General features: G+C 44.4%; 13 protein-coding genes, 1 long non-coding RNA gene and 2 other non-coding genes across 21 annotated transcripts; 7 read left to right on the plus strand and 9 right to left on the minus strand.

The window, feature by feature from the left end:
- Nucleotides 1–3,004: 3,004 nt before the first annotated feature.
- On the minus strand, nt 3,005–78,995 carry BLNK (B cell linker). 2 transcript variants are annotated; one of them, XM_047073220.1, is made up of 18 exons: nt 78,775–78,995; nt 53,919–53,984; nt 49,284–49,333; nt 41,560–41,600; nt 37,811–37,876; nt 37,455–37,611; nt 34,353–34,513; nt 29,998–30,079; nt 28,936–29,007; nt 21,908–21,977; nt 20,129–20,156; nt 19,232–19,274; nt 16,905–16,989; nt 16,441–16,472; nt 12,846–12,913; nt 11,946–12,029; nt 9,218–9,373; nt 3,005–3,507 (listed from the first exon to the last, which is right to left on the minus strand). In XM_047073220.1, exons 1-18 carry the CDS (start codon nt 78,819–78,821, stop codon nt 3,388–3,390), a joined length of 1,428 nt encoding a protein of 475 aa, XP_046929176.1. In that variant the 5' UTR covers nt 78,822–78,995; the 3' UTR covers nt 3,005–3,387. The 2 variants fall into 2 exon arrangements, with proteins under 2 accessions (XP_046929176.1, XP_046929177.1); XM_047073221.1 differs by lacking the exon at nt 37,811–37,876.
- A 28,385-nt stretch (nt 78,996–107,380) lies between these two features.
- DNTT (DNA nucleotidylexotransferase) lies at nt 107,381–138,034 on the plus strand. Its single transcript, XM_047072660.1, has 11 exons — nt 107,381–107,593; nt 118,872–119,043; nt 119,978–120,103; nt 121,594–121,764; nt 122,069–122,140; nt 123,342–123,465; nt 125,309–125,441; nt 126,495–126,603; nt 130,955–131,200; nt 135,647–135,730; nt 137,631–138,034. The coding sequence occupies exons 1-11, from the start codon at nt 107,391–107,393 to the stop codon at nt 137,715–137,717; spliced, it is 1,527 nt and encodes a 508-aa protein (XP_046928616.1). The 5' UTR covers nt 107,381–107,390; the 3' UTR covers nt 137,718–138,034.
- A 1,553-nt stretch (nt 138,035–139,587) lies between these two features.
- On the minus strand, nt 139,588–156,955 carry OPALIN (oligodendrocytic myelin paranodal and inner loop protein). Its single transcript, XM_047072255.1, has 8 exons — nt 156,842–156,955; nt 152,172–152,311; nt 151,810–151,912; nt 149,107–149,142; nt 144,931–144,966; nt 143,806–143,925; nt 142,383–142,439; nt 139,588–139,764 (listed from the first exon to the last, which is right to left on the minus strand). The coding sequence occupies exons 1-8, from the start codon at nt 156,953–156,955 to the stop codon at nt 139,588–139,590; spliced, it is 783 nt and encodes a 260-aa protein (XP_046928211.1).
- A 417-nt stretch (nt 156,956–157,372) lies between these two features.
- Nucleotides 157,373–278,940, minus strand: TLL2 (tolloid like 2). Its single transcript, XM_047072661.1, has 21 exons — nt 278,739–278,940; nt 253,362–253,472; nt 226,378–226,455; nt 211,349–211,504; nt 208,475–208,592; nt 203,982–204,160; nt 202,866–202,971; nt 194,991–195,115; nt 192,161–192,276; nt 186,765–186,867; nt 179,810–179,926; nt 178,664–178,809; nt 178,049–178,244; nt 170,495–170,620; nt 169,602–169,762; nt 168,789–168,969; nt 167,784–167,909; nt 165,373–165,500; nt 162,184–162,397; nt 159,092–159,342; nt 157,373–157,507 (listed from the first exon to the last, which is right to left on the minus strand). The coding sequence occupies exons 1-21, from the start codon at nt 278,938–278,940 to the stop codon at nt 157,373–157,375; spliced, it is 3,075 nt and encodes a 1,024-aa protein (XP_046928617.1).
- A 7,301-nt stretch (nt 278,941–286,241) lies between these two features.
- On the minus strand, nt 286,242–352,447 carry TM9SF3 (transmembrane 9 superfamily member 3). The gene is made up of 15 exons (XM_047073222.1): nt 352,167–352,447; nt 341,444–341,639; nt 331,387–331,509; nt 327,890–328,050; nt 326,581–326,658; nt 320,484–320,615; nt 318,487–318,653; nt 313,170–313,264; nt 309,759–309,889; nt 299,302–299,441; nt 296,657–296,725; nt 293,518–293,664; nt 292,922–293,005; nt 292,517–292,593; nt 286,242–287,581 (listed from the first exon to the last, which is right to left on the minus strand). The coding sequence occupies exons 1-15, from the start codon at nt 352,263–352,265 to the stop codon at nt 287,514–287,516; spliced, it is 1,767 nt and encodes a 588-aa protein (XP_046929178.1). The 5' UTR covers nt 352,266–352,447; the 3' UTR covers nt 286,242–287,513.
- Nucleotides 352,448–355,551: 3,104 nt separating this feature from the next.
- PIK3AP1 (phosphoinositide-3-kinase adaptor protein 1) lies at nt 355,552–476,644 on the minus strand. Its single transcript, XM_047073224.1, has 17 exons — nt 476,557–476,644; nt 467,610–468,026; nt 416,582–416,718; nt 413,694–413,838; nt 411,588–411,730; nt 411,076–411,208; nt 408,954–409,150; nt 406,150–406,339; nt 389,228–389,323; nt 386,370–386,567; nt 383,998–384,063; nt 381,754–381,959; nt 378,009–378,081; nt 370,332–370,487; nt 368,275–368,345; nt 366,266–366,384; nt 355,552–359,049 (listed from the first exon to the last, which is right to left on the minus strand). The coding sequence occupies exons 1-17, from the start codon at nt 476,567–476,569 to the stop codon at nt 358,992–358,994; spliced, it is 2,418 nt and encodes an 805-aa protein (XP_046929180.1). The 5' UTR covers nt 476,570–476,644; the 3' UTR covers nt 355,552–358,991.
- On the plus strand, nt 476,164–567,888 carry LOC124507024 (uncharacterized). The gene is made up of 4 exons (XR_006960924.1): nt 476,164–476,311; nt 512,213–512,324; nt 554,202–554,237; nt 567,853–567,888. It is a non-coding gene; the product is annotated as an uncharacterized LOC124507024 (long non-coding RNA).
- A 1,695-nt stretch (nt 567,889–569,583) lies between these two features.
- Nucleotides 569,584–713,359, plus strand: LCOR (ligand dependent nuclear receptor corepressor). Of its 5 annotated transcripts, none has more exons than XM_047073226.1 (8): nt 569,584–569,693; nt 570,726–570,799; nt 639,478–639,543; nt 639,908–639,987; nt 664,714–664,846; nt 669,370–669,654; nt 672,796–672,889; nt 700,611–713,359. In XM_047073226.1, exons 6-8 carry the CDS (start codon nt 669,420–669,422, stop codon nt 704,938–704,940), a joined length of 4,659 nt encoding a protein of 1,552 aa, XP_046929182.1. In that variant the 5' UTR covers nt 569,584–569,693; nt 570,726–570,799; nt 639,478–639,543; nt 639,908–639,987; nt 664,714–664,846; nt 669,370–669,419; the 3' UTR covers nt 704,941–713,359. The 5 variants fall into 5 exon arrangements, with proteins under 5 accessions (XP_046929182.1, XP_046929183.1, XP_046929181.1 ...); XM_047073227.1 differs by having other exon boundaries at nt 569,678–569,697; XM_047073225.1 differs by lacking the exon at nt 569,584–569,693 and adding an exon at nt 570,323–570,438.
- Nucleotides 662,596–662,700, plus strand: LOC124507332 (U6 spliceosomal RNA). The gene has a single exon (XR_006960987.1). It is a non-coding gene; the product is annotated as a U6 spliceosomal RNA (small nuclear RNA).
- Nucleotides 713,360–720,794: 7,435 nt separating the features above from the next.
- SLIT1 (slit guidance ligand 1) lies at nt 720,795–888,355 on the minus strand. The gene is made up of 37 exons (XM_047073230.1): nt 888,159–888,355; nt 866,119–866,190; nt 863,945–864,016; nt 860,499–860,570; nt 774,553–774,624; nt 772,977–773,048; nt 772,302–772,373; nt 771,656–771,819; nt 770,207–770,354; nt 769,661–769,732; nt 769,077–769,148; nt 766,606–766,677; nt 765,713–765,856; nt 759,204–759,367; nt 758,452–758,475; nt 758,179–758,323; nt 757,488–757,562; nt 757,171–757,314; nt 754,256–754,399; nt 753,827–753,993; nt 750,890–751,022; nt 748,691–748,759; nt 746,394–746,465; nt 743,878–743,949; nt 742,943–743,014; nt 735,471–735,634; nt 733,400–733,524; nt 733,000–733,097; nt 730,226–730,365; nt 729,947–730,040; nt 727,436–727,573; nt 725,897–726,134; nt 724,353–724,483; nt 723,749–723,903; nt 722,382–722,670; nt 721,843–722,054; nt 720,795–721,033 (listed from the first exon to the last, which is right to left on the minus strand). The coding sequence occupies exons 1-37, from the start codon at nt 888,353–888,355 to the stop codon at nt 720,795–720,797; spliced, it is 4,605 nt and encodes a 1,534-aa protein (XP_046929186.1).
- A 28,562-nt stretch (nt 888,356–916,917) lies between these two features.
- Nucleotides 916,918–917,002, plus strand: TRNAQ-UUG (transfer RNA glutamine (anticodon UUG)). Its single transcript has one exon. It is a non-coding gene; the product is annotated as a tRNA-Gln (tRNA).
- A 2,615-nt stretch (nt 917,003–919,617) lies between these two features.
- ARHGAP19 (Rho GTPase activating protein 19) lies at nt 919,618–987,435 on the minus strand. Its single transcript, XM_047072267.1, has 12 exons — nt 987,380–987,435; nt 961,299–961,564; nt 960,144–960,224; nt 958,561–958,770; nt 955,254–955,480; nt 952,412–952,498; nt 942,693–942,758; nt 940,802–940,993; nt 934,887–934,985; nt 929,901–930,011; nt 929,304–929,382; nt 919,618–923,594 (listed from the first exon to the last, which is right to left on the minus strand). The coding sequence occupies exons 1-12, from the start codon at nt 987,433–987,435 to the stop codon at nt 923,590–923,592; spliced, it is 1,479 nt and encodes a 492-aa protein (XP_046928223.1). The 3' UTR covers nt 919,618–923,589.
- A 13,124-nt stretch (nt 987,436–1,000,559) lies between these two features.
- FRAT1 (FRAT regulator of WNT signaling pathway 1) lies at nt 1,000,560–1,003,245 on the plus strand. Its single transcript, XM_047073232.1, has one exon. The coding sequence runs from the start codon at nt 1,000,827–1,000,829 to the stop codon at nt 1,001,673–1,001,675; it is 849 nt and encodes a 282-aa protein (XP_046929188.1). The 5' UTR covers nt 1,000,560–1,000,826; the 3' UTR covers nt 1,001,676–1,003,245.
- A 9,157-nt stretch (nt 1,003,246–1,012,402) lies between these two features.
- On the minus strand, nt 1,012,403–1,014,992 carry FRAT2 (FRAT regulator of WNT signaling pathway 2). Its single transcript, XM_047073233.1, has one exon. It carries the CDS (start codon nt 1,014,507–1,014,509, stop codon nt 1,013,802–1,013,804), a length of 708 nt encoding a protein of 235 aa, XP_046929189.1. The 5' UTR covers nt 1,014,510–1,014,992; the 3' UTR covers nt 1,012,403–1,013,801.
- A 21,803-nt stretch (nt 1,014,993–1,036,795) lies between these two features.
- Nucleotides 1,036,796–1,067,313, minus strand: RRP12 (ribosomal RNA processing 12 homolog). The gene is made up of 34 exons (XM_047073234.1): nt 1,067,106–1,067,313; nt 1,066,309–1,066,538; nt 1,063,970–1,064,053; nt 1,062,705–1,062,781; nt 1,061,828–1,061,933; nt 1,061,491–1,061,607; nt 1,060,196–1,060,334; nt 1,059,974–1,060,101; nt 1,058,997–1,059,095; nt 1,058,254–1,058,345; nt 1,056,490–1,056,601; nt 1,056,151–1,056,248; nt 1,054,319–1,054,433; nt 1,052,204–1,052,346; nt 1,051,846–1,051,967; nt 1,050,893–1,050,957; nt 1,050,641–1,050,803; nt 1,050,040–1,050,194; nt 1,049,709–1,049,776; nt 1,049,052–1,049,145; nt 1,048,308–1,048,466; nt 1,048,094–1,048,174; nt 1,047,771–1,047,876; nt 1,047,472–1,047,579; nt 1,046,812–1,046,969; nt 1,045,131–1,045,222; nt 1,044,781–1,044,942; nt 1,044,484–1,044,659; nt 1,044,117–1,044,251; nt 1,041,385–1,041,434; nt 1,039,863–1,039,935; nt 1,038,060–1,038,127; nt 1,037,682–1,037,764; nt 1,036,796–1,037,322 (listed from the first exon to the last, which is right to left on the minus strand). Exons 1-34 carry the CDS (start codon nt 1,067,242–1,067,244, stop codon nt 1,037,220–1,037,222), a joined length of 3,900 nt encoding a protein of 1,299 aa, XP_046929190.1. The 5' UTR covers nt 1,067,245–1,067,313; the 3' UTR covers nt 1,036,796–1,037,219.
- A 17,798-nt stretch (nt 1,067,314–1,085,111) lies between these two features.
- PGAM1 (phosphoglycerate mutase 1) lies at nt 1,085,112–1,091,584 on the plus strand. The gene is made up of 4 exons (XM_047073235.1): nt 1,085,112–1,085,350; nt 1,088,760–1,089,034; nt 1,089,817–1,089,997; nt 1,090,481–1,091,584. Exons 1-4 carry the CDS (start codon nt 1,085,212–1,085,214, stop codon nt 1,090,648–1,090,650), a joined length of 765 nt encoding a protein of 254 aa, XP_046929191.1. The 5' UTR covers nt 1,085,112–1,085,211; the 3' UTR covers nt 1,090,651–1,091,584.
- Nucleotides 1,091,585–1,095,813: the final 4,229 nt, after the last annotated feature.

The raw sequence follows: 1,095,813 nt of genomic DNA on the forward strand, positions 1-1,095,813 counted from the left end.
CTTGGCTCATGGGAGAGTTACATCGCTCAGGTTGTTAGTAGAATAGTATATCCATCTTGATGCTTCACATTTTAAGATGTAGGGCAAGGTCCTTAGCCTTGGATCTTTGTACCCATGGTCCATTGACAGGCCCTAGGGGCCCATGTATCTCATGAAATTTGATTAAAGTTTGTGTGTCCCCATAAATGCATATTTCCCTGGGGGCAAAGACCCATACCTCTCATCAAATTCTCGAAGAATTTTGTAATAACTACAAGATTAATCACCATGAACATAAAGAAATATTTGGGAATTTCTTGAGACAAAATTAAAATTATAAATGCCCAAAGATACTTAATAGGTCAGTTTATTTGAAGGATTGTCTACATTTTATTTCTGCAAAGGAGACTTTGGTTAGGGGACTAGAAATTAATATTTATTAGGCACAACTAAATGCCAGGTATTAAACATATATTAGCTTATCTTAGTTCTTGTACCATTACCAAAAAGATGCTGTTTTACAATGTAGAAACTGAGGCTTAGAATGGTAAGACACATACCTGATAACATACTGGTAAGTGGTAGGACTGGGGCACCCAGAGCTAACTCTGAAGCCAATATCACCCCACTTCATGGTTAGACACAGCTGCTAAGTGCCAAGGGCATTTGGTACAACTAACCTTGCTGGGAGACAGGTTTTTAGTGATTTCCTTGCAACCCTGCCTAGAAATAGTCTATCATATGGCATCTTAAATCCATTTTGAAGGACAGAAGTTCAGTCTGGCTTTAAGATCATGTCTCATGTGGCCTCATGTCTCATTTACATCTCTACATTCTGTTCTCTGGGATTCATTCCCGTGTAGGCAAGTTTGTCACAGCTGCAGTGGGAGCGGTTTAGCTCCCAGAGTGCGAGGTGTCTGAACCACTGACCTGGATGACTGGTTAGAGCATACTTCAGGCTCCTTGTGGCCACAGGCCTATGCTTCCCATCTCTGTTGTCCATTTGAATATACAAACAGTCCTCCTCCTACTTCAGCTGCAGTGGACTTTGCAACATCCTTGAAACACAAAACAGGAACTCTAGTGGTTTGTTTCCTTGAGCTGCTATACAATGTTCTTCTCCTTGACTGGTGGCTTTTATTCCACCGCCTGGTTTGCCTGAAAATCTCCCTATGCAAAACCACTTGTTTGTCGAGCACTGCAAATCACAGATACGGCCTTTGAGATCTCTTGAAACTTTTCTAGTCTCATAGAGTAGCCTATACCACCGGTGCAGGAGGGTTCTAGAGAAGTAGGTACGGCCGTCCTGCAGTGTGCTCTTGTAACAGGTGGAAGGGGGAAAGATTGCTGTCTTGGATTGAGTGTTTCTCCAGCTTTGGAGAGAAGTGGATCCTCAGCAGAGACTGGCTTAGCTCCCAGAAATTCTCCCAGTCTCTGCTCCAAGAAACCTACCCTAGCAGTGCTGAGTATCAGTCGACTGGATTAGGATGATCTCATGGCTATGCTCCTTCACCTGGCTGGAATAGGCTACCTGGGGGAACAGAGTGGGGGCGGATCAGAAGAGGATGTTGTGGAGCCAGGATCATCGTGGTAGCAGAAGGAATTAGTGAACATTTACTTAAGTAGAAAAGCATTCCATATAACACTGAGGAAAACTAAAACAGAAACCTCATACTTCACACTACAAATGGATGATTTGTTTTACAAAAGATAAATCCAGTTTTCTTTAAATTGTGAATTATCTCTGCTAACATTCTAAATGATTCTATTGTTTTCCTAAAAGGAGAAAAAAAACCTTTCCAAGTAAAATTTCCAAAGCCCATTTATATTTGATTTTATTGTCAAAAATGTGTATAGATTGTTTCCTAGGACTACCATAAGAAAGTACTACAAATTGGGTGACTTAAAAGAAATAAAACAGATATTCATTGTCTCCCAGTTCTGGAGGGCTAGAAATCTGAAATCAAGGTGTCAGCTTGGCCACGTTCCATCTGAAACCCTTGGGGGAATCTTTCCTTGCCTCTTCCTATCTCCTGGGGGCTTACTGGCAATCTTCAGCACTCCTAGGCTTGTAGATGTATCACTCCAGTCCTCTGTCTTCACATGGCATTCTCCCTGGGCATCTCTTCATATAGTCTTCTCTCTGTGCATGTCTGGGTCTGTGAATTCCACCTTTGTATAAGGACAGGTGGATTGGGGCCCACCCTAATAGCCTCATCTTAATTTGACTACATCTGTAAATACCTCTTTAGGTCATATTTTGAGGTACATTTAGGGGTAGGATTTCAACATATTTTTTTGGGGGGGGACAATTCAACCCATTATGACAGCTAAAAATGCTATTATATGAAAGCATATGACATTTAAAAAATACAGTTATCTTTACAAATGAGTCTGTGTGTTACTCTGAAATATTGCCTTCTAACCTTTCAAAATCTTTTCAGAGGTTGCTGTCTTATTCAGTGATCAAGTGTATTCCTCACGTAATTTATTAGATTTATCTTAATTAGCTGCCTTATCATTTAAGTGCTGCCTAAAAAGTATGTAGTAGAATAAAAAGCTTTGATATGACAAAATATATTACATTTCTGGGATGATCTAAGGCCTTGGATGTGACTGTTCATAATGGTATCTATTTTATTCCTTAGTGTTCATCAATGTCTGCTTTTCTGCCCTTGTTCTGTGCGATGTTTCCCTAGGCTTTTAGTCTGGTTTTGCTCTCACCCCACTTGGAATCTCAAATCAAGCTTAGGGGTCCATTTAATAGACATGCAGATCAAAGAGGGTATAATCAAAGAGGGTAGACCAAAGCTAACAACCTAATCATGGACAAGAACTTCTAGAAAGTTCATATCTGTATACATCTCCCATGGTTGGGAGCACTCACAAAACGGAATATTACATCCCCCTTAATTTGCACTTATAAATATTGTACATTATCTATATCGTATTTTCTACACATTAAAAGTTCAACCAAGACATAATTGTCAAACATTGGCAGTAGGCATTACAGTAGTGTACCAGTGACCATTGTGGTGGCCCAAATTTCCAGCAGCCCTGTTTTAATCCAAGACTATTATTTTCTTATTTTGAAAATAGAGTGTTATTTTCTTACATGACTAAAAAGACTTTACACCTGTTTCTTTTAAATAAAGACATTTATTTAGAGAATTTTAGTAGCATGATAACGCAACCTCACCAAATATTCACAGTTCATCAGGTCAGACAGTAGAACAAGTCCGCGTGAGCTTCTTATAAAGATATGGGTGACCACCTCAATAGCTGCCTCCATCTTCTATCTTATTAGTGGATGGTTCATAATCCAAAATATGAAGTTTTGGGGCTTTTTCTCAAAAGTAGAAATAAGGAAAATGTCTGAAGCAATGATGTTGACCTTTTTCAAGAAATCTATGAAACTTTAACTGCATATTTCAATCTTGTCCAATCTTTTGTATTATTCTGATTGTCGATAAGAACCAGAGGCCTATGTTGATGATTCTTGATAATTTCAGCAACACTTCCAAAGTACTAGAGCAAGAAAACATAAATGAATTAAACATTGGAATTCACATTAACTTAGAGCTCTGCTCCTCCCATCTTTTCGCACTTTCTCAAGTTAGTCAAAGTTACTAGGTCTCAGCAGACATTCTACCCAAAAAAGTCTAATTTAACAAAGGGTGGAACACTTGAGGTGGCAGACTCTGGCCTTTCTTATATTCGGTAACATTAAAAACACTGGCAGCCTAAATTAGTGGAACCCCTTAGAGAAATTACTTCATTGAGTTATGATGCAATATTTTAATAGTTTTTTATTTGGTAACAAGTGTAAAACTGTCATCCACTGAGTTTCTCTACATTTTTACAAAACATAGACTATCTGTTATGTTGCATAAATCTTAGATATAAGGACTGATGTAATAAATTAACCCTAGAATTTGGTGTCAGAAGAACTATTTTCCAGATTAATCCATGCTTGTTTTATTTTGTTTTCCTTTTTGAATAAAGAAGCTTTACAAATTCTCATATTTCCATTTCTGCTCTAGCTCCCAGAGCTAATTAATAATTAATTTAGAGGTAATTAATAATGTAATCCATGTCAAGTTCTTGCCATACATATTTATTTTCCCAAATGTTAATTCCTATTGTCTATGGATTTTATTTTTTTATTTTTTATTTTATTTTTTTAACGTTTATTTATTTTTGGGACACAGAGAGACAGAGCATGAACGGGGGAGGGGCAGAGAGAGGGGGAGACACAGAATCGGAAACAGGCTCCAGGCTCTGAGCCATCAGCCCAGAGCCTGACGCGGGGCTCGAACTCACGGACCGCGAGATCGTGACCTGAGCTGAAGTCGGACGCTTAACCGACTGCGCCACCCAGGCACCCCTATTGTCTATGGATTTTAAAATGTTCTTCTGGAAAATTATCAATAGTGGAAAGGAACACAAAATAAATATAACACAGAACAGGAAATGAAATGCATTGATTATAAAAAAGTGCTATGAGCTCACAATCATAAATAAATGCATTTAGAGTCGTTTTCAAAAAAGTAGTTATTGTTTTGTCACACTGCCATAAATTTAGCAATTATTACCAATTGATTTTATTGTATTTTAATTTTTCATATAAAGACAAACATCCAGAATTAAAAGTTTTTAGTTATTTGAATACCTTCTAAATATCTATATATTGAATAAAGTATTCAGAATACTGGTCAACTTTTTCAAATGAAATACCAGTTGTCTTTTAGATAATTGGCTATCTGAATATTAGGTCAGGGAGGAGAGGTAAGAGACAGGGACCTTCAAGTATCTTCAGTTTTTATTTCTTAGCTTTCTCTTCAATCACTCAGCTCTTTGTCAATCGCCAATGAAATCAATGATATTCATTCTGTTTGCTTGGCATAGCATGTTGTTAAACTGAATGCAGTTGGAAGTTAAATTGATGGACGAAAGAACCAGGAAATGGAATAGCACAATCTCTTTTAAGTGGATTCCAAGCAAAAGTGTTCTGAACCCAGGAAACACAGGAGAGAGTTGCTATAACTACGCAAACAAACATCTCAGTCTGTCATTCTAGTCCCTGAATATTTTTGAGTATTTCTTTGTTGGAGTGTTTGGGCATTTGAAATGTTTGAAATATGGAGTTGAGGTGAGTTGAAATGTGTGAAGTAGGGAGCAGAGTTGAGAGTTGAAACATATTGGATGTAGAATTGAGCATAACTTAGTTGCAATTTCCCTTCAGTGCTCTTTTTTTTTTTTTTTTTGTCTATAGTAATTCATTGTTTTTGAGATATTCATACATGGACAGAAAAACAAACTGATAACTCAAAATCCCATGGTCCATAAAATAAAGCAAATAGATATCAAAGCTATAAAATTACTCAATACTGTATCTATATAATGCCAAAACAACTGCATAAAGTAGTTGAACAGTTAATCAATTGGTTTCTTTTTCTACGCAAATATAGGCAAACAGACTTTTCACAATATCCACATGGTTGACATCATGTAACCAAAGTTTTAATTTTCCATTAAGATGTTCAGTATATGGGAGAAATAACCTTTTTATTGTAGATAACTTAAGAGTTTTAATGGACTCTGTCAGCACTTCCAGATACCATTATAATAATATGCTTTTTTTCCCTTTTTTTCTTTTATCTTTTCTTTTTTTTTTTTTTTCTTTTTTTGGTATCTATAGGGTGGATATGTAGGGAGTGATAGTGATAAAGACTCTTTAAGCCAAAAGGAATCACTATTTACCAGAGTTTCCTTAGCAGGACAAGAGAGTCCAGAGTCCCTCTGAGAGTTCAAAATATATGAGAGAGTTTCAGGAGTTCTAAACAGGACAGCTCCCTCACCTACCCTTAACCCTCTTAAAGAAGTATTGGACCATGGCCTGGGGAGGCTTTAGAATGAAACCATCCATCCAAAGTCACTCTGCCCTACTAGGATCACCATCATCTGCTACCAATGATTACTACTGAAGAGCATCTATTTTGAAAGATTTGTCAGATAAAAGTTTCAGTGAGAATGACGTTTTTTTCTGAGTAGGAAAAAGCAGACAGTTCTGTTAAAATTTAACTGGTTTTATTTAAAAAAAAATTTTTTTTAACATTTATTTATTTTGAAACAGAGAGAGAGAGAGAGCATGAACAGGGGAGGGTCAGAGAAAGAGGGAGACACAGAATCTGAAACAGGCTCCAGGCTCTGAGCTGTCAGCACAGAGCCCAACGCGGGGCTCGAACCCACAGACCGTGAGATCATGACCTGAGCGGAAGTCGGACGCTTAACCGACTGAGCCACCCAGGCGCCCCCCCTTTTTTTTTTTAATTTTTTTTTAACATTTATTTATTTTTGAGACAGAGAGAGAGAGAGCATGAACAGGGGAGGATCAGAGAAAGAGGGAGAAAGATTTAACTGGTTTTAAATGATAATGCAATCTATATTTTAAAACCCAAGTTTGGTCTTGATCTATGTTTTGTGTCTTCAGTTTCAGGACTTTTTGCATTTTCTGATTATCTGAGACCTTATTAAAGGCAAAATAAAACCCCAAACTATAAAACTCCTAGAAGAAAACAGGGGAAAATTTTCATGAGATTGTATTTGGCAATGATTTCTTGAATATGGCACCAAAAAACGCAGGCAACAAAACCAAAAATAGACAAATATGACTACATTAAGTTTAAAAACTTCTGTTCATCAATGGTCACAATCAAAAGAGTGAAACGGCAGTTCATAGAATGGGGGAAAATATTTGCAAATCACCTATCTGACAATGGTTTAAAACTTAGAATATATAAAGAACTCCCACAACACAAAACCAAAAGATCAAATAACCCAATTTAAAAATGGGCAAAGGACTTGAATAGACATTTCTTTAGAGATGATATATAAATGAAAAGATGCTCAAAATCACTAATCACCAGAGAAATTCAAATCAAAACCCCAGTAAGATATCACCTCTCACCCATTAAGATAACTACTATTTAAAAATCCCAGAAAATTTCACGTGTTTGGGAGGCATGTGGAAAAGTTGGAGCCCTTGAGCACTGTTGGTAGGATTGTAAAATGAGGTAATCACTACAGAAAACAATATGGAGGCTCCTCAAAAATTTTAAAATAGAACTACCATATGATCCAGCAATCCCACTTCTGGATATATACTTAGAAGAACTGAAAGCAGGGTCTCAAAGACATTTTCATGCCCATGTTCATAGAAGAACTATTTATGAGAGCCATCAACAATAGCCAAAGGTCCATCAACAGATGAACGGATAAACACAATGTGGTATACAATATAATGGAATACTATGCAGCCTCAAAATGGAAAGAAATCTTGTCACGTACTGCACAGCATGGATAAACCTTGAGGATATAATGCTACATGGAATAAGCCAGTCACAAAAGGACAAATATTGTATGATACTGCTTATATTAGGTATCTAAAGCAGTCAAATTCATAGAAATAGAAAGTAGAATGATAATTGCCAAGGACTGGGGGAAAGTGGAAAAGGGGAGTTGTTTTCAATGAACATAGAATTTCAAATATGCAAGATTAAAAGCTCTGGAGATCTGTTTTACAACATTGCAAATATATTTAACATTACTAAACTACACACTTAAAAATGACTAATATGGTAAATTTTAAGATATGAATTTTTTATAATTAAAAAAAGCAAAATAAAGAATATATTTATTGGGGCGCCTGGGTGGCGCAGTCGGTTGAGCGTCCGACTTCAGCCGGGTCACGATCTCGCGGTCCGTGAGTTTGAGCCCCGCGTCGGGCTCTGGGCTGATGGCTCAGAGCCTGGAGCCTGTTTCCGATTCTGTGTCTCCCTCTCTCTCTGCCCCTCGCCCGTTCATGCTCTGTCTCTCTCTGTCCCAAAAATAAGTAAACGTTGAAAAAAAAATTTAAAAAAAAAAAAAAGAAAAAAAAAGAATATATTTATTGACAGAAGACCTTATCGGTTTGTTTTACAAATGCTACTCTCCTGCCTGTAATCAATCAACAAATAAATTCATCATTTAATAAGTATATATCAAATATCCACTAAAGTCAGCTATTCTGTGATTCTGGAACTACAGAGATGAGCAAGACCTAGTTTAGTCCGTGGCCTCATCTAGTGGAGAAGATGACAATTATGACAATTTCTAACAATTCAGATGCTTTCTAACAACTGCTGGGTTCGGAATGGGTATAGTTCTTTCTGAAGGAGTATTGAAAATAAATATTTCTTAACTTGAATTTTTAAATGCTATTTCCTCTGCTTAGATTGTTCTTTCCATTTTTCTCCTTCTCGTCTTTAACTTTCATTTTAGCTGCTCAAATTCAACCCATTACTCCAGGCCAGTACAAGTTTCACTCCCTTTCTGACCATTTATGGATTATTCCAGCCCATATTTCAGGGCTCACTTATAAAAACAAACTGGCTAAGCAGAGGTATGGTAAACATTGAGTTTAGTCTAGATTAAAGAGGGGTTGGACTTTAAATCTGGTTAGTACTCAAGACCTACTGTAATGCTTTTCTCTTGCTGCAGGCCCAAAAGCTCATCCGGGTCCATGGGAATCTAATGTATCAACACAAGTTTCTGCATCTCTTCTGATCCTTCCTTGGTCATCTACTTTTAAATTTTTCTTAATGTTTATTTATTTTTGAGAGAGAGACAGAGCATGAGTGGAGGAGGGGCAGAGAGAGAGGGAGACACAGAATCCGAAGCAGGCTCCAGGCTCGAAGCGGTCAGTACAGAGCCCGACATGGGGCTCGAACTCACGAACCGTGAGATCATGACCTGAGTCAAAGTTGGATGCTCAAGTGACTGAGCCACCCAGGTGCCCCCTTGGTTATCTGCTTTGGTATTTGAGTTGAGATCCTAGTTCTTGACTTAGGAGCTCTGGACACTGACCTTCATTCTTACAACATTAATTCTACTTGACATTTCAACTTTGATTTCTATATTCCTCTGAACCAAAATACTGAATCAGACTGAGTCCACTAAGTAACAGGATAAAGGGACTAAGTGCAGCCTTTACATCATGCAAGTTTATCCTCCTGTCTTCTGTAGATTATGCTGCCAGAACACAGTATTTTACCTTGTACTCTTTTTATGACAGGTATGCAAGCCTCACACCGAGTGCCCTTGCATCCTTTCTCTTCATTTCTAGCACCTAACACACTATGACATCATTGTGCTCAATACATAGTTATAGAGTTGGATTAAAAGAGATGTTACTGACCTCTTCACCATTTTTCTTCCTGCCCAAAGCATACTGCTTTGTTGCTTCGATAAATCGCACAGGGATATTATATACTCGCTTATTAAAGAATACAACTAGTGTATATGGCTGTTTGGAATCATGGCCAGAGCTTTTCCGAATAAGAAATGATCCATCCTGTTTATTAAAAGAAAAACATGATTACGGTGAGTATACTTATGTTTTCACAGGTTATTAATCAGTTCATACCTACATTATATTCAAAATGTAATTATTGAGCTATGTGATTTTCATCATTGATTATAGTTTATTATTTTCCAAGAAAATACTTCAGTAAAATATATACTTACAGAAAATCCGGAGTGAGGTCAAGGCCAGCTTTTTGATGCATGAAATAAGATGTTATATTTATAGATTTAGAAATGTTTAATCTTTAGATTAAGATTAAATAAAAAGGGCACTCTTGAACTAGGAACCATGTCTACAAGTTACCTATGACTAAAAGAAATATGAAACAAATTCCATTTAAAAGTACTATGAGAAGAAAGCAGAAATTGGGAATCAAAACATTTGATGTGATGAGAATTCTCTTCCCCAAAACTTATACTGAAGCAGAAAAAACTGTAACACAACATACCAAATTAATTAAATATTTTATAAAATATTCTAGGCGTGTCTGTCTGGCAGTAGAGCATGAAACTCTTAAAATTGGGGTCGTGAGTTTGAGCCACATGTTGGGTGTAGAGATTACTTAAAATGAATACATAACTTAAAAACTTAAAAAATATTCTATATCAGAAATTCAAAAATTTTGAACAAAAAATGGACAAAAAGCAGAAGGAAGAAATGCAATAAGAGTTCATCAAACTCAGGAAGGAAACTGAAGAGAAAGGCAAATCTGGGTCAGCGATGAAGAAATTACAAGACGCCCAAGGGACAATACCTTTAAATGAAGATACGATAAATGAGTAAAGGAAGGCATGGAAGCAACCAAGACAGAAAGCAACAACAAAAAAGGAGATTTAAAAGAAGAAAAAGAAGAAGAAGAAGAAGAAGAAGAAGAAATACAATAGGGTCAGAGTGGTTAAAATGGAAGAAAGACAAAAAAGACCCAAAATGCATGTAATTTGAGTCCTTGAAGAGAAAAACAAAACAATAGAAGAGAACTACTGTTTAAGACTGGAATTTTATTGGAAAAATAAATTTATTGGAAATAAATTTATTGGAAATAAGAGAAAACTTAAATCTGTACATAGAAAGGGGTTCCATCTATCTGAAAAAATTGACCTGAAAATCAACTCAGAGACACATTCTAGAAAACTATTAGATTTTAAAAACAAAAGGTCTGCAGAGCCTTCAGACTAAAATATGAAATTACACATAAGGGTAAGAAAATAACATTAGCATCGGACTTCTCAAAAACATCCTATAAAACAAGGTGGGGCATCAGGGTGGCTCGGTTGGTTAAGCGTCTGACTCTTGGTCTCAGCTCAGTTCGTGATCTCACGGATCACGAGTTCGAGCCCCACATTGGGCTCTGTGCTGATGCATGGAGCCTACTTAGGATTCTGTCTCTCCTTTCTGCTCCTCCCCTCTGTGTGTGTATGTGTGTGCTCTCTCTCTCTGTCTCAAAAAAGAAAATAAATAAACTTAAAAAAAAACCAAGACAATACAATGGAGCAACACTTTCAAAACTCAAGACAAGGGTTTTTATAAGCTGTCAAGGTATCCTCCAGGTTATCAGGTTATAAAAAAAACAGCTTTGAATGTGCAAGAACTCAGGGAATAATGTAAACATAGTCCTTCCTGAGAATCTACTACAAGGTGAGATTTGTCAAACAAAAAGAGGTAACTGGAAAGCCAGCCAGCAAAGGGATGAATGGAAAGCATTTAATATATTTAATTGTAGAGGTAGGACTAGAGCAAAGGTAGCAAAAACCAGTATGTAAATGTCATATATTCTGACAAAGTAGGTGCAAGTGAAAAAAAAAAAAAAAAAAGAAATGGAAGAAGGAAAGAGCAAGAAAAGGAAAGGTGGCACTTTAATTTTGGATTTTCTAAACTAACTGCTCCTAGTGTTTCCTACATGATTTGCCTTGGACTCTCTAAAAATTTACTTCCAGGTACTTTCTGCCACCTTGACCTTGATCTTTTAACCCATGCATTGATCCAAAATAGACTGTTACTTCTCACTCCTGAATGGATCTCATGTAGGAGCAAGCCTTACAGAGATCTGCCCCTGCAGCCTTCTCTCCCACTGTTTGGAGAGCAGTGGGGCCTATGGATCCTTGCAAAGGAAGGACAAATAGAAATAAGATGTAGGAACAAAGAGGGAGATGCTTGAAAGACAGGAGGGGATGGCAATGGCTCTTGAATAAGTAAATAAAAAAAGATCCCTGCATCTATAATCGCTGCAATTATTTGGTCAGCGAATTATTGGGATGACAGCTGTGCCTATAGTAGACTGGGAACAGAATATGGGATTTAAAAATGGTCACACCTGGGGCACCTGGGTGGCTCAGTGGGTTAAGCATCTGACTTCGGCTCAGGTCATGATCTCATGGTTTGTGAGTTCGAGCCCCACGTCCAGCTCTGTGCTGACAGCTTGGAGCCTGGAACCTGCTTCGGATTCTGTGTCTCCCTCTCTCTCTGCCCCTCCCCTGCTCGGGCTCTGTTTCTCTCTCCTCTCTCTCTCTCTCTCTCTCTCAAAAGTGAATAAACATTAAAAAAGTCTTTTAAATGGTCAGACCTTGTTTGATCTGTATAAAGCCTCTTCAGCAGACTTTCGATCGCAGGCACCGGCATACCACGGCTTGCAGTGGATGTCAGCTTCCTGTGAAATGGAAAAGAATGTCAGTAGCACAGTACCTTCTGGCACTGAAAACAAAGTCCCACTTTGCATTACCAAGACAAATCTGTGTTTGGACCAGTAATTTGAAAATGAGTTTTCTGCTTCTTTTGATCAATCACAGGATTACATAATTGACTTTTTTCTCGTTTGGCCTTAGTGCTTGAGCATTCTTATCAATCAATCAATCAATCCTGCCTGATTCCTGAGCCATTTATTCCTTCCTCCTAAACAAGTTATAATCTCCCTTTCTATTGTGATCTTATTGTTGTTGCTTTGTGGAGTGCTTCTTAATTTCCAAAATGTTTTTACCAAATATTATCTTATTTGATTCTTTTAACTGTTTTGAAGGCAAGAAGGACACATAATATCATCCCAATTTTACATCTGAGAAAGCTTAGGGAGACTTGCCCAAGGGCATACAGAGTTCTTTCTCTGTCTTTTTAAAAACTGTGCTGCGTTGTGTGTTTTAATATCATATGCCTCCACAGATCTATTCTGAGAAAATTACACAGTTTAAATAGAATCTATGTGAGAGGAAGAACAATAAAAACAACACACTTCTTTGCTAGTTTTGAAGAAACACAATTGTTATTTAGGGCATCTAGAATACAAAGTGGAATACATCGAGCAGGGACTTAATCCCTGAAAAAGAAAAGTGTAGTCTGTATCCATCAGCAAGTGATAACTCACAAGCTGACTTTTAAAATACAGTCTGTCCTCAAGCTTTACCCCAAACCCCTTACAAGAAAACATGCCCTTTCCTGCATTTTAATGGTAGCAATAAGAGTTCATTCATACCTGTTCTGACAAATGAGGGTTAGATGAAAATTGGCCATCCACAGCTGGGCTTCCCCCTTCTGGAAATCCTGGAAGGGATTTGAAAAATCAATGGGGTCTTCATCTTATCTTGAGAAGTTATTATGTCCATACTCTCAACACTGTTGCTGGGAGCTGCAGGGGGCACACACACTGACAAATCATTCGCACGCCAAAAAAAATCCTTAATTGCAGTGGTTCTCAAAGCATGGTCTGAGGACCTCAGGAATCCCCAGGATTCTTTCAGAGAGGTTGTGAGGTCTTTTCCAAATCCGTATCTTTGTGAAGCCCAAAGTTCTTCATATACTTCAGCCAGAAAAACATCGCAACAGATTGAATGTAGAGGCAGATATGAGAATCCAGCTGTCCCTGTTAGTCTAGGCATTAAAGAGACTTCAAAAATGCAAAACAATGCCACTCTTTCCACTCAATTGTTTTTGTTTGGAAAATATAGTGGTTTTTCATGAAAATATTTTATGTTAACATGTAATGGGTTTAACATTTTTAAAGGAAAAAATAAAAGTTTTAATTAAAAATGGATTAATAAATATGCTTTAAATGTCTGTTTTAATTAATACATTAAGTATCAATAGAAAGAAACATGTGAACCAAAGGTCTTTGGGTCCGCAATGATTTTAAGAGTGTTTAAATGGTCCTGAGACCAAGACATGTGAAAATTGCTGCCTTAAGGCATAAACTTCCTCAAGGAGTTTATAATCTAAATGTGGAGACCCATGAAATACAGAAAATACTGCATTCGTTCATTCATTCATTCATTCATCATCGTGTGCCTGCCATGGATCAAGGCATTGGGGATAGATATATAGTGGTCAAACAAAACAGCAAAATGCCCTTCCCTCATGGAGGTTAAGTTTTAATGGAGTGATTGAGACAGGCAATAAAGACATAAGAAATATATATGCAATATTACAGAGTTGTAAGTGCAAGGAGAAAAATAAGCAGGGAAGGGGTTTGGGGTTAGCCTTGGAAAAGCAATATGTTGAAATAGGCTAGTCGGGAAGGCCTCACTGAGGTGACATTTAGGTAAGATCTGCAATGAGAGAGGGAGGAGGCATGCAGATATCTCAGGAAAGAGTGTTCCAGGTAAGGGGAATAGGGCAAGGGGCCTAGCATGTTTGAGGGATGGAGAGGGGGTCATTGTGCCTGGAGTGTGGAGGGAAAAGGAGAGAAAAATAAGGATGAAGTCAGACACCAGGTAATGAAGGGACCAGCGGTGTAGGACTTAGTGGACCCCTTAGCATGACTTGAGCCTTAACAGACACGGTATGGGAAGCTTTTGGGGGGGTTTTGAACAGAGTAGTAATGTAATCTGCCTGTCTTTCAACAAGGTCACTCTGGCTGCAGGGCTGGAAATAGATCCAAGAAAGCAAGGGCAGAGAGAAGAGGCCAGTTTGGTGTTCTTGCAAGCCCAGGCAGGAGATGATGATGGCCTAGAACAGATGGTGGCAGTGGATGGTTGGATATGAATTATATTTTGAAAGAATAGCTGGAAGGTGTGTGAAGAAAGCAGGCGAGGGACGCTCGGGTGGCTCAGTGGGCTAAGCATCTGATTTCGGCTCAGGTCATGATCTCACAGTTCGTGAGTTTGAGCCCCAAATCAGGCTCTGTGCTGACAGCTCAGACCCTGGAGCCTGCTTCGGATTCTGTGTCTCTCTCTTTCTCTGCTCCCCCTGCCACTCACACTGTCTGTCTCTGTCTCTCTCAAAAATAAACATTTAAAAAATGTTTTTAAAAAAGCAAGTAAGCAAGCAAGCAAGCCAGCAGTCCTGGGGAGCTCTAAGTTTTTGACCAGAGCAACCAGAATTGTCCTTTATTAGGAAGGGAAGCATGCAGGAGAAACAGGCTTAGATGTTTTCTCCTGGATGTTCAAAATCGATAGCCACCCATTGTAACAGGATCGGGCAGTGATGGCTTGGCGGGCCCAGCAAGGCTGGGCGTGAAGGAAGGGTGCGTTCTCATGGGTCGGGACAGTACTCCTGGGTGGGCGCAGCCACAGAGGGTGGGAGGTCAGGTTCTCCCAGGCCACACTGTATAAGGTGGTTGGTGGTTATTGCAGCTTGGGCAGTTAGGGGAGTTCAAGCCTGATATTTTCTGACCCTTGAATAAGTGCCAGTCCTGTTCTACTTTCCACATCTTAGTTCATTTTGTCCTCACATGGGCCCATTGTGGGAGGAGCTATTAGACCCCATTTTCCAGCTGAGGCCCTGACCGCCCCATCCGAAACAGCAGACTCCACTGCCTCCGTTACTCTGTGACCCTACCCCTGCCAACTTGCTTTCTTTTTCTTTATAGCACTTTAACGTTTACCCGATGGCATATGATTTATCCGGTTGTTTCTGGTTTTTGTCTATCTCCCCTGGTAGAATAGAAGCTCCATAGGGGCAGGGATTCATTTGTTTTGTTCAGTGCTGTCTACCCTGTGTCTAGAACAGTGTCTGGCATGTGACAGATGGTTTGTAAGGATTTGTCAGTTGAAAGAATGACTTAGGTTGAAAAACAATAAAAAGTATAATAAAGCTTTACACAGTGAAAAAGAACATTTCTATAGCCAAACCATTTGCACTTTGTGTTCAGAATTTAAGAATACATATGTCTTTTATATATATGTTTGAATTTCATTTATTTAAGATAAATAAAAAATCTAATTGAAACCTGAAAACTGATTAACATAAATGCACATAATTTTTTTGTTTATAACAATTATTTTATTTATGTTTACCAAATCTTGCTTATTTTGGAATATCTTCCAAATTACCCATGCACACTGGGATTTTGTTTTGTTTTTTCATTTTTTCCTACATTTGAGTAGAAGGGAAATCAAAGTTTGGGCAGTTCTGTTCTACAAGTCCGACTTCATATGTTTTTAGGGTGATGTTCTATTTGCCTTGGGAAAATTATCCAGCTATTTGCCAAATATTTTTAGGGTAGCTTTTATGGATATATTTTATGAGCATCAAAGTGTCTTTTAGATTTAATTTCAATAACTATCATTTATTGAAGACCTTGTATATACAAAGCACTATATCAGGTACTTAATCTTATTTTGAAAACAGTTGTACTATTTTTATTAAAAAATTAAATACAAAAGATGCCCAGTATGACTGGTAAAATATTGAATCAATACTAAAAAAAGAAAAGTGATCTCAGGTTTATTTACTTTTGAAAATTACTCCATGAAACAAATATTCTTTTTTAAAATCTTCGTTTGTTTGTTTTGAGAGAGAGAGAGTGCACATGCAAGTGTGAGTAGGGGCGAGGCAGAGAGAGAGAGGGAGAGACAGAGAATCTCAAGCCGGCTCCACACCGTCAGCACAGAGCCTGATGAGGGGCTTGATCACAAACTAAGAGACCACGACCTGAGCCAAAATCAGTAGTTGGACGCTTAACCAGGCCAAGCCACTCAGGTGTCCTGAAATAAATATTGTGGCTCCATCTAACAGAAAAGGAAACAAGTCAGAGAGGGCACTAAGATCCTCCAGCTGGAAGTGTTGCTCAGACATGAAGATCCAGCCTTACCTACAACGTGATATTGTTTTTCATGTTTCACCGTACTTACTTGGCAGAGGTACAGGTTTGTGATGGATTTGTCTGCAAGGAAGAATTTCAGATTAATTAAAGGGCAAAGCACAAGACGAACAAGTCTGACATTTTGCTTGCACTGAAGATGCTCTGAGCAGGGGCATCACAAAGGAGTCAACCCAAATGGCCAATAAAACATATCAAAGGACAGATAAAGCACCAAAACCTTCAAGGTAAGTAAAACTATCCCCTTTAGTTTTTGAAAAGGAAAGGCCTTGACTAAAGTGTTAGATTTTAGTGAAGACCAATAAACCCAAATATTAGGTCTTTGTGAGTCTAAGAAGTTCTTTTAAAGTTCTTTCCTACTTAACACCTTTAAAAATTTTAATTGCAGAACAATGAATGTCAGATCTTTACCAAGCACTAAGCCCGTGCATTACACTATGCAATGTAACGATACAGGTGTTAGGGAAACTTATTTTTAAAGGAAGGGATTCTTACTTCTGGGCAGGAGGAAACACTGATGACTGCATATTTTCTTGTCTGTGACTAGATGCTCGGTGGCGTTCAGCAGGTATGGGTTTTTCTGCATTGAGAAAGTTTTCATATCAGACTAGAGTGAAATGTCTGTTCCCAACCCAGCAACATCAACCGAGAAGAAACGGATTTGGTCCGATGTTTTCCTATGAACACGTCTTTCACCAGGATGCCATCTGTTTGTGCACCTGTCAGTCTGGTGATGTGTTTGCACTATTAGGACCGGGCATCCTACCCAGCAGTGTTGCAGGCACACCTCACAGCTCTGTGGCAATATACATGGGGACTGAGCCACGGGGGCTGGACCTTTAAATGTGTGAGTACAGGTGGGAGCCAGAGACGAACAAGTTTGACCCACACCTGTATCCCTCACACAGGTGTTGCAACACACTTAGTTTATCTTCATTAGTCATAAGAGGTGTTATAAGTAATTTCTAACTGATAAGAGGTAAAATATGAGAGTTTGCAAATAATCTACTCTTTTTGCAAAATTAACTGAGCAAATTCAAGGTCATCCCGATAATAATGTTAATCACATTTGCATTTCATTGTGTTTTCCTGAGTGGGAGAAGAAAGGGTGGGGTTATAACTGGTACACAGGGAAATGGGTAAACCTGAAATGTAAGAAATTTATGCTGAATTTATGTTGAACTTTACTGCTGGACCATGGATAAATGTGATGATAAATTATTTTAATGCTTTGTTCTCCTTCAAATTTGGTCTAGGGTGTGTTAGAATCTCGGTATGTCTATGGGTGTGTGTTCCACATGGAAGAAAGGTGAACTATGGGTCTTCTGTTACAGGACCCCAAAAGAGTAAAAGTAGTATGAACTCAAAGATTCAAATAAATGATAAAATAGACTTGAGAGGTTCATGTAATGCGGCAAAATTCAGAAGCCTTGAGGCCCTGAAGAATGTTTTAAGTCGATGGCACCCTACTTTGAGCTGCCATGTGAGATGTTTTGTTCATGACTTTACAACTTGATAATTTCAGAAGGAGAAACAATGAACACACTTGGTTCCCACAGCCTGATGACCACCCTGCTTTGTCTCTGCAGTCCTGGAGGTTTCCTTTCTAGGTGAGAAGAGGCTGTTCACCTGCACTGGGCTTGGAAGATTATTGCCTCTGTCCCTGAGACAAGTCACAAAAGAGACAGCACGCCAAGCTCTTGTACTAGGAGCCCTTTGGGAATGAGGACACCGGAGCTGCGTGGCACATGCCAAGAGCTCCTTCTGGGCTGGTTTTCAAAGGCTCCTGAAGTCAATGGAATTTGCACAGGGTTGAGCTTACTTCCTGCAGAGGCTCACCCTAGGGCTCCACTATAATTTGAGCTCCCTGCTCAACAGGCACAGAAAACTGTAAGGTATGGAAGGACAGTGAGGCAAAAGCATCAAAGGAAAAGGAGATGAAAGCCAGATAGCAAAAAGGGAGTGATAGCTCAAAAATAGCCTGGAGGAAGAAAGATGTGGGAAACAGATGTAAAAAAAAACAAACAAACAATGGAGCAGTTGAAGCAGACAGGCGAGGTGTAGGACACATTCAGAAAATGTCCAACATCCATCGTCAAAGAAACCAGAGCATTTTATGTGGATGTGCCCATGTTAACTCAGGAAATGGTGAGAATACTCAGCTTTAACGCTGGGTAGCTTCAGTTGTAGAATTAGACGGTTTAGGGCTTTAACTCTATATAGTGTTCTAAGTGTTGAGATCATGGATAGTTCTTACTTCTTTCTTTTTTTTTTTTATTTCCCCCAATATTTTTCAAATACAGATAGTTTTTTAAATGGAAAATTCCAATTAAAAGTATTTGTGAGGTTTTAAGGATACGATAAAGCGAAGAAAAACATTTGAAGATGTGAGGTACTAAAATAGACATTTGAATTCAGAAAACATTACTTTCAACACTTAGCAAAAGAACTTGCTCAGATAAACAGATTTTTATAAGTTTCATTACTGTAACTAAGCTATTGTTTCTAAAATACATGAATGCCTCTAAATAAGTCTTCATATCTATGTAAAGCCATAGATCCGTGTCTGGCAAGTCATATGTCTCCAAACAGGCAGGTTTGGGGCGTGTAGACTACAGCCTTGCCCCAAAGACACTGGCTCAAAATCTCAGGTCCTTCCTGCTCGTTGCAAAGCCAAGGCCACTTTATTTAGAAACCCGAGTTTCATATTCACAATTGCTTTATAAGTAGTCAAAGCAAATTAGAAATACACTTATGTACAGATCCTTAATTAAAATAGCTTTAAGAGGGCATACTCATCCTTCAGAATAATACAGGTTTACCTTCACAAACAGTTGAAGCGTTCTGTTGAGGCGTAAGTGGAGTCTATTAAAAAAAATAGGCAAGGATATTCACTACGGTGGGATGTGGAAATAAATGTCAAAGCAACATTATTAAAATAAGTACTTGGGGAGGGCATTTCTTTGATGCATAGCTATTGTTTCAATCACAAGAACAACAATAAAAAGCACCCAGTTCCCAGCCCAACATCTGCAATAAGCAGCAATGGACTAGAAGTGTATCACGGAAGGGGCAGTGTCGCCCTGGTGTGGGGACTTGCGTGCCCTGTCAACAAGGCTCACGGATGCCGTGACCCCCAGTAGCTGCTGGCCAGTAGCTCTTGCACAGAGGGAATGTGGCCTCTGGCTCTGGTCTTAGGGCCCCACCTCAGTGTTTGCTACGTGACTGCAGATGTCAGTTTACAGAGTAGGCACTAGGTCAAGGGGGGCTTCCTCAGACAGTGGGCTGGCCCAGGTTCCCCACAATCTGGCCAGAATCCAAGTGTAGTCGGGCCTGTGTGTGTGTGCCTGATACACCATTAGCCCCCAGGCCGGCAGATGGAAAGCAGACACAGGCGCTCCCCATGAGGAAGGCAGATGTCAGGGGAGGAAGGGAGCCCGGCTGCCACCTTGGATCTGCTGCTCACACTCGGTGAAGCCCCCCACCCCACCCCCCCACCCCTCCCGCCCCTGGGGCTAAGTGAGGATGAGCTCCTCCCATGCAGCCTCTTCCCTGGCTAACTGAGGAAGCTAAATTTCTCTTGGAGCATCTGGGCGGCAACTTCAGTTGCTAAAATTGCTGTGTTCACCTTAGCTGGAAGCACTGTCAACTTTAAATAAGGGAATAAGAATAAGCATGGCAGGAAATATGAAACACATTTAAATGCAAAATTAACTTACTGTCTTCAGTGGGGTAGCTGGTTTTTTCCTGGAGGATAAAAAGAGATTGGGCTTTGTTAAAACATAACAAAGATAAAGTGGAGCTGACTGCTTATCATTTCACTCTCCAGTTTAAACTAGAATAATAAACATGATATGAGTGTGTTGGGAGACTATCCTTCAAGGGCAGAGGGGGATGGAATGGGGATTTAGTCCTGATCCTCCCAGCTTCAGATAGAGTCCACTGACAGATGGCTAAGAGTTAACTGGGGATAAACGGGAGCGCCAGTTGCCAGGGAGTCAGGATAGCTGAGTTCTTGTTCCAGTTCCGCTGCTGATTGCTCTGTGACCTCAGGCCTCTTTCTCTCGCCTGTGAGGCTGGTTGCAGCATAAGTTTCCTTGTCCGTAAAATGAGGACTAGACTCGGTATTTTGAAAGTATGGACACAGAGACCTCCCATCCTCCAAGGGTAAGCTCGGGCTACAGCGTATGGACACGAGTGGAGATAGGAGGATGGCCCAGCAGGTGGAACCGCAGCCAGCACCCCTCCTTGCCCACTGCTGTCCTGCCTCAGGTGACTATTCTCTACTAGACACTTACCTAGGATTTCATCCCGAACAGAGAAATCGAAGACCAACACAAGTGTGAAAACCACTGTGATTTGTGGTCCTGTAGGGGCTTGTCTCAGCTTGGTTCCGGTAGAGATTATAATCGAATATTGTAAGAGTGTATACTTCTTTTCTGTGTTTAAAGACTGTCACCTCCTCTCTCTCTCTCTCTCTCTCTCTCTCTCTCTCTCCTTCTCGGTCTCTCTCTCTTTGTTTTTGGCTCAGAGCTGGAAGATGGGAGGAAGAACACTAACAATTCCCAAGCACCTGTCTCTGGGTTAGGCTTTTCATGTTCCTTAAACCTCACGGTGACCTTTTAAAATGGATATTATTGTTGCATTTTGGAGATTAGGAAACTGAGGCTCAGAGAGATTAAGTAATTTGCCCAAAGTGATAAAACTCAGGCAAGGGAGAAATTTTGGTCAATAAACCTTTGAACCTAAGAATTTCTTTGCTTTCCACAGAGGCGGAATCAAGATTATAATCATGCAGGCCAGCTTTGTACATATTTAAGCGGGCTTTTAAAATAACCTATTGAATCAATATAAAATTATGGGGGTCACTGTTTGTGATATTAATACGTTACAGCACCTAACAGTTTACAAAGCTCTTTTACATTCAATAAGAAAGTATTACTCTCTTATCTCACCTTTGAAAGGAACCTCGGCAGTATGGCCTTTGATGGAACAATCCAGTGTGTGCTGTTGGGTGTACACGTGTTTGTTTACATATCATTAACTACTCGAAAGAGAAGTGGAGGAGTAGAAAGCAAAGATGAAACCTGCTCATGGGTCTCAAAATTATTCAGGCGCTGGAGCTTCTGTCTTTCGGAACACAGGTCAATGAACTCAAGACTTAACTAAGAGTTTAGGGGAGGAAACACTGCTGGTTCTTTATTTCAGCAGGAGACCCGTAGTCTGACTTGCATGCCAAGGGAGCAGAGGAGGAGAACAGGGCAGTGGGGCTTGTTTTCCACACCCTTTAGGAACACACCTACTGTAACGTGAGGTGCACCTGTATCTGAGCCTGGGCCGCTGTGCTCCTCTGGAGGGAAATAGCAGAAAAAGCCCCCGCGTCCCCCCGGGTTCTCAGGCAGGACCGCTCTGTGGATTCCAGGAGGCCCTGCCCACAGCAGTGGTGGAGAGCGTCCACTCACATCTCACAGGGCTGATTCTCCACAGCAGGTACTCACCCGGCCCGGGGCATTGGGGACGGCGCAGCAGGAGAAGGTGACTTGGCGTCCCAGGCCCCACTGTTACGACCTGCACAAACACACACACGGGTTAGTCTCCGAGTCCTGAACCTGGGGCTGACGGTCACAGTGAGGCTGGCCTTTCCAGCAGGCTCAGAGATGTAGGCACATTTTTGTTTTTTTTCAGTCAAGCATGTATAGGGGGTTACACAGAAGCTATTGGGGAAAGCCTATAGGCAAAGGTGATGAAATATCTAAATGATGGCAATTTATAAGCTCAGAGCCAGAATGAGAAGTAGGGACTCTATCTTAATATTTCTAAATGGCCTTCTCTTCCATGGCACAAGCACAGAACCCCTGATTCTGTGGGCTCAGTGAAAGCCCCCCAGTGTTCCTATAGGAAGGAGCCAAGAGCTCATACCTGCATCTATATACACACACACTGCACAGATGTGCACACCAGCAGTGCCTAGGGACAAAGTGACAGACCCACCACTCCCACTACGAGCCCACATGCACCTCACATTCACAGGCTGTTCATTCATCTCTGACTTCTCAGGCCTTTTTGCCCGTTGCACAGACAGATTGAGACAAGTAACAAGCTACTGCCTAATCGCATCTTCCAGAGTCACAGAAGGGACCCAGCGGGCCTCGTCTGCTGCACCGCATTGCCCTCCCGCTACCTAAGGCAGGGGGCAGACGGTCATGAGGGAGGAACGGAGACAGGCAGAGCTTCACCACCAGGACAGAGCAGGCCAGGAGGGAGAGAGCCAGACACCAAGCCAGCTCCCCTCCGCGTCTCCCGGCTGCCTTCTCTCAGGCTGATGCTCACCTGCCTGGGCGTCACGGCCCAGTGAGACAAAAGCGCTTTATTGACTTAAAGTGAACCGAATACGCATTTTGTTAAGAAACGACTACATTCCTAAGCCCACAGTTCCTACTGGACCTACAGGGGATGCTCTGGAAATATAGGTTGGACCTGCCCTCAGTATGTATTATTTTAGTTTGAGAGATAAAGCACGTATCGGTGAGTGCTGAGGCAGTAATCGCCTAGTGAGAATTACTGAGAACCTGGTACGTGAAGAGCACTGTGTCAGGGGTTGTGGAAGAGGTGAAGACGCAGAGATAGGCCTCTGCCCCCTCGGAATTTGCAACATGAGGACATACGCCCGCCATGCCGCTTCACCTCACAGGACAACCTACGCCAAACACAAAAAAGAAAAAGGCCTCCACAGGCATGAAAAATAGAGATCATAAAGCTCATTCTCATGTACTTTAGAGAGAGAGAGAGAGAGGCCTTCAGGCTTTCGTTTAGAGCCCATCCACTCCTTTTCTACACACAGTCCTTACACAGAACTAGTTTCCACGAATGCCTGGAACGGCCCTCCACAGGACTCTCACTTACATGTTAACCCAATCTTGATGTGACTTTTAAGAACTTTTGCAAAAGAGACTATGTTCAGAATTTTTACCATTTCATATGACAATAAACTGAGATGCCATCTGAATATGAAGTGTGAGTCCAAGTGTGTTTCACTGGTTGGTGAACCAATCAAATGGATGTTGTCCTTCAAATTCTCAATACCTGACTGATGGTATTAAAATACCCTTGACTACTCATAGATCTTGATGGAGGGTTTCAGGGACGGAGGGGGGAAAACGCTCGTCCGAAAAGTAAGGAAATAGAAAGAAGGTCTGAGTCAGAATTTCCTCCCTGGGGTTTTCCCTCTCTTTCGATGCCAAAGGCTCATCTGGCCTGGGGTACATTGTTGTCATATTTTTACTGCCTGGCTTCTCTACTGAGCTTCCCTTCCCTTCACATCTTCAAACAGTCTGCCAACATGTTCCTTCCCCCGCCCTCGCTCATAAATAACTTCTGCTATCAGAGAGGGAGGAGCATGCCGCCTTCCCCTGTGGTGGTACCATAAGTGTCGGCAGGAAACCCATGGTCTCACACCAGGACAGGGTTCTAGTTATTTCTTTGCCACCAGATGGGCTGGGTGACCTCTTACAAGTCACTGCGTTTCAGTCTCCCCCACTGTGAAATGGGGACACAACCACGACCGTACCTACCTCACAGTTATTGTGGTAAGACGAGAGGGGAACCTGGAAAATGTAAAGAATTAGCCAAATATAAACTAATATTTCTGGAAAGGGACTGACAGTACTTAAGGTAAAAACATTACGCTAAGTGAAAAGAGCCAGAGGGAGAAGGCTTCCTACTATATGACTCCAGCTATATGGGATGTTCAGAAAAGGCCAATCTACATCAACAGGAAGCAGATCAGTGGTTGCCTGGGGCTGGGGGTGGGAAGAACATTCACCAAAAATGGGCACAAAGGATCTTTTGGAGTTGGTGTGGGCAAGGAGATTTTCTACAACTGGATTGTAGTGATGGTTAAAAAATTCTGTAAATGTAATGATTTATAAAAAAATACTGCAGTACACTCTTGGTGGGAATGCAGACTGGTGCGGCCACTCTGGAAAACAATGTGGAGGTTCCTCATAAAATTAAAAATACATCTACCCTATGACCCAGAAATAGCACTGTTAGGAATTCATCCAAGGGATACGTGAGTGCTGATCATAGGGGCACATGCACCCCAATGTTTATAGCAGTGCTATCAATAATACCTAAATTATGGAAAGAGCCCAAATGTCCATCGACTAATGAGTGGATAAAGAAGATGTGGTTTATATATACAATGGAATACTACTTGGCAATGGGAAAGAATGAAATCCTGCCATTTGCAACAACATGGATGGAACCGGAAGGTATTATGCTAAGTGAAATAAGTCAGTCAGAGAAAGACAGATATCATATGTTTACACTCATATGTGGAACTTGAGAAACTTAACAGAAGTTAAGAGGAAGGGAAGGGGAAAAAATAGTTTCAAACAGAGAGGGAGGCAAACTGTAAGAGATTCTTAAATATAGAGAACAAACTGAGGCTTGATGAGGGGGCAGGGGAGAGGGGAAAATGGGAGATGGGCATTGAGGAGGGCACTTGTTGGGATGAGCACTGGGTGTTGCATGTACACGATGAATCATGGGAATCTCCCCCCGAAACCAAGAGCACAGTGTATACATTGCATGTTAGCTACCTTGACAACAAATTATATTTAAAAAATAATAATAATAAATAAATAAAGTGACTGAAAATAGAAAAAAAATCCTGCAGTATACATGTAAAACAAGTGAGTTTTATAATATGTAAATTATAACTCACAAAGGTCAGTAAATATGATTACTGCTATTTTTGTTTTAGCATCTTGCTACCAACCACCACAGTGTCTCTAGGTGCTGGGCACTGCTGGGCACTGCGGGTACTTTCAATGTGCCTTCTTGAAGCGTCACATAACATCACATGGAGCAAACGGAGGCCCAGAGAGGTTAAGTGGCAGGGCTGGGCTTGAAAAGCAAGGCTACCTGAGTTTCAAGCCAGGTGGGTACCTTTCCTCTCTGGCCAATGCCTCCTAGTGTTACTGTGGGCTCTGATTTGGCAGGTCAGATTCACTTGCTGTTTCTCCCTTACTTCAGGAAAGATTGGTGAAACTGAGCGGTGCTTTTGTGGATGCCCGTGGGAAGATGCAGAATGACTGTCCTATTTCATAGACCGGCTCTCTGCTGCTCTGGGCCTGAGGTCAGACCTAAGGGCATGCTGGGGGCGGGGGGGACAACCTGGTCCCCTCTTTGTGACCAGGATCCTTGCTTTCTGGTGAAGCCAAATTCTTGGCTGGAATACTCCAGAGGAGAAATTGGAAATGCGACAGAGGGAGATGTGTCCAAAAGCATAATGATAAGAAAAAAAAAAATCAGCTTTGTTTTCATTGTATTGAGCAAAAAATGATGTTAATGTTTGCATGGCTGGTGCTTACCAAAGTTCTCGACTAGGAAAACGACTTACTCTCAGTTTTTCCTTCTACCACATGTATTTTATGTATCATCCTCTCTTTGGTTCTACATACAATGTTGGTAAGTTTTCTTTTCTTTTCTTTTCTTTTCTTTTTTTTCTTTTCTTTTCTTAAATGTTTATTTATTTTTGAGAGAGACAAAGACAGAATGCGAGTGGGTTGGGGCAGAGAGAGAGGGAGACACAGAATCTGAAGCAGGCTCCAGGCTCCCAGCTGTCAGCACAGAGCCCGAGGCGAGGCTCGAACCCACGAGCTGCGAGATCATGACCTGAACTGAAGCCAGATGCTCAACTGACTGAGCCACCCAGGCGCCCCAACGTTGGCAAGTTTTCTTATCCTTAACAATCCCAATGTTGGCACCGTAAGCCCTCGGGATTTCCAACTCTTTCCTAGCTGTTCTAGAAATCCTGGTATTATTAGTGGGGCTTGCACACCAGCTGGAGCATCGCTTACTCTCAGGCCCTGTATGAGCTCTTACCAAATAAAGAGATTTAATTTAACAATTTCAGAACAGTTTGGCTTACAGGTAACATTCAACTTGCATATTAACAGGGGATCGTAAATTCCCCAAACTCCTTCCCTATCTTAGGAAATTAGCAGATAGATCCCTTTTTAAATGCTACTTACTTAGAGGAAGTTCAGAAGTGCATCCCCTGTCTATCCTCTTCTGACAAAAGCTGCAAATCAGCCAGGGGGTGCACAGCTGTCTTCTAAATCACATTTAGAAATAAATCACTAAAAAATGTCAGTCTTTCAGTTTGTTTAGACCAGTGGTTCTTAACTAGGAATACTTTGTCCCTCCTGCCCCCGGGGACATTTGGCCCTGTCTGGAGACACCTTAGCTTATCACTACTGGGGAGATGATGTTATTGGCACCTATTTGGGGCAGAGGCGGCCAAGGATGCTGCTAAACATCTCACGTGCACAGGGCAGTTAGGACAACAAAGAATGATCTAGCCCTAAATACCAACTGTGTGGAGGCTGAGACACTCTGATGCAGGGTAAAACTTTATGCAGAAAGAAAGAAACAACTGTTCCCGGGGATGTGTACATGGCACTCCGCCAGACTGGTCACGAATTAAGACATGCTAAACAAAGGATTCCAAAGAATGGTAATAATAATAACAAAGAGCTCTCACTTTATGAGTGGGATTCATATACGTTTACTCAACTTAATTTTCACGCTCCCTTAGGCATAGGTGCCATCTTCTCCTCCCATGTTTTCAGAGGAGAAAACTAAGAAACGTACAGATTGCTTAGCTTGTTTGAAGTCTGGCACCTAGCGCAAGTCAGAATCCAGATCTGAGCCCTCTGGCTTTGGAGTCTGTGCTGTCCTGAAACTATGCTTCTCTGTATGGAGCATCGAGTAGAGGGAGACATTGCCCCTGCACCTAATTCACGGTGTAATCCTCGCCAAGTACCTTCTTAGCCATCAAAGAGCCAAAAGCAGCATCCATTAGCAGAGGCAACTATCATGGTGCGGACAGAAATACCAATGGAAGCCTTAGCATTTTCATGATGCCTATCTGGGCATTATCTGTAGTCTTCAAAGGCTAGTGGACAGTTATACAGAGACACAGGCAAGTAGTCTGAACATTCCTTTTATAAAAATCATCTCTGAAAACTGCTGTTTGCAAACTCAGAAACTCATTCTAACTGTTCCGGTTTCGTCCCTCCCAAATTATCTCACTTCCTTCCTCTTCCTGTACTTCCTCCCATCCGTGTCCACCAGTCACATAACCAGGAAATTATTTTCTCGTTCAGGTTTGGTTTCTTCTGGTGCCTCTAGTATTAAAATACAGCTATACTAGATTAATGGAAAACAAATGAATAAAACTGGCAGCATTTGGAGGCATTCAGAAACTCATCTCAGTGACTGAGGAGAGAGCCAAAAGGCAAGGGTATGGCTAAATGGACTCTCGAACACAGGAGACAGAAGGTATGAAGTGACAAAGTAAAGGAAGCCTAGACTAAGGTAGTGGCAACGAAACCGGAAGAGCAAATTCAAGAAAAAGAAATGGCAGACTTTGGAAAGAACACAGGCCCTCAGGCATGTGACCTGGAGGCCGACATGCACAGAGGAACAGGACCATCCTAAGGGCAGAGAGCTGATGAAGGCATTGAGCTTGAGGCCCTGGTTATGTCAAGTTGTTCAGAAGAGAAATTAGGTCAAAGTTGCACACCACGGGGCGCCTGCATGGCTCAGTCAGTTACACATCTGGCTTCGGCTCAGGTCGTGATCTCACAGTTTGTGGGTTTGAGCCCCGCATCAGGCTCTCTGCTGTCCGCGCAGAGCCCACTTTGGATCCTCTGTCTCCCTCTCTCCGCCCCTCCACCCCTCTCTCTCTCTCTCTCTTTCTCTCTCTTTCCCCTCTCTCAAAAATAAACATTTTTAAAAAGCTTGTTTATAGTTAAAAAGTTGCACACCAGAGAATTATTGGCTTGGACAAGAGAACTGAGGCCAGAAGAATGGATGGACCCCAAAGAAGTGAAAGAGAATATTCTTTCCCAAGCATGTGCCGTGTGCCAGGCACCGCATTAAAGATTTCCTGGGCACAATTCCAGAATTCTCCTGTCACAGGGCAGGGGCTATTATCTCCATTTACGGAGGAGAAAATCTGAAGATTGGAGAGGCAAAGGACAGGCCCAAAGTGGTACAGCTGGTAACTGGGAGCACCGGGATTCCAACCCATGTCTGTCTGGTCCCAAACCCAAGCTTTTAACCACCACAATATTCTGAAAGAAGAGTGGAGGGCTGAGGACTGAACAGTGAAGACACCCTCAGTCAGGGGAGGGGGAAAGAAGGAGCCAGAAAAGTACCCAAAGAAGTAGGAGAAAAGCCAGGACTGTCTAACAGAGGCCTTGGGATATGGGGGAGAGGGCCCCTCAACATAGGTGCTACGAGACAGTGGATGAGGATGAGCACAAGGCCTTCTGTCACAATTTATGAAGAAATTTGGAAACACAAGCGATTATTTCTTAATACTTGATCTGTTTATGTTGTTTGGAATAGATTTAAAAACCAACCCCCCAGATGCAATCGTTTCACACACACACACACACACACACACACACACACACACACAAAGCATCGAATCACGCCTATACTTTACCTGATGCTGTCCCAGGAGGAGAGGCTGGCTTTGATGCGTTATTTGGTTTCGTAGATCTATTCACCGTGGGAGCTTAAACACACAAATACATGCATATATATATAACAATGATAAATACAGTTTGTTGAGGGAGATTCACACTTATGGAAAAATGCATCGTGGGAACGATGGGTCAGACCAGGAAATTTGTAAAGAACGGGAAACACAACTGTTAAACACACAAGCCATGAAAAGAAGCCTTCTCCAAAGAAGCATCTTTAGAGTAAATGCATTAATGATTAAGGGAATAATCAATCTCTTGGATTCTGTGGGGTTTGGGGGCGCAATTTAATATCTATTTGTGGTTTCATGGTGATGGGTAGCTCAGGAGGGCCTTGAAGTTGCTGGTAATATTTGGGGAGTGCAGGAGGGGGGTGCTACAGAATGGCAGAGTAAAAACAGGGAATGACCACTTTGGACTCATTTATCAGAGTGAGTAATGTTACTTGAAGAGGCATCATGTTCTCCACAGTGACTCGCTCCAGAGTCAACACACCCCGCTCTGCTCCCGGTCCAAGGGTATGTGGCACCGGCTTCTAAAGACCACTTGTAATTGCACCTGTTACACCACGGAAGGCTTACAAACAAAACGTTTCTCATTGCTTGGGATAGCACTACATGTAAAGAGTCGGGCATATTTCGCTCCTTCTTCAGTCCTCTGCAGAAACTGTTCCGGTGCCATATTCGTGAGGCCAACACGGTGGCCTGCGGCTTTGTGAGGATTCAGTTTTATGAGAAATCCATTCTACGTGAGGACAGTTAAATAAGAACCTAGCTGCCTTCATAACTGGAGATGGGAGTATGACAGGGTGGAAGGGCATGGGGGACCAAGGGCGGGACAGAGGTGGGTCTCTCCCTGATGCCTCTGCTCGGCCCCCACGGAAGGCAGATGTCGTGACCACAGAGGAGAGAGGCCTGGGCCCGGACTTTCTGTCCCCCCTGTTGGTGCTTGTCACCAGACAGCCTTGCGTGCCCCCATCCACCGCAAAGAGCGTTCGGGCGCTTAAAACTGCAAACGCTTGCCTTTTTCAGCTGGGAGTGAACTGCTTTCTGTGGGATGAATGTAGTTTTCGTCTTCATCCTCCAGAGGAACCACATAATCAGCCTGGAAGAAGTACGGAAATGAGTGAGAAGGAGGCCGTACATGCCACGTTCATCGTCTGGGGAGGAAGGATTTTGAAAATACCTTTGTTGAGATAGAATTCACACACCATTAAGTTCCCCTTTGTAAAGTGTATAGTTGGGTGGCTTTTAGTATATTCGCAGAGTGTGCGAGCATCACTCTAATCTAATTTGAGAACATTTTCATCCCCCCAAACAGGAGCCCTGTGCTCATTAGTCACTTCTCATCGATCCCTTCCCGGACCCAGTCAACCACTGATCTACCTTCCGTCTCTAAGAGCTGCCCATTCTGGGCACTGCCTAGAAATGGAGTCACACGACAGATAAGTCTTTTGTGACTTCTTTCATATAGCATAGTAATTTCCGGTTTCAACCACGTATCATGTATCAATCTTTCACTCACTTGTATGGCCAAATGATAGTCCGTTATATGAATATAACACATTTTGATTATTCGGGTGGACCTTTGGGTGGTTTTCACTTTCCGGCTTTTATGAATAATGGTGCTGTGGACATTGGTGCGCGTCTTTGTGTTGATGTACGTTTCTCTCGGGAATATACCCAGTGGTGGAATTGCTGGGTCGTACAGTGGCTCTGTGTTTAAGTCTGGGGAACTGCCAGACTGTTTGCCAAAGTGCCTGTACCCTCTTCGTTCCCACCAGCAGTGTGCGAGCGCTCCGATTTCTCTGCGTCCTCACCGACACTTGCGACTGTCCGCCTTTTGGAATAGAACCATCCTGAGATGTAAAGTGGTATCTAATTATGGCTTTGACTTGCATTTCCCTGATGGTTCATGAGGTCGAGCCTCTTTTTGAACGCTTACTGCCCCTTTTTATAGCTTCTTTAGGCAAAAGTCTACTCGACTCCTTTGCCTATTTGTAATTGGGTTGTCTGTCTTTTTTATTATTGGGTTTATTATTGGGTTGGGTTCTTTAAATGCTCTAGACAGAAACCTCTTATCAAATATATAATTTGCAAAACTGTTCTCCCATTTTGTAGGTTGTCCTTATTTCTTGGTGGTGTCACTTGTAGCACAAAAGCTTTACATTTTGAAGCCCATTTTAACTAAGTTTTCTGTTGTTGCTTCTGCTTTTGGTGATGTATCTAAGATACTACTGCCTAATGCAAGGTTGTAGGGATTTATACCTTTGTTCTCTTCTAAGAATATTATAGTTTTAGCCCTTACTTTTAGGCCTATGATCTATTTTTGGTTACTTTTTGTCTATCATATGACGGGGGCCACTCTTAAATTTTCGTATGCGGATATACGGGTCTACTAGCACATTTTTTAAAAAAAACAATTCTTTCCCCACTGAATGGTCATGGCAACCTTGTCAATGATCAATTGACCAGAAATGAGGGGAGGAAGTGATTTTATGCTGACATGAAGCAAATGAGATGATCAGATCCCAAATGTGGTTTTTACCACCCATCTTGGGGGGTAGCCAAGGAGGATACCAGGAGAAACAAAAACCAAACATTTACTGAGCACTTACTGCCAGGAACTCATCTGAGTACTCTACATGTGTTATTTCACTCAATCCTTAGAACCACCCAATAATATAGGTACTACCATCGGCTGCATTTCAAGATGAAGAAACTTGAAGAAACTGAGGCCCAGAGAAGTGAAGTAGCTGGCTCACATCCTCATAGGTAAAAAGTAGAAGAGCTGGAGTTCAAGTATCAGTTCAAGGATTGAGCGCCCATACTCTTATCCACTACATTCTAAGACCTGCCTGCCTTCCCCTTCTCTTTCTGTCTTATTTCTACCCTCTCTTCATAATTGCTATTTCTCATCTCTTTCTTCACCTCCACACCTGGCCTCTGTGACCTCGGACAAGTTCTTCAACCCCTTTGTGCCTCATCTGTACCATTTCCTTATCTGTAAAATGGGGGTGATAATAGTACAGATTTCGTAGCGTTCTTGGGAGAGTTTAATGGGATAAATATAAAGTGCTCCGAACACCAGTGGACACCTAGCACTCAAGTGACCGCCACTCGTGTCATTAGGGCACAGGTGTTTCTTCCTCCCATGTTTTGCTCCCTCCCCAGCTCTCTGGTTAGCCTGTACCCCATACTTTTCCTGTAACCTGTACAGCAGAGCTAAGTATTTTTAGTTATTTATGCTTGTGCTTGACTTCTTCTTTTCCTATCTAATGGTTCAGCCAGATCTTAATGTTGGCCTATTTTTTTCGTTTTTAACCTCTTTCTTATCTTGACTGTCCATCTGCCCATTCCAGAATGCAGCCGCCTCCATACTTCTCCTTTTCCCACTGGTTCAAACTTGCCTGAGCCACCTCCACAAGGCTACTATTAGCAAAACTCTGCCTCTCCCCACGGGGGTCCGCTCTCAGCTATTCACAGAAATGGAGAGCCTTATATAACACACACAGTATTCATTTGTATTCTGTGTCTGAATTTATATCTTCATATAGATTTGCCAAGCGCTGAAAGAATTCACAGTGAGCCCCTAACAGCTGGTCTCTGCATCCTGTCCCCTGCTTGGCTTCCCTCTTCTCACCCCAAAAGGTCAGTATCACCTCTCAGACAGACAGATAGACAGAGGACTGGCAAACCTCCTTTCTCTCTCTGTCAGCTGACTTTCTGACTTAAACTTAAACTGTCCCTAGAGTAAAGTCATAAAGTAAAATGCTTCCAGAGGCAGGCAGGGAGACATGGGGACGTGTGCAGAGGAAGGGCATGTTCATGCCTTGTACGAGTGGTGGGGACTATGACCAATGGAAACAAGGTCAGGGATTCACAGCTGAGCCAGAGGACTGCCATGAGGCTCAGCGGCTTTGAGGCCATGACTGGTTCAGTGTTGCCCAGGCTTTCAGTTTTCAGGAGAAACTAGAAAATTGGATTTTGTAAAGAATCTAGAATATGCTAGAAAGGAACATACGACACAGGGAATCCTTCTATGGGTGAGGCACTGTAGTTAGTGCTGTTCTAACACTAAATCCTTAAAATAATCTGAAGAGATTAAAAACCAAGGCTCAGAGAGGTTATCTGGCTCGCCCAAAGTCACACAGCTAATACGGGTCAAAGCAGGAATTTGGGCCTAAATGCTGCCACTATTTTATTTAAGAGTTTCCTTTGGGGCACCTGGGTGGCTCAGTCGGTTGAGCGTCCAACTTTGGCTCAGGTCATGATCTTGCTGTTTGTGGGTTCGAGCTCCCCATCAGGCCCTGTGCTGACAGCTCAGAGCCTGGAGCCTGCTTCGGATTCTGTGTCTCCCTCTCTCTATGCTCCTCCCCTGCTTACACCCTGTCTCTCTCTCAAGAAAAATAAAGATAAAAAAAAAAAAAAGTAAAGTTTCTCTTTTCCCTCCCCTGCTGGGCTACAAATTATATCAAGGTGGAAATGAAGGTGTTTTTACAACATATTTATACACTATAGGTTTTATCACCTCTAGGCACTTAGAAACAAGTCATTTCTTCAAAAGCTGCAGTAAGATTATGGTTAGAAGTTGCCTTTATTGTGATTTTGTTTCTGAGTTCTGGTATAGGGTTGTTCTGATGGCTAAGTTCGAGGGCTTCACTTTGCCCTTATTTACAATGCGCGGACCTCTGGGAGCCACAACATATTAGGCCTTATCAGTCATTCCTACAACAGTCTGAATGAGTTTACTGGTTAGTTTTCAAATAGGAGCAATTCCATAGGGAATAAGACGTATAAAAAGCTGGGTGCTGCCAGAGGGGAGATTGGTGAGTGAAACCCAGAGTCGAGTCCTGGACAATCTGCAAAGGTGGGTCCCTGGGTAGCGGCAGCTGAGGGAAAAGGGGGTGAGAGGCAAGGGCTGCCAGCGGGAAGTGAGGTGTGGGCTCCTATGCACGTTGTGTGGGGTCCCTGACGACTAGGGTCTCTGTTATTTGTCCTCCCGCGCTCCTGTGCACCTTGCAAGAGAAATGTGGAGAAGTGGAGAGGAGGCAGGGCAGAGAAGCAAAGGAGAGTAAAGATAGAGAAATTTATGGAGGAAGGAGAAGATTCACAGGAAACCCCCGAAGAGGCTAATCAGAGGGGCACAGATCCAGGGCTGGTATCACCCATACGCTCTGGGAATGAACGTGCTTAAACTAAGGCCATCCATGCCTTTTTTAGAGAAGAAAACCTTTGGGATTAACGGTGGGGAGTTAGAGGGGTGGGCGAGGAGGAGGAAGGCATGTCAGACGCCAGACGGTCCTGGCCGGTCCCCCTTCCCCCTGCATCCTGCCTTCCACTCGGACTGGGAAGCCTTCAGAACAGATTTAGGTTACCTCATCCTCAAGGTCTTTGGGTTTGGGTGGGACTTGAGGTTTCTGAAGAGAAGTCAGGGCCGGCAGAGTGGAGGTCAGCCTTGTCTTTGCCGAAGGCCAGTTGGGCTTACTTGGAAGTGTCTTGCTGAAGGGCGGAGACTGCCTCTGGCTTGATCGATTGTCTTGAAAGGAACAATGACAAAACAGAAAATGAGAGGGGGGCTCTGGACCATTCCCTGCACCCAAGTATAAAACCACCCACATCTATGTAGTCACAATTATTCCAGGCAGTCCTTAAAAGCGTAAAATGACATGTTAGGCAAAAATTTTCAATTGCCTGTTCCTTACATTACACTCTCCCACGAGAATGACGGCTACAGGACTCAGAAGAGCCTACGGCCCCGCACTTTGCCAGACAGAGTGGATGGCTGACCTTGGCAGCAGGGAGGCCCGAGAGGGGTGTGCTCCTCGAAGGTTCACTTTGCTCTATGAACCCTTAAGGGCAGTGACTCTCAATCCTCCTTACATAGAAGAACCACCTGGGGAACTTTAAGAAAATGGTAAGGCCCAGGCCCCACCCCAGACATACTGGGAAGAACTTGTGAGGAAGGTCTTTGCGTTGATAGTTTCAAGTCTCCCAGGTTATTCTTTTTTTATTATTATTGTTTAAAAACATTTTTTAATGTTTATTTTCGAGAGACAGAGAGAGAGTGAACAGAGGAGAGGCACAGAGGGGGGGGGGACACAGAATCCGAAGCAGGCTCCAGCCTCTGAGCTGTCAGCATAGAGCCCAACGTGGGGCTCCAAATCACAAAGTGGGAGATCGTGACCTGAGCCGAAGTCGGACGCTTAACTGACTGAACCACCCAGGCGCCCCTCTCTCAGGTTATTCTGAGGTGGATTCAGGGTTGCAGCTACTCATCTGAGTGAATGCACACATTCTTCCTCTCAATGATTTCCCTTCAATCATGGAGGGCCCCTGAGTTACCCCTTGTCGGGAACTGTCCTCGGCATGTGTCAGGGAAGGAACACAAGCCCCACAGCCAAATGGCCCTGAGTTGGGTCCTCTGCTCTGCCCCTCACTGGCTGAGCTCTGTTGGGGCTACTTATTCATTATCCAGCCTCTCTGGGACTCACATTCCTCATTTGTTTTGTTTTGTTTTAAACATTTTATTTATTTATTTTGAGAATGGGGGCAGAGAAAGAGGGGGAGAGAATCCCAAGCAGGTTCCATGCCATCAGTGCAGAGCCTGATGTGGGGCTCGATCTCACAAACCTTGAGATCATGAGCTGAGCCCAGATCAAGAGTCAGAGGCTTAGAAGACTGAGCCACCCAGGCGCCCCCACATTCCTCATTTGGAAAGTGAGGATCATAACATCCACCTGAGAGGGCCACTGTAGGGACTGGGAAGAAAGCAGTGCAAGCTGTGGGAGCAGTGCCTGGCAGAGTGGATGCCTAATCCATAGGACCAATATGGCGACGTGACATGGCCGAGGCGTGAGGCAACAGGGAGTCTGCTCAGTGGAATCTGAGCACGTTGCAGACTGATACGCTGTAGGGAAAGCTTAGCACGGGAGGAACCTGGCGTGTCCCCATCCTGGGAGCAGCCCAGGCACCCACACTGGCTTCTGTCCGACCCTTAACTTCATGAGGCTGCCCCCTGCCCCCTGCCCCCACCACCCGGCCGCCAGGCCCACCCCCTGCTCTCCCCCCGGTGCCAGCTCCTGCCCTGTCCAAGGTGTGCCGATCGCTTCACATTGGATGTCTCCTTGGAAGCCTCCCTCTGGGTGTTGTGGTCGGGCTGGGGCTCCGGGTCAGCCACTTTGCTGTGCCCATAACTCTGTCAGGTTTTCTAGTTTTATTTGCAGCTCTTAGAGTTTACTGGGATTTCTTAATGTAAGATCTAAGCCCATCAAAAGTAGCAAAATACACAAGACAGGCTTTGAAGAGCGTGGCCGCGAATAAGCCACTGCGCCCCCTCCCCTTAATTGCAGTTTTCTGGCCTATAAAATGGGCCTGATGCAGCCCCTTCCTTCCCAGGGTTCTGTTGCTTGAACAAGGTCACAAATCTGGTGAGCCAGGGCTTTGGGGTCTGAGAAGCCCAGCGTGCGTCCCAGCTCTGCCACTCCCCAAAGCGGTTCACTGCTCCGAACCTCACTTTCCTCCTTCATAAAGTGAGGACGGATGCCTCTTCCGTAAGCTTCTCGAGAGGGTGAAGTAGGCCACGACTGTGAAGCACGACGCTGTGAGCTACAAACACTCCGGGAGTGTTTCTGTCTTGTTTGCTGTTGAAAGCTCTGGGCTCAACATAGCTGTGGCACACAGTAGGTGCCCAACAGGTGAGTTGTGGCATGAAGCAAGGGTCCATGCTCAGTGCCCTGTGAGGAGGCAGTTAACGGCAGTGATAATGGACACAGAGTCCTCTACACGTAAGGGATCTCTGTACAAATGCTGGCGTCACCGTGATCATCACAGACACACTCCCCTCCACGCCTCTGCTGAACTTAGTCGCCTGCAACCCAGGCTTCTTCCTGGGGGACATTAAAAGTCACACTCAGGTCTGGAGGCGACACCTGAGCTGTGCCCATTTAACCTACAGCTGATTCCACACTTAGAGCTCCTCACCCACCTCCACTCCCTGCTGAAAACCCACGGTCTAGACTCAGAGTGTGGGTTGCCTCCGTAGGGCTGGGCATGAAGGAACGGGGCCATTGGCAGATACTGGGATCCCTGAAGATCATCCTCGTTCTGCACGGATATCTCAAAAGAAATTCCAGAACCTTGTGTGCGGGAAACCCCAAAAGAAGCAGGTACTAACCTCAGGGCTGATTTCTCATGGGATTATCTGGAGTTGGGCTGGGGTGGGGCAGGGGCAACCGTCAGGGCATGCGCCTTTTGTCTTTTACCCGTTTTTACCCTTGGAGACTTGGGAAGGGATAGCATTCCCCCTCCCCCAGGCAAGCGTTCCATCTGGGGCTCCCTGGCTTGTGAGTGAGCAGGTGACCCACGTGGGGGTGGCCAGGGTGGGAGGCACTCAGCGTTCTGCCAGCCCGGCTCGACCCCCCTCCCCCATGCCTGGCAGGCTGGGCGCCCAGGGTCGGGTGGGGGGTGGGCTGCCTCACCTATGTAGTCGCCCCTGGTGAAGGGCAGGGCTGGGTGAACAGTTCTCGTCTCCTGCTCGGCGGGCGGCGGCTCGTAACTGTCGTCCCCAGTCTCTTCCGCGGGGAGCACGTACATCTCCGAGTCCGAGTGCTCGTCCGGGTGTTCATAGTCGCTGTCCTGCAAATGCACACCGAATGCTCAGTGCCCTGTCTGTGCTCAGACATCGCGACAGCTCTGGCGTTAGGAGGCGGGAGCTGCTCCCCCAGCGTAGGGACCAGAGAGCGAGGCTTGGAAGGGTTGGCTAAGCAAGGTTGGGCAGCCATCAGAGGCAAAGCTGGGGTTGAGGCCGGGCCTTTCTGCCTCCAGAATTTATCACCTGAACCACTATCCTGGGGGAGCATGTGGACCATTTAACAGGAAGGGTGGCTGAAACTCTGTGTGTCTGCAAAGAAGAACAGTCGGAGATAAAATACATTTTTAGAAGACAGAAAAAGGACGCAATAAAATAGAATAACCAATAGGTTTTGTTCATCATGAATGCTGACGGTTGAGGAAAAAGATTAATATGAAAAGGTAAAGGTTTGCATAGAATATACAGATACCTTTGAGGAGATGAGGTGTGTGTGTGTGTGTGTGTGTGTGTGTGTGTGTTTTAATAGAGCTGATAAGCTGCAGGGGCTAGGCTTCGACCTGACCCGGAGTCCATTCTCTTTCTTTTTTTTTTCTTGTTTTAAAGATAAATTTTAGTTAAGTCTTCATGAAATGATCGAATATTGAATATTCAATATGTATGGGAAATACATTCACACAGCAATAGTTCAAAAGGATGTCAAGTCTCCTTCCCAGGCTCTCAGTTCTTCTCCCCAGAGGTGCAGTTCCTAGTTTCTTGTGCATTTTGTTCAGAGATCGCTTAGGCATACTACACCCATATGCATATTCCTGTGCAGGAAATATTTGATCCAGGACTTAAGAGGTCTTCTGTCCACACCGTCTGACACACTGCGTGATTTGTACATGAGCTTCCAATGAATGCATGATGCACCTGCCTTTCGGCTTGTCTCCTTCCACCTGCAATCGCACAACACCGACGCAGGTACAGTGTGACACAAACGCAGTGGTTCCTTCATTGCTGTCTCCTCGGGGCCTGTGGCAGGGACCAGCACAGGACAGGAGCGCAGTATGTTTGCAGCGAATGGATGAGCGAGTGAGTGAGGACCGCTTTCCTCCTGAGTCTGTAGGGACATGGAGGAGAGGACAGGAGAGGGAGAGGGTGAATAGCAGGAGAGGGAGAGAGAAAGGCGGCTGAAAAGGGAACTTTTCCCAAGGTGGTGGAGGAGAATTGGGAGAGAATAGAAGGAAGGAGGAGCTCAAGGAGGGTCCTTGTCCTTGTCCTAAAGCAGAAGAGTCAGGAAGGGACAGGGAGCGGGGAGGTAAGAGAAGTCTTGTACGGGGATTTTCCCAAACCCCTGTTTCAGTAACAGCAGACAGCGAGGCTCAATAATCCTTCCTGACCGTGAATATGAAATTAAGGTGAATAGAATAATGGGAATGATAACAATTATTTTAACATTTCTATGTACTGCATACCTCAGTTACCCTTTACCAGTATCATATGAGAGAAACTGAGGCATGAGGAGTTGAATAATTTGGGGCTGTTCTGTGTTCTGAAGAAGCAGTGACTGTTCTCAAACAGGCGGCCTGGAAGGTGGAGTGAGAGCAGAAAAGCAGCCCGAGGCAAGAACCCGGCTCTGAAAGTCTCATCTAGCCAGCCTGAAGTGGTCAGGGCCCCTCCTCATCCTGGGCAACCAAAAGGCCCGTCTCTGTGGCTGCAGCATCCCAGGGAGACAGCAGTGAACGCGCTGAGAAACGGGTGCTTCATAACCATCTGGAAAGTGAAAGAATCAGTAGGTGCCCAGACGCCTGTGCCTGGGAGGGGGAGACAGTTCAGGCGGCCCACTTTGTCTCAGTTTTCATCGGAGCAGGCACCGTGCTTCCCTAGACTTGATCACCTGGAGGCTGGGGAGCAGTGTGCCTCCTGGGAAGGACACAGGGGTCTTCACAGCCTCTTGGGCAGAGCAGACTGACTGAGAGGACCAGGCTGGCCGAAGAGGGAGAGGAGGTTGAGGAGGGGCGCCTCTGCGTCAGCTGCTCTTGGCAGGCCAACGCTGACACGGGGCTGCCCATCAGACTGTAACGCCCATGAGGACTGGGCTGCGACCTCAAGAGCAATGGGAGGAGGGGTTCTACCTCGGCTGCAGGAAAGGCCTTCCTGAGAAGGAGACGTTTAAGCCAAGCCTGAAGGACAAGAAGGAGCAGAGCAAATGAGGGAGAATGGGGACGCCCTTTGGTTTCTCCTCTCCTCCCTCTTCCTTCGCCTGCCCAAGGTCCGTGAGTCAAATTGCCGAGCAGGCATGACCTTGACCTGCTGTGAGACTAAGGGCAGATCTGTGCATCTGGGCCGTAATGGACAAGGCCCTGCTGGGGGTGGTGGTGCAAGGAAGGCCGGGCAGGTCCGCAGGGGCTGGATTTCATCTGGCCTGCAGGCTACAAGCCTGGATTTCATTCTGCGTACAATGGGAATCCAATAAGGTCAAAATAATTGTGAGTGAATGTTTACTCAATCTTTATTACAGCAGGTATCTTAATTTTTTGGTTGTTTGGCTTTGGGACACAAGTCACGCTCTCCTCTCCAGGCTGACTCTATTTGTATTTTCTAAGTCCCTACCATGTGCTCTTTTTCTCCAGCCTGCGAGCTCCATTTTCTTGATTTCCCTGTGGTCGTGGACCAGCTCTCAACTTTGCTTCAGACGTGGCTGGGCGCGTGCGGCCAGCAGGGGGCGCAGCTGCAGCGCTTCGGAGGGACCAGCGGCTGCCGGGCCCTGGGAGGAACTCCACACCCAGCTGACCTGCAGAGAACCCCTGTCATCCCCTCTTTTTTACACATCTTCGCTCTGCAGTTGAGAAGGGAGATACTCCTGTCTCATAATACGTTGAATATACTCCAGGTGGTGTACACAGTGTGGATGGAGCTGGGCTCAGACTCAGTTGTGGGCACTGGATTGAAGTCCTGGGCTCTCATTACACTGGCCACTGAGTAACTGAATTTCCGTGTGCAAGTCCTTTTCATTCTCTTAGCCTTGGTTTCCTTATCTGTAAAATGGGGTGTGTGGTTGTGTGGAGGCCCTCTTGGATCCTGTCCAGATAAAACACACATAGAGTGGAGCAGGCTAACATTCTGGACGAATTCGATACAAATGAGGAATAATTGTTACAAAAAAGTTTTTAGGCTGTCTTGTCCCTACAAGACTTCACCCAAGAGAGCAGTGAGCACTGGGGCCCTGTGGGCTACAGAGCCACCTTGGAGAAGTTGACAGTTAATTCTGACACATCACCTTCCGTATCATCACGGCCAGGCCCCTTGCTCAGTCTGTGGCCCCCAGCATCTGCTACTGTCCTCTTGGTCACTGCAAGCACTTTAGAGTTTAAAAGCCAGGTTTTGAGACCTGAGGGCTTGGGTTGGAATTTTGGAACTGCAAGTTACTTAAACTCTCCATGCCTTGGTTTCTTTACCTGTAGAATGAGCAGGGCTGATATTCACAATGTTTGACAACTAGCATGGCTCAGGTCCCGACTTGGCCCTAAAGAGTGTCCCAGAGGCCCCCTGATGCGCCAGGCATTCACTCTTTGATGTTGGTTTTTGATGTTTGGCTCCTGGATAAGGCCCAGGCAGCGATGGGACACTGAGGAATTCAGGGCAGAGGCATTTGTCAACTGATATGGAAATATTTAAAAAACGTTCTAACATGTGTTTTGGCTGTGCTAGTTAGTACTCTGAATACCAGCACTGAAGACAGGGATAAGAATGCCTGCACACAGGGCTGTGGAGAGGCTCACATGAGGTAATGCCGATGAAGCACTTAGCCTGGCACATGGGGGTGCTAGGTCAAGTCAGCCATCATGAGGTTCTTGCTGCCTTGTCTGTAGGTGGCCTTTCCAGCCCAGCCATCTCCCTGCTGGGATGTGCAGCTGACTATGAGCATGTAATTCAGAAACAAGCCCTTCAAAAGGCCTCCCACGGACCTTGGCGGAAAGGATGATCTTCTGATCCCAGGAGCAAATACTTACAAAGTCATCTGACCACTGCTCCTCTTCGTCAGCAAGGTCCTCTGCAGTGGCATGTGGGAAGCAGAAAGCACAAGCGTCAATCTCAGCTCCACCCTGTCCCCAAGCTCCCTGCGCCCACCTTCCTTGCCCCTGGGCTTCCTGGTCCTGTTTCCTTGGCCTTGAACGGTTATTACACATACCTCGTGTTCATCCACTTTCGACTCCTCTTTTTTGAAAAAATCAGTTCTCAAAGCATAAAGGGACGTTCCACTGAGCAGAGAAACAGTACATCTGAACCATGTCCGTTTTTGTTAAGGAACACTTTTGGGACTTTAGAACGATCCGGGAGGCACCTGCAATCCGTACCATGCTGCTTCTAAGGATTCCTTTGAATCAATATATGGATGGTATAGTAGGAAGAGCACTGGACAGGGAGTCAGATAGACCAAAACTCTCATGCAGGCTCTGTTCTTAACTAGTTGGAGGGTAGGCAAGACAATTAACATCTCTGGGCCTCAGTTTTAAGATCGATGGGATCACTTCTGTGATTCTCTGTAGCTCTAACTTTGACTTTCTTATTGAAAAGCATTTACCCGGTGCTTTACTACACGCTGGGCAATATCATCAGAGTTTTGCACTCAATTAGCTCCCTCAAAACCTTATGAGGAAACTGAGGCCTAGAGAAAATAAGCCATTTGCCCAAGGTCAGATAGTAAATAATAGAGCCAGGAGTTGAACCCTGTAGGTAGACTTCCAAGTGCATGCTCTGAACTCCAATGTCACACTGCCTCACTGTCTTTGAGCTCCAGGGTTCAAGTCCTGTCCTCAGCTCTGCAGGCAGTGTAAAAATGGATATAACAGGTCTCAAGTAGCTCAGGATCTTGAAGAATAAAATTGATCTGAATTATGACAGCCAAGGAGAATATTTGACCCCCTTTACTCCAAAACACATTTAGAGAATGAGAAGCTTAGCATCCATCCCATCACATACGCTGACATTAGAGGTTAAATACAATTTACTCAGCTATGTACAGATCAACCAGGCACAGGTCCAGAGGGCAGTGTGGCTCCAGCGACTATCCCATAGAGGCATCCCATTGAGCAGCCATGGCTAGAGGGCCCAGTGAATGGTCCCTGAATCCCCCAGAGCCTCTCTAGAATCTTTTCTTGCCATTTCTAGCCCCTGCTATGGCAGGCTACTGACTCCAGATCTGGGTAGACTCCAAAGAGGCACAAGGAAAAGAATTGCACATTAAAAATGGGGGCCTGCGCTCTGGAAAGCAATGTGGAGGTTCCTCAGAAAATTAAAAATAGACCTACCCTATGACCCAGCAATAGCACTGCTAGGAATTTACCCAAGGGATACAGGAGTACTGATGCATAGGGGCACTTGTACCCCAATGTTTATAGCAGCACTCTCAACAATAGCCAAATTGTGGAAAGAGCCTAAGTGTTCATCAACTGATGAATGGATAAAGAAATTGTGGTTTATATACACAATGGAATACTACGTGGCAATGAGAAAGAATGAAATATGGCCTTTTGTAGCAACATGGATGGAACTGGAGAGTGTTATGCTAAGTGAAATAAGTCATACAGAGAAAGACAGATACCATATGGTTTCACTCTTATGTGGATCTTGAGAAACTTAACAGAAACCCATGGGGGAGGGGAAGGAAAAAAAAAAAAGAGGTTAGAGTGGGAGACAGCCAAAGCATAAGAGACTGTTAAAAACTGAGAACAAACTGAGGGTTGATGGGGGGTGGGAGGGAGGGGAGGGTAGGTGATGGGTATTGAGGAGGGCACCTTTTGGGATGAGCACTGGTGTTGTATGGAAACCAATTTGACAATAAATTTCATATATTGAAAAAAAAAATGGGGGCCTGAAGGAGGTGTTTAGATCAGAGTGGCCGGATTTTAAACTGTGGCAGCAACAGCGCCCTCTCATGGGAAAAACGTGATAGGCGCTAAAACAGAGCTTTCTTCTAGGAGCCAAATAATGGGTCAAACTTTGACATTAACAGAAAAAAAAATTTATTAAATTATGATTTGGCCTCATGTATACCAAATTAGAGTATACTGCAACCACTGGGGTTTTCCAAGAAACTCCAGAAGAATAGATGACTAAGTCCTCTTCCCAATACCTGGCACTGAGCGGGAATAGGTTTCTAATACCTTAAGTTTGGGGATAATTGAAGATCAGCACTTAAGGGGCCACAATGTTTTTGTTTCGACCTTTAAAACAGAAACATTTATAAATTGATGTTATAAATCACACTTCCCTGCCTTGATCAGCCGTGCCTGCCGAACCTTTTCTTGGGGACCCAGGGTCCACTTTGTGGTCAGACACTGCTCAAAGTACTCGCAGGAGCTGTCTAACTCCTTCTCCTGTCCCCATTATCTTTCCTCTCCCACACATACTTCATACTGTTTCTAGTCATTTTCTTAAAATACAGTTTGAATTATGCTGCTCTTTTCCTCAAGAATCATCAGTAGCTCCCTATGGAGTGAAGTCAAGGTTCTGTGTCAACACATCAAATGCCTTCATCTCCTGTCCCTCTCTGGACTTCTCTCACACAGCCTTCCACGTTCACTGATACTGGAAGCATGTTCCTCCCAGCCTGCACTTTTGGTGGTCCTCCGCTCCGTTCACACTGTTCCCCCAGACCCTGTTCCTGGGAAAGCCCTGTCATACCTCTGCCATACAATCTTCCCCAGTCCCTCAGGTTATAACCCACTACTCCTTCCTCTGGGAGGGACTCCTTCCTCCTCCCTCTTAGATGCTGCTGGCACCCTGACGACATAGGCACTGCATTCTGCCCTATGCTGGGATTCATTTGCTCGTGTCTCTCTATACCGAAAAGCAAGGCCTATTTAGTTTGCCTTTGTATCTGGATGACCCTTGACATTTGTAATCCTGCGCAGTAATAAAAGTATGAACCAATAAATGAGTTGAATGAATGAAAATTAGGATAATAATAATAGATTGCATTTATTGAACACTTCCTGTGTGCTCAGTGCTAGGATAAGTGTACTTTCTCAATTATCCTCAAAATAGCGCTTTGTGGTAGGTGCCTTTATGATCTCACTTTTGCAGTCGAGGAAACTGGGGCTAAGAGAGTCTGCAAAACCTGTCTGAGGCCACGTGGCTGGTGAATGTGGGGGGTAGACTGGGGGCCGGGGTACCTGTGTTGGCTCCTGCAGCTAAAATCTCATGTAAACTGCCTGGCCCTCTACTGTGGCTTCAGATAAAGCCTAGGAGAAACAGCATGGCCCGGTGCAGGTATCATGGGGCACTGAGGCAGGAAAGAGAGAAAAGCATCATCATGTGGGAGAGGTTACCTGATGGTGCCCCGCCCACTACACCCATCCTACAGGCAGCTTGCAATCTCTTACTCATAAAATCACAGCCCTCACGCCATTTCCCAGACTGAAAAGCATGAGAGTCCAAAGAGCGAGGTCCAAAGTAGGGGATGTCCAGAACCTCAGTGAGTCTCCTAATATGGTTGGTTGTGGTTTTAGAACCAGGCTCCCTGGGTTCAAATCCTGGCTCTGCTCTTTACTACCTGCTTGGCAGTGGACCGGTACTTTGTTTAAAGCTCAATTTCTCGCCAGGGCAACAAGGGTAGGAATAGTGCCTGCCTCATGTTTTTATGAGAATCAAGTGGTACAATACATGTGAAGTGCTTCACAAAGCCTGGCATATAGTAAATGCTGTATTAATGTTACTTATTGTTTTCTCGGGTATTGATAATGTCTTAGTAAACCCTCAAAACAATATCAATTCTATTTCACTCTAATGGCAACCACACAGTATGGTTACCATTTAGAAATGGACCCCAGAGGGGCGCCTGGGTGGCGCAGTCGGTTAAGCGTCCAACTTCAGCCAGGTCACGATCTCGCGGTCCGTGAGTTCGAGCCCCGCGTCAGGCTCTGGGCTGATGGCTCGGAGCCTGGAGCCTGTTTCCGATTCTGTGTCTCCCTCTCTCTCTGCCCCTCCCCCGTTCATGCTCTGTCTCTCTCTGTCCCAAAAATAAATAAACGTTGAAAAAAAAAAAAAAAGAAATGGACCCCAGAGAGCCTCAAGTATAGAGGGTGATGTTTCCAGGAGGGTACATTCAAGCGTAATACGGGCCGGGTGGTTTAACTTGAGATGTAAGGTTGCACGCAAGAACCTGGCAGGTTTCTTCCTGGCAGGAAGCTGAGATGCTGGCTCAGCCTCCTTATTAGGGAAAGCCTTTTCTATTGTGTCGTGTTTCTGGCTTGTGCTCCATTTACGGTGTCACAATCCCACGCCACACAATGGAGGGACTCCTCCCCTTGCCTGGCCCAGGCTTTGTGATTCACATGCCCCACCCCACAAGCCTGTGGGCACAACACTACGTGACATGTGAGAACGCCACGATGACCCCACCTCAGTGTGCACACTGGGGTTTTGAGCTTTGGGCTCTCAGGTCAGGCTGCCGTGATCAAAATCCCGATTCTGCCATTTGCTAGCAGTGTGACAGGCAAGTTGCTTAACCTCTGGATATCTGTTTTCTCGTCACTGAAACGGACATGACTAATAGTGCCTATATTATGGGGCTTTGAGAGAATGAAATAGCCCAGGGAAAGTGCACAGAAGGGTGCCTGATAGAAGTAAGGGCTCAACGGGAGCCGTGTGTGACTATCAATCTACTTTAATGATCATAATAACCTGAAGGATAGGTCAGCACTCTCATCTCCAAGCAGGAAGCTGAGGCTCAGGGAAGTTTTAAACTGTTCTAGGTTCACAGTGTTTAGGGGCCACAGCCAGGATTCTAACCCAGGGCTAAAGGACCCCAAAGTCCAAGATCTTCTCACTGAGCCATGGAGGGAATAGACCTAGAGTCTAGGAGGGCAGCCATGTATCACACTGATGACAACCCAGGGCGGTGTAAACTTTCCTGACAAATGTCCCTCCACCTGGGATCATGGTCAGATGCTGGGAAAGCTCCAGGAAGGGTGCTGCATGAGCTCGCACGAGGCTGTGTGGTGGCAGTGGGACTGAACTGGGCCTTGAAGGACGAGCAGGACTTGAGTGACAGAATGAAGATGAAAGAGGGCATCCTCCTTCCATCTCTTAAGGCTGGGGCCTGTGTGTCAGCCCCAGAAGCAGGGCTTGGCTGATGGCTAGAAGGGGCATCCATAAGGCACAGAGGTGCCTGGAGTGAACGAGCTGCACTGGAGAGTCAGGGAAGAAAACAAAACCAGATTCGTTGCCAGCCAAGGGGGCGCTCCAACCACAGAGGCCACTGTAGGTCCCAGTGACAAGCTGGAGGTAGGGAGGCTGATGACGATGGTGTTTGAGTAGCTCAGGCATAAAGAGACGAAGGTTGAACCAGACTAGGGGTCTTGGGAATGGGAAGGGAAGGACGGTGAAGGACTCTGTGGCAAGAGCTTGAGGGAAGGGGTGAAGGCAAGGGTGTGGATTGGGCCTTTCCGTTCCAGAGCAGCAGCAGCACCAGAGACCAGCATTGAGAGACACGCACTCCAAACTGTGGGTCTGACACATGCTCAGTTGTAGCCCTGATTCAGCACTGGAGGCCACGCGCTGGGCCACCGGGCCTGCCAGCTTCTCCTCATGCAGAGCCGGTGGTGAGATGCAGGGAACCAGTGGGAAGACCGCAGTGGCACGCAGGAAAGAAAGAGGGAAGGAGGCTGGACTAGATGTGGTGGTGGGGACAGACACAGGGAAGGAACAGAAAGCAGAACTACAGAAGCTGTGGGGGAGGCAGCCGGTGGACAGTCCAGGACCACTGGGTGTACCCCAAGAGAAGAAAGGGATGTGACCATGTGGGGAGCAGATTTGGGCTGGCTAGGAGAGGTGATTTGCAACTAAATACCTAACATCTCAGAAAGTCCCTTTGTCTGAATATCCCTTCAGCCCTTCCCAGAGCCCTGTTAACGGGGTGGGTGTGCAGACATGGAGGGCTTAGCCCCAGCTTAGCCATCGCCTAGCTGTAGGGCCTTGGGCAGCCAGTTGGCCTGTCTGGGCTCCAGTTATCCCTAAGTGAGAAGCTAAGGTTGGGTGGTCTTTCAGGGCTTTCCAGCCTTAAAGGACTTTCAAGTCCAAGTTTTATTCCTCTATTCTTAGTTGCACGAGGCAGGACTGATGGTGCAAGCCGCTCTCCCCGTGTCAGCCTTGCGGGGTCCGCCGGTCAGAGTGTAGCCAGGGAGACGAAAAATCGAGTGAATGCTGGCTTCGGTAAGGACAGCAGGGCAAGGGCAGAGCAGTGTTATATTTCCCATCTTTGGTGGCCAGAGGGTTGGGAGGCCCTGTGCTTCTGTGGTGGGCATTTGCCCAAGAATCTCTGTCTGACTACCTTCCTTTGTCCCGAGGTCTGTCCTCTTTGCAGTTGCTCAGATCTCCTCCCTGAATGACATCAGTGGCGGGAGGAGAATGATTACAACAGCCCCTGGAAATTAGGGCCCAAGGGTACAGGGAGGGGGGCCTGGTTCAGTTCTGACCGCTCAGGGGTTTGTGGAATGGCCAGGGAGCTTCAATCCACTAGCAGTGTGACCTTAGGCCAGTATCTGCCTATTGCCTTTCTTATCTATTATCTGCTCCCCACTAGTCATTAAGCACCTTAAGGTCAGGGGCTATAGTTTGTTCCCTACTCCATGTCTAGTAGCGTGAGCACCACGCGGGGCACACTTGTGTAATATTTGTTGAACGAGTCAAAGAATGTGTGCAACAGCGGAAGCAACTGGAGTTACCGAGTCCAGAGAAGAAACCCTTCAAGTGACCTAATTTCCTAATTGTATCCTTGACGTTGCACAGACCCACTCTATTTCTCTTTTATTTGGTGTTTACAGACTTGTGCTGTGTGGCCATTAGAACACACTTAAGGAGCCACTAGGAAATGGATTGCATCTGTGTCCTGACGGAGCTGTCTGCCCTTGACAGGCCCAGGTAGGTGTGGGAGGTCACCACCGGAAATGTCCAAACAGAAAGTGGACCACACTTGTGGCGCATGGTGGGGGGAGCAGGTGTAAGCACTGGATTGGATACAGGCTGTAGGACCCCTGGGGCTCCTTTTAAACCTGACACTCCATGATTCCATGACTTTCCTACCAAAACTTGGGTTACTTAGCAGGTGTAGTCTGTTTTCTTGTTTAGAACTTGGGAGAGAAGAATGAATTTGTTCTCATTTGTTCACTAAGCAGCTCCCTTGACTTTTGATCGGGTAGATTTCAAAGGTCAGGACGGGGCATGTATGTATATATGTTTGTATCACTCTGTGACCCAATGAGTTCTGGAAAGTGGTGCAACAGGTCAGTCACCAGACTTGGGTGGCTTGGGTCCTACACAACCTCCACCTCAGATTAGATTAGACATTGCTGTAAGGACTTTCATAAAACTTTGTGCTTCCCCATCACCCTGAACCCTAATTGCTTTTAGATCATGAATGGATACTCTCTTTGCTATAAATTCTATGAGTGTGGAGACTATATTTTTCTTGGTTAGCACTGTATCTCCACCTAAAACCTTGTATGTACCTGGCACATGGACAATACTTAATAAATGTCTGATAAGTAGATGAGTGGATGGATGGATGGATGGATGGAGTACTACATCTCCACTATAGTCAAATGCTTAATAGATTTGGGCATTAGGATAGGAACCTTTTATTTTCAAATGAGTAGAACATAGTTCCCTTTTCAAGAATTAAATATGAACATGAAATTAGTCGAGAGTCCAAGTATTTTAGAAATACTCTTACCTGAGGCATAGTCCCTTTGAGGAACACTTGGAGGTGCTTTGACTTTCAGCCTATAGATAACAACCATTAGACAAACGGTCAGTGGGTAGGACAACTGTTGTCAAGGCCCGTAATATAAGCAAATATAGAGATAACAGACAGATAACTAATAGAATAATGGCTTCTTTTGGACCCATCACATTGAAAGACTAAATGTATTATAAATGTAGTGAAGCCATTGATCAAAGGTCTCCTAGCTCCCTCATCTCCCCAGTGTACAACGGGGCTGTGACTTGGCAAAGGTGAAGTCAGGTGGTGGAATATTCACCTGAGTTCAGAGCTTCAGGGAAGAAAATTGTTAATTGGTTGATAAGATGGTAATAGAAGATGAACTCTGTTTTAATAAATAACTCAATGCAGGATGCCTGGGTGGCTCAGTCAGTCAAGCGTCTGACTCTTGGTTTCTACTGTGGTCACAACCTCACGGTTTTGTGAGTTCGAGCCCCGCATGGGGCTCTGTGCTGGCGACGCGGAGCCTTGCTTGGGATTCTCTCTCTCTGTCTCTCTCTGCCCCTCCCCGACTCATGCTGTCTCTGTCTCTCTCAAAAATAAACTTAAAAGAAATAAATTAATACCTCAATGCTTTAAACAACAAGAAAAATATTAGTTATAATGAGCACTTTGGTTGTAGGTTGGACTGACACTGTTTTTGCACTATTTAAAAAAAAAAAAGCCAAATAAGAGAGCAGTGAGTGTTCCCGGGTGGGGATTGTGATATTTAGCTTACTTAGAAGTTGAACTGTTTCAAGCACTCTCAAAACTACTTTAGTATCTTTAGGCATATATAGAATGTTTGAATATTCACAATCCTTCCCTACTCATTACAAGAAGAAACTTAAAATTACATTTTAAAAATATACCCCAATTTTTAGGCTTTTTATAAGTTTTGACACCACCTCCCATTCTATTTCTAGTAAATTATTATTCTTACTAATAGTTGCCCATTTTATTTAAGAATGATTTGCTTAAAGAAGTTTAAAAATATATAAATAGAACCTATATCCAGTAGCTTTTATTTACTAACACATCACATCCTTTTACAGAGGCAGGATATAAGGTAACCATTACATGCAAAACATATTTCATTCCTTGGGGGGAAAAAAGCAGCACAGAAATTCATGTTTGATTACAAAAAATAAGCCCGATAAACCAGAATTGTAATGTTTCAAAAATAACAATTTTTATATTTGCATAGAAATTCTGCTTTTTGTTTGCCCCAAGGTTCTCAGATCAATTATTTCATTCAATTCTCATAGCAAGACAGGGTGTGCTGGGAAGATATTATCATTAGATGTATGACGAGGTCCAGAGACAGAGATGATCCACGGTGTTATAGGGGAAAAAAACCCTCAAAAACAAACAAGGAATGGTACCAGGTCTATTCCTGAAAGAGAAAAATTTTGAAAACTAACCATTCCCCTTTATTGCCATCATTTCATTAAAGAAAAGAAAGGGTATTTTAATATTCCCAAATGTATGAAGGTTATCATCTCCGAATAAAGGACAGACTCAGGAAAGGGCTGTTGGTCACTGAACACCGACCAGGAAGAAAAGCTGTGGTTTGGGCCTCACTCAGCAGCTGGCAGCTGCATGCCAACCCCCAACGCTTCAAGGTCCTTATTTTCTCATTTGGCCATGAACCAGTGACAACTCTGTCATGGTCTTGTGTTAGGAAACCAGCGTGTTCAACCGTGCTTCCTCCTTTCAAGGTAGCACCTGTTGCCTGGCAACGAGTAAGAGCTTAACTGCAGGTCCCTTAGAACCAAAGGTCCACTGACTTCACCCAGGGTAATGACTATGGCAGCCAGATTTCCCAAGCTGAGAAGAAACATTTGTCAAGTACAAGTGCATTTGGGGAACAATGGGCATAAAAAAAATAGAAACTGTCTGAAAATATGTGAGCTCCGTGGCTACTGTGTAAGTATGACCGACCATGGAATAGAGAGACATTTTATACAGAGGCTTCATATTATTAAGAAAAATCATGTGTTATAAAACTAGCAACTGTGGGATAATTAATCTAGAATTGCTAGTGATTAAAACAATGACTCGCAGGCTTCTCTCATTTCAGTGAGATTCTGTATGTGTCAGAAGTATTAAATGAAAATAATCACATGCCTCTCCCTGCCACAGGACAGAACATGGAGACAAAGTCTCCTCCTCTAGGAGATGACCAGTTCCCCACAAGCAGACCGTTTTAACGATTTTATGATAATCACTTATACATATTGAGACTCATTTACATTTTATAGTCTAAAAACACCATAAAACATGATTTCTTTCGAGTTTAGCAAAGACCAAAGAATGAAGATATTCTGTTCTTTATATATATATTATATATATCATATATTTATATTATATATAATCTATACATATATATTTAATGTTTATTTATTTATTTTGAGAGAGAGAGTGCAAACAGGGGAGGGGCAGGGAGAGAGGGAGGCAGAGAATCCCAAGCAGGCTCTGCACTGTCAGCACAGAGCCCAGTGTGGGGCTGGGACACAGGAACCACAAGATCATGACCTGTGAAGCTGAAATCAAGAGTTGGTCATTTAACCAACTGAGCCACCCAGATGCCCCTGAACATACTCTGTTCTGAAGGTATAGGTCAATGAACTTTTATACACTATTAGTGGTACAAAATTTTTGGAAAACAATTTTGTAATATCAACAAAAATGTCAAGGGCATAACTTCTTCGATCTAGAAATTTCATTTCAGGAATTTAGCTTTCTGCTATACTCAAAGTCTACAAAAACTATTTATTGAAATGTTATTTGTGGCAGTTAAACTGAAAGAAACGGCCACAAAATTTTGATTGATCTTATCAAATTGCCCTCCAAGAACATGCCTGTTTAAACTCCCACATCTCCCTCTCTTTAAAAAGTGTCCACCAGGGGCGCCTGGGTGGCTCAGTCAGTTAAGCCTCTGACTCTTGATCTTGGCTCAGGTCATGATCTCAGTTTGTGAGATTGAGCCCCGTGGGAATCTCTCTGTCCCTCTCTCTCTGCCCCTCTCCTGCTCACGTGTGTGCACACACTCTCTCTCTCACAAAATAAATAAATAAAACTTAAAAAAATAAAAAATAAAAAGTGTCCACCAATACATAGCTGGTTAAATGAATGATAATGGATTTATAGCAGACTATTAATCAGCTATTCAAAAAGGAATATGGTTTATTTTTACATACTAACAAACAAAGATATCCATGATATAACATTAAGTAAAACCACTAAGCAAAGTCAGGTTGGTAGAATGCTTTATGGAGAATAGCACCATTCATGATGAAAATGTATGTATGTATAGGTAAGTGCTACATCTATGTCAATATACGTATGTGCGTGTGAAAATACATACATGTAGATATTTATACCAGACTCACTCATGACAATGTCCATTGCCCTGGAGTGGGTTGATGTGGGGCATGGGGAAGGAGGAGATTTTGACTTTATGCAATTCTGAATTCTTTGATTTTTTTTCTCTTCTGGTGAATGACTACTACTTTCATTTTCTGAAAAAAAGAACTTAAACAAAAACTTAGTGGAATACCATCTCCCCTTTCCTCTTAACTTAGATTTTGAGTGACAAATATAGATATGTACAATTTTTATTTTCTTTTTTTAAAAAAACTTAAGAGTTTCTGATGTGCAGGAAGATTTGGAATTCTAGTTTCCTTCTCCAAATGCCAACTGAAAACACTATTTTGGGGTGCCTGGGTGGCTCAATCAGCTGAGCATCTGATTTTGGTCAGGTCATGATCTCACAGTTCGTGGGTTCAAGGCCCACATCGGGCTTTGCACTGACAGTACGGAGTCTGCTTGGGATTCTCTGTCTCCTTCTCTCTCTACCCCTCCCCTGCTCATGTTCTCTCTCTTTCTCAAGAATAAATAAACGTTAAAAAAAATTTTTTTAAAGGGGTACCTGAGTGGCTCAGTCATTTGAGCCTCCAACTTTGGCTCAGGTAATGATCTCACAGTTGACAAGTTCGAGCTCCACGACAGGCTCAGTGCGGACAGCTCAGAGCCTGGAGCCTGCTTCCGATTCTGTGTGTGTGTCTCTCTCTCTCTCTGCCCCTCCCCCGCTCATGCTCTGTCTCTCTCTGTCTCAAAAATAAAGATTAAAAAATTTTTTTTAACTCCATTTTAAGGCTATAACTGAAAAAACAAAAATTGAAATATGGAAAACAGGTATGGCATCCTAAAGATGCTAGGGCTGTGTTCTTGTAACTTCTCTTTTGGATTTCTCCAACCATGTCCTAGTGGCCCTTAACTACATAGTTACAGAAGCTGATTTTCCTGTTTCTATAAAGGTCTTTGTTGACATTTGCCATCTTAAGTGGCATAGCTCACTTTTACTGCAATGAGAGGGGAAAGCAAAGGGCCCTGAGCATCACCCTGTTCATTTGCCATGTTTCCTGAACATAGATCTGACCACCATGGACTCTGGCCACGAGTTAGAAAGGGTTACATGCTAAAAAGGTTGCAACTCCTCACTCAGGTAATGGAGAACTTTGTCTTCTTCCACTTAGCACAGGCTGGGATGATGTGTTAATTATGTAAATGAGTGCTTATACAGTGCTATGGAGTTTAACTTACTTTTTGATCTTGTTCATTATTCCACCTTCATTGTTCTTGATGTCATGGACCATCTTTTGAAGTTGCCTGCAAGAAATAAAATCAAACATAAACTATTAATAATAGGTTGATTTTTTTTTAAGTCAAAAGGGAATACAAAAAGGAGAAAAAACCCTACAATAAGCCCCCAGTGAGAATCGTATCATATTTAACCGACCATCTGCTACTTGAATAAAGCAAAGTGTGACTGATAATGTAAGGAACGTGGTCATTGGGCCGTGTCCCTGTCCCCTGAATGTCTGGGCTCTGAAGAGAAATTCTGGTTTCCAGATCTATTCATTTTTAGGAGACATGGGAGGCAAAAGCCCTCTGAAAAACCTCACTGTTCATCACATTGTCCTTAGAGCATTCGCACTGCCAGGATGGGGCTACCTTGAAGGACAGGTGGGCTGAAATCAGGCACAAGAGTTCTTGGTTAACTTTACTAGGTTGAATCTGGAAAAACTGTCACTAGAAAGTTGTACCTACACAGAAGCCATAAGGAAAATGATTAATGAATCTGACTGCCTACATATTTGGAAATTCTGTAGAACAAAAGGAATATGCACAAGATCAGGAGATGAATGATGTGCTGGAAGAAATATTTGCAACACAAGAACAATAAGGACTACGTGTTTTGATTTACAAAGAAATCTTATGACTCAGTAAAAAAAGATGAATAATTCAATAGGAAATGGGCAAAACATGTGAACATACAGCTAACAGAAAAGGACGAGTGGCTAACAGATAACATGACTTATTTTTTAAGGAATTTGCATCTAAACAACGAGATATGTTCTGCTTATCAAATTGGCAAAACTTAATGTGATAATACCCTGGGGCGGGGTGGCGGGTGCACCAAAATATGGATATTCTTGGGAATGCAATTTGTGATGATTAATGTCTGTTAAATTTTAAAACCTTCATGCCTTTTGACCCAGAAATTCTACTGCTAGGGATTTGCCATCCTGAACATGGTCATAAAACTATACCACTATGTACTATGTTATTTGTGTAATAACCCTAATCCTTCCTGCCTCCCCACTAAATAAAACCTGGAAACAACCTAAATGCCCATCAATCATTAAAAGGGAACTAGCTAAATAAACTTTGATAAAGCCATACAATGGAATACCACAGACCCTTAAAAAAAAGAAAAAAAAAAAGAAGCACACATCAGTATTGCTGATACATGAAAATCCCCGATACCTATTAAGTTACACAAATACGGTGAAGGAGAAAAAGAAAAAAGGAAGAAAGGAAGGAAAGTTCAGAATAATGTGTATTGTGTTTTTTTGTGCGATTGCAAAGGACACATACATTCTTATGTGCTGGTAGGTGCATAATTTTTTAGAAAGATATGCAAGGAATTATTCAAAGAACGTTTTCAAAGTCAATACAACGTCCTCATACAAATTAGGAAAAGGTACCCTTTTTTCTGAGTGGACATTGCTCAGTGGCCAGGCACACAGCTTGGCAAATAGCGAAAGACAGATTTCAGTCTCTACTTGTCCTCATAGCTGGGTGCCCTTGTACCAATGGCAGAGCGAGGGCTGGAGGCTTGAGTGGGGATGAGGGCTTCTGCTTTATAAAAAGGAGACTTTCACTTTACAACGAAGATTTCTATATTAGTTGAATGTTCATAGCTTGTGCATCTATCATTTTATTATCTGTTTTTATATACATAAATAGGGGAAAATGTTAAAAGTTGGAATCTTGGGCCATGGTTTTATCCTTCATAATAACTCTCTGACTTAAAAAAATATATATGTAAATATGTTACTTATATATATTTATATTTACATGTAAATATATCTAATAAATGTGTTCACATATTATGTATAATACACATTTACATATTATAGTGTATATGTAAATAATGGTGTGTATAAATATATTTATTATTTCTATTTATATGTAAATGTAAATTATGTATGTATAATTTCACACGGTTCTGCCCTGAAAGAGTAGGATAGCCGAATTTACCCTTCAGGCAAGCCTTTCCTTTGTTCTGAGGAAACCATTTGATTGGGCCCTATAGTTATCAAAACGTAAATCTTGTCCACAGCCATCGCTCTTGGAGAAACCTTTTTCCCGCAAACCTGCATGCACACTTCTCTTGCTCTGGGAGCTAGGCCTTGCGTTAGGTAATATGAACAGTGGTGCACAATTCAGCTTGGCAGAGGCCTCCAAAACCCTGTTGACTGGGGGGGGGGGGGGGAATCCGGGGAAATAATCTCTGGCTCAGCACGGATTTAGGACGCACATGTTGCAAAGCTCTTCAGTGTGGGTGGAGGAGTTTAGAGCAGGGAGGAGGCTTGGGGTGGGGGGTAGGGGGCGCCTCTGCCTGGCCAGCCTGTTGGCGTCTGCAACTAAGTGTTAATTTAAGGCTAACTAACCCATCTAGGTTGCTGTTCTGCTGTAGTTGTTTACTGAGGGGCCCTAGGGCACTAAGGAGTGGGGTGAGATTTACCGGGTAGGGATGGACCCTCTTACCCTCAACTATTTTGGGAAAAGGAAATTTCTCAAACAAGGAATGGGAACTCGTCCTGGGGATCTTAGGGAGTTCTCTCCCCTTCTCCATCTAATGATTGTTAGGAACTAATACTGAAGAACAACCACTGAAGTGGTGGAGAGGAGGGGAGGGATGGATACAAGGGTGGAGTGTTGGCTGGAACCTGAGGCTGGGTCTGAGCTCCAGCTCTGAGAAGAGCCATGCCGGGCACCATCACTAGGCATTTGCACCAAGACAATTCCTCTCCATTGCCCCTGAATGTTCAGCGGTATCCTGTTTATCCTGTTGCAGCCTCTGGGCTGTGGGCAAGGGTGTGTTCCATGGCGTGAAGAGCTGAGTGCACAGGGAACACGGCTGGAAGGTGGAGTAGCAGAAGAGAAACTTCTTTTAGGACATCCTTTAGGCTACATCTTGGGGAACTGTCTTCAGAACTGGGGGACCCACTGAGGGGCCCATGTTGGGATGTGGGGAGGGGTCGGAGCCAAGCAGTAATCTGGGTAACAAAGGAAATGAGATCGCGTTTTCTATCCCCAGTTAGGGAGGCTGTGCTCACGGATTCTACTCATATGAGAACTCAGCAGAGCACCAGGCTCAGCAGCAGGGAGACGAGAATGCATGAGGGTGAAGGAGGACCACCTGCCCAACCGAGATACACAGAGGGTCCCTACAGCTCGACCTTTGAGCTGCTTGGGAACTCCTCGGGATTCTAGAGTTTGTTCACATATAACCTGTGCCTACCACTCCCCCTGCCCCATCTCCTTTTCCTGCAGAACTATAGGGAATCTCTGAGACAGAGGAATGAGGGAAAATGGGAGATAAGATGTCCGGGCACAAGAGAAAGAGACACAGAGAGCGAAGCTGGAATGGTTTGATTGGGAAGCAATGTAATAATTTCCAGCGCAGAGCAGAGGGCATCTCCCACTGTAAGCTGATGTAACTGAACGGAATGCCTTTAGACTAAATTAAACCTTACCCAGGTTTAAGGACAAGATGAGCCAGAGTGAAGGATGCTGTCTGAAATTTGTCAGCAGCGAGACACAGAGTAAGAGGGAGCCAGGGGCTGATTTGTATAAGCAACTTTGCTGCAGGTGTAGACAAACAGGCGTAAATTGTTGCAAAAGAGTTTGACATAATTCTGTCATTTGCTTAACTTGGTATTTGATACTTCTCGGCCTTTCTTAAATTATTTTCATTATAGATTATTTTTTTTAACGTTTATTTATTTCTTTTGAGACAGAGAGAGACAGAGCATGAACGGGGGAGGGTCAGAGAGAGGGAGACACAGAATCCGAAACAGGCTCCAGGCTCTGAGCTGTCAGCACAGAGCCCGACGCGGGGCTCGAACTCACGGACCGTGAGATCATGACCTGAGCCGAAGTCGGCCGCTTAACCGACTAAGCCACCCAGGCGCCCCTCATTATAGATTATTAAAATAATCAGTTGCTTCATAAATTATGCCTCTTGTGTTCAAAACTTTTCCCCTCCCTCTGCCTCTCGTTCACACAACACTTGAGGCTCACAGACTGCTGTTTCAGCAGCCAAGTGTCTGTTACCTGGAAAAACAGTGTCCGCCAAACCAAGAAGACCTGGGGATGCTCTCAGCTCCTTTTATCAACTATTCACACGCTGCCTGATGCACAGCTTTCCTGCTCTCTGGTACGGTCTTTGGAGCCCTTTTTTCCCCCCTCTACTACAACATAAAGCACATGCAAAGGCATGTGCAGCTGGACTGTTCCCAGATTTAAATACCAGCGGTCTCACTGTGAGAAGTCGCGTGTAGGTGAAAATAGGCAAAAAAAAACCCTACCCTTTCAGGTTTGATTAGCCCTTTCAGAGATATCTTTCCATGGATAGCGGAAGGATAATAGGAGCACAATGTTCTACTCTTTAAATTATGAAGAGACAGCCACGTACAGGTAACAAAATAAAATGAACGAAGAACAAAGCTCATCTAATATATTTTTTAAAAGATGTCAATAGTGTATTTTTTAAGTGTACTTATTTTGAGAGAGACAGAGCGAGTGGGGGAGGCAGAGAGAGGGGGACAGAGGATCTGAAGGGGGCCCCAATGCAGGGCTTGAATTCACCAACGCAGAGCTTGTGACCTGAGTTGAAGTTGGATGTTCAACTGACTGAACCACTCAGGCACCCAATAACGTATTTTTTAAGTAGCATGCTATTTCAACATTTTACAGTGGTGAATACATTATATAAATAATTACAATTATTATTTCGCTATAAACCAAATCAAATTATACATTCTCTCCTTTGTCATTGATTTAAAAATTTTTCTTCAAGCTTTTGAATTAATGTCAACAACCTTAGTTATTTAACAATACTCTGAAGTAGTATGACCCGGGCTGAGCCTGGATCTCAGAGGATTTAGATCCCACAATGTACTGAGCTGGAAAAAAATCACTGTTTGAAAATAAGCAGCAGGTTTTTTTTTACTTCAAGGAAGTGGTTTACTTTAGAATCTGATAGACCAGTGGTTCCCACTGTAAACTGCACCTGAATCACCTGACGGGCTCTGAACATGGTGAACCCACCCCCAGAGCTTCTGATTGGGTAGGTCTGTAGTGGGTCGGCTAATTTGCATTGCTAACAATTTCCTTGGTGCTGACTTTACTGGCCAGGAGACCACCCTCTGAACATATCCCCCCCCCCCCCCCCCCCCCCCCCCCCGCCACCTCCCCCCTCCCCCACCCCTGCCCCTTGCTGTGAGCCTTTTAGTTGTGCCTAAGCAAATAGATGCTTGGGAAAAGTTCTCAAGAATTCAAGGGTGAAGTTTCAGACAAATAAATTGAGTGGTCACTTTAATAACTTAATTTGGCTCTGGGTTTTACTAGACTGTCCCTCCTCTGTGAGACTCTGGACTTTCCTCTGTGTGGATTTAGACTACCCCATGCCTGTGTATTTTTATTTATTTTATAGTCACGTGCTTTCTTCCTGAGCCATAGTTTGCTAAAGCAGAGTATCAATGACGCGGGTTCAGGACAGACACGCCCCTCACATTTGCAACAACATAAAAAGGGACTGGATCTGCTTGGCACAGAGCCACATGGCCAGGACCATTTGGTGACGTTGGGACATGACTATATCCCTGTCCCTGGCTGTCCTTGCTGCTACTCAGCCTGCAAAAACTCTACGCCAGGAAGTGAGGAAAATGAGGATATGGTATATAGGCCTTGGGCTTTGCTACTGGATGTTTCCTGTCTTCTGGGGCCTTCTGGTTGTTGGTCCCTCTACAGGTTGACCTCTCCAGGGATTTTTATAGTGCAGAGGTGAGCTGGCCCTTGAAATAGTCTATGGCTGGGAGCAAAGCACGGAAGACCTGAAGAAGGATCCAGGAGGCTGAACGAAACCTTATCTAGGAGCAAATATAAATCGTTCTCTGTGTTGTGCTTCCTTCCATTCCCCAAATTTCAGCAAAGTCTTAAGTAGGTATGACTAAGCCTGTTAGGATTGTGGGGGAATGAGGAAAGGGTCTGTGGCCAAAGGTGCAAGAGCCTGAGAAACTCACATGGTGCCTGGAGGATGCTGTCTGCTCCACAGTGGGGGGAAAATGACTCCAAGAAGAGGGACTCATGGATCTGGAGACAAGTGAGAGCCAGTATGGAGCAGTGTGGGATATGTATGCAGCCCTGGGAGTCCCAGAATGCCAGGGGCGGGAATAGGGGTACTGTAATTTGAACGGCAAAGAATGATGTGACTTTTTTTCTTTGGAGTCACAGGTAAATAGTGACTGGTCACATAGGTTGTACAGTTTTTAATTTTATAACTTTATTTCTGATAAAAAATGTAATCTATGCTAAGTGAAACAATCCTGAAAGCCTGAAAAGGCTACATACTGTATGATTCCAACTAGACTCTGGGAAAAGCAAAACTATGAAAACAGTAAAATGATCAGTGGTTGTGATTTCAGGAGGAGGAAGGGAAGGATGAATAGATGGAACGGGATTATTCAGGCAGTGAAACTATTTTTGTATGTCACTATAAGGGTGGCCACATGTAACATGTTCATTGTATCAAAATTTGCAAATAAAACTTAAAATGTCACTCTTACTTCCAACCCCCACTATTAACATTTAATTAAATAGCCTTCTAGGGGCGCCCAGGTGGCTCAGTAGGTAAAGCGTCCAACTTTGTCCAACTTCCGCTCAAGTCATGATCTCATGGTTTGTGGGTTCGAGCCCTCCCCCCCCCCATCGGGCTCTGTGCTGACAGCTCAGAGGCTGGAGCCTGTTTCGGATTCTGTGTCTCCCTCTCTCTTTGCCCCTCCCCCACTCGAGCTCTGCCTCTCTCTCCTGTCTCTCTCTCTCTCCCAAAGATAAATAAACATTAAAAAATTAAAAGCCTTCTAATGTTTTACTACATGTGCATAGTATGTATAGATTTTACATAATTAAGATGATACTTGACATTTTGTAATCTGCATTTTTCACTTATAGCTCGAACATTTTCACAAGTGAGTAGGATCCTTAGACTTTGTTTGCTTAGCTAGCCAGTCTTTATCTGCACCTTTTCTCCTCCTGCAAACTGAAAGGGCTTTTAATTAGCTGAAACTCTGATCTGGGTGGGTGTGACAGGGAGCAATGAAATGTCAGGACCCCCCCCCCACCCCCCCAGCCCATGTGCTTGAAGGAGTGGAGATAGAAGACCAGACCAGACCTGACCCCAGCACCAGCAAGAGCTGTTGACAAGTCCTGGATGCCTGGGGGCGGAGGGGCAGGAAAGATTCCATCTCAGGTTCAAACCCAGATCACTCTAAAACAATGTTTCTAAACGCTAGCATCTGTTAAATGAAGATATCTACCTTGCAGGTTGCTGTGAAGATAATAGACAATGGATGTAAGGTGCCTGCCCACACAGGAAGTTTTGGTCCATTGTAATGGCTCTTCTTGCAGAAGACCCTGGGGACTGGTTTGGACCAGGAACAAAACTCAGAATCAGTGCCCTCTGCTAGAGGGAAGTGGGGGTGGGAGGGCGTTACCACCTGGGTTGATTTCCTCCAGGCCAGAAGGTGCTCCAGAAATGGGTTTGGTTGTGGGGTGTTTTCGTTGTTGTTCTTGTTTTGTTAGTGTTTTTTTCTGGGGGGGGGGGGTGATGGGTGGTTGCAGGGAGAACGCTCCCAACCTGGCGTGGCTGATTGGTACCAACAAGTGGGAATCATCTACTAACCACAGTTCTGCATAAAACCAGGCATTACGTGCCCTGACCGGAGTGGCATTTTGATCTCTAACCTGCAGGAATACCTTTGCAAAAAGATGAATTATTTTGGGTTCTTAGGGTGCCTTTAGTCCCAACAAATGCTTCCGTAGAGCCAGCTGTATCCAAGTGTAAGAAGAGAGCATTTTAATCACCACTAAGTTTAGTACAAGGCAAAATAATGTGCCTGCTTAAAAAAAAAAAATTGAGGGGCGCCTGGGTGGCTCAGTTGGTTAAGCATCCGACTTCGGCTCAGGTCATGATCTCGTGGTCCGTGAGTTCCAGCCCCGCATCGGGCTCTGTGCTGACCGCTCAGAGCCTGGAGCCTGTTTCAGATTCTGTGTCTCCCTCTCTCTCTGACCCTCCCCCATTCATGCTCTGTCTCTCTCTGTCTCAAAAATAAATAAACGTTAAAAAAAATAAAAAAAATTGAATTAAAAACAAAAATTCAGATTGCTGGGTTTGCACCATCTCAAGGTAATAAAAATCCCAGGTGGGGCCCAGGAATCTGCATTTTAACAAACTTCTTGGACTGGTGATTCTTACGCACACAGAAAGCTGAGAAGCTTTATTAAAAGAAACAAGGCAGATTTATCTGCTTCTAGTCTAGGCTTAATTGCGCAGAGCACAAGAGAAGGCCCCCAACTTCCATAGTATTTTCGCACCTGCCTCCACTGCCTGAAATTTCTTTAACAGAAAAGCTTTACTCCATATTGGGATGCTGAAGGCTTACCCAGACACTCTCTCTTCCCAGGAAAGGAACATAGGAGTTTGAGTCAATAGTGTGATGTCTGCTTGCAATAGGGGAAAAGAGCAGAAAGAATCAGATGTGGGTGTGGAGGACCAGGCTCTTACCTTCACCTATGCTCAGATCAATACAAATTTGACACAGAGCTACTTTCCGTCTGCCTGCTCTCTGTTCCCTGGCAACCGGCACCAGAGCAGGGACTCCCAACTCCAGGAGCTGAATACAAACAGCCCAGCCTTTTCCAAGGGGTATTTTTTAAATTTGGAGTTAAGAGCTTACATCAATGGCCAGTCTCTATACATCTTCTTCTTAGAGGAGGTAGTCTTGATTTGGGCTACACATTAGAGTCACTTAGGGTGCTTTTAATAATCCTCATACCCAAGGCTCCCCACCAGACGATTGGCTCCCAGATGATTCTAATGTGTGGCCAAGGTTGAGAACCGCTGGCCAAATTATCACTGTAGGAAAGACCCACGGCCTAAGAGAGCACGGGAGAAGAATCCATAGATGCTGGCTGCCTTTCAGAAAAGTGCCTACAGGCTGAGAGCAGCCCTGAGATGTAGAGGGACAGAACAAATCCAGAAGGGTGGACTGGTGGACACAGAGCTCCACCAGGGCCAAGGGAGCACCGAGAAGGCACTGCACATGCGTAGTTTGGTCCCATCGTCAAAAAGTAGTCCAAGATAATTTTGTATCTTTTACAAAATATCTTTCCAATAATTTTGCCAAATACAGGAGATGATTTCAAAGATGGTATTATCTGGTGTTATTTTTAGTAGAAAAAATAAAAGGATCAGAAAACATCTTGCTTTCCTTTCAGCTCCTTAATGCACTCACAGAGGACCATGAAAGGCAGGTTTTAGCAGGCTTTTGCACTTCGGTCTTTTCCAGGAAAGGTGGAATGCAGAGCAAGTTAATCAGAGAAAATCCATGTTTGCTTTGGGTTTAGGAATGGATTGAAGAGGGTCTCGGATGAAAGAGACTCTTTGCAAACAAAAAGAGCAGATAAATCCTTCCTCCTTCTTCACCCCCCACATCTTAACCACGGTCCGATCCGGGTCTAGAATTTTATTTTGTCAGTATCCGTGGGGCTGGTCCTCTGTGTGTGAGGGATTTTGTCAGGGCCCTCGTCAGCTACTGTTCCTAAACCCCAGCTTTCACCAGGCCACGTCCTCCTTAAGAGTCTGCAGCAACTCCTTGGGTCTCCTGAATAATCCTGACTTTTCCTCTTGGCTGAGAGTTATTCACTGTTGCCCTGAGCTCCTGGAACCCCCGCTGACAGTGGGCTTGGATCTGTGAATTATCTGCATCTACTTGGCTGGGTACCTTAGAACATCTGCACTCTCCTCATATCCGGCTGTTTCCTCCAACATATATGTTCCTAAGATCATCTGGAGTAACAATCTCTCTAACATCTTCCTTGGTATATACCGAGAAGAAGACATTCATTCTCTTAATTCCTTTCCACCATGAATGGAGTTTTAAAAATGTAACAATCATCACTGGGTCTGCCGATCCTTCATCTGACTTCCTCCTTTCTGAGGTATTTAAATGATCTTCGATCATTGAGTCTGGGTTTCTTTTTAAGATGCTACTCATCATTTTTATAGTATGTTTTATTTTTGTTGTTAAATTTCAATACAAGCATTGTGTGATAGAAAGTTGAAAGCTTCTGATACGAAAGAGAATAAGAAAACAATGGAATTTATAATCGGGTACCCTTGGATGCTCAGGCTTGAACCTTCTGGGCTTTTTTTGACCCTCTTTCTCTTTGACTCTTCATCTGCGATCACCAGTTCAGTCAGTTCACCTCCAGATGATCTTTCCTGTCTCTGTTTCCTCATGCCCACTCCTTCAGCCACAGCCACTATGATCTCATGGACAATGGACAACGCCAAAAGCTTCCCATCTGGGTCTCCCTACTTCAGTCCCTCCCTTCCCCCAAATTCGTTTCCTTAAATTACCCCTTTGCATCATGTCACCCCACACATGAATGCCTTTAATGTCTCCCTGCTTCGTGCATGATAAAGGACAAACTCACTTGCTTGGCATTCAAAGGCTTCACAATTTGGACCCAACCAAACATTTTAGACATAATTATGATGCCCACTGTTATGAACCCACAATTGTTCTCCTGAGCCCAAGGCCCAGCTTAAGTGGCTCCTTTCCCTTTCCACATTATTTCTTGGGCGCAGGAAGGAGGTCGCTTAGGGAAAGAGCACAGGAGCCTAGAGAGGTGGATTCTGCTCTTATCTCTGCTGCTTCCTGGCTTTGCCAATCTGAGCAATCCCCTTCATCACTCAGTGCCTCATTTTCTCTTGTAAAACGAGAAGATTGGATTACAGGGGCGCTGAGGTCTTTTGGAGCTCTACATTTTATTTCTGTATTTCCTGGATTTATAGCACTTCAGGCAGGACTACTGATGGGCCATTTAATCTCTAGTGTTGATAACAGTTTGTGAACTGTTATTTGGTTCATGTGACATCTTTTGTATGCTGTATCTTAAACTTCGTTTCCTAAACTCAAAGTAGTATTGTTTCTTCATTTTATGAAAGTAATACATGCTAATCCCTAAAAATCCATATGATACAGACACGTAAAAGGGAAAACTCCTCCTTTGGCCATAGGGAGGATCAGAGGGCTGTGAGGGCCCCTGAGAAGGGAGTGGCTGACCCGAAGTTTTGAGATGAAGTGTCCTGGGAACTGGATCCTGATGGGAAGATGGAAACTCAGCAGGCAAAAGAGTGAGGAACAGGAGCCAGGTGGCAGAAACAGCAGGTGCCAAGGCCCAGAGGTGAAACTGGCTGGGATGTTTGGGGTCTGGTGAGAAGCTGAGAGCAGCAGGATGTGGGGTGTTGGGGGAAGGGTGGAGTCATAGATGAGGCTGGAGGGTGGGGTCAGGCAGCAAGGGCCTTGTTAGTCAGGCCAAGGAGATGGGTTATAGGCAGCAGGAAGCCCCTGAAAACCTTTCCTCAGAGGTGTGCCCAGGCTAGGGTAGAAAAAGGGAGGAGGGGACACTGGTGGCTGGGAGACCGGTATGAAAGCAGCCCTCCTGGGCCCCAGCCCGAGTCCACGGTAGGGAGATACTGGAAGGATAACATCAAGATGCCCTTTAGTGCCCCAGCTGGGCAGGGGGAAGAACTGATGGCTGCACAGTGGACCATACTGGGGTCTGAGGCAGAACAGATCCGCAATACTGGTCCTGTCTTCATTTAAAATGTCAATATTTTGGGGCATTTGGGTGGGTCATTCAGTGAAGCATCTGACTTGTGCTCAGGTCATAATCTCACAGGTCATGAGTTCCAGACCTGCATCAGTGTGGAGCCTGCTTAGGATTCTCTCCTCTCTCCTCTCTCTCTCTCTCTCCCTCCCTCCCCCACTCTCTCTCTCAAAATAAATTAAACAAAATAAATAAGTAAATAAACAATAACATTTCAATATTTTGTTCATTGTGAACTATTTTTTTTTGCCTTTTGATTTTTAAATTTTTTTTTTTTTCTCAACGTTTATTTATTTTTGGGACAGAGAGAGACAGAGCATGAACGGGGGAGGGGCAGAGAGAGAGGGAGACACAGAATCGGAAACAGGCTCCAGGCTCTGAGCCATCAGCCCAGAGCCCGACGCGGGGCTCGAACTCACAGACCGCGAGATCGTGACCTGGCTGAAGTCGGACGCTTAACCGACTGCGCCACCCAGGCGCCCCTTGCCTTTTGATTTTTAAAGTATTATCTTGAAATACTATTTAACTTACTGATGGGTGGAAGGTTTCTTCTTAAAGTTTAATGTTATCATTTTTTTTTTTTTTACATGAAACATGTATTTGTCTTCTTTAGTCTATAAACCCTGGATGAGTGCCCACGCTGGGAAAGTCAGGTGCCTGACACAGAGCTAACTAGCTTGAGCACAAATCCTTCCCCCTGGGAATGCAGGAAAAAGGTCCTGCCACCCCCTAATCCCATGACAAAAACCTTCTGGTTTATGTGAAACCAGAGGACAAACACAGACAGAGACTGGGGGATTCTCTGAGTTGCACAAAATATCTTCCTTTTGGATAATTTCTGTCTCAAAGCTGAAGTCTCTGGTTGTGAACCATCATCTTGAAGCAGAATGCCACTTTTTAGTGACTAGTCTGCTATCTGCATGCGGCGGAGACTGTCCCATCCCGTTGGCTGGCAGGCTTCCCTCCTCTGCCTCTCCAACCCTCTTCTAGTCCTGGCCCAGCTTCCTCATGTCCCTCCTTCCTGTGGCATCATTGGTGCTGTATTTAGATTTGCAAATTCAGCAGCAGAGGGGGCTTTCTTCCTTCTAGAAAGTGAGTCCGCACTGGAGATGGCACAAAAGTTTTGACAGCCCCTTCTGTGGTGGAGGAAGCCCCCCAAGGATGAGTTAGCACCACCGTCCCATTTCACAGATGCAGATACCAAGGCCCAGAGAGATCATGACGCTTGTCTTGTCTCGGACCACACAGCTTGGAAACCCTGACTCCTAGGTTTGCCTGTCATTAAGGTAGTCACAGTGAGAGAGACTTTAGTAATATCTTGGGTCAATCCCCTCTTGTTGTAAGGGAGGAAACTTAAGTTCTAGAGAAATGTTGCCACTGCCTCAAGATTGATTAGCAAAAGGGGCTCTTGGGTGGCTTGGTCGGTTGAGCATCTGACTTCGGCCCAGGTCATAATCCCAGGGTTCGTGAGTTCGGGCCCCACATCGAGCTCTGCACTGATGGTGCAGAGCCTGCTTGGGATTCTCTCTCTCCCCTTCTCTCTCCCCCCCTCTCTCCTCCTCCCTGCTCGTGCATGCTCTCTCTCCCAAAATAAATTTCAAAAACTTAAAAAAAAAAAAGATTGATTAGCTAAAGATTCCCCCAGCTCTTTCCATCACACCCTGTTCTTTCCCTTTCCACACATGGCTTGGGTCTCCTGCCAGAGGCCCAGCTTTTCCGTTGCAGGGACTGCGTCTTCCACTTTTTTGTGCCACAGCCCAGAGCCACCATGAACAGTCCGTGCCCAGGAAGCCATGCCGGTGGTCAGACTCAGATAATCGGTAGTTCAATAGTAAAAGCTGGCGCTTAGTGAGCCTGTGTTATGCGCCAGGTGCTTTGCATCTATTACTTCACTTAACCCTCGCGACCCTCTGAGGTAGGTCCTATTATTATCCGCATTTTTTACTGTGATTAAAAATAACTACACACCAGATTTGTCATCTTAACTACCTCTAAGTGTCTAGATCAGTAGTGTTTTCGCCTATACATTGCATATTCACATTGTTGTGATTATCCCAGTTTTAATACATGAGAAAACATTCACTCAGAGAAGTTGGGTAATCTGTCCCATGTCCTACACCCAGTTGAGGACAGCTGGGATTCAAAGTGGGGCCTTTTGACTCCAGAGCCCATGCTCCCAACCACCCGTGGATAACCTATGCTGGCTTGTTTCAGCCTGACCCTTACCCGGGCAGGAGAGGCCATCACCACAGGCCTCTTTGGTCACCTCCATCTCTGTCCCTGGAGAAGGCATCCGATCCTTCCACCAAGCAAGCAGTCTTTACTGGGGACACATGTGCCCCCACCACCACCCTGCTGCTGGTCCTCAAGAGCTGACTTGTTGCTAGAGGGAAGCATGGGCTCTTAGCGGCCTGTCTCTATCTTTAAGGAGGGGCAGAAAACAAAGAGGACGGGACAGATGGCAGGAGGAGAGGCAGAGGGTAGTGCAGGCAGGTGGGGAGTGGGTAGGAACGCGGTCCAGGCCTCTGGGGTCTGGGACCTCCTGAGAAGCAGGGTGGCTGGACTCACGGAGGGAGACCAGGGCACCACGTGCCCGTGTCCTTTCACGGCATCCTAGTGACAAAGACTGTCCAGGAGACCTGGCGTGGAGGGGTGCATGCAGCTTAACTGTTAGCAACTTGTTTCTGCGGTTCTTAACCACCGTTAACCAGAGAAATTAACTTGCAAGTTTCTCCAGACACTCTACCATTTTTCTTTCTACCGCGATCTGCAAATACTTTGTGGTTGTCTTTGGCATGTCTGAAGTGCTGATCTGGGTTATAAGTCCAACTGGGCTGACCTGCACAGGCAGGAGTAGGGATGATCCTATGAAGGCCCTGAATCCTTTTTACAAATCCTGGCATGCTTTACCCTGTCAGAGGCAGTTAGGCACGGGCACAGCACCCTGAGACTGATGAGGTGACAAAGGAAATAGGCTAAACTAGACTCAAGAAGTTCTTAGATGATCTGCCACTTGCTGTGATAGTTTCTACTGACTTGCGGGGACTGCAGGGACACCCTTTCCTTCCTCCCAGCGCTGAGGAGGCCTTGCTGGTCCCCTCGCTCAGCCACTCACAGCAGCAGGGAGGGACTGGGGGGAAGGGAAATCTCTTCCAAAAAGCCATACATACATAAGCAGGTTGCAAAATGCAAAAAGTTACAGGAGGCTCCTGTGTCCACAGATGGCACAGACTGTTGGTTTGGAACAGTCCCCAGAGGTCATGTTATTTAATCCTGTCACTGTGCTTGGCTTTGACATGCTCTTTGTTCTAACAAGGTGCAGACAGCTGACATTTTACTATGTTCACGGCCTCTCCTCAACCGGCATGAAAATTGCCCTGGGGAACTGATGATTCCCAAACAACAAATTTGTAAGACGATGATGTGATGTATAATTCTAATCACATTTCAGAACCTTCCGAAAATGTAATTCTGTGTAATTCTAGAAAAGGAATGTGTTTTTAAGAATTTAAGCATGTTCTTTTATTTATTTATTTATTTATTTATTTATTTTCAGCGAGAGAGAGAGAGAGAGAGAGAGAGAGAGGGGGGGGAGACAGTGCGTGTGAGTTGGGGAAGGGCAAAGAGAATGAGAATCCTAAACAGGCTCTGTGCTCAGCAGGGGAGGGGGACTGGGGCAGGGGGAGGGGCTGACAGGATTGATCTTACTACCACGAGATCATGACCTGAACTGAAATCAAGAGTTGGATGCCTAACCAACTGACTGAGCCACCCAAGTAACCGAGCACGCTCATTTAAATTAAAAAAAAATTTTTTTTTAAATTTATATATTTATTTTGAAGGAGACAGTGAGCAGGGGAGGGGGGGTGGGGAGAAAGAAAGAATCCCAAGCAGGCTCCATGCTGTCAGCCTAGAGCCCAATGCAGGGCTCGAACCCATGAGTTGTGAGATCATGACTTGATCAGAAACCAAGAGTCGGATGCCCAACCAACTGAGCCACCCAGGCGCCCCAAGCATGTCCTTTTAAAGATTAGCCTTGATGGGAAAAAAGGACTCTTGCCTATGTCTACATTGGCACAATATAATATTGTCACCCACTTATCTGGGCATCCCAGTTTGATAGTTAAAAGCAAAGATATTTTCAGAGAGTGAAGAGTGATTTTGAGGAATGATATTTCTAGTACGTTGAAAAATTCGGCTCAGTTAAGCTCATTTCACTGGGATCTGAGTAAAAAACCCTATTGGGGAATATCACATGTGGGGATTGAAGTGGAAAGAAGCCTTGTAATTCTTAAAAACCATCCAAAAATGCTTATTAATAATACGTGAAAACACACTTTGAAACAACATCTAATTGGTGAAAAAAAATATAGCACGGATCCCCAAGTATAATATTTTATGGTAAGTACAGAAAATAATTTCATTGTCACTTTTTTCTATGGAGGCGAAATACACTGTGTAAAATTGACCATTTCTACCGTTTCGAAGTGTGCAATTGAGCAACTTCCTGACGGGGTGCAGCCACCACCGCTATCTAGTTGCAGAGGTTTTACATCACCCCAAAAGGAAACCTCATTCCCACAAAGAGGTCATTAGCAATTTTAAAGCAGATTTCCCCCCATTTTATTTGGAGGTATTTACACAAATACCTTTTGTTTTAATCGTTTTAAGAGGTTGTGTTCGGCATGCATCAGGTATATTAGGCCCAATCATCCGTGACTGGTTTGCAAATGTGATCATTTTTGAATGTGGAGAATGATATGAAATGAAATGAAAAGACTTTCTATTGTAAAGAAAAAAAAAAAAAAAGAAAAAGACTTTGACCCTAAACAGGCTGTAAAGACTGCTTAAAAGGCACAGTAGTCACAGATAACGACGAGGATCTGGTTTTCCAAGGATTTGGTATTTCATTTGCCATTTCCCTTTTGAAAGTGTATTTCCCAAGTTTGTATTTTATCCCACCCATAGTTATTCGCACTAAAATAAGATGACTTTCCTTCCGGCCAGGTACTGAGTGTGGACACTGATATGCTTCCTGTGCCTAAGAGATTATTCTTCATCCCATAGCAGTGAAGTTGTAAAGTAAACAACGACAACAAATTGAATGGGGGGGGGGGGATCTCTCACCCTGTAGGGAGCATCCTTAACCACAGCCCCCCACCGCCAACTCCCTTTGCTTAGGCGTGGTCTCCCTCCTCCAAACTTTCCCTCCTTATCACCTGTTCTTTCCTGAACAAAGTCCCATTCTTTCAGCTAACAGCTGTGGACTGAGCCACCTCTGTGCGGGAGAGAAAAGCCCAGCTATCTGCCCTCCAGCCGCAGGGATGTTGTTGACAGATAGTGCCTTAATGCTTTAACCTATTACCCTCGGTGAGCTTTCATTTTGAACCAGGACTCTGAGACACTGCCTTATCCCGCATGGATGCCTCTTTAATGACACAATTTGGGAAAGCCCCGGCCAGGAGGGATTTGGGGGAAGGAAGCATCCACGGATCTCTTCCTCTCTGTTTAACATATTCACTGCTACAACACCCCTGTTATGTTATATGTTATTATAATAATGTATGATATTACTTTCCAGATGAAAAGGTTGAGGCGAAAAGGGATTACATGACCCGTTCAAAGACCATGAGCTGGTAAGTACAGAGAAGTATTCAAATCCAGACCTGCCTGATTTCAAAGATCCTATTCTTTCCAGTATGGCAAAAACACCTTTCTGAGCACTTCTTAAATTATACCACGTCGGTCCTGTATGCTCAGTCTATGCGTGAGACCAACTCTTCTGTTTATAATTACAGCTCACTCTCAGACTACACAAACGACTGTGGGAACGTTCTTGGAAAAATATGTATCCGTAGATATCAAATGTTCTGGGTCAGCACAGAATTCAAGTGCAGACCAGGAAACCTGTAAGAGCCTGAAATACTGACAGGCATGGTTCTGTAGGGGTTTCTGGGGTTTCTCACTAGTAAATTAGTTCTTTTAGTTAAAAAAAAATGTCTAGGGGCGCCTGGGTGGCTCAGTCGGTTAAGCGCCCAACTTCCGCTCAGATCATGATCTCGCAGTTCGTGAGTTCCAGCCACACATTGGGCTCTGTGCTGACTGCCTGGAGCCTGCTTTGGATTCTGTGTCTCCCTCTCTCTCTGCCCCTCCCTCACTCACACACACTCTCTCTCTCAAGAAATAAACATTAAAAAAAATTTTTTTAATATCTAGGGCAAATACAGAATATAGACTAAGCTGGACCAACCTCTATTGGTCAACACCTGACACAGGGTAAAAAAAAAATAAAAAAAGAGGGGAGTGGCCTATGTACTCCCTTCTCCCAGCAGGCAAACAGGGAGCTACGGTTCTGGAGCAGGATCGGCTATGTGAGCTCCGACAGTGACTTCACCTCTCTGGGCCTTAGGTTTCTTGCCTCAGAAATAAAGTTGCTAAAGAGACGGCCTCCCAAGTCCTCGCCAGGAGACCTGTGTGATCTGGATGGGGGCTTCTCCGCTGCTGTCCGTGTCCTTCCACAGAGCAGGGGGAGCAGGCTCAGCTGGCGTGGCTCAGGGAACCTGTGACCAGAACTGACTACATCATTTCTAGGGGCCCAGGAAGTCCAGCAAGCGTGTGCAGTGAGAACACTGAAGCTGTCCTTGAGGCTTAGACATCAACGGCCCTGAACAGAGAGACACAGGGCCACCTTAAAGAAGCAGAAAGGCTGACACAGAAGAGGGGCTGACAGAGGGGAATCACGAAGCAAGAGACACACGCGTCCGATGGGGAGAGAGTGGAAGCCCCTCTGACCATGACCATTATCCAACAGAGACAGAGTCTGGTTAAGCAGACTCAGATGGTTTCCCCGGCAAGGTCATAGCCATAGTGGGCAAGGGCACTGCAGCCCTTTGGCTTGGAAGCAGGATCTGGGGTCACCCATGAGCCTGAGCATCTGACACTACAACACTCAGCAGCCCCACACCAGCCTGGACCCCTTGCACGCATACCCTCTCATCATTCCCAATAGTGTAAGAGGATCACACCAACTGCTCACCTCTGGATAAGATCAACACCAACTTAAAGAGTCATGGGAGGCTGGATAGAGAACTCCTTTCTACTAAAGCTAGAATAAACTCTTTTAAAAAAAAGTTGCACCCTCAAAACCCAGCCATCAGTTTCACAAAATATACACCAGTGGCCATGGGGAGATCAGGGAAGAAAGGGTGAATTGTGCTGCAGAAACTATCCAAGGTGATGGCAGAGTTATTTGGATCCGTGCCTCACAGTGCTGCAGCATCTTCACATGGGACTGAGAAGACATTAAAGGGTGGACCGATACATAGCGTCTCATCCCCCACACCTCAACCTGTCTTTTATCCCGAAACATTCTACCCATGGACCTCAGGGCAATGCATTCTGCTCTAGGACAGACACAGCGTATCCACCTCTGTCCAGAGTTTGGCCATAGGATCAGATCTATAAGCCCTTGGACTTCCTAATAACTATGTTACCACTTACTTGGCTTTTTATCCCAACTCTAAGGATTTGCACTCATGGTTTACCTGGTCTGCTTACAGAGGTAGAAACAGAGACTATTCCAAGATGACCTTATGCCTGGAGATCTTTCCTGCTTTCATTTCTCTGGAGAGAACAACATATACCCCATTGGTGCATGTCGTTTGTGGAATCTAGTTTTATTTGACCCTAAATTTTTTTTAAAATAGTAACTCATTGAAATATAGGCCCCAGCACCTCTAGCCCTTCTCCTTGGCAACCCCTCACCCAAACCGTCCCAGATAGAGGAATATCAGAAGGCTTATCAGTTGCAAAGATATATATTCTAAACTTTAAACACATACCATCTCTATAAGAATATATAAATGAAGAGGGGCTTCCTGTTCGAGACAGAATTCATTTACTTGGCCTAAATCAGTTTCTCAACAGCAGCTCTATTGCAATTTTTGGCGATTCTTTGCTGTAAGTACTGCTCTGTAAGTGTAGGATGCTTACCAGCACCTCTGGCGTCTACCTGTTGGTGCCAGCAGCACCCCCTCCACATTTGTGATGATCAAGTGTCCCCTGGGGAACGAAAGTGCCCCTCGTGGAGAAGCACCGATCTAAATGATGCAGCCAGGCCTTCGCGGAGGGCAGCAGAAGGAGGCTTCCGTGGAGTCTCTAAAAAGCCAGAGAGACCTTTCCGTTTCCCTGCTACAAGCTATCGTTCAATTTTTTTTTCTTATTCATATTCTTTGTTTTAAAGTTTACTTATTTATTTCGAGAGAGAAGTGAGCAAGCATGAGCGGGGGAGGGACAGAGAGAGAGGGAGAGAGAACCCCTAGCGGACTCTGTGCTGTCAGCCCGACACGGGATTCCATCTCACAAACCATGAGACCATGACCTGAGCCAAAATCAAGACTTGACGCTCAACTGACTGAGCCCCCCAGGCACCCCTCCTATTCGTTTTCTTTTTTTTTTTCAACGTTTATTTATTTTTGGGACAGAGAGAGACAGAGCATGAACGGGGGAGGGGCAGAGAGAGAGGGAGACACAGAATCGGAAACAGGCTCCAGGCTCCGAGCCATCAGCCCAGAGCCTGACGCGGGGCTCGAACTCACGGACCGTGAGATCGTGACCTGGCTGAAGTCGGACGCTTAACCGACTGAGCCACCCAGGCGCCCCTCCTATTCGTATTCTTTAACCAGCCTAGATTCCGTGATGCTGCTGCATGTGGGCAAGAGTAAGATCCTCTTTGAAAATGAACCAAACAGTAAATTCTCCACTGAACAGATGAGGTTCGTCATCCGTGGGGGAAAATCAAGAGACTATCTGCAAATGTGTGCCTGAAGTTCTCTGGAGAGAACTACTCCAGAACTCCTCTCTGGAGTAGTACCAGCCCAGTCTCCTCCAATTCTGTGATGTAGGAGTCTTGGCTGGAATGTAATTGTGGTTCCATCCTTGCGAACCTAATTAAGTGTATCACAGCCCACTTCGAGACCAGTTGCGTGAAAAGAAGGGAGTTGTTCGGGTATGGTACCCTGGCGATCACTGGATCCAGGACAGAGGGTGCTTTGGAGACGTGGACTCTGGTTTAGGGTTTTCCTGGTACAACCATGCCCAGAGTGGGTGAGAAAGAGTGCCCCGAGTTTCCCTAGCCAATGACCCTGAAAGCTATAAATACTAAGCAAATTCTCATAACGTGGCTCCAGGGTAGCTTGCCCACAAGGAGAAAGAGGCCTTGTCCGAGGAGTCCATCCATTGGTGTGACACAAGAAGTCCCAGTTGAGCAGTTTCTTGGCTGACATAATGCAGATGGGCAGTGTGAAGAGAAATACTTCCTGGGAAGTCTATCTTGTCTCTACCATTAGATGCTGTGCCTTCTTTTTCCTTCCCTCACGAGCACAGGCCTCTGCCCTAAGCTTATAAAGAATGAGAAGAGAGAAGCTCCCAGACACATGTATGTTCAAGAGTTGCTCTACCCATCATGAGGCCCTGGGCAGCTTCCTGCTCTGCTTGCCATTCTAATTCAAGGGGGTTGGATCCATTACCGTGAGGAGAAAGAGAGACTGCAAATGGTCACTCATGATATGTGGGTTGAAGTACTGGCTATTGTGTTTACTTTTTATTTGCTTGTTATACTGACCATGAAGCCAATGCCATTCTTGGCACATCAGCCCATGTTGTCTTACTTCGTCTTCACGAAAAGGCTGTGAGGAAGGCATCTCTAGTTTTGACACCTGAGGAAACTGAAGCTTACGGAAGTTGAGTGACTTCCTCAGGACCCATATGCTAGCAATGGGCCGTTGAAATTCAGCCCTTTTGGGCTCCAATTGCATTGTCCTTCTAAATACATCACAGCAACCTTCTAGGTGACCTTGTTGGATGCTGTGTAGTTGTGTTTTCTGACCTCACTGTTTAGGGATGGACAGCTTTCAAAGATGGATGATTCAGTCAGGAAACATCTCCTGAAGGCCTTGGGATAAAATCATTGAAAGCTGTCTATCTTTAAACAGTAGGGTCAGAGAATAGTCTCCATGCCTAAATGATCACATGGCATTAGAGCCGAGAGGGGCTTCGGGAATTGGCTCATCCAAACTCGGCATTTGCAGATGGGGGACACAGGAGAGGGGAGGACTTATCCAGGGTGGCGTGGTAGAAAAGCCATACATGGAATATATGGAAGCTTCGTTAAAGAAAGACTACAGGGTGCGGTAGGTGAATGGGGGTGCAGAGAGGGATGAATTAGAGTTGGGGTTGATGACGATGCAATTGACGGAAATAGGGAGGCTCAGAGATGGAGCTAGTGGCAGAAAGGTGAAAATAAGGTGAATTTCTTTCCTTTTTTAAAAAAGTAATTTCTACACCTAATTGTGGGACTTGAACTCACGGCCCCAAGATGATGAGTCACATGTTCTACCTACTGAGCCAACCAGATGCCCTGGTGAATTTGTTTCTGAAGAATTGAACTTGAAAAGCCAAGTAACTGGAAATTCCAATTGAAGATTCCAAGACCTGAGGAGAGAAGTCATGTCCCAGAAGCTGTGAAATTACATCTCCAAGTGAGAGTCCTGGCAGTGAGATCCGGACACCCAAGACAGGGCTCTGCTGTGCTCAACAGATTTTTCGCCACTTAGGTTAAGGCAGAGGAAGGGTGTTTGTCACATCTAGAGTCCTTGCAAAGCTAAATGCCACACGTGTCACACAATCAATAGGTAAAATAACCAAAATGGTCAAAAAGAAGAACTGAAATGAACATAAACTTTACCAAGGGTCAATGCAAAGTTCTGCGTTTATGTTCAGGAAATCAGTTGCACAACTACGGAATTAAGAAGAAAGAATAGCAGTGATATTCATGACTGCCAGTTTTAATCTAACAGTTATTATGTTCCAGGATCACTATGTGCCCTTGATGGACACTCACTATCTCTCTGTTTTTGTGGCTAAGAGTTTAGGCAAAGTCTCACATAAATTTTGATAAACCTAAGGATATAAACACAGCTCTTCACTTACACTGTCACCTGGTACCAAATAATTGCAGTTACGCAACCTTCCGAATTGGTGTCAGTCAGGACAGAGGGCACAAATCACAGGGATCAAGTATTTCATTTCCCTATTCTTTGACATCCCACCTAATTACAGAAAAGATTTAAGGTGGTGCTTCAAGTCCATCATGTTTACAATTTCCTGTCGTTGACAAGCTCCGCGTTGGCAGTGCACATTTTACCAAAACAGGCCAATTCTGTAAAGACAACTGAGTAACCAAGTGGAAAAAAATTTACTTCTGCTTCAGCGGATGAGTGCGGTGTATGATTATCCACAATATAATTTTGGTTTCCCGCCCTATAATCTATGGTTGTATACTGCCTATTGACCACTCACTCTGTGATTAAGCTGGACTTTGTCCCAGGGTGGTAGAGGGTGGAGCTCGTATGATGATTCAGGTTCTATTCCCTTTCCTTATTTAAATTCCCATCTGGATTTCCTAAAAGAGGTTCTAAGGCTTAGCGTACGTAGCTCCAGGTTATGGAATGTCTGGAAAGGACTATATAAAACCCTCTTGCTCATTTGAGAGAAGCCCTAATATCCATGCCTTGTTGGTTTCTTTGGCATGTCTTTCCTACACTCTTTTCCTTTCACTTCTTACTGCTGTGCCTCAAGTCCAGGCCTATGGCACTAGATGCTTAGGCTGCTTAACTGGCCCCATTACAGAGTATCCCTGCCCCCTATTGCATGCTTGCTGGCATGACATTTCTATTCCTGTAAACCATTCTCTAACCCCCTGTGGTTAGAGCCCTCACTGTCCTTTGTGAGCTGACTCCACCCTACACATCCCAATTTACCAGGACCTTCTGGTTCCATACACCCTACTCCATAGTCTCTGTTGGACAGAACACTCTCATCATCCCACCAATGGATTGTGTTCAAGTCCAGTTCCAAGTTGCGTTTCTCTATTTCCTCCCTCCCGGCTCATTGTTTTTCCTCCAATTCTCACCCTACTTTTGTCTTACTTGCCTCTCAAACCTAGCTCTTGAAGCATTTTCTCCATGAGATCTTTCTCAGCTACTCCAATTCCCTTCTTATTTTCATTTAGTCTCTTACTACTTTCATTGATTCATCTGCCCCCCCTCCCATGAGAGTGTAGTGACTCAAGACGAAGGGAAAGACTGAGGTACCTTCTTGGCCCCTGTCAGTGCAGGTCAAACCACAGTACCCAACAACACACCCTTGAAATGGCTGACCGTGCTGATGGAGCCTACTGGTCCCAGATCAGCAGTTCATTTCAAAACACCATTTACCAAACACCTAACCGGTATAAGATCCAAATTCTCACTGTGAAGGGCGGTCACTCTGCAAATTCCAGACTCATTTCTCTTAAATTTTGTCTCAAAACCTCTAATTGTCTAGCTCTTTATTATTTGTGATAGTTTACTTGTTGCACGTGTCACATCACCCATGACAAACTGAAGGTCAAAGTGGTAGTTGGAATATAAAACACTCACTGAACATTTAAAATTTCCGATCTCCAACAACCATGATGCTGTTACCATGAAATAAAAAGATCTTCAAAATAAAAAGTTGGGATACTGTCTTTTCCACAGCTCAGAGGAGTTGTTTGATTCTTGCCCCTTGGGCCACTTCTGGTTTTTAATTTCTAAGTGGCTTTTTATTAGATAATTGCTATAGTGACAAAATAACACTGGAAAAACAGATCTCATGTCCCCACACAATTGTGATACCCACCCACAAAATAAATAAGAGACAACTGCAATGAATACAAATGATTACAACCATCTTTAACATTAAACATTAAATAGTAATCCACAGTGAAATGGTTGAGATTCAGATTAGACAAACGCATCCTTCGAATAATTTGTTGTATTCAGACTCTGAAAGCTGAACTTCAATAGAATCTAAGTCCTTGGGTTTTCTTTTTTACCGTCTCCCCAGGGCTTCCTACATGCATCTTTCAATGACAAAAGCCAGCTAGAATAAGCCCACTTGTTCCTACATATTTCTTTAAAAACTCAGGGTACTTCTCTATAGCAATTGCCACCCACTGCCTTACAACGAGCAAAGTATTCCAGGATTTCAGTTTTTCTCAGAATCAGTAGATCATTAAAGAAAAAAAAAAAAAGGAAGGAGAAGTATTGGATGGGGAAAATCTTACCTCAACTTCTGACTGGCAGGGACAGTTATTTTGTTAAGCTTGTCCATTCTTTTTGTTAATTATAAGAGCCACGAATAACCGTCAGTGGTAAGGTCAGCAGTCACTGGCCCTCCTAGGGAGTAGCATGGTAAGCCTTTGATCTCAAGGGTCCCAGTCACTTGAGTCTGATTTCCGAGAGAGTGCCGGCTGCTGGCAGACACCCTACACTAGGGAGAAGTAAAACTTGCTCGAGCACATAGTCAAGTTTCATGTTTCTACACAATCATGTGATCTGGGTAGCCAGCCAGCTTGGCTGATTACTCCACGTTGTGTAAACTTTAATAGTGAAACCTATTGGACATGCAAATTTCTTTCCAGCTGCTTTCTTTTATAACCAGATTTGTAATCAGGTCAGGACGGGCTTCTGGCTGGTCACTACTTCCTGTTGTCCCAAACACATATAGTCCTTGTTTTCAGCAGGTGTCATTCTGTCCCCAGTAGCTTCCTGGGCTCAAGAAAAAGCAGAATAATCAATTCTCAGGTCTCTTTGGGACTTTCTGCTCATTTGCATAAATTCATGGATAAACTTTTCCACTTAAAGAACCATGATATGAAAATAGCATTTCTGTACTGTCATTTAGTGAGCAGAAGGCAGTTTAAGATCAGGGAGGAAGAAAATGAGAGAAACGGTTCCTTTTATGCCTGGCACACTTCCCTGTAGCCAGCAAGCACACCCTGCTCACCTTGGTGAGGAAGGTGCACATTTACCACATTTGCCCAGGTGACCAGTCCTCTTCTGGGTCTGAAGAATACAGAGAAAGGACAGAGTAGAGGTTCCAAGTTGCCTCTTCTGGTACAGACCCCAGGTCTGGCTGAAGATAGAGGGGGAAGGAGAGGAAGAGAAGAACTGAAGGAGATGGGGTGGGGGAGTGAAGAAGAGAAGGGAAAAGAGGAGGAGGAAGAGGGGAAGAGGAGGAAGGAAGGAGAAGAAGGTGGGAGGAGGAGGGGAGGGAAGAGGAAGAGGAGGAGGGGAAAGAGGTGGAGGAAGAGGGGAGAGAGGTGGAGGAGGAGGGAAGGGAGGTGGAGGAGGAGGAGGGGAGGAGGAGGGGAGGGAGGAGGAGGGGAGGCAGGAGGAGGAGGAGGGGAGGGAGGAGGAGGAGGGGAGGGAGGAGGAGGAGGGGAGGGAGATGGAGGAGGGGAGGGAGATGGAGGAGGAGGAGGGGAGGGAGGAGGAGGAGGGGAGGGAGATGGAGGAGGAGGAGGGGAGGGAGGAGGAGGAGAAGGAACAGTGGTACTGGCAGAGGTGGAAGTCGTAGGTGGATTTCTTCCCTTCTCTACTTCTTCTTTGTACAAACAGAAGTTCTGTATTTCTCTAGGTAAAGCTTGATTATTCATGTACTACCTCTGAATTTCTAGTTCGACCAGATGATCAGGAGCAGAATCCTCAGAGCTATTAAAGGGTGGGGCCCTTCTGCTTGGCCAAGCCACTGAATTGGCCAGGCTAGCAAGGGAGCAGACGATCTTTCACAAGAAAAATGCAAGCACTTGCATCTTCCAGTTGTTTATTTTCCCCAAACAAGCAGCTCAATTTGCTTGCAGCGTATCCCGAAAGAGCTCTAGACACCCCCCCATCCTCTCTCCATAGTTCTTAACTGAAAGAAACTAGTAGACCAGGATGGTGAAGGCTGTTGCAACATCATCAAGGATTAAGAAAATCAAGCTTCACTGAATGGGATGATGATAGCCTGTGTCTTCTAAATTACTGTAAAGTGCACCCCATCAGCCACTTGACTTTTCTGTTAACCAACAACTCTGTTTAGCACCTGGACTGGCAACTTCTTATTTCCCCAGAGAAAAAAAAGCAGGGGCAAGAGTCACACTTCTGCTTTTTCTTTTTACAGCCACTTGTCTTTCTTCTTTTTTTACTGTATTTGGTCTGACATAATAAAAATGAGAGTCTGCTTTTCCAGACTGGACATTTTGCCCCATGTGGTGTGTAGTGTGACGGCCATATTGTTCCAGGCTGCCATGACTGGTCTGTAGCTGCAACCAGCTTACCCAGAAGATCAGTGAAAACATGGAAATTGAGGATACCAAGTCTTAGCTGATTACTTGTGAAAAGAATGAAGCCACACATGGTTTCCACAGCACACGGAGAACAACATAGCATAATAAACAGTCGTGATTTGCACAGCACAGTGGATATGAGTTTTAATCACTAGATGAACAGATGAAAAATGGATAGTCCCAACCAACCTTAAAGAAAATTTGGAACTCTAACACACTGTTGATAAAAATACAAGTGGGTGCAATCACTCTGGAAACACTTTGGTATCACCAAAGCAATTTAGATAATAGACATGATGAAATAGTACGAATATACCATGTACACCAAGGTCACATGCAAGAATTGTCACAGAAGCACCATTTTTAATAGAAAATTCAAAAACACTGGAAATAACACAATTGCCGATCAACGGGAAAATGAATAAATTAATTGTGGCCTATGGATGCAATGGAGTACTATTCAACAGTGAAAATGAGTGAAGTACAATTGCATAAGTATGGATAAATAACAAAATAATTTGGGCAAGAAAGGCAAGTTAAAGAAGATCACACATCATGATTTCTGTTATATTAATGTTAAAGACATGTAAAACTAATATATTATTTAAGACGCATACCTATAGGTCAAACAGAGAGAGGGAATGATAAATGTAAAATTCAGGTGAATGGTTACCAGGAAGTGGGATCACAGTGAAGGGGCATACAGGGCTTCAAAAGCAATGGTGGTGTCCTACTTCTGAAGTCAAGTGGCAGGTATATAAATACCTACTGTATGTATTAAATATTTAACAAAAATAAATAAAAGAAGATATGGTCTAGGGGCGCCTGGGTGGCTCAGTCGGTTAAGCGTCTGACTTCAGCTCAGGTCATGATCTCACAGTTCGTGAGGTCGAGCCCCGCATCAGGCTCTGTGCTGACAGCTCAGAGCCTAGAGTGTGCTTTGGATTTTGTGTCTCCCTCTCTCTGCCCCTCCCCTGCTCATGCTGTCTCTCTCTCTCTCTCTCTCAAAAATAAATAATCATTAAAAAAATTTTTAAATAAAAAGAAGATATGGTCTAGATTATGGGGCAAAGCCAGGATAGACTGTCAAAGTTTCAGTTAGCTGTGTGAGATGTCGGAGCTTGAGAACAAAAAGACAGATTATATTGGAGCTTGGGGATGAGACCCAACCAACCCTGGTTTCTCTTGGGTCTTTCCTTGCATCCACTAATGACAAAACACAACTACATGCTATTGAAAGCTTTCCGTATTTACATATTATGACATTCATTTCATATGTGAAGAAACTGATTTGTAGAGAGGTTAAGTTAAGTGGCTCAAAGTTCTACCACTCACTCGTGGAAGAGCTGGGCCTCAAACCCAAGCCTGTTTCCATACTCTAAGCTGAGAATCACAGGCCTTTGCCATCACAAGAGAGATCTGTGATTCAGCAGAGGGCCTGCTCTGACATAAGGTCAGATCTTGACCTTGGGTGAATCACTTATCCTTGACCTTGGGTGAATCACTTAGTCTCCCTGACCTCAGCTCATCTTCCGAGGACAGAAAGCGGATTCAAGGAGAGCTCAGGCTCCTTCTGACTTGGTCTCTGAACACTGGCCCATGTGCACAGAAGTTAGATTACACCAATCGCAACACCCTCATGGTGTCCAGAAGAGAAGCTTCTGATGGTCTTTGCCAGATTGCTTCCCAATGACGCACTAGGTGGTTGTGGCAGTTTACGGAGCCTTGGAAGTAGTCCAAATCTTCACTGGAACTGAAAGTTCAGCTACTCTGCTCTGCCACTCACCTGCTGATGGCTTTTCCCCTGCCAGGGCTGGTTTAGACACACTGCCAGAGTAGGCAAGGGGTGATGTTGGCACTATGGTTCTGCGGTTCTAGCCGTAACCTACTCCCATGATGGTCAGCCTCACAGCAGCTAGGAGGGGGCTACTGTTTATCATTCCCATTTATGATGTGAAGTCTGAGCCTCAGAAAGGTGACATTACTTGCCTAGGGCCATCTAGTCTTCCTGCCCCCTAAGCCAGGCCCCAAACACCCAAACCATTCCGTCTTTTTTCCTCTCTTGTGCTGGCCCTCTTTGTTGGGCTGGAGTGGGGTGGGTGTCTTGTAGGAACAGTGGCCCTGGTAGCTTTCTGACACTGCAGGCCAAAGTAGCTGTTGGTCAGACCTATGCCTAATTAACTTGTGAATGTTAGTTAAGGGCCCAGATGGAAGAAGGTTTGGGGGGAAGCTAAGGGAGGAAGCCTGGCACGCAGAAAGCAAGTGGAAGAAAACAGCAAAAGAGGCCAGAAAAGGCAGAGAGAGAAAAGGAAGTGTGGCAGATGCTGACAGTCTGTTCCCCTCCTTTGCGGGGAGCAAGGTCAGAAAGGAAGAAGAGAACACATCTGTGACTTGAGCAAATGGGCAAAGGCTCTTTTCAGCCCAAGGCTCGCTTTCGGTGAGACCAGTCTGCTCCCTATTTTACCTATTCGGTAAACTCAAAATTCTGTATGTCAAATTGGCCAGGAATGCAACATCTGTATTACTAGGAGAATAGCTTGGATGATAATAGACTTCACTCTTGTATCAGTCCAAGTCTCCAGTTGGAAGGAACATTAGAGTAGCCTATTGTCAGGAAGGACAACTCTTGGTCAATGTGCCATCACCTCTTGCCTTGCCTTCATCCCTCAGAGCCAATCTGATGACAAGATTCTTTGTAGCATGTGTACTGTCACCCTGCTCTCATGCCAGCCTGGGCCCTTGCTGGATAACCACTCATCCTCCTGCTGCTTCTTCGTAGCCAGATCCACCCTCATTCTCATTCCCAGCCCACGTTCCCAGCTGATGACTCTTCTTAAGGACTACAGAGGCTTTCCCCTTCTTCTAGAACCAAGTACGAATGTCATTCATGCCCCTCTGCAACTGAGTCTCCGCCTAGGAACCATCTTATTCCTCACAACTTCTGGGCAGGTGAGCATCCCTTTGGGGGTTTTCAAACTCTTTTCTCCACATCAGTCACACAGCCCAACCACGAGCCAGGAGCAGGGTGGGAGGCAGATATGTGGAGTCGGAGGCAACTAGGAGGCCAGATTGTTCCCATCAGTCAGGGCCATGATGAAGCCAGAGAATAGGCAAGGTAGAGGGTGTGGAGTGCTCTCTCCAAGGAATGGGAGTGTCAGAGATGCCGAGAGCCAAGGTAAGGCTCACCGCCTCTAGGGGTCGAGGTCCTGGAGGCCAGAAGTCCTTGGTAGCAGATGCTCTGATTGATTACAATTTTCTGTTATCTTCTGTTGAGTGAAGCTTTACTAGTTCCTAGTCTTCCTACCCAGGCAGTCCACCTGGATTTAAAGGGCTGCAAAACAAAAGCAGACTTGAGCAAATGGGGAGACATTCCATGTTTGTGGGTATGACTCAATATCATGCAGGTTTCCATTATCTCCAATTTAATATATAAATTCAATATGATGCCAAAAGATAAAACTAGATTCAAACCTCAAACCATTTACCCAAAACAACTCCTAATGGATCAGAGAGCTAAGTGTAAGAAGGAAGAAAATATAGTTGAATTTGACAACCTTCTCTATGACTTAAAATCCAGAGGTAATAAAAGAAAAAGTTGATAAATTTGACCTGAGAAACATAAAGAAACTTTTTCACAGCATAAAAACCCTCATAAGCAGCATCAAAAGACAAAGGACAAATTGGGAGTAAAGTGTTGGATAATGTGTCATAGATAACAAATACAGAGATGTCTAAAGATAATATCAGTACTATGTACAGAGCAAATAGAGATATGTATCTCTAATAGGTAAAAAGCTCCTAAAATTGAGATGAAAAAAATAAAATCCAACACAAAAAGTGGCCAAAACCCATGACCATGAAAGGTAAGAGGTCTTTGAATGGATGAAAAGATGCTCAACCACACTCTTATTAAAAGGAAGACTATCGGGGCGCCTGGGTGGCGCAGTTGGTTAAGCGGCCAACTTCAGCCAGGTCACGATCTCGCGGTCCGGGAGTTCGAGCCCCGCGTCGGGCTCTGGGCTGATGGCTCAGAGCCTGGAGCCTGTTTCTGATTCTGTGTCTCCCTCTCTCTCTGCCCCTCCCCCCGTTCATGCTCTGTCTCAAAAATAAATAAACGTTAAAAAAAATTTAAAAAAAAAAAAAAAAAAGGAAGACTATCACCACAATAGTAAATATCTCACATATCAGATTGGCCAAAATCCAAAAGTCTGATGCTAGGGAGCTCTGAGGACACAGACACCCTTTGCTTACAACACAGTACAGTTCTCATGGAGCGCCACTGGCCGTCCCTAACAAAATTGCATGAATTTACCTTCTGGCTCAGCCACCTCACTTTTAGGACCTTACCCTGCAGATACACATACATGCACACACATGCACATGCACCATCTCCACACAGTTATTTATTATAAGTTTTTGCTTGTTTGTTTTTTGTTTTTTTGCAGCAGAAGATTGGGAAACCTAAATGGCCATCAATGGGGTCTGTCTGGTTAGAGAAATTTTGGCCCATCTTTATAGAAGAGTTCAGTGTAGCCATACAAAAAGGTGTGAATTCCAGGATTTGGTAATAGAGTAGACAGCTATTTTTTTTTTGAACAAGAAGGTACAGGAAGTTTATATACACACACTTACTGAAAAAATAAACATAAACATGGGAAGGATAAAACCAGCAGCTAATGAAAATAGTTACCAACAGGAGGCAAAAGGGAGATGAAAACAGAGCAGAAGTGATAAGGTTGGATATAGATTCTCTGGATCTTTTTATGGAGTTTTGACCTTTTTTTTTTTTTTTAATGTTTATTTATTTTTGAGAGACAGAGAGAGACAGAGTGTGAGCAGGGGAGGGGCAGAGGGAGAGGGAGACACAGAATCCAAAGCAGGCTCCAGGCTCTGAGCTGTCAGCTCAGAGCCCAAAGTGGGGCTCAAACTCACGAACCGTGAGATCATTACCTGAGCTGAAGTTGGATGCTTAACCGACTGAACCATCCAGGCGCCCCTGGAGTTTTGACGTTTAAATTAGGCTTGACATATCTTAAAAACAAAATTAAGGCAAAAATTAAAAAAAAAGGCAAACTTTACATATGGAAATAAACAGAAACAAATGAATGAAAGGTAACATCACAGAGAAGAGGATTATCTTGACTTTTGAACGCAGTCCTCTGTACACGCTCAATAAAATATATTCTAAGAATGGAAATAACTGCAAAGAAATCTCAAGTTCCACTTACTACTTTTAGTAATAAAACATGCATTATTAATTTTTAAATACTATCAAGCTCTGAAAAGGCATGGAGGGACCTTAGATTACTAAGGGAAAGAAGCCAATCTGAAAAGGCTGCACACTGTATGATTGCAACTATATAACATTCTGGAAAAAGCAAATTGGTGGAGAGAGTAAAAAGATCAGTGGTTACCACTTCTATAGTCGCTTCCATATTGTTTCTCCGATCCCAGTTTCAAGTCTTATCTATCTCCAAATAGATCCCTGGCCTCCCCATGGTTCACCAACACTTCCTTTACTGCTATCCCTGGAACAGTTCCTCTGGATGACGGTATCCCACTGCAGGGTAGGGCCCAGATTACCCAGACTGCAAGGTGCCTTGAAATTGGATTACATTTCAACCATAATTTGTCCGGTCTGGAATAGGCCTTACACAGCGAGTTACCAGATTTAGCAAGTAAAAATATAGAATGCCCAGATAAATTTTAGATAACCAACAGAAACTTTCTTAGTAAAAGCATGTCCCAAATATTGCATCATGTCCTATATTTTACCTAGCAACGCTAAGATGTGGAAATCAAGGACCAGAGGGTGAAATGACTTGCAAAAGTCCATTTTAGAGAAAGACCCCAAACCAGAAAAAAAGCAATAGCATAACGAACTAAGATCTCCTTACTCCCAACCAATGAACGGCGTGTTCTGTTTTGCAAAGTCAACAATATCTGTGGTCAAGACATGTTGAATCAGAGCAAGGAATCAGATTGCTTATGAAAAAATGTATAGTGCTTTTCTATTTATTTATTCTATTTATTTAACCTAAAAATTTTGTCCCCAGAGCAAAATGGCTTAAAACTCCAACTGCAGGTTACCTGAATGGAAGAATTCCAATTCCCTTTTTAGAAACTGGAAACATCCAAGCATGCGTGTGCCAGCCTGAAGTCATAATGAAAAAGTGCAGTTAGATCACTATCATCCTCCCAGAGAGTGACTTCTTGTCTCATGTGATTTCAACATTTTGCTCTTTTGTAAGTCAGAGGACCCTCGTGTAAAATGTAACAAATATTTATAGAAAGCGACGTTCTATAAAGAAATCTTCATAAATGTTCTATAACAGCACTAAAGAGATCTTTCAAATCAATAAGTAAATGGCTGATCCCCCAATAGAAAAGTGAGCAGAGAGCACAAAAAGTTAACTCACAAAAGGAAGGGTGCAAGTGGCTGATGAGGAAGCTGGCGATCTCACTAAAGCAAAGAAACAAATTAAAGCAAGTATAAGTACCATTTTCTTTTAACCTATCAGATTGGTTCAGCTTTTAAAAAGTGATTGGCTTCAAGTTTGTCAAAGGCATTGTTAAATGGGTACTCTTGTGGCTGACAGGGCTCCAAATTGAAAGAAACCTCCCAGAAGACAACTTGGTCATGTGCATCAGGATTCTTAAAATGTTGACATGCTCAAAAGAATAAAATAAAATTTTAGAAAATTTTCCCAAGTGGAGAGTTATTTATAATAGTGCAGGATTAGGAATTGTATACTCATCTAACAATAATGTAGTAACATTATAAATTATGATATATCCATAAAATAGAATGTTCTGTAGCCACTAAAAGCACTATTTTCAAGTAAGTTACAATGATACAAGAAAATCTTCATAATGCATTGGCAAAAAAATAAATGAATAAATAAAAGTGTGACCTGAAACTGTCCATACAGCATGATTCAGGTTTTATAATTACACGCATACAAACAGAACAGACTGGCATATGATTATCTCTGGCGATCATTGCATCCACTTCAAAAATGTCCCTAAATTCTACAATGGATCTTTGTTCCACTGAGAACTAGGATAAAGAAGGAAAAGATGTTTGTTAAGCAGGTAAAATATTGCTACCTTGTATTAGTTTCCTAGAGTTTCTGTAACAAATTATCACCCATTTGGTGGCTTAAAACAACAGAAATTTATTCTCTCGCGTTCTGGAGCCCACAGTTCAAAATCAAGGTGTGAGCAGGGCTGTGCTTCCTCCGAAGTCTCTAGGGGTGTATCCTTCTTTGCTTCTTCCAGCTCTTCGTGGCTCCACGAGGTTCTTTGGAACCTTGGCTTGTGGCTGCATAACTCAAATCTCTGCCTCTCTCTTCATGTGGCCTTCTTACTTCTCGCCAGGTCTCTCCTCTGGGTGTCCCTGATAAGAACACTTGTCATTGGGTTGGGGGCCCATCCAGTTAACCCAAGATGATCTCATGTCAAGATCTTAAATTTAATTTCAACTGCAAAGACCTTTTTGGGAAAAGGTTCACAGGTTCCAAGGGGTAGGGCATAGACATACATATCTTTTGGAGGGCTACCATTCAACCCACTATATACTGTAACTCAGTTTTACTTGAATTATAAATGTGAAGTATGCAAATATGAAAAAAAATTTGTGTCGCATGTAGGACTATTTCAATTACAAGTAACAGAAAACCCAACTCAGGCTGGATTAAGTAAGAAAGGAAATTGTTGATTTACCCAACTGTCTTGGGCTAAGCAAGCTACAGATTTCAAGGCCCAAACACTATGGTTAGGACTGATTGTCACACTCTCCGACCCTCTTGCCTAATTCTTTCTTCCAAGGTGACCAGGTAGCTCTGGCTCAGTGGGTTGCTGGATCTAGTTCATACCAGCTTTTGGAAGACAACTAAGCTTTCAGAAATGTTGTGAACCTATTGTTAACATAGCCATTATTTGAAAAACAAATATATAAGCCTGTAATTAAATAAGTTATATATAAAACCAACATAATAGGTATTCAAAACTCATCTCATCTCTTCCTGGTTATGTTACTAACCATTTTGCTAATATCTACACTCTTGAGTTTACTCACATCTATGGTATTTATCTTTTATTTTATTTTATTTTATTTTATTTTATTTTTTCCCACTATATATCCATTCCTAGCTCCATCTTCAGCCACACTGTGTTGGAGCTTGAAATCAGTCATGGTGGAAGTATTTACACCACAGGAGTTGGCAAACACTATACATCAGGACTGATTGAGCTTTTGTTTGGAAGGTAATTATTAAACATTCACCAACACACCATCACTCTAGCTGCCCCAACCTCAGGTTCAAGAACAACAGGGTGGTGACAGCATCCTCAGAAGTGTGAGATCCATCCTGATTGTATATTTTGGTCACATCCTTGAAGCCAACACCAAGGCCAAGGGGAAAGTGATACCCTGTCCTTTATCTTGGAGTTAGTTCAAAGACCGACCCCTGACCCCCACGTGAAAGTCAGGGGCTGTCATTGGAAGAAGGGAGAATGGCTACCAGAGAAACCTCACAATATAGCCACCATAGCTTGTAAAGCAGCAGCTTACTCTTAGTATCTAGGTCCCCTAACCCTCCTCAAGGTCTCCTTCTTCTATTCATCTTGGACAAGAGGACAAGAGGTTCTGGACTAGTGAAACTCCTGGTAAGTGGGGAGAGATGGGTAGGTTATGACCTGAGACCTCTTCCCCACAGTCTTCAATCTTCCCCTTTGGTGACACGATGTCCCCATTATCTTTCCCTAGTCCGATTTTTTACTGTTCACAGCTTGCTCCAACATATACAAATGAAACACATTCTTGTGTAGGTTCCTGAGATTTTCTTAAATGAATTCAAATTATTTTTTCTTTGAAGTGTTCCTAATCAAGTGGGGGAAACATACACACAATTACAAACAAGGTGAAGTGTGCTTTCAGAGAGAGAGAGAGAGACAGAGAGAGACAGAGAGAAGCTGTACTAGTGGAGAGTTAGGAAACCAGGGGCAGCTCCCTAGAGAAGAGGACCTGTGAGCTGGAGCTTTCCATACAAACAAGAAGCTTGTGTGGTGAGGGACTTTCTCTCCCAAGGGAACAGCATGAGCTATGGCACCGCAAGGTCACCCAGTTTCATTTGCCCTCCTTTTCCAAAATTCCAGATACCTGAAGAAAATTTCCCCTCCTCTCTTGCTTTCCTTTCCATTCTGAGCCCAAAATAGAACTCAAACATGTGAGTCACACGAAATCACTCTGTGGTACACCTTTGCATGGAGGATGAAGAACACCCAGGCTTTAAAGTGAGTATACAAAGAGTCTGGGCCATCAGAATGCCCCACAGCCACCTCGGAAACCTCCAGCTGCCCCTGCCACCTCCTTAGAGGAAATCCATTCCTCTTCAAGTGTAAGCACTCAAAGGAAACAAGTTTCTTTAGCTTTTCTCTCGGGCTCAATTTTTGTATTGCCACAAAATCGTTTTCTGTTTTCATCGCCACGGTAGACATTTCTGCAACAGTCTTTTGAGCCTGGGGACCAAAGCCCCATTTATAGCTTTGCCTCTATGGGAAAAGTTCCAAAGCTTTCAAGTTCCAAACAACCAACTTACAAATAAACGATTGAACTCAATGAGCTTCCTGTGATGTTTTGCACACTTCAGTGCTAAAGGCTGGTGTGTGTGTGTGTGTGTCTCAACATTTCTAAATATGGGTGCCAGGTGTTACATTTTCAGACCAACCAAGTGTGACATTTTTTTCTCTCTTAAAGCAACAGAATCATTTCATGGGTGAACCCATACCCGTTTAAGAGAAAACTTGGCGGAAGAAACGGCTAGAGCCAAAAAAAAAAAATAATAATAATATAGCAATGCTGAGAATCGAGGGAGAAATGTATGTATTTGCAGAGTATAAGAAAAGAAGCTAACTTATTTTTTAACTTTATTATCACAGGTTCAGGCAAAACGGTAGGACCCCTCCAAGCACATAGATAAGTGTCAAAGCCACTGAACAGCTGTTTTTCTTTGGGTTCAGAGATCACCAAGATGAGGTTGCTCATCGGCTGCAAAGCAAATACAGACACGCCAAAATTTCTAAACCACACAGTGAAGAGAGTGCACAAGTCTGTGTCCCTGAGAAGCCAATATCATCAGATAATGCACACATCAGAAGGGGTGACCATGCAAATTGCTTTTTTTGCATCGAAAGAAGACTCTTGGGCTCAATACTTGATTCACTTCATTCTCCCACCCTTGCTTCCGCTCTCTTTGCTACACCTTTGACCTTCTCTGTTCAGTCTCTTTATTTCTCTCTCACTTCCTCTAAATAGAGGGGATGACGCAGTGAGAATTAATGCTCCTGAACCAAAGAAATTAATTCAACTATAGCTCTTTTTCCCTTTCATAACTATTTATTTACTGCTGTTTATTTGAGATTCATACCTTTGTCTATACATTGGCATGAGGAAGTATCTTTCCCTACAAACATCGACATGTAATCTTCTCCATACCTGAGTGGCAGGCATTAAAAAAAAACCAAAACAATAAAATACTGATAACTACCAAACTAAACATTAAAAAAAACCCCAAAACTTCCTTGCCCTTTGAACAAGGTCCAATATCTCATAGTGAGCAGGACTGGCTATACATTTTGTGGGATCCAGTGCAAACTGAAAACATGAGGCTCCTTGTTAAAAAATTATTAAGAATTTCAAGACACTGGGGGATGCCTGGGTGGCTCAGTCGGTTAAGCATCCAACTTTGGCTCAAGTCATGATCTCATAGTTCCTGAGTTCGAGTCCCATATTGGGCTCTGTGGTGACAGCTCAGAGCCTGGAGCCTGCTTTGGATTCTGTGTCTCCTTCTCTCTGCCCCTCCCCTGCTCTCTCTCTCTCTCTCAAAAATAAATAAATATTAAAAAAGAAAAAAGAAAAAAAAAAGAATGTCAAGACACTGGTGGGGGAACATTGAACCAAGGACAGGACTCCTCTGAGGGTGGGGCCCTTGGTGACTGCACCAGCCATGTGTGTGCCCACAGAGCCTGCCCTGCTGGAGGGTTTTTATTAGGAGGGTTTTTATTAACGAGAGCACACACACACACATAGACACATTCTATAGGCTGGTATAGAATTAACCAGAAATTCAAGGTGAAAATTTAATAATGTGACCTCACAAGAAACTGCAAACCTCCTGTGGTGGTTTCCAATACACTTCCTGAGAATTCACTCATTTACAACGACTGACACAGAGAAAATATTGTAATTCCTTACGGCACCTGGGCCAACTGATGAAGGAAGTGTGTTGGGGGACTGTTTTCAAAGGTTTAGAACTTAACAAAATACACTTAAAATGTGCTAAACATGGAAGGAATTTTGAAGTTGCCTTTCCTCTGGGGCCGAAAGCGTCTGTAACAGGTATGTGGAAGAGGTGGGGATTGTGATCGCCTTAGCCACCAGGAACTGATCATCAGAGCGGGTCAAGCCAGGTTTACGGCTGAGAGAACTCTGTAGAACAGGTTTCTTGCGTTCGAACAAATCAAATCACAGTCACGTTGCTCTTCACAAAGTGCCCCGCACCTGCAGCCCAAATGGTAGTTTCATTCTCTCCTGGTCCTTCTGCCGCTGGTCTCACGGACAATCCCCCCGAAACCCCCGCCAAGTCCCCACCAGTGTCCCCACCCCTTGTCCTGGGCAATCTCTCTTCCCCTTGTGACAATGAAGTCATTGTCCCATGTCCTTTCTTGCAAACTTGGCACGAGAGCAGTGGCATCTTCCTCTGCCCAGACTTCTGCTGGCTTCAAAGTGGGGACAGGGAACAGGGAAGGTTGGTTGCTGGGCCTCCAGGTGCACTTGTCTCCAGCAGGATTGCGTGCAGAGGAAGCAGATTGCATTCCGTGGGGGCACTCAAGTCACCGTCATGAGATTTACGCTTTTTCCTCAGTTGCCTATTCCAGCCCCCAATCTGGTCTCATGTGAGCATAGGGGCTGCATTTTTATGAGTGTCGCCGCTTCAGAGATGAGGAAGCTGGGGACGTTAAGAAGACAAGGGACTCTGACCCAGCATTCCACTGCCTAACATTCAGCCTTCATTCTGTACCACCCACAAAACTTTGCTGCAAATTAAAAAAACAGCAAATTTTAACATTTCCTAGGAAATAATTATATTTACAAGATTAGCTCGTAAATTAGCTTGTTCACTCTCCCTCTGGTTTTCCCTCCTTCCACCAAATCCGTCCCCTCCCCCCACCTGCTGATTCACCTCCTCCCTCAAAACCCAATGGGTGATCTAACTTCCCAGTCTTCTCTTCCTTCCTCCACTCCGATGCTGTCAGAAAACAGACAAATAAGCAAAAAATCAGCAAACCCAGAACACTCATCAGCAAGGAGAAAGAAGCTAACCATCTTCAAAGAAGTTGGAAGGATTTCCAGAAAGTTAATAAATTTAAAAATCTAGAATTGTATTGCCTAAGTTAACCGGCAATGCTGTACCAACTTGTAAACCTTCAAAAATGTGCCCAGAGACCTTTGTAGTTTATACAGCTCTTTCACATAGATTAATGCACTTGAACTTCACAAAACGGTATGACACAGATGCTATTATTAGGTCCATTTTACAGAGGACAAAACTGAGGCACAGAGCAGTTAAGTGACTGGCCCACAATTACTCACCAGAAGAAGTAAAGTCAGGTTTCTGACCCGGGAGCCCATGTTTTTTCCACTCTCCCACACAGTTGGTTGTTGAACTACATTTTCAGAACAATGCACCTGCATTTCTTTTTCCAAATGACGAGAGGCACAACTCAGAAAGAGCTACAAACCTAGTCCAAAGTTTTGCAGCTTGGACATCCTCCTGCTGCCAAATTTAGAAGTCTCTGACCTTCTTTCAAAACTTAAGTAGGTTTGAAATCAGTGGAGAAAATATGGATTATTTAATAAAAGAATCTAGGACAACTAGGAAGTTACTTGTCTGGGGAAAGAAACTTGGATCCAGTACCTCACTTGGTACACAAAAATAAATTCCAAGCAGATTAAAGATGTAACCATGAAAATAAAATCATTAAAGAAAACTAAAGGAGGACACAGATTTTGTTTTCATCTCAGAGTCTCAGAAGGGGAAGGTGCTTTCCAAGTCTGGCACAAAGCATGGAAGTCATGAAAGAGACAATCTATTGGCTACATTAAAAAAAAAAATCGTATGTTTAAAAAACACCACCATCACCACCATTCACCAAATCAAAGGTCAGAGGACAAATTGGGGCAAGAACTTGCAACCTATATGCAGGAAAAGGGCTAATTTTGTAATAGGGAACCAAATCCCAGAAACCACTAAGAAAAACACAACACGCCCAGTGGGAAAATAGGCAAAAGATATAAATGGATGGTTTGCAGAAATAGAGCCCTTCAGGAGATGGAAAGACGCACAAACTCACTCATATTAAGGGAAATGCAAATGAAAACCACTGAGATACCTTTGCCACATGTCAGATTGGCAAAGATCCCAAAGTCTGATAACTTACTGGGTGTTAAGAGGGTGAGGACATGGGTTCTTTCCCACCTTTCTGTTGTATAATCCAAGTGTGAATTAACATATCCTCAAAGGGGAGCAATTTGCTGTTGGGCAATGTTTATACAAATTTAAATGCACATATGGAGGATTTCAGCCAATTACTTGTCACCAGGGGTGGATAGTGAACCTAGACTCTGCTCCAAGCCCTATGCTGTTGCACGGCCCAAAAGTTGGAGGAGGCCAAGGCTGGAGCAGCCCCTGTCTACACACTAAGTAGACATTCAGTTAGTACCCATGAGTGCAAGTAACACCTAACTTTCATGGTAAAGAAGAAATTTTATAACATGTCTGTTTTATGTATGAGGAGACTGTGGCTCAGAGAAGTTAAGTTTCTTGCCCAAGGCCACACAGCTGCTAAGTGGCAAAGCCAGGCTCAAAGCCAGAACCTGCCTCTTTCCCTACAGAACTTCAGCCTCCGGCAGCCTCCTCTACCCCATTTGTGCTGCCATCTAGAATCTCTAAGCTCTGGAAAAGGAGGGACCCGTGTTACACAATGCTGATCCTTAAAAATCTATTGATCCAATGAATGAATGGTGTAATCCTATGCTGGCCTTTGCAGATAAAGAAGATGCTGCCCTTTCTGAGCACAGAGGAAAAAAATTACCAAGCAGGAAATGAAGGGGTGAATTTCAGGAAAATACAAATATTCAGTCCATACCAATGGGCAAAAAAGCAAAGCAAAGCCAAAAACACTGTTTGCTTGGTACATGCAAACATTTCTACATAAATATTTGTTCTTGGGTGCCTGGATAGCTCAGTAGGTTAGCATCTGACTTCGGCTCAGGTCATGGTCTCACAGCTCATGAGTTCGAGCCCTGTGTGGGGTTCTGTGCTAACAACTCAGAGCCTGGAGCCTGCTTGGGATTCTGTGTCTCCTTCTCTCTCTGCCCCTCACCTGCTCATGTTCTGTCTCTTTCTCTCTCTCAAAATAAATAAACATTAAAAAAAATAGATTCATAAGAATTTGTTCTCCACTGAGAACTCTGGTTCACATTCCTAGCTACACAGTACAACTACCTGAGTTTTTAAAATATCAGGGACCAGTCTCCATCCCAAATGGAGGCTGCATCTCAGAGGGCGGTGGTGGGGATGAGCATTCAAGTTCCCACTTCCCCCTCCCCTGCACCACCATTGCCCTCCTGTGCTGGCAAGATTGAATACCCACAGGAGGAATATTAAACATTTTTTCCATAAAGTAATTTATTCACAACCAAATGCTCCAGACTTTCTTCAACAGGAACTTTAATTTTTACCAAGATTAAAAAAAATTTTTTTATGTTTTTATTTCATTTTTGAGAGAGAGAGAGGCAGAGTGCAAGTAGGGGAGAGGTAGAGAGAGAGGGAGACACAGAATCTGAAACAGGCTCCAGGCTCCGAGCTGTCGGCACAGAACCTGACGCGGGGCTTGAACTCACGGACTGTGAGATCATGACCTGAGCCGTCAGGATAAGTCAGACACTTAACCGACTGAGCCACCCAGGTGCCCCCAAGATTTTTTTTAAGATAGAAAATACTGACACCAAATGGTGACGACTAGAACTTCCAAGTATGGGGCATCCATCATTGGAAATGAAGCTCCCCCGTCTGGCCAGCTCATGGAACTACAGTGGTTCCCAGGCAAATTGGCTTGTTAACCGCACCACTGAGGGGTTTTATTTTGCAGCATTTCACATACGTGTGAGTCAGGATTCGCCCCCAAGAAGCTGGTATTCCTTTTCTGAAGCCAGAATCCCACACCACGTTAGGGGCTGCCCACAGCTGGCTTGTACTTCTAGTTTCTTGTGTACACGGCCTTGCCTTACCTTGCCCTGCAGTGTGGACGTGTATACACACACAGGCATAAGTTCATGTATCAGGATGCAACATCACTTACCTCATGTGTACAGAGAAAATGTGAGCTTTGTTATATTGTCTGTAGAAGAGCTGATTTTCTTTCTTCTTGTTGGAAGGTGGGAAAAGAACTAAAGTTTAGTCCCGGGTAGCCATTTCAGCCCAATCGAAATCGTCTCATTACATAACCCACTTTTGGCTCACGTAACTCCAGGAAATGTACTACTTCCAAGGTGGCTCCTGGGTATATGAGAGAAGCATGCGGTCCCGTGCCCTTGCGGCATTGGGGAGCACTGTCTCACATGGTGGTGACAAAGCGGAGCTATGACTCAAAAGGTGACAGTGCCTTCTCCCGAAGCCCTGCGTGATGCCACCTGCTAAGCGCTGAGTGGAACGAGTCCGAGTTGTCCAGAATGTTAAGGAAAACATTAAACAAATTAAAAGTAGTGATTTCATTTAACAAATGCAAGTATCAAAAGGAGTAAGAAAGGAATCTACGTCTCCGTATCTTTTGAGCTTTATCTGAAGGAAGACAAACGAGAGTTAGCGATGGCAGCTATCCACAATGACCGCCCACAATGAAATCCCAAGCCGGGAGTTGCATCAGCCTCTGTTTGCCTGGGATGGAGACTGGTCCCTGACATTTCAAAAACTCAGGTAGTTGTACTGTGTAGCCAGGGATGCGAACCGACGTTCTCAGTAGAGAACAAATATTCACATAGCAGTGTCTGCAGGTAACAAGTCAACAGTGTTTTTTGGTTTTGCTTTTGCTTTTTACCCATTGTTGTGACTCCCCAAAATTCACACGCTGAAGTCCTAACCCCCAGTGTGGTGGTATTTGGAGGTGACGCATTTGGGAGGCCATTAGGACATTAAGATGGAACCCTCATGAACGGGATCAGTGCCCCTCTGAGAAGAGACGTTAGAGACACCATCTCTCTGCCACATGAAGACATGGTGACAAGGCAGCCATCTCTGCAAACCAAGAAGCAGGTTTTCACCAGGAACCATATTGGCCAGCACCTTGATCTTGGACTCTCTAGTCTCCAAACTGTGAGAAATTAATTTGTTTTTTGAGCTGCCCTGTCTGTGGTATTTTTATTATAAGCAGCCCAAACTGACTAAAACACCCACTGTGCCCCTGGAGACTCTAACATCTAAAATTTAGGAAATTTTCCTCTCAGAGCTGTTGGGCTCTTCTTGGATTTTTCTGGAATTCTCCCTCTTCTCTCCCCATGTTTTCCTCCTAAGCTGTCTGAAGCAGACTCCAGCTGTAATTCTTTATGCTGGATCCTCTTCTGCCTTTTCTAATAGAGCTCAGACAGGTTTAGTTCCTTTGAGACTAAGTAATCCACTACCTCAGAAAACTTTGAAAGGAACCACCACAATAGCATAAGGTTTGTACAAGTTAAAACATCTTGGTGAAATATAATCACATCATGTGGCACACGAGGAGAAACTAAACTATTGTGTCTCTAATTTTAAACATTGAATATGAAATTTGTCTTATTTTTAGAAAGTAAACAATTGCTCACAAACCCTTATGAAAAAAGATTACGATGTCTTTTAAGTGAGTGCCTGCTCCCCTCCCCTCCCCTTAAATTATTCTCTTTGAGAAACACACGTTCTACAGAAATTTCTCATTGTTGCTTCCAACTCAGAGCTGGGTTTCATACCATATTCACCGACGTAGGATTGTTTCTATTGAGCCTGAGCGGTTGAACCCCTTTTTCCTCCCAGGTGCTGATAAAAGACTTTCACTTCCTGGCAGGGAATAAAAGGGTTTTGGCTGCGTCCCCAGCAAAACCAGCTTTAGAGAAATGGTTTGGCACAAACACTTGTGGGCCTGGGCTGTTCTCTTCTGTGTCATCCTCAGGATTCTCACCGGCCTCTCTGGATGGAAGCAGAAAGCTTCTTAAGCCTGTAATTGAGGACAGTCGCCTGTGTGCAAGGATGAGTTCTACAGCCCCGAGGGTATACAAAGGGGTCGAGGATGGTCTCCTTTATCATCAAGAAGGTTATGACCTAGGTAGGTAGTTAGGCAGTTAGAAGACAATCAGAATCCTTAAGTGTCCAAGGTGTGTTCTTAGGACGAGTTCCCGGGAAGCTGATCCTGAAATGTGTGCAGGAAGCCGATCCGGGATGCCCGTGGGATCCACATCTGTTGGAGGGCAAGGAAATGCACCCCTCGAGAGGATAGCCGTTCCCCAGTGCAGACACGACACAGGCCTCAGCCGATCCCACAGGATGCTCTGGAGCTGGGACGGGGGGCTTCAGAGTTGTCACCCCTTGAGGCAAGATGGTCTGGCCTTCGTAACCCCCCTCCCATGTGGCTGTCTCCAGGGAGGGTCCTGCCCGCAGGCCAGGTGGCTCCCTTTGGCAGTGAGCCATCAGCTCACAGCACTCCCTGCAGCAGAGGAAACGCGTGCCTCTGAAATAAGGGGGGGCTGTAGGCAGCACAGTCTGCAGCCACGACAGGGGACATCTGTGACTGTGGTAACGTTGGTAGCAGGAGGGGGCAACAGTTCATTCCTAAGGGACAAGGAGCATCAGGGAATATGAAGCATATTGCTGTCCTTAGCCTCCGCTCTTCCTTTCCCTCTAACATCAGACCATCTCAAACCCCTAGAGTTACCGATACTATGATAGCGTAGAATTGCCCCCATAAAGTCTGGTAAAGGCACCTGGGCGGCTCGGTTGGTTGAATATCTGACTACAGCTCAGGCCATGATCTCACGACTTGTGAGGTCGTGCCCACATTGGGCTCTGCTATCAGCACAGAGCCCGCCTTCGATCCTCTGCCTCCCTCTCTCTGCCCCTCCCACACTAGCTCGTTCTCTCTCTCCCCAAAAAAATAAATAAGTAAAATAAACATAAAAAGAAGAATAACTGAACAATTCAACCGACTCTCTCCAAACCATAAAGGACAAACGCACTTCAAATTTGGTTTAATTCTATATTTTTTACAGTTTTTGGTTGTGATCCTATTCTCCACTTCAATGTCTAAATAATTGCGAGATTCTTTTCAATGTTGTTTCTTCATGATTTACCTCCTTGCTTTGTCCCATTTATCCCCAGTCTCTATCCCCATGGCCAGTAGCTTCTCTCAGGCCTTTGCCCAAATGTCACCTCCTCGGTGAGGACTTCTGATCATCTCTGTTAAAATGGCCACCCCCACCCCACCCCATCCGTTCACTTTCTTTCCATAGCACTTACCATCACCTGGCCTATTCTAGTTCATTATTAATTATATGTATTGTCTGTTTCCCTTTAACAGGGTATACATTTCATGAGAGCAGGGATAGTGTGTTTTATTCCCTCTGTTTTCTTAAACGTTTATTTGTTTTCGAGAGAGAGCGCGTAGAAGCTGGCAAGGGGCAGAGAGAGAGGAGGACAAAGGAGTGGAAACAGGTTCTGCGCTGACAGCAGCGAGCCCGAGCCCGACGACGTGGGGCTCGAAATCACCAGCCGGGAGATCATGACCCTAGTCAAAGTCAGACACTCAACCGACTGAGCCACCCAGGCGCCCCGCACTCTGTTTTCTTATTGAGTACAAGAGTGCCCGGAACATCCTAGCCACATGATAAATATTGGCGAATGAATGAATGGCTCCAGTTTAAACTTTTGTCAGCTTTTCCCCTGACCGATCACAATGGTCTCCCAGCTGGAGTCATGGCTTTGGATCTGCACATGTGCGAGGCGCCCCCTCCCTGACCACTCTACGCCTCCCACCAGGCTGACTTGACCCTGTCACCGTCCCGCTCAGAAGCTCTCCAGTGCCAACCCAGTGCCAGCTCAGGTGCTCGGCACTCTCAGAGACCCGGCCCCTCCCTCCCTCCCTCCTGGCCCTAGAGCAGCGGGCTCCCTCCTCTGTGAGCATCATTCCTGCCTCTCCCCTCCCCTCTCTCCTTGGAATTCTGCCAGCAGGAGATCCAAAGAGGTGTTGAGGACTTCATAAAGCCTGACACCCTTACAGATGACCGTGACTGCTATTCCATCGGCGGACTGTGATCATATCATAAACTTCTCAGTTTTAAATTCTAGGTGTCCTGAAGGTAGGAGCTAAAGAATCCAGCTAAATTTTCCCCTTTACTAGAAATGAAGCTCATCTAGTGACTCAGATCACACGGCATGGTGGAGCCGGCTAGTGCCCGCTGACAAAAACCAAAGGCTAAACGTTCTGGAACTTTGCCAGCCAGTGTCTAACATTCACATGCTCCCCGACGCCTGTCTGACCCCTGGGCTTCTTTGTGGTGTATCATCTAGAGGGGACGGAGAGGTTACTAGTTATCTCAGAAACCCCATCAAGTGACAAGGAGAGAACTAAAGGGGTCTGGGGAGAGAAATGAAGGAGCGGTTTGGGGAGTGTGGGCGAGTAGTTTCTGTTTTAGGCATTTTGATTAAGACCCGTAAGAGGAACCTGAATGGGCCTGGCACCCCAGAGAGAGGAATGGGCTGGAGAGAAAGATCTGGAAATCATCCGGGCACTGGCAGTACTGGAGGACTTCCCCACCAGGTGTTCAGGGGCCATAAATGACCCCAGGAGCCCCACCCAGCGGCCACCAGCACAGTCATCAGCTCCTGTCACTCTCATTTCACTCAGGCTTCCTTTGGCTACCCCAGTTCAGTCTTTGATCACCTCACGTCTAGATTATCACCATTTTCTCCTAATTTCTTCCCTTCCGCTCATCCCATTCGCGACTGCCTGATTAATTTTCCTAAGGCCCCAATTCTTTGCAGATAAAATCCCAGCTCTCTTTTCAAACTCTCCACTGAGGCAAGTACCTGTGCTTTCTCCCCTCCATGCCTGCTATGCATGCTTTCAGCCACCATTTTGTGCACAGCTGGAGTTTAATAAACAGTTTTGAATAAAGACTAGTCACAGAGTCACAAATAAGCTGCGGTTTCCATCCATTTCCTTGTTCTTGCCATCCTTTCTCACCTTGTGGGGAAAGGTGAAACCCCAAGTCATAACTAAAATGTAGAGTTTCCTTGTATTTATTAGCATGAAGGATCCATAGCTACAGATTGCTTCTCAGTGGTAAGAAACAACGTTTCCAAGATTTCTGTCATGCAAGAAACTCTATAGGTTTTCCCAAGGAGGCACTTCTAAGCTCCAGAAAACATTTGCTGCCCCCAAACCAAACACAGCTGTTCAGGCAGCAGAGGAAGCTGGTGCTCGGTAAAAAACCAAACCAAAACAAAACCCTGCCCGCACGTTTGGGGATGGCAGGTTTCCCAGATCTACAGCTTGAAATGAGTACATGATACAAGATATTTGGTATATAAAAGAAAATAAAACTACCGGAAGCAGAAGTGTTCTCTCTCAAACTGAATTCTTCTAAAGCACGAAAACAGAGCAACGGGACTCCCAGGGACAAAAATAATGTTGTTGATGGGAAGAGACTCACTTCTCCACCAAACCAGGGAACATATGCAACCCTCTCCCTCTCCCTCCACTCATAAAGGTGTCTAAGAATGATCAGAAGGATACCAAGCACTACCCAAAATGGAAGAACAAATCAACATTAAACTAGAAGGGCAGCCATTGCATAAAAGTGTGACAGTGGCAGTCAATGACAAGAGGTGCTCCTTCAGGTAGGCTGGCACTACCTACCCAAGCCCGGAGCCCAGGGCGTATCCACCAGCACCTAGGAGTGGCAAGGTGAAGGTGAGCGTAGAACAGGGCCAAGTATGCCCGTGGGCCAGGTGGGTGTGTTTATGTTCTCTTGTTCCTCACTTACAATGTGATGAAGTTGGCACCGTAATGATGAAGTTGGCATTTCACAATTAATCGCATGGGTTAAGTGACTTGTCCAAGGTCACATACCTGGTGAGTGGCAGGTGGTTACTAGGCCTAACTCCAGGCCCCAAGGCTTAGTACATATGGAGCCGTCAACACTTGCTGTGTTTGACAAGATTCCACAGGTGTTCTGGAGAACGAACAAACAAAAATACAGGCAACCTGGGAATACATCGGGCTAAACACAATTTAAGAGGTTTCTTTACTGCAAGTCTTCTTGAAAACGTTAATGTTCTAACACAAATTATATAGTTCGTCTGGCTTTCCTAAACTTAATTCACTACAGAACTTTTTCTGACCATTTATTTATTTTGGGGACAGCGCAAACAAGAGAGGGACAGAGAGAGGGGAACAGAAGATCCAAAGAGGGCTCTGTGCTGACAGTCTGACAGCAGTGAGCTGGATGTGGGGCTCGAACTCACCAACTGCGAGATCGTGACCCGAGCCGAAGTTGGACGTTCAACTGACTGAGCTACCCAGGTGCCCCTAATTCACTACAGAATTTTTCATTTTGCCCAGAACACTTCATGAGACTTGTGTTCCTTGGAACCCATGTTGGGAATCATAGCAGGGCACCCCTTTGGTCTCCGAGATCTGAGTCTGTTCTTGAGTGGGCCTGACACCACTATTGAAAGAGTCTAGGGAAACCAAAAGGCCAGAGGGAAGTACTCTGAGAAGATACCTCTCAAGTGTATGGGGACGCAGAGACAGGACAGGGAGGGACAGAGGAGGGAAGCGGAACAAGAGGGCTGAGCTGTTCTACTCACCGTGGACACTTCTGAGGACTTGTTGCATGCCAGCACTCTTTGAAGTGCTTATTCAGTCCTCATAAGCACCGCTAAGATAGAAATCATTATAATCCTCATTGCACGGATGAGGGAATTGAGGCATAGAGAGGTCTGGTAACTTGCCCGAAGTCACACAGCTCATAAATGTCTGGGTGTTGAATTCAGGCAGTCTGGCTCCCTAACAACTATATTATACTTGCTCATTTTGGAGAGACATTTAGTTGGGAACTTCTAGGGTGGAGAAGGGCGGTCATGGCAGAAGATTCATATCATAGTTACCCAAACAGCATAGAAGCTTAATAATAATAATAACATCAACTTACATTTGGTTTCTAGCTTATTCTACACTAACTGGTGCCTACTGAACAAGGTGTTGTGTTAGATGCTGGGGACTCAGACGTGAATACAACCTATATGACTCCTGCCCCACTGGACTATAATAAGTCCAGGTACACACAGGGGTTTAGAGCGTTGCAATACAGAGTGACACATGCTCTTATGGGCAAAGTGGCCCAGAAGACTGGGCAGGCAGGGAGGCACCTGATCCAAATTTAGGATAGCTTTGACACTTTATAAAGGACGTCCCTCCCTATATGCCACTTGAAAGGAGGAACAGTTGGTATGGAGGTGTTTTAGAGAGATCAGATCTTCCTGTCCCCAGGACCACACCAACAGCTTGGAATTCAAGGAAGGCCCTAGAATGGCCTGACCACTGTACAGTGTGGTCCTTCTCTTGAGCTTCTCCTCTAGCAAGTGCAGGGCTCTCGTCCTCCATAAACTCTGCTGTGGCTTTAGTGCCGATGCAGTAACATCCCCTTGAGAGTGAGTCTCCAAAACTAATCAATACCTTGATCCTGGGCGTAGCAGGAACAGGAAAGCTGCCCCCAATTCCCCTGTGCTCCCCTGCATTTCCAAGCCCTGATGCATTTAGGTGGGGCCATGTGACTAGTTCTGACCAGGGCTATAAACAGCAGTCATGTGTATCATTTTTGAGACAAAGCATTTAATTGCTAATGCAAGACCCCCAGTGCCCTCTTCTCTGCCACGGTGACCAAGACAACCTCATAGTCCAAGTAGTCCAGGTACAAAAATGTGAAGCTTCCATCAGTCTGAGTCTTGAGTGAAGGAGAAACCTCTACCCAAAAAATGTCGTTAGAGAAAATAAACTTGTGTCGTGTTAAGCCACTGAGATTTGGAGCTGACTGACCCCATACACTGGACCAAGGGCGTGCTCAACACCTGGTGCAAATAGCTCCAGAAGATGATGGCTCAGTAAGAAGAAATTAATCAATTCCTGCCGTTAGCAGCAATGCCAGTGAGAATAACAATAGCAATTGACCTTTGTACAGTGGTTCGTGATTTCCCAGGCACTTTCGTGAGCATGATTTAATTTAATTCCTGAAATGATGAGACTTTGGTAGGCTCAGCCCCGTTTTAAGGTGAGGCTAAGGGGCTTCACGCCTCCCTTCCTCCTGCCATGACAATGGCCTCAGCTCTCATAACTGTCATCCTAGCACAGGTTACATGATACCCCTGGAAGGGACCCTCAGAGGCAGGAAAAAGGACATAGAAGCCACAGATGCCCTCCCCAGATTCAGCTTCAGTAAGTTATCTAAACCAAGCAGGATAACACAGCCCCGTCCATTCCTCAGTGGGGTCTTGCCTGGTAGAGAGATAGGATTTTACACAAAATGTAAAAGCGTTTGTCCCTCAGCCCTGTGTGTAATTAGCAGAAAACACAATCCATTGCCATTTAGCTTACTCTGAGCAACCTCCTACCTTTGAATCATAGCTTGCATAAGGCCACCTGGTGTCAACTCAAGGTAATTTTTCTAAGTTGTCTGTGTTTGCGGTGGCAAACATGACTCATGTTAATTATAGAGAATTGGTAAAACACAGAAAAGCACAAATAGAAATCATGCATAAACCCTACAACCAGCGATATCTACTATTATATTAAGCTTGCCATATACTTCTCTAGTCTTCTCTTTCAAAACTGATGTCATACAGTAACTATTATTTTACACACTGATTTTACAATTATTAGATTGTGAACGTTTGCCCATGTTTTACAATATTTACTTATGACATGTCTTAGTGGCTGCGTAGGGTCCTGTCATACTTTATCACCTCCTGCTGTTATTGGACATTCATGGTTTGTTTGTTTTTTTTTTTAAGTCTTCTCTGTAAAATGTTGTGATGAACCTCTTAGTGCATTCATATTTATGTGTCTCTCTTTCTTTTTTTTTTTTTTAAATTTTTTTTTCAACGTTTTTATTTATTTTTGGGACAGAGAGAGACAGAGCATGAACGGGGGAGGGGCAGAGAGAGAGGGAGACACAGAATCGGAAACAGTCTCCAGGCTCTGAGCCATCAGCCCAGAGCCCGACGCGGGGCTCGAACTCACGGACCGCGAGATCGTGACCTGGCTGAAGTCGGACGCTTAACCGACTGCGCCACCCAGGCGCCCCAATGTGCCTCTCTTTCTTAAAAAAATGGAAATGCTGGTTTAGGGGATTTGGACGTCTTAAAGATTTTTGTTGTTGTTAGAGTTCCTTTTAGAAGGAGTATACCTCCAGCAGTGTAGGTGGGTCCTCATTTCCTGTGCCTCGTTTTTTTTTTTTAATTTTTTTTTAACGTTTACTTATTTTTGAGACAGAGAGAGACACAGCATGAACGAGGGAGGGGCAGAGAGAGAGGGAGACACAGAATCGGAAACAGGCTCCAGGCTCTGAGCCATCAGCCCAGAGCCCGACGCGGGGCTCGAACTCACGGACCGCGAGATCGTGACCTGAGCTGAAGTCGGACGCTTAACCGACTGAGCCACCCAGGCACCCCTCCTGTGCCTCATTTAATTGGACAGTGTATCAGTTAGGGTCCAGCCTTGGACTTAGTCCCCCTAGTGCCTCCTACTGGTAGAGCCTAGCAGGGAGCCCGCTGACCTTGAGAAATGGCATTTACACAGTCCCACCCCCAACCTCATAGAGCCCAGGAGAGAAAGGTGGATTTGGGGCTGATAGACAATAGCCTGATAACCAGACAGCCATCATCGCATTTAAAATTTTTGCTGGTGATCTTTTCAATACCAGTGATTCAAAGCAGATTAAATAAGACAGTGGTTAACATCATATTTTGTTGATTTAATAGTTTTATAAAACATATAGATCTGATTTCAGATCGAACTGGTTCTTCTCTAAAAACAAAACATCAAATTACTACCAAATGACATTTATTTGAAGTGCTTCCTCTGTGCCAAGCAGACAGATCTGAGTTCAACTTAGCTTGATAATTTCCTACCTATAACCATTTATTAGCTCTGTGACCTTGAGCAAGTTGTTTACCTCACTGGGGATGCCAACACCTACCAGGCAGTGGTATTATGAAAATTCAATCAGCTAAGGCTTATAGATGCTTGCCCTGGCCACTTGGTAGATGGTCAAGAAATGAGATTTATAAAGTATATTGATGAGAGATACTAATTTTTATTTGGCACATAAAATTATGAAAATGTCTTTTTATGACAGCAATTCTCATCTAAAGATCATCCCATTCCATTCCAAAAGATCCAAGTTTAGAGTTACATAATAGACTATTCTCCAGGCAAACTTAATCCACTGAAAAAGCTGAGATATATAACATTTGGAGTCTGAAAACCTGAATTCAAGACCTGGTTCTGCCTCTTTACTCTATGATGTTGAGTCAACTGAGACTTGGTTTCCTCACTTACAAAATGCACCAACATAGCTAAAGTTGAACAAATTAGCACATAGAGCAACGTGGAGGGAACTGAAAACATAGTTTTGAATAAAAAAGTGATCAGCAGAATGAGAAACTTAGCAATGCCATTCACGTAAAATCAAAACAACTGCGTGCAACGTATAACACCCACACAACCTATAGAAATCCAATGTAGGGGCGCCTGGGTGGCGCAGTCGGTTCAGCGTCCGACTTCAGCCAGGTCACGATCTCGCGGTCCGGGAGTTTGAGCCCCGCGTCAGGCTCTGGGCTGATGGCTCGGAGCCTGGAGCCTGTTTCCGATGCTGTGTCTCCCTCTCTCTCTGCCCCTCCCCCGTTCATGCTCTGTCTCTCTCTGTCCCAAAAATAAATAAAAAACGTTGAAAAAAAATTAAAAAAAAAAAAAGAAATCCAATGTATTATAATGATTGCCCAAGAGAGGAAGAGAACCAAGCAAGTTGGAAGGTTAAAAAGGAATAGACGACAAAGGCAACAGGGGCCTGAATGAATAAATGAACCATAAATAGATAGGTAGATGCTAACATGGGAATAATAATGCTTCCCTACCTTCCTCACAAGGTTACTCTGATGATCTGGTGAGATTATACATAGGAAAGCGAAGTTAACTTACTGTTTCCATTACGATCTCCACATTGAACAAATGAGTTGAACGGAGATAAAAATTCTCCATTGCTCTTCAGCAGGAAGCGATCACCAGGGCAGGGTCCAGGAAACCCTTCCCTGACATCAGAGTCTGCCAGTAAGATGACATCAGAGCTCTTCATGAAGGAGGGCAGGCTCTCCCTCACTTCTGGAGACACCGATCGATGGCACAGGCAGAAGCATCAGAAGCTTCTTCCCATGGATCCTTTGCAAATGGCCCACTCGGGCCCTCGGAAGAAGAGGCCCAGGCAGATGGGTGCCTCAATGGTCTCTCCTCCGCATGATATCAAGTTTCGGGATTTGGTTCTCTATATTTTGGAGAAGAAAATGGGAACCACCCGCAGAGCCTTCCTCATGGAGCTGGCGCGAAGGAAAGGATTCAGGGTTGAAAATGAGCTCAGGTAGGACATCACTGATTTCATTTTGTGAACGGGCAGGGTTTTTGTGAATAGCTTCTTTGAAACCCAAAGAACCTGTGTCTTCTTCCACATATAGAAGAAGTGCTACTTCTCCTGGGAAAATAGGTTTGAAATCAAAGAACACATTCAAGCCAACTAATTAAAGGAAATAAGATGTATAACTGATACAATTATATTGAAACTAGTTGGCACCAAAAGATAAGGTGGTTTCTTATTTTTCTGTTCTTTTGTTTTTGCCTTTCACCATTATGAGATGAGGTATCCAGGGATGATAACAGAAATATAATTGGAAAATTTAATGCAGAAACCACTCAGTTTTGTTCCTGACCAAACTGAACAAAACGCTATTGAGTTCAATCAAAAAATTCAGCTACTCAGGGCACCTGGGTGGCTCAATAGGTTGAGCGTCTGACTCTTGGTTTCGGCTCAGGTTGTGATCTCATGGTTCGTGGGTTCAAGCTCCACATGGGGCTCCGCACTGACAGTGAAGAACCTGATTAGGATTCTCTTCTCTCTCTCTCTCTCTCTCCCTCTCTCTCTCTGCCCCTCCTCTGCTTGTGCTCTCTCTCTCTCTCAAAATAAACAAACTTAAAAATTTTTTTAGCTACTCTGAGGCAGAAATAATGGTTTGGTTCTTTGACAATTAAGCTAAATATCTGGCTGTGGTGAGGTGACCAGTGTCTGTGATGGGCTAGGATGAGTGACTGCAGCTGGCTCTCCATAGGCACCCAAATGTGACCTTGATCTTTCTTTTCTGAAGAGCAGTCCCAGTGGGGTTCACGGAGCTAGGGGTTCTGGTTAAAGGTTCAAGGACAGCTCTGTCCAGGGCTGCTAGACATGGGGCCAAGTGATGAGGTCAGAGCTCAGACAAAAGGGCAACTCTTTGGGTCATCTACACTTGTTTGCTCACAATCCCATTCATTGCAGCAATTAGCCTTGTGGTTCATCTAACTGGTCTCCACTGGATGGAAGAGAAGACAAAACAAAATCCAGAAACAAATGGTATTAAAACCTTGAAATAAGTAGCTCCAAACAGAACGGCCACGGGGCTTGCAGTGGGTAAAGAATGACCAGCACAGTTGGCTGGCCTTGTTTGTCCAAGGAATAGATTGACCACAACTTTCCTGGGAAAAACTGTAAGAATTCTAAGTGAAAATGAATGTTTTACTTTAAAAATAGTCTTTGATATTTAAAAATAAAACTGACAAGCATTTCCTGCTGAAGAAATGCCAGCTTCATATTGCTAGAGAAACATAAGACAAAAGTCAGTAATAAGATACGGTAATTTCCAAAATACTCATAATTCATATGAAGAGTCAATGTCACAGAAACATTTTAGTTTATTTTATTTTTTACTAAAATGCCCTATTCAGAAATTCCTGTGTCTCCCATGATCTCTCTCCCATCTGATTTCTCTTTACATGAACTCCTTTCCCCCTCTCTGCCTCTTTTTTTTCTTTTTAGCCCCCTATCTCGTTTGGGATGTTAAGCTCCAAATCTCAACATTCCTTCCATGAAATTGTAGATTTCATCTAACTGTTAAGTCTACCCAATCTTACGGACTTACATAAAATGTTGGAATTGGGGGAAGAAAAGATGACATAGTTAAAGAGGGCAAACCCCGGAAATTAAAAAAAAAAAAAAGGAAATTGGAAAGCAGAAATGAAAAGCCTTTGCAAATATGGAACTGCTTTTTGTGGTAAAGAAATTTGACAAGGGCCAGGCAGGAAGGCGACAGCCAGATGGTCAAGGTACCACTTACATAGAAAGTTCTCTCGGTGGAAACGGCCATACTTCCAGCAAGGGCTGACTAGTCATGGACACAGCTACGAATACAGACATGGTGGCTCGGGCAGGTAGTTGGGAAGACACAGGAGGCAGGTTTCTTCTTTTGGCAACAGAGCCAGAGAGGCAGTTCTGTGCCCCCAGATGCTTGCTGCCAAGGACCAAGCCCGGCTGCTCAGGCAACAGAGGAAACTGTGCAGGGTGAGCTAACTGCTGCCAGGCATGTGATGGCGAAGCTACCAGGCTGACAGCCCAGAAGACACGTTAAATGCAAACGTGTTCTATGGACAAAAATAAACCACAGGAAGTAGAAGTCCTAGCTCTCAAACGGAATTTCTGCACAGAGATACATAGACTGTAATTGGGAGAGACAGTAGAAATTATGGCCGGGGAACATCTCTAGATAAGAAATCTAGAGAGCTCCAGTTCTGGCTCTGACCCTTTCCAGCCACGTGGTGGGGAGCAAGACCCCCTCTCTCCTCTCTGCCCTTGGTTTCCTGAAAAATAGTCTGTTCTATCTGAGGTAAGCACCAAAAGTGATGATGGATGTCAATGTGCTTTGGTGAAACAAAACAGTTATACAGATGTGAAGTGTGATTGTTTTCTTGTTAATTGGCTGGATCCATTGACAGTAAAACCCTAAGGAGAGGAATTGAACTAGGTCAAATGATATAAACAAAGATAACAAAGACAGGAAGGAAAACCATCAAAATGTTGTGATTATTTTGTGAGGAAGGGTATAGTAGGAAGGAATTATGGTTGCTTTTATTTTTTGTGTTTTCCAAATTTTTTATGGTAAGCGTATATTTTAAAAATAAAGTTAGTTTCTTTACGAAAGGATACTTCTCATTAGTGAAGCCTATCCTTTCTCTTTCTAGTACACAAGATTCAAAGAAAGAGAAGATGTGTGTGTGTGTGTGTGTGTGTGTGTGTATTCTATATATTATATATGTAGGGAGCAATCTCCATAGTTTCTAGCACATTCTTTGGCTGCCAGGAGGATTACATTCGAGGAAACATCTGATTCCTACTTTACCTGGACCTGAACACATAGCTTAGAAATGGTGTGCCTCAATCCATTGGACTATCTGGAGCTATTTCATTCCCGAGCATACGTGCACTGTATCCTTATATTTGGAATGAGTTCCACTAATATTATATCTTATATTAATGTTAAATTTCAGAAAACATGCTATTCAACAACCATACAAAGCTGGGTCTTAAAATAGAAATCAGGGGAGATGTCAAGCCATTTGACACATTTTGCACATTCATGAAAAAGATACTGAGTTTTATTCCATAGTCAATATCCTAAATTTTAGAGCAACTTCATAATCCTTACATTATTTAGGATGAGCCAGAGAAGGATGAGAATCCAGTGCTTGTCATGTTCTTATTTCACTCCCTGGTTCTAATACTTTGAGCTGTTTTAAAACTCTGTCTTCGACCCTCCTCCATGAACTCATTAGTTAAGCTTACTATGTCTTGACCTAAATCACTGATGTTGAAGAAGAAAGGGCTGTGGCTAAGGAGGGTCGCTTTCCGGGGTGACACCACCCAGTAGTTTAACACTTGCTCAGTTCCGCTGTTGGAGCATTAGAAACCCACCCGATGGCACTTTCGTCCTGCTTAAACATCTTAATTTGTCCACAAGGGTATCTTTGGGAAGTATTGTCCGTTGAAAGCAAGATACACCCCAACCTTGAATCCCTCCTCCCTACACCTCTCTGCATCCAAGACCGAAGACCCCTGGAAACCCTCCTAGAGGACAGACCTTCCTCCCCAGAACACAGGTGGGATCAATGGTGAAGGGTTGGTCCCAGCTCTGCCACTTGGCTTTACATCTTACCTCATCCAATTACTCCTCCCTGGCTCCATAAGGGCAAGGGCATCTTAGGGGCCATCCTGTAGCTCATTCTCAGAACTTTGACAGTTTTCTTATACACAGTAGTTTCAAGAAATATTTGCTCAGGGGCACCTGGGTGGCTCAGTGGGTTAAGTATCTGTCTTTGGCTCAGGTCACGATCTCACGGCTCGTGAGTTCGAGCCCCGCATCAGGTTCTGTGCTGACAGCTCGGAGCCTGGAGCCCATTTCGGATTCTGCGTCTTCCTCTCCCTCTGCCCCTCCCCTGCTCGTGCCCTGTCTCTCTCTCAAAGATAAATAACAAAAACATTAAAAAAGAATATTTACTCAAAGAATAATTTGACGAATATAAAACCAGACAAAGGAACTTGTGATTACCAAGATTAATTGTTGTAATTAAATTATTTTTCAATGAGGCACCAGTATTACTTTTGTAATCAGCAAAATAATAAAAACTTTATAAATTCAAGGACATGCATTGTAAGCTCCAGCCCTTCTCTGGTCCAGATTACCTCATGTTTCAAAATCTGTGGATTTTAAATTCATGTTCATAATTTCATTTAAGGTGGGACCAAAAAAAAAAACCCCAAAAACAAAAAAACAAAACAAGGCAAGACCCCTTCAGTCTTAAGTATATCAGGGCTGGAAATAGAAACCTATCTACTGGTGATAGTATGAGTGTGGAACAAAACCAAATAAAACTGCCTCGATTTTTCTGTTTCAGGGATTCTGAAACAGATCAGTTGCTAAGGGAAATTGGCAGGAGGGTTTTAAATGGTATTTAGCTCAGTTTAACTGTAAATTACTATTTAAAGTCATTATGTATAAGATAAGTCCTACATCAGATGGGAAGAATTGGGAATGACCTCTCTGGGGAAAGAAAACAATTTTAAAGACAAAGATAAAAGCAGGTGACCACCCGTGAAGACTGTGGAAGTCAGAGTGGGGGTCAGTCTGTCTCCAGGCAAAGAAGGAGGGCCACCTCTTTCTTCATGAAGCATTTTTCTAATTATACTCAGAGGCAAGACCAACTAGGAAAAGAAAGACAGGAGCAGTGAGGAGATAGATACCAGAAAAAAAAAATCAGAACCAAAATTTGTGAGTGAATGTCATAACTCAGGGCTTTCTGAACATCTGAGGGTCACACTCATGATTCTTATAATCATGTATGTTTTACCACATACGTTACTATATACTTAATGTGTTTCTTCTAATTGCCCCTAAGATGAATTGTTAAAAATAATTTAGCCTTGGGGTGCCTGGGTGGCTCAGTCGGTTAAGTGTCCGACTTCGGCTCGGGTCATGATCTCACGGTTTGTGGGTTCGAGCCCCGCATCGGGCTCCATGCTGACAGCTCAGAGCCTGGAGCCGGCTTCCAATTCTGTGTCTCCCTTGCTCTCTGCCCCTCCCCCACTCACGCTCTGCCTCTCTCTCAAAAAAAAAATAAACATTAAAAAAATTTTTTTAAATAGTAATAATTTAGCCTTGTCCTAAGGAATAATATAAAAACCATGAAACTCATAAAAAACATGAGTCTGATATGCATAAATTTAAACATGTAGATATAAACACATATGCCTTTTCAGTGTTCAGTTGTGTACCCGCTAAAATTCTCTCACGTACCTTCAGAGCAACGAGTACCACGCTGGGAAACGCTGGTACCATGGAGCCCAGAGTCCAGTGTGCGGGAAAGAGAGATTTTCTCTCCAGCACCATCTCTCAAAATGCGGTTCTCGGGCTGTGAGGTCGTCTTAGAATGTGGTGGCCCCCAAGGAGAGGCAGGGACGATTTTCCCTTTGCTTGCATCTGAGAGGGCTTGTGACTGCTTCAACATAGTGTCACCGCGTGACTTTTGATGCTGGGTCATAAAGGGCCCTGGGGCTTCTGCCGCTCCCTGGATCTGCTAAACAACCTCATGTAAGGAGTTTGAGTCCCTGCCGAGAGGGGCCACGTGAGGGTGCTCAGGCTGATAGATGCGGCCCAGCCCACCTCCCCGCCATCCTCACCAACGTGCCAGATGCGCCGAGCCACAAGGAGCATCACGCCTCCACCGGCACCATACCCAACAGCTGCCTGAATTCTGAATCCTTGACCCCAAATTGTGAGTTATAGTCAAATCGTTGCTTTTCTTAAAGCCTCAAACTTTGGCATAGTTGGTTATGCACCAATGACTAACCGGAGCTGACTAGGCCAGAATTACCAAGGGAGCACGTTCCCGGGCTCTGGGTAAGATTTACTGAATCTGAATCTCTGCTCATAAGGCCCAGGCATCTGAATTTTAACCCCGCTTCTTGGATGTCTCTGGTGGACACGAGTTCAGTTCCTTTAGAGCTATGGATAATTAATTCATGAATTCATTCCACCAATGGTCTATCTGTTGACTGTTCCCTGTGGCAAGCTGAGGGACAAATCCTAGTTCAGAATTGTTATAATTGGTTCAAGCCCTCCCAAACCTAGTCCAAGGCATTAGTGATTGGCCCTGGCTAAGGAACTAGGTGTACTTAAAGAACTGAATTCATGGACATTTCAGGAACAGCCATCTCAGCAGAACCTTGGAGTCTTTGGAAGGGGCTGGGGGTCACTGCCCGAGGCTTCCGTCACTTTTATTTGTTTATTTTAAATTTATTTATTTTGACGGAGAGAGCACGGGCAGGGGAGGGGCAGAGAGGGAGAGAGAGGATCCCAAGCAGCCTCTGCATTGCCCCAGCTCTGACGTGGGGCTAGAACTCACGAACCACAAGATCATGACCTGAGCCGAAACCAAGAGTTAGTCGCTTAACCGACTGAGCCACCCAGGTGCCCCCTCCTGTCACCTTTTAGTATATGAAGAAAGCCCAGGACTCTGGGACCCAGGCAGGTACCACCTCAGCCCCAGTGCCAGGTTTTGGCCTTGAAAATGACATTCATGTGTATTTTTTCCCCCTTCAGTAGAATGTGATGATAGAGGGTTCATGACAGAAAATGGGAAAATATAGAAAAAAAAAAACTTGAACAGCACCTCACTCAGGGGTCTAACCACAGTCTAGTGGAACGTTAAGAGATTGCTTGAGTCATGCACAGCTGGGTTTGAATCCTGGTTTCACGGAACCTCCACAAGCCTTGGTTTTCTCATCTGAAATTATATATCACCCACCTCGTAAGACTCTTGTGAGGATTAAGTAAGAATATACACGTGTGTGTGTGTGTGTGTGTGTGTTTATTTTTTCTAACGGTCTGGAGTATTTCTCTCCAGTCTTTTCTTGGGCGTATGCCTGTACATTATATTCTTTGTGGATCCTTATCCAGCACTCCTCCCTCCGCGTCCCCGGGCATGCTGGCTGTCTCTGGTAGAGGCAGGGCCGTGTCCAGAGACATCCCCGGTGAAGAGACAGTGGTGGTGCAGCAGGGATGGTCAGGGTGGATGGTGAGGGGCCCGAACTTGGAAGGTGAGCCCCGGGGCTTCACCTCAGCATATCCGCCTCTCTGCGAGGTTTAGGAAAACTCAGAGCTCAGAGAGCCTGCCAGCCCCCCCTTGGCTCCTCCATGTTGTTGTGTAGCTATGGCAACTGTTCTTTCAGATTTTCTGGGACAGTTCTGCGTGTCTTGCAGTCTCACTGCGGTCCATATGCCGTTGGACGAAAGGCACCAAACACAAATTCTGTGCAGCAGCAGGGACAGTGTGGCCAATAGGAACTGGCCTACAGAAAGTGTTATTGCCTCTCTGTTTCTTTCCTTTGGAGGGAATCAGGGTTTTTTATTATGATGTCACCCTTCCAGATGTTATTCCTTCTGTGAAAAGGAGCAGCACTCTCTACAGCCATGGAAAAAGCACGAAGTCACAGAGGGGTCGTTCAGTTTAGTCCTGCACACGGGCTTTGGATTAAAATAGAACAAAACAAGGATCTATCTAATCCTGCTCCACCAATCATCAGCTGGGTGAATTTTTCATGTCCCCAAGGTCTCTTCTCATCTTAGATGGGGGCGAAATTACCTACCTCCCAGCATTGTTGACAATTAAATGAGGGAATGCATGAAATGTGCCTGCCACGGTGTCTGGCCAGTAATATTCCAATATTATTAATATTTCCAATATAGACATACTCAGAGCAGAGAGAAACTTGCTCTACCAGCAAATAGACAAAAAGCTGCCACAGCACAGCACTGAGAAATTGTCAGCAGAACACATGGGAGGCAGTGGCTCTCCCAGGAGCGCTGATGCCACAGGCTCAGAACTGACAGTGAACAAACACAGCCAGAGACGGTGAATGGTCTGCGAAGGGCGCGTGACAAGCCCAACACAGGAAGCACATTGTAGTCCAGAGCCAGGTGGCCACGAGGAGTCTATTGGCCGAACTCAGGCCACACAAGAAGACGGGGAATGTAGACCGGGCTAGAACAGACAGTATTCTCTAGACAGTGTTCCTTAAGTGATTTATGGTGAAGGACCAGTTTTCAAAAAATTCACCGCAGATCAATGTTTTTATCAACAAACAAACAAACAATGAACAATAAGCTACTGTGATGGTGTCGAACTACCATTCAAGTTTCTAAATGCTGACTTTCGATTTCTGTGCTTACCTTGTGGGAACCAGTGACAAGCAGTCCCGAACTCTGAGTAGCTCTGTGTGAGTGGCTGAAGAGGTCCTATTTGATTGTGTGCGTGTGTGTGCTCTATTGTCGTTGTTGTTGTTTTGTTTGCCAATTGCTTAATGAGCAGGGGTTGGAAGTTTAAATCAGTCTTTTTCCATAGAATGTTTGGCCTGTCATTTGCAAATATGCTTATATTAACTCTGTAAGAAATGCATGTGGTTCTCATCCGATAGTGTGAGTTCACACATTACCACATGGCCCCAAGGAAAGCAATAGTGGGGGTGGGGATGATAGGAGAGTGGATGGTGAGGGGCTTGAATTTGGAAGTTGAGCCCCAGGGCTCCTCCTCAGCATACCCTTCTCCCCTTGAAGTTTAGACAGAGCCTTAATAATAATAATAATAAATATTATACTACAATTAATAATAATATAATAATGAAGTTTCCCTCCAAAGGGCAGAAATTTAGATGGAGTAACACTTCCTTCGTAGCTCTATTAATCCTTTTGTTGTCTTCTTACAGTCTTCACATAAACGATCTTTCAAGAAGCTTGTTATAAAGAATTTTTGGAATGCTGTGGACCTAGAATAGGGATGCAGAGAGCTGCCTTCTCCCAACTCTTGTCAGATGTGGTTTCACCACAATGTACTTCTGCTTGGCCCGCTGCACATCCTGCCATCCGGATGGTCTCAGCTCTGGCCTCCAGCCCCCAACCCTCTCCCCACGTCAGACTTAGATCCCAACTGTCAACCGGACATTTTCACTTGGACCTCTTGCCATCCTTCAAATGCAGCATGCCTGAAATAAATTTCTTTTCCACTGTCCCCCAAAGAGGCGCAACTTCTGAAATCCCTATTTCTACCCAAAGCGCTCTTACTTTACTGTATAAATACGGGAGAGTAATAGTTGACTCTGTTCTCCACGTCAGCCCTTGCACGTGAACTAAAGCCAGAGGTCCCTCTTATGTCTCTTTTGCCTTCCTTCCTGGTGCTACAGGAGCCAAACTGGGTGAGAATTATCCAGCTCCCAACCCTCCCACCCATCACTCTCCCCTCCAAACCATTGTGTGGACCAGATTAGTTTTTTTTTTAAAGGGGGACAATTTATTATTTTTTAAATTTTTTTGTAATATATGAAATTTATTGTCAAATTGGTTTCCATACAACACCCAGTGCTCATCCCAACAGGTGTCCTCCTCAATACCCATCACCCACCCTCCCCTCCCTCCCACCCCCCATCCAGATTAGTTTATTTATTTATTATTATTTTTTTAACTTTCTATAATAATCTGTATTTTTTTCAATATATGAAGTTTATTGTCAAATTGGTTTCCAAGATTAGTTTTTTTATTTTTTTTTATATATATGAAATTTATTGACAAATTGGTTTCCGTACAACACCCAGTGCTCATCCCAAAAGGTGCCCTCCTCAATACCCATCACCCACCCTCCCCTCCCTCCCACCCCCCCCAAGATTAGTTTTTTTAAATAACATAGTGATGCTATCACTGTGTCCTGCTCACGAAAGCTTTCACTGGTTCCACAACCCCAGAAAATAAGATCCAACCTCCCAAACGAGGCTTCTAAGACCTTCTGTAACCTGGTTGCCCCAACCGACTCAGCCACATCGACAACTACTTCCCAACATAAACTCTTCACTCTGATCCAGGCCATTCCCCTACTTTTCTTCTGACCTCTGAACCTTTTCTTCCAGGAGGGCCCTAGGTTCTGCCATCTAGGTTCCTATCCCTCCCCATCCATCAGTGGGCACAAACCCCTCCTTCCACAAAGCCAGCCAGCCTCGCCCAGCTCACACCGGCTCACACCAGCTCTTTTCCTTCTCTGCACACCACTTGCAAATCTTGTCCATGCTTTATGCTTTGTCATAACATATCGTTAACCATCTGTCTCACATAAGATACTAATGTCCACAAACTTCCCTTTCCTTCTTTGGAAACTCCAACTTCTTACCACTGTCACCACTGCCACCACAAGGAACCTGGGCTGTGAATACAACAGTCAACAAAAAAATACCCAATGCTTCTAAGAGTCAATCAAAAAAGGAGAAGGAGTAAGAGGAAGTCAAGGAAGAGAAGTAGGAAAGAGAAAAGAATTCTATTTTTCTCTTGGATGCCCAAATATGCATCTTGCTATCTCCCAGATTCATAGATTATTTGAACTGAAAGAGCCTGAAAACACATTGGTTCTAAGGATATGATGCTGACCATGAAGACTTATTAAAAACTAGAAATAGCCTACTTGACCCAAAAAAAGACAATCAGAAAGGATGAAGGCCATTTACTAGCTGTGTGGCCTTCAGAATGTCACTTAAACTCTGTTCTTCAGTTTCCTCGTTTTTGAAGTATGAATAACATAACACGTGCCTGAGGAACTTTGTGAGTATCAAATGAGATGATGGGCGTAAGGTACTTGGATGGAGCCGAAGCATGGTTAAGTGCTCAGTGATTATTAGGCGAAAGCTTCCTGCCTACCCTCTGTCACAAGATTGTGCTTTGAAAAAACATGTAATACTTCCCCAAAGCTGGTCACCATCTATTAATGGGCTGTGAGATGAATTTAATGAGATGTTAGAAGCACATCTACATGTATCTATATTTTTATTTTAGGTCATAATATAAAACGTATTTCTAACTGTGGGTCATAGACAGTTTGAACGACACTGGACTGAAGTCCTCTACAAATAAATACGAAATGGCATACCGAAGCCTCATGTGGAATGCTTGGTGCTACTTTAAGAAAAATTTCATCTTCTGTCATCTCTGGACTTTGGTTTTCCATTGACACCACAATTCTGTTCATGTTTTCTTAATTTTTCTTGTGTCTGACATGTAACATAGACCACTGTGGCTACACTAATTAATGTAGAATTCCCTTCCCTGGAGGCCTAAATCGTCTGTGCCTATGGTCAGGTCTAGTATGCATCTTTCTTCGTCAGATGGGATGTTCTGAACACCTCAAGGTAAGGGGAGCCCTTCTCCTTTTGAAATCCCCCTCAGCTGATAGCTTTTTCTTGCATTCTGCAGTGATTCCGTCACGCACATTGTAGCAGAAAACAACTCTGGCTCAGACGTCCTAGAGTGGCTGCAGGTACAGAATGTAAAAGCCAGCTCACAGCTAGAGCTCCTGGACATCTCCTGGCTGATAGAATCCATGGGAGCAGGAAAACCAGTAGAGGTGACAGGAAAACACCAGCTTGTAAGTGTTACGGTTGATCCTCTTTGCCCTTTTCTTGACGATTAGGAACATGGGCTATAGAATCAACAGACCTGAGCTTAACCCCCAGGCGGTCTGCCTTCTCCCTGTGTGACCTTGGGAAAGTCACTCGGGTTTTCTGAGCTTCAGTTTCCTCCTCTACGATATAAGACAGCAAAAGAAACTACCTCACAAGATGGTTAGGGAATTAGAGTAACATACGTGTAAAGCGCTTACCACAGAGCCTGATCTATGACAGGCAGCTGATAAATGGTAGCTGCTTTTATGAACAACTCTATGCACGAATATTTCAAAATGTGGAAGCCTTGATGTTCTGGTAACCAGAGAAGTAGAGGCTTCCTATTTTTTTTTCTGACTGTCATCATTCATAAAGAAAAACTGATGAAAATTAATCTCTTAATTCCAAGTCCTTCACCATTAATGCTAGAACCCGCGGGAAGAAGGTTCAGACCATGAGTACATGAGTTCATGGAAAAGGAAAATGGTACTTGATGGTTCTTTGCACGTTTGTTTTTCTCATTGCAAAAATAACACATGTTGGGGCGCCTGGGTTGGCTCGGTCGGTTAAGCCTCCAGCTCTTGATTTCGGCTCAGGTCATGATCTCACAGTTCGTGGGATGGAGCCCCGTGTCGGGCTGTGCACTGACAGTATAGCACTTTCTTGGGATTCTCTCTCTCCCTCTCTCTGCCCCTCCCCAGCTCAAAACAAACAAATAAACTTTAAAAAATACAATACATGTAAACTGTAGCAAATGCAAATATTAGAGATGCATGTAACATAAAATCTGACTCTCCTATAATTTTATCCTCTCCAGGGACAATTGCCATCAAACTACCTCCAATTTTTCTCCTTAATAATATCTATGATTATGACTATTGATTGCTATTAAAAACGGATGCTTCCGCATTTGTTTAGGTGAGAAGAGATTATTCAGCTAGCTCAAACCCAGAGCTCCAGAAGACTCCGCCACTTGTAAAAAAGATCCCTCTGTATGCATGTCAGAGAAGAACCACTTTAAACAACTTTAACCACATATTCACGGTAAGGGGCTCTACAACAACCCCTAGAGCAAATGAAGGGCTTGCAGCGTCTTTCCATGGATATGCAAATTCTTTTTTTTTTTTAATTTTTTTTAACGTTTATTCCTTTTAGAGACAGAGAGAGACAGAGCATGAATGGGGGAAGGTCAGAGAGAGAGGGAGACACAGCATCTGAAACAGGCTCCAGGCTCAGCTGTCAGCACAGAGCCCGATGCGGGGCTCGAACTCACGGATCGCGAGATCGTGACCTGAGCCGAAGTCGGTCGCCCAACCGACTGAGCCACCCAGGCGCCCCCATGGATCTGCAAATTCAATTGTGTAATTTTCTGAATATCTAGGAAAATTACCCCCCACATTCACTCACTCCCCCCCACCCCCGGCCTGATCTCTGGTTCTTATTTCAGTCCAGAATGGATCTACTTCTGTTGTAGACATGGACAAATACAATCAGAAATATATTTATATTGTTTAGAGATGGTAAATTACTATTTGATGAGAATTGTCACTTTGGGGCACAACACTTGTCAAAGGCAAATATTCGGAAAAACCAAATACTGTAATTAGTCCAAAACATAGTAAGAGCAAGTTACAAAGAAACAGCACTAATGCATAAACAGCCTTTGCTGGGTAACCAGGCAACTGAGAGACAGGCCTGGATTCTCACCTCTCTGATCTTTACTAGCTCGGGCAAGTCAGTTCCTCTCTCTGAGCCTCGGTTTCCTCACCCATTCAACTAGAAATTAACCAGATTGTCTCCAAAGCCCCACCCAGGCCTGAAGTTTGGCAGTTGCGTTTCAAATGACCCTCACAGGTCCACAGCTGCTCGTTCTCCAGCCTAGAGAAAGTAGTCAGGTTGTTAAAACATGTGGTAGGGTATCAACTACAAAACTTCTCATTTCGAGACTTCCAGCCCCACATCTGCCAGGAAGAACAGGAAACTGCAGTACTGGGCACGGAAGCATGATGCCACACAGCTGTAGCTACTTCCTCCTCTGCTAGAAATGCAAATGCGCCCTACCTGAACCAACCCGCCTTGGGTCCGTGTCCTGTGATCACGTCCCTCTGTTGCCATGTTAAGTGCTGACTGTGTTTTACATACAAGCCGAGAGATGAAGGTGCCCAGTGATCCAGGCAGAACCCTGGACACACGCTGGTGGGGAAGCCTGCAAGGAAAGAGGGCAGGGTCATGCTGAGCAATGACGAGTGGGGGTGCAGTGAGCATGCGATCAGGTTTTGGTTGAATCGCTCCTGAATATCTAATGGCAGCAAACTCAAAGTCTCCTTACGAAGCACTCTGTGACCCGTCTTTTCAGTTCAGCTCCTCTCATAGCAAGGGAGGGGTGCAAAGACATGGGAGACCCCATCCCACCCTTCGAGGGGACTGTCAGGAGGTATTTCAGCACTCAAGAAGAGCAACAGGTGTTTGCAAGTGACTACTAGCTCAGGGGCTCGGAACAGGCCGTGTTTGGCTCACCTGGTTTTGTTCTTCAGGACGCCTTCGAGGTGCTGGCTGAAAACTATGAGTTTAAAGAAAATGAAGTCTCCTCTGCGACATTTATGAGAGCAGCTTCTGTGCTTAAATCTCTGCCATTCACAATCATCAGTATGAAGGACACAGAAGGAATTCCCTGCCTGGGGGACAAAGTGAAGTGTGTCATAGAGGTAAGGGTGAAATGTGATTTGTCCTGCTTCCTAATAGGAGGCAGGAGGGGGAAGGGAATGCAGGTAATATACAGATGTGAGATAGACAGACAGATAGATAGATGTTATATAATGTCTATGGAAGGGGCAGGGAGACGGGAGAGAGAGAATCTCAAGCAGGCTCCGCACTACCAGTGCAGAGCCCGACGCGGGGCTCCGTCCCACAAACCGTGAGATCGTGATCTGAGCTGAAATCAAGAGTCGGATGCTTAACAGACGGAGCCACGCCAAGTGCCCCTAACAATTTTTTCAACTGTCCGTGCAGGAAATTATTGAAGATGGAGAAAGTTCTGAAGTTAAAGCTGTGTTAAATGATGAACGATATCAGTCCTTCAAAGTAAGTAATTTTACAGGTGTTGGCTGAAAATGGTTTTTCAGTTAACCCCATTACTTAATGTAGGTGGTTTGTCAGCTTGGGCTGCCATAACAAAATGCCACAGACTGGGTGAGTTAAACAACAAATATTTATTTTCTTACAGTTCTGGAGACTGGAAGTTCGAGATCAGGGTGCCAGCACGGTTGGGTTGTGGTTAGGGCTCTCTTCCTGGCACCTTTTCAATGTGCCTTCACATGACACAGAGAGAGAGAGAGAGCAACTCCCATGGTGCCTCTCCTTAGTAAGGCACAAACCCCATCATGAGGGCCCTACAGTCATGACCTCATCTAAACCTAATTCCCTCCAAAAGCCTCATCTCCAACACCATCACAGTGGGGGTTAGGGCTTCAACATATGAGTGGAAGGGGGCACGATGAGTCCATAATAGTGGTCTAGGAAGCAGATGCCAAAATAAATACGGGTGCACAAGCGTATTGCCATGCTGTGGTGAGATCTTCTAGGATCTTCTAGGATCTTCTAGGATCTGTCACTCATGGGCACAAATAGCATGGGGACACTGGGAGCATGGGACAAAACAAACCTGCTCTTAAGGAGCAAACCTGTGTTGGAAGCTCCCCACTGTGTCCTTCTCTACTTCGAAGCAGGGCTTGGTTCCCCCCAGTGTTCCCCACCTTGGAGTTCAGGGTGGCAGAGATTTCTGCCCGTCCCTTTGGTTCCGGAGTGATGCAAAGGCCTAAAAGCTGGTTGTGGGCAGGAGCCCAGGCTTGGAGTGCAGACAGCCTGGATTTGAGTTTGGGCTGTGCCGCTTACAAGCTGAGTGACGGCAGAGAATCCATACAACCTACATGAGCATCCCTCTTAAAACCGCAGAGCATGAGTGTGCGTAAGGGACCCCTGGCCAAGGGGAGTGCCTGGTAGGGAAAGCTGTGGTCACACGTGGACGGAACAGGCAAAGGGTGGTCAGATTACACGGAAGCCTATGCAGATGCCAGCCACTGTAATACCATGGGTCAGGAAAGGACCCCCCTGAAACAAAAAGCTCTGTAAAAAGTTACCATCACCCACCCACTTGTCATACGCAGGAGAAACTGGGTCAGAAGTATGCTTACACTGTTTTCCTAATCCCTTGACCTTGAAAAGTGTCACTTCATTGTCATAACGGTCATGTCAGAAACTAAAGGCATGCCTTTCCCTGTTTCAGCTCTTCACTTCTGTGTTTGGAGTGGGATTGAAGACATCTGAGAAATGGTTCAGGATGGGTTTCCGAACTCTGAGTAAAATAAAGTCAGACAAAACCCTGAAGTTCACACAAATGCAGAAAGCAGGTAAATTGTCTCTCCTACGGATCTCCTGATGTTGCCATGGGCTGGCCAGGTTGCGGTAGGGCTCTGAGTTAGCCGAACTTCAAGTCCAGTCTCAGTGAGCTGGGTACCTTGTTCGTCCTCTTTTTTGCACTATGGTTAAAAGCACAAGCTTTTGGAATCAGACAGACTTGGATCCAAATCCTGGCTCCAACATTCTGTGGCTGCAAGATCAAGCAAGCTGGTTCAAGTCTTTGAGCCTAAGTTACTTCATCTATAAAAGGGAGGTAACACTGGTAGTTAATGAGGAATAAATCGAATAACGTAGACAAAGTCCTTAGCACCTCGCGTGGCATAAGCAAAGACGCTTTGCATAGCGGCTGTTGTCATTCCTGCATCCAGATGTCAAACAGGGTTGTGCTGTTGATCTACTTCTTACTGAACTAGCTCTAGATGTTTGGGTCCTGACTGTCTCCTGTGGGTGAAAGGAGGAGTGGAGGAGTCATGGGCACGAAAGAGACATGAAGTTTAAGGAGTCAAAAATATTTCAACGAACTAGAGTCATTGCTGGAATAAATGTGGATCTGCGTTAGAAACTGTCAGATACCAGGAAATAGAAGGGAAAGTATGAAAATCTAGACACAGGGCTGACCTACCCGCTCATGACCGACCAGCCGGAGAAGAGAACACTGTGTTGAGACAGGCAGCTGACAGCCCGGCAGGACCTCCCGCAGGTTGAAGGTGGTGGCTTGGACGCTTCCATTTACGGGGGCTCTGGTAAAATGAATTTGGCATTAATTGGCATTAATGAAGAAATGCCGATAAGGGGTCAAAAATTGTACACGTTTTAAACATTTATTTTTAACATGCAATCGAAATACAATATAATTGGGATTCGAAAGAGCAAGACGCATCCAGCAGTGTTGGCTGTAGCCAACTTGCTGTACATGCATCCCTGGTACTTACTTATCTTAGGACTGGAAGCTGGTACCTTTTTCTGATCACCTTCTTCCAATTCCCCTTCCGCCCGCACTGGCCTCTGATAACCACAGATCTGATTTCTCTTCTATGAGTTTTTGTCTTTAGATTTCACACATAAGTGACGTCATACAGTATTTGTCTTTCTTGGACTTATTTCACTTAACGTAAAGCCCTCAAGGTCCATCCACGTTGTTGCAAATGGCAGGATATCCTCATTTTAGTGGCTGAATAATCCTCCTATTTCCATGCGCGCGTGCACACACACACACACACACACACACACACACACACACTACAATTTCTTTATCCACTGACGGACACTTAGGTTGTTTCCATGTCTTGGCTATTGTGAATAATGTCGCTATGGACATGGCAGTGTGTATATTCCTTTGATGGTGTTTTCATTTCCTCCAGATGTATTCCCAGAAGCAGGATTGCTGGATCACACAGTAGTTCTATTTTTCATTTTTAGAAGAAGCTCCCTCCTTGGGTCTGTGGGAATAACTAAGTCATTATAGCAAGTCGGCCTGAGCTTCCATCGTAAATCTTTATGCATGATCTGTAAATAATTATAGGGCACAGTTTATTAAGAAGGCTGGTTCTTCAATAAGGAGCTATATTTGAACAGCTTGGTTTCTAGAGGGATATGAAATATAGTCTCTTTCTTAGTCAGGAAATTGTAAGACTCCTACAAGTCAGAAAGCGAAGAGTCATCATTACCATGAAAAATTCACAACCAAGAGAGTAGAGATTTCCCATCTCTGTGGAAACAGTTTGTTGATGCCTGTGGTCATGTTTACTCTATTTGGGGGCGGAATCACCTCCCACAGAGGGCTGGTCATCTCACGTGTCACTCTCTCCATTGACCTGTCCAATGGCCCCTCAGGATTCCTCTATTATGAAGACCTCGTCAGCTGTGTGACCAGGGCAGAAGCAGAGGCAGTCGGTGTGCTGGTTAAAGAGGCCGTCTGGGCGTTTCTGCCTGATGCCTTCGTCACCATGACAGGAGGATTCCGGAGGTAGATAACGAGGGCTGCTTTTGCCTCCCCTGCTCTAACACCTTCAGTGGCTCCCCATCTTCAGAAGTTCAGTTCAGTTTTAAGCACGGCACAAAGGCCTTTGGTGATCTGGTGACAGCCTCTCTCGGTGGCCTCATCTTCTGTAGCTCGGGTTTCCACTTCAGCAACCCCAAATGGCTTGTCTTTCTTTGCACACATGGAGCTATTTCATGCTTCTGTGACTTGCCCAGTCAGACCCTTCCGTGTTTGCACTGGCTTTCCTCAAATTGTCACCTGGCTGACTTTTCCTCGTCTTTTATGACTCAGTTCAGGTGCCATGCTCAGCCAGGCACCCCTCCTCAGTGCTACCTGTCAAGTAATTTGTTTGTATGCATGCTTTCCTCACACAGTTTGTAGAAATTAGCCCTCTGTGAGAACCCGGTGCCTGGCAAAATATAGGTGCTCAAGAAATACTGGCTGAGTCAATGAATGAATGAACTCTTCACAGAGATGTGTGCAGTTGTTGGATGTTGAGGCCTCCTTTTCGGAAAGAAATTCCTTCCTTCCCACCCCTTCCTCCAGCTCTCCCTGTGGCCCTCTTACCTGTTAGCTATTGGCCATCTTGGCAAGCCAAGTTTGAAGTGAGGGAGCAAGTGGGAGAGGAAGATCAAATCTAAGAAAATGCCTTCAGTCAATACCATGATTTGGAGAACCCTCTCCCGTATTGTGTGCATGCAGTTCTCGGTTCTGGTCACCGGTTCTGATCTGCCTGTCTGTGTGCACATGTGGGGGTGGGTGTGCACATGTGAGTATGCAGAAGGGATCACTTCCTGTATTATTTTTACCCACACATGTATAATCATATACGTACTATGTGTGACTTTTTCTATGTCATAAATTTATCTTGCAAGGAGTAGAGTTGTACGATCAAGGATATTTTGTTTAAAAAAAAATATCACGAGCATTTTTTGTTGCAAATGTTGAGCATAGGGCATAGAAACAAAAGTGAGTTGTAAAAACTGAGAGCTAAAAATCTAATTGATTTCCATTCTATACTTTTTTTTTTTTGGTCAGGGGTAAGAAGATTGGGCACGATGTTGATTTTTTAATTACCATCCCCGGATCAACAGACGAAGAAGAGGAACAACTTTTACCTAAAGTGATAAACTTATGGCAAAGGAAGGTAAGAAGAAGGATCACAGGTAGATGTTTGGACACTCAAGCATTACATTATACCATTGAATTTTGCACACTATTTATCTCGTCTTTGTGTCATGACCATATACTGGATTCTCAGCGATTTGCAACAGCTTACACAATGCCACATGACACACGATAAGACTTACTCGCCTGGGGTCCTAGAGTCTGTGTTGTGAATATCTATCTTATTTATACACCCCTGTCCTGTGTCCAGGGGCAGAGGGCCGTAGGTCTCGGTGTCTGACAGGAGGAAGTGTTACCGCCCCTAAATGAATGGGGCGCGCGTGCCCTACAGACCTGGGAGGTGTGAGATGGGTGGTAGCAGGCTTAGGGGTGGGGCGGGACCACAGGGACTGGGATACTATCAGCCAGGAGATGTCGCTGCTGCCTTGAACTCTCTGCGGGTCAACAACCACCTTGACTTTGTGCTGAGATGGGAAGAAGGAAACCAGCGAGGACCAGCTGGGCTCATAAGCCCCCACCCACTGCGGAGATCAGACTCTCCTCGGGCTACCTATTGCCCAGCAGAGGAAGCTGCCAGAGCCGCCTGCAGGGCCCCGACCCGCGCCCCACTCCGGGGAGAGCTCCACTTCCCAAAGGGCCCAGAGGGAGCCACCCCAGGGACCTGTGGGCCTGGCCAGCGAGGATGCTGGGGCTAGTGTTTTTCCGGCACAGCTTCATCCTTCCTGAGTGATCTAGCCTCTGCTGCCCGTGGGCCAACCTTCATGATACGCCAGAGGGAGAGAAACCTCAGAGAAAGTGAAAATGAGAGCGGGGAACACACGATCCTGGAGCCAGGGGCACCAGAAGTGCGGACCCAACATTGGAACCAGATCCACATTCACCTGTGAGGCCATCCCAAGCCCTCTCTGTCCTTCTCAGGAGGGTGGACCCCGGGACTGCCAGGGGCCCTGAGAGTGAACCTCATTGGCCAAGCCAAGGGAAGGCAGGACAGGGAAGAGTCAGCCCCACCTACACGGGCCCCTCGGCTCGGCTCAAGCAGGTAAGGTGGACGGTTCTCATGGATAGACAGCACCATTCATGGGCCTGCTAGCAAGACCTGGGGCCCTGTGAGGGTGGGCCTGTTTGACCTTGGTGTTTAGGCACCGCGCTCCCCAGGCTCCGAGACTGTTCCAGACTAAGATGGAGATGGTGGTGTGGGACATGGAGACAAGGACCCTTCTTTCCTTTCCTCTTTCCTCAGTTTGAGGAAACCAGACCTCTGGCCTCCAAGCAGAGAGATGGGCAGGCACGGGTGGAGACGGACATTAAGCCCCAGGGGGGTTTATTTGGGACTTTAAAAGCACAACCCTGCAGCTTACTGGCTGCATGACATGGGCCGCTTTGCTTAATCTTTCCTCGTCTATAAAACAGTGAGAGCAGGGCTGTCTCGCTTCATTAACGGAGAGGATTAACTGAGAGAATTAGATAAAGCACTTGATGCTGTGCCCGGTAATGGTAAACACTTAATAACCAGTGGCCATCGGTGTGATGGCTCCTGCACAAGTACTCACTGAGCTCTGCCGGAGAGCCGGGCCCCGTGCCAGGTGAGGGCACCCAGGAGCCAGCAGGTGCACCTGCTCCTCTTGCGGACAAACAGGACCTCAGGGAGGAGACACCGAGTGGCAGTTGGGTGTCCCAGCTCTGCCTGAACCCCTGCAGCCCCGGACCTGCCCCCACCACCTTGGCTGTGAAGTCCTCGTGGGTAACTTCCGTTTCTACCTCGCTCCTCAGCCCTGACATTCTCACCAGAGCTCGCATTTTCCAGATTATACAGATGATATCCCACGCAGGACAGGCATGAGCACACTCACACAGCACGCACGTGTTACGTGAGCACGACAAACGGCCCCTAGGCGTCAGTGTGAGCTGCCCATCTAGTGAACTAAACGTGAGCCTTGGAGAAGACCCCTTGGTCAGTGGAAAGAAAAGGAGGAAAGGGAGCTTGGAAATACTGATCTTTGGTGGAGGTCCCCATCTCGAAGACTCCTGCCAGCCTGAATTCTTCCTGGCCACCACAGCTCAACCCAAAGAGGGGAGGGCTCACTGGAGTGCGGTTCACCCCTGGACTAGGGTGGGGTTGACCCCTGGTGGGTGGGACCTTGCTCAGGCCGCTCACTGTTCACCAGGCTACATCCTCAGTTCCTGGAAGGCTGACAGACTGAAAGTATTAATACTTTAGAGGAGAGAACATATTCACTCCCACTGCAAAACAGACTTGACTTTGAATAGGGGATGTGGAGTCTTCTGAGAAGGGGTTGGAGGAAATTGAAACAGAAGTGTGGATGGATCCTGGCTGTCAGAAAGGGGGAGAGCCTCACCCTCCAGCCTTGCCACCCTCTGTCTCTGTTGGGGGAGCCTGATACTAAACGTGGGGTGATGGTGCCTCCTTCTTTGTGAGAGGCAAAGCTGAGGGCTAAGCACTTCGCTCCCACCCCGTGTCATGTACCTGAGAGTCAAGTGCTCAGTCCCCAGGGGAGGAAGGGAGGGAGGAACAGGGGAAGATCCTCCCTCCTGGTCAAGAGGAGTCCCTTCGTTTCCAGTCAGAAGAAAAGAACATGCTGATAGGAAGTTTAGTCAGCTTGTGCTTATCGATGGCAGAGCCCAAAACTGAAGAAGTTTTCACAGAAGAGAGAAGTCACTCAAGGGGAAATGGGGACCAACAAGGAAAGAAACGGGAGAAGACAGAGATGTCCCACAAACAGCCCAGGCCAGACGGCAGGAGGCAGAGTATCAGGGGTTGTGTGGGTTGTGTGTGTGCGTTGAGAACTGTGCCCCTGCTGCAGAAGGTGTCTGAATATGCAGACAGGAGCTTTTTATTCAAGGCATGCATTCCCAAACACCTCGCAAGATCCAAAGCAAAACCCTACAAAATGGCCCATTGTCTATGACCAGCCAATGTCACCACCATGTGGCGATAGGGTAAACACACCTTTTTCGGAAGACAGCTTTGTGGATTTTGGAGGGAGGTGGGTGTTATTGCAGATTTAACTTCAGGGAAAGACTTGTTAATATTTTAATAGCTCACTTTTCAAAGGTACATGATTCAAGTTTACAAGAAAGTCTGCTACGTTGTACTCATTTTTGTAAGTTTCATTAAAAAGCAGAATTGTGTTTTCTTGAGCTGGTTATGAGACTATTCTATAGCAACACTTGGCCTCTCACCAAAAGGGTCTTCTCGACATCAGTGCTCCCCTCCCCCCCCTTCAGATGGTGTGTGTTTTTCCTAATACCTTTCCGGGGGGGGGGGGCGCTGAAGGGCAAGAGTTCCCTCGTTTGAGATCAGCAAAAGGAAAAGTTATCAAAGTCCGGTTGAATTGAACAATATCTCCCGGAGGGCTACAGAGGGAACGCAGAGCATTCCTAATAACAAAATTAACTGAACCAAAGTGCTCAAAGTGTGGTCCCTGGACCAGCAGCATCAGCATCTCCCGGGAACTTGCTAGAAATGCAAATCCTCACCCTTTCTCCTTCCACTGAATCACTCTGGGGAGAGGCCCCCGCAAACTGCTGTGACAAACTTTCCAAATGCTTCTGATGATAAAGTTGGAGACCGGCTGACCTGAGGAATGTCTGATAACAGATCGCCTACCCGCAGAGCTATGACTGAATTATTGTGAGGTTTTTTGCTTTGTTAGTTGTCACTCAAGATTTAGCAGTTGATTACACGTTTCTTTCTCTCCCTGCCCCACATCTGCCCTGTGCTGTGAGGAGTTCCCACGGAGCAGACAAATTGGAGGATCGCTGAGCACATCTTCGAATCTCTTCTTCTCGTTCTGACTCGGCATCACTGGGGGAGATATGTGTCACTAACTGTATCCCAGTCCCCAAGGCGGACCCAGTGACAATCTTAAAATGCAACCTAGAGGTAGTGACTCGTCCTGCCCAAAAGCGGGGCTGAGCCTCTGGCCACAACCCTTCGGGCCAAATAAACCAGGTCATCTAAATAATATAGAAGGACACTGACTCAGAGCAACTGCATAAAAACAGCAGGGCTTTTGTTCATGATTGGTTTGTTCTCAAAGCGGTGAGGCAAGTTTCTGAGCCCTGACTTGTGATTCGGAAGTAAGGAGCGGGATTCTCGGGCAGCTTTGCCATGAAGTGGCCTTGGCCTCTCTAACTGCTAAGTTCCTCTGCTACATAGGCTAATACACCCACTTCCTGGCTTCCTCTCCCAGGGTTACCAGGTGGGCTTGCATGGCAAGGGCACAACATGCCCACCTTCTGCTCAAATCTGTAAAGCTTCTGCTAAGAGCAGTCATTAACAGCCCAGTATCAAATTGAAGACCCTGTCCACTGGGGACTCTTCCTGATGTCTTTCTGTTTGCTTTCAGGAATTACTTTTATACTACGACCTTGTGGAGTCGACATTTGAAAAGCTCAAGTTGCCTAGCAGGAAGGTGGATGCTTTAGATCATTTTCAAAAGTGCTTTCTGATTTTAAAATTGCACCACCAGAGAGTGGACAGTGGCAAGTGTAGCCAGCAGGAAGGGAAGACCTGGAAGGCCATCCGTGTGGACCTGGTCATGTGCCCCTACGAGCGCCGTGCCTTTGCCCTGCTGGGCTGGACTGGCTCGCGGGTAAGTGCTACACAGATCCAAAAGAAGTAGGCTGGGTCCACCGGGGCCCAGGAGAGAGACAATGGCAGTGGGACCAGGGAGACAGGGAGGAGTGCCCAGAAACCTCCAAATCTGGGCATTCTACCTGCACGAGGTCAGTGACGCAGATTAATTTAGAGCAGTTGTTATTCTCAGTGTGGTCCCAGGCTGGCAGCATCAGATCACCTGGGGGCAGGTTAGACACGCAAACTCTCCACCCACCCCCCCAAGACCTCCTGAATCAGAAACTCCGGGGGTGGAGCCCAGCAATCCGCTTTCGAAAAAAGCCCGGCAGGTATTTCAGGCAGGCATTTCGGATGTAGCTGGAGAGGGAGGACCACTGAAGCAGAGAAAGCAGCAAGGTGGCTGAGGACACAGGTTTGGCTTTTCCGGGACCTGTCATGGGCCTCTGCTCTGCGTCTCATTGGCTGGGGGTCTCAGAGCTCCCTATGCCCTTGAAGACTTAGCTTTCCCGCCAAGGAAGTGAGGGCAAGGACTCTGTCACCTCCCTGGGCTGCAGGGGTGGGTGAGATGAAGCCGGCAAAGCCCCCAGTGCCACGCCGGCACGTGATGGGTGCTGGCCAAGAGGCGGTTCTCCCTCCCCTCCAGTTACATTCACAGCGAGGGTGCCCAGGATTCGAATCTCATTAGCACGAGCTTCCCCCCACCACTCCCGGTGTAGTATGCGCTGCCCGCTTTCATCAGCGTCCCCAGGCAGCTAGCTGTTGCTTGAGTCTTTAGCTGTTACTTGACTCTTTAGAGGGTTTTATATGGATGAACGACATGACACAAATTAGTCGTCCTCAACCTTGAGTTAAATGTCTGGTGTCTTTGCTTGAGGCTGCAACTATTTCAGCAGAGGGTCTCGGCCCTAGAATTCCTCACCCTCATCAAAAAATGTTGGCTGACATTTTTCATTCATAAAAGTCGGAAAACCTGATGAAACAATCTATCGTAAATGCAGCTTGTTTGACAGACGAGAATCTTTGGGAGCGCAGAGTCTGATGAGACAGGGGGGAGTTCCAAAAACAAGTCCGAAGTTATACAAGATCAGGCCAGTTAGGCATCACTGGCAGAAACGGTGGCCTTTTACCCATTTTGTTTGAAGACAGGCATGTTTTCAGCACATTTTATTTGTTTTTTTTAAATTTTTTTTAACGTTTATTTATTTTTGAGACAGAGAGAGACAGAGCATGAATGGGGGAGGGGCAGAGAGAGAGGGAGACACAGAATCGGAAGCAGGCTCCAGGCTCCGAGCCATCAGCCCAGAGCCCGACGCGGGGCTCGAACTCACGGACCGCGAGATCATGACCCGAGCTGAAGTCAGACGCTTAACCGACTGAGCCACCCCGCTTAACCGACTGAGCCACCCAGGCGCCCCTGTTTTCAGCACATTTTAGTCTCTTCTCTCGGAGTTCTTGGAAATTGCTTCTATGGGTTCTGCAGGCGCTGATAGAACACTCAGCGTTTTGCTGACTGACTTTAAACTAGTTCACCTCTTTGAGCCCCCACCGCCCCATCTCTATTGTGGATAATAGTGGTGCCCACCTCTTATTGTTGCCATTTGGGTTAAAGGAGAGGCTGCGTGCTCAGCATGTGGTAGCTACTTGTGTGACTATCTTTACGCCCTACCTATGCAACCACTGAATATGGTGTGTTTTGTCTCCAGGGGGATACCTGTTGGTGGGTGACCAGAATTAGATTTAGTCTAAAGTTTTGTAGGTGAAAAATTCGACTTCACCTTTTTACCCAAATATTTCAGGGCCCAGGAAGTGTTCTCAAGACAATTCAAGTCATCTCTTAATCTCACCTCAATTTGGGGCCTACATTCCCCTATAGGGAATGGTGCCCTCTAGAGTTCTGCAGTGCACAACTTGCACAACTGTATGCAGCAGCCTTTGGCCAACTTCTGAGGTCGATTGTGACCGATGATACAGTCAGACTGTAGTACCAATGCCCCTGCCCAGTGTTCGGCTTCCTTCATTTGAAACATAAGACATCATCCTTGCCATGCCTATTTCACAGGGTCATTGTGAGAAACTAAAGAGGGTTTAAAGCAGAAGGCTTTTAAACTGTCTTGGGTAAAGTGCCTGAGTCTGGGTCCCAGCTCTATCATAGGTTGTGTGGCCTCGGGTGAATGACTTAGGCTCTCTGGGCATCCTTTCTTCATCTGAAAAATGGACTAACAACAGCCCCACCTCACAGGATTGTAATGAGCATTAAATTAGACAATGCCCTCATCTCAGCACAACTTCGAGTCCAACTATGTACATAAAACTGTTCTCCTTGAGGGGTGCCCGGGTGGCTCAGTCAGTTAAGCATTTGGCTTTGGCTCAGGTCATGATCTCACAGTTCGTGGGTTCGAGGCCCGCATCGGGGTCTGTGCTGACAGCTCAGAGCCTGGAGCCTGCTTCGGATTCTGTCTGTCTCTCTCTCTCTGCTCCTCCCCCAGTCGTGCTTCTCCCCCCCCAAAAATAAACATCAAAAAAATTTAAAAATTAAAAAAACAGAAACATTTTTAAAAGTCTAATAAAAAAACCTGTTTTCTTTGAGGTAATTAAAGAGTCTTTTAGAGTCTTCCAGAAGCTGTTAAATGTCAGCGGTAAGAGAGCAGATCAAAAAATTAATATAAAGCAAGAAGTGAGCCCAGTGCCTGGCACAAGGTGAGCTCTACGTAAATATTAAGAAGGATGTCGTTGCCTGTTTCTGGCCTCGCCTGGTACAGCTAAGCGATCCCCCTATAACATAAGTCAGATCAGGTCCCTCCGCAGCTCAAAACCTTGCAGAGACTCCCCCAATGAACTCAGAGTAAACGTGGGGTCCTGCCGTGGCTCATGAGACCCTGCTCGATCTTCCCACCCCCTTATCCCTCTGAACCCCTCTCCTACGGCTCTCTCCCTAAACAGGCCAGGCTCGCTCCATGCTAAGGCTGTGTTCTAGCTGTTCGTCTGCCTGGACGGCTCTCCCCCCAGAGTCCACTTGGCTGACACCCGGTCCAATTCCTTGCTCAAACCCCTACCTTCTCAATGAGGCCTGCTCTGTACACAACAGTTACCTTTCCTCATACCGTCCGGTTTATTTATTCCATTATTGTGCCTTGTCTGTGTCCCCTGCTCGAAGGCAAGCCCCACCAGGGCAGACATGTTCACTGTTGTATCCCAAGCACACAGGACACACACGGCACACAGTAGGTGCTCAATAAATACTTGAGTAAATATTGTTACTCTCCAAATAAAAGACATCATTATCATTTCTTGCAGTCTATGGGGAAACGTTCAGGTTTCAGCAGAGGAGTCCAGGAATATATTTTTCACCACATAGAGCCGGGGAGCCAAGGGCAGCCTCTCACTGCCCCCCTCATCCCCATCCTCTCCAGCCTTTCCCAACACCCTGGGAGCAGCCATCGCTCTAAGTGCTGGGGAGTGGGGTGGGAAGAGGATGTCCCAGGGCTGGCAGGAGGCATAGTGCCAAGCGACGCTCCCATATTTTCACAGTACAACAGCTACTGCACCCAGAACCTGCTACACCCCGATTTGTCCACAACCCTGGCTCCCCCTCTGCCACATTAATAAAACTTCTGTTTGGAGAGCCTGTTTTCTTACACAGCGGGCCGTGGTGGGAAGTGTCCCAGCCTCAGCCGGCTTTCCGAAACTAGGAAACGGCTCCTCGCCGCTAGAGGGCGCGATTATCCCATACTTTCCTCCGCATCTCACGAGGAAAGATCAACGTTTCTAGATCTGTGCTTAAACTCAACAGCAGCTTTATTCACTGTCCTCTATCTTAGCCTTCAGTTTTCACCCCCTGCAGCCTCAGAGCCCACCCTCGATCATAGGACATGCTATTCTGGGACAGGTGGCTCAAACCGTGAGTTTTACAGACTCTCATCCAAGAGGCTGTTAGAGCCAGAAGGGACCCTACTTCCTATGTACGGACTTTCTTCATCCTCCTGTCTGACCAGTCAAGATTCAGAGAAACGGGGTGGCTTGCCAAAAGAGGCACAAATAGGGACAAAATCCAGGCTGGAGTTTGGGTCTCTTGACTCCTCAGCTTCTTTTGGCATAATGATATTCCAAATAAAAAAGCTAGTATTTATCCAGCATTTGCTTTGGGACCAGGTATTATCCTGGACACAATCCTCACAGCATTTATTTATTCACGCAACAAACACTTGCTGTCCATCTTCTGTGTGCCAGGCACTATTAGAGAAGGGGATATGGTTATGAACCAAGCCAGCCAGGCTCCTGTTTTCAAGGAGCTTGCATTCTAATGTGCCATCACAGAGCTTTGCCCTCGGAGAGAAAATTGCTTTCAGAACGTTCATTGGAGGTAAATAGGTGTTTCATTATAGGGACTTAGATATCTCTAAACGCGTAATACTGAAGACATTCTAAACTTAATAGTAATTTATTTTAATTATATCTCGTCCAGCAGTTTGAGAGAGACCTCCGGCGGTATGCCACGCATGAGCGGAAGATGATCCTGGATAACCATGCTTTATACGACAAGACCAAGGTAGAGTTGTCTCCCCAAGGTGGGCTGCTCTGATCCTCATCCCTATGGCTGGCTCCCTGAGCACTTTTCCTGAACTGATGTTTGCCCTGAGTGTCCTGTTCCCACAGATCACAGTTGAGGGCAGCTGGAAAGATCCTGATGGGAGCACGGTCCCCACCTGGCCCAGAATATACCTCAAGGGCTTTGGGCTCAAAGATGATGAGCTTGTTGGGTCTTTAGAACCAGTCCAGCGTGAACATTAATTGTGTTTGATATATCTTTGGTATTTGGAGTGAATAAGTCCAAAGAAAACCAAGGATTCCCCAAATCACAAATACCACTCAAGTACCCCTTAAATGCGTGGGCAGTTGCATTTTGAGTGACCACTTGGGTCATTAATGAGAGCATACTGCAAGAGGGAGAGCCACAGAACTTCCCTGAGATGTAGATGAGCAATCAGTGAGGCTCCCTCACCAGCTGTGTAACTCACTTGGTGTGCTACACTTGGCACTGGTCAGGATCCAAATTCATGCCTCGGCAAAAGGATAAATTACTGCATGAATTATGAAGAGTTAAATATTCATCTGTTAAATCTACATGCCAAGGTCTGCTGTTCTCCCAGGGGTCAAGGACATTAAACTAAGCTCTGAGGGGAATAAGACATAAAATAACCAGAAGTTATCTTTACCCTCTAAGAGCTCACAGCCTAAATGCGCTGTATTTGGTTAGAGCTGTCTCAGTTACAGGTGTCAGAAACCCAGTCCAAGGTGGCATAGCAAAAAAAGTATACTTGGCTTATATACTGAAGCATCTGGGGGTAATACTGACTTCAGGTATGTCTGTATCCAGGTGCTGATTGCAGGTTTTCCTCAGTGTTGGTTTCAACCTCAGGCATGGTTTTCCCATGATTCCCATCCGTCCAACTTAACAGAGAAGAGCCTCTTTCCTGATAGTTCTAGCAAGAGTCCTAGTTGATGTTCATTGGCCAGGCCTGGGTCATGTGCCCATGCCTTATGGCTCTGATTGGCCAGGCTTTGATCGTGTGGCCCTCCTTGGAGATGGAATTAGCCCCACCTGATTCTCACAGACTGAGAGTAGGGAAGGGTGGTTTCTCCAAGGAAAATCAAGGTACTGCTGTCAGAGGAAAGGGCCGTAGATGTCAAGCATGTGAGTGGAGGCAGAGTCACATAACACAGCGTAGGAATGCTTACAAATTAACACATACTAAATAGTTTAACATAACTGAGTGCATCTTAAGGGTCCAACACTGTGCTATAGGCAAGAAGGGGATGAGGGAGAAGTGGTGCTTGGTCTAAAAGAGATCATGGGGTGGGAGCCTGGGGTGGGGGTGGGGGCGGGCAGGTGAGGAAGGTCAGAAGGAGAACCCAACATATACAAGTATCCTATAATTGCCTCTCGTTACTTGGAGCAGGAGTACATAATTCTGGCTGCCCATGAGACTTACCCAGAGCCTTTACAAAGACTGGTGACAGGACCTCTCCTGAGATTCTGATTTCATTGAACTGGGGTGTCGTTCAGGCTTCAAAGTTTTTTGGGTTTTTTTTTGTTGTTGTTGTTAAGTTCCTTTAGGTGGTTCTAATGAACAAATGTGGTTAAGAACTACAGACCCATTGGAAAAATACCAAATGCCTTTAGCTAAATATGTAAGGCCATCATAATTTTGTTAATTTATCAGATACCATGTTTTGGGGGCAGGAAAATAATAAAATTACAGAAGCCAGTCAATATTAAAAAAAAAAGAAGAAGTCAGTTCAGATGATTTTTTATACTCAGAAGCAGGGAATTATGTTTTGGTAATAACCCACTCTGCCAAGACAATTTACAAAGTAAAACTTTCACTAAGTCAGGATCGAGATGTTTAAAAATATCTGAATGCACATATTTCTTTTTATGCTTTCAGAAAATATTTCTCAAAGCAGAAAGTGAAGAAGAAATTTTTGCACATCTGGGATTGGATTACATTGAACCATGGGAAAGAAATGCCTAAAAAAAGTTGTCAACTTTTTTTCAGTTTTTTTTTCGGGTTAAATAAATTATGCTTCATATTATAGTAAAGATGCCTTAAGAAAATATGAGATTCTTTAAGCCTTATTGAAATGCAGATTGCTTTTAGAAATAGTTTTGGAAACATGATAAGGCACTGCCACCTGGTAATGGGTTAAGGTCTAATAGGCCGTTTGTATGACTGTTGCTTAGATTTCACAATGCATTTTTCTATAGAAATGTTGTAATTGGTGGCTCATTTCCAGCATAGCTCATCAAAGCCCATAGTGTAGCTGAAATACTATATATTTGCAATAAAAATAGGAGGAATCAAGACGGTGGAGTCTTCTTTTTCACTCAAACACTATAAAATATTCTAAACAAAAATGTGACAAAATGAAAGAGTGAAGAGTTTAAGATTTATCTTGAGAAGATTTTGGAGGAGGGGGTCCCTTCTGGAGGAGGGGGTACTAACTCACTTTGCTCAAGCCATTGTCTGCTCCTTCTCTCAGCCATGGAGCTGCTTCCCTGGGCACCCAGCACAAGGCCACACACGAGATGTATTCCCACTGCTTTCATTCAGAACTACAACTTCTTAAACGTCAAAGGAATATATCCCCTATTTTCTATCTCTGAGTCTCTCTCTGGATCTTAGTGGCCCTTTTCTTCTCAGGGAGATACTCTTTGTTGGTCTTTTCATCTTGGGACACTCCCCAGGTAAGGGAGGCAGCTTTGAAAGCACATGTTGGCATTGGCAGTAACTGGGTTTGTAGAACCTGTTCTTAGTTATTTGAAGAAGAGGGTCATGTTTCTGAGCAATCAGAGACCCTAGGGTGAGAAAGAAATGTCTCCACAACATATCAGAGTGGAATTGGTGGATGGATCCCGAGATGCCGTGGACTCAGGCTCTCCCATTAGGAGACCCTGCCTGTTCACCAGCAATGGCCCCGCATGGCAGAACCAGGACTCCCGGAAGCTCCATCACAGAAGCAATGTTGAAGTCCTGGCCTGAGCCAGCTGATGTGTCTTCAGGCTTTCCTCAGATGGCAAGCAAATTGCTGCTTAGCCCATCCCTTTGGTCCTGTGTTCATCCAGAGTCCTCTTGCCCTCTCTTCCTGCCAGTGAGTTTTTCCCCACACAAGTCCAAGGACGTGGGCCTTTCTCTCCATTCTCACAAAATGGATATAGCCCTCATTTCTAATCTCCTGGAACGACCTTTGCCTTCACTCCACCCTATTTACCCTCAACGCACACACACACACACACACACACACACACACAGAGGGAGAGAGAGTCTACTGCAGAATTGCCTTCCTTAAATACTCTTTGAGCACAGACACAAATGGGAGCATGTGCTACCCCTGTAGTCAGGGAACATATGGCTCCACAGGATTTCTACCTTGAGATGTTCAGAAATAAGAAACTGCTTCCCCTCATAATCCAATTTAAGTTTTATTTATATCCCAACTTGCACCATGCTGACCTTGGCCAACCTTCCTACAGAAGCCAGGTCTGATGATTTTTTTTTTTTTTGAGAAAAGAGATGTGAAAAAAGATAAGGCAAAACACACAGAAATCAAGTCCCTTCCCCAAAATCATAAAGAAAAGAAAAGCATAGGTCAAGAATAGGATCAAAGGGCTCCTTCTGGACCTCACTTGGTGCTTCACTGCTTATTAAACAACAAGATCCGAGGGTTGGAATGAACCTTTAGCTCTGTCACCTACAGAGACAAACCAACCTGAAAGTTTTCCAGATCTACACATGAAATTTAGATAGGTTAAGAAGCAGCTTGGCATCTCTCCTCATTCCGAGCAGAAATCCATGAGTTTTCAGCTCTGTTCCAGCTCCATATCTTCTCCTTGACTGAAATGCATCATTCCAGACTCAGTCTGGGCATAAGCCACCACAATCCCCTTCTTCTCTCCGTTTCAACAGTAGGACGGTAAGTGTCATGCATGGGTTCCTCACTTCCTGCTACAGTCCTCACATATATGTGGGCTTCTTCTGCTCCCGTAATATTCTTCTCATGTGTGGGTGACCTCCTAGGATTCTTGAGAAAACAAACAGCATTTTCAAAAATAGAGCAAAGAAAGACCTCTGCTTCTGGCCAAACAGCAACAAGATTTACCCTCCCGCCTGAACAACCAGAAGTCCAAAAAAACATTTAAAACAAGTTTTCAAGACGCTGGACATCAGGCAAGAAAGGATGTGATCCTTGAGAGACAGAAAACAAATGAGGAGAGGCCTATAATTGCCAAGCTTAGTGCCTTGGCAGGTTTTTTTCTGGCCACTCCACTCTCTTTTGTTTCATGTTAGCATGGTATTTCTTTTTCATTCCTTTCACCTTTAATTTATTTGTGTCTTTATATTTAAATTGAGTTTTTGCAGGCAGTATTTGGTTGGATCTTGTTTTTATATTCAATCTGATGTAAATTTTGATTTTTATATCTCTGCCTTTTAATTGGGATATTTAGACTATTTACATTTAAAAATATTTTACAGATCTTTTTTTTAGAGAGAGAGAGAGAGGAAGAGAGTGTAAGCAGGGGAGAGGGGTAGAGGGAGGGAGGGAGAGAGGGGGGCGGCAGAGAATCTCAAGCAGGCTCCATGCTCAGTGTAGAGCCCAATGAAGGGCTTGATCTCAAGACCCTGGGATCATGACCCGGGACAAAATCAAGAGTCAACCAACTGAGCCACCCAGGTGTCCCTATACCATTTACATTTAATGAACTCACTGATGTGGTTGAGTTTAAATGTACCATCTTCCTATTTGTTTTCTCTTCATTCTGTCCATTCATTGCTATTTAAAATTTTTTCCCTGCCTTCTTCCATACAGATTTTAGTAGCCTTTTATTGAGTTCCTGTAAAAAAAATCTGTTGGGATTTATATTGGAATCCATATTTATCGTATAGATTGATTTGAGGTTGTTTGACATCTTTACCTCTTGAGTCTTTCTATCCAGAAGCGTGGTATGTAACTCCCGTTATTTAGGTCCTATTTAATACCTTTTACTGAAGTTTTATTGTTCCCCATAAAGGGGTTCCGGTTTTTGTTAGATTTATTCCTTAGCAGTCTACATATTTTTTTTTAATTTTTTTTTTCAATGTTTATTTGTTTTTGGGACAGAGAGAGAAGAGCATGAACGGGAGAGGGGCAGAGAGAGAGGGAGACACAGAATCGGAAACAGGCTCCAGGCTCTGAGCCATCAGCCCAGAGCCCGACGCGGGGCTCGAACTCACGGACCGCGAGATCGTGACCTGGCTGAAGTCGGACGCTTAACCGACTGCGCCACCCAGGCGCCCCTACAGTCTACATATTTTTAATACCTCTACAAAATGGCATTTTTAAAAATTACTTTTTCCATTGGTTGTTAATGATTTTTAGAAATGCAAATTTGCTTTTGTATATTGATCTCATATCCAGGCAACTTGTTAAAGTCTTTCCTTAATTCTAATAATTTATCTGTAGATACTTTGGCTTTTTATGTAGATAATCATATCATCTGGAAATAATGACATTCTGTTTCTTCTTTTCCAGTCTTACAATTTCTACTTCTTTTTCTTCCTTATTCTATTTCTTTTTTAGTATTTATTGAGATATAATTGACAAACAAAATTGTAAGATGTTTAAGGAGTATGATGTAATTATTCGATATATGTACACATTGTGAAAGAATCTCCCCCTCTCAAGTTAATTTCTGCTTCTTTTATTTTTAATGTTTATTCATTTTTGAAAGACAGAGAGAGAGCACAGGCCGGGGTGGGGCAAGAGAAAGGGGGACACAGAATCTGAAGCAGGCTCCAGGCTCCAAGCTGTCAGCACCAGAGCCCGACGTGGGCTCGAACTCATGAACCACGAGATCACGACCTGAGCCGAAGTCGGACGCTGAACCGACTGAGCCACTCAGGCGCCCCTCTACTTCTTTTTCTTATCCTACTGCATTGGCTAGGACCTAAAATATAGTACTGAATAGAATTCAGTATTGAATAGATCATCCTTGTTTTGTTTCCAATCTTAAAGAGAATTCATTAATATTTTACCTTTAGATATGATGTTTGCTGTAAATTTGTAAAAAGATGTCTTCTTTCAGGTTAAGGAAGTTCCTATTCTAGTTTCAGTTGGCTAAGAGTTCACATCACAAATGGCTGTTTAATTTATTTGGACTGTCTTCTGTTGAGATGGTCACACAATTTTTCTCTTTTAATTTGTCAGTGAAATAAATAATACTCATTTTCTTTTTTTAAAGTTTATTTGTTTTGAGAGAGTGTGTGAGCACGAGTGGGGGAGGGGCTAAGAGAGCGAGAAAGAGAGAGAGAGAGAAAGAGAGAGAGAGAATCCCACGCAAGCTCCTTGCTGTCAGCACAGTGCCCGACGCAGGGCTCAATGTCACAAACTGTGAGATCATGACCTGAGCTGAGATCAAGAGTCAGACGCCTAACTGAGCCACCCAGGTGTCCCTAAATTGGCTTTCTAATATTAAATCAACCCTGAATTCCTGTCCAGCCAATAAACACACAGTGAGAACCTCCTTTGTGCCTGAGCTTCCCTGGGCCACCTCTTTTCCACACGTGCTCACACGGTATTTCTCCTGTAGGTGGATGGCTTAAAAACCCTTAGCTTGCTTACTGTATCAATGATCTACAGTGATTTTAAACAAGAGTTCTTACCTCAGCAATCTTGGGATTGTCATAGATTTCTGAAATTTCACATGGCCTCTCACTTTCCTAAGTTGGTAAAAATACATTTAAAAGGAAAGAATAAATGAAGGATCCCAGCATTCGCCCATGACCATGATTAAAACCAATGGTTCTTAAACCTGCATGCACATAAGAATCATCAGAAAGCTTTAAAAACAAAACAAAGTAAGCAAACAGATAATAACCACCCCCTCAAAAATTCCATAAATGAGAAATATCATTGTAAGTTACTTTGAAAAGAATCCCAGGTTGACAGTGGGGAGAAGTGGGTGGGAGCAGAGGTCAAACAAGATTGGCCACGTTTTGATAATTGAGTTCATTATACCATTCTCTTTACCTTAGTATATATTTAAAATTCTCCATGCCGTAGCTCTATTGTCCAGAGGTGCTAATTTAATTGGTTTTGGTGATTGGTATTTTTGTAGCCTCCTAGATGATTTTAAAGTGCATTGAAGAAGCTATGATTTAAATATTAACAACACCACCAACAACCATAATATGTCTTAATATGTTTAAAGTTTACAGCTTGTCAACACATCTTTACAACCATAATCCTAGTCCATCTTGACAACTTTGCCTACCTCTTAAAATAGGAAGGGCAGTTTTTCTGACCCCTATTTTGGAGTAGAGCGAACCAAGGCACAGAAAATGTGGAGGCTCTTGTTCAGGATCATATAACTCATAAAGTGGCAGAGCCCGGGGTAGAGCCTCGATTGTCTATCTCACGTTAACGTTTATTAATATGAGAACAACCAGGACTGTTCATAAATAGAGGACGGAATTAGAACCCAGAGTCCACACGACACCGTTGTATTATAACCACGGAAGCTTCTTGGATAGTGGTCTGGGGGGGCCTTTGACTTCTGAGCACGGTCTCCAGAGCAATCCGGCATTTGGAGGGGTGGAGTTGGTAGATTCCCTTGTGACTGATGTGTGCTCAGATGTAGAAAAAGGGCAAAGGGCAACAGAGCCGCATGCCTGTGGACATGTCCTCACCATAGACGTGTCGGCACCTGTTCACCTCCTATCTTTCCTGAGATTATTTCCACTGTCTTTATGAAGCCCGCACCCTTTTGGTTCTCGACTTTAGAGAACACACCCACGGTACAGACGTGCGTTTGCCATGGCAACACACGTCCCCCTCCACTGCCACTTTTTGCCACCCCAGACACCATCCTTGTTGCCACAGATTTCCTGAAGCGAAGGTTGTGTGACACATCAGCTCTGCCTGGAGTGTACTATCTTCAGGCTGCGATAGAAATGGAGGGACAGGAACGTTCACCATCGTGTCCCCAGAAAACAGATTTGGATTCTGACACCCTCAGCCCAAAGCCAGTTCACTGAAATACTGATTCCTGCTCCTACATCTAGAACCAAAGAAGCTGCTGATCACCTCGGCGGACTCCTTGCTGCTGCTTCTTCGGCGAATCAGTATAAACAGTAAAGCCACCAGCAGGGCTGCGGCCACCAGGGACGGGATGCCGGCTGCTAACCCAAGAGAAGGCCCACAGTCCTGGCAAAAGAGAGAAGGGCTGAGTCAGTTCCTCCAAGAATAAAGGGAAAGTTCCATTGATTAAAAATAAAACAAAGCAACCCCCCACATGGCCTCTCAGTGTCATATACTAAATCAATGGGTAATAAAATACCGTGAAAAAATGTTTGCAACATCCATGACAAATGACTCGTGGACTTAATTTACACAGTTTAAACCAATTGAAAAGGGGTGAAAATCAGGTAGGAAAATGGGCAAAGGATATGAACAGGCCATTCTGTCTCATCAACATAGCAAAAGCTGAGAAACAATTCAAAACAGCTATTAGATACTAGTTTAACCTATCAATGTGGCAAAAAGTGAAAAGTTATATTCCACATCTTTCGGACGTGAATTTTTAAATTCATTTACAGTATATGCATTAAGCAATTAATTTTCAAATGTCCATTTTGCTTCAATCTGAGTGGAAACAGCCATCCTTGTATCCACATAAGTTTTCAGATTTATAGATTATCTGGAAATATCAAAGATGATCTGCAGAATCCCTGTAAACGCTCAGCTCTCATATATAACATACATACAGGAAACTATATAAATCATAAATATATAGCTGGATGACTTTTCGCATGATGATCTCACACAGGTAACCAGCACCCAGATGAAAACACAAAACATTGCCGGAAGCCCTGAAGCCGCCCCATACTCCCAGCATGTGTAACCACTATCCTGAAATCCATCACCATACGTTAGTTTTGCTTCTGTTTGCCCACATCATCTAGATGCACACGAAACGTATGTACTCTTTCGTGTCCAGCTTTTTCCCGCTTAACAAAGTCTGTGACTTTTGCATGCTCTCCTTCATTTTTAAGCTGAGTTGGTCATAAGGATAATTGTTGAGCCGCCTTCTGTGCTTGGTGACGTATCAAACTTTCATCTTTAAAACAAAGGTAGGAAATGGCTGGAACATTATTATTTCCTTCTTATAAGTGACCAAACCAAGGCTCCATAATTTAGGGATATACTTACTGCTTCTTTCGCACCTGTAACAACTGGGGAGGAAGTCTGTGTGAAAAAAGAACACACATCTTAAAGAAACAAAATCTGCACATCATACAAGACAGTCCATCAAAGGTTAAGCGATCATGCCTAAAGTTTACCCCTTTGCTAAACTTTCTATTGAAAATAACATATGGCAATAACTGCCAAATAGAACCTTTCTTGGTTGCTTTCTAGGTAAGAAGGAATGAAATTTGGCTATAAGGAGAGAGAATTCAGAAATTCTGGTGGTGTCTTTCTTATTCACCCTGTGGATGTGCAATAAAGCATTTTACAACTCAAAAAAGCTTTCTTCTGTCCCTAGCCCCCACAGCCTTTCCATCAGGCTTTGGACCACTTGTGCCCATTGCTACAAAGGAAACAAATATTGATACTGGTGGACGCAAGTTTCTTTAAGGAAGCCTTACCTGTTTTCAAATATGCAACAAAGCAAATAGCTTTGGGGGATAGCTGAAGTTGTGAATCTCTGTGAATACATGTGACCAGTTCATAGCTCCTCCACTCAAGTGGGGGAACCAGATTTCATCCATTTATGAGATATTTCAGGTGAGAGTCTTGCCCAGATCAATAAATCTCAAGGGACAGAGTTCCACGTTAGCCACTAACCGGCGTAAACTACACTAAGTTGTGCCCTGTGAGGTTAAAAGCATACGTCCCTGGCTCACACGTGTCCAGAGTTAAATGGTGATTTCTCAACTCAGGCAAAGGGGCCTCATTCCTTCATCTACAAAATAAGGATGTTAGTACCTACCTCTAGGGCTGTTATGAGGGTCCAGTGAGCACCAGAAGTGTATGCTTTTGTCTTTCCCTTGAACTTGGCAAAGTTCTGGTCAGACCTGTCATTTACTTCATCATCAACCTCAGTGAGCACGCTGGAGTCCCTGGGGCCTGGGCTTTTACTTACTGTCTCTATCTTGCAGAAAATGAAATAGATCTTAGAGAAGTGATGGGTCTTTCCCAAGGTTCCAGGGGTAACCATAAATCGAATCTCACTTGGGTGTTTGAATTCCAAGCCCAGGTCTCTTTCTCAAAGAGCTCCCATCAGAGGGGGGATTTATACTTAAATGGTTACACTTTTACCTAAACACAGACTCTCCCCCACCCCAGCCCCTCAGTACCACTTTAATGCTGCTATCTGCCAAAAGTGTTCTGTTTCTCAGAGTGGTGGGAGAGTCCAATATTGTTTCAGGTAAGATGTTCTGTCTTTAGATTTTAGAAATTCACTTGGGCTGGCTTTGGCAAAAAGAAAAAAAAAGAGTTACCTCTAAAGATGCCGGGATGCCGCGTGGAGCCAAAGGCCAGCGGGCATCTGGCTTCTCCGGGGACTGGAGCCATCCCTTGTGGGATCTCTCCATCTCTCCATCTCTCCTGGGCATCCTAACCTTTCACATGCACTCCTCTCTGCCTGTTTGCTTCCTTCTTTCTGTCTCCAGATGGGTTTTTCTGCTCTGCTAATTGTGCCCGCTCACAATTAGGGAGAACTTACTAAGTGCCTGTTCAAGTACTTCTCCTGTATTGGCTCATTTATTCTTCACAACAGCTTGTGAAGAAGGACAATAATGACTCCCGGTTTACAGATGAGAGGAGTGACGCACAGAGAAGTGAAGCCACTTGTGTGAGGTCACACAGCCCTAAGTGGTGGGTGCCAGGTGCTCTGGCTCCAGGGTCCATGCCCTTAACCGTGGTGCTACACTGCCTTCCATGACCAAATGCAGCACCCCAACCCAGTGTTTGTACTTGACCTTCCAGTACTGTTCAGCAGAGAACGACTTGCGTGTGTGCCCTGTTCCAAACCCCCTGCAGACAGGCTCTGATGAGCCAGGTGTACCTCTCCCCTACTTCCCGGGGCACCGGCACTCTGGGTCATTCACATCACAAGGGGAGGTCATGCAGGAGAATATAACTGCTGGGTAGGATGACCAACCACCTGGAGAACTTGCCCAGGATGTAGGACATCCGTGCTGAAACCAGACAGCCCCAGACTAACCGGGATGGTCGTTTGCCCTACATAGGAGGAGGGGACAGTCCTCAGAGAAATGGGCTACTAACAAAGAAAGTACTACAAAAGGTGACGACTAGCATCATAAGGGCATCCGCCCTACCCCCCACTCACCACCGCTGCCCCGAGCAATGGCCTCTTGCTTCTCTGAGTTACCTTCATAGGCTAAGCCAAGCCAGGATTAGACAGAACCTGGGGTCTCTATACACCTGCTGATTTCTCTGGGGGAAAAAGCAGCTGGGGGAATGTTCCAGGGGTGACCACATTACAGGGTTTTGACAGGTGAAGAAGGAATAGGGACGTTTGTGTGAGGACAACAGGCAGAGGCTGAAGCAGGGAGCAGAGCAAGTCAGGCCTCTGCCAGGAGGGCAGGGTGGGTGCCCCGGGAGGTGAGGTACAGAGATCCAGGGCGGCCGAGAGCAGGCACCAGAAGGCAGGCCGTGAGTCACAAGGTGGCACCTTTCCACTGCTTTCTGGGCTGTGCCCCCAAGTTACAGTAAAAACGAACACTGGCCAGGGCACCTGGATGGCTCAGTAGGTTACGCGACCAACTTCAGCTCAGGTCACGGTCTCACAGTTCATGAGTTCAAGCCCCAGGTTGGGCTCTGTGCTGACAGCTCGGAGCCTGGGGCCTGTTTCAGATTCTGTGTCTCCCTCTCTCTCTCTGACCCTCCCCCGTTCATGCTCTCTCTCTGTCTCAAAAATAAATAAACATTAAAAAAAAAAAAAAAGAACTGTCTACCCCTCTCTCTGCCCCTCCCTCGCTCGTGCTCTGTCTCTCTCTCTCAAAAATAAATAAACATTAAAAAATTTTTTATTTTATTTATTTTTATTTTTTTAATTTTTTTTTCAATGTTTATTTTTTGGGGGGACAGAGAGAGACAGAGCATGAACGGGGGAGGGGCAGAGAGAGAGGGAGACACAGAATCGGAAACAGGCTCCAGGCTCTGAGCCATCAGCCCAGAGTCTGACGCGGGGCTTGAACTCTCGGACCGCGAGATCGTGACCTGGCTGAAGTCGGACGCTTAACCGACTGCGCCACCCAGGCGCCCCAAAAAATTTTTTTTTTAAAAATGAACCCTGGCTTAGGCATCCTCCAATCAGGTAAATGCAGTTTATTCTCTTTGAGTCACCATGTAACTTATCAGAAAAGTTTGGCACAGCTAAACCCACTAAAAATCTGGGCCGGGAAAGTGCCCAGCTCCATCATAGCAGCACCGCTGGTCAGAAAACAACCCTGGCTGCGTTATCTCCACACAACAGGAGGACAGAAGACAGAAGAGGGGCTATGGGCTGAGACTATACGCCATCATCAACCAACAATCTCCGTGTGACTTGCAACTACAGGCCAGACTCGAGAGCCATAAACTGTTCATTCTTGTCGCCCCAACAATGCCCCTTCTAGAACATACACTAAGGAAATGCAGACAAGGATTTAGCTATAACGATTTTTATGACAAAATTATTCCTAATTGTGGTTAACCGATTAAAAGAGATAATTCACTTGAAGGAATACCATGTGACTATCCTCAGTTACAGTTATAAAGGCTGATGGAAAATTTTTATCACAGAATCTGTATAAAATCATGCGTGGTACAGAGACAACAAAAGTCAAAATATATGTAAAGTCAAACAGGACTAGAAGGAGAAGCACCAAGGTTTTCCGCTGATGGGAATTTAGGTGTTTTGATTTTTTTCTATTTTCCTTTTAAAATGTTTATTTAGGGGTGCCTGGGTGGTTCAGTCGGTTGAGCTTCCAATTCCTGATTTGAGCTCAAGCCATGATCCCAGAGTCGTGGGATCGAGCCCTGCATCAGGCTCTGTGCTGAGTGTGGAGCCTGCTTAAGATTCTCTGTCTCTCTCTGTCTCTGTCTCTCTCTCTCTGTTTCTCTCTCTCTCTCTCTCTGTCTTCCTCTGCCCCTCTCCCCTGCTCACACTCTCTCTTTCTAAAAAAAAAAAAAGTATTTATAATTTTTATAATTGAAAACATTTGTCTCAGTGGCATCCCCCCCCCCAACTATTCATAAGTCCTTTGACAACCGGCCACTTATCCCCTGGTGTGAGCTCTGTGTGATGTGCTCTGCCCCCCTCCCCACCCCCAGTCAGATGTGCTGACTTGCCTGGTGCCCGGGGCCCACTGCACTTACCGTGTTGGTCGGCAGTGTGAAGTTCAGTGAGAAACTCTGGAGGAGAGAAGGAAATATTAAGGCTCCAGGAATGGTCAGTCAGGCTCCAGACCCCCTACCAACTGTCACTCACCCTGGTGGGTCACAAGAAAACTTACTAATTCCACAGGCTCAGTCACCTCCCAATTTCTGCTCCCAATCTCGGTCTCCAAAGACAGAAAGGGAGCAGAGGAGGCTGGGATCAGGAGTTCCTCCCTCAATAGCAAGTCAACCTCGACCCCCTCTCCCCTCCTCAGATCCCCAGCCGAGGTCAGATTAAGGGGCCAGCCAGTGATTGGCTGAGGGGTCCCAACCCAGAGGGCAGCAAAGACAGTACTAAAAATTCAGCAAAGTGCTGAAAGTTGTTTTTCCCCAGAACTCCTTTTAGGGAGGGAATTGTGTGCGTTTTTATTTTTTTACTTGAGAGAGAGAGAGAGAGAGCAGGGGAAAGGGGCAGAGGGAGAGAGAGAGAATCTCAAGTAGGCTCCATGCCCAGCCCAAAGCCCAAGGTGGGGCTTGATCCCAAGACCCTGGGATCATGACCTGAGCTGAAATCAAGAGTCAGATGCTCAACTGACTGAGCCACCCAAGCGCCCCAAGGGAATTGTGTGAGTTTAGAAGCATTTGGTACTTTCTGTTGGGGGTAGGAAGTAAGACCCACAAGGGTCATGCTCCAACAAGAACACCTGCTCCTTAACCCCGTTCCCAGGAGGCAGAACCTGAGAAAGACAAGACTTTAGTTTGTGCTGAGTCTCAGGCACAGGTTCCGGGCTGAAGTGCAGCTACTCAGGACAACAGAGGAGAGGGTAAACCCTCTGCACGCCCCCTCACTCAGCACCCAGCCTCACCTCTCCCCCAAATGTGGAGCCATATTGAAAGACTGTGAGCTCACTGAGGCGCCAAGTCGTGAGCCTGCCCAGAGCCTCCAGTGGCTGCTTCCTCCTCCCTCTCCCCATGCTCTGTCACCGCAGTTTGGGCTAGCCAATGCCACTCTTTCAGGCTGCTCTTTACCGAGACCAAGATAGACACTCTGCTGGGACAATGTTAGAGCAAGAGGAATATCTGGGCCACCTTGGGTCGGGGTCTTCTTGCTCAAGGCTCCTAACCACTGCCCTTCAGGCCAATACCAACCAAGCCCAGAGATGCTGCAAGGACTCTCGGTGGTCACGGTATTGAACACAGCTGCCCAGAGCCTTATCTCATCAGTGAATACTGGGTACTGATGTCAGCAGGCCCAAGACAAAGCTTCCTTTGGGGGGAACCAAAGGGGGGGCAGCAAGCGGGCCATTGCATGTGCTGTTTATCAATATCTGGATGACGAAGATTTTGGCCAATTCCAGAAAGACATTCATATTTTGTAGAGACACAGTACAGTGCCCTCGTGGAAAGAAAAACATCACATACATTTGGGGTGGGGGGGGGGATCTGACACAGTACCCTTCAGAGAGGCAGCTGGGTGGGCTGAGGCTTGGAGTCTCCTGATCTGGATTCCAGTCCAGACGCAGCCACTTAGTAACTGTGTGACCTTGGAAAAGTGACTCAGACTCTCTGGTCTCCACTTCCTCCCAGCAACTCTATTCTCCCAGGCTCATTTTTTGCATCCTTAAAAGAGGGATAATGTTAACTCGCCCTGCCCATCCCGCAGGATAAGCCCAAAGGAAACAACATCTGTAACTGCTCCTTCCAAACTGTAAAATACTCCAGGTGTGTAGGGGTGGGGGGGAGTCACGCGGTGTCACGTTCTTTAAGGCCTGGGCAGCATGGAGCAGGGCACAGGGAAGCCACTTGGGAAGTTCCTATTGGATGGAATTGCATGCATAGATCAGCAACATTCCAAGTACAGGGATTTGCCACAATACACTTATTGCTGGTCTAAGCACCATACAATATTTTCAGATGAAGGCACATTAGGAGCTCACCTGTCAAGTGTCACTCATTATGAGTTTGCCATTTGTGAGGGGAAAGAGGGAGAGACAGGATAATTACTCACTGTTATTGAGGGGACACTGTGTGTCAGACACCGCATGCATAAGCGCCCCATAAGGGGAAGGCCATTGTCCCTACATGGTGAGTGTGGGGACCGAGACCAAGATAGATTGCTGGCAAGTGGTCTGGGTCTGGTTAGATCACAGATCTTCCTAACTCCAAAGCCAGAATTCATCTCCTTCTAATAACCTCTTTAATAAAGGAGCCACAAAAGCCTCTTCTAGCTTAGCAAACTTCTTTTGATTGAGTCATGCCCAAATATGTGTCACAAGTCAGTAAGAAAGTCAGAACACTTCCAATGCAACTCGCCAGTACCTATGTTGCAGATCACATAACGGAAGGCGGACTGAGCAAGTGAGAAGGGTGGGGATCACACCCCCTGCTTCAACTGGGAAATGAATTTGGCTGAAACATGTGCTTTGCACCCTTGTTGTGTGTGTGTGTGTGTTTGGGGGGGCGGTTTAAAGACAAAATGTTAATATTAAAATGAAAGATGAGATCAGCAAATATTAGAGGAGAATTGATTTAATGATTAGTATTTTGCTTATAGGAAAATAATAAAACACCAAGTCCCTTGAAGTCACAGCACCCAGAGTAGAGTCACGTTTGCAGTACGAGATGTGAGCTTTAAATGCCTGGGAGTTGTTTTTTATAGTGAGGAAGGAAGGCAGGGTGAGAAAAGATGCTAGCCTTACTCACCATTTCTGACAGCCTCCCGAGAACCTTCTCCAGACGCCGCCCTCGGCAAGCTCCTTTCTTGCTGGTGTTACTGGCTTGTGTCTCACATCTGTAGAGCACCCAGCTGGGAGGGCAAGGGTGACACAAGGGGTGTGGCCCCGTGAGAGCTCTGGCCAAGCCTTGTATGGCCAGGGGAGTAGCCGAGTCCTCCGCCCACCCGTCGGGGAGATGGCGTCCTGCTTCATGGTCACCGTGTATGGCCCGGGTCAGCCTCCCTCCTTGTTTTCATTTTCTCTCTTACTTTCCAGGCTCGTTCCTCAGCAAAGAACCCACAGCTGGCTTGAGAGCTTGGTGGCTTCTGCGGCCAGTGGCTCTTTACAAACAATGGGTTACACAGGCCGAGGCTGGCCGCACCCTCCCCTGCTGCAGGCTTCGGTGTTGACCGCTGTTCCGGCAACGATGGGGTCAGCACCCCACCAGCATCAACGCCGAGGATGCCCGTGTGATGGTGTTGGAGCCTGCTCTGTGTTCGAGGGACCGCAGTGAAGACACTCCCTGGTCAATGAGCTGCCTGGTGGGGAGTTTGACCTTGCCCCCCCTTCTGCTCTCGCGTGTTGAGTGGGGACCTTCCTAGAGCTGGAGGAAGCCGCTGACATGGACTGCTTTATATCTTGTATGAGTTCTTTGTTAAGAGTTTGCTTCTTTAAAACACTGAGAGAGCTGGAGTCCCAAGCCAACGAAACAGCACAATTATGACCAAGACATTTGGTCACTTAAATGAATGCATTCATCATGATTCAACAAATCTTTTTGACAGCTCCTGTATGTCGAGGGGTTTTCTGGGTATGGTTCTGGGCCTTGGTGATAAAGACAAATGAGGCCCCAACTCTTGAGGAATGTATGTTCCAGCAAGGGCAGACAGACCCCAATCGGAACAAGGGAGACCCCCTAGGAGAGGAGCAGACGAAGTGATCGGAGTGACTAGTAAACAGTTGTTCTAGACGGCCCTGAGAAAGAGGTGCACGTGAAAGAGAAGATGGTCCCAGGGAGCGGGAACAGCATATGCAAAGCCCCGGGGCTGAAGCAGGCACAGCCTGGAAGGAGGTCTGTGTGCCTAAAGCAACATAAACCAGGGGAGTGACCTCAGAAGGAGGAAGACACAGTGAGTTACACAGGTGGAGTTTCAGAAACAAAAGAAATAAAGAAAAAAAGAGACAAACAAAAAAAAACCCCAGAATCTTAAATATAGAGAACAAACTGGGGGTGGGTAATATAGGTGAGGGGCATTAAGAGTACATTTATCACGATGAGCATCGAGTAATGTGTAGAACCACTATTGTGTACTCCTCAAACTAATATAACACTGTGTGTTAACCATACTGGGAATGAATGAATGAATGAATGAATGAATAAAATGTCTTAACAACAACAACAGAAACAACGACAAAAGACAGAAAGAGTAAGGGGACGGATTGGGTGAGCATGGCAGGGCTCGGTGAGATTTCCGTCGTAGAGCAGTGGAAGTCTTTCAAGAGTTTAAGGGGGAGAGGAGCACTAGCTAAGCGATGTTGACAAAGATCGTCTTCTCCGGGAGGTCTGGATTACAGCAGAAGAGTATTTTCCCGGAGACTGGCTGGCAGAGTGCAAAGAGCAATGAGCACCTTTCAGTGCTGGTGACTGCAAAAGACAGAAGGGTCCTAAAACCCTGACACTCCACGTGCAGCACAAGACAGTCGCATGAGCGGTTTGGCATTTAAGTCATTTTGCATTAAGACCAATCTGAGTGCTTTAAAAAACATGGTTCCTTATGACCCTTCCCTGATAGGACCCACAAAATTCCAAAAATACCCCAAAGTCTCCTCATCTGGTCATCCCGAGAAGACTGTCCTCGATTAGATGGAACCTCTGTCTTTGGGCTAAAAATGACCCTGCATCACAGGAAATGAGACACTCAATTTGCTCTGTTTGAAGAGGGCTTATTCAAAGGACCATTTGTAAAGATTCCCCCTTGGGGGATAATGCAGTGCCCCAGGATTACACCTGCAGAGTGTCATCACCACCCCTGGGCCTGAAGAGGGGAAGAGAGCTACCAGCGCCCAGAGAGACAGGGCCACTTCATAGGAGCTGTGCCCTTCAGTTCTAGATGCCAGACGTGGTCCTCAGGCACACAAGCAAAGTAGAGACAGGTGCTGAGGGACAAATGGTGTCTGTCTACCACATCTAGCTCGGTCATCACAGCACCCGGCTCTGCAACAAGTCTGGTGTCAGATTTCAAGCCTGTTTGGGTTCAAGAAAGGCGGCAACTTTGAAGCCATCTTGAGCTTCGCTCCTGACTTTCTGGGTCCAATAGGGAGCTCTGCTCTTGACCAGGCACTGGGTATTCACCTGAGAATAGAAAGCCACTGAGATGCTCCCCCTTTTCATATGTTCAAGTCCTGGGACATTGGAGAAAATATCATCAAGAGGACCAAGCTTGTCTGAACTAGTAATACAAACCCAGGACACATCAATGAAGCCACATTCTTTAATGAGACAATTCTTCCTAGACAGACATGTTAGCTCCTCTCTGCTTTTCTCTTTGAAACTAACATTTCACGAAATGTAAAATTACACAAAATAAAAAATACAATATATTTATAGAGTGCACTCTACACAGTTTTTCTTTTTTAAAAAGAAACCTTTTAGGCATTTGGGATTATTTTTCAGAGGTTCTGTCTATCAAGGGAACTTGGAAAACAAGGGAGTGGAAGTCAAGGGAACATTTGTTCGCAAACTGAACGACAATACCACGAATTATCATCAAATGGACCAGATCAACAGCAAATCCCAGTGTGAATTTGCTAGTTAACAGGGTTCTTGCACATGATTTAAACAAGCCGAGTGTTTCATGAGTAATACGAAAGTTAGCTTTAGAGGAAAACGGTCTTACGGTGAATCAATGCACAGCCTCATTTTCTCTGTTTGGAGAAACTCCACAGGCTAAAGTTAATTCCAGACCTTTTCCCCGCCCTGGGATTCAGGTTCTAGCTTCTGCCAGAGCAGATCACACCAGAATTGGACCAGGCTGATGACCCAGACCCCACACATTTCATCAGGTCATCAAGGGAATTCTGTGAACAGAAGGAAGCAGGTCTCGGAGCTCCAGACATCCCCAAGGCCAAGCCCCCGACTAAAGGACAAAGCAGGCTGTAGCAATGTCCCCCTTCAGCAGGGGGCCTGGGTCTTCCTGCCCAGTGGACCTTCTCACTTGAAGCCAGTGCGTCAATCCCCTTGTGAGCTCCCAGGGGAGCGGTCTGGCCGGCCCCAGCTGAATCAGTGCTTGTCTTGTCTGGGAATACGTCACTCACAGAAGGCCTAAATAAAGGTTTTCATGAGAGTCCCATTGTTTCAAGTTGGCCAAGTTGTGTGTTTTTGAAAATATTCATACTAAAGAGATAAAAATAAGTACCATTGTTTCATGAGGCAAATGCTGAGGCACGGCCAACTCTGTTTCTCATTTGCTCCCACTCTTCCATGGAATTCGTTGATCTTATTTAGGCTTCTAAAGGTTGACACTACAGAATGCTCATGTCGTAGGAAAGAGACCTCTAACAGCCACCTTATATATCCTGATTTCAGTCCCAGCGTTGACAGATAAGATGAGACAAGGTAAACCCCCAGAAAATACAAAAATCTGAGAGATGGGATCCACCCTAGCGGGTGGGTTGAACCAGGAAACAAGGGGCTCCCGTTGCTGAGTCGAATTCCACCCCACCCCCCCAGCAGGGTCTGTGATGCACCAGGACTTGAGAATGCGGGCGAATCTCCATCAGGGCCAAGAGAGGGTGTGGCGAAGGAGACACAGAAAATCAGGGCTGGTCCAGGAGGGCCCGCTCAGTAAAGCTACGATCGGCATTTGTCACACTGCATTGATTAAGGCTCTGACAGCTGATCCTTTACATACATACATATATACAGACATATATTATTATTAATAATAATACTTTGCATTTTTTTCTGTTTTAAGGAAAAAAATATATTTCCATGCATTTCTTCTACCTTTCTTTGTACTATCCTTTGTTTGTTTTACTCCCAGCCATCATTTTAATTAGGCATAGTCCTCTGGGGACATATTCTGATCTTTAAAAAATACAACTTTTAAGATTTTACGAACACTCTGTTTAAAATGCCATTGTCTCATCCCAAAGGAATTCTGGCGCTTGGGAGCTATCTCAGGTCTCACGGAAAACACTCTCTGTGCTGTCCTGTGTTCAATACCAACCAAACAGGACTTACGGTTATGTAAACATTATTTAAAAATGATTCCAACATAATACTCTTTTAAAGCTAACATACCACAGCTTTTAGCTCATAATGCCCATAGATGCCTTAATGAAATGCCATTCAAAACTACCTCACTGTTTGAAGTCCACCTGGAGGTTCTAAAATTATGTAAACAACATTCTCTACACCTCTCTAGAACATGTGCCAATGTGGTGAATTCTGATTGCAAGTTGGTGATGGAATACTAGTTAGCCTGAGCAAAGTTACCAATGCACTCTTTAACCTGACTGCTGACAGGAAGTTAGTCACAAAGTTGACTTGTCCCACAGATGATGATTCTTACACAACTTTTAATTAACCAGTTTTCAACAGTGTTCACCCCACGAGGGACCTGAACTGGTCCTTCATAGGCTGTCTTTGCACATCTTGCAAATGCAGTTTGAATCAGTTGTCAAGAAGTCAAGGGCAACCACAGGAAGTGCCTTTAAAGCTGGAGGAGGAAATGGTCTTCTAGGCCCATGGAATCCCAAGCATGGGTGGCATCTTCTCAAAGTCAGCCAGTAAAGGAGTATCAGGAGGATCCAGGATGTTTTCTTCTCGGCAAACTGGGGTCTCTCACCGGCAAATATGTTCCTGGAATTAATAGTGGATGCCTCAGCCTCCTAGTGCAGTTAGGGATGAGGGAATCCCAAAGTGGCAAGGAATGCCAATGACACAGACCGAAGGCTTGATGTCAACTAGTTTTGTGACAACGATTCTCATACTCAAGCTCTCTCTGTGCACTGCTTACCGTGAGTCCTTTTTTAGTCCTGACATCCATATTCTCAGGTTTCCTGGTTGACAAGTCCCTGGCAGATAGAAAGCCAAAGTCTCCAGCCAAGCCGGTGAGTAACAACTCAGCCATGGCCAAGCTCTTATCCTCACTGCCCAGTGTAGACGGAAAACAGCCTGAGTCTTCAGGACACAGTCACGCTGCCTGGCACCTACCGAAGCACACCCAGAAATAGAGGAATGACCAACCAAAAGGCCGGCCTCTTGCCCCAGAGGAGCATGGGACAAAGGGAATGAGTATGACCAGGCGTAGCTTGAATGGTAAGTAACTTCAAAACCTTAATCTTAAGAGCCCATGACTGATAATGTTGTAGCCAGAATCAAAAAACATCTTCCCTCTTCCTTGTTGGCCAAACTTCATCAGAGACAGACCTCCAACACTAGATTTTGAGTTTTTGAGAAAAATACTATACACCGGTTTAGGGCAGATTCACAAGGTGCTATTGTTACAAAAAACATTCTCAGTTCCTGTCTTTCAAGAACATCGACATTATTTCTTCATGTGCAGGGCATCCTGGAACTTGGTGCTAGTGTATCGGGCGTGAAAGCCTTTCTTATTGATGGTGTCATCCGTGTGGAATTGAATCATTAGAGAATCTCCTGCTGAGTAGATCTCTTCCAGTGGCTGAGGGAAGGGCAAGAGAAAACCAGGGGGACTTTAGGTCAGTTGGCTGTGGTTGGAGTTTTAAATACGGAGGATGAGACAGAAGTTACATGAGAACATAGGAAGGCCAGTGCTGTCATGAGGCGTCCCTGGCATTAGAGACTCTGAAGGGCATCAAAACAAGTTCCTTTTCAAAGGAGAACATTGCCAATTCGGCTCCTAAGAGCTCCCCAGGCCCCACTTTTTCAAGACAATCCTAGACGCACAGCTCACATAGAATCTACTGGTTATTACTGGTACAGATGGGCCAGGAACTGCTCTAAGTACTTTCGGATCTTACCTCATATATAAACCTTACGACAACTTTATAAGGTGGTGTGATCTCCACTTTACACTTAAGGAAACTGAAATTCAAGTTCATACAGCTAGACAGGACCCAAGCTCAGGTCTGACTGTGAAGTAGGTACCCCCACCCCCACCATCCGCCAGCTCTAGGGTCACGTTGTGATGTGTCTCCCAGCAGACCAAACACCAAAGCCCACGGATTCAGCCTATGTCCCATCCAAGGACAAAACGTGGGAAGGAACCTCTACCTTTGTTAGAAAGGTTTGGCCAAGGGGGTCAATGAACGGGAGCCAGGTTCCGAGGCTGCTGTCTGCCAGGTCACAGTGGGACCAAACTGGGCTTCCCACACATCTCACTGTTCAGGACTCTCCAAGGTTTTCCTCCGCACACGGACCCCATAGTTTCAAAGACTTTATTAAAGGCATGGCATTGGTTACGTCCCACTTTGCCATCCTTTCTTTTTGGGAGGGTGAGGGAAGATAACAGGAAATTATTCAGAGACTGATATAAACGCCATTTTGAGGTTCCGATCAGCAAAAGCAGCACTAGTGACTCCAAAATGATCTGATGCAATTTCAGCCAATAGCAAAGAAGCTTGTACAACCAGCCCTGGAGGCAGAGACAAGGAGGGGCGGGGCCAGTGTGAGCACGCCCAGTGTGGTGCAGCCAGAGAGTGACCGGGGCCCTGTACTGGCCCCTCCACACACTTGCACTGAGTGCCAACTGTATGCCAGGCTCTGGGTCAGGTGCTGGGGAAATAGTGAACAAAACAGGCGTGCCCCGTCCAGGGTTGGAGGCTGAGGAAAGAAAAGGTAACGAGAAGAATGATGATGATCTGGAGCATAGCTCTGTGCTCACAGGAAGAGTGATTCGAGATATCGGAGGAGCTTGGAGTTGCTTGGGAAGAGAATTGTCAAAATACGGGATATACAAAAGCATGATTTAAAAAAAAAAAATTTTTTTTTTAAGCCTGAAGGCCAAATGAAAATGAGGATTTGGGGGAAGGGAATCCTTTGCAAAAATAGTAGGAAAATCCTCCAGGAAAACGCTCTTACATAGCCGACATTGGTGTGAGGCCCTCCTGATCTGGTTCCAGGCCACCCCCTCCACCCCACTCCTCTCCGACTGCTCTCCCTGTTTGTATCCCGCTGGCTGGTGCTAACGAGTGGCAGGAGTGGCTGGGACCCAACCCCGCGCCCGCGGCACCTCACGCTCTGAATCGTCATGCTTGGTCCCGGGCCCCGCAACCGGGGCGCTCACCCCGGAGCCGCAGAAGCGGCCGAGCCTGGGCGCGGTGCTGTCGTAGCCGTCGTAGGCCTCCATGTAGTCGTAGCCACAGTCAGCCTCCTCCTCCACCTCGAAGGTGCGGAATATCAGCTCCACGCCATAGCCGTCCTCCGCCACGATCACCCAGTCACAGCGGGCCTGGCTCGGGTAGTTGTTGTCCCCAAACTGGGCGTGGGAATACAGCTCTTTGGTGTGCACTTCGGCCTTCAGCCTGCCCCCGCACTCTGGAGCGGAGAGAGAGTCGCCACGCCTCCTTGGCACCGAGAACCGTGCGGCGCCCCCACCCCCTTCCCAGCCTGGGCTTTCTCTCTCCACACCCGCATGCACGCAGGCCAGCTTTCTGTACGAGGCCTCGCCAGTGCCCTGTAGGAAAGTCTGGCAAATTTCATCATCCCATTTTACAGAGGCGTACATAGAGGCCGAAAGGTCTGAGTTTCAGGGCTTACTGTGAGGGTCCAAATTGGCCCTTACCAGCCAAGATCCTATGTTCCCAGGCTGGGCCGCATAAGGCCTCCGGGAATACCCGAGCATGCTTCTGGAAAAAGCTGGCTGGCTGGATCTTTACCACTTAATAATCACCTGGAAGTGCTAGAAGCGCCTGAGAAGGGCTCCGGAGCCCCACCTACTTACTGTAATTTGTAACTGTTGTCAACAGAGGGCACCAAAAGCACATCAGACCTCCAGGTGAGCTCTCAAATCTAGAAACCTCAGATTATGGACTGACTTGCTCGTGCATCTGACAGGGCTGACTATAGCTGACTTTGAGGCTCCTGGGGCGGGGAGGGGGGGTGCCCACAGGTGAGCTGGGCCGCATGCTTTGGCCTTGTATTCTGTAGCATTGGCTTCTGGGTTTTTGACTAGGATGGTGACTCTGGTTGGCCTGGGTCCCATACTATCTTGTCTAGGCCACTTGAGACCACATAATATAAATGGATACATGAGAGTGGTCTGAGATTAGAAAGCACCAGAAATTCTGAAGGTAAGTTCCTCCACTGCCTGTCTTCAGGGTGCTCCACATCCCGGGGTGGGGGACGGGGTGGGGGTGGGGGGCAGGCAGCTCCTGAGGGTGTGGCTGCTGTACTGTCTGGTAACACCCTCAGGCCCAGCCGGCCCCAGTCCTGCCAGACAGCCGACTCTTTTTTTTTTTTTTCAACGTTTATTTATTTTTGAGACAGAGAGAGACAGAGCATGAATGGGGGAGGGTCAGAGAGAGAGGGAGACACAGAATCGGAAACAGGCTCCAGGCTCTGAGCTGTCAGCACAGAGCCCGACGCGGGGCTCGAACTCACGGACCGCGAGATCATGACCTGAGCCGAAGTCGGCCGCTTAACCGACTGAGCCACCCAGGCGCCCCCAGACAGCCGACTCTTAACCCTCCCTGTGCTCTTGTTTAGAATTTCCTCCAGGTGTGAACTGCCTTTGGGAAATTTCGAGTCCCCGACGTGACATGGGTGGCAATGAAATGGGTGCAGCGCAGGGCAGGATGCCTTCTATCCTCCTTGCCAGATCCTCTCTCCATTCTTCCCCACCTGTTCCGGGCCTCCGGAGGCTGACCTCTAGGCCCACATGGACTAGCCCCCTTGCCCTCCGCCTTCTGGGTTGGGTTCAGCCATGGGGAACACCAGCAGATGAGAGGAGGGAGGAGAGAGGTCAGGGTGTTTAATCCCAGGCTCACTCCCTGCCTGGTCACCACAGGTTGTGTTGTTCAACTGAAGGGCACAGCTCCAGGTGGGGGGAGGGGGGTTACTCTGCTTGCATACTCCCTCCTTGGGCATCCTGGCCTGGGGTATCACCCCTTGCCCCCACCCCCATGTAGTTCCCGGTCCTGGCTACTGCACTGCTCTTTATGGTGTCCCCACACCCTGCCTGCCCCTTTCTAAACAGTCCCTTTTAAAATTCTCCTCAAATAGGGGCGCCTGGGTGGCGCAGTCGGTTAAGCGTCCGACTTCAGCCAGGTCACGATCTCGCGGTCTGTGAGTTCGAGCCCCGCGTCAGGCTCTGGGCTGATGGCTCAGAACCTGGAACCTGTTTCAGATTCTGTGTCTCCCTCTCTCTCTCTGCCCCTCCCCCGTTCATGCTCTGTCTCTCTCTGTCCCAAAAATAAATAAACGTTGAAAAAAAAAAAAAAAAAAAAAATTTAAAATTCTCCTCAAATAATGATTCATTTCCTGCTGGGACCCTGACCTACTTTTTTCTGTAGGGACTAAAGGGTAGAGTCACCAGTCAATGGCTTTTAACCTTCCCTAGGGGAAGCTGGAAACCTCAAGGAGCTTGGAAGAGTTCTGCAGACACCAAAGTGTTTTCTAGGTGGGCAAGCTAAACCACCTAAGGGTGCCGGTGTCATTTTGTTTTTCCCGATTCGTATCTTCTGGCTCTGAAAATAAACTGGGTGGGGAGGGGGCTGTTAAAGCTCACAGGGTCCCAGGATCATGAGCTCAGACTCCAAGTGGGCCACGGGCAGCCACTGCTTTGGCAAAGGGCCACAGTCTAACACCGGGATCAGAGAGTCGGTTATTTCTGTGAGTAATGTTTTAATGGCTAAAGAGCAGAGCCCATTTTCTTACTGACATTCTTCTATTTAACAAAATAGATGTGTTAGTTACACGCATATACATTTTCCTCCAAAGGACCAAATAGAGCTATTTACATTTTAAGTGGAGGAAAAATAATAGATAAAGAACCATTTTCCATTTTCCAGAACTTGTCCTTAGAGGGTGAAAAGGGCTGCTCCCCACCATTCAGCTCCCAGACTTTCGGATTTCACAGACCAGCCAAATTACAGATAAATTTTGAAAAGAGGATGGGAGGAAGGAAGGGAGAGAGGAAAGAAATGCGACACCAGCAACGGGATTGCCCACTTCAAATGCTGTCGATTAAGGACATTAAGAGAAAACCACCCTTCCCCTCATGGTTGCCCACGTTTCGTTTTTGAAGGGACATTTGATCACACGCCTCCTACCCCCCAAGAGTCAGAATGAAAGGCAGTTCCTTCCCTGCCGCCGTCACCCGTCTGTCTCCAGTCTACATGGACATCAGCGGGCGGCTGGGCATCCTCGCTCACGTACCTGTGCTGTGCACTGCCTGGAAGCCTTTCCTCTGCACAGAGGCATCCGAATAAAACCTGAGGAACAGGCTACTGCCTGAAGCCACCACGGGGTCTGGTTTCTTGCTGCCACAGAAACGGCCAAGGATGGGCGCCAGGCTGTCGGCTCCGTCGTAAAGCTCCAGGTGGTCGTAGGCACATTCTTGGTGCTGCTCGATCTCAAACTCGTTAAATGTCTGGGGAACGGAAGAGCAGAAAGTGAGGCAGGGGCCTGGCACTCAGCTGGGGTGGGGGCCGCCTCTCTGGGGGCTGGGAGAGGATGGGGCGAGGCAGGACACTCGTCTGCCCCCACCAGCCTCGTAGGGGGCATGGCGCCCAGGTGAGGACAGCAACATCTACAGCGAGAGTCTCAACTCGAGCCCTCTGCTGGTCCCCAGGCACCCCCACGAGGCAGTTACATGAGCGATTGCTGCTGTGAGCACTTTGCGGGTGAGATGGCTGGGCTCCCAGAGCTGAGATGCTTGTTGTCAGCCCCGACAGCAGCAATGGCCAAGTGCTCACTCTGCGCCAGGAGCTGTTTTAAGCGCTTCACAAATATAACCTCGAATAATCCTCACGCCCCTGTGCTGTGTCTACAACTACAACCCCCATTTTACAGATGAGGAAACTGAGGCACAGAGAAGTCAGGCGACTTGCCCAAGGTCACCCAGTGGTAGAACTGGGCCAAGGCCAGGAGGTCTACCTGCAGAGCCCTTGCCTTTAACCTCTGGACTATACTTGACCATGAGTGATGTGGATGAGGCTGTACGAAGTGCTCGCTGCTCTGTGTCTGCACCCTCATAGTGTCTGGCATTCGAGGAGGGTTTTTTCCATGCAGAGTCCTGTGCCAAATGTTCACGAACATTTTCTCACTTAATTCTGATGGTGCTGTGAGCTAGTATTACACCCAATGTGCAGAAGGGGAAAGTGAGTCTTAGAAAAGTGTCTTGCCCAAACTCACACAGCCAGAGGAGGAGGGAGCTGGACGTGAGCCCCAGCCAGCCTGACTCCAGCCCACACTCCTAACCATCACCAGGCTATACTGCCTACCTCCTCCCTGCCCCCTGAAGACCGTCCCCCAAAGCTGGCCAGAGGAGCCCCTCAATTCTAGGCCGTGCACCAGGGACTGGGCAGCTGAATGACTTATGGCCTGCCCATGGCTTCCAGGGAGATGGGACAAGGTGAGAGGGGACAGTGTTAAATGAAGGCGTGAACCAAATGACAGAGCAGGAAGAGAGGACTTGGGGGGATGGGGTTGGTAAGGAGGGTCTGAATTCATAAGAAAGTTTCTGGAGAGACAGGACAGGGATGGAGGTGGAGAGGGGTCATTAGCAGTGTGGGCTCTCGTAGGAATGATAAACACAATAGGAATGAGCAAAGCCCTTCACACCTTACAGAAAGGGAGCTGGGTGGAGGGTGGTACAGAGACAGTGGGCAAGAGCAGGAGGGGGGACCAGCGGCATCAGGGTGGGTGAGGCAATGAGAGGGACACCCATGAGACACCTTGTTGTGGTGCCCATACAGTGAAACACCAGCTTCTTGGGAAGTATTTGATTCACATTTTCTGTGTAAGCAAAAAAATGTGTAAGCATTACATTTTTGCGTAAGCAAAAAGATAGAGCATGATCAGTATACCCACCATGCACTTCCCAAGGGAGCTTTTTTTTTTTTACTAGAAAACTTGTAAATTTGAGATCTGGCCTAACTCTGGCCACTGGATCAGTTGCTTCCTTAGCACTGTAAAGAAGAGGAAGACGTTTAGCAACTGCTAAAATCTTGTGCCCCTTAGAAGCACGACTTCCAGTTGTGCAGGCTGCACATTCCCACCCCCAGGGGGCGCCATTCCCCAGCCCGCAGCCGAGAAGAATGTTGTTGGGAACCTTCTCCCGCAGAAGGCAGCGTTGGGGAAGGAGTGCCTTACTCTAAGGCACTCTAGTTCACCCTCACCCAGATTCAAGGCTGTTCTGACACCCAGGAAGGCCACCGCCACATTTCCCCCATGGGCAGCCATGCACATGGGGTGCCCGCTGTGAGCAGCCTGTGGTCGTGGGCTCTGTCTTCGCCACCCCTCACTGCCCTGGGCCTGGCACAGACAGACACCAGCACCTGCGCTCTGTTCTGGGGGCCCATCGCGTACCTGTCCTCCCCTCTCTCACCTGCCAGCAAACACCCTCGAAAGTCCCCGGAGCCATTGTCTGCTTATCTTCACGACCTCCTTTGTTCTCTCCCATTCTCCCTGCATTATATTGGCCCATATTTCGGAGGAACATCTATGTGCCTTCTGAAGAGCTCACAAACCTCAGAGTCAGAAAGACCCTTTTAAAAAACATCTGTCTGGAGTATACCTTCTCCAGCTAGCAAGAGAGTTTTACACTCCAGGATCTGGGGTACTCTGGGGGCTGAGAAACGAGATTGGTACCACAGACTAGTTTCTCCTTTGAAATAACCAAGTATGGTACGCACACATACAATCAAATGCACGAGGGACTTTAAGGAAATGCCTGGAAGATACATATTTTTTAACTCAAGAGAGAATTAGCATAAATAACTTAATCTCTTATTGTTAATTTTTTAAAATGTAAGTTCTAGAGAAATACGGATAATAATAAGCATCCACTGGAGAAGTCTGGGCAAGAAGAAACATATATTTTTCCCATGCATGTACATACACTATTGTGTATGCATAGGAAATTTCTGGAAAGATTTTCCAAAAAGCGCTCAGAGAGGTCATTTCTGGAGTGGCCGTGGGAGATCTAGAAGCTTTTGATTCCCACTTGCCAACACTCTGTACTGGTTACTTTTTTTTAACCCTGAGAATGTATTGTTTTGTCAAAAATTACAACTGGAAACAAGCAAATCTGAAATAGCTCTACCGATCTGTGCCGTGAAAGTCACCTCATACCGGTACCGCTGTGAACAGGTGCTCTTTAGAGGGCTTTTCTCACCGCCGCCCTGTGCTGAGAGCTGTGTGTGTGTCCTTTCTTAATCTGCACAGCAGCCCGCGAGGGGGCGTTCATTAGCATCCCCATTTTCCAGATAATGAAACTGAGTTCTGGAAATGTTGAGTAACTTTCCCAAGTTTCAGAGCTGGAAAGTGGCAGCACAGAGACTCACAGCCACATGCCTCTGAAACCAAAGTCCGTGTTGTCCATAAACTATGAAAATGACTCACGAGTTTCACCCTGTGGCCCGCGGTTGAAGAGATGTTCCAGGTACACTCCCTCCGACTGGGGTATTTGTCAGGCCAGTTGGGGCTCGCCAGGGTCCCCTCTGCACTGCTGATCTTGTGCGCACAGCCAGCTGGGGGCGATGGGGGGACACATGCAGAGAGAAGCAGTTCACTTGTGGGCAGCACCAGAGGCCCTCTGGGGGAGTCTCCATCTCTCCTTCTTATTTGTCATGTGGTCATTACCAAAAGTGGGGGCAGGGGTCAGCCTGAATCAAATGTCCCCTGGCTAGAGATTTGTTGATTTATTTGGTTTCGCTGCCTTCCTGTGGGCTCAGATGGCTCATCTTTCGCACTATCACCATTCAGGTCGTGGTTATCATTGGACATACGGTAGTTGGTGGTCAAGACCACAGGCACCGGGTCAAAAGGACTTGGTCCCACTGCCTTCAAGCTGTGGGACTTTGGGCACTCACCTAAGCCTTGGTGTCCTTATTTGTAAAAGGGTGCCAGCTTGGTAGGGGGATACGTGGATTAAATGAGATGATACATGTAAACGGTTTAGCAAGTACCAACAGAGGTCTTCATCACTGTGCTTTCTTTCTTAAAAATTGTTTAAATGTTTATTTTTTTGAGAGAGAGACAGACCACAAGTGGGGGAGTGACAGAGAGAGAGGGAGACACCGAATCTGAAGCAGGGTCCAGGCTCTGAGCTTGTCAGCACAGAGCCCGACGTGGGGCTCGAACCCACAAACTGCGAGATCATGACCTGAGCCAAAGTTGGGCACTTAGCCAACTGAGCCACCCAGGCGCCCCCATCACTATGCCTTCTGCCTGTACTTCTTTCAGATTTTCAAAGCAGTTTCATTTGGAGACTACAGAGGTCGCCCTGGTTATGGTGCAATTAGCAGAGACGGGTTCCACGACTTGCTCAGTGTGTAGCATTTCGGTCAACACTTGGAATGTGTCTCCTCTGGGCTGGGCACTATGCCAAGCATTCTGAATGCTTTCTCTCTTCTGATCCTTCTCACTTTCCAAACGAGAAAATAACTTGTGGGGCTGGGCGGGGTGGGGGGGTGACTTGCTGGGGAGGGGCGGGGCCAGGACTTGAACCCAGGCCTGCCTTTGCCGTAAATGGTTGGGGAACAGAGGGAGCGTGTACCACCCCTGCGTAGCCAACCAATGCTGCCCCGCCCCATGGCTGCTGGAGGGGGCAGTTGAGGGGAAGGGGAAGGGGGAGGGGGCAGGCACCAGAGGGAGGGGGTTTCTGCTCATTGCTGCCTCCACTCTGCAGCCACACAGAGCACAAATGCCAGTAGGGACAGGGGCTCAGCTTCTGGAACATCTGCTGCCACACCCCCGCCCCATAGGAAGGCAGCAGCTGTTCAGTTGGCACGGCCTTAGTGGGGTTAAATCCCTCCTGGCCTCCCTCACACCACCGGAGGGAAGCTTCGTTCTGACCCAGGCCCACCTCACAGGAATCTGACGAAGACTTTTAAGTTCCGGGATGACAGGTTCTTCCAAGTTCTTCCAACCTGCCTCCCAACCAGCCCACTACTGCCCATGTCTGTGTCACAGAGCTGGGCTTGGAGGGTGGCCTGCTTCTGAAGCTGTCTTAGCTCATCCTGTAACACGTCAGGTAGGCCTGATCAGACTCTGTGCATCCTAGGCAAATCTCCTAACTTGAAATGTTTGTCCCGAGGGAACAAACATTCTTCACATCTTCCTTTCTCCTGACGCCCTCTGTGGGGCCCTGTGCTGGGGCCAAGGCCTAGAGGCCTGGGTGCTTATCAGAGATGCCTAAACTCCCTTCATAGGCAGGGTGATAACAGAAGGAGGCTCTTTCCAGAATGACTGGACATTCAAAGGCATCTGGCCCTGAACTCTGAGTAGTAAATGGAGCAGGGAGCAATCTTTTTCCAATTCCGTCTTATTATCAGACCTGCATATGGCAACTACTATTATGATATAGATGGTTGATATGCATTGACATTTCAAGTGCTTAATAGGTGCCAGACTGTCTGAAGTGCTTTCTAGGCATGCTTTCATTTAATCCCCGTACACCTTTAAGAAGGGGGTATGTTTAGTCTCTTTTAGAAGAAGAAACTGAAGCTCAGAGAGGTTAAGTAACTTGCCCAAAGTCACAAAGCCAGTAAGTAGAGTCAGGGTTTAAACCTAGATGGTCTGATTCTAGAGCCTGGGGGTGTAACCACTTTGCAATAATCACTCCAGGAGGGCCCCTGAGGGCCCCTGCAAGCCTCCTGGGGAAAGCCACCCTTCAGCAGGAGGTCAAGGAGGAGGGAAGGCAGACGCTGAGGGCTCGGCAGACCAAAAAGGCCCCTCGCTCTCACTCTTACACATGTGCACACCTTGGCGGCCAAGGTCAGCCGTGCCTCCCAGCTGCGGTCTAGCCTTACCTTCTTTACAGTCGTGCCCATTCTCGTGGAGCCGGTAACCGTTTCTGCACCGGCACAGATAGCTCCCAGACGTGTTGACGCACTCGTGCTGGCACCCGCCGTTGTCCTTGGCGCACTCGTCCTTGTCTGAAGAGATCAACAGACTCTCCTGAGGGGGAATGCCAACTTGGGAAATGTCCCTCCCACCTTAGAACTCTGCTCAAAAGTAGCCTCCATCAGGGAGCCTCCCCTGTATATATATATATATATATATATATATATATATATATATATATTTACACACACACACACACACATATATATACATGTATACATATGTGTATATGTGTATATATATATATATATATATATATATATATATACATTCTTTACCCCTGCTTCCTGCCAAAACAAGGAACTCCTTAAAGGATAGGCTAATATTAATAATAGTAACAATAATAAAAATAACTGCCATGTGTTGAATATTTATGTGATGGGCACTTCCCAAAGCACTTTCTGGTGTTTATGTATTTTTGAGAGAGAGAAAGCATGAGCAGGGGAGGGGCAGAGAGAGAGGGAGACACAGAATCTGAAGCAGGTTCCAGGCTTCGAGCTGTCAGCACAGAGCCTGACACGGGGCTCGAACCCACAAACTGCAGATCATGACCCAAGCTGAAGTCGGACACTTAACTGAGCCACCCAGGCACCCCAGTCAATTTTTGACTGTGTCTCAAAAATACATAAGTCAATACACCTTTCTGGCCTCCGGGACTGGGAGAGATCCCTGTGACTTCAAGCCACCCACTTTGTGGCAGTTTGTTACGACAGCCCTGTAATAATATAACCACCAATATAAAAAAATAACAAAACAAACACAACCCAGATCTGGGCACGCCACCTCCAAGGCTGAAATACTGTGAGGGCAGGGGCAGTGGGCAGAGAGGGGGTGAGCAGGTGCCCCCGAGGCTGAGAGCCTACACAGCCATGTCCCCCTCGGCCTGGGACCTGGCCTCCAAGCCCCCACACCTGAAAAGAAGTGGGCCCTGAAGCCCCGTTTGGAGACCGTGTTGTCTGACTTGAACTCCACACGCATGTTGTTGCTCTGGGAGGTGATGACCTCGGGCATCTCGGAGCCGCAGAACTTGCCATGCAGCCGGGCGTCGGGGGACAGGCCGCTGCGCACCTCCACAAAGTCGTACTTACAGACCTGCAAGGGAGCGCCACGGGGAGCTGCCCGGCCCTCCTGAGGCCCCACCCCACAGTCAGTGCAGGACCCCTTCCTGACAGCCACACCCTGCCTAGGGGCCAGACCGGCTCAGCCTCATCCAGAAGAAGGGAGGGGCTTCTCAACTCTTACTGGGGTCCCTCTGGCCCAACGCGCAGGCAACATGGGGCTCTCGCGACTAGCACTCTGGCTGGAGGGCTCTACCTGGGCCTTGGCCGACTTGGTCATCCCATGACCACTGCCCAAAGGAGGAGACAGGCAATTCATACCATCCTGGTCCCCGGGTGCGTCTCACCCCCTCCGTTACCCTCAGTAGGATGCTAACCCCCAGACTCCTACCCCAGGGGACATCCTTGTCTTGACCGTCTCCCACCCCCAAGACCTGCCTCCTCCACTCTGGTCCTGATTCTCCTTGGGTCCGTCAGTGACAAGAGGACCAAGGCACCGTGTCTGCAGAGGACGGACAGCTGAAACTGCTGCACCAAAAGCTCCCAGATTCTGCCCCGCAAAGGTTGTATGACTATAGGAAGCTACGTCCCTGCCTGCCGAGCCCCTCGCTGGTCTGCAGCCCCGAGCCACGTCCCCACACAAGGAATTAGAGCGCAGAAGCATACATCATTGCCTTCCAGTTCAAACACTTCAAACTGGAGGGAGATCCGGTACTGAGCAGGGGCCACCACCTGCCAGACGCAGTTTTTGTTTGTAGGATACTCCTTCGGCCACCCAGGGCTGGTGATGGTTCCGTTCAGCTTGGTAATAAAACCGCCACAGGCCACTGCACGGGAGAAACAGAAGCAAGACTCATTTGGTTTTCGTTCCAAGTGACTGCGATTTCCCCCAAGCAGCAATAAGCGGGCTGTTCTTTAATACAAAAGAAAAAGAAAGAAAAAGAGAAAGGTTGACAATCTGAACTGATTAATCCCGCAGCGTTTCTCCTAGTCGGCTTCAGCTGAGCATTTGGAGGGATGAAGCTGAGGACAAGCCTTTACCGCTTTTTAAAATGATGACAACACACGCGTGCTTACCTGTCGCTCAGGGGCATAGCCGGGGACTCCACATGACTTGGACCAAAGGAGCCTTGGCAATGTTTGTACCGAGCTGTGCACTTTACCTGGCTTACACGAACAAGCAGGGTCAGCCAGGTGGGCAAGGAAAACGGAATGCCAGGCAGGTAGAAATGGAATAAGTGAAATGAGCTATCAGCTGAGTCACACCTAAGGGCGCAGAGTTTTTCTTTGCTTTTCTTTTTTATCTGATAATCATGTGAAGTGTTCACGGTCACGGAAGAAAATGAACCCGTCAGCGCCTGGGATGGAGTCCTCGTAATTTGGGCAGCCCCCTCGCACGTGGGTGACTTTGTGGAGCTATTTTTCCCTCCGAGAGCCGGGGACATCACCCACCACAGATCATGTCACCTCACAGCCAGCCGGCTTCCCCCTCTCCTCCCCACTTCTCCTAACTTGTCCCTTATCCTGTCTCATTCTAGCTTGGTGGGTCCAACACCAACCTTCACACGTCTTCTTATCGGCAGCCAGCTCGTAGCCAGGGTCGCACGCGCACTTGTAGCTGCCCAGAGTGTTCACACAGCGCTGCTCACACCCGCCGTGATCTGGCCAGGAGCACTCATCCACCTCTGTGGGAGAGGAAGGGGACCCCGGCTAAATCACCACAGAGCTGCCTGGTCTGTTCCCCATCCCATTCCACGCCCCAGGGTCCCTGGCAAATGACCTCTAAGAACAAGAATGGTGCCTGGTGACCACCTCCCTGGGAGGCTCATGCCCACGTCTCAGACACTGGCAGCAGCCATAACCAAAGGGGAAGTCTCGAGAACATAAGAGTAACTTGTTACCCAGAGGGAGGGCTCCTCTGGAGGAGATCAGGCCTGGATGATTTTATTCTTTGAAGGGTTCAATCGGGGAATACAGTGTGATTTTTAAAAAAATCTCAAAGGTTCCACACCGAAGACTTAATCAGTTTTAATGCCATGGAATTGAGGTTCCTCCCAAATATGGCACTTCTCAGGGACATTAAGTGGAAGATAAGAACAAAGGGACACATTTCTAGATGAAGATATAAAAGTATTTTCTAGAGACAGAACCAGAACCTGTGATTTAGCGTTTTATAAATAATCTGAAGAGGTGTGCTCAGGGAGATCTTCAAGATTACAGAAAACACTGAGCTCTCAGGTTAGCCAATACTCCCAGGAGAAACCGGGGGAGGCCACAGTGAGACTGAGTTAGCAGGGGAGTCAGATGGGATTCAGCACTGACAAGTGTCTGGTGATATGTTTGGGGCAATTAAATAACACCAAGCAGGATGCCAGGAGAGCTGTCCCGAGGAGCAACACAGGAGTCACTGGAGAATCTGCCCGGAAATGTCAGCCCATGCATCACTGGAGAAAAGAAAAACCCAGGCAGTGGGCATCGCCCGGGAGAGGATCAGAAATAAAAGGAAAAACTCCTGATTTTCCATTGCCAGGCTGTGGTGCATCTATCCCCGAGAGGGGAGGTTGTGGCCTCACTGAGCCAGAGAGCCCAGAGAGGGCACAAGACACGGAGGCATCTTCAAAAACAAAACAAAGCTGAACGAGCCCAATCTAGGAGGAAGAAAGGGTGGGGGTGGTATGGGTTCATAACATCACGGAAGGTAGGAATAGAGCAGGCACGGTGTTGTCCGCAAAATCCTCAAAGACGGCATTACACGTAAATCGAGAGAAACCAGGACATCTTGCAGTTAGTTAAGTCCTGAAAAGACCCACCCCCACCCCCAGTCCTGCCCTTAGGCGGCGATCCTTTCAGTAACATTTCTTACAGATGGCTTTGCAGGTCCTGCTCGAAATCCCCCAGAGATAGGACTCTCACTGCTTTTCAAAAGTATTTCTTATCCTTTGGAATTTGAATTGTCAAAATTCTGGCTCCTTGAAACTTCCAACCCATTGGTCCTGCAGAACACGCAAACCCTTCAGCCGTGATGTGTCCCTCTGAGCTGCCCTTTTCTGACTCAAATAGACCCATTTCCTTCCAGTCTTCCTTGTCCACAATGCACAAAACACTCACTCATGCACCTGCCCGCTCTTCACTGGGCAAACTTAGGTAATTCTTAGAGTGATGCGTTGTTGGGCTCAGCCAAACTTAAGTAAGTTGGTCAGTAGGGGGACTGAGTTCAGGAGGCATGCTCTAGACAGGGGTTTGAAGTTGTCCGTGGGCTCGAATAAATGCAAGCATTAAGTATGCTAAAATAGTAAGCATCTGGCAACCACTCATTCCTTTACAAAAGGCAAAGTACTTTCTTTGACATTTTCTAGAAAGTATAGGAGGAGAATCAATGATAAGAAGAAACGGAAAGAGTCCAGTGTTCTAGAGTGAGCCTCACAGACCTCGGTTGGACCCACCACTGGATCTTACCCCAACCGGTTGGGTGATTTAATTTTTCTGAGTGTTCCTCCTGTTTTAAAATGAGAATAGTACCTACTTTTAGGGTCGTGGGGGTTGAAAATGAAGGGTGTGAAGTACCCAGCATACAGACATCTGGTACGGAGTAGCGCTCCCTACAGACAACAGCAAGATTGCTTTTGAAATCCCAGTGGGTGGACAGATATGCTGATGAAGGGAGTGGAAAGGATAAGGTTACCCGGGCACACCTGAATCAGGTGAGAGCACAGTGGAAGCCTGAGGAGGGAAGCGAGACAAAGGTGTCAAAAGAAGGACAAGGTGTCAAAGACTGGCCAGTGATGGAAGAAGAGATGGGCAGGAAGGCAGCACAGCAGAGTCAAGAAACTGGCAGGTGAGCGCAGGGGGAGGGCAGAAAAGAATGATGGAAGAAGCTCACCAAAATAGACCAAGACAAACACAAGACCTCACAGCTGGGGGGTGAAGGGAGACTCTGATGCCAGAAGATGCTATGGCGATGGGCAGGACACACGTTTGTCATCGGCAAGAAAGGGAAGACCACAGATGAACAAGTCTCCTGGTGCCATCTTAGCCATGTGGAGGGAGAGAGGCTGGTAGATTGGATTTGGGCTGAAGGCAACAAGAATATAGTTCCTCCAGGGACTAGAAGGGTAGGATGTTTATTGAGCCCAGGAAGGCGGGTGAAAGATACAGGGTTACATCTGAGCTCCCTCCAGCTAAAGCAGTGGGATGTTTGGCCATTTTCAACTGTACTCCAGCTTGGGTGGATGGTGTGGAAGTGTACCAGGGCCCCACTCTCGGTGGGACGCTGGGTGTCCTTGGAACCACTCCCACACTTTGATGAAGCAGCATCTGCTCCAAGCCCACAGGTTCATGCTTGCTCTGGCCTACCGTGGTCAAGAGGCAAGCCTCCCCCAAAAATCTGGGAGGCTGTGGGTGTGGGTAGGAAAAGAAAAGGCTGAACTAGACAGGGCTCAGCCATACAGAGTGGTAGCTCTGTCTTCCTTGCCTTCTTCAAGTGGTAGTCGTGAAAGAAGGTACCATTCTATGCTTAGATCATGAGATGGCTCAGAGAGGATGCCAACAATTGTTTCAGAGAGCATTGAGGAAAGAGGAGTCAGGGCACCTCCTTAAGCTTTTGAAGAAGCACCTGAAGGAAACCAGTCGGCCTCATCGACATCCCATGGTGGTCCATTGGCACTGGGACAGAGGAGTATAGGGATCAAGGTGGGAATCATATTCTTTATGTGAGGAGTATGGGACCAAAATGGCTCTGCCAACCTTCAAATGCTGCTGCCATCTCCCAAAGTAAGCGGAGACGAGCTCTGCCTGCTGCCAGGCCAGCGGGCTCGGAGAGGACTGCCATCTGGCACCGAGAGAGGGATGCAAAGGCCAACTGGCACCCTGGTCAGTGCCATGCGCCAACTGGGCTCTGGGCAGAGGCTCGTGCCAACTGGCACCAAGGCAAGAGCTTCTTCGGCTTGGTCCAACTCCTCTGGGTGGACTTTGTAGTTAGTCTTCCAAGTTTCTTTCGGTGGAGGAGTCCTGACACACGCACTGGGTGCTGTGTGTTCCCAGGACACCCTACTGATGGCTTCTCTGGAAAAAGGCTGGGCCGTCCGGTCTCCAGAACTGCACTGACCGATGTGGTCGCCACCAGCCTGTGTGGCTATCGAACACTTGAAATGTAGCTAGTCCAAATTCAGGTGTGCCGTGAGTGTAAAAGACGCCGGATTTCCAAGACTTAGTATGAAAAAAAACCCTAAAATGTTTCGTTAACTTTGTGTATATAAATTACATATTAAAATGATAGTATTACATGTGATGGTAAATGATTATAAAACTGATATATTGGGTTAAATAAAATATATTCAAATAATTCCACCTGTTTCTTTTGGGGGGGGCAGGGTGAGGGACGAGGTTGCTACTGGATAGTTTAAGATTACATATGTGGCTCACTTTTGTGACTTGCCCTCTTTTTCTGTTGGACAGCACTGCTCTAGACTGCGGTCTCACCTCATTCTTTCTCCTGGGAACCCCGAAAAGTAAGCAGGGAAAGCAGCAGGAAGCTCAATCCACAAATGAGGAATCTGAGCCTCATTATTCTTTCATCTATTCATTCCCTGCCCAGTGAGTATTTACTGAGCTGAGTGTGGGCCAGGCGCTGGGAATATAGTGGAAAACAAAGCAGGTACGATCCAGTCTCAGAAAGGAAAACTGACCTGCCTGAGAGCAGACACCTACCTAATAAGGAATGAGGGCAGGATGAAAAGCCGAACCTCAGACACTAAATCCAAGGCCCCTTTCCCCATATTCCCATGGTATTAAGGGGGCAGAAAGGCGACAGGTGTCAGAATCAAGTCACAAACACGAATGAGAAATTCAAGCCCCCTGACTTTCCCTTGCCTGAGACTGGCAGGTCTTTGTAGTGGGAAGAATGCACTGGGGACCCTACAGAGATCCGGGGTCTGTTCTGGCTCCGCCAGTTTGGAATTTCAGTTTCCTCAATTTAAAAATGGGGGTAAAAATAATGCCTACCAAGGGGTTGTTCTGAAGACGAAGTGAGATATCTCATGCAGTTTCTGGAACACTCAGTAGACCTCTTTTCTTTCCCCTCCAAGAAGTGTTCTGAGGTTTCCAGCAATCCTGCTGCCCGTTTTCAGGTTCAGAGTCAAGCTTACTGACATCAAGAAGACATCAAGCCGGGCCTGTGCATTAAGTCAGTGTAGACGGGCCTCAGTAAACATCTTCCTGGACATCTAAAAAAGATGTTTGCGAGCTGAGAAGTGAAATGCCCTTGAAGTGTGAGGCGGGGCGATGTGGCCCTGCCCCCAGGCTGGGGGCCTCCCGGGTCCACACGTCCATGGTCAGTGTCATCACCCATTTGCCCGCAGTTCTCTTTCACCACCTTGAGCTCCTGAGGATGACTGTGCCTTCCTGTGTCCCCAGCCCCCAGCACAGCACCTGACACATGGCTTGATGGCTGCTGAATGATGGCTAACTGTGGAAGAAGAAGACGATGGTATCTTCTAACCAGCAAATGGAGCTGGTTATCGTGGGTACTGAGAGTGAGCCAGCTCGGTTCCCCACAAACCAGTGCAGCATCACAGAGGAAGCACTCCTTTCCACTGCGTTGATTGGCATCTCAGGAGGGTTGTCACAAAAAAAAAAAAAAAAAAAAAAAAAAACCACAGGATGCTCAACTACCTTTGAATTTAACATGAATATTTCTTACCATTTCTCAGCAAGGTATGCAATGTTTGGGACATGCTTATACTAAAGGATCATTCTTTATCTTATATTCAGATTTAACTGGGCATTCCCCCCCCCCATTTTTGGTAAATCTGGTAACCCTACACTCCAGCTTTAGCTGGTCCTCTCAAAAACATGCCTCACCGAACCAGGAATGAGGTGTGGGTGGGTCGTGGGTTTCTGACTCCCCAGCACCCAACTTACAGAGCTCAGGGTGAAAGTCAGAGGAGGAGAAGGACAGAGGTAGAATAAAGCCTCGTAATCATTTGTGACATGGGGTAAGCAAACTAAGGCCTCCCGAAGCTGTCCACGTCCCAGTCCCTGGAACCTGTGAATCTGTTACCTTACTTGGCAGAAAGGGCTTTGGGAGTGTGATTAAATTAAGGATCTTGAAATAGGAGGTTATCCTGGGTTATCTGAGTGGGCCCACTGTAGCCACACGGGTCTTATTACCGAAAGAGGGAGGAGATCAGGGTCAGAAAAAGAGATGTGACAGTAGAAGCAGACGTCTGCAGTACAGCAGGGGAAAGACCCAAGTGGCCAGTGCTGGCTCGAAGGTGGAGGGGCACCTGAACCAAGAAATGCAGGAAGAGGCAAGGAAATCCGACCTCCAGAACTACCAGATGACAAGCTCGTGTTGTTTTAGGCCACCGAGTTTGCGGGAATTTGTTACAGCAGCAGCAAGAAAATGATACCTGGCAAGAAGAAACTGTCATGTCATTTTTGCCAGAGACAAAAATAACCACTTCAAAGACTCCTTCTTTAGCAAAGGCAGCGCATGGGTCTAAACATTATACCACGTGCATTTGCTTACACTGTTTCATTTTCTCCTGTCAGCTCTGCAACAACACATCTGTAGAAGTGGAAGATCTGGGGTTCAGAGAGGTTGTGTAACTTGCTTAAGGCCACCCAGCGAGCGTCGCTGCTGCTAAGTCACACGCAGTCCGGGCCAGGTTGGGTACCGACTGTGAATTTCCAGGCATCTCAACCACAAGCTTGAGCTGCGTTTGAATTATACCTGCTGTGGCCTGGGTTTTTTTGCTTGGGAAAGAATTGATTAAATTATTCCTCCCATTATTGAAAGCATTATGATTCTCGTTCTGTTTCTGCTTGGGTTTTGCTCTCGCAGATGCCTCAAGACAAAAGAAAAAGAATCCCACGTATCTGTGCGGCACTTTCCAGCCTGTGGAGTCTCTCGACAGCCATCATTTTGTTGGGGCTTCACCACTGGTTAGGTAAAACGGGCAGATTTCTTCCCCTTGTTTGACAGAGAACAAAACTGAACTCTCAATAAAGGACAAAGAGCTGCCTGCTCAGGGGTGCACGGCTTGAAATGGGTTTTTCTGACACCTGTCCACTTATACAGAATCTGGGAGAAAGGGCTAAAGAGGGGGCAGATGGGGAAAGTGGGAGTAAGAGAGGGACCGGGATTTCTGGATTGGCACAGCCAGGAGTCCTTGGAGAGGAGGGAGGGAGAGGAAAGCAGCTTCCTACTGGATGTGAATAGTGCCACGCATCAAGGGATCTCAGGTGTGGATTAGATAACACCACTCAATGGCTGCTGGTGTGCCACCAGGTGCCCGATCACAATGTACTGGGGAGTATCCACGCTTCCCTTTGAGAGTGTGGTCTGAGGGGCTTCCAGGAGGTCCCCGAGAGCAGAGAAGGAAGACCTGCCCACACGAAGGAGTCCTGAGAAGCCCATTCTGCCGGGGCCAGGAATGCCGGTCTTCCCATGGCATTCTGGGTCTGCTTTCATGAAGACGGCAACGCAGCCATGGAGGTTTGTTCCCTGAGCACCACCCCCTCACTGTCCTCCCCACCCTGACCCACTTGAGGGTAGACTTGTAGGCTGGGGGTGGTGCCTCGGCTGCTGAAGACCGAGGCTGCCTCTCTGGCCCACACCGGGGAATGTAAAACAGTGCTGCAGAAAGAGTTGCGGCTTAGGGGTCAGACTGCGCTTGGATTCTTGATCAACCACTTAACTGAGTGACCCAAGCAACCCTTCTCGACTCTAACCAAACGTGATCCAAACCCAACTCAAAGGGTTATTCAATGACATCCTGTAAACCAAGTACCTTGCACAGTTCCTGACACACAGTAGGTGCTCAGTTAATGAGACTGACTGCACAAATATTTATTCTTATCAATGCTCATTCCCTAAGGTTCACTAAGTTGACCTTGTAAAGTTAACTAAATCTAATTTCGACGCCAAGGCTGCTCCTGCTCCTGAGTCCGTGGCGGACTTTGTTAGAGGCAGCTCCGCTATGGGTCACCGCCTTCTCCCGGCAGGGAGGCTTGTTTGACGCTAAGGTTCCATATGGGTTTTATGATTCTTAGGCCAGGGGGGCAATACCTCTTCCTGTGACTAAAAATGGAAACAAACTGCTAATTCATACCCTTGAAAAAATTGGCTGCAAAGCCCGCTTTATTGATAGAGCCATCGGACACAAACTTCATCCACATTCTGTTGGAGCTCGATTTCACATCTTCCGGCTTCTCGTAGCCACAGAAATGGCCAATCAGGGCACTCTCTTCCGTGGGGCCGTCGCGGATTTCCAGGTAGTCATATGCACAGCTGTCATGCCTTTCAATCTAAACAGAGAAACAGAGGCAACGTGAAAGGTGACGGATGGTCTGGCTTTAAGGTTTTTTATGTAAGAAGGGAACCGAAATAGCACTCTCAAAAATCTAGTCTAGGGTGGACCAAACTGTGCAGACTAAGAGATGATAAGTAGGGAAGAGCGATTCTACAAAACATCCTGGGATCCCCTCCTAGACTTTTACTTCCCCCCATCTACCCAGGCAGCCATCAGAAAGGAGGTGGAGACAATTTCAAAGCCTGCAAAGATTTTGATATCAAATGCCCAGGTACAATGCACCATGAGCTTGAAACGGACTTAGGTTCCTGTTTTCAACCAAAAAAATGGAAACCCGTCTTTATAGAGCACAGAGTGTCTGGCAGAAGTTTATGTTTACTTCCTCCTGGGGAAGAAACTCTGAGCAGTACTCACCTCAAAAGCTTGGAAGGTAAGCCCCACGTGAAACCCTTCCGAAACCGTAATCCTCCAGACACATTCCTTGGAAGGTCTGTAGTCATCCGGGTAGTTGGGAGATTGAATCTGACCAGCATCTTTGTTAATATCTCCCCCACACGTAGCTTTAGAAAGAGAATCGGGAAGAGAAGGAATGGGGTCCTTGGTCAGACCTTTAGGAAGGAAATTCATGGCCACTTATCACCACTAGGTGGCTCCACTTGGCAACATTTTCATTTCCAGCCAACCAAGACTGTGCCTCCAGAAAGGCACAATTTCATTCGTTTGCAACTCTGAATTTTTTTCATATAAAGAAAATAACCTTGCAAAGCAGAGGTTCTCCACCTTTTCTGTGCATCAAAATCACCCGGGACATTTTTTGAGCTGTGGAAGCAGGGGCCATGTCCCCAGAAATTCTGATGCAAGTGTGTCTGGGGGCGGGGGGGGGGAGGGGGGTGCTCCAGGCAGCTGTGATGTTTGAACTCCCCAAGGGATTCTAATGTAGAGAGCAGAGGACTGCTGGTGCGGAGGGACCCGCACCTGCACGCGTGCGTGCGCGCGCACGCGCGCGCGCACACACACACACACGTTATTTCTTTTATAAAAACAAAATTTTGGTGTCTGCAAAATTACAATTTACCCAGTAGGTGGGACAAACTGAAGCAGAAATGCCCTGGTGGCAGCCGCCTAGAGCCCAGACCTATGTGTTCCCTCAACTCGATCACCAGGGTGGCCTCAGAGGCCCTTTCAAGAAATGTCCTTGTAAATACCCTGGTACTGTCCAAAGTCTTCTTTTCATAAATGAAACAGAGGCCCAGAGAGGTCAGGTTCTTTTCTCGGGCTCACACAGCTATTCAGAGGCTGCTTTCATTTCCTCAGGGCTCTACACCTGGGACATGCTCCCCAGCCCCACTGGAGTGGAGTCCAGCGGGTGGTGACAGGTGGACGACACCTGTCGTGATGTGAGCACAGCTGCGGACCTGGGGATCCTCAGCCCGGCCCCTGCGGTGGTTGTCCCTACCCCCCACGGCTCTGGCGGCTGCCACGCGTGCGTGGGTGCAAGAGGGACAGCGGGCCGCGTGGGAAGGTCAGAGGTGGAACGAGAGCCCCCTGCCGTGAACAAACCTTCGTACACCGCGAAGAAACCCTTGCCCAAGGTGCTGCTGCTGCTCCGGAACTCCACCCAGAGCCGGCTGTCCGTGGAGGTGAGGGGCTCCGGGGCCCTGTCACCACAAAACCTGCCTGGGAAGTGGAGAAGACCGGTCAGGCCGCCGGCAGGGCCGGAAGCAGCTCCTTACAGACACGAGGCCGCGTTTCTCCAAACGTCCTCAAGGTGAGCGGTAACCCTAGCTGTGGCGATTCTCCTGCAGCACATGCAGGAGTCATAGATGGAAGGAAGCAGTCACCGGGCCTGTGTGTCCCCTTCAGGCTGACTTCAAGAGAATGCCAGACTCCAATCAATCCAAGTCCCCGGAGTGTAGCTCAGGCACCCCTCCTCTGCCAGTTGGGTCCCGCCCAGGTGCTGAAGGTGTGGCGGGATAATGGTCCGAGATAGTGATGAGCCTTCCCTCCCCTGGTGTCTCCCACTACATATATGGCCCTTCTTTGGGGGCAGAGCATGCCTTTAGGAAGACAGTCTGCTTTCCTCGCCCCAGAGAAGAGATGCCAGAGAACACATGACAAAAAAAAAAAAAAAAAAAATCAAACCTTCTTGGCTTTTGAACTTCCCAAGCCCAGTCACAATTACAAAGACTTGGGAGAACACACGATGTGTAAGAGCACATGTTTCCATCCTGGTAGTCTTAGAAAGATTCCTAAAATAGATGAGTGAGGGAACTAGGGAGGAGAGGGTTAGAGAGGGCACAAGGGATGCTTTGGAAGGACCCTGTGCCCTGTCCCACCTTGAGCTAAGACCCTTGATGGAAAAGGATGATAGAGACCTCAAGTGGGTTTGAGGGTCTGGGAGAAGGACAGGACTGCGCCCCCAGTCCCTGGGCAGAGCCTGGAAGGGCGACAAGATCTTTGATCCCCATGCCCCACCGGGGGTCAGAACAGGAGTGTGTACACGGCTCATCCAGACATTAGGCCAGGAGACAGGCTTGCAGAGTTCTTCAGGCAAAGGGATACGGAAGTGAACTTCCCATAGCCCAGAGGATGTGGGGAGCCATAGGACATCACCCATGAATGTCTTCTAGGGAGACATGGCCTTGGCACCAATCTGAACTGGCCTAGAATTGAGACAAGAAGGAGGCACAGCAGCCACTGAGGATTCTTTGCTCAGATAGAGGACTGGAGACCAGACAGGCATGAGGACGCTCAGCAATGCCAACTGAGATGGCAATACGCATGCCCCCCCGCCACCGTGCCATGGCACATGTATACATCCCTTACTGGCACCCCCACCTCGGGGGAAGAAAACACAAACTGACCAAAATTAATTTCCCCTACCTGATAGAGAGGGGCTCATAATTGCCATTGAAATTCTGCTATTGAAAAATACAAATACGTGTGTATTTCTCTGACACTTGGGTATGAGTCTGATACTTGGATCTTTCACAGAGGAAGAGGCGGAAGGCCGTGACTTCCCAATGTATGGTAATCTTTGGCCCTATAATTCCCAATGTCGTGTAAAGATGGCAGCCATGGCAAGGGTGGGGATGGGAATAGGGTGCGACATGGGCTGGGTTGTACTGATCAGTTCATAACACAGACCAGTCAAGGTCTATTTGGACTGGAAGCCATGGTTCTCTCAAGCACTGACTGCGTAGGTCGCTCAAAAATCCATCTGATATGGGGGAAATGGGAGGTCGTGCCTGTTAATGAGTATGGGTTTTCTTTTGGGTGATAAAAATGTTCTACACTTGATTATGGTGATGGTTGGTTGCACAACTCTGTGAGCATACTAAAACTTATTGACTTGTACACTTTAAATGGTGAATCATATAGTATGTGATTTATATCTCAATATTTTTTATGTCTATTCAACAGATATTTAGCAGGTGCTCCCTTATTGCCAGCACCATATTAAGCACTGTATCAACCACTTGAAGTTATAATTCTGCTTTGCCCTTCTGAGAAATGGGGGAGTGAGGTTGAGGGAGGAATAAAGGCTACGATGGACGTTTCCTGATGGCCAACTGTGGACACGTTCTTTGGGGACACATGGGGTAGAAGTTGCTAATCTCCTTCTGCTCCCTTCCAATTCTGGCCACCTGCAGCTTTTTGGATTTGATGAGCTTAATATCAAGTGAGATGAGCTGAGACTTCTGCCAAGAATTTGGCAAGGAAAACTCCATCAGAAGCCTATAAATTTTCAGTAATGGTTACTCTGGCATGGCCAATTAGTGTCAATTAATTCTTGGAAAACAACACATAAGCATGGGCCAGTAAGTACTGCTTACCAGTGAGGAGACAGAGCTGCTGAACAGCAGTTAAACAATATGGGATCACAAAAGGAATTCCTTCTTGACCAAACTGAGTTTCAAGTCCAAATTTCTCCTTTTAAAACCCCAGCTGTCACAGCCACTGGGGACTGTTTCCAAAAAAGAGAAGAACTTCCCACGTCTGCCTTGCTGCCTAAGAACGTAACTGGATGAGATGAACCACCCACGGCTGGGCCACAGGACAACCTGGGTCTACTCACTCACTACTCTGGAGGGGGTTGGAATCACTGCTTTGGCAAAGCCAGGCTTGGTGGGGTAAGTTACAAATATTCCTAAGTAACTTCTCTCCCAAATCACCTTGTAATTCTCACCTAGAACCCTTTACTTTGTCCCCTGCCCATTTCCTTAATGTTCTTATCTTCGCCATAACGGTCCGATGAAAGCCCCTTTTTACTGAGCATGACCCTCTCCCCAGCGCTTTGCGTGGATGATCTAACTGCTTCCCCCTCCCCTCTGAATTAGGGACTGTTTATTATTCATCTCATTTATGGGCAAACTGAGGGTTGAAGAATTTGAGTCGAGTTACACTCAACTTGAGTTATACTCAAAGTTGCAAATGAAGCAGGATTTGAACCTTGGCAGTCTGAGCCCTTGACCTTCATCATCAATTTCACCTTCTTCATCACCACTGCCACCATCATCGAGAGGAACTTCTCTGTTAAGGTGTGATTCTGAACACTGTACACTTTTGGGTAAACAGACATGAAATCTGCTCTCTGGGAATGTAAACATCATTCCCAGTTTGGACACGGACACTTAGAAATGATAGATCAAAGCCTCCACCCATAAAGCAAGTCTGTGGTGACGCCGGGCTTGGCTGTTTGACTCACACTGTCATTTCTGCTCACTTGAGAGGTTGCCCCTGCCCAGGGAGCCCCGGTGGTAGGGCCACGCGACACTGATTGGCCAGCCTGGCCTTTCTGAACCTCCCTCCCCACTTCAGGGAAAGGGGGAAAAAGGGCTTTTGTGTGCAGTGAGGTGGTACAGAATACTCAAAGACAGTTCTGCATACAAAAGTGCATTGTCAGAGTAATTCCTCCTGCAGAAATAAGGCAGGGGGATCCAATTAGCAGGACAGTGTTTCAAATCACTGGGTAAATTCTCTCTGCGGCCACGTTCCTCCCCACTTCAGGTGCAATCTCATAAGTGACCCCTGAAACTGAAAACTTAATTTGATAGCTCTAACTGGCCATGACATGCTCTCATTCTACTTTCATTTCTCTTTAATCACTTTGTGAAAAAGTGGACCCAAACAGCCCCTTTCCAAGAAAACTAACAGGCTGGGGAGAAACTGGACTCAGAAAAGGTGTCAAATTCCTCAACGGAATCTGGTTCCCGGCTTTGGAGGAGGAGTTTAATAAGGATATCAAGAAGAGGAAATGCAGATGAGGACACTACAAGTGGGCTCCACGGGGAGTCATAAAGGGTTCATTCATAAAAAGTTATGCATCCATTATGCCTGGGTTTTCACACACTGCCCTGGGAAAATATGCAACGCACAGTTTTTCAGAGCAAGATGCATACTTTCACAATCCGCCCTAATCCGCTCTCCCTCCTGCCAAAGGGGCATTGACCTGCCTCCTCCCAGCAGATTTCATGGCACTGACCCCTCCCAGGGACCAGTTCGGCCCACACAATGCACTTGTTCCAAACACAGAAGTGCACTAACGGCTGCATTCGGAAACATCAGAGCAGGCCAAATAGTTGGCAGAGGAGAATTCCCGCAAACGAAGAATGACGGTTACAGGCACCGGGCCATGCCTTGGCTGTGGCACTCACACACACACACACACACACACACACACACACACACACACACTGAGAAAGTGTGTAAAATATGAGCCCCCAAAATAACCCAAACAAAACAAACCATCACCGACAGCAAAGAGTGGCAAAAAGCCCATCTAATCAATGAAAGTGTAGCCAGGATCTGTAGTGAGAAAATTCTTGTTTCAAGTTCAAGAAAAGGAAATCACTGGAAATTCGTCTGCGAGTGCCCAGTCTCAGGAGCGTGTCTCAGCCCTCTCTAGGGAACTTCAGTAACCGAGAGCTTCCTTCTCCTGAGCCCTCTGAGTCTACTGCGTTCCTGGTGGGGTTTAGGGTTGCCAGATTTCGCAAACAAAAGTAGAGGAAAGCCAGTTAAATTTGAATTTCATATAAACAATGAATCATGCATTTTATCTGACGGTCCTACGGGGATACCCTTCTCAGATTCAGCAGTCCCCAGTCTCCACTCCCCAGGACCAGGGCATCTGAGCTCTGGTCTGATCTCATCCGCTAGCCGGCTGTGTGGACTTAGCAAGTTGGTCCACACTCGCGGAGCGTGTGCTCTCCTGGTAAAGGTGTGGGATAAGGGACTCTAAGATCCTTGCCAGGTTAAGGGGTCTGTGATTCCATGTTGTCATCCCAAATCCTCCCACACAGCCCCTTGAATTATCTTAATTATAAAATTCTACCTGAGTGCATTCTTGTAAAAGATGTAGAACAATCCAGAAGTATACAAACCAAACCATTTCTGGGCTTCCTTTCTCAGAGGTAAACACCTTCCCCCTTGCAGTCCCTTCTCTATGTGTGCGGTATTAAACAAGTACACACGCACATACACACGTACATACATTTACAGGGAAGCAGGAGCATTTCCTGACCCAACACATGGGGATTCTGACTCGGTAGTTTCCCAGGGATCTGTATTCACAGAAATCTGCCCAGCAGATGCTGATGTTCAGCCAGGTTCGGGAACCTCTGCTACCCAGAATGCCCTGCTCTCTCTTTCTCTCTCTCTCTCTCTCTCTCTCTCTCCCCACCACCCCCCCCCCCGCCACGCCCAATCAGAGCTACCTATAAAGCCACGCCTCCTTCTGGCTGCTGGCATACCCCACATCTGCTCACAATAGAGAGGAAGCAGGAGTGCAGGACAGGCAGCCTCCACCCTGCCATCGGGTGACAAAACCCATTTGTCCTACAATATACACGCTCGTGTCCATGGTTGGCTTGCCCACCTAGACTGTACGCTCCCCGACTGATTCCTCCTAATGGGGGTAACCTGGTACCCCTACTCAGAGCCTGCTTTCTTCAGCACGAGTAGACACAACTTCCTATCCATCTGTAGCTCTGGAAATTTCAACTCGTGGTCCTCTGGATAGAAGGGGCGTGTGTGCTCTTCCCAATGAAAGCTGGCATGGCTGAGACCTTGTGGCCATACAGAGCCTGATATCTGCCAGGCCCCTCAGACCTTCTGCTCCCATCTCTTCCGACCTACCCGGAATCTGATGTGAAGTCAGGCTCGGTCTGACCGTTTAACTCCCCAACTTAGCTCTCCCCCTTCCCTCCTGTTTCCATCTCTGGTCTGCTGTCCCAACAGCAGCTCACGCCCAGGCCAGCCATTCACAGCATAACCAGTGTGGCTGTTCCGCCCACATGAGGATATGCCAGGGACAAAGATCTCACTGAGGGCTTAGCCTTGGCAACCCGGAAGCTCACCTGGGACTGCTCTAAAAATGAGAACAGCCCACTATCAGCCAAAACCCTTCCATCCGGCTCCTTGCAAATCTGCTTCTCTCTCTTGGCTCCACCATGGCTGTCATTTCTGAGTGAGATGAGTCCCTCTGTCCATTCCCAGGACACCAATGCCATAGGCTGTCTATACACTCGTCTTTCTGGGTCACCCACGGGACATTGCTCTTCTGTAACCAGTCCTGAATGAACTGACCTTTCATCTTATGCCACCTGCCCACAACCTCCCACTGAAAGGTCTAAGCTGCCTTTTCACGTATGAGTTCACGCACCGTGCATCTCCCAGAAAGGATACATGCTTACTGTAGAAAAATTAGAAAATACAGCTAAACCAGGAACACAGAATAAATTTTTAAAAATATACTCCGTCATCCTGAAATAACCACTGTTATTTATTTACGCCTATAATTCCACTTGATATTTATACTGTAGATCACAAAATGGCTTCCTCCAGTTGAATCCAACCTACACATGTTTTAAATAATTTTGTTTTGAATAATCTGGGTCAAGATACTCACTGTTCACTCTGCCACACTCCCCACCACTCCTTATTTTAGTATGCCAACCCCATCTTACTCAGGTGTGCCTTATTTCCAAGGGCATCTGAGTTTGCAAAGCCTGCAAAATATACATATGAAGGGATTTTTATGAAAGTGGAATCCAACAGCATATTCCAGTTGGGAACACCTTTTTGTGAAACAGTGCACAGTGAACACCTTTCTGTATCAATAAGTAGTCACCTCCAACTTTATTTTTAGTGGCTGGATAGTTTTCCACGGGAAAGATGTGTCACCAGTGCCTCAGCTAACCCCTGCTGGTGAACATTTAAGTTGTTTTCCATTTTTCCCGCTCCAGTGAACATCCCCATCGCTAGAACTTTGCACGCTTCCTTCATTGGTTCTTTAGGATAAATTCCCAGAAGTAGAACTGCCGGGTTGAAGGGCGGTCTCAGTCCTAGAAGCTTTTAACACGTGCTGCCAGGTGGAGTGTTCAGAGTTTTACAACGACACGGGCTCTTGAGAGCTTCCTGTGACTGCTGTCAGGACGGGCCCCTCCGCACATTAACAGCGTCCCACAGAACAAGCCGATCACCCCTCTCCCAGGGCTTTCTAAAGTCAACTCACCCAACAGGGGGGCTTTTCTCCAGTAACCATCCCGGACCTCCACATAGTCATACCAGCACAGGCGGCTTTTAAACAAATCCATGGAGGTGAAGGTTAGGACGATCTGTAAAGAGTTACCGGAAAAGTGAGTTGTGGCCGTGGAGCCCGAGGAGTTTTGAAGATACATCTTGCATGCCAGTGTTCTCACATTACCCGTTAGCATACAGCGCTCTGAGACCACAGTAGGAGTGTCCTCACAAGGACACACAGGAAACCTTGTGACATTAAATAATAAACCGTAAGCAGGATGGGGAGTAAACAGAGGAGATGGGTCCTCTGGTTCTGTCTGGGGAATAGCTTGAGCTTTTGAAGTCACTAGGTGGTTTATAGAAAACAGGATGCATTAAAAAGATGGGCCAGGATGCCTTGAGACTGGGGATTTAGAAGGAGGTAAGGGGTCAGTGAAGTTCAGAGATACGGAAAGATCTTATAACATCATCAATCATTCCAAAGGGCCTGGGGTTAGCCTGAGTACATCTGAGCACCACTGTGAGCAGTGTCCCCTCGGCCATGACCTCACTCTCAAATAGCCTTCTTATGGTTAGTCTGTTCGTTCGTTCATTCATTCATCTCACCGTTGTTAGCTGAACACCTACTATGTGCCTGTCTGTGTTGGCCAATTGAGATAGAATGATCAGCAAGACAGGGTTCTTGCCTTTAGGGAGCTCAGAGAGCACAGATGCGTCAGGCCAATTAGAGCACTCTTGAAACAAATGTTGAAAGGAGATGGATGGACAGAAAGGAAATTCTGTAGCCCCAAGGAGGGAGACATAAATGCTGCCTGGTGATACTGGAAAAGGCGTCTCAGAAGAGGTGGCATTTAACCTAAGGGGAATAGGGGCCCAGCGGACAGAGACAGGACAAGAGGGCGTTTTGGTGAGAGGGACTGACATGAATAAAGGCAAGGAGACATCTGGGGAACGGTACTGTACATCAGAGCAGGTTGTGGTTTGTGTGTCTGGAATGAAGAGGCAGGGGGGTGAGGAGGAGTGAAGGCCAGGGAGCTGGGGCTTCAGATGGACTAGGAAAGAGGTGTCAGCTCTTCATGGACATGGTGAACCCATTCAGTGGATGCCCCCATCCACAAAGAGTGGAGGGAGTTGAGTGGCCCTGTGGACTCAGCACACAGATGCTGTTCCCACAAACCTGCCACCCTTCCAGCTTGGGGCGTCCCTGACAGATGGCCCAGAGCAGAGCTCAGGCGTGCCCCCCCTTCACCCCCATCAAGCCCCGCCATATAGGGTGTCCGCACCATGTCTGCTGTGCTCAGAGTGTCCCTGCTCCATCATTTCTCAGCTCTTTTCACTCACTGGGGCCCTGCCCTGGCTGCTGCAGCACTGACCCTGTGCCTTAGCCCATTCGGGGCCCTCATCCTTAGCCAGTTCATCTCTCTCCCTCATCCACCGGCCACTTTCTTTTACATTTAGACAGCCCCAGGTCCCTCTGTCTCTAAGCAAACCCCCTAGGCTGGAGGGCTGCAGGTCAAAGGTTCCGGTGCCCTCCCAGCCAAATTGAAAGGACTGTTATTTATGGGCTCTGTTCTCCGTGGCCCCTCTGCTTTGAACCTCCTCTCTCTGGGTTTCACCACACCTGCCCTCTCCCCGCTCTCTGGCCTCTGGCTCCTGTCCTCCCTGCTCCCCAGGGACTGTGAGAGCACCTCAAAATGGCATTTCCCTTCCAGCTTCCCTGTCCCTAAGTGGCACCGGTCAGCCAGGTGCAACCCTTTGCGCTTATCTCCACTTCGCCCTATTGTTTACCCCCTATGCCCACAGACGTTCTTCCCTTAACTTGTCTGTGTCCCCTGCTGCAAGCCAGTCTCACTGCCCCTTCAACACCACTGCCTGTGTTGTACCTGCGGAGAGGATTCCTGAACTCCTCCCTGCCGTGCCCTGAGCCATTCTTCACAGTAGGGCTTCTAGATCCATCCTGCACTGGCATCTCATATTTATTAAACCTCTCCTACTCTCAGAAAACTTCAGTAGCTCCCCATGCCCTCATCTCATAAGTTAACCTCTCTGCTTACCTTCCAGAGACCCCAGAGTCCATCCTATGGGACCTCATTTCCCAATGTGCGTTGGCATATCCATGCCAATGGAACCTTCCCCAGGCCCAGCTCAGGGCTTTCTGCCTCCTCCCGGAGTCCCTCTCTGACTGCCAAAATGGACATGGCCTTTCCCTCCTTGGGACTCCCCCCTCTCCCTTTCATAGTGACTGCAGGGCAGGTGTTTTTAGAATCAGGAAGATCTGGATACCTCAGCTCTATCACTCACTAGCTCTGGGATCTTGGGAAAATACTTGCCCATTTAGATCTTCAGTTTCCTTATCTGCGAAACAACGTGCACACCATTGGTTACCGAGGGGGCTGCATGAGAAACTGTACACTGAGTGTATAATGAGGTCTGACACATAATAGGCACTCAATAAAGGCACTTTTAAAGAATCAGGCCTTACTGAGTGTATACTTAGTGCACCACAAACCAGACACACTAAGTGCTCTTCACAGGCTGCCTGTCTTAATTAGCCTTGCGAGTTTCTCCCCGAGCTTCCTTTGGGCCAATCCCTCCCAATGTTCGGGTCTCAGGACAAGTGGCACCTTCTTCCACAAAACCCTCTGATCTCCTATGAAATGAAGAGGTAGTACCAGAAAATAACAGGCCAGCCCACCTCCTGTATTGTACAGTGTGTGTGTGTGTGTGTGTGTGTGTGTGTGTGTGTGATGTCACTCTTCTTTCAAACTAGACCAGTGGTTCTTAACCCTGCTCATGAATTAGTACCACCTCAGAAGTTTAAAAAATACTGCCCCTTCTTCAATTAAATCAGACTCCCTAGAGGTAAGGAGGGACCTTAACTAAACTCTAAGTCTCTTGAAGACAGGGACTGTAAATTAGATTTCTTTTGTATGTCTCACAGAGTTCACGTTCAGGCAGAGGAATCAGTAATATTTACTAGCCGGTTGTAATATAATTACTTAGCTTTTTAAATTCTTCAGAAAGAAAATGTTATTACAACTTCCTTGGTAACACATTCAGGATCAAAATAAATGGGGTAATTATTCAGGTTAATTACTTTAAATATGTTAGGGAACCATAAAGACCATAGGGGAAGAGGTGATAAACAAGAGGTGATGCTTGAACCAATCAAGTTTGCTAATTACTAGCAGCTCTGGGGAAGGCTGGGAGAAGCAGAAATGGAAATAATTGGTACAGGAATTTCAATGAGGTATATTCTCTCTGCCCCCCAGTTAGCAGTAATAATTAAGACTTGATGAGTCTTATGTAGTTCAAACATATCACATAGCCTCTGCTATTTAGGGAAATTCAACAATTTGGGGCTTTCTGGATCACTTCCTCCTCCTGCTCCTCCTCCTCCTCCTCCTCCTTCCTTCCTTCCTTCCATCCCCTCCTTCTCATTAATGGCTCCATCAGGCACAGGAACAGAACATGCACCTGAGGAAGACAAATCTGCAGTCTCTCAGGCTCAAGATGACAACCACACTGTCCTAAATGCTTAGAGCCCAGAGGAAGAGTTGTACATGTGGGTATTGTATATGAAAACATACACACGTGAGCATGTGTGTGTGAATGCATGTTCAAATGCCTATTAGCCTGACCCCTTTGTGGAATAGTATAGGATGATGGCTAAGAATCCAGCTTCTCACCTGGATTCAAATCCCAACTTTGCCACAAACTGAGTAGCCTTAGGCAAGTCCCTTTCCTTACCTGAAAAATTAATGTGGGAATAGCACCTAACACACGAAGTTGTGAGGATTAAAAGATAATCCACATAATATGCTGAGAATAGAATGCAGCCCATAGAAAACATTTAAAGGGATGCTTTTTAAAGTTATGAATTAGGCATACCTGAAGATTGGCTACAAGCACCTGAAAATCCATCACCCCACAACACAGTTGCAGATTTCTCACTTGGCCACCCACCCACTCACATGCCCATCCAACAAATGCTTTTTGTGTGTCTATGTGCCAGGGGCTGTGTTGGGTGGCTGGAGACCTAGGGGCGAACAGTCTCTGTCCTCAATGAGTTTAGGGTCTTAGAAGGCAGACAGCCCAATAAACCAGCAGTCACGATATTGTGGAATAAGTTATGGCAGGTATGACTAGAGGGAGTTAGGAACACGGGATAGAGGGGGCATCTCAAAGACAGCTGCACTTAGTCTGAGACAATCTGAAAAACCCTTGGATTTGTAGGGAGGCGTAGTAAACACACACACACACACACACGTTTCAGGAATGCAGAAGCCCCAGTTCCCAGTTCTATATTTTACTGTGAATTTGGTCAATTTTTAAAAATGTCTGAGCCTTGGTCAGCTGAGTGGCTCAGTGAGTTGAATGTCCGACCCTTGGTTTTGGCTCAGGTCGTGATCTCATGGTCATGAGATCAAGCTCCGTGCTGAGCATGGAGCTTTCTTAAGATTCTCTCTCTCCCTTTCTTTCTCCCTCTGTGCCTCCCCCACTCACGCTGTCTCTCTCTAAACAAGAAAAATGTCTGAGCCTCAAATTCCCTATCCATATAATGGATATCAGGAGATGCATGTGTGGTAGGGTTGAGAACATACCATCCTTGGACCAGGACGAAAGAGGCCTCTGTCCTGACCCAGCTCTAGGGGAATATAGAGGGTATCATGGAATCTTCCGACCCAAATGCTTGTGCTCACTCAGAGCTTGCATAGCTCCTAGACCTAATTCCAGGTGCCCTGGATCCTGGAGTCCCCCGTCCAAATAGCCCCGAGCCCCCTTCCAGAACATGCAGAGATCTCTGCCCTGAATCCACCCTCCCGAGGGCAGACAGCACACCTAACCAGTCCACTTCTGCTGGAGGGGCAGCCAAAGAATAGCTGTCTGCAAGGTAGGAGTGCAGAATGTTCAGGAGCGTGGCTGGAGTTTCGCCACGGCTGCTCCTGAGATGAAACCGGGGGCTGAGAAGAGAAGGAGGGGCCAGCTGTGGGTTGAGGGCTAGCTTGCCCCATATTGCTACCTTCCAGAGCAGCATTCTGAGGTGTCGAGGAACCCTACACTGGACCCTTGCCTTCCGAGGCATTCTGATGGTGTATTTACCAGGGGAGAAGGACACAGTCTACTTTGATTTACAGACTGTGAGCTTGATTTACAACTCATGGGGACATTTAACTTACAGGCCTCCATTTGTATGGGTGATCCTGGTTGAAAGAAAAAAATAATAAAGAATTAAGAAATAAAGAACTAAAGAATGTTAAGCAAGCTAGCACAGCACCTGGGTGCTCACAGCAGCTGCTATTACTATGGTTAATAATAGTACAATCCCCCACACCTCACACAACCCAAAGAAAGCTACGTCATTTCCTGAGGTGGTTTCACACCTACCTTCTCCCCTGGAGTGACCGATATCCTCCAGACACAGTGGGAATAAGAAGGGTAGCCATTTGGGAAACCAGGTGCGGAAAAGTTTCCTGTTGTGTCCTGCAGGGTCTCCCCACACGCTGTGCAAGCAAAACAACAACTGTGATTCCGGCACACACACTCCCCACCTAAGCAGCTCCCTGCACCAGGCCACTGAGAAAACACACCGCCTGACCAGCCAAAGCCCTCGGAACGCATTGGCGAGAAACCGGTCAGGCAGATTGATGATGTTTTCTGGCTAATAAAAGTGAAAATAGGGTCCGGGACGAGAACGTAATACCCAGGCATTTCTTCTGAGGCTCCCAGGATATGGTGGGCAAGTTTCCCAGCCTTGCTGGGCCTTAGTTTTCTTACCTGTAAAATGGATAAGACCTGCCTAGAGGGTTAATGAAATGGCACATAGTGAGTGGTTCACACATAGCAGCCATTATATTATGACTGACAGGGGCGCCTGGGTGGCTCAGTCAGTTAAGCCTCCGACTTTGGCTCAGGTCATGATCTCATGGTCTGTGAATTCGAGCCCCGCGTCGGGCTCTGTGCTGACAGCTCAGAGCCTGGAGCTTGCTTTGGATTCTGTGTCTCCCTTTTTCTCTGCTCCCCCGTGCCCCCTCCCCCAACTGGCTCCTGCTCTCACTCTCTCTCTCTCTCAAAAATAAATAATAAACATTAAAAATAATTTTTTTTAAAAGTACAAATAGGTGAAGCGACAAGAAAAAGAAAACACTTTGAAACACATTTCAGGGGCGCCTGGGTGGCGCAGTCGGTTGGGCGTCCGACTTCAGCCAGGTCACGATCTCGCGGTCCGTGAGTTCGAGCCCCGCGTCGGGCTCTGGGCTGATGGCTCAGAGCCTGGAGCCTGTTTCCGATTCTGTGTCTCCCTCTCTCTCTGACCCTCCCCCGTTCATGCTCTGTCTCTCTCTGTCCCAAAAATAAATAAACGTTGAAAAAAAAAAAATTAAAAAAAAAAAAAAAAAAGAAACACATTTCAGGTATTAGTTTGAATCTGGCCTCTTCTCTTTTTGCTGCCTATTTCTGAACGAGCAACCAAATAAATAGTCAAGACAACAGAAAAATGACCAGAGGTATGGGAAGCTGGGCTACTCTACAGTAGACCATCCCACCTTTGAATGTTGGAGGGTTGTCTGGTCCTAAGTCTAGAACCTAGTTCTTATGTATGTGAAAAATATTTCACCCAATTTGTCCTTAAAAAGAAAGTATCCGTAGGAGGAAGCTCGGGACCCGCGGGTTCCTTACCTCCTGCCCCCTCCTGATTCCAAACCCAAACCCCTCCTCCTATGGGGTTACCCCAAAGTGTGGAAACATATGCATCTCTTCCTACATGCAATTCACCCTCCACTCGACAACTACCCCCCCTTTCAGTTACTACTTGAAATTACTGGAAGCTGCAGTTTTGGAGCCGCAGGAAGGAATACTGGAGAGCGGCCCGTCATCAGCCTCAGGAAATCCTGCATATTGGGGCTTCGATATCATGTTACTGAACAACTGCCAGGCATCATGAGGATTATGCCCGGCAGTCAACACCCCCAAGGGTTCCATGGAAATTATTTTAGAATAATCATCAACATTCTGCAAGAATAGATGCATTACTATATGGCTCCATGGTATTTACCAGCTGCCTCCAATCCTTTTGGGAAGTAAGAGCCATATACATTATAACTAAATAAATACTATGGCATTTCCCAGGGAATGCTATAAGGTTTCTCTTTCAATTCAGCAAGGTTATATGATACGCGTGACCTGCATTTCAGCCCTAACACACCCCCAGATGACTAATAGCTGGATGGACATATTTCTTAGAGTTTTGTGATGGACCAAACCCCACCCAGCCCTTTGCGTGCCCTGTGATCCCACTTAGCAGGGCAACGGGATAGCCTAGATTTTCTAATATGGCGCCTATTTTGAACATTCTGTCCCATGATCAGACCGTGTGTCTGGTCTGGGGCATTTGGAAAATGTTACCGGACCTGTTAGCAATGAATTTCCTTCTTCCTCCCCAAAGTGCTGAATTGAATTCTCTCCCCTCAGTGGTAAAAACCTGTCTGCTCTAACGCTTTGCACTGAAGCTCAACAACTTAAAGGGTCAGCGTGAGCTCACTTCCAGGGCCGCAGGCTGGGGGAGGTGCTGGTGATGCTGAACCAAGGGTATGGAAGGCAAAGAGGGCAGATTCAAGAGGAGGGGCCTTGCGGATGAGCAGAGAAACAGACGTCTCCTCAGACCCTGGTATACTGTCCAGTCTTTGCTGGCAGATTTCTAGCCGATGACCAGAACCCTAGGAAGCCCCCAGGACCATAGACGTAACCTCATTTACAGCACTGAGTATTTGGGAAGCTGACTCCCACCCTCCTTCATTCACTGTCTTCCTGCAAAACCCTTGGTTTTTGTTTTGCCAAACCCACATCCCCTATTCCCACAGGAAGGAGAGGAGATTTTGTAGTTACAGGGTACGCACTGCATCGGGCCCCCATTTCACTGTTGTTCCACTATCCTTCTTCCTCTTCAGAATATCAGGCCTTTGCCAGAGAATTCTGAGGATTCTGACACATTAAACTGTGAGCTCCAAGACCTATTATTCGTGTCACTACTGGCAATCACCTCTGCACGTGGGCCTCCTACACTGTCTAAAACCTCCATATAGTAGATACCAGAAATTATAGCAGCCTCTCCATGTTCTCCAAGCTGTTTTTCCCAGCAAGGGGGAATGTTGGCAAAGGATGGCTGAGTCATGCTCCGTGAGTGCAACAGAGGCCCCGGGACTCCCCGGGATTCAGTTACCTGGGCATTTGTACAGCTTCCTGGCTTGCGCTATGTCTCCCTGACTGAGCCGCACACGCTGACCAATGGTTGGCCTGACGCCATTGTCGTCTCGACGGGGGAGGATGGTGTCTAAGAAAACTCCTCTACAGGAAGAAAAGAGAAAGAGAAAGGAGAAAGAAAAGTCAAGGCTGGCTGGCTGGCCGGGCTGGAACTTACAGTCTTCATTTCCTTGCCCATAAGCCCGTTGACATCCCCAGCCTCTGGATGGCCTCTCTGTAGGCCAGTATGACTGAAGACGTTGCTTCACTCGTCCTGGCATGTGGGTATTCCGTTTCATGAGCGGCTTACTCACTTTCCAATGGGAAAATGACTCTGCCAAGCTTGCCAGTCTGCCCTAGTCCACTGGCTTAGGGGCTTCCTTACCGACATGTACTGTGCATTTCCACAAAGCCCCTGACAGGTCCAGGCCCTGGGGCCGCCACATCCTACAACTTCAGGGAGCACCATTCAGAGAGACCGAGGTGTGAGTGGTGCCCCCCAGAGTTGTGCAACAGGCACTACTGAGCATGGATAAGTCTTGGAGGGGCCCCACAGGGAGCCTGGGGACCAGCACAGAGTGAGGCTCTCAGGAGCTGGTCAGTAAGTGCTGCTTGACAGGCTGGTGAATAATGGGAATCAGAGTTTGGGGGCCTTTCTGGCAAAGGGGATAATCAGATGGAAAGTGAGATGAATGTAGAGAACAAAGTTGAGAGAGTCCTAGTCTAGAAGTTTCTATGTAAGGCCTGGCTCCCCACCTGGGTGAGCTTAGACAAGCCCCTTCCCCTCTCTGAGCTTCAGTTGACTCCTCTAACAGTAAGAGAGTGGCCTAGACAGTCACAGCAGCCCTTTCCAGCTCTAAACATCCTATTCTACTCCCACGTGAATGAAGTCTAAAATGACCAAGTCAGGATGCCCGGCTGAGTACTGGCCCTATTTACATCTCCATGATGTGGGTGTGGTTGACCCCTTCCTGAGCCTCCTTCTCTGCTTCCAGATCCCCAATGAGGGACCCCTCCTGGAAGGTAGGGTCTCCCTTCAAATCAGCTCCTTCTCCAGTTACCAGTTTCTTCCCTCCCTTCTTAACCAGGTTTCTGGAAACAATGGATCCCATTCTCTGTCTAGCTGCCCACATACCATTCACTTTTCAATGCAATTGCAATCAGACTGCACCAGCAACGGTCAGTGGTCACCAACTAACTGACAACTCGGATGGACACCTGTCAACCCCCACCTGTCCTCTCTTACAGCACTGCCACTTTTCTGCTCCTTCCTTCCTCAGACTCTCTTCCCCTGGTGTCCAGGGCACCACTGTCTCTGCGCGGCAAGTTAGCATCCACGTCTGCTCCCCACTCCATGCTTTCCCTTGGGAATCTGCCCTCTTCCTCTCTCCCGTCTCCTGCTCCACCTGCAACTCTGGGCTTTAGCTGATGCCAATAGACTCACAGAGAATTCTCTGATCCTGACCCCAGAACCATCTGCTAAGCCCCAGATGCCTGGCGACCCCTCCACTACACTGTCATGTGGGTCTCATATCCATGTTCGTTCCATGACTCTTGTCTCCCAAGAGTGAATCTGAAGGCACCATGGCACCTTCTATCGTGCCTTGAATCTACGCCTTCCTCCTCATTCCAGAACACTGCCTTAGCTCAGGCAAACAGCATCCCCTTTCTGCATTCTTCCATAGCTTCTTACCTGGTCTCCCTCCCTGTAGACTCAGTCAGCTCTATGTTGCACCCACAACAGTGCAACGTGATTGTCCGGAAATGCAAGGGCAGCCTTGTGTCCTCTCCACTTAGAAGACTCCACTGATGTCTGATCACCACCTGGATCCCCAGGCCCTTGGCTCACTGGCCTCTGCCTTCCTCTTCAGGCACTTCTCCTGATACCTCCACCCCACTTGGTAGCTTAAGCAACACCGAATCTCTGATAGCCCCAAACATGCCCTTACGCAGGCTGTCCTCTGCGGAGGCTGCCCACTGCCCATCTTCTTGTCCACTAGCAAACTCCTGTTCATTCACCAAAACCCCATCAGATGGCTTTCCCTCTTAAGTCTTCTCGAGCCCTTTTTATCCCTCCTTATCCTGAGTTATTCATTCCCTCCTCTGGGCTACCTCTTGGCCTTATTTGTCTAGTCTCTTCTTATCATACTGTATTGTCTTTTTTGAAGGGTGAAGATATTTGTCATCTCTGCTAAATAGTAAGTTCCTCAAGCAGAGAGACTGAGACTTTCATCTTTATGCCCTTAGGGACTGGAGCACAACAGGTCAAGAAATAATTTTTGAATTAAATTATGTAACCAAGGTAGGGCAGTGTCTTCAAAAAATTTTGCAAAGTAATTTACACCCAAGGGAAATGCGACAATGCATGTTACCTAGTTATTAGCTGCACTGTCCCTTCTCCTCCCTCTCACTTTCTCTCTAAAACATTTCCTTTCCCCTCAATTCTGCACTACTTTGGAAAATATATATTATTCTTATATCTTGCTGGTGGCATGTCTTATTATCTTTCTGGTTTTGCATATATGTTTTCTAAATCAGACTTCAAACCCACTTTCTTTCCAACATAAGCAAGCAAGAGCCTAGATCATCTGCCGATTTCCTTTTAAGTATCCCCATCCCCAACCTTTAACCACCTGGCCTGTCTTTCTTGATTTCCCATTGCCTTATCTCTGGGTCCAGAGCCTTCTAGAGAAACTTTAGGGGAATCCTCGTTTTCCCTCACTGACTTTGCCAAGTTTTAAACTACAAGTAATGACTCTACATAAAATTCTAAATCCAGGGGCGCCTGGGTGGCGCAGTCGGTTAAGCGTCCGACTTCAGCCAGGTCACGATCTCGCGGTGCGTGAGTTCGAGCCCCGCGTCAGGCTCTGGGCTGATGGCTCAGAGCCTGGAGCCTGTTTCTGATTCTGTGTCTCCCTCTCTCTCTGCCCCTCCCCTGTTCATGCTCTGTCTCTCTCTGTCCCAAAAATAAATAAACGTTGAAAAAAAATTTTTAAATTCTAAATCCAATCACCTACTAGATCTAAAAGGGGGCACTTCTGCCCTATAATAAAATGGGTCCATTTGTAATTTTTTTCTTGATTCCCCTGAAGGAAAGAAATTTTCCTGCACAAAATGCAAAGCTCACCACCATCTCTTAGCAACCCAGGCCAACCAATCTTGCTGAAGACCACAGCATATAGGTGACTCTGACAGTGTGGAGAACGTGTGCTCCCACTGAGCGTTCACAGGACCTTCTTATGTGCCAGGACCAGGCCTGAGAACTTTACATGCACCATCTCGTTTAGTCCTTGTAACACCCTAGGCCAGTGCAATTATTAGGGTCTCCTCCCCACCGGTGAGAAAAAGCCTGCAGAGCTTAAGTGATTCTCCCAGAGTACAGAGCTAGTAATGGAGAGCCAGCCCTGGAACACAGGCAGGCCAGAAGCCCATCTCCCGGCATCCTCCTCCTTCCAGCCAGTGTTCTCACTGCCCAAGGAACAATAGGCTTTAATGTGTGCTAGATAAATGATAGAGTTAGGAATGTGAGAGACTTCAAAAACTGAAACAGCAGGAACAACATCAGCCCACACTCAGATAGCTCTTTGGGGCTGGGACGCCCTCCTTGACATGTCCCTGAACTGCCAGCAAGACGGAAGGCTCTGGAAAATATTTACTACAAGAGGCATCCCCCGCATGAACCGCTGCAGTGACATCCCTCTTTTATGTAGGACAACTCTTAGCCCTGACACTCTGCTAAACTAAGAAAGGGTTTGGCAGATGCTTTAGGGAATAAAGCTGCCAGCTCTGAGCTCTCCAAAGATGCCCCTGTACCACAGATCTCTCTCCCCAGCTCCTAGACCCTTGCCCAACGAAACCTCCAAACACATCACTCTCCGCAGCCGAGGTCCAACCAAGGGGGAGAGGGAGGGACTGCAATAAACCAGAAAATAAAGTTGGAAGGAGTCAGATCAATTGTAAAGATACACAAAGATTGGGTTTCCCATCAGCTGGAAGAGTAGTTGCCTCCAGATGAGCAAATGTTCTATAAGCCATTTCCTGCTCTTTTTCAAACTCAAAGACGATGCACAGGCTGGCTCCAGGGGATATGTGGCCAGGAGTAATGATGTGGATTTAAGGACTGGGAAACTTGACGAAAAGTGGGCCAGGAACGACCATTAGTAAGGATGCCACTGTTAAATGTCCCACTGAACAAAGTAGTTTCCTGAAAATCCATGCAGAAAGTTGGCAGAAAAGACGATGAAGGTATCCACTTGCTACAAAATAGCTTTGCCAACATCGTTGTGAACCTTGGGGCAGGGGTGAGAAGATAGCTGTGGTAGGTTGTTAAAATAATGGGAGGCACCTCCTAATGTACACAGCCTTCACCTTGTACCTTGCTCCAACCACTGAAATGTGACAGAAGTGATGTCCTGCAAGTTCTAGAGCCTGGGTCTTAAAAGTCTTGTGGCCTCCCAGCATGTCTTTTAGGAGCTCTGAGTTCCAGTGCAGTGAGGAGCCCTGTCCAGCCTGCCAGAAGTTGAAAGGCCACAGGGAGGAAAACCGGGGGGGCCCCAGCGCACAGGCAGCACAATGGCCAGACATGGCACTGGCCATCCTGGACTTCTCAGCCCAGTCACTTTGTCAAATGACTACTGCTGTGGAAATGATTCCAGGCAAAACCAGAGAAGAATGAGCCAGAGTGACCCACAATGTCACAAAAAATAAGTTGCTGTTATAAACCATGACATTTGGGGGTAGACTCTTCTGAGGCAATAGATGACATCACGGTAGCAGAAGGAGAAGTCTGCCTCCCTTCCAAGCCTTCATGGGAGCTGCTGTGCTTCTACCTAGCTGCCTATCACACACATGTGCTGCCCCTCGCCAATTTCCCTCTGAGGGCTTCTGGGTACTCTTGTTGGGGAACTATCATTTCATGGGTTTGGTCCATGGGCTTCTACTGGTCAGTGCTGATAAACTGCTCTACAATGACAACAGTGTTGTTAATGGTTATCTGTTTGGGGGTGACAGGGATGGCATTATGAGCTAGAGATCACAGGAAAAAAAAAGATTTTTCTTTTTTTTTTTTTTTATTTTTTTTCAACGTTTATTTATTTTTGGGACAGAGAGAGACAGAGCATGAACGGGGGAGGGGCAGAGAGAGAGGGAGACACAGAATCGGAAACAGGCTCCAGGTTCTGAGCCATCAGCCCAGAGCCTGACACGGGGCTCGAACTCACGGACCGCGAGATCGTGACCTGGCTGAAGTCGGACGCTTAACCGACTGCGCCACCCAGGCGCCCCAAAAAAAGATTTTTCTTAAAAGAAAAACAAGAAAAGAAATGCTGGTCCCAGAAGACACTGCATTCTTGCCTTGGTCTTTGGTTTCAGAGCTTTTCCTAATAACTGGCACATGGCAGGCACCAATGAGACAGTGCAGTTCCTATAGCCCATTGGAAGTAATTCATCCCCAACCCCCCCTGAACAGGAGACGCCTGTAGATTCTCCTTATGAAGTGACCACCACATTTGTGGATATGTGGACAGAAATGCAATGACGATAATGGAAATTTCTTCCCTCACCGAGTCCAGCATTGCAGATCTCCCTGTCTCCTTTGATCCACCCATTAATTTTTTCATTTAAGAAATATTTATTGAATATCTACTCTGTGCTAGGCTCCGTGGTAGGTGCTGGAGACGAGAGAAGAGGATGCACTCAAAGATCTCAGTCTAGTGAGCCAGAGGGGGATGTAACAGGTACATAGGATTCGATTAATTTATAAGAATAATTAATAGACAACTTATAAAGCAATATGAAGAGTCATGACAGCTATGGAAACAAGACCCAAAGTACAACCTTCTCACTTGGGCCAACTTGACAGTGATTCTCTACAAAATCAATACTTTGTCTCTACTCAGCAGCCTGCCATCTCTGGGGCTGATGCACTGTGGCCCAGATTTTCCTACACCATTTCCCAAACCCTCAAGGCAGCCCAGCCCCCACACCCAAGCATCCCTGCTCTGACCTTTCATGGTGGGCTGTCATCCTGCCCACCCATTGTCTCTTCGACTCCCCCAACAAACCCCCAGAGTAGGTCCTTCGAAGTCTCCTTTCCCAACATGGAAGAGGAAGCCTCAAATGTCCACATGGCAATGAATGCAAACATCTGTCAGTGCCTTGCCCACCTGCACTGATTAAGAAATTACAACAGGAAATGTTTGAGCTGGAAGGCTCAAAGAACATTTAGTCCAACCCTCCTATGAGGAAACCGATGCCCAAGGACGTGGATAGTTGACCCAGCACAAAGCTATCCCTAACTACTGTCTATACCTCCCTCAATAGCACGGTGCATGAGAGCACGAGGCCTGGAACCCAGTCTTTGACTCTCAGTCCAGTGGTCTCTTCATTACATGGTGCACCTCATATCCTCTGCCAAGGATCCAGGAGAAGAGTAATGAAAACAGGGTCAGTCACTCCCATGCCAGTTGTTCAAAGATGCTGACGTTGACAAAACTCCACCTATTAGAGCTCTGGAGAGATTCCCCCTGGGTGCAGGATGGTGACCATAACTAAATCAGCTGTGTGGCCAGAGGGACAGCACCACCTTCCCGCTACAACTGGGAACATGGGATGCTGAGGTTTGGATACTCTTTCCCACAGTTCCATGACCTCATCAACAGCATGCTTTCAGCAGGCTTACCCAAGAGCCAATGAGCCCTGGGTACACTCCCAAGAGCTGTGTGTCTCCTGAAGGAATGGTTTCTTTTGATCTTTATGGACATGGCGACTCATGAAATGGATTGTTTCCTTCCTTGCAATAACTACTAAGAAGCACAGGGCAGGATTTGCTGCCAGTCTGACCAAAGTGTGCATGACTTACTGGCATATATTCTGAACAGGCAATTGATTCCAAGCTTCCATGCAGCTATCTACCCTTATTTTCCCCTCCCCCATCTTCAAGTTTCCTCATTTACTTGTTTCTTGTCCTGTGTACATGCTGGAAACCCAATCGAACCTTTTGTTTTTGAGTAATTAAATAGATAAATAGAAAGCAAACAAGCTGGTTTTAAGACGAAACTGAGAAAAAAGTGGCAAGTGAGAGAACATATGCCTTGTATCTCCTCTAACTCAAGAATGGAAACACCCACAAAACTGGGATTAGTTGGGGGACACTTCTATATGCACAACACGCATATGGTCTAGAAGCAAGGGAAATATTGGAAATACTTCACACCCAGTCCAGCACAGCAATAACTCATCAAAACAGATCCTACCAATGCTGGCTGTAAATCACTGGCCCCAGCCATACTTGGGTACACCAGCTCCCATCAAGTGTGACCAGCAGGCGGGAAACCTGGACCTTTGTTCTCACTCTGACCCCAGCTACCTGTGTGCCCTCGAGCTGGCTGGAGCCTCATTTTCTTCACCTCTAAAATGAATCCATGATTTACAACTCCCCCAGCTCTCATATGGTCTAGCTTTCAATAAACCACACCTCTTTAAGGGAACTGGTTAGCACCACCAGGCTTACATCAAGGACGTGCTTTGGAAGACTCCCCCACCCACTGGAAATTTTACACAGAGCCCCTAAGTTATTATCCCGGCCAACCTCTAGATAATTTCCCCTTTCCAGTTTGCTGCTTGTGACATTAGGGCATGATGGAACACCAGCTTCACAATGGGATTCAATCTTATTAGCGGGAACCTGATTAGATTATATTTCACTGCAGCCCAGAGGCCACTGTATTTCAAGGACAGACAGGCCAACTGTGCTAAGAGCATGCAGAGACCCACTCTCTGCAGACCTCCAGGAATCCGACCCGAGCCTGCGGCAGGCACAGTAAAACACAGATGAGGCATAAGCATAGATTCCGACCTTGAGAAGGTGTTCCGGGCGTAGTGCATGATGCTGTCAAAGTCGTACGTTTCTCCCAGAGAGCTCACTTCCCCAGCTTCCATTTTTAAGAAATTATACTCCTGACCTGTGACACAACACTCTGTTAAGGCCTTTGAAAACCAAGGCAGGTACCTGAAAGGAGGCAGAGGGGGGAGAAGGAGGGCCCATAGCAACTTCTGAGAGCTCTGTTAGCCCAAATAACAGGGTTGTGGTCGTTCTCATTGTTTTTAACAGACTGGAAATTTGAAACTTCAAACAGCCCTGTTCTTCCAACCCACCACCCAACCCCTCCCCAAGTGCCCCTGGAAACTCTTATACTAAGTTTGTAGGCAGGTTCGATATTAATCTGATCGTTCAAAAACTTAGAAAAAAAAATCTCTGATCTTGCTACTGAAGAACAAAAGAAAAATCAAAGAGTTAAGTTCAATCCCAAATAGTTCACAATTCAGACCCTTGAAAGCATTTTAAGGCAAACATATTATTCAACCAGCTACTTTCATGTTCAACATAGACTTCTATATAAAATTATTTAATATAAGAAGTGGGGTGTTTTGTTTGTTTGTTTTTTTGTTTTGTTTTGTTTTGTTTTTAGTCTAGACACTACCTGCCTCGGGGCAGAACATTTCCAGGCCAAAATACTACTTTTACATGTATTTGTGTCCTAATTGTATTTCAGTTTCAAAAGGATGTGTTGCTGAAGTCAGCAAAAGTGACTCTTATAAAAGCAACCAGGAGAACTCTTTTTTTTTTTTTTTTTTTTTTTTTTTGGCTTCTCAGCCTTGATCCTGCAACAGTTACTCTGGTCCATTCTGTTCCTTTTAGGAAATGGAGTTGGATTTCATTGTCCTTTTACAACATGAAAAGTCACTTCGTTTCTGCCGTAACCTACAAGCTATGACAGATGACCTCCCAGGAAGGGCCACAAATAACAGTGGCAGTGCTAGCAACAAATGTCTGCACAGTAGGGCTGCTGCCTCCTTACTTAACAAATGAGCATTCGTCGGGTCCCTGAAACCCCTCTCCTTTAACCCTGCCTGACCCAGGGGATGCCACCTTCCTGGCCAGTGGCTTCCAGACTCGGTACTGGCTCCTTACCTGGCTGGATGTTCTCTCTGATGATGGTGACATGCTGGTCTCTGTCGGGCCGAGTGTGTTCATGCCAGAACCCAACCACATGGCCCAACTCATGTGCCACAATGCCAAACTTGTCACAGTTTTTCCCAATGGATATGGCCTGCGGGCCTCCTCCTCGACGCCCAACATAGGAACAACAGCTGGACAGTGGCAGAAATACCCAGGTCAGCCGCTCAGAGAATAGGAAGAGTCTAATGCCCTTCCCCATGTGTGTGATTGTGTGTGTGCGTGCACGTGTGTGTGTGTGCACGCACACACATGCACGCACGCGCACACACACGCTAATCTAAAAGAAACAGATATTCAGAGCTGAAAGCACGTTCATTGTCCAAGTTACCTCCCAATACAGAAATTCCCTCCAAAAATTGTTCTCCTTTTTGGTGGTCACGGATCCACTTGAGAACCCAAAGAAGATAAGGCTTCTCTTCCTGGAATAAAGCCCATACCCTCCCCAACCCTGCACCCCCAAGTCTCTCCTGAATCATCTCTGATGACGAGGAAAGGAGTCAGCTGAGTTTCTGTAAAGCATGGTACCCTTATCGGAGAAGCCTTAGGAATGACTCCCCTTCTGGGCAAAATTGCTTTTTCAAGTAACATTTATTCCTAACATATTATTATATATTATTCCTAATATAGAAAAGTATAAGAAAAGAAATAAACATGGCCCACAACCCCACCACCTCTATCACCCAGCTGAAGTCTATCAAACATTAAAAGAAATATGTGTTCTGGGGCGCCTGGGTGGCTCAGTCAATTAAGTGTCTGACTATTGATTTAGGCAAAGGTCATGATCTCATGGTTCGTGGGTTTGAGCCCCACGTTGGTCTCTAGGCTGACAGTGAGGAGCCTGCTTGGGATTCTGTCTCTCCCTTTCTCTCTGCCCCTACCCTGCTTGTGTGCTCTCTCTCTCTAAAAAGTAAATAAACATTTTTTAAAAGTATGTGTTCAAAAGAGTCAAGTATTAAGTCTCTCACCCCCATCTCTAATCTCTTCATCCAAAGATAACCATTGTTAACAGTTTCTTGGATATCCTTCAGAAAAATTAGATATGTATACTTTTTATTATAAAATGCACTATGTACATCATCCTTAATTTTTACCTTTTTTCCTCCTTAATGTAGAGATCTTTTTATAACAATGCATACAGACTTCCTTCATTCTTTTCAAAGCAACAAAGTACTAAATTTTCTTTAATCTGACTCCTATTAATGTACATTTGGGCTGATTCCAATTTTTATTAGTTAAACAAAGCCTTATGGGAGAGGAAGACAAAACAAACAAATAACAACAAGCAAAACAAATAAATGGTTGGACTCCTGTTTGTAGCATTGGGATTGAGAGATAAACGGGTTCATACATTTGAGATTTGATAGATACTATCAAATTGCAATCCCCAAATGTTGGGTCTACTTATATGCCCACTAATGATATATTTAAAAGCCCTATTTCCATACAACCTGGCCAACACTGGCTTTACCGAATTCTTTTTGTCAGTTGGATAGGTGAAAAATGGTATTTCAGTGTATCGAGATTGGAGAGTTTTCCATGTTTTCTATGACATTTGTATTTTTTTTCTTGTGAGCTATGTGATCACCTCTTTTCCCCATCTTCTTTTGGGCTGTCCATCTTTTTACGAATGATACATAAGGACCCTTTGTGAATTAAGGAAACAAGTCTTTTGATTGTCAAATGTATTGCAAGTATTTTTCTCACTTTGTTTCTCAGTTTGCTTTTTTGTTTATGTATTGTCTTGGTTTTGTCTACACCACATATAATTTTTAAATTTCAATGTATGGAATGTCTTCACTTTCCTACATCCTGCTGGGAAAGGCCATCTACCTGCCAGGATCATAAATAAAATCCACTCTTGCTTCTCTCATAATAAAATAGTAAAATTTTCAAAATAATTTTTAAATCTCTTTTCATTTCTTTATTTTTCCTTTTAAAAATGTTTACTATATTTGATCCGGCTAGAATCATTTTGATGTAAGAAGTGAGGTAGGAATCCAGCTTTATTTTTTTCACAAGCTGTCTATCTCAGTATTAAAATATCCCAAATGACTAATCCAGCTCTCACTCATTTAAGATGTTACCTAAATTCATGTATAGGCATATGCACTTTAAACTCTTTTGTTCTGTTCCAAATGGTTTTAATTATTACTAACTTCATTTGCATTTTAAATCCTAGATGTTTGAACAGACCATCAGACCGCTCCCCATAATCCCCTCCATACCTCCATCCCCCTGTCCCTGTGTCCTTTCTCTCTCTCTCTCTCTATGCCTCTCTCTATATATCCCTCTATTTTTCTCTTTCTTCTTATTCTCTCTCTCTCTCTCTCTCTCTCTCTATATATATATATATATATCCCTCTTTCTGCCTCAGTCTCTCTCTCCCTCTCTCTGTCTCTGTCTCTCTCCTTCTCTGTTGGTTATTTCTACATGGTTGTTCCTCCAGATAAACTCTAGTGCCATTTATTTAAGTTGTCGAAATATATATACACATATGCCCACATATACATAAATGTAGATGTCTGAATCCAAATGGCATGCTTTTATAGGTTATTTTAGGGAGTTCTGCATCTTTACAATGTTGAATATTCCCATACCAGGAAGTGGTATGAATTTCCATTTTTACTTTTTTTTTAAGTGTCCTTAGAGTTTTAGCATTTTCTTCTTACAGGTCTGGAGCATTCTTGCATTTTTATTAGGTTTATTCTTAGAGATATTATTTATTATGTCTCTATTAAAGTGATATTTTTCCTATTACAGAAGTGTATCTGATTGTTTCATTATAAGGAAAAATAATTTTTTGTTTACTACTTTTGTAATGAGTCACCTTAATAGGGTCTCCTTTTGTTTCTAGTAGTTTCTCAATTGCTTTTCTGGGTTTTTAGACACGGTCATATTAGCTTCAAACAATGCAAACATTGCCTTGTTCCTGCCGATACTTGTCATATGTATTTCCTTCTCTTATTTAACTATATTAGCTAGTATTTCCCAAAATATGTAGAATAATTGTGGTGATCATGAACACCTTTGCCTTGTTGTTCCTGATTCTAACAGAAATGCTTCTAGAATTATCAGTTTAATACAATGTGGGCTCTTGGGATACACACACACACACACACACACACACACACAGGTTTAGCCATAGCTCTTTAATTTAGAATTGCAGGGCTTTTATTATCTTGACATCTTATAATATCAATCCTGAATTCTTTATGATCTAAGAGTTGTAAACAAAAAATAGAGCTTTTCATTTACTAGGTAATGCAGGCGTGTTCATTCTACTTTTTGTTATTATGTCTAGTTTCATTGCTTTGTAATCATAGCCTATTTTAATGCTGTTTCTGCCTTTGAGAACTCATTGAGGTGTTCTTAATGCTTAATAGATGGACAATGTCTATAAATGTTCAACATGCACTTACAAAGAAAAGATGTGTTATCAGATTGCCAAATCTGATAGACCCATAGGATCAACTCTTAATTACATTTTTCCAGTCCTCAACAGATCTCTACTTATTTTTTGGTCAACTTGACATTGATCTACTTGAGTTGACAGAAATGAAATAAAGTCGCCTGCTGCTGGTGTTTCTGTCAATTTCCCCTTGAATTCCCTGGGGCTTGCTTTATGACTCTTAATGCTATGCTATTTGGTGCATAAAGATTTATGACAGTTATATTCTCACTGTAGCTTGTACTCTTTCTCATTATGAAGTGCCTCACCTTTTTTTTTAAACACTTTCTGACTTTAAAAACAAAACAAAACAGGAATGAAACAAAAAAGGCCTTGTCTATAACTAAAATTATGATCCCAACGTTCTTTTTGTTAGCATTTGCCTGTATGCCTTCTTTCCTTTTACATGTAAACCTTTCTGGGTCATTTTTCCAGTAGTCATTTCATGCATACGCCATGTAGTTGGGTTTAAGTATTTGAACCAGAACGGGGAACTTTTTCTTCCAGTGAGAGAGTATGTCACACTTACATTTATTGGCATAACAGATAAGTTTAATCAAAATCCAGGCATCTTATTGTGTGTTGTGTTTTCTGGAGGAAGTCTGTAAGCCCACGGAGCCCATAAAATTACCCACAGAGTTTTGCATAAATGCATATCTGTCATGAGGAAGCCCATAGCTTCATCAGGTTCTCAGTAGGATTGCTGACCTCAAATTGGTTCAGAACCACTGCTCCATACAAAACACCCCCAATTCCTTCGATTGCTCCCATGACAGGAGATCCAGACCCCTTGTCTTCCTAGAGTCTTCTTCTTGACCCACCTACTTTGTCACCAGATTGTGAGTTCATTGATGGCAAGGGGAGTTTCTGACAAACCCTAGATTGCTACTTATTACAGCTCCTTGGAACGATTTGGTTGTACAGAGAAAACTCAAGACTCACAAGCCATCTGTCTGCCTCTGATTCCTCTGAGACAGTCTTGCTTTCACTTACTTACCCGCACGTTCTGTAACTGAACACAATAAAGCTCTCTTCATCAGTCCTTTCTATGAAGGTCACACAGGTGTGCTTCTCCCAGTGTCTCATAGCCTGCTTAAAAATGGCTCTCTGGCTTCCTGAAATGACAGGGCAAGGCTCATCACTTCACTGATAGGTCCGTGCCTTCCTTCGATGCTGTAAGATGTGCTGACTTACAACACTCGTTCCAATGATCAAAAGAACTTGTTGGGGTGACCCAAGATAGAAATGCACTAGGAATAAGGATTGCCCTTGCTAAGGATATAACTTTCCCGAATCACCAGAACTCAGTAAGGGCTTGTGGATTGGAAAAGAGAGTAAAAATAGATGGTCAGAATATCCCAAGCTCCCCAACTTGTCCTGTGAAGGGAAAGTACTTAATTAAGCTTTAGAAAAATCTTACTCGGGTTATTCAATTTGGAAATTTTAGGCTTTTGAAGGAGCTCACCAGTACTGCATTCTGCAGCCTCTTTTTATTTTATATCTATAGGAGTGTATGTCCATATGCTCTAAAAAGTTTATTTTCATGTACATTCATGCTACTTTTGCATGGGCGTGCAGTGTCTTCTGGTGGATCCTTGCGCCTCATTTTCTACAAAGCCTTTGAAAACAGATGGATTTCATACTTTCTCTGAACATGTCCTCATAGTTCCTTGAATGGAAATGTGTTGAAAAGTAGAACAATAAGTAAATTGTCTGGGAGCAACAACAAAGTAGCTGTAAACTGTGGCTGATAGTTACTTACAGTCGGTAAGTATTCTTTTAAAAAAATCTATCAGCCTGAGATAAAGAAGACTATTTTGATTTTGCTAGAAACAATGAGAAGGATCTAGAAAAAAATAGTGGTTTGGGGAGTACAAATTATGATTAGGTGTGGGTTCTGAGTTCTAGAGTGACCTTGTTGCCAAAAGCAAACAAACAAAGCACTGGGGAGGCTCCCGTCATAGCCTGGAAGACATGGGGGTGGGGGTCAAATTGTTGTCCCCAAAAGCACACATATAGAATAAAGAGTCACCTAGCTGTCCATTTTTTTTTTTACATCTTGACACTTTTAGTTCAAATTGTTTGTATAGCTCAAGCACTCACCAAAATAGCAATCCCACTAATTACAGACTAACAAAAACCACCACATAAAGAAAATTCCCTCTATAAAATTAGCTGATTTTGATGAAGGTTATATACATCTTTGGTCAGAAAAGCACACCAGCTCTGAAAGAACACAGGTAAGCACCAGAGACCAAAGGTGAGTAGCTGGTCAAAATTCCAACATTCAAATCCATTAGGCACGCTCCTTTTCTCCCAGTAGGACTGGGAGCTCCTAGAGGTGAAGTCTTGGCCTTTTTATCACCAGCACCTACTTAAGTATCCGGCAAGCATCCTGGGTTACTGTCTCATGAGTGACGCTGCCAGGAGAGAGGAGGGGTGGCCTGGAGCCACTCCGTGCTCTCCGCCAGGTCCCAGGTCCCTGTCACCCACGTCTTCACAGTGCCTTTACCCATCAGTGGTTTTCAGTGGCTCTGGGACAGCTGCCTCATCAACAGCCTCCCCCAGAAGCCACAGAACCGCAGAGAGGAGGCCGACTTGTAGGTGCTGGCAGAATTGAGAGCCTGGAAGAGGCAGCTCCGTGTGGCTTTCCATTCAAGCATTTGACTAATACTGGCCAGGCCTGCTATGGGCATAACTGTTGAATGTCTACTACTGTTCTGTTCTGGGTGTTGCAGATATAGGAATGAAAGCAAGACAAAAAAAAAAAACCCAGAAAGATCCCTGCTCCCACAACGATTGGGCAGAGACAAAAAACAGGCAAACAAAATAAAAGTCAAAGCATTTCAGGTAATGGGAAGTACTACAAAGACTAGAAAGTGGGGTGCTGAGAGTGAGTGGCTCGTGGGAGTATTGGGGGTACCAGGGAGGCAAAGAAGGCTTTTGGGGGGACATGCCATCTGATCCGAGGTGCCAATGATAAGAAGAAACCATGAGAAGGTCTGGGGAAAGAATGTTCTAGGCAAACAGGGCAAGTGCAGGTGTGCTAGGGCAGCCATGAAATGGGCATGCTCCAGAAAGGAAAGGTGCCTGTGAGGCCAGCACACAGGGACTGGGGAGAAGAGAGGAGGAACAGGGTAGGACACCGGGTGGGACAGGGGGCAAGGGCTCCCTGGAGGAGGGCCTTGGAGGCCATGGTCAAGAGTTTCAGCTTCATTTGTAGTGATGGGAAGCCACTGGCTGACATACATATTTTAAAGATAATGATACCAATAGCAAATATTACTATGTGCCAGGCACTATTCTAAGTGCTTTATCTAAATTAACTCATTTAATTCTCAAAACAACCCTATGGATTAGAAAATATTATCATCCCCATTTGCATAAGAGGGGACTGAGGCATGGAGGGGTTAAGTAACTTGCCCCAGGGTGTACTGTTGGCAGGTGCCACAGCCCAGCCAGGGTTGGCCACTCTGGTTACCGTGTGGAGTGCTTGCAGGGGTGGGGGATGGTCCAGATTTCTCATCCAGGCAGAACACAGGTAAGCCTTCCTGTGCAGCCACTCACAGCTTCCTTCTGTCTGGAGGGCTTTGCTCACATACCCATTGTGCAACCTCTGCCTATATTTCAAAACCAGGGCCCTATGTCACGCCCTGCACGAAGCCTTGGGGACTAGGTGGCCACCTTTGAAGACACAGCCCTACCAGAGACTGCAGCTTCCCCAGGCTTAGTGCACAATGGAGCATTAGCAGGTAGGACTGCTATGGTCCCAGCATCTGCTCCATTCCACCTGGACTCTTCCCGGGAGGATACCGTCAACCTAGGGAGATGGCACCCAGCCTCAAAGGAGGCCTCATCTGGGACCACTGACCAGTGAAGTTCCCTCCGATGACGTAGGGGATGACCCCTCCAGGCCATATCCTCTCTGCCCTCGAGGTTGTGGCTCTTCGGACACGCGGAGAAAAGGTCTCAGCTCTGGCATTCGAGGTCCCGGGGCTCTGCAGAAGCATAGCATTTTCCTGGCCATCTGCAAGAGAGGCATGCTGCCATTTACTTTGCCTTGAATTCCTTCTGTACATTATGGTTAAGACTGTATTATTCATGAATCCATAAAAAGGGGGGTGTGAAGAACCTGTGTTCTACAGGGGGTATTTGGTCTGTTGAGGGTTTTGAACCCCTGGGTGTTAGTAAGGGTGCCAGGCCTCTGAGGAAAGCAGGTCTGGCTCGTTGGAAGCCCTGGACAGGCCCTGTGGGGCAAAGGGCAGCCAGAGACCCTCAGACTCAAGCTGCCCGGACAAGGCATCCTTTGGGAAGGAGCCGAGTTAGGGGTGTGCTCTCTTCTTAGCACTGGGAACACCCGAGGAAACTATTGAACCAGTCCCCTGCCCTGATGAAATACCCATCAGTGTTGTAAAGTTTGAAAATGATTTGGCCAGTCTGACAAACAGAGTGAACCAGTCTGTGATGCTGGGAAAATAAACTCTTTGCAAGACAACCCCCTGGAAAAAGCTGAGCCTCAGAAAATCCCCAACTCCTCCCAGTCTCTTGGCACAGCTGGACCTTTCAGAGAGAAACGTGCAGAAGAAATGGAGGCTCTGTTAAGGTTCTGAGTCCAAGGTGTGGCTCCCGGAAATAGCAGAGATAGACAGGTGGGATAAAATCGCTCAAACCTATGGCAACCAAAGAGCTGACTCCACATTCATTTTCTTGGTCATTCAGACAATGTAAGCTTTTGTTTTCAGGCTGCTTGCTCAGATTCCCTCACGATTCTCACTTGGAGCATTTGCTCTCTAGTTTCTGCATCGTTTCCCTAAAAATCGGCTTTTGATTTTGTTGGTCCCTTTCATTTTTTATTATTTCATTAATTTTACGTATGTTATTGCTTCCTTCCATTTTCACTTATTTTATTCTGATGTTTCCTTTCTATCTTCTTCTCTTTTTTAAAAACTGGAGATATCATTCACACACCCTAATAGACACTCTTTGAAGGTATACGACTTGGTGGTTTTTTGTATATTCACAAAGTCGTGCAACCATCACCACTGCAGAACTCTACACTTTCACCACCGCAAAAAGAAACCTACTAGCAGTCACTCCCGATTCCTACCCTCCCCCCAACACCCCGCCCAGTCCTTGGCAACCAGTAAATCCACTTTTTGTTTCTATGGATTTGCTTATTCTAGACATTGTACATAAATGGAATCATGCAGCATGTGGCATTTTGTGTCTGGCCTTCTTTCACTTAATAGGTTTTCAGGGTTCATCCGTGTTGTGGCATCGATCAGTCCCGCATTGTAACTTACGGCTGAATAATATTCTATTGCGTGGATATACCACATGTGTTTATCCGTTTCTCAGCGGATGGGCATTTGGGTTGTTTCTACTTTTTGGCTATCACGAATGATGCTATTATGCCCATTAACGTACACGTTTTTGTGTGGAAGTATGTTTTCAGTTCTTTTGGGTATATGCCAAACACTGGAATTGTTGGGTCACACAGTAACTTTATATTTAACCCTTCGAAGAACTACCAGACTGCTTCCCCTCAGCAACATACCAGGGTTCCAGTGTTTCCACATACTTGTCAACATTTGCTATTGTCAAGCTTGCTGATTTTAGCCATCCTAACGGGTATGGTGTGGCGTCTCATTATGGCTTTGATGTGCGTTTCCCTAATGACTAATGACGGCCGAACAGCTTTTCATGTTCTTATCAGTCGTTTGCATATCTCCTTTGAAGAAATGTCTTTTCAAATCCTGTGTCTATGTCTTAATTGGATTGTCTTTTTACTGTGTTATAATTATTCTTTATATATTCTGGATACCAGACCCTCATCAGACATATGATTGATAAATATTTTCTGTAGGTTGTCTTTTTACTTTTACAATAGTGTCCTTTGAAGCATGAAAGTTTTAAATTTTGATGAAGTCCAAGTCATCCATATTTTTTCTTTTGTTTCTTATGCTTTTTGGGCCATATCTGAGAAATTACAGCCTAATCTAACCTCACTAAGATTCATATCTATGTTATATCTATTTACACCTACAGTTCTATAGTTTTGGTGCTTATATTTAAGTCTTTAATCATTTTGAGTTAATTTTTGTTTATGGTCTGGGGTAAGGGTCCAATTTTATTCTTCTGCGTGTGGATATCCAGTTTTTCTAGCACCATTTGTTGAAAAAATTAGTTTTTCCCCTACAGAACTGTCTTGGCACTCTCCTAACAAATCAGTTGATCATCCTTTTCTGGCTTCTTTGGGTGAGTGTTTGGCACATAATTTTCAATCCTTCTTACATTCTAATACTAACATTTTAAGGCTAAAATTTCTCTGAGTTCCCCTTTACCTGAATTCTATCATTTGACATGCACATTTCAATATCAGACATTGATATATTCTATTAGCTCCATTTAGACTTTCTTCTTTGATCTTTGACTTATTTAGAAGTGTGACTTTTAACTTCTAAACATCTGTTTCTCTGTGGGTGTTATTAATCTCTAACATTACTTTGTGTTCTAAGAACCCATTCTCCAAGGCAGGGGCGGGGGTGGGCAGCAAACTTTTTTCTGTAAAAGGCCAACAGTAAATATTTTAAGTTTTGTGGTTAATATATTCTCTGTTGCAACTATCCAGTTATGCCACTGTAGTGTGAAAGCAGCCATAGACAATATGTAAATGAATGAGTATGGCTCTGTTCCAATAACAGTTTATTTGCAAAAACAGATGGCAGGCTGGATTTGGCCTCCTGGCCATAGATGACTAGTCCATGCTCCAAGGTATCAATTCTTTGGTATTTTGAATCTTCCTTTGTAGCCCAGTATGTGATTGATTTTTATAAATGTTCCATATGTCCTTGGGATAATGCGCATCAGTTTCCATAATTGATAGTTAAGGGGTGCTACATATGTTGTTCACACATTCTATTTACAAATATTTTGGCTCCTCGGTGTATCAGTTACCAAGAAAAGTGCTTTAAGCATCCCTGACAACTAAGATTGTGAATTGTCATTTTCTCTTTTATTCTTAACTTCTGCTTTATATTGTTCAAGGCTACGCTTTTTAATACAAGTAAAATATTGTTAAAGGCTCCTAGTGAATTATTTATTTCATCATTAATGACCCTCTTTATCTGTAATAATGTTCATCCATAATAAAGATTCTTTTGGCCGATATTGATATTACTGTATCAGTTTTATTTTGATTAGTGTTTGCCTCATATAGCTTTTCTCCACTCATTTATTTTTGATCTGTGTAATTAAGCTTTTTTTTTTAAATGAGTCATTCAACAGGCGTTATTCTGTGAATAAATTACATTTCCCACAACAAACAATAAAAGAAATTTTGCAATGGTCATAATACTGAGGTTCAATTTTTTTATTGTATATGAAAATAGTTTTTATAAATTGAAATTGTATTGAGATACTTGTAGATTCACATGCAGTTATAAGAAATAATAGAGACAGATTTTGTATATCCTGTGTAACTCCACTTCCACTAGTAGCAACATTTTATGAAACTACAGTACAATATCACAACTCGGATATGGACATTAATGTAATCCACTGATCTCAGTCTGATTTCTCCAGCATCACATATAGTTGTGTGTGTGTGTGTGTGTGTGTGTGTGTGTGTGTAGTTGTACAGAATTTATCACATGTATAGGTTTGTGTATCCATCAAGATACTAAACAGCTGCATTACCCTAAGGATCCCTCATGTTGACATTGTATAATCATATTTCCCTGCCCCTCTCCTATCATCCATCCCTAAACTCTCAACTCTAATCTGTTCCCCATTTAGAAAATTTTGTCATTTGAAGGATATTATATAAGTGGAATTTTACGGTACGTAACTTTGGGAATTGGCTTTTCTCACTCAGCATAATTCTCTGGAGATTCATCTGAGTTGTTTTATGTATCAATAGTTTCCTTTTATTGCTGAGTAGTAGTCCATGGTATGCATGCACCACAGTTTGTTTAACCATGCACCTGGTAAAAAGCATCTGGGTGGTTTCTTGACATTACAAATAAAGCCATTATGAACATTCATATACAAGTGTTTGTGTGAAGACAAGTTTTTATTTCTCTGAGATAAATACCTAAGAGAGGAATTGTTGGGTTATACTGTGTGTGAGTTGATTTCTGGGTTCTCTATGTTGTTCCATTGATCTTGGTGTTTATCCCTCTGCTAATATGACATTGTCTTGCTTAGTGTAGATATACAGTAAGCCTTAGTATCTGGTAGAGTGATTACTCCCATTTTTAGGCTTCTTTTCCATGATTGTTCTAGTTATATTTTCACATAAATTTTATGTCTGCCCATATAGATTTTAGAACAAGTTTGTCTATGTCTTAAAAAACCAAAAACCAACCCAAACCAACAAACAAAAACAAAAAACATGCTGGGATTTTGATAGGAATTACATTAAACCTGTAGATCAATTTGGAGATAATTGGCATCTTTACCATATTCAGTCTTCCAACCCATGGACATAGTATGTCTCTCCATTTACATAGGTCTTTCTTGATTTCTTTCATCAGCCTTGTGTAATTTTAGTATACAATCATTGTACATGTTTTTTGAAAGTGTATATCTAGGATGGAGTGCCTGGGTGGCTCAGTCAGTTAAGCATCTGACTCTTGATTTTGGCTCAGGTCATGGTCTCACGGTTTCGTGAGTTTGAGCCCCATGTCGGACTCTGTGCTGGCAGCATGAAGCTTGGTTGGGATTCTCTCTCTCCCTACTTGTCTCTCTGCCTCTCCCCCACTCACACTGTCTCTGTCTTTCTCAAGATAAATAAATAAAATTTTTAAAAAGTGTATATCTAAGTATTTCATTTTCTTTGAGTGCTTACAAATGGTATTGTGTTTTAAATTTTGATTTCTGCATGATTATTCTTAGTATATACAAATGTAGGGGCACCTGGGTGGGTCAGTCAGTTAAGTGTCCGACTTCAGCTCAGGTCATGATCTCACTGCTTGTGAGTAGGAGCCCCGCATTGAGCTCTGTGCCGACAGCTCAGAGCCTGGAGCCTGCTTTAGATTTGTGTCTCTGTCTCTCTATGCCCCTCTCCCACTTGCTCGCTCGCGCGTGCGCGTGCTCTCTCTAAAAAAAAAAAAATAAATAAACATTAAAAAATGTAAGCAATTTGGGGGTTTTGGCCTTGTATCTGCCATCTTGCTAAATTTGCTTATTAGTTCTAGGATTTGTTTTTTGTTTTTTTGTTTTTAGATTCCTTCGGATCTTCTATACGCACAAACGAGTCATTTGGAAATAGAAAGTTTTATTTCTTCCTTTCCAATTTTCATGCCTTTAATTATTTTTCTTGCCTCACTGCAGTGTCTATAACTTCCAGAACTATGTTGAATAAGAGCATGAAAGCAGACATCCTTGCCTTGTTCCTGGTTTTAGAGGAAGTATTTAGTCTTTTACTTTAAGTAAGATATAAGCTGTAAGGTTTTGGCAGATGCTTTTTATCAAGTTAATTTCTCTCTATTCCTAACTTGCTGTGTTTTTATTGTAAATGTCAGATTTTGTTAAATGCTTTTTCTGTGTTCGTTGATATGATCATGGGATTTTTCTTTTTTAGCTTGTTGATATGGTAAGGTTACATTGGTTGATTTTCAAATATTGAACCTTGCATGCCTGGATTAATTTCATTTGATTATGGTGTATAATTATTTTTTATACATTGATGGTTTTGATTTGTTAACATTTTGTTGAGGATTTTTGCATATAAGTGTAATTAGATTTTAGTTATGTCTGTTATAAACATCAAATAGCTACATTTTTTTTCTTATTGCTCAATCTAAGAATCTCTCTTTTAACAGGTGAATTAGACTTATTTTATAACTGATATACCTGGGCTGATTTCCTTCTCTCTGTGTGTGGTCACTATCTGCTATCTTTTTCTTTGCTTCTTTTTATTTCTCCTTTATTGCTTTCTATAGGATTAAGATATTTTTCTATATTTACTTTTTATTTCCATTGTCTCCTTTCTATTTTAGTATTGACTTTTATTTTTAACATTCATACTGGACTTAACAAAGTACAAAGAATTAGTGAACTATAAGATAGATCTGAAGAAATCAGAATCTCCATTCTCATTCTGAGAATACAAGGATCTTAAAGTATTTTAATTTGTAAACAGAACTTCCAATTTTTCATGTTATTGTTTACTTGCTTTTAAGACCCCAAATTAGTCACTATTACCAGTGATATGTTTGTTTGCAATGCAGATTTATATCTGCCTTCATATACACCATTTCTGTGCTTACTGCTACTTCTCACATCTCAAATCTTCCTCGTGGAAATGCATCTTTTATTATTCTCTCATGATGATCATACACTCTCTCAGTTTATTTTATCTTCACTCTATTTCATCTTCACTCAATTTATTTTATCTGCACCCTGGAAACTAAGTTTAGCTGGGAAAGTACAGAATTCTAAGCTGCGAGATATTTTTCTTTCAGCACTTCAAAGATAGTATTCCAATGTCTTTTGGTCTTTATTGTTACCAACAGAAGGTATCCTTATAGTTTAATGGTCATTCTGTCACCTGTCATTGTGCCTTAGGTAATCACAGGCAGCAATGTGGCAAGTGGAAGTTTGCTATTCATTTCCCATAGTGTCTTCAGTAAGTCTCTTAATTTTCTTCTGCTGCCAACTCTCCTTTGGAGAATGGGCAGAAATAATTCTCTATTTGGGACCAACACTAAGACATACCTATCTAGTAGCTTCCTAATCTGCCTGTTTTTCCCCCCTCCCTACTACAGTTTCAAATTCTTCTGTTGGTTCTTCAGACATGTTACATATACTTATTTAATCTCCTTCAGACTGTTCTATTATTTCTGTATCATTGGGTACTAATTCACCAATTTATTATCTCTGCTGATTCTCCTTCATAGATTAACTCTTTGTGTATCTAATGTTTTTATTTAAAGTTCACTTTTAGGGGAGATCATTTCTATCGGAAGGAGCCCTCGATGCCATCAACTATGAATGTGACCCTATTTTTCATTTTTTCAGGGATGTTGGGATTCTAGGGTCCTAGATCAATTTTTAAGTTAATTTCTAAGTTTAGGGTTTCCATATTTAGGAAATGTAATTTGAGAACTTATACCTGTAGAGAGAACAGGCTTTCAGATTCAGTTGCTCATAGAAGATTTTTTTTCTTTTTTTTTAGCCACACTTAGAGCCTAGGAAAGATAGCAAGATTTCTTGCCACTCCTCTTAGCCACTGGGCAGAGCTTTTCTATTCTCTCTTTTTTAGTGAATATGAAGCCCTTTGACAGTGCTCATTTTATGCAAGATCTTAGTATTCACTTTCTGCTTCACATGGGACCAAGCCCACATCTCCTTTATTTATAGGCCCCTTGTTCCCCAAATCCTAGCCCAGTTTGAATGCCCTCTGCGAAGTCTTACCACCATCTGAGGCTTAATTTTATGGGTTTGTGTTCCCTATTTCTTCTGATCATGGAAATTTCCCTTTCTATCCTTTGATCTTAACTGTGTATCTTTTATTCAGGAGGGTGGAAAGGTTCCATACTATTTTTAGCAGTTCTGTATTTGTATAGGGGTTCCTACTAATTCAGTTAGTCATATAAACAAGAAGGTTGGCATATAATACATTTTTAAACCGAAAAATAATTGTTTTACTGCTAGAATTTCTAGCTCAGAAGTCATACACTTGCAACTCTTGGGATAAACCCATCCCGCAGATGTGCTTTGCTTGGCTTGGACACTCTTGGCCCACACTGTTTTTTGTTTTTTTTGTTTAATATCACTTCAGAAGCCAACTTTTAAAAATCAAGGGATTTCACATAAGAATACAGATTTTCATGAAAAACAGAAGGATGTGGCAACACTGGGTCCATGTCCCCTCATTTATAACCCACTCGAGTTCTGCAGTACCTGCTCACCATAGCCAAGACATGTTTTCCTGGTTGTCAGAACCTCTCCCCGCCTTTCTTTGGTCCCATCTAGCCCACTTCACCCATTGACATTACCTGCGAGGCCTCTGCAGATACTCTAGTTGGCTATCCCAACCCTCGACTACAAGTCGCAGCTAAGTGCCTTCAAATTGAGTTGCCCCCACAGGCAGGAACTGTGGCTGGCTCGTCCACCACTCTATTCACACCCAGCACAGTGCCTGGTTGGTGGTAAACAGTCAGGTGCTTTTGTGTTTTGAGTGAATGAATTGGATGAGTTATTCTAAAAATAAACAGCCCTGCAGTCCAAACAATTCTGCGGCGGAAACCCCTCCAAAATGTCGGCAGCCCTAACGCCCTTAACGTTTAAATCCTGAGAATCATCGCGTCTTAAGTAATCACAGGCAGCGATGTAGCAAGTGGAAGTTTGTTATTCATTTCCCGTAGGGTTTTCAACAAGTCTCTTAATTTTCTTCTGCCGCCAAGTCTCCTTTGCAGAATGGGCAGAAATAGCTCTCTATTTGAGGGACCAGCACTACGACATCCCATGTTTCTCAGACAAGCTGTGCTATATATACATGTGACCTCGTATTGCTAGGGCCGGTATGCAGCCGAGTCAGCATGGGAAAATCTTAAGTGCACCTGGAAAGAGACTGGGGTGTAATTTCCAGAGATGGGTTATTGAATGACAGCTTCCCCCCTCGGTCCAGTGAGAAATTTAATTTGCCGAGGACTCAACACAGGAAGCATTTGCCGATTAAAAATATGTCTAAACAGATGTTCTGCTTAGCCTGGAAGAAGGATCTTAATGCAACTGTCATTATTGGATTTTCTTGGATTACTACTATCTGGAATTGGAGTCCACATAGAAGGATGTAGTTATTTATTATGGCCAAGAGTCCTACATTTGAAGAGAAGCTCAGGGGCATCTGAAAGGATTTAACACACTGGGGGTTGGGGTGGGCTGGGGGATAAAGTCCATTTATATTATCTGGCTCTGGGAGTGGACCCTATTCTCTCTGAAAAAGCACAGCGGCCACAGCCATTCAATGTTCCATCTCCAGAAGAAGGCACAGGTGTGCCATAAACAGAACCAGGCCTGACCCAGCCTTCTCAAGAGAGGAACTAGGAATTTTCGATTTTTTAACTGGTCACCCCCACACTGGACGCAACCATCCCGACAGCCAAGCCATCTGCATAACCCCCACCCCAAGGTGATGGGCAAATTCATACCTTGCCTGGGAACCTTGGAAGACTAAAGAGTAGCAGAGACTGGATTATTCTGCATGATGGTTTTCAAACCTGGCTGCACGTGTGAATCAACTGGGAAGCTTTTTAAAAGTTCTGGTGTCTGCCCCCTGCCCTGAGGTGGCAACTCGGTCCAACTACAGTGGAGTCCAGGCATGTGAGATTTTAAAGCTCTTAGGTAGTTCAAAAGCACAGGGACGTTTGAGAACCACTGATATAGCCCAAAAGTTGAGAGCAGGGGGTTTTAAGTTGGGAGACTTAGGCTCAAGATAAATGCTGCCATTTGCTACTGGTGTGGCCTTGGATAAGCCACTCTTCCTTCCTTCTGAGTCTTGTTTCCTGCTGCATGGTGGTGTTGTGGGCATTGAACCAGGTAATGAATGTCAAATGCCTGCAGTCGTAAAGGCTCAATGCGAGCTTCAGTAATCACTGTCAAGGTCTGCATTCGGGGACAGGCTAGAGAGAATGCCTACAGTTAGGTTCAGTGGTTACACCCAGATATACTGACATTAGTGACATTCAGGGGTCCGGGAGCTGAGTGGTGCTTTGCACCCAAGTTTGTGGTCTCCAATGCAAACAAGATTCCATTATTATTTCCTGCAACACAAAGCCCTTAGGAACCGTTACTGAAAGTGAAAGGTTCATTCTCTTTTATGAATATGGTTCTAGAAATCAGGCTCTATCAAAACAGTCACAGCTTCATTGGAGTAGCGGTTACACACTCCATTTCATTAATCCTATTAGCAGCCCCAAAATACATGCTGAGCTCTCATCGTCAGGGGAGGGAGACTCCTCGGACCAAACGGTCTGCCAGGGGGATGCTGAGTGAGCAATTCTCTGAGCCCCCCAGCCCCCCAGAGCTGGGAGCACAAATCCCTGCCGTCAGGGCTGAGGGGAGCCACATAATGCCAGGAAATAAACCTGCTGCTGAAGCCAGGGGGGCCGGGGCAGGGGGGCTTCCTCAGATCCTTTCTCCTGCTTGGGCGGTCTCTTTTTCTGGGGGTGGTGGGAGGGGGGCAGGCTGTGATTAAAGGGGAATCTGAGATTGACACAACTTATCTTCAATTCAAACAAAAACAAGGAGCACCCCGGGCTGGCGCCTGACAGTGCCCTGGAAAGATGGAGCTGACGGAGGGAAAGCTGGGGGGACGGGCTAGAATAGCCTGCCTTCAGCTCACCTTTGAGGGTGACGAGGGTCTCTTTCCTCGTCAGGCTTGCCCTGGATGCTTAAAGACCTGCCCATCTGCTGCTGCAATACAGAGTGGAGAAACTGGCCTAGCCTTGACATTATCCACTTCCAAAAGCCCAGGGTCATTGGAGGGTTTGTGGACTATGGATTTAGCCTGTTTTAGGGGTATGAGGAGGGGTGGCTGGGGGAGTATTGTCACTGTCCGCCTTAAAACCCCCAAGAAGATTTCTTGTGCAGTGTGGGTACCATGCACAGGCCAACCTACCAGAAACAGAATTTTAACAAACTGCAACAGCCTTATTCTTTCCGGTCTCCTTTAATTGTATTTCTGTGCAGCTGTTGAACAGCTGTGGAATCCCAGTCCAGAGGTGGATGATATACTTTAATGCTGGATATTATTATTCTTGGAGGTGGAGGTAGGGAGGAAAAAGTAGACGAGCTACATTCAGTGAGCACCTCTTAAATTCCAGAACCTGGCTGTGCACTTTGCATAAATATTACCTCTAATTCTCCCCAAACGTCGTATGTGGAGTTCGAATACTCATCTGAGGTCCTAGCTACTCAGTGGCTAAGCTGGGATGCAAACCCAAGTGCGTCTGACTGTCAAATTTTATTTGGTTGGGTCATTTTACACCAACAAACTAGAAAATACTAAGACCCCTGACAATGCCTGTTGCTGGTGGGCAGGTAAGATGCAGCGAGAGAAGGTAGGAGCTGGTCTCTGAATATGGCCACAGCTCTCATTCCTGTGAGCTCATGCTGTTTTTCACATTGAGGGGTGGAATCTATTTTCTTCTCCTTGAAGCTGGTTAGGCTTGTGTCGACCAATAGAATGTGGCAGAAGTGGCATTCTGGGTACTCTGAGTTCAGGCCTTAAGTGGACTGGCGGCTTCTGCTTCTTCCCCCTGGGAAGCCAGCCGCCATACTGTAAGAAAAATCTCAGGTTAGACAACTAAACGAAAGTCCATGTGGAGAGAAGAGCCACGTGGAGGCACATGTGACTATAGCTTTTTTGGACCTTCCATCCGGGCCCAGCCCAGCTGCTAGAGGAATGCAGTTGGGTGAGTGACCCGGCTGATGTCAGCTAAGGAAACATCCCACTGAGCCCAGTCAACCCACAGAATTGCGAAAGATAGCAAACCACTGTTTGAAGTCACAAAGTTTGGGCGTGGTTTTATGCAACGATAAATCACTACGGAAGGAAAAATTAGGTGTGGCGTCTATGTTACTGCAGGGATAGAGAACCCCTCGAGTTGCATCCTCACACCCTGCGCTCAAGTGTTAGCGCCAAGTGCTGGGTTTCTGTGGCCAAAATGAAGTGCCACTAAGATTACCAGATGTCTGGAGAGTCTGAGAAAGCGCAAGTCAAAATACTTAGAAAAAGCAAAGCAGGAAACCACAGATTTTTAAAGGGAGCCCCGCACATGGTCCCAGAAGTAAATATCCTGTGAGATACAGAAACAAATGCACATTTGTCACGTGGTCGGAGGGGCGGGGCAGCTAATGAATCTGCCTTTCTCTAAAGGAGGCCAGACTGAAAAGAGGGGGATCAGCAACCCAACAGCAAAGTGAGCAGAAGACAGGCAGGAAGAGGCAAATCACAGAAGTGCACCCCCAAATCACTGACAAAGTCAGGAAGAAATGTTGAAAGTCACCAGCAGTCAAGGAAATAAAAATTAAGTAATAATAAACCACTGTTTACATTATTAAACACACTGCTAGTACCTGGTGCTAGAGAGGATACAGTGAAAAAGGCACACTCCCAAGTTGCTATGGAAACGTGAATGGTTTTACCTTTTGAAATGCGTTCTAGCAACACCTGTTAAAAACAAGAGTGTGAGGATGTGTGTTCAGGAATGTCAGTGCAATGCAGCATTGCTCACGAAGGCAAAAACTTCGAATGAAGTGAATGTTAATTGACAAGGGAATGACTGGATCAATTACAGTCCATCCATATCAGGAATATTTTGCAAAATATTCAAAAGAATAAAGTTATCACAAATGCATTAGAGGAGTTTCTCATGAGGTGTTGCTGAGAAAAGCATGATTCATAAAAAGCATGTATCAAATATGGTCCCACTTTTTAAAGCGATGAAGCTTGTATTTGAATATATGTTTATATCTCTACCTAAGTGTATATATGAATACATGTGTGTGGAAAAAAGTATCGAAGGATGCATACAACGTCATCAAGCTTGCATGACAGAGAAAAGGGTAGGGGACGGTATGTGAAAAAAAGAAGTGAAGGAGGTAGCCAAATTAAAAGGAAAAGAATTTTTTTTCTTTACAGTTTTTAATGTTTATTTAGTTTTGAGAGACAGAGCATGAGCATGAGCATGGGAGGGGCAAAGAGAGAGGGATACAGAATCCAAAGCAGGCTCCAGGTTCTGAGCTGTCAGCACAGAGCTCTACGCAGGGCTTAGACACACAAACTGTGAGTTCATAACCTAAGCTGAAGTCGGACGCTGAACTGAATGAGCCACCCAGGTCCCCCAAAGGGAAAAGAATGTTTTTAAAATTTCTTTTTAATGTTTATTTATTTTTGAGAGAGAGAGAGAGATACACACAGAGTGTAAGCAGGGGAGGGGCAGAGAGAGAGGGAGACACAGAATCCGAAGCAGGTTCCAGGCTCTGAGCTGTCAGCACAGAGCCGGACGTGGGGCTTGAACTCACGAACCTCGAGATCATGACCTGAGCCGAAGTCAGATGCTTAACCCACTGAGCCACTCAGGTGCCCCGGGGAAAAGAATTTTTAAAAACATTTAAAAAAGGATATGATAGGGTCGCCTGGGTGGCTCAATCAGTTAAGCATCCGACTTCAGCTCGGGTCATGATCTCACAATTTGTGAGTTCAACCCCGAGTCTGGCTCTGTGCTGAGAGCTCAGAGCCTGGAGATTGTTTTGGATTCTGCATCTCCCTTTCTCTGTGCTCCTCCCCTGCTCACGCTCTGTCTCTCTCTCCTACAAAAATAAATAAACATTCAAAAAAAATTTTTTTTAACTTTAAAAAAAGATATGATAAGTGTGCCTGGTGGCTCAGTCAGTTAAGCATCCAACTTTGGCTCAGGTCATGATCTCGCAGCTTGTGAGTTCGAGCCCCACGTCGGGCTCTGTGCTGACAAGTCAGAGCCTGGAGCCTGCTTCCAATTCTGTGTCTCTGTCTCTCTCTGCCCCTCTCCCACTCACGCTTTGTCTCTCTCTGCCCCTCTCCCACTCACGCTTTGTCTCTCTCTCAATCTCTCCCTCAAAAATAAATAAATGTTAAAAAAAACTTTTTTTAACTTTAAATAAGGATATGATAGGGGTGTCTGGGTGGTTCAGTTGGTTAAGACTCCAACTCTTGATTTCGGCTCAGGTCATCATTTCACAGTTTTGTGGGATCGATCCCCACATTGGGCTCTGTGCTGACAGCCAGTGGAGCCTGCTTGGGATCTCCCTCTCTCTGCCCTTCCCGTGCTCGTGCTCTCTCTGTCCCTCTTAAAATAAATAAATAAAATAAAAAAAATTATTCCTTTTGACTGGCCAGTGGTGCAATGGATAATGCATTCGACTACGGATCAGAAGATTCTAAAAATCATTCCTTTTGATACTGTGTGTCAACTATACTTCAATAAAAAATTATTCCTTTTGCTCCGTGTTCATTTTAGGCAGAAGAAACGCCATTGCCAGCAGTGAGCCCTCACTCCTGTAGGCTGCAGGCCAGCCCAAAGCCCAGCAGCCTCTCTCCTCCAGCACAGCTTCCAAACGGGAAAAACTCCCCCAAACTGAGACGCTTCTAGTGAGACACCCCCACCCATAATCTCCAGGCTAGAATCTCTAGAACCAGGAAAGCACACTCCTGTGAGCATTAGTGTGCAGATAGACAGAAGCAGCACTATCGAGGCAGGAACTTGGCCGGTGGCCCTGGCCACAGACAACCCCACCCGCCCCCTCCCCCAGCAGCGCACACACAAGGTCTCTAGTCTATACCCTCCTCCCGAGCCCCCACCCCAGCTTTATCTTCCCACCTTGCCTCCCATACCCACTTGTTCCCTCAGATACCCAGTTCCCAAAGCCTCACGATCTCTCCTGTCAGCCCTTGGGGGCAGCAACTTACAAGCCAGGCACCAATGAGAAAGGTCAAACCCAGAAGGCAGTTTAACTGAAGACCATACAGTCCCTGAGCAACCAAACACCACCCTTCTACGGCTTTCTCCGGCAGCCAGTCCATCCTCAGTAAGAGGACACACTCCCTCAGGGCCACAGACCTCGGTGCTTCTAGTCTACTGTGATAGGAAGTAAAAAGTGGAATAAGACGTTTCCAAAGCCAAGGGCAGGGGGTAAGGGACAAAAGAGGAGTGACTGCTTAGTAGGTGTGGGGTCTCCTTTGGGATGATAAAAATGTTCTGGAACAAGATAGAGGGATGGTTGCACAACATCGTGAAGGTACTTTATGCCACTAAGTTGTACACATTAAAATGGAAATTTTATATTCTGCGAAATTTACCACAGCTGAAAAAAACAAGGATGCAGAGGCCTGGTGGGGCCTCATATTACCCTTTCTGGCTTCCTCGCTGCTGGTATTCATGGCTGTAGCATTCTGCCAGTTCTCGAAAGGCTGCTCCTCGAGCCCACCTAAAGGAATGAGGAAGAAAAGAAGCATGAGAACACATTAGCCTTCTTTGTAGGAGCACCAAGAAATGAGGGAGCAAACCTGGTCAACTGAGGGATGACCAGAATCCCTGGCAGATCAAGAAAGATTTGATAACAAGGGTTGATTGGGCCTATCACAGGCTGGGTACTATTCTAGATGTTAGGGGCAAAAAAGAACCTGCTTTTCCATAACCACGCACATGATGCACAAATTATAAACGGATTACTCTCCTTGACCAGCTCAAGGGTACTTGGAGCCAGATACACGAAGTTAACAGGCAAATCCCAGAGTCAACCTCGAAGTCAGCTTTCTCACCCTCACCTCCATCAGGAAGCCCAAATGTAAACAGGACACAGCCTTCTGGGGTCCCCTGGTGTGGAATGCAGGGAGAAATCATCAGTGCTGCTTTTAAATATGTGATGTGGTCAGTTACGACCTTGGCTTAAATAAGTATTTTGGTTTTCTCTTTGGAGTGAGCCTCATTTTAAAATTGCTCTGTTGGGTGCCTGGGTGGCTCAGTTGGTTAAGTGTTAGACTTTGGCTCAGGTCACGATCTCACAGTTTGTGAGTTTGAGCCCCGTATCGGGCCCTCTGCTGTCAGCACAGAACCCACTTCAGATCCTATGTCCCCTTCTCTCTTTGCCCCTCCTCCGCTTACACATGCATGAGTGTGTGTGTGTGTGTGTGTGTGTGTATGTATGCGCACACGTTCTCTTCCTCTCTCTCTCTCTCTCTCTCTCTTAAAAATAAATAAATAAATAAATAAATAAATAAATAAATAAAATAAAAAGAAACTGCTCTGTTGACTTCCAGGGCGCCTGGGTGGCTCAGTTGGCTAAGTACCCGACTCTTGATTTCAGCTCAGGTCATGATCTCGTGGTTCCTGAGATTGAGCCCTGAGGTGGGCTCTACCCTGATGACTCGGAGCCTGTTTAGGATTCTTTCCCTCTCTCTGTCTGCCCCCTCACCCTGCACTCACATGTGCGCACTCTCTCTCTCTCAACATAAAAAAAATAAACATAAAAAAAAGAAATCCCTTTTGCTAACTTCATGTATTAGACTCCGCAGACATGGCCTTGGTCAAGAACAGTGATGCTTGTATTTGTTTGCTAGTGGCCATTGGGTATAAACCTCGTTCACACCTGTCCTCACCAGGAACGTGGTCAATCAGCAAATATTATTAGACCCACAGTGAGCCGAAATTGTGTGCACCAGGCGATCGCCAGGCACCAGGTGATCCAGCAGTGAACAAGACAGACGGGTGACATGGGTGGCTGGACGATAAACACAAAGTAAGAAAACAAAAGGCCACAATCGTTGTAGGTTCAGAAAACCTGAAGGTCAAAGGCGGTATGTGGTAGAGCATAGTTGGGGCAGTTGCTCAGAAAGGGCCTTCTCTGACCACTGGAGTCAAAGAAACTGACATAGAAGTCTGGGCCAGGATCAGGAAAGAATCTGGATGGGGAATGAGCTTGCCACGTGGAGGGGCTGACAGTGGTGGGCAAGGGGGAACACGACAGAGAGGGAGGCTGGATCCATAGGGATATAGTTGCAGACAGGGAAACAGGGAGGCTGATGAACTAGATACGAGGGACTGAGAGGGGCCCCTAGTGACTCCTACATTTAGGAGTTGCGAAACTCAGTGGGCTGTGACACCAGGGAGCAGATATGAGGGCAAAGCCTATGCCCAGGAGAGACTATTATATATATGAAACCACATCAAAGCGACTACAGGACAATCTACTTGGGCAAAATTGTTTCCTGCATTTGTTTAGAAATTTGCAGCTTGCAAAGCAGTTTCCCCATATCTCCTTTGACCCTGATTAGAACCTTCTGTGGCAGAAAGGAACCCCATTTTCCAGAGGAGAAAACTGAGACACAAAATGCTTAGCCCGGGGTTGCCAGCCCATCAGGGAAGCTGGGGGCTCAGGACACAGTCTCCTGGTAGGAAACCTGATGATCTTTGCTGTGCCCCACAGCTCACAGGCGTCCAACAATGCTCGAGGTAGGGTCCCAAACACGCAATCTAATGACCTGGCCCTGAACAAGCAAGGGAGACGACCCTGTGGTCCACCATGCAGACCGCCTCTTTCCCTCTCCTGACTATGACACCGGCAGTGGACCAGACGTGCGCTGACATTTTTGTGTGCCTTCGTCCTGTTCATTCTGCTGCCTTTCTGGCCAACTCGGAATCCACTCACACACTCCCTGCAGCTGCCGGTGCATTCGCTGCCAGCTCCCAGCCCTCTGGGTATTCTTCCAGTTGCGATATCATTTCCTCTCGGGCTAAAGGTCAGGGGAAATCCTGATGGTATGAAAATCGCTGGCCAGCACAGGAATGTGGCATGTGTGGAGTGAAGAAGAGGCTGAAGCCAAAGATCTAGGACTAGCTTAGTCTTGACTGCGTAACTGCGGATAAGACCTTGGGCGTTTGTATTCTTCATCTGTCAAATGGGCTGTTTGTTTTGAAGACCAAATGAGGTAATGGGTTTGTTTAGGCACTAACTCATTCAACAAATATTTATCCGACACCTGCTACACGCCAGATGCTGTTTCTGCTGCTCAGGATACAACACGGAACAAACTCTACCCTGACCTCATGGAAATTATATTCTGATGGAGGGTAGGGGAGAAAACAAAAAAATAGGCAACTAAGTATTTAAGTCAGTTGCCGATACGCACTGTGAAGAAAATAAATGAGGGTGAGGGGAACAGTGGGCACTAGGGATAAGGGGTTGTTTCATATGAGGTAGAAAAGCAGAAGCCTGAGGAAAGTGAAGGAGAGAGTCCACAGACAATCTGGGGAAGAACATTCCAAATTGAAAAAGCAACAGGGGCAAAGGCCCTGGGGTGGGAGTGTGCTTGGCGGTAGGGAGGCGGGATGATTTGTGAAGGGCAGAGTCGCAGGCAATGAGGCCAGCGGGCAGGGGAGGGTCTGGAGGGTTAGCTCATGTGGGGGCATTTTGAGGAACTGGCTTTCATTCTGAGGGATCTAGATGACAGCCAGGGGACACGAAAGGGCTTTGTAACTGCACCGACTTTGAATATGACCAGGGTTATTAGTAGTGGTCAGGAGGGGGACTCAGGGGCTGGCATTTGAAAGGAGATTCCACATAGCACTACCCCAGCATGAAGGGATGGAAAGTTTAAACATGCTTGGCTCTTGCGAAAGGGGTGGAGGGAGGCCATAAATAAATAAATAAATAAATAAATAACCTATAAGCACAGTCTGGGTTCAAGGTTAGCTGTAGGCTGTGTTTGAGGGAACAAAAGCCAGGAGAGACTGATATTCAGCTCTGCATCAGGCAGAGGAGGGTGGGGGTCAAGGACTTCTGATCCATTGGCCTCCAGGCGCTTGGAGCTATAATAGGAGCAAAAGCTCTGGAGTTGAGGGCAGAGCGGGTGCCCCCTCCCCCCCAAGTAGATAGAGGGGGAAAGAATCAGTGTTTCCTAAGTGGCAGTTATGGAGCTGACCATGCCCTAAGAACAGTGCTAAATGAGTTTCTTGGGGCGCCTGGGTGGCGCAGTCGGCTAAGCGTCCGACTTCAGCCAGGTCACGATCTCGCGGTCCGGGAGTTCGAGCCCCGCGTCGGGCTCTGGGCTGATGGCTCAGAGCCTGGAGCCTGTTTCCGATTCTGTGTCTCCCTCTCTCTCTGCCCCTCCCCCGTTCATGCTCTGTCTCTCTCTGTCCCCAAAATAAATAAACGTTGAAAAAAAAAATTTTAAAAAATAAATGAGTTTCTTGTATTGTGTTTTGTAATTCTAGCCTCAAAAAGACACAATGACAAAAGGACCATAAACATCCCCACTTTACAGACGAGGAAACAAGGCTCCAAGAGGTGAAGTGACTTGCTTGTCTTGAGGGTACGGAGATGGTTAGCAATGGTGATAGCTGGAGGTGGGGCCAATCTGACCCCCAAACCTGTGCTTCTTCCCCTCAGCCTCAGGACCAGAAAGAACAAGTGGGGTGCCTGGGAGAGCCTGGGGAAGGGTCCCAAGGGACCCACGGCATTTTCCAGGAGGCCTATGAGAGCTTGGAGCCATGGGCAGTTAAGAACACAAATCCCCCCTCTGTCATCCTTACCAGCAAGAGACTAGAGAGTGTCTTTTTTTCTCAAAAGGGCAGCAAATCTCATGCTTCCAGAACAGCTAAGCCTGGGATCCACCTGGAGATAATGTGGTTTGGCCACTCCCCCTGATGAAACCCTTCCTGAGGCTCCCCACTGCCTTTGGGATGAGTTCTAATTCCTGAAAGGATTGCCTGGCCCCTGTGACAAGGCCCTGCCTGCCTCCTCCACCTGGGGCCTTGAGGCTGCTACTTTCCCCACCCCTACCCAGCCACCCCAAGCTACCTACAGCACCTTGATTTCTATTGTCTTCAGCCACACCCACCTCTTCACCCGGCCAAATCCAACTGGTGCTTCAAGTGTCAGCAGGGACACTGCTTCTTCTGGGACACTGACCCACTGCTTCTCCCAAGTTTCAAGCACTCTGCTCTGTGCAGTCACAGCCTGGGCTGATTCACATCCCTTACCACAAGGTATCAGCACCTCCTGTCCACTCAGCTGATCCCTCAGTTTGGTTTCTAGTTTCTGGCATTTCAAAGAAAGGGATCTTGTCTTGTCCAACAATGAACACCCAGCACTGTGCCTGGCACATAGCAGACACTCAATAAAATATGAGATGGATGGATAGATAAGTCAGGCAGGCAGTGCTTAAAAAGAGAACTCAATTGGGGCACCTGGGTGGCTCAGTCAGTTAAGCATCCGACTTCGGCTCAGGTCTGATCTCACTGTTCATGAGTTCGAGCCCCGCATCGGGCTCTGTGCTGATTGCTCAGAGCCTGGAGCCCGCTTCAGATTCTGTCTCCCTCTCTCTCTCTGTGACCCTCTCCTGCTCACACTCTGTTTCTCTCTCTCAAAAATAAATAAACATTTAAAAAAAAAAAGAGAGAGAGGACTCAATCATTTCTAATGCAGCTTAACTGATGGGAAAATTTGTCTTCATCAGCTTTTATGGGGAGAGGAAAACAGATATTCTCAGAACAATGGTTTTCAACCTTCAGTGCGATTTGGGATCACCTGGGGAACTTTTTAGAAAAATACTGATGGGGCGCCTGGGTGGTTCAGTCAGTTGAGCATCTGACTTCAGCTCAGGTCATGATCTTGTGGTCCGTAGGTTCGAGCCCCACGTCGGGCTCTGTGCTGAGAGCTCAGAGCCTGGAGCCTGCCTCTGATTCTGTATCTCCCACTCTCTCTGCCCCTCCTCCACTCATGCTCTGTCTCTCTCACTCTCAAAAATGAATAAATGTTAAAAAAAAAAAGTTTTAGGAAGAAAAATACTGATGCCTGGGTCCCACCAACCAGGGGCTTTCTTATTTAACCAGTCTGGGCCTGGGCTGGGCCTTGGGATTTTCAAAAGCTCTTCAGATGATTCTAAGGTACAGCCAAGGTTGAGAGTGACTACTCAGAGAACCTGTGAGAGGCAGTCTCATTTCATGATATTTTCTTACAACTAAACTCTTACTCCCCAAGATTACCGGTAATGAAAGACGTGGGGCTGGAAACAGACATCAAACATTTAAAAAAGTCGCTTCTCACATCTAAATCAATGAGAAATGTTGCTCTCTTTCAGTAAAAGCTAGCAAATGAGTAAGACAGGTGTGACTGTGGTTGAAACTGCAGGCATGGGTACCACAGAACAGGGAAGAGAAATACAGCCTGACACAAAGATTGGGGACAGTGCGGGAGGGGGCATTTAGGGTGTGGGGATATATTCTTCCTCGGGTGTAATCGCAAGACAAAAAATATTTGGAAAAAAATATGTATAAATGCTCATATTTGATCTTTGGTTAATTACCTCTTTAGTGAGAGGATATGCAAAGACCTTGTAGATTTCATTAGTCACAGGGGCTTATTCAAACGTCTCCTTTGCATAAGAAACCCAGGCTTACAGCTGGTCTCTGGGAAAGAATGCCCTCCAGGCCTTGAAAAGAGAGCTACAGGCCTGTTCACGCTCTCACTGAAACACAGCAGAGGTCAACGGCCCATGATGCATGGGGCCAGGCTGAAATGTTTCTATCCAGCATTTGCAATTCAATCCCACAGTTTCCTTTATGGAACAATTCACTAAATTCAGAGTTGTTCTTTTTTCTAATTCACCATATAATTCACCTCCCAAGTTCAATTAAGAAGCAATCTGTTAGCAACTTTGGGAGCAAGCTGCTTTTCTTTGGAAAAGCCCAATTTTCTTCCGTTCCCAACAAAAAGTAGCTTAATTATATGCATCATATGAGACATTGATGTATACACAACACTCCTCCACCATAATTAATGAAATATTAACTATATACATCCAAAGACATCTAGGCAGAAAGAGATGGGCTTGTCCAAAGCCCAAGAGGACAGTCTTGTTCCATAGATCAGTATTGCTCTATTGAATATATGCTCATGCATAGTGAGTATGAACCAATATTCATTAATATGCTAATTATAAACAAAGCTTTATATTAATTATTCCTTCTATCACTCATTTGTAGAGCCTAACATTTTTTAGTCCTTGGTTTTCTTAAACACCAGAATAACTACCATTTTTAAAGTGTTGACTATTTGCAGGTACACACCTACGTTAACCTGTTTCATCCTCAAGCTAACCCTCTGAAGTGGATATCGTTCCCATTTTACACGCAGGGCAACTGAGGCTTAGAGCAGGTAAGATATCACTGATGACACAGCCATTGAGAAGAGAGACTGAGATTCTCTCCAGATGGTCTGGTGTCGAATCCTTTCATATACATCACACGCTAAAGTAACCGGGTCAGGACTACCTCTGCTGTCCATTTACTCACTTTGAAGACACCTGTATTTACAGCTCTGGCCCGCCAGAGGTAAACCTATCATGCATCTGCATTGCTTTGTTCTAATAAAAAAAAAGGTCTCCAGCACAAGCTCCTACAAACCACTTCATTACTAGTAACTCAATAACTCAATAACTCAGTAAACATTGGTTGAGTGTCTGCTTGGGGTAGCACTGTGCCGGGTTCCTGAACACAGGACACACAGGACCTACCTATATGGTGCCTTCATGGCTCTGGCGCAGAGGATAAAAATCAACAATAAACAATGAGATTGTTGCACAGCAGGATTAAGCATTTTGAAGAAATTACAACAGTTTTAAGAAAGAGCAGTGGGGGGATGGGAGCCCAGGGGAGGCCTCTCTGAGCAGATGGCATTTGGCCTGAGACCCTAAATGATGAAAAGGGGACATCCATCTAGGGACAGTATTCTAGCAAAACAGGCAAAACAAAACCAAAAAAGCAAAAACAAGTAAACAAACAAAAACCCAGCAAGTGACAATGTCCTGGGGAAGGAAAGTGAGTGCCGCATGGCCGGAGCCAGGGCTGAGGGCAGCATGGCGGGCACTGGTGCCTGAGGAACGCACAGCCAGCTTGTACAGGGCTTTGGAGTGTTATCCTCACAGCTATGTCTTAAGCAGTCTTACTTTGCCATGCCCTTTGGTCATATGTAATACGCACAGCAATCCCATGAATAAGTAATATTATTCCTCTTTTACAGAAGAGAAAATGAAGGGTCATGAGTAAGTTGTTCGAGGTCACCCAGCTGGTAAGTGACTGAATTTGCATTCCAAGTCTGGCCTGTCTGACTCCAGAATCCACGCTCCTAACCCGTGCCCTCTACCCCACACCTGTACAAGTGCGGTATCAGCGAGCATCTCAGGCAAGGCAGACGGGTGAAGTATCTGCACACCTCCTCTCCGTCAGTGCAAGAAACACCTGCTGAGCTGAGGTTTTAATTATTCATTAGAAAAAAAAAAAAAAAAAAGAGGCCAAGCCCCCTCGACAGGCTGAATTAGGAATGAACTAGTCAACCACTATGGTAATCAATGTGTAATCCTAAGCAATTCAGTGCCAAGTAAATTTTATATCTATGCCAAATTTCAAATGCTACAGAAGGGAAAGGGAAAATGAGTTAAAAGACCATTGCCAACATGTGTTAATGAAATGATTTAATATCAGCAAGTGTATAATAAAAAGGGAATTCTTATACACTGCTGGTGGAGGAGGAATATAAATTGGCAACATTTTATGAGGTAATTTAGCAAGGTGTACCAAAATAGGCAGTAAGATGACTTTGACCCAATAATATGACTTCTAGATATTGGCACTAAGGAACTGATTGGCCGTAAAGACAAAGACTGTTCATCTCAACATTTTTATAATAAAGACTGTAATAACTACACCCCTCAACGGGAGGCGGGGGCTAAAGTGAAATATTATATAAAGGGAACACTATGTAACTTCATAAACTGTTTTAGAAGGAAGTTTACCAGCTGGGAAAAATGGTCATATCTTAAGTCAAAACACAGATAAGGAAATAATGCCCAGGGTGATTCCAATAGAACTGGGTATGATCCCATCTTTTCTGAAAAAGCAGATCCAAAAAAGATGGGAGGGAAGTGCTGGGTGGACATACCCACAATACCCATTGTGATTATCTCTGGTTGGCAATTTGGGGGTGAATTTTATTTTCTTACATACTTTGTGTAATTTCCAAATTGTGCTCAACAGATTACTTTTACAATCAGGAAATAAAGGGATTTCCAAAAAAAAAAAAAAAAAAGATTACAGCACATACTCACCTATGAACACGTGCTCTGCACTTTGTAGTGCACATGCATACACACATATACACACATAACGCACACACACAGGCAGCTGCCTGGAAAACCTTTCTCCACTGGGAATGCAAGAAACAGCCGTGTTTATGCAGACGGAAAAGTTGTGGTCCCATCATTTTTCTCTGTTCTGACCATGGAAAGAAAAAGTAATGAGTCCACACCTTGCCAAGATGGAGGCCAGGAAACCTCATGGCTGAGAAGGTGAGAGGGCCTGTCAGAACCTTCCCTGAGACAGTGTTGGGTGGGCAATTCTGAGGTCTGGCCCTCCCTTCTCCAGCCAGTTACCTGGCTCCCACCTGTGTCCAAGCACTGGCTGGTGAGGCCTCAGAATTTGCGCCTGCCCCAGGCAGAAGCTCATGGGAGGCTTCTTAATCATGCAGATTTGAGTGCTGCCTTCCCAGAGCCTCCAGTCAAACATCCATTTTGCTTGGCATTGGACCCTCCCCCTATCTTGAATGCCTGCACCTGCATTTTTCCTGGTCCCTGATTATTGTTACGGCCATGTCAGATCTCTTCTCAAAGAGAAGTACCTGTGTTCTCAAAAGATCTCTTCCTTAGGTGTGTTCTCAAAGCAGAAGTACCTGTTGCTCACCTGGCTTCAAACTTCCAGCACTCTCCTGAGCCTGGACTCCAGGCACTCTTGTCACTTGGCCCACACCTTTCATACCCAGCCTGGCCTTGGCTTCTTCGAAGGCTGTTTCCATCACTTATTGCTGCATAACAAACTATCCCTCTCAACTGAATGGCTTAAAATAACCATTTTATGCTTGCTTCTGATTCTGTGGGCCAAGAATGGCAGCAAAGAACAAATGGCGTTGGCTTGTCTGCTCCACAGTGTCTGGGGTCTTAGTTGGGATAGCTCAAATGGCTGAGGGATGGCTACAATGGCTCACGTGGAGCCATAAGCCTGGGGCCTTGGCTCTCTTCCATGCGGCCTCTACACACAGCCCTCTTGGGCTTCCTAACCGCAGAATGCTTCCAAGAGGCAGCCTTCCAAAACGATGAGTCCCAATGTGCCAGTGCTTTGTAAAAGCCTCCGCTTACATCATGCTTTCTAGTCTCCCATTGGCCAAAGCAAGTCGCTTTGGGCTGAGCCCAGAGTCACTGAAGGAGAGGATGGTACCAGCGAATGACTGTGCCAGGTGAGGTTTGTCAAGGGAGCACAAATGTAACAGCCTACCTACTACCAACCTGATCTCGGTGTATCTGAGGTTCAGGCAAATCAGGTGGTTTGCTAGATAGACCCTACGGTGCAAGGTCCAGAGTCAGAGTGCTTACCGGCAAAGTCTTAGCTTCGCTACTGACTAGCTGTGGGACCTCAAACAAGTCATTTAACCTCTTTCTCCTTCAGTGGCCTCATCCACAGAAGGAGGATTCACCTCATAGGGTTGTTATAAAGATTAAGAGGGATAATACATGCAAGGCATAGAACAATGCCTGGCCCCAAATCGGCACTCACTGAGTTAGCTATTACTACTATTACGACTATTACTACTGACTCTAAACAACTCACCCTCCTTCACAAAACCCAGATAGTAAGAGGCAAAACCCAGATGCAATCTTAAGCCCATGTGCCTCCACTGATGGCCTCTATAATAAAGGGCTATTTAGGGCTTCTCCTATACATAAATTTCTAGAAGCTTCTGAAGAGGTGTGCTTCTAAAGCAGGGAGTGGTCAGGTGTGACAGCAGTGGGGCACTAGAGAGGCATGGGGGTAGAAATTCAGATCCACAGTGTTCGAGGCTGCTGGTGAGGCAGCAAGAACCAAAGAGCATTATGGGGCACCAATTAAATCCTTCTTTGAGATGCTGAGGGCCAATCTTTGGGCTTATAAGCTGAATGCATAAAAGGAAGTTTGTGGAAGAACCTCCTCCAGTCCCCATTTATTCCTTTCAGGGCTCACTGAACATTATCAGCAATGATCTTGTTTCTGTGTTTGCATGTTAACTGCCTGCATCCATGACACTCTCTAAAACACAAAGCTCCAACTCCTTCAGTGACGTAACCCCAGGCCTGGGATGGGCCTGGAACAGAGGGAGGAAGGGAGGAAAGAACACACTGGACATTGAGGTTGGTCTCCCAGCAAGGAGTGATGACATCCTGAAGTGGGCGGGCCACAGCAATGGAGAAGAGAGTGCCTAGGTGAGCTCTTTAGGTGATGGCGCAATCATTGTTCAGGGTGCAGCTGGATATGAGAAGGGGGGTGGAGGAAAGCCTTCCTCTGCTCTGAGATGTGATAAAGGCACTCCCTTTCGTGGTCACCATGCTGAAATATGCCAGCGGAAAAGAGCATTACGGACAACCCACCAGAACGGTCAACATAAGAGATTTGGGGTAACTCTAACAGGAAATGTGTATAACTGCAATAGGAGAATTACACATTTTATTGCAATTTGTAAAAATTATAGTAAGTGAAGAAGAGACATTCCATGTTCCTGGGTGGATTGAGTAAGTAATATAAATGTGTCAGTTTGTCCAAATGAAGTTATGGGTTTAATGCAACCGTGACTCAAATTCTAAGAAGATTTTGTTGGGATCCTCTTGGAGTTTTGTAGGAAAGCAACCCTTAAATTCACCTAGAAGAATAAACAAGTGAGGTTATCCAAGACATTTCTAAAACACAAAGAGCAAGGGCAAGGGGGAAGGATGCAGCTCACCAAATATTAAACTACATAAAGAAACTAACATAAGAAGACATATAGATGAATAAGGCGCAAACACTAACACTACTTACAAAAACACACACTATGTGATAGAGGAAACATCCCCAGACGACCAGGAAAGAATATGAAGTAGACGGTGTTGAGATTATTATTCAGAAATTAGGGGGAGAGGGAGGGGTGGCTCAGTCAAAGAGCTCACAGCCCAGGCTGGGAGAAAAGGAAAAGATTTAGCCATTTGGGTGCGACCCAGAGAAGGGGTGGTGGAGCTTGAGGGAAAGGCAGATGGGGAGGGGCAAAGACTTTGCGGGCCCTGGGGCAGGAAAGAGGACAGCTTACGGGAGAGTGTCCTAAGCCCTCAGCCCAAGTCCCACCAGAGTGTGATCCCAATGTGTCCTTCCAGCTTCTCTCCCCCACCTGCCAGCCACCCTGAACCCCTTGGTTCTTGCTGCTAAGCTCCCCCTCCTATGACTGCATTCAGGCTCTGCCTTCCACCTGCAATGCACGACCCTTCCAACTGCAACCCTAGCCCAAATCCTTCGAGGCCCAACTCTACTTCTTTTACAAAGGCATCCTCCTTTTCTGTGCTTCATTTACATCTCCCTCATGGCCTTTTACTCATTCATTCGTTCATTTGTTCCCTCATTTAACAAACTCTTATGGGGCACCTCTCTGTGCCAGGCATTGTACCAAGGGCCAGAGATAGAAAAAGAGACCAGAGGTAAGCCTTCCTTTCAAGAAGCTCCTGGGCCCGATCATACCATGCCCATAGTATTTGTGAACCAAGGCTGTTTTCCCTAATAAGACACTTAACTCCCTGAGGACACAGACAATATCCTGTATATTTCCACCGTGCAGTGTTTGTAACAGATGCTTAACAAATATGTGCATCTGAGTTGGACTGAACTGGGTTGGCTAATGTTTGCATATATTATCCCAGCCAATATTCACTGCACCTGTGTGGGCCAAGGTATTGTTATTGTTGTCCCCATTTTACAGATGAGGAAACTGAGGCTCGATGAGGTAAAGCCCTTGATCTGTGGTCACCAGCTGGTATGCAACAGAGCTGGGAGGATCTAACCTTGAGTCTTTGGTCTTTGTCTCCTTGTGTGACAGGAGAAAAGAATGAAGGGAAACCCCCAGATAATGAAGAAAAGGTCACCTGGACTCAAGGGTTAGGATTCTCACTATGCGGTAAAAAGTTCTTCAGAAGAGGCACACGTGTCCTCATAGAAAATCTTAGGAGGGTTTTACCACTTGGCCTTTGCACAGATGACCAAATGACCAATCAAGATTTACAGATGATAGTCTGTAGTGGTAATCTCCAAGGGCAAGCCCCATGAACTGGGTCACAGAAACAGTAGCAAGGAACTCAGGAAATCAAAGAAAGGAAGACCAACCCAAACCGTCTCCAAAGACCTGGAGGAGAGAAGCAGAAAGAGGGTCACGGAATTCCATAGCCTGTCTTTGACCTTTCTGGACAGAAGTCAGCTCAGTTCAAGGAGAACTGCAGAGCAAGGGCTCCACCTTAAAAAGATAATATAGGTAAACAGAGGTTAAAGTGACTAGGGTTTTTCTGGGTGATGGCCCCATGTCAGTGAACGGTGATGGCCCCTTTGTTTCAGAGAGGTTAATATCTATGAATGGTCCTGTCGCACTGATTCACTAGCTCAAAAAGAATCTGTTCCGATGCCAATGCATTTGCTGGGCCATAAACTACCCCCCCCAACACACTGAGTACCCTGTTTGCCTTTTTTGTGCTTTTTTCCCCAGTGCCATGCAGAGCCCAGGACATGGCATGCTGTATTACAAGGAGGTGCCAGAGACTGAAAGTTCAAGGAAGAGAAGAAAAGAGCCTCCAGAAGAAGGATCTTCTGTCAGATAACCAGGTGGTAGTTGACGTTCTGACCCTCCTCCCTCGACAGAGAAGAGAGAAGCCGCATGGCCAGTGCCATGGGACCTGATTTAGGGTCCAAAGATGGTGTCCTTTCCCCACTGGCCTGACATGCAAACTCAGATGCCTGGAGCTAGGAGGCCAGGCGAGCAACACATCGGAGTGAAAGAGGCTGGGTATGAGAGATAAATAGGGGTAGTGGGGTCTGTGGCCAACCGCAGGGCACGTGCTCCCCCAGAGTTCAACCCATCATTATGCAACTCCATTGATTGTTGCCATGTGGAAATGCTGGACCAGCATGGCCAGATCTCCCAACTTTTCAAGAGAAGCCAGAGTTCTGGATTTTTATGAGAAATCTGATTTTTTAAAATGTTGGCAGTAAGTTTAAAACTGTGAGCACTACAAAACAAACAAAACACATCTGCAGACCAGATTTGGCTGGTGGGCTGACCGCTTAGGGCCTCTGGGCTGCAGAGAGAATGGGAAAGCCATGCCTCTAGGGGGTGCCAGTGTCAGGAAAGACAGGATCTCCTTCCTCAGGCAACAGCAGCCCAGGGCTAGGGGTGCAGGAGGCTGGCAGAGAACCCGGGAAGCAGAAAGCAAGGACCAATGGAAGCGAGTTAGAGGCTCAGCGCCAAGACCAGCACAGCTTTTCTCTCACAGTTTGCGGACAAACAGCTCATTAAATGACACCAAAGAGAAAGAAGATGACCAGAAGAATGCAGGGTGAGATTCCACTGGCAACTCTACCACCATTGTCACCTCCTCTCTCTGGACCTCCTTGGAAGCCACAGATGTAATGACCCGCAGACCTCGATGTGAACAGCCCCAGAAGAAATGTGACTTTGCTCCAGCCATGCCACACATCAGCCGCAGGTTAGCACAATGGAAGGGGGAGAGGAGTCTCATCCCAGACTCACACCGGCGGCATCCCCTGCTGCCCCTCAAGCTGCATCTCCAGCTTGCAGGGTGTGGCCCACTTGTCACTGATGCTTGTGAGACAGCCTCAGCTTTCCTTTCTCTCTCCTATCACTGTTTGTTGTCATTTTCTAAGATAGGGCAAAGGGGGCCACTGCCAGATTTCTGCCAATCTATATGGGAGCCCCTTGGAGGGCCCCTGGAAGGTCCAGGTTCGATGCAATTTGAGTAGAACATTCTGAAGTTCCATGAGGCATCCAATGAAGGAGAAGCCAAAGATACAGTGGTTCTCTAATTAGCTGTGCATGTAGCAGAAACCACACATTTAGTCTCCACACATTTATGGATTATCTTTGGCAAAAGAACCAGGAGACTCATTCTTGGCCCTCAGGAAGCTTAGAGCTTTTATAGATAAGAAAAGAGCCTTTACAGATAAGAAAAGGGATGTCCCATGAAGTGAAGTGACATGGCCAAGGTCTGTGTGTTGTGCAGTGGGTAACTCTGAAGGGCTGGGGCACTGGTTTTGTCCAAGAACAAATGAGTTCATCACCATGCCCAGAAAGAAAATACTTGAGTAGTAAACTGCATTTGTGACACAGGTCTGTCTCCATCTGTACCAAAATGCACACATCTAGAAGAGGCCAAGAGATACAAAAGCAAAGGTGCTTAGCTTTAAGAAAACTAAAATATTTAGGGGGTGATTACTTACTGGATAAAAGCATCCTTTAATTTATCAAAAAGGATTCACCACAGGGTTCTCTTAAGTCACAGTGAGGAGTATTTTTGCTATCTAGGCCACTGATATTAGAACAATTGACTGGAAGGCAGCATAGGTAAGATTGCTTTAAGTATGGTTTATTGCATTTCATTCTGCCTTAGAGATCAACTAACATTTAAGTTAAAAACAGGAAACAGAGAATTCCATTCAATAAATACAAACAAAAGCATACACAGTTAAAGGGCAGTGAAAGTGGAATCAGACTAAGAAAAACCTGAGAGGTAAGGCATTATCTTTCTGTCGGCCAAAACTGGGAGGCAACGACTTGGTCCTCATCTGACACAGGCAGTCAGTCCCTGGCTCTCAGGAGACTGTGTTCCCAAATTCCATGTATTAAGATGGCTGATGGGAACTCATAAAGTATTTTCCCATGGAAATAACAGAAATGGCAAAGTGGGTGTGAGGTCCCCAGGCTTGGCCCCAAGACCAAGTTAACCTGAAAGGGACTGCTTCCACACCTCCATGCTTGGGGGGTCTTCACTCACCAATCAGCTCTTCAAACCGAAGGCTGCTCCATCACTCATTCTTCTCTGGAGCCACAGACACAGACCTGTCACCTGCCTCCATCATAACTATGTCTCTTCCTCTTACCTCCCCGGGGTTCTGATGTCAGACCCGTGGTCAACTCATGTTATACTCTCTCCCTGGGAGATTCCTTCTACGCTTAGGATTTCCACAGTACCCCTACCTAGGGAGGTACTGCGGGCACCCAGCAGGGGACACTTGAGTTGAGGATCATGATGGGAACTCAGGCATGGTGGCCATGCCATGATGGGTCAGTTGCAAGAAGAGGCAAGAGCAAAAATGAGATATTTTATGATCCCTGAGAAGAGAAGCCAGCTTTGCTCCTCTCTCTCCAATTCCCAGTCCAGTCCCCAAGAGGCCGGCTCTCCCCAGCTTCTGTGTGTAGGTGGCCCAGAGAATATATTCTTAAGTAAATTCTTCACTTGAGCTATCTTGAATGGGATTCTGTATGTTGAAACGGAGAGAACTTTGCCTACAATGCCACGTTCTAAATCCTGTCTGTCCTGGCTTCTCAAGCTTATCTCCCAATTTTGACTCAGGCTCCCGGATTCGAGGTCCATGAGGGGCCCAGGATTACAGCTCCCTGGATGAATGCCTGAGGGTGCTCACCACCCCTCACTCACCCAGCTCAGGCTCCAAGCGGACTCCCAGCCCAGTTTCCCCAAATTCTGAGAAATGCAGTCATAACAAAAATCAACCTAAAGGTGAATTTACTTTTCCTAACACTTCAAGTTCACAGTGAACTCTGGCTTCAATCCAAGGTATAAGTCAGCCTCTGAACGAGGCCCCAGGGAATGAGATGATAGAATCCTTATGTTGCATTCTTTTTTCCTTCCCAAAGAACAGATGTGCATTTTATCAGATGCCTCTTTATCATCTCAAATCATCTTCCTAAATTGAAGAGTTTATGGGCAGAATAGCTGCCAGGCCTTGTCCAGTTCCCGCCCCACTGTCCTTCTCCCCTACCGGCTGCCAGCTGCGGTCTGCGGGCTGAGCCTGCCCCAACGCTGTGGCCAGTCCGATCCTAGGTTGGGAGATATAGGGAGTATAGACTCAACACGGGAGGGTCTCCACAGCACTTCACCTTTGACCCAGTTTGGATCTGTGTGCTCCTGCCTAATTTCTGACCCATGTCTTCATGCCAAGTCTCCAGCTTATAGGCCCTCCCTAACACCCACACCCCAGAAGGTTCAGGGGTCCTTGCCTTGTTCTCTTGAACTCACAGCACAAAACTGTAACTCCCCATGAATTCTAGTAAAGGTCCCTCCAATGTTATTTGCCTTGGTCTCTACCCTGGCCCACCCAATGGCCCTGCTCTGCCCCCTGGCAGGCCCTGTGCTCCAGGCTGGACCCCCAACACCAACTCCTGCCTGGATGACAACTGTCACCTGGGGCCTTCCCTCTAGGTGGGGGTTCTGCCTACTGGACCACACCTCCTCTGGGAGGTTGGTGGCCGCCCCATACCAGCAGGGGCTTTTGATCCCAGGTACTGCCCTCCAGGCTGCCCCATTCCTCCCACACTCCAAAGCATGACCATAATCACATCCATCACTAAAACTCCATCTCTTAAATGGCAAGATAGAAAGTGGGTACTGCTGTATCCTTGGTGCTGAGCACAGAAGAGGACCCGATTAACATCTGTTATCTGAAGGAAGGAAAGAGGGAGGGACAGTTGGTGTCAAAGGGTCAGCAGAGCTGTGAAGCAGACACATGCCAGAACAGGAGTTCAGCAAGTAAAGATCAAGGTCTCCACCACGGGAGCCAAGAAGAATTCTCATAGGAGGGCAGAGATGATTGGAGCAGTCAGCTGGGGTGGGGGCTGCAGGTCTGGGGGAAGAAAGGATGAAAGGAGCCCTGGAGGAGTGAGCAGGAATGCTGGCACTCCCTCTCTGGCATGGCAAAGACCTAAGGACTGCATTTTCCATCTGGGAATCTATGTGAAGGGCCCGGGAAAGATAACCTATTGACCACTTGGCTAAAGGATGCCTTTTTCAGACATTTCCTGCAAGGTGATCAGGGCTCGCTCAGCCCGAGGGTGCCACCCCCTAAGCATTTCTTTCATTGTTGGTCCCCACTCCCAGCTGGAGTCTGAGGCATCCTGCATTCAAGCAAACAGTCCTAACCCCAATTGGCCTCTTGGGGGGAGCAGAGGAGCAGGAAAGAACGGAGGCCACCGAGCACTCCTGAGGCTCATAGCCCCATCCACAGACCATAAGTGTTTGTCTGGCATCTTTCATGTGTCTAGCCTGATGCTGGAATGAAAAAGGATGAGCCAAGACCAAAGACAAGTCACGGCTGCAATAGGCTGGGGGATGCAGCAAGGCACACACTGAATGCGACCTGAGTCAACGGAGGGCATGATGAGGTGTAGCTCCCTAAGCGCGTGGAACTCTTCCACATCTTTCTTCATCACCTCTCAAGGGAGGTGATGGGGAGACCAAGTCTCCCTAACTCAAGGGGACAGTGTTGGCAGTGATGCTGATGCCAGCAGCTATTTCTAGAAGCAATGGAGCATAGAGGCCAAAAGTAGGGCCTTTGACATCAGAGTTAAGTCCCAATCTTGGCTCTGCCTGTAATTGGTTGTGTTCATTACATACCTCTGAACATTACCTTTTATATCTTTGGCAACAGTACCCACCATATAGAAGTGTTGTGTGAAGGTTAAGTGAGATCACGTATTTAAAGTATGTGAGACCTACTCGGCCAACAGCAAATGCTAGCTAGTATTATTCTTTTTGTTGTTCTTAGAGAAGAATCAGCACCTAATCCATTTTCAGATCTCTCTCTGGCTAACTTTGTGATCCTGGAGTTTGACTCAGAACGACCAGGGAAGGCTAGGGAATTGGGTGGGTAGGGTCTAAACCCAAGGACCTGCTCAGATCACAGTGGTGCTGGCCCAGCTCCAGAGACCCCAGGGAGGTGCTGCGGAGTACACACAGCAACAAAAAAGAATTTAGGGCATTTGGCAGTGTGGAGTCTGAGACAAAGAGGTGGGCCAGAGAGAAGAGAAGGCAGAGAAGCCAGCACAGGTGTGGCCATGGCAGCTATTATTTATCAGGTGCTTCCCAGGTGTCAGACCCTGGCATAAATGCTTTACCTATCCCACTTCTCAACGTCCCTGCAAGACAGGCATTAATATCCTGTTTTACATATAGGGAACGAGTCACCCTAAATTCCCCAGCTAATCAATATGGAGCCAGAGAGGCAAACCCAGGCCTGCCTGACTCCATCATCCAAGCCTCTCTGCACTGCAGTCCTGCCAGGGCCTGGGTGTCCACATGAGGAGAACCTTTCCAAGAGTGCGGAAGCACTCAGAAAAGGGAGACCATGGACAAGAGCTTCATAACTTGGGATCCATGGAGTAGTTAAATCTCTTGAAATTCCAAGCAAAATTGTGTGTGTGCGTGCGTGTCCTTTTTTCTCAGAGAAGTGCTCATAATATTCATCAGACTCTCAAAGAGGTCTGTGAACCCCAAAAATGTCAAGTACAATTTACTTAGAGAAAAGAAGTCACCAAGACCTTATTCTCTGGGCACTCCTTCCTTCAAAGCTCTGGAGGAGACGGTGGAGATGATGAGTAGATTGCTCTCTGACAGAAATATAAATCAAAACCACAATGAGATATCACCTTGCACCTGTCAGAATGGCTAACATTAACAACTCAGGCAACAACAGATGTTGGTGAGGATGCGGAGAAAGAGGATCTCTTTTGCATTGTTGGTGGCAATGCAAGCTGGTGCAGCCACTCTGGAAAACAGGATGGAGGCTCCTCAAAAAATTCAAAATAGAGCTATCCTACAACCCAGCAATTGCACTCCTAGGCATTTATCCAAGGGATACAGGTGTGCTGTTTCAAAGGGACACATGCACCCCCGTGTTTAAAGCAGCACTATCAACAATAGCCAAAGTATGGAAAGAGCCCAAATGACCATCGACGGATGAATGGATAAAGAAGATGTGGTATACACATACAATGGAGTATTACTCGGCAATCAAAAAGAATGAAATCTTGCCATTTGCATCTACGTGGGTGGAACTGGAGGGTATTATGCTAAGTGAAATTAGTCAGAGAAACAAATATCATATGACTTCACTCATATGAGGACTTTAAGAGACAAAACAGACGAACATAAAGGAAGGGAAACAAAAATAATATAAAAACAGGGAGGGGGACAAAACATAAGAGACTCATAAATATGGAGAACAAACTGAGGGTTACTGGAGGGGTTGTGGGAAGGGGATGGGCTAAATGGGTAAGGGGCACTAAGGAATCTACTCCTGAAATCATTGGTGCACTAGATGCTAACTAATTTGGATGTAAATTAAAAAAATAAAAAAAATAATAAAAAAAAGATTGCTCCCTGACAGCCTCTTGTCCCTCTTCAGCTTTCTAAGTCAGTAGTGGCATCAGGAGCAGAGGCCACCAGATTTTGCTAAGACAGCATTTGGCATTGCACGATGCTAGGAGACAGACTTGAATCCAATTCACTGCCCCAGCAAGAGTTTAACCTGGCATTCATCCATTACTCAGAATATTGTGTCCTCTACAAGATGTCACAGGGAGCCACCCACTGCCCCACTTCTTATCTGGACACTCCCACCTCCAATAAAGGAAATCAATGAGATGGTGAAGCCATGTCTACAAAGTTTAGGAAATGTCTCCACAGGAATGGAGGCTGAAAATCACAGCCTCTCGATGGGGCTGCTTAAAACAACCCCACCCACAAGCTCTCTCAAGAGCCTCGAAGCTAAAAATGTGTTGGGAGTAGAGACATGTTGGGTCTCCTTTGAGAGCTTCAAACCTTGGAAGGCAAGGAGAGAAAGAAACCCTATGAACCCAGAAACTCTATGAGCCCAGAAAGCCTCAGAGTACATGTGGGCATCTCATGGGTATGCATTAGCCTTGGATGCCTAATTGTGCCCCTCGATGTCCAATGGCCTTTGCACCCCCTCTTTTCTCTGGCCTGAAACACCAGAGTTTAAATCTACGGTACGGTAACATGTACCACTAAGTCTAGGAGCTGAAGGGTCTGCCAGGTGGGTGGGCCCTCAGGGTTCAGAGAGGAGGCCCAGAGAGGGGAGGCAAGTTATCCAAACCCATGTTTCACTCCTGCTGTTTCATTCTTTTGAAGTCAGGGGCTCAAACTGCTGGGCTCATGCAGACACTCACACAGATGGCAGGGGTTTAGGAACCGAGGATTTAGAGGAAGGATGGTTTCTTAAATAGAGCTGGACATGGCCCAGTGGCTCAGAATAGACAAGGCGGGAACATCAGCTTCCATCAGAGCCAATAAGTCATCACAACCATTTCCCCTTTCCGAGTCCTCCTTACAAAGACCAAGAAATCAGATCCACTATCCGGATGGAGATAATGCAAGGCGATACTTCCTCTCCAGGTTCCCAGATATTTGCGAAGATGAGAATGCGCAACACTGGCTCCCTGGGAAGATACAAACAAATAAAAGTCCAAAACATCGACCACACTGCCCTCCACCTTGTGTGGTTAGCAGAAGAGGTGTCTCGGAACTCAGAAACGGGGCCATCAGGCTTGCACCATCACATGGAAGAAGATGCAGGAGGGCCGGAGAGTGTGTGTGTCCCGCTAAGTACTTCCTTCAGTACACAGCTAATCCGATTAGCAGCTTTAGGAAACTCTGCAATGTTAATTCAAGGGTCCCATTCATGGAACAGCTTGGCCCATGCCTGCTCAGAGCTCCCATTCTTCTTTCTGCAAATGAAATGCACACAGAAGGACTTTCTCTCCCTGCAGAATGCACTCTTGCCTCCTTGCCCCGCACACATCCAAGATGCTGCTGCCGCTTCCTCCGGCAGCTCCCGTGGCAGAGGCAGGGGCCTGTCTGAAAACGGCGAGAAAATAGAACTCTTTCAATCCCAAGCACAACACGGGCTGATTTTAACAGCACTGTCAACCCAGGTGGCCTCCCAAACTGGCGGCCATGCCGAGTCACGAAAGCACACCAGTTGGAGGGCCCTGGAGGAGTCACTGGCTTTCTCGGGGCCTTCCTTTCTTTCTCTGCAGAATGGGGATGTGGGGTAGAGGGCATAGCTGGGACAGAAGGCTGAAAGGAGGGAAACCGGGGGCTTGTGCAGACAATGTCATTATGTTTGGCTGGAGGACAAGGAGAGGGAAGGGGGCTGGATACACAGGGGGTAGACAGAGTGTGGAGGGCCCAGACGAAGGTCAGACTAAGGAATGTTTCTGCTGGGTGACAGGGAGCCACGAAGCGTCTTCAGCACCGCAGTTGTGTTAATTTCCTGGGACTGCTATAACAAACTACCACAAAGTGTGTGGCTTAAGACAGCAGAAATCCATTCCCTCCCAGTCCCGGAGGCTAGAAGCCTGAAGTCAAGGTGTTGGCCGAGCCATGCTCCCTCTGCAGGCTCTAGGGAAGAATCCTGCCTCGCCTCTAGCTAACGGGTGACAGCTCTGTGGTGCTCCCTGGCCTGTAGATGCTTCACTCCGGTCTCTGTGGTCCTCTTCACACGGCCTCCTCTGTGTCTGTGTGCTCCCCTCCTCTTATAAAGACGCCAGTCACTGCATTTAGCTCTCATCCCAAGACCCTTAATTAATTACGTCTGCAAGTCCTCTGTTTCCAAATAAGGTCACATTCTGAGATTCCACGTAGACATGAGTTTGGGGGACCCTTGTTTGGTGGTTGCAAGGTCAGGGCCAGGAAGATCACCTGGAAGCAGGATGGGGAAGGAGGGACTAGAGGCAGGGAGACTGACTGCTTTAAGCAAACAGCGAGGGGGCTCCCAGCTGGGGGTCCAAGGGTCCTCAGCAGCTCTCTTCTGTGGCCAGTGCAGCACTCTCATTGGGCTCCTAAACCAACCCAGGCACAAGGTCTTTGCTCACCCTTTGGCCCATAGAGGCTCCAGCCTACCTTCCAAGTGATGGCAAAGGAATGATTGATTACACGCACCTCTGCTGCTCTCTGTTCCTTCTGACTGGCAACACGGCCGACAGCTGGGTGCAGGGGAGGACGCCTGGAGGTACAGGGGAGGACTCCCTGGCCTGGGAGTTGGGAAGCCTGGTTCCGACCCCGGTTCTGCCACTCACTGAATTTAGGACACTGGGCACATCTAGAGAATGAGGCCAACTTGGTCACTTCTAGGGCAAAGATATGGTTTCATCCTGTAGCCAAGAGAACAGCTCCAAACTCACAGGATGAACCAGGGAAAGAAGCCTTCTGGGGTTACACTGCAAGGTTCTGAACCCTCCCTGCTCTGATCCCCTCCAGGGATTCAGCACCCCCTCCCCTCAAAACTCCTTCCCTCCCCTAAAACACAGGAACACTAACCAAAGCTTGGAAATGAAATAACCTAAATCTAAGAATACATCTTTTTGCACATTTGGAAGCAGGAAGACGGAGTGAAAGTGTGGTTCTTTTTTATTTAGTTAGTTTTTTAATCAAAGCAAATGTTTAAGGATCTATGCACAAAGTTGTTCACAGCCTCATTGTTTCTAATAGGAAAAAATTACCAGAAAAAAGAGGGAAACAATCTTCACGCCCATCTGTACAGGATTAGCTTGATGAATTGTGGCAGAGTTGCACATTAAATGTGATTAGACCACAATGTACCGCATGAAAAGATGTCTATGAGGTGGTGTTAAATGAAATACACAGGCTGCACAAGACGGTGTTGAGAAAAATCCTTTCTATGTTTTAAAAATACCTATATGCACATGGCCTGAGCCTGGCAAGGCTGGAGGTAATCCAGCAAACTGATAACAGCACGGATCCCTGGAGCTGAGAGAACAGGAGATTTTTACTGTCTATTTTCTATAATTCTGAGCTATTGGACTTTTTTTTTTTCCCAAACAACTGGCAGTATTGGTTTAATCAGCAAAAACAATAAAAAGTATTCCCATTCTGAAAATAAAACAACTATTCTAGATAGTTGCAAAGTACTATTGGCCCGCAGAGAAAAGTGATCAGGATAAAAATCACTTTCCCATAAAAACACACAGAAAAAAAAAAAAAAATTCCAAGCTTGGGAAGGAGGAAACACTAGGTAGGTACATGTTTCAAAGGCCTCAAACCCAAGCTGCCAAAGTTCCCTCCGGTACATTGCAAAGTTTCCCCACTCTCTATTTTAGCCCTATACCCTCCAGGTCAGTGGGCTTTCTGTAAATACTATTACTACTAATAATGAAGAGGTGGCAGATTTGATATTTATTGAGCTCTTATTATTAGCCAGGCACTGTGCTAAGCACTTCATACATATTCTTTTTGTCCTTGCAGCATTACTATTCCTATTTTATAGATGAAGAAACTGAGACCCAGCTCAAAAATCCAAGCCCAGATGGTCTGACCCCAAAGCCCATGACTGTAGTCGGTGCTTTAACCATCTGTCTGGAAGCAAAGCCCTATTGGAGCTCTTGATCGTCTAAGCCCCTAGGAGATGGTTCCAGGATCTGCTGATCTCCACAGGCCTCTTCCTTCTTCCTCCCTCACCCATGTTGACCAGTGCTTTCTAGGTACAAGGGACTGGGCCACCTTCGAGGGATCTGAAGGCAAATTTGATGTGGACTCTACTTCTCTGAGTTCACAGGGAAGAAGGAAAAGAGAAGATCCAAGTTCTTAGACCAGGAGGCTGACCATGCTGGCCTTGGGGAGTGCTGTGAGAGAGGTGAAGGCAGGGCTTCCAGGCTTCCCTGCACTGAGCATCGTAGGCAACCTTCCAGGCAGGCAACTCTCCAGGAGCTGGCCCACATGGTGGCTGGCCACTCCCGGACTCTCTCTGGGGTCTCCCACTCACATCTGCCAAGGCTGGACCCCCACACTGTGCCATGGCAGGTCCCCCCAGGACCACACAGGATCACTGATAGGGGTGACCCTGAGCATTTGTGTTCGTGGACAAGCATCAAGTAACTGCTGTGCTGGCCCAGAGTGTGTGAGAAGGGTCCCCAAGCCAAACAGCTCCAGCTCCAGGGTCCTCCTGGATCTTGCATGGTCACCGCTCCTACTTTCCAAGTCAGTATGTACCACACAGAGTGTGCATTGGTGCAAGCACTTTGGAAAACAGACGGTATCTACTAAAGCTAACGTACCACGAGACCCAGCAATCCCACTCGTGCTTGCCTCGTGGGTACCAGTGCTTGCGTCCATCCTAACATATGTCTAAGAATGTCAGCAGCAGCTTTACGGATCACAGCCCAAAACTGTGACCTGTCTAAATGCCTGTCAACAGAAGGATGACTTCACTAGCATTCGGTCACACAAGAGAATACCACACGCAACAACGAGAGACAAACTGCTTCACGCAACAAGGTCAAAAAGCTGAGTGAAATAAGACAGACACAAACAACGCATGCTGTGTGACTCTATTTATGCAGGTACAATAAGTCCGTGTGACAGAGGCCAGGAGAGTGGGATGGGTACTGACTGGGAGGGGGCATGAGGGAGCGTCCATGGTTCTGGAAATGTTCCATGCCTTGGTCTGGGTGGCGTTTATGTGGACATATGTAAAAGTTCACAATCCTGTGTATTTGAGACATGTGAATTTACTATTTTTAAGCAATATTGCAAAAAGAAGTTTAAAAAATTTTAACCACACAGAGATGACAATGAGGTCAACTTCTCTAGGCCTCCAGGTAAGAACTGGTTAGTTGCAGTGGTAGAATTATGGAGATGCTTCCTTTTGTGAGAGCCCGATTAAGGTTGTGTATATTGGTGTGAAAAATAATTTGGTTTGTAAAAGTCCATTTAAAATTCAAACAGATGGGGAGCCTGGGTCCCCTCCTCCCCCAGCCCCTGGCAGGAGCTTGGACTTGGCCAGTCCCAGTAGTTGCTCATATTTGAGCCATGGGAGTTGCCCCCTTACTCTGGGCACATTTCTACCCACCCCTCTGACAGGCATCCTCACCATTTACCCTGGCCACCCTTTCCAGGCGCATCTGTCTACCACAGCCTAACCCAAAGAGCCACCCTTCAGGGACTCACACCTTACTGCTGTTCCCAGAGTAGAGATAAGCCCTCTCATACTCCCCACATGGCTTCCCCACTGCCCGAAATGTCTCTTTTCAATTCTTGACTTCAGGAACTCATACTCATCCTTCAAGACATAATGCAAGAGTTCCCATTCCCACAATGCCTTTCCCAGCTCAACTGCGTAGGCTTCTTCCCCTCACTCTTGTCTCTTCCCACTGCTCTTCGTTCGTCAGAGCACTTGCCGTGAGGAACCGCCCTTCATCTATTTATCTGACAGCCTCATTCCACTAGACTGGGAGCACCTCAGTGATCATATCTGCCATTGCCTGAGAACTTGCTATGTGCCAGGCACCAGGCTGGTGCATTACCCTGGACTCCATCCTCCCAACCCCCTGTGGAGTGAGTGTCGGTTTCATCCCCATTTTACAGATAGGAAAACTGAGCCTTGGAGATGTTGGACAGCTTGTCTAAGTCTAAACCCTGTCTGCCTGGCATGAATGGTTTCCTTGAAGGCAGGAGTCACATCTTACTCCTCTTTTTCCAGCACTGCATTTCGCCATGGCAGGTGCCTCCCGAAAAGGGTACAAAGCTTCAGTTATACAAGATAAGTAAGTTCTGAAGATCTGCCATACCACACTGGGCCCATAGTTTATAATACAGTTTGTACACTTAAAAATTTGTCAAGAGAGTAAACCCCTTGGTTCTTACCACAGTAAGTATTAAAAAGTCTCAAGAGAAAGGAAAGAGGGTGGGAGGAGGGGCTGCAAGTAGCAGAGGTCGTTTGGCAACAGGCACGTGTGAGCCCTGGTCACCAAATAGCAAGCCATCGTGAGCCACACCGGCCCATCAGCCTCACAGCACAGCCTCCCCTTCTGCTGCTTTTCAGAATGGGGATTCCCCAGAGCTGAGGCGTCTGAGCCCAGTGGGCAGGGCGACTGAGAACTCAAGACACAGTCCCCCTACTATTCACCCCAGGGTGGAGGCAAGGAGGGAGAAGAGTACCAACGTCAGAAGCCCCATCGTATTTCCTGGTTTGTCTGCAAAAGAAGAGCACAGCACCCCATGGGCAAACATCTCCCCCCAGTGCTAAGCATTAGGAGCATCATCAACAAACATGCCCTAAATGGAGCCCATGCAGTAATTCTCTCCAGTCTGGGAAGTGCTGGACCCTGAGGCCAAAGTCCTGAGAACCCACACTGAGCTCAAGTCTGAACCCTCTGAGCTGGAGTCTGAACCTTCAGATAAAGAGGCAAATGGATGTTCTCTTATAAGGATCAGCAGATCGGAGGCTCTGGCTCCATAGCCTCTAGGGCAGAAAGAGCGTCCCTCTGGTTTTCCACAAACAGGTGTGCATGGGACTGACAGGTCAGATACTGATATCTCATGGTCCACATCTACCCTTGCTGGAGTCCCTGACCCCTCTCCCCAGAGAAAGAGAAGTAGGGGACACAGTACTTACCTGTGCCATGTCCCCTTTCCTCTACTGACTGCTTGATCCAGTCTCTGGCTTTGTCAATATGAAATAACTTCAGGTCCTCTTCGTCCAAGGCAATGTCTCCCCAAAAGACAGCTGGGAAGAAAAAAAATACATAAATGGGTCCATTTAAGCTGGAGATCAAGAAAAAAATGGATTTATGAATGTTTCAGAGGACATTGGACGTTGAATGGAAAACTCTAGAAATGAAAGTCCATCCAATCAAATTTCTCCCTGAACCCAACACATAGGGCTGGCAGAGACAGAGGAATGACATGTAATAATTCTGTGTATTAAAGTCCTAGGACTGGGGTCAACCACCTTGAAGATCAAAGGCCCAGGTCTGTAAAGTATTTTTTTAATGTTTATTTATTTATTTTGAGAGAGAGAGAGAGAGTGAACAGGGGAAGGGCAGAGAGAGAGAGAGAGAGAGAGAAAATCTCAAGCAGGCTCCGTGCTGTTAACGTGAGCCTGACATGGGGCTTGATCTCATGAACCATGAGATCATGACCTGAGCAGAAATCGAGAGTCAGACACTTAACCAACTGAGCCATACAGGCACCCCCTAGAAATGAAGTCCATCCAATCAGATCTTTCCCTGAACCTAACACATGGGGCTGGTAGAGACAGAGGAATAACATATAATAATTCTGTGTATCAAAGCCACAGGGCCAGGGCCAACCACCATGAAGATCAAAGGCCTAGGTCTATAAGGTATTTTAAAAGGACACCCTGTCTTACTCTAGCTGTGAGCAGCTCTGGGCAAAACTACCACATAGAGGCAGCTGTTTCTTTCTTTGCCAGAGTCTCCAGGATATTTAAAAAAAAAAAAATCACAATGTGGTAAATGATACTACTGTTCACTATATTTGCTGCCTTTCCCTGGGGAAGATTATCTGTCTCTGTCCCATTAATGTTAGGACTGGCCACTTCACCTGCTCTGACTAATTAAATGTGAGAGGAAGCTTTAAGAGTTAGTGCATGATTCACATGTCCTCTTTTCTTTTTACCAAAAGACAAGCAACATTCCAGAATGCAGTGACTCTATCACCCTGGGTTCTAGAGTAAATATGATGTGGCGCAGAGATATGGCTGATCAGGATGGATACGTGGCATGAATAAGGAGGATAAAAACTGCTATTTTTATAAGTCTCTGAGATTTGGGGCTATTTGTTACTAGAGCACAATATCTTCATCCTGACTAATACAGAAATTGCTATCAGAAGTAGTGTTCTACTGTAACAAAAATAAATTGTGTTTGGGCACAAGGCAGTGGATGTCAAGGAAACTTAATTAAGGCTGGAAGGAGGTGATGTATGTTATGCAGTGATGAGGTACCTGGTAAAAATATTGCCTGCATTAACTTGGAAGGCAGATGATAAACTGCCATAGCTTAAAAAAGCCATAGCTTTAAGTGGAGAGATTGAGAGTCAGAATGTTAATAGCATGCTTTGGTTGCTATTAGCTGCATTTGATAAGAAAGAAAAGAGTTTTATAGAGAATTAGGCAATTTATAGTGGAATGAAAAGGAATAGGGAGAGTGCAGAAATTGAGGAAGACCCAACCTATTCTCATTACTCATCAATAAAAGGAAAACTGAGAAGGAAAGGCTAATTCAAACTCAGCTTTGTGGTGTAGAGAAATGGGAACCCTCATCCATTGCTAGGTGGAATATAAGATAGTATACTACTTGTAGAAAAATCATTTGGCAATTTCCTAAAAACTTAAACATAATCTTATCAAAAGACCCAGAAATTCTACTCCTAGGGAAACTTCCCAAGAGAAATGAAAACATATGTCCACACAAAGACATAAATTCAAATGTTTATAGCAACCTTATTCATCAATGGCTCCAAACTTGAAAACAACATAAATGTCTATTGCCTGTGGAGCAGATCAACAAAAAGTGATATACATATAAAATGGAAAACTATTCAGCAATTAAGAAGAACAAACTATTGACACATGCTACAACATGTAAGAATTTCAAAAACATCTAGCTAAGTGAAAAAAGCTAGATGCAAAAGATGATTCCATTTATCCTGAATGTCTAGAAAAGGCTAATTTATAGAGTCAGAAAAGTGATTGCTAAGGTTGGGGTCAGGATGGGGACTTGACTATAAATGGGTATGAGGGAACTTTTCCAGGTGGTGGAAATGTTCCATAATTTAATGGTGGTGATGGTTGCACAACTATGAACTTACTAAAATCATTGAATTGTACACTTACAATGGGTAATTGTACAGTATGTAAATATACCTCAAGAAATTTGTGTGAGACAAAAAAAGAACTCAACTCTATAGCAAGGGCCAGTCAAGATGGTGCCCAGTACATTCTTTCAGTGTGAGAAGCATGGTTCGGTACAGGAGACCAAAAGTGTGGTTCCCTCACAGAGGCCTCATAAGTGCAAGGTGCCAGCCATTACGCCGGACAGAGAGGCATGTCTAGGAAATGACTGTGGTGTGGCTATGGCATGTGGAGCTGAATCAAATAGGAAGACAACTCACATTTCAGAAAAGTATTGTGCCCAAAACGCCCACTAGTATGGCCTGCAAAAGACCTCAACTGTTTGAGATTTAAAATGACCCCTAGTGATCCTTGGGCCCCCAACCTTCTATGGGGAAGGAAGTAGGCTGAAAAAGATGTTCTCTTCAGATAGTGCAATAAGAATAATGAAACAGAAAAGACAGGCCTCCCTGAGTGGGGCCATAGAAGGCCATGGAGGAGAATGACTGGAGAACTACTCTCAGGAGGTGGGATCAAGGCCCTCCTCTGGGGAGCACACATGGGGAAGACACCTCTTTTCCTGCCACTGCATCCTATTCCATCCCAGGAACCAGAGAAGAGCAAGGCACGAAGATGTCAGTTTCAAAAACAGCAATAGTTCAGGGAACAGCAAAGAGTGCTGTGATTGATTAGTGATGTCTGCCATGGCGAGTGTGGGAGTAGCAACCATCAGGGATATATTGGCCCTTCCTGCTTTCATCTTTAGAAAGATCTTTAGGAAGAGAATCATCTTTCATCTTTCATCTTTAGGAAGAGAATCAGGGTAATACTGTTGCAGAAAATAAACCAGAAGTTTGGGTAAAAGCAACTGCTCTTCCTAGAAATTTAAAAGAATAAGTTGAAAAGTGTTCCCAAATAAAATAAGATACTGTAACAACACATAAGGTCAACAATACCACTGGATCAACAATGGATCAACAATACCACTATACAGCTGTGCAATAGAACTTTCGGCAATGGTGGAAAAGTTCTATATCTGAGCTTTTCAATAACCACATGTGGTTACTGGGCACTTGAAATGTGGCTAATGTAATTGAGGAATGGAGTTTTACATTTTATTTTATTTTAATTAATTTAAATTTAAATTGCTACATGTGGCTAATGGCTATCTTATGAATATAAATAATATAAAATAAAATGTTATATAATGATATAAATAAAATAATAAATTATATTTAAAATAGCAAAGAGCACCACATTTCTAGAAATAACCTTGATACAAAAGTGTGATACTATGTCAAGAATGTAAAATTCTACTAAAAGCTATAAAAAGTGACTGACATGAAAAGAAAGACATGCTATGTTGATTTTTTTTTCTTTTTTTTTTTTTAATTTTTTTTTTCAACTTTTTTTTTAATTTATTTTGGGACAGAGACAGACAGAGCATGAACGGGGAGGGGCAGAGAGAAAGGGAGACACAGAATCGGAAACAGGCTCCAGGCTCCAAGCCAACAACCCAGAGCCTGACGCGGGGCTCGAACTCACGGACCGCGAGATCGTGACCTGGCTGAAGTCGGACGCTCAACCGACTGCGCCATCCAGGCGCCCCGATTTTTTTTCAAATTAATGTGTAGGTTTATTACGCTTCAATCAAAGTCTCAATGTTTTTCTTATTATGATAAGGTGGTATTAAAGTTCATCTGCATAATTAGGTGATAACAGTCAAGAAAGAGCACTAAGGGAGGACGGGCCTCATCAGACATCAAAATATGTTTTAAAGCTACAACAACCCTGCAACATGGCATAGTCCAGAAGTGATCTCTAGTCTATATAAGAAAATTCATATATAAGGAAATCTCACAAATTTGTGGAAAGAGGGGGACTAAACTATGAATTATGTATAGACAAATGAGTTAGCTATTTGAGGACCTTACACTATACACCAAAATAGATTCCAAATAAATAAAAAAAATATTGGGGCGTCTGGATGGCTCAGTCGGTTAAGCATCCAACTTCAGCCCATACCATGATCCTGCAGTTTGTGAGTTCGAGGCCCACGTCGGGCTCTGTGCTGACAGCTCAGAGCCTGGAGCCTGCTTCGGACTCTGTGTCTCCCTCTCTCTCTGTCCCTCTCCTGCTCATGCTCTGTCTCTCTCTCTCAAAAATAAACATTAAAAAATTTTTTTAATATGAAAATTTAAGAATTAAGCCAACAAGTTGGCTGAACAATAGTTAGAAGCAAATGAGCTAAGTCTATGCATTCAAAACACACAGCTTTTGAATTCTTACCAAAAGACAAAACATGGCCCATGGCCATCTCCTAAGAGAAGCTCTCTGAGGATTCCTACCACCTGGGGAAAGTTTCTCTCACCAACTCTGGCTACTCTTAAGTGTAATCTGCAGACGAGCAGCAGCATTGTTGTCTTGGAGCTCGACAGAAATACGAGATCACAGAGTCCACACCAGACCTGCTGAATCAGAAGCTGCATGTGAACAAGATTCCCATGAACGTGTGCACACTAAAGTCTGAGAAGCACTGACCCAAGGCACCAGAGGTTGCTTCACTCAACCATGTCCCTGGGGGCACAGGCCCCCCTGCACCTCTCTTAGGCTTGTCCTGACTATAATGAAGAGGTCAAGCAGGGTAATCTTTCACAGAAATGTTGAACTTGAATGGAGAGGGCAGAGGAAACATCTAAAATGCCCATCGGTGGAAATACCATCTGCTCCAGTCCTGGCTGAGCCCATTGGAACTCCAACCTGCAATTTAGGGAGTTGTCACAAGGTGGTGGTGTTTTGTTATGAAGCTCTGGCCAGTAACTATGTCAGGAATAGATCATGAAATACAATAGGAAAAATGCTTTCCAGAAATCAAAAATAGAAATCTTTAAAGTAGTCAGATGCAATTTTAAAGTTTTTGTATAAGAAACTTGCAAATATAAAAGACTACTTTCGAAGAAATACTTTCTAATGATCAGTGAGTGATGTGCTGATGATTAACAATTGGCTAAGGGGAGGGGAGAGCCCTGATTTGGCGCGTTTGCTGATTTCCCTGGTGTAAACACTCCCACCCTGGCTGATTTCAGAGTTACAGAATATGGAATTGGGAAAAGGAGCATACAATGGGTTCTCACAAGCTTACAGGTGAGAGCCAGCTCCGGCACACTACTGTGATGAGTATCTGTAAAGTTATATTATGCTCCCCATCTGATCCCATGTGTATGCCTGACCCTCAAGGCTGCAAAAGATGACCATGAGCCAGCCTTGCCTTGCAGGAAAAGGCTCCCATTGAGGAGTCTCACAGCATCCTGTCCTGCCTGCCTTTTCCCATCTACAACAGAAGGATTTGGCACTCTGTCTCAGGTACCAGGCCAAATGCATTCTACACATCAACCTCAAATAAAGGCCCAGAGAGGAGTTAGGATTTAGTCAAGGTCATGCAAGCAGGAAGAGGCTTCAGAGATGTTTTAAGTTAACTGAGGCCTCCCTGATTCCCAAGTCAGAACTCTCGCCAACAAAGCCAAGTCTTCCCAAAGTTTTACATTTAAAAAAAATTTTTTTTATATTTTTATTTATTTTGGGGAGAGAGGGACAGAGCATGAGCAGGGGAGGGGCAGAGAGAGAGGGAGACAGAATCCAAAGCAAGCTCCAGTCTCAGAACAGTCTCTGTCAGCACAGAGTCCGACACGGGGCTTAAACCTTCAAACTGTGAGATCATGACCTGAGCCGAAGTCGGGGGCTCCACTGACTGAGCCACCCAGGTGCCACCCAAAGTTTTAAATTCTAATAAGAAATGTTGCATTAAACAGCTTCCCTTACACAGGACTTCTCAGAGGCTTTACAATCCTAACAAATAATCACGAGTCTCCAAGAGAAAGAGAATGCAGCCTTTCCCAATGTGGTTTGCCCTGGCATCTCTTTTCACTGAATCCTGTCCTAAGGAACACCTTTTGGATACTGTTGCACCACTCAGCATTCCTCCAGGAATTATAGACTCTGAGGCCTAGGAGGGGCCCTACTGGTCATCGGGTCCAACCCACCAACTGATGCCTGAATGGCCTCTTCTCACACACTTCCAGTGACACAGAACCCATGCCCTCCCAATGCATCCTCCTTTATCTTGGATCAGCCCTCTTTTTCTCCCAAATCTGATGTTTTAGTTCTTCTCCCAGGAGCAAGGCACTGAAAAGAAAGGGATTGATCATCCTTGAGCACCAGCCAGATGCCAAGCTCCTATGCTCCTCTAACCCTGCCAATGGCAACTCCACGCAATACACAGCATCATTTTTCAGATGAGAAAAGCAGGCTCAGGAGGTAAGGCGATCTGCCCTGGGCCACCTCTCAAGTCCACTCTCAACTGCCATCCATCTTTGCCTCGCAATGATCCACACTGCTCAGGGAGGGAGGCCTACAGAGGAGTGACTGATGTAGTTGTGGGGGTGCAATCAGGAGAAGCCTCACAGAGGGGGTGACACTGGAGGAGCAGAAGTCTGTCGAGTGGGCAACGAGAGGAAAGGGCATGTGACCGATGGAGCAGTGTAAGCAAAGGCACTGTGGTGAGAAGCAGCAAGGCGCTGTCAGGACAGGGGCAGAAGGGGCCCCATGTGGGGGGGCCCAGTTGACACAGGGGACCCATGTGTGTGGACCGCCAAAGACAGCAAGAACAAGGTAGAACGTGAGGTCACAGGAACCAAGGGAAGGCTCGGACACCAGGAGCAGAGCCCGGGGCGGTTAGAACACCCACGGTGTGGGAGGCCACAAGGAGTCCCTCAGTTTGGTACAGCCCCTTACAGTCCCCTGCACCTGTTGTCCCCACCACTCACCCCAGCCCCCAGCTCAGCACCTGCAGAGCATTTGCATAAATGAACAAGTGAGTGAAGGCATGCTCCTCTTTGAAGTCACAGGGGACAGCAGGGCAAGAACCGGTCAGCCCCGTGTTATGGGGGAAGTAAGACCTAGGGGAGTTAATGACCAGCCCACGTTTACAGCCTATGAGAAGTGGGTGGGGCTTGAAATCAGACCTTTTGGCTCTAAACTTGGAGCTCACTTCACTGCCTGGCACAGGACCCAGTTTCTCGAATTGGGACTCCAGGTGGGGGCTGATCTCATGGTCAGCTCTGTTCCCAGAGGAGCTACTCGCAAGGGTGCTTGGAGGGGTCAGAGTGCAGGAGGGGACGGCCAGGGGCTCCCGAACACCCTTTCCTACCCCAGATTCTGAAAGTCTGGTTGGGGGGATCCTGGGGGTGTTAAGTGGCCCTTGGTTTGGGGGTCGCAGAGCTGGGAAGCCTGTGAGCCAGGCAGAAGCCCAGCCAGTCAGAGGGAGACCACTTTGACTCTGCCGTCATCCTCTGTCACCAACCACACTCTCCCCAGGACTCTGTTTCCTGGCACCCAGAGAGTAGGAGGACAGGTGGGGGGGCAGGGGCTGACATTGCTTGAGGATACCCCCAACTATTTCCCAGTCTATCCTGGCAACAGGCCCCACCCTGGGTCTCACGCCAAAACCCACGGAGACCTTGATCTCTCCCATGAGAATGACCTCCAACAGGTACTTACCTCCACTTCTCTTCCCTCCCCTCCCCCAACCAGGCTATGGCCTCACCTTCACATCTACACTTTCAACTTGGGCCTGTGCTGAGAGGTGGTTTATATTTCAATCAGCTTCCCTCGTATGGACCTCATCACAAATGTTCCACAGTAAAGCTGCATCTCAGGACACGACAGCCCAGATTAAAGCACTATGGAGCCACAAGCTTCAGCTGTACTGAGGAAGAGGGAGCGTGGATGCTGTGTGTGACATTGGACAGACAACTTTCCCCTCTGGTGGCATTTTCTTCACCCGTACAAGGAGACAGCTGAACCGGCTCAGTGCTTCCCAAGTCATGGTCCACAAACCACTTGGGTTCCAAATGTCTAAGGAGTGTCTTGCTGCGATGATCCCCAAGCTCCAACCCACACCTGATGAAATCAGAATCTCCAGAGACAGAACCCAGGAATGTGCATTTTAAATTCATGCCCCGCCCCCACACAGGTGACTCATGCTCACTGAAGTCTGGAGACCAGTAGAGTCTGCGGCCTCTGAGGTCCTCCAGTTCTGATGTTTGATTTCCCTACAATTTCTGTTTGAGAAATAGAGGGTATCTACCCACCCAGGGCCTGCCCTTTGTCATCCCAATGACAAGCCACGAAGGAAGGATCTCGCTAGTGCTCCGTAAGGGTCGCCTAGAGAGAAGCTGAGATTTTCAGAGGAACTAAATACGACGCATTCTATAACCATCGGAATTCCTCCCGGGAAACAAGGACAGAGGCGGAAGAACAGTTACAGGGAAATCCTACCCAGAGACACATTTAGTTCACTCCAAGTTTCCAGCAGAGGGATTGAACAGGTTTAAAGCAGTTTTCTGTGAATCTTTGTCAAGGGAGTGTATGTACAAACAAACAGGGAGGGGTATTTTTTTTTTTTTTAGTAAAAAGTTAATCGGCTTAAAGTGTGCAACTAAATAAGCAAAGCTTACATTAAAGTGACCCACAGAGAAAGGACCCCATGGAAAGAAAGTTCTAGGAAATACAATATGGCCTCTATGTTCTTTTGTAGTTTCACACTATAAATATTCATGGGGCGGTGTTAATGGGGTCCACAGCTCTATGCAACCACAATAGTTTTTTTGTTTATTCTCAGGACCATGAACTTTGAAACCATGAACCTAAATTTCAGGACTCTGCATTCAGGCGCGTTTGCAGAGCACGAGGGGAGAGGTTCGGGCTCTCGGAGGACAGAGGAGAGGAAGCAGGGCGAGATGTGAATCACGCCTCCTGGATCTTTTGGTTGAGATTAAAGAGTAAGGTCTGTTTAGTATGGGAGGCCTCCTGTCTCAGGGTCTCCAGCTGCTCCAGCCTGGGGAAATGGCCCTCGCAAGGGACAGATAGCTTAGTTACTCAACATATGGCAGAAAGGAGTGGGGAGCTAGAAATATTTTAATTGGATCAGATTTGTGGCAAGTTTCACATTCTTTATAAACTAGTCTGAATCATGGAATTCCTAAGCTGGAGAGAGTTTAAAAGTCATCTAAGCAATGTCCTTCTTTTCCTGGTGAGGAAACTGAGGTCCAGGAAGGTTAAATGATGTGCTCGAAATAGGTGCTCTTTCCCTACACCAGGGATGGCAAATATGAGATGGGCACGTGTTCCCCTCCACCCAGAGCGATATCCGTAATCACGGTCCTCCTGTCTATCAAACATGGACACTGCCTCCAAGTCCATCCCAACACAGTGATGCAGAGGGCCAGCACAAATTCATAGAAATGGCACATGAGCTGGGGCCTATGTGCCATGACACCCTACACCATGCTGGCAACGTTCATAACCTATTATTCATTTGCTCTAGCTAAGGGTTTCCTACTCAAAGCCACTTATGGTCTGAACTCAGCAGTCTGAGACTGCACACCAGAAACACAGCAAGGCCTTAGAATCCAGAGGACTCCACGTTAAAGATCAGTCAGGACCGAGGAGAGCACCACATACAGCCGGCTATGGCAGAGCAACTGGGCTCTGAAAGCTGCTGATTCCAACTCAAGAGAGTTCTGCCTTGGTTGACACCATCCTATTTTACAGATGAGCCAAGGGAGTCCTCCTAGTGCCTGGGCTGGTGGCCGCCTTGCTCAAGGCAGATATGGCCTCCCGCCTCACCTCTTCATCTACATCACAATATGGCTGTATCAGTGCATATCAGAGCCACGCCACATCTTGGCTTTCCAAGCAGGACTCACTTGGCTTAAGAAATACCCATGCAGCTATTTCCCAGAAAGAAAGGATTACCCACTAGATTGGCAAGAGCAGGCAGGTAGGCCATACTTGCAAGGTTATCTAAGTCTTTATAGCTCAAAATAGGTCTCATCTTACGTACCATGCCCACTCAGTTGGTGATGTTTCTTTGAGCGCTGTGAGGTGACTTCTTGGACCCATAGAAAAGAGCTCCATGATCCATTAGCCATGTCTGCCTTTGGCGTGGGGGAGGAGTGGCATCAGAGTGCCACACATTGGCCATTTACATATGTATTTTTAAAGATACTAAAAGTATTCCCATCCATGTGAAAGAATATCTGCAGCAAGGCCTGAGCTGTGATTAAAGTTATTCTTTCTGTACTTCCTCTCCACCCTCTCTGACCTGCTCTGTGCCCGGGAAGGCTGATCCTATGGACTGCATCCGCCACGACCCCTGTTCTCTGGCTTCTTGTGGTACTCAAGCAGGAGGAACCCTGGCAGATGAGATGGAAGGGGAGCGAGAGACACAGGCCTTTCTTCCCATCTTTCTCCCTCCTTTGGTGCTGTCTCTCATAGCAGGTGCATCCCTCGGCCACTTCCCCTCCTGCTCAGTTCCAGCTCCAACAGCACTGCTCCTTCCCTGTCCCTTCAGCCACAGGGGTGGCTTACTCGCCTCTGGGTGCCTCATGCTTTTCTTTGTTCCTTAACCCTGCCTCTGTAAGTAGTCTCTTCATGAAGGTCTCCTCACTCGAAACATCTAGGGTAAAGTCTGTTTCCTGCTGGGACCCTGCCTCACATCGCTGTGCTAAGAAAATCCTTCCGTTATGTTATTTCCATAGCTAAACAGGACAGTGGCATTCAGACTAGTAAGGTGATTGGCTACTTTGGCCTAAGAGAACACTTTTCACCGCTTAATTCCAGCAGAATGTGACCCACTGCTGTCTCACACTTGCTATGTTACCACAGCCTGAGCTCACAGGCCTCCACTCAGTATTGGAGAGAAGGGTGCAGTTTAGGTCCTTAAAGCCAGAGCTTCTTGGGCTATAATTTTGTATCTTATGTGCCTGATTCCAGGACCAGGCATATCTCATAAGCCCTAATATCTCCACTGTGGAATGAACTTGCATAGAGCCACAAGTTACCAGCACAATTATGCAGGACTCATTCTGAAGACAAAGGCCCCCTGGAGACCCCAAGTAGTGCAGAGATTGGAAAGAAAGATATGCTGGGCAGAGGGTAGAGAGACCTGGCACCCACCTCCAGGCCACAGCTGCCGGTAGCTGTCCGTGTGACCTTGGACAAGTTACTGCCCCTCCCAGGCCCTCAGGGTTCTCACAGGAAACGTGAAAAACTTAGAATAAATAATCCCAATGGTTCCTTCCAGTTCTAACATTCTACCAGATTTTACTCTAAGAGCTTACCTTGTGTATCTGGCTAATGTTCAATAATGGAAATGAACTTATCATCATTTTGACTAAATTTTCTTCATAAAGGTCTAGCAAGTTTAGTCTATCATGGCAGAAATTGCTTATTGTCCACCAATACCTTTTCTCACTTCTTCCATAATAATGGAACCTCTGATTTTCAGTTCCAGGCCTTCCAGAAGAAATATCCCCCAGACTCCATACAGCTATCTGTGGCCCCATGACCAATAAGATAAAGCCGAAGTGGCAAATGGCATCTCCTGGGAAACTTTTTCTCCTACATCCTTTGTGCCTTTTTGTTTTCCGTGTCTTCCATGTCTAGACTGTGTGTGTGATGGTTTGAGCTCTGGCTACCATCTTGGGCCAGGAGGACAGGGCCTCAACCTCGGAAGAATGGACAGGCAAGTCGTAAAAAGACTGCATCCTGGAGCATTTTCTGGAGCAGAGGCCATATTGGCTCCGCACTGCGGAACCTCCAGACTTTGATGCGACGAAGAAACTTCTAGCTTGTTTAACCAATGTTCCAGCTATCAATATATTGTTTCTCAGCTGTAAATCTACCCTTTCTTCTCATGCTTTGTGATACTGGAGTTGCACCCTGGAAACATTCCTCCTTTGCCAGCTGGCACAACAATCGGCTTTATCAGTAGAGGGCACTAGAGGGATAGAGCAAGAGGAAGGGATTTTTCTTCCTAGGCCAGTGGTCTCATCTCTCTTGTTCCTATGGAGCGGTTGCCAGCGGTGTTCAGGAGACTCACTCATGCCCACCCTTCAGAGTTTTGCCCGAACTCCAATGGGCGATTCCTCACTCACCAGTCTTTTCTTGTGGCACCTCAGTGAATTTCTCCAACCTCCACTGGACCAGGGCCACATTCTCGCCTATGAAATTACAAATTTTGTCTGGGTGGGTGGGTGGGGGTGCACTTTCTCTGAAGTTTACTCCTAGTAATTACTCCCCACGTCTGCTGGTTCTGTTTTCCTTAGAATTCTCCAGTAACCACTTCCCTTTTGCTAGTTCATAATCCTTTATATTAAATTTTTGAATTACTTCTCAAATGACTGGTATGATTTTAGTCTCCCAACTGGACCTTGATGGACATAGCCAATTAATGTTGGGTCCACTACTAGCAAATTCAAAAGCTTAGATGGTATAGCCATGCAAACATCACCACGGACGAAGGGAATGATATGGTACAGAATAAACTTTCTGCTTTTTACAAATCTTCTCCCCCCAAATTATTTGTGACAAACAGGACAGATAAAAGGTTGAAATTCCTAAAATTTAAGTTTCTAGGGGCGCCTGGGTGGCGCAGTCGGTTAAGCGTCCGACTTCAGCCAGGTCACGATCTCGCGGTCCGTGAGTTCGAGCCCCGCGTCAGGCTCTGGGCTGATGGCTCGGAGCCTGGAGCCTGTTTCCAATTCTGTGTTTCCTTCTCTCTCTGCCCCTCCCCCGTTCATGCTCTGTCTCTCTCTGTCCCAAAAATAAATAAACGTTGAAAAAAAAAAAATTTTTAAATTTAAGTTTCTAAAAAATGTTAAAAAAATGACCATCCAATTAGCAAAATGAGCATGAATAAAAGAAAAAAAAAACTCAGAAGAGGAAAAAAAAAACAGGAAATAAACACAGCATAAACAAGAAATGCACATAGCAAAAGAAATGCAAACGGCCCAAATCAATTGTTAAAGGTTCAAAATCATTTGAAAAGGAAATATAATTAACAATATAAACACAAATTGGAGAAATGCAAATCATTTTCTTATCAAACCAGCAAAGATTTTTAAAGATTTAAAACTAGAATACAGAAAGTTAACCTTAATGGAAGTTCAAAGGAATAAAAAAAAAAAAACCTTAAAGGGCAATTTGAAAAGAAGAATCAGAAGCTCTAAAAGCATCTACAGTTTTGCCTCGGCAATTCTACATGTAGGGATTTTTTTTTTTTTTTTTTTTTTTTTCTAAAGAAATCACTTTAGGAGCACCTGGGTGGCTCAGTCAGTTGAGCGCCCGACTTCGGCTCAGGTCATGATCTCACGGTTTGTGGGTTTGAGCTTCGCATCGGGCTCTGTGCTGACAGCTTGGAGCCTGGAGCCCGCTTCAGATTCTGTGTCTCCCTCTTTCTCTGTCCCTCCCCCGCTCACACTCTGTCTCTCAAAAATGAATAAACGTTAAAAAACATTAAAAAAAAAAAAGAAATCACGTTAAATGTACATAAAAATCTAGCAACAAGGATGATTCCAGCATCACTGTTTATAAAAGCAGAAGAAAAGATTGGGGAAAATCTCTATGTCCAACAAAAGGGGATTGACGAAACAAATTATGATGCATCTATACAGTGATGTACAGAACAATTTAAGTTGACATGTATTACAGAAGCAGCTTTATTATCATGGAAAGAAGTTCATGGTGCTAAGTGAGAATGAAATACCAGCAGGTTCAAAGCAGTATGTACAGCATTTAAAGAAACATTATAAACATGCGTGAGAATTTCTTTGGAAGAATATACAACAAAAGGTTAACAATTACTTTCAGGCCATGGAATTACCGGAAATTTTTACTCTTGTTTGCTCTTTATATTTTCTAAATGTTCTCCAGTGGATGTGTATTAGCTGTGTAATTAAGAAAACTGTTTTACGTTAAAAAAAACAAAATCTCCATTTCCTGCGCATCTCAAGGACACCCCAATGTTTACTGAGCATGCCTTGATGAACTCATTCATGTGTCAACTCTGATTTTGAGACGCAGCTCAGCTTGGGGCTTCTCCCACACACAGATCTATGATCTCCCTCCCATCTTCCCTTCCTTTTCATTCCTGAGGTCACGGCCCAAGTCCAGTCCTTATGCTCCTAGGCCTAGAGCTCCTGACTGTCCTCCTACTTCCTGCTTCTACAGACCCTAAGCATATATGTCTTCACTGTAAGAGTGCTCTGCTCGAAAAACATCAATAGCTCCCCATTTTTTAAGGGACATGCTTCAAATGTCTCAGTTTGATATTCACTGTTCCAAGCTTCTTTCAGTCTTATCTCTACTGCTCTGAAAAGCAAACCAGAATAATCACCCAGCTCCAGATACATCAAAAGCATTCCTGTTGCCTCACCAGGACTCAGGTTGTTCTACCTTATGTGCCCTCCCCTGCACCCACCTCCTTCAAATCCCATCTATCCTTCTAGGCTTACTAGGAGGAAGCCTTCCTTGATTTTTTTTTTTTATGGTGATTGCTACCTTTTCCAAATCCCTATGGTATCTCATTTGCTCAGATTCTCATTTGGCAAATACTGCTTGAGCACCCACCATGTGCCAGGCACTGCGCTGATGACCTGGAAATCAAAGGAGTCTAGTTTCTATGCCTTCGAGCTCATTGTCTCATATGGAGATAGACAAGGAGCAAATAATCACACCAATGACTATACCCAGTAACAGATGGTAAAAGGTACCATGTAGGGAACCAAAGGTGATGAGAGACTTAAGAGATGAGATCTGATCGACATCAGGGCCTGGGAAGCCCTTGGAGGGTCAGGGATGGGGGGAATGATACGTAAGCTGAGGGTCGTAAGCAGATCTGATTTTGTAAACATGATCAAACATGAGTTTCAAAAAGATCACTCTGCCTACAATGTGGAAAAGAGACTGCAGGAAGGAAGCTGGGCAGCAGGGGCATGGGTTCAGGCACTGTCGCAACAGCCCAGCTGGAAGCCCACCTTAGACCAGAAGGTGGCAATGGAGATGGGAGGGACGTGTATCAGCAGGGCTTGGGTTGGACTGCATGAGAGAGGAGGGGAAAGACAGGCATCCAGGAATGTGCCAGAGCTTCTGGGTGAAGCACTTGGGTGGACTCTGGTACCACATGGTACCTGCCTCCAGGGGGCTCAGCCCCAGGGAGCAATGTGAGTCCAGGGTGAGAGGATGGGAAACCAGCACCAGCTCCATGGGGAGAACGGACCCAGGGACGAGAAAAGGTTTTAGGGCGGAAGGTAGCCTGCTCCTGTGGGAAACTGGCTCACACAGGACTCACATCAACTCAAGGCCAGTAACCCAGGTGGGAGGAAGGGGAGGAGGCTTGGTGCAAATTGCAGGATGAGCCAAGAGATAAGTGGCCCAGCTGGCGGAGCGGGCAAAGGCTCAGGTCTGAACGTCAACACTCAAGTGCTCGTGCAGGCGAGCTTGAGAATATTTATTGGTAATTGACAGAAGTGGTTAGAGGGTGGCGTGATCACAGATAGGTCTGTAACCAATCAGCAGGAAAGCTCGGTTCCTGTTGCTATGTTTGCATCCAGGCAGAACTGTATTATGAGCAGGCTAAGAGGATACCATGAGAAACCTGCTTATATGCATTTGGTTTATCTGTCATCCTCCCTCTGCTTCATGGATGAGAGCAAGCGAGCTGTGGAGCAATAAATTATCACTCGCCACATGCTATGGATCCCAAGAGAACTCTTTGCAGCCCTGAGAGGGAGAGATAAGCCTACACAGGCCACGGAGAGATTGTCACTTCTGGGGAAATTCTTAAATGGGGAACAGTAACATGAGTAATAGTAATCACAGCAAGGAGAAGAACTAACAATAACTGCTCACAAAACACTTCTGTTCGCTGCCTCATTTAATCCTCAAACAAACCTACATGATGGGCTTTCATATCAGTCCCATTTTCCAAATAAGGAAGCTGAGGCTCAGAGAGGTAAAGAACTTAGTCAAAACCACACAAGTAATGAGGACAGAGGCAGGCTTCGTGACATGGGCTGACTGATGCCAAAAACAGTGTCTTAAACATGATGGTTCACTGACCTGCTCTGCGACCCGGATGGCCACTCACCCAAAGCCTCCTTGGGAAACATGGGCCATCTAAGTCCTCTCCCTCGGGTGAGGAGAGTGGCTGGGCCCATCATCCTCAACCGACCTGACACCATGCACTGCCCCGGGCCTTCAGGGAAACGGATGGAGGAACAGAGAGGGACAGATGCCTTGTACCATTCTCCCCTGTGCTTTGGGACTCAGGGTACTTTGAAGGCCAGAACTGTCTCATCTTTGTTGGAGTCCCAGCCAAGGATAGAGAGAAAGGTAGAGAGAAGGTGGTGGGCTATGGTGCTCTGGGGAACAAGTGCACCAACGTGACCTTTAGACCAGGCAGCGCAGAGGTGCTTGTTGACTGTGTGGAAGGGTTCAGGAGAAGGGGAGCAGCTCCAGGTTTGGAGCGGCCATGTGCTTAGAGAAGACAACAGGGGTGGGAGGCCCTGGCCACACCGCTTACAAGTTCAATGTTCCATGTAGGCCCCAGCCCAGCCTCTCCGGCTGTGTAGCACCCAGACCACATCTCCCAACGCCCACAGGATCATAGGAGCCCAGATCATCTTCTGTGAGTGCTCAGATCATCTCCTGGCAGTTTGAGAGACCAATGGAGAGAGGAGAGGGAAAAGAGCTTTGAAAACCATCAGGTATGGATGGTCCAAAGTTCTAAGGCAATGTTGTAACCACTGTGAAGATTAATATAATTGTAGTTCTCCTCTTGAAAAGTACGGTGAGAGGTAAGAAGGCAAAAGTTTGGGGATCAATGAAGTTACATCCTCTATTCAGATTGCTTGAGTAGGTGTTCATGGCAGAAGGACTGTGCCACCATCAAGTGTGATGTGGTCCCAAATCCTGCTTGCTACTTGAAATCTGGAAGAATGAATGCTTTATAGAAAGAAGAGTGGCCAGAGAGAGCCATTGGCTGAATGGGGGCTCCAGCCAATACCATTCACCAATCTCTAAGCAGTCAGGGGCGGACTTCTCAGTGGGGCCTAGACACCTGGTTGGCTTGCAGGGCATGAAACCACACCCCACTCCTAACATCAGGGAAGCCAATGACCTTCATGGCAGATTTGTTTTCAGACCAAGGTTTTTGGATATGGAGGAACTATCAGCATCAGCATCATCAGGAAACGTAAAGCTCTGGAAACATCGTTGTCTGGCATCGGTTGTTCAAATACTTGGTTTCCTACCACTTGGAAACCTTGCTAAATTTCTGTGGGATGATAGTAATAAAAACAATCTTTACTGAATATTTGCCATGTTCCAGGCACTATTCTAAGGCTTTGTCTATATTAACACATGTAATCTTCATAATAACCCTATGTGGTAGATATTAGTATCCACAGTTTATAGACAAGGAAATTGGGGTCTAGAGGGCTTAAGAAGTTGCGTAGGGTGCCACAGGCATTAAGTGGTATAGCTAGGATCTGAACCCGGGCAGTTTGTCTCTCGAGTCTGCTCTCTCATAGCATGGAAGGTGGTGCTATTCACATGACTCAATTTAATCCACACACTTTTTGCACATGGCAGGCTCTCCGGGGCCACAAAATTACTGTAATATTTCATATTTATTGAATGACTCCATTTGCTAAGCACAGTATTGAGTGCCTTTTTTATAACAACAAGCCTGCAAAATAGGAGTTTGTATTAATTGCATTATAGAGACGACGAAAACAAGGCTTTAAAGACCATGAGACTTGCCCAAGGTTTCACAGCTATTAAGTGACAGAGATGAGAAGGAAAACCTAAGTCAGCCTGTCTCCAAAGCTTGGGTGCAGAGCCAACAGGCTGGGGAGCAGCCCGCCCCAGCCGGTTAGTGTCGTGAGAGCGGCTGGAGAAGCAGTGAGAAGCGACGGTCCCAAACTGACCACAGGAGGTGCTACTGAATGCTGCTGACCTTTCTACACCCAGCTTCCATCAGCAGCATCTTCTTGCTGAGGAGGCCATGCCCAGTCCTGAGCTGGACGCTCCCAGGGACAGGGCTAGGTCCAACTGACAGAGATCACCATGCCCAGTGCATGGCCCTGTGCTTGGTGGGCGCCCTGCATATCTGGGGCTGCTGCGAATGGCTCCGTGGTTCAACTACTGCCCTGCTCCTCCTCTCTGTCTCACTGGACAGAGGATTAAAGGGCACGCTCCCAACACATATTGCCATTCCAGAAGAGGGTGTGAGACACCGATCACTGTACAACTGGCAAGGACAAAGAAGAAAACAATGGGTTCCACTGATGTCAGAGTTGGGGATCCACCTTGGACGATGCCATTGAGGACTTCTCTGTCTGCAGAACTTGAGCTCTGTCTACAAAGACAACGCTGGAAGTTGCAGGACCATCGAAGGTCTGGACAAAATGCACGGTTTCTCCCTATGCAAAATGGGAACTGACACAGCCACCTGTCTATTCCTGGGGCCAGGCTAAAGATCAGTGGGGTGGTCTTCTAGCTATCACTCAACTCTTGGAACATGATCATCCAAACGAGGCCCCTTCCTGGCCTCCCTCTCCCAGATGCTGTTTGCCCCAATCTGAGTCTTAGCCACCGTTGGGACCTCTACGTTCTGTTGGGCATCTGATGGCCACACTCTCTCTTGGTTGAGTTGCTGTGTCTCTGTATGACAGTTACTCAGGGGCCAAGACAGTGCCTTTCCTCCCCCAGCTCTGCCCTGGCTTGTCCTCACCTTCTCTTACTTTTTAAAGAAATCTTTGTTGAGCTATAACTCACATACCATAACATTCGCCCTTCAGTTACTTAGGAGACACTGTTTATCAATAATTATCAGATCTGACCTTAAGAATCCCTGACTATACCACCTGAATTAAATTGTTCATTTATTACAAAAATTCAAATTCCTCTATAGCATGTCAACAAAAGAACTCAAAAAGTAGTTGTGAGTACCACTCTGTGCTCTAATAATGTATACATCAAACACTGAACACCTGCCTGTACCAAAAGCTAAGCACTTGACAAACACTGAATCACTTAATCCTTGTAGCAACCCTAAATAGTGAATATTAGCAGTTCTTTTCAAGTGAGGAAACTGAGGCACAGAGAGGTTAAGTAACTTACTCAAGGTCACAAAGCCCTGCATAGGCAGCAGATTTTGAATCCGGGTCCGTCAGGTGTCAAAGCCTATGCTCTTAACCACCTCAGGCCCTGCCCCAGTGCACTTTGTGGGGTGAAATATTAGGAACAGAGATGAGCTAGAGATCGCTCCTGCATGGAGAAGTGGGAAAATTAACTTTCATTTCGATACAGCCCTGAAATATTTTGACTCCATCAAATCAGCACCTGCTGATAAAAGGGCATCGTGACAAATAGGAATAAAAATAAAGTTGTAAAAAGGCCAGGTGCCCTCCCCTGAGTGTGACCCATGGCGGTGGGAGCCCGACAGGAGACAGCAGGGGTGCCAGGGCGATGGGAACAGGGTCCGCCAGGGAGACAGGCCTCCAAGGCACCACGGAAACCTCACAACTGTGCTTAAGAAACCAGGGCACCTGCCTCTGCCATGAAGGATGGAGGGGAGCTCTGGAGGGGAGCACTTCCCAGGACCCCATGATCCCCCAACTCCTCCCTGAGCACTTTTAGGAGGGCTGCAGCCCACTGACCTGGGTCTGCTTCACTACTTCCCAGGCTGACAGTGAGCTTGGAGGTGCCTTCAGCCGTAGACCCAATCACACAGGGCCAAAATCATCATTCCCTCATTCAGCAAATACTGACCAGCACCTACGACGTACCAGGCGCTGCTCGAGGCACTAGGCTTATGGTAGGGACTCAAGCAGACAAAAGTCCCTGACCTCACAGACTATGACATTCTGGCCTCGCATCAGTAATGTGAGGGCTGCTGGCAACAGCTGCCCCAGAGTGTACTGTCCTCGAGGGCTCTGGATGGCCCCGAAAATCAGGGCCTGACTGGTACGGCCACTGGGTCTGGGAAAGACAAGGTAGAGTAGGGCCCCACGTTCCGAGCAGAGGTGAGGTCTGAAAGGGTGGGGAGGGATTGCAGGCTTCGTCATGAGGAAAGAGTAGCTCCCAGGCCAGCACCCTCACCACTGGCTCCTCAGCCATAAGCCATCAGGGGCCACTGACTATATTTACTTATGTAGCAATATACATTTTGCCGTATGTCAACATCGAGCCGGGAGGAAGGCGCTGGCATTTATCAAGCCACCGGCTGAAAAGTAAAGCTGGCTGCCAGCCAGTTTCCTTGGGTTTAATAAATCCGAAAGGCTATACGGCACTTTACAGTTTACAAAGCACTTTCCCACGGTTTGAGCTTCACGTAGATAATTCTGGTGATCTGAGTCACGTACCCTCAGCTTAACTCGAGGCAGCTCCATGCATCGCTGCATGTCTCCCCACTTTTCTGCTTAAGAACTTGAATCTGTCTGACCACGGCACTAGCACGTGCAGACGAAGGCTGGCCGTACCGGGAAGTTAATGCCTGGAGGAGCGTGGCAGGTCCTATTTTCCCAGACTGGCTGTGACAATAGCCTGCATCCCACATGCTCTTCTAACAACGTGACTTTGATACTCCTCCCATGGAGAGGTGGGTCTATGTCCCTGCCCCTTGAATCTGTGAAGGCTTGTGACCATAGCAGAAATGATGATAGGCGGTTTGGCAAGGCCACATAAGGCAACACAGTTTCCATCTGGTTCTCTTGGGATGCGTGCACTTAGAATCAAGCTGCCATGCTGTGAGGAAGCCTAACTAGCCCACAGGGAGAGACCACTTGTAGGTGTTCTGGCCAACAGTTCCACTGAGGTCCCAGGCGATAGCCAGGCTCCAAGCACCAGCTGTGACCGAAAGAGGCTCCAGATGATTCCAGCCCCTAGCTGTCAAGTCACCCCCCTTCCCCACTGCCAACCTACAAGTATTCCCAGCAGAGGCTTAGACACTGTGGAGCAGAGACAAATCACCTGTGCGCTGCCCCTTCCAAACTCCTGATCCACAGAATCACTAAAACAATAAAATGGTTGTTGTTCTACACCACTGAGTTTCAGTGGTTTTTTTATACAGGAATCAAAGGAACAGGGAGCAAACGGTGAAGGACAGCAGCCTTTGGAGAAAATGTTCCAACCCCCTCTTGAATGGGTAGGAAACTCGAGGAGACTTTATGGAAGCTTTGCAGAGGTCCTGGTGCGTGCAAGACTCCATCAACGAAAGCAGTTACCTTCGCTGGATTTCCTCCTTCCTTGTTCTACTCTTCCTGCTTCTTGGGATCACCTCCCAAATGAACCAGCAACACACAAGTCCTTGTCTGAGGAATCCAGCTACAAGTAGCCTCAGGTCTGCCCTACAAGGCAAGTGGTTTATTCCCATCCCCATTTTGCAGATGAGAAGACTGAGGCACAGAGAGGTGAAGTGACTTGCTCAAGGCCACACAGAGAGTAAAAGGGAAAAGGACCTAGGCCTTCTGGTTCTGAATCCAGCTAAAGAATTGTAGACGAGGGCAAGCAGGCAGGGAAGTCCTCAGAAGCTTTGCAAAGGTTGTTCTCAGAAGCACGGTGGCTGAGAGCATGTCCTGCAACTCACTATCAGTTGAACCCTTGGCCCCACTTACAGTTTAAGATGAAAAACAAAACGGCAGAGCCAGGCAGAGACTATGCCCAGAAAGACCAGCATACCTCCCTAGCCCCAGGCCAGGAGGATTGCACACACTCCCACTCCACGGGCATCTGATTTGAAAACATCCTTTTTTACAGCATTAGGTAGATTGTTTATTTGTTAAATGTTACAGTTTCAAACTTGCTTTGAAGGTCCCCAGGAAGATTTCTTTCAAGTTTCTAGAAAACCTGTCTGTAAAAGAATCTAACTGTAGGGGCGTCTGGGTGGCTCAGTCAGTTGAGTGTCTGACTTCCACTCAGGTCATGATCTCACAGTTCATGAGTTCGAGCCCCACATTGGGCTCTGTGCTGACATCTCAGAGCCTGGAGCCTGTTTCGGATTCTGTGTCTCCCTCTCTCTCTGCCCCCTCTTGGACTTGCGCTCTCTCTCTCTCTCAAAAATAAATAAACATTTAAAAATTAAAAAAAAAGGGGCGCCTGGGTGGCTCAGTCGGTTAAGCGTCCGACTTCGGCTCAGGTCACGATCTCGTGGTCCGTGAGTTCGAGCCCGGCGTCGGGCTCTGGGCTGATGGCTCAGAGCCTGGAGCCTGCTTCCGATTCTGTGTCTCCCTCTCTCTCTGCCCCTCCCCCGTTCATGCTCTGTCTCTCTCTGTCTCAAAAATAAATAAAAAACATTAAAAAAATTTTTTTTTAAATAAAAAAAATTAAAAAAATTAAAAAAAAAAGAATCTAACTGTGTAACAGGCACTGTTTTAAGCACGTTAATCTATTAGGAATCATCCTCATTTATAAATGAGGACAATAAGGCACAGAGAAAATATGTGTCTTGACCAAGGTCACACAGCTTGTAAATGGCAGAGGAAATGATAAAATTCGTAAATGTTAAAAGGGTAAAAATGTTTTTGAAAATGTTAAAAGCAGTGAAGTGGAAAATAGTAAAATAGTAAATTGTGAAACACTTACCCGTTTGGTCAGCCTCTGAGAGACTGAGCTGGAAGCAAAAGTCACAGAACCTCAGAACACTAAGTAGGAAGGAACCGGGGGCACAAATTCAAATACCCACAAGGTGGGAAGTGCACACAAGGCAAGACAGCTTTTGTGGGCCAAGAGACCCAGCTCCCTGGGACTGTCAGTTTGCAACCTTAACAAGTCTAACCACCTTGTCCTGTAGGTGAGCAACTGAGGCCCAAAGAGGAGGACACTTGTTTGAGGTTAACTCAGCTCCTGAGAGACCAGGATCAGATCCAAGACTCTCTATGTATTCTGTGTCTGCAGCATAGTGGGGACCCCCACTCGAGAACGGGAAGGTGGGAGGTGTTTTAGATTCAAAATCCTGAAGCCCCCCTTCTTGGCAGAGGAGTCAGGAGGTTAGGATTTGACTGGGATAGGGTGAGAGGCTGCCCTAATAATTTGGTTTAAATGTGGACCCAGGAAATGCAGTGTGCCCCCTTGAGCTGAGAGGCATGTCCTTTTATTGAGGTCTCAATGCCCTGGCGAAATGCTTTTTGTCCTTCTAGAGGGCTTTTCCTAGCTCAGGGAATTTCCAGGAGCACGGAGAGCCAGAGATGCGACCTTTTCCCCAGGTCTCCCTTGCCATCGCCCTCTTCTGGCCGCTCTTAGAATGAGTACAGCTTAAGGAGAGGCCAAGGCAAAGTGAAGATCAAGGATGGCTGTGGAACATGCCTGGAGCAGGCTGAAACCAAGCTCCCAAGATCCTCTACTTTCCAGCCCTGCCTGCCCATCCCATCCTGTCTGCAAAGAGTCACGGAACACGCATGCCCTGGTTATCTGGCATTTTCTACAAAATTATTGGAGAAAAATGAGGCCCCAAAGAGGCAAATCTGCCTTAGGGTTATTCCACAAGGCCGAGACTGGGAGCCGGGGAGCTCTCACAGACAGACCCAGGCCTGGTTCACCCAGATTTGCAGCACCCAGATCAGCACCCAGCATACCAGAGGTGCTCAGTACGTTCCTGAGCAGTCTGATGGCTTCCCCAGTCCAGGCCCCAGACGCCCACACCCACATTGCCTCCCAGATCCCCCAGCACACATCCAGTAGAGTCCAGGATCTGACAAGTCCAGGGGATGGCTGATTCACCCCCTATAGCCCCATCCCATTTTCACAGCCTCAGTGTCTCTCTCTTTTCAGGGCAAGGCCACCACCATTCCACCGGTGCTCCAGAGCCCCTTCTCCCTGGTCATGAGCTGGGTGGCATGAGAACTGAGAGACCTCGGTAGTGACATGCTACCTGCTGATATGTTTTCAAATGACCCAACACTTCTGCCCACCTTCCTAACTCAGAGGCCCCACCAGGTACAGGAATAGGTGGGAATTCTAGAGGGGTATTCCTGCAGGGTAAGACCAGGGCCCTCAAGCCTGGTTTGATCTTCAACCTTCACGAGATTCTCAGGTCTCACAACCCCTCCGCCCTCCAGCCTCCTAGTAACCTGGTTTTCCCCAGACTTCACCCAGTGCTGACCCGTCTGACCCCCAGCCTAGCCCACAGCCGCTGTAGTAACAATACAAATAATTACAGGACCACCTCATTTTTCCATTTGCAGAGAATTTTCCCATAAATCACCCGAGACCTCCTATAATTACCGTACCCCATGACTTGAGGCTACCAGAGGTCTCCAGGGAGTGAAAGAGTGGGGCCGCTGGCCACGGTGCCCCCCCACCCCCCACCCCCCAGGCCCGGCCGAGCACAGCGCTAGGAAAGGAGGGAGGCCGCGCTCTCCTTTCCGTGCGCTCATCTCTGCGGGCCGCTGGCCGCTGGCCGCTGGCCGGGCCTCCGAGCCCATCTCTCAGGAGAGTGAGGACCGCTCTGTCTCGGCGGCCGGAGCTCCCCAGACTTGCCGGCTCCCTGGAACCTGCGCTCTGGCCCCGGTGGCGCTGAGGCCCCGAGCGCTTGGGCTCGGAAGCCACGCCCCTCGGGACACACGAGCCGGCTGGTGGCTTCGGGAAGGGAGCTGCGGCGCCCGAACCAAACGTGCGCCAGAAAAGACCCGCGCGTCCCGGGGCGCCGCTTCCTGAGGGATTAGAGCACCTGCCGGCTTCCATCTCCGCGACCCCCAGGCCCGGACCACGCTCAGGGGGCTACAGGGAAGTTTTCGGCAACTCGGGTCACGCGCGTTCTTCCTCGGCCACCACTTTCCCTTTGCCCGCTGTGCAGCTTTCTGGTTTTTGTTTTTTGTTTTTTCTTCTTCTTCTTCTCTTCCCAAGAGCAGGCACGAGATGTCGAGAAACTTTGCGCACAACTTGCAAACGCGGGGAAACCGGGGCCGCGGCTCCATCTGAGCCCGGGAGCGGCGCGCCCAGCCCCGCGCGTCCGGCAGCGGCTCGTGCGGAGCACCTGGCTGTCAGACGGCCGGGGCGCCCGCCCTCCTCCGCTGTGGGAACGCTCCCGCGGCCGCCACCCGGGGCGTCCCGCAGGCCCGCGGCCGGGACGTCCCAGCCGGAGTGGCATTGTTTTCCCGGGGAGCCGGGGAATCTCGGGGGAAGGGGAGGGAGACCCGCCCCACAGACGGCAGCGCAGGCTGGCCCACCACTCATTTGCATTTCAAAGGCAAACTTCTGCCGGACTTCTCCGGCGGCGGCCGCGGCACCTACCGGCTTTGCACGGGTCGTGGTAATGTTCCAGCTGCTGCTCCGCGCCCTCCTCGCCTTCCAGCGCCGAGTAGTCCGGGGCGGCGTCCGAGCGCTCCGCGAGCCCCCCGGCGCCGCGGGGCAGCGGCGGCAGCAGCAGCAGCAGCAGCAGCGGGAGAGGCAGCAGCAGTGACACCAGGGCCCCGAGAGCAGTCGCCCGGGGCATGGTTGCGAGGGGCCGGCGGAGACCGAGGGAGTTGCTTGCGTGCACGGAAAGCTCGGCTCGGGCCAGGGACCGTGCACAGGGTCAGGTCGGCGGCGGCCGGGGCACGGGAATTACGCGCGGCTGCCCGGCATGGCTCGGGCGCGGAGCGAGCAGAGCGCGGCGCCCGGGTCCGCGTCGGGGCGCCCAGCAAGCCGCCGCTCAGAGCTACTTGCCCGGCGGCCGAGGCTGCGGCGGCTGCGACTGTGGCGGTGGTGGCGGTGGTTGGAGCAGTGGCCGCTCCGCCCCTCTCCACCCGGGCTGGACCACACAGCCCTCGCCAGGGGCCCCGGGCAGCCAATCACTCGGGCGCCCGAGGCGAGGCCCCTCCTCTTCCCGGCACCTCCGCAACTTCGGAGGAAGGGGAGCGAGGTGAGGATGCTGACGGCAAGGGCCCGGGGCCCGCCGAGCTCCCACCGAGCCGAGGGCGCCCTTCTCCGGACGCCACCGCGGCCTCCGGCCCCGGAGAACGCTGCTTCTGACGATCGAGGCTGGACTTCCCGCCTCGTTTTAGCCTCACAACTCACTTTACAACTCCCCGATGCACACACGTGGGCGAAGGCAGGCAGCGGCGGTTACGGCTCCGAGCACAAGAACCCGATGTGAGCGGTCCGCGTCGCTACCAACTGGCTGGGTGCTTTCGGACAATCGTTTCTCTGTAAGAATGAAGTTAATCTTCTGTCCAGGAGCTTTCAGCTCAGAGGGGGTAAAAAAAAAAATCGCAGATTGCGATTCTCTCAGCTTTTTCAACATCCCTCGTCCGGCCATGACGGGCGCTTGCTGCGGCACCCCACCTCACCTAACAGTAGCGGCTGGTGATACGGGTGCCTTGGGGGAAGAATTATTCAAAATGACAGATTTCCCCTCTTGGTGACCCTATCCTTTAGCAAAACAGTTTAAGATGCTTCATACAGGCAAAAAGATTGACAAATGAACAGCTGTACGTGCTATTTGTGTTGAATTACTGACATGTTTTTATTAAATAAGCCACTCACCATTAACTTGATGGAATAAAAATGACCAACTCCTGAAGTCTGGTTATTTTTTTGCCAATTAAAAACATATGCCCAAATAATTTAGGAGAATAATCAAGAGATATTTGAAACCCAATGCCACGTTATACCTTAAATGTAAAAAAACTGTCAGAACTGAGCCATTGTGATTTATAGACATATAAGGTACTATTATCATGAGGCATTTCAAAGACCTTTTTATGCAAGCAAAATTGCCCTAATCAAGAAGTAAAACACACCAATGTGGAAAGATTTTTCAGCATCACACCCAGTAGAACCTCACTGTGAGCAAAAAAAAAAAAAAAAAAAAAAAAAAAAAAGAACTCAACTTCCTTTGAGGTTTTCACAGCCACTAATGGCAAAATAGCTGACAGGCAGCCCGAGAGCCGGGCTTTATACAGGACTATGAATTTCTTGCATTATGGTAACCTGCCTTCTTATCTATTAACTGGGATTACAAGTCCTTCAAACCAGTAAAGGTTTAGAAATGAACCACTGTATGCGGGCTCTTGGATATTTTGTCTTGGCCCTTAAAAAAGAAATCCAAGTTGACCCTGCTTCATCATCAAATGGGCACACACAGAGAGGAGCTAGATTGGCCAAGAAGATCTAGTTAGGAACTCACAAGTGGAAGACATTTGGGAGGAACGGATGCCACCAAATGGCAGAGAAGGCCAAGTGGCCATTAAACAGGCAATAGGTGTGGGAAGGGGCTGAATGGCATTTCTGCCTGAATGCTGGAAGGAGTCAAACCCAATGCCATTGTTCCATGCTCCCAACACAGTGAAGGTCAGCACTTGTCAATAGACGAGTCCACAAAGTCAACATCTAAGAAGCCTCACAAACTTCTGTGACACTTCCAGGTCTCCAGATGGCACTAGGCAAACAGCCAACTGGCTTCCCCATTAGCAGGAATTCCTCTGGAAAGTAGACATTCCAGGAGACCTCTTGTGCAGGCCCTGAGGCTGTGAGCTTTTATTGCTTCTAATCCCCACCCGGTGAGTAGCTAACAGGTCTCCTCACCAACACTCCCAGTCCAAATAGTTTGAAGACACTGGTGCTCCTGGATGGGCCTGCCGCACAGTTTTAGGTCAGAAGCCTTGTCATGATGCGCCTATGGCTGTCAACCAACAACTAGCAACAGAACATTTGAATCACAGTATTGAAAGGTTAGATAGGAACAACTGAAAAGGGATGGTTAATTGTTCTCAGTTCTATAGTTCCTGACCTCACTCACTACTTTTATAGATTAAACTCTAATCTGGGTTCACACAATTTTTAAAATATACATACTTTTAAACTTAAATCCCATGGGAAAACTAGCGGTAGATTGGGAATAAAAGGTTTTACAATAAGCTAAGCTGCCCAGCTTAGTTGCATGGTCACATTCCTAATTATTTGTGGGTTTCCTCCCCCATAGCTCTGGTCCTGTGGAAAACCTCCAAGCGGATACAAGTTCCTGCGCACCCCCCCCCTTTTGAGTCAGATGTCTGTCCTCCACCCAGCTTGTTCTACTTCTGTACACCCAGAGCAATCCAGTTCTCTTGCAGCAGCTCTCAAACCCCTCCCCAACCCCCAAGTTTTAGCCTCAGCTACTCCACACAGGCCACTTGCTCATTTTGCCATTGTAGGCCACTACACATCAACACCATCTCCTCCAGGGCAGGGAGAGAACCTCCAGAATAAAGCAGCACTCTTATCTGGTGGCTCACTCCTTCACCTACATCACTGACCACCCAGAAGGCACCTTTGAGTTCTTTGGAGGTTATTAAAAATGTTACAATTTTTAGCAGCTGTTTAAAATCCCTTGTGGCCCTTCTCCAAAATCTTTACCCGAACTCAGGCACACCACACCTTACCATCCACCTTCAGGCCTTCCTTTGGCTCCTGCCACCTCTGGCTGCCCACCCTCCACTCTTGTTGCAGTGAGCACCTTGCAGTCACCCTAACAGGGCCTTGCTGCTTCACACCTCCAGGTCTCTGCGGGGACAACTTGATAACCACACAGCCTGCATCCTCGTGCCAACACCTATTATATAATAGCTACCACACTTATGACACTTACCTATTTCTGTCTGTCCTCCCCTACTGGTCTATAACCAACTCCAACTTGGAATCACCTTCCATGTTTCACTCTCTAGACCCTCCCTTCCCGTCAATGACCTTCAAGGTTAAGTCCCATAATCTTAGTGGCTTAGACTGAGCCACTAAGAATAACCATGACACTGGCCAGTTAAAATGACTTACATCAACTTCTCCCTACAACTGTCTCCTCCATTTTGTAAATCTGAACCTGTTATCACCTTAAACATGCAAAGCTTTGAAAACAATTTAAAATGTTTAGACTGTATCACCACTGACTCCACATGTCCCACTGTAGGCACACTTCCCCTTTTTCCACTGTTAAACTGTAAATTAACTTTAATAAAAGTTCTCACTTTGAAATGCAGAAGCTGGCTATATAAGATTCCTTTATCCTCCTAATTTTCCAACCACAAAGTGTTCATTAGTGATCAAAAGTAATCCAAATTTGTACCAACTTAAACTATTTGGCTAACAGGAATTTGTCAAGTACACATATTGACTGAGGTAGCTAATAAAATCAGGGGGAGGAGAGAACCAAGAATGTTGACAAGGATTTAAATAGCTAAAGCTGGAGATGAAAAACAGAAGTAAAATTGACCTGGAGAAATTAACCACTGATTTTGATGTAGCACAATAAAAATAACCTCTTCCTTGGTAGAGAACACTCATTTTCAACATGATGTCTTCTTATATTATCTGCTCCACAGACTGGAAAGGTAATGTCCCCATTTTACAGTGACAGTGGCCAAGACAACAGGACCATGCTCTTGATTACCTCAGGCCTAAAACAACACACTCTTTAGCTGTTCTAGCTTTTTTTCTATAGTATGTAGTGGTCTACCCTATCAGCTTCACAGAATGGTTGTGAGGGAACATATGTGACAATGCTTTGACTAGACAATTTATTATCAATCAGGAGAATGACAGGCATGGGAGTAGTGGGGTTTGAGTGTAGGAGTCACAGCTTGTATCCAGAAGTCAAAAGAATGATAAGAAAAAAAATTTTTAAAAGACCTTATTTATTGTACCATTCTTTCGACTTTCGGTACATTTAGTTTCTTTTTCAAAATAAGAAGTTGGGAGAAAAATCAAATCTTAAATCCTTCATTTCAGGGGTCAGCAAACTGTGGCCCACTGGCTGTTTTTATTGTCATACCGGAAAACAGCCGTGCTCATTGGTTTATGGACTGCCTACTATGGCTGTTGTGCTACAAAGGTAGAGTAGTTGCGTCTGGCTCTCAAAGCCTCCATATTTCCTATCTGCCCTTTACAGCAAAAGTTTGCTGACTCCTGTTTGTGGAAGGCTATCAGTAACCCTTTATATGCATACTGATAATAATGGGTTATCCTCTATGTTTGGTTCACTTGTTTCAAGAAGGAAAGAAATAAAGCATCCAAGGAAAATACATTTAACTTTTTATTATTTTAAAAATTCAACTTCAGTTAGATTAACAGACTAGATTAGAACCTCAAATGTATTTGATACAGTATATACTGGGTATCTAGTACTAAAAAGCCAGTTGGAATATAACCTACACAAACCAAAGGTGTGTACAAAATGGAAGTAATCATCAAGCAATAACTGTTTCCTTCCAACTGGTACTATCCGTGTTCTGTGGGGATTTATAGCTTCAAATTTAACACAGATGAAAAGCCCAAGTGGGACTGCTTTTCCGCATATACTGTTATCCTTCAAAACAGAATTCCATGTTCGTTGTTCCTTGCCTTAAGATCTTACTTTCAAATGACCTAAACTGAGGAACTGGGGCAAATACACAAAACTCTGCCTTGTCAATTACCTGCATGCCTAGCTCACCTATACTCATACATAAGCCGCTTCCATGACAGTTCCTCTATTCCCATTTCCTGATACAGTAAAATAAGAACTTAAGTTTTACTTTTGTCCTTGCACAATTCCATCTACAGCTCCCATAAGACTGTCAAATCAGACGGCTCTCAGAAGACGCTCGTAAGAGAGAACTAGAGTTAGTCCTCATGCTGCATTTAAATCTTATAAAATTTCTACAGCTCTATGCTCGTTTTCTGATCTACCTTACCTCTAAATCTCATCTATTTCTGGACACACTTCCAAACAATCTTTGTAAATTTTCACTTCTCCAATCTGTTTAACATCTTGATTGCGAAAATACAGCTTCATAACCATGGAATTTTTATGAAGATATAAAACATTAATGAATACTTGCATTTTCATACGTCACTGCTCCTATTTATTACATGTTCCCATAAATCAATAGACTGAAGCACTAAGACATGCTGAAATCTAAACTTAAAACCCAGATGGAACTGCAGGGTATAAATTACAAATAGGTTTTTCTTTCCTAGAATTCATATACAGAAGCCCTTCAGTATGTAGCTTTTTCTGAACAAATTACATTAATACATTTATTTTCTTTTTAACATTTGTAAAAATCCAAGAAATCTTAAAGGAATATTATTTGCAAGACATTTGGCATAAGGTGGCTAGTAACCATTTAGGAAACAAAAGCTTTAACAAACTGAATACAATCTGTGGCTAAACCCTAAATAAAATGGGAGTTTGGAAGAACTGGAATTTGCAGCAACCACCTTTTGTAACCACTGTCAATGGAAAACACCCAATGGTACCATTCACTAAGTTGAGATATCAATCACAGTATAATAAATTCTAAGAGGATGGGGCTTGATTTGTCAAACACAGTACAGTTTAGGAGCCCAACAGGATATACCAAAGAATACTTTACATACCTCCAACTGTTCTATTTCCACCTTATCCTGGCCTTATATAAGGATAGATGAATAATGATGTTAATTACCACTGTAGCTAAATTTCAGAAGCATGCTTATAGATACAAGGAGAAAAGTTTACCCTTAGATTTTGATAGTGTTCAAAGTGTTGAGCAAACAAATGAAAGACAGATACACAGCATTAATGGAGTGTAAGAACCTCACCCTTTAATTAACTTAAATAATATTCGATTTCACTACTCTATAACCAAGAGCTAGGGAGCTAAACTGTTTATGGATTACATCTTCTTCAAGACAAACATATAGCCAGCCCCTCCATGAAGGCATAAACCAAAACAAATTTTCTAAAGGACTTTCAAGGCAATTTATATTCCTTTTAATGACATTCTTAATATATTTAGAAATTAGAAAATTATTTTTCACTGAAGATTCCAAAGAACTTGAAATAGGGCTCAATTTAGTAAAAAGAATTGGTATACCTGAAAGCAGCTAAAGCACTCATTTTCTTAAATCCCTACATCTTACCTGCAAGATTCATGAGAAACAAATTTCATTTTATTAAAACAAAAGCTTGCTGTCCAATTTATATTCCATCAGATAAGACTATACATTGTTGTAAGTACTGTACATGTAGTAAAAACTTACATAAGCCATTAAATACTGACTTTCAGTTTCTTTTCTTATAAGATCTTCAAGGCAGGTGACAAGGAAGAGAAAATGGAAGAACTGGTAGATTGTATTTAATATAACATTTTGGCTTGAAGAAGGATTTACCTACAGCCTCTGATCAAATTCCTGTTTGTTCAGGTCAGCCATATGTAAACGTAAGAAATCAAACTTTTCACTCTTTATAGTCCTTACATACCACATTATAGGATGCAGAGTCAATTTATAGAAATATTTTGTAATGAAAACATCTTATGTAACTATAAATGGCATGAGTTTCACATTAAAGTTTAAATACAGCGGTTTTGAGTCTTTCTAAAAATACCAATATACAGTATTGTTTTAGGTGGTCATTTGCATAGCAAACTATTAAACTAGAAACTCAATGGTTCTAGGAAAACTTCACATTATGGATAGTTCCAGAAAGATGTATTCAAAATTAAAATCAATTCTCTTAGAAAACTGTAACCTTTATTTGCTCATCCAATAGTAAGCTAACCACTTCTACCCCATACTCACTTTACACAGTACATCAACCTGAACAGATTTTTGTGCCACAATTTAATTCAAAGGGCTTATGATTTACTTTATGACTATACTGGATGATCTAGATGTAAGCAAGTTTGGGGATTTTAAACTGTGGGTCTCCTGTATTAGAAAAGCATAGTTTACAGTGTATTAAAAAATTGCATTCAGTAATATTGCCTTTTGAAAAGATATCTTCAAATTGCAAACACATCTATTTTCACAAAACAATTTGGTCAGGAAAGTTTATTTTAACATTCTAAAGCAGTAATGCTTTAGATGTTACTTAAGTGCCCCAGACAGGATTAACAAAATTAAATGTTTCTAAATTACAAATTTAGCTCCTGTAGGAGTCTCAGAAAAGAAACAGAAGAAAACAATCCCCCCTCCCAAAGGAAGTATGACACACACATTTTGAAGGAACCCCAATGTTTCATGCAGTGGTAGGCAAGATGTAAAAAGCCACCCAAATTCACACATTTCTACACCAATCATCATCAGAAAAAAGTACTCCGTAGTCAATCTGTACATCCAAATGCATTTGAGAATCTACACCTACGATACATTATTTAATGTTATATACATTTATTACCCACCCCCCTTGTTTTTAATAATTTCTTATGTAAAACCTTCATTCAAACCCAAAAAAGATGTAAGACTAACCTGGGGGAAGGAAAAAGATAATCACTTTAGACATTCAGTTAAAATGTAGTTTATCTAAATCTCAAAATGTTTAATAAAAACAAATATCTTCTCCATTTAACACTTTGCTTTCTAACTGTACAGTAAATTGCATTGTAGAGAGTACACCTCTATCTTCAGACTGTATCTTCTTTGGATGGAATTAAGAATGAACTGAAGTTTTAAGATAAATAAATGGGAAGTTGGTCCAACTAAGATGACAGCAGATATATTACATGCAGGATTTAATATTTAATTTTCTCTTTTAAAAAAAATGATGCAGTTGAATTGAGGGGAAAAAAAACAGGTCAAAAAAGAACCCAGATTCAATATATAAAAATGTCCCACAACAGGTTGACGATGACAGTAAAAATAAGAGAAAAGAGTAATCTTTCTGGAACATCATTTTTCAATAATGTAGAAACACTAAGTGCCAGGAAGATTCTATTCATGTAATTTTAGCATCCAAGTTTCCCTCTATTTATTTTATTGGAACAAATGCTTTAAATAAACTATTTGTCCTCTTCACTGAAGAGAGCTGGTCTATTTCATCTTTAATAAGCTAGTTTTTGGGAAGATTAGCCATGTACTGTAGTAATGCCTACTGCATAAAATCCAAGCATTTGCTGTGAACAGTTGGAGAAAGCAGTCAGTAAGAACCTAGGATCAATGGAAACAGATGTTACGTTAAGCCATCCACGAAAGAGAGACCCACAAAGTACCCAGTGTGAAAGCCCAAATCTCTTCTTGCGCTTTTTTTGCTGTGCAAGTCCCACCCCATGAAAGAGAGATTGATCCGAAGTTCCAGGTTTTCTTGGGTCTCTAGTCAATTTTCACATTAGTATAGATTTTTCGGACAAAGGCACTTGTTCCCATGTAACCAATTGCTCCTGCAAAGATAAAAGAAGATGTTTTGAAGTAAATACATACAGAGCGGTAACCACCACTTATAAATACTAAATGCTCTCTGCTCTGGAAAGTTAGTTTTTCAAGATTACATCTTTATGTTAGTATTCACTCTGAATTTATTAAAGTTGTATCATTTGTTTTGCAAATCACCTGATACTGTTATACACCAAGTTAGACCTCATGTGATATTTTTAGAATTATCAGTTATTACATGTCTAATTAATAGCTATGAGTTAAAATACATCACTTATAAAGCAAGAATAATTTGATAAGGACAAAAATTTGTTAAATGTTTTAAAAAAGCATGTCTTTTTAAAATTTGAGCATATATTATCCTAGGTCATTTAAACCATTTTAACATGTTCCCCAAATCATATGACACCTAACGGAAGTTAAGAAGTGATGGGATTTTCTGAGGAAAGGACTAAGAACCATGGTTCAATGGTCCGAGATTCATATCAGAATAAAAGGAGGATAAAGTGGGAATATGAGTAAGACAAGATAGGTGGTACATGGAGATTCACTATATATAGTGAATTCATTTATATATATGTGTATATATATATATGTGTGTGTGTATATGTGTATATATATATGTGTTTATATACATATATATAATTGTCCCTCTTTTTGTATACATTTGAAAATTTCCCATAACTGAATACTAACCGTATTATTTTTTAAATTAATTCTTTTTAATGTTTATTTATTTTTGAGACAGAGGGAGAACACAAGCAGGGAAGGGCAGAAAGAGAGGGAGACAGAGGATCCAAAGCGGGCTCTGCACTGACAGCAGAGAGCCTGATGTGGAGCTCGAACTCACAAACTATGAGATCATGACCTGAGACGAAGTCAGATGCTTAACCAACTGAGCCACCCAGGCATCCATCCCATTACATTAAAAGCATTCTTAAAACCCACCAAGTAACAAAGCAAACCTATTTCCAACTAATTTTGCAATTAATACACATTTATTTTATAATATGAATTACAGTACACTTGAAAATAGTGATAATTCATTTTGAAATAGTTATAAAAGTCCTTACAAAGGGAAAATATCTTTTGCAAATATAAACCTGAATTCTTAAAACGTTAAAAATCTGTAAAGTTTTAACTAGAAATCACAAATTTAACTGGCATAATAGAACACTAGTCCAATAACCAAATCTAATATTCCAGACTTATAAAACATTGTTCCCCTCTGAGCAGAGATGTGCTTAAAAGCAAACTAGTATCAACCTAGAGAATCATTTTTCCTAATCTTATGAGTAGCTCAAGAATAAACTTATAAAAATATGACTTTATAAAAAGGAAGATACTAAATATGCACTCTAGAAAAGAAAATGTCTTGAGAAGAGATACACTTTTAAACTTAATTTCCTTAAAACTAAAAATGCTATGCTCAAAATGTGAAAACTATAACAATCTAATTATTTCTACTTCAAGTCATTTTTCTCCTGTTAAAAAAAAACAAATATTTTTCTTTCGATTACTGACTGCAAAAAAGCATTTTAGCAATATAACTTGATAAACATATAATTTTTGTGTTATGATGACATTTTAACCAGCTGATCTGAACAGCTTCCCCTGCCCCCCAAAAAACAGATTAGCACTGAAGGCACACAAACCCATTAAAGAATAAATGCTGGGACACTGCCAGAACAGCAGGGAACTATAAATGTGCCCAGATTTTCAGCAAAAGATGAAATTTCAACAGGAAAAGCACTAAAAAAACTAGCTAAATTCATTTTCTTTGTAAATGTCAAGATATTATCTCTCTAGGTCTTCCTAAGATCACATATAGGGGAAAGAAAAAAAAAAACCTTAACCCTCTGTATAATCCCATGATTCTACACATTACTGAATGAAAATAGTGATAATTTATTTTGTAGAATTTGGGGGATAAAGTGGGAAGATGAGTAAGATAAGACTGGCCATGAGTTGATAATTACTGATGTTGGGTGGTATGTGGGGATTCCCTATATATATATAAATAATTGTCCCTTTTTTGTATATACTTGAAAATTTCCCGTAACTACATACTGAATGTATTCTTTTTTTTAATTAATTTTTTTAATGTTTATTTATTTTTGAGAGAGAGGGAGAGCACAATGCTGAATTGTGCATACTGGTGATAATCAAGAAAGATCTCAGATTAAATAAAGAGGGATTTGAGGAACAACATTCTGAAAGAAGGCAGGCTAATAATACTAAAGGAAACTTCTGATTGCCTAGAGATACACAAGGATGTTCCCATGTGATACATAGCTAGTTTTAACCTTCAGTTCCTTTCAGTTCAGTCATCTTTCCCTCAAAGTTGGTTAACTAATTAAGTATCACAAGGAAAGGTTATCACAGCAGCTTTAGTATGTGACCATAATATAAACAACTGTCTCTCCTTCTGGCTTGTGGAGTTAGTTTTACTGCTTTACAGTCAATGTCATATGTGTTTGTGTGTGTGCGCGCGTGTGTCCATGATCACGTACATGATTATATAAAAATGGGACAGATTTTAGTTGACATAAAACATTTGTTTTTGTTCAAGGTGTATAATGTAGTGGTTTGATATGTGTGTATGTTGTAAAAAATAACCTCCACAATAAATTTTAAAAAATTTTTTTAATGTTTATTTATTATTTGAGAGAGAGAGACAAAGTGTGAGCAGAGGAGGGGCAGAGAGAGAGGGAGACAGAGAATCCAAAGCAGGCTCCAGGCTCTGAGCTGTTAGCACAGAGCCCAGTGCAGGACTTGGAACCCACAAATCATGAGATCGTGACCTGAGCCAAAGTCGGATGCTTAACCGACTGAGCCACCCAGGCGCCCCACCTCCACAATAAATTTGATTAACATCCATCACCTCACATAATTATGATTTTTTTCTTGTGATGAGAGTTTTTTTTTTTTTTTAAATTTTTTTTTTTCAACGTTTATTTATTTTTGGGACAGAGAGAGACAGAGCATGAACGGGGGAGGGGCAGAGAGAGAGGGAGACACAGAATCGGAAACAGGCTCCAGGCTCTGAGCCATCAGCCCAGAGCCCGACGCGGGGCTCGAACTCCCGGACCACGAGATCGTGACCTGGCTGAAGTCAGACGCTTAACCGACTGCGCCACCCAGGCGCCCCGTGATGAGAGTTTTTAAGATCTAATCTCTTGGCACCTTTCAAAAATACACGACAGGATTGTTAACTTTAGTCACCATACATGCCCAGAACTTACTCATCTTATAACTGAAAGTCTGTACCTTTTGACCACCTCCACCCATTTTGCCTATGTCCCTAATCCCCCTGCCTCTGTTAACCACTCATCTTTGGAATGGATTCTTTTGACGGAGGAAGAAAGCAATCTTGGCACACCAGAGGTCCACAAATGTCATACCAGAACCTAGCTTTTAACAAGATTATCATATCTTCCTTATTCTATTGCTTATTCTATAGCTAAGGGTGGAATTACCAAAAAAAAAAAAAAAAAAAAAAAAAGTCAACGGCAAATAAAAGAGAAAGGAGAAGAGTATGAATTATAAACTATCTGGAAATGTTTCCACAGTGATTAGTCCTTAAGCCTGGCATCATTCCTTATGAGGTAAGTAGGGAATTGGCCTCACTTATCAAGTGAAAACCTGAACCAGAAAAAAAGTAAGTTACTTGCATGCGTTTTCCTTAAGGTACCACTGTTCATGAAATTGTTTGGAGGTAAAAACACAACATGTAGAAGCTTGAACAAACTACAGAAGCAGAGACACAATCCCAGAACAGAAGGAAGCCCAAGGATTTTTAGCTCTTGTCAATATAGTAACCACAGCAGCCACCACTCACTGAGCATCAGTCATCGACCTGTTTATCCACATCTAATCACTGAATCCTCATCACAACCCTTTGAGGTAGGTGTTGCTTTTGTTTTGCAAATGAAAACGCTGAGGAAGAAAGGTTAAATAATTTGTTCAGAGTAACATGGGTATTAAGAAGGGGCACCAGGATTTGCACCTAGGACTGACCCCCAAAAGCCCCAGCTCTTCCCACTCCCTGCCGTGTCTCGAACATAACAGGTTATCTCTTAATACTTGATAGCAGACCTGCATTACACTTGTGCTTTACACATGATACTATTACAGATAACTACTCTGAAAGATATGCCCCTTTCACCAATGAGAACATGAGATTTACAGACCTCCATATGACTTCCCCTGGCCACAAAAAAAGCAGCATGGAAAATTCATCTGGGTCTCTCAGGCTCTCAAGTCCATTCCTTTTCTATTTATCATGTTACTTCCAAAAGTTCTTTATTTTCTAGAGCTGTTTCACACATGCTAGAGACTCTATCATATGGTAATAACTATTACTTCTTCTATTTAATGGAAGATTGTGACAGACCCAAAAAACAGTGGTATTATCCTCATTTTACACAGTTTGGAGAGCTTGCAGAATTGGATCAAGGTACAGAACATACCTGGCACAGCCAGAACTTAAGCCTAGTCTGCAGACTCCCAAGTTGTGTACTTATAACCCAGATACTACCTCCTGGACCCTGTATCTCCATGAATAGTCCTAGAAACTTCCAAACATTCAGTCAACACTTTAATGTGTTTACGTCATAATCTTTTCCAATGAGCCTAAGTTAAAAAAATACCAAACTTCAATGTGAACGAAAACTGTGGTACAGAAAACAGTGCTATACAGAATTATTACGAATAAAATATCAAAAAATAATCAATGATGAATTTTTGAGGAATAGTCAAAAGGGAATCAGTGACAAGTTTTTTAGGAATAGTCAAAAGGGCTGAAATCAGATTCTTGAGTCTACTTTGTTGTTCCTGATCACGCAAAAGAATGTAATTTCTTAATATCCAATTACTGCATTTTTCTGATTCTAAAAATCTCAAAAATTTACTCATGATATTGCAAAAACTTCAGAACTTACCACACATTATCCCCAAGGCTGTGCTAAATACCGCCATATATCCAAAGTAAAACGATGTCTGAAATAAGCCATACATCCTAAAATGAAACAAAAAAAATATATATAGTATATCCACTTTTACTTTCAACACAGGACCTTAAATTCTACTACTTATTTAATTGTTTTTGAGTTGAAGTATAGTTAGTTGACACACAATGTTACATTAGTTGCAGGCGTACACACAGTGATTCAACAAGTTCACGCGTTATCCTGTGTTCACAAGTATGGCTACCATCTGTTACCACACGACACTATTACAATACCATTGACTATACTCCCTATACCCAACCTTTTGTTCTTACATTCTAGTATTTAAACGACAGCTTTAGTTTCCTAGACACAAAATGAGAAAATGTCTCCACTTACTTTGTTTTGAAAAAATAGTAGTAAAAGGAATACATGTAAACATAGATTGCAGTTGATGCAGCAGAGAGAAAACTTGTCCATTGCCTGAAAAAAAAGGTGACTTTTTTGAATGAATGGCACTGAAACAGATTGTAAAGCAAAGAATTTTATAAGAACATTCTCTAAAATTCTGTATGTTTAAAAACAAATGCATATAGATGGCATTTAAATATACCATCAAGGAGAAAGCCTAAGAAATGGGAGAGACTCTGAATTCTGTCAGATTCCCTATTATAAATGACCTTAAATAAACCACTTCCTTTTCAGAACTGTCTTCTTTTGTTTAAAATAGAGCAATGCTTCCTCATAATGTTCTTTCCACATCAAGTACTTTGTGAAAATAAGTAAAAGAGTGACCATTATGAGCACAAAAACTTTTTTTGGCTAATACTACTTTTCCTCTAAAATCTTCATCATTTTTACATGAAAATTTCTTATACTATCTTAGGTAGCAAAATTTCTATACAGATCTTTTACTCTACCTGATACACGTCAGACGGCATCTTATTTAAAAATATTATCGGCCCCTGAGGTTCTTCCCAGATAGAAGTACTTACCACCTGTAATCCTCTGCATTTAGTAGAAAGTATGTGCACACGATGGTCACACAGACGGTCACAATGCACAGGATGACCAGCACCAGCATCATGAAGCCATAGACATAATAGATCTTATATGCCCAGAAAGATGTGAAGATGAAATACCTACATAAAATGCAATAAAGACATAGTTTTGTCTTTATTTTTGAAGCTCACCCCTTTGCTAAGCCTCACATCTCAGTTCTCACTGTCATCTAACTTACATCTCAATTATTTTTTTTTAAATGTTTATTTACTTTGAGAGAGAGAGAGAGAGAGAGAGAGAGAGAGAGAACACACAAGTGGGGGAGGGGCCGAGAGAAAGAGGAAGAGAGAGAATCCCAGTCTCTGCACTGTCAGTGCAGAGCCCAACGTGGACTTGATCTCACAAACTGTGAGATCATTGCCTGAGCTGGAATCAAGAGTTGGACGCTTAACCGACTGAGCCACGCAGGTGCCCCTCCGTTATTTCCTTTCAAGTAACTTCCAACAGTTTGTCTTACCCTTTTTCATCTGTTCAATCCTCCAAATATCTCTCAAAAATATTTTTTTGGATAATCTTCCAAGAACAGATTTTTTAGTAGGGCATCCATCTCTAAGCAAACTGAATACATTAGAAGCTTAAAGGAGTAAAATATGGCAAAGAAAAATGAACACAGCTAAAAATTCCTATCTGTCGAATAAAGGCAATTCTCTCATTCTTTCATTTTTTTTCTAGATGCAACACTATTCTAATAGTGTAATTTATATTTTATAAACACCCTACTAAATTTTTTAAAGTAGGTTTGATAGAGTAATAATGTATAAAATTAGGAAAATAAAAATAATCAGGAAAAAGAAAGCTCAATGAAGCTTCCTGCTATTTTTGGAGGACAGCAAGAGAAAGGGCATTAACATTTTACATGAAGAAAAAGACCCTTCACTCTAATTCCATTCCCCAAGTCATCGTTAGAAAAGGAGGCTTTAGCCTCTTTTCTTTTTCTTATTCTCTCTGTTTAGCTCACTTATTTGTCACTCATGCTTCCAATAGATATTTGAAGGCCCTACCACAAGAAGCAGCGAGAACAGAACTATGAAGATGACAGTCTCTACCCTCAAGGACACTACTGTAAAGTGGGGAACACCAGTAAGGAGGCAGTCCTGATGCACCACGTGCTTTACCAATGCAACCTAAGAGGGGCATCTTGCCAGTTCCGTTAGGTGGGACTCTGGGGAGGAGTAATGAGAATAATAAATGAGGCATATGGGGGTAAGGGGAGCCAGAAGAATGTTGCAGAAATAGGAAGAGCAAAGGCAAAGCTTACAAACGAGGGAATTCACTGTATTTAGAAAAGCTCAAAGTAACTGAGTATAGAACTTCAAATGAAGGGGTGAGAGCTAAGAGATGAGGCTGGAGAAGCGAATGAGGCTGTATTACAAAGGTCCTTACTGGCTATGTTATAGCATTTGGGGGACCTTACCTCAGTGAAAATGTAAAGTCTTTAGCAAAGAAGTGACGTGATCAGACTGACACCTTAAGAAGATCACTGTGGCTGCCAAGAGGAGAACGCATGAGGGTCGTCAAAACAGAGAACTTAAGGATACAGCAGAGAGGCTGTCTAATGGAACAAAGCAGGAAGAGAGGTGATCCAGAAGGTACTGGGAACAGGGGTAGGAGGCAAAAATAGAGGTCAAGTCGGGGTGAGGACACAAAGCAGTGTATCAGCTAGAAGTATAGAAGAGGTTCCTGAACTGGCTTTATTAAACCACAAGCTAGAGTGATGTGCACTCCAGTTCCTCTAAGGTACTGACTAATGCCCACAGCACACTCACAGCTGGCAGGTGACCAGCACAGGTGACCCAAATCTATGTCAACTGTACTTGTTACTATAATTAGATAACTTAATTGAATGTTACATACACCAATAAATATGACAGCAAAAAGGATGCATGATTTCAATGAACATTATGTGAATGTTTTGGAGAAATTCAGTAAGGTGAGTCACTTAAAAAACAACAACATGAAATTAGGTGTGGGCGAGATAGCTACTAAAGTCTGGGAGAGAAATGTACAAATCTAGAGAGATTTTGCACTTAGAATGGTTGAGACAGGTCTTTATGTTCTTGTCCCCACTTTTAAAAGGCTGGAAACACAGAAGATGCATTATGAATGTCAAAGGGAAAATGACGAAACATCGACTAGATATAAATCAAAGACTCTGGTTCTGTATTTTTAAAAAATGAGTGAAAGATGTACCTTCAGTTGTTTTAAGTTAAAATAAAATGTTATGTATGGATCTTTTTTTAATAAGCCTTACATGAGCCAACTTTTAATTAACCAATTATCCGATCCAATCCTGTCTGTTAAGGAGGTGTCCACTGTACAGGAGACAATCAGTAGTGGCACATTTGGAAAAGTATAAGGGAATTCTGTGCAGTCACAGTGACTGGCATTTCGTGGGCAAGAGCCTGAGGTGTATGACTGCAGTCCCTGAGAAAGTCCCACACAAAGAACTATCCTGCCTAAATAAAAATGCCAGAGCATTCCCAACAAGCAACACCAGAACACAAGCTGAGAAAAGACTTCTATTTTGCAGTGGTGACCTCGGATGCAGGTACGAAGCACAGTAACTGTGCACATGGTGGCAAACCTTCGACCCCTAAACACTTACACATTTTCCAGCACTCCTGCAGGCCTCTGTGGAAGAAGACTGGGAATAACTACATACCTGAAGACATCAAGATCTACTAGACTGACTGGCAGGTAATGTTTTACTAGTTCCCTGGACCCTCAAAAATACTTCAAAAATATAATAAAACCCAGCAATTCCTTATATCATGCATGTGATCAAAGGCTAGTCCAGTACTCTTTGGCATGCATCCTGTGATTTCTAAGATCTCTTGTTAGGTAAGAAGGGTCTAGAACACAACACAAAAACGTATAAACTTCACCTGAATATTTGAAATCACAGGAGGAAATACTTTCAGATACATAATGTTAGATCCCTTTCTGGGAGCCATGAAATTAACAGACTAACTCTATTAGATGCCTTCCTGATGATTCTACACCTACCCTAACTCCTACATTCTCTTATTAAAATTACATCCTTCAAAACATAAATGCATTGCCACAACTTACATTTCAATAAAGATTGAGCCAAAAGGTAAAATTCCTCCCAGGCAAACAATAACTGCAGGCTCCATGAACCTGGAAAATATCAACATTAGCAATAAACTTCTAGTGTGATTTTCACATTACATTATATAAATCCAGATAACAGAAAGCAGAAACTTGGCACTTAAAAATAATCTAAGGAATAGAAATAAACCAGTAAAAAGAAAAAACAAAATTTCAAAGAGGCACGACATAGAGGTAGGACTTCAAATTAGCCATAGGTTATAGTCAAAATTCTTTCTGGTAATAAAGGTCAAGATACGAATTCGGGGAATACAAATTCTTGCTACCAACAGAACTCAGGAAAAACTCTCTTAAGTGTTTGCTCCTATTCTGTCTGCATCTCTCAATAACTTCTAAAAATTTCACAGGCATTTATTTATAGAAAGCCATAGGGAAAGAAAAGTCTTGAGACCCTTCTGTGAAATAATGTTTCCCAAATTGTAGCCTTGCCATCTCTTTGCTCATGCATTCCTTGGGTTGGCGATTCCCTTCCTTGTGAATTATACAATTATGGTATTGTGAGTCTTGAGTTATAATGGAGCCAAGAATGGATAAAAAATTAAATCCAAACCTCATTCATTCACTCAACAAACACATACTGATGCAACTGGTAATTCTTCACCTGGAATGCCTTCCCTCGTCACACTTCTTCTCCCGCATGCACTAGCTCGAGTGTTCTCCCCATAAAGCCCTTCCCCAGTCTCCCAGAAAGAGGTGGGTTTTTTCCCCGTACTTGTACTGCCTCGTGAACATAACTCTGGCAGCACTTACCTCACACTATGTGGAACTGCAATCATATACATATCATACCTCACTAGATTAGTGCTATGCTAACTCTGGCAGGCAGAAGCTATTCATCTAGGTATTCCCAGCATCCGGCACAGTATCTGGCATATAAAAAATACTAAACTACTATCTCTGGGATAAACAAACTAAAAAGATGAGAAGAAATCAGTATGTGAAAGCTGGAAAAAAAAAAACCTTAAAAAACATTTAATCTAGTCTTCTTTCCTCCTTTTATAGGAATCCAAGACCCACAGAGGTTAAAAAACGATCTTCCCAAGATAACAAGTCACTGAGAGCCAGATCTAGTATTCAGATTTAGTGCCCATGTAACTTTATAAAGAAAATAAAGATACACACGAGCCTTCCTCCACCTGTGACCCAGGGTGTGCAAGGTCACGTGTTGTTCCTTCCTCTCCTTCACCAGTCCTAGTGACCTAGAGTCTAACCTTGATTTGAAAAAGAAAATGGACTTTAAAAAACAAAGCACGAAAGTTCTCATAATCACGATCTAAGGAAAAAAAAGAACATGGACAATCCTAACACTCTAACAGGTCACCCTCCCTTATAGGTGCTGTTTTATTCGGCCTCCATTTCAATGTCTATATACCTCCAAGTCTACAAAAGATTGTATATGTAAGTCTCTGACTATAAATTATGTCTATAATGAGGCAAACTACCTAGGAACAGAGGCTTTTCAATGTGTGAACAGACAGAATCTACTGTGCAGTTCTTTCTTATGCGATGGAGAATGTGACAGGTGTCCATACAGCAAGACTGCTCTACTTTTGTCTGCTAGTAACAATCAGGAAATGAAGAATGCAGAATAGCATAAATCAGCACTGAAACATCCAATTTGCTAATTTCAAAAGGCAAAATATTTAGTTTTTTTCCAATGTGAATTACAAAAATTAGAAATATAACATACTAATGACATCCCATTTTATGTCCAAAATTTGAAAAAAAAAAAAATACAAATTATCTCAAGTTAAAAATCCATTAAGAATCGTAATTTCAAAGTTGACTGGTCAAATAAACTGTAAACTATGTTTACATTACTGCAGTTAAAGAATCCCTTCAGTTGTTTAACAAATACTCATCATCCTTTGTCAAGATTAATCTTGAATTCTGGGAGTTCTTAAGAACCCATTTTAGTCATAAAACAGAATGTATTTGAGAGATTCTATACTATCCCAGAAGTGAAGATAAAGAACATTAAGTCAGTAAATTATAACTGGTCTTAATCCTAATTCATCTTTCAACTGGTACAATGTATGTGGCTACAAATGTGTGTATTATTTAGAATAACAAAATATCTGGAAAGGAAAATGAAATTGTAAGCCAAGGGTTGGCAAACTTCTTCTGTGAAGTTTCAGACAGTAAATATTTCAGGTTTTGCAGGTGACAGGGTCTCACTCTCTGATGCTGCAGTGTAAAAGCAGTCCTAGATCTGCGAATGAACAGGCATAGGTATGTTCCAACAAAACTGTACTTATAAAAATAGGCAGCAGGTCAATTCTGGCCTGTATACTACAGTAAATAAAACTGTTACAGCTCTAGTTCCTACCCACCTCTAAGCACCAGTGTACTTATCAGAGCATTTAAATTTATCTGTAAATGGCACCGATATTCAGAAAGTGAAATAAGGATATAATTGATTACTACTGTGAACAATAAAGGTTGAAGGAAAAAGTTAAAAAGACAAATTCTTAAGACAGTCATTCTTATAAATGCATGCCAATTCAAAAGTTATATATATAGAATAGCCTTAAGAATTTCTATATTGTGAGAGACAATGATATAAGATTTAGCATTCTCTTTACCATTTTTTCTCCGGTATGGGACGAGGCACAGCATTGACACGACAAGGAAAGTTGGGCTGACCTGACAGATTTCGGCCAAGTATTGTACCAACAAGATTTAGAGGAAGAATAACGAAAAAACAGATGCAACAAACAGCCACCTGTAAATTAAATTAAAATGTGTGTGATTACTCAGAAGAACATTTATAAAAATAAAGGGGACACCTAAAAATTTAAACACAATTTGACCACAAAATAAAACGTTCAAGTTCAATACAGGTTAAAATTGCTTAAGATATATACAAACGAAAAGAGGTGAAGAATGTGCATTGAAACAGTAGAACTGAACTAAATACAAGCTGAACGGTTTCCCGCCTACTGCAGCTGCTCACATTCCCCACCCTCCCATCTGGTGTCTGCTGCAGCCCTTTTTCCTCTCTTGATTTCACCTTTAGCTGTCATGCTTCTAACATATCCTTTACCTACTGTCACTATAACCAACTTATTTTATTGAGCTCCTAATATACACAAGGAGCTTTACATGTTATTTCCCTATGTCACAGATGAAGAAAATGAGACTTAGAGAGGCTAAGTAACTTCCCACGCCCACACAGCTGGGAGGTGGCCAGACCACCATTTCGGTTCAGTCTCAGACACCATCCATGACCGTTTCCATTTCACACCGCCTTAGGATCGATCTTAACAGAAGCGAATCTCTATTTACGTATCTATGGGTCATTACTAAAATGGCATGAACATTTTTCTGCCCATCAGTGGTTCAAAGTCCAAAGTTGCAGGGAAGACCATATGAGATTCCAGAACCAAAGCAGTCAGGAAAATAATTATTTCTGTGCTTTTCTTCTTTATATAAATCTGGGTACTCAAGGACTCACTCAAGCTCTTTTCCAGCCAGCATCTGGTTAAAACCACTTCATTATGAATTCCTACAAAATGGAAGACTGAACTGCGTCTAAGATCTCTTCCAATTATACATTTTAAGTTTCTAATAAAAAGTAAAAGTGAGAGAAAAGATGAATAAAAATTGTGAAGAAACGAACAATGAAGAGGTGGAGGATAGAAAATCCACAGTTACCACACGAGGGGTCTATCTTTAAGCAACATGAGTGCAAACCACATCACTCTACCCACGCGCGCGCGCACGTGTGTGTGTGTGTGTGTGTGTGTGTGTGTGTGTGTGTGTTTTAAATAAATCAAAGGGCAGAATCACATCCCTTCCAGGTAAAACTTGTATAAATGTATGAAAGTTACGAAAGTCCTGGAATTCTATTTTAAAGATCAGGCTTAGGAACTCAAATTATTGGTATCTCAATTTGGACCTATTAGTAATATGAATTTATGCTCATATAACAAGAATATGTGAAACATGAAAAATAAGGTTATATTAGAAAACATTGCAAATTATACATTGTCTCATACATATCTGGGAGGATGAAATTTTGTTGTTTATTTTTGGGAGAGAAAGAGAGCATGAGCGGGGGAGAGGCAGAGAGAGAGGAGGTGGAGATCCCCAACAGGTTCTGTACTGTCAGCACAAACAAACCAGATCGTGACCTGAGCCAAAATCCAGAGTCGGACACTTAACCAACTGAGCCACCCAGGAGCCCCTGGGGGTATGAATTCAGTCTCAATTGTTGCTGTTGACTGCTTTCTTAATTATTCATTTGCTATCATTAAGTATACAGGACTCATAAATGTTAATACACTGTAGTAGAGACCTATGTATTTTCCTCTTATTTTCCCAGGAGTGTAATTTCAAATAAGAATTGAAGAGAAGCTGAAGAAAATAATTCCTTTGAGGAATGACATGCTCTAGGACAGTGGTTTTCAAACTATTGCACAGAACCCTCAGGTCTTGCTGAAGAGCTTCAGGAATTCCACAAGCATTTAATTTGACTATCCTTTGAAAACAGTGTTTAAAATATTCTGAAGTATAGGGCTGCTTGGGTGGCTCAGTCAGTTAACTCCTGATTTGGACTCGGGTCATGAGCTCATGGTTTATGAGACTGAGCCCCATGTAGGGCTCCTGCACTCACAGCACAGAGCCTGCTTGGGATTCTCTCCCTCTCTCCCTGCTCCTCCCTTGCTCGTGCACTCTCTCAAAACAAATAAATAAACTTGAAAAAAAAATAAAAAGCAAAATATCTTGAAGTATGATTAAAAAAAATAGATTCAGAGGAGTTCTGTGTCAAACATTAATACACTGAGGCTATCATAACCAGATTAACTCATTTTCATGCAAACCTGAGAACAGTTTCTCCTGATGTGTCTATATTTGGATTTCTCGTAAATGTGTTATTGATTAGGAAGGTTTGTAATGCTACACTGGTCTTTTGTTCTCCCTCCCCTCCCATCAATCCCATTCGGGCCTGTACATATTTGCTTATTATTAGAGTTGTACAAGCAAATGTACTATAGCACATATGCGTGGCAGGCAATTAAGTGGCAAGCAACACGAGGGCATATATTGTCTGTGTGCTCAAAGCAAAACAATAATCAATAAAGGAATCTATAAACAGTCTCATCAAGACATTATCAACTGTTTGATATCTGTTTAATTTTTCCCCTTTGCTTGTCTGTTTTCTTATACATGACAAAAAACGTTAGTGGTTTGTTAGAACTGTTAGTGACTGAACTGTGAAACCAATTTCCGACTCCTTTATGTTCAAGTTCTGGATGAGTTTACTTGAAGAATTACTCTGAGACTGTAAGGCAAGCTGTTAAAAAAAAAAAAGTCACATGAATCAAATCATCCGTGAAGTCAGGATTTTTCTCAAGACTGATATTTAGCCAAATAAACTGGTTACTGAAGAAGATATGACTGAACTCTTACTCATACTCCTTTACATTAGATCTGTATTCATCACAACTTTACTGCTTCTCATTAAATATAGAATGTTACGATACTGAATTTGCAAAAATTTATTTATACTAAAGGATTCATGTTGATATCTATTTTCTATATTGGGCTTCCACATAGTTTCATTTTAAAATGAAATTTAGCAGTTAAGACTTAAAAAAAAAAAAACCCATTAGTCTACTACACCCATGAAAGCTCTGGGGCTCAAACAGATACAGGGCCCTCCCCTGGCCTCCTAGCCACCGTGCACGGACAAACATCGAAAACAGGTAGGGAAGTGCAGGGGTTGGGGGGGGTGGGGGACTTACTCAAGGTTGAGAGAGTGATCTACAATAAGAGCAAGTTAGAAACAAGTACTGCCTATCAGCACTTAATACCCCAAAGTGTACCAACTGGTCAGCTCCTCTAATCTGTCACAAACCAAGAATGTGGCTAGTACTTATTCCAGCTCTGCTTCTAAAAGTGGCCTTTTATGAAATCTGTGTTGTAAACGGAATGAATGGAGAGGGAAAATGCATCCTGAGAGGAGTTGTTTTGGAATTCTAAAGAATATAAATTTTATTTACGGTGATAGACAATAATTGCTTTTAGGTAAGGTGATTCTCAGGTAATATATTGTCTTACCAGTCATTATGTTTATGCATTTCTTCACCACACGCTCAGACTAGACAATTTTTATCACTCTTTTTCTACTCATACATTTACACCTTTATGTCTATAAGCATTTCAATAATAGGAACTAATAATCAGAGTACCACTAACTCAAACACAAAAGCCTATAAGAAGCCTTTCTATTTTATGAGATTATTCTCAACATGCTAATAAATAACTTCCCATCCTGCTTTTCGAGCTATGTCAGTACTCTAACAGAAGAAACATTGGACTTGAAGTTAAAAACTTATTTGATGAATCTAGCATCATCCTGATAGCAAAACCAGAAAAAAAGAAAACTACAGATCATATCTTTCATAAATATAGATGCAAAAAAAAAAAAAAACCTGACAAATCTTAGCAAATGGAATCCAGCAATATACACAATAGATAATACATCATACCAAACTGAGGTTTGTTGAAGGAATGAAAAATTGGTTTAAGATTCAAAAATCAATATAATTCACCATATTACCACACTAAAAAATAAAAATCATAGGTTATCTCAAAAGATACAGAAAAAGCCACTGCAAAATCCAACTTCTATTCAAAATAATTACAACAAAAAACTCTCAGCAAACTAAGCAGAAGAGAACTTCATCAACTTGATGAAGGGCACCTGCAAAAAAAATACAGGTAACATTTTACTTGATGGCACAAGACTGGATGCTTTCCCTCTAGGGGGAGGAACAAGACAAGAAAAGTCAGCTCTCACTGCTTCTGTTCAACACTGCACTGGGGGGTTGTAGCCAGTGAAACATGGCAAGAAAAAGAAATAAAAGGTATATAGATTAGAAAAGTAGAAGTGAAAGTGTCTTTATTCACAGACCACATGATTATGTAAAAAATCTTCAGGAATCTACAAAAAAAGAAATCAGAATAAGTAACTTTAGCAAAGTTGCAGGATGCAAAGCCAATATACAAAAATCAATTATTTTTCTGATATTTTAAAAATACCATTTACAAATAGCATGAAAGATGAAATACTTAAGGGTAAATTCAATAAAAGATGTACAAAATTTAAACGACAAAATTTACAAAATGTTGCACATAAAAATTAAACTAGGTTAAGAGATATAAGATATACTGTGTTCAATAATTAAAAGATTCAATATTGTTAAGATGTCAATTCTTCCCAAATTGATCTATAGATTCAATACAATCCCAATCAAAATCTCAGGGTTTTTTGTATAAACTGACAAGGTCATTCTAAACTTTAGATGGAAATGCAAAAAACCTAAAAACACCAAAACAACACTGAAAAAGAAGTGATTTCAAAAATTATAAAAATTGCAGTAATCAAGATAATGTCACACTGGCATAAAAACATGACAAATTAATCAATGGAAGAAAACAAAAAGTTCAGAAATGGATCCACCTTTATATGGTCAGTTGATGATCAACAAAAGTGCTAAGGCAATTCAGTAGAGAAAGCATGTTTTCTTTTCAAGAAATGTTGGAACACTAGTCATAAGCAAAGCAAAACAAAACCCTTGACCCTTTCTTTACTCATGCAAGATACAAAATTACCAAAAATGATCACTGACCTTAAATGGATCATATTTAAGAGCTAGAATTATAAAATTTCTAGAAGAAAACACGAGAAAGGCTAACTGATCTTTGGTTTGGCAAAAGGACAGAAAAGCACATATAAAGAAAAAAAAATCAATAAATTACACTTAATTATGTTTGCTCTTTAAAAGATACTTTTTTGGGTTTTTTTTCCCTGGGGGACAGAGAGCTCCAGCAGGGGAGAGGGGCAGAGGGAGAGAGAGAGAACCTTAAGCAGGCTCCACACTCAGCACACAGCCCGACACAGGGCTTGATCCCATGATCTTGGGATCGTGACTAGAACAGAAATCAAGAGCCAGACGCTCAAACGACTGAGCTACCTAGGAGCCCCATCAAAAGATATTCTTAAAAGAACAAAAAGACAAGCCACAAAGGGGGAGACTAGATTTCCAAACTAAGACAAAGGTCAGGTATGTACAATATGCAAAGAACTCTTCCACTCAACTAGGCAAATAACCTATAAAAAAACAGGCCAAAGATTCATTAAAAAAAAAAAAAAGATAGGGATGGCAAATAAATACACAAAAGAGCTTGAATGTGATTAGTTATTAAGGAAATGCAAACTAAAACCACAATGAGACACCACTATGTATCTCCTAGAATGACTAAAATTAAAAAGACACATCAAGTGCCAGAGATGATGTGGAGTGACTGCAACTCATCCTATACAATACTGGTCGGAATGTAAAATGACAAAATTGTTGTAGAAAAGTTTAGTGGTCTCTTCTTTTTTTTTTTTTTTTGAGTATAGTCAACACACATTGTTACAGTTTAGAAGTTTCTTATTAAACTATATTGTATGACTCAGTCATTCCACTGTAGTTATTTGTCCAAGACGACTGAAAATATATCCAACACAAAGGCTTGTATATGAATACTCATAACAGTTTCATTTATAATAGCCAAAAACTGGAAATAATGCATTAATAATTGGGATCAATAATCCCAAGAATGCATTACTGGATAAATGGGTAAACAATTGTGGTATATCCATGGAATACTACTGAGCAATATAAAGCAATAAACTTTAATACATGCAACATCAATGAATCTCAAAATAATTTTCTGAGTGAAAAAGGACAAAAAAAGAACATATTATGTGACTGTATTTAGATAAAATTCTGGGTAATGCAAACTAATCTATGATGACAGAGAGCAGATCCATGGTTACCTGAGGAGGGAAGAAGAAGGAGGAAAAAAGGGGTGAATTAAAAAGGTACACAGAGAAACTTCTGGACTTAGGCATAACATATTCTACATTCACAAGTCTCAGCATAAAGCTAAAATTCCTTTTGGCAGAAAAGAAGGAAAGAAAATAGACAAAAACAAATCATCACCACAGCACAACAAACAAAATGTGATTTGAGTCAGTTACTCTGCAAGAGTCCTGGGCTTCTGCTCTGTATGACAGGGATAACACATGTCACTAGCTCTGCCTATCTCTTTGGGTCCTTCTGAAACCAGATAAGGTAAGAAAGAGCTTTTGGCAAACTACAAAATGCAACACACATGTATCTCTCTTTATTAGAATTCATCTGGTCAAATTTGGCACACCATTTCAGTCAGGTGAGACCGGTTTTAGATGTTGTCTTCATCATTCCACATTCCTAGTTTTCTCCTTGATCTGTCCTTTTTCAACTTAACCTTCAATTCATTACGCCTTTATACACATCATTAACAATCATCTGAATTGGTCAAAGTCTACTCTACTGAAAGACATATGTGACATTAGTAATATCATTCTATTTCTTTAATTCTATAACTATTTACACATCTACCTGATTGTACTATTCCACCTATATTTCTCTATCTTGTCCAACAAGATCAATACTTTCCAATCTTTTGTTCTTATCTACTAAAACCTACCAAAAAGAGGAAATGAAGTTGTTCTAGTATTTTTGTCTTCATAAATCCATAATAGCTCCCAATGTTCATTATTTCCAGGATTTAAAAGACAAATTTTAGTAACATTCTAATATCTTGTGTTTCATCAAATTCACCACATTTTGTAAGGTAGAATCCACTTTCTTCCTTTCCCTTCTGGAAAAGTAAATTTGCCAATGTCCAGTTTTACAATGCTTCTGTTCTCTTACACAGTTATTCAGACATCGCTTATCAGCATGATCTCTCAGTATGTCTAAAAGGTCACTTACATAAGCAGCAAACTTACAGCTAAGGTAGCTGTGGAGTCCTGTACCAGGAATCCCCTTCCCTTTCTTAGGCTTCATTTCCCCCTTATCAGGGATTATTTTCCTCTTATCTTTTCTTGTTTAAAGGTTATTTTATTTAATGAAAAAAAAAAGAAAAAGAATGGGTTAGAGCCATTTTTTCTTCTACTCTGTTACATCACCTGATCCCATGTAATAAGCCTGTGGTCACACTAGGGAAGTATTTTTACAAAATCCCAATTTGCCTTAGCGTTTGTCAAAAGTTCAGGTTAGGTAACAGAGTTTTGTTTTTGTTTTTTTATATATATAGATCTTTATTATTCCTTTACACTTAGGGATATTCTACTTTCCTCATAACCTTTGAGAGATATAAAATAGTACCTGTTCATTCGTCTTGGTCTCCATTCTTTACTGCGGTAATTTCTGATCACATATCATGAATTTCATTTTTGAGATATGATATGAGCTCAGATTATTATTACTACCCTCTACTTACATTTATCTTTATTAAGCCAGGAAGATTAACAATTGTTCAAAAAGTTTAATCTGACACGGATTTAATGGCTTTTATGTGTAATTAGGTACACCTGAGCAGAGAAGTTGGGGTCTGAAGACAAATTCTGCTCACTTTCAATCTTGGGCTAGTCCTGGTGACAACAGCAGTATTCTGACAAAATTCCAGATCCCAAGTTGGCAAAACCCTATTATGTGGGTGCTTCTATTAAAGCAGGCAAAAGCCTGAAATCACTTTCACCAAAGTTGGATTAAATCCTTAGCTATGAAGTATTTGAGAAAACAGAGAACTAGAGAAAGATCATTGAGAAAGGGCTCAATGTCCACGAGATCGAAGGAATGGGGGACAGAAAGAGCTAAGGCCAGGGGAAGAGCATACAGGAGTATCTGAAGACTGATTTTCAAACAAGGGTGTCCAGTTAAGTAGGAGCACACAGCTTCTCAGAAACATATGGCTTGGGAGCCTTTCAGCCAAGAGGTCCATCTCCAGATGCTGGGAACCAGAGTCAGGTAAATGCTAGTGACTGGATTTAAAGCAAAACAGATTAAACTGGCTTAAGACGAAGCCATAAGCACTGAAATTACTTAAATTCCCAAGGATTCTAATGTGTACCTAGGGTTGAGAGCCATGGAGATTTTGAGACTGTATAACCACTTCCTTTGTAATATCAACAAATAACTAAAATACAAATTTCATTAGTTAAAATACTGAATGGACAGCTGGGTCAAACATTCACCTCAAGTTCTTAAATTTCATTTTCTAAACAAATTTTGATACTTTCTAAAGGAGAAAAAAAAATGTTAGACTACACATCTGATTAAAACTTGAGGGCGATGAATGTCCTTCATTCCGAATTTGGAAAATAAATGAAGAACAAGGTACTTCAGGTGCCTGCTCGGCATCAGCAGCCAGTCTTGCAAGTGCGAAGACCACTTTTATCAACCTGCTTCGGCTCAGTACAGAGGCTGAAACTGTATTCTAATAACTAGTAATCATTAAATTATCTAAAGGCAAATTACACTGAAAATTTAAAACCCTCTTTACAAGCAGTAAAATTTAAAATTTTAGTGAAGCAAAGCAACTTTAAAATATAATTTTTACCACATCAATTCAAAACTTTGAGGAAAATTATAGCAGAATCTGAATTTTAACTTTTAAAGCACTATGAAAATAATTAATTCAGCAGATGATCTTTAAGAGATAGTTGAAGCCCTATAGATACTTTCTAATGGCCTGTAACTATTATGAAGCAAATTCTTTTCTAGTTCTGAATGTAATTAATTATGTTACCCTTTCCCAACTATTATCACTCACTTTGGATTGCAAAAAAACAAAAACAAGAATGCCAATTTTGAAGCAATTTTCAAAAATATTTCTAACTAAAAAGTATCAAACACTTAGTAAAAATGTATAATGCAGGATCTTTGAGAAACCCAGATTATAAAACAACCAAAATCACCTGGAATTTTTATGAAACCATTTGACAGAAAACCAAAGATCAAAATTCAGAAAGAGATATGGGTCCAGTTACAGTTCTGCCAATATTTGTATGACCTTGACCACGTTACACAGCCTCTCTGAAAAGCAGTAACCATGGTGCACCTTGCATACATGTGCATAAGAGTGTGCACATGTCTGCACAAGCGTACATTAAAAATAAGTCGGGGCACCTGGGTGGCTCAGTTGGTTGAGTGTCCGACTTCAGCTCAGGTCATAATCCCACAGCTCATGAGTTCGAGCCCCACGTCCGGCTCTGCGCTGACAGCTCAGAGCCTGGAGCCTGCTTTGGATTCTGTGTCTCCCTCTCTCTCTGCCCCTAACCTACTCTCATTTTGTCTCTCTCAAAAATAAATAAACATTAAATACATATATATATGTATATCTTTAAAAACAAAATAAAACAAAACATTGAAGTCTGCTCCAAAAAGGTAACAACAAGGGGCGCCTGGGTGGCTCAGTCGGTTAAGCGTCTGACTTCAGCTCAGGTCATGATCTCACAGTTCGTGGGTTCGAGGCCTGCGTCGGGCTCTGTGCTGACAGCTCAGAGACTGGAGCCTGGTTCAGATTCTGTGTCTCCCTCTTTCTCTGTCCCTTCCCTGCTTGTACTCTGTCTCTCTCTCAAAAATAAATAAATATTTTTAAAAAAAGGTAACAACAAGAACAATTTGGAGGCTGTGGGTTACCTTTGTAAAGCACTGGTATATATCTGTGTTTTAGTTTTAATGTAGTTAAAAGATCCAAAATATTTCAAAGTCTGTGATTACAGGTAAGATATGAGATAGGGTTTTAATGTCTGTAGCAACATATCAGTATAAATGTTTTCAGTGTATACTGAAAAAAGAAAACGTATTATGGAGAAGCTTCACTTCCTACCGCTACCAACGCACCCACTATCACCTTAAAACACCCTCATTTTTTCGTATGTCATTATTCTTCCTCTATAATATATTCTCTAGTTTCTCCCATCTCTGATAAAAAGTATAGTATTTTCTCGTCACACTTAGAAGTCGGACTTTCACTTCACTGGTTCACAGAATCAAGAAAAAGTTTTCTTCACCTAACTTTCTGTGACTGGTCAGGGACTGGCTGCAAATGCCAAAATTCTTCTTACGAAGAGGTACTTCAGAGAGATAGCAGGCCTCATATTAGAATGCTTATACTTTTCCAATTTAAAAGCAAGATTCAAGCAACTTACCATTGTTCCAAAAGGAATGGCTCTTGAAGCATGGTAATAAATGGCTATAAAATTGATGAAGAAGGCAGTGCCACACACCATAGCTGGGATAAGAAATGCCCCAATAAACATCTGCTTTATCCATCTCCTTCCTGAAAGAGAAAGGAAATAATGAAAATCGGAGGTGAGGGGCATATATTAATGTTCATAAGGCACCAAATTATTGTTTCTTCAGTGCCAAAACATTTATTTAAAATTCTCATGTAGACATCTTAAAATCTGACACTCTAATGATTGTTTCAGGACAACAGCTATTCAAGTATGTCTAATGCAAACAGCTTTTGAAGTGGATGCACCAGAAAAGAGCAATGGACTATATAGTCAAATGTCCTAATTTTCTGTCGTGATACTGCCACTGAATTGCTGTGAATTTTGGTAAGCCACTCAATCTTTCTGGGCTACAAGTCGGCCTACATAGGCGTTTTCCAACTAGAAATTCGGGAGCTTCTTGGAGGTGCCCATGAAATCACTGGTGAGAGAAGAGCCCCAAACCCTGTTTTAACCAGAACAAGTCCATTTTCAACAAATTTACACAATGGAGTTCATGTAAGCTTTCATCTGAAAAGAGGATTACACTGCTTAAAAAAAATTTTTTTTTAAATCCTTAGTTTAAGTTACCCCAAATTAAATTACCCCTAGTTAAGTTGAACTTACCCCAAATTTACTTTTAGCTGTAATTATGATTATAAATATATATTTAAATTTGTTTCAAAAGGGAAAAACAAAAGAGTGTTTCATGAGCTCTCTCTCTCAGCAATTAGAACTACAGACTTTAAGTTTCACTATTTCTTTGTACCTCTTTGTACTGCCAAAATTCTATACAGTGAACAACTGTTATTTAAACAAAGAAAGGAATGTTTAAACTATGTAATCAAAAATTTTAAATCGTGTGCATATTGATCAGGAGAACAAGGAGCGATCTTTCTAATACAGCAGAGTATACGAGCAGGCGCACTGCCAAGAAAGCACCTGCATACTGCTTAGGAACAAAACACAAAGATTTCATACTGGATCGATATTACAATTCAACTCCACAACCAAAAGCAATCGGGACCCAAACAGAAAGTGCTATAAGTGGGGCGCCTGGGTGGCTCAGTCGGTTAAGCACTGGACTTAGGCTCAGGTCATGATCTCACGTTTCGTGAGTTTTAAGCCCCACATCGGGCTCTGTGCTGATGGTGCAGAGCCTGCTTGGGATTGTCTCTCTCCCTGTCTCTCTGCCTGTCCCCCACTCAAGCGCGCACGTGTGCTCTGCGCGCGCTTTCTCAAAATAAATAAATAAAAACTTAAAAAAAAAAAAAGTAAAGTGCTATAAGCAAAATAAGCAATACCCTAACTTCTGTTTTCTTCTATGTGAAGCTCTTTCAAACATCCATCTCATAGAATTACTATCCCAAATCTTGACATTCTTCCAGAAAAACTCCTTGATTTTGAAGTATCACCTCTATATACTCTATATTATTTCTTTCTCAGGTAAGTTTCAAGGGCCCCTCCTTTCCACACACAGATTCAACATTCAGCATTTTAACACAAAAACAACACAAAAAGGGTGGCCATTAATTAAAGTATTATTTTTCCTATTTAATTCTATCTCTTTCTCAGCACTATCTTTTCCTACACTTTCCATTACCTGCTCAGATTCAGAATGTATTAATAAATTCCATATTTAATTCTCTTACTCCCTTTCCCTCCAACAGTCACAAAAAATCCCACACACATTCCACTGGGTACAATCAGTAGCCCAGGCATCTACACTGTGCTTCCTGCTGATCCCTTGCAACCTTGGAGATTCTGGTCAAGTTCCAGGCTACCCCTAGTTTCAAACTGAGTCTGGAGGATTATCCAGTACACTGAGGACAATATGCAGACCTTTGCTGTAGTGCAATGAAGTAAGTCTGAAAAATTCTCAACTCTCTGGGTTGACTTCCTACATTAACCTGGCTTTTAGGGATCGCTTAGACAAAATTATCAGTACATGATCAGACCTCCTCAAGGCACTGTTAATCAGAAAATAACCTTTAGATTATACGTGGTAACATCTGATACTCCTAGGTTTGAGTCTGAACTCTGCTTTCAAGAGTTAAGTGTAATAAAGAAAAGTGTAGCTAGGTGTTCTTAACTTGCAATCAAACTAAAAGCAAATTTCTGTCCAAGAGTGAATAAATTTCCTGTTTTAAATAATGTTTCTGCTGTGGAGACTTTTCTGGAGGTCATAAAATGTAAATTTCTTAGCCTAACTAGTTTTCACATCAAATTCAAAGCTGAAGTTGACTCAGGCATCCTGATTTCCTTAGGATGGTAATCCTGTTATGATAAGACTTGTTTCCTGTAGCTAAAGGTATATAAGACATTGAACAGTTAACAAAAATAATTAGCAATCTATGATACTCCCTCAGGCAATCCAAAGAATTATTTACACTGAAGGTACAAATCACATTAAATCTAGTAGGACCAATAAAAAGAGTACCCCAGGATATACTGGAGGAATTTTAAATGACCCTATACATGCTCAGAATGCCAATAATCTATCTATAAGACTAGTCGACTAAAAAGCAGGATCCCTTAATGCTGACATTGTTTAAGATGAGCTGGGAAAATCACATGAGAAAGTCTCTATCCTTAGGAATATAATTTTAAGGTCTTTCAACAACCCTTCAGTCATAAACTGAAATACGCAAATCTACTTTCAGTACTTTTCTGGCCCCAATTACAGGGAAAACAAAAAATGTGAAAACCCTTGAATGCTACCACAGAAAGAAACACCATGGAGCAGTACCTTTGCATCATCCCTGTATCTCCCATCATTTCCAGGTCACAAAAGTAGAGAAGCAAGGGAGTATTTAAGATGAAGTGCTAATCTTAGCAAAAGATTTTGACAAAGAATAACAAAAATCTTAATGCAGGGTCCTTTGATAAATATTTCAGAGTCAATAGAAATAAACAGCTCTCTCCTATTCTCCTTCCAGTCCAATACTTTATCCAAAAGCCAAAAAACATGCCTTTATATTCAGCTGTAACACTATATACTCTATGTGGAGGCCTCCCATGGAGGACATTTAGGGAGTAAGGCACCTCAAAGCAAAGTAATATCAATAACTTAAATATACTCTCTCCTACATGTTCCTCAGGGCTAGCTAACTTCACAGTGAACAATGGACATAATCTATTAATTATTCCTAATTTTCAGAAATAAAATGCAAGGATTCCATAAAAGCAAAGTAGATCCCATAGCCGGTTTGGTAGACATTATGTGAAATGGGAACACAAAGTATTTTACAATGGCTGTACACTATCCATTTTAAATTCCAAATACCCCACAGTAGAATATTGGCATCTATAATTAAAAATACGAAGAGATCACTTATAAGTTACCTCCTTGTCTGGCATATAAACTTCCTCCAAAATAACCATTCACTGGAGATGTAGCAGCATAGACAAATATGGCTGTACTGAGCATTGATCCCCTCCTGAAAAGGCGAAACAACATATATGGTAAGTTAAAACCAACAATTTAAAGAAAATATCATAAAGCCTATCACATTAAGGTCAGTGTAATTTCAAAGATAAATTTAACAGGAACACAAAAATATCATCCTGGACTATAAAGGATCTCAGAAGGTTGCTGAGTGAATGAATTTCTAGTTAAAACTGCACAGGCTAATACTAATTTTTTTCATCTGCAGTTAAATTTCATAATATATTCTAAACAAATATTTCACATTTCTTTGGCAAAAATGTTAGAAGCTGGCACTAAAATTGTTTTGCAACCCTGTGAACCAATCACATCATATGGATAAGGATATTCATCTGTTAAGAAAAATAATTAGAATATTCCTCTTTATAAATTGATTTAATTGCTTAAGATTTTTGCCCACTGGCAAATAAAATGGAAGTAATGTAACCTATATTAGTGTTATTACTTTGAATGGTATAACACTGAGACTTTTCTTATTTAGTTTTCCTTATACTATTAAAAATTATTTTTTAAAAATCCATAGGTCCAGGGGCGCCTGGTGGCTCAGTCAGTTGAGCGTCCGACTTTGGCTCAGGTCATGATCTCACAGCTCGTGAGATTGAGCCCCACATCAGGCTCTGCGCTGAAAGCTCGGAGCCTGGAGTCTGCTTCGGATTCTGCGTCTCCCCTCTCTCTACCCCTCCCCTGCTCACACTCTGTCCCTCTCTCTCTCTCCTTCAAAAATAAATAAACATTAAAAAAAATTTTTTTTTTAAATCCATAGGTCCACAATCAACATTAACTCAGATCAACAATTTCTAATCTCTTCTTCCACTAATGGTATCTAGGAAATTCAGATCAACCCTCCTGTTGAATAAAGCTGAACAAAATATTTTAAATGCCTAATTGCAAAGAGAAATATTAAAATGATAAATGACAGTATCATTTGTCATAATATAGAAATGTGCTTAGGGCACCTCCTGGGTGGCTCAGGAGGTTAAGGGTCTGACTCTTGACTTCACCTCGGGTCATGATCTCGCGGGTTCATAAGATCGAGCCCGCACTGGGCTGCAGTTATAGCACGGAGCTTGCTTGGGATCTCTCTGCTTCTCCCCTACTCACACATGTGCATGTACACACACTCACTTCCTCTCTCTCAAAATAAATTAACTTCAAAAAGAATGTACTTAAACTACTAACAATACTCTTTTTGAAACTTAGCATAACTAGGAAGGTAAAATAAAGTCTGTAGATAGAGCATATAACCTTGTCAATTTGAGCTAAAGAATATTCTTTTAAAGAGAATTTACAAGAATACCACACGAATGTGTGTACTGGGATGATGTACAATTTTCATAAACTAACCACCTTCTCGGTAGTAATTATTATATTTCACTGTCCACCTATATAGAATACAAAAAGATCATAAAGTCTTGAAGTATGTAGTGCTCCTCTGCCCAAACACCAATGCTGAATTTCTCAAAGTGGATGCATAGTAGTTAAAACATTACAGTATTCAATTTCCATCAATACATAGCTAGATACAAATGTGGTAGTAATATAAGAATATGTCATTCCCATGTTTAAAAGACTGTGGGTCAGGGTGCCTGGGTGGCTCAGTCAGTTAGGCATCTGACTTCGGCTCAGGTCATGATCTCTCAGTCTGTGGGTTTGAGCCCCACGTCGGGCTTTGCGCTGACAGCTCAGAGCCTGAAGCCTGCTTCCGATTCTGTGTCTCCCTCTCTCTCTGTTCCTCCCCTGCTTGTGCTGTCTCTCAAAAGTAAATAAATTTTTAAAAACATTAAAAATATTGTTTTCTTTAAAAAAGATCATGGGTCTCCGGGCACTTGGCTGGCTCACGACTCTGGATCTCAAGGTTATGAGTTCAAGACCCATGTTGGGTGTAGAGCTTACTTTAAAAAAAAAAAAGTAAACAATCGTGGGTCTCAAAGTTTTTAAAATCAAAATTTGTTTTTTCAACAACTCAAACACTCTAAGTACTAACTTTTTCCTTTCAGATTATCATTAAAAAATCTGGCCCATTCTCTGTTTGTAACTAGGTATGTGAAGGTTGACAAAGGCCTAGCAATACTGAAAACCAAAAGGCTGCTTTGGTCTAAGACCAGTCTATTACCAGTCAGAAGTTCTTAATGTTAGCAGAGAGGGTTCAAAAGGATTGCTCATGGGACTGAGGGTCCAAAATGCCTACCAGGGATTTAAGCTTGCAATCCCCAGAGACACTGCACTAAGTGAAGTGTAAGTATCAGTCATGGTTTTAAAAATCAGACAGACCCTTCATCTCTTTGTTCATAAATATTCTATGGGCATTCTCCACCCAAAATACACCGTTTTCATCTACACTGTAAAATATGCTGAGGTAGGGAATTGTCCTCTTTGTTCATCTCTCCAAGACTGGAGGGGGGAAACATCTAAGGAGCTGACTTACACTTGTCAACTCACCACTCTCCACCCAAAGTTACAGAGCAGCTGTATTTTTCCAGACTTTCCACAGGTTCTCAAACACTATGCCTTCTCAGGAGTTATATCATACTCATAGGCATCCACATTGATACTGATCCTCTATCTACCTAAATAGTTTTTCTTCTCTGATTGCTGTGGTCATCACCAACACAAAATAATTTTCACATGTTACATTATCTGCCTTTCATCTTTTAGAATCATCCCTACTCTGAAGTGATTCTTACAAATTTCATGTGCAAGGTTTTTCATTTTCTCACCACTTTATGCTTATTATAATCTCTATTTTCATTTCCATAGCACAGCAAATTAAGAGACAAGTTGTGGCAAAAGACATATCCTTATCCATATGTAGGTTCAAATCCCAGCTTACGAACATCCCTAAGAATCGTTATGATCTCAGCCATGTTACTTAACCTCTCTGAACTTTACTTTTCTAATCTGTCGAACAGAGAATACCCCTTCAAAGGATGGATGTTAAAAGTAAAAAAAGCACCTAAAGTATTAAGCACCTAATGGGACACCAATGTTAGTCACTTCGATATCAAAATAATACCACTTTAATAAGAATTCTATAAAAAAAATACGAATCATATAATTAAGTATGTTCACTTCAAATTAGCACAATACAGGAAAAACATTAATAATGAAGAACAATGCATGACGTGCCTGCTAAGAAAGTTTCTTATTTCTAAAGTTGAAGGTCTATAAACAAAGAGTTTCTGCAGTAAAATGAATTGCCAAAATTGTAACCCTGACATCTGAGAAGGAACAACGCAAAAACTTGAATTCTAGGAGAGGTTACCCACTCGAGACTGACTGTACAGTGTCAATTCAGTCAGTGGGGATGAATTTAACCCAGTATTTGATGTAAAGCATGCCTTCTTGGCAAATTTGAAATGCTTTTCTTGTAGTTCATCTGAAATACATTATATCCTAAAATATGAACTACAAGTCAGAATACTTAAGTTTAGGTTTTGAACAATTATTTTAAAGCTTATATGGTAAACAAATTGCAAAGGTTATATATTAAAGAAATATAACAGAAACTACAGAGAAACCACCTTGTTGATCAATATATTCACTTGAGTTTAACACGCATTGAGTACCTTCCACACATTTAAGTAGGTACTTTGAGAATTCAAAGATAAATGAATGAAGATCCAGTCCTTGCTCTCAAGGAGCTTAAGGTCTAGAGGAAGAAACAGTAATTTAGTATTATTAAATATTTAACATAAAACTAAAGAGCCATTCTTTCAGCAACAATTTATTGCTTGTCCACCAAATGCCAGGCATATATAAGAAAGAATGCATTATGTGGGGCGCCTGGGTGGCTCAGTCGGTTGAGTGACCGACTTCTGCTCAGGTCACGATCTCACGGTTTGTGAGTTCGAGCCCTGCACCGGGCTCTGTGCTGACAGCTGAGAGCCTGGAGCCTGCTTCTGATTCTGTGTGTCCCTCTCTCTCTGCCCCTCCCCCACTCATGCTCTGTCTGTCTCTGTCTCAGAAATAAACATTAAAAAAATTAAAAAAAAAAAAAAAAAGAAAGAATGCATTATGAACTGAAATAGAGATAAAAGATCTAACTGGAAACAAGTGTCATTCTGATAGAGAACTTCATGGAACAACGTCTGAAATGCCTAAATTTATAATCCCTACGACCCAGGCTCAAAGTGTGTCTGCTTCACTCGTGGCTTTCTGAGCATAGGTTATAGGACCACTCAATAGTGATGTGAGATCTGTGTTAATTTTCTAATAATCCAAAGACCTCAAATCAAGAATTTCTTTTTATTTTTTTTTCAATATTTATTTATTTTTGAGAGACACAGAGACAGAGTGTGAGCAGGGGAGGGGCAGAGAGAGAGGGGGACACAGAATCTAAAGCATCAAATCAAGAATTTCCTGCAACCAATTTTGTCCTCAAAGAAAAAAATGTACTTGGGGTGCCTGGGTGGCGCAGTCGGTTAAGCGTCCGACTTCAGCCAGGTCACGATCTCACGGTCTGAGTTCGAGCCCCGCGTCAGGCTCTGGGCTGATGGCTCAGAGCCTGGAGCCTGTTTCCGATTCTGTGTCTCCCTCTCTCTCTGCCCCTCCCCCGTTCATGCTCTGTCTCTATCTGTCCCAAAAATAAATAAAAACGTTGAAAAAAAAAAAAAAAAAAAAAGAAAAAAATGTACCAAAAACCATGTACAGGTAAGACAGATACGCAATTATTTTTCTAACCTCATGTGCCTTTTCCACTGCTCTTTTTACTATTTGTTATTTAATAGTTATATATTAAAATTAATAAATTGAATAAACATTAAATATTTATTAAAGATTATTTATTATTTTTCTTCTGTTCTGTAGACAGTGTCCCAATTTGGAAGGTAAATACGAAGTACTAATTCAGAAACTGTAAAATTCTTGTGCTTTTTACAAAGATCTGATTGGATCTTCGGCTTTCAAAAAAAATGCCTATTCATTTTGCCAAACACCACTGGCTTATAAGTAACTCTGTTCATACCTCTAAATGGAACACAACGTTTATAACCAATGAAAATGTTCAGTAAGGTTAGTATGTTTTAGCATGTCACAGAAAAACATACTTATAGCTGAATATTATTGTTCATTATTTATCTGCAGTAAGAACATTTATGCTATATTAAATTCTAAGATAATGGAAATAAGCAAATATTTAATTATAATTAACTTAAAATGGTCCAATGATTAACACTATTCAAGAACAAAAAAATAAAATTAAACACATGTACTTACTCTGTATATAAATCTTCTATCATTGCAACAATAATAACAATAAGAGACACGGCAAATATCTGACATCCAGAACCAATGAGAGAAGAAAAGATCAGTGGGTGACTTGATGGCCTAAATACGTCTCCATGCACCTGCTTCCATCCATACTCATCTCCTAGGTCTCTATCCTATATACACACATATGGAGAGAGAAAAGAAAAGCATTTGGAATAAAATTAAAATACATAAAGTAGGTGAAAAATTACAATTCCAGTTTTAAGTTCCCTCCTTCCAAACTTACAGCTATTTAAAGGGATTCAAAATATCGAGAAAAGACATTTCAAATTTAACATAATCACTGCAAGGGCTCCTGGTGACTCAGTCAGTTAAGCATCTGACTCTTGATTTCAGCTCAGGTCATGATCTCATGGTTCAAGAGATCTAGCACAGAGCCTGCTTGGGATTCTGTCTCTCCCTCTCTCTCTGCCCCTCCCCTACTTGAGCTCTCCCTCTCTCTCTTTCAAAATAAATAAACTTTAAAAAATAAAATAATCACTGCCTTAATAACTTATAATGTTAAAACATTATGGCATTTACTGAGGTTCAGGAAGGTGGCTCCCAGTTGTGTTCAGAGAATATCAAAAAATGGAAAAGAAAAGGTCTAGGAGCAAACACAAATGGTCAAAATGGGAGAAGAGCACACCGGCTCTCTGAACATTCTTATTCTTGTCATTTATATCATGCCTGTGGCTCATACATAATGAGGGGCCAGGTGGAGAATCAAACAGAAAACAAAGATTGAAACCAGTACTTAGATGCCCTAACAATGCAGAAATGTCTTTTATAGCCTGGAATCTAAGAAAATATATGAGGAAATATCAGTTAAATATTATCTGTTAAATATTAGTTAACTGCCTACAGCACTTTTGAAAAAGGATTCAATTTTTCCTTCTCAACCTGAGTAAAGAAGTATCTAAAACATTATTTCTTAAATATCAGTCCCTTAAGATAATCTGGCTTTTTGCCTGGGGGTGATCCTGGTCAGACATGTCTAAAAAGCACCAAATACATAATACACATTAACATATTAATTCAGTTTTAACCTGTTTAACTCTTTTCCAAACTTATTTAATGATGGAATGTATCTACATAGCACAGCCATTAATATTTTACAGAACACACTTTTGCTCATTTACAACATTGTATATAATATAGCAAAAGAATTTAGAAAGTGAACCTGCCCTCTGAACCTACTAAACCAAATGTAAATGAATCCTTTCGCCCACTCCCTGAATTTAATGCAGTATTTAACAGTATTAGAGAGATGTCAATACAGGTCTACAACTTCATAGCTACAATTCTGAAATCAAAAGCTCTGAAAACTGGAAGTCTGCTTCAGAGTTGGACACATTCTTATTTGGTGGCAAAACCTGGTGCCACCAGGTGCCACCATTCTTATTTGGTGGCAAAAACAGTGAAGAGGTTATTTGTACTGTATACTTATCTCACTTAAGGTGAACATTCAATGTTTTGCTGGAAAAAAAATTAATATATTTGATTATGGGGCACGTAATCAGAATATGTAAAAACAATATATTTGATTAGAGATCCCTCAGGAACTTTTACACCTTTCTAAAACCTGAAAATTCTGCTTTTTTTTTTTTTTTTTTTTAAATAGGGAACTAATTGTTTTTTTTTTTTTTTAATTTTTTTTTTTTCAACATTTATTTATTTTTGGGACAGAGAGAGACAGAGCATGAACGGGGGAGGGGCAGAGAGAGAGGGAGACACAGAATCGGAAACAGGCTCCAGGCTCTGAGCCATCAGCCCAGAGCCTGACGCGGGGCTCGAACTCACGGACCGCGAGATCGTGACCTGGCTGAAGTCGGACGCTTAACCGACTGCGCCACCCAGGCGCCCCTGAAAATTCTGAATTCTGACACTCATGTGACTTACATGCCAACATTCAAAATAAGAGTTAAATCATTTTTATAAATAAATGTAAAACGTTTGCTCACCATATCATCCATTTCTTCTTCTTTACTGTACCTGGCATAATCTTTTCTTAGAGTTCTCATTAAAATCATTGAAACTAAGCCCACCAAGAAGATAACCATCATGAAAGAGTTGAAAATTGAGAACCAATGAATCTAAAATAACAGAAAATAACACATTACTGACATGAATTATTAGTCACAAAATTCATAGGCTGCATGATGACAACAGCATGTTAGTGCAAAAAAAAAAATAATCTTTTAAAACTTTTACATAAAAATCCAAACTTGAGACTCACTGGGGATGAGTATTCACTACGCAAAGAGATTGGGTTTCTTTACAGTAAACTTCAGATGCATTAAAACCATGATATTGTATACAGATTTTCACAATCAATTTTACTGTACAAAGTACAATCTGACCACACAGCATATGCTAGTTAGCATTACACAGAAAGAACACAGACTTTGGAGTCAAACAGGCCTCGGTTTTAACCCAGATTCTGCCGATTTTCTGGCTATGTGACCCCAGTTCTCTATATCAAAAAGGAAGCCAATAATACTATCCTGATTTGTATGGTTTAACAACATGTATAAGAAGTATGATACCATGTCTGGCACAGAGCAGCAAATATTCAAAAAATGTTAGTTCCCTTCCCTCTAACTGAGCAACAACATGAAAACCTCCTTAGGACACCAAGACTGAACCATCACAGTTGGCTGCCCTGGATTTAGTCCGCCTTCCTGAATGTATGCTTCACTTGCTCCCAGTTCATCTTCTCAACTCCATCACCTTATCCACTCCCTTGTAACTCTGCTACCCGCAGGAGAGAGAACAACGAGATACCCCGCTGTGTCCCGATGTTCCCAAGACTCTTGACTTTTATTTCACCCACACATCTGTCACAGATTTATGTCCACACTCTGGCTTATAATCACAAGGCACCACTGTATCTCTGAGTGCATCTCAGAACTCAAAGCATCTGACTTCAAATTCCTTTATATTTTAATTCCCATAAGTTCCTTAAGGATGGCTTCAAAATTTCACCTCTCTCACCAAGGCCCCCATTTCCTTTATTTTTCTGCATTTATCTTCCTAGCCTTTCACTCCTTCCATCAATTTCCTAGATGTTGCCTCCTCTTAAGTCAAGCCTTCCCCTAAGCTTTACACCTCTTTCATTCCTTGAGGTGTTTTTGAGGTGCTTTGTGCTCTCATCTTGCACCCCTAAATTTGCACCTTTCTCCATCATCAGCAATCTCCAAAAGTCCCTATCTATAATGCTATCTACTCCCCGGTGTGGTTATATGGCTCAAACAAGGTAATAAATGTAAAGCATATAGCTTAGTGCCTAGCTCATAGTAAAACACTGAAAAAATTGACAAGCTGCTATTTCTATTAATATCTTTTAAAGTGCTTGTTTGATCTTCTGTCCCCTCATTCTTCCCATCTTCTTCTTACCTCCCTCCTTTCAATGCCAATACTTTTCAAATGAGACGACACATACTACTTCTCCCCTCCCACCCGGCCTCCCCCAAATGATAGAATCTCACCATGTCCCACGAAATGTCTCTTACAGGCCTGCAATGAACTTTTAAACTGATTCAGCAGTCAATGAGCTGTCCACTCTCCCTGCCACATCGGACCTCTACTGCCAGTGCACCATTCTCCCTGACTGACTGCCCCTTCTCCTCTTTCATCTTCGGTGCGTGCTCCTCCCACCTTATGAACGTTTCCAGAAGCTCCAATCTTGGTACTCTGCTGTGACTTCTTCAGACTCTCAGAACCTATAACTGGTGTTCCAATGATGATGGTAACACCCTCACCCTCAACCCCCACCGGGACCCAAATCTCTAGCCTTCTTCCTCATTCATGTTTCGCACTTGTACTAAACATCATCGTTTTTAGTTCAATGCCTTTCTGGAATTTCAGACTTAGACTGCCCTAAAGTAAACTCATGATCTTCTGCCTCACATATAACTAACTTGCTTCTGATTTCTAACTGCTGCTAATGGTACTAACACTTGGCTTTGAAAGTTTAGAATTATCTCTGCCTCTTCCTTCTCCTTAATCCTTCCTAAGTAATAATTAGTAAGCTTTTGTTTTCCTTTGATATGTCTCTTGTATACCTATCCCTTCCTCTCCATTCCCATCCCATTACCTCACACCTGGAAGTAGCCCTAATGGTTTCCTAATTAGTCTTCTTTAATCATGGTCTCTGCCCTTCCTTCCAATCTATCCGAAAAAAGTTACCCGATCTTTCTGAAACATCATTTTCATATACCACTTCTCTATTTTAAAACTGATGGTGACATTCCCTATTTTCTCACATATCAAATCTAAACTATTTTCCCTAATATTCTGTACCCCTTGTAATATGGCTCCCTCACCTTCTCTAGCCAACCTTTCACTCCACTGCATCCTACATTCCAATCAGGCCTATCCTTCTTCAGCGACCCACAAGTACAGCACACTCGTGTCCACCTGTATCCTTCTCATAATTTCTTCTCACATAGGATCTACTTCTATCCATTTCTGTAAATTCTACCTACTGTTTAAAGCCCAACTCAAAAACCCTCCCTTCTATAAAACTTCTCATCTACATATCCCATTAGTCATAGATGTACTCCTGCTCTAAACTCCTACAGGTACATACACAGAATATTTAACATGAAGGATGTACTGTCTTGTACTTAGGACAGATTTTAACTTGGGCCAGTATGCTGAGTATGCGCACTAGGGTGAAGGGCAGCCTTGGCTCTGTTCCCCACCCTGACACTTCAGGCAAGTGACAAACTCTGTGGCTCTCCCTGAAGAACAGGAAACGGTCAATTGCCTCTGCCTCTTCATAAAATCATTTTTTCCTCCATTTAATAATTTATTTATTGAATACCTACTAAAATTATAAAGGAAATAATGAATGTATTGTTTTGAAACATGTGCAATAAAGGATTACATAAGATTTAACATAAAAGTATCATTCAAGATTTTTCAAAGGAGTCTGCAATTATAGGTTTCTCCAAAGATTTGATTTTGTTCCACCCTGAGAAATTAATGACCCAGAAAAGGACAAGAGAGAAAAATGATACAGATGTTTCATATCTTCTTTCAGTCAATTTACCAAATTTTTGAAAAGAAAAGAAGTTTTATATAGTTACTATTTAGTAGTAAGAAAAATACAACTAAAATGCAAAACTTTCAACAAAGCTCCCTGCTATTTTCTTATCTAAGATACAAATTTTAAACCAATACCTATTAAAATGTACTATCAGCCTGACATTTTATAATATTCTGATTCCAAAAACTACAAAATACTATTACGATTTTGAAATTATTGTAGCAAGAGAAATATTTCTTAAAAATAATAAAGAAACTAGGGGCACCTGGGTGGCCCAGTCGGTTAAGCATCTGACTCATGATCAGATCAGGTCATGATCCGATTGGCTCACATCATGATCTCACGGTTTCATGGGTTTGGGCCCTGCGTTGGGCTCTGTGCTGACAGCGTGGAGCCTGCTTGGGATTCTCTCTCCCTCTTTCTCTCTGCCCCTCCCTAACTTGTGCTCTCACTTTCTCTCAAAATAAATAAGCATTAATAAATTTAAAAAAACAAAAACTAATAAGGAAACCAGATGTCACAAAGGGGTCACTATGAACGGCTGACTCCAGCACCTCCTAGTGTTGCTAACCCTAAAGCAGCACCCCAGGTTTGCCATAAATTTTATAACACTGGAGAGAAAGAACTAACTGTACCCCAGTACTACCACTTATTAAGCACCTGCTATGTGTCAAACACTGAACTAGGTGCTTTATATGCACTATCAAATGGACTATCACAACTCTGCACACTGTGACGATCCTTGCTTCATTATTAAGGAGACAGAGCTGAGGAACTGAGTAATGTGACCACAGTTATAGTGGGTGGCAGAGACAGAATGTGTATCCAGCTCGAGCTCTTAAGCCTGTGCTTGTAGTCACTGTCCTGGAAACAATCCCTGCTCTTACACAGTAGATCCTACCCCTCCCGCCTACTGAAGGAACATACCGCAGTAATTCTCCTCCCTCTCTGCTGCGCTGTTAGCTTTGCACTCACTGCTGAACACTTCCACGCATGTTTCTCTTTATCTCAAAAGAAAATCTCCGGACTCTATCCTTCCTACTACTACACCATTTCTTTGCTCCCTTTAGCTGCCAAACTTACAGTCTCCAAAACCTCTCCTCCATGCTCTCTTATACCAGCTCTGTTCAGATTTTGTCCCACTCCTATACCAAAACCGCTCTTTGTCAAGTTCACTGATGACTCCAAATGAATTCAACAGTCACTTTCACCTTACCTGACCCAGCAGCAACAATCCAGAACCAATCTCTCTATCCTCCATGATACACTTTCTTCATGTGGCTTCCAGAACACCACACAAGCTTTTTTTTCCTCCCTCCTCTACTGGTATCGCCTCAGAGCCCTGAGGGGCTTCTCCTACTCTTCCCCTAAGCTTTTCTTACTGCCCCAGGACTCAGTCCTTGGCCCTCTTCTATTTATACATACTCTTCCTTGGTGATTGCATCCAATCTCATGACTCCTTCAAGGCTGTACTCAAATGTCCACATCAGAGGCTTACCCTGAGCACCATATTCAAACCACAACTAGCCTTGCCTGTGGCATTCTTGCTCACTGCTCTTTTTTGATGGACGTATCTTTGAACACACTATAGCCTTAACTTACCATGTTTATTACATGTCTCCCCCTACAAGAAGGGTAAACTCCAAGAGGGTGCAGATCTTTGACTTTCATTCTCTAATGTATTCCTCTTACTCACTACTGTGCTTGACACATAACAGGTGCTCAATTAATAACTGCTGAAAGGAGAAATATGCTACACCGCTCTACTAGTGAAAATGCCAAATGGCAACCTTTCCCCCAAGTCACCACTACCCGATGGCACGAGAAACAAGGCAGGCTCAGGTGTTCCAGTAGGGAAGTTAGTTGAGAGCCCTCATATTTTCAGATATTATCTAAACGTTGAAGTTATTTGTGCCTCTACCTTCAAACATGTTCAGAACTACCTAAACACTATATCTGAAAAGAACACACCAGGAGTAGGGAAGTGGAGATTGGGGCGGAAATTTTAGGTCCAGGAGTAGCATGCTAAATCATTCAGCAATGACTAAATCCCAAATAGCTTAATTTTTTCTCCTAGGACCCAGAGGAAGATTAGAAGTAGTGACAGGTTCTGGTGAAGTGTGGCAGCAATGATACAAATTTCAAACCACAAAAGCTTCGGAGCCATCTCAAACACAGATTACTAAGAAACTTCAGAATTCCACTCTAAAAGATCAGGTCAAAAGGCATAAGCTGCAACTCAGGAAAAAAGTCAGAAGAATGGATACATCTCCTTATATCATGTTGTCCTTTCATCTCCATCCTTGAAGGAGGGAACCACTAAGATAAAAACTTTTTTCCTGTAAAAAACCAAAGCTACCACCTGTACAAAACCAGCCAACAATGCCACTGGACTAGACTTACAATCTGAGCTCCATCTTGTATGTACTGGTGGGGGATGAGGGGCATTTCTTCCCATTCTTGATGTTTCTTTTTGTGTGGAAAGATTTCCATCAGCAAATGGTCTTTGGTCTTACTCCACTCTCATCCCTTCCTTCCTTTCCTAAAGGATACACACATTCTGCTCTGTTTGTCCACATTTAAGTTTCCTAAGGGCAGGTGCCCATATACAGAAACTTGCAATAGTCCAGCACTAAGTGCGAGAAGTCGGTCTAATTCTGAATTTCAATATTAAGAAGCCCACCTGTCCAAAGACAGAAGTCACATTTTCCAATATTAGCCTCATTAATAACAAAAGTGATATCCTGGCTTTTGGTATGTTGTATCCTTCCCTGGGGTTACTCAAAATCAGTTTAAAGCACAGGCATGATGAAGAGGGCTTTTGACTGCTTCCCTTCAACTCTCTATCACCCTAGGACTCTAAGCTCACCTGTGAAATCACCACTAGCCCAATGTTTGAACTCCATGGCCTTAGCACAGTGCCTTGCATATGGCAGATGCTCACTAATGTTTGTTAAACTGACTGAAACACATAATGAATGTCTTAAAAGATACAATTTACCTACCCTGTGTTGAAAAAAGGATGGATCAAGATATTTGTCAAATCGATCCTCAAATTTTACATCTGACTTTTTCCACTTGACCTGAAAAAAATTTTTTCACACGAAAATAAAGGCCAGTAAACAAATTAACAAGCTAACAAAATTCTGAGCACAATTAGGGAAGATTTACATAATTGGAATAGGAAACTAGAGAAATGGTGGAAAGTTACTGCCAATTTGAGAAGCTGAAACACGTACGATAAAAAACCAACTTTCCTCTCTGTGTATTAAAACTTCCAACTTTACCTAGAGGGATCATTTCAGTTTCCAAGGACATTAATATAAGTATTTGCTACTTATATACTCTGACCTGATAAATTGATAAGAACTGAATCAAGGGGTCCCTGGGTGGCTTAGTCAGTTGAGCATCCGACTTCAGCTCGGGTCATGATCTCACAGTTCGCGAGTTCAAGCCCCGCGTCAGGCTCTGTGCTGACAGCTCGGAGCCTGGAGCCTGCTTCAGATTCTGTGTCTCCCTCTCTCTCTCCCCCTCTCCCACTTGCTCGCGCACTCTCTCTCTAAGATAAATGTTAAAAAGAAGAACTGAACTAATTAGACCAATTAAAATAAGAATCCACCCATCTTTGACATTAGACTGCATTAGTTTTATTACAATTATCAAACTTCTTTATAAGTTCAGTTCCCAGAAATATCATTTGTACTAAGTACATATGCATAAGCTTAAAAAACTTAAAAACTGGCTACTACCAATGGACTCATTCCAGTTATCAGGGAAAAAAACTGGCAAAGAGAGAGGCTACCTACATCAGATTTTTCTTCTTTCCACTATTTTTAATCCTAATGGAACAGAATTAACTTGACAGTTGCAAAGGGCTCTGACAAGCTCTTACTCTGCAGGAGTATCTTATTCCAACTGATAAAGCAAAACATGGTAAACTATACCCATCCAGCAATTTTCAATACAGCATCATCTCTATCTGCAACAGTAAAAAGGAAAGAGAAACAACAAGGCATACTACAATCTAAAAATGTAACCATGGAATACATGGCTGGGTTAGCTATAACTGCTCAGTTATAATGGTAAAACTTTGCCATAGCCAATGAGAAGTCCTGCATATGTGTACCTCTATCTAATACAGACCTGAGGCAAATCTTCCCCCTGCTTGTAGGAGGCTTACTTACATGCATTAAGGAAACAGTCTTAATAATATTCTGTTGCACCCTACTTTCATTTACTAAAGTAGTAAAACACACTTTACTGTTGCTATCAGGTCACAAACACTCATTAATGTATAATTATTTTAATACTTACTGAATATGACATCTGGATTTTAGTATTGGGAACAAGTTTCACCTTTCCTTCACTAGTTAGATTAACATCAACAATTCGATTTCCATTAAAACCTATTTCAAGTTTTTTGTAGGTCCAAAGATAGTAATCTTCTCCATTTTCATCTGCTTCACCAACAATACCTACAAAAGAAATAATACTTTATACAAGGTAATATCACTTAATATTTAAAATATATTAGAGGCTAAAAGCTCATAAAAAAAGTTCTTATAAACAAACAATATTTGAGGAATATTACCATTATTCCTCATGGTTAGAAAAAGGCAAAAGTATAGGCTGGAATTCTACTCTTTGTTAACTACTTGGCAAACATAAACCATAGCCACACCATGAACAGTTCAGCATAACCTGTCACTACTGATACTCAAAGTTCATGCTTTGTCATGAGTATCACCTTCATTGTAATAATTATCACCTTATATGTATATACTTCCTAACACCTGAAAATTTCAGGGAAGTACTATGTCATCATCTGGCACAGTCATCCAGTTAGTAGTGGCCAAACTAAAATTAAGTTTCCGTTCCCTAGAGGCCCAATCCAGTACTTTCTCTAATAACCTACACATTCCTAAATAAGCTTCACATAGGCGTTTATGGGTACCAAAACTTAAAATGTCTCTTCTTTATGTTTCAAGCACTGGCCCCATCCCTGGGAAAACATCAAAATGAAGAGTGTTGAAGATAAATGTTAATGAGGCAGTTTAAAATGATCATTCTGGGGCGCCTGGGTGGCGCAGTCGGTTAAGCGTCCGACTTCAGCCAGGTCACGATCTCGCGGTCCGTGAGTTCGAGCCCCGCGTCGGGCTCTGGGCTGATGGCTCAGAGCCTGGAGCCTGTTTCCGATTCTGTGTCTCCCTCTCTCTCTGCCCCTCCCCCGTTCATGCTCTGTCTCTCTCTGTCCCAAAAATAAATAAACGTTGAAAAAAAAAAATAAAAAAAAAAATAAAAAAAAAATAAAATAAAATGATCATTCTGATCACAATTTCAGATACTGGAGGAAGACCCGAACAGTGTCAGGGCAATAGGTGGTAGCTAGGGATCTCTCTCGTGTGCCCTCATACTGTCAGCTATTTATCTAACGTTCCCTACCAAAACCTATATACTTCCCAAGAACCTTATACTCTAAAAGTGACTCCTTTCCTCTATGGTTAATGCATCTCATTAAAGTAGTAGGGGAAAAAAAGATCCTTTCTTATTAAGGAGTATTTGCTTATTAATCAAAGTTGTTCTCTCAAATTGATACAAATTCAAGGAATATAGTTTCATTGTATTTGGGGTTGCAGAGGGATAATGAAATCCTTCTAATAATTTCATCAAGGTTTATTTACCTACGTACTCTGAAAACTCTGGGGTAGAGACAATTACACCAAATAAGCTATTCTCTGAGGGTTGTTTTGTTTTGTTTTTGAGAGAGAGAGAATGTGAGTCGGGGACAGGGGGAGAGGGGGAGAGAGGGGGAGAGAGAGGAAGAGAGAGAGACAGAGAGAGAGAGAGAGAGAGACAGAGAATGAATCTCAAGCAGGCTCCACGCTCAGTGCAGAGCCCAACATGGGACTCAATCCCACAACCCTGGGATCATGACCTGAGCCGAAATCAAGAGTCAGGCACTCAACCGACCTGGGTTGAACCACTCAGGCACCTCTCTCTAAGGGGCTTTAAAAAAAGATTGTGAAATATTTACCCCAAGAAAAAGCTAAGTAAGGATTTTTTTCTGACAAGAATTTTTGTAGTTCAGACATCCTAGGACACCCAAACGTATCTTTCCTAAACACGACAGACCCTGGAATCCCAGGGCTAAAAAAGATTTATTTTAACAGGAAAGCACAATTGCCATGTTGCTAAGGAAATCCACAGAAATGACCAAAAAAAACTATGGTCATAAAAGAAACCCAAAAGCAATGGAAAAAGAACAGGAGAGGAACTTGCTCTCCCACCAAAAACAGAGGAAACCCTGACTAATGGGTTCTTCTGAACTACAGGCTCACAAATCTTGAGCGACTATTCAGCACATCTTCCTGCTACCCTCAGAGCTGATCACAGAAATGTCTGTGTTAATGTTAACACTAATTATAGTCATTAATATGAAATGCTTACTATTTATACCTAATTAACATGCAACAGAGTAGCAATGATGCATACAATTACATCTTGAGATTGACTTTCTTACAAATTTCATCTTAGAACCACGTTAGACTCTGGTCTGATATGTTCAGTATTTCAGTTTGCTGCTCAAGAATATAGTGGTCTGCCAACAAATTAAAGAATCAGAATGTTTATTATATATAAGAACAGGTGTCCAAAGGGGGAAAAAAACCCACCAAGAGAATAATATGATCAAACATGCTGGTTATCATAGCATAATGATTTAATTTCATCATATTCTTAACAAGTTCACCACCTTCACGTAGCTCAACCAGCTATGGGACTCTCCCCACCTCGTCAGTAGCATACATATCTGGCAGAGCTCTGTGCCTTGCATGCTGTCACTCATATGAGACACAAAGGGACACAGAGCAGCTGTGGTCCCCAAATGCACTGCCAATTGCAGTAAGTACTCAACTACTCTTTCGAATAGTCACTTCCCACCCTCTTTAGAATATTCGCTTACTTTATACTGACTTGCAATACTAACTCATTTCAACAGTACATGGATGTGAATTCCTTTACCTAATACTGATGTTCTCCTGCAAAGCTGCATGTCAATATATCCTTCAAAGAAAAAAAACCAACTAAAATAATCTAATCAAGTCCAGCACAAGCAGAGTTTGGATTTTGTATAGGTTTATATTAACTATCCATCAATACAGAAAAATAAGAGCTAAAACACTAAAATGTTTTTAGGGGTGCCTGGTTGGTTCAGGCAGTAGAGACATGACTCACGATCTCAGGGCTGTAAGTTCGAACAGGGTGTAGAGATTACTTAAAAATAAAAATCTTAAAAAAAAAAACATGAAAAAAATTTTAAACATACAGTGTTAGGAATCTGCAAAACAAGTCGCTCAGGAGACTGTCTTATCTAAAACCATACTACCACAGTTCCACATGAGAGAAAGCCCAAATAAAACTTCAAAATCCTATTTAGTTCCTTTGATTATATATGACAGAATAAGTTAAAATAAGATATACAAAAATGGGGGAAGGGAAGATATTTCAGATTGTTCAAAATGCCTTTTAATTCCTTAAATCTGAAAAGTTATACTATATAAAAGTTGTATTTTGAGGGAGTATCATATAAGGTTTGGCAACGTTAAAACCCTTTCAAGCAACAGGGATCATAAAGAGTCATAAACTGTATGATCAACAAGGGATCATAAAATTGATGTTAAAATAATTCCGTGGAAAATAGTGAAAACTCATTTACTGATTCAGTGTACAATCAATCACCTTAAGAGTCATTACATAAGTCATGCTTATTATGCAAGTATGCCCAAACTTTAAATGGAACATATAATACCTACCCCATATTGGTAAGTCATCTATGTACATCTGGTACCAGTAGTGATTTTTAATAGCATACACAAATGCATCTCTCTTTTCTTTATCTAAGTCAATTTCACAATAAGTGGCTGGCATCACATCATCTGCATAAAATAAAAATTGTGAATTAGCACACTGGTTTGCAAAATAGAGGAAAAATTACACAAGAAAAAGCCAACATTTCCTTAAGTTAAAATTTGTATTCATAACAGTTGAATTTGGATGATAATTATAGGAGGATTCATTCAGTTGATAATTCTTTCCTTTTTAATGAATGTTTTAAGATTTTTCAAAATAAAAGAATTTAACCATCTTTATTTTCAAAGACTATCTAATTACATGAAGAAATTTTCCCTTGTATAAAGAAAATTATACAAGAACATTTACAAAATAATTTTAAAATGAATAATTTGCTTTTAAAAACAAAAATAAAAAAGCTTACAATACACAGGAAAGTTCTCATTTAATGTACATAAAAACTCAAAAATATGATCCTAAATAGAACAACTTCTAGCTGTAAGATCTCTGAGATAAATATTCATTTTAACATTCTTGGAAATGCAAGTCACTGGAGGCCATAGATTCTACGAGGAATTCTAGAGACTTTTCATAATTAGAAAGATTAAAATACAACCTCCATCTAGCAGGTGTCACTGTTTATTAATTACCCAAAGGTCCCATAGAGATGAGTCATTTCCACTTGAATGCTTTAAAAAATACTGCTACCACAATACTGTTCAGATGGTCTCTAACCTATAAACCTTTCAAAAATGTGCTTTCAAAATGGGCTTAAAAATAAGTGCTAGGGATACAACGTACAACGTGATGACTATAGCTAACACTGCTGTATGACATAGGAAGGTCTTTAAGAGAGTAAATCCTAAAAGTTCTCATCACAAGAAGAAAATTTTTTTCTTTCTTCTTTTCTTTTTATCTATGTGAGAATATGGATGTTAGCCCAACTTATTTGTGGTAATCATTTCACAATATGTGTGAATCAAACAATCATGCTTGTATGCCTTAAACTTCTACAGTGATATATGCCGCTATTTCTCAATAAACTGGAAAAAATGTGCTTATGGTCATTAGTTTCTAAACAAAATAAGACCAAACCCAAAAAACCTGCAAACACTCTAGATGTCCACTTAAATGACTAAATTGTTTTTGTAGATTACTTAGGCAATTAGAATGATAAATCCTAACAACAACAACAACAACAACAACAACAAGAAAGCACAGTTGTTTAAGGTCTCCTGTATTATATTATTGGTTATTTTGAACTTGAAATGCAATTCCCCCTAAGAAACAATGTTAAATTTCTTAAATCTTGATTAAAACTTCCTAAACATAAATTGCAGCTGAACCATGATTAATAGCCAGCTATATTATTTCCACGAGAAACAGCAATCTGAGTTATGACACTAGCAACATGTCTTCCCAATCCTCAACAAGAACAGCTTTCCCTTATTAGAGCTCAGTCCAGAGTGGGTACCCCAAAATCATAACACCAAGACGGCAGGAAACACTGAAGTCCATGAAAGACAGATAGGGAAATACTCTCACTCCCAAAGTAGAAGAAGAAAATTGCTGTCGCCTCCAACAATGGCTCCCACACAGACTTCCTTTCCACCCAAGGCCCTTTCAGGCAGCAAGGAATTTAGGATTTTCATAATGGCAAAAACTGAGACAGAGCAGAGAAGGGCAGGAGGGTTAGGACACGAGATTGCTAGAAAGGGTTCCTACAGCAGGAACTAGAAGAACTGGTAGCAAGAGGTCTCCAGATTTCCAGAGTGTGATAATGCACAAAGGGCAGCAGGAGACTACCGCAATGAGGGGAGAAAGAACCACAGGAAGGTCCAGGCTTGGGCAGCAGCAAACAGCTGTGAGAGACCTCACAGCAAATACTGCAAAGCCACCAAATTCCTTGCTGTTAAAATCAGACATTCACAGATAATCTCCATTAACAGTGTAGAGGTCTTATGCACGAAGTTCTGAGATATACAAAATGGCATTTACCTGCATAAAGCTTTTAGGATTCCTCACAGTCTGAACTTCAGTTCAATTCTCTCTTGCCCAACTATCTATCATCTTCTCACCCTATACTCTAGCCAAACCCAACTACCTGCAGTTTGCACACATCTTGTGCTCTCTTGGCCTCTGGACTTTCTGGCCTATGTTGGAAAGTCTACTACAAATGTCTATCCTAAAATTTTTCCCATCTCCTACCCTCTCCTCCGTAGAATAATCCTGAATTCCCCACCCCTCACACCTCTCAAATACCAGAGCCCACCCCTTTCTGTGAGGTTCCATGGCCTTCTCCCCATACCTCCCTATGACACCTAAGCCTATACCACTTACAACCTCATACCAGTATCTTACCTCCTCAAAAAGACCGTCAGGCCTTGAGAGCTATGTGTATACTGATTATATCCTTTTTATCCCCACCTATGCCTGTTTCAGTACTCTACACAGAACAGGCACTAAACAAACAAACAGAACATTTTAGCAAATTTTAAGAGCATGCTTTTACATTTATTCAGCAAAGGAAAACATGAAGTATATGACAGTACGCACATATACACTCATTTGTGTATGATTAGTGTGCGTGTGTGCGTGTAAGGAGAAAAATGCCAATATAAACAAATGAAATTTTTGAGTGGAGTATCTCAGAATGATTCACAAAGAGGTCTTGAAGAGTATCTTTCACTGATGTAAAATCTAGTAAAGAAACGGGTCAAAGGGAAAACCTATCTTTATCGTGGGCTATAAAAAGGACCATGTGAGGTCATATTTTAATGAAATTCCTCCTGCAGACATGTGGGCAAATACAAACATCACAAATAATTGAAAAGTCTGGTTGCTCAGCTAAAACAGCACTTCTCTCAGGAGGGAGCCGCTTTGAAAATAACTAATGTAAAGTGTCTAAATATGCCAAATCATTGTTCAGCATTTAATTGGAAAACAATTCTGAAAAATCTATCACCGTAAGTCACTACTGTAAAATTATAAAAGGACATACCTTTTTCAGATGAAATACACACCTATGAATTCTGAAGAGGAGCCAATTAAGATTTCACCAATGTAAACACACATTATATGGCGGGGATGGGGGGAACAAAAGCAAAGTTATAAAGTGGTAATGTTAATACTGACTTTTCAAGCAGACAGCATGGGTAGATTCTGGAAACTACATACCAGTATATCTGTCATCAATTCACAACAACACCCCAAACTAATAACTGAATGGACAATGAAAACATTGCCAAAAGAATATGGAAACTATTTGAGTTCTCTAGGAACCTATCATGCCTAGCTTTATTAGCTTTCTCTTTTGATAGCATTACTTAACTGGAAATCACAAATGCTCTAACTCAAATTCAGCAGCACTTGGCAGTTTTTCATGAAGTCACCATAGACAAATTTACAGACAGAAACTTGAGTTTTAGTCTGGGTTCTACTACTGACTAGCTATGTGAATAAAAGCCAGTCATTCAACCTTTGCAAACCTTAGATCCCTCACGGGTAAGACAGAGATAACATCTATGCTATCTCTTTTCCAGAGTTGTTTTAAGAATTAAAAGTGTCAATATATTCACAGTGTTTCCTTGGGCCACATATCCATTTGAGAATCCAATGAAAGTGGTGTCTCCCTTGTCCCCCCAAAATGCACATTCACACAAAACTAAATGTACAATTTCAAAAAACCCATGGACCCCTGAAGCCAAAGTTTCTGGTTCAACTTTGTACACCCAGAGCCTACTGTAGTGCTGGAAAGCACTAAACACTCAAAATCTGCTGAATGAAGAAAAAAAAAGATCTGGAAAAACTGGTATAGTCACAGTTAATCAATATATATATCGAAAGCATTATATTATATATTAAAGCATATATATATTAAAAGTATTGATTAACTGACCAAACTATCTGGAATGTAAACTGTACAATTTTTTCCTAGATGACTAATTGGCAACATATATCAAGATTTGCCTTTGGGGCTCCTGGGTGGCTCAATCAGTTGAGCATCCGACTCTTGATTTCAGCTCAGGTCATAATCCTGGGTCATGGGATTGAGACCCTTATGTTAGGCTCCGCACTGAGCATGGAGCCTGCTTCAGATTCTCTCTCATCCCCCTCTCTGCCCCTCTCCCCTTCTCATATGATCTCTCTCTCTCTCTAAAACAAAAAGAAACAGAGAGAGAGAGAGAGAGAAAAAGGCCTTAAAAATGTTTATATCCTTTGATTCAGTAATTCTAAGAATTTACCTTAATAAAAGATTCAGAGATGCATTAAAATACTTAAGTGCTAGGGTAGCCAAATGCATTATTATTTCTAATAGAAAAAAAAATCAAAAAAAGCAAGGAGGGGGGGGGCACCTGGATGGCTCAGTTGTTAGAGTGTCTTTCACTCAGGTCATGATCTAGCAGTTCGTGAATTTGAGCCCTATATCAGGCTCATTGCTGTCAGCACAGAGCCTACTTTGGATCTTCTGTCTCCCTCTCTCTCTGCCCCTTCCCCACTTGTGCTCTCTCAAAAATAAAACATTTAAAAAAAAAAAAAAAAGCAAGCAAGAAAGAAAACAGAAAGGAAGGGAGGAAGAGAAGTAAAGGAAAAAAAGAAAGAAAACAATCAGAATACCTTATCATCGGGAAATGGGGAAAATTACAATATCCAAGTTATAGAATACAACATAAACACATTTTTAAAAAAGTAATTAACAGGGGCACCCGGGTGGCTCAGTTAGTTAAGCATCTGACTCTTGATCTCGGCTCAGGTCATGATCTCATAGTTCATGAGACTGAGCCCCAGGTCAGGCTCTGCACTGACTGTGTGGAACCTGCTTGAGATGCTCTCTCTGTGCCCCTCCCCCACTCACTTTTTTTTTCTCTCTCTCAAAATAAATATTAAAAAAAAGAAAAAAAAGAAGAGTAAAAACTATACATAACTTATTAACAGTAAGTTAAAAATATTATGTATCTGACACATAATAAACACTATATGTTGCACAATTTTTTGAAATCATATATATAAAAGGAACCCAATTTTTTAAAATTCTAAATAATGTGGGTGAATGCAGGGAAAGAAAGATGGAAGAAAATGTTAATGATAATTATATCCAGGTGATTTTTTTTTTATTTGCTTCTTTATATTTCTCTGTAGTTTCTCAATTTTGTACACCGATCCTATATCATTGTCAAAATCAGAAAAAAAATATACATACATTCTTTTGAAAAAAAAAAAAAAAAAGATATCAATCTGGAGTAGAACAATGTTATCAATGGTTTGAAAAGGAACTTATAAAAAGCCCAGGCTATTCAAATTTGCAGTCAGCACAAGGTTTAAGGAATTGCTAACACCAAGAATTCAAAATACCTAAATAAAAGATTCAGTACAAGATTCAAATTATTTGGTCTGGCTAAAACACTCTGGTTGAAACCAACAGGACAAAATACGGCATTAAGTTCCCAGACTTCCAATTAAACAAGGCAGATTAACCACAAGTATGTGTCCTTTCCCTCCTGAAACTCCATTAAAATGTCAATAAAGGAATAAAAAGGATGTAGGTACACAAGGACAAAAAGAGGACAGTAAGATTTCAAAGCATTTTTGGAACACTGAAAATTAACAGAAGATGGTAAATGACTAACAAAGCAGAAGAAACCATAACAGAAGAAAGGGGGTTGGTGTCACAGAACACAAGAGACACTTGAGATTCTCAGGACTTGAAAGGCACCACACACGTCAAAAATTAGGGGACAGGATCTAGGGCTGAACACATAGAGGAACTGTATAAAAATATGTTTATGGAAGGCTTAGATGCCCAAGTTCCCTTTTCCACTCACCACAAAGCTAGATGAATAACCTCAATCCCCCCTCCAGTAGACCAGAGGCACCTTCCCCTAGAGAACTCCAACAAAAAGGGTGCACAATTAGGGAGAGTAGAATTCAGGGACTGAAAACAGGGTGGGAGGATTAACTTAAGTAAAAATCTTTAGGCAGAATGAAAGGACCTGCCACTTTTCCAGACTTTTCCCCAGTCTTTGGCAATCAGGCCCTTACCACCCAGAGAGGTATCCGGAAGGACATACTGCACTGTGGTTAAAAGCTCAAACTCTAGCCCTGCGTTCCCTAGGTTCAAATCCTTACCCTGCCACTTTGCATCTGTGAACCCTTGGACAAGTTACCCAACCTCTGGGCCCCAACCTCCTCATCTGAAAAACAAGGATATACACCTCATAACATTGAGGATGAAAACTGTCAAGACTGAGAATCACTGAATTAGAAATACATAAGACTCAGAGTAGCCTTTGGCATTTCCCTTTATCTGTAGTTCTCTTATCATTTCACTCTAGAGAAGCAAAAGAAATACTTATATTTCTTTTATAATTTCATCCCTCTGTTAAGTTGGGATATTCAAGAAAAAGAAAATTCAAAAGAAGATCAATAAAACAAATGGGAGGAAAGAATCCTCTAGAAGCCATCAATTTTTCAACAATATCCTTCATTATGCTGTAAGAATTCTCAAATGAGGGAGAAGGGGAGTGGACAGTGACCTCCCCTGGTTAGGAATTACTATTCCAGATCATCTAAAGATCATAGTAGAACCAATTATCATAAAGAACAGATAGGCACAGGGGTGCCTGGGTGGCTCAGTCCGTTAAGCATCCGACTTTGGCTCAGGTCATGATCTCACAGCTTGTGGGTTTGAGCCCCACGTCCGGCTCTGTGCTGACAGCTCAGAGACTAGAGCTTGCTTCCGATTCTATGTCTCCCTTTCTCTCTACACCTCCCCCACTCTCACTCTGTCTCTCTCTGTCTCTCTCTCTCTCAAAAATAAACATTTAAAACAATTTATTTTAAAAGAACAGATAGGGAACGCCTGGGTGGCTCAGTTAAGCATCTGACTCTTGATTTTGGCTCAAGTCATGGTCTCATAATTCGTGAGATCAAACCCGACGTCAGGCTCTGCACTAATAGCACAGAGCCTGCTTGGGATTCTCTCTCTCCTATCTGCCCCTCTCCCACTCACAAGTGCTCTCTCTCTCTCTCTCTCTCTCAAAATAAATAAACTTAAAAAAAAAAAAAAGAGCTTACAATGTCTTAATAGCTAAGGATGCAAGAGTGAACAAGAATGCCACTGTCCCTGCCCTAGCAGAACTAACTAAACTACTTAGCAAGCTAGTACAATAGTTTGAGGATAAATCAAACCCTATAATCAATAAACTAATTTAACATTTCATAATTGTTAATACAAAATTAAGTTGGAACTACAGACCCACACTATGTGTGATTAGTATTCCTATCAATGGCCATTTTTAAAATGTAAACTATGTATCAGGAACTTTGATAAATGCTGTACACAAACTACCTCATTTAAATCAAACAATTCTGTCAAGTAGATATCATTTCCTTCATTTCACAGATGAGGAAAATGAGATTCAAAGTGTAAGAATAACTTGTCCATGACTAAACAGGTAGGCAGAGGTGGCACTGGGATGCATCAAGTCTCTCTGACTCTAAAGCACATGTTTTCTCTATTCTGCAATGGCAGGGTTCCAAGAGGTACCCTCTAAAATCATAGGGTAATGCATTCAGGCCTGGTTCAAAGATACCCAACTTAATTCTGCCCTTCTATTTTTAATCTTATTTAAATGTTCTTGGTTTAGTATTTTGTCTAATGGTAGTATATTACATTATTAGGAGGAAAAAAAAAAAGCTGTACATAAAATCTCAAGTGAGAGGCATCCTACATTAGACTTAAGACTGTCACTCGTTCCCTAAAGGTCAATTTAGTGACCTTTATGAGATAATACCAATTCATTTAACCTGGCAGAATCTACTAAATTTTTAAAAAGGCATGTATATTTATCTGTGTGTGCATGTGTGTGTGTGTGTGTATATATATATATATATACAGTATTTTCTAGTTTTGAAATATTTCCAAAACTTTATGTTCTTATTTGAATACGCCTTTACAAGAACCTTTAAAAATCGAATACTTGAGAGATAAAAAGATTAACAATATAAATGTTTCTATAATTCACATAGGGACAGAAGGCTCGAGTTTCCGTGGCATTATTAGTATGCCATGATACGCCTTGGGCAAATCATTTCATCTCTGGGCTTCACTAAGGGGAAATCAGATGACAATCTCTAAGGCGCATCCAACCTTTAAAATTCTATGACACTATAAATAACAACCAGGAAACCTAGTAAAACATTTCTCAAAGCATGATCAACTATGTCTTTGAACAGGGCAAGCAAAAGAGAAATCTAATCAGCATTTACTTTTTCATTGGGACCACTTAATTTAGCAGCTCCCTTAGCAGCACATCCGCCTGCGTTGGAGGTGCAGAGCTGAGAAGACTCCAAGGAACCGCCAACTCTCCGGGAATAACACCTGGCCAATCCTTGTGCTTTTCATCAAAAGGTGCTTAGTCCGAAAGGAAAATAAAGCCCACTTTTACAGCCCACGAAAACGTTCCCCTCTATCTAAACAATCTACCCATTTCAGCCTCAAGGAACGAATAAAAGAGGACAAGTGAAAATAGCTGAAAGATTACTCTTCTTTAGTAAACAGGGTGAGGACTTCAAAAAGTGATCAAATATGTCCACGGCAACAAAGCAGGACTCAGAGTTTTTGCCTATTCTCTCTCTCTGGTTCCTCCTTGGTACACTAGAAATGTGCACCAAATATGTAAAAGGAGAAAGTTATGTGAATAAATGTAGGATTGATGTTCTCAAAGATCCCACATGCCAGTCCAAGTTTTCTCCTTACTTGCAATTAAGTAGTTAAGTTGCCTGATTAAATTAAAACTCAAGCCTTAGGGCATGTTTACAATAATTTATAAAGTTACAGGCAGGTCACTGTGGTTTAAATTTACAACTTAATTTTATAATTAAGCCCCAAAGAACACAGTGTGGGGAAAGGGTGGGGAGAAGAATACAAATATGTACACCTATTTTCAACAATAACAAAAAATATTCTGAAAACAAGAATGAAATTTAACTAGTCAAAATTAAACATTATCTTTAAAAATCTCAATTCACATCCGTTTCTCAAAAGTGCAAAAATAGCAGCAATTACGGTTCATTTTACACTTGTAGACAATGAAGTCACAATTAGAGTAAAGAGCTTCAGTAAAATCAATGCAGTAAAAAACAGGATTAAAATTCAGAGTTCCTGATTACAAGATCCAAGCTCTATTCAAAAATCAGGACACCTAATCAAAGATCCTGTAAAAACTCAATTACTCAAGCTTCTGTTCACTGGGTTAAAAATGTCTATGCAGGAGAAAATATACTCTCTGGCTAATTTCACAGAGAAAAATTAGAAGTTTAAACACTTTAAACTCAAAGGGCCTGATAAAATAGATACCTGCATAATAAATAGATAAGGATTTTTTTCCAATTTTAACAAGTCTTTGACCTAAAATTTAAAACCACACTATCTTACAAGAATTGAAAGAGTAAATTAACACCCACTGATAAATACATTCTGAGCCAATGGTACAGGTCTGAATTTGAGGCTTTACACAGAATTTTAAATATCCATATACCCATGACATTCCTGCACCTCCAGAAATTATGAAATCTCCTGACAGCCTTCCCTAACCACCTATGTCCAATAACTAGAAGGTTTACTAGAAATCACTTTTCAGGAAGAAATAGGTTAGGGAAATAAAATTTTAACAAATATTTACTTTATTATTTTACAAATATTCAAAATAAACCTTTGTTACTTACTAACATACTTTTCTCAATGCAACTTAACTTACAGATTAAAACATTTTTTAGAGTTTAAAGCAGTGGTTCTCTAAGGTCAATCAGCAATGTCTGATGACAGGCTGGACTGTCACAACTGGAAGGTGCTACTGGCACTTACTGGGTAGAAGCCAAGAACTTTGCTAAACATCCTACAAAGTACAGGACAGCCCCCCACAAAAAAGAATATCTGGCCCCAATGTCAATAGTGTCAAAACTGAGAAACCCTAGTTTATAATCTGACTTGTACTATAAAGACTATTAAGGTTTACTTACCTTTGAATTTAATATCCAGACCACTAAATTCCAATTCAACTCCTTGAAGTGCTTCTCCCAGAGTTTCATGGTAATGACTGATACTTTTTTTTGACCCCACACAAAATGGAAGTGAAAAGTACTTATATGTCTCTTGGCGATTATGGTAGGGCCCAACAGTATTCATCCATAAGACAACTTCCTCTTTATCATGATACTGAAACAAACAAACAAACAAAAAAACAAATTATAAATTTTTTAATCTAATTTAAATTAAGGGAGTATTTGTTATATGATCTAAACAAAAGTGTACTGTGTTTGGGAAGCTATAAAATACTGGAGGTTTATTTTATTTTAATCTGATGATCAATGTCCATACCTTACAAAGACACTTGTTGAATTTTAAAATTATATCTTCTGATTGTGATCTCAGGCAGATCCATCTTTTCTAAACTTTGTTTTACAGAAGGTATTGTTTAAACAAAGTCCAATAGCACATAAGAGTTCAACAGCACATCAAATAATGGTGAACGCAGAACCAGTATTATTCACCATGCTAACATGGACAAGGAAGGAGGAAAGAAAATCAATAGCTTACCCAGAAACTCATGCTAATCATTAGAAACTAAAAAATCTAACGTTGCCAGCAAGCGCAAATAAAATTTCATCTCCTTTCTGATCTTTTCCGTGGCCATTGGTCAAGGTACTAGAAATGACTAAACAAGAGGAAGAGAAACCCATGCTATGGAAATCTCCACAGTCCACTCAAGCCATCATTCTATCTTCCCCCTTTACTAGCCTGAAAGACATGTACTGTAGCATACTTCTTTGGATAAGTAACAATGATTCTCGCCATCAGTAAATACCATCTGTAGCTAAATCTGGAGTGTGGTCCAATGACTGTGGGTAGGTGACTCCACCTTTCCAGGGTCCAATTGGGGAATGTGCCAAAGATTTCTAAAATCTTAAGTTTAAAATTCCAATGATTCTATGAAAAGCAATTACCCATAGCAACATAAACTGAAGAAAAGATAGGATACAATTTAAGTCAACTAACAGTGCAGACATTAAATCACTGATCAATTATTTACCGAGTGCCTGCTACATCCAATAATTGTGTTTATAGCTGAGGATACAGCTGTTAACAAGACAGGTTCCCTGCCCTACTGGAGCTCAGAGCCTAAAGGGAAAGATGGACATTGAACAAGTAATTATAATAAAGTAGAGTGCTAAGGAGCATGTACTAGAGAAAGCTAACCAACTAACCAACTACCAAATTCTTACCTCTAAAACTAATATAAAAACATTTTTTTAATCAAAATCCAACCTCTCCAAAAACAAACTCATGCCACCCAAATCTACCCTTTCATCTTTGTTTTTCTAATGGTATCACCATTCACTCGCACATGGAAACTCAAACCACAAGTCTCTCTGCATTCCAAAACCACACTGACTTGTCTACTCTTACCCAAAGCATCTACATCTTCCTTTTGATTCACACTACCAGCATCCTAGGAGTTAGATATAATCACCTCATCTTCAAATATAAGAAAGGTCTCAATGTCATATAAAACATCGTTTAGGTCATTAAGAAAATAATAAACTATCTTATTTTTTGAATACATGAGACACGTACCAAGCATAGTGTTAGGTGTTAAGGACACACAGTTGACCCTTGAACAATGCAGGGTTAGGGTCACCAACCCACCATGCAGTCAAAAATCCATACGTAACTTTTGACTACCCCAAAACTTAACTGCGAATAGCCTTGTTGATCAGAAGTCTTACCAACAACATAAACAATCGATTAACACATTTTTGTATGCTATATGTATTATATACTGTATTCTTACAATAAAGTAAGTTAGAGAAGAGAAAATGTTAAGAAAATTGTAAGGAAGACAAAGTACATTTGTCATACTGCACTGTATTTACGGAAAAAAATCTGCATGTAAGCAGAACTACGCAGTTCAAACCTGTGTTGTTCAAGGGTCAATGTACAGATAAATAAAATACTGTCCTTTCCTTTAAGTTCACAATCTATAGTGGAAGACAAGTAAATGATTAATGATGAAGAAATAGCGTTAAAACTAAGGTAATAAAGGGCTATCATAGCAGCAACAAAGGAATCATTAATTCTGCTTTGGCAGAGAAGAAAATTCTCTAACAATATAGAAAATCATAAACCATTTCAAGTGAACTCAGAAAAACAACTATAGATAATCTTCACGTATGAAGGAAGGAATCAAAGGTCTGAATATATCCATACATCCCCATTCAGCTGACAAAGCTATTACACCACCACTCTTCATCTGATGCTCATGGTCACACAGCACTAATCAATCAAGGCACTCCTTTACAGAGACGGTTATAGCATAAGAATTCTCAAAACAGTGCGCTAAACCAATCAATGATCAACTGACCATAGCTGGTATTAGAATTGAAACCTGCTCACTTGGCAGAAACCTCTCTGCATAGTATAATCTACACAAAAAGTATTTAATAAATACAACGGGAAAACAATGAAAAAAAAAACACAGAAAAAATGCTGAAATGTAAAGTTCATTAGCAACTTACTAAAAAAAAGTTTGAAGTATGCGTACTGACTGATATGTGCACTGATTGCAATAGTTCCCTTTTAGAGAAAAAGGGAAGGTAACAAAATACATCTATTTAAGATTAGAATGCTGAACAAGAGGACCTATCAATGAGGACCTTGTCATTAATCCTGCCGAGTCTGCAGAAATGTTTAAATGTTACTTGGGAAAATAAGCACAAAAATATTTTTTCTATCAATTCCAATACTCATAATTCCTTTAAAAATAGACAAAAATTTGAACTTAAATACTTATTTAAAAAGGGCATTCTTTTTTTTATACAAACTGAAACATAAAATAACTGAAGGGTCACAGCGTGTGTTCAACGACACATTCCGAAGTCACTTATTTTAATCATTCATGAAACCTGAATGGGGCAGTACAGTTGTGGCCACATGATGGAAATTGCACTGTAACAAAACGTACACCATTCTGTAACCCTTCTGGGAAGAGGACTGAAATAATAATTAGAAATATATATAGATGTGTAATATATACACACCTTCACACACACACATACGGGGGGTGTGGTTAGGCTAAAGATTAATGCAAAAATGCTTCTTTTCCTTTACATCACTCCTTATGCAGACCATGATCAATATAATTAACTTAATTAAAATGTTACTTTTCTTTGCAGTTCTTGATTACCCCTGAGAGTAAGTGCTCCCAAGACAAGGTCAAGACAAGAGTTCTTTTTCAAGAGAGAAAATGTGCCTTAAAAATATCTTGAAATTAGAAACTATCAAAAGGAAGACTTTACACAATGTTTTTTAAGAGAAAAAACACTTTTCCTTTCCCTAAAGCTGCTGAGAAAGTCCCTGAGCTACACCAATCCATGAGCAGAAAGCAACAGAGGGAAGGCTCTTCTCTCTACTCTGGCCAAAAGGCTAACCTAATTCACTTTCAAAACATTCCATGAAGTCCTAGCAAGCTCATTTTAAATCCTTTCTTTGGAAAAACTATGAGTAGGCCAATGACACTGAGAAAGACAGAGATTTGCAACTTACCTGCTGAGTGTAACCAGGAGAAGGGGAGAAAAAGGCAAGGAAGCATAGCAGGGGACCAGGGGACCCTTGAGCATGGCAGCAGTAGTCCCTTCTGTGAGGCCTACCTGGGAAGTAGCCAAGCGAGAGGAGGCCAATCCAGACCACCTGCATTCTTCACCTCACCGTTCTATTCATTTCCCAGTTCTCGGAAGAGTTTCAGTTATACTAAATTTCTGACCCATCCCCTCCAGCCCAAATGGTTTATAATAGTCTTCCCTTCCTTTTCTTCTCCACCTTGTTTCTCATGCCATTCCCCCAAATCTATAATGCCCTCCTTCTCTCCACTTTGTCAATTTCTACTTATCCTTCAAAACTACTCAAATCCTTTCTCAAACCCTCTAATCTTCAGCTAAAGCCTTAACAGATCAATCCCTAACATGATCTCACCATCTTTTCTGATTGTATTAGCTAACACTTATTAAGCACATACTCTGTGCTAGGCAAACTAAGGTCTTTACATGAATATTTAATCCTCTCAAAATTTTATTAAAACAGATGCTTTTATTTTCCCCATTAAAAAAATTTTTTTTACTGTTTATTTTATTTTTGAGAGAGAGACAGAGCGTGAGTGGGGGTGGGAGGGGGGGCAGAGAGAGGGGGAGACACAGAGCTCCTTCAGGCTCTGAGATGTCAGCACAGAGCACAACGTGGGGCTCGAACCCACAAACCGTGAGATCATGACTTGAGCCGATGTCAGATACCCAACTGACTGACCCAGAAAGATGCCCCTATTTTCCCCATTTTACACATTAAAATAGAGAACAAAGATGTTAAATAATTTGTCCAACATCATATAACTAATTAGTATCACATTTACAAGTTTAGGACTACACTTTTGCTAATCCCAAGTCAGTTTCATTAATTAAAGAGCAAAAACTAAATGAAGAAAATATGATAAAAATACAGCTGTACAAAGCAACTAAAGACAGTTACTGAATACTGAACAACTTTTCCATTTGAACCTTTAATCTGCCTTAAAGAAGAAAACCTTCCTAAGAAGTGACTTGTGTTCTAATTTCAAAAGGCCTGACCTTTATTCTCAAGATGTCACCAATGTTAGGCCTCTCTTAAATACTGTTTATGTGCTGGGAAAGGAGAGACACAGAAGTTTCTCTCCTTGATAGAAATCATGAATTAATTTTTCTTAGGAAGAACACTTTAGGAGATAGTGTTACTGATGTACTCATGTAAAATCTGAATAAAGAAATGATACTTTGGGGGCGTCTGGGTGGCTCAGTCGGTTAAGCATCCGACTTCAGCTCAGGTCACGATCTCATGGTTTGTGGGTTCGAGCCCCATGTCGGGCTCTGTGCTGACAGCTTGGAGCCTGGAGCCTGCTTTGGATTCTGTGTCTCCCTCTCTCTCTGCCCCTCCCCTGCTCACGCTCTGTCTCTCTCTGTCTCAAAAATAAAATAAACATTAAAAAAAAAGAAGAGAGAATTTATACATACAGGAGAAGGACTAAGGGCTGAGAATAAGCACCCAAATGCCACCACTTCCATGGGATGAGGTAAAATATACAATGTTTGCTTTCTTTTTTTTTAGATTGAAGTAGAGATTTGGGGAAGATTTTTTCCACTCTTTATATATTATTTTAAAGCGTTGCATATTCAAGAACAGGAATCTGAGTATGACCCACACCCAGATAAAATTAATAAAAGCATAAACTTTGCACCATTCTTCAGGTAAATTCACTTAAGTGCCTTAAGTGATATGAGAAGAAATTGTGGTTGAGCCAACTAAGTAGCCAAATTTCTGAGATGGAGTATTCTAGTAATGTATTTCATTGAGTTTGTATATATACTATGCACACTCTTTATTATACATATATATGTATAATGTATGCATATTACACATGTTTGCTTTAAAATACGTATCACAGTGGGGTGCCTGGCTGGTTCAGTCAGAAGAGCACGAGACCCTTGATCTCGGGATCGTGAGTTCGAGCCCCACGCTGGATATAGAGATTACTTAAATTAAAAAAAAAAAAAAAAAAACTTAAAAAAAATTTAAAATACATATCTGAGAATGCAAAATTTAGTTCTCAAAGTGTTTCAGAAATCGTAATTTTGATGTCTTTTATTTATTTAAAACACACATCAGATTCTTAATATAAATAAATATAATTATAAAATATAGAAATAGATTTTTAGATAATCTCTTGAGATAATTGTGCTCTCTATCTCCCTCTCTCTCAAAATAGCTTTGTACCTAAATAAACTTTTAGTCTACCACAGAGTACAGCCGAAAATAGGACAACGAATTATGGCATTCCTAAAACTAGATCTATATTAAAGCACTCACAAATTCACCTGCAGTAAAGTTTATTCTCTTTATAAATCTTCAAAGAAGTTTTAAGAGTTCCCAAACTCCCAACAGAGACAAAGACAAGAAGCTGCCATTTGACAAAGTAAAGCAAACAAACAATTTCTGAAATCACTCGGTGGTGTGCTAAGTGTTTATAGCAGAGGCTGAGTGTATGCTACCCTAGGTACAGATTGGGCCCTTTTAACATCACCTACCAGAGGTACAATGGGCCACAAAGAAATGCGATTTTAGATTAGTTAGGGCCACTAAGTCATAACAGCATCCCAAAGACCATGCATCCTACATGAACAATGGTCTGGATTTGTTCGCTGTGCTTTAAGCAATGGGTTTCATGCTTCCAACACTGCATATTTCTTGTCTCTAGCAGCTCCCTCATCATTCAAGTCACTCAACAAGCACTGATTAAACGCCACTGTGCCAAGCACAGAGCCTGGGTATGTAACAGACAACAAACTAAAACAAAAACAAAAAACCTGACTTTGTGATCCTGAGGAAACAGAACCCATAAAATCTCAAGGCTATAGTATAAACCATAAAATGCATTGAGATTCTTGTGCCTTTCATTATTGGTTTTTGGTGCTGACATCTTTACATATTATTCCTGTGGAAATTTTACTTACAAGATAGGTAGAAAAAGGAAGAACTAGAGAGTCACTAGGCCTCTTCAGGCCTTAGGAAAATGAGTGTGTTGGATTAAATGATCTCAAATCTTTCCAGTTCTAAAATTCTGGTTCGCAATCTGAAATATTTTTAACAGAGTCCTTTGGAATCTGGGGAGACATGGTACTCTTACTCTAACTATAGACCTTTCCAAGTCCTCTTGGTTTCAGAAAACAAAATAAGCACAAACCACACCTTATACATCCTTCACTCACTCTGAAAAGTCCTTTTTATAATCCTTGAATCACATATTAAGTGCCTTTCAGGGAAGTGTTCTTTAATTTTTTATTCCAAACAGTATGCGCTGCATATATGATTCAACTTTAGAAAACTGAAAGGACACATCTTTATATATTCTAGATGTGTACATACTTTAGAAGTCAACAGCACATTTCCTTCACATTATTCTTATGAGAATATTAAAAGGACTCTGCATAAATAAGCACTTAAAAAATAACATGACAAATAGTCAGCTGAATCCTAATTTAGTAGGTAAAACAAGAGAAATAAGAGGCTTTGTGAAACTATATAAACTAGTTACCCCTTCCTAAGACCAGCTATATAACTAGTGGGGCCCAGTACAAAATAAAAATGCAGGTCTCCTTGTTCAAAACTTATTAAGGGGTGCGTGGCTGGCTCAGTTGGTGGAACATGTGACTCTTAATCTTGGGGTCGTGAGTTTCAGCCCCATGTTGGATGTAGAGATTGCTTTAAAAAAATTATTAAAAATTTCTAGATGGTGGGGCATCTGGGTAGCTCAGTTGGGTAAGCATCCAACTCTTGATTTCAGCTCAGATCATGATCTCATGGTTTTTGAGTTTAAGCTTCGCATCAGGCTCTGCGCGGACAGCGAGGAGCCTGCTTGGGATTCTCTTCCTCTCTGCCCCACCTGTGCGTGCGTATGCGCGTGCATTTTCGCACTTTCTATCAAAAATAAATAGGGGCACCTGGGTGGCTCAGTCGGTTGTCTAACCGGCTTGGGTCAGGATCTCACAGGTCGTGAGTTCGAGCCCCCCCCACCGGCTCTGTGCTGACAGCTCAGAGCCTGGAGCCTGCTTCAAATTCTGTGTCTCCCTCTCTGTCTCTCTCTGTCTCTCTCTCAAAAGTTAAAAATAAACTTTAATAAAAATAAATAAAACACTTAGGGTTTTTTTTTCATTTTTAAAAAATATTTATTCATTTATTTTGAGAGCAAACGCATGCCTGAGCAGGGGAGGAGCAGAGAGAGGGAAAGAGAGAATCCCAAACAGGCTCCAAGCTGTCAGCGCAGAACCCAACGTGGGGCTCAATCCCACGAATGTGAAATCATGACCTGAGCCAAAATCAAGAATCGGATGCTCAACCAAATGAGGCACCCAGGCACCCCAAATAAATATTTTTTAAAAATTTCTGGATAGTAACGGCAGAGCATCAAAGCAAGCACAGTATCCACATGCTTGCACAAGTTACTGACTGCACAGGTCAAATGCGCGTTAAGGGGACCTTATCTCTCTTTAATGCTAAGCAAACATCTCCTCAGTAACAACCCATTGTGGAGTTAGACTTACACAAAAATTTCTTTAAGCAGCTAAAACTACTATCAATACAGACAACTACTCAATTTAATACCAAGTGTCTGTCCTATTTTTAGGATAAAGGGCTGCAGAGTATATCCCATAATACTGTAGAGGATGATTAATTTACACTGCCTGAGCTAAAATCCTACCTCCATCCCCACTGGCTGTGTGGTCTCAGACAAGTAACTTAAACTCTCTGATGCTGGTATACTCATCTATAAAAAGGGTATAATAGGATCTTCCTCACATGATTATTTATATTTAAAGTAAGAGTTAATATACGTAAAGTACTTAAAATAGTGCCTCACACATTGTTGCCACAAACGTCCTATTAATTATTATTCCTACCTGGAAATTGTCTTCACAGAAAGTTAACCTAAAGGGCAAACTTTAACTTCTGAAAAATTGCTCTTTAATTAATAATTCAATCCCACAAGTTTTTATTACACAGCTACTCAGCAACCTTCCCTTGGCAATTTTTCTCTTCCTTCAGTATCATTCTCTTACTACCTACTTCTGCCTTCTTGGTGGGAAAAAAAATTCACTTGACTATAAGTTTTTCCGTATTTTTATCTGGTTAAGGAGAATGACCAGTTTCAAGAAATATTTTCAAGAAACTTAAGAAAAATAAAAATTTTGGCTAATAGCCAAAAAAAGAGAGACACTTATCTAAATTCTATACTTATAGCTTAATGCTAGTCTTCCTATAACCTTCTTGCTTTTTAAATAATGTATATTAATAACAGGTAACCAAGTGAGACCAATTCAATGTAGATATGAATAAAATGAAGTAGATTCTAAATTTTTTGTCCAGCAATTATTTCACACATACTATGTCCTCTCAAAAACCTTTTCTCATATATTTTATATTCAATTACTGGCATAAAAAATTGAATTCTCCGCAATGAAATTTCAATGAAATTTGTATTTGCATTTTAAATCTGCAAATTAAACTCAGGCCTTTTTATATACCTCCAATTGGTGAAATTTTAATTAAGTTTTCCCTATTTATAGCAGTTTATATAAAACACAAGATCAAAAAGGAGGATACTCTTCTTAAATTTGTATGCCTGTACCATGGAACTATAGTTAAGAGAGAGTTTTGAGTTTTATTTGGTAACTTTCCTTAAGTGTTCAAAAAATTGGAAAAATATTAGTGACAGTACAATTGACTAAAAGGATGCCCACTGCAAATGAACAGTTCTTACACTTCAATATGTTACCTGACAGAGAAAATGACAGGAAACAGTTTTTCAATTTAACTGTTTAAACTGTGAACAAAATTATCTTAAGGTGAAGTCACAAATAAAACACAAAAACATGTCAATGATTTCAGATGTGGGTCTCTAAAAAAAAAAAAAAATACAGGAAGTTTCTGGCTGTGACTGAAGGTAAAACAGCCAAAAGCTTAGCGCTTTCATTAGCTAAATTAAAAGCTCAGCCAATCCAGCAACTAGAGAAAAGAAGTGTGGTTAATTACAAATAAAATCTAAAGGACGGTCCACTGAATATTTAAGAATGATTGCTTCACTTCCTCACTTATCAGAAATGACAGAAGATTCCCCCCAAATCTTTCAGATTTAGAACATACACAACCTCTCACGCAAAATCATGTCATTACTGAGTTACAGAATTTAAAAAAAAAAAAAAATTACTCCCTAAGCAACATCTCTAGTTACAAGACTTCCTGCGTGGCTCACAGCTACCACTCTGAAAACCATCGAGTTACAGCCCTAAGTGAAAGTCACTTTTAGAGTCGTTAACATCCACGCTTTGATGTGAAAAAGCCAGTTAAATAAACAGCCAACCAATTTTAAGCCAAACGCAAAAGGGACTATCCCCGGCCTACAGGAAGCACGGGGAACGCAAGACCCTTACAGCCAGAAGCTGCCTGGAGACCACCGGGATGGGAGCCTCATCGAGGGGCTAGAAGGGTGAGCAGAAAGTTACAAGAAAGGCCCAGAACTGAGTGCGTGTAGCCTGAGTGCCCGCGTGTACACGTGTAACCTGCTCTTCACCCCAAGTTTATCAATGCTGTCCCCACGCCAGGGTTTTTCATCCGGTTTGGGCAGGAGAGAAAATAAAGGCTGGTGAGGACCATAAAAGTGGTGGATATTTCCTGGTCGGTGTATGACGGGTAATCGTAACGCATCCATCTTCCGCTGTGTCGCAGACCCCAGTAGCCAGAGCACAGCTCCCCTCCCTGGGGGCACCAGCCCCGAGCCCTGCAGCCCGCGCCCCTCCCCGGGAAAGTGAGCGCCGACCCTCACCACGCTCCCTCCCAGACCCCCAGACCTCAGAGCTTGGCGCCATTTAGGTGCGGGTAGGGAAAGGAGGCCCAGGCACTCGGGAACGGAGTCTTGCCCGGGAAGCGCACACAAACGCCTCCTCCCAGCTCCCGGGGTTCCTGCTCCACCAGGCCCAACCGGAAGGCGCCCTCGGCGGCCGCGGCGCTCCGCCGGGCCGCCCAGCCCTCCAGGCCGCGCCGAGCCGGACGGGGCGGCGGGTCGGGTCGGCAGGCCGAGGGCGGCCGCGCCGGCCGGGGGACCCCTCTCACCGTGTGCTCGTGCTCGTCCGCCCGGGCCCGGGGCAGCAACAGCAGCAGCAACAGCGCGGCGGCCGCCGCCACGCCGGGAGCGCCCGGCAGCGGCCTCATCCTCCGCGCTCCCACCGGCCCGGCGCCGGCCCACCGACTCCTCCTCCGCCGCCGCCTCCGCCTCCGCCTCCGCCTCCGCCTTCGCCGCGGCCGATTAGCATCCACGGGGCGCGGACAGACGCACGGGGCCCGGGCCCAGCCGCTGGCTCCTCCGCGCCGCCGCCGTCACCGCCCGCTCCCGAGCCTCCCCCGCCCCCCGGCGCCTCTCAGCCTCTTCCTCTGACTCAGCCACGTCATCCGGCCACCCCGGCACACGCCGGAAGTGCCTCGCGACGCGGGGCCGCAACCGCTGCCGGGCGCCCCACCCGGGAGGCGCGAGTTGCGGCGTCCGAGGGCCACATCTCCGGTCACCTCGCACGCCGCCGGGTCGCCCGGCCCGCTCGGACCTCCGGGCCGGCCTCCGTTGGGCCTCGGCAGCGGTGGCGCGCACTCATGGCCTCGGCCTGGCGCCCCTCGCGGGTGCTGGACGCGCTCCTCGGGCCGCTCCGGGCCGCGTCCCGGCGCTGGAAGCCGTGTGACCTTGGCCAAAACGTTTTAAGTTTTCCTGGCCTCGTTTTCTTCGGCTGTGAAATGGGGTGCGATCCGCAGCCTCTGGAGCTTGGAATCCGTTAAGATACCCCTTGCAAGGCTCCCGTCCCCCGCCGTGAATTGAATGACTCACGCGCTCCCCTCATCATCATCTTGGGGGATTGTTGGACAGGGGTGGATAAGTGTTTTAGAGTCACTTCATATTTGTCGGGCCCCTACTATTTCAATCTTGTTGAAATTCTTGTTCACTTATCTGCCCACTTATATTGTTGGTGTCCCGTCCACAGACATAAACACCTCCTGGAATCTAAGTCCTTTTGTAAGCAGGGAACCTGTGCGCCGCCGCCCTAGTTTCTGTGCCTAGACCAGTGCCAGACCTGTAGTAGGAACTAAAAAATTGCTCCTCCTAGGAATATGGATCCACCATCTACACAGTCCTCTGAGCCAAAAAGCTGGAACTTTAGTCGGATGTCTCTATCTTTCAGCCATCAGCAGTCAACAAGTGTTAGCATTTGGTATCTTAGAAATGTCTCAAAAACTTATTTTCCCTTTCTTTCTTATGCCAGTAACAGCTAATCTCCATCTGACTACATATTGCAACAGCCTAACAGGATCCCTGCCACCAATCTTCCCTCCCTATTTATCCTCCCCAACAGGTGCCAGAGTGATCTTTTTAAAAAGAAACCTGATTATATCACGCTCTTGTTTAGAACACTCCTTAAATATTGTTTAAATAAATCATGGAATCAGAGCTAAAATTTTCAACTCCCAGGCACTGTTCCGAGCGCTTTACACGTGTTGGCTCTTAATCTTCACCAAAACCCTATGAAAAGGCACTCTTGGTGTGTTCATCTTACAAGTATGATAACTGAAGCACAGAGAAGTTAAGTGGCTTGCTGAAAGAGCAGTTCCAAGCAGTTTTGTTCCAGAATCTTACTACTAATGGACTTCTATCTGTACAACCATTTCTAAAACTGAAATAGGCCTGTTTGTACTGGCATGCAATGATATTTAGAGATACTTTTAAATAGAAAAAGTTGACAGAATATAATCCCATTTTAAATGGTACTATATTAGTCTACCCATAGCAAACGATCTGAAAGATAGTAATTCAAACCATTGACACCAGGTTCAGTTTCTTCTTTGTACATGCCTGTAAATATTTGGATGGTTTTTACAATGGCCATGTGCTATTCCCATGTCATTGGGAAAAGGTTCTTGCTAAAGGAGAGCCCTGTCAACATGCAGCTGCACAGACCCCAGATTATCAGATACCAACTTTACCTTCTACCAATCTCTATGCCCTGGCTTCATTCCTATATTTCCCAAATATACCCTTTTTTTTTTTATACTTGTCTAGAATGCAAATAAGTGGACGATTAGATACTCTCCTTCCAGGGCTAATTGAATTATCACCTCTTCAGTGAAACCTTGCATGACACCCTGGGAAAGCTGAGCACCCCTTCTTCAGGATTCCAAAAGCATTAGGCATGTTATGTCATAGTTACCATCTTTCATCTCCTCTTCTGTAATACATTCTGACCCTTTTTGATGGCAAGGACTATCATTTTTTCATCTTTGTATCTGTCCCAGCTGCTGGAATAGTCATTGTCACATCATATACATTCAAACTATTTGCTGAATGAACAAATGAAGACCTTAATAAGTGAAAAGCCAAATAGCATAGAGGATTTACACAATATTTTCTAGCCAGTCTAAAAGACATCACAAGGCAGTACATGATTAATTGCTGAATGAATCCTACACCAGTGATTGCTATAGAAATCGGAGGGGGCGTCTTATACATCTTTGTATATCCCCTAGAGCACCTAGCGCAGTGACTTACTCATAGTGAAAGCTCAGTAAATGCTCTGTGAATGAATAATCACTGCTTTTGAATCAAGTGATGATGTGCAATTGAAGAACAAGCAGTGTAAGTGTTGAATTAAGATGGATGAGTAGTTCCTTGCTTAAACATCCATCACCAGCCTCCACAGATTTGAGGCAGTGAGCATTTGCTAGGTGTTGTGGGGAGCACTGGGATGGCAATTACTTAGGGGTGGGGAGGACACAAGAAAAAGTAAAAGCAATCATTTAGGGAGTGTAGACTTAAAACCAGGAAATTACGCACACAACAGAGAATAGGCATGACAGTGTAAAAAACAGAACTGTGCAAAATGTGACCAACTGTGCAAATGTTCAAGAGGCAGTAAGAGCAATGGGCAAATAGAAAAGAGGAAACCCTATTTTGGTGGAGAATTTGGAAAACTTTAATGGAGGGAAGAGCATGTAGGGTCATTAACTCAACAACTATTTATCAAGCATCTACTATGTGCCAGGAATTCCAGGAGGCACTAGGATATGATGATAAATGGCTTTAGGTGATAGAAGTCTGATGATAGGTATAGAAAGAAGGAATAAGAGTTAAATAATAGGCTTGGGGGGGGGGGAAGGACTGTAGCTTCACATATCTTTGGAAACTGATGACCTCAAAGCTAAAAAATAGAACTCAGGGGCATCACCCAAATCAGGGCTGTTCTGGTAGACTGGAGAGTGAAAAACATTGATGTATCTTATTGCACCAGTTTCTTCATCCTGATTAGTGACCTCATTCCCTGTCACCAAAAGGCATGGGAGAAAACATGCTAGTGAAAGGAAATACCTACCCCCCCCCCATGGCTATACAGTCTTTTTTGTGGTAGTCCTAATAAGACTCAGTTGGTGAAAGGGCTTATGACTAGTAAATGACCCAGAAACCCACAATTTCCATCTTTATTCTCATTCTTGATAAACATGATCTTCAAAAATCGTGCTCTATAAATAACAACATATCTTCTGACTTCCAACCTCAGCTACTGTTGGAGAAGGTAACTGAGAGGATCTGACCGCTAATTGGCCCTCGAGCTGAACCCTGGCTATTTGAGGATCCTCACCCCCTTCCCTGTTTTTGGAATATGTACTCCGCCCACCATTCCCAAAGTGGGAGCCATTCCAAGGACATAGCCTTGAATGAGTAAGGTGTTGTTGAGATCATCTGGACAGTATATGTGACTGTACCCAGTTAAGGCCTCTCTATATGAACTTTTAAGATTCTGGCAGGCAGGTGAGGAAGATCTACTTGCCTTATGACCGCCCAGGACAAGCCTTATATGTAAATTTCCTTGCTTATTAAAACTGCTACCCTATCAACCTGGAGTGGTCTGCCTCTTTCTTCACTCTCCCTACCTTCTGTGTACAGTGGCCAGTTTCAGATCACCTTTTCTTTGAAATTGTATTCCTTCTTTCTACTTTGTTATGTTGTCTTTCTAGTATTGACTTCTGGGGTGGGCCAGTCCTTCCATTGCTATTTATCACTTTGCACCTCTATCTTTTCTGTTTTTGCTTGAAACGTTTTAGTCACCGGAAAACTTTATAATTGTTCGAAGTTCTTTCTTCAGGAAGCAATCACTTAAAACATTTGGTTCTCAGACTCAAATGAGTCGGTATTAATGCTTCCTCAGCCAACCAGCTGCAAAACCATACACTATTCTTTGACAGAGGAGCACAGAAAACCATCTTATTTTCTGGTGCGTATGGGAGAGGGATCTAAAAATCCCAACTACTGAGGTGATATAGGATAGGCTAAAACCTCTCTTTTTTAGCAACAAAGCCAGAAAAATGGAGATGAAGAGTAGGTACTTAGCTTGACTTGTAAAACTTCTCATTGAAGTAATTTACATCCTATCACTTTGCCTAATTATGGCGAAGCATTAGGGATTATTCACATCATTAAATACGTCAAGTTAAATGATTTGATTGCAACACCAACCTCTTGCTCATAATCTTTCATTCTTCATGCTTTGTTGCTTACATTGTTGGGTTACCTGCTCTCAGGTTTTAATACAAGATGAAGGAAGAATACTAGCCTAGGAACTGGATGACAGCATACTTTGCACAGTTAGAAGGAGAAGCAATGGCAGTGAATATGACTAATAGCTTCCCTTTCTATTGAACCAGCTCATAAAATCTTGGGGAAGGATGGTGGCAGCTGAGTTGTCTCCCAAAGCATCACACAGAGAGCTTTTTAACAGTCTCTTTGGATACCTAGTTACAATCTAGTTTCTGATCCTCACTGTATTGGAACCCATGATTTTGTTACATAACATATTCCTAAAAATGTGTATAAATGTTGAGTATGGAAGTTGAATAAATTCACGTCATAATGGGTAGTACTGTTTCTAGAGAATGCAGAATTTCACATCAACATTAGAGACATTCTTTGATAACATGGAGCAGTTCAGATGTGCAATGAACTCTGGACCATTTCCACCCATGTCTCAAGTGTGTCATATTTATCAGACCCAAGTTTCTAATCAGCACTTTCAATTTTATGTTTTCCATTTACTTTCACAGAAGAATAAAATGTAATAAAATATTCCAATATTGCACAAACAGTGATGTGCACACAAAGATGCTAACACCATTAGCTGGCAGTAAGTTTTGCCATGTTATTGATCTAAATGCTTATTAGAGAATTATAAAAATCTAAATTTGGCAATCCAAGAGGGAGCTTAGAGATATTGAATATAAAAAAGTGTAGCTTTTATCAAAGCCAAGTGTGCTTAAGAGACCACCTATAAATAAGAGAAAAGACAACAATACCAAAATTATAATTTCTTGTTCTCCTTTTATCCCACATTACCCTCTTTCTCCCAAATGAGTGACAAGGAGAGTAAAGGGACCACTGCAGAATGGCTACTATGTGCCAGGCATTGTGATAAGTGATTTGCACAAAGACTGTCTTAATGGCCACGGCCAATAGTGTATTTTATGTCAGAAAAAAGACCCACGACCCAGAAGCTATTAACTCCAACAAGAGTCCTCGTTTGCTGGACTGATGAATGAAATTGAAAAAGAACCTCGAATCATTAGAAAAGGACACAATAAAACTGTAATTAAATAGATCATTAATAGTGTGGCTTATATATGTCTGTGTGGGACAAAGAATATATTTCATGAAAAATCACCAGATTTCTGATATTTTTTAAAGAAATGTGTCTGATACTAATTTTACTGTGTGTTTAAGTATCAAATTAAGGATCTGTGCTTTGAAGGTAGATTTCTGTGCCAGTGACTCAAAATTAATCACATATTAATGACATATGACAATCATGATATACTAATGGCTCTCTATTCTCCGCACAGATTTCCTAAGCCTAGTGGTAATAATACATTTATAAGAAAATAGATAACTGTTTCGATTTTACATTCTTCCTTTCTCTTCTAACCTCTCGGCAGAGAAAAAGTCAAGGATCCTTCTCTCTCCTTATGGCTGAACTTATAAGATCTATAAAGACTGCAGAACAATAAATGGGGTCACTGGCATCCCAAGCTTCCAGTTCCCAACCATTTATAGATGTTCCTTGGTAACATCACTGTTTTGAAAGCATAGTGAAGTATAAGTGCCCAAATTGAAAAAAAAAAAAAACAAAAAACTTGATAGTCCCATGCCCGGGAGATATGGAGGAAGGATATTTCTGGAAGGTCAACAGTCAGTGACTGAATTTCTACATGCGGGCATTTCTTGAGGGAGAGTGACTGGCTATCTAGAGATGGTTCCGGACTTCTGTGGAACCTCAGATTTGTATTCCACATACAAGGAATTAGGACTAATCCCTCTCTAAAGTCATTTTCGGTTTGTTTTGTGTGACCAGCTCCAACATTTAGACACCCTCCTGAATCTACAGAAAAGTTGAAGAACTATTTAAAAGTCAGGACATATCTTCTTACTTGAAAACTGTAAGTCTTAAATCATAACCACTTCTAGAAGTTATGCTGGACTAGCAAATAAGTAAGGCCTAATATAAGTGCATTTCAGTAAAATCACTCATAAAGTACATTTCTGATCAATCTTTTCAGGCTTCTGACATGCCAAATTAGAGGTAAGTATTCCCATTAAGTCTTTATCCTTTTGGCAAAGAAGGATGTGGATCAATATACTTGGTGATGGTGAATAAAGTCCTCAGTTTTTCACTTCTTCATGCCTTAATAATATCTTCTTCAAGGAAAGCCCAAACCAGCAGGGCCACAACAATATCAGCCATGAGAGTAGGTCTTAAGGTCAATACTCATGCCATCATACTCAACATGAAGACATCATTAACAGGCTGAAACTGCAGGTCTCAAAGTCCCGAAGTAGGCAGGTTTTAGGAGGTGGAATCAGCGACCTCTGGGTGGAATAGGTGGAGGAGAATGGAAGGTCTCCCTGGTTGCAGGCCTGAAATGAAAGATAAAGGTCACTATTTTAAAATGAGTTTGATTAACTAGTTCTCAGGCATCCATGGTTTGTGGCAAACTTGGTAAACTATGCAAAGAACACGTTCTTAGTTAATGAAGCCATATGGACCTCAGGAGGACCTCAGCATCCACAGTGCTGGCTGTGGATCACAACCTTAGCTGCACATTAGAATCACCAGTGGACCTTTAAAAAATACCAATTCCCAGGCTCTCTCCTAGACCCATTCCATCATAATCTCTAGAGGATAAGGCTCAAGCATCACAACTTTTTAATAGTGTCCCTCCCCCAATGAATTATATTAACCATGTCTTTCATTTTCTGATGCTTTGACCCCCGGAGACTTGCTGATCCTGGAGGAAATGCCCCTCCCAAGGTAAACTAGTTCCTAGAGATAGCAACTTACTGAAGAGCAGACCTTTCCTATGCAAACTAACCAATTCCACCCTATACCCTTATACTACTTTCTTCACGGTTTCTCACATTTGGGCCACTACCCATCTGCCCTAATCACTTCAGGACCAGGTACCAGACAACTAAGGACAGACAGCTAGGGACTTTTGCCCCAGAGCCCACTGAAATTATTCAAACTAGCCAATCCTAAATCTGCCTACCCTAGTTGTACCCTCCTGCAGAAATCACAGTAAAAGTTCTTGCCCACTTCACTGCCCACTCCACTGTTCCCCCCACTCCACTGCCTTTCTCCTGACTAAACCTGGTGCTTCCCAGTGAGCCCCCAGAGCCACCAGGGCATAATGTGCCCCCTCCTCTTGGGATCTAGGAGTACACCAAACTATCTTCTCAAGAGCAGTTGTCTCCTGATCTGTTGACCTTGCCGTATCTAAATAATACAGCCTATATTTTAAGACACCAGTGATTCAAATATGCAGCCAGGCGGGAGACATATTGTAGTAGGTGGTCCCTTGAGAAAGGAGTGAAGAATTTCTGAAGTCTGCTTCTCACAACTATGCCCTCATGGGATCGCTAAGTGTGTTATCCCAACTCCACATTTGCTTTCCTAGAAGCCCCCCTCCATGTTATTCTGGATGGTTTTTATTTTTTTTATTTTTTTTTTTTTTAAATTTTTTTCAACGTTTATTTATTTTTGGGACAGAGAGAGACAGAGCATGAACGGGGGAGGGGCAGAGAGAGAGGGAGACACAGAATCGGAAACAGGCTCCAGGCTCTGAGCCATCAGCCCAGAGCCTGACGCGGGGCTCGAACTCCCGGACCGCGAGATCGTGACCTGGCTGAAGTCGGACGCTTAACCGACTGCGCCACCCAGGCGCCCCCTGGATGGTTTTTAAACAGTCCTAAATGCCATTCCAGATAGACCTGGGTGAGTCTATTTACAGAGAGGTTCAACAACGGTAGATGGTATTTCCACATGTGTGCTGTAAAACCAATATTTAATTCTCTTGGAAGCAAGTCAATAAGTCAAGAAAGAGGGCTTTGTCAGGTGCCATAATTGAACTGTGCTATCCTGGAGTTGCACAAAGATTGAATGAATCAATGATTAAATATTTACTAAATGTCTCTTGAACACAAGTTTTGCATAGGTCAAGGAAATAACAAAAGAGTTGAGAAAAAGAGGGGCCGTCTCAGGAACAAGATAGAGAAGCAGGAGTAGAAAAGAACAACCACAGACATCCTCAGAAGGTCCTGCTATGGCCCCTGGGAATAGATGGTTTTGTGTGGTTGTCTCTTTATCCAGAAAAAAACAAATGGACAGTCTCCTTCCACCTCCCCAACCTGACCTATGAACCATGGGCTTATAGGAGAAGGCTGAAGGCCAGTCAGCCTTACTTATTAGCTGAGTACATTTAGGCTTCCCGGCTGCCTCGCTGCCTCCCTCCCTTCCTTCCTATCCATCTCCCTCCATCTCAAAAAACATTTATCTACTATGTGTCTACTCCTGGGTATGACATATAACAACAAGTAAAATGGGAATGGATTCAGCCCTCACAGTGCTGAGAATGTAATGGATAAGACAGACAACAGGAAAAATCAGTAAACTGCACTGTTTGGACAGGGGAAGTTCAGAACCTGTGGGAACACATAGCAAAGGCAATTATGCACACATCTGAAGGACAAGTTCAACTTCTCTGAATGTGTTTCTCACCTACCAAACAGAAGTACCTACAAACACCTACACTGGAGTGTTGTGTGTTGCTTGGAAATGACAATTGGTAAGTGGGTAGCACTGTTTCTGGCCTTTACTCTAGAAGTAAAGAAGTACTCAAGAAGTACAGCTAATAATTTTAGCTTTATTATGAATAAAGATTTTTCCCATGTATGCCCCATGAGCCTTACAATTTACCATCCACCACAAAGACAGTCATGATTCCCTCTTGGACCCTCTTCCTCTCTCTGCTGCCCCATTCTGCATTTGGGGTGGGTCTGCAAGCAAACAATTTCTGTAGTTCATTCTGATGAATAATCCCAACCAAGGATTGGAAGTCCCATCTCAGGGATTTGTGATTATAGACATATCAGAATCATGAAAATAAAGAGTATTAAATCAGATTCAAGGTGTGGTCTGTGGGGAGACAGCCTCTCCAGGAATCTGAGAAGCTGGAGTTGGGAGACATGAGTGCCCAGAGATACCTAAGAACTGGCTGCTTTCTCCTCCCTGCTGAAGGTAAGGTCTTGCTGCTGATGAGTTTTGTTCAAGAAACCAGCAACCTTGGGGCGCCTGGGTGGCTCAGTCGGTAAAGCATCGGACTTCAGCTCAGGTCATGATCTCATGGTTCATGAGTTCTAGCCCCACATTGGGCTCTGTGCTGACAGCTCAGAGCCTGGAGCCTGCTTCAGATTCTGTCTCCCTCTCTCTCTGCCCCTCCCCAACTCGTGCTCTGACTCTCTCTTTCTCTCTGTCAAAAATAAATAAAAACATTTAAAAAAAAAGAAACCAGTAACCTTGATATTGATTAATGTTCTTTTAAAGTAGGACTATGGAGCCCCTGTGTGGCTCAGTTGTTTAAACATACAACTCTTGATTTCTTTTTTTTTTTTTTAATTTTTTTTTCAACGTTTTTATTTATTTTTGGGACAGAGAGAGACAGAGCATGAATTGGGGAGGGGCAGAGAGAGAGGGAGACACAGAATCAGAAACAGGCTCCAGGCTCTGAGCCATCTGCCCAGAGCCTGACGCGGGGCTCGAACTCACGGACCGCGAGATCGTGACCTGGCTGAAGTCGGACGCTTAACCGACTGCGCCACCCAGGCGCCCCTACAACTCTTGATTTCAACTCAGGTCATGATCTCACGGTTATGAGATTGAGCCCTGCGTTGGCTCTGCTGACAATGTGGAGCCTGCTTGGGATTCTCTCTCTCCCTCTCTCTCTCTGCCCCTCCCTCACTCGCACATGCTCTCTCTCTCTCTCTCTCAAAAATAAAAAATAAATACTAAAATAAGTAGATTTGTTATTATACTTTTGTATGATCACAACATTGTTGAAAATATTTTTAAACTTCCCTATTAGTAAATAGCCTCAGTCCCAAGTACCCTTACTCCCTGACCACTCCAGCCCCTCCCAGGGACTTCACAGACCTCTTTACAAGTCTGCATGTACAGGATCAACTTCTGGCACCGCAAGAGGCCTCTAGAAGTATGTTCTGATTACACAGGACCTTGGCTATGCCTTAAAGGGGAGTGCACATATTGCTAGTGATTGACAAATCATTTGTAAATGGCAAAATATGTTTAAAAACAAAGCAGCAAAGGCTCAGTAAGATTTGGGGTGTGTTTTTTTGTTGTTGTTGTTTTTTGTTTTGTTTTGTTGTTATCAATTGGCAGGACCTTACTTGTGAGGAACGTGACATTGTCAGCTGCCCACTCTATAAGGACTAATGCCCTGCAAGGAAAATGCCATACAAAGATATAATGCATCTTCTCCTGTTCTTGTCGTCATTTCCTTTCCCTGACTTTGAAATACATTGGGAACTTAAAGGTGGGAGAGTGAAACTTCTTTCCACTAATCTATGAGCTACCTGCACTGTGGAAGATGACTGATGGCTAACTGTTTAAGAGATGGGGAGTCTAACACAAGCAGTACCAATCTCTCCATCCATCCATTAACTCACTTACGTGATAAATATTTATTAAGTTCTTACTCTGTTACGGCTATTATACTAAGCACTGGAGACAGTAGAAAAAAACTTTTTAATCAAAAATGGTCTCTATTCTTTTGGGGCTTAAATTCCACTTGAGGAAACAGATATGTAAAGAGGGGCCATGACATGGAATGAATTATAATAGACATATTTGGGGAGCCACAAGAAGTTTCATCATAGGAACATAGGAACATCAGGGAAGGCTTCATAGAAGAGGTGATGATGACTAGACCGAATCCTAAAGGATGTGTAGGAAATTTCTAAGAAGAGATTGGAAGGGAGGAGGGAGACAGGCATTCCAGGCAACAGGAGCAGATTGAGCAAAGACACAGTTCCAAATGGCACAGCCCACTGGGAATCCTTAAGGGGTGGTGCATCAGTGAATACAGGAGAGGGTGGGACTTGAGGCTAGACGGGGCCACAGCGTGCTAAAAAAACACAGCATTCAGTGGGAAGGCTTTTACACCAGGAAGTGACATCATCAGCAATTTCTGATCTAAAGTGCAATGTGGCGGCAGCGTGGAGGAGGGAGGTGAGTGTGGGTCTACAAGGATGAATGTAGGCCCTGGCAGACGGAGAGGGGGTGGATCCGAGAGCTGAAAGGGCAGCAGAATGGACAGAGTCTGGAGACACACTCTGTGGGAGCTGTCAGGGGGGGAGGGTTGGAGGATGATGCCTGGGTTTGGTGCTCTGGGAAGTGAGAGAACGGTGCCCTTATCTCAGGCTGGGAACTCACCAGAGGAAGGCAGTTTGGGACAGAGAATGGCAGATGGGATGAATTCAGTTCTGCACAGGCTGTTTGAGACATCCGTGGGGCATCTGGGTCGAGGGCCCCCAGCAGAGATTAGGAAACAGAAGGCCCAGGTGCAAGTGGAGACTCGGGAGTCCTCACTGCCAGCTCAAGCTCTGAGGACGGGCATGTGGAGTGAGTAGAGGAAGGGACCAGGACTGGGAGGGGGTGACAGGCATTGTAGCCCTAGTGCTGTTTGGGAGGGGGGCTCAGGAGACATGGGCAAAGAACAGTTGCTGATTCCCAGATCTGGAAGTGGAGAGGAGACCCTCAAGGTTGGCCTCCCCTCCTGTCCGTCAGTGGGTGGAGCACGGAAGCCATTCAAGAGACAGACAGGCCTGCTTTATTATTTGCTCAAACATCTCCTCGTTTTATTATGCAAATTGCATACATACTTACAAAACAATCACATATTTGCAAATCTTTCTTCACACCAAAAAGGCACCCAAATGCCATGCTCTATCAATTACAGATTTCCTTGCAAATACCATTTCTTTAGTAAAAAGTGTTTTCCTCCTGTTTGCTCCCATTTTTATCACAACACGCTTCCAGACTCCCCCCAGAATTCATTTGCCATCTCTGTTGACACATTTAAATGCAGCCCAATTTCTATCCTTTAATTTCTGGAACCCATTTCCCTGGCTGTTCTCTTTTTCTCTCCCATTAACAAAATCCCACAGAGTCTTGCAGCTATAGTTTTCAAGCTTGACAACCCTTTCATCTTGATGCAATTAGTTAACTGCCCCCAAACTCCTCAATCTTCAGGATTAGCAGGCCTTAGGTCTTGGATCTCCTCCTACTGATACCTCGACTTTCTTGCACAGGTGTCACAAAATGACTAAGACACTGGACGCCTCGAGTCAGGCACAACCAGGGTTGCCACACAGGGTAAGTCTCAATCCAGTCCAGGCCCCAGTGCTTGGAATAATGGGATAATCCTAAATATCTAACTCTTAGAGTTGTGGATGGAGTTAAGTGAGATCCTGCATTCACTGTGTTTAACATACTATCCAGTATATAGTAAGCGCTCAGTACAGTTTAGCATTTATTACCATAATCATTCTCCGTAAACACCCCTCCCCAGTCACCAACTATATGATTTTGAAGCAACAGAACATTATGCCAATTCAGGCAACTGGACTCGATTATCGCTACAGGTCCCCCCAGGATTGGTATCCTACTATGTGACCTCTGGTCTATACCAAGGAAACATGCCAGTGAATGTTTGCGATCACAGGAGATCTGTGTAACAAGTGTCAGTATGTGAATGTTACTGGGAGCACACGCAAGAGTGGTAAGCAGCGAAGGGAGAAATGGAAAGATGCCTAGCTCAGAGACAGCTTCTCTTTCCAGAAAATCAGAAGAAAGGGCTCCTTGTTGCACTTTCTCAACAAATTGCACTGATGAGATTCATTTGAGTTAAAAGTTTCAATATGAAACAACAAAAAAAACCAACCCTGGTTGAAAAAAAAGCTTCTACCTTTTAATCATTTTCCCCCCACATTATACTTTAGACATCAAAGAATTAAACGCCTAAAACAGGCCTAGGCTTTCATTCCCCAGGCCCCTTTCTGCATGAGCAGACAAGTGAGCTTTGACTACTTTTTCTGTCCATGAGACCTTGAAAAAGTTCCTACCAGAGGCCTGAGTACCATTATAAACAAAGACAGACATCAGAGCCCAGCAAACACTCTAAACTCCTTTGCCTGATGCCCATCTCCAAATCTCCATCTGCTCAGTCTTGTCCCGAACAAGAAAAATCACTCATTCTGTCGAGCTCTTACTATGGACCAAAACTCCACTCTTACAACTCTGTGAGGACATTCTACTCTTATCCCCATTTTACAGATGAAGAAATGGAGTTACGTGAAAGTGAAATAATTCATCCAAGTTCACTGCTCCCAGAGAGTGTGGCGCTAGAGCCATGTCTCCCACCTTTATTTTCATCCCCCAGTCTTTCTTATCTCCTGGCCCCCAAAAGGCACTGTCCCCACAAAACAGCCAAGGGAATTACTATTAGGGAGCTGAATTCTAACCAAACATGACAATTACTAAAAAAGTTGATGTTTACCAATGTACTTCATTGATGAAATACTGCAATTGCTACTTAAAGTATTTGCCCTCGAATAGAGCATCAGTTAGCAAAGAGTCCACATTAAAACACATCAAAACTAGGCATTTCAGTTAGCTCTGCACGCATTCTTAGGTCATCTTAGGTGCCCCCAAATCCTACTGTCCTCCCACGGGAACTCAGAGAAGGAGAGACACATTTCTTGTCAGCATCAACCTTACCTCTGTGAGGCAGCTCTTGGAGGTACCCTGGGGGGCCTCTCAAGGGGCACAGTGGGTGTTCCGTCCACTTGTGGGGGGCATGGGCTGCGGCTTCTGGTAACCTCGGGGACTTCATTATCCTACAGGAAAAAAGATGATAAAGGAAGGTAAACGTTTCTTTAAGCAACCACCATAGTTGGACACGATGAGCCCAAAGTCTCCCAGGCTTTGCTGAAGGTTATTCACAAACGGAATGAAGCCAGTGAGGTGCCTGCATGGCTCAGGGTAGGACTCCTGATTCCAGCTCAGTCATGGCCTCGCGACTGGGAGACCGAGCTCCATGTCGGGCTCTGCTCACCATGTGGAGCCTGCTTGGGATTCTCATTCTTCTCTCTCTGCCCCTCCCCACACCAAAATAAATAAACTTAAAAAAAAAGAAAAAGAATGGAACCAACAACACCAGGGCAGCTTTCTATCGATTCCTAGAGTCACTGAGGAGACAACGGGGCCCAAATTCTCATTAATGGTCCTTGTTACTCAGAGCGTCCTCTGTGGACCATCAAATTAGCATCGCCTGAGAGCTTGTGAGACCTGCTGGATCTCAAGCTCCTCCTCAGACCCACTTGATCAGAACCTGCATGTTAACAAGATCCTAGGTAATTATTAATATTTTTTTTAAGTAGGCTTTACGCGCAGCATAGAGCCCAACATGGGGTTTGAGCTTAGGACCATGAGATCAAGATCTGAGCTGAAACCAAGAGTCAGACACTTAACTGACTGAGCCACCCAGGTGCCTGGGATCTTAAGGTTCTTATGCATCTTAAAGTTTGAGAAGCATGCTCTAACCAGGTAGAGCCGGAGACATTTTGTTTTTAAACCAAAGTCCCTTTTCGGGAGAGCAGAGCCTTGAGTGGCCCTCAGTCATGGGGTAATGAATATAAGCTGTGCACTGGAGGGCTGGCCCACCTCAAGGGCCCTATCTCAGGGTCTCCCAGGTTGGCAGTGACCCAAGTGACACCTCCTGCTCATCCCAGCCACTGGATTGGGGTAGACACCCTGACCAAAATTGGGCTTCAGTCTAAGGCAGCAGCTCATCCCCTCCTGAGAGGCCTTTTGGCTCTCAAGGGACTATTCGCCACTATACATGCACAGGAGCAGAACAGGTCAGGGTACAGTGAGACAAGAAAGCAGGTCCACACAGGGGAAAAGAGACGAGAGCATATGGCCCTGGGGAAACATGGAGCACTGGCCTTGGCTCCGGCATTTCTCACTGCTCCTGATCCTGGCCCCAAGATGGGATTTCTACCCCTGGATTCCCTGGTATTCATCCAGCTCCTTCTCACACATGCCCTTTATGGCTTAACTAGTCAGAGCGAATTTCTATTTCTCTCTCCCTCCCTTTCTCCCTCCTTCCCTCCCTTCCTTCTTTCCTTCCTTCCTTCCTCTTTTTATTGAGGAGAAATTCATATAAAATAAAGTTAGCCATTTTAAAGTGAACGATTTGGGGCGCCTGGGTGATTCAGTCAGTTAAGCGTCTGACTTGGTTTCGGCTCAGGTCATGATCTCACGGTTTCGTGGGTTCAAGTCCCATGTCAGGCTCTGTGCTGAGGGTGTGGAGCCTGCTTGGGATTCTCTCTCTTCTTCCTCTCTCTCTGCTCCTCCCATGCTCACGCTGTCTCTGTCTCTCTCCGAAGAAGTAAATAAACTTAAAAAAAATTTTTTTAAGTGAACAATTCAGTGGCATTTAGCTCATGCACACTGTTGCACAACTACCGCCTCCAGCTAGTCCCAAAACATTTCCATCACCCCAAAAGGAAACACCATACTCCCCATTTGCCTCTCCTCCCAGCCCCTGGTATCCACCAATCTGTGTTCTGTCTCTCTGATTCTACCTATTCCGGAGAGTTCACATAAATGGAATCCTGTAATATGTGACCTGTGTGTCCGGCTTCTTTCACTTGGATTTCTATTTCCTGCAATGAAATGACCCGTAGGACAAGCCATATGGGAGTGGAGTCCCCAGCTCTCACCTCATTGTCCCCCTCCATCCCGCTGCTCACACTGAGGAGGCTCCGAGTGCTGGATCGGTTACTCGCGCTGCCTGAAGGGTGCGAACAAAATTAGCTGGGCTGTGGATTCTCTCAGGCTAAAATAAAATGCAGAACTCTGGCACATACCTTAATTTTAATGGTAGAAGCAATACATAAGCTGTGAATATGGGATCTTGAAAATGCTACCATCTTACACCATTTTATTAGAGTTTAGTTTTTTTCTTTCAGCATAAAATGAAATGGTTCACCTTTTTATTACCTATTTATTTATTTATTATTTATTTATTTTCCTGTATAGCTACCATTTACTGAGAGCTTATCACACGTTACATGCTTTAAAAACACAATTACAAAGGGGCGCCTGGGTGGCTCAGTCAGCTAAGTGTCCAACTTTGACTCGGGTCATGATCTCGCATCCGTGTGTTCAAGCCCCGTATCGGGCTTATGCTTTCCATTCTGTTTTCCGTTTTCACCTCAAGGTAAAACACACAGGTAAAATCACTGAAATTAATCTGAACCCGAAATAAACGCTTTGCATTTGTCTTGCTACATTTCCCCTCCTCTCCACACCGGAATGCACTGCCCTCACCCTGAAACGATCTATACCACTTCTCTCCTCCGCGACACATCTGAGAGACTGCCACCTGCCTCATGTTTCCTCAGCCACCTGTGATCACTGGGAAAATCTCTCCCATTTTTGAACTTGTCAGAATTCTCTAAAATGCCTCAAGAGGGTTTTGAATACACATTACCACCCCCATTATTTAAGAGAAGTTTTCTCCTCTGCCCTGTCTAGACTCTCCCTGTGGTCGGTCGTGAGACAGGCTTTGGGTCTGTTTCAACACGTAGCGGTGGCAGGAATGTTGAACCGAGAGAAGAGCAGGGCCTACTCCCACCTTTCCTTCACTGGCCAGGTGACCTTGCATAAAACCCTTTCCTTCTCTGGATCATAAGTACCCCATCTATAAAGTCAAAAGGGAGACTAGTGCAGGGTTGTTGACCTAAGTCCATGGACGGGAAAAATTGTATGTCTATGTATGTACACATACACGTGCATTTTTCTGGGAAGCACATCCAGAGCACACATCAGATTCTCAAACGGGTTTGTGATGCAGAAAAGATTAACTCCTGGGTTTAGATGACCTTCCTGGGGGCTCTCTGCCTGACATTTAAGGAGACACGAGTCCTAAAATTCAGCCAAGTCTCCTACTCTTTCATGGCTCTCCTAGCTGTTTTGATAACACTGAAATGTATGAAAGAAAAGAAACTCCATCTATTCTGCTTGTGAAGCCGGTGTATCCGAAGTCAGCTAACACCGCCCTGGATACGGAAACAAAGCCCCCCACCTCCTGCGTGTACCTCAGCGGGTCCTGTCTGTTGCAATCAGACTCTATCAAGCTCTCAAGCCAAAATGTCTTCCACATTTCCTAACTAGATCCTCAACTCATCTATAAAGTTGGAATTCTCAAATTTGAGTCCATCGTTTTCTAATGTTTCTGACTTCGTGTTCTTTCCTTCCCCTTACCACGGTTGAGGAAGCAGAAAGAATAGTCTGGGCCCTGGATCCAGACTGCCTGAGCTCAAATCCTGACACCACGACTTATTAGCTATCTTACCTAGGGCAAGGCACTAAGACTCCAGTTTCCTTCTCAGTAAATACAGGTCGTAGTGCCTATCCCATAGAGTTACTGTGAGAATTAAATCTGAGAATCTATAGAAGAGGCTTAGCATACAGTAAACGATCAATAAATGTTAACTAGTGTTATTACTAGGTTTTTCTATTTGTAAAAGGAACAGTGTAATAAGGTAGTATGCAATCTGGCTTCAGGGGATATTAAAGGATCTTTGGCCCTCTAAGAAAAGGCAAACTTCACAGGCTAAATGTTCCCCATGTCTTACACCTCCAGACCCAAATCAGGCTCCAGCTGGGATCTGCTGGGCTCACAACAGAGACTGTTCTCAAAGCTCCAAGGGCCCAGCTGGAGTGCAGATGTGAAGACACCGCCCCCCCCACACACCCCCTACCCCTTGCTCACTTGCGGTGCTGGAGGTACTGTCTGTTTTCCAGTCTCCTCGCCGTAGCTCTGTCCTTGGGGGGAAGACGCTTTTCCTAGGGCCACTCTCATAGACTCCAAACTCCACTTTCCCTGGCAGGTGCTGTGAGTGCCGAATTGGGACCGTGATCTCCAAGTCTAGAATCAGAAGAAAGAGGGAAAATCTTCAAGGCACCAGACTACAGCCCACCAAACTGCTCAGGCTGCTCCCGCTCCACCTGCAACCCTGGCCTGAACCTGGCAGGGAGTGGAGGGAAGGGGAGGGGAAGAGAGATGGGTAGGAGCAGGGAGGGGGCTCTGCTCAACTCAGCACTGAAACTCCACAGACTCCTGTGTAGCCATCGGTGGGTGACAGATGAGAGGGACAGAGGCACAAATGCTCCACGTCAGGCAGACAGCCTGAGATCAGGGAAAGGTCTGGGGCTCTGCCACTCCCCTGCTCTGCGACTTGAGTCAGCCAGTCAACCTCTCTGCATTACTTCCCTTTCACACGGCAGACTCGCGAGTGCTGTTGATCCTAATAACCGGTTATCCTGTGCACCAAGTGGGGTTCCACAAGCTTCCCAACACCCATGGAATAAATACTATTATCTTCATTCCCAACAGAAACTATTACAGAGAAGTGAAGTAGCATGCCCCCGGCACACAGCTGGCAAGTGAGACAGCTGGGATTTGAACCCAGGCTCCAGAGTCCAGGCTCTTAACCACTACTCATATTGCCCCTGAATCCCTCAACAAATGATGGATGCTGGGTGCATGGTCTGTAACTGACAGAAGCGACCCAGACTGGTAATGAAAGGAGGTCCATCAGCCCCATGAAAGATTTTGTGACTTGCAAGGCTGATCAGTGTTTTTGGACACCACAGACTTAAGAAATGATGCCTTTGCCCTGTGCAGCATTAAACTGGTCTCTTTCCTGACTTAGCCCTGCCCAGTAGTTGGGTCTTTAGTCCTCCCTAGATTTCCATCCCCGGGGTTCCTGAGCAGAAAACAACCCCTGCTGACAAGTAGAACAAAATATCTGTGGGTGTCCATACCCACTTTCTCCCAAGGGAAGTGCAAACACCAGGTGAGCTCCTGACACAGGGCTCCCTTGATGCCTGGAACATTGCCAAGCCCAGGGGCAGGGCCTCTGGAAGAGGTGGAAGTTCCGTGTACTGTTGGGCCACGTGCTCTCATCTTAACAGCACCACTTCCTCCTCTGACTCTCCTCTTCTATGGGGTGGGTGTGGCGAGAAGTTCAGGGAGTCCAGGACCAGAGGTGACTGCTTGCCAAAGCCAGAGTCCGCTGAGAAGGGCGAATGGGTAAACCACAACAGGAGGAAAGAAGTTCAAGGGCAGGGTAGAACGAGTGTATGGTAAGCACACAGAAGATGTTAAAGTTGGACTGGGTGGCTCAGTTGGCTAAGCATCTGACTCTTGGTTTCAGCTCAGGTCATGGTCTCACGGTTCATGGATTCGAGCCCTGCATCAGGCTCTGTTCTGACAGCATGGAGCCTGCTTGGGATTTTCTCTCCCTCTCCCTCTGCCCCTCGCTGGCTTGCTCACTTTCTCTCTCTCTCAAAATAAATAAGCTTAAAAAAAAAAAAAAAAAGGTTGGACTGTGGTTTACTAGATGCCACAAGTGCCTCACACTAGAGACTGGCTCCAAGGGCAGTGTTTGGTCCTAGTATTAAACCACCTTTCTGGGTCCCTGTGTAGCACAGAACTTTCTCACACCCTGGGCTCTCCTAGTGACAACTGAGCAGTGCAAGCAGCTACCCGAGCCCGCAACTACTTGGGCAGAGACCAGCCGTACCTGCATGTGGGCGTGGGCCCACAGTTGGTCTCAGAGCCCAAACAGGTGTAATGTTTTTGTTTTCCCCCTCAGCTTTGACCTAGTTTTTTTTTTTTTTAAACAACACTCTTTTAAAGGGAGGTTCCTGTCTGCTTAACTCACTTCAGTGAGTCAATTTTCTACCCTCAACTGGTTCTATAAGGAAGGAAAATAAAATACACAGGAAAAAAAAATTGGGAGTCAAAAGTTCAAAAAATTAAGTAGAGTGAGTCTACAAAATCCTGATATTCTTGGAAGAAAGGAACAATGCTGGGAATACTAATCATCATTAGATCGCGCAGTACTTTTCCCAAAGCATGTCCACATGGGTCATTATACCTCCTTTGAACTTCCTTCCTTCTCCATGAAGTTGATTAGTCAGGTAAAACCATGGATGAGGAAACTGAGGCATAGAGTGGTTAAAGTCTTGGATCACAAAGTGATTCAGTGACGAAGCGGGGATTGGGACCCAGGTTTCCTGGCACCCTGCCTGCTCCTCTCTGTCCTGCCCCAGACTAGCCCCAGACACACCCAGAACACAAATATTGACTGCCTTCTGTTAGGGTGTTCTACAAGTCACGGGCTACACCAGCTCCTCTGACTTCCTACACTATCAATGTTCTGAACCACCCCAGCAAGAACAAAACAACTCCCTGAAGCTGAAGAAAGACCAGTGAGTTATTATGAACAGAATCTTACTTTTTAAATTTTTTTTTTCAGCGTTTATTTTTATTTTTGGGACAGAGAGAGACAGAGCATGAACGGAGGAGGGGCAGAGAGAGAGGGAGACACAGAATCGGAAACAGGCTCCAGGCTCTGAGCCATCAGCCCAGAGCCTGACGCGGGGCTCGAACTCACGGACCGCGAGATCGTGACCTAGCTGAAGTTGGACGCTTAACCGACTGCGCCACCCAGGCGCCCCAGAATCTTACTTTTTAATTACCCTTGGTGTTGTAACCCAAATTAAAGCAAAATAATCATCATTTCTCTTTTCTAAGGCAAGTGAGATTTCTAAATAAATAGAGTCAGCCCTTATGTTTAGAATGGGCTTCATTCCTAGAAAAGGTCCTTTAAACAGAGATGCCATTTGTCAACCCTAATTTTCCTACAGATTGATGTTACTCTGTATCAATGGGTTCCAAATGCTTTTTCTTTTTCTTTTCTTTTCTTTTCTTTTCCTTTTTTTGGAAGCAGAGTTCTTTCCTCTGTTGAAAACAGAAGCTCAATGTGGAAAACAGATTTTTTTTTAAAGGAGCTGCGATGGTCAAAGAGTAGGTTGCCCTAAACACTGTCCCAATCTGAATCTACCTCCCCTGCTTTCCCCTACCCACCCTCCCCAAGTGCCAAACCTCTACTCCCACAAGCACACATACAGCAGCACTGAGGCTACTCAGTGTGAAATGGGTAATTACAGGTTAGTACGTCATTAAATATACAATCGAGTTTTATGGAGTTAAATAATATGCTATATTTAGTCAACCATAAAGTTGCCCACTCTTCGGAAGATGCTCTGATGCCCTTGGGCCTCACTTTGTAGCACAGGGCCCCACTCCTAGACTACCTGAGGCTTTCTCTGGTAACTGGTTTACAAGCACCCCTCCCCCAACAGGCCTCACCCAGACATGGGAGCTGGGGAAGAAATGGTCAGCTCTCTGGCCCCTCAGGAGGGATCACTCTTCCATAGTGTTCTCTACTGACCTCCAGAGTCTCCAGGGACATAAAGTTCCATCTCTACAGTGGTGACTGTACTTTGCTGGCCACTTTTCCTTCCCTCTCTCACTTCCCCACTCCCACTGTGTCCCTGGGATCATGTCCCACATCAGCTACTTGCTCTCAAATCTTTGTTGGGAAAGAAAAAAATTCTAGAAATGGATTGTGGTAATGGTTGCATGATATTGTGGATGTATTTAATGCCACTCAGTTGTACATTCAGGTCCAATGATAAATTTTATGTCATGTGTATTTTACCACAATAAAAAACAAAAATGGGTGTGTCTGGGTGGCTCAGTCAGTTAAGCATCTGACTCTTGATTTTGGATCAGGTCATGATCTTAGAGCTCATAAGTTCAAGCCCCGCATCAGGCTCTGTGCTGACAGGGCAGAACCTGCTTGGGATTCTCTGGCTCCCTCTCTCTCTGCCCCTCCCCAACTCGTGCTCGCTCTCTCTCTCTCTCTCTCTCTCAAAAAATAAACAAATAAACATTAGGAAAAATGTCCTGGGGCTGATGAGTAGAACTTTCTCTCTATGGTGGTCCCCAGGCATTCTTGTTTCATGTCAGATTATATATATTTTAATCTTTTGATAGTTATGACATTAAAGCTCCTAATGTAAAAAGTAAAAACACTGGGGTGCCTGGGTGGCTCAGTCAGTTAAGTGGCTGACTCTTCATTTCAGTTCACGATATGATCTTGTGGTTCATGAGTTTGAGCCCTGCAGTGCAGAGCCTGCTTGGGATTCTCTCTCTCTCCCTCTCTCTGCTCCTCCCCACTCATTCTCTCTCTCTCTCTCTGTCTCTCTCTCTCAAAATTAAAAAAAAAAAAAAAAGGAAAAGTACTTAACATTCCCCCCCATAAAATTCCTAGTCAGAGGGCCTGCTTCTTGAAGAGTAGAGGGTAAGGGTAGGGAGGGCATTTAACCATGCTCCTTTGAAAAAATGTAGAATTGACCACGCCAGTGCAGAGCATAAACACTGGTGGGTATCACTTGTCCAGAGTCTGATTAGCTTTGGGTGAACTTTGGAAAATATTTCTAAACCCAGGATTTCAGCTCTGGATCCTGGATGGCAAGTCCCAGCCCAGCACATGCACCCTGGGTGGTCCTACCCGAGAGGTCACCAGCTGCTGTATGGGTGGTTTTTAAAGTGCTTCCATGTGCCAGGCACTGTGCTAGGTCCTAGCCAGAACTTAACTGGTTCAATCCTCACAGCAACCCTAATAGGGTAGGCACTTTTATTTGTGTCACTTTGCAGATGAGGACTGAGGCTCAGTTGGGTGACTTATCTTGTCCGTGGTTCCCAGCTAGTTAGGGGTGAGCAGTGGCTAGGAACTTGACCCCAACCCTGACGGCCTCAGGGCCAATGCCTGTACCCCTTTACTCCTCAACATGTGTATGTCTTGCTTCAATATCTCCATTGATTGGATGGTAAAGTTGTCATGACACCCAGTGGGTTCAATTATGGAGCCCAGCTGCCCAGCACTCATGACTCCAACACAGCGACACCCTGGCCTTCAAACACCTCATGTACCACCAAATCACAACTTTTTTGAGGCTGCCTATGTGTAAAAGCGTGAAATGTTTCATTTAATCAAGGCTTCTATCTTTGGGTTCATGTGCTCTAGTTTTAAAAAGCACCTCATCCCTTTTACCACCTAGAACCTATTGTCTGACCCTAAGATGACCATGCAGATCTTGAACCAGATTTTTTGCCTTCTCTCCTTTCCCCTCCCTTCAGCCAGGAGGGCAGACAAGTGTGAGCTTAGGTAGTGAAAGCATACATTTAAAATCTAGTCACCCAAGCAGATACCTGCCCTTCTGCCATGGTTATCACCTCTTTATGCCTCTTTTCCCAAACAGTCAAAATCATTAATATTCACTAAGCTAGTACCATATGCAAAACACTGTGCTAGAGATTGTAGGGCAGTCTCTAGCTGGGAAAATCAGACCTACACAAATAAAAGACTAATTCATAAGCTACTAGATGGTGAAGATCAGGCCTTATGGGTCTCTGTATCTGGCAAAGAGCCTGGTACTCAATTAAGTTTTCATAGAGTGAATGAATAATGTTACCAAAAATTTTCCTGAAATCGACCATTCCAACGGAGATTTCTTGAGCCCAATCAATGTACTGTCTTACATGCGGGGGATTCAGCAGAGCACAAAACATACAAACTTTTGCCCCCATGGAGCTTGCAATAGGAGGCAGTGGGAGGATGGGTCAGAAAATATGGAACAGAAACATAAGATAATTCCAGTGTGTGTGATGTGAAAAGAAGGTAAGCAAAGCTACTCTGGAGAGAACGCAGAGAAGGCCTCTCTGAGGAGGAGAATTTACAGCCAAACTCTGAAGGATGAAAGGACAAGTCAGTAAAGATGTGTGAAAAGTGGAGGGGGGACAAGTGCCAAGGCCCTGGGGAGGGCTGCTCTTGATTTGTTAGAGCAACAAAAGCGAGTCCTTTGGTACTAGAGCTCGGGGTTGAGGGGGAAAGTAAAGGTGAGCTCAGAGGTCAGAGGTGAGACCATGTAGGGACTCTCAGAACACAGGGAGGAGTGTGATTTTACTCTGGGTAGGACAAGAGCCCCTGAGGGTTTTGAGCAAGTGACTGACACCATCTGATTTCTTATTTTTAAAAGGTGATTGGCTGCACTTTGGAGGATTAACTGTAGAGAAGTAAGACTGGACACAGGGAGACAATGGAAGTGGCTCTTGCATTCATCCAGGAAAAGATGATGTTGGCTCGCCTGCAGCTGTGGCATGGGAGATGGTCAGAAATGATCAGATCTAAAAGATGCATTTTGGAGGCAGAACCTCGGGGAATTGCTGATGGTTTGAATAAAGGAATGAAGTCATAGCAATCAGAGGCAGCAAAAGAGAAGTGCCAGATGAACGGGAGGGATAGTGGTTCTATAAATGCTCAAATGAGGAAGGGGTACAATGGTCTTGAGTGGTCCAAGAAGGCCTCACTGAGCAGGGGCTGATGGGCTGGGTCTTGCAGTCCTGTAGTTTTCATGCAGGTGAGAAAGAACAGGCATGAGCAAGGGGCCTATGGCAGGAAGATGTCCTTTTTAAAGACTGGGGTGTTACCAGCTTGACCAAGGTCATGAGAAGTCAGGCTCTTGGTGGCAGCTGGAGACAGACTATGGACGTCATGCACAAGCTTAGTCCTTTATTTAATGGGGCTCTACTCAAGATTGCAGAGCCTCTGAAAGCCTTTTATTGTCAGCTCCACTTAACAAACCCTGGCCAAAATAAATCACAGAGACCCACCATGCCAGAGGCTTTCGGTGGGAATATGCAACGTAGGCAAATGCCTATCAACGCTCAAGGGTAGTGGTGCCGAGAAGCCTGGTCCTCAGTGTAAACACTGCAATGCATGGCCTTGCTATTGGACTGCCACTACACATGGCAGGAGCCCTGCTATACCTGGAGTCCTGGCTTCTGAATCATTGTATGGTATAGACACCAATGACACAGTTCCCTGCTTCAGTGAAAAACAGATACTATGTGAATGAGATTTTCTCCTTTCTCTGCTCAAAAAACATGTCTTCCTGGGGCACCTGGGTGGCTCAGTCATTTGAGCATCCAACTCTTGATTTCTGCTCAGATCATGATCCCAGGGTCGTGGGATCAAGCCCCGTGTCAGGCTCAGCATGGAATGTGGAGCCTACTTAGGATTCTGTCTCTGTCTCTTTCTCTCTCTCTCTCTCTCTCTCTCTCTCTGCCTCTCTTCCCCCCCTTTCTCCCTCTCTATCTTGAAAACTAACAAACAAAAGCAAAAACAAAAACAAAACAAAAAACATGTCTTCCTAAATGCTAAGGGGAGAGTCAGATGCTTGGGGAGAAAGTTTGATCATCCTCTTTGAGTGAGAGGATGAAGGGATGCCGAGGTCAGTCCGTTCATTCATTTGCTAACAAGTCTTCTGTGCCAGGTACTAGGTATGCAGAATAAACAAGACAAAGTCATTGTCCCCAAGAACCTCACAGATCTGGGGGACCCAGATCTGTAAACAGGGTGACAGGCACTGGGCAAGCTCTCTGCCCACTCAGGCCACAGCAGAAAGGAGGGTCAGGAACAACAGATCACAGCAGTATCCCACAGTGCGGCACCCCCAAGGAGCTACATACCTGCCTGCTTTCCTGATTTTTGCTTCTCTCTCTGTCTTCGGGTGATGCTATCTCTTAGCCGTTTAAGATTTTCCTGGAAAAGATTTAGTTCATTTTAAAAGTAGATACCGGAAATATACCCTCTGGACATTAGAGTTTCTTTCTGATTTTATGCTGTTTGCACGATGTATCACATTGCAAAAACATGCAAATGAGGTTGAATCCATTTGCAATCAGCCCCCAGAGAAGTTCAAGTACTCTTAGAAGTTGTGCCTGAGAAGAAGACATCTTTCCCACAACAAAGCGTCTCCCCTCCCCTCTGTTCCTAGCTCCTTCCCAGCCTTAGAACTCACTGCCCTCCTCCTTATGCGTTCCTTTAGCCAAGCCAGTCTCTTACATGCTAACAAACACTCCGTGCACACTGCCTCTGACATTGTTTTCATACCATTCCTCTGACCGTGAGGGACAAGGATTCCTCTCCATGAATCTGTTCTAGGTCTGGGTCAAGGTTCACCTTCTCTGTTAAATCTCCCCCCAGTGCTCCAGTCCTTAGTGACCACAGGTGCCATTTGGCACTGAGCTATGCTGCCTTGCCCAGCGCATTTGTGTGTGCGTGTGGGTTTGAATATGTGTGTATGTTGTCTCTTCAGAGGTACTGTGCCCTCTCAAAGGGAAAGACACCAGGTTTACACCTTTCTGAAACTGTGAAGTCTGGTCTATTGCAGTCATTCAACAAATGTTGAATAGACACATGAGAGACAAAGTTTGTTGCTATTTAATTTATTTTTAAAATTGTTTAAAGTTTATTTTTATTTATTCTTGAAAGAGAGATAGAGAGCAAGTAGGGGAGGGGCAGAGGGAGAGGGAGACAGAATCCCAAGCAGACTCTGTGCTGTCAGCCGTGAGATCATGACCTGAGATCATGAACTGTGAGACCATGACCTGAGCCAAAACCAAGAGTCAGATGCTTAACCAACTGAGCCACCCAGGCGCCCCTGTTGCTATTTTAGTCAATAACAACTACCTCAAAAGTGTGTGAACATTCTAGAGAAAGTGCTCCAGGGACTAACATCCAGACATCTGGAAGGGTCCCATGAAGGAGCTACGGGAGGCCGGACTGGGAGGGGTGTTTGGGTTGTGACTATAGGTGAGACTGAGCTGGGTCCAGGAAGCACCAGGGGAACACTGGAAGGTATGGACTGGCTACAGCTTTAAGGTCTGACAGAGTGCGGGCAGAAGGAGTTGGCAGAAAAGAGACCCACCTGGAAACTAATGCTAGGTTAGATGAAGGTGACAGAAGCTGGCATGGGGGGAATGGAAAGAAAGGAGCAGATGCAAGAGGAAGAATGTCACAGAGCAAGACCAGGCATGACATGCAGCTCACTGGGTACAGAGAGTGAGGAAGAAGAGCCTAAGAGATGTCTGTCTAGCCTCACTGTCTGGAAGATAACAGTGCAGTGAACAGAAGCAGGGAGCCAGGGAAAGGAAGCAGCCTCAAGGTACGGTTTGTTGCCGGACACGAGGCAAGTCTTGGGCACCTCAGAGGGACACACCCAGCTGGTGGCTGGAAAGGTGGAATGAGAAAGGAGACACGGACTCAAGAGTCACCTGCACAGAGAAAAACATAACGGGAGCCTGGACAGTGCCCACTCATGGGAGGAGAAGTGAAGGAGGGAGACACAGAGGTGGACAGTGGCATGGAGGAAAAGGAAGATGGGGCAGCCCCAGGAATGGTCTTCATGCCCACCGGTCGCTGGACAGGGGATGCTCTAGAAGTACCAAGAGGCTCTCAGAGCACAGAGTAGTGTCAGCTCCCATGGATCCCATGGATTCTCTGCCATGTCAAATATGAACCCCAGTTGTCTGCCACACCCAAGAGTTCCGGGTGAGCTTATGCGACCAGGAGAAGCCTCTTGGATACAGACAGAGACAGACAGCTAACATTTGTTATACATTTATTGGGTGCCAGGCATGCCAAGTCCTTTACATGGTTTACATTGTCCAGTGTTCTCCCTTCACATGTGAGATGGGAAACGGACACACAGAGAGGCCAAGGTCATCCAGCCCCAAGCGACAGAATGAGGATGTGACTCAGACTGCCTGGCCCTAGGGTCCTGGCTGCTCTTAATACTGTGCTATGTGGACACGTGACCTGGCTGGGAGAAAGAAAACCATTGTTTGCCCAGGGCCAGGCTGTCCCAGCAGGACTGCAGCCCTCTGGGGCTCCTGAATGTGGAGGACCCCGGGTTCCCATACTCAGAACGAAAGAGTGCCTTCCCAGCCATCAGATCCCCAGAAGGAGGGAGGCAGTCCACCAGAGTGGATGACCCTGTTTTAGGGAGCACTAACAAGGCAGAAAGTATAGTTAAGGGAGCACAGGCTCTGGTGCGAGAAAGGGCTCATTTGAATCTGACTCTGCCTCTCCGCCCCTCTGAGCCTCAGTGTTCTGTAAAATGGGAACGGCGATACTTCTCTCGCATGCATGCTGTGAGTGCAGAAGAGGTCAGGTCCATCCAACACACTGCTGCACAGCTGGACAATTACTGCCTGATGGCTCATTTCCCCACTTGTGGCCACCGACTCCCCCTCTAAGAAGACACGACTCCCATCTCAGTGTTAGGTGGTGCTGCTCCCCACCCCACCCCCTCGCCCCCAACAGCAGGTGTGTCAGGTCCTCTGAGGACAGACGTTAGAACACACACCTTCTGGGGAGTACTGTGGGGAGGTGAAGAGAAAAAGCAACAACTCTGTTCCTACGTTTCCCTCCACTTACTAGGTGAGTGATCTGGACATGTCTCCTAACACCCTAGGCTCAACATCCTCTTTTTTTTTAATTTATTTTTTTAAATTTTATTTATTTATTTATTTATTTTTTTTTTTTTTTGAGAGAGAGAGTGTGAGTGGGGCAGGGGCAGAGAGAAGGGGACAGAGGATCCGAAGCAGGCTCCATGCTTACAGCAGAGAGCCTGATGTGGGGCTGTGAGATCATGACTGGACTCGAAGGCAAACATTTAACTGACTGGGCCACCAAGGCACCCCATCAACATCATCTTTTTAATATGAAGGAGTTGGACCAGGGATATGCTTCCTAAGGTCAAGTTTGAGTTCTCCGCATCGCTCTAAATTACATACGAAGTACATGTATGGAGTTATAGATTTTTATATATAAATAGCAAGAGTCTCCTCTGACAGCCCAGTCCTCCGATCACCGTCTCTGAGTGGCCACCCTTCGGATGGCCATGGGGTGGCCTTTCCACACCTTTGCCTCTGCATTGGTACACATGCGTATAGAAATACAGTTTGCATGTGAGTGTGCTTTAGCTTGCATGGTTTCATGTCTGAGACTTGTTTTGTTCTCTTAATCATATTTCTTGGAAACTGTCCAAGTTCTCTGAGTTCAAAAGTGTGATTGTTCTGTGGGAGTTTTGGCACTAGGGGTAGAAAGAGGGACTCAGAAAAGAAAAAAGCTGGAAAGCAAAAGTATAGGGCCATATGCAGAGGGAAGTGGCAGCTGAAGAATCAGGGTTTACAGTCATGTCTTTGTTCCTGATCTCTAGCCTCATGACAACCAGCAAAGCCATCCAGCTCTTGGCCAAGGAGCCGTGTGGTTACAGACTACAGGTGACAGATATACATACACATCGATCCACAATGACACTCAAAAACCCAGTATCAGGCCTGGCTCCAGGTGCTCAGTTATAGGCCCTGCCCTTCACTTTGTCCAATGGAGAAACAGACATGAAACAGACCATACAGAGCTGATTACCTGCTGGAAGCGGAAGGACTCGGACCGCTTCTTCTGGTTGAGCTGCCACTCTTTGAAGTGGAGCACAGCCTCATCCACATTGACGATGCCCAGCTTCACCTGCTCCTGGAGGGTAATCAGCTGCCGCTGGCCTGGTGTTTTCATCCCAGCAAAAGGGTCATATATACTTGACTGGGGCCTGTCCCTCCACGGTCTGACGAGAGGCTCTGGAAAGGATGGCAAAACTCAGTGTGATAGCTCCCCAACTGGGGAGGGCAGGCAGAGGAGGGGGGTTAATGTGGCTGGTCATGGGCTCAAGAAGACATGTCTCAAAAGAAAAATTACATGTGGAACTAAGAAGGGAGACATATGACATGGAATCAGAGAGAGGGAAGCAGCTAATAATTCCAAAGCCTGTTACACTAAAGTAGACAAGGCCACAACATCTTAGGAAAGCATTTTATGGATAGCATCCACTGGAATCAACAGAATCCCTCAAGCCTGAATTACTGAGAAGCCATTGACAAGCATTTCTCAACTTAAGACACCATTGATGTCTTAGACTGGATAGTTCATCTTCGTTGGGGATGGGGGGTTGCCTCATACACTGTAGGATGTTTAGCCTCATCCTTGACCACTATCCACTAGATGCCAATAGCATCCCCTACCTCAGCTGGACAACCAAAAACATCCCAGATATTGCCAAGTATCCTCTGGGAGGACTGGAGAAATCACCTCCAGTCAAGAACCACTATATTAGACTAAAATCCCCTCCCAGAAAAGAATATACAGAAAATTCTAGGCAGGCTGCTTCTCCCAACACACTCCATCCCTCCCTATCCTCCCTGCCTCTGAGCACCATGGGCACAATGGCTGTGGACCCAGGTCATGAAATGCCCAAGAATACTGGAATGCCAATGGAACCACGATCTAGCTCCAATGTCACCAGGTATACATTAAGGACTGGGTCCCAACTAGCTCTCGTTGGGTTGTTCCTGTGCCAACTTCTCCTCCACATTATGATTTTGTGGTTCTCTGCTCTGGAGATTCTAAGGAAATAAGAAGGCAACCCCTCTCTTTCTCCAGGCTGTGACTCCACTAAGTTCTGTGGAGAACAAGCTACTTGAAGAGGTGATGCAGTCACTGGGGGCTTGTGAGGACTTGAAATTTTACTGCTCATTTCATGGAGATCTATCTTAGATTCTAAATTTCTCCAACAGGACCCCATTTGAGCACCGTGACTTAGAGAGAAAGCAAGATGGACAAAGAGAGATGACTTCAAAGTTTATGTCATTCTTAACACCCATTCACTCATCTGTCTACACACACCCAAAATGCTTTCTTCCAGATTTGTCTTCTTCAAGGCTCTCTTTAATTCTGTTGGAAGAGGGATTTTGGGGGGAAAGCAAAACGCATAAGCCATCAAAGCCTCTCTCCTACTACCTAAATCCTTGGAATGCCTTCAAATGCTTAAATGGTGTCATGTCTCCTTTTCTTTTCAATTTTTTTAAAAAGTTTATTTATTTATTTTGAGAGAGAGAGAGACAGAGACAGAGAGAGAAATCAGGGGAGGGGCAGTGAGAGAGTGAGAATCCCAAGCAGGCTCCACACTGTTAGAGCAGAGCCTGATGCAGGGCTCAAACCCACGAACCCTGAGATCATGACGTGAGCTGAGATCAAGAGTCAGAAGCTTAACTGACTGAGCCAGCCAGGTGCCCCTCACATCTCCTTTTCAAAAGAATCATCAGTGGGTAATACTGAATGCCTCTCTTTAGCAGAAGGAAGTTAATCAAGAAAAAAAGAGTACTGATCTCCTCAAACTTCCTCAAAAGGAAGAAAAATGTTACCCAATGGCAAGCAAAACATCTCTTAAATGAAAGTATAGTTTTCTAATACAGATAGAGTAAGTAAATAACATGATCAGCCTGTGTCATTAGGTAAAGCCTGGGTGCCAGGCCACCCACTTTCATCCTGTTGGCATCAAACTCGGTATTTACACTGTACTTTTGTGTGCTGTCGCAGACACTTCCCCGTGTGTTCATGTCCTCGGTATGATCAATTTGTACACTCTTCTCGGGTACCCCAATTTCTCTCTTCTCCTCTCCCACTCCCATTGGTACAGCACCACCTAAGGTATCCCCTAGACTTCTCTCTGTCTCAATGCTAAGGAGCTGTTACACCTGAAATTCAATGAAACATGCATGAACACATCTACCTCCCGGAAGTCCGGGTCATACAAAAGGAAGCTGTGGACGTGTGGCTTACCTTTCCTGATGCTCTCTGAGGAAATGTAGAAATTCCCAGGCCGCTCTTGACTTTTTTCTGCAAAAACTATGAGATAAAGAATATTCTAGGTAAAGTCAAATCAGATCTCTTTCTAAGGGGCTTTACAATATTTTATTTATTTACCAGGAAAATTACCAAAATCTTGTACAAAAATATAAGGGATGGATCGCACCTTGGACCACTGTCTGCAGTTCTGTAAATCAAAACTCCAGGAGGCAAATAAGGAGCTAAAGCTAGAGGGATTATGAAATGAAGACAGCCCAAACAGACAAGGTCTCAAAAGCAGAAAGACAAAGCCAATCAGAGGACACGGTCAGCACTTACAAGATCATTAAAGAAAAGGGTAATGTGAAGAAGGATGTGAGCTGGATCCCAGAATACCTGAAGCTAGCCGTGGAACACCTTGAAACTTGAGAGTAAAAAGAAGTGCCACTTAGCATGCCAACAAGTGCCATAAGACAGAACTCAGAGTGGAACAGATACAATGTGTGCACAGCTCCAAAGGGACTTAGATGAAGTCACTCATAAGCAACAGACCCCCACCAATAGTGCATCCATGTATACATGTATTATTATGATACCCATTTTACAGATGAGGAAACTAAAGCTAAAGAGAGTGAAATGACTGACCTAATGTCCTAGGCTGTACGGTTGGAAAATGCAAGAGCTGGGACATGAACCCAGGTATTCTGGCCTCCAAACCACAGTCCTTTTTGTCATCTCCTGCCTCTCCCTTTCTTTTGCTTCCCCAGTTTCCTAGCAAGTCCTTCAGTGATCTTTAGGAATCACTTGTGCCCCTGTCCTAGCTCCCCAAAATGAGCCATGCCACTGACACTCTCTCCTCCCCTCCTGCCATTTAGGAATTATCAGTATTTGCATGCTTCTTCATTTGGGTTCCCTTAGAAGCAGACCTGGAGACAAGGATCCAGATGCAAGGAGTCAATGTGGGGGGTGAAGGAGGTTAGACAAGGAAGTGGATAAAGCAGAACATGGTGGGTGTCCAGTAAGTTACCAGGGTGGGCAAGCTGGAGAGCTCTGGAGAGCTCTGGTGCAATGTAGAACACGCACCTCAGAGTTCTCCCAGCAGAAGGGCAAGTACGCTGGGGTACTCACTCAGCCATCAACCCATCTGTCACTGGATGAGGGCTCAGGAGTGTTCACCCCCTAGCTCTTCCAATCTGAGTTGCAAAATGGCAGGGGAGACTCTGGCTGCCAGAGAAAGTGGTGAGACTAAGAGACACAGGTCCTGCCAGGCAGGGTCCAGCCAGTGGGCACAGAAATGTAAAGAGCTAGGGGGATGTGGCCAGGGCGCCAATAGTGTCTGTGACACAGGCCGAAGGACATGTTACCCAGGGGAATGGCAAAGCACGTAGAGCACTTGGCCAAACATGATGTCCCTCAACTGCATTTCTACCCGGCTTAGGGTTGCCAGGCTTAACAAATCAAAACCAAAAAGAGAGTGCAATTTTGGGACTTACACTAAGAAATTGTTTGCTTTCTGTCTAAAGTTCATGCTTAACTGGGCATCCTATACCTGGGCTCTGGTTGAGGGCTACCTTCTCCAATTTGTGATCTCCTTTTGCCACACGTTTTACATTCTTATACTATTAAAAATGGAATGGATGTCAGGCACACAGATCTGGCAATTCTTAGCTCTTAGAGTATTTGTAATCATATCAATACAATGGGGTCCTGAGAGAGGGTGAAACTGATAATGCATCAGCATCTAACTGATGTCCTAGGGATCACTATGAAGATAGTGGTCACCAGTTTGTATTAGTGTAGGCAGGTAGATAGCCTGGCCTAGTGGCTGAAAGCCAGGATTGTGGAGTTGGATTCCTTGAGTTCAAATCCTGGCTCTGCTATGTGGTAATAGAGTGACCTCTGTAAGTCTCCTTTTCCTCATCTGTACAATGGGGATGATAACAGCCCTTACCTAACAGATTACTGTAAAGATTAAATGACACGTTCCATATGGAGTACTGTTGGTAGATTTCAATAAATGTTAGCTATTAAATAATAACAATAACAATAATAATAATAATAATAATAATAGTTTCAGGAGATAAAAATATACCAGGGTTCTGGCCATTTGGAGAGGGAAATCTTGTTTACCTCCGTCTTCGTACTGCATATGAATGCTTCCAGGAATGCCAGAACTGAATCTGATCTTTGTCCATGGTCCAGCTCCAAAATATGCCCTGAGCTCTAACCCCATCTCCTGGCACTGGTTAGATACCACTCAAAAGCAGACAGTCTCTGAGCAATGGTTTAGAAGTTAGGAGGAACCAGGGAATTCCTGCTGAGAAGCCCTGAAGACCCTGCTGAGCACCATTCCCTGCCATACTTGCCTTTAGAAATGTACGGTTCATTGTCAGGCAGGTAGTGAGTGCCAGGAGCACTGGCCTCCGGCCTGGGCACCGGGACGGGGGGCCTGTTGGCCAGGTCCACGGAAAAGGCCTCATCGTTATCCACTGTGTGATAAACATCTTCTGCCTGACCACCGGGGTGCAGGTCCCTCTCCGGACTGCCCATCCCCATGCTGTTACCTAGAAACACAGAGAAAGTGTCTGAAAGCAGTGGCCAAATGAACTGGATGACCGATGGTCATAAGAGCAGAGAGAGGGACCATGGCTTATTTGTACAGTACTGCCCTTTGGCAAAGATCTTTCCTCTACAGTATCTCTTTTATGATCTGCTAAGGGATCACTGCAGGCAAAGCAACTGAGAAACACTGATGTCACCTTCATTTGCCACCCATCATGGTAGCAAAAGGGAGTGAGGACTAGGCTCTATCAGCTTAATTTTATTGCTAGGATTCAGTTATTCATCCCATTAGAACTAGGGAAAAAGGAACATAGCCCCCAAAGCCAAAGGACCCTTGGAACCACCCCCTGGTGTTGGGGAAGCAGTGTGAGGGTGGCCAGGAGTCCTCACCACCAATGGCCCCAGCATCCTCATCCCCAGCATCCAAGTGACTACAGCAAATCCTTCCCGTGGACTTCCTCTGTGCCACGGACTGTTCCAAGAATATTACCCACGTTATCTCCTTTGATTATGTAACGACACTGTGCAATAACTACAATCATTATTCTCATCTTGCAAATGAAGAAACTGGGTCCTTGGGCATTTAAATAACTTGCCCAAAGTTACTTAGAACCAGACTGGCATCCAGGAAAGCTGGCTCCAGAACTTTTGCTCTTAACCTCCATGCTCTACTGCTTTTTTACAACCTTTGCCCCCACTCTGCTCTCCATCGACCAGAAAGATAGAGGACAGAAGCTTGCCTCTCCCCCTCTGTCCCTGGAGACCCAGAGCCACCATGTTTTCACTTCCCCCTTCCTGGTGACAGGGTGCAATGTTCTTTGCTGGAACCCAAGTACAGCGTCCCCTTGGCTTCAAGAATCTCAGCAGACCTTTGTATGCGATCTGCCCCTCATATACGTGAGCTGTGGTGACCTCAGCCATGTTATACAACCTCTCTGAGCTTGATTTCCTTCTGAGACCTGCTCACAGGAGTACTGTGAGGAAAAGCACCCAGCTCAGTGCCTACACATAGTAGGTGTTCTTTCACTTCCTTCTTTTCCCTAGCACCATTCAGTCAACAAATCTTTATTAAAGTCCTGTCTGAGATACAGGAATGACTAAAGCTTAGGCCTTCTTCCTGCAGAATTTCCAGTCCAGTGACTGAATGGAAAATTTTTAGTTGCATCTTTTCTGAGCTGCAGGGAGACTACTCTTGGCTTCCCTGTGTCCTGGATCCAGAGGACTAACTGATCAGAGAGTCCCAGCTCATGCAGGGGCTCAGAGTCCCAAGGCTCTGCCCTTGAGAAACTTCCCAGTTAGTGGAGAAGCTCCCATCTGTTCATCTTTAAACACAAGGGCATGACGAAATTCTGGAGAGGCTCGTATGATGTTAACAAAATGAGGTGTCCTGAGAGAGCTGCTGGCTACCCTACCAGTGACAGTGATTCCCACAGTGCCTGCCCCCGTGTGAGTACACACACAAGCACGCAATCCTGCTTTTATAGTGTGAAAGCAGCTGGAGACAATACTAAATGAATGGGTGCAAAGTGTTCGGATAAAACTTTATTTACAAAAACAGGCAGCTAGACAGGCTATGGTTTATCTACCACTACACAGAACTTTCCTTTCTTCTTCACTGTCAAAACTACTTCTCCCATCCTGAATCCCATCCTCTTAGCATTCTGCTTCCTATGCCTACTTCATCAGCAGACCTCCCCGCCCATTAATTATAAATGATTGGACAGAGTGAAGGAATTAACCACATAATTTAACACCCTCCATCTCTGACCTTCAATAATAATAATAATGACAACCACAACAACAATCATCATAAACTTTTATCACTTGCTCTGTGCCCAGCCCTGCTCTGACGCCCACTGCACAATAACTCATTCAATTCTTCCAACATTCACCTGAGGAAGCGGAGACCAGAGGAGTTGAGAGCTTGTCCAGCTAAGTGAAGGAGGAACGAAATACAGATCATAGTTTATGTTCTTAACCATGATGCAACACAGGCTCAACTTAACGATGTTTGTGTGGGGCACCTGTGTGGCTCAGTCGGTTAAATGTCCAACTTTTGGCTCTGGTCATGATCTCACAGTTCGTGAGTTCGAGCCCCACATCAGGCTCTGTGCTGACAGCGGGAAGCCTGGAGCCTGCTTTGAGTTCTATGCCTCCCTCTCTCTCTGCCGCTCCCCCACCCCTGCTTACACTCTTTCTCTCTCTCTCAAAAATAAATAAACATTAAAAAACAAAGCAAAACAATGTTTGTGTATATTCCTCCATGTTCTCCTCCTTCACCAGAAAGTCATCTCTTGAGAACACTGGTCACATCTTATTTTTCTCCTTGTCCCCCAGCCCAACATCCAGAGTAGCACTTTGCTCATAGTCAGTAGTCAATAAACTTTGGTTAAATAAAAATAAACATATGCATTTAAAAACAGGTCTTGTTGAAGGCAGCTTGTTTAACCTGAATGAGTGACTCCAGTGGTGGGAACTTCTGGCCTACCTGTAACAGGCTGATGGGGGAGCTCACGGCGATGGAGTGCCTTTAATCATGCCATACACCAAGTATATGGCAGCCCATTCCTTTAATGGATCAATCATCATATGGAACCAGGGAACATCTTACATTTATTTTTCTTTCCCTCTTTTTGCTTCCCTGCTCACAGCTACAAATTACCTTCTAAAAACTTGCGGATCATAGAGTCCTTAGTAGCCCGAGGGAAACCATCTCCAGGGATTGGATTAGATGTACTGGCCTGAAGCATTTCAACATCTAGAAGAAAAGGAGACTAAGAGTTTATTTGTTGTTCTTCCACACAGGCAAGGAGACTTTACAGATGGATGTACAAGGTTTGAGGAATCAAGAGATCTTGAACCAAGAGAATCAAGAATTCATTAATTCATCTACTTTCCCACCCATGCATCCATGCTTCCATGGATTCAGGCATCCATCCACTCATCCAAGTATCTATCTACTTAATAAGGACCCCCTGTGGGGTACCTGGGTAGCTCAGTCAGTTAAGCATAAGCAGGTTAAGGGTCCGGCTCTTGATTTCAGCTCAGCAGGCAGCACAGAGCCTACTTGGGATTCTCTCTCTCCCTCTCTTTGCCCCTCCCCTGCTCACACACATGCTCACTCATATACTCTCTCTCTCTCAAATATAAATAAATAAACATAAAAAAAATAAGGACCCCCCCTGTAAGTGTGAGGTATGATAGAGGGCAACACTCAAAACTCTCAGGCCCTTTCCTGGACCACAGGACTCAAAAGGTATAGATATTATGCTTATTTGCATTTGAAATAATGGGTTTAATTTTTATTTTTTTTAATGTATATTTACTTTTGAGAGAGAGAGAGAGAGAGAGAGAGACAGAGGTCAAGCGACAGAGGGGCAGAGAGAGAGAGGAAGACATAAAATCCAAAGCAGGCTCTAGGCTCTGAGCTGTCAGCACAGAGCCCTTTGTGGGGCTCAAACCCACAAACCATGAGATCATGACCTGAGTGGAAGTTGGACGCTTAACTGACTGAGCCATCCAGGCACTCCAGGCTTAATTTTTAAATGTATAACCATAGCATTGTTTATGACAGCCAAAAAACAACTAGAAGCAAAAACAATAAAGAATAGATAAAACTGTGGTTTACTCAAACAATGGAACAGTATGTAACAGTTACAAAGAACATATTGGAGCCAGTTTTATCAATATAGTGCCACCTCAACAACATAATAGGACCAATTCAACAACTTAACAACAAGAACCCTAGTTCTAGGTTACTAATGGAATTATTTATAAGGAAGAAGCGTATTGACCTTTGTTTTTCACTTTTAAACATAAAGACCCATAAAGACCAAAACTGTGTGTGAAAACCATTCAGTTACCACAGCAGCTTCTAGTCTAACCCAAGTAAGCAACATATTACTTTACGACTCTGAAGTATGCTTTTGGGAGCAAAATTTCAGCCTTGTATTAAAAATAGAGCTTTGATATTATCAAGAGATTTCACTTAGTAATTCTTATCATACAATTATTGAGTACTTATTTGCTTAGGCAAAATACATAGTTTGAAGTTGAATAGTATACTTTGAGAAAAAGTGGCTTGAATTTAATCAATATACACACATATGCCATTTCCTTACTACTGTAATCTTTGGGGATCAGCTGAATACATTCTGGTGAGTTTGTATGAAGACTTCTATGCAACTAGAATATTCACTGAAAAAAGGTTATGGTCATGAAGTAACGATAAAGATGATAAACTTCATATGACATTACCCTAGTTTTGAAACAAAATATTTGTATATACATAGAAAAAAAGACTGGAAAGAAATACATGAAAATGCATATAGTGGCTATTTCTAAAGTAGTACAGATTATGAACATTTTATTTTCTATCTTATACTTTTCTTTGTCTTCCAAATTATCCCACAGTGACTTGTATGGCTTTCATGAAGGAGAAAAATCTTATTAACACTTTTTTTTTCAAAAGATCTAGGTATATATGATCAACTATGCACAATTAGATTTTCAAAGCAAAAATAATTTCAGGTTATTAAAAAATAAATTGTGGCTCACCTGTCAATTCCCAGATTACTTGATTTTTTTAAATACAAAAAAATGACTGATTTCAAACTTTGCAGGGACCAGATATTACATTATTACATAGCACAGCTCTTACTGGACCTTGTTTCAAACTTCAATAATCCTTTGACAACCAAAATATAAGTTTTGTGACCATAAACAAAAAAAAATTACATTGAATGAAAAAGTTGCAGACTTTTCAGTATTTTCAGTATTTTCGGTGGCCTATTGTGTATATAACGTTTTAAGGCCTATAAAACAACATCACATGCTGGGAAGTATAAATGTTGAATTCATGGTAATGGTTACTTCTGGAGAAGGAGGGAGGAAAATTGGATTCCAGAAGGGATTCATAGGGTGCTATAATATGTAATTAAAAAAAACCCTGAGACAATTAAAAAAGAAAGAAAAAAGAAATACATAGAAGTGTATTGATGAATCAGAATCTTTAACAAATACAACATTAAAAAAAATCAATATAGTATCAATTGCCCCAAAAAAGGGGAGAATAAGGTTCTATTTTTATATTTGCTTATATATGCAAAAAGAAGCATTGGACATAGATGTAGGAAATTAAAATCACTTGGACAAAAAAGATGAGGGACAGGAATGGAGAAAGATTTTTCACTGTTCACCCTTTTATAGTTTAGTTTTTAAGGCTATTGAAAAAAATAATATAAAGAAATACGGGGCTTGGATTATGTTTGTGTTACCTTAAATATTATCCAAAAAAGAAGAAAAACCAACTACTTTTTTCTGCCTTGTCAGTTTATTGTTTCCTTACACAGTGGAAACATTACACTGACCATAATATGCCTTGATACTCTAGTCCAAAGCCCTATGGTTCCAAATGAGGAATCTCTCCTGTCACCGCTGAATTCTATAAACTGCAGAGATTAGGGAGACTGAACTGATCCTGAAACATACCTAGAAGTGTTTTAATTTTAAAAATTAAATTTCTGAGGTGCCTGGGTGGCTCAGTCAGTTAAGCATCCGACTTTGACTCAGGTCGTGATCTGACAGCTTGTGAGTTCGAGCCCTGCACAGGGCTCTTTGCCGACAGCTCAGAGCCTGGAGCCTGCTTTGGATTCTGTGTCTCCCTCTATCTCTGCCCCTCCCGTGCTCACACTCTGTCTCTGTCCAATTTCACGTATCCAAATCCAAAAATTTCACGTATTTTTTTAAAATTCAAGACCAGAAAAATTCCACTTATTTGAGATTTCCTGTTCAATTCACTTAGCTGTGTTGTTTGTTGTTTTCTTTTTTAAGTTTATATATTTTAAGAGAGAGTGTGCGTGAGCAGGGAAGGAGCAGAGAGAGAGAGAGGGGGAGAGAGAGAATCCCAAGCAGGCTCTGCACAGTGCGGCGCCCAACATAGGGCTCAAACCCACAGAACTGCAAGATCATGACCTAAGCAAAATTCATGAGGCAGACACTCAACCAACTGAGCCACCCAGGTGCCCCTCACTTAGCTGTGGTTTTATGGAACACTTTCCCCATAGAGGTAGAAAATTGGAAAGAAAGGTGTTTTCTACAGGTGTGTGCCTTGCCAGGAGCAGGACCCTCCCCTATCTGATGAATACCCTGTATTAATCTCCCTCTAAACACCCACACCACAGACCTCACCCCCCACAAGCCACCTGACCCTGACCCAGCCAACTTTTGAAACCCCTCATTTAAACAACAGTAAAGCACAGAGGAATACACCCCAAAGTAAAGACTTGCTTGAATCAGACACCCCTAGAGATGAGGGGAGGGAGAAATTTCACAGGTCCGGTGCTATACCCTCCAGGAAATCACATCCCCCTCAGGTCCCAGCATCTCCAAGAAGCTGGGCAGAGCAGCGCCAGGAGGATTTCAATCACCAGTAACCAAATCTCCCAGGCAGGCAATGCCAGGGTGCAAGTTTCACAGTCAGTCACCCCTGTTGACAATGGTAAATGGGTCATAAAACAGCCTAGCTATTTTCACTAACAAAGGTCAATTTGAGAGAACTGATTTTCAGGTCCAAGAGGTAGATGCACAGTTAAAGAAGCTACAAAGAGTATTAGAAAAATAAAATGTGGAAGAAACAGGGAGCAGCAAGAGCGGCCCTGGCTGGCCCTGGTGTGCTAACATACTAAGAATGCAGGCAGCTGCCCCTGGTAACCAAGGGGGTCTTAATATGCTGTCTTAATATGCTGGGGTTTTGTGGGTTAAAGAATTAAAAAAAAAAAAAAAAGAATGAGCACTAGAAATAAGACATATCAATATCAGGATCCCTTGATACAATGCACTGAGGAGGACACAACACCATTTCTATGGTATTCTTGCCAAAAAGTTACCACCTCAGTCCAATCACAGAAAACATGACAAACCAAACTGAGGAGCAATCTATAAAATAACTGATCAGCGCTTAAGTCAAGGAATGACTGAGGGACTTTTACAAATTGGAAGAAACTATGGGGCACCTAGCTGGTTCAGTCAGTGGAGCATGCAACTTTTGATGTTGGGGTTGTGAATTTGAGCCCCGTGTTGGGTACAGAGATTACTTAAAAATAAAATCTTCAAAAAAAAATTGGAAGAGACTAGGGAGAAATAACTACATGCATTGTGGAATCCTCTGTAGGCTCAGCATCTAAGACCCCATCAGCATCTAGCATCCTACCGACAGGGGAAAAGCTGAACAAGGCCTAGAGGTCACTTGGTGGTATTGCACCAATGTTAATCTGGCTTTACTAACTATGCTTCAGTTGTACAAGACACTGATATCAAGGAAATCTGGATGAAAGGTATACAGGAGAACTAGCATTTTTGCAACTTTTCTCAGGTAGTTCAAAATGAAAAGTTTTTTTTAAAAAAAAAGGAGAAGGAGATGGAAGAGGGGAAAAGATTTGAAAAGCAGAGGAAGAAATGCAATGGGAAAATTACAGAAGCACAACCCCCAGGAATGACCTACACTGACCCTTCCCTGTCCCCCAATGCCACCAAATCACCTTCCAGTGACACCTGTGAGCCATACACATTGGGTATTATGACCAACATGGGGTTAAATGAGCCACCAATGACAAACATATCTTTTTACTTTGTAATCACGTCTTGACCAGATCTGCTAAATATCAGTCCTGTGGTTTCTTAGTAATTTCTCCTCCTTGAGCTGTCCCAGCATCAAAATGCATAAGTCCCAATTTTGATTCTTCTATTCCTGGCTGGAGGACTACAACACCCACGGGTCTGACACCAGACAGACTTCTTAGATCCACCTGATCGTTCAGGCTCACAAGATGACCATGGTCATTTATGCAGGATGGATGGTCTGTTCAGGAGAATGTAGGACACAGGCAAGGAGGACACTGCCAGGTGGCATCCTTCCTCAAGAGCAGTCTTTGTGCCAGTCCAGTAGCTCATGTGCAAGGAGACAAGACCCAGGTCAGGCAGGTGGAGGGCCCCCCCCATGGAGTGAAAAGCCTCATGGCCCACAGGAGCGGTATGTCTTGTGGCAACCCCTAAGGCATCCTTCCAGGGGTCCCCATGAGCATGTCAGAGTCACTGCTCTCAGGGAAGCCCAGAGTGTGCTGCCCCTTTCGGGTACTTATAGTCCACATATAGCTCCTCCCAGTTCCAGATCCAATTTACCAACCAATCAGGGGTCATTTTTATCATAGGCGTATGTTGCCTAGAAACATAGTTGACATTTGACTCTTATCAGGTTACCAAGGTAACAGCTGGGAAGTCAACCGAAGGTCAAATTCTCTAGCAGAAGGGGAAATGATAGCTGTTACATTAACTTCACTCACAATTATCTTGGGTCAAGTTGTTTGAATCCTCTCAGCTTCTCTTTACTTGTCTGTAACATGGTGATGGTAGCAGGATGTATCTCATAGGTTTGCCATGAGAATTAAATAAGAAGCTGGCCAACTGCTTAGCAGAGTGCCTAGCTCAGAGAAAGTGCTAAATAATGCTAATTGCTATTACTATTAGTATTACTGTTACTAGGACTATCATTACTGTGGTCTTTATTATTAAATTCTATATCCAGGCTAATGTCCTAAGCAGAGACCAGTTTTTTAAAAAGAACTCAATTTAGGGGCGCCTGGGTGGCTCAGTCGGTTAAGCATCCGACTTTGGTTCAGGTCATGATCTCATGGTTTATGAGTTCGAGCCCCGCGTCGGGCTCTGAGCTGACAGCTCAGAGCCTGGAGCCTGCTTCCGATTCTGTGTCTCCCTCTCTCTCTGCCCCTTCCCCCTCACACTCTGTCTCTCTCTCCTTCAAAAATAAACATCAAAAAAAAAATTAAAAAGAACTCAATTTAATTGAGGGGACATTTAGGGGACAATCGTAAGTCAGAGAAAGGCTGCCACTGAAGCCAGGCAAGCAACAGAGGCGAGGACACCAGTCACTGAGCGACCAGTGCAGGTGGACATCATGGTCGAAGGTGGCAGTTACCTGCGTGGACTTTGGTATCCTGGAGAACTGGGTTCAAGCCCTGGCTCTGACTCTGACTGGCTCTATGTCCTTGGGAAAGACACCTGATATCACTAAGCTTGTATATCTCCATTTATAAAGTGGAGATAAATAAGAAAACTGTAGGGGCCAATGGAGACAATGCTTATAAAATGTTTAGCAATAGTGCCCAGCACTAATATTAATAGATACTATTATTATATTGAAGCAACCTAGATAGTGTATTCATATTTTATTGTGCTGTAAAAAATTATCCCAAACTTAGTGGCTAAAAACAACATAAATTTATTGCCTTATAGTTCTGTAGTTTGAAAATCTGAAAAGAGTCTCACTGGGCTAAAAATTTTGAGAGGACTGCCTTCTTTTCCAGGAGCTCTAGGGGAGGATCTGTCTCTTTGCCCTTTCCAAATTCTAGATGCTACGTGCATTCCTTGGCACTAAGCTCTCTTCCTCTATATTTGAGGCCAGCAATGTCAGGCAGTGAACTTAGCTGAATTGAGTCCTTCTCATGGAGCCATCTCTGGTCTGTTTTCTGATTCTTTCTTCTACTTTTTAAAAAAAAAAAATGTTTAATGTTTATTTATTTCTGAGAGAGAGAGACACACACACACAGAGTGTGAGCAGGGGAGGGGCAAAGAGAGACAGGGAGACACAGAATCTGAAGCAGGCTCCAGCCTCTGAGCTATCAGCACAGAGCCCAATGCGGGGCTTGAACTCACGAGCCATGAGATCATGACCTGAGCTGAAGTCGGATGCTTAACCGACTGAGCCACCCGGGCGCTCCTCTTTCTTCTACTTTTAAGGATCCACCCCAATAATCCAGGACATTAGCAACCTTAATTCCATCTACAACTTTCATTCTCCTTTGCCAGATCGTCTAGCCCATTCACAGATTTAGGGGCTCTATTCTGCCTCCTACAGATGGAAGCAAGCATCAGCACAGTCAGCCTGTCTCAAACTTCCTCCCCATACTGGGCTGACAGGGGCAGTAAGGCTCAGGGATCAGGGCCCATGCAAGCAAGTCCATCGTGTCCACACTGGACCCAGCAGCCCTGGCGTGATGGAGGCAGTGCACACTACCGTAAGCGAAGTTACCCAAAAATGACTTTCTTTCCATTTATATTTGAAGCAAAATGATTCTTTTTATATGTAATTGAGCATATGTGGTTTTCAATTAGACCAAGAACAGCAAATATATACATCGGCCCCCGTGTCCCTATTCTGTACTCAAGGCAAACATCACTAGTTAGTCATAGCATTCTTTGTGGTCTCAGAATCCTCAACATAGCCCCCTCAGGCACTCAGTACCAACTAACTGACACTGGCATATGAAATGATTTTTCAAACACTATTTGCCCTATCTGTATTAGGCAGTAAGTCTTAGTAGTAACGATTACTACCTTCCTAATGATAAAAAAAAAAGTGTCCAATTGTTTGGAGTTCATAAGTAAAAAGATCCTCTCAGACTCTAAATTTCCCAACCCCATGTGTGCATACAACTCAGGTATACAGTGAGCACCACATGAGTGGCTGAAACACATAGAAAATTCTGGAGGTGAAGGCAGTGTGCTTGCAGACAAAGGACATTTTGTAAAGAAAAGCAGAACAACAAATCCCTGCATTCCTGGATGCTCAGTGTTTGTACTTCAGATTCTAAGCACTTAACCTTCACCACGTGTCAGTTAAAAATAAACTAAAAAGCCCTGAAACCTGCGGGTCTAAGGAGAAAGTGCAAAGTGCTTTCATTTCAGCAGAGACAAAAAAGAAAAAAACATAAAACAAGGAGACTCAGGGGCCACAGTCCTCAGGGAAGAGCCAGCTGTAGAGTTACACTGTACTTCATTTAGGGAATCAATCAGAAAGAACCCATTCCTGGGAAGAAAGAAGCTTGAACAGATGAGAGAAAGCCTAGGCAGGCACTTAATTAAGGAATGAGTCAAGAAAAATAATGAATTTTCAAAGAAGCCCATACGATACTCCTCAGGGGACATAAATCTAGATCGCTTAGCTGCAGTGGAAACTCTATCCAGATTATGTGTTGTTAATTTAATATAAAACCTAATCTGAGAATCTAATACAGTAAAATGTCAGATACTAAGAGGCTATTCTTCTGGAAAGGCTCTCAAACCCTGAAAGCGGTCCAAAAGTAATTTTTTTTTTTCTCCAGCAAGTATTCTTATAGCCAAAACAGACCCTTAGAGCAAGGAGCAGCGTGGTAAAGCATCTGATGACCTGAAGCCCGGTGGGCTCCGTATGCACTCAGGTGGGATCAAGTGCTTTCATTGGCCATGTCTGTAGGGCGGTCCAATCTCCCCATACCCTAATGGAGAAGTGATGGAAAGGAGGGAGACACACACACACACACACACACACACACACACACACACACACTGAGAGAGAGACAGAGAAAAGGGAAATGGCAATCTGAAATTACAGCAGCTAAGGAGAGGCGGGCAATGAAACGAAGGGGCTGGGGCACCTGGGTGGCTTGGTCGGTTGAGCATCCGACTCTTGATTTCAGCTCAGGTCATGATCTCACGGCTCAGGAGTTCGAGCCCTGCACTGGCTCTGCGCTGGTGGCGTGGAGTCTGCTTGGGATTCTCTCTCTCCTTCTCTCTCTCTATCCCTCCCCCACTCGTTCTTTCTCTCTCAAAATAGATAAATAAACATTAAAGAAAAGAAAATGAAGGGGCTAAGGATGCAAGGGTTAGGCAGCAACAAGTCTCACGGATTTCTTATGCAGACAAGGGCCTCCTTGCAGCACTCCTGGCCAGCACACAGACCCTCTGCAGGGCAAGAATCAGTCTACGAGATGAGTTCACAGTGGGATGCGGTGGGTACCACACGCCCTCCTCCCCTCATTCTCCACATCCATAGCTGCCCTCTTCGGGCACCGTGTCCTTTTCCTCCATGGCACTGTCACGGTTTTGTAGTTATATATTTAGTTATGTGGCATTTTTATTTAATATTCAGCTCTCTTGCTAGAAGGAGGGCTCTGGGAGGCAGAGATCATGCCGTCTTGTTTATTGACTCTCTGCCATCTGACACGGTGACTTAATCACATGAGAGGTTTGATTAATATTGTTGAATGAAGGAATGTGTGAATGGACAAATTAATGAGGCATAAACACATGAATATGAACACGAAGGTATCTGGGCTTTGTGAAGGAATCTGGGCATTTTCCACGCTGAGAAAAGAGAAGGGCGATCCAGGCAGCAGGAACCGCATGAGCTAACGTAGAGGAGACAAGAAAAGAAAGGCAGCCCCGAGTGCCGGAGGAGTCACTACTGCCGGAGACATCCGCGCTTGGGGACGTCTAATAGATGTGTCGCTAGCACCTATCAGGAAAGGTCTTTGCACTGGAATGTCAACCACTCCACCCCACCAAATCCGGGATGACTTTCTATTTTCTGGTACTCTCAAATTCAAGAAATAGTTGAGCACCTATTGTGCACATCATTATGGATGACACATGCTTCCTAAACTGAGGTAGGAGCAGGTCACCAGAGAAGCATATACACAAACCAGGGTGCAGAACGATGTGGTTGCAGTGGCCCCAGGAGAGTGTGAACCACGGCTATACAGGTCCAGAGGGGAGCAAGGTCACTGCTGGTGGTGGGGATTTTTATCTTCTTTGCTTTTAAAAGTCTCAATCCACATGCTTTCACTAAGTGCCTACATCCCCGACACAGTTCCTGTACATCTGGAGGAACCAAAAGCCACAGAAGTCAGGAAGTGCCTTGAGCCTCCCTTTGCCCCACTGGGTCACTTTCAGCCCTCGACAGCACAGCACCAGCCCTGCCCAGAATGAGCTTCTTGCTGGTAAGGCCCCATGACTTACCCTAGCCCCACTGCCCACAAGGCATTTCTTGGCTCCCAGCCAGTCGTTCCTAGATGGATTAACAGGAGGATGGCAGTCTCAGTAAAGTCAGGAAGGAAGACTCCTGAGAGAAAAAGGTGCAGGGAGGAGAGGCAGCATGTTCCAGAAGCAAATCGGTAACTTAACAGCTTTGCTTACAAATGGTCCTTCAGCTGGGCTCAGAGCTTCCCTGCCTGGGCTGCAAGGCCCCGGCTCGGAGGGGACCCAGATCACAGACAGGGTCACAGATGGAGGTGACCTGTACAAACATGCCAGCTAGCAAGGAGGTTGCTAAGGGAAGGCAGCAAGTTAGCTGGGGTTGAGTCCGCTCTGCACCATACACAAATTTGAGCCACAGAGCCGGGCAGAGGGAGCAGAGGCACGAGAGAAGAGTGTAACACAGGAGTCACCTGAAGCAGAACAGCCTTCTAGAAGGGATTACAGACTCATATGAGTTTATAGTTTCCACTCTCAAGATATTTGCCTTTCTCTTTTGGCTCTTTTCTCCTAATAGAAGACGAGTCTCTGAGATTTTTCTTTTTAACATGTACTTTTTTCTAATTTTTAAATTAAAAACATTTTTTTAAATGTTTTTTTTTGAGAGAGAGAGAGAGAGAGCGAGCAGGGGAGGGGCAGAGACAGAGGAAGACAGAGGATCCAAAGCAGGCTCTGCGCTGACAGCAGAAAGCCCAATGCGGGGCTTGAATTCACAAACCGTGAGATCATGACCTGAGCTGAAGTTGGATGCTTAACCACTGACTGAGCCACCAAGGCGTCTGAGCCTCTGAGACTTTTTTTTTTTTTAATTTTTTTTTTTCAACTTTATTTATTTTTGGGACAGAGAGAGACAGAGCATGAACGGGGGAGGGGCAGAGAGAGAGGGAGACACAGAATCGGAAACAGGCTCCAGGCTCCGAGCCATCAGCCCAGAGCCTGACGCGGGGCTCGAACTCACGGACCGCGAGATCGTGACCTGGCTGAAGTCGGACGCTTAACCGACTGCGCCACCCAGGCGCCCCAGAGCCTCTGAGACTTTTAAGCAGAGTTAAATCCACAAGCAGATCATGTTGGAAACAAATGGACAAGGCCTCTCAGGAATGGCTCCCAAAGCTTTAGAACCCAGAGTCTCAGGGAGGTGACCAGTCCCTGGGAGAGGCTTTCCATATGAAATGTATTACCTAAGTCAGAGCAACACTAGGACTACAGTGTCATTCTCTGAAGGCAAGGACAGCGGCAAAAGAACTGAGAAGAAGATTGGGTGATAGAGAAAACACCCAAGAGAGATGTGCCTTCATTTCTATTTAGTGTTTGCATAAGCTTACCCTTAATAGAAATATTCATTTCTTATATGGTAAAGTTAGGAAACTGATGGTTTAATTCTGTCTCGAACAAAAAATTCTCAGGAGTATTGGGAGCAAAGTTGAATATCTGATATCAAAGGCATGCAGTTACCACCTGGTGGCAGCATAGCTAAACCAAAGACCATGAGAGTGAGGGGTGTGAGTGTGTGTGTGAGCGCGCGTGTACACCCAGGCAATTCCAGGGAAGGAGAGTCAGGAGTGGAATCATAAAATCTCAGGGTCAGAAGCCAACATCACTCCCCTGCCCCACTTCATTCAACACGGCGAGTCTCCCTCACAAACTTCCTACTTAGTGGTTGTTTGGGTTCCTTTTGGAGAAGGGGACCTCATTACTATCCCTTTTCCAAAACTCAAGTCAGAAAGAGGCAGATTTGTCCCAACACCGTTGATGACCTCCAAAGAAAGCCTTCACTCCATATTGCTTGTCCTGTGACTGAATGAACACAGCCCACAGTCCTTAATACATTCACTTTCAGCTTCTAGGGTTGAATGGTAACAAAGGTGGGGCACTGATAAACTCGGCTACTTAGACATTTAGAAACCGCTCCATGTCCCTTCTGTCTCAGTGTCCCTTCTGGGGCTGGCAAATGCAGATCCTAGAAGAAGGGCAGGCCAGGAGAGTCCTCTATCCCAGTTGGGGGGCAGACAGACTTGCCACCGGGAATGTACTGACCCAGAGTCCTGACCCAGTTCTCCCTCCACGGGATTTAAGTAGGCTACTAAATCTCGGAGCCTCAGTTTTCTCCCCTGTGAAATGGAGGTAATTCTATCCACGAAGCCCAAGGACGATGGGACGAAATAACAGATGAGATAAAAGCAGTCTGTTTGCCTGAAAGGGCTGTCGGATGGTACACCTTATCACTGTGCTGGGTGCTATTGCAAATACGCATGTTAGATTTATGTTTGTCCTGCTTGTTTATGAACTAACCCGCTTTCTCTTCTAGCAAGTCACTGGTAATAAATGAATGGTTTCTTCCCGGTGCGGCTCCTTGTGGGCCAGCAGGTAAGTGGTCCTTCTCAAAATTAAACCACAAAGACAGAAACACAAACCAAATCATGTCTAGAATCAGAAAATTCAGAGCTTATGTGATCTAGCAAATGAAAAATACAGTGGGTTTCCTTTCCCCACCCACAAAGCAGCCAAATTCTACAGCCAGCCTATTGTATTAGTGGCCTCCTTCTACCTCCAGGGCAACCAGAATCCCCCTGACCCACGTAACTTTACAAGTGGCCAAGGGCCACAAAGCAGACTAGCCCCAGAGCACTCCGCTGCCTTGGGCAGTGCTGGAGAGGTTCACTGTTCCTGCTGTGGCTGCCTTTAGCATCCCCTGCAGCTTTCTGCTAGTGTGAGATTTCTTGTGTTGGAGCATCCAGGGGGATAACAGGTGTTAAGGCTCTCTGTCAACACTAAACTGCTAGTTAAGTGGGGGACTCGTTAACTGTTCAATTGCCCCGTAACAAGGACACAGGCAGACATGATATACACAATCTCTGGCTTCCCAAGTAGGTATTGGTTTTCCTCCAAATGTTCTGTGTGAATGGGTCTCTGTTCCATACTGGAAAGGACTGTGTGTTGGCCCCTCTTGTCTCCCCAACACCCAGAAGAAGAGGCAAGTAGCTAAAACATGTTCCAGTAGATGTTCCAGAAATGCTTGTGGTGGCCATGGAGAGACAGATGGATGTACATGTGCAGAGGGTACCAGAGGCTGTTTGGTGAGCTGACATTGGGGCAATGGCTGTAGCTGCTAGATGGCTTCTTTAGAAGAAACTAGGACTAAAATTTATGGCATTAGATGGAAAATTCAGACAGAAAATAAAGACTAGAATCCTAGAGACAGACTTGAGCTCAAATGTGAGTTCTATCACTTATTAGCTGTGAGACTTTGGGAAAGTTGCTTAACCTCTCTGAGCTCAGTTTTCTCATTTGTAAAGTGCAAGTTAATCAAAACATCCTTATGCGGCTTTAAGGATTCAGTGAGATAGAGGATGTGGATGTGGGGGTGATGCCTTCTCTCCTCGCCCCTCTGCTGGGTCATGGCTCATTCGGCAAGAGCTTCTATCAGCACTTCCAGGCCTCCCAGTTAGGTGTAGGAAGGGAGCTTCTACCCAGCTTTCCCTCATTCTTGCTGCACCCCACAAGGGGCAGCCATTCTAACTACCAAGCACCTAGTTAACGACTGGACCACAGCTTCCAGGTGCTGGGGGTGCCTTGTCAAAGGCCCTGCTGGCATCAGGGTCTGCCTCTGGCCACCGACCTGCCCACATCCCCTACTCTAAGGCACCTTCTTGGCACCCGCTTTTCTGTTCATGGGTGGGAAACTCAGGGTCACTTCCCCGTGTGCCAAGAGCTTTTCTGTCTTCTTCTCAGACTAAAGGTTGGCAATAGTCGATCTAGCCCATTCCAGAAGCCCTCCATCAATAAAGCTGATACACTGATAGGAATTTGTTCTGCCTTTCTTTCTTTCTTTTTTTAAGTTTATTTATTTTGAGAGAGATTAAAAAAAACAACAAAAAACAAACAAACAAAAAAAAAAAAACGTGTGTGTGCACGGAAGCAGGGGAGGGGCAGAGAGAGAGGGGGAGAGAGAGAATCCCAAGCAGGTTCTGCAGAACCCAACATGGAACTTGACCCACACACCATGAGATCATGACCTGAGCCAAAATCAAGAGTCGGTCACTTAACCAACTGAGCCACCCAGGTGCTCCTTGCCTTTCTTGACTCTATTAAATAGACCAGAGGGAGGGAAGGTAAGCTTTAGGCAGTGTTTCAGAGTGCTTAGCCTTTGATAGCAAATGGTAGTAACATATTAAGAAAGCTCGTTGAGGTCCCCTTGCATGTTGTCCTGCTTCAATACTGCTTTGAAGTCCAGGGCTGGGGCGCCTGGGTGGCTCAGTTGGTTGAGTGTCCGACTTTAGCTCATCAGTCCATGAATTCAAGTCCCATGTCAGGCCCTGTGCTGACAGCTCGGAGCCTGGAGCCTGCTTCGAATTCTGTGTCTCCCTTTCTCTCTCTCTCTGCCCCTCCCCTGCTCATACTCTGTCTCTCTCATCCTCAAAAATGAATAAATGTGAAAAAAAAATACTGCTTTGAAGTCCAACATTATTTAGACCAGTGAGTCTCAAGGGCAGCAACACTGCCCTCTAGGGGAGGTTTGGAAAATCTAAGAGGGGGTTTTAGGTTGTCATCATGATGCAGGGACACTATATTAGTGCCCCTTATCCTCAGAGATACCTTCCAAGAAGCAGATACCTGAAACCACAGATAGTACCAAACCCTATGTGTGTGTGTGTGTGTGTGTGTGTGTGTGTGTGTGTGTGTACACAGTATACTTTCCCTACATACACACATACCTATAATAAAGTTCAACTTATCAATTATAGTAAGAGATTAACAACTATAACTAGTAATAAAAGAGAACAATTGTAACAATATAGCATAATAAAAGTTAGGTGAACATGGTTTCTCTCTCCCTCAAAATATTTTATGGAACGAACCCTTCTGGTGATGACAGCAGATGATAAAACACTACTTGATAAGATAAATAACATACACACTGACGTAGCATTAGGCTACCATCTACCTTCTGAGCCTATGTCAGAAGGAGGATCATCTGCTTCTGGGCCACAGCTGCTCATGGGAAACCGGGGAAAGTGAAATAAGTGAAATATCAGATAAGGGGGGACTACTGTACTGGAATTTAGCAGAAGGGAGAAAGACATAGACACCCTGCAGTGTACAGGGCTGTCATGGGCAATGGAGTGATTTGTGCCCCTCATGACTTCTAAATATTTCACTAGACACACATATAGGTTAAAAAAAAAACCTGCTTATGACATGTATTTACACATATATGTGCATTTGTACATATCTATTTATTTATGTGTGTATATTTCTCAATTTAATATCAGCAGGTACAAAGAAAATATAGACAAGTATCCCAAACTATTAGGAGTGCTTGGGGTAGAGTCATATGGACTTTTAATAACTCAGTTATACATCTTTATTTTGTTTCAAATTTTATAAGAATGTATTACCGTTGTTACTGGGAAAAAAAATTAAGGTAACCAAAAACTAGGCAAAATTTGTTAAGCAACTTACAGGAAAAATCCTGTCCTAAAGATATTTTAGAAATAAGTTTATTATATATTAATCCATTAAAGTTGGGTTAACAAAAAAATCTGCTTATAATTTTCTGAGCCTGGAAACTAACCCCATATCGGGCTCTGTGCTGACAGCTCAGAGCCTGGAGCCTGCTCTGGATTCTGTGTGTGTGTGTGTGTGTGTGTGTGTGTCTCTCTCTCTCTCTCTCTCTCTGACCCTCCCCTGCTCGTGCTCTGTCTCTCTCTCTCTCTCTCTCAAAAAATAAAATAAAATGTTAAAAAAAAAAGTAAAAAATAAATAAATACAACTTGTATTTCTGCATGGTTTTGATATGTACTGAATTTTCCAGGAATTCAATTACTATGAAAATGGAAAGGAGAGTGTGAAAAATCATTTACCACTTAGGAAAATCCATTGCTGCCAGTATCCAAGTCTCCAATACAACAGACACGTATCGGTCGGTCAGCATGTGAGGCCATGACATTGGTAGTGATTCTGAGTGTAGATGCCTGCATCTATTTCATTATGTCCTCATGTGCAGGCATACTGAGCTGTTCCTTTCCTTTTACTTCTCTTTTATATTTCATTTAGGGCATATATTTGATTTCTAAATTTTCATATGTAATGGGGCGCCTGAGGGGCTCAGTCAGTTAAGCATCCGACTGTTGGTTTCAGCTCAGGTCACGATCTCATGGTTTGTGGAATCGAGCCCCATGTCGGGCTCTGCACGGACTCTACAGAGCCTGTTTGGAATTTTCTCTCTCCCTCTCTCTCTGCCCCTCACTCATGCGGGCACATGTGCTTGCTCCCTAAATAAATAAATAAATAAACTAAAAAAATTTCTTTTAATTTTCATATGTAGGTAGATTATATTGTATATGAGTGGCATGTCAAGGTACTAAAGGGAAGCATTATGAAATGTTATAAGAAGGGCCCGTTGGGACTGATAGGGTTGAGAGCCACTGATTGAGCCTCTCAGATCACAAGACGATGCCTCCATCAATTCTGACCTCCAGGCACTTGCCTACACTTTTCAGTCACTCAGCAGTCACAGTGGAGGAAGTCTGGAGAAGGACTATGCTTGTCACAGCACATGATGACAAGATCTAACTTGTGTAAAACAGGATCTTCATCTCTCTGGGGCAGAGTGGGGGTAGGCGAGGGACTTCCCCCCACCCCCACCACCACACACCAGAGTGAAGAAAGCCGTGTGTCAGCAGAAGGATGGAAGCAGAACTGGGCTGTGCTACTTACAGAGGTCTTCGGTGGCAGCTGGGACAAAGGCAGCCATGGACTCATATAGCTCCTCGTCACAGCCGGGGTTGAGGGAGCACTTCATGAGCAGGTCTGTGGACAGGTGGGCCATGGACTCATACACGGCGTCAGCCTCCTCCCCTTGCATCAGTTCCTCTTTAATGTGACTCTTCAGCATGTCCACAGTTTCCTGAAAGAGAAGACGGGAGTCACGGGAACCCTGAGATGGCCTGGCCCTCTGGGGACAGTTAGGCCCTCAGGGGCTCGTGACAGGCAGAGTAAAGGTGCACATGGGTCAGGGCTCAGCTGTGTGTCTGTCTGTATTTCCCACCAGCCTGAAAGCTCGTGGAGGCCAGGCTCCAAGCCTTCTTCTGTTTGTTTTATATTTTTTGTTTTAATCTTTCTATCTTCTCCCAACATGAAGCAGAGTCATGCACACAAGAGACTGTCATTAAGCATCCGATGAGATGCATGTATCCACAGGATACAAATTAAAGACTTTCTCGTGAGCACCTATTACGGGTCAGGTATGATGCTGGGTGTTTGCCTATACATACCGTCATGCCATCCCTTCCACAACGGCTTGAGAAACTTGTAATATTCCCTAGTTCAGAGATGAGAAAAACACAGCTCAGAAAAACCTAGTGCCTTACTCAGGGCTGTGCAATCCTACCTTCTGACCTTTCTACTACACCCTGGTTTCTACTTAGGGAAACAAGTGACACCCAAGGGTATCACCCTTGCTGAACAGCCAGATGGAAATCCAAATGGGCTAAGCAGGGCTGCAGCTAAGATGTCCTTGAGCTAGCGTGCAGTCAGACGTCCCTCAGATGCTCGGGGCCTCGTCCCTGTCCCTTCTAGCAGGCTGCTCTGAGGTACCTCCCTTGGTTTTCTACCCTGTGTGCCCGAGACAAGAGGTGGTCTTGGATGAAGTGCCCTGCAGTCGGACAGGCGGCCCTTGTCATTCTGCCTGTAGATGGTGGTGAAGCCGGAAAACTGGCTTCCCTGAAACCTCCACACAACTTTCCTGGTAAGAAACTTTGATGTTTCACAATCCTATTTCAGCACCAACCCGCAAAAATCCTCGTTTTCATCATCACTACCCCAAGAGAGCTAATCTGCTATTGACACAATGTGTTCGTTTCCTGATGAGACCTGAGGAGTAGCCCAGGTGACAGTTGGGAAGTGGTAGAGACTCAAGGTCTGGCATTTGGTTTTGATGTGGTGGAAAGAGGAAACAGGACAGTTCTTAGAGGTCATAATCAACACGCGGAGGCAACCTCTTGGTAGCAATGCTGAAGATGCATCGGCTGAAGGTGATTTTTGGTCGGAGAGCTAAGATTGGAGAAATGTGAATCAGATGAATTTCAGTGCGAACTGAAAAGGCATCTCGAAACTTCCCTGTTACACAGACTAGAATAACAAGCCCCGGAATTAGCATCAAACTAGGTTTGCATCCCATCTCCACCCTTACTAGAGTGTGACCCTCGCACAATTACTCTGCCTTGCTAAGCCCTTCTCCTCATTTATTAAAGAGAGATAACAATACTGCCAACTTCAAAGGATTGTGGTGATGATTAAATGAAACACTGCCTTTTGCCAATCAAATAAATTCAATAAACAGTAGTTATGACTATGAACACAGTATGTCCCCAATAAAAACTGTTGGCATGGAAATGAAACCCTGCATTTGATACATTTGTGACTTCAAAGGAAAGCCAAGTAAACACCTTTTAGCCTTATTTATGTAGACCGCGCCCCAAATGGGCACTCATGCTATTCCACTCATTCAACGTACTTAATCACTCCCAAACTGTGGAGAGCCCCCATACATGCCTCAGTGAGTCACTGACCTGAAAACTGTCAAATACTGAGCACAGAATTAAGTTTCTGGGGAGGTGTAGGCTCACCTCTGTATGGAGATAGAGAGTAAGACTAGATTGTCTTTGTTGTTCCTTTTGAGGTCACAGCCCCACAAGAGAGGCTGAGAGTCCCAGCTGTGACTCATGAAGATGAAGGAAAATCAGAAAAGGGTCCAGTCAGGAAAGGTAGGGGCCTCCAAGACAAGAGAAGCAATATTGGGGCATGGAATAAGGCCCAGGCATGGATGAGATTACACTCAAAGAAGGACCCAGAAGTCAGTGATCAAGGAGGACCTGGGGGTCTAAAACCAGATGAGCAAATAAACGGGGCCTCTGTCTCTTAGACACACAGAGGCTCAGAAAGAGAGACAGGCCATTGGCATAAGGTGGGTCGTCACAGGTGGCCTCCCCAAAGCATCAATTGCAGAGCTTTGTTGTGGTCTCTGCTAAGGAAGAAACCAATCCTAACAGTTCACAGTGGGACCTGACAGTGGGAGAGGCAGCTGGGAGCATCCCATCAAAGTGCCTTGGAGGTGGAAGAAGAGGGATCAGCATCAACCTCTAGCAGATTCACTCTCTGAATGTCTCTGTAAATTCTTTGAGGGTAGACCTCAGTGCTTTACATACATTATTTCCTTTTATCCTGAAAACAACCCTATGAGTAGGACTGGTGTTACCTTCCTTCTGCATCTTAGGACACTAAAAGAGAGAGTATACATGATCTGTCCATGTCATCCACTGTGGCTGACAAGTGTTGGCACAGGAATGTGGACTCAGGTCCATATGACTCCAGGGCTCAGTTCCACACACACTGGCCCCGCCAGAGAAGAGGCACATGAGCCCCTGCTAGAGATGAAATCCAACCATGTCTCGAGTGCAAAGGCAGTCCTTGGACCACACAGTCCATTTCCATTCCTGGGGCCTCCCCCACCTTGACCTTACCACATACTCATCGATGAACTGCCGCAGGTCTCTGAAGCCATGTTTCTCAGCAATGGTGTTGGGGTAGTGGCCATGCTTGTTTGCCACACTGTACGCCTGTAGGGCTCCTGGGCAGGTGAGCAACAAGGCAGTAAGGTTCTTCAGTCCATACTTCGCAGCAAAATGCAACAAGGTGGGCAGCTCCTCGTCCCTCTGATCTGAATAATTGTTAAGGAAAACAATGGACAAATGAAAATGAAGGCAGAGGCACCCTTATTCATAGACACAAAGCTGGCAAGCCTACCATGGCATCCAGCAGGCACTCAATCAATAGTTCTCGGCTGACTGACCTAACATCTGGCAGCTTCCTTTGAGGTACCACTGAAGATTATATGCCCTCAGATGACAGAAGAAACATGTTAATTAATTTGCAAATCTAACAGTTAATATCCTACCTTTTTTCTCTAAAAGGATCAAAGAATCCTGAAAAATAATACTAATTCAAAATATGCTGATCTTCTAAAGGCTTAAGCAGCAGCCGCAAAGTACAACGGGAATCAGGTTTTGACCTTCTCTGCAAATTTCATAGCACTTTAACACGATTTCTTCGTGCTGATTAAAAAAGAGAAGTCCATCTTCTTAGCTCTTACTCCAAATTTCATAAAGTATGCCAAGTAATCCTACGTATGTTAATTAGCCTTTCCATGGCCCTTAGTTTTGAATGAGGAGATATTCCCAAACTATCTCAAAAGGGCTGAGAGGATTAATAAGATGGTATTCAGTGAGTTCTTTGTTTAGGACAGGTTTTGAATGTTGGTATTAATACACCTGAACTGCAGGATGTCCATTAACCCTCTGATTCATGGGAAACAAAGTATTCCTGTAGGTCACTGGATCCCCATGACCCCCTCCACCTACTAATATCTGGATGCAGCAAGTTAAACTCTACCAAGAAAATAGACAGTTTGTGTTGTGGAGTTGGGGACCAATCTTTCTTTTGTTTGTTTTCATAAAAATTGATTTTTTTTTCTCTCAATGTTTATTTCTTTTTGAAAGACAGAGAGACACAGAGTGTGAGCAGGGGCAGGGGAGGGGCAGAGAGAGAGGGATACACAGAATCTGAAGTGGACTCCAGGCCCCGTGGTATCAGCACAGAGCCCAATGCAGGGCTTGAACTCACGAACCGTGAGATCAAGACCTGAGCCAAAGTCAGACACTCAACCAACTGAGCCACCCAGGCACCCCATAAAAATTGATTTCTAAACCCAATAGTGATAGATAGATAGATAGATAGATAGATAGACAGACAGATAGACAGAAAGAAGGGTGGGACACAGGTAGAGGGTAACTGGGTTCTACTGGGCCATGTGATGGAAGAGTGGTGTCCACAGAAGCACCCTAACAGGCACCCTGTCCAGCTGGCCAGTGACCATCGCCACACAAGCAGTTCATGTCACACGTGCACACAAGACTGTTCCTCCCTCACTGAACAAATGTTTTGAGCCTTTAATTAGCCACCCAGGCACTGCCTCTGCCCTCACTGAGCTGACAGCCTAGCAGAGAAGACAGACACAGCTGAGGAGAACTAGCACAGAGGACAGCTGACATGCCAGGGGAGCCCCTGGCACCTAGATGGAACACCCTGCCAAAGGTTCAGGAAGGTCTTCCTGAGGAAGTGCTACCTAAGCCGCTGCAGGGGGGTGAACAGAGGGCCACCAGGTGAACGGTAACCAATGAGGAGAGGAAGAAACTGTATTCCCATAAGTTGAGTTGGCAAGAGGCAGGGCAGAATTTTCATCAGGTGAAAGAAGCTCATACTTTCCGTAGAGCAGAGCCAAGGGATAGAGTGGAGAGAGATAAGGGCAGAAATGCAGCAGGAACCCCTTGGGAAGTGCTTGCAAACATGTTAAGGAGTTTGAACTTGATCTGAAGGCCAATGGGACCACAAAGGGTTTTTAGCAAGGGGTGGAGGTAGGCAGATTGACAATTTGGAAGACCAGCTAGCCAGTGAAGGAATCATCCCCCAAGGATGAGCTGCAGGGAAGGAACCAGCGAGGTTTGAGCACAGGCTGACTGGATGCTGAAACCAACAGAGTGGAGTCAACCCACGGCTGGTTTCCTGAGGTTTGACCTTTTGACTTACTTGTCATCATATCTTCTTCTTCCAGTTGGTTAATTCCAAAGAGGTGCAGTCCACTCGCAGGGATATTGTTCTTCAGGGACTCAGTTAGCAGTTTATCAAGGGTCTCTGTGTTGTAGGGCACAATTTTAAAGGCCTGAACACAAAAGGGAAGAAGGTCAGACTTTAACCCCAGCTATCTCCCATCCAGCAGGTTAGAAGCTGAAGAACCATGAGCAGAAACTACACACCCAGGGGTGCCTGGGTGGCTCAGTCAGTTAAGCATCTGACTTCAGCTCAGGTCATGATCTCCCAATTTGTGAGTTCGAGCCCCACATCGGGCTCTGTGCTGACAGCTGAGAACTTGGGAGTCTGCTTTGAATTTTGTGTGTGTCTCTCTCTGCCCCTCCCCTGCTCATGCGTGCTCTCACTCTCTCTCTCAAAAATAACTAAAAACATTTTTTTTTTAATTTTAATTAAAAAATGAAAAGGAACTATGTGCCCAGAAAACTCAGGTTTCCTTTCAACATCCTTACCTGACACATGAACTCCACAGGATTTGCAGCATTGGACAATAAATTCCCAATTTCTTCCATGTCAGTATAGTAGCTGATAACAGTTTCACACACCACTAACTCCCCGGAATAGATCTTTAGAGAAACATTCCCAGATGAAAGGTCTAAACAGAAGAAGAAGAAACAAAACAAAACAAAACACCACCATGAATGCACCCAGGAAGAACAAGGTTTCCAGGGAAAAGTGTTCATGGATTCACCTTAATGGTAAAGAAATTAACTGGGGGCTGGAAGAAAGATTTTGGAGGTAAGGTGGAGGACAGAGAAGTGAGGGGAAGCGGAGAAGTAGGAAGTGAGCAGACCAGTACTTGGGAGGCCTCTGAATCAAAGGAATTGTCCTCACTGGGTCTGCAATTGAGTTTTTGGAAGATTTTCATCTGTTTTGTTCACTACACTAGGCCCAGTACCATGATAAAGGGGAAGAGGAGCTGAGTTTAAAGCACTTTATACAAAGGTCAGTGGTTGGCACAAGGTGGGATAGATCCTGGCAGGTGGAATTCTGCCTCCACGACACTGGGCCAGGAGAATTGATTCACTTGCTCTGTTGCTGTCATTACTACGTGCTCTCTCTCTTCGGCACCACAGGAAGGGGTTTTGAGGAGGAAAGAAAAAATTAAAAATACACCAACCACAAAGATTCGATTCACAAAAGAGGAAATGCAACAAGTACAGAACATGGAAAAATATTCAGCCTCTTTAATAATCAAAGAAATGCAAATTAAAACAATGGGCTACTCTTTAAAAAAACATCAAATTAGCAAAGATATTTTAAATGATAATGTCTAGTGCTGGTGATGATATAGCAAACTTGATAGAAGTAATATTTCAGAAGGCAATTAAACCTTATTTCCAGGATCCTTAAAAATGCCCATCATTTCAAGGGATTCCATCTTGAGGAAAAAATCCTAAATGCATGCATGAAGATGCTCAATATATCATAACTTAAAAGAATAAGAAGACAATAAGAAATCAGAAATTATGTAAATACAGAACACAATGAGGAAATGGAAAATTGAAAGATGACACTTCTTTTCAATGGAGTATTATGCAGCTTTAAACAATATGGATTATAAGATATAGGTCCAACACAAGGAACTGGCTTTAAAAACTATGATACATCTGTACAATGGATTACCTCGTAACCATTAAGCATCATGTTGCAAAAGAATATTTATTAACATGGGAAATACTCAAAGGTATTTTCCAGGTAATGAAAGTGGCCGATGAGACTATACAAAGCTATGTACACAGGGGTGCCTGGGTGGCTCAGTCAGTTAAACATCCGACTTCAGCTCGGGTCATGATCTCACAGCCTGTGAGTTCGAGCCCCGTGTCAGGCTCTGTGCTGACAGCTCAGAGCCTGGAGCCTGCTTCGGATTCTGTGTCTCCCTCTCTCTCTGCTCCTCTCCTGCTCATGCTCTGTCTCTCTCTGTCTCAAAAATAATAAATAAAAACATTAAAAATAAATAAATAAAATAAATAAAAAAACAAAGCTATGTACACAGATTCAGAAAAATATAGAAATCACTGATTTCCTTTGAGGTGGGCATATAGGCAATTTTCTATTTACTTTCCTTTATGGTGGTTGTATTCCTCAACTTTTTGGTACTGAGCTCACATTACTTTTGTAACAGAAAAAGTATGTTATAAAATGGTAAGTTACAAAGTCCATGTAACAGCACAGGGTAAAAGAATGCTAAGAGGATAAATATAAAATTATATAAAGAAAAACAGAATATTGAAAACAACTGTTGTTAAAACTTGTGAACAAAGGCCAAAAGACAGTATAGTAGTCTGATGACTTTTTTCTACTTTCCTCTAGTTTAAAAAATTTTTAATATGTTTACTTCATAAGGATAAAAATTTTAATATATCTATTTTTTCCCTATCACACATGTACATTTCTGCAACTTCCTTTTCCTTTAAATAGAACATGACAACCAAATCCAAATGTTGGCTGTCAGTCTTCTCAATTGCTGAATAAAGACAGGACAAGTAAAAGAAAGTAAGAGTGGGCCTCTTCCTGAACAGGATGCCTAATTTCCGGAGGTAGATGGGGCTACTTACTGGGGGCCTTCACGGAAATGGTGTACTCATTCTCCAGCTTGGCTTCCACCCTTAATGAGGGAGAATCCTCAGGAGAAAATTCCGCCTCTGTGGTCACCCTCTCATCCAGCTTACATCTCACGATGACGTAGACAGTGGTTTCCGCCTGCAACAGGAGACCAGTCAGTGTCCCCTCTCCCTCCTGGGTACCCTATTAGGGTGCTGGGCAGAGGGTCTCCTGGCTCCCCGATCCCCAGCTCTATCTAGAGAGGCTGTCCCAGAGCAGGGTGGGGTCTGGAGTCTAGCACTGGGCACAACTGCTGTGGGTCTCAAAAAGACAAGTTACAAAGACCGAGAGGGAACATTTATAAGCCTTTATGGCAATTTGATGGAGTAATTTTATGTCTGTTGAACTTAATGTAATAATTTAAAAACCTGGGGCTTGTATTTCATACATACTTTTATTTCATTTTTACAGCATTTCTTTTTTATTGTGTTTTATAAAAGCATTAGCCCGTGGCAGAATTAGAAAATTTAAAAAGCAAAAGAAAAAGGATCTTCACAGATAGTTTAAGAAGCACTATTCTGAGAGTAGGCTGGCTACTCAAAGTGAAGCCAGCAGACTAACAGCACTGGAAATCATTAGAAATGCAGAATCTCAGGCCCTTCCTGGATCCACTGAACCATCAAAGTCCGAATTTTACCAAGACACCCGGGGTGACTCACATGCACCTCACAATGTGAGAGGCAACAGCCAGAAGAAGCCCTCTTGGCTTCTGCTCTTTATGCTGTTCTTGAATGGGAAAAATGCCTTATTGGAGGACTGATTTTCCTAAGGCATGGAGCAACCTATGAATAGCTATTTTACCTTGCTTTAAGATCTCTTGCTGGGCCAGCTACATACGATTGTCTTGTTTTACTGTGCTAGTTAAGTGGGTAATGGGCCTCTCAAAACTTGAACTGCTAAGGATAGACCCTCCAAAGAGAAGCGGAGAAAGAAGAGATTTCCAGTCATTGCTAATCCCCAAGTGTTCATCCTACGATTCTATTATAAAGTCCTTTGGGGCACCTGGGTGGCTCAGTAGGTTAAGTGTCCCAACTTTGGCTCAGGTCATGATCTCACGGTTTGTGGGTTTGATCCCTCAACCGTTGGTTGAGCTCTGAGCTGACAGCTCAGAGCCTGGAGCCTGCTTCCGATTCTGTCTCCCTCTCTCTCTGTCCCTCCCCCTCTCACACTCTGTCTCTCTCTCTCTCGAAATGGACAATAAAATAAAATAATAAAATAAAATAAAATAAAATAAAATAAAATAAAATAAAATAAAATAAAATAAAATAAAATAAAATAAAATAAAATAAAAAAGTCCTCATAGTAGCCCTTCATGATGAAGGCCACTATTTCACAACAGGTGAAGGAGATGCATGGTTCTGGTTTCTGGAGGCTGTTGAGGCTGAATGTGGATGCGTTTGTGGTTGACCTGGCTCTGGCTGCAGCCAAGGCCCTGTCCCACCTGCTCCTTCTCCCAGGCAACATGGGGAGTCAGAATGAGTGTGTTCTTCTCTGTTGACAGTCAGGACCCAGCCCCAGTCCAGCCACCCCAGGATCCAGAGACCAAGGACAGGCCACAAGGAGAATCCTGGAAGCCAGGATGGGAGAAGGAACAAAAGTCTGGAGAATCAGGGAGGCATGCCAAGGGCACCATTCTTCAGTTCCGAATGCCTTCACCCACAAGTGCCCACTAGCCTGGTCTCGGGAAAAGACCACAGGTCTCAGGACGAGAAGAGTGTGGGGAAGACAGGCGGGCATATGGACAGCCTAGACGCTGGAATGCCCACCAAGAGCTGGCCAACAAGGAGGAAGCATGAAGCGGGCTGAGAATAAAGAAAAGTGAGTGGTGGGAACAGTGGACTGGGGGATACATGCCCCATCTAACGGGCTGCTAGGCCCAGCCACTCACCTCAGGCCTGGTATTACCAGATTCTGATTCAAAGGAAGCTGGGAACAGATTCTCATGCCTAATTGCTAAAACACTGTGCAATCTAAACCAAACATGTCTATGAGCTCAATCTCACCCAAAGCAGCGGTTTGCAATCTCCATGGAGGGAGTCCTTGCTCAACACCTCGTAGCCTCAGGCTGCACGGAAAACCACTCACTGGTGCAAGGAAGCTAGTACTTCCCACTGCCAAGGCTCACACACCCTCTTGTCTCTAGGAGACCATGCTGGCAAACTTAGCAAAGGGCTTGTATCCACAGGGAAGTATTTTACTGCTCTGAACTAATTATCACATATTTTCCATAAGGAAATAAAAAACTACCAACAGGATGGTAGGATTCAAAGGACAATGGACTATCAATTGTGCCATCACATTCAAGTCACCTGTTAACACATGTCCCACCCTGAAAACGTGAGTCACATTATGCTTTGGCATCTATCTTATCCCTTTAGCAATCAGCCTTGACAAGTTTCAGCCAGCAAGCTTCAAGGGACTCATGTGGGGCACAGCAGTGGTCGGTTGATGGAGAAGCAAGTTCGCAAAATGCCCCCCATCTCCCTCCTCCCAGCACTACCCTGGCAGGAACAGACCCAGGCCTCTACCTCCAGGGCTGGCATAAGTGTCCGGTAATGCTCATGTGTGCCACATGCTCTGTGTTTTTGATCTAGGAACTCACAGTCTTAGATCGATGGCACATACATTCCTGAGCTCACCTCTGTTGGACTTAAAGGAGTGAGTTGTGCTCAAGGCCCAGGTCCTGGGGTTCTCAGGGAAGCTCATCTACAGAGGAATCCCAAGGGAAGGCTGGGATTACACTGAGGTGCAACAGGAAAACCCCACTCCTTTCACTATGACAACTGCATCCACTGAAAAGGCCATGTTCTGACACTGATCCACCAGCCCCAGAAGCGCCTACCCCACAGCGAATGCGGTCCGGCTGCACCACCATCAGGTTCCCAGGTGAAGTCTGCGGTGGTAGGCTCTGCTGCTTCAAATAGGAAGGCCCCTTCTCGTCTTCAGCCTCTGTGTCAGTGACTGAGTCACAGCCAGAATCTATGGAACAAAGGACACCGCTGAATGGGAACACAAGGAAGGAGAAATATTGGGCACGTTCTGTAAGCCCGAAAGCCCCGAACATTACCAAATAGGAAATGGCTCTGAACGTCAAATAAATACAAGCTGAAGGGAGTGACTCAGGAAATCATGAAAGAGGACCTAATGAGGAAAAGCCAATGACCTGGTAGGCCACAAGGGTAGGGTGACAGCAAGAGGAAGACTGCTGAGAAGAAGGCCAAAAAGTCTGAGACAGGCTGCTGCCCAAGGCTAGCAAGTCTAGTCTCAACAGGTGGGCTTCTGGAAGCTTTGCCTCCAGACTTCCTGCACTGCTGGCTTTAGTGGCTGTGAGGAAAGGAGAACCCTCTCCTCAGGTGGGGTCAAGCATCAGCTGTCCATTTAAAGGCCATCTTTTGAACATCAAGTAAAAACTGTGCTGTCCAGGAAGCCACTATTCCTCAGGGTTACGACGAGCCGATGTGCCCACTCTGGAGTAACAGTGACAAGCATTCATTTTCAACAAATCTCCGGTCAGTGTAACCGGGTTCCAGATCGGTGCCACAGCCAACACCTCTACTGTGCACAGGCTCAGGCAGGTGAGGAGGGGTGTCCTGGTGTGTGGGGCATGGCACAGAGTGAGATGATGCCGAGATGGTGTAAGTGGAACCTACCAGAGCTCTAAGGCAGGGGCTCTTAACCAGAATCCATCAACTGATAGGCTGTGTGCAAGATTTTTATTCGGGGGGGGGGGGGGGTGCACGCACATGCGTGCGCACAGGCCTATACTCTCTGGAGATAGTCCAAAGCTTCTGTAAGATCCCAAAGAAGGACAAAATAGTTAAGAATGGTTAAGAGGAGAAGGAAGGCTCATCCAGCCCCTTTCTTGGGCCATCTCTTCTTCACTCCTAAATCACTTACAGAGCAGCCGAACATGTCAGGCACTGAGAGGACATGAAGATGAATAAGATATCGATCCTGCCCGTGGAGAACCCACAGTCTAAAAGGGCAGGTACAGTGAGAGGTAAGGGTTATCTTGGCTGACTCCTGCAGGCTGACCTCCCAGGGAAGGAGGTGGCCTCCCGCAGAGCTCACGGCAATCAGTCCTAGTAGAATGCTGGGCTGGTACATCAGGCCACTAATATGTCCCACAGAAAGCTCTACCCACGGTCTTGCACGCTAGACCTCAGGTCATACAGGGGAAGAGGCTGTGCTCCCACGACCGTGAAGGCTGAGATGGGTTAGGGGACTAGGCACCATCACGTCCTACTGCTGCTAACTGTGGGGCAACGACCTCCAGGACCCGCTCAGGCTGGGCAAAGGGCTGAGGTTTCCCAGATAGGCAGCTTAAAAACCCCACAGCCTTGGCCAGCGGTCTCATCCTAGAGCCTGACATCTGTGCTGACAGATGTCTATGCACGGCCCCAGACTGTGACAGACAGTGAGGCAGATTCCTGCTGCTCTTCCCCTCTCTGTGATTTCTCTCAAGACTCACTATTCCACAAGGTCTGCCGGAGGCAGCCAGATCTCTGACCTTGCTTGCACAACAGGAATCCAAGCAGAATTTAGTGCTGACAGATGAGGCAAAGGACTCTGGGTGTTTTAAGCGGGGCGGGGGGGTGATACTATTTTTCACTAGCCATCAGAGCCAACGATCTTCTGTATCTCTCCTGTCCTTGCCAATCCTACTGACTCCCTTCTCAGTGCTAATTATCCCCCTCCAAGGCTAACTGAAGTAATGTCCCGCCTCCCTGCTCTCCAAGACCCATTAACTGAGGCTGCCATTTTCTCCACTGGATCTGTCCTTCCTGATAGCCTTCTGTCCTTGACTGGTTACTTCTAGAACAGCCAGGACCCAGTCCCATGGACAGAGTTGTACGTGCCACCCAAGCAACTCTCAGCCACCAAGGGACCTTGTGAAGGAAAGAGCCAAAAAGATCAGTGATGATTAATATTCTTCTTCTGAGTAATTATATAATATCACCTCAAGCTTCAATATTTTATTATTAGATGCCTGAACTATCCCATTTTTTTTTTCATTTCTGAGGTTCTTCTTGGAAAAGAAAATAACCTCATTGAGTTAAAACACTCAATCAGCTACTTTATTATTATTATTATTATTATTATTATTATTTTAATATATTTTATTTTTGAGAGAGAAGGAGAGTGCAAGCAGGGGAGGGGCAGAGAGAGAGGGAGACACAGGATAGAAAGCAGGCTCCAGGCTTTGAGCTGTCAGCACAGAGCTGGATGTGGGACTCAAACCCAAAAACCTGGAGATCGTGACCTGAGCCAAAGTCGGAGACTTAATGGACTGAGCTACCCAGGCACCCCTCCAATCAGTTACTTTAAACTGCAAGAAGCTCCCCAGAATTGCTCCAGAATTGTTTAGATGCTACCCTGAGCGGCCGAGTCCCAGGCACCAACTTTTGCCAATTCTCTATTCTAATTTACAATACAGGTACAAGCTTCTTGGGACAGACCCGTTGTACAGTCTACCAGTGCTTCAAGAAAGAAGAACACGTCATTTCTCCCGAATTACTGATCTATTATTAGTCAGCTAGCCAAAGAGTCAGAGCTCTACTAAATAATATTAAGGAAAGAGCAGAGAAAATACAAATATGCCAATGAGAAAGACAGGATAATAAAAGATATGGAGAATTTTAGAAACACACTGATGTGAATTCCATGCTAAGACTTTTTTAGATTTCAGTACAATTTTTATAGAAAAATATTAATTGCCAAAACGGTCTTAAAATAAGAAGAAAATCTGACTAAATCAATAATCATAGATTATATATGTTTTATGTCTCTTACTAAAGTTTAAGAAACAATAAAGTGTATTCCTATTTTAGATTACATTTATAAAAAAATTAAACAGCAATTAAATTCAATGGATAACCCAAAAACCAAGCTTCATTCTCATAAAAACTTAATATGTGATAAAGAAAGCATTAAAAATCAGTATAAAGAAAATGGTTGGTGAGAAGAATGACTCAGGAAATGGTGGGGATGGGAAAACAGAGGGACTATTGCGATGCTTCCTAATTCTCACATACCTCCAAATAAAGTTTATATGGATTATAGACTGAAGTGAACAATAAAACAGATTTTTAAAATTAAAAAGATGAAAATATGGGTGAAAATTTAACATTGGCTCGGGAAAAGACTTATTAATCTTAAACAACAAAAGAAATACAATCCAAACAAGCAACAGGGTTGGTATGAATTTAAAACTTCAGTAAAAAACATTTTAAAAACCTAAAATCTAAATCGTATTGTTTTAGTGGCATTAGTCATAATAGTCAAATTGGAAACACCCAATTGTCCCTCAGCTGATGAATGGATAGACAAAACATGGTATATTATTCAGTCATAAAAAGGAATAAAATATTGACATTGAAAACATACTGAGTGAAAGAAGCCAGCCACAAAAGACCACATATTTTTTTATTCCAAATATATGATATGTCTACAATAGGCAAATCTATAGAAACAAAAAGTAGATTAGTGGTTGCCTAGGGCTGGGGGCTTGGTGGGGGCTAGGGAGTTGGGGGGAGCATAGCTAAGGGGTATGTAGTTTCTTTTTTGAGGTAATGAACATATTCTAGAATTAATTGTGGTGATAGCTGCAAAAGTCTGTGAATATACCAAAAAAAGCCTCAGTGAATTTTATACTTTAAATGGGTAACTTGTATATTATATGAATTACATCTCAATAGAGTGTTATCAAAAAATCCAGTGGCAAGTCACAAACTGGTTTAAAATTAGAAATAAACAAGCCAAGGGGCTAATTTCCTTAAGATATGAAGAGGTCACAGAAATGTCTTTTAAAATGCCCAATAAGTAGATAATTCACTAAGGAAAAAAATACAAATTACCTCCCTATCTAAAAAAAAAAAAATAGGGGCGCCTGGGTGGCGCAGTCGGTTGAGCGTCCGACTTCAGCCAGGTCACGATCTTGCAGTCTGTGAGTTCGAGTCCCGCGTCGGGCTCTGGGCTGATGGCTCGGAGCCTGGAGCCTGTTTCCGATTCTGTGTCTCCCTCTCTCTCTGCCCCTCGCCTGTTCATGCTCTGTCTCTCTCTGTCCCAAAAATAAATAAACGTTGAAAAAAAAAATTTAATAAAAATAAAATAAAAAATAAATAAATAAATAAACCATCATTCATTATCACTAATGATCATGAAAATAAAATAAAAATAACATTTTACATTTACTGCTATTTTACCTTTTCCAGTTAGGAAACTTTTGAAGGTGAGGTAATATACTCACTCTCATTTGATGCTGAGGGAAGTATAAACTGGTAAGACCTTTCTGGAAAGGCATGTGTTCATATGCCAAGAAAGAGAAAGGTTTTGGTTTTGGTTTGGTTTGGTTTGGTTTGGTTTGGTGTTTTGTTTTGTTTTGTTTTGTTTTGTTTTGTTTTGTTTGTTTTGAGAGAGAGAGAGAAAGAGAGCATGAGCAGGAGAGGGATACAGAGAGAAAGAGAATCCCAAGCAGGCTCCGGACTCAGCGCAGAGTCCAACACAGAGCTCGATCTCACAACCAGATCATGACCTGAGCCAAAATCAAGAATCAGACAGACTCTCAATTGACTGAGCCACCCAGGCGCCCCTGAAAGAGAAAGTCTTTAAAGCATTCATACCTTTGGCCGCATAATTCTACTATAAGTCTCTCTTAAGGGGGAAAATAAATGTTCAAAATGTAGAGAAAGACAATGAACAAAGATGTCTGCTAAATCACTCTTCGTATCCATGAAAAGTGGAAAACAACCTAACTGATGAAAGAACATTTTTTTTTTAATTTTTTTTTTCAACGTTTTTTATTTATTTTTGGGACAGAGAGAGACAGAGCATGAACGGGGGAGGGGCAGAGAGAGAGGGAGACACAGAATCGGAAACAGGCTCCAGGCTCCGAGCCATCAGCCCAGAGCCCGACGCGGGGCTCGAACTCACCGACCGCGAGATCGTGACCTGGCTGATGTCGGACGCTTAACCGACTGCGCCACCCAGGCGCCCCTGAAAGAACATTTAAAAATATCATTTTAAAAGAGTTTTAAGTATGGGGCGCCTGGGTGGCTCAGTTGGTTGGGCGTCCGACTTCAGCTCAGGTCACGATCTCGCGGTCGGTGAGTTCGAGCCCCGCGTCGGGCTCTGGGCTGATGGCTCGGAGCCTGGAGCCTGCTTCCAATTCTGTGTCTCCCTCTCTCTCTGCCCCTCCCCCGTTCATGCTCTGTCTCTGCCTCAAAAAATAAATAAATAAATAAATAAATAAACGTTAAAAAAAAAGTTTTAAGTAGAAGCTTATGACATTATGTTAAGCAAAAAAGCAGGATATAGAATCATATATCTTATAGCGTCGGATATCAACTATATAAAGAAAAACGCATTTAAAAGGTCAGAAGAAAATCTGTCCTTGGATTGTGCATGGCCCCTCTTCCCTCCCTCCCTCTTTTCCTCCTTCCTTCCTACCTCCCAACCTTCCATGTGTTTTCCTATTTTACACAATGAGAAAGCACTTGGATAATGGGGGTTGAGGTACAGAAAAAAGCAGCAACTGACTCCGTTGGCTAATTGTGTCACTAGCTTGGCATAAATGAGATTGACCCTAACAGTGCGGCACTTGGCAGATATTCCCCAGCATTCAGATGGGGCATATAAACAATTCCTTCCAGTAGGTCTATTCATTTAGTCACCTGAAATGAATTCACTCCCAGCAGCTAATTCACTTCAGGAAGTCAGGCAGGATGCCATTCATTCTGCCGGCTGCTGCTGGAGGCACTGATTGACAACACTATCGCTTGCGTTTCTTCAGCCACATCTGCCTCTTCCACAGCGTACTACAGACTGGGCCAGGCCAACCACTTCAGCAAATCCAAAGTTTCCTTTGAAGGAAACGCCAACCCAGACATAAGCACCCCTGAAACCCACCTCACAGAGTGACATGGCACCAAGCTTTGCCACGTAAGTATGCAGATCCCTTGTGACCCCTCCCCACCTTGAAGATAATACCACAGAGCATGAGTAGGGGAGAGGCAGAGAGAGGGAGACACAGGATCTGAGAGCCTGATGAGGAGCTTGAACCCATGAGCTGTGAGATCATGACCTGAGCCGAAGCCGGATGCTTAACCAACTGCGCCACCCAGGTGCCCTCATAATACCACCTTTGCTGTCCTGAGACTCAAATAATAAATGTTTGAGTGAAGGCATTCCGAAAACCCCAAGGGCCCCCCACAATGTAAAGTACTATTAAGACACCAATAGTATCCTCACTGCTTTAAAATTGAACAATATTTTCTCAGCTTTTACGAGGTCCACAGGAACTCTGGAGAAATCATAGAAAAAAAGACTTCCTTTATACATCTGCCCCCCCCCCCCACACACACACACAAAGTCTTATCTATAAAGGATCCATGTGGCAAATACCCCTAGGATTCAGTGGCAGGAAAAGTTTGTCTCTTCAGAGAACTTGCCTGTTTTCTCTTACTAGACCACAAGAACAGGCTAACACGGTGCATTTCACTTTTTGCCCTTACTTCCAGACAGTTCGGTCATCATTTTGGTTCTTAACTGCTGTTAACACTCTCACCCAGGTCCTTGGTCATGCCTATTTGTCTTTAATATTGTGTTTAATTTTGGAAGCTGCTCCAAATTCTTTGGGGATCTAGGGAGGATGTGAATCAATGTTTCTCAAACTGGTATCTGCCAGAAGTCCTCCCCTATAGTCCTTATGAGAATCTGTGCTTGGGCTTAAATTTAGATGGTAATGCCTTTAAAGTAAAAGGCAAACACGTTCCAAGTTATCTAGATGACCATGTTATAACTGGGTCCTGCCATAGGATTGTGGTGTCCGTGTGTGTGTGGAGGGGGTGGGTTGCAATCATTTTGCAGCTAGATTGTGCTATTCTGAATGTCAGAGGCTAATGAGCAAAGAGGAGAGGGGGCAGGGCAATGTGCAGAGGAGGCATTTGTGCCACATGAACACCAGAGGGTTTCCCTGTACACTACTTCATATAGAGAAATGCGGTGGGAGATCCAAGTCCCAAAATAACACAGGGGAGCTGCAGCAACCCCCTCAATGGAATCAGTGAGCACCACAGCCTCGTTCCATGTTCATGATGCTTCCTCAATAAACCAGCATCGTCTGATGAAATAAATATAGTCAGTATGCCTTTTATTTGTTTCATACCTATATTTGTATCTTGCCCATGTTCTGCTTTCAGAGTTGGGAAAGAACACTAAGCGTAAGAATACTAAGCCTAAGCATAAGGAATATGTTCATACATAGTTAAACAACATCAGAATAATGGGGTTTTTTTTCCCTCTGTGAAGGAGTCTATACATTATTTGGGTCTATAAACACCATGAGTTTTAGGGGCAACTGGGTGGCTCGGTCGGTTAAGCATCACATTTTTGATTTCAGCTCAGGTCATGACTTCACAGTCATGAGATCAAGCCCTGCCTTGGGCTCCTCATTGGGCCTGGAGCCTGCTTAGGATTCTCTCTCTCTCCCTTGCTCTCGGCCCCTCCCCCACTCATAAATGTTCACACATTCTCTTTCTCTCTCTCCAAATAAATATTTTTTCAAGCTATGAATTTTAAATGAAATGCCTATATGTATTCACCTGTACCCCCACTGCACCACGTGGAGCCACTCATACTAGGTCAGAGGATTGATTGGTGACAGATTCCTTCCTACTAATAATAACAATAAAAGTTACCATTCATTGAATACTGTGGTGACTGCTTAACAGTCTGAATCTCATTTAATACTTACAACAACACTAGGAGATAGGATTCAAGACCCTATTCTCATTTTATAGATGGAAACATGTGCCTGAAGGACTCAAGTAAGCAAGCAAGCGGGAATTCACCCCCAGGGGTCTGTGTCTGGCCTCGTGTTTGGATGGGTCCAAGGCAGGAAGCAGGTGTCACCTGCTATTCCTGGTGTGGGGTTGTGGCTGCAACTCATGAGACACAATGTGGGCTTTTGCTCACCAATGCCTGGTGATGCTGTCTTGTTCTAAGCCATGCTGCCTTGGATTAGGTGTGCTGTGACCTGCAACCGGGGCCAATAGGCACACCCTGAGAATGGGGTTTAAGTCAAGAAACACTGAACATCAATGGAACCAGCCAGGATCCTGCAAGTTCAAGGGGCCTCTGACGCAAGGCTGCACTCTCTTACTTCCCAATTAAGTTTTCAGACCATTAAGTTTGCTGTCTTTTTCCTGCACATTGTCTGGCACTCAGTCAGGACTATGGCATTTTGATAGTCTGCACGAGGGCCAGAGAATGGCGTTTGCTGACCTTGGAGAGTTTCTTCAGAATACACAAGCTAACTTTTCTTTGTAAGGTAATGCTAAACTTTGGGAAAACTATAAACAAGGATCATTCTTAAAAATAATCGCATTTGGGGGCACCTGGGTGGCTCAGCCAGTTAAGTGTCCAACTCTTGATCTCAGCTCAGGTCATGATCTCACTGTTCATGAGTTTGAGCCCCACATCAGCCTCTGCGCTGGTGGCGTGAACAAAGCCTGCTTGGGATTCTGTCTCACCTTCTCTCTGTCCCTCCCCCACTTGTGCTTTCTCTATCTCCCTCTTAAAATGAATAAACTTAAAAAAAATACACATTTGTTGAGCATTTACTATACGCCAGGAACCAGGCAAGACCCTTAACATATAAGATTCCATTTTATCACAACTAAGAGATTGATATGACTCTGCCCATTTCACAGATGTGAAAACTAGGGCACGGAAATTTAAGCAAGTTGTCCAAATCATTCAAGTGCTTGCTGTGTGAAAATTTAACCCCCAAATCCATGCTCTTGTGCACTTTTACAGTGTTTTCCACACTGTGACCCACATAACGTGGTGTACAGGAGATGATTCCAAAGTGAACAGCAAATATTCAGTGACACTGAACCACATGGTAGAAAGCAATCCCCTTTCAATTCTTTCAATCCCACTATATCAAGAAGACCTGGTATGATAAGAGGATGCCTTTAATAGCTCTTTCATATGCTTTTCTTTTTCTCCCTTGGTACAATGGTGAGAACAAGGCCTTAACCCCACAGACTTCTGTAGGCTCAAGTATCCAGTAAAACTTAATACCATTGTTTGATTTTTATTGTCTTTATTTTTAAAGTTACCTTTTTCAACATTAAAAGATTCTGGTTTTTCGATTATAGTGGCAAAGTTTCCTTTTTTTTTTTTTTAATCGATAGAGAGAGGGAACAAGTGAGCGAGGGCAGAGAAAGAGAGGGAGAGAGAGAATCCCACAAAGGGCACAGAGAGAGAGGAAGAGAGAAAGAGAAAGAAGTTTGGCTCACCCAATGTGGGACTAGAACTCACATAATGACATAATGACCTGAGCTGAAGTCAGGTGCTTAACCGACTAAGCCACCAAGGCGCCCCAAAATTTCCTTTTAAAATAAATTTACGTAGGGGCACCTGGGAGGCTCAGTCGGTTAGGGGTCTGACTCTTGGTTTTGGCTGGGGTCATGGTCTCGAGGTTCATGGGTTTGAGCTCTGCAACAGGCTCTGTGCTGACAGTGCAGAGCCTGCTTGAAATTCTCTCCCTCTCTCTCTGCCCCTCCCCTCCTCATGTTCTCTTTCTTTCTTTCTCTCTCTAAATAAAAAATAAACTAAAAACACCCTTTTTAAATAAAATAAGTTTACTTAAAAAACATGAAATGACTCAAAGACAATATTGGGTTTTTTTTTTTGTTTTTAAGTAGGCTCCATGCCCAGTGTGTGGCTTGAACTCATGACCCTGAGATCGAGTCACATGCTCTACCAACTGAATTGGCCAGACACCCACAAAATAGTGTTAATAGTACAATGGAAATAGATAGTGGTTGAACAACATTGTGAACGTCATTAACGTCACTGAATTGTATATTTAAAATTGTATATTTAAAATTGTATATTTAAAATTGGTTAAAATGGCAAATATATATCATATTTTGCCACATTTAAAAAATTGATAATGTAATATACCCAAACCAAAAAACCCATTGAATTTTACCCTTTAAATGGGTGAACTGCATGGCATATGAATTATATCTCAATAAAACTGTTGAAAAAGATAAATCAAAAGCCATGTTGATAATTCTCACATGACTGAAGTTTGAAGAAAGGTGAATTATGCTGTACTGCTCCCATTTTGTTAAGCTAAATTCATCAGTAATTTTTAAAATAAGGCAAAGTAAAGGGAGGAAGAGAGGAAGAAGACCTGAAGCATGAACATACTGAATCCAAGTTTTGGATGAGAAGGAAAAAGAAAGTGAACAAAGAAAGAAATGAAGGCGATATATTTCAGCAGAGAATGAAAAGCTTTCTACCAATATAGCCCCAAATGGCATGAAACAGAAATGATCATTAGGGTGACTCCAATTGTGGTCACCGGGGAATGTGTGTCCCTGGGCTGGAATGAAATAGGAGAGGATCGTCAGTTGTGTCCAAGATTTCCAGTGCAGCTGTTAAAAGAAAGAGTGAAGAAACTCAAAGATTTCTTGGAAGGATGCAGACATGAATAGCCACGAAACCCAGGTAGCGGGGTCTGGGAATGAAAGTGGCCATATTCTCTCTGCATTTGCATCCTGGGTCAGGGACGCAAATTTAACCATCACACAGGTGAGGCAGGAATATAGAGAGTTGCCTGAAGTCTGGAGAAACTTCCAGTGGCTTTTCCAATGTCAGGATGACATTTCTCAACTATTATGATTTTCACCCGTCCTACCTAAGCTACAATGTTGAAACCATAAAACGACTATGCCTGAAAGCCTGACATAAAGCTTTCCGAAGCCTGAGCTTCCAGATGACCTAGCAAGCACCTACTGAACATGTTAGACATGGCTCCCATTGGGGACTATACAATGTGTCCTCCACAGTCTTGGCCTTCAGCTTACAGCTGAACTGGAAAGAGGAAGCTCCATGGGAAAAACATGACAGAACTATGGAATCCCTTACCAGCAAGCAGCAGCCTGTGTGGTGAGACCATAACCACAACAACATGAAGTAAGTTATCTTTTTAAGTGTTTAAAATGTGCTGGTGCAGGAAAAATAGAACAGAAGTTTCAGAAGTTGAGAAAACCTTCCTGAGGGATGAAGAAGGCAGGTTAACTTTCTTTAATTGATTCAAATAGTAGCTGGATGCTGAGATGACCCTTTGGTGAAGAAGGTACATTTTCCATTTAAATTAATAAAATAATTCATAATTCTTTCCTTTATTCCTTCCACATATAGTCATTGCCTATCAATGAATAATAAATATTCAAAGCATATCTTAGGACCCCCAAGAAATTTGGGGTGAGAACATTTCTGTCTTCCCTGGCAGTGGGGGGATCACACAGGCAAAAAACACAGGACAGCTGCTCTCAACCTCCAGAGACAAATGAGAACAGGAATAACTTAAAAATAAATAAATAAATAAATAAATAAATAAATAAATAAACAAACAAACAAACAAACAAACCTCATGAGGGAAAAGCAGAAATTTATCAATAAAACACAGTTTATGGCCACTAGAGGATCAAAGCAGAAAGGACATCCCCAAAGAAATGACAGGTATGGAGTTGAAAAGCACAGAGAATGCGGACATGGGGGCAGGGGGGTCGGGGCGACTTTCCTGGCAGAGGTAAAGGCACGATTAAGGACACAAAGGCTTCACAGCAAATGATGCGTTTGAGCTACAGGAAGCACTGTGGGGGTACCTTCTATATGGGGTAAGAGGGGAAAGGGAATGAGAGGGCCCTGAATGCCATTTCAGGGACTTTGGTTGTGTATCAAAGACCTGTCAGCAACACTACTCAGGAGAAAAGGCCATTCTGTAAAATATAGATTGAAAATATAGTTTCATTTTTCTAAAAGTGGACGAACTTTGCTTGTTTTTCAAAATAATTCCAGACACACAAGCAGAGTATGTCAGCTCTTTTGTAAATCTTGGTCAGAATCAAGAAGGGGAGTGGCTGACCACCCAACACACAAACAGTGTGGAGCAAACAGTGCCTCCAAATAAATAAGAAAACATAAACTGGAGGCTAACAAACTGTTGCCAAGCCAACATCCTGCTCTATCGCTTTCTCGAACGAATGAGATGCTATAATTAACCTGATGTCTGAGAGTATACCACAAGCATGGTTCACAAAATGCTTACAAAAATGATTCTCAAGTAGACTAAACATTTCTCCTACCATGTATTTTGTTTCTACGCTATGAGCTTAGAAAATCAGGGTTATGGTTATTATGTCCTTAGAAAATGCAGAGGGAGACCTGAGGCCTAGCCTCGTCCCCAAGTTCCAAATGTGTGCATCCAAATAAAGGAGGCTTTGCTCCCTGCAAGAGCATGTGGATTCTGGGGCGAGGTGAGAGGCCTGCAATGGCGGGACTCAGGTTCTGGGTTTCTGTAACCCCCCGCTTCCTGGCAAACATCAAGAGGGCTTATTCGTTTTAGTCATCACCCATGGGTCTTTCTCCCCACTTGTTCACCCACCTTGGTTAGTGGGTACTGAATTTCCTGTCCGATGAACCCCTTTCTCTTAAAAAGCTCCCAACCCAGTGACAAGTATACCCAAGCTACAGGTCACCAACCCCCCACAGAGTCACATACAGTCATCAGTCTGAATGGCGGTAGGAGGAGTCGGAGGAATGCCTTACCCACCACGTATCTTACTGGCATTAAAGTCGGGTGGGGGGAGGTGACGATTGTTTAGAGATTATTTAGAGTTAGAATGAGTTCATTAAAGTGATATCAATCGTTGGCCATGTCGCCTTCATCATCTCATCCTCGTGATGTTAAAAAGGGAAGGCAGGGAGTCCTGCGGGCATATCCCCAACTCAGACTTTCAATAAACTCATGGTGGCCACTCTGCCTCCCTGGAAACAAGGAGAAAGCAATAGAAAGAAGGAGCAAGAATGAGCCCACTCCTCCCATAAACCCAGGCTGACTTTCTGAGGTGGTCGGTGTTGCTGACTTTCCCAACACAGGCCAGCTCACCTGTCGCATTCAACCCGCTTTGCCATCCAGATGTTCTGTGCCAGCCGCAGATTCCTGAGGTGGCCCAGGTTCATTACAAGCCGGTGGTTATGCAGCGCAAGGTAGAGGGTTCTGATCAGGACTCTACTGTACATCAACGCCAGTCTTCTCCAGCTCACATAGGTAAGGAGTCCTTGTTCCTTCCTTCACCAGGTTAATTCCCCTGGCCCCCCTTCAAGTTCAGGATAAGGGTGCTGGACGGGAGAAGAGGAGACCTCAGGACTCTCAGATCTCTATCCAGCCCCCACCCAGTGACTCTAAATGAACTGGTCAAAGTGTTAGTTTTGTTTTGCTTTAAAGCGAAAGATGACGGCTCTTTCCTTCCCCTCCCCAACACACCCTACCTGCTCTTCAGCTTGAATAAAAATAGCCCCACAGATGAGGCTGCCATGACAACCAAAGTGAGCTTGACAGCCTCTCCTGCCCCCCAGCCTTGCTGGGCCTCTCCAGCCCTCTCCCAAGTTCAACCTGCAGGAAACCTCCCTGAGTACCAGACCCAAACTGCTCCGTCCTCATCCAAGAAGCCAAGGGTTATTTGGAGTTCTCGTACCACCCAGTGCCTCAGAAGTTTTTAATTTGTTCTCATTTGTTCCTTTCAGTGTCCTCAGCTACCTGTGCCAGACACGACTGTCTCCACCTTGCAGATGGAAAACGGAGGGCACAAGGACATGAAATGACTCGCCCTAGGTCATCAGCAGTGGGTTTAATGGTAGAACCAGATTTAGAATTCAAGGTTCCCGTTTCCTAACCAGTTCTCAGTCTGAAGGAACAATTGATCTCAGGAAAGATGACCCCAGGAGAGAGATAATTCCTCTGGGGTGAGCTTCTCCCTGGCCACAGACAGAAGTCCCTCAACCAGTCTCTGAGATAAATCTGGGAAGGGTTGCAGAAACCCACCTCTACCCTGGATCCAGCATCTCTGGGGATGCTCCAAGCACAGCTTTCATGGGCCAAGTTTATCAAAATCCTTAAGAAGCGTCATCCATACCTGCATCCAAAATCCACCCCTGGGGAGAAGGCTCTCCACCAGGAGGGCTCTCAGGGCTGGAGGCCTGTAAGCCCCTGTTTCATCCTTCAGGAAACCCCAGTGTTGCTAACAAAGCAGGAGGTACCACAGCCCCCATGAAGGCTTCCTCTTTCTTCACCTCTTTCCGATACTTATAAATGTGCTTCCTCTCTCTATGTAAATTTCGTTCAAATGGCAGGACATACGCTTGTAATGAGGCCATTAATAACTACTCTTTAAACAGCCTCTTCTGAGTTTCCTGGTTCAGAAATCAATTCTAATCTAAACAGACACTGATGTCTAGATTTACTGGTGTGAGGACAGACAAATGGGCTTTGTCTGGCGCAGGCCACAAAAATACAGTTTATTTTCACCCGGCCAAGAACTGGGAGACCAAAGGCAACTTTAAAAAAAAATTTTTTTTTAATGTTTATTTCTTTTTGAGACAGAGTGTGAGCTGGGGAAGGGGCAGAGAGAGAGGGGGAAACACAGAATCCAAAACAGAATCCAGGCCCTGAGCTGTGAGCACAGAGCCCGACACAGGGCTAGAACTCAAGAACCATGAGATCATGACCTGAGCCGAAGTCAGACATTTAACCAACTGAGCCAGCCAGGAACCCCAGGCAACTTTTGCTAATAGAAATGAGCTTAGGAAATTGTGAAGAAAACTCCTTTTCTTTTTTCTACCATTCCACTGTCACACTTGCAGGAAAGGCTGAGGTGAGGTTTACTTGCCCCCACTGTGGCTGACAGCGTCCTAACCAGCTAAAACTGGGAAACTGGACTGGTCAGTTTCACTTTCCGTTTTTAGGAAGGGTAACTTTCTCTCTCTCCTCACCCCGAAACACTGCATCTGAACTCACAGTAGGGTCAAGCTGAGAGGGGCGCATGCTTCTCAGCGATCAGCTTTACAAAAACTACACGGGGAGCCTGGGTGGCTCAGTCGGCTAAGCATCCGACTCTTGGTTTTGGCTCAGGTGTTGATCGCGTGGTTCATGAGTTCAAGCCCTGCATCGGGCTCTGCAGTAGAGGTGCACAGCCTGCTTGGGATTCTCTCTCTCTCCCTCTCTTTCCGCCCCTCCCTCCCTCCCTCTCTCTCTCTAAACAAAATTTAAAAAATTAAAAAAAAAAAATACAAAACAACAAATGGGCCAAAATAGAAACTCAGCCCAGGGGCTGCTGTTTGCCCCGCACCCTAGTAATTAAAACCTCTGCTACTAAAGGCATGGCTCTATAGATATTATATACTATTTTCTAGTAACATAAATGCAGCTGCTGGTGGGGTTCTGGAAGAGTGTAGTCAGCAAAACTGCAGGGGCCTAGATTCAAGTCCCACTGCTCATTGCTATCATTGACTGGGTAATCATGACTTTTCTAAGCTTCAATTTCCTCTCCTTTAAAATGAAAATATTTATACCTGCCTGGCCTGGGGCACAGGCTTATTGGGATTGACAAACACAGAAGCCCTTGGAAAACTGAAAGTCCTAGACAAAGGTTAAGTATTTGTTATTTTTGTTACTACTCATTTACCGAATGAAAGTTCCTACAAAACAAGTCTCCATGTAGAAATGAGTAGTAGTGTTACCTCTGCATCTGTCCAGAGCCAGACAATCAGATGTGACCCAGGAAGTGAGTGTTAGGTGGCCCAGGGATACTCCAGGTAGCCAAGGAGACAGGAAACAACAGAGACTCAGCTACTCCCAGGCACGGGCAGCAAGCCATGAATCTCCACAACAGAACAGGCATCCTGCACCCACCAGCTTGCTCATGAGATTGTTCTCACTGTGGTGATCGATGGAGATTTTTTATTACGGGGGAAGCCTGCGCTCCCCAGGCATGGTCACACTGTCTCAGAACAGGTGGTAAGGTCAGGGGCAGGTGTAGCAGAGGAGTGAGTGCAAGGGCTCTGCTTGCGTTCAGACCCCAACTCTGCCACTTCCCATCTGCCACTTACCTCTCTGTGCCTCAGCTGTCGCATGTGCAAATGGACAAAATCATACCACCTACTTCACATAGTAATTATAAGTATATGATTTGATTCATATAAAACGCCTAGAGAGTGCGTGACAGAGAGTAAGCACTGGAGAGTCATTAGCAATTAATGTTGTTTATCTGTTGACCAAATTGTTCTTCTACTAGACTGTGATTCCTTTGAGGGCAGATTCCCTGACATTCATCTTTGGATCCCCAGAGCCTAGAATATAGTGAAAATCAATAAATGCTTCTTACATGAATGGATGAATCAATGAATAACATAAGACTGATCACCTAAGTAACTATCAGGGGGAAAATACAGCAGGGAGGACCAATACAGGGCTTTGTGCCATGGGGCTTTTAGTGTGGAATCTGGAAAAACAGGAAATTGTCTGCCCCCACCCCCACCCCAGTTTATGCTAGCAGGCTGAACCAAGCTGCCCTGAAAATTCGACATGGTACACTGTATTAGTCCAGGTCTTCTGAGAAACAAACACTAAAATGGAATTAAACATGCAGGGAAAGTACCCATGGCAGAAAAGCGGTTGGGGGGGGCGGGGGGGGGGGGCTGGGAAAACCGTCACATGGTCTGAGCCCAAATAAAGATGGAGGAGGGACGGGTGGAAGCATCCTAGACCACTGAGCAGTCTAAGGAAAGTTCTGCAAGCCTCTCAAGGAGTTCTTGAGCTGAAGGTGGCCACTGGAAGAGTTCCATGTCTCCCAAGAGCCAGACTGCCATGCTCAGTCATTGGCTGGGAGCAGCCAGTGGGGGAGCAGAGCCTTGGTCAAATGTCGTGATGGGTTCACGATGTAGCCCTGGGGCACTTGCTCAGTTGCACTCAGCTGGAGGTCTGCCGGGTGCGTTCTCATGGCTGCCACATATATGGTAGTTCTTAAGAGCATTGGATTCAGGGTCCAGACAATCCAGGCTGAATCCCAGTTCTCACCTGCTGGTTACCTTAGGCAAGTTATTTGACCTCTCAAGGCCTCATTTTCCTTATTTGCAAAATGGAAATTAGAATTCCTATCTCTCAGGATTGTTACTGTTGTACACGGTGCCTGACACATAGCAAGTGCTTAAGAAGAGGCAGCTGCCATTTCCCTATTATTACTATTAACAATGAAGTACTTCTATTTGCAATTAGGACATGAAAACAGCCCCCACTGTTGCATACTTGTATTTGAATCTTGTGAGCCTACTATAAGGGACGAGGCACATAAGTCTAGAACCATGGGTAGGCGGAATCACAATTTAAACAACCAAACCAGTTTGTCTACAAATGAAAGGTCACAGGGACTTCCCCATTTGGCTATTTCCTGGAGGGGAGGCCAAGATGGGTTGTAGCGTGCCAGAATCCATCTATAGCCACACACCCCTCTCTTCTCTTCCACTTGCTGTGGTTTGTCTGCAGTGTCATCCCCTGTCCCCTGCCAGCTGTCTGCTCCTAAAGGAAAGTATGGCTAGCATACCTTCTCCCCAAGAACAGGATCACCCCGGGCTCTGAGAAACATGACTCTGCACTGCTACATTCTGAGCACCTGTTTGGGGGACTCCTTGCTTGCCTTTGACTCTGTGATCTTAACTGTTATCTTAAAACCTTGGCCAGCTTTCTGGTAGTGGTCATTGCCTGGCTACTGCTGGTTTCTGGCCCCTACATCTGATTGGGGTCACAGAGTGTCCACCTGTTGGGCTGGCTATGACCTAAGCACATATAGCTGTTATGGCCCCAGTCCTTTGGTCCCTCCCAACCTTGCTGACCCTTGTGCCTTGGTGGCAGTAACAACTAAGAACCAACAAGGAAAGGAGCTCCCAGACAAATAGGAAACCACCCTCCTACTTCTGCCACCACCACCTCAGAGGTCTTTCACCAACTCCTATTTCCCAGAAGGTCACCAAAAGCACACATTAGGATTTCGGGGGGGGGGGGGGGTGGTTTGTCTTTGACCGCATGACCTTCAGTTTTTCTAACTGAAAAGAGTCAAAGTTAAGCTAAAAAGATATTGGTTTTTGTTTAATAATTAACAGTGTGATACAGCTGATCAAACTGTTATGTTCCAGAATGATAAGTTTCCGTTTTAAAGAGACTTTTTCAGGAAATGTTAAGTTTCTGTGTTGGAGCTAGAATCCAACACAGCTGTCTTGTTTCCGCCAGAGGTTGGAAAGTCAAGGGTGCAACATAAAGGAACTCATTGAACCTTCCCCACCATGATGAACTGGGCCTTCCCATCTGAGGGGAAGGAAGGTCACTCTCTGAAGTGGAAGTAAAGAAAGCCTCACAGCAGTAAACAGGCTGGCCACTTGCTCATATGGCCTCCAACATGAACACTGAGCCCAGCTCTGAATGTGGCTTCTTTCTCCCTTCTGGTTCCTCAGCCAGAGCTACAAAAGTGCTGGGCCAACCTGGCACCAGGCATACCCAATGTCCAGGACAGAGAATTCCCCTCATCAGGAAAAAAATGCTGGCTGGACCATCTTCTGCTCCCATTACACATAAAAATACTTACAAGCTTAGTAATTAGCTTCTCCACATCATCTTTGGCTCTTGCATTGCCTTGATTGCCTTTGCATCGATCACTCTCATCAATTGAAAAATCAATCAGATTTGGTGTCCTTGCAAATCGAAATGCTTAAAAAATGATACCCTGAAGTAAAACCTGGGCATTCTCACACTTCCAGCCTCAGATCAACGATCCATTAACCACCTGGCCCCAATGAGTCACGTTCGCAGTCCCAGTTGTCCTCCTCTGTGTTAAGACAGAGGAGGACAACACAATCTGATTTCAGGGGCCCTGTCCAGAACTGACACTCTGAGTGACATCCCACCGGCCTTGTGGCCCTCTGACCCCCTGGGAATATTTCTCCCCCACAAACCCAGTCTGGATAAGTGCAGTACGAGGTATGTAGGATCAGAACACACTTCCTGGTTCAGAATCACAGGCATGAGTGCAAAAGTACAGTTTTCACTATTATTTTATATTTAATTATAGGAACCACTAGAAACCTAATCAACACTGAGATACAAATCAAGAAAAATCTACCCAAGTGATTCACATCTCCTCAGAGGGGAGACAGGAGTGTTTGCAAATGGCCTGCCACGGGGATAAATTCAAATGGAGAAAGTGTGTTGCTTCTAAGGCGCAGTCAATCTTCTATTACAATTTTTATGTCAAAATAATAAAACTATTATTTTTATAATATGGACTACAGAAGGTGGGTGTCGAAAGGGGTTACAACAGATTGAAACTGCTTCCCTGTAATCCAAACACCCTTGTGTCCACCACTTGGCTACGCCCCTCAGCCTCTGTGCCCCTCCCACCAGCAGCTCACAAGCCACCAGACCCTGCTGTTTTTTACTTTTCCTCTCCATACTGAAGGCCCTTTGTATGTTGTGTTTTGCAAATCCAGCAGTCACAATATGGTTTATTTCCCCTTTGGTCAGGGTTCAGCAATTTTCCAAAAGTGGGGGTGGCAGACACAGACCCCTGTAGGGGAAGAGAAGAATGCTCACTCATATGAAGTGGGCAAGGAGCACCTGGAAGGTTCTCATGCACAAAAACCTCCCCCACCTCCACATTCTACTAATAAAAACTTCATCTGAGTTATCACACTGGGGATAATGCAAATGTCCTGAGAAAATGTTCAGCTTCATGGTCACTCACATCTTACAAGAATTATTTTTGAATCTTAGATCATCCACATTTGAAAGACACTAAAGAATCATTTAGAGCAAAACCCTACTGTTTAAATAAAGGATTTTTATTTTAATTATAGTCATCCTCTATTTAAATACTCACAGTGACAAATACTTCTTGTCTACTCCATCAGTGGGCATTTCAAATGATCTATGAAATGATCTATGATCATCTATGAATGATCATCCTTATCTTCAGCACAACCCTGCAGAATCTGTTAAAATGGTTCTGCTGCATGTAAAGGAAATCCCATCTCAAAAGGCCTTAAACAGATAAGGACATTGATCTCTCAGTAGCAAGCCCAGCAGTTTGGGCAGATTTGAGGGTTGGCTGCCGTAAGAGTTATGTCACATCATCAAAGCCCCAGGTTCTTCCTATTTCTCTATCCTATCATCCTTCGGCATGAGCTTCATTCTCAGGCTGGTAGCATGATGGCTGTGGTGTCTGCAGGTTCATTTCAGCCACAAAAAGGTCCAGAGGAAAAGAGAAATATTCCCCCATGCATGGGATATAAACTCTTCCCTTCACTCTGACTGTTCAACTGATATCATATGCATAATAACCATCACCAAGAGAATGCCATCCACTCACGGGCTTCACTAATCATCCAGGGTGGAAAGAATGTTGGAAATTCCACCGTAATATTCATCTCTCCTGCCAGGAATTTCTACCTCAAATAGAGTTCTCCCTTACAGGGCAACTCAGAACACAGTCACAACCCCTTCCACAAAATGGCTAATCCATGTTTCTAAACCCCAGGCTTGTCCTTTGCTGGACATATTCTAGTTGGCCAGTTTCCTCCTAAAAGGGTGGCACCCAGAGTGAAACACCATTCTTGGTGGAATATAGTGAAATTACAATATACCAAGACTGGGGAGCTGTAGGACTGTGGCTTAATATCGTAGTAGCTTTTAACGGCAACATCATACTGTTGCTTCCTAATCAGTCAAGTGGTCAACTGTAACCAGCAGTTAATTTTCACACATTATTGCCACGCTGGATTTCTGCCAGGCTGCACTGGTTGAATTTTTTTTATGGACCGAAGTGTAGAACTTAAGATCATCCCTACTGAACTAGACCAAGCTAATTTTGAATAATGCTTCTGCCACTCAGTGTAATGACTACCCAGACATCTATACATGTTATCTGTCTATAAATCTGTATTAGTTTGTGTTCTGTGCTGGTCTCAGACTATCTACAGCCATGCTGTCAGCCAGAAATGCCTGAGGGCACTCACCTGGGCCCCAGGAGGGTCCCACCGACCTCTCCCTTTCCAAACCAATGTTACAATTAGATGGACCCTTACGGATTCTATTATGATTGCAAGATGCCCTTCAGGAATAAGCATCAGGAAACTTTGAAAAAATGAAGTTTTATTACTTACAAGACCTGAAAATTACTTAGCACACCTGTGGCCACACAGTGAGGTCACGGGAAAGGGGAGAGAGAGAAAGAGACAGCACAGACCTAGGGTTCTGCTTTTACTGGGGCTGAGGGTGGGGCCTTGGGGTTTTGCAGGCTTACTCTTTAATGGTGAATTTAAAACCTAAGGATGGAAATTTAAAGCAGGAAGAGAAAAGACAATGGTCAGTTATTGAAATCAACCAAGATCTTTAAAACAAAGGAGACTCCATGTGGGGGGGTGGCCTGGCTCTTCATCTAGTCCTGTGTTTATTAATGTGTTTATTCCAGACAGCTATCTTTGAAATGGATGCCATCTTTGAAATGGATGCCTCTGCAATCAAAGCTTAAAGCAAGCACTTGAAAAACTGTCAGAGCTTACATTACAGTTTGCTGGGACTGACATAATAAACACCACAGACAAAGGGGCTTAAACAACAGAAATATATTTTCTCACAGTTTAAGATCAAGGCTAGAAGTTTAAGATCAAGATGTCTGCAGGTTTGGTTTCTTCAGAGGCCTTTCTCCTTGGCTTGCAGATGGCTGCCTTCTCCCATGTCCTCACATGGTCTTTACTACATGCATGTACTTATCTCCGTCCTAATCTCTTCTTCCAGTCGTATTGGATTAGAGCCCATCCTAATGCCTTTACTGATGAGGGAGCATAAGGCAGGCTGCAAACACCTCCCTCACCCCCAGGTGGGATATGTGTGATATTCCTCGGGCAGTTCTGGCTGCCCAAGAACAAAGGAAAGGGGAAAAACAAATGGTTAACTGATAGAGATCATAGTCTTGGACCTAAGTCTCCATCACCCCTCAATAGTGATGTGGGGAACAAAGGCAGAAGGAAATGGTAGACAGAACTAAATTTCCTTATAAACTGCAACCCATTGACAAATACTTGAGGCTGGCAGAGTTCCTCCAGGAACTCCCTAGGGTCTTAATGCTAATTATTTGCTAGAGGGAAAACAACCTTCGCTTGACAATAGCTAGGCCTCCACTATCCTAGAAGTCTTCTTTAGCATATGAAAATCTCACTGGGGGGCGCCTGGGTGGCGCAGTCGGTTAAGCGTCCGACTTCAGCCAGGTCACGATCTCGCGGTCCGTGAGTTCGAGCCCCGCGTCGGGCTCTGGGCTGATGGCTCAGAGCCTGGAGCCTGTTTCCGATTCTGTGTCTCCCTCTCTCTCTGCCCCTCCCCCGTTCATGCTCTGTCTCTCTCTGTCCCAAAAATAAATAAACGTTGAAAAAAAAAATTAAAAAAAAAAGAAAATCTCACTGGAAACTTCCCCTGGACTTTACCTTCTCCCAACTCCATAGTATAAAGCTAGTCTCTCCTCTTGGTCCCAGGGCAGTTCTTCCTGCCCAAGGGCCCTGTCCCCATGCTTCAGTAAAATTACCTTTTTGAACCAAAGACGTCTTCAAGAATTCTTTCTTGGCCTTCAGCTCCAGACCCCACAAACCCTACTGCCACCCCAAAAACTTCATCACTTACTTTAATTATTCCTAAAAGCCCCTATGTCCAAATACAATTGTATTCTGAGCTACTAGGGGTTAGGATTTCAATAAATGAATTTGAGGGGAGAAATAATTCAGCCCCTAACAAATTTGATGTCTGTATATGCCTCCAGGTCAGAGAAAAATTAGACAGGAAATCTAAAACTAGAGGCTCTGGCAATCTACTAGCCCCTCCTCCAAAGAGGACCATTAAAGAATAACCATTAGAGTGCCTGGGTGGCTCAGTTGGTTGAGCAGTTGAGCATCTGGCTTCAGCTCAGGTCATGAACTCACAGTTCGTGAGTTCAAGCCCCACATCAGCTGTTAGCACAGAGCCCACTTCAGACCCTCTGTCCCCCTCTCTCTGCTCCTCCCCAGCTTGCTCACTCTCTTTCTCTCTCTCTGAGAAATAAATTAAAAAAAAAAAAAAGAACCATTAATTCAGTTACTTTCTCATTTTGGAGAAAGGATTTTGAAAAGGTTCGGGGGAATGTCGAAGAGAAAGATTGTTCTAGAAACTGGAGCATTTTTAGTTGAGCAAAAAGAGGACTCTACAACGGTGTTTACACAGTCACAATGGGTGACTTTGGATATGAAGGTGCTGTATCAGGGGACTGCTGACCAGAGTCATCATGGAGAAGGTTGAAGGAAAAAGAGCCAGAAGGTTATCAAAAGGCAAATTCAGTTATCTCCCAGTTTCACTTAGGACACGCACAGCGCTAACTCCAATCGGTACACTGAAAATGACCCTGAATGCCCACAGCATAGATTGATATGTCTGTCTTCATTATTTTGGTCTGCAATTAGCCAGGTGGGCAGCAATAACTTGGCATTTTGCCCAGGGACTTGATGTGATGAATGGAAAGCAACTGGTATGCTTTCTCAATCTTACCCTCTCTAAAAATTATACACACACAACATAAATCATAAATGAATATATGGAGGGGGTTACTATTAGAGCAACTACACATAAATACTAAAGAGTTAAGTAGGTAGCACTAAAGAATAAGATTGAGAGAAACAAACTAGTTTGTAATCAGCTTGGTTACTCACCAATCCATAACTGTTCCTTCTTAGATTAAATCACTTAATTTAAGTGGAAAAACGCCTGCCTTCCAGGTAGATTTACAATTCTAATGCCTGAAAGCTTTAGGGTAACACGATGTGATTAACCTTCCTTCTGTTTTTTTGTTTTGCTTTGGTTTTCATTGTTGTTGTTGCCTTTTTTCCCCTTCTTATTGCTGCGTACAAGTACTCAAACATTGGAAATTGAGGCTGGAAGGCCTGCAAAAGTCATTCCGCCCAGCTCCTATATCTGGTGCTTGAATCTCCTTTCCCACAATCAAATACCTACTTAAAATCAATGAAGCAAGCACAGGGGAGCTCAACTTTGCAAGAGCTGCCTCCTCTCTAAGGAAGCTCCCTCGGAGAAATCGTCAAGGGAGAAGAGAGGCACGATTTTTTGTTCCATGCTCCAATTTGTACCCCCTTGCTCACAGTTCAGAGATTAGTCAGTGACTGGATACCTGGGTGGGGAACGAGCTGTGTGATCCTGTCTTTCCCTCCTCCCCCCTCATTAATGGATGCTTTTTAGCCACTTCACCAACTGACACCAAGCCTCACCTCAGGTCTCCAATCAAAACCTTAGCAGGGTTTTACATAAACTGAAATTTACATTCAATCATCACCATGGCAACCATCACACAGCATTGGATGCAACTTTTTCCCCTCTGATATAATCTTTTTTTTAAGAGCTTTTCTCTTCAGTTGCAAATCCAAGCTATTCGAAAAATAAACATTAAAAATCTATTTTGAAAAACTACATTTAAACAGACTGCAACAAGGTTCCGAGAACAGACATAAATGGTTTCTAGACACTAAGCACCATATGCTTTCTACCTCAGCTGATGGCTGTACATTGAAGTCCCAAGGATTCGGCCCTAAGCTGAGAATTGTTAAAATAGAAACAAGGCTTCACTCATGTGGCAAACATTCCTTGAGAGATGCCCCAAGATAACAACCATGAGCTTGGGCAGAAAATTCTGCTAATTTCCACAGGGATATGTGTATTGTGTTTAAATAAAACAAGGTTTGGTTTGACTATACAATGTGCAATTGGCAAATCTGAAATTTTTAGGATTCACATGTTGACTAAAGAACAATCACTCAATTAGAAATGGGGTTCAAGGCCATGTGGGAAAATGCAAAGGTACTAGAGACTAAGCTAGAGATTACAGGATATGTCCCCACCCAAGAGGCCTAATTTTTCTTATTCTAGAGGACAATGCCACAAGAGGCCCTGAAGATTTGCAGATGTCAGAAATAGTATTTCAGATTTAGAAAAAGGTAAGAAAAGAGACTTTTCTGATATTTTACTAAGACAAAAAAAAAAAAGCTGACTTATGACACTAGCCCCACTAACAAATTAGTGAGCATTCACCTCACCACTCCTATATATCTTATTCTTTTCTACTTACCGTCCCAGAAAATGAGCATCTCGGATGTACTGACAATTGAGACAATGAAATTAAGTCATTTTCCATAAACCAAATAATGTGATCTTGTTTATTTAAAGCCAAACCACAAAGTATGACACTCCAATCATTCACTGACTCATTCATCAAATATTTATCGAGCACTAGATGCCACCATATGAGAGCTGCAGCTCATAAAGATGAGTAAGACTTTGTCCAAGACCTCAAGATCTTTACTTTTCTAATTCCATAGTATGGCAGATGGTTTAAGCCAAAATGTCAAGGAAATCTTAACACATTTTCTCAAAAGGAACATTCAAGCTTGTATCTGTATATAGGAGGTGATGCCATCCATGGCTGTGCCACTCATTTTAATGACCCCAGTGTCTGGACACAAGAAACAAGGCTAATGGCTAATAGTTGATTTTATGAGTAAGATCTAGTAGAACTCACCAGAGGACATTAATTTTAACATTTCTGAAAATTCTGTGACTTTTATTGAATCTAAAATGATGCAACTTGGGGCACAGGGTGGCTCAGTTGGTTAAGCATCTGGCTCTTGATTTCAGCTCAGGTCATGATCTCACAGTTCATGAGATCGAGCCCTACATTGGGCTCTGTGCTGAGTGTGGAGCCTGCTTAAGATTCTCTCTCTCCCCCTCTCTCTCTGCCCTTCCCCTGCTTGCTCCCTCTCTCTCTCTCTCTCAAAATAAATAAACTTAATAAAATAAAATAAAATAAAATAAAATAAAATAAAATAAAATAAAATAAAATAAAAATAACGCAACTTCGTCATTCAGGAAATATGGCTGAATTCTACCCCAAATGATAAGAAAGCTCCCCCAGATGCTATTAAAAATCAGATGTGAAAGGGAAAGAAAGGCAACTCTTGAAGGTTCTCAGTCATTCTTTTTTCATGCAAGACCAATGACATAGCTAGTTAGGCAACTTGAGCAAGAGGGAGAATGGGAGTTAATTTTCAAATAGTTGCTGAAATATTTTATATGCCTAGAAGCAACAAATACTACATATTAAGTAAGATAAGGTGTGGGAAAGGTACTAGAGCAGGAACAGGATACTGGTTTCATCTCAAGTGTCAACTCCAGTGGAATGAGGGTGGATGCCTAGAACCCTGAGTCAGGACAATGCTGAGTCCAATCCCAGCTCAGTGAGAAAAAATACCTTGATCCTTTAACAAAGTCTGATCTGGGATCAGGTAGTCTGCATGGTACAGTATGTCCCACTCTATGAGACTATGGGAAGCGGGGAGCCTAGGCTGTGCTGGAGGGCAAGTGGGGAGATATATGCCACTGAGTTACCTGGGAAAATACATAGAAACAATAATAATTTTAAAATCCCGGGGCGCCTGGGTGGCGCAGTCGGTTAAGCGTCCGACTTCAGCCAGGTCACAATCTCGCGGTCCGTGAGTTCGAGCCCCGCGTCGGGCTCTGGGCTGATGGCTCGGAGCCTGGAGCCTGTTTCCGATTCTGTGTCTCCCTCTCTCTCTGCCCCTCCTCCGTTCATGCTCTGTCTCTCTCTGTCCCAAAAATAAATAAACGTTGAAAAAAAAAATTAAAAAAAAAATCCCAATGCATCCAAAGACCAATGAACATGTGTCAGAAATCTTTTTTAAAAAAACTTTGAGGCACAATTGGCATAATTTAAGACAGAAGAATGGGTACCTTCCAAATGGCTGACAAAGAGCCAGTCAAGTGCATTCCATATTAGAAAAAAATGTGCCAAGGAACACGAAAAAAGAAAAACCTAAACATGATTATAGAAATCAGAGATCAGAGCATTTGAGGTGACACCCTGGGATAGATATGCCATGTTGCCAAGTAACAAGACAAGCTGAGAACAAAGTAAAAATCCTTTGGTAAAAGTTAAGGAATCTAATCAATATATGCACTGCAACCAACACAGAGTTCTTGGCTTGTCATTTGTTTCTGCTTTTTTAAAAGATCAGTAGGAAGATCACAATCTCCCTAACACAACCTCCTGGTAATGACGTAGACATGTGGCTTCTGTGGTCAAAGGAAGCAAAGAATGTCATTTTGAGTATCTTGGACTCACTGCTTTTGAAAAGTATAAATAAATATATCCACAAAAGCCACAAATTCAGCTTGTGAGCTATTTATGTCTTCATTTTTTTCAGAGTTTCTTAGATGACCAGCATCGAATCTAAAATGATCCCAGCGTGGTCATTGAGTGGTCATTCCAGTGGTCATCAAACTCAAGATGCACAAACCTATCACTGATGTGAATTAAGCAGAGAGAGAATATCCCCAGTCACCCCCATTCCGTTCAGGTCCTTGCAACTGGGAGAAGCAGAGGCTGCCAGGTATTGGTTCGTCAAGAAAGGATGCTGACCGTCCTTACCTGCACACGTCCCCTGGTAACACTTCCAAAGCTAGACTGATGGCAAATGATGGACCCCATATCATGGGCAATGGAAATACCTGCATCTCTTCTTTGCCCCAATTGCAGATGGAATTGTCCTACCTGATATACTTTCTAAGGATGAAAAGTCTGTTGAGCATTCCTGGTGGGCCAGGCACTGAACTAGATACATGAGACGACCCACATGGATACATTCTGTTCTGCAGCTGTTTTCTATCTTAGCTCATGAACACAACTATCACCTACTCGGTCTGCTTGCTTCAATCCTCAAGAACCTCACAGTCTTTGGGTCCTGGAGATCTAAACATAATAATAACTCCAGAGCAAAGAAAAAAGGTCAGCAATAGGAGAATGCCCAATATGTTCACCATCGAAAAGGACAGAAAAGCAACGAAACTGAGCTCTTCAAAACTGGCTCTCCAAATGTCCATGTCTGAAAAAGGGCAACTTAGAATCTGAGTGGGCTCATTCAAGACACTTCAACAAAGAGTTAATAAGCTTATGAAATTCACTTCCTCTAGGAAAGAAGGTTAACAAAAGGCTCCCAATAGTTTTAAGTATTGCATTGCAGGCTCATAATGAATAAAGAGAAACTGAGAAGTGTGCATACATCTCTGACTTTTTCAGGCTGATCTCAAGAAAGACCAACATGCCTTGAGATAGAATATGAAGTACGATAGAAAACAGGGCTTGTGAGACAGGGAAGGGTGCCTGAGCAGGCTGGGATCTAGAGGCCCCCACATAGGTACACATCAACCCCAGGAGCCCCACGTTTATCTACTTAATATATAGGGGGTATACATAGGTTTTGTTCAGAGGACAAAAAGCTTCTGCCACTAACGACAACAAAAATCTAAGAAATACTCCAATCAATTTGCAAATCCACTGGGGCTAGATAGTAAAGAGCTTTGAATTGTCACGTGAAGGAGTTAGGACTTCACCTTATAGTCAAAGATTCCCCCCATCTGGGTTTAAGGAAAACCATTCCGGCATTTTGGTGGAGAGGTATGAGATGGAAACAAGAAGCCCAATTAGGAGACAGTTGTGTATGAGCTAAGATAAAAGGCTAGCTGCAAAATAAAGTGTACACAGTAACCTACTTTAAGAAAAAATTCTCATGTGTGTATATGTTGTAAATTCACAGAAAAGGATTGATTGAAAAATCAAGGTGCAGAAAAATATGTACACAATGATTCTACCTAGAGTAGAAAAATGTCTCTGTGTGTTTTATAAACTTATAAAAATATACACACCAAAATGCTTATGGCAGTTACCTCCACAGGAGTGAATGAAGATTTGGGGAAGTGGACCGAGATCGATACATTCAAGAGATTTCTAAAACTTAAAAAAGTAAAAGATTACCACAAAATAAAAGATGTAGTTTCTGTGACAAGAAATGATCAGGACTTCAAACCAAAGCCATAGCCATGAGAACAGAAAGCAGGGAACAGACCCAGCAGACAGATGCTGACAGCACCGCAGACGGGAGCCTGAGTGACGCGGGTCAGGAGTGAGGGAGGCAGATGGGGCCATATGTTTCTGTTCACCCTCTCAGTTACATTTCCTGAGAGTCCTGGGAGGTGGGCATTTCCACCACGTCTTAAAGACAACAACATGGAGCCCCCGAGAGCTCAGAGAGACTAGAACTCCCTCTCACCTGACGCTGAAACAGATTTCCTACATATCCACAGCCCTCTTCACTGCCTTTTCTGCACTCAAGTCCTGGTCTGATGCAGCCATAAGGAACTAGGGAGCTAGCTCTGACAACATAGGGTGGGTCATGGGGAGACTGGCAAGGCTGAACCCTGTGCCCATCTCTGTTGAGTAGTAAGTCCCAGATGCCAAAAGTGACCCTTAACAGACGAGTGCCCACTGGCCAATTTAGCTCAGGAGGATTCTCCAGACAGGACCTATATTCTTGTTTCATTTTGTTTTTTGTGAAAGTAGGCTTCACGCCCAGCATGGAGCCTGATGCTTGGACTCACGACCCTGAGATCAAGACCTGAGCTGAGATCAAGAGCTGGATGCTCAACCAACTGAGCCAGTCAGGTGCTCCAGGACCTATGTTTTCTACAGAATCTGTAATGCCTCTGCAATGCCTAATATAGCACAAGTCCTCACCAAATTCACTGAGAGTTTAATGCATATATGTATTAATGGGAAGACAGCAGGATCACCCGAAGTCAATGTGAAACTGCATTTAAGCCCTCATTTAGATCATGAGTGTTCTGAAAGCATTTTTTCCCTCAACAATTCAGGATGTAGGCAGTCAACGCACATTTGTGACAAATAATAATTGTGACCCTACTGAGAGAGAGCAATTTAGTCACTGTCATAAAGCTCCTTCAGCTAAAAAGTAACTATACTATCTGTGCTCCAAGACTTCAACCAAACAGCTGAACAAGCAAATAGCACTTACTAAGATCTCCATGTGCCCACACTGTTATAGGCACAATGCAGAATCCCATGGAACGATAGTCATGGGCCCTTCTCCTAAAAAATTTACATACTAGCTGGAGAACCAAAAGGAAATTCAGGAAGCAATTAGATAAATGAGTGTAATCTATGGATGTCCTGCAAATGAGTTCCACAGGAGTCCAGAGAAAGGAGAAGCCATGAATACTAGAATCTAAGGAAGAGGGACTTGGCCTGTGGGGTGAAGGATAGAGACAAAAAAGACAAGGCTTCTCCCAGCCTCCTAGGAATATAATGGCATTCCACAGTATCCATAAAAGTACCCATACCTTTCAAGCTATTCGCTCCCCAGCACAAGTGGTTGCCGGCCAAGACTGTTTCATGCCCTGACCATCTCTTTCCATGTCTGTGTTCCAGGGAGCTATTGCAAATCTAGGGACGGCCCCACCCCAACCCAATACCCCTTAGCATTTCCATTGTTTATTCAATAGGCAACACTGCACATCAGGGTCTTTGCTCATTCTAGCCAGCCATCATTCCCCACCCACACCAGAGATGAGGCCTGTTATAAACACACCACCTGACATGTCTAGGGGACATAACTACTAATAGTAAAGGGGGGGTTGGTGGTAAGAATCAAAAAGTGAAGATAAGATGTCAGAGGAAATTAGGAGCGCCTGGGTGGCTCAGTTGGTTAGGCGTCTGACTTTCAGCTCAGGTCATGATCTCACAGTGTGTGAGTTCAGGCCCCATATCAGGCTCTGTGCTCACAGCTCAGAGCCTGGAGCCTGCTTCGGATTCTGTGTCTCCCTCCCTCTCTGCCCCTCTCCCCCTCGTGCTCTGTCTCTGTCTCTCTCTCAAAAATAAAAATAAATATTTTTTTAAATTTCAGAGGAAATTAATGCTTGACACCATCTCAATAAAATACTTTTGTGAGCCTATGGAAATTTACTAATATTTCATCAGAAAATCAGGTTGTAATAGGGGTTCCATTTCCTTTTTAAGTAGGATCTATGAACATTTAGCTCTACATCCAACAGACACTGGGGAAAAGACTGCCTCAGAAACTAGGGTCGGCCCTTAATGAAGGAATAAGCAAACAAAAAGCAAAAACAGACCTATATATTTATCCAAAGGATATAGGTATGCTGTTTTGAAGGAACACACGTACCCCAATGTTTATAGCAGCACTATCAACAATAGCCAAAGTATGGAAAGAGCCCAAATGTCCATCGATGGATGAATGGATAAAGAAGATGTGGTATACATATACAATGCAGTATTACTCAGCAATCAAAAAGAATGAAATCATGCCATTTACAACTGCGTGGCTGGAACTAGAGGGTATTATGCTAAGCGAAATTAGTCAGTCAGAGAAATACAAATATCATATGACTTCACTCATACGAGGACTTTAAGACACAGAACAGATGAATACAAGGGAAGGGAAGCAAAAATAATATAGAAACGGGGAGGGGGACAAAACAGAAGAGACTCTTAAATATGGAGAACAAACAGAGGGTTACCAGAGGGGTTGTGGGAGGGGGGATGGGCTAAACAGGTAAGGGGCATTAAGGAATCTACTCCTGAAATCATTGTTACACTATATGCTAACTAACTTGGATGTAAATTTAAAAAATAAAATAAAATAAATTTTTTAAAAAAGGGTTGAGGGGCGCCTGGGTGGCGCAGTCGGTTAAGCGTCCGACTTCAGCCAGGTCACGATCTCGCGGTCCGTGAGTTCGAGCCCCGCGTCGGGCTCTGGGCTGATGGCTCGGAGCCTGGAGCCTGTTTCCGATTCTGTGTCTCCCTCTCTCTCTGCCCCTCCCCCATTCATGCTCTGTCTCTCTCTGTCCCAAAAATAAATAAACGCTGAAAAAAAAAAATTAAAAAAAAAAGGGTTGATATCCAAAATCTATACAGAACCTATCAAACTCAACACCCAAAAAACAAATAATCCAGTGAAGAAATGGGCAAAAGACATGATAGATACTTCTCCAAAGAAGACATCCAGATGGCGAACAGACACATGAAAAAATGGCTCAATATCACTCATCATCAGGGAACTACAAATCAAAACCACAATGAGATACCACCTCACACCTGTCAGAATGGCTAATATTAACAACCCAGGCAACGACAGATGTTGGCAAGGATGCAGAGAAAGAGGATCTCTTTTGCACTGTTGGTGGGAATGCAAGCTGGTGCAGCCACTCTGGAAAACAGTATCGAGTTTCCTCAAAAAATTAAAAATAGAACTACCCTATGACGCAGCAATTGCCCTACTAGGTATTTATCCCAGGGATACAGGTGTGCTGTTTCAAAGGGACCCATGTACCCCAATGTTTATAGCAGCTCTATCGACAATAGCCAAAGTATGGAAAGAGCCCAAATGTCCATCGATGGATGAATGGATAAAGAAGACGTGGTATACACATACAATGGAGTATTACTCGACAATCAAAAACAATGAAATCTTGCTATTTGCAACTACGTGGATGAAATTGGAGGGTATTATGCCAAGCAAAATTACTCAATGAGAGAAAGACAAATATCATATGACTTCACTCATATGAGGAATTTAAGATACAAAACTGATGAACAAAATGGAAGGGAAGCAAAAATAATATAAAAACAGGGAGGGGGACAAAACATAAGAGACTTAAATATAGAGAACAGAGGGTTGCTGGAGGGGTTGTGGGAGGGGGGATGGGCTAAACAGGTAAGGGGCATTAAGGAATCTACTCCTGAAATCATTGTTGCACTGTATGCTAACTAACTTGGATATAAATAAATAAATAAATAAATAAATAAAAACAGACCTATAAATAAAGACTGCAAACTGATTGTTGCCAGAGAGAAGGGGGATAGGGGAATGGACAAAATGGGTGAAGGGGAGTGCCTTCCACTTATGGAAAGAATAAGCCGTGGGGATAAAAGGTGGAGCATAGGGAATAACATCAATGGCACTGTAACAGTGCCGTATGGTGACAGATGGTAGCTACACTTGCGGTGAGCATGGTATCACATATAGACTCCTCCAATCACCGTGTCGTACACCTGAAACTAATGCAACATTGTGAGTCAACTGTACTCCAGTGTAAAAACAAACAAAACAGTAGGGTCAGTCCTTTAGCTGGGCTGAGCGATCTCTCCAAATGTCATTTTGGTCATATTGCTGCCCCAAGAACAAGCCCTCAAGACAAAAGGGGCAAGGCTCTTCATAGTGATGTCGAAGGTCCTTATCCCACTGACTCAAGTTGATCTTTGTAATATTTGCCCCCACTGTCCCTCCCCAACCACTTCTTAGCCCAAATTCAAACACATCCTGTGCTTTCCTACCCCTCTGCCTTGCCCACAGAGCTCCCTCTCTGGGATGTCGCTCCCTCCCATTCTCACCAGTTCCTCCTAAAATCCAACTGTCTGTCTGTCTGTTTGTTTGTTTGTTTGTTTATTTATTTATTTATTTATTTATTCCAAGTTGGAAGCTCAACAGACTGAGCCACGCAGGCACCTCTCCAGTCATCTATTTCAGTGCTATCTCCTCCATCAAGTTTTCAACTGACCACCTATTGAAAGTGCTTTCTTACTTTCGAAAGTCTATATGCAGACATCTTTCAGTCCTGTGTACTGAACTCATGCACTAGGCTACTTCCTCTCCCTCTACTCCACAATCAAGCACCAAGTCCTGCTGCTTCTGCCTGCTTTCTGCCCCTCCAGGATGTCCCTTCCTCTTCATTCCCACTGCCTCTGCTCTGCTCAGGCCCACATCACCTCTCCCCTGGAAGATGCAGTCACCTCCAGCCCAGTCTCTAGCCTCCAGCCCTGCCCACACAGCCACCGGACTGAATTTACTGAAGATGAATTCCTGTCATGTCAAACCCCAACATTCCGCCCTTCAATGTTTCCCCATAGCCTTCAAAGCAAATCTCAGCTGTTTAGATAAATATGAGAATTTTCAGCATCTGATCTCCCCTCCAGCCTTCCCCTGAAAGCTCTAGACCAGTGGTTCTCAAACTTTAGTACCCACCAGTATTAAAAAATACATATTCCCAGTCTATCCCACACAGACATTCTGGTTCATTGGGTAGCAGGGAGAGCTGATGTACATGAATATTTACAAATAATATGAGGTTCAAATATATGGGGAACATGACTATTTATAATGATATGAGGTTCAAAATATTTGGTTCTTCATCAAAACCAAAAGTATATGGCTCTGGGCACCTAGGTGGCTCAGTCAGTGAAGTATCTAACTCTTGATTTCGGCTCAGGTCATGATCTCATGGTTGTGGGATCAAGCTCTGCAATGAGCTCCATGATGAGTGTAGAGCCTGCTTGGGATTCTCTCTCCCTCTCCCTCTGCTCTTTCCCCACTTGGGCGTGTGCTCTTTCTCTCTCAAAATAAATAAATAAACAAACAAAAAATAATGGTTCTGATGCAGATATTCTGAGCATCACATTTTAAGAATACCTGAAAGAGGGGTGTCTGGGTGGCTCAGTTGGTTAAGCATTCGACTCTTGATTTCAGCTCAGGTCATGATCTTGTGGTTTGTGAGTTCAAGCCCCACAGAGGGCTCTGTGCTGATAGCTGACAGTGTACTATCTGCTTGGGATTCTCTCTCTCCTTCTCTCTCTGCTCCTCCCCCACCCATGCTTGCTCGCGCGCTCTCTCTCTCTCTCTCTCTCTCTAAATAAGTAAATAAACTTAAAAAAAAAAAAAAAGACTACCTGAAAGAGGCACTGTAAAAATGGAACTGGAAACAAATAGTTTTTAAGAAGCCATTGAATACAGGGGTTAAGACTAGAAGTTTGGGTGCAAACCTGAAGTTCCCACATGCCTCTGGGAAACGATGCTTCTGTGTCTCATTTGCACAATGAGACAATAATAGCATCTCTCTTCTAGGTTTAGATTAAATGAGATAACCACTGTAAAATGGTTAGCACAGTATTTAGCATTGCAAACATTCTACAGCTGGTGGACACTGAAGGAAAACAGTAAAAAGCAGTGTAGTCCAGATCCAAGTTTGTTATTAAAGTGTCTCTGGGTTGGAAGGGACTTTAGGGATTCCTTCTTCAGCATCCTTCTTCAGCAGATGTTTATGCAACTTGAGCCTGAAGGGTTCCAGTGACAGGGCCTCTGGCCACCACCTCCTGGGACAGCCTCCTCCTTTGTTAAGCCTGTCCCGGAGTTAATGTTCTTCCTTAAATGTAGTAGAATTCTGCTTATCAGTCACTCCTGTCCACAAATCCTAATCTGCCTCTGGAGCATCATCAAACACCTTTCTTATTTCCACATAACAGTCTTTCAGATGTTTGAAGGTAGTCCTCATGTCTTGGTGTTTTCTCCTTTGGGAAGATAATAAAGCATGGTGGATGGAACTCTGAGTTCAGTGCTAGAGACCTGGGCTCTTGTCTCTAACTGGCTGGATGGCCCTGGGCAAGTCATCTGACAGTGCTGAGCCTCAGTCTCACTCCAGCCCCAAATTCTGTAATTCTATGACTAAGCATCCCCAGTTTACTCCTACTCATCAGGCATAGGTATGTTTCCAGATGCCTTGGTGTGCCAGTTCTCTTTCATACTGCTGGACAAGGACAGGACAGAAATCCCCCCTGGGGAGAATTCCTGATCCATTCCCTCTCACCAAGTGGTTTGAATGGAAGCTGCCCAGTTCCTAGAAACCCCACACCCCAGGCTATTAACATGGGCCATTTAGAGTCCTCCAATCCCCTGGCCACAGATCATTGGCCTCGAGTTAGGCACCTGATCCAAATTCAACTATTTAGTCCCTATGTGGGATTTTTAAGTTTTGGACCATTGAGAACAAGTATCAGTTCCTCTCTGGAGTTGGGGTTGGAAGGGGTGAGGGGGGACAGCTCCTAGGGGCTGCACTTCTTCCTGGAGAGGACTCATCAGAAAATGATGCCCAGATGCAGAGAGACAGAAAGGTGAGGTGAAGAGGTAATATGGAGTTCGAGTCCTTGGTTCTAGGCTATCTCTGAGGACCAACTGCACTCTTGCCCTTCCTCTTTTTAACTCCTCTTTTGCCCAAGTTGGGGTCCTCTCTGTATAAACAAACAGGTCCAGAACAATACTCAGCTTTCTAAGTAGGCCTTCAATGAAGATAGTTCTGGCTTATCTGTTCTCCCTATACCGTGCCCCCCCCCAAACCTAACTGTCCACTTCCCCAACCTTCTGCCAACAGCTACTCCAGATGGGTAACTAGAGTCTGTGTATAAGAAAGGCTGTCACTTCTTCCCATCTGGCCACTGTTCAGAAGGGTAGTTCAAGACTGCATCTTAAAGCAGTCGTGACAACTTGCTGATTCACACAGAGCATGTGGCCACCTCAAACCCCCAGCTTTTTTCATGTAAACCAAGGAAGCCAGGATTTTCTCTCTGCCAGGCCACAATTGAATAATTCCACTTGTTTTGGTGTGTGTGTGTGTGTGTGTGTGTGTGTGTGTGTGTGTGTGGAGGAGAGGGAATGGGGAAGGGATGAAGTTTGAGACCTAATTGCAGATAAACACTTAGTCTTGTCAAATATTACGTGTTAGCTTGGGGCCATTGTCCCAGCCTGTCTGTGCTTGTGGTGACTCAAGATTCCATCATCAATAGCAAAGCTTCCCAACTAGTCTACCAAATGGAATGGGTTACAGATGTGCCAGAATATTCATTCCCTCAGTTCTCTGCTTGGTGGAACAAAGCTTAGAGCTCTGAATCCATGTCAGTGGCTTTCAACTCTGACAGCTTTATCATCTTCTGAGTATTCCTATTTCAAGTCTCCATAGTTCTGGTAACATAGGAAATTAAATTTTTCATAAAATAAAAGTATTTCCTGGGGCTGGCTGGCTCAGTCAGTTAAGCATCTGACTCTTCATTTTGGCTCAGGTCATGATCCCAGGGTTGTGGGATCGAGCCTCACCTAAGGCTCTGCGCTGAGTATGGAGCCTGCTTAAGATTCTCTCTCTCTCTCTTTCTCTCTCCCTCTGCCCCTCTCCACTGCTTGCTCTCTCTCTCTCTCTCTCTCTCTCTCAAGAAAACAAAAGTATTTACTAACAAAATGATCACTTACAAAATTGGTCTCCATGTAAACATCTCTGCTTGCTTAATCACAGTATATATTTTTATCCAGTAAGTCATGTCTTTATTGCTTGTTCTCTTCCAGATTTAGGATTTCTCTACAACAAACTATACATGCAGCGTGATTTGGATATATAGGGTTATTCTAGATTTTGGAAAAGATACAGAAATTTATGAGGCTGATAAAAGTAATGTTGGAAAACTGAATCACAAGTAAAGCCACTATCCATTGGAAAGGTTACCAACTGAACAGGAAAAAGTCCATAGGAATGCAGCCTGATAATCAAAACTGAATTATAGGAATACATAATGATTGAGAAGAGGCTTTGAAAACTGTAAAAGTCAATTATATTTCAATACAACTGTTTTTAAAAAGTCAAATGTGAAATAAGGAATGTTTTCTTTTGTTAGCATAAAACTGTCACAAAAATGTACTCAACCCCTCTTGCATAAAACCCAGCAACAGCTGATTCAGTCTTTGTATGGATTAAGAATTAGCATACAGCTGAAATTATAATCAAAACTATATTATGCAACCAAATTAACTTATTTTCTTTTTTTAATGTTTATTTATTTATTTTTGAGAGGGAGAGCACAGTGGGGGAAAGGGAGAGAGAGAGAGAGACAGAGAGAGAGAGAGAGAGAGAGAGAGAGAGAGAGAGAAAGAATCTGAAGCAGGCTCCAGGCTCCAAGCTGTCAGCACAGAGCAAGATGCAGGGCTCAAACCACGAACTGTGAGATCATGACCTGAGCCAAAGTCAGACGCTCAACCGACTGAGCCATCCAGGCACACCGCAATTAACTTATCTTCTTAATGTTTAGTTTTGCTTTTCAAATAAAGCCCAATTTTTTTAACTTTTATTTTATTTTATTTTTTTAGTATTTACCATGAAATTTTGACCCCTGCTTAAGAATATCCACTTTCCCTGACCTTCCCCAGGGCAACCCGTCTTTAAATTATGAACTAAACTCATGTTATTGCCGTCACTGCAACTTTCAGTCATGGTTCCCTGCTCTGTCCACCACAGAAACAGGGAGAAGTCCCATCCCTCTGCTTTATCCACATGACAGGCCTTCCAAACTTGGAAGACAGTTTCCACGGTTCCAGTGAAACTTCTTTTCTCCACAAGCTTATTTCCTTTAAACATTTATCATCTGACAGAATTTGCAGTTCTCTCATTTTCTCCATTCAGTCATTCCAGTTTCCTGAGGGCCTACTGTCTGTGAAGCATTGCTGTAGGAACTGTGTATACAGCAGTGAACAAAATCCCCACTCTCCTGGGGCTCATGTTCTATTGAAGGAACAGTAAACAAAATGATTGAATGGATGGATGGATGGATGGATGGATAGATGGATGGATAGATAGATATCCTTATATGCCTCCCATTAGAACAGTAAACACTCTTCCAGATAAGCCGACTAGATGCAGGGTAGAAGAGGAGCCTCTCCTCTGACACCAATATTTCTGTTCATAAACCTTCATGTGGCATTAACTTTTTTGAAGGTGACATTGCTCTGTTGACCACGTTTAGCTTACCTCCAGCTAAAACCACTAGATCTCACAAACCCTACTCTTAAAATATTTATTCCTTCACTGTTTCATACAACTGTTTGATTATTTTCTTGGACCTTGTGCTGAATTTTCTATTGATCCTTATTAATTTTCAACTTATCTTTAGCCCATCCTTCTAACCACACATTTAGATGAACTAAAATGTGAAACTTTCAAATTGTGGGAACATATTAATATGTACACCCAACATCACTGCTTGTCCTCAAGTTTAAGGAAGAAGCAAAATGCTCATTTTAAAATTGAGTGCTTAAATAAAGCTACTCTCAAATTTTAGTTCTAATCACTACTCTGAGAAAATGACTAACTTGCCTAAAAGCCATGGTTAACTTGGGCTCTGTGTTAGCATTATGTAATCAATTGCACAACATTTGCCATCCTGTAAGACACACATTTTCTCCTCTTTTCCAAGATACATCATTCTTTCCTAATAGATGCTGTGAGGAACTAGCAAAGGGGCCCTCAGGATATCTCAAGTCCCCTTTATTATTCAAAGGGAGCTCCCTGACTTTGGCCTCATAACACTGGACATGCCTGGCATTAAGTAATTAACAGGACAACTGGCTGCTTAATGGCTGTCTCCTTCTAGGACACATACATTTTGCAAGGGCAGGAAGTAAGTTTACTTTTTCATCAAGTCTCCTCAGGACCTTGCAGAGTGCCACCCCCAGGACAGGCACTCCATAAACTCAATACATGTTCATTGAATATAAACATAAATTGGCTCTCATCTCCTTCACTAACTGTGTAACATTGGGTAAGCCCTCTAATTCCTCTGGGTCCTTTGTTCATTTTAAACTAAATGGGTTGGGCCAGATAATCCCAAAGTTCCCTTTTCTGATGTTAATATTCTATCTCTCCATCCTGTGGACTCCATGGCTCCTAATCCCTGTTGTCCCATCAGAGACTCTAGATTGTTTCCAGAGGATGGGCAAGTTGTAACCACATGAACAACCTGGACCGTGGAAGGGACAAGGGAGGAACAATGTTGAAGGGTTTCTATAGCCTCTGGGACTCTGATTTCAAGGTGAACACAAAACAAAAATAAACATTTAGGCTGCCAAAGTAGCATACAATCATTTCGGTATTACATTTTTCCTGAAAAACTTCTAACACAACAACACTTCACAATCACAGTCAGAGATCCCTGGCTACAAACCAAGGCTTTGAGAAATGATAGTCAGAAAGTTCTAGAAAATGAAAGGGGGAATTTGTTTCAGAACAAATAACAACAGGTGGACTCTGTCTGGAATGCTAAATGCCATATCCTGCAACAGAAATGTTTCCCTACATTTTACATGCTTGAAAAAAATGAGTCAATAGCTAACGTTAATATTCTTCTATATGCTAGCATTGATGGGTGTCTTAATGCAAGCCTTAGCTACAACTATAGCCTCAAACATTAGCTGTACATGTAAAAGGAAACTTATTTAGTCCAAATTTAAAATTAGAGCACTTTCATTTCATCATCAGCCCCCCATCCGTTTCCTGTGTTATCAGATGTTAGAGAGAGAGCCAGCAGTCTGTTTGTGAACCTGGCAATTTGGCAGACAAAATATGCATGTTCAACCAGCATTCTTCTCAATAAGAACCTGATATGAGTCTAGCCTTGTAAGAGTGATAGGGAAGATACATACATGCAGAAGGCATAAACCCAGAAGAAAAAGTACCAAAGAATTTCCAAAATGACTAAGTCAATTCTAGAGGTCGCTTTTGAACTCTCCAGATGTCTTCACTTTAATGATCTCCTTTAAACAGGACACACCCAATTTAGTCTCTGCTGCAAAAAGACCCCCCACACCCCCCACTCATGGAACAAACAATTCTCATTGTTAGTTTCTATAGTAGCATACTGATTCTTTCGTGGGACAGGATGTCATACCTGGTACGTTTTTAAGTATGGACACAGTGAAAAAGACATACTCCATCATCCTGTCTTGCTTTGAATCAACTCAAAGTTTCTCTTTAGATGCATCCTGACTACATGACACAAGACAAATCTGCTCCACGGAAATGGTTGACAATCCAAATGACCCCAGCAGCACAGACCGCTAGGAAGGATACTCTCGAGAGGGGTATCTTTCTCTCTAACTGGGGCATTCGAAATGGGCCCAAGAGTAAGGAAAATGGACAACAATCCACGGACGCACCTACACAGCCAGTCATCCATCCACCCACCATCTATTAGGCACCTGCCACACATAAAACAGCGTTAGTGGAGACCAGTATTTTCTTTAAAAACATAAACACAGTGAAAATGAAATAGCCTCCAAGGGTTTTTTCCCCACAGAAAAGGCAATTTTATCAGTTTTTGATTTTGCTTACTGTTCAGTGTCTTGGAAAACCTTCAACCACTGTTTGTCTAAATTTTACTAAAATTGCTAAATTAGGAAGTCTTCTGCTCAAAAGTCCATATGACAAGCCTACTGTGGTTTCAGTAATTTCTCCAAAGTGTAAAGAGTCATTTACAGCATAAATCATCCTATTTCATTGGCCGTCTCAGACACACTCTCAGTCATGTGAATGGCAGTGGAAACTAAATCGAAAAGCTGTCAAAACACCCTGTAATAATAGGGAAATTAACAAACCCATTTTGTCATGCATATTTGCCCTCATTTCCCCTGTCCCATTATCTTCCTATAGACTCACATTCATAAATTTGCACATAGACCATAATAAACAATACATGTAAAATGTTAGATACACACATTCTTTCATTCCCACGCATATAATGGCATCATGTTATATTCTCCTAAGACTGAACTTGGGGTACTGTCCACGAACAGAAAGCTATTATTATGTCATTTAAGGTTCTGTTTAAAATTCTGTTGTGAAGGAGAACTTGTTAGCTGAAATAAAACACTATCTTGTAATGGGGTTTTGAAAACTATCAGCAACGCAATGTAAGCCGTGTAAAACCACACACAGTAAAACCACATACAATTTCACAGCCGTAAAAGTCTCAGATGCCAACGTGTACTCCTCCCAGCTTTTTAAAAAGGACAAGAACAGATGCAGAATGACCTGCCCAAGGTGGCAAAAGAAGTCAGTATCAGAGTCTGTGAAATATACACTCATATTCTCTCACTTCTTGTCATCAAAGTTGTAGTACCCTAAGACATCAATCCAAATTTGATTTGACAAAAGTTAAAATATGACTCAATGAAAGTAGCAGGCATTAGCCCATACAGGGTGAGTGAAGGTGCAGACATCACAGAAATAACACAGACCAATACCATAACATTCCCCCTAATCCAGAAGATCAACCCAATGAAGCTGAGAAAACGGGCAAGGAGTTTATATAAAGGAATTTAACCTGAAGTCCAACCTGTTTGGATTAGCTGGGTACAAGTCCAACTCCTTCCTCTAGATCCATAAAATCCCCATGACTCCATCATTTTTCTCTTTTAAAATGCCTAACTGAAAGTAAAACATGAACATGGTAGAAAAATGGAAACATGGGAGAAATGTCTGAGACAAAAAACCCTCCATCCACCCAAAAGCAACTACTATCAAAAATTTCTTAGACAGATACCATATGTTTTCACTCTTATGTGGATCCTGAGAAACTTAACAGGAACCCATGGGGGAGAGGAAGGAAAAAAAAGAGAGAGAGAGAGAGAGAGGGGTTAGAGTGGGAGAGAGCCAAAGCATAAGAGACTCTTAAAAAATGAGAACAAACTGAGGGCTGATGGGGGGTGGGAGGGAGGGGAGGTGGGTGATGGGTATTGAAGAGGGCATCTTTTGGAATGAGCACTGGGTGTTGTATGGAAACCAATTTGACAATAAATTTCATATATTTAAAAAAAATTTTCTTGGGGCGCCTGGGTGGCTCAGTTGGTTAAGCGTCCAACTTCGGCTCAGGTCATGATTTTGCAGTTTGTGAGTTCAAGCCCCGCATCGGGTTCTGTGCTGACAGCTTGAGCCTGCTTCAGATTCTGTCTCCCTTTCTTTCTGCCCCTCGCCTGCTCACACTCTGTCTCTGTCTCTCTCAAAAATAAATAAACACTGGGGCGCCTGGGTGGCGCAGTCGGTTAAGCGTCCGACTTCAGCCAGGTCACGATCTCACGGTCCGTGAGTTCGAGCCCCGCGTCAGGCTCTGGGCTGATGGCTCAGAGCCTGGAGCCTGTTTCCGATTCTGTGTCTCCCTCTCTCTGCCCCTCCCCCGTTCATGCTCTGTCTCTCTCTGTCCCAAAAATAAATAAACGTTGAAAAAAAAAAAAATTTTTTTTTAAAAAAAAATAAATAAATAAATAAACACTAAAAAAAAATTTCTCATGTATCCTTCTAGGAAAAAAAAGCTCTCTATGCATATATGGGTATAAATATAACTTTTGCTTGTAGATATATATATATGCAAGCACCCTGATTTGATTGTCTTCACAGAGGCTGCCACAAGCTCATTCTCACTAGTCCAGATGATAAACTGGTCATTTCAAGGACAGAAATCCTGTTGTTAATCAAACCTAATGTTGTCTTAAATGACACTGAACTTCTGGAACCTGGGAATACAGCTAAATAGCTAACACAATGTAGAAATGGAAGAAAGGAAATAAAAAGATAAAGAGGTGTTGTATACCGACCAGCACCTGGCAGATAGATGCCCATTCAGTACTTTCTGAATGACTGACCAAATATATGAACGAATGTTGAAACCAGGATAGGCATGTTGTTGATACATACGACATTCAACACATCAAAATATTAACTGATAGGGCCCTAAATCTCCAAAACATAAGCACCCTTCTTGATCTATACCATCCAATATCGTAGCCACTAGCTACAGGTGGCTATTGAACATTTGCAATGTGTTCTCTAAGTGTAAAATATGCACCAGATTTCAAAGACTTAGTACTTTAAAAAACTATAAAATATCTCATTGATAATATTTATATTGATTATATGTTGAAATGACAATATTTTAGATATATTGGCTTAAGTAAACCATATTATTAAATTAAGTCACTTGTTTCCTTTTATTTACTTCTTTTCTGCCGCTACAAGTAAACCTTAAATGTTACGTGTGGCTCACATGACACATTTCTTGGATAGCACTGCTCTAAAACATAGGCACCATTACAACAGTGACTAGGTCCATCCTTCCCTGCTTTATCCCAGCATAGGACTTTGGAAATAGTAGATGCCCAATAAATACGTACCAGGTGAAAAGCTGTTTGTGGTATGTAGATAAGGCCATGAGTAGGCCTTGGACTACATGGCAGGAAACCCTTGCTCTCATCCTAGTTTTATGGACAAGCAGCTGTGTGACCTTGGGCAAGTCATTGAACCTGCCGAGGCCTTGTTTTGCTCATCTTTAAAAAGGACATGATAACAATGTCTTCCTTATAGGAAAATTGCATGGACCAAATGAAATAATGTCTACCAAAATGGGTAAAAGAGATGTCAGGTCCCTCCTAAGTTCTAGTATTCTCTACTACCAACAGTCCCAGGAGAAGCAAGATGCAAAAAACACAGAAAGAACAGGTTAAGAAACTAATGGATGAAATTCCTGTATCTAGCATTTCCATTCTGGCACATGACAGAAAATCGAGACAAAGACAAGTGCAAACAAGATTCTCCCAGGAATGGAAACTTGAACATATATCACTCCCTCTTCACTGCATCTCACCAACCAACCACAGCTGACAAAGGAACATGCAGATACGTTCCTCAAGAGGCCACAGAAAGGCTCATGAACTGGGAGGAGACAGCCATCTCTGGGTGGCTGACGAAGCAGCAGGGGTGGCCAATTGCCCTATGCCACATGGGGCTCACAGCTCTGTGGGAAAATTCATAACCCTGGGAGGTGGGGGGGGGCTCACAGGCCTCAGGGGGAAAGTTCCATGGGCCCAAAAATCTATTAGTCCTCACTAATTGCTTCAGGCGTAGCTAGGGGCATGAACTTACCTTTTTCTACAAGGCAGTCAGGGTACCTGGCAAGGGAAATCCAAAGGGCCCTGGGACAGGCTGTGGCTTGTTAGTGAACACCAGGATGGACTTCAGCTATCCCAGCCGGGGATCTTCTTCCCCAAATCAAAGATTATTGTAAAAAGGGAAGACTGTATTGAAGAAAGCATCCTTCTGCAGGAGGCATTTAAGGAGCCTTCAGGAGCCAACTGCAGAGTGGTTAACCCACAGCAGAGAAAGAGCAGTCCAACCACCCACAGCCTTGAGACAGAAGAACAGCAGAACAAAAATAGTCCATTTCAAGAGGCCAAAGGTCAGTTCTCCCCTCGGCCTCTGCAAGGAACCACAGAAGCCCCAGAAGTAAATGACTTACCATCGGTAAGGCCACCGCACTGAGGAAAGCAAGGAGGGTGCGGTGACTTCCCCTTAGCTACAAGGGTCTGACTCTCCTCCCTTCTCTAAGGGCTGCTCCCTGTGACGCGGAAGCGAATCTCGCCTTGGCCAAGCTCTGAGCTCCTGAGACGTGTGCCCCGTGACTTGCCTCGAAACAACCCACAGGGCCGGAGCCACTGACTTCTCCTCTAACCAGAGCACTAACAGGGTACCAGGCATGGAGCAGAGCCTCCAGAACATGGCTGTGCAGCAGAACCAACAGCAAGGCTTGTTGAAATTCACATTCTAACCCCCCTGAGATTCTGGTTGGGCAGCTCTGGGGTGGGGGCCCACGCATGTGCACTTTAAACACAGCGGAGGGGCAACGCCAATACCCAGCCTCACTTGTGAATGTGTGGTCTAGCGAACTCGGGGAAGATTCACTGTCCCTGATTCTTCCGCAAGCTTTCTTCATCCCTCTTGTCTCCACGTGGAAAAGAAGGGCGGTGAGAGCAGACTTGGGGGAAAGCAAGGCAAAGTGGAGAGCCTGAAGGTTCTAGAGTCTGAAGGCCCTCAGTTCCAAAGAGAGCTGTTCTTGGTCTTTACGCAAGTCAGTTAACCTCTCTGAACCTCAGTTTTCTTATCTGAGGAATGGCAATAAAACCATCTGGGTCAGGGGGTTGGTGCACATAAAGTGTCCGCTGTATTACACTTAATAACAGTCACAGAAGCATTCGTGTTATTATTAGCTCTTTCAGTAAGGGGAAGGAACAGTGCATGGCAGCTCTCCATGAGTATCTCTGCAAGAGAAACTGCACATGAAAATAACTGACTTAATGAGGCATAAAGGGAAAGAAAAAAATTAAACTACAACAACAAAAAACTGTAATAAGAGAAGCCATGGATTCAGGTCACAGGGAGACGCATGGAGCAGGCATGTCGTCCCATCTCTGGGAACTCGACAGAGAGGAGACTGGCGACATCGATGGAGACTTATGAAGATTTGGGCACAAGGCTGCAGGAAGATATATTGCAACATTATTTATAAAAAGGGAAAATTGGCAATAACCTACAGGCATTAAAAAAATTTTTTTAAACATTATGATGAACATATGTTACTTCATTTCAGAAAAAAAAAGTTCCTTTTTCATTTCAGGAGGAGATTTTGGAATCCGCTTGAAGAGCTGAAAGCATTTTTAAATATCCAATTGTTTTTCTTTTAAACTCCAGTATAATATTCAGATTAGAACATTCATATCAACAAAGGAAGGCCAGAGGTGGGCATCTAAATTTTCCCCGTGGAAACAAAAGGCAAAATACATTATAATTTTGGGTACCATCAAAACTTCTAAAGTACGAACAACATGAGGATGGATGGGGAGAGGCGAAAAGAAAACAATGCATATAAAGAAGCAGATAAGGTCTCTGGTGGAACACTGGATAATATTAGAAGAATTAGGTTTAGTGCTTCCCTTCCCTCTACATGCACACACATACACACATGCATGCAACGATGAGGATTGTGGAAATAAAACTCAGTATCACCTATCAAGCCCTTTCCCACGCAGACTAACAATCTATTTTTATATTCCAGTGAGGTCTGCAGCAAAGAATAAAGCTCCAGTTAAAAGAGGAAATAATTTCTGTACTGTACCTACGTTTTCTCACTTCCTTATTTTAAAATAATCGCCCAATAAATCAAAAAACAAAATCCAGAACAACAGTCCAGTGTTCTATGCACTGGGTATGTGTCACTGCAGACATTTTGGAACTACACAAAATCAGCTCAAGTGTTCTGAGTCATTTGCCATCTTCCTGGAAAACTTATAATGATATATTACAGCACTGGGGGCTGGAACAAACCTTCCAAATCATGTGGTCCAACCCCATCATTTTACAGATGTAGATCTTGGGAAACAGACTGGCTGCTCCAACACACCAAAGGCTCTAATTAAAACATCTGCTCAATTTTAAGGTGGCTGACAAATTTGAAGAGAGGGGTGGGAAATAAAATAAAACCTCCAAAACACTTTTTTAGTGGAATAGGAATGATGATCAGCAGGCCTATTAAATGAAGAAGCGGTAAGGATTGTGATGGAAGTGTACCCCCACTCCAATGTCAGGACCACTTATATCTGGAAAACTGAAATTAAAAGTTGCCAGAGCTCACACATCACATCTGTGAGTACGGGCAGAGGAAGAGAACTCCAGAGCTCTGCCCTGAAGTCTATTGGCCTAAGCACCGAACACTGACCTAATTTTATACTTAAACTGACAGGTATCCAGGAGTCGTCCTCATGTGATGGTGCTTCTATTTACAGAAAGTGAAGATTTGAGAAAATAGCCTGTGCACAATGGAGGGACATGACCACTGACCTGGCAAAGGAAGCGGGGCTTGGACCCTTGCTCACATACTCAGTGGACCCTTGACCAGCACAGCATCACTTGGGCACTTGTTAGAAATGCAGAATGGTGGGCCCCACCCAGACCTCCGGAGTCAGGATGTGCATACTGATGAGATCCCCAGGTCCTCCCACACATGTTAAAGTTTGAGAATTGCTTATTTAGATAACGTGTTGGCAAAAGAAGTGTGACTACCTATAACCCCATTTAATCTAAGTTTCTAGAATAATTACCTTATTACCAATTCTACTCTCTAAAGCTTTTGATCTTTAAGCCTTACTTTAAATTCTAAATGGTCTAAATTTTAGCCTAAATTTCAAATGGTCTCAGCGGATATCTTAGCAAGTAGTCATGTTTTTTTCAAAAGGCACACATGCTGGGAGCTTTACCATTTTTAAGGATTACATTTTAAGGATTATAAATTAAGGTCTTTTCTTCCTGCTGTTTTCTGCTGAGGTCATAGTAGGAACATGACCAGTATTTCTTCAGGAGGAAGTTAGAAACCTTGGGGAGACCTGTTGAGGAGGAAGACTGGATTCAGAACAGAAATGTGTTCCTGGTGAAAAAGAGGAATTTCATGTAAGGGAATTTTATGGCCAAGAGGCTGTGAAGGTCACATGGTCCAACCACAGTTCCAAAGCTGAATCCCTTTAGGCCACATCTGCAGTCTCCACTCACATACTTCCAGTGATGTGGAACTCACCACCTCCAAAGTCAATCCATTCCATCTTTGCACAATCTAATTGTTAGAAAGGTTTCCTGAAATTTCTCTCCCTATAGCTTTCAACAGCCCTATAATCAGTAACCCCATAATTATGGTCCCTACCATCAATTTAATCCCATTATCAATTTTCCATTACAGTTCCCACCGGGATTTTTCTTTCTTACACATTTCATATATTTATTTCTATGAGAGTAGAGTATGTGTAGTAGAGGGGTGTATGAAAATTTTATTTTTTGCTTTTATTTTGAGGCACCTTAGGAAAACCTCATGTGTACAAGAGAAGTATTAAAATAAATTATTTTGGGGTGTCTGGGTGGCTCATTCAGTTAAGTGTCCAACTCTCAATTTCAGCTCAGATCATGGTCTCACGGTTTGTGAGATCAAGCCCTACGTTGGTATTGATGCTGACAGCACAGAGTCTGCCTGGGATTCTCTCTCTCCCTCTCTCTCTGCCCCTCACCCACTCGCACATGCATGCGCTCTCTGTCTCAAAAATAAAGAAACATTTAAAATAAAATAAATGATCACAAGTTATAGAGAATATAACTAAGGACATAATTATATAAGAAACCTAGCTTGGGGTAGTACTGTTCTTCAACATTGTTTTAACTGGAAGCTTCCTGAGAGTCAAAGCAGGTATGAAATGGGATAAGAAGGTGAATGCTTCAAAATGTTTGAGACTTTTGCCTGGGTGGCTCAGTCAGTTAAGCGTCCAACTTCAGCTCAGGTTGTGATCTCCCAGTTTGCAAGTCCAAGCCCCATGTCAGGCTCTGAGCTGTCAGCACAGGAGCCTGCTTCAGATACTGTGTCTCCCTCTCTCTCTCTCTGCCCTTCTCCCACTCACCTCTGCCTGTATATCTCCCTCTCTCTCTCTTAAAAATAAACATGAAAAAAAAATGTTTGAGACTCTCTGGCCTTGGGGAGTCCTAGATTATTAACCCTGGAAAGTATAGTAGATCAAGTCTAATTCTGCCACTTCTCTGCCGCTTATGGAGAAGAAAACTGAAACCCAAAGAGGGTAAGTGATTTGCCCAATACTGGGCATCCAGTTAGCAGCAGAGCCAGGCAATAGGGTGTCCCTACCCCTCTTCATTGTCCTGTTTGGCATACTGCCAGACTCTGAGTCTTGAGTCTGTTACAGAAGTTTTCCCAGCATAAAAATCAGAGCACCACATTACTGGGCCAAGCAAAAGGCTAAGCGTACCTGAAAAGCAAACCCAAGCCATCCTGCACACACAGGATACCTCAAATCCCAAAGTTCACAAAGTCTAACACCAGATCAGAAAGTTATACTGGAGCCATAAGCCATCCTACTTCTTTCTCTTTCCCAGAATTCCACTTGTCCCTCCATATCCATTGATGCTGAACCACAGAGTTGCCACTAAGAAGCTTATTTTAATCTCCCATTAAAATAATCTCTTTCTGATGACAGGTTAGTTGTTCTCAGAACAGAAACACCACTGTGAAACACGTCATTTGTCCTGAAACACTTAAAGCTAAAGGTTCATAGCATACTGAACCAGAGTCATTAGTAAAAAGTAAATGTTTATAGGCAATCAATTTCAGGCACTACACATTGGATGCATTCAAACAATGTTAAAAGAATCCTTTTTATCATGTAGTTTTTAAAATAACACCACTGGAATTTTTATTTATTTATTTTTAAGTTGTTTCTTTATTGAGGGAGAGAGAGAGAGAGAGAGAGAGAGAGGGAATGAAAGTAGGGGAGGGGCAGAGAGAGAGGGAGAAAGAGAATCCCAAGCAGGCTCCACACTAGCAGATGCAGGACCCAAGCCCACGAAGCCCATGAGATCATGAGCTGAAACCGAGAGCCAGACGCCCAACCGACTGAGCCATCCGGGCGCCCCCACCACTGGAATATTTTAAAGAACCATCTGTTAGATCACTCATCATGAGATGCCAGTGCAGTGCCAATACATCCATGGAGCTCTGAATGACTGGCCTGCCCACGAGATCATAATGGAGCACTGCACTGACCTAAGCACATCCACAGAAACAACCATTTGTGTTTCAGATCTTTGTTAAGTGTAGGCAGATCAAAAATCCCTCAAAGGGACGACCTGCAATCATGCAAGATTGAATTATGTGCTTTTTCTATCATTGTGTCCTTCTGAAGTCAAGAAAAGCAAACCCTAGAAGAATTAGTTATCCAGGCGCCAGGCATTTCAGGTGAGACATCTTTCATATTAACACTAGTCGTATTACAAATTAGCCAGGATCCCACGATGCTGAAAGATCTAGTCCTATTTATTGGTTTAGAGCTAGCAGCTTAGTCCTAGATAAAAAGTATCTAGGAAGCTATATTAGCTTTTTAAGGTCACTGAGTATTAGTGAATTCTTGATTCAGTTCATCGAATGAGATGGGGTGGATGAGCCAAATTAATGCCCAAGTCATAGCAGGGATAATTGAGCATAGTTAAATCAGCCCATAATTTTCCAGGCTTCTTGGCTGGCCTCAGGTATAAGAGATCTCAAGTGGCAAGAGAACAGAGATAAACACAAAGCCCACTCATAGCCCACAGTGGGGCAAAAATAGAAAACAAAAGAGGAAGAAGAGCTGTGACAGGCCTCCATCCCAGAGCACGTCTTCCGTTACTGTTAATCGGAGTGTATGTCACACTTCCTGGGGCCACTGAAATCATTAGCCCCGGCAGAGAGGATCAGAATTGTCCCACCTTAAAAGGAGAAACAGGGCAAAAGACAGAAGCTAGGCTAGCGGGAAACTGAGAAGGATATTTCTCTATAAACATGTTATCCGAAATAGCACATTTTCAACAAAAATCTTAAGGTCAGTGACAATAAAATGGAAGTGGCTTACAAGCAGGAAGTCTGTGTCATCTGAAATGTCTGGTGGTGGGGGGGCCTGGACTGGTCATTGTTTTAGGGCTTGCTTATCTTTACTTGAGAAGACACCCTTACCTTCCGAAATGGCCTTCTTCACCGCCGCCACGTAGGTCTCGGGCTCGTCCTCACAGGTGAGCTCCTGCCAGTGCGCCCAGTCTGGAAAGTAGTCCAGGAACTCCTCGCTGTCCTGCACTCCACAGAGCAGGCGCACCACACGGTGGGGGGGATGGAGGGCTCTCTGCAGCAGGGGCAGCAGGGCCGGCCGGCAGAAGCACTGCACCAGCTCCGTGGACAGCAGCACCACGATGCAGCGCGAGCTGAGGAAGAAGTTCAGGTCCTTGGCCGAGAAGGAGGCCTCGGGGCTCAGCCTGTAAGTCAGCGTCTTCTGGCTACGGACCTGCCGACTGGACAGAAAGAGGTCCTGGAGGTACTGGCACCATTCCTCGGCATCTGGGCCGTAGACGATGAGGATGTCACAACTTCCAACCGCCCCTGAGCAAGAACAAGGCACAGAAGCATGTTGACATACCTGCTCCTTCTAGGGCTCCCATCACTTGCAACATAAACCACCCAGACCGGGGTCCTGGCACCCACAATCTTTCATAGTCTGCCCCTGACATACCTGTCAAGCCTCTTTCCCCACTTAGAGCCTGTGTTCCAGCCCCGTCTCTGCCCAAATATACCCTGCCTTTTCAGATCTTTACATAAGCCGTCACTTCTGATGCGTGCCCTTCCATCCACAGCCGAGGCAGTATAAGATGGTGACGAGGAGGGGGAGGACGACCGCAACAGCAAGCTCTTTGTACAGAGCTTACTAGGTTTCAGATGCTCTTCTAGCACACTGCCCAGCAAACTCATTTAATCATCACAGCAACCTTGTAAGGTAGGTAATACCATTAGCCCCATTTTACAGATAAGAAAACTGAGGTGTGGCAGGTTACCTAATTTACCCAAGGTCCACAGCGGCAGAGTCAGAACTTGAATTCAGACAGTTTGGCAGAAGAACCTGGCTCTTTCCTAAATGCAGTGGTTATAAGCACAGGTATACAATCAAGGTGGCCACAGTTACCATCCTGGCCCTGTGAATTATTAGCTGTGCAACTTTGGGCAGGTTGCTTAAATATTCTAAACCTCAGTTTATTCATCAGTAAACGGAAATACAATGGCAATATTTGTCAGTGTTTTGTGAGAATTAAATTAGATATTTCATATAAAGTGTGAAGCATAGTGCTTAGCATGTGGTAAACCCCCAATAATGGGCACCTGGTGTCATCATCCTCACATTAATAGAAACCGTTAGGGGCGCCTGGGTGGCGCAGTCGGTTAAGCGTCCAACTTCAGCCAGGTCACGATCTCACAGTCCGTGAGTTCGAGCCCCGCGTCAGGCTCTGGGCTGATGGCTCAGAGCCTGGAGCCTGTTTCCGATTCTGTGTCTCCCTTTCTCTCTGCCCCTCCCCCGTTCATGCTCTGTCTCTCTCTGTCCCAAAAAAAATAAACGTTGAAAAAAAAATTTAAAAAAAGAATAGAAACCGTTAATGTAAACAGCAACCGTGGATGAATTAATGCTTTGATCAACATAAAACCATTCGTAAAGTGTCGCTCACCATACCTGTCTGTGACATAGGCTTCCTTCTTCTTCTCATAAAGCATAAATGCCAGAAACAGAGCCCAAAGCCTCAGAGAAGCAGGGAGTTAAAAAAAGCTTCTGGGAATCTCTTAGCTCCAACTCCTCATTTACAGATAAAAGAAACATTTCATCTGAGAAGATGAAGGGACTTGCTTCAATTCAAACTGAGCCTATTAGTCACAAAGCCAGGACTGAACCTCAGGTTGTCCCCTGGTCCCCTATCCAGTCCTCTCATCTGTCCACCTGCTACCTCCCATCAGGGATTCTGTCAAGAATTTTATGAGTCTTAAAGCATATCTTCCAACTACCCAAAGTTCAAAGAAGCTTGTCTCTTCACATAGCTGTTACTACTGTTGAGAAGCCTCATCGCCCACTAACTCAACAAACTGGTCTCTGAGTTGGAAGGGGTGAGCACAGAGGAATCTCTAAGCATCCTCAATACAATATGATACAAAACAATACAACAGGGATCCTTCCTCTCACTCAGTGAAGGCTCAAGTCTGGTGAAGCTTGGGAATCATCTAAGTTGGGGATTGTCACAATTAAACTACCCCTGGGCCACATTTTACTGAGTGGTTCCCGGCAGAAAGGCCAGAGGAGGGACTGGGGCAAGACCTGAGGCTGTAAACACTGAAAACATCACGGGAAGACTCCCCTTTCCCATCCCATGAACAGCACATTCAGAGTAAAAACAATGACATCTAATACTAACCCAACACTGTTCTCATTTCCCCCAGGATAATGCTACCAAAATTTTTAAAGTAACAAATCAAAAAAAGTTTGTAGTTTCTTTTTGGAGTGTCTGCTTTTCTGGAGCCCTAATCCATTGCTAACATAAAACCCAACAGACTCGAAATAGGAGCACATTGATCAGTCAAGGAGTACTTTTGAAGGGGAGGTGTGCAAATTTTAGAAGAAGTCAGTTTAGAAGGCAACATGGAAAAAAAAGGGGGGGTGCAGTCAGCAATTCTGACGACACCATGGACCTTTATGGCTCTACAGAAGACTCAGTTCTGAGCATCGTCTATTTCCCCAACTGTGAATAAAACCGTCCATCTTAGGCATGCTTCCACTGGTCCCAAAGCTCAAGAAGATTAAACACAAAATTTTAATGTATAGAAGGCAGGATGACAGCCTTCCATAAAATGAAATCTTTGCTGATTGATCTTTTTTTTTTTTTTTTTTCCTGTGTAACATAGTTCTTTGTACCTCAATGGAGAAATAATTTCAGGACTATGGAAGGGATAATATTGGCAAATCGCCAGAACTATGGAGCTCACCCTGAGAAAAGTAGATTTAAGGCATCATAATACTTTTACCTCTTTCCGCCCCTCTTTTCTACATGATTGACTTCTCCTCTGCGGTAAATGTTCTTCTAAATGTAGGGGCGCCTGGGTGGCTCAGTTGGTTGAGCATCTGACTTCAGCTCAGGTAATGATCTCACGGTTCGTGAGTTTGAGCCCTGCGTTGGGCTCTGTGCTGACAGCTCAGAGCCTGGAGCCTGCTTCAGATTCTGTGTCTCTCCCTCTCTCTCTGCCCCTCCCCTGCTCATGCTCTGTCTGTCTTTCTTGTTCAAAAATAAACATTAAAAAATACATTTAAAAAAAAAGTGCAAAAGTAAAAAGCAGTAGCCACTAATACCCCCCCACCCATGCAGACAAATACACTAGCAAATATCATGTCAACAATTTTTACAAATGGGCTAGAAGGAGAATAAGATCTCAGACAGGGCTGGCTGTGGTCTCATACATTAGCGATGAAGCCACTGGTGATGTTTCCAATAGATGGTAAGGAAATAAGGAAGAGAGAAGAGAACTTCTGAGAACAAAATAAGTACTCTTTCGATGGCAACTCAGCTCTTGGAGCACTGACTGACTTAGGAAAGCAGCCCTTCTTATAATCCCTTGACCCCGTGCCCATGAGCAATGTATGCCACTTCTATGAGGAGACAGCGATCCAAAGCAAACCAACAATTTCAAATGACAAGTTCTGGGGTCACTGAGGGAGCGAGTATACTTTACACCCTGGATCCTGCCTCACCGTCACCTGCTCCTCTGTTAACAGCACAACGCAGTATCTACTGGGCATTAATAGACCTCTAGTCATTAAGGAAAGTGTAAATATTAATAATCAGGGAAACTGGGTGAGGAGTATATGAGAAAACTCTACTATCTTCACAGTTTTTCAATAAATCCAAAACTTTTAAAATAAAGATTTTTAAATACAAATTAAATTTAAAAAACACTTAAGGGGTTAAGCTCTTCTATAAGGAAAACATACAGAAAATATCTCATCCCTGGGATTCTGGTGTTACATTTGGCAACCCCCCCACCCCCACCCTGCACGCGTGCACACACACACACACACACACACACACACACACACTCCTCTGAGCAAAAGTACTTGAAAAGGAAGTGGTTAGTGTTTCAGACTCATTAATATCACAGCCTACTTGGTCACCCACTTATGGTGTGACTTGAGACGGGTATACGAAGTCTAAGCAAATTTTGCCTCAACGTAAATGAGGACAATGAAATCTATCGCCTTCTTAAATTTTGCTCTGCTACAGAAACTGAAGCTGGGGAAATTCTAAAAAAGTTCCAAAGTGGAAGTTAAAGTTCCTCCACAATGTGCTAAATAACAACACAGGACCAAACGCTTCATCAGCAACTCTCTCTTGTATGGGGAACAGCCTTTTCTTCAAGGATAATTCCCTTCCTGTAACCGTAGATCACTTCCTCACATGTACCAAATCAATTCTTTCAGTTTTGTTTGTTTATTATGAGAAATTAAATACATGGTCCAACAGGAGTCCATAAATCCTAAACAGGGGTGCCTGGGTGGCTCAGTCGGTTAAGCGTCCGACTCCTGGTTTTGGCTCAGGTCATGATCTTGTGGTTTTGTGGGTTTGCACGCCACGTTGGTCTCTGCACTGACAGCGCAAAGCCTGCTTGGGATTCTCTCTCTCTCTCTCTCTCTCTCTCTCTCTCTCCCTCTCTCTGCCCCTCCCCCCACTTGCACTGTTGCTGTCTGTCTCAAAATAAATAAACTTTAAGAAGATATTTTTTTAAAAAGCAAAAGAGGGGCGCCTGGGTGGCGCAATCGGTTAAGCGTCCGACTTCAGCCAGGTCACGATCTCGCGGTCCGGGAGTTCGAGCCCCGCGTCAGGCTCTGGGCTGATGGCTCGGAGCCTGGAGCCTGTTTCCGATTCTGTGTCTCCCTCTCTCTCTGCCCCTCCCCCGTTCATGCTCTGTCTCTCTCTGTCCCAAAAATGAATAAACGTTGAAAAAAAAAATTAAAAAAAAAAAAAAGCAAAAGAAATACAGTGACTGAAAGAGAGGTTCCTTAGAAAGATTCAGAATCTACCTGAGAAAAGAACAGGGAGGAAGTGCCAGGGAGCTTTTCAAATTACCAGTCCAGACCATTTTAGTCTATAGGTGATTCTGGCTCCCTGGTCATCTGTCTTAATAAGCACCATACTGAAGAGGGATGTGAACTAGGAAGGTGACTAGGATAAGGAGGGATCTAGATAATGATTCATGTGAGGAGCGTCCAGACTCTAAAGGTTTCAAGTTCAGAGACTTGACAGGAATATTAAGGGACCTCAAGAATCAGATGAGAATTAAGATCACAAAAAATTAAAGGTACCTTCAAACCCTCTTATCTTCTAAGTCTAGAGGTAGTAGAAAAGTCTGGAGATGAGAGAAACCTCAGAGAAAAAGAGCAGGAAAAGGTATGCAAGCTTTCTTCAAATATCTGGAGGCTGGCACATGGAGGAAAGGAATCTGGTCTTCACTCAGCCACAGACTTGGTCACTTCGGAAAGTCACTTATGGCCTCTGTGTCTCCTCTCTCTCTTGTGTAAATGCAAGAGATGCCATCAGGAGCATAGAGATATTCCAGGGTAGGCTCATTCCATTTTATTTTATCTTGCTTCTCAAGCTCTTTCAAAAACAGGGAGCCAAGATTCTCCTTGATTTCAGCAAGCAAAGATGTCTTTCAAAAAATAAAATCCTGGGGCACCTGGGTGGCTCAGTCGGTTAAGCGTCTGACTTCGGCTCAGGTCATGGTCTCACGGTTCGAGATTTCCAGCCCCGCGTTGAGCTCTGTACTGACAGCTCAGAACCTGGAGCCTACTTCAGATTCTGTGTCTCCCTTTCTCTCTGTCCCTCCCCTGCTCCCTCTCTCTCTCTCAAAAATAAACATTAAAAAAAATTTATTAAAAAAATTATAAAATAAAATACTAATGCTTACCCTTTAGTAGAAGGAAATTTTATTTTTTTTCAATATATGAAACTTATTGTCAAACTGGTTTCCATACAACACCCAGTGCTCATCCCAAAAGGTGCCCTCCTCAATACCCATCACCCACCCTCCCTTCCCTCCCACCCCCCATCAACCAAGTAGAAGGAAATTTTAAAAGACCACACAATTCAGCCTTCAAAAGGAATGTCATGCTGAGACATGCTACAACTTGGATGAACCTTGAAAACATTACGTTATATGAAAGAAAACACAAAAGATGACATACTATATGATCCCATTCATACAGAAGTCCTGAGCATGGAAATCTATAGAGACAGAAGATAAAACATAGGGCTGGGCAGGAGGAGGGAGTGGGAGGGTGATAGCTAAAGCATACAGAGTTTCTTTCTCCTTTTTTTAAAATTTCTATTTCATAATCTGTACCTCCTTCACTCATTTCTCAAAATGAGTTTCTTTTTGAGGTGATGAAAATGTTCTAAAATTGACCATGGTGATTCTTGCACAGATCTGTATAGATACTAAAAAAACCACTGAACTGTATACTTTTTGTTTGTTTTGTTTTTAACTGGATACTTTAAATGGGAAAATTGTATGGTATGTGAATTATATCTGAATAAAACTGTTTAAAATAAAAAGGAGGAGGAGGAGGGGAAGAGGAGACGGAGGAAGAGGACAAGAAGCAGAAGACCATATGGAAGAGTGCCCTAGATGACTCCAGACCCTATAGTAGTTTGGCAAGAGGTAGTCGGTCTCACTACCACCATGGACCCTTGTACCTCCAGACCTCAGAGAGCCCCAGGGACCCACCCCAGAGGCCCAACTCCTACTTACAGAACCTAAAGTGGGTCTCACCACAGAGTGTGCTGACAGCAAGAGAGTCTGAAGCCCTAACCATCACAGATGTCTGCAGAAGCCACTACAGAGCCCATAAATAGCCCCAGGTTTGGCCACTGGGTTACAGTGCCCATCTTCTAGCCCCTTTGGCCATGCCCAACTGGAATCATACACATAGGACACTGGAAGAAGATTTGCTCTGTCTCCTCTGTCCAAAGGTTCTCTCACTTTGCTGCTTCTTGGACTTAACAGCCTAGGGACTGTTCTCAGCCACGGCAGGAGGTGGGAGTTTCACTGACCTCATCTCCTACTTCTCCCCAATCACCCACCTATTCCACCACTTGCTCTCTGTTCCTTAAATACACCATATACCCCCATCTATTGTTCCTCTGAATGGAGCACTCTTCCCCCACATGATCCGTCCTTTCAGATCTTTGCTCAAATGTCCCTTTCTCCATAAGGCCTAACCTGGCTACCTCATTTAAAATTATAAACCCGGGGCGCCTGGGTGGCGCAGTCGGTTAAGCGTCCGACTTCAGCCAGGTCACGATCTCGCGGTCCGTGAGTTCGAGCCCCGCGTCGGGCTCTGGGCTGATGGCTCAGAGCCTGGAGCCTGTTTCCGATTCTGTGTCTCCCTCTCTCTCTGCCCCTCCCCCGTTCATGCTCTGTCTCTCTCTGTCCCAAAAATAAAATAAACGTTGAAAAAAAAAATAAAATAAAATTATAAACCCAACAGTAGAGGGTAGAGTACCCCCTCTACTGTTTTCCCACTGCTCTTAATCATATCATGTGCTTTCCTTATTAAGCACATTGCCTGCCTTTCCCCAGCATTCCATAAGCTCCATGGGAAAATGACTTACACCAATTTTGATTAGTGAATATACACCTGACACCTAGAAAGTGCCTAGAAACCATAGGCATGCAACAAATATGAGCTGAATGAATGAATTTCCTCTAGATAACTGCTTCAGCTTTCCTATGTAACTGTGGACTATGACCTCACTATTACCACAATACAGCTCCTTCTAACCTCCAGAGCCCCAGTTGAGAGCCAGAAGGCTAAAAGGTAACTGCTTTCCCATTCCCTTTAAAGAATGAGCTTATATTACCAATCTAATAAAACTGTTACCATTGGCCTTCTCTCCTGCTTCCAAAACACCATTAATTAGAAGGCTGAACCTCAGGGGATATGGGGAGAGCTGGCTCTTCATTCAAGCATCTGCCCACATCCTTCAAGAACAGTGTCTTCTCCTGCTGACTAGATTTTAGTTTTCAAGGGGCGTTTACATCCTGTTTATACATGTTATCTCTACTAAAACATGACAAATCGGTCTAAGAAAATACAAGTAAACCTATTTGCCAACACGGTAACTCTAGTCTTCTCATTTAGTAATTCCCTGTTAACCTACTGATTTCCTGTGCAGGACTGTAAACTCCCTGAGAGCAGAGACTCGGCTGTCCTGGTCACCACTGAGAACACACTTAGGGGCACAATAACCATTACAGTGCATAGTAAGTGCTCCTTAGTCATCTTTATTATTATTTTTTTTTTTTTTTAGTCATCTTTATTCTTATCACCACTATGTGGTTGGTCCTGGATATCAGAGGCTAGCATTGACAAGTGTATACACCCATGAATGACAGAAGAACCCAAAACTAATGGAAAATGACTCCTGCCACCTTTCGATGGGTAGATTACCCAGTGGCCTCCACTCTTCCCCATTCCCCAAAGTTCTGCAAAGACACAAGTAAAGCCAAAAGAATGTTGTTTCTAGATTCCTATCAAAATTCCAGATGAAAAACAAAAGCCTAGGAAGGGCAAGTGGCCCAAGCCACCTTCAATCACACAGCGCCCACCAGGGACAGCCTGAGCGCCCCCTATTGGTCCGGTGCGGCCCTCAGAGAAGTATTTCCGAGGCGCAGACAACACGGCTTGTTTCTACTGGACGCCGGTTCAGACAACTGCAAGAGCCGGGGAAACGACCCTCAGGAGCAACTAGAGCCAGTGACGGCGGGAGAAACGGAGACTTAGAAGACGGGAGACAGGAGAGGTGCAGATGGGGACTGAAGAGAATCGCGCGGCAGGCCGGGAAGGGAGATGTGGGAAAGCCAGGACGCGAGGTTTGCGCCGGGGAAGCGGGAAAGAGCAGAAAGCACGCGGGAAAGAGCAGGAAGCACACAGTCCCGCACCGACGTAGCAGAGCCGGGAGCCGGGTGGCGCTCGGACAGCTGTGGGGGGGCGAGACGGCCAGCCAGCGGGGAGGCTCGGGAGAAGGGCCCGGGCCTGCCTACGCACCTGAGGCTGCCATGGCGCGGGCGCAGCTCACCTGCCCCGCTCGCTGCGTGCGCGGGGCCGGGCCGGGCGGCGTCCCGGGGCGCGGGGCGGCAGGGGCGCCGGCTCGGCGCAGCACCAGCCGCCGCTCTGGAGCTTCCTCCACACGGGCTGGGAGGGCCGGTCGCGGGGGCGTGTCCACAGGGCCCGCCCCGCCTGCGGGGCACGGCCCGCGCGGCACCTGCACCCGCGGCCGTTGGGGAGGGGAAGTGAGAACCCCTACCCCACACTGGCCGGGCCGCGGGCCTGCTACCCGCGCGGCGCTCGCTGCTGTGTCCCCAGGAGATAGGGGGCGTCGCGCCACGTGCGCCCCACTCGCGGCGAAACCAGCCCGCCGGCCACCTAAGGGCAGCCCCAGCTGAAGAGAGTGTTGGGGGAAGCGGGGGGAGAGGGGAAGGTTGACCTGCCTCAGTGACCTTGGGCGGGGGTGTATCTCAGCACAGCTGGCCAAGCCATCTCCCCATCCCCTGGGGCTTTCTCCCTGAGCTGCTACCAGGGCAGGGCGCAGGAAGGGGAAGAAGCACCTTCCCTGGCACCTGGCCCTGGGTGCTTGGCGTTGCCCTTGATTACCCTTCAGTGACTTTTCTGTAATTCCTTGGACCTGGTCTCCTGATGGCACATAAGCATTCATGATTATCTCCTATGGTAAATGCATGATACAGTTACTGCCTTTCATGGCTTTGAGATGGCACCTATGGCTCTCTTAATGTTTGAGCTGAAGAAACAAGCCAAAGGCCTTGAGTGGATGCCCACAGGGAGGCAATGCTCCCCGAGGTTCCAGCAGGCCTGAGTCCAGAGCTAGAGCTCTCCATTCACCCCTGCACTCACTTGCTGCTCTTTGCTCTCCTCCCTTTGCCTGCTTCTATAATTGATCTGAACCCTTGGAGTTCTGTGCCCTTGGAGTCCTCAAAAATGCAGAGTCTAGAAGACAGATCCAGAGAGCGGAGATGAAGGAAAGATAGGACTCAAGTATAGGTGGAAATAAATGAAATGGATTTAGGAATGGAAATAGGGCTGAGGCCTATAATTATAATTTTTTACTGTTGCCATAACAAATTACCACAAACTTAGTGGCTTAAAATAACACAAATTTATTATCTTCCTGCTCTGGATTTCAGAAGTCCAACAGAAGTCCCACTGGGCTAAAATCAAGGTTATCAGCAGGGCTGGGTTCCTTTCTAGAGGCTCTAGAAGAGATCCATTTCTTTGCCTTTTTCGACTTCCAGAGTCTACCCACATTCCTTGGCTCATGGCTCCCTTCCTCTATCCTTAGAACCAGAAATATAACCTCTCTTTGACCCAGCTTAGAATATCACATCTCTCTCTGACTCTCTGACCTCCTCCCTCTTCCACTTTAAGGACATTGATCCCACCCAGATAATCCAGGAAAATCTTGCTTTTTTTTTTTTTTTTCAATGTTTATTTATTTTTGGGACAGAGAGAGACAGAGCATGAACGGGGGAGGGGCAGAGAGAGAGAGGGAGACACAGAATCGGAAACAGGCTCCAGGCTCTGAGCCATCAGCCCAGAGTCTGACGCGGGGCTCGAACTCACGGACCGCGAGATCGTGACCTGGCTGAAGTCGGACGCTTAACCGACTGCGCCACCCAGGCGCCCCAATCTTGCTTTTTTAAGAGACACTTAAAATACCTTAATATTTTCTTAATATTAATTAAGAAATTCTTAATACTAATTACTCAGCCTACCACAGGCCTGAAATTCTGAAAGAGGAAATGAGCTCCAAACCTGCTAAGCCTCACACCTGTTCCCCATGTTCAGGACCTTCTGGCCTCCAGATCAGGTTAGCTGCATCTCCTCCCCTTACCCCCGCCTCCCATCATGCACTGTCACAGCCCTGTACTGTTTTTTTGTAGAAATTATATAGCTATTTTTCTGCAACTACTTATGTTAGTTTGTGTCTCCACCATTGAACTATAAGCTCCTCAGAGGCAGAATCCAAGTCTGTCTTTTTCACCATGGAACCTCTAGCACTTGGAGCCAACTCTGGCACAGAGAATATTAATATGCTCAGCAAGTATTTGAATGAGCGAATTACTGAATATGGCCAGGAAAGACTTAAATTTGAGGCCCAAGGATAGAAGGGAATTTTCAGGCCCTGAAAATCACTGAACTTGGGGGAGGGGGAATATAAGATGTCAAAAATAGGCTGTATATAATAATAAAAGCCATCAGAGTGAGCTGAAGTTTGGAAATGTTGAGGTTGATGTGCCCATGGGATGTCCTAGGGGCTCTGTCATTGCAGGAGAGATGAGTGCCTAGGACTAGCCAGGATGTCAAATACCCATGGAGCTGAAGGTGCATGAGTGGATGGGGGAGAGAGGATAAAGAGCAAGAGCCTGGCCTCAAGGGCAGAACTTGGGGTGAGAGCCATGCTCTGGGACCACAGGAGACCAGAGTAACTAGAGGTGGGATAAAAGGCAGGCCAGAATAAGCAAGAGGCCAAGGAAGAGGATTTAAGGAGAAGGTTGTCAACAATGTGGATTGCTGTGAGGAGTCTGGGAGAATGAGGTCTAATGTAAAGATCTCCAAAGTCCCCTGGTTCCTCATGTGCACAGTGAGGGCATTCCAGCTCAGAAAATGCTAGGTAGGGCTCTATGGTTCTCTCTGGAGAACCTCACCTGAACACTATGTACCTGTTATGAACATTCCTTCACTCTTCGCGAGCCTGGGGACCCAGCTAGTCTATATTTCTCTTTGGACTCATTCCTACTGAGGGTATATTTGTCCATCTGAGGTCATTTCCTCTGACAGCCCTACTATCCAAAGGTATGGTCCTCCTTCCAGGTCCAGATGTTAGGGAGTGAAAGCCCTTTTCTGCTTCCTAACCAAGAGAATCTGCAGAACTTTGAACTGAAGGAATACTTCTATGGTTCTTATGACTCTTAGAGGGCATCCATCAGTTGTGGGTAAGGTCTCCAGTGCTGGGTCAGTAGTCCAGACTCTGAACACTCCCACTGCTACCCAACACAGGCCTCTGGAATTTGGCTGGGAAGGGGACTTAGAGGCCAACATTCCCTCAAGGCGCTAGTCCCCAATACTGGCAATTCTACCCAGTTTCTCTGTAGAGCAGGTGGGGTTGAGTTGGAGGAAGTGGTATCTGTTTTTACATCTCCATTTGACAGTTTTTATAGAATGTGGAGGGGAGGGCAGTTGCCCCTCTGGAAGGCCTTGCTCTGTCCCTGTGTCTTGGCTCTCGGGGCAAGCTGTGCAGTCAGCGTCTCCAGCACGGGATGGCTCACAGATGGCTTCTAGGCAGAATGGAGAACCCGCACATGACTGCCACCCCACCCTCTTGTTGGCTTGGTAAATAGGAGAGGCTAGAGAGATGAATATATGTTATCTAAAGAACAGAAGGATGAGGAGTGGGGAAGAAATCCCTGATTCTTACATCTTCAAGATGTTATTTCATAATCTCTCAGGCCTAAGGACCAGAGCCTTTTTCTTGGGTTGTCAAGACCCACTTACTAGGACAGAAGGTAGAGATGGAGGAGTATACTACAGCAGGTGCTTTTTTTTTTAATGTTTATTTATTCTTTGAGAGAGAGAGAGAGAGAGAGCACAAGCAGGGGAGGGGCAGAGAGAGGGACACACAGAATTCGAGGCAGGCTCTGAGCTGTCAGCACAGAGCCCAACACAGGGCTCGAACCCCCGAACCGTGAGATCATGACCTGAGCCGAAGTCGGACGTGTAACCAACTGAGTCACCCAGGCGCCCCTGCAGCAGATACTTTTAATTCCCCTTAATTCTCTTAACTATCCTATGAGGAAGATGCTAATAGTATACCCATTTTATAGAATAGAAGGTTAAATATCTTTGCCCACGACACACAGCTAGTACATTGCAGAGCTGAGTTCTGAACCCAAACAGCCTGGCTCCGGAGTCCATGCTTCTACCTACTAGATTATGTGGTAAACGCTTGAAGCAGGCCCTGCTGTGATCTAAGAGCCACACAAGTCACTGGCCTGTGTTGGCATCACCTCCAGTTGCAGGTGGGCAGGGCAAGAGCTCTGTTACCTGCCAGTTCCCCCTGCTCTGCCAGGAGTACCTTGTGCTCATGAACCGCAAGCATCAGGAAAGGCCCCTCGTTGGAGTTCCCCTGGCATCCCCTACTTCCCTGTCCCCTTCCCTGTCTGTGTCTCATCAGACCTTCAGCCCTTTGGGAGCAGGCCGTGTCTCTGACTCCACTGCATTTCCAGCTCCTAACACAGGCTCCAACACACAGCAGGTGTTCAATAAGCATTGCTTATTTTTAAATCATCAAGGCCAACCTGCCCATTTTACAGATAGACACTGATCACACAGCTAAAGCGACCTGCCCAAGGTCCCACAACCCTCATCTGAGGGGCTCATTCCTTGCTTTGTTCAAGAGTTCAGAGAGACTGTGCACATTCGCACATGTAGGGTGGAGTATGTGAAGACTGAATTACGTGGGACGGGCTGGTAGGCCATCACAGGTGGGGACAGGGAGAAAGAGTTCCAGGGTACCAGGTGCCTGGTTTAGCCTTGCCAACACCCTGGATTTATAAAGACTGCTGTCATTTCTACCTGCTCAAGACAGTCTCAGCCCAGCCCAGTGGACCCAGTAAAGACTGCCTGAGGACATTGGTAGCTTTTTAGGAATAGGTAGCTTTGCAGACAAAACCTAGAAGCCTACCCTCTTCAGGAGAGAGGTCTCCTTCCCTAGTCACCAAAATGGCCACTCCCTATGCCATAGCCCAAGGGCCCCTCACCGGGCCACTTTGAGCAAAGGCCCTTGAATCTCAAGTTCTTAGAAACAAAATATTCTTGGGAATCTGCTGGGTGGCTAACTCTACTCCAAGTGCTGTCACTTACTCAGCTTTCATGAATCTTTACCTCCAGCCAGTGAGGTAACCATATTAGTATCATCCCACTTTACAGGGGAAGAAACTGAGGTTCCAGTAAGGTAATTCACCTGACCCGTGGTCACTTGGTTAATAAGCATCAAAACGAGATTTTTTTTCCCGTCTTTTTTTTTTCAATTTTTTTTTTTTAACGTTTATTTATTTTTGAGACAGAGAGAGACAGAGCATGCATGGGGGGGAGGTCAGAGAGAGAGGGAGACACAGAATCTGAAACAGGCTCCAGGCTCTGAGCTGTCAGCACAGAGCCCGACTTGGGGCTCGAACTCACGGACCGCGAGATCATGACCTGAGCTGAAGTCGGACGCTTAACCGACTGAGCCACCCAGGTCCCCCAAAACTAGATTTTTAATTCAAATCCACTTGTTACAAAAAAGCTACCTCTTTTGCCATAGGTTATGATCCAAAAGCTATGCCAGCTCTTCTGTGCTGGTTCCATGACCCCCAACCCAAAATTAATCTTAGTGACAAGAAAAAGCAGTGTCATAAAGATTGCTGGTTGTCCACCCATTCCTCCCCTTGTTTCTTAGTAACAGTATCCTAATTTCATTTGGGGCAGCAAGGTTCCATTCCCCAGCCTCTCTTGTAACCAGGAGGAATCCAGTAAGTTGTAAGCGGAAGTCATTGTCCAGAGAGGTTCTTTATAGAATGTTTAAGTCTTTCACCCTCTCTTTTTAGTTTTCCCTTTTGCCTTTCTCCTCTTCTTTTAGTTCCTGCCAAGAAAGTGAATGGGATGACGAGACCCAACAGTCCTCTTAGATTCCGAGGTGACTGTGTGAACAGAAGCCACGTGCTAAGGACAGTGGGGCAGAAAGATGAGCAATCTGGTTCTCTACTGACCATGGAACACCCAAACAAGCCCCAGGTTTCGCCCCCCTGAACTCTTTTACATGAAAGAGAAACACATACATCTCTGTCTTATTTGAGACATGATTATTTACATGTCTTGCCATATGTAACCAAACCGAATTCTTTACTGATACGTGCATGGAAGTTAGTATTTGTTGAGCACTGACCATAATCCACCAACTTCCTAATGCTCTCATAATTAATCCTCACAATAACTCTACGTAACAGGTATTATCCCCACTTTGCAGATGAAGAAGCTGAGATTCAGAGATGTTGGGTAATTTTTCCAGAATCATTCAGCAGGTAGCAGAACTGGAGTTCAAACCCAGTTCAGTCAGAGTTCAAATTCCAAGGTCCATAGCACCATGACACAGTGGATGCTTTCAGAGAGTTCATTAAAAATACCTTCTGGGACGCCTGGGTGGCTTGGTCAGTTAAGTGTCTGACTTAGGCTCGGGTCATGGTCTCACGGTTCATGAGTTCAAGCCCCAAGTCGGGCTCTGTGCTGACAGCTCAGAGCCTGGAGTCTGCTTTGGATTCTGTCTCCCTCTTTCTCTGCCCCTCCCCCACTCATTCTCTCTCTCTCTCTCTCTCTCTCTCTCTCTCTCTCTCTCCCTCTCCCTCTCTCTCTCTCTCTCCCTCTGTCTGTCTCTCTCTCTCTCTCAAAAACAAATAAACATTAAAAAAATATTTTCTGAAGTACCTCTTGAGGACACATGGTGCTTTCAAGGTGGGGAGGAGTCACCCTTGAACCCTCAGTACTTCAAGCCACGTGCAGATGGTGCCTTCATCTGTGCATGAAAGCATGTCTTGCACATTTTCTACTTCTGCCTTCTGAGGTGCTGAAGCAGAAAGTCTAGGCAGCTGTGATAAAAATTTTAGGACTTGGCCTCATAGACTCAGAGTGTAACAGTTGGGAAAGACCCTGAGAGGTCATTATTGGACACGTGTGTCAACTAAGGCCAAAGGAGGCAAAGTGACCTTTCTAACATTATACATTGAATTGGAGGCAATACCAGGACTAGAATTCCAGTCTTAATTCCTAGTCTGGAGGGATTTGGGTTGTTTTGTTTTGTTTTGTTTTGTTATTGTTTTTTTAAGCTATATCTGACCACTTACATTTTCCACTACCAGTAAAAAAAAAAAAAAAAAAAAAAAAAGCAAATGTAGAGTCTTTCCTTGATCTGATGCTTTAACTTGGTAGTTCTTTCCCATAAATCTATCATAAACTCCTAAAAGGTTAAACCAATCTTGCTAGGATAAGCCCCATTTGATCATGATGTATCATCCTTTTTATATGTTGCCAACTTACATTTTGTTAAGGAATTTTGCATCTGCGTTAAAGATGGATATTAGTCTGTAGTTTTTTTTCTTTTTTTGTAGTATGTTTTGTTAGTTTTTGGTGTCAGGGTTAATATGGCCTCATAAAACATGTTTGGGAGTATTTACTTTTTTATTTTCTAATAAAGAAAGATTGGTATTGTTTCTTTCTGATAAGTGTCTGATGGAATTAACCATTAAAACTATCCAATATCAATTTCCTCAATAGTATAGGGTTATTTAGATTTTATACTTTATCTCTACCAGTATAGGTAAGTTGTGCTTTTCAGGTGATTCGTCCACTTAATCTAAGTTTTAAAATTTTACTGGTATGAAGTAGTTTACTATATTCCCTATAATCCTTTTAAAGCCTGGAGGATTTGTAATGATAGCCTCTCTTTTATTCCTGATACTTGAAATTTGTGTCTTCTCTTTCTCTTACTCTCTCTGACTCTAGATAGATGTTTATTAAATTTCATTGGTTTTTCCAAAGAACCAGCTTTTGGTTAATTTTTCTATTGTTTTTTTTGTTTGTTTTTTTTTTTTTTAATTTTTTTTTTTCAATGTTTATTTATTTTGGGGACAGAGAGAGACAGAGCATGAACGGGGGAGGGGCAGAGAGAGAGGGAGACACAGAATCGGAAACAGGCTCCAGGCTCTGAGCCATCAGCCCGGAGCCTGACGCGGGGCTCGAACTCACGGACCGCGAGATCGTGACCTGGCTGAAGTCGGACGCTTAACCAACTGCGCCACCCAGGCGCCCCTCTATTGTTTGTTTTTGACTTTGTTGCTTTCTGCTCAACATTATTTTCTTCTTTCTACTTACTTTGGGTTCACTTTGCTCTTATCTAGCTCCCTAAGGTTGAAAGTTTGGTGATTGATTTTATTCCTCTCATCTTTTCTTTTTTTTTTTTTAATTTATTTAATTAATTTATTTTTACAGGAGGAAATTATATTTAGTACAATTTTTTGGAATTCCTATTCCATAAAATGATGCCAGTACATTTTGGGAAAGATGTTTTTTAAGTATGTGACATTCCTAGTGTTTCAATATCCTTCTATCTTTTCTAATATAAAAATTTAAAGCTATGAGTTTCCCCTAATTCAATGCTTAAATTGCATCTTCCCAGTTTTGATATCTTGTATTTTCATTATAATTTAGTTCAAAATATTTTCTAATGTCCCCTGCGATTTCTTGTTTGAGCCATGGGTTATTTAAAAGTGAGTCAATCTCCAAATATTTGGGTTTTTAACAAATACATGCCTTACTGTTACCGATTTCTAATTTAATTCCATTATGGTCAGAAAACAGACTTTATCTGACTTCAACTTTTCTAATTTATTGAGATTCATTTTTTTTTAATTTTTTTTATTTTTTTTTTAATTTTTTTTTTTTCAACGTTTATTTATTTTTGGGACAGAGAGAGACAGAGCATGAACGGGGGAGGGGCAGAGAGAGAGGGAGACACAGAATCGGAAACAGGCTCCAGGCTCTGAGCCATCAGCCCAGAGCCTGACGCGGGGCTCGAACTCCCGGACCGCGAGATCGTGACCTGGCTGAAGTCGGACGCTTAACCGACTGCGCCACCCAGGCGCCCCTATTGAGATTCATTTTATGAATCTATAATCTATCTTGGTGAACGTACAATATGATTTGAAAAGAATATGTATTCTGCAGTTGTTGGATAGATTGTCAATTAGCTCACGATGACAGATAGTGTTTTTCTGATCTTCTACCTCTTTACTAATTTTTGTCTAGTTTTATCAATTGCTGAGAGATGCATGTTCAAATATCTGAGTGTGGTTGGGAAATTTTCTAATTCTTCCTTTAATTCTGTCCATTTTTCTTTCATGTTTCTGAACTTCCATTATTAGGCACTATTAGGCACATACACATTTAGACTATTATATCTTTCTGATGAATTAAGCTTTTTTATCTCTAGTAAATACTCTGTAAATACTTGTATCTATTTATGGTAATTCTCTTTGCTTAACATTTACTTTATCTAATGCTAATATAGCCATCTTATCATTCGTATGCTTACTGTTTACATAGCATAATTTTCCATCCGGTTACTTTCAACCTACCTGCATCTTAATACTTCACTTTTATCTCCAAAGTAAACAGCACATAGTTAAGTTTTTTGTTTTTGTTTTTTTTGTTGTTGTTGTTCTTTTTTTGTTTTTTGTTTTTATCGATTCTGGCAATCTATGACTTTCAATTGGAGTATTTAATCTATTTACACTCAATGTAATAACTACTATGGATAGATTTAGGTCTAACATTTTACTATTTATTTGTTATTTGTCCCTTCTGTATTTTAGTTTTCTATACCTCCTTTCCTGACTACCTTCATTAATTGGATATATTTAAGAATTCCATATTTGTTTATTTGCTATTTAGCTCAACCTTTTTGAGTTAACTTTTTGTTATCATTCTAGGGATTAAAATATACATTCTTAATTTTTTACTGTCTACTTCGAGTTAATATTTTACTGCTTCTCCTAAAATTTGCCATCATTTGGAACCATTTACTGTCCCCTCAACCCCTTACTTTATGCTATAGTTGTTGTATGTATAACGTCTACAAATTCTTGATACGAACATTCACAAGACAATGTTAATAATTTTTGCATCAAACATTATCTTAATAAATATTACTTTAAAGAAATTAAGAGGGAAAATAGTCTTTTATATTTACATATATTCTCCATTTCTGATGCTCTTTTGTCCGTCCTGAAGATTGAATTCTAATCTAATGTCAATTCCTTCCATCTTGATGAACTTCTTCTTGTATCTCTTGTGGTGCATGTTGGCTGGCAATAAATGTTCTAAGTTTTTGTTTAATTAAAATATATTTATTTAACTTTCATTCTTTTTTTATTTTTTTAAATTTTTTTTCAATGTTTATGTATTTATTTTGAGACAGAAAGAGACACAGAGCACAAGCAGGGGAGGGGTAGAGAAAGAGGGAGACACAGAATCCAAAGCAGGCTCCAGGCTCTGAGCTGTCAGCACAGAGCCTATTGCAGGGCTCAAACTCGTGAACCGAGTGATCATGATCTGAGACAAAGTCCGAGGCTTAACCAACCGAGCCACCCAGGCGTCCTTACTTAACTTTCATTCTTAAAGAATGTTTTTACTGGATATAGAAACCTAAGTTGACTTTTTTTTCTTACAGAACTTTAATGATATTTTTCTATTGACTCTGGCCTCCATTTTTTTCTGATAGTCAGTGGGCATTCAAATTATTACTCTTGTATATAATATATCATTTTTTTTCCTGACTACTTGTAATATTTTCTCTTTATCTTTAGTTTCAACAGTATAAGTTCAGATGTAGTCTTCTTTGTATTTATTCTGCTTGAAGTCAACTAAGCTTCCCAAGTCTGTAATCTTATGTATTTCACCAGATTTGAGGAAATTCTGGCCATTATTTCTTTAAATATTTTTCTGCACCATGGTCTTTCACCTCTCTTCAGGATGCTCTTAACACATGTGGTTGACCTTTTGGTATTATCCCCCAGATCCTTGAATCTCTGTTCGTTTTTTTGTTTTGTTTGGTTTGGTTTTTTTTTTTTTTTTTTTTTGGTCTTTTTGTTTCTATTCTTCAAATCAGATCATTTCTATTGATCTATAGTCAAGTTCGCTGACCCTTTCTGCTGTCATCTCCAAAATGCTTTCAAGCCCTATCAGGGAATTTTTCAGTTCTAGAATTTCCATTTGGTTCTTTATCAACATTTCTATTTATTTGCTGATAGTTCTTATTTTGTTGTTCACTTTGAGTATAGTTCTTATTTTGTTGTTCACTTTGAGTATAGTTCTTATTTTGTTGTTCACTTTGAGTATATACTTTACATCCTTGAGTATAGCTATAATAGCTGTTTTAAAACTCTTATCTGCTAATCCCAACATGTAGTATATCTTTGGGGTAAGTTTTGACTGAATGCCTTTTCTCTTGATATGGATCCCATTTTCCCATTCTTTCATATGCCTCATAATATTGGATTGTACCCTAGTCACTGTAAATAATACTTATAGAGACTATGGATTCTACTTTGTCTCTGAAAAATGTTTTTCTTTTATTTTTTAAAGTTTATTTACTTATTTTGAGAGAGAGAGAAAGAGAGCATGAACGAGTGGGGGAGGGGCAGAGCGAGGGAGAGAGAGAAAGAATCCCAAGCAGTCCCCACTTTCAGTGTGGAGCCCAATGCGGGACTTGATCTCACGACCTTGGGATCACAACCTGAGCAGAAATCAAGAGTGGGTCGCTTTACCAACTGAACCTGAAAAATGTTTTTCTAAAGCAGGCAATTATTTTGGTTGGACTCAAACGCCCTTGTGATGGGCAGTGGCAAAATTCTCTGTCCAGTTCTGTTTGCCTTAGCTGGGCTGCTGGGAGTCTGCCCTGCACAAGTACAGTTCAGGAATTAGCAGAGGTTTGGGCAGAGTTTGGACTCTTGCTCTCTCCTTTTTGAGATAACCCTCCTCATTTTCCAGCTGCTGTATCCTTTGATTCTTCAAGATGGCTGGACTGTACATGATCTACCTCACAGGGCAAAACTGGGGCCTGCCCTCTAGCAAAAAGGTCTAAAACTGAGAAACCCAGAGCTGTTTCCTTCTACACGTTGACTCTCCATCCAATGTCTATCTGGTTTTTGTTGCTCTCTCGTGCCTTTAGCTACTTGTTGTTTCTGTTTGTTTTGCCCAGAGCTTATCTGCTACCTGTAGGAAGGTTGGTCCCACAGAAGCTAGTCCTCCATTGTAGCGTCTCGAGCCCAATAAAAAGATAGATCAGTTGGACAGTTGCCTGAGGTACCACTCTGTGAGGAATGCTAAAACCGCACAGGAATAAATCAGAAATATGGTGCCATTTAGCTAAATTTTCCATGGGTTACTTCTTATATAACAGATAAAACACTAGAGTCCTCAAGTGGACATTTAAGAACTAAAAAAGTCCATTGGTCCAGACATGTGTCTCGGTCAATGCATATATGTATCTAACTCATGTGTTTTAAGTTGCATAATCCTCTATAGCACCTAATATATCAACTGTCCTCTGATGATGGACAGTCACATTAAGCTCTTTTTCTTCAGATTAGGGGCATCTATAGTCATGCTATAGTAAATTTTCTTGAATATATTTCTTTATATACTGGTATTATTCTTTCTGTAGAATACATTACAAAAAGTAGTATTTCTGGATTGAGGAATAGGTGAATTTTTTTTTAATGTTTTTATTTATTTTTGAGACAGAGAGAGACAGAGCATGAGCAGGGAAGGGGCAGAGAGAGAGGGAGACACAGAATCTGAAGCAGGCTCCAGGCTCCGAGCTGTCAGCACAGAGCCTGACGCGGGGCTGGAACCCACAGACAGTGAAATCGTGACCCGAGCTGAAGTTGGACGCTTAACCGACTGAGCCACCCAGGCACCCCAATACGTGCATTTTTAATACATATTATTATAATACTTTACAGAGATGCTGTAGAAATTCACATTCCATGCTCATATGGCTAGTCTTACCAATATTTTTTATTTTTGCTAATCTGATGGATCAAAATGCTATACTTTTATTGTGCTAATTTGCATTTTCTTGAATACCAGTGAGGTTAAGAATCTTTTATATCATTCATGATTTATATCTTTTTTTCTGGAAGTACCTATGGATATGCTTTATCAAATTTTGATTGGCTTGTCTTTTTTTTTTTTTTTTTTTTTTGGTTTGTAGGAGCTAAGGTACATTAGCAACATTCATCCTTTATCATGTATATTTTAAGTATTTAGTCTTTTGACTTTGTTTATAGTTTCTTTTGCTATACAAAAAAAAATGTGTTCATTTTTAAGAGATGATGTGACTATTATTTTAGGTGCTGACACTTAGGGTTTCTAAGTTTTATCTTTCACATCAGAAAGTCTTCTTTACTTTATGATTTTATAAATAATTCCTTACATTTTTATCTAATATTTTTTTATTTTTCACATTTAGACTTAGAGTCCATCTGGAGTTTATTTTTGCATATGATGTGGAGTAGAAGTATCATCATATTTTCTTCCAGATGGATAGTCAGTTCTGCCAACACCATATATTAAGTAAACCATCTTTCTCCCTCTAAATTAAATGTCATCTTTATTTATATTAAGTCCTTGTTTGAATTTGTTTCTGGACTCTTTATTATTATTATTATTCTATTTGTATTGTTTATACCTATGCTATACATATGGTTTTATCATAATAGAATTACAGTAAGTTTTATTATCTGGTATACAAGGTAGAGATTGTGTTTAGCTATTGGATAGCTAAACATGGAAAACAAACAACAGAAACTTAAATAAGAAATAGATTTATTTCTATCCTGTAGAAGAAGTCTGGTATAAAGCGGCCAGGGTTAGCATAGTAGCACCATGAACCCGGGCTTCTTTAGGGCACCTGAGTGGCTCAGTTGGTTAAGCTTCAGATTCTTGGTTTCACCTCAGGCCGTGGTCTCATGGTTCGTGGGTTCGGGCCCTGCTGGGGATTCTCTCTCTGCCTCTCTCTTTCAAAATAAATAAATCCACTTTTTAAAAAAATCACTAAAAACCCAAGCACCTTCATTATTCTGCCTAGCCATTCTTCGCAGTGGCTTTCAACCTCAGTCAGAACCTCCTTGTGCTCCGAGATGGTTGCTGAAGTTCCAGCCATATATCCCTTTATCCAGGCAGGAAGCAAACAGAGTGGGGAGGGGCCAGAAGGGCACATGCCAGCTGTCTGACACTTTTAGGGGCTTTTCTGGAAGTCACAACTAAAAAGTTTATTTACATCTTTATCTGTATTTACATCTTTATCTGTAAGGGAAGGAGACAGTGCTTGCTTTGGTAGCACATATACTAAAATTGTAAGGGAAGCAGAGAAATGAAGTCTTTTAGTTGCTGGATATTGTGTGTGAACCTGGTTTGTCTCAGCTATATCTAGTAAGATAAGCCCTTCCTCCTCCCCATTTTTTAAATTTGTTTTTGTTACTCTCAGGCATTTATGTTTTTTAATTAATAGACTTTATTTTTAGAACAGTTTTAGATTTCTAGAAAAATCAAACAGTACAGAGAGTTTGCATATACCCCCTTCCTATATACAGTTTCCTCTATCATTAACATCTTGCATTAGCATGGTGCATTTGTTATAATTAGTTGACCAATGGTGATATATTACTATTGACTAAAGTCCATAGTTTACATTAAGGTTCTCTATATTGTACATTTCTATGGGTTTTGACAAATACATACTATCATGTGTCCACCATCACAACATCATATAGAATCATTTCACCACACTGAAAATCCACTATGCTTCACTTATTCATACTGCCCCCAACACCCCTGAACTCCTGGCAGCCACTATTCTTTTTACAATCTCAATCGTTTGGTTTTTCCCAAATGTCATGTAGTATGCAGCCTTTTCAGACTAGGAAAGTTTTGTAAGAAACTGCCTCCAAGTGGCTGTAACATTTTGCATTCCTATCAGCAGTGAATGAGAGTGCCTATTGTTCTGTATCCTCCCCAGCATTTGGTGTTATCAGTGTTTTAGATTTTAGACATTCTCATAGTTTTGAAGCAGTATTTCATTGTTGTTTTAATTTGCAGTTCCCTAATGATACACGATGTTGAATATATTTTCATATATTTATTTGCCATCTGTATATGTTCTTTGGTGAGGTGTCTGTTAAGACATTTTGCCCACTTTTTAACTGGGTTGTTTGTTCTCTTATTGTTGGGCTTTAAGAGTTCTTTGTTTATTTTGTATTCAAGGTCTTTATCAGACATGTGTTTTGCAAATATTTTCTCCCATTCTATGGCTTGTATTTTTATTCTCTGAACATTGTCTTTCACAGAAATTAAATTTCTTATTTTAATAAAGCCCACTGATCAATTTTTTCTTTCATGATTGTGTTTTCGGTGTTGTATCTAAAAGTAAGAGCCAAACCCATGGTGACCTAGATTTTCTTCTATATTATTGTCTAGAAATTTTATATTTTTATGTTTTACAGTTAGGTCTATGATTCCTTTTGAATTAATTTCTGTAAAAGGTTTAAGATCTCTGTCTAAATTCTTTTTTTCCTGTCTTTCTTTTCATTTATTTATTTATTTATTTATTTATTTATTTATTTATTTATTGGCATATAGATGTCCAGTTTTCCAGCACCATTTGTTGAAAAGACTATCCTTTCTCCATTGACTTGCCTTTTCTCTTTTGTCTAAAAGATCAGTAACTATATTTGTGTGGGTTTATGTCTGGGCTCTATTCTGTTTCACTGATCTCTTTATTTTTTTTTATTTTATATTTTGTCAATACTATACTGTCTTGATTACTGTAGTTTTATAGTAAGTCTTAAAGTTGTCATGTCAGACCTCCAACTTTGTTCTTCTTCAGCATCAAGATGACTGTTTAGGGTCTCTTGCCTTTCTATATAAACTTTAGGATCACTTTGTTGATAATATACAAAATAACCTCCTGGGATTTAGATTGAGATTAAATCAAATCTTTAGATCAAGTTGGCAAGAATTGATATTTAACAATATTGAGTCTTTCTATCCATGAACATGTAATATTTCTCCAATTATTTAGATCTTTGATTTCATTAGAGTTTTGTAGTTTTCTTCATATAGATTCTGTTTATATTTTGCTAGAAATATATAAGTATTTCTCTTTTTTTTCTAGTCCTAATGTAAATGGTATTATTTTTTTTATTTCAAATTCATTTGTTCATTGCTGCTGTTTGGGAAAGCCATAGACTTTTGGATATTAAACTTGTTATTTTGCAATCATGCCATCATAGCTTGCTAGTCCTGGGAAGGTTTGTTTGTTTGTTTGGTCAGTTCCTTGTGGTTTTCTATATAGACAATCTTGTCATCTGTGAGCAAAAACAGTTTTATCTCTTCCTTGCCAAACTGTAATCCTTTTATTTCATTTTCTTGTCTTTTTGTATTAGCTAGGACTTCCAGTACAATTTTGTTTTTGTTTTAAGATTTTATTTTAAGTAATCTCTACACCGACCATGGGGCTCAAACTCACAACCCTCGAGTTTAAGAGTCTCATGCTCTGCTGACTCATGCTCTACTGAGCCAGCCAGGCACCCCTCCAGTACAATTTTGAATAGCAGTGGTGAGAGTAGACATCCTTGCCTTGTTCCCAATCATAGAGGGAAAGCATCTATTTTCCCACCATTAAGAATGATTCTAGGGCACCTGGGTGGCTCAGTTAGTTAACCATCAGACTTTGGCTCAGGTCATGATCTCACAGTTCCCGAGTTTGAGTCCCACATCAGGTGAGCTCAAGCGAGCTTGAGCCCTGCTTCAGGTAAAAACATGAGCCCCACCTCAGGTAAGCCCCGCATGTCTCTCTCTCTCTCTCCCTCTCTCTCTCCCTCTCCCACTCTCTCTCTGCTCCTTGCTCATTTGCATCCTCTCTCTCTCTCAAAAAAAAAAGAATTCTAGCTGTAAGTTTTTGTGGGTGTTCTTTATCAAGCTGAGGAAGTTCCGTTCTAGTCTTGGTTTGCTGAAAATTTTTAGAATGAATTGGTATTGGATTTTGTCAGATGCTTTTTCTGCACCAATTGATATGATCATATGGTTTTTCTTCCTTAGCCTGTTGATGAGATGGATTACATTAATTGATTTTTGAATATTGAAATAGCCTTGTAATACCTGGAATAAATCCCGTTTGGTTGTGGTGTATAATTCTTTTTATATATTGTGGCATTTTATTTGCTAACATTTGTTGAGGATTTTTGCATAGATATTCATGAGTGAAATCAGTCCTGGGTTTTCCCTTCTTGTAATGTATTTATCTGGTCCTGGTATTAGGGTAATGCTGGCCTCACAGAATGAGTCAAGAAGTGTTTCCTCCGTTTCTATTTTCTGGAAGAGATTCTAGAGAATTGGTATCATTTCTTCTAGAAATGTTTGGTAGAAATCACCAGTAAGCCCATCTGATCCTGGTGCTTTCTGTTTTGGAATGTTACTGATTATTGATTCAATTTCTTTAAAAGATAGAGGCCTATTCAGGTTATCTGTTTCTCCTTTTGTGAGTTTTAGTAGTTTGCATCTTTCAAGAAATTAGTTCATTTCATCTAAGCTATCAATTTTGTGGGCATAGAGTTTGTTCATAATACTGTTTTATTATCCTTTTCATGTTCAGTAGAGATGACTCTTATTTCATTTCTGATATTAGTTATTTGTATCTTCTTTTTTTTTTCTCTGTTAGCCTGACAAGAGGTTTGTTATTTTTTATTTATTTCTTTTTTTCAAAAAAACAGTTTTTGTTCTCATTGACTTTTATTTATTGTTTTCCTATTTTCAGTTTCATTTATTTCTGCTCCAATTATTATTTATTTCCTTCTGCTTGATTTAGGCTTATATTCCTCTTCTTTGTCTAATTTCCTAAAGTGGAAAGCTTATATTACTGATTTTACATCTTTCTTTTTTTTTAATGTTTATTTATTTATTTTGAGAGAGAGAGAGAGAAAGCAGGGGAGGGGCAGAGAGAGAGGGAGACTGAGAATCCCCTGAGGGGCTCAAACCCACAAACCATGAGATCATGACTTGAGCCAGAACCAAGAGTTGGACACTTAACCACTGAGCCACCCTCTAGATCTTTCTTTTCTAATATGCGTATAATGCTATATATATTTCTCTCTAAGCACTGTCTCATTGATGTTATATTTTTATTTTCATTTAATTCAAAATATTTTTTAAAATTTCTCTAGGTACTTCTTTTTGACCCATGTATTATTTAAAAGTGTGTGTTTAATCTCCAGATATTTTGGGATTTTCCAAAATTCCAAATTATTGGTTCTAGTTTAATCCCACTGTGATCTGACATCATACTTTATATGACTTCTGTTCTTTTATATTTGTTAAGATATGTTTGTTTGCTTTAACTCATGGGGTGGAGCTCTTGGGCAATAAGGTTTCTTTTTTGAACACTTTGAAATATTGATATATTATGTAATATATAATTAATATACAGATATACCAAATAAACCGTTAAGTTTAAATTAAATCAGATAATTTCTTCTACTTGATTCTAAACAAAAACTTCATGTCAAGTAAATTATTTTTAATGTTGTGGGAAATACAACATAATATTTAATGAAAGACCTTAACACAAAACCATATATATATATAATACAGTGTATATATTGTCTAAAAACGTAGACTCCACAGTCAGATCTAGGTTTGAATTCCAGTTCCCTACCTACTAATGTGTGACTTTAAACAAATTTCTTTACTTCTCTCTTCCTCAGTTTCTTTTATGGTTAAGTAAGGATAATAATGCTTCTACCTTATAGGGTTATTATGAAAATTGCATGCTTCAATATCCGCAAAGGGTTAAGAGCAATGCTTTGCCTTGGTAAGCATTCAAGAAATATTAAACAATAATGATAGTTAACTATTATTATTTGTAAATATATCTAAAATATATTTGTAGCAGGGGCACTTGGCTGGCTTGGTCAGCAAAAGATGAGACTCTTGATCTCGGGGTCATGAGTTTAAGCTCCACATTGGGCACAGAGCTCACCAAAAATATACATATGTAAATATATGATTGATCAATATATTCACAAAAAAAGAGCCTGAAAGGAAATATACCTAAATATGTGGAGGTAAGATTATAGATGACTTCTCTTCTTTTAATTCTTCTGATTAAAGAAAAAAGTATTAATGTTATTATTTTTTTTTTTATTTTTTATTTTTTTAAATTTTTTTTTCAACGTTTATTTATTTTTGGGACAGAGAGAGACAGAGCATGAACGGGGGAGGGGCAGAGAGAGAGGGAGACACAGAACTGGAAACAGGCTCCAGGCTCTGAGCCATCAGCCCAGAGCCCGACGCGGGGCTCGAACTCACGGACTGCGAGATTGTGACCTGGCTGAAGTCGGACGCTTAACCGACTGCGCCACCCAGGCGCCCCAAGTATTAATGTTATTATAAGAAACAATATTTTTTAAAAGGGAGCTCATTCTATGGGGCGCCCCAAGTATTAATGTTATTATAAGAAACAATATTTTTTAAAAGGGAGCTCATTCTATGGGGCGCCCCAAGTATTAATGTTATTATAAGAAACAATATTTTTTAAAAGGGAGCTCATTCTATGGGGCGCCTGGGTGGCGCAGTCGGTTAAGCGTCCGACTTCAGCCAGGTCACAATCTCGCAGTCCGTGAGTTCGAGCCCCGCGTCGGGCTCTGGGCTGATGGCTCAGAGCCTGGAGCCTGTTTCCAGTTCTGTGTCTCCCTCTCTCTCTGCCCCTCCCCCGTTCATGCTCTGTCTCTCTCTGTCCCAAAAATAAATAAACGTTGAAAAAAAAATTTAAAAAAAATAAAATAAAATAAAATAAAATAAAATAAAATAAAATAAAAGGGAGCTCATTCTATCGGCAAATGCAGAAAAGACTTCTGCTTTAGCTGTAGACCACCTTGGCCCAGGGTTCCACACGGCCCAGTTTAAGAACCACTGCCCTGTCACATGTCACACACATGCTTAGCACCCCTCTTTGAGGGGCTGCTCTGACCTTCTTTACTCATTCTTGCCTCTCAGGCAGTCCGAGGCTTCAAAGGGGCTGGCCATGTGGGTGGGCCCACATTCCCATGGAGGCCATACTAACCATGGTAACTGGGTAAGAAATTAAACTTCCTCTCCTAGGTAGTCTGCTGACTTTGCATGGGTGCATGTGGGGGAGCCCTTTATGAGTTGTGAGGGGAATGTTGCCCTGAAGGGAGGGCCTTCCTCCTCTGGGACTCTTCGCTGTCTGCTTCCCTCCACTAGCAGTTAGGCTTGGGTCCTGAGAGCAGGGCTCAGGCCACACCGCTTGGAGCTGTTAGTTTTGTGGGTACGTGAGATCCTCCTCATCTGACACTTTCTACCTTTCAGTGTCTCTGAAGTCATACTATGACTTGCCCAATCAAAAGCTCCATTTCTATTTAGGGTTTCAGCAAGTTCCTCCCACCTCCCTTCTCTAATTTCCATTGGCTTATGGCCACTTCCCTTTCCAAGTCTGGCCAAATGGCGGAAGTCCCTCAACTATCAGCCAATCCAATACTACAATGTTATATTATATAATATCTAGAAATAACATAGATTTTTAAAAATAATATGTACATATATCTTTTTAATACCTGGTTTTTCAACATTCTCAGAAATTCTTAGCCACTAAAAAACTATTTGTACATACATTGAAAATTCCTCCTCAAATTGTAATTTCCCTCCTCAAATTTTTCAAGCACCCAAGGAGCTGAGCAGAAAAGGGCCCCTAGTTTTGCTGCCTGTGGAACTCAGCGGAATGTCTGCAGACCCTTCTCCTGGCACACTTCTCCTTTAGGGCCTGCACCTCACTCGGCTGCAAAGTCAGCCTCCAGTAGCCGACTCTCTGGCTTCACTTGACCACAGCTTTGCTCAACAACTTCTTCCTGGTTCTTGAAACAGTTCGCTTTTCTCTGTTTCTTACCGGCTGTCCCTCTAGCTGCTTCTTTCTTCCCGTGACCTTCCCACCCCCACCCCCCACCCCTCTCCCTTCCTCACCAGGCAGGCCCCGAGGTCAGAAAAGTCTGCTTCACACCTGTTCTTTCTCCTTCCTTCCATTGGCGCTATCCACATAGACCTCCCTCGCTTTTCCCCACATTCCCACTATTTGTTTTCTGGTTTGTTGTGTTGTTCCTTACCTTTTAACATAAAACTAATACATACAGATGAGCAAAGGTAGGTAAACCCCAGGTAAGGTTCTAGGGGCTCCATCTTCCTGGATATTGACTGTTGGGACTGGCTTAAAGACACAAGAAAAAGACATGAAAACCCCCACTCCATCTCTTTAATTGTTCCTCTCTTCCCAGAGAAATATTTTCTTAAGGGCAGAGATGAAAATTATGAACTTGGTGCTAAGAACCTTTTGAGGTCCATGGAGCGATGCAGTAGTCCCCTTGTTAAATTTATACAGATAGATTAAAATTCAAGAAGCTACAGGTCAAAAAAAAAAAAAAAAGTAATGAATATTCACTGCAGAAAAATTAAAATATAACAAGTCAAAAGGCAAAGATAAAAAAACAGGGTGCAATCTCATCCATCTGCAACAACATTGTAGCAATGCAATAATGCTTGCAGTCTTCGTTCTTTTTTTTTTTTTTTAATTATATTTTATTTATTTTTGAGAGAGAGACTGTAGGCGGGAGAGGGCAGACAGAGGGAGACAGAGGGTCCAAAACAGGCTCTGGGCTGACGGGCTGAGAGCAGCGAGTCCCATGAGGGGCTCAAACTCACAAACAATGAGATCATGACCTGAGCTGAAGTCGGACGCTCAACCGACAGAGCCACCCAAGGGCCCCTGCAGGCTTCTTTGCTGATGCCTGTACAGAACACGGGCCCTCGGGCCCTCATTGAGAATTCCAGGAGGTGAAAATCTCTGGAAACACAAGGCTGTTTTGCTTTCATTTTTGTATTCTAAGTTTCCAGCAAATTTACTGGGCTGCACAACCTGACCCAAAGTGATACGATGCTATTTACAGCCTTTATCCCTCTTAGTGTGAATATTCATGTTTCACTGAAGAAATTTTAGTGGGTTTGTTTGTGAGTTCAGACACATTGAGGGTGTTCTGTTATCCTCAGGCTACTGAGGCTACTGTTATCCTCAGCTCCCTTTACACATGAGGAAAGGGATTTTGTTATACTTACCGTTTTATCACTTGCTTTCTGGACTTAATGATATGTCTCGAACATCTTTCATTTCAGTGAATATTAATCTACAGCCTTATCTCTAGCGATTGCGTTATGTCCTATCGTGTGACTGGTTTTAGCCGGTCCCCTGTTGTGTTCACACCCTTCCTTTTGATGCATTTCTCCATGAGATCGTTCAGTAGAGGACTGTCCAGTGTCCCTCTCAAACCTTTGACTCTGAGAAGCCAGCATATCCCAGTACTTACTTACTGGCTCCTTAAAAGGGAGCCCTTCCTGCCTCTTGACCATCTCCTTTTTACATTTTTTATTTTTCGTTATTCTAACATAAAGGTTCTCCGCGTCTGTATGTCTCTGTCCAATTCCCCAGTGTTTGAAAAATCCACTTTGCCATTATTGTGGCAGGATCTGAAATGGCAGATATCTCTCACTTCATCAACGTGGCCTCTTTTGCTTCCTGCCCTTAACTGACCTACTTCCCTCTCTGGGTGACATTGTTTCAGAAGACTACATGTCATCTCCGTGTTGACATCTCTTAGGTCTATATTCCTACTGCCTGATGCTAAATATTTGGTCAAATGGGTCCTTTTTTAATATCATTTAATTTTGATGCTATTCCCGCGGTTGCCCCTAAAATTGTCTTGTGGCACTTATATTAGTTTCCTGTGGCTGCTGTGACAAATCATCATAAACTTGGGGGCTTAAAACAACAGAAATGTATTCTTTCACAGTTCAGGGAGCCAAGAGTCCAAAATCAAGGTGTGGACAGAGCCATGCTCCCTCTGAAGACCTAGGGGAGAATCTTCCCTGCCTCTTCCGGCATCTGGCAGCTGCCGGTGTTACTTGTTGGCTGTGTGACCAAAATTGCGGTCTTCATCTTGGACTTCTCTTCTCCTTGTGTCTCTCTTCTGTGTCTCTTATGAGGACACTCGTCATTGAGTTTAGGGTCCACCCAGATGATCCAGGGTGATCTCATCTTGACATGACATCTGCAAAGACCCTTTTTCCAAATTAGGTCACATTCACAGACTCTAGGGATCAACACGCGGACATAACTTTTGGGAAGTCGCCATTGGACTCAATGGGAAGTCGCCATTGGACACAGCACAGGTCTTCCTTCCCAAGCCTAGGGATTGATTTTTTTTTTTTTCCCTTCATACTTTCCAAGGGGGATCTCTTACTTTCCCAATCCCCACGCAGGAGAGTCCATACCCGTTGGAGATCTTTCAGTCATGTGGAGTTTGCAGAGGTAAAACAATGATCATGAAAAATTTGGTTCCTTTCTTCTGCTGATCCACAAAAGAATCCCAAGTCAGTCCTTTCACATACATTAAATATATCTTCTTTAGCAAACTGAGTGTTTTAACTTAGGCTAAAACTAGGAACAGTTTACTTTATCCCAAGGACCAAAGGTTAAACTGCAAGGAGGAAGGAATGATTTCTTGAGGACCTAGAATATAGTAAGTACTAATATAGTATGTCTTTTTCATGACAACCCTGAGTCTTATAGTCCATTTTCCCTACTTTAAAGAATAGAAAATTGAGGCTCAGAGAGGTTAAGTAACTTGTTAAAAATCACACAGTAACTAGCAGGACCCAGCTCTGTCAAAACCAACAGCCTTTGGATTTTGCCTCTATACCAAAATGAGTTTTGGATTTTTATAGACAAGTGCAACATATAAACAGAAAATAACTCAGAGTTCACTGATAATAGCAAAAAAACCCAGAAGCTTGGTCTTTTACTGCCAGTTCATTACTCTTTCCTTCCCACCATACTCCCCATTCAGAACAGAGGGCATCATTTGAAGTGAAAGAAAGACACACGCTCTAACTGAGCTCAGAGATAGCCTGAACGTTGGAGTTGGAGTCAGAGTCTATGCCGGCTTCAATGCTTGGTGACAGTTGCTTCTGGACCAATCATCTGTCACCTCTGAAGCTCAGCTCCCTTACCCGTAAAATGGGATGATAATGACATCCACCTCTGCATTTTTGTGAGCCATAGAGAAAACGTGCTAAAGGACATGGTACAAGGTGTTCCCTGAATGGTAGCTATCACAAGTATGTGTAATGCAATCCCATGTTTCTTTAAAATAAGAGGTTTTTTATTATAAAAGGAAAAGAGTAGAAAGTAACACCTCCCTACTCCTGAAAGAACCCAGTCCTAGTCCCTAGCTATTGTTAACAGTCTCTTCTTTTTTTTTTTAAGATTTTTTTTATAACTTTTTTAAACTTTATTTATTTTGAGAGAGAGAGAACATGAGCCAGGGAGGGGCATAGAGAGAGGGAGAGAGAGAGAATCCCAAACAGACTCTGTGCTGCTAGCACAGAGCCCTACGTGGGTCTCAAACCCACGAACTGTAAGATCATGACTTGAGCCGAAATCAAGAGTCAGAGGTTTAACTGACTGAGCCACCCAGGCACCCCAACAGTCTCTTCTGTAAGGTTCCACAAATATTCCATGCATTTGGAAGTCTATATCCATTTGTTACACAGTAAGCTCATACTAGTTCACAGCTTCCTTGTTACTAAATCGTCCCAGGTGAGTTCTCCAGGAAGCCAACTCTGAGATGGACTTCAGTGTACAGAATGCTTACGAGGTGGTGCTGGTGGGACTAACATCTGTGTAAGGGAGAGAAGGAGCAGGAGTGGACAGAGGGAGAAGTCAAGGTCTTGGACAGCCTCAGCCAACCCCACAGAGCTCCAGAGTGACACTCCCACCACTGTGGGAGAACCAGCCTGGGCAGGGCACACTCTCAGGCAAGATGGCCATCTCTGAAAGGGATGACAGCACAGGGCCATCTACCAAGAGTGCTCCCTGCAGCTGGACAACAAGTCCTTCTGAAGGGGGTGCCAGCAGCACCCGGCGTCCACCTCAGTAACGTCAGGATGACTTGAGAACCCTGACGAAACATGGTACCTGACCTCCCGGCCTTCTTGCCTAACAGCTGGAAGACCCAAACCCTGTAGACCCTGTGAGTCTGGACGCATGGGGCTGTGTCCATTTTAAACTCACTTTATGGAAGTTTTTACTGTCCAAGGACAGTCACCATCACTTTTTCTTCCCCTTCTGACAGCAGAGCTTCTGGTTCCTCTTTGGCTGGGATGTATGGCGAAGAGTGGTGGGGGGGGAGTGGGAGGGGGGGAAGCAATTAAGTTTCAACGCACATTTCTCTGACAAATAATGAAAACGGAAAGTGGCCGAGGATACCCACCATGTAAAAGACAAGCACAGAGGGTCATTAACACAGTGACAACAGCCCTTCCCACCTACTTCCTTTTTCAGTGACCTTTCAGTGTTTTCCTTTGTTTAGCATGTGCTGAATCAACCCCCAGGGTAAGAATTTGGGGCCACTGCCCCCTAGTCTGAGAAGACAGGTGCCATTGTCTCGCCCAGGCAATGCCCCCAAGGGGGGCTGCTGTGTAACTCAGCATACTGTGTGGTGGCCCCACAATTTCCCTGCCCTTCCCTCCCACTGCCTCCCTGAAACTTAGGCAATCACTCATCCATAGGGAAGCAAAGACTGGGAAGGGGTAGACCAGGCTCCATCCTGGGGATGGACACTTGCCTGAAAGCAAGAGTTTGGTTTTGGTTTTGGTTTGGTTTTCTTGTTTGTTTGTTTTGCAAGAGTTTGGCTTTAATCAATATTACCGGGTTTGCACCTGGCTGGCTCAGTCATAGAGCATGCAACTCTTAATCTGAGGGTCATGAGTTCAAACCCCACATTTGGCCTAGAGCTTACTTGAAAAATATATGTCTAGGGGCACCTGGATGACTCAAGTCAATTAAGTGTCTGACTCTTGATTTCAGCTCAGGTCATGGTCTCACGGTGGTGAGACAGAGCCCTGCATCAGGCTCTGTGCTATAAGCACAGAGCCTGCTTGGGATTCCCTCTCTCTCTCTCTCTCTCTCTCTCTCTTTCTCTCTCTCTTCTGCCACTACCGCCACCTCTCAAAAATAAATAAACTTAAGAAAGAAAGAAAGAAAGAGAGAAAGAAAGAAAGAGAGAGAAAGAAAAAGAGAGAAAAAGAAAGGGCAAGAAAGAGAAAGAAAGAAAGAAAGAAAGAAAGAAAGAAAGAAAGAGAGAAAGAAAAAGAGAGAGAAAGAAAGAAAGAAAGGGCAAGAAAGAAAGAAAGAAAAAATGTATATATATATTACCAGTGGGAATGTAAAATGGTACAATCATTTTGAAAAACAGTTCAGCACTTTCTTATAAAGTTAAACAAACACCCCAAGAGCTAACCATTCCACTCCTAAATAAATGAAAACCCATATTCACACAATGACTTGTACAGGAATGTTCATAGCAGCTTTATTCATAATAGCTAAAGCTGGAAACAACCCAATGCCCATCAGATAAAAAATTGTGACATATTCTTTTTAAAAAAAATTTTTAAGTTTATTTTATCTGAAAGAGAGAGGGAGAGAGAGAGGGAGATAGGGAACCCTAAGTAGGCTGTGCACTTGTAGGACTCAAACCCATGAATGGCGAGATCACAATCTGAGCCGAAACCAAGAGTCTGACACTAAACCAACTAAGCCACCCAGGCAGCACGTGACATATTCTTGCAATAGAATACTTATCTGCAATAAAAAGGAATGGATATACACTATGGATATACATGAAATATGAATGAAACTCAAAAAACATGCTGAATGAAAAAAAGTCAGACACAAAACACATACTGTATGATTCCATTTATATAAAACTCTAAGAAAGTCAATTTAATCTACAGTGACAGAAAGCGGAAAAGAAGAAAAAGGGGTATGTATGGACATGCTTAGGAAAAAGAAAAATATGCTCCAAAATATTAAGGTACTGGCTCACTTGGGGATGGGTGATGTTGGAGAGCATTATAAACGACTTTTACTTTAGGGGCGCCTGGTGGCTCGGTTGGTTAAATGTCCAACTTCGGCTCAGGTCATGATCTCAAGATTGGTGAGTTCGAGCCCTGCGTCAGGCTCTGTGCTGACAGCTCAGAGCCTGGAACCTGCTTCAGATTCTGTGTTTCCCTCTCTCTCTGCCCCTCCCCCACTCACACTCTGTCTCTTTGTCTCTCAAAAAATAAATAAACATTTAAAAAATATTTAAAATAGGGGCGCCTGGGTGGCGCAGTCGGTTAAGCGTCTGACTTCAGCCAGGTCACGATCTCGCGGTCCGTGAGTTCGAGCCCCGCGTCAGGCTCTGGGCTGATGGCTCAGAGCCTGGAGCCTGTTTCCGATTCTGTGTCTCCCTCTCTCTCTGCCCCTTCCCCGTTCATGCTCTGTCTCTCTCTGTCCCAAAAATAAATAAACGTTGAAAAAAAAAATTAAAAAAAAATATTTAAAATAATAAACGACTTTTACTTTATACAATTCTGTACTTTAAAAATTTCACAAGATGGGGGCGCCTGTGTGGCTCAGTTGGTTAAGCGTCCAACTCCAGCTCAGGTCATGATCTCACAGTTCACGCATTTGAGTCCCGAGTCGGGCTCTGTGCTGACAGCTCAGAACATGGAACCTGCTTCAGATTCTGTGTCTCCCTCTCTCTCTGCCTCTCTCTCTCTCTCTCAAAAATAAATAAACATTAAAAAAATGTTCACCATATGATCCAGCTACTCTACTCATAAATATATACCCAAGGTAAATGAAAACATATATCCACATAAAAACCATACACAAATGTTCATAGCAGCATTATTCATAATAGCCAAAAGGTGGAAACAACTCAAATGTCCATCAACTGATGAACGAATAAATAAAATGTGCTTATATCCATATACATATGGTGGATTATTTGGCAATAAAAAAATGAAATACTGGGGTGCCTGGGTGGCTCAGTTGGTTAAGCGTCCAATTCTTGATCTCAGCTCAAGTCTTGATCTTAAGGTAGTGAGTTCAAGCTCAGTGCTGGGCTCCACACAGGGAGTGAAGCTGACCTAACATAGTGATAATAATGGGGGTGCCTTGGTTGGCTCAGTTGGTTGAGTGTCTGATTCTTGATTTCGGTCATGATCCCAGCGTCATGGGATCGAGCTCGGCATCAGACTCCATGCTCAGCATGGAGATTCTGATTTTAAGATTATAGAAATTATTATATATCTCTCCCTCTGCCCCTCTCTCCTGTTCATGCTCTCTCTCTCTAAAATAAAAATAATAATAATTTTAAAAATAAAATACTGATATGTGCCCCAATATAAATGATCTTTGAAAACACTATGCTGGGGCGCCTGGGTGGCGCAGTCGGTTAAGCGTCCGACTTCAGCCAGGTCACGATCTCGCGGTCCGTGAGTTCGAGCCCCGCGTCAGGCTCTGGGCTGATGGCTCAGAGCCTGGAGCCTGTTTCCGATTCTGTGTCTCCCTCTCTCTCTGCCCCTCCCCCGTTCATGCTCTGTCTCTCTCTGTCCCAAAAATAAATAAAAACGTTGAAAACACTATGCTAAGTGATAAAAAATTGTCAGATTAAAAATATTTATAATAAATATGACAGGATTAATAAAAAGGCCTCTTTCTAGAAGGGTGCCTGAGTGGCTTACTCGGTTAAGCATCCGACTCTTGGTTTTGGCTCAGGTCATGATCTTACAGTTGTGAGATCAAGCACTGCTTCAGACTCTGCGTTTAGTATGAAGCCTGCTTGGAATTCTCTCCCTCTCTCTCTCTGCCCTTCCCCCACTCATGCAGTCTCTTACTCTTGCTCAAAATAAATAAATAAACATGAAAGAAAGAAAGAAAGAAAGAAAGAAAGAAAGAAAGAAAGAAAGAAAGAAAGAAAGAAAGAGAAAGAACGGCCTCATTCTAGAAAAGAAAAAAGAACCTGGTTGGTAAAGGCAGAGGAAATGAAGACAATTGCACTGAGGGAACTAATAGTAAACAAACATGTAACAAGATTCATAATTGCTAGTAATCAAAGAAATGCAAATTAAAGCAACAGCATTCTGAATGCTGGCATTAATATTATCAACCTGCATGGTTGCCTTGGATTCTGGACCCTTCAGCAAATAGACCTAGTTTCCCCTTCTCTCATTTACATAGAGGTAAATTAGTGCTATATAATATAATATAATATAATATAATATAATATAATATAATATAATAATCAACATAATATAATGATATGATATAATAACCTCATGATCTACCCAAAGTTAAAATTATCTCCTATGGGGTACCGGGGTGGCTCAGTCAGTTAAGCATCTGACTTGATACTCTTGATATTGGCTCAGGTCATGATCTCACGGTTGTGAGATCAAGCCCCGCATTGGGCTCCACGCTTAGCATGGAGCCTGCTTGGGATTCTCTCTCTTCCCTTCCCCCCAACCCTTCCCCGCTCACGTGCATGTTCTCTCTCCCTCTCTTTCTCTCAAAATAAATAAATAAACTTAAAAAAAATTACCTCCCATTTTTTTCTCCTTTTTCCCCACCTCACGTCCCATATATTCTCTGGAAAAAGAAAGTTACCGAACATGGGTAAAAACACACTGCTTCCGATCCAATAGTAATAATATTAATTATAATAATAATAATAATTCGTATGAACTTTTTAACCTATAAGCTACCAGATGTCTCACGATTCCTTCAGACATGGTTTAGCAGGCTTATTCGGTGGCTCTGATGGGGGACATATCTCCCACCACTTAGAGCTTTCCCTGACTCCTCACCCTTCTGCCTTGTGTTCTTCCTAAGACCCCTGCCACTGCAGCTACACAGGATTGATCCAGGAATTCTTTCTCCTTCTTTCAACTCTGTGCTCCCCACAAATTTGCCACTTACAACAGGGGCAGGACCTCTCTGAAACATACCCTTAAGCCTCTTGTTTGACTCTTGCCACAAATTCCCCCTCCGTTTATAAAACAAGGTACTCATTGTTTTTATTTTATTTTATTTTATTTTTAAGATTTTATTTTTAAGTGATCTCTATACCCAACGTAGAGCTTGAACCTACAACCCCAAGATCAAGAGTCACAGGCTTCACGAACTGAGCTACATTGTTGTGCTTTTAAAGTGATGCTGTTAAGTTAGCCCAAAAGCAAAAATAATTTAATTACAATATTTAATGCTAGTGCACTGGTACAATCTTATACCACTAATAGAAGTGGAAAATGAGGGGCGCCTGGGTGGCTCAGTCGGTTAAGCGTCCGACTTCGGCTCAGGTCATGATCTCGCGGTCAGTGAGTTCGAGCCCCGCGTCGGGGTCTGTGCTGACAGCTCAGAGCCTGGAGCCTCAGATTCTGTGTCTACCTCTCTCTGACCCTCCCCCGTTCATGCTCTGTCTCTCTCTGTCTCAAAAATAAATAAACATTAAAAAAAAAAGAAGTGGAAAATGATATACGGTCATTAAATTGTGCATTTTTCTTGATTCTGTGAATGTGTGCCTGTGGGGGTACATGAAGATATGCATTATAGTAACATTGATAATGGCAAATATATATATATATATAGTGTCTTCTAAATGCACAGCAACAGGGGAACAGTTAAATTGTGAGCCTGCCCCCTTGCAAAAACTAATTGGAATAAGGATAGACCACTGACCCTATCCACTAGCTGACCAGTGACTGGCCTGGCAAACAAAAAAGATGAACTGAGCCTTGCTCTCTTGCTCTCTTAAATTAAGCAATACCTATTGCCAACTGAGTAGGTGTCAGAGCTGGAACGTCATCTAGAGCAGTGGTTCTCCACCTTTAATCTTCATGAAGATCACCTCAAGAGCTTGGTAAAATACAAGTTGCTGGGCCCAACAGAGTTTCTGATTCAGTAGTCTGGAGTGAGGCCCAAGAATTTGTATTTCTAACAAGCTCCCAGTTGATCTGATGCTGCTGGCCCAGGGACCACACTGGGAGAACCACTGATCTTGGCATTACCAAGGTGCCGTTATTTCTGGACCATGGGCACACAAGCAGATGTGCAAATGCGGGAAGGACAGAGGTCACAGATAGAACTAAAGACCAACTGTGGTTCCCGACTACTTTCTGTTTTCTGTGAGCCCAGCTATACTTGGTTCCCTGATTTGAGGTTCTATGTGACCTCTTGTTTTTTTAATTTTTTAAAATGTTTTTATTTATTTTTGAGAGAGAGGGAGAGGCAGACAGAGCACAAGCTGGGGAGGGGCAGAGAGAGAGACAGAATCTGAAGCAGGCTCTAGGCTCTGAGCTGTCAGCGCAGAGCCTGACGTGGGGCTCCAACCCACCAACTGAGAGGTCATGACCTGAGCTGAACTCAGATGCTCAACCAAATGAGCCACCCAGGCACCCCATGACCTCTTTGTATCTTTACACTAAACTCCCCTTCATTTAACTTAACTTGAGTGAGGCTCTTTGCACTATAAAAAGCCTGCCTAGGGAACCCTGGGTGGCTCAGTTGGTTAAGCAACTGACTCTTGATTTCAGCTCATGTCCTGATCTCATGGTCGTGCACTGGGCTCCAGGCTGGGCATGGAGCCTTCTTAAAATTCTTGCTCTCCTTCTCCTCCCTGCCCCTCCCCAGCTTGTTCGCACATGTAGGTGCACGCAGGTGCATTTTAAATCAATCAATCATCAATCAATCAATCCTACCTAGAACAAAGTTGAACGAATATTATGTCCTTCAATGGAGACAAAGTGCATTATCTTGATTCCATTCCAGCCCAACCCCCCTGTGCAACCAAGGTAATGGTTTGGTATGTATCTGTCCACATCTTTCCCTAAAGCTCCTTATATACATATATGCAAACAATTTACTATTTCTGTTAAAAAAATTAAATTGATCTGAGTTAGCATTCAGATTCTGTTATAGACATGTGTATGGCTTAGACAAGCTGAAGTTTACTTCTATTTTGCATAACGGTCCCAAGGTGGGTGGTCCAAAACTGGTGAGGTGCTTCTATCCTCTGAGGTCATCTCAATGTCCCCAGTACCCTGGGATCATGACCTGAGTGGAAATCAAGAGTCGGTCGCTCAACTGACTGAGCCACCCAGGTGCCCCAAGAGGTGACTGACTTCCTGATGCTCCTACTCACACACTTCAGAGAGGGTAGATGTTGATCCTTGATGACATCTGCTATAACTACTTCCTCCAATCTCTTCTTTCTTTATAGATTTTGTATGTAGATATTTGTAAGTTTTACTGTGTTCCAGCAGTCCAATTGCTTCCTTATTCCTGTTTACTGATGTATGTTAGAAGGTAGTAGAAGATAGTTAGGATTGGAAGAATTGAAATTCCACCATTCTTAATCTTGCTCTGCAGCTCTGGGTGACTGAACAGATCTCACGGCCTCCTAAGCCCTCTTCCCACCTCTGAGGGCCTAACATCACTGACAGTGGCATGGAGCACACAGGGTCTGATGAGGATTAAATGACATAATGCATAGAATGCACCGAACCCCACAGGTGCAGTCACATGGACCAATATTTAGCCAGGATGCCCCATAATGGCCCTATAGCGAGACACTGAAACACATTCATTCATCTAGAATGTGCATTTCTATAAGGGAATCACTCATTGCAGGAAGAAAATTATAGCCATCATCAGGAAAGCAAGAAGCCCTCAGTTCAGCTGTTACGCTGGCTGCATGAGCCCTTTCAGTTATATTTTAGGAAAATTAAAAATGAGCTCTCACACCCAGAGCCCTTCTCCCCAGCTCCTGGCCAGGCTGCACTGCCTGCTGGACCACTGAATAGCACTCAGAGCCCACTGCCCTCTGCACTGTTTCTGCACCTGCCCAGCCAGCTCTAAGTAAAACCCTGCCAGCATTTTCCCACTCTATCATACTGTACCTTTGAAATACCACTGTGACAGCCTCCAGCCACACTGAGATGTCCGGGCCGTCCCAGTTAGCTCCTTACGTACAAACTACTATTTGCATTAGTGCTGCGGTTACAGATTTGCATAGATCGGGAGTGACCTGCTTCTAACACTATTTTCCCCACAGGCCTATTATTTGTACTGCTTGATTTTGCAAAACATAAGGTTTCTCAGGAATGCGTAGGTGTTGGGCCCTAGTATGTACAGCCTCACACCCTCTTGTTCATACCTTTGTTTTTTTGTTTTGTTTTGTTTTTTTAACGTTTATTTATTTTCGAGACAGAGAGAGACAGAGCATGAACGGGGGAGGGGCAGAGAGAGAGGGAGACACAGAATCGGAAGCAGGCTCCAGGCTCTGAGCCATCAGCCCAGAGCCCGACGTGGGGCTCGAGCTCCTAGACTGCGAGATCATGACCTGAGCTGAAGTCGGACGCTTAACCGACTGAGCCACCCAGGCACCACTCTTGTTCATACCTTTGATCCGGACATTGTTTGGGGACACAACTGCACACAGGCTTCAGCCTGCCTTCCGTGCCTCACCCCTGACCCCCTCAGGGTTTCTCTGATGTGGTGGTGTGGACTGCCTGCAAGAGCGTGCTCGACACTGGCTCACCGTGCAACACAGAGGCTCCAGGGTGTTACAACCCCTTGGGCAACGCTGTGTCAGTGCTGGATGGGAGCCAGTGAATGAAGACCTATAAATGCTTCTCCCTTTCATCCCTCAGATGGTCACTTTGAGGCACATTCTGTACAGTTCTTCACAAGTTCCTGTTGGCATCAAAGCCCCGTTGTCCACAGCACAGACCAATGCAACTGGCTCGGCTTTCTCCTTTCCTGGCCAGGCTGCCTAGGCCCTCATTCTTGCTTTCTGGGATCACCTCCACAGTTAAGCCCTACACACATGTCCTAGTCTTAGGCTTTTCTTTCTGGGAGAACTAAGATAGCATGGGCTGCATTAGAGTCAAAACACCTTTACTTACTGTTGGTCAACAGTCATTGCCCAATCCTTCCAAAGGCCTTCATCATCTCTTCCCCAGGATCCCCTGGACCTCCTTATGATGGCTACCTGAAGCTCTAAAGCCTTCATCTAGAATCTTCTGTTTGGAGGGGTACCTGGGTGGCTCAGTTGGTTAAGCATCCAATTTTGGCTCAGGTCATGACCTCACGGTTTGTGAGTTCAAGCCCCGCATCAGATCCTCTGTCTCCCTCTGTCTCTGCCCGTCCCCCCTACTCAAAAATAAATAAACATTTTTTTAAAAGGGAGGTGGTGCCTGGGTGGCTCGGTCGATTAAGTTTCTCTCTTTGTTTTGGCTCAGTTCACGATCTTGCAGTTTCATGAGTTCGAGCCCTGTTTGGGATTCTCTCTCTCCCTCTCCCTCTCTCTTTGCCCCTCCCCACTCTCCTCTCTGTCTCTCTCAAGATTAATAAACTTAAAAAAAAAAACAAAAAACCAGAATCTTCTGTGTGGTTTGGATAGAAGGAGCCAAGTCTTCAGCATATGCCCCAGTGTCTAGATTGAACAGAAGTATCTCTTCCATGGGCATCTGGGTGGCTCGGTCGATTAAGCATCCGACTCTTGATCTCGGCTAAGGTCACCATCTAATAGCTCGTGAGTTCAAGCCTTGTGTTAGGCTTTGCTCTGACAGCATGGAACTGTTTGGGATTCTCTCTCTCTGCCCCTGCCTCGCATGTGTGTTCTCTCTCTCTCTCTCAAAATAAATAAACAAACTTAGAAAAAAAGAAAAAGAAGCAGCACCTATGTATGGAGGCCTAGTCTGAATCCTGAACACGGACAGACTCTGACAGCTCCAGCTCTCCGCTGTACCCCAGGATTCAGAAAAACTACAGCCAAAAGTGGGTTTATGGATCCCAGCCCTTCCCTCCTTGTCACATTCAAGATGAGCTCAGAAGGGAGGGAGACCATTCCTAAGACCCGTACTTTCCACCGGGGTGCTCCCTTCTTAGACTTTGACACTGGGTGTGTGCGTGCATGTGCATGTGCGTGTGTACACGTGAGCCTGATTTTGTCTTCTTGTTCTCTGCATTCTTTGTATCCTAAAATCTAGGTTATTAACTCTTAGACTTTGGGATTTCACAGAATAGTAAATACAAGACATGTTTTTTAAATTTTTTTTTTCAACGTTTATTTATTTTTGGGACAGAGAGAGACAGAGCATGAACGGGGGAGGGGCAGAGAGAGAGGGAGACACAGAATCGGAAACAGGCTCCAGGCTCTGAGCCATCAGCCCAGAGCCTGACGCGGGGCTCGAACTCACGGACCGCGAGATCGTGACCTGGCTGAAGTCGGACGCTTAACCGACTGCGCCACCCAGGCGCCCCAAGACATGTTTTTTAAATTGTAAAGCTGTCAGGGGGGCCTAGGTGGCTTAGTCGCTTGAGGGTCTGACTTTGGCTGAGGTCATGATCTCACGGTTCCTGAATTCGAGCCCCACGTCGGGGTCTGTGCTGACAGCTCAGAGCCTGGAGCCTGCTTAGGATTCTGTGTCTCCCTCTCTCTCTGCCCCTCCCTCACTCGCACTCTCTCTCTCTCTCAAAATAAATAAACATTAAAAAAATAAAATATTTAAATTGTAAAGCTGTCATAATTTATTTCACCTTAGAGAGAAATTTATAACACATAATCCGTGGTTCTACAATTTTCTTTCTGTCATCTGCCATAAGGCTTAATGAAGTCTCAACATTATTCTGGGAGTTCTCTTTGTTCTGCAAATGCATTCTGTAGCTTTAATATTCAATGAATCATCACAATTCAAAAGGTCAGCAAATAGTTTGTTTAATCCCCAAACAACATCCTTGTATGTTCCAGTGGGAGTCCAGCCAGTACTGTTCTCTCGGTAAACTTAGACATATTTCACCTGCCTTGGCGATGCTGGTCAAACATTCATGCTAGGGGATACCATGTTGTGTATGGTGGGAACTGTAGTTTCAAAGTGAAAATATCCACCCTGGTGGTTACCCTCTGAGGGGGTTACGGTTGGCTGAAAGCAATGCGGGTTGTTTGGATCAGAAAAATGCACTTGACACACACAAGGTAAATTGGCCTCAAGTTTTGCAACCTCCCTAAAAGCAGCTTGTCTCTCACAGAAACCCTGTGGAATCAGACTGACATCCGGAACCCTTGGGAACCGTCAGCCCACTTCGAGTGGTGACCAGTGTTAGCATTGCTGCAGCCTCCACCCTGAGCACCCAGGAACAGGTGAGGTGGGCCCAACACAACACCGTGCAGGACCTCGCAAGACATGCAGCCTCTCACAGTGGCATCGAAGTCCTTCCTGTAGGCTCTTTATCAGCCTTCCTCTCCCTCCCGCTCCCTTGCCCAAAGGAGTCTGGTTTGTGCAATTTGGCAAACGAACAAATGATGCCCTAGGTAATATAAAACAAGTTAAAAGGACAGCATTGAACTTGAAAATTTGTACTTAGCTTTAATTCACACGGAGGTTGTTTTATTTGCCTCGATACAATGATCACTCTGTACTCCAAGTTTATTGTACAAAATTAGAACAAACCAGTCCCCTAATATGTAATTCCTTTCTAAGTTAAAGAAAGGCAACTCTAAAGGCTTTTTTAAAATTCTTCAGGTTCTTAAGAAAAGGAGACTATTTTTAAAAATTGACTGTTCAGGGCGCCTGGGTGGCTCAGTCAGATGAGCGTCCAACTCTTGATTTCAGCTCAGGTCATGACCCCAGGGTCGTGGGACGGAGCCCTGCATCTGGCTCTATGCTGTGCATGGAGCCTGCTTAAGATTCTCTCTCTGCCTCTCCTTCTGTCCCTCCCCCGCTCATGTTCTCTCTCTCTTTCTCTCTCTCTCTCTCTCATAGATTAAAAAAAAAAAATTGGGGCGCCTGGGTGGCTCAGTCAGTTAAGCGTCCAACTTCAGCTCGGGTCATGATCTCAGGGTTTGTGAGTTTGAGCCCCACATTGGGCTCTGTACTGACAGCTTGGAGCCTGGAGGCTGCTTGGGATTCTGTGTCTTCCCCTCTCTGTCTCTCCCCTGCTCACACTGTCTCTCTCTCTCTGTTTCTCTCAAAAAAAAAAAAAAAAGTAAAAAAAAAATTGATCATTCAAATGACATTCCACGATACTGAAGTCCAAGTCCAAGTGACTTCCCAAATCGCAATGGTGAAATTCGGTGTCACGTGTGTCCAATAACTCATAACCCACTCTACAGGTAGAATTTAAATGTAATTCGATCTTGTTGCCAGTTAGAAAATATTTCTGAAAATGTTTCCAGAAAAGGCCAGCAGTTAAAAGCTATTTAATTTACCACTAACTAGTAAACTGACAATGGGTGAGATTTAACCGTATCTATGACAACAGTGGTCCTCAAACTTTATTCTGCATCAGAATCACTGGGAGAGATCATTAAACCACAAACTTTGGGGGCCCTATCCTCAGAGTTTTTAATTTGTAGGTCTAGGATTGGATATGAAAATATGCATTTCTAACAAGTTCCCAGTTGATGCTAAGACTGTGGGGGAACCACACACACACTGACTGTATTAGAGAGATGTGGAGATACTATTAGACTAACTATAAAATAGAGATAAATTCTGTTTTATCCTAGGACAAAGGGGGCCCAATATCTAGCTCTGGCCTGGAAAACAAACCAAGGTTATCTACAGAGATTTTCTTTGGGGCTAGTAGTTGTCAAGGGTGCTGCGGGTGGGGGTAGAGTCCAACGGAAGTAGAGAGGATATACATGTCATGTTTAATTATGTGAAACCAGGTTACTGGAACCACACATTTAGGAGTGTGGCGGGCAGCCCAGGGGCTGAAATCTCACCTCAATCTAGCATCGGCACCCTGACTTCTCTGCAACTTCCTCCCCCCATGAAAAAATGAAAAAGGAATTATCTTCATTCTGATCAAATCTCTCAAGGCCTAAATAAAGTGTGAACTGGTTCATTTGGTGATGAAACTTACAAAACCTTTACAAGTAACTTGCCATCAACAGGGTGTAAAGCACATTCGTACACATTATTTTTGATCCTCAACCAATCCTAGGACGTGGACCTCACTACCTCTTTATACCAGTGAGGGAACTGAGCCACACAAAAGATAAATGACTGGCTCAACATTACAGCTAACACAGAGCAGTGCTAGTGCTCAAATTCAGGCTCTAAAATTTTTTTTAATGTTTATTTATTTCTGAGAGAAAGAGAGACAGAGCACGAGCAGAGGAGGGGCAGAAAGAAAGGGATACACAGAATCGAAGCAGGATCCAGGCTCCAAGCTGTCAGCACAGAGCCTGACGCGGGGCTCCAACTCACGAACAGTGAAATCATGACCTGAGCCGAAGTCAGACACTCAACTGACTCAGCCACCCAGGCGCCCCAAAGAAATAACTTTATTTAAAGGATGTAGTTTGAATAGATTTACCATATAGCTATGCCTGCAAAACCATCATCACAATCAAGATAACGAACACATTCATCACCCTTAGAGTTTCTTTTTGCCCCTTTGTACTCTATCCCTCCAGGCACAAACCCACCCCAGTCCAAGGCAGCCACCAGTCTGCTTCCTGTCACTATGCATTAGTTTGCATTTCCTACAATTTTATTTTATTTATTTATTTATTTATTTTTAAAAAAATTTTTTTTAAACTTTATTCATTGTTGAGAGACAGAGAGAGAGCATGAGCGGGAAAAGGGCAGAGGGAGGGAGACACAGAATCTGAAGCAGGCTCCAGGCTCTGAGCTGTCAGCACAGAGCCCGACATGGGGCTTGAACTCACAAACTGTGAGATCATGACCTGAGCTGAAGTCGGACGCTTAACTGACTGAGCCACCCAGGTGCCCCTTCCTACAATTTTATATAAATCACACAGGATGTACTCCTTTTTTGTCTGGATTCTTTCACTCGGCATAATTATTTCAAGCTTTATTCATGTTATAGCATGTATTAATAGTTCATTTACCTTTATTGCTGAGCAGTATTCCATTGCATATATGGGCCACAGTTTCTTTATCAGTTTACCTACTGACAGACATTTGGGTTGTTTCCATATGTTGGCTATTTCAAATAAATCTGTATAAAACAATCATGTATAAGTTTTTGTACAGGCATATGCTCTCATTCGCCTGGGTAAATACTAGCAACTATTAATAGTGAGAAGGAGTTCTAGTTGCTCAACATCCTCATCAACACTTGATGAGCTTTTTAACATTTTGGCCATTCTAGTGGGAATATGATAGTACCTTGTGATTATAATTTGCATTCCTCTAATGACTAATGATGTTGATCATCTTCCCATGAGTTTGTCATTTGTATATCTTCTTTGGTGAAGTGTCTTTGACTCTTTTTAAAAAATTAGTTGTTTGTTTTCTTATTAAGTTTTGAGGGTTCCTTTTTACATTTTAATTCCCATATGGATAATATGCAGTGTTCTATTAGTTTCAGGAGTACAATATAGTGATTCAACAATTCTGTACATTACTCAATGCTCATCATGGTTAAGTGTGCTCTTAATCCCTTTTATCTATTTCACCCGTCCCCTTCCCATCCCCCCTCTGGTAGCCATCAATTTGTTCTCTATAGTTAGTAGTCTGTTTTTGACTTGTCTCTTTTTTTCTTTGTTCATTTGTTTTGTTTCTCAAATTCCATTTTTAATTGAATTATTTGGGGTTTTTTGGTGTTGAGTTGTGTAAGTTCTTTAGATATTTTGGATACTGACCTTTTATTGCATATGCGATTTGCACATATCCTCTCCCATTCAGTAGCTTGTATTTTAGTTTTGTTGGTTGTTTGCTATGCAAAATCTTTCTATTTTGATGTAGTCCCAATAGTTTGTTTTTATTTCCCTTGTCTCAGGAGACATATCTAGAAAAATGTTGCTATAGCTAATGTTAAAAAAATTACTGCCTGTGTTCTCTTCTAGGATTTTTATAATTTCAGGTCATACATTTAGGTCCTTAACCCATTTTGAGTTTATTTTTATGTATGATAGATACAAGAAAGTGGTCCAGTTTCATTCTTTTGCATGTAGCTGTCCAGTTTTCCAATACCATTTTGTTGATAAGATTGTCTTTTTCCCATTGCATATTCTTGCCTCTTTTATCAAAGGTTAATTGACCATATAATTGTGGGTTTATTTCTGGGCTCATGTTTTGAGAGCTCTCTATATATTCTGGGTGCAAGTCCTTTATTGGATATTTGTTTTAAAAGTATTTCCTCCTCAGGGCGCCTCACTGGCTTAGTCAGTAGAGCATGCAACTCTTGATCTCAGGGTTGTGAGTTCAAGCCCCATGCTGGGCGTAGAGCTTACTTTAAAAAAAAGTAAAAAATTAAATTAAATTTAAAAAGGACTCCCTCCTAATCTGTCATTTATGTTTTCATTCTCTTAACTATCTCTTACTATGAGCAGAGATTTTACACTTTGATGAAGTCCACATTTATCAAGTTGTTCTTTTATAGCTGTGCTTCCAGTCTCATATCTAAGAAATCTTTACCTAACCTCAAGGTCACAAATATTTCTCCTGTTTTCTTCTAAAAGTTTAATAGCTATAAGTTTTACATTTAGATCTATGATACATTTGGAGTTAATTTATGTGTAAGATGTGAAATATGATTTGAAGTTGTTGGTTTTTTTCATGAAGATATTCAAAGTTGTCCTAGCAACATTTGTTAAAAAGACTATCTTTTCTCCAATGAATTGTTTTTGCACCAAAAATCTATTGTCCATATATGTGAAAGTCTGGACTCTCTATTCTGTTCTATTCATTGATTTGTCTGTCTTTAAGCCAATGTCACAACATCTTTGTTACTGTACCTTTATAATGATTCTTAAAATCAGATAACGTTACTAGAATCGTATCTTATAAAATTTGATAATATATATGAAGGGCAACAAAAATAAAGAGAGTAAACTCCTCTTTTTCCCATATTCTACACATTTTGGGGAGTTTACTTTTAGGAAAATAATTTGAAAGAAAAAGAACTTTATTTATCTTAAAACATTTTATAACAACTTTTCCCCAGCCAGGAAAAAAAAAACAAAACAAGGTTATATCAAGGCTAATAAAAATGCAAACTAGTCTTTCCCCATTCTGCATATCCCCAGGGGTTTACTTACAAAAAGTAATTTGACAGAGAGAGAGATTTATTTATTTAAAAGTATTTTATGACAAATTTTCCCCCAACAAAAATGTGGAAATGTCTTCCATGTTGAACAGTAGAGAAATTATTGTCCATTGTGTCATGTCTCCAGGATGGAATTATACAGTCTTTAAAGAAAAGCTTCATGAAGAGAAAACGACTTAAGAAACACCAAATTGATACGTGTGTACATTTGATGGACTAACATCAGGTGGAAGTAGAACACAAATTGGTTTGTCCATGAACTGTCACCATAACTCTGAGAACTACACACAGGAAGGAAGGAAAGTTGTGGCTTTAAAAGCTGGAGGCAGAAATCCTCAGAAAGTGAGCTATCTTTGCTTTCGCCACACACTTTCTAAATCCTTGTGGTCATACATTTTTCTAGATCCTCTTGGTTGTAGCAATCGAGAGCTTAGAGCTGGCCCGGGTTAGGGTGAGGTAAGTAATGCAGCATTGCTCTTCCAATAAAGAAAGCCAGAGTTTTACTTTTGTAGGGCAAGTGGAGGGGGAAAGAGAGCAATGGGCAGAAGCGGGTGGAGATGAACGGTGAGGTCAGAGAGAGAAAGGTGGGCAAGAGTGGGGAGGCTGGAGATGTCTAGAGAAAAAACAGCCCATGACAGGGTTGTAAGAACAACCATAAGGCAGAAGTGCAGGAGGCAACTAGGAAGAGACAGAGAATACAAACAAAAAACGTGCCTGGGAAACTGATAAATTTGGGATTTCCAGGATGCTGACTTTTGTGTTATACAGATAAAAAGTAAAATTGCTATTATATTAGAGGGATGGAACATGATCGAAGAAAGTTTTCAAATTCAATTTGTACCTATTTATTAATCTATTCTTTTTGATTAGAACAGCTTTATAGAAATTTTTAGCATCCAGTGTATGTCTATGCAAAATTTTTTTCATGAATTTCTTGGCCTTTCTCTGATTTCTCAGACTTTGTTTTTTCCATACAGATTCCTGAATGATTTAATCTAGTTCCCCTTAGTATGTCCCCCCCAAATCAATGAATGAACGGCATAGCAACATAAAAAACAAATCTAAGTGTATATCCCAAACTTAATAACAAAGTTGTTATTTTAATTCAATAGAGAAAGTATGATTACTATGGCTAGAATAATTGACTCTTCATCTGAAAGAAAACAAACTAGACTCCTTACTTCATGCTCTGTACAGAAATGATTCCTAATATAACCAAGATGAAAAGTTTTTTTTTTAATCTGGTAGAAGAAAATTCAGGAAATATTTGTGTAACTTTGGAGCACACGTAGAAATTGTCTTAAATAAGGCAAAAAATTGACAAACCGTAAAAATATTCGTGGCTATGCAAATTTGAAAAGTTGAATGGAAAGCAAACTGTAGAAAAAGAAATAGATACTTGAGAAAAAAAATTAACAGAGAGGAGAGGCACCTGGCTAGTCAGTTGGAAGTGCATGGGACTCTTGATCATGAGGTCATGAGTTTGAGTTTGAGCCCCATGTTGGGTATAGAGATTATGTAAATAAATAAAACTTTTGGGGTGCCTGGGTGACTCAGTCAGTTAAGCATCTGACTCTTGATTCCAGCTCAGGTCACGATCCCAGGGTCATGAGATCAAGCGTCACGACGAGCCCCACGTTGCACTCCATGCTGGGTGTGGAGCCTGCTTAAGATTCTCTCCCTCCCTCTCTCTCTGCCCCTCCCCAGCTCATGCTCTCTCCCTCTCTCTCTCAAAATAAATAAATAATAAATAAAGCTTTTTTAAAAAATTAACAAAAGAATATAAAACTTTACTCTGCAAACACAAAACATTGCTGAAAGAAATTAAAGACCTGAATAAATGGAAAGGCATCTCATGCTCATAGGTCAGAAATTAAATATTGTAAAGATGGCAATAATCTCCAAATTGATTTGTAGATCCAATGCAATCTCTATCCAAGTCTCAACTGGCTTCTTTTCAAAAACTGAAAAGCTGATCCTAAAATCCATATGAAATTTCAAGAGCCCCCCCCACCCTTTATTTTCAACCTTGAAAAAAAATTTTTTTGGAGGACTCATACCTCCTGATTTCACATTTTACTACAAAGCTACAATAATCAAGCTAGTGTGGCACAGGCATAAGGATAGGCATATAAATCAAGGGGATAAGATTGGGAGGTCAGAAAAAGAACTTTCACATCTATGGACAACTAATTTTCAACAAAGATGCCAGGACCATGCACTGAGGAAAGAATAGTCTTTTCAACAAATGGCACCAAGACGACTGAACATCCACCTATAAAAGAATGCAGTTGGACCCCTACTTCATGCAATACACAAAACTTAACTCAAGGTAGATCAAAGATATAAAGTTACAGAACTCTTTGAAGAAAATAGGAATGTAAAGTTTCGTGACTTTGGATTATGCAGTGATTTCTTAACTATGATACCAAAAGCATAAGCAAAGAAACTACACTGAGCGTCACCAAAGTTAAAAACATTTGTGGTTCAAAGGACACCATCAAGAAAGTAAAAAGACTACCCACAGGATGGGAGAAGATATTTGCAAGTCACATAACTGATAAGAGTCCAGTGTCTGGAATATATACATATATATTCCACATATATACTTAATTTTGTGATCATATAGAATACAGTTATGATAGCCTTAATGTCCTAACATCTGTGTCAGTTTGAGTTAGTTTCAATTGATTGATGTGTCTCCTCATTATAGGTTGTATGTTTCAGGCTTTCTGCATGCCTGGCAACATTTTTGGATGCCATATATGTGTACTTTACCTTGTTGGGTGCTGAGTGTTTTGGGATTACAATAAATCTTCTTTAGATTTGTTCTGAGTTACTTGGAAATACTTCAGTCCTTCCAGATTTTGCTAAGATTTGTTAGGTATTCTAGAACAGTGCTCAATCTAGAGCTAAGTATTCCACCAGGAGGCAAGACTCTTCTATGTACTCTAACCTAGGCTCTCTGAATCTTGAAGTTTTCCAGTCTGGCTGCTGGAACAGACAGTATTCTTGGCCTGTGTGAGTGGCAGGCACTCTTACCTCTAATCATTTCAGGTGGTTCTTTTCCTGCCTCAGGTAGGGAATTAGAGTCCTCACCAGTATGCCCTGATCAGTACCCAGCCAAATAGTCAAACATATGCCCAGAGTCTGCATATGCCCAGAGTCCCCTCTGTTTATAGCTCTTTCCTCCCCACCACTCTGTTCAGTGCCCTCTAGTAGCTTTATTCTCCCCAGACTCTCCATTTTATCTCCTCAACTCAGAGACTGTTTGCTGGGGTCCACTTGTGTTCCCCTCCCTGAGTCACAGTCTGGAAACTCAAAGCTATATATGGGGACACTTGGGCTCACCTCGTTTGCTTCCTGTTTCTCAAGGATCTTCACTGCCTTTTGTATCCTCCCGGAAATTACACAATCATACAAATGTACCCCCCACACACACACACACCCCAAAATGACTTCATAGAAAACACGCACTTTTGCACTTTGCTTCTTAAAACTTAGTGTCTTGAATACCTTCTTTACCATGGCATATCGGGTGATCTCAATTAACACTTGCATAGAATGCCATTATATGGAGACACCGTCATTTATTCTACCAGTCTTCTATTTGTGAATACTCATTTTTATTCAGGAATTTTCCATTACCAACAACACTGTACTACACATCTTATGTAAATATGTCACTAGTGTACATGAATATGCACACATATACTCATTTGTCAGCATGTATATATGCAGCTATATATGCAATGTGTATATTTACCTACATAAATATACATTTACAAATATATCATTTCAGCTTTGACTTTAATCATTTGTAATTGAATAATGAGTTATTATGAGCAAGAGTTCTTTTTTTTTTTTATAATGTGTATGTATTTTTGAGAGCAAGAGAGAGGCAGAGCACGAGGAAGAGAGGGGCAGAGAGAGAACGAGACAGAATCCAAAGAAGGCTCCAGGCTCTGAGCTGTCAGCACAGAACCCAATGCAGGACTTGAACCCACCAATCGTGAGATCATGACCTGAGCCAAAGTCAGACGCTTAACCAACTGAGCCACTCAGGCTCCCCAAGTTCTTCTTCTTCTTTTTTTTTTTTTTTTTTAAATTTTTTTTTTTTAATGTTTATTTATTTTGGGGACAGAGAGAGACACAGCATGAATAGGGGAGGGGCAGAGAGAGAGGGAGACACAGAATCGGAAGCAGGCTCCAGGCTCTGAGCCATCAGCCCAGAGCCTGACGCGGGGCTCGAACTCCCGGACCGCGAGATCGTGACCTGGCTGAAGTCGGACGCTTAACCGACTGCGCCACCCAGGCGCCCCTTCTTCTTTTTTTTTTTTAATGTTCATTTATTCTTGAGAGAGAGAGAGAGAGAGAACATTAGCAGGGAAGGGACAGAGATAGGGAAACACATAATCCGAAGCACGCTCCAGGCTCCAAGCTGTCAGCCCAGAGCCCGATGCGGGGCTCGAATCCACAAACCGCGGTCCTCCAACACACGAACTGAGCCGAAGTCGGGTGCTTAACCAACTGAGTCACCCAAGCGCCCCCACTAAAGTTCTTTTCTTTTTTAAGTTCATTTATTTATTTTTGAGAGAGAGAGAAAGCACAAGAAGGGGAGGGAAAGAGAGAAAATCCCAAGCAGGCTCCACACTGTCAGCACAGAGCCCGATGCCAGGCTCAAACCCATGAATTGTGAGGTCATGACCTGAACTGAAGTCAGACGCTTAACCAACTGAGCCACCCAGGCGCCCCTATGAGCAAAAGTTCCAAAGACAGACTCCTTGGGTTCAAATCCTGGCTTTATCACTCTGAAGTTGTGTAACGTTAGGCCAGTTATTTGTGCCTTGGTTTTTCTCTTCTATAAAATGGAGATGTTAAATGGAGGTAGTACCTACCTACCTCTAGGGGTGTTGAGGGATTTAAGTAATATAATCAAAGTCAGGCACTTAGTACAGTACCTGGTACAAAGTAAGGATTCAATAAATAGAAACTGACATTACTACCATGTATCTTTACACATGTAGATACCCTCACAAACATATAAAGCTATATGTTTGATTCCTTGGATTGAAAATGTTGGATGAAAGAGTATGTGGGTTTAAAAGTTGTAATAATATCAAATAATCCTCCAAATATTGAACTGATTTACACACCTCTACCTACAGTGTGTGAATTGCATACTTCTTTATATCTTTGACAATACTTGACCTTATCAAAATTTTTAACACATGCACTAACACATGCACAGTCAATATTTATGTACGTGATTTACCTGTTCATGGGTATTGCCCATTCTGCAATTGGGATATTCATCTTTCAATTATTGATGTTTAAGAAATCTTTCCATATTAAGGAAATTAACTCTTTACCTGCAAATATTTTCTCATTTGCTGTGTATCTTTTGACTTCAATAATAACATCTAGTTCAACTGAAACTTCTTTTAATGGGTAAAATTTATCAATTATTTCATTTGCACCTTCTGGATTTTATGTTTTGCTTCAAATGGCTTCCACCTCCTAAATAATCAAAACAAAGCATACCTATCATTTTCTGACTGGACTCTTTATCTTTTAACAATTAAAACTTTTATCTGTATGGAATATATTGGTAAAGAGTGAAGAAGGAATCCAATTTTATATTATCCTTAGTTTCCTGTTGTCCTATCACTATTTACCAATTAATCAGTCTTTTCCTCACTTTTTCAAAATATTACATCTACCATGTAATGAATCACCTTCTGTATTTAGCATTTTGTATACCTGTGAGAGTTGTTTCTGAGTTATCAGGCACTTGCAATATTATTATCATCATTATTTTAAATGTTTTATTTATTTTTTGAGAGAGAGAGAGAAGGGGAGGGGTAGAGAGAGGGGGACAGGATCTGAATCAGGCTCCTCATTGACACCAGCAAGCCCAATGTGGGGCTCGAACTCACAAACCATAAGATCGTGACTGAGCCAAAGTCAGACACTCAATCAACTGAGTCACCCAGGTGCCCCACAACATTATTTTTTAATAAAGCTTTTCCAGGTGATAAAATCATAGAATTCTAGCACTAGAAGGATGTTCAAAATCATCTGGCCCAACCTCCAGTCAAATTTAGAAATTTCTTCTACAGCACACATGACAAAATGTCACCTAGCCTTAGCTTGAAGATCGCTAGCAATGAAAAACTCAAACTCCATGTGACAGATGCTTCAATTTTTGGACACTTCTAGTGATTAGAAATTTTTATTATGTTGTGCTAAAATCAGCCTCCTGAAATTCCTGTCCGCTTTTTCTAGTTCTACTCTGACCGCGTATACATCTGTTCCTACTCAAACCTATCAACCTTTCAGTGCATGGAGATATCTATCCTGTCTCCCTTTGGCCTTCTTCATGGAAAAACATGAACATTGATCCCCCTACTCCCCATAGGCTTAACAAGTTCTCTATTCTGTGGATAATTAACCAGTTAGCAATGTGATTTTTTTTACTTGATTTGTCATATTTCAAACAAAAATATGTCTATAGAATAAAAATTCATAATCTTCACCCCCTACATTCTTACCCTCTTCCAATTCTCTCTCCTCAAGGAAACCAATGATAACCTTATGATGCATATTCTTTTATGGGTTTTTTTTCTATCTACACATATAAAAACTGTTTTTAAAAATGATATGACTTGCCTTTTGCATATAACAATATTTCATGTACTTTATGTGTTTCTAAGTCAATACATATAGAGATCTACAGCATTCTTTAAAATAACTTCAGGGGCACCTGGCTGGCTCAGTCAGTAGAGCATGCAACTCTTGATCTCGGGGTTGTGATTGGGCATAGGGCCCACATTAAAAAAATGAAAAAGAAATAGGGGCGCCTGGGTGGCCCTATTAAGCCCCGCATCGGACTCCATGCTGAATGTGGAACATGCTTAGGATTCTCTCTCTGCCCCTCTCCCACTCTTGTGCACACCTGCACTCTCTCTGTCTCAAAATAAATAAACATCAGGAAAAAAAGAAAAAGAAATAAAGTAAAATAACTTCAGAATATTTTTTTAAGTTTATTTCTTTATTTTGAGAGGGAGAAAGAGAGACAGCACAGAGCCCGATGTGGAGCTCAAACTCACAAATCGTGAGATCACGACCTGAACTGAAATCAAGAGTCAGATGCTTAACCGAGTGAGTCACCCTTGCGCCCCACTTCAGAATATTTCATAGCATGGATTTGCCATAATTTATTCTAACATTTCCCCTATACATTAATGGTGACTCCATATTTTTTAGCCATTATAAAAGAAATGATACAATATACATCCTTACATATAGATTGTTATATACTAGTGCTTTTATTTCTATAAAATACATTTCGAAAAGATTGCTGGCTTATAGGGTATGTGCATTTTATCTATTTATTTTTAATTTTATTGCAGTAAGAACACTTAACATGAGATCTACCCTCTTAACATATTTTTAAGTGTGTAATATGGTGCTGTTGAATATAGGTACAATGATGTACAGTAGTTCTCCGGAACTTACTCATACTGCTTAACTGAAACTTTACGCCTGTTATCTACTATCCTTCTGCCAAGACCCTGAGAGCTACCATTCTGTTTTCTGGTTCTATGAGTTTGACTATTTTAGATACTTCATATAAGTGAAATCGAGTAGTATTTGTCTTTCTGTGACTGGCTTATTTCATTTGCCCCATTGCCCTAAAGATTCATCAATGTTGTCTCATATGGCAGGAATCTTAAGAAGAGATGAATAATATTCCATTGTATGCATACACCCCATTTTTCTTCTCCATTCGCCCACCGATGGACATTTAGACTGTTTCTAGTCTTGGCTATTGTGAATAATGCTGCAGTGAACCTGAGCTCTTCAAGATCCTGATTTTAATTCTTTTGGATAAATACCTAGAAGTGAGATTAGCGGATCATATGGTAGTTCTAGTTTAATTCTTTAAGGAATCTCTGTACTATTTCCATAGCAACTGTACCATTTTGCATTTTGTTTTTTTGTTCTTTTATTTTTTTTAGTGTTTATTTACTTTGAGAGAGAGAGAGATGGAAGGAGGAGGGAAAGAGAGAGAATCCCAAGCAGACTCTATGCTGTCAGCCCAGACCCTGATGTGAGGCTCGATCTCATGAACTGTGACATCATGACCTGAGCCAAAACTAAGAGTCAGGCACTTACCCGACTGAGCCACCCAGGCACTCCTGCATTTTGAACAATGGTATAAAAGGGTTCTAATCTCTCCACATCTTTACTAACACTTGTCATCTTTGGGGGTTTGTTTGTTTCTTTGTATGTTTGCTGTTTTGTTTTTATTTTTTAAATTCTTTTTTAAGTTTACTTTTCAGAGAGACAGACAGAGTATGAGTGGGGAAGGGGCAGAGAAGAAGACACAGAATCCAAAGCAGGCTCCAGGCTCCGGGCTGTCAGCACAGAGCCCGATGTGGAGCTCAAACCCACAAAATGTGAGATCGTGACCTGAGCCAACGTTGAATGCTTAACCGACTGAGCAACCCAGGCGCCCCTGTTTTGTGATGATTAGTGACAGTGAGCATTTTTTCCATGTATCCATTAGTCACCTGTATGCCTTCTTTGGAGAAATGTCTATGTACATCCTTAGCCCATTTTTTAATTGAGTTATTAGGGGTTTTTTTGATATTGAGTCGTAGTAGTTCCTTATTTTTTGGAGTTTATTCTCTTATCAGGTGTATGGCTTGCAAATATTTTACTCCCATTCTGTAGATTGTCTGTTATTTCCTTTGCTGTGCAGAAGCTTTTTAGTATGATGTAGTCCCATGTGTCCAGTTTTGCTTTTGGTGCCTGTGCTTTTGGTGCCACATCCATGAAGTCATTGCCAGGACCAGTTTCATGAGGTTTTTACCCTATGCTTCTTTCCAGGATTTTTGCTGCTCCAGGTCTTAATTTTGAATATGGCATAAAGGTTTAATTTCATTCTTTTGCATGTGGATATCCAGTTTTTCCAAAACCATTTGCTGAAGAGACTGTCCTTTCCCCATGGTGTATTCTAGCCATCCCTGTCAAAGATCAATTGACTGTATATGCATTTATTTCTGGGCTTTCTATCCTAGTCCATGGGTCTGTATGACTGTCTTTGTGCCAGTACTATAATGTTTTGATTACTGTAGTTTTGTAATGTATTTTGCATCAGAAAGTGTGATGCCTCCAGCTTTGTTCCTCTTTCTCAAGATTGAGTCAACTCGTTGTGGTCTTTTGTGATTGGGTGCCTTTATTTCCCTTTCCTTGCCTAATTGCTCTATTACAACTTACAGTATTATGTTAAAAAGAGGTGGCCAAAACGGGCATCTTTGCCTTGCTCTTGATCTTAGAAGAAAAGCTTTCAGTTTTTCACAGTTGAGTATGATGGAGTATGTGGAGTTTTCATATACGGCCTTTATTATGTTAAAGCACTTTCCTTCCATTCCTAATTTGTCGAGAGTTCTTATCATGAAAGGATGTGGAATTTTGTTAAATGCTTTTTTCTGCAACTATTGAGAGGATCATATGCTTTTTATCCCTTATCTTATTAATGTGATGCATCACATCAATTGATTTTCATGTGTTAAGTCATCCTTACATCTCAGGGATGAATTTCACTTGGTCATGGTGTATGATCCTTTTATTTGTTTAGTTATTTTGAGAGAGAGAGAGAGAGGGTGTGTGTGTGTGTGTGTGTGTGTGTGTGTAAGCAGGGGAGGGGAAAGAGAGAGGGAGAGAGAGAATCCCAAGCAGGGTCCAAACTGTCAGCACAGAGCCTGATGTGGGGCTCGATCTCTGAACCATGAGATCATTACCTAAGATGAAATCAAGAGTCAGACACTTAACCAACCAGTGTCACCCACATACCCCACGTATGATCCTTTTAATGTGCTGTTGGATTCAGTTTGCTAGTATTTTGTTGGGGATTTTTACATTTACATTAATCAGTGATATTGGTTTATAGTTTTATTTTCTTACGGTGTTTTTGTCTGGCTTGGGTATCAGGGTAATGCTAGCCTCACAGAAGGAGTTTGGAAATGTTCCCTCTTCAATTTTTTAGAGGAGTTTGAGAATTGGCATTAATTCTTCTTTAGATGTTTGGTGGAATTTACCAGTGAAGCAATCTGTTCAGACTTTCTATTTCTTCATGATTCAGTCTTAGTGGCTTGTACCTAACTAGGAATTTATCTATTGCTTCTAGGCTATCCACTTTGTTGTATATTTGGTTTATAATTGTTTGGACTAGTCTCTTATGATTCTTTTTATTTCTGTAACATCTGTTGTAATATTTCTTCTTTCATTTCTTGTTTTATTTGAATCTTCTCTCTTCATTAGTCTAAGTGTGTCAACTTGTCTACTATAGCCAGATCACTTGGCCAAAAAGGTTGTGGTAATTAATATACTCTCTGAAAAAGGTGGAAGATGGAGTGCCTTTCCACGTAGAAGAAAATAAAGTTAGAACCTCGCCTCACACTATAAGCAACAATAAATTTCACAGTAATTAATACACAAATACAAAAAATAGAACTATTAAAATAGGAAAAAAAAAGATAACATTTGTTTAACCTCAGGATAAGTTTGACCCTTTTAAAAAAGACAGGAAACTGAGAAGCCACATGGGGCCCCTGGGTGGCTCAGTCGGTTAGGCATCCGACTCTTGATTTTGGCTCAGGTCATGATCTCATGGTTCATGGGATCAAGCCCTACATCGGGCTCCCTCTGCCTTTCTCTCTCTGCCCCTCCCCTGCTCACATACACACACTGTCTCTCTCTCTCAAAATAAGTAAACATTAAAAATAAACCTGAGAAGCCATAAAGAGAAAATTGATGTATTCAACCACACGAACATTTAAAATACCATAAACAAAGCCAGAAAAGAAATGAATAGACTGAGAGAGAAACTTGCAGATATGACAAAGTGATATCACTAATACATAAACAACTCCTTCAAATTAGTAAGAAAGAAATATGTAAAAAGACAATGGGGGGTGCCTGGCTGGCTCAGTTGGTGAAGCATGTGACTTTCGATCTCAGAGTTGTAAATTCAAGACCCACCTTGGATGTAGAGATCACTTTAAAAAAAATAAAATCTTTTTTTTTTTTTTACTTTTTTTTAATGTTTAGTTTTGAGAGAGAGAGTGAGCAAATTGGGGGGCGGGGGGGGTGGGGAGAACAGAGTGAGAGGGAGACACAGAATTGGAAGCAGGCTCCAGGCTCAGCCATCAGCACAGAGCCAGACGTGGTGCCCAAACTCACGAACTGCAAGATCATGACCTGAGCCGAAGTCGGACACTTAACCGACTGAACCACCCAGACACCCCCCCCCAAAATAAAATCTTTAAAAAATAATAATAAAATAAAATCTTTTTTAAAAAAAAGCTAGTAGAAAAATGGGCACAAGATAGGAATAAAAAGTGATAGAGAACTATAAACAGCCAATTAACTTATGAAATGTTCATTCTTCGAGGTAGTGCAAAAAACACACACTTAACCAACATTATCGTTATTCCCCATGAGACTGCCAGAAATGGAAAATATTGCTAATAACTAATGCTGTTGAGCAATGAGCACTCTAGGTCACTCTGACAAAGGAATCATTTTAAGTAATCAATTAGTCAATTGCACTTTCACACCTCACTTTTTTTGCTTCATTGACTGTATTTCTAAGCAAATGATATTTTATCACCAGCTGCAGAAGATAACACCTGAACGAGGTGAGAAACAACAGGATCAGAAGCTGTAGCATGTGGAAGTCCACTCACAGTGCTGGGTGACAGAAGCAATGCTCCTCCTTCCCCTTTCCAAATATCCTATAATGTAGTTTTCGGAATTCAGGGGGGAAAATTAGCAGGAAAAAAATAACATTCTCATCTTTTTCCCAAGCATGCCACTTGTTTTAGAACCTCATTATGCAGTCGGTGTGCAACTTACACTTCTGCCAAATGCATCTTACACCTAAGTAGTCTGCAGCAGCATGAATTAACTAAGAACAAAATTCTCATTTCATAATAAAGCCTTTGTTTTATTTTCTTCTTCTCAGTTGGCTAAGCATCCAACTCTTTCTTTTTAAGTTTTTATTTATTCATTTTTGAGAGAGAGCACAAGCAGGGGAGGGGCAGGGAAGGAGAGGGAGACACAGAATCCAAAGCAGCTTCCAGGCTCTGAGCTGTTAGTTCAGGGCCTGAACTCACAAGCTATGAGATCAGGATCTGAGCAGAGGTGTGTCGCTTAACCGACTGAGCCACCCAGGTGCCCCTGTTTTATTTTCTTCTTTGCTACAAACAGAGAAAGAGGAAGTATCGGGAGAAACTTTAGAAGGGGATTTTGATCCCTATAAAGAACCATTGTCCAGAAAGGGAAACTCAAGTTCACCTGGTTGCCCTTATTGTACAGAAAAGGAAACCCTAAGCTAAGAGAAGCAAGACCTCAGAAAACAGACAGTTTGGAAATATGTTGCAGTTGCCACTGGACTTTGGTATAGATTATTCCAGAGGGGTTCTTACCTCTTGTGGTCCAGTCCCTTCCCTGCGGTCACAGGACTTGCAAGAAGAGCCTTCCATGGCAGTGTAACCACTAGGTGGCACTGTGCACTGCGGGGCTAGTTCTGGTAAAGTAGCCCCTGTCCAGTATAGTGTTTCAGTGTCTAGGACAGGATGATTTTCACGCCTACTGGATCGTAATTCTCCTCCAAAATTTATAAACTCAGCAAATTTTAAGAGGCATCTCACTTTTCTTAGAAAGGATGGAATTTTGGGGTGCCTGGGTGGCTCAGTTGGTTAAGTGTCAGACTCTTGATTTCAGCTCAGGTCATGTTCTCACATTTGTGGGATCTAGTCCTGCGGCAAGGTTGAGCGTGGAGCCTGCTTGGAATCTGTATCTCTTTCTCTCTCTCTGCCTCTCTCTCTCTCTCTCTGTCTCTCTCTCACACACAAAATAGAATAAACATTTTAAAAAACTTTTTAAATAGACGATCTAATAGCAAGACATTTTCTATGTTTATTTAGATGGGACAACAAATTATAAAAGTGTCAATTCTCCTTAAGTTAATTTAACTTACAAAGTTAACATAAGCCCAATAAAAATACCAATAGTTGGTAATAAAATTCATATAGAAAAACAAAAATGAAAGAATAGCCAAAAAACAGTGAAAAAGAAGTACAGTGAGGACCTAACTCTACCAAAGACTAAAACATGCAATAAAGACTCTGTAATTAAAGCAGTTTGTCCTGATGCATAAATAGACAGCAGAACTGAATAGAAATCCCTAGAGAGAAGGAAATTCGTATACAACAAAAGTGGCATCTGAAATCACTGGGGTAAATAAAAAAGGCCAACGAGTAGCCTTTTGGAAGAAGATAAAATTATATCCATACCTTATTTCATACACAAGAATAAACTCCAAACTGATCAGAGATCTAAATGGAAAAAAAGAAAAGAAAAGAAACCACATAAGTTACTAGAAAAGATAAGGATAAATTCTTTTTTAATCTGAGTACAGGTTTCCCCCATTTCTTAAAGTAGAATGCTCCTATGAAACCTTTCGTAAGCCAAAAATAGCATAAATCACAGAAAAATTACCATTTTTGTGGAAAAAAATCCCGGACCCAAAAAGTAACGTCTCCCGGACTTTTCTGGTACCTTAAGACACATCTTGCCAAGGGGGCGCAAAACAGATGGAGATAAAGCACAGATGTTCACAGACACAAAGCTATGGCAGCTTGATGTCAGAAGCTGAGACTGGGTTCCCTGGGAGGAAGGAGGGAGCTTGGCTGGCGATCTCACTGCTCAGAGCAAACTGCCTCTGTGATGGTTTTGCTGCAAAACGAACAGTGAACGATGTTTTTGCTTTTCAGCTTTCTTTATAGAAGCAAAAATCCTCTTCAGAGCTCCTCTGCTTAGCAAAAACAGGTACTAATGTAGGGCTGTTTTAAAAGTGAAGTGGTGTAACACAAACTTTTGAAAAATAGGGAAAAGCTTTCTTTTTTAAAAATTTTTTTTTTTCAACGTTTATTTATTTTTGGGACAGAGAGAGACAGAGCATGAACGGGGGAGGGGCAGAGAGAGAGGGAGACACAGAATCGGAAACAGGCTCCAGGCTCTGAGCCATCAGCCCAGAGCCCGACGCGGGGCTCGAACTCGTGGACCGTGAGATCGTGACCTGGCTGAAGTCGGACACTTAACCGACTGCGCCACCCAGGCGCCCCGGGAAAAGCTTTCAAACTCAAGATCCAAGAATAGTAAAAGAAAAGACTGATAAATTTGGCTACATAAAAATAAATTTTTGAAGGGAATAAAACCCCCACAACGTAAAAAGTTAACTGATAAATTAGGAGAAAATATTTACAACCTATATGACAGATAAAATGTTATTATCCCCAATTTATTTTTTTTTCCTCCATGTTTATTTGCTTATTTTTGAGAGAGAAAGAGAGCACGCGTGAGCAGCGGGGGGACAGAGAGAGAGGGAGATAGAGAATCAGAGAAGCAGGCTCCAGGCTCCAAGCTGTCAGCACAGAGCCCAATGCAGGGCTCAAACTCGTAAACTGTGAGATGGTAGCTTGAGCTGAAGTCAGACACTCAACCAACTGAGCCGCCCAGGCACCCTATATCACCAATTTATTTTTATTTTTTTAATGTTTATTTATTTATTTTGAGAGAGAGAGAGAAAGAGAGCTAGAGTAGGGGAGGGGCAGAGAGAGAGGGAGAGAATCCCAATCAGGCTCCATACTGTCAGCGAGGAGCCTGAGGCAGGGCTCCATCTCAGGAACCATTTGACCGAGACCTGAGCCAGGAGATCAAGAGTCACATCTTAACCGACTGAGCCACCCAGGCGCCCCAATCACCAATTTATTTTTAAACTCTGAAATTGAAGAATAGAGGAGCAAAAACTCAACAGAAAAAAATGGAGGGAAAACATATGAACAGACAATTCACACAAAAGTATAAAAATGGTCTTTAAAGTACGGAAAGATGTTCAATCTCACTCACAATTAGAGAAATGTAAATTGAAACGGGTAAACCACTTCTCACCTATCAAGATTGGCAAAAATTGAAAAAAGCAAAGCAAAGCAAAACAAAAACCTGACAGTACATTATGTTGGTAAGGCTGTGGGGAACCAGCTACTGTCGTGCATTGCCAATAGAAATAAAAATTGGCACAATCCTTTCAGAAGGGAATTTGGCAACATCTGAAAAAGTACATATGCAGTTAACCTTCTGGCCCAGCAATGCCACTCCAGGAGTCTACCCTGAAAATACACCTCCACCGGTATGAAACCACATGTGGACAAAGTGGTTCATTGCAGTATTGTTTGTACCTGCAAGGTTTTGGAACAGCCTAAACTCCCCATTCACAAGAGAATGTTTGAATTAACTAGGAGGCATCCACAAATTGAAAAACTTCACCACTGTAAAAAGAATGCGGGGGGCGGGGTGCCTGGCTGGCTTAGTCGGAAGAGCATGCAACTCTTGATATCAGGCTTGTGAATTCGAGCCCCATGTTCAGTGTAGACATTACTTAAAAAGAAAAAAGAATGAGGAAGATCCTGATGAACTGATATGAAGTGATTTCCGAGAGATATCATTAAATGAAAAAAAAAGTGCAAAAGAGCTTTAATGGAGAGACACAGAATGGTGGAATGAGGAACTCTGAGGACCCACCCTCCAGCAAAACAATCATAACTGGTGAAAGTTAAAAAGAAAAAAAAAAAAAAAAAAAAAAGAGGGGCATCTGGTTGGCTCAGCCGGTAGAGCGAGCAACTCACGACATGAGTTCAAGCCCCACACCGGGCATGGAGCCTACTTTCAAAAAATAAAAAAATAAAATAAAGTATCATTTGGGGCCCCTGACTGGGTCAGTCAGAAGAGCATGTGACTCTTGACCTTGGGGTTGTGAGTTCGAGTCCCACTTGGGTGTAGAGATTTCTTAAGATAAATAAAATTAAAAAGAAAAAAGTATTTAAACTCTCTGAAAATTGTCCTAAGGGCAGACAGCAAATAAATAATTATCCAAGTACACCTACTCAATCTTGATAAGATCAGCTAGAGTCTGTCACACTTGAGCCACCCCACTAGCTCAGTGCAGGGAAGCTCTACTCCAGGTGGGTACGGCTTCTCTCTCCTCCCCGTCCCCCCAGCTCCCAGGCAAAGGCTACAGTATTTCCCCAGGAAGGGCAGGTCCCTCAGCCTTTCTTATCCTTCCCAGCCCTGGGCTGCAGAGGAGAAACTCCAGGCAGGCAGGTGTGGACAAGAGCTTAGAGCTCCCTTTTTATACTGAGCCCCCTCTCACATTGTGGAGGTGCTACCTCAGGGTGGCAAGCTAAGGATACTAGGACCCTGATCACCCTCACCCCAGTTGCTAGTTCTACAAGAACCTAAGGGACCACAGGATACTTCCTTTGCCCAGTCCCTTGCGATAGAACAGAGCCATCACTCTGAGGAAGCAGGCTGCTGTCCTCACTGCCAGCTCTACCGTTATGTATATTTTATGACAATTTATAAAAGAGTAATACTGGATTTAGCATTAGAAGAATCTAAATTACTCTAACATCTCAAATAAAATAATGGGCCATAATGAGCTAGGTGCTTTATGGAAAAAACTCCGTAATGTCATGAATCAAATCATCCATTCTGGACAGTAACTTTTATACTGGTATTTGAAGGTTATTTATATTAACTATTATTCTTGTCTGGAAAACAACTGGAAACATGCCAAATATCCATCAACTCTTCATAACAAAAAAGAATGAACTGATACATGCAGCAAATGGAAACCAAACATGATGTGTGCCGAAAGCAAACACAAAAGAGTGCACACTGGGTGATTCCATCTATATGAAGTTCTACAAAAGGCAAAACTAACTTATAGTGAAAAAAAAATTTTTTAAGTGGTTCTCTATACGCAATTGTTGAATCACTATATTGTACACCTGAACTGAATACAACACTGTATGTTAACTACACTGGAATTAAAAATCCTAAAAATAAAGTGGCCCTGTAAAGATGAGAAATCATGTGGGAATTGAAAGGGGGTACAATGAAACTTTCTAATGGAAACGTTTTACATATTGATTGTAGTGGTAGTTACACTGGTATATACATTTGCCTAAATTCATCATACTATGTACGTAATATAAGTTCATTTTATTGTACTCAAATTATATATCAAAGTTGATCAAAACAAAAAAAGCAAAAGAAAAGTCTGGTGTCTTCCCTGTCTGCTCATATCTAAGAGAGGGACATTAAGAGACTGATTGGGAGTCACCTGGGTGGCTCAGTAGGTTAAGTGTCCAACTTCAACTCAAGTCACGATCCCACAGCTTGTGAGTTCGAATCCCTCGGCGACTCAGTGCTGACAGCTCGGAGCCTGACGCCTCCTTGGGATTCTATGTCTCCCTCTCTCTTTGCTCGTCTCCCACTTGCGCTCTGTCTCTCTCTCAAAAATAAAATAAACATTAAACAAAACTTTTTTAATTAAAAAAAAAAAGAAATCGATTGGAAGTCCTGTACATGAGGAGGCTTTTCAACTGGGGGGTTGCACTGTAGGGTGATCCAGGTGGGCTGTTTTGTCAGAAAAACTCAGATGTCAGTGTTTTTAGGTCTTTCCTAAAAAGAGACGGTAAGGGAATTGAGGCCAGACTACTTCAATTCAAATACAGGAACTACCACTCATTTGCTACTTCCTAACTTCTCTGGGCCTCTTTTTCTTTATCTGTAAAATCGGCATGATAATAGTGCCTACCTAGGAGTTAATGTAAAGATTAGATGAGTTAATGTGTATAAAACAGTATCTGGCACTTAGTAAACACTAAATAAACATTAGCTGGTAATGTTGTCATTCTTATTCAGGCAAGACATTTCCAATCTTCTGCCTTGAAAACAGAATCCTGGCTGTCACTATTTTAGGAGGGAGCATGAAAGAGAATTAGGTGATTGGAGAAGAGGGATCATGCATTCTCTTTGCCCTTCTCCTGGGGGCAGGGTGGGTTATGCCCTTATCTTCCCCTCATTGTCTTTTGGTGGGATTGGGGGGAGGAGCAGAAGTTGTTGTGTGGATTCATCCCATCAGCTTTCGGGAAGGATTTGTCAAGCAAAAGAGCAGTGGAAAGTCTTACTACTAAAGAGCTGAAGAGATCTGATTACATAAATCATATATTTTAAAAAGCACCATAAGCAAAATCATAATATCATAAAAAATGCAAAGAGAACTAAGTGTGAAAAGAATTTGCAACAAATGTAGTGTGGAAATAAAGACCTACTCAAATAAGAACTCAGAGCTTCCTGAGCAAGGGAGTCACCACCATCACATGAGGCTGAAAGCCTGCAGGGGAGTGAGAAAGCACAGTGGCAGCGCGGGACGGGGGAGGGGGGCGGATAAAAAATTTCAGATGTGCTGTGATTGGAGATTTTTGGCACAAGAATGTGAATGTAAGCTAACTAGACATGGGGCATCTTATGTGATTAGTTTGGGGAGCATATTTGGCTTTGTCTGGTTGATCCTAAGTTAGAAATTGGGGAGAGGGAGCAAAAAAAATAGGGAAAGTGACTGTCCTTGACCAAGTCCTTGTTGTGGGCGGGTTACTAACGAGGTTGTGGTTTGGTGGCCCAGACTGACTGCTGCAGAGGTTGTGGGACAGAATTCTAGGGTCATATGTGGTCTGACTCTTGTCTGTGTTTATACTCAGTCTCTCAGTAGTTAAGGTGTATAATACGTGAAGCTTATACAAAAGAGATAAGAAAAACTTGGATGTCCCCAGTAGATTAAACGGTCAAAAGAGGCAACGTATGATTTCTATATGTGGAATTAGAAGTAGCTACCTCAGTAGATTCAAATCACAGTCAAGTTTGGTTTATGCACATCTGATTGCAAATGCACAAGAAGAAAGAGAGAAAGGTGATTCAACTTTATTATCACCATGAGTGTGTGTCACAGGCAATGCAAACTCGGGATGGCTTTGTTTGCAAGAAACAAACTGTATAATTAATTATGATGCACAGAGAAACACCAATAAAGAGTAAGAGGAACTGATCATATCAACTACAGAAGATACGATTAATATTTTATGGATGATTTAAGACAGTGTTTTCAAACTACGGGTTATGATCCATTAGTAGGTCGTGAGATCAATTTACAGGGCAATCAGTGTTTAAAAAAAAAAATAGAATGGTACAGAATAGAACAGAATAATGCCTTTCCCCCTTATCGGTTAACTTGCAGAATGTAAAATTTGGGTAAGATGTGACACCAGTGTAAACACTAAAATAATTCAACCCCATAGGAGAAGTAAATAGGGATACAACAAGATATTGTTTGTCTGAATGAAACTACATCAAACTTAAGACTTCTGTGTATTAAAGGATATATATATATATAATCAATAGAGTTGAAAAGGAAGCTACAGATTAGGAGAAAATATTTGCAAATCATATATCTGATAAAGGGTTAATATCTGGAATATAAATAGAATTCCTACAACTCGACAACAAAAACAAATAAGTCAATTTGAAAGTGGGCAAAGGACTCAGACATTTCTGTGAAGATGATATACAAACGGTCAGCAAGCATGTGAAAAGATGCTCAACATCACTAATCATTAGAGAAATGCTAATCAAAAGCACAATAAGGTACCACCTCACACTCTTTAAGATGGCTACTGTCAAAAAAAAAAAAAAAAGTGTTGGCAGGGATGTGGAGAAATTGGCCCCATTATGAAACGTTGGTGGGATTGAAAAATAATGCAGCCACCATGGAAAATAGTATAGCAGTTCCTCAAAAAATTAAAAACAGAACTACTATATCATCCAGCAATCCCATTAATGGATATATATCCAAAACAATTGCAGGTAAGTCTCAAAAAATCTATTTGCACACCCATGTTCGATAGTAACATTATTCACAATAGCTAATAGGAAAAGCAGCTCAAATATACATTGATAGATGAACAAACTATGATATACACATACAATAGAATATTGTTCAGCCTTGAAAAGGAGGCAATCCTGTCAAGCCTTGGATGAACTTTGAGGACATTATGCTAAATGAAATAAGCCAGTCACAAAAAGACAAATACTGCATGATTCCACTTGCATGAGATATTTACAGTAGTCAAATTTATAGAAACAGAACGTAGAAGAGTGGTTACCAGGGGCTTAGATGAGGGGAAATAGGGAGTTGTTCAATAGGTAGAGAGTTTCATTTTGGCAAGATGAAATGGTTCTAGAGATTTGCTGCAAAACAATGTAAATATACTTAACACTACTAAATGAATACTTTAATTTGTTACCACAATTAAAAATAAAATTCGAAAATTATTGTTATTTTAAGATTTTATTTTTAAGTAATCTCTACACCCAAGCGGGACTTGAACTTACAACCCCGAGATCAAAAGTCCTACATTCCACCGACTGAGCCAGCCAGGAGTCCCTAAAAATTATTTTAAGCTAAAACAAGATACCATTTGCTATTAAATTCTCAAAGGATTTAAATGATAATGTTGAATGTTGGTGAGAGTTGAATGAGCGGTCTTGCCACTGCTGGTAGAAGGCATCTCTTACAAGAAAGCAATTTGACAATAATCTTTCAAGAGACTTGAAAGGATTGATACCTTTCAGCTCAGGAGCTCTATTCCTAGTAATCTCTGCTAAGGAAGAAAATTTTAAATGTGGACAAGGAATTGAGCACAAAGACGTTCCCTAGCCTTTTCTTTTTGAAGGGAAAAATTGTGAACAATGTAAATATTGAACACATGGGAACAGTAAAGAACATTTGAACATTAGGAAGCGGATGAACAAAATGTCTTAAATTCACACAGTAGCCTTAAAATGTCTATTCATGAATAATTGTTAATGGAGGGGCGCCTGGGGGGGTTCGGTGGGTTGAGCATCAACTCTCGATTTTGGCTCAGGTCTTGAGAGTGAGCCCCACACTGGACTCCGTGCTGGGGGTGGAGTCTAGTTGGGTTCCTCTTTCTCTCTCCCTCTGCCCCTCCCCCGCTTGTGCACACTAAGTAAATAAATAAATTGTTAATGGAAAAATGTTTATGATACAATGTTAGTTGTGTTAAGGATATTTTTTTTAAAGATAAAATCATGACTGTCACATAAATATAAAGATAACATTCATCAAAGATTTAACTTAAAAAAACCCACAAAGATCTAATTTAAATCATTAATTAATGAGGGAACCAGTAAGATATTAAAACCTATCAAACAAGAATTCAGAGAGTTGTGGGAGGGGGGATGGGCTAAACGGGTAAGGGGTGTTAAGAAATATACTCCTGAAATCATTGTTGCACTTTATGCTAACTAACTTAGATGTAAATTTAAAAAATTAAATTAAATTAAATGGTAAAAAAAAAAAAAAGGAATTCAGAGAATCCTACAAGAATAGATCAACCAGGAAGACTGTAATGAATTTCCAAATAGATACAAAACTGACTTTATCTACTTAGGGATTTGGAAATCTTATCCCTCCACCTACAGAAATCATTTGCATATCTATGGGCCAGAGTAATTTGCATTGCTACCTCTGGCGAAGATGTGTAGTAAACAAACACTAAGGGCTCGTTTTTTTTCTTTCTTTTCTTCCTCCTATTTCAGAGTCTTTTACAGCTTTTCCTGACTGTTGAAGTAATCAGAATATAAAATTGAATGTATAGCATTGTCTCAATTAAGGAAGAAAAAAAAAGAGAGAGAAAATATAGCCTAAATATTAAGTATGGGTTTTTTTCTTAATGGTGGAGTTAGTAATTGTTTCCTTAATCTTTTCTCTTTTCCAAGTTTTCTACAAGAAAAACATAATCCTTTTATAATAAAAGTTTTTAAAACTATAATCATAGTTTACCTAAGGCAAAAATACCCAAATAATGGTACCCCTAAAATTCAGTAATGAAAATTTATATCTAAATCTAAATAAATCTATATAAAATCTAAAAATTAAGGGAGTCAATATGAAATACTGGGATTAGCTATTTGTGGAAATACTCCCTAAAAGCAATCTTCCTCTGAACAAATTTGATGATAAATATTTTTGAGGAGACAAAGCATGCTTTCAAATTCCTTAGGGAAATCACAATCTAAGTCTAAGAGGAAAATAATTAAAAGTGAGTGTTTTTTTTTTTAATTAATTCTAACATGAATTATACTAGGAATGAGATTTGGTAAAGGTAGATTTTGGTCTGCCTGGAGTAGCGTGGGAAAACTCTAAACATAAATGATTTGCCAGTGTTTCCTCAATAGTTCTCAGAGGAAAGAATATACTGATTTGAGATGGCTAGTCCTAAGTACTTCAGTAGAAATATGTTTTTTTAAAGTAGAGAAGGACAATACGTCTGTTTACCATGCTATGGTTTAAGAGCAATACTTCTAAAAGAACATCCAACTCCTTTTGTTCTCTTGAATACAAACTGGAGACCAATCTTGAGAATTCCTTGAGCCAAGTAAACAAAACTAAATCTAGCTTGTTCGTAAACACAGGTGAAACCTAGGTTATTTCTTATAAGTGTGTCTGACACTGTAATAGAAACTTAAGTCATCTGCCTAAAAATGACATAAAATAATCACCTCTAACTAACCTGCTTTCTGGAAACCCCCAACTGTAATAACCATTGTCAAGGTTAGACAACTTCCTCTTTTTCTCATTATAAGCTTTACCTCTTTGATTTGATCTCACATAATCATATCCACTAGAATACTTACAATCTCCTATTACATGTGAACAATGAACCCCAGGTATATTGGTCAGTAGAGTCTACCTTAGAAACTCATCCTGGACCTACCTTCAGTCCATCTTGGCTGCACCTACAACAGTGAAATTCTGGGAGGCACCTGAGCACAGAGTTGATTCTGTATGGGAGAATTGCTTCCTTCCTTAGGAGGCTCATGGGTCACATCAGGTAGCCAAACTTCCCTGAAGACAGAGCAAGCTCTATCAGATCCCAAAAATACGTCTTGGGCAAATTAACCCAAATTGGGTTAATCAGGGAATCATAGGCAAACATGTATTTCCTAAGTCATGACAATCATTTTCATCTACGACTAGACTTTAAACTGCTCTATCACCAGACAAATGGTCCCGGTAAAATCATTTCTTTCTTTGTATTTACAATATTATGCTATTGTTTGCATTGCATAGTGAAGATTCAAAACACGCTTATCTTGAGGCGCCTGGGTGATTCAGTTGGTTAAGGGTCCAACTCTTGATTTCGGCTCAGGTCATGATCTCATGATAGTGAGACTGAGCCGCGGGTCAGGCTCCATGCTGAGCCTGCTTGGGATTCTCTCTCTCTCCCTCTTTCTGCCTCTCTCTCTCTCTCAAAAACAAAACAAAACAAAACAAAAACAAACAAAAAGACCCCACTCTCTATCTTGTCTCAGGAACAATAGAAGGAAAAAGGTTTCCCTGACCTCCCCAAATCTTTTTCAACATAGAGAAGGACCAGGTGTTCTCTGGGACGGTAGTTTTCAGACATGATGAGATTAAGGTTGATAGAGTATATCCAAAATGAAGATTTCCCTCTCCCAACCCCTGAGATTCTGATCTTTTAAAAGCTCCTCAGGCAATCTGACTGTACAGCCACCCTGAAGAGCCCCCGATGCATAGGGTTTTAAAGTGCTTGCACAGGCCTTTCTTAAAAGTGTGTTAAATGGCCCTCTCCCTAACCCCAACAGTTGAGAGTGTGAAGTATGACTTAGCACAGCCAATTGGTCAGCCTGGAACATTGACTCTTGAGAGAATTACTGCAAAGTCTCTGGGCCAATTAGAAATTATTCATGAAATTGTGGTGGCATTGAGAGTCAAGGACTGCAGCACCTGGTGGTGTCCCAAACAGACCTTCCGTATGTATGTGCTAGCCTTCCCAGTAAGTCTCTGAACTATCCAGTTCCTTCTAATAAATTCCCTTTCTGGGTAAATTAACTAGAAGTGGTGTCTGTTGTTTGCAATCCAGAACCATGGCTAGGCTAGTTCAGTGAGGTAGGTCTTATCATTACCATTTTGAAGATGAAGAATCAAGGTTCAGAGAAATTGCGTTACTTGTCAGAAGTCACTTGATAAGTGACAGAGCCAGGACGCAAGTCAAGATCTTTGTTCATTGCTCTTACCATCACAGTATGAGTTGGGGAAAACCATAGAGCAACCATAACATACTTTCTTGATCAACGGAAACAGTATCAGTGGTTCTCAGCCCTAGATGCACATTAGCCACACCTGACCAGCTAAGGTGACCTGGAAGTGTCCTCTTTTTAGCACTGGAAGTCTCAGTTCCAGGGAAACCCTGTAACCCTGAGGAACTTGAGACAGTGGGTGACCCTACCTGGAAGGCTTAAAAACAACAACAACAACAAATGCATAGGCCCTCCTCCAGAGATTCTAATTTAGATGTTTCGTATGGGATCTAGATACTGACATTGTTTAAAGTATCCCAGTTGATTCTAATGAGCAGCTAGGGTTGAAAGCCGTTAATCTATATGAAATCTTTTAGTTTATCAGACTCCAAATCAGTCTATCATATTTGTCTATCCAAGCCTATCTCTGTTACTGTGGTTGATATCTACACAAACAGGCGTTTGATCAAGACTGAAATAATAAGAACACAAAGCATGGCAAATGGTGTCCAGAGCCAAAATGCTAGTTTCGATGGCTCCCTCCCTGACTCCTTCAAGAAAGAGCAAATAGGGAAATATCAGAGGCACTTGAATGGCCTTACAGGCAATAATTATGGCTTCTGGGGTGAATCTAGTGATCTAGGGGAGGATAATGGGCTCTGCAACATTTATAAGTAGTGGTGTATGTGGGAGAAGGAGGTGTGGGGAAGGCTGTATGGGTCAATGAGGTTGAGTTATAAATTGGTGATGACGCAAACGTCTCAGGTCATTTGGGGACTGAGGTCTGGTTGTACTACACTAGTTGGGAAATTCTACAGCTTTGGCTCTAATCTTGCTCCTTGACTTTGTTACTAGGGGCCAAGGCGAAATCCAGAGGACCAGGTCATTCCTTTAGGCATCTGTTGTCTTGTTGGCCCTGAAAGAAATGCCTAGAGCCTTGGCATTCCAGAATTCTTTCTCTCTCAGAAGTTCAATGGTTCATTTATTCATTCACTTAACAAATGCATGCTGAGTACCTATCATGTGCCAGACACCAAGACCAGGATGCAACACCAAGGAAGACTAACATGGTTTTGCCCTTCTGTGGTGTGGTGGTGGGGAGACTGATGCATAACCAAGCTGTTGGAAATAGTGTGGTCATTGCCAAGAAAGAGAAGTACTGAGTGCTAAAGGATCAGGAAAACTTCCCAGAGGAAATGTCACCCAGGCTGGGGCTCAAGGATAATCTGGGCTTAGCCGGTCAGAGGAAAACCTCTCTCAGGGAGAGAGAACAGCAAATGTAAAGACCCCAACTGGGCAGTGTGAAACACTGTGAATAATGGCCCCCAAAGATGTTCACATCCTAATCCCTGGAATCTTCAAATATGTAACCTTACATGACAAAAGGGGTTTTGCAGATGTAATTAAATTAAGGATCTTGAGATGAAGAGGTTATCCTGGATTATCTGGGGGGGGGGGGCGATTACATTTGGCCATTTACTTGAAAGAGGGAGGTAGTAGATCAAAATCAGAGAGAGATTTGAAAATGCTACAGTGCTGGTCGTGCAAATGGAGAAAGAGGCCATGGACTAAGGAATGCAGGAAGCCTCTAGAAACTGGACAAGGCAAGGGAACTTACCTAGAAATTCTCCCACAGAGCATCCAGAAGGAGCATAGCCCTGCTAACACTTTGATTTTAGTCTAGAAAAACCTATTTTGAACTTCAGACATCCAGAATTGTAAGATAATACATTTATGTTGCTCTAAACCGTGAAATTTTGGTAATTTGTTACAAGAACAATAGGAAACTAATAGAAGAACCTACAGGAAAATAGTCTACTGTGACTAGACCATAGAGTATAAGGTGGGAATAATATTGGAAAGGTAAGCAGAATCAGGAAGAACCTCATAGGGCTTATTAAGGGTAAGCCTAAAATCTGCTTCATCCTTGGGATACACTGAAGGATTTTTTTTTTTTAAGTTTATTTATTTATTTATTTGGGCAGGGGGGGGGAGCATTAACAGGGGGAGGGGCAGAGAGTGAGAGAGAGAGAGAGAGTGAAGGATTTTTAAACTGAGAAACGATAAAATAAGGTTTACATTTTAGGAAATTACATTTGCTCTAATCTATGGGTCAGCAACCTTTTCCTGTAAAGATTCAGATAATAAATACTTTATGCTTTATGGGGCGTATGGCCTTTGTTGAGTATTCATTTGTGTTTTTTGTTTTCTAACAGCCCTTAAAAACATAAAACCTGTTCTTAGTTCAAGGGCCATACAAACACGGGCAGTCCCCTGCCCCGAGTCAACCTATGTCCCATTTCTCAGCCACCCTTGTAGCTAGGTGTGGTGATCAGAGTCAGGAACCCAAATTTGGGTAAAGAGACCTAAGGAAAAGTCTCCCAAAGAATTCTGGGAAAACTTTGGCTATACTTATGACAAGATAGGGCACTGCCAGTTTGCTTTCTTCCTGCCCTCTGAACACTGATGTGATGCCTTATATCGCGAAATGAGCCTGATAAAAAAAAGCCAAGATTAATGGAGATGACAGCCCTGGCAGAGATTACTGAAGCAAAGCCGCAAGCGTCTATCTCTAGGTTTTTTTGTAATATGGGGGGAAATTGGTTCCACTTTATAATCCATTTTGAGTAGGGTATTCTGTTACTTGCTGCTGGAAGAATTTCTAAGCGAACAGGTGGATGCTGGGAGATTGGTTAGGAGGCACTGAACTGCTCAGGGAGGGCTGACGGTTGCCCAAACTAGGGCTGTGGCAGTAAGTGTAGAGGGAAGTGCATGGACTTGAGACATGTTTAGAAGGCAGTATCAATAGGATACAGAGATTGGATGTGAAAGGAGAGGCAAGAAGAGGGAAAAAGTGATGTCAAGGATTCCTCCCAGGTCACTAATCATCACGGTAGCGTTTTTTTACCCAAACAGAGAAAACAGGAGAAAGAACAGGTGTTGGAAGGGGAAAAAATGAATTCTGGAGTCTGGTGTTCTTGTGGGCCATCTCAGTGGAGTTGTCCTTAAGCAGTTCTATGTGAGAGACTGATGCTCAGAAAAGAGGTTGCAATGGCTGTCATCAGCATTGATCCATACTTCTTCTTTTAAGTCGCTTATCAAGGTGTGATTCACATAATGTAAAATTACCCATCTTACGGCATTTGGTACATTCAGAATGCTGTGCAATGATCACCTCTATCTAGTTCCAAAACATTTCCATCATTCCAAAGTAAAACCCATATATATGTATATATTCCCTGCAATATATGGATTTGAGTTTGTTTGTTATGAATTATGGATCTCCAAAAGAGTATTCAATTAAAGTTATGAACCTTGTTTCCCCGAATACAAACATGCTAAAAATAACACATATGACCTTAGAAAGCATACCCCCAAAGTCCATCCATGGACCTTCTAGGGTCTCATAGACCCTAGAGTACAAACCCCTGATCTAACTGAAGCTTTGGAAGTGGACATAGGGAGCTTTCTTGGTGAGAAGCAGGGATGACCCAGCTTCCTCTAGATTGTTCCCTTTCTCTCCATCACCCACGTATCGCCCATTCTTGTCCACACCCTTGGCCCATTCTTTTCTTATCTGGAGAACACGTATCTCTCCATTCTCCTTCTCTAAAACCTCTGAAGCTTTCTGCCTTTCTCTTTGGGACTTTCATTTCAGTATATTTTGGGTCAAAATTGAGAGGTATGGGATAAAAAGAGTAGTTGTTTTAAAAATATACAACATATGCAACTTTAAAAATATATATGTACAACACGGATGAACCATGAAGACATTACGCTAAGTGAAATAAACCAGACACAAAAGGACAGATATTGTATGATTTTGCTTATACGGGATACCTAGAATAGTCAAATTCTTAGAGACACAAAGTAGAATGGTGGTTGTTAGGGGCTACGGAGAGGGGAGAAGAGAGAGTTATTGTTTAATGTGTGCAGAATTTCAGGTTGGGGATGATGAAAATTTTGTAGAGATGAAGAACGGTGAAAGATAGACCACAATGTAAATGTACATAATGCTGTTGAACTGTACACTTAAAAATAATTCAAATGGTAAATTTTATGTTATGTATATTTTGCCACAACAAAAACAAAATGCTTTATAAACATTGACTAAAACAATCTTCTACACGATGTGATAGGTGCTTGACTAAACAGGTGGGAAAGGCAACAAGACAGATACGCAACATCAAAGAGCTCATAATCTAACCGGAAGGTGAACCATATACTAGAAGGTTAAAATAATACTTTTCAGCCTATTACCATTTGGAAGTATTGCCTCTGATACTTTCTTATTTCAGGATTAACTATAGTACTGTGGGGTTGGTAAGGGTGAGAATATTACCACCCCTCACTTACCCCATTATTCACCCACCCAATAGATAAGAGGTCTAACCCAAGATCAATAACTGATGGGAGGACCACCAAAGTTTAACCTTGCAAATGACTGGTGAGATCTTTTTTCTGATTTTTACATTTCAGAACAAGAATCAATGGATGGCACTGTGAGCAGCAGTTACCTGAGAAGAAGTGTATTTTCTGCTACTAATTTTACCCAAAATTTCTTTATTTGATGAGTCCACAGGATTTTAGGTTGAGTCCATTGACTTTTGCTGAGCCTAAAAGATGCTTTACAATACCTTCTTTTGCAAGTTGTATGTGACACTTTGGACTGTCTCAACTCTTGCAATTCCTTGAGATACAGATATCTTTTCCCTAAAATGCAAAACTGTAGTCAATTTAACTGTAAGTTCTTAACTGTGGTTTCTCAGCCACACAAAGATTGACTTTCCTTATATGTAAAAGTTCTGGCAATACCTACTCCATAGTCTGTCCAGAGCATTAAGTAAGAATCTGTATATGATTCTTTGTGAACTGTAAAAAACTAGATTAAGATTAGCTGGGTGTTTATTTACACATAGTAATGTATATACAGACATCATAAGAGTAACAGGATTTCATTTGATCTTTGTGGAATGGGTAGGAGTTAAATTGGTAGAGAGGAGAACAATGAATTACTGTGTGGGAAAATGGTATGATATGATAAAGAACAGTTCATCAAAATCAAATAAAATTAAAGGGGAAAGATGAGAGGCACTCTTTTTAAAATAACAATCATGGGGTGCCTGGGTGGCGCAGTTGGTTAAGCGTCCGACTTCAGCCAGGTCATGATCTCGTGGTTCATGAGTTCGAGCCCCGGGTCAGCTCTGGGCTGATGGCTCAGAGCCTGGAGCCTGCTTCTGATTCTGTGTCTCCCCCTCTCTCTGCCCCTCCCCCCGTTCATGCTCTGTCTCTCTCTGTCCCAAAAATAAATAAAAAACGTTGAAAAAAAATTTTTTTAAATAACGATCATAATGATGATGATGACTGTTATTGTCATCACCTACTATTTTGAAAATTCTTCCTAATTCAGCAAGGAAGAAATAATTATTTGTAGATGATACAGTTTTAGTACTAGGAAACTAAAAATAATTGGTTAAAAGTGTTGAAATTAATAAGAGGGTTTGGTTAAATAGGTAGAAACAAATTAATATATAAAGAAGCAATAGAATGTCTCCAAGAAGTTGGAGAAGACAGTGAAATTTTGCCTATATGTTATTCTGAATACACTTATATTTACTTGCCAGTCAAGTGCATTGTCCAAACCAGGTTTTCCCATTGTCCTTCTCCTTCCTTCCCACCACGCTGGCGCTGGCGCTAGCCTGAGAACAATCACGTGATTACATATATCTATGTTAATTAGTATTGATGAGAAGAGGTTTTATCTTGAAAATTCTGTGTTAACATTTTAGGTGGATCAGGATTCTCCAAGAAGAGCACTTAAGAGAGGGCCTTCATAAAATGTATTTGTTGTTTCTGTTGATGCTTATCTCCCTTTCAGTTCCCCTGAGGTCTCACTTTCCTTCTCTCCCAGCAATAACTGTTTGTTATGGAATATAACAACTTGTAGACTTTTGTGATAAGCCTGTAATAAATGTCAGTGTCTGTCTGCACATGGAAGTAAGTGGTTACTTCCCTCTCTTCTCCACCCATTCATCACCTAGACACAGGCTCTGGGAAAGGTTAGCAGAGTTACAGAACCACTGCCTCTCTCAGCCAGAACATTCCTCCGTCCAATCTACCTGCCTTGTCCACCAACCCACTGATGACTTTATGGCCAAATCTGACTGTAGCCATCCACTAAGATAGGTGAGCATGCTCAGGTCCTTGGTCTAGAAAATTTTACCTTCCCTGGCCCCCACGGGACTATGGCCCTAAATTTCATTTGAAGTTGAAGATTGGTGTAGGGGATAGGCTGTGTCTGGGAGGGCTGAGTAATCAGAACAGAATGTGGGAGAGAAGGGTGGAAAATGCCCTTCCTTTTGTCAGTTCCAGGGCCTCCTTTCTGGGCCAAACTTGGTACCAACAAAAGCACATGAAAGTACCTAAGTTAGAATTTGGTGAGTGAATGTGATTCCTCTTGCTCTTGAGCTCTTGTCCTTTCATGCAGAGCAGCACAAGACCAGGCAAAGGAGTAGGAAATGTTATGAGGCTTAGCGGCTTTGCCTATTAGGCCCCATAACTCTATTCACAGCCTACTGACACAACTCCTAGTTTCCCCTATTGTTAACATCTTATATTACTTAGTACATTGTTAAAACTAAGAAACAACCTTAGTATATTTTTATTAATGAAACTGTAGACTGCATGTCACTGGTTTTAACTAGTATTAACTAAACGCCAGATTTGATTTCAATAGTTTTTTTGTTTTTGTTTTTTCCCCAGCTAATGCCCTTTTTCAGTTCCAGGATCCAGGATACCATATTGCATTTAGGGGCTAATGTGCTTTTAACCATTTTGTAAACCTCCCTTAATGCCCATTTCTAGCCCCATCCTTGAACTTTCTGCTGAGACTTAATATCAAACATAGGGGAGAAGGAGCCAAGATCCTAAAAAGGTCTGATCTAAAAGCCACCTCCACATTTCTCATCAGGATTTCTTGAAATGAAATCTCCAGATTAGATTAACAAGACACCCTGTTTTGTTTTGTTTTGTTTTGTTTTGTTTTTTCAAGAAAAGAGAGATTCTATAGTCAAATGAGTTAAAGAAATGCTTGATGCCAAATCCCTTCTTGAAGAGGCAAAATATTCAACATGACAAAATACTGAGAAGTCTTGCAATAACCAAGTTTGATTTGGTTTAACAGAATTTTTACCAAATTTCAGTCATGTGTGTATCACCTTCATGTCTTTTTGCCGTATTTTCAGACAGTCTGTACTATTATTGACTTATTATTTTTCTTTAAATCCACTCACCTTTTAAAAAATACATTCTTTTTTTTTAATGTTTATTATTTATTTTTGAGAGAGAGAGACAGAGTGTGAGCAGGGGAGGGGCAGAGAGAGAGAGGGAGACATAGAATCCAAAGCAGCTCCAGGCTCCCAGCTGTCAGCACAGAGCCAGACGCGGGTCTCGAACTCACAAACCACAAGATCATGACCTGAGCTGAATTTGGAAGCTTAACCAACTGAGCCACCCAGGTGCCCCTTAAAAAATACATTCTAAAGAGCATTTGATATCACTACCATAAATGGAAAATTAAGACCATTTACCAAAATTAATTAGAATGGAAAAAATGTTAATTTCATCCAAGAACTTCCTAAAGTCATCCCATCTAACACCAGTCGTTCACATATGATAGACTGGGAAATATTGGTTAACCAGAACCATTTTTTCCATAATGGCTGTTAACACCCTGGGGAGATCCTTTGGGAAAGGCCCAGAACATCAGGAAATGTACACAGGGAGCTAGTGTTAAAGTCTAAACTAAAACTGAAGCCCCTTCCTGTCTCTCCAGTGCCTTCCTCACAATCCTCCTCTGCTTCTGAGTCTCAGACATCTCTTGGGCATGGCCAAAGGAGATTCCATGAAAGTTTGTAACACAGAAAGTTCAGATTCCATGTGATCAGGTCTTGATCCTGTGTTTCGGATTCTGAACAGATTCCCATATCTAGCTCTGAAGGCACCTTATCTTCCTCCACTCTAGAGGAGGAAGTTGGATCTGATTCTTTGTCAAAGTAAATGAGTACAATTTTTCAGATTGTTTTCCGATTCCCAACGATAATTGTTGCTTATACCCCACCAATTCCCACCTACTGACTACTGACTACGTGCACTTTGTCCAGTTCTTCCTAAAGTCATGTTATTTTAAAATGTAATTGTGTTTGAGCAAGAGGGTGTGGCAAGAGGGGTGCCTACTGTTAATCAGTAACAGAGAGCAGAAGATAAACAAGGTGCTTCAGCTGGGCTGGGCACATTTGGCCCTTGATTCTCCCTGCAGTGACCTAAGCAGCCTCCATGCTCAGTGTGGAGCCCAACTGGGGGCTTGATCACACAACCTGGGAATCATGACCTAAGTCAAAATCAGGAGTTGGACTCTCAACCGACTAAACCACCCAGGCACCCCGACAATTATATTTATGTATATTTCAAGTACACTCTATTTCTATTTCAAAAATTCCCAGTCACTTTTTATAGTCCCAATCATTTATGTAATTCCACTTTAAAATTTCACACAAAGTTATTTTTTATTTTGATTTTGTAGTTCCAATATCTGAAAACCATGGAGGTCTAAATCTGTCTTTTGTTGTTCTGATTATCAGTCATAGTGCCTTATTTTCTCTTATGTTTGTCAATCTCCAAGTGTAGGATTATATGTATTTGTCTTTGGGGATCCCACAGGCCCAAACAGGGTTTCGTTTTTGGTTTTGGTTTTGGGTTTTTTTGATGCTTCTACGAGGAGCTAACAAGAACTGTCATCTTGGGACTACTTTAGCTTTTTTCAAATGTCTTTCCTTATTTAGGAATCTCAGGTTCAAGAAGTCCATTTGGAACTAGCCCAAAGTTTGGTCTCTGATCAGCTGATACACAGATCTATATACATTTACCCTTAGGGCAATACAACCTCCAAACTTCTTGCTACTCATACTCCCATCCTGGTTTCAGCTTACTTTTTATTATGGACCAGTTGAAGATTTTCTTTATTTCTTGCAATCCCATGATGTATTTAAAAAATTAACCTCTTCCAGAATCTCCTTGTTTTGGAGTCATGGAATTCTTTATAGTGTCTAGCCTCCCATACTGACAGAAGTCAGAGTCCTGAAAGCTGCTTCTTTTTTTTTTTTTTCAAGTGAGCTCTATGCCCAATTTGGGGCTCGAACTCACAACCCCGAAATCAAATAAATAAACTTTAAAAATTCTTAAAATAAAGTAAATAAACATATATATGTATAATCATTGATATTTTAAAATTTCATGAAGCCATGTGTCAAACAGCAGATTAGGCAAAGATGTTAAGGATGTAATGGAAGTTGGATCTAAATAAATCACCCAGAGTGTAACGCAAGAAAACAAGGGTCTGGACATTTTGAAAGTGAGATTGACAAACATAAGAATAATGAATCTAATTTATGGATTTCTGGGGGATAAATGAGTGAGAACAGAGGAGAAGAAATCACTGCTAAGTTAATAGATGATAATTTTTCAATTCCAACAAAAGATAAAAATCCATAACTACCCAAACAGGATTTATAGCAAGCCTTATAAAAAAAAAAAGAACTTTGCACCTAGATCCTTTATAGGAAAACTCCAAAACACAGGGTAAATGTATTTTGAAAGTGACTTAGGAGAAAAAAATGATTTAGAAATGAATGACCACCTGACTGTGCAGATTCCACAGCAACAATTCAGGTTGGAAAGCATACTGATCAATAAATCTCTTCCAAGTGCCAAAAGAACCTATTAACCTGGAATCAGAAAACATTTGTCCACTCTAAATTATGTACCTAACAAAATTATCTTTCAAGATTGAAAGCAGAATAAATCTGTTTTGAGATTAATATCTGAGAGAATCTTCCACAGCAGAACTTTTCCAAAAGAATATAAAAAAAATTTTTTTTTAATTTTGAGAGAGAGTAAACATGAGCAGGGGTGGGGCAGAGAGAGGAGAGAGAGAATCAGAAGCAGGCTCTGTGTGCTGTCAGCACGGAGCCCTTTGTGGGGCTAAACCTCACAAATCATGAGATCATTGACCTGAGCTGAAATCAAGAGTCCACAGCTTAACCAACTGAACCACTCAGGTGCCCCTAAATTTTATTTTAGAGAGAGAGAGAGAGAGATCGCACTCGTGAGCAGGGGAGAGGGACAGAGGGAGAGAGAGAGAGAGAGAGAGAGAGGTCGAAAGGAAAAAGATGGGTACATTCTGGCTCAGTTGGTAGAGCATGCAACTCTTGATGTTTCCTTTCATTTGAAAAATGATTTGTGGGCTGTGTGGGCTATTAATAGTAAATAAGGTAAAATATGCATTTGAAAGTGGATTCAGATATATATTCCCAAAACAGTGAAATCACAGTAAGCAAGGAAAAGTATAGATGTGAGTAAAGATTCAGATCTAAATCTGAAAAGAAAGCAGCACACGCGCGCACACACACACACACACACACACACAGAAAGGAAAAGAAAAGAAAAGAAAAGAAAAGAAAAGAAAAGAAAAGAAAAGAAAAGAAAAGAAAAGAAAAAAGAAAAGAATAACACAGTATCTACCAGTAGCAGGGGACTAAACCAAAATAGATGAGTTGATGACCTTAGAGGGAGTACAGAATGACACTGAGGACTTATAGATACATTTGCCCTGGGGGACACTTACTGACTAGCTGGAGGCTGCGAATCCAGGATTGGCCCTGGAGCTGAAGGTCCCAGAGAAACAAACAGGTAAATCAGCAGAGATTTTGGTATGTAGGGTTCTGGAAAGACATTGGATATTTCAGGGGTCAGATGAAGGCTTCTAGTCTCCAATTCCCCTTAAGGTATGGGCGAAATTTTGAAGCTGCTGGCTGTGGGAGGCCGAAAACCTCTTTTGGGCAGAATCCAACCTCCAGAAAACCTCCCAGAAAACAAATTTCTGTTTCTCAATTAAAAGCCCTGGAAGGTCTTCCTCTAGGAAAGATAACAAATCAGACATAGGCTAACTCTAAGCAAAACTGTAACCCACTTCCACCATGCCCCCCCCCCACCCCACACTCAGTCCCAATTCAAAATAAGATTATTAGGGGCACCTGGGTGGCTTAGTCGGTTGAGTGTCTGACTCTTGATTTCAGCTCAGGTCATGATCCCAGAGGTCATGGGATTGAGCCCTGAGTCGGGCTCCATGCTGAGCATGGAGCCTGCTTGAGATTCTCTCTCTGTCCCTCTGCCCATCTCCCTGGCTCACGGGCTCTCACTCTCTCTCTAAAAGAAAAAAAAAAAAAAAAAAGAGAGAGATGATCAACCCCCTCCTCTATCAGCCCAACAAATGAAAGGGTGAATTCTCTATGATGCATGATAACACCACCTGGAGCATATATTTGGCCCTTTATATACAATAGCTGGCATAGTTAACAATTTCTGGGCATGTAAAGACCATGAGACAAGTGGACAAATCCACAACTGTAACCAGAGATTTCAATAATCCTTTAGGGTACCTCACTCTGAATTCAATAATTAGGTAGATTCAATAATTAAGGAGACAGAAAATAAGCAAGAAAATAGCTGAACTGAGCAACACCATCCACCTGTTTGACTCCGCTCAACGGCAACAGAATATGCATTCTTCTCAAGAGTGCATTGAACCTAACCATGACTGACCATATTCTGGATCATAAAGCAAGTCTCAATAAATTACAAAAATTCAAATCATACAATATATTCTCTGACTACTATGAAATTAAATTAGAAATTGATAACAGAAAGATCTATAGAAAAACTGTAATTTTTGGAAACAAAATAACACACTTCTAAATAACCTACAGGTCAAAGGAGGAATCAGGGGTGCCTGGGTGGCTCAGTCAGTTAAACATCTGGCTTTGGCTCAGGTCATGATCTTACAGTTCGTGGGTTTGAGCCCGGTTTCTGGCTCTGTGCTGACAGCTCAAAGCCTGGATGGAGCCTGCTTCAGATTCTGTATCTCTGCCCCTCCCCTGCTCATGCTCTGTCTCTGTCTGTCTGTCTCTCTCTCAAAAATAAATAAATACTTAAGAAAAAAAGGAGAAATCAAAAGGTAAATTAGAAAAGGCTTTGAACATAGTCAAAATGAAAACACAAAATATGAAAACTTGTAGGATGCCTCCAGAGCTGTGAGAAAAAATTCTGTTGTGTGAGCCACTCAGTCTGTGGTATCTTGTTATGGCACTCCAGGCAAACTAATACGTCCCCAAACTGGAAATAACCTAAGTGTCCATGAACAGATAAATTATTAAATAAATTTGGCAGATGTCATCTTAACGAAGTCATCAAGTCTAGCATCATCCTGTGATTAGTCATATTATGACTTCATGCAATGAAAAGAGTACCTCATCCGTATGGTCTCCCTCCCCAAGTCCCATGCCCTCAGTCTAATCACTAGAACACATTAGACAAATCCAAACTGAGGGGCATTCTACAAAATATTTGACCAGTACTCTTCAAAAGTTTCAAGGTCATGATAAACAAGGAAAGACCATCATACCCTAGAAGAGACATGACTGAATGCAAGGTAGCATTCTTTTAAAAAAAATTTTTTTTTAATATTTATTTTTGAGAGAAAGACAGAGTGTGAGCAGGGGAGGGGCAGAGAGAGAGGGAGAGAGAATCCAGAGAAGGCTCCAGGCTCCAGGCTCCAAGCTGTCAGCACAGAGCCCGATGCGGGGCTCGAACTCATGAACCACGAGATCATGACCTGAGCCGAAGCTGGATGCTTAACCAACTGAGCCAGCCGGGCACCGCTGCAATGTAGCATTCCTCATTGGACTCTGGAATAGAAAAAGGACAGTAGTGGGAAAACTGCTAAAATCTAGATAAAGTCTATAGTTTAGCTAATCATATTGTTTTAATGTTAATTTCCTAGTTTTGACAAATGCACCGTGGTCATGTTAGCATCAAGGTAAGCTGGATGAAGAATATTACCTTTGCAACTTTTCTGTAAGTATAAAATTATTCCAAAACAAAAAGCTTATATTAAAAAATTGTATTTATGTACCAGCGTTAAACAAATACAAAATGAAATTGTTTAAAAAATCAACAACTACTTTGGAAAAAGTTTAATGAATGATCTGTGAAACCTCTACATTGAAAACTACAGAATATTGTAGAGTCCATTTCTAAATAGCTAAATAAATGGAAGGATAGATTATGTTCATGGATTGGAAGACCCAATATTGTTAAGACTTAGTCAATATCCTTAAATTAATTTGAAAATTTAAGCAATCCTAATCAAACCCCAGCAGGTGTGTGTGTGTGTGTGTGTGTAAATCAACAGTCTGATTCTAAAATTCAGATGGTGGGGCGCCTGGGTGGCTCAGTTGGTGGAGCGGCCGACTCTTGATATCCACCCAGGTCTGGTTTCACAGTCATCAGGTCATGCCTTGCATCAGGCTCTGTGCTGAGTGTGGAGCCTGCTTGGGATTCTCTCTCTCCCTCTGTCTCTGCAGCCCCCCCCCCCCCCACATGCTCACACACTCTCTCTCCCAAAATAAATAAATAAGCATTTAAAAAAATAAAATAAAATAAAATTCAGATGGTATTCAAAGGGCTAAGAATAGCCAAGGCATAATAATTCTAGAGGACTCACACTACCTGATGTCTAGACCTATTATGAAGGTATAGTAATCAACACAGTGTGTATTGTGTACAAAGAAATTGAACAGTGGAACATAATTGAGAGGTCAGAAACAGACCCACATATGTATGGCCAGCTGTTTTAGGACAAACATGATACTACAGTCAGTGAGGAACAGATAATCTTTCACTAAGTAATATTTAGGCAATTGGGTAACAACATGGGAAAAACCATATCTTGATTGCTATCCCATACTACACACAAAAATCAGTTCCAAGTGGCTTGTAGATCTAAGTGTGAAAGATACGATAGAATTCTTAGAAGAGAACATCTCCTTCATCTTGGAGTAGGCAAAACTTTAAAAACTAAGACATAAAAGCACAAACCCAAAAGAACAAAAATGGATACATTGGGGCTATATTAAAATTGAGAACTTATGTTTAACAAGATAGTACCATTATGAGAATGAAAACGCAATGCACAGAATGAAAGAAAATATTCACAATACACGTACTCCACGAAAGACTCATACCCAGAATACATAAAGTACTTATGTGTAAAACACAATTTCACAAGGAATAAATATGTAAAGAAACACAAAGGCAACCCACTAGAAAAATAAGCCAAAGCTGAACAGCCATCTTACAAAAAAGTACTGAAATGGCCAAGAAGTATGTGAAAAAGTGATCAACGTTGCCTGTTATCTACAGAATGGCTAAAATGGGGGGGGGGAGCCAAATGGAGCACCCAGAACATTCCTACACTGATGGTGAAAATGTGAATTGGTGCAAGTATTTTTGGAAAACTGTTTGGCACTATCTAGTAAAGCTGAACATAAGCATACTCTACGATCCAGTAATTCTACTCCTAGGTATAAACCCAACAAAAATGCAGAAATATGTTCAACAAAAGATAGATCCCTGGGGCACCCGGGTAGCTCAGTTGGTTAAGTATCTGACTTTGGCTCAGGTCACAATCTCATGGTTCAGCGCATCGGGTTCTGCACTGACAGTGCAGAGCCTGCCTGGGATTCTCTCTTTCTCCCTGTCTCTCTGCTCATCCCTGCCTCTCTCTCTCTCTCTCTCTCTCTCTCTCTCTCACAAAATAAATAAACTTAAAAAAATGTCCCAGAATATTCACTGGAGGGTTGTTTGTAAATGATCAATTGTTGGAAACTACCCAAACACCCACAAACAGTAAAATGGATAGCATTTAGTGCATTCACACAATGAACAGTACTTATCAATGAGAATGAATGGACACAAACCCATGTTGCAATATATATGAATCTCACAAGTGCGATATTCATCAAAAGAAGCAAAAAACCCACCAAATGACATACTGTATAATTAGTTTTCAACGTATAAGAACGAGTAAAACTAATCTATGCTGTTAGAGGTCAAGATAATCCCTTTGTGGAAAAGGGTGTGCAGTTACTGGGCCCAAGCTTGACCTACATGTTCAATTTGTGAACAGGTGTGTTCAGTTTGTGAAAATTTAACACACCATGCACTTATCCTGAGGTAATAACCAATCCCAGAATTTCAGTGTTTTAAGAACAACACTTGTTCATACTTATATGTTCATTGAAAGTTAGCAGAATGCAGAATGGCTCAGCTCATCAGACTCACTCAAGGACCGAAGCTGATGGGGTAGCTGCCACCTCCAATGTTTCTGGCTGCCATCCCAGGGGGCGGAAAATGCTCAACGGGGTGTTGCATCTATATTCAAATGACCTGGCCTGAAAGCGTCCTATGTATCACTTCTGCTCACAATTAGTTCATTCACCAGAATGAGTCACATGGCCCCAGCCAACCACAAGAGGTCCAGGAAATGCAACACTACCATGTCCAGAAGTAGAGAGAACCAGAAACATGCAGTAAACAACATATTATGCCACACTGTCAAACAATAGTCTTCTAGAACATACTTTCTAGAGCTATATGGTTATCCATTACAGGGGGCCTCATTATATACATAACCAATTCTCTTTGCCAAACAATTTGGTTTTATTTTTTCACTATTATTAATAATCTATATTAAAATTTTGTTCTTTGTGTCCTCTACCTTAGGAGTTTTCATATGGTCTCAAATGTCTGCCATTTTGAGAACCTTGTGGGGATCCTGTAAAAGCCTCCTCTGTTTTGGTGATACAACACCTGCTATCTGGATACGTGAAATTTATTTTATAATTTTATTGTTTTGAAACTTATTTCACTAGGCTTTATTGCTGTTCATTGCTGTTTTGGTATTACTATTGGTGTTACTGAGTTAGGTGACTTTCACCAAGAGGTATGCATAAATTTCCTACATATATTACTTCCTTCCTAGAAAACTCCTAATGTCTTAAACTCTGAATGTGTCACACATGTACGAAGAACAAATATCAGTTACTATAATATTAATTATATTACTATAATTATTATTATATTACTATAATGTTAATAACATCAAATTAAAATGTGTGGGTTCATCCAAAGTTGAATCTACTTATTTTACATAATATATCATACTACACAATTTTGCGATCTTTTTTTATGTACTGTGGTATTTTATTAAAATCTGCAGATGTAAAATTGTTTGAAAATTTCAAGCACTTAACTTTGATGTATCCTAACAACTTAAGACAGCTCAAGCTTGAAGGAAAGTTGGGAGTACCTAGTACAACCTTCTCCTTTTAAAGAAGTAAAGAATGAGGGTGCTTGGGTGGCTCAGTCTGTTGAGTGTCCGACTTTGGCTCGGGTCATGATTTCACGGTTTGTGAGTTCAAGCCCCATGTGGGGCTCTGTGCTGACGGATCAGAGCCTGGAGCCTGCTTGGGATTCTGTGTAACTCCTTCTCTCTGCCCCTCCCCTACTTGTGCTCTGTCTCTCTCTGTCTTTCAAAAACAAAAAAAAGTAAAGAAGTAGAGAAAGAGGGCCGGAAGAATCAGTGACTCGTTGAAGGTCATAAAGCATTATCAAGGCAGAGTCCCACAGATTTCAAAAGTATAATGATGACTATGGGTCTCAAGTTTCTTGAAGGGTGATAGATCAAAGAATTGACCAATAGAGTTTGCCAGAATCCACAGTGTCACACAATATGAAAGAGCAATTTGTGCAGCAATGTCACTGTCTGTATGGAACACCTAGAGTTTATTGGCATCCTCAATGCCGCATCTAGGAGAGCATCTGGGGAAGACTCTGATGGAAAGAATAAGAACTTTCAGAGAGTTGTTAGAGAGTAAATTTGAAAATGACTTATAAGGGGGAATTTTTTACACTAAGGTTACGTCAATTGCAAACAACTAGTGGAGATTTTTTTTTTTAATGAATGTGTGAAAAAGATCAAAATGTCATTCATCATTTGAGTACTTATTCTCCTTCTCTGAATGTGAAATGTCACCCATTCCATGAACAGAGGAACTGTCCTGTTTATGGTGTATCAGTTTATCTACAGTATTTCAAGTCTTCCACAGTGTATGCTTTGGAATTTGTTAATTCTGCATTTCAACTGATTTGGAAAGAACTCTTATAGATCAATAAGACAATGCTTGAGAAGAAATTACAGACCCGTGCTGTAGGCAAAATAGTAAGTCATAAGCAAATGTAATTGTATAAGACATTCTGTATTAACACGGCTTTGGTGACAAATGACAGCATTTGAACTTATGAAAAGGCATTTCAAGGAGAAATCACAAATCAAAGATATTAATGGGAATTTTTTTCAATGTTTATTTATTTTTGAGAGAGAGAGACAGAGTGTGAGTGGGGGAGGAGCAGAGAGAGAGGGAGACACAGAATCTGAAGCAGGCTGCAGACTCCAGGCTCTGAGCTGTCAACACAGAGCCCGATGCGGCTTGAACTCATGAACCATGAGATAATGACCTGAGCTGAAGTCGGATGCTTACCGACTGAGCCACCCAGGTGCCCCATAATGGGATTTTTTTTTTAAAGAGTGTGGATCGGTTAGTGGAATTATCAAATATATTTGAATGCTTTTATCATCTTTCAAGGATAACTGTATTTAGTTATTAGTGATTAGTTATTAGTCAGTCCAGGAGCTTTTATTCTCTGAAGATACAACCATTCCAATTAAATGATGTAGAACTTCAAAGACTTAGTGGGTAAGCATTTGTTAAATGTCAATAGCACAGTGTTTAATTGATATAGACTAAGTAAAAAGGAGGTTTGGCTATCTTATAGTTACATATGAAGCCACACTAGCATTTACCTTGATCTGTGAAACACTACAGTGAAAAAGATAAAAACCAAATTACTAGAGTCTCTTGAGTTCAGATTCTTCCATCTACCATCTACCTATTGTGTAAGACATTTACACCCTGTGTGCTTTATTCTCCCCATTTCTAAAATGAGATTTTAAAATAGTACCTATTTTGTAGAATTGTTTTAAATATTAAATAAAATAAAGCAGGTAAAGTGCCTAGCTCAGGATTTAGCTCTGAATCCTCACTCAATAAATAGTACCATTATTTCACAAATTCATATAAGTAACTCTGATTTTTCCCCCTACACTGATAGGCACTTAAGACACCTGTTTTGTGGCTTTTTTTTGTAGTAATATTCACTGTATTATCTGAAAAAGATAATTAAGATTCACCTGCAATGATGAAACTACTTTTTATAATAACCTAGTATGATATGATGTGATATGATATATCATATCATGATATATCATATCATATCACATCCAGTACTCTTGGAAGCCAGCATTGGAAAACCATTGTAGGGGTGCCTGGGTGGCTCAGTTGGTTAGGTGTCTGACTTTGGCTCAGGTTATGATCTCGTGGTTCATGAGTTTGAGCCCTGCATCGGGCTCTGTGCTGACAGCTCAGGGCCTGGAGCCTGCTTTGGATTCTGTGTCTCCCTTTCTGCCCCTCCCCCACTCGTTCTCCCTCTCTCTCTCTCTCTCTTTCTCAAAAATAAATAAACACAAAAGAAAGGAAGGGAGGGAGGAAGGAAGGAAGAAAGACCATTGTATAAGGAGTGAGTAGATGTGATTCCATACCCGGCTCTAACTGCTCTTCCACACTTGAAGATAATTTAAATCTCTAATGACTCTGCACCTGCATTTTCAGACCCATGAAAATAACTGGCTTGGAAGTCGTGTGGATCACTTCTTCTTACAATCAGTTCATTGACCAGAACAAGTCATCCATTTGCTTGGGTAGCTGGTACACAGTGGGCTCTGTATAACCAGTCTTTCAGAGATGAAATGAAACAAATTAGATGATTGCTCAGTAGGAAGGAGCCATTTTTGTTAGATGGCAAAAGTGTCAGATATGGATTTTGCACATTTTGCCGAAGCTCAGTGAGGACTTTCTGTGATTTTAGCAAACTTTCCTTTTATTACTAAACCTAAACTTTTCTTTGAGGATTTCCTTTGGTTTTAAACACTTTCATTTTGCTTAACTCAGATGCATTTTATACCTTTACAGGCTTAAAAATTGAAACAAATTTTCCATGGAAACAACCTTCATTTGCTATCTAGTTATAAATAACTCCTTTCTGGTGATTCTTTTTTATTTATTTATTTATTTTTTATTACACTCACCTAACAAAGACAATAGTGAACTGTTTGCTTGTTTGTTTTTTTCCTGAAAACCAGATGAACAAAATACCATGTGTTCAGGTAAATAGATCCGCATAAAGATCAACATAGAATATGATTCTATGGGCTTATGGAAAAAAGGCTCTTCTTAACATTAGTGGCCACAAATACCCTATTTTCCATGATTTCCCTCTTCCTATGCTAGTGCCATGGTAATTTTATTACTATGGCTTTATATTATAATATCTCAAAGTGAATGTCTCCTTGTCACATGTCAGATTCTCTGGAAGCAGAATTGGAGATGGACTTTGGGATGCAAAAGTTTTATTAGGGATTAGCATCTATGAAAGGGAAGGCGGGGTGGGGTTGGGGGAGCAGAACTGGGCGAAGAAAGTAATCAAACTAAGATGCAGGTCGACAAAGCCTCAGCCAACCCAGTGAAGTTGACATATGCTAACTGTCAGTGTCCAGCATCGGGCTGAAATGGCCAGGCTATAACCTGCTAACCCTTAATCACCATATCCTGGCAGCCCCAGTAAGATGGGACCTTGGACAAGATAAGTCTCAGCAGCTGAGGCTAACCCTGAAGCTGGAGACTATGTAGCGATCACACTCCTGCAAGGCAGGCCAGGAGTTCTTTCTCAAAGGAGGATCAGGTTGCTCATCTCCTTGTCTAACATACTCTCCTTTGCTCTTTTTTTAAAAACTGACATCATAATTATTCATGGATCTTTGTTTTTCTTTATAAATTTTGGAAAGTTTTTTCTTTTTTTTTTTAAGTTTATTTATTTTTGAGACAGAGAGAGACAGAGCATGAACGGGGGAGGGTCAGAGAGAGGGAGACACAGAATCTGAAACAGGCTTCAGGCTCCGAGCTGTCAGCACAGAGCCCGACGTGGGGCTCGAACTCACAAACTGCGAGATCATGACCTGAGCCGAAGTCGGCCACTTAACCGACTGAGCCACCCAGGTGACCCTATGGAAAGTTTTTTCTAATTCCTTTTGGAATTTTGGTTAGAATGCCACAGAATGTATGCCACTCAATGTGGGGAGAATTGACATCCACTGGGTAGTGGTGTGCCACATAGACAACATTTGGGTAGTAAGAAGATGACAATCTTGGAAAGGGTTTGTAGAGGTAGCAGGCCAAGGAGGTAGCCAGCGTGATCAGGAGATTGCCAAATACAGAGGGGATCAAGCAAATAAATAGACTGAAGTCAATATAAAAAAAATACGGGAGCCTAGAGGTGCTTGGTTGGCTCAGCCAACCAACTGAGTGTCCCAACTCTTGATTTTGGCTCAGGTCCTGATCTCACAGTTTGTGAGTTCAAGCCCTGCATTGGGCTCTGTGCTGATGGCATGGAACCTGCTTGGGATTCTGTCTCTCCTTCTCTCTGCCCCTCACCTGCTTGTGCATTCTCTCTCTCTCTCTCTCAAAATAAATAAATACACTTTTAAAAAAGTTACATTTAAGAAAAATATGGGAGCTTGGTTTCTCACTGTCAAGGGGGAAAGGCTTGCAAGTATTCAGAGGTACTGGATTGGAATTAAATGCATCAGTGTAAAGTCGTGGTGTTTAAATATATTTAAATATAGATACGGAAGTGGAGATAACTGCATATGTGAGTACATACAGATGATTATATATATATATATATATATATATATATATATATGTATTTCCTAGCGCCGACAACTAATAAGACCTAGTAGCCATGACATCCCAGTAGTAGTGAACACATTGAGCCCAAATCTTGATTTCTAAATACTATCCTCCACCAAGAGTAACCAGGGCTCTGTGGAGAAATGGCTGATTCCAGAGCTGAAGCAGGGAAAACACAAAATGAGCCTAGAACATTGAGTTGTACCTGAAAATAAGGAAATTGTTTGTAGTATGATGGGGGTATACCAACAGGACAAAGAAGTCAGCTTGAAGTGACTCCCACTGGCAAATCTGGGACAAGTAGGGCATGAAAATAAATAACTATAGCAATACATTACAACCCACTGAATGAAATAGGAGACCGTGAGTCTATATTGAGAAAGTAAGTAATGAATAAATAAGTGAAAGGGGAAGAGGGAAAACTTTTTCTTGTATTAGAATGTAAACTAGAAAATACAGAAGAAATGATGAAGTAAAGAAATCACTTCTTGATCATCATCATTGTGATGATCAATTCAGGCAATGATTCATAGACATTAAGGCTGATGGGTAGGGCAAGGGACAGGATATTTGCAGAATCTCAGATTATGTCCCTACAAAATATTTATCAAGTACAAAGGAAACAATGGTGATTTTTTGGTGGAGGAAACCACTTGACCAGATGAGCAAAATTCTCATCACATTGGTGTGAAGAGTTGACATCATCAGCCCTTGATGAGATGCATAGAGAACCCAGCCTCATTTCTGTGCTTTTTCTTGTCCAAATGTATGTCTGACTTGAGTCTAGTCATGAGGAACACTGTTCATGATCATCCTACAGAATGAAAGACCTGTCCTTTTTAGGACTGTCAAGGTCATAAAAACAAACAAACAAACAAACAAACAAACAGGAAAGACTGAGGAACTGTACGGGAATCAAAGACACTGAAAATACATGCAGTTGTGAGAATGCAAGCTGGTGCAGCCACTCTGGAAAACAGTATGGAGGTTCCTCAAAAAACTAAAAATAGAACTACCCTACGACGCAGCAATTGCACTCCTAGGCATTTATCCAAGGGATACAGGTGTGCTGTTTCGAAGGGACACATGCACCCCCATGTTTATAGCAGCACTATTAACAATAGCCAAAGTATGGAAAGAGCCCAAATGTCCATCAACGATGAATGGATAAAGAAGAAGTCGTGTATATATACAATGGAGTATTACTCGGCAGTCAAAAAGAATGAAATCTTGCCATTTGTAGCTATGTGGATGGAACTGGAGGGTATTATGCTAAGTGAAATTAGTCAGAGAAAGACAAAAATCACATGACTTCACTCATATGAGGACTTTAAGAGACAAAACAGATGAACATAAGGGAAGGGAAACCAAAATAATATAAAAACAGGGAGGGGGACAAAACAGAAGAGAGTCATAAATATGGAGAACAAACAGAGGGTTACTGGAGGGGTTGTGGGAGCGGGGATGGGCTAAATGGGTAAGGGGCACTAAGGAATCTACTCCTGAAATCATTGTTGCACTATATGCTAACTAATTTGGATGTAAATTTAAAAAAATAAAAAAGAAAATTTAAAAAAGAAAAGAAAATACATGCAGTTAAATTCAATGTAACTTCTGGACAGGATTCTGGACTAGAAAAGGAAAAAAGACGTTGTTGTTACAGAGAGTGAAAATGTCATGGGGTCTGTATTGTATCAATGTTGATTTCCCGACGTGGATGGGTCTTTTGTTCTGTGGACATACACACTGGATATTTAGGGGTAATAAGGAATCAAGTTTGTAGTTTTCTATCAGATTGTTCATAAAAAGACTCAACAACAACGACAAAACCATATACTATATATAGATACATAGAAAGCAGAAGCAAATGTGGCAAGATATTAACAATTGGGGAATCTGTGAGAAGGGAATATAGGAGTTCTAGCAACTTTTCTATAATTTGAAACTATTTCAAAATAGATATGATACAAATGAGTATTCATATTTAATTTTTGGGACAGGGAGAGACAGCATGAACGGGGGAGGGTCAGAGAGAGACACAGTGTGGAGACACAGAATCTGAAACAGGCTCCAGGCTCTGAGCTGTCAGCACAGAGCCCGACGCGGGGCTCAAACTCACCGACCCTGAGATCATGACCTGAGCCGAAGTCGGCCGCGTAACCGACTGAGCTACCCAGGCGCCCCGAGTATTCATATTTAAAATAAAAGTGAAAACATATGTTCACACAAAAACTTGTACACAAATATTCATAGCAGCTTTACATATAATAGTCAAAAAGTGAAAGCAATAAAATATCCATCAACTGGAATGGATAAACAAAATGTACATCCATATGATGAAATATTAATTGGCAATAAAAAGGAAGTATTGACACATGCTACAACGTGGATGAACTTTGAAAAACATCGTGCTCGGTGAAAGCAACCAGTCACAAAAGACCACTAACTGTACAATTCCATTGACCTGAAATGTCCAGAAGAAGAAAATTCACAGACCCAAAAAGTAGACTAGTTGTTGCCAGGGGTTGAGGAGAGCAGGGAATGGGGAGTAACTGCTAACTCATACGGAGTTTCTTTGGCGCTGATGAAAATGTTACTGTAGTGATTGTGGTGATGGTTGCACAACTCTGTAAACATACTGAAAACCACTGGTGGGTAAATTTGACAGTATGTGAAACATATCTCAATACAACTTTATAAGGAAAAAACTGTCACAGACAAACATATAACATAAAGTCAAAAAGCTTTCTGGGCACACAGGCAGACTGAAAAGGAAGGAACTTTAAAAATCTGTACTAAGCAAGAAGAGCCACTCCCTGAGTAGTTCCACCAGAGATCAGAGCTTCCCTTCTGTCCACCAGGCCTTGTCCCTCACACTAGGTCCCATATCCCCTATAGTACAGGAGGCAGAATAATGTGAAGATTAAGCATCTAGCTCTGCAGTCAGATTGCCTGGGTTTGAATCCAAATCTACTATAACCTATGTGACCATGGGCAAATCACTTAATTTCTCTGTGCTCTGTTGTAAAATGGGGATACTTGATTGGGTTGTTGTGAGGAATAAAAGACCTCATCCATTAAGAGTGCTTTCAAAAGTGTTACTTATTGGAATTCATTAGAAGCTATGGTTCTTTTGTTTCAGCTTACTTTTTAAAAAAAAATTTTTTTTTTAACGTTTATTTATTTTTGAGACAGAGAGAGACAGAGCATGAACGGGGGAGGGTCAGACAGAGAGAGGGAGACACAGAATCCGAAACAGGTCCCAGGCTCTGAGCTGTCAGCACAGAGCCCGACGCGGGGCTCGAACTCACGGACCGCGAGATCATGACCTGAGCCGAAGTCAGACGTCCAACCGACTGAGCCACCCAGGCGCCCCAAGTTTTAGCTTACTTTTTGAGAGAGAAAGAAAGAGAGAGAGCATAAGTGGAGGAGGGGCAGAGAGAGAGTGAGAGAGAATCCCAACCAGGCTTTCACAGCATCAGAGCCCGACGCGGGGCTTGAACTCACAATCCGTGAGATCATGACCTGAGCTGCAATCAAGGGTCAGATGCTTAACTGACTGTGCCACCCAGGCACCCCAGGAGACATCTTTCTTTAAAAGGCTCCAATCCATTTTATCCTCTCATTTCTCTGACAAACTTCCCTATTAAAAGCCACCTACAACCGGGGCGCCTGGGTGGCGCAGTCGGTTACGCGTCCGACTTCAGCCAGGTCACGATCTCGCGGTCCGTGAGTTCGAGCCCCGCGTCGGGCTCTGGGCTGATGGCTCAGAGCCTGGAGCCTGTTTCCGATTCTGTGTCTCCCTCTCTCTCTGCCCCTCCCCCGTTCATGCTCTGTCTCTCTCTGTCCCAAAAAATAAATAAAAAACGTTGAAAAAGCCACCTACAACCAATCAGACACAAGCTTGATATAATTCTGACCAATGAGTCCGATGGTTCACAGAGGCTACCCCCTACTCTCTGGTAGTCATTCTCTGTGCTCCTTGCCAAAACTCACTCCGGGAATGAGGATATGCCTCAGGGAATGTTGTTTTCAGAGGCCAACGTCATTGCTGTTACTCCTTCATGCTCTTATATTGTAACAAGCATCTTGGTTTCCTGTCATCCTGTAGACTGGACAAACAGATGGGAGCCTAATCATGAGAGTTGATACTCATTTCATGCTAACAACGTGTCAGCCATGGTACATGATTGTTTCATTTCATCTTCACGCAATCTCCATCTTGTAGACTATTATCCTCTGTCACATGAGGAAACTGATGACCAGAAAAGTTGTCAAGGCCACACAGGTTCTAAGGGATGGAATGAAGATTCTAATCAGTCTCTCTGTATCTTCAGATTCTACTCTCTTAACCAATGTGTTGTATTGCTCGATCCTCCCCCGAATGGGAAAAAGCTTGCACCTGAGATTCTATTCCAGGGTAGCCAAAAGAGTTAGAGGTCAGAAATGATGTGTTAGATATATTTGTGTCCTAAGTGTCTAGGACACTGCCTGACACATGACAGGAGCTCAGATTTTTGTCAAACTGCTCAACTATGCAGTGGAACATCACCTCTCACATGGAATTAAATGAATCTGCTGCGTGCAGAGTCCTGCTTCTACTTGCAGGGAAATGAGAGGGTTTGGGAGGCAGAGAGATCTTAGTTAGAATTCTGGTTCTGCCATTTGGTAACGTTGTGATCTTGGACAAAGGCACTTAACCCCTCTGAGTCTTGAATCTATAATCTGGAAAATGTGAAAAGTAGGTAAAAATAATACCTACTTCATGGTATTGTTATTCAGATGGAATGAAATAAAGTTGCAATGTTAAACATAGTTACTCAATAAATGATAGTTATTATTATTGCCCCCTCATCCTTTTTTCCAAATAGGCCTTTGTGAGAGGTCAACTATATGTTGGTTCCCAACTTAAATAAGTGAAGCAACAATTGCAATTCAAAGTGGAGTAGTAGAAATAGAATTGAATTAAGAATTGGGAAATCTGGCTTCTGCCCCCCCCCCCCCCCCCCCCCGGCTTCTGGCTTTTCTTGTCCACCTTCTACCCAGCAGCTATGCAACCTTGGTCAAGTCACTTTATTTGTCTGGGCTTGTAATTCCATACCTCAAATTAGAGTTGATCTCTGAAGTCTCTAGGATCCTCTTAATCTGCATGTCTGAGACCCCTTAAGAGATTATGTTGAGGAAGTATTACCCTTGGCTCAATCATTTTAAACAGATTACATGGGTAACTGGAAAATATATTCACTAACTCATTTTAGAATTACGTGTTGTTGTTCATTTATTTGAAACTTTATGAAGCATGCTTCCTCCCAAAACCATAGAAACTTGGTGAAAAGCTGCAAGACGCAAACCTACCACCTAGCGGTGAGGAAAAGAAGATTCAGATTGAAGATAAAAGATGTCCTGCCATCCATCACATGTGCAGGGTGCCTGTCCTCAGCAATCTTTGATCTCATATTTGTCCTTTCCCCTCACCACTCAGGATAGTTTTGTGTACACAGAAATTCAATATTTCCTGACTTAATAGTTTGCTCATTTGACAGCACTCTTTAGCCAATGAAATAACGTGGACTTTTGAAAATTGTGGAATAATCATTGGTGTTAGATTTGGGAAGCAGTGATGCCTTTCTACTCATATATCTCAAACCAGTTCTGCCCAAGAGTCCCAATCAGTCCACCTCTTTTTTTTTTAATTTTTAAAAATGTTTTTATTTATTTTTGAGACAGAGAGAGCATGAGCAGGAGAGAGAGAGGGAGACACAGAATCCGAAGCAGGCTCCAGGCGCCGAGCTGTCAGCACAGAGCCCGACGCTGGGTTTGAACTTACAGACTGTGAAATCATGACCTGAGCTGAAGTCGGTTGCTTAAACGACTGAACCACCCAGGCGCCCCCAGTCCATCTCTTTATGGATAGACACGACATTCCACAAGTGCCTGGTTCAAGGAACCAGGACCACTGCTTTGAAAAGACACAAATCAATACACCAATGGGATTCTTGGAAGTATTTAATGACTTTGTTTTACCTACTACAGTAATTAAAATTAAGTCTTCATGTTTAAATTTATTTTTCCAACGTTTTTATTTTTTTATTTTTGGGACAGAGAGAGACAGAGCATGAACGGGGGAGGGGCAGAGAGAGAGGGAGACACAGAATCGGAAACAGGCTCCAGGCTCTGAGCCATCAGCCCAGAGCCTGACGCGGGGCTCGAACTCCCGGACCGCGAGATCGTGACCTGGCTGAAGTCGGACGCTTAACCGACTGCGCCACCCAGGCGCCCCTTAAATTTAAATATCTAAAAGCAGGAATGCACCATCTTTAAGCTTAAACCCAAAGGTGAGGAGGAGGCCAGAATCCTAGGGTATTGGGCTTATTGGTAAAGAGGGATCTATTTTCCATTTAAAAATTTTGCTTTTCTAGTCAGCCCCCGCTTTCTCCTTTCGTTCCATTTTCTCTTTTCTCTTTCTTTCCCCAATAACAGCCAAGTAATTACGATCAGAATTGTTTAAACGGAACAGGTAGCGTCCTAAGTCCTGGGACTTAATTATCCCAGGTTTTCACCTGAAAATCTCTTTGGTCACTGAAAATATTTCTCGAGCCTTTCTTGAAATATGGAATTATGCTATTTTCCAACACTCTGCTTTAAGTATTGTTAATTTAGCCTTATTTTGAAATACTATTTTCACTTTAGTACGATTTTCTTTAACTTCTCTCCACACACGAGGGGTTCCGAATATTGCCACTTTGAGAATTTCGCCTATGGTCAATCAGCCTTGCTAGTAGAAACCTCCTCGTTTTTCGTTTAATTTAAAACGCCTGGTTTCCATTTTTACTGTGTTTACGAACGTTGCCCAAGACTTCCAATGACTTAATAAACTACACCCTTCTCACGTTTTACAACTTTGGGGCTATGTGATTCCACGGGCATCCGGGCATTTACTCTTAACTCGGTTCTTTAAACAGGCTCCCGAAAGGAGCAGTTTCGGCCGAGAAGTTTAGAGAAGCAGTTACCACGGAACTCGCAACAGTTGGTGTCGGGCGATAGGCAGGTTAGAAATGATAACTGGGGCTAGTTTAAGAAACACAAAGTCCAGGGAAGGGAGAGGAAAGGGCAGCCGTGGCCTTGGGGTACAGTGCGGAGGCGGTGCAGGGTCGCGGTGGGGGGGGGGTGGGGGGCGCGCGAGCTCCTGCTCCCGGAAGGGGCATTCCTGGGCCGCCAGAGCAGGCGGCGGCTGCGGCCAAGGAACGCAAGGACCGTAGTCGAGCGCCCGCGCCGTGCCAATTGCTGGGCCGACGCACTGCCAGTCCACCCCCGGGACGACGCCGGGGCCACGGCGAGGTGAGGCCGGCCCTGCCCCCGCGCCGCCCCCGGCGGGAGGCGCGACGCCCAGGCCGCGGGTGCGTGCGCGGCCCCGGGCGACGCGGCTGGGCGTGCGCGGGGCCGCGGCGGAGGCAGGGCCGGGCGGGCGGCAGAAGATGGCGAGGGTGTGTAGGCGGCAGCAATGCTCCGTTGAGAGACGCGGCTTTCGGCAAGAACTGGACTCGTGGCGCCACAAGCTCATTCACTGTGTAGGTGAGACCCTCCCCCTGCCGCCTCCGGCCCTAGGGCCGCCACGCCACCGGCTGCCCCGGACAAGGGAGGGAGCCGGGACAGAGGGAATTGCTGCTCTGGCCCGCCCGCCCTCTTTGGCTCGGGCGTCCCCCTCCCCCACCCCCCGGAGTGCGGGCGCGCGCGACCTCCGGGCGGGCTCTCCCCCGCTCGGGTCTGAGCGCGCGCGCCAGCCCCTCCCCTCCGCGCGCCTTCCCCGGGGCGGGCACTCGGGCGGGAGCGCGTGCCCCCTCCCTCCCCCGCCTCCCCTTTTCCCCGCCCGGCGGCCCGGCGCCGCCGAGGGCTTATTGTGGAGACTCGCCCCGCGGCGCTGCCGCTTGACTGGGGGCGCCGCCTCCGGTCCTGTGGAGCCGGGCGCGCAGGGGGGGGGGGGGCGGGGGCGTGCTGGGCCCTGGCTCAGCCCCCTTCTCCGCTCTGGCCGGCGCCTTCCCCCTCCTGCGCTTCCCCTCCCCCACGCACGGCGGCGCGCGCCCCACTCCCCGCGTGCACGCGCGGCGGCGGGCGGGCGGGCGGGCGCCCGGCGCTCGGGCGTGTGCGAGGCGTGAGGTGGAGATGGGGGCGGAGGGAGCCGGAGCTGTCACAGGCCCCGGGTCCGCCTGACCGAGCCAAGTAGGGTGTCATGGCCGCGGGGGGCAGCGGCTGCACTTCCTCTGCGGGCGGCGGTGGCGGCGGCGGCCGGGGAGTTAATCCTCGACGCTCGGGTCGGTGTGTGTGTATTTGTGTTCGGTGTGTGCGCGGCGGGGAGGAAGGGGGTGGGACCGGGTCCGACCGGGAAGCTGGAGCGGGGGTCGCTCTTGTCCCCTTAGGGGATTTACCGGAGCCGCCGCCTCGCCGAGAGCCTCGCCGCACCCCCCCTCCCCCCGCCTCCCGGGCCTCGGGTGGCTTTTTCCCCCACGGGCAGGAGGGAGTGTGGACGGGGGCGCCCCGGGAGGGGCCGGGCGGCCGAGCTGCGCCTCTCACACTGTGTGTTTTGTCTGTTTTTCTCTCCCAAGGTCCCGTTTCCCTCTGTGCGGCGGCCGGCGGGACCATAAGGGCTTAACTCATATATTTAACCCCCCTCCAAAAAGTAAGTGGCCCGTGTGGTGTCTCCGCTCCGCCCGCCGCCCCCTAGCCCCAGTCCATCCTTGTGTCTGACTCTCCTGTCCTCCAGCATTGTTATTTCCCCATCTTTGCTTCTGTGCTGCTGCTGTGTGGGGAAATGCTCTCTCGTGCTTTTCCGTCCCCCAGGCCCAGTTCTCGGGGAGGCGCAGAATTCCAGCCCCTTCCTCCCCTTCTCCCCCCGTGGGGAATATTCTTGGGAACCAGGTCTTCCACAGCAGAATCTAGGAGATTTTGTCCGTTCGCTCGGGCCCCTCATCCCCTCCTTCCCGACAGGGTTTCGTTGGAAGGAATTATGCAAATCCTGCTTTCTGGTGTCCATTCAGCGGCAATTTCATGCGGTGAGAAGTTCTCTTTGTTGTGCGAGGGGGAGAACAGACACTGATTTAATAGACATATCTGTTGGGGGGAAGGGTGGAGGGGGTGTGGAGAGGCTCAGTTTGGAAGAATTACAGCACTTGGTTAGCTCAGTGTCTTTGTGTTTGAGCTTTCTGGCTTGACAGGAGGGTATGTCCTTTACAGTGTCCCATAAGACATGTTTTCTGTAATAGATTAAAAAGCAAAACTGAAACTTTAAGTGAAACGTAAGGTAACCTTTACCTAGGGAATGTAAGCCCTTCCATCTCTGCAGTGTTTCATTATAAAGATACATGTGAATTTTGTTAAGGATTTAGACTGTAACATCAAAATTAACATAGGTAATGCTTTAAGGTATCTGATACCACTTTGGTTGTCCACAGGTTAAAAGTACATCTTAAAACGTGCCTGTGTAAGTAATAAAGGCACGAATCAGTTTTTTGGTATAATTTGACTTGTGGATATATTTTAAAATTTTCTTTCTGCCAATCCAAGCCTACTTCTGCCCTCTAGAAAGCCTTTTGGTTGTCATTTATCATTTATTCTATTTTGTCTCTGCTTGTGTTTTTTCAGACCTATCATACGTTTGCTAAAATTTTATGTCAGTTTAAGCACTTTATGAATTACTTATTAGTAGTAACCATCATATGAAAGGCATGTGGCTTTTGAGAAGCGTGAAATTAATGAATTTTCAGAATTGTGAATATACTGAAATCATTTTGAAGACTTTTTCATGTTTTTGTTTCACTTTTTTCATGATTTTTTTTTCAGTGGGGCTTTTTAGGTTTTAAAAGATTACTGTTTTAAAAGTTACTGTTAGTTAAGATGGTTTTAATGAGTTGTTTATCTTATTCTAATTCTGTTTGCTTTGAATCCTTACCTTCTGCCTCAGGCTCCCTTTTTATCCGTCCTTGCTAGTGTTTGTGGTTACTTACTGCTGCTTGACAGGATCTTTTTTTTTTTTTTTTCCTTCAATGACTAATAAAGTCTGGTAAATATCTGAATTGAATATCAAATTTTGATTCATTTTTTGAAGGAGGATTTTAATCTGGTCATCCGTTTTCTTAAAGCATAGTTTTAAATCCAAATTTCCACTTTCAATGTAGTAAAGTTCAGGAGGTATTTAAAGTCCAGAGTGCAGAGCAGTAATACACAGTTGATAGTCTCCCAGCTAAAATCAATTAATTGGGATTCATATTTTCTTTTTTATTATATGTAATTTCTTTAAGAGAAGCGTTCTAAGTAAATCAATTGTAGTGTTAACTTTCTATACTTAAAAAGGCCAGCAGTGATTCTTAGTGCAAAAGGCAACTACTTTGTCACTAGCAAATGTAATAATTCCTCGTTTCCTCGTTTATTTTAATGAGATTGGTTCTGAACAGTTAACCTTCTATGTGATTCTGTTGACTGATTGTCTTAGTGCTTTAGGGTCATTTGGTTTCTAAATGGTATTTAATTGGTAGCAATCTTTGGGTTAAAAATGAATTCTCATTTATTTCGAAAATCAAATTCTTCTATTTTGGGGGGCTGTTTGGTGGGATGCATTGGGATTGTGGAGGTGTTTTGTTTCTATTATTAGGTTTCACTTGTATTGGAATTAGTAGCAGTTTCAGACAGTGATTATGATCAAAATGGGTATTTGGTAACCAGGTGATTATTGAGATGTCCTCTGGGACTTTGGTAGTCCATATTCCAGGAAGATTGAGGTTCTCTCTGCTGCTTGGTGTGTTGTAAACTATTGCTTGGCTGCTCCTCATCCTTGCTGTATTCTCAAAAAGCTCTTCCCAGTGTAGGGAAAGTTTTGTTGATTTCAGGTTAGCTCTGGCTTGGCTGAAAAAGGATAGCATAGTAAGTCTTTTTAACTTACACAGTCATTTCAAATTGTTCTGATTCCCTCAAATGTGCTTGTAGCTGGAGCAGTTAGTTCTAGGAAGTGTCTGAATAATGGCATTTAAAAAACATTTTTTAGCCTTATGGGGCTACACTGGATGACTTGTAATTTCTTTCAGAGAATTAAGCATTCATCATGTGTGGGGACTTGCCACTTACAAGCACCCACCTAATTCTGTAGCTGCTTGTATTAATGCTGTTTTTAGGAATGAAAGGCAGTTAGGTGAGTACTTATTTGATTTAAATTTGTACCTGACACTGGGTAGACAAAAGTATTGGGTAAGCTACCCTGACCTTCAGGAGCTTTTAGTACATAGAGAAGATCTGGTGTATTCAATAATAGTACAAGGCAAAATATACCATATTGTTGCGCAAGAAAGTTCTATGAGTGTTTAGAAGTGAAAGAAATCTCTTGAGATGATATAGGAAGGCTTTATGAAGAAGGTGGCAAATTTTTGCTTCATTTTGATGTGACGGGCATTTCTTTCATGAGAAACAAGTAAAAATGGCAAAGGATGAGAATGAATTTAAACTGTTTAAGTCTATTTAAACTACAGTCTGTGATTCATGTAGCGGATGTATAGGTGATAGTTTTGCAAAGGTAGGGTGTAAGGTTTTCTACTGCAGGTTAAAGTGGGGTCTCTTTGTTAGGCACCTTGGGGTTTATAATACATTTCTGTCCTTAGCTCAGAGGAGGAATGTTTCCTTTATTTGAGGATTCCATTGTGGAACTCACCAATGACTATAAAACAACTATATTGTTTTTTAAATCACCTTAACAGGGATGATATTGTTATCCAAAACAGTGTCTTCTGCATAAACTCATTTGGAGGCTATACTTTATTTCATCACACAAAACCTATTTTTGGAATTGCCTAAAACCAGTGGTGTGTGTATGCTTTGAATATCCTTACTATTGACAAATTTTCATCCTTAGAGGGTGCATTTGGTATTTGGAAACAGTTGAAAAGTGTTTTTTTTTGTGGCAAATAAAGGTGTATGTGAAATAACAAGATTGATTTTCTTTCCTGGTTTGCAAACTGGCTGTGAAGCTCAGCAAAGGGGTTTGATTTGTTTTGATATGCCTCAGAACTTCTCTCTCTCTCTTTTTTTTTAATTTTTAATGTTTTTTTTTTTTTTTTTTATCTCAGAGAGAGAGACAGAGACAGAGCATGAGCGGGGGGGAAGGGCAGAGAGAGAGGGAGGCACAGAATCCGAAGCAGGCTCTGAGCTGTCAGCACAGAGCCGACGCGGGGCTCAAACTCAGGATCTGTGAGATCATGACCCCAACCGAAGTCGGACACTCAACCAACCGAGCCACTGCGCCCTTCTGTTGATTCTTAATTCTTTTATGTCTACCCATATGCTATATGGAATCTGGACATTGGATAGATGTGAATAAACAAAGCTGTTGTTTTTGTAGTTTCAAGTTAAAAATTTACCATCACTAACCTCCAAATTATCTTTTACTCTTTGTGAATATTTAAAAAATCTTTTTACTAATCCTTACAGTTGCACATTGCTTTTGGGATTATTCCAGAGTGAATTATTAGCTCATTTTATTGATCGTCTCTTGTCTGCAGGAAGTATCCCAAGTACAGTGGCTCATACTCTGAATTTTGTTTTCAATTGACATATAATTTATGTACCATAAAATTCATTCTTTTAAAGTATACAGTTCAATGAATTTAGTTTATTCACTACATTGTGCAAACATCACTAATTCCAGAACACTTTTCAATACCCAAAAAAGAACCCCCATACCCGTTAGCAGTCATTTTCCATTTGTCCTGTGCCTCAGCCATTGGCATCCCCCAGTCTACTATCTGTTTCTGTGGATTTGCCGATTCTGGACATTAAATATAAATGTAATCATACAATACATAGCCTTTTGCGTCTGGCTTCTTAGCATGTTTTCAAGATTCATTCATGTTGTAGCTTGTATCAGCACTTATTTAATTTTTTTTAATGTTTATTTATATTTGAGACAGAGCATGAGCAGGGCAGAGGCAGAGAGAGAGGGAGACACAGAATCTGAAGCAGGCTCCAGGCTCTGAGCAGTCAGCACAGAGCCCGATGTGGGGCTCAAACTCGTCAACTATGAGATCATGATCTGAGCCGAGGTCAGATGCTCAACTGACTGAGCCACCCAGGTGCCCCTCACTTTTCTTTTTTATGGCTAAATAATATTGCATTGTGTGGACATACTGTGTTTATCGTTTGTCAGTTGATGGGCATTTGAGTTGTTTGCCCATTTTGCCTATTATGAATTATGTTGCTATGAACATTTGTTTTCACTTTTCTTGGGTCATGTGAAAACTTTTAACTTTTTGAGGAACTGTCAAACTGTTTTCCAAATTAGCTGCAGTATTTTACATTCCCACCAGCAACATAGGAGGATTAGTTTCTTCACCTCCTTGCCAACACTTGTTATTGTCTGTCTTTTTGATTATAGTTCTTGTAGTGGGTAGGTCTGAAGTGGTATGTCATGGTTTTTATTGGCATTTCCCTAGTGATCGGTGATATTGAGCATTTTTTTTTAAAGCTTAGAGAGTGACAGCGTGAGTGGGGGGTGGGGTGCAGAGAGAGAGAGAGAATATGAATGAGAATCCCAAGCAGGCTTTGCATTGTCACAATGGAGCCTGATGATGGGCCTGAACTCATGAACCATGAGATCATTGACCTGGGCTGAAACCAAGAGTGGGACTCTTAACCAACAGAGCCACCTCGAGGCACCCGGAGCATTTCTTCACATGCTTGTTGGCCATTTGTATGTTTTCTTTGGAGAAATGTGTTTTTAGATCCCTAGCTCATTTTAAAATTGAGGTTTTTTTTTTGTTTTATTGTTGATGTATAAGAGTATATTCTGGATGCTAGGTCCACATTGGTGTATGATTTGCAAATATTTTTTCTCAAATTCTCAATTTAAGAATAATTACTGATCAGGGGCGCCTGGGTGGCTCAGCCAGTTAAGCATCTGACTGTTGGTTTCAGCTCAGGTCATGATCTCCTGGTTTGTCAGTTCCAAGCTTACATCAGGCTCTGTGCTGACAGTGCAGAGCCTGCTTGGGATTCTCTCTCTCTCTCTCTCTCTCTCTCTCTCTCTCTCTCTCTCTGCTGTTCCCTGCCTCCCTCTCTCTCTGCCTCTCTCTCTCACTCAAAATTAAAAAACAAAAAACTTAAAAAAGAATTACAGATCAGAAGGGAAACTGCAGTATACCTTGTAAAGGGAATAAAGTGAAAGGAGAGAACTAAAATTACTCAGAAGGCTGCTTTAACGTTCTTTTCTATGAATTATTAAAATTGTGCATGGCTTTTTAAAAGTAATCTCTGTACTCAACAAGGGGCTTGAACTCCTGATCCCAATATCAAGAGTCACATGCTCTACCACTGAGCCAGCCAGTCACCCCAAAATTGTTGGTTATTTTGTGTCATAACACAAATATACTTTGTTATCCTAATCTTCAGAATTCTTGCCTGGAATTTCTGGGGCTTGAATTCACAACCCTGAGATCAAGACCTGAGCTGAGATCAAGAGTAGGGTGCTTACCTAAGCCGTCCAAGTGCCCCCAAATTCCTGCTTTTCTATAGTGAGTGTTCATATATCAAGTTCAGATAATGTGGCAAACCACATTATTCAAATCTGTTCTGTACTTGAGTTTTGGATAGTAAATAACAAAGGGAAACCTCTGTATAGATATTTTGTCTGAATTTATTGTTTCTAAGTTTGAGTAGTGAGAGAAATCTATACAGTAGCAGGATTTTTGAAATTTTAGATTGCATTAGTTGGTTGCGTTTTATGAAACTCATATTCGATGGGTTGTATTTATTGTAAGTTACTACATGATTTTATTTTCTGGTGCTAAATGTTTTAAAAGACTGTTTTGAGTTTTGTGATTAGCGTCAGTTTCTCAGATTTTTGAGTTGGTTAGATATGGTATCATAAAGTGTCAAGTGTAATGATGTCTTAACGATGAAATTGAAGGGCATCTGGGTGGCTCAGTCACTAAGTGTCTGACTCTTGATTTTGTCCCAGGTTGAAATCTCATGGTTTGTGAGTTTGAGCCCCGCATCAGGCTCTGCACTGACAATATGGAGCCCGCTTGGAATTTTCTCTCTCTCTGTGCCCCTTCCTTGCTTGTGTGTGTGCGCCCCCCCCCCCCCCCCCGGTCTCTGTCTCTCAAATAAACTTAAAAAAAAGGGGGGGGTGAAATTGAGAAGCTTGGAAGGTAGGTGGCAGAATTAGTCTGAGAATTGCTTACTTAATGGATTGTGAGGGGTATGTTAGGAAGGCTGTATGGTTGACACCTTGTAATTTTTGTCTTTTTTTTTCTCCCTTTAGTTCCACATGCTTATTTATCTTTTGTTAAAGAGAAATATGGATTCTTTGGATTTATCACATAATCAGTTTTCTGAATGTTATTATGCAATCCAAGGAAGTTATGTGGTTATGTGTAAAGTTATGTGTAAAGTTAGGAGTTATGTGTAAAGCCAGTTTTTATTGAGTGCCCTTATGATAATGAAGTTCTTATGATCCAGTTTTGGGTAATGTGTATCTGAAAATTAAAAAAAAATTTTTTTTAAAGCTTCATTTATTTATTTGAGGGAGAGAGAGAGAGAGAGAGGGAGAAGAGGGAGGGAGGGAGGGAGGGGCAGAGAGAGAAAAAGAAGAGAATCCCAAGCAGGCTCCACTCTGACAGTGTAGAGCCAGACACGGGGCTCCATCCCACAAACAGTGAGATCATGACCTGAGCCAAAATCAAGAGTCAGACGCTAAACAGACTGAGCCACCCAGGGGATCCTGTGCATGTGCACGTGCGCTTTCTCTCAAAATAAATTAAAAAAAATAATAGTTGGGAAACATTGAGTAACAACTCTTGTTGAAGCAATCAGGGGATTTCCCTTAGCATAAATGCTTCCTCCTACCCACCGAAATAATTGTATGATATTTCAATTTTTGAAATATTTACCTAACTTAACAGGTAAAAATAAAACAGAATTAAACTCTTCCAGAAGCAAACTTTTTCTTTAACTTGCTTCAGTTGCTGTTGGAAGTTACATAGTAGTTTTCTGCCTCTGTTAAATACCGTAACACATCAAGACTTATTTTGGGGTTATAGGATGTGAACACCATATTACTTCATGAGAGCTACTGTTATTAGAAAACTATTGTGTGATGAGCATTTTCATTCACATTGGTAATACTAGATAGTCTGTGACTGTTACTTGGTATCTCTGTTAGCTTTTCATAAAATCTGAATCTTTTTTTTTTTTTTAACGTTTATTTATTTTTGAGAGACAGAGACAGGGCACGAGTGGGGAAGGAGCAGAGAGAGAGGGAAATACAGAATCTGAAACAGGCTCCAGGCTCTGAGCTGTCAGGACAGAGCCCGACGCGGGGCTCGATCTCAAGAACTGTGAGATCATGACCTGAGCCAAAGTTGGAGGCTTAACCAACTGAGCCACCCAGACACCCCATATCTGAATCATTTTATCATCATCATCAATAAATGGCTATTTTGTATGTTTTTCTTAGTGACTTTTTTAGAGGTTTCCAGAGAGTAAAGGCATGTTCTACCTCCCCTAAACTCATCATGTAAAGGGGAAGAAAAACTAATTTTAAAAGGATCTATAGGGTGTATCTTGCTTGGTGAAAGAAAATCCTACATGTGAAAATGTGAATTTACCATAATGAAATATATTTTATTTTACAACAGAATTCACATCTAGTTTATAAGTAGCATGCTCCACTAGTATGTTTAGAAGTATTCGTTTAGGGGCCCCTGTCTGGCTCAGTCAGAGGCACATGTGACTCTTGATCTCTGGGTTGTGAGTTTGAGCCCCATACTGGGTGTAGAGACTACTTAAATAATTATTGGTTTATACAAATTTCAAAAGTAAGTGTACAATGTATGTAGAAGAGAGAATTGTTGAGTTTGTTAAACTAAGATATGTTGGATGATCTTGTTTTTAACATTTCTGTTCTCTCCGTTGTATGGGTATTTGTGGGCCCCTGCCTGAATCCTTCCTCACAATCAATGTAGGCATATATTCTAGGTCATTTGTAGGTATTTACCTCTGTATTTCTGTTCTCCCGCTCTTTTTCTTTTCATCTTACAGATTCATGATTTGTCAAAGGTAGAAAGGATGCTAGAACTTGTTTTCTTGTTCAGCCATATTAATTACAGGGAAAAGAATTTTTAAAAAATCTTTCATTTTGGAAAACTTCAAACATATACAAAAGTAGAAAGGACAGTGAATACCCCAGCTACATCATTTAATGGCCATTGTTTTATTCCCACTGGATTATTTTGAAGTAAATCCCAGGCATCATATTTACTATTGAATCTTCTGTTGCACCCTTTTTTAAAAATTTATTTATTTTTAAATTTACATCCAAATTAGCATATAGTGCAGCATTGATTTCAGGAGTAGATTCCTTAGTGCCCCTTACCCATTTAGCCCATCCCTCCCCCTCCCACAACCCTTTTAGCAACCCTCTGTTTGTTCTCCATATTTAAGAGTCTCTTATGTCTTGTCTCCCTCCTGTTTTTATATTTTTGCTTCCTTTCCCTTATGTTCATCTGTTTTGTATCTTAAAGTCCTTATATGAGTGAAGTCATATGGTATTTGTCTTTCTCTGACTAATTTCACTTAGCATAATACCCTCCAGTTCCATCAACATGGTTGCAAATGGATTATCTTGCAACCTTTTAGTATGGTCTCCCTCTTCCCACCTCCCATCCCCAATGTAAATTTAAGGAAATAAAGTATCTAAGTGTAGTGGAGACAAGTTTTTGTTCTTTTACTGTTTTTTATTAATTTAAATTTTTTTAATGTTTATTTTTGAGCAAGAGAGAGACCGTGTGCAAGCGGGGAAGTGGCAGAGAGCGAGGGAGACACAGAATCCGAGGCAGGCTCCAGGCTCTGAGCAGTCAGCATAGAGTCCGATGCAGGGCTCCAACTCATGAGTGAAGATTGCAAGATCATGACCTGAGCTGAGGTCGGATGCTTAATTGAGCCACCCAGATGCTCCTACTAATATTTTTTAAAAGCTAACAGATACTGAGCTTTTACTGTGCCAAACAAGATCCCTTTGATGTTAGTATCTGTTTTACAGGTGGAGAAACAGATTTGGAAAGATTAAGGTTTCATTCATGATCACTTAGCTAAAGAGTGGTAGACCCAGGATTGGAATTCAAAAGCCTGTGCTCTTTAATCTTTTTTTTTTTTTTAAACATTTATTTATTTTTGAGACAGAGGATGAACAGGGGAGGGTCAGAGAAAGAGGGAGACACAGAATCTGAAACAGGCTCCAGGCTCTGAGCTGTCAGCACAGAGCCCGACGCGGGGCTCGAACCCACGGACCGTGAGATCATGACCTGAGCCGAAGTCGGACGCCCAACTGACTGAGCCACCCAGGTGCCCCCTGTGCTCTTTAATCTTAAGCATTCAAGCATATGCCCTTCTTTTAGATTTTCCTATTTGGTTCCACCAAGTTGTCCCCTCTTTCTTTGTTTACAACTACTGATTGCTTATTTGATTTATATTACATTAAAGAATTAATGGTTTCTCTGCCTGCAGTCTTACCATAAATGGTAACATAATTACTCTTCCAGTTCTCTGTCCTGGAATGCCTTTCCCCTTTCTCTTTAGCATTATCCTCCTGTTTGGCTTTTCTTTTCCTTCTTGATTTTTTTAGTTTTGTCGGTGGTATTCAGAGCTAAGTAGGTTTCTACAGCTGAATGTTTCCACTGGCTTAGTTTTTCTTCATATGTTGCTAGACTTGGCCTTTCTTCACCATTGGCTGAGATTTGAGCATAGGCTGACGAGAGGAAAGGCAGCAAAGTCCCAACAATCAAAGTGATAGTGATTCTAGGCCTTCAGTTTGATGAGGCTTCCATGTGGACTGGCCAAGGCACTTTGAAGTTTGTAACAAAAGCCTTACAGTGACAGTGTGTAGGTGTCTGGCCTTTTCTTCTATACATATCCTTCCTAGAAACCTCAAGGGTTGTGGGAGGGGCAAACAGGGTAAAGCAGATTGGGATTCTGGATTCCTGGATTTTAGTCACATGCCTCTCAGTTTTAACCTCCTGTAATTTAGATTTGATGCAGTTGGCAATAAATATTTTTAAATGTGTGCTAGAAAGGGAAGTTGCTGAGTTGTGTATAACTACTGAGAAGGAGAAGGAATGATTTGGCAAATTTTAAAAATAATACACTGTTTAGGGGATGCCTGTATGGCTCAGTCGGAAGAATGTGCAAACTCTTGATCTCAGGATTGTACATTTGAGCCCCACGTTGAGTGTAGAGATTACTTAAAATCTTTTTAAAAACACTCTGTTTTGGTAATTCAAACATCACTGATCTTAGATAGAATTCTTCATTAATAGATGTAGGAAGATGTTATGACAAAGGTAACTGGGAGAAATTCCCATCAAAATAAAATGGGAAATTCCTTGCCTTCACTAAGAATAAAAAATGAGAGGAATGGGAATGTTTGTGACTGTGTCCCTGTGTTGAAATGAGGCTTTTTTTATTGCATGATTAATGGTATAAATTCTAATCTTGTCATAAGTGTTAGGTAATGTGAATTTTTATTCAGCTAGTAAGTGGACAAAGTTTAATTTGTATAAATGAGCATTGATTAGCTTATCCTGATCACAATACGATGGTATTTTAATTATGGATAGGCAATAAGAAGTTCATAAATCTTTGTGATTAGTTACTGAAAAAAACTTCTAAGCTGGTCATTTTTCTATGAGTGTTTAATAAAGTCTACGTCTTTTAAAAATGACTTAGTTAATACATCACCTTTGTTTAATGGCCAGAGTACTAAAATTTTACTTATTTACTTATTGATAAGTTATCTTTGACAGTACTATTTTTATGATACTATGTTAGCTACTCTATCTAGATTGGTTTCTGTTCTGGAAAGAGAATACATCAGGATAAAAGTAATAATATGGGTTAATTTCCAACAGTTTTTTAAGAGGTACTAGAATTGTGCTCTATTGGGGCACCTAGGTGGCTCAGTCAGTTAGCCATCTGACTTTGGCTCAGGTCATGATCTCGTGGTTTGTGGGTTCAAACCCCGCATCGGGCTGTGTGCTGACAGCTCAGAGCCTGGTGCCTGCTGCGGATTCTGTGTCTCATTCTCTCTCTGCCCCTCCCGCACTTGTGCTCTGTCTCTCTGTCTCTCAAAAATAAATAAATGTAAAAGAATTTAAAAAAAAATTGTGCTTTATTGACTTTTTAAAAGACAAACACATATGATTAAAGTGATAGTTATTTTCCATGTGAGACTTGTACATGGAAGACTTGTACAACTATCGGATTTATTAAAATAGATTTTGGAATGTTGAAATAAATAGACCTATACGGAGTCAGAAACCCACATATATATATCTCCTGAAAACAGTTTCAAGACTCATTGCTGTGGCTACCAGTGTGTAATCTTATCTAAAAGATAACATTCCTTTTGGTTCCTTTCTCCTTAGGCAAAGAATTTCTGTTTAATCTTAAATGACATGTCCATATCAAAGATTAGTACATTTTATTGGTGAAACGGAAGAATACATTCATAAATGGGTGAAAGAGGAGAGAAACTAGAATTTTCCACATTAGGTGAGAAGATAGGTAGGAGTTATCAGGAGCTATAAAACTTGGGGCTTAATTTTTCTAAGAAAACAGTAGGCTACCATTTGCAGTCCAACCTGAATGACTTGGTGTTGGTTAAGACCGTTAAACTATTGGGGCACCTGGGTGGCTCAGATGTCGGACTTTGGCTTAGGTCATAATCTCGCCATTTGTGAGTTCAAGCCCTGCATTGGGCTCTGTGCTGACAGCTCAGAGCCTGGAGCCAGTTTCAGATTCTGTGCCCCACCCCCCCCCCAATCTCTCTCAAAAATAAGTAAACATTAAAGAAACTGTTAAACTACCAAGAAGTTTAAATTATCCACAGATTTTGAACTTTTAAAATCAAGAGAATGTAAATTAATGGAGAAGAGTTTTTCTAGTGTACTTTTATAAACTGACATTGTAGCAATGACAAAGGACCAGAGATATTAATGACCCAGACAATTTTTACCCTTTTTTTCCTTTTCTAAGGATTTAAACTTTACTTTGGAAAAAGTGGAATGTTTGTTCTTGTTAAATGATTAGTAAATGATTATGTGTTACCTCTCAGATATTAAGAAATTGTTTCTAGGGGCGCCTGTGTAGCTCAGTCGGTTAAGTGCCCAACTCTTGATTTTGGCTCAGGTCAGGATCTCACAGTTTGTGGGTTTGAGCGCGGAGCCTGCCTGGGATTCCTTCTCTCCCTCTCTCTCTACCCGTCCCCTGCTCACATTCTTTCTCAAAATAAACATTTAAAAAATTGCTCTTAAAAGTGTATAAAGATGTTAAAATAAATATACCTCTGATAATTATTGTACCTAAGTCAGCCAATCCAGATTTTGCCAGATACTGTTTAACAAGTAATCCAGATGAAGTCAACTGTTTGAGGAATATGAATATATAAAAAAGGTACAGAATAAAGGTTGTATTAGGAAACAGGAAGGAAGGATCTGTTGTTAAATCATGTTCCTGCCAGCTGCTGGTTTTTGTGACTCAAGAACAGAAGTATAAGCAATAATAGTAATGATACTATTGCTGTTATATTTGACTGGAGTATGAAAACTTTCAAACTGGATGCTTAAAGGATGTTTGTTCTCAGCAGAATATATAGGATCTTCAGATGTTTGTTCCACTAATGCAACCTAGGATTCTGCAGAGAATGTTCTTTTAGGAATGAGTACCTTGCTTTTTCATGATAGTTTTCATGCATTTTTCTTCCCTACTCTATATAGCTCCATTTTTTCCTTTATATTTCTTTTTTTTTCATGTGATAAAATAATTTGATACATGTTTGGAGAAAAGCATCAAAATAAGTAAACTGAATTTTAAAATAAATGTACACACATACAGATTCCCCTTTCTTATCTGAAAGTAGTGCATTCCTGTGAAACCTTCTGTAAGCTAAAATGGTGTAGAGCAAGAAGCAATTATCAATTATTTATGTAGAAAAAATTTTGCACACTCCCAGACCCAAGAAATAACCTCTCCTAGGTTTTTCTGATAACCTAGGATGCATCTTGTTAATGGATGCAAAAAATACATTGAGATTAAGCCCAGATGCTCACAGTTCAAAGTTATGGTGGCTTGATGCTGAGTGTAGTGTAGGGGAGGGAGCTTGGTGCCATTCTAGCTGCTCAGGGTACACATTGCCTCTGTAACAGCTCGCTGGTGAAATGCTGACTGACCACGGTTTCACTTTCTGCATAAAAGTGAGATGTAATGCAAACTCTTAAAAAGTGGGAGATACGTGTATTTTAGTCTACAGATAAAACAGATATCTTCAGAAGCCCATGGAGGTAAGAATGACTTTAGAAGTAGAAACAATGGTGGTCATAGTTAGAATGACATTAACTGCAGAGTTCAGTAATGAAATATACATATATTCAATGAAGTCTTTTTCCTTTTTAGTGACTATTTTTTGCTCTGTTTGCATCATGATTTACGTGAAGCCCATAAAACAGTTTTATTTATTTTCTTATGTTTATTTATTAGAGAGGGAGAAAGTGAGTGTGCGAGCAGGGGAGGGAAGAGAGAGAGGGAGAGAGAGAATCCCAAATAGACAAACACGAGATCATGACCTGAGCCAAAATCAAGAGTTGGATGCTTAACCGACTGAGCCACCAAGGCACCCTAAACAATTTTATTTTCGTATAATACAAATAGTTTTGTCTCTTCTGGCTTTTGTCTACAGTTGCAACCTTTTTTGAAGTTAACCATTGAGTCTTTTTTTTTTTTTTAAACACCAAATAATATGAAGAACATTTGTACTTGTAGAGAAAGTACATCATGTACAAAAATAATTTTAGACATGAATTTGCATGCTTTTCCAATATTAACCAAGTATAGCTAATCCTTTAAAGATTGTATCTTAATGGGATGGAAGAGGTTGTTAAATGTATTTTGCATTGAGAAGTTTAATTCTTCTTATCTTTTCTCTGCTTGTTTATCACATTTCTAAGGCCCATTCTGGAAAGCACTTGCATATAACAACAAAATGTGGCTTTGAGTCAGGCTGACCTGGATACAAATTTTCTTCACACTTAGCCAGCTATGGGTTGTAGAGAGAACTAATTTTAGTTCATTGTTATATGAAGTAGTATTAATAGTAAATACTATGTAGGAGGGTTGTGAGAATTGACTAAGAGGCAAAGACCTTCATCTTTGCTTACTAAATAATAGATCACTTGAAAGAAAGCTGTTGAAGCTGGTTCACAGAATTTGCTTTTTAGGTATAATCTTAAAATTATAGTTTCTTTTAAATATTTTTGTAATAAAAACAATGATTCTTCTCTCTGGAATTTAATTGCATTGTGTTTGGTCTATTTGAAACTTTTATATATTTACAACTTCTGTGTAATGATTTGGGTAATGGCAATTTCCACATCATTATCACATTTATTGTTAGATTCTATGGGATAGGGTGGCAAAAATACTCATTTGTTTGCATTTTGCCAACTAACAGAACAACTACATACTTTTTCTTAGTAAAAAATAGTTCCATTTAGGCAGTGGTGTGGAATGGGAAAAACCCTGGGGCAAGAGCACTAGGTTCTGATACAAGTATGACTATAGCTGTGTGGTTTTGAGGAAACATACTTAATCTTTCTGCATCTTGGTTTCCTTATCTATAAATAAGGTCTTGGAGAGCCTTCTAATTATAATGTTTTGAGAAAAATTGTGTTTTTCATTGTTGAATACCTACACATTCCGTGACAGAACAGTTGACGTGATGGTAGGAAGCATGTATATAATAGGGCTTGAGAACTAAACTAAATTATGTCGTCAAAGATGTTTGCCTTGGGGCGCCTGGGTGGCGCAGTCGGTTAAGCGTCCGACTTCAGCCAGGTCACGATCTCGCGGTCTGTGAGTTCGAGCCCCGCGTCAGGCTCTGGGCTGATGGCTCGGAGCCTGGAGCCTGTTTCCGATTCTGTGTCTCCCTCTCTCTCTGCCCCTCCCCCGTTCATGCTCTGTCTCTCTCTGTCCCAAAAATAAATAAAAACGTTGAGGAAAAAAAAAAAAAAAAAAAGTTTGCCTTATAAAATGTTCATGAGAATAAAGGCTGTTTATTCATCTTGCAAGGATAAAGGATGTGTAAGGAATGGCCAGTAGCTCCTCAAACTCATGCAAAAATATAGAACTGATTTTTCTCACTAAGAATATATAGCTACATACTCATAAGGTGGGAGAAAGCCTCATTTAGCTAATGATAATTGTATCTGTATTTTTCATAAAATGCAAATGCAGGTTTTTCTTTTAATACAGTTTTCCATAGTGGCTGCACCAGTTTACATTCCCACCAGCAGGAGTTCCCTTTTCTCCGCATCCTTGCCAACACTTAACTGTTTCTAATCTTGATAATTGCCATTCTAACAGGTGCAAGGTGATAGCTCTTTGAAGTTTTGATTTGCATTTCCCTGATAGTTAATGACGTAGGACGTCTTTTCGTGTATCTGTTACCCATCTATATATTTCCTTTAGAAAAATTTTTAATTGGGTTGTTTGGGGGGTTTTTCTTTTTGACTCGGGAGCTCTTTATGTATTTTGGATATTAGCTTCTTTTCAGATACATCATTTGCAAATATTCTTTCCCTTTCAGTAAGTTGCCTTTTCACTTTGTTGATGGTTTCCTTTGTTGTGCAGAGGCTTTTTAGTTTGATGTAGTCACATCTTGTTTATTTTTGCTTTTGTTGCTTTTGCTTTTGATGTCAGATTCAAAACAAATCATTGCCAAGATGGATGTCAAGGAGCTTATTGCCTATGTATGTTTTTTTCTAGGAGTTTTATGGTTTCAGACCTTAGATGTTAAATCATTAATCTATTTTGAGTTAATTAAAATTTTTTTGATGTTTATTTATTTTTGAGAGAGAGAGAGCGCGGCGTGCAAGTGGGGGAGGAGAGGAAGACATAGAATCCGAAGCAGGCTCCAGGCTCTAAGCTGTCAGCACAGAGCCTGATGGGGGCTCAAACCCACAAACTGTGAGATCTTGATTTGAGCTGAAGTTGGATGCTTAACGACCCGAGCCACCCAGGCGCCCCTGTGTTGAATTAATTTTTGTGTATGGTGTAGAATTGTGGTCAAGTTTCATTTTTTGCATGTGGTTGTCCAGTTGTTTTTTTTTTTTCCGTGTTTATTTATTTTGAAAGTGAGAGAAAGCACCTGAGCTGGGGAGGGGCAGAGAGAGAGCAAGGGAGAGAAAGAATCTCAAGCAGGCTCTGTGCTGTCAGCGCAGAGCCCAACGTGGGGCTCAATCTCACAAACCATAAGATCATGACATGAGCCAAGATCAAGAGTCAAGATGCTCAGCCCACTGAGCCACCCAGATGCCCCAGTTGTCCAGTTTTTCTAACGCTATTTATTGAAGAGACTGTCCTTTTCCTATTGTATATTCTTGGCTCCTTTGTCGTAATTTAATTGACCATATATACATGGGTTTATTTCTGGGCTCTCTATTCTTTTCCACTGATCTGTTTTTATGCAAATATAATACTGTTTTAATCTCTAATAAACTTTTTGTAGTATAGTTTGAAATCAAGGAGCATGATGTCTCCAGCTGTGTTCTTTCTCAGAATTGCTTTGGGTATTCAGGATCTTTGATAGTTCCATGCATACTTTAGGATTGTTCCATTTTTGTGAAAAGTGCCATTGGAATTTTGATAAGAATTGCGTTGGATCTGTATATTGACTTGGGTAGTGTGGACATTTTAACAATACTAATTTTCCCAACTAGGAGCTTGGAATATCTTTCTATTTATATCTTCTTCAGTTTCTTTCATTATGTTTTTCAATATACAGAGATTTCATTTTCTCGATTAAGTTTATTCCTAGGTTGTTTATTCTTTTTGGTGCAGTTGGAAATGAGATTGTTTTCTTCATTTCTTTCTGGTAATTCATTATTAGTGTATCATTATTAGTGTATACAAATACCACAGATTTTTGTGTATTTGTATTCTGAAACCTTACTGAATTTATTCTAACAGTGTTTTGATGGAATCTTCTGGGTTTTCTATATATAACATCATGTCATCTGCAAATAGGGACAGTTTTATTTCTTCCTTTCCAATTTGGATGCCCTTTCTTTTTTCTTAATTGCTCTGTCTAGGATTTCTTTTTTTTTTTTTAAATTTTTTTTTTTTCAACGTTTATTTATTTTTGGGACAGAGAGAGACAGAGCATGAACGGGGGAGAGGCAGAGAGAGAGGGAGACACAGAATCGGAAACAGGCTCCAGGCTCCGAGCAGTCAGCACAGAGCCCGACGCGGGGCTCGAACTCACGGACCGCGAGATCGTGACCTGGCTGAAGTTGGACGCTTAACCGACTGCGCCACCCAGGCGCCCCTAGGATTTCTAATACTGTGTTGAATAAAAGTGGTAAGAGTGGGTGGGCATCCTTGTCTTGTTCCTGATGTTAGAGGAAAAGCTTTCAGCTTTTCACCATTGAATATGAAATTGGTTGGTGGCTCATCATGTATGGTTTTTATTATGGTGAGGCATGTTCCTTTTATACTTGATTGTGAGTTTTTATCATAAATGGATGTTGAGTTTTGTCAAATGCTTTCTCTGCAACTGTGGAGATAAGATTTTTATCCTTCATTTGTTACTGTGGTGTGTTACATTGATTTGTGGATATTGAGCCATCTTTGCAAACCTGGAATAAGTCCCACTTGATCATGGTGTATGATTCTTTTAATGTATTGTTGAATTCAGTTTGCTAATATTTTGTTGAGGATTTTTGCATCTATGTTCATCAGGGATATTGGCCTGTAGTCTTTTCTTGTGGTATCCTTGTCTGGGTTTGGTTATTAGTGTAATTTGGCCTCCTAAAATAAGTTTGGAAGAGTTCCCTCCTCCATGTTCATTCTTTTTTGCATGTTACAATTTACCAGTGAAGCTCCATGGTCCTGGACTTGGTTCATTGGGAGGTTATTGATTACTGATTCATTCTCCTTATTAGTAATCAGTCTGTTCAGTTTTATTTCCTCATGATTCACTTTTGGTAGGTTGTATGTTTATAGAAATTTATCCATTTCTTGTAGGTCACCCCGTTTGTTGGAGTATAATTATTCATAGTAGTCTCTTATGATCCTTTTTATTTCTGTGGTATCAGTTACAACGTTTTTCATCTCTAATTTTATTTGAGTCCTCTTTTCTCAGTGAATCTAGGTAAAGGTTTGTCAATTTTGTTTATTTTTTCAAAGAACCAGCTCTTCGTTTCATTGATGTTTTTTTTTTTTTCATTGAAACAGTCTATTTTCTTTATTTTTTTGCTCTACTCTTTGTCAGTTCTTTCCTTCTACTAACTTTGGGCTATGTTCTTATCTAGCTCCTTGAGTGTACAGTAGGTTGTTTATTTGAGACTTTTCTTGTTTCTTGAGGTAGGCATTTGTTGCTATGAACTTCCCGTTTAGATCTAAATTTCTTTTACCTCATCCCATAAATTTTGGTTTCTACATTTTCACTTTCTTTGTTTCAAGGTATTTTTTTTTTATTTCTCTTTTGATTTCTTTGACCCATTGTTCAGTATTATGTTGTTTAATCTCCACATAATTTTTGAATTTTCCAGTTTTCTTTGTGTAGTTTCTAGTGTCCTACCATGTGGTTAGAAAAGATGTATGATATGATTTCAGTCCTCTTAAATTTATTAAGAATTGTTTTGTAGTCTGTCTTGGGAAATGATCTGTCACATGATCTATTTTGGATCTATGTGCACTTAAAAGAATGCGTATTTTGTTATTTTTGGATGGCATGTTCTCTAAATACCTGTTGAGTCCATCTGGTCTAATGTTTCCTCATTGATTTTGTATGGATGATCTGTCCATTGGTGTAGGTGGGTTATTAAAGTCCCCTATTATTATTGTATTGCTGTTTATTCCTCTCTTTAGGTCTGTTAGTATTGGCTGAATATATTTAGGTGCTCCCAAGTTGAGTAAGTATTTACAAATGTTTTATCTTTCTGTTGGATTGACCCTATACCATTCTGTAACATCCTTTGTCTCTTATCACAGTCTGCGTTTTGTCTGATTTAAGTATAGCTACTCTACTTACTTTCAGTTTCCATTTGTATAGAATATCTTTTTCTATCCCTTCATTTTCAGTGTGTGTGTGTCTCAAGTGAGTCTCTTGTACACAGAGTATAGATGGGTCTTTTTGTTTTGTTTTTTTAATCCATTCAGCTACCCTTTGTCTTTTGATTGGAGGATTTGTTCCATTTACATTTAAAGAATTACCAATAGGTATGTGCTTACTGCCATTTTTTAAATCATTTTCTGACTATTTTTGTAGTTCCTGTCCTTTTTTCTTTTCTTGCTGTCTTGTGGTTCATGTCTTTTAGTGATATGTTTATATTACTTTCTGTTTTGTGTATTACAAATTTTTGCTTTGTGGTTACCATGAGACTTACATATAACAACATATAACAGTCTATTTTAAATTGTTAAATTTGATCTCATTTTAAAGCTCAGTATTATTCCTCTCCAACATTTTGTTTCTGATGTCACATTTTACATCATTTTCTCATGTTTATCCCTTAAATAATTATTGTAATTGTAGTTATTTTTACTGATTTTTGTCTTTTAGCCTTCATATTAGCTTTAAAAGTGATTACTCCATTACCTTTATTACATATTTACTTTTTTAATGAGATCCTTTTTTTTTAATTTTTTTTTTTTAACGTTTATTTATTTTTGAGACAGAGAGAGACAGAGCATGAACGGGGGAGGATCAGAGAGAGGGAGACGCAGAATCTGAAACAGGCTCCAGGCTCTGAGCTGTCAGCACAGAGCCCAACACGGGGCTCGAACTCACTGACCGCGAGATCATGACCTGAGCCGAAGTCAGCCACTCAACCGACTGAGCCACCCAGGCACCCCGAGATTTATCCTTTTCTTGTTACTCATTAGCACCCTTTCTTTTCAGTAAAGAATTCCCTTTAGCACTTCTTGTAAGACCGATTGAGTGGTGATGAACTCCTTTAACTGTGGCTTGTCTGAAAAGCTCTTAATTTCTCTTCTCCTTCTGAATGATAACTTTGCTGGGTAGAGTATTCTTGGTTTGAAGTTTTTTTCAGCACTTTGAGTATATCATGCCACTTCTGGCTTGCAAAGTTTCTGCTGAAAAATCTGGGTATTCCCTTGTGCATAATGAGTTTTTCTTTTACTGCTTTTATTTATTAATTTTTTTTAAATTTTTTTTTCAACGTTTATTTATTTTTGGGACAGAGAGAGACAGAGCATGAGCGGGGGAGGGGCAGAGAGAGAGGGAGACACAGAATCGGAAACAGGCTCCAGGCCCCGAGCCATCAGCCCAGAGCCCGACGCGGGGCTCGAACTCACGGACCGCGAGATCGTGACCTGGCTGAAGTCGGACGCTTAACCGACTGCGCCACCCAGGCGCCCCTCTTTTACTGCTTTTAATAGTTTCTCTTTTTTGTCTTTAACTTTTGACATTTTAAAATGTCTTGGTGTGGATGTTTCTCTAATTTGGAACTCTCTGGGCTTCCTGAATCTGGATTTCTATTTCCTTCCACCGGTTAGGGAAGTTTACAGCCATGATTTCTTCAACTCTGCCCCTTTCTTCTGGGAGCTCTGTGATGTGAATGTTAGTTCGTTTGATTTTGTCTCATAAGTCCCTTGTGTGGTTTACTTTTAATTTTTTTTCTTTTTGCTGCTCTAATTGGTGAGTTCCATTGTTTTGTCTTCACATTGACCAGTCCATTCCTCTGATTCATCTAGTTTGTTGTTGAATCCTTCTAGTGTATTTTTCAGTTCAATTATTTGTATTCTTTAACTCTATAACTTCTGTTTGGTACTTTCTTATATTTTCTATCTCTCTGTTGAAGTTTTCACTGTATTCATGCATTCTTTTCCCCAGTTTAGTGACCATTTCTAGGACCATTTGAAATCTTTATCAGGTAAATTACTTATTGATGTTAATTATTAAGGTTTTTTTCTAAGGTTTTTGTGTTGTTCTTTTGTTTGGAACATATTCCTCTGTGTCTACATTTTGCTTGGCTCTCTGCATTGGTGTTTATACATTAACTGAAGCAATCACATCTTCTAGTCTTGAAGTAGCTTCATGTAGGAGATGAACCCTGTTGTTTAACCCTCCTCAGCTCTTGGTTATTTCCCAAAACTTGGTGCGCGTCCAAGCAGCCTATCATATTTTTCTTCCATTTCCAATGGTTTAACAGTATGCTCAGATAGTAAATTTGTAATGATAATAGGAATACATTTTATTTAGTTAATATTACCAAGTCACCTTCTTACATCATGAAAGTGTAGAAATTATTCTTTTCATGGACCTACCACCATAAGATGATGTTTTCAGTTATTTATTGCCACAGTCATGCCGCATATCAAATGATCATGAAACTTTAGTGACATAAATAACTGGAAGCATTTATTGAGTTCAGTTGATCTGGGCTAGGCTTCCTCATATAGTCAGCTGTGAGTTGATTAGGCAGCTCTGTTGGACTGGTTAGGCTGGACTTGTTCCATGTCTGGCTGATGTAGGTTGATATAAGCTGGGATGACTACAGTGAGTAGACTCTGTTATTCTCAACTTTCGGCAAAATACTTTAGAACTGTGACATGGCAAAAGTACACAACTGTACAAAACGAGGAATAAGGAAGCACTTTTTCAGGTCTCAGCTTGTGTAATATCTGCTAATACCTGATTTGCTAAAGCAAAATACATAATTGAGCCCAAAGTCATGGTGGGAGGTATTATAAAGTTACATGGTAAAGGGAATGTATATATGGAGGGATGAAGAATTGGAGCCATTTGCAATCTAGTTTAGAAAACATCAGTTTTCACTTTTTCATATGAATATTTGTGGCAGTAGGTATTTGTCAAGCACACAGTATGTGCCTAACAACTATTTTTCTTATTTAATACGTACAGTCAGCCTGCAAAGAGTGTGTGTGTTTGTTTTGGTACTGTGAGGAAGCAGAATTAGAGTGATTAATGATTAAATAAGTCACAAATGTGATGGAGCTGGTGGTTTGAATTTGGGACTGACTTCAGAGTCTGTATGCTTTCACATGGTTATAATCATGTAAATTATGTTTTTAGTCCCCCACCCCAATTTTTTCTCCCTTATTTTTGGGAAGAACTGTGTTTATAATTTTATGTCTTCTGAGCAACAGTCTTGTTTTTGTTCTTTCAGAATCTTTCCCCTCTTTTGGTAGTGGCATCTTGATTTTCCTTTAGGGAGTTAACCTTTCATAACTTTCTTGAGTTCCATGTGGTTTGGATGAGTCTGACTTCCTTATGTGACTGATGCCTGCCCATTGGTCACAGTGAGCAGTGAGTGGTTCAGGGATCAGCCTTGAGACTGGCTAGTGGTGTTCTTGGGAAAGAGATCTCTTTTCTGTGGGGTAGCTAATAGCCTGTAAGCAAGAAGCAGCTTACAGGGAGAGCCTGCCTGTGAGTGAAGCAGTGTGCCCTTGTTTGAGACAAACAGTGATTCATGGAGGGAGAAATCCTGCTGTATACTTGAATCCAACTGCATGAAGGGAATTCTAAAAAGCCTACTTGATCCAGTAATGATCCTTTTTTGCTATGGCCCTTTAGGTTGGGTTTTTTATCAGAAGTCCTAATACTGTATTTAAGTCTGGAAAGATTATATCCCTGGAAGCAGGACAGAACATGAGTAGCTTAGTATAGGTAAACAATGTAAAAAGAAATTCTCTGGCTTTATGGAAATGGGGAGGGCAGATGATTTCACTAGGATGATACTATACCAGAAAGGAACATAGGGTACAGCACGGGGATGATCTACTGAATTCAGTAAGTTGAGAAAATGGATTCACAACTGCAAGGCAGTTTCTTCTTTCATTCTTTCTTAGTGAATTCTTTAATCACCTTCTTTAAAAAAAAATTTTTTTTTAATGTTCTTATTTATTTTTGAGACAGAGACCGAGCATGAGCAGGGGAAGGGCAGAGAGAGAGGGAGACACAGAATCCGAAGCAGGTTGCAGGCTTTGAGCTGTCAGCACAGAGCCTGATGCAGGCCTCGAACTCACAGTGTGAGATCATGACCTGAGCTGAAGTCCGATGCTTAACCGACTGAGCCACCCAGGCACCCTTTAATCACCTTCTTGAGTACCAAGTACGTTACTAATATATAGTGACCATTTGGGTGTTGAGTTTATTTATCTTATATATTCTTGGTTATTTCTATTTCAAGAGACATTTAAAACAAAGGAACGGTGTTAAGATTATTGGTTATGATACCAGGTCAACCCACAAACATGATTTAAGTAAATTGTGAAGAGTTTAAGTAGTGTATTCTTAAAATAATAAGAATGGACATCTAGTCCCAACATCTTTTTGTTACCTAAAAATGTTGAAATCCTGTATTTTAATGTGCCTTTATCCATCTGTTTTACATCTGTTATCACATGTAATTTAATTCTTATAATAATCTTACCAGGAGGGTATTATTTTAACGTTATAGATAGAGGAACATCTGTGTAAATTGATGTTGCTACAGATTTATGGTGTTCAGCCTCAACCAGACCCTCATCCAGCACTGGAATTTTTGTGTGTGTATATTCTTGTTCAGCTTCTGCAGTTTACTGTAGTAGCTTTCTTTTAGCCCCTGTGTACTCATACTTTCTTCTCAGCTGATCTTGTAATTTACAGAACAGTGAAAATTGAAGTCATCCAAAGTGAACTCTCCAACAGTCTCCTCACCCCAAGGACTACTTGGAAAACTTGAGAAAAATAACCTACCTAGTGTTGTTTCAACGCATTACTCACTTGATGAAAACCATTGACCTTTCTGTAAAAATTGACAATTTTGGGTCCTGATTCCAAATCTCAGGGATGGCATGGGAATCTATATTTCTAACAAATACCTCAAGTGACTCTTAGGCACACTGAAGTTTGATTCCCGTATAGAATAAGGTTACTTTAATTTTTTTAAGTTTATTTATTTATTTAGAGAGAGAGCACGCATGCATGAGTGGGGTAGGGGCAGAGAGAGAGGGAGAGAGAATTCCAAGCAGGCTCCACGCTGTCAGCACAGTCTGATACAGGACTCCAACTCATAAACTGTGAGATCATGACCTGAGCCAAGATCAAGAGTTAGACACTTAACCAACTGGGCCACCTGGGTGCTCCTAGAATAAGGTTACTTTAACCAGCATGTAAGACCCTCCAACGCCTCTGATACTAGCCTACTATTTTAGTCTCAACTCTGTATATCCCGCCCAGTCACCACCTTAATCCCTCAGGTTCTCTTACACAAAATATAAGTCACTCTTCTTGTGGTGTGCAATGCGCAAGCATTATTATACTGCTTTTTTACCTTCCCTTTCTTTCTCCAGTTGAACCTCATCTAGTTTGAGAGACCTTTGAATTCAGTGACACGTTCTGTTTTTCTTTATTTTTTGAGTACTTGGCAGAGTGGCACACAATGGATGCTCAATAAAGATTTGTGGAAAAGGTACAGAGTAGTACTTGACATATTACAAACTAAACAAGTGACTAAGAGTTTTATCTATAGTGATTTAAGTTATTTAAGGAAAAACAAAATTAATATGAGAAAGGGAATGTAGATATTTTGGACACAATATGTGGTACCTTTAATGGCTTTAGCACAGTGATTTTTTTTTCAATATATGAAGTTTATTGTCAAATTGGTTTCCATACAGCACCCAGTGCTCATCCCAAAAGGTGCCCTCCTCAATACCCATCACCCACCCTCCCCTCCCTCCCACCCCCCATCAACCCTCAGTTTGTTCTCAGTTTTTAAGAGTCTCTTATGCTTTGGCTCTCTTCCACTCTAACCTCTTTTTTTTTTTCCTTCCCCTCCCCCATGGGTTTCTGTTAAGTTTCTCAGGATCTACATAAGAGTGAAACCATATGGTATCTGTCTTTCTCCGTATGGCTTATTTCACTTAGCATAACACTCTCCAGTTCCATCCATGTTGCTACAAAGGGCCATATTTCATTCTTTCTCATTGCCACGTAGTACTTCATTGTGTATATAAACCACAATTTCTTTATTCATCAGTTGATGGACATTTAGGTTCTTTCCATAATTTGGCTATTGTTGAGAGTGCTGCTGTAAATATTGGGGTACAGGTGCCCCTATGCATCAGTACTCCTGTATCCCTTGGGTAAATTCCTAGCAGTGCCATTGCTGGGTCATATGGTAGGTCTATTTTTAATTTTTTGAGGAACCTCCACACTGTTCTCCAGAGTGGCTGCACCAGTTTGCATTCCCACCAACAGTGCAAGAGGGTTCCCGTTTCTCCACATCCTCTCCAGCATCTATAGTCTCCTGATTTGTTCATTTTGGCCACTTTGACTGGCGTGAGGTGATATCTGAGTGTGGTTTTGATTTGTATTTCCCTGATGAGGAGCGACGTTGAGCATCTTTTCATGTGCCTGTTGGCCATCTGGATGTCTTCTTTAGAGAAGTGTCTATTCATGTTTTCTGCTCATTTCTTCACTGGGTTATTTGTTTTTCGGGTGTGGATTTTGGTGAGCTCTTTATAGATTTTGGATACTAGCCCTTTGTCCGATATGTCATTTGCAAATATCTTTTCCCATTCCGTACGTTGCCTTTTAGTTTTGTTGGTTGTTTCCTTTGCTGTAGCACGGTGATTTTTAAAGGAGATTGTGTGGGAGAAGTTGCCCTTTCGGAAACCACTGCATTATATGAGATATTAAGAACTAGTTTTCTGTGTCTGTGTATTGTGTGGAGACACTGGTGAACCCTGGCCTTTAACAGGTGAAACATACTTTTTAATTTTGTCTCACTTCAAAATGTAATTTTTCCCCATTTTGTTCAGAATGTGTGTGCTACACACATTCTGGGAATTTTTCAGGAGCTAAATGAGTAAGGGCTGGGAATTTTCAAGAGATAAATGAGTAAAAGTTGGAGGTGGGCAGCAGGTGAAGGAAGAGTGATTAGATTACATGTGAGTATAAGATGGTCTTTCCAATTGTCTGGGGCCATATATTAACATACTGTGTGTGTGACACACCTTGCTTCAGATAGAAACAAATGAACCATGAACAGTGATAGCTATATTAAAGGGCAAGACTGTCATGAATCTTATTGTGGTGATGTGGAGAGAAAGATGTTTCAGTATGACTTGGTCATCACTTGTTGATCTAGGGCTGTCGTTGCTCTAGGGATGGTAGTGATGCGGAATGGCATTGGGGGGAAGATTTTATTAACGCTTTGTTTTTAGATATTGGTATTTCGGATTTTATAATTTTGAGAGTTCTTTATATTTTTCATGTTTTGCTATAAGGAGCTTGCAGATCCATACTTTAACAAGCATGAATGAATTTGTAACAAATTTGTAAGTTTTAGAGTCTTTTTTTTTTTTCTTAACAAAGGGGGTGCAGAGAGAGGAAGACAGGATCTGAAGCAGGCTCTGCACTGACAGTAGAGAGCTGGACTTGGGGCCCCAACTTCAGAACTGTGAGATTATGACCTGTGTGGAAGTCAAACACTTAACTGACTAAACTACCCAGGCACCCCTGTAACTTTTAGATTCTGAAACTCTTCTTGGAAGATGGCTTGGTGAATAGGGAACGGAAATGGATACAAAATTTTTTTTCCCCTACTGGCTCTTTGTGTCTCTGCCATGTTTGAGAAAATAACCTGAAAAAAGTGAAGCACTGTTTTCAATCATATGGCACTTTGCACTCTCCTGCCTAAATCTATTCAGGACTGTTTCTTTCTTTCTTTTTTCTTTTCTTTTCTTTTTTTTTAATGTTTGTTTATTTTTGAGAGAGAGGGAGAGGGACAGAGAGAGAGAATGAGTGGGGGAGGGGCAGATAGAGAAGGAGACAGAATCTGAAGCAGGCTCCAGGCTCTGAGCTGTCAGCACAGAGCCGGAAGCGGGTCTTGAACTCACAAGCCTCGAGATCATGACCTGAGTCAAAGTCGGATGCTTAACTGACTGAGCCACCCAGGCACCCCATCAGGACTGTTACTATTGCAGGTTCAGAAAACCAGTTCAAATTAAGTCAGAAAGGCCATTTTGTAGGTTTATGAGCTGGGAAGATCACAGGGTAAAACTACAGCTAAGATCTGACATAACTGGATCCAGAAGTTTGATTGATGTCATCAGGAATGTCTCCTTATCTCCCTTTCTAAGCATTATTTTTCAGTTTTGGTTTCCTCCTTCAGGTATGATGGTAAAGATGACCAGTAGCAGCTCTAGACTTATGTAGTTCTTTGTTTTTTAACATTTTATTTTTGAAAGATAGAGAAAGAGCACTAGTGTGGGGGGAGGCAGAGAGAGAGAGACTGAGACACAGAATTCGAAGCAGGCTCCAGGCTCTGAGCTGTTTGCACAGAGCCTGATGAAGGGCTCAAACCCATGAACCGTGAGATCATTACCTGAGGTGAAGTCAGAATGAGCCACTCAGGTGCCCCTAGACTTACGAGATTCTTTTTTTGTTTGTTTTTTATTATTTTTTTTAATGTTTGTTTATTTTTGAGAGAGACACACACAGAACGTGAGCAGGGGAGGGGCAGAGAGGGAGGGAGACACAGAATCCAAAGTAGGCTCCAGGCTCTGAGCTGTCAGCACAGAGCCAGATGTGGGGTTCAAACTTAAGAACCACGAGGTCATGACCTGAGCCGAAGTCAGACGCTCAACCAGTTGAGTCCCCAGGCGCCCCTAGACTTAAGAGATTCTTTTTTTTTTTTTTTTTCAGTGTCTAGCACAATTTTTTTTTTTAAATTTGCATCCAAATTAGTTAGCATATAGTGCAACAATGATTTCAGGAGTAGATTCCTTAGTGCCCCTTACCCATTTAGCCCATCCCCCTTCCCACAGCCCCTCCAGTAACCCTCAGTTTGTTCTCCATATTTATGAGTCTCTTCTGTTTTGTCCCCCTCCCTGTTTTTATATTATTTTTGTTACCTTTCCCTTATGTTCATCTGTTTTGTCTCTTAAAGTCCTCATGTGAGTAAAGTCATATGATATTTGTCTTTCTCTAATATCACTTAGCATAATATCATCCAGTTCCATCCACATAGTTGCAAATGGCAAGATTGCATTCTTTTTGATTGCCGAGTAATACTCCATTGTATGTGTATACCACATCTCCTTTATCCATTCTCCACCCATCGATGGACATTTGGGCTCTTTCCATACTTTGGCTATTGTTGATAGTGCTGCTTTAAACATTGGGATGCATGTGTCCCTTTGAAACAGCATACCTGTATCCCTTGTATAAATACCTAGTAGTACAACTGCTGGGTTGTAGGGCAGTTCTATTTTTAGTTTTTTGAGGAACCTCCATACTGTTTTCCAGAGTGGCTGCACCAGTTTGCATTCCCATAGACTTAAAAGATTCTTAAGTCCATACGTGTTTCTCTATAGCACCAGCTAAATTGGTGGATGGAAGGCCAGGCTTGGGTCATGCGGCCTGTCCCTGAGCCAGTCACTGTAAGGCTAGAGGAGTGTGATTCTCTGACCTGACTGAGGACAGTTGCCTGGTTTTGGAGAGAGGCTTAAGATCAGCCCTCTCTTAAGGCTTGAAGGAGGAGCAGATTGAGTCTTCAAAAGAAAATTACTTAAGAAAGGGAAGTTTGTGCTGGTTAGGCAAAATGTATAAATATTGCATATATGAATCTAGATCTACTTTTGAAGAAATTGATTTGGACCATGTTTAGTTGAATTGTGTTCTACAAAAAGATATGTTGAAGTCCTAACTTCCCCATATCTTTGGATGTGACTTTACTTGGAAATAGGGTCATTGCAGTTGCAATGAAGTTAAGGTGAGATCATATTAGATTAGAATGGGATCTAATCCAGTAACATGTTTTTATAGAAAGAGGGAAATGTGGATACACAGAGATTGGGGTTATATTGGCATAAGCCAAGTAATGCCAAGGATTGCTGGCAACCACCAGGAACTACGAAGAGGCAAAGAAGGATTCTTCATTATAGCTTTTGGAGGGAGCATGACCCTGCTTACACCCCATTTCTGCCTTCTGGTCAGTCTCCGAAACTGTAAGAGAAGATATTTCTGTTGTTTTAAGCCACATGGTTTGTGGTAATATGTTAATAGCAGCTCTAGGGAATGAATATAGACCATATTTGGTACCTATAAAATTGATTTTTTTAAGTTTATTTATTTTGAGGGAGGGAGAATATGAATCCCAGGCAGGCTCTGCGGTGTCAGTGTGGAGCCTTATGTGAGACTGGAACCCAGAAACTGTGAGATCATGACCTGAGCAGAAATCAAGAGTCAGACTCAACCCACTGAGCCACCCAGGCACCCCTAAAATTTATTTTTTTTATTCAGCTGATCTTCTTAAAATACTAACTGTAAGTTTTCTGAGTGAATACCTTTTACATTTTAAGTGGATTTTGTGGGAATTTTGGATGCCTTTGGAAATTGTGGGTTTGCCATTTAAAGATAACGTTTGGTTAAAAATTTCTTCTATCCGTAATGATGTGAGATTGTACTTTGTAATTGTTTTTATTGAACTCTACGTTTTACAGAATCTGTAGTTAAGTTTAGGTGAAGCCATTGTCCTTATTGATGTACAACTAAACGTTATTTCACAATGTGTTTGACTCCCAAATAGCACAGTGCCATGTGAGAATCAGGAGTAGAAATAATTAAGTGAAATTCCCAGAGTAAATATGTTCTAGTAGACTGAATATAAAAGAAAGAATATGTCTCAGGACAACTAGCTATCATACTGGGAACAATTAGTATTTTTTTTGGTGAGACTAAGCAAAACTTAACAGTAGCTTGAACAGTATTTCTGGGCTCTTGTTCATTTTCTGCAGACTGAGAGAGTCAGATTAATACCTCCAAAGTTTGGTTAAACTTAGAAAAAAAATAGTATCTTATGAATATCCTTCTAGTTTCTAATTTGTAGGAAGTGAATATTTTTAGGTACTGTAATTCTTACTCAAAACCTTTGCAGTATGAAAATTCATTATTTTAAAGAACTTAAGACTATTGGAAAAATCGTTTGGGGGACCAATGCAAGCACTGTTAAAAATATTCACCCCAATTCACTAAATTTTGAAATAGGAACAATAAAGAAAATGTCATATCTTAAACTAGCAATGTTGGATGTAGTACAGTTAATTTTTATTTTAAGTAAGCTGCACACCCAATGTGGGCTTTAAACTCATCCCCAAGATCAGGAGTTGTATGCTTTACTGACTGAGTGAGCCAAGCACCCCATAATTTTCATTATGGATATTTTTGACAGTGGTACCTTATTTTAAGTTTAGTAATACTTTTCTCAGTTCAGAATTCAAATGTATATATCAAGTATGCAATAACAGGTATTGCTTCCACCATGCCCCATCTACTCTAGTTTTACTTTCTTCCTGTATCCATATTTATTATGTATTCTTTCAGTGTTTCTTTATAAAAATAAAAGCAGATGCTAATATTTTTCATTTTCTCCTTTCTTCCATATAACAGTTCATTAAAAATACTTAGTTCTATATTTGCTTTTTTCAGTTATATATCTTAGCTGCCTTTCTATATCAGTATATAGAGAGAATGCTCCTCCTTTTTCACGGGTGCATTGGGTTCCATTGTAATTTATTTAAGTAGGTGGATATGAACATCAGAGTTGTTACTTTTCACTTGTTACTAAGCATGTTGCTGTAATATTGTACATAAGTTACTTTGTATGTGTGCTGGTATGTGTAAGATACATTCCTAGAAAATGGTATTGTTGAGTTAAAGCGTAAAATATATTTGTAATTTTGCTAGATATTGCCAGATTGCTTTCTATATGAGTGATAAAGTTTTGTAGTCCCTCCAGTATTGTAGGAGAGCACCCATTAGGAGAATGTTTATATCCCCCCAGCCTTATCAATATAGTATTGTATCTGACTTGTGGATTTTTGCAAATCTGATAGGTAAAAAATACTCAGTATAGTTTTAGTTAGCATTTCCTTTATGAGTGAGGTTGAGTCTCTTATTTTATTAATTTTCCTTTTTTATTATTATTTTTTTTTAAAGTAGATTCCATGCTCAGCAATGTGGAGCTCGAACTCATGACCCTGAGATAAGACTTGAGATGAGATCAGGAGTCAGACACTTAACTCAGTGAGCAGTCCATGAGCCCCAGAGCTTATTTTTAAGGAAATTTACATTTGATCATAATTGATTTCCTGCAGTAATGATTATGATACATTATCAATGGTGAAAGTAATAATAATGTTTTCATAGGGGAGGAAGAGAAGAGGTAATTGTTATTAGAAGAAAGACTTTCTTCCTGGAAGTCCTAGGTGGCTCACTCCATCAAGCTTCCGACTTCTACTCAGGTCATGGTCTCATGGTTCTTGGATTCAAGCCCTGCATCAGGCTCTGTGTCGACAGCTCAGAGCCTGGAGCCTGCTTCTGATTCTGTGTCTCCCTCTTTCTCTCCCCACCCCCCCCCCCGACCCCCCCAAGCTCACACTCTTGTCTGTCTGTCTCTCTCTGTCAAAAATAAATATTAAAAGAAGTTAGAAGAAAGACTTCTTGGGTTCTTTTTCTTCAACTCAGGAATTTTCACAGATTCAGAATTGGTTCTTACAAAGCTGATTCTGAATGTTACTCGCTTTGTTATTGCTTTAGGAAGCCTGCAATGTGTGATTGGTAGAGCATAGCCATCTGGGTTTTTCTGATGATGGAGAAGACACATCCTTTTCAATAAAGTATAGGTTGGTGTTACGCAGTTTCTTTAAACTGCTTCAAAGAATTGTAGAAAAATTTTCAAATTTCCCCAAAAGACTTTGTTTTGTACTTGCCATGGACGTTTGCTGAAGTAGAGCCTTCATCTAGTTGGTATAAGTTGATTTCTGTAAATGTCTTTGCTTTCATTTAGTGTATTCAACAAAATGCTAGATGCCTTCTTTTATAATGCTGTTTTTCGTCTTCAACTTGCCTGTTGTTATCTGTTCTTTTTGGCACTTCTTTCTGTGTTAGCATTCTGTTTACTGAATGTTGGGAGAACTGTTTTGAGCATTTGGGATGGTAATGTCACTTTGCATTCTGAACTGAAACCCCTTTCCCTAAGCAGTTATGTTTCTTTAGCTAATTAATACCATTAAATATTGTCTTGACAGTATTTGGTGAACATTGTTTAATGTCTTAAAGTTTGATATCTTAGAAACTACAGGAGAAACATATAGTAAATACACAACAGAAATTAAAGATAGTCAGGATACATATGCCCAGTTAAGAGATTACCACCAGGCAAAGTAAGCGTAGAAATCAGTGACTCAGGGGACAACCTATATTCTGAGAGCCAGGTTGACAAAGGAAGTAGATTCTCAGTTACTCATAGATACTGATCCAAAATAAATGTCTCTGTCAAATAAATGTGTATTGACTTATAATGGGTTTCTCAAGCAAGGACAGCCTCTTTGCTTTGGGGACAATCTCTGTTTAGATGGTTTGGTTGAATTGCATTTTTAACTTATTCATTGAGCCAAATGTTCTGTGAGTAACTATGTTAGCTACTAAGCACTATGCTAGATGCAGGGATACAGTGATGTGCCTAGTAGACTGTTCCTGTTCACATGGTACTCAGCTTCTAATGGGAGAAATAGGGACATTAATCATAGGAGGAACCTATAAATACACACGAGAGCTCTGAAAGGAGATGTGGCAGTTCTGTGTTTGTGTGTGTGTGTGCAGGCGCGTAATTTTGTTTGTGGAGGTGGACAGATTGGAATGATAGAAAATTAGAAGGATTTCTAAGAAAAGAAATTTTCATTTGAGAGGTGGAAGGTAAGTTAACCAGGTGAAGGAAAAGAAGGGTGGTAGGTGGAGAGGATTCTTTTAGACAGGGTATCAATATGTTTTCAGAAGACAGAAAAAGAAAAATTCGATCTTTGTTTTCCTCTTAGGATCTGGTTCATAGTAATGTATTTCCTTTTCACCACTTGGTGGCACTTAAACATGCTTTAACAAGCCTCAGTTTTGGCTGTGGAATAAATATTCTTCGACTTTTTTTTTTTTTAATTAGGGGAAACTGATATGTGAAAATTAGGGGGGTGTGGAGCACTAGATGAGGTTATTATTAAAATGTTATGGGAAGAAAAAACAGTGTACTCAGGCACTGGATATTTCTGTAAATGGACATCTGTGCAGTCCCACTGGGGAAGTATGAAGGCATTCTTTGTCAGGTACTCTTAGTTGTTTAGCCTTTTTTCTTCCCTAGTTCAAATAGGGGTGATTTTTCAAATTAAAATGTACAGCTCTTAAATTGTGACAATTGTGTACAGCCCTGGATCTCCATCCAAAACAAGATATAGAAAATTTTCAGCCTCCTAGAAAGTTAACTCATGTTCTACTCCAGCCAGTTTCCCATCACTGCAATAACGGATTTCAGTCACCATAAATTAGCTTTGCCTGCATCTGGATTTCATATAAAAGGAATCGTATGGTATGTACTTTTTTGTGTCTGGCTTCTGTGTCTGACTTCTTCTTTTGTGTGTGTTATGTTAATAGTTCATTCCTTTTTTTAAGTGGATTTATTAATAATCAGATTTTAGAATATTTTCGTCACCCCAGTGGGTGTCATTATATTCAGTTTGCAGATGAGAACCCATACCCATTAGCAGTCGCTCCTTATCTTGTCCCCCTCTCGTTCCATTCCCCACCATAGACAATGACTAATTTACTTTGTATAGATTTGCCTATTCTGGACATGAGTTCATTCTTTTTTATTGCTGAGTAATATTCCATTGTATGGGCACACTACAGTTTGTTTAATCTGTTCATTGCTGATGGGCATTGGGTTGTTTCAATTTGAGGTTATTATAAATAAGGCTTACTCATAAACATTTTTAAATGAGTTGTTCTTCATTTCCCTTGGGTAAATACCTAGGAATGGAGTTGCGGGTTATAAGGTAGAGATGTACTTTCATACTTCATAAGAAACTGCCAAACAGCTCTCCAAAGAGACTATTTCTACTTTACATTCCTCTCCCACATGGATGGAGGGATCAGTTACTCTGCATCTTCACAGATGTTTGGTGTTTGTCAGTCTTTTCTATTTTGATCATTCTAGCATCTGTGAAGTGATATTTCATTGTTTTGTTGGAATATATGAATTTCCTTATGACTAATGATATTGAACAGTGTTTATTCATGTGTTTATTACATATATGTTCTTTTTTGAAGGGTCTCTTTTGCCCACTAAAAAAAAAATTGAGTTTACCTTTTTATTGATTTGTGAGAGTTTTTTATATAATTAAGGTATAATTATATTAACTGACATTTGCTCTTCAGTAAATGTGAAGATAGAAATAGATATCTGTGGAGGATTTATTGTAACATGAGGTTTTTTAGTCTCAATTTTTTTTAAAGAATCAGAGTAGAGAGGTCCCTAGGTGGCTCAGGTCATGATGTGACTGTTTGTGGGATGGAGCCCCGTGTCACGCTCTGCACTAACAGCTCAGAACCTGCTTGGGATTCTCTCTTCACCCCCCCTTCTCTCTCTGCCTCCCCCCCCATGCACCTGCGCACGCTCGCTTGTTCTCTCTCTCAAATAAATAAATAAACTTAAAAACTTTATCAGAGTAGAAAAAAATCACTTTATTTAGGCATTTTCTTTTTTTTAATGGTTTTACAGAAATTTCACTTTATTTTATTTTTATTTATTTATTTATTTTAAAGATGAATCTCCTCCGACTGCCTTTTTATTTTTTTTATTTTTTTTTTGGATTTTATTTATTTATTTTCAATATATGAAGTTTATTGTCAAATTGGTTTCCATACAACATCCAGTGCTCATCCCAAAAGATGCCCTCCTCAATACCCATCACCCACCCTCCCCTCCCTCCCACCCTCCATCAGCCCTTAGTTTGTTCTCAGTTTTTAAGAGTCTCTTATGCTTTGGCTCTCTTCCACTGTAACCTCTTTTTTTTTTTTTTTTCCTTCCCCTCCCCCATGGGTTTCTGTTAAGTTTCTCAGGATCCACATAAGAGTGAAACCATATGGTATCTGTCTTTCTCTGTATGGCTTATTTCACTTAGCATAACACTCTCCAGTTCCATCCATGTTGCTACAGAGGACCATATTTCATTCTTTCTCATTGCCACGTCGTACTCCATTGTGTATATAAACCACAATTTCTTTATCCATTCATCAGTTGATGGATATTTAGACATTTTTCTAAGGAGATCGCTATAGTAGTTGGTCCTTATTGAACCATGAAATGATTCCTTGCAAGCAGGAAGGAACAGCTTTTAGGAGGTATAAGAAAACAAGAACACCAAACAAACCAGTTCAGTAACTTTCAGAAGTCACAATACCTATCACTTCAAAGAGCTCAGGGTAGAACCGTGGTCTTCAACTCATCTTCTCCATAAGAAGTTTTGTCACTTTTGGTAGAGTCTCAAATGGACCCCGGTAGTCCATGCCACAATAAAAGCAGTCCTTCCTGACCTCTAAAACACCTGAGATGAGAACTGTCAGTAAACTGGTTCTATAGTTTGCCTTTCAGAAGTTGTCCCACATTCTGTGTAGCTAACTCACATCCCATGTCTCATAGTCCACATAGCTGGAGTTAGGTGTGAACTCTGTTAGGGCACATGTAGCTCACACTGTTACTGCACTTTTTACCGCAGTAAAAAGTATTGCTGAGTTTGCAGAAATTTCAGAGACTGGGCCAGGGTACCGTCAGCATCAGCAGCCGTAGTTTAGCTTTTATTATATCATGGAGTCTTTAGAATACCAGCCTTTTGGTTGACTGGGAGACATTCATGAACTTTCATTATTACTCTCTTGCTTGTGGAAAAGAGAACATGGGGCATTTTATGACCCTGAAAGAGTTTTGTTGAAAATGATTTACTGGGTGTGTCTTTATTAAAATGGAAAGCATTATAGGCAGTCCAAGAATGTTTACTCTTAAGTGTATGTAACTCTATACATGCTGTTAGGTACCTTGTACCTTTTTGGTAAAAATCAGTATGCTGACATCTTAGGTCTTGCAAGAGGTTCACAGATTTCCCTCTCTTTATAAAAGTTTTTATCATTTCTGCATTCTTCATCATTAAAGATTCTTTATGATTCTTGCCTGTCTGTGTTCCATCCAATCTTTGATCCACACTGCCAGTGTAATTTTTCTGACACTTGCCATTGTCCTGGCAAAAGTCCTTCAGTGACTCCCCATCATCTTCAGGATAAAATTTAAACTTTAGCTTAACTCTCCAGGATCCTCTTAGCTTACAAAGTTTTACCTGATTTATCTCCATTTCCCAATAATCAGCATAGTAAGAGCAAATGTTTATGTAGTACTTTATATGCCAAGCACTGGCTTAGGCAGTTATAATAAACTTCTCTTAATTCTGCAAATAGATCATGTACCCCCACTTTTCATACCTTTGCACATCCTGTACTCTATGACTGGAGCTATCAATCTCTATCAATTTAATACCTACTTCTTCTGTAAGATTCCATTCAGACATCACTTCTTGGAAGCTCAATTTCTGTATTCACTTTCTGTGCCCCAGCCCCAGTCCTCACCTTTTAAAATTGTAGTGAGATGTGCAGTGCAGTGCATGTATAATCTAATATAAAGCAGAATATTTTTTCTCCCTGTTCAGCTTTTCTCCTACAGTGAGGACATTTCAGGAGGAATGAGTGAGTTGCCCCAGTTTAAGAGCGGAAAAAAGATTTAATGATTTATCATCACCACCACCTTCCTTAAACCCTGTATTTGGGTTTAAGGATCCACAGGCAAGATACTTAATCTTGGTAACAAAATGAGTAAGATAGTCCTTGCTTTTGAAGACCCTAAATTCTAGTGAGAATAGACTCATCCACAGCTTATTATATCTTGCTGGGTCAGAGATATAAAAAATTAAAAAAAAAGAAATCAAAGAATTAGCTTAGGCAGATTTTAAATTATAATCTAAACTGAAAGTTATAAAGGAAATAATTGTTTTATTTAAAAATTCAACATTTTACATGACAAAAAAACCCAAAAAATAATAAAAGCAAATAGAGAAAAAAGATTGTAGCTTTTATTAATATATAAGCTCTGCCATATATTAAAATGAACTCTTAAAATTCAGAAAGCATAAAGGATCAACAGCCCACTAGAAAAATAGATAAGAAAATGAATAAGGAATTGAGAGCTCAATAAACACATGAAAATTGTCCAATCTTCATTATAATAGAAGAATTGCAAATTTAAACTGCGAGTTAAAATCTGCCTGTCCTGTTGGCTAAGATAAATTGAAGTGTCAAAAGTTCACAGAGGCCATCTCAAAGGTGTTTCCCAACTGGCCTAAGATGGGAATTTTGAATATAAAAAAGTAATTACTCCAATATCAGACTGTATCAAAAAAATGAAAATCCATGGGTTGCCTGGGTGTCTCGGTTAAGCGTCCGACTTCATCTCAGGTCATGATCTCACCAGTTGTGGGTTTGAGCCCCATGTCGGGCTGTGTGCTGACAGCTCAGAGCCTGGAGCCTGCTTCAGATTCTGTGTCTCCCTCTCTCACTGCCCCCCCTCCCCTGCTCATGCCATCCTCTCTCTTTCTCAAAAATAAATAAACATTAAAAAAAATAGTTAAAAAAAATGAAAACCCAAGAGTGTAATAAACTTTAAAAAACAAAATAACTATTGATCACCTTTGGAGGTTTCAAGGTTGTCAGCTCATTGTTGTGAAAATTTTGTGCATAGAGAGGATGAGGCACTTATACTGCATTTAATTGTGAAATGGGTTTTAAGGTAACCAAATAGTTGATGGTGGAAAGCTCTTTTTTCTTGAAGAATTCCAGTTAATAAATGAAGAAAGAATGAAAGAGAAGATACCATTTTGTGCCAATAATGCAGTAATGGATCTAGACAGATTTTGATGTATGCTAAAATTATAGATGAAAGGTGATTATTGACTTCATAATGGTGGGATCAGGTTAATATCGTTAATTCATTGATCAGCCTTAGCATCACTAAAAGTTGAAAAGACAGACATATGTTTCTTGATTTGATGAAATAGGAGGACACAGCACTACTGTATTCTATCCTAAAACGATTGATGAATGTAATCAAGAAAAGTAACAGACAGCAAGCAGGTAGATCATGTAGGTGTGTAGGCTGTTGTGAGGATTTTGCTTTGTGTGTGTATATGTATGTAGGTATCAGATATGTCTCTAATGGTCTGTTTATTTCCTTTGTGGTATAAATACTTGGAGGAGAGCTCAGCTGCATTTTGATAGTTTAAACCTGCTTCTTTTCATTTTTTTTTTCAACGTTTTTTATTTATTTTTGGGACAGAGAGAGACAGAGCATGAACGGGGGAGGGGCAGAGAGAGAGGGAGACACAGAATCGGAAACAGGCTCCAGGCTCTGAGCCATCAGCCCAGAGCCCGACGCGGGGCTCGAACTCCCGGACCGCGAGATTGTGACCTGGCTGAAGTCGGACGCTTAACCGACTGCGCCACCCAGGCGCCCCTCATTCATTTTTTTTTAAGACTTATTTTAGAGCAATTTAAGGTTCAGAACAAAATTGAAAGAAAGGTAGAAAGACTTTGGCTTTTACTATGATTAAAATAAGGAGCATCGTAGGCTTTTGAGAAGGAGAGTGACATGATGATCTGGCTTAATGCACTAACTGGCTGCTGTGTCAAGAATGGGCCAGGAGAAGGAGGAACAAGAGTATTTGCACAAACGCCAAGGTGGAAGCTATCACATTACTTCATGTGAGAGGTGAAAGTTGCTTGTACTAGGTGCCAGAGAGGAAGGGAGAAATGGTTAGGACCATGACCATATTAGATTGTTAGAAGATTGGTTAGGATTGGCAGATCTAACAATTACCTAATGGATTAATGTGAGGAGTAAGACTAAGAAGATAAGGAGGATTATAAAGTTTTTGGTTCAAGCAACTTGGTGCAGAGCTGTCTTTAACCAAGGCAGGAGTGACTGTGGGTATAGCAGGTTTGGAGGTGAAGACAAATAATTTAGTTTTGAATATCTTTTACATAGAGGGTCCCCATTGTGAATATAGATAGTGCTGCTGAATATTAAGAATCAAGGATGTGAGACAGCTGCCATGAGAAGGTATTCATTGTCAGTCTCATGTTCATTAACCATGTGAGTTCTCATCAGCTTGATGTTTCTGTGTTGTGTATTTATTTTGTTTTTCCATTTACGATGTATATATAGTACCTATTTTATGCTAGGCACTAATTTTTCAAATACTTATTTAATTCTCATAAACCTTACAAGGTAAGAATGTCACTACTATGCCTGTTATGCCAAAGAGGCATTGAGAAATCAAGGAACTTGCCCAAGTTTACATAGCTAGAAAAGGGAGAATTAAGACTCATACATGCACAATTTGGTTCTAGAGTCTGTTTTCTAAACCACTATACAGTGCTGCTTTCCTTTTAGCTCCTGCGATTGATTGATTAACTGAAGTACAGTAAAACCTTGGATTGTAACTTGTTCTGAGTGTTCCACAAAACGAGCAAACATTTCTAATAAATTTTAACTTGATATAAACGAGCAATGTCTTGCAATACAAGTAGTATGTGACGCCAAATGACACATGGTCACAACTGAGCCAACGGTTCTACATTTGCTTTGATGTACAAGTGCTTTGGATTACAAGCATGTTTCTGGAACAAATTATGCTTGCATGTATAGTTGATAATGTTACATTAGCTTCAGGTCCCCGTGAATTTATTTTAGTTGTAAACAGAGACTTATTCAAGCAGAGGCCCAGAGCTTATTTCAAGTCATTTACACAGAGGTTTTGGCTAAAGGGGATTTCCATAGCTTTAAAAATTGTAGTTATTTTTATATCATAAAATAAAGTAACTTGTGAGGCTGCAAGTGCTGATTACAGAAACTAGGTGTGCCTGGGTGGCGCAGTCTGTTAAGCATCTGAGTCTTGATTTTGGCTCAGGGCATAATCTCACGTTTTGTGAGATTGAGCCCTGCATTGGGCTCCACACTGACAGCACAGAGCCAGTTTGGGATTCTCTCTTCTCTCTCTGACCCTTCTCCTTCTCTCTCTCAAAATAAATAAACTAAAAAAAAATTGGGGCTCCTGGTGGCTGCATTGGTTAAGTTTCTGATGCTTGATCTCAGCTCAGGTCATGATCTCATGGTTTGTGAGTTCAAACCCCTCCTTGGGCTATGTGCACTGTCAGCATGGAGCCTGCTTGGGATTTTCTCTCTCTGTTTCTCTCTGTCCCTCCCCAACTAGTGTGGTCTCTCTCTCTCAAAATAAGTAAACTTAAAAAAAAAAGCCACAGAAATTATATCCTGAGGTGCTTTTAACCTGTACAGATTTTTTTAAATTTATTTTTTTAATGTTAATTTATTTTTGAGAGAGAGTGTGAGCAGGGTAGGGACAGAGAGAGACAGAGACACAGAATCGGAAGCTGGCTCCAGTCTCTGAGCTGTCAGCACAGAGCCTGACACGGGGCTCAAACTCACAGACCGGACCATGAGATGATTGACCTGAGCTGAAGTCGGACACTGAACCGACTGAGCCATCCAAGTGCCCCTAACCTGTGCAGGTTTTCATGCGAGACTTTGTGGAATGTAATAGTTACATAAGTTGAGAAATATCAATACTGCATCTTTATGATTTTATTTACATCTCTGACATGTCACATGAAGTGTTGGTTTGGAATTGTGAACTAATGGTATTCCACTTGCTTCATATATTCTGTTTGATAAATGTTGCCTCAGTTACTTGACTGCTAATAATGTTGAAATTCCTTAAGGAGTTGGCTTTTTTGCATTCAGGTATTGGTTATACTCTATGTGGCTTAAACTGTCAATGCCCCAAAAGGCAGTGTAGCTTTGTAGTTCGGATTCCTCTTCAGTATTCTCAGTGATCTTTATCAGTGTTAGTTTGAAATGATACAACTTTGCAAAGTGTTTTATATCATTTGTTTTTCCTTGAGAGTATGATTAGATTCTACCAGGAGATATTGGTAGCTGACCTTTTAAGGCCATCTTTTTTAAGTTACCAGTATTTTTTTAAGTAAGCTTCACGCCCAGCGCACAGCCCAGTAGGGGGCCTGAACTCAAGACCCAGAGATCAAGACCTAAGCCACCCAGTGGCCCCTAGGTTATCGGTATTCTTTTTTTTTTTTTTTTTTTTTTTAGGTTATCAGTATTCTTAATGAGGACTGTGTAAAACAACACTGTAGGATTTAAAGTTCTGCTTCTCTTTGTTGGCGTTAGTGAGCCATCAAATACAGTTATTCGAAAAAAATCCTTATTTTTCCAGATGGAGAAAAGCAATAGTTGGTATTTGTTTCTTGTATTTAATGCAAGTGAACCAATTTAATACAAATGAACTACTGAATACAGATAATTGAGTAACTGTCTAAATTGTCCTAAAGTTTCTATTAGTGAATGAATTCCATTCTAGATGGCCTAGGAGGGAAGCAAATTCATTACGTACAAGACTGCCATAGGGCATTTGGGCTTAATTCTTTCAGGGAACCTGGTTGAGAAAGGCTGATCTGGGCTGTGGTCTGTTTTTGTAAGGCTCAAGAGCTAAGGATTGGTTTTGTTGTTGTTGTTTGTTTTTTAAGAGTTATTAAAAAAAAAATAAAAAGGAACAGAGACTGTATATGGCCTGCAACACCTAAAGTACTTACTGTATGGCCTTTTATAAAAGGTTTGTCTAACTAACTGCCCTCGAGATAATACTTAAATTTGAATCCCAGCTTCTCTCTCTCTCTCTTTCTCTTTTTTAATAGCTTTTTGTCCTCAGTATCTGATTCTATAAATGGGGGATAGTAAGGGCGCCTAGATGGCTCAGTCAGTTAAGCGTCTGACTTCAGTTCAGGTCATGATCTCATGGCTTGTGAGTTTGAGCCCCACATCAGGCTCTGTGATGACAGCTGGGAACCTGGAGCCTGCTTCGGATTCTGTGTCCCCCTTTCTGCCCCTCCCCCGTCTGCATTTTGTCTCTCTCCTTCAAAAATAAATAAACATTAAAAAAAAATTTGTTTTAAATGGAGATAGTAATACTACTTATCTCAGAGTTGTGAAGAGTACATAAAATAATGAATGTCCTGTTGCAGCTTAATGAATGTTAGCTACTATGTAATATAAAATGATAATGATATGTACACATGTTATTAATATGGTGTATAGCAGATATCAAGGCCATTCTTATATTGTGATATGAAGCAATATAAGTTTCAGTTGAGAATATTAGCCAGTATTTTTGGTGCCATACAGTATTTTACAGATTCTTACAGTAGGAGTGTCCTCTTAAACCATCTAATCTGTTACCCATTAGGTGTTACCACATTTTGGTGTTTGGTAATTCAGTATTTCTCAAGGTAGTCTCTCTCTTTGGATAGCACTAATCTAATTATTTTATTTGGTGTGCTGACTTCTCTCTTCCTATTGTTTGAGTTTTGATGTCTCAGAAGAGCGGTTTTCAAACTTTCTGGTCTTGAGACCCCTTAAAACTTTTCAGTATTATAGCTTTTCAGAGAGCTGTTGCACTAATAATTTCTTTGAAAATAACAATAAATAGCCTATTACATGTTAAACAACATTTTAGTGAAAATCATTGTTTTCTAAAACAAAAACATTGTGCGAAACGGTGCACTATTTTTACATTTTGCATATTTCTTTAACATCTGGATTATTAGAAGATACCTGCCCATTGTATCTACGTTTTTATTCAGCTGTTGCATAATATTTTGGCTGAAGTATATGAAGAAAATTCAGCCTTATATACAAGGTTTTTAGAAAAGGGGAAAAAAACAGCCTTTTCAAATAATTGTTCAGTATTTTTCTTGTCTGAGAGAGAGTGCGAATTAGGGAGGGTAAAGAGAGAGGGGTACAGAGGATCTGAAGCTGGCTCTATGCTGATAGCAATGAGCCCAATGTGGGGCTCAAATTCCCTAACCATGAGATCATGACCTGAGCTGAAGTCAGATGTTCATCCCAAGTGCACCCTTTCCCCCCTTTTAATAAACTTTGTTTTTAGAGTAGTTATAGATTCACGGCATAATTGAGCAGGGAAGATAGAGAGTTCCCATATGAGCATAACCTTCCTACTGTCCACACCTTGGCACCACAGTAGTACATTTGTTACGATGGATGAACCTACGTTGACCCATCATTGTCACTCAGAGTCCGTAGTTTACATTGTGGTTCACTCTTGGTGTTGTTTCTATGGGTTTGACACCTGTCTCTACCATTGTAGTGTCATACAGAATAGTTTCACTGCCTTTAAAATCCTCTGTGCTCTGCCTGTTCATTCCTTCTTCCCTTCCCCAGTCCCTGGCTGGACATTTTGCATTGCTGTCAGCAACAAAGGAGTGTTGCCCCAGCCTCAGCAGCATTTGGTGTTAGTGTTGGGTTTTGTTTTGTTTTGTTTTTGTTTTTGTTTTTGTTTTTTTGGTCCTTTTAATAGGTGTGTGTAGTGGTATCTTCTTTTAATTTGCAGTTCCCTAATGACATTGTGATGTTGAACATCTTTTCATATGCTTTCTTGCCATCTGTATTTTTTCATACGCTTACTTACAATCTCTTTTCTTTGGTGAGGTCCAGGTCTTTTGCCCATTTTTAATCAGATTGTTCATTTTCATACTGTTGAGTTTTAACAGTTCTTTGCATATTTTGGGTAAGTCCTTTATCAGATGTGTCTTTTGCAAATATTTTCTCCCATTCTGTGGCTTGTCCTCTTATTCTCTTGAGTGGTAGGTTCTTAATTGCTATGTGGAATTTTAAAACCATGTCATACATAGCTCACATATAAAATAGTAAATATGTATATGTACTATGGTTATCTGTATCACATAAAACATTTTAAGTGTTTAAATATGCTGTATTCTTATTAAAATGTTATAATTTATTTTATTTGTAATAACAAAAACATAATTATAACATTTTATGTTCTTGGGGTTTAATTCTTTTTACTGTCTGCTTATTCTTTTGATAAATTATTTTCTATAGATTTCATGGGTTTTTTGTTGTTGTTGTTTTATTGTATGTGGGCTTGTGTTTGACATGGGTTGTTTTTTTTCCCTGTAGGAATCTTGTGTGGGCAGATGGTGAGAGCTTCTACGGAATGTCTGAATTTGCCACCCCTCCCTTTCAGAAACCTGGAAAACCAATTTTATGTTAATTTTATAGTTAGGGGATTCCTAAATAATTCAGATAGTGCAGTGGTTCTCAAAGTGTGGTCCAGAGAGTCCTGGGGGGGTCCTAGAGGTCAAACTGTTTTCATAATAATATCGAGACGTTACTTGACTTTTCATTCATCATTCACTCACTAGTGGAGTTTTCCAGAGGCTATGGGATATGGTATCATTACTCGGATAGCTAATAGAGTGTGAGTCTTGTGTATTCTTGAGTTTTAAATTTTTGTTTTGTTTTCCTTTTATTTTAAAGTAAACTCTGTGCTCAGTGTGGGGCTTGAACTTATAACTCTGAGATCAAGTGTTGCAAATCCTCAATAATTTTTAAGAGTATAGAGTGATCCTGAAACTAAAATGTTTGAAAACTGCTGATGTAGTGTGTATTTGATTTTTTTTTTTTTAACGTTTATTTATTTTTGAGACAGAGAGAGACACAGCATGAACGGGGGAGGGGCAGAGAGAGAGGGAGACACAGAATCAGAAGCAGGCTCCAGGCTCTGAGCCATTAGCCCAGAGCCCGACGCAGGGCTCGAACTCACGGACCGCGAGATCGTGACCTGGCTGAAGTCGGACGCTTAACCGACTGCGCCACCCAGGCGCCCCTGTAGTGTGTATTTGGATTCCAAAACTATGCAAGGCACAAGCCTGGGATTCATCTTCTCCAGTAAAAGGAGAGTACCTTATATTCTGTCTACCTAGGAGGAGGAAAATGAAGATTCTTGAGCCCCATTCACAGAGATTCTGATTCATTAGGTCTGGGTTGTCGTTTAAGAATTTTCATTTCTAGGGAAAGAGTTGCCAGATGTTGATGTGATGGGTCAGTGGACCACACTTTTGAGAAGTGTTGTTTTAAGTCCTCATTAAAAATTTTTTTTTTTAATATTTATTAAAAAAATTTTTTTTAATGTTTATTTTTGAGAGAGACAGAGCACAAGTTGGGGAGGGGCAGAGAGAGATGGAGACACAGAATCTGAAGCAGGCTCCAGGCTCTGAGCTGTCAGCACAGAGCCCCATGTGGGGCTTGAACTCCTGAGCCGTGAAATCACGATCTGAGCCGAAGTCAGACGCTTAACTGAGCCACCCAGGCACCCCAATGTTTGTTAATTTTTGAGAGATAGAGAGAAAGAAAGAGAGAGACAGAGCCTGAGCAGGGGAGGGGCAAAGAGAGAGGGGGGCACAGAATCCGAAGCAGTCTCCAGGCTCTGAGCTGTCAGCACACAGCCCGATGCAGGCTTGAACTCATGAACCGCGAGATCATGACATGAGCCAAAGTTGGACGCTTAACCGACTGAGGCACCCCTAGAGTCCTCAGTTTTAATCTCCTTAAGGCCTTTCTTCTCTTGTCCCTGCATGAGTGTTAAAACCCAAGTTCCCAGATTACCTACACTTAATCAGCACCCATTCAGTGTGTCAGCATACTCTCAGCTCAGTCTTCCAGGTTCTCTTTCACTTCTAGCACCGAAGGCCTTTCCTGCCAGCCTTTTGAGCTTAGCTATGCATTGAGAGAGAATGTGTGTGTGTATTTGAGTGGGAGAGAGAAGTGTATGTAGCCTTTATACAAATTTTACTCATTATGGATAAAATACCCACATATTTTATCTACGATTTTATAGTAAGAGGACTTTTTTTAAGTTTATTTATTTGGAGAGAGAATTACAAGCAGGCTCCACTCTGTTAGCACAGAGCCTGCTGTGGGGCCGGATCCCACAAACGGCTGAGATCATGACCTGAGCTGAAATCAGGAGCTGGATGCTCAACTCACTGAGCCACCCAAGTGCCCCAATAACAGGAGTTTTAAGTTATCTTTATATATTTCCATGAATAGTTCGGTCCCATCTGTAAACCTGTCAGTGAGCAACAACAGGAAGTTTCCTATAAATCCTTATAGGCTTTTTAGGGAAACTTTCTTAAACATTACCTTGTCATGGTTTCAGTGCTTAATTTAAGGAAGTGCAATGCTTTATAGTTATTTGGAATATCATTGTTCATTTAAATAGAAAACTTTCATGGGGCGCCTGGGTGGCTCAGTCAGTTGAGTGTCCGACTTCAGCTCACGTCATGATCTCATGGTCCTTGGGTTTGTGCCCCGCGTTGGGCTCTGTGCTGGCGGCTTGGAGCCTGGAACCTGCTTCAGATTCTGTGTCTCTGTCTCTGCCCCTCCCCTGCTTATGTTCTGTCTCACTCTCAAAAATATATAAACATTAAGAATTTTAAAAAATATATAAAACTTTCAGAATCGGCCTCTGTTTTGAACTTTATAACTAAATTTTTCTAAAATGACATTTTTAATAGCTTATTGACTTGTATTCGTTTCTTAGCATTAGAATGTTAAGTTTTTCTTAAAAGGGATTCTAGTTGAGAATTTGGGTTGATTAGGTTCTTCTTAAAGTTGTACTATGAAGTATTTTAAAGTTTATTCTACATCATTGTCAAAAGGAATGCCTTGTGGGGCGCATGGGTGGCTCAGTCGGTTAAACTTCGGCTCAGGTCATGATCTCATGGTTTGTGAGTTCAAGCCCCACGTTGGGCTCTGTGTTGACAGCTCAGAGCCTGGAGCCTGCTTGGGATGCTGTCTCCCTCTCTCTGTGCCCTTCCCGTACTTGTGCTCTGTCTCTCTAAGATGAATAAATGCTAAAAATGTTTTTTTTTTTAAAGGAATGCCTTGTTAGAATTATGTCTGGATTATGTTTTCCTCTTAATGATTTTAAAGACTCATATATTGTTCTAGTCCTTTGTATTTACTGTTCTTGAGTTAATATGCATAATTTTAAGAATCAGTTTATCACTATGTAGTTGGGATACTATTTAATATATAGCACTCTTCCTAAAGACATCCAGGAGTTTTGGCATTCTCTTTTAACTATAATAACTCAGTTATTTCTTTAGTAATTGTAGATTCAGAGAATATTATACAATGATATCTAGTACTAATGATTACCTAGGGTCAGTCATTGTGTAAATAGGGTTTTTTTCATTAAATGTATTAACTTGTAGTTATTCACTCAAAATACTAGTTTCTCTTCTGCACAGCCTTAAGAGATTTTACTGAACTGTTATTCAGTCTTTGGACTTTTAAAAACTCTCCACTCTGCATCTTTCTGAACACTTGTAGTAATTAGACTGAATGCTGAAGTATGCTACTGCTTCTCCAGTCAAAAGTACCCATTTGTTTCCTATTTTAAAACCAGTCCTCTAGCCATATTACTTTATATTCTTTTCCTCAGCAAACTGAGAACTAAAGAAATGTTACAGTATTCTGAAAATATAACTATTAATTCCAACTATAATGGGGCAAGAAAACTGTGACAAAGATAGATTGATTTGATCATTCTCATTCTCAAAGTGTGATCCATGGTCCTCCCTGATGGTTCCTGAGACTTTCTGGGATCTGCAAGTTCAAAACTATTTGCATACTTAAACTAAAATATTATTTTCCCTTTGCACTGTGTTGACATTTGTACTTAGGTTGTAAGAATGTGGTGGCTAAGACCGTTGGCGCACAGATCAAGGCAGTGGCACCAAACTATTATAGTAGTCTTTATAGTCTTCCACTGTTATACACACATATTTAAAAAAACACCAGTTTCACCTAAGAATGCTCTTGATGAGGCAGTGAGAATTGCTGCTTTTACTATCTTGACCCCAGTACATGTCTTGGTAATAGTCTATCTGATGAAATGGGAAGTATGCATAAAGTGCTTATGTGACTGAGTTGTGGGCTAAACTAGATACTACTTTTTCCATGGAACACCATTTTACTTGGAAGAACGTCTAACCAGCTGTGGTTTTTCATGCTTCAGTATTTACAGACATTTTCTCAAAAATGAAGTGAGCCTGTCACACATCAAGGAAAAAAATTTAACAAATTGGTTGCCAGTGTAATGGCATGGAATGATAACATTCCAGCTTTCAAGAAAAAATTCAGAATATTAAAAAATGTATTATCCTCCACTGTGAGTGTGACAACTTCCTTAAAAAAAAAAACTTTCTGTTGAGGTTGGTGGTGATATTAACAAATGTAATTTTTTTGGTGAGATATTGTACAATGAAATGTCATTTGGAAGATCCACACAACTCAGTGAATTATTACTTTCCAAATGGCCACTACCTGATGTTTACAAATCAAAGATTGGTCAAAGATCCTTTCCAAGTGCAAAACTTGAATTTTTTTGGTAGCAAAAATTTTATTTAAAAATAAACATGTAGAAAAATTGATCACGTTTGGGTACAGTTATAGTAATTTTATTACATGTATAAATTTGTGTACCCACCAGAGTCTAGATACAGAATAGTTCTATAACCCCAAACAACTCCCTTGTGCTCTTGTGTTGTAATCACCCCTCCTCAAACCTCTGGCAACCTCTAATCTGTTTTTCATCACTATAGTTTTGTCTTTTTGAGATTGTCATATAAATGGAATCATATGGAATATAACCATTTGAGACTGGCTTCATTAACTTAGCATAATACCTTTGAGAGTCATTATCAGTATTAATTTTTTACAGATTAAAGTAAAACTTGTTTTAACCATTTTAAAGTGTACAATTCAGTAGCTTTTAGGACATTCACAATGTTGTACAACCATTACCACTGTCAGACTTCATAGCATTTTTATTATCCCCAAAAGATATCCAATACTCATTACATAGTTACTTCCTATTTCCCCCCTTCGTCCTCTTGCAGCCACTTAGTATTCTTTCTGTCTCTGGATTTGCCTGTTCTAAGCATTTCATATAATCAAGAGTCATACAGTATGTGGCCTTTTGTGTTTGTCTTCTTTCATTTAGCATTATATTTTTGAGATTCATCCATGTTACAGTACATTATCCGTATTTCATTCCTGTATTAGTCAACTCGGGCTGCCTTTCCAAAATGTTGGGTGGTTTAAACAGATAACTGATTTTCTTACAGTTCTGGAGGCTGGAAGCTCCAGATCAAGGTTCAGCAGGGTCAGTTTCTGGTATGTATTCTTTATATGGCTTGTAGAAGCCTACCTTCTCACTGTGTCCCCACATGGCCTTTCCTCTGTACTAGAGTGTAAAGGAGAGGGGAGCTCTCTCTGGTGTGTGTCTCTCTTGTTTTTAATGTTTATTTTATTTTTGAGAGAGAGAGAGTGAGCGTGAGTGGGGGAGAGGCAGAGAAAGAGGGAGACGGAGAATCCCAAGCAGGCTCCAGGTTCTGAGCTGTCAGCACAGAGCCCAGTGTGGGGCTTGAACCCACGAATTGTGAGATTATAACCTGAGCCAAAATTGAACGCTTTAACCGACTGAGCCACCCAGGTGCCCCACTGGTGTCTCTTTTTTATAAGACACTAATCCTGATGGGAGCACCTGGGTTGCTCAGTTAAGCGCCCAACTCTTGATTCTGATTCAGGTTATGATCTCATGGTTTCATGGGTTCGAGCCCTGCATGGGGCTCCATGCTGGCAATGAGGAGCCTGCTTGGGATTTTCTGTCTCCCTCTCTCTCTGCCCCTCCCCCCAACACACTGTCCTGTCTCCTTCAAATAAATAAACTTAAAAAAAAGATATCCTATTGGATCATCCCCTTTTCCCTTACAACCCCAGTTAACCTTAATTAAAATATACAGGTATATTGGAGGTTAGGGCTTTCAACATAAACATTCTGTCCATAATTCCCTTTTATGGCTGAATATTATTCATTTGTATGCCTTTACCCCATTTCGTTCATTCATCAGTTGATGGACATTTGGGTGTTTCTGCTTTTTGGCTGTTGTGAATAATGCATGTCTGAATCTTCATGTACACATTTTGAACACCTGTTATGATTCTTTTAGATTTGTACTAAAATGGAATTGCTAGGTCACATGGTAATTCTGATTTATCTTGAGGAACCACCAAACTGTTTTCCACAACATCCACACCATTTTGCATTACCATCAGCAGTGTGTAAGATTCCAATTTCTCCACATCTGCACCCACACTTCTTACTTTTCCTTTTTTTTTTTTTTTAAAGGCTTATTTTTGAGAGTGAGACAGCACGAGCGGGGGAGGGACAGAGAGAGAGGGAGACACAGAATCTGAAGCAGGCTCCAGGCTCCTAACTGTCAGCACAGAGCCCAGCACAGGGCTCGAACTCACAGACCACGAGATCATGACCTGAGCCAAAGTTGGGTGCTTAACCGACTGAGCCACCCAGGCGCCCCTCTGTTTTTTTTGTTTGTTTGTTTGTTTTTTTATTTTTTTTTTATTTTTTTTTATTTTATTTTTTTTTTTAAATTTTTTTTTCAACGTTTATTTATTTTTGGGACAGAGAGAGACAGAGCATGAACGGGGGAAGGGCAGAGAGAGAGGGAGACACAGAATCGGAAACAAGCTCCAGGCTCTGAGCCATCAGCCCAGAGCCCGACGCGGGGCTCGAACTCCCGGACCGCGAGATCGTGACCTGGCCGAAGTCGGACGCCTAACCGACTGCGCCACCCAGGCGCCCCTGTTTGTTTTTTTAATAACCATCCTAGTGGGTATGAAGTGGTATCTCCTGGTTGTGATTTCAGTTTCCCTAGTGATAGTTAATGATATTTAATGATGATATTTAACATCTTTTCATGTACTTGTTGGCCATTTGTAAATCTTTGGAAAAATGTGAATGTAAGTCCTTTGCCCATTTTTAAATTGGGTTACCTGTTTTGTTTTGTTTTTTGAGTTTTAAGAGTCATTCACATACTCTGCATACTAAACCCTTATTGGATGTATGATTTCAAAAATTTTCTCCTATTTTGTGGGTTTTTTCACTTTCTTCATAATATTCTTTGATTCTTAGAAGCTTTTAAATTTACAAAGTTTAATATTAAAATTTTTTTGTTGCTTGTGCTTTTGGTGTCCGGTAAGAACCCATTGCTACATCCAAAGTCATAAAGATTTATCCCCCTATGTTTCCTTTGAAGAATTTTATAGTTTTCTCTCTTACATTTAGATCTTTGATAAATTTTGAGTTTTTATGTATGGTGTGAGATAAGAGTCCAACTTCATTCTTTTGCACATGGTTATTCAGTAGTCCCTGTGTTGTTTCTTGAGAAGGCCGTTCTTTCCCCCACTGAATAGTCTTGACATCGTCGTTGAAAATCAGTTGACCATTGGGGAGCCTGGGTAGCTCAGGTGGTTAAGTGACTGACTCTTGATTTCAGCTCAGGTCATGATCTCACAATTTGTGAGATAGAGCCCCACATCAGGCTCTGGGCTGACAGTGTGGAGCCTGCTTGAGATTCATTCTCTCTCTCTCTCTCTCTCTCTCTCTCTCCCCCTCCCCCTCCCCCTCCCCCTCCCCCTCCCCCTCCCCCTCCCCCTCTCCCTCCCTCTCTCTCTCTCCCCTTCCCCTGCTTGCTTGCATGTGCACACACACTCTCAAGATAAATAAACATTAAAAACAAAAAATCAGTTGACCATTGATGTGTGGTTTATATCTGGACACATTTCTGTTGGTCTGTATGTCTATCTTTGTGCCAACACTGTGGCTTTATAGTAATTTTTGAAATTAGGATGAGTGAATCCTCCAACCTTCTTTTTTTTCCCCCCAACTTCAAAACAAGATTGTTTTGGCTATTTGGACTCCCTTGCAGTTCCATTTGAATTTTAGGATAAGCCTGTCAGTTTCTACAAAAAACATAGTTGGGATTGTGATAGAGATTGCATTGAATCTGTAGATCACTTTGGCGGGGACGTACTGCCATTTTAACAATATTAGGTTTTCTAATTTAGGAACATGGGATGTCTTTCCGTTTATTTAAGTATTTAATTTCTTGACATTTCATGTTTTGTGGTTTTTAGTGTGCAGCTCTTCCACTTCCTTGGTTAAATTTGTTCCTAAGTATTTTGTTCTTCTTGATACTATTATACATGAAATTGGATCCTTAATTTCAGATTGTTCATTGTTGATGTATGGAAATGCTACTTATTTTTGTATGTTTTTCATGTATCCTGCAATGTTGCTGAACTTGTTAATCGTGATCATTAGGATTCTTAGGATTTTCTGGATGTAAGACCTTATCTGTGAAAAGCAGTAGTCTTACTTCTTCCTTTCCAATTTGAATGCCTTTTATTTCTTTTACCTAATTGCTCTGGCTAGAACTTCCAGACAGTATTGAATAGAAGTGGCAAGGATGAACATCCTTATCTTGTTCTTCACCTTAATAGGAAGCTTTTCAGTGTTCTACAATTGACTCTGTTAGTTGTGAGTTTTTTCATAGATGGCCTTTATCAGGTTGTGAAAGCTCCTTTCTATTCCTAGATTATTGAGTGTTATCATGAAAGAGTGTTGGAATTTGTTAAATGTTTTTTCTGTGTCAATTGAGATGATTATGTTATTTTTCCCCCTCATTTTATTAATGTGGTGATTGGTTTTTAAAAATTGATTGAGCCACCCTTGCATTCCTGGGTTAAGTCCATGGTGTGTAGTCCTCTTAATATGCTGCTGAATGTGGTTTGCTACTATTTTGTTGAGGATTCTTGCATCTATATTCATGAGAGAGATTGGTCTGTAGTTGTCTTGTGCTATCTTTGTTTTCTTATGGGATCTGAGTAATATTGACCTATGGAATGAGTTAGGAAGTATTCTTTCCTCTTCTGTTTTTTGGAAGTGTTTCCTAAGAGTTGGTATTATTTCTTCTTTAAATGTTTGGGTGAACTGTTTCTTATTGGGGTGCCTGAGTAGCTTAGTTGGTTAAGCATTCAACTCTTGGTTTCAACTCAGGTTATGATCTCATGGTTTGTGTGATTGAGCCCCATGTCAGGCAGGCTCTGTGCTGCTCACAGTGTGGAGCCTGCTTGGGATTCTCTTTCTCTCTCTGTCTCTGCCCCTCCCCTGCCCTTGTGCATGCTCTTTCTCTCTCTCTGAAAATAAATAAATATATATTTTTTAATGTTTGGGAGAATTTATCGCTGAAGCTATCTGGCTCTTTGACGATATTTTATGTATTACTATTTTAATTTATTATAGATCACATTTTTATTCTTAAGTCAGCTTTGGTAATTCATAGGAATTTGTCCATTTTATTTTATCTATGTTATCAATTGGTTGACATATAATTGTTCATTGTATTCTTTTATAATCCTTTGTATTTCTACATATAATTGTTCATTGTATTCTTTTATAATCCTTTGTATTTCTGTAAAGTCAGTAATATTCCCTACTTTCATTCCTGGTTTTAGTAAATTGAGTCTTCTCTTATTTCTTGGTCACTCAAGTTAATGGTTTGTCAATGGTGTTAATCTTTTCAAAGAAGTTTTGGTTCCACTAATTTTTTTATTCTCTTTTTTAAATCCATGCCCTTCATTATTTCCTTTCTTCTGCTCACTTTGCATTTGTTTCTTCATCTCTTTCCAGTTCCTTAAAGAGTAAGGTTATTGATTTGTGATACTTTAAAAAAAATTTGTTTTTTTATATTTATTTATTTTTGAGAAACAGAGTGAGACAAAGTGTGAGCGGGGGAGGGGCAGAGAGAGGAGACACAGAGTCTGAAGCAGGCTCCAGGCTCTGAGCAAGCAGTCAGCACAGAGCCTGATGGTGGGGCTTGAACCCACGAACTGTGAGATCATGACCTGAGCCGAAGTCAGACGCTCAACCGACTGAGCCACCCAGGCGACCCATTTGTGATACTTTTTTAATGTAGGTGTTTACAGTTACAGATTTCCCTCTGAGCACTACTTTTGCTGCATCCCATACATTTTGATGTTTTGTGGCTATTTTTAATTCTTCTCAAAGTATTTTCTAATTTTCATTGTAATTACTTTTTTTTGACTTGGAAAGTTTCCAATTCCCGTTATCAGTTCTAATCTCATTGCATTATTGTTGAAGATACTTTGTATGATTTCCAGCTTTTTAAATTTATGAGACTTTTTTTGATGGTCTAACATATGGTCTACTGTGGAGAATGTTCCATGTGCACTTGAAAGTAATATATATCCTGCTTTTGTTGGGTGTAGTGTTCTTTGTATGTCTTTTAGGTCTAGTTAATTTATGGTATTGTTACAGTTTTCTCTTTCCATTGTATCTTTTACCTTGTTATTTTATCCATTATTGCTAGTGAGGTGTTGAAGTCTATAATAGTGAGCTATTACACCCTTCAGTTCTGTCATTTTTTTGTTTCATGTTTTGGGGCTCTGTTAGGTGCATTTGTGTTTTTAATTGTTAAATCTTGACAGATTGACTCTTTTGTCATATATCTTTGTCTATTGTAACAAGTTTTTTTTTAATTTTTTTAATGTTTCTTTTTGAGAGAGAAAGAGAAAAAGCATGAGCAAGGGAGGGGCAGAGAGAGAGGGAGAGACAGAATCTGAAGCAGACTCCAGGCTCTTGAGCTGTCAGCACAGAGCCCAAGGTGGGGTTCGAACTTATGAACCGTGAGATCATGACCTGAGCTGAAGTCGGTCACCTAACTAACTGAGCCACCCAGGTGCCCCTATTGGAACAAGTATTAACATATATTTTGTCTGATATTAGTATACATACTCCCTTTCTCTTTTAGTTGCTATTTTCATGGACTGTCTTTTCTTTCACTCTCAACCTCTTTGTGTCTTTAGATCTAAAATGAGTCTCAGGTAGACAACATATAGTTGGATCATGTTTTGTGTGTGTGTGTGTGTGTTTTTTTAAATCTATTCTGCCCATCTCTGCCTTTTAATTGGAGAGTTTAATCCATCCATTTACATTTAATGCAATTAGTATTAAGGATATTTGTCATTTTGCTATTTGTTTTCTACATGTCTTATGTCAGTTCTGTTCTTTTTTTTTTTTTTTTTTCAACGTTTATTTATTTTTTTTGGGACAGAGAGAGACACACAGCATGAACGGGGGAGGGGCAGAGAGAGAGGGAGACACAGAATCGGAAACAGGCTCCAGGCTCCGAGCCATCAGCCCAGAGCCTGACGCGGGGCTCGAACTCACGGACCGCGAGATCATGACCTGGCTGAAGTCGGACGCTTAACCGACTGCGCCACCCAGGCGCCCCTCAGTTCTGTTCTTAAAGTCCTCCATTACTGCCTTCTTTTGTGTCATAAATATTTTCTAATATACTATTTTAAATCCCTTTTTATTTATTTTTCTGTACAATTTATTAATGATTTTTAGTGCTTGCCCTGGGGATATATAATTAACATTTTATTTTATAAAAGTGTATTTCAGATTAACAACAACTTAGTTACAATAGTATACAAAATACTATGCTCTTGTGTAGTTCTATCCCCTTATTTTATGCTGTTATTGTCACAAATTACATCTTTATAAATTATATGTCCGTTGACATAAATTTATTTTTTTCTAAAGGAAAAAGGTTTAATATAAAGACGCAGGATTCACATCACAATAAATGATGAATATTCTTCTCTTAATAAAAGTTCAACTTCTGCATTTTTTTTTTCTATTTAAAACTTATCCTGCCTTTTTCCTGTGCTTTCCTATTACTTTGATCCCACCTCTTCCTGTCCATGGTTACATTGAGATTCTCTCTGTCTCTCTCCAGTAGTTTAGAAAGTTTACTCCTACACAAGCTATGATGAGTAGCATTAATTTAATACACTCTACCAACATCTAAGAGGAGGTTACAGATATGTAACCTTCCTTTCCCCTACTCCCCAAGTACACTGTTAGCTATCCATCCTCCTGGGTAGAAATGTGGCGTTTTATTTTCCAGTGTTCCTTGTTGATTTTCATGCTCATCAACATAAATTTATAGTTACTGTTGTATGTAGCTGTCTTTTAAATCATAAGGAAAAAAGAGCAGTTACCAAAATACATTCTTCCTTTGTTTCCTTCCTCAAACATTTTATAATATAGTGCTTCTATTACACTTTCCAGATACTATTCCAAAGTTTGCAAGTATTTAATTATCTTAATTTTTTGAGGTCAAAACAATTTCATAGCTAAGGAGGGTAAGGAATAAAGAAGACAACTTACCTAAGGCCATAGAACTGTTAAAAGGTCAAGTCAGAAATTTGAACCTAGGTTGTCTGGCTTCAGAATCCATGCTGTTAACCACTAGTCTGTTATTTCCTGAACACTAGTGTTCCTTCTATTACATTATAACATTGAGTGTAGAATTCAGTTGGACACATAAAACATATTCATTCATGTTGAAAATTCAGAACGGATAAAGTGAAGGATATTGGAGTCAATTGAAAGGGAAGATAACAGTTGGAAGGAACTTTTGATCTATGGCCTTGAAGACAAAGCAGGATCAAGACTATTGAGATTTGAGAGAAGCCTTTTTAGACCAAAGGAACAGGATGAGAAGAGGGATTAAGACAAGCAAAAGCAAGTTATATTCAAGAAACAAAATAGTTTTGAGTTGAGCGTCCTTGAAGGAAATTAGAAGGGAGAGGGTTGAAAAATTCACTTCTGGAATGATTTAAAAGCCACACTTCATAGTTTGGATTTTATTCTGCAGACAGTAGGTAGTCACTGAATGTTTTTGAGCAAAGTCTATTTAGAATTTACTTTATATGTAAATATGTATATAAATCTGAAGACTAACTCAAACTTTCATTTAATTTAAAATTTTCATAAACTTGTGGAAGCTTATTTTAGTAGGGACCAGATTAAAGTTTGATCTTTTGTACTGCCATATATTAAGGTATGTTAGAGATAATGTTATAAAGTAGTCATTTTTTTTTGTATTAAAAAAATTTTTTTTGAATTTTTATTTATTTTTGAGAGAGCGTGAGTAGGGGAGGGACATAGGTGGGGGGGGGCACAGAAGATCAGAAATGGGCTATGCACTGAGAGTAGCAAGCCATAAGTGGGGCTTGAACTCCGGAACCAAGTGATTATGACCTGAGCTGAAGTCGGATGCTCAACTGACTGAGCCACCCAGGTGGCCCAAAAGTAGTGATTTTTTAAACATGAATATTACAGAAATTTAAAGAAATGTGTTTGACTATATTGAAGGGTATGTGCTTCCTTTCAAGATCTTCTCTTGTATGAGAGGTAGAAAGGTATATCTACTTATTTTAATTACATGCCATATAAAATGGTTCAGATGACCTATCGTATTTTTAAAGTGTTAACAACGAAGTTGTCTGCCAGATACTGGATATATAACCATAAATGAGACCTGGTCATATTTTCAGTCTCTTTTCTTTTCTAATTGGTAAGCATTGGAATGCTCCAGTATTCAATCTTCTTCCTTCCTTTCATTTTTATCTGCCTCATTAACTGAAAGTGATTTCTAGTTTTAAGGCCTTAAATTCTGTCTGTACTTTGATTTCCAATGAACCCAAACTTTCTCCTTTTAAACTCAAATTCACCTATCCAATTCCTTCTGCATGTATCCACTTTGATTTGTGAAAGGCATGTCAGATTTAATGTGTCCCAGTCTGAACTAGATTTCTCTGTGCCAAAATTGTTTCTCCTTCAGTTCTCTCCATCTCAGAAAATTAAAAAAAAAAAAATTTTTTTTTAATGTTTTTTATTTTTGAGACAGAGCATGAGCAGGGGAGGGGCAGAGAGAGAGGGAGACACAGAATCCAAAGCAGGCTCCAGGCTCTGAGCTGTCAGCACAGAGCCCAGTGCGGGGCTTGAACTCATGAGATCATGACCTGAGCTGAAGTCGGACGCTTAACCGACTGAGCCACCCAGGCGCCCCTCCATCTTAGAAAATTAACATTAAGGTTCACTCAGTTCTTAGACCAGAAGCCTAAGTATTGTTTTTAATACTTTTCCCTCCCATTCCACATCCAGTGCATCATCAGAGCAAGTTGGTTATATCTTCAAAATATTTTCTATATCCAGCCACCGCTCTCTACCTTCATGATTGCCATACTATTTCAAGCCACCATTATCTCTTGCCAGGCCTCTAGTAATGATAGTCTTTTAATGATGCTTTCCTCATAATCAGTTATCTGTGCACCCACCTGGTAATCTTAAACAATATAAGTCTGTAACACCTCCACCAGTACCCAAAGGTAAAACTAGTTGATTTCTTTTAAATTCAGAATCCTCACCGTGGCCTACAGATTCTTGCCTCTAGATTTCTGACTTCATTTCCTACCTTCTACCTTACTCACTTTGCTCAGATAATACCAGCTTTTTGCTGTTTTTCAGCTATACCATACTTCATACCATATACTGCTTCAGTGCTGTTCCATCTGCCTGGAATGTTCCTGTCTTGGATATCTGTGTGGATTGATCCCTCACTGCATTCAGTGCTCAAAAATGTTGCCACTTAAAGTCTTCTCCTGACCTCTTTAAAGATTCTCCTTCCTAATTCCCTTCCCAAGTTTTCTCCATGTACTCAGTCAGGGTTTATCAGGGCTTAGTTGTTATCCCCCTCTCTACTGTCTTCTTCTATCATTACTTTGACTTACTTTTATCATACATTTTATCATCATCATCATCATCATTTGTATCGTTTGTCTTCTTTGCCAGAATTAAAGTTCCTTGATAGGAACTTTTTATTGTTCACAGCTGCATCCCTAGTATCTGACTCATAGACAGTATCTATATAGTCCACCAAGAAAAGGAGGCTCAGAAACAGTAGAAAATGATTTTATATTATTTAACTTAAAAAAAAGAAAACGAAAGAAATTGCCCATCTCCCACCTTGTAGTGTAATTTTATTATGTTTGAGAAAATATGTAATGACAAAAGACTATTACAAATTCAGTAATGCTTTTTAAAGAAACCTATATTTTGTTCACAGCAAAATAGCATTTGAAGAAATAGTGGCTGTATATACAAGCACATTTTTATTTAATTTACAAACCGTGCTCATATGGATTTACTGACCTTGTAATGATGGAGTTCCTCTAAGGAATTGTGGCCCACAGATTGTGAACTCCTGGTGTAATTGACTCATTCCTAATCAACTTCCGATTTGCATTTAAATGGCTTCTTTTTAACATAATTACTCTACCCAAGACAGTTTGGGTAGAGTAATATATAACAGAAAAAATGAACCCAACTGCCCTTGGATTTCCAAAGAACTAAATTCATCTGACCTAGCTACTTACTACCTTTGTTCTTTTGGTTACTTAACATCTTAGAATCTCATTTATGGCATTATGTATGTAGATATATGAAATTATTTTGGTAATGTTCCAGTTACTTAGTACATATTCTTTTCCCCTCCTTTTTCAGGACCTTATCTTACTCTTTTTTCTGTCTTTGCTGTGGTTACAACTTTTTATGAAAAAAAGTATTCTGTCATCTCTGTTCTTGGACCAGCAAAGCTAGCCATTAATTATGTTCTGGTTTTAGTTCATAGATAAAGGGAACTTGGTTGAACTCAAGCAGAAAATCCATCCTTTTTCTATCAGATATCGATTACCCTTGTGTTTTATTTACTTTACTTAACTGTTTATTTGGGTCTTTAACATGCCAGACATATAAAGTGGAATCATTCTAAAATCTAAAACCACTCAGGTAAATATAAGGGTATAGGAATTAGGAAGGTGTGTTTACATTCTTCCAACAAAAATTTACAAACTAGTTTAAGAAACAGGTTGATATTAAGAGAAAGATAGATAGGCTTCAGTTCTTTGCTGAAAATCTAGTGGATAAAATGCCAAAAAATAATTACAGTGTATGTAGTTTATAAGTGGTAGTATAAGCAGCACTGATGAGGATGTTCCTAAGCTTGCCTGGGGCTTGAGGAATGAGCTAAAGGATACCTTAGAATGAACTAGATTGAGGGTTGCAGGAGAACATTCTAGGTAGAGGACATGCTATGCTTAAAAGGCATGGAAGCATTGCCATATATGTAGTGATTAATAAGTCAGTCTGACTAGAGCATAGTGTGTATAGGTAGAAAATGGTAGCAGGCGAGACTGAAAAGGTAGTATGAGGCTACACAGACCCTCAGTGATCTTGGGTATCATCCAGGAGTTTGAAGTCTTCAGTATTATTGGAAACCATCAAAGGTTGGTAAAACTGAGAAAAGATGGAAAAGGTTTGGCAGCATTGTGATGGATGGATTCTGTTGGGGATGGTGGTGTAGGGGGATGCTGAAGTAGTAAAATGAATGAAAAGTTCAAAGATGTTATTAGTAGGTAGTAGAGAAATTGAAGAGCCTGGGTTGTAGAATCACAGGCCTGGTTTTAAACCTAGGCTCTGCCTCTTTGTAGTTGTATGAAAAAAATTAGTTGCTTTGATTTTCTTATGTGTACTAGGTACTAATAATACCTACTCTACAGTATTCTTCTGAAGATTTTGTTATACTGGGTATGAAGTACCTGATACAGTGCTTGCCTGATGTCAGCTAAGGGCTCAGTTAATGATAATATGAACGACATGTACTGTAATTATTAAGGTAAGAGATGGTGAGACCTGACTTTAGGGATGGAAAAGAGAATAGGTTTGGATGGATCTGTGTGAATTGGAATGAATAGGACTCAGTGACTGGAAGACCTGATTACTGTCTTATGAAAGAATGGAATCAGACAGACTGAGATTTGTAATCTGAATGGTTTAGGTTGAAGGGGTTAGGGATGCCATTTTCCTGGTAAGGAATACAGGAGTCACTGGTTGAGATGAAGTAAAAGGAGTGTAGAATGATTTTGATTTGGACTTTTTGAGGTATTTGGGATATCTTGGTGATGATATGAATGGAGCAGGCAGTTAGAAATAAGGTCTGGGGCAAGAGATAAGAGATTGGAGAGTTACCAGTATATGCATGGTAGCAGAAATGTGTGTAAATCTTAATGGCAGGGCATATATTTTCAACAGATCCTCTGTATACCCACACTGCTGAGCTCTGTATTAACACTCGATTGGTTCTTGCTGTTAAAAGTGATATTTAAAAAATAATATCCTTAAGGTGGCTTTGTGTATAAGATAAGGCATGGTTACTTTGATTTCTAATTTAATATTCACTTTTACTTACAGTTATAAATGTAAAACCTACTTTTCCTAAAATACAGATCTTACTCTAATTTTAAATTTCTGATAAATATTTTAGTTTAACTTTTAAAGCATTTTAATCTGTAATTATGAATTAAAATTTTTATATTTTCTCTTTAGGTATTTAACAAAATCTCCCTTCGTGTCTAAGTAAATATTAAGAATCATAATTTAGACTTATAAATGTGATTGTTCATAAGTTTAAGTATTCTAATACAGTGTACAAACTTAAGGTTTCAGTCTAAAACTACAAGTCTAAATCAGCTATTCAATTGCATATTTTATTTTTAAAAAATGTTCATTCTGAGAGAGAGAGCAGGCATGAGATGGGGAGGGGCATCTGAGAGAGAGACAGAGAGGGAGAGAGAATCCCAAGGAGGCTCTACTCTGTCAGTGTAGAGCCAACCCGGGGCTTGATCTCACGAACCATGAGATCATGACCTGAGTTGAAGTGGGATGCCTACCAACTGAGCCCAGGCACCCCTGGGATGTTATTCCTAAGTCATTACTTTTTAAATTATATCGTGTTTGTTTATATATAGGTTTATTTTATTATTTTGAGAGATATTTATAAGTTTATGTTATTTAGAGAGAGAAAGAGAGAGCACACGGGAGGGGCAGAGAAAGAGAGAGGATCCCAGGCAGGCTCCAAGTGTAGAGCCCCAGGCAGTCTCCATCCCATGAAGTGCAAGATCGTTACCTGAGCTGAAATCAAGAGTTTGACACTTAACTGACTGAGCCACCTAGGCTCCCCAGTAACAACTATTTACACTTAACTATTAATTTTACTGGTATACTGCTTACCTTTTTCTCTCTTTCTCTCTTTCTCTCTTCTCTCTCTCTCTCTCTCTCCTCTTTCTCTCTCTCTCTTTCTCTCTCTCTTTCCCTCCCTCTCCCTCTCCCTCTCCCTCTCCCTCTCCCTCTCCCTCTCCCTCTCCCTCTCCCTCTCCCTCTCCCTCTCCCTCTCCCTCTCCCTCTCCCTCTCCCTCTCCCTCTCCCTCTCCCTCTCCCTCTCCCTCCCTCTCCCTCTCCCTCTCTCTTTCTTTCTTTCTTTCTTTCTTTCTTTCTTTCTTTCTTTCTTTCTTTCTTTCTTTCTTTCCCTTCCTTCCTTCCTTCCTTCCTTCCTTCCTTCTTTCTTTCTTTCTTTCTTTCTTTCTTTCTGTGCATATGCAAGCATGAACAGGGGAAGGGCAGAGGGTGAGAGAGAGAATCTTAAGCAGGCTCTGTGCTCCCAACTCGGGGTTCTGTCTCAGGAATGTGAGATCATTGGTGCCGAAATCAAGCATCAGAAGCCCAGCTGACTGAACCAACCCAGGCACTCCCCCCACCATTATTTTTTATGTAAACATTGTTTTCTCTTTTTAGGAGGTCTTTGTTTTGAATTATTTTGAATTATTATATAATCTGGTGCCTTTTTTTTTTTAAACCAGCAAGCACCTCTGAACTGATATTTCATAAAATAATACTACTCTGTTGGAGACCGAGCTCTTTTATACCAAGCACCAAGTTTTACAAGATACCCCAGGACCTTGATGTAAAAATTGCTAATTTTCTGACGTGCCTCTGATTTTCCTTTTTAGCACCTCTTTATCTCTCAAACTGCTAATGTCTATACTGTACCTCAGAGAAAAGGTTCCCAAGACCCATGAACCATTTTTTCATTCCATCCTTAATTTTTGGTTTCAAAAGCACGAACTATATTGCTTACTGACTTATGTTCGCTATGTATTTGATATGTTTCTGTCCTGTTATTTTTCATAACCTATTCCGTTTTGGTTACAAATAAAGTAGTGACTATGATTAAGATTGAAGAGGGAATATGTGAAAAATTTTAATCTATCTTTTGTTTTTGAGAGGTAGATGATTAAATCAGAAGCTGCAAACCAAGCATGTAGAGTCGTAGTTTAAGAGAGAAAAATGAGGGAAACAGGAAGACCTGCCTAGCCTTCCTGGAATATTAAATCTCCTTGAGGAGATAAGATATAAATACATGAAAAGAAAAGCAAAAAAATAAAGTTTAGATAGCCTGTGACAAATTTTATTTTACAGAATAGATTGCATAGAGAGCACTTTGCACATGACAGAAAACAAAGAAAACATAAGGAATTGACATTTATTTAAAAGGGGAGAGTGATATGTGAATTCTGAGGATGAGAAAACTGGAAATCCAACTTCATGAGGGCAGTCACCATGTCTGTTCACCACTGGCTGTTCACACTATCAGTGCCTGCCATTGTCCATGCTAGATGGTCAGCTCTCAGTTAATGTCAGTTGAATAAGCAGACATGTATTTGTTGAACAAATTGAAGAGTGCCTTGAACGAGATAATTTATTTTGGCAGAGGTGAGATGCAGAGGCCTGAGAAAATATTAGGATGACTGAGTACATCAGAATACTAACATGACAAGCTCTGAGAATGGGCACAAAGTTGTGGGAAATAAGGCTGCTGCTAATGGTAGCTTGGAGCCAAATGATAAGCAGCTTTGATTGCTGGACTTAAGAATTTGGGATTTGTTTTTTAAACAAAGAATTTTTCTGAACAGATAGTGGCATTGTCAAAGCAGTATTTTAGGAGTAGTCTAAAAACACAGTGGAGGTTGCTGTGAGGAAGAGACTGGAGACCCAACTTTGAGACCCATTGTGGTGTTGGACAGGAATTCTTTGAACACTGGTTGTGTCCAATAAAATTATGAATATTTCCTCACATGTAATGTATTCCATAAAGATGGTTTTTAAGCTCTAGTGATTGAACATAATGACATAGCTGTCTTTTTCAGTATTTATTTAATTTTCCATGGCATTTTGTTATTGATCTCATGGCTTTTCTGTGAGATCATGGTATAAATTTTGAATACATTTGTTCTTCCCTTATTTGCCTTTTGTTAATGTCAAGCATAGCACATGAGCCATTTCTTGTTGCTATGCAACTGCTAAATTCAATATTTAATATTAATAAAACTGAGTAGCATTAAATTCAGTTAACAGGGTAGCAGGATATGGCTTTACAGTGTCTAATTGATAATATTTGTAAGGTTTAATGTATTGTTACAGATGTGAGCAAAATAGGAGTGACCTGTTTATAGTTGCTCTTTTGGTCAAAATTATTTGTGGTTAAGTCACCAGATTTTTTTTTTTTTTATTGTTTTTGGTCTTTCCCTTTCATGGTTTTTTGATATGTGATTCAGTTTTTTGTTCAGTGTCTCTGTGTTATTGATGAAGTTTTTACTCTATTTTCTTATTCTTTCAGATTCTGTTACTTTTGTAATTTTAATAATTTTCACTCTCAAAGCTTATAAGCCTTTTTTTCCTGGTATTATTTCTTGCTATATTAACATTTTTCCTTCTCAGGAATTTATACTTAGTATGCAAGTTTGGAATTCGTCACAATTTCATATAAACCTAGATGAAAGCATATTACATGTGTTCTTTGGGACAGGAGCCACTTATAATCTCTTTTAGCTATTTGCAGTGTGTACTTGGTACTTTAAAGATATTGAAATGCTTTCATTAATATTTGTGAAATAGGGCTTTAGAGTTGGGAGGCAGGCTGTGGGATTTATTTAAGGGGTTTGGGGAGGGGAGGCTAGTGTTGAGAATATCTAGTTTGCAGGCCCAAGATAGATAGGATCTAGCGATTCCTTCTCAGTCTCTTAACCACCATCTCCCCAACCTCTAAACCCCCAGTCCAACCCTTTCTCCTCCCTAGTTTGGGGAAGAGAGACCATAGTGATTTAGCAGAAAATGTTTTAGCAAATAATAAACAGAGACACAGATAACTCTTATTACTTGAATGGATAGTTTGATTTTGTTAATGTCCTTGGAATAATTTTGATGGGAAGAATTAAGGAGAGTTGAAAAACAATTGCTCCTTAATAATAAATGAAAAATCTAGAATCTAGAAAATAGTGTAGAAAAATCAACTCTTTACAATGTAGTTAACATAGACTCTAGAGATTATTCTGTTGAAAACAATGGCTTAATACTGTGGACAAAAAAGTCTTTTGCTCTGCATTGTTCTTCTCTTTTTTTAAATTGTTAAAAATAATCTTTTTTAATTTTTTAAATTTATTTATTTATTTATTTATTTTTTATATATATGAAATTTATTGATATATTGGTTTCCATACAACACCCAGTGCTCATCCCAAAAGGTGCCCTCCTCAATACCCATCACCCACCCTCCCCTCCCTCCCACCCCCCATCAACCCTCAGTTTGTTCTCAGTTTTTAACAGTCTCTTATGCTTTGGCTCTCTCCCACTCTAACCTCTTTTTTTTTTTTTTCTTCCCCTCCCCCATGGGTTCCTGTTAAGTTTCTCAGGATCCACATAAGAGTGAAACCATATGGTATCTGTCTTTCTCTGTATGGCTTATTTCACTTAGCATCACACTCTCCAGTTCCATCCACGTTGCTACAAAGGGCCATATTTCATTTTTTCTCATTGCCACGTAGTATTCCATTGTGTATATATACCACAATTTCTTTATCCATTCATCAGTTGATGGACATTTAGGCTCTTTCCATAATTTGGCTATTGTTGACAGTGCTGCTATGAACATTGGGGTACAAGTGCCCCTATGCATCAGCACTCCTGTATCCCTTGGATAAATTCCTAGCAGTGCTATTGCTGGGTCATAGGGTAGGTCTATTTTTAATTTTCTGATGAACCTCCACACTGCTTTCCAGAGCGGCTGCACCAATTTGCATTCCCACCAACAGTGCAAGAGGGTTCCCGTTTCTCCACATCCTCTCCAGCATCTATAGTCTCCTGATTTGTTCATTTTGGCCACTCTGACTGGCGTGAGGTGATACCTGAGTGTGGTTTTGATTTGTATTTCCCTGATAAGGAGCGACGCTGAACATCTTTTCATGTGCCTGTTGGCCATCTGGATGTCTTCTTTAGAGAAGTGTCTATTCATGTTTTCTGCCCATTTCTTCACTGGGTTATTTGTTTTTCGGGTGTGGAGTTTGGTGAGCTCTTTATAGATTTTAGATACTAGCCCTTTGTCCGATATGTCATTTGCAAATATCTTTTCCCATTGCGTTGGTTGCCTTTTAGTTTTGTTGGTTGTTTCCTTTGCTGTGCAGAAGCTTTTTATCTTCATAAGGTCCCAGTAATTCACTTTTGCTTTTAATTCCCTTGCCTTTGGGGATGTGTCGAGTAAGAGATTGCTACGGCTGAGGTCAGAGAGGTCTTTTCCTGCTTTCTCCTCTAAGGTTTTGATGGTTTCCTGTCTCACATTTAGGTCCTTTATCCATTTTGAGTTTATTTTTGTAAATGGTGTGAGAAAGTGGTCTAGTTTCAACCTTCTGCATGTTGCTGTCCAGTTCTCCCAGCACCATTTGTTAAAGAGGCTGTCTTTTTTCCATTGGATGTTCTTTCCTGCTTTGTCAAAGATGAGTTGGCCATACGTTTGTGGGTCTAGTTCTGGGGTTTCTATTCTATTCCGTTGGTCTGTGTGTCTGTTTTTGTGCCATTAAATTTATTTTTAAGAGAGAGACAGAGCATAAGTAGGGGAGGGGCAGAGAGAGACGGAAACACAGAATCCAAAGCAGACCTGTCAGCACGGAGCCTGAGGGACGCAGGGCCTCAAACCTGTGAACTGCGAAATCATGACATGAGCCCAAGTTGGCCTCTTAACCTACTGAGGTACCCAGGCGCCCCGTATTAAATTTTTAGCTTTTTTAGTTTTTTAAAGATTTTTAAGTAATCTCTACATCTCCTGTGCAGCTTGTTTGAACCTATATCCCCAAGATCAAGAGTCCCTTGCTCTACCGACTCAGCCAGGCACCCCTGCATTATTATTCTTATAAAGAGACAAAATCCTGTTTGTAAGCACCATCTTTTCTACCCCTTTACCTTCAAACCCTTTATGGTGATTGTATTTGTAGTAAGGAAGTGCTAACTATGTTGTGAACCGCATGTATCCACCTGGCTATAGTATTTTAAATTAGTGGTTCCCTCCCTTTTGAGCATAAGAGTACTTTCTAACTAATTTTTTTTAATTAGAAAGTTGTGATTATAGATTATGTGACAAAATACATAGGGCACCAAAATACATAATACATGCTAGGAATTCAGGTACATTTTGTGTGTTTTCTTAGTTACAATAACTTTTTTTTTTTTGCATTTGAACAGTACTATGAACACTGCATGCACAAGACACGTTAATTCTTTCTGAAGATCATTCTTGAAGTACATATGGATTCATGGACCCCTTGTAACTGTTTGAGCTCCCAGTGAGATCCTTAGTTTGGGAACCACCACTCTTAACCTGTTATTTCTGTTATGTTATATAAAGGTGCAGTCTGATTCCTTTCCCCTTTTCCCTCCTTATTCTCTTTATGAACCATAGGAAACAGTAAGATGGCCAAGATTTTTTCATTGTTTTTCATTGAATCGGCCATATTTGAGGTAATAAATCCAAAAAAGTTTTTTTTTTAAATAATGTGGAAGGTGATAATATTTTAAACATTTATATACAGATATATCTGGATTTTTTCTTTCTTTTTTTTTGTATGTATAACTAGTGAGTTCTACCTTCATAAAGGAACCAGCAAGTAGTTATTGTGGCAATGTGAAAAAGTTACAAAGATCTTTTTCTTTTAAAATATTATGATTTTTTCTTTAGTAATAAAGGTATTCTCAGTGAGAATTTTCCTTCTTCAGAAAACTGTGGACTTGAGGGGTGCCTGGGTGGCTCAGTCAGTTGAGCGTTGTGAGGTCATGATCTCCTGGGTCGTGAGTTTGAGCCCCACATGGGGCTCACTGCTGTCAGTGTGGAGCCCACTTTGGATCCTGTCTCCCTCTCTCTCTGCTCCTCCCCTCCTTGTGCTCTTTCAAAAAGATAAACAAAACATTAAAAAACTGTTAGCTTGAAAAATCTATTATCTCAGTTCATATTCAGAAACAGGCTATTTAGATTAATCCAGAATGTTGTGGAAATTTTGAAACGATTTGACTCTTCCATTGGGAAAGGTGCCTTTTAAAATGGATTTTGAGCATTTATGTAAGGAGGTATTTGGGATTTTGTACAATGATAGGACAACCCGTGAGTTTCCATTCTTTCATTGGTTATTTCTAGTGTTGTCTGTTTTGTGTTGTTCTCGAATGTGCTGTGAATTTGTATTGAATGTTAATCATGGACAAAAATGCAAATGTTCCTTTTAGGTTTGTCATTGACACTCTTTCCTCAGCGTCCCTTCTGTAATACTCTGGGGATCCTTGAGAACTGGAGGAACACACCATCTTTTTTTCAGCAGCAGATTAATATTACCTTACTATAGGGAGTGTTACTGTAATAATGGATTTTTTTTTTCATCCTTTCAGGGTTTGAAAGTATTCTTGAAGGGCTGTTTGGACCTGCATTATTAAAAGATCTCAGTTTATATAAAGGTATTCAAAATCTTTTTTTTTTTTCTTCTTTGCTCTTTGGTATATTTCAAATTCTTCCTGGTGACATATGATACTTTTGTGATTTAAACCCCAGTCTCTTTCTCCTTTTTACTCAATTTTATGTGAGTTAAAGCTGTATCCCTATAAACATTTTTGTGTTTAGTTGATAATGCAAATATATGTATTAATAAGATACATTAATTAGTGAACAGTTATTAAGAATATTAAGACAAGTAAGGAACCTGTCCAGTGCTTAGGATTTTTTGTTGTTTGCTGTTAAAATAAATAATATTTTTGAAAGTCTCATTTGTTTGAAAAATTCACTTTTGTAACTGTTAATTTGGTATTCCAACTCTTTTTGCAGACTGTGAACCTGAAAGCATTTCTGATTGGACTTTTGATGAAAACTGTCTATTCTGTTGCTTAAGAAGAGATAAAGTAAAGGTAACGAAAAAACTTGTGTAACTTATCTAGTGTGGTATTTTATAGTTTTTATTTTTTCAAAATTTGATTATTTGTTGGGGGATTTGTAGGAAGAGGAAGGCATGATTCCATATTTATTTATAAAAGATTTGATAGTAACTGAGTTTTGCAATTTAGACTGTTTCTAGTCTGTTGATTAGCCTATTGAGAAATCTGTATCCCAACATGCATTGCTTTATTTATATAGTTCACTAAGCAGAATAATTAACTAGATCTCAAACTGTTGAGTGTATTTTAAATATGAAATGTATGGTAATTGAAGCAATGGGAGTCATTTGTACAAAAAGAACAGTAGCATGGATCTGGATCAAGTAGTTACTAATTCATGTAGATTTATGATAAACTGTGGTTTATGCTTTAGTATAAGATGTTTCTTCATTGTATTGGAGCATGAATGCTGTTTATATTCAGTTGTAGAAGTTGGCTGTATTCTGTTTTTATTGCTTTGTATTAAACATAAATGGAGTTTTGGTTTAGAAACATCATTTCAAATGTTGGAAACATTTATTAATAATAGTTTGCTATCTTATGTTTCTTTTCATGGTACTTTTGTTTTCTGTTTTAAAGCTTTGGAAGCATTTTGAATTCCTTCCTCCCCCCTGTATACTTCTAACTAGATCATTGACCAGGTTCTGTAAGTTCTTCCTTCATAGGAAGGAATTGCATTCTTTATCTTTCCACAGTCCTTACCGTGGTTCAGACCATTAGCATTATTTCTAAACTACTGAAATAACATGATTGGTCGCTTTTAGTTTTCTTCAGTCTTTTAAACACTGCTACCAGTGTAAACTCCTTCCCCCTAACCTTCATGCCTTAAATAGTGTGGAAACGTTACCTCCTACTCAGTCTCCAGTGACTTTCTCATTGTATTCTGGATTTATTAGCCTAATGATCTGTGCCTCAGTACGCTCCACAGTTAGTTCACTTCTCTTTCTAATGCTGCCCCCCAATTGTCTTTTATACAGTTTTCTTTCAGCTTAAACTGGTGCAATCATTTGTTTTTTGTTTTTTGGGTTTTTTTGTCCAGTCATTTGTATTAAATAACATGCTTTTACTATTTGGACTACAGCACTACATATACCCATTGTTCTCTATCGCTTGAAATTCTCCTGCCCTTAACTCTTAGCTTAAGCTTCTATCCTGCTATCTATCACTGGTATACCTCTGCTCTTATTGCTGTTTCTAAACTTCACACTGTTGTAGTAAATGTTATTTATACCAGTTATTTGTCAGTTAATATTCTGCCTTATTTTGTTCCTATTTTTCTATGTTTGCATCTTGTGTTCTTAACTGTGTTGTCAACCTCTGAACACTGTGAACCATGTTGTATACTTCTTTGTTACCTCTGCTTGTAACCACTGTACCATTATTTATCATTGTTGGCAAGTTGCTTTCAAATCTAAAAGCCAATTTAAGAGCCTTTTAATGTTCTTTTCTGGCATCTTTTCTTGTTTACTACATGAAAAGTTGTTCCTGGGACTATCCAGGATGGTCTGTTCCCATTGAGTGAATGTGGAGAGTGTTTTGAAATTTAATGTGGTTTGAGAAAGACCAGAAAATTAAGCAACTGCTAGTGAGGTTGAAATTGGTCATTTTGAATTGTGTGTGTATGCACGCATGTGCATGCATGTTGTGACTGTTGAGCAAGTCATTTAGTAAGCATTTTGGTGGAATAGAAGGAACAACTGTTAATTATCTTTTTTAAGGTAGGATGAGGAGGAAAGCCCTTCTATGGTCAGTAATTGAGTACAGTATATTCTTGTAATATGATTGAGTTTTCCATTGCTATATGTGGGTAAAATACTGTATGAATATTTTTAGAAGACAGAACTAGCAAGACCTGGAACTATGTAACATTTAAAACAGCTGCTCTTACCGTTTTAGTTCCTCAATTTCTAGTTGCTTTTCTAACTAGAAAGAGTATTTCCGTTTGACAACCTAGCTAGTTCTGGGAAAGCTGGTATTCTCCATTAGAAACTTCACTACTTATCTTTGACATTTAATTTTTTCAGAGACAGCCATAACAACTATAGTGGAAAATAGGAAAAAAGAGAGCTTAGAAAATGTAAATTGCCAAGTATAGATCTCTAATTGTGTTAGATTTAAAGTGATTGAACTGAAACTCTTTGCAGGCACTTGGAGCATCTCATATGAGAATTACTACAATGTGTAGATAAATTTATCCACTGGGTTGAAGTTTATACTTTTTAAGGCTGGCTTTAAGATTTCAAAGAGAAGGAAATATCTACAGTATGGTAATAGCCAATGGGTGGCAGCATAGAGCATGATAATGGAATCTTGAGTTTGGAGTTGGCATGATGAGATCTCCAAACAGTATTTGGAAAAGCTGTTAGAACTATTGGTCTGATAGTTGGGAAAGAAATGACCCTTATGCATATTTTTTCATTTTGGATTTTCAGTGGGTATTGAAGCTGTTAAAATGGTTAAAGTAAATACATTATTTATGTTTATTTTTTTTAAATACATAGGTAAAAAATACAAAGTAGGCTCTTTGGAAAATAGAACAGGAATTCACCTAGAAATTAGTAAAACAACTGTTGATCTACCCTTCAAGACCCTATAGTGGTTAGAAAATATAATTTTTAAGAGATAGGAAAATACATTTTTTTAACATCTGCTATGTGTACTATGTACCATTTGCTTATATTTGTTCCCATTTAAATCCTCACAGCAATCCTGTAAAGTTGGTTAAAGGCATCCCAGTTTTACAAATAAAGGAATTAGAAGGGTCACAGAGACTAAGTTACAGGATAAGTCAAATGGCTGGAATTTGATCCCATGGTTTTTTAATTACATGCATTTTGATAACATAAGTAGGAACAGGAACATGGAAACTGGGGAGCAGGAATTAAAGTAGAACTTGGAATTACTCACTTTGAAAGACAGAAGAGATAAGTGTGTAGATGGTCATGAGTATATTTGAAATAGCCAGTCTCAGCTGTGCCTAAGAATCTGTTAGTGAGTGCCTGCCTCGCTGGCTGACTGGCTTCTTTCTTTTGTGTTTGTTGGGCACATAGTGGGCACTCTGTAAAATATTTACTAAATGAGGAATTAAGAAATCCTAGGAGGCTTAATAAACTTGGAGAATTATATTAATAGCTAACTTTTGAGTGCTTACGTGTGACAAGCATATGCACACAGTTGTCTGTGTTTATATACTCATGAAGCTTTTCTACTTCTTTTTAGCTTTAAAAAAAATAATTTTAGACTTATAAAACAATTGCAAAAGCAATAAAAGAGTCACTGTTATACCCTTTACCCAGACTCTCCATATGTTAACATCTTCTAATGCAATTATACAAATCAGGAAATATTGATACAATATTATTTAATCTAATTTCACAGCTCACCAGTGGTCCCGGCAATGTCATTTTTTGGGTCCAGGGTCCAATACTTTGTATTTAGTTGTCATGTATTCTTAGTCTCTTTTAGTCTGGAATAGTATTTTTTGCTTTGCCTTTCATAAATTTTGAAGAATACTGATAAATTGGTTTGTAGAATGTTCCCTCAATTTAGGTATGTCTGATGATTTCTCATGATTGAATCTAGATTATGCATTTTTGGCAAGAATTCCACAGAATGATGTTGTGTCATCCTTAGTACACCCTATCAGGAAGCACATGGTGATGTCTTACTTTGGATCAGTTAGTTAAGCAGATGTCTGCCAGTTTTCTCTATTGTAAGGTTTCTATTTTTTCCCTTTTTGTATTTAATTTTTTATATTTTTTAATGTTTATTCATTTTTGAGACAGAGAGAGACAGAGTGCAAGTGGGGGAGGGGCAGAGAGAGAGGGAGACACAGAATCCGATACAGGTTCCAGGCTCTGAGCTGTCAGCACAGAGCCCGACGCGGGGCTTGAACCCACAGACCGCGAGATCATGACCTGAGCCCAAGTCAGATGTTCAACCGACTGAGCCACCCAGGCGCCCCTCCTTTTTGTATTTAATAGATACCTTGTTGAGAGGTACTTTAAGATTTTTGTGAATATCTTTTTCTCATCATACTAGTTTCTTGTCATACACTAATTTTAGCATCCATTGATGAAAGTTGCTTGAAAAATTACTACCTAGTGCTTACCAAATAATGATTTTCTATTTCTGTTATTCTGCTTTTGTTAGTTGGAATTCTGCTCTAAGGAAGAGCTTTCTTTTCTCCTCTATTTATGTATTTATTTGTTTACCTATCAATATGGAGTCATGGATTATTATTTTATTCTATGGATTATAATTCGTTACAATTATTCTTTAATTTTGTATTGCAAATTGTCCTAGATTTGGCCATGGAGAGCTCTTTCAAGTTGGCCTATCTTTTTTGACCTTTTTTTTTTTTTTTTTTTTTTTTTTTAATAGCACTTCTTTTCTTTTTGGCACCAAGAAGCATTCCCGACTTACCTTTGCTTTCTCTGTCTCAGCTCTGGATTTCTCCAAGGAACCTTAGTTTCTTTTATTTGGAGAATTGTATGAGAAGGAAAGCAAGGTCTGTCTGGGCACTAGGTGTCTTCGTCGGAACTGGGGTGTCATTACTTCTAGGTCTTCTCAGTTGTCTCAGCTAGGAAATATGTATGTTTACTTAAATATATGTACATATACATTTGTATTTCTTTATGAAAACCCATTTTGTGAGGCTTTTATTATGTTGATAGTATGAAGAGTTGATTCAGTAGTAGTGAGAAGGTATTGGAGAGATAGGAAGAATAGAAAATTGCTTCCAGTATTTATTGTCCCTAAAAATGGACTAATTCTAAGTGATAAATTTATGGTATCGCTGTGCTGTGTTTGGCTGAGATAGAGTAGAGATAGCTGTTGTAGAGTAAGGAGCATGGATGTTTCACTAACTAGGGATGATGGGAGATAGGATGATATACCAAAATATAAACTATTTGTTATCTTAAGTTTGTTATAAGACTGTTAGTAAGTTTAGTATTTGAGTAGCATTTTAGGAAGGTGTTTTAAGAAGATGAGACTTGGAAGAATACATAGGCAGATATGAAAGAGGCATGTTCTAGGTGGAGCCAGAGCACTTAATTTTGGATATACTCACAAGGTTGGAGGCAAATCATACAGATATCCTTCATTGCCCAGCTAGCTAAAGAATCACGTAATAAGATTCTTTTCTTGTTTATCATTAGTCTATCATGTTGTGTTCAGTATGAACATTCATAATTTGTTCTGTTTCATGAGTATATGTTAAAGTTTAGATACATCCTTTTAACATTTTAATTTTTATTGCTACTTTAGCACTTTGAAAGTTTATAGTAAGAGCAGATGGTGAATCTAGTTATTATTTTCTCGTCGTATTCCACAACATGTATTTATGTCCAGTGTGTTAGTTTGGGTGTATTCAATGCTTCTTGATAGGAATGTCATCTTGTCTCAGGGTACCACAAATCAGTAAGTATTCATAGTACCTATTGTATAAAAGTACCTGTGGAAGAAAAATATATTAATATAGTATACATCTATTAGGGGTGAGAAAGAAAAACAAATATGAAAAGTTTAAAGGTTATTTATGAGAATTCAGTAGATGCACAGCAGACTTAATTGGATACCACAAGTCAGTACATGATTAATTACTCCATTAACTGTACAAATCTAGATTGTGAGACTTAACCTTGTTGTACTTCCAGAGTCCTTTTATATAGATTATTTTCAAGGATTAAGGAAAACCACTTGACTCCGTGAAATCAGTGCTCAGTCCAGGATCCCATTAAATACTGAAGTGGTTTTTTTGAACTCCCAATCTGTGGATTTTTCCCTTGAACAAACAGGCCTCAGTAAACTATTAATTGGTGGTTAACCAGTTGTGTTAAATTTTATGTGGTCAGAGTTAACAGATTTATCATTTGGTTTATTAAATGTCTAGATCTGTGGTAGGCCAGAGAGTCTACCAAAGAAGTAAAAGACTGATCCCTCCTTATGGGCTGGCTGTTGGTGACATCATGGGTGGCTAAAGCAATTAAAGGAGATTTAAATTAGGGAGAGTTAAATCATCCATCGGACATGCCCAGAACCAAAGCTCTGATGTAGGTAGGAAACATTAAGAGTAAAACCCCCTCCTTCATTCTCCTGTATAATATTCAAAAAGATAGCGGATAGTACAAGAAAATGTAAGTACTGTAGTACTTGAGAGATGAAGTAGATGCACTGGAGTTGCTTAATCAAGGAGATAGAACTCATCCTGAACCTTACAGAGCTCTGTGTTTTAGAATGATTGGTTTGGTAGTCATTTTTAGGTTGTAATACAGAGGAATTTATAGTGAGAACATTATAGAAGGCTCTTCTAATCCAGAAAATTAGCCTGAATTAGGATTGTAGCTATAAAGATGAATAAGGAAGGGATGTATGTAAGGAATCTAGAATAAAGTGTTAAAACTTAGTGATTATGTGAGTATATAAATAAAGGAGAGGGAAATATTACTGCTGTTAGGTTTTCCAAGCCAGGATGACTTAGCTGGTGGATTAACAGAAGTTGAGAATTGAGAAGAGGAAAGGTGTGGTGATCAGTTTTTATGGTGAGGATAATGAGGTTATTAGCTGAAAGCAGTTTGTGGTGAAAGTGAGCATTTAATTTGAAGTGTCTAATAGAGCTGTGGAAATGGAGTTGAAATAAGACATCTGAGCTGAATACTATTGATAGGATTTCTGAATGTATATGGTTATTGGAATACGTGTAGGTGAATCTTTGGTGAGGGGTAAAACATTTCTTCTTCCCCTATTCTGTATTAGATTTCTGTCCGTTTTGCAGTTGTTTGCGTTTAGCTGCAGATTGTGCCTTTCATACTGCTTTTTTTGGTATTGTGCTAAAATGTACATTAATATAACATTTAATGTCTCAACCACTTTTAAGTATATAGTTCAGTAGTGTTAAGTATATTCACAGTATTTTGCAACCAATCTCCAGAACTCTTTTTATCTTACATAATTGCAACTATATCCATTAAGTAACTCCCCATTTCCCTTCCCCAGCCCCTGGCAATCACTATTCTACTTTTTGTCCTATGAGTTTGACTATTGTGGGTACCTTGTATAAGTGGAATCATGCAGTATTTGTCATTCTGTGACTGGCTTATTTATTTTACCTAGTATAACATCTCAAGGCTTTGCTATGTTGAAGCATATATCATAAAGGTAGAATAATATTCCGTTGTATGTATGTACCACATTATGTTTATCTAATCATCCAACAATAGACATTTGGGTTTGTTCACCAACAATAGATGTTTGGGTTGCTTCCACTTTTTGTAAATAACGCCACTGTGAACATTGGCGTACAAATACTACTTCAAGACCATGCTTTCAATTCTTTTGGGTGTATACCCAGAAATGGAATTGCTGGATCATGTGGTAGTTCTATTTTTAATTTTTGAGGGACCACCAAACTCTTTTCACATTGGCTGCACCATCTTACATTCTTAACCAACAGTGCATAAAAATTCTAATTTATCCACCATTCTAGCCAACATTTGTTATTTTCTGTTTGTTTTTTTGTTTTTATAGTAGCCATTCTGATGGGTGTGAAGTGGTATCTCATTGTAGTTTTGATTTGCATTCCCTTATGATTAGTGATTGTTCATGTGTTTGTTGGCCATTTGTACATGCTCTTTGGAGAAATGTCTATCAAGTCTTTTTGCCCATTTTTAAATCGAATTGGTTTTTGTTGTTGTTGACTTGTAGGAGTTCTTTCTAAATATTAAGCCCTTATCAGATAATGATTTGCAAGTATTTTCTCCCAGTTTGTAGGTTATCTTTTTACTCTCTTGACTGTGTCCTTTTATGCATAGAAGATTTTTTTTTTTAAAGTTTATTTTGAGAGAGTGTAAGCAGGGGATGGACAGAAGAAAGGGAGAAAGAATCCCAAGCAGGCTCCACACTAACAGTGCGTAGCTCGATGGCAGGGCTTGAAGTCATGGAACTGTGAGTTCATGACCTGAGCCAAGATCAAGAGTCAGACATTTAACCAACTGAACCACCCAGACGTCCCAATGCATGGAAGCTTTTAAAATTTTGATGTCCAGTTTATCTATTTTTACCTTTGTTACCTGTTCTTTGGGTGTCATATTTAAAAAAATCATTACCAAATCTAGTGTTAATGAAGCTTATCCTGCTATAAGGATTTATTCTAAGGGTTTTATAGTTTTAAATCTTTGATCCATTTTGAGTTGATTTTTGTGGGTGGTATAAGGTATGGATCCAGCTTCATGTTTTTTTGCATGTGGATATTTATTTTACCCAATACCATTTGTTGAATAGAGTGTCTCTTCTCCCAGTAAGTGGTTTTGACACTCTTGTCAAAAATCATTTGATCATAGGGGGGCATCTGGGTGGCTCTGTCAGTTTAAGCATCTGACTCTTGATTTTGGCTCAGGTCATGATCTCCTGGTTTGTGGGATTGAGCCCCACATTGGGCTCTGAGCTGACAGAGTGGAGCCTGCTTGGAATTCTCTCTCTCTGTCCCTCCCCTGCTTGTGCTGTATCTCTCTCAAAATAAACTCAAAATAATCATTTGATCATATATGTGAGGGTTTATTTCTGAGCTCTCCCTCCTGTTCCATTATTCTATGTGTCTGTCTTTATGCCAGTACCTATTGCTTTGATTACTGTAGCTTCATAGTATGTTTTGAAATTAGGAAGTGTGATACCTCCAACTTTCTTCTTTTTCAAGATTGTTTTGGCTATTTGGGGTCCTTTGAGTTTCCATATGAATTTTAGGATGGATTTTTGTATTTCTGCAAAAAATGCCGTTGGGATTTTGATAAGGGTTATGTTTTAAATCTGTAGATAGTTTGGGTAGTATTGACATCTTAACAATTAAGTCTGCCTTTTTTTCTTTCAAAAAATTTTGTCAGTTCCTTATTTCTAAAGTTAAAATCAATAGCTGTATATTTTACTTTTATATTATTTCAAAAGCACCAGCTACTGTGGTTGAAATAAAGGTACTGTGAATAATTAAAAGGAGGTTTTAGCCACAGATGCTCTTTTCAAGAAATTTATAGTCTAGTGGAGGAGGTAAGAAACACACACACACACACACACCCACACACCCACATAATTATAATACAGGTTATAAAACTAGTACTGTCAGAGTAGTATAGATTAAGTGCTATAAAAGTTTAGAAAAAGGCAAGATTACCCTTAGCTAGGCTTTTACAATACCACTGCCTCAAATATGCAGTTGAATATCCCTTCTATTTATAATGGTCTTGGGCATCTGGAGACATCCACAGTCATTATGGAGAACAGATCGAAATTCAGGAAGTTTTCGGATTGAGATTGGGTTGTGGATAAGAATGGGGATAGTATAAACTTAATTTCTAGCCAGTGGAAGCATATAGGAAACCCATGCTCTTGACTGTGGAGGTGACTTGCATTTGTCTTGTAGTATTTTTAATAACTGTACATGTATAAGGGAGAAAAAGCTGTAACTGCAAATGCTGATAGTAGATGCCAGTGAATTAAGCAGAGCAGTAATAGTCATTTGCCACTTACATTTTAGGCTTAATTTGCATGAAAAGTAGTAACAGATGTACTGATAAGAGTCATTCATGGTAGTTTTGTTGTATATTTTGAATACCATATTTAACTCCTGGTGTGTATTCAAGCTTTGAACTTTGTTTTTTTCTATTCTTTAGCTTGATGGTTTGCTTAACAAAATTGACATATGGTAAAAATTGCATTAAGCACAATTTTTATTTTGTTAATGTAAAAAGCAATAATTTACATGAAGTAAGGTTTCTTTTTAGATAACTGACCTTAAAGAGTATGAGCATTTAAAGTGGTGGAGCCATTTTCCTTAAGACTTGCTGGCATTTAAAATAATAAGATGTAGGAGAGTGGCATTTAAATCAATGAGTTGCATCTTGTCAGCTCTTTTTAGTTCATTGCTTGAAATGTCACTAAGCCATGGGTAGCAGACATGGATGTAGATACAGGCCCATGATCTACTGGGGTAGGCTTGCTAACATAATTATTACAAAACTTGCATGCATGCACATGCTTCTAATTCCTAGGTTTTCTATACCATATTGTACGAATTTTTTAAAAATCACTTAAATTTGGAGAACACATGTACGTACAGATGAGGAATGGTCTTGAATTTAGATAGGGATGGCCCTAAAATGTTACCCCCTCAGTTTTGTATCACACTCCTGAAGTCTAAGCCATCTTAACCTTTCCCAAGTGAAATTTGTCATTATTTCTTCCATTTCCTTTCCTGAAGTGTTCTCTCTCATAAAATCAGCAACTTATATAAGTGTCCTTCCCCATTCTTACCCTCCAAAACACCAAAACTCGTAAGGTGACAAATAGTAGAGTTACAAAAGAAACTTTAAGGAATCTTAATCTTTGTATTTTGTTTAAAGTTTAATTTTATTAACTATTGCCCTAAGAACGAACTTCCAAGCTGACATGCTTTTGTTGCTTTATTTATTCAATAACATCCTTGCTATTTCAGGGACCAGTGGAACTACTTTTGTTACAGTTCTTGGAGAAATTTAATAATTCTATCAGGGGTCAGCAAACTATGCCCTATCTCCAAATCCACCCACAGCCTGTTTGTGTAATGCCTACAGGCTGAAGAGTTGGTTTTGGGGGGCGGGTGGGGACAGGGAAAGGGGGAGAGGGGGAGATGCAGCAAAGACTATATATATCCTTTAGAGCCAAAAGTATTTACTCTCTGGCCCTTGGTAGAAAATGTCTTACTCTCTTTTGAGTATCTTCATCAGTTTGTTGAGTTACTAAGAGAAGCCTGAAAGTTGTTAATTGCCCTATCTTGTTATTCTGTTTGCTTTTCTTCTGTGTATCAGAACAACTCATAACACAAGCACATACAGCTTAATGGCAAGACAGGTGGGGTTGTGAAGGAGAGGATGAGAGAGAGAGACAAGGGAGATCTGGCATATTTGTGGGAGAAAAGTATGGCTTAACATTTGTCCACCCTGCCTTTTTACTTTGAAATAGTTTCACATTTATAGAAAGGTTGTAAGTGGTATAAAAACTTTTATATACCCTTCACCTAGATAACCAGTTGTTAACATTTTGCCACATTTGCCTTACTATTCTCATTCATTCTGTCTCAGAGATATTACATATAACATACACAGATTTTCCTGAACCATATCAGAATGAGTTATAGACATCATACCCCTCATATATCTCTATTCCTAAATATTTCCTTGTGTATTTCCCTATTTCCTAAGAATTAGGGTGTTCAGTTACTATACTACACAGTACAGTTACCAAAAATCAGGAAAGTTAACTTCAGTGGAATATTTAACCTGTGAATCTCATTTAGATTTTACCAGTTGTCCCAGTGACCCTCCCCCCAACCCCCTCCTTTAGTTCAAAATTTAGGATCACTCATCAAATTTTATTTTCTACTCTTTAGTCTCCTTTAATCTTGAATGGTTCCTCAAACTTTTATTTATTTATTTATTTTTTCAACGTTTATTTATTTTTGGGACAGCGAGAGACAGAGCATGAACGGGGGAGGGGCAGAGAGAGAGGGAGACACAGAATCGGAAACAGGCTCCAGGCTCTGAGCCATCAGCCCAGAGCCTGACGCGGGGCTCGAACTCACGGACCGCGAGATCGTGACCTGGCTGAAGTCGGACACTTAACCGACTGCGCCACCCAGGCGCCCCAACTTTTATTTATTTTTAATGACACTGACATTTTGGAAGAGTACAGGTCATTTGTTTAGTAGAATGTTTTTCAATTTAGGTTTTCTAATGTTTCTTCATGATTAAATTCAGGCCATGATCTTTTAGCAGGAATATTAAATAAGTCGTGTTCTATCCTTAGAGTAGAATGATCACATTGTGAAGCACATGATGTTAGTTTAGTGGTGATTTTTATTTTGATCCCTTGACAAGGTTGATGTTCACTAGGTTTTTCCACTGAAATGGTATGTACTTCTTTCCCTCTTGTAATTAATAATTTTTTTTAAATCTTTTTTTTTTTTAACATTTATTTATTTTTGAGACAGAGAGAGACAGAGCATGAACGGGGGAGGGGCAGAGAGAGAGAGAGAGAGAGACACAGAATCAGAAGCAGGCTCCAGGCTCTGAGCCATCAGCCCAGAGCCCGACGCGGGGCTCGAACTCACGGACCACGAGATTGTGACCTGAGCTGAAGACGGACACTTAACCGACTGAGCCACCCAGGCGCCCCATTGTAATTAATAATTTTTGAAGAGATACTTTTGAGACTACATAGATATCTCTTTTTTACTAAACCTTCATCCACTTTAATTTTGGTGGATGTATTTTTTCATTTGGCTTTATACTGTGAAGAAGAGTTTTCCTATTCCCTCTGTCATTTTGAAATCAAGATTCTTACTCTGTTCAAATATGTTATCCAGTATCCCAGATTCGGTTAATGGGAGCCCTTTCAAACCACCTAGTATATCCTTTTGACATGTCCCCATCATTTTTTGAGCACTTTAATACTTTCTGATACAACAAGATATTCTGGGTTCATCATGTCTTTTCCCTGCTGCAATACTGAATTCCATTTTTCTAAGGGGATCTGATTCCTTGGATGATACACGTATCCCCCTTTTTGGCCAGTCTGCATACAACTTGATTAACAAAGACCAGCTTTTGCACAGTGATCAACCTCCTTATCTTGATTTGGATCTAAAGATAGAACAAAAATAGTGAAATGCCAACAATTCATGGTGACTATTTAGTTGTATCTATTCAAAATACAATGCAGAACGTAGAGAGCAAGTGAAAGATACTAAAAGTATGCTTGCTTGAGAGAAGAACATTCATATGAGGTTTTGAAAATAAGTGTCACGTTTCTTTGTGACTCTGAAAATGTAAGTAAGAATCATTTGTTTGATTTCCAAATGGTTAGTTCAACAAGAGCCAAAATTCAGTGATCCGTTCAGTATCTAGTATCTTAAATACCCTGAACCTATGTTTTAATGATTTTTTAATGAGGCAATATTTGTATATAATAAAATTTACCATTTAAGAGTTCAGATTAATAGATTTTGGTAAATGTATACAGTTGTGTAACTACCAGCACAGTCAAGGTTCAGGACAGTTCTCCCCCTAAATTGCTTTCTCATGTCCCTTTGTAGTCAGTCCATTTCTTGGACACCCAATTAAGGCAATCACGATTAGTTTTACCTTTTCTAGAGTTATATATAATAGGAGTGAAATACTATGTAGTCTTTCATATTTAACTTCTTCCATTTAACATAATTTTTTGGTATTCTTATTTTTGTATATACTCTTGGTCCTTTTTATTGCTGAGTAGGTCCCCATATCAGTTCACTTTCTTTTGGACTTTTAAATTGTTTCCAGATGTTGGCTAATATATTAGACTTACATATAAGTCTTTGGGCATATATTTTCTTTTTTTAAAGATTAGTTTATTTTTTTAAATGTTGGTTTATTTTTTGAGAGACAGACAGAAACAGAGCATGAGCGGGGGGAAGGAACCACAGATTCCAAAGCAGTCTCCAGGCTCTGAAATGTCAGGTCAACACAGAGCCTGACACAGGGCTTGAACTCACGAACTGCGAGATCAATGACCTGAGCCGAAGTCGGACTCTTAACCTACTGAGCCACCCAGTTGCCCCATTGGGCATATATTTTCATCTCTCTGGAATAAATACCTAGAATTGAAATTACTGGGTGGTAGTATCATTGTATATTTAACCTTATACTATTATATGGTTCACCAAATTGACTTAACCATTTTCTGATTCCATCAGCAACGTATAGGAATTCCAGTGTTTCCCATTTTGCCAACATTTGATATTGTCAGTCTTTTTTAACTTTAAACATTCTGGTGGGTCTATAGTGGTATCTCACTGTGATTTTATTGTTCATTTCCTTGTTGATTAGTGATGTTGAACATCTTTATACATCTTATGTGAAATATTTGTTTGAATCTTTTCTCCATTTTTAAAACTTACTAAGTGGTAATAGTTCTTTATACATTCTGTATAAAACCTTTTGCCAATTTTTTCTTTTAAAATTCATGTATTTTATGTTCTGTTCAAGAAATCCTTGCTCAATCCAGTGTCAGACACACACAAAACTCTCATGTTTTCTTTTAGAAGCTTGCTAGTGTTGACTCTTGTGTTTTGGTACCTGATCTGTTCCTAGTTAATTTTTCTACATGGTGTTATTGAAGTGTTGAGGTTTACTATATTGCATAAGGTAATCCAGTTGTTCTAACACCATTTGTTGAGAAGACCTTCTTAACCCCTATTGAATTCTTAGGCATCTTTGTTGCATCAGTTGACAGTATGCCTGTGGGTATATTTCTGGACTCTTATTTGCCATTGAACTATATGTCTGTCTTTACACCCATGCCACAGTGTCTTGATCAGTGTATCTTTATATCTGAAAATCAAGTAGTACTAGTTCTCCAACTTGGTTTTTCTTTTTCAAACTTGTTCTGCTAAACCTGGTCCTTGGCCTTTCTGTATAAATTTTAAAAGCAATGCATTGATTTTTCAAAAAGCCTGTAGGCATTTTGATTAGGATTGCACTGAATCTGTAGATCAGTTAGCATATTAGCTACATATTAGCAACACTGAGTCTTTCAGTTTATGATCATGGTTTATATCCTCTTTACATCTTAAATTTCCCTCAGAAATGTTTTGTAGTATCATTTCTCTTAAGTCTATGGAATTTCCTTAAATATTTCTAGTAGTACAGAGAAATAGCAACCCTTAAGTTGTAGGAAAAAGTATGAACTTCTTATTTGAAAACGTCTTTTGGATGTTTTATTGCCATTCCCCAAAAGGTAGCAAAGGATGATAAAATGAGTGTATTGTATGGATTATGAAGGTAGAGGTAACCAAACTTAATAAAGAACTTGAGGTCTTTTTCTATTAAAGATCCCAACATATTCAGTATTAAGTCTCCTTTCCTGCTTTGGGTGATGGATCATCAGACCACACAGTGTTGGTGGCTTCTGCAGCTTTGTTTTCCTTTACCTCTCCTTGTCACCTTCACAGTCCGCTTAAAAGAAATTACCTTAAAAGGATATTGGGAAATTGACACAAAGTTGTGAAGCTGCCAGAGAACCTAGCAATTGAAGATACACAACCTACGCTTTCCCCAAACACTGTGTACAGAATTAACTTTTACACACACACACACACACACACACACTTTTCTGCTTTTTTTTTTTTTTAATTTTTTTTTTCCAACGTTTATTTATTTTTAAGACAGAGAGAGACAGAGCATGAACGGGGGAGGGGCAGAGAGAGAGGGAGACACAGAATCGGAAACAGGCTCCAGGCTCTGAGCCATCAGCCCAGAGCCTGACGCGGGGCTCGAACTCCCAGACCGCGAGATCGTGACCTGGCTGAAGTCGGACGCTTAACCGACTGCGCCACCCAGGCGCCCCACACTTTTCTGCTTTTATGCCAGCACTAGCAGTTAGAAAATTAAGGAAACCTCCTTCTCATATGGACAGTAAAAATGTAAAATAATAAATATGTGGGAACTACATGAATAAACAACAGAATTTTAATTGAGCTCCGTTATAGCTCACTTGGGTAAATGTAAAGCAGCTCCTAAAAGAAAAGACTGAATATTTTTAAGGGTGTTACTACTTCCTGAAATACTTTCTAAGTATATTGCTATTCAGATCTAAACCACCTTGTCAAAACAAAACAAAAACCACCTTGTCTTCTTTGGGGAGCTGGTGTTGGTGGTGAGAAGAATTGACTAAGCTATTTTAAATATAATCTGAAAAAATAAAGCTAAAATGGCCAGGACATTTTAGAAAACATAACAAGTAGGGATTTGCCTTCCCAAATAATAAGATTTATTATAAATACATAATAAGTTTTAAAGTATGATACTGATCTTTTCAGTTCTTAAGAAGAGAACTTTTTTTTAATGTTTATTTATTTTGAGAGTGGGGGGAGCAGAGGGAAAGAGAGAATCTCAAGAAGGCTCCATGCTCAGCATAGAGCCCCACATGGGGCTTGATCCCATGACCCAGGAGTCGTGACCTGAGCTGAGATCAAGAGTCAGATTCTCAACTGACTGAGCCACCCAGGCGCCCCAAGAAGAGAGCTTTTTAAAAAATGTTTATTTTTGAGAGAGAGAATATTTCAACCTGGCTCCACAGTGGGGCTCAGTCTCACGAAATGTAAGATCATGACCTGAACAGAAATCAAGAGTCGATCACTTAACAGACTGAGCCACCCAGGCGCCCCTTGAAGAGAACTTTTAAAAAACATGACTGCTTCTTACCTGAGAGCTACAGAATCAAAAGCTTTGGCAGTATGTTCTAGATATATATGCTTTTAAGAAGCTTACAGTAGAAAAAATAAAAAAGAAGAAACTCACGGTAGATTTGATATGACAGAATCACCTGTGGCTATGAACAAACCCATGTAGGAGGACCAATTCTTGAATTCTGAAGGAAGCAAGTTCCGAGGAGATGCAGACTCCAGTGCGTATCTCCAACTTTATTCCTCTTCTGTTTTGGGCCAACAACTTGTTCTTTAATGAATAGGGGTAATAACTGTAAGGAAGAACAGTGGCTTTTTATTTACAGAAGAGTATGTCATATCATTTTTTGGGGGGGGGCATACCATACATAATGACTTCTTTTAAATTTCAGATGTGGGGGAGGGGGTCGGGGGTGGGGTGATATGAATTTGTTGTTTCTGGATCTCCTATCTGTTAGGTTAACTTTATTAGCTCTGTATCATTTGAATGTTTTTGTTCTTGTTCTTGTTGGTTCATTTAGTTTTGGCATATAGTATGTACAGTAAGGGAGGATGGCCTGTATTTTGTTTATACATCATTGCTGTAAATTTTTAACTTGGTGACCAGATGCACTTGATAAAAGCATATGATTTGGTATTATATTTTTCATCTCTGTTTATTATTCTGGATAAAAACAAGCAAAATAACCATTTAACTGGTGAAATTATTTTAAAGCAATCATTTAAGCTGGAAATAATTATCTTAAGGGCATATAGCAAATGGAGAATGATTTGTTCAAACAAACATACTAAATCTCAGTAAGAACAGGACTCTGGCATTTGACCCATGACCCACTCCCACCCTCTCCCTGCGCTCAGCTTGAAGGAAGCTCTAACTCTTGTCTGAGCAGGGGAAACAGACTGCGGGCATCACTCATACCTTCTAGCTTCTCGTGGCGGATGCTGTCTTCCAGGCAGCTGAGGTCAAAAAGCCTTCCTTCTCTCAGCCTTTTCTCAGAGTGGAAGTGTGCTCCAGTCTCAGCAGATTGGGCATACTGAGGTTTAGGTCAGGCCTCATTCATAAGGCAGAAGTTCTGTGCCAGGAGAGGCAAGTGATCCACCACCCCCTGTCATAAAGCACAGATGTCACTCTGAGAGAAGTGGGTTATTGTCCTAACCTCCAGTTCCTGTGCAGCAGCACAGTGGTTCTTCCAAAGGGAAAGGCAGGCCTTGAGAACGGAGAATTCTGTAGCTCTCTCAGGGGGACTGACTTTTGGAACAGAGCTTACAAAAAGTTGTTGAAAATGATGGAGATCTTTGTGGTGAACAGTTAAGAGGAGGCTGGTAGCTCCATGATACTAGTAGCAACAAGTGAAATGGCAGACCAGTCAGAAGCTTTACGGAGAGAACCAGATAAAAAGAAGAGCCCTCCTGGGGTTCAAGTTAGCCTCAAAGACTGGCAACACCTGCCCTTACAAAGAGGCCCCACTTTCATTGGATCAGACACTGGTGCAATTTATGCCCCAGGATGTGGCAACAACACACCAATGAAACAAACTAGTTGAGGCTGACGCCTGGGTGTGTGATACTGCTACAGGCTGATCAGCGAGCACTGTGTAAAGGGAAGGCCTGAGAAAGAAACTGCCAGAGAGTCTGACTAAACCCACAGTCATTCCCAGTAGACAGGGAGACTGCATGCTCAAGACCGCATCCCCTCAGAAAAGTGATAACAGAGGCTGCACATTGGGGGGAAATAGACTTCAATGAACCTAGAGATCAAGAGGGACATTTTTTATGATAAAAGGGTCAATGTATTAGGAAGACCTATAACAACATATGTTGTTACATATGTAACAACAGAACTCCAAAACACATGAAGCAAAATGTGACAGAAGTGAAGGGAGAAATAGTTCAAAAACAAGAGTTGACTACATTAATACTCCACTTTCAATAATGGATAGAACATCTAGACAGAAGATCAACACAGAGGAGAGATTTGAACAACACTCTGAAGCAACTAGACCTAACAGATGTGTATAAGGAACACTCCACCCAAAAAGAACAAAATAGTGATTGTTTCCAAGTATACGTGGAACATTTTCCAGGAAAGACTTTCTGCTAGGCCATAAAAAAATCAAAGGATTCCAATCATACACAATATGTTTTCCCACTACAAAGGAATGATATTAGTAGAAATTAGTTACAGAGGATATATGAGGAATTCACACATATGTGGAAATTAAATAATGCATTTCTAAATAATCAGAAGAAGGAATCACAAGGGAAATTAGCAAATAGTTTGAGATGAATGAAAGCCAAAGCATACCAAAACTTATGAGACATAGCCAACAGCACTTAGATGGCAATTTAAAGCTGCAGCTGCCTATATTTTAAAAGATCTTAGTTCAGTGCCCTGTCTTCCTTAAAAGACCAGGAGAAGAAGAGCATACTAAACCTAAAGCAGGCAGAAGGAAATAATAATGATTAGAGCAGAAATAAATGAAATAGTATAGAAAAATAGAGAAATTAACAAAATCAAAGGTTCGTTCTTTGAAAAGATACAACAAAATTGATAAATGTTTTATCTAGGACTGCTCAAGAGAAAAAGACTCAAATTACTAAATCACAAATCAGATAGGGGAAATTACTAGTGACCTTACGGAGATAAAAAAGATTTAAGGGAAATACTACTGTGAATCATATATAAATCAGCAGACTAGATAGTTTAAATGAAACAAGCAAATGCCTAGAATAAGACACAAACTACTGAAACTGACATAAGGAGAAATAGAAAATCTGAACAGACCTGTGTAGCAGGTTGAATTATGTGCCCCCCACTCAAAAAAAAAAAAAAAAAAGATGAAGTTTTAATCCCTGGTACTTATAAATGTGACATTATTTGGGAAATATGGTCTTTGTGGATTAATTAATAAGATGAGGTTATACTGGATTAGAGTAGGTCTTCAATCCAGCACCTGGTGTCTTTATAAGGGAGATTTGGAGACCAAGACACGCACGCGGAAGGCCACGTAAAGTTAGAAGAAGAAATTGGAGTTAATGCTGTCACAAGTCAAGAAATGTTGGATTGCTGGAAATCACCAGAAGCTAGGAAAAAGCAGGGAAGGATTCTCTCATAGAGGCCTTCAGAAGGAGCATGGCTTTGTTGACACCTTGATTGCAGATTTCTAGATTCCAGAGTTGTGAGAGAATAAATTTCTGCTGTTTTAAGCCACTCAGTTTGTGGTAATACGTTACAATAGCCCTGGGAAACTAATGCAACCTAGAACAAGTGAAGAGATTGAATTGGTAATTTTAAAATTTCCATCAAAGAAAAGCCTGTGGCCAGACACCTTCATTGGTGATTTCTGCCAGATATTTTTAAAAGAACTAATACCAGTTCTACACAAATTTATCTAAAATATAGAAGACGACTTCCTCGCTTTGTGAGACTAGTATTTGAATACCAAAACCAGACAGATCACAAGAAAACTGCAGAGCAGAATCATTTAGGAATACCAATAACAACAGTAAAATTCTCCACGAAATATTAGCAAACCAAATCAAGGAACATATGAAAACTGTTATACTCTCTTACCAGGTGAGATTTTTCTCAGGAATGCAAGGTTGGTTTACACCACAAAATTAATGTAATATAGTGCATTCATGGGAATCAGTGATAAAAACCACGTGATCATCACAATGGATGTCCCTGCAAAAAGTGACCAAATCCAACACCTTTTTGTGATAAAAACACCCAAGAAACTAGGACTAGAAGAGAAATTCCTCAGCCTGATCTACAAAAATACACAGCTGTGGTAAAAACTGGACATTTCCCCCCTAAAATTAGGAACAAGACAGAGTTGTCCATTCTCAATACTTCTATGCACTGTTCTACCAGAAGCCCTAGCCTTGGCAATTAGGCAATAAAAGCAGGGGTGCCTGGCTGGCCCAGTTGGTTAAGCATCCAACTCTTAGTGTCACCTCAGGTCATGATCCCAGGGTCATGGGATTGAACTTCGTGTTGGCCTCTGCCCTGAGCATGGAGCCTACTTAAGATATTCTCTCTCTCTCTCTCTCTCTCTCTCTCTCTCTCTCTCTCTCTCTCTCTCTCTCTCTTTTTCTCTCTGTCCCTCTGTCTCTGTCTCTCTCTCTCTGTCTTCCTCTCCATCCCCCACTCTCCCCCTCTCCCTCCCTCTGTCCCTCTCCCCTGCTTGTATGCGCACGCGCGCGCATGCGCGCGCACGCGCTCGCGCGCGCTCTCTCTCTGTCTAAAAAAAGAAAAGAAACCAGAGTTACCCAGAATGCAAAAGAAGTAGTAAAAGTATTTGTAGATGACATGATGTTGTATATGGAAAATTTTAAGGAATCCACAGAACACAATATATTAGAGTTAATAAGTTCAACAAGGTTGTAGAATACAACATTTTTTAAAAAATTGATTGTATTTCTATACAATAGCAATGAATAGTCTGAACGTGAAAATTAAGAAAACAGTTCCATTTACTATAGCATCAAAAGGAATAGAATACTTAGGAATAAAGTTAACACAAGTTTAAGACTTGTACACTGTAAATTAAAATTGTTGAAATAAATTAAAGAAGATCGAAATAAATAGAAAGGTATGATCTCATGTTCGTGGATTGGAACACTTAATATTATGAAGATGGCATTACCCCCCAAATAACCTGCAGATTCACTGCATAACCTACCAAGATTTCTGGTGACTTCTTTGCAGAGATTGGCAAACTGATCTTAAAATTCATGTAAAAATTTACAGGATGCCTGAGTAGCCAAAACAATCTTAGAAGAGAGGATTTACACTTCCTAATAGCAGAACTTACTACAAAACTACCATGATCAACATAGTGTGTTTCTGGCCTACAGATGGATATGTAGATCAGCGGAACAGAGTTGAGCATCCAGAAGTAAAATTTATGGCCAGTGATTTTTGACAAAGGAAGTTGGACCCCTTCCTTTTACCATACACAAAAGTTTATTTGAAACGAGTCATATACCTAAAAGTAAGTTCTAAAACTATAAAACATTTAGAAGAAAACGTAAGAGTAAATCTTAATGATCTTGGGCTAGCCACTAGTTTTTTAGATATAATACCAAAGCACAAATGTCAAAAAATAAATTGGAATTCATTAAAATTAAGAACTTTGTACTGTTAACAGTAGTAGGTAGCATCAGTGAAGTGATAATAAAGCTCATTGATGGGAGAAAATATTTGCAAATCTTAAATCTGATAATGGGATTGTATCCAGAATATATCAGGAATTCTTACAACTCAAACATTAAAAAAGTGAGCCCAATTAAAAACTGGGCAAAGCATAAGAATGTACATTTCTCCAAAGAAGGTATTTAAATGGCCAGTTAGATGTTCAACATTATTAATCATTAGGGAAATCTAATCAGAACCATTAGGCACCATTTCTTGTGTACTGGAATGGATGTAATAAAAATGATAGCAAGTGTTCATGAGAATGTGGAGAAGTCAGAACCCTCACTGCTGTTGGGAATATTAAATGGTACACCTGCTTTGGAAGATGGTTTAGTGTACTTTTTCAGAATGGTAAATATAATTAGCATATGATCTACAAATTCCACTCCTAAATACATATCCAAGAAAAATGAAAATACACAAAAACTTGTACACAAACACTAAAGACTGCATTATTTGTATCATAGCAGCCAAAAAGAAATCCAAATGGTCATTATCAACTGATGAATGGGTAAAATGTGCTACATCAGTACAATGGAATGTTATTTGGCAATAAAAAGGAACGAAGTGCCGGTATCTGCTACGATGGGGTGAACCTTGAAAACATTATTCTAGGAGGAAGAAACCACACACACACACACACCATGAATATTGCACGATTCCATTTATGTGAAATATCCAGAATAAGCAAGTCTGTAGAGAGAGGCAGAAAATAATACAGTGGTTGCCTAATGTTGGGGCAAGTGGGAGAATGGGAAGTGAGTGACTGTTAATGTCTTGGGGTACAAAAATATTCTGAAGTTTATCATGGTGATGGCCCCACACCTCTGTGACGCTACAAGAAAAACATTGAATTTATACTTTAAATAGGTGAATTGTATGATACGTGTATTATATCTCAATAAAACTGTTTGAAAACAAAACAAATAGGTGTGACTATAATTTAGATGAACCAACTGAAAGTTATCTGAAGGTCTCAGCGTCCAGGTTGATAAAATTGGTAATTGTTTAATTCAAGAAAAAACATGTAACACCATCCTTACTGAGTGCTGTTAGTTGCTATGAGTTGATTTAGATTAGAAAGTAGCCTGAATGCAACATTTGAGCATGGTTTAAGTATAGATATTCTGTGCTTGCTTTGGCAGCACATATGCTAAAATTGTAACCATACAGAAAAAATTAGCATGGCCCCTACGCAAGGATGATACAGATTCGTGAAGTGTTCCTTATTTTTGTGGTGAGCTCCAAGTGTTGTATGTAAGTGTTGAATCACTAAATTCTACACCTGAAATTAATACTACACTGTATGTTAACGAGCAGGAATTTAAATAAAAACTTGGAAAGACATGGAAAGGATACACGTATTTGTAAATGTATGTGTAGAATCAATGGGGATAGCTGTATGCTTAACGCATTGAAACTACACTGTGTACAATGCGTCCTTCAACTAACATCTTCTCTCATTGAGATACGCATTTTTAAACACGAAAAATAAAGACATCCTGCTGAAAGTCTGACTAAACTTACTGAATGTAGGACTGAGGGGTTAAGTACAGTTTATACCATATAATGTCTGAGTTTAAAAATCACTAAACAATGAAATGCCATTAAAACACAGTTGAGGATTTTATTGGTCTCTAATTAGTACCTGTTCCTGATCCTTTCAGATGTTAAATCTGTATCAAAATTACATTATTTTGTGATTCATTTTTAAAAATTAATTTCTTTAGGCCATGAAAGAGAATGTTGGCAAATACAACTATAATAAAGTTGGCAAGTACAACTATAATAAACTTAGTTGGTTAAGTGTCCAACTCTTGATCTCAGCTCACGTCTTGATCTCAGGGTCATGAGTTAAAGCCTTGTGTTGATTGGGCTCCGTGCTGGGCCGGGGAAGCCTACTGAATGAATGAATGAATGAATGAATGAATGAATGAATGAATGAATGAAAATGTTTTTATAATGACTTTATAACAATATTTTCTTTATGTGGCAGACTTAACGTGTCTCATGGATATTTTATGGGATGATTGTTTTCGTTTGATTATGCAAGAGAGTTCTTCGTATTAAACTGTAGTATATAATTGGTGCTAAATGTGTCTTTGCAAAAGACACATATTTTGGTTGTGCTGTTGACACAGTTTGTACAATGGAGAAATCATAAAAAAATCTGATTGCACATGTCATTGCTTGTATTTGAAATCTTTGAGAAAATTGTGGATTATAATGTGCCTTCAGTGCCCTGTTTGCTTCCTTTTCATTGTGTCAGGGTGTGTCCCCATTTTCTTTTTAGAGTACTTTTAGGTACTTCTAAGTACTTTTAAGTTTTCCATGACAGAATTATATATGCCTGTGGCGATACATTGTGGTGATTTGAAGTAAATTATATGCATTGGAACTTAAAGAACACTTAAAAGATGTACTTACTTACTCTCCTGTTCATTAGCTACAAGAGTGGAAGTAAATGCAAAGCATTGTCTACCTAGTCTAGTGCTCCTACAGCCTGAGAGCAGATTCTGGGAGTCTTTGGGATGAGTCTAGTGTGGCAGTTTGAAACTTTGTGATCAGGACTTAACATGTTTATATTGTAAGCATGTTCAAGCCTATATAGAAATGTATACCTTTAGAACATGTGACGCAGTATATTTTTAAATTCTGTTTTCTAGAGCCAGTTTTAACGTATTAATTTCACAACTCTCTAAACATTTGAAAGCTACAGTTTATGAATTATATTCTAGGCACAGAATTATGAATTCGGATACATTCTTTTGAGTTTTCCCTTCTAACGGCCCTTTTAAAACTATGTTTGTTTTGTGTCTGGAGAAAACATCTTATACTAGGAGGGCAAACATGATTCTCAAATAGTATTTAGGATTTAAGCTATTTTTTTTTGTCTGAGTTGAATGTCTGTGTACTATTGCTGTATGGTGTAATAAGAACGGACATATTTAAATGCTCAAGAAAAATCTTCCGTTAGTAATGTTATTTTAATTAGAGTTTATCTGTCAGTTTTAAACAAAACTTGTAAGATACATAAAAACCACCCAAGTATATTTTTACATTCACTTTGCTTTTATACTTTTGTGGAGATAAATTTTATTCTGATTTAAAGTTTTAAGATATTTTAATTGTATTAAACTGATTTGTCTTATCTGTTACTAACATTTGTCTTTGATTTTGCATCTGTGCTTTTGATACTGAATGGGGAAAGATTTTTGTGCAAATATTTCACCAAATATTTTTGCAGGGACACTTAGTCGGTCTGGATGAACCAGCTTCGGGAGCTGGGCAAGAAGCTCTGCTTAAACAAGAGCAAGCAAAAATCATTCGATTCGAGAGACAAGCAGAAGAGTTCCTCAATGCAGTCTTTTATAGAAAAGGTTGGTTCTAGTGAAGAATGGCATTTAGCATCTGCTTGTCTTATATTTTCTTAATTTTAATGTCATTTTTAAAAAGTTACTTTTAAAAACATTTTTCTTTGTTGATAACACACTTTATATTCCTTTGGTCAAGTTAAATTTGGAATAGGTTAAGGCAACTCCTCTTCCCTCTTTTTCAGTTTGAAGTGATGGAATCATGTAAGTTTTGTTAAATAGTTCCTGAAAGTATTATGAAAGTCTAAAAAATTCTGAGGTCTCAGTACTAATATATTTTGTCAAATTTTCTTACATACATAGTGACAGTTTTAATCGCAGATAACCATAAAACTGTATAAAATTTTAGTAAATTCCTTGCTGAAATTTCATTTAGAGAGATGTGAAGTTGTATCTTAAAATTAGATTTACAGGCATTTATTTCCTTGATAGAGCCTTGTTTTGCTGAAACTTCTTTAAATTATTAAAATTAGAGAAAGGAATTCATAATTATGTAATAAAACTTTCCCCCTTACATTTGAGGTGGTATTTAATAGCTCCACCTCTTATATTTTTCAATTGAACTTTTCTCCTTAAAACCTTTGTAGACATGATTTACATTTTGTTTCTCTATTCACAAAGCCTAATTACCATCGGCCAAGACCTTCAGAAAGCTTCCTTCCCTCTATGATCCATTCTAGTGAAGTCTTTACTTTCAAGAAATTCTGAATGGATTTGTGTTCCTTAGTTATGTCTTTCCTCTAGTTCCAAGACGGAGGTTACTGTGATAGGTTCTAAAAAAGTTTCCTACAAACTCTTGTGACCCTGAATACTCTAATATTCAGCAGACTTAATGATTCTGCTTTCTTTAGTACTTCTTTATATGTTCTAGTTTATATCCCTCATTCTTCTGGGAATTCCCTCCTTCCCTCTGAAATTTGAAGGGTGATTTTTGCCTTTACAGTGGTTGGAAGTCTGATAAAGTGCTATTCTAATTGGTTGGCTACAGTTGGAAACCAGCTGATGTTCTGCTTAATGTGGTCAGTATTTTCAAAATGGAGTATGAAGTGTCCTATAAAATTAAGGAACGCACAAGATTATTGTTTTCAGTGACACCTTTTTTTCCTATGCAAAATTAAATTTTTCAGTACACCCTCACCTCACTTTTAGTACCCTCAGCACCCTCTGACGTGAAGCTCCCAACTGAGGCTCCCATGCTCACTTTATCATCCCCTAAATACCCTGAAATCTAAAATTATGTTCCAAATAGTAATTTTCTTAGTTGTATAAACATTTGATTGTTTTATTAAAGTAATTCACATTAAAGTATAAATGATAGACTCGTTCTGTCAGTTTATTAAATAAAATATCTTTACAGCTCCTCTGCTGCTCCTGTCCTTTAGTATGTGTACTGAATGAGTCACGGGCCTAATGCTGTAGCAATCTTCATTATCTGCAAAGAGGAGCTCCTCTTCCTATATGTGGAGAAACCACTTTTCATCCAGTCTTTGCTTGGAGGGAGTTAATAAGGCCAATCATAAGCATATTCCTAAAGAGAATTCTAGCCTACTTCTCTGCTAGTCCCATCCCTTTGTCACGTAGGAATAGCTTAAAGTTCTTCTAAGTTTTATTTTAAAATTAAACTTTTGGATACATGAGGGAAGGAATGTTTACCTTGGAATCAGCCTTAGGGTAGACTTTAGGGATGAGAATCCTCTGAAATTGTATGTAAAGTTAAGTTCGTGTATTTGTATACTGGCATATGATGTTCAGAAAAAGAACTATTGCTTTGCTATTAGAAGTTCCTTCCTCCTTGTTTTATGTATTAATATTGATATTTTTAAATATTAATCTTCATGGAAATGTCTGAAAGCCATTAGTACTCTTCAAGTTATACCAAAAATGTATATAATATGCAGAGATATGACAGGCAATTTAGTCTGAAGGGTGTGTGTGTGTGTATGTGTGTGTGTGTATGTATGTATGTATACATATATACATACATATATATATATATTTTTAAATAAATAGTTCAGAGATTTGGAGTTACTAATACTTTGTTTCCAAGTATTGCAAATTGTGTGTTTTAAATGAGTATGAAAAGGTTCTAAAAGCTAAGTAGGAACATAGATGCAATTAAAGTAGGCTTTTGTGGTATGGATTCAGTAATAAATTTTAGCTTATGAACGGTATACCTTCAACTATCATTATCAAATTTTTTCCAGCTTTGTCACTTGTGTTAGAAAATTTGACACTTTCTAAAAGTTAGATTTGCATTTTAAAAACATAAGTGGCTGTAATGTAACATTTACTTGTTTTCCTGTAGTGTTAATTTTGATCTGATTTGTGGTTTTTATTTGACTCACTTGTGCATATTCCCCGATTTATAGAAGTTGTGTTTTAAGTAAGTGAAAGAATGAAATGTGTTCAGGAAACTTTTCAAAACATGTAGACATTCATATGACAGATATGTCATCAATTTGTAAGTATGAATTGTGTTTTATGGTTATGTTCTTCATTCAACAAAGAGGCAAGATACACCACAACCATTTAAAGGTCAGAGGTAGCAGTTCATGGTCTTTATTCTAAAATCCCTGATTTTTCAAAAATCTATATATTTATGAATCTAGTTTAACTCTGCCTATTTGAAAACTTTCTTTATGTGTTACAGGGGATAAGAAGATACATTGATATATAAAACTTGAGAAAATATAAAACTTGAAATTATATACAGTCTTTTATTTGGAGGATAGGTCTTAAGTGGAAAGTTAAATGAATATTAATAAGAATATTCAGTGGGTAGAGATTTTAAAAAAGCAATGTATGGCTAAAATGTTTATTAAAACTTTTAAGGAACCTCATTCATGGTTGTAATAATTTCTGAACCTTACCTAATTGAATACCTTGATTCTTAAACCATCTAGCACACTCAGTCTATTTATAGAGAAGAAACATGGGGTTAGAAGTACTTTTGGTAGAACAGAAATGTTGCTGTTGGTAGAGAAAAACCTCATTAAACTCCAGAGAATTAAATATTCTGACTTTAGACTTTCTTCTGGTATTTAATGTTGTTTTTCAGGGGGAAAAAATTGTTCTTAGAGTCCCATGAAGTTTTGATGATGTGTATGTTGTGGAGATTTTAGGTTTGAATTGTAATGAGTCAGTTTATCTCTAAATTTATAAATCAACCTAATTCCCTTATAGCTCCAACATATTATGGGTAAAGTAATTTACCTTCTGTAGTTGATCTTTAAAAGACCAAGGAAACTCAGGTTTTCTGGAACTGCCTTCTGAAACCTCTGAAGTGTGGTGTGGAAGTAAAGGTCACAGGTGGAACATTAAGATCAGGGGGAGAGTTTTAATCAAGGGTCTACCACTAACCATCTATACAGATTTGAAGAGGTCACTTCTCTTTAGACACATTAACCTTATTTGTCTACAGAAAAAAAAAAAAACACACTATTTGATGGTGATTGATTTGACTGATCCATTTATTACTCAGCTAATATGAATGCATACTTTATGCCAGGCAAGATTAGGTGCTGAGTATACAGAGGTAAACAAACATAATCTCTGCTCTTGAGAAGCTTAGTCTCCCTGAGAGTGTGGTAATGATAGAGATGTGATGATATATTTATACCAAACATTTTCTCTTTTATTTTGCCCTATTTGACCTTCAGGGTCCCTCCCAGTGCCAGAAGTTCTACGAGTTAATGAATTCATATGGTCTTTATTTTTAAATTAACGTGGATTAGAAATTGATAAGTTTATTTTATTAATTCCTTTGCTATTGTGTTTAATGATTGGCAGAGTATATTTAAAGAACTCATGGAAAATATATGGTGTTAAACTTTGAGATCTGGCCTTTAAACTCCAAGCCCAGTGGTTCCAGCTGCACCTAGAAACTTAGTAGAAATGCCAGTCCTTGACCTCACCCTAGAACTGCTAAATCAGTTAACCCTGGGGATAGGACCCAGCAGTGTGTTTTTACAAGCCCTCAAAGTGATTCTTATGAGCCTGAAAATGTGAGGCTATGGCCCCAGTCTGTCATGGACCTTATATTAAGTATCTCCTTTTACAATTTTGCTATGCCTTCAGTCTTTGACAGAAAGTAGATTATGTACCCATAACTGAGTAATCCATTCTTCAACAATTTAGGAAGAGATGGCTGAGGAAAGGTCTAGGAAAAACCGGATGTAATCTATAGGTGGTAAACAGAAGTAATTATTTCATAAAAGAAAGGTTTGAGATTTCTGTATCAGGTAAGTGATTCTTGCCCATAAGATATACTATTTGTTTTCCCTTTATTTAATTTCATAATACTGAGGGGGGTGTTTAGAAGTGATTTTATGAAAATTTTACTTTAAAAAATCTGCAGCTCATAAGCTTAGAGCTTAAAAATCTAATTCTGGGAGGGAATACTATTTTTAGGAGATTGCATTTTAAGGAAAAAAAGAAAATGAAATTTTATGTTTGCTTGAAAGCTGTCTTTTTTTTTTTTTTTGTAGTACATTGTCCCAGTTTAAAAGTAAATAAATCTTTGTTTACAGACAGTCCCTGGGTCTCCGACCCCAATATTCCCCTAGTGGCCCGTGAGATCATGCAGCGAATGATCCAACAATTTGCTGCTGAATATACCTCAAAAAATAGCTCTACTCAGGACCCCAGCCAGCCCAATAGCACAAAGAACCAAAGCCTGCCGAAAGCATCTCCAGTCACCACCCCCACGGCTGCAACTACTCAGAACCCTGTGCTCAGCAAACTTCTCATGGCTGACCAAGACTCACCTCTGGACCTTACTGTCAGAAAGTCTCAGTCAGAACCTAGCGAACAAGGTATGGTTTGATGTCAAGGTCTCCTCTGTCCAATCAGAATACTTTAACTTTGGGGAGAAGAAAATTATTGGCAAGTAGGGCACCAGTAACAATAGGATAAAAACTAATTTGATTCTTAAATTATTCCTGACTATGCAGTCATAGAGAAGTACAGATAAAATGGCTACTATACATTATATATCAGTAGTTTGTAGTCAAGATCAGTGTACCACTCAGGAAAGTTAGGTGGTTACACTTGTTACTGATCTTTAAGTTACTTGATATTTATATAAATATTTTATGTTTTACAAAGCATTGCCATATCCATTGTTTTTAAAACCCCTATAAAAAATTAAGTTTCCCCTGATCATCAGTGTTCTAGAATTAGCGCCTAGCTGAGAAATACATGTATCTTGTTAGGTAGAATTTATACTCTGCAAATGAAATTATAAGGCAAGAATGTGTATTGTTTGCATTTTTAAAAAAGAAACTTCTAGGGTTAGATATAATGAGGAAGACAGTAGACACAGCAGGTTGTTCAGTGTATTCCATATGTATATGGATATACATGTATATATACAAGCACCTCCATATGTATATGTACTGTATTATGAATTAACCTTAGAATATTTCCAAGGTAATTTAAATTTGTTGGTGAGGATCCTAATTAAGGGACAAGGTTAAAAGGTTATCAGTTTTGCTTAGCAAATATTTCTTGAATCTAAGAAAAGTTTACTCTTAAATAGATTAAGTATTTGGGGTTTTTTGTGATCCCTTTTACTTTTAATTTCACAGAGATGCAGTGAGCATTTCAACTGGGCCATTGTTTGACCCATTACAGATTGTAAATTGGTGATATCTGTTCTAGTGAGAGTTCATTTTCCTAGAATATCTCCTAAGAGTGTGCAGAAAGTTAGGTGTGGATTTATTGGTGAGAAATACATGTTCATTTTGCAAAATTAGGTTTGAATTTGTATGAAGAACCTCTTAGAAAGGACTTTCTTTTGCTTATTATAAGTAATTTAAGAAGGATTTACATTTAATGGACTGGCTTTAGGTTTTTAAAGAATACATTTTTGAATAGTTTTTCTTTTTTTCTGTTTCTGGGTAAAGAACAGCAATCGTAATCTCAAAATTCTGAGAGATTTCCTAGTAGAATTCCTCATTGTCATATGTTCACATTGATCAGTGTACCTTTGGTCACCATATTTGCAAAATTGTGCTTTTCTGTTTTATTGAGGATTATCTTTACCAAAGATTGGTAGCTTTCATTAAAAGTCTTTTTTTTTTTTTTTAATGTTGATTCATTTCTTGAGAGAGAGAGTGTGCATGCGTGGGAGAGGGGCGGGGCGGAGAAAGGTGGGGGGGGCGGGGCGGGGACAGAGAGAGAGAGGGAGACAAAGAATTTGAAGCAGGCTCCAGGCTTCGAGCTGTCAGCACAGAGCCAGACATGGGGCTCAAACTCACAAACCGTGAGATCATGACCTGAGCCAAAGTCAGACGCTTAACTGACTGAACCATCCAGGCGCCCCTAAATATCTGCTCTAAATATTGCATTAAAAACTTCAGGTTTACAATAGGAGAATGACAGTGTAGAGGTTGTATTTAAAATATTAATGATAGAGATTAACATACAAAGATACCACTTAGTCTAATTTAACTTCTTCTAGTTGGTGCTGTACTTAAGAGATACATTGTACCGACCGTATGCTCTGAAGAGGAATTTGACCTAGATGACAGGATTGTAGTGTATAGACTTCAAGTGAAACAGAATTTTAACATTATATTTCCCAGATCTATTTTCAAGTGTTTTCAATGAAACCACTGTATATTTAGTATATTTAAGTAGACTTAAAATATGTTGCCTATTTGATGATTAGACAGGCTTGGAAGTCTTTAAATAGTGTCTTTTGTTGGAAATATTTTGGTTGGAAGTATTTTAAGCAGTGTGTTTGCTTGTTAGATGTCTAATTGGGTTAACTTGGTGTCCTTATAAGATTACAACTATATTTTTAGAAATATTAGTGACTCTAAAGGACAACAGTTATTCTGGATGAGTGTGGGATTTTTGGTTTACAAGCTCAGTCACATATTTCTAACAGCCTGAAATCAGGAGTTACAGTGTGCTCAGACACAAATCCTATTTAGGTTCTATGTTGGGGCAGTTTTTAACATAACTAGATAGAAAGGCCTCTCTGCTCGTCAGCTGAAAATCAGAGCCATTGATTATTAGCTTGCTCTGTTAATTTTGGACAAAATGGCAGCTTTAAAAGTTGTCTAGAAGATGAGTTTTCTTTTCTAGACATGTCTATGAGGGAAAGAAGTCTTTGTGGGATAAGAAGGTCTTGTAATTTTATGTTCTGATAACATGAATTTGTTATTCTAGTTTCAGTAAAAAATGGTTAAATCTCTAGGCTTTCATCAGTATCAAGACGATTTCATTCTTCTCTCTTTCCTTAAACTTTGCTCACCGGTTTGTAACAGCTTATTAATTGAAAAACCTTGCCTTTATAAATACCAAGAAGGGAATTTTGAATCTCTGAAGAGTTTTTCCAAAAGATTGAATTCAAATATACAGTTTTTTGCAGATGTGTCCAAAGAGTAATGAGGACACATGAAAATCACAGTTAACATCTGATTCATCTTACAGACTATTTTGTATATACATATAATTTAACCATATAAACTTATGTTTCAAAATGATTTGTGTCACATAAAATTTTCTAAATCCAACTTTAATGTTTGTTTTAGTGTTTCGGGTAGACTTAGCTCTTGAGGAATTTGGTTTTATAATCTGTATGATATGGCATTGAGATCTCATATGCTTTGATAAAGGCACATTTCGAAAGCAAAGTCTAATAGTTCTATTTACATACTGTGTAAACTGCAATTTCTAATACCTGACTATATCCTAATGTCTTCAGTGGTAGGCTGTACCTTTTCTTTTGCCCTATTAATAAAATATTTAACCCTTGGAGATGTTAGATATAACAAGCTTTGCTAAATGTATGTCACTTTAGGAAGGAAGATACCCTGTCTTACGTATATAGCTAGTGTATCTGCTTGGTTGACTAGACCTATTGCTTTGTCATTTTTAGTCTGTTCAGTTCACATTTGCTCCTAGTTTTTAATATCCTCAGGTGTGTGTTTGTGTCTCTGCAGACGGTGTACTTGATCTGTCCACTAAGAAAAGTCCATGTGCTGGCAGCACTTCCCTGAGCCATTCTCCAGGCTGCTCCAGTGCTCAAGGGAACGGGTAAGGGAAAATATTTGTAGAATTTCACAGTTTATAGGGGACGGTTTATCGAAGATTGGTGAAAATCTCCTTTATATGTTTTAAAAATTAATTCTTCAGAGTAACGTTGTTATAAGTAGGCCTTTAGTAAATTGCTTAGTCCATTGATCAAGTAAAAGCACAGTCTGTGAAGTCCAGAATTGACTAGTGTAGATCAGGTTTGCCAAGTTAGTACAAATAGTAAATGATTGAAAATATGGCAAGAACGTCTTGGGACTTTCTGTTGTTGAGTGTTTGGGAGTGGGAAACCCAACCTAAATAATTCCAGAGTTCAGATGTAAAGGCAGTAGTATGTGTGCGGAAGTTGTTGAATGAAAATTGGGCTCCAGTATTTTACTTGGTATCTCTAATGAAATGTGTGGGTATGTGGGGGCTGTTTGTTTTTTTCTTGTTTGTTTTAGTTTTGTTTTATTTGTTGATTTGAACTGCAGTTTTAACTCTGTGTGGCAGTTCAGAAAAAATAATCGTATGTATTTTTTGTTTTTTAAGTGGTTAAGACTGTAGATGTTGGGATAACCGTCTTATGCTATCAAGACATTATATGCTCAGTTTTGATAACTCGTAGCAGATTACCCACCACCTAGTTTTATAGTGTGAGAATTGTCTTAATTCTCCCTCTACATGTACATAGAAACCATGTAGAAAAGCCAGATATTAATGAAGACATTTAAGTGCCATATTGGGAAGGAATTTCCATAAAATTGTGTTGTGACCAAAAATCAACTTCATTCATGAAAAATCACTTCGGTAAGCTAAATTAGGTAATATTTAAGTTTATTAACTTTTAGAATATCGACATAGGAAAGTTTTTAGGTGTTAAAGCAATAAGTACACATTAAATGGACTAACCTTTTTTCAACTTCCTCTTAATTACCTTCAAATTGAAGGATTCCTTTACTGACTTCTAAAATGCTGCCTTTATTTTCTCTAAAATTCTGTCATTTTCCTTTTTCTCTCCTCCTTTATTCGATCTAAAAGTAACTTCTTGATTTAATGCAGTTTGCATGGTTTACTAACCTTTTTTCTTAAGCCCTCCTTTTCACTATAGTTTATACTAGATACAAGTCCTTGTGGTCCCAAATCATTGGATTCCATTTTTTATATATCAGAAAACTTGGATTGTGTAATTGAGGACACATGTAGGAGAAGCTTAAGTGTGGTTTGTATAAATGAATCCCTCGCCTAAGATTACTTTAAACTTGGCCACCAAGTCCATGTATTATATGGTTGAAATTGCTGTGTTTATCCCTCTGAATGGAAAGAAAGTGTTTTTTATGTGGTATCGTTTTCTGGAAGACAAAAGCACCAATAGATTGCCCATCTTTTAGTTGACTATTCATTGTTATCTTTATTATGTTTTTTATTGATAACAGCACAGGGTCCCTGTAGACTTTTGGAGAACATAGCTGGTTTATCATTTCTTCAGAGTTCCACGTTTGTGCCTAGTAAATGTAATTATTCCCCTTGGGCATGCTTTACCAGTTGCCAGTTTTATCAGTGATAATCTTTATATCTTGTGAAAAATGGAAACCTTATGAATTAACCTTGTTGTAAGTAGTTGACTTTTTAAATATTATTTGAAAGCTTTCCACTTAAAATTTCAAAATTGATGTTTGATATTTTAAGAAGAGACCATTTTAACTAAAGAAAACTGCTTTAAAACTGTTTAAAACATATACCTCTGACAGTAATTACTTTGAGTAGAACTTAAGGAACAAAGTTTGGGGAAAATAAAGGGCAGTTCTTTAAAGATTGGATTATTTCAAATGGAAACATAGTGGTACTCGTGTGTCTGCAGCTAATAGTGTTTTAAAATGAAGATGTGGTAAGTTAAAATGCGATGGGTATTTTGGTTTGGGTCCCCCCCACCCCCCCACCCCTTGGGGCTGGTAGCCATATTTTTTTCCCAAGCAAAATAAGAAATGTTATTTGAACTTGTTTGGTTTTTGATAATGAATATCAGCTTGTTTGTGGGATAAATGAGCAATTATCTATGGGTTCCACCAATGTAAATGGTTCCAGTTTTATAGCTGGTTGTCATGAATGTTGAATATGTTGCATTAAAATAAATAATTTGGCTTACTCTTTTATTACTGTACTTGTTTAGTGGTAACGTCACATTGGTAACACAATTCTGTGTAGATCTATGGAGACTCGATGATTACTTTGTAATTAATAATTAAGGTGCTATTTTCAGACAGTTGCGCGAAACTTTTTCTCCGAAAATTTGTGAACCCAACCAGAGACCAGCTGACAGGTTTAATTTTTCTTTGCCCAAAAAGCTCCTGGTTTTTTTTTTTCTTTTTTCCTTTTTCTTTTTTTGTGAACAAGTTTTAAAACTAACTGCTGAGACAATTTTTTTTTTAATTTTAGAGAAAAATAAATAAATAACACAAAGTGATGTTACCCAAGCAAGGCCTTCTAATAAAGGAGTGGTCCCCTCACCCATCCCTCCCTACCTGTGCAAGTCCTGCTCACATCAGTTTCCTTCCATCCAATTAGGCGACCTGGGAGACCCAGCCAGTACCGCCCAGACGGACTTCGGAGTGGTGATGGGGTACCTCCAAGAAGCTTACAGGATGGAACCAGGGAAGGTTTTGGACACTCCACATCACTCAAAGTTCCATTGGCTCGATCCCTGCAGATTAGTGAAGAGCTACTGAGCAGAAACCAATTGTCAACAGCTGCCAGCCTTGGGCCATCTGGATTACAGAATCATGGACAACACTTAATATTATCCAGGGAAGCCTCTTGGGCAAAACCACATTATGAGTTCAACCTCAGCCGTATGAAGTTCAGGGGAAATGGTGCACTCAGCAACATCAGTGACCTTCCTTTTCTTGCAGAAAACTCTGCCTTTCCAAAAATGGCACTTCAAGCAAAACAAGATGGAAAAAAGGATGCGAGCCATGCATCTCCTGTAGATTTAAAGATACCACAAGTTCGAGGAATGGATCTTTCTTGGGAGTCTCGCACTGGTGATCAGTACAGCTATAGCTCTTTGGTAATGGGTTCACAAACGGAGAGCGCGCTTAGTAAAAAGTTAAGGGCTATTCTTCCAAAACAAAATAGAAAAAGCATGCTAGATGCTGGACCCGATTCTTGGGGCTCAGATGCTGAGCAGTCTACCTCTGGACAGCCATATCCCACATCGGATCAAGAAGGAGACCCTGGCTCCAAGCAGCCTCGGAAGAAAAGAGGGCGTTACAGACAGTACAACAGTGAGATACTGGAGGAAGCAATCTCAGTGGTTATGAGTGGAAAAATGAGTGTTTCCAAAGCTCAGAGTATTTATGGGATTCCCCACAGTACACTGGAGTACAAAGTAAAGGAGAGGCTGGGCACTTTGAAAAACCCTCCAAAGAAAAAGATGAAATTAATGAGGTCGGAGGGGCCAGATGTTTCTGTAAAGATTGAATTAGATCCCCAGGGAGAGGCAGCACAAAGTGCAAATGAATCAAAAAATGAGTAGAAATACTGTAGAGTGCCAATTACTGTACAAACTGGGTGAGCACTACTGCATTGTTCAGCTGTCATTGCTTGCACCTGGCTTCATTTACTGTGACACTTGTTTCTTTGCAGATTTTGCATTGACTTGTGTGTACAGAGGTGAAAGGTGCATTCTGAATGTTGCATATTTTAAAATTTTCATGTGCAGTATGGCTCGGGATATTGTTTGGCCTTTTGCATGTTTCTCTACAAAAGAGAATTGAGTTACCTCACAGAGAACAGATACATGGAAGTGGACTCCTTGCCTGTAGAGCCTGCATGCTTTTCTTTCTTTTTTTTTCTTAAGTTATATTTGCCTTTATTTAAAAAAAAAAAAAAAAAAGAAAAGAAAAAAAGGAAAAAAAGCCCCCTTTTAGAAACCACCTCTGTCATACTGGGAGCTTTATCATTACAAATTGGAAAGCCATCTTATAAAATCATTCATGTTTCTCTTCTACAATTCAACTAATTGAAGGATTAAACTAAAGAAAAAATTCTAAGAACAATGAACCTTGGAATTTAAGAAATTTGGTTATTCAATGACACATAATTATTTAGGTCAATTTACGTTTTGTGATTTTCTTCTCACTATTAAATTTACTTAACAAATCAGCAATCTATTTAGTGCTCACCCGGAGAGAAAGGAGGTGGAAAATGTGCACACACTACCTTCAGAAATGCTTTGGTTAATTACTTTGTAACACTACCTTTGCTGTAATTTTATTTGGGATTTTCTAAGGGTAGAATTTGGTCTCACCAACAAGTGAGGATATAGCCTTATCTCATGGAGGACAAGCTCCGTTCTTACTCAGGAGCAGTCAGGGTACATTACATAAAACAGTAGAGGATGCCTCATTTTAACAGACTTTCTTTGTATTCTTAAAACCTTTTACAGATTTGATCATGTGCTAACTAACGACCGGATGTCGTTGCAGCAACTAGTTTAAAGTATTCAAGATCTGTTTATTGGGAGAAGTAAGGAAAGAAGTGTGTTTAAGTAATTATAATATTGAAAAAGTGGTATCTAGATTTTACAGCCTCAGTAGTCTGCCCAAATACCCACATGAATGAAGGATCCATGTTTGTGGTGAGAAAAAAACACAACCCCGAGGTAACCTAATATGATTTAGGTTGCATTTTACATCTAATGATAATTCAATCAGAAATCAAGCTCAGTAGAATTTCTTTTTTAACCAATCCAGATACTAGTACAAGGGGGGTTGTTTTTTAGTTTTTATTTAATTCGTTGCTTTTGATTTCTTTCTTTCTTTCTTTTTTCTTTATTTTGGCATCCTGCGTAATATCCCTTTCTTAACCTTTTCTGATACCTAGCTGATTTTTGTGGTTGTTTAGCACACAGTTCAGGACTTTTCAGATAAGCACTCCTTAACATCTAAGCGTTTTTTGAGATGGGCTTTTCAAATTACAGTAACTAAATTTGGAATATTTATTTTCTAAAAATTTTTGCAAGAATAACTGACAAAGCCCATGAAATTTAATTTTGCATTGTAACCAAATTAAAATTACTGTTTGTGCAAAACAAAACCCATACCACATACACCTAATCTAATCTAATCTAATTTGCTGAGAAAAGTGGTCAGGCCCTTCTAAATGCTTAACCAAAAACAAAAAGGCATTGGAGTTTTTGTGTAAAATCAAACTTGGAGCATTAAATTGAGGCTGATGATTTCAGATGGATGCTAACAGTTTGGAGAAGTAGGTCCAGGCATTCCCAAGGCATAAATTCTTGCCTGGCAACTTTGGAGCAGTTAATTAGGTTAAGGATAGTTTTCCCTCAGCAACGTCTGTGTTCAAAGGTTAGGCACACCATTGCTGTTATTAAAATACATGCACTGCTCATTCTTGACAGTACCCTGGGCTTGGTTCTCCTTTTCGGTTTGGTTATTTTGTGTAGCAGTTTAATCCGTGGATGACTGAGCCTGTTTCCTCTTAGCTTTCTAGTCTTCTCAACAGAAAAAGCAGCTGGGGTTCAGAGCAGTATATGACTCTGCAATATTTTCTAGCCTAGCTAGAAGTTGCAATAAAAATATTTTGAAATATTTGGTTTTCATCTGCAGTTGAAGGAAGTTGTAGAAAGTTTGCTGAAAGCAAAGGGCTAAGCTTGTGAAGGAATGCCTCCTTTGTTCCACACTCAGTAATTTGTCACACACAATTAATTGCAGCCATGGTACCTTTTTGCATGATGTTTGGGGTATTCGGTAGCCCAAATTGCTGCAAAAAAGTCCTTTGAGCAATTAATTTGTGCTTGCTTTTATCCCCTCTCACAAAGGCATCATTAAAGGCCCATTTAAAAATCTGGCCCTAAAAGTTCAACTTTTGTAGTTTTACTGTTCAGAGAGGTTTAATCCTGTGTGGTAGTCTATACAGTGATGTATGAGTTGAGTTATGTAAATTTTGTCATTGTAGTGTACATGGAGTGATCATTTTACTAACATAAATATTTTCTATGTGTGTTTCAGTGGATGACAATCGAGCAGCAGAAGAATGGTGTGCCTACCCTTTAATGCTGCAGTTTAAATAAGAGAACTTGTATTGTGTCATTTCAGATTGTAGGCTGAGAGTTGTAAATAGTGAAAATTTGAGTACTTCTATTATTTGTTTTGGTTAGAAAGTGAATTTAAAAACAAACCAAACTCTAAACTTTCTCAGATTAAAAGTCCTGAGACCTGAAGATTGTAATATTCATGTCTGTGAAGCTTTTAAACATTACACTTGAGATCAGTCATGACTTGATATTCAGGTAAATTTTCTTTTCCAAGAAGCTTTTGAATAAGCATATTTCCTCCAAAGGTCGGTCGGTCTCTCTCTTTTTTTTTTTTTTTTTCTTTTTTGAGTGTAGATTATTTTAAAGCACTAATTGCATTACATTGGTAACTGCAATATAAAATAGCCATTATTGTTTTGTGAAGCATGGTTGAAATTAGATAGTGGTCCCTTTTAAATTTCATGAGCCTCTCAGAAAAAAAAATCTTTAAAAAAAATACAGAAAGCTGCTGAATATTTCAAAAGATATATATTTTACCTTATTGTAGGTTTTGTAAAGTTAGTTTGTAATATTCAGGTGCACTTTTAATGTTAAATTTTGTGTTCAGAGTTCCATTATACCATGTATTTCTCGGAGGTGGCTCATCACATGGCTGGCTGTCAGTCTTGGTGCCGCAGCGATCTTTTAATATTTGATTTCTCTCTTAATTTGCCACTGTTCTGTATTGGCACTTTCAGTGTAGATATTCTAGTTTGGGGACGTCCTCATAAGTGTGTAATAGAGATTGGTCTATTCGCATGCTTAATTTCTGCTAATCAGAGTTTTGCATGGCCCAAACAACAGTTGACCATTTTTATGGTATGGGAAGGTATAGTTCACAGCTGTCTTTGTCACAAAAGCCTTTTCTCCTCTCATTTTCCAGTAGGCAGATGATGGCATTACTCCAACTATATATTACTCAAATTAATGTTAGGAGATAATGTATTGAAAATCAGTTCTTGCGTTTTTATGAGAGAACATTGATATCATTGAATGGATAAGCTATGGCACTATAAAATCAAAAATACTAAATAATCCTGTGGAAGGATATCTAGTTAGTATTTTTACCATTAGCTTTCTCATTTCTCAGACAATAGAGTCATGAAGCTTGACAATAATGTAGTGTACTATATTACTTTGTTCAGTAGGCTTTCCAGTGACTCTGAACTCTGTTTGTGATGAGCTATACACTTTTTTCTGTTCCCCAAATACCATGAAGGACAAGGTCTCTCTTTCAAGAAACATAATTTATATTTGTGTATAATACTTTTTAATATTAAGTTTGTTGTTACTCTGAAGTTTAGGTGTTGCTTGAGAAACCTTTGCTGCAGCAGATCACAAATATGAGTAAGGCTTTGTGTGATAATAGGGTCCTTATGTGAAGTTAATTACTGTTCAGTTCTGGTGAGCAAGCTCAACAAGTGTGAAGTGTGTATTAGCTTTATTTGGTACACTTTTACTTTACAATATTGAAGTGCTTTTAGAACTCTGGTTATCTTATAAAAACCATTACCTCAACCAATTGGCATTTTCATTCCCCAACATTTTACCTGAGCTATAATATGAGCTATATGGGATCAGATAGTGAAACAGTAAGGCACAATGAGAAGTTCAGTTCCCGATTTTCTGGAGAGAACTCTAAATTAGACTAAAAATGACTACCTGCAAAGGCCCATATCATAACTACCTTCTGTCGTTAGGCAGTACTTAGCAACCTTTGAGCTGCTAGTGAGTTATGTGTTCTCCCCCTGCCCAAGTAAGCACATGGTGCAAGGCCTGGTTCTAAGCCTTTGTGATTCTCTTAACATTTCATTGACCCATAATAGTGAAGCTTGTATTCAGTTAGTTATTTTTATAAAACATATTGAGTCAGCCCAATGTCAGAACCTGAAATTATTTTGAGTAGTTACAGCAGTTTTGAGACAGTTTGGTGCCGTTTTCTTTAACAGCTATTGTCCCTGTAGATTTAATTTTGAAACCACATATTTTTGCTTTTGTAATTACTCTTTCTTTAAATGCTAGAAGTTGTTTCTCTGCGAGCCACCCTTTTCTGAATATTCAGGTTGCTGTCATTGGTGATAGAATATGGCAATAGACTGAATTGCTCCACTTAATCTTTTATAGAAGACACTGAAAGTTATAGGTTAAATTTTGACCTTCGTGAGGGTATCAAAAATTGTTTTCCTTGTTACCTTTCCATTGTAATTAGGTCTTCATTCATACTATAGTCAGGCCAGTGTTACTAAAAATGTTAATGGCTTTAGCCAGACCGCCCATTTAGGATACTATTAAGGCATATAGGAGATTTTTTAAAAAGTCGATTGCTTTCAAACTCTACTGAAAAGGAAAAGGTATAATTCTGGTACAAGGAATGCAGACCTCCAGAGTCTTCTTCGCATTTTGGATTCATTCTATCCTTGAGACTTGTAGGATTTGTGAACATGGTGACTGAGGGGAAAATAGAGGAAATTCCTTGCATTTCCTCTGTCTGTTGTTCCCAGATAAACTCACAGTTGCCTTTTGAAGAAGCAGACATTAGCCCTGTAGCTGTGTGCCCTAAGTGTTGTGAAGGAGATCAGGGGAGGGGGTGAGAAGTAGAATGGGAAAGTATATAGACTTGTGAAGAGGCTAAAGATTCTGTACTAAGATACTAACAGTGAGTCACAGGATAGATAACGTGGTGAAGTTGGGCCACCTTCATTTGATAGTCAGAAAAATCTTTTAGATCGTTTGAAAATGAGAATCAAGGCTAATTAATGTTGATTTGACAATAAAACATGAGTTAATTCTGCAACTATTTGGGGGGTAATTTTAAGGTTTCCAGTTCATTTAGAGCTGTATTGGTAAATGCTGAAAAACAAGCACTTTTAGTTAATCTTCGATTTATTGGATGTAGCAAATATTATAATCATAATATTTAATTTTTATAGTTTGAATATGGAAATGAACTCTTTACCCCATCTTGAACTGTCTTTGGACAGACTCAAGGTGATCTTTTCAACACTGGAAATGACCCTACACACATACCAAAAAAATCTAAAGCAGTAAGACGTATTTGAAGATCCATACCTCTTAGACTTTTTAGATTTGTCTTGGGAAAGAATTTATGAACCTATAACCAGTATTAGTGCAGTCTTGGGTTCCTTGTTCTGCATAATTGCACCCTTTCTCAGGTATGTCCTGAAAACATAAATTTTAAAATAATCTCTTTAGAGATTAGATTCTCAGTGGATAGTGTGTAAGGGGACTGGGGGAGGGGGGTGGGGGGTTGGACACAGGACACTGACACAGTAGAGCAGGGATTTTTAACATTCAATAGCCAAATAGAATTTCAATCTAGAATATTTTTACCCCCTCAGAATAAGTGAAACAACATCTATTATTTGGTAAATACCCAGTGCTACACTCCTAAAAGTCTTTTCTTTCATCCAGGTAACTTTTTTTTCCTGCTTGGTGGAAGGGTATATAGTAAACTTTACTGTCACTAGGAAAGCACTTGTCCGAAATGTTTTAAAGTACTAGAAAAGGGATAATTCAGCACTTTTTCTGTTACAACACTAAAGTCTTAATTTATCTTCAGAGTCTTAGGTACTGTAAGTTTTTATTAGCGTGATTATTTAAAAATATAAAGCATAACTACATAATACGGGGTCAGATCACATTTATATAAATAATTCTTGTCTTATTAAAAAAAAAAAGACGACATTCTGTACCTTTACAAGCAATTCCAAATGATTGCCTCACTTTTCCCATTTCATTAAGCATTTCAGGCTTAAGAATTTGGAATTTGAGAGGAGATGAGGGGAAAATTCCCCAACATGAAAAATTGTGTCAGACCATTTTAGAAAAATCACTAGGAAAATGGGTAGGGATTCTCTCTCCCTTTAAGTCTTCAGGGAATGAGCAGTATTTAGAATCTTTGGCTGAAATTCAAGCCTTTTTACTGTGTAAATTTTTAATATTAATTCACTGACATGCTTTTTACATCAGAGGACTGAAAATGGATCTTAATGTTTTTAAGTTGTGGAAGGGTATATTTCTAAAATGAGGGGGGGATAATTAACTAGGTTAGTATACCAGCATTAGTAAGTTTAAGGAATTTTAGTATGTAATAGCAAAGTGTTTGATTAAAAGTCTAATCCTATATTGCTAGTCGAAATTAGTTACATTCTGATCTAGGAAAGATAATAGTCATTGGATATTGATATGCTGTGCTGTCAGAAAACCAGACTAAGATAGAAACCTTTATCTGACTCCCACATGTTGCTTGTTCTGATGGGATGTATACTTTACAGCAGCTTATTGCTGCTTTGAGAAGAAATGTATAAACTATACATTTGGAGTGTTTGCATATAATTCTTTATAACCTCCACTTTAAACTGTCAGACATTGGTATTTTATCAGTCCACACTGTTAAATAAAACTAATGTTCTTAGGAATCCAACTTGTACACACTGTTTAAAAACCCTCAGGGACAGTTTACACACTATTCTCACTCAATTCAGGTACTTTGATGCTATTCTTAAACCTAACAGTGACTTGTATTTTTCTGTTTTGCTTTTATTTCGACGTGCTGGTAGCACATCCTTGATGAATGTCAACTTAAAAAACTCAGTTCAGGTATCCAGGTATAACTCAGCCAAACAGATTTTAAAGCTGCATATAACTCTCCAGCACACGGTGCCTCACACTCTTATAGTGGCATTCTATATATTCAGTTATTACTACTGAGCAGATAATATGGGGGTTCCTGTTAACAGTGTATTTAAAACAATGTGCATAAATGTATAACCAGCACATGTCTCACGCACGCGCACGCACACACACACATACGCACACACATAAACACAGTTAAACTGTATATTTTTAAATGCCACTAGAAGCCAGCACAATTAAATGACATTCCTTGCTGCTTCTGTAAACTATAACAGACGCAGTTCCTCCTCGATGTGGCTCTTGCTTCTTCACCACACTACTACTAAATTCAAGCACTGGTCCTTGGGTGTCTGACCTCTACATTCTAGTTTATGCAATGTCTTTAGAGAATTCTGTGCACTGGCCACTGTGATGGAACCGTTGGGCCAGGAGTGCTCTGAGTTTATTAGTAGTGATTCTGCCAAAGTTGGTGTGGTAACATGAGTATGTAATGTCAAAAAATTAGCAGAGGTCTAGGTCTGCATGTCTGCAGACAATTTTGTCAGTATATTTTGTAGCCTTGAAGTCCTCAGTGACAAGTTTCTAATGATGTGAAGTTCTAATTCCAGTGTTTTAGCCCTTTGCATCTTTAATGTTAAGACTTGTCTACTAGAGGTCTTTATTCTTTAAGACTCCTTTTGTTTTCTACAGTACTGTCTGTGGTTAACAAAATAGATTATTCCTCTGCTTTAATATTTGATATCTTACATCTAAAAGGAACTCTCCATATATAAAACCCATAGCCTTTGAAGATACGGAAAATGGCATCTTTCAGATTTCTAGAAGTTCAAGTGTCATGCAACAAAACAGGAACCCCCTTTACTCTTATGGACCTCATTTCAATATACTGTTTACAGTTTGACGGAATTGTATAATTTAATATTTCTCTTGTACTGTAGTTTATATTTATTTACAGATTTTTTTTTTGTACTGTGTGATTTGAACTTTTTGTTCCTTGCTATGATCAATGTTTATGTAGTAGAGCACTTATGATCACAAATTAAGTTTTTTGGTTTGATTGCACTACATTAAATTTTTTAATGCAGTTCTGATTTTTGACTGGACTAAAATAAGCTGTGTCTTAATGTATGTGATGAGTACTTAAAACTTTAATCCATGTGGTCCCCTTTTTTTTGCATTGTATGTCAAAAGCGCTAGTTCTTTCGTGCATGTGTAAGATTTAATGGTTCCATTGTATTATTTGACCATGACATTTTGGAGAAACATTCCCAGCTGTAATGTTGTGTATGGTAGTTCTCACTGGATGCTAGACTTTTCAGAACCACTATTCTTCTAATAAATTTTGTTGTGAAAAGCTGTTTTAAAAGCTTGGTTTCTACTTCTTAAGAGTTTATTGCTTTTAAAAAAAAAAAAAGTCCACAGAAGGGGTAAGATTTCGGTGTGTACTGTAAATGTATATGGTAATTGAAGTTGGTAATTTTTTATGGTAAATTCTTCCTAGATTATCTCTTAGATAGCTAGAAGTTGCTGCTTCAAAACTATGCTTCAGTAGTTGGGTGCTGCACTGCCTTTAACTCTGTGTCTTTACTAATTTGATACTCCCCTACCTCAGTTTTCTTCATTTGGATTATTCACTTTAAAAAGTTTTTTCAACAAAACAAGATACTGTATATCTTGATGTTTTCATGAGACCTGCTTGCTGGACTTGGTTTTTCATAATTTTCTTAGAGTAAAACTTTATGCCGGAATTACTTGCTAAAAATAATGATTTACTAGGTTCTGTTTGCTCTTTTCTTGAGGCACAAGTGTGAAAGTAACATCATCAATCAGTTGAGGTTATTACGTTCTGATTTTTGGGAGGATGCTGGTATTTCTTTTTATCAGAGCCAGTAAAGAATAGCATATATGTTGCTCAACGTTTATATTGTGGTTTTTAGAAACTAGGTGTATAAAGCAGTTCTGTATTATAAAGTGATTCCTGTTGTGAAGTGGTGAGGGGAACAACTGAATTACAGTGATAAAGATTAGAAATGGTTGAGAAAGCTTTTTCAAGTTTGTGATTGATCCATGTGTAATTCAACATGTAGGTTGAATTGATTTCTGATAATTTCTAATGGCATTTTATATTGAAAATGATGCTATTGTTGGTAGTTGCTTTAGATTATCTTTTAGTATTTAAAAGAAATGGTTATTAAAGTATTATTTATGAGAAAGTGCACGTGTGTGAGTGCGATTGGGGGAGGGGTAGAGAGAGAGGGAGACCAAAGGATTTGAAGTGGGCTGTGCTGACAGCAGAAAGCCCGAGGCGGGCCTCAAACTCACAAACCATGAGATCATGCATGACCTGAGCTAAAGTCAGACACTCAACCGAGGGAGCCACCCAGGCATCCCTTAATATTTATTTATTTTGAGAAGGAAAGCACACGTTAAGGGGAGGGGCAGAGAGAAAGGGAGAGAGAATCTGAAGCAGGCTTCATGCTGTCAGCACAGAGTCTGACTTGGGGCTCCATCCCACAAACCATGAGATCATGACCTGAACCGAAATCAAGAGTCAGGCGATAAACCTATTGAGCCACCCAAGCGCCCCTTAGTATAGTATTTCTGTCTTCTTTCTTTGGCTAATTCTGCCTTTTGGTCCAATGTTTATAAATTTGGCAATTTTGTTGGTTCTGTAGGCTTACTCATTGGGTTCATTTGTTCTCCTTACTCAGTTATGACACATGTTTATAGAACATTTTTCTGGAAACCTAATTATCACTTCTTTGTAAATTTTAAAGTTACAACTACTTGTTTCTTGGCATTATCCATTCCAAACGGGTGGCCAGATCAATATAGTTAGGATTATAATCTAGCATCTCATAAGTAAATTTATTTTAGTGATTCTGTCTTCAAATTGATATTTGGCTCTCCAATTATATTTTTAGAAAGGACTTATTACTTCTAACCCAGAAATTTCTTTTCTGGTTCTGTTGATACTTTGTTAAGACACAGAGTCACTGAATTAATTTCAAGGTGTAGGAATCTGGGAGATTGCATAAGGGAAATGAAGTAGAAAAAATGGAAAATGGTACAGCTTTCTGCCATTTCCTGACTTGTGTAGGTGTTATTTTTTCCATTAGAACTGTCCTTTTCTGTCACCAGAGATTTGTAGTGAAATGTAAAAACATGTAACTAAGTCATATGGTGCTAGACTTTGTCGCTGAAATGACTGAAAAATCTTTTTTTTTTAATAGAAAGCATTTATTAAGTAACATGATAGATAACTTCTTGTATTCTGAGTGTACCCTTTATCATTATTTGTTTCTAGTGGCAAGTATTTAGCACAGAATTTTATTCCTACTCAACTTAAAAGTGATTGGACTTTTGCTGTTTGGGGAGGAAATGGTAATGCATCAAACTGCATTTACAACTGGAGTAAAAAGACTTTATTTCAGAGTTTGGTGGAAAAGAAATGTTCTCAAAAGAAAACATTGTTTTGAAAGGTTGATCAGTGTTTGCAGTTAATAGTTTAAGCCATGATTTGGTTAGAGCTCAACTTAGTAAGAACCTGGGGAATAAGTGAAAATATATAAAAATTCATAAGTATTAAATCTTGAGTCTGGAGCTTTTTGTAGGCGTGTGAAAATACTTTACTATGGTTTGTTGACTAGTAGTTGTGAGATGTTAATTGTGCTCTTGCCAACCTTATTTGGTCAGCAGTATGAAATGATCAGGGATTATTTGGTACGTTAAATTCCTGTTAACTTGGTATTCTAGACGGATCACTCATGTTTTCATGCGTAAAGTCTGAGTGGTAGCCTGAATGCTGTTTTGGCCTCATTTCAACTCTTAAGTCTATTAAAAATGCAATCTTCTTTTAAATGTGAGATAAATACACTGATTATATCTGTTCTAACATTGGGAAATACAATAGCAACCCTTATTGAAGACTAAGGTAAAAACCTTAGGTCTCCCCTTTGCATTGTAGCATTTCCCAAAGGAAAAGCAAATAGATCTGGATCTCATTTTAGATGCTTTTTATTTAAGACAAGTCTATTTTTTCAAGTTTTTATTATGAACTGTATGAGTGTGGTGATACTTTTGTAAATACTATAAGGTATGTTAATTTTACGGTATTTATAATTATAATCTACTTCTGTTATGTACAGTCTAGTTCTGTCTCGAATATTGGAGCACAAAGAGTCTTGGGGTTCATTGGATATAATCAGTCTCAATTAGAATCTGTCTTTTAAGAATGCAGATGCCTGGGTTCTACACCAGATTCACTGAATCCGTTTGTAAGAGCGAGGCCTGAACATGTTCTGTATTTTCAAAGTGTTAGTGAAGGTTTTTGGTTTGGGTTTTTTCTTTTTGTATTTTTATTTTATCTATGTTATTTTATTTTAATTTAATTTTATTTTAATTTTATTTATTTTTTTATTTAAAGTTTATTTACTTGTTTTGAGAGAGAGAGAGAGTGCGAGAGCAAGTTGGGGGGAAGGAGAGAGAGAATCCCAAGCAGGCTCAGCACTGTCAGTGCAGAGCCTGATGCAGGGCTCAAACTCACAAACTGTGAGATCATGACCTGAGCCGAGATCGGACACCCAATCGACTGAGCCACCCAGGCACCCTTCTTTTTGTATTTTTAAATTTTATTTGTTCAGTAGATCTTTTTCTAACCATGGCAGAGACACATAACAAAATTTGCCATCTTAAGCATTTTAAGTATACAGTTTAGTGTTAAGTATATTCATACTGTTGTGACCATATGAAGTTTTGATTGACCCATGGATTAAATACTATGATTCATCCCATTCTAGTCTTTCATTTTTTTCTTTTAATGAAAAACATGGAATGTGGGGAGTTCAAGGGATCTGTCCTCCTCACATAATGAGTTGCCTCTAATAACTCATGACTCCAAACCATTACACTGATGTGTATGCCACTTTGGCACTCTTTACTCAACCTCAGAATGCGAACGAGAGCTTTTATCTGCTGATCTTTTTCTTTTAGATTCACTTTTAATTAAATCTCAAGTATTAATTCAGTTTCACTCTTGAGACTCACATTGCTTTTTTAGAAAGAGAACTAAATCTATATTACGAAATTACCAGTTAAGAGATTACATTAGAAACTTATAAATTCATTGTTAAATTGAAGCATTGTTGATTTGGTGCCAGAGGAGGTGAATCTTGAAGAGTAGATAAGGCCTAAAAAGGACAGGAGAGAATCTCCCAAGAGACAGAATTTGACGGGCCTGGTTTAAAGTGCCATCACTTCTCATTTTTCATATGTGATCTTGAATAAGTTACTGAGACTTTCTGAGCTTCAGTTTTCTTATCTGTAAAAGGAAGCTTGTACTACCCACCTGCCTCAGAGATTTGCTGTGAGACTCACATGAGATATTCTGTATGTTAAATACTTGGTACTTTGCCGAGCTCTTTGCAGATACAAAAAAGAAAGTGAGAGCGTCTGGCAGGAGGTAACGTAGTGAGGGGCAAGGAAAGTGAGAAAGTCCTATTGAAATTTGTAGAGGAAGCCATTTGTATTGATTAGAACTTTGAAAGAGGCAGATAAGTCTGTAGTAGACAGGGACACTGGGCAGCCAGTCTTATTTTAGCTCTAGTCAAATACATAAAATCTTGGAACTATGATTAAAACCTGGAATGCTGATTTTCTGCATTTCTTGGTGCTGTTCCAGGGGAATATTGTCAAACTATTAGTCATTCTTTGTTTCTTTTCAAAGACTAGAATAAAAGTTGTTAGAAAGTAGATGCTTAAGATTAAAAATTACAAAGCTGTGTGGAATATATCTGCATTTCCATCACTGAGTTTTTTGTAGAGTCAAGCTTGAAATTTTACATGCTTCGAATAACAAAATGTAAAGAGCTAAGTGTGGGAGTGTGAGGATGGGTGTGTACGTATGTGTTTAATCATCAAACTTTTCGCTTTCCAGTGAAAGAATTTGGGGAATCTTCTGTCAAAGATTTAGTGATTTTTAGTTACACTCTTCTCAAAATGGAGTTCTGAGCATTTCAAACATAAATCAGATCATAGCTAGTACAGTTTAGACATGTTCATTCCAGCAAATATTAAATCGACTAGAAACATTTTTGCCAGGAAAACTTGGCAATGTAGCTCTAACTAGGTAAAGATGGATTAAGAAAATAACCAGGATAGCAGATTCTTGTGAGGTGCTGGGAATTGGTGAGTCTGTGTAGACCAGTTTTTCAAACTGAATCAACAGATTGTGATTGTTAGTCGGTTTTAAGATCAGTTTAGTGGGTCCTAACCAACATTTAAAAAAGAAATACAAAGAAAAGGAGAGCGCATAGCATATAATAAAGGGTAAATACTGTTTCATTGAAATGTATGCCATACATATGAAAACTGGGATAAGTGGACTGTGTCATTTTGTAAAGTATATCTGTTTCTGGTTTGCAGTCAAAACTCCAGTGGCTTTGAAGGCCATTATGTAAACCATACCCTTTCATCCTGGTTATTCTGGTACCTTGGAGAGCATACTAGCAACCTCCTGTGTTAGGAGGCTTACAGTTAGGAGACTACACCTTTTACTGTCTGACCTTCAAAATTCCCTTCTTCCTTTCCCTGCCTTGTTGATTTGAGCTCATTTTCTTCTTTTTTCCTATGCTGATTTCAGTTCCCTTGAAAAATGTCTTGGGAAAATTATTTTTATTACATAGGAATTTATTTCGTTATTCATTGCTTATGCCTGAAATTATCTGAGTTCCATGTTTTAGGCAGAGAATCTACTGAATTAAAAGGACCTAGGTCCTGCCCCCAGAGAATGTTCAAAAACCGGTGGAGGAGACAGCCATGCCATGTCAACCATTATGTTACCATGCGAGATAAGTGCTATTTAATAAAAAAAATAAAAACCGTGAGAGCAGAGTAAGAAATGCCTAACATGGCCCCCAGGAGAAAGTGTCAGGAAGCATGGAATAGGAGCAGTGGGAAGTTGACAGAATTTTATGTAAAAAAAAAAAAAAAATCAGGTTGGATTTGGACTTTAAGAAGATGGCAGTTCTGGATAATGGGAAGCAAACTAAAATGAGAAACTAGTGGCAGGGAGCATAGAATTATACTGTTCTTCAAGGAAAGATGAGTCAGGGTAGTTGAACCGGATAGTGTATTGGAAGCAAGAGAAATGACGTGACCTGAGGGTAAGGAGTGAGGTGTGTGTGTGTACAGTTAGTTACATTTTGTCTTCGATATTCCTGAGTGAAACCTTGAATATACAGATGATTCTGCTTAGTTCATCCCACTCCAGCACATCTCCATCAGTATACTCGAGTTTCCAGAGAGGTGAAGTGTTCGAGAATGATGGAGTGAATTCCAAGAGCACTCCAGAATGGTAGCTCTAAAAATGCTTGTTTATCTCTATATGTTAAATTTTAAAATTACAAACCTCCTCTAACATTCATGAGGTGAACAAGTGATAAATGGCATTAAATTTTGTATAAGGTACCCTAGGAATCCTTTTTTAAGGTTTTACATTTTACAAAGTGATCTAGAGTCTTTAGATGATTAGCTACTACCTAGGAATGCTATCCTTGTGTCAATTTTAAGTGATTTACTATATGACAGCAAAAGTAGAACTTTTTCCACTTTTAAGGCTTATCCCATAGATTTGTATGGTTTCAAGAATAGAGATTTAAGAACCTCAAAGGAACATGAGAAAAGTTAGGATATAGAAGATTCCCTAGCAATCATGAAAAGCTTGGGATACTATCAAATATCTACTGCGTATTGAGCAAATATAGTCTGCTAGTCTCCCTCTTCCTTTCACCCCCAAAGAAACTAAGAATATTTGTCAAAAACATATCACTTTATTTCTGGAGAGGAAAGAACATTGTGTTGCTGGGATCTGTCATGTGAACTGTTAAGTGTCCTCTTGTTTGTTTTCATTTGTGTCAGCTCCCCACGCCTCCTTTAGACCCCCCCTGTGTGTACACACTGCCTTGAAGGTGGTGGTGTGGGTTTTGGGTTTAGTTATTGTTGTTATTGCTATTATTACAAAAGAAATATATTCCCGTTGTAATGGGAACCTTGTCTGGATGCCAGGGGAGCCATGTACAGTCTTTGGCCTTACTGGGCCTTGACAGATGTTTTTTTCCCCTCAACTCTCTTTAAAAGAGCCCCATGATACCGTGCATTTTCTCTCAGGTGGGGAATGAGCACCTTTTTCTGTTTAAGCAGTGCTATTTTTCCAGTCCATCATTGTCCTGCTCATTTAAATTGGGAATGAAAAGGCAATTTCACCAAAGAACAACATAGATTTTAATCCTTTACCTGACTAAAAAAACAAAAAGAGAAATAGGCCTGTCTACTAGCTTGTCATGAGCTCTCATGTAATCCTGACCTTTTAAAATGTCAGTTATGCCTTTACGATCCAGATCTCTTTTCAGTCTGGCTTTACTAACTCAGGCTGGTGACACACTTTTTTTTCATTTCGAAGCAGCCCAAGGCAGAGGTCTATCCTTTTCATCTATTATTATACTATTTGTTAAAGTCTATTTCAAAGTGTTTTCTAAGAATTCTTAGTTATAGTTCTCATTATATTAATAATTTAGGTTTGTGCTCTCACCAAACCAGTATTTAGTTATATCACTTAGGGATATTTCTTCCCTCACTTCCAGGAACTGTTATTTTTTAATCTATGCCATCCAGTCCAGAATCCCATGTCTTTCACTGCTTATGAACCCTCCCTCCTTTTCTTTAAAATTAACACCCAAATGTATTTGGTCTTACATGCATAGTCTTACCTGAGGTGATAGAAACAAAAATCAATTTGGTGGGAACAAAAACTTTATCAGACGTAAATAGTTTGACAGAAGTGTCTGTGAACTCACTACATTCCTAGAGAGGAGATGAAGGCATTGGACTGTATGTGGTGCTTAATGACCCTTTGCTCTGACTTCCATTCACCAAGTAACTTTCTGATTACATTTTGGCTTCCTGGGTACATTTTCCCATAGTAAAATGGGTGAAGATATGTTAAATAGGGATTTTCTTGATAATTATATTTTTATTGTAATTTAAGAAATTTGACAATCTGGTTAAATTGAAAAGAAATAGAAGATACAAGCCCTAAAAGGCTTATCTAATATTTAGATCTACTGTGAATAATAGCCCTCTATGAGAGATACTAAGCCCAGAGATACAGAAAAGCTAGCAAACTATGGCTTTATCCTCAGTAAGCACCCCTGAAGCACCTCTCCTTCCCCCCATTTAGAGCATTCATAATTTTTTGAACCTTTGTTCTGCTCTGCTTCTAGTAAACTTGGTTAGGAACATAATAACCTTAGCTGTTACAGAGGGATTGCATGTCTTTTGTTTCAGATCAGTAGTTCTTAACTGTTTTCCACTTCACACCTGAACAAGATGCCACGCTGCCATCAGCAGTAGCTCTGGTTTTGAAAGCACAGGTGCGCGCGCGCGCACACACACACACACACACACACACACACACACACATCCCTAAACTCCTACTCCTCCATGGTTCTGATCTCTGAGGAGTGATCATTCTCCTTAACCTCAATTTTGAGAATTGCTTTTTCTATCTAAATCCATCTAAATTCTATTTCAGAGAATTTGGATGTCAGCTACATGGAAATCAGGTATTAAACTGCCTGATTTTAAGAGGTCACTTCCTCTTCTGTCATCTTCTGAACTTTATTTCTCAGCGTTTCTTTGTCACTTTGGTCTACTCTGCCCTTTTATGGTTTCTCCTAGTCCAGTTCTGTGGAAGGAAAACTTGGTTGTTCAGTAGTTTAGATGTTCAACTGTACTGTACATGGCTTTTAGAAAATCTGTATACCCCATGCTGCCCCTTCTCTACTCCACACACACATATACACATAAAATTTGTCATAGTCCTTGGAATATTCTTGTATCCAAGTATGGAAGATACACGTATTGAGCAAATATAATCTGCTAGCCAGGGATTGATGCATTCCCAGTGCAGAGCAAGGACTTGGCAGTAGACTTATCCAGGCCCTTAAATATACTTATGTTTTCTGTGCTCAAAGGACCAGAGATAAGGAATTAGAGAACATAATTTTAGATTATTGTCTAGCAAAAAAATACAGTTCTTAGCCTTGAAGGGAACTCAGGGTGCATTTTTATGTGTTCTTGTATTTAAGTAGAAGAATCAAGCCAAATAAAAGTATATCTCTTTAACTATTTGGTCTACTCTGTCAAGTGTTGTCTCTAATTTTCTTCCCCCTCTGTTTTCCCGGGATTACCTTTTTCTGCTAAGATCAGCTCTCACCTAGACATCATTCAGTGTCTTTATTGCTCTTTTTAGTCAAGAAGAATGTATTTTGGTCATCATTGATAATTGCATTTGCTATCGAGTTTTATTGGTAGTTAGCGGATACTGGAGAGACTACCTGAAACCATCAATCTCAAATTCTTCTAAAATTTCTTCTTAAAATTGTCGGTTCAGCTGTCTGCCACATCTCCTCTATTTGTTCTTTTACTCTAAAATAACATAAGCATTGACAACCCACCATTTACATTAACCACAGGAATGCTTTTCTTTGAGAATTTAAGTTTAAGTATTGTAGTATTGACAAAGTAGGCGAGTTCAACTGTGTCTAACCTCTGATCTAGAAAAACATCATTGAGTAAATCATTACAGATAGGGTTGTGAAACAACACATCACTCTTAAACTGTGCCTTCCAAAGTTTTTATGAATATTATCTTATCCTTTTACCACACCCTTAAGAATTAGGCATTGAGCAGAGGATAGAAAGACAAAGTGGTCAAGGTCATGCAGGCTATATTTCTCTCCCAGGAGAGAAACTCAGGACTAATCCAGGGAGTTGGAAGTCAAGTTTCTCTCTTCTACAGCCCTTCCTTCCTTTTACTAGTCCCTGGGATCTTACTACTCTTTAGTGGAGGTGAGGTATTTCTGATTGATAAATAATTTACTTAACTGTTACAGAGTTCTGTTATTGAGCAGAAGAGACATGAAATCAAACAAGTGATTTTGAAATCTGTGATGAATTATTGTTCTTCTAAAGATCTTACATAGTCAGATGTGAAGGACATACCGTGATACCGACCGTAATCACTGAACTAAAACATAGTGCTTTCCCTTCAGTCGAGTTGAGTGAAAGTGCTGCAGGACAGAAGCTTGCCCCTCTCTGGTTTACCTCCTTACTGCCTGAGAGTAATCTGAATCAAGGCAAATGCATATTTAGGCTCTGTCAAATGCCTAACACTGTAGGAAAAAATGGAATGACTGGAAGCAAAGGTAAAGACTAGCTGTTTAAAACTCAGGCAAAACTAGCCAGTTTTTAAAAACACCTGTTTTTTGTTTGTTTTGTTTTGTTAGAAAACATGAAAAATTGTGATAGAATTAAAAACTTCAGGAAGTTGAGGTTAATTTAAAATCTTTTAAATCCTCTGAAATTAAAATTCATCTAAACTTGGATCTTATTGAGAAAATTTCTAGAGAAAAACAAGGTAAGAACCTTGATAATTTAGGGGCACAGTCAAAAGTGGTTTTATTACTATAGTTATAAAGTTAGTTATTATAACAGGGCCATTTAATGACACTTGGGCAAAGGTTAGTATTAATGTGAAGGTTGTCAGATCCAAGTGAAGCTGCTGGTCCACTTGCCTTCCAGACATCTCAGATTCAGTATCCTTTAACACCTCACCTCAAGTGTATACAAAACAGAACTCATCAGACACATACATACCCAACAGTCACCAGCCCCCAGCTTCATTGCCTGTGTTCTATCTCACTAAATGATGCTGCCTGAGACTAAAACCCAGGAAGCATCCTTGATGCTCTCTCTCCTTTTTTGCTAAGAGAAAACAGAAGAGTGTAAAATGTGATCCCTGCCTAGTTGCTTACATCTCAAGTAGCCCAAGTAGCTTACATCTGCTTGGAAAGCTAAGACAAAGACAAGTCAGTAAAGGATACAAATTATAAATACACATGATTTCTTATGATTGCCAATGTATTTACAAACCACTGTGGCTTGGAGTTCAGGAAAAGATACAGTCACTCCAAGTGGAAATGGTTTTGAAATGGCCCAGGGTGTAACTGATAAAGAGCACCCTATTGCTTGCTCTGATGACCTGTGGTTCATCAGTACGTTCTCTCTCATCCTGTCTTTTTACCAGGAAACATACACAAATGACCCTTTGTTGATATCTTTCTTTTAAGCAAAGCTGCCATTTGCGATTTTAATCTTTTCATCTCCTGAGCTTCCCACCAGTAATCGCTGTAAGCGCCTCTTAAAGTTGCTATATAGCTTGTGACCGCCTCTCAGATGCTGTTCTTCAGCACCCTGGTGCTCTGTTGCTGTTCCGGGTTAGAGTTCAGTAGGTACTGATAACGTTTCTGCAGTATGCCTTAGGTTTGAAGGCACCTTCCCCTTGCCATGGTGCTGTGAAATACCTGCCTGCCTACCTACCTACCTACCTACCTACCTACCTACCTGTAGTTATTTGTTCTGTCTTTGGGGACTAAACAAGCCATATTGCCACAGCCATCGTTTCAGGGCTGGTTTCATGGCCCTTTGGAAGACTTGTTTACGTTAGTTGAGGTTAACTAAAATATTGAAGTACTACTATTGAAACATGGGATAGCAGCAGATCCAAGTCTCACAACCGTAAAAGAGGTTAGATCTCACCTGTGGATGAATTATTACTCAGTTTTTTATTCTGTGTGGGCATCACTTTAGAAAAAATTGCTTTCTCAGTTTCCTTCAGAGTACTCTGTCCTCTTATTGGGTATCTCTTGATTTCATTAATCTCTAAGCATATTGGTTTTGTTTTGTTTTTTAATCTTTTTGTTTGTTTACTTATTCTGAGAGAGAGGGAGAGAGGTAGGGAGGGGCAGAGAGAGAGAATCCCAAGCAGGCTCCACACCGTCAGCGCAGAGTCTGACGCTGGGCTCGAATTCACGAAAAGTGATACCATGACCTGAGCCAAAATCCAGAGTTGACCACTTAACTTGACCCACCCAGGCACCCCTCTAAGCATATTGTTCACCCCAAATACTAAAGCCTACTTCCAGAGCACAGCCCTAGGCATGGAGCAGTGTCCAGAAGATTTTCACACTTTGATGATGATTGTGCTTCTCAAGGTGAGGAGAACAATTTATCTCCAGTTTTTCTCTGCAGTAAGATGCCATGATATTTCTTAATCTTTTTTCATAAACCTTGACCAACCCCCTTTACCTTTTTATGTATTGCTAAAGTGCTCTTAGAGAATATATTTTTATGCGTTGAAAAGGCAGTGATATCCCACTTATTTGTAGGCACTTATCTCAGTAACATCAGGAACACCTCCAAAAACCAAAAACTGAGAAATAAAGTCCTCTGAGCAGTTGAAGTTGTTAGAAAATCCATGTACTTTACTTAAACTATTCCTGAAAACATCATTTCAGAGCCTGTTTATTTTTACTTAAAGGACCAGTCTAGCACTTGAGATGTGGTTCCTCAGCTGTCAGGCAGAAACACTCTTGAAGGTAAAAGTAGGGCTTCGAGCCACAGCTACTATCTGGAAGCCAATAAAAAGAAAGATTTTAGTAACATACAGACTGCCAGCGTGACTTTTTCATATTAAGGCAGTCAGATTTACTTAATTGAGTAGCCCCTAAAGCTATCAATGTATTTTAGTTCAGTATAATAAAAGTAATGGCTCAACTTTAATAATAGTGCACATGATAACCCCCCTGAGTCATTAAGAAAGAAGAAATTGTGTTCAGAGGAGGATATAATTTTTAAAAGACTTCTATCAAAAATATTTTTAAAATTTTAAATGTTTGGTACTTGAAGTGTAAACTTTATGCAGAAAATTCACCTTAGGTTGTAAAAAAGCATTAATGCACATCTCTGAGTTATTTGTTACTGAGGTATGTTTAATGTGATTAGCTGACAGTAAAGGTAACTGATGACTTCGTAGTTTTTTCCTTTGCACTAATCCTAAGTGGAAGAGGGGGCACGTGCTGTATTAAGACCAAAAATGGTTACGTGTTTTGGCCAAGGTTACACAACTAGTAAGTGGCAGAATACTCACCACTGTTTCCCAGTGCTCTATCCTGTGACAACATATTATGCTGTTGGTACTGTCTGATAGACATAGCGGCAGGGTATGTCCCAGAAGGGTCCTTCTGGGACTAATTTCTCTGTGAGCTACAAAGCGTGCAGCTGCATGAAGAGTGTATTAAGCTCCTGTGTACGTATCATTGTGTCTGAGAGTTGAAAATGACTTAACCGTCAGTCCCCCAAGGGTGTCACTGGTGTCTCCCCTTTTCTAAATTTAGGAAGGAGATATTTGCCATTCGCATACAGCAGGAGGAGCTTCTTCCTGTTGACCTTTCAGATGTTGCCTTTTTGAAACTTTTACTGAAGGACAATATATAGGCAGGAAAATGCACATATTATAAGCATACAGCCCAGTGAGGCTGTTTTCCAGTCGCCTTCTGTCTTGTCTTTTCTTTGTTAGATTTTGGCTCCATTGCCAGCACATAGTTTAAAGTTCACCATCACCGGGGCACCTGGGTGACTCAGTCGGTTAAGTGTCTGACTTTAGCTCAGGTCATGATCTCACGGTTGGTAGGTTTGAACCCTGCATCAGGCTCTGTGCTGACAGCTCGGAGCCTGTAACCTGCTTCAGATTCTGTGTCTCCCTCTCTCTGCCCCTTCCGCACTCGAGCATGCACGTGCTCCCTTGCGCTCTCTCTCTCAAATTAAACATTAAAAAAAAATTTTAAGTTCACCATCCCCATGCACCTGTTATAATATTTCTGAATCTTTTTTTCCCTTTTTATTATTTTCTTTTTTTAGTTTACATCCAACTTAGCATATAGTGCAACAATGATTTCAGGAGTAGATTCCTTAATGCCCCCTTACTCATTTAGCCCACCCCCCCAAACCCCTCCAGTAAGCCTGTTTGTTCTCCATATTTATGAATCTCTTATGTTTTGTCCCCCTCCCTGTTTTTATATGATTTTTGTTTCCCTTCCCTTATGTTTATCTGTTTTGTCTCTTAAAGTCCTCTTATGAGTGAAGTCATATGATATTTGTCTTTCTCTGACTAATTTCGCTTAGCATAAAACCCTCTAGTTCCATGTACGTAGTTGCAAATGGCATGACTTCATTCTTTTTGATTGCCAAGTAATACTCCATTGTATGTATGTGTGTGTGTGTGTCTGTATATGTATGTATGTGTATACACACACACACACACACACACACACACACACACACCACATCTTCTTTATCCATTCATCCATCAGTGGACATTTGGGCTCTTTCCATACTTTGGCTATGGTTGATAGTGCTTCTGTAAACATTGGGGTGCATGTGCCCCTTCGAAAGAGCATACCTGTAGCCCTTGGATAGATACATAGTAGTGCAATTGCCGGGTCGTAGGGTAGTTCTATTTTTAATTTTTTGAGGAACCTCCATATTGTATTCTAGAGTGGCTGCACCAGTTTGCATTCCCGCCAGCAGTGCAAAAGAGATCCTCTTTCCTCTTTCCTTGCCAACACCTGTTGTTGCCTGAGTTGTTCATATTAGCTATTCTGACAGGTATAAGGTGGTGTCTCATTGTGGTTTTGATTTGTATTTCCCTGATGATGAGTGATGTTGAGCATTTTTTCATGTGTTGGTTGGCCATCTGGGTGTCTTCTTTGGAGAAGTGTCTATCATGTCTTTTGCCCATTTCTTCACTGGATTATTTGTTTTTTGGGTGTTGAGTTTGATAAGTTCTTTATAGATTTTGGATACTAACCCTTTATCTGATATGTAATTTGCATGAAAGAATCTTTTTTTCTTGGTTTATTCACAATTCAGTGACCAATTTCAAATTTAAAGTAGGCATCTGCTAAGACATGTAGAAGACTACATTCTGTAGTCTCATGTAGGTCCTTTCAGATACCCATGGCACCACTGACTAAAACTGCTGTCTTGCTAGTTGTGAAAATAAAAACATAGTGGAATCTTCCTTCATGAAGAGTAGTTTAAACAACAGATTTGACCGATAGTTTGGTTTGGTTTTGTTTTGTATTTAGACATGTTTCAGCAGCTTTTTACCACCTGGTCTTAAATATCTCCCTGAGTCAAGAAAGGGGGAGCACCTGTTCTTTTGTGCTTTGTGCTTTGTGTGTGCTTTCTGACATCTCACAACAATCCTTTGAAATATCAATACTGAGTTCCAACTCCAGATGAGGAAACCAAGGTTCAGAGAGGTTAAGTAATTTACCTAAGAGCCTATAGATAGTAAATGTCAGAGCTAGAAGTAGAATGTGAGTTTATCATATTCCACAATCTGTGCTCTTTCCATTAAAAGCACACTGCTTCAGAGGCCAGAGGGGCGTGAGGAAGGTAGGAGGCCAACATAGGCTGCTTATAATTGCATCTTTCAGTGTATTTGAATTATGAAATTATTGATCTCTATTTCTCATTGCCCCAGGAAGGGAGCAGAAGGGTTCCTGTATTACTGTTTGCAGAATTATAAGTCCAACCAATTAGTCATGCTGAGAAACCATGTTAAAACTATAATTTCCCTAAATATTTCCAAACTAAGGTTTGCAATATAGTGCGTCTGAGTTTTTGTCAGTGTTGTGGGCTTACAAATCAATAATTATTTAACAGGAATACCCAGGTCTAAAACAAAAGTATATGTTGACCAACTGGAAGTTAATGTAGCCAAAATTTTATTTTCCAAAAAATTATTTTCAATGATATTTCTTCTCTATAAGATAAAAATAACTGTGAAGGATCTCTTAAAAGGTATGAAGGATGTTACTGAAATTTGAGAATATAACAGGGCTAGCCTTATATTTTAATTAGGTAAATACCCCTCATTTATGGAATCAAATTTACCTGGGCACTTAGAAGCAGTTTTAGAGTGTCCATTCTCTTTACAACATGAGTAACGTCTGGTGAATTTCATAGGGTAAAAATTTTCTTTGGAGAATGACCATACTAATTTCTTCTTTCTCTTTGTCTGTCTAGTGAGAATTCAACAGAGGCTCTAGCAGTAGATTCTAACAATCAGTCGAAGTCCCCGCTGGAGAAGTTTATGGTCAAACTGTGCACTCATCATCAGAAGCAGTTCATTCGTGTTCTGAACGATCTGTACACTGAATCCCAGCCAGGCCCCGAGGACCTGCACCCTGATTCTGGAGCAATGGACGCATCCACTTGCAGTGCCGGCTGTGCCCAACTAGGCACCAAACATAAGGAAAAGGATGCTGTGTGTCTCGATAGGAAGTCTCCTACTTCTGTAGATTTGTTCGTAGACTCATCGGACTCTCACAGCCCTCTACGCATGACAGAACAGGCCCTGAAGGAGCCTCCTCCCGAGATAAAGTCTGTAGATGGGAGAGAGAATGCCTTGGCTGTTACCCAGAAAGATTCCTCTGAACTTCCAACCACTAAACCTAATTCTGGTAGTTCAACGGATAGTTCCACTCTGGGATACCTCACTGCATCTAATTCTTCCTCATTAAACTTCCACCACATCTCTAAGAGCTTGGAGGGGCAAACCACTGGACAGGAGCAAGACACAAATGTGAAAATTCGCGAGGATGGTAAAGACCATATGCAGAGCTCAGCTTTAGTAGAAAGTCTAATTGCAGTAAAAGGGGCAGCTGAGAATAGTGAGGAGAGCAACAGCTGTATTATTTCTCAGAGAAATTCATTCAAAGCTTTATCAGAAGAGGCTTGGGACTCAGGGTTTATGGGGAATTCACCTAGAACTGCTGACAAAGAGAACGCTTTACTGTGTAGCTCAAAAACACCTTTGCGCCAGGAGTTAGAGTCCAGTGAACAAGATTCAAGGCCAAAGCAAGAGAACCATCTTCACTCACTAGGAAGAAATAAGGTGAGTTATCATTTACATCCCAGTGATAAGGGCCAGTTTGATCATTCCAAAGATGGTTGGTTAGCCCCCAGCCCAATGCCAGCTGTACACAAAGCATCTAATGGACATTCACGAACCAAGATGATCTCGACCTCCATTAAGACAGCTCGGAAAAGTAAAAGGGCATCAGGGTTGAGGATAAACGATTATGATAACCAGTGTGATGTCGTTTATATTAGTCAGCCAATAACAGAATGCCACTTTGAGAATCAAAGATCAATATTATCCTCTCGGAAAACAGCCAGAAAGAGTACTCGGGGATACTTTTTCAATGGTGATTGTTGTGAGCTGCCAACTGTTCGCACACTGGCCAGAAATTTACACTCCCAAGAAAAAGCGAGCTGTTCAACCCTGGAGCCGGAGGCAGTGGTCACTCCCAAGCAGACCCTTACACTTTCAGCCCCTGGACCCGCCGTGGATGTGCAGCATCCCAGAGACGATGACCACGAAGAACCTAGTAAAGAAATAATCTCCCTTAAGGAAGGAGACAGAGATGCTTCCTCGGAAAAGGAATCTCAAGAGCCTGAGGTTTGCCCCGTGACAAATAAACCAAACCCGAGCAGCTCTCCTAGGTCAAAGGAAACAACAGCCTCCAGCCTGGTGTCACCTCTCCCTGTTCACCTTCCCAAAGAGGACACGCCAGAAGGCAGCTCCATGGTCTCAACTCCCACAGCAAGTGGGATAGCTTCCCCTGAACGAGACCAGCAGCCAGTCGAACTGCTGGAAATCGAGGAGGGGACTGTCACCCAAGACTGTCACCTGGTTTCCTCTATTGAGAGCACTTCTGAGGGAGGCAATGAAGATGTTGTTTCCAGGCCTCACTCTTCTCCTGAAACAGTCAGTAGAGAGGAAGGTCCTCCTTGCTCAGAAAGTCAGAGTCCTGCAGTGGGCTTGGAGCCTCCTCTGAGCCTGGGAAAAGCTGAAGACAACCAAAGCATCAGTACTGAGGCTGAGACTGAAGACACTCAGGAGCTAGATACTGACCCACTCTTGAAGGAAAGCAGCACTTTTACTAATGAAAACCCCAACGAAATTGAGGAAAGTGAGACAGCAGGTGGTACAGGAAAATTAGAGGGACAGGGCAGTAACGTAAAACATTCTTCAGAAAGAGATATGTGTGATCAAAACATTGACTCACCCGAAGAGAATCTGGACAAGAAGAAAAAAGTTAAAAAACTCCCTGAGGCCTCTGACAGGTGCCTAAGAAGTCAGCTTTCTGATCCCTCTTCTGCTGATAGGTGCCTAAGAAGTCAAAGTTCAGATTCTTCCTCTGCTAGTCCTGAGATCAAGGTTTCCAAAAATCCTGTTATGAAACGTTCTAAAAAGGAAGGGTGCCCTGGTGAGACAACACCTGAGAGTCTTCTGGCTGACGGTTTCCATACAAAAGCTTTGGAGGACACTGAAAACCCAGAGGTCCATGAAAAGCCCTCTGAGAAAGATGCCGAGCAGGAGGGCAAAGAAGGTGGGATCATCACCAGGCAGACTTTTAAAAACATGCTGGCTAAAGAGGTCAAAGGGGAAGAAGGAGGTATTTTCCCCCGCGGTGATCCCATAACCACAGTAGGCCAGACCCTGCCTGGAGAAAGACTGGAAATCTATGTTCAGTCTAAGTTAGGTGAGAAAAATGCTCATGCTCCCTCAGAAAATATTCCATGTACTTTCCCAGAACAATCAAAAGAGAAGCCAGAACCAATTCCTGCACACGATACGGAGGAGGTTGTGAATGAGGTTGGCAGTGCAAACACCCAGCATAAAGGTGACCAGAGCGATGTGCCATCCAGTGCACGTGGCTTGTCAAATAGTGGAAGTGGTGATGTGGCCGGGCCCCCACAGTGCGTCCCGAGGCTTACAAGACTGACCTCTTCAACTTACAACCTAAGACATACTCATTCTCTGGACTCCTTGGACACTGCAAAAGTGACTTCAGAAAAGGAAGCAACACAGGGAAACCCAATGCCAAAGGAAAAGGAAGCTTCAGAGAGTGGAGATCCCTTACATGAGGATGATGTGGACACAGTGGTAGATGACCAGCCAAAGTTTGTGGAATGGTGTGCAGAGGAAGAGAACCAAGAGCTTATTGCCAGCTTCAATGCCCAGTACATGCGAGTCCAGAAAGGTTGGATCCAGTTGGAAAAGGAAGCCCAGCCAACGCCAAGATCAAGGAACAAGTCAGATAAACTAAAGGAGATTTGGAAAAGCAAAAAAAGGTCACGGAAATGTAGGGGTTCGTTGGAGGTTCAAAAGTTTTCTCCTGTTCAGATGCTGTTTATGACAAACTTTAAGTTATCTAATGTTTGCAAATGGTTCTTAGAGACAACTGAAACCCGGTCTCTGGTTATCGTGAAGAAGCTCAACACTCGTCTTCCAGGAGACATCCCCCCTGTCAAGCATCCTCTTCAGAAATACTCTCCTTCCAGCCTGTACCCCAGTTCACTACAGGCTGAACGCTTGAAAAAACACTTGAAGAAATTTCCTGGAGCTACTCCTGCTAGAAACAATTGGAAAACACAGAAGCTCTGGGCTAAGTTTCGAGAGAATCCTGACCAAGTGGAGCCAGAGGATGGCAGTGATGTCAGCCTCAGCCCCAATTCTGAAGACACTGTAGAGGAAGTCAAGGAAGGTAGAACTAGCCATCCTCCCACAAATTCACCTACCCCAGCCAGTACTCGGATCCTCAGAAAATACTCCAATATTCGAGGAAAGCTCAGAGCCCAGCAATGTTTGATCAAGAACGAGAAAATGGAGAGCCCATTTGGACAGGCTGTGGAGAGTAAACAGAGTTGTAAGAGTGTATGCATCAACCCTCTGATGTCCCCCAAGCTTGCCCTGCAAGTGGATGCAGATGGGTTTCCCATTAAGCCCAAGAGTACTGATGGAATGAAGGGAAGGAAGGGGAAGCAGATGTCTGAAATCTTGCCGAAAGCCGAAGTGCAGAATAAACGCAAGAGGACAGAAAGCGGCACCGCTCAGGACAGGAAGGACAAGGGACCTGCGGTCAAAGCCAGCAAAGAAAAGCATAGTGATGGATCCACCAAAACCCCTGCTGCCAAGAAGCCAGCTGCAAGGGACAGAATCAGCCAACTGCCCAAAAAGACATCCTTGAAAGAGAATAAAGTGAAGATCCCCAAAAAGTCCCCTGGGAAGAACTGCCCTCCCTCCAGGAGGGAAAAAGAAAATACAAACAAAAGACCCGCTCAGCCAGCCGCCTCAGACACAGTGACGAAACCTGCAAAGCAAAAGGGGGCAGGTGAATCCTCTTCAAGGCCACAGAAAGCCACCAACAGGAAGCAAAGCAGTGGAAAGGCTCGGGCCAGACCCTTGACAAAAACCCCAGAGAGCAGTGCGGCCCAGAGAAAGCGAAAGCTGAAGGCAAAGCTGGACTCTTCCCATGGCAAACGGAGACGGCTGGACGCAAAGTGATCGCCAGGCTGGTAGCCGAGAGTTAAACTGTCTTACAGAAGTAACCCTTCGTTTTGCATTAACTAAACCTGCTTTTATAAGCTCATCCAGCCTTTCAAATCTGCAGTTAATGGAGAACATCACAATTTAAGATGTCAGAAAAATGCATCTCAGATGGAGAAGGGAACTTGCAGAGTCTTTCTCTGAGGCTGAGTAAGGGAAGTTATATATTATATTCTGGTTGTTCCTTGGGTTTTAAACTTGGAACCAAGCAGTTTTAGTTTTTAAAAGTACAGTGCCTTATTTATCCTTTTTGTTTTTAAATTTACAAAAGCTAAAAAGCTGATCTATGTGATTAAAGGCTTGTATTTTATACTTGATGCACAAGCACTTGTACTGTAGCCGAGAAGACCACCATCATGCACATAAAAGTAGCTTTTCAGCAGCCACCCTGCAGTGTCTGTACCTGAACAGACACTCCTCTTTGCAAACCCTAGCAGTGAACTTCCCTCTCTGTCTTGTTTGTTTGTTTCAATGATTCTCGAAAGCTAAACCAAATCACTTTTATGGTATGTAGAGAATGCAGAGGGAAATTATTATTATAAAAGATGAATATTTCTGTTACCCCTTTTTAAAAATTCATATTCTGTTCATTATTGGTCACTCCTCTCACTTTTGATCCTTTGTCATTTGAAAAAATGTATTCTAAATTATGTGCCCATGGGACAGAAGATGTGTCACATGGTGTTAATATTGGGTTATGACCTCTAAAAATTATTTACATCCCCCAAGTGATTTGCATTACTGATTCTTGCCATCCTTTTCATTTTTGGCCTTGCAAGCTTGCTAGCACTCTAACGAGGTTTTCTTCTGACTTTGGGGGAAAAAATGTAGGCTTTTTTTTTTTTCATCTTGTAACTATAACTTGACAATTAGGATAAGAGTGACTATTCTAATATTCTTTCTTACCCCGAATACTTCCATATTCAAAGAAAGCCAGGTTGTTATTTCCAGTAATAGAAAAGTTTAAGAGTTTGTGCATGTGCATTTGCCTGTGGTTATTAGCCACAGATGTCTCCCAGCCCCGGTTCTGCAGTAAGATTCTTTGTCGCCATGCAGTGTGCTAGGGCGTTCGTTCATGAGCTGGGTAATTAGCACAGGCCAGATGGTTTAAATGTGGCCCAGGGTCTCTGTGAGTATCCCCAAAACCAGTTTGGCATGAGGCTCAGAAAGGTCTAAACAGCACAGAGTTATGTAAAGTTCAGAGCAACTTTGCTGTTGGAGGAAGCAGCCCCGTCTCATAGTGGGCCTGCAGCGCTCCCCCCACCTGGAGCTGACGTTCAGCTGGTGTGCTCCAGTGTGAACGTACATGGTTAGAGTGGGTGTTAGCATTCTAATTGGTTAGTGCCATACTGGTAGTTAATGCTTGTGGTATCACTCCCGCCTCTATCACGTCAGGCTCTATTCCATGGCTCAGAATTGAGAGCTGCGGTGTTTTAACTAATGTTGTTTGCCTTTCCTGAGTGACGCCTGAGGTGGTTGCATGGGCTTTCCCTTGATGCCTGTAACATTGCTCCATTATAACACAGTGTGACTGCCACATTTCCACTGGGCCACTCTACAAAAAAGGCTTGGTTGTTAAAGCTTCAGCCAACTTCTCTAACATGCTCCGTCACAGAAGTAGGCTTGTGTGGACAGGTGCCACCCTGTCTGTTTTACTAAAAGTTTTCCATTTAGATTGTTCAGATCTGTTTAGGTAAACCTGGGTGGACTTTTTTCATGTATAGTTCAGCCAAATCATGATAAAACAGGCCTTCTACCCATTCTGTGAAAAGCTTGCTGTATATAATGGAAACTTCTGATGACTGGATAGGACTGGAGAAAAGCATGTGATTCATGGGAAATTGAAAATTGCATTGAATTTCATAGGTAGGGAAGCTTACTATCTTCAGTGAAGCCTTGACTTTTTTTTTTTTTTTCCAATGTCTCCTATCCCATGAGTCTCTTTTTTTCTTTTTAATATCTTTGACTTTGGCCATTCAAGAGCTACCTATATTAATGAAACTGCTGAGTGTGTATGTTGGCAGCCCTTTCTCAGCATTAAGTTGCACAGAAGCATTAGTATGTTTTTGAGTAGGTTTGGTTAATCTTTTAAAAGTGGTTTTAAAGTTAAAAAAAAATATTTTCATATAGTCGTCACTGGATACTGTTTTTGTGGTGACTTAACCAGCTGAGGTCTGCCAATGTGACATGTGTGGACTCCTGTGCGTATACTCAAGGTGCCCCCCTTAGCTGCACGTAGACTGCATTGTAGCGGTGCTTGGATTAACTTAGGGAGAGGTGTGAGGCAGTGTGAGTGGGTGGAACTCTTCCAGTTTCGGGTCTGTCATCCATTCCATTACTTTTCTAAGTGCTTTTTCATTTTAAAAAGCTTACTTCAAGATAATAGCCTTTTCTCCCGTCTTAGGCGGCATTTGGCGAAAGGTATGCATGTGTATGCCTTTTTTTATACACTGCAGTGGCTCATCTTTAAAATCAACTTACACTTTATAGTAGTAACTGCATTTAAATAGACTGGGATTCTACATAATTAGAACACTTAAAAGCTTAGAATTATTTTTATATTTGTTGAATCTCATTTTTGCTGATTCAGTTAATTTTGCTAATAGAAGAAAGGAAAACAAACAAACAGACTTGAGGGCTGCCTCTGGAACACCCTTTTACTCTTACAGCCGATGCTGGCAAACCTGTCTCCTACACACCTCCAAGCCAGACTTGGAATTGACTCAAGTTCCCCCTTGTTTCCCCTGTCTCACAAAGACCTCCTTTTTATAGCCATCTTCACAGTATGGCTTGCCACCAGATGCAAAGGCAATCTGTCCCACATTCCAGATTCCAAATGAAGAAAAAAGAAAACTCTGCTCCTGGGCCTATACTCTGACTGTCCCAGTGTTGGAGCTGAAGTTGATGACCTGAGAACGCCGGTATTACCTCTGAGCTTCTGGGAGAGCTGCAGGATGCCTGCGGAGCAATGACTGAAGCTCTATCATAGCTCCCCAGAGCTGGGCCCTCTTCAGGAGACCCATTTTCTGTCCCCCATTTTCTAGCCCTTCAGGCTCCCTGGATTTGGGAGGACAACATGGAAACTGCTCCCCAGTCAGGGTCCAGAGCCTCCCTCATAGCAATCTTGCAGCACAGCAGGAAGGCAATGAACGTTTAGTCTGCTCTTAAGGCTTCCCGCATTGGAATGTCACTGGTGTGTGTTCATCTGCAGTTGCTAGTCCCTTGGATCCCTTAGGTTAATTCTGTTGCATCTGTACTTCATTAAAGATTTTTACACAAGCCTTATCTAAAAACCGTAATCTTGGACTGTGGGTTTCATCCTTGCAGTATTGCGGCTAGGAGAGGTGCAGGTCCTCGTCTCTTCATAGGTGCTGCTTCTGAGGGGCTCCTCTGTGCATCACACGCTGTTCAGATAGGACATCAGTGAAACACATCACTTCAAGACTGTTGCTTTGAACTGAGGTTTGGTCTCTTTCCTGCCTTGTGGTGGATTCGTGGTGAGGGCTGAAGCTGTCACCCCCCCTCTATGGGCAGCATTCCTGCTGATTGAAGGACCCGAGAGCTAAGTGGGAAAGACAGCATGCTACATGATGCAGGTTGGAGATTCTGTAAGTACCACCATCAGCAAGGTTAGTGGCTTGTCACCGCACCAGGGACTGTATTGGAATTTCCCGGGGTGCTAGGCCGGGGAGCCACACCCGTTCCTATTGGTTTTCTGTCAGCCCACACAAACTGTCATTTGGCTTACAGAGGATCAAGGGTCTGCAGAATATGGGCTGGTCACTCTTTTGTAAATAAAAGTTTATTGGAACATAGCCATGCCCATTTGTTCGTGTATTTTCCTTGGCAGCTTTCCAGCAGAGTATCATATTTATAGCAGAGACCAAGGGCCTGCAAAGCCTAAAGGATTTACCGTCTGGACCTTTCAGAAAAAGTTTGTTGACCCTCCTTGCTTAAGAAAATAATCGTTTTTCACTAACAAATTTTGCCTGATTGATCTTCTCCTTTCTTTGTCCTCCCCTCCTCTCTGTCCTCTTCTTCTTTTCCCCCTTATCTTACCTCAGTTTTGTTCTTCTTTTTACACTTCTTTATTTTCTCTTGCTACAGAGGAGACACGGTATATTGCTATAGCACACTGACTGCCATCTCCTGACTCGTGAGCTGCCGTAGCCTCACACCTTCCTTCTTAGAACCGCCCGTCACTGCAGCCACAGTGAGGCCACTGTTAGCCTCAAGAGTCAGACCCCGTGAGCAAACAGGGCTTCAGAGTTGTAAATGTGGCCTGGCCTCTCATTTCACTCAGCCTTTATCATAGACTTGACTCCGGCCTCACGTCTTGTTTGTTCCTAAGGTAAGCCAAGATTTGGTTTTTCTCAAAATTAGTTGAGAATACTGTGGTATTCTCATTTACATATTTAGATACGGAAAAAGCCTTTTCACAGAAGGGAAAACAAAGTCCAGTCACTAACCCAAGGTATTTATTATGTAATATTTTGGGCCAGCTTCTAGGAAAATAAAAATGCATCAGCACTGATATTTTTTTAGTCATATACTTTCCTTTCAAAATTATTTTATTAAAGGCAAGCCAGCAAATGAAAACTAGGGGCTTTGAATGTGCTTTTAGGTAAGAATAGAAAATTGGGGCATATTATGTAACCTGAGTGTGACTGAGAAGTTGTACATTATATTCTTTGGATCAAATCCAGTCATCTTCCAGGCTGTTGGGTCTTCCCCGTCCCCCAGAACTCAAGGATAAGCTTCCATACTGGTTTTTTCCCAAAGGAAGTTGAATGTCATGCCAGTGAAAAAATTTCTGTCGGTGGCCCCAGAACACTGATTATTTCGGTTATTTTGAAACAGACAGTTATCGTTTTGACTTCTCAGCTATTAATTTTTGTCTTCTTATTGCTTGATATCCACTGAAATACTGGAAATTTTTCTGTGAGTATAAAATCAGGTCTATAATCACATCAGCAAGGCAGTCCTCACACCCCAGCAGTAAGTATTCTTCCCTGGGCTTGCTCCCAAATCCTTTTTCAGGGAAAAAAATGAAAATAAAAAGATTATTGCATTTAAAACAAGCAGAATTATGAAAAGCCTTTTGAGGCAACCTTCAGTTCATTCCGTGAAATGTCAGAACAGTTTGACTACTTGTGCTACAGTGGACATATTGGAAGACTTGAAGGTCTGACCTCTTTCCTTTAGAGATAATAAGTCACACTCAAGCAGAAACCCAGAGCTCTCTGATGACGCTTCTGATGCAGGGCTTTGCCTTGTCGTGCTGGGGACCCGGGGAAGCACCCGGGGCACTTCTGCAGAGGGTGCACTTGCTCATGCTTTTGCTCTTCGGATTGAGCCAAAGCTGGTCGTTTCCTTCCATTACCTCCTGTCTGTCCGATCTTCCTTTTCCCAGAGCCCTGGTGGCATACACTCGGTGCTTAGGGGACACCCTCAGCTTTGTTGTCTAGAGGGGCGGCTGTGTAGTTAGTCCCGTCTGGCAAGCACTGTGACGCACAGAGGCTTTCTCACCAGCCTGAGACCATCCCACTTAATGCAAGGTGGTCAGTAGGCAAGGGACGTGAAGGTATAGACTGCCCATGAAAGAGCAACAACAATGAAACAGGTGCTCATGGTCTTATAGTATGCCGGAGGTTGGAGGAATGCATTTTACCTTTTATTTTTTAAAGGATTATATTAAAAAAAAAAAAAAAAAGGAACAGAAACCATATAGTAGTGGACACAGCCTAAAATGTAAAATATTCACCACCTGGCTCTTTACAAAAAGCTTTACTGACCCTTGCAGTACGTCGTTCAGGATAAAATATGAGGACAGCTAGGCACAAACATTTTTTCACATAATCCAGCACTGCACCACATCCTTCCTTTTAGATTTGAGGGGGTCTCACTTGTTCATCTCGGCACACAGCTGCTGTTGCACGTTATTTCTGAGTGATGCTTGTGCACTAAAGAAGAAGAAAAGATCCCTCTTCGTTGATTGAATGTTTGTTGAATCATGATCTGATCTACTAGGACAAGTAGTTAAAACCAGAAGTGCAAAGTCTTTTACGTCTCCTCTGTGGCAGTGCTGCCCACAAACAGATTTGGTAATGAACCTGAATCCCAGAACAGTGCCTCCCCTGGCCAGAACAGGCGTGCCCCTTTCACCCTCTAGCACCCTTTTTCCTTTGTTGTACGCTTGCAAGCTCACGCCCCAAGCTCTGGTCACTACTTGTGAACCTAAACGAATGACCCCTGTGCCCATTTGAACCCGAGTCCAGCCTGCCCTCCCTCCACCCTCTCGTGAACACCTGCATGTTGATGGCCCCTTGTTGGCACACCAGCAGCTGTAGTCTGAAGAAGTTCCGAGCTCTCTGGCCTGGCTCAGCTCGTCTTGAGGAGCCATCCTTGGCCCCTCCTCTCTTCCCTCTTCTGCTTGTGCCGCCCAGCCCCCTTCTAGGAGGTATCTTCTCTGGGACAGTACCATACCTCCCAAGCATGTCACTGAGCGCATACGTGTCATACTAGAAGCATCTTTCTTTTCACATCCCTTTATTTTCCTTCCAGCATTCAGCCGTTGAGTCCAAATACTCTTCAATTTATCAACTTTTTCAGCCCACTTGTTTTCTATAATCTGCACCTCATGCTGTCTTGCAGCTGAAGCTGTAGTATTGGGGAGGTAGTTTGTGGGAAAGATGCCATACAAACAAGATCTGCATAATTATGTATGTTTATACCACAGGTAGGGATTCGTTTTAAGGCCACTGTATCTTAAGGGTATCAGTTTCACCAGTGTTCTAGGAGACTGTGTTCTTGACTGTGGTTTCCAATACATGGTGTAATACACAGTTACATTCACCACTGTTGAATTTATTTCACTGTGTAAATAGTGGTATTTTCCTGTTCAAATGCTTCTATAGAAAGTATTTATTTTAGCAACAAAAAATTAACTGTCGAAAGGGCTTTCCAAAAAAGTGTTCTTTCTAGCCACCTGTCCTCCCCAATTACCTTGCTCATCCATTGAACCCCCAAACAACACAGTGAAAGCAGAAGGGTGCCACCTCAAAACCCTCACTCTGGGCAGACGCAGCGTGGATTGGGAATCTGAGTGTTTCCCCCCACTGTCATCCCATCCCAGAACAAAGTGAGTCTCCCACAACTGGTATGGCTGTGCCAGGCATGGCATCGGGCCTTGCCTCAAGCCGCCCACTTTTTTTGCATACGCAGTTGATACCTTCCAACTGTCCACTCAACACCCTGTCCATGGAAACGAGCCTTAGTTGTAACCCCAAGGAACTCCAAACCCATACCTGTGGGGCTATGGAGAAACCACTGGTTGCCTAAAGAAAGCATTAAGATGTATTTCTAGTCTTTCTCACGTTTGTGAAAGACACACACCTATTCACATTCATTAACCATGGGAGATAAGCATGTTTCCTTCTGCACCTTGACAGTACTCTTGAGCACCTCAGCCCTCCTTCTCCTCACCCTCCTCCTTGTCTTCCCCCTTGCACTCCCCCTTCTCCCTGTCTCAGCAAACATCTGTGCAGATGTGGCCAGCCCCACCTGTCACCCGTGGTTACAGGAGGAGACCATCTGCTCTAAGGTGTGTGCAGCTTTACCTCTCAGGAGTCTTGGTCTGCAATTCAGAGCACCCCTAGATTTAACGGAACGGATGCTTTATGATCGTGTTCCTCTTCTCTGTGCCCCATTCCTGGGCACCTCTGTCTGAGCCGTGACTCTCATTCTCCGCAGGTGGCTGGACTGAGAACCACGGCTCCAAGACCAGAGAGCTTGGGACTGGACACATGGTGGGGGTGGGGTGGGGGGAGGTTCTCATCCGCTTGAACCGTAATTTGCATATTTTCTTATGGCCTCCCTTTGTCTTTTCTAACAAACGAGGAGGACACTTGAACAGCAATGCTGGAGAATGTTTTTTCTAAGATACTATTTGTAAGCAAATCTGATTTTAAGATGAAATGTGAATGGGTAACTAGGTGCCAGGGAATTTAGCACTGAACTAGACCGTCAAAACTTTTTTAACCTTTGCAGGAGGAAATAAATTTTGCTCTCATCTAATGTTCACAAGAAGTAATGTTGTAAATAGTTTTTTAAAAATATTTATTACACGTGCTGTATACAGATTCATGTTCTGAGTGATGTTGGTTTGCATTGTAGTATTGTAGAAGACTATATTTTGAGCAGTGGACTTCCTTTCATAACACAGTTCACACATGGAGAAAGAACAAAAACCAGCAGGTTGAGAGCTGTTTGGGGCATTTGATCTGTAACGCTACATCAAATCCAAGCTTTAATTGCCCCCTCTTCTCATCTGGTTATGCCATATATATATATATATATATATATATATATATATATATATATATATATAATATGTGTGTGTATATATATATATCATATATATATATCATATATATATGATATATACATATGATATATATATATATGATAAACCGGTCAGTTCCCAGATCTGCAGAGCAGATTTCCAGGTGTTCTTTCTGATGTGTTGCCCATAAGCAATAAGATCCTAGGTAATAACAATTTATTCTGGGCTCTGCGTTGGCCCTTGTCTCAGAGGATAGGGTGGGGGTAGAACAGCTCTTGCTAAGACCTCTTGCCTTTGCCGGAGAGGTGGCTGTACTTGAATTTTTGCTTCTGTTCGTCTGCACGCTTCTTCATGTCCTACAACTCTAGCAATGGATGAGAAATCTGCCAGCACCAGACACATCAAAAATTGGGCATAGAGATTGAAAACTGATCTATTTTTCCATGAATTTGCAGGGCTTCCAGAATCTAGTCGAGGCAAAGCTCATTTGGCTGTGAACATAAGAACTTTTTACATTAAAATTTTAAATTGACAGTTAAAAGCCCTTTGAGTCTATCTGCCCTACCTTGGAAAGCTAAGCCCACTTCCTGTGATCCTCCTCTGTGCCTGGGTTTGAAATGTCTGGGGTTAAGCCGTTTAGATGGGAGCAAGGAAGGCAGTCCCTCCTCTCCCAGCGTGTCCAGTTCAACAGGTTTCTAAGCTGTTTAGCAGCCTCTCCTTGTGACCGTCCTAAACTTTATGAAAAATACCCCACACCCGAATAACCATTAATAGAATAATGTAGTTTTTTAGGCTTTTGGAATATGTCTTCTCTTTTGTATTTATGACGGTGTTTGGAATTTTTCACTAGTGTTTTTTTAGATTGAAGTGGGTGCGTTAGAATAAAACTTTCCACTGCTGAGCCTGAAAGCAAGCAAGAGGAAAGAAACTGACCTATATTGTGTCATTGGGAAGGTGACTACTGTGGTGGGAGGGCGGGGAGGGGGCGTCGTAGATTATGTGCGAGTAAAATAGAACTCTGGCCTGAGGCTCCCCACGTGTTTATTACCTTGTAATAAATAATCCCTTTATTAGCCTCACTTAATCTCAATAGAAGCCTGCTGTTTACCCTCAGGGAACAAGTAGTTTTCAAAATTGAGCTCCTCCAAGGTCATCGGCCAGTGCCTGTGTGCAGGCAGTGGTCGTCTTTGTGAACTCATGGCATTATTTTCCCATATGCATTATGGTAGTAAGGAATTCAACCCCAACCTGTATGAAAAGCACAGCCCAGGGTCCTACTTTAGGCTAGAGTTCATGCCTTTCAGGGGCCAGGGGGCCATAGGAGGCCCATGCAATTTAACTGAAGCTCAGGTGCCGTGTTGGGTTTTTATTCTTTTTAGGCCACGACCCTTCAGAATGAGATTAGGGCAGGGGCTGCTGATCCGGCTGTGGATCCAGGGAGCTCTAAGATGAATCTCTACCGTTCCTTTAAGGTCTTTCTGGTTCCTCCCAGTGTTGTCATTGCCGAGGTCAATCTTGTAGTTGTTCAGATGTGCTCCTTTTTGCTGTCTTGTGAGTCTTAGCCAGTGATCCAGATGCCTAAGGAGAGAGTCTCTGGATTCTCGGTACCAAGTGTGTGCCCCTAACCTGTGTGCAGGTGGTCTTTCCAAAAGCAGTGAATTGAGAAGTTCTACAAATGTTAATGTGGATGATAGATGTGTATCCTTGGGCCTGGATTTCCACTGTGTTAGTGAGTGTAGGAAAATACTGTGTCTTTAATGGATGAAAATTCAATGTATGCTGTGAATTTGTTGGTTTGAAACATTGAAAATTTTTCATTAGACAATGTTTACATACCTCACCTGAAGAACCTTTGAGAGTGTATATATGAAATTTAAAAATATATTAAGTTGCTTTAAAACAATATGTATAGCTATAAAAGTTGGAGTTATTTTAACTTTGAATATGTACCAAGTCTCTTAAATATTGAAATCTTGTGGACTTTTTGTGCTTCTGTGTTTTACTTTCCTATTAGGCCATGTAGGAAACTGTGTTCTTGTTATTGGTAAAGGGGCCCTCACTGAAATCCAAGCTTGGACGGATTTCCTTTGTTGTTTCAGATTTTCTTGTTTGGTTTTGAGGGATGGGGTATGGAGCTAGAGGATGTGTGGGAGGGATTTCTCTAACATTGACATCTATTCCATGAGCTTTTTCTAGGCGCTTATTTTATTGCAGCGTATTAAACTTCTTTGATATTAAAGTGTGTTTGTGTAGTTACTGGACAGGGAACAGAATGCACTGAAGCCCAGGATTCAACTTGTAGCCTGTGGCAAAGTTGAGCAGTTGCCAGAAGGAACCAAAAGACAATACTTCTAATACTTCTGCCTCGGCCACAGTGTTGGCACATAAGGGAATGTTGTTTGGTAGATCTGAGGCCATTTTGTGAGGTATGCCTAACTTCGGGGAAAAGAAAACACTGCGGATGAATCCTTGGAATTCCCATGGTGGAGTTGGAAAGGTGCCAGTGCTTCATCCTGAGGGGCGGGGGACCTGGTGAACCAGGTAAGCCACTGTTAAATACCAGGGTGATACGCACAGCTGCCAAGGGGGGCTGCCCGGCTGTCTGTAGCCCATGTTGGGGAAGGGCAGAACGTTGGCATTTACATTTACTAGTCCCATGACCTGTTTCACTATATTCTTTCAGTTCTGCTTCAGAGGGGTTTATGTAAGGGTCCAGTGGGCCAGTGATTTCCTTTTGGAGCCAGCCATGGTTTCCTGAATATGTTACATGACGGTGGCCGTTGACATGCAGAACTATATCCGGTGAAAATAACCCCACCTCTGTTCACTTGAATTTGGAGAATTTATCTTGTTCCAGATTAGGAGTTTTCATGGTTAAAATAGACTTCTTTTCCTCCCATATTCATCCCATGGGAGGATAACTAGAATATGGCCTGAGAGGTGCAGACTGACTGGCTTGGGGTGAGGGGACGTCTCTAAAATTAGCTCTGAGAGCACAGAGTATAGGGGTGATAGACATGCTTTAGCACCAATCTCGGGGAAACTTGGCAACTCTAGCTGGAAGCCTGGTCATTCTTTCTGTTGCTTCCACTCCCCAACCAAGCCCTGCTATGCTCATTTCCTTGGTCGGGGATTTCCTTTTAACTGTTAAAGTTGCTACTTACTTTCCTTTAATTCAGAGGTTGCAAACTGGTGGCTCACAGTTGTATTTTATTGAGCCCAGTAAAAGAGTTATCTGTACACATGAACTGTGAGGGTTTACATAAAATTTGGTTTCTGGCTTCTCTTTTAAAAATCATAATGAAGATCTAATAAAGTTAGTGCATGGTACGAATCAGGTAGAGCTCAGTAGATTGGAAAATGTGCCTCTGAGGTCACCAGAAGTCCCTAACTGTCAGCTGCCATTTGTCCCTTTTTTCTTTAACAGTAGGGAAATCGGTCTCTTACCCGCTGCTATATCGGAAGTGGTAATACAAATGATGGGCCAGAAGGGCAGGTGCCCATTTACTTAGGTAACCTATTGGCCAGACACTTGAGCTTACAACCCTATTTTAACCCATTTTCTTCCTTATACCCAGTTCATTACATTTCCTCCCAAATCCCTAATTGCTTTGCAGACACTGCAGTTACCATCATCGCCCACTTTCAAGGTGACCATGTGCTGTTCAGGTATGACTTGTGTAACCATCATCATGATCTAGTGGGGAATCAGTCTCTGATCCTGGCATCAGAGGAGAACCAGGTGGGTCTCCTTGGTGGTGGGGGCCTTGCCCAGCCCGACTGCCAGCACCTGGCCTCACCTAGATGCTCAGGTCATGCATCCTAAAAAATTGCTAAGAGCAATTCTACAGTCTGGAGTCATAGTAGAACTACTGTAGAAGTGTGTTTGCTTTCTTTCTCCACTGATCCCTATGAACCATTCTTCTAGTGACACTCAGGTTAACCTTACAGGACAGTTTGAGAAACCGTACTGCTTTCTAATCTGTTGCCCCAGTGAACTGAAACCTTCAGAGCCAGGTTAAATGTGGATGTGACTCTGTTCACAAACTCTGGGTGTGACTCCAGATACTTGAGGGGAAATGAGGATGAGGACCCCTCCCCCGCCCAGATCTCTGCGTGTGCTGTGCAGGGCCAGGCTCTGCCCCTGCACTCACATCCCCAGGGAGCTATGACCAAGCCATCCCCCAGACCTCCCCTTCCTCCTTTGGGAAGAACCAACCTCCTCTGCCACTTCATGAAGACCAGAGAGTTCCAAGGACAGGTGTCCTACATGTGCTGCCTCTGAGAGCCATCGGGGGGTTATGGCCAGTGTGTGGGCAGCCCAGAAACCCTCAAACCCTGGGAATCTGCGTGTCAGCAGCCCTGGGCTCATCCTTAGTGCAGAAAAAGAGATCAACAAGGCAGAACCTGAGTGAATCAATGTCATGTTCACATGGAAGACAACAGACAATATCCAACATGTTCTAGAATAATCCTAGGGAAAGGGCAGGTGTGGCTCCCTCACGGGCCTGTTCTAAACCAGTCTCTCTAAAAGAGTGATCCAGATAAGACTACAGAGACCCCTAAACAAAGTGTCACTACCACACAGCATCTGAAAATCAAAACGGGACACGAGATATTGACTTTAACATATAAAAATACTATAACAAAATGAAATACAAATATATATTAGAATCTGTTAAGTATTCTGTATAAAGAGATACTTTCGTGGTTAGGCTAACAGCAGGCAAAGAGGATACGAGTCCGGCCTATTCCCGACACCTTCCCAGGGAGCCCCGGCCACCGTCGCCAGCAGTGCTGCCAAAGCAGCGGCAACCTCAGGACTTGCCCCGCTTGTGTCCCTTCGGTGCATGTTGAATGGAGACAGCCGGTGGTGACATCAAAGTGAACGAAGGTCTTTATCAGAGGGGTGACAAGGTGTGGAGGTGATTAATCGGAGCTGGTTTCGCCAGAGCCTTCTCCTGGGCCTAAATGTGGACGGACGAGATGAGCGGTGGTCCAATTCCTTAGCAACTTGCAGGTTGGTGGTTGAGGAAACGTTGATCCTGGGACATACCACGTGGCTCCTTGCTGCCCTCACTCTTGTGGTGGATCCCAATCTTGCAGCTCCACTGAGGGTGCATGCGGGGCCAGGCTGAGATGCGGGGTGTTGTGGAGGGGTGGGTAGGAGCGGCACCCAGCTCACAGGGTACCCCCTGCAAACGCACACCCCGTACTCTGCCCTCCCAACCCCACGGGAGCGGGAGAGCAGGACTTCTGGCAGCCATCACCCATCCGCAGATGAAGAGGCTGCTGCTGGTTAGTGCCCCTCAAGCCCAGGAAGCCACTTCTACTCCAGGGCAGTGGTGGAATGGTGGTGGCCACAGGAAGGTAAGTGTCTCGGGGTTGGTTGGCCCAAACACCTCTCTTCCGTGGAAGGGGTAAGTGCCAGCTGCACTTGAACATTCCTCCATATTATCAGTACCTGCCTAGCACTAGAGCTGCTCTCCAGGGTCCCACGTGGTCCAGAAACTGTAGGTAAGAGAGGGATGCCGTGCAGCCCTAGGAGAAGGCCCTCGAGGCCCAGGCTGCTGTCCACGGAGAAGGGCACCGTGGCCCTGCTCAGAACCACAAGAAAATAGAGCCAGGTCCCTGGTGAGAAGCAGATCCAGCCATGAAAATGCCTCTGCAGTTGGGCAGGGCAGGATCCTCTTCCCATTACAGGGCTTCCAGGGCTCAACTCGCTGGCCAGAGTCCTGGTGTAGTGGAGCGTGCCAGGCTTCCTCAGTTGTCAGAGGCTCCAGCCCTCTACCGCTCAACACCAGGAGCTCCTCCCACCGCCCATGGTGGCTGAGGACACAGGTGCACTACCACCTCAGCCCCACCCAGCAGGCTCCCCCAGCCCTGTCTTCTGTTTGCAGGTGGAAGGAGCCAGGAAAGGGACATGCTTGCTCCTCTTGCCCACTGGCGTCCCCTGGGGGCACACTCTCTTGGGGAGACATCTGGAGAGTGTGACCTATCTTCTAGCCAGCTTGCTATTTAAGCTCAAAGATAATCTGTGTTTTCATTGTGCATGGAAGAGAAGCATGGAAGCATGGAAGTTGTAGTCACATGGCCCATATTCATTGACTCTTCAAACACAGAGTCCTTCCTTGCAAACGCCTGGGGTAAGCAGCCCTAGCCTGGGCCAGTGTCTAGTGGTCGGAGCCCTTGCTTGGCTCAACTCTTCCCAGGCATCCTGGTCATTCCTGTGATGCTCTACGATTAGTTCATATCTGTCCGTGAGAGCAGAACACCCACAGTGCCAGCCCAGTTAGGCACATAAATACTTGATGTAATTCATGAACATGCATCTTCTACCTCCTCTAGCCTCCCTTCCGGAGCCACAGTGGGAAGGTCTACGTTGCTCATATGTATGTTCAGTTAAACCACCTCCCCATGGGACAGCTAGGAGACAGAGGACCATAGATGGGGAAGACGTTTGCCCAGAGTGACAGGCAGCAGAGGTTTCCTGGTGCCTGTACCACTGCTCCCTACTGGCCTGCACGGTGAGGGGGTCTGGACCCAGTCTCCGGGGGAGGGGAAGCCTCCCTGGCTAAGCAGCCTAGACCACACCCCCTTGCCCCTGCCAATGGCTTGACAGCATCCTGTGGCTGGCTAGGGGCTAGGAAGGCCTAGGACCAATGCCCCTTTGGTGGTCAGTGTCTGGAGGTGGTGGTTATTCTGCTGGAACCAAGAACCTCCCCAGCGCCTGTTCTCTCTGGTGGGACTGCCACTCCAAACAGACCCAGTGGACGTTTTTGAAGCTACAATGGTCAACTCGTAACTTCAGGATTCAGGGGTCTGGTCCTAAGGGACCCTCTAGCCACAGCCTCACTCCCCATTGAGCAGTGGCTTTAGTGCTACATCAGCCCAGGAGGCAAGGGTTAGTCCCTTCCCGGCCAGCAGGAGGGGGCCCTTCCCCTGCGCAGCCTGGCCTACTGCTGGCAGATGCTGCAGCAGCAGAAAAAGCAGAGATCCTGGCTGGCTGCCCCAGGGGAGGCTTCAAAGTTATCTGCAGGGGACAGGGGGCTTCTGAGGGCAGTGTGGGCCACTGGCGAGAGGGAAAGGCTGTTTTGGGAAGGGGCCAGTCCCTTCTTCAGACCCAGGTAGTAGGCAAGCAGGGTGGGTGGCGGGGAGGGTCATCATTCTGTGCACTTCTTGGCCTGACCTCAAGCACACATTCATTCAACAAATATTTATTAAGCGCCTGTTTGTGCAAGGCACTTCCGGAGAGGGTGGCCTAAAGCCCGGGCCACGCCCACCCACCCCACCCCACCCCCAGCTGCTGGCCTGGTCACCCCCCAAGAGATTGCTGTGGGGTGGGGCCAGAAGGCCCTGCCACTCAGAACAGGCAGGATGGCCCGCACCCCCACCCCACTGCGGGCCACCCGGCTTCACTGCAGCTGTGCCCTCTCGCCTGCCTCACCCCTCCCCGTCTAGCCTGGCGCTACTCGCAGAGGGCACAGCCACACTTGGTGGGCTTCTCCACCTCCTCGGCAAAAGAGGTCCCGTCGCTGCACTCAAAGGTGAACTTCCTCCGCTTCAGCCGCAGGCCCTGGCAGCAGCCCTGACCTGGGCATGAGCCCCGGCACTCCACCCACGACAGCGGGCGCGTGGTCTGGCAGATGGCATAGCCCCTCTGGACCTGGTGAAAGTCCCGGACAGGGTCCCCCCGGCACTCGGACTCTGGATAGGACAGACACCAAGAGAAAGCCTCAGGGCACACCCATGGGCCAGCGCCGGCCCCGGGGAGGCCGGAGGCGGCAGAGAGGCGCATCCAAGGACCAGGTCCTCTAGCGCTTAGACTCCACCTCCGACCCCACCCGACATGCACATGCACAGGCTTCCTTCTGGGCCCATAGGCCAGTCAGTAGGAAGAACGTTCTAGCTGCCAGGGCCCTCCAGGACAGATTAGGCTGTCAGGTAAGTGGGCTCCCAGTTGCTGGAAGAGTGCAAGAGGAGGCTGGAGACTGGGGAGGCAAGAACAATAGAGAAGGAATCTGTGCCAGGAGCAGGGGCCTAAGGGCCCCTGAAGGTGCTTGAGTTCTGGACTTCTCCAGCTTCCCTCTGCCTAGCCTCAGCAGTCTCAATCCCAGCAGAAACATCTTGGTTACACGGGCCAGGGAGGGCCTGGGAAAGAGTCCCCAACCCTCAGACTTCCTGTTGCTCTTGGGTCGCAAGGTGATGGGGCCAAGATGTGGAGGTTTGTGCAGGAGCTGTTCCCCTGGGAAGCCCCATCGATAAGGAGAGACCCCAGCCAGAAGGGGCACTTGCCCTGGATAAGGGGGCTTCAGGGCAAGCCGAACCATTTGGGGGTGGGGTCAGAGCCTAGAGGGTAGTAGGTACTACGGCCCAAGAGCAGCCCAAGATGTGGGAGAGGAGAGGGGAGGAGGCACAGAGGGGATGCCAGGGTTTGGAGGAGGAAAAGTCAAGTCACTAATGCAAGTTGTGGGGAGGGGCCCTGGAGAGGGCATGTCAGGAGGGGGGCCCCTGACCTTGCTCACACAGCTCGCCCGAAAAGCCTGGGTCACACACACAGTGCGCCCCTTTGGTGGCTAAGGCCTGGCAGTGGCCATGCAGGCACTGCAGGCCCCCGCAGGGGTCTACAGGTGCCCCAGCCTGGTTGCACAGAGCCCCCGAGTACCCATCCTGGCACTGGCAGCTGTAGGAGAGAGCGTCGAGGGGCATACATTGCCCGTGGACACACCTGGAGGGGACAGAGGAAAGGTACTATGAGAATAGGCTGGAGCCAGTTCAATCCCAGGGAACCCACACCCCCAGCTTTGGCATCCAGGGAGGTTATCCTATTCCTAAGACTGAAACAAAGGGAGAAAAATGTGATTCTGTATCCCTAGGGACCTCTTCCTGTTAATAAAAACTGAAAACTAGGGGGGAAAAAATGGAAAAAAAAAACCCTGTGCTGGGCCACATGTTCCAGTTTGGGGTGTTAAAAATACAGTCTATGCAGCAGCCCTCAGCATGGGGAAAGGGACGGGCAAGGGGTGAGGGCTCCCCGAACCCAGCTCAGGCTCACTTGTGGCCATGGCAGGGGCCGTCGGCTGGCTGGTCACAGTGTAGGCCCCCCCAGCCGGCCTCACAATGGCACACGGGCCCAGGGGTGGCATTGGGCTGGCAGATGCCATGCAGGCAGTAGAGCTTTCGGCAGGGCTCACAGCCTGGCACCACGCCTGGCTTCATCCGCGTCTTGGTGAAGTCCTGCAGTTCGTTGTTGATGTACAGGTTTCGGATGCAACCGTGGAAGCTGGTGCCGTTGAGGATCTGCCACAGGCGGAAGGCAGCTGAGTTCACATCCACTGGCATCCCTTGGGTGGGTAGGAGCGAGCAGAGTTGGGCTGAGTCAGGCTCAGACCATGTCTGACCCTACCGCCCTCGGTCCACTGGGCATCTCCACAGTGTTCCCTCCCGCCCTCGGCCTCCGTCTTTCTGTCTTTGCAACCCTGAGCCAAGATCCTTTGCCACCTTGGAGGGTCCAGACTCCTCTCCCAGAAAACAAAAAGGAAAGCCTGTTCCCTCAATGACCAGAACCCACAGGTGCCAGGCTTGGCAGTGGCCAGCTGACAAAGGAAGCTCTGGGTGCCTAAAGTCTGCCCTCACCCTTCCCGCCCTCTGGGATACCAGCTTTCACCTCCCAAAGACTCCAAAAGCAGCAGAGGACCTGGGCCTGGAACCAAGGTGCATGCTGCTTTGTCACCTGCTGTCGTGGTGATCACAGCAACCCTTGAGGGAGGAGTAGCTGAAACCCATCTTGTGGTCAGTGATTTGCCTGAAGTTGTACGACTAACAAACAGCGGAGTTGGGAGTAGAGCCCAGGGCTCTCTCCTTCACACCTGCCCGCAGTCTCACCAAGGCCCTCTGCAGCACTGAGAAAGCCCCACTGTTGCAGAAACCTGACTTGTTCAGACCTGGAAATGTTGGCGAGTGGCAGACAGGGCATTTAACCTGCAAAGCATGTAAAGCCAGCTGGGAGGTCCCCAGCTGATGCAGAGACTCCTGCTGGGTGCCTGGGTCTCTCACAGCAACTCCGAGACTGAGAATGGACCCTGAATGCTTGACAAGCCCCTTCTGGCCCAAAGGCAAGAGGGAAAGTACCCACTTTGGAAGAGAGCTAGGAAAGTTCCAGGCTTCCCCCAAGGCCAGGCTAACCTAGGCATCTATCCTTCTTGGTTGGTCTGAGCTTGACAGCAGCCTGGGCTCCAGGCCAGGAAGGACAATCCCTTGGCAGCTTGGAATGCCCCTGTCATCCGGTGGCCTGGGCACCAGCTGTCCTGGCAAGACTCAGGCCAGAAAGCAACAGAGGCCCCACCTGGAATGGCTGTCACATTGCTTGATGGGGAGGCCTGGGGAGAGCCAACCGCAGCCTCTACCTGGCCAGGTCCTTACCTCCCACGTAGAGGGGGGCCTCGCTGTTTAGTGTGTAGTGTTTGCCAAAGTTGTCCATGGTCATGGGACTGCCTCCATCGATGGAGAGATTCACCATCTGGTCAAAGGTGACTAGCTCAACAGTGTGGAACTGCCCGTCATTGATCGTCTCAGCACTAGAAGAAGAGGGGGTGCCCCCACCCCAGGGAATGGGCTTCAGTTCAGCCCATCCCTGCCTGGGCCCTTCCCCAAAAATGCCACCAGTCAGCAGCTGCTTTCCAGGGAGTAACATCTCTCAGGGAGGAGACCATGGGGACTCGGTGGCCTGGGGCCTGGCCCCTCCTGCTCTGCTTCTTGGGACTCCCCAGGGAAAGGTGAGCAGTTTGGGGCAGGGGTCTCCAAATTATCCCCCCTCCCCTTCCCACTACAGACCCCCTTGTGAGGAGGAGGTAGGATAGGGAAGGGTCGGTCCACTGCTCAGGCCTCGATCTCAGCCTCAGCTCCAAGATGGGCGCAAATACTGTATCTTCCTACATGGGCAGCCCAGGTTCTGGAGGTCCCGATAACCACCTGCTCTTGGCCCGGGACACCCTGAGGGAGGGCGGTGGGTATGAGGAAGCCTTACCTGTAGATGGCAGAGCTGGGGTAGCTGCCTGGGTCGTAGCTGACACGCACATGACCCTGGTACAGCTCCACTGCGATGTGGTCATTGTCCCCATTGTACAGCAGGATCCCGTTGTCCTCTGCCGTGGAGACCTGATGGGCAAGGGCACTTTCTCTGCCACCCCACCCCACCCAGCAGTGGCACAGGTAGGTGGGACAGATGGGGGAGCCACATTTGGAAGAGGGATGCTGTGCGTAGAGCTGCCCTCCCCTGGCTGCCCAGGGGACACATCCTCAAGGGGATGCTGACAGAGGCTGGCAGCCCCTGGTTCAAATCCCATCCACTGCCAGGCTGGCCAGGGCCACAGAGAGAAGGCAGACAGACCAGCTGAGGCCTGGAAACGACGGGTGAGAAGGGGCAGGTAAGAGACCTTAGGACTGACTATGTGCCCGGAGAGGAAAGTCAGATCGATGCAGGGTAGCTTGTTCTATGGGCCTCTGGGAGCCACAGAGAGGACAAGGTGAAGAGGGCTAATAGCCATGACCACCCAACCAAGCCACTCAGGAGGTAGCACCGGTCTCTGAATCTGTGTGAGCAAAAGCTGGAGTTGCCTTGGTTGGGGGAGCCCTCTGTGAAGCCGTAGAAACGATGGTCCTGCCTTGTCCCTCTTCCCCCATTGCTTCTGGTAGACAGCCTGACTCCCTGGTCTCATATACAGGGCTGGCACATGGCCCAGGCTGGACACCTCATAGCACCCATTTCGCTGGACTCAGTGACTGGTCCAGGGATGGGAATGGGACTGAAGACAGGCCAGTGACGGGGACAGCAGGAGGTGCCTGAGGCAGTGGCTGGGAGGGTGTGGTGAATTTTATTTTACTGAGCAGTTGGGCTGTGTTGTTGCAGTATAGACAGTGTACATGGGCAAGACTTAGGAGAGGTGATAAAGTGGGGGAGAGCACAGTGAGCACGTCGGGAGGCTGAAGGGCTCTGGGAGAAAAGAAGAGGACAGAGAGGAGAAGTGGCTGCCAGGGTAGGGAATGCAGCTGTTGGAAGAGGGAGATGGCCAAAGAGGAGACGCAAACTTTTATCATGTGATGTGCACTGTCCTCTCCCTCCCCAAGAAACGTTTAGCAAACAGTGCCATTCAAGTGGGACCCGCTCTTTGCCCTCGAAACACTGATGTTCTGAGATGAAATTCAAGACACGAAATGGCAAAATAAGGGCCCCAGGGACAGGTGGCCAAAGATACAAGCCCAGAGCCAACCCTGACTGTGTCCTAGCCACGTGGAGAAACCCGTGTGCAGCATTCGAGGCTGAAGCTCAGGAGTAGGCGAGACTGGATAGTGGGAGAGGACCCGGTCACCCAGGAGACCACTTCTGGCCCTGCCTTGAGACTGCTTCTGTGACCTGATAACATTTCCAGATGTGCCTGACCCGCATCCCAAGCGTTTGACTGACACAGGCTGCTCCCAGTTTTGGGCGAGGATGCCGCTTGATGCTCGGACCTGAGGCCACGGCCCCCTGCGGCCTGACTCCCCTCTGTGACTGGCGCCCTGGGCACGCACCTGCAGCGTGATGTTGGCCCGTGGCCAGTTCTGCAGATCGGTGAACTGCAGGTAGGTGTCCCGATCCACAAAGTTAACACTGAGCAACTTCTCACACTCGGGGCCGCCGAAACCTGGAAGGCACTGGCACACCGGCCCGCTGCCCTGGTCCACACAGTTGGCTCCATTCTGGCACTCAGTCCCCTCGCAGGGGCTTCTGGGGGCAGGTGGGCGGGGAGGGGTCTCACAGAACTGCCCACTGAGAGGGAAAAGATACAGGTCAAAGAAGGGGCAAGGCAACATCTTTCTCTCCCATAGTCCTGGAGAGAAATCACTAAACATCTTGGGAAACTGGACCCTTAAAGCAACAGAAGATGCTCCTAATGAACACTTTCCTCGAGAGAACAAGCCAGAAGGATACTGAAGACAAGGTAGGAAACAGGGGTGGTCCCTGGACCAGCATCATAGCTATCACCTGGGCATTTGTCAGAAATGGAAAACCTAAATCTGCTTAACAAGATCGTGTGCACATTAAAGTTTGAGAAGCACTCGTGGCTCGTGGCAGTCAAGTCTGCTAGCAAATTTGACTCTTGCCCATTTTACAGAAAAGAAAAAACAGACACGAGCAAAAGAGAGAAGACTCCAATTACTAAACAAATACAAGAGGGGACAGTACTTCCGGCAGGTAGTTCTGACACAGCATACATCCTGTAGCGTCAGCATTCACAACAGCCCAAAGCGGAAATAACCCAAATGCCTGTCAGCGGATGAATGGATAAACGAGTGTGGTCTATTCATGCAGCGGAATACTATTTGGCCACAAAAAGGAATGAAGTTCTAATACATGCTCCCACATGGATGAACCTCAAAGACATGACGCTAAGTGAGAGAAGCCAGTCACAAAGGACCACAGATTGTATGATTCCATTTATATGAAATCTTCAGGATAAGGAACTCTACAGCCAGATATCAGATTCTTGGTTGCCTGGAGCTGAGATGGGGGGCGGTGGGGTGACAGATAAGAGGTATGGAGTTTCTTGTTGGAGTAATGAAAATGTTCTAAAATTGATTATGGTTAATGCATGCAAAATCCTGATAATAGAGTACAAGCCACTGAATTATATACTGAAGCTGGGTGAATTGTATCTCAATAAAACCATGGGGGAAAAAAAAAAAAGACCCAAGCAGAGCACGGGAGGTGGGTGGCCAGAAGGAGGGTAGGTGTTCCTCACCCCCAACTTTTCAGAGAAGTCAGGCTGTGAAGGTAAATGACCTTTATGCTAGGACGTGTCTTCAGAGGTTTTGCTGGGCAGGATGTGGTGGGCATTGGCCAGTAATCTGTACCCACCACCCCCTCCCTCAACCAAACAGTTTAGGGACCCTGTGCCTATGATCCGAGTCATTAGGTAACTTCCCCAAGGCCACACAGCTAGGGATGGCAGAGCCTTGGTTAAAACCCCAGGATCCAACTTCCAGGCTCTGACCCTGGCTCCCTCCTGCCGGCTCAGCGGCTGGAGGCTAGAAGGCCTCAGTCACTTGGGGCACAGCGGGACCACTCACCTGTAGCCTTCAGTACAGAGGCAAGAGTAGCTGTTGACTCCATCCACACACCGGGCCCCATGCTGGCAGCGGTGGTCCCTGCAGTCATCCTGGTTCTCACTGCAGTTGTTACCTGCGTAACCTGATGCGCACTCACACCTGGGGGCGTGGGGGGATCAGTGCCTCACTCAGCCGCGAGCCCACAGGGCCCAGGGGCTGTGTGTACGTGACAGAGAACCTCAAGGCCTGCGTGTCTGTGGGACACCCAGGAGATCAAGCAGAGCTCTGGAGAGAAAGATGCCCCCAGCCCGTCCTGGTACGCTTTTCTGGCACAAGAAAGGAGCTTGTGTGGGCTTCTGAGTGACAGCAGCTTCCGGGCTGGGAGGATGGACACCGAGGGGCACGAGGAGATGGGGATCCAGTCACGGAAGACCCACCCTGGCCACTTACCACACAACCGAGGCCAAACTTCAGTCCCTTCTCGACCTGCCCAGCTGCTCCCCAGCACAAGGCCCTGAATCCCGGGGCTCATCTTGCCCTCTTCTCCAGCCTCCCCAGCTCCACTGGACCAGCCTCCTGGCCCTTCCTCTGCAGGGCTGGTGCCCCCTCTCAGCGATTCCAGCCCAGCCCCCAGCCTCGGTGACCTGGGGGTCAACCATTTGCCTATCAAATCAGGAGCGCACTCCTCCACCTACTTTTCAGTCACAGCCTCGCAAGATGCCCCCTGGCCTGCTCCCCCCACATCGGGCCCACCCTGTGGTCAGACTGGTCTCCACTGGCAGCAACCCCCATCCCACCCACCAGCACTTCCCTACCTTCACACCTATTGATTCTGGAACATCCCCCTCCTCTCTCCCTGCCCCAGTCCAGCCTGGCCAATAACCTCACCTCCTCCAGGAAGCACCCCCAGCTATCATCAAGAGATTCCCCGTTGGAAACTCTTTAAACTGCAAACTCCACGGTTCAACCACGCAACCTGGAAGGCAGGTACCCCCGCCTGGATGTTTTTATTCATTCCCGGTTTTCCAGGCTGTAAGCGACACCTTCCTACCCCAGTGAGCACGCACACACACGCACCCCTAAAGCTGGTTTCACGCCACAATACTTTTCCTTACTACGTAAAATGGCATGTTGCTTCTCAATGTTAGTTTTTCACGGTACTCTTGACCCACCCTATTGATCGCAATGCACTACTGGGTCTTGGGCTGCAGTCTGGAAAATGTTGCTGCAGCTGAGCCTCCGCCCACTCGTTTACATTCGCTCCCTCGGTCATTCAGGGACTGAATACCCGCCGAGCTGCAGGCACAGCGGAGTTCCTTACACCCGCCCGCAAAGACAGGAGAGCGAGAACAGGCACCACACAGCTGCTCTCTGCTCATTTCCCAGCACAGGGCGAGGGACTGCGCGCAGTCCTGCTTTAGTCTATGTCTGAGGCCCAGCCCCTCTGAGCGGCAGCCACACCCCTCGAGCTGCCACTGCCCCTCTGCCATGGCAACCCCACCCCCCAGCAGCACCCCACAAGTGCAGCATCTGGGCGGCATTTGGGTGGGGGCTCCCATGCACCCCTCAGTCTCAGGCTGGACCTCAATAACCCCGGTCTCTTGCTTCCTGCCACTGTCCTTGGGCGGCTCCTGCTGGACAGTGGGCTTCCTGAGAGACTCCACCCCTGACCCTGGCCTGAGTGGCTGGGGTTGGGTCCCTCAGCCACAGGCCTCAACCCTGACCATCTGTTTTGTCCTGACCAGTGGAACGGGCTCCCCAAAATGGGACTCTGTTTGCAAAACTGCAGATGGAAACATTTTTAAAATCCATGACCTTTATGTGGTCTTCAGGTGACCATGCATTTCCATATATGCCAGTAACAACGACGGTGACAACGGTCAACGACCCCTTATGCAAACCTCCCGGGGCTAGATAGATTTTGAAATTCAGAATCTTTTGGGGGTTTGGAAAGGTGACACAATGCCTAAAGCATTACGTAACACGTAACGGGATCTGGGGCAGCCCCTTAATTACACACACTCACATTTCTGCAGCAAGAAGAGTGACTATAAGTAGCCTCGTGTCACTGAACATCCGGTTTTATTACCAGATACGTTCAGGTCAGACCAGATTTTGCTATCAAACGGACTTTTGATCTTCAGAGTTTTGTGCATTTTGTAACTGGGGATGAGAAATTGTGGATCTGGGAAGATAACAGCCATTTATGGCGCACTTATCAGCTGTCAGACTTGGAGCTAAGTGCTTTCTGTGCATTTGCTCATCTGACCCTTACAACCACCCCACGAGGAAGATACCGGGTGCCCAGTTTGCAGACGAGAAAACAGGCTCAGGGCAGTCAAAGCATCCATTCAGCATCACGCTGTAAACCCAGGTCTGTCTGACCAAAGCTGCGGCCGCCACCACCCTGAACCCTCGTAAAGCTGAGACCAAACTCACTTGACAAAGTAAAGAAACAGAATGGGGAGACCAGAGGGGAGGGGACTTCAAGGCCCATGTCCTTGCCTGGCCCTGGAAATGGGCAACACTCACCTGGGTCCATCTGGAGTACCCACGCACTGGGCTCCGTGCTGACACGGGTTCAAATCTGGAGAACAGAAGTCCACCAGCTGCTCACAGGCCCTTCCTGGGGAAAGAACAAGGAAGAGGCAGGAGAGAAGCTGCCCCAATCTCTGCCAGGCAGCTGGCCCGGCAGAAACCTCCTGTAGACACTGAGGGAGGGCCCCAGCCCTCCTGCCCACAGGAACGGGGCTCAGGGCAGGCACACCTGCCCACCTCTCCCCACAGATGCCAAAACTCCACCACACTTACCCGCATACTGCAGGGGGCACTGGCAGGTGTAGTTGCCCACGCCATCCACACAGGTGCCCCCGTTGGCACATGTGTGCTCCACACAGTCGTCCGTATTCACCTCACAGGTCGGTCCTTCAAAGCCAGTGGGACAGGAACACCTGAGGTTGGGGGGGGGCAGGTGAGGAGAGATGGACAGGTGGGCAGGGCCAGGGCAGCAGCCTTCCTGAGGCACTGTGGAAGCCTGTGTCCACCTGTGACCATCATCATCCCAGAGCTTTGGTCCCCACTCCCGGCCAGGCCCTTGCTAGGCACTGGGGTTAGAGTAAACAAGACAGTCCTGTACTGTGGGGGCTCACTCAGGCTAGCCGGGGAGACGACAAGGAGACCGGCAACCAGAGGAGAGGCCAGGATGGGGCCACACTGAGGCCGGGGAGATGAGGACAAAGAGGCAGAGGACACCTAGCCCATATGTCAGGGATGAGGCGAGAACAGGGCTGGGGGATAAACAGGAATCAGCTCATGGAGGGTCCCGGAGACCAGTGATCTTCCAGCTGGGGGAGCACCTGCGGTTTGCCAAGAGCTCTGTGGGTCAGAGATTTCTGAGAAATTGATTTCCAGATCTTCAAGTCCTGCACAAACACTTCCCTAAACAGACCTACCCAGAGCTTCAGAAAGGCACGTGCACTTCTCCCAACTGCAGTCCAAGGTGGGGATGTGCCTGGAGCCTAAAACCCTCAGGCACCAGATAAAGGGACAATTAAGAATTGACCGAGCATTAAAATAATTTCTGGGGGCACCTGGGTGGCTCAGTCGGCATCTGACTCTTCAGCCGAGGTCATGATCTCACAGTTAGCGGGTTCATACAAAGACCCGTGTCAGGCTTTGTACTGACAGAACGGAGCCTGCTTGGGATTCCCTCTCTCTCCTCTCTGTCCCTAACCCCCCTCAAAATAAATAAACTTTAAACAAAATTAAAAAATAAAAATAATTTTTGATGACATCACTCTGGGGTTTTTGGTATATAATCTTGGAAGGGTTTCAAATAATTGAATGGCATGCTACAATAAAACATCTAATCCCAATGATTTATTTCAACAACTCTTTCTCAGCATTTATAGCTATATATGTATATTTTTATAAAGGAATATATTGGATGCCGAGTCCTCATTCTGTCATATTCACCCTGGGACACATGAATCAGAAAATTACACACAAAAAAGCTCCACCTGTTATCTGTAATAATTATCAATAAAATTTTGTAGCGGAGTTATGTTCTGATCAATTGTATATCATTGCTTATTGTAATGACGACTCTGAAAAAGAAACCATTCATCAGAAGTTTATGGTGACAAGAAATAAAAAAAAAAAAAACTTTAAACTTACATTCCCATGTTGGTGGCAAAGAAGTATGGCAGCGTGCTCAATAAACAGACTCTCTAGCATCACAACAGATCACATGCGAACAAAAATGGAGGCGGGGTTGGGGAGTAAAATGGAAATACTAGTTGGAGGAGAAAGAGAGGGAAGACGTTTAAGCAGTTAAAACAGGAGCTTGTGGGTGTAATCTTTAAGTGTATCAAATTGCGGCGCTATTCAGATTCCACTGGCAAGTGATGAGAGTGAAGTAAAAAGTGAGGTCTTTCAATGTTAATATTTACAATATCCTGGAAATTAACCTCCCTTGCAATGCAAAGTTCAACCTACCATGAAAAATTCCAGCCGTCAGTCTAAGAGCGTGTGAGAGGGGATGGAATTAAGTTTCGTGGGGGCACGTGAGCAAAAAGGTTTGAAGCGCACTGTTTCCGGGCCTACTGTCATCTGTAGGGCTCCCACCCCCACCTAGCGGGAAGCGTCTGAGGGGGCTCCCCTAGCTCCCCACTCTCCACAGAACCCCACCCCTGGAGTCTATCAATGAGGAGGGGGTTGGACAGAGCCTATTGTACGGACGCCGTTTCCAAGGTGATGACCTGGGAGAGGCTGTTTAGTGTTTTATTTTTCACATCTGGTGATTTAGGTCTGCAGAGACAGGTTTGGCCATTCCTGCTAAGTAGACTCATCGTTTTCTGAAGAGGAAATTTGTTCGGCTGGCAGTTTATTTTCAGTAACTAAATACTTTGTGTTCCTCTGAAAAGCTCTGGGTCCAGGAGGGCTCTGGGAAGGTGGGGGGCTCGTGGAGGGGTCCTGGGGGAAAGCAGAGTGGGTGGGGGCTTGCGTGGTGAGCTCAGAGAAGAGTCAGGAGGCCCGGCCGCCCAGGTGTGACCTGTATGACCCAGGAGACCATAGCGGGAGGCCCGGTACTTGCTAGCAGGAGGCGGGACTATCGGGAGGAGACTAGGACTTGCTCCCACCTCTGGGGGTGGGGGGTGGGTTGCTTGATACCAAGGAGCTGGCTGGGGGCCTGCCGTCAGGCAGCCCCAGCACAGCAAGCAGGTGGTTGACTTCCAATTGGAGGCCTTGGGGTTAGTGGAGATTATAGGGGTTTAAAACACCCCTAAACTGCCCCTTAGCACTGCCACTGCACATGGCCTTGGCCATGGACTCCCAGTGCCATCAGAAGGCCCTCTGGCACCTGGCACGAACAGGGAGGGGCCTGGAGCAGGGGCGGGCAGTGTAGCTCGGAGCCCCCGCCCTACCTGCTGCTGTGAGCCTGGCAGGCCTGCATCTCTCTGGGCAGCAGGGACCTGTGATGGGTAAGCATGGAGGGGTCTCTAGCACACCCCCACCTCCTCCTCCAACACAGGGAGGCCCGGGCCATCCCACCCACCAGGTTCCAGCCTCTCCAGGCAACTCACGTGAACCCAGCATCCTCGCCCTGCCGCGGGTGGCAGGTCCCGCCGTTTCCACAGGGGCTGCTGGAACAGCTGTCCAGGGACACCTCGCAGTCACGGCCCTGGGCAGGTGGGAGAGGGGGACAGTGAGTGAGGAGGACCTCAGAGGGACCCAGGGATTGGTGTGAGCCGACAGAGACAGCCAGCCCGCTCAGCAGCAGGCCTCCCTGTCCCGAGAGTTACCTGTTCATTCATTCGTTCACTCATTCATTCATTCACGTGCTGGGTCATTGACTAAACATTCCCTCAAGCAGCTGCCCTGGGCACTGTGGGCAAAGTGGCGAACAAGACAGCACAGCCCCACCTGATCTTGAACGAACAGCCCTCCTCCTCCTCCCCAGCCCCAGCCCCAGCCTCCACTCACCTTATAGCCACTGGAGCAGACACACCTGTACGCCTCAAGGGCATCATTATGGCAAGTGCCCTGGTTCTGGCACGGGCTGGACAAGCAGGGATCACACTTGGCCTGGACAGCCAGCGCGGGGGGACCTGAGGCAGGGGGTAGGTATCAGGGGAGGGCAGGGCCAGACAGCCTCAGAGACAGTGCTGGAAGCTCTCTCCCCAAGGAGATTTCAGCCCTCCCTTTATTTCCTCTGCGTCTGGTTCACGCCCCCTTTCTAAGCCCACCTTCCGGGCCTCCAGACCCTCCTTTGTAAAGTGTGGTTAATAACAGCACCTGCCTTGGGGGCCATATTGGCTAAATAAGCTAATCCGAAAAGTGCTTAACAGGCAGGCTTTGGACGCCCAAGGAGCCCCCACACGGCGTCAGGGCAAAGCCGTCCGCGTGAGGGCATCACAATCACTATTACTGAAGCCGGCTCTCGCTCCCCAGCATGGTCACGGTGAGCAGAAGACTGAGGGCAGCCGCCTTGGCAAGGAGGGGACACAGCTCTGTGAGAGGCCACGCTTAGGAGCAAAGAGCCCATTTGTCTTTGAGATGTTTCTCTCCAAGGCTGAACAGGAAAGAACCCTCTCCTGTCACCACGGGCAAGGCCTTCCCCAGCCCCTCCAGGACCCACTGGTCCTCTTCCCTGAACTTGGAGGTGGACGAGGAGCCAGCAGCCAGGCTGCTTGGGGCACCACCTGTGAGGGCATTAGGCCCTCACAAGAATAAATAGTAGAACTAGCTGGTTAACTCAGGTGTCCGCTTAGGACTCCTTCTAGAAAAGGAGAAATACTGGTTCTGCTGAAGAGGTATGAGCATTAAGAGAAACAAACACTTTTCAGTGATGACTGGAAGGAAGCATGAGCAGGTTTCCCGGGCACTGATGGGGTTCTGTGTTTTGATCCCTGGTATGTTCGTTCAGTCTGTGAAAATTCAGCAAGCCATTCACTTATGATCTGTGTATCTCACTATTATGCATGTTATATTTCAATAAAATAAAAAAAAACAACAACTTACCAGTGTCAACCCCACCCCATTAAATAAATATTGAGCAAATGTTTCGCTCCCAACAGGCAAGCCACAGATCAGGTCCCTCTGAACCGTTACCCCTGTGACAACATCCTTCACGGAAGGTGGCCATTAACCTATGGCTGTCAGTTTCATTTTTTAAAAAAAATTTTTAAACATTTATTCATTTTTTAAGAGATGGAGAGAGACCAAGCGCAAGAGAGAGGGGGAGACACAGATCCGAAGTAGGCTCCAGGTTCTGAGATGTCAGCACAGAGTCCGAGGGGCTCGAACTCACGAACCGTGAGACCATGACCTGAGCGAAGTCGGATGTTTAACCGACTGAGCCACCCAGGCGCCCCATGTCAGTTTCATCTTTGATGGAGGTCTGTGAGCTTGCAGAGGGCAGGGGCTGCGCCCCCCAGGCGGCCCCCAGCACACAAAGCTGGGCTTGGGGCAGCCCTCAGCTGCCTCCCTTGGCTCAGCTGGGCTCCCGGGCCATCAGTCAATCAGTCAATCAACCTCCGAATGAGTATTTACAGATGCCCTGAGTGAGGCAGCTTCAGAGCAAAGCGTGAGCGAGTCTCCAATCACACTCAAGTCCCTGTATTTCTGCAAATGTCAGGCGAGCGGCAGCTGGGTCCAGCGGCTCGGGGTTTAAGCTAATTGCCGCGCACAATTCCTACCATAGAGAGGCCCGAGCACTCCCGCTGCTGAGAGGCTTGGAGCTTCCAGAAACGCTGCTGCTATTTTTATTTTCCTTACATAACCCCAGGGAGGGATTAAGGCCCTTACAGCCTGAGATTTTCTGCCTGGCTTTTTTTTGTTCGTTGTACGTCAGGACTAGAAGGCGGCCATACTAACAAGCAGCAGGTGCCTCGTTCCTGCCACCTGACCACCCCCCATCCAGCGGGTCACCACAGGGACACAGGAGCTCCTGGAATGCCCTTCCAGGATTAGGCAGGTCTCATGGGCTCCCAGCAGCAGGTGGGCGGGATGCAACCCTGTACCCACCACCCCATTCTCGTGCTCCTGGCCTCACCTTGGCATTCAAACTTCTTGGCAGGCGTGGTGAGGAGCAGCTTGCCCTCCATGTCCGGGGGCCCAGCACAGCGGGCAATGCCCGGTTCCTTATAGCCCGTCTTCACCCAGCCAGACAGCCAGCGGAGGTGGCAGTCACAGTACAGAGGGTTGGCACCAATGGCCCTGAGTCAGAGAGCAGAGAGAAGCAGGCATCTATAATGGGCTCCTTCACCCACCGGGCGCACTCAGCCAGGGGCTGGCAAAAATCCCAACAGCCCCCTTACATGAGCCTTTCCTGTGTAGCCAGTGCTGCTCTAAGCACTTCCTACGTGTTGGCTTCCGAGTCCTCCCACACCCCACTCTCCCCACTGCGCACATTGCACCAGTCTCAGAAAGGCTGAGGCACAAAGCGGGGAGGTGAGGCTTGAACTGGCGCCGTTGGGGCCAGAGGCCATCAGTGTGTCGTCTCCAGAGAGCACGGAGGGGAAGGAGTCACCAGTTACCGCTGGGATGAACCAGCTGCTTTCCCACAGCCAAGCATCCGACATCCTCACGAGCCCCACGGGGTAAGCTCTCTCCTCCACCTCAAACAGGGGGAACAGAGCCTCACGGGGGATAAGTCATTTCCCTGGGGTCACACAACGAATGAAGGGCAGGCTCTGGATCCAGGGTCTGGATCTGACTCTGAAGCCCATACTGTTATTCTTCTTTTCATTTTTAACTAAGCAAGGAGCACACGAACGCATTCTCAGTCTAAGCTACTTTGACAAACTGCGCACAGAAGTCTCCACCTCACACGACGTGGTAAACATACTAAATGCCATGAATTTTACACACCAAAATGGTTCATTTGATCTTATGTGAACGTCACCTTCATTTTTTTCAGAAAGGCATGTTCCTGTTACTGACGGGAGAGCAAAATGGTGTAACTCTGACAGAGGGAACCTCGTGATATCTATCAAATCACCCATGCAGTTGCCTTTGGACCTAGCAATTCTGTTCCTGGAAGTTTATCTCACAGATACACCTCTACAGGTGTATAGAGGTGTGTGTGCGGTGGGACTGATCACAGCCTTGTTTGTAACAGCCTGAAATGAACTACACTATACCCACGTCACAAAGAAAAGCTGCACCCGGTGCCTCTACCACGTCAGAAGGACCCATGGCCATACGGCCACATGGTCACCGCGCTCAGGCGTGTGGCTTCCCGCTCCTCTCCCATAGTGACGTAGAAGATTCTTCACAAATTCTATCCACCTACTGCACATCGTCCCCAGGCAGCTTTTTGTCACCAAGCGACATGTCTTGGAGATCCTTCCAGATCAGCATAAACTGATCCACCTCATTTTGTCCAAGGGCTTCCTGGCATCCCAAAGTAATGGACATCTAGCTTACTGAGCAATGTCCCTGTTGCCAGGCATCCTGGTTGTTTCCAAAGGCAGCGAATACTCTTGTCCATGCTTCTTTGGGAGGTGTGAGCATTGCTCTAGAACAGGTGCCCAGAAGCAGCCTTCTACTTCTAGATCGCGGAGGATATGCATGCTGGGTGTTCACAGGCCCTCCAAAACGAGGTGGCATCGGTTCACACCCGCCTGCGGCATAAGGCCATGCCTGCTCCCTCCCATCCCCGCCCGACACCGACACCACACAGCCAACTCTGTAGGGTTTACCAACCAGCGGACAACTGCAGCATCTCACTGACTCACAGCGGGAGATTTAGAGATGGGTCAGAGACAGGGCAGGGGAGGGTAGGGGGTAGAGTTCCTCGGCCTAGCAAATAGAAAAATCAGAGCCTGGGCCGGAGGTTCATTTATATCAACGTTATTTTGAAAACATAAGGCCTGTGACGTTAGCGAGACTGGGCTCATTTATTAAGCATCAAATAGACGCGCTGCCCTCTTCCACCTGTTTCTGGGCAGCAGAGAGGACGTGGACCCCCCCGAAGTGCGTTCGGTCTGATGAAAGCAGCAGCAACCCTGAGCAGGAGTTCCCCAAAATAGCGCCGCTGACGACCTCGCAGTCTTACAAAGCGGCTGAGCGAGACCTGGACTGGGGCCGGCGCAGCTGCTCGCTGCCCGGTGACCTTGAGCAGCCCGCCTCACATCTCCGGGGCTCACTTTACGACGCGCTAAAGAGCCTGCAGCCTGGAGGAGGGCAGAAAGACAAGCACCAATAACCTAAAATGGGCACCAAGGGAATAACGCAGCGTGGAAAAGAAGGCCAGTTCAACCTCGACGTGTGTTTAATTTTTTCTGTCCTGATTTGCTGACAACATCCAGCCCGGCTCACAGGACAGCGGAGACGCCTTCCCTTTGCCACTGAACGGGGCCGGGGCCGCTCAGAGGTACAGGAAGCTGGGGTGCCTTGATTTTCTGACGCTGCAGTGTGTTAACGGCAACAACAACAAAGTCTTTTTTAAAAAGCACAGGAATACCAAAAATTGTGCTCTAAAATGGTTACATGAACCAGAGTAATGGTTTTCACGTAAAAAGTGCAAGGTAATGCAATTATGTTATTCAAGAGGCAAATGTAGAATTTATTGTAAAATATGTTTTGTAATGCACCGCAGGGTTGTGGTCTGGTAATGGGCCACGAATTTAAAGTGTATTACGAATGACTTTTTTCAAGTCCTGTAGCTCATTTCGCGGCCGAGGTCACTGTGACCGTGGATGCCTTGACAGGCCAGGATTGCCACAGTTCCAGTCCCCAGAGAGCAGCCCCTCAATAAATGGCAGGAAAAGTGCGCCTCAAATCCAAGTGTCCCTTTCCGATTCTTCACATAAAAGCAGAAATAAAGAATAACAGAAAGCACCAAAGTCAATATAACGCTCTTCAAAAGTAAATTCCAGTGGGGCCAACGCATTTTCCTTGTTTCTGTGGAGAACAGACTCGGAGCCACACCCGAATTCAACCTTTCACACTTTGGTTCACCCAGAGGCTGGGGTTTTGAGACCACTTCAGTGGTTTCACCTGGGGGCCACTTTTCCCACCGGGAGTGACTGCGAGCTCGGTGTGGAGTGGCAAGTCACAGGCCCGGCTGAGTGAGGGCCGCGGTGGGGACCGCAGCCAGGCCGCTCGTCGATCCAAAAGGACTGTGGGTTCAGGCTGACACCCGGGCAAAAGTAGAAATAATCCTGTGTTGTTGATCTTTGGTGTATCTTGGAAATAGTTGAAACAGAAGATACTTGGTGTCTTCCTGCCAAGGCCCCGCTGGGCTTCCATTAACGGAACGGGGACCAAAATAGCTTTTCCTGTGCTGTTTCACAGAGCGGCCAACGGTAGAGTTTAGCACATACTGAAACTTCCACGTCTCCCTCACCTGAGCTATACCCCCTCCGCCCACCCTCCTCTCGGGCAATCTATTTGTGTGCATCACTGTCTCCCGCTGCACTGAGGCTCCCCGGGAGCAGGAACCACGACCCCCGCTGTGCCTGACACCCGTTTGCGAACGAACACCTGCCAGGACCATGCAGAATGCACAAAGCGCACTGTGAAAGCAAAGGAAATGCAAAAAGAAAAGAGTTCCCCCATCATCCCAGAAATGTAACCAGTTTAATTTTTGTGGATTTCCTTCCAGTTCTTGTGTTCACACGTGTACCTCAGTGAAATCAGAGTATACGGTCTTCTTTATCCTGTGGTTTCATCAAATAGTAAATTGCGGTGCCGTAATTACAATTAACTACTTGCTATTCTGTCCTGTGGGCATAGTATGATCTACTTAATCATTCCATATTTACTTTTTAAAGTTATTTATATTATGTTGAGAGAAAGAGGGCACACGTAGGTACTCAAACAGGGGAGGGGCTGAGAGAGAGAGAGAGAGAGACAGAAAGAATCCCAAGCAGGTTCTGAGCTGTCAGTGCAGAGCCTGACAGGGGGCTCAATCACATGAACTGTGAGATCATGATCAGAGCTGAAATCAAGAGTTGGACACTTAACTGTCTGAGCCACCCGGGTGCCCCACCATATTTACTTTTTCACACAGCATTCTTAGTGAATTCGGGATCTAGCTTCCCAGCACGCAGTAAATCAGAGGCAACAAAATGCCAGATCATAGAAATGACGAAAGATGTTGGAGAACCTTGGCACAGGATCTGGCACACAGTGAATATTTGTTGATGAAGAGATGGATGGATGGATGGATGGATGGATGGATGGATGGACAAATGGATGAACATTGAGCTAACTGCAAAGTAAATATAAAAGTAAACCACAGCAGAGCGAACCCAGGGCAGTGTGGATGCTTACAATCACTATGGCACATGGACCACAGTGGACCTTAGAAATAACCTTGGTACAGGAAAGAAAGAGGCCCAAAGAGAAGAATGAATTGTCTGGGATCCCACTGCAAGTCGATGGAAGAACAAGGAACCTAACGCCACAAGTCCTGATTCCTGAAGTTCAAGGAGACTGAATGTGGTGGACCTCAGCCTCCACTGCACCTGCTCACCCCACCTCCCACATACTGCTAGTGAAGAGGAGAGGCCCGGGCAAGAGTCACAGGAGGAACAGAGGGCACTCCAGGAGCCAGGAACTCCGGATGCTAACTCTTGGGCAACCCCTGACTTGTTACAGAGCCGTGGGTGCCTCCCCCCGCTTCAGATTGCACATGGCCCTTGTGAAGCCAAGCGGAATGCGGTGAGCCTACGCCGTCCTGGTACCACTCCCTGACTCCTTGCAAGTGCTCAAGAAATCCTTATGGAACAGCTACGGCTCTCCCATGCGGGGCAGATGGTGGACACGTGTGTGCACACGTACACGTGTCCTCAGTACCGCGCGTGCACCCACACCTGAACACAAGCACACGCACGAGTCCCAGGCTGCTGCCTAGTTCCATTTGAGACCCTGGGTATGAAGGGCAGACCTTATTCGTGACGCTGCTTCACTGGAAGCTTCCTTTCACGCAGATGCTGCCCTGTAGAGAGAGGGGCTTGGATGCAGTGAACAAACACATCTAATCCGCAATGCCGACACCCTGTTCTACAATTGCTGCTTAACGGATCTCTACCTCCTGCTTTATCTCTTCCAGATTGGATCTGGCTTTTTGGCTTGATGTCACTGTTCTCCTAAAGAAAGTCTGAATTTATAGATGCGTCTGGTTCAACAGTTGTTTGGCAGCTCTGGTTTTTTGTTTGTAGAAAACATGCTGTTTGTTCCCACCTCCCCCTTGAAAAACGAGGCCTCTAGATTTTGAGCTAGAGTCAAAATCGGAATGGACTTGGATATTGTTCAGTTTTCATCAGGAAGAAGGAAGGGTAGTCAACTGCACACTTAAGTCCCAAGTACAGGAGATACGTGAAGGGGGAATCCAAAGGCAAGAAAGGTGGACCAGATGCTTGAAGAGGCCTTGCCTGGCAAGTGGTGTTGGGGACGTGGGCAGCTAAAGCAGGCCCTTGTCATAGCGGGGGGGGGGGGGGGGCGGTGAGGAAAGGCGGTACGTGGGCCCAGAGCAGGGCAGACCCTGGTGCCCGTGAAGACAAGCACAAATGCCCTCTGGAGAGAAGCGTCTCTAATTTAGGTCCTCAGAGTTCCAAACATCTGCAAAATCTGAGCTCACCACCACTAACTACCAAACGCAGATGGAAACACAGCCCTGTTGACCAGGAGTCACCGAGAGCAGTGATCCACACAGCCCCGGCCTGGCCTTTGTCTTGACCCACCATCTCCAGCCAGGCTCCCTCCTGCCTCATCCCATGCAGCCAGCCTCCACATGTCACCACAGCTTTCCAGGAGTTTTCTGCGACTTAATTCTTCCACAATTCCCTTCTATCTGTAAAATAAAGTCCCAACTATTTAGCGTGACACAAAAGGCCCTTCACAATGGAATTCAATGTTCCTTTCCAGATTCGTCTCTTCCGACCCCACACTCCTTGCCCAACCAAGCCCTGTATGTCCTATGCTGGACAACACAGCATCCCTGAATATGTCATTTACTTTCTTGCCTTCTCGCCTCTGCCCATGCTGTTCCCTCCTCCTAGAAAGTCTTTCCCCATCTTCTCCAAATGGCAAAAGCGTGCAGTTCAGTAGCATCAATGAACACTCACAATGTTGTGCAACCATCACCACGATCTGGCTCTAAAACTCTTCATCACCCCAAACAGAAACTCTGTACCCACTGAACAAAAATCCCCCATTTCCCCCCTGCTCCCAGCACCTGTCAGCCACCATTCTCCTTTCTGTAGCTTTGATTTGACTTTCCTAGGCCTCGTATCGGTGGAATCATACGATGTTTGTCCTGTAACGTCTGGGTTATTTCACTTAGCATGTTTGCAAGGTTCATCCATGTTTGTCGCAGGTGACAGAGTTTCATTTCTTTTTAAGGCTGAATAAGATACCATTGTATGGGGGCACCCAGGTGGCTCAGTTTGTTAAGTGTCTGACTCCAGCTCAGGTCATGATCTCACAGTTCATGAATTTGAGCCCCACATCAGGCTCCCTGCTGTCAGCACAGAGCCTGCTTCAGATCCTCTGTCCCCCTCTCTTCCTGCCCTTATCCTGCTCGTTCTCTCTCTTCCAAAATAAACTTTAAAATTAAAAAAGAAGATCCCATTGTATGTCTATATCACATTATCCACTCATCCATCAATGGACACTTGAGTTGTTTCTGATTTTTGCCTATTGCGTGAATAACGCTGCTATGAACATGGGTCGTACAAGTATCTGTTTTCAGATTTATTTGTTTGTTTGTTTAGAGCATTAATGAGGGAGGGGTAGCAGGAGAGGGAGAGAGACATGGGCTCAGTCTCATGACTGTGACATCATGACCTGAGCCGAAATCAAGAGTCAGACACTTAACCGACTGAGCCACCCAGGAGCCCCACATATCTGTTTTGAGAATCGGCCTTCAATTATTTGGGGTACACACTTAGAAGTAGAATTGCCAGGTCACAGGGTAATTCCACATTTACCCTTGCGAGGAACTGGGCATACTGCTTTTTAAAAATCCACATAGTACTGCCAGCTACATGGTTTTGGAAGCAATTCTACATCTCATTATACCACTTCTTGGGGGCAGTAAATTTCCAGAGCTTATCCCCCACCCCGTGAAGGGAGAGGCCCAAGTGTCATGTCATGCTTAAGAGCATGGGCTTTCGAGACAGAAGACCCCAGCCCCCACCACCTATGCAACGTTGGGCAAGCTTCTCACACTTTCTGGGCCCGTTTCCCCATGTGTAGGATAGGAATAATTGTGCCTATGCTGTAGGATCGCTGTGAGGACTAAATTAGCTGAGGCGGTCAATAAATGGCCATCGCCACTTTTATTACTGCGTATGAAGAACCGTTCTCAGATTCCATTGCTGTGTTGACGAAACACCGAGTGTGTAAGAGTCTGAGATGGGGAGTATCTGAAGTTCACAAGCTAAACTTGTTTCAGGGCAAAAGCCACAAACTTTGACAGTTACAGAAGATGGGGGGGGGGGGCATGTTTCTTGGAATACAAGTTCTTTTTACATCCAAAGAGGCCTCGAGAATTGGGCCGGGGTTACTTACAGGTGAGACAGGGAGGTCACGTCTGTGAAGATGCCCTCTTGGAGGGTGGAGATGTCATTGCCATGCAGGGACCTGAGGAGAGAAGAGGCTGTCAGTGCCTCGTCCAGGGACAGAGACTTGAGAACTGATGGAGTGTGTCATGCTTATCCTTGGGTCTTGGTCAAGGTCAATGCTAGAGGGAGCCGGTGCCCCCCTCAGAGACCCCACCCTGCCGGCCACCGGCAAGGGAGAGGGAGCGCCTCGGAATCCAAGTAGATAACCCTGTGCCTCAGCCCTTCTCGGGGGACTTGTTTTTGCCATCACAAATAACTCAAAGCACCATTTCCGTTTACATGACAAATGGAACGCAAGGCCCTGACCCTGTGCCCTCCCTCACTCCGCTAACAAGTCTGGGTGGGGGAGAGGTAGGGGAGGAAGGTCCTTCTTGGTAAAAAAAAAAAAAAAAAGTTACTATGGCAAGCCATAGAATGGGGATAAAGAATGTCACCGTGCCCCAGGCAGGGCTGCCGGAGGATTCATGCAGATACTTGAGAGGCCTTCATAACAGCCGTGACAGAGGACTTTGATCACAGGGCAAAAACTCCCAGTGGGAATTCTTAGGAAAGGTTCACAAATCTCCTGCCAACAATCTCCACTGGAACCGGAAACTCACATGCAAACAAGAGGCTACCTTATCTTGGATGCCCCCACCTCCCATTGCTCCCCCAAAACACAAAGTGGGGCAGACAGCAACCCCCATTTCTCAGAGTTTTCCGTTCACTCTTCAGCCTCCATGAGGGGCTTGAATGGAAATGGACAGGCCTCCCAGCTTTGGACACTGTTGGCTCTGCTGGGGCCACAGACATGGAGACATTTCTACCCACCAGGTGGGCTGCAGGTCCTCTGTGGGGTGGGTCTCTTTAGAGGAATGAAGAATGAAGAACGGGGAGACTTACAGCAGGCGCAGGGAGCGCAGCCCCTGGAAGGCCAGCGGAGGGATGCACTGGAGGGCGTTGTAGCTGAGAATCCTGTGGGATGAGAGGGAGGGTGAGGGAGGGAGGAGGACAGGGGTGGGGGTGCCATGTTGCTGACCAGGCCCCTGCAGGCTGGCCCAGCAGCAAAATGAGGGAGGCCTGAGCGTGGAAGAGGGTGTGGGCTGAGCTCCTGGCCTAGTCAGCCCTGTGACCCGGGCCTGTCCCCTAACCCTTTTATGCCTCTCAGCTCCCTCAGCGGCAGAGCAGGGACAAAAACAATGACAACTTGATAGGGTTTTTCTGCGGGTAAGGGGAGATGGCCCAGGTGAAGCCCTCAGCGCGGTGCCCGGCTCCCAGGGAGGCCTCAGTAAGGAGACTGGGTGCACTTCCTCGTGGAAGCCACTCCAGCAAGGGCCAGAGGCAGGGTGTCCGTGAAGTGGACACCGGACCAGGACCTGCCTCACTTCCAGAGTGGACCGGTGAGGTCCAGGCCCAGCTAGTAATCTAACATTGGGAAGCTGTGGTGGTGACGAGGGCACCATGACTACCCCCGTCGTAAAGATGGGGAAACTGAGGCCCTGCAAGGTGAAAGAACTTCGCCAGGGTGACGTAATTAAGTCAGTAAGCGGGGTTTTTAATTCAGCTTCTCAGTTTCCAGAGTCCACAGGCTAACCCACTCTCCCCAGATGCTTCCAAATAAATGAATCCATCAAGGGCAGATGGGCAGGTTGACAACAAGGGAGGCGATACTCGTGATAGCTCCAGATGTCCATCAGCGGAGGGACAGGGACACTCCGGTGCAGCCATACAGTGGGACATCACTAGTCGCTGACAAGAAGGAAGGAACTACCCATACGTGCGGTGACATGGGGGAATTTCGGAGTAACTGTGTGGGTTGAAAGATGCCAAACAAAAAGGAGTATCGTTGCACGATCCCAAACATGCAAAACCCTAGGCTATGCGGACTCACCCACAGAGCCGAATGGTGGCGGCCCTGGGACGGGGGTGTTGGGAGGGGCCGGGCAGAAGGGTGTGAGGAGGCTTCTGGGGGTGACGGAAGGGGTCTCTGTGTTCGTTGTGGTGATGGTTCCAAGGACATGAACGTAAGTCAGGATGTATCCTTATTTGCTGTAAGCATGTACAGTTTCTTTTATGCTGACTGTACCTCACTAGGGCTATTTTCAAATAATAATGAGAGCAGGGGTGTGCTCCTGTCACAGGAATGGGTTCTGTTTCCCCCGGCAGCTGCCGGAACCACTGAGACCGGGACTTCTCAGCCCAGCACTACCAACAATTCTTTGTTGGGGGGCTGCCCTGGGCATTTTACGGTGTGTAGCGGTAAAATCCCTGGCCTCTGCCCACAAGGTGTTGGGGGCTTCGCCTGCCCCTGCTCTAGCTTTGACCACCGAAAATGCTTCAGACATTGCCAAACGGCCCCTGGTGGGCAGGATCTCCTTGGCTGACGGCAGCTTCACATCCAGTCTCACAAAGACTTCGAAATGGGAACCAGTTGATGAGAAGACTCTGGAGCAAGTAAGTGCAGGTGGGTAACCTAGAACCAGAATTTCATGGCCTCGGGCCCACCTTCTGCTCCTGGGGGTCTGGCTGGGTCACGACCCCATCCTTTTTTGGGGGTACTGGCTCTAATGTTGGACCACGGTGGAGCCCAAGGGAAAGTCCTTAGGTTCTTGGCACATTATCTGTAAAATGAGGTGTGGAGAAGGGGAGTGAGATACCCCGTAAGCTGCAGGCCAGTATACGGGCTGCTTGTTATTCTTTTCAACTGATTGCCTGGCATGTAATTAAAGCGATCGTTAAAACAACTCAGAATATGGGCACAAAAGTGTTCAGAAGCACTGTTCACAATAGTCCGAACTGGAAACAACCCCACTATCCATCCGTAGTGAGATGGGTAAGGAAGGTATGGCATATTCCTACAAAGGAATACTACACAGCAGTAAAAATGACCAGACCGCGGCTTCACATGAGTGGACCTCGCAAACATAATGCTACATAAAATAAGCCAGGTACAAAAAAAGAAAAAAAATACATCCTGTATGATTCAATTCACATAAAAATAAAACTGCTTTGTGTAGAAGTGCATATGTAGATGGCAGTGCCATAAAGAAAATCAAAGACATGATCACCATAAAAGGGGAGGGACTTCCTGGAGACGGTGGGGAGGGGGGAACGAATGATCAAGCAGGGGCTGGGGGAAGGACTTTTGGGCGTGCTGTGTTCCGTTTTGTGCCTTAGGTATTTACACATGTGCTAGCTTTATGGTTATTTGTTAAATTGTACTTTATATTTTTTTGCATTTTTCTGTATGTATGCTATATTTCACAATAAAAAAAATTGTTTGTTTTTTTTTTTTTCTTTTTGGCTGGCGAGGCCAGGCACACTCCCTGGTAGATGAAGAGTGACCAGTGGGGCTTGGAGAAAGTCTCGGTGACACAGCGCGCGTGCCCTCTCTCCACCTCCCCACCACTGGGACTCACAGAGTGGTCAGCTGGCTCATGTTGGTGAAGGAGGAGTTGCTCAAGGAACTGATCTTGTTGTTACTCAAGTCCCTGGAAAAGACAAAAGCATCACTGCTTAGAAGAAAGAACCCAATCCTGGCTCTCTGCTACAGGCTCCTCCCCTCCCCCACTCTGTCCATGCCCCCCCCGCCACTCCCCCTCCCCCCCCCCCCCCCAGGACTAGCTAGTACTTCACACAGGCTCCTTCCCTAGCTCTCCTACCATCCTACCAAGGGGACAATAACCACCTTTTTTCAAATGAAGCAGGGTGATCAAGTAACCCCCCCCCGTCACAACTGATACCCCTCTTCTCAAACCTCCTTTCAAACCCCATCCATCCTCAGACACCTGTCTTCCCACACCACCACCCCTCCACCTCCCTGGCCGTGCCTCCTCCATCTCTTGGTAAAGCTTCTTTCCCAGTCAACCCTACCTTCTTGACCCTCTTCCTTTAGTCCACTCTGGGAGCCTCGGGAAGCTCCTGGCTTCACTCCCCACCACGTGCAACAGTGCCCTCGCCTCTGAACTCCCCTCCAGAGATAGTCCAGCTCCAGTCTACATCTCGCACTTTTCCTACCCCCTACCCACCTAGTCCACAGCCCCAAGGACCCAGAAACACTGCCCTAACCGACCCCCCACCCCCACCCCAGCTCCTCTCTCTCAGCCTCCTCCTTCATTTCTGCTTACTCAAGCCATGTCTTTTCCTGGCTTCTGTCTCAGACTTGTATCTCATCTTTCCCCTACAGCTTTGCCCCCTTTCTATCCATCTTCCACACGGGTGGGCACCACCTCAATCTTTCTAAGACACAAATCTGACTAGGTCACTTCTCTGCCAAATCCCACAGTGGCTCTCATTTGCCTAAAAAATTGTCCCAGCCACCTGCTAGGTGCTCCCGGCTCTGGCCCACCTCTCCCTCACTGCCTCCCACATGCCTGGCATAGATTTGCTACACTTCCTGAAATTCTCTTGCCCCTGTTCCCTCTGCCTGCTGATGAGTTCTGCCTCTACCCTGGCCCCCACACGTGCCCTGACTTCATTTCCTCTTAGTAAATGTTCCTCTAACTCATTTAAGACCGGTCTATTGTTCTCAGGCCACACTGTAGTTCTTCTCTGAGCTCTCGGCACACCGCGTGGTCCCTGCTTCTGATTGGCAAGGACTGGCCCCACATCGGCCCTCTCTCCCTCCTTTCCTCCCAAAGGTATCCAAGCCACCAGTGTAGCTGCCTCAAATTAGACCAGAGAAAAGCCATCTATGTCTTTGCTACTCTGTCACCAGCCACCAAATCACTGCCCTCCTCCCACCCCTCACACCATTGGAACAGTCAAAACACATCTGCTAGGTCTTTAGGCAAAGACAGATCCACTGGAGCTTCAAGATTCTGTGCTACTCAAAGTAGCCAGTCCCTGAACTGAATGTCCCACAACAAGGACCTTGTGCCAAAGTGCAGTCACCTATGAGGCTAAACACACAACTTAGTTTAGCGAACGCTTTTTTCATAGTGACGATTGTCAGTGATGGAAGAAAGACACTGATTTACGTTCCGGTGCAAGTTTCTTATCTAATTGTGGACCCATTACAAACAGTTCTCTAGTGACCATTGGTCTATAGACCACACTTTGAGTAGTAGTACTGCTCCAAGCCAAACTAACATGGAATGTTCTCTGGACTTCTTTTTGGGAGAATCTAGCCAATAAGCACACCAAGACAATTGGAGAGAGGTGTTAATTAGGTTGGAGAGCTGAAAAGAAATTAAGTTTATTCTGAGGCTTAGTTCATATATTTTCATGGAGTGGAAAGGCTCAAAGGTGTAAATAACAGAAAAAGAGATGTTAGCCTGAAGAAAAACTTAGTCACTGATGTATATTTGTAGCTGTCGTATTTCATGTTTGGTTTAGGGGCCAAGGATGGACTGTGTTTTCCATCAGCCTCTACTTCTGCTCTGGCTCCCTTCCTTTGCCAGGATGACCCTCATTAACAATAATTCTCAGCCCAGATGGAGGCTTGGGGTGACAGGCTAGGGAGAAGTAGACAGGGTCCAACTCAAGGGAGCCAGGAACCATGCCATTCCCAAGAATGGCCACTAGGTGGCAACACAGTTCTACGCACTGACATTCAGGGAGGGAAGGGGCAAAATAAAAACCAGATGAGCTGGAAGCCGAGTGGTAGGGAATTCCAGAAAAGCTGGAGCCAGAGGGTTAGATACCAGTGCGCCCCCCCCCTCCCCCGCCATCCTCTAAGGCAGGCTTGGGATCCTCGAGAGGCCCAAATACTCACACAAGCTGCAGATACTTGAAGGTAGACAGCTGTCCCGGAACCAGTGTGAACTGGTTCCCATCCAAGTAACTACAGGACAGAACACAACAGTTAGTGAGGTGCTAGGGGAGCCTCCCCTGCAGCCAGGGCCTTCTAGTTCCTCTCCTCTCCTACATGCAGACCACACAGTTGGCCCAGAATCACTAACTGGAGGAGAAAAGATGCAGTTTCTTAGGCATTTGGGCAGATGCCACCCAAAGAACTCGGTAAAAGCTCTGACACACAAAGCCTCCCTTGGCTTCCTTTCTGCCCCTGCCTCGCCCTCTCAGCCTCCTCCCTGTTGGCGGGCGCTACCCAGGGCTCAATGCTGGGCTCCTCTCTCTCCCCTCTCTGCCCTGCAGTTTTCTTGGCCAGACGGGTCAGATCTGCCACTAGTCCCCTCAGGCCCACCTGCCAGGCCCCTCACCAGCTAGCAAGGCCCTCCCTCCACCTGCTGGCTGGTCCCGTGGGAGCCCCAGACCCAAACCTGCCCAAACCTGACCTCAGGGCTTTCACACCCAAACTGGTTCCCCTGACCCCCTCAGCATCACACCATGATCCTAACCACCCAGGCTCAGGACCCTCAAGGTGACTCTCCCACTCACTCAACAGCACCCCACAGCTGCTGACTCTCCTGCCACCGGTCTCTGCTCATGTGCTGTGTTCCGCTCTCACATCTCCCCTGAGTGCACACTGTCACCCACGCCTGGACTCCTCAGCTGCCTCCGTCTGTTCCTCCACCTTGGCCTCCCTTCTGGGACCCACTATACACACTGCTGCCCAAGTTGTTGTCCTCAAAGCCAAGCTCACCAAAGGTCCTTGTAACATTCCCTAAGGTGCCCCATGTCTACAAGGTGGAGCTTGGGATTCAAGATGCTGTGAAGGTCCCCTATCCCCCCAGACATCCTCGCTGAGCAGGGATCCAAGGGCCAGGAGCTGAAACCCCCGTTGGACTCCCTGTCCAGGACCCCCACCGACTGCAGCCCTCAGGATGGCTCGCCGCCACCCCCAAGGATCCAGAGAGCAGCAAAATCAGGGCTTTACTCATCCTGACCCATCACTCTGGGTCATACAAAGTGACTTCCCACCCATCTCACGTGATCCTCTCAATGGCTCTTCTCAACACACCCTAGTGGCCCCACTGAAGAGCTGGGAAAACGGAGGCCTAGAGAAGTCAAGTGATTTTCCCAGCCTCTGAACTTCAGCATCCTTAGTCAAAGAAGCCAGGCTGTTCCACCCGTCGCATTATGCTCAGGGTGGCCAGGAGGCACCAAGGAGGAAGCAGGACACTAACACGATGATAGAAAACTGGGCGAGGGACACAGGACAAGGACTGCAGTGGTTGGTGTGCCTGTAAAGAAACAGCCTGCCTCGCCAGTAATGAAAGAAACACAAACGAAAACCTCACACACTCCCCACAGGGAAGGAAAAGCGCAGCTATGGAGGCCTGGAGGGACCAATCCCAGGGGACAGGACGAGTCGGGGACGGACCACAGCCTCTTATTTGGGGGTGTCAGTGGAAGAAGCCCAGCTCTCCTCTGTCTGTCCCTCACACTGACATCCATGCCCCCACGTAGGCTCAGATACCACACCCAAATCAGCACAGGTTTTAGCGCATGATGCCCAGTATGGACAGCGGGGGTGGCCACGAAGGCCATTTCCACACCCGGCCAGCTGGGGCGCGAGGACGATGGCTTTTCTGGAAGGCCATGATGCAAAAGGCAGCAAGTGCCCTAGCAATGCAGCGCTCTTTGACGAGCAGCCTCACTGAAGGGATGTTCACCTCGGGGACTTTTTTTAATAGTGAAACATTGGCAACAACTCTCCAGCAAAGGGGGATTTGTTACATAGATCATAGTAGATTCGCGTGGTAGCGTCATGCGCGGCCAGCGAAAACAAACTTGTGTGAGAGTTTTCATGACGGAGGGGATGCTCACAAGCTGCGGTGAAGCGGCCAACGTAAGGTTACTTCTTATTTTAAAAGCAGGGCTCAGCTTAAAGCGAGCAAGCGCTCCCGTGGGAGACTCATGCCATCAGGTGACTGCAGAGGGGGGTCCGACAGAAGCTCAAAGGCTTCCTGGAACCAGTGTCTCCCGCGACGCCCTCGCTCCAAGCCCTAACCAGCTGTTCTTGGTGACCTTGTCCCCCCCCCCCCCCACCGTCAGGCCTGGGGCTACTCACAGTTCCGTGACATTCTTGGGGATGCCTTTCGGCAGGACCTGGAGGTGCTTGTTGCTGCATCGGACCACCGTGTCCAGGCAGGCACATTCCTGGGGGCACTGGGGGCGGGGCAGGCAGCCCCCCTCCTCCTGGCCTGGGGAGGAAGGCATTAAGCCACGTCAGTGAGGGGACAGGCCTTCTTAGGGCCTCTTATATCTGGGGCCGCGCTCTGGGGTATCTCAGAACAGAAGCCCCTCTCTGACACTACCCCAGGCACCGGTAAGTCCCCTCTTGGCTGCACGCCTTCCTCACTAGGAACGAAGCCCCTTGGACCATTTCGAGGTTAAGATGGGTCTTGGGTCAATTTCTTCTGCCTCAGGTCCAAGGTGGACCTCAGCACAGCAGGAGGATGGCAACCATACCATTTCTTGAGCACCTACTAAGTGCCAGACAATATGTCGAACAGGATCTCTTTAACGATGCAGAAAGGATGCCAGCACCACGGGGACAGAGACTGGTCTCTGCTTTTTTGCTCACAGCAGGAGCCCAGCACCTAGAGCAGGGGCTGGCACACAGGAGTCCTCAAAATAGATCAGCTAAACGAACGCATGAATGGTCTTATACTTTACTGAGAGCCGGAGAGGTTACATAACTTGTTCGGCTCGGAAGGCTGGTCAGAGACAACGCAGCGTCCGTACCCCCATCTGGCCGACACAGACTCTGAGCACCTTCTATCACACCTCCTTCATTTATTCACTCATCTACCCAGTAAATATTCCTCCCTTCTGACTGCGTGCAGGAGGAACAATAAGGACACCATGGTAGGAGCTGCTGAGGGCACTAGGAAGCAGGTGACAGAGACTATCAGTTACGGAGGGCAGTTGTGTGCAGGCGTCGTGAACTCCCTGAATCCTCGAAACATCTCTCCGGTGGATGTGCTATCAGCCCATCACAGAGATGAGAAAACTAAGGGCAGAGTGGCTGAGTAAGGGGCCCAAGGTCCCCCAGCCTGGAAGAGGGGCACGGGCCTGGAATCTAAGCCAGCTGCTCTCCACCACTTCAGTCTACTGCAGCAACATCTCAAAAGTGCTCCTGTCCCTTCCCCTCCAGGGAGCCCCTCTGGGGGGGGGGGGAGCCTCGCACGTGCACAGAGTCGCCTGCCGGGATGCACGGACATGACAGCAGAGCTCTGGAAGGTCACCCAGCGGAACACTGACCGGGAGTCATTCCAGGACCGGGAAGTTGGAACAGGCCAACACTGGTGATCTTTTTACTCTTCTGGATTGTGTGTTGTTTTTTTAAGCAAATGGTAATGCTTCACTTGTGATAAGAAAAGTAAAAAGAAATTGTTTCTTGAAAAGAAAATAATGTTTTCAAAAGATAATTAATGGCAGAAGGAAAGGCCCAAAATATATAGTCGGGTTTAAAAAGAAACAGAATTTGGGGCGCCTGGGTCACTCGGTGGGTTAAGCGTCTGACTCTTGCTCTCGGCTCAGGTCATGATCTCAGCGTTCGTGAGACTGAGCCCTGTGTCAGGCTCTGTGCTAACAGTGTGGAGTCTGCTTGGGATTCTCTCTGTCTCCTTCTCTCTCTGACCCCTCCTTCCCACTCTCTCTCTCTCTCTCTCTCTCTCTCAAAATAAATAAATAAACTTTAAGAAAAAAGAAAAAGGAACAGAATTTTTGGGTGGGGGATGGATAAAATAGGTAATGGGCTTTCACTTGTCGTGATAAGCCCGGGCGATGGATGGAATTGTTGAATCACTATATTGTATGCCTGAAGCTAAAATAATACTGTATGTTAACTATATTGGAATTGAAGATAAAATTAAATTAAAAAAAACATTTTTTTAAAAAGACTAGGAAGTTATTACTATATAAAATGATATACAAACATACACGTGAGTCGTATGGAATTTTTTTAAATAGCAAGTGAAATTGCTCTAGGAAACCCATTGACTGTTTAGAGAAATACCCTGACCTTCTCTCTTGGTGTGAAAGTTGAAGCTCCTTGCGCGGCCTGGATGGGCCAGTCTGAGAGCCGAACTGCCCCCTGGAAGCAGGCTGAGAGCGGGGCGGAGGAGGCCAAGTGGGGGCGGGGGGGGGGGCTGGAACTCCCCACAGGAAACTCCCAGTGACCAGGCTCAAGATCAGGGACCGCCGGCCTGAGCTGCAACCTTGCTCTGTTACCCTGGGTACAAATCTGCCTCCGGCAGCTGCCTTGCCTGCGTGGAGCTCTGTCGGAAAGTCACGGGATGGGGCTACTACACTCTGCACGGGCAGGGCTAGAAGGGAGGGCCTCAGGAAAGAGATGGGGAATCCAGAGGAAACAGGACATCAGGGTGAGAGGTGGCCAGGTTTCCCACGTGGTGGCCAGGTTTCCCACGTGGTGCCTGGGGCACTGAGGAACCGCCAGGAGGCAGATCAGTGGATCAGGCACATTTACATTAAAAAAAGTACTAAGATGTAGGGGCGCCTGGGTGGCTCAGTGGGTTAAGCATCCCACTCTTGATTGTGGCTCAGGTCACAATCTCGCAGTTGGGAGTTCGAGCCCCTCGTCAGGCTCTGAGCTATCAGTGTGGAGCCTGCATGAGATTCTCTCTCTCCTCCTCTCTCTGCTTCTCCCCTACGTGCTCTCTCTCTCAAAATAAATAAAGAAACATTTTTAAAAATACACTGCAATGTTAACTGTGATTTTCTCTGAGTGATAGAATAATAGGTAACGTTTATCTCCTCCTTTTACCTATTCTTTCCATTTTTTAAACAATAACTTTTTAAACAATAACTATTGCTCTTAAAATCATGGGAAAACACCCCCAGGCAGCGGTAGGCGCAGGACTAAGACTGGGTCTCCCTGCTCCCCGCCCCACCCCAGGCCCAGGGCCACCCCTCCCCACGGGAAACTCTTCAGGGCTGGCCCGCCTGCCTCTCCCTTCCCGCTCAGGGCCCCACGACTTACCTTCCTCACACCTGAAGTCAGGGAAGGCCACGTCCTGCAGGGGGATCTGCCGCAGGAAGTCTGGGTTCTGGCACCGCGGGTTCCCTGTCACAATCTTCCTCCTCCGCAGCCAGTCCCCCAGCCAGGCCAGCTGACAGTTGCAGTTGAAAGGGTTGGCCAGAAGGTTTCTGGAAGAGGCAGCCGTGTGACCAGCAACACACCCTCCGGGCTGGGTTTCCCTGCAATGCCCTGTCGCCCCACCACAGACTGGCCAGGCGGCCACCCGCGCTTTTTCCCAGACGACCGGCAGTTACCAAGACGTGGCATTCTGACGTGGTGGGACCCCACAGCCCACCAGGGCCCGACACCCCCAGTGAGTCCTTTCAAGTAGCCGCCCTTGGGAGGGCGGGCGGACGGGCGCCGGGGCTCAGATGCCGGAGCCAGACTTACAGCGTGGAGAGGGCCTGCAGGGTGTCGAAGGCCCCAGGGGAGATGGTGGCGATCTGGTTGTCGTAGAGCGAGAGCAGGCGGACGTTGCGCAGGCCCGTGAAGCTGTCGTTGTGGATGCAGCTGATGCGGTTGTTCCTCAGCATCCTGGGGGGCGAGAGGGGGGAGCCCGTGCTGTGCCCGCAGCCACCCACCAGCCTGCGCCTTGCCCACGGGGGCCTCCCACAGATTCTCCTCCCGGGGCCCTCCCCTCCCCACGCTCCCCCTCAGGATGCTCTCCCAGCCACCCTGCCTGCACAGCGCCCACACGGCCTGACCTCCGCCTGCACTCCCTGGGTGCCCAGGGCCTCCCCCGCCCCCAGGCCACGCTCTGCACCAACGCCGGGGACACTGGCCCCAAACCTAAACCCAGTCGTGTTCCTCTCCAGGCCGAAGCCCCAGTGGCTCCCAAACTGCCCGCGGAATAATGTTTACACTCTTTACCGCGACCCGCGGGAGCCAACCCCAGACCAGCACCGGCCGCCTTCCTGGAGAGGGACATACCCTTGACTCCTCTGTCCTGCGGGCATGTGTAGGGGCCTGCCTCTCCATGCCCTTCCCTGGCTGTGGTGTCCTTCTAGAATGACCCCTTCCCTCATTTTTATCTGCTTAAGTCTGTGTTCACCCTCCAAAACCTGGCTCAATTCCCCTCCCCAACTAAAAACAAAACCAAGCTGGACACAGAATAGGCGATTCACTAGGAAATTACAATGGTTTATGAACACCGATAAAAAAAAAATGTTTAAACTTACTAGTAATCAAGTACATGTAAGCAATATTGAATCTTTGCCTGACAAACTGCAAAATAACTAAAAATATAGTAATATAGTAATATATAAATATATAAATATAGTAATAGTATAGTATATAATATAGTATAGTAAATATAGTAATAGAGGGTCGGTATGGGTGAATGGACATTTTCACACTTGGGCTGGCAGGAGAATGGTTTGGGGCCTTCCTGGAAGTGAGAGGCAGGCAGCAAAGGCCCTAAACGGGCCTCATGCTTTCATCCTGCAAGGCTTCTTTTAGGAATTTATCAATAGGGAATAATCCTGGATGCACACAGAATTTCATGATAAAGATATTAATCACATTACTCATAATAAAAAATTAAAATAGCTTGAATTTTTGGGGTGCCTGGGCAGCTCAGTTAAGCATCCGACTCTTGATTTCAGCACAGATCATGATCTTACGGTTTGTGGGTTCGAGCCCCGCATCAGGCTCTGCGCTGAGGGCAGTGGAACCTACTTGGGATTCTCTCTCTCCCTCTCTCTCTGCCCCTCCCCTGCTCATGCGCACGCGTGCAAACACGTACACGGTCTCTCTCTCTCTCTCTCAAAAAAACAAATATTAAAAAATAAATAAAATAGCCGGAATTTCCAGTAGTTATGTAACAGACAGTCCTTCAAAATGATGCTGTAAAAGAAATTTTAATGGTATGTAAATGTGCTCACGTTGTGTTTAAGACAAAGCAGGTTACTAAATAAAATGGATTCTAGGACTCCGTTCAGAAATACCTACATGGAAGCACCCAGGTGTATGGGTGTGTGTGTGTGCATATGTGCAAGAACATGTGTGGATACAGAAGACTGGAAAGTAGTTGATATGGACAATTAGCAGCGTTTGTGTGGGCTGGAGGGGTTATGGCACTCCTCTTCCTGTGCCTGCGCTGTCACTCATGGGCTCTTACCGGCTCTGCCCCAGACCAGCCCTTCCCCTCTCCTCCAGCCCCATCCACACCTTCCTCAGAAAGAACCCACGTGACTGGCTGACTAGCCCACGACACCCTCATTCAAGGACTACCCGGCAAGTATAGAGAAGAATGAGGCAGCCCCATGTGAACAGCCTGGGAAAACAGTCCCACTAGATCCACGTGTGAAAGAAGCCGGTGGCAAAACACAGCACAAAGGGCATCCCCTTTCTGTAAACCAAACCAACCAAACAACAACAACAACAAACCCCAAACCCACAGGGAACCCCTCATCTATTCATTTCCTTTACACAAATTCCATGATGTGTGCTCTGAAAACGGATGGATAGCCCTACAGCCGGTCTGGGATTTAAACCCAGCAGGGCGGCGTCTAGAGCTATGCCTGCCCCCCTCCCCATAGTGGCCCTTGGCTGTTCAGATTCAAAAGAATTAAAATGAAATGAAATTCAAAATGTTGTGCCTCAACAGCGCTAGCCCCATGTCAACAGCCACACGTGGCTACTGACTAGACAGTGTAGACATGGGACATTTCTGCCACTGTAGGAAGTCCAACTGGACAGCACGGTCTATTGCGCCCTTGAAAGGTCTATGTGGTCACGTGAAGAGCTAGTGCCACCCGCGTGGAGGGGGGGGCTCTGCAGCACTTGTGGGGGGGGTGCGGGTGACCCCAGGATCTACTGAGTCCCAAAGTCTGGTTAGCTCTGGCTGGGCTCTGGTTCATGGGATCCCAGAATCCCAGAGATAATGGGCCATCCCTCCTCCCCCTTCCGCACTGGCTGAGTCACCTCAGCAATGTCCCCGCCTTGGGGCCACCCAGCCCTCCTGCCACTCCTGAACTAAACACACGTGAGGTGCTCTTGCAGCCTGATGAGAGGGCAGTGAGGGGGAACCTCCAAAAGGGCCCACCCCCACCTGCCCCTTCACCAAGCATCGACCCCACACCCCAGGGAACAAGAAAGCAGGCCTCACCACGGTTACCAACATCTGATTATTTGCCCCCTGCAGACCCTGGCTGTAGACCTCATACACCCTCAGCTGCCCCTCTCCTCCCGCCAGCCGGGGTCGGGAGGGGTGCCTCCCATCCTCTCTCCTGATGCAGACACCGACACACTAGCTTGCTTTTGCCCGTTGCAGCCTGGCCCTGCTCCCTGGCCTGCACACTCACAGCGTCCTCAAGCCGTCCAGGCCTCGGAACATGCCGCTCCGGATGGACTCCAGCTGGTTGGCGGTCAGGTGCAGCTCACTCACAGAGCCCGCACCCTCGAAGGCCCCATCTTCGATTTCGGACACCTTGTTGTTGCTCAGATTGCTGGACGGAGGGCGGCAGAAAGATTATGGAGTTGCGGACCCTCCCCCACCTTCCTGCACCCGCCCCCTGCAGGGGAGCTCTGCCCCCATGAAACTCCCCCCACACACAATATTTTCCTTCTCCCTCCCCAGCTAGAGTCCTGGCCACAACCTCCCCGCCAATGGGTAACTCACATCTTCTTCAGATGAGTGAGTTTTTTAAATATCCCAGTGGCTTCCAGGATGGAAATCTCATTGTTGTTTAATCGTCTGTAAGAGGCAATGAAGAGAACTTACACATTCACAAATGACAGACATTAGAGTATCTTCCAAATTGAGAATATTTGGGACTCAAACAAAGGGGCTCCCAGAAGAATTTATCTGGCAAGGCAAACTGATCGCTTATCAAAGGAAGGGTGGATGATGGTGCTGGGAGGGGCGGTGAGTGGGGTACTTTTAACACTAAAAATGCCATGAAAACTTACATACATGAAGGACAGATATGTGTAGCTATTTGTGCACATAGGCATGTGCACAAATTTATGTTTTTAAAGAAAAAAAATAGAGTATGGCCTAAGATCCAACTTGATCTAATGGAATCATATCTCCCAGAAGAAGGCAAAAGCCTGGTTGAGAAAAGCCACCCCGGCTCAGGCTGACGACCTTCCCTGCACGCCAGAGATTGTTGGAAGGGTCTGGAGGCGGTGAGTCAGAAGCAGAGGGGCTTCAGGGGTGGGGAGGTGCTTCCTGCTAAAGCCAGCCGCTGCCATGCTGGAGTCTCCAGCGGTCCCAAACAGAGCCGGACCGGGGGAAAGCCCAGTGTGGATCGAGGAGGGCTAGGAGGACTGGGGACCGGTGAGGATGTGCAGGGGCTGGGGGCCCTCACAGCTCGGCCGTGGACTGGGGGATGCGCTCAGGGATCTTGGTGAGCTTCAGGCTGGAGCACTCCACCAGGCTGGCCTCACAGCGGCACTTGTGGGGACAGACCACGTCGCTGTTGCACTCGCTGTTCAGCTGGTAATCCTCCGTGCCTACGGTGAGAGGGCAGGGGCGGGAGGCTGAGGGCCCCAGGGCAGGGTCTCCCTAGCCCCCTCAGCCTGCTGCCCCTGCCCACCAGCTGCCACCGCCCCAACCCCCTAGGTCTCCCGGACTCTCCTACCTGGAATGAAATACTGCTCTTTGGCTGGGGAGAGAAGCAGAAACACCATCAAGCTGGAATCTTCCAGGATGTGCAAGAGCCCAGGCCCCAGTCCCACTGCCCAGGTGCAGGCACCCCGGGAATAACACTGGGGTCCCAAATCAGAGCCCCAGAGCCCACCCGCCCAGTCCCCGTGCAGAGAAGGCCTTGCCACAGAGCACAGATGTTCCTTGGCCAGGTTGATGCTGGGGTGGTACCACCCCCAAATGAACCTCTCGGGGAGCACCCAAACCATGGCAACGCTCATATGCAATGGTACAAGACGGGGATGGGGCAGAGAGGCACCCGGTTCCTGACCAGGATCCAGGCTCAGAAGCTGACTCACACTGTTCCCAGCCAGTTTCTGCTGCCCCAGAGCCTGGAGGAGGCAGCTCTCTCCCTGAGGAGAGCTCCCAGGCTTCTCGAGTGTGAAAAGCGGTAGCATGAAAGCAAACTGACCTGGGAGCAGAGGAACCTGGGTCCTTGTGCGGGAGTCCTCCCTCAGGGACCTTCAGCCAGGCCTACCCTTCCCTGAGCCCCAGTAAAGTGAGGGGTGGGGCTGACCAACCGTTCAGATCCAAGTCTATGGTCTCGGAACTACCCCCTCTGAGAGGGTCTCCGGTGGCCTAGGACGCCCCTGTTGGAGCCATCCAGAAAACACCACCAGGTCCCTGAGCAGACTGAAGACAGGCAGGCAGGTGGACGGACAGACAGGTGGGCAAGCAGGCAGCTACCTGAGCACCGGAACTTCTTGCTCTTGATCTGCCCGATGCGCTTGTTGGCGAGGCGCCGGGGGCTGGCACAGCGGGCCCCGCTCGTCTCAATGGGGTTGGTGCGCAGGAAGTCTGCCAGCCCCTTGAGGTTACAGTCGCAGATGAAAGGGTTCTGTGCCAGGTGCCTGTCCAAAGGGGGCGGAGTGGGGATCAGAGACAGGGTTGCAAACTTGCACTGACCTCTGCCTGGACAGGGCCTCACTGCCTCCGGGTGGCTCCAAGCCCAGGGCTGGGCCCTGGGGGAGATGCACCACCTGGGGCCACCCCCCGGGCACACCCATCAGCTGGAGTATCTTGCCAGGGCATCGCAGCAGGGAAGGATCTCTGCAGGCTCTGGGTGTCCAGCTGTCCCTGCTACACTCCCCACTTCAAGCCTCACTCTGTCCCCTGTCCATCTACCTACCTGTACCCACCCTGGGACATTTCACAGACACCAGTGGAGGCAAGAGTGACCTGGAGACTGGCCAGATCACCCCATCGTTCCATGGGTGAGGGGACACAGCGGGTACTTGAACCCAGGACTGTCAGTGCCCAGAAGTCTTTGATGTGGGTGGTCCCTTCCACGTGGCCTTGGACGACAGCAGCTTCTTTCCACAGCCTTTGTCAGGAAGGGGATGAGGCCAGGGGTGCAAGGCTGGGTCCTGCAGCTGGGGTGACGTGTGTCAAAGTGCCTGCTGCAGCCTCTCACTTACGGGAATCTCCGTTCCCACCCCAGGCCTTTGGGACTGCTTCCCCCTGACCATTTTACATGCTGTCTCTTGACACAAGGGAAAGTCAGAGAACATGGCCGGATAGCTACTTATTGGGAAGTCACTCTTACTCTCTTTCCAGGCTGCCTGTGTGACCAGCAGGGTAGGTGTGGGGAGGGGGCAGCTGACAGGTGATGCTGACTATAGCAATCTGGGTTGCCGTAAACAACCACAGGGCTGGTTTTCCTGTTTGTGGGCCCTCACCACCCCCAAAAGGCTCAGACCAGCCACCTCTGAACCACCCCAGCAGCCAGCTTGCTGACCTGCATCTGGGCCATCACAGCACTGGGCATGTCCTGCTTTCTAAACTGAGACAGCCAGGGAAGAATATTCTAGCACCTGCTCAGGCTACTGTACCTGAGAGCCAATGCTTCTGCACGGAAGTACAGGGAGACAGAGCAGGGGCCAGCTCAGAGGCCCATCTAATGCCACCACTTCAGGCCGTCCACTTCATGGCCTCAGCCCAGTGCCCTGATGGGCCAACAGGGCTCTGCAGGCAGAGACACAACTGCTGCTCAGGGTTTGCACCCAGCTCAGCTCAGACCTCGGCTCTCGCTCTCCTGTTCATCACCTCCTGGGCTCTGGATGAAGGTGGGATGCTTGGTTGGAGCCTTCTTGGCCCAGACGTCCCTGCCACTCCCCTGGGCACTGTCCCCGCTTGCCTGCCTGAGTCCAGGCTCCTGTCAGCATCACCAGGTGGGCCGGGCCTTCTGCATCTAGTTGCACATTTGTCTCCCTATTCAAACTGTCAATTTGCAGAGAAGACGTGTTTGCCGACTCCCCATGGCAGAGTTCATTGCTGATGGAAAACGTATTAGGAGTCGGGGCTTGCTCTGGGACCCTCCCGACCACATCTGCCTATGCCTCACTGCCCGGCCTCTGCCTGAACTAATGGCTTCCCTTTATCACAATCTTGGTAGAAAACTGCTTAAAATCAATCCAATTATGTTATTCAGGCACACGTTAAAATGTTCAAGGGGTGCGGCGTAGAATATATCCTTTTTAAGAACAGGTTATTTGTGTCAAAACCAATCTATAAAAACTTGAACCACCCACAGAGACAAGAGGCTTCAGTATTTGACACAAATTAGAGTTTTTAATAATTGCAAAGGGCAGGGAGCTGAGAAGGGAAATTGCTCAAGAAGAAGGAAAAAATACCAGCTTGGGAAAATATCATCACGTTAAAGGCACACCCAGAAATGTGCTGCATGTGTGGCCATGAACATTTGTCACAGTAGAAGGTGGAAGCGAAGACTGTATTCTCAGTGTCTTTCTTGGAATATGCACTCAAGGAGTCACAACTAAAAATCTTGCGGGAGAGATGCTCAGCATCATTAATCAAATTAAACCCACAATGAGCTACCACTCCACACCCACTATGGGGGCCAAAATCAAAAAGACGAATGATACCAGGTATTGGCAAGGATGCAGACAAAATGGAACCCTTATAACACACTGCTGGTAGGAATATAAAATGGGACTTATAGCCACTTTAAAAAAATTTTTAAAAAAATTCAAAAAAATTTTTTTTAACATTTATTTTATTTTTGAGAGACAGAGCATGAGCAGGGGAGGGGCAGAGAGAGGAGGAGACGCAGAATCCGAAGCAGGCTCCAGGCTCTGAGCTGTCAGCACAGAGCCTAACGTGAGCCTCGAACCCACAAACTGTGAGATCATGACCTGAGCCGAAGTTGGACGCTCAACCGACTGAGCCAGCCACGCGCCCAGAAAACTGACGATTTTTTAAAAGTTAAACACAGATTTCCTATGTGACCCAGAAATTCTAAGAGAAATTAAAACATTTGTCCACATGAAGATTTGCAAGCAAATATTCATAGCAGCCTTATTCATAATGATTCCAAAGTGGAAATCCAGATGTCCACCAACTAAAAAAGATAAACACAAGGTGGTCTATCCATTCAATAGGAAATTACTTGGCAAAAAATAAAAAGGAACAAAGTACTGATACATACTGAAACGTGGACGAACCTCAGACACACAATGCTGGGACACCTGGGTGGCTCAGTCGGTTGAGCATCCAACTTCAGCTCAGGTCACGATCTCATGGTTTGTGGGTTCGAGCCCCACATCAGGCTCTGTGCTGACAGCTCAGAGCCTGGAGCCTGCTTCAGATTCTGTGTCTTGCTCTCTCTCTGCCCCTCCCCTGCTCTGTCTCTGTCTCTGTCTCTCTCAATAATAAATAAACATTAAAAAAAAACAAAACCTCACAATGCTAAGTGAAAGAAGTCAGTCACAAAGATGACACATCATGATGATTCCATTTTTATGAAATGTTCAGAAAAAGCAAACTACAAAGACAGAAATTAGACGAGTGGCTGCCTGGGGATGAGCTGGCAATAGGGATTGACTGTAAAAGGGACACAAGAGATTTTGAGGGGGTGATGGAAATGTTCTAAAATTTGATTGTGTTGATAGCTCAACAATTGAAATATACTAAAAATCACTGAATTGTACACTTGGAACAGGTGGGTTTTATGGTATATAATTTATACCTCATGAAAGTATTTTTTTTAAGTTTCATTTATTTATTTTGAGAAAGAGCATTAGCAGCGGAAGGGCAGAGAGAGGGAGAGAGACACAGAATCCCCAAGCAGGCTCTGTGACATCAGCACACAGCCTGATGTGGGGACTGGAACCCACAAACTGTGAGATCATGACCTGAGCTGAAATCAAGAGTTGGACGTTTCACTGACTGAGCCACCCAGGCAAGCCTCATGAAAGCTGTTTAAAAAAAAAAAAAAAACTGAAAAATCTCTTGGGGCGAGGAAAACTGCAGCAAAATCAGTATTGAGACACAAGGCACTGAGCCACAGATCTCGGAGCCACGGACAAATCAAGCAGGATGTGGGGAGTTGATATCAGGCCTGACACATGATTCAGTAAAGGGGTTTAACCATCCAAACCTGTATTGAGAATACCTGATTATACCTCAGATTTGTGTTTCGTTTATTCTTGTTCCAAACTATATTTGAGTTGTTAATCTACAGTAGTTGTTTATGAAAGTCCAGTTCTGTTTTACGGCCTTTAAATAATAAGGTCTATTCTTATGGAAAAAAAGCACAATTGAGGGGAAAGTTAACTGCCTTCTCAGTGATGGTGAAAGAGATGCCTGGGACCAAATCCCTGCTCTACTAAGATGTTGTGTGACCTTGAGTGAGTCACATGACCTCCTGCCTCTGTTTCCTCATCAGTGAAGTCAGGGATGCTAGACCCTCCCTCCACAGGCCACTGTGAGTATTCAGTAAGATCATACATGGAAAGAGCAGTGGCCTGGCATTCTGTGAGGGCTCGATAAACAGCAGTGACTGTTGTTTTCAGTGTCACCACTATTTCGATCTCACCTGTGGGAAGACTTCCTGTTCCAACATTCTGCTCCAGCTTTGTGCCCCACTACTGCCCTATGGGCAGTGGCCAAGATCTCAGGCATGCCGTCTGGCGGGCACTCTCTGAAATCCAGTCAGGTAAGTGGACACAGACAGAAACCATCCCCAGGGAGCGCAATCCATTTGATTTGTTCGCTCTCTTTCCACCTTGAGAGAGTGATAGGCTCCTTGCATGAGACCCTCAGTCCCATTCCCCATCCTCAAGGCTTTCCTGTGTGGGGGTCCCCGACCTTGAAATCTCCTGAGTGCATTTCTCTCGGACATCCCGCCAGCTGCATAAAATAATCCACCTAACTCCCCGTAACTTTGAATTTCACGTATTTGGCAAGATTTCCCCATAGTGTTCTATCCCCTTCTCCTTGGCTATAAGAAAATTAGTTAGCAGGTGTGGGCGGCAGGTGGGCACATGGGCTTTAACAAGTTTGTCTTTGTGGCTAATGTCCCTGCTGGTGAGCGTGGTTCCTGGGGAGCAAGAGCTGTGCTTTTTCTTTGACCTCTGTTAATGTATGCTGGTGCTCTGTGCACGTATTATCTGATGGAGACCACTGTCCAGCGGATAAACAATGGCACGATGACAGTGACAACAAGGGCCATGGCGATAGTAACGGTAAATGTCCATTAAGCATGCAGCTCTGGACCCACAGGTCGGCTCATCAAGTCACACTGCAGGTAAGGATTCCTTTTTCAAGCATAACCACAACAGCATTATCAAATGAAGAAGGAATGTTAGAAATCCAGTATCACCATTTCAGGATCCCTAATGAACGAACGGGTCCAGGCACTGAAATGAGCGGCTGTGTTTATTACACAAAGAGAGCTGACCAGATATCATATGACTCCCAATGGAAGTACACAGTTCTGTGGAGTCATCCTGCCTAAGGAAGAAAAAAAAAAAAATCCGAACCTGACCAAGCTCCTGGATAGAATTTTCTATCTGCAGGACACAGGACAGAGGGGAATGTGAAGCTACATCGCAGGGAATGTAATCTCCCAGCAACGTGCAGACCATGGGGAGCTCTATGGATGCAATAACACAATGCCTTCGACTAACATAGCACAAGGAACAAGGCCATGGAGAGGACACCTAGAGGCTAAAAACAACTTAGTGATACATCAGCCAGTATCAGCCAGTTGTACCATCGAGGCCTTATTTAACTCCTGATTCAGACAAGTTATTTTAAAAACTGTATAATATGTATGAGACGCTTAATTTAAATGCTAATTTGATATCTGATGATATCAAAGAAGTGTTAAATTTTTAGATATAATAACAGTGTTGTGGTTGCGTTTTCAAAGAATCTTTGCCTTTTATACATATGTATGAAGTCTGTATAGATGATGAGTGATGCTGGGGTTTACTTCCAGATAGTCTGGGAGGTAGGAAGAGGGGATATTATGAAACAAGACTGGCCACGAGTTAGAGCTGGGGGAAGAATTCTAGGAGGCTCACTATTCTGCTTTGAATATGTTTATAATTTCCTTCAGTAAAAGATTAAAATAAATGCCTAGGGTTGTTCCTCTCTAATTTTTAATTTATAGCCATCATTGCTATTACCGTATTTCATCTGGTTTAAGATATTATCAGTTGCAAGATGCTCTGTTATTTTATGTATTAGCAGAAAAGAACAAAATCCTGCCAATTAGGGGCACCTGGGTGGCTCAGTCGGTTAAGCGTCTGACTTCAGCTCGGGTCATGATCTCGCAGTTTGTGAGTTCGAGCCCCGCATCAGGCTCTGTGCTAACAGCTCAGAGCCTGGAGCCTGCTTCCGATTCTGTCTCCTCCTCTCTCTGCCCCTCCCAAACTCATGCTCTGTCTCTCTCTGTCTTTCAATAATGAATGAACGTTAAAAAAAAAATTCTGCCAATTAAATGACATGCCATTGATTGTAATACTCATCCCAGCTTAGAGCTGTTAATGTAGAAACAACGGATGTCTTAGAATTGATATTATTATTATTATTAATTACAGCCAGCATTTAAGGAGCATTTACAATGAACTAAGTTCTGCACAAACATCCCCTTTTATCTCATAACAACCCCTGAAGAAAATAGTATCCTCATTTGATGAATGAGTGAGCTGAGGCCCAGAGAAGCTAAATTAAGTTGCCTAGAGTCACACAGCTAATAAGAGGCATAGCTGGGATTTGGACCCAGGACTATCCAATCCCAAATCTGTGCTCTTTCCTCTGTGAGAGGCCATCCTGGTGAGCAAAAGGCACAGGGCAACACAGCTGCCTGTCCCTGGGGGGCTGTCGCCTCCCGCTAAGTCTTCCTGCAGGTGCAGGGACCAAGGGGAGGAGGGCAAGAGGGCACTCACAGGGTCTGGATGGCCCGCAGGGAGGTGAAGGTGCCCTTGGCGAGACTCTGGATCTTGTTGTCATACAGGGAGAGGAGCGAGAGGTTCTGCAGATCCTGGAAGGCATCGGGCCGGACGCAGTTGATCTTGTTGGCGTTCAAGAGCCTGTGGGCAGACCAGGGCCAGCTGGTGAGGGGAGAGGCGCGGATCCGGCTGCATCAACACGCCCTGGGCACCTCCCAGCAGGAAGCATGGCTTGTCTCGGGGAGAAGAGCACAGGAGCAGGTGCAGGGGGTCTGGCCCTCTGCATGTCCACTCCATACAGGAAGCCGCGAAGTCCGACTGCCCTCTCTAAGCGAGGGATCATCCTGTTCCACTGCTCCTCTCCCTTTCAAGCAACTGCTACAAGTGCTCATGGGGTTCTTGGGAAGCAGAGAGCACAGTGGTCAGGCCTCCTCCCAAAGGCATTTTGGGGGCTCCCCTCCTTTCCAGAGTCTGCCGGGTTTCCAAGTATCTGAGATGGAGCATTTAGGTTCCGTGCCTCTCAGATTCTGGGAGAGAACCCTTGCCTGAACTCTCATGGTTGAAGGAGGCTGAGCTGGGTCTGGATGTCCCCTTGCAGGAGTCAAGTCTGTCCCCAGCCATGCTGACCTCCTTGGGAACACAGGCTGCATCGCGGGAGCCTCTCAGCTCAGGCGCCCTGTGATCGGCTCTGAACCTGACCCCCCTCCCTCTCTGGCCTTGCCAGAGTCCCAGAGTCCCCCATGGCACCCCTAGCTCTGCCATCATCCAAGTTCCTTGCCCCAACGAGTCCCACACCCCCAAAGAGGCTGACAAGGCTAGTCTGAGAAGCCAGAGGAATACTAGCCCCCTCCCTGGGCGCCACCCAAGGACACCTGCAGATGGGTCCTTACAGGAGCTGTAGGGTGTACAGGCCTCCAAACACACCCCGGGGGAGGTCTGTGATCTTGTTCCCATACAGGACCCTGGAGACAAAAGGCAGCAGAAAGAGAGAGTAAGAGGACAGCCCACCAGGAGGGACAGGGCTCTGCCAGTCACACCCGCACAACGGCACCACTGCTAAGCCATTCACAGGGCACAGCGTGGTGGTGTCGGTTTGTTGTAACAAGTTGCCAGCAGGTGGCAGTAAGGTGTGCTCCTAAAGGGTTCCCCATTTGTAGTTTGCAAAAGGTACCCTATGGGCTAGAGGCAGCAGTGTTCCCCCGTTACTGTAGGAGCATCCCCCCAATAACCCGCTCTCTGCCTCACACATGGAACCCCCAGAAGCCTGCAAAGGGGCCCTCTGGGGAACTTCATGGGAAATTAACCCGGCCCTGGATCTAAAAGGTTCAAGGAGGGGGCGCCTGGGTGGCGCAGTCGGTTAAGCGTCCGACTTCAGCCAGGTCACGATCTCGCGGTCTGTGAGTTCGAGCCCCGCGTCAGGCTCTGGGCTGATGGCTCAGAGCCTGGAGCCTGCTTCCGATTCTGTGTCTCCCTCTCTCTCTGCCCCTCGCCCGTTCATGCTCTGTCTCTCTCTGTCCCAAAAATAAATAAACGTTGAAAAAAAATTTTTTTTTAAAAAATAAAAGGTTCAAGGAGGAGAAAATCCCATGAGCAGGATAATTAACATATTTTCAGAGGATTATAGGAAAAAGAACAGGAAGGCCAGACGGCACGTGTGGAATGAGCTCTGACGTCAAGCAACAGAAAACACCCCAGAAAGAAAGAGATCAGTTTAGCCGAGCTGAGATCTGGGCGGTGGGGTACGAGTGGGTGTCATACCTGAGTTCTCTGTGTTGAGCAGGAATTCTGGTGTATGATTCAAAAAAAAGCAAAGGTTCAAAAAAGCCATGCAGGCAAGAATGGGTTGGGGCAGAGGATGAAGTACCAACGGGGCTTGGGAACTTGCCCAATATCACAAGCAGCCCCCATAAGCCACCCCTGTAAACAATTCAGGCTGAGTGAAAACAGTATATGTGGTCTCTTCATACACGGCTTCAAGATCCTTCCTGAAGGAGGGCATGGCAGAAGCAAAGGCCCTACGGTGGGGTCCAGGTTGCCCCTCCCCCTGGGGGGGTGGTTCAGTGTGGCTCAGGGGAAACAAATGGAATAATAGCTTGGATTTTACCAAGCCAGCACTAGGAAGCCTCTGAGACATGATCAGATTTGCATTTGGAAAGATCCCTCAATATGCTCGGTGGAGAACAGAGTGGAGGGGACAGGGGCTGAAGCAGGGAGACAAGGTCAGGGTCTGCCAAGATGGATGCTGTCAATGAGGTCCGTTAACATGACATCATCACAAAAGTTCCCAGATGGTGGGGAGATGGCTTTGACCAGGTATCCAGGAGCAACAGGAACCTACTTAAATGTTATTGCATTTTGGCAGGTCACCTCCAGATTCTGATCTCCTCAGCCAATGATAGAGACTCATCACCAGGCCGTCAGGTACAGCTGTGTAGATTGTATACTGCACAACTTACAGGGTGCCATTCACAAACAGTCCCACCCACTAGCTCAGACTCTACTCCAAGAGAATAAGGCTCACAGAGAGGCACTGAGCTGGCAGCCTCACACACTCCCCAAGGGGGAATTCCATCCTATCTCACTTCTCAGGCCCCTAATCTATACAAGGCTTGTGTCCATTACTGCCAAGGACAAGCAGAAACACTAACTCTTAAGAGTAACAAAAGGCCCCTACCAATGGGGAACTCGCCCAACTACAGTGCACTCTCTGCATAGACCTCCGACAGCAAGAGACTTGGTGAACTTGGGGTACAAGCAAGGGCACCGGGAAAAGGAGAGATGAAGTAACATTTTTGAAGCTGCATGACATTTTGTAGATTGATGGACCCCACCCCCACCTTCACCCCCACCCCCATCCTTCCCCCTGTCCCCCACAATAAACCCTCCAGGGAAGGAAAATGGACAGAAGTGGAGGAAAACACTTTTTTCACATCACCCACCGCAACCTGGGATCAGAGCACATTTGGGAGGAAAGATACAAGGTGTGACAGTTGTCACAACTGGAGCTGGGAGTGGCTGCCCTTACATGTGAGCTGGGGAAGGTTTAGGAGCATAGAGTGCTGGGCCTCTGTGGGGGGGGGGGCAACAGGAAGCCTGGGCCAAGTCAGAAGATTGTAGCAAAGGATGCTGGGAAAATCCCCTTCATGGCAGGAAGAGCATCAGAGTTGCCAGGGGCAACAGCTCGGCCTGGCTTTTCCAGGCACTCAGCCCTGGATTCCCTCCACCCCTTCCCAGTTGCAGAGCGTCCACCAGAGAGGAAGGGGGAGCTGGGCACAGCATCTCCCTCCAGGGCCCATCAGAGTGGCCACAGCACAGGGGCGGGGGGCTCCCTGGACCCTGGCAGACTTGCACTGCTACTCACAGCGAGTTCAGGGAGCGGAGGCCCTGGAAGGCATCGGGAGCGATCTCTGCAATCTGGTTGTTGCTCAGGTCTCTGCAAAGTGTGCAGGAGGGAAGATGGCTGAATCCCGAGGTGGCCACCAAGCCCTGCTTGGCCCCTCCTCCCAGATGCCATGGGAGGGCAGACATTTCTTTGACATTAGGAAAATGAGGGGCCAGTTCTCCCATCCACCTGAAATGCCCCGGCCCCTATTTCCCCGTGCCGTGAGAGAGTCATGCTCAGGCCAGGAAGTCCAGACTTGGTCTCCTTTCTTGATAAAGCTTTACCCCGCATCCCAGTTTCCCCTACACCCCCTCTCACGTCCTACTAGTGCCCCCGCTGAAATAGGAGGGTGACAGTCAACTCTGGTCATGTGCCAGACTCAGGCTCAACACCCCATTTAGGCCTCATGATAACCCTATGACAAGGTCACAGCACCACCATCCACATGTCACAGATGACCTGGGCAGGTAGAGTCAAGACCTGCCCCGTGTCTGTGGCTGCCTGCTCCAGGCTTTTCCTCCTGCCCCAGGCTGACCCCACAGGAAGCAGCGCGAGGTACTCACATCCTCCGCAGTTTTCTGTAGGGAGAGAAGGCTCCGGGAGGGATGGACTTGATCCCATTGAGCTCCAGGCGGCTGCAGAGAGAGAACACAGAGGAAGCCCAGGGTCAGGTTACCCCAGTCCTGACTGTTGCCTGCTGGGATCACCTGCCCAAACAGGGTCTTTGCCCCTGTTCCCATCCTCCGTCTGGAGTAGATGGGCTGGCACAAACAGGGGAAAGGTACACTGCTGTATTGGAGCCCATTATCTCAGGCTTTGGTGGCTGCAAGGGGCCCATAAATCAGGCTAATACTAAGAAACCTACTGCAGTGGACTCAGCTGGGCTGGACAATGGACCACAGAGAGTCACCCCTTCCCCAGCACTCTAGAGCTGTCCAGCTTTGGGCAAAGGGCTCAGCCCAGCTGAGGCTAACTGTATCTCCTCCATGTGTACAGAGGGGCCTCAGGCAAGCCCTGCAGTAGAGCCCTGCTCCCTCTCCTCCCTGGACCTCCAGAGCCGGGCCGGCCCGAGCACCTGTGCCCCAGCACCCTCCCTGCCCTGTACTCACATCTCTGTCATGCTCTCAGGCAGGTTGGCGGGGATGGCAGTGAGGCCTTTGCCACGACAGTCCACAATGCCATTGCTGCAGGTACACATGGCCGGGCAGGAGCCGGAGGACAGGGTGCAGGAAGGCACTCGGCCCGCTTCTCCTTGGCCTGAGGAAGCAGTGGGCTGTGATCTGGGGGTGTCCCATGTCAACACCTCCCACCCCAGATACAGCATTATTATACAGAGCACATGTGTTTTTCTGACCGAGGATGAACCAGAGGAGATCACCAGGGACTACCATGTGACTCTGGGTGCCTGGCACATGGCAGGTACTTGCTAGATGTTTGCTGAACTTGAATCTGGATCTAACTGCACTGCATGAGAGTGTGATTCACACGCTAGGAAATCCTGGCCTAAATTCCAAAGCTCCAGGTTCTAGTCCACGTCACTCAACACTTTGAGTCTCCTCATTGGTCACCAGAGAATGACAAGGACTATGTCCATGGGGCGCTCGCTCTGTGCCACATGCAACGATGTTAACACATATGGTAACTCATTTAATGCTACTGCTGAACCCATGAGGAGTGTGATGTTATTGTGGCCATTTTACAGGTGGGAAAACTGAGCCCTTGACAGTTATTAGTTTGTGGAAAATCACACAGCTGATAGGTGGTAAAACCAGGATAAAGCCTACTGACTGGTATAAATTTTCTAAATTGAAGTACGACATTTAAAGTGCACCATCTTAAGTGGAGATCCGGCTGAATTTCCACTTATGGATACACCCACAGAACCGTCCCCAGACATAGAACATTTCTGTCATCTAAGAAGGGTTCCCCATGCCCCTTGTCCAAGTTACCACTATTCTGAGACCTGTCTCCAAAGATCTGTTCTGCTTATTTGGGGACTTGACATAAATGAAATCAGAGAGCAGGTCCTTTTTGTGTCCGGCTTCTTTCGCTCAATATAAAATCTGTGAGATTTGCCCATGTTGTTGTGCGTATCCATGGTTTGTTCCTTGTCACTGCTGAGCAGTATTCTATTACATGGATATATCATAATTAGTTAATCTATTCTCTTGCTGGCGGACATTTGGGTTGTCTCCAACTCTGGGCTATTATGAAAAGAAGCTGTCTTGAATATTCTTGGACATGATGTTTTTGTGATGGGTGAGAACAGGAGATAAGGGATGGGGCAGGAGGGGGAGATGGGTGGGGGCAGGAGGTGATGGATGGGAATAGGAGATAATGAGTAAGGACCGGAGACGTGAGTGGTCCAGGCAGTGGTGGATAAGGACAGTAGGTGATGAGTAGAAAAAGGAAGTGATGAGCAAAGAGAGGTCATGGGTGGGCCAGATGTTAGTACATGGTGACAGGAGGTAATGGGAGGGAATGAGATGTCGGGGGGAGGGAATGAGATGTGGGGGTAACGGGAGGCAGGTGATGGGCAGTCAAGGGTCTGCACCCACCTGAGCAGCTGAACTCACTCTTCTGGACCTCGGCTACATTGAGGCCACGCAGGCTGGCGGGGCCCGAGCACTGGGTGAAGAGCCCGATGGTTGGCCGCTGCCTCAGCCACTGGGAGAGCCAGGCCAGGTGGCAGTCACAGAACAGGTGGTTGGAGTGCAGGCGGCTGCAGGGGGACAGGGCAGCTCACAACCCACCTCCCTGGGCCCCCAGCCCCCAGCGGAACAGCAGGAACACCAATGGGGATTACCTGCAGCGGGGGGAACACCTCCTCTGGCCGCTGCCCCTCCCCGCCCCCCAGCTCTCTCAGGGGCCGCCGCTGGCTGCAGTGTGACCAGCCAACAATTCATCTCACTGAGCTCACACAGACCCACTGCCCAGAATCGCATACCTCATTCTCAAACACAGAAACAAAGCACTTGTTCTCCAAGTTGAAACCAAATATAAGACATTCAACATCCTTCCATTTTAGCTCACTTCCCTCCCAGCCTAGGATGGCTCTGACACTCCCAGCCTGGGATGACCACTGAGAATGCAGAGAAGGAGCTCTTTCTCCTGCCTGTGGAAGCCTTTGCCCCCTTCCCCACCACCCGGAGCCCCAGCCTGTGCTCGCCCGCCGGGCTCTAGGCTGCCCCTGAGCTGACTCACAAGGTCCGCAGCTTGGGCATGTGGTTGAAGCTGGACACGGGGATGGTGGTGATGTTGTTGTTGTTCAGGGTCCTGACCGGGGGAAAGCAGAGTCAGTCGGCATCTACGCAGCAGGAAGTTACGTGTGAAGGAGGGACAGGACTGCTCTCTGACAAGCACACAGACTCTCACACCCAGATCCACGGGCTGGACCCCGGAGGCTTCGCCCGCCGAAGAGCTTGTGACACGGAGCCACCCTCAGGGATAGCCCAGAGTGGGCCAGAGGCTAACAGGCAGCAGCCACGGACTCCAGGGAGAGGGAAAAGCTGCCCACAGGCTGAAGCCAGTTTGAAACCCCCAGGGTGGGGTTTCATAGAGGGAGACAGGGAGTCATTCCTGCTTCATGTGTCAGAAAGTCCTGGAAGACACAGACACTTCCCTGGGCTCCATGCGAGCAGGGTAAGCCTGGGTCACCCGCCGCAGGTACGATGCTGTGAGCATGTGCCCCACCCCCATCCTGGGTGGTGGGTCTAGGGCAGCAGAGAGCATGGCCTCTGCCCTGGGCCTAGCACTGCCCCCCGGGGTGTCCCGGGACACGTCCTGTGCTGCTCCTGGCCCAGCCCCAGCTGCCTGGGCCTCCGCTCCTGCGTTAGCAAGGCTCTGCGGCCTCTGCTGCCCTTCCCACGCTCTACTTACAGCACCTCCAGCCCCCGCAGAGCCCGGAAGGCCCCTTCCTCGATGCAGCTAATCTGGTTCTTGTCCAGCTGTCTGTGGAGCAAAGGAAAGTTGTACCGGAATGCATGTTGCCTAGAGCAGGGGTGTCTGTCCATGTGTTTTGATCAAACATTAGTTAAACAAAAAAACAAAACAAAAAAAAAGAGGCCTGGCCCCACTCATTCAGTACACGTGCCTTCATCCAAATAGCAACTACAGTAAAACCTTGGATTGCGAGTAACTTGTTTTGCGAGTGTTCCGCAAGACGAGCAAACGTTTCTGGTAAATTGTGATTTGGCAAACGAGCGATGTCTTGCAATACAAGCAGTACGTGACGGCTAACGCCATGTGATCACAGCTGACCGACAGTTCTTGAAATTCGCTCTGATGTCCAAGCGCTTTGGAATACAAGCATGTTTCCAGAATGCATTTGTCACAAACCCAGGTTTTACCGTACTAATAAAAGTTTCAATTCTTTCTGGTTCAGTTAAAACAACACACCTACATAAAAGTTGCATTGTATTCCTTCACCTAAGTCGGCATAGGCTCTGGGGAGCAGGCGTCTGTGCCCCCACTGTGGAGACCACCTAGAGGGTGCTGGCAGCTAGAAAATGAGACAGCCTCTCCCTGGAGCAACGGCAGCCAGCGCTGGCAAACAGATTTCACCCTGAGTGCCAAGCGAGGCCGACTAGCCGTGGCCACCTGGAATGCTGCCTTTGGAATAAACCGGAGCTGTGACTTGGGTCCCCTGGGAAAGAATGCCATGCTCCGCTGTCTACTACAAACATGGGGTCAGGGAGCAAGACACAGGCCGGGCACCTGCCATCCCTGCTGCAGTCAGAGCTCAGGGAGGTGGGACGTCTGGACCAGAACAAATTTGAGTAGTAGGAATAAACTGTCACATTTATTTGTTTTTAAGATTTTATTTTTTTTTTCAGTGTATTTATTTATTTTGTGAGAGAGTTCACGCAGGGGAGGGGCAGAGAGAGGGGGACAGAGACAGAATCCCAAGCAGGATCTGCACGGTCAGCAAAGAGCCCAACGTGGGGCTTGAACCCACAAACCGTGAGATCATGACCTGAGCCGAAATCAAGAGTTGGACATTGAACCAACTGAGCCACCCAGGTGCCCCTAAACCATTACATTTAAATAGCACTTGACAGAGTGTATTTATTTCCATGTCTCGTTTAAACTTCAGAATAAGCCTGTGAGGTAAATGGGAGAAGTTAACTGACTTGCAACCACTTACACAATATGTACCTGGAAGAGAAGATTCAAACCCAGCTCTCTCAATCTGCTGAAGGGCAAGAGCATAGAGGCTGTGCCATTTAAATGGACCTCACCTAAGCACTCACAGTCCATGACACTCCCTTCTACCCAGTCCCCAAAGGCTGCCTGTTTCCTTCGACCCCAGATTGTTCCAGAAGACCATCAGTCATCTCAGAGCCCACACCAGCTCCTTGTCTGCCTGGACCACAGGGCTAGGGGAGATGCATAGGATGCTGCAGGGGTGGCCCTCCAGCCCCTCCACCCTTGTCCCTCCCAGGCCTGGACTCACAAATTTTTGAGGTCTGTAGCTCCACGAAAAGCTTTCCTGGGGATGGCCTGGATGGTGTTCTCACTCAGGTCCCTGAGAGGATAAAGCCAGAGGGAGAAAAACACGATCAGAGGAGACTTCTCCAGAGTGCCCTGATGAGTCAGGGAGGTCAGGATGGCCAGAGAGTGCTCCAGCACCCAAGACAGTGCTCAGTAAGGCAAGTGTTTGTTGAATGAATAAATGAATGAATGAATGAATGAATGAATGAATGACAGAGCTGGAGAGAGGCTCCCTGCCCTGGAGGGAGCTTTGCCCCCAATCGCCTCCCGTCTCTGCAGGGAGGGGGTTGCAGCTGGAGAGACAAGCTTGGGGCGGCCGTGACCTACTCCTCTGCCAGATCCCAGGGAGGTCAGCTCAGCCCCCACGGCATCAGCCAGGGCTGTAAAGGAGCAAGCCAAGGAGGGCTTCTTAATAAGCCCACTGCCACCCTGGGGCCTGTGGTACGCGCGACTCACTCTCTGTTTTGCTGAGGAGGAACAAGGCTCGGGAGGAAGGCACCACTGGTAACCCAGCCAGCATGTGGCGGATTCTGGTCACGAAATCCAGGCCAGGTCTGACTCCAGATCCTGTGCTCAGAGCCTGCCATCAGCAGAGCCGACTCTAAGAGCCTGAACCCACACCGGAGTCTGGCCCCTGAACCTGCTTCTCGTGCTGGCGGGGGGCCACAGTGCTGCATCCCTGCCCTGCAGCTTGGATGGCAGAGGTCACCAAGGACTTTGCCGTTTCCCCATTATTAATACCCTGATGGAGGGGAGGCGGACTTGCAGGGACTCTGCAAATCCCCGGCCTCTGCAAGTTCCCAGACCAGCTTCTGGACACTTCCTCCAGCTCTCCTGGCAGATAGGGCCTCTGGCACCTGTCCACCAGCCTCTCCCTTCCTCTCTCAGCATCCTTACCACAGACTTTTACAACATACTTACTACTGCCTTTGCAGGGCAGTTTTTCCCTCACCACAGCAGTGGCATCAACAGCCACTGTGTTCCAAGCATGTCCCCCAGGCCAGCATAGCCTAACATGTCACATACAGGAATCCACTTGATCTTGCACTAACCACGGGGAAAATACTATCACCATCCCCCTTTTCCAAAAGATAAAAAGGAGGCTTTGAAAAATTCAAGGGAACACAGCTGGTGAGTGGTGGCTCCAGAATCGGAGCCCAGGCAGGCAAGGTCCCTCCCGGAGCCACCCCTCACACAGCTGCCCTAGGAGCAGGCACTGGAAGTGGGGGAATGGATGTCCTCCCCTATTTTGCAGAGGAGGGGCCTGAGCTCCAAGAAGTGAAGCAATCTGCCCAAGGTTAAACCAGGATGGGGACCCAGGTGGTTTACAGGAGAGCCCTGCATCAGATGTGCCCTCAGGGTCCACAACATGGGATCCAATGCTAGACAGCTCCACCGACCCCCAGCCCTCTCTGGGCCAGCCCCACAGGGCTTTGACCATATCCTTCCTTTCAGCCATTCACCCCACAGCCCTTATAGTTCACTGCCAGCCCCCCCAGCACACAGTCCCTGGGCTATGAGGGCCACCACCACTCCATCTGGGTTTTCCTGCTGAGACAGTAAACAGAAGCGTGAAGGTAGAATGCATGGGCCCTTCAGATCCCAGCTCCCTGGCTGTGTATCTGTCAGTCAGCCCCTTTCCTGCCTGAGTTGCAGTGTCCTTGTGTGCAAAGTGTGGATATGAGCCTGGCAAGGACTGTCCCCACCAACCCTGTCCCCCTGCATAGAGTGTGAGCTCCCTCCCCTCCAAACCCCAGCCTCTCCTGTCCCCCAGCCCCCTAACTGGCCCCAGGCATCTGTGCTCTGGAGGGGCTTCATCGCCATCAACACCTCCCATTCCCTGTTCTCTCTCCCCTTGAAGGAAGGCATCTCAAGCCTGTGGCACAGACACTTCTCTCCTCCAAAACTACATACAATCCCCCATCACAGCTTGTGCTCCGCTTCACCATAACTGGCTGTCTCCATCCCTCCATGCAGCAGTTGTTTCGCCCACATCCACCTGCCGGCAGGTGGCAGTGGGTCTGGGGTGACGCTTGGGTCCACCTTCCTCTCCTTCCTCCACCCCACGTGCCAGTCTTCCCTCTTCCCAGAGTCTTTGATCTCAGTTGTCAGTGCGCATCTCTGGCCCCCGTTTAGTCTGTCTGTGTTCCTGGAGACATTCTCTGTGCCCCACTGACTTAAGCTGCCCCAGAACCGCCCCTGGCCTCCCCATCCATGCTACCCGCCCCACTTTCCCCTTTCTCGGCAATTCCCACCGGCCCCTCCATCTTGAGAGGAGAGGGGAGCACTTCAGCCTTTACTCATCTGCCTAATCCTATTATCACCTCTTCCTTGCCTACATAGCTCTGTCCCCTGCCCAGTTCCTATTATGCAAGTAATTGCTGCACATAATAGAGTGCAGGTGATACACCCTGTGACCTTGATCTCTACCTCTCCTTAGGTAGACGCTGACACCGGGCAGCACAGTAAACAAAAGAATTGGGAGCAAGGGCTGTACAGGCCACACAAGTAAACAAAAGACTGCCAGCGCTCAGGGGGTCACAGTCACACGACTTCTCTCTCATCACGCTCTGGGAGAAGCCAGCCACCACATCAAGGACACTCAAGCAGCTCTCTGGAGAGTCCCACATGGGGAGGAACGGAGGCCTCCTGCCAATAGCCAGCACCGGCTGCCAGCAACGTCAGTCAGTCATCAAGGAAACAGATTCTCCGGCCTCAGTCACTTCCTGACTCTGCAGCCGGCTATGGTCCACACGCTGCCCTCAGGATTCAGACACTGAAATCCCACTGCCCAATGTGCCGGTGTTAGGAAGTGGGGCCTTCAGGGGTGCTTAGGTCATGAAGGTGGAGCCCTGGTGAGTGTGATGAAAGGCCCCATAAAGGAGGTCTGAGGGAGCTCCCTCCTGCCGCGGGAGGACACAGCTGTGAGCCCGGAAGTCTGTGAGCCAGGACATGGGGCCTCACCCGACACCAGTCTGCTGGCACCATGCTCCTGCACTCCCCAACGTCTAGCACTGTGAGAAATAAATATTTCTTGTTTATAAACGACCCAACCTATGGTGTTTCTGGTACAGTAGCCCAAACAGACTAAGACACAGCCCCAGCCAACATCGCGAGCGCAATCTCACTCAAGACCCCACGCCGGGACCACCCAGCCACCTACAGAAACTGTGAGGGCAAGACAAGAGCAGGGAGGAGGGGCAGCGGCCTGGAGACTTCTACAGACTCAGGAAGACAAGAGGGCGCACAGGAGGCGTGGACCTCCAGCAGGACAGTCCTGTTGGCCCCAGCTGGCAGCTCACCCTTCAGCCAGGCCTGGGAGGGAACTCTGGGCCAGCAACTCACATCCATTATTCCGTCTAATCCTCTCCACAACCCTGCAAGGGAGGTTTTTTTATCTGTATCGATCAGTTTATTGATCTAAGCCAACCTTGTTCCAGAAAGGCTTTAAGGCTGCTTATAGGGCTTTACAAAACAGCAAGAGAGCAAGAGTGAAAAGTGGGGCAAAGAGAAGAAAAATCAATGGCGGGCACCAAGAATGCAGCACAATATCACCCACGATGTCAGGTCCAGGGCAAAGCGTGAGCTCTAGGCTTTCCGAGAGCTGACATACATGGGGGAAACCGGTCTGGTAACAGCATTCCCAATATGTGTATACATTTAAAAGGACCGGTTTCTCAGGAGTATAGTTGTTTGGGGTACTAAGAGGAGACAAGAATTCTCCAGGGGTCTTTATGAAAAATGACAGTGTGGCCTAATCAATAACACTAGATCCTTATAATAAATGGGTTTCAAGTGTGTCTTATAATTGTATCAAAGTACAGTTCAGGAAATGCAATTCTGTAAGGACTCACAGCAGGAGCTAAGTGGGGAAAGAAGGGCAGAAAGAGTGTGTGCAAAGGCAAGAGGTGGAGTAGAGCCTGGAGCAACCCAGGAGTAGTTAGGTTTGCCTGGAGTGGAAGGTGCTGGAAATGTGTCTGCAGGAAAAAGCCTTGCAGGCCAGAGGCGACAGGTTAGACGGGAGAGGGGAGAGGCTCTGATCCAACAGCATTTTAGGCAATGCTCTGGGGCCCCAAAGCTTACAGAGGAAAGATGTTGCCCCCAGGCAGGCAGGAGATTTGACATCAGGAGCCCATCCATGAGGTAAGGGTCCAGGGGTGGGTGTGGAGCCAGCCAGGGCCAGCCCACAGGACGGAGCAGCCCACGCTATTAAAATGAGGAAAGGAAACTGAACTTAAGACCTGGGAAGAAGCCAGCCTCTAGACCAGAGGAAAATGGGTGAGCTTTGGAAGCCTGAGGAAAATGCAGGATGCTGGCAGCACAGGAGGGGGTGGAAAGAGCTTGAACTGTGCAAGAAGAAGGATCCAGATTCAATTCCTGCTTCTACCATCGTAGCCAGGGGTCCCGGAAGTTATGGACCTGCCCGCTTCACCGTCCCTGTTTGCAAAATGGAGATAAAAATACCTACCACACGGGTTTGGAGAGGAGGAGTTCATGTATTTAAGCTTCTGTCCTAGTACCTCCATTTAGCAACATTTAAGAAAGCTGGCTTTTGTCCCTCAAACACAGTTGGCCAGTCTCTTTCCTAAGGTTCTGACTGTAGTTTCCAGTTTGCTCGCTAGGGGGCACAAGAAGCCTTCCCTGGACGCGATGCCTTCTCCACCACTGCAGAAACCCAAACAAAGCTATTCTTTTTTTTTTTCTTTTTTTTTTTTTTTTTTTTTTTTTTTTTTTGCCCCAGTTGACCTCCTATCTGGTCAAAAATTGTCTTGTCTTTCCCAAACCCCTGTGAAGTAATGTTTCTCATCTCCATTTTCACTAGGTTGGCATGCAGTCCCAAAGGCACCACCTACATCTTTCATTTTTGCACCACCATCCTATGGTGACCTTGCCACAGGCCCTGAAGTGAGTGTGGCCTGGGCGTGTCAGGGCAAAACGAGATACACTGAGAGAGTCCATCCTGGAAGAGGGAGGGTGCTGGAGCTGGAAAGACAAACCGAAACTGGGAGCACCTGGTGGCCTGACCCTGGCCAGGGGAAGCGGAGGGCACAGAGCCATGGGGCGGATGGGGGCTCAGAAGGAAGTCCCAGGCAGGACAGTGAAAAGCAGATTCCCAGAATAAGGATGCAGCAGCCAGACGAGGGACAGACTGGGGAGATAAATACAGGCCCGGGGACAAATTCTAAGGGTGAGGATGAGGTCTTGGACCTTGACAAGCTCCCCAGGAATACAGATGCTGCTGGTCCAGGAAGTACACACTGAGAGGCCAGCGTGTAGAAGAGAAAGCCCACAGCAGAGTGTCATAATAGAGATGGGTTCAATAAACCCTGGCTTACCCACTTAAATCATGTGGTCTTGGGCAAGTCACTTAAACTTTCTGGCCTGTTTTCTCATATGCAAAATTGGGCATGAGAAGTGGCACCTACTTTGCAGGACCTGATGTGACAGGCACTGTATATTCTCAGTCCTGCCTATCACTCCACTTATGCTGCTGTACCTTCAGTTCTTCAGATCCCTCCTGCCACAGGACCTTTACACTTGCTATAACTGCTGCCCTCTAGTCTTCACCCAGTAAACGCCTATTTGTCCTTCACATCTCAGTCTACAGACACTTCCCTTGACTGTTCCTTCTGCTTCAGGTTCTCAGGACCCCATGCTTTTCCTTCCTGGCACCAATTCAGGTTTATAATGAAATATTGCTATACTGAATGTAATTAGTACTAATTTTTGGTTAACATCCATCTCCCCCTCCAGACCATAATCTCTCTCTCTCCCTCCCTCTCCCTCTCTCTCTCTCTCTCTCTCTTTTTCCCAGACCATACTTGAGTCTCTTTTAAGGGTGCCTGGGTGGCTCAGTCAGTTCGGCATCTGACCCTTGATTTTAGCTCAGGTCATGATCTCGCAGTTTGTGAGTTTGAGCCCTGCATTGGGCTCTGCGCTGGTAACTCAGACCCTGCTTGGGACTCTCTGTCTTCTCTCTCTCTCACTCTCTCTCTCTCTCTCTCTCAAAAATAAATAAATAAACCTTAAAAATAAATACAGACATGTTCCTGATTCTTAACAAAAACAAAAACAAAATATAGTACTGTCTCTCTTGCTCCCCTCTGCTATCCCAGACCCAGCACATTGTGGGGACTCAGTAATTTTTAACTGAATTGAACTAATGTGGATCCACATCTTTGTTTTGCTCCAATCCCTCTGCGCTTTCCTGGCCAAAACAAGGAGTGAGGCCAGGCTGTGCAGCAGAGAGGGGAGGCCAGGGGCTTGGAGCTGGACGGGCTGGCTCTGCCTCGTCTTTGCGAGACACGAGCCCCTCACTCGTGCACTGGGTACCCCCGTACCCACTCTGCCTAACTGGGCAGCAGCAGGCCCTACAAGATGAGGCTCTGAAAGGGGAGGGAAGCGCTGGCGAAGCCCTTGTTGTCCTTGTTTTATCACCAACCCTGCCCTTCCCCTCACACATCCTTACGGAACCTCCGTAACTGAACGAGTCCACACGGTTCTGAGGTGGCACCAGCAGCCCGAGCACGGAGGTTCGGGTGGCGCTGGACAAGGGTGACTCTCCTGGGAGCCCACAAGGAAGAGAGGGAGCTGGAGCCCCTAAGAGTCCACCCTGGGGAGCTCCAGTTAAGGGTCCCTGAGGCAAAGATCCTTGCGGTCTGAACCCCACCACCCAAGATCAAGGGCCCTGAGAGGCAAGCCGCTGCCAACTGCAGCAGCCCCCAAGTCTGGGAACACCCCCCGAAGACCCCAGCCAGGCCCCTTTCCATGAAAAGAAGGGGGCGGCCAGGCCCACACCCTGACTTGGGCACAATCCCAGGGGCTTCTGCTCCTGCAGCGTCTGCCAGGGCTGGGGGAAGCAGGGCCTGGGAAGCCGAGGTCGGGACCCCATGTTCCTGCTGCTAATCCCCCTTCACGCTCTAACCAGATTGGACCCTGCTGGCAGACTGGCCTCTGAGGGGATCAGCGGGGGGCCCAGCCGGGGACTGCTGGGCACCAGCCCAGGCCAGACTCGGCTCCGGGTTCTCGCCAACCCCACCGCGGGCCCCAACAGGGCCTGCTCTGTCTGCCTCTCAGGCCACACGGAGGGAGGCCCCGGGCAGTCTGGCCTGTCCCCTTGCGCTAGCAGCCTGACTGGTTATCCTGAGCCCGGGCCTAGTGGGAGGGAACTAGGCCGTCCTGTTTCAGGCCCCCTCACCCGATCTTTCTTGTTGTGAGACTGTCCGATAAGGACTCAGGCCCAGGAGCAAAACCGGCCACGAACCCAGCATGGGGACCCTGGAGCCTCCTTGTCCGTGAGGTGGGAATGATCGCGGGCTTGTGGGGCTGCACTGAGGCTGCCACCACTTGCCCTTTATAATGGTCCTTATGGGGCCCTGTAGGGAGGGCTGGGGTGGGGGTGGGGATGAGCGGTCAGGGCTGGAAGATCCGGGAGTGGGAATCAGGAGGCTGAGACTGGAGGCCAGCTCTGCCCCCAGCCCGCTTGGTGACCTGGGTCAAGACCTGCAGTTGGTTCCCCAGCTCCTCAGTCTGCCCTTCCAACAACACTGCCCTTCCAGAGAGGTCGAGGTCAGGAGGGTTCAGTCGCAGTGTGTGGCGGCCCAGCATGGGGGTGGGGTGGCTCACGCCGCTGCTATTAGGGAGTACCCCCCCATCCCACAGTGGGTGACCCAGCACCCACGCCTCCGGCCCCTGGGCCGGCAATAGTGGAGCCACCTGGGAATCGTTCCAAGCGTGGACTTTCTGGCCCCGCTTACTGAATCAGAATCTGCATTTTAGCAAGACACCCAGTTGATTCATATGCATATTAAAGTTTGAGAAGCCCCGCATCTGACCGAGTGGAGTTTAAAATGTTTCCCTGTCCCCAGCTAGGGCTAAATGGGGTTGTGTTCCCTGCTCCCAGCCAGCATTTCAATGAAGGGGCGGAGGCACCAGCTCCAATTCCTTGGCGGGGAGGGGGGGGGGCGGGGAGGGCAGGATATTGTCTGAGGGCTTTGCTGAGAACCAGGCTGTGGTAGTAATCAGCACGTGAGACTGCAAGGAGGCCAGGGGTCACTGCTCCAGGGAGACTCTGCACCCCAGGTCCCCACTGCAGGAGGCGCCACCCGGTGCCCATCTCGCTCTGAGGTGCTGCTGGGATCTGGGAGGACCATCCCTCTCTTGTCTCTGCCTGTCCTTCAATCTTGCCTCCACCTCTACCCCTCCCACCCAGGAGGGAAATTAGTTCTGCAATTACCCCTCTCCGTTTGCTCTCCCAAGCCCATGGACAACATTCAGGTGCCCCAGATTCACCTTGTGGGGGGGCTGCGTGTGTGTGCCCCTGCCTCTTGGTGATGTTCAAGGGGGGTTCTTTAAAGGCATTTGGTGGCAAGGACCTGAACCATGCTGCCTCAGGCTCCGACCTCAATGTAGGGATCAGGGCTTTGTCTGCTCATAAATCTCAGGCACTCCCAGGAGACACAATCTGTGTTTATCAGGGGCTGCTCTTGATGTGGATGAACTTGTTTCGTCATTTCCAGGAGTCAAGTTTTGACAGAAGGAAAGAGGACAGTGCAGAAGTGACCAGAGTGTAATGCCAAGGGGCACTCTAGTGGGGTGGGGCACGCTAGTTTCCTCTGACCTGGGCCAACCTCCCCCACCCCCCCCCCACCCCCAATGTTGTCAGAACAAAGGAAAGACTGAGGGAGCCGTCTTTGCCTGCTCCTCAACTGCCCTCTAAGTGGCCAGTTCCCCTTATGCCCTTCTGACCCCCTCTCCTCTGCTCTCCTGATCAGCAGAATCAAGCCAGCCAATGGCAGGGCCAGCAGAGAAGCCAGGATCCCCATAGGGGGCCTCAGTGACAGTGAGGAGCTGGCCACACAGTAGCCACTCTGGGAGGAGAGCCAGCAACCCTGGGTTGAAAAGTAAACCTCGTTGCACCTCAGTTTCCTCATCTGGAACATGAGCTTGTAAGAAGAGTAAATAAAAGTATGTGAAAGTATCCAGAAGAGTATCTGGTGCACAGTCAGTGACAATCAACCGGTACTGCTGGTAAGGCTCCAAAGCCCTAGTAATTCTTGCTGGGCGATCCAGCTCTGTCCCCTCTCCCTCACCTCCTCTTCCCGTCCTAAGGTGATTATAAGATTCATAGAGTTAAAGCTCACACATGCTCTGTGAGCTCCTGAGAGTTCAAAAAGCGTTGCATATACCCAGGCTTTTCTCAGGGAACTCCTGACATCCAAACTCCTGTAGGTGGCTTTAAAGGCTGACACCATGGATGGCGGGGTTTGAGCTTTGCAGGAGACATGGGCTGGTCCCGACAGGGCATGTCAGATGCTGTCAGCTGGAGCGATGCCCTCCCTCCTCTGCCCACCATACTGCCCTGAAGCCACACACCCTCCTGCGGCTGCCCCCCACCCCCCACCTCCAGCCCTGCAGAGTTAATGTTACAGAAACCTCGTTAGGAAGAGACATTAAGCAGCCCTGGATGGCTGCATCATAAAACCAGCCTGGGTAACATTTCCTCCTCAAACAGCCCGGTTTGTTATGCAGCTACTGAACATCACTGTAATCGATTCCCACAACAGAGATATCAGGTGAGAGGCACACACCCCCCAAAGCAACCTCAGAGCCCTTCCAAGGAAAAGCTGCTGAGAAGCTGGAGTCCCATTCAAGAGGGAACAGCTTGAGGGTGGGGGAGTGGGGGGGGGGGACAAGAAACAGAACCAGTAGGCACAGGTCCCAGCTACCATGGCAAGAACACAGTAATGGCCATAGGGTAGAGGGGGTGGGGGGAACAGGTGGGGGGAATGCAGGCCTCTCTTAATCTGGGTACCAGGGCAAGACCTTCCCTATACTCAACCACCACACACTGGACCCCAAGGAAGTGCCTGCTGTTCTACTGATCTTATCCTGGACACCTACGGGTTGTTAGAACCAACAACTTCAGAGACTCCCAGACCTGACACACGGTGGTGGGGGTGGGGTGGTGCAGCAGGAGGAAGAATCAAGATATAGAAGAAAGAACGTGAGCTTTGGAGCCAGACAACCCTAAGTTTGACTCCAAGTTCTACCACCATTTATTGCCTGTGTGCTCCTAGGCAAGTTACTCAACCTATCCGAGTCTAGTTGCTCATGTGTGAAGGGGGGTTAATCACAGCTCCCTCTTGTTTAGTTGTGGTGAGGATGACAAACCATACATGCCTTTTATACAAAGCACAAAACAGGCGGAAGTAATCTTTGCTATTAGAAGTCAGAATCATGGAGGTGCCTGGGTGGCTCAGTTGGCTGAGCGTCCGACTTTGGCTCAGGGCGTGATCTCGCAGTTCCCAGTTCGTGGGTTCGAGCCCTGCATCAAGCTCTGTGCTGACAGCTCAGAGCCTGGAGCCTGCTTCAGATTCTGTGTGTGTGTGTCTCTCTCTGTCCCTTCCCTGCTCACACTCTGTCTCTCTCTCTCAAAGATGAATAAACATTAAAAAAGAAGAAGAAGAAGAAGAAGAAGAAGAAGAAGAAGAAGAAGAAGAAGAAGACGACGACGACAGGATCATAGTTACCCTGGAGGGAGTGGGGAGAATTAAAGACCAGAAGGAGGTACAGGAAGTTTTCTGGGTGCTCATGGTATTTTTACCTCTTGGTCTGGTGGCCCACCATGCTGGGCACATGGGTGTGTTTGCTTTGTGAAAATTCAGTGAGTAATATATATGAAAGATGTAACACATACACAGACAGTTGCACTTTTTTGTATGTATGTTATTCTTCAGTGAAAAGATTGTAAAATAACATGTGAAGCACTGATTCCCATGCCAGGTGCTTTGTAGACATGTAACAAACACCAGTACCCCGCCTCCCTGATCCCTCACTGGAGGAGGCAAATGGGGAAGAAAATCTTCCAAAGTGACAAATTCCAGAAGAATCGAGGCTCACAATTCTAAGTGGTTGGGAAATACGTGGGCTGAGGGGAAACTGCACAGAGGGCAGTGTGGTGGGAAGAATGCCCACCCCAAAGTGCTGAGGGACCAGAGACCAACTTTAAACAAGTAAGGAGGTGGGAAAGCAGGCACTGTGGGCACGCGAGAATTTTGTGCTGGGTGAAGATGCTACATCTCCTGGGGAAGGAGGGCATCTGTCTCTAATGCAGTAATGCATGTCTCAGTTCCATATCTTCCTAGAGAGAGGGGGCTGTGCCCTGCTCTGGGACGACACCTCAAGGTCAAGCGGGTGAGCTGAGATGCTGGTGCTGGAGGGGTGAGGATCTCAGGGAATCCAGGGACGGAGTGGGGGAAAGGGGCCAACAAAACAGCCTTCAGAACAAGTCTAGATTCTTTTTCTGCCTGTTTCAAGAAGGAATTAAGGTAGTTTTAAGGATACATTATTAAATGGAGTAAGGTAACAGAAACCAGAAGAGGAAGGAAGGAAGGAAGGAAGGAAGGAAGGAAGGAAGGAAGGAAGGAAGGAAGGAAGGAAGGAAGAAAGAGGCAGAAATATAAAATAAGAGAGAGAAACACACTCTTCAAAAGCCTTTGCGTCTGCTCATATATAAATGTGCCCTGGCTTCTCCCAACCTAGGGGAATGTGGAGACTGATGTGCTACGTAATTTATGAAGACCACAGATGAAAACAGGCTTGAGAGAGGCGTGGCCTTTCCTTGTTCTAAAACCAAACAAGGAAGCCTCCTACCAGTCCCCATAAAGAGGTGCCCAAAGGATGGAAAAGCAAGACTGTCATCAGCATCTCCAAAGGCGGCCCAACTATGGTAGGTCACTCCCTTCTGAGTCACTTCCCCAGAAGCCAACTCACAGATCAGCCAACTCTCCAAAGGGTCAATTTCATTGTTTCCTTTACCAATTTGGCTTTGTTGGGTAGCTCCCCATTTGTCTTCACATTGGCCTTTTAGAATCAGTTGGGTTGTCCCTGCCCTAGCTCCCTGCTCTGCAGTCACAGGAAGAGACGAGGGGTAGTTCCACCCTAGTTCAAACACCAGGAGCAGGGGCAGAGACAAATGGAACAGCCCTTCAAATATTCTAATAAAGACAAAATGCAAACCAGTCAACTCACACTAAACAGTTAAAGGAAGTAAGTCAATGTGATGAATTGGTCATTTGACAAATTGGCCATTCAGTGAATTGACTTTTGGCAAATTGGCTTTTAGCAAAATGACATTTGGTTTAAATTGGTCTGCTTCTGACATAGCAATGTGTTTCACAGGGCAATTACTCACACTCATGGCTGGGTACGAGAGCTCAGGAGAAGCCATTCTGCAGACGGACCAGCCCCACTCTATCAAACACACTGCTCTCCACTAGACTGGCCCAACCCAAGGGGGAATTTAGAATCTTTTGAGGGATAGACACATTGCATGGCATGCAGTCTCACCCTTCATCTGTGTTGTTTTCCTCGGTTAAGCTCACCAAAACTCTAAGGGTCAGACTCCTTGGGTTTCCCCCAAGGGAATAAAGACCTGGGAGTTGGATGGGCAAGATTCAATGTGGTTTGGGAAGGGAGAGATCCAAGGGTAGGGCAACAAGGCTGGGCAAGTAGAATCCAGGCTGTGCTGGGGGAGGGGGCTCCACTCGGTGCAAATGACGAAATTGCCAGTCTGAGCTTCCCCAGGAGAAGAGGGGAGCCATAACCAATGTGAGGGCAGCTAATGCCAGAATAGATCTCTGACTGAAGCCTGTGGCAGGAGCCATCTGCCAGTCCACCAAGGAAGCCAAGAGAGCATCACTGAGCCCCTGGGGCATTACCAATACTCTATTTCCTGACCTCCAAGAGAAAATGGGACTTTTTTTTTTTTAATCTAAGACAACACCTATTGTCTCCCCATCTCTTGCACTGCAGTCCAGGCACTGTAAATCTTGGTCTCTGGAGTTGCTCAGAGGAGTTGAAGGATTGGAATGGCAAGAGAGAGGTCAGCCTCCCCGGCACATCTGCCACTCTTAATGTCCCCTCCACATAGATACAGAGGGATGCCCAGAGGGCATGAGACACTTCCCAAGGAGGCAGAAAAACAGAGCCCTGCCAAGTTACAGGGCAAGAATGGTGTCAAATTGGCTGAGTGTGATCTGCAAGTGGCCACAGTAGGAAAGCCCAGGAGCTCGAGGACCACGTGCCTGGAGGAGCTGTCCGTGGTCCTGAACCATCTTGGAGGCTCTTCTGGTAAGAGCCAAAGACATATTTTGTTTGTTTTTTGTTTTGTTTTGTTTTAGCTAAAGACATATTTTGGATCCTACCCACCTTCAACCTTACCCATCTGACCCACACACCAGACCTTGTCTATTCAGCTTTATTTCCCAAAAGCCCACAGGGAGTCCAGCTTCTAGCATGCACACAGAGTGTCAGGTGAGCACCATTATGAGTTGCAAAGGTCCAATTCTTAGACTTTTAGGAGAGGCATGTACTGAGCACAATCCATACCATTAAGCTACTTCCAGATAGGAGTGAAGTTTGATCCTGCCCCATTTCTCCATAAGTCAGACCTCCCATTGCCTGGACACAGACCCAAGCACAGAGAGGTGCTGCAAAGTGCCTGTGCCCCAAATACCCTCGCCCAGATCCTCCCACCAAAGCCACTTACTTTAATCCTTAGGACCTTAATGATCATCACTGACTCTTGTATAATACACAATTATAATTGATGAAGATGGTGATAACTACATATATTAAACACATTTATTATGTGCCTGGCACTGTGCTAGGTATTTTATATGTTTTACATACATTATTTCATTTCATCCTTAAAACAGTCTTCTGAGATAAATAGCACCACCACTCTGGTGTGGATGTTGACAGTGGGGGACTTTGTGCATGTACAGAGGGGAGGAAGTATATGGGAACTGTCTGTGTTTTCCATTCAATTTTGCTGTAAACCTATAACTGCTCTAAAAAAAATAAAGCCAATTAGGGGCACCTGAGTGGCTCAGTCAGTTAAGTGTTCAACCCTTGGTTTCAGCTCAGGTCATGATCTCATGGTTTCATGGATGAAAGCCTTGCATCAGGCTCTACAGAGCCTGCTTGGGATTCTCTCTCTCCCTCTCTCTCTGCCCCTCCCCCACTTGTGCTGTCTCTGTCTCTCTCAAAATAAATAAACTTTAAAAATTTATAAATAAAAAATAAAATCAGTTAAATAATTCTCACCATTAAATTTTTTTTTAATTTTTAAAAAAATTCTCACCATGCCTATTTTCCAGAAAATGTAATTGAGGCATAGCAGCTTTCCCAGGCTTTCTGACTGCAGCTAGCCCATTATGCTACACTGGCTCAGCACATTAGAATCATCAAAGTGATAGGCAGGTGGGTGGGGAGGCATCTAGAAGCATATACGTGTCAGCAGTGACATCTGATAGATGAACTTGGGGAAAGGAGGTGAAAATCTAAAAAGCAGAGTATGATAACGAACATTCATAATGTTGACACTGAGTCATCAAAAAAAAAGGTTAAATTACGTTCAGGACCCTCTGTTTTAGAACTGAGATGATTCTATAGTAAGTTTTAGACATATGCCATTAAAAAATGGCATGAGGTTCAAGTATTTTCCCTGAGCTGACATTCTGTGGGAAGAACAGAGTGTCGGCCCCTGACTGGGATGAGCGTTGTCCAGAGACTTCTTGCACCTGGATTCTTACCAGTATCTCAGAAACTGTCACTCCTTCCAAACCTCCTTATGTCTGGAAGACAAAGAGGTGAACTTTGGAATCCTGTGGCGAGAGGCTTCAGCCACAAGTCAGTACAGATAGGAATGTCTCTGAGTCCCTGAGAATAAAGTGGTCTTGGTGTGGGCAGACTGGAGGGAGGATCGAAGTCATCAGCAACTGGTTTCTCAGAGCCTCTGGTATCTGCCGCCCCCTCCCAGGGCCACCACCCAAGATCCCCCAGCAGAATGAGTGACTGCTAGGACTCCCGCCCCCAGTCTTCACCTAGGTGCAGAAATGAGGCTAGGCTGCAAAGCTTGGAATAGAGAGGGCATCATAACCTCCTGGTTTGGTGGCTGTGGCCAGCTTCTGGGTGAGATAGACAGAAGGCTGGGGGGCTCTGACCATGTGTGAAAACTAGAAACTGATATTCAGGTTGAGGAGCTTTCATTTTAGCACCCAAGTTGGTCCAATTTCTGATTCTCCAGAAGAGATGGAAACACTGTCCAGCTTCTGGGAAGCTGGCTCCAACAGCCCTGCTCCCCCAGGAATGGCCGGTGCCGCTAGAAACTCCGCTGTCCTGCCTCATCCCTTTAACGCTCCAGACCAGGGGTCCCCCACCTGTGAGCTACGGAGCCTTGAGGGCCACACAGCTGTTGCAACATCTGGGCATGCTCATGCCCCCCTAGCGCTGTCTGTAGCCCGACTGAGAGTTATGTAAGACCGTGGGCTTCCCCTCTCTGTGGTTTCTTTTCCGTGTCTAGAAAATGGGCACAGTTAAGACACATTATCTCAGAAAAGTGCCACGAAGAGTTGGCAGGTGGGTTGGCAGTTTAAAGCCTAGTAAGTGGGCACAACTGTTACTGATTGCTCTTCTCCTTGTCCCTCCCACATGGGTGTAGATGCTGTTGTGATAAGATACAGATGCAATTAAACGTACTACTGGATTCATAACAGGATACGTTTTCTCAGTTATCACGTAACTGTACCCAGGCTTTTTTTTTTTTTTAAGTTTATTTATATTGAGAGAGAGAGAGACAGAGAGAGAGCAAACAGGGGAATGGTAGAGAGAGAAGGGAGAGAGAGAATCCCATGCAGGCTCCACACTGTCAGCGCAGAGCCTGATGCAGGGCTTGAACCCACAAACCTATGAGCTCATGACCTGAGCCAAAATCAAGAGTCGGACGCTCAACCAACTGAACCACCCAGGCACCACTCTTTCCCCCGCCATTGCTTTTCTCTTCTTAGCACTTGCCATAGTCTCTTTTTTTAATGTTTATTCATTTTTGAGGGACAGAAAATGAGCAGGGGAGGGGCAGAGAGAGAGGGAGACACAGAATCCAAAGCAGGTTCCAGGCTCTGAGCTGTCAGCACAGAGCCTGAGCTGGGGTTCAAACTCATGAACCATGAGATCATGACCTGAGTCGAAGCTGAATGCTTAACCAACTGAGCCACCCAGGTGCCCCAGCACTTACCATAGTTTTAAGTCAATTGGTTAGTCATCCAATTATTTAATGTTTATCTCCTGAGCTAAATCATGCATTCTATGAGGCAAGGCCTGTGTCTGTTTCCTGCATGCCTAACAAAGAGGTTGGATTCAGTAAACATTTGATGATCATTTAGGCTACTCAAAATGTCAAACTAGCATTTAGGAGGGGGTCTGTGACATTCTGACATTAAAAAACAGGTCCCTCTCAGGGACTATCAGGATAAGGGTACAAGGCCCCCTGTCTGTGACACCCCCATCCCCACCCACCCAGCTGTTATTCTTCTGAGGATCCTGTCCTACAGCAAAGGGCAAACGGCCTGAACTGGGTCAGTGTTAGGTGGGAAGGGCCATAGGCCCTGGGAAGAAAAGCCAAATGTTGTCTCCAGACTCCCCTTTCACCATGTCCACTTCCACTCTCCTCATCACCTACCCTCTCCTCCATGTGTCACAAAACCCTCTGCTGTTTCCATCACTGCACCTGTCACATTGCGTGTCTGTGAGTCTCTAGCCTCCTGACAATAATTACAACACAGCTGTTAGGAAGGATACACCTGCCCTCTGCCTGCCTCCTGGAGAAAGACATACTTATGTGAGGAGAGTGGCCAGCACCCGGGCCACATGTGGGCAGAGCCACACCACCACGGAATGCCAGCCACACAAACGTACCATATACCTTCTTGAGCTTGCTGATCACTGCTTTCAGTGCCTGTACTGAGCATGTAGCCAGGAGCCAGTAACATCCCAGATCCGACTGCAGCTTAGAGAGCCGGAGGCCTCCAGGCTAACCTGGTGCTCCAACTCAGGCTTATCAGAGCTCTGCACTGGACGGCTTGTGTGGATCAGCACAGCCAGCGTTTCCTATTTTTCATCTGTCATTGTCTGAGAACAAAGCCAGATTGGAGAATAAGTAATAAAAACCACAGCCTTACCACTCACAGTGTGACCAGAGATGTGCAGTATTGGCTTTGGTAGAAATGCAGAATCTCAGACCCCCTCCCAGACCTACGGAATCAGAATCTGCATTTAACAAGGTGACTTGTGTCCATTTAAGTTGTGAAGCACTAGACAGAGCAGTAATCCTCAAGCTTGGCTGCACAATAGAGTCTGGGGAGCTTTAAAAACTACTGATGCTGGGGGGTGCCTGGGTGGCTCAGTCAGTTGAGCGTCTGACTTTGGCTCAGGTCATGAGTTCGAGCCCCCCAATCGGGCTGACTGCTGTCAGCACAGAACCCACTTCAGATCCTCTGTCCCCTTCTCTCTCTGTCCCTCCCCCGCTTGTGCTCGCTTTAAAAAAAACAAAAAAAGCCACTGATGCTTGGACCTCACCTCAGAGATTCTGATTTCATTGGTAGAGCCTGGGCACCAGGACTTTTCAACACCCATTTTACCCATTCCAACGTGTAACCAGGATGGAGAATCCTTATTCTTCTGTCCTCTCAGCCCCTCAGGCGCCTCGTCTTGTCCTCCTCCACTCAGTGTACCTCCCCTTACATGGCTATTTGCTTCTCCAACCCTTCCTTTCTCAGTATTTCCAGCCCCCCAGGATTACTGATAATAATCAAGTGTTGAGGAAAGTAGTTCACACTAGATGGTGAACAACTGACAGCTGTGACTCCCATGAGTCTGTGCACTTTCAAAAGTAGTGGATTCCCGACTCAGCTGTCATCATTGGTGGCATCTGATCAGTCTGAAGAATGTAAAGGAAACACTTGAAGCAGAGTAGGCCTTCCCAGTGTCCCTGAATTTGCCTTTTCTATTCAGCTAAACTTACTATCCAGGAAAAGAGCTACTCGTAGCATGGGTAAAAGTTTACTACAAAAGTCAGATGACTGAGCAAAGACACCTGCATGTTTACCTGTGCGTATGGGCTACTTTCTGTCTCCTGTGGATGGTGGGATGTCCCACGACATTTTGGGTGGGAGGGGGAAGGAAAAAAAGGGGAGAGGGTCAGAGGGTACTTTCAGAAGTCGAGAGCAGAGGCTGAGGCCAACACCGTGGGTGGCAGGATCAGAAGTGCCCACATCTCTCAGACCCCTGTGGTGACTCTGGTGCCGATGTCTCTGCACAAATACACTCCCCTCAGACTCAGGAGCTGCCATGGGGAGGGTCCAGAGACCAAGGGAGGGTAGAGGCCAGAGCAAGTTTATTTATCAGATGAGCACCGCAGACTTGAACAGAAGCCAGAATTCCAGGCAACACATTCTGAGCCCACCGGCACACCCTTGGGAAGTACACGGAGAGGCGTGGGGAGACCCAGCAGGGAAGCCATGGGCTGGGACCCCAAGGGAGCAGCCCCCAACCCCCAGACTCGGGGTACGTGGGAAAGCCACCTGGGGGAAAGCAAGGAACCCAGAGACAGAAAGAGAGATGGAAACACGAGACCAGTAAAGAGAAATGGGCCAAAGAGAATGAAGAGAGAAGCTAAATGAGAGGAAAAGACAAAGAGAGGCAGACAAAAAGAGACAGAGGGGCCAAGACCCCCGATTGAAGATGAGGCTCTGAGGCAGGACTGGAGGCACCTGGCTTTTCAGAACAGCCAGGGGCGAGTCAGTGTCACCGTTGACAGCCAGCTGAGGTGCAAATGAAAAGAAGCAGAGTGTGAGCCTGTGGGGGGCTTTCTGCTCTGGGAGCTGGGCTCTAACATCCCCTGGCCTGTCTCTCTTGCAGGCTGGGCGGCTGCGGGATAATTTGCCCGTGGCTGGAGGTGTCAGGCTCTGATGATGAGTGTGAAGTCTGCAGGTGACCTGCCCTTGGGGACACATCCTGTGTGACTAATCACTGGGCAGAGGTGGGAATGGAGTTCCAGCTACTGGGGCCTCTTCCCAGCAGAATCAAATCCCCATGTGTGTATTGGGGGGGGGTCCTGTCCCCATTCGTGCCTGGAGAGGGAAGGCTTTTGCATGAGAAGGACCCTGAAGGCTAGCAGTAAGCTAGGGGACAGAGCCAGTAGGGACAGGCTGTCATCATGGAGGGGTGGGGGACACTGGGGAATGATGGTGTGTGGGGTGCATTTTCTCTCTTGCACACCACAAACCCAACAAATACTTTACATGTAAGTTAAGAATATAGACTCTGGAGCCAGACTATCTGGGCTTGAATCCCGGCTCTGCCTCTTACTAGCTGGTGACTCTAAGCTTGTTGCCTAACCTCTCTGTGCCTCATGTCTTCCTCCATAGGCCGGGAATAACAAATAATAATTATATCTAGCTCATAGGCTATCGTGAGGATTTAATGAGTGAATATGCCTAAAGTGTTCATATCCGTTCCTGCCGGCACATGATAAATGCCTTGTGTGTTAGTTATCATCATCCTTGCTACTGTTGGTCGTTCATCCCTTATAAGTGGTGGGCCCTGGGCTGGGGGCTCTGTCAGAGCAGTGACCAGGACAAAGAGGTGCATGCTGCCATGGGTTTGGCCTTCCATTCGAGTTAGAGAGAGAGAGACACTAAATAGCACAACCCAAAATCTTCAAGCTGATTTCCAAGGCGGATGAGTGCCATGTAGGAACTAGAACAGGGCGCCATGCTAAAGAGTGACTGGGAAGGAGGAGGCTTCAGTGGCCAGGGTGGTCAGGGAGGGCTGCCCAGTTTGTCCAAGGGGAAGCCAAATGGTGAGAAGGAGGGAGCCATACGGAGTCCTGGGGAAGTGCATTCCAGGCAGAGAAAGCAATAAGGCAGGCGAGAGACAATAAGGCAGGAATGAAGTATCAGGGGACAGAAAGGAGGCCCGCGTGGCCAGCGTGCCATGAGGAAGGGAGGAGACACAGCCAGGAATGGAGGCAGGGAGCCAGCGACAAGGACTTCATGGGCATGGCCAGGATGTAAGGTGGACTCTACGTGAGTTAGAGGGGGTTAAGTAGGAGAGACGCAGGATCTGACTGACATTTTCCAGGAGAGCTGGCTGCTGGGAGGGGACTGTATTATGAATGTGGGGGAGGCAGGGGGTAGCGAAACCAAGTGTTGAGCCTCTTAATAACCAGAGAGGTAGGATTTTTACGATAAGGGAGCTGAGCTCTGGTAGCTGCTGCAGGACGAAAGGAGTACAGGACCCACAGTAGCTAGCATTCACGGAGTGCTTACGTCTCCCATGGCTTGTACTTTCACTGTCACCACCTACAGAACAGGTTCCATTGAGAACCCAGAGTCATCCAGCCGGTCCTGGTGTCCGGGTCTGGCTGGCTCCAAAGTCCTTGCCCCTACCCACTGAGGCTGGCCATCTGCTGGTGCTGGGAGAGGGGAGAAAACCCTGGGGGCCCTGGGTCTGCCCACAGAGCTCTTCCCTGCTCTAATCTCAGCACACCTGCCCACGTCACAGATGGAAACAACCCACTGGGATGGGAGGAGGGCCATTCAATGTCAGAGGTGGTGCAAGGGGCAAAAAACCCTTTATGTTGCATTTGAGATCATTTACCTAAGTCTGAGAAGATACCTACTTACCCGACCAAATTTTGGTCCTACCCAAAGTGCACTCTGGTTTGATGAGATTCTATAACCTATCCTCAGACCTCAGAATCTGTCTCTTGCAGAAGGCAAATGCTACAGATTCAAAGCACGGATTTCTTTTCTTTTCTTTTCTTTTTCATTTCACTTAACATTAACTTCGCAGCTGCATCAGAAAACCAATCAGGGTGGGCCTGTTCAGACACGTTCCCTGCCTCATTTCTACCACCCTCTTCCTGGAAATGAGCTTCTCCTGATGTCTTTCCATGAAGCCCGCCAGGACTCCCAGGGAACTTAACCTTTGTTCATCTCACTGCTGATTAGGGCCTATCCTCTGTGAAGTTACGAGTGAACTTGGAGATTTTTGTGTGGTAGAGTGGTAAATTATGACTGCCGGCAGCAAAGATCACAAAGATGAGTTACTGCCCTGCAGGACATTAACCAGCATCATATCTGACTTTGTAATTTTACTTCAGCGTTCTCTTTCATTGCTTATAAGGGCCTCAAGCCCTCCCTGAGACAACTTTACCATCCTGCGGTTTTCTCATTAATAGCTTAAATAAACCTTTGGTCCCACAACCACTTTCTATTTGCGTGAGAGTCACGTATCTAACTTTTTCCAGTGACACTTTGGCAGTAGTTTATCTTCATCTTGCAGATGAGGCCACTGGGGCTACGAGAAGCCAGTGAACTAGCTGAAGTGCACAGAGCCAGCAGGTGTACGGGCAAGATTTGGATGCCCCTCAGCCCAATGCCAGAGCTCACAGTGCAACCGCCCCTGAAGGTCTCACATGTCATCTGAGTTGACACAGGGCCTCAGAATGGCCTGACCAAACTCCTCTATGTTACAGGAGCGGACCCTGAGACCAAGGGGAACTTGAAGCCTTGCACACTGTCGCACGCTGGTAAAGGACAAAGGGCAACTGCAGCTGAAAAGCTGTTTCTCTTGTAACTACTGCCTCATCTTCTTACATTTAGCTCAGGTCTTTGCTCGATCAAGGCCACTCACAAGGAGCAAAAAAGAATGCCTGCCATACAACAGAATCTCACCTGCTCGCTGGAGAGGTGAGGCATCTCCAGCAGAGAGCCACTCCTTAGAGTGTCAAACAGGTCTCTGATGCTCTGACCCAGAGTCCATGGAGGCCCTAGAGGACCAAAGAGGGGCTGCCCAAAGTCTGTGCATCTCCTGGAGTTGTGTGCAAATTTTGCCTTATGTGCACAGTGCATCCGATTCTCAAAGGGATATAACTCCAAAAAGATTTCATATCCTGCCTTGTCTGCAGAAGGGCCCTTGTTAGAAGCAAATGAGCTGCCTGAGAAGGAAAACACATTAACCTCCTGAGCACTTGCATAGGTCAGCCTGCCCAGATGGGCCCATTTGTGACTATGAGAACAAAGCAATCCAAAAGTTATATTTTAAAAAGTGGGTCATTTCATTGGTCAAGTACCTGAAAGGCTCAGGATGTATAAACTGCATGTGAGAGGCTCAGGCCTAGAGATACATATACCCACACGGATGCCACTTCCAGTGACATAAAAGCAGCCAAGGGCCAGAGGGTCTCACCCAGAAAAAGGAGATGTCAGCTCCCTGGGGTAGGGATTCTTGTCTGCTTTGTTGGCCAATTACCCCAGGACCTAGAGGACAGCCTGGTACATCGTAGATGCTCCATAAATATATGCTGACTGAAAGAGAATTGTCCAGGAGGGAAGAGACATGTCACTGACTGATGACAAGAGCCATGCCAAGGGCAAGACCCAAAAATAAGAATAAGATTAATAGCAACTAACACTTATCCAGCCTGTCCTGTGTGCCAGGCTCTGCGCTAATATGCCCTGACCTCATTCCCTCATTCACTCCTCACAGCAACTCCCCTAGGTCAATGTACTATTGTGAGCTCCATTTCATACACGCAGAATGTGAGGTTCAAAGAGGCTCAGTGTCCTGCCCAAGGTCATATAGCTGAGGAGCCCAATCCACAACCTGGACCAGGTCTGTCATAGTCCACTCTTAACCACACAACACTGCCTCCCCGGATGCATGGGAGGAGTGGCAGAGGAGAGAACCACAGCAGAGAGAAAGTGGGGTGAGGCGAGGAGAGGGCACTGTAGCAGTCGGAAGACAGGACCTGCGTTGCAAAGCTCTGCTGGGACAGCATTTATGAGACGCTGGGAAGGTCATGGGAAGGAAAAGGGGAGAAGCGGCTGGATGTGGCAGAGGCTGCCCGTTGTCCCTAGCCAAAATTCATTCTCCCCTTTGCCTTCTACTGGAACTGTGATTTTATTTGGCCAGCCATGTGCCCCGATAAACGAGTACATTTTCCACTTCCCTTGTGTGTAGGCGTGGCCAAGAAGAGGTAAACAGAAGTTGTAAATGAAAAATTTCTAGAAAATCTGTACAGCAGGCTGACTCAGTTGCTGGAGGTTCCCCTGTATCCTTTGTTCCCCTCTTCCCCCTTTTTCCTACCTAGGGCCCACCGGAAATAACTGGAGCTCCATCAGCCATCTCAAGCCATGAGGTGACCTTAAGGACAGAAGACAAAGCCTAAGAATGTTGGAGCAAAAGATAGAGGGACCTTGGGACCTTGACTCCTAGCTGGTTCTGGAGCTGCCATCTTTTGATGTGAGAGGAAAACTCCTATACTTTGTTTAAGCCACCTTTTAAATATTTACTTTTTTTTTTTTTTTTTTTTTTTTTTTTTTAGTTTTCTGTTCTGTAGAGTCAAACCCAATCCCCCCAACTGGCACAGAAATCAATCCCCTGTGGGGAGAAGACCAGCAGAGCCGTGCAGAACCCAGCACTATATGTCCAGAAACATTGGACAGAGGATCTGCAGGCTTGACCACAGCAGACAAGCAGAGTCCTGAGGTAAGCAGGGAGGCAGGGGGGATAGGCTTCCTTCACACCCCAGACTCTCTTAAGGCAGGTAACAAGAGAGGGTGGGAGGACACAGTGGCGTGAAAATGAGAGTGAATGCCAGAGAAGCTGATGACTGTAAAGATGAGGATTTTCAGAAGCTCCAAGAGTATGTTAATCTGTGGGAAAATTGTAGGCAGCAAGTTCCAGGGCTAGTTCTGGAGCCAGAACCCCCAGGACCACTGCCAGGCCATAGGGGACCTTTGTGGGAACTGGAGAAGGGTGCCCCTTCTTCAAAACACTTTCATTTACTTGGAAACTGTCATAATAAATATACAAATCTACATCTGTGATATGAATGGCATGTCTTAGAAATGGAGCCCTTGGACAGTGCACAGCCTGCACAACCATGAAGAGTGACTTTGCAGATCTGTCTGGTCCCACCACACCTGCATCAACTTCATAGCTCCAAAAAGTGGCTGAATGCTATGCCCCTAAGGATGTCTCAGCATTATTAAGGGATGATTACACAAGGCCATGTGGACCCTGGTTAAAAAGGCAGGAGATATTTCTACCCTAAAAAAAAAAAAAAAAGATGCAATGTCAGATTCGAGCACCTGGTTAAATGTCACTCATAAGGAAAATGCAGCTATGTGAGGCAGGTCACAGCTACACTAAGATGAGAAGTGACTGTAGCTCCTGTCCACGAGTTTGATAAAGACCAAGCACGGCACCTAAGTAGAAATCCCAGCCTAGTAAGAGTCTGTGGACTGCAACAATCAATGACCAAATAAAAGAAGACAGGGGTGCCTCTGAACTTTATCATAATTAATTCAAGCTTCTTTACACAATTTTACTGGTCTATTTTTTCCCTTGGAGGGAAGGAAGCACTTTTACAATTTATGGAATTATTTTAGATACAAAAAGCGGGGGCGCCTGGGTGGCTCAGTCAGTTGAGCATCTGACTTCAGCTCAGGTCATGATCTCGTGGTTCATGACTTTGAGCCCCACATCGGGCTCAGTGCTGACAGCTCGGAGCCTGCTCCGGATTCTGTGTCTCCCTGTCTCTCTGCCCCTCTCCTGCTCATGCTCTGTCTCTCTCTCTCAAAAAAAATAAAACATTAAAAATTTTTTTTTAAATAAATAAAGGCAATGATAGATCTCAATAAATAAATTATTGCAACCTTAATTCTCTGCCCCTACCCCAACTACCAAAAAAGCCCCCAAAACTAAAAACCAAGCTAAACCAGAACAAAACCCACAAAAAACAAAGTAAACTGCATCTATGCTTTCCAGCCAGGGCCCAGCTGCTGACCTCACCACACCTTAATGCTATTCTTGCAGACCAACCACATTTTCTAGGGAAGGTCCCTCTGCTGGGGGCTCTCCAGGCCCTGCACATCCCTGCTGCCCTTCGCACCTTCCCATACTGTCTCTGTGGCAAGAGAGAAGCGAGCATGTCTCAGATGAAGGAAGGGGTGGGGCTGAATCAGGTGCCAGAGAGATTGTTAACGAGAAGAGCTGGAGTTCACATATCAATGCCAAACCGTTCCTGAAACTGTTCCCCGGGGCAGAGACAAGCCATCCCACTGTGGCAGGAGGAGAAATGACAACCACACTTGTTGAGCTTACATTTGTGCCAGGCACCGTAATGGACGTGAAGGTTGCGTGAAGCTGATGGGGAAAAATGCTCTGGACCCTGATTCAGAGGCTTTCTTTCTTGCACTGTGTGACCCTGGGCAAGACCCTCTGACCCTCTGGGTCTCAGTGTCCCCACCTACAAAATGAGGGCCCCAACTGTGTCTAAGGCAGTGCTTCTCAAGCTGCAGGGTGCACAGAAGTCCTCTGGGGTCTCGTTCACACCCCGGGGGAGGGCCTGAAAGTCTGCACTTCTGACTAGACTGGCCCTGGGCCTCATTCTCAGCAGCCAAGCAGAGAAAGCAAGCCTCACTGAGTGAGCCTGGCAGCTGGCCTCTCTCCTGCCTCTGCAATTTCAGCCCAGCAGACCAAACAGCCAGCTGTAGGCAGAGCCCAGGGACCTCAGCCAGCTGCCTTCTTCTCTTCCCTTTCCAAACAAAATTTGAGATGTCACTTTTTTTTTTTTAAATCACAGAACAGCTGAGAAAAGAAAACAAATATTTCCTCCACATCCGTCTCTGCTTCCCACCCCCACCTACCACTGGGCCAAGAAACTAGCCTTCTTGGTGTCATCCTGTCCTCTTCTCCCAGCTCCCACACCAGCACCCTTGTCTGACAGGGTCCCCCCCCAACTCCGCAGCGCCCCCCCCCCACCTCCACTCTCTGAGCTCACCTCTGGCAGAGGCTTGCCAGGCTTATTTTAACAGCTCTGATTGAAGCTGGGATCCCGCTGACATTTACACTCCCTCATCATTATCAGCTCGAAGCTTCCAGCAGCCAAGCTAAAAAGGCTTCGCAGAGCGGGAGGGGCCAGGGATGAAATGTCAGCAGCTCACGCTCCTGCCTCTCCCGGAGCCGCCCCACCACCTTACCTGGCACAGCCCACCTGCCCTCCACCAGCCCAGGCCCGGGAGGCCAGCGGGTTCTTGTTCTAGTGACCACATTGTCTCTCTCAACAATCAGGACACGTGGTGCGATTTGGAAAAGCACAGATGTGAAAAGACTCATAGAGGCAGAAAAATTAAATCCCATTTAGCGGTGTAATCAGAGCCACCAGCGAGCCCCTCCTGGGCAGCTTTCTCCCCATTTAGACATCAGACAAATGTTCACTGCCCAACCGTCGCTCTGCTGAACCTACGGCTTTCTGGCTCCTCTCTTGACTTCTGGAATATCCGAAGCTCTGTTTTCTCTCTAGAAGGGGGTAATCGTCCCAGCCCATCGGGTTACTGGGCCATGAAATGGGAAGACACAGGTGCCTGTAGTCAGGCTCGGCCAGCGCCACACCCTCACGGCCGCCCTCTCCCTCGGGGGCCTCCCTCATCCTACACCTCAGACATCAATTGCTACAACCACATCTGATCCTTTAAGCTGCTGAACTGTTGAGCCTCAGAAAGAAGAGACATGAGAGCAAGGAGCGCCTCCACGCTTCACGGTCTCTGAAGAAATTCATGGCTGTGTTTTATGTCTGCTCAGCAAGGGCAGGGTTCACAGGAATGCGTCTGACTCACCACTAAATAATTTACTCCTGGGTCAGAGAGGCAATAATTTTTACAGAGAAAGCATTTCCAACTCAATGCACTAAAATGATGTCAGTTCATTGCCGGGGGTGGGGGGGGTGGGTGGGGGTTAGAGGTGAGAATTAGGATCTGAGCGATTCTTCTGTTGGAAGGAGAGATGAGCTGTTCAAAGCACAGGAAGGACAGACACCATTTATGATGGGAGATGACGAAGTGCCTACGCGATGAGATGGGGTGAGGTGAACCGTGCAGGCATCGTGACGTAGCATTAGGCCACTGGTGACCTTCTGGCCACACCTCAGGAGGGTCATCTGCTTCTGGACCACAGCTGGCCATGGGGAACTGACACCACGGAGGGCAAAATATAAAGATACTAATACAAAAGCAAGAGAGAGAGAGAGAGAGAACGAACCCTGACAGGGAGAGACAGGACCCTAAATGAATAGGATAAGCATGTAACAGCCACCCAGCACCCACAGACAGGGCTACACAGAGGAACGGACTATGGAGGGAAGTCATATGGAAGAAAGCTCCTGGGCTGGAGAGGCCTGGGAGGGTGTCTGGAAGTGAGGTGAGTGTCCCAGGAGAAAGCAAGGACTGGGAAAGGCAGATGGTGAACCATACTCCTAGTACTGGGACAGAGCTGAAAAGCAGTCTGCCGGAGCATATCGGGAGACGCAAGCCTGGAAGGGGCCTGGTGCCAGGGGGCCCTTGAGAGCCAGCAAGAGGAAGGTGGACCCGAGCCAGCGCAATGAGGACCTCTGTATTTTCGAAGACAAGAGTGAATAGACCAGAGTGATGTCCAAGAAGGTGATGCCTGGCACCCTGAAAGGGTGGCTGGGGTTGGGAGGGCCAGGGGCCACTTGGGAAGCCGCACTAATCCTTCCAGCACTACCAATGGGGCTCCCGACCTGGAGGACCTGGCTTCCCCCAGACGTGAAACTGTCTAGGGCAGCAGATCAACGTGGCTATGAGCACGAGCTCTGGAGCTGAGTGGCCCTGGGCAAGACACCTAGCCCCTTGGGTCCCATCTTTCCTGAGCAGTAAAACAGGGGCTGCTCACGTGGGGCTGCTGAAGGACTGACACCAGAGGGAGGGCCAGGAGGGCAGGGGGCAGGAGGGCGTCAGATCTCTCAGCCGCACACGGGCCTCCCAGAGCAGCAGGTTCAACAATAGCAGGACGGGGCCAATGCCACCTAGAGTTTCCAGAAGCAAAAATGGCACAAAGGTGGTGACACTCTCCAGGGGCAGAGGTCACACACGTGACTGGATCTGAGGCGCATCCAGTCAGGTGTCTGTCTGTTTGCACCCCGCTACTGCTGGCTCATCCCCTTTCCACCTGTGCCCCTGGCCAGGCCCTGGCCCTTGGTCAGCACACATACACACACAGGCGCTAGGCATTCGGGGAGGGGGCACTTCCAGAATTTTCTTCCGCTTTTCCTTTTTAAGCAAATCTGGTTTGATGGCCCTTGAGCAGCTGCCCTGACCCAGAGGGGGAAAAGGCAATCCCGGAAGGAGAAGGAAACCCTGGCAACCTCTTGCCTAGGGGAAGCAGTAGACCCCAGGCAGTGGCCCTGCAGCGGCTGGTTGCCATGAAATGGAATTTATACATGAAAATCAGGAGAGAAGCAGCCCAGGGCACCCCAAGTGTGGCTCTGACAGAGCTGACAGCTAATTAAAAAGCTGCATTCGAGCTTCACATTGAAAAGCCATTTAATAATTAAATGTCTTATCTGTATTTAAATCCCTCTGACAATATATACTTAGAGTGTGGCCAGAGAACAAATGTTCTCACTTCTATCACCCTACAAGACACAATATTTGAATCCAAGCATCTCCCCCAGTGACAGTAAGTGACATTATGTCACACGACTTGTACCGAGAGCCTTCCAGCATCAGGGGACTCTTCGACCCGGTTCTTGGATCAATGTGGCACAGAGAGACTCAGACTCAGAAACAGGCTTGACATGAATACGTTGCTTCACGAGTCACAGAGCTGGGAGGCAGGGAATGGTTGAGGGGGCCTGCAGCCTAGTGGGGTATGAGGAGGGGCAGAGGGATCAGCTGGCCTGAGTGTGGCCAAAAGAGTGCATCGTCTGTAGAGTAAGAATAAAATTCTTAAAATGATAATAAAATCCTTGTTTTAATAATAATAGTAATGAAAGTTGGTCTGATTTCCATTAACTCCATGCACAAGTAATCCTAAAGAATATTGATAAAGTACTGCTCCCCACTTAGAAGGAGGCTCCCACGGCCACCCCCCTGGCACACCACCACCTCAGCCTTACTTAGTAAGCATGAGCACAAATGGTCTGGAAGCCCCAGGGAGCAGGGAAGGCTGCAGAGGGGGAGGGGGAGGAGGCCGCAGAGGAGAAACTGTTTTAGAGTGGGGTGAAGAACAGGTGCTCTGTGTGGTACAGGGACGGACAGACATAGGCTGGGTTGGGCCCCATGAGTATGCTCCGCCCACCCTGCGGAAGCAAGAAACAACAAGGGAAGAGACCTCTGTGTGGCCCATCGAAGCTGCACCCCATCCTACTGGCAGCAGGGGCCATAACGTCACCAGCATCCCCAGGTGGGCTGCGAGGGCCATGCAGAGCTGTGGGAGGAGGGCAAACACCAAAGGGACACATGGAAGCCTCTGCAAGGAGACCAGATTCACATGGGAGGGGGTCAGGGATGGTCCCGGCTGGGACATAGATGGAACACCTGGAGAAGATAACAGGGAGGGAGGCTTAGATCCTCTCACTGGTTGGTTGGAGCTCTCCTGGGACAACACAAAACACTGCCTCCCCTCGGCCTCAGGATAGGTCTCAGAAAGCACAAGGCTGCACTTCTGTCTCCCCTTCTGGAACTTTCTCTTGCCATCCAAAGGAGCCAATGAACCCCTAGCAGAGAGTGCACATTCAAAGGAATAAGACCTGGAAGGGAATTTAATCATGACCTAGTTCAACTCTCTCTTCTAACCAACGTAAAAAACCCAGAGAGGTCAAGAGACTTCCCCAATGTCACCCAGCTGGTTAGCTGGTGCTCTTTCCATGCCCCTGCCTGCCATGCTTTCTGAGAAGCATTATGGTATCATAGGGGCTTTGCAGTCAGTGAGTTAAGGTCCAGATCTGCTCTCCTCTTAGAGCTGCGTGATGTGAGATACACCACCAGCGCTTCCTGGCCTTGGGTAGCAGCCTGGACTGGTGGCTGGACTGCCTTTGAGCAGCTGAGCAGTGCCCCAGTCCCAGATGGCACAGTCCTGGCTTTGGGGGTGGGATACGACTTTGCATATCTGGGATGCTTGAGTCACAGCCAATAAGACCAAGTACCTCTCTTCAATACACGCTGTGTCATAACCATTGAAACTGGCCTGGACTATCATTAAATTCGGGAACGTCAAGGGTCTTGGAAAACACTAACTGTACCTGACACAGCCGTCATCCCGCCCTCAAGGTGCTCTCCATCCTATTGGGTTCAACTGTTGATTTACCAGGGATTCAACTGCTACCTCTCAAAATGTAGTCCGCGGACCAGGAGGGCCCAGTCACCTGGGACCTAGTTGGAAAGGCCCCTCCTGGACCGGCTGGATCCAGATCTGCATTGACACGAGACCCCCAGGTGACTCGGATGTACCTTCAAGCTCGGGAGGCACTGGTTTAGGGCGGCGTGGGGACATTCCAAGGTGATGGCCCTGAAGACAGGCCAGCATCCCGCACAGCATCAGAGACCATCACAGAACACGTGTGACGTGGTGCCACTGTCCCTCTGCTCTCGGACGGATGGGAGAGGCTCAGCTCGGTAAGAGCTCAGGTGGAAAGCTTCTGAGTTTCTGAGGACGGCAAACATAGCGTGCTCCCCCTTGTTGTCATGATGCAGCCGGCCGCCAAGTTAGGCAACCTCCTTTACACAGTGTCTGGGGAACACAGGTCCCGGGCTCCGAGACCGGCTCTGCATCCCCACTCTTTGTTTCCCAGCGCTGGGACAGCTGCATGTCAGCTCAGGTCTCCAGGACTTGTTTCCACATCTCCATCGTGACATACAGATACAAGAAGATCCTAGATGTAAAAAGCCGGCCCTGGCCTGGTCCCTGATGGGTGCCCAGGCAGTAACAGCTCTGATTGTGATGTGGGGGTGGCGAGACTGACTGCTTCTCCAAATATCCTAAGGGGGCAGACGTGGGCCAGCGAGCCATGGGTACAAGTCCCAGGACAGCAGTTTGGGCTAGTGCGTGGGAAAACCACGAGCAGAGAGCAAGCTCTCAACAACAAATGCCCAGCGGGGGCTGGTGCAAGCGTGGCACACGCCACCGGAGCTCAGGAGAGGGACCGTGGCGCTACGGGAGCCGAGAGAAGACGGAAGCGACACCCTTTCGTCTCCCCATTCCTGTTGCTCTAAGGTAGGGCACAGCCTCCCCCAAGATGCAAACGGGCTTCTCCCACTTCCTCTCTCCCAGCAGTGGCACAGACAGAGCTGCGCTGGAGCTGGTGCCACAACCTGCGGCAAGCCGGGCGCTCTTTCACCAACACGGCTGGCAAGGAACTCTCATCACGTAGCCAAGAACGAAGGCACCACCGGCCGCCTTAGTGCCCACTTCCCAGGCCCCTCGGTAATGATTTTAGCACGCTTCCGGTTCTCCCCGCAAACTGCTCAATTTTTACAACAGCCATACTCTTCTTTTTTTCTCCTCTAAGTGTTCATTTTAGCACAACTGAACAGAACACAGTGGAAATTCCAAACCAAGTTTGACAGCGGTTTCTTCAGAGTGCAACGCCCTGGATTAATGAACCCGCCGGAACGAAGTTCCTTTTAACAAAGACACTGTTAAAAACAAAGCCGAAAAAAACCCTCACTCAGCCCCTAAGTGTTTATCATCCAGTCACAATGAACCAACAAGAGAGTGTGTGTGGTGTAGGTTATGTGGACAGCTCAGACCATTCCCTGCTGCTGAAAGAAGGGAGAGAGCAAGACATGAGTATCTATAAGAAAGAGTGTTCTAGGCAGAGGGAACAGCCAATGCAAATGTCCTGAGGCAAGAGTATGCATAGTGTTCCAGGAAAAGCCAGGATTGTCAGGAAGGCTGGATTAGGAAAGAGGGTGAGGGGTGGGAGGTTAAGGATTTGGGATATCAGACAGAAGCAGGAAGCCATCAGAGGGTTCTGGACAGACGAGCAACTTGATTCATAAGCTGATACACTTAAGTCACCAAGAACAGGGCCTGGCACAGAGTAAGTGTTCAATTAATACTAGCTCTTCTTGTACTTTACCCCCTAAATTTCCATGTACTCACCCCAATATGCAAATACACACACCCCTCAAAGCCCTTCAGTAACACCTCTCTACCTACTGAGGTGTCCCAAGTCCTTCTATCTGGGATTCAAGCCCCTCTATGAGAAGGCCCAATGCACACTTCCAGCCACCGGCCCAGAACATGCCCAGCTACAGATTCGCTCTCCCTAGACCTGCACACCTCCCCTCTTCTTTGCTTTCCCCTGTACAATTCCTTTCCTCCTGAGAGGAGGTACCTTCTTGGTATCCAAGGTCACATCCATCTCAAGGGCCACCTCCTCCATGAAGGCTTCCCTCGTGCATCAGCTGATAGAAGACATGTCTCCACCATTAGCCAAGCCGTGCCACTAATGGACCTTCTTATCCTTGGTGCTGGTTTCATCCCCCCACTGAAGCCCACCTCCAGCCCCTGCCACCACCCACGAGGAAGCTGCCCACCAAGCTCCTCCACAGGGCTTAGCCAAACACTGAATAAACCATTATGACTATCAGCTGAATAATGCAATAAACGCACAGCCTCTGTTTACCCCCACCCACTCGGCAAAGACCTGGCTGAGACTCAGCCAAGCAGTGAAGGGGGCAACCTACTCTCTCAGGCCCTCCCAAGGGGCCAGTTAATTATAAATAAAAAAGGTTGGAGGGGGTATTCCTCTTCCTTCAAATATAAAAACTCAACAGACAAAAATAAATCTAACAACTGCTCAGATCAGATCAGAACTGTTCTGATCACCAGTTAAGCCCAAAGGCTCTGGCCCCTCTGTGAGCATAGATACAGGCATTTAAAAAAAAAAAAAAAAAAAAAAAAAAACCCAGCCATGATAAAGAGGAGGGGAGGTTCAAAACCCCTGCTCAACACCACACATGTGCACACACGCATGCCATGCATCCACACGCCTAGCATAGCTGTGTGGCCACATAAATGGGGCCGGGCCTCATGAACTGTTGTTACCTGGGCCTCTTGGGGAGGCTCTGGCTTCTCTCTCTCAAGCTATTTCACCAGGTTAGCCCCCTCCCAGGGCCAAGAACCCAACAGACAAAGCAACCAGCCAGAGAAGGAACCGGTACCCAGAATCTGATCAAAAGGCCTCTGCCAAAGGACAATCAGTTGGATCTCCGGTCCCATAAATGGCACCTATAATGGACATCCAGTGGGTTTTGTCTGTTTTTATCTGCAGCATCTGCTCACTCTACTTCCCAGTGATAACCCCAATTGTTTTCTTTAGGGATCTATCCCTCCCCAACTCTGCTCTCATGGTCAAGTAGATATGACTCCACTCCCAACTCCAGGCCCCATCACCTGGCCATGGTGGCTGGTTCAAGATGGCCACAGAACTCATCAAAGCCAATATGATGGTGTGAGACTTTGGGGACAGAGGCTAACATTCTTTCCTGTGGACTTGGAGCTAAACACTGGAGCTTCTGTAGCCACCCTAGAGCATGAATGGAGAAAGTGCTGAGAAGAGAGCCAGCATGGTAGAGATTAGAGGAGGGAGGGACAAAGACAAAGAGACTGGATGGATGGATAGATGAATGAATCATCACTTGATGAATGAAACACCCTGGTATCATCATTTGAGCCCTTGATCAGGCCTCATCTGATTTAAACTCAGGTCTGCCTGATTCCAGAGGGAAGACTGTTAATGGGTATTGAGTGTTTATTGCTGGACACAGTGCAAATGTTATTGAATTTAATCTTCACAATAACTCTGTGAGGCTTCCCCCCTGCCTGTTTTATTCGTAGACAAGGAAACTAAGGCTAAAGAGGTTTTTTAACTGTCCCAGGTCAGCCGATTCACTAGAGGCAAAACCACAACCAAGGGTCACCTCCAAGGCTATGATGTTCACGCTGTGCCCTTCCGCCCCTGGGCAAACAGGCCAGAGCTCTGGAGAGCATCCTCAGAGGGCTGTGGACCCAGGGGAGCTCACGTTTTGATTACTGAGCCAGAGGAGGGCTTCCAGGGAAGCATCTTCGTGAGGGACTACTGGGCATAATGTTTCCTGGGAGACAGATGCCCTATCTGCTGGACTAGGCTCCAGAAGGATCTCTCAGGGACTGCCGAAACCTGCAAGAGAGCAGCTGGCAAACACATGTGCACACAGTCCTCCAGGTACAGAGTGGGCAGTCATCTAAGCTTTCTGAACGGCAGTGACTCTCAGCCGTCAGTGGTAATCCAAGAGGGAGCCCTAGGAGTCCTCCAGGGTGATTGCCAAGGATACGGGCCAAAGCCAGAAAAGTCACAAGGCGGTACAACACCATGGGGAAGGTGTCAGAAACAAAAGACAAAAACGTGTTACTTCGGGGAGAAAGTACCCCCGCTGCTCCGGAGATGCGCCTACAGCACTACCAGCTCACGCCGCCACCAACGTGAGGGAGGACGGAATGCCCCTGGCAATGCATTGCAACAACAGCAACGTGCTGTGAGATCTGGAGCAGTGGCATTATTTTAACTCCGTTCTTGGTTTGTGAAGACTCAGCCTCCGTTGTTAAAATGACACGGCAGTCTTTCCCCAGGGCAGGCAGGGCAGCCTGCCAAGGACGCCACCTCTGTTCCCTGGGTGTCCCTTGGCTCTGGGTACCTCACACCTAACTATACCACACAAGCCCCCAAAGGTCTGCTCATTGCCCTTGACGTTCAAGCCCATTTGGTCGTGGGCCAGTTCCCGTTCTCTGAGACAGAGCTCTTCGCTGCCTGAAGAGGAATATCAGGACTGCAGGAAATCCTAAAGAAAACAGAGGGAAGAGCAAGGAAGCACACAAGCAACCTCCTCCAAGGTCTGGCTGGGAGAGCTGGCACCCCCACCCTGCTGGCAGCCCCCCCTCGAAGTCTGGAAGCCCCCGGCCCATCCCACGTGCTGCCATCCCAGCTAAGAGCGGCATGAGCTGTTGGAGGATGGGGAGCTCACTGGTAGGGCCTGTGCTCAGGATAAAGCAGGAGCCGTGCTGGGGCGGGGAGGCCCCAAACCACTGCAGAGGGGGCCTCGAGCACCCCACCCCCATTTCACCCACAGGGAAGAAGTGCAGACTTGCTAACATGAGGGCAGAGCCAGAAGCCGCTGCTTGAAGAGAAATCAAAGGGTGAGGCGTTCGTCTGGGGGAAACCAGGAACCCTAAACGGGGCAGGGTTGGGCCTCGGTCTTTCCTGCCTCAGGCACTGCCCTCCTCCCCCATCTGCCCACGAGATGACTCCTTTGGGAAATCCTCTGTGCCTGCCATCCTCCTCCTCCTCTCTCCACCTAAGCCCTCTCCACAAACAGGGGCTGTGCCCTCCCCTGGGGCTACATCAGCACCTGGTAGGTCCCTGCATGAAGCACTTCTGGAAGGTAAGAAGCAGAAGCAGAGGAAACAGGAACAGGAGGGTAGGCTCCCTCTCCTCTGCTACGCGGGTTACACTGCTCTGCCACTTTTGTCATTTTTAACTAAGTCACTTGGCCTCCTTGTACCTCACCGTCATCATCTGTAAAATGGGGGAGAATGACACCGAGGAATCAATGAAATCGCTCGTGGATTTCACTGATGTTTCCTTTTAATGCGCTGCAGAAGGAAAACGAGAGATGACTGATCAGTGCCTGGCTCGTGCAATGTGAGTTTTTGCATCTCTAACTGGTTCCTTTTCCTCCATGAAATGGAGAGCTCCTGGGGGACGCAGGCTGGGTGTCACCCCTATCCGTGTCCCCAGCACACAGCCAATTCCACTTCCCAGGTAGCAACATGGAACAACACTCCACAGGGCCAACAGAAATGGTCAGAAATGGAGTGAGGGATACAGGTGACAAATAAGAGCCACATTCGGGACTCAGCGGTCCTATTTCCAGTGTGGGTCCAGGGTCAGGGTGCAGTGACATGAACAGGTTCCTTTACTTCCCTGAGCCTCAGTTTCCTCATCTTTAAACCCGAGTTAAAAATGACAACCTGAGGGCACCTGGGTGGCTCAGTCGGTTGTGTCTGACTACGGCTCAGATCATCATCACGCAGTTTGTGGGTTTGAGCCCCGTGTCAGGCTCTGTGCTGACAGCTTAGAGCCTGGAGCCTGCTTCGGATTCTGTGTCTCCCTCTCCCTCTGCCCCCCTGACCCCACTCACATTCTGTCTCTCTTGCTCTCAAAAATGAATAAATGTTAAAAAAAAATTTTTTTAATAACAACTTCACAGAGTCACTCTAAGGACTAAATGAGAGGATGTTTCTAAAGAACTTAGCACAGTACCTGGCCCGTGGTAAGTCTCAATAAATGTAATGGGTTCTGTCACTTTTAGTAATAATAGCACTGGATTACTATCAATAATGAACAGTGGGTACCCTGAGTTTATCTGGAACCGCGGCTACTTTCTCAAGAGGTATTAAAGGAAAAACGCAGAACAGAAGGACTGCCTCTGAGATGCTGGGGGAGGAGAACTGCCTTCCCACTCAGAGCCCAGATCAGAAGAAAGTTCTGGAAATATCCTGGCAGAGACCCTTTCCAGGGAGAAGCTGTGGGCCCCTGCCGCTCTCGGCATCTCTTCTCTGAACTGTGCTGTCTTCCCTCCTTACACTGTTAGCCTGTCACACACAGAGAGGAAGGCGTGAAAGGTTGGAGTCTAGAAATTAACATTTCAAAGTCAGCGTTGGATATGTGCTGCCTCCCGCTTCCTGAGTGGCATGTGAGGAGCCCCAGCACAGAGGAGGGTTGAGGGGCGGATCTGGCATGTGCGGTCCCACAGCTTTTGCGCCTGATCAGTCATGTCTCATCTTCCTTCTGCAGCACATAAAAGAGAAACATCGCTGACAAATCTACCCTAGGCAAGCTAAGCCAGCGCTCAAACGCAGCCCTGTCCTCTCCTCGAAGGAAGGGAGGGAGAAAACTTTGGCCTCCTCTCCTCCTGCAGACCTCTGTCAGACTGGACAGGCCGGAATTTGGGAGGATGAGAACAGCGCATTCAGCCCAGGCTGCTCGGCCATTCGGTCAGACGGCTACGGACCTCCCAGACTGGCCCAAATGAAGCACAGAGAAGCATCAATCACTTGTTCGTTGATCCACTGTCCATTCAAAAACCACTACAATCAGATTTCACCTGTAAAGTATTTGTTGGCTCACTCTCTGTCCCTCTGAGAATCACACCTGGGGAGACAGCACAGAGACAATTCTATGGCCCACAACCATGCAAAGGTTTGCTTCAGCCCCTCACTTAGTGTGTAGTCAAAACAGTCACAGTGACGGAGACTCTCCGGAGAGCCCTGAGCATGACACGGGGGAAAGTGGACAAACTTTACAACCATTTTGTAAAACAATTTGCCAAGAGCCAGTAAAGCTGACAATGCTCAGGCCCGCGTCCTAGCAACTCTGCTCCCAGGAATTCACCCAAGAAACTGTCCCAAATGTGTACCAGGAAGCACACGTGCGGATGTTCTCGGCAGCACTGGCTGCAGCCCAAAAACCTGGAAACAAGTCAAACACACCCCATACGTCCATTGTGGGAATTTGTACAGTGGTGAAAATGCGTGAGCCACAGCCACCCATGTTATCATGGGTGAATTTCAGAAACATAATGCTAAGTGAAAAAAAAGAAAAAACATTGTAGAAGAATGTACATCATTTGGTTCCTTTTATTAAAAGTTAAAGAGTAGTGGGGCGCCTGGGTGGCTCAGTCGGTTAAGCGGCCGACTTCGGCTCAGGTCATGATCTCGCGGTCCGTGAGTTCGAGCCCCGCGTCGGACTCTGTGCTGACAGCTCAGAGCCTGGAGCCTGTTTCAGATTCTGTGTCTCCCTCTCTCTGACCCTCCCCCGTTCATGCTCTGTCTCTGTCTCAAAAATAAATAAATGTAAAAAAAAAATGTATATAAAAAAATAAAAAAAAAGTTAAAGAGTAGGTAAAACTTAAAATAACGCTTACATATACACATACATGTAGTAATACTACAAAGGAAATCAAGAAAATTACAAACCCCAAAACCAGTGTGTGGTTCCCTGTGTTCCTGGGAGGCTGGGGTGGTCATGGACTGGACAGGAAGGGCAAGGGACCTTCCAACAGCACCGTAATGCTCTTTCACTTAAGTCAGCTGGTGAAGTCATGGATATTCATTTTATTATTACGCTCTGACATTAACATATACATCACGTATAACACATTATGAATATTCTTTTGTATTATGACAAATTCACTTAAATGTCATGTTTAAACAGAGGGCTGCTGATAATGTTGGGAGGGGCATCTGAAGGCAAAAAGGCACTGGAACTCTCAGGAATCACTGAAGCCGAACCAGATGACCGCTAACATCCTGCCAGCTAAGCGTTCAGGTTATAAAAACCACAGACACGAATGAGCAATATAACAAAGCTGCTTTTACTGGGGCCCAATGTGTCATCAGCACATGCTGGTCTCTTTACAGACATTATCCTAATTCCCATTTGTGGAAGATGGGAGCCATTATTGCCGTGGAAAACATGGCTCTGAGAGGTGAAGTGACAAGGCCAGGGTCATCAAGCTGGTCTTGCCGCCGAGTGAGAAAGCAAACGCACCCCCCCATCTGTCCGCGCCTGCAAAGACCGCGTCCTTCCACGATGCCAAGCAGCCTCTCAAATATTTATAGACATAAATGGTGAATGAACCAAAGCGCAATTCAATCCAACACATATTTATAAATATTTATAACCAAATGTTTTGCTTTGATAAGGCCTATTCTCTGAAGTGCCTGGCGTCAGACAAACGGGGCTTTTTCTGTGGGAGCAGGCTGCGGCTCACCTGGGAACGTTAACTCATTTCCATGAACGCACACTTATGTCTGCACTCACATCCTACACAGATGGTCCTCTGCCCCGTTACTCATCGCCATCAATTTAACACACCATGAAAATAAGACTCGGGTGCTCAGGGACCGCAGGAGGCTTTGTTTGTGAGGGAATTCATGGCTCTCTGCTGCCTAAAATCTGCCAGAGGCTCCCCACCGTTTTCGGAATGAAATCCAAACCCCTCAACAGAATGACACGTCCTGGCTGAACTCACATCTTCCCGCTCACGGCTCACACCTGCACCCTGAATGGAAGGAAGGCTGGGCTCCAGCGGCAGGTTCTCGAATGCATCGTGCTCCCTCTCGCCACCTGCCCCTGCTCTGGCCATTCTGTCTCCCCTTCCTCTCTTCCCCCCTCTGCTGGCCTGGCCAGTGCCCACCGCATGCACGCTCAGAGCCTCACAGTGGTGCCTCGTCCAGCAGGGGGCTTTGCTAAGCCTCATGGCTGGGCTGCCACGGCTCCTGCACAAACCGCCCCCTGGTACTCATCCCTCGGCACCAGCCCTGTTTTCTCGTCTATCCTTCCGCACAGACCCTGAGCTCCTCTTTCTGCATCCACAGCCCCTAGGCTGGGCCGATATGAATTCAGAGCTCACAATAGATAAATGCATGTTGTTGCCTGAGCCTCATGCCCCAGGGCCACATAAAACAACGGTGGGTCGGGACAGGTGATCCGTGTTGATGTGCGCGTGCCAGCCTGTGCTGAGCTTTGACAGCGTGATCTGACTTAATCCTCATAACTACACCACGGGGCAATACCATCCCCATTTCACCAATGAGGAAACCGAGCTTTAGAAAAGTCCAGTGTCGGGGCCCCCGGGTGGCTCAGTCAGTTAAGCTTCTGACTCTTCATTTCAGCTCACGTCATGACCTCGCGGTTCGTGAGTCTGAGCCCCGCGTCGGGCTCTGCATCGACAGCGCGGAGCCTGTTTGGGATTCTCTCTCTCTCCCTCTCTTTCTCTGACCCTCCCCTGCTCATGCTCCCTCTCTCTCTCAAAATAAACAAACACTTAAAAAAATAATAAAAAACAAAAAAAACAAAAAGAAAAAAAAAAGACAGAATGAAAAGTCCAGTGTCAGGAACAAAATCACGCAGCCAGCCACCCAGGACTGTCAGACTCCAAAGCCCATGATCCGTGATTAACTTTTTGAAGAAACAGTTGAATGCCCTCAGAATCTAGAAATCAGAGGACGTGAGCCCTGAAAAGCATCTTGGGAAGCAATAATGATTTTTAGTGGTCATTGTCGTGTCTGCGAGAGTCTTTTAATTGTTTTTTTTTAAAATTTTTTTTTTTTTTTTTTTTTTTTTTCAACGTTTATTTATTTTTGGGACAGAGAGAGACAGAGCATGAACGGGGGAGGGTCAGAGAGAGGGAGACACAGAATCGGAAACAGGCTCCAGGCTCTGAGCCATCAGCCCAGAGCCTGACGCGGGGCTCGAACTCCCGGACCGCGAGATCGTGACCTGGCTGAAGTCGGACGCCTAACCGACTGCGCCACCCAGGCGCCCCTTAATTGTTTAATCATGTATAAGATGCACGAATGACAACACCTTAGATTTTGTACAGCACCTTGCAGTTCCAAAAGATTTTCTGTCTTAATCAGCTTCTCTGAAAATTTGCCTTTGAGCACTTTGAAGATGGGTTTTATGGGTTGTCCCAAGGGTGGCATGAGCTGGTACAAAGACCGGCCTACAGACACTTGAAGCTTCTCACCAGCCCCCCAAGCAAGGCAGAGGATGGCAGTGAGGCAGTGGGGGGTGGACGGCCCCCAACAGCACTGAGCATCCTAGGTCCTCCGCGCCTGAGGCCACTCCCACCCCACCCGGGCCTTCAGGACACTAGGGACCTTCCCAGCAAGGCAGGAGATGGAGATGAGTGACCCAGAAGACGCGCACCATCTGCCCAATTCTTGACCGCTTCACAGTATGACTGCCCATGGCAGCAACATTATAAGCCGGGGACCAATGCGACAGGTAAGAAGAGCAATTCACCACAATCTTCAGAGTCAACAAGGGGGTAGCCATGGCCCCAGGTCCCCCACAGAATGAATGCGGTTGGACACAGAATGAATGCCTGAGGGCCGAGGCAGTGGTGGTGCATCCACCTCAGAAGCACCACTCTGGGGCCTGCCCAAAGGGGGGCCACCCAGCCTGAAGGGGGCCCAAGTGAGCCCAGAAGCCGAGAGAGCATCATTACTGCACCGTCCCAAATCTTCCAATAAGGACAGCAGAGGCCTTGGGAGTACTCCGCCCAGACACCTGGCATCACACCTTAGCTCAGAAAGAGTCTCAGGGAGGCTCGCCTTCCCAGCCTCCTCCTCTGAGCCCTCGTTGGTCGTGGGATCTTATGAAAATCACTGGCTACTCCAAGTCTCAGTTTTCTCGTCTATAAAATGGGGATAGTAACAATCCCAACCTCACGAGGCTTTTGAGAAGATTAAATAAGACACGGCATATAAACCCCATAGCACATAAAAGGCCCCTAATAAATGGCATCTCCTACCGTTCCAAGGTTCTCCTGTTATAGGCAAGATTCTTAGCTGTATGCTGCCTCGGAACAAGGACCATGCCTACCTGGTCGCCCCCGAGTGCCTGGCCACAGACTACATGCTCAGCAAACAGCAAGTGACTAAACCATCAGGCCATCAGACATCATTCAGGCTGGGAAGGAATATTTGGATCACAGAGTATGGGGGCTAGCCTAGCTCAGGAGCCCCTTCCAGGCATAGGGGTTGCCCACCCAGGCTCTGTGTGAACACGCCCAGGTCAGAGCTCTGACTATCAACGGAGGCCCGGCATCTACTCTCAGGCCGCTCTTCCTCAGACTTGACTTAAGCCACCTGCCAGTGCCAATCCTACTTCTGGAGAGGGTAGAGTAAGCCATGCCCTCCTATGCCTGTGTCATTCCTTCAGACGCTCTCAGCAGCTCTGGGGACCACCCCTAAGCCTGCTAGTCATTGACTTCCATCTCTCCAGTTTTTTCACTGACCCCTCACAGGTCGACGCTGGGTGCCTGTGGGTTTGGCAAACTTTCCAGGCGAGAGTATGGAGCCTGGCAACAAGTTCTAGGGAAGGAGCTTTTTGTGGCAGTCCTCAGTTACCCTGCTGGCCTCCCTGACCCCCAGTCCCAGGCCTGGAATGTCCCCTGAGTCTCTCCCATCCCTCTGGGATGTAGGGGTCTTCTGTCACTGGCTGTCATGTCAATATCATGTCAACGTCATGTCAGTGACTAAGGTCACTGATGAGGGGAGTAAGAAAGTAAGTAAGACCCATCACTGTGCACCCGGTGTGCTGGGTCCTTCTCCCCTAGAAATCCAATCCCCACCTATGAATCGCCCTGATCTCCCACAGAACTATGGAAATAGTATTTCTCTGCCCTTCCTTCTAAGGAGCCAACGCTCAGAGAGGAAGCCTGTATCAGATTCCAAGTCTTCTGAAAACGAAGGAAACATATACTCCCCCCAGAAGCACCACGGGCAGTTAGGGAGAGCTGCCTTCCCATAAGGGTAGCGGGCTCTGTCCTTGTCAGTAGAGTGGGGGAGTCAAGGGTGAGAGGACCTAGCACAGGCTTTGGAGTCAAACCTGCATTCAAGCCTTGGTTGTGTCAACTTGCTTGCTGTGTGACCTCAGGCAAGTTGCCTGACCTCTCTGAGCTTTAATGTGAAAGGAGACTCAACCAAACGTACCTCACAGGGCTATTGTAAGAAGGGTCCTTAGCTGGCCTGGATTAGGGCCGGGAGTGAATAACGGTCTTCAACTGTGATGGTGATGATGAAGAACCAGAAGGAGGAGAAGGAGGAGAAATAATCTTTCAACACCACACCATACCACCCTCTCCCCCACTAGAGAAGACTGCTTCCTGAACTGTTGGAACCCACTGCAAACATTCCAGGTTCTTCCTCCCTATGAGCTGTCCTGAGGCCCAGGGTCAGTTCCCCTTCCCCACCTTACAGAGGCTAGAAGAGTGGAGACCACTGACAAGCAGGCGCCCACTGCCCACAGGCCCAGCCTGGCCTCTTGGACCCTCTCCCCAGTGTTGCTGACCAGGAGCCTGTCCTGGCTCCCTCACACATGGTGGCAATGAGGTTGTCTCCCTGGCTAGCTCATTTCGGGAGACAGTGGGGCCAGGGGCTGGGCACCCTGCCCAATTAACACTCTCAAGAATGCCAGTGGAATGGCTGCAGGAGCAGTTGGACTCCCCAGGGAGAAGGGCCCAGGTGTTCCTGCCACCTCTCAAGTACGGGCTCAGGGAGGGTCCGGGAACTGCCAAGGAGACGAGGAGGCAGGGTACCTGCCAAGGACCTGCCACCAGGCCCAGGCCCAGGCCCCACCTCAGGGCATCTGGGCTTCCTCTGTAGGGGAGCATCTGGCAACCCAGGTCCCCTCTGGGGCATGCACTCCGTGGAGACAAAAAATGTGCGGCCTCTGGAATGACAGGACCTGGGATTCACTGCTGGCCCCAGCTTATTACCTGTCTATAAAATGACGGCACGCTCTGCCCTGTGTTGTCACAAGGTAACATTAAGCCACATGGCTTGGAACTCGGTCCACAGTCAGTACCCAATGACTTGCTGGTTTCCTCTCTCCCCTTCCCATCACTATTTAGAGTGGGTGGCAGAAATATGCCAGGACCCTGCTGTATAGGGAGAGACTATGGACTCAGAGACACACACAAAAAAGCAACTTTATCTCTGCCTCTGAGAGACTGGCTTGAAAGAAAAACGCTCAGCATGAAGAAAAGCAAAAGAGACTCTGAAAGCAAGGAACCTACCCTGGAAAGTCTGAGAATAAAACGCATGAATGAAGTGTGCAAAAAATTATGCAGGTAAAAACAGGAACCAAATACAGGGAGAAGAAAGACTGGGAACAACATCTATTAAAAAATCATAGCTTCTTGCCTCTAATTATTTGCTTATAAACATACTCTCCAATATTTGATTGATGTTTGCTTGCATTTAGCCTCTTTAATAAAGCTATTTATCTTTGTGTTTAACAACAACAACAACAACAAAACAAAACAAAACAGGATGTGACTCTGCAAGGTATAAACCCAGGGACGGTGGATTTCACCCTGGAGGGTCTGGAGCACTCTACTGCCACCTCGTGATGGTGTACCTAAATTGGAGGCACGGAATTGGATAGAAGTATATAAATCTCTTTGGTTGCTGAATCTGAAAAAGCCATGAGGCTTTGGTCAATATCACCCACCTTCAGGCCACTCCTTAGTTACCAGCAACCGTTTTGAACAATCAGCGAACTAAGGTTCGTTCCCGGCCCTGCTGGAAGGAAGGCAACTCATTTCTGAGTTGCAAGCTAACCTCTTCCTTGTCTATAAGATGAAGGAGAGAACTAAGATCTCTGCTGGCTCTGACGTTTGGAAGTTCCATGAATATATTTCAGAGTCTCCATAGGTGTCTGTAAAAATGCAGATTTCTGGTTCCAGCCTCAGATTCTAAATTATAACATGGGGAAACTCTAAAATCCACATTTTTAACAAGCAGATTCTTATCTCTTTAACGTTTGAGAATGGCTACCCCAAGTCCTTGCATGTAATATTTAAGACGCTGCTTTATTAAATCTAGAAGTTTTGAGGTGTCTGGGCACATCGTGGCACCCTAACATTTCCTGAAGGCCTGAATATCACACAATAGTCTGTGCAGCTTCACGAGGACTCCATAGTGTAAGACAGGTTTAGGCCCATTTTGCTGATGGAGAAACTGAGGCTCCAAGAGGCACCATGAACAACAGCCCAAGAGCACAAACTGAATGAGCTGGGTCTGAACCTTCATTTTTCAAACATCCATCAACTTTCCAGAGACCCCGAAGCCTTTTCAACTCCATCCTCAGTGCAGTGGGGCCGGGACTCCCAGCAAGCAATGGAGTTCAGGGCCTGCTCCCAGCTCTCAAGAGCTTTCTTCAGCCCTCTGGGACACACTTCAGACTCCAGCCCAAGCTAACAGAAGATCAGCATCTCATGTCATCCTGTGTCATCCTTCAAAGCACTCCTCTAGGTCCAAAGTAGTCACTGTGGGTTTTGACGTTCGACTGAGAAAGGCAAGGGCATGACCAAACCCTGTGTTCATCTTATCTGCCCAGGAGAACACGTGTTTCTTAAGCAGGAAGCAAAGGTGGCTAGTCTCTCCTACAGTAGCTACCTCCACTTGACAGAAGCAATGTGCTCTGTGATTCAAACTCCCTCTCTGTAGCACACTAGCTAAGTGACCGTGGGCACCTGCATCCCTCTGAGCCAGAGTTTCCTCCTTGGAAAAACAGCGATTAAAAAATCCTACTTCACAGGGTTGCTGTAAGGATTCAGTGACATAATATACACAAAGTGCTACCATGACTACTGGGATATAGTAAGTGCTCAATAAATGGTAGCTTAAAAAAAATATTCACACACTCACAACATATGGCTTAGAGAGAAATGGAAATAAATCCCTGCTCTGACCTGTCCGTTTCACCTAGAAGCACATGCAACAACAGAGCTTGCTGACAGGCACTTGCTAGTGAGGCTTGCTAGACTCACATCTGTTCTGCGAGAGGCCAGTTTCCTAGGCTGGGAAAAGGGTTTCTGGTTAAAGTTAACATCAGACAGAGGTTTCCCACTGCCCCTCCCACCTTCTTATAAACCCACAGGAAACTTCTCTGGGGAGCCCCACCTTCAACGTGAAGGTCAAGGCATTGGCTCTTCACCATCTTTATTATTACACGAGATGGCAGGCAAAGTCCCTTCCCGTGATCTTCCGAGGGATGGGGGGGAGGGGGTGTCTATTTATCTTTTAATTGAAACGGGAGGGGGAACGTGAGGCGCTCCTGGCCAACCTAACTACTGCCTCCGTGTTCTTCAATTACTGGTACAAAATGATTTGATGAGAGGAACCAAGCCGACATCTGGGTTTCAGTTAGCATCTGACATGGGGCCTCGCTAATTAATCTGGAAACATGAATTGACAAAGGCTCAAATCCAAGCGCAGTCAGGGAGAAAGCCGGCTGACGGGCCGTGAACAGAAGGTGGTGTGTGGTGGGCGGGTGTAGAGGTCACTGGGAGTGTCCAGGAGGACTCTGAGATGGCGCCTGGCTTTGTCATCTGACCCCCCAGAGGACAGGCAGGAGGTGGCCCAGCAGCAGCTGGGAGGAGCCCGACTGACGCCAGCCTGCTCTGTGTTGGCAGCCAGCTAGGCAGACAAAGGGACCCAAACATTTCAGTCCCATCAGCCAGATCAGTAGCTTTGTTCCTGCCTGGCCTGACGCCGGCACATTGTTACATCTTCCCTAATTCTCATTCTTCCGCACGTAGTCTTAAAGGTCAGAGGAGGAGGAGGAGGAGGAGGAGGAGGAGGAGGAGGAGGAGGGGAAGTTGTTCATATATATACAAAAGTACTCATCTGTTTAACAATCATTTATCAGTAAGTCACTTTTATAGTTGATCCCTTACTAAGCACCAGGCACAGCGTTACCACACTTAATCCTCATAGCTAACACAATGAAGTTTTATCTCCATTTTATAGTTGATCCAAAAGAGGTCCAGAGCTGTTAAGCTAGTTGCCTAGGATTGCACAGCTACAAATGCAGAGCCAGACTCCAACCCAGGATTGGGTGAGAAAGGACAGCGGACCAGGCCCTTGTTAACACAGGTGGCTCCCTAAACCCCTCTCCCTACAACCATGTCAATGTGACCGTCAGGGGGTGGGGGTGTTGGAGCCATAGAACCTCTGCCAGTTAGGGCTGAGGATGCCCTAGAGATCATCGAGGACCATTCTAGTGTGTCCCACACAACTTTGGAGGCAGGCCCGAGGCGAGGGGCAGTGAAGACGTGAACAGGGCCCCTGCTTCCTCCCCCACCCCGCCCCCCGTGTCTATTCTATATCACGGGGTTCCCTGTGAGATTTATTCTGAATGAACAGGCTGCCACCTATAAACGTTGTGCCCTGCTGATTCAAATCTGCTACTCGCATTTTAGAGTGAAAGATTCAAAAATCCGGGAGAGTGCAATGGCTCATCTTGGAGGACGAGAGCCAAAACCCAGGTTTTCCGATCCTTCATGCGTCACGCTGTGTCCAGGAGGAAGCTCCTAACAGAGGTGCATGGCTTCACTGGCATTGCATTTTCATGGGCTGGGCATCCTACCGGGGATGTTTGTGATTCTGAGTGGACAATACCTATGGAAGAGCTCGGCAGAGTGCTTGGCACACAGCACGTGCTCTGCAAATAGTAACTATTATCCCTGTTTTGTTTCACCGCTCCCCGGTGCTAAAATAAAGGCTCCCATCAGCCCCCCACTCCGGCTCTCCCTCCCGACCTCCCGTCCCCACCCAAAGGAAGAAGCTGCTTATCTGACGCAGCACTGATCCAGATAAAACACTTCACACAGTCCCTGGCTTGTAGAAGGGCTCAGGCAAGGTTGGCTGATACTGTCACGACTGTTATCATAGCACCTGCCTGCAAGACGTGTCTCCTCTCCTTCCCTGCGAGTCTGTAAGACATCAAGCTCTGTCTCACCGGCCTGGAAGTGCCAGCATCTCACACCTTTCCCCCGGCTGACAGTTGACACTACTCTACATTCTCTCCTTCTGCAGACCTATTCGTGGCTCCCCTGTTTCCTCTGGCTTTTGAAAATTAATTATCAGTGATTTGTTAAGTTCATTAGCTCTGCCTCTCAACAGCATGGAAGGCCTGCCATCTGGACCCGTATTTTCATTTTCATGCAAGTTGTTCCATAATTACACAATAAGTGGTGTCACCCTGAGAAGCCGTGCTGAACGCACTCAGCTCACCCCGCCTGTCTTCAGACTTACACGATCTCTAGCTGGGACAAGCGGATTTGTCCACCCTGTTCGTGGAGGCCCTACCATCTTGCTCTTCTTAAACTAGTGCCAGATCTGGTGTGGGCCCTGCTTAGACATTCTCTTGTCTGCACCTGTCATTCTCTGAGGTTACTATCATTAACCCATTTGCAGAGGAGGAAACTGAGGCTCAGACAATGAAGTAATTTGCCCAAATAATGCTTAATTTTCAAGTAGTGGAGCCAAGATTTGAATCCAAGCCCTAGGTCTACACCAGAAAAACCTCGGGCTGAATGTAGTATGGTCCTTCAGGGCCACCCCTGTCTTTCCACTAAATCCATGCTCCCTCCTGCCTTCCACCACAGGACCTCTTGGGCATGCAGTCCTTACCTGAGTTCCACTGAGTTCACCCATTCCTGCCTGATCAGCTAGAGCCCAGCTCCACTCCGCTGTTTTGCAGATGCCAGATTCCCGGCAGGACAGATGCACATGCAATAATATGAAGAATGAGTTCTATTCATTGAGCACTCGTTACGTGATAATTGCTAAATGCCTGGATTATCTCGTTTACCCACACAACACTCTTATAAGGCAGGTAACCATGGGCATCATCATACCCACTTTACAGAGACAGTGAGATTAAGCACTGGCCTTAGCCACCCAGGTGTAACTTATGGAACCAAGATTTGGACCCGGGTGCGCTAGCTCCAGGGCCTATTAAGCCACCTCCCTCAGAAGGAAAGAGCCAGCCATACTTCTGAGAGGCTGCTACACACATAAGGACCCTGATCAATAAGGAAGACGGGTCTAGCACGTCACGAGGGGAGTGTAGACAGACTCCCACAACTTCCACTGTGAGCAAGTGAAACCCTGTTTTCAAGTGAACAATAATTGATAGGGAAGGTGATTCTTAGAGCATTCAATCAACAAACATCTACTGAATATCCATTAGAGAACAGGGACCACACCGGGTGCTGGGAACATTGAGGACAGTAGATGTGCACTCCACCCTTCAGGAGCCACAGACTCTGGACAGATAATGACAAGTATCCAAGGCCTGATGCATGTTGCAAAGAGGTGAGGTCAAGGGTGTTGAGGGAACACAGGGCAGGGAAACCCCACCTAGCCCACAAAGTGATGACAGAAGACTTGGCTGAGTAAGCAGTGTCTCAGCTGAGACCCAGAGGATGACAGAAACTGTCCAGATGATGTGTGTGTCCGTGAAAGTGTTTAGTGAGTGCGTCTCTCCAAGGAGGCGCACGTTCCAGGTCAAGAGAACAGCATGAACAAGCCCAGAGAAGCATGAGGATGGTACATCTGAGGAACTCAGAGAGACTGGTACCACCCCAAAGCAGCAGAAGAGCCCATTCATTCATTCAACAAACGTCTACTGAGTGCCAGACACGCTCCCTGGGACTTCCTTTTCTGATAGCTGCTTTACGGGCCAGCAAACTTGGCCTGGCTCCGGAAGTCAGTCCTAGAGCTGCCTCATCTTCTGGGTTCCTCCAACAGTCTCCGAGTCTATGCCTCGTCCACTCACAGCAATCCCTGAAGTCTACTTCACCTGTCTGTTTCGAGAGTCACCCCCTCCAGCACCTCCCGAGCTTTAACTCTGGCCCTTGTCAACAGATGCCACAGCCACTTAGTCCAGGGAGGGAACCGAGCGAATGTGTACTGAAGCCAGCCCTGCACCAGGGGCCTCTGATACCCTTCAGGGAACCCAAACAACCTCCCTGTGAGGCCTGTTATCTCCATTTACAGATGAAGAAACTGAGGCTCGGGGAACTGGGTGACATCTGCACCACCTCATGGAGCCTGTCGCGCTCTTCCCAGCATTCTTTGCACCCTCTTGCCCAGAGAAACAACCCTCAGAAGTCAACGTTCTGTCCTCCTTAAAAGGGACTGTAGAAAAGTCACAAATGTCAAGCAGCCTCTCCCTCTACGTGCCAAGCCCAGTTCCAGGCACGTTTGGAGACAGAGAAGAAACCTAGTAGAGGGTCCCCGTTCACGAGGAGTTAACCACTGGCAATTGAAACACCACAAATGCTTATGCGCCTCAAAGCAAAGCCCTAAAGCCTTGTTCTCAACCAGAGGTCCACCAACCCTCAGGCAGCGTAGGACACATTCAAGGAGTCCTGAACCCCTCCGTCAAACAGTACTGCCTCCATAAACAGTATGCCTTCCGCGTGTACACAGACTCAGGGGGAATGAGTGAAAACAAACCTACTTGAAAGCATTTCTGCAGTGGAAGCCTCAGGGATGAGACCGCACAGGATCTCCCTTTCTACGTGATACAGCTCCGGGGTCATGAGTATGTATGACCTTCACAAATTTTTTAATGATCCAAATAAAAATGGCATTAAATTCGTAGAAGCTTTGTCGCTGTATTTTCTGAAATGATACATACTCCAAGTCCACTTATGACCAAGCAGGGCAGTGGAGAGCAGGTCTATGAAGTCTTTTGACATTCAGAGGGGGCCCCTGGCCTTGGAAAGGTTGGGCCCCGGGGACGGGACTTTTCAGCCTGGTGCTCCTCCTGAGCATGGTGGCTGCCCTCCCTCGAGCCCTGCTATTCCAAGGCTGAGGCCATTTCATGCCTTATCAATAATTCACGGGTACAAACAATAGTGCCAGCTGGATATTCTCTTTGGGTGGGGGGAGGGGCCTCTGAGGAGGCTGGCAGATTAAACCTTTAACCAACTAGAAGCAAACAGCCACACATGTGCCCATTCTGCCTACCAGAGAGAGAGAGGACCTAGCCGACTTGAAGAGTCAAGGTCCAGCCTGAGAGGGCTTAACTTTGGAAACACCCTGAAAGACCCCCAAATCCCTCTCAGGGCCAAAGGTGTTCCTGGGAATGCCCAGCATGAGATTCATCCCCCTCCCAGGAGCACAAGGTACCGCCATTCTAGCCCTCATACAGGAAGGCAGCCTGGGCACTAGAAGAACCTCTAGACCAGAAACCCAAAGAGTGAGTTCTGGTCCCAGCTCTGCCATGTGCCTGCTGTGTGACCTAAGAAAACTGGATTAACCTCTCTGAACTTCAGTGTACTCCTATATAAAATGCAGCTGGAATAAAAACAATGGGCAAAGGACTCAAACAGGAAGTTTAATGAAAAAAGAACACAAACAGCCTTAAAAACATTAAAAAGGGATGTCCAACCACACTCATAATGAAAGAAATACAAGTTAAAACAAGATTTTTTTCTTTAGTCCATCAAATTGGCAAAAATAAAAAACACTAATAATTCCCCAAGGGTATGGAAAAACAGAAATCCTCATACACTGTGCAGATGCTATAGCCTTTCTGGACAGCAATTTGACAACAGCCTCCATAATATAAAATGCATTTTGACATAGCACTTCCACGCTAGGAATCTGTCCTATCATTATAAGGGCAACAGACAAGGATATTGCTTTTTGTTTTGCTTACAAGAGCAAAAAAAAAAAAAAGACTAAAAACAATTTAGTGACCCTTGATGAACACACAGTGAGAGTTTGCAGTGCCAGGAGAAGAAAAGCAGCTCTAAATGTGATGATACACAGCAACCTCTGAGCTCTGCTGGAATGAAAAGAAAAGGGCATGATCCCATATCTGGGAGGGAAGAGAGAGACAGAATTGGGAGGGAAGTACGTCTGTTTTTACATGCACAGAATATCTCTGGAAGTCTCCATAGGAAGCTGTTTCAGTAGCTGTATCTGGGAAGGGAACCAGGAGATCTGGAGTGAGCCCAATTTCTTTTCATGTTATATGCTTTTGTCCTAACTAGTGTTTTAAACCAGGTATTACATTTTCAATCACTTTAAGACACGAGGGTTTTGTTTTCCTTCAATGGGGAGCATCTTGCCTGTGTGAAAATTAAGTGCAGTTGATGTAAGAGTGTTTCATGAACTGTGAAGGACCATGCACGTGCAAAGTGCTATTAGTTTGCACACACATATAAATTCCCACATGAAATGTGGGTGTTTCTTAGGGAAGAAGACTACTTGAACATCTGGGTGAACAGTGAATCAGGATGGAGCTCACTGCTTCCTAACGTTTGTACCTCATTCACCCGCAGACATGTTTCGGGAGCCATTGAAAATGACAGGGTCTGAACTGGCCTTTACCTAAGAGGTTTGGGTGGGGATGGGGACGCATATATTTCATCTGATGAACGCACTTTAAATTGTTTTTAATGTTTTTATTTATTTTTGAAGGAGAGAGAGAGACAGAGCATGAGCGGGGGAGGAGCAGAGAGAGAGGGAGATACAGAATTTGAAGCAGGCTCTAGGCTCTAAGCTGTCAGCACGGAGCCCGATGTGGGGCTCGAACTCATGAACTGTGAGATCATGACCTGAGCCAGAGTTGGATGCTTAACCGACTGAGCCACCCAGGCGCTGCTGATGAACCCACTTTAAGGCCCAAGGTTGGCTCTCAAAGAGCAGGGCTAAGGAATGCCTGAGGGTTTTGTCTTGCCAACTGACAAATGCCAACACCATGCCACCTTACAGCTGGAGCAGGTATTGTTCCCTAGTCCCCCTAACACTCAGCTCAGCGCCAGGCACAGGGACCCACCCAGCCAACATCAGTGAAATGGATGAATGAGTGGCTGTGAATGGGCTACAGGCCCAGAAGCTCACAGACAATTGGATCTGGAAGGACTTTCTGGAAGCCTCTGAGCCCCATGTGCAAATGGGACTTGTTCAAGGCCATGGCAAGATGGGAAAGAGGTGAGACCAAAACCCAAGATCTGTGGCCCTCCCCAAAGCTTCCTGCCCTGCTCATTCCCTGAGTGTCCACAGAAGTCACATCACTCCAGATCCCATGTGCTGCCTAGTGCTCTGTCCATCTACACCATCCCACACCGCGTTAGAGGTTTTTAAGTTGAAAGAAAAATCTTATCTCTGCCAGGTGCAGTACTTAGGCCACGTCTTTCCAGTCCCTGCAAGATACCAGGAGTATGCAGCTCACGATCTCCTCAAGAGACGGACTCAAGGTGCCTCCCCAGCAGAGTCAGGTCACTCTGAACATGCAGAAACAATCCTACAAGGGCCTCATCAGAAACTGTGTCCTCTGGGTACAAAGATGAGCCCGACGGGTTCTACTGGCTGACTTTTACCTACGCAAGTTGTACTTCACAAAGAATCATGCACCAAGGTGGAAATCTGAGTCTGGGGTACAGCTCCCAGCTCTGCTCCCACCCAGCTCGGAGACTCTGGGTAACACATGCCACCTCTCTGGGCCTCTGTTTCTTCATCTATAAAGCCACGATATGGATCAGAACCTCTCCTGGCTTCCTTCCAGTCCAGTTCCAGTTCTCATATGTAAGACTAAAGCAATGATTCCTCAAGGATGAGTGAAGGAAACCCCAAAGGCAAAGATTGGCAATGAATTAACAAGCAGTAGCCTTGGACAGACCCAGCTTCACCCCGGCCTCCTAAACAATCCAAACAAAGAAGTCCCTGGGAACCACCATGGGGTGTCAGGAAGAGCCAGGCGCTGTCCACCCTGCCCGAGATCAGACCCTCTGCCCCACCATCTCCCATGACCAAAGGCAACCTCAGTCCTGGCCCTGGTTCCCTCAGTCCTCCGTCCACACTGCCCTCTCTCAGCAGACCTCTACGATCCCAGGCCCCCGGACCTCCCCTTCCATGCAAAGCCTGAGCCAGAGTCCCAGGGGGCTCTTCATTGCATTTAAGAAACAAGCCTTTTGAACAGACATGTGTAATCGTAAAGATGGGCCCAGCAGGAGAACCAGGAGTGTTTGCCTCTCACCTGGCACAATGCCTGCCTCAGGCAGCCCGGGCTGCTCTGGCTCAGCGCGCGCACACACACACACACACGCACACACACACGTGCACACACACACTGCCCCAGTCCCGCTCCTCCTCAGCAAAAAGCTGGGAGTGGGTGTCCACCAGCTCACTTCCCCCAAAGCTCTTCCTCCTCACTTCCCAGCAGGCCCCCTCCTCCCCTCTCTGGCAACAAGAGGGAGCCCACAACCTGCATTGTGTGTGTAGGATGCACAGAAAGTATTACAGCAAAGAAAGGCACGCCTGGAGCCTAGAGCCCAAAGCCTAGGGCTGATGGCGGTTGCTAAGAGACAGAGGATGCCCAGCTGGAATCGTGACTGAGGTTGCTTGTTTGTGCAAGAGCAAGATGAAGAGGAAAGGAGAGGACGCATTTGCTGTGATGAATTTCAGCCTCCACCAGATCCTGCCAGAGAAGAAAAGATCTCACTTGGAAGTACACCCAACGATGTTCAGTCTTTCTAGCCTTCTGGCAGCAGAAAAAGCTATAAACCCCATTCTTTCCCTATTCCTTAAATATATGCCTTGAAAAACTAAGCCCTCCCCCTCCAAAAAAAAATCCTAGGAAAGGGTAAAAGTGAGCCATTCTATTTGGCGAGGTGCAGCACTGTAGAGAGGTAGCTTCAAGTCCGGATCTATCAACTCAGATGGTCTCCATTCAACCCTAGCTTCTCTGCTTACCGCTGTGTGTCTTTGGGAAAATGGCTTAACCCATCTGTGCTTCAGTTTTCACATATGTAAAATGGAATTAATATAAGTGTTATGAGGATTAAGTCCAGTGACCCATCTAAAGTACTTAGCACAGCCTCCGGTTCTCAGTTAAGACCCACAGATGTTCACGTTTACTAAACACAGACTCAGAGCTAGATTTTCCAGGGCTCCTTATTCTGAGCTCTGGAATCGGAGCTGCAGAATGGTCCGAAACACGAATCCTGTGATGGATTCAAACCGGGCTAGGGAAGAGGGGGCCGCTTGCCACTCCACCAGGCCTTCTCTCCCCTTCCCTGGGACAGGCAGCAGCCCATCAGCCCAGCCTCCCACGAAGGTAACCCTGAGCCACTCTGCCACTGGAGCCAGCTCTGCCCTCGTCATTCCCTCATCTCTGCCCAGCTGGCGCCACATCAGGCCCTGGGAGTGGCACGAGATGAATGCGACACAGCCCTGCTCCCTACCCCCAAGCTTACCACTGGGAAGCCCGCACGAGTCCCTTCACAGCCAGATGCAGCCCCGGACCCCAGCAGTCCCCCAACCAGACCCTCAGCAAGGACTGAGACCACCTCTCTCCTCACCCAGGCCCTGCGGCCGAACGCACACCTGCCTGGCCCTGGCATGGCCCCTAGATCCCAAAAGCGGTGAAGGCTACAGGAAGAGGGAAATCAGTAAGAAGCACAGTCCTGGCAGGGCAGTCTCTGAGCCGCCAGGGCAAGGACGCAGCTCCAGGAGAAGGAGACATTGGGGAAATCTGAGAGGTTTTGGACAGCACCCGAGGGGGCCAGATGAGTGAAGCCTCTAAATTCTAAATCAGGCACGTGCTCTGATGCATGGTTTATTTGTGTAAAAAATCTGGCGGTCTGGCAGTTCCTCAAAAAAATTAAACATAGAATTACAATTTGACCCAGCAGTTCCATTTCTGGGTATATGCATGGAAGAAGCGAAAAGTGGGGACTCACACAGATTTGTGCACGCATGTTCCCAGCACACGATTCCCAGCAGCCGGGTAGAAGTGAGCCCAGTGCGGGCCATCAGAAGAGTGGAGAAGCTCAAGGTGGTGGGTACGTACATGGGATATCGTTCAGTCTTAAAAGGGAGGGAGAGGGGCGCCTGGGTGGCTCAGTCGGTTGAGCGTCCGACTTCACCTCAGGTCATGGTCTTGCAGTCTGTGAGTTCAAGTCCCGCGTCGGGCTCTGTGCTAACAAACAGCTCAGAGCCTGGAGGCTGCTTCGGATTCTGTACCTCTCTCTCTCTCTCTCTCTCTCTCTCTCTCTCCCTCCCCTGCTCATGCTCTGTCTCTCTCTGTCTCTCAAAAATAAATAAATGTTAAAAAAAATCTTAAAAAAAAAAAAAGGGGAGGGAGATCCTGTCACATGCTGCAACAGGGATAAACCTTGAGGACACTAGGCTGAGTGAACTAAGCGAGTTACAAAAACACAACTACACACTGTACGAGCGCCCTTCTGGGAGGAACCCAGAGCAGTCAAATTCAGAGACAGAAAGTAGAATGGCGGCCGCCAGGAGCCAGGGGGATGGGGATGGGGGGAATGGGGAGTTAGCGTTTAATGGAGACACAGGGTCAACTGGGGAAGGTGAAAAAAGGCCTGGAGGTGGATGGTGGTAATGGTTACACCAATGTGAATATACTTCACGTCACTGAACTACACTAAACAGAGTGACGATGGTAAATTTTATGTGGTATGTATGTTACCGTACACACAACAACAGGCTGGCAAAGGTTCCCAACAAAATCACATTTAGCTGCACATTTAAACACGGTACCCTTCTTGAAAAGACTGAAGTAACAGGCCACTTAGGAACAGCACAGGAAATACAAGAGGGGGAGTTATCACCTGTGAGATGGAAACTTCCAGAAAACATCCCTTGACTAAAGCTCACAGAGTGCCCAACTCCCAAGTCCCACGTCCTCCAGAGCAGCTGGAACCAGGAAACACGCATCCTTGGCCACCGCTGGTGAGACAAGGAAGGAAGGGAGGAGATGACAGATCCCTCACTGAGCAAGCAGTGTGGGTGCTAGAGCCTGGGTGCCATCAGGAGGTCCAGTGCACACGGGGCTCCAAATGTTCTGCAGAAGGAGCCCATGCTGGGGCCCAAATCCCACCCAGCTGGGAGACCTCCCAGGCCAGTTACTCTGTGGGCTTACTGTTCTCATTAGAAAAACCAGGGGAAATGACCCCAAATCTAGAGAAGTTTTAAGAAGATTAAAGATATGGTGAGAGAGGGGCACCTGAGTGCCTCCGTCGATTAAGCATCTGATTCTTGGTTTTGGCTCAGGTCGTGATCTGACAGTTTGTGGGTTCAAGCCCTGCGTCAGGCTCCACGCAGACCATGCACAGCCTGCTTGGGGATTCTCTCCCTCTCGCTACCGAGAGCTCATGCTCTCTCTCTCTCTCAAAATAAAATCAAATAATATTAATTAATTAATTAATTAATGAAAGAAAACATAATGTAGTGGTAAAAAGCATGAACATTGATGCCAGACTGCTTGGGTTCAAATCCTGGCTCTTCTACCTTCCGGCTGTATGACCTTGGGCAAGTTACTTAACGGGCCTGTGCCTCAGTTTCCCCATCTGTAGAACAAGGATAACTGCACTTACTTTGGAGGGTGTTCAGGAGGATAAAATGAGTTGATGTATGTCGAGCATTTAGGACAATGTGGAGCACATGGCAACACCACATCAGTGCTGTTATTATGATTGGTGGTGACAGTGGAGTCCTTCTACCCAGAGCCCGGATGTCTAAGGACATTTCTGCCTTCCTTTTACTCACCTGGATTTGCTCAGAGAACCTGCCCTGTGGTGCCGACCCACAAGGAGCCCAAGTTCCCTGAGTGAGACGGCCCTCGGCCATAAGGACAAACTCAGTCTTGGCCATCAAACTGTGGGTGGGTGGCCAGGACACTGAATGGAGTCTGGGGAGCCCAAGCAGACCATGACAGGTGGGGATCGAAGCATGAAATAGGCTAAGTAAGGGCATCGTGGACGATCGTGACCTTCCCTGTCAGTCAGCACCACGGCAGGGCATTTTCTTCTGCCCTAACAGGCCACTGAGCCAGAAAGAGCCTTTCACTTTCTGTGCAGCTGTCTGTCCGGGGCCCATGGGGCACCTCCTAATGTCCTTGTCAAATTCTGCCGACATCTCTCACCACACACACTCTCCTCCAAGCGGGCCCACTCAGGCAGCTAATCTGCACAAAATCCCCCTGGGTGCTGACCGCCTCCAGTGGCCAGGAAAACACAAACAAGGCCTCTCTTCTGGCTGCCCACCCAGTCCTAGATGGGGCAGCACTGGGCACGCAGGTCCACGTCTCTGCAGACACAGGCCAATGACACATTCATCACACACAGCAAGCATTTATGGCGCCCCACTCTGAGAGAGGCACCAGAGAGCCCCAGAAAACAAGGGATGCGAGTCCTGCCCTCTGGAGCCGGTGGTATTTCTCAAATAGCTCCGCCAAAATACCCAAGAGGCCAAGGACAGCTGCCCAGGCACAGAACTTCTTGGAGGTCTTTTGTCTTATCTTAAACATTCTAGTCCATTTTGCGTTCTCCTTACTGTCTCAGTTTTGGTTTTACCAATAGTCATGACAATAACAGCCACCAATCTCTATGAAAAACTTGCCTTGTTTCAGGTGCTGTTCTGACCTCTTTATACGTATCACTTCACTGTTAGCACCGTCATATTACAGATGAGGACACCAAGGCAAAGAGAGGTGAAGCATCGTGCCCAGGGTTACGCATTCTGCAAATGGCAGAGCAGGGATGGGGAACCCAGCCTGGCCCCTAGGGGTGCTCCCTTTGCCACTATTTAGTGTAATATGCAAAATGGTTTTAATCACCTACATGCCCATTTCCCCACCCCAATTTTTAAGTAAAACTGAAGCTCCAGGATGATCGCCCCATTCAAGCCTGCAGCCACATGCCCAGACTGGCTCACTGACCTGGCCCCCAGGGCATCCAAACTCTTCAAAGTTCAGGTTCTAGGCACTTGCGTGAACTGAGGTTCCGGTTTCTCTGCCCTCTGCAGACTCCAGTCTGGCCCCTCTTCAGGCTCAGGTAACCTCAGTTCTCAGACAGCCAACTTGGGGTGCCCCTACAGTCTCGGTCCCTCCCCTCCCCACCATGGTGAAAGAATTTAGAACTGTAGCAAGCCTTCCTTGATGGTTCTCTTAGGGTAAAAGCTGACTCCTTCATTTCCCAGGACACCCCATCCCAGCCTGGACCCTGAGAGTAGGTTCCCTAAGCCTCGGGCCACCTCCAGAGCTGCTGCTATATATATATAACAAGTTCCTGTGCCACAGTCTCATGGCCAAGACCTTGTATCTGAATTGTCCATGTGAGCTCCATCTTGCCTCTGACCCCAGGCTACCAATCCAGTAACCAGCTCATCCCCTTCGCCCCTGTCCCTATCTTTAAACTCCAAACTATGTATCATTGGACACAACCCTAAAATACCAAATGCCCCTCACTGTATTTCCAAGAGACACATAACCCAACTGTTCATTGTGTATCCCCCTACCTAAAGGGGCCTCAGTTATTACCAGGCTCACCAGTACCTGCCAGACACACTGGGGAGTCCTGTGCCTGAGATGCTGTGCCTTATCTACCTGCCAACATCCCCAGCACGGGCTGGGCCAGCACATGGGCTCCCAACCCATCGCCTTCCCTGCCTGAATTAAGACCTTCACAAGACAGAAAAGTGGGCAAGCAGAATGACACAACCAAAGATGAGCATCTTTGGGAGACATGAAAGGAATCACGGACGGTACCGCTTTCGGGAAGCCTTGAGTGTCTGGAAAAGGGGCAGGGAAACCAGTCACCTGCTCACGTCCGGAGGTCATAAAGGAAGTCAGAGTGAGCCTCAAAATCCAGAAGAGGCAAGTTCATAGCAGTATTATTCACAATAGCCAAAGGTGGAAGCCACCCATTAACAGGTGAATGGATAAACTGTAGGATATACATACAATGGGGTATTTTCCCACCTTTTTCAAGGTGGAAATTCTGACTCCTGCAGCAACACTGGTGAACCTTAAGGATGTTAAGCTAACTGAACTAAGCCAGTCACAAAAAGACATGCTGCATGACTGCCCTTCTAGGAGGTACCTAGAGTAGTCAAATTCACAGCAACACAAGGTAGAATGGCGGTTGCCAGAGGCGGGGGGTGGGGGGGGCAGGCAAAATGGGGAGTTCTTGTTTAACAGGTACAGAATGTCAGTTTGCAAGATGAAAAAGTTCTGGAGACTGGGTGCACATCAGTGTGAATGTACTGACCCCTATCAAACTGTATGCTTAAAAATGGCTAAGATGGGAAGGTTTATGTTATATGTATCTGACACAATTAAAAATCTAAATAAATACAATTAAATCAAATTGGGGAGAGAGCTGTTTTGCAAGCCGATTACACATAACCTATTTCCTCTCTGTGCGCCCTAAATCGCATTTATGGGAAGCTGTGCGTAAGGATTTGGAGAGAGAAGGAACTGACACTCCCATTATACGCCCAGGTTTCCTATGGGCCCTGCCCACTGCTGGGTCTCTGATTTGCTACTATTTTTGGACAGCCTAGCGTCCTTGCTCTTAGCTTTGGACAGTCTCTTGCTCTAACCATGCCCTTGCACTCTCTGGCCGGGGAGCAGAGGTCCTATTCAGTTGTTGAGCATTTCCTGGGGCATCATCAGGACTGAGGTCTGGCGAGCCCCCAGCTCCCAGCAGGCAGTCCTGGACCTTCGTCAGACCCTTCACAGGCCTTCTGAAGTGCCTGAGAGTCTGGGGCGGCCTCACTTCCTCTCCTCAAAAGGGTGTGTTTGCTCTGCTCTGGGGGGGATCATTAGCGTGTCCCATCTCATGCCCCTCACCCCATCCTGCCCCCACCCACCTCCTCCCCCAAACCCCCGTGTCTCCACTGTCGTTGGGAACCTCAATTGCGTGACAAATGACTGAGGAGGTCCTGGGGACGCCATTTCATTCTGTAGGCGTTATTGTGCCTGACCTAAACCCAAATACCCAGGCCCCAGTCTCCCGGGTGACACCTGAAGGCCCCAGTTTCCTGGCAACTGGGAACAATGGCCCCTGGGAAAAGCACACACAGTTTGGGAAAGGGCAGCCTTTTTTCTGTGCGCCCCTGGGTAGGACAGGGAACTCCCCACTTCTGCAGGCAGAGTCTGGAGGGAAAGTCAAGACATGAGGGTATTTGGGCCTCCCGTCCCCACCTCCCCACCCTAACCCTGAGCTGCAGGAAGTCTCCCAGGCAAGCGGGAGCTCACCCACCTGGGGCTGCCTCTTGATGGGACAAAAGCCTCTTTGAGCAGGCTTTCTGCCCCCCTCTCCCCAGGGCAGCCCTCCTTGCCAGTCCCCAGTTGTACTTGGTTCCTGGAGCTGACTCAAGGCATTCAGACTTCTGTTCTGGTGACACCCAGTGTCACGTTTTGTCTGCAGAAGTGACATTCTCTTTCCCCTTTGAAAGGGTACTAGGAGGATTAACAACAGCTCAGGTGCACAGCAGGTGCTCAATACATAGCAGCTGTTGTCAAGACCATTTTCTGGGTTCTAGGGGCGCCTGGTGGCTCAGTCAGTTAAACATCTGACTCTTGATCTTGGCTCAGGTCATGATCTCATGGTTTGTGAGCTCGAGCCCCATATCCGGCTCTGCACTGACAGAACGGAGCTTGGGATTCTCTGTCTCCCTCTCTCTCTGCCCCTCCTCCTCTCTCGCTCTCTCTCTCAAAAATAAATAAACATTAAAAAAAAAAAAAGACCACTTTCTAGGTTCTGGAATGGCACCTCTTTCCCAGTGGAAACAGAGAACTGAGTGACCTGAAAAAGATTGAGGAGGTCCCCTGACCTTCACCATAGCTTCTCAAATTGCAGGCATCTGGAACAGGGCTGAACTTCTGGGTGCTAAATCACAGCCCACAGGCTCCCCACAGACACAAGAGACCCTTAGGAGGGTCTCAGAAAACTCCTTCCAAAACCAGGAACTCTCAGGGCGCCTGGGTGGCTCAGTTGGTTAAGTGTCCAACTTTGGCTCAGGTCATCATCTCACAGCTCATGAGTTCGAGCCCCACGTCAGGCTCTGCGCTGACAGCTCAGAGCCTGGAGCCTGCTTTGGATTCTGTGTCTCCCTCTCTCTCTGCCCTTCCCCCACGCTCTCTCTCTCCCTCTCTCTCTCAAGATAAATAAACATTAAAAAAATTTTAAAAACGCAGGAACTCTCTTGTGAATTCTAATATGTCGTAAAGGCTGCTATTTGTGAAATAACTCTTGCCTGTATGCTAGGAAAAGAAGATCACACTTTTTTAAATCCACTCAAGCCCTGCTCATCTAAAAACATTCCTTCTGACTGAACCCACAAGACAATTTCTGCAACATCAACTAACTGACCTTTGAGTAATGTCTTTCCTCTCTAGCCTTTTTGTGTCAGCTTTTGGAAGGGAGGCAGGAAGGGAGGAAGGGCATGGCTCCTCCTTTACCCACGGGATACTGAAGTGCAGGACATTCAAGACCAGGGTGTCTCAGCTGGCAACGTCACAGCTGAGACCAGGCAGTGGCCATACACACATGGCTCAGCCATCCCGTTGGCAGAGAGTGCCAGGAGCAGGGACAGGAGCCCAGAGCACAGGTTACAGGAGAGGACAGTGACACCAGGACCAGAGGAGCAAGCCTAACTCCAAATCACAGACACAGGGGAAAGATGGGCAGCGGCAAATGCACTATAGTCAGAAGATGCCAAGGCCAAGGACGTAGTGAAGTAGGAGGGTTCTGGGCTACTCCAGGTGCTGGTGAAGGTGGGACAAGATCTCAGGTGTCACAGATCTGACCTCCCCAGGCTGGATGGGCAGGCACAGAGCCAGACAGAGCAGCTCGAATGAGCAGGACGGCAGAGGGCTGGACTCAAGCATCCCTGCCCACCCGCAGCTCCAGCCCCCCTGCTTTAGCTCCCAGAGACCTGCAGTCCTTGCCTCCATCACACTCACTGCCGCATCACTATTGATTAGAGTGTCACACTGATGGCTATCTCTCCCCTTCGTGAGGCAGTTAAGCCCTGCACCTTCAGCCAACTGAAGTTTTGAATCAAACTCTTTTTCTCTAGCTCACGTTGACTCCCATCCCCAGCCGGACCTATCAGCTCTGGAGAGCAAAGACCACATCCTTTCGTTTCCTCACTGCCCCACTCCCTAGAGACTGGAAGGAGGCAGGCAGAGAAATACGTGTTCAGTGTTACAAACAAAAGATTAAAGATCAGACCCAAGAAAAGCCAGCACGAGTCAGGGCCCCGTGCGCAGACTTACAGGCATGGGCTTCACGAATGACACCTACTACGGATGGTGACCTGGGGAGCACGCTGTCCAAATAACTTGCTCTGGATTTTGTTCCCTCCCCAGCCTTATGCGTGCGCCTATCTTTTCATTTGCTGATAACAAGTCAGCCAGTCATCACATTGTTCCGACATACTGAGTGAGGCCCGATGGCCACTCACCGTATGACCCCTCAGCTTCCCCTTGGGAGAGTACAGAAGGGACCAGCCAATTCCATCCTCCTCCCTAGAAGGGAAGCCCCTTAAAGACAGCAGTGGATCTAAAAGGCCAGGGCAACAGAAGAGCCACTGCTAATCCTAGAGCTGGTGCTGACAGAGACCCAGGCACTGGCCCCCTAATCCTCACTTCCCCCCACGATGGAGGTCTGTTATGATCCACACCTCACAGATGAGGAAACAGGCTGGGGGGTTACACTGCTGGTCCACAGCCACATGACTAGAAGTGGCAGCCAGGGCACTTGACTCCAAAGCCCTCCCTGGCAACCCCCACGCCTTGGGCCTAAAAGTAGGATTCCCTTAGGAGGCATAGAGTGAGAAGCAGAGATCCCAGGAAAAACTGGAATCAGCAAGGGGGCGGGGGTGGGGAGGGGGTGAGTTTGATGCCTTGGGAACTACAGCAACAGCAAAGATGCCGGGTGGGAGTGGTTTCCTGCTGGGCAGCACTGAGGTCCTGGGTGGCAAAGGCCCCAGACTAGAAACCTGAGCAGAGGCAAATCCAGGAGGGGTGAACGAGGTACCCTAGCTGAGAAGCACCTTCCTTCAGCCTCTCTCCAGCTCTCACTGGACACTGCGCTCCAAAGCGCATCTAAACACCACCAAAGCGTCCTGCCTCCTGTTTCCAAAAACGGCAGTGACTAGAACCGGTTGGGGGTGGGTCTTCCTCTAAAAATGTTTCCTTTAGTCAATCTGACTTTGCCTGCCTGCTAAGAAAAGCATCTCATGAACGGACACGGCATGCCTGGGCTCAAGAAGGAACGGTGGCTGGACAGGCACTCCAGACTCCTGAGTGGGCTCCTAAATTTCTGGGGTCCTGGGGTGACCATGGAACTTAATGTTGGATGAGATTCTAGGGCTCACCAGCCTTGAGGTTTCAGCATCTGCATTTGGCATTAGTGATAAGGAATGGGGGGACACACTAATAAAACCATACTCTGAGAAAACAGCCCATCTCCTTCTCATATAAAAATAAAAACAAACCATCTCTGCTGGGCTTTTTATAAAGGGCTGACAGGCATGATTTGTTCCCCCTCAAGGGCTGCCAAGGCCACGAAATGAACAGAAAGGAGTGATGTTCCCGTGTTAACAGAGCCCCTAATTTCAAGGTTTGGAGGCACATTCTTGGTGTGTAAGAGGCAACACCGCATCCTCGGGGCACGGTGTGACATGCCTGGGGGCAGTGGCTTCATCACACAGGAGACATGTCACCGCAGTCCCTCCTGGGTGTGAGCTGATGTTCACAATGGGGACTGAGATTGGAACAGATTGAACAGGGCCAAGTCCTCCCTGTTAGAGTCAAAACAGATAACTGTCAAGGCCTATACCTCAACTGAGCCCAATGCACTCTGGGTTAAATGAGCTATAAAGATCCGCAGCCTTTAACCTGGGCCAAGTGGATGCCCGGGCACATAAGAGAAAAAGGAACCTTTTTGCTGGTTAAGCTCCAGTTCCCATGGCCAGCATAAAAAACCACCACATTTTTATTTTATTTCTTTAAAAATAATGTTTTGGGGCTCCTGGGTGGCTCAGTCGGTTAAGCGTCTGACTTCAGCTCAGGTCATGATCTCGAGGTTCTTGAGTTCAAGCCCTGTGTCAGGCTCTGTGCTGACAGTTCAGAGCCTGGAGCCTGCTTCAGATTCTGTGTCTTCCCCTCTCTCTGCCCCTACCCCATCCCCCTTGCACTCTGTCTCTCTCTCTCTCAAAAATAAATAAACATTAAAAAAATTTTTTTAATAATAATGTTTTTCTCCTCCTAAATAATAAAGGAAATTCTTTACAGCACCTCTCCAGGAAACATTAGATAATAACAGAACCACTTTGGAGAGAAGCATTGTTTTCACGGCTCACTTCCCTCTTGCTTGAAAGAACTCCAATATGTTTACTGTCCAGAATGAATTTCCAGAATGTCAGCCACCTTTGGTTGCCCAGTGATCTTTGTTTGGGGGGGGGGGGGAATCAAATTACAAACCGTCAAAATACCACTTTTGGAAAATTTTGTTCTGACAAATTCCAAGTATAGAATGCTAATAAGATGTGATTACTGGGTAATGGAAATGTAACTGTTTTCTTTTGTTTCCTTCATCTCCTTCTGTTAGAGGAACTAGAGCTTAACTATGGAAGAAAATATAAGCTCAGTGTTTCTTGATGGTTCATCACACACAGAATGTGGGCCAGAATCCCAAGCCCCATCACTGGCATCATCTTATTTAACTCCTGCTCAGCAATTTGAGATAAGTCTTTATTATGCTCTTTTCCCAGATGAGAAGACTGAGTCCATGCAAGATTAAGCACTGTGCCCAGTACTAGTAGGTAGTAACAGCAGGGCTGTTGGATTCCAGGGTCCAAACTCTCAACTTCCATGTTATACCTGGTCCCCAACTCTGGTGATGTCAGCAGCATCAGCACCTAGAAGTCCAAAGAGAAGTTGCACAAGGACTTCTCCACGCAAGGGCCTCTGGGTCACCTGTGACTTCAGAAAGGCACTCTTGACCTCTGCACGCACCCCTGCCATCAACAGATGGCGCTCACCAGCAAGGGCTGCACTCCTACAGGGCGCCCAGGGGACAGAGCCATTTGCAGTCTGCGGTCAATGTTCAAATGACCACAGCTTTCCCCCAGAGACAATGGAGGTCTCATACCGTGTCCAGCTGGCTGTGAAAGATGCTATTAAAAATCACTGATAAATGAGTTCCAGCCTTTGCTTACACAGTTTACTGTAAGGACCTATCAACACTGATTTCTTATCCTTTGTTTCCTATCAATGGAGTTGATGACTGTCCGAAATGGATTTGTTTTTTCCAGCTGCCTTAAAAGAAATAAGACATTCAAATGCCCAGGTGTAGTGACATTTCAATATACCTGAGACAGAAGATGAAGTGCGGGGAAGTTTATGTTTGAATAGCAGTATAATTGATATGGGCATTCGTTCCCATGAAATATGATTTTTCACTTCTATTAGTTTTCTTTCACATTCCTTTTCTTTTCTTTTCTTTCCTTTTTTTTTTTTTTTTTTCATTTCATGGGCACTGAGAGAGAAGCCAGAATACAAACTGACCATCAAATTCTCACAGCTTAAGCCCACCACCCTCTTGAGGAATCAGTCATCACAGAACCACCAGTCAAGCTCCAGCCAAGCCCCAGACCATGTCTAATTCATCCTGATATTCCTCAAGCCCAACAAGTCACTGTGCACAGCAGGCTTGTAATAAGTTTGTTGGGTGAATGAATCCATCCATCCATCCATCAAGAGAAGCTGGGTCCAGAGTCCCCACTGCCACACTGGGGAAAGTGACACTCAGAAGGAGGGCTGGCTCTCAGCCAGGCAGGAAGACTAGGGGACATCTCCAGAGCTCACGTCTCCAGGAAGGACCCCCCACCATGGGACCTTGTACGTACTCAGAAACCTAAGAGCAGTTGCTGCTTCGTAAACATCAACCAGGAATCTCAGTAAGGATTCGCACCCACAGCAGAACACCGAGGAGGGGTCCCAAAGCGATGTCCCTTTAATAAGGCTCTAGACCCACACCTGGGGCAGATGCCCCCCGCCTTTCTCTTCTTTCCTAAACATTATGAAGAGCAGAGCTGGTCATGCGCATAAATAAATAGATAAAAAATTCGTTTGCTGTTTTGTTTCCTAATAAAAGAATACTAACGTGACCAAAAATGGTTGCTCTGTGACAGACACAGAACTAAAACCTCCATCGATGAGCCATGATTCTGGACTCCGGGATGCCCCTGGTTGTTTGGGGAACACCATAAAAATTCAAATACCAACTGTTAAATGGCTTCCTCCAAAAGCCCCCAGGTAAAAACTGCCGCCCCCTTAGAGTTGACATGTCCAAATGATTCTCCTATAAACGATGGACAGAGTTATGGGGGCAGTGAATGAGAGCCCTGATGTCTGCCTCCTCTACAGCAGTGGCCTGGGACACGGGCCTTTGGCCCCCCTAGCCAGCTGGTGACTCCTGAGGGCCAGCCTGGGGTGCAAAGCCTCACAAGCGGGGTCTCTGCAGGGCCGCACCACCCCTCTACCACGCATGGAGAGGCCGCTCTTCCTTGGCACTCAGCCTGGGGCTCTGGCTTCTGTAGAGAACGCTCTCCCCTTCCGTGACCATCCTTCCCGAGGCCCTGCGGGCCATGAAACCCCAGCCGCCTTTTCCCCTTGCAGCCATCCCTCACCCTGGCCTCGTCCCTGGGAGCGGGAATATCTCTGGCATTGGCACCGGGGAGGGTGAAAGAGTGGCCCCTGTCTCCCTGCCAAGAGGGATGTCACCCCACCAGAATTTATGTGCCAGCTTTCCTTGTACCAGCTTTTCCCAGGTTACCTCCCCACCCATTACTACCCCATTAGTTGCCATGTGCTTTCCCCTCACTGTCACCAGCCCACACTGCCTCTTTGTTAGCCCGGGGCTCTCAGGCCGGCCCCTCCCCAGCCAGGGGCCTAGCTTGCACTCGCACTGTGAAATATTTCCTCCCTTGCTCCCGGGTCCCTCCCCCGCCTCCTCCCCACAGCCTTTAGTAAAACAAACCCACCAAAGGGCATTCTTGCTCTGTTTGCACAGCACGAGTGGGCCCCCGAGTTGCCTGGCGCCCCTCATCCTCCATGAACACACTTCCCCTCCTTATTGGTATTCAGTCAATACCTTCCTTTTCTGACCCTTCCCTGCTTGGCCCCTGAGATCTGCTGACAGAAGGGCCTTTGTTGAAGGAGCAGAGGGTGCAAACACCAGGGCTCTGAAGACAACACATGGACTTCAAAGGGGGAAATGAGTCACTGCTCATCAAACTGGGTGGGGGGCCGGCTCCCCGAAGCACCTCCAGGACCAGACTCTTCCTGAGGACAAACCTTCCGTGTCTTCTCACAGACCAACACCATTTCCAGAGCTATTTGTAGGTTTTCATTGTTCCAACTCTGACTACAAAACATGGGCCAGAACCCGAGGTCTGGTAAATATTTTGTTACACAATTCGCTGGAAGCGCTTTGCTGGAAAGGATGGCTTGCAGCACGGAGGCTCAGGCTAGGGGCCTTCCAGGTTCCCACCATCTGCCAGTTTCGTGTGTCTGCAAGCTGATTACCCACCCAAACACCATTCAGAGCAGGCCTCTCCTCTGCTTACTGTGGTCAGACAGCTCTCTATGGAAAAGCATCCGAGGCCACCAAACCCAGGGCTCCCCAGCATCTCGGGCACATAGTCCCAGAAGATAACAAATCCGCTCCCCCTTGAACTCTTCCGTGGATAAGCCAAACAGCAGAGCAGCCCTCCCCTCTGCAGCCAGCTCTCCAGGAAGCCTGCCTCATACAAAACAAAATCCACTTCCCCACCTTCCACCCACTGTACCCAGTTCTGCTTCTGGAACAAATCAGCTCTCTTGTTCTCATGACAGCCCTTCACATAGATTTGAAAATTGCTCTCAGAGTTCCTCTACATTTGTTCTCATCACACCAAATAGCCCCAGGCCCCTTGACCATATCTCACATGAAATGTTTTCCAGATTCTCTCAATGTTGGCCACCCTCCTCCAGAGCACATTTAGCATTCTCACCACAGCTGCCCACAACAAAGTACAGATTCGGGTACTGAACACTGTTCTCTGTATGTGCTCAAATCAGCACAGACAGAAACAGGCCTATCCCCTCCCCTGGAGAGGACACCTTGCCTCCATTAATTCAGCCTCCGACTACATTGCTCTGTCAGCCACCTTACCACCCTCAATTCATTCTCAACTTGAAACCACAGGCCCTTTTCCTAACAAGTGCCCCAAACCAGGTCTCCTCCAATCAGAGCTTTCAAAGTCATCTTCGTATTTATCAGTATTTAATTTCACCTCATTGATTCCAGTCTAGTTCATGGAATTCTTTTTCAATCTTCCGTCACCTTGGGTACAACGGCCATCCCTTTGCAGTCTTGTGCCACCTGTGAATCTGCTGAGCATCCCTTCTGTATGCTCATCCATTTCATTAATAAAAATGATAAACGCAGCAGGGTCCAGAGATGTTAATGACTTGTCTGTCCAAGGTGTCACAGCCAGATGGGGACAGAGCCAGATCCAGAACACAAGTGTCCTGGTTCTCAGTCTAGTGCTCATGTCTATGATCCTCTGCCAAAAAGTCCCAGAACCCCCTCAGACTGCTCTCTCCAGCCCTCTACCACCCCCATATCCTTACTGGTCTATCCAGGAGACCTTGATTATAGACAGGAAGGTCTGGTAAGGACTGGCTTTGTGGGAGGAAGATGGGGAAATTGCCCCCTACCTAAAGGATCCTTATTTGTTAAGTTATATGTTTCCTGAAGCTACAGCTCTATGCTTCAAGGGGGCCTCTAAGAAACCCACCCAACAAAGCAGTAGAAACGGGACTGGGAAGATAAGGAGTTCCTGGGATCAAAGCTGCCTGAGATAAATGGGTTAGAGCGAGAAAGCCTACAAAGATTCTGAGGATAACCCTGAACTTTAGAAAGAATCTATACAATGGACACTTAAAGATAGCCTCTTATAGACCAGTCTTGCATGGTCTCTTGAAGATAATGACGAGTTAAAGGATTGACCTAAACATACATCCTTTCTCTGAGTATAATTCTAGAGAGTAACACCAGGATCGCTGGGTGAACATGCCAGGAAAACAGGTCAAGTTTAGTATGAGAATTCCTAATGATCAGATCTCACCACAAGACCAGTTGTCCTGTGAACTCCCCATCCCCAAAGTGTTTAAGCAGAGGCTGGAGCAAATTACTTTTGTCCTATTTGAATCCAAAGATCTAAGTTTCTGTAGCCTCTTTCCTGCTGTGACAGATCCCTTGTGCTACAAAGTAAAAAGCCATCACCAGACTCCAAATAGCCAAAATACTTTTGAAAAAGAACAAAGTTGAAGAACTCATACTTCTTGATTTCAAAACATATCACAAAGCCACAGTAATCAAAGCAGTGTGATATTAGCATTAAGACAGGTACACAGACCAAAGGAATAGAATGGAGAGTCCAGAAATAAACCCTCAGCTGTACGGTCAAATGATCTTCAACAAGGGGGCCAAGACCATTCAATGGGGAAAGGACAGTCCCTTCATCAAATGGTATTTAGAAAACTGGACAGCCACATGCAAAAGAGTGAAGTCAGACACTTAGCTTTTCCTACATATAAAAATTAACTCAAAATGGATCAAAGACTTAAATGTAAGACCTAAAACTATAAAAGTCCTGGGGGTGGGGGTAGGGGGAAACAGGGAAAAAGTTTCCTGAGATTAGACATGAAAAGGATTTCTTCAATTTGACACCAATAGCACAGGCAACAAAAGCAAAAATAAACAAACAGGACTACATAAAACTTAAAAACTTCTGTGTACGTAAGGACACAATCGGTTGTGAGAAAAGACACATGGAATGGGAGAAAATATTTGTAAATCATATATCTGATAAAGGGTTAAATACCCAGATTACAGAAAGATGCTTCTCCAGCAATGACATACAAATGGCCAGCAAGCATATGGAAAGATAATCAACATCATTAGTCATCAACAAAATGAAAATCAAACCCACAATGATATATCTTCTCACACCCATTAGAATGGCAACTATTCAAAAACAAAAACCAAAACAAAAAGCCCAGAAAATAACAAGTGTTGGCAAACTGGTGCAGCCACTATAGAAAACAGTATGGAGGTTCCTCAAAAAACTAAAAATAGAACTACCCTATGGCCCAGAAACTGCACTACTAGGCATTTATCTAAGGGATACAAGTGTGCTGTTTCGAAGGGACACATGAACCCCCATGTTTATAGCAGCACTATCAACAATAGCCAAAGTATGGAAAGAGCCCAAATGTCCATCGATGGATGAATGGATAAAGAAAATGTGGTATATATGTGCAATGGAGTATTACTCGGCAATCAAAAAGAATGCAATCTTGCCATTTGCAACTACATGGATGCAACTGGAGGGTATTATGCTAAGTGAAGTTAGTCAGAAAAAGACAAAAAGCATATGACTTCACTCATATGAGGACTTCAAGAGACAAAACAGGTGAACATAAGGGAAGGGAAACAAAAATCATATAAAAACAGGGAGGGGAACAAAACAGAAGAGACTCTTAAATATGGAGAACAAACAGAGGGTTACTGGAGGGGTCTGGGGGGGGATGGGCTAAATGGGTAAGGGGCACTAAGGAATCTACTCCTGAAATCATCGTTGCACTATATGCTAACTAATTTAGATGTAAATTTAAAAAAATAAAATAAATTTTTTAAGTGAACATAGAACTACCCTGAAATCCAACAATCCCACTTCTGGGATATACTCAAAAGAATTGAAAGCAGGGTCTCAAAGAGGTATTTGTGCACCCATGTTCATAGCTGCACTATTAACAACAGCTGAGGGTGGAAGCAATCCAAGTGTCCATCAGCACACAAGTAGATAAACAAGATGTGATATATACATGGGATGGAATATTATTCAGCCTTAACAAGTTAGGAAATCCTGTCACATGCTGCAATGTGGACATAATGCCAAGTGAAATAACCCTTGGAGCGATGAGGAGTTGTTTAACGGGTATAGAGTTTCAGATTTGAAAGATGAAAAAGTTCTGGAGCTCTGTTTCATAACGACATAAACATACTTAACACCGCTGAAAGGTACACGTGAAAAAGATGGTAACCTTTATGTTACGTGTTTTCAGTCACAATCTTTTTTGAAAAGCTGTGCCTGACAAGAGGCAGGACAGTGTGGAACTGGGAAGGGCCAATGGAGCCTGGATTTCGATGAAGCAGAACCGAGCTACAGATACATCAGTGAAAGCTGAGGAGTCTTTTGGAATACTGATACCAATCCTCTACTCACATGTGACAACCTCTACCACCCCTGTGGACTTCTGATACCAAGTTGACCTCAAGTCCCAAAGTAATAAAACCATGCGTGTGTTCTAGGAAACCTTCTGATGCTAAGAGGCTCAGCATTATTAAAGTTAAGATCAGATTAAGCAGAGATCGATACCGGTCAAGAATTAACGACAAAGGTAACGCAGAGTCCAGCTGTTTATTTGCTTAAATCCTGCGTTATTATAGATCACAAATTTAAATATAATGAGTTATAATTCATGTTAATAGTCACACCAAGTTAATCTACTAAAGAGCCCTACATTATAGTCAACTCCCGGGGAATGCATTCAGAGAAAGCGGCTGCAGAAATCCTTCTTCCATTTGTATGAAGTCACTATCTCATTTCCAGTCTATAAAACCAAGAAAAGAGGCTGCATGGGTAAAACTCTCAGGTGACAAGCTGCCTGCCAAATGCAGAGTGAGCTGCGGCAAGAGGCGGCAGGAGGTAAGGAACTCTGGCCACACAAAGAAGACAGCGTCTCTTCGAGCAGGCCCCGCACTGAGCCAAGGAGACAGGCAAAAAGGCAATCGGGACCCTCACACTAGGCCTCGCCTGCAACCTCCCGCCAGGGCCGTGAGGAAAGGGGAGCCAGAGAAGCCCACAAGCCTGGGGCAACCCACAAAGACTTCTAGAATGGCAGTTTGTCCTCTACGTCCAAGTAATACAGCTGGACGGAGCATGCCTGCCCACCCTCTCCATTGCTTTCAGGATGATGGTTTGGGTGACAATGGTATTCACAGCAGTTGAACTGGGTGGTCTGTAGAAATCACCCCTGACTCTCACAACATCCCCCACCACATTTTACAGATGATGAGATAGACTCAGAGAGTTTAAGTAACTGGCCCAGAGTCCGACAGCTAATCACTACCAATGATCATGGGAGGAAAAGCGAGGACTCAATGCCCACGAGGCTAACTATAACCTGGAAGAGCTGGTCATGCTTCCCAGAGGTGCACTTCTTTGGAGGGCTTCTGGAGCTCCGATGGTGTGTGCCCGTAACTCCAAAACCCCGGGCAGGGAGGACCTAGGCCATGCTTCTGGTCACTAAGGTTTACTGTCCTCTGAAGGGAAGACAAGATGCAGTATACAGAATAATGCCCCCCAGAGATGCCCTTGTCCTAATCCCCTGGGACCTGTGAATGTTACCTTACGTGGAAAAAGGGGTTTGACAGACGTGGTTATGTTACAAATCTTGACACGGGGAGGCTCTCCTGGATTATCCAGGTGGAACCAGTATAATCACAAGGGACCTTATGAGGGAAAGGAGGAGGCAGGAGAGACAGGAGATGTGACAGCTGACACAGAAGTCAGAGAGGGGCAGGTGGATGGCTCAGTCGGTTAGGCATCTGACTCTTGGTGTTGGCTCATGTCATGACCTCATGATTCATGAGTCTGAGCCCCTATTGGGCTCCACGCTGACAGCGTAGAGCCTGCTTGGGACTCTCTCTCTCTTTGCCCTTCCCCTGCTTATGCACTCTCTCTCTCAAAATAAATAAATAAACTTTAAAAAAAGAAGAAGTTGGAGAGAATGATGTAGCCACAGGCCAAGAAATGTGATTGACCTCTAAAAGCTGGAAAAGAAAAGTAATAGATTCTCCCCTGAGCCTCCAGAAGAAACACAAGTCTGCCGACACCTGGATTTTAGCCTCATGAGACCCATTTCAGACTTCTGACCTCCAGAGCTGTAGGATAACACATCTGTGTTGTTTTAAGCCACTGAGTTTGTGATCATTTGTCCCAGCAGCAGGAGGAAACAAATACAGACCGTAAGGCTACAGCTGCCAGCAGCTGCGCCCACATCCCCACACAGAGTCCCAGCCAGGTGAGGAAAATCCAGCCAGTCAATGTCCTTAAAGGCAAAAATGGTTCCAGGTCCATTAAACTGACAGGCAGGGTGCATGGGTGGCTCAGTCAGTTAAGCATCTGGTTCTTGATTTTGGCTCCGGTCATGATTTCATGGTTTGTGGGATCGAGCCCCACGTCAGGCTCAGCGCTGACAGTGCAGAGCCTGCTTGGGATGCTCTGTCTCCCTCTCTCTCTCTGCCCCTTCTCTCACTTGCTCACTCTCTCTCTGTCTCTCTCAAAATAAACAAACAATTTTTAAAAAGACTTAAAAAAAACTGACCAAGCAGTATGGGGAAATGGAGTACATGCTCTTTACCAGCTCAGGGGAGTCAGCAAACTTTAGCCAATCTCAAGTTGCCTCTTTAAGATGTGAAAAAATATACCATATACCAACTCCAAGAGTTTTTCTAAGAAGTTTTTTGCAAAGTGTTAAGTGGTCTAAGAATATACGGTGTTAATTTTATGGTGCCTATTTTTCATAAAAGACAAGCATTTCCTTTCAGGTTAGTGCCCATCTTTTTACAAGGGCTGGTCAGGAACAGTTCTGCTCCGAAAGATCCAACCCCTCCCTCCCTAGCCAGAGTCCAGTCTCTTACCCAGAGTCCACATGAGGGTTGGCTCATGCCAGGTCACCTGTCAGGTAGAGACTTGCATCTCTTTAGCAAAGGTCTGGAGCCCACAGAATTATGAGGGAAAAGAGCCAGATTTGGGAGAGACTTGGGATGGGTTTATCAGCTCCCTACCTCTTCTTTACCCACCCCACTCCAAGGCTCCCGACAAGAGCAGGAGACCAGAGCTGTTCTGTGACAAAGACTGAGTTTCTGCCAAGAAGCTCCATCCATATTAACACTGGGGCCAAAGCTAGAACGATCATGGAGAACAGCCAGGCGTTCCTTGCCCTACAGCATGGGGATGGGAGGTCGGGTGCAGGAACGGGTCCAAATGTGTAAGGCAATGGTTCCCAGCCACTTCACCAAAAGAGTGCCCTTTGGTCACACTCCCCAAACATTTGAAAAGTATGGGCCATTAAAATATCTCTATTAATAATATATCTTCCCATATTTTTTTAAAATTTTATTTGAGAGAGAGAGAACACAAGTGAGGGAGACAGACAGAGGGAAAGAGAAAGGAGAATCCCAAACGGGCTCCACGCTCAACGTGAGCCAGACCCAGGGCTCAATCCCATGACCCCGAGATCATGACCTGAGCTGAAATCAAGAGTCGGACACTCAACCGAATGAGCCACCCAGGAGCACCTATCTTTCCAAATTTTTATTATTAATCAAGAGCCAATTAATCAACTGCCAGTCAGGGCTTCTCTTTAGCAGAAGATAGCCAGTGCTACACCAAATGCTGCCCACACTGCAAAGAGCTTAAAGGAACCCCTGGTTTCTTCTTTGAGCTTCTCAAGCCCTGTGGACACCTGGCCGGAATCCCAAGTAAGAAACAGAACCACTTAAGCCACAGAATTAAGTATAGGGGAGGGTCTCATCAGGAGATGCAGGGTCCTGGCCCATCCTAATAAAAAATGGAGTCAGTCAAACCCTGCCATGCATCCCCTGGGTTCAGCCTCTTTCCGATTCATGTCTGTCTCCACCAGCTAAAAGGTCCATGTTTCCTTCTTGATCTTGATTACCTCCTGACTCAAGTTTTCATGGCCTCCCAGGCATGAGAGGCAGCAGGGGCTCCCTAGAACTACCTTCCACACCCCATTTCAAGCAGAGGGGTATGCCTGCCTGCTTCTACAGAGACTCCATCTAGTCCACCCTCAATAGATTTTACTTCTACAAACCATCAGTCCTTGAACAACTAGCTTCATATTTCTGGGCCACAGGTCAAAGTCAACCACGGGTCAAGTACAACAGGGGTCAGTGGGCAAGTGCTGAGTCCATCAAATCCATGAAGCTGGGGCCCAACACACAAGCTCAAAGCCCCAAGCCCAGAAATTACAGAAGGGAGGGAGGAAGTCCTGGGCTCCTCACAAAGAGCAGAAGCTGTTCACTCTCCTCCCACAGGCTTTGGGACAATGCCCGCCACCTGAAAGACACGGCTTACCGGCCCTGCTAAGCCCACTCGTGCTGGGGAAATGAGGATGGGTAGCCTGATCACTGCCTCATCTGGTAGGAGAAGCAGGAAAAGGAGTCATGAAGAACGTCGGGGGCTTGGACAGAGATACAAGCAACTGTACCTGATGGAAACAAAATGCGGTCTAGCCACACATGGGGATACGACTCAGTCATAAGAAAGAATGAGATTTGGATGGACCTTAAAAACACCACGCTAAGTGAAGTAAGACAGTCCCAGAAGCCAAATATTGTATGACTCCACATGTATGACACACTTAGGATCGGCGAATTCATAGGGATGGAAAGTCAAAGAGAGGCCACCAGAGCTGGGAGAGAGGCAGGAATGGGGAGTTATTGTTTAACGGGTGCCGAGCTTCTGCTGGGCACAATGACGAAGTTTGGGGCATTGACAATAGTGATGGCTGCCTGACATGTGTGTGCAGTTAATGCCACTGAACTGCACACTTACAAGTGGTTAAAGTGATAAGTATGTTTATTTTAACACACACACACACACACACACACACACACACACACACACACATTTCAGGCCAGCCAAGGATAGACATACACTCATCCATCCTTGTGTCATGGGATGGAGACCCACAGGAGGGGAGGGGGCTCTGGTTGAGGGAGTGGGGTATTCAGGAAAGATGACTTTTACCCTCTGCTCAGTCACTCTGCTCGTAAGTACCCTCTGTGGCCCCCTCTGCCCATCATCCATTCCAGACTCCTCGTTCTAGGAAACAGAGACCGTCTATACCTTCTGGGCCGAGATCCATACAACACTCTAGAATTATGGGGCCCCTGCTCATAGGACAACTGCACCCTCTCCATCCACCCGTGTCTCCCACATCCTTCAACACATGACTCGAAACTTCTCACCTTCCCAGAAGACTCCTGAGCAATCTCTTTCCTCTTCCTGTTTCTCTATTTTTTATCATGAAAGGCAGTATAGCAGAGAGGGTTAGAGCCTGACCTGCGTTCAAAGCCTGGATTTGCCAACAAATACCCGTGTGACCAATGACTTCACCCCTCCATGCCTCAATTCTCCCCACTGTAAAACAGGATAATAATTGCAAAGGACTGTTAACAATTAAAATGAGAAAATCCACATAAAGTGTTTGGTGCACAGGTGCTTAACAAATGGTAATTACAATTATTCTAACAATTATATATAGCTTTGGTATTAAACTGCATTTTTTGAAAATATTTGAATGACAGCTCAAGCATTTTTAAATGTCTTAATTAAAAAAAAAATCCCTATCTCTTACTTTTCTTTAACGGCAGCACAAAATTATTTATATAATTTCTGAAATGGCTTTAAAAAAAATCCTTCCTCCCCTAAAAGTTATTCATAATCGCTCCCCTCCTATGTGTACTCCTCTCTGTTCAGAATCCTCTTGATGCTTATGAATTCAGCTTGTCCCATACTGATTTTTGTAATGCTGTAGGAGAGGACTTTTCATTCCTTTGAGCCACAAAACGTCCCCAGCAGAGCGCTCTGCCTTTGCTGGGCTTTCTCCTGGGGGGCGACCTGTCCACTGCTCTTCCCTCCAGCCCTCCCCCAGGCGCTGGCCAGCTGCATTTGTGAAGGCCCATGTGGTTCTGAGGCAGCAGGGTCAGAGCCAGGGGCCAGTGCTGTGTTTAGGACATTCAACCATGCTGGGCGCATCAGCCCTCTCTGGCACTCAGGATGTCAATCTCGGGCTGGCTGCCCTCTGCTGCAGAGGCTCCCGGCCAGCCCAGTGGGACGCTTGCCTTTTTCACTTGAGCCTTGACAGCAGGCACAGATGTAATGATTGGAAAGCACTTTGAGAATTCAGAGTGCTCTGTAATTGCTAACTCATAATCCCCAAATTGTTCTCTGTGTGGCCGCAGGAGGTAAAGCGTCTGCCCTTGGGAGGGTCTTTGTTAGCGTGGCTCCCACACCAGAACCAGGCCGGGCGGAGGCAAAGGGGGGTTCTGATCGTAGAGGGGTACCTATCTAAGACTCATCAAAGTGTGCTGAGAGGAAGGCTTCTCAAAGTGTGAACCAGATAAGGAGGGGATGATAATAATTCAGATTCTTGGGCCCTCCCACATCTACAGACTCGGGATCTCTGATGATAATGCTCTGATGATAATCTGCATTTTAATAAACTCCCCTAGACAACTCTCATTCACGCTAATTAGAGTACTAATGGTTTAGAGGTAGAGTACTAATGGTTTGGGTCAGAAGGACCTGGATTTGAGTCAGCTATGATCCCTATTGCCAGAGCTCAGCAAGTGACCTGACACTAGACCCACAAGATCTAGGTATTCCGGAAAAGAAAAAGAAAAAAAAAAACAATTTTTTTTAAGAGTTTCAAGGTCAAATCAGTTTGGCCAATGCAACACCCCACACGTCCCCCAGGGGCTTTATAATGCACATAAGCAGATTAAAGGGGCTGACCCAGTACTTCCCAAACTGTCTAACCAAGGAAGTTTCTTTCCATCATTACTGCCAGAAACATCTCACAGACTTAGTATCTCATGAGACAAAGCTCATGAAGGTCCTTCCTGGGAAAAGTGAAGTCTAGGGAGTAAGGAATAGAATCTTAAGGCAGAGGTTCTGGCAAGAAGGAGGCCCTAGCCAGCGTGGGGCAGCCACAGCAGCCCCATCCCTCATGCACCAGGGTCCTTGGCGGCAAGGCTGGTTCAGTCCCGCAGATCTGCTGCCCGGAGTGGACGTGTCACAACGGCGAGGTCACCTTCCTGTTTCGGGTAATTTCCCTTGGAGGCAAGACAGATCCATTTTTAACAGCTCTTCATTTCAGCAGAGAATGCCCTCCCGCCTCTGATGGGGGCTGGGGACCAGGACTGGAAGGGAGGCTTTGTTCTTCTGACCAGTGCTGACAGTTTAATTAAACCCAGCTCCAGACGGGGTCGGCAGGGTCAGGCATTCTTCAACAGGGCTCCTGCAGAATATCACATCCACGCCTCTCCAGCCACCAGGGCTCTGTTAATGAGCTATCCTGGTCCTTACAGCAGGGATATAAATAAGGGGAAATAAATGCCCTGGGCTGCCCTTAATCACCCATCCCCACCCCTTCCAGGTCCAGCAGAGACACAAAAGGTTGATCTTGTCCGGAGACATATTAGTTGCAAGGCTAAAAAGAATCCCAGAGTAACTGGGTTTCCAGAAGTGGCTTCTGGATGAACAAGAAAAAGCAAGCAGCGAGAGGGGGTGTTGTAAGGCAGCACAGCGGACCCCTCCCTGAATCTGGGAGGACAGAGGCACAGAGACTGACACCCACTGTGCTCCACACCCAAACACGAATGGAGAGTGAGTTTTGCTGATGTAAGAGGAGCCATCAGGTTCAAACAGGTCTGACCCCTGTGTGCATCCATGAAACATCTCCACATTCTCTAGTGATTGACTGTCAGGTGAGGAAGCTAACCCCAAATCCAGGTAACCTGCTACCAGGGTATGACCACCTTGGCAAGAGACAGGGCTCCAGCTAGTGAAGCATCTGCCTCTACCCACTCCGTCCTGCTGTTGGTCAGAGGCTGGCAGATTGCTCTCAAAAAGCAGTGATGACAGACCCTCCCCTCCTGGAGAGACAGTGCCTACCCGTCTGTCTACACAGCCCACTGCAAGTGTCCTCAGCGCTGAGGACAGCACTTGGCCTACAGGAGGCCCTCGGTAACTGTTGGATGAATGGGTGGGTGGGTGGATGGGTAGGTTTATGGGTGGATTGGTAGACAGGGAAGTAGAAGGAGAATGAGTGGGGGGCTGGATGGGGAGGATTGATGGGTAAATGAATGGAAGAGTGGATGGGCAGGCAGATGGATTAGGTGGGTGGAAGTGTGTTCGGTGGGTGGAGATGGGAGGATGGGAGCTGTGGTACAGGGTACAGAGACAGATGGGCAGATGGGTAAGTTGACTGGTGAGTCGGTAGATAGGTAAGCAGGAGTGCATCAAGTCAGAGGTGGATAGGGGGCAGGTATATGACAGGTTGATGGGGCTGAGGGGATAGGTAGGTGGTGGGAAGATGGGTAGGTGGATAGGTGCAGGAGGTGAATGGGTGGTAAGTAGGAGGTGGATGGGTAAGGGGCGGTGGAAGGATGATATGGAAGGATGAGCTGTAGCATCAGAGAGACCAGGGTTCAAATTTGGCTCAGCCCCCTGGGCAGGTCACAAACCCTCTGAGCTTGCATTCCTTCATCTGTAAAATGGGGGAAATGCTGACATCAGAGATGTTCTGATGATGAAATCAGATAATGTTTGTGGGTTGCCCCCCTGATCCTGGCCCAGAATAACCTTCCATTTGTTCTAACCATTGCTGTAACAACTGCGGTCCCTGAGACCTTCTGTGACCGTCCTGGGAGCCCCAGGCAGTGAGAGGACGTCACAGGATGGGCACTCTTCTGCAGAGCCGCTGACTCCCTCTAATGTGGACAAGGAGTGTGGGTGGGCGCCCTCTTCTAAAGAGGTGGTGGGGTGGGGGTGCTGAGCAGGAACTCAGAGCCCACTCTCAGTGGGGGCATCCCCAAGGAAGCAGAGAGTGCACAGGTGACTGCAGGGTACTAACAAACATTTCTGGAGCAACATCACCTACTTGCTCCATGCTTGTTCAGGACAGTACCCAAGAGCACAAAAGCCAGATTCCCTTGTCAATTCCTGAGCCTGCACAGTGACTGACCCAGGTCACACCCCAGCCTCTGCCTACAGAGCCCTTCTGCTGGCGAGCACACCTCCGTGGCTCCCTCCGTGGCCCCTAGGGGTGCCTCCATAGGTGCACCTTGTGAAAAACAGCCTCTCGTGAAAAAAAATGTTAAACCTGTTGGGGGAGGTCCCTGCAAAGCAAGAGGATGGCTCTGCGTTACGACAGATGAGGACAAATCACCAGCAGAGGACAAAGGCTCAAGTGTAGGGTCAACTTAGAGGCTGTAGTGCCACCTCCAAAGCAATCCCTACGTAGAATCGCCTAACATTTCCTGAGCATCTACCACAGGCCACAAAGTTTACAGCTGACACGAGAGTGGGTTACACCTCTCTCCAATCCCCACAACAGCCTGTGAGGTAGACGGTATTATCTTTATCTGATAAAAGAGCAAAACGGTGCTCGATGGGGTTACAGGAAGTCCTCCAACATCACATACCTAGCACTCACTGTAACTCAGACCACAGAAGCTTGTCATCGTTTATAAAAGCGGGGAGGTCTCCTACCATAGAAATTACACATGCTTCTTTTCAGAATATCTGGGAAATAAATAGAGAAAAGGAAAAAAGTCGCCCAGAGACCACCCCTGTTGGCAGTTTGCAGTCTGTTTCTGTGCTTTCTTTAGAGTGATTTCTTTAGTGGTTATATTGTCAGTACAATTTTGCATCCTGACTTTTGATAACACAAACAGTTATCTGCATTGCTTTACATAAAGACCACTTTTGGTGATATAAATATCTCATCAAATAGATACACCAGAATTTGTTTAACTGCTCCCTCAACACTGGACACTTTGGTTATTTCTATATTCAATATTCTATATTTCAATAGAGGAATAGTCTGTATTTCAAATTCTAATTAACGCTGCAGTGAACATGTTTGCACCCATGTATTATTACTTCCTTGGGCTCGATCCCGAAATGTGAGCTTCAGGACCTTCAAAGGCCCGGTGTCTAATTCCAACCCGATCACCTCACTGCCCTGTGGTCCAAGCCAAGTCACCGCCTGGGCCTCAGGTCCCGCGTAAGGAACGAGATGGACAGACCAACCCAACTCAGGGGGAGATATTACTGAAGAATAGCCAGGAACAGGAACCCTGCAGCCACATCGACAACATCAACATAAATGTGGGCTGCAGCATCAAAGTGTGCCAGTCACTTTGTGATCACACCTTACCCTACGTATTTGGTCTCTCTCAAACCTGTTTTCATGCCTAGTTAGCATAATGGCCTCTGCTGAAAGTCCATGATTTGCTCCCGGTGAAAAGGATTAGCAATGGATCCCTTAAAGCAGAGGGGAGGTCAACAGGTGAGAGACCAGAAACGCCAGGCCCTGCCTCCCCTCTCTCCCTGGCTCTTAAGGGAATGTGGTCCCCCTCCAGGTCCTGGAGGAGGAGCGGGCTCCATGGTAAGACTACACCGGGTGATCCCACAAACCCCAACACAGCTCCTTGGCCTGGGGATGATCTCATGACCAGTCATGAGGTCATGAGGTGAGCCAATCAGATTCTTTCCCCAGAAATCTGGAGTTAGAACCTGAGACCTGGGCATTAACTCCAAAGTCAGAAGAAGCAGGAGGGGAGTCGGCACTGTGGCTAACCAAAGTCATGGTGGAACTGAGATGTTGTCCATAAGCCCATAATAAGTAGATATTCAGAAAGAACTAGAAACACCCTTCACATCTCAGTCCTGGTCCCAGCTCTACTTCACTTCCTGTCCTGGGGAAACTGAGTCTGCTGGTTGTCCCCTTCAAGTACCCCACCACACCCTTACCGTCACCAGCGTGCAGGAGTTCCTATTTCTGGAGCCGAGAGTGCCCAAGTGCTGCTTGGACAGACCAAGTGGACTGGGAGAGTTAACAGAGGTGTTTTGCAATGCCAGATGTTCAAGTCAATAGACAGGGTGGAGGTGGGACAAAGAATGTTAGCAAATAAATCTCTAAGCACTTGCTCCTCACTGTTCCCTAGAACAGCAACAAAGGTAAAAAGCTCAGTGAGGCCACACGCCACAAACAACCAGATCAACCAAAGGGTTTGTTTAACCATTTCCCTCAGAATGTGTACTTTTGAGATGGCCTGAATTGGAGGGGCACCATGCTGCACTAAACCAAGTTGGGCCCAGTCATGAACTCAAGTCCTGGGCTGACCTAAGGGGGAAAATGCACAGGAGCTCTCCTCAAAGTCCTGATGGCTGGCACACCTGTGCTTACAGATGAGCTTAAGAAATATTCTAGAGGAGAGCTAGAGAAAGCAGTCCCCCTCCACCCGGGTCTGGCTATGCTCCTGGATAAGAAACATCTCCTCCCAAGAGTTAGGGACCCATTGCCTAAAAAGAAAAAGCAGCAGGCACTGGGAAAGGTTCTGGCTCTAGAGCCTGGAAATATTCCCCAAAGAGCCACCAAGCCTTCGATCGGGAGGGCCCATCTCCTGGAAGTCCTTCTGTTCACTGCTGACTGGTCCCCTCCCCAAGGCAGCCAGCCCTAGGCCACTGGGGTAAGAACATCCAATGTTTCTGGAGGCCACTGCCTCCAGCTCCCAGCCCTATAGGGTGCCAAGAGCACGAGTCAGGCAGACTCCTGTCCCCTTCAATGGCTTTTCCACTCCTTGAGTGGCGCTCCTTGTGCCAGCCTTTTGTTTATAAAACTCAGCTATTTAATATTTGTTAAGGCATAGAAGTGCTTTTCTCCAGTAAAACATGAAGAGCACTGGGTGGGGAGTCCAAAGGGGCTTCAGTACTGACCCTGAGGAGGTCGCTTTACCCCTCCAACTTTGACTTTTTCCTGACTTTCAACAGCAATAAAACCATGACACTCTGTTCACCTCGCAGGGTCACAGGTCTCAGACGAGACACAGGAGCACCAGCTTCACTGCAGGGCCATTCACTCACCAACATTGCCCAGAGCACAACGGACATCGGCTGCAGGCCTGGATGCTTTACGTGCACGATCTCAGCTCAGCCTCCTGATAGCCCAACAGCGTACCGGTAAGAAAAGCAGGCCCCAGGAAGTTAGACCATCTGGCGTTACACCTTGAAAAATCCAGGACGACCTGACCCTTGATTTTCTCCTCCAGGCTACCTTCCCATTCCACCAGGGATCCAAGCTCTCTAGACACAGGCCAAGAAGGCAGCCACATGGACCACACTGTGTCACCACTGTCAGGAGGGGAGCCCACGGACAGGCAGGACACCAATAAAAGGCACCGGGGCACCTGGTAAAAGGTAGACCCAAGAGTTGGAGAAAGACCCCTGTGGAGCCATCCTATCCCCTTCAGCCCCAAGAGCTGGTGGAAGGCTATGGCCAAAGATGTCAAAATATGAATAGGGTTAGAAGTAATCTCAAGCAAAAGGCGGGAAGTTTGTGAATTTAGATTCATATGAGGGGATCTTGGGTATTTTAAAATAAATGAGAGATGGAAACAACCTAAGTGTCCATCAACAGATGAATGGATAAAGATGTGATATATATATAACGGAATACTATTCAACCATGAAAAAGAATAAAATCCTGCCATTTGTAACAATATGGATGGACCTTGAGGGATTTTGCTAAGTGAGATAAACCATAGAGAGAAAGACAAGTACTCCACGGTATCACTCATATGTTGAATCTAAAAAAAAAAAAAAAAAAAGTCAAATTCATAGAAACAGAAAATGGCAAATGGCAAAGTGGTTGCTGGGGGTGGGGGAAAATAGGAAGAGGTAGATCACAAGATATGAACTTTCAGCTATAAGATGAATAAGGTCTGGGGTGACTGGGTGGCTCAGTGGGTTAAGCGTCCAACTCTTGATTTCAGCTCAGTTCATGATCTCACGGTTCGTGGGTTCGAGCCCCACGTCAGGCTCTGCAGTGGCAGTGAGGAGCCTGCTTGGGATTCTCTCTCTCTCTCCTTCTCTCTCTCTCTCTGCCCCTCCCTGACTTGCTCTCTAAATAAATAAATAAAATGTTTCATAACATAAGTGAGAGAGGGTCAAAGCAGGTGCCCAGAGCTCAACGGCAAGCACGCACTAGACACATACTCTGAACGCTGGTCAGTGGAAGACAGTGGGTCAGGATGGCCGAGGGGAAGGGAAGCCGAGCAGACAGATAATGCTGGGAGCATGAGGGCAGACTTTTGCAAGGTGAAGAGGGCTTGGGGAAAGCGAAAAGAAAAGTACAGGAGGACACCAAGGGAAAAGATGTTCGGGATGAATTTTTGCAGAGGCGGAGCTGTGATAAGACCTGCGAGAGCCAGCTTCTAGAAAGGACAGCACAGAGAAAACAGGAGCTGCTGGAGCCAGGACAGGGCAAGGCCAGCACCTGCCCGTGACCAGTAACAGCACAGAACTCAGGTTAAAGCACAGGTTAGGGAGATGTTAGGGCGGACGCATCTGCTGGGAAGGACCATGCACCTTCAGCAGCTAAGTAAAGTGCCCACCGTGTATGCCCAGCCTGGAATGAAAGCACCAACCCACCAAGTGACGGGGGACTGAAGAAGGCCCGGCTCAAGCCCAGGGGTGGTGAAGACCAGCAGAAGGGGTCATCACTGAGGGTCACTATGGAGATCCTCCAGGCCAGAAGGAGGAAGAAACGGGAAATGACCATAGAGACCATTTGGACAGCTCAAAGACAAAAACTTGAAGGCAGGTTCAATGACACAGGCTAATCAAGAGCTTTGGAAATCGTGACAGACGTGGAAAGAACCGGCTGTGCTTAATCCAAACTCCAAGTCACACCCATCAGCACTCAGGCAGCCCTAGGGTGCCGTCTCCCACCCAGCCCCTGCCCCTCAGTCTTGTCTAAGTCACTTGCTGCCTCTTCCTCCACCTCGGTGCTGCCTATAAACTTCTTCAGGGAAGACCAGCAGCCTCACTTCCTCACATGGTGCTCTGTTGGCCATGCAGGTCCCAACCATATTGTTAATGACAACTGAAAGAACTCAAAAACCTCCCAACCTAAAATTCAAAATCCCTACAGCCCTTCCAAAATCTAACAAGAGGGGCACCTGGGTGGCTCAGGCGGTTGAATGTTCGGCTCTTGGTTTCAGCTCAAGTAACAATCCCGCTGGTTCATAGTTCAAGTCATGGGCTTGACGGGCTCTATGCTCTATGCTGACGGTGCAGAGCCTGCTTGGGATTCTCTCTCTCTGCCTCTCCCTTGTTCACACACGCTCTCTCTCTCTTGCTCTCTCTCCCTCAAAAAATTAATAAGTAAACATTTTTAAAAATCTAACAAGAGGACACAGTTGTTGTAGATACTTACGGAAAGCAAAGTGAAGGAAAACATAAATTGTTGGAACACAGATTTGGGGCTCAAAGTTAACAAAATGTTTCTAATACGCAGATCTGTGCAATAATGCAACTGACTGTGGAGGTGGTGAACTCTCCATCATTAGAGGTAGCCAAGCAAAGACTGAAGGACCACAGGCTAAGGAGCTGCAGAAGAGATTCCTTAGATGATCTCTAAGGTCCTCTCCAACCCAAGATCCCAAAAAAGAAGCAAATGCTAGAACAATTTACAGACACATTTAGCACATCACAGAGTAGCAGAATTAGCCACTACCCTTTAAACTTGGAAGAAGTACATTTACAGCAGATAGAAGCCATGGTTACTAAGTTTCCAGACCTCATTACCCGATCTGAAAATATAAATAGGTCCAAGAAGGGCTTAGTTGAATGAATAAATATTCGACCCAAGGCAGGTTACCAAAGGCTGAGACAGATGCGCAAAGACAGTGCTCCCTATAAAGCCTGGCATCACAGCTGACGAGAATGTCCACTCCCAGAACATTCTCACATCCACACTGTCAGAGGCAGCACACAGAACTGAATGAGTCGTGGATTCTGCAAGTGCTCACCAGACAGAAATGCCCCCACGCAGCACCTTCCTACAGAAAGGGCCTGGCTTTTGATGCCCCGTGCAACTCCTGACAGGTGAAGAGCAGGAGGTCACCGTCATGGGAAGTTCTGGGTCCCCCTGACCAGACACTGCCCCTCCCACAGGGTGAGGGACTAGACCACAGACAGAGTTTTGGCCACAGTGTCACTCACAGCCTCGACAGAGCCTGGTTATTCTGGAACAGCAGTTCTGGCAAACTGTGCAGCTGGTTCCGGTTCAGTCGTCTGAAAAAGAGAAGAAAGGAAGAGTTGGAAGTTGCCTAAGAGTTCCAGGAAATCCAAAGACTTTTCAGAAGGCACTGGACTCAGAGTGAGAGGGCACAGGGTTCCAATTTTAACAAAGTCACTGTGTAACCCCAGGGAAATTACCTCCTCCGGGCCTCAGTTTCTTCATCTATAAAGTGGGAATTCACCATCCAACACTTGGGGAGGAGAAGCACAGAGCGCCTGTGAAAGCTCCCCACCAAGGACCCGAAGTACAGTGGGCGTCGACACCTTCCATGACTTCCTCCCTTGCTCATCATCATCATCGTTACATTTGCATGACCCTTTGTAATTTAGAAGGCACTGATTCAAATATCATCTTGGTTTTCGAGCTGAATACCTGACTACACTTGAAATGTGAGATATACCCTTATGGGGTAGGACTAGCCACAAGGTCCTGATTTTTTGTTGTTTCATCCACATTTGACTCCGTGGCAACTTAACTTTTTTTTTTTAGTGTTTGCTTTAGGTCTTTTTTCAAAATGAAAACAGCTTTCTCGATTTTCTAAATTATGTATGAAAACGCATGCTTAATTCTTGAAAAACTTCAAGCAATAGAAGAAAAAGTATTCAGCCACCTGCATTTTCCTCACTCAACAATTTGTGGATGTCTTTTCATGCCAAACGATAGAGAACGACCCCTTTATTTTTAATGACTGACTAGTATGCCCATCATTTCTAATTGCTCCACGGGTGGACAGACGACTCCCCGTTTTGTAAACACAGGCAGGAGTGGGAAGTCTGGTCCTGGAAGGTGGCCTGGCGGAGAAGACCCAATACAGAAAGGACCCGGACTCGTCCCAGGAAGGCAGCGATGCCTAACCGGAAGCTTCTTGCCACCGTCAGCACCTAGTTCTCTACTCCAGAGCACCGGAGGCCCATCCACTGGGGCTGTGGCACCTGTAAATGTAGAACCTTGGTGCTCACACAGACCATCTGCAGGGGCTTCACCTGGGAGTTGGTAAGCACTGCGTACCCCAGCCCTGTTGAGTCAGAGTCTGCATGTTACCAAGATCCCCCAGTGATCTGCGTGCACATCAAGGTTGGAGAAGCACAAGTGTACGAGGCAGCCCCCGCCCTCCAGACTACAGTACAGTTTGGGCCTCACACAACCATCCCCTTCAACAGTGCTGGGTGATGAGAAACCAACTCGGCAAGAGCTTTCTTTCACTGGGAGGGAGGAAGAAATGTAGTTCTCTGCGGCCAGTAGTAACTGGTCTGTGGTAACCTCCTCAGAGGTCGCTCTTCATCTGATATGTGAGAAAGGCATCATTTTCTAGCACGGCGCAGACAATTAGACCAGCTGGAAGAGGTTTACTCAAAAGGGAGGGCTCCTAGGGAAACACACCACTGCCTTGGAAAAAAAAAAAGCGGGAGGGGGGGACCACCAATATAATCCTTAAAGCAACAGGAGTAGACATCAGATCACATCAAGTTCCTTCACCTTGTCCAGTAAATTAATCCTGTGTTTACACTGTCTGGTAATCATTGTTTTTTTTTTTTTGTTTTGTTTTCCCCCAGGACTTTCTCATCTTTCTGGCTTCAATTTCTGAAAACATTTAAGAGGGAAAAAAAATCCAATAGCCAGTTTAAAGTAGAAAAATCAAAGGACGCCAAAGGAGGGACCCAGCACGGCAAGGAACCTGCAGGTCCCTGCCCCATCCTGGTGGCAGCAGCAGGCATGACCTGGGCCACCCCCAACGTGGGTAGACCCCCGCCCACCTTTTCTCCTCCTGCAGGGCAGGGCAGCCCCCAGCCAGAGCCGCAGTGGGTTAGGTCCCAACCAGGCCCTCCCAGCCAAGTCACGAGGACATATTTTGTTCTGAGCCTTTTCAAGAAAACAAACACAGGACTAATCATCTGTCCTAGCTGCAGCCTCCTTATTGCTCAGGTTTAGGCCTGGATGAAGAACACAAAAGAAAGATCGCCTTGAATGTCTTCCAGGCAGCAGGAAGGCAAGAAGACAGCCATATTCTTCTCCCTTTATTTAATACCTCCTTTTCTTTGAAGTAAAAGAGAAGAGTGAGGTATGAGGTCATAGTCATTAAGATCTCAGGCTTTGGAGGGAAAATGATCCGGGTTCTAATCCCTTCTTCTGCCCTTAATCTCTTAATAATCACTTAATAACACAAGTGCCTTAACTGCACTGCACCTCTGTTTCTCATCCGTAAAACGCCACTGACCACTGTGTTGTTTTAAGGATTAAATGAGATACAGTAGGGCAAAGAGCTCAGCTTGGCGCCTGGCACAGAGTAAGGCAATCAACAGTAGCTATAATTATAATTATAAACTCATTGTAAGAAAATTCATCAAAAAGATGAGCACAAAGAATAAAATTATCCCACCACTCAGTGTAATGAGAGTTAATATTCCCAATGATTTTCCTCCTCCTGTATTCTATGTACATACAAGCTGATTTAATTTACATAAATGTCACTTCCTGCCTTTTTCATTTAATATTACATTGTGAGCACATTCCAATGGTCTCAACTGTTCTTGACAAATGTGATCTGATATCTTATGTCTCCACCAAAATGGTTTTCCATTTTTTGTTGTATTTGTTGTATTTAAATGATGTGCCATGAATATCCCCTTGATATACAAATTTTTAGCCACATCTCTGATTATTCCCTTAAAATGAAATGGGACTTTCTGGCTCGAAGGGCATGAATTTCAGGACTCTGCGCACCTCTTGAGAGCCAAACCAAAGCAAAAAAATGAGACCAGTGACCACCGTGAACTTGAGTGTCCATCCCCCACCTCACTCGTAACACATTCCCTTTTCTTTTCATTACTGCCAACCTGAAATGCAAAAATTGATCAAGACCCATTTTCAAATGCAAAAGCCCTGTATGGAGCAAACCATGTAAATCAGAAACATTTCCACCTTCCGGTTTCTGTGCTGTGGCCCTGAACACCCAAGACACAAATCCTCAGGTGGCCGGCCACTGTACCTTCCCTGACGGTCCCCTTGGCACACCATTTCTTCCTTATGGCTACACAAATCAGTGGGTATGAGATGATATGAAGCCATCTCACTTCCTCAGTACTGCATGGATTTTTTGCCATGATGTATTTTCAGGGAAAACCAACAAAGACAGTTGCTTTTAGAGCACGGGGTGCGGACACCCTCCAGCTTTGTCCTTGCTGTCATCTCACGACAACAATGCCGTGACGGCTTCCACGGCTGCGGCTCCCCCTGGCTCCCATCAGCAGGTGGGAGGCGGGCGGGGTGTGCAGTCCTCTCCCCGCACACGGCCCTCGCTGCCAGACTCAGCCATCATGTGCCCCCGGCGCCACCCCACCGCCCCAAGCCTGTGCCCGTGTATACTTACAGCCGCTCCAGCTCCTTCATGTCGTCGAAAGCCCCCCGCTCCACCACTCCAATCTGGTTCTCCATCAGCTGCCTGGGGAGGCAAAGAGACAGGACAGCTGCAGGGTGTTGGACAGGAACTCTCAGCAGCAGATGGCACAAGGGAGTGAAACAGGAACAGGGCCGGAGATACATGCAGACCCGCGTCCCGCCCCGAGCGGACAAAACTACCTCACAAGCTTGCAAATTCCCGACAGGGCTGGTGGGCACGCTCAGCCCCGACAGCAAGATGCACTTCCAGCCCCTGAGCCCATGCCGATCCCTCTGAAGCGGCCACCGTGGTCACAGGATCCCAGAGCACCGGGCCACGGCTCCAAAGACATCCTCGTTTTGGGAAGCTGGGACCCAGGCAGCAGGGGTCAATGCCAGGCTGCTGGCGCACGTGCCCTCCTTCAGCCCAGAGGGCACACGTCCAAGCGGCAGAGCAGGGGGATGGGCCGGTAGCAGGGGGCGGGGAGCCTGTGCCAACTGGGCAAAGCCCACACGTGCAGCAAACACACTGCAGTTGGCAGCCAGCACCCCTCTGCCCGCACTCCTACACCGCCTGGCCCCATCTGCTGCCCACTCGACCACCTGGCTCCACGAGACTGCACCTCCTCACCACCAACGCGCCCTACAGCCCAGAACATCCGGCTGGCAGGCAGTTTGCTTGTTGCGTGGGAATTTTGGAGACCGTCGAGTAGATTTTTCTCCCTGTGGTTTTCTCCTGTCCACTCTCAAGCGGGTGGCTCGAGGTCCCACACGGACCTCAGAGGAGGTTTGGGGATGGGACAGGGGCAGAAGCTGCCACCACACACTTCTCTTCTTCCACCTTGTTTCCAAAAGCCCGAGCTGTTGAGGAGCTCGTGCTGGAGGCCTGGGTGGGTGGGGGGTGACAGGAGGGAAGGAGGGTTTTCCTGTACTCAGAAGAGATTCCTGGAGCCTGGGGAGGAGTCAAAGATCAGCGGGTTCTGGAGCAGCAGAGACCCCTGCCCAGCAACTGACAGCTATGACCCCAGGGAAGATGGAGACCACAAGGTCCCCAGACCCACCCAAGACCCTCAGAACTGCAAAGTAGTTCTGAAAGAACTGAGGCCCCAGGACCCTTGCACTACCCTGACAGTAGGGGGTGAGGACCCTATGACGGTCTGATGTTGAATGTGTCAGAATGCATGCATGTGTCTGAGAGGAGTAGAGCAGGAAGCGACGAAGGGATCCAACCTTTCCCCTCCTCACTCCTCAGTCCTCACTCCTCACCCCTGCCCAGCCCAACAAGGGAAACGCTGTGGACGGCTCCTTTGCTGGCTAGTGGTCAACGCCAATAGAGCCACACCCATCACCTCCAATATCTGCCCCTGTCAGGCACCCAAGGGGGTCACCTCTATCCTCAACTGCCCCCACTCATCTACCGTCTCAAGTCAGGGGTAGCCTTGCCGGAGAGTCTTCCTGAGGCACAGAGTCAAAAGAACTATGGAGAATGTTATAGGCTGAAGTGCATCCCCCAAAATTCATACACTGAAGCCCTAACCCCCAACGTGATTTGGAGATGCAGCCTTTAGGGAGGTTATTAAGGTTAAATGAGGTCATAAGGGTAGGGCCCTAATCTGGTAGGACTGGTCTCCTTATAAGAAGAGAAAAAGACACCAAAGATCTCTCTCTGTGCACACACAGAGGAAAGGCCATATGAGGACACAGCACGAAGGTGGCCAAGAAGACAAGCCTCACTACAAACAACCTTGATGGCACCTTGATCATAGACTTCCTCAAGAACTGTGAGAAAGTAAATTTCTGTTGTTTAAGCTACCCCGTCTGTGGGTGTTTTGTTATGGCAGCCCCAGCAGGCTAAGTCAGAGACCTAAAGGTTCCTCATGGTTACCCGGTCTTCCCTCATTCCAGGACACAACCAACAGACAAGACGCCCCATCTGTCCGGCCCAGACCCTGCCAGGCAGCGACCACTGGTGCCTATGCTGAGCCCAAGTGCTCAGCCGTGTGCAAGACGGTGGCTGCTCGGGGGAAGGACTCACTGGCACTTCCACTCCACCCCCCTCAGGGCATCCAGGGTCTCTGGCCCACAACCCTACAACCCACAGCCAGGACTCTGCTCAGGAGCCACAGGGCCACTGCCAAGGGTAGGGGCAGAAGGGAGGTTACTCACAGCACCCGCAGCTGCTTGAGTCCCACAAAGTCATTTTTATGGATCCGAGTGATGTTGTTGCCGTTGAGTTCCCTGGTGGAGGCAAGGAGAGAACGAAATGGGTGAGATGCCCAGGGTGGCCCCCAGGCCAGGGCTCAGCTCCACGCTCCCTCTCCACCTGCCTCCAGCCTGTCCTCTCATCAATGGGGCTGGGTGCTTCCCAGCCAAGCCCCGGGACCCCCAAGTCTATGCCAAGGCCCAACAAGCTAAGGCCCATCTTTGCAGCTGATGTGAGGCCAGGGAAATGCACAGGGCACAGGCTCGCTGCTGGAAGAGCCGTGGAAGCCAAAGTCATGGCTTTTGCCCAGAAAGACCTCAGGCTCATTGGAGAGACAAGACATTCACGCAGGGAAGAACTTGGAAACTAGACAGTTGGAGGCTATTCAGGTGGAATCCTCACTGAGCCTCAGTTTCCTCATCTATGAAGCGGGGATAATAACTGTGACTAGCTCATCAGGTTAGCATGGGGCATAAACAAGTAAAGAGCATGGCCTGTGCTTGAAAGGGGCCCCCTTGCAGACACCCATGCCATTATCTGGTGGCACTGGCTCCTACAGGCTGTTGTGAGGAGACGGCAGGGTGGGCCATGCATTTTAAGGAGATTGAGTACACGGGGCCCAAGATGAGACCTAAAAGACAAGGCAGGTGTGCACAGTGAGAGGGACAGAGTGGACATTCTGGGAAAGGGGAACGGCCCTTTGCCTGGGGAATGAGGGAGGAGACAGGCTGGGAGTCGGGAGCTGTGGGAAACGAGGTTGGGGGATGGGAGTCCAGATCACAGAGGGCCTGAAAAAGCAAGCAGAGGAAGACAGGGAGCCTGGAAGGCCCACAGGCAGGAGCCTGCCACAAGGTCCATCTTGCATCGAGGAGAAGGAGGGCAGGGCCGAGGAGGACGGGGGGCCCACTGTCTGGAGCAGGGCCAGGCCTGAACTGCAGTGGCTCCTCTCCCCACACCACCCCGGCCTCTGGCCCTTCCTTCCCTTCCAAGGCTACTGTGTTCTTCCTCAGCCCTCCCCAACCATGACCCGGGCACCTTGGCCATGAACCCCACCTTAGAGGCCATCTGACCCCTGCCGAGCCTCTGCCAGGCCACTTCTCTTCACAGGGAGCTAGCACAGCCTCAGAAAAGCAGGTCCTTCCAGGAGGCAGCTACCGCACTCCCCAGAACGTTCTTCCACTGAGCCACACACGGCAGAATCTCAACCAGGCCTAGCCTCAACCACCTCCACATCTAATCTACCTCCCTGTGGCAGCTCGGTGGCCACATCCATGCCACCTCCTCCTCTTTCTCACCGCGTCAGAGTCACTCATGTGCTTGGCAACAAGCTAACTACCCCCATCCCAACACACATGCGCACACACACACACATACCATATTCCCCTGCAGCCCAGCCTCCTCGCCTACCAACACCCGTCAGCCCAAATCCAAGCTACTTTGAAAATCGGCAAGCTCCCTCTCCTCTAAGCGTTTAGGAAGCGTGTTTGGCCTAGATGATGTTCTAGAGTTGCATCTGCTAAGAACAACGTATGTTATTAGTTTCCACACACTCCAGAAACTGGGCTCTGTGTACATCCTCCCGCAGGGCTGGAAAGTAGTTACGGTGCCTGTCTTACAGACGAGGAAACTGAATTGCCGCTCAGAGAGGTCAGGTGTCTCCCGGAGGGCACCAGCTGGTAAATGACAGAGCAGAGATCTGGACACGGCCGTCTGATCCTAGGGCCTAGGCTTCTTCCACCAGGCCAGGCCCGTGACAAGCTGATAACTCATTCAACCCATCACTCTCTCCACCCTTCCCCTGAGCCTGGCTCCTGATCCTGAGGAGCAGCTGGAAAGACTCATTCCCTGCTCTTCTCTCTTCTATCAGGATCTCTCAGAGGGGCTTGAGGCCTCTCCAAGGTAATGGGGCCCCTGACGACTGGCCCAGACAGAGCCACTTCCTGGCCTAGACGCTGCAAGGGGGCCCTCTCTACGTGAGATGGGCTCTTTTCCACGTGAGGGTTTTTATTGAACCAAATATCCTTCCCTGACACCTCGGAGCCTCACCTGTGCACCCCAAACTGCTCCTCCTGTGCACAACTGCACCTCAAGCATCGAGAACCTCGTCAACAAGCCCTGAAAATTGGTTCCCTATGCAAGTGTGGCTGGTTTCCTTTGGTCCATCCTGCTGAAACCTTCATCCCCAAACCCCAAACCACAAGGAATTTTTAACTGTTTTAATTTTTTTATTATAAAGATATTTCAGTACTGATTACAAGAGCAAAAATGTTAAAAAATGGACATCAACAAAGCAATGTTTAAATTTTAAAAAATTTATATTTATTTATTTTTGAGAGACAGAAAGAGCACAAGGGGGCAGGGGCAGAGAGGGAAGGAGACACAGAATCCGAAGCAGGATCCAGGCTCTGAGCTGTCAGCACAGAGCCCGACACGGGGCTTGAACTCACGAACTAGGAGATCGTGACAAAGTCGGACACTTAACCAACTGAGCCACCCAGGCACCCCTTAAAATTTTTTTTAACATTTATTTATTTTTGAGAGAGACAGAGACAGAGAGAGAGAAAGAGAGAGAGCAAGCAGGGGAGGGGCAGAGAGAGAGGGAGACACAGAACCCAAAGCAGTTTCCAGGCCGTCAGAACAGAGCCCAAAGTGGGGCTAGAACACACGCACCTGAGATCATGACCTGAATCGAAGTCCAAGGCTTAACCCACTGAGCCACCCAGGACCCCCGACAAAGCAACATTTAGTTGACTTTCCAGCACATCTGTGAAACCAAGTACTATGTAGCCATTTAAAAGGGTACAGATCAGTTTGTACTGACAGGGAAAGATGTCCAGGATACAGAACGGGTAAGAGGGTTACAAGACAGCTTGTATTCTGCGAGCTGCTCATGTAAAACCACACACAAGTCATCCCAGTATGCGGGCAGAGAGAGCTCACTGGGGCTTATAGTAATGCCACATATTAATACCTATAACTGCTCAGTGGTGGGAACTGAGGTGACTTTAGTCTCTTTTATACTTTTCTGCACTGTTTGGATTTTTAAAGTACATCTATATTTTTATAAGCCAACATAATATTCAAGTTATTGCACTGAAAAATAAGAGTAACACAGAGGCACCTGGGTGGCTCAGTTGGTTTAGCCCCCGACTCTTGATTTCAGCTCAGGTCATGATATCACCGTTCATGAGCTCCAGCCCCATGTTGGGCTGTGCACTAACAGTGCAGAGCCTGCTTGGGATTCTGTCTCCCTCTCTGTCCCTTCCCTGCTTGCTCTCTCTCTCTCTCTCTCAAAATAAATAAAAATAAACTTAAAAAATAATAATAACAGGGGTGCATGGGTGCCTTGGTTGGTTAAGGGTCTGACTTCGGCTCGGGTCACAATCTCACAGCTTTGTGGTTCAAGCCCTGCATCAGGCTCTGTGCCCACAGTGCAGAGCCTGGAACCTGCTTCAGATTCTGTGTCTCCCTCTCTCTCTCTGTCCCTTTCCCACTCATGCTCCCTCTCTCTCTCTCTCAAAAACAAAACATTAAAAAAATTTTTTTAAATCATAAGAGTAATACATGCACATTATTTTTTCCGTTTTCTGAAGAATAAAGAAAAAAATTAAAATCACATAAATCCATCACCCAGAATTAACCTCTGTTAACATTCTAGAAGTTTCTCCCAAGCCTGTTTTCTTCGGATACAATTTTTATATAGTTGAAATAATTCAACAAATATTTATTGAAGATTTACTGCTGGCAAAGCATTTTACAAGGGGATGGGTGAGACAGAAGTGGTACGCGCTCCTTCTGCCATGTTACACCCTGTTCATTCCCCCCACTGATGATTTCTGACAGGCCAGCACTTCTCCCTGCATCTGGATGCATCAAGTTACTGGGGCATTCCCCGACACCCCCCCCCCCCCGGTTCAATGATAAACACCGCATAAAGTTTGGTGGGCATTTGGGAGGAATACATTCCTGGAGACAAAATCATTCAGTCAAAAGTCATGAAAAAGCTGATGAATGTTACAATAACTGGTTCATTCTTTCTCGTGGCAACCATGGTTTATTTATAAGGCAATTGACTTCAACAATTGTTCATTTCACAGACAGCAAAGCTGAGGCAAAGGAAAATGTTAGGGCTTGTCTGAACAAGGCCCAACGGAAAGTCAGGAACCCCTGCGGTGGGCCGGGGGGTGGACACGGAGCACTCACAGGGACTTCTGGTGACGTATCATACTCACATGCCTCTCTTCTTACCCTTTTGCACCAGCCCCTGCGCAGACCCCCGGACCCATTCTTTAGCCCACCATCAGGCGACTCCACCCCCTCCTCCTCACTTCCTGCTCCCCACTCCACCCCCACGCAAGAAAAGACCTGAGACAGGCAGGTGGAAGAAACAACAGTGCAGACAACGAGGCAAATACAGCCTCTCTCTCAGGAGGCCCTGCTGGTGGCTTCCGGACAAGAATGCCCATGGACACTCAAGCCGCCCCCCATCCCAGCCCCCTGCCTCCCTCTCCAGCTCTCTTACCCGGGAGCTAAGTGCCTCCTCTCAGGGGAGAGCCCTCTACAGGCAGCCTGGGAGGCAGAGGCAGCTCTCATCCGGCACCCAGGTCTGAGGGCTGCTGCTTAACGAGGCATTATCACCACTTAGGCCATTTAGGCCGAGAGAATGACCTCCACGGGGTAGCTCAGGGCAGCCAGGATTAAGTTTCCAACGTGGGCCAACCACTTCCCCTCAAACCTTCGGCCGAGGCTGCTGGAATGAGGCAAGGAGGTCATTTTTCTCCAGCGCCTGACTCCTCCAACAGGTGGTCCTTCGGTGTCGCCATGGAGACGCCCTCCCCAGCAAGCCACCTGGGAAAGAGAAGCTGGGAGAGGCTGCTGTGACCTTCCGACCTTTGCAGCCACAGCAGCCAGGCGGGGGGGGGGGGGGGGGGGGGGGGGGGGGGGGGCGGGGAGCCTCCAGGGCGGCTCCCAGCCTGGTTTCCAGGAAGAACCCGGATCCAGAGCTACCCAGGCTCCCTGAGGTTCTCGCCGCCAGGGCCCCACATCCACCACTCCTCCCTGCCGGGCAGCCACTGAGTGCAGGCTCTGAGCCCAACTCCTAGCACGCTTCATCTCACTCACCCTCACCCTCGCAGTGAGATGAGTCGTGTTCTGTCCCCCTCGCTGATGAGGAAACTGAGGCACAGACTGGTGAAGCAATTGCCCGGTGCCACGCAGCTAATTAGGGGTGGGGATCAAACCCAGGCCAGTGTGATTCTGTGCTCTTTCCCCCACATCATGACACCTCCTGCCAACAGACTCTGCCAAGCACACCCCTCACCCCAAGTGCTCATGAGAAACTTGGAGGCTTTGGATAGGAAACACGGGGGCCCTGTAATAAGACCCTGTGCTCTGCCTAAGCAGCCGTATCAGGGGGTCCCTGGCCAACTGAGCCAGTGGCTAAGAGCTTGGCCTTTGGAGCCAAACTGTCTGTTCCACCATCACTAGCTGTATAACCTTGGACACGTGGCTTAAATTCCCTGGGCCTCAGTTTCCCCATTTGTCCAACAAGGCTAAGGATAGCACTCACCACCTAGAGGTGTGGTGAGGCATACATGACAATATTTCTAAAACACTGAGAGCAGTGCCTGGCACACACAGGTGCTCTCTGGGTCGGTATTACCTGCTGTGAGTATTTCGCTATTACCGCTATCGCTGTCGTGCCCCTCAAGGACCATGGCTCCACCGGGAGGGTGGTGCCCCAGACTCAGCTCAGGCTGGGGCCAGACGGGCAGCACCCCAACGAGCAGGGAGGAGCCAGCAGCTAGCCAGGCTCTGCAGGCCCCAGGATGCAAAAGTCCAGGGAAGAGGCCCTAAGGCCATTCTCTCTCTTCCAAAAGTGACGAGTGTGCATCTGCCCTTCTCCCCCAGGAGGAAATACACTCTGGAGGCAAGTGGCCCTGATTTCCATCAGCTCCTGTGTGGTCCTAACCTAAAAGAAAAACCTCAGTGGTGAACGATTTTGAAGAAAATCCTCTGAAGCAAAGTTACCAAGGTAAAAACAAAAACACACAAGGATTTCGTGAATCCTCTCAGGAAACAAAACTCTGATCCCCAGCACCTGCGTGTTTAGTGATAAACTGAAAGAACCCCTGGGATTTCCTAGAGCTGCAGGAATAAACAGCCTGGGTCCCTCCCGGGGTGTTCTGGGGGTCCCACATGCCTCACAGCGTTTCTTGCCCTAAAACTCCACCACTCCTAGTGCTAGTTCCCTATGGGACCAGAACATCTTACAGGGCCCCAAACCTGCCATGGCAGTGAGGAGGCTCAGGCCACACTCCAAATCCCTTCCCGCCAGACCTCCAAAAAAATAAGCATGCAGCTCTGACCGTAGCTGAGACAGGCCTCTGGGGGCAGGGGGCAGGGAGTGGGGGGGGGGGGGGCTGTGTACCCCGGCTCTGTCCTTTGAAATCTTACCCTGGCCAAATCCACGCAAGGAGCGCCTGCAGAGTCAGGAGAATTGAGGGAAGGAAGGATTTCCCTACCCAGCCAGGGCCCACACATGACAGGCTGAACTCCGCAACCCACACGCCGCCCAGCTGCACACCCATGCCGTTGCGCCGGGAGGGCCTGGGGCCCCGCAGAGCCACCTAACAGGGCTCCCCACATTCCCTCTGGCTCCCCTCCAATCTGTTCTCCTAGCCACAGCCAGAGGGATCCTTTCAAGATGCAATCGGATCGTGTCACTCTCTACTTAAGCCCTTCAATGAATCCCCATTGCTCTTGGAATCGAGACAAAATCTCTACCGAGAACTACAAGGCCCGCGTGGTCTGCCCCCCACTCCCCCTTCTGATTCGCTCCCTCCTGTGGCAGGGCCTTTGAACTGCCATCCGTTCTGTCTAGAATACTCCTTCCTCTTTGCCTGATTCCAAGTGTTCCTTCCAGCTGGTCAAGCTCCCTATCACAGACCTGCAGAACAGCCCAAACTCCTCCTCTACAGCACAAACCAGATGGATTTGGGGGCTTCCTTGACTGGTGTCTCAGCCCCTGCGCGAGTTTATAAGCTCCCTGAGGACATGAACTGTGTCAGTTTTTTCTCACTGTTGTATCCTCAGGGCGTAACACAGTACATGGCACCTCATAGATGCTGCATTAAGTTACTGCTTGAATGCATGAATAGATTTGCATTAAAGTGGACATATTTCAAACAGCAATGGGTTGAGTGGGTTTTCCAATGTTTCCCTGCTCCCCGCACCAAAGGGAAAAAAAAAAACCTATCCTAAATAAGAATTACTCTCCCCGGGGTGCCTGGGTGGCTCAGTCAATTGAGTGTCTGACTCTTGAATTTGGCTCAGGCCATGATCCCAGGGTCATGGGATTGAGCCCTCAGTCTGGCTCTGCACTGAGCATGGATCCTGCTTGGGATTCTCTCTCTCTCTCTCTCTCTCTCTCTCTCTCCCCCTCTCTCCCTCTCTCCCTTTCTCCCTCTGCCCCCCACCCAGCTTGCTCTCTCTCTCTCTCTCTGAAAAAAGAAAAGAAATGCTCTCCCTATCCAATCATTATGTTGTAAACCTGAAACTAATCTAACACTGTGTCAATTCTACTTCAGTTTAAAAATAAATGGGGGTGCCTGGGTGGCTCAGTCAGTTGAGCATCCGACTTCGGCTCAGGGCATGATCTCACGGTCCGTGAGTTCGAGCCCCGCGTCAGGCTCTGTGCTGACAGCTCAGAGCCTGGAGCTTGCTTCAGACTCTGTGTCTCCCTCTCCCTCTGACCCTCCCCCGTTCATGCTCTGTCTCTCTCTGTCTCAAAAATAAACAAACATTAAAAAAAATTTTTTTGGGGCGCCTGGGTGGCGCAGTCGGTTAAGCGTCCGACTTCAGCCAGGTCACGATCTCGCGGTCCGTGAGTTCGAGCCCCGCGTCAGGCTCTGGGCTGATGGCTCAGAGCCTGGAGCCTGTTTCCGATTCTGTGTCTCCCTCTCTCTCTGCCCCTCCCCTGTTCATGCTCTGTCTCTCTCTGTCCCAAAAATAAATAAACGTTGAAAAAAAAAATTTTTTTTTTAAAAATTTTTTTTAAATAAAAATAAATAAATTTGAGGGCACCTGTTTGGCTCAGTTGGTTAAGCATCCGACTTCAGCTCAAGTCATGATATCACGGTCCGTGAGTTCGAGCCCCGTGTCAGGCTCTGCACTGACCTCTCAGAGCCTGGAGCCTGCTTCGGATTCTGTGTCTCCCCCTCTCCCTCTGTGCCCCTCCCCCCCCATGCTCTGTCTCTCAAAAATGAGTAAATGTTTAAAAATATTTTTTAATAAATAACCAAATTTTTAAAACAAAAAAAAATTTTAAATTAAAAAGAAATGCTCTGCCCAAATGGACATCAGCCAAGAAAAGCTCCACACACTGAGGACACTGCTGTGTTACCAACAACTTCCTATAGCCCACAGGTGAAGAGACTGATTTTTACTCAGCTGCTCTCATAGGAAAATTCCAGCCCCCAGGGCTTCAGCTGCTCTGTTCCTCTACTTCCTTCAACGCATCAGCACTTCTGCCACAGGGCCTTTGCCCATGCTGCTCTCTCAGCCCAGGACTTCCCACAACAGTCCTTCCCTCCTCACCTGCCCACCAACACATACACCTGACTGACTCCTAACATCCTTCGGGGCTTCAACTGAAACATCTGATCTAGACCACCTCTTTTATGTGTTCACTCAGCTCCCCCTCCAGAGCTGGGACTGGAATTTGGAGTTGTGTGCAATAATATGAGATCCTTTGTTAAAGGCCAGTCTCTCCTGCCAGGCTAGGAGAAGCAGAGGCCACATCTGGTTTGCTCCCTGCTGTACGCCCAGCACCCTCCACACAGTAGGTGTTCACTGAATAGAGTGAAAATAGGCTGATAAGCAATCCTGCCCACCGAGCCCGGCTGCTGCTGGCATAACTCGGCCCAAGCGCGGCACACAGTCCCGCCAGCTGGCTGAGCCTTGCCCACAATCCTCAGGCATCAGTGGGTCATGATCAGGAGGCTCCCCCAACACCTCCTGCCCCAGCAGAGACCACGGGCCTGGTACCAAGTGCTGGGACTGCCCTCCAGCATACAAGAAGTCAAGAAGCCCCAGGGACGAGTAGTCAGGGGCCCCATGCCAGGACAAAGATGCTGCTGGTCGCACTCTGCCTCAGGCTCCTGGGGACCCATCTTGCTTCCTTGGCTCGAATACTAGAAATATCTATACGATCACAACCAAGCCAACTCATTTAAGCCTCACGAGAGCATCTGGCTCACATTATGAGGAGACTGAGACATAAAGCCTTTGAGTAACTTGTTCAGGATCAGCTAGCTGGTAAGTAGGTTGAGGACGTAAACCTTAGCATGTCTGACTCCAGAGCCCAGATCTTTCTTTCTCTCTTTTTTTAATTGCAATAAAATACACATAATAAAGCTTACCACTTTAACCATTTTAAGTGCACAGTTCAGTAGTGTTAAGTGTATTCACATTGTTGAACAACAGATCTCAAGAGATTTTTCATCTTGGAAAACTGAAACTCTGTACCCATTAAACGATAACTCTCCATTCCTCGCCCCCCCCCCCCCACCGCGCCCTTGACCCTAGCAACCACCATCCTGCTTCTGTCTCTAGGAATTTCACCAATTCAGGTACCCCATATGAGTGGAATCATAATAGTATTTGTCTTTTTGTGACCGGCTTATTTCACTTAGCATTGATGTCCTCAGAGTTCATCCATGTTGCAACATGTGCCAGGATTTCCTTCCTTTCTTAAGGCCGAATTATTTTCCAACTGTGTGTGTGCACCACGTTGTGTTTACCCAGTCATCTGTACATGGACGCTTGGGCTGCCTCCGCCCTTTAGCTGTTGTGAATAACGCTGCTATGAACATGTGCAAATATCTTTGAGACCCTGTTTTCAATCCTTTGGCCGCAGAGCCAGACGTGGACTTGCTGGATCATCTGGTAATTCTGCTTAATTGTCTGAGGGATCGTCAGAATGTCTTCCAGAGGGGCTACACCATTTTACATTCCCAGCAATAGTACACCCGGGTGTTTCCACACCCTCAGCACCAATTGGTATTTGCTGGTTTTTTGATAGCAGCCCTTCTAATGGGTGTGAGGGGGTCAGGGCCCAGCTGTTAACCCCCATTCCATGGTGTATTCTGCTCTGAGGCATGAAGTCCACCCCAGTCTCTTCATTACCAAGGCCTGGACTTGCCCTCGCCAATCCCCTTCCCAGGTCTGGGGCCTAGCCCTAAAAGCACAGCCCTGCCCACCTCAGGCCCCTGAGAGGCTATCCACCAGCTAACGCTCTGACGCTGAGTCCTCCCACAACACCTCCCCACATCTCCATCCCCGACTCTGCTCACTGAACCCCCACCCTGAGGCTGGACACCTCCCTGTGCCGGCCTGCACTTGGGCCCACCCTGCAAACCTGCGCAGGCCGGACTCAATCGCGGCCAATTTGCCTTCATGCTCCAGGGCTAAGCCCCCACAGGGGTTTCACAGGTGCTGAACGAACGTCGGATAAATGAGTGAATGAATGAAAGAAGCCAGGCCTTATTAAGATGCGTGGTGCAGTAGCCAGATTTTAAAGACTAAACACAAACACATCTCAGAGCCTCAAGGCTCAGGGATCCTGGACACCCCGCTCAGCAGCCGTCTGTGCCCCCAGGCACATGGTACGCCTCTCCAACCCACTCCTCAGCAGAGCAGCGATAACAGCTTCCTCCAGGGACAGTTGTGAGCAGAAAAGGGCAGGGGAGGGTAAAGCAGGGCTCTGAGCCTGGCCCGGGCTGGGGGCTTTCCGTGGTGACCACAGACCCCATCACAATTCCCCGCTGCTGCTCTCCTTCTCTGACCTGTCTCCCCATCCCCAAGGGTCTGGCTCCTCATTTCCAGATCGCCCCCTAGCCCTCCATGCTCCGGTCCATCTGCCCCTACACTGCCGAGCCCACTCCCCCTCAGCGCTCCTGCCTGCTTTCCCCTCCCGCAGACTTCCTCACGGCTGACTCACTCCCAACCACCTGCCTTTGCCTCCCACTTCTCCCAGGAAACAGGCTGCCCAGCTTGGCCAGTGACCCACACCACAGGTCTAGAAGCTGTCCTCAGGCAGCCTGTCTGCTCTCCCAGGTGAAGCCCCCTCCCCATCTCCAAACTCCTTCTCCGGCGTGGCCAAGAAACACCTGGCCAGGTTCGGATCCACAAGCAGCCAGGAGCTCTTGTTCTCCACCTTCTCCTCCCCTGTTGCCTTCTCTTCCTCCTGAACCCACCCACCCCCGTTTTGAAAGTTTATTTATTTATTTTGAGATAGAGAGAGAGTGGGGTAAGGGGAGAGAGAGGGGGAGAGAGAGACTACCAAGCAGGCTCTGTGCTGTGAGCGCAGAGCCTGATGTAGGGCTCAATCCCATAACTATGAAATCATGACCTGAGCTGAAATCAGGAGTCAGACTCTTAACCGATTGAGCCACCCAGGTGCCCCCTCTTTTTTTTTAATGAGATATATAATTGACGTACAACATTATGTTGGTTTTGGGTGTACAACACATTGATTAGATACCTGTATATATTGCAACATGATCAGCACAGTAAGTCTAGTTAACATGTGTCACCTCACATAGTTACATTTTTTTCTTGTGATGAGGACTTTTAAGATCTACTCTCTTAGCAACTTTCAAATATACAATACAGCATTTATTTTATTTTATTTACTTTGAGAGAGAAAGCGGATGAGGGCGGTACAGAGAGAGAGAGAGAGAGAGAGAATCCCAAGCAGGCTCTGAGCCATCAGCACAGAGCCCAATGTGGGGCTCAATCCCACAAACTGTGAGATCATAACCTGAGCCAAAATCAAGAGTTAGACACTCAACCCACAGGGCCCCCCGGGTGCCCCTAGAATACAGTATTATCAACTGCAGTCACCATACTGTACTTGACATCCCAGGACTTACTGACTTTATAGCTGGAAGTCAGTACCTTTGACCTTCACCCACATCACCTCCTGCCATCTTACCGTGGGCGGAAGCTAAAGTCAAGCCTCATGAATCTTCAGAGGATGCACTTTCCTTACCAGGAAACCCAGTGCTTCTCTCCAAATGTGTTCTGGGCACCTCCTGCATCTGAATCGCCTGAATTGCCTTTGCCAAAAACCTGCTGAATCAGCACCTCGGGGACGGGTCTCGGAATCTGCATTTTATACCAGCTTCCCAGGAAATTCTTTTTTTTTTTTTTTTTAAGATTTTATTTTTTGTAAGTAACCTCTACACCCAATGTGGGGCTCGAACTCACAACCCTGAGATCGAGAGTTGCAGATTCTACCAACTGAGCAGCCAGGCCCAACCACTGCCCCCAACCCAGGAAATCCTTATTCCTGTTGAAGTTTCTGTTCCACCTCTTCCCCAGGAGGCCTTCCCAACTGTCTCTCCAGTCCACATACTCTACAAAGTAACCATCCCCTATCCCTATCCTTAAGGTCACCTTTTAAATGTAGCTGATTATTGGCAACTCAAACAGAAGAAGTAGAAGCCAGGTTCTCTTCTCCCGGCTCAGCCACCCTCCCCAAAGTTCACTCCAGTCCCAAGATCATTCCCCCAGGCTGGAGGCTTAGGGCCCCATGACCTTCTCATTAGCTCTCTCTGTACTTCCTGCCTCGGTCCAGTCCTGTTTCCTCCTGTGGCTCAGCCCCTGTGGCTCAACTCCATGAGGACTGTGGCTGTTGCGACTGGTACCGTAGCAAACTGCCACATGCTTAGGGGCTTAAAACAACACATATGTATTATCTTACAGCTCTGGATGTCCCTTTTGGCTCATGGCCCCTCCCCCACCCTCCCACCCCTTGCTTCCATGATTATATCTCCTACTGAAGCTGTCCCTCCTGCCTCTCTCTTACAGGAACCCTGTGATGATGTCAGGGCCACCCTGATAACCCAGGATCATCTCTCATCTCAAGATCCTTAACTGCATCTGCAGACCCCCTGTGCCATGTAAGGCAACATATTCACGGTTCCAGGGATTGGAACAGGGACATCTTTGGGACCATTATTCAGCCCACCATGATGACTATATTTTCTAAAGCAAAGATCCGAACCATAAAATGTCTTGCCAATGTTTTTATTTTGTTAAACTTTTTTTTTAAGTTTTATTAATTTAAGTAATCTGTAACACCCAACACGGGGCTCAAACTCACAACCCCTCAATCAAGAGTCACATACTTTTCTGATTGAGCCAGCCAGGCACCCCATGTCTTGCTACATGCTTAAAAAAAAAAAAAAAAAAAAAAAACCAACTCATTGAACACATCTTTTTTGAGCACCTACCAGACAATGGGACTACAAAGATACATGAGACACAGCCCTGCCCTCAGGAAACTCAAAACCCAAGGTACCCATCAAACAAACCAGCTTCTTAAAAAGCAATAAAGTGCTCTTCCTTCCAGAAGAATTCCAATTAATAAATGTAGAAGGAATGAGGGAAATAGAAAATCAAAATTGCATAATAATGGTTGTAGGCAAGATCCATTAATGGATGCTAAAATTAGTAGGTAAGAATTTGAGGACAAAAAGTCTATGGCAGCCTTGACGTATCTCCCCCAAATATTTATTAACAGCAAATGTGAATTCAGTAATGTCACAGGGAAGAAAACAGGCAGACACTGTCTTAACCAAGAGATTAAGGTTAACATCACCAGCAATGAGACCTATCAGTGTCACCTACCACTGACAGGATGCACGGGGAAGGGCACACCATCCCTGCGGCATTCCTGCCAAAACTCTATTACCTCAATCCAATCAGGGAGAAACATCAGACAAAGCCAAAATGAAGAGCCTTCCAGAAAATAACTTACCAGTACTTTTCGGAAGTGCCCATGTCCTGAAAAGCAAGAAAAGACTAAGGAATTGTCACAGACTGAAGGAGACTAAGGGGAAATGACAACTAAACATCATGTGGAATCCTGGACTGGACCCTGGGATAGAAGAAGGACCCTGGGGCACCTGGGGGGCTCAGGTGGTTAAGCATCTGACTCTTGATTTTGGCTCAGGTCACGATCTCATGGTTCTTGGGATTGAGCCCCACATTAGGCTCTGTCCTGACAGCACAGAGCCTGCTTGGGATTCTCTCTCTGCCCCTTCCCTACTTGTTCTCTCCCTCTCTCTCTCTCCCCCCACCCAAAATAAATAACATGAAAAAAAAATTTTTTTTAAGAAAAAGGACGCTAGAGAAGAAGTTGGTGAAATCCAAATAAAGTGTGTAGCTTACTTAATAGCCTTGTGCCAATGTTAACTTCTTAATTTTGATCATCACGCTATGGGTAAGAGAGATGTTAACATTAGGGGAAGATGGGGCACCTAGCTGACTCAGTAGAACACGCGGCTCTTGATCTTGGGGTTGTGAGTTCGAGCCACGCACTGGGTGTAGAGATTACTTAAAAACAAAATCTGAGGCACCTGGGTGGCTCCATCGGTTGAGCATGTGAATCTTGATTTCGTCTTAGGTCATGATCCCAGGATCATGGGACCAAGCCCCACGCCGGTCTCTGTACTGAGCATGGAGCCTGTTTGGGATTCTCTCTCTCTCTCTCTCTCTCTCTCTCTCTCTCTCTCTCTCTCTCTGTCTCCTTCTGCCTCTCTCCCTTGCTTGCATGCACACTCTCTCTCTCAATATAAGTAAGTAAATAAATAAATAAATATTAAAAATAAAATAAAATCTTTAAAAAAAGAAAAGAAAACATTAGGGGAAGCTGGGTGAAGGGTATTTGTACTATTTTTGCAACTTTCCTGTAAGTCTAAAATTATTTTAAAATACAAGTTGCTCACATTTTTGTTTTAAGAATAAAATCACAGCAGTGGCAGTGAAGCCACTGTCAACGGAAAAGCCAGAAACCACAGTGACCATAACCAAGAGGCCTCCCCGCCACCAGCCGGTCTCCCCCTCCACACCAGAGCCAGGCAACAGGATGTCGTAAAACACTACTTTGCACTTGTCACCCTCCGCTCAAAACCCCTGGGGTAAGTGCTCAAAGGGTCTTTTCAAAAGGACACAGGGGCAGCCCGAAGGGGCTCCCCCAAACGTGGGACACACTCTGAGCGTCCAAATAAATAATGATGGGAACAACCCAAGGAACAAAATAATAATCCCTGAATCCATCCTGTTATAAACAGACAAACAGATGGAGGAAAAGGCCAAGTTCTTTCTTGCGGTAGAACGCCAGCTGATACGCAGAGAAGCAACGAGGATGCTAGAAGTGACTCAGCGACGGCTGCTAAAACCAGTGGCAACTGACGTCCCAACGTGACCCACTGAGGACACAATGCCACTTACGTAGCATAACCTGCCAGAAGTGCATAACCTGAGCATAATGATGAGGATGGAACGGATGAAGCCAGACGGAGGGACATTCTACAAAATTACTGGCCTGTCTTCTTCGAAACTGTAAAGGTCAAGAAAAGCAACAGGCTGAGTAACTAGTCCAAATTAAAGGAGACTACAGAGCTGTCACAAGTGAATGCCATGTGTAATCCTGCACACACCTTCCGAGAGCCACGGATGACATTGTTGAGGCAACGGATGGAGTGCAAACAGAACAATGGAGCAGATACCAGTACTGTAGCAATGTTCAGTGTTCTGATTTTGATGGCCGTATTCTCAGAAAATCCACACCACGCTATTTAGACAGAAAGACTTACAATTCAATGTAATCTTTTTTTAAAATATGTTTTCTTTTTAAGCAGGCGCCATGCCCAACACGGGGTTTGAACTCACCACCCCGTGACCAAGAGTCACAAGCTCCACCGGCCGAGAGAGCCAGGCGCCCCTCCAACCGAATCTTAAATAGTTCCAAAAAACAAAACTGTGCCTATGCATACTATATGATAGAGCAAACAGGGAAATATGAACAATCGAATGTGGATAACAGGCGTATAGGAGCTCCTTATGCTTTTGTTGCAACTTTTGTACAAAATTGAAATTATAACAAAACAGAAAGTTACATGGAGCACCAAAGAGTCTTTTTGGGTGACGAAAATATTCTAAAATTGGATTGTAGTGATGTTTGCACAACTCTGAGGATGAAAAAAAAAACCACTGAATAGTAAAAGAAAAAAAAATTTGTTGATAAAAAAATGTTATACACACATACACACACACACACACACACACACACACACACACACACACACACTCCCTCTGATGGCTCCCTATTTCCCAGCCCCATGGCCTAGTGCCCATCCATTACCCTAACCTCCTATCTCAGAACTCACCAACACGAATGTACCCACTGGCTGGATCCGCTCCTTACTCTCCTCCCCAAATGTATGGCACTCACTTTCTCATGCCCCAGGTTCCCCTACCCTCGCTGCAGCTCGGCCCTTACCTAGGTCCTGCCCAGCCCTCAGACCCCATCAGCCCCTCTCCCCACCCCAACTCCCGTCTCTTCATCTCTGACGCTGATGGACTACTTGTCCCAGCGTTACTCTAAACACTCTACACAGAGTATCTCATTCAAACTCAGCCCTGCAAGGTAAGTGTCATCATTGGCTCCACTTTATAGATGAAGTAACGGAGTCACTAGTGAGCCGGCGGGGATCTCTCAGGTGGTAGTTGATGGAGCCAGGATTCAGACTGAGCCATCCTCACACCAAAGCCAGCGCCGGTAGCCGATGTGCTTTAATCCCCATAGACATCTTCGCACACCTGCTCTTCTGCAGACAGACCTTTCTCGCCCACCAGCCTGCAAGCTCCCTGGGGAGCGGGTCCACACTCTGGACCTCTCATAACACTATGCACACAGCAGGTGCCCAACAGCTGTTTGTCCGCCACAGGCTGGGTTCCAGAAAGAAGAGGAGGGGGTTGCAAACTCCATCAAAAAGAGGAGCCCGTTCTCCACCCCCACCCCCTCACCCCCACCCCCTCCCCAGCACAGCCCAGCTCCCTGGCTACTGCCCAAGGCCCGGCCGTCATCTGCTCTGGGTAATAAGTATTTGTATGGCGATAATTACAGCATTTGGGGAGAAAATCCCATTAAGCAAGAGCCCTGCCGAGCTGCTAATGCCGGCACAGGACTGGAGGCCAAGCTCCTGTCTGCTTCCAATAATGCAGGAGCCTCCCGTCCCTGCCACCCTTCACCCGGCCCCAGAGAGCACGGCTGTCCCCCGCTCGCAGCCCCAGGCAGCCAGGACCACCGAGGACCAGCCCCCTGCCTCCGAGAGGGGCACGGAGGCAGGGGCAGTGTTCTCGGGGGCATCCAGAACACCAGTGGCTACACGGTGAGGGAAGAGGGAGCGGGGCCATGCTGGGACCCAGAAATGAGTGGTGCCCCAGTTCCTTTCACGTCCTTGCAATTCTGTCACCTTAATAACAATAGTAATACTACCACTTATGGGGCACTTGCTGTGTGCTAGGCCCCGTGCAAAGTGCCACTCCCAGCACTGTCGCATTTAAATCCTCACAACCAGCCTCGCAAGCAGGTCTGCTATCGTCCCCACTTTGTAGGCAAGGAAACGGGGTGCTGAGGAGTCACGCCTTCTCCAGAGTATTTACCCCAGTTTGCCATTATGTGTTTATTCTCATATTGTGCCATTCATCTCTACCTCCCTTACTGGGCTAAAACTCAGGGAGAGACAGGTGGTTTGGTGTTCTGTCCGGCACTATTCACTCAGCACGATGCAGACACTCGATAGACAGCTATCTGTTGAATGAATTAATTAAGCCCCATAACTTGTCCAAGGTCCCCCCAGCTGCTGAGAGGCAGAATGGGGCTAAAATCCCAGGCAGTCTGGTCCAGAGCCATGTCCTCACGCCATCTACCCTGCAGAGAATCCCTGCAGGCCACCACCCTGCTCCCTCCTGCAAACTGCAGGAGACAAAGCTGCCCAGGTCCAAGGAAGGAGCACTCTGGACAGCCAGACTCCAGAAGAGTCCCTTGCAGCACCACCAACACTCACGTGCTTACCTCCCAAGCTCTCCCCTGCCCCACCGGAATCCTCAAACCTTTGCTTGAGCTTCTCAAATAATAATAATAACATCACCCAGTTAAATCACAAAGCATTTTCACACAGCCCTGTGCCAAGCACACCACCAGGCCCTCTACGTGCATTCGCTCCCTTAATCCTCACCATCAACCTGCAAAGCTGTCATCATCGTCCCTTTTACAGATGGGGAAACTGGGTCTCAGAGCAGATGGAGTGACAGCACCAAGGGCCTGCCACCGGTCATGCAGAGCCCAGCAATAAGCCCAGAGCACCTGCTACTGGAGCCGCCAGCCCCACTTAGAGGCAGCCTCCCCTGTACAACGCAGGTCTCCGCTGCAGGAGACCACAGTACAGACATGGCTGTGGTCTGGCCCCCTGACCCCTCTCCATGACCACCACCCAACCGTCATTTGGAATTCCAAACAGGCTCCTGGCTGTCCTGGAAGGTCTTCCTTGGGCATGCCCACCCAGCCCCGTTGAATGGGGCCTCCAGATTCAGGGGGCCAGACCAGGAAAAGGCAAGGGCCCTCCAGGCCTCTGCAGCAGGCAGGGGAGCTAGGGCAGTGGACAAACTGGCCACGATGCAAGAGAACAGGCCCCCAGAACCTAACGAACAGCAGATCATGCTGGGCCCGAGGTGCGAACGGAGACCAATGGGCCTCCCCCAGGGCCTTTCCCGGCCTTAGCATCCTCAGGCCTCTCCTGTCTCTGCACCCTGCACCCACGAGGGCAATCTGTGACAAATCTAGAATACAAGTGCCTGGGGTGGGTGGGAGAAGCAGTGTCCCCGCATATTACACCCTCTTATCACACTCTTCTGGACGCTCTAGTCTAAAAGACTGTTTTAATTTTTAAAAACTCCAACTGAAAATCAAAGTCATTGAGTAGAAGAAAAGACAATTAATAGCGGCCGTGGTTAGGTCCCTCTGAGCCTGAGTTCTACAAAGAGATGAAGCTTCCAGGCCTCCTCCACCACACCCCTAACCCTCACTCCGTATTTTAATTGTTCCATTGCAGCGAATTATTCAGCGTCCCTGCCTCACGCAGCCCACCAGCCCCACAGCCCCTCTGGCTGAACCAATCTCCTCCACAGCTCTGGAGTCTGCGTGGCCCTTTCCCAGAAGTCTCCGCAGCAAACCAATCTCTTCCGACTTGGGGGGACAGGCCCGGACCCAGAGTTACGGGATATGTGATCATAAAGTTGCCGGGTCTCATGAGCTGCCATAGAAACTGCCCAGAAGACAAAAGGCGAAGGCACAGCTGCACTCTTTCCCAATTTCACAGCCGCAGAAGCCACTGTCTCAGGCTCTGACACTGCACGACACCCCTATCGATTAGACAGGGCGTTTGCTACAGCTATTTTGGGTCTGCTGGGGCGCTCACCAAGGCCTCTTTTCGGGGTGTTCTATTCCTCTTCAAATGGCTCTTCAGAGGCCTGCCTGCTGCACAGGCTTTCACCGCCTGAGAAGTTTTGCACTCAGCAAAGACCAGACTTCCCCCGGCTTCCCCCTGGTAAGTCACCCCTGGATTCCATCCCTGAAGTCCCCAAAGGAAAAATCCAGAGAGAGAGAGAGAGAGAGAGGACTTCCTGACTCTTCCTCACCTTCCCAACCTCAAGCCCTGTCACATCCCACTGGATGTGACACACTGCAGCCCCGGGACAAAGCCGGTCCACTCAGCCATCAGGCTGGCACACGCACACCTGCGGGCCTTTTGCCCGAACGTTCCCTCTATTTGGGCTGCCTGCCATCTCCGCTTGGCATACTCTGACCCAGCCACTACTGGGTCCCAAAGTATGCTAATAAAATGGCCCATCCTCTGAGAAGCCCCTTCCCTCCAGAAGAGTGCTTCCCACCCCAATGCTCCCCACCACAGCCCCATCACACTGCCAGCCTGGCCCTCTCCCAAGAGCTTCCAGTTATGTGTCCCCTGCCTGGTCCTCTCGCCTGTGTATCTCTTGAAGGCAGGGACTTGCTCACTCCCTGCTGGAGCCTCCGCACCGAGGGTAGTTCCTGGCTCTGTTACACATTTGCTGAATTAAATAGAGACTTTTCTCCTGATCCTATCACAATAATACCTCTCACTTAGTAAACATAATGAAACAGGATGCTTTCCATATATGATCTTCGGTCCTCACAAAAACCATCAGCAGCCCCATTTTCTGGATGGAAAGTAACAAAGGCTCAGAGAAGTTAAGTAATTTGTCCAAGGTCACACAGCAACCTCAGCAGTTGAAGGCCCAACTCTCTTTTGCATTAGGAAATTTCACTTCCATTCCACTCTGATAGCAAAAGAGTTCAAGAGTTCCTGAACGCCAAAACTGACACTGTCCTCAAGACTAAAGGTGGAGAGAAAGAGCAAGGAATGGGATGACTTCAGCATTCAGGTCCAAAAGCTAAGGCAATGGGCTACCGTGTCACAGACCTAGGCTGTCATCAGCATAACAGCTGCAAGAAAAATGCCCTATGGATGCAGCAAAGGAACAGAGAATAGGTCCAGGACAAACAGGTGTGGAGGGCGACCCTGCAACCTCAGGGGTCCTCTGGGCAGATTCCTGACCCTCAGTCCCTCTCCATAGCCACACAGGGTAATGCACAGGCTGCCCCAAGGAAACCTGATTCTGTCCAACCTCTCCCCATGCCAGCATCTCTCCGCAGCCCCACAACACACATGTACACACACACACACACACACACACACACACACACACACACCAATTCCTATCTAGATTGCATCTAGATTGCAAATTCTCTGAAACCTCCATGGGAATTTTTCAGACTCAGCCAAGAAGAGTCTGGGGCAAACGTGTGCTCACTAATTGCTGACCTTGGTACAGAGTTTGATCCAGGAGATAGCTCTCCCCAGGGTCAGATTTCTGCCTTTGGCCAGCTGGGAGCTGTGAAAATGCGCTCAAGTTATCGAGATATGTACGCCTTTCCTGAGAGCCACTGCAGTTGCCCAGGAGTGTGGGGAGAAGGGGCAGGCAGGTTTCAAAGGAGCTGGCAGCCTTCTCCAAAGTCCAGTTCAATAATCTCCCGAAGCAGTCACCTCTGCAGGCAGCACAAAGACCCTGCATGTGACCAAAAATCTACACACATGGCCCATGTACAGGGACTCTCACAACCTCCCACTACTGAGGTGACACCACGGGTACTAGGAATTCACACAGACACACATTCTGCAGGAGAATCTGGGGAAACAAATTATATAGATCCATACACACACACACACACACACACACACACACACACCCTACAAAGCTCAGCCCATCTAGAAAGGGCTGAGTTTTCTCAAGAATTTAGAAGTAAGAGACAACAGGGGAAGATGAATTATTTTTAAATGACTTCATGGTCCATGTCTCCACTCCAGGCTCCCGACCCCTCAGCATTATCACACCTACCCTTTTCTGGGTGTCGATGTAATATACCCCAGGCCCCAAACCCAAATCCCTCAGGTCCCATTGTCTGCCTCGGTTAGGGATGGCTGGATGTGAGGTGGGGGGACCAATGCCTGACACCTGCAAGAGAAGAATTCTTAAGGCTCTGGGGCAAACAATGGGGAGGCAGGGGAAGACTGGAAACTTCAACTCCATCCCATCTTGCGGCCCATCACCTGCCTGCTAGCCCACAGAGCCCAGTCCACACATGCAGCTCAGACCACAGCCCAAGCCCCATGTGCCCAAAAGAAGACATGGTGCCTGGCAGTGCGAGGAGCTTCCCCCCTGAGTGCCAGGAAGGCTTGCTGGCACCAAGTCACAGGCACCCTGTAGGAATCAAGTGCTGGCACAGTGGGAATGGCCTGCCAGGGCTAAGGGCAGGGTGCAGGGGTGAGGATGGGAGCTGACAGCCCCGCCAGGGCCCTTTGAATCCCGGGAAAGGGAAACAGGGGTGCTGCTGGCTCCTGGCTCAAGAAGGACCGCGGCAGGCACTGACCCGTCTATTGGCCACAGAGCCGGGGCCCCAACGGTGCTGCCCCACCCCAGCCCTGAACTCGTCTTGGTGGGAGGGTAACCGCGGGGCTCCCTGAGCGCTGGGGATGGGGGCCGTACTCACAGGCGCTCCGTGTTCCGTGGGATGTTCTTTGGGATGGCCTGCAGCCCCGTGCCGTGGCAGTCCACCGTGGTGCCGGTGCAGGTGCAGAGGGCGGGGCACGCGGTGGCACCCAGGCGCCACGCGGCTGCCCACAGCAGCAGCCAGAGCTTGGGTCGGACGAGCCCCGCCGAGGGCCCCCTCCCGGGCGTCAGCGCCATGGTGCCCTCACCGCGTCCCGCTGGTGTGCCAGACGGCGGCAGCCGCTTACCATCCCCGTCCGGGGCGGCCTCCAGGTGCGGTCCCGGGGCAGCGCCACCGAGGAGACCGCGGGCTCCTACGCGATGCCCTTGCGGGCTGGGAGGCACCTTGCTCCTCCAAGCGACGGCGCCTGTGTGCGGACCGAGGGAGGGCGCCTTGGGCGGAGGGCGCTCGGCTCCTCTCCGGTTTCTCGCTGGCTGCGTCTGTCTCCCTCTCTCCCTCCCTCCAGCTCCCAACTGACTGCTGCGAGGAGGAAAATGGGCAGGCCCCGCGCGCGCACGCACCCTGCGCACACACACACACACACACACACACACACGCACAATCACACACTCACACCCGCACGCTCGCTCCCACCCGGCAGTCATCCATCAATCGAAAAGCACACATCCAGGGCCAGACTCCTCCCCGCCCTCCCCCAGCAGCCCCCTCCCCCGCCTCCCGAAGAAGACCACTCGGCTGCGGCTGCTGCGAGCAGCGTACAGTTTCAAAGGTGGAACCTCCGAGGCGCCGCGAGCGGGCAGGGGGCTACGGGGGAGGGGATGGGAGGATGGCCACCGCTCAACCTGTCCAGTCCTGGCCCTGGCCGACTACACACACACACACACACACACACACACACACACACACACACCGCGAGTATGTGCACACTTAGACGCAAGCACTCGGAACCCGCAGCCCCAGCAGCTGTGCCAGAGCGAGGGGGAGATCTTATTTTGCCTCCCGGACCCCCTTCCCCAGGGCCACAGACATGCTTTCCCCGACGTCAGAAACGCGTCCCAGGCCCCACCAGACTTGCTTTGTGAATACTTGGTGAAAGGAAGCCCCGCACCCCAGCTCTCCAAGCTACCTACCTTACTTAGCCTTGGACTTTGAGGGCAGAGCCTTGGGGGGCGGGGGGGCGGAGGCGGAATGTACAACAGACCTAGGCTAAGTACAGTCTTCTCCCCTGTCTCCACCAAGATGGCAGCAACCCACTTGTCTGAGGAGAAGACAGCAGCTACCTGCTCCGGCATGAAAATGGCCCTAATGTGGACATTTGCTCGTAGGGGAGATGTTATTTCTGCCCAGTCGGCTACACTGGCTTCCCAGGTGGGGATGCAGGGTTTGGGCATAAGTGGGCATCCAACCCCCCATGAGTATCAGTGGGGGTTGGAAGTCCAACCCACACTCACAGCAATATTCTTCCATTTCTGACAGATGAAAACGAATATTCGGTCCTGCCATCAGAGGACTGCAGACAGGGCTGGAAGAGGGCTGGGTGGCCTGCTTGGGAGAGAAGCTCCTTCCACGGTCCACCCATGTCAACCCCCCAAGCCTTTACCCTCCTTTGGATAGGGACTTTTCTTACTCCAAGGCAGGTGTAGACACAGGTGTGGGCATGGGTGTGAACAGGAAATCCAGAGAGGGAGAGAATTATCCTCAAGCCCAGAAAAGATGAAGGACCTCCGGAAAATCAAGAACAGCTGTGGTTTGCTTGTTCTCTGTAGGACCCAGACATCTTTTGTCCATCGTCCCCTGATTCCTGGCCACCTACAGGCGCTGGCAAGAAGAAACAGTTAAGCAGTTCCAGAATCACCTCCCTTCCCTGGAGCTGGCTACCTGGGTTTCCCCTCGGGAGGAACCAGAAAGAAAGGTAGCTGGTCCAGGAGGTGCCAGGGGTAGGCACAGCATGGATACAGCTTGTGGGGGGCGGGGGGGGATATGGCTAGTCTCCACGAGGTTACAGCCTTATCCACCAGGTATCCAAAGACTTGGGGGGGGGGGCTTTGTTTTTCTTTTCCACCTTGATGAAAATTTTACTATCTCCACTGTCATAGCAGAGATAGAACTGTGGCCAGTATGTCACAACTAGTGTGACTGGTGTTATGGGCTTTTGACAGTTCTTTTTCAGGTTTTTACACACTGCTCTCCGTGACCTCCATCCCAGGCCATGGGTTCTTCAGTATCAATCAAATGACAACTTGAGGGGAAGGGCCCTTCTTGGGGGTCCCCAGGGGCTGTGACCTTAGAGAAGCTTCCCACACATTAAACCAGAACTCCAGCCTACAAGGGCCTCCTCACTCCTCTCCCTCACCAATTTCTGCTGCTTCTCCGCAGGGCGCTCAGCCCCCTCCTCTCACAGGCCCTGCCAGCTGCCTCAGGCAGAGTTAAATCCTCATTCCACTGAGCCTGCTGCTTTGTTTACCCCCTCTTAGCTGGAGCTGTTTACACATGTGGCTCCTTCCCTGACACTCCTCCTGGGGCAGAGCCTGCCTCTCCCCCCCCCCCCCCCCCGGGCTTACTTATTTCCTCGCTTTGGCACTTAACCCAGCACCTGGCACTTAGTAGGCCTGTCACAGACGGCACTCAGACTGTTGAAGATGTCCAGTTTCCAACCTTCTGCTCCAGCGGTGCCTCCCCAGCCCGGTGACCTCAGAGGGCTCCTCGGAAGCCAGGATCCATGTGGGGAAGAGGGAGAGTGTTGATTAACTAGGCCACTTGCCCTGGGGGCTTCAGAGTGGTAGGGTGATGGGATGGAGGGAGGGGTGGGAGCCAGCAGGGGGCTGCAAGATCAGCCCTGCCCATGTCTCCCAAGAGCCAGCCAGTGCCCTAGAAGCTTCTAGACTGGCCTGGACAGCGAATCCCAAATTGTCACCACCTGGCAAAGCCTGGCGTTTCCTATAAAGGGGAGGGAAGGAAGGGGGCCCCCTCAGACCCAGGACAAAGACTCCCCATGCCAGCCTAGTCATGGGAGGCCCTGCCCCAGCAGCCAGGCAGCTCCCCAACTTGGCTCCTAGCCCCAGTTCCTCCACCCCAGAACCTGGCTGGCTCCCCAGTTTGGGAGGCAGCTAGCCATGAATGAACGCAGCTCATTAGCGTTCCTAGCACATTTACTCTTGAAACAACCGCCTGGCCAGCCGCTCACCCCCCACCCCCACTCTGCTTTGCTGGTTCAGTTTCCTCTCCCAGGCCCCTCCCTCTGTTGGATCTCCCTGCCCCCTCCCTACAGCAAGGCCACCTGCTCCCTCTGCACGAGTGGGGAGGAGGCAGCCTTGTCATACTGCCTCTGCCAGGAAGGCTCTGCCGAAGCCCACTGGCTACCGTCAGGGCAACCCAGGATGGCGGGGGGGGGGGGGGGGACTTGGGGCTGGGTCTCCCCATCCCGGTGGTGGGCATCTCCTCCAGCCCCCTCAGCCATTCGTGCTCAGGAGTTGAGGGCCACCTCCCGCCTGTGACTGGGGAAACCTCTGGGGAGTGCCTCCTTCCAGCTTTCTGCACAGGGCCCTCTCCTCCACCTCCACCAGCCCTTCTGAGGCACCGAGAAGCAGAGCACCTGGGTGAGGCTGCAGAGCACTGCGGTTTGGATTTCTGGACTGCAAACGGCAAGAATGAGACAAAACGCCTGCCATCTGGGCGTTCGTTCAACACCATCTATTAAGTATCTATGTATTATGTACACTGTCCTGGGACTTGGCACTTCAACAGAGAATAAGAACTGCCCTGGCCTGCCCTGAGCTCCCAGTCCAGTGGGGAACAGAAAGAGGAAAGCCCACTCTGCATGATTAGTTTGGTAAGAAGGAGTGTGGAATTGCAGAGAAGCCAGAGTGTGGCGCTCAGGGTAGGGCCAGAAGGCTTCCTGGAAGAGGAGGCACTTGAGCTGAATCTTGAAGGATAAATAGGCATGGGCTGGGCAGCAAAACAGGAAGAAAGCCTTTCTGGGTGAAGAGAAGTACAAAGGAAAGGCACACAGATTGTGGCAGCGTCTCAGTGGCTGAGCTGAGGCAAGTTCAGCAAGGCTAAAATGTGGCAGGTGTTCGAGTGGGAAGTGCAGGTAGAGATCTTAGAGATGGCAGGTGGGGCAGGGGCGGAGGAGGGCGGACATCCGAGAGGCCCTGGTGCAGCCATGCTGGCTTTACTGGGCTTGCAGAAGTCCCTGGCCTGTCCCCCTGCTCAAGCACAAGCGCATATATGTAGGTGCCTGCAATGCACTATCCCTGGAACCAGTGACCCAGAGAGGACAGGATGATGGCAGACGAACAGTTTCAGCATATGCTTTTTTTCTTTTCTTTTTTTACTGTTAGGATTTTTTTTAGCTGTATAGTATGACTTAACCTCCCCATCACCGCCAAAACATTTTTAAATACCTTTGTATGCTTATTGTAAATGCCAATTCCCAGGACCCACCCCAGACTTTCTTAATCAAAATCTTTACTGTTAACACACTGGGGAGTGAGAAAATATGATTCTGATGCGGGTTCCGGGGACCATGCTCTAGAGCCTGGTGTGCTGAGTTAATCAGTTTGAACTTGGACCTGAAAACTCTGGGAGCCACTGAAGGAAGGGGCCCAGTGAAGACAAAGGGTCTGAGGCCTGTCTGCCTCCCTCATCTCCAGTCTCCACACACTCTTAGCAAAGATGAGACACATCAAAGAGAAAGGCAGCCATGGGGGACTGGCAGGGAGGGGACAGCGCCACGTGGCAACGGATGCGTAGTAGTAGCTTCAATCACAAGATGTCACAGCTGGAAGGGGATAAAGAAATCATCAAATCCAAACACCACCATACAGTTGGCAGCTCAGAGAAGTGAAGCAACCAACCTAACCTCACAGGGCAAAGGAATGGCAGAGCCGGGCCGTGATTGAGGCTGCATCTTGATCTGCTAGGCCACACACCTGAGAAGAACACAGCATCTGGTCCATCCTGGGCACTCCTCCTGACCCTACAACCCCCACAGGGACTGAGAAGCCAGAAGTCCCCAGGGAAGTGGTGCCAGCAGGGCTCAGGATATGGTAGCTTTAATCTCTAAACCCCTTGAGGCACTCCAACTTGAAGGAGGCTGGACTGCTCGAGGCTTTCAATGACAAAGCCTAAAGCAGAAACAAGCTCCTAGACTTAAGATCAGTGGCTTTTCTAGAGGCTACCATATGCATCCAGGACAACTCTGACGGTTGAGAAGCAAGAGACACGCAGAGGGGAGAGGGAAGAAAGGAGAGGTGATGAAGACAGAAAGCAGGGGGCAGAGTCTGTGCAGGCAGCCATTTGATCATTCATTTATCAGACACTGACTGCATGTGGACTGTGAGCCACGCATTGAAATACAAGAGATTTTTTGCTTGGGATTCACTGGGCTTCTTGTATCTTGCTCATGGTTTAATTCAAATTTGGTGTTTTCCATCATTATTTCTTCAAAAGCTTTTTACATCCCCTCCTTTCTTCACCTCTGGGGACCCCAAGTACACATATGTTGGGCCACTTGACATTGTCCCAAAGGTCACTGATGCTCTGTTCATTTTAATCTTCTCTGTGTGTTTCATCTTGGTGAGTTTCTACTGTTGTGTTTTCACGTTCATTATCTTTTCTTCTGCAGCGACTAATCTGCTGTTAAGCCCATGCGGTGCAGTTTTATCTCAGACATTGTGGTCTTCATCTCTAGAAGATCTATTTGGGTGTTTTTTCTCTCCCATATTTCTTAATGTGCTTATGGTTTCCTCTGCCTTCTCATGCATATGGAATATAGTTGCAATAACTACATCTATGAATTCTATTATCCTGCATCATTTCTGGGTCAGTTTTGATTGGTTGCTTTTTTTCTTCATTATGGGTCATATTTTCCTATGACTTTGTATCCTAGTAATTGTAGATTGGATGCCAGACATTGTGGATTTTACCTTATTGGGTGATAGATATTCTTGTATTTCTAAAAAAATACTCTAGAACAGAGTCAAGTTACTTGAGAACAATTTGATCCTTTAAACTTTCCTAGGCAAGACCAGAGTAGCCTTTAGCGTAGGGCTGATTTCCCCACTACTGAGGCAATACCCTGTGAATAGTCTACCCAATGCCCTGTGAATTTGGAGGCTTTCTAGTCTGGCTGGTGTCAACACCAACTCTGTGGGAGCTCCAAGGATTGTTTCGTCTACTCCATTTGGGTGGAACTTTCCCCAGCTTCAGATAGTTTATAGCATGCCCTGATTGATGTTCAGCTAAAGACTAGGGATGGGATGGAGCATCACAGGGAGGAACCATCTGCACATCCCTACTACTCTCTCTCTGCAGCAATTTCCTCTCCCATCTCCCCGGAAACTGTAGCCACCTTGGCCTCCCAATCTCTCAGCTTCAACTCCACAATTCAGCTTCATGACATGTTACACTTGGGTGCCCCTCCTGCTCTGTGGCCTGGAAACTCTCTCCAGCCTATAAGCCAAGGCAATTATAATGCTCATCATACTTGTTTTCCCTCTCAAAGGAATCACCATCCTACATTACCAGTTGTCCAATGTCTGAAAACAGTTGTTTCATTTTTGGGTTTTGTTTTTGTTTGTTTGTTTGTTTGTTTTTAGTTGTTTAAGGTGGAAGGGTAAATTTGCTCATTATTCTACCTACACAGACACAGAAGTTTGGGGGCGCCTGGATGGCTCAGTTGGTTAAGCGGCCGACTTCAGCTCAGGTCATGATCTTGTGGTTCATGGGTTCCAGCCCCGCATCAGGCTCTGTGCTGACAGCTCAGAGCCTGAAGCCTGCTTTGGATTCTGTATCTCTCTCTCTCTCTGCTCCTCCCCCACTCCTGCTCTGTCTCTCTCTCTCTCTCTCTCTCTCTCTCTCTCTCAAAATTAAACACTTTTAAAAAATCTTTTTTAAAGACAGAAGTTTGTAAGAGATGTTTAGCAACACTCTATGCCCTTTAAACTCTCCAAACATGCTAAGGAGATACAATCAAGCAGTCACTTGACTTTGACAAGTATCACGAAATTGGCCAGAGAAGAAGGCGCCTCAGTCACATGGGGCTTCTCTCAGTTTATAAAGCAGCTCACACTCTGTGCACAAGACAGTCCCTATGCTAGCATGCTCTTTCTGCCATTCTCAACATGGCTTAGTCCTCCTCCTCCTCCTACGCAACACCTCCTCCAGGAAGCCTTCCCTGACTCCGGGTTGAGTCAGCCCCCTCCCCTGTCATGCAGTCTCCTGGCTCCCTGTGCCCCCTTCAGAACACTGATACTGTCATTTGTAATTGCTTGTTTACCTAATGTCTCTCCTCTCCCCCTAGGCTGGAGCTCCATGAGGGCAGATTCCCATCTATCTTGTTCCCTAATGCCTAGTTTAGGGACTGGAGCATAGGAAATGCTGAATAAATATTTTTACTGAAGCATGGGGTGGGGGGAGCATTCAGGGGAGGTGTATCGAGAATAAAGGTGCAAAAAAGGCAGGTATCCTGTAAAAATCAGGATAATAAAGAGTCATATTTGGCTAGAAAGAGAATTCCCCAGGGAGCAGTGAGTTGGGGTGTTTTGGAAATCCATGAGCATGGTATAGCTTTTCATTTATTTGTATCACCTTCAATTTCTTCCATTAATGTGTTACAGTTTTCAGAGTACAGGTTTTTCACCTCCTTGGTTAAATTTATTCCTAGGCATTTTATTCTTTTTGATTAAATTGTAAAAGAGACTGTTTTCTTAATTTCTCTTTCTGCTAGCTCATTGTTAGTGTATAGAAGAAATGCAACAGATCTCTGTATATTGATTTTGTATCCTGCAAATTTACTGAATTCATTTATTACTAGGTTTTTTGGTGAAGTCTTTAGAGTTTTCTCTATATAGTATCATGTCATCTGCAAATAATGACAGTTTTACTTCTTCCTTTGGATGCCTTTTATTTCTCTTTCCTGTCTGATTGCTAGGGGTAGGATTTCTAGTACTATGTTGAGTAATGGTAAATCTAATTTTTTAAAAAACATACCAAACATTAACGTTATTGGGATTATGGGTGATGTTTAGCCTCTTCTTTTATACTCTTCTATATTTTCTACAAAAAAACCCCACATTTTAGAAATAAAAGTATAATCACTAAATCTATAATTATTGCCTGAATAAAATTACCATTAAACTTAGTATTCCAAATTTAATTATTTTATGAGCAAACTAAATAACACATTTTACATTCCTGCATTGAAGAGCTGTTATGAATCTGCAAAGGATGCTTAAAATAAGTGATGGCTTGTATGAACTATCTAGAATAGGTAAACTCAGAGAGACAGAGAATAGATTAGAAGTTATCAGGGACCAAAGGGAGGAAAGAATGGGGAATTATTGCTTAATGGGCACAGAGTTTGTTTGTTTGAAAATAGAGGTGATATTGCACAACACTGCAAAAGAAATTAATGCCACTGAATTGTACACTTAAAAATGGTTAAAATGGATATATATACCACAATAAAAAATAGTAATGTGATGGCTGCGTGTTACAGAACGCCCATCGGATCACTGGCTTGTCTCCAGCTGCCCAAGATGGATGCAACAAATTATGAAAACGGTAGTTACCACTAACAATGAGCAACTGCTGCCCAGAGGTAAATAAGCTGCTCATCATCACCTGCTGACAGGGATCGGGGATTTGAACCCAAGCAACCTGACCCCAGATGTCACACCTGTAACCATTTTACTGCACTCGACAATGGCAAAACCGTCTGCTGTAGATTTCACATGACATAGATCGTCTGTAGGTAACCCTGCAAGGAAGGTACTGCTCTTCCTACTTACGGACAGAAATCGGAGAGGCTCACAGTGAACTGCTTGCCAGCTTATCCAGCTGGTGGGGGCAGGTTCCATTCTTAGACCCAGGCTGGTGCCTGCAAAGGCCTGACAACGGTGTAAATGACTGATTGCAGATTGAAAACAACCGAAGCAGTATTTAAATTGACTTGGGGGAGGTTTGGAGGATTCTCAGGCAGGGCAGGAAGAATTTTTAAAATCAACTATTAGGTTGCTTTGGGGCTTCTGCCAAGCCAGTTTGGGTCCTTGGAGGGTGTTTCATCTTCAATGAACATTCATCAATGAACATTTATCAACCTCAGCCAGGGCAGCGGTCCAGAACCTAAGCTTCTGGGCAGGTTTGTAGACACTTGCTCCCTGCAGGCTCCACCTGGCAGGACATGGATGGGGTGCCGCTGCGGGTTCCGGGGAGAGGGAGAGGCGGGTGAGGGCAGCGTGGATGCTCAAGGGTGGGGTGGGGCCATGTGGACCTGCTGTCAGAGTGGGGGGTGCTGCTAAGCGGGGGGGCTCCCACCAAACAGAAACCACTCACTTTTGTTGGATCAATCAGGACAGTGCCTCTGGACAAATGGGGATGGACACAGCACAGAGGCCCTCTGGGAAGTTTCAGGCACCATCTGCAAGGAGATGAGGGCAAACTGTACCCAGGGAAGCACTGAACTAGTCCAGCTCTGTGACCAGTCCAGTATGTCCACCCACCCAGACCTCAGTTTCCCTCTATGAGAACAGATGCATAGCACAGTTCAATGCTTCTCCAGAGATAAACTGCAATCCCCAAGCTACAGCCCCATTTTACAGATAAGGAAATAGAGCCCCTAGAAGAGAAATAACTAACTCAGGGTCACAAAGCTGACTGGCTATCATAGATCAGCTTCCATTATGTTCATGTTTGCTGTCCAGCACCTAGCACAATAACTGGGACCTAGCAGATGCTCAAAAATGTTTATGAAATCAAAATGAACTGTAATGGGAGCAGAAAACCCAGGTCCTCGATCCTTGAGGAAAGACAGAATTTAGAAATCCAGTTTTCGTAACAGTCCAGAGCCAGACCAGCTGGCGTCTAGATAAATGTGCCCAACCAGGGACCCCGGACTGCTGCCCAGGCAGATCCACTCCTTTCTGCTATGAAAATCAGTTGCTTACCCCTTTCCCTAGCTGCCCATTCCCAGGACTTAGGATGAGGAAATCACCTGAGGGCTTTGCCTTAAAACCTTGGAGCTGGAAGGAAACTTCCACAGCCTCTAGTTACAGTTCTGTGTTATGTCTCCTTAAATGATTTTCATCAAGTGGATTCAACAAATATTTGTTGTGCATCCACTATGAACAAGGCTCTTTATTGCTAAAACAAGAAGTGTGACCCTTGTTAAAATTAGAAGCAAGTTTATAAGTCCGAAAATTTCTACAACCAGAGGTATTTAGTGAGCCAACATAATAAGCTTTCAATACAAATGGTATATACAGCAGCTATTATTTCAAAAAGCAAAGATCTAGGGTAAAAGAGGTCATTTTTTGGAGAAATTGCCTTCTGGGTGGAAAAAATAATAATTTCCAGGCATAGAAAACTCATTAGTGGACTAGGGAAGTATCCCAAGGCTCTTTCCAACAGACACAGACAAGATCTGCTCTAGGACAACTAAAGAGAACTGAAGATTTGACATCTGGCAAAACAAACTTTAGACAAGCCCCTGAAAAGTCAAGAAAGAATTAGAGGGAATTCAAGATTTACCTAAGCCTGCAGAAAACCAAAGTTCAATTACATAATTGAAAATATTAAATATGCTACAAATATTAAAACAGTGAAAGGTTAGAGAACAAGTTGCCTGGTTATATAAAAGTGTTTGCTTTAAAGTCTTGTGCTGAACTGATGTCCAACCTCAGAGTCAGAGTCTGAGTTCAACAGCCTCATGCGGACCGGGAGCCCAGCAGCGCATTTGATGTGAACAGAGACTCGATTCACATTTGATGCAATTCAGTGCTTTGTGAGTAGAAATCCATTCACCTACCCTATGAACCAGCTAGTTCTCTCCTAGGTAGAACTATATGGATATGGCTACAGATATAGATATGGATAGAGATAGAGACAAATTACTGTCTTAGCTCTGGCTGCTACAATAAAATACCACAGACTGGACAGACTGGGTGGTTTGAAAACAGACATTTATTTTTCATAGTTTTGGAGGCTTGGAAGTCCAAGATCAGGGTGCCAGCATGATCAGGTCCCTTTTCCTGGCTTGCAGAAAACTGCCTTCTTGCTGTATCCTCACACGGCAAAGAGGAAGGTCTGGAGTTTCTTCCTCTTCTTTTTTCTTTAAGGTTTACATATTTGTTTTTTGAGAGAGAGAGAGAGAAATTTATTTTTGAGAGAGAGAGAGCACGTACACACACACATGCGCACGCGCACGCAAGCAAGGGGGGGTCAGAGAGAGAGGGAGACACAGAATCGGAAGCAGGCTCCAGGCTCTGAGCTGTCAGCACAGAGCCCGATGTAGGGCTTGAACCCACGAACCAAACCGTGAGATCATGACCTGATCTCAGTCCAACACTTAACTGACTGAGCCACCCAGGCACCCCCCACCCCTTCCTCTTCTTATAGAGACACTAATCTCATCAGGAGGGTCCCACCCTCATGGCCTCACCTTAACCTAATCACCTCAGAAAGGCTCCACCTCCTAATACCATCACATTAGGAGTTAGGACTTCAAAAAATGAATTTGGGGCGATATAATACTCAATAGAAATGAGGGGGTTAGTCCACCAGAAGACATGTATAAAACTATTTAAAACAGCCTCATTCATAACAGCCCAAACTTGGAAAGGAGTCTGCTGTTCATCAATAGGGAAATGGATAAACAGATTGTGGTGTATCCATACAATGGAATAATGAGCAAGACATGAATAAATCACACAGGCATTATGCTGAGTGAAAGAAGCTTGACACTAGAGTGCATACCATTTAATTCAATTTATATGAAGTAAAACACAAGCAGAACTAATCTACAGTAATAGAGATCAAAATAATGGTCGTCTTTGAGAGAGTAGTGACTGAAAGGGACACAAGGGAATTCTTCTGGGCTTCTAGAAATATTCTTTATTTTGATCTAGACGGTAGTAATGTGTGTGTGTGTGTGTGTGTGTGTGTGTGTGTGTGTGTAAAAATACACCTCGTTGTGCACTTAGGGGTGCCTGGGTGGCTCAGTCGGTTAAGTGTCTGACTTCAGCTCAGGTCATGATCTCACAGTTCATGGTTCAAGCCCCGTGCCGGGCTCTGTGCTGACAGCTCAGAGCCTGGAGCCTACTTCAGATTCTGTGTCTCCCTCTCTATCTCTGCCCCTCCCCTGCTCATGCTCTGTCTCTCTCTGTCTCAAAAATAAATAAAAACATTTTAAAATTTTTAAAAAAAATACACCTCGTTGTGCACTTAAATTTAAGATATTATGTCAAGGTTATGCCCCGATTAAAAAAAGAAAAACATTTCTATCAGGGAGGACAAGTAGATGGTGGGTGGGCTACCATTATCCCCTCCCTTGTCCATTGATACTGATTGATCACCAGACTCCTTTCCACTGAGCTCAGCTTCAGAATCGTTCTCAACCCAACACTCCAGCCAAGTAGCTTTGAATTGAAAACTGTTAGCATCTCCTCATGTACACACACAAGTATCTTAATTAAGATATGCTATCATCTTCCACTTGTTGGTCATGCTTTGGGGAAGCCTGGCTTCTACTGACTGACTGCTGGCAACTTCCCTGAATTCCAGGTTCAGTTCCCAGAAGAAAATGGCTTCAGAAGAGCAGACTTGGAAGCTGAGAACAAGAGCGTGAGATATACAGGACTGTCCCGGGGCCAGGTGATTAAGTCAGCACCACACATAACAATGGGGCCCAGCAAAGGCTAACATTTGACGGGGGCCCACTTTCTTTCTTTCTTTCTTTTTTAAATATTTATTTTTAAGAGAGAGAGAAACAGAATGTGAGTGCAGGGAGAGGCAGAGAAAGAGGGAAACACAGAATATGAAGCAGGCTCCAGGCTCTGAGTTGTCAGCACAGAGCCCAATGCAGGGCTTGAACTCACGGACCACGAGATCATGACCTGAACCGAAGTCAGATGCTTGACCGACTGAGCCACCCAGTCGCCCCGATTGGGGCCCACTTTCCACCACATAGAACAAACTGGCTTTCTCTAGTAGCAGGGAACAGAGAGGGAAGAGGAAAGAAGAAAAGTCTGGACCGTAGGAAATGACACCCTCTTGATCTGCACAAGGTCCTCTGGCAGCTGAAAACAGCCTCTGTGTCATGTCTTATCAGGAATGCTAACTTCCTGTGGGTTCACTCTTGACAGCTTACAAAATCCCCTACATCCTCTATCACACAACCATGTGATCTGGACAGAGTGGGAATACCCACCCCCATTTTAAGTAAGAAAACTGAGGTTCATCGCTGTTGTGTGACTCACAAACACCCCGTTAACCAAGTAAGAGATCCAGGATTCAAACCCTGGACTGCCTTACTCCTAAGCCCACACTCCTTCTTTGTCTTTTCCTTTCAGTTTTTATTTTTACATCAAAGCTATACATACACAAAAATAGTCAAATGATCCTGTAAGATCAGTTATGAAAATGGCAGTCAACCTCCACAACCACCACCATTTGCCTTCCCAAGAGCTACCAACTTGTACCTCCTACAACTGACCATTTTGGAATTTCTCTCCATGACACATGAAAATAAATCCACCAAGTTAAGTCACTGTGGAGCTTCAGCATACTGAGAACGCAAAGAAGTTCCCACAAGCTCCCAGAAGGAATAAAAATAACATCACCTACAAAGAGCTAGGAATTAGTGTTCTCTTGGCAGCAACACTGGAGCACAGAAGGCAGTGGAATTCTGAAGGAAAAGGACTCCCAACTCAGAATTCTATACACAAACTATCAATCAAATGTGAGAGTAAAGTAAAGACATTTTCATTTACTAAAAGTCTCAAAATATTGACTTCTCATGTACCTTTTTCTCAAGAAGCTCTCAGAGATGCCAACCCCTTTACGACCGAGCCACCATTGTGTTGCTGTTATACCTCTTCTCCTTCCTCTGTCTTTGCAGATCCTGCACCTTCAGTCAATTCAGTAGAATTTTAAGAGAGAGAAAATTGACCTATTCACTCCGTTATCATTACCCAGAAGTTCTCTGCTCTTTTTTTTTTTTTTTTTTTTTTTTTTTTAGAGGCATTGCATTTTATTTTCTTTTTTTTTCTTTTTTTTTTTTTTTTTTTTATGAAGTTTATTGACAAATTGGTTTCCATACAACACCCAGTGCTCATCCCAAAAGGTGCCCTCCTCAATACCCATCACCCACCCGCCCCTCCCTCCCACCCCCCATCAACCCTCAGTTCTCTGCTCTTTTTTTTATTCATTGTTTTTAAGGCAATGGACCCGTTCTTGAAACAAAATCTTATGCAAAAATCTCCATTGGCTCTCTGTTAAGAAAGTCGCTGCTGCTAATTACTGAAAAAAGGAATGGGCAAATTCGAACAACAACGCCATTTTGTACCTATAAATTAATTAATGGATCTAGGTATTGAGTATCAGCTGCTGTTAGCATCATGCCTTACATGAACACAGGCAAAATAACAACACAATACTGTGTGCACCTTTTGATGAAAGAACACACCATCGCCTATGGATTGGAAAGAATCACAACCTGAATGGATCAAGCTTCTGTATCCAACTACCAATTTATTGTAAATACAGATGCTGAACTGCAGGCAGCACCAGTATGCAGTCAGCAACATGCAGACTGGGGAAGGTCTGCTAGTCCAACGCCCCTGGGATCTTCAATGAATAATTAAAAGAGCGGGCAAAAGGGATGGAGGGAGAATCCGTGGATGAAAAGAGACCTTAAAGACATATCAAATAAAAATGTGGGTAAGCACACACCCACGTTCATAGCAACATCATTCACCCTAGCCAAGAGCAAGGGTCCATCCACAGGTGAATGGATAAACAAAATGTGGTGCCCACATACACTGGAATGTAATTCAGCCTTAAAAAGTAAGGAGATTCGGGGCGCCTGGGTGGCTCAGTCGGTTAAGCATCCGACTTCAGTTCAGGTCATGATCTTGCGGTCCGTGAGTTCAAGCCCCGCGTCGGGCTCTGGGCTGATGGCTCAGAGCCTGAGCCTGCTTCCAATTCTGTGTCTCCCTCTCTCTCTGCCCCTCCCCCATTCATGCTCTGTCTCTCTCTGTCTCAAAAATAAATAAAAACATCAAAAAAATTAAAAAAAAAAAAAGTAAGGAGATCCTGTCACATGCCGCAGCAATGTGGATGAACCCGGAGGACACTAAGGCTAAGTGAAATAAGTCAGTCACAGAAAGACAAATACTGTGTGACTCCACTTATATGAGGTGCCTAGAGCGGTCAAATTCAGAGAGACAGAAAGTGGAATGGAGGTTATCAGGGGTGGGGTCAACGGAATGGGGAGTTGTTCAATGGGTAAGAGTTTCAGTTTGGCAAAATGAGAAAGTTCTGGAGATGGATGGTGGTGAGGCATGCACAACCAGTAGGAACATACCTCATACTACTGAAGTATACACTCAAAATGGTTAAGATGCTGAATTTTATGCTGTGTATAAATTGATGTGTACAATGAAAAATTGTACTTTTTTTTTTACTACAACTAAAAATTTGTTTAATTTTTTTAATGTTTATTTATTTTTGAGAGAGAGAAACAGAGCATGAGCGGGGAGGGAGAGAGAGAGACGGAGACACAGAATGCAAAGCAGGCTCGAAGTTCTGAGCTGTCAGCACCAAGCCCAACACAAGGCTCGAACCCATGAGCAGAGAGATCATGACCTGAACCAAAGTCAGACACTCGACCAACTAAGCCACCCAGGCGCCCCGAAAATTTTTGCTTAATTTTTAAAAGTGGGTAAGACTGAATGGTAGGGTTTAAAAAGGTGCTCTTGGGTGGTAAAGTTTACTCAGGAATGTGAGGAAGCGATTACCATAAAAGTTGGGATGGGGAGAAGAAGGGAGCTACGCCATTTCTTGACCGGAGTGCTGATTTACCCGAATGGTCACCTGATAGGAATTCATTATGCCATACATTCATCTTCCGTGGCTTTCTGTATCTGTTTCAAGTATAATTTAATTTTTTTAATTGTTTTTTAATGTTTATTTATTTTTGAGAGAGAGAGAGATAGAGCATGAACAGGGGAGGGTCAGAGAGAGAGGGAGACACAGAATGTGAAGCAGGCTCCAGGCTCTGATCTGTCAGCAGAGAGCCCGACGCGGGGCTCGAACCCACGAACTGTGAGATCATGACCTGAGCCGAAGTTGGATGCTCAACCGACTAAGCCACCCAGGTGCCCCAAGCATAATTTAAAAGTAAGGGGGGAAAAGCCTGAGAAGAAAGAAAGCTGCTACAATCCTGTCAACCAGCCTATTCCAGTAAAACAACCACCTTGTCTGAATTAACAGAGGAGAATCTGGGAACGAGGCAGCCTGAAGCTGAGCCTACTCGGCTCTTCCTTGGCTCTCCCTCCCCGAATACTTTTGCAAACCCCTGTCTGTACCAAGTCTCCTCCCTGCATTTGAACCTCCTGCGCGCAGCCCGCCTCGACGCCTAGGGACATTCTCACAGAGCTAAAACAGCTGAGCTCCCCCGGGGGTCACAGGGAAACAGGACTCGGCAGCATGACAACAACCCAGGGTCTCACCCACATGAGTGCAAAAAGGAAGATTCAGATGCCTTTGTTGTCAGCTGTCAAATTTCATTTTCTGGTTCCCAAAATCTCTAATGTGAATTCTGCTAAAAATCTTTGTGCCACCATAATGTGCTGTCCCAGGGTCAGGATGGCATAGTTTTCTGTCAGCCCGCAGTGATGAGCGTCCCAGTATGGAGTCCCTGACGCTCACAAAAACACAGCCCCCGGCGTGCATAGGAGTATGCTGTGGGACACTGGTTAAGAATGCAGCTCTTGTTCAGTCTGCCTGGGTTCAGATCTGGGCTCTGCCACCCGACCTCACACAACAGGCTCCTTATGATCTCTGGGCCTCTGGGTTCCCATAGGTAAAGTGGGGGGGTAACAGTATTTACTCCATTGGGTTGTTATAGGGCCTCAATAAGCTGAAATATGTCAGGTCTTGAAAAAGAGTCTCGCTCAGGGTAAGTAATCAGTGCTTATCCTTATTTCCCTTACGGACACAGCCCCAGGCTCACAATGGCCAGAGAGGAAAAACAAGGAGGAGGGGAATCCATCAATCTACCCATCTTTCCTGCGTCCTGGGAATGGGAGAGCTTGAGAAGTCTTGCAGCTTCCAGACCTATTCCTCCAACTGCCTGGGCGAGTTCATACCTCAAACTCAACACGACTGCAAACCCAGTTCATGAGCTCCCCTGCCGCCCTCCTCTTCCTATTCCCCTCTCCCTATTCCTCTCTCAGCATTTCCCACTCCTGCCTGAGAGCTGGAGATGACCATGCCCATTTGACAGCTGAGGAAGCTGAGACCCAGAGGTAGAGAAGAAGTTGCTCTGTCACAGACTGAGTGCCGGTAGACTGGGAACCAAAGCCAGGTCATTGGCTCTCTTCTGGCTACACCAGCAGAAGGGATGGGTTTGATACCATGTTCATCAGCACTCTCCATTACAAGTATAAGGGGTGTGAGCCAGGCCAGCCCAAGCCTAAGAGGCGTGTATCTGCTCCATTCCCAGCTGCAGACCGGGCAAAGGGATGGCTGGGTCTCTCGCTCATCTTTGCTTCTCTCTGACACCATGCCTTCAGACCAGCTCCCTACTAGGCTGGAATCACAGCCACCAGCAGCCTTGGTCTCACATCCTAACAGGCAAGGGCCAGAAAGAGCAAGGGTCTCACTTTCCCCAGGTTGACTTGTATCAGCCATACTTGGGCCCCATGCCCACTCCTTGGCATTGTAAGTCTGGATCCTGAGTGCCACCTTCAGGCTCTGTGGCTTGACCGCTCCAACCCCTCTATCCTGAAATGAGGAGAATAACAGTAGCCGCTTCACTGGGCTGTGGTGAGGATCATTCATCTCATTCATCTGTCCAACCAACACTTAGCGCAAACCAACTACGCGGCAGGTGGCACGGTAGGTGCTGAAGCCACAGCAAAGGATGAGACCCAGTCCCTGCCCTCATGGAGTTTACAGTCTAGCAGGAAAGACAGGTATTAACTGTATAGACGTGTGAATGAATACCTCTGTTACACTTCTGGTAAGTGTTCTAAAGGAGAAGTACAGAGCATGATGGGAGAGAAAGAAAGGAACCTAGCTCAGGCTGAATGAGTAGCATTAAAAAGCCTGACTCAGGGCATGGAGTAAGCATTCAATCTACAGTAGCTATTATATAGGTTTTCTCCTGGCATCTTCCCAGTCATCTCTCAACCAACTTACCTTAAGAAGAGCTAGGTGACCGGGGCGCCTGGGTGGCGCAGTCGGTTGAGCGTCCGACTTCAGCCAGGTCACGATCTCGCGGTCCGTGAGTTCGAGCCCCGCGTCGGGCTCTGGGCTGATGGCTCAGAGCCTGGAGCCTGTTTCCAATTCTGTGTCTCCCTCTCTCTCTGCCCCTCCCCCGTTCATGCTCTGTCTCTCTCTGTCCCAAAAATAAATAAACGTTGAAAAAAAAAATTTTTTAAAAAAAAAGAAGAGCTAGGTGACCTGGCGGCCCCGCCCTCCAACTCTGCAACCAATTACAAGGCTCCTAAGGGATGGAGAGAAAGTGTGACGCATGTGTTGGGACAGCTCAAGTGCAGCAGGTCCCCGGGCAGCCTGTTCCTGGTGGATGGCACACACCCAACTCTCGCCATCCCTGCCCAGCCAGAGCAGCAGCCCCTTCCTGGCTCCGGCTGAGGCTCCAGGGGCTTCTCAGGCTCCAGGGTCTCCCAGGCTCCTTCCGCTGGCTCCGCGTCAAGCCCTAAATGAAGAAGTGCTGGAGAGAGATTTACTGCGTAACAAGCCAATTTTCCATTCACCATTGCCAGGCTCTTCTGCTGTCCCCACAGCTCCTGGCCGTAGGGACGAGGGCCCTGCCCCTGTCTCTGCCCCAAGCCCCTGGGCTGTGTAATCATGTCCCGGTGACTGCCTCTGGAGGGACCATTTGCAAAACTCTCTTTGTGATCAAAGGATGTGTCTGTAGAACGCACTCAGTCCCCACCAGGCCCCTCTGGGGTTCCATTACCATCTCTCTCATACAGACACACTGGTTTTTGTTTTTGGTTTTTTTTCAGGGAAGGGCCAAGAGCCACTGAGTGTTAGATTAATTGCCACAAATGGTGACTCCATTCCTACATCCCATCACCATCACCACGACCCCAGCTCAAACCAGCAAGACCCTAATCAGGACTGTGGTGTCAGCCCATCTTGGGGTCTCCCAGCCCCCATTTCTCCCTTTACCACCGCAGAGACAGCCAAAGGGGCTGCCTGGCACACACATCACTTCTCCATTTTGCCACTTTCCATGGTTCTCTGGATCTGAACAATCTGAACCAGTCCACTTAATGTGGCCAACAAGGCCCCCCGTGATCTGGCCCCTCCTAACATTTCCAACTGTGTATTCTCAGGAAACCAAGCATCTCGTGCAGGGTTTTCCCAGAACATCATACACTTTCTTCATCCAAGAGTTTTCTAACACATGTCCTTCTCTTGTATTAATTTGTTCATTAAATAATGAATGCCTACTATGTGCCAGCCTCTGTTTTGGCTCTGGGATGCCAACAGTGAGTCACACAGACACAGTCCCTGCCCTTGGGGAGTCCATGGTCTCCTATGAGAGGCAGACATCAATGAAAAACAAAGAATCGCCCGATTTTATAATTACCAAAAGTAGTGAGAGCTGTAAAGGAACCACATAGGATCCTGGGAGCCCAAGAAGACTTCCAAGAGAGGTTGAGATGACGCCCAACCTGCCATCAGATGAAGAGTAGTGCATCTGGGTGGGAGTCTGGGGGTGGGAGAATTCCAGACGAAGCCCTGAGGCCAGAGGGCATCTGCACGCTCTGGGATCTGAAAGCCTGGGTGGCAGTGGGCAGAGAATATGGAGATGGGCTGGAGGAGGAAGTGAGAACAGCCAGCAGATCATGTTAGAAGACTGTCCTTGACCCAGAGGACCTGGAGGGGCGTTTGAGCTAATCAATGGACTCAAACAGAGCATGAGCCTCTGGACTGGGAGGAGGTAAGAATGGTAACAGGGAAGTCTGGTGAGATATGATGGGGACTGGACTGACATCACCACAGTTGAAATGCTGGGCCAAAGAGGACTTTATTTTTTCTAACTTTGTACTATGTACACAGATTTTCTACTGTGTATGTGTAAGGGGGTCACCATCCCTAGCCCCCTGACGTTGTTCAAGGGTCAACTGTTCTCAGAGGTACCCCAAAGTTGCAGATATAGTTCTTCTGCTCCCACTTTGTAGCAGCAACCCAACTTCCCTTTGGTTCAGAGACACAAGGGGCTCAACATGGCCGGATGGCAGTCTCAGTTCAATGGACTCATTGTGTTTCCCGATGGAAGCATACCTCCATCAGAACGAATGCCTTCAAACCAGCTAACCTCAGAGTTTCTGCAGGTAAGTTAGCGGAGTGACTTGCCTCAAGGTAACTTAACCAACTTAACTGACCTTAACCAAAGGTAAGGTAGAGGACTGAGAAGGTTGATTACTATGGGAGACAGTCACAGATCTAAAGCTTATAGTGCATCCTGTAAGACAGAACTCAACCTTCCAGGACAACTGGTACCATAACCAAGCCTTCAGGAGGCCATCCCATGTCCCATCAGGTCAACTGCTTCCGGGTTATAGGGCATGTGGTAAGACTAGTGAATTCCCACCAGCACAAATCTGTTGCTGCTCTTATACTGCTCTGAAATGAGATCCCCAATCAGAAGCAATATTTTGTAGAATACCACGACAGTGAATGAGGTATTCTGTGAGCACACAGATGGTTGGGCTGGCAGAAGTATTTCAGGAAAGGGTGGCAAATCCTCATCCAGAGTAAGTGTCTATTCCAATGATGACCAAATCGATGCTCTCCATGATGGAAGGGGTCCAATGTAATCAATCTACCACCAGATGGCTGCCCGACTGCTCCCCCCACATTCAGGAATGGTAAGCTTCTAAAGTATCTGGAGGGCATTTCTTTCCTTCTTTTCCTCACTCAAACAGTAATTTTCTGAGTCTCCCCCTGCACCGCAAGCCCAACGCTATGCTCATCCTATAAGTGGCACAGCAGGAGGGAGCTAGGCTCTTGGCCATGGTGTCAGCCTCAAGGTTTTTATACACAGAGACATGACAAACAAGATGGCTGTAACTGCCACCACTTCTCAAATAGAATGATGTGGCACAAAGAGCACTGGACAAGGAGTCAGAGCACCTGACTTCTAGTTCTAGACCAGCCATCAGCACTCCTGTGATGTAATGGAGGCACACTGCCTCTCTGGCCTTAGTTCCTCATTCCTAAAACAGAATGAAAGCCCCAGGATAGTAGGTACCTGTGGTACCAAGGGTGGTGTGGTCAGATTGGTTCCCTTTGGGTGCAGGCAACAAGGGAGTCAGTTGTTTATTGAGATTTTTTTTAATGTTTATTTGTTTTTGAGAGACAGAGCACAAGCAGGGGAGGGGCAGAGAGAGAGGGAGACACAGAATCTGAAGCAGGCTCCAGGCTCTGAGCTGTAGGCACAGAGCCTGATGCGGGGCTCGAACCCATAAACCCTGAGATCATGACCTGAGCCGAAGTTGGACACTTAACTGACTGAGCGACCCAGGCACCCCTATGGAGATTTTTTTTTTTAATAATGAACTAGTAGTTGGTCTGCTTTTTATTATGACCATATACCTGCAATTCTAAAAAGTATCAGTGAAAGAATATTCCTCACCCAAAAAAAGCCTTTTGTTTGCCTAAGTCCTAAACAATTGCTACCATTACTATTAAAATTTAGTAATATATTTGTAAGCTATAAATAAGCACATTTTTACCACCTATCTTTCGATAAACGTGGCATTTTACGTGGTTGTCAACTTGAACAATCCCAATTATACAATTGGCCACAGACACACACAGATCCAGCTACCTGTGTTTATTTCTAGGGTAAGTTTATAATGGTTGTCAATCTTTCAAGCTCACTTCTGACTAAAATTAAAACAAATAAATTAAAGAAAGGGAGATTTAATTGAGGTCCCCACCCACCCAGCCTCTCATGTCTGATGCATTAACTGGGTGAAAGGTCACCTGCGCCATCTAATGGTAGAGGCGGTGATTACAGGCACATGTACTTAATACGAAAAAAGAACGTAAAATGAAATGCATGTTGCAATAATATTGAGGGAGTGGGGAACAAACAAGAAATTTAATTAGTCAACCCTAGGGCTGACTGCATCACAGGTTTGCCTAGGTAACAATGGGCAAGTCTCTTCACTTCTCAGGGCCTCCGTTTCCTTATTCTTTTTTTTTTTTTTTAATTTTTTTAATGTTTATTTATTTTTGAGAGAGAGAGAGAGAGCAGGGAGGGGTGGAAAGAGACAGAGTCACAGAATCTGAACCAGGCTCCAGGCTCTGAGCTGTCAGCACAGAACCTGACACGGGGCTTGAACTCACAAGTGGTGAGATCATGACCTGAGCTGAAGCCAGGCACTCAACCAACTGAGCCACCCAGGTGCCCCTCCTCATTCTTAAAACAGATTAATGATACCTACATCACGGACTGTAATGATTAAATGTGATACGGCATATAAAATTCCTGAGAGGCAGTGGGTGCTCAGATGTTGGTTTCCTTCCTTTCAGAGCTACTCAAAAGGGGAGAAAAACTAGAGTCGGTAGTCTCCCTAGGCACCGTCAGAAGGTCTGGATTTACTTCCCTTTTCCTACATCATTGCTAAGCTGCGGGTGCTGGGGCTGGGTATTAGCTCCCTGACTTCGAAGAAGCAGCCCCAGCTGCAGCCCTCCTGGGCATCCCACTTGGCACTGTGTGCCCACCCCAGCACCGGCTCACTCCACCCTCTGCCAGGTAAGGCTGAATCTGCCTCTGCCTCTGCCTCTGCCTCTGCCTAGGTGTCACCGCCCGTATACATGCTCCTCCCCTTCCTGCAGGTTGCTGACCCCCTGCCCCTCCAGCCCCATATTCCACACCCACGACTGGTCACAAACTCTCCACCCACTGCCATCTCTACATCAGTGGTTCTCGGTGTGGCCTCTGGACCAACAATATTAGCACCACCTGGCACCCTGTTAGAACTGCAACTTCCTGGGCAACTGACTCAAACTCCAGGGGGTAGAGGGGCCCCTGGGCGGCTCAGTCAGTTAAGTGTTCGACTTCAGCTCAGGTCATGATCTCACTACTCCTGAGTTCGAGCCCCACGTGGGGCTCTGTGCTGACCACTCAGAACCTGGAGCCTGCATCGGATTCTGTGTCTCCCTCTCTCTCTGCCCCTCCCCCACTCATTCTCTCTCTCTCTCTCTCTCTCTCTCTCTCTCTCACTCTCTCAAAAATAAACATTAAAAAAAATTTTTTTATTTGAACAGTTCACCCAAAGTACCACCTAAAAGTTATTTCGGGGAAACAATGCCTTAAGTGTAGTCTGGCTCTCTCAGAACACACTCCACCCACCCTGTCCATCCCCCCAGAGCTTCCATGTTCCCTTTGCCTCTCATCTAAATTCCACACTTTTGTCAGTAATACCTTCCTGGACCATTCAGCAACCCCCTTCATCAGCCCCACCTGTGAGGCTGATATCCCTGAGAACTCCCCATGAAACATCACTAGTTCGGGAAATATATATGGAATGACTCAACTCTGGGCCCCCAAGATGTCCACCCCTGCTCCACAGCATCCAGGCTCCCCAACATTACATACTCTGCCTAAGGATTACCTCCAGGAAGTGTCCCTAGGCCTCCCCTTCCCCCATCTTTCCACCTTCTCTCTGCATCTTTCCACCTTCTCCCTATCCTCTTGGCCGACTTTCCACCCTTACCAAGACCAAGAGCCAAACACTTAAATAATTAGTACCTAGTTAAAAATCAATTTCCTTCATGCCCCTCAAAATACACACACATTCTACTGAAGCGTAACATACATAGAGGAAAGTACAAATATGGTTAAGTGTACAGCTCAGTGAATCTTTGCAAACGAACACGCCTGCATAACCAGCATCTCAGAACTTCCTCACGCCCCCTTCCGGTCCGTTAGTACCCCATGGCCACCCTCAGCCCAGAGTAACCATTCTCCTATTTTCTAATAGCATGCATTCATTTTGCCCATCTTTATACTTACATAAATTAAATCATACAGCATGTTCTCAGCCATATTGTTACATGTAATTGCAAATCCTCCATCCTCATTGCTGTGTAGTATTCCACCATATGAATATTCCACGTGTTAGTTTCTCATTCTTGCTGTAACAAATTGCCACAAATTTAGAGGCTTAAAACAGCACAAATCCATGATCTTACAGTTCTGGAGGTCAGAGGTCAGAAATGGGTCTCCTGGGCCAAAATCCAGGTGTCAGCAGGACTGCCTTCCTTCCCAAAGGCTCTAGGTTAAGAAAGAGTGTTTCCTCACCTTCTCGGCTTCCAGCAGCCGCCCGCATTCCTGGGCTCACGGCTCCTTCCGTCTCCAAAGCCAGTATAGACTGGTGGAGTCTTTCTCATACCACCATCTCTGGCCCTTCTGTCCCCCTCTTCCTCATTTAAGGAAATTTGTGATACATTTGACCCACCCTGATAATCCAGGATAATCTCTTTAATGTCAGCTGGTTCACCTGTTAATTCCATTTGCTGCCTAATCCCCCTTTGCTACATAATGCAACATATTCACAGGATGTGAACGTGTGGGAGGCAGAACCCACCACGTGGGTATCCATTCGAGTACTCTCGGGCATCTGGAGAGCTCCAGGCCAAGCCTGTTGGTGAGCATATTTCTGTTGGGTATAAACATATCAGCGGAACAGCCTGGGTATAGGCTAGACCTTCCGCTAGTTAGTTGATCCTGCCAGTTTTCTCCAAAGTGATTGAACCAACGTAACACTCCCGCCAGCCACGTGTGAATGCGAGTTGTGCTCAATGGTGCAACACTTGGCATTTTCCATGGCTCTTGCTGACACCGGGGACTCCCTTGCCACTCTGCCTTTCTCCGTGTCTGCGGGTCCAGCAACGTTTCACCCTGACCATCCGTTCATTTCCATTTCTGTTCCCAGGATGCAAAACCTTGTTGCAGAAAATGGCCATTTGCAGAGCATTTTCTGACCCAAACCTCAAACGTGTGTGGGTATTTTGGGGCACTTGTGGCCATTCAGCTAAACCCCGCTACTTACAGAATCTTAGGATGACAACAACTGCAGGGGCCACATACGTTCCATTTTCCCACTCAGAGCAATTATGTCACATGACCGTGGTCTCTCAAGTTGCCATGCCTTAGGCTGGTTCCTGCACCAAAATCCCTTTCCACAGGCTACTTCTCACCATCCCTCATGACATGTGCCCTCCGGAAAAGCTTCCCCAAATCTCCCAGTCGGATTCTATGCCGCTCCCCTCTGTTTCCACAGCATTCAGCTACCTACCTACCACATCATATTAGAACCCACCATCTCTCCCACTGCACTGTGCCCCTGGGGCCAAGCCAAGACGACTGGACACAGCTCTTGCCCTGTGTCTATCCCTCAGGGTCAGAAACTCAAACTCACTTGTGTTCATTAGTGATAGGCACCACCACTACCAGCACATTTTTATCCAGGAAGGAACAGAACAGCTTCTCCAATGGATAATCATTCCATTATTGGACAGATACATTCACTAAGTACATTTACTAAGAGCTTCCTATGTTCCAGGTACTGTTCTGCTATTGCAGAAACACAAAATAAGGAACAGCTCCTGCCTTCAAGAACTCTGGTTTCCACAAGCCAGATTCACTCTTTCCTGCCATTGGTCTCAGAAACAGTAACAAGGGTCCTCTCTCCTCCACATGGGAACACTCAGATATTTCAAGTCAGCCAGGCAGTGAAAGGAGGCTTACTTAGTCAATACCCCAACTGCAAACTAGGCAACAGAATTAGTGACAAAAGGAATTTCCAGTGATAGAAATGAGATGGTAGCCTGGGGCAGGCACATGGGGATTGACTGTACAGTGGCATGAGAGAACTCTCTGGAATGATGGAAATATCGTACATCTTAATTGGGGTGGTGGTTACAGGGATGTATACATCTTATCCAACTGTATGCTTAGAGTTGCTTTAAAAGGAAAGATGAAGGTGCCTGGGTGGCTCAGGTTGAGTGCCCAACTCTTGATTTCAGCTCAGGTCGTGATCCCAGGGTCCTGAGATCGAGCTCCCCATGGGGCTCTTTGCTGAGCATGGAGCCTGCTTGAGATTCTCTCTCTCTCTCTCTCTCTCCCTCTGCCCCTCTCCCCGACTCATACTCTCTAAAAAATTAAATAATTTTTAAAAATAAAATAAAAGGAAAGATGAATTCAATTCTATACACTGGCATTCACTGCCACTCACTGGATGTATCACCTCAGGCCTAAGTCACTATTTTTCCAAATCTCCATTTCTATCTGTAAAACATCATTTGCGAGCTAGTTTGATGACTTTCAGGCTCCTTATTTATATAAATTCTTACTGTAAATCAGAGACAAAGGAGCTAGCTCCCTGGCTCAAGTGGGCATGGGGAATCTGGTGGTATGCTTCCAACCCCTTCCCCTCCTCACAATGGCCCTGAGAGGGCGCCATTGTCCCTAAGTCCCAAATAGCTCTGCCAGGCGCCGATTCTGTCTCTGCAAAGGATTTGCCTGAGACTAAATATATCCCCTTTTCCTCCATACCAGATGGTTTCTAGATTGCTCTGGAAAGAGTAGGCTTTTGTGCTTCCATGGAAGAGGGAAGCAGTGACAAAAAAGACGGCCATGCCTCTCCTCTCCATTCTCCCCCTCTTCCTGGTTCATTGCACACAATTCCCACAGCAAGCGTTCAAGAAGTGGCTGCAGTACAAGACCTCTCATTAATGGTCAATTCCAGTTACATTAAAGTACTTAATAAAGCCTGGATTACTGGGTGATTAGGTTTCCAGTAAATCCCAGTGGCTTTTCATCTGGGCCGGCAGAAGGCCCTGGCCCCAGGCCTGTAAGCTGAACAGAAAAATTAATGGGTGTTTTATGCCCAAGACAGTTGGTCATGAGGAAGGAGGTTACATTTTTAACGTTTTCTTTCCTGCTCTGACCAGCACAACTTCCTCTTCCTTTGCTTTTAGAGAATTCATCACTAGTTCCCTGCATTTGGGAAGATGAAGACCCTTAACACCCACAAATTTCAGTTTCTACACTTTACAGCTACATTTTTATCCATACAGAAACTACAGGACACACACACATACCTTATTATGAATTCATTAACTTAAAAAAGATCTTGATGGATCACAACACGGACAAACACTGAAGGGCAGCATCGCCTCTGGGAGAAGCAGGCCGTGCTCGGTGCACACCCTGACTTGAAGTCCCCTTGTAGCAAATCCCAGCAGCCCCCAGGGCTGTGCACACCAGGAGCAGAGGCATTCCCATGGCCAGCCATAGCAGGCAGGAGCCAATCCCAGAGAAGCCGGCGGCTAAACCTTTTACCACCTTTCCTGTGACCTTCCCTCCCCTCTCCAGGGTGGTCTCATGACTAAAGGAAAAGAGAAGATGTGGCCACAGATGCCACTGGAGTTGAGGAGTAGGTTCTGGGAAAGAAGGGACAGCTTAGGATTAGAGCCCCAGAAGCTCTGGAACACAGCAATATAACATGAGCCATTTACGTAAATTAACCTTTTCCAGTGACCATGTTAATTAAAAAGGTGAAAAAAAGAAACAAGTAAAATTCATTTTAGTGGTATAATTTATTAGCCCAGTATATCCAAAATATCATTTCAACATGTAATTCTTATAAAAATGGAGACATTTTCACATGCTGTTTTCCTTACTAAGGCTTTGAATTCTGGGGTGTATTTCACACGGAGAGCACATCGCAGTTCAGACTGCCATATTTCAGGTTCTCTATATCCTCTTAAGATGAGGGGCTACCATATCCAACAGTGCCTGTGAGAGAGCAAAGAAATGAGCAGTTCCCAGCAGTCAGGGGAAGGGGGTGGTTATGGTGGACACCCCCCTCCTGCATCCGAATGCCATTCCTGACAGGCACGCCTCCTGTCTCCCAGAGCCAGCACTGAGAAGCTCAGGAGAACGTCCTACGCAGACCCAGGGCCCCGCCAGGACATGCGCAGCAGTATCACACAGAGGATGCCGAGTGGAGCTCGTGGGCCAAATCCAGGCTGTGGAGGAGTTGTATTTGGCTCCTATGCCGTTTTTCAATCTCTTGAAGCAGTTGTTTTCACAACCTTGTATTTCCCTCCTGGCTCTTTTAGACACTGGGTATGTAACTCCTGTATGAGACCACAGTTCTTGAAGTCAGGCAGCCCTGCATGCTAATCCTGACTCTACTGCTTTTTAGCTGACACTGGATACATTAAACCCTTCCTATGTCTCCTATTATAAAATTGGAGAGAACAATACTTTACAGACACGTGTGACTTTAGTGAGATAAGGCATTCATTGGCTAGCACGAGGCTTCGTACATTGTAAGTACTTGATAAATGGTGGCATTAGTGTTTCATTCACAGGAGGCTTGACCTCCTTAGAGCCCCTACCATAGTCTTATTTCAATATGGGAAATTGGGAAGTTCATGGACAGGAGCAGCTCTTAAAAGCAACCTCTACTTGCCTACACCAATGTTGACGAACGGCTTCTGCACTAACAACCTTTAGACAGTCTGTTTCTTTTCTCTGTGGTTCAACTGAATTAAGCAGCCCTCAGTACCAAGGCACCACAAATTTTAAAAGGCTTATTTCTGGGAACGAAAGCAGAAGCTAGCAATGACACCAGTGGCTCCTCCTGCTAACCTCCATCCTGGTTCCAAGGTAGAAGACTTGGGGTCTGGGCACCAGATGCTGCTGATAAAAGATACTAATGATCGGGGTGCCTGGGTGGCTCAGTCGGTTGAGCATCTGACTTTGGCTCAGGTCATGATCTTACAGTTTGTGGGTTCGAGCCCCACGTCAGGCTCTGTGCTGACAGTTCAGAGCCTGGAGCCTGCTTTGGATTCTGTGTCTCCCTCTCTCCCCCTCCCCTGCTCACTCTCTGTCTCTCTAAAATGAATAAACGTTAAAAAAAAAAAAAAGATATTAATGATCAAGTTGGAACAAATCTTGGCCATTGCTCCACCCCAATTTTTGTTTTTGCTTTTCATGGAGAAATTAAGGGGCTGGGACTTAAAAACATCTAAACAATCATGATGAACTCCACACCACAACCCTCTAGCCTGGGGTTCAGGCTCCTTACCATCCCCACCGCCATATGCCTTTACTTATTTTTCATTTTTTAATTTTTTGAGACAGTGAGAGCAAGGGAGGGGCATAGAGAGAGGGGTACAGAGGATCCCAAGCAGGCTCTGCGCTGACAGCCACAAGCCCGTTGCAGGGCTTAAACTCACAAACTGTGAGATCATGGCCTGAGCCGAAGTCGGACGCTCAAACAACTGAACCACTCAGGCACCCCCACCATATGCTTTTAATTCAGAGATGTAGGTAGGAGCAAAAAGCGGGCAGCCCACCCCGGGGGACAGAGGCCACAGAACTAGCCCAGGAGGAAGGGGAGGCTAAGGAAACCTTTTCCCAGTTCTGTTTCCCATCTTCCCTTTCTGCTATTTAATGCATATCTTGCTTCTTCATTCCTTTCTACAATTCAAGTATTGATAATGTGCCCAGCACTGTACTACGCATTTTGAACCTCCTCCTATTTTTCAAAATAACTCTTGTCTCCTCCACACCTTTTTCTTTCCTTTTGCATTACTCAGTTTCCCATGTGCTATCTATGAGTCTCTCCATGATTCACTCTCTGGAAAAAGATGTGGCTCCTTTCTTTACAGTAAATAATATATGAGTTGGCCCCTGGGGGCTGGGGAGAGGGACAGACAGTTCTGTGCAGCACCCAGGGAGCCTACATGGCAAACAAGGAGCACATGGGTAGGTAATGGAGTAAAGACAACTGCAGCGGTTTTATTTCAGTACAGATTTAAGTAACTCCTTTGTTATCAAAAATAACTATGTCAGCATCAATAACCTGCTGCTTATAAAATGTATTCTTGGCAGAGACAGAGAGAGGATTAACATCTAATGAATACTTGCCATCTGCCAGGCAGAGTGGAAGTCTCGTGCTTCTTGGTATTTTAGTGGTCAAGGACTCCTCTGGGATTCTTGTGGAAGCTACAAAATCTCTCCCTTAGAAAAATTCAAATGTACACAAAATTTTACATAGAATTACAAGGGCAAACAATGTTCCAAAGCACAATCACAGACCCCAGACTAAAACTTCTTGCGAGGGGCACCTGGGTGGCTCAGTCAATTAAGTGTCCGACTCTTGGTTTCACCTCAGGTCATGATCTCATGTTTTGTGGGTTCGAGCCACACTAACAGCATGGAGCCTGCTTGGAATTCTCTCTCTTCCTCTCTCTGCCCCTCCCCCACTTGCATTTTTTTCTCTCTCAAAATAAACATTAAAAAAAAATTGGGGCAGATGAACATGAGGGAAGGGAAACAAAAATAATATAAAAACAGGAAGGGGGACAAAACAAAAGAGACTCATAAATATGGAGAACAAACTGAGGGTTGCTGGAGGGGTTGTGGGAGGGGGGATGGGTTATATGGGTAAAGGGCATTAAGGAATCTACTGAAATCATTGCTTCACTATATACTAATTTGGATGTAAATTTTTAAAAATAAAAAATAAATTAAATACTTCAAAAAAGAAAAAAAATTGGGCACCTGGGTGGCTCAGTTGGTTAAGCGTCCGACTTTGGCTCAGGTCATGATCTCACGGTTCGTGAGTTCGAGCCCTGCATCGGGCTCTGTGCTGACAGCTCATTGCCTGGATGCTGCTTCAGATTCTGTGTCTCCCTCTCTCTGCCCCTCCCCTACTCGTGCCTCTGTCTCTCCCTCTCTCTCAAAAGTAAATAAACATTAAAAAAAATTAAAAAAAATTAAAAAAGACTTTTCTGCCAAGCCCTTACATCTGAAAGCATAGCATTATTGAGACAAGATGCCATTATCCCCACCTGACAGATGAGGGTACATCCCCAAGGTCATATACATCATAAGTGGCAGAAACACTTCAACCAGGTTGTCTAAACACCTCAACTTTTTTACTGTCATTATAACCGTCATTCCCTTTTTTTTTAAGATTTTAAGTAATCTCTTCGCCTGATGTGGTGCTCGAACCCACAACCCTGAGATCAAGAGTCACACGCTCCACCAACTGAGCCAGCCAGGCACCCCATCATTCCTTATCTTTACACGAGGAAATAAAATCATGTGAGAGACTGAATCTGTGCAAAACATTCTAGACTCAACCACAGGACGCCAGAAAGCTCAGACTTCCCAGAGGTTCCAATCCCATTTCTTATCAGCCAAAAGCCCCACTCCCTGCGAACTTCATCTACTCAGCTAGAAAACAAGCCAGAGGTGATTTTCTTAGACAGGTTTCATATTCCTCAGAATAAGAGGCCAACCTCTTTGTCAATATCTCAATAAAACTAAGGAGAAAAAATTTTTTAAGAAGCAATCTCTCCTTAAGACAATCTATCAGTGAAAATTGGAATTAAGAGACCAGTCAAAGCCTATGGATATGAAACAAAAGATTTAATTTCAGAATATTACATGAATAAAAAAGACAGTGCATATGGTTGTTTCTTTACAGTTACATAGATCTATCCGATATATAGTCAAATAAGAATGATATACAAAAAATGGTGAAACAGTTAAGAAACCTTGTTTCCGTGTTGAGGGAGCTCAGGGAGAATGGGAGGGCAACCCCTGCTATGAAGGGCCCCGGGGGCAGGAGCGTTTTTTTCCCAATAGGCTCTGCCAGGCTCCCAGCAAGTGTGGGCGAGCGCTCTGCTCAATGGCTCTCTAGCCCCCAGGCTGTGGCCTCGAACACTCCAGCTTCCATGGCAACGCAAGCACTCAGACTATCACCACCCCACCTCCTCACTAGCCCCTGCACTGACTCTCCACTACACGTTGGCATTGGCTGCTAAGGAAGCTAGCTTTTCCCTGGGGAGTTTTAGATTGGGTTAATTACCACTGGTTTGAAAAGCTTGTGCATCTTAGGAACCCAAATCTTCCCCAGATTCTAGAGCAATCTTGCCAAATGCCGGTATCCAGGTTTAGATCAAGGTCTTGTCTTCAGTGCAAAAGCTTCAGGGTGGAGGGGACAGGGATGAGGTTCTCCCTGGGAAAAGGGAAATCTACTTAGAAAAGACCTTCCAGCATTTGCATGAGGCCCTGTGTGAAGTAAGGAAGCAGCGAGAGTCTAGAGAAGTCCATTCCCAAAGATGGCTGCCCCAGGTAAGCATGGGCCACACAGCTGGTCACTTCGAGGCACAGTTGCGATGACCACAGCTTCTCCTAGGAGGCAGTATTTTAAACCATATCCTAACAGAGGCTCCTGCGAGGGAAGCTGCACAAAAACACTGCTATCCGGGAGGAAAGGCTCTGCTCCGACACTCTGGGATCTGCTGGCTTCCTCACAGGCCAACAAAGGGCTGCCTCTGCAGTGGTCATCGCCGTCAACAGCCCTGCACTGCTCCATTTCCCAAGGGTGCTCCCTTGGCATTCCTGACAGACCCTAGAAAGATATTCAGGGTGAAGAGTGTGTGGAGGACCAACTGCCGCTTCAGTTACGATTTGTAAACAACCATCTCCTTTGACATGTTTTGGCACTCAGGTATCATCAGTATCTTCTAATCTTCTTTCGCTGCGGCAGTGGAGTTTTTCAAACCAGACTCACTGGTCCCAGTGCAAAAGTCTGTCATTATAAAAGGTTAGAAACCCCAGTGACTATGGTTTTCACTGATTCACCCAGTGATGTGAATCAAGGCGGTGCTCTGTGTTTCCATGCTCATGCCCACTGGCACAAATACACTGCCCTGCACTGACGTATCAGAATCCATCACAACTGACCCCAGAAAGAAATGAAATCTTAAAAATCATAAGAAGAGGCATTTCCAAAGAGACTGTTCCAACATGAAAAATAAACATAACAGATTAAAAAAACATCTTATAGATTAAAAAACTGTTAAATACTGGCTCAAGAATACCCGCCCACCAAGTCAGAAGGGAGACAGTACCCTTCTGTGGCAAATGACAAAGGGCTTTGTCTTTGAGTTCTCCGTAAGATTCCACAGGATTAGAACGCTTACATATTATAAGGCAGAAGGTTATACTGTTTATTTCTCAAATTTGGATTCCAACTGGATCACAGCTTCTGTTAAAAAATTACCTATCACACCCTTTAAGCAAGGGAAAGTATATTTAATAAATAACTTAAATGAAACACACATACCCGAATACACACATAAATTGCCTAAGGAAGCGAGCTATATAAAAGCATGTGCGTGTGGCAAGCATCTTTCTCACCATCCTGGTGCCAGAACACTACCCTGGGGTATCAATTCCATCCAACCAAAGAAAGTCTCCTAAATCTCAGCCACCTTCCTCAAATAGAACGCCAGAACAAACCTGATGAGAGGGAGCTATCAGGTCACTGCCCTGCTCTCTCCACCTGATGCCAGGCATGTTTAACCGACCACGCCACTCTGGGATGAAACATTTAGACAAATAAAGAAACGAACTACAGAGTTAAGGGAGAGCATTACTTCAGTCTGGTTATACTGAAAGCAGCGTCTGTTTGCATTCACTGGTAGCTGGTGCTTATTTTCTCAATAAGAAAAAAGCCAAATAGAAATCTACATAAGTGAATTTGCTAAAAATATTTTTAAGAATGACATAAAACTGTTTTAGAGAAAAGGGATTCTACGCAGGTTTATACTCCTCACCATCTACCGTTCACAATCCATTGAATTGGAAAGCCAAATTTTACATTTCCCTTCACTACTGCTGTTACAGCAGCAAATGAAACAGGAGGCACGGAAGAGAGGACTGACACCTGGACACAAAACCGAAGCATGCTCCCCGCAGAGTCATCTTCCGTTTGAGGAGAAACGCAGCCTTTTCAATAGTTTGAAGATAGTCAGCAAATCATACTTTGCCGGGCAACTGCTTCCGCACAGAGCCTGACTCAGCTCCAGCACAGGGCAAGAGCGGCCGCGCAGCTTAATAGAGCAGGCCCGCTCCGAACGTCCTCGCCGGCCACACACCGCTCTCCGGGTGAGTCCGAACACCGGATCAAAGCCATGCCACCGCTCACCTCCAACGCACAGCACGTGAACATCCCCAACCAGGTCAAAGCCCCAGCCCCACCTCCAGACCACTCCCTTGCCCATCCTGACAAGGAGGGGGCAGCGCAGCAACCCTCCTCAAGCACTGGTGATAAGCCTTAACTGCTTCCAATTTTAGTATATGTGCTGCCGAAGCGAGCACGAGCCTTAACTGCTTCCAAAGGAGAACATGCTCCTTTAAATCCTCCCAGCCCTGCAGAGTGATGCTGGCTTCCTCCCTGTGGCTCCAGCTTGCTCTCAGGAGACAGTCCAGCCCGCACACACCATCCCTTAGAAGGATGCAATATAATTCCGTCCACAAGGAGTCACCACGGTCATAAAGCCAGCTGGCCCCATCCTAGTCACACTCCAGAGCTTCCACTACATTCAGATGTATCAGCAAACCTCTATTAAGCCATCAGTGACTTTCCTTGAGTCACAGTGATTCGGCACAGAAGTACTGGCACCAGAGATGTTTTAGGTGAGAGGAGACTGAATGAAGGAGACGAGTTCAGCAACCACACAATTACTTTGGCATCACTGAGGAAAGGGGAAGAGAGGGAAGGAGGAAGAGATGCAAGGAGGGAGGAAGAGACAAAGTTTAACAAATGACATTTGTTAAAATATTCTATCATTCTGAATTCTCCCTTTTCAATGCCACAGGCCAAATACCCTGCAATCTCAGGCCCAAGAAATAATTTGTAAATTTCTGGGAAAGCTGTTAAGTTCTTTGGACACAAATGATATTGAGGAGTACAGCCGCATGAGACAAAGAGCTTTCCCAAAGCTTAAGGTGAAAAAGAAGGGAAAGACACCTGTCTTAGAGGCAATTTAGAGTACCTATCCGAAAAATGGCTTTAAAAAAGACAACAACAAACAAACAAGAAACAACCAAAATACCCCCAACACTAACAAAACAGAGAAAAGCCCCAAATATCAGTTAAAAATAGTATCAACCCACTAGGATTGACAGTACTTTTTAAAAAAATCACTGACAGTTGAGCACAACTTTCATATTTTTAAAAATAATATCTGCCTGAACAAATACATGGAATGAGCACTGAAGCCCACCTGGTCCTGCCCATTTACTGCGCTGTGTGAGCTGGTTGGCTAGCTCAGTGGTTTCCCCATGATATTTTCAAAGAGAGAGAAAGAGAGAGATGCCAGCACTCATTCAGTAGGCAGAGTCTATAGACATTATCCAGTGAGTGGGGTTAGAGGTGTCAGTCAGGTCACAGGATTAGGTGACTCTCACAATTCAAAATGCAGCAAGCAGGCTGCAAGTCCAAGCTTCTCCACGAGCGGTAATGATGCCTGGCCCACTAAAGAGAAAATTCTGGGTGGACAACAGGAGAACTCTGGATCCTTCAGGGGAACCCTAGGCTGAAAGAAAAACAAGAACATTAAGCACATTTATAAACATTTCTTTTTGCAAACATCCCACCTAAAAGCTAGAGAATCTACACTTAATATTTCTACAAACTGAAGGTTCAATAGCTTGAGAATTTCTGACTCTCTATCAAATAAACATCACTTTGTCCACTTGCCCTAATCTCAGTTCATTGTAACAACTTGGGACACCTGGGTGGCTCAACTGGTTAAGCATACAACTTCGGCTCAGGTCATGATCTCATGGTTCGTGAGTTTGAGCCTCACATCAGACTCTGTGCTGACAGCTCAGAGCCTGGAGCCTGCTTTGGATTCTGTGTCTTCCTCTCTCTCTGCCCCTCCCCCACCTCTCAAAAAATAAAGATTAAAAATAAATAAATTAAATTAAACTAAATTAAATTAAATTAAAAAATGTAATGACAATAACAGCTACCACTTTACTGCTCTGAGTTTCTTATATACCTTATCTCATTTATCTTCATAACAATTTGTGCATGAGATAACACTCTTGCCATTTTACAGGTGAAGAATCTGAAGCCTACACAAGTTAACTTGCCCCAAGATAAATAGCTATTGAGCAGCAAAGCTGGGAAATGAACCAAAGCCTAACTGAATGCAGAGCTCATGTTCTTACCACTACTACGCCTCTCACCAGCAAATGTTTACTAAATGCCTACTAGATGTCATTACTGGGAGAAAAAGAACAGGAGACAGGAGACCACAAATATATTCTTAAGTCTGGCCCTGTCTTTCAGAAAAGAAACTAGCTACAGATATTAGATGATACAAGTGAAGTAAATAATGACGATAAATCATACTAAATGTCAACATTTTAGTAGTGTCCACAAGAATCCAAAGGAAAATGCACATCTGGCTGGGTTAGCCAAAGAAGGTTTCAAAGGGGAGATGTGTGGTTCAGGTTAGGCTTTGAAGAATGGGTAAGATTCTAACTACTGAAAGTAATGCTCATTAATAAGGAAGTGCTACATCAGCAATTCTCATCTGGGGGTCCCCGGAGGACACTTGGCAATGTTTGGAGGCATTTTGGGTTGTCAAAACTGGGGGAAGGGTGCTACTGGCATCTAATGGGTAGAGACTAAGGGATGTTGCTAACCATGGTACAATGTACAGGGTAGCTCATACAACAAACAATTATCTGACCCAAAATGTCCACAGAAGCAGGTTGAGAAACCCTCTGCTAAATAAATCTCTTTGGAGAGAGTGTTCTTTTTTTTTTTTTTCCTTTTTAATTTTAGAGAGAAAGCGCAGGTGCACATAAGGTGGGTAGGAGGGGCAGTAGGAGAAAAAGAGAGAATCTTAAGCAGGCTCCACACTCAGCCTGATGAGGGGCTCAATTCCATGACCCTGGGATCATGACCTGAGCCAGAATCATGTCAGATGCTCAACCGACTGAGCTACCTAGGCGCTCCTGGAGTGTGTTCTTGATGATGATAATTAAATTACATTATTTCCCTCAAATAATATTTGTTCCTTTTATAAAATCACCATCAAAAAATCTAGTTATATTGGGAATGCAAGCTGGTGCAGCCACTCTGGAAAACAGTATGGAGGTTCCTCAAAAAACTAAAAACAAAACTACCCTATGACCCAGCAACTGCACTACTAGGCATCTATCCAAGGGATGCAGGTGTGCTGTTTCGAAGGGACAAATGCACCCCCATGTTTATAGCAGCACTATCAACAACAGCCAAAGTATGGAAAGAGCCCAAATGTCCACTGATGGATGAATGGATAAAGAAGATGTGTACATATACACACATATGTATATATGTACACACACACACACACACACACACACACACACACACAGTGGAGTATTACTCAGCAATCAAAAAGAATGAAATCTTGCCATTTGCAACCACGTGGATGGAACTGGATGGTATTTTGCTAAGTGAAATTAGTCAGAGAAACAAATATCATATGACTTCACTCATATGAGGACTTTAAGAGACAAAACAGATGAACATAAAGGAAGGGAAACAAAAATAATATAAAAACAGGGAGGGGGACAAAACATAAGAGACTCATAAATATGGAGAACAAACAGAGGGCTACTGGAGGGGTTGTGGGAGGGGGGATGGGCCAAATGGGTAAGGGGCACTAAGGAATCTACTCCTGAAATCATTGTTGCACTATATGTTAACTAATTTGGATGTAAATTTTAAAAAATAAAAAATAAAATCAGGAAAAAAAAAAGAAAACTTCACAGTACTTTCTATTATAGCATTTTTGGCTAAGATTTAAACAGGAGAAACCTGGAGCTTTGATGTATAACTTGAAAATTTGTAATTTTTCACAGCAGTTTTTAATCCAAAGAATTTTGAATAAAATCTAATTAATTATGGGAAAAAATACGAATAAAGATTTCCAAATAACTATTAAAAAAATTTAGTTATATTCATTGCATTAAAAGAGTCAGACAGCAGGTAAGTGGATCTGTGTCCTTGGAAACTGGAAGAGAATTCAGATCTGGAGATGCAGGTCTGGCAGCAGTTATCCTAAAGAGAGAATAGAGCGGTGGATTAGCCCAAGCTGCTGAGAGGGAAAAAGCAAGAGCAGAGATAAGCAGGGAACTCAAGACAGATCACTTAAAAACAGGAAGCAGAGGTAGACCAGCAACAGTAAGCTACCACAGAAGTGGAAAAGAATTAACAAGGAAGGAGAATAAGAATAGGATATCATCATGACAGCCAAGGAAGGCTTTTCAAGATGGAGGAAATGACTAAGGGGAGGGCAAAGCGAAAATGCCACTGCCTAATCCAATCAAAGGTGCTCATTATCTGTGGGCTCCCACTATTCTGAATCCTTAACATTTTTTTTTTTTTTTAATTTTTAAGTAGGCTCCACACCCAACATGGGGCTTGAACTCACGACCCTGAGATCAAAAGTCGCATTCTCAGGGCACCTGGATGGCTCAGTTGGTTGAGCGTTCAGCTTCAGCCCAGGTCAAGATCTCGGAGTTCGTGAATTTGAGCCCTGCATATGGCTCACTGCTTTCAGTGTGGAGCCCACTTTGGATCCTGTGCCCTCCTCTCTCTCTGCTCCTCTACCGCTCATGCTCTCTCCCTGTCTCTCTCTCTCTCAAAAAGGAATCAACATTAAAAAGAGAGAGAGTTGCATGCTCTACCAAGTCAGCCAGGCACAACTGAATCACTAACATTTTTGAGAATCTAACAAAACTATATATTCTGTCCTCCAAAAGAACGTACATAGGCATCTACAAATGAAATAACATTAACAATACTAGGAACTTTATCAGAGTCTTTAGAAGGTCCACAGGAACAGCTCAAGAACCCTTGCTCTAAATCTTCTTGGTAAGGGGCACCTGGGTGGCTCAGTCAGTTAAGTGTCCGACTTCAGCTCAGGTCACAATCTCATGGTTCGTGGGTTCGAGCCCCACATTGGGCTCTGTGCTGACAGCTGACAGCCTGGAGACTGCCTCGGATTCTGTGTCTCCCTCTCTCTCTCTGCCCCTCCCCTGCTCTGTCTCTCAAAAATGAATAAAAAAAACATTAAAATTTTTTTTATAAAAATTAAAAAATCTTCTTGGTAAAATATGAACCTGGCTTCTTTTTTTTTTTAACTGTTTATTTTTGAGAGAGAGAGCACAAACCGGGGAGGTGCAGAGAGAGGGGGACAGAGGATCCAAAACAGGCTCTGCGCTGACAGCAGAGAACCCCATGCAGGGCTCGAACGCACTAATGGAACCATGAGATCATGACCTGAGTCAAAGTTGGACGCTCAACCAACTAAGCCAACCAGGCACCCTGAACCTGGCTTATTTCTGTAATGCATTTCTCTCTCCTGAAAGTAGAACTGTCAATATAAAAAGACTTAATATTTCTTGATTATTTTAAAAAATGAAAGCCACAAAAGGTATAATTGATACAAAACAATGTATCCTTCAAAAATAACTTACACTTAGCTTTGATTCATGGATATATAGGTTAGGTAAAAATATTTAGACACACATAATTCAAACACCCAACTTGCCTCAATCAGACAGCCCCTCCTTTAAGTCCGAAGATGGAAAGAAAAAGAGCTCAGATAATTCATTCAAGGATAAGGAACAAGACTATACTGAAATCTGGGAATGCAAGCTGGTGCAGCCACTCTGGAAAACAGTATGGAGGTTCCTCAAAAAATTAAAAATAGAACTACCCTACAACCCAGTAATTGTACTACTAGGTACTTATCCAAGGGATACAGGTATGCTGTTTCGAAGGGACACATGCACCCCAATGTTTATGGCAGCACTACTGACAATAGCCAAAGTATGGAAAGAGCCCAAATGTCCATCGACAGATGAATGGATAAAGAAGATGTGGTATACACATACAATGGAGTATTACTAGGCAATCAAAAAGAATGAAATCTTGCCATTTGCAACTACATGGCTGGAACTAGAGGGTATTATGCTAAGTGAAATTAGTCAGTCAGAGAAAGACAGATATGACTTCACTCATATGAGGAATTTAAGATACAAAACAGATGAACATAAGAAAAGGGAAGCAAAAATATAAAAACAGGGAGGGGGACAAAACAGAAGAGACTCTTAAATATAGAGAACAAACAGAGAGTTACTGGAGGGGTTGTGGGAGGGGGGATGGGCTAAATGGGTAAGGGGCATTAAGGAATCTACTCCTGAAATGATTGTTGCACTATATGCTAACTAATTTGGATATAAATTAAAAAAAAATAAAATTAATAAAATTTTTAAAAAAGACTATACTGAAATCTAATCTTTTAGAAAAGAATAAAGATTTATCCATAAGGATTGGATTTTTGTTCTCTTTCTATTGCTGATATCTCAAATCATAATTATGCTCAGGTCTCATTAGTAAAGTGCACATGTCAAACCAGAGATCACTTCATCTGCCACAGGAGCCTTTTAAAATAAGACCAAGTCTCAACCATTTTTCTCTAGTCACACTAGCACTACTTGTCAATGCTTCTAAAACACTATTTCAATGAAGCCTCACAAGATATCTGTGAACTAGATATAACTATTATCCTTATTTTCAGAGAAGGAAACAAGCTCAGAGAGAATGAATGGTCTTCCTGGGCCAGAGGAATAATGCCTTAAATCAGGTCTAACAACAAGTCCCCTGGTCCTCCCAGTGGGCCACACGGCTTCTTCAGAGGAAAGCACAGCAGCCACTACTTTTCATCCCCAAGCCTCGGGCAACTGGCAGTCAGTGCCAAATAATCTTTTTTGTTCTAAGTATCGTCTGAAATATGTTGTATGATATGATTTCCAGGATCCGTCAGCTGTTTATTCACTGAAAGCCTCACTGAGTAAACAAGGCCAAAGTCTACACAGAAAGAGAACAAAACTATTCCATGTTTATTGAGCATATTCTTAGCACTTCTGTACTTGGTTTCACAAATTAGTTTACACTTGCTTTAAATTTTCTTAACAAGTATTCTTAAGATTTTGTTCACATGTGTCCCATCTGTCCAAGAATGCAGGGACCATGGGGGCTGTCTTCACAGCTCTGCACCTCAGCATCGGGGACAGCGCTAGGTATGTTATCAATAACCATCTGCTAAATGAACTCAAGGGCAAAGACCCAGTCTTGCTATTTTACATTGCTTCTGACACTGGGAATTCAAAAACTGCTCCTGACTGACTAAATGCAGAAAGGACTTATATTCAGTAAGAATAAATATAATCAGTACCTTTTTTCCCCTCTTTCTTCCCCTCAGACCACTTCAATCTTGTTGGCATCAATGTGACAGCTGGAGAACCAGGAAATAACTGTAACAAGAAAATTTTATAGTGGCTTAAATGTGCTTATACCATTCTTATACATGGACTACTAACAGAAGAATTATTTGCTTGTTCCATTTCAGTGTGAAGAGTTTCATGGAGGCAGATTGTATTTATATCACTAACCTTAATTGATTTTATTGCTGGCTTGATGAAGCAGCATGTCTAGTATACCTGAGACTACCCAACAAGTAATGCAGTGTCAAGCAGGCCCAGCTCAGTGTTACCTGCCCCCTAGAGTCTCCCCGTAAGGACTGGAATAGTTCCAGCACTTTGTGGAGCCATTTCACCATATTTGTCACCTCTGCGTATGACTGGCTATACTCTCCTGGAACTCCACATGTGTTTGTTTTGACCATCAACATACGTGAAAGGACTGAAGAAAAGGCATAGTTTCATGGCCCAGAGAAACACAACAGGAAATAAAACAGATGACAGACAGTATAGCAATATTTCTCCTTTCTACAAATGTACACAAAGAGAAAGTCTGAAGAACAGGATCTTACTAAGTTCATATTTTCTTTGCTGGCTCTCTTCAGTTCACCCATGGCTATAGATTCCGGAGTAGGGTACTTGTTTTTCTTTTCTGACATCATCTGATTTCCCAGGACCTTCCGCTGATTTAGGAAGAGAAAATATGTGATTTATAAAGATTGACTCTATCTGTATAATAGCTATACTGATCTTTTAAACTACAGTTTCTTTCTTTTTTTTTTTAAGTTTATTTATTTTGAGAGAGAGAGAGAGAGAAAACGAGCAAGTAGGGGAGGGGCAGAGAGAGAGGGAGAAGGAGGATCCAAAGCTGGCTCCATGCTGTCAGTGCAGAGTCTAACATGGGGCTTGAACTCACAAACCATGAGATCATGACTTGAGCCAGTTGCTTAACTGACTGAGCCACCTAGGTGCTCCACTACAGTTTCTTAGTTTAAAATTTTTTGAAACAAATAAAAAAGTTACAAAAATTAAAATAACTAAAAATTAAAAATTAAAAAATTTCAGCTTTCTGATAAATTCTGCCAGGGCATCTTATACAAAGGAGTCCAAAGCATGTTACAAAAAACCTTGAAATTATTGCCTTTCTTTAGGTGATCACTTTTCCTCTACATTTAAAATAGCTGAAATGTAAGAAGCAATTTTATAGTTGATTTAAACTAGCTAATGCAGGCCAATTACAGTGTGTTTCTAAGAACATTAAAAAAAAAAAAAAAACCACCAGTTATTTACCAATATAATTTTTTTCCCAAAGACATGTGGTCTCTGGCAGCTATTAAGAGTCCCCTCCCGGGGCACCTGGGTGGCGCAGTCGGTTAAGCGTCCGACTTCAGCCAGGTCACGATCTCGCGGTCCGGGAGTTCAAGCCCGGCGTCGGGCTCTGGGCTGATGGCTCGGAGCCTGGAGCCTGTTTCCGATTCTGTGTCTCCCTCTCTCTCTGCCCCTCCCCCGTTCATGCTCTGTCTCTCTCTGTCCCAAAAATAAATAAACGTTGAAAAAAAAAAAAGAGTCCCCTCCCTACTAAAGGACACTTCTGCGAGGTCCACTCTACAGCCTCCCTGTCACATCCTCATACAGGATTAGAAAATTTGGGGAGAGTCTTTAAGAGTTTCTAATACAGCCACAAGAGCATGCAGGTCTTCTTAAGAGGGTCACATGCCTATATTGTCATTCAGAGCAGGACAAAAAGCCCTTTCATCTCTGAACAGCTTAGAAGCTCACCTAACCTACTGTAACAGCTGACAGTGACAATTCTATCATCTTTGAGGAAATCTTCCCGTTTTTCTTCTTAGATTAAGTTTAAATCCCAAAAAAGGAATGTAACAAAACTAAAAGATTAAACTTTACAATATAAATTTTAGCAGCAATATTAAGAATATTCCAATGCAGGGGCACCTGGGTGGCCCAGTCGGTTAAGCATCTGGACTCTTGATTTAGGCTCAGGTCATGGTCTCAAGTTTGTGAGTTTGAGCCCCGTGTCAGGCTCTGCGCTGACAGTGGAGAGACTGCTTGGGATTCTCTCTCTCTCTCACCCTCTCTCTCACCCTCCCCCACTCTCTCTCTCTCTCAAAATAAACTTTAAAAAAAAGAATATTCCTGGGGCGCCTGGGTGGCTTGATCGGTTAAGCGTCCGACTTTGGCTCAGGTCATGATCTCATGGTCCGTGAGTTCAAGGCCCACGTCGGGCTCTGTGCTGACAACTCAGAGCCTGGAGCCTGTTTCAGATTCTGTGTCTCCCTCTCTCTCTGCCCCTCCCCTGTTCATGCTCTGTCTCTCTCTGTCTCAAAAATAAATAAACGTTAAAAAAATAAAAAAAAAAGAATATTCCAATGTAATAAATTATTTACATGAGAGGAATTCTGGAGGAAAGGGTCTAGCCCAAAAAAAAGGGATCAAAGCAGAATATAAATCAAATACCTAAAACATAGAAGTACCAGAAAAATGAGACCACTACATCTTCCTTTCTGAAATCAGGTATCACCTCAGAAAAGCTGAAATGGGGATCCTAGGAGCCATAGGACAGGCTGTAAAGCTTCCAATGAACTTTTAAAAAGACATTTCATTACCCCATCTCTATTGAGCAGAAACCTCTATTATTAGCTCAAAAGTCTCTTCATTTAGAACAAAAATACTTTATCCTTCTGTTTCATAAAATTTGTTAATGTTTGTATTTAAAGTTGCTGTTCTAAAATGTTTTCTCCTGGCAGAATTATAAACTCTATTATAATTCTAAAGCTCTAAATTCTCTCTCAGTAAGTTAAGTGGGCACTTGCCAAAAGGATATACTCTATATTTACATCTGAAGCAACACTTAGCATGACATCTAGAGCCACCGCAGAGACCTCACTAGAAAGAGAAAACTACACCATGTAGCTTCAGTTAAAGAAACATTTGTTTGACTGACACATAGAGAAATATCTGACTAACAACTTTTCTTGTTATCAATAATCTCAATGACAGGAAGTCAGAGGAAATGACAGACTTCCAAGTAAAATGAACCAAAAAGGATGTTCATTTCATGAACTACACCTAAGCAGGTGAGTATACTGCTAGGGTTCTAGCAAAATAAATTACTTTTTAATTATAGTAAAATATACACAACACAAAATTTACCATTTTAACCATATTGAGTATGTAGTTCAGTGGCATTACTTCCATTCATATTGTTGTGCAACCATCACACCATCCACCTCCAGAATTTTCTCATCTTCCCAAATAGAAACTGTGTACCCACTAGACAATAATTCCCAACTCCCCCTGCCCTAAACCCTTAGCCCCTAACAACCACCATTCTACTTTCTTTCTCCATGAATTAGACTATTCTAGGTCTCTCGTATAAATGACATCACATAGTACGTGTTCTTTTATGACTGGTTTATTTCATTTGGCATAATGTCCTCACGGTTCATTCACGTTGTAGTATATGTCAGAATTTCCTTCCTTTTTAAGTCTGAAGAGTATTCCACTGCGTGTGTATACAACATTTCGTGTATCCATTCATCCGTCAACAGATACTTAGGTGGCTTCCACCTTTTGGTTGTTGTGAATAATACTGCTACAAACATGGGTGTACAAATATCTGGTTCTTACCCTTGCTTTTGATTCTCTTGGGTGTGTACCCAGAAGTGGACTTGCTGAATCATATGGTAAAATCCTTTTAATTTTTTGAGGAACTGCCACACTGTTATCCTTGGCAGCTGCCCCATTTTCCATTCCTACCAATAGTGCACAAGGGTTCCAATTTCTCCACATCCTCCCTGACACTTGTTCTTTTCTGTTTGTTTTTTTATTTTTTTTATGTTTATTTAGTTTTGAGAGAGAGAGAGAGAGAGCGTGAGCGGCAGAGGGGCAGAGAGAGAGGGACACAGAATCCGAAGCAGGCTCCAGGCTCTGAGATGTCAGCACAGAGCCCAATGTGGGACTCAAACTCACGGACTGCAAGATCATGATCTGAGCTGAAGTTGGACGCTTAACCGACTGAGCCACCCAGGCACCCCTGTTTGTTTGTTTTTTTAATAATAGCCATCATACTGTGTATGACTTGCTATCTCACTGTAGATTTGCATTTCCCTAAAAAATAAGTGATATTGAGCATATTTTCATGTGTTTATTGGCATTTGTGTATCTTCTTTGGAGAAATGTCAGAGTCCTTTGCCCATTTTTTAATTTTCTTTTACTATTGTTGTAAGATTTCATTATATATTCTGGACTCCTTATCAGACATATGTTTTACAAATATTTTACATTCTGTGAGTTGCTCTTTCATTCTGTTGATCACAAAGGCAATTTTGATGTTAAGCAAGACTAATGTAGCAGAAGGTACTCGCCCCCCACAGATCAGGATTGAGAGTGAATTCTAAACTTCTATTAATGATAATAGCTAAGACCAAAATTAGGGCTAGATGACATAGCAATGGCTAACAACTGCAGCTTACAGAAAAAATACATATTACAAGGTCTTTATTTTTTTAGGGAATAATGTTTACTTTTAAACAGAGCTCCTTAATGTTGCTGGATTTATAGATTTTAATAACATTAAAACAATTTTTTAAAATAAAAACAGCAGAACACAGAACTGTGCTTAATCTCTCTCCAAGTTAACCAGAACGTTGCCTTAGTTTATGCCTGAAAATTTGAACCCCATAATTGGGTTATCTACTGCCACCTAATGGCAACATCCCTTAATCACAAGTTGAGATCATCTGTGAAGACCTGTGAATTCAACCTACAAGCATAGTGAGGGCAGCAACAGCACAGAAGCAGATACTGTATTTGTTTTAAAAACAAGATTTTTAAGTAATTTGATACAGAGGAAATATACAACTGATTGAAATAATAAGCTTACAAAAATTTCAGCTACCTGAAACTCACTAGGCTGTCAGAAAATCCATTTTCTGGGGGCACCTGGGTGGCTCAGTTGGTTAGGTGGCCAACTTTTGATTTCAGCTCAGGTCATGATCTCACAGTTTGTGGGTTTCGAGCCCCACATCAGGCTCCACGCTGATAGCATGGAGCCTGCTTGGGATTTTCTCTCTTTCTGTCCCACCCCCGCTGGTGCACAAGCCACACACGCTCTCTCCATCTCTCTCTTCTCTCTCAAAATAAACTTCAAAAAAAAATCCATTCCCAAACCATTTGCACAAGCCTGTCAACTCCCTCACTTCTCCAAGAGCTTTTGTAAAATTGTGCAGTGAAATGTGTAGCACAAAACAAAGAACTCTCTACACTGCTCAGGAATGGGACTCTGTCCTCAGCCCCCAAAGAGAAGGAAGGACCTTTCTTTTATTCTTCCCTTCTCCAATCACAGAACCCCTTCTCCAATTTGAAACAGAAAAATGCTATAAAAACTAAAAGTTTTTCCAAATTCTATCCTTAACCTCTTACAAACAAACCCTTTATAGGATCCCAAAGAATAGAAGAAAACTGTTTATGCATAAGAAAAGTCAGACTGTTAAATTTTCTCTAAGTCAATGCTGAAAACGACAGCACAGCATACCTACCTTGATAAGGCCACTGAAGGAACGTGAACGGGCTCTCTTCTGTACCTGAGGAGTAGAAGATTCTCGCCCTGGTGTCTGAGTCACCGACTGCTTATTAAACTAAGAGAAAACATAAACATTTTACTATTATTTCCCCCATCAAGAGATAGGATTCTGTAATCATCAATAGCTAAGTATAAATATCCAGAAAAATCCAGGAATAAGTGTGTCTCCACACATATGGATTGGTAGGTTGGCAAGCAAATCTCAAAGCAAATGATGTTGCCAAAAAAAGTCAAAATTTTTTAAATTACTCTAAGAAGACTGCACTTCATTTTCCTTTTCACATGTACTATATGAGGTTGGAAATGTTACCCCTATTTTACAGACAAGGAAACTGAGACTCTGGGAGTTATGTAATTTGTCCAAGATCTCCAGCTGGTAATCAAGACTTTTCTGCAGAAAGTACCTTGAACAAAGAGAGTGACTAGCACAACCTAAAACAGTCCTTAATTTAACATAAATTGCACACAGAATAAAAAAGTGACTAAGGCTCTTTAAATGGGCATCTGTCATGATTGCTTGCCAGCATTATTATCAGAGGAAATACATCAGAATAAAAATTTGTCGGGGTACCTGGGTGGCTCAATCGGTTAAGCATCCGAATCTTGATTTTGGCTGAGGTCACAATTTCACGGTTTGTGAGACTGAGCCACGAGTCATGCTCTGCACTGGACGTGGAGACTATGTAGGATTCTCTCTCCCCCTCTCCCCCTGCCCCTCCCCAACTTGCTCGTACCCTCTCTCTCAAAAGAATTGGCATTTTTATCAATATCAGCTCTCTGTTTAATAGTATCTAACATGGAAAAATGGAAGACCTAAGACATTATATAGTCTTATTTAATGCTTTGATTAGCCATTCATCTTCCCAGTTACAAAAAAATGACATAGTACTTAATTCTACTTATCTTCCTTTTCGACATATCGTTTTTACATGTGAATTTTAATTTTGCAAATTTTTATCAGTTCAGGTTCAGTTCTGGAGACTTTAAAAAATGACACTTTTCATACATATTATATAGGTACCAAAATGTTCTCGACATTAATTATCTCAGCTGACAGAAAATTTAGTCACTTCTAAAGAGCTTCGCAAGCAAGCATCCCTCCGGGGTATATTGGGACAAGTGACAACCCATCATTCCTGATCATGTTGGACAGGTACAGTAAGGTGGGTTCTCTTGTATCCAGCTTGTGAGAGCATTAATAATTTTCTGGGAAGCTGTTTAGCAATGTGTGTCCAGAGTCTTTTAAAAATGCATACAGTAGCCCCCCTTTATTCATGGTTTTGCGTTCCATGGTTTCAGCTACCTGTAATCAACCACAGTCCAGAAGCAGATGATCCTCCTTCCGATGGGTCAGAGGTCAGTAGTAAGCCTAACGCTACATCATAATGCCTACATCATTCACCTCACTTCACCAAATCACATGAGCATTTTATCACTTCGCATTATCATAAGAAGGGTGAGAACACTATAGTAAGGTATGTTGAGAGAGAACACATCCACATAACTTTTATTACAGTATACTGTTATATCTGTTCTATTTTATTATTATTGTGGTTATTGTTATTGTTGTTAATCTCTCATTGGGCCTAATTTATAAATTAAACTTTATCATAAGTATGTATGTATTAAAAAAACATAGTATATATAGGGTTCAGCACTATCCACAGTTTTCAGGCATCCACCGGGGGTTTTGGAATGCATCCCCTGAAGATAAGAGGCAGGAACTACTGTATTAAAAAACTCACACCACCTATGAAGTTCTTACCAAAAAGAAAAAAACCTAATTGATATTCAAATCAGTTTCTATAATTAGATCTAACTACAAATGTATAATAAATACAGAGGATGGAGGAACATGTTAAATAAAACCGCAGAAGTGCAACCAGCAAGATCCAGTCTGTGGAAAACAATCTGGTTTCTTTCACAAATGAAGTGCAGAGAGAGAATGTGTGTATTTAAACACAAATGCGGTAACCTGGATTAGATCCTGACACAGAAAAAGGGTATTAGCAAAAGAACTGATAAAATCTGAGTAAAATCTATCATGTTAATAGTAACATTAAGTTTTAACAATTTTTTTTTTTTTATGAGAGAGAGAGAGAGAGAACACAAGTGCGAATGAGGGAGACAGGGCAGAGACAGGGGGAGAGAATCCCAAGCAGACTCCACAACGGTGCAAAACCAGACATGGGACTAGCAGAAGATCATGCATGACCTGAGCCAAAATCAAAAATCGGATGCTTAACCAACTGAGCCACCTAGGCATCCCAGTCTTAACAATGTTAACATCAGGAGTGAAGGGTACCCTGAGTGAAGGGTATGTGAGAATTCTCTGTATTATCTTTGCAAGCTTTTCCTAAATCTAAATTTTATTTATTATTTTTTTTAATGTTTATTTACTTTTTGAGAAAGAAAGAGAAACAGAGAGTGAATGGGGGAGGGGCAGAGAGAGAGAGGGAGACACAGAATCAGAAGCAGGCCCCAGGCTCTGAGCTGTCAGCAGAGTCGGATGCGGGGCCCGAACTCACAAACCATGAGATCATGACCTGAGCTGAAGTCAGACGCTTAACGAACTGAGCCACGCAGGTGTCCCATAAATCTAAATTATTTTAAATTTAAGGGCCAGCTGAGTGGCTCAGTCAGTTGGGTGTCCAACTTCGGCTCGGGTCATGATCTCATGGGTCAGCTCTGTGCTGACAGCTCCGGGTCAGGCTCTGTGCTGACAGCTCAGAGCCTGGGGCCTGCTTCGGGTTCTCTTCCCTCTCTCTCTGCCCCTCCGCCCCCACTCGCATGCTCTCTCTCTCTCTCTCTCTCTAAAAATGAACATTAAAAAAAAAAAAATTTAAGTTTACTCAGGGACGCCAGGGTGGCTCAGTCATGTAAGCATCTGACTTCAGCTCAGGTCATGATCTCACGGTTCAGGAGTTCAAGCCCCGTGTCAGGCTCAGAGCCTGGAGCCTGCTTCCGATTCTGTGTCTCCCTCTCTCTCTGCCCCTCCCCTGCTCACACTCTGTCTCTCTCTCTCTCTCTCTCTCTCTCAAAATTAAATAAACATTAAAAAAATGAAAAATAAGTAAATAAACAAATGAATTTAAGATTATTCAAACAAACTTTGGCAATGTTTTAGGGGGAAAAGGGGGGGAGAGAAAGAGAGACCTATATATTAAAAGGGATCTAGGGGCACCTGGGTGGCTCAGTTGGTTAAGCATCCACCTTCAGCCCAGGTCATGATCTCACAGTTCATGGGTTCAACCCCCATCTTGGGCTCTCTGCTATCAGCGCAGAGCCCGCTTCAGATCCTCTGTCCCCCTCTCTCGCTGCTCCTCCCTTACTCCCATGCTCTTTCTCTAATATAAATTTAAAAACTTTAAAAATAAAAAGGGGGGGCCCCTTGGTGGCTTATTCAGTTAGGCACCCCACTCAGCTCAGGTCATGATCTCGCGGTTCATGGGTTCAAGCCCCACTTTGGGCTCTGCACAGACAATGCAGAGCCTGCCTGGGATTCTCTCTCTCCCTCTCTGCCCCATCTCACTCATACACTCTCTCTCAAAAATAAATAAACTTTAAAAAAAAGTGACCTAATAGCTATAAGCTACACCCAAAAAAAAAAAAAAAAAAAGCATATCCTTGGGTCATGCCACTTCTAGGAAAAACTCTGCAATGAAAATAGCTATGAGCAAAAATGTATAAGCTAAAAAACAACCTATTTCCCAAACATGTTCAATGTTAGGCAAATTGTATATACATTAGATATAAGTGATGAAATATTATGCAAGTGTTAAAAATGTTCATGACCGGGGCGCCTGGGTGGCTCAGTCGGTTGAGCGTCCGACTTCAGCTCAGGTCACGATCTTGCGGTCCGTGAGTTCGAGCCCCGCGTCGGGCTCTGGGCTGATGGCTCGGAGCCTGGAGCCTGTTTCCGATTCTGCGTCTCCCTCTCTCTCTGCTCCTCCCCCATTCATGCTCTGTCTCTCTCTGTCTCAAAAATAAATAAATGTTAAAAAAAAAAAATGCTCACGACCCTTTTTGTTGTTTTTTTTTAATATTTATTTGTTTCTGAGAGACAGAGAGAGAGAGAGAGAGAGAAAGAAAGAGACATAGAATCCGAAGCAAGCTCCAGGCTCCAAACCATCAGCGCAGAGCCCAACGCGGGGCTTGAACCCACAAACTGCAAGATCATGACCCAAGCCAAAGTCGGACACCCAACCGACTGAGCCACCCAGACGCCCTTGCTCACGGCCTCTAGAAAATGATCATGATATAATATTAAATGAAAAGGACAGGAATATAAAAACTGAATATATATTATGATCTCAAGCAAAAGAAAAACATGTCAAATACATATTCATGGAAAGAAACGCTAGAAGAAAATACTCCCAAATTTTTATTGGTGGTTATCTCAGGATGATTACAGGTGATTTTTCTTCTTTACACTCTTCTGGAGGTTTCAATGTTTCTATAGTAAATATTTATTATTTTTATAACCAGAGAAAAATCAGGAAATAGTAAAATTATACTTTCCACAAAACAAAATGGCAGTATTTGAAACGTATGCAAGGAGTTTGCAAGCATGCATGAGAAAATGCTTATGCTGTAATGTTTAGTAAAAGAGATAAAGAAAGTATGTGGTATGCTCCTAATTATGTAAAAATTTATTCATAGGAAAAAAACGAAAAGAAATACCAAAAAGGTAAACCCTGGTGGGATGAGTCATTTATTTTCTTCTTAACCTTCTCTATAATTTCCTATTTTTCTAAAAAGACCAAAAATGATGCTAGCTTTTTCCTTCATATTATCTTTAACCCTCTGCATTCTTGATGACAAAGTCATTACACTTGTCCTACCTAAGTTGCTGTCTTAGTTTCTATCAAGAATTAAATCACTGCAGTGCTCTGAATCTGTGAGAATACTCAGACAACACCCCTGAAAATTCCAGTCATAACACAATTTGCTAGATCTCAAAGTAACTTCAAAGATTGTAACAGAAAACTTTTCTTAAAAGATTCTATCAACTATTAAGAATAGCTCAGTTCAACTTTTTCTGAGCACTTGGTTATATCTGGCCCTACGCTTGAGATTAGGTATAAAAAAAAAAAAGTAAAAACACAGACTTCCCTCAAGAAGGTCCCAGTTGAATAAGAAGTCAAGAGGCTGACCTTGCCTATTCAGCTAAAATTCAAGAGGATTGAGACAAAATATATTTCCTGAGAAAGAAATTAACCAAGTCGTTGGGATTTACTCCTGCTACACTTCAAGTCTCAAAATGGCAAATGAGAGCACTAATTTGTTCCCACGGCTCCAAAATCAACAAATTTAGCTACCAGAATTCCTACCTTCTAATATCAAGCCAGGCCCGCTTTATAGTGTTTCCTAACTGCAAACAACTCATTAGTAAGAGCTACCGCTTTCTGCTATGCCAGCCACTTTACATAGATTCTTTCTAATGTTTATAGTCATGAAACGCGGACATTTCAATTACCATTTTACAAACAAGGAAATTGGAATTCCAAAGGATTAAATTATTTGCCAAGAATATCTGAAGGATTTAAACTCCGGAACAATATATTGTATAACTGCTGGTTCTCTCTCAGCATATTTGGTACATGACCGAAATTAGAGAAACTCTAACTACACTTGGATCCTTCTGTTTAACTGTAGAAATCCAAGAGCCTCCCTCTACTCCCTTCCCTAGTGGGGCAGTAGTATAGACACCGCCACTGAGATTCCACTGACAAGTTTGCTTCCTTGGCCAAGCCAAGTGTAGGTCAATACGAGCCAAAACTTAAACGAGATTTGTAACAGTATTCCCTAGTGATTCTACAACCTTGACTACATTCCTAAAGCCCGTCATCATTTCCTGCCTTCAGGTACCTGTCTAATAAGCTGTTTCTTCTTCGCTGACTCTGGCATATTGTGAACGTGTTGGAACAGCTCTCTCAATGCCTCTTCTGTACGCTGCTGGGTCTCCTCCTGATGAGAGCAGGAGTCAACCCAGTTCCGTTTCTGAGATTTTGCCAGCTGGAAGGACTTAGTATGACATGAAGCTATCAGATCAAGATCATCCTAGAGAAAATTTTAAAGAAAAGCGAATTAATGTATCCTGCCAGCTTATTTTCAGGTTCCCACAACCCTGGAACAAAAGAGGGGGGAGAAATGGGGAACATGGTACACTCTTAAATCAAGGAATAAGAAAAACCTAAACACAAAATTATCAGATGAAGAGAAATCGCTAATTATGGACTACATTAACAGCCCACTCCCAAGACCTACATAGAGAACCTAAACTCATTTAGAATATTGCCACCAAAAATTATATTTATATAAGAGTTCAGTTTTCAAAGCATCTTTTAATCGCATATAACTCTCACTGCTATCCTATGAGGTAAGCAGGGAAAATATCATCATTCCTATTTGATAAAAGAAAAAACTGAAGTTAAGCTATAAGTTTAAAGTCATTTAGATATTAAAAGGGACAAACCCATCCTGGAGACCAAGTGCACGGGCTCTTGGCTGGGTGCTCTTTCCTACACATGACAACATGATGGGGTAACTACACTGCAGCGGTGGAGGAATGGCAACAACTCTCTAAGAAAAACCAAACTCCACTTACACTAGTTGAACTCATATACTGTCCTCCAGGTCACACCAAATATTTACTGAAGAAGAGGCAGGAACAATAGCATAAGATGACAGCTTAAGTTTCTAACCAAGACAGACTAAATAGAAATCGTTAAAAAGTACTTGTGAAGTTTTTTAAACTTCTCAGTTTTAAAGCGCAATAATCATATGCAATCTTGTTAATAAGCATCACACATTTGCTTTCTAAGCTCATGTGGTCTCAAGCGTTTGAGACATTTGGTAGAGTGTTACCACTGAACATGAAATAAGAATGTATTATATAAAACTAATTTACTGCTGCAAAATATTTAATACATTGGTATTTACAGACTGCTTATATCATATGCTGTAAGAATGCATAGGGGCTTCATGAAAAACTTCAAACATGCAGTCTATGCCATCACTCACATGTAGAGGATACCATCTACCAGTGGAGCACCTCTGAAAGGAAACAAGAAGACTGCGGGGGGCGGAGGGGGCACTTTTGTTTCAATACATAACTTTCTTCTCCATCTTTTTCCTTATCTCAAACTGACTAGATAATTTTGAACTATAACACTAACATTTTATTTTCCATGGCTTATTTTTATTTCATACTTTGTTTTATTATTTTTTCAAAGTTTATTTATTTTGAGTGAGAGAGAGAGTGCGAGTGAGGGAGGGGTAGAGGAGAGGGAGAGAGAGAATACCAAGCAGGCTCTGCACTGTCAGCCCAGAGCCCCATGCGGGGCTCAAACTCCCGAACCATGAGATTACATGACCTGAGCCAAAATCAAGAGTTGGACACTTAACTAAGTAAGCCACCCAGGCACCCCTCACACTCTGTTTTAAAACTCCACTAATCTGGGGGGGCGCCTGGGTGGCTCAGTTGGTTAAGCATCCAACTTCAGCTCAGGTCATGATCTTGCAGTCCATGAGTTTGAGCCCTGCGTCTGGCCCTGTGCTGACAGCTCAGAGCCTGGAGCCTGCTTCAGATTCTGTGTCTCCCTCCCTCTGTGCTCCTCCCCTGCTCACGCTCTGTCTCTCTCTGTCTCTCAAAAACGAATAAATGTTAAAAAAAATTTTTTTTGTAAATAAAATTAAACTCCACTAATCTTAATTAACTCTCTCCTTGAATAGGCTAAGAGCAATTTCCTATTCTTACCTTTGATGCTTGAGATCTGGAGCCCAAATAGTGCAATCTAGCACATTCCCGAATATAAACAGGAGCCTGGGCGGGATATAAGAGAAAACCAAGAACAAATGGTTAGCAGTATCTAAATTTCTTTCAGGCCACAAAAACAGTGACTCTCAAAATAACAGGACTAGCAGATTACTTCTGAAAAACAAAAGATCCCAGGGGCACCTGGGTGGCTTAGTCAGTTAAGCATAGTTTGAACCCCACATTGGGCTGTCTGCTGTCTACTGTCAGAGGGGGATCCTATGTCCCGCTCTCTCTCTGCCCCTCCCCGACTAGTGTGCATGCACACCCTCTCTCTCTCACAAAAATAAACATTTAAAAGAAAATTAAAAAAAAAAAAGAAAGAAAAACAAAAGATCCTCAAAATGCCCTATTCCATAGCTTCCTTTCTCTTGCCACCAAAATGGTACTTCAACAAATCTGATAGGAAAACTGTTTTTGAGAAGACACTACTATAGATGTAAAAATCAAATATGGGGCGCCTCGGTGGCTTACTTAGTTAAGTCAGTTAAGCCTCTGACTCTTGATTTCGGCTCAGGTCACGATCTCATGGTCGTGACATTGAGTCCCACATTGGGCTCTGTGCTGAGCATGGAGCCTGCATGGGATTCTCTCTCTCTGCCCCTCTACTACTCACACTCACTCTCTGTCTAGCAAAATAAATAAATAAACATTAAAAAAAAAAAAACCACTCTGGACATATTTCAGAATGGTTACTTTCCCCCTGGCCACAATTTAAATTGTCATTTAAAAAAAAAAAAAGAGGGGGTTGCCTATGTAGCTCAGTGGGTTAAGTGTCCAGCTCTTGATTTCGGCTCAGGTCATGATCTCACAATTTGTGAGGTCGAGCCCCAAGTTGGTCTCCATGCTGAGCATGAAGTCTGCTTGAGATTCTCTCTCTCTCTCTCTCTCTCTCTCTCTCTCCCCCTCCCCCACTCATACTCACACACTCTCTCAAAAGAAATAAGTAAACTTTAAAAAAAAAGATTAAACACAACCTAAATGTCTTTTTTTTTTTTATGTTTTATTTATTTTTGAGGCAGAGAGACACAGAGTGTGAGCAGGGAGGGGCAGAGAGAGGGCGAGACATAGAATCCAAAGCAGGCTCCAGGCTCCGAGCTGTCCGCACAGAGCCCGACGCGGGGCTCGAACTCACAAACCGCGAGATCATGACCTGAGCCAAAGTCGGACGCTTAATGGACTGAGCCACCCAGGCGCCCCCTAAATGTCTTTTAATAGAAAACTGGTTGAATGAATTTTTATACATCCATACAACACACAAGTATCTAGTTACTAAAAACGAAAGAGGGGAGAGGGTAAGGGAAAGAACACTTTATGAATTGATATGAATGACTTCCAGGATCTACTGTTGAATGAGAAAAGTCATGGACAGTATATAAAGCACCTATGTAAGAAAAAGGAAATAGGAACATACATACATATGCACACTTATTTGTTTTTATAAAAAGAAACACAAAAGGAACCAGATAAACCAGAAAAGGATAAGCCAGAAAATAATGAAAATGGTTAGGAAGACGACTGAGATTTCTCTAAGTATATACCCTTTTGTGTAGTTGGGCTTTTGAAGCATGTAAATATACTACAGAGTCAAAAAAAATACACTTAAACCCAAAAGGAAATAAAGGTAAACCCTAAACTGAACACAAACAGGGAAAAAAATGAATATATCTGAGTATATGATTGACAACATAAGCACAGAAAAAGAATTATTCCACCTAACTTTTGGAAACTGTATTCTAGGGGCATCGGTTAAGCATTCCAACTTTGGCTCAGGTCATGATCTCATGGTTCATGATTTTGAGCCCCGCGTAGGACTCTACGCTGACAGCTCAAAGCCTGAAGCCTGCTTTGCATTCTGTGTCTCCTTCTCTCTCTCTCTGTTGCTCCCCTGCTTGGGCTCTAGCCCTCTCTCAAAAATAAATAAACATTTAAAAAAAAAAAACAACTGTATTCTAATTATACATCCTGAGTGAGATATATTCTAGGGAAAAGGAACTATAAGGGAATCTTAAACTTACACCAGCATGTTTATATACGTGTATTTTTTAAACTAATTTTTTATGTGTTGATATTTTATATATTGTAGGATAAAGCAAATAGCATATAAATGCTACTAAAATCTTGAATTTGCAATGACTGAAAACAGATACAAAGTAAAAGAAATCAAGAAAAAGCTCTGGAATGATAAATCTGAATTGGAGATACTAATATGAACTAATAGTTGCTTTTAAAAAAATTTTTAATCTACTTCCTGCCCTCAAAGAGCCTAGAAAGCAATGACACCCCAGAAACAATGAGTATATCTAGGGTCACTCAAAAAAAAAAACAGGGCTCCTTAAAGAAAATAATTGATTCCAGGCCCAGGGCAGAGCAAATGCAAAGTGAGCTGGGGACATTTTATGCCAGGAAGGAAACACTCAGACTAATGGAGTCCTGTCAAAAAGACAGCAGGAAGAGCTGGCAAGGGCTCTCACTGGCCAAATCCGAGGCAATTTGAAAATTAAAATTAACAACTGAAATTGACTAACACCTTGAATAACTATAAACCTATGAGTCTATAGAGGTATTCATTAAAAAAAAGAGAGAGAGAATGAAACAGAGGAAAGGAAAGCTCTCCTCCACAGGAAAGAAAAAGTCAGCTAATAAAGATTAAACAGAATTAGAAAAACGCTATTTTGTATACCCAGTATCACCATAGATTCCAGCAGGATTACAGATGGGTGCTAAAATCATTACATTAGGTAATCATCCTGCAGGTTACTTACTAATTGCAAAGGGGAAAATGTACCTTTGTAATTAAGAGATGTGGCAGTTAGCAAAATTAGCATCACTGAGGGTGAGACAATCTGACATTCTGTGCCTCTGAATGTGATGCAACATGATGCAATAGGAGATACACAAACATCACCTATAAATCTTTGCCAAAAATGCTTAATATGAATCTAATCAAGCCTCTAGACCTAATTTAACAGTTTACAGGAACTACATAGAAAGGGATACATAGGAACAAGTTAAATAACCTTGAGAAAACAGTAAGACAAATTTAGAAGATGGAATATTCTGTAACACAGTTGGCCTGAATACTTCAACAAGTCCATGACATGAAGAAAAAGCATAGGGACTATTCCAGATTAAAAGTGACATAATAATCAAAGGCAATATATGAACCTCGATTAGTATATGTTATTAAAAACAGCAGCTATGAAATACATTCTTAGGATAAATGGGGAAATTTGAATCTGTACTGAATATTAGCTAATATGAAATCCTCATTAATTTTCTTAGACATGATAATGGTACTGTGACTATTGGGACAATGTTCTCATTCTTAGGAGATGTACGCTTAAGTACTTAGATGTGAAGTATCATGTCTGCAATTTACTGTCAGGGGTTCAGCCAAAAACAAACACCAAAAAAAGCATAAATATATAGAGTAAAAAAAAAAAGCAAATATGGCAAATGGTAACATTTGTTGAATCTGACAGTTATATGAGTGTTCACTGTTTTACTCTTTCACCTTTTATCTGTATTTGAAAAACTTCATAACAAAGTTTTAAGAAGACTCTTGTGACAAAAACATTATGATATCTTGTTTAATCTCTACCTTGCTAAACTATAAAGCAGAGCTCAAAACCAAAGGAAATTTCCTCCAAACAAGAATATGACAGAACCCACTCCACCTATTCTATAAACTTCATTTAAAAACAAAAAAACAAAAAAAAAACAAAAACCTGGGGCACCTAGCTGGCTCAATTGGTGGAGCATGTGACTCCTGATCTCGGGGTTGTGACTTCGAGCCCCACATTGGGTGTGAGATTATTTTTTTTTAATTTTTAAATTTAAAAAAAAAAAATCCCTGCCCCCAAAAGATACTATGAGCTTAAGACATATCCAGAAAGGGAGACAGAAGCAGATGGGTTTAAATGAAAATCTGGAGGTGTTAAGTATTTTACAGTTCAGAGGGAATCAACAAAGGACTTCTCACATAAAATGGGAATTGGCCTTAATTGTATATCATTATAAGTCCCTAGGAAAAGATGTTGTGACTCGTGTTAGGGAGACATAAAACCAGATTGGGTCAGAGGGACTGATAATAGAAGACAGAACTAGAAATAGGAGGGATTTTAAGGAAAAAAATACAAAGAACACAGAATCTGAGGATTAGGAGGTAAAAACTCCACCCAAAGAAGCCTGAGAAGAAGAAGACACAACAAAGCACAAGAACAACAAACCGGGGGTACAATAGGACCTCAGAATAAGTGATAGAGCACACAGAACAATCGACCATTTTTCATCCAAAGGAAAAGCTCAGGAAAGAACCTAATTAGCCAAAGTGGTAAAGCAGATGCCCATAAAGACAACAGTTCTGATGTGAGTATCAAAGAGGAGAGACTGAAGACTAAAATCTCAAAAGAAATGTTTTTTCTCTCCTTCAAAGATCAACAGAGGCTCAAAGAGTGCTCACACTAGTCTGGAAACAAAGGTAAAGTAGCAAACAAGAATCAAAACCCCAAAGATGAGGAGCTGAAACAGGAATCTATATAAGGAAAAGGTAGAGTAAAAACAGACTCTTGTTTTATCTCTAAGATTTGTGTGATTTCTATTCTCAAAATCCTTCACAGTGATATGTTATCTTACATGGTAAAAAGGACTTTGCTGGTGTGATTAAGTTAAGAACCTTGCAATGGGGAGATTAACTAGGTTATTCAGATGGGTCCTTAAAAGCAGAGAACCATTCCCAGCCGTAGTTAGGAATAACAGAGAGATACAACATTGCTAGCCTTGAAGATAGAGGAAGGGGACCATAAGCCAAGGAATGTGGGCAATCTCTGGAAGATGGAGAAGGCAAATAAATAAATTCTCTCCTAGAATATCCAGAAATGAAAGCATCCCTGCCAACCTTGATTTTAGACGAGTGAGACTCCTGTAGACTTACGACCTACAGAACTGTAAGATAACAAATTTGTGTTAAGTCACTTAAAATCCTTAAAATAGTTAAGTACAACCTCATTGTATACTTGAACTATGTACACTGAAGCATGCACAAGGGAGAATGGATTCCACAGGTAAAGAGATCAGAAGTAAAAAGGCTAAAAACCGTGGGGTGCAGTGAGATCTCTGAGATCCCACTTCTCTTTTAACTTGTGAGTGGTGGACTATGAAAAGTTAATCCTATAGCAATAGTAACAAGAAAATTCAATGAAGGAGAGTTCTATTAGGAACTGCACCTAGAAACTCTCCATTTTGTTTTTTTTTTTTTGTTTTCAACGTTTATTTATTTTTGGGACAGAGAGAGACAGAGCATGAACGGGGGAGGGGCAGAGAGAGAGGGAGACACAGAATCGGAAACAGGCTCCAGGCTCTGAGCCATCAGCCCAGAGCCTGATGCGGGGCTCGAACTCACGGACCGCGAGATAGTGACCTGGCTGAAGTCGGACGCTTAACCGACTGCGCCACCCAGGCGTCCCGAAACTCTCCATTTTGATTCACAACTACAGTCAAGTAATTGCCTTACTGTTCATAATCACAACTCCTCTCTACTTATTCCCATAAATGCATGTTTTGGAACTAGCTGTTCCCCTCAACAGGAAGTATATAATGAACAGGTCTGAAAGATCTTTGTTCATCATTAAAAATCATTTTTTCTCCTGTTGTCCTTTGACTACTATTCTAATTCACTTATCTAGATCTTGACCTCTAACTGATGATAATCTTTGACCTGGGCACCAAAGCCCCTGATGTAGCCCTGACTCTTTGTTTTTTAACCTAAGATTCTGATCTTTCATTTCTAAACTCCGGACTCTGGATCACTCACCACCTTGTAGTCAATAAATCCTAGGGAGGCCTCCATGTTTACACCCTGCATTTACTACAAAGCTATAGTCATCAAAATAGTGTGGTACTGGTATAAAGACAAACATATAGACCAACTGAATAGAGAATCCAGAAATAAATCCTTAAATGATTTTCAACAAGCATGTCAAGACTATCCAATGGAAAAAGAACAGTTTTTCAAGAAATGGAGCTGGGAAAACTGGATGTCCACAGCAAAAGAATAAAGTTGGACACTTACCTAACACCATATTAAAAAGTTAAAAAACACCATATTAAAAAGACACTTACCTAACACCATATTAGTTTATAAATGGATTTATAAACTAAATATAAGACCTAAAACTATAAAATTATTTTTAAAAAGCATAGGACAAAAGCTTCATGGCATTGGATTTAGCAATGATTTCTTGCATATGACATCAAAGTCACAGGCAACAAAAGGAAAAAAATAAACTAATGGGGAATTTCACAGAAGTTTTTACATTTTGTGTAGCAAGACTATCACCTGAGTAAAAAGGCAACCCACAGAATGGGAGGAAATATTTGCACATCATATATCTTATAAGGGATTACTAATCAGAATGTATAAAGAACTCCTACAACTCAACAACAAAAAAACCCAATTCAAAAATAGGCAAAGGCCTTGAACAACATTTCTTCAAAGAAGATAGGCAATAAGCACATGAAAGATGCTCAACATCTCACTAATCATTAGGGAAATGCAAATCAAAACTACAATGAGATACCACCTCATAGTTACTACCAAAAAATAAAAAATAAGTATTCGTGAGGATGTGAAGAAATGGGAACCCTTGTACGTCACTGGAGGGAATGTAAAATGAATACAGCCACTATAGAAAACAATATGCCTGGGGGCCCCTGGGTGGCTCAGGAGGTTAAGTGTGCAACTTCGGCTCAGGTCATGCTCTCGCAGTTCGTGAGTTCAAGCCCCATGTCGGGCTCTGTGCTGTCAGCTCAGAGCCTAGAGCCCGCTTCAGATTTGGTGTCTCCCTCTCTCTCTGCCCCTCCCCCACTCGTGCTCTGTCTCTGTCTCTCAAAAATGAATAAACGTTAAAAAAAAATTAAGAAAGATGGAAAGAAAGAAAGAAAGAAAGAAAGAAAGAAAGAAAGAAAGTAGTATGTCTAAAAAACAAATAATCCAGTGAAGAAATGGGCAAAAGACATGAACAGACACTTTTCCAAAGAAACATCCAAATAACAGACACATGAAAAGATGCTCAACACCACCTCACACCTGTCAGAATGGCTAAAATTAATAAGGCAGGTAACAATAAATGTTGTCAGGGATGCAGAGAAAGGGGAACACTTTTGCACTGCTGGTGGAAATGCAAACTGGTGCAGCCACTCTGGAGAACACTATGGAGGTTCCTCAAAAAATTAAAAATAGAACTACCCTATGACCCAGCAACTGCACTACTAGGTATTTATCTAAAGGATACAAAAATGCTGATTCAAAGAGGAACATAAAACCCAATGTTTATAGCAGCACTATCAACAAGAGCCAAATTATGGAAAGAGTCCAAATGTCCATCAATTGATGAATGTATAAAGAAGATGTGGTATAATATACAATGGAATATTACTCGGTGATCAAAAAGAATGAAATTTTGCCATTTGCAACAACATGAATGGAACTAGAATGTATTATGCTAAGTGAAATAGGTCAGGCAGAGAAAGACAAACACCATATGATTTCACTCATATGTGGGATTTAAGAAACAAAACAGATGAACATAGGGGAAGGGAAGAAAAATAGATAAAAACAGAGAGGGAGGGAAACCATAAGAGACTCTTAAATACAGAGAACAAACTGAGGGTTGCTAGAGGGATGTTGAGTAGGGGAATGGACTAAATGGGTGATGGGCATTAAGGAGGGCACATGTTGGGATGAGCACTGGGTGTTACATTTAAGTGATGCATTACTAAATTCTACTCCTGAAACCATTATTACACTATATGTTAACTAACTTGGATTTAAATAAAATTAAATTAAAAAAATAGCAACATTAAAAAAAAAAATGAAAGAAGAAAAAAAACAGTATGGCAGTTCTGTTAGAATTACCATGATCCAGTAATTCCACTTCTGGGTGTATACCCAAAAGAATTGAAAGCAGTGTCTCAAAAAAGATATTTGTACATCCATGTTCATAGCAGCATTATTCACAAGAGCTAAAACATGGGAGAAATCCAAGTGTCCTCAACAGATAAATGATAAGCAAAATGTAGTTTATACAATGAAAGGGATATTACTCATCCTTAAAAAAGGAAATTCTGACAAGTGCTACAATATGGATGAATCTTGAAAACATTATGCTAAGTGAAATAAGCCAATCACAAAAAGTGTGATTTCTCTTATATGAAGTACTTAGTCAATTCTCTCTCAATTCTCAGTCTTTCCAGATGGCAAGATGCTAAAATTGAGAAATTCACTATCAGGAAAGTGTGCTCTAAAGAAAAAGCCAAGGATATGACTGTACAACTTTTTGTTAAAATCTTAGAAGCATCAGGGCGCCTGGGTGGCTCAGTTGGTTAAGCATCTGACTCTTGATTTTGGCTCAGGTCATGATCTCACAGTTCGTGAGTTCGAGCCCCACATCAGGCTCCACTCTCACAGTGCAGAGCCTGCTTGGGATTCTCTCTCTCTCTCTCTCTCTCTCTCTCTCTCTCTCTCTGACCCTCCCCTGCTCATGCTGTCTCTCTCTCTAAAATAAATAAACATTAAAAAAACAAAACAAAACAGTAATGAGGCACCTGGGTGGCTCAGTCAGTTAAGGAACCGACTTCAGTTCAGATATGATCTAGAGGTTCAAGAGTTCGAGCCCGATATCTGTGCTGATAGCTCAGAGCCTAGAGCCTGCTTCGGATCCTGTGTCTCCCTCTCTCTCTACCCCTCCCCTGTTCTCTCTCTCTCTCTCTCTCTCTCTCTCAAATAAACATTTAAAAACATTTTTTAATAATAAATACAATACAATACAATACAATAAAATAAAAATCTTTAGGGGCACCTGAGTGGCTCAGTTGGTTAAGCACCAGACTTTGGCTCAGGTCATGATCTCACAGTTCATGGGTTCGAGCCTGCATCAGGCTCTGTGCTGACAGCTCAGAGCCTGGAGCTTGCCTGAATTCTGTGTCTCCCTCTCTCTCTGCCCCTTCCCCACTCACACTCTTGCTCTCTCTCAAAAGTAAACATTAAAAAAAAATTTTTTTAATAAAATCTTTTAAAACATCAAAAGGTCAAAGTTTTCAGTCACACAAAGGACCCTTTCAAAAGAATAAAGATCCTCTCAGTCAGACCAGAGGGTCTCTGGGAAGGTTAAAGGTATTGTCCTTCAGCCTTCTCAGGAGGAGACCAAGGGAGAGAAGGGTTTCAAAAGATTTGTATATGTGGTTTTTGTCTAATGGAGTGAATCCCTCTGAAATCCACAGAACCAAGAAGTTGAAAAAGTTATATGGGCAGAAACATTGATAGTGTGGACTAAAAGGGACAAAGAGTACAAAATGAAAGCAGACTGTCAGACCCTCAAAATTCTCCTGGCAGGAAGCAGACAGAATAAACTCACTCAACTGCCAGTACAAACTGCCCTTCATGAAAAAGGGTGTCCCAGGTGGGGCCAGTTATCCTACTCAGCCTCCAGGTGCCTTACTATTTCTTCCCACCTTAGTTGTTCTGAGTTTTGCCACTGTCCCATCTGGTTTCAAGTCCGAGGCAGAGACTTTTTTATTAGTCATCCTTGTAGCCCTACTGAGGATTCCACCATGCTCCAACCTCCTGTCCTATTACCACTCAAATCCCATCCCTTACCTACCTTAAAAAGTTTCTGGGAATGTTTAATCATAAATGCCATCCCATTGTTCAACTTTGTGATATTCTCTTGAAGGTCATTTGCAGTGGCCTATTCATAGGGAAAGAAACCAAAAGAGGATTAAGAGCTGAGAAGTAGAAGAGATGTTCCATTTACTTACCAATAAGCTTATTCTTTCAAAGGTATAAGGGTTTCTATCCCAAACAAAGGTGCCTGTACTATAGTGTTTGATTCTGGAAAGGCTTTTCAGTTCAGCAAGTTTCTACTGGATTGGACATATAACCTAGAAGAAACCATGTGTCCCTGAACTCAACAAGAACCTATGAGAACCAATCTTTATTTCCTAATTCTGCTAGAGAATTATACATGCAAGCAGTGTTGATAAAGAAAATCTAGTCTAGGATTCAAAATGGGCAGGAAGAACAGAATCTGTACAAACTACCAGGGACGCTGCCTCTTCAGAGAAACTGGAGTTTCTCCAAAGGTGAAAGAAAACCATCACTAGTAATTGATACCAAAGGTAACATCTGTTTCTTAAAAACGCAAATGGTCACTGATTCTCTTATTTCTCCTGTCTGTTTTTTAAGCACTTGAGTATCCATCTCTACTATCCCAAAGCCCTCATCCTCAACATGCATCTTTGTTAAATATGTTTGCTTTAACCAAGATCTCTTAATATTTCTTTTTTTTTAATGTTTATTTTTGAGAGAGAGAGAAAGAGAAAGCACACGAGCAGGGCAGGGGCAGAGAGGGAAGGCGACAGAGGAACCAAAGCAGGCTCTGCACTGACAGCAGAGAGACTGATGTGGGACTCAAACTCAAGAACAATGAGACCATGACCTAAGCCAAAGTTGGACATTTAACCAACTGAGCCACCCAGGTGCCCCAGCATTTCTTTTTATAGACACAGATTACTCACTCTTTTTTCATGAGATCAATTGACTGGTTCTAAAATTCTTTCATTGAAGCACCTGGGTGGCTCAGTCAGTTAAGTGACCAACTCCTGATTTCAGCTCAGGTCATTATGTCACAGTTTGTGAGATCGAGCCCCGAATTGGGTTCTGTGAGGGCAGTGCAGAGCCTGCTTGAGAGTCTCTACCTCTCTCACTGCCCCTCCTCCACTTGCTCTCTCTCTCTCTCTCTCTCTCTCTCTCTCTCTCTCTGACCCTCCCCCATTTGCTCGCACTCTCTCTCTCTCAAAATAAATAAAAATAATTTTTTTAATTATTAAAATTTTTCATTAGGGGGCACCTGGGTGGCTCAGTCAGTTAAGCATCCAACTCTTGATTTCGGTTCAGGTCATGATCTCACAGTTCATGGGTTTGAGCCCCCACATCAGGTTCTCACAGAGCCTGCTTGAGATTCTCATTCTCTCTCTCTCTCTCTCTCTCTCTCTCTCTCTCTGCCCCTCCCCTGCTTGCACTCTTTCTAAATTAATAAACTTAAACAAAAAAAAAAAACAACAAAAAACTCATTAGGAGGCTTGATCTCCTTAATATGGACAAAGGTTAGTGTGTCCTTTTCTTCTTACCCCACCCCCACCTTTGTGTGGGGTGGGGTTCTTCCTAGCCTGGAACATTACATTTTTTCACTAGTTACTTGTTAGGTAAAATGTTCCACACAAATGTTCTCCTTTTCTTTTTCTTTTTTTTTTTTTTAAAGTAAACTCTATGAGGGGCGCCTGGGTGGCTCAGTCCGTTAAGCGGCCGACTTCGGCTCAGGTCATGATCTCTCGGTCCGTGAGTTCGAGCCCCGCGTCGCGCTCTGTGCTGACAGCTCAGAGCCTGTTTCAGATTCTATGTCTCCCTCTCTCTGACCCTCCCCCATTCATGCTCTGTCTCTCTCTGTCTCAAAAATAAATAAATGTTTAAAAAAAAATTTAAATAAATAAAGTAAACTCTATGAGCCCAAGGAGTCCAACACGGGTGGGGCTGGCACTCACAACCCCAGGATCAAGAGTCGTACACTCTACCAACTGAGCCAATCAGGTATCCACAAGTGCTCTCCTTAACCCTCCTTTTCTCATTTCTTATAATCCCAAAAACCTTTTATAAATCACCATATCCTATCATCCTATCTACTTCTATTATCTTCCAACAACCTTATAAGTGATAAAATACTAATTTATGCCCAGTTTACACAGGAAGAGCCTAAGCATAACAAGGGTAAAGGACACAGATAACATAGCTGGTTTGCAGCTTCCAACCCAAGTGTTCTGGCTCCAATTCCAATATGCAATAAAACTTATATTATGAATGTGCAGGAATAGAAAGCTATACACCTCCAGGTCAAAAATTAGTTCAAAAGACATTTAATAATTTATTTCTCATGTAAGTCACTGAGAAAGCCATGGTCTCAGTAATAAAAAACACATTCAGCTTTATCCGAGGAGAGCATATCTACAGGAAATAGAAGGGTTAGGATAAGGAAGGATTGCTCTATCATCTTACCTGAGGGCTTAGTGACATTATCCAGTAAAACTGTATGGCTCTAGTCTAAATTTATGCCATTCAATCTTCATGTATCAATTTGATTTCTCAAGAAGGCATATATATTGGCCAGCCAAAACAAATATTCTATTTTAGTTAGTAGCTATAATTTTCCACTAAAAGCTTCCACTAATAAATGTCTTTCAGCTTTATCAGAGATTGATTTACACATGAGGTTAACAGGAATTGGCCCCTCATGTTAGGTGACTCTTAAACGAATTAATAAAGTATGTCCCTAACCTTGTAAAGCTGAAGAGTAGACCTTGGACCCTTGATAACCTCACCAAGATACAGCCAGAGGATTAGGACCAGCCCAAGAAAACCAAGCACTCTTTGCTCGTCCCCCCAACACTCACATTTTTCGGCCACAGGACATGGGGTGCAAACATAAGGGCAAGGTTATAAGCAGACATCTTATTCTTGTCTTGTTTCTTTGCTGTCTGGTACAGGAGATCAAGCAATAACTTCAGCAAGTTACGATTAGGTGGAGGGAGAATGAGGAAGAGCAACTGGAGAGCCTCAATTTGCCGCTCCTTATCTGGTACATTGGTCTTGTTTCCTTTATCATCAAACTGCATCAAATCTTGAGGACAAAAGAAACGATTGCAAAGGACGGAGAAAATACAAGCAAGAAAAATCAACATGTCTACTATTATCCTCCCCTGAACTCCAATCAAAATGAGAAGAAAGATGTGGTGCATGGGGGGCTCAGTCAGTTAAGCGTCCAACTTCAGCTCAGGTCATGATCTCTAGTTTGTGGGTTCCAGCACTGCATCGAGCTCTGTGCTGACAGCTCAGAGCCTGGAGCCTGCAGCCTGCTTCACATTCTGTGTCTCCCTTTCTCTCTCTGCCCCTCCCCAGCTCACATTCTGTCTCTCTCTCAAAAATAAGTAAACATTTAAAAAATTAAAAAAAAAAAAAAAGAAGAAGAAGAAGAAAGGGGCGCCTGGGTGGCTCAGTCGGTTAAACGTCCGACTCTTGATTTGGGCTCAGGTCATGATCTCACAATTTGTGAGTTCGAGTCCAACGTTGGGCTCTGTGCTGACTGTGGAGAGCCTGCTTGGGATCCTCTCTCTCCCTCTCTCTCTCTCTGCCCCTGTCCCCCATTCATTATCTCCCTCTCAAAATAAATAAATAAACTTAAAAGAAAAGAAGAAAAAAGAATCAGGCATAAACAGAACTTAGAGCAAAATATAATAACAAATAGTGTCAATATAGTTCAATAATAAAAAGACCAAAATTTTTAAATGGGCAAAACATTTGGGTTTTTTTTAAATATAATTTATTGTCAAATTGGCTTACATACAACACCCAGTGCTCATCCCAAGTGCCCTCTTCAATGCCCATCACCCATTTTCCCCTCTCCCCCACCCCCCATCAACCCTCAGTTTGTTCTCTGTATTTAAGAGTCTCTTATGGTTTAAATGGGCAAAAGATTTGAATAAATGTCCTCCAAAGAAGATATATGAATGGCCAATAAGCACTTGTATACTCTGTTTTATTTGCTATCAGTGCGATGTAAATTAAAACCACAATGAGACACTACTTCATACCTCCTAGTATGGCTATAACCCAAAAAACTGAAAATAACAAGTGTTGGCAAAAATGCTGAGAAAATTAAACCCTCCTACATTGCTGGTGGGAATGGAAAATGGTACACTTTGGAAAACAGTTTGTCAGTTCCTCAAAAAGCTAAACACAGCGTTACCATATGACCTGGCAATTCTACTCATAGGTATATATTCTTAGCTATACAGAGAGATGAAAACATGTCCAAAAAGATCTTTGATAATGCCACCCTCTTCACTTTTCCTCACACAGGGAAAGAAATATGAGAGTGAATTATGCCCTGATAACAGGATAATCTAGGAGCTCCTCATGACATCAGAATCACTGTTTCTCCCCTAAGAGGCTACATAGGTTATCAATAAAAACAGTCCCCTGGATAATCAGAATTTCAAACAATGCAAATAACCATTTGGATATAAATCATATAGACCCAAAAATAGTATGTTGTTTAAACTATTTAACTTCAATAATAAATCCAAGTTTAGGAAAGGCAGGTATTATTTCTAGAAACTATTCCTTGTTAATATGAAACCAAAAACAAAAATACCTTCCAGTTATCAGCAAAGCATATCAAATGCTACAACTGTGCCACACCTCAATATGATTGCAAAGAAGTGTGAGTCACGGGTGGTGGAGCGGAGGATTTCAAGTATGGCACTAAATTAACTCAAAGTAAGCGGAACGAACATTCTTCATATTAACACTTATAAAAAACGTACCAATATTTTCCATATCTTTTTCAAGATCCAAGTTTATTTCTCTCCAAAATAATTATAAAGTTATACAACGTTTTAATAACATTTACTCATTTGTATAACCTGAATGTCCTGAGAGTGCTAAAAAGAAAATCTAATCTTAATTAGAGGTTAGAAATTCAAAGCTAGTTTTTTAAGTAGTAAAAATTATTCAACAGAAAAAATAATCTTATATTTTACTTAAAATTAAAAGAAAGAGGAAAATACCCAAGGGCAGAAAACCAAGTAAGTGCAGTATAGATTTTGATGTCATGTGCGCTTAGAGCCTATAGCAGCCTAACAGCTGTGCAATCCAAGAATGAATTCCCTACCATACAGACATAAAAGAGAATGAGGTAAATATGAGCTGAAAATGGAACATCCTCCAAGATATATCAAGTGAAAAAAGCAAACCACAGAACCATGTATATAATACCCTACCACTACCAATACCTAAAAGAGAGAAAAAGAATATATGTAAGTATTTGTTTGTAAATGTATAAAATACCTCTGGAAGGATACATAAGAAATCAATAGCAATGGTTGCCTCCAGGAAGAAAATCTGGGTACTGGGGGACAGGGGCAGGAGAGAGGCTTTTCACTCTATACTTTTAAATCTTTTGAATTTTGAACCATGTGAATGTATTGCCTATTTAGAAAACAAAATTATTTTCAAAAAACAAGTCTCCAAGATTAGAGATGATCTCAACTGAGGCATAATAATACTTAATATTAGCAAATGCCTCAAGCCAAGGTAAATATAGCAAACCTATAACCATCTCAGGTATGTGAATCAATCCAATGAAAAGCATTCATTTATTGAGCAACTAAAATGTTCAAAGCACAATGCTAGGATCTATCAGAGATACAAAAATAAATAAAATCCAGATTTTATTTTCTTTTTTTTTTTTCTTTTTTTTTTTTTTTAATTTTTTTTTCAACGTTTATTTATTTTTTTTGGGACAGAGAGAGACAGAGCATGAACAGGGGAGGGGCAGAGAGAGAGGGAGACACAGAATCGGAAACAGGCTCCAGGCTCTGAGCCATCAGCCCAGAGCCTGACGCGGGGCTCGAACTCACGGACCGCGAGATCGTGACCTGGCTGAAGTCGGACGCTTAACCGACTGCGCCACCCAGGCGCCCCCAGATTTTATTTTCAAAGAAGCTGATTTAGCAAGAAAAACACCTGATTAAAACTAAACTGGCCAATACCACCCAGAGAGCCCCAAATACCATGAATTCTTAACCAATTTTGGTGGAAGTATTAGTGTGGGTTACAAACAATAGAAAATTCCAAACAACTTTACTCAACTAAAAGAAATGTATTCATTTACATCTCCTTCTCACCTCCTATACTCACCAGCAATTTTGAGGTGTGCATGGAAATGTTTATGAGTCAGCAGCGGCTCAGGTAACTCTCCTAGAAACATCTTCAGCAAGGTAGCAACATCATTTGAATGAAACTCCCCTGATTCCAAGTCAATATCAGTTCCATTATTGAGAGCATCTCTTAAAATCTGCTGTCGGACACTATTCCCTGGTACTCTAAACAAACCCTCTACTCTCAAGTCTGTTTAGCATGGAAAAAGAACAGAAGACATGCAAAAAGGAAGCAAAAAGAGAAATTACAATTAAAACAATTGATCTAGAAGACTACTTTACACTTGAAGGACCCTTTATAAACACCTTGAAGGAGATTACCCCACCACCACCACCACCATTTTCCCAGAGAAGTTTAGAATCTACTGGCCCTTGAGGAGACTTATCTGAACATCCCTGAGCACCTGGACATGGTCTGCCTCAGACACATCTGGAGACTGAATTTAACCTGAACAATGATTAGAATGAGCTTGAAAAATATGTGGGAAGAAAGCCAAATCTTCCAGAAGTCCCCTTCCCTTTGGCCATCCCAGACTTTGTTTAGAGGTGCTGAATTCATCTGTGGAAGTGTGTTGCCCCTGTAAATGGTTTCCCAGCCCAAAATGAATTTGGAGTCTCTGCACTGTCCCAGAAATTAGAACTCTAACCTGTCAGATCACCTTTCAGTATGAGATTCCCAGAAGCTTAGGATCATCGCAACTAAACTGTTCTCCCCTGCCAACTAGGTTCTAAGCTAACCTAAGAGGATTTAAAAGGGGGAGGGGGGCGGAATTATAGTTTTGGTCTGATCTAGAAGAAGCATAAAAACTCATATTTTCAGTTGAGGTATATATTTATCTTTGTATAGCCTCCTAATTCAGGGGTTCAAGTTCAAATGCCTACAAGGGCGGGCAGGTAACAGTAAATGAATGAATAGGAACCAAAACAAACTGGAGAGCACATAGCTGTGCTCCAGCTGATTGTATCCAAGTGGGGGCCCCAGGATGCTAGATCTTCCTATACCAAAAGAATTTTGAAAACCTGGACTTCCACCAGTAACTAATTTTATTTTTATTTTAATACTTTGCCAAGCAAACAACACATGAACATAGAGGACGCAAGTCCTTACATTATTGGTTTACAACCTCTGCTCTAGCTCCTACCACAGTGCCCCACATAAATAAGTCATAAATAGGGGTGCCTAGGGGCGCCCATGTGGCTCAGTCGGTTAAGCTCTGACTTCAGCTAAGTCATGATCTCGCAGTTTGTGAATTCAAGCCCCGCGTCAGGCTCTGTACTGACAGCTCAGAGCCTGGAGCCTGCTTCAGATTCTGGGTCCCCCTCTCTTTCTGCTCTTCCCCCACTCACACTCTTATCTCTTAAAAAATGAATAAATATTAAAAATTTTTTAAAACAAATTCTCTCTGAAAAGAAATTTAAGAAGAAATATATTTAGAAACATGCCACCTAAAATTATAATTGGTTAGTGTCTTATGTTCATTAGCACCTACTAACTCAAGGAAGTTCATACAAAACTGACAACTCTTCATTAACACAGAACAACAAAATCCTGAGTAGTCTTACTTTTGTGTAGATACTCAATCAGTTGGTATATCTGGGCAATGCCTTCTTCCGTCAATGGGGATCCAAATACCACTCCTTTTTCTAAAAAAATATACAACAGGACAAGGCTATATTTTCCACAAATAGTACAAAATCATCATTCTTAAAACCACTCAAGCATCCTACATAACAATCCAGCAAATGTTTTCACAGGTTCAGTAAACAAAAACCTTAAAGCTGTTAGTGCCCCCAAAAATGCAACAACTCTCAATCAACTCTGAATGTTTAAGATTAAACTGTAGGTTCCCTGAAGGCAAAAACTATCTTCTTAAGTAACAATACTTAGCATGTTGATAATTAGCTTAAAAATAAAAAATAGAACTTAGAGCCATGATTGTCAAAGTATGACAGACTATCCACTAGAGTATAGGGTCTAATCTATTGTCATATTTAAACATTTTTCTCTACCTTAAATGATTTTCTTATGTTTAATAAAATGAAATAGTACCTCTTAGTATCTTATCGAAAGTAGTGCTACAATTTATTTTCTAGGGAGGCTTTTATTTTGGGTGACTCATAGCTCTTTGATAATGCCTTATCAAAGCATTCCATAGAATGAAAACATTTGAGAACTGCAATAAAAAAATGTTCATTCTTGGGGCACCTGGGTGGCTCAGTTGGTTAAGCGTCCAACTTCGGATCAGGTCCTGATCTCACCGTCTGTGGGTTCAAGCCCCATGTCGGGCTCTGTGCTGACAGCTCAGAGCCTGGAGCCTGCTTTGGATTCTGTCTCCCTCTCTCTCTGCCTCTCTCCCGCTCGCATGGTCTCTCTCTCTCTCTCTCTCTCTCAAAAATAAATAACCATTAAAAAAAATTTTTTTTTAAATGTTCATTCTTTACTCTCCAGCTATGTCATAGGGCATGAAAATCAAGGTGCCTCTGATAACTACCTAAACTAAATCATGTCATCTCTCTCAGGGACTGATATACTTGCTTTAACTTATCTATTTTTTAAAATTTTTTATTACTATTACTTAAGATTTTACTACTTATGAAAATGAGAAAAATGACCAAAAAATACTTTAAATAACAGCAACTCAGTGAATGTGCAGATGTTAGGAATAAAGCCCAGGGAGCAGCTGAGACCTGCCCACCCTTCACAGACACATCCCCTACCCTTCCGCTTGAGAGACATCAGAGACCGGAAGAATCCCGGTGCTGGGCTGGCCCCACCAGGCAATTTAAGGTCCACTTCCCCCATCAGCTGAGCCAACTCAGTTCCAGGTAAGTCGATGAGCCTCGTGATATTGCTGACCACCAACTCGGTGAACACCTCAGGTTTCTCATGTCGGAGTTTCTCCACAAAAAAATCAGGATTGAAGATAATGGGCTGCCCTCGAAGGGAAGAATCATTGCAGATAACAAAATTACAGATAGCATCACTGAAAAAAATGAAACAGAAGACTCGTTAGGGGGATCATTTCTGCATGCTTCTCATGCTCTCTAAGCCATATAATTATTCACTCTTTCTGTGGGTTAATCTACATATTGGTCTTTTGAAAAACCTAATCCTTAATCTGCTGACTGTACAAAAGAAGACAATTTGAGCCTGTTGCTGTTTAGGTTATACCCACGCAGATACTTAGGAATTTCATTCAAAACAATTTTTCTTTAATGTTTATTTTTGAGAGAGAAAGAGAGAGAGAGAGAGAGAGGCAGATTGTGAGTAGGGGAGAGTCAGAGTGAGAGGGAGACATGGAATCCGAAGCAGGCTCCAGGCTCTGAGCTGTCAGCACACAACCCAATGCAGGGCTCAAACCCACAAACCGCAAGATCATGACCTGAGCCGAAATCAAACACTTAACCAACTGAGCCACCCAGGCGCCCCGTGTAATTTCATCTGATAAAAAGACACCAAGGGGCTCCTGGGTGGCTCAGTCGATTAAGCATCCAACTCTTGATTTCTGCTCAGGTCATGATTCTTGAGATCGAACCCTACGTCAGGCTCTATGCAGACAGTCCAGGGCCTGCTTGGGATTCTCTCTCTCTGTCCCCCCTCAGCTTGTACACATGTGTGCATGCTCGCTCTCTCTCTCTCTCTCTCTCTCAAGATAAATAAAACACTCTAAAAAATTAAATTAAATTAAAAAAGAAAAGACACCGGGGCACCTGGGTGGCTCAGTGGGTTAAGCATTCAATTTCAGCTCGGGTCATGATCTCACAGTTTGTGGGTTCAAGCCCCACATCGGGCTCTGTGCTAACAGCTTGGAACCTGGAGCCTGCTTCGGATTCTGTGTGTCCCTCTCTGTCCCTCCTCTACTCATGCTGTCTCTCTCTCAAAATAAATAAACATAAAAAAAAAATTATACTATTTCCCATGCATCATCCCAACTGTTCACAGTACCACATTTAGGCCAGTCTCAAATGCCACAGAAACACATGATAGTAAGCGTAAAACTATAAAAGAGCTAAAACTACATCTAAATAGTGTAGTAGACATTTTGGAGACATTTACTCTACCCATAGGGTTCTTTGGTTCCTGGGTCCCTATACAGGCATTTTCTAATAATCAGCTCCCTTTAACTGAGTCAGCTGCCCTTGGATTCTATTCCTCCTAATCGGAAAGCCTTCCCCAGAATGAAAAGCCTTCACCTTTACAGGTATATAAAATAAATTAATTCCACCTTACCCAGGTCCAGAAATAGGCTTGTGGGGGTTTTTTTTGTTTTTTTTTTTTTTATTATTTATTTTGAGAGAGAGAGGCAGAAAGAGAGAAAGAGGTAAAGTCTCAAGCAGGTCCTGCACTATCAGCAGAGAGCCCACGCAGCACTCAAATTCACAAACCGTGACATCATGACCTGAGCTGAAATGAAGAGTCAGATACTCAACCAAGCCACCCAGGTGCTCTAAGAAATAAGTTTTATTTTACAATCCTTCAACTCTAGGGTGCCTGAGTGGCTCAGTCAGTTAAGGGTCCAACTCTTGATTTTGGCTCAGGTCATGATCTCACGGTTCATGAGTTCGAGCCCCTCATGGGCTCTGCGCTGACAGCACAGGGCCTGCTTAAGACTCTCCCTCTTTCTCTCTCCCTCCCCCACACATACTCTGTCTCTCTCAAAAATAAAATAAAATAAAATCCTCCAAGTCTAGATGCCTCTGCCCGTCATCTAAGTCCAACCTTTGTTCAGACAGTTTCTTCTCTCTAGGGCACTTGGCAAACTTCTACATCTTGCTCCTAATTTCACTTTTCTGTCACTAAATAATACTAAGCTGATATGTTCTGTGGGCCCCTGATCTTAGCTGGTTTTCCACTCCTACATTACTCAGGCTGTACTCCTGGCAAAGTTCCTTTGACTCTCAGGAAATATTTTCTTCCCTATTTATTGTTTTCTAATACCTAACTACTATACTCCTTTGTACTTCATGTGATTCCACATGTCTGATAGCAGACACAACAACACTTGTTTGTATCCATTATCAATTATCTCTAATGGCTTGTTCTAACCCTTATTATATAAAGGCATCTACTATATAACCAAAGAGTAGAACACAAGCCAGAAAGGACAAGTCATCACATCTGCCAGGCGAAGTCAAAATCCACCTGACACACACAAACATTCCCACAATAAAAAAATAAATTAAAAAAATCACAACTTAAAGTCTTCCACAACATCCTAGGTACCAAAATACTGTTGAAGGAAAAATAACACTCTAAATATTAAATATTAGTGATCTAAATCCACTTTGTCAACACTACCTGGATAATTTTTAACAATGGCATAATGAAAACAAGGCATGGGAAAACTTCAAAGTTTGTCACTACTTTCTTGAAAAATTATCACATAACTTCAATCAACAGCCCAAATCTTCAATTGGTGGCTACTAATTCCTTCTTTTCTCTGGAATGACAATATAAGAATTCATGTAAAAATTTTAAATTATGCGTATTCTCAGGCAAAGAGTCAGTAAAGAAAGATACCTTAACCTGCTTATCTCTTCAACCTTTTTACACACAAAGAAAGGTTATTTCCCCTGTAAATATGCCAATGATGAGAAGCCAATTAAAACCAAAAGTAACCATTGGCAAAACCTTTTTTTTTTAATGTCAGCTTATTTCAGTTAAAAACCAATAGTCAATATAAAGCCACTGTTTATAATCACTGCCAATCAGAAATCACTACTCTGAGACAGCCAGAAAAAATCATGAAATGTATCAGCACTGAAAAGATTCTTATAATTTACTGAGGCTAAACTATCATTTTACGGATTTCACACTCCTTTTAATTCTGAAAAACAGATTTCAGATCAAATTAGTTCTAACGTATATATACATGAATAGCATCCATTATACCCCTGAAGTAGAACCACATACAGACATATAACTTTCAGATCTTTAGTTTATTAATATCCAGAGAAATACTCGGTTAAAATTCTAAAATTTCCATCACAGATGACCCTCCAGCACTAAACTGGATCACATACACATGTGAGAAAGGAACTAGAAGCACAAAGCCCTAGCTACATAGTTTCTCAACAGAGTCCTTCCTGCCTGGTCATTAGCCCCCAAGTGTGCCCCCTCCTAAACAGGTAGACCTGGTAGAAGAATAAGTAATTCAAGGCTGCCCCTACCTACTCACAAAGAATACCAGAAAAATTCCCTTGGAGTCCTAACACACAGGTCACAAATAAGCAATCTCCTCTTTTCTCCTTCTGCTTTTCCTCCCCTTCCTTCTCCTGATCATTCACTCTTGTTCTGCCCTACTTTAATGTCTTTAACCTAGTTTTTTGTTTCCTCTTCCTCACTTTTTCTGAGGGGGGCATCTGGTAAGACAGGATGTAAGAGAGAGAAATGGTTAAAAAAGAAGTAAAATGGAAGATGAGAGGTGGAAAAGACAGATACAGTGGGATACATTTTTTTAATTACCCCCATACCACACAGCCCACTAATCCCTTTCCGCAGAATACACAATATCACAATACAAAGGTAAGAATATCAAGGAACACATTAAGAACTTAAGAGATTTCTAGGACTAACAAAAAAATACTACATTTAAGCAAAAACAACTTCCTACTCTATGGTATCTTATTTTAAAACAAAGTCTAAGTTTGCTCAAGTTCAAGAAAAAAATTTAATTTCTTACATAAGTGCTGAAAGCTTCTGATGAGGCATTGGTAAATCGAAGAGACAGGAAAAAAGCTTTCTCCTTGTTTGTCATGACAAAGGAGCCTTCCTTTCCCTGCCCCATCACAGCCTACACAAATTCCAGACATGTTAGAGGATACAAGGGCATATTATGGGGCCTGAAAGGCAGTACTTATCAGGACTCTAAGCACTCATCTGCAAGTAGGAACAAAACAGAAATTAAAAACTGGACCAGTTCATTGTATTTGCCAATGCGTACTTGAAACTCAACAGTAGTTCCGCATCACACTGAAAATTGTATTAGACAAAACAATCACATAACGTAAGAGTATAAGGACAAGTAGTTTTATAATATGGAGAGGATGATCCCTACCTCACATCATACACAAAAGACAAATTCCAGACAGAACAAAGATCTAAATATAAAAAGTCAAACTTTAAAAAGTTTAGAAAAGAGCAAAGAATAAATGAGACAGAGGAAATGTCTTAAACAAGGCATAAAAAGCACAATCCACAAAGAAAAAATTGATATATTTAACTACATTAAAACTTTAAATGTCTGTACAACAAATGGCATTATGAACAAAGTTCTTTAAAAAAGAAATCAAAATGCCTCTGGAGAGAGGAACAGGAATGAAAGAACAGGAGTGGGAGAAAAACTTTTCACTGTATGCTCTTTTGTATTTTCTGCATTTTTGATTCATGTGAACATACTACTCATTCACATACATAAATAAATAGATTTAAAACTTTAAGGGGTGCCTGGATAGCTCAGTTGGTTAAATATCCGACTTCAGCTCAGATCATGATCTCGTGGTTTGTGAGTTCAAGCCCGTGGAGCTCTGTGCAAACAGCTCAGAGCCTGGAGCCTGCTTTAGGTTCTGTGTCTCCCTCTCTCTCTCCCCCTCCCCCTGCTCACACTCTGTCTCTCTCTCTCAAAAATAAATAAGCATTAAAAAAATTTTTTAATAAAACTTTAAAATAACAAAATAAAAGGCATAAACTGGAAAAAAATATTTGTCATGCATATAAAAGGATTAGTATTCAGAATTCATCACTCTAAAATTTTATGTCTAAAATTTATAAGAAAAATACACTCGGGGCACCTGGGTGGCTCAGTCAGTTAAGCGGCCGACTTCGGCTCAGGTCATGATTTCGCGGTCTGTGAGTTCGAGCCCCGCGTCCGGCTCTGTGCTGACAGCTCAGAGCCTGGATCCTGTTTCAGATTCTGTGTCTCCCTCTTTCTGACCCTCCCCCATTCATGCTCTGTCTCTCTGTTTCAAAAATAAATAAACGTTAAAAAAATTTTAAAAAAAAAAAAAAGAAAAATACACTCAACTCAAAGAAAATTAGACAAAAGATATGACGAAGTAATTCACCAAAGAGGAGCCCTAAGTGACTGACAAACATAAAAGGAATCTCAACTCTAAAAATTATAAGGATAGAAGCACGTGGGTGGCTCAGTCGGTTAAGCAACCAACAGGCTCAGGTCATGATCTCATGGTTCATAAGTTCAAGCCCTGCATTGAGCTTTGAACTGACATTGCAGAGTCTGCTTTGGATTCTCTGTCTCCCTCATTCTCTGCCCCTCCCCTGTTTGCACTCTCTCTCAAAAATAAGTAAACATTAAAAGAATTTTTTTTTTTAATTACAATAGTTGGAGCACCTGGGTGGCTCAGTCAGTTAAATGTCCAACTTCGGGCTCAGGTCATGATCTCATAGTTCATGGGTTTGAGCCCCACATCGGGCTCTGTGTTGACAGCTCAGAGCCTGGAGCCTATTTCGGATTCTGTGTCTCTGTCTCTCTCTCTTTCAAAAATAAATAAAACATTTTAAAAATAAATAAATAAATATGGGGCGCCGGGGTGGCTCAGTTGGTTAAGCGACTGACTTCAGCTCAGGTCATGATCTCACAGTTTGTGAGTTCGAGCCCCGCATCAGGCTCTGTGCTGACAGCTCAGAGCCTGGAGCCTACTTCAGATTCTATGTCTCCCCCGATCTCTACCCCTCCCCTGCTCACGCTCTGTGTCTCTCTGTCTCTCAATAATAAATAAACGTTAAAAACAATTTTTTTAAATAAATAAATAAATATCACAAGGGTAAAGCAAATTGAAGAATGGTACCTTTCCCCATCCATCATTTTGGCAAAAACTATCAGATTTAGGCATTATCTTTTTATTCCTAGTTTGCTAAGGGTTGGTTATTTATTTATTTATTTATTTATGTATTTATTATCATGAGTCAGTGCTTAATTTTATCAATTTTTGTGCATCTATTAATATGACTTTTCTCCCTTATTTTGTTGATGTGGTGAATGACATTGATTAATGTTAAGCCAATTGTGCATCTCTAGAATAAATGTAATATTGTTATGATATATCATTTTTATATATTGTTGAATTTGGTTTGCTAATATTTAGATTTCTCCACATTCATTCGTAAGTGAGAAAGTCATGGAATTGCTTTCCAAAAGAATAGAGTTCCTATGAAATCTTTCATTAAGCCAAAATGGCATAAAGTGAAGAAGCAGTCACCATTAACTCATACGGAAATTTTTTTTTGCATCTTGACCCCCAAAATAACCCCTCTTAGTCTTTTCAGATCCCTTAGGACCTATAACTCACAGATCCTCACAGACACAGTTCAGAGTTATGGCAGCTTGCTACTGAGATGCTAAGTGCAGTGGGAAGGAGCTTGGTGGGGCCACTCTCGTTGATCAGGCTCTGAGCCGCCTCTATAATGGCTCAATGGAAAATAAACACTGAATACTATTTTCACTTCTTTGCCTTTTTTCATAAAAATGGAAATCCTCTTTGGATTGCTTTCAGTTAGTGAAAATAGGCACTAATGGAGGTCCCTCATAAAAGTGGCCAAACACAGACGGTCAAAATGCAGGTGATACCTGTGCAGTGGCGCCACCACCTGTCCACAGTTTCACTTTCTGGGGTCCACAGATAATCTTCCTCTGACCTATCATCAGAAGGTCAACAGTAGTCTAACAACTACCACAATGCCTACATCACTCACCTCACGTCTCACTGCACAGGCATATTTTCATCTCACATCATCACAAGAAGGGTGAGTACAGCACAAGATACTCTGAGAGAAAGACTATACGCACATAATTTTTATTATAGTATAATTGTTCTATTTGATTGTTATTTATTGCCCTATTGTATCTAGTTTTTGTTATTAATCTCTTAATATGTCTAATTTATACATTAAACATTATCATAGCTATGTACATATAGGAAAAAAGTATATATGGGGTTCAGTACTATCCATAGCTTCAGCCATCCACTGGGGGGTCTTGGAACATATCCCCCATGGACAGAATGGGACTACTGTATTGTCTTCATTAGGTTTTATATAAAGGTTGTGCTGGCCTGGGGCACCTGGGTAGCTCAGTCAGTTAGGCATCCAACTCTTGATTTCAGCTCAGGTCATGATCTCACAGTTTGTGAGATGGAGCCCCACATCAGACTCTGCACTGACAGTGTGGAGCCTGCTTAGGATTCTCTCTCTCTCTCTCTCTCTCTCTCTCTCTCTCTCTCTCTGAAAATAAATAAATAAACATAAAAAAAAAGATTGTGTTTCCATATAAAATTAGTTGGGGAATATGTCTTATTTTTCTATTTTCTGAAAAAGTTTATGTGAGATTGATGTTATTGCTTCTTTAAATATTTGATCAAATTGGCTGATGAAGCCATCTAAACCTAGAGCTTTCTTTGTGAGGTTTTTAATTATATATTCAATTTACTTTATGTTACAGGACTATTCAAATTTTCTATTTCCTCTTACATTAATTTTGGTTAAGCTGGACATTTCTAGGACTTTGTCTATTTCACATAAATTTTCAAGCTTTATTGGCATAAACTTGCTTATAATATCCTCTTAGGTACTTTTTTTTTAAAGATTCCTTATTTTTTATTATTTTTTTAAATGTTTATTTATTTATTTTGAGAGCGAAAAAGAGAGAGCATGCATGCGTGCAAGCAGGAAAGAGGCAGAGAAAGGGGGAGAGAGAGAATCCCAAGCACCCTCCACATTATCAACACAGAGCCCAAGGCAGGGCTCAAACTCACCAACCATGAGTCATGACCTGAGCCAAAATCAAGAGTCGGACACTTAATCAACTGAGTCACCCAGGCACCCCCTCCTTTTAGGTATTTTTTAATGGTTCCTCTTAAGAACTACAAAGTTACATAATGATGTCCTTCTCTTTGTTCCTGATATTGATAATTTATGTTTTCTCTTTTAATTTATGAATCTTATTAGAGGTTTATTATTCGTTTTGTCAAGGTTACGGCTTTTGATTTTGCTGAATCCCTCTATCACGTATTTGCTGTTTATTTCATTAATTTCTGCTCTTATCTTTATTGCTTCCTTTCTTTACTGGATTCAGGGTAAAGGTGGCACTGCAAATCAGTGGGGAATCAATGACCTTTTGACTAAATGGTGTGGGACACTTGGCTATCTACAGGAGGAAAAAGTGAAAATTGACCTCTATCACACAATATACACAAAGATCATCAATTGCAGGTGAGTGGCAGATCTAAAGGTGAATAGCAGAACCATAAACCTACTAGAAGGTAATATAGAAGAATACATTCTTGAACTGAAGCTGAGGAAATTTTTTAGTTTTTAAATACCGCATTAAAAATATTAACCACAAGGGGGCGCCTGGGTGGTTCAGTCGGTTAAGCATCTGACTTGGTTTCGCTCAGGTCATAATCTCACAGTTTCATGAGTTCAAGCACAGAGCCTGATTGAGATTCTCAGTCTCCCTCTCTCTTTGCCCCATCCCTACTCATGCTGTTTCTGTCTCTCAAAATAAATAAATAATCTTAAAATATACATATATTAACCATAAAGGTACCTGGGTGGCTCAGTTGTTTGAGCATCCAACTCTTGATTTTGGCTCAGGTCATGATCCCAGGGTCAAGGGATCAAGCCCATGTCAGGCTCCATACTGAGCATGGAGCCTGATTAAGAGTTTCTCTCTCTCTCTCTCTCTCCCTCTGCCCCTCTCTTCCACACACACTCTTTTTCTTTCTCTTAAAAAAAAAGAAGAAACAAACCCAATAGAAAAACAGGCATGAAATTTCAATAAAATCTCATTAAAAAATTAGCCAAATGGCCCATATATTCATAAAGAAAAAAACTGTTCAATATCATTAAATATCAAGGAAATGCAAATTTTAAAACAATGACATACTATTATCCAACAGAATGACTAAAATTAAAAAGAATGACAATACCAAAGCTTAGACAAACTGACAGTAACTCTTTTATACTGATAGTGAGGCTATAAATTGGTACAAGCATTTTGGAAAACTGTTTGGTCTTATCTACTAAAGTTGAACAAAAGTGTATCCTGTGACCCCAGCAATTCTAAAACATGTCTAATGTATGCAGCCACGTGTGCACCAAAATCATTAGTAGAAACATTAATTTCTAAACAGCCAAAATATCCAGAATGATTCCTTAAATTGTGGCATATATAATGGTATATTTTACAGCAATGAAAATGAGCAAACTCCAGTCACATGCACCATCATGAATGAATCTCACATGTAATGATGAGCAAAAGAAGTCTCTCATACCACACACACATACACACACACACACACACACACACACAGACTACTTAGTATGCAAGACCATTTACATCAAATTTTGAGAACAGACAAAACTATATTATTTAGCAATACTTACTTAAGTGGTAAAATTGTAAAGAGAAGCAAAGATATATTTACCATAAAATTCAGGAAACTGGCTACCTTTGAGGAGTAGTAATTAAGAAAAGGAGGCAAAAAGGGGAGTTGAGGGGAGTTTCCAGGGTGCTAGCACTATTCTTGTGATAAATCATGGAGCTATGGGAAAAAGGAGCTTCATTTGAATGACTTATAGCTAATGTTAAGGTTTACTGAAGCTGGGCAATAGGAAAATACTGATCATATTATTCTACATTCTTGTATGTAGAACCACATCTTCCAAGATAAATCTTTTTTTTTTTAACTTTTTTTTTTTAACGTTTATTTATTTTTGAGACAGAGAGAGACAGAGCATGAACGGGGGAGGAGCAGAGAGAGAGGGAGACACAGAATCAGAAACAGGCTCTAGGCTCTGAGCCATCAGCCCAGAGCCCGACGCGGGGCTCGAACTCACGGACCGTGAGATCGTGACCTGAGCTGAAGTCAGACGCTTAACCGACTGAGCCACCCAAGCGCTCCCTTCCAAGATAAATCTTAAGAAACCAAGCAGATTTGACCTAAATCTTGCTACAACTTGATGTTAATATCATAGAAAGTCAAAGTGAATAGTAAAGGTTAACTTCCTCATCACAGGAGTTTTTGATACGTGAACAGAACCAGGAGAATTAGTAGTTAGGCAGTAGGCATACAGAGATAGTTAGGACTCCAGTATTTAAATGCATATATTAGGTAACTATCCCAAAGAAGAATAAGAGGCAGGGTCTATTAAAAAGGAAACTTTGGGGGCATCTGGCTGGCTCAATTGGTAGAGAATGTATGTGACTCTTGATCTCAGGGTCGTGAGTTCAAGCCCCACCTTAGACATAGAGCTTACATTTAAAAAAAAAAAAAAGAAAAACGGCACAAAAAGAGACACTCAGATCAATGAAACAGAATAGAGAACCCAGAAATGGACCCACAAACATATGGCCAATTAATCTTTAACAAAGCAGGAATGAATATCCAATGGAATAAAGACAGGCTCTTCAGCAAATGGTGCTGGGAAAACTGGACAGCAACATAAAGAAAAATGAACCTGGACCACTTTCTTACAGCATACACAAAAATAAACTCAAAATGGATGAAAGACCTAAATGTAAGACAGGAAGCCATCAAAATCCTCGAGGAGAAAGCAGGCAAAAACCTCTTTGATCTTGGCCGCAGCAACTTCTTACTCAACACATCTCCAGAGGCAAGGGAATCAAAAGCAAACATGAACTATTAGGACCTCATCAAAATAAAAAGCTTCCACACAGCAAAGGAAACAAGCAGCAAAACTAAAAGGCAACCAACAGAATGGGAGAAGATATTTGCAAACGACGTATCAGATAAAGGATTAGTATCCAAAATCTATAAAGAACTTATCAAATTCAACACCCAAAAAACAAATAATCCAGTGAAGAAATGGGCAAAAAACATGAATAGACACTTCTCCAAAGAAGACATCCAGACGGCCAATCGACACATGAAAAAATGCTCAAGGGGCGCCTGAGTAGCTCAGTCAGTTAAGCCTCTGACTTCAGCTTCAGGTCATGATCTTGTACTCTGGGAGTTCGAGCCCCTCAGGCTCTGTGCTGACAGCTCAGAGCCTGGAGCCTGCTTCGGATTTTGTGTCTCCTTCTCTCTCTACCCCTCCGCCTCTCACACTCTCTCTCGCTCTCTCTCTTTCTCAAAAATAAATAAACATTAAAAAAAGAAAGAAAAAAAAAGAAAAAATGCTCAACATCACTCATCATCAGGGAACTACAAATCAAAACCACAATGAGACGCCACTTCAAACCTGTCAGAATGGCTAACATTAACAACCCAGGCAACAACAGATGGCGGCAAGGATGCAGAGAAAGAGGATCTCTTTTGCATTGTTGGTGTGAATGCAAGCTGGTGCAGCCACTCTGGAAAACAGTATGGAGGTTCCTCAAAAAATTAAAAATATAGAACTACCCTATGACCAGCAATTGCACTACTAGGTATTGATCCAAGGGATACAGGTGTGCTGTTTCAAAGAGGCACATTCACCCCAATGTTTATAGCAGTGCTATCAACAATAACCAAAGTATGGAAAGAGCCCAAATGTCCACCGATAGATGAATGGATAAAGAAGATGTGGTATATATATACAATGGAGTATTACTTGGCAATCAAAAAGAATGAAATCTTGCTATTTGCAACTACATGGATGGAACTAGAGGGTATTATGCCAAATGAAATTAATCAGAGAAAGACAAACAGCATATGACTTTACTCATATGAGGACTTTAAAATACAAAACAAACATAAGGGAAGGGAAGGAAGAATAATATAAAAACAGGGAGGGGAACAAAACATAAAAAACTCTTAAATATGCAGAACAAACAGAGGGTTGCTGGAGGGGTTGTGGGAAGGGGGACGGGCTAAATGGGTAAGGGACATTAAGGAATCTACTTCTGAAATCATTGTTGCACTATATGTTAACTAACTTGGATACAAATTTAAAAATAAATAAATTATTAAAAATAAATAAGAAAGAAAGAAAGAAAGAAAGAAAGAAAGAAAGAAAGAAAGAAAAAGAAAAAAAGAAAGAAAAATTTGTATAACCTACTTATTGTCTGCTATGATTACTCTTACCACTAGATGGAAGTCTACATGTAAGGTAATCTGCTTAGTGAAAGAACTAGAAACAGAATCCACAGCTGAAAAATCAATTACAGAATAATGAAATGCAAGTGCTTTTGAGGCATGTTGAACCCATGAATCTGCAAAATTCAAGACAGTGGGGGGAAAACTATGTATCCTGCAGATGTATCTTTTGGCTGACTGCTACCAAAACTGCATACCCACAAAAACTAAATGTTTCCTCCCTAGTGAATTGCTTAACTTGATTTGTTCTCCAAGAACCACAACCTTGGCAACATCTATCAAAATATGAGCTATTTTTAAAGTTGTCTAAATCTGACTTACCACCCTAAGAGAAGTAGGCACTCTCTGACTACTTTTTCAACTGTCTGGCTCTGAAATATGGCTTTCAACGTGTCACTTTCTGGGAGAGCTGTTAGATAGGAATACACAGAAGTATTAAACGAGAGGCTATTCTTCCTTTTTCTGCATATAAATTTAAACTGGTATCATGAAAAGTTGTATATATAGAGAAAGGATAAAACAAACCCCATGTGCCCAAGCTGGCAGCATTTTTATATAACAAAAACAGTTCAAAGTTGACAAGTAGTACTACAAGGTTTCAGCAAATAATATCCAATTTCTTAGACAAGAAACATTTATATCCTAAAGTCCACCCTTAGAGTAGCTGTCCAAAGTTTTGTAATTAGGACCTCTTATCTCTAATTTAGACTCCAAAAGTCTGCAAAAGTATATTTGTCCTCTACATTTGATCTCAACATAAACTAATTTCAAAGTACTAGAGCAACTTAACCTGAAATAAATTATTTAGAAATTAAAGAATTCCTGGAGCGTCTGGGTGGCTCAGTGGGTTAAGCATCTGATTTTGGCTCAGGTCGTGATCTCATGGTTTGTGGGCTGGAGCCCCGCATCCGGCTCTGTGCTGACAGTGGGAGCCTACTTCAGACTCTTTCTCTCCCTCTATCTCTGCTCCCCACCTCAAAAAATAAACAAACATTAAAAAAAATTGTTTTTTAAGAAACTAAAGAATTCCTGATTGCTTATCTTAACCTTAACATTTTTGGAAATCTGACCTAAGATTTTGCCCTATAGAATGACGACCCAATGTCCTCAGTCAAGAGGGCTAATTATACTTCCTCAAAGTATCAGTAACACAAATTTATTAACATGTATTTACTTGCCAATTTGTATCCTTTTTGGGTGTCACAAGAATTGGTATTAATTCTGCTGCTGCCACCTCTCTTAATTTTTCTCCGTCAGGCAGGTATACAATAAGAAAGTTTATTTGAATTAGAAAAATTACATCAAAATTCCTTATTTGGAGAAAGTTCTAAAAGATGCTTTGCTGACAATACAGTGTCTCTCTTATCATTACCTAAAATCTGTTTACCACTCAGAAAAGTATAGTCCAAACTTCAGGAGACTCTCTTTTCCAACAGACTTTAAATGACATGAGCCTCAGGCAACTAACACACAAAGTACTTCTATGTATGATCAGATTAGGTTCCAAAGACTACTTCTACAACTATTTTTTCCAAAGTCCAGAGTGATCCTATCCAAGAGACAGCAAGTGCTTTTGCTCTGACATGTGACATTCATATCTTTAAAAAGAGCTTCTATTACCTTAGTCAATATTCTACAAACCTAATCATAAGTCTCTTCAACTAGCATAAGAAGGTGAAATCATAGTCACTCATGTGTCATTTAAAATCAAACTAACCATGATCTACTGAGTGCTTTGTAATTTTAAGAAATCATAAGGTATAGGGACAAGACACTAAGGTAATTTGCTGGCCTCCAGAAGTTTAAAATTCACTCAGCTTTTATTTTTTTCCCCCCACTACCTCTATTTTCAAAAATACAAGTAGCCAATTGCAGGTATAATTAAGCACAGGAGCACCTAGAGATGACTTTGAAAATTAGGTTGTAAACAATTTTTGTTTGATTGTATTTGCATATATACGTTATTTTAAAGAGCTCTTTCGGCAACTGCTAAAAATCCTTTGCATTGCAAGCGATTATGAGACTTTTTCACAGTAGTACGTCTTAAGCAACCTCCACTTTGGGAAAACACATACCTTCCCACTCTGTCTGAATGACACCAACTGTTGAGAAGATGGAATGCTGAAAAGATGGCATTCTAATATATGGGATTTTATGGTGCATCAAGTATGTAATACTTTCGAAAAAAATTTTAAGTATTTTGAAAAATACTTTTTGAAAGTTTAAATATTCTAATGTCTTTTCAACACTTTTATTTCTCAACACCCAAAAAGAATCTATGTTGTCAGTTAAAATACTTACACTTTAATAAAATTTAGGCTTTATCCCCTATACAATCTTAATATACATACCCTGTATTTAAATTTTCAATAAAGGGGCACCAGTGTGGCTCAGTTGGTTAAGTGTCCAACTTCGGCTCAGGTCATAATCTCACAGTTCACGAGTTCAAGCCCTACATGGGCTCTGCGCTAACAGTGTGGAGCCTGTTTCAGATCCTCTGTCCCCCTCTCTCTCTGCCCCTCCCCATAAACATTTAAAAAATAAAAATAAAAAAATAAACCTTCAATGAAAACTGTTAACACATGATGTAGGCATGTTTCACACTGGTGGACTTTGATTGCAAGAGCCTGGTCACAAGGATAGCTGCCACAAAATGACCTTACCAAAAGAAAAAATATTAATAAAGTAAGCCTTGACACTTGAGTGAAGAAACTATTATTGCAACCAAGGGAAGGACTGTGGGGATTCTAAAATGCAAAAAAACTTAAAAATGATAAGTAGACTTAAGTATACAAAAGCTAGCCATACTTCAAAGTACAACTTCTAGTACATGTAGCAATCTCCAATCAAACTATAAAAGAAAGTCATTGATGATAATGCCAAGTATAATATTACTAAATTGTATCACTGTATACTTTCTTGGTTTCTCCCCCAATTCTGTTTCCTATTATTTGGTGAGTTATTCTTTAGCTTCATTAATATTACTTACTTGGTTTTATTTTTGTAATTGTGTTCAACATGAAAATAAGTGAAGAACTTTCTCATTATATAATCCCAATATCACTCTTTAGGTTAGTTTCTAAATTAATAAGGTTCTCCCCTATCCAAAGGTATAATTAAAACACATTTAGCAAATGTAGCTCTCATTATTGTGGCATGCAATTACAAATTTAATATTAAGACCTCTGTAGTATCTATATTTCATTCATGAATTTTGCTTTTTATTCATAGTGATAGAACCCAGCTAAGAGGGCTTTATCTCTAATCAGATGACATATTATCTTAAAACTATCAAATAATGTTTTACTTATTTATAATAACACATTTCAAAGACTTGGACAAAGATCAACCAAACTATTTTAATTTTCTATGGGAAAAAATGAAAAGAACAAAAAAATAAAAACACAATCATATAATGTTACATTTCTGAAGTGGATATAGCTTTATGTGATATGTTGGACATTTTCTGTTAAACTGGGGGAAGTTTATTTGTCATAGATTGGCTCAGATTATTATTGCATATTTGTAATCTTACTGAGTCCCAAGAAATTAGTTTTATGCTACATAATAAACTCTGGTCAGTAAACAAGAGAAATAAAGCTCAAACTTGACTACATTTATTTGAAACTGATCCATATGTCTTTAAACGAAACATCTCATCTCCGTATTTGTGTATACAAGCAATATTTTAATTATGTATTAATTTTCCAAAAGCCAAAGTGTTATTACTTCAGCACAACTAAATTCAGTAGGGGGTGACTAAATTTTTCTATGGTTCCATTTCATTCTGGTGTCCAGCTTTCATAGTTCAACCTGACAAATCACCTGTATTTAATCTAGTAACTGATACTATTATTATGTTTTCATATGATCATCTTAAAAGTTATGGCTTTATAGTGTTATAGTTATGAATTTCACACTAACACATTTCCCGTTATAAAATGTACTATCATTAACGCACTCCATATTTGAATTACTTATAAGGTAGATCACAAAACTTGTGAACATCTGACAAAATCATTTTCCCCACTATATTACTACAGTTTTACACTTGATTACAAAAAAGAATGATAGCTTTCCTACAAAATTTTAAGTATAACTAAAGACCATAACACAAAAGATAATACAAGATCATTAACTGCCCAATCCATGGTACAAACAATAAAAGATGTACAAATTCAGTAGGAGAGAGGCGCCTAGGTGGCTCGGTCAGTTAAGTGTCCAACTTCAGCTCAGGTCATGATCTCATGGCTCATGAGTTTGAGCCTTGCATCAGGCCTTCTGCTGTCAGTGTAGAACCTCTTCAGATCCTCTGTCCCCCTCTCTCTCTGCCCCTCCCCCGCTCATTCTCATACTCTCTCTCTCTCAAAAATAAACATTAAAAAAAAAAGAAGGTAGGAGAGAAACTCTCACTCTTATACAAGAGATGAGATTTGAGGTAGATCTTAAAGATGAATAGGGTTTGGACAGTGGAAAAAAGAAATAAGTAGTACTTAAATAAGGGGTTTGTTGGTTTGGTTGGTTTTTTAAGAAACATAAAATGTGGGGCACCTGGGTGCCTCAGTCGATTAAGCATCCAACTCTCGGTATCGGCTTGGGTCATGATCCCACAGTTTCATGAGTTCAAGCCCCTCATCCGGCTCTGCTCTGGCAGCGCAGAACCTGCTTGGGATTCTCTCTCTCTCTCTCTCTCTCTCTCTCTCTCTCTCTGCCCCTCTCCCACTCACACTGTCTCTGTCTCTCTCAAAATAAATTTTAAAAAGAAAAGAAAAGAAACATAAAATATGTTCTCCACATACTTATGGCAAGCCCTTTTCAAAACATAACGTTAAATAGAGGGGAGTATACAGAGGGGTTAATGAAATAGAGTAGTGGACATCTGTTTTTTGCATACCCGACATCTATTTCCCCCTTCCTCTGGTAAGAGCACCCCTATTCTCCTTTGGGCAATAAGCTCTCCCCATCTTTCAATGTATGTGGTTTGCCACCAATATCGACCCTACTCTCTGGGCAGCAAGTGTGAGCTCAGGACCCAGGCTTAACCAATGGAAACATTCTATCCTCTTCATTGATTCAGACAAAGGCCCACAGAGTCAAACCAGGAAAAGATTTAATTCCAGAGTCATGCTAGATGCTAAGATTGCTAAACCTGTGGAATGTGAGACTGAAGCTGCTGGTGGTCCTTTACTGCATCTTTTGTAAAGAACTTGCCTTTTCAAAAGGCAGGAAAAAAAGGAAGGAAACCAGATCTAAGAAAGCAAGAAGCAGATGCCTCATAACACTGAGATTTGAGAATTTCAATACAGACTAAGCCATGCTCGATCTACCCCTTGGACTTTTCATTTTCTTAAGCCAATCGATAGCATCTCTTTGCTTAAGCTAGTTTAAGTTTCTGTCACATATAACTGAAAGAATCCTAATAAATATAAATGCTAAAAATGTCACCCCCTAGGGGCGCCTGGGTGGCTCAGTCAGTTGGGCGCCCAACTTCGGCTCAGGTCATGATCTCACAGCTCGTGAGTTCGAGTCCCGCGTCAAGCTATTGTGCTGACCAATCGGAACCTGGAGCCTGCTTCGGATTCTGTGTGTGTGTCTCTCTCTGCCCCAACCCACTCACATTCTGTCTCTATCCTTCTCAAGAATAAACATTTTTTTTTTAATTAAAAAAAAAAAAAATGTCAGCCCCTAGTATAAATCCCAGCCCCTCTTTGGTCATTTTGGTATTCCGCCTCCCTACTTCTTCCTTGGGAAATCTCTCTTCTCCTAGATCACCTCTTGCTGGGCTCATTATCACCACTGCCTCTAAAGCCTGCCCTAAGGCTGTGGCTGGCAGCCTCTACTAGGAAGTTACCCTCTCTTCTCCATATTTTCTTTTTAATTTTTATCTTATCACTTGTGCTTCTCCTTTCTGTACCATTTTTCCAATGCTTCTTGGCTTTTTAATAAGCCAGTCTTGGGTTTTCTTACAATGTGAACTTCTGTTCAGCCAAATGCACCAATCACAGCACACAGCATGCAACCTTTGGTTCTTCAGCTCAGCTCATTTCGGTGATTTTCATTGTCCCACGTTATTCAAAGGTTCGTTTAAAAAAAAATAACAAAACTTTCAAGCTTAATGCTGTGTTATGCCAAATAACTGATGCTGATATTAAATCTAAATTCAGGATAAAAGGGTATTACTCTAATAAGTATAACTAAAAACTACACTTGTTCAAAAGATTCATGTGCAATACCCAGACCTAGAACAAGGCCAAAAAAAATTATTATACATTAGACCCTGGCAGAAATGCAATTAACTCTTTTAAAATTATATATATTTCAAGATCATTACAAACAACAATTTCTAAAACTTCGTATAACTACCTACCGGAAACCCCATTTAAAGATAGGGAAATACGAAAGTAACTTGCTCAAAGACACAAACTGCTTTAATTGAGAGAACAGTATCAATAAACAACACACCCTCTGTGATTTCTGCAAGTTTGAAACTGCAAAGATCAGTAAGGTAATACTAACACTTTACACATCAGCATGCCTAAAAAAAATAAAATACAGATAAGCAATAGTTATCAGGTTAAATATAATTTAACAGTCTTGGGGGGCTTGAGTGGCTCAATCCGTTGAGCGTCCAACCTCAGCTCAGGTCATAAGCTCACAGTTTGTGAGTTCAAGCCCCGCATGAGGCTCTCTGTTGTCAGCACAGAGCCCACTTTGGATCCTCTGCCCTGCTCTCTCTCTGCCCCTTCCCTGCTGGTTCTATATCAAAATAAATACATAAACTTTAAAAAAAATAGATAAATATAATTTAACAGTCTTGCTCTAGGTTCTTTATTCCAGGAAACAGTCATTCTATCTAGAAAGCATATAGACTTTTACAAGTTTACATGCAAATAAGTGTGTCAGTGCAAATTTAACCACCCATCACTCCCTTGTCTTCTCTGATGTGTTTCCGTCCCTCCTCATTCTTTCAGATCCTACCCAGTATCTCATACTCTTCCATAGAAGTCTTAGGAAGTGCTACAGCAAGAGAGGCAAAGAATTAGAGTGAGATGATTATCCACATGTGCCAGTTATTGATTTCATGCCTCTCACCCACCGTTGCCTACTCTGCAAAAATGGAGCTGGAGCCCTTAAATATATTTCCTTCTCCAGGCACCTGGATGGCTCAGTTGGTTAAGTATCCAACTCCTGGTTTCCACTCCGGTTATGATCTCAGGGTTCGTGGTTTGACCCCCCCACCCCCAGTGTGGAGCCTGCTTGGGATTCTCTCTTTCCCTCTCTCTCTGCCTCTCCCCACTCATAAGCTCTCTCTCAAAATAAATTTGTTTACTTAAAGTTTATGTATTTTCTTCTCCAGCTGGCATGACAATGAGAGTTCATAAAGAACACAGGGGTGACACTGCAGGAGGAGGAGCCTTTCCCTTTCCCTGGCCCCAGGGCACTCCACTAGGAAAGCTCCTGCAGCATGCACAGCTTCTCCAGTACCCAGATCCCACAGCATAGGCAGCTTCTCCAGTGACAGCCCCCTGCAGTCTATGGCACTGAGCAGCACCCATAAGCCAGTAGCTCCCTAGGAACAGCTTTCCCCAGTACCCTAAAGCATGGATTTCTAGCAGGTTCTATAAGGTGAATTTCCAACAAGTTCCACCACAGCAACTTTTCTGCCATTCAATGTGAGCCATAGCCATGCCTTAAACAAAGCGTGGACCTCTTTCTTGTACGTTCTATCTCAGCCCTAAGGATTATAGTGGATTCTTTTTTTTTTTTTAATCAAGGTATAAATGGCAAATAAAATTGCAAGATGTTTAAAGTGTACATGATGATTCAATATATATAAGCTGATTCTGATATCTACTATTTATATAATCTTTAGAGATCTCTTTTACTTACTAGCCAATCCCTGTTAACTCCAATCCCACTATAGTTAACAATTCTTTATGTTAAACACTTTTTGCTCAAATTACTGTATAGTTTCTGTGTCCTAGTTGAACCTCAACTGATCTATCAGGTAAAACTAGCAAACCATCAGCACAAAATAGATGGGCTCTGGCATTTCTAGAAAAAAACCCATCCAGGGGCGCCTGGGTGGCGCAGTCGGTTAAGCGTCCGACTTCAGCCAGGTCACGATCTCGCGGTCCGTGAGTTCGAGCCCCGCGTCGGGCTCTGGGCTGATGGCTCAGAGCCTGGAGCCTGTTTCCGATTCTGTGTCTCCCTCTCTCTCTGCCCCTCCCCCGTTCATGCTCTGTCTCTCTCTGTCCCAAAAATAAATAAACGTTGAAAAAAAAAAAAATTAAAAAAAAAAAGAAAAAAAAAAAAAAAAGAAAAAAACCCATCCTAAAAAATGATTAATAACAGTGTAGTTAAGAGAATTCATACAAGGTAACCAGAGGGTATCTTCAAGAAGGAAATGAGATCACTGCTGTTAAAAAAAAAAAATAATAATAATAATAAGCATTAATATAATCAACTGTAGTGTATCCCTCCCAAAGATAAAATAAGGCAAACTGGTGTACATAACTTCTATATTCTTTGTGCAAATTACCAAATTTGCATTTAGCAATTGGCTTCTTGTGAGCCTGAATGGAGTCAGTCTCCTCAAACCCACCTAATGGATAAAATAGTGTCTGAACTCACAATAACAAAAACAGACTGCCACTCTCTGATGACCTTCCACATAACCAACCAGCAACCTCCAGCTTTAACATTTGTTAATCTCACAAACTCTACAAAAGGTCAGAAGCAAAGAAAAGTAAGCCACTTTTATGTGGATTATTTTAAAATTCTATTCCTTCTTCCCCTCTCCTTCCACAAGACTGGCCTTGTCTATAAATACAATGATCAAACCCTCTAAGCCAGGTAATTGATAAAAATATAAAATGAAATGATTCAGATTCAAGAAAGACCATTGAAGCAGGTCTGCATGGCTCAGTCAGTTAAGTGTCCAACTCTTGATCTCAGAGCACATCATGATCTCACAATTCATGGGGTCAAGCCCCAAGTCAGGCTCTGTGCTGACAGTGTGAAGCCCGTTTGGGATTCTCTCTCTCTCCCTCTCTCCCTGTCCTCCTGCTCACTTGTGCTCTCTCTAAATAAATAAATAAATAAACTTTAAAAATGAAAAAAAGAAAAATCACTGAAGAATCTATTCCTGTGCCTGCTTTGGCAGCACATATACTAAAATTGAAGAATCTATTCCTCATTACCCTTCACATAGAATATTTTTTAATGTTTATTTATTTTTGAAAGAGAGAGAGAGGGAGAGAGAGAGAAAATACAAGCGGGGGAGGGGAAGAAAGAGAGGGGGACAGAGCCTGTCACAGGGCTCAAACTCATGAACCGTGAGATCACGACCTGAGCCAAAGTCCCACACTCAGCCAACGGAGCCACCCAGGTGCCCCCCTTCGGATAGGATTTGACAGCACAAATACAAAACTGGATTCAGGTATTTAAATCATGTTTTCCCACTTGTGCATGTGAGAAGAGGCAAGTCTTCCAAAGATCAGTAAAGGTTCCATTTTTCACTTTTTTTTTTTCCATCACATTTCTTAAGGGCCACACTGCTGTCTTATCAAAGGAAGAACAATATAACAAAAAGTCTTCAGGAAATTATGTGTTGAGTAACCAATATTCCACTCCCTATGGTGTATTTAAATTAGCAGAATACAGGACCCTTTCCCCATCTATAGGACTTTCCTTATCCTCCAAAAACAATTCCAAAATGGAATGCAAGCATCCAGTAAGTAGTTGTTTCCTAAGCTTCCTGCTGTTCCTAAATTCTAGAAACAGGCTTGGGCCCCAAAACTTGGACACTGCTGGCATATTAACTGTCACCAACTTATGACAAATGTTATCACTACCATGGCTTGTTATGCTTCCCTCCAACCCTGGATGTTCCCATTTGCTTTTCTAGGTTCACAGCAGGTTTCTTTTTCACCGTGAATTTTGGGGTTAAAAAGCTTGTGACTCTTTGTTATCAATTTCCCCTCTTCATCTAATAATAGCACTTTTATTATATGTCTGTTTAATTCAAAAAGTACTGAACTGGGCGCCTATATGGCTCAGTTGTCAAGCATCTAACTTCGGCTCAGGTCATGATCTCACGGTTCATGAGTTCAAGTCCCACATCGGACAAGCTTGAACCCTGCATCGGGTGAGCTCGTGCTCTGCTTCAGGTGAGCCTCACTTCTCTCTCTCTCTCTCTCTCCCTCACTCTCTCTCTTCCCCCTTTCTCTGTCTCTCTCTCCCTCTGCCCCTCCTGGGATTCTCTCTCTGCCCCTCTCTCACTTGTGCCCTCTCTCTCTCTCTCTCAAAAAAAAAAAAAAAAAAAGGTATTGAACTGTATTTCCCTACTGCCAATTATGTAGGAGAAATGGCTACAGATTTTCCTGCTTTAGCTTTTCTCTTTGGCCTTTGAAAGTCTTAAATATTTTTATATTGCTATTGGTAGAGTGGATAGCTTCTATTTGTGGATTCCCCTTTAGAATTGTTCACTTAAGAGTAACTTGAGGGGCGCCTGGGTGGCGCAGTCGGTTAAACGTCCGACTTCAGCTCAGGTCACGATCTCGCGGTCCGTGAGTTCGAGCCCCGCGTCGGGCTCTGGGCTGATGGCTCAGAGCCTGGAGCCTGTTTCCGATTCTGTGTCTCCCTCTCTCTCTGCCCCTCCCCCATTCATGCTCTGTCTCTCTCTGTCCCAAAAATAAATAAACGTTGAAAAAAAAAAAATTTTTTTTAAAAAAAAAAGAGTAACTTGAGGGGCGCCTGGGTGGCGCAGTTGGTTAAGCGTCCGACTTCAGCCAGGTCACGATCTCGCGGTCTGTGAGTTCGAGCCCCGCGTCGGGCTCTGGGCTGATGGCTCAGAGCCTAGAGCCTGTTTCTGATTCTGTGTCTCCCTCTCTCTCTGACCCTCCCCCGTTCATGCTCTGTCTCTCTCTGTCCCAAAACTAAACTAAATAAATAAATAAATAAAGAGTAACTTGAAGGTAGGGGACCCTGGGTGGCTCAGTCACTTGAGCATCCAACTTCGGCTCAGGTCATGATCTCAGTTCCTAAGATCAAGCCCCGCATCAGGCTCTGAGCTGACAGCATGGAGCCTACTTGGAATTCTTTCTCTCCCTCTCTCTCTGCCTCTCCCCCACACAAGCACACACACACATACTCTCTCTCAAAATAAACTTAAAAAAAAAAGACTATTATTCATTCATTATTGACCACCTATGCAAAGCTAAGCACCGGGAATATGTAATAAAAATAAACATGTGTCCTGCCCTCAAAAAGCCTTACAGAAACCTGAATTTTCTTTTATAATAGGAAATTGATAAAAGTTTCAAATTCAAATAAAATTCTGTAAATACCTGCTGATCATATAACTAAACCTGGCACTTAAAACTTAAATTCAATTGGCAACATCCTTTAAAGGAATTCAAACTACTCCTGCTACAGACTAGTATTTTGTCTTCAGGTTTTCATCACAATTCAAGATTTTAAAGCAGGATGAGAGATGAGCTCATCAAATTTATCAATCCCCTCTACAGTGTCCAGGCACCAATGATCAACCATTTATAGACACCTCCAAGAGTGAAAAACTCTTCCCTGTAAGATATTAACACACTCAACCATGTCTATCTCAGCTAGGGAAGGAGTCCAGTGCCCATTCATAAACCCAACTTCCCAAGACTTGGAATCTCTTATTCAATACAAATGGCACCAAGAGACACCAAAGTGTTTACACTTTACACTGAGGCAATGAGAATAATCTCACTCTACTAAATTCTAATATATAAGTAATCAGTTGAGACAACTAAGGTCTCAAGGCTGTGGCAAGACCACCTGGAAATTCTTTCTGGGAAAAGCTATCTTTTGGTGTGCCTGTAGAAATTATGATTTCTTAAACTGCAGATCTGTTCTTTAGTTCTACCAGGAAAAAGAAAATCTATCACATAATGAATGGTTATTACCTGCTAGGCTCAGTACTAAGCACTTTTTTTTTTTTTTCTTAATGTTTATTTATTTTTGAGAGAGAGAGAAACAGAGTGTGAGTGCAGGAGGGGCAGACAGAGAGGAAGACACGGAATCTGAAGCAGGCTCCAGGCTCTGAGCTGTCAACATAGAGCCCTACATGGGGCTCAAACACTCCAACTGTGAGATCATGACCTGAGCTGAAGATGGATGCTTAACCAACTGAGCCACCCAGGTGCCCCAGGTCTAAGCACTTTAAAAGGACTGTCTAATTTAATACTGACATTCTCTGGAGTAGACACCATTGTGCCCATTTATAAATAAAGACACTGAAGCTGAGAGAGGTTTAAAAATTGGCTGAGTATTTTATATATGATCCAGCAATCCCGCTTGTATTTATCCAAAAGTATTGAAATCAGGATCTCAAAGAATTACTGGCACTCTCACGTTCACTGAGGCACAATTAACAATCACTAAGGTATGGAACAAGTTAAATGTCCATGGACAGATGAATGGAATAGCAAAATGTGGTATATACACAGAATGGAATATTACTCAGCTTTTAGAAAGAAGAAAATTCTGCAATAGGTGACAACATGGATGAACCTTATAAGCCAGGTACTGGAAGACAAATGATTCCACTTCTATATATGAGGTACTAAAATAGTCAATTTCATAGAACGTTAGAGTAGAATGGTGATTGCCGGGACTGGGAGAGGGGCAATGGGAAGTTACTAATTAACAGGCATAAAGTTCCAGTTAAGCAAGATGAATAAGCTCTTGGGGCGCCTGGGTGGCTCAGTCGGCTGAGCATCCGACTTCGGCTCAGGTCATGATCTCACAGTTCGTGAGTTCGAGCCCTGCGTCAGGCTCTGTGCTGACAGCTTGGAGCCTGGAACCTGATTCTGATTTCTGTGTCTCCCTCTCTCTTTGCCCCTCCCCCGTTCATGCTCTGTCTCTCTCTCTCTCTCTCTCTCTGTCAAAAATAAAAAATTTAAAGATGAATAAGCTCTTGAGATATGCTGTACAACATTGTACCTATCGTCAACAATATTATCTCATACACTGAAAATTTTGCTAAGAGGGTTCGCGCGTGGATGGCTCAGTCGGTTCAGCGGCTGACTTCAGCTTCGGTCATGATCTCAGGGTTAGTGAGTTGGGGCCCCTACACAGGGCTCTCGGTCAGTGTGGGGTCGCTTGGGATCCTCTGTCCCCCTCTCTCTCTGCCCTTTCCCACCCTCAGAAATAAACATTTACTTTAATTATTTTATTTTATTTATTTATTTATTTATTTATTTATTTGCTAAGAGGGTAGCCCTCGTGTTAAGTATTCTAAAGCACAACGAAAATTTTTATTTAATTGGCACAAGAACTCAAACCCATTTCTGGCACTCCAACCCTCGCTCCGACTTTAACACATACACTGCGGTACTGACAGAGCTCTCTCCCGGCACTGTGTGACGTTAGGGAATTCGCTTAACAGCTCTGGGCTTGAGTTTCCTCACCAAGGAAGCTCAGCGCAAAAGCAAGCAGAGCTGCCACCACCAACCGGTGGGTCTGCAGCCAACGCTGCGGACAGACCTCCGGAGAGGGCATCAACGGGACCAAGTGGAGGCCAGGCTGGATCCCAGCTCCTGAGCCAGACCGCAGGCGTGAAGGTGAGAAACGCGGTGGCAGGAAACAACAAAGCGTGGCCCCGCTGGGTCACCATGACCCAAAGGAAAAGCGTCAGTACGACCAGCCCACGGCCTCGTTTCCAAGGAAGCTGGACCAAGAACTCGGCTCACCTCCGGCGGGAATCCCTGGCTGGCACCTCCCCTTCACTCTGCGCCTCTGTCGCCATCTTAGTCAGCAAACTTCTTTCTCCGCCCCCATCTCCGGCCCCGCCCCCACGCCTTTGGATTGGCTAAGGTGTTTCCCCCCTCTTCCATGCGATTGGGTGACTTTACCACCCCTCCGCAACCTAAACAGTTTCATGATATTATTGGTCTATTCAAATTGCTAACGGTCATTGGTCGCCCCCAGCCCTGGCGGAAAAAAAAAAAAAAGGATCCCGGAGGAGACCGAGCCCCGAGACCTGCTGGGGGTTGTAGTTTCTTGTTTTGATTAGCCCTTCGTATTCCACCTACTTTTTAAGGTTCAAGTCAGAAATCCCCAGCCTAGGCTCAAATTATGACACAGAGACACACGCCTAGAAGGCTAGGTATAGCGCGGCAAACAAGAAGTATGTAACTATTACATTTCGTTCACAGCCCGCTTGCTTCAGACAGTCACACAGCACAGCCGTGGGTCACTTCTGCTTCTTTCCACACGCTCCCTTCCGGCTTCCCAGAGAACCCACAGACTTTGCCTCTCTGGTCTGAAACATGGAACCAAAGGCTGCCTAACTTTGTCCCTGACTGAGTTTTAATGCTTAGTGATAGAAATAATCATAATTCTGCTTGCTCTCCCTGCCTCATGGGCTTCTAGTGAGGATTCACTTCTAGTGAGGCAACAGATGTGGGAACATTGTAAACTTAAGGCATTAATGTTTTTTTCTGTACTGTTTTACTATGCAGGATTTTTCTAGGGATATTTTTCTTGGGGTTCCTTCGGACATCCTTTCCCGTGAGGTTCCTCCCAGCATTCTTCCCTTTCACTAAGCTCTACCCACATGTGTTTCAGTTTCTCAGCAAACTCTTCCTGCCTCCAGCCTTTGCACTTGTTACTTTTTCTGACTGGCCCATTTTGCACTTTATTATTGGTCAGGTCTCAGCTTAAATGTCAGTGGTTGGGATGGCTTCCATGGCCCCCACTGTATTAAATCAGTTTACCAACTTCACTTTCACAGAGCACTCTATACTCGCCCTTCCTAGCTTTCATAACCACTTAAAATTATGTAGTTGTTTGTATGACTATTTATTTCATGTGAAGTTTCCCAACTAGACTTCCTACCACACATGCACAGAGACTACATCTATTTTGCTCCCCATGGCTTCTGACACATAGTGACCTTTCAATAAATAGTTTTTGAACAAATGATTAAACAAGTCCTCAGATTATATAATCCAAAACAAAAATTGAATCTCATGATCCAATAGGTTATTTCAATTGATGACTTCATATTAAAAGTTTGACGAAGGGGCGCCTGGGTGGCTCAGTCAATTAAGCATCTGACTCTTGGTTTCAGCTCAGGGCACGATCTCAGTTCCCGAGTTCGAGCCCCACGTCTGGCTCCACACTAACGGTGAGGAGCCTGCTTGGGATTCTCTCTTCCTCTTTCTCTGGCCCTTCCTCACTCTCTCTTTCAAAATAAATATAAGAAAAAAATCTTTACAAAGTTTGATGAAAGTGTTAAAATAAAATTGCTTTATTTTATTTTATTTTTGTTTTTTTTTTTTTTTTTTTAGAGGAGAAAGAGTATGAGAGGGGAAGGGGCAGAAAGAGAGAGAGAGAGACAGAAGATCTGAAGTGGGCTCTGCACTGACAGCAGAGAGCCCAATGTGGGAATGGAACTCAACAAACTATGAGATCACGACCTGAGCTGAACTCGGACGCTTAACTGACTGAGCCACCCAGGTGCCCTATTTTATGTCTTATGTTTAACAGATGATCTCTGTTGAACAAATACATGAAAAGAAACATACAATTCAACAAACACATATCAGTGAAATTGTTCATTGAACCCGCGACAGACTTGGAAAATCCAAGCTGCATATTTGGTATAAATACAAAGCAAGGAACACAAGGCTCAAATTCTGCAAAGAATTTCTCCCAAGAAGGAACAAGTTTTGTTTTTTGTTTTTTGCTTTTTGTTTTTCCTAGCTGCATGAGACCCAGCATCAACTGACTGATTGGATTGAATGGCTGTTTTCACACAGAAGAAATGTTCACAACTTTAAAATTTCACTGCTACAACCAGGTAGAATACCACACCACTCTATTTCTGGTTTATCTGTTTTGATGACATTTTTATACAAAGCCCTTAACATTTGGAGAACTACAGTACGGTAGTTAAGAGCATGGGTTCTGGAGCCAGTAAGCCTACTTTGAAATCCTAGCTCCGTTACTTCTAACCGTGACCCAGACAGCTTATTTCACTTTCTGAGTCCACTTCCTCCTCTGAAAAACGAGGATAATAATAAGTACTCCCCAGCCGACGAGCCTGCCGACAAGCAAGGGGGTCCTGGCTCCCCTGAAATCATCCCTACTCAGTCTGGCTGCTGACTGCCAGCCTGGTGATAAGCATGGCTGTACAGCAGGTATTCATGAACAGTTCAGAAAGTCATCTTGTCTCCAACAGTCTGGCTGAACCGAAGGTCATGGAAAGGTGGCCCCAGCCCTGCAGGAGTGACAGACTGGGAGAGACAAAATGAACACACATAAGTCACATACAACAGAAGTCAGATTAGAATTACAGAGGACTGGGGCGCCTGGGTGGCACAGTCGGTTAAGCATCCGACTTCAGCCAGGTCACGATCTCGCGGTCCGTGAGTTCGAGCCCCACATCAGGCTCTGGGCTGATGGCTCGGAGCCTGGAGCCTGTTTCCGATTCTGTGTCTCCCTCTCTCTCTGCCCCTCCCCCCTTCATGCTCTGTCTCTCTCTGTCCCAAAAATAAATAAAAACGTTGAAAAAAAAATTTAGAATTACAGAGGACTATATATTCAAGCAGAGAAAAGACTCCTAAGAATTCAGAAGTATGGCGCAGGGAAGAGGGCCAGGGCCACAAATGTCACTGCACCTCCATCTGGCTACCTCCAACAAACTGCAAGCATCTTTTTATATTGCTTAATGACACATATAATACGTGAAGATATTCCCCTTGTAAAAAAAATTTAAATAATACAGATAAAAATCTCCCTCGTCAACCGCCCCTACCTCTAGTCCCTCCTCTAAGAAACTATTTTCAGTTTAATATATGTTCTTCTAGATCTTTTTCCATACAGTACATTCATTCAGGAAATATTTATCGAGGGGCGCCTGGGTGGCTCAGTCGGTTAAGCATCTGACTTCAGCTCAGGTCATGATCTCGTGGTTCATGAGTTCAAGCCCTGCGTTGGGCTCTGTGCTAACCACTCAGAGTCTGGAACCTGCTTCAGATTCTGTGTCTCCCGCTCTCTCTGCCCCTCTCCCACTCATCCTCTGTCTGTCTGTCTCTCTCTTTCTCTGTCTCTCTCAAAAATAAACATTAAAAAAAAGAAAATATTTATCAAATATGTACGATGTGCTAGGTCCTTTTCTAGGCCTGGAAATATAAGTGTGAACAAAGCTAAATTCCTTTTCTTATGGCATTTCTTTCCTTTTTTTTTTTTTTTAGGTTATTTTTTTAGTAATCTCTACACCCAGCATGGACCTCCATCTCATGACCCTAAGATCAAGAGTCACATGCTCTACCAACTGAGCCAGCCAGGCTTCCCTTAATTTTTAGACAAATTGTGATATATTGTACACATTATCCTTAGAAGTGCATCTTGGACATCTATGTCAGTACACATAGACCTGCCATTACCCTTTTGAACAGCTGTGTAGTATTCCACCTTACAGATGCTCCCTGGCTTATTTATTTTAATTTTTTACGTTTATTTATTTTTGAGAAACAGAGAGAGACAGAGCACGAGTGGGGGAAGGACAGAGACAGAGGGAGACACAGAATCCGAAGCAGGCTCCAGGCTGCTGTCAGCACAGAGCCCGACCCAGGGCTCAGACCCACAAACCGTGAGATCATGACGTGGGCCGAAGTCGGACGCTTAACCGACTGAGCCACTCAGGTGCCCCACTCCCTGGTTTATTTAAACCACTTCCTCCAGACATAAAACAGGTTTATATCAATCTGGATTCAAGCACTGGAAAGTGACTTTGGCTAACAGAAACTGGATTTGTTATGAGGATACTAGGTTGAAGAGCTGGCAGGAAGGAAGGGGGCTAGGGAGCCAAAAACCCAGCCAAGTTCACACCATTCAGTGCCACTTGACTCAGCACATTCACCCCTCCACTGATTTCCCATCTGTCCTTAGGTCTCCCCATCAGTCCCTGGAGAGAAAGAGTCATGAGTGAGAACATCTGATTAGCTGGGCCAAGGTCACGTGCCTCTACCTTTCGGCCTGGAGGAGAGCCCTATCTCCCACCAAAGTTCTTCCAGTGGGGAACTACCCACTAAAGGGGGGCAAAGTTAAAGGACAAAGGTAGGCTACAAATCACTCCCAATTTTCTTGCTTCCTGGGACACCTGTTTATTGTGGGCTACGGCAAAGTTTAACCATTCAGTCTCCTTCAGACACACCAAAGACTAACACTTACATTATTCCATATGCCAAAAAACGAAGTTATCTCCAGCTTTGCTATGGAATCCTCTTTAAGACCGACCACAGGGTAAGTGGAGGCAGGAACTCAATGGGGTGAAGAGAAGAGGAACCGATTCCGTGCAGCTAAAAACAACCCGGGTCAGGGCTGGAACCCCACGGGAAAAACTCTGGGGGTCATTTTCCCCAGCCAGGATAACAAGCTGGGAAACAGCCAGGTCCCTGGCAAGAGGCTGGCAGAGAGAAACACTGGAAGCACATTCAGTCACGGAGCATTTGTGATTGGGATTTACCATCTGTCAAGCACTGAGCTCAGCATTGAGCATTGAGCCATGAATCCTACCTCAGAAAGTTCAGACTGTAGCTGGGGGCAAAGGGGCAGGCTGTCTGGGCTTCAACAGAGGCAAGGAGCAAAGTCTCTGAAAGCCTGAAGGTATCGCAGGCATCCAGGCCTGGCGCAGGGGTCGGATCTGAGGGAGGCTTAGGGTGGTCCTGAGTCTTGCAGAGTAAGTTTAAAGTCCCAAAAACTGACCAAATTATTCTGTATTGGAATCTTTCTGGCCCTCTAATCAAAAACACCCAGACCTCAGGTCAGGAGGCCCCAAGTGCTGATGGCTAAGTTTCAAAGCAGTAACATGTATGTGATGTTCAGGAATGGGCAGGAACATTATGAACTCGCTGTGTTGGGTGTTATCTCCACAGTCATGTGAGCTGAAGCCTGGATGGGTCCTTTTTTCTGCCACTATAACCCATCCTTATGGAGATTGCTTTGGTATGGAGAGAAATTTTGCACATAAAGTTTCTATAGCTATTAGGAAGTAGGGTAAAGGTCAGAAAAGGCCCCAAGGCTTCCCCTATCTCTTTGTTCTCTAGGGGAGCCTTCAGAGTCAGCTTGTAAGATTCCCCATTCAAAATAGGAAAGTAAAGGAAATTGTCCTTTAGCCCTCTGTAGGCCTGTACAACCATCCCCACCCATATGATCCATCTTCTTTCAAGGGTGTAGAAAGAACGGCCTTGCTCATTCAGTCATTCATTTATTCACACTTCAGTGTGAATTAAGTCCAAGGGTACCTCTTTTGGAACATGTGAATGTAAAGGACCACTTCTAATTGTGAAAGGCTTGTTGCCCAGTTAAAATAACTTCACACAGTCATTTAGATTAGGAAACATGAAAACCTTCTGGGGACTCAAATGCATCTCAGATTACCACTGCTGCATTTCTAGATTTGTTTATAGATTGCTTGATTAGTTTTGGAGACTGGAGGCTCTATGAGTTAAGGACTATATTTAGTTTTGCTTACCAACTATTTGTTGAAGGAATAAAGGAACGAGTTAATCAATTAAATCAAGGAAGTAATAAATGAAACAATAAAGTTGCTCAGGCCTTCTGGAAAAACTACATCCTGCCAATACTGGAAATGGGCTTTTGTTTTGATGCACCCAGCAACTCTTAAGGGATCCTCTACTTCCCTATCTCAGTCCAAGAGTTTTGGGTATGACTGGCCCTATCTCTGGCTATAGGGGTGGGCAAAGAACTCAGGCCTGACCAATCAGAGGACTCTCACTTCTGAACTTAAGAGACTTCCAGTCTAGACCAGCCCAAGTAACTACTGAAATAAAGAATGTTCTAACAGCCCCCACTGAGGGAACTGAATGGGGTGGGAGAGCAGAGGGCTGAGGAACCACCACCTACTGGGGAGAACAGAGACAGCTTCATGAAGGAGCTTCACTTCACAGACTGAGCAAGACTGAGATGGCTAGAGATGTGGGAGAAGCCATTCTCTGCGCAAAGAACAGCACCAAACACATGAGACAGGAACCTGGCTTGTGTGGGGGTGGAGGACAAGAGGTTTGGAAGAATGGATCAGGGCCAGTCCTCTAAGAGTTCTGGATACTGTGTCAAGGAGCTAAGGGTTTTACTCCGGAGGCAACGTGCACATATTCACAGTGGGAAAGGTGGGTAACCTGAGCAGGATTGGGCATTAGGAAGTTGATCTGCCACAAGAGTGGATGAAAGGGAAAGAGGCTAGGGTCCAGAAACAAGTTGCATGCGCCCAGCCAAGGAAACACGAAGGGCATCCGCAGTGGGACCAGAAATAGGGCATGACTGCTAGCAGAGGCACTGAAGGCCTTGGGGAATAAGAACTAGGCAGAGGTAAGAGACCACATCGCTGCGCCTGGGTAACAGCATGTGGGTAGTGGCTTGAGAAGGGCAGGTCTAGGCGTCAACCAAAACAGAATTTGAATCCTGGCCCTGGCACTGGTAGTCTGTGTGATGTTGGGCAAGTTTTCTTATCTCTGGGCCTTGGTTTTCCTCTCCATAAAGAGGATAAAACCAAACTTAGAGGTTACTGGAAGACTAAAGGAAATAACATCTGTAAAGCACTTTTCCGTAGAGCTTTTAGGTACAAAGTTTCTTTTGGGGATGATGCATATATTCTAAAGTTAGATTATGGGGATGGTTGTACAACTCTGGAAATATACTAAAGGCCACTGAACTGTACAATTTAAATGGGTGAATTTTATGGCATGTAAATTATGTCTCAATAAAACTGTTAGAAAGAATAATCAGTATGTGGTAGCTACTATCATTATCAGCTTCGGTTCCTGATCTGAGTATTTCTCATAGGCCTGCCTGACTGGCATTGCTCTCCAAACCAGCTTTGCAGATTTTCTGATTATAGTAGCATTATCTTCACAAAGTTTCTGGTTGGCCTAAACAAGGTAGAATGTTATTTCTTCCTCACAGAAAAGAGATCCAGAGGTAGGCAGTCTAAGACTGCATTTGACTCTTCAGACGTTGTTTGAGATTCCTTCAAATGCACTGCTCTTTTCATAGATCCGTGTGGCTGCTGGAGTTCCAGCTAACACATCCACATTCCAGGCAACACGAGGCAAGAAAAAAGGAAAGGTTTGGCCCCCTTCTACTAGGGTGACTTTCCAAAAATACCACACGGCACTTCTATACTTCTGACTTCTAGCTCACTGGCTAGAATGTCATCAAATAGCCCCATCCAGCTGCCAGAGAAATTCAAAAGTGTGATACTAGAGTGCTTCCATAACGTGGGGTTCATCGAAGGGGAGAATGGTAGCTGGGAAGCAAACAGCAGCTTCTGTTAAAGCTTCTAGCTAACAAAGGGAGGCAAAATACAAATACAAAGATACACACACACACACACACACACACACACACATACACACACATACACACACACACACACACACACACATACCTTTAAAAGAATAAATGGTAAGGGCACCTAGGTGGCTCAGTCAGTTAAGTGTCCTACTTCCGCTCAGGTCATGATCTCGCGGTTTGCCAGTTGGAGCCCCGCGTCAGGCTCTGTGCTGACAGCTTGGAGCCTGGGGCCTGCTCCGGATTCCGTGTCTCCCTCGCTCTCTGCCCCTCCCCCACTCGTGATCTGTCTTTCTCAAAAATAAATAAACATTAAAAACAATAATTTTTTAAAAAACAATAATGATTGTATGGTTTGCCTCCAGGTTGGGAGACCGGGTGGCTGGGAACAGGGATGGAGTCAGAACTTCCACTTTTCCCATTTTGACCTTTAGAATTTTCAACCACGTGGCTATATTATCTAGTCAAATAAATAAAACTAGAATCTTTTTTCAAAAAGACTGAATTAGGCCACCTGACCTTGTGTCTCCTGATTTCCAATTCTGTTGATTCCACTGCTGTCCCAGGCATCCAGACAGTCCCAAAACCTCTGCAGATCCAAGACCACCTGCCTGGACACCTACTCTTCCCTTCCTGCTGCCGTCCCTTTGGCAAGGACAGCGCAAGCTTTTCTGCAGTTCCAGAAATGTGAGTGCTGACTGCATCAGCCTATATGGGGTCATCCTAATAATCCCTGTGGAGATGTGTTCCCGATATGGCTTTTATTTATTTATTTATTTATTTATTTATTTATCTACCTATTTATCTATTTATTTACTTATTTATTTATTTATTTATTTATTTTACATATGATGAACACACAAAAAGGGGTTATTGGCCCCTTGTTTTTTTTTATCTCTTCATTCTTTATTCCTGTTCTCATGGCAGATGTCGCTGGGCCTAGCATAACCCAACATCTATCAGAGGGGCCCTCAGCCCTTCAATTTTTTCCACTGATTCTCAGAACTCCCCCAGAGCCTTCAATAAATTTCTCCATGGCTTACATGTTTTACACAATTTCTTGAAATTACTCCTAGTTCCCTAGGACTGCCGTAACAAATTACCAAAAACCTGGTGCCTTAAAACAACAGAAATTGAATTCTCTCACAGTTTTGGAGGCCAGAAGTCCAGTATCAAGGTGTCAGTTAGCAGGGTTGGTTCCTTTCTGGGGACTCTGAGGGAGAAGCTGTTCCGTGCTCTCCGTAGGTGACTGGTGACAATCCTTAGTGTTCTCCGGCTGGTGGTGACACCTCTCCAATCTCTGCCTCTGCAGACACGTGGCATTCTCCCTGTGCGTCTCTGTGTCCAAATTTCCCTCTTTGAACAAGGACACCAGCCACTGCATTAGAGCCCACCCTACTCTAGTTTGACCTCATCTTAACTTGCTTACATCCGCAAAGACCCTCTTTCCAAAATAAGGTCCCATTTACAGGTTCCAGGCAGGCAGGAATGTGGAGGGAGCTTCATTCAACTCAGTGCACTACTCAAGTCTCCACCTGCCAGCTGCATCCCTCTCAACCTCTTCCCCAGTCTTGAGTCATTTCTACCTTTATGAATGGCAAAATTATTTCACACTGCTGCATCACTGTTAGCCCAAAGCCGTTCATCCAGTTTAACTACTGAGTTACAGACACCACTGTCCCATTTAACCAGTGGCCAGTTATCTTTCCCACCCTATCAGCAGCCTCAAGACATTTTCAACTTCTGCCCTCTCAGTTTGCAGCTTCTTCAGCGCTACTCCCCCGAGAGGTGTTTAATATCTCATTAGCACCTCTTTGCACCTCAGTGTGAATCCCCTAATCTCTTAAATTCTCTCTGTACACATACCCCCCCCCCCAACCTCCAACCAGCTCAGTTCCTCCAGCCTCCCTGCGTGGGCGCTGGGTGGCAATGAAGGGACTGATAAAGAGGCGAGCCCATGTCTGCCCATCGCTCAGCACTCAGGGATGCTGCTGGCCTCTGAAAATAGTGTCAAGCCTCATTCCTGCCATACAGTTTAAAATCCTCCACAGTGGGCAAGAATTTGGTCAGCCTGCAGCAGACTGTCTACATTCTTTCAACACTGGAGAATGAGTCTACACAATTCCCCTGCCGTGTAGCAGGCAACCTGCCAGCAGGGTGTTTCCTTGCTCCCTTCCTTCCCAGTTGTCAGCCCTGAGCACCCCACCACCACCACCACCCCGTGTCCTGGGCAGTTCTGAAGGAAGCCATAAAATTAATCAGCTCTTTTCTGTGGCTTATTTTTTTCTAGCATTTTATTCTAAAAATTTGCAGTCAACAAAAGTGAAAGAATTTGACAGTGAACTACCCTATTACCCAGCACCTAGATGTTACCATTAATATTTTTTAGCATTGAAAAAATTAGTATATATCTCACATCTAAAGTGAATTATTTACTTGTTTATTTATTTATTTATTTATTTAGAAAGCATGCACCCACACGAGTTGGGGAGGGCAGAGGGAAAGACAGAACCATAAGCAGGCCCCATGCCCGGTGAGGAGCTGGATGCGGGGCTCCATCCCACCACCATGAGATCATGACCTGGGCCGAAATCAAGAGTCGGCCGCTGAATCGACTGAGCCACCCAGATGCCTTCTAAGGTGAATTTTAAAGTGTATACTTATGAAATGTACATTTTAGTGGCTTTTAGTATACTCACTACATTGTGCAAACATCACCACTAATTCCAAAACATTTTCATCACCCCAAAAGAAATCCCCGACCCATTAGCAGTTAGTCCTAATCCCCTTCTCTACCCTGTCAGCCATTAATCTACTTTCTGTCTCTGTGGATTTGTTTTTTTTTGGATATTTCATATAAACAGAATGCTACAATATGTGGCCTTTTGTGTTTGGTTCCTTTCACTTAGAATAATGTCTTCAAGGGGCACCTGGGTGGCTCAGTCGGTTAAGTGTCTGACTGTAGCTCAGGTCATGATCTCCCAGTCCATGGGTTTGAGCCCTGTGTCTCAGCACAGAGCCCGAAGTCTGCTTCAGATTCTGTGTCTCCTCTCTCTCTGCCCCTCCCCTGCTTGCACTTTGTCTCTCTCTCTCAAAAATAAGTAAACATAAAAGTATTTTTAAAAAACACAAATTGTAAGCTGCTACCAATTATTTACATCTTAAGTTTTTAAATAAGTAGATTCAGAATATTGAAGTTAATAAATGCCTGCCTTGATTGTACATTCACATGAATAATAATTTAAGGGGCACCTGGGTGGCCAGTCAGTTGAGCACCCGACTCGATTTCAGCTCAGGTCATGATCCCAGGGTTGTGAGATTGAGCCCCATTCTTGCATGCACACATTCTCTCTCTTTCTCTCTAAAATAAAATTTTAAAAAGAATAGTGATTTAAAATGAGGGGATAGTCCTTTCGTGATAAAAAATGCTCAACAAACCAGGAATAGAAGGGAATGTTATCAACCTGATGAAGCCATCTTTTTATAAAAACCCACAGCCAACGTCATACTTGATGAAAGACTGAATGCTTTACCCTAAGATCAAGAACAAGACATGAATGCTTGCCCTCATCATTTCTACTTAACATTGTTCTAGGAGTTCTAGCTGGATAACTAGGCAAGAAAGATAAAAGGCATCCAGACTAGAAAGAAGTAAAACTATCTTTCTTTGCAGATGTTATGATCAATATATATAGAAAATCCTAAGGAATCTACTAAAAAGAGATGATGAATTTTATGACACCCTGTAGAAGTCCCCATTTCCAAGATTTAAAAATTCCCTGGCTTTTTTCAAACTGCCTCTTCCTTTATTCCCACATTCTTCTCTCCATACTTAGCAAGAATAAACCCAACACTTTTTAAACAATTACCCACCTATTCCCTCCACCCCATCTCTCCTTGGAGGTTTGCTCTTGTAATTAGCATCTTTGGAACTGCCCACCACGACCCTTGTTTCTCCCCATCTGGACGGTCTCCAGTCTCTTCCTCTGGCACTCCCTTTCTAAATTAGGCTACTCTCCTGCTGCCTATCCTAAAGTAGCCCCCTTCTGCCTGGCTTCTGTATTTGTGTGTGCATGTGTTGTGGTTAATTTTTAAAACAGCTTTATTGACATATAATTTACATATGAAATTCACTCATCTTAAGAGACCATTCAGGGGCTGGGGGTGGGGGGGCGGCAGGGCGGGGAGGGGCTCAGTCGGTTGAGCAACCCACTCTTGGTTTCTGCTCAGGTCATGATCTCCCAGTTTATGGGCTCCAGCTCCACATTACGCTCTGTGCTGAGATTCTCTCTCTCCCACTCAAAATAAATAAATAACTATTTTGGGGAAAAGAGAGAGGGGCACCTGGGTGGCTCACTCGATGGAGCGTCCAACTTCAGCTCAGGTCATGATCTCAGGGTTCGTCAATTCGAGTCCCACATCTGGCTTTCTGCTGTCAGCGTGGAGCCCACTTCGGATTCTCTGTCCCCCAGCTCCCCTCTCTCATGCTCGGTCTCTCCCTCTCAAAAATAAATAAATGCTAAATTTTTTTTTAAAGAAAGAGACCATTCAATGATTTTTAGTAAATTTACTAAGTTGTTCAACCATCACCATAATCCAGTTTTGAATATTTCTCTCACGCTGATAGTATACCTCCCCTGATTGGCTTGTAAAGGCTGGGTCTCTACACTTGGCCACCTACAAGTGTAGAGTTTGGAAGTTAGGCCTGAGTGATTTGGGATTTTGAATAAAGGTCTAAAACCTCCAGGCAACAAGACAGTGAAGAATCATTTTTCCATCCCTCCTCCTTTTAAAAAATGAAGTCTTGGTTAATCATTAAGCCAATCATGATATCTTGAAGAGTTAAACTGATCCATATCTCCATTTTCATCCAAACAGCTTATTTTCCTCTCCTGTGTTCCCCTTAGAGAAGATACTCCCCTTCTGAGCTGAGGCATTCTTAGAACTTTCTAGCTCAGTTCACACACCCACCGCCCAAGACCAACGACCTCCTCCTCTCCAGGAATGTCAGCCCCAGTCCAGGCCCCATATACCCATGCTCCTGGTCAAGAAACATTGCTCTGTGTCCTTTCTTTGCCTATTCTAACTCTACCACCCACCGCCCGCCCCCCACCCCCCGCACTCCATCACACCACAAGGTCCTGGGCTTCCTTTTCATCCCTGTCAGCCTCGTTTCCCTAATCTCCAGACAGATCTCTCGCCTGACCCCTTCTCTCCATCCTCGCTTCACTCGCCGGGTCATCACTTCCCAGACGCGGGCACCCGGGACCTCAAAAGCGCAAATGCCAAATCCAGACAAGTTGACGCGCCTAAAAGAGGGGAGTGTGTGGGTGTAAGTGTCTGTGCTTGTGTGTGGAAGAAACCAACTGAGTCCACGCCGGTGTTCATTTTCTGGAAATGCCAACCACGCCCGGCTGACAGAGCGAGTATCCGCAACCCAGTGCGCTCCTGCACACATCACTCAGGGTTGGTGGACTCAGAAGCAGCTAGGTTTCACCCTGCACCCGGGCCCAGCGGGCGCCCCGCCCCCCAACCGTACAGCGCACCCCCGTCCTGGCGCGGTGGTAGGACCCGGCGGCGACGTCACCCATTGTTTACAAATCAACCCGAGCCGGTAGGATTCCGGCTCCCGCGGCTGCAGGCGCGCGGCGCGAGTGCCTGGCGGGTTCCCGCTTCCGTGTCCGCCCCGGCCCCGGCCCCGGCCCCCGCTCCCGCTTCGGCCTCAGCACCGTTCCCCGCTCCGCCGCGGCCCATCGAGCCCGGCGGGCCGCCGAGCCGCCAGCGCCGGCCGCCGAGCTCCGTGTGCCCGGGCGGGGGGCCATGCCGTGTCGGAGGGAGGAGGAAGAGGAAGCCGGCGAGGAAGCGGAGGGGGAGGCGGAGGAGGAGGAGGAGGAGGACAGCTTCCTCCTGCTGGAGCAGTCGGTGACGCTGGGCGGCTCGGGCGAGGTGGACCTGCTGGTGGCCCAGATCGGCGAGGCGCTGCAGCTGGACGCGGCTCAGGACAGCCCGGCCTCCCCGTGCGCGCCCCCGGGGCCGCCGCTGCAGCCCCCGCGGCCCCCGGCGGCGGTGCGGGCGGACAAGGCCCGGCCCCCTGCGCTGCCACTGCTTCTGCCGCCCGCGCCGGCCGAGGCGGTGGGCCCGGCGCCCCCGGGGGCCCTGCGCTGCGCCCTCGGGGACCGCGGCCGCGTGCGGGGCCGGGCTGCGCCCTACTTCGTGGCCGAGCTCGCCGCAGGCCCCAGCGCTCTGTCCCCACTGGCCCCTCATCCCGGCCTTGATGGGCCTTCGGGAGCCAACAAGCGGGGCGCCCCGCAGCCGCTGTCCGGCCCGTGCCGGCGAGGTTGGCTGCGAGGCGCCGCCGCCTCCCGCCGCCTACAACAGCGACGCGGGACCCAGCTCGAATCCCGCACCGGCGACGACGATCCGCACCGGCTCCTGCAGCAGCTGGTGCTCTCGGGGAACCTCATCAAGGAGGCTGTGCGGAGGCTTCATTCGCGACGGCTGCAGTTACACGCAAAGATTCCCCAGCGCCCGCTCACCGGGCCTCTGTCGGCCCCAGTGCATGAGCCCCCTTCGCCCCACAGCCCTCGCGCGGCCTGCAGCGACCCTGGCGCGTCCGGGAGGAGGGCGCAGCTCAAAACTGGCGACGGCGTTCTGGTACCTGGCAGCTAACACCCCGAGTGGCCACAGTGCCAGCCTCAGCCTGGAGGGCAAGGGATTCCGCTGAGGGCTGCATCCCTATTCAGACTAGTGAACTCGCGCAGTTGGAAACGGGAAAATAAGCTAATGCAGACGAGGAATGGAAAAACCGCGAATATTTCCTTGGGGAATTAATGGAGGGCTCCAGTGTGTTTGAAACAGCTTGGTTGGCCCTATTTGTGAGGCAGATTACAGAGCGCACTCCCAAGCTCACATTCAGTAGGACTCCTTATTTGGCTTGACCAGCCCCGGCGGTGCAGCTTGCAGTTCCACGCAGCCTCTCGGAGCCCTTCAGCCCGGCGACCATGTGGCCACACTCCACGCTTCTCGGGATCGCCGAGCGTCTGAAAGACGAGGATGATCCCAGTTACTTTACCTTTTCAGGGCTGGTTCCTGATCCACTTTGGGGGAGGGGAACATGAGTAGACCGTCATTTCAGGGAGAACCTCAAACTGCCAGACTTGAAAATTTGTGACTCTTAAAAAAAAAACAAAAACGCATCTCATGTCTTTTGGGTGCTGGTTCTTAATACAAAACACGCGGTACCATGAAAGGACTTTTTGGGAGTTGAATAGGAGTAACGTTTTCTCTGTCCCCCGTTTTGCAACTGGCTGCGGTTCTCAGCGTGGCAGGGAAAGGCGTGCGAGATTGGCACGGGAGGCGGGGGCGGGCGGTGCTGGGGAAAGGTAAGGTGGGACGTGGAGTGAACCCTCCTTCCTCTCTAAAATATTTTCACAGCCGTCCCTCTCCTCCTCGGGTTCAAGGTCACTGTTTCCTGAGCGCAGGCAGGGTTCCGGGGTTCCAGTAGAGCAGAAGAGTTGCCGGGTTCTGCCTGTACTCCGGAGAAGAGCTCGGTGTTTTGCAAGTACTGGAGTCTCCTAAGGACACGCGCACCGCGGCCACCGCGGGTATGGGGAGGCGGGGACGTGACGGGCGCCGGTGCCTTCTGCGGGCAGCCGCGCCCTGGGCTTTCACAGAAACTGCCCAGAGTCTTAGCCTCGGGTCCCTGCACTCCCCCCACGGCTCTGCTGTCCTACTCCAAGTGGGTGGCGCTGGTGCTCCTTGGGGCCAGGGCTGGGGGCTGGGGAGACGCCACGTGACGCGCACTCCGGGGACACAGCCTCGCACAGCAGCTTATAATGGACTCTCCGGGGCCATTTGCAATAACAGCTGCAATTCCCTGGATAGACGGAGTTGATTTCCTCCCTCTGCCCCTCCCCCAGGCATGCCAGCTCGCCTTTGTAAGTGAAGGAAACCGAGTAGAAAATGTGACCCTCCAAACGGAGAAGCTGCAGGCTTTGCCATTGTGAATCGTGGTAAAGTGCTTTAACATACTGTTCACTTACTCTGAGGGATCTAAAACCGTTTTGTGGGTGTTTTAGTTTTATAAGATTCAATGGCTTGTTCATCATCCAGATGTGGCTATTGACATATCTACACTTCGCACCGGAGTGTCTGGAATTGTGGCTATCCTGATTGTAGGATTTTAACTTAACTGAAATACTTGTTTTTAATAAATGCGTTGGGTTTTTTGTTGGGTTTATTGTTGGGTTTTATCTTCTACTTGCCCTCGGTGCGAAAGATGCAGAGAACACATTTCTCTAATCCATAAACCTTAAAAACACTTGAAATCCTTGTCCGCCTGCCTTGTGGATGGTAATTAGAGCGCCTTTGTGTCTGAGCGGCTCACTAGTTAAGCAGGGTCTGTGTGGCTGGGCGTGTATTGGTGCTGGCATGAAATTAAATGAAAGTGAGGTCAGGTTTTGGACCAATCCCATTCACTAAAACCTTAGAGCCTTTTGGATTACTAGTCAGTGATGGAGTTTTATGAAGCTGCCTCTGACTGTTAGCAAAGGACATCAGTTCAGCCTGTCACTGCAGACTGGGAGGCTCATCACTTTTTTTTTTTTTCTTTTTTTTTTCTTCTTTCTAACGTGGTCGTTAAGTGGACTCGTTTCACAAGGCAGCCCTTAAGGCTGGGGCAGCTCTTGGTTAGCGGCCGATCAGGATACAAACCCACGGTGGGAAAGCTGTCTGGCAGTGTCTGAAAGGATTCCTCTCTTTGCTCTTAGCATGTTTGCTGCCATTCTCTCCAGGAGCGGTGACATAACGGCCTGTCTCTATCCCTCCCTTTCTGAGTTACTTCAGCCTGTTCCCTCCAGGAAGGAGCCACGCTAGGCAATATATTATGCAGGGTTCAAGGCTACTTATTAAATGGGGACCTCGGACAAGTTGCTCAACCTCTGTGGGCTTTTGGTTTCCTTCTGTACAATAGACGAGAAGTGAGATGTGGAAAAGTTTGCTGTGACTGGCACATACTGGAGAAGAACAGACTCTAGTCCCTACTCATTCCTTCCCAGGACTGCCCCTTGGTAGCCATATGACTGGGTCCTAGGTTTCTCATGAAAGAAGGGCATGCCATGGTCCCAAAAGTGCTTTCTGGATACAGTCCTTTCTTTTTTTCTCTTTCTTTCTTTCTTTCTTTCTTTCTTTCTTTTCTTTCTTTCTTTCATTTATTTTGAGAAAGAGAGAGAGCGAATGCAAGCAGGGGACGGGCAGAGAGAGAAGGAGAGAGAGAATCCCAAGCAGGCTCCCTGCTGTCAGCGCAGAGCTCGACTCAGGGCTCTATCCCATGAACCCTTGAGATCGTGACCTGAGCTGAAATCAAGAGTCAGATGCTCAACGAACTGAGCACCCGGGCACCCCTACAGTCCTGACTTTCTAACTCCCTTCTGGACTCCATGCCTATTGTCTATACCTCCCCATTCTCTCTGCCCCTGATAGTCTGAGATACACCTCCAGAGCGCACCAAGCCAGCTGTTCCCTACACCCTGTCCAGAAAATGTTGTGGGAGGCTTGTCCAGTGGGGCTCAGCAAGAGAAGGGTGATTATGGAGGCTCTAACACTGAGGAAGGGGACGCTCCAACAGTGTAGGTGGCTGCCACGACTGGGTGCTGAGCAGGAGGAAAGTGGTCAGGTGCTGACTTCCTCCAGCATTGGAGTACACCCGGGGTCATCAGCTCCGCTTCTTACTGGGGATGGGATTTCCTTGAGGTCAAAGGGTTAGGGGCAATCGAGGGCCAAACTGGCCATGATTTGATGCCACTGCACCGGCCGTGCTGGCTTGTAATGATCAATTAAGGCCAGACTCAACCATGGGGTTCACATAGTACTACTCCCTCCTTAAAAAAGGAAGACTGGAGAGGAGCCTGAGTGGCTCAGTCAAGCATCTGACTCTTGATTTTGGCTCAGGTCACGATTACAAGGTCATGGGAGTGAACCCTGTGTCGAGCCCCCGTTAAGCCCGTCAGGCTTCATGCTTAGCGTGGAGCCTGCTTAAGATATTCTCTCTTGCTGTCACCCTCTTTCTCTCTCATTCTGCCCCCTCCCCAATTTGCACACTCTCTCTCTCAAAATAAATAATTAATTTAAAAGGACAACTGGAGAAAACTAATCTCTACTATCAGGCACTTTAAATGCACCATAACCCTAAACCGTCCAGCTTTTAAAAAATCTTGCAGGCCTTACTAGTCACCCCAAAATCTTTTTTGAAATAAGTCAAGGTTTACACAAATGATTGTTAAGTTATTAGACCACTTTATATATATATAGGTGGAAAAATTGTCCGGGAAGGGAACAGGACAGAGTCACCTACCAAAGTCACTTATGAAAGTCAAAGGCCTAACAGAGTCTAGAACCCAGGTCTCTGAGCTCCCAGTTCAGCCCTCTTTCCAATAGACTAACACCGTCATACACAGTCCAATATCGTTCACTGCACAACTCCGCACATATACTACAATGTGAGTGACACCCCTGTAATTGTCCAAGATGGTGGCCCTGCCACTGGAACCCTGAAAAACATACCCCAGATCCCTAGGCTGAGCTAGGGAAAGCCAGGTATGCCACAACCATATTCTTAGAAAATGTTCAGCGTCCTATGAACACAGCTAGTTGGCCAGAGAAAATAGCCTGGATGAGATAAAAGACCAAGCTAGAAAGTCAACGAGAAAAATACAAAATAAATTAAAACACGGAAACTGGCAAGTAACGAGTGATGTGGAGAAAGGAATGCCACACCTCACAGAGAACTGCACAGTCTGCCACCCCAGGATTTCATTCTAAATTAGGCATAAACGCTACAATATTTGGATTCAGTTTTCGCCCTTCTTTTTCCAGCTCATAAGCAAAGACATGGAATGAAGATCAGACACCACTTTCGTATCCAGCAAAGTCTGTGTTGAACCCTGTGATCCCTTCCTTCCAATCAGAAAAGAGTTACCCTGGCAACTAAATTACTAACTCACTCAATTAGCTCCCCCCTCTTCCACCAATGCTCAGTAATCACAGAATGTCAGCCCAGGGAGAGCTCAGCCTTAGGCAGTCTAGTGCTACCATAGTTCTATTTAGCCATAGAAGCCCAGAGAGGTTGCCCCTCAGAGGTGCACTCGTTTGAACACGGTGCAGGCTCCTGCAGGCCCAGGGGCAAAACCTCTCCCGTGCAGTAGTACATCTTCATGGTTTTCCATCCATCACTGATGGGGGAACAAGTGACCTGCCCTTAACAGTTTCCCAGAAGTAATAATAGATAAGACCTTGGGCTCTGCAGGCAGCCCTACCCTGCCTCCACACAGGCAGCTGTGTGATTTGGGGCAGAGTCACTAACCTAATTAATGAGCTCAATGAACTCATCTGCAAAATGGGAGAAGAAGGGCCTACCTTGGAAAAATTATGTGAGTGTTCAATTAGATAATGCATGGAAGTAAATAGCAAACAATAAACCCTCGAACAATAAGGCATTGTATCTGGAAGCTATTGCATGAAGGTCACGACTTTGTTTTTTGTGGAAAATCCTGCCTCTTAAAAGGACTTCTTCCATCTGTTTCTTCAAAAGCATAAACCTGTTTCCTCTGAAGACTAGTTGCTTGAGCATACGCCCCTGTTGTATAGGTAAGTGCTAAGGGAAGTATAGAAAACCCTTTACTCAGTCTAGATGAGGTTTAATCTGAAAAGGGTGGCAGTGCCCTTCATCCCAAACCTTGAAAGCAGATCAGGACTAGTAGAGTAGGAGCAGCAGGAAATATTACAAAGGGGAGGGTTTGTGCTGAGGACAGCCTGGGACCACAGCTCTTAACACCCCCATCAGAAAACCCATCCCCTTCTGGAGCACCTGGGTGGCTCAGTCGACCAAGGTCCAACTTTGGCTCAGGTCATGATCTCACAGTTCGTGGGTTCAAGCCGCATGTCGGGCTCTGTGCTGACAGCTCAGAGCCTGGAGCCTGCTTTGGATTCTGTGTCTCCCTCTCCCTCTGTCCCTTACCCACTTGTGCTCTCTCTTTCAAAAATAAACATTAAAAATAAATAAATAAAACCCATCCTTCTAATTCAAATTCAGGGCTCAGCTGAAGTTTTGTGTGCCCACTCTGTCCACTCGTGTATAACCTGTACTGAGAAACTCATGTAATTTCTTCGCAGGGAGTGATCTTGGAGTTCATTTTGTTCTTACTCTTCATTATATTTACTGTCATTATAGGGTTATCTCAGGAACTCATATGTGAATGTCTTCCCTTCCCAAAGAGATTAGATATTCTTTAATGGCAGAGGACAAGATGAAGAGGATGTGTTGGGCAGATTATCAGGCCACTCAGTGTAGGGGATGGTCTGAGGTTGAGGGGGGACATTTATGGTAAGCTAGATCAGTTGCATGGCTGTTATAACATCCATGCACCAGGTGATAAGGGCCTTGGTGGGAAGAGAGACGAAAAGACAAGACACACTTTGAAAAGAAAAAAAAAAAAAAACCAGAAAAACCCACAGGCCTCCATAGAGTACCTTGTGGCAACTAAAATGTCAGTTCTGGAGCCAGAATGCCTGGGTGGCAATTCTGGACCTTTCCTTTAAAGCTCCTTCCTGTGACTCCGGGCCAGTCACTTCACCTCACCTAACCTCACGTTCCTCATCTTTGAATTCCGATAGTAATAAAGTCCCTGCCTCACAGGGTTGTGAGGATTCACTGAGCTAATGCTAGTAAAAATGCTGAGCCAACTGCCCAAAACATAGCTGCATTTAGTAATGCTGCTTTGGTATTGGCATTTAGTAAATATTTGCAGAGCAAACAAATGGGGCGATTTCAACAGACCTACAGAGGCCAGGGAAGTGGGGTGCTTGGGGCATAGTGAGGAGCTGTGGTTCCTAGAAACTCAAAGAAGATGAGAAAGGAGGGACAGCAGCTAAAAAGGAAAAACTGGGCCAATAGAAGGATTCGCTCAACCAGGAGAGACTTGAGCTTGTCTGACGGCCATGGAGGATGTGCAGAGGGAGAAACTGAAGATGTTCTCAGGGGTAAGCTTGCCTGAGGAGGCAAGAAGGCACAAGATGCCCCGTCTGCACAGGTCTGAAGGGCAGGGCTCTGGAGGATTACAAGGGTGGCGTGCCCACTACGTGACAGCACCTACGTCACAAACTCCTAGCACAGCAAGGCTGGGCACCTGAGAGTTGGCTGTTGAAACCACTTTGTATAACCCATCATGCCTGGGATCGCTGGTGTGTTTCTGTTGTTGTGTGAAGGAATCCTCTGAACCTTCCGCTACAACTTACACCACAATAGAATGGAAACTAAATCTGGTATCAAGTTTATTAACTGCTCCCTCTTATCAATTAACTGACTCATAGAAGGTAAAATTCACAACCCCAGTCGATAGGCTGTTCAGGCACTTTGTTTGACTTATTGATTTGGGTGGGTTAAAAAAAAAAATCACAAGCTGGTTATCTTCTTGTTACCTTTGGCCTGCCTTTTTGCCTGTTTCTTTTTTACCAGCGAAATTAGATTCCACAACCTAGCACGGGTGACAAATGATTTCCTAGGTTTTCCCAAAAATCTTCCCTAGACTGGAGTCATAATCACCTTTCTCCAGATGCACCATAGATAGTACTTTGCGTCAGCTGGGTTAAAGGGGGAGAAACTCACAGTGCACATGTTCAAGACCTATTGTTTAATGGTGCTGAGGCAGAGGGTGTAAAAAAGATACTGAAAATCACGGGGCACCTAGGTGATTCAGTTAGTTAAGCATCTGACTCTTGATTTCGGCTCAGGTCATGGTTTATGAGATCAAGCCCCACGTCAGGCTCAGTACTGACAGCACTGAGCCTGCTTGGGATTCTCTCTCTCTCTCTCTCTCTCTCTTCTCTCTGCCTCTCCCCTGTTCACACTTTCACTCTCTCTCAAAATAAAAAAAAAAAAAGAGGGCACCTGGGTGGCTCAGTCGGTTAAGCATCCGACTTCAGCTCAAGTCATGATCTTACAGCTTGTGCGTTCGAGCCCTGCATCAGGCTTGTGCTGACAGCTTGGAGCCTGGAGACTGCTTCCGATTCTGTGTCTCCCTCTCTGTTCCTTCCCAGCTCGTGCTCTCTCTCAAAAATAAATATTTAAGGGGCGCCTGGGTGGCGCAGTCGGTTAAGCGTCCGACTTCAGCCAGGTCACGATCTCGCGCTCCGTGAGTTCGAGCCCCGCGTCGGGCTCTGGGCTGATGGCTCAGAGCCTGGAGCCTGTTTCCGATTCTGTGTCTCCCTCTCTCTCTGCCCCTCCCCCGTTCATGCTCTGTCTCTCTCTGTCGCAAAAATAAATAAACATTGAAAAAAAAATTTAAAAATAAATAAATAAATAAATAAATAAATAAATAATAAATATTTAAAAAAAAGTGAAAGCCACTAAGATCTGATTCCATATACCTTGGACCTAGCTACAGAGGATGTACAGAGATAACGTAGATACATCTGTTCGTGTGCATACACCCATAAGCACGTGCAGACACACTCACATACCCACCATCCCTTACAGTCTCCTGTGGCTTCTCTTGGTTCTACTCTTTCTGTCTATTCCTATTGTTTACTTTTTTCCCTCCCACATAGATGTGATGAGTTGGTCTTTATAAAGAACTTAGAACAGAGCCTGGCACATGGGAAGCACGACAGACATTAGCTAGTGTTATTACTGCTTCCCAACTGCCAGCGTCTCCCAGGATCCATCCACCCATCTTAGCTCTAACTGCCAAGTCTTTATCTTCAGCACAGCTCTAATCATTTATGAGGCACCAGGCTGCCGTCCCTATAACTTCACACATGAAACTCCTGATCAACCCCCACCCGCACCCCCACAACCAGCTAGCTTCTCCTTGCCACTTCCCTATTTTTCTGGATCTTCTAAGGGCTCAAAACTTGCAGAATGTTACCAGGGAAACCTAGGTCCCAGCCCCTTCAGAAGATGGGAGCTGTCTCAATTCTGCCAGCTCACATCCCCCCAGTTCGGTGCCCAGCTACTCAAAGGGCTAGGGATATCCCAGCCACAGTCATTCCTGGGCCAAGCACTAGGAATGGGCCATCCCAAGCTCCAATACCTTGGAAATGGCCATTGCCTCAATATAGAGAGACACTTGCCCAGGCCCAGGCCCAGGCTTTGGCTCCCTACAGCCTTTGCAAATGGCTGAATCCACAGAGGGGGCTGTTCATGACTAGAGATGTGGGTGGTTCAAGGCAGGAGGCAAGAGAATCAGCTTAATGCCATGAGTTCAGACCCTGTTCTACCACCAATAAGTCCTACCTCTCCCCATTGTAGAGAGCAAAGGAAGGTCTCATAAAAGGTGTCAACAGAGCACCTGCCCTTAATAGGTATCACTTCTCTTTCCTTCTACCTTGCTTCTCAGGTCCCATAGCTCTTCTCTCCTTGTCTGCAGGCACCATTCTAACCTCATTCCCAAGTGCTCTTGGGAATAGTGCAGACCCACAGGACATCTGCTCTGGGTGAGACTGCACCATCTCGGTCGGCCCTATGCCCTCATCTTAGACAACTCAAGGTTCTAAAAGCAGCAGCCAGGTACCATTTGTTATCCGCGCCCTTCTTAGGCAATTTCTCCTATCTTATGTAAAGGCCTCGGCCCCAAAGCTGCTTGCGAATTCTCCCAGGTCTCAAACCCTGCCGCATCCCACAGCCCCAGCACTTTGCATATACGTGGCTGGTGTTCAAGAGAAGTTTGAGAACAGTGATGCCATTGTGTTAAGGTATTTAGTGGAATGCTCTTAAGAAACCTTAAGAAACCCAACATGGGAGAAAATGGTGTCAAGGAAGTCTCATACGGGGGGTACAGTAGACTGGAAGGTCTGGTTGAGGAACAGGAGATCCTAGAACCAGACTGCCTGGCTTCAAATCCCAGCTTGTCCACTTAAAAAGTGGTGACTTCAGGGGCGCCTAGGTGGCTGTCGGTTAAGCATCTGACTCTTGATTTTGGCTCAGGTCATGATCTTAAGGTTTCTGAGATGGTGCCCTGCATCGGGCTCTGCACTGACTGTGTGGAGCCTGCTTGGGATCCCCTTTCCCTCTCTCTGCCCCTCTCCCGCTGGGACGTGCGCATGCGTGCGCACGCAACCTCTCTCAAAATAAAACATTAAAAAAAAAAAGGTGGTGACTTCAGGCAAGTCAGTCAGTCTCGTGGGCCTCAGTGTCCTCATCTATAAAATGGAGAAAACAGTCTCCACATTATGGCCCATAAAACCATGACATGATGAGAGGATACCCAGAACAGTGACTCCTGGCACATGTATACCCAGTGAATACAACCCCCAGAATGATGAATGCAGAGATAGACTGGTTTGGAAGGTCACGTGGAAGCAGATTTCTGGAAGGAGTCAGAACGAGGGATGTGTAGGGTACAGTAGCAAGAGACTGGGACAGCTTGTATTATGGTGGCTAAAGTTAGCGAGGGCAAGTGGGGCACGTTTGGTCCCCAAAGAAGGGGCCACTCCCAAAGGAAGGGACCAAGGAAGAGGCAGTGGTGGTGACAAGAATTAGCCACTATCATTCTTTGAGCAAGTTATCCCAGACGTCTCTGATCTTCATTTAACCCTCCCAACTACCCTATTAACTAGTATTCTTTTATTAATGAGCGAAGGAACAAGCACAGGGTGGTCACTTGCTCATTGATACAGATGGGTGAGCAGCAGGGCCGAGTCAAACCCAGTCACTGAACACTAGCTTTCCCCTGTGGCCCCCGCACGAGAAAATGGTGGGCAGGCGAGGGAGGAAGAGGTGCTAAGAAGTTCCCGAGGGGGCTGGGTGGCAGAACTCTGGGCTGGACCAAGTAGGAAGGGACTCTACCAGGGTTCCATGCCTGGGGAAAACAGGCCTGAGGACAGGAAAACTTCAGTTAATCTAACCCTTGCCTGCTCAAACCAAGCCATTTTACAACTACCAAATATATCGCTGTGAAACTGGTTTCCCTTTCCTAGGCCAGAGCTCCAGACCGGGTTAGTCTCCAAAGAGGAAGAAACAGACTGGCTTTGCCTGTGCCCTCCCATTCTTCACACACACAAAAATCCAGATGAAAATCACCCCACCTCCACCGCTCTCCAGACACATCAAGTCTCTTGGCCTCTGCCCTCCCGCCTAGAGAGCATTTCTGGAATATGTTCTTATTCCACAGAGGGAATGGAAGCCCATCTAGCAGGTTTTAAAAATCTGGACTTAATTTGCTGATTTCGGTTAACATCAACCCAGAAACAATGAAGTCCTGCAGCTCTACCAGTATTCTACGCTGAGCAGAGATGGCTCCAACCCGTTGCCCAGGTCCCCCCAAGTACACTCACCCTTCATTATTAAGATATCCCCTCTGTGTTTTTCTTTCCCCCACCTTCCACCAAAAAGCCAAACATGCTCCAAAACAAAAACCAAATTTATTCAGCAGACATTTTAATTAAGAAATCCTATAAATCAGGACCACCACAATTTCAGACACTCCGGTGCGAAGTGTACGTCAATAGCTACATCTGGAGGATGAACGAGCCATTGAAACTGTTTTTAAAATTTGTTTAGCTACCTTAAAGTTTGGGGGTGGCACTTTCCTTAAAGTGCCGTCAAGTTTCACAAGGGTAAAGCCGGCGGGTTCTCCTCTCGGAGAGTCACATTTTAAACACGGTTTCAGTCACTCACAAGAAGAGCTGGTGACAGAAGAAGGCTGTGAGGGATGAGGACCCACAAAGGCTCAGGCCCACGGCCCCACAGACGGCCAGAACATAGCAGAAAAACATCCAGGGTCTCATCTATCCCATGCAGACACCAGAAAGGGTGAAATAACAAAGTGTGGCTGGGAGGACAGGGGAGACCATTTATGACTTTCTGAGAAAGCTCAAGGCTAGGCCAAGAGTGGCCTCAGGGAAAGAGGAGGAGGAGTTCTGGAAAGAGGAAAGCACAGAAAAATAACTCTCCCCACAGGTCCCTCTCTGCTTCTGTGTGTCCTCGGGAGACTCCAAAAGGTAGCAAAGCACAGACAGGGCTCTTCTTGGAGCAAGAGAAAGAAAAGACCCAGGGATGAATTTAGTTCTCCCAGGAACCCCACAGCCTTCTGCCAGAGAGCAAACTGTGACCTTGAACCACAGGTGGCAAGGTCAAGTCAGTTAAAAGTCCACATTCAACTCCAACTCGCGCCACCTTCAAAATTCTTCAGCTCCCTCTAACCCCCTAACTGGAGTTCACATCTCCCACCTCCACCAAACACCAGTTGGGTGGGGAAAAGGGGGTGATGGCAACCCACCCACCACCAAGCTTTTACATTCTTCTTCCCTCTGGAATTTCTTTGCACAGCAATTGTAGCACCATTTCCACTAAGCTCTTCCACCAGAAAATAAAATGTTTGCGTGTCATTAGTTTTCAAGTATTGTTAATAAAGCCCAGGCGATACCCGCCCCTCAGAACCCTATCTTTAAACAATCGAAGCACATGACGCCCCCAAGGCTTAAGTCAGGTACAAGTCGATGCAAGTAGCTGCCATAGTTCTCCCAGTTTATCCCAGGTCATTGGCCCCGAGGTGGCCGAGAAAACTCTCACGCGGCACCTATGCGCTCTGGCCCGTGCATTTCTCCAGGCTCCTGTTCTCCGACAGCCTCGCTGGGGCCGGTAACTTCTTTCTCGCCTTGAGGGCTCTCCCCACGCGTCTCTCCGCAGCCTGGGCGGTCGCTCCCAGGACCGCAACGGCGGCTTCAGCTCTCGGTCGGTGAGGGTAGGACGCTGTTGGGTCTGCGAAGCGGTGTCCTCTTCCTCCTCCAGGGGCCCCCGGGTCAGTGCAAAGCGCCAGAAGGCTGCAGGGAGACAGGGTCCGGTCCGCTGCGGCCGCCTCCCGGCCCAGCGGCGCCCACTGGGCTCGTGGCTGCAACGGCAGCGACGGCTCGCTGAAGTCTTCGCACGGCCTCCTTGATGAGGTTCCCCGAGAGCACCAGCTGCTGCAGGAGCCGGTGCGGGTCGTCTTCGCGGGCGCGCGTCCCGGTTGGGGGCCATCGTCGCTGCTGCAGGCGGCGGGAGGCGGTGGCGCCCCGCAGCCAACCTCGCCGGCACGGCCCGGGCAGAGCGCTGGGGCCTGCGGCGAGCTCGGCCACGAAGTAGGGCGCAGCCCGGCCCCGCACGCGGCCGCGGTCCCCGAGGGCGCAGCGCAGGGCCCCCGGGGGCGCCGGGCCCACCGCCTCGGCCGGCGCGGGCGGCAGAAGCAGTGGCAGCGCAGGGGGCCGGGCCTTGTCCGCCCGCACCGCCGCCGGGGGCCGCGGGGGCTGCAGCGGCGGCCCCGGGGGCGCGCACGGGGAGGCCGGGCTGTCCTGAGCCGCGTCCAGCTGCAGCGCCTCGCCGATCTGGGCCACCAGCAGGTCCACCTCGCCCGAGCCGCCCAGCGTCACCGACTGCTCCAGCAGGAGGAAGCTGTCCTCCTCCTCCTCCTCCTCCGCCTCCCCCTCCGCTTCCTCGCCGGCTTCCTCTTCCTCCTCCCTCCGACACGGCATGGCCCCCCGCCCGGGCACACGGAGCTCGGCGGCCGGCGCTGGCGGCTCGGCGGCCCGCCGGGCTCGATGGGCCGCGGCGGAGCGGGGAGCGGTGCTGAGGTCGAAGCGGGAGCGGGGGCCGGGGCCGGGGCCGGGGCGGACACGGAAGCGGGAACCCGCCAGGCACTCGCGCCGCGCGCCTGCAGCCGCGGGAGCCGGAATCCTACCGGCTCGGGTTGATTTGTAAACAATGGGTGACGTCGCCGCCGGGCCCTACCACCGCGCCAGGACGCGGGGGGGGGGGGGGGGAGACGTGCGACCAGGGGACGGGTTACTGGTCGTCGCGGGCAGCGCAGGGTCGCGGCCGGAGCTTTCTGGTGTTTGCTCTCGGTACCTACCTAGGATGGGCTCTGGATCGTTGGGAGAGCTGCGTCCTTTTTCCGTCCGGTAAGCAACACGAGAAAATGAAGACTCGGAGGTGGTCTGGGTTGGTTTCTCCCACTCGCGGACACACCCACCCACACACCCCACCCCTCCTCCTCGGACGTTTCCTCGCTCCCCACGTGTCAGCAACGCTTGGGCCCGCCCTGCTCCTCCCCCGCGCACCCGCAGTCACCAGGACCTGGCGTAGTGGGGGAGGGGCGGGTTTCGCCGACAGTCCCGGTTCGCAGAGCTGGAGGTGGGGAAAAGAGGGGGAATTGGGGTGCGGCGGCGACCTTGCAAAGAAGAGCGGGATCGTCTCGGGGTAGGGCCTCTGAGATTTCCTCTCCGTCTTGTCCTCAAGTCCCCAGGGAACTTGGGAGAGAAGGACACGCCACCGCATGGCTAAAGAAAAGTTGATTTTGTTCATTAAAAAAAATTTTTAAAGGTCAAATAGAAATATAGGACGGTGGAAAAAAACCTCTCTCGATCATAGGACTCAAACATGTTCACGTTAAAAAAGAATGTTTCCTCTCCAGCCTTTTTCTAGCAAAGTGTATTTTACAAACAGCCATACATACAACGCACGCGCTTTTCCACTTCTCATTACACCATAAATGGTGTTCGTGTTATTGCATGCACTTTGAAAACCTATAATGATTACATAAGTTCTCATCAAGTGTTTGTTCCATAAATTATTTAACAATTCCTTTAGCGTTTGCTGTTTACTAAATTTCACCACTGTAAGTGCGTGACTAACATTTCTTTGCGTAAAACTTTTTCCGTATTGATGATTCTTTCCTAAGACCATATTCCCAGGAGTGGAATATTAGGTCAAATTATATTTTAAGGTTTCTGATAAACGTGGCGAACTGCTTTACAAGGGTTGAGTACATTTACTCTCCCATCATTAGTGTTGAGTATTAAAAGTTAAAAAAATTTTTTTTCTGATTTCATAGGTGAGATTGACATCTCCTTTGTGTTTTCATATCTTTGATTTTTACTTAGGTAGAGCAGTTTTCTAAATGTTTGTTAACCAACTGTACTTCCTTTTTTTGTGAATTGTCTGTTTCCTAGGAAGTTTTTCATCTTGAGCTTTTCTTAGTATTTGCGTGACTCTTCTACATAAGTTTAGTTAACCCTTTTCTTCCACATTTTGCTCTATTTCTTCAGGTTTTTTTGGCCCTTTACAGTCATGTTTTTGTGACTAAAACTTAACGAATTTTAATGCCCCCAAATCTACAAAATCCCTTTCCTTGAGACTTTTAACACAATGCTAAATTTAGTCTTCTTGTCTCCAGCAAGTTATTCAATATCGAGTTCTATTTTCCTTAGTGGGTTTTTTTTTTTTTTAATGCCTTGTTTGTTTGTTGTTATTTTCAAATCCATCTGGGATTAATTTTGGTCAGTGGTGTAGGGAGACAGTATGAAATGATTTTTTTTCCCCTAGAGGGTTTGCCAGTCAGGGCTATGTATCTTCATTAGGACAGAGGTGTGGGGACAGTGTGAACAAATTGCTCTGTCCTGGTGAACTCCTAGCTGCTGGTTAAGCTGCTGGCTGTGAGGACTGGGTGGGGCTGGGAATATTTTGATCTGTCTGTTGTGTGGAGTTAAAAGAACCCTGCACAGGTTGTACAAAGATCTAGATTGAAGTCTCTCATTCCTGCCACATCCTGGGTGTGTGGCTCCTGGCAAATCAGTTTACAAGTGTTTTCACTTGTAAAATGGAAAAAATAATCCCTGCCCTGCCTCCCTCTGAGGATTGTTTTCAGGATCAAATGAGATAATGGGAACAGGCTTTGTCAGGCATTACACAAATGTAATGTGGGATTAGGTCCAGTGATTTACTAACAGAGGCCTGGCTCAGTTCCCGTGAATCCCCCAGGGAAACAGCTAATATATTAATGATAAATGCTCCCCCTTGCAGCCCACTAAGTCAAATGTACCCTGAAGGCATTACTTCCTTGAATTTACCCTTGAATTCTGCCTCCTGTCTACCCTGACCTGCACTTATTTGAAGCCTTTTGAAGTCAGCCCAGAGGCTCCCTAGTCCCCAGGTATGTCACCACAGCTAGTTTTGCAGGTTTTGGTGACAGATCCTTTCCCAACTGGCAGCCGTCCTCCTCCGTCTCTGTGGAGGGCTCTTCGCACACTTACTGATGAGGTTCGGAAACCATCCCCCCAAAGAGAGCGATTCTCATTTTCATTCTGATGCTACTTACTGGAGTATTTCAATGGGAATAAAAACTAGGGGAGGGCTTAAGGATTTCACTAGAGTTAAATGGTAATTTTTTTTTCTCCTCTCTGTAAGATGATGCCTGCCTGTAAGTAGAGAAAAGCAGTTTTATGCTCCATTGAGTTTAAACATTAATGGGGCTGGTGTAGCTATTGTCTCTAACCCAGCATCCCTGGAAGTCGTTTTTTGTCTTCTTGTCAGGGTAATTCCCATAGTGTTCTTAGCACTATAGGAAATGGAGCTTTCAGATGACATTCTTTTAAAAATCTTCCCTTTGTAATGTTGCTTTTGTGTGGAGATTGCTATGTAAATATGCTGGAGCTTGGATATTATACTCTTCATTATAGAGATGAATTCATTAGGGAAGACCAACTCCATTTTCTGGGGGCACTTCTCTGGGGAGCTCTGAGAAAAGGAAGTGCTGTGCTGGACTAGTGGGAGGCAGAGAAACGCCCTGGATTAGGAGTCAAAATACAAGATGCTAGAGAGGCTCAGATGCAATTAAAAGTAACAAGAGGGCATCAAGGAGGGACTGGGGAGGACCCTGCGCTGGGTATGCTGGCTGCCGGCCTGAAGAGATGCTCACGGAGGGTATTCAGAACCACCGTGGAAGGACACAGAAGTCAAGGGTTTTCTGCATTGGTCTAGACTACACTGAAATCTTTCCCAAGGAACTGTTTTCCACATGGATTTTGCTTTCAGTTACGTGCATTCAGAGACACCAGCTGGGGTGAAGAGGGATGAACACTGGGTTTATATTTCCACCTGGATCCAGAAGCTTCATCCTTCTGTGCCTCAGATTCTGAATGTGTAAAGTGGGGGATGATCCCTTCTGTACAAAAGTATTATGTTGTATGAGAACATGTATGGGAAGGCTTAGCACATGGGCCCGTAGGAATGACATTGGAATTAAACTATGGGGACAGAAATCATCTCAGGGCTACTCAAATTACAAATAAGGCAATTCTATGCTGTGGCCCATCAGCAGACCCATGGATAAACTGTGACATGGCCAGACAATGGAATATTACTCAGCCATGAAAAGGCTATGATATGCTACATTATGCTAAGTGAAAGAAGTCAGACACAGAAGGTCACTGTATGAAACATCCAGAATAGTAATTCATAGAGCCAGAAAGTAGACTGGTGGTTGCTTAGGTCGGGGGGGTGGGACTATGAGGGGGTATGTAGAGACAGCTGCTAATGGGTTGCATTTGCAGACAGCTGCAAAAGGTTTCCTTTTGGGAAGGTGAAAATGTTTTGGAAGTTGGTAGAGGTGGTCGTTGCACAACACTGTGGGTGTACTAAATGTCACTGAACTGTACGCTCTAAAATGACTAATTCTATGTTATGTGAATTGCACCTCAAGAAAAATTCTAGGTTGTATCTTATATTTGATCTAGTTCTTACTTTGTAATCGTAACTGCAATCTATTTGTTGATGTGAAGTAATCACAGCTTCACCATGCTTCCAGAGCAGTGGTTGATCCTTTTCAACTTTGTGGTCACATTAAAAATGCCAGCTCACCTGATTCCCTCACTTCCGTTCCATGGTCTTCCTGGCCCAGGCGAACAGGTTCATTGTTTTCCCTCCTCATGGGGACGGAGGCTGGTCTAGAGGCAGCTAGGGGACCACTGTGAGCCTGATGAGAATCTTCAGTGACCCTGCCCAGTTCCGAGTTTTCATCTGGTCACCCCCTTCTTTGTGCTAAAGATGTAGTTTGGGGAGGTGGATACAATACAATGCAGAGAGGGAAAGGGGTTGTTTTTAATAAAATGGTACCTAGGTAATCATGATTAAAATTTGCCTTGGACAAAACTGTAGTTTCAGATAACGGATCAGTGGTTCCCAAGGGCTAAGGGGGTGGAGGAAGCTGAGGGGAGCTCAGGGGTATTTTGGAGAGTGATAGATCCATTCAGTATCCTGATTGTGGTGACGGTTACATACATTGGTATAGGTCTTAGAACTGTACATTGAAACAACGAAAGAAACCATGAACACACATACACCCTATATTGATTATGGTGGTGGCTGCATGGGGGTATACATTTGTCAAAACTCAATGAACACTTAAGATGGATGGATTAGGGGCGCCTGGGTGGCGCAGTCGGTTAAGCGTCCGACTTCAGCCAGGTCACGATCTCGCGGTCCGTGAGTTCGAGCCCCGCCTCGGGCTCTGGGCTGATGGCTCAGAGCCTGGAGCCTGTTTCCAATTCTGTGTCTCCCTCTCTCTCTGCTCCTCCCCCGTTCATGCTCTGTCTCTCTCTGTCCCAAAAATAAATAAACGTTGAAAAAAAAAAAAAAAAAGATGGATGGATTAATCATATGTAAATTATACCTCAATAAAGTTGATTCTTAAAACTCTGCCTTGGAACATGAAGGCCAAATGTCCTATGAATTCTTTATAAACCACATCATATGGGGAAGTAGGAACTATGACAAATGGGCTGCTGGCCATGAGCCAGTCCAGACCTCATGGGGAGAGAAAAATGGGCAGGGTTGCCACAACCTGGGGCTCACTTTGGGAAGCTATAACCCTACCCATTCCATCACCTCACACATTGAAGAACATCTACAATGTCCCACGTACTGGGATTACTTCTAAGGCCACATAACAACAAAGAGTGGAGACAGTCCTTACAAAAGCTTAACAGTCTGTGGTGGTCAAGATAATGGCCCTCCAGGGGCACCTGGGTGGTTCAGTCGGTTGAGCCACCAACTTCAGCTCAGCTCTTGATCTCACGTTCGTGAGTTCTGGCCCCATGTTGGACTCTGCTGACAGCTCAGAGCCTTCTTCAGATTCTGTGTCTCCCTCTCTGTCTGCCCCTCCCCCACTTGTTCCCTCTCTCTCTCAAAAATAAATAAACGTTAAAAAAAAAAAAAAAGAGATGGGGCACCTAGGTGGCTCAGTCGGTTGAGCATCTGACTTCGGCTCAGGTCATGATGTCACAGCTTGTGAGTTCGAGCCCTGCATCCGGCTCTGTGCTGACAGCTCGGAGCCTAAAGCCTGCTTCGGATTCTGTGTCTCCCTCTCTCTGTTCCTCCCCCGCTTACACTCTGTCTCTCTCTCTTTCAAAATAAAAAAAAGATTTTAAAAAATTAAAAAAAAAAGATAATGACCCTCCAAGGACGTCTATGGTCTAATCCCTGGACTGTGAATATGTTGTGGCAGAGGGGACTGTGCAGATGTGACTAAGTTAAAGATCTTGAGATGGGGAGTTTATCCTGGATTATCCAGCCGGGCCCAATGTAATCACAAGCGTCCTTATAAGAGGGAAGAAAGAAGGTCAGAGTCAGAGGAGGAGACATAAAGCTTGGAAGGCTGTGATTGCTGCCTTTGAAGATGGAAGGGGCTGTGAGCCAAGGAGTGCAGGAAGCTCCTTATGCTGGAAAAGGCAAAAAAATCGAAAAAAAAAAAAAATCAGATTCCCCTAGATAGGCCTCCAGAAGGAGCACAGAACACACCTTGACCTTAACCCAGTAAGACCCACTTCAGGCCTCTGACCACTAGAACTGTAATAAAATAAATTTATATTGTTTTAGGCCACTAAGTTTGTGATAATTCTTTATAGAAGCAATAGGAAACTAATATACATTCTAACACAGAAAAATGTGTAAATAAACCATTATTATACCCTACCTTAAATATGGCTTATAAAAGGATTGGGTTCCAAGTGTACTGGTTCAGCCCAAAAGGAGCAACTTGGCCTGCTCATAAGTTAGGAAATACTTTCTGTGCAAGTGACTCGGGCTGACACCTCAAGGGTGGTGTGGCAGCGTTCACAAAAACCCAGTCCTTACTCGCCGGGAATACAGCTAGAATGTTGTCCAGACCCCCTTGGGGTCAAGCGTGGCCAAACGACTGGGTTTTAGCCAGCGAAATGTGAGCAGAAACAATGTGCGCTGGCCCAGAAAAATCTCCCTCATCTGATCATCCAGCGCTCTTGCCTGTTGTGCCGACAGCCTGTCAATGCCCCGGCAGCCTTGGAGGCCACACGTGGAAGAGGGCAGCCCCTGCCCCCACTTCTATCACACAACTTCTAGAAATTTCAATACAGATTGTTAGGAGAACTTGAAAACAACTTTGTGTTAAGCACTAAAGTTTTGAGATTCGTTCCTTCCTTCGAGCATCTTGCATCACACTAACAGATGCGGATGGTGGGGTGGGGGGAGGAAGGCTGACAGGGGAGAGGGAAGTGGGAGAGCAGCACACCTAAGCAACTTGGAGAAGCTCAGCAAGGCTGGAACTGAGTGGCAGAGGTGGAAAAGGGGGCAGGTGAAGGTTAGGGATGCTGTACTGGTGAGCCCTGGGTCAGCTCATGAGCACAGGTAGGAGAGGGGACCGGATTTGCATTTTGAAGAGAGCAATACCCCCAGAGGAGGCACACCCTGAAGAAGTGGACGTGAAAGCCAGACGCCAGTACAGACTGATGGCAGAGGAGAGACCTCCCTGTGTGAGGAAGGGCTCCAGCATACAGGCCACACCCTGGCCCCCTCCCAGGATCGCAAGTTCTACTTCCCAAGTCTCACAGGCCCTGTGTTTCACAGAATCTTGGTGAGTTTGTCCTAGAAAGGGCAGGTTGCTTCAACTAGGCCATTCTGAGTTTCCCTCCCTGGATAGCTTTGCTTCTGGTTTCTGGGAGGTGGGAAGGGACAGGGGAGTCCATGCATCTGTAGACCCCGACCTGTAAAAGTACATATGGGGCCTTCTCTTTCCCATTTCAGATACCTGGGGAGCTCCCTGGAGACATTGCTGGTCTCACCCACAGAACTAGTGACCACATTTGGAAAAACATAAACTCCACCCACCTAACTGCCCACTGGAAATGGAGGCTTGCGGGTATTATCTAAATTCATTCTTAGCTGCTGCAGACCTACATTCCTAGGCCCAGTGAGCTCTATGTGGGCTCCAGCTTCCCTGTGTCATCCAGACTACCTTCAGCAGAGGGCACCGGGTTGGGGGTTAGTGACATGGGCTCTAGTCCCTGGTTCTTCCAGTATCTGGATGCTGGGAACAGCAGTCCCTGCTCTGGGCCTCAGTGTCCCCATTTGCAAAGCAAGGGATTTGGACTCAATTCCTGAAGCCTCCCCTGTCTAGGAGGCTGGGTGAACAGCTTGGCTGTGAGCCAGGCTTGTAATTTCCAGTGCTTCCTCATATACCTTTTACAAAATTAGGATGGCCAGAGGCTAGTCCCAAAAAAGCTGACGAGAGGACAGGCAGACTTCTTTGTGCTTTTTACCCTGTTTCCTACTCTGTAAAATAGACATAATGAAAACATCTAACTTGGGATCTATTCTTGTTTTTCTTTTGGTTTTTTTTTTGTTTTTAGCTTATTCATTTTTTGAGAGTGAGCAACCGGGGGAGGGGCAGAGAAAGAGGGAGAGAGAGAATCCCAAGCAGGCTCCAGACTGTCAGCACAGAGCCCGATGCAGGGCTCGAACCCACAAACCATGAGATCATGACCTGAGCTGAAATCAAGAGTCTGACACTTAACTGACTGAGCCACCCAGGCGCCTCTCAGGATCTGTTCTAAGCAGGGAAGGAAGAGTCAGCTGAAACCTGGTGATCACCTTCCCAGCCCCAAGTAAACGATGGCCACTCCCTCATAATCCAGGCCCACTGAACACACACCTCTAGATACCTGTTAGCCTGGATTTGGGGTTCATTCTTTTCTCTCTTCTACTGTGTGGTTTTAATATTTTCTTCTCTAGCAGTCCTGCTGTATATTTGGCTTTTATTGCATAAATTTGTGGACGCAGATGGGCTATACACCTAAATAAATAAAAACTGCTGTCTCCCCAAAAGAATATACAAAACTTGCAAAGTTAGATAGGAGTTTAGCTAATGATACCTAACATTTATTTGTAGTTAATATATGCCATGTGCTGAGCTTAATGCTTTACAGATGTTTTACTCGATCCTTAAAACCAATGTATGATTTAGATATTATCTCCGAGGATATGACCTCTGGGGAAAAGAGAAGTAGACTAACCAGTCAAGTTAGGATAACCAGCTCACAGGCAGGAGACTGGATTGACTGATTGACTTATGTATTTATTTTTAATTAATTTATTTATTTTGAGAGAGAGAGAGAGAGAGAGAGAGAGAGAGAGAGAGTATACGAGCAGGGGAGGGGCAGAGAGAGAGAGAGAAAATACCAAGCAGGCACTGCACTATTCCTGCCCGATGCAGGGATCAAACTCATGAACTGTGAGATCATGACCTGGGCCAAAATCAAGAGTCGGATGCTCAACTGACTGAGCCACCCAAGCACCCCCCCAAACTGGACTTAGATGACCAGTTATCACAATGTGCCTGGACCTTTCCTGGTTTTAGCATCGGAAGTCCCGTGTCCTGGGAAACCCCCCTAGTCCCAGGCAAACCAGGGCAGTTGGTCACCCTGACTCAGGGGTTCTCAGCATATTGCCTCAGGGGACATTCTGCAGTGGTCATTTTTCCAACAATGGCAGTTAGTATTACTAGTATTACGATCACTACCATGTATGACTTTGTAGCCACTCCCTCCCCTTAGCACCATACTATCCCCAAGAAAGTATTATTTGCTCTGCCAAACCATTTCCCAGGCTCACAGGAGGAGGAAAGGGGTTGATTTAAGAGTACCCAGGGTGAAAGGTGCCTACGTTTCACTTTTAACCAGAACCTACTTTTCTGGCAATGTCGGGTTCCCTGGAAACTCCTGGTTTGAAAATCAGCTGACCCGTTTCTCTGGGTTCCGAGGACAGGGATGGGTGTTTTATTTATTTATTTTTTAAAGCTTATTTATTTATTTTGAGAGAGAGAGAGAGCACGCACATGAGCAAAGGAGGGGAGAGGGAGAGAGAGAGAGAGAGAGAGAGAGAGAGAGAGAGAGAGAGAGAGAATCCCAAGCAGGCTCTGTGCTATCAGAGCAGATGGGCTGGGTGTTTTAAAATGTTACCTGGGATATTGGTTTTATACAGGTGTAGTGAAACCAACAGATCAGTAATCTACAGCCACTGACATGATAGTTGCTCACAGTTCCCAAGAGGTCAGGGCTTGCTGGACGCCACACAGCCTTTAGCCAGGAGAACGCTGGCTGCACAGGGAGAGTGCAGAGAAGGAACGAATCAATGAGTAGCTCCCCTGAGCTTAGTGTTTGGTGCTGTCCTCTAAACCCGGGTCCTTCAAGGGGAAGTTCCCTTTCTCCTTTCTGAATAATGAGAGTACACTGCAAATAAAACCGTTTTAAAACATGGTTGATTAGTGGTTTCTACACAAAGGAAAAATCATCTAAAAGCTAAACAGTCCAACACAAGTGTCAGGTAGGAACTTAGGGGGGCCAAGAGTCCTTACGTGGTGGCCACTGCCCTGTAGAAGTGGCTCCAAACCTCAGAAAAATTAAACAGAATTACCAGATGATCCAGCAATTCCAATTCTGGGTACATGCCCCAAATCAAAAAAGCCTAAAGCAGGGACCCAAATAGATATTTGCATACCCATGTTCACAACAACATTATTTTATCGCCAAAGGGTGGAGGCAACCCAAATGCCCATCGGCAGATAAATGGATAAGCAGATGTGGTGTGTACGTGCCATGGAATATTAGCCAGCCTTAAAAAGGAAGGCAGGTCTGACACATGCTATAACATGGATGGAATCTGAGGACGGTACGCTAAGTGAAATAAGCCAGTCATAAAAGAACAAATGTAGCATGATGCCACTTATGTGAGATATGTAGGGCAGGCGAATTCATGGAGACAGAAAGTGGAATGATGGCCTCCAGGGGCTGGAGGGAGGGGGGCATGGGGAGTTATCGTATAATGGGTATGTGGCTTCAGTTTGGGACGCAAAGGTTCTGGAGGTGGATGGTGGTGACGGGTGCACACCAAAGTGAGTGTACGTCATGCCACTGACCTTGTTAAGACGGTAAATGTTATGTTATGCATATTCTACCACAATGAAAAAAAGGTGTGCCCGTTGCCTGGAGTAATAATAGCAACAACAAAAACAACAATAATAATAAGTGTTGGCATGGATGCGGAGAGATTAGAGCCCTTATACGCTGATGGTGGGAATGTAAAACCGTGGAACTGCTTTGGAAAAGCATTTGGCCAGTTCCTTAAAAAGTGGAGCATGAAGTTAGCGTATGACCCAGCAAGTCCAGGACCCAAGAGGACTGAAAGCATGCATTCACACAAAAACTTGTACACCAGTGTTCCCAGCAGCATTATCTGTTATAGCCCCAAAGCGGAAACAACCCAAATGCCTACCAGCTGATGAGTGAACAAACAGAATGCGGTATAGGCACACGTGGAATGTCATCCGGCCATAAAAGGGAATGAAGCACTGACGCATGGTACAACATGGATGAACCTTGAGAATAGGACGCTCAGTGAAAGAAGCCAGACAAAAAGGCCACATCTGTGGTTCAATTTATAGGAAATGCCCAGAATTAGGCAAATCCATAAAGACAGAAAGTAGATTGCAGGGGATGGGGGGGGGGGGGGAAGCAGGGCATGGGGAATGACTGCTTAACAGGTACAGGTTTCCTATTTAAGGTGATGGAAATTTGTGGAATTAGATAGTGGGGATGGTTGTGCAACATTGTGAATATACTAAAAAAAACACTAGATTGTATACTTTATAAAGGCGAGTTTTGGGGCACCTGGGTGGCGCAGTCGGTTAAGCGTCCGACTTCAGCCAGGTCACGATCTCACGCTCCGTGAGTTCGAGCCCCGCGTCAGGCTCTGGGCTGATGGCTCGGAGCCTGGAGCCTGTTTCCGATTCTGTGTCTCCCTCTCTCTCTGCCCCTCCCCCGTTCATGCTCTGTCTCTCTCTGTCCCAAAAATAAATAAATGTTGAAAAAAAAAATTTATAAAGGCGAGTTTTATGGTATGTGAATTATACCTCAATAAAGCTGTTACAAAAAAAGATATCACTAAGAAAATAAAATACCATAAAATTAATTAATTAAAACTTGGGCAAAGATCTGAGTGGACATTTCACTAAAGATACACAAATGGCCAATAAGTACACAAAAAGATGTTTGATGTCATTAGTCACTAGGAAAATGCAACCTAAAACCACAGTGAGATTCCAGTATACACCCACTAGAAGGCTATTAAAAAAAGACAGACAATGCCAACTGTTGGCAAGGATATGGAAAGACAGGAGTCCTCAGACACGCTGGTGGGAATGTAAAATAGCTACTCTGTGAAACAGTTCGAATAGTTAGGCAGTTCCTTCCTTCCTTCCTTTTTTCCTTCCTTCCTTCCTTCCTTCCTTCCTTCCTTCCTTCCTTCCTTCCTCCCTCCCTCCCTCCCTCCCTCTATCTCTCTCTCTTTCTTTCTTTCTTAAAGTGAACTGTACACCCAACATGGGGCTTGAACTCACGACCTAGAGATCAAGCGACACATGTTCTTCCGAATGAGCCAGCCAGGTGCCCCTGTTTGTCAGTTCCTTAAAAATTAAACATAAACCTAGCATATGACCAAGGAATTCCACTCCTAAAACTCTACTCAAGACATAGAGGGACATATGTGCACACAAATACTTGGGCGTTAATGCTCTTTGCAGCATTAGTCATAACTCCAAACTGGAAACAATCCATATGACTATCAACTGGTGGGGAAAGAAACAAAATGTGTGTATAGTCATACTAGGAATACTTGGCAGTAATAAACAGAAATGAAATACTGACGCATGCCACACACGAACAAATCTCAAAAATGCTGTGAAAGACGTCTGTCGGAAGCAAAAGGCTACCTATTATAGAGTTTCATTTACGTGAAATATCCAGAAAAGGACAATTTACAGAGACAGAAAAAAGACCAGCGATCGCGCGGGGCTGTGCAAGGGAACAGAGAGTAACACCAAAGGGGCATGAGAGAACTTTTTGGGGTGATGGCAACGTTCCCAAATTAGAGGTGGGTAATGGTTGCACAATCTATAAATTTACTAAAAACCATAGAACTGTGCTCTTAAAATGGGTAAATTTTATGGCGTATAAATCATATATCAATAAAGCTGTTGAAATTACCCTAAGGGAATTTAGTGGTTCAATAAAAGAGAATTCTAGAGCTGTGGTATCAGTTTGGTAGTCCCTAGCCACACCAGGCAACTGAACACTTGAAATATAGGTCGTCCAAATTGAGATGGGCTGAATGTACACACAGGACTTCATACTTAGCATAAATAACAGGATGTAAGATATTTTATTAATAGTATATTAGTATATGTTAAAATGATACTCTTTTGGGTGTTAGGTTAAATAAAAGATATTATTAAAATTAATTTCACTTTTTTTAAAACTTTTTTTGTAATGTTTATTTTTGAGAGAGAGAGTGTGAGCAAGGGAGGGGCAGAGAGAAAGGGAGACACAGAATCTGAAGCAGGCTGCAGGCTCTGAGCTGTCAGCACAGAGCCCCACGCAGGGCTCAAACTCATTAACCATGAGATCGTGACCTGAGCCGAAGTCAGACGCTTAACCTCTTAACCGACTGAGCCACTCAGGCGCCATCCACTTCTTACTTTTTAACGTGGCCACTACATAAGTTACATAAATGACTTGCATTATATTTCTGTCGGACACTGCTACTCTAGAGGCAGGTCTAACTTCAGATGAATTTTGATCTAGCAGCTTACCAATGTTACCGAAGACCGATTTCTTTCCATTTCTCTGTTTGGTCTTGTGTGGGGTGGGTTTCGTCCTGTAGCCAGCAGCTCCCAGAGGGACATGCTTCCTCATCCAAGAGTATGGTTCTGTGTATCAGCATTTTTCAAAAGGGCTGGAATTCACCCATTGGACTGCCTTACATTCTCACCCCTGAATCAATCCTGGGGACAAGAAGAGAGACTAGGTGGCTAGTTCACGTGCCCCACTCTTAGAGCTGGTCAGCCTCGCCAGTACCCCTTTATTACCAGAACTGAAATCAAGAGTGTTGGGAAGTGAAAAGTATGGAATGGATGCTGGAGAAGCAACCAAGAGATGTTCCCCATCAAAAAAGGGTCACAACTAATAACAACACAGTGTGACGAGTGAGATCATAGAGGTGTAAACAGATTGCCTGTGGTATGTTCTTGTTTATTGTTTCGACATTTTCTCTCATACTTTACTATCTCCTAGTATGCCCGGTTATTTTTAATTGAATACCAGATATTGTATTTGAAAACTTAGTGGTAGAAATCATTTGGAACTAGGATGATGTTGCCATGTTTGTTTCTGCAAAATTCCTGGGGACACTAGCAATCCACAAACACCTAAATCCAAGTCCTGGCCTCAAGATTCCCTGGACAACCCAGACGACCTGACAGTAGTTTGCAAGCATGTGTGACATGCTTTAGATGTACACCTACACCTAGGTTGTCGCCCATTAGGGTCCCAGACGAAGGTGTGCATGTGTAATTTACTTGGGTTTCCACTCTTGGTGGTTCCCAAACTCCAACTTCTGTTTCCTTAATCCCATGAAACCACCAAAAGACCATTTCAGCCTTAAAACAGACTCTTCCTACTTTGCACCACCGCCCGCCCACTCCAGCCTAAGTTCCCCTTTTGGTGGGCTTTCCTCTCAAGCTCCTGTCTACTCTTAGGGCTTGGTTGACTAAGTCTTCACTCTCCAGCTAGCTCTTTGTTGCTTTTGAGTTTGTCTCTTTAAATGTTTCATCCTTTTTTTTTTTTAACGTTTTTATTTTTTGAGAGACAGAGAAAGAAAGAGTGTGAGCGGGGGAGGGACAGAGAGAGAGGGAGACAGAATCCAAAGCAGGCTCCAGGCTCTGAGCTGCCAGCACAGAGCCTGACATGGGGCTCGAACTCACCAACTGCGAGATCATGATCTGAGCCGAAGTCGGATGCTTGCCGACTGAGCCACCTAGGTGCCCCCATCCTACTTTTTTAGGTCAGTGTCAGAGAGCAGTTTGGGCTGAGCTGCCGATTCCCAGAACTCCTCACCAATGACCTTCATGTTACCAAATCCAGTACTTGTCATCTTACCTGACCTCTCAGTAGATCTGATAAAGCTGATAACTCTCTTTTCTTGAAACGTTATCTTTACTTAGTTCTCCAGAAGGCCATTTTTTTGTTTTGTCTTGTTGGTTTGTTTTTTCTGCCTCACTGGTTGTTCTTCCTTATCTATCTGCTTTTAATGTTGGGGTATCCCAAGCTCAGGCATTGGAAATGTTCTCTTCTCTTTCTGCACTCACCCACTTGTTGATATCCCAGTCTATTTGCTTGAAACACACACACGTACACACATAACTCTCAAGTGTATACACCCATGCAGGAACCCTCCTGAGTTCCAGATTCCTATCACCAGCTGGTCCATCTCCATTTGGATGTCTAACAGCCGTCTCAAACTCAGGATGTCTAAAACTGAACTCCTGCCTTTCCTGCCCCCAAATACTCCATTTGCAGTTTTCCCCATCTCAGATGATGGCCTCTCCAGGTCATGTAATCCCCTACATTCACAATCATCCAATGGCTCCCCTTTCCATTGGGAGGAAAAGTTAAAGTCTTCACAGTAGTCTATAAGGGACCACCTGGCTCAGTCAGAAGAGCATACGACTCTTGATCTCAGGGTCATTAATTTGAGTCCCACGTTGAGTGTAGAGATTGCTTAAAAGAAATAAAATCCTTAAAAAAAAAAAAAAAAAAGTCCTCACAGGGATGCCTGGGTGGCTCAGTCGGTTAAGCATCTGACTCTTGGTTTTGGCTCAGGTCATGATCTCATGGTTTGTGAGTTCAAGCCCCATGTCAGGCTCTGAGCTGACAGCACATGCCTACCTCAGGGCCTTTGTACTTGCTGTTTCCTCCATCTTGAGGAGTTATATAAAGTCTCAATTCCTCAAGTCTTTAAACACCGTCTCTGATTGCCCAATTGAAAGTTGAAACCATCCTCTGTTCCATCCAGTACTCCCTATCCCCTTTTCTGCTTTATAATTCTCTAGAACCCTTATCACTAACATGCTAAAATTCCACATTTATTTTGTTTGATCCTCCCACGAAAACTGGAGTTCTGTTGTTTTGTTCTTTCGTGTATCTGAAGTGCCTTGGACAGTGCAATGCCTGACATGATGGGCACTGAATGAAAGGGGACGAATGACTGAACTTTGCCCAGCCTTTGTGGTCCAGTAAACAAGAGGCCCGGCTTTTTTCTCCCAAAGCTGAAGACCCCTCCACTAACAGCACTGAACTTCAGGTTGCAGATTTCATACCATGTACAGCCACTTCCCACCATCCCCGCCACGGCCCCACCACCCACCACCCCACCACATGCACCATCCCTTGTTGGATTGTAGCAGCAGCTTCCCAGTGGGCCTCCTGTGTCCTCTTGCCCTGTTCCAATCTATGACTCATGTGGCAGCCAGTGATCTTAAAAAAAAAAAAAAAAAAAAAAAGCAAGTCAGTTCAGGCCAGTCCCCGGCATTATCCCTCCCTCCCCTCCAACACCCGTTTGAGTTGGGCTAATTCAAGACCCTGTGAACCACCACCGGCAGCCGCTTCTCTAGCCTTTAGCTGTCCCACTCTCCACCTTGCTCCTCTGGTCCAGCAACCCTGGCTTCCTGTCAATTCTTTGGTTTTTGTTTGTTTTGTTTTTAAAGATTTTATTTATTATTTATTTTAAATATCTTTTTCATGTTTATTTATTTTTGAGAAAGAGAGTGCTAGCAGTGGGGGCGGGGGGGGGGGGCAGAGAGGGAGACACAGAATCCGAAGCAGGCTCCAGGCTCTGAGCTGTCAGCACAGAGCCCGACATAGGGCTCGAACTCACATACCGTGAGATCATGACCTGAGCCAAAGTCATGCTTAACCGACTGAGCCACCCAGTGCCCCTTTAAAGATTTTGTTCTTAAGTACTCTCTCCACCCAACGTAGGGCTCCAACTCACAGCCCGGAGATCAAGATTTGCACGCCTTACCGACTGACCCAGCCAGGCGCCCCTCCTGCTAGTTCTTGGAAGGGGCCAAACTCTTCTTGGCTCCAGGGCCTCTGCATGTGCTATTCGTTTGTCTGGAGCAGGAGCCAAAAGTAGGTGAGAGATTTAGCCACACCACCACCCACCCACACACACAATCTAAGTGAAACAGTAAGCCTGGTAGGCAGCAGAACTTCCAGACAGGTCCTGGCCTAAACCCACCTTCCAACCATATTGTTGCCCTTAGGTCCGGGACCTAGAAATTTCGGAGCCTGGATCATTGAGGCAAATGAGTTAACCTAAAGCCTGCTCACGCTTCAGGTCTTAGACGAACATCATTTACTCCAAGAGTGCCCCCCCACCATGTCCTCCTCATCCAAATTAGGTCCATTCAAGGCATCCACAAAGCACTATTCCAATCGTGTGTTTTATTTATTCTTTATTTTACCCGTTCCCTCCTCATAAACTTTATGAAGGCAAAGATCCTGTCTGCCTGGATTATTACTGTATCCCACCTCACAAAATGCCTTTCTGAAGGAAGTCCTTTGCTCAGAACAAAGGCACAATGCAAGTGTGTGTGTGTGTGTAGAGAAGCAGAGACAGGGAGGGAGGGCTGAGGAAGTGGACAAGGAATAGGGTAGAAAAAAACGGCAGAAAGGAAGAAAGGCAAGACGTGCAGAGCAGCTCCACGGTCTGCTGAAAGGGGAAGAGGAAGGAGAGGAAAGAGAGGAAGGAATATCTAGCAAGCAGCCCTGCCCTGCCTTGCCCTGCCCCTGGTGGCTGTCAAGAAAGTCAGTCCTGGTACAACTCCACCCTCCTCTCGCCAAGTACAAAGAAGCCTGTTCTGTAATTGGTTTTAATCCCAGAGCGGCAGAGCTTTGGGGAGTAAAGAGCCCACAAGGTGATGAAGGGAAAGGAAACAGACTCTGGTGTCCCAACTGCAGGCGGTGTTTTGAAATGCACAGCTAAGCCTGCTTGCAACACTGTGTTCTCCCCAGGGGCTAAACTATGAAGGTGCAGCAGCGTGGGCTTGAACTCTGGAGGCCTAATAACTACCTTTTCCGCTGACTTAACGCTGCCTTTGGGTTCTCAGCTGTGACGGATCATGAAAATGACAGCAGTTAATCATCACGCCACCGTTGTGGGGATGGAGAGATAGTACACGTGGTTGCATTTGGTGGTAATCTGTACCTGCGAAGATTTAAACCTGGCGGGTGTGGATCAGGTGTGATTGTGCCCCGTGTGTGAAGTCCTGAGGGAGAGGATCCACGTGGCCCCTGTGATAGTCCTCGTGTGGGCAGGGAAGGACTTTCTTCAGAATAAATACTAGATGTCAGCTTTGCTGGCTGATTATTTGTGTTCTGGAGGTATACCCCACCTGCTGGAAAGGTTAAGGAAGGCAATTTTAGATAAGTGTTATCATACAGGGACCGAATCATTATGCACAGCCGTGTAAAATCTCAGGTAACACTGCACCTTGTCATTTTTATGAGCTTATTTACAACTGAGGGCTGGTCCCAAGCAATCAGCTGTGTATGTATTTCAGGCTCAGAGGCCTCAAGTCCAAGATCTATGGCACAGCAACAGTTCTGGTTCAAAGCAAGACTCTTGAAGAGCTTGTAAAAACAGGAGGGGCCAGAAGGAGGTCCAGGCTATTCCTGGCACCATCCCGCAAACCCATCTCTCTGTCATCAATGCCTCAGGTCTTCTGTGAAACTCTGCCCTAAAATCCTATCAGCTCTGTAATAGCTACCTTTGGGTCTACAGGGTAACATCCCTGGAATCTGGAAATCAAGCTGCCCTCTAGAAGTTAAACCCTTCAAGTCTACACACGACAGACAGGATTAGTTATCTACACAAGGCCCCAGAGAGAACAGGATGTCTCCCTGGTGACAGCCAGAAGAGTTGGGTTTGGAAATTCAATCCAGGCATGCCTGCATGTGAAGGAACCCGGAGCTGAAGGAAATCTCAGAAAAGCTTCTGAACAGCAGGCAAGTGGCTCTGAAGAGTCTAGAGGACACGACAGAGGATCTGGCACTAACCTGAATAGAGGGGGACCCGACGGGCAGGTCTATTTTACAGACAGAACAGCACACTGTCCTACGTCAGAGACATTGCCAATTACCACTCCCATGATTCCCTGTGCCCTGTCCCATGCTCACTAAAGCCTCTGATTCTGACTTCCTGTGCAGGGGACTGTGTGCTGAGCAGTCACCACGCGCCAGTCTCAAGCCCCTTAGCAGTTACATTTCTCATTACACGTTAATAAATCACAATTTCGCCTAGGCCTGTTGGGAGTCACTTTCTTCCTCTCTGAACACAACGAACTCTGATTTTAGACTTGCACAGCTGATATCCAGACCTCAGCCCAGGAAGGAGTATGCAGCCTGAGCTTGCCACCATACCCACCCCACCCCCCAGCATTCTCAATCAATATTTACCAATTATTGACCTCAAAATCCTGTTCTAGGCACTTCCACGACCGATCAATGGGACTTGGAATGGGAGAACACCTGCCACTGTAGCCCTGGCCCCAGATGACGTGGCCAGCCTCTCTAACAGCTTGATAAATGTTTCTGACGGCAGAAGCTATAGTAAGCATGATTTCAGGAAATGGCAAGCCAGCTTATGGTGCCCCAAATCAGGGTTATTTTCTGGAGTACAGTCATCTGTCTATTTACACTAATGTATAGCAAAAATAGAACAAAGAACAGTCATCATGTCACTTTCTAAATATTGCTCTGCACATGATCCAGCATCTAGTGATGGCATTAAGTCCCTGTGTACGTCAAAGAACAACATACTTATGGACTCACAGATTCTTTGTAAGTAAACTGACCTACGTTCACTGGTGGATGTTTAAACCGGGCATTTGAAAATGTTTATGAAGTGTTTATATTGGTAGGGTAAAAAGTCTGTGATAGTCAAGTGCAAATTTAGAATGTATACTTGTATTTAAAAACTCTGTTTTTTGGGGGCACCTGAGTGGCTCAGTCGGTTAAGTGTCCGACTTCGGCTCAGGTCATGATCTCACGGTCCGTGGGTTAGAGCCCCGCGTCGGACTCTGTGCTGACAGCTCAGAGCCTGGAGCCTGCTTCGGATTCTGTGCCTCCCTCTCTCTCTGACCCTCCTCCGTTCATGCTCTGTCTCTGTCTCAAAAATAAACACTTAAAAAAAAAAAAAAAAGATGGGGCGCCTGGGTGGCTCAGTCGGTTAAGCGCCCGACTTCAGCTCAGGTCACGATCTCGCGGTCCGCGAGTTTGAGCCCCGCGTCGGGCTCTGGGCTGATGGCTCAGAGCCTGGAGCTTGCTTCTGATTCTGTGTCTCCCTTTCTCTTTGCCCCTCCCCCGTTCATGCTTTGTCTCTCTCTGTCTCAAAAATAAATAAACGTTAAAAAAAAAAAATTAAAAAAAAAAAGAAAAACACTGTTTTTATATTTAAAAAAGCCTTGCACATAAAAAAACAGGAATGAAATATACAGTTGATATAGCTGACCCTTGAACAATGTGGGGATTGGGGCACTGACCTCCCTTCAGTCCAAAATCCACATATAACTTTTGACTCCCTCAAAACTCAACTACTAATAGCCTACTGTTGACCAGAAGCCTTACCGATAACACATATTTGGTATATATATTATATACTGTATTCTTACAATAAGGCTAGAGGAAGTACCATTCATAACATCATGAGGAAAAGAAAATACATTTATAGTACTGTGCTGTAGTTATCAAAAACAACCCATGTGTAAGTGGACCCATGCAATTCAAATCTGTGTTGTTTCAGAGTCAGATGTACAAAGATTAACAGTGAGAATTTGGTGGAAGGAGTCTAGCTCTTGCTTTTATTTATTTTTTTTTTCTCCAAAATGCTCTGTGATTCTTTAGTACTTTTATAGTGAAGTAGAGAATACATTCTAATTTCCTAAGTTACCCTGTGATGGAACGTAAGCAACAATGAAGAGAGAAAACAGACTACTTGGACATCGAAGGTAATTTTTTCACATGTTGCAAACGACGCCGGAAAACAGGATGAAGCATGTGGATTGAGGTGGGCTTGCAAATGAGACAGTGGAGGTAAGATGACAGCCACCATCAGGCCAGCTGCCTCGATCCCAGGAAGCTGCACTTCCCAGGAAGGGGCGAGGTTGGTTTGATCGGACCCACCTGTGTGCAGAGGCGTCAGGATGGGGGCCATGAATGGACTGCCTTTGTAGATCCCCAACACTGCCCACGTCCTCAGCCAACACCAGGGTGGCTGTTTCAGTGCGGCCAGGCAGGGCATGCTCTGTCTCCCATTTCTGAGAAGTAATCGAAGGTGGACCCCAGAAAAGAAAGCTGGAATAAGTCTGATTATGACCTGCCAAAAGCGTAATAAAATTAAAGTAGTGCATGTGGACCTTGGTGGAGACCCTCAGATTTTCTAGTGGTCCTGAAATTGAATGAGCCTTGCATTGATAAATACTCCCAATTCTCCTTCATTACCCCCACTGTGGGGACAAAAGCAGCACTGACTTTCACAACAAATGTTTCCAGCACCTTAGGTCTCTGGGACAGATCAATTCTTGCCTCTGCTTCGAGGTAATGTGCATCCGAAGTCTACTTCCAAGAGTATGGAATTCAGCACATCACCAAGACCAATCTTTCTGGGTCACCTGCCCTAGCTCTACCTTTGGAAGAAAACAAAGGTCCTTGGAAAGCATACAATAGTAAGCACAACTGGCTCCTCCTACTTCATGGAGTGTCCTACTGCATGTGGCTAATTTCCTGAGAAAGGAAATAGGAAAGGGCTAGGATAGGCCTGATTTGTCCATAAGAGTAACCATGGGGATCACGGTTAGACCACCTTCCTGGCTCTCCAAGCCCAGACTTTGTGAATAAGGCATGCAAAGAGCGCCACCTCTGGGTGAAGTGTGGTTCCTCTCCACTTCTTCGTTCCAGATTCAGTGGGAGGAAATGCTCTAATTTGGGGGTCAATGGATCAAGTCAAGACTAGAGCTCCCTTGGAGGATGAACGGAACTATGCACAGGGCCTCCTGGGAGCATTATCAGAGCCAAGGGCATGAAACTAGAATGGAAACTATTGAGCATGTGTGGTGGAGGGGGTGGGGTGTCTCATGTCAAATGGGGAGAATTTGAGATGAGAAAAACTATGGATCAAATGCCAGGGACAATTCTTCCTACTGGGGATGGGGGACTAGCCCTGGGGTTCCTTGCTTCTTGATGCCTGTTGGGAAAGCACACACAGGGGTACCATGGCCGATAAAGTGACCTCAGGAGCAATGCTCCAGACCAACAAAGCTGGATGGTGAGAATCATGCTGCTCTTTCCACAACTTGTCTATTTGTCTGGGAAAAACAGGACGTGATGATCAGGGAGGTGGGTGATCAGGCTGCACTCGGCACTCAGAGGGGCTCAGTGAACCAATGAACTTCAGCGAATCAATGAACAAAGCTGCCGAGGAAACCTGTGCCTAGGGGCAACCTGGGGCAGCCTCTGCTTCCTTTCTATTCTGTCTCTACAGACCAGCCCCAGAGCATTCACTGCCCCTCCTGCCCCTCCAAATGTCACTTTCTGACTGAGACACTAAGTGAAGTCAGGGAAACCTCCTGACATAGGTGGGCAAGTTCTAAGGCCTGACCTAGGGCTACCTGCTATGCCTTAGACTGGATGCTGGGACTGGAAAAGAAGAGGTCAAGCCACTGCTGCCAGTAACTGGACACAGCTCTTGTCCATGGAGGGGCAGGTGATAAAACACAGTGTTTCTAGGGAAAACGCATGGCGGTCCATGTTTATTCTACATCCGATCACAGCAAATCTTCCACACCCAGACCACAGCCAGGCTAAGTGCCATGTGGCTATAAGCGGCTAGAAGAAACAGGAAACCGTCTGCTCTGGTGCGCATGGCTGCTCTGGGCAGAAAGCACAGCTGCCTCATTGGCCGATTCACAAGCAGCGAGGCCACATTCCCATCTCCAGGCCTTAGGGACATCTCTAAAGGGTGGCTCCTGTTTGGAGCTTCCAAAATCCTGGGTGCCTCTCTGGAAGCCAAGCCCTGTCCAGCAAGTCATTCCGAGTCCAGGCTCTGCCAGAACCTTCAGTATCTGGAGCTGATGTCAAAGCAGCTTGGAAGCTGCAGAGAGACCTTACGCTGGGTCCCAGGGCAGCTCTGGGGGCCTCGAGGCTTTAGGGCCGACGATCCTTTCTGCGGAGTTTGTGTCCCACCTGGGACCCTCGCTGGGCAGCTTTCACCAGGCCTTTGAACTGGCCCTGCAGCTTCACCTTCTTCCTGCAGGAACAAGGAACAGAGGGTCACATCTCCCTGAAGACAGGTGGTCTCTCTTCCCATAATGCTGACCAATGGCTCCCCCAGCATTAGCGGGAACTGGGGAGAAAGGGTGCTGCCTGGCAGTGGGCAGCACGTGCTCTGGGCACAGGTGCTTTCCTGCTTACAAGAGCAGTTCAAGTCAATAACGCATGTGGGCACCAACTACATGAAGGTGCACATTAGAAAGCAAAAATTAAAAAAAAACTGGAAGACACTGGAGCAATTAAGTTGAGAGTTTATTGAGAATAAGGCCCTCCCCTCTTTGGAGCACTGAGCTCCCCACCCCCACTTTCCCAGCCAGACCCCGCACAATACTGTACCTTCGGTTGAGCTTAGTTCTGTTGAGGGGGATGTAGGCGTAGGGGTCGAGCCGACCTTTCTTCTTCACGTCACCCTTTGCTTTCTGCTCAGCCAGAGAGAGAGAGTCAACTAGGAGTACAGGGTTCCCCTTCCTCCCTGCCCCTGACTTAACAGACCCCATGTCCTCCCCTTCACTCTGTGCCCTGGTGGCACCAAAGGGCTCCTGTAGTTCAGGAATGCCAACCAACAAAGGCATGGACTTTAAATGCTAACAAGACCTCAGTGTGTCCCTCGGTGTGGCCGGAGTCTGGTTCCACAAAGGTGGCTCTCCAGAAGGGTGATGGGCACAGCTACCCTCATCCTTTCCCAGAGGCTCTGTCCCTACCCATGGCTCTTACCTTGGCCTTGTATTCGGCCCCAGGTATAGCCTTCTTGGCCACAGGGCGATGGATACCAGAGCCTCCAGCTAGAGGGGGAACACAGAGACCATGAATCAGGCAAAGCCAGGGCAGCTTCCTCCTGGGAGAAGGCAGTGGGTACCTTGTCTTTACAGAGCCTCCAGGGAGCAGAGAAATCAAGGCTAGCAATGGCTCTGTCCCCTACCAACCAAGGACAAAGACCTTCCTCAAGAAGGGACTGTCTAGTGGCTTAACAGTTAAGACCAGTGGGCTCCTCAGGCTGACTTGAAGCCACACAGACCTACCAATGACCTCTGAGGACATACACCTTCTCCACTAACATGAACCACCCCAGTCTCCAAAGCTAAATCTGTTCCGTTTGTCCTAGGAGAAAAGAACACAGGCTTTGAAGTCAGACAGACCCAGGTTCGACTCCCTGATTTACCACTACCAGCTCTAACCTCAGCAAGTCTCTTAATTTCTGGATCTTTTAAGTTTGTCTATAAAATGAAGTACTTCGGGCTTGATCTCATTCAGGCTTCACAACGACACTGGGAAAGAAAGGCAGCTCCTGTCCCATTGTACAGACATAAAAACTGTGGTTACAGAAATCCAGGTGCTTCCAAGGTCACTTGTTATTTCCGGTCCGGATTTCAACACACTCATGGATGACTCAGGAGGACTCTTTTTGGATGAGCCAGATGAATCCCACTTTTTTTTTTTTTTTTTTTTCACAGATGAGAAACTAGAACCTCAGAGAGGCAGCAGGACTGGGCCAAGTTGGCCACAGAGCTAAGAGCCAGCAGTCTTGAACCCAGGCCTCCTCTACATCATCTGGTTCTGCACCACACCACCTCAGAGCAGAGTAGGTAAACTAGGCCCTGGCCTGTGGGGCCACAGAGTGGGAAGCCGTGAAGCTCTCCAGCTGGGTTAGGATGCCTTAAGGCTCTGAGAACATACCTGCTGCTGGAAATGGAGACCGTGCTTCTTTTTTTTTTAATTTTTGAGAGCACGCGCGCATACGATGTGTGAGCAGGGGAAAGGGGCAGAGGGAGAGAGAGAATCTCAAGCAGGCTCCACACTCAGCACGGAGCCTGATTCAGGGCTCGATCCCACGACCCTGGGATCATGACCTGAGCTGAAATCAAGAGTCGGATGTTTAACCGACTGAGCCGCCCAGGAGCCCCTGGGATTGGGGACTTTCTACAGGAGCCCCTGTACCTCCAGATATATAGCAGGGGTTCTGCTACAGGGGCTGCCCTCAGGGGAAGGAGGCAGAGGTGAGTAACAGAGTCCTCCCCTGGCATTTGGCAGCCACACTGGTGTCTTTAGCAGCTGCTGTAGGAAAAGGAACAGCTCAGGGGACCAGAGACAAATGTATAGGGGAATCCCCTGGGCAGGCCCACCACTGACCCTCCCAGCTGCCACCCTCAACACAGGCTGAAGTGGTCTCCCAAACCCAGCCTGACTCAGGGCTGGACAAGAGAGACAGACACCTCCCAGGAAAACAAGGGGTGGGCTGCAAGCCTCACAGAAGGCCTAAGTGGGTGGGACAGAGATGGGACTCAGGGGCTCTCTAGAAGGGCTGGGGGTTCCATGCACAGATCCCCCAGACTCTTCTTCATCCCAAACATTCTCAGCCCCCAGACCAGTCTTGGGAGACAGATCAGCCAATCTTTGTTGGTGCTGACTTGACTACAATCGGGCCATGCCATGCAAACCTGTGGTTCTGCCTGCCACTGCCCTGTCTAATGCAGGGGACAGGGAACACAGTGTCCCAAGAGGGAAGAGAGGAAGTCTCACCTTGGTACTGAGGGGGCATCTCCAGCTCCTCATCATCAGCCTCTTTCTGATGCTTGAGCTTCTGATGTTTCTTCTATAACGTGGTGCACAAAATTCATTAACAAGGGTACACGATCATCCTCATTAATGTTCATAGTAAAAGCAACTGCAAACTATGCTAGCAGGAAAGGTCCTCTGCCAAGCACTCAATCCCCCACTTTCAGATGGGAACACCAAGGCTCAGAGAGGGTAAAGAACTATCCAAGATCACACAACTAGGCAGTGCAGAAGTAAGCTGTGACCACAATCTCATCTGCCTGCTTCACACAGAACTCCTGTCCCAGGGCAACAAGTACCTGTCTGGGAACCCCGACCTCAGCTTAGCTGGTGCAACGCTCCTACTCAAAGGAGGCTTCCTGCATCAGAGGCCTCTCAGACCCCCGGCTACCCTCTGACCCCATAACTATCTGATCTTTTATGTCTGATTTTCACCCAGGAATTCTACGTGGGTGCAATGCTCTGATAACCGGGTACCTCTTTGGCCCTGGCGGGAAGATGGGCATTTGGCCAGGGATAGGGCGTCGTGAATAGGACATTCACGAAAGCAGTAACTGGGGGAAAGATCATCAGGAACTATACTTGTGCACTTGCCGTGTCCAATCTCATCAAGCCAACCCAGTAATTCCACAAGATTCACAGGTGAGGAGCTGAGTTTGAGAGGTTAGGCTGACGCCGAAATGGGACCCCAGTACCTGCATCTGCACTGCTAATTTTGTATCCCCGCCTATGCAGCTGTCCCCCAATGGGGACACCCAGGAAGGCTGGATGGGCTGGCCAGGCCCCGAGAGGACGTGGAGGGAAGATGTTGCTCCTAGACACCCTCAGAAGTGCTGTTCACTGGGCTTGGGAAGGACGGTGAGGGGTTGGGCCCACATCACCCTGCTGGTTCAGGTGGGGCAGGTGAGAAGCTGCACTCCACCCTGGGAGATACCAAGGTTAAATTCTTGGGCTCAGGAGGCTGGAAGGCCATGGTTTAAATCCCATCTGCATCTAACAACCCCTGTGAACTTGGGCAGGATAAGCCTCCTCTGGAAACGGGGATAGAGTCCCGTCTCTTGTGAGGATTAGGTGAGATGATGCACGGGCCCCCTGGCACTCCTCAACGGCTCCCTGCAGGAACCTGCCCTTGGAACACATAGGCCAGCTGTTGCCTTTGCAGCCTGCCCAGCACATGCCCTCAGTAGAGACACACAGGGCTCTGTCTCTCTTCCTTCAGCTGGACAACTCCACCAACACGGAAGCATCAGGTGCCTGGGGCCCCCTCCCACGCCCCACAGAGCAGTCAGCCATTACACTGTGCCCTGTACATGCACACCACATCCTCTGGACCATCTGTTATGCACAGCTTCAAGGCACTCCTGTGCATTCAGGAAGCAGGGCAGGTGGGGGTGGGTGGGAGATGGGCGGGGGAGAGATGGCTGAGAGCTGTCAGCCCAAGGCTTTGCCCTGAGGGCCCAGCACCCCCATCAGAGGAAGTACTCACACTCCTGACACCCGTGTCTTCCATCAGGTCAGCCATCTCTTCATCCTCCCCTGGAACCAAAAGAAAGTCCTGTGAGCACACAGGGAGCACCCCTGACTTCCCAAAGCCCACGCAAATTTCACCTTGCCTCCCCCTGGCTCAGCAGGCTGATGGACCTGACAACTCCAGAAAACTCGCATCTTTCTGTGGGAGACAAGACCCCTGAACACTGACTGCAACTTTATCTTTCCCATCCCAGGCCCCAGGGACAACAGCCCCTCAAGGAAGTCGTATTCCTACTCCTGAGACAAATACAGCTTTTTTTAAGACCCTAAGAAAGCCCTGGTTTTCCTGGGGAGTCACACGCGCCCCAGCCCCACATACATTCTGCTCTGCCAAGAGGACAGCCTCGTTCTCCTACTTGAGAATCCTTTTTGTTTTCTCGCTATACATGCTGAGCTCTGTGTGGGGATGAGCCAAAGAAGTACGAATCAAGAAAATGCACAGGCCACCAAAATAAAAATAGATCAAAAAGACTATCTCAAAATTTCAAAACTTCTGTGCATCAGGGGACACATCAACGGACTGAAAATGCACTCTACAGAATGCATGAGAGAATGGTTTTTCAAACCATACAGATAAAGGATTACACAGACTACCAGACTACGTAAAGACCACCCACAAACTCAACAACACAAAAGAAACATCTCAATAAAAAAATGGGCAAAGTGCTTGCGCAGACAAAGGGAATTCTGAGACACGCTACAACATGGGTGAACCTTGCAGATATTATGCTGAGTAAAACACGCTAGTCACAGACAAATACTGAATCATTTCACTTACATGAGGTACCTAGATGCATATTCAAATTCAAATTATTACAGACAGATTCTGGAATGATGGTTGTCAGGGTCTGGGGTGGGGGCAATAGTTGTCGTTTAACGGGTAGAGACTTTCAGTTTAATAGGCGAAAATAGTTCTGGAGGTTGGCTGTACAACAATGTAAACGTACTTACCACTAGTCCACTGCATGCTTTAAGATGGTTAATGTGGTAAGTTTTACATTATGTGTACTTTACACCACAATTTATTTTTTTATTTTTTTTAATCTTTATTTATTTTTGAGAGAGAGACAGCGTGTGAGCAGGGGAGGAGCAGAGAGAGAGGGAGACACTGAATCAGAAACAGGCTCCAGGCTCTGAGCTGTCAGGACAGAGCCCGACGCAGGGCTCTAACTCACGAACTGTGAGATCATGACCTGAGCCAAAGTCGGACACTTAACCAACTGAGTCACCTAGGTGCCCCCACCACAATTTCCTTAAAAAGCTATCGGTATACGTATTTTTAAAAGTACGAGACAAACCAGTTGGAAGGAAGACAAACTCAAGCGAAGTCAATCAACTAGCAAATAATGCCACAAGACAACATGGGACTAAGAGCCGCAGCCTGGGCAGTGGCCAAGCTTACTGGGAGCGTTGGGGGACAGGGCCGGAAAGCTGGGGGCCAAGGAAAGGCCACATAAAAACCCTTGGGCTGGATCCTTAAGAGCAGAGAGGCAGATGGGGTGGCTTAGTCGGTTAAGTATCCGACTTCGGCTCAGATTGTAATCTCACAGTTCATGAGTTTCAAGCCCCACGTTGGGCTCTGTGCTGACAGCTCAGAGCCTGGAGTCTTTCGGATTCTGTGTCTCCCTCTCTCTCTCTCTGCCCCTCTCCCACTTGTGCTCTTTCAAAAATAAATAAATGTTAAGAAAAAAAAAAAAGTGGAGAGGCAGAAAGAGGGGGAGAGGTGTTCTCAGCACCAGGGACATACGGTCCAAGAAGGGAGCAAGAGCCTGGAAAGTACAAAGTGGCGAGAGGGGACAGTGGTGTGACCAGATCAGGAAACAGTGTAGTCACCGTTACACCAAGCATGTGCTTGACTGCTCTGGCTACCCATTTCATCTACAACCATCTGAAGTAGGTATTGGTATTAAGCCCATTTTGGCGTGAGGAAATTAAGGCACAGAGAGGTTAATAATTGTCCACAGTCACACAGCCGGTAAGCTGGGTGCAGGGGATGCAGTGAGAATATTGGTTAGGAGGTTGCAGTGAGTCAAGGGCCCAAGGATCATGGCAGTGGGAACCAAAAAAAAAAAAAAAAGAGGAAGGCAGATCAATTTTAAATACTGAAGCTTTTTGATCTAATGGATGACATGGGGGAGAGGAAGCAGGAAAAATTAAACAGGACTCGGAGACTTCACACCACAGTGGCCCCTGGACAACAGGAGATCATGCAGTCAGGAAGGGGGCTGCCACCCCTAAACCTCTTAAGTCTGGCTCTACCTCTAAATGAGCTTCATGGTCTCAGCGAAGTTTATATTAAAAAAAAAAAAAAAAAAGAAAGAAAGAAAAAGAAAAGGAGAAGAGGGAGAAGGAAAGATACAGAACAGTGGCCAAAAAAGTGCATCACACACAGTCAAGAGGAAGTACGGTGTTTTGAAAGTTCTGTTTGAATTATGTATGTATTGTATAGGTGGCTAGATTGCAACGTAAAGCTTTCTCAATGTGGTCAAAAAAGTTTGAGAAATTCAAAATGTTTGAGGAAGTTGTCTTAGATACAAGCCCCTCATTATCTGTATTTATCTACACTTCCCCAACCAGTGGTCACGGAATGAATGAGCAAATAAACAAATGAGTGAATGAACGACAAAGTGAGTGCAACACTGCCCACTCCAGAAGCAGCTGTGCCCCTAGAATGGATGGTGGTCCCACCTTTAGTGCCTTCCTCTTCCTCCATCTTGGTCGTGGCAGCATCGTCCTCCTCCTCCCGGATGATCAGGCGGCCATCGGCACTCACCTTGAAGCCGTGGTCCTTCTTCTTGCCCCGGCCGGGCCCAGGCTGGGTAGCTGGTGTGGCAGAGTCGAGCAGTGAGGAGGCAGAAGGCCAGTCTAACCCACCCACAGCCCCATCCAAACCAACAAGCCCAGGTCTGTGCCCCAGATGGGTGTCTGCAGCGCACTGATGTGCACACATGGCAGTGAGAGGTGCCCAGTGGGCTCTGTGGAAATCACCCTAACCCCTGACCTTGGCAAGGCAAGCGTATTTTCTCGACTCATGTGCCAGCCACTTTTTGCCTACCTAGGACTCGCTGGGCCACCTTAGGGTCCAGGAAGTTGAGGGGCTCATCCCCGCCACCCTCCTTCAGCCATGCCTGGCTTCTCTGTCGGGCCAGCTTCCGGCGCTCCTTGGCCTGGCCCCTTTCCTCCTCCTCCTCGGCATCCTCATCCTCCGAGTCGGCCAAAATCTCCTCGATGCTAAGTGCAGAGAAGTCCCAAGTCAGGGTGTCCCCAGGAGAGGCAGGGGTGGCTGGGCATGATCTGGGCAGGCTGCGGGTCGAGGGAGACCAGGTCCCCAGGACCCCACCACAGGCCTCACCTGTCACCTTTGCCCTGGGCAGGTTCCTCTCCTTCCTCCTCCTCCTCTTCCACAGCAGCCTGGTTCAGAGCACGGTGCCTCTTGGCTCGGGCCTCGGCTTTCCGAATGTTTACCAGGACTTTGTGGTACTCCTCGGGCAGCAGCCCCTTTACCAGCTCAAACCTGAGGGATGAGAGGCTGGTGAGGCGCACTGGCCAGAGAGTGCTACCCAGAGGAGGGTTCAGCCACAGCCCTTCCAGCCACGGGAAAGGGACTCAGTCCCCCAGCCCAGCCCCTTCTCTGCAGGCTCTCTGCTGGGATGGGAAGCCCCTCAACTCCTCCCCTGCTCCCCCTCAATCCAGAGCACAGACCCAAACTTGCGGATGAACTTGGTGAACAGGTTCCGAAGCTTCATGCGGAAGTGCCGCCGCATGTCGTCCGAGAGCTTCCCAATGGCTTCCATCTGGCGGGCAGAGCACCGAGGTTTTGGGGGCGCCCTCCACCCTGTCTGCCCTCTCACTACGGTACAGACCAGGTACACAGGACCCACAGGCCCAGCTAAGGGGTGAGGGTCAGAGCAGCCCAGCCCACCCCTTGGTCCAATCGTGTTTCCACAACCTGGGCAGCTCTCCACCTTTCCCCTAAACCCTCCTTCATGACAATCCACGACCATCCTACCAAGGTTATAGCTTTAGAGACTTCTGAAAGTGGCGGGCACCTAACCCGCATTACCTCACTTAACCCTTAGAACCCCATGAGGCAGACACTATCATCATTTCTTACAGATGAAGAAACTGAGGCACAGAGAGTTAAGCGGCTGCTACATGGAGAGGCAGCAGTCGACCCAGGTCCAGGTCCAGGTCTATCTAATTCCATGGCCCATACTTTGTCCTAACACCACCAGGTTTCTCTTGAGCCCTGCATTGGTCTCGGGCCGGACTATTCTCACAGCTTCATCGGGCCTGGCTGGGGCCCATGTGTGGGTGGCAGATCTCACTATCTGCAGTGTCTCTAGATGGGGCTGGAGGCGCAGGGCCCCATCGATCCTTTAAAAGGCCTTTATAAAGGTGTCTGGGAGGCTCAGTCTAAGGTCAAGCCTCTGACTCTTGATTTCAGCTCAGGTCATAGTCTTGTGGTTCGTGGGATCAAGCCCTTCTTTGGCCTCTGCCCTGACAGCATAGAACCTGGTTGGGATTCTCTCTCTCTCCCTCTCTCCCAAAATAAATAAATATTAAAAAAAAGAAGGGAAGGGGAGGGGAGGGGAGGGGAGGGAAGGGAAGAAAGCTCTTATTAATTCTTGGAACCCTAGGACAGACTACTCCTCTAGCGCTTCTCATCTTTGGATCTTTGGTCCCCAGCTGGGCTGCAGGCCAGGGAGGGCACAGGCAAGGTACCTTGACCCAAGCCCAGATACGAAGACAAAAGGCAAGAGGGACCCAGAGGTCTGATGTGACCCAACCCAGCTGGAAGTGAAAAACCGATACAGTGGAGGTGGCGGGCAGACAGTCTGGAGGACAGACCCAGCAGGTGACACACCCTGTGCCCAGCTGAGGGCTCTTCAGGCCCTTCTGCAGCCCAGCAGGGGTGTCCAGGGGAGCTTCCTCAAGCCCAGAAGGTCAAAATGCAAGAGGGGAAAAAGAAAGCAAGATGTGGCCCTGCTGGGGGAGAGCCCCGAGGGTCAGTCCTGAGCTTTGGGTTCTGGTCCCAGGACCGCTCTCACCAACACTGTGACCTGGGGAAATCTCTGGCCTGTTTCTCCATCTGTAAAACAAAGGGTGGCCCTGCCCACGGACCCTTGCCCCGCAGTGCCCTTGCTTCTGTGGAGGGGAAGAGGGGTCACAAGAGGCAGCCTGGGCACCACGCACCTTCCTCACCCCCACCGGGTGGGCATTACCCTACCAGTCCTTTCCAGAGCTCCTGCATGACCTTCTGTGAGACAAGACCGCGTACAGCTAGACAAATGTTTGGAACCTGCTGGCCTCAGTGCTCATGGGTCCATGCTGGCAGGCCAGAGGCCATGTTGCCACCCGCCGGGGCCAGGGGGCCACTTACCACCAGCTGCACATGCTTGGCCAGGTGTGCCACATCCATGACAACTACCGCCACCTTGATGAAGCCCAGTGCCGATTTGACCACATCACGGGTACGGGAAGCCAGGAGCAGGCACACATTCTCCAGCAGCTGCTCTACTGTGTTGGTTCCCATGAGACCTGGGGTCACCAAAGGGCCACCGTCAGAGACACCCAAAACCCCATCCAGACGCAACACTCCCGGCCGGTCACATGCAGAGGAGCTAACATCTGTGGGACTTCTGTGTGCCCAGCACGATCCTAGTCACTCTCCCTAGAGTACAGCCATCCTGTGAGAAGGTAGTTTTTCTCCCCCACTTTAGAGATAAGAAACAGAAGTTCTAAAAGGTTCATAAACTTGCTCAAGGTCTGGCACGGTTGGTAAGAGGCGGAACCAGGACTGACACCTGGGCATGAGACTCGAGCTCCTCCGATCCACCCTGACAGTGGCATGCAGGTGGGCAGGGAAGATGACACGGGCAGTGGAGGAGACAAGAGGCAGCAAGGCTTGCTTTTGGTTCTTCTTCCCTCCCCCGAGGAAGGAAGGTGGTAGCTCTCCCATTCTGGTAGTGACCCTGTCCTGACCTTCTGGGCATCCTCCTACCCCAAGGGTTCCCCAGGCCTTCAAGGAAGCAGCATTCACCTTTAAACTCAAACAGGAGGTGGGTCAGGGCCAGGATGCTGCAACTGACCATGGTCACAGCGCCCACGAGGCCAGGGTACACCAGGACGAGGTAGCGTTGCAGGGCCTCTGGAAGGCGAGATAAGGATAATCACATCCGGGCACAGCACTCTGCATGCTGCACGCTGGGCCCCTCAGGGAAGGGATTCTGGCCAGAGAGGAGCAGCCTGCACAGGTCCACAGCCAGTGGTTTGAAGGGGTGCCTCCCAGAGGCCCGTGAGCCAAGCACCCATCCCAGCCCTGGGTCATCCACGCCTTACCTTCTTTGTTTGGGCCAAACCGGAGGAAAGCATGGCCCATCTCCACCAGCAGGGCAAAAGCATTCTTCCGAGCACCCACCGACACCTCCTTGGTACACAGGATCACCTGCCCAGACAACCCCTTGAGCATGCGCTCTGGAGCCGGCCACCATGGGGTTGGTTGGTGGCCTGAAGCAGAAAGGGGCAGGGGGGCACCCAAGCTCACAGGCGGAGAACTGAGGCCACCCCAACCCCAGTACTGTTCTCCCCTGATCCTGACAGGTCTTCAGAAGCCAACTCCAAGGAACTCCTCAAAACACACACACCCCTCCTGCACCCCTCACCTCCGGGACAAGGGCAGCGATGAACTCCTCATGCTCAGCTGAGAGTTTCTTCACGATATGTATGAGGCACTTTAAACGGGGCTGTGGGGCAGGGGGGAACAAAAGTCAGGACCCCTCAATCCCACCTGTGCCCCCAAAGGCCCCTCTAAGGTGGTCCTCTCCTGGTGTCACCCATCGTCCTGTGGGCAGAGCGCGGCTGCCCTGGAGGCCTCACCCTCTTGGCAGGCGAGGTAGTGCTCCGCAGCGAGTCCAGCAGGGTCTTCTTCAGATCGTCCAGGTGGCTCTCCACGAAGCGGGCCCCAGGGCCCTGGGGGCTCGCACACACCTCCTCCAGCACTCGGTAGGCCTTCTTCTGTATCCCATGGGCCTTGCTCTGGGAGGGTGTATGGTGGTCAGGGATGGGTGAGCAAGGGAGGTTGGGGATCCCGACCCACCCCATCCACACACACACATATACACGCCACAGTGCAACTACAGTCACAGAGCAGCCACCATTAACTGTGACCAGCACTGGGGAAATTCAGAACCTGAGCCCACCTCTGGAGCTCAAGAGGTCTGAGGAGAGGGCCGGCTGAGCATGGACGGTGAGAGGCTATGGGTCAGGCAGAGGACGCTGCAAGGACAGAAGCCACCCCAGCCTTCCAATCCGTTCCACTCACTGACCTCAAGTAATGCTCATCCAGCAGGGAGAACTTGCAATGCCCAGAATGTACCAAGGCCCGTGTGCCCGCTCGCCTTTCCAGCTGCAGCACTCTCTTCTCCCCTTCTTGCCCTAACTCCTTGCTATTGCAAAGGAGCAGTTATTCCCCCTAGGACACCTCTCCTGAGCTGAGGTGGCCCTGCCCTGGACTTCTGTATCTGCCTGTATGGTCCAGACGAGAAGACAGGTCCTGCCTTTCCAAAGAGCCCCCACTTCCCCCAAGTGTGGTCATGTGCAACTCCAGCCTGCACGTCTCACCTCTAGGTAGGGCCGGATGGTAGAGTACAGCTTGCTGATGGCAGCTTCCTCCGCGTGAGGAGCCAAGGCCACAACCAGGTCCAAGACAGACAATCTGCTCAGGGCAAGAGACGAAGGATGGGTTTAGAAGGGCTGGAGAAGGGCACAGACTATCAGTGTCTTACACCTACTGGGAGCAGAGGAGGTGGGAGAAGTCAGAGTGAGGACGAAAAGGGGTCCTGAAGGAGCCCGTGAGCAATCACCACAGCTCACACCAAATCAGCACCCGTAAGGTACCAGATGCTGTTCCAGGTGCTTTATGTGTCTTAAAGTCTTCAGTCCTCACAGCAACCCTGTTGGAGGCACTATTATCATGGTCAATTCACAGATGAGGACACAGAGGGCACGGAGTAAGTAAGTAACCTGTCCAAGGTCACTTAGCTTCTAAGCAGTGGAGCTGGGATTTGAACCTGGGCAATGTGTCACCAGGGTCCTTATCCTTCCCTAGGAGGCTATACTGCCCCTCCAGGAAGGAGGAGCCAGATAGATCTCACGGTAGAGCTGGGACATTCAATAACTCAAGACTTTCCTAAATAATTCCAGAGAGAATCTACAGGGCTTCTGCTAGACATACCCTCTGGCTCCCTGGGCTGCCTCAACTCAAGTGGGGCATTTTACCTGGTGAAGTCAGAGCTAGCAGAATCCAGCACCTTCTCACTGGCTTTTTCCAGGAAGCTGTTCACCAACTGGTACCCCCAAGGGGATGAAGAGGAAGGAGGGGGTGAAGAGAGAAATAAAGAGCAGGAGCAGGTCACAGAACTGCATTCTCTTCTTTTCTCCAACCCTGCCCCCCTCCACTCAGAAGCCTTGACCCAGCCACCGCTGGTATCTGGTGGCCTGTCTCGCAGGTGGCAGAGGCCCAAACGAGCCCTGTGGGTGAGGCCCTTCCACCACCCCCATCCCAGCCCTCACTCACCCGACAGCTCCTCCCTCTCCTCCACCAGCTCACCTGAGGGTCTGTAATGGTGAGGTACGTTTTCACGGTTTCCAACACAGCCCGGCGAGGGGCTGGGGTGTCCCCGGCTGCCACAGGCTGCCCATACAGGTTGAAGAGGATTGGCAGAAAGTTCTTGGCAAAACGGCTCACCTCCGCACGGTCAGCCTCTGACAGGAGGACCAAAGTTTGCATGCAAGTGGCAGGAGTCAAGCCTGCCCCAAAGGGGCTGCTGAGGCTACAGCCCAGAGGCATCCTTTTGGAGGACCCGTGACAGGACCTGGACCCTACGGATTTGGGGCTTCTCCAGGACAAAAGGTGCCACCATGCTCTATGTTCCTCCATGGCTCCTCTGTCCTGTGCATCAGCCAAGAGCCAGCGACCCACTAAAGCCCTTAACACCAACTGGACAACACCCAGCAGATGTCAGCACAGTGGCAGTAGAGGGAAAAGGGACAGCTTTCAGCGTGTTACTAACTCTTTGGGTCCCCAGCAGAAGCCCCATGTCCTTGCAGAGGATTCACTATGGCTCAGGCAGTGAGGTAGAGGAGGCCAGGGGACCTGGGCCATTGCAACCATTCCCCTACTAGCCCCAAACCCCAGAGCCCATACATACCCCCCTCACAGCCCTTGGTGATGAGGGTGCGCAGGGCCTGGCACACAGTGACCCTCAGGTCTGGGCGCTCACTGATGGCGGTGCCCAATGTCCGCGCCAGCCCTTTGAAGGAGGCGGCCACGTCCGTAGGCCTTGTGCAGAACCCAGGCAAGAGGGTCCAGATCTGGGGAGGGGGGATGGTAAAGGACAGTGACGCCCAGCAACTCAGGCCCCTGCACCATCCAACCCTCATCCCCCTGGCTGACCCCTCACCTGCCACTGGAGCGTATCATAGATCTTAGACTCCACCGTCCTGCCTGCCTGGGCCAGGTCCATAGCTGCAGTGTGACACAAGGACACAGTGGGACCTTGGGCACCCTTTGCGCCAGCAGGCCTCATTTTTATCAAAAGCGAAAGTCCAATAATGAAAACACGAATCTGGGTGATTCCTCCCTCCCCACAAATTGAAATACCATAAAATAGGAAATGGATGTCTCCTGATAATCTTACTCCCCCAGGGATAGTCATCACTTCTTCTGACTTTTTTATATTTCTTTAAACACATACATGCTTTTAAAAGCATAATAAACAGGACTGTATTATATATATATATGTTCTGAAACCCAGTTTACCTTGACAAGGTTTCTAAGCGGTAGGCTGTAGAATAGGTATGTATGTGACTTTTTTATTTAATCTGCACGTGGCAATTATTGCCCTGATTTTACTCATGAGGAGCAAACCCAAAAGAATTAAATCAACTTGCCCAAAGTCACCCAGCCATAGCGTGGCTAAGCTGAGATCTGAATCTAATCTTTCAACTCACCATCTACTAAACATGCCCGTTCCCACACAAGGTTTCCCTTTCCTCACAAAGACCACGCCATGGCCCATAGTGGGACTAAATTCACCAGAACCCTGCTGAGGGACACGTATGTTGTGTCAGATTTCTACTAGGAACAGCCCTGCATATATATAAATCGGTGTGCACTTCTCTAATTATTTCCTTAGCAAGAGAAGGAGCCATTGTGAGCCTGCCACAGGGAACATACCTGGCCAGGCCTCAAAGCAAAGTGAGGGACAGCCTCCTTAGGCAGGCCCTCAAGCACTGGCTGGCCACTTGCTTGGCAGAGGGATGCTGCCCAGTGTCCCAGGGCTGGGGGTGCTGGACAAGGAGCCCTTCCTGGCTCCTTCCAGTCAAGGCTCTAGGACTCAGGTGGGGCCCATACCTTTGCTCTTCAGGGTGGTAGCCAGGGGCAGGAAATAGGTGGTGAAGAAACCAAGTCGTGTTTCCTGGACGTGGTCCCGGATGACAGGCAGCAGCCAGCTCCTCGGGAAATCTAGATTCTCTCTGGGAGGACATAGAAAAGGGCCAGTGAGGAGGAGGTGACATCCTAGAAGGCAGCATGCCCAGCAGCACGTCACCTGCTGAGCCAAGGAGCAGCCCAAGCCCTGCCGTGGCCTCTCTGGCTGACCCCCAAGTGATACACACAGACTTCACCCCCGAGAGTGAACACCCTGCTGGAGAAGAATGAGCTGGCTGAATACCCCAGGGCCCCGTAGAAAGCCAGACAGGATCACACTTACTCAGAGCCATCAATTTCCAAAGGCACAGCCTCTAAAACCACCTCGGGTCCCATGCTGGCCACTGCAGCCCCCACTGCCTGATCCAGAGCTGCCGTGTGAGGGAAGTGGGGGGAGAGGCGCAGGTCACATAGGGACTGGAGGCACTGGAGCCAAAAGACGAGAAAATATACATCAAGGCATGCTCACAGAACAGGCACCCATAGTTCAGTCTGGGCCAAAGTCTCTAAGAGGATGAGGTCGGGAGCATGGGCCCAGGTTAAGCTCTAGGTCAGAGATCACAAACCAACAACCAAATTTAACCTGTTGAGAAGTCTGACCTTTCCCCAAACCCCAAGATTTTAAAATATTCTGTATTCTTGGGGCGCCTGGGTGGCTCCGTTAGTTAAGCATCCGGCTCTTAATTTCGGCTCAGGTCATGATCCCAGGTTCGTGGTATCGAGCCCCATGTTGTGCTCTGAACTGAGCACAGAGGTGCTTAAGACTCTCTGTCTCTCGCCCCCTGCTCCTCTCCCTCACTGGCTCTCTCTCTAAAATTAAAAAAAAAAAAAAGAAAAATTCTGGGGTGCCTGGGTGGCTCAGTTGGTTAAGTGTCTGACTCTTGGTTTCAGCTCAGGTCAGGATCTCACAGTTCATGAGTCTGAGCTCTGCATCAGGCTCTACACTGACAGTCTGGGGCCTGCTTGGGATTCTCTCTCTCTCTCTCTCTCTCTCTCTCTCTCTCTCTCTCTCTCTGCCATTCCCCTGCTTGCACATGCTCTTTCAAAAAAAAAAAAAATTTCTGTATTTGTTAGTAACATATAAAAATCAGATTTCATGTACAAATGTAGATTTTCAGTTTATCTTGAAAAATGGTAAACATTAAAAAAAAATTTTTTTAAGTGGGGGTGGGGGGTGCCTAGGTGGCTCAGTTGGTTAAGTGTCTGACTTCAGCTCAGGTCATGATGTCATGGTCCGTGGGTTCGAGCTCCACGTGAGGCTCTGCTGTCAGCTCAGAGCCTGGAGCCTACTTCAGATTCTGTGTCTCCTTCTCTCTCTGCTCTACCCCACTCATGCTCTGTCTCTCTCTCTCTCTCTTTCTCTCAAAAAATAAAATAAAATAGGGGTGCCTGGGTGGCTCAGTTGGTTAAGCGTCCGACTTTAGCTCAGGTCACGATCTCATGGTTCATGAGTTCAAGCCCTGCGTCAGGCTCTGTGCAGACAGCTCGGAGACTGGAACCTGCTTCAGACTCTGTGTCTCCCTCTCTCTCTGCCTCTACCCTGCTCGTACTCTGTCTCTCTCTCTGTCTCAAATAAACATTAAAAGAAATTAAAAATAAATAAAATAAACATTAAAAAATTTTTTTAAAAGAATAAAAAAGAAAGAAAAATGGAAACTCTGGCAAAGGCAAAAAGGCAGACCTACATGTGACAATTAGCAAATTAGCAGACGCTGAGGGGTGGTTGCCCTTCAAGACAGAGCTGTGCCCTCTGGCCCCCCCAGAGCCTCCCAGGGCCTCACTTGTAGGAAGTCATGTTTGCCAACCTGATCTATCAGGAGCCAGGCTTCTTGAGGAAGCCCCTGCCATCCCAGGGTGGCTCCTTTCTTCCAACCAGCAATGGTGGGAGTCGGTGCAGGCCCTGTGAGGCCAGGAGCTGCTGTTAAGGAGCCTGGGGCCTGACCTGAGGCCCCTACCCTCTCCTGGAGCTGGAGAGGATCCCTGGGGGAATCCCTTATCCTTAAGTGGTTTACTCTGAGCTGTAATAACCTCTCTGGGACCTAAGGCTGCTTAAAACACTATAATCCTTGTAATAGAAAATTTAGAGAATTAAAAACAAAAAGATAGTGGGTAGGGGTGAGAGAGTCATACTGGTTCCCTCCTCAAAGCCATCCACTCAAACCAGCACTAGTGAGCAGCTCCTGACAGGAGGCTGGGGGAGGTCCTACCCCTCTGTTTCCCCCATGTTGACTCGGTCACCTTCCTGAAGACACAGTACTAGGCACCTGCTGTGGGCGCCATCAGGAGTGTAAAGTGGGGTAAAGTGCAGAGGTGCTAGACACAGGACCTCTCTGGGAGCCCGCAGTCCGACAGCCCAGTCACCACCTCGTGTCCTGGCCCCAGCGGCTCCCCAGCTCACCTTCTTCATCACAGGATGAGCCTGCCTCCCACACGCCTGGAAGAAGACACACAGCAGCTGCAAGACAGAGCTCCATGCCGCGTGGAATTTGTACGTCAGGCCTTCCTCCACTGCCCTGCCAAGGGAGCAGGCAGTCAGGGCCAAGTCTGTGCTCACTTGGGCCCCAACCAAGAAGTCAATGGCTGACACCAGGGGCTACAGACCACCGGCTGGCTAGTAACGGTGGAGCTCCAGGAAAGGCCAAGGGGGAAAACTAGCATCTATGAAGCAGTCCCCGTGCTGAGTTTCATTCATGTAATCCTACTGCTTTTTTTTTTATTTTTAAAAATTTTTTTTTTTCAACGTTTATTTATTTTTGGGACAGAGAGAGACAGAGCATGAACGGGCGAGGGGCAGAGAGAGAGGGAGACACAGAATCGGAAACAGGCTCCAGGCTCTGAGCCATCAGCCCAGAGCCCGACGCGGGGCTCGAACTCACGGACCGCGAGATCGTGACCTGGCTGAAGTCGGACGCTTAACCGACTGCGCCACCCAGGCGCCCCCATGTAATCCTACTGCTTAAAGAAACTCTGTGAGGGGCGCCTGGGTGGCTCAGTTGGTTGAGCATCTGGCTTCGGCTCAGGTCATGATCTCGCAGTCTGTGAGTTCGAGCCCCGCATCGGGCTCTGTGCTGACAACTCAGAGCTTGGAGCCTGCTTCGGATTCTGTGTCCCCGTCTCTCTCTGCCCCTCCTCCACTCATGCTCTCTCAGAAATAAACAAAAAAAAATAAAAAATAAAAAAAAAAAAAAGAAACTCTGTGAGGTACATTAGTTCTTCCATCTTCATGTGGGGAAACTGAGGCTCAGAGAGATGAAATAAGCTTCCAGGGTTACTCTGCCAGTGGCCATACTGGGCCTTCAAAGCCCATGCTCCGTCACTGTCTCATGCTTTCCCAGTCTGACCCAAGGTGGGATGCCAGGGGAGGAACAGATGGTCTGGGCACACTGGGGAGAGCTGCACCAGGCTGGCTCTATCTCCCAGTCTAGGGTCCTGGAGATTTTAGGAAAGAATGGCCTTTTTTTTTGGGGGGGGGGGGGGGATGGGTGAGCTAGAGGTTGGGGTGGTTCTATTTCTGGGTTTTCCTGGAACCTCATCACAGATGCATCCACAGGCAACAGGCCTATTTCCTCACAGGTAGCACGACCCAAAGCATCACACCCTAGAGCTGAGCAGACAGACTCAGAGGAGACACCCAGGACTCTAGCCGCTTTCCCAGGACCACGTGGTGCTCCGAGGCTCCTCACTGCCCACAGGGAGGGTGAGGACAGTCAGTGGCCATGTCTCTGAATGGCTCCTCTCGCAGGTGTGGAGGGCAGCAGGGCGTGTGAATAAGAGTGGGCTCTGTGTCAGGCTGCCACTGCCTAGTTGGGTGACCTCAGCTGGCCCACCTATAAACTGAGGGTCAGTACAGATCTCCCAGTACCACAGGGGCTACCGGTAGTTTTCATTAACTGAGCGCTTAACTATGTGCCAGATACAGTTCCGAGAACTTTCCACACACTCCCTCATTTAATCATCACCTCCATTCGTAAGCTTTGATGAGGATCCTGAGGTATCTAGACTCGGAGGATCCTGAGGTGTCTACACATTGCCCTGGATGACTGGCCCAGAGTCCACGCTCATGAGCACCACATCACGGTCCCTAGAACGTGGCCAGGGCTCGAATCCACAGCAGCCGCTCTGGCCCTGCACACATGCCCACAGCAAGTGACAAGTGGAACACCTGTCATTACACAGAACTTTCTACAAGGAACACCTTATTCCCTCCTAATGCGGATGCTACGTTCTCACCTGAACATCTTGGCGACATACTGGGCAGGTCCTGAGGCCGAAGAAGTCACAGAGCCAATGCTGGCCATGTGGGGAGCGACACATTCCTTCAGGATCTCCTGCAAAAAGAGGCCACAGCTGTTTGACCCAAAGCAGCCTCCAGTGCCCCTGAGCCCTCCCAGGTGACTGCTTTTGGACACTTCTAGGCCGATATCCTGCCCACCCCCCCCCCACCCCCTGCCGAGAACCTCCCCTCCAGGACGCAGCTGGAGGTCTAGGGTGAGCTCTGGGAGAGACAGGGCAGCCAGCAGAATCTTCTGCACTCCCTGCTTCCCCCACTAAAGCTGGGGCTGGGAGTACCTGAAGGCTCTGAGAGGCAGCCGTCACCACCTGTGAGTGTGGGGAGAGGAGGCAGGTGGTCGCAGTTCCAAAAAAGCGAGGGAGGTGGCCCAGCCCCAGGTCCCGCTGCAGTCTGTCAACACAAAAGGCTTCTGTGGAGCCTGGCCCTGGGCCTCAAGGCCCAGAAGCCCAGGTCCAGTGACAGTCACTGATCTGCAGGGTTCTACAGGGTCCTTTTAGTGGGCAATTTTAAAAAGTGCTGTCATTCAAGTAATAGCCGCATGTGGTGAAAAACTCAAATAGGTCTTCGGAGTATAAAATAAAAAGCATGCTTCCATTATCACAACTTTCTTTTGGACTGACCTTCAGATGCACTTCCCAGAGGAATATCAAGGTTAGGTTTCTCAAATACTCTTCCAGAAGTTGTTATACGTATACAAACATATAAAGTAATGACATGTGCTAACATCTACCTACCACTTTTCATATGCCAAGCGCAGATATAACACACATTCGTTCACTTAATCTTTGCAACCACTGAGATTAATTCCCATTACCATTCCCGTTTTATAAGTAAGGAAACTAAGGCACAGAAAAATCAAGTAACTTGCCCAAGGCCACTCCGCTAGTGAGAGAGGGGCGTCAGGATTCACATCCTGCTAAGTCTTGCTCCAGAGTGTGCAGAGTCCTACCATCCACCCTGTTCTTGATGTGTCTTAGGGGTCTTTCTATGTCAGCATGCGCATATCTACTTTGGTAATTTCTAACGGCTGCATAGTATTTCACTGTATAGTGAACAGTCCCCTCGGGGGGCACATTTTGGTTATTTCTTGGTTTCTAGGGTTGTCATTACCTATAGCATTATAACAAATAGCCTGGGAAGTATATCGTGGCACAACTGTGGGAGGCCTCCTGGTAAGATTAATATGGAGAAGTGGACTGTAAAGCTATTTTGCTACTTTCCAGAATTTCCAGGTAAAAGATGGATGGTGTGGGAAAAGGACGTGGGCTGGAGACCTGCCTTTGCTCCTCAGGAGCAGCGTGACTAGCTACCTCACAGTGCTTCTGCGTCAGCCTCATGAGACAGGCTAAGCCCTTCCTCCCAGGGTGGCTGTGATGGGTGACAGGAAGCAAGGATGCCAAGCACTCAGCATGGTGCCTGAGAGCGAGCGGGAGATGGGAACCCCTCAGTGGACAGGGGACAGACATAGCATGGTGAAGACACTCCACCAGGACTCAGGGACCCTTGTTCCAGGTAAAACGCAAGTCACCAACTGATACACTTATTTTCTCTCCTTATTCTGGAACAGTGGAGTGTCGAGTAGCTACTATGAAGTGGCCAAGCTCAAATATATCATAACAGACACACAGCAGAAACTGGGTCTGCAGGACCATGAACCCCAGAGGAGGGGACCATTAACCCAGGTGGGGACAGGGGTGAAGCCACAGAAAGTGGACAAGATCGTGTGAGAAGGAAACCAGCTACACAGGACTCAGGGGCTGACAAGAACCAGGATGGAACTCAGGCACTCCCGGCACTCTAGTGTGGTGCTCTCAGCCATCTTGTTGCCCCTCAGAGCTCGCTCGTAACTGCTCGGGGAGGAAAGCACTGGCTCTAGCTGACACAGGCCACACCATCCTGCCCTGTGCCTCGCAACCACAAGAGCTGGTCTGTAGCATACTCAACAAGGAGATGCCGCCATCCCTCTCCAGCTCCTGGCTCACATCCCTCCCATCTGTACTGCAGAGCAGGTAGCCTAGCTGGAGGTCCTAGGACACCCCTACCTGACCAGGTTGATGTGGGCTTTTTCCATGACCGTAAGCCAGGCCAGCAAGGGTTGTAAGTCATTCTCGCTGGGAACATAGTCATATAAGGCCTAGAGATGGGACGGGGAATAAGCAGATGACTGAGCAAGTGTGTTAACAGCAGCCTAATGACAATGACCCCTTCCCATCCCCACACACTAGCACGTCCCAGTGACAGGCCTGCACACGTGGCCCTAGAACTCACAGCCCCCTTAGCTTTCCCAGGTCCTGCCTTTCTGGACTCCATCAAGCCCTTCCAGTTCTGCTCCTATGAGATCAAAGTCTCTAGAAGCAGTTGAGTAAAACTTGGGTCACACAACCTTATGGATCTCACAAAAGCCCCAGAGCCCTTCTCTGGAAAAGTGCATGGGCAAATAATGCACATTTTGCAAATAATTTGGGGGGTGTTTATGCCCTCCTTCCTCAAATCCATACAGGGATCCCTAAGTTTGAGAGCTTCTGTTCAAGGTGTGGGTTATACCACGACACAATACTGAAATAGTTTACTAAGTAAGTGAAGAGTCAGGGCCCACAGCTCCTGTGGACACTGATGTGGCTTTGGTGGCCAGTCTCCTGGATGCCTGCCTCCTGTCTGCTCATCTACTGGCCTCCTCCTCTGCGGCAGCCCATCCAGCCCACTCAACCTCACTCTGTAGACAAGTAACGTCTCCCCCATTCCCCACGCCCCAGCATTGCAATGCCCCTCCACCATCAGGCCTCACCGTGATGATCTGGGCGTTGAGCTCTGCTGACAGGGTGCCCAGGCCGGGCTTGGCGTGGAAGAGGCTATGAAAGGCCTGCATGGCACAGGCTGTCACCAGCTGGAGAGGACACGTAGGCTTAGTGGGGAACCGCAAAGCCCATGGCTGCCCTGGGCTCCTCAACCTCCTACTCTAGAAGCTGGGCTGGAGGGAGACCCAGGGCCCTGACCTCGAGCATGCCCCCCACACCTGCACACTCAGAGGACTGTCACTTCAGGAAGGCATGGCAACCACTGAAAATTTTGAAATAATTTAAACAAAGTTAACAGAGAAACATAAAATATTTTTAACATAATAGGCTACAAAAGCAGACTATAAGTGGTGTACACACTATAATTTATGCCTGTATTTTCATGTTTTTATCTGTGTTGGTTTATCCAAAAAAAAAGTCTGAAAGGATACACAGCAAGTTGTTCTGAATGAGTTTTTCCTTTTAAACAATGATCGTGTGATTTATGTGACGCAAACTTTAAAACACACGTGCGAACAAATGCTACAAGAGGATACGTAAAGATTAACAGAATTCTGCCAGCATGACAGAAATGCAGAGAATCGTTTTCTGCATCTTTAAAGCCACTATACGGATCTGTTAGTAAATAAGCAAAAGAAAGAAAAAAGAACCGCGATTGTGACTGAAACAGAGCTCAAGCCGGGAGAGGGCTGGCGCCGTACCAGCCTTACCACAGCTCTCCCTTCCCCTGACCTGCTCCCTGAGGCCAGCTCCCAACGGGACCAGGACCGTGAAGAGAGCCTGGTCTATCCGACACCAGCGATGGCTGGGGTCCTTGGTTGTAGGTAAGAGCAGGGTTGGGATGGGGAGACCCTAGGCCCTGCTTCTGGCCTGAGCAGCAAGTTCCCAAGCATCAGCACCAGGGGCCCAGGTCTGAAGCTAAGCCCCCCACCCCGGCATGCTCCTCTGGCTCCTGGGCTGAGCTCACCACATGGCTCAAGGTCATGACCCTGAGGAGAGTCTCGCTGCAGCTCTTCACCAGGCCTTCTGGGAAGCAGGGGAGCAGGTCCCTCAGCAGCGTCAGCAGGTGCAGCGTGGTGGTGGCCTCCTTGGAGCCTGGCACACAAGAGGGGGCTGAGCCTCCAGCCCACTCTCCGCGGCAAGCCCCGTCCTCCACCCCCATCCACCCTGCTGTCAACCTGGTTCCCACCTCCAGACTTCTCAATCTCCTGGACGAAGAACTTGGCGGTGGAAATGGCAGCAGGATGATGGGCAGGGGCTTTTTCACCAAACATGAACTCGCTACCCTTGAGGATCGAGCACACTCCATGCTGGGCAGCTTTCCGGATCTAAGGGGCAAGGAAAAGGGGCTGGGGCTGGGGCCGGGTCAGCACTCAACCAGCAGCTTCGGTGCTTGTCACAACCAACCGACAAGCATTGATGGCATGCCTCCTACATGGCCGATGCTGTGCCCAGGCCTTCCTGTGCGCAGACTCCTGAGCTGGGGAATGAGACAAACCTCGGCTCCAATCCCCGCTCTCCCACTAACTCAGCAAACGGCCTTGAGCAAGCCAAACGCTTCATCTCTGAGCTTCAGTGTTCTCATCTTTGCTACAGGGATTCGCTTACTCAGCCAGTCACCCGGCAATACCAAGTGTGCATCAAGCCAGGCACTGTGCTCGGAGCTGGCAGTCTGGCTGTGACCGGAACAAACGACTCGCACTGTACTTGGGAGACAGAAAACAAACATACACCAGAAAGTAAAAGTACTTTGCAGACCACACAGCAAGGGTTGTTACTTTTTATAGAGTGGTCAGGAAAGTGTCACTGCAGTGAAGTGACATTTCAGCAGAGACCTGAGGAAAATGAGGGAAAGAGCACCACGTACACACAGGGAAAGAGGCGTTAGCCTACCTGGGATGGTGTGCTGAGCACTGAGTGATCACGGACTGTTGCTACTATTATGTACTCCCTGCCCTAAATTTCAGGAGGGAACGGAGTGGCTGACCACCATTTACTGAATGCCTGCTATAAGCCAGGAACCGCGCCAGCCTGAGAGGGACACTGGAGTCTCCACACGCCCTTGCGGCAAGGATGGTATTACTATCCCTACTCTACAGCTAGGAAACCGAGGCTGGGACAGGTTAAGTAACTTGCCCAAGACCATAGCACAAGTAGTAAATCCAGTGTCCAACTGAGGTTGTGGGACTCCAAAGCCCCACTCTGCCCCTTCCTGCCACTGCCGCTAAACTGGTCACTGACCAACGAGGCAGCAGAGACTCAGGAGGGCCGGACACTGAGCATCCCTCCTGTAGGACAAGGAACTGCCCCTCACGTTCTAGAGCTAAGCAAATAAGGCGTCAGAGGCAAAAAGTAGAACATCCAGGCGAGAAACCGGTCCTCAGGGCAACCTCCCCAATTCCATTCAGACAGACCAGCCCCAGCGCAGTTACCAGAGTGGCCACCGCCGCCCCCCCCCATGTTCAGGGGGCCCAGCAGCCTCACCTTGGGCTTAGAGTGCACTGTGAAGCTCAGCAGCCCATGGTACACCTGCAGGGTCACAGGGTAGCTCCAGGCCTCCAGGTCCTGCTTCCTCAGAAGGGTGGCCAGGCAGGAGAGGACCTTGAAAGGAGAGTCAGAGTCTGTCAGCTTCACCCGCTTCAGCCAGGTGGGGAAAGAGCCCAGGTTTTCATCAATTCCAGAAAACTGCATGGGGATCCATCTGAGGTCCACATAGTGCCTATATCCTCCCCCTGCCGCCCCACCCAGGGAGTATCCAAGTTTCAGCCAAACCCGTGGGGCTCTGGAAGATGGCAGAGGGGAAACAGACCCAGACACTAACCCATCGGAGGGCAGAGGTGGAGCCAGTGCTGGCCTGAGCTGACATGATGTTCATGAAGGCTTTGGAGGTATCAGAAAACTTCTTAATGAGCACGGGGCTGGGCACACTGTGGGGAGAGAAGAGAAACGGTCGGAACCCCAAGGGGCCTCCTAAAGCAGCTGGTGCAGGCCCAGCCCGGGTCTGAAGGAGGAAGCTAGACAGGAGGCAGTGCCGGCCCAATAATTCAGCAAGTGAGCAGTTCAGTGTGCTTTCCATGGCACCTGAACTCCGCGCCTCCGCACCTTCTTCACTACCCATTCTCTCTACCCACAAGGTGGGCCCTTACTAGCTCACCTCAATCCTCTCCTCACCTCCTCCCCTAACTGCAAGCCTCCAGGTATCCTGGTGCCAACATCCCAGCCCGTGCCTCTGGCCCCACTCACTGAGCAGGGCCACCCCCTTCCCAGGCACCAGCGCTCACACTCTGTGTACAACATCCCGAGCCACCCTGGGAGCCTCATCAGAATGCCACCTGATACTTAAGGTCCTAGTCTTTTTTTTTTTGCTGAGAGAGAGAGAGAGAGAGAGAGAGAGAGCGCGTGCGCACATGCGCATGCCCATGGGCACAAGCAGGAGAGGAACAGAGAGAGAGAGAGAGAGAGAGAGAGAGAGAGAGAGAGAGAGAATCTTAAGCAGGCTCCATGGCCTAGCACAGAGCCCGATGTGAGGCTCGATCCCATGAACCGTGAGGTCACAACCTGAACCAAAATCAAGAGTCAGACGCTGAGCCCCCCAGGCACCCCTCTTGTTCTTTTTAACAATTCCCTCATCCTGTTCCTCCTGCCTGCACTCCTTTCTCCGTAAGTGACTTGGGATTCAAACCAGAGCCAGAACTCACCGCTTCAGGACAAGGTTCAGCAGGTAAGCAACAGCAGCCAGAGACTCAGGGGACTCCACTGCCTCCATTGTTGTCATCTGAGGGCCAGACCACAGGGGATGAATGGGAAATGTGTAAGCTGGGGCAAATGGGGTGCTGAGGACACCGTATGCCCAGCAGAATGGTTCTGACCAAGAACACTGGTGTCAGAGGTTCAAATCCCAGCTTTGCCAGTGTGTGATTTAGGCTAGCAATTGAACCTTTCTGTGATTCAGGACCCTTATTTGTAAAATAGAGATAGTAAGTTGTGAGGTTTCACCGAATTAATATAAGTAAATCACAACATGCCTGGCACGTGATAGAAACCATACATTGCTATCTAATTTATTTCATTACTCTAGAGCAGGGGCTGGAAGGCTTTTTCTGTAAAGGGCCAGGTAATAAATACTTTAGGCTTTGCAGGCCATATATGGTCTCTGTTGTATATTCTTCTGTATTTGAGCAATCCTTTAAAAATGTAAAAACCATTCTTAGCTCTAAGGCTGTACAGAAACAGGCCATGGTTCAGGTTATTCCCATGGGCTGTAGTCTGCCAACTCCTATTCCAGCAGTGGTTCTCAAACTTTTACACCCTTAACATTTTTGGAGAATTCCCCAAAGAGGTTTTGTTTACATAGGTTATATTACTGATACTTACCATATTAAAAATTAAAAGTCAGAACATTTTAAAATACAAGCATACGCAAGCACAATTAGCTGTCAGAATAATATCATCAGGCAGGCTGTAACTTCCAGAAAACTCCACATTACACTCATGAAAGAATGAGATGAAAAGGCAAATCATGTTCTAATATTAGTATAGAAATAATTTTGATAGCCTGGCCCCACAAAAAGGTCTTGGCCCCCTAACCCTGCCCCACCCCTGGCCACACTTCACCAACAACCACCACCAGAGTAGTGGATTCTTGTTCTAGAATGACAGTGTAGCAAATAGCATCAGCCTTATCAAACCGCCTGGGAATGACAGCACTTTTGATGTGTGTTTTTTTTGTTATTTGTTTTTTGTTTGTTTGGTTAATCTCTCGGTCCAACATAGGGCTGAAACTCACGACCCGAGATCAAGAGTCGCATGCTCTTCTGGCTGAGCCAGCCAGATGCTCCTGAAGCACTTTCCCCTATTCAAGGATGTCCTGCTCCATCTCCACACACCAGGAGCACCCTTCTTCTCCCTACGGCTCGAGTCACCGGTTGTTGTGAACACCCATTCCCAAGTCACACCCACTCACCAGTGCAGCAAAGTACTCAGTCTCTGTCTCCTTCCCTCCCTGGGAGCGAATCACCTCAGTGACAGCGGCCAGAACAGCACAGATCTGCACGGGAGGGAGAAGGCACTTATGACATCTATTTAGATCTAAGCCTGTCCTGGGACTGGCCTCTTTTCCTTGCTCCCTCACAAACTGTTCTCCTGACAAAGCCTACAGGTAGACAAGACAAGAGGAGCTGCAATCAGAGCCAGGGGTACACACCATGAGGCCTAGCAAACAGGCAGACTCAGACATGTTTGCCAAAATTCCACCTCTAGGACTCGGGTCTCTTACAGGAACACCTGCAGAAAATTGCAAATGTTTATGTACAAGCGTGTTCACTGCAGCAACCAACTAGAACGATACAGTGGCCATCAACAGAGGATTAATAAAGTACTATCACTACATGGTAAATAATGATAGACTCAAATACTACACAACTACTGAAAAGAGGAAAACACTACATTAATTTAGAAATACTGTTCAGTGGGGAAAAAACTGCAGAACACGGCATATAAAGTATAATCAGGGGGCGGGGCGCCTGGGTGGCTCAGCTGGTTGAGCATCCGACTTCAGCTCAGGTCATGATCTTGCGGTTCGTGAGTTCGAGCCCCGCATCAGGCTCTCTGCTGTCAGTGCGGAGCCTGCTTCTGATCCTCTATCCCCCTCTCCCTCTCCACCTCCCCCACTTGTGTGCTTACTCACTCTCTCTCTCTCTCAAAAATAAATAAAGCCTTCAAAAAAATAACAATAAAATATGATCTGTAAACCTAACAAAATGTGGGTAAAAAATATACAAAAAAGTCTAGGACAGTAATGTTCACAAGAGGCTACTGAGCACTTGAAACATGGCTAGTGTGACTAAAGAACTGAATCTTTAATCTTTTTTTTTTTTATTTTTAAAAAAAATTTTTTTTTCAACGTTTTTATTTATTTTTGGGACAGAGAGTGACAGAGCATGAACGGGCGAGGGGCAGAGAGAGAGGGAGACACAGAATCGGAAACAGGCTCCAGGCTCTGAGCCATCAGCCCAGAGCCCGACGCGGGGCTCGAACTCCCGGACCGCGAGATCGTGACCTGGCTGAAGTCGGACGCTTAACCGACTGCGCCACCCAGGCGCCCCTGAATCTTTAATCTTAATGTTTTAATAAATTAAATTTCAAAATAAATATTTTAGTTATCGGAAAACACAGATTTAAAACAACTTAGATACATGGATCTACTTTTGCGTCTATAAGTTTTATGAAAGTATACATTTAGAACTTGGAAATATGAACCTACTTTTGTGATTGTAAATGTTAGGCCCAAATCAAGTACTTCCAAAGAAGGTTTAGCATCCAAATGGAGATGTAAGGGTAATATATACTCTAGATTTTGAAGACTTAATATGATAAAAATAATGCAAATCATCTCATTTTATTCTATTTTGTTTAATGTTTATTTATTTTTAAGAGAGAGGTGTGTGTGTGTGAGCAGTGAAGAGGCGTCGGGGGGAGGGGTGAGGGCGGGGGAGAGAGAGAGAACCCCAAGTTCGATGCGCAGTTCAAACCACAGGAGCATGACCCGAGCCAAAATCAAGAGTCAGGAGCTTAACCGATTGAGCTACCCAGGACCCCAAATCATTTCATTTTATATTGATTATATGGTGAAATGATAATACTTTACATATATTAACTGTATTATTAAGGTTAATTTCATTTGCTTCTTTTTACTTTCAACATGGCTACTAAAAAATTTACAATTAAGTGTTGTTGGACAGTGCTGGGCCAGGTAGATACATGATGACAATCAACAGTAACTACCACGAAGGAATTAAGTGGGGAAAACAACTTTCACATTTTATTCTACTCACTTCACTTTGGTACCATTTATAATTTTGACATCTTTCAATTTAAAGTGAATATAAATATGTATAATTTAAAAGTATTAACTAAAAACGACAAATAAAATGTAGCTCTTGTTAGATAAAACATTTCCTATCCATTGTTATTCAGCATTAATTTACTCAACAAATGTTTCTTGAAACTATTCCATGTAAAAAGTCCTGTGTTAGGTATAGTTGACAAGATAAGTATTTGGAATATATTTCTATCCTGAAGGACTTTACACTTAAGTAGGGGAGATGTTGTTGGACAAAAGCAGAAAGTGGAACCTGCCCTAGGAGAGCTAGTAAGTAGGGAACACACAGGGCAGGAGAGATGACGCATCATCCCAAAATACCAGCTGTCACCGGCAGCAGCCAGCCAGCACTGGAAGAAAATAAAGAGACTGAGTCTGACTCCTCCTCACCATCCCGAGTTCTCCTGAACCCTCCCCCCTACCTCCTTGTGGGCAGCCGAGTTGGACTCCCAGAAGCGTTGCACTTTGCTGAAGGTGACATTTGTGCAGTCGGAGAGGCCGCTCAGGAAGGTGGCCGAGGACTTCTCCGTGAGAGCGGGGGCCACCTCTTCTTCCATGGCCGTCTCAGGGGCTTCGCTTTTGCCCAGACGCAGGGACCCTGACTGCAGCTCATTATGCAACTTCACCGCATCAACTGTCAGGTCGCTTTTTCCTGAAAACCGGAGGCACGGGTGAGGCCCCCACTTCTAGCCGAACCTCCTTTTTTTTGGCTAGGATCCACCCATACGACAAAAACTAGCAGAGTCCAGTCCCCCAACTCGAGAGACTCATTCTGAACATGGCCTGCCTCATCAGCCCACCATAAGCCCGTAACTTAGCAAACCCAGATACGGAACCCTTCAGGTAAGTTTCTGCTCCCGCGTCCCGACGTTATAATATGCCGATGGGAGTCGACCGGGGTGGGGGACAACACGCAGGGGCTTGGGAAGTAAATGCACTTTGTGAAAGCACTTTGTAAAGAGACACTCAAAGTTAATTATAGCCGAGTCCCAACTCTTGACGCCCGTGGAACCCTGGGCTAGTCATTTCCCTATTAAAGACTCAGTTTCCGCATCTGTCTAATGGGGAGAGTGGGCCTTTACTTCAGGCTACACATCCGACGTTCTAGGAGAAGAAAGGTTCAATGCCTGGACCCCGGAGCCTCCTGAGAGGCCCAGACCATCGGACCCAGGCCCGCTAAAATCCCGCCGCCAGCGCGCCGGGGTCCCGACCCCGCTACCTGAGGGCCGGCTGAAGAAGCGGCTACGGGCGGCCTGGCGGTGGCGGCAGATGGCAGGGTTGCTGTCGCTACTATGGCCTTTCTTCCAGCGTTTCAACTTGGCCGAGACACCGGAAGGCAACTTCCCAGAACGACCCATGTCTTCTAAACCCGGACCGGGATTAAAGCACCGGCTACCGGGACCCTGGAAACACGCGCAGGACCCACGTGGACCCGTAGACCGCTTCACTTCCTCTTTCTCTGACGTAACTTCCGGAGTTGCGTCTGTTACTATGGCAAGACAGTCAACATCCGGTTTTACAGTGCCTCCAGGCTCAGAATCCCTGAGCTGCTCAGAGAAGGTTGGTAGCTAGGGAGTCCCTGGGGCTTCTACTCCAGGGCCACGGTTCTCGGCCACCGGAGTGGGCCTTATAAAACTAGAATTCTTTTGCAGGTTAAAAAACAAACGTATATTTATATAATTTTTTTGTAATATCTAATTTCGAAAGTAACGCGCGGAAACAAATTTCTTTGAAAGAGTCAAAACCTGGCCAAACCAGAATGAGTGAAATCTTTTGTCCCCAAACGAGAAAAAAAGCAGCCGGTGATGCTCTAAACCCAGTTAGTTATTTTCGTTTAGTACTGGGGATACCCAGTTGCTAAAACCACCTTCCCTCGTGGCAGCACTCAGTCCCCTCTCGTTATTCTCTTCTAATCCAATGTCAGAACCAGCAACCAATCCTGCATTGATTTCCACTCCCCTGCGACCCTCTCCAAAATCTTTTAGCTGGAACCCAAACCTTAAAAAGATACTTTCCTCCCTTGTCTTGGGGTGCAGCATTTCAAGATTCCTCCGGAATTCCCTCCCCCACTTCAAATCAACAAACCTGATTTTGTGAAACTATGACTGGATCCCGGTGAGTTTATTTTGTTGTTTTTAAGTAGTCTCACACCCAACGTGGGGCTTAAACTCACTACTCAGGACCCTGAGATTAGGGGTTGCACACTCTACCAACTGAGCCAGGCTGGTGCCTCCCAGGTGAGTTTTTTTGCTGATTAGGCTTTATGCATTCATTTTGCAAACATTTTTTAGCTCCCACTGAAAAAGACACTTCAATAAGTCAATCTTCCGAATGAAGCAGAAGTTGACAAAATTTTTGTATACAGCTTCTTTTGCCTGGTACAGTGTGAATTTTTCCCCTGGTTTTGGTCTAAATGTTTGGATCCCTGCAAACTCCATCTGTTGAAATCCTATCTCCCAAAGGCAATGGTGTTAGGGGAAATAACACCCCAAAGGTTGGACTTTGGGAAATATTTAAGTCATGATAGTGAAACCCTCTTAAATGGAATTTGGTGTCTCATTTTTTTTTTTATTTATTTTGAGAGAGAGTGTGTGTACACACAAGTGAGAGAGAGGCAGAGAAAGAGACAGAGAGAATCCCAAGGAGGCCCCATGCCTAGCACAGGGCAGGAGACCCAGGCACCCCTAGAATTGGTGTCTTACAAAAAGATTCAAGAGTGATCCCTAGCCCTTCCATCATGTGAAGACACAGCAAGAAGGAGCTGGCTATGAACCAAGAAATGGACCCTCACCCAACCATGCTGGCACTCTGACCTTGGACTTCCAGCCTCCAGAACTGTGAGAAATAAATTTCTGTTGCTTATAAACTATCAACCCTATGCTATTTTGGTATAGGAGCCTGAACAGACTAAAGACATCCTTTGTTCTTAAATATCCTTTTGCAAAATGGTTCTCACCGCTGATTGCAGCTGATCTGTAGCTTGTGAGAAACATAGATCCACCATATAAATTCCATGAAGACAAAAGTTTTGTCTTTGTCACTTCTTCTCCTAGGACCTGGAAGAGCGCCTGGAAAATAATGTAGGCACTCAACAAATTACTGTTGAATGAACGAATGTGTGTGTTGTGGAGGAAAGAGGGAGGACTAAAACGGGCACAAGTTCAATAGGGTGTCAGGTCTTTCTTTTTAATGTTTATTTTATTTTGAGAAAGAGAGAAAGAGAGAGAGCAGGGGAGGGGCAGAGAGAGAGGGAGAGAGAGATTCCCAAGCAGGATCTGTGTTGATCAGCGGGGAGCCGGATCTCAGAAACCGTGAGTTCATGACGTGAGCTAAAATCAAGAGTCTGATGCTTAACCGACTGAGCCACCCAGGTGCCCCTCAGCTCAGGTCTTGACCTCAGGGTCATGAGTTCAAGCCCCACATTGTGTTCCATGCTGGGCATTGATTCAAGGATAAATGTAAATACCAATAACTGTAATTAGTCTTTACTTAGCCAAACTGAGATGGTCTTTGACCCCATAGATAGAAACACAAAGCTCAAAACATACATTTCTGGGGGAATTAAGAAGTACCAAAAGTTGAGCTTTGGTCCAAGAACCAAAGAGCTAAGAATGGAGAGTAAAGGGAAGGCCAGGATGAAATTCATGAAACTGCAGTGTTGGAACTAGAAGCAGACACCTGAGGGGTCATCAAGATCACAGGTCATAGGTCACATGCCAGTCAGGGTCAATACTTTTACTGCTCTGCAGTAAAGCAAGTACAATCCAGTGATGTTGATGTTCAAATGCCCTTTCTTTTACAAAGCAATAGTGAGACTAAATGGAAGGGTTTTTTTCTTTTCTTTTTTTTTTTTTTTTTTTTTTTACCCCAAACACTATGATTTTCCAAAATGAAGAGTCGACAAACTTTTGTCAGGTCTTCTTTTTTTTTTTTTTAATTTTTTTTAACGTTTATTTATTTTTGAGACAGAGAGAGACAGAGCATGAACGGGGAAGGGGCAGAGAGAGAGGGAGACACAGAATCGGAAGCAGGCTCCAGGCTCAGAGCCATCAGCCCAGAGCCCGACGCGGGGCTCGAACTCACGGACCACGAGATCGTGACCTGAGCTGAAGTCGGACGCTTAACCGACTGAGCCACCCAGGCACCCCAATGTCAGGTCTTCTTTTAAAAACAAGTTTATTGGGCGCCTGGGTGACTCAGTTATTAAGCATCTGGCTTCTGCTCAGGTCATGATCTCATGGTTCATGAGTTCGAGTCCCACATCATGTAAGCACGAGCCCCAGTTTGGGTAATCTCATGCCCTGCCTCCAGTGAGCCCTGCTTCTCTTTCCCTCTCCCTCTCTCTCTACCCCTCGTGGGATTTTGCTCTCTCTACCCCAGCTCACTTGCACTCTCTCTAGGCAAAAAAAAAAAAAAGTTTACTGATGTGTAAAATTCAAAATATCTGTAAGCCAATTTTCATTGGAATATCTGAGCCAACTCTTCATTTTGCCAAGTACAGAAAAGGTGAAGTGATTTGCACAAGTTTCCATGGCATGGTAGCTTATTTGATGAGACACAGAAGTAACCATAAAGGAAAAGTTGATAAACTAGAGTACACTAAACGTAAGAAATTCTGCTCACAAAAAAGACACCACAATGAGCACTAAGAGGCAAGCAGGAGTGAGAGAAGATATTTGCAATACATAAAACTAACAAAGTATGGCAGAGTATATAAAGAAATCCTACACATCTAAGAACAAGGCAGACAATCCAATAAGAATGGACAAGAGACCCGAACAGGCACTTCACCAAAGTGAATATTCAAATGGCCAATTAACATATGGATGCTAATAACTGATGCTTAATCTCATTAATCAACAGAGAAATGCAAATTAAACCCACAATGAAGTGCTACTATGCACCTACCAGAATGGCTGAAATTAGAAAGACTAGCAATACTCAACATTGGTCAGGATGTGGAGCCACTGGCCACATATGCGACTGGAGGGAGGAGCAACTGATACGCCCACTTTTGTGTGGTGGTTTCTAGTAAAACTGAATGTATGCCTTTTCTGTAGTCCAATCCACTTCTGGGTATATACTCTACAGAGATGTATACTTATATGCATAAAAGACATATGGTAATGTTCATAATAGCCAAATATTGGAAATGATGTCATATACATCAACAGCAGAGTGGATAAATAAATTGTGCTATATTGGCATCATGAAATAATACAATATCCAACTGTATACAGTAATGAAAACAAGCAAACTACTGCCACATGCAACAGCATGTATGGTCTAAATTGAGAGAAAGACTCCAGACACACACGGAGGAACATTTTGCATGATCCCATTTAGAAGTTCAAAACCAGGCTTTGCTAATATACAGTATTAGAACTTGGGATAACAGTTACCATGGTGGGGGTAACTGAGAGTGGGCATACGGGGTTTGGTAATATTCTGATTTTTTTTTTAATTTGTTAAATGTTTTTATTTATTTTTGAGACAGAGAGAGACAGAGCATGAGCAGGGGAGGGGCAGAGAGAGAGGGAGACACAGAATCGGAAGCAAGTTCCAGGCTCTGAGCTGTCAGCACAGAGCCCGATACGGGGCTCAAACTCAAGGACTGTGAGATCATGACCTGAGCCAAAGTAGGATGCTTAACTGACTGAGCCACCCAGGCGCCCCTGATTTTTTTGTATCAGAAGAGAATTTACATGAATGTCTTCACTGTGTCATAATTCATTATCTGTGCACTTATAATTTGTGCGCTCTTCTGTATGTATGTTATTCTTTTTTTCTTCTTTTTTTTTAAATTTTATTTTTTTTAATTTACATCCAAATTAGTTAGCATGTATATATGTATGTTATTCTTGATTGGTTTACTAAAAAATAGAAACTGCTCCTGGAATGCAGAGCAAAGAGAGCACAAAGACTGAGAAGGTGTCACTGCAGAGAAAATAACTCAGTACTGACTCTGCGCCTGCACTTCCAGTCACGGGAGTTAATACATCACCTGCCCACAGAGGCCACTCCCGGGACACAGGCTGAGACCTGGTGGTAAGGCTGCGAAAAGGGAACTGGTGGCCTGAGGAGGAAAAGGAAACCGGGTTTGGAAACTGTTGTAAGCAATCTGGTGCTCATTACCAGGGGTCTAGATGTGGGGACAGTCACTGAGAGAAGACATAGAAAATGTTGGTTAAAGTCTGGTCTTACTTTACGCATGACGCTGAGCAGGGATTTAACCTCTCTGAGTGACCATTTCATATTCTGTAAAGTGGTGATAATACTGAACCCATCAGGCTACCCTGAGGATTCAATATAAAAGTGTGTGTTTATGTCAAAATAGGTACAACTCCAAAAATGTTAGTGGTACCTTGCGAAGGGTGTGGTGGTGCACCTTTGTCACCAGAGGGGGCTCTGCAAACAGCCAGTTAAAACTGAAACCCTAGAGAGGCAGCGATACCAGCTGAGCGGGCAAGGATTTTGCAGATCAGAATGGGAGATGAAGAGGCCCAGGCGGGCGGCAGTCTTCCCATCCTTTTCCCTTGCAGCAGACACCTGCTGGCCTCCAAACTGAGTCTGCTACATTAATGTTTATTTTTGAGAGAGACAGAGACAGAGAGAGACAGAGCTTGAGTGGGGCAGAGAGAGAGGGAGACACCGAATCCAAAGCAGGCTCCAGGCCCTGAGCTGTCAGCACAAAACTTGAACTCACACATTGCAAGATCATGACCTGAGCCGAAGTCGGACGCTTAACCGACTGAGCCACCCAGGCGCCCCCGAGTCTGCTGAATTATAACTGGGTACGGCCTCGGGACGAACGAACTGTCTGGAATGGGCCGGGCCTCCATCCGGAAGCATGTGCTCAGAGCCTCCTCTGGAAGATGGTGTCAGGAGAAGGGACGCAAGGCATCCAGAGGGCCTGAGCATACTTTCTCACATTCTGCACAACCACCTTTCACCTTTCTTATGAAGGACTAACTTTGCTGTCCATGAATTCCAACACCATCCTCCACCCAGAGGAATGAATTAGCCTTCTCCGTGATAATCCATACAATTTGTGGCTCATAAGGGCCACACACATTTGTAGAATGGGGCCTGTGCTTAGACCCTCTGGGTTAGAATCCAAGTACTACCACTTGCTGTCTGACCTTGAGCAAGTCACCTTACTCTCTACGCCTCAGTTTCCCTGAGCTATAAAATGCCAACCCATAGGGTTTATGAGAACTAAGTAAGATGATATGTGTAAAGTGCTTATTAGCACACTGCCTGGCACTTGGTGAGAAAGCAATAAATGTGAGCTCGCTATTATCCCAAAGCTCTTCTCGAGTTCCCAAACGCCTTCTAACCTATTATGTAACTGGGGAGGACAGAGCAGTATCCTCATTTCACAGATGGGGAAACGTGATTCCAACGGGTTCAACGACACCCCCGGTGTCCTACAGTTGGTCAATGGGCAAAAGCCAAGAGATCCAACCCTTAGCTGAGGAGCTCCCTCCTAACCACCGCTCTCAAAATTGTCTCGGAAGTTCGTGTGGAGGGCCGGGGGGCTGCCGCACCCAAAACACTCAGCCAAGGCCAACAGGAAAGCCATTTTTAGTCAATCAGGCTGTTATCTGTTATGACACTGGACAGGAGGAAAGGGAAGTTGAGGCTTAGCCTCTTGCCCCAAACAAAGAGGAAGCAGATGGATGATTTGGGTGTTTAACTTGGGGCTCGAGTTCTGGGGGAGGAGGAAGGCTTTGTCACCCTGGGGAGCCCATGGTGAGCAAGGCAGTGAGTGGGCTTACAGCCGCTCTGGAGGATTGTCCTAACTGCCGGAGCTGTGTCAAAACCCAGACTTCGGATGTATGTAGGCGAGTCTGTGTTTGAAGCCACATCCCAGGTGTGACTGGGGGCAGGTGACTGAACTTTCCAAGCCACAGTTTCCTAATCTGAAAATGGGGCTGCTGTTCTGAGGCTAAAATGAGATAATACATGCAGAAAGCTTAGCCCTGGGCCCAGCACATTGCTGCGACAGTAGGCTGCGCGTCCCTCATCGTCTGGTGCATTAACACACCATTTGGCCAAAGATGAGCTTTTAAGAAGAGCTTGCTTTTTCTAGACTAAGTCTGGGGGGATGAGCAGATGGCCTGGTGCACAAAAGGGGACCCAGACTACGAAAAGGACTGAAGTCTGGGCATGGTGGATGTGCTCTTACTCAAAGTGGGGCCTGCCCCCGAGGTGGAGTCCACCCTTGTTTGCCACGTGACAGTAGGTGTCCATGATAGGCAGAAGGGAATATGGGTGAGCAGAGACCATGTGATTGCCACTCTAACCTGGCTTTCCGATGCCCCCAAATTCATTCTTACTCCAGAATTAGGCATTTCCCCGCTTACTACTTCCAACCCCCCATTCATGTCAGGGCCTCTGTATCAGGAATGAATTATGCACAGCTGCTGTGACAGAGACCCCAAGAGACTGGCTTCATTAAACACACAGGATTAATTCTCCACATGCAGCAAATCAGGAGGTAGGTAGGCAAATCCAGGCTAATATGGTGGCTCCACAGAGTCTTCAGGGTCCTGGGCTTCCTTTCACTTTTTGCTTCACCCTCCGTGGTGTGTGACTTCCATCCTCAGTGTCACCTCATACTCCAAAGATGGGCTGCAGGAGCTCCGACCATCACATTTACAACCCAGGCCTAGACTGAGTAAGATGAAAGCAAGGAAGAGCCAAGAGGGCACTCCCAGCCAAGTCATCTCCCTTTAAGCCAGTTCGGCTCACATCTGATTGGCCAGAATTTAGTAATTTGGCCAAACTTCACTGCAGAGGGGCTGAGAAATGTCGCCTTTTAGTGGGGAACATTGCAGCCCCCCCCCCCCCCCGGGGGCATTCTATTGCTAAGGTAGAAGGGAAGAACTCATGGAGTAAGCAATGAGCAGCCTCTGGAGCTCAGCTAGGTGTTGGGAAGACTGGGTGTAAACAATTTTTTTCAGTTTATTTATTTTTGAGAGAGAGAAAGGGCGGGGGGGGGGGGATGAGTTGGGAAGGAGCAGAGAGAGGAGACAGAGAATCCCAAGCAGGCTCTGCACTGTCAGCGCAGAGCCCAATGTGGGGTTCGAACTCAAGGAACCTTGAGATCATGACCGGAGCCAAAGACAAGAGTCAGACACTCAACCGACTGAGCCACTCAGGCGCCCCTGGTTCTAAACAGTTTAACTCAGTTACATGCCCACAAGTTACTCCTTGAGCACTAATTACTTGCAAGACACTGTGCTAAGCAAGCACACAGAGGTACATAAAGATGCTTAAAGACTCTTGTTCTGCTCTTAAGAAACTTACAGCTTAGCAGTGCAGACACAAGCACAAAGCCAACAATTCGGTCTCCTCCTTTGTAGATCGAGGATGTTGTACCTGGTTCTCTCCAGGACCTTGGAACTTTCATGCTCACTGAAGCTCAAGTCATAGAACTGCATTTTGCTTCTCTGCCTCCTCCCTGACTGTGGACCCCCTGAGGACAGGGGGCATGTCTGGTCCACTCTTGTGTCATCAGAGCCTACCTCAGTGTCTGGCATATACATATACATATACATATACATATACATATACATATACATATACATATACTTGCCAAGTGAATACATGACATAATCAGAGGTCAGCTGGAGGCACAAGAGAGGTTCAAGTAAAGCTTTGGGGGACCAAGAAGACACCCTCACCTTGGGTGGCTGTCAGAGGGATACCTTTGATTAGGAGGCGACTTTCCAAAAGTGAAACTGGCAGAGTAGATTGGGAGCAGATCCTAAGGACATTGAGGGTCTGGAAGAAGAGTCTGGATCTTAATAGAGAGCTTTTGAACATTGCAATCTGGGAAAATACTTTATGCGGCTTGTACTTTGGGAGTACTGGTCCTCCATTTATTCAGCTGGCACACATTACCATTGAGTGTATTGGGCATTGTGGTGGGGACGAGGAGAGGGAATTAACATTTAATGGATGTCTCTGTGTCAGGGACTCTTGGTAGTAATAATAGCAACAACTACCATTTATTACTCCTTGCAGAGCTGGGCACTGTGCCAGCACCTTGCGTGCACGATTCTGCTGAGTCCTCACACCCACTCTGTGCAGTAGGTGCTGCCAGTTTTTGGAAACTGTACGATTACTTCTTTATTGTTAAGGAATCCAATTCTATGACTGTCGTGAAGCCCGGGCCGGGTTAACAGTAACTCGTCCTGGAGGTAATTCCACCCCATTCTGGACTTTGTGGATAGAACCACTGTCTCCTCCCTCTCCTTCAACTGAAAACCAGACTCGTTAGGTCTCCATCCCTGCCCTCCTGTTCCTGGAAGGTGCCAAGTACGGTTACCCACGTTTTACAAGAGGGGAAACCAAGGCTGGGAAATGTCAAGTAACTGGCTTAAGTTCTCAACAGCATTAAGTGGTAGAGTTGGAAGTATAACTTACTTTGGTTCCTAGGTCCTGTCCCTCACAGCCATCCGGTCACAAGGAGATAAAAGCAGGCCTAGTCCTGTGCAGCGCTCACAGGCCAGCTGGAGCGGCAGCAAAGGCACCTGGCGGTGACGATTAGTGCAGTCGTCCAGGTACACCCGGGAGCCGTGGGAGCCCCAAGCGTGGCAGGGTGTGGTCAGGCCTAGGAGGAGAGTCGGGGACAACTTTCGGGTAAGGTGACTGTCTTAGTCTGTTTGGGCTGCTTATAAACAGAGATTTGTTTTTCACCATCCTGGAGACTAGGATGCCCAAGATCAAGGTGCAGGCAGGGGTGCCTGGGTGGCTCAGTCAGTTAAGCCTCCGACTCTTGCTTTTGGCTTGGGTGATGATCTCACTATTCAAGGGTTTGAGCCCCGCATTGGGCTCCACGCCGACAGTGTGGAGTCTGCTTGGGATTCTCTCTCTCTCTCCCTCTCTCTCTCTCTCTCTCTCTCTCCCCCCCCCCCAAAAATAAATAAATTAACATTTTAAAAAATCAGGGGGGGGGCGACTGGGTGGCTCAGTCGGTTAAGCGTCCGACTTCAGCTCAGGTCACGATCTCGCGGTCTGTGATGAGTTCGAGTCCCGCGTTGGGCTCTGGGCTGATGGCTCAAAGCCTGGAGCCTGCTTCTGATTCTGTGTCTCCCTCTCTCTCTGACCCTCCCCCGTTCATGCTCTGTCTCTCTCTGTCTCAAAAATAAATAAACGTTAAAAAAAAAATTAAAAAAAAAAAAACAAAAAAAATTTAAAAAAAAATCAGGGGCAGGCAGATTCAGCATCAAGTAAGGGTCATTTCCTGATTCATTAGACTCTCTCTTGTTGCTGTGTCCTCACACGGCAGAAGGTGCTAGGGAGTTCTGTGGTGTCTCGTGTGTGTGTGTGTGTGTGTGTGTGTGTGTGTGTGTGTGTGTTGTCCCCTTTATAAGGCACCGATCCCAGTCATGAAGGCTCTATCCTCATGACCTAATCACCTCCCATAGGCCCCGCCTTGCAATATCATACATTGGGGGTTTGGATTTAAACATGAATTTGGGGAAGAGGGACCTAAACATTCAGCCCATTGCAGTGATGTTGGAGCTGAATCATGCAGGACGAGTCGGAATGGACCAGAAAGGTGTTGGCGGAGGCACAGCCACAGGGGAAGAGCAACTGCAAAGGCACAGGGGCCAGCAAGAGCGTGAGATGTTCGCCCTAGAGTCAGGCAAGACTGGAGTCACCGGGGCCAGTTAGAGACCACTGCACTGGCGCAGGCAAGAATGGAGGGGCTCTGACACAGAGGCTGTGGCGGTGGGGCAGAGAGGAGGTAATGGATTGGAAAATGTATTTAGGAGGTAGAATGGGCAGCACTCACTGGTTGACCAGTTATGAGGGGTGAGCAGGGTTGCTGTGCACAGTAGTGCAAATTGTGGACTGTTTCATTTCCCAGCCGAGGGATTGGAAATCCAGTCCTCGTTGGGCCCTGTCTAGAAGAGCTGGCTTTTTTCTAATTCACCAATGACACTGGAGCAATGGCCCTAGAAGTGAGGCTAAATTACTCCCAGGAAGGGGATATTTCAGAACATGTGTCTATGGAAGAGGCCACTTCTTAATGTCTGAAACAAAAAGCTGAATCTATTACTCACTTAAGCCGAGCAGAGCAATGCCTGAAAGGCGCGATCTCTTCGAGGGGAACTAGGATCTTCTATAAGGTGCTGGGAGGGGTGAAGGTCAGTGATGGACAAAGAGGAGGCAAAGTGTGGCCGTTGCTGATTGGCTGGCTCACAGAAGTGTGGTCACTGAGGCAAATTGTCATTGTTCAGTAAAACAGAGATGAACTATCATCCATTAAATGGTTTAAAACCCTGCGCCATGGATACTCGTTGCCATGGCAACAGGACAATCTTTGGAAAATGAGAACATTTTTTCCCCCCTCAAGTGACTGCTAGCTCAAACCATTCACCTTCCCAAGGGCGTTTCACTTTAACAGTGGGCCATGTTTGCTCAAGAGGATATATCTTCAGAGGATCTAGAGGCTGTTAGGGTGAGACCCCTGCCTGGTCCAGGCTGTGGCAGGAAGGTCTGGTGTCCATCACCTCCCTCCAAGGTCCTGGGGCTGGGGGTTCCCAGACGGGGATCAGGGAGAAAAGTTGGTTGCAAGCCCAGGAAGGCCCTGGCCTCGGGGTCACATGTGAAGCCAGAAATGGGACCTAGGAGCCTGACTCCCAGTCACTTGCCTGGAAGGAGATGTGAGGTGCCTGTGGACAGAGTTTGGAGCCTGAAGCCAGACCTCAAAGTTTTTGTCCCTGCTGCCACCGAGGCCTCGCCTTCACCCCACCTTTAAGTCTCTCAGTTGCCTCAGTAAGAACCACCGCGCTGGCCCAACCACACCCTGAGGGGCATCCCTGGAGCAGCCTGAGGAGATTCGGAGCCGCCCCAGAACTGCTTCCTGGCTTCAGCTTCCCGAGCTCTCCACCCACACTCCCTTCCCTGCCCTTGGGCGATGGCTCTTGGTGGGGGGGGAGGCTCTCACAGATTTTTTTAAGCAGCCTTATTGAGATATAATTCACATACCATCCACTTCACCCATTTAAATTACATAATTGAATGTTTTTAGTTCACTTCACAGATATGTGCAACCATCACCACAGCTAATTTTAGAACATTTGGCCACCTCACAGAGAAACTCCATACACCTTGTTTCTCAGCTCCCAAGCCCCCAGCACTAGGCAAGCACTAATCGACTTCCAGTCTCTATAGATTTACGTGTTCTGGACATTTCACAGAAATGGAATCCTACATCGTGTCACCTTTTGTGTCTGCATATTGTTTCCAAGGTTCATCTAGGTTGGCATGCACCAGTGTTTCGTTCTTTTTATGGCCGCAGTATGGACATACTACACATTTATCCACTCAGCAGTTGATGGACATTGGGTTGTTTCCACCTTTTGGCTTTTGTGAATAAGGCTTTTATACACATTTGTGTATGAATTTTTTTGTGGACATTTGCTTTTGTTTCTCTTGCGTAAACACCTTGCAATGGAATCCTGCCTCATATGGTAACTCTGAGTTTCACCACTTGAACTCATGTGGGTTTCTGATTGTTGTTCTTTTTTGTCCACATTGTTTAGGCTGGACACCCCCGAGCTGGCTCCTATTGTCACCTCTGGGAGACAGGCATTTCCTCCACTGCACTCAGAAGTAATGACAGCCACCGGCTCCCCTGCTCTATCCCCATCAAAATCCTTAGCAGGCATGTTAGAAACCTGGTCACCTTGCCCTTGGCTGACAGGTACCTCTAACAGCTTTCCTCGGTCGGTCAGTAAGGAGACACTAGTGCACCCATAAAAAACGTTTCTGACAAATTTATAGAATGTCCTTGCACAGTCCTTAGAATACATCCCTCAGATCTCATACGGCTGGTTGACCTAGGGCCCCTGCTGTCACTCTGAAATCCCTCATGGCATTCAGACAGAAGCCACGCTGCCCACGGGCTGTCCAGCTGTGACTTAGTATCCCTGCGTCAGCAACGCAAAGGCAAGGACTGCTCTGACGAGTGATCTTGGCTCGAGAATTCCTCAACAGCCTTACTGAATTTCCTCAGAAATGTACTGCAGTCCAGATGCTTCCACCCACACAACCTTCCTTTCCTCCTTCCTTCAAGAGGGTCACGCCCTATTCTGTCAGCCTGTCACCTCCCCATTCTCTGTCTCAGGCATTTCCCCTAATACATGTTATGCAAATCCTGTCTCACAACTGCTTCTCAGAGATCCTGTATTAACTAATACCACTGATCTCTGAGTCATTCACTAAACTTAATGTGAACTATTCCAAATAATAAAATGTCTGCCTGTTTTGTACTTAGAATTTAATCCAAAGAAATAGACTAGGAAAATAGTTCTATGGAAGTGAGGTAGAGGGTCAAAAAAATTTGCTCACTGAGCAGTTTTGTTATCATAGTTCCCACATGCAGGGCCTAGAGGCAGAGGGCACCTCTCCTGGTTTTAGAGACCAGAGGAGTTCCAGAATCCAGAGAGAAGGGCTTGTGCCATCACTGGGCCAGACACTCAGGTCTGAGGCCGGGTTTTGTTTTGTTTTTTAATGTCTATTTTCGTTTATTTGGGGGGGAGGGGCAGAGAGAGAGAGGGAGAGAGAGGACTCCAAGCAGGCTCCGCGCTGCCAGCACAGAGCCTGACATGGAGCTCGAACTCACGAATGGTGAGATCATGACCTGAGCTGATATCGAGAATCAGACGCTTCACGCTTCACCGACTAAGCCACCCAGGCACCCCTGAGGCTAGGTTTTGAGGACAGAGAAGGAAGGGTGTAAGAAGTCACAAGTCCACAGTAGTTGTGTCCTCTTTCTTTTCCAGCCACACTAATTCCTGCTGTTTGTTGTCAGATGGTGACCGCAGGGGGCCGGAGCATGCGCTTCCGCCGCCCTCCTTGAAGCACTTCTTTCCTTACAGCCTCAGTAGCTCAGTTGCTCAGTCTTGAGGCGTTAGCTACAATCACCTGGACTCACTCTCTGAGGCAGAAATCCTCTCTTTTTCAGATAGCAGCCAGCCGAGCTGGCGAGCGGGGGACATCTGAACATCAGGGGATGAATTTGCAAGGTGTTCAACAAGTAAGGACATGAGGTGTCCTGCCAGGGAGCCTTGTGGGGTGAATGGGGAGCCTGCTTCCAGCCAGCAGAAAACTTGGCTTGCCGCACTGCAATTCTAAATTGGGTCCTTCACCGAAAGAGCGGGGCTTGATAAGGAAGTTATGCTACTGTGGAAAAAATAAATAGGGAGGGAAGACTGAGAGAGTCCTTTATTGTTTTAAGGGACAGTGCAGGATAATAGGGCTGTGCCCGCTGATTATCCTTATCTGAGTTTTTGTAACAGCTTAACCAACAAGCTGATTGGGTGACAGCTGTTACAGTCTTGGGAGTTTCTCCAGGCCTGGGGAATTAAAGGACTGTGCTGGAAGGGAAGCTATTTTTTTGTAAGAGTTTCAGGGTTTCCAGGCTGACTGGAGGCCTCAGGGGGAGATGAGGGCTCATCATTGATGACGGCCCCTGGCCCAGGCGATGACAGATGAGAAGAGTCTGGAGTGCAGATCCCCAGCCCCACACTCCGCCCAGGAAAAGGGTCTTACTTGGCCACAGTTGCTCCCCTCAGGGCAGAAAGTGAGGGCAGTGGCCTGGTTAGGAGCTGTGCTCCTGGTTAGGTCCCTTAGGTTCCTCCTGGAGCTGGACCCCAGCTGCAATCAGCCCCTCACTCCTGCTTTGTTGTCGGGGTGTACCAATTCTCTCCTGCCTCCACCCAGTTCTTTAGAAGGGCCCAGGAGTCAGCCCTGACAAACGTCTGTGCGTTAGTGTTCAGTAGAGATAACAATTAAGATAAAAAAAAAAATAGTAAGTAGTCAAGGCCCAAACCCACTGGTTTATCCTTACCTTTTACTGACATTGGAGAGATCTCCTTGGTTTGACAGACACTAAGCTTCTTCCCAGATTTGTGGTGCTGTGATTAAAGCCGAGTGAATCCCCATTTCTGCCTAGGAATCCTGGCTTCCAGCTGCAAAGCTTTCAAGGTCTTCCCACAATGCCCCCCATCTGCCTCCCTCTCCAGATCTCTCCAGGCTCCCGCCTCTCTTCCTGACACTGCAAGCTCCAACTTTGGGGCTCTTCCCTGTGGATCACCTCTAATTTCTCACTGACAAATCTGGTCCCCTGCTCATCTCCTGCTCTTTTGGAATGTCTCACCTCACTTTTCTCCACTGTCACATGTGAATTAGGGGTAGCAGGAGGTAGGGAGTTGTAGTGGAGGATTTTCGAGGTCTCTCTCAGCCCTGACATTCAGGGGGTCTACCAAGGGCAAAGGCATCACATAAGTGCATGTGTGTGTGTGTGTGATGTGTGTGTGTGTGTGATGTGTGTGTGGTGTGTGTGGGGTTTTGTATAATATAGTTAAGGCGTGGCTCCTGTCCTCAAGGAGTTTCTAGTTGAGTTGATCTGATGCGTACATAAAAAGCTTCTGATGATTTAAGGAAGGTATCCTATAAGTGAGGTGCATAAAGTTATCAGAGTTCCCCAGAATTTCAAGGAAATGAGAGATTCCCTCTGGAGGCAGAGGAGGGTGTTGGTGAAGGAATAAAATAGGATTCCCCAGGCTCTTTCCCAAGGCTGGCGGTACAGATGGCTTTGGCCTCCTGCCCAAAGTAGCCTAGTTATCTGCCTAGTCCCCATCCCGTGGGTAAGCCATCTCCTACTAGATATCCTGCTGGAAGGGAAATCTGTCCATGGATCCCCAGACTCATACCCTTTGAATTGGTGCCCTTTATTAAATCTTTTTTGCCTTCTTTATAAATGTTTTACTTATTTTAGAGAGAGAGTGCAAGTGGGGGAGTGACAGAGGGGGACATAAGATCTGAAGCAGGCTCTGCACTGACAGCAGCAAGCCCAATGCAGGGCTGGAACCCATGAACCTGGAGATATGGCCTGAGTCAAAGTCAGATGTTCAACCGACTGAGCCACCCAGACACCCCAGATCTTTTTTGCCTTCTATTTTTTTTAAATTTTGTTTTTGAGAGAGACAGAGAGACAGACAGACAGACAGAGACAGAGTGTGAGTGGGGGAGGGGCAGAGAGCGAGGGAGACACAGAATTGGAAGCAGGCTCCAGGCTCTGAACTGTCAGCACAGAGACTGATGTGGGGCTCGAACTCACGAACCTTGAGATCATGACCTGAGCCAAAGTTGGACACTTAACCAACTGAGCCACCCAGGCGCCCCGGTCTTTTTTGCCTTCTCGATCATACTGCTAATAACATTTATTATTAATGTTAATAATATATTTATTGTTATTAGTATGACTATTTGTTAGACACAGTGCTAAGCGCTTCCCATGCATCATTTCACTTATTCCTTACAACAGTGTTTTAGGTGGCTATGAATATGATTATTATCCCAGTTTACAAATGGGGAAAATGAGGATGAGAAGTTGAGTGACCCATCTTACATCCCATGGGTAATCAGAAACAGAGACATTTTAACTCAGGTTTCTTCCTATTTATCTCCTACTCATTGCATAAATATGAGACCTCAACTACACAAAAGCACAGAAATCTTGAAGCAGAGAACAGGGGGAAGAGAAAGGGACATGGCAGGAGCCATGACTGGGAGTATGGATTAGGGCCAAGGCAGAGGGACAAAAAGTACAGTCTGAAAAGCCAAGGTTAAGGCTGGAAAAGCTCTCCCTGAGAGGGGCTGGGTGTCAGGATTGGGATGACCAAGAAGTAGGATCAGGCAGAGGGAGAACCTCCAAACAGGGAGTCTTTCAAGGATCCCCATGTGGGCCATGCTGGGAGCTTGAACAGGAGGCCTTCAAAGGCAGTTCTCACTTTGCAGCCCTGGGATTCTGTGAACTCTGGGTGTAGCTTTTAGAGCTGGACCTCACCCCAGTCATCTGTCTGGTCACTGAATTCCATCTTCTCCCTGCTACAGAGGAGGGAGGCAAGAGCATTGTGATTAGAGTGCACCCAAGGCCATTGGACTGCTTGGGTTTGAATCTTGGTTTCTCCTCTACTTCCGAGCTGTGATTTTGGACAATTTATTTTTCTGGGTCTGAGCACACATTGATTTGGGAGCAAGCCTCAGCTTGAATCCTAAGTCCTGTAACCTTGGGCAATGTACCTCATGGCTCATTTCCTCATCAGTAAATAAAAAAATATAATACTTGCCTCATAGGATCATTATAAGGATAGGAGGATTAAATGTTTATGTTTGTAAAGCATTTATAACACTGTCTGGCACGTTTTTGTTTTTTTATTTTTATTTTTGACTGCATGTTAAAAACTTGTCTACAATCCGTTAAATGTAGCACACAGCACAATTTCATTGTTAGCTGTTTACACGTGGGTCTTCTTTGCGCTCCACTTGCTGCGAAGGGCAGAAAACAGATTCAATCCATCTTTGGCCGTAGCCCACTGACTGATTCCTGTTTGGTGCTCAATAAAGTGACCAGTTTGAAGTAAACCAGGAGACAGTAGCATGGGCAGCAGAGAGCTGCCCAGATAAGCAGATCTTAAACTGCTGATTGAGTGTAGGGGAGGAACAAGCAGTGATTCTCCTCTTTCTGGAATATTTGAAGGGGCTCGGATACTGACTAGAGAGAGGCTATGAGACCCTCGAAGAGGTGGGACAAACAGCCCAGTGTTTATGTAAAGAGCAGGGCTTTGGAACCAGTGATCAGAGCCAGTTCTCTTACGTGTAAAATAGATCAGTATCCAATAAAATGAGGTAACAATAGTAACGACTATTTACTGAGCACATTCCAAGTGGACAGGCACCAGCTAAGTATTTGTCATGTCCATTCACAAATGAGGCTGGGTGAGGTTAAGCGACCTGCCCAAAGACACAAAGCAATGAAATGGAAGAGTCAAGACTCGAATCCAGGTGTGACCTGACGCACCTAAGCGCGATTCAAACAATAAGAGCCACTTTAAGACAATCGGCTTATGAATAGCGGAAACACAAGGAAAGCACGGCTGCTCTTCAACGCTACCACCGGCACACACGCCCCGGCGCGAGGTGAAAGTTCCGCCGCCTTTCGGAGCTTACGTGCGCTCCGTGACCGCCGCGGCTGACGAGGGGCAGGCGGACGAGACCGCATGCGCTCTGGCGCCCTCGGGCGCGCCCCTCCCCCACGGCGGCTGCAGCGCTGGCACGGGGCGCATGCGCACACCCGGCGGGCGGAGGGCGGCCCAGAGCGAGTGGAAAGATTTGGAAGAGCAAGTGCGCGGGAGCTGGGCGGTGGAGTGCGAGCGCGCAGGCGCGGCTGGGGCCGGACAGCGACTCCGGAATCTCAGCGAGTCCCACTCTGCGTCGCACCCCGAGCCGCCACCATGGCCGCCTATAAGCTGGTGCTGATCAGGCACGGCGAGAGCGCTTGGAACCTGGAGAACCGCTTCAGCGGCTGGTACGACGCCGACTTGAGCCCTGCCGGGCACGAGGAGGCGAAGCGCGGCGGGCAGGCGCTGCGAGGTGAGGAACGGGCCGGGGCGGGCTGTGGGTGGGGGCTGCGGAGGCTCGGGCGGGCGACCCTGGTTGAGGGCCGCCTGGCTCGCCCCCGTACCCTCGCGGAGAGGGCTGACCTTGGGCTTCAGCTCTCCTGCAGTTTATTTTGCGGTTGGCAAAATGGTTTCAGGGTGTGTGTGCGGGGGGGGGGGGGCTGTCGACTTGCTCAAGGTCACCCAGTGGTGTGATGGGCCACGCCGGGAAGAGGACTGGGGGCGGTCGCCCCGCAACCCACTGCATTCTCCACGACACCGCCTTGGCGAAATTCTCCCATTTACTAATCTGAGCATTCAGTAACTCGGGGACGGATTATTAAATTGGATGGCCGGTGTCTTCCGGGAGCTGTAACCAAGCCTTTTCAAGAGGCTGCTGCGGATCCTCGTGAAGCGTCAGACCACACGCTTGTCCCCGGCTGTGGGGGAGTAACGCGGCGCTGGGCGGACAACAGGCCTCACGAAACCCACGTGCTTATGTAGGCCTTTGCTGTTCAGCAGCATCCCACGAATCTTGTGCCCCGAATGCATCCACAGATGTAATTGAGTGAATGAATGAGTGAATGAATGAATAATTTGAGTTGTCCTCTGCACGATTCCATGAAGTAGATTATTATCCCCTTCCTTTCTTTCCCTCCCTGGCCCTCTTCTATAGCTGGGAAAAGTGAGGATTGCATAGATGACTTGTTCAAGGTCGTATCTCCTTATTCCTAGTCCATCCCCCTCGCTCCAATTCTGGGTTGAGTAACAGGTAGACGCTGGGCAAAGGTGGAAGTGGCAGTGAGATAAACTCGCCTACCCAGGCTTGCCCCCTGCGGCGAACAGCTCTTCGTGGTTTTGGAATGCTTTTTATAAGGAAGCATTCTCAGCTGCCAGCAACTCAGAGAATCCCTCTGTACTGAGGAGGTGCTTCCACTGATGTAATTAGGGCAGATCTTGCCCTGCGCTCTTCTAACCTCTGGACGTTGAAGCAGCCATTTGAAAGGGTCATTGATGCCTGATGTGGAACAGGTATTTGGCCTCAGGTTACTCTTTCTAGCTTCTTGCCTTCACCGTAGATCCTTTTGAATTGAAGCAAAGGTTTGGAAAGTGTAGGAAATGTAATCCTGCTGGCTGTGTGTCTGCTTTGAGATGGCTTGGTGTGACTTACATTTAGGAGAGGCTGGGAAAGGGAAAGAGCTGGGAAAGGAGGCCATTTTCTCTGTGTTTGGCAGGAAGAACTGTATGGGTCTGGTGGTTTGCTGATGACTAGCCCAGGACAAAGATAATTGCAGCTGTACCCTAAAAGAGTGATCAAATGGTTAAACTTGTAATCTCTTTAAAGTAGCAGACCCTATTTCAAGATTTTGTTGTTGTTGATTTATTTTTAGTAATCTCTACATCCAACGTGGGGCTGCAAGTCAAGGACCCCGAGATCAAGAGTTGCATGCTCCACCGACTGATCAGCCAGGCACCCCCTATGTCACTTTCTAAGTAAATGTTGGTAGCGTTAGTTTAAAAAAAAAAAATCCTATTTAAAAGATTAGTATCTGTTATGGGCATCACAAATGATTATATTAAACAAGACTAAAAGCAGAAATCTGAATCGTGAAGACCATTGTGAATAATATAAAAAACCTAAATATATTAAATTCTTCAGAGCTTTAAATGATAGTAGGGTTTATAAACTCTTGAATCGTTTCAGGAGGGAACTAGTGAGAACTGAGTTTCTCCATGCAGTCTTACTCCTGGGAGAGGATGAGGTCCACACCACATATCACACCATCCACCCCACACTTGGGAATATCCTAGGCTATGCTTTTATTTAATGGGGAAGTTCTCCTGAGTGGAACTGCTTTTCTTCTTGGGGACCTATTTGTGTATCCAACAGGAGGCACTCCATCACAAGGGGAAATAATAATTGCAGTGAAACAGCCAGTAGCTTTTCAGCATGGGAGATGAGGCTTGCACTTGCCAGTGACTCAGCCTTTTATTGGGGAGCCATTCCTCCCCTTATAGTTAGGGAGGAAATGGTAATGGAGTCTACTAGGACTTGTCTTGAGGTTCAGTGATGAGATTTGATGAGATTTGTCATCTTTTCCCCTGTGGGTAGTGATGGGTTTCCTGGTGATTAATCCTCCCCTCCCCCATCAGCGTAGTTCTTATTGGCCTCGTTCTCAGTTGAACGACTGGCAGAATTCACTTCACATTGCATTAATTACTGTTGGCAACCTCAGTATGAGGCAATACCCAGGAAAGTTTGTGCTGAATTTCAAAGAGGGCCTTGTAGCCTTATGGAGGAAAACACTACATAAAGGGCCATCTCCCTTTTAAAGTGGGAAGGGGGGATAATCTTCCACGAACTAAGAAGATTAATTGTTGGGGTGGTTGGGGCAACATAACTTGATTACTACGCCTTAATAACTACTGTATGAGGAGAGATTTGTGTCTAAATGAGTCAGACTGCACAGCATTTGCTCTTTCTGCTTTCTCCAGGGAGTGGCTTCTCCTGAACTTGGTCTAACAGTTGACCTAAGTGTGTACAGGTTGGCACTTGACTATAGCAGAAAGGCACTGTGGATTAAGAGACTGATGTGATTTCCACTACATAGTGAAAATACAATTTCATTCAACGTACTGAAGTTTTAATCAGCATCCTCTAAGAGCTCTTGCTGTGTCCTGATTGTTGGGTTTCAAATTGTTTTCCCGTAGACAAGAGGTTAGGTCTGAAATATATTTACTAGTATTGGGCAGAAGTGACTGTTTTAACTAAAATACAAACAGATCCTTAGGGTTTAGAATAACATGGAGGTAGCTAGAGATGGAGGTTATGAGTTGGATTTTGGAGTCACACAGCTTGGGTTTTAATCTCTCATTTACAGCTGTGACCTTGGATGATTTGCTTAATCCCTCTAGTCTTTATTTTCCTCATCTGGTAAAATGGGTTGTAAGGATTATAATCTCAGGATTGTCATGAAGACTAAATAAAACGTATACAAAATAATTTGTATAGTGCTTGACAGATGGTAAGCCCTCCATAAATATTGGTTATTATTTAGTAAGAGATTCCAAGTTTTTAAGGATCCTTTTCTTGAAAGAATTGAAGCAGAAATAAGTTCTTAAAATGGGCTTAACACAGCATTCTGGGGTTTAGGATAAGCAGCACAGATGGCATAGGTTAGCTCCCTGACAATACATTTAGGTCTTGGGTTAGATGAATTATTGGGGAACCACTGGAAAGTACATTGTCAACTATAACATAAATCAACATATTTTGTCTTCTGTAAAGGTGGAATATTGTCTTTTTTTTCTAGGGTATACAAACTAGTTACATTTAGATGTGAGAAAACTCTGGTTCCATAGTGGACCCGATTGGCTTATCACTTTGAATTTATGATTCCCAGATGCTGGCTATGAGTTTGACATCTGCTTCACCTCCGTGCAGAAGAGAGCAATTCGGACTCTCTGGACAGTGCTGGATGCCATTGACCAAATGTGGCTGCCTGTAGTGAGGACTTGGCGCCTCAATGAGCGGCACTATGGGGGTCTGACTGGCCTTAATAAAGCAGAAACTGCTGCCAAGCATGGTGAGGCCCAAGTAAAGATCTGGAGGCGCTCCTATGATGTCCCGCCACCTCCGATGGAACCCGACCATCCCTTCTACAGCAACATCAGTAAGGTATGGACAAATGGGGGTTTGGCTCATTCTGCCTAGGACCAGGGTGTTAGAACCTGGGCCTCACTCTTTTTTAGCTTTTAGTAGTGTCTGCTTGGTCCTATTGAGTTTTTTAATTTATGCTAGTTAATTGTTATTCTCCTCCAAGGAATGGCCTTCACTTGTTAAAAAGATTTAGTTGATACTTGTTTACCTAAAAAGAAATTATATCTTCTTTTTTGTATTTCCATCGCGATACCTTATAAAACCCATCCATAGTCGTAGGGCCTTTTAAAAAAAATTTTTTTTAATGTTTATTTACTTTAAAGTAAAGTAAGGAGTGAGAGGGGGAGGGACAGAGAGAGGGAGACACAGAAATCAAGGGCAGGCTCCAGGCTCTGGTCTGACAGCACAGAGCCCACATGGGGCTCGAACCCCACAAATTGTGAGATCATGGCCTGAGCTGAAGTTGGACACTTAACTGACTGAGCCACCCAGGCGCCCCTTAGAGTTGTAGGGCCTTCTTAAGCCAACTATTAAGATTAAGTGAATTGGGAAGAGCTTTATACCTACCTTTTTTCTTCTAAGTTCTGTTTCATTTGAACTGTTCATTTTCCCAATAGCAGGTAATGGTGGTAGGACGAGCAGCAAAATAATTCTTCTCCCTGTGACCAAACTCTCAGCTCCGTTCTGTGTCCTGGTGAAAGACCTTCACCTATCACTTTGATTCATACCTTAGGGGATGAGGAATGGGCAGAACAGATACAACTACTACTAATTGGTGAGCATGGATTTTTATTGTTTAGGATCGCAGGTATGCAGACCTCACTGAAGATCAGCTACCCTCCTGTGAAAGTCTGAAGGACACAATTGCCAGAGCTCTGCCCTTTTGGAATGAAGAAATAGTTCCCCAGATCAAGGAGGGGAAACGGGTCCTGATTGCAGCCCACGGCAACAGCCTTCGGGGCATTGTCAAGCATCTGGAGGGTATGTACATTTTTCAGGGGAGCCCTCCAGGAGGGACACAGCAAAACTGCCACAAATCGGATTTATTTCATGCAAAAGAGATCTTCAGGGAAAGGCTGGACACATTGATAGTCCCTCAGTTTGCATCTTAAATTGGTTCACCTGAGGGCCTAGAGGCCTAGATGTGCTGATTTTTGTCAGACTGGATGGACTACACAGGACATTTGAGATGTGTATAGTCCTGCTTCACTGTGGGTTTCCAAACCCCACTTTGGGAGAGATATCTGCGGTATACCACCTTACATACTTTTTTTCTTTTCAGTGGCTGAGAACTAAGTATTGGAGGCATTCTTTGGGTGACTGATCTATAATACAGATTGTTACTGTTACTATAAATCTCAGAAGGGGTGTCTTGTTTTAATTCTTACCAAAGTCCTTTGTCACCTGCAGGGGGGACATGGATTCGTGTCTAGCTTGGCTTATCATGGTGTGTATTTCCTTCAGGTCTTTCTGAAGAGGCTATCATGGAGCTGAACCTGCCAACAGGTATTCCCATGGTCTATGAATTGGACAAGAACTTGAAGCCCATCAAGCCCATGCAGTTCCTGGGGGATGAAGAGACCGTGCGTAAAGCCATGGAAGCTGTGGCTGCCCAGGGCAAGGCCAAAAAGTGAAGGCGAGCAGGCAGACTACTTTTCCAAGGACACCCTCCCTACCCATCCCGTTCCTCCACATTTCTTCCCTGCACATGTCACACTGACCACATCTGTAGGCATCTTAAGTTTTAGCTGCAGATGGGGACCAGTGGCTCCTAATTTTGTTTAGCCATTTGTCTCTTGCACCCACTCTCTTCATATAGTCTAGTCAGAATGGCACTTCTGGGGCATGAGTCTTCAGTCCCAAGCTGAGGGAAGACTTTTACCCAAAAGGAGAGAGTTAGTAACTCTGGTGTTTTTGCTACTGTTTATTGAGTTGGGGATAGGAAGGAACCATGCTAAGATGTGACCAATGAGAAGTAAGAGAGCCTATTTGTGTTCCCAGGAGCCAGTCCTGTACTATTCTGTAGTCAGGTGACTGTCTGGGGGGGCTCCAGTCATTCCAGTGAAAGAATCATTTCCCCTCTGACCCCAGAAGAGTTGGCTCCAGAAGACTGGGATCAATTTAAATGTTTTGTGTTGCATCTACTTTTACAAAAAAAAAAAGAAAGTATATATATATATATATATATATATATATACACACACACACACACACACATATATAAAATAATACAAACCAAAAACCCTTCTGGGGTTTCTAGTTGCGGTTGAAATATTCCCACATGCAGTCATCCCAAAATAAGCCATTCCTCACACCAACGTGGGAGAAGCCCCTTGACTTCTGAGGCCTAGGAGTTTATCCTGCTGTGTGTTTTAGAATCCCTCCCCTGCCTTAATGTTTATGGCAGTGAAATGCCTCTTGATCACGTCCAAGCGTGTCTTTTACTGTATATGTTTCTGATCATGTTCCAGTTGCTTGGTCCTGCCACCTGGGCCCAGTACTCATTTTGAGCGTAACTATACTAAATCTTTTTTCCAGATCAGTATAATAAAGGAGTGATGTGCAATATCTTCTGTGTGATGTAGTAATCTCTCATTTGAGAAGATCAGCTTGAACATTAAACTGGGTGTGTCTTACTAGGGTTTTCCACCTTAGGTTGGGGAGCTGAAGTGTGGGGGTGGGCAGGTCTTCCTGGCTGAGCCCTCCATTCCTGTTGCCTCTATAGCACTTGCTCAGTGTGCTGGCTGAATACTCCTTGAGTGGTCAAATTCTCAAACTCCATTATGCCTTCTTTTCAGTAAGGTAAAGGCTTGTTTACCTTAAAAAAGCTAACCTTTTTCTATTAGAAATCTGTAAACTTGGTGCCTGGGTGGCTCAGTTAAGCATCTGACTTCAGCTCAGGTTGATTTTGAGGTTTGTGAGTTTGAGCCCCACATCAGGCTCACTGCTGTCAGCCTGATTCAGATCCTTTGTCCTCCTCTCTTTGCCCCTCCCCCTGCTTGTGCTCTCTCTCAAAAATTAAAATCTGTAAACTTGATTCACATTTCATCCTCAAAAGCGGCACATAACTGTATAATAAAATGATGCAGAAGAAAAGGACTATTACATTGTATACGTAATCGGGAAGGGACATTGCTCACATTTTCCTTCTCTTTAAAGCTTTTAAAAAGATAATGAACATGAAAGCCTACAAGGCAAGAGAAACCCCATAATACCTTTCTTCTACTAGGAGCAAGTAACACCCTCAGTCTGTTAAGCTCTCATGAAGCTCCTCTATGCCAGCTACATAACCTCTAATCTTGACAACCTCTGAAACGGCTGGTATCCCAAATTTACAGAAGAAATAGACTGAAAGAGATGCAGAAACTTGCCAAATATATACTAAGTACTGGAACCCAGATGAAAGATGTTGAACAGAAGTCCTTATCCTAAAATGTAAATACTAATCATCTTGCTTTTCAGGTTTAGTTTTTCACTTGATCTATAACCCTAGGATGACCTTTAGTAATTTAAGTCTCCAGCAGTCTGGTGGAATGTTAAGTTTACTTGGCCTATAATGAATCTTAAACCAAAAGTTGATAATTTTCTTTGAGGCTCTTCGCCCAAGTCAGACTGGAGCAGCTTAGATCAGAGTCCCTCTATATCCTGACATAGCAGTCTTCAGTCATTGACTAGAACTCTTGTGGCAGGAAAGTAACAGAAAACCAGCATTATTTATCATTACCACCAGAAGGCCAGCAACCACTGTACCTCTAAGACTGCTTACCCAGGGTAGCACATCATAATCACCCATGGAGCTGAAAGAAAAACCCAAACATCTGTTGTGGGTTCACCTCATGAGATTCCAAAGCAGAGCCAGGGTTCTGTTTTTTAAGCTTTATAGGCAATTAAAAATTTTTAATTTTTTTTTAATGTATGTCTATTTTTGAGAGCGAGAGAGCGAGCGAATGGGGAAGGGGCAGAGAGACAGGGAGACACAAAATCCAAAGCAGGCTCCAAGCTCTGAGCTGTCAGCATGGAGCCCAATGCGGGGCTCAAACTCATGAACCATGAGATCATGGCCTGACCTAACCGACAGAGCCACCCAGGAGCCTGCCCCACTTCATAGACAATTCTGAGGTTCATCTAACCCAGGCTGAGAACCGCTATTCCAACACAGAGAAATTCTTGTCTCTAGAACCAATTTTAGATTAGTGAATATCACTAAACATCACTACTTAGGCATAGCTGACAGCTATGAGAACACTCAAAAAAAATTTTTATGGTGCTTTTGCTATGTGTTAGTCACAATACCAGGTACTGAAGACTCAAAGACAGAATCCTGCCCTAAAACCTCAGGCTAGAAGGGGAGACAGGCTCATAAACTTAGCTGTGATACAATACAGTGGTCAACAGTGAGAAAACCTAACCTGCTCTGCAGCAGGTCAGAGGAGGCTATTACCCAACTGTTTCAAATGCTCTTCTTTAGGACACTATTACAGCATTTCTTTGTTTACTTATCACCTGTCTTCCCCCATTAGAATTTTTTTTTTAATGTTTACTTATTTTTGAGAGGGAGAAAAAGAAAGCATAAGCAGGGGAGGGGCAGAGAGAGAATTCAAAGCAGGCTCCAGGCTTAACTGTCAGCATACTGCCCAACGTGGGGCTCATTCCAAGAACCACGAGATCATAACCTGAGCTGAAGACACTTAACTGACTGAGACATCTAGGCGCCCCCTACCCACGTCTAGAATCTAAGCTCTACAAGGAAAGGATTCTATCATGTTCACTGTTTTACCTCCTACTTCCTGAAACACTGGTGGGCAGAATAATTGCCTAACATATTTAAATGAATGATGTCCAACAAGCACTCATAATTAATGAACCAATGTCAATTTGGAGAGCCTCTAATCGCATGTGCAAGATCCTATTCAATATTTGGTAAAAGGAGGCATCAAGGTACAGGACAAAGATTAATGCTCTGCCACTTGGATGTCTGTGTGACTTAAGGCAAGTTAACTGATTTTTCTAAATCTTAGTTTACTTTTCTGTAAAGTGTGGACATAATTAGTACATGCCAGGGAAGTTCAGAGATTAAATAAGTACAATGGCTAACACTGTAGAGAGAATCAACTGGTAGCATCTACCTGCAAGGTAATGTGGGTGAATCTAACCAAAATTTAAAATGTGCACATTCTTTGACCCAGTACGCTCCACTTTTAGGAATCTCTGTTGCCACAGAATCTTAGGCATGCACAAGGATGTATGGTATAGGGATTTTCTCTGCAACACTGCAAAAAAATCTATAAAGCTTAAAATATCCATCAGTAAGGGGACTAAACTATATCAAAATGTCTAGCATAAGGCCTAGAACTTAACAGATACTTTAGAAGGTGATCAAATCTATAATAGTAATATAATAACAACAATAGTGCCATGTACTGGAATTTCTGCATTTCTTCCTCACAATAACCCTATGAGATCATACCATTCCAGACAAGGAAACAGACTTTTAAAAGAAAGTAAACTTGCACTACTATCAATGTCAACATGCTGATTATTTTAGTATACTGTAATTTGCACAATGTCACCATTAGGGGAAAATGGGCAAAGTGTACAAGGGATCTATCTGAATTGTTTCTTAAAACTGCATGTGGAGCTACATTGATCTCAATACTCTTTTCTAATTTAAAAAAACCGAACAGGGTCACTTGGGTAGCTCGGTTGGTTGGGCATCTGACTCTTGGTTTTGGCTCAGGTCATGAACTCACTCACGTTCGTGAGTTCGAGCCCTGCATCAGGCTCTGGGCTGGTGGTGCAGAGCCTGCTTGGGAATTCTCTGTCTCTCCCTCTCTCAAAAACAAACATTTAAAAAACCCAAAAAACCCAAAAAACAACCAAACAAACAACCTAACCTATTCTGGCTAGCAGCTAGAGGATACAAACCCAGTCGGGTTGATCCAGAGTTCACCTGTAACCACTGTCACTACACACAGAAGATGTGTGCAGTGACAGATGCTCCTTGAAGAACATCTCAAGAATTGACATATCTTGAGATGCCTGGGTGGCTCGGTTGAGCATCTGACTCTTGGTTTCAGCTCAGGTCACGATCTCATGGTTTGTGAGATTGAGCCCCACAGTGGGCTCTGTGCTGACAGCTCAGAGTCTGCTTGAGAATCTCATTCTCTCTCTGCCCCTCCCCTGTTCGTGCTCTCTCTCTCAAACTAAATAAACTTAAAAAATATATAGATTAAAAAAAAATTGACATCTCTTCTTTCCTTCTATTCTCTCTGCAGCTTTTCCATGCTTAAACCCTCATCTCTTCCTCATCCCCAAACCTGCATGTTCATTCCTGCTTTTGCTCTCTGCTTAAGTTTTTCTGTCTGCCTTGCATATCTTCATTTCACTACCTCAGTTCTTCAATTCCTTTTACTTCACATTACAGATCTTTCCCTGGTCACCTCACGAAACAGTGCTCTGACCCTCTTTTCAATTCAGATTTAACGTTTCCTGGAGTACCCACTAATCAGTAATACTATATTCACCTAATTACTTTCAGAACTACTCACATGCATCCTGCATCACCACGTGTTCTATCATTTTCACTAAACCATAATCTCTCTAAACGAGGGGATGTTTATAAAGTGCTTGACCCGGTGCCTGGCACATAGGAAGTACTCAATAAGCAGAAGTGCTTAAAAGGAACATAAAAAACGCAAAAATGACTGTAGGTGAGGTTTTTCCAGAGTAAGCAAGCACTTGACACGTGTCAGTTAACAGTACAACGAGGCAAATCTCTGCTCTAAATGTCATGATGA

Source organism: Lynx rufus, unplaced genomic scaffold (genome assembly GCF_022079265.1).
Source record: "Lynx rufus isolate CCGP_SWC_20201006 ecotype Redwood Valley unplaced genomic scaffold, mLynRuf1.p SCAF_11, whole genome shotgun sequence".
NCBI lineage: Eukaryota > Metazoa > Chordata > Mammalia > Carnivora > Felidae > Lynx > Lynx rufus.

Bases quoted from the DNA above. Each gene is read 5' to 3' on its own strand.
- BLNK (XM_047073220.1), bottom strand. From the start codon at position 78,821: ATGGACAAGCTTAACAAAATAACTGTCCCTGCCAGTCAGAAGTTGAG. The intron at 41,601-49,283 runs GTAAGAGTATTT...ATGCCACTGCAG, and splicing joins TCAAAGGGACTATGCCTCAG to AGGACCTTGCTGACGAAGAG. The intron at 21,978-28,935 runs GTAAAGTATAGG...GTGTTTGTGCAG, and splicing joins TCCTCCTGGGACAGCATCAG to GTCGTAACAGTGGGGCCTGG.
- OPALIN (XM_047072255.1), bottom strand. From the start codon at position 156,955: ATGGCTGAGTTGTTACTCACCGGCTTGGCTGGAGACTTTGGCTTTCTA. The intron at 151,913-152,171 runs GTTTGTAAAGAG...TTGCCCTCCCAG, and splicing joins CTCGGCCTGTGTAACCCATT to CTGGGTGCTCTACAGATGTG. The intron at 149,143-151,809 runs GTGAGTAAGGCT...TCTCTCCTCCAG, and splicing joins TCGGGAGGCTGTCAGAAATG to AGTTTCTCACTGAACTTCAC.
- DNTT (XM_047072660.1), top strand. From the start codon at position 107,391: ATGGATCCTTTGCAAATGGCCCACTCGGGCCCTCGGAAGAAGAGGCCC. The intron at 122,141-123,341 runs GTAAGTAATTTT...TCCCTGTTTCAG, and splicing joins AACGATATCAGTCCTTCAAA to CTCTTCACTTCTGTGTTTGG. The intron at 135,731-137,630 runs GTAGAGTTGTCT...TTATGCTTTCAG, and splicing joins CTTTATACGACAAGACCAAG to AAAATATTTCTCAAAGCAGA.
- PGAM1 (XM_047073235.1), top strand. From the start codon at position 1,085,212: ATGGCCGCCTATAAGCTGGTGCTGATCAGGCACGGCGAGAGCGCTTGG. The intron at 1,085,351-1,088,759 runs GTGAGGAACGGG...TATGATTCCCAG, and splicing joins CGGCGGGCAGGCGCTGCGAG to ATGCTGGCTATGAGTTTGAC. The intron at 1,089,035-1,089,816 runs GTATGGACAAAT...TTTATTGTTTAG, and splicing joins TCTACAGCAACATCAGTAAG to GATCGCAGGTATGCAGACCT.
- TM9SF3 (XM_047073222.1), bottom strand. From the start codon at position 352,265: ATGAGGCCGCTGCCGGGCGCTCCCGGCGTGGCGGCGGCCGCCGCGCTG. The intron at 341,640-352,166 runs GTGAGAGGGGTC...TGTTTGTTTCAG, and splicing joins CGGACGAGCACGAGCACACG to TATCATGATAAAGAGGAAGT. The intron at 292,594-292,921 runs GTAAGTGGAGAC...GTTTCATTTTAG, and splicing joins TACTATTTTTTCAAAACAAA to GATGTATGGCTTATTTCAGA.
- TLL2 (XM_047072661.1), bottom strand. From the start codon at position 278,940: ATGCCCCGGGCGACTGCTCTCGGGGCCCTGGTGTCACTGCTGCTGCCT. The intron at 168,970-169,601 runs GTATGCTTCTGC...GCTCCCTTGCAG, and splicing joins TTGAACTGGAAGGCAATGAT to GTCTGTAAGTACGACTTTGT. The intron at 157,508-159,091 runs GTGAGCGCCCCG...CCCTTCCCTCAG, and splicing joins GCCGCTTCTGCGGCTCCGGG to CCACTGGAAGAGATCTACTC.
- LCOR (XM_047073225.1), top strand. From the start codon at position 570,353: ATGGCCGCGGGGGGCAGCGGCTGCACTTCCTCTGCGGGCGGCGGTGGC. The intron at 570,800-639,477 runs GTAAGTGGCCCG...TCATCCTTTCAG, and splicing joins ATTTAACCCCCCTCCAAAAA to GGTTTGAAAGTATTCTTGAA. The intron at 639,544-639,907 runs GTATTCAAAATC...CTCTTTTTGCAG, and splicing joins AGATCTCAGTTTATATAAAG to ACTGTGAACCTGAAAGCATT.
- FRAT1 (XM_047073232.1), top strand. From the start codon at position 1,000,827: ATGCCGTGTCGGAGGGAGGAGGAAGAGGAAGCCGGCGAGGAAGCGGAG.
- SLIT1 (XM_047073230.1), bottom strand. From the start codon at position 888,355: ATGGCGCTGACGCCCGGGAGGGGGCCCTCGGCGGGGCTCGTCCGACCC. The intron at 757,563-758,178 runs GTGAGGGCCCCC...TGCCTCTTACAG, and splicing joins CCCCAGTCCACGGCCGAGCT to ACGATTAAACAACAATGAGA. The intron at 754,400-757,170 runs GTGAGTGTGCAG...CTCGCCCCCCAG, and splicing joins CTGGACGGCTTGAGGACGCT to GATGCTGAGGAACAACCGCA.
- RRP12 (XM_047073234.1), bottom strand. From the start codon at position 1,067,244: ATGGGTCGTTCTGGGAAGTTGCCTTCCGGTGTCTCGGCCAAGTTGAAA. The intron at 1,061,608-1,061,827 runs GTTAGTGTCTGG...TCTCCTTTCAAG, and splicing joins CCACCTCTGCCCTCCGATGG to GTCCTCTCCTGCCTGGCCAC. The intron at 1,056,249-1,056,489 runs GTACTCCCAGCC...CTCTTTTTGCAG, and splicing joins CTGCCTCTCAGAGCCTTCAG to GAGATCCTGAAGGAATGTGT.
- ARHGAP19 (XM_047072267.1), bottom strand. From the start codon at position 987,435: ATGGCGACAGAGGCGCAGAGTGAAGGGGAGGTGCCAGCCAGGGATTCC. The intron at 952,499-955,253 runs GTGAGTGTTGGG...CCCTATGAATAG, and splicing joins ATGTCCTGTGGCCGAAAAAT to GCCACTGCAAATGACCTTCA. The intron at 942,759-952,411 runs GTAGGTAAGGGA...TATCCCGCCCAG, and splicing joins ATTCCCAGAAACTTTTTAAG to GCTCCTGTTTATATTCGGGA.
- PIK3AP1 (XM_047073224.1), bottom strand. The intron at 406,340-408,953 runs GTAAGGTCAAGG...CTTCTCTTTCAG, and splicing joins AGTTCATCGATGAGTATGTG to GAAACTGTGGACATGCTGAA. The intron at 366,385-368,274 runs GTGAGAGCTGGG...TTTTTCCTGTAG, and splicing joins GGATGGAGGGGGACAATGAG to GATAATGAAGTCCCCGAGGT.
- FRAT2 (XM_047073233.1), bottom strand. From the start codon at position 1,014,509: ATGCCGTGTCGGAGGGAGGAGGAAGAGGAAGCCGGCGAGGAAGCGGAG.